Source organism: Myotis yumanensis, unplaced genomic scaffold (genome assembly GCF_028538775.1).
Source record: "Myotis yumanensis isolate MYYU_CA2020_CCGP unplaced genomic scaffold, mMyoYum1.0.hap1 SCAF_22, whole genome shotgun sequence".
NCBI classification, from domain to species: Eukaryota; Metazoa; Chordata; class Mammalia; order Chiroptera; family Vespertilionidae; genus Myotis; species Myotis yumanensis.
Window position 1 is genome coordinate 11682124 of NW_027223773.1, and position 1153433 is coordinate 12835556.

General features: G+C 44.9%; 5 protein-coding genes, 1 long non-coding RNA gene and 1 pseudogene across 37 annotated transcripts; 3 read left to right on the forward strand and 4 right to left on the reverse strand.

The window, feature by feature from the left end:
• Window positions 1–2856: 2856 nt before the first annotated feature.
• On the reverse strand, window positions 2857–174438 carry PLD5 (phospholipase D family member 5). 4 transcript variants are annotated; one of them, XM_070401088.1, is made up of 10 exons: window positions 174160–174438; window positions 105931–106067; window positions 66717–66885; window positions 62073–62184; window positions 43513–43640; window positions 19575–19772; window positions 17186–17322; window positions 16333–16501; window positions 12484–12598; window positions 2857–4690 (listed from the first exon to the last, which is right to left on the reverse strand). In XM_070401088.1, exons 1-10 carry the CDS (start codon window positions 174346–174348, stop codon window positions 4434–4436), a joined length of 1611 nt encoding a protein of 536 aa, XP_070257189.1. In that variant the 5' UTR covers window positions 174349–174438; the 3' UTR covers window positions 2857–4433. The 4 variants fall into 4 exon arrangements, with proteins under 4 accessions (XP_070257189.1, XP_070257190.1, XP_070257191.1 ...); XM_070401089.1 differs by lacking the exon at window positions 174160–174438 and adding an exon at window positions 130315–130463; XM_070401090.1 differs by lacking the exon at window positions 174160–174438 and having other exon boundaries at window positions 105924–106010.
• On the reverse strand, window positions 28287–29460 carry LOC138999058 (proteasome subunit alpha type-1 pseudogene; annotated as a pseudogene).
• Window positions 174439–419990: 245552 nt separating the features above from the next.
• On the reverse strand, window positions 419991–519492 carry CEP170 (centrosomal protein 170). 13 transcript variants are annotated; one of them, XM_070401441.1, is made up of 20 exons: window positions 519251–519486; window positions 497388–497533; window positions 493022–493111; window positions 485619–485700; window positions 479953–480008; window positions 479702–479864; window positions 478085–478219; window positions 468663–469139; window positions 463993–464156; window positions 463513–463806; window positions 452230–452379; window positions 450500–450626; window positions 446063–447892; window positions 437962–438088; window positions 432509–432686; window positions 430367–430537; window positions 427276–427364; window positions 425325–425418; window positions 423847–423898; window positions 419991–422292 (listed from the first exon to the last, which is right to left on the reverse strand). In XM_070401441.1, exons 2-20 carry the CDS (start codon window positions 497490–497492, stop codon window positions 422003–422005), a joined length of 4674 nt encoding a protein of 1557 aa, XP_070257542.1. In that variant the 5' UTR covers window positions 497493–497533; window positions 519251–519486; the 3' UTR covers window positions 419991–422002. The 13 variants fall into 13 exon arrangements, with proteins under 13 accessions (XP_070257542.1, XP_070257539.1, XP_070257541.1 ...); XM_070401438.1 differs by having other exon boundaries at window positions 437962–438196; XM_070401440.1 differs by having other exon boundaries at window positions 432590–432686; window positions 437962–438196; window positions 519251–519485.
• Window positions 519493–520142: 650 nt separating this feature from the next.
• SDCCAG8 (SHH signaling and ciliogenesis regulator SDCCAG8) lies at window positions 520143–726116 on the forward strand. Of its 5 annotated transcripts, none has more exons than XM_070401360.1 (18): window positions 520143–520396; window positions 535761–535898; window positions 536580–536665; window positions 537967–538080; window positions 545653–545778; window positions 550873–551010; window positions 554693–554757; window positions 557784–557972; window positions 563784–563922; window positions 576218–576370; window positions 582582–582716; window positions 585568–585684; window positions 614599–614741; window positions 645416–645543; window positions 647635–647743; window positions 658186–658317; window positions 710019–710145; window positions 725817–726116. In XM_070401360.1, the coding sequence occupies exons 1-18, from the start codon at window positions 520330–520332 to the stop codon at window positions 725844–725846; spliced, it is 2136 nt and encodes a 711-aa protein (XP_070257461.1). In that variant the 5' UTR covers window positions 520143–520329; the 3' UTR covers window positions 725847–726116. The 5 variants fall into 5 exon arrangements, with proteins under 5 accessions (XP_070257461.1, XP_070257462.1, XP_070257463.1 ...); XM_070401361.1 differs by lacking the exon at window positions 725817–726116 and adding an exon at window positions 715475–716430; XM_070401362.1 differs by lacking the exons at window positions 710019–710145; window positions 725817–726116 and adding an exon at window positions 690230–690300.
• Window positions 711281–939546, reverse strand: AKT3 (AKT serine/threonine kinase 3). Of its 8 annotated transcripts, none has more exons than XR_011469357.1 (16): window positions 939367–939543; window positions 937304–937396; window positions 926444–926597; window positions 814736–814861; window positions 798791–798902; window positions 792355–792502; window positions 788685–788816; window positions 783961–784026; window positions 782481–782549; window positions 763889–764011; window positions 755321–755449; window positions 745437–745651; window positions 741675–741762; window positions 738097–738199; window positions 730050–730987; window positions 711806–711822 (listed from the first exon to the last, which is right to left on the reverse strand). XR_011469357.1 is itself a non-coding variant. In XM_070401367.1 (15 exons), the coding sequence occupies exons 3-15, from the start codon at window positions 926487–926489 to the stop codon at window positions 711743–711745; spliced, it is 1437 nt and encodes a 478-aa protein (XP_070257468.1). In that variant the 5' UTR covers window positions 926490–926597; window positions 937304–937396; window positions 939367–939545; the 3' UTR covers window positions 711281–711742. The 8 variants fall into 8 exon arrangements, 5 of the variants coding, with proteins under 5 accessions (XP_070257468.1, XP_070257470.1, XP_070257466.1 ...); XR_011469355.1 differs by lacking the exon at window positions 711806–711822 and having other exon boundaries at window positions 727604–730279; window positions 730523–730987; XR_011469356.1 differs by lacking the exon at window positions 711806–711822 and adding an exon at window positions 727604–729783.
• Window positions 939547–940673: 1127 nt separating this feature from the next.
• On the forward strand, window positions 940674–941370 carry LOC138999275 (uncharacterized). Its single transcript, XR_011469358.1, has 3 exons — window positions 940674–940837; window positions 940954–941040; window positions 941144–941370. It is a non-coding gene; the product is annotated as an uncharacterized lncRNA (long non-coding RNA).
• A 166151-nt stretch (window positions 941371–1107521) lies between these two features.
• On the forward strand, window positions 1107522–1116159 carry ZBTB18 (zinc finger and BTB domain containing 18). 6 transcript variants are annotated; one of them, XM_070401072.1, is made up of 3 exons: window positions 1108964–1110145; window positions 1112495–1113182; window positions 1113295–1113384. In XM_070401072.1, the coding sequence occupies exons 1-3, from the start codon at window positions 1109917–1109919 to the stop codon at window positions 1113302–1113304; spliced, it is 927 nt and encodes a 308-aa protein (XP_070257173.1). In that variant the 5' UTR covers window positions 1108964–1109916; the 3' UTR covers window positions 1113305–1113384. The 6 variants fall into 6 exon arrangements, with proteins under 6 accessions (XP_070257170.1, XP_070257173.1, XP_070257168.1 ...); XM_070401069.1 differs by lacking the exon at window positions 1108964–1110145 and adding an exon at window positions 1107522–1107622 and having other exon boundaries at window positions 1112495–1116159; XM_070401067.1 differs by having other exon boundaries at window positions 1112495–1116159.
• The last annotated feature ends 37274 nt before the right edge of the window (window positions 1116160–1153433 follow it).

A 1153433-nucleotide genomic window follows, 5' to 3' on the forward strand; every position in this document is an offset into this window, starting at 1 on the left:
GAGTCGAACCCGGGACCCTTCAGTTGCAGGCCGATGCTCTATCCACTGAGCCAAACTGGCCAGGGCCTGCTTTGACTTTTTAAAGACACTAGTTTTCATTCCATGTCCCATGAGACTTCGGAAGCCCCTGAAACATCTTTCTAGAACAGTGATGGCAAACCTTTTGAGCTCGGCGTGCCAGCATTTTGAAAAACCCTAACTTAACTCTGGTGCTGTGTCACATACAGAAATTTTTTGATATTTGCAACCATAGTAAAACAAAGACTTATATTTTCGATATTTATTTTATATATTTAAATGCCATTTAACAAAGAAAAATCAACCAAAAAAATGAGTTCGCGTGTCACCTCTGACATGCGTGTCATAGGGTCGCCATCGCTGCTCTAGAAGGTCCTTTCAAAATGGGGGACATTTTCAGTGTGCCTCGCTTCTATCATTTTTAGGTGCTCAACATGCGCTGTTTTCAGAGCCTGGATACCATCCAGAATGTTCCATGTCCTCTCCAGTGGTGTGACAAGCGGTGATGTGATTATTTGATATGCGAGTGGCCTGTGGCAGTGCAGTGGGGACCAACCAACAGGACGGGGATCTGAATGTGTAGCAATGACTGGATTTGGGGGTGACCCGACTGTCTGGCTTGGAAGGAGAGCAGGCTGCATGAAATCTACTGACATTCACAGGCAGGTTTTCATCTGAAGGTCCATTAGTAGATCCTCAGTGAGCAGAAGCGTTCTCAGGCAGGGAGTCACTGTTTCCAATCCACGCTCGAGGATAAATAAGGCACTAGGTTAACGGAGGTGGCACAGAAATCTAAAATATGCTCTCAGATTGTGTTTGCTTTCCTTCCCCCACCCCCTGGTCACTAGTTCCTGGGATGTTTGTGGGGGAAATGAAAGTTGGTAGTCTATTAAGTACAGATACAGTCTGAATGAGAGGAAGCCCTAGCCAGTTTGGTTCATTGGAGAGAGCATCAGCCTGTGGACTGAAAGGTCCCAGGTTCGATTCGGGTCAAGGGTAGGTGCCTGGGTTGTGGGCTCGATCCCCAGTAGGGGGTGTGCAGGAGGCAGCTGATCAATGGTTCTCTCTCACCATTGATGTTTCTATCTCTCTCTCCCTCTCCCTTCCTCTCAGAAATCAATAAAAATTTTAAAAAAGTAAATAAATGAGGAAGACCACGTCTCGAGGGGTAGACAAAGCGTCTAAATGAAAAAGAAAGTTCTGTAGAATCAACTGTCCTTTTAGGGACACTGCACAGGCGCTGTTTTCCTGGCTGCCACAGGCCAGCGTGGCCTCCTGGAGTCAGTGGCCTGGTCGCTGCTGCCTGGACCACCTTGAATGGGAGTCGGGGGGGCTGCTGGGCCAAGGAGGGCTCTGATACTGCTGGTGTGTGGCAGAAAATCCCGAGGCACCGTTCCTGGGGCTCCCTTTCTGTTGGGGCTCAGAGGGAAATGGCAATGATGGTCAATTCATAAAGGACATAATTCTCTTCTTCTATCCTATGCAAAGATAGTGACAGTCCGGCTGGTGTGGCTCAGTGGTTGAACATTGACCTATGGACCGGGAGGTCACGGTTCGATTCCTGGTCAGGGCACATGTGTGGGTTGTGGGCCCAGTACAAGGCGAGCAGGAGGTAGCCGATCAATGATTCTCTCTCTTCATTGATGTTTCTATCTCTCTCACCCTCTCCCTTCCTCTCTGAAATCAATAAAAATATATTTAAAACAAAACAAAAAACCAAAGATAGTGACAGCGAAGGGGGCCCCTTACCTCAAGCCGATGCTTGTCCCATGGCTGTGACAGATACTCAAGAGACAACTTGAGAATTAATAAGGACGCAGCCATCTCTCCTCCCTTCCTATGTACTTTTCATAATCAGCCCCGGGGGCTTGCTCTGTCCGGGATGGAGTGTGGTATGTTTATCTCCATGCCTCCTCTTTGTTCCCTTTCTTAAAAACAAACAAACAAACAAAAAAACCCCATCACCAAAACCACCTCTACTTTACTGGGTCAAACAAGGGTTGGTATTGGTAAATGTGTAGAGTCTTATGGGCTGGTCATTTTTGATGAAGAATTTCAGTAAGAATACCTCAGTTATTCATAAAAACACGCTACCCTTCAAAAAAAATACAGCTCTCACCCTAGCTGGTTTGGCTCAGTGGATAGAGCATTGGCCTGCGGACTGAAGGGTCCCGGGTTCGATTAGGTCAAGGGTGCATGCCCGGGTTGCGGGCTCAATACCCAGTAGGAGGTGTACCCAAGGCAGCTGATCAATGATTCTCTCTCATCATTGGTGTTTCTATCTCTTCCTCTCCTTGCCTCTCTGATATCAATAAAGATATATTAAAAAAAAAAATACGGCTCTTTCCACTATCTGTTAAATATCCAGTAAAGCGGTATTTGGAAACAACAAGAAAAGAAGTTATCTAATGCTAGATGCCCAACAATAGCCATTCTACACACAGTAAACCCAATGGATAAGATTTGTGGGTTTCCCCATCACTCTACGGTACATTAGAAATAAATCTCTAGAAATAGAAAAAAGTAACTAAGATGGCATTCCTTTGCTCTGAAAACACATGTCCCTGCCGGTCCTAACGGACAATCCTTCGCACAATGTCAGGTATTATGTTGATGTTACTGATGCCAAAGTGACCCAAAGTGACGCTGACCGTCCCCATGTCCGGCAGGGATTCCGCATGGCCGTGTCCCTCCCCACTTGCAACCGGAAGCTGTGAGTTGGGTTTCTTTTTCAGACTCTATGGGAGAACCTGGCATGGATTCTCTGAGGATCCCACAAAGATGATTTCAAGAAACAGATTCTACATCGTAATGCTTAGCATTTATATAGGTTCTTTTGATTCCAAAACAAGTTATAAATATTTCCTACCGTAACAACATCTTCGCGAGGTAGGTGAGTAGTTACTGTCCCTACATGACCAACAGAAACCCGAGGCCAACGAGAGAGCCAGGAGCCACAGTAAGACTGGGTGTCCCGAGGCCGCCTGCTCTGGGTGGTGGGGAGGCCAGGCCTCTCTCGAGTATAGCAACAGTCTCTGTTAATATAGGGTTATGCATCGGATAGATAGAAAACAACACACAATGACAGTATAGAACAATAATCCAATATTCTTGTTTCTTAGTAAAATATGTTAAGCACAGTATTTAAATTGCATTTCTCTGAAAAGCATTTGGTATAGTAAATAGCAGAAGGTATATTAAACAGCAGAAGGTGTATTAAATAGCAGAAGGTATATTAAATAGCTCTATAAACGTTTGCTGGCATACTCTTAACAGCATAACGATTCTAAAGAAATTCAAATCCACTGGCCCACAGAGATCGTTCCTTTCTAATACCATAGAGTAAACAAAAATGTGAAAAATGACTTCAGTCTCTGTAATACAGACTTAATCGTTTGCTGGCTATTAGCAGGGGGCTACATAATTTTTCCGAACTTGAGAGAAAGGATACAGATTCCTGGCTATGGTTTTAAAATATCAACTTGCTAGAGAAAAATGCAGTTGAAAGGTGGAAATTAAAGATTGCTATTTCTGCCCAGCTGGCGTGGCTCAGTGGTTGAGCGTCGACCTAGGAACCAGGAGGTCACGGTTCGATTCCCAGTCAGGGCACATGCCCGGGTTGCGGGCTCCATCCCCAGTGCGGGGCGTGCAAGAGGCAGCCGACCGTTGATGTTTCTCTCTCTCCCTCTCCCTTCCTCTCTGAAATCAATAAAAATATATTTGAAAAAATAATTGCTATGTCCATTTTGTATCCATTCTGAGGAATTCATACACTTTCAGAACATATCCTACTTGGAACTAGTGTTGAGGTAAGTATAGCCACACTAGAGCATGAGAACATTTTATGAGAAGAGAAAAGGACACAAAAGGAAATCTATGGTATTAGAAGAAAATAAACACGGAGGCAAGAAAAGTATTTTCCAAGAGTTACTGGAGGATGGCAGGGGGAGTTCACGCCTAGATGGCTGGACAGGTCTTGGAGACAGTTGACAAGGATGAAGACTTGGCTTGACCTCTTGTCCAAGGTCAAACCCTCCCTCTCCTCTAAGCCAGTGGTTGCAGAATAGCAAAGAGCCTGCCTCATGCGAAGCTTCCTAAGCACTGACCACGTGGGCCAGCAGAAATGTTCTAAAACTAGAAAGGAGGAGGCGTCAAAGGCTTCAAATTGGTATGCAAACGTGAAAACGAACTCCCAAGCCGGAATGACATTCTCCGTCAGAAGTGACAAGTACAAAAGTCTTAAAGGGAGTATACAAGCCCCTAAGGTGTGGTTAGATAGGGCATGGCATTCAAAGGTTATTTTTTAATAAGTGTGCTTTTCCCCTAAAAAAAGACATATCAAATGGTTCTTCTCTCCTCCCATCCTTTAGATAGAAATATGAAACACAAGTGGTCCGTCGGCGTGTTCGTTCATGCTATACGCTCGCGGGGTCCTTCCCACACGTGTCGTACGTGGCAGTTTTGTGGGAGGGAGGGCTGAGATCGGACGGGCTGGAGCAGTTCCGCTGTTTGGTTGGCTGTAAGCTCCTGGCGTAGGGTGAGTACCAGTCCCTCTCAAACACATCTTTCAGCTGCTTAATGATGCTTGTGTTATTCCTCGCGTCCGCTTGGTTGATGACGAGGCCCGTGCCCGCATTCTGGGTGAAGTCGTTCCCTACCCAGTCAAAGTTTCCTGCAAACGAACAAAGTAAAGAAATGGTGAAGATCCATTGGGGGATGTTCCCCATACAGTGCAATGCACAGCAGAGTCCATTCAACATATAATGGCCCGCACTGGTTTGGCTCAGTGGATAGAGCATCGGCCTGGGGAACTGAAGGGTCCCGGGTTCGATTCTGGTCAAGGGCACATGCCCGGGGTGCGGGCTCCATCCCCAGTAGGGAGCGTGCAGGAGGCAGCCGATCAATGATTCTCTCTCATCATTGATGTTTCCATCTCTCTCTCCCCTCTCCCTTCCTCTATGAAATCAATAATATATATATATATATACATATATATGTGTGTGTGTGTGTATATATATATATATATATATATATATATATATTTAAAATATATGTAATGAAATAAATACCCGGGGATGGCGACAGGGTGACTAAATTGTGTCGACAGCTCCAAGAAAAACAATTCCAAGAAGGCTTACATATGGCAGATTAATATTCGAGTGCGATTTTCGCGTCTTCTTCAGCTGTGCTCAGCTTGAAACTCACAACAAGGGATCTGCTGCTCTTTTTTGTAAATGTTATTTCTTATTGACATTCACAAGACACACTAAACACGGCAACATTTCAAATGTGCAGGAATCCGCTTAAAAACCCTGCGAACAGTTACCACCTCCTCAGAGCGACGACGTCTAATCCGCACGGACAGACGAGGGATGCTGAATATAATGCTCTGCAGCTTCACATCCAAGGAAAAGCTGAGGCTAGAGGAGGAGGGCCAGTTCCTGTCCGAAGAGGCAACACACTCCTCTCTTGGGCTCGACTCATTCCCCCGTTTCCGGTTCCGGCTCTCAGCCCAGAAATGGGGCAGCTGCTGGACAGCGGGCTCCACTATGAGTGCGTGGTTGGCAAGTGTATTCGCTTGCGAAGGCAGCTGTAATGAAGCACCGCAGGCTGGTGGCCTAAACAACAGAACTGTATTGTCTCACAGTCTGGAGGCCCAAAGTCCAAAGTCAAGGTGTGGGCCGGGCTGGTTCCCTCCGAGGGCTGTGCGGGAAACTCAGGCCAGGCCTCTCGGCTGGGCTTGTGGATGCTGCCTCTTCACATGGTCTTCCCCCTGCGCACGCCTGTGCCCACATGTCCCCCTTTTTCATTTTTATTTATTTTTAAAAAAATATATTTTATTGATTTTTTACAGAGAAGAAAGGAGAGGGATAGAGAGTTAGAAACATCGATGAGAGAGATCGATCAGCTGCCTCCTGGACGGCCCCACTGGGGATGTGCCCGCAACCAGGGTACATGCCCTTGACCGGAATCGAATCCGGGACCCTTGAGTCCGCAGGCTGATGCTCTATCCACTGAGCCAAACCGGTTCGGTGTTATTTTTATTTTTTAAATATATTTTTATTGATTTCAGAGAGGAAGGGAGAGAGAGATAGAAACATCAATAATGAGAAGCATGGATCGGTTGCCTCCTGCATGCCCCCCTACTGAGAATGGAGCCTGCAACCTGGGCACGTGCCCTTGACTGGAATCGAACCCGGGACCCTTCAGTCCGCAGGCCGATGCTCTATCCACTGAGCCAAATCAGCTACGGCCAAATGTCCCCTTTTATAAGGACACCAGTCAACTGGGATTAGGGTCCCCCCTTTCCCTCCCCAATGATCTTGTAACTTGATTACCTCTGTCTACTAGACTCTATCTGCAAATAAGGTCATGTTCTGAGGTACTGGGGTTAGGACTCAATCTATGAATGTTGGGAGGACACGATTCAGCCCATAACAGACGGTAAGGCTGGGATGGGTCCCATTATGGGCTAATCACATCTAAGTCACTCACATGTGGTCAACCTTTTATTTATTTAATTGATGTCAGAGAGAGGAAGGGAGAGGGAGGGACAGAAACATCAGTGATGAGAGAGAATCATTGTTCGGCTGCCTCCTGCACGCCCCACACTAGGGATTGAGCCCCCAACCCAGGCATGTGCCCTGACTGGGAATTGAACCTCGGTGTCCTGGTTCATGGGTTGATGTTCAACCACTGAGCCAGGCCTGCTGGGTGATCCTAATCATATTTTTGTCCCCATCCCTTAGGGGTGTGGTTCAAAGCCAGGTCTGACTCCATGGCCCACATTTAACTTCCATTCCACGTCACCTCTGATCCTAAAGGCGTGCCTTGTGCTAACTATGCATGGCACCCTGGACTTCAATGTCAGCCCCCAGGGTTGGCCCATCAGGGCACACCCTGGGATCTCTGCTCCAATCACCTGTGTAGACCACACCCTCTTAAGGAAACACACATAGAAATGTGCTTTGGCCCTAGCTGGTTTGGCTCAGTGGATAGAGCATTGGTCTGCGAACTGAAGGGTCCTGGGTTAAATTCCGGTCAAAGGCACATGCCCGGGTTGTGGGCTCAATCTCCAGTAGGGGGCGTGCAGGAGGCAGCAATTCTCTCTCATCATTGATGTTTCTATCTCTCTCTCCCTCTCCCTTCCTCTCTGAAATCAATGAAAAATATATTTTTAAAAAAATTAAAAAAAAGAAATGTGCTTAGGGGTAGCACAGGGCAGGGAAAAAATGAGGGGCTGGAAGGGATGAGATTTTCAAGCCTTCTTCTGTGAAATTCAGCCTTTTCCTTCAATACAATAGAATCTCTATTGATTCCCAGAAGCTTTAATGAGTTCTTCTCAGGAATATAGCTGTAGGCTATTCTCACAGGCCCAAGCAGGCATCCCTATCCTAGTGTGACCACGGGTTTCTTCTCATCCTAATGGCTTGGCTGAACTTCACAATCGTAAGCTTCAGTCTTTCTCTCAGTTGGGATGGTTTCACCCAGCTCGTTAGAGACAACCAATCAGCTTCCAGATGCAGGTGTAGGCCCCAGAGGCCAGAACTGTGGTGCCAGCCTCAGGATCACCATGGTGATGGCGCAAACAATCTCACTGGGAAGGTGTATGGGCCTCGTGAGCCTTTCCTGTGTCTTCAATCACCCGCCACCCCTGGCCAGTCCTCTCATCATCCAAACCATCCTCCAGACGAGTTTGCCAAGCTTGACTCTGGAGACTTAACAATTAGAGAGATGATACTGTTTGGAGATTCTTCTGTAAGTCTTGTGAAAATTAATAGGGCTGTAATTCTGTGCAGGGTCTAGTGTGGATTTTTCTTAATTCAGAATTCTCAGTGGGTGTCTGGGTGATGATTTAAGAGCTTTCCAGAACATGCTGATACTTATTTAAATTATCAATGAATTTTCCTCTTGAAGCCCTTTAAATATTTTTGCACTAGAATTATGCTTTGCTCTAGGGAATTAATGTCTTGCTAAAATGCTATGGGTAAAATAAACTCAATTAAAAATGCATTACAATAACAGAGCCCAGAAATAGACCCACACACATATAGTCAACTGATCAAAGGAGCAAAGACAATACAATGGAGCAAAGATGGTCTTTTCAACAAATGGTGCTGGGACAACAGGGCAGGTAGATGCAAAAATGAAACTAGCCCAGCCAGCGTGGCTCAGTGGTTGAGCATTGACCCATCAACCGAGAGGTCATAGGTTTGATTCCCGGTCAGGGCACATGCCCCGGTTGTGGGCTCAATCCCCACTGGGGGGCGTGTAGGAGGCAGCTGATCGATGTCTCTCTGTCATCGATGTTCTCTCTCTATCCCTCTCCCTTCTTCTCTCTCTCAAAAACCAATAAAAAATATTAAAAAAAAGAATCTAGACACAGACCTTACACCCTTCACAAAAATTAACTCAAAGTGGATCATCGATCAAAATGTAAAATGCAAAACTCTAAGACTCCTAGGAGAAAAATTTAGATGACTTGGGGCTGGGTGAAGATTTTAGATACAACATTAAAGGCGCGATCCATGAAAGAAATAATAGATGAACTGAACTTAATTAAAATTAATGAACTGGCTCTGTGCAAGACACCGTCAAGAAGAGAAAATGATAAGCCACACGTTGGAAGTAAATACCTGCAAATAATACACGTCTGAGAACGGATCGTTGTCCAAAATGACAAGTAACTCTTCAAACGGAACAATAAGAAAATGAAAAACCCAGTGAAACAATGGGCCAAAGACCTTAACAGACACCTCACCCAAGAAGATAAACAGATGTCAAACAAGTCTATGAAGACATGCTCCACATCACACGTCACCAGGGAAATGTAAATTAAAACAACGAGATGACATGACACACCTCTTAGAAGGGCCAAAACCCAGACACTGACACCACCAAACGCAGGAGAGGTTGTGGAGCAACAGAAATTCTCATTCATTGCTCCTGGGAAGGCAAAACGGTGCAGCCACTTTGGAAGACGGCCTGGGAGTGTCTTGACAAAGCTAAACACACTCTTATACCGTATGATTCAGCAATCATGCTCCTTGGTATGAAACCTGCACATGGGTGTTTATAGCAGGTTAGTCATCATTCAGCACTAAGAAGAAATGAGCTCTCAAGCCATTAAACAATGTGAAGGCAACTTAAGTCCACATTACTGAGCGAAAGCAGCCAATCTGAAAATATCGTATAGTTGATTACGACTATATGATATTTTGGAAAAGACAAAACTATGGAGATGCTAAAAATATCTGTGGTTGCCAGGAGTTGCGGGGGGTTGGGGGGGAGAGGGAGGGATGAATAGGTGGAGTAGAGAGAATTGTTAGTGAAAATACTCTTTGTGATACTATAATGATGGATGATATCATATACATCACATAATGATGTCATTATACATTTGTCCAAACCCACAGGATGTACTAAACCGACAGTGAACCCTAATGTCATCTATGGGCTTTGGGTGATTATGATGTCAATGTTGGTTTATCAACGGTAACACATGCACCACTCTCTTGGGGGATGCTGGCGGAGGCTGTGTGTGTGGGGACAGCGGGTATATAGGGAGTCTCTGTGCTTTATGCTCAGTTGTGTTGGAAATAACACTTCTCTGGCCTTAACCGGTTTGGCTCAGTGGATAGAGCGTCGGCCTGCAGACTGAAGGGTCCCTGGTTCGGTTCTGGTCAAGGGCATGTACCTTGGTTGCGGGCACATCCCCAGTAGGGAGTGTGCAGGAGGCAGCTGATCAATGTTTCTCTCTCATCGATGTTTCTAACTCTCTATCCTTCTCTCTTCCTCTCTGTAAAAAATCAATAACATATATTAAAAAAAACACTTATCTGAAAAAAAAGTCTATTTTAAAATATGCATTATGAGGGAAGAAGGGAGACAGCCAGGAGTGACTGTTTACTAAGGGCCTACACAGATAAGAGCCTTCCATCTATTACCTCATTACTCCTCATTCCACCACCACAGGGCAGGAGGGGATGCAGTTATCTCATTTTACAAATGAGGAAGCAACAAAGAGATGACACCTGGCTTCCCATCCTGTTTCGACGGGGGTCAGTGTTTAAATTCAAAACTGGTTTGTCTGACTCCAAAACACTTATTTGACTCATTAAAAGAACACTTGGGTAGAGGCACGCAACACCTTACTTTTAGGAAATCCTGTAGGTAGAAGGTCCAGATTTGAGTCCCGAAATCCCACGGTGCCTGAACCTGGCCCGTCCCCGTGTTTCCCAATACGTGAGCCAAACGTTCTCATTTTCGATGAATCGATTTTGAGTTTGTTTTCGTTAGTTGCTTAAAAAGAAGATTTGCCCACCGGTGTGGCTCAGTGGTTGAGCGTTGACCAATGAACCAGGTCAACAGTTTGATTCCCGGTCAGGGCACCTGCCCAGGTTGTGCGCTTGATCCTCAGTAGGGGGCGTGCAAGAGGCAGCCAATCAATGATTCTCTCATCCTTGATGTTTCTATCTCTCTCCCTTTCCCTTCCTCTCTTTCTGAAGTCAATAAAAATATATTAAAAAAAGAAAAAAAGAAGCAGATTTCATTCTATTTTCTGTAAGTTGATGAATATGAGAAAATCCAAATGACTGCATCTTGGGACACTGAGATGAAATAATATCATATTCGAACCCAAGTGATATACATTTAAATAAATTCCAATGCTCTGTTCTAATGTGACTCAGCTAGTCAAAGTGGAAAACAGCAGAACAGCTTCCCACTGAGCCAGGAGGCAGTCGCTGTCCAGTGGCTGATGACCGTGTCTTCTTTTTATTTATTTATTTTTAAAAAAATTGTATTGATTTTTTACAGAGAGAAAGGGAGAGGGATAGAGAGTTGGAAACATCGATCAGCTGCCTCCTGCATACCCCCTACTGGGGATGTGCCCGCAACCAAGGTACATGCCCTTGACTGGAATCGAACCTGGGACCCTTCAGTCTGCAGGCCGACGCTCCATCCACTGAGCCAAACCTGTTATGGTTATTTTATTTTATTTTTTTAAATATATTTTATTGATTTTTTACAGAGAGGAAGGGAGAGAGATAGAGAGTTAGAAACATCAATCAGCTGCCTCCTGCACATCTCCCACTGGGGATGTGCCCGCAACGCAGGTACATGCCCTTGACCGAAATTGAACCTGGGACCCCTCAGTCCGCAGGCCGACGCTCCATCCACTGAGCCAAACCGGTTTCGGCTGTTAGGGTTATTTTTAATCTTTTTATAATTCCATAACACATCATCTGTACATTGTACTGTGTGTTCACCACCCCAATTCAAGTCTCCCTCCATCACCATTTATTCCCCCTTTACCCTCTTCTACCTCCCCTATCCCTCTGGTAATCACCATGTTGTTGTCTGTGTGTATGTTTTGTGTGTGTGTGTGTGTGTGTGTGTTTCAGTGTCTTCCATCCCCAGCTCCTTTCCCCTGACATCACATGTTTAAGTTGTTTCACATCTTATGGCCCAGGTCTCCTCATTTCTATAAAAACCGCCCTTGCTCTTGGCCACGTGGCTGAGAGAATAAAATAAGAGCAAGCACTTTACAAAGGGAGAAGGGCGTATTTTTTTTTCTCACTCACTGAATCTGGAAAACAAACAGTTTCCGAATTGCTTCACTCTATCCATGTGCCTTTCCTCTCTGCTTTAACACCTGCACAGCGTAAAAACCACCACATCCGCACAACGTAACGACCGTGCTGCTGTTCCGAGATGTGTGGACGCTGTTCCCCTTCTGCCGGTGATGGCTCCAGCGGAACGGGTTGCCCTGGCCGGATACACATTGGTGGAAAAGTAGAACAGACTTGATCCGCTAGTGAGTAATTCCACCAGGACGTGGGGGTGCTGCATCTGGAACTCCACGGCCTTAATTAACAGAGCTAACAAGACTCGGGATGATCCACGGGCCAGATGATTTGTATATCGTCTCCCATTTACCCTTCATCCAATGCAGGAGAAGCTCTTGTTGGGCCCATTTTACAGATGAGAAAACCGAGAGCTTAAATACATTGTCTAAGGTTAGACGCTTTAACGACGCCAGGGGTGGGATTACTGCCCCGGCGGGGTGCGGGCACTGAACTCCCACGATGCCTGTCTCCGTCACTCACGACAGGCTGGCTGCGGTCCTGTGTGTAGGGAAGGGGCATGGTGCCAGGACTCACCTGTGACGAGCCAGTCACCACCTCAGCTATAAAATGAGGCAAAGGGACCAAAGAACTCCTGCAAATCATTTACGGATAGAAAACATCTCATAGGGTCTCTTAGCAGGCGAGTCAGCCATAGAGATGCGAGGCTGGTGAGCTTTTTACCCTCATTGTTCTGTTTCCTGACCTTCAGCCTCCCCGACCCCCACCGCCTGCCCCCCAGGCTCTGCTTCTTCGCCCGCCGTGGGGGTAGAGCACAGCTGGGCCACCACTGGTCCTAGGCTCCCCGAGAAGCCTCGCACGCAGGCCGGGCACCTACCGATGTAAGCTGCTCCGTCCGTCACCATGTACTTGTTGCGGTTTAATTTAGGAAAGGTGAGATTCATTTCCTCTTTGGTTGCACAGGCATTCTCTCTTTCCAGGTCAAAAAACTTCTGTAAGACACAGATGGATAAATGAATAGAGCAGGTGAACAGAGAACACTTTTTTTTTAAAAAAAATATATTTTATTGATTTTTTACAGAGAGGAAGGGAGAGAGATAGAGAGCTAGAAACATCGATGAGAGAGAAACATCGATCAGCTGCCTCCTGCACATCTCCTACTGGGGATGTGCCCGCAACCCAGGTACATGCCCTTGACCGGAATCGAACCTCGGACCCTTGAGTCCGCAGGCCGACGCTCTATCCACTGAGCCAAACTGGTTTCGGCCAGAGAACACTTTTGTTCTTTTAAAAAAAAATCTATTTTTATTGATTTCAGCGAGGAAGGGGAGAGGGAGAGAGAGAGAAACATCAATGATGAGAGAGAATCATGGGTTGGCTGCCTCCTGCACGCCCCCTACTGGGGATTGAGGCCACAACCCGGGCACGCGCCTTTGACCGGAATCGAACCCAGGACCCTTCAGTCCGAAGGCTGGTATTCTGTCCACTGAGTCAAACTGGCTAGGGCAGTGGTCAGCAAACTGCGGCTCGCGAGCCACATGCGGCTCTTTGGCCCCTTGAGTGTGGCTCTTCCACAAAATACCACATGTGGGTGCGCACGTACAGTGCGATTGAAACTTCATGGCCCATGTGCAGAAGTTGGTATTTTGTGGAAGAGCCACACTCAAGGGGCCGTAGAGCCGCATGTGGCTCTCGAGCTGCAGTTTGCAGACCACTTGGCTAGGGCAACATGTTTGGTCTCAGTCAAGAGTACATAAGGCCGAAACCGGTTTGGCTCAGTGGATGGAGCGTCGGCCTGCAGACTGAAGGGTCCCGGGTTCGATTCCGGTCAGGGGCATGTACCTTGGTTGCGGGCACATCCCCAGTGGGAGATGTGCAGGAGGCAGCTGGTCGATGTTTCTCTCTCATCGATGTTTCTGACTCTCTATCTCTCTCTCCCTTCCTCTCTGTAAAAAATCAATAAAATATATTAAAAAAAAAGAGTACATAAGGGTTTATGATTCCAATATCAACAATAGACCTTACATTGAGTTATTAAAAGCACAGTCTTTTTTTAAAAAAATATATTTTATTGATTTTTCACAAAGAGGAAGGGAGAGAGATAGAGTTAGAAACATCGATGAGAGAGAAACATCGATCAGCTGCCTCCTGCACATCCCCCACCGGGGATGTGCCCGCAACCCAGGCACATGCCCTTGACCTGAATTGAACCTGGGACCTCTCAGTCCGCAGGCTGACGCTCTATCCACTGAGCCAAACCGGTTTCGGCAAAAGCACAGTCTTAAAAAAAAAAAAAAATAAAAGCACAGTCTTGTCACCTCCTATAGATGAAGCTATTTTTGTTCTCAAATAGGCAGCGAGAGAGAAAATTAGCAGGCTCAACTGCAATGAACACTTTTAAGCTACGGAATGAACACAAAGGTCTTTCTTTCAATAGCGTGAGGGCCAGAAGGTGGCTGAGTTCTCACTGTCTGACTCTGCAGGGGGCACTGGCAGTTGAAGTCGGCCCCGGGGTGCTTCTGTCAAAGACACTCACTGAGCCCAGGAACTCAGTGAATATTCTTCCAGGCTGCATACATCAGTGGGCCCAGGGCCACGACTAGCTGACCAAACTGGGGCTTTGCAAAGGTCAAAAGAGATTTCTGCCGAAGGAACCAATGCTTTGCATGTACAAGCCTCTGTCTAAGGCTCTTTTAATAGGCAAATAAGTGAAAAAAAAAACCACAACTTCAAGTCAGAAATCCTGAATTTCAGTGATGGGACCCTCAAAACCGCCTTCCAGCTCACCAGGTGCCGGGGCAGGGGAGGCTCTGACAGCAGGAGGCGGTGGGCTTGTGCCTCAGGGATCTCTTGACACTGTAAGTGCTTGGATGAGGCTTAAACTGTGACTGTTGCCCGGCTGGTGTGGCTCAGTGGTTGCGCGTCGACCTATGAACCAGGAGGTCACAGTTTGATTCCCGGTCAGGGCACATGCCTGGAGTTGGGGGCTCAATCCCAGTAGGGGGCGAGCAGGAGGCAGCCGATCAATGAGTCTCTCTCATTGATGTTTCTATTTCTCTAAAATCAATAAAAACGTATTAAAAAACAAACAAACCACACCAAACCACCTTGGGCCCCTGATTTGAAGGAGCAGGAGTACCAGGACTTCACACCAGCTGCCCAGCACGATGTCCAATTGTCTCCGACCAGTGACCGCTGTGGGTCTCCCCACCTTCCCTTTCAGAGTGGGAGTTCTTTTTTTTATTTTTTAAAATATATATTCGTTGATTTTTTACAGAGAGCAAGGGAGAGGGAAAGAGAGTTAGAAACATCGATGAGAGAGAAAGATCCATCAGCTGCCTCCTGCACTCCCCCTACTGGAGATGTGCCCGCAACCAAGGTACATGCCCTTGACCAGAATCGAACCTGGGACCCTTCAGTCCGCAGCCGACGCTCTATCCACTGAGCCAAACCGGTCAGGGCGAGTGGGAATTCTTATTGTCCTTGTCCTGTGAGAAGGGGTAACGTTAACCTGGGTGTGGGTTTTGGAGAAGTTGCTGTTGCTTTTTTAAAGTATATATATATATATTTTTTAAAAATATATTTTATTGATTTTTTTACAGAGAGGAAGGGAGAGAGATAGAGAGTTAGAAACATCAATCAGCTGCCTCCTGGACGGCCCCCCTGGGGATGTGCTCGCAACCCAGGTACATGCCCTTGACCAGAATCGAACCTGGGACCCTTGAGTCCGCAGGCCGATGCTCCATCCACTGAGCCAAACCGGTTTCGGCTTAAAGTATATTTTTATTGATTTCAGAGAGGAAGGGAGAGGGAGAGAAAGAGAGAAACATCAATGATGAGAGAGAATCATTCATTGATCGGCTGCCTCCTGCAGGCCCCCTATTGGGGATGGAGCCTGCAATACAGGCATGTGCCCTTGACTGGAATCGAACCTGGAGCCCTTCAGTCCGCAGGCCGACGCTCTATCCACTGAGCCAAACCGGCTAGGGCTGCTGTAGTTTTTAGTTTCTCTGTCACTGAGCGATGAGGCTGGCTGTTGAGAAGGGCACATCCCTGGGAGGCCTAAACTGGGAGCTGTGCAGGGACTGAGGGACTGAGGGGCTCTATGTCGGAAGAGAGGAAAAGAGGTAATGGGTGTCCCGGGTTTCAGACTGTGATGATTCACAACCCTGTTCCTTCGTCTCCTTGGCGACACAGCTGCCTCCCTGACCACACACACAGGCCACCTTGCGCTCAGGTGTGGCTGGGTGAGTGGTCTCTGGGCAGCAGAATGAAGTCTAAAGGCACTTTCACCTCCTAATCCACAAATGCCTCCCATGTAGTCCTCCAATCTCTCTCTCCTTGTGTTTTCTGTCTTTTTAAATGTATTTTTATTGATTTCAGAGAGGAAGGGAGAGGGAGAGAGAGAGAGAGAAATACCAATGATGAGAGAGAATCCTTGCTCGGCTGCCTCCTCCATGCCCCCGATTGGGATGGAGCCCGCAACCCGGGCATGTGCCCTGACCGGGAATGGAACCATGACCTCCTGGTTCATAGGTCGATGCTCAACCACTGAGCCACACCGGTGGGGCCCTCCCCTACCTTTTAAAGTGTTTTTCTCTCTCGAGGATTGGTATTCCTGTTCTTACTGGGAGTTTGTGGGACTGTGTGTGCTTACAGCTCTCACAGATGGATATGCAAAGGGAAGAAACTTTTTCTTTAAGAGCGAAGTCAACAGAATACTTACAACTTTCAAGCTGCAGTTGGCTATTTCAGTGCAGATAGCTTTAAGAGACGAAATGAAGTTAAACGTCAGGGGATCCGTTTCCTTCCAGAAGCTGATCAGGAGTCGAACTTTAACGCTTCGCAAAACTAACGCTTCTCTTATTTTCCCGTCCAAGTCTGGCCAGTACGTCCTGTGGAAATGATATCGATGTGGATGAAAATCAAGGAAGCAAGTTAGTTTTGGGAAATAGATTTACTAGGCTTCCGAGAACACGGATGTTAATGCGACCATTACTTTGTTTTGTGATATATGTGTGACTCTGTAGGATGCGTTGAAAAAAAAAATGCAAGCCTTCTGGGTAAGGACCCCGAGAGAGGATGCTTTATGGAGACCTGCCCCTGCCTACAACCAGGTCTCCCAGCACCAGGCCTCAGGCTATGAGGGCAGAGGGCATGGACCCCCGGACACCCCACCCCATGCCACCCTCACTGCACCTCCAACTCTACCTATGCTCCAAGAGTCAACTTCTTTTTTTATTTTTAATATATTTCTATTGATTTCAGAGAAGAAGGGAGAGGGAGAGAGAGAAATATCAATGATGAGGGAGAATCATTGTTTGGCTGCCTCCTGCACGCCTCCTACTAGGGATCCAGCCTGTAACCCAGGAATGTGCCCCAGACCAGGAATCGAACCGTGACAAGACCTTTTGGTTCACAGGTCGAAGATCAACCACTGAGCCCAGCGGATCTGAATGATGAGTGACCTAACATGACGTGAGAGCATCCCAGTGTGCAGGCCGGCTTCCCCAGTGGTCCCCAGCTCGGTGCCTGGTCCCGGAGACCAGGTTCTCAGTCAAGGTCATGCACTCACTGACCTTTTGGTGCTTGTGCTGGAGATGGGCAGGTAGTCCATGACGGCGATGTACACGTACTGCTTGGCGTCGTCTATCACGCTGTAGATGGCGTCGATGTCAAAGCTTCTGTTTTTAGGGCAAAAGAGTTTGGGGGAATTCTGTGAAGACACAAAAATCAAACTTTTAGAGCATTAAGTTTTTTTTAAAAAAGATATTTTTATTGATTTCAGAGAGGAAGGGAAAGGGAGACGACAGAAACATCGATGATGAGAGAGAATCATTGATTGGCTACCTCCTGCACGCCCCCTACTGGGGATCAAACCCACAATCCAGGAATGTGCCCTCGGCTGGAATCGAACCTGGGACCCTTCAGTCTGCAGGCTGATGTTGCGTCCACTGAGCCAAACCAGCTAGGGCTAGAGCATCAACTTTTGTCAACTGGGGATTTATCTTTTTTTTTGCAAACCTACTTTCCAGTTCTTTAGGGGATAAGACAAATACATTTTCCATCCTATCAAAGTTGAGCCCTGTAGACATCCAAGTGTGGTGGGATTGGTCTCAAGTCTGTCCTTTAAGTCTGTTTTGGGAGGGAACTTAAAAATATATGTATTTTTATTGATTTCAGAGAGGAAGGGAGTGGGAGAAAAAGAAAATCATTGACTGTCTGTTTCCTGCACATCCCACACTGGGGATCGAGCCCATAACCCAGGCATGTGCCCTGACCGGGAATCTAACCGTGACCTCCTAGTTCATAGGTTGGTGCTCAACCACTGAGCCACACTGGCCGGGCTGGGAGGGAATTCTTGCTTTCAATACACATGAATGCTCCAGCTCTAAACTTATGTGACCCTGGTGTACCTCCCTGTCACACAGAGCTGTTCAATTCCTCAGGCTTTGCCATGTAACACCACATACCGATAACAAGCAATTTATCCCAGAAGCCATTTCATCTGAATGGTGACATGGCTATAGACACGTTTAAGACCCTCTAAAAAGCTCGGTTTCCCCCTCTAATCGTTCATCAATCAGGAAGAGGAGTACTGGTTGTTGAGAAAGGGTCATCAATAATTCTAGTGGAGACAGAGAGAGAGTTGTTAAGATGCCCAAGTTCATCAGGAGAGACAGGGGGAAAAAAGATATTCTAAGAGACTCAAGCAAAATGAGAGAGAGGCAAGTTATACTAGAGGTATTTTTCTCTCGTTGTTCAAAGTGGTTTCCATCTTAAAAGTGTATGGTGTTTTGCCCTGGCCAGGTGGCTTGGCGGTTTGGAGCGTCATTCTATACACTAAAAGGCCGCAGGTTCGATTCCTGGTCAGGGCACACACCCAGGTTGTGGGTTCAATCCTAAGTTGGGACAATATATGGTAGGCAACCAATCGATGTTTCCTCTCTCTTTTTCTCTAAAATAATCAATTAAAAACATTCTCTCTCTCTCTCCCCCCCTCCCTACTTCTCTCTCTCAAATCAACAAAAATGTATTTTTTTAAAAAAACAGGCTTCCTAGCTGATTCCTAAGTACTTTAGAGTTTGAGGACAGGCTGAAGGCCCAGATACTTACATTGCCTGTCACCAGTAACACTGTGGGGACAGTGGGATGGCGAGGGGTGGGGGGGGGGGGGTGGCAGGGGAGTTGGGTGAAGGTGTGTGGGGTGGTGGCCTTGCCCTCCAGCCTCGATTAAGTACAACAGCTTTGCGTTTGTCTGTTTCACACACTGGGGCTTTCTGAGATTTGTTTCATCAGAGGGTTCTATTGCTACAAGCAAGTCTGAACATCACTGATGCAAGGCATCAAAGACAGGGTCTGGTATAGAAGACCTGGGTGCTGGTGGCTCTCCTGGCACTTGTGTTACAGCAGATAAGCTTCAATATCCTCATTTCTTAAAAATATATTTTTATTGATTTCAGAGAGGAAGGGAGAGGGAGAGAGAGATAGAAACATCAATGATGAGAGAGAGAGAATCATTGGTCGGCTGCCTCCTGCACGCCCCCTACTGGATCGAGGCCGCAAACTGGGCTTGGGCCCTGACCGGGAATCAAACCCTGACCTTCTGGTTCATAGGTCGATGTTCAACCACTGAGCCACACTGGCTGGGCCGACATAACCTTATTTGTAACACAGTCACAATCCTAGGTCTACCTTAAGGGACGATTCACTGTAAGGGTTTAATCAGATAACACAACGTATCTGGAATGAGGAATGATTATTAACATTTATCCTTGTCATCCTCATTAGGGACAGCATATGACAGAGTATAAGAGTGGGCAGATTTGAACTCTTCAAGGACTGGAATGGAAACCGATTTGTCGAATTCATTGCTGCCCAACACAAGGCCACCCTCGAACATCCCAACTTAACAAAGGGCCAGGAGGGGCAGGGACGCGTGACGAGGAGACAGACCCAACAACTCACCGACACAAAGGCTTGAGATTTGGTTTCGTTCAACTGAAGCTGCAATTTCTTTTCATTGTCATAGACTCCATAGAGCCTCTTGGACCAGGTCTGGGGCACTCTGCTCTTGAATTTTAATGAACTATATAAAGCGAAGATCCTTTGCAAATCCAGGACCAGGCAGCTGCAGTTGTAGAAGATGACACCGAGTTCTTTCATCTGAGAAAAAAAAAAAGAAGCATCAAGGCCATGTGCGTCTGACAGTGTTCGTTTCAGAGAAAAAACAATGCACCAGAATGAAGCAGTGAGATTTTCTTCTTGCACTTTTATACGGGAGTCTGTAGATATAGGCACGGTGGTCTATGGAAATGAAGTGTCATAAACACACTTAAAACTTAAGGAGGACTTTAGATTCCTTTTGCATTTGGGCTCTTACAGACAATTTTCCCACACTCACTACGCTTTTCACGTGGTCTCCTCAGACTTGTTCCCTTTACACTAATTTTTGGTATGAATCCTGAAATTACACAGCAATATAAAGGTTGACTTTTAAAAAAACTATATATTTTTAGCTGAAACCGGTTTGGCTCAGTGGATAGAGCGTCGGCCTGCGGACTGAAACGTCCCAGGTTCAATTCCGGTCAAGGGCATGTACCTGGGTTGCGGGCACATCCCCAGTGGGAGATGTGCTGGAGGCAGCTGATCGATGTTTCTAACTCTCTATCTCTCTCCCTTCCTCTCTGTAAAAAATCAATAAAATATATTTTAAAAAAACCTATATATTTTTATTGATTTCAGAGAGGAAGGGAGAGGGAGGAAGAGATAGAAACTTCAATGATGAGAGAGAATCATTGATTGGCTGCCTCCTGCACGCCCCTTATTGGGGATGGAGCCCACAACCCGGGCATGTGCCCTTGACCGGGAATCAAACTGTGACCTCCTGGTTCATGGGATGATGTTCAACCACTGAGCCATGCCGGCTGGGCGGTTATGGCAGCTTCCTATGAACTTCTGCTGAAGTCTCAAATCTGGACACGCAGAGCCTTCATGACAAGCGTCCACGTGAAGGGAGGCCCCGTGGAAAGAACAATGACCTTCCCGGGACCTCCTCGCCATTGCTCAGCCTTCGGAACGCAGCGTCCAGGCCTTCGAGGCCAGTGGCCCCTACCAGGTCTCCCACCGGGAAGCCCACTTAGGAGTAAAAAATGGAGGCACCTGGCCATTGGAATTCCAGGAGATTTATCACTTCCAATGCTTTTTTACAAATTTGATGTTTAAAATACCAACTAGGTGCCATCTTTGAGGATTATAGGGCCTCTGAGTAGTTTCTCTCAACCTGAGAATGACTGAGGCCCCCCGTATCTAATTATTCGTATTTGGTTCCGGCTGGTGTTGACTGAAGATGGAGAAAAAGAAGCTGGTTTTTTTTTTTGGCAGGTTTTTCAGCCAGAGGAAAAGAATTTAGGGCAGGCGTGTGAACAAGTTTTCTTAAAACGCTGATAGTGGGAAAAATAACATGGATTTGGGGATTCTGAAGGGTTTCCATGTCTAGACTTTCAAAGGAACAAAAAGCTACATTGATTGGCTGATAGATTAGCCAAGTCACTCTTCAATGTTTGTTTTTTTTTAAATTGATTTTTAGAGCGAGAGGAAGGGAGAGGGAGAGATAGAAACATCAATGAGAGAGAAATATCGAAACATCAATTGGCCGCCTCCTGACCGGGAATTGAACCAGTGGCCTCTTGGTCCATGGATCAAGTCTCAACCATTGAGCCACATCGGCTGGACATGCCAAATCACTCTTACAGTGACCAGCCCTTCCCCCGGTGTGTCACACGCCAGCCACACGCCAGCCACACGCCAGCCACACACCAGCCACATGCCCACTTAGAATCCTGATGGACTGCCCTGACTTCAATCGCACAGTTGAGAGTTGATTGACTGGTCCAACTGTTTGAATAAAATAATCTTGAAAAAGCTGGGAATTTACCAGCCAATGATTCTTTGGTAGAGAATTATTCTTAGGAAAATACTGATTGTCTTTTTGACAAAATGGGTGTAGTGCTAGCGATCGGCCCATGGAACTGACTGAGGCTTAGGTCTTCAAACTCCTGGAGCATCCTGCCAAGAAGCTGTTCTAGGGGTAATGACTTTAGCCCGCCTGGCGTGGCTCAGTGGTTGGGCGTTGACCTATGAGCCAGGAGGTCATGGTTTGATTCCCAGTCAGGGCAACATGCCCGGGTTGTGGGCTGGATCCCCAGTGTGGGGCATGCAGGAGGCAGCTGATCAATGACTCTCTCCCATCATTGATGTTTCTATCTCTCCCTCTCCCTTCCTCTCGGAAATAAACACACACACACACACACACACACACACACACACACACACACAACACACACACACCACACACACACATTAAAAGGGTAATGACTTTATTTAAAACTCAAGTTATATCAATGGTTCCACTCTGTCTGTCCCTTGCCCTTGGACATGATGGGAGACACAGTCGAGGAGATTCCGTCATCCCCCTGCGTAGGGACAAAGAACCACAGCAGCGGCTCTAATTCGTTGTATCTGTAGCACTTACTGTGCACCAGGTACTGTTCTAAATGCTCTACAACCTGCATCCATTTAAACCTCCCAATGACCCATTTCACAGGGAAGGACACTGAGGTACAGAGAGAGATCAAGGGGCTTGCCCAAATGCACAGCCAGAGAGCAGGGAAGCTGGGATTACGACACAGACCAGTTTAATATTTCAATTCCAGGAAGAATTATTCACAACGTGGAGTACCCATAAGCCACAGCGCCCCGTGAGCGAGAGCCAAGTCCTGCTGTGTGTCCTTTCTCTGCCTCCCTGGAATTTCTATTTATATTAGTGGCCTGGGTTTCCAACCACAACGATAGCGGAGGCATCAGCAGCGTTCTCTCAATAAGTGATGAATACCAATTAGCCCAATCACAGCTCAATTGATCATTTACAAATGTTCGGTTTGCTGTTTCCAGGATTTTATAAAAATGTGAACAAGCGTGTCTTTAATGTTCTTGACGGAGACAAAAGAACCTGCAACTGTGAGCAACTAAACGTGCATCCAGCTAGTCGCTGATTTATATTCCGAGTTGCTGCAGGGAATTTAATCACTAGGAGCTCTAATGTGATTTCGTTTCTGCCCTCAAGGTGAGACTTCTGTTCCTGGGAATAGAAGTAAAGAATTGAGTCTCGGCGGCTCAAAGGCTGCCCACAGCTCAGAAAGGTCCTCCTTGGCCCTGCCCTCCCACAGTGGGGAGTCCAGACCCGGTAGCTTCTTGATGTCTGAGTTCCTTTGGGAAGGATGCTGGGCAGAGGGAAAGTGACTAATTGAAGAGAGAGGAGAATGTGAGGACCCTGGAGAACGGCTAGTTCAGCCTCATTTCCAAAGGAAGGAAACAGAGGACCCCAAGGGGGAAGTGACGGGCCAGGTCACAGAATAAGGCCCTTGATTTCGGGGCCTGGTCTGTTCGCCCAATCCAGCGGAGCCTTACTGATGAGATGAATCCACCCAGGGATTCATCTGTAGGATGGATGAGGGGTGTTGTTTTTCTCCTTCCTTCACGTGCCACTTAACGGCGGGGACATGTTCTGAGAAATGTTTTGTGAGGCGGTTTTGTTTAGCGAACATCATAGAATGCGTAGCCTAGGAGGTCCAGCCTACAGCACACCTAGGCTGTAGGTACAGCCTATTGCTCCGGCTACAAGCCTGCACAGCATGTGACTGTACAGAACAGCATGAGACTAAACCATGTGTTTGCAGCGATGCCCGTGTAAATGAGCCTAACATGCTGCCAGTCATACAAAAGTATAGCACACACAGCTATGTGCGGTACTTAATACCTGGTAACAATAATGAAGGACTGTTTCTAGCTTATGTATTTACTATATTAGACTTTTTTAAATCATTATTTTAGAGTATGGTCTTTCTACTTATAGAAAAAGGTTTGCTCTAAAGCAGCAGCCTCATACATCTTGTTTACCACATCTCTCTTTTAAAAAAAATTTAAAAATTGATTTCAGAGAGGAAGGGAGAGGGAGAGAGAGAAACATCAATGATGAGAGAGAATCATGGATTAGCTGCCTCCTGCACACCCCACACTGGGGATCGAGCCTGCAACCCAGGCATGTGCCCTGACTGGGAATCAAACCGTGACCTCCTGGTTCATACGTCAACGTTCAACCACTGAGCCATGCCGGCCGGGCTACCACATCTCTCGATCGCAGCATTTAGACATACTCTATTGACAGCTTATAAAAGTGTATGTACTGATAGACGATGATTGGTGGGAACAGGAAAAGGGAAATAGTTTTAAAGTAGTTAGATTTGGGGTGTACTTTTCTCTTTTGCACTTTCCTATGTTGTATAATGAACGTAATTTTGAGGGGAAGAGTCATTGCGCATATTTAAGATGCCCTTCTTTGATTTTTTAAATTGAGTTTAGACAGAGAGGAAGGGAGAGGCATTGAGAGATAGAAACACTGATGAGAGAGAAACATTGATCGGCTGCCTCCTCCACGCCCCACACTGGGGATCCGGCCTCCAACCCTGGCATGTGGCCTGACCGGGAATCGAACTGGTGACCTCTTGGTTCGTGGGTTGACACTCAACCACTGAGCCACACTGGCTGGGCAAGATTTCTTACGGTTGATACAGAGGTCTTGAGGTGGCTGGTGAAATGACAGGGTGACGAGTCCTGCAGAGAGTTTACACACACACACACCGGAGCAGTGGTTCTTAGAAAGAGCCCACCTTTGTTATCCCTCCCTCCTTTCCTTCCTCTTTGCTCATTGCCGTGGCTATGGTCTCTCCTAGAAGTAATCTACACCGAGAGAGACGGTATTGTGACCTTCTAGCAAGGGCTAGGGGAATATACGTGGAGGCCTTGATGGTTACTCAGTCGAGGTGAAGAACACGGAGGTACAAACACGGAGAGAGTCAGAGCGGCCACATGAGGGGGGTGGAGAGATTCCTATTTGGGTTCCTGCCCTGAATCCTGGCAAACTGACCACCTCAGCTCAGCACACACAGCTGCTCAATCCTGACATGAACACTGGCAGCTGTGGCTCTGCAGAACCGCAGGGCCCTTGATCTCCTCACCGCTGAAAAGGGAGGTACATGTATTTTCCTTGGGGAAGAATGCTATATATATGAAAGCCTAAGTGACCGACCAAGCGACCATCTGACCGGCCAGTAGCTATGATGCGCACTGACCACCAGGGGGCAGACGCTCAACAAGGAAGCTGCTGAGCTGCCATGACTTCACAGCTGCAGTTCTCGGGTGATGCACCCAGAACCAGAGAGGAAGGAGCCTGATTCCGGGGTTCGTCACCTGAGAACTGCCATCTCGCAATCTGGGGCCTCTCGGGGGATGTCGGAGAGCTGGTTTCTGAAATCAACAAATTAAAACAACAGGCTGAGGGACCCAACTGGTGCACGAATCTGTGCACCGGGCCTCTAGTCTTTTATAATACCAGAGTAATATAAACATGTCACTGATGAAAATAAATTTCAGATTTTTAGATATTGGCTTAATGGATATTTTTTGCTGAAACTATAGTCTGTTAACTATCAACATACCACAGATGATGGGAAAGATGCACCCAGAAGGGAGATGACAGACATAATTGGCCAAAATAGTCTTGGGCCTTTCTTTTATTTTCCCTTCAACATTTTCTTATGCTTTTCTTTCCCTCTGAGATAAATTTACATGGAATGCACTGCTTAGTGCACATTCACCAGCTCAACAGATGCACAGACCTTTATATTCCAAACCCCATCAATATGGAAAATGCCATGGGCTGAATGTTTGTGTTTTCCCAAAATTCCTATTTTGAAGCCTAATTCCCAATGTGATAGTATTTGGAGGTGGGGCAGGTGCTCTGACTGGCAATTGAACTGTGACCTTCTGGTTCATAGGTCAGTGCTTAACCACTGAGCCACATCTTGAAATAGGTGTTAGCAGCCTGCAACTTGATGAAACAGGTGAGTCGAGGACAAATGTACCCTGGAGCTCTCCTTGGTGCTGACCAATGCTTGGAACCAGCTTTCCAAGTTGAAGTCTATCCAACTTCTAGAATCACTATCCAATCCAGCCGTGGGCAAACTACGGCCCTCCGGCCTGCTTGAAATGAATAAAACTAAAAAAAAAAAAAAAAGACCGTACCCTTTTATGTAATGATGTTTACTTTGAATTTATATTAGTTCACACAAACACTCCATCCATGCTTTTGTTCAGGCCCTCCGGTCCAGTTTAAGAACCCATTGTGGCCCTCGAGTCAAAAAGTTTGCCCACCCCTGATCCAATCTCTATGTACTGAAATGCTATTGTGATTGCCCACACCATAAACCCGACATATATATTCATTATAAACCCCAGCTGCTCTCCCTTTGTGCAAAAGTTACCGGTGCCCTCGCCTAGCCCGCGTGCCAACTTCCAATGCCGGGCTCAGCTCAGAGAGAACCCATTCATCACAACTCCGCAGGTCCTGATGCAATGCGATCCGGTATCTTAGTTGAAAATAAACACTCCTCTTGCTGTTTCTCTTAGCGATGAGGATCATCACTCTGTCCTGGAGAAAAATGGACCTAGGACAATGGGAATTCTTCTTCATGAACCCATTTTGAGACCATCTTTTTCTTCCTAGATACTGACCTAGATAACGCGGAATTGCCCAGGCTGTTTACAAGTATAGGTTTTTCAGCAAGACAAGATGTCATTGCAATGATTCTCTCTGCTTATTGAGCAGGATGTTCATAATATGCTGCAAGCTTTGAATGCATTACCACTCAGGTCACAATGTAATCTCCGCAGAATTACAAGCTGTTGCCATGTTGCAGAATGTGTGTTATTATAAAATGAAACAAAAATGACAGTTGACTTTAGAAAATAAGTACTAAAACTGACCTTATTCAGAAGTCACCGATCTTACTGTATGTTATAAACTATAGCATGTTTGGCTTTATTATAATTTAAGTTTTTTAATTAAAATATCATTCCTTATTAAATATTTTAAAATATGGCCTTGCTGGCATGGCTCAGCGGTTGAGCACTGACCTGTGAACCAGGAGATCATGGTTCGATTCCTGGTCAAACCACATGCCTGGGTTGTGGGCTCGATCCCCAGTGTGGGGTCTGCAGGAGGCAGCTGATCAATGAGTCTCTCTCATCATTGATATTTCTATCTCTCTCTCCCTCTCCCTTCCTCTATGAAATAAAAACATATTTTTAAATAAATATTTTAAAATATGTTTTTATTGATTTTTTTGGAGACAGAGGAAGGGAGATGGAGAGATGGAAACACCAATAACAGAGAAATATCACCGATCTGCTGCCTATTGCACACCCCCTACTGGGGATCCAGCCTGCAACTCAGGCATATGCCCTGACTGAGAATTGAACCCGTGACCCTATGGTTTATGGGTTGATGCTCAACCACTGAGCCACACCGGCCTGGCCTTATTAAGTATTTCTGTTTTTTTTTTCTTCATTTTTTAAAATTAAATCTTTATTGTTCAGATTTTTACATTTGTTCCTCTTTTTTCCCCCCATAACTCCCCTCCTTCCAGCTCCCACCCCACCCTCCGCCCTCACTCCCCACCATGTTCATCCATAGGTGCACGATTTTTGTCCAGTCTCTTCCCGCATCTCCCACACTCCTTTTCCCCCCAAGAATAGTCAGTCCATTCCCTTTCTATGTCCCTGATTCTATTATAATCACCAGTTCATTCTGTACATCAGGTTATTTATTCACTTGATTCTTAGATTCATTTGTTGATAGATGCATATTTGTTGTTCATAGTTTGTATCTTTACCTTTTTCTTCTTCTTCCTCTTCTTAAAGGATACCTTTCAGCATTTAGTCTAATACTGGTTTGGTGGTGATGAACTCCTTTAGCTTTTCCTTATCTGTGAAGCTCTTTATCTGACCTTCAATTCTGAATGATAGCTTTGCTGGATAAAGTAATCTTGGTTGTAGGTTCTTGCTATTCATCACTTTGAATATTTCTTGCCACTCCCTTCTGGCCTGCAAAGTTTCTGTTGAGAAATCAGCTGACAGTCATATGGGTATTCCCTTGTAGGTAACTGACTTTCTTTCTCTTGCTGCTTTTAAGATTCTCTCTTTGTCTTTTGCTCTTGGCATTTTAATTATGATGTGTCTTGGTGTAGTCCTCTTTGGATTCCTTTTGTTTGGGGTTCTCTGCGCTTCCTGGACCTGTAAGTCTATTTCTTTCACCAGGTGGGGGAAGTTTTCTGTCATTATTTCTTCAAATAGGTTTTCAATGTCTTGCTCTCTCTCATCTTCTGGTACCCCTATAATTCTGATGTTGGTACATTTGAAGCTGTCCCAGAGGCTCCTTACACTATCATCGTATTTTTGGGTTCTTTTTTCATTTTGCTTTTCCGGTTGGGTGTTTCTCGCTTCTTCGAATTTCAAATCTTTGACTTGATTCTTGCGCTCCTCTGGTTTGCTGTTGGGAGTCTGTATAATATTCTTTATTTCAGTCAGTGTATGCTTACTTTCTAGATGGTCCTTTATCACACCATCGAGGGTCTCATTAGATTTCCTGTACATCTCATCAAGTTTATCGACAGACTCTAGAAGCCTCTTGAGAGACCTCAAAAGTGTGGTTCTGAACTCAATATCCTCCCTTGATAGTTTTGTCCTGTTTCTTTGTCTCCGCATTTTTTACGCTTTCTTGGTACACCCCCTAGTGGTCTTTTTTTTTTTTTTTTAACAGCCGATGAAACAATTTTATTTCACAGTTGTATTTAAAACCAGAAAGACAATGAGTTCTTCATATAAAAACATTAGTAAAGGCAACTGTACTTTCTAGAAAATGATTATATAGACCCTCTCCAAAAAAAAAAAAAATGCATCCCATTATATGGTTTCAGTGAAGCTGCTTGCAATTTGAAACCTCACATCTGGACTGATTCCTAAAACATACCATTTGGTTCAAAGTATAGAATATTGTCATTAGTACATGTTTCTGCATTCTTACGCATTTGCTAATACACATATGGACTGGGGGATTATCACTTAATGCTCCATTGGTTCATCAGCCTTTTCTGCAGGTTCATCAGCAGGTTGAGCAGGCTGTGCCTTTCTCTGTGGCCTTTCTTCAAGGCCTTCCAGGAATGGAGACACATCATCATCATCATAAATCGTAAACTCCAAGTCTTTACCAACAATTCCAATGGAAACATTCTTTGTAGTTAGATCTTGTTCTGCAGGAAGTGTCTCTCTTAAAGCACGCAGACCATGCTTAACCAGTTCATTCAAATTGCACTCCATAAACTCAGACATATGTCTCTCCAAGTAAGTACGAGCTGATTGAGAACGGGCTCCAATGGACATAGCTCTGCAGTCAAAATAGTTAGCTGACGGACAGGTTTGGAAAATATGAGGGCCCATATCATCATAACCAGCAATAAGCAGTCCAACACCATATGGTCTTCGGCCATATCTTTGTGTTGGTATCTGGGTCTTGCTTCCAATTAGAGATACGAGACGAGACACAGGAAGAGGTCTGTCAAATACAAATCTGGAATCCAAACACTCCTGGCGCATAAAATTACATAGCAGTCTAGCATCAGCAGTAAGTCCCGCAATTGAAATACCAATATGGTTGTCGACATGGAGAATTTTTTTCTGATGAGCTGCAAGCTCTGACTGTGCTCTCTTCAATGCAACCAGTACTGCATGGGTTTTTGATTTCAGACCAACTGTGGCTGAACCTTGTTTGACAGCTTCCATGGCATATTCAATTTGATGAATCCTGCCCTGAGGGCTCCAAACAGTGACATCATTGTCATACTGGTTGTGAAACATGGTTCCGACGCGGCCCTGGCTGGCGGCTCCTCCTGCAAAGCTGCAGATCCCTAGTGGTCTTTATGCACAGTCTTGTTGTAGTTAAGCCTTGATTGTTATAGTTAATACTAGAGGGATTTGACCTCCAGGCCGACTGGCTGTGATAATCAGCTGTGTTTGCAGTGGAAGAACTTGCGTCCTCTAGGGAGGTGCTAATCTAGCCTTTGCCTGAGGCTATCCGGCAAATGCCTCTGTGCAGGGCTTGGGCGGGGCGGGTCCCACAGGATCAACAGGGCGGAGGAGGGAGCAGTTATGGCTGCTCTCAGTCCGTCCCCAGGGGCTCTGCCTCTCTGTCCCAGCAACAGCTGTAAACCTCGGAGGGACCGTAGCCAGACAGTCCTGCTTCTCCCGTTTGAGTCTGGGTCCCTAGAGACTCACCTGGATCTGGAGCTCTGAGTCTGAGGCTCCCTCCGGATTGAAACAGACAACCATGCCCTCAGCCACCAGCCCCTTAGTATTTTACTTCAGCACTGTGCCTCCTCTGATTCTCGGTTCCTCCTAGTTGTAGAACTTCCATTCAGCCAGCCTTCCTGTGGTTCTGGATGATGTCTGTTCCGTCTTTTAGTTGTATTTTTGAAGTGGTTGTTCGAGGCAGCAAACTCCAGCGTTAACCTATGCCGCCATCTTGGTTTTTCCTTATTAAGTATTTCTAATGCCATCAAATAAATATCTAGACTAGTTGGACTAGCGGAACTTTAAGGCAGAGTTTCCCAAACTTTCTCAGAACACAGGACCCTTAATATCTCAATTGTTATTGCACAGAACTCCTAGGCCAAAAGAAACACCCAAGGGTCTGATTTATTAAATAGTTAGATCCAAATGACTTCATTTTCATTGATGAACTAACAACTTAGTTGTTTTAAAAAACTGTACCCATAAATTTTAAAAATTATTTTTTCACTCCCAAATAACAATTATTATTATTATTATTATTTATAAATATATTTTTATTGATTTCAGAGAGGAAGGGAGAGGGGGAGAGAGAGATAGAAACAACAATGATGAGAATCATTGGTTGGCTGCCTCCTACACGCCCTCTATTGGGGATGGAGCCTGCAACCTGGGCATGTGCCCTGACCAGGAATGGAACTGTGACCTCCTGGTTCATAGGTTGAGGCTCAACCACTGAGCCATGCCTGCTGGGCCACAATATTATTAATGGGATGTGTGCATCTGTTTCGCACAACTCAAAACTTGGACTAACACTGGGCACTGCCTTACTTCCTGTTCCACAAAGACTTCTGCTCAGCACTTGCTTTTCATCAGAGCAACCACCAAAAACCTAGCTTCACAAACAACGTGGAAAGGACGAACCGCTTTAGAGAGTAACTTTTGCCGTGACCAGACCAATAGATTTTCTGTATTTTCCTTGAAAACCTAAATACAGGGTGCCTCAGTGAAGGGTTTGGGAAACGCAGCTCTAAGTTATCTTCTGACTCTGAGAAGTTACTAGTATAATCCAAGAGATTTTAAAACTTAAAGTTTCAAACTGCTTACTCTCCGCTGTTGGGACTCAACTCCCATTGCACTGTCAAAACAAAAGCAAGAATGTCAGAAAAAAGTGAGGCTGGGCACAAAAGGCCAGACAGCATTTACATTTGTGAACAAAAGAGGGGCTCTGTGGCAAATCTGACAAGCTCAGGGGGCCCCCTGACAGGTCTGACAAGTTCAGTGACCGAAAGAAACCTCACAGGATGATCTGATTATAAATTCCTAACCAGTCAGGTCATGGTGGCTAGTCATGCCCCAGCCCTATAACTGTCTTGGCAAAATGTTAATTTTGGCCTTAAGGAGCCCTGTCCACCCTAGCTGGTTTGGCTCAATGGATAGAGCGTCAGTCAGCCTGCAGACTCAAGGGTCCTGGGTTCAATTCCGGTCCAGGGCACAAGGCCAGATTGTGGGTCTGATCCCCAGTAGGGGGCATGCAGGAGGCAGATGATCAATGATTCTCTCTCATCATTAATGTTTCTCTCTCTCTCCCTTCTTCTCTGAAATCAATAAAAATATATTTTAAAAAAAGAGAGAGTCCTGTTCATTGTTCTTGTGCATCTATGTTAACATGCCCTTGAAATATCAGACTAATCCTCTTTTCCAGACCCTTTGGAGGCGTAAATGCCCCCCACCCCCCAAAGGGAGCACATGATCTTGTTGCCTGGATACCGTCCCTATTTATTGTAAATATGAGATGTAAAAGAAGTATGCGTCTCTCCATTTTACTGTTTATCCAATCACTGGCATTGGTCTGCCTTGCGTTCTCCAGCTTCTTTAATCCATCACCAATGGATTTCATGTAATCTTCCTTACATGCCCTACTTTGATTCCAAATGCACGAAAAGCGCTGCCAAACTACCATTTTCTCAGTTCCGTGAGGTCATGCTTTTGGGCAGGTCTTCAGTTTGACTCCCATAAATTCTAATAAACTCTTTTATAATTAAAAAATTTTTTTTTTAATTTTAGAAAGGAAGGAAGAGAAAGAGAGAGATGGAAACATCAATGATGAGAATCATGGATCAGCTGCCTCCTGCACACCCCGTACTGGGGACCGAGCCTGCAACCCGGGCATGTGCCTAACTGTGAACCGAAAGGTGACCTCCTGGTTCATAGGTCGGCATTCAACCACTGAGCCATACCAGCTGGGCTATACATTAAAAAAAAAAAAAGATTTGGATGCTCTTACATGAACAAGTACTTTGCTATTTTTCATATGGGATAGCAGAAATAAATTCCTTTTTAAAAAAATATATTTGTATTGATTTCAGAGAGGAAGGGAGAAGGAGAGAGATAGAAACATCAATGATGAGAGAGAATCATCGATTGGCTGCCTCCTGCATGCCCCCTAAAGGGGATTGAGCCCGCAACACAGGTATGTGCCCTTGACCAGAATCGAACCCGGGACCCTTCAGTTCACAGGCTGATGCTCTATCCACTGAGCCAAACTGGCCAGGGCAGGAATGGATTCTTGGGATGAAAGGAAATCATCAACAGATACGATTCAAAAGTTAAAGCCTAGAATGGGCGCAAGAACTTCCTTATCAAGTCCTAGGGCTCCCACTCCTGATTCCTACTTTTCTTCTCTCACCTGCAGCAGGCTTCTTAAGCAAAGGCGTTTAACTGACTTACCGGGGACCACACTGTAGGAAACAATGGTAATTTACCGAGACAGCTGGCTGCCTTCGTTGATCTTATTTGGAATCCATTCATCACAGTGTGTTCCTGAAATGAATGAACTGGCCCCATCCCATCAGAGCAGCCAAGCCCCACACAGTCATCATGAAGAATAAGGTAAGGCTTCGTTTGCCAAATGCAATGGACCTACCGCAGGCTACGAGACGTCCAAAAAATAAAGAGTGAAAGGGAGAAGGAGGCAGGGTCAAAGCAAGGATCAGTGCATCAGCTGGGAATCTCCTAAAACTGGATAATTAGCTGCATGTATTATTTAGGAGAATTCTAAACTTGATAAAACAAATGGACTCCCTTGGGTTCTCATCATTTCAGTGTCTGTCGGAGTAGGCGGGCAGAAGGATACTTGCAGCTCTTTTTGATGGCCATAAACAAGAGTCTGCTTTATCTTCTCTCTATATAAAAGCCTAATATGCAAAGTGTCCCCTCGGGAGTTCGACCGACCGGGAGTTCTATCACTCACTATGACGTGCACTGACCACCAGGGGGCAGCACGAAATGAAGGAAGGCCCCAGCCAGCAGTTGGCAGCTGGGGAAGGGACGCCCTGACTGGCAGCTGCTAGGGACCCTACGCTTGCATGAATTTCATGCACTGGGCCTCTAGTTTTCAGATAAGACAGAACAATGATAAGGCAGCTCCACAGGCTGGCCTGGGGCAAAGAGATGTTATGGAAGAAAACTGCTTATTATCAGAGACTCATTTTCAGGGGCCCCGTAAGGGTCTCTTAACTCCTCTAATTAGAACTTGAGTGGGTCTCTCTTATTTTCTAATAGAAGCCACCCTGGTTATATCAGTGAAATAGAATGAGAAGAAAAAGGCTCTCTGCTTTTCACTTTTTAGAAGGATGGCATTTTAAATTTAACTTGAGATTCTTTTACTCTTGCTTCTCAATGACGCTGCGGAGCCAGCATCTGTCGGCACCACTCAGAGTGATCCCTCCTAACCAGGCGCCTGGTGACAGTCCCACTGCGTTAGCCACATCGGAAGGAGAGTGTGGAGGAAAGAGAAATATGATCGGTTTCTTGTCAGTTACCCTGTAACGGATACCCTACACTATTTTTTAATAAAATATGAATTCGATTGTAATATCCCAGGTGATTAGATGTTATAGACTATGTGCTGGTCTATTTCGTGTAAGGAACTAAAAACACATAAGGTATGGTCACTGTCCTTCATAAGGGAAAGCTGAGAAATGAAAAACTCACCAGCAGCTAAAGCAGAAGGCAAAATACAGGCAACACGAGAAAGACAGGATGTTTTATGAATTTTCAGAAGGAGAAAGAGAGAGAATTAGTTATGGAGAAGCTACTTAGTCCTTTCCCTATTTTCTCATTGAATGTCATGCAACCTTAGCAAAACCGCCATAAAGTAGCGAAATCACCACTTTACAGATCAGGAAACTGAGGCTTTCAAAGGTTACACAGGTTAGTCATGGGCACGGAGGCAATCTGGACTCATCCTTTATCAACTCGAAGACCCATCCTCTTTCCACATCTTTTTTAAAAAAAATATATTTTATTGATTTTTCACAGAGAGGAAGGGAGAGGGATAGAGAGTTAGAAACATCGATGAGAGAGAAACATCGATCAGCTGCCTCCTGCACACCTCCTACTGGAGATGTGCCCGAAACCAAGGTACATGCCCTTGGCCGGAATCGAACCTGGGACCTTTCAGTCCGCAGGCCGACGCTCTATCCACTGAGCCAAACCGGTTAGGGCTCCACATCTTTCTTGAGGGAAAAACAAACATACGCGTAAGCACATCATCCCCTTATTATAATGGAGGTTTAAAAGGTGACATTTGTGATGAAGTATTAGGGTCAGGTGGTTTCTTATCAGAAATATTAAATCTTGCCCGGCTGGTGTGGCTCAGTGGTTGAGCGTCGACCTATGAACCTGCAGGTCACGGTTTGATTCCCGGTCGGTCAGGGCACACGTCCAGGCTGTGGGCTCGATCCCCAGGAGGGGGGTGTGCAGGAGGCAGCCGACCAATGATTCTCTCTCATCACTGATGTTTCTACTTCTCCTTCTTCCTTCCTCTCTGAAATCAATAAAAACATATTCTAAAAAATTTTTGAAACTTCACTAATATCCAAGTTACACATATATTACTCTAGTCCAGTGGTTGGCAAACTGTGGCTCGCGAGCCACATGGGGCTCTTTGGCCCCTTGAGTGTGGCTCTTCCACAAAATACCATGTGAGGGCGCGGATGTACAGTGCGAAGTTGACTTAAAACTTTAAGTAAAGTTTATTAAGTTAATTTTAGGGAACGTTGTGGAGTGAAAGAAGATGTAGTGTCAAGGATTGAGAAAGGCAAGTTGAGATGGTTTGGACATATAGAGAGGATGAACAAAAGGAGATAGACGAAACAAGTATACAGGACGAGTGTGGATGGGAGAGTTGGAAGGGGCTGACCTCAGCGAACGTACCTCAATCAGATTGAGGATGTTTTTAGCAAAGGCCAACTTAGGAGTATCCTAATGAAGTTCATAACAATGTACCTACCTATATAGTTAATAAAAAATTTGGCTCTCAAAAGAAATTTCAATCGTTGTACTGTTGCTTTTGGCTCTGTTGACTAATGAGTTTGCCGACCACTGCTCTATCCACTGAGCCAAACCAGCTGGGGCTGGCTTATTTTAATGTTGCTTTATCCTTAAGCAAAATTTCTCCCACAGCCCTCTGAGAATGCAACTCATGTCCACCACTCGTAGAACATCCAGCCGTGTGGGCAATCAGGAACAAAAGAGTGTTTTTAGGCAGTTCTTAAAGTTCAGATACGGCACAGTCAACTTCAGCTAAAACAACCTAGAAGCAGTTGGCAGCATGTGGGTGGGGGTTAAGAAGGCCACGTTACAAAGGTACCAGGCAATGGAGCTAATTTTCTTCACAGCTGCTGTGGGAGCTGAACTTCAGAAAAGGTTTTGATAAATATGACAGCTACATTTTGGTGACTTCAACAATAAAGGGCGGAAGTGACAGCTAATTATAATGGATGCTGGAGCTGTAACACTTGAAGTAGGAAGAATGATTTATGGGCGCATTCTCGCCAGTCATTGCATCAAGTCAATACATTCCAATTTTTCCCAATTAAAATGTGAAAGGCGCGAAGTGAGAAAAATGGGGCAGTAAAATTCACCTACACGAATCTCTTTAAATACAGTCGTTAAGATAAATGCATTTCTGAGGTCTAAGCCCTCAAAGAAATCCAGTGAAACATTTAAAATAAACGTTTGTTGAAGGAAATGAAATCTGTATGTATATATTTAATGAGCTTTGCCCATACAGTTTTACCTCAATATTAAAAATGAAACAAGCCCTAGCTGGCTTGGCTCAGTGGAGAGAGCATGGGCCTGTGGACTGAAGGGTCCCAGGTTCGATTCCGGTCAAGGGCACATGCCCGGGTTGCGGGCTCAATCCCCAGTAGGGGGCGAGCAGGAGGCAGTTGATCAGTGATTCTCTCTCATTATTGATGTTTCTATCTCTCGCTCCCTCTCCCTTCCTCTCTGAAATCAATAAAAATATATTAAGAAATAAAAATAAAACAAAACAGCCCAGCCGGTATGGTTCCATGGTTTAGCATCAACCTATGCACCAGGAGGTCAAGGTTTGATTCCCGGTCAGGGCACATGCCCAGGTTTTGGGCTCGATCCCCAGTAGGGGGCGAACAGGAGGCAGCTGATCAATGATTCTCTCTCATTACTGATGTTTCCCTCTCCTTTCCTCTTGGAAATCAATAGAAATATATTTAAAAAAAGAAAGACAAGAAGAGGGAATCAAAGACTCCTCAAAGTCTTAGCGCCGTTTCTGATGGCTGATGTGCAGCTATGACTTCAACTCCTAGGAAGGCTTGAAAGGAATCCAGGCTTGTCTGGGGAGTGCCACTCACCTTAACATCCCACACGACGGTTATGGACAGAAACAGCAGCTGTGATGACATCAGCAGCTTTAGGGCCAACCAAGGACCCTTACTACTCAGGTGCTCAAGCTCTTAAAGCATCAGCAGCAGCCAATCTCTGCTCCACCTGCCCCCGGACACCAGCACTGCCCCTTCCTAGACAGTCCTCATGTCTGCTGACAGCACGGTCGTTCTCCCCGTGGGCCCAGCCCCAGATGCTGTGAATAATGTCCACTGCTTCCCCTGAGCATGTCTCACGGTCCACCAGTCACCGGGAGGCAGCTTCGCCATGTTTCTCCTGTTTCATTTCCTTCCAGTTTTTAAAAAATATATATTTTTATTGATTTCAGAGAGAGGAAGGGAGAGGAAGAAGGAAATAGAAACCTCAATGATGAGAGAGAATCATTGATCGGCTGCCTCCTGCACGGCCCCCACTGGGGGTTGAGCCCACAACCCGGGGGCATGTGCCCTTGACTGGAATCAAACCCGGGACCCTTCAGTCTGCAGGCTGACACTCTATCCACTGAGCCACACCGGCTAGGGCTATAATTTTCTCAACATACCCTCTTAAATGGACGACTAGTCTGGTGTGGAAGGTTCAATAGGTTCACTGATCGCAAGAATCTGACAATTCTAGAATGAGGGAGATTTTTAAATAATAATATTTTTTAAATGATTGAACACACAGGAATATGCCATTTAAACTCCGTTAATGTGTATTTTAATCTTAGTCCAGTTTTAGTTGAAAAGACTTAAACGATCAATAGCAAAACAGGCCAGCTCTTGGGTTGCACCAACTCCAGCTCAGTAGGAGGAGTTACTTCCGGTGACTGCCTGCAGCGCTGGGCTGGTGGTGGGACCACGCAGCCACCTGGGATGGGCTACAGTGGCTGAGCCACCTGCCCAGACCTTCTCCTGCAGCCTGGGCAGGGAGAGAATGGCTGGGAATCTAGAATCACTGAAGCTTTTCATCTCGGAACTGGTATTTCAGTGGGAGAGCGATGGTCACTATCTGAGGAAAGGACTCCGTACACCTTAAGATTGAACAAACCGGGTTTAATTTAAATATGTTTCCTCACTGCCCTGGATTGTTTGGCTCAGTGGATGGAGCGTCGGTCGGAGGACTGAAGGGTCCTGGGTTCGATTTTGGTCAAGGGCACGTACCTTGGTTGCAGGCTTGATCCCTGGTTGGGGCGTGTGCGGAAGGCAACCAATCGATGTGTCTCTCACACATTGATGTTTCTCTCTCTCTGTCTCTCCCCCTCCCTTCCACTTTCTCTAAAAGTCAATGGAAAATTATCCTCTGGTGAGGATTAGCAAAATAACTAACTAACTAACTAACTAACTAGTTATGTTTCCTCTGTCAGATTCCTTAGAGCTCTTCACATGCTATGGAGCTTTGTGACTCTAAGAGGGCTGAATATCCAACATTCTTCAAACCTGGTGGGCCATGAGTTACTTTTCATGGTTAATTTCCTGGATCACACATTCCTTAAAGCCTACCTATCTCCAGAAATGGTGGTCTCAGCCCACCCTCCCCTCTCATGGATGAGAACACTGAGGCACAGGCTTGGGGGGTTGGGCTGGGGAGATGCTAGGTCACTGACACATGGCCCCTCACACCTTCATGTCCAGTGTCAGGACTCGCAGGCGAATGGTCTTTCCACCACAATGTGCCATCTTAAGAAAAATATGTGATTCTGAAGCTGGTACCTGAAGGGCCTTGTCTCCTTAGCAACAGAACAACTGCACAGCTGGCAAGCCAGTGCTTGTGGGTTAAAGATCATCAACAGACAGTCACTGCATGTTTACAGTAGTCAGAGAACTGTGCCAATCATGGCAGCGAGTTTGGGGAAAAAAATGACATAAACCCACAAAATGTTTAAAATCCAGTTTGAAAAGCAATGCATTTAAGCACTCGTTAAAGTAGATATAAGCCCGGCTGGCGTGGCTCAGCGGCTGAGCATTGACCTATGAACCAGGAGGTCACGCTTCGATTCCCCGTTGGGGCACATGCCTGGGTTGCGGGCTTGATCCCCATAGGGCACTGATCGGCAAACCTCGGCTTGCGAGCCACATGCGGCTCTCTGGCCCCTTGAGTGTGGCTCTTCCACAAAATACGACGTGAGGGCGCGCATGCACAGTGCGAAGTTGACTTAAAACTTCAAAGTTTATTAAGTTAATTTTAGGGAACGCTGTGGAGTGAAAGAAGACGTAGTGTCGAGGATTGAGAAAGGCATGTTGAGATGGTTTGGACAGATAGAGAGGATGAAGGAAAGGAGATAGACGAAACAAGTGTACAAGATGAGTGTGGATGGGAGAGCTGGAAGGGGTCGACCTCAGCGAACATACCTCAATCAGACTGAGGACGTTTTTAGCAAAGGCCAGCTTAGGAGTACCCTAATGAAGTTCATAAAAATGTACCTACCTATATAGTTTAAGTTTAAAAAATTTGGCTCTCAAAAGAAATTTCAATCGTTGTACTGTTGATATTTGGCTCTGTTGACTAATGAGTTTGCCGGCCACTGCCCTAGGGGGCGTGCAGGAGGCAGCTGATCAATGATACTCATCATGGATGTTTCTAACTCTCTCCCACTCCCTTCCTCTCTGAAATCAATAAAAATATATTTAAAAAAACTATAAAAGTAACTCTTTCTTAATACATGATTTTCACGTTTTCTTTCTCAGAGTCTCCTATTTGAGAACCACGCCTCCAGAGCCTTGTGGTGTGAGGACTGCGGTGCCCTTTCCTTTCTATCTCACGTACTAGCTACTCTTCCATTTGCTTTGTTGGTGCCGTATTGTGGTGGTGTTGTTTCCTCCACGGTGTCATTAGGGGCTCCTGAGAGTCCCCAACCCTGACCCCCATGTGGAAAAGCCGGTGGTGGTTCTTTTTCTCCCACAAGGCTCCCATGGCCGTGGATTCCAGGGGTCACGCTGAACACCTGGAGGACAGGAATGCAGAAGCACAAACATATTGACTTCCTAGTCTTGGGAATTCAACCCAGAGGTTGATTGAGATCAAGAACTTGCCCTGACCGGTTTGGCTCAGTGGATAGAGCGTCGGCCTGCGGACTGAAGGGTCCCAGGTTCGATTCCGGTCAAGGGGATGTACCTTGGTTGCGGGCACATCCCCAGTAGGGGGTGTGCAGGAGGCAGCTGATCGATGTTTCTCTCTCCTCGATGTTTCTAACTCTCTATCCCTCTCCCTTCCTCTCTGTAAAAAAATCAATAAAATATTAAAAAAATTTTTTTTTTAAAAAAAGAACTCAAGTATTGAGCAAAGGTGTCATTCTATGGCTATGATGTCACAATGGGTTTGGAATCAGGAAGATGTGAATGAGTGAAGGTTTTTTTTGTTTTAAACAAATAATGTTAGATTTTCTCTTCTTTTCTTAAATGAATCTTTATTGTTGAAAGTATTACAGATTAGCATTAGCTTTTCTTAAAGAAATGTGAGAAAGAAAACCTAACAGCTTAGTATCACAGCAAGCACCATCATGACAGAAAAATGATTTTTCATAAATGATTTACTTTTAAAAATTATTAGCAGGGAAGTAAGAGGGAGGGGTTTGGAGCTAGATCGCCTGAGTATGCATTCTAGCTTTGACATTTCCGGGAAGGTGACCTTGGGTATTTATGTCTCAGCTCCTGCCTTTGTGAAATAAAGAGATGATGGTATTTACAAGAACGGGTTATTGTAAATATTAAATGATTTCATACTCCTTAATTGCTTAGAAGAATGCCTACTATAGAGAAATCCCTCCATATACTGAAGATGGTATTTTTATTAGTTTTATTATTTCTCCATAGATCAAAGGCAATAATCTTTTTTCACTAGAAAACTTCACAAAATATCAGGCTGCTGATGTAGGTTGAGTTTGACACTTGGGAAATGTATCCTAATGCTTCATGTCATTGTTAGCTTCACACACAACTCTGCTCTGATTAAATTCTGTTCCAATGCAGGGATCCTGATGAGAGTGCTTTATGTCGCACCGAGGCAGAGAGAGAAAAACCCCACAGAGTCAGGCGCAGCCGAAAGGGGAACTAATTCAAGATGAATGATTAAGTGCAAGAACATTGTCCCAAATATGAAGAGCTATAGGGAAGGGGCGGACCAGGTAGGAGACAGCGTTTGTGCATAAGCCTGGAGAGGAGGAGGAGAAGGGGTGGGTGTTGAAGGAAGAGGAGTCACCAGTAGGTAAGCAGTTGACATACAGAGGCAGGGCAGCTAATGGGATGTGAAATGTTCATGCAGAAGAGTTTTTTCTTTTTTATTTATTTATTTATTTATTTTATTTTTTTCTTTCTTTTTTTTCCCCGCCCCAGAAGAGTTTTATCTTACTTTATTTTTGTTAATCTTCACTTGAGGACATTTTTCCCATTGATTTTTTTAGAGAGAGTGGAAGGGAGAGGGAGAGACAGAGAGAGAGAGAGAGAGAGAGAGAGAGAGCGAGAGCGAAACATTGATGTGAGAGACACATCTAGATTGGTTGTCTCCCGCATGCGCCTGTCTGGGATTGAGCCTGCAACCGAGGTATGTACCCTTGACCAGAATCGAACCCGCAACCCTTCAGTCTGCAGGCCATCGCTCTATCCACTGAGCAAACTGGCCAGGGCCAGAAGAGTTTTAAATCCTTCTCCTTCCCCAGCTATGTCTCCTCTCCACCCCCATCAAAGAATAGAGTCTCTTCCAGCAGAAAAATAGGAAAGATTGTTACGAGAATAGAGACGAGATTTCTTTTAGTTTTTGAGTTTGGTTTAGCAGCAGAAAGATGAGAACATGGCAACTTTGGGCTGGTTCATACCTGAGTCCCAAATTGCCAGGAATAAAATGAAAGACGTAGATCTGCCAACTAACCCATCACTCTAAAGATTCTAAGATCCAGCCCGGCCGGTGTGACTCAGTGGTTGAGCGTTGACCTATGAACCAGGAGGTCAAGGTTGGATTCAGATTGTGGGCTCAATCCCCAGGAGGGGGCGTGCAGGAGGCAGCCGATCCATGATTCTCCCTCATCATTGATGTTTCTATCTCTTCTCCCTCTTCCTTCCTCTCTGAAATCAATAAAGATATATTTTAAAGATTTAAGGACTCGCCGAAACCGGTTTGGCTCAGTGGATAGAGCATCGGCCTGCGGACTGAGGGGTCCCGGGTTCGATTCCGGTCAAGGGCATGTACCTGAGTTGCGGGCACATCCCCAGTAGGAGATGTGCAGGAGGCGGCTGATCGATGTTTCTCTCTCATCGATGTTTCTAACTCTCTATCTCTCTCCCTTCCTCTCTGTAAAAAATCAATAAAAATATATTTAAAAAAAAAAAAAAGATTTAAGGACTATCTCTAGGTTCCAGTCAAGATGGTGGAGCAGGTCAGCGCTGTGCTGGCCTCCTCCCATGACCACATCGAAAACACAACTGAATTAATTATAGACCCAACCACCCAGAGAACCATCTGAAGACTAGCCGAGCAAATAGTTCATTTTACTATTTTACAGGCGAGGAGAGCAACAATAGAATCTATTCTAGCTTTTATCTTCCAATACCGTCTTCATTGGGAAGATGGAAATAACATCCACCCTTAGGCTGTTATGACAAATGAAGAAGTATATCTAACGCTATGAACACAGTGTCTAGCACATAAATAGTAGTGATTTGGGGGGAAAAAGATGCAAAAATTTCTTCCACTCGCCTCTTCCCAATTCCCCCCCACCCCCAAGTGAAGTTTACCCTGCTATTAAATTTACAACCAACAGAGGGATGCAGATTTCTGTAGGACGTCCCATATTGGCCCCAAATCACCGGCAGCTTAAAGATTTCTCACCAACGCAGATATTTTATTCAAGCCTACGGCCCTTGTCCAATCTACCCAAGGTTGCCTCCGCCTTACTATTACAGAGCTGAGCTAAAATGTAGTACGTGTGGGCCCTGTGCCCGGGTGATGGGCAAGTCTTCCTGTGCACCAATGATCCAGCACTTCCTGCCACCGGTTGACCAATGGGAAGAAGGTGACGTAATCCACTATGGGTCACGTGGACACAAATAAATACATGAAAAGTACAAGACTGTTCAAGTGTACTTTCAAAATTCAAATTTGAAATTGATTATTTATAGAGAGAAAGATGACATCTTCATCTTAAGACTTACTAAAAGAATAACACAAATTCCTATTCTAAAACATACTATGTTACACAATGTGCATGTTTTCCTCTATCTCGTAGATTATGTAATCGGATCCTGGAGATTTAGGTTTAGGTAAAAGGAATCCCACCCTGGCCTGCTCCAAAGAATCTAATGCAGGGGTCCTCAAACTACGGCCCGCGGGCCACATGCAAATACAAATATTGTATTTGTTCCCGTTTTGGTTTTTTACTTCAAAATAAGATATGTGCAGTGTGCATAGGAATTTGTTCATAGTTTTTTTTTAAACTATAGTTTAAAACTATAGACCCTCCAACGGTCTGAGGGACAGTGAACTGGACCCCTGTTTAAAAAGTTTGAGGACCCCTGATCTAATGCATCTGAGTTACAAAAGCCTAAAGCAGTTTTTTTTTTTTTTTTAAAAATGATTCTAACACGAAAAGGCCTAGCATTCCACATTAACTAAAGGTGACCCTCATCAAACAGTACAGTTAAAATTAACAATGAGCCCGGCTGGTGTGGCTCAGTGGTTGAGCACCGACCTATGGACCAGGAGGTCACAGATTTGATTCCCGGTCAGGGCACATGCCTGGGTTGCGGGCTCCATCCCCAGTAGGAGGTGTGTAGGAGGCAGCCGATCAATGATTCTCATCATTTCTCTCTCTCTCTCTCCCTCTCCACTCCTTTCTGAAATCAATACAAATATATTTTTAAAAATAATAATGAATGCTGTAGGTTGATTTCCCTCAACCACAGCAGAGGTGACAGTGTGCTTTAGGGACGGGCAGTTTTGATGCTGAGAAAACTCTGAGTGCGTGCATGCGCAGCGGGAGGGTTACCTGTCCCAGAGAACGCCAGTCCAGGCTAGCACTGCCGATGTAGACGTGCTGCTTGTCCACGATCCAGAAGGAGGACTGCAGCCGGCCCTTGTTGTAGGCGGACATGTTCATGTAGGTCACCTCGGCGCCTAGGAGTTCAAGGAGATGCCGTCAGCCTCCGTGTCCAGGCCCTGAACGAGCAACCAGTCAGCCACCGCCCCAATCCTCGTGGTGTGCATGGACCCCAATTCAGGGAGAGAGGATCATCCATCAGCTGCCTCCTGCACGCCCCATCCTGGGGATCGAACCTGCAACCCAGGCATGTGCCCTGACCGGGAATCCAACCAGTGACCTCCTGGTTTATAGGTCGATGCTCAACCACTGAGCCACGCCAGCCGAGCTAAATTACTTGTTATTTAAGCTGGTTTTGGAGGGCATTCTGTGTCTTTACTGTTATTCTTGAGGTATTAATCAGATAATTTTGTACTTTATTTTATGCACACATAATTCTAGAAGACCCACAACACTTATATATACAAAATATCCTCCCAAAAATGTGTACACACCATATATATATGTATATGTATATACACACACACACACATATATATATATATATACACACACATATACACACACACACATATATATATATATTTATTTATTTCAGAGAGGAAGAGAGAGGGCAAAATAGAAACATCAATAATGAGAATCACTGATCAGCTGCCTCCTGCATGCCCCCTACTGGGGATGGAGCCCACAACCCGGGCACGTGACTGGACTGGGAATCAAACCCTGACCTCCTGGTTCATAGTTTGATGCTCAACCACGGAGCCACACAGCTGTTAAATGAAAATGAAGTGTGTTGTAACAAACACTGCCTTTATAATTACTCAAATGTGTGTATATATTTTTGGGGACACCCTGTATATATTTAATATTTGACTAAAAATATTCAGCTCTAGCCTGAAAACCCATGCCATTTTTAGCAAGTTGCACAAATTGCACAATGAAATGTTCCAAATTTTGAAGATTTAAAATAAGCATCCTGTCAAAATACTCATCATAATGACACAAGAGGAAGTACGCTAGTACCTTGCAGTTAAAAGTAAAAAAAGAATAAAGTTCCACATTCTCTGTGGATTATCATCATGAAAATCAAACAAATCCCACCTGCAATTTTATTTCCAGAAAGCCACCTGTTGAGAGCATATTATCATCAGCTTTAATAAATTTTATGACCGAACATTTATAGATTCAAGAAGGTATATGTAAACTACAATTAGGAAGCACCATATACGTATAGACACCTGTGAACCTTCCATCCTTCTAAAAACTAGAACATTAACCATTCTTTTTTTTTTTTTTTTTTTTAAATCCTCACCCGAGGATATTTTTCCCATTGATTCCTGGAGAGAGTGGAAGGGAGGGGGAGGGGAAAAGAGAGAGAGAAAGAGAGAGAGAGAGAAACAATGACATGAGAGAGACATATTGATTGGCTGCCTCCTACACTCACCCTAACTGGGGCAGGGAACCTGCAACCAAGGTACAAGCCCTTGATCGGGAATTGAACCGGTAAACACTGGTCCGCAGGCTGGCGCTCTAACCACTGAACAACCCGGCCAGGGCTTAACAATCTATTAAAGCAGTGCTTCCCAATCAGTGGCAATTTTGTCCCCTTGTCCCCGGGGGACATGAGTTCTATCTGGAGACATTTCTGTTCATCACAACTGGGGAGAGGAGCGCTATTAGCATCAGGTGGGTAGAGTTCAAGGGTGCTGCTAACACACAGAGCAGTCCCCACAGCAAAGACTGAGCCTGCCCGCATGCTGACAGTCCCACGAGTCTGAAATCCTGCATTGAAGCTGTTGTGAATTGATGCTCGATCCCGTGCCCTACCACGCTCCTCTGATGCAGCCACAATCCTGAACTCGGTGTTGGCCATTGTCTTGTTCTTATTTTTTATCATTTAAAAAATATTTTTATTGATTTCAGAGAGAAAGGGAGAGGGAGAAAAAGAGAGAAACATCGACGATGAGAGAGAATCATTGATCCACTGCCTCCTGCACGCCCCACACTGGGGATGGAGCCCGCAACCCGGGCATGTGCCTTGACTAGGAATTGAACCATGACCTCCTGGTTCATAGGTCGATGCTCAACCACTGAGCCACGCTGGCCAGGCTTGTTTTTAAATATTTTATCACATGTGCATGTACCCCTAAGAGTATCATAAAAAAGAGCTTATTGTCAGCTTTGGTGTGTCTAACAGGGAAATGCATCAGCATCAATAATTATAGATTTCTGCAAAGGCGCTCAGATCTTTCCTGAAAGCAGTTTGCGATAGGAAATCTTCTCATCAATCCGGGGCTTCTCCTGAATGTGTTAGCTGTGTGAGCAACGCAAAGGTCAAGCCAGCTCATTCTGGGAGCTTTCCTAAGACCAGCACAGTTTAGTCAAGTTAATTAGCAACGTTTTTGGAATCCACTGGCTTGGAGGCGAAAGGAAACAGCAAAGGGTAAAAAATCACTTGTCATGACCGCATGGCTCTGCGTTCACGGGTTCAGAAAGGTTTTGAGATCGTCAATGACAGGCTCCCTGCTATTTGTATAGCATTTTCCTCGTGATTGCAAAGACTGACAAAGGTTACAGAGAACCCGCCCATTCTTTGGCGTCTACCCGCCAGGATCCTAGAGACTGCTAACCGGGCGCCAGGGATGGAGTCGTGCGGAAGGGAATGACTGGCTGGCACGCCCAGCTAGAAAGTAAGCTGAGACTCGAGGTTCCTACTTTAGCTTCGAGGCTGTCTCTCCCTCCTGCCCAGAACCGCACAACAATCTGACCTATTCTGACACTGGAGAGGCGTTGCTCTCACAAACGAATCTCTCAGGAAGGGCTCCTGATGAAGTCCCTATTAAAAACTCTCCCCCATCAAAAGCTAAAGGAATACAAGGAGCCTGGCTGGCATGGCTCGGGTTGAGCGTCCACCTATGAACCAGGAGGTCACGGTTCGACTCCCGGTCAGGGCCCATGCCCGGGTTGTGGGCTTGATCCCCAGTGTAGGGCGCGCGGGAGGCAGCCGATCAATGATTCTCTCTCATCATGGATGTTTCTATCTCTCTCTCCCTCTCCCTTCCTCTCTGAAATCAATAAAAATATATTTAAAAAAAAGAATGCAAGGAAATGAAATGAAATAAAGAAATGGGGAAAAAATACCAGACACAAAAAAACACGGGGGAAATCTTTGAGGGGCTGGTTTTTATTAGTTTAATTCCAGCAAGTAGCACGGTGCCACGTATGTTTTAGTGGTTCATACACTGAGTGAATGAAAATAACTGAGTGAATGAAGAGTGAATGTGTTTGCAAGCACCTTCACTTACCCCCTCTGTCTGCCTTTCCTTTTCTGAATAACTGGCCACAGGAAATCTGTGGAATTTCCAGGGCAAATTCTGAGCAAATGTATTCGATCCGGAAGGACCCAGCCACAGGCAGGAAGGAAGCTAGAGGGAAAATACCTTTTATATGTGGGAGATATGGTCACGGGAATTGAAACTATGGCTCCCTTCCAAACAAAAGTCAACACAAAGGAACAAGCAGGCAGTTTGACAGGACTTTCTAATGCCACTTGAACAAAATGCCCAACACTGCAGATGCTTTGAGAGCCAAACGTTTCAACATTTATTCTCCCTCTTGGAGAAAAAAAGTCACAAAGCTGTTATCCATTCCAAATTCGATAGTCATCCGAGAAATCTCAAGTCATCCGAGAAATCAGAGTTTTTCTCTTTAATGTTCTTTGCAGCCAATCAGGTCTTCAAGGACAGGGCTGCCCTAATTCCCCTAAGTTCCCGTGAGTTCACCTCCCTAGGCATGTCAGCATCTGAGCTGATTTCTATTCTATTTTTTAAAAATACATGTTTCTTGATTTCAAGAGGAAGGGAGAGGGAGAGAGAGAGAAACATCCATGATGAGGGAGGATCATTGACCGGCTGCCTCCGGCACGCCCCCTACTGGGAATCGAGCAATTCTTCCTGGTCCCCATCTTTTTTTCTTTAAGTATATTTTTATTGATTTCAGAGAGGAAGGGAGAAGGATAGAGAGATAGAAACACCAATGACGAGCCCGAAATCCGGGCATGTGTCCTGACCGGGAATGGAACGGTGACCTCCTGGTTCATAGGTCAACACTCAACCACTGAGCCACACATTGGTTTCTATTTTACATCAAAGTCAGGACCTGGTAAAACGGGTAAAAACATTTTCTGCCCTTGGCAGGGGCAGGAAGGCTTCACAGGCAGGTTATCAATTTGTTGCCTCATTTTCACAGTTACACTTTCATAGCAGAGGGGCTGGGCGACAGGGCAGGAGGCAGGGGCTCGCCTCCTGTTCCCAGCTGCTGCATGGGAGCGAGGACAGGCGCTCAGCCCCAGCCACACGCCTATAACACACCATCCCTCCCGGCCTGGCTGCCCTGCCTGGCCTGGGGGTAACTTTTCCACGGTGCCCTCTCTTCATGGAAGCGCCCCGGAATTCCTGCCTATGCCAGAGCCCTCCTGCAGAATCTATTAAGACAAAACTTTTATTTCTAATGATCAGAATGATCAGAGGCAGCTGATCCATTCTTTGAAGATTTCCCCCTTGCGTATGTGGCCGGGGAAATGTGTTCTATCACGTATGACTACTCTGGTTATCATGAGAATTCTTACATAAGGTCGAATACAAAGCGTGTACAAGAACCTCAATCTCACAGCAGGCCACTGAAGTTGCCCGATTCTCTTTTTAGAGTCTCCAGAAGTTACAAGGTCTTCGAAAACCTCTGGAGTTCTAGTCAATCCCCAAACCTAAAAATGAAGGACCACTAGCAAAATACCGGAATACGATTTTCTTTTTTAAAATTTCCTTTTCTTATACCAGTTGTCATTTCCAACTGACAAATGGTCTTTTTCAATCTAATTACAGAGACGCTCACAGGTAACTTCCTGGACTTGGCGGCATGGTTATTTAAAACTCAAGAAAAAGGTGCCTGGGAAACATCAAAAGAATTAATCAACGTTTTACAGCCATGAATGAAGGCAGCTATTATTAATTTCCAAGGCTATTATAGGAACAAATGAACAGGTTTTCAGGTGAGAACTGCAACATAAAGGTTGTACACATCCTCCATGTTCACTGCATTCATTCCAAAACTGTTGCTGGTATATTATTCACCCACTAGAGGCCTGGTGCACGAAATTCGTGCAGGGTAGGGTCCCTAGGTTGGATCTCGCCGCCTCCTCCTTCCTTCGCTCCCTCAGTGCCCTGCCTCAGCCGCTGGTTGCCTGTCATGTTCCGTGCCACCCCCTGGTGGTCAGCGCATGTCACAGCAAGCGATTGAACTCTTGCTCTCCCAGGTGAACTTCCGAGTGGACAATTTGCATATTAGCCTTTAATATATATAGATATTTTCATGTCCGTGTAACATACTTAATGGGTAGAGAATGTGGTGCCTGCCCCTGCCTGTGACATTTCTGTTCCTTTCTTTTTATTAAATATATTTTTATTAATTTCAGAGAGGAGGGGAGAGGGAGAAAGAGATAGAAACATCCATGATGAGGGAGAATAATTGATTGGCTGCCTCCTGCACACCCCACACTGGGGATTGAGCCCACAACCCAGACATGTGCCCTGATCGGGAATCGAACCGTGACCTCCTGGTTTGTAGGTTGAAGGTCAACCACTGGGCCACACTGGCTGGGCAATGACATTCCTGTTTCTCACCACTGGGCACCAACCCTACCATCTCCTCCTCCCCCCACATCTAATCTGTGCAGGGGCTCTGCTTCGACCTATAAATACCACACAGCTGTTTTTTATACCATTTCCCCCTGATATTCACAAAACGATGCCAGTGGTCTGTGAGTCTATACAGTTCATTCTTTCCTCACAGGGATTCTGTGACCTTGTTTCTGCCATCTATGATTATTCTAATAACACAGTCATTCATCAAGAGCAGCCTATGTGCCAACACCAAAGCTAATGGCTTTGCATATAGAATCCTGTAATTCCTACAACCATTCCACGAAAACACTCCATTTCCCATTACTTCCCATATCTGTTTATTGGGTAATTTTCAAGGCATTTGTCTATTTCACCCAAGTTTTCACACTTATTGGTACACGGTTGTTTGTAACAGCCTCTTAGGATCTCTTTAATGTCTCGAATATCTGCATGATGATCTTTTTAAATGCCTGATATTGCTCGGTATTGTCTCCTCCTTGACCACGTTCCTCCATAATTTATGAAATTTTCAATTTTTGGCAAAAATCAACTTTTGGCTTTTTTGAATTTCTCTCTGATGACTTTGTTTTTCATTTCATTTTATTTTTTTTCTCATATGCTTGATATTTTGTCCTTTTTACTTTCTTGGGGTTAAATTTTTCTTTCCTTTTAACACACCATGAAAAACTCCATTCATAGTCATATGGTGTGAAAATTGCAAGAAAAACTTCAAATTAGTTTACATTTATTTGTTTATTTTAAAGATTTTTAAAAATGGAATTTTAGAGGGATAGGGAGGGAGAGGGAGAGAGAGAACACTGATGTGAGAGGGGGTGAAACACTGACTGGCTGCCTCCTGCACAGACCCTACTGGGGATCGAGCCTGCAATCGGGGCCATGACAGCTTTTGTCTTTTGGTAGGAGAATTCAGACAATTTACATTTAATGTAACTACTATTATGTTTGGATGTCAAACATCACCTTGAAATTAGTTTTCACTTTGTCCAACCTGCTCTTTTAGTGACTATAATAAACTGTTTCCTGGATATACTAGAGATCACCTTAAATTGTTATTTTTGCAACATCCTGGGCAATGTAAAGTCCCTACACATTTTAACTCCACTGTCTCCCTTCCACTTTTTGTGATGTTTTATCTACATGTACTTTAATTCCCAGAAGACATTATTGCTGTTGTTTTGTACTTGCCCACATATTTCTCCTTCCTAATAGTTTTCATTCCTCGTTTTTTTACTTTGCTTACATCTAGAATAATTTCTTTCTGACTAAAAAATTTACCTTACTTTTTAAAATGAGCCTTCAGCCTTGGCTCAGTGGATAGAACGTCAGCCTGCGGACTGAAGGGTCCCAGGTTCGAATCCAGTCAAGAGCATGTACCTTGGTTGTGGGAACATGCCTAGTAGGGGGTGTGCAGGAGGTAGCTGATCGATGTTTCTCTCTCATTGATGTTTCTAACTGTCTATCCCTCTCCCTTCCTCTCTGTAAAAAATCAATAAAATATATTTAAAACAAACAAACAAAAAAACTGCCTGATCTTTTAAAAATAAAATAAAATGAGCCTTCTGTAAAAATAAATTCTTTCAATTTCTGATTGTATAAAAATATCTCTATTTTGTCTTCATTTCTGAAGGCCATGATTGCTGGGTATAGAATTGTAGGTTAGCAATTATTTTCTTTCAGCACTCTACAGATGTCACTACATTGTTTTCTGGCTTCCATAAATTCTGTCGAAAAGATACTTATCAGCCCTAGCTGGTTTGGTTCGGTGGATAGAGCGTCTGCCTGCTGACTGAAAGGTCCCGGGTTTGATTCCGGTCAAGGGCACGTACCGAGGTTTCAGGCTTCGGGCCAGGCCCTGGTCAGGGGTCTGCAGGAGGCAACCAATCGATGTGTCTCTCTCACATTGGTGTTTCTCTCTGTATCTCCTTCTCCTTCCTACTCTCTCTAGAATCCATGGAAAAAATATCCTTGGGTGAGGATTAAAAAAAGAAAGAAAAGATACTTACCAGTTTCATTATTTTTCATTTGGCTGTCATATGCCCGTTTTCTTTCAATGCTTTAAAAAGTTTTCCTATTTTTGGTTCCCATCAGTTTTTCTATAATATGGCTAGGTATGTTTTTCCTTGTATTTATCTTTCTTGGTGTCTGTAAATACTTTGATATCTTTTGTTAGTTTTAAAAGTTATGAACAGTATCTCTTCAAATATTGCTGCATGCTATTCTCTCTTTCCTGGAGTCCCTGATTGCCAACTATACTTGTGTAGATTCCTAAACCATGTTCCAAGTTCCTTTTGCTCTTTTCTGTGTCTTTCATCTTTTTCTCTCTGTGATATACTTCTATGGATATGTTCTACTCACTAACAATTCACGAATCCTCTCTTCTGTTGTGTCTAATCTGCAATAAACCTTACTATGGAATTTTAAGCTTTTGTATTTCTCAGTTCTGGGTTTTCCAGTTGCTTTAAAAAAAAACCCAAAAACAACACTCTAGTTCTCTGGTGAAATTCTCTACCCAGTTCTCTCTTTCCCAAAATACACTAATTACAGTGATGTCAAAGTCCCTTTCCAATTTCTGGGTCTCTGTAGATCTGTTTCTGTTGTCTCCTCTTTGCTCATGGCTCTCAGTTATTCGTTGCTATGCCTTGGGATGCCTGTAATTTCCGATAGACTTTGTATTAAAAAATTCCAATTTTTGCCTCCTCAGTCCAGTACTACTCAAGAGGTTCAGGCTTCTGCTTTCTGTTTGACCTCTAGTCCCTGGCATGTTACTGACAAATCCCTCAAAAGAAAAGCTGGCAGTGAGTACAGGGCTCATCCTAATGAGTTTTCTTCTCTCAGGTCTAGGCTCCACTAGGACCTGATGCCTTAATTGCTCTTGATCCATTCGAATAGCTTTCTTTTGTGCGACTGTATTCTCTCTGCAGGAGGATTAGTCTGAAACAAGCTATTCCATCAAAGTCCTTCTCAGGAAGCTAAGGCCATTAATTCATCTGCTATCCCCTTACTGGGAGGCTGTTTTATCTCTTACACTTCCAGGACCTCAGGGCTAGAAAGTAAAGTAAGTGCTCTCTTTAATCTCTTTTGTCACTTCCAGACGATGCCTCCTTCATTTTTTCAAAATCCCAGGCTGCATTAAAATTCATGTCATCTGGCTGTGTTCCCCATGACCACGGCTTGCGGCTCCCCTTTCTCAGCTTTCCGGTTCTCTATCATTCATTAAAGACTTTAGTTAATTGCTTTCTCTCTTTCCCTCACCACTGCCAACCACGTATTATTGTCACTGATACAAACAATGTGGATAACTCAACACTCTAGCCCAGCTGTGGGCAAACTACGGCCCGCAGGCCGGATCCGGCCCCGTTTGAAATGAATAAAACTAAAAAAAAAAAAAAAGACCGTACCCTTTTATGTAATGACGTTTACTTTGAATTTATATTAGTTCACACAAACACTCCATCCATGCTTTTGTTCCGGCCCTCCGGTCCAGTTTAAGAACCCACTGTGGCCCTCGAGTCAAAAAGTTTGCCCACCCCTGTTCTAGCCCCTTAGCGACCTTGGTGTCTTTATCCATTTCTCCTTAGTAACCCATTCCCATAGTATCCTAGACTTAGCTATTGCCAGTAAACGCACATTTAAAATGATGATGTTAAGGCTCACCATTTCTGACCTCTGCCTTCTCTCCTTCCAGCTCACATGCATTAGAGTCCCACTTTGACATCATTGAAATGACCAAACCACTGACCTTACCACTTCTTCAATGTCCATCACGAAACTTCCCTCTTTATCAAGTTTATACTTCGTGGTCAGCTCTCTGTAACTTTTTCCTAGGGAAATCTTAAACTCCGATGAATTCTATCTTTTTCCTTCCCTATACTTTCACCAGAACAGCCAAAGGTTGCTAGAGAAAATCTCACAATCACAGTGATCCATTTCAATTTAAAATGATCATCACAATCAATACTATGATACAATCCTTTTAGTTTCCAAACTAAGTTTGATTTCTACTTCCACTATAGCTACTTCTCCAAATGCTTTGTTTCTCTTCATAGAAAAATTTATCGAATTCTTCACCTAGCCACTCATTTTTCACTCCCTATCAACCTGGCTGTCGATACCCTTGTTAAATTAATCAATGAACACTTATGCTGCCAAATCTAATGGCTCCTTCTCTACTCCTTTTAAAAAATATATTTTTATTGATTTCAGAGAGGAAGGGAGAGGGACAGAGATAGAAATATCAATGATGAGAGAGAATCATTGACTAGCTGCGTCCTGTACGCCCCTTACTGGGAATCGAGCCTGCAACCCGGGCATGTGCCCTGACCAGAAATCAAATCGTGACCTCCTGGTTCATAGGGCGATGCTCAACCACTGAGCCACACTGGCCGGGCTCCTCCTCTACCTTTAGCTAACTCCATTTCTTAGCAAAGAAAACATTTCTCTCCTTTCTCCTACCTCACTGTCCCTCCTCTCAGTTTCTCTTGTCAATTTCTCTATTTCTACAAAGTCTCTAAATCAGCGGTTCTCAATCTGTGGGTCGCGACCCCTTTGGGGGTCGAACGACCCTTTCACAGAGGTCGCCTAAGACCATCGGAAAACACATATATAATTACATATTGTTTTTGTGATTCATCACTATGCTTTAATTATGCTCAATTTGTAACAATGAAAATACATCCTGCATATCAGATATTTACATTATGATGCATAACAGTAGCAACATTACAGTGATGAAGTAGCAACGAAAATAATGTTATGATTGGGGGTCCCCACAACATGAGGGACTGTATTAAAGGGTCGCGGCATTAGGAAGGTTGAAAACCACTGCTCTAAATGTTAGAAAGCCTTTGGATTTGGTCCTGGGCCCCATTCTATATCTATACTCACTCCTGTGAGAATCCTGTTCAGCTCTGTGGCTAGAAATGCTATCTCCATACTGATGATTCCCCAAATCACATCTGTAGGCTTGGCCCTTCTTTGAGCTTTAGACTCAGGGGAGAGGTCAGACCTGAATTAATCTCTCTACTTGCATCTTTAAGAAGCACAAAACAGAATTCACTTTGCTCAAAATAGAGCTCTTTATTTTCCCCAAATGCCAAGCCCATTCATCCTATTACCTTTCTGTCTCAGTAAATGACAGCACCTTCCAATCAGCTGCTCAGACTTAAACCCTGGGGGTAATTTTGACTTCTTTTTCTTAACCCCATCCACACAGCCGATACATTATCAATGTCTGCCAGTTCTATTTCTAAAACGCATTTTATTTGTGGTGGGTTTTTTTTTTAAATCCTTGCCTGAGGATATTTTCCCACTGATTTCAGAGAGAGTGGAAGAGAGAGGGAAAGACAGAGAAACATTGATGTGCGAGAAACACATTAATTGAGCCCTAATCAGTTTGGCTCAGTGGATAGAGCGTCGGCCTGCAGACTGAAGGGTCCCAGATTCGATTCTGGTTGGGGGCATGTGCCTTGGTTGCAGGCACATCCCCAGTAGGGGGTATGCAGGAGGCAGCTGATCAATGTTTCTCTCTCATCGATGTTTCTGGCTCTCTCCCCCTCTCCCTTCCTCTCTGTAAAAAATCAATAAAATATATTTTTAAAAAACCCCACAAAACCCCCCACATCAACTGGTTGCCTCCTGCATGTGCCCTGACCAGGCCCCGGCTGGGGAGGAGCCTGCAACCGAGGTATGTGCCCTTGACCGGAATTAAACCCAGGAGCCGGCGGTCCACAGGCCGATGCTCTCTATCCACTGAGCCAAACCAGCAAGGGCTAAAATATATTTTAAATGTTTATTTTTTTCTACCTTAACATCTCTTGCCTGGTGGGTAATTCAACAGCCCACTACCTGGTTTCCCTGCCTCAATTCCCCTCCAATCCATTTCCCACACAACAACCAAACAGATACAGTGGGGTCTTGACTTATGAGTTTAATAGTTCCGAGACTGACCTCGTTAAGGAGCTGTTTAACTCAAATTACTCTATCAACTCAATGCAAAAAATCGGCCGAGAGAGAGAGAGAGAGAGAGAGAGAGAGAGAGAGAGAGAGAGAGAGTCAGCTGGTATCTCAAAAGACTCGTTAGTCGGGACACTCGTAAGTCAAGGCCCCACTGTATTTTAAAAATCCAAATGAGATCAAGTTATTTCCATCAGTGCCTCATCAACGGTAAGAACACAATAAATATTTGTTAAAAGAAAGAATGAATGAATAGATGGATGAGTGAGGAAGCAACTGGCTCAAGGTTCAGAGCTAGAATTGAAAGCCGAGTCTCTTATTTCATCACAAAATACATCTTTACACAGGACCCAGGGGTGGTGTCAGCCCTTACTCTTCAGTACGTGTGGCTGAGAACAAACAACCACGCTCTGAGACAGATTTCAAAACAGATCTTACTAAATAGCTACATTTTATGCACTGTGGCACCACAATCAAATTCCTTACAATTTTCTCCATTTAATTTTTTTGTTTCATTTAATTTAGAAGGCAATGGAGCTACGCTGAGGGGGATGGATGTTTTTGCAATTTTCTAAGTCCTCTGCGAAATGTGTAATTTACAGAGATCCAATAATATTGATCAAAATCGTAGGCACGGGGCATTCTGCCAGGAATTAGCACAGCAGACGTCTTTCATTACCCACTAACCACGGGACCTTCGGCACATGATTTCATCTGTCTGTGTCTCAGTTAATCTGGAAAATGGAAAGAATAACACCATCTACCGCTCAGGGATGCCTGGAGGTTTAAAGAGAATGCAGATCAAGTGCATAGAACAATACCTGATGACTAGTTACAACTATTATGAACTGCAATTGCCTTGCAAATGCCCCTAAAATAGCGTTATTTTTTTGTGTGGCGAATGTTTTGATAAAGAGACTTTTAGTAAATCCTACATTATCCCTCATCTGTAGGTTTCCTGGCAAGTTGACAGTTGAATATATATATCCTACCCGTGGGGTTACAGGCAGGTTTTTATTACTGGAGCATCTGTGCCTCACCCCTCTCTCTCTTCAGCCTCTAAAAAATGTTCACCTTGCAAGGAATCAACATCCATGTAATAAAGAAATGGCTCTCAGGCAATTTTATCTCAGTCACTACACAGACCCCCCAAACAGTAAGAATGAGGAAGGGAGGTGTGTGAGGCTGCCAAGCAGACAGCTTGCTGAGCCGCATGGTGGGTTGGCACGCACTGAACCATATGCCGGCGCCTGCTGGGACTTTCGCGGCTGCACAGACGGGGCTGGAGCCAGGAGTGGGCTCGGGCGGGGAAAGGGAGTTTAAGGGGAGTCTGTGACCACTCTGGTCCCAGCAAAAGGGACCTGGAGTGGGGACACCTTCCTTCAGGCATCTAGAAAGGAATGGCATCCATCAGTGTCTCCTAACGTGGCAATGAGATGAGGTGGCTCTTCGTTGCAGCCATGGGGACCAAGGGGACACGCTGGGAAGAGCTTCGAGCTAAGCCAGAGGGCAAAGACATGCATTCCTGCAGGCAGAGAAGCTTCTATCACAGGGTCTACGCTGGGTTTAGGAAAGCCCGAATCCAGTCCCGTTGGGAAATTCAAGGCAGTATCTATTGAGCACTGGCAGTTCTACTGGCAGGGGATTCAATTCAATTCAACCAACCAAGTGACATCCAGGTCAGGGTGCGGTGGAAGGGATGGTCCAGGGCTGCCTATCACTACTTGAGCCAATTCGGCAGAGACAGGGTTGAAACCTATATGAGCATTTACTTCAATCCTGCCGGCAGCATGTGAGAGCAGCAGGTCACCCACAAACATCTGCTTTACCCCCCACCATAAGCCAGCTGCCTATATTGGGGAGAAAGGCAAAGATTACGTGGGAAAGTAGGAATTACAGGCATGGGTCAGTAGGTAAGGTGGGCGCCTCTGGGACTAGACCAGTGATGGCGAACCTATGACACGCGTGTCACAGGTGATACACGAACTCATTTTTTTGGTTGATTTTTCTTTGTTAAATGGCATTTAAATATATAAAAGAAATATCAAAAATATAAATCTTTGTTTTACTATGGTTGCAAATATCAAAAAATTTCTATATGTGACACGGCACCAGAGTTAAGTTAGGGTTTTTCAAAATGCTGACACGCCGAGCTCAAAAGGCTCGCCATCACTGGACTAGACCGTTCTGACCAGACAGCTGGAACCCTTTCCATGATGATAGGCAGTTCTCGGGACAGGAGGAAGGACTGCATTCAGATGTTGGCTCCCATGTCCCAGGGCATACCACTCCCAGCCAGGTTATAATGTGCTTTCTCTATCAGAACAGAACCATCACAGTGAACAGAGCATGACTAATATTTCTTTCTAGAGGCCCGGTGCATGGAATTCGTGCACTTGGGGGGGGGGGGGAGCCCTCAGTCCGGCCTGCGCCCTCTTGCAGTCCGGGAGCCCTCGGGGGATGTCCGACTGCCTAGAGGCAGGAGAGGCTCTAGCCACCACCACTGGGCTTGCCAGCTGTGAGCCCGGCTTCTGGCTGAGCAACGCCCGCCCGCGCCCCCCCCCCCCCCCCCCCCCGTGGGAGTGCACTGACCACCAGGGGGCAGCTCCTGCATTGAACATCACGAGGAGAGCCCTTCACTGGGACAACAGAAGACCTTATGGAATACGCAGGTTTCTTAACAACGGCAACCTCTCACATGGTGGGATGAAAGCCAGAAGAAGACAGAGTTTCCTCTGGGGAAATTACTAAACATACTTGATCGTGTGACCTTCAATGAACACAGAAAACCACACCTACGTGTATGTACAGCTTGACTTTGGAATCGTTATAAGCCGGTAAAACCTAAGTAAAGAGGCCTCAACACGCACAAAAAAATCTCAAATTTCGTTACGCTTATTTGGAGCAAGCAGTTCCACAGTCACCTTGCCAAATGTCTAAGTTGGGGATGGGGGCAGCTTGTATTCATTTTCAAATTTACACCTGCCCCCCAATTCTCAGATGGAGGAACACATGTTCCTTTTAGGGTCTGGTTTAGAATCAGCCTCCCTCAGAGTGGTATTCAGAATGGCTGGGCTTAATTTAATTGAGCTTTATCAGAGTTCAGGGTTTCTAGGTTGAATTTTCTCATCTATGGCTGAATTTTAAAGCAACGCTCATTTCCATATGCCCTTGGCCCTGAAGCACCGAGTTCCCGTTGTCACATCTCTGACACGGACGCGTCGTCTGATGGCTGCACACAGGTGGCAGCGTCACAGGTGTCACTTGGTGGTCTGCGTGGTGACGCTGTTATGACAGGTCTCCTGCCGTCTCTCAACACTCAGTCAACAAATCACGTAGGCCCCTCTGAGGAAGGAGCAGGAGGCTCGCTTCCCGTTGGAATCTTTCGGGATTTTCTGGGAAGTTCCAAAAACAAGCAGAATGGAGAAAGACAATAGGAGAGACTCTGTTTCTTAAAGTCACAGGGCACCATCACAGGCGGAAAACACGGGCATCGATGATTCAGACACAAAAAGGGAGTCAGAAAAACTGGGCTCGATGCAGAAGTTTTAAGAATTCCTTGGTCAGCCTGGCCAGGGTGGCTCAGTGGTTGAGCATCGACCTATGAACCGGGAGGCCACGGTTAAATTCCCGGTCAGGACACATGCCCGGATTGTGGGGCTTCATCTCCAGTGTGGGGCGTGCAGGAGGCAGCCGATCAATGATTCTCTCTCATCAGCTGTTAAAGTGTGTATACATTTTTTGGGGACACCCTGTATATAGCAGTGTATACACACATATCTAATCTAATAAAAGAGAAACATGGTAATTAGTGTACGACCGCTACCCTTTTCATTGGCTAATCAGGGCGATATGCAAATTAACTGCCAACTAAGATGGCGGTTAATTTGCATAGGTAGGCACAATGCAGGGAGGCGAAAGGGAAAGCAGGAAGAAGCCCCCTGCCACTGACAGTGATCGGAAACCCAGGGGGGAGCTAAGAGCCGGGGGGCAGGGCAAAGGCGGCCCCCAGGGCCATGATCGGAGAATCGGGCGCCTTTGCCGCCCTGGCCAGTGATAGCGGGAAGCAGGGGTGGAGCCAGCGATGGGAGCTGGGCACGGGCGAAGCTGGCAGTCCCGGGAGCTAGGGGTCCCTTGCCTGGGCCTAAAGCGGAGCCTGCGATCGCGGGGCCGCTGCAGCTGCGGGTCCCCGCCGCTGCCCAGGCTGGAGGCCTCGGCCAGCCTCACACAGGGCCCTGCCAAGGGTGTCTCTATGCCACACCCCATGCTTTGCTCTGCTTCTCCAGCAGGGTGGCCAAGGCCACAGGAGTCCTGAACCTTCCCCTCCTGGGACCTTCCAGATCTCTGCTTCTTCTGTGGGATGGGACCAAAGCCCTTTGGTTTAGTACATGTAGGCTAGGCTCTCTCCAAAGAGCTTAAAGCAAACAAGGAAACCAAGAGATATTCAGTGTCCAGCCCTAAGATGTCTTAGCCTGAGTTTTGGCTTCCACAGACCTATCCCTCTCCACCCACCTCTCAAGAGGTTAGAGCACCAAAGGTGAAGAGAGTAAGGAAGACATGAGGACCCCAAGCCTGGGCCCTGGTGATGATGGGAAAGCTGAGACACAACCACCTTAGACACCTGCCCTCAGCTCCATGGAGATATTCACAAGGAAGATTTCTACTAGCCTCTAACCTTCCAACAAGAGGATCAAGGCTGGGCTGAGGGACACCCTCCTCCCATGCACGAATTTCGTGCACCGGGCCACTAGTATCTTAATAAAAGCCAGATAGGTCTGTGATCAGTACCTAGGATATAGCTCTGAGAAATTAAGGTCCTGTTTACTGCTCCACCTTTATAAAGGAAAATCATTTGTTTTCTTATTTTTAGAAGAACACCTATTGTACAGCAAGAGAGCCTAAGGTGTAGTAATATATACATAAGCTGAAATCCAAACACTGCTTTTTTTTGTGTGTGAGAAGCAATGACTGAATGAAGTTTTAATTCATAGTTCACAACAGAAACGTAAACCGTGCCTTTGCCATAAATCCATTAAGAGCTATTTCCTATCTAGAGCAGCCATATACTCAGCAGCACTGAAGAAAGGTTGTTACGTGCTCTAGTATTCCCCGGTTTTTATATTTTATTTTTTAAAATATATTTTTATTGATTTCAGAGAGGAATGGAGAGGGAGAGAGAGATAGAAACATCAATGATGAGAGAGAATCAGTGGTCGGCTGCCTCCTGCACACCCCCTACTGGGGATGGAGCCTATAACCCGGGCATGTGTCCTGACCGGGAATTGAACCATGACCTCCTGGTTCATAGGTCAATGCTCAACCACTGACCCACACTGGCTGGGCATATTCCCTAGTTTTAACTTTGGTTGAGTTGACAAGATTGAGGATGAGCTTTGGCAAATAGCAAATTTGCAGGTGTACAGTTAAGCAACTCTTCTGCTCCTCGCTCTCTTCCTAACTCATCTGCATTCTATCCTTCACGATGAATGAAACCCAAAGGACATGCAAAAAAGCTCCAGGAGAAAACTTATCTGCAGATGCAGGTATCCAGAGTGAGCCAAAGGGAATCCATTTTCAGCAACGTGTCAGATAACAGAGTTTCCACAGTGGGAGCCAATTTCATGTTTCTTAAACAGGAAAAGTAATAACGCATTTCTGATCTATGTGGATTGTATCTGTCAATCCAGTGAAGTAGGTGTTTTCTACTTTTCCAAAGATATTATCAGAGTGAAGCTTTTTAGGCCCAACCATATCTCATCATTTTTCTTTATTTTCCAATGTATAGAAAAATAGTATGCATGGTGATAAGTGCCTATAACAATATAAATATAATATTAATAATGTATAGTATAATATGTAGGGAAGATGACAAGCAAAATGCTCAGCATGTCTAAACAGCACCAAGATGAGCTGTGAGGCCAGGCCAGCATGGCTCAGTGGTTGAGCGTCGACCTATGAACATGGAGGTCATGGTTCAATTCCTGATCAGGGCACATGCCTGGGTTGGGGGCTCGATCCCCAGTGTGGGGCGTGCAGGAGGCAGCTAATCAATGATTCTCTCTCATCATTAATGTTTCTGTCTCTCTCTCCCTTTCCCATTCTCTCTGAAATCAATAAAAATGTATTTTAAAAAAGGTTCATTATAAAAATAAAAATGAAACTGTGAATCAGGCCCTAGCCGGTTTTTCTCAATGGTTAGAGTGCCGGCCCACAGACTGAAGGGTTGTGGGTTCGATTCCGGTCAAGGGCACGTACCTGGGTTGCAGGCTCCATCCCCTGCCCTGTGGTCAGGGTGCATATGAGAGGCAACTAATCCATGTGTCTCTTTCACATCGATGTTTCTCTCGCTCTCTGTCTCTCCCCCTTCCTTCCACTTTCTAAAAATCAATGGGAAAAAAAAATCGAGTACGGATTAACAACAATAAAAAGTTGTGAATCAGGAAGTTTTCCAGATTCAAACCTCTGATTACACCCTTTTAAATTCTGAGAAGCAGGAGGACAACTGTCATTTGTGGAGCAAGAGAGAAACAGAATTCCAGTGTCTGTTCTGATCAGAGTGGCTCTTTTTTTCTAATCACATCATGAAGTGATCAGAGAGGGAACGATTCTTCTTTCTAGTTAACTATCACTAAATGGCCACTAGATTATTTTGCATAAACTAATATGCAGCAACACTATTAAAAGTCCCAGCAGTACTGAGTAATTAGTTCTGGCTGTATTCAGACCATTTTTCAAAGGAGAAATAAGAAGTCCACTAAGTGAAATGTATTAATTATAAAGAAATTACATAGTAAGTGAGAATAAAGGTATTGTAACAGAACACCTGGAGGTAGAGTAGCGTATCAACCTTGGCCTTACCCTTTAATTTCAAGGCTTCTAATACCTTTGAATCAGCCGTCACATCGCTCACTAGCTTGATTTCGATATTTTGCGAAGTCAGCTGGAGCAGCTTTTCAAAAAGACGTTGACCCTGGGAAAAATAATCAGAAAGAAAGTCAGGAAACCCAAATAGATGCTACTTTAATTAGGCATAAATAACGTACTCAAAAAATTAAAACGATTCATTCAAATTTTGAAAGAAAAGCACTTCAGCAGTTGGTATTCTTGAAAATTCTACCAGAGGAGAACTGGTATATGTAGAGCAGTAACAGGAACACAGATTACAGTCTTTTTATTTTTTATTTTTTGAGTACTGTATTGTGCAATCCAACAATTACCACAATAAATAATTTCAATGCTACAGTGCAAATTTACCCTTGTTTTACCTTTTTTTAAAAAAAATCTTCATCCGAGGATATTTGATTTTTTGAGAGAATGGAAGAGAGAGGGAAAGATAGAAATATCGATGGGCAAGAAACACATCGAGTGGCTGCCTCCTGCCTGAGCCTGCAACCAAGGTATGTGCCCTTGACTGGAATTGAACCCGGGACCTTTCAGTCTGCAGGCCGATGCTCTATCCACTGAGCCAAACGGGCCAGGGCTGGCCTTGTTTTACTTTTGATGAGCTCTGACGTTATCGACACACGAACAGGCAGCAGAGAATATTAAACAGTTGTGTTTGGGTCCACAGAGACCTGGATTCCAGCTGGTTTTCCAATTTACACACTGTCTTTGTAATCTCACTGAGCTCGTTTCTTTCCTCAGTAAAATGTGGATATTCATATTTACTTTAAAAAGGCTCTGGTGAGAATTAAAGGAGTCAGTGGTAGGTAAGCACCTTTAAGTGTTAACTCCGATGGGGGGAGTCAGGCAGGGCTGCTCCGCAGGGATCTGCCTGAATTCCCCATCTTGTTTAAAGTGTGTTCTATTGACTTCAATCGATGCTCTGCCTCGCAATCTGTAATTATTGACACAGCCTAAGAATAACGGAAATAAAAGCAAAGTAAAACCAGATTTTTAAAGGACAGTTTCACAAGCATGTACATGTGATAGTAGGTTTTCGTCTCAGGAAGAATCTGGGCCCATAGTCCGTACCTGATCTCAGGTGAGGGGGCTACAACATCATCCTGTTTATTTTCTCTTGTGTGTTTTTAGGGATTCCCTCTCCTGATCATAAAAGGGAACTGGTTTTCTTTGATTGATTTTTTCCCCTCACTATTTTTGTTATTCGGCCACAAACTCAAATGCTGTCAGGGGCCGGACAGGCAAGAAGGCTTTGGTCTTACTGGCCTCCAAGTGGCAAAGTCATATCTTACTTCAATAAGAATGGGCTGTTGATAGTGATTATATAGAAAGGACTTGGAGACTGAGAAGAGGGAATGGAGGTTTGTGGAGGAAGAGAGGTGATTTCTGTAATCTATCTTAGAAAAGAGAGAAGGCCAGGATGGAACCCCTAAAGCTTTGGAGCGCGCAGGAAAACATAAGGGGGATAGAGGTTTAGGGTGATGGGTAAATCGCAGAGATAGGACATGTGACTGACAGGTGCACTGGAAGAGAAAAAGAGGCAAAAAGAAAAAGTTTACAAATAACAGAAGAAGAGTGGTTCAACCTGAGGAAAGACCTCCATGTTGAAAAAATAATCCAAGATGGAGGCTCACGGGATGTGGAAAGACACACCTAAGCATATTCTCTAAAACGACTCCACAGCAACGAGAAAAAGGAATTCCGACAAACTTCTGGCCGAAAACAAAACACTTACCTACCAAGGAAACTGGATCAGCGTGGCACGGAGCCAACCAGCTGTGACACTAAGTTAATTCAGATTACGGGAGAAGAAGACTGAAGCCCAGGCAAGGATTTCGCTTACGGGGGTGAATGAAAGAAATATATGCAGTTATTTATAGATTTAGAGACTATTTACCCACATAACCCCTAGGAGGGATACATTCAAGGATGGACTCTAATCAAACGCTAAGTAACACCAATCACCATCAAGGAGGATGAAGGGGAGAAGATACAGTGACGGAGCAATACGCTGTGGAGTTGTGTTTGATGCACCTGCTAAATAAAGATTCTGAAAACAGAAGAGATACATTACAGGGGAAGATCTACTACATAAAATGTCAAACTATGAAAACATTTTTTGTTGATGGTCAGATGGATAATTTTGTTTCTCTTCCATTTCTCTGTAGTTTCCAAACTTTCTATAGAAAGAAGCTAATACTGGGATAATGAGAGAAAAAAATCCAACCTATTCTTTTTGTTTGTTAATCCCCACCCAAGAATATTTTTCCAATGATTTTTAGAGAGAGTGGAAGGAAGGGGGAGAGATAGAGAGAGAGAAACATCGCTGTGAAATGGACACGTGGATTGGCTGCCTCCAGGGCCAGGGAGCGAGCCTGCAACTTAGGTACATGCCCTTGACCGGAATCGAACCCCGGACCCTTCAGTCCACAGGCCGACGCTCTATCCACTGAGCCAAACCGGCTAGGGCTAAATCTATTCTTTTTAAAAAGAAAGTTTCAAAATCATAAATAGACCTTAGGGAAATGGCAAATGCAGAGATGAAGATCCAGAGGGAAACCAATCAAGCAGATAGTAAACAACTTCAAACAAAACTCATTATTTAATCCAAATAACTGGGAAGACGCTCTGGCTTCATGATTTATTCATGTCCATGTGATTGGATTTAAAAAAAATTTTAAAGAGGTTAAACTCCTGCTAATCATAGTGCTTATGAGTTTAGAGAAGAATGTTGATTTCCCTTGGAAATATACTGGGAAGCGAGCAAGAGCATAATTAGGATTGCTCAACAGATGGGGAGATGGATGCCTGGAGCCACAGCAGCAACGGAGCCAGAAAGAACAGCACTGAGGGAGGACAGGAGTTCACAGGAGCGGAGAGCTCAGTGGAGAGGCCAAGCCAGAGGCCCCGCCCCCCCGCGGTGTTCCCACCAATCGCTTTCTGTGCTTCCCACTACACTGTGCAGAAAGGGGCGGGGACCATGCTTACTCCGTGTTGTATCCCCAGCAATAGCTCAGCACCTTCATAAATATTTGTTCAATAATGGCGCATTCAAAAGGATGTCGCAACCAGGTTTCAAACAGGAGAATGCTAATTGATAAGCATTTGCTGAGTGTTGAATTTGGGGAGAGATGCTTTTTTTTAACTTAATTTATTTTTTTAAATTTATTTTTATTGATTTCAGAGAGGAAAGGAGAGGGAGAGAGAGAAACATCAATGATGAGAGAGAATCATTGATTGGCTGCCTCCTGCACACCCCCTACTGGGGATCGAGCCCACCACCTGGGAATGTGCCCTTGACTGGAATCGGGACCCTTCAGTCCGCAGGCCCACGCTCTATCCACTGAGCCAAACCGGCTGGGGCTAAATATGCTATTTTGAAAGAAGGGACACTCTTTCCATTTAGGTTATGCATTTTTCACGCTGACACTGCACCAGTTTGCCTGAAATAATATTTATCCTGGAGATGAGAAGGCTGAAGAAGGGAAATGTTTCAAATCCGCAAGCAACCCCTCCTCTTCCTGGCCACGTGCCAGGATAAAGTTGCAAGAATTAATAGGACGCCGGCCCCAGTGTCCAGACATATGTGTAATATTCAAAGTCAAGTCGCCGGCCTTTCACATCATCACCCAGACGACCGGAGGAAAACATGGGATTAAGTGGAAACAGGCAAAATCAGGTTGACCAACTGGATGGGGGAGGGGACCAACCTGGCCCTCGTCTTGAAATCTATAAAAATCAAACGACGTTTGTTAGACTGGAGTGGTTTAAGGCAGTGATTCTCAATCCTGCCTGCCCAACGGATCCCCCAAGTCCTTTTTAAAAAGTATCAACGCTTGAATCCTTCTAATTAGGTAAAATTTAAATCAAATAGGCTTTCAGCCAGTACCTTCTTATTTATTTATAAAAACATTTTTTTTATTGAGTTCAGAGAGGAAGGGAGAGGGAGAGAGAGAGATAGAGACATCCATGATGAGACAGACTCATTGATGGGCCGCCTCTTGCACGCCCCCTACTGGGGATCAAGCCCACAACCTGGGCATGTGCCCTTGACAGGAATCCAACCTGGGACCCCTAAGTCCGCAGGCCGATGCTCTATCCACTGAGCCAAACCAGCGAGGGCAGTACCTTCTTTTTTTTAGAAATGGTAAACTCGGTGCCTGAAGAGAACTATTTTAAAAAGTTGGCCCTGGGTCCTGGGGACAAATTATGACACCAATTAACCAACCAAACGCCCCGGCAAGCGGTTACAGAATTAGAACCGTAAGCACGCATGTTGTGCCAAGATGAATTCCGGGGCGTGCCGGCCACAGGCACCATGATGCCGACGGTGCCCCTGAAGTTGCCCAATACAAGTCCGTATAGAGAGCCTCTGGTATGCAAACACGAAACCTGATTTTGCCCTTGAGAGCCAGGCGTCCTAGCAGGAGCTGAGCAACATGTGATGAGCAACAGCACACACACACAAATGCAGAGATGTCCATGGACTACGGGGGACAGGAGACTAAAAACATGAGCTCGCACGTGAGAAGCGGAGGCCGGAGTACTAAGGCGTGTCGAGTGCGCCCCAGTAAAACCATCGCCCGCGGATGCGCTTACCTGACACGCCGATGGGTGACTGTGGTTGAGATCCCAGTGGGAAGACACGATGTCCACCGACTTCTGGGCCATGGTGAGTAGGTTCATCCAGCCTTGGTAGAGAGACAGGTGAAAGGGTGCGTTTTCCGAATAGTTCAGGCCCGCAGGGATGTTTTCCACCAGGGCGACTCTTAGGAAAGATTTTGAAAAACAAACAAACAAGACTCAGTCAAATTGGAAGCCACGGATCTTCATACACACACTCGGAGACATCTGAAAAATACTCTTTTTTAAAAAAATATTTATTTATTTATTTATTTATTTATTTATATATTTTATTGATATTTTTTACAGAGAGGAAGGGAGAGGGATAGAGAGTCAGAAACATCGACGAGAGAGAAACATCGATCAGCTGCCTCCTGCACACGCCCCCTACTGGGGATGTGCCCGCAACCGAGGTACATGCCCTTGACCGGAATCGAACCCGGGACCCTTTAGTCCGCAGGCCGATGCTCTATCCACTGAGCCAAACCGGTTAGGGCTGAAAAATACTCTTTACTCTTCCTGGATGTACATGTTTCTCATAATTTACAGTTTTCATCAAAGAGGTCTTGGCATTTCCCCTCCGTTAATCTAGAGTTTAGGCTCTGCTTTTTCTCAGTTAGTAATCGTGTTTCATAAAATCATGGTATATGTCCCTCATGTCCAGTTTCAAACGAGCCTTGAAAAAAAAATCAGAGCTTTCTGCTCCAGCATCTTCCCCTGATAATATATTTCATTTTAAAAATATGTTTGTAGCCCCAGCCGGTTTGGCTCAGTTACTAAGAGTGTCATCCTGTGGGCCAAAGGGTCCTGGGTTTGATTTGGTCATCAGATCTTGTTATTTCATGAGTTATTGATGAACTAGAGGCCCGGTGGATGAAATTTGTGCATGGGGTGGGGTTCTTCAGCCCGGCGTGCACCCTCTCGCAATCCGGGACCCCTTGGGGGATGTCTGACTGCCGGTTTAGGCCTGATCCCATAGGAATCCCTGCGGGATTGGGCCTAAAGTGGCAGTCGGACATCCCTCTCGCAATTCGGGACCGCTGGCTCCTAACTGCTCACCTGCCTGCCTGATCGCCCCTAACCGCTCACCTGCCTGCCTGATTGCCCCTAACTGCCTCTGCCTCACCCCTCCACCGCGGCTTTGTCCGGAATGACGTCTGGAAGGTCATTCAGCTGTCTGGTCTAATTAGCATATTATGCTTTTATTATTACAGATATGCCACAATTCTGTTTCTTTGAGATATTTTTTTTTTAATATATTTTATTGATTTTTCACAGAGAGGAAGGGAGAGAGATAGAGAGTCAGAAACATCGATGAGAAAGAAACATCGATCAGCTGCCTCCTGCACATCGCCTACTGGGGATGTGCCCGCAACCCAGGTACATGCCCTTGACCGGAATCGAACCTGGGACCTTTCAGTCCGCAGGCCGACGCTCTATCCGCTGAGCCAAACCAGTCTCGGCTTCTTTGAGATATTTTATAACTTTATTTCTACATGATTGGTTTCCTTTGCAATTCTATGTATTTTAACTAAAAGACCATTCTCCAAGGAAGGGGGCCACAGGGTTCCTCAGACTGACAAAGAGGTCTCCGGCACAGAAAGGGTTACGTGCTCATACGATGGATAAAGCATCATCTGTTCCTTTTTCTTTCTGTTTCACACACATTCTTATAACAAATTTCCCCCTTTTGAAGCCTTAGAAGTGGATAAGATCCGCAAGAGAGATTTCTCAAGAGAAGAGAATCGGGTCAAAGCCAAGTTCGGGAAGCATCTAATCCCTTCTGGTTGGTAGAGAAAGTGGGGCAGGCGAAGGACACAGAAGTACTGGGAAGGCCGGCAGAGGAGGGAAAAGCAATTCCTGGGAGCCAACCAAGACCACGTTTATTATTATTATTTGATTTTTACTAAGGAACCGCATCAACGATGCATTTGTACTAGAAGTAAAAATAGAGGAGCTGCTCTGGGGGGCACGCTTGGGTTTGGGTAATGAATGTCCAGAACAAAGGCCCTGCCCACCTCCTCCCAAATGACCAGGAAAGCTGGACCGTCCCTGCAGCAACTCGGCGTCTGCTTCCTATGTCCCCGTAGAACAAGCTTCTAGAAATCAGCGTAGAAATAACTGGGCTTGTTTCTGTGACCTATCATTTCATTTCCTCTAACAACCAACAGCCCGCTTCTCTCCAGGGGCAGATGTAATGAGCATCCAGGCAGGACTCATTTCCACGGGACAGCAGCCCTCGCTCCGTGCTTGCTTCTCAACGAGAGGAGTGAACAGACCTCATTAACATCCACCTTTGGCCAAGTCCCAGGGATGCCAGCAGGCCGGCTCTGAGAGAACTGTGCCCAAAGGCGGTGGCACTATTTCTGATGTCTCGTAACAAGAGGGAAAGGCTGAATGTACAGACACAAGACAGCAAAAATCGTTTCATGGCCCTGGCTGGTTTGGCTCAGTGGATAGAGCGTCGGCCTGCGGACTGAGGGGCCCCAGGTTTGATTCCGGTCAAGGGCACCTGCCAAGGGTTGCGGGCTCGATCCCTAGTAGGGGGCGTGCAGGAGGTAGCCGATCCATGATTCTCTCTCATCATTGATGTTTCTATCTCTCTGTCCCTCTCCCTTCTTCTCTGAAATCAATAAAAAAATAATAATATATATTAAAAAAAAATCTTTTCATGCTTCTTTTCATGGTACTCTGAGATAAATGACAAATGGTTTGAACGGTGAGTCCAGGGAGCTGAGGTGGAATACATATAAGAAAAAGCGTTTGATATTGTTAGATTTTAAAATAGAATTCTGGCTGTTTTCGTTAATTATATGTATTTGTTCTCCAAAATTAATGGGATCATCAAAATTTCTCTTTCAATTCAGGAACAATATTTCACCTTCTATTTTTTAATATATATTTTTATTGATTTCAGAGAGGAAGGGAAAGGGAGCGAGAGATAGAAACATCAGTGATGAGAGAGAATCATTGATGGGCTGCCTCCTGCACATCCCATACTGGGGATCAAACCCACAACCTGGGCATGTGCCCTGACCAGGAGTTGGACCATGACCTCCTGGTACATAGGTCGATATTCAACCACTGAGCAATGCCGGCCGGTCAATACTTCACCTTTTATTTATTTATTTTTTAAAAAATATATTTTATTGATTTTTTACAGATAGGAAGGGAGAGAGATAGAGAGTTAGAAACATCAATGAGAGAGAAACATCGATCAGCCACCTCCTGCACATCTCCTACTGGGGATGTGCCCGCAACCCAGGTACATGCCCTTGACCGGAATCGAACCTGGGACCTTTCAGTCCGCAGGCCAATGCTCTATCCACTGAGCCAAACCGGTTTTGGCAATACTTCACCTTTTAAAAGAAATACCTGTAGTTCCCCTCGAATAAGCTACTAAAAAGTGCAGTCCCAACATTTGCTAGCTTTAAACGTGCATGCGTGTGTGTGTGTGTGTTAAACATAAAGAATCTCTATCAAGTATTATACTTTCGCACTTGACTTGTTAAAGAGCAGAGAGAAATGTTAAAGAGCAGAGGATTTGCAATAAGGCAGGCGAAACCCAGCTCTGCCAGTTATTAGCTGTGAAACCTTGGACACAGGATTAACTTATTAAAATCTCTTTCCACTTCTGAGAGTGAAATAGTTACTACAAAGATTAGAAGAAATAATCTATGCAAAGTTCTTTGCTCTGTGCCTGCTTCCTAGTAAGCGCTAAAGACAATTTTAAGCAGTAACTTACAGCCTAAAAGCTTACAATTAAAATGCCTGCAAGTTCTCAAACTGATATAGCACAGTCACTACAAAGGATCTACATACTTTCTCTCATCGCTGTGCAAGGGGTCGGTTATTGGACCTGCTGACCTACACAGGCTGCTTGGCGGTCAATTCATTGACTTTCATTCCTGAGGTCTTGGCTGACGGCATTAATCAATGAGCTGAGCAGGAGGCCTTAGTTCATCAATACAATTAGACTTGCACTCGGAGCAGAAGGATGCACCTCGGTGGGCCAGCTGGCTGTGATCACACCCCAGGATTGACAAGGAAGAAGGCTGACCTTCCCCAAGAGATACTGGGGTTTCTGACGTGAAGTAGAAGATGACCCACTGCCCAGGTGGCAGGTTCGCCGGTCACATGAGGAATCAGAGGGCCTGGGGGACCCGAGAGCCGAGACCCTCTGGTCCCCCAAAGCCGAGCCCGAAGCTGAGACAAGGATGTGAGACATTCATTCGGGAGGGTTCCCAGGAAGCAGGAAGGAGGGAGCAGGGTCAGTGAAAGGGGAAGGCCCATAAGAAAACCCCAATGATGCCCTAACCGGTTTGGCTCAGTGGATAGAGCGTCGGCCTGTGGACTGAAGGGTCCCAGGTTCGATTCCGGCCAAGGGCATGTACCTTGGTTTCGGGGCACATCCCCAGTGGGAGGTGTGCAGGAGGCGGCTGATTGATGTTTCTCTCTCATTGATGTTTCTGGCTCTCTCTCCCTCTCCCTTCCTCTCTGTAAAAAATCAATAAAATATATTAAAAAAAAAAAAAAAAAGAAAACCCGAATGAGCAGGTCAGAGCCACGGGCAGCTGAGCTGTGTCACGGGGCCCTCGGAGGAACTGTGTTGAACCCTCCTGGGAACTCTCATCCCACTGGAGTTGAGAGCTGCCCGGGGAGTGACTGATACCCCGGACTGATGGGCTGTCCAGTGAAGGCCAAGCCAGCTCCCAGGCACCAGACAAAGCTCTTCTGGTGGGGTTGTGGGCTCGATCCCCGGTGGGGGGCATGTAGGTGGGAGCCTATCAATGATTCTCCTTCACCATTGATGTTTCTCTCTCTCCTTCTCCCTTCCTCTCTGAAATCTATCTATCTATCTATCTATCTATCTATCTATCTATCTATCTATCTATCTATGAATGACTAGGGTCTACATGAAGATGATGGTGGCTTCAACTTGGGGGTGAGCCCTGGAGATGGAGAAGAGTGGAGAGACACAGACAGTGACCCTCCCTCACAGAGCTCACATGTTAGTGGGAAAGGCAGGCAATGAACACTAGACATCTGAAGGTAAAGCAGACAGGATATGGGTGCTATGAGGAAATTCTGCCCCATTCTTTTTTTCTTTAATACATTTTTATTGATTTCAGAGAAGAAGGAAGAGGGAGAGATAGATAGAAACATCAATGATGAGAGGGAATCATTGAGTGGCTGCCTCCTGCACGCCCCACACTGGGGATCGAGCCCACAACCTGGGCATGTGCCCTTGACTGGAATTGAACCCGGGACCCTTCAGTCCCCAGGCTGATGCTCTATCTACTGAGCCAAACCGGCCAGGGCTTCTGCCCCATTCCTGATGTCACTTCCAGGTTCAAGGGTGCTCTGTGGTGTGACACAACTTTGCCTTTCTCTAGACCAGCGGTTCTCAACCTGTGGGTCATGACCCCTTTGGCGGTCGAACGACCCTTTCACAGAGGTCGCCTAAGACCATCCTGCATATCAGATATTTACATGACGATTCGTAACAGTAGCAACATTACAGTGATGAAGTAGCAATGAAAATAATTTTACGGTTGGGTCACAACATGAGGAACTGTATTTAAAGGGCCAGAAGGTTGAGAACCACTGCTCTAGACCTTTCCACGCCCTGCTCAAGAAGGGGCGGGCGGTGAATGACCCCACTGGGAGATCGAGATACACATTCAGCTTCTTCCTCGTATCTTCCTCGTGGGAAAGCTATCCCACTCCAGCCCCCACGAGCTGTGCCTGGACAAGCACCTTTATGGCCAAGCTGACCCTTGTCCAAGGCTGACTGTGGCTGGGTGCTAAGCCTGGCTGAGCCTCCACCTGCTGCTCCTGGTCAGAACTGTCAACTTGCTCAGGAAGAAGGATGCTCGTTACTGAGCCCCCTCCGGGAGCCCAACATGGACATGAGCTGGAATTCCAATGCTGTGGGGAAGCACGGGACTTGGTTGGAAGGTCTGTAAGGAGGCTTCTCCGACAGGTCGGGGGCCTCTTGGGGGACCCTGCTGAAGGTGGCAGCCTCTGCCTTGACTTTTCCAAACAAGTCCGAGCTCCCGGGTGTTTTACTGGAATCTCTATGTTTAGTCTTCAAACCCGACCTTGTAGAAGCATGCGCTTTCTCAAGGATGCTTACCCTGCTGATTCTATCTAGAGGTTAATTTTGGTTCAAACTATCCTATATAATAAAAGGCCAGGGACCATACGTAAGTGTAACAACCAGAACGACTGCTCGACCAGCCACCATGAGGTGCACTGACCAACTCTTGGTCCCTCCACACCAGGCCTGTGATTGGCGGCTTGCAGCAGCGGGAGGAGTGGCTCCCGGGGGGGGGGGGGGTGGGGGGGGGGAGGCGCGACAAGCGGTGGCAAGCGGTGGTGAGCGGCAGTGAGCTACACACAGATGATTTCGTGCGCTGGGCCTCTAGTTGTTACAATAAAAGCCCAAGGAGGCAAGCATTCAGGGCTGTTTGCTCCTATAGCAAGCAGTCCCTTAGCATCTCTTTCACAGAAACGGGTGTCAAGAGTCATCATTCACCCGTTGCTCAGGGTCTGCTGGTCAGTCCCGGCATAATGTAGTAAGTTCTCCTGGACATTGTGATGGAATGAGGAACCATAGGTCAGAATCTAGAATGAACAACTGCAATGGACAGAACAGGTTGCGGAAATGATCATGAGGAAGGCGCTGTTGCTAGTCAATGCTTAAAAATTCCAATCCTGTTCCTGACTGGACAGAAAAATTACGGCTAGTATGACAAGTATGTGTGTCCCCCCACACTTTCATGCCCAACACAGGCCTGATAATCAATGGTGACATTCCTTCCTGAGGTTGGCCTGGGCTTTAAAACCCGTCTCAGGCTAGTGCTCCAGGCAGCTAACAGCCAGGGTTGCAGACAGGATGTAACTGAAGTTACAATTTTGAGACAAATCAGAAAATGAAGCTAATTATAATTTTCTGGTTAACCCAACCTTGCCCAGAAAATCACTTTTATTTCGAACTTTGTTGAAAATATTTCTAACAGAGACAAATACTCTCTTCTAAAATTGAAACAAACTGAGTGAATTTACTTTTATTCATTTCAAATTTTGCCTTAACACCTCCGAATACTACTTGTAGAAGACACAGGAGGTTGGCCCAACTCGGTAGAGTTCAGGATTTATCGCTGAATTTGTTGTAAAATAAGTTCTTGACGCAAACACTGTTTGGATTCAAGTTGTCTCTTTCATTGAAAGCATAGTAGAGTTTTTAGCAATTGAAGACTCAGCATCAATTATTTCTAGTACCTGTTTCCAAAGTAAGGACCAAGACTCAGATAGGAGAGCCACTCAAGACCTTAATACGAGATCTTACCTAGTAACTACATAGCAGCTAAGCTTTGCTCATCATTTCTCCGGGCTAGGGTTAAATCTTGTTCCGTGAAACAGAAACTACATGCATTTCCTCCTTTCCTTCTTCCTCTATCTTGAATCTCAGCAATTCTCAGACTCTGGGGCCACATTCACTAATCTCATTATTTGACGAATTCTTTTTTGCTCACCATGAGCTATGTCACATTGACGTGCACCCCATGGATACCAGCTACAGGACAAGCTGCCTGCTGGCCACTGAAGAGGCCAACAGCTTGTTTGGGGTCAATTCTCTATGCCTCAATGAGACCCCTCCAAGCCTTGAAAGACAGCGCACAGGGGGAAGGACTCCTCAGAGAACACGGGAGCTGCTTCTTCTCTTTTTAAAATATATTTTTCTTGATTTCAGAGCAGAAGGGAGAGGGAGAGAGAGATAGAAACATCAATGATGAGAATCACTGATTGGCTTCCTCCTGCAGGCCCCACACTGGGGACTGAGCCGTGACCTCCTGGTTCATAGGTTGACGCTCAACCACTGAGCCACGCCGGCCGGGCTGTGCATCACAGTCTTAAATCAAGGTCTCTACAGGGGGCCAGTGGGCTGCAGAGTGTAGCCGCTCAGCCCGGGGGGACAATTTTGGCTGCGATATTTCAAGTCCACCAAGGGCAGTTGGCATCATCTGGTAGAACATGCGCCATTTCCAGAGATTTAAAATAGTTTTCTAAATGTGTCTTTTCACAGTCTGAATATGCTTTCAGCTTCTTCTGAGTTGAGATGCTAAAAGGGTGGGACCATTTTTAGTCACTTTTGCGGGGAGAGGGTCGCAGGGGGACAAGAGTCACCGCAGGAGACCGATTAGAAGACCACAGCAATAATCTAGGGCCTGGTGGAAAGATGGTGGTGACTTAAATGTATTCTTCTATTTAAAAAAAAAAAATATATATGTATTTATTGATATCAGAGAGAAAGGGAGAGAGATAGAAACACCAATGATGGGAGAGAATCATCGATCGGCTGCCTCCTGCACGCCCCACACTGGGGATAGAGCCTACAACCCGGGCATGTGCCCTGACTGGAATCGAACCGTGACCTCCTGGTTCATAGGTCGATGCTCAACCACTGAGCCACTCTGGCTGGGCCATTCATCTATTTTTTAAGACTCAAGGAAACTTCTTCATATTTTTGAAAAGTATTACATGTCTAGTACTAGCCAAGCAGTATGATGATCCCCAGTGTAAAAGGAAGACTCTGCCCCGACTCCTGGTCACTCTGTCTTCCAGCGTCTGGCCCCAGGGGCAACTACTGTCATCAGATGCATCACAACTAAGACCGTTCCTGCACACACGTTCACTAACTTACCTGCTTTCTATGTTGGATACTTTCAAGCATGCGGGATGATTTATTCAGGCATGCATTTCCTCCATCGACTCATCTGGAGGAAGTCAGGACCTCCGGAAAGGTCTAGTTCAAGACCAGAAACAGAGGCTGCCCACAGGCTACTTCCATTTCTCTATCAGGTCATCCAAACTCCCGAGCTGGCCCGTCCCATGTGGCTCAGTGGTTGAGCGTCAACCTATGAACCAGGAGGTCATGGTTGGATTCCCGGTCAGGGCACATGCCCAGTTTGCGGGCTCGATCCCCGGTGTGGGGCGTGCAGGAGTCAGCCGATCAATGATTCTCTCTCATCATTGATGTTTCAATCTCTCTCTAGCTCTCCCTTCCTGTCTGAAATCAATAAATATATATATATTAGCCGAAACCGGTTTGGCTCAGTGGGTAGAGCGTCAGCCTGCGGACTGAAAGGTCCCAGGTTCGATTCCGGTCAAGGGCATGTACCTGGATTGCAGGCACATCCCCAGTGGGAGATGTGCAGGAGGCAGCTGATCGATGTTTCTCTCCCATCGATGTTTCTAACTATCTATCTCTCTCCCTTCCTCTCTGTAAAAAATCAATAAAATATATTAAAAATATATATATATATATTAACAAAATTTTCAAAAACTTTCCCCAAACCAATAAACTCACCCACCATGCAACAAGCAGAAAAGCCCAATCGTACACCAAGGGAAATATAAGTTTGTTAAAACACACACCTATTTATGCATACAAATTTTTTTTTAAAGATACAAACTAAAAACAGGAAGTTCATGTAAAGCTGAACCCATCCCATAAAACCCTTTACACGACACCCACACACCCACTCCCCGGTCAGGAAATGCGTTTCCCATTAACTTTTCAGAGAGAAATCACATTCAGCTTCTCAGAGGAGGAATCGAGGGGTTGAGATGTGCTTCTGGGCTAAGCTGCCATTTGCTCTTTTCTCGTTATTAGTTTGGAGGGCGAAGTTTCGGTCAATGGCTAATTCATTCCTGGCGAGGGATTTAAAATGTCACTGAAAGGGAAACTGCAGGTGCTAGCGGTGCATGTGGTCTGAGCACAGAATATTAAGCCAAATCCTCCCATGCTTTAACTACTTAGCATCTGCAGCTGCATCAACTTCTGGATTGTCTAACTTAGCGGTTCTCAACCTGTGGGTCGCGACCCCTGGGGGGGGGGGGGTTGAACGACCCTTTCACAGGGGTTGCCTAAGACCATCGGAAAACAGGTATATAATTACATATTGTTTTTGTGATTAGTCACTATGCTTTAATTATGTTCAATTAGTAACAATGAAATTGGGGGTCACCACAACATGAGGAACTGTATTAAAGGGTCGAGGCACCAGGAAGGTTGAGAACCACTGGTCTAACTGATCACTGTCAAAAGAACACTACCGCTCAACTTAGAAAAATGCACGTTAATACCCACATATCCATCGTGAAATAATAGGACAGTACAGCGTGGCTCAGTGGTTGAGCATTGACCTATGAACCAGGAGGTCGCAGTTCGATTCCCAGTCAGGGCACATGCCAGGGTTGCGGGCTGGATCCCCAGTGTGGGGTGTGTAGGAGGCAGCCGGACCACGATTCTCTCTCATCATTGATGTTTCTCTCTCTCTCTCCCTCTCCCTTCCTCTCTGAAGTCAATAAAAATATATTGGGGAAATAAATAGGACACTACATATTGCTTTCCCACCCGATTCCTGACACAGGGCTCTGAAACCCTTGTAATCACCTGGGTGATAGGGGTGTTTTTGTTCTAATGAGGTGGCTGAGTGGGCTCCCGGATGGCTCCTGCGTGGGGCTGGTCACGGGAAAGACCAAGTCATGGGTACAAGCTTGGGATGTTCAGCCCTGACCCCCCACTGCCTTGAGCGGGAAGAAGAGCTAGCAGTGGAGTTAATGGTCAATCGTGTCTATGTGAGGAAAGGTGCATAAAAATCCCAACAGTATGGGGTTCACAGAGCTTCCAGGTGTGTAAACCCAGCCATACACCCGGAGTGTGACCCGCCCCGACTCCACAGGGACTAACGGCATTCAGGACCCTCTCAGGCCCTATGGATCTTCTCATCTGGCTGCTCCTGTATCCTTTCCACGTCCTTGATAAACTGGCAAACATCCGTGTTTCCTGCATTCTGTGACCTGCTCCACCGAGTAAATGAATCCAAGAGGGAGGAGGTCATGGGAACGTCCAGTTTGCAGTCAAACAGGACAGAAGTCGTGGGTAACCGGGGGACTTCTTACTTGGGATTGGCTCTGGAGTGGGGGCAGTGTCATGGGACTGAGGTTAAGGAACCTGTGGGATCTGAAGTTATCTTATATAGACAGTATCAAATTGAGCTAAATTACAGAACAACCAACCTGTTGGTGGTGCACAGAATTGCTTGCTGTGGGAAAAACCTCACACATTTGGTGACCGAAAGACTTTTCTTCTTCTTCTTCATCTTTTTCTGATGATGGTGATGATGAGAGCTGCCACTTACTACGTATGCCCATGTGCCAAGTACTCTGCAGGCATCATATTACCTTGTGACACATTTTTAAGATGAAGACAGTCAGGTTTGGGGGATGTAAGAGGCCCCAAGTCACAAGCTGGTAATAGAATCAGCTTTCAAACCTTGTCCTGTCTGGCACCAAGATCTGCCCTGTTCCACGCGTTCCCCATGAAGCCTGTCCTGTGTGTACACAGGACTGTGCAAGGAGACCAGTGGAAAAGCCAGCCTGCTGCTGACCGGGAAAGGACACCAGTGAATAGAACACCAACAAACTTCAGTGGGCGGGCCTCCTCCTTTGTTCTTTTGCTGTATAATAAAACATTTACTACTTCCACCCATAACTGTCTATAATCCACATTGATGGATTTTTAAAAAATATTTTTATTGATTTTAGACAGAGAAACATCAATGATAAGAGAATAATCATCATCTGTTGGTGGCCTCCTGCATGCCCCCTACCCAGGGATTGTGCCCGCAACCCAGGCATGTGCCCTGACCAGGAATCGAACCCGTGACCTCTTGGTTCATGGGTCGATGCTGAACCACGGAGCCACACTGGCCGGGCCATTGATGGACTTTTAATCCTGAAAGGACCACATTAATTAGCCAAATCTAGCTTCTATTTTCTCCAGCAGCTGCTATCCATCCTTTCAAAGAGTGTTTACTGCTCTGAGGGGTATAATTTCTCGCCTTGAACTCTTGATGGATTTCAATATATTGTAAAATTTATGAACTCTATTATAAAGTATAATAGTTATTAGGTATCATAGACACAAGAAAAATGAACATTAAAGTGTTCTATGAAGTTTCTTATAAATATGTAAATATTTTAAATAATGAGCGATAAACCTTTCCTTCATATTCACATTATAATTAACTTTTTAATTTAAGTAGCATCCCAGAAGCTATAAATTTAGGCTCCTGATTCACTTCCAAATCACCTTCTAAATTATATTTGCTCTCATTACCACCCGTCTATGAAAAACTTCAATCTTGCAATACTCTAATCTCGGAAGTTTAAAAATTCATAAGATAAAATTAGAATCTGTGTAGGAGACATGAGGCTTTAGTAAAAGAGATGCTGAACTAGGTCATCGGAACTTGCTTCTAGGCCAAAGTCTGTCTCCTTTTCAAGTTATTTCTTTGAAAACAACTTCACCTATGAAACCGTGAGGTCCCTACCAGAGTTACGATTCTAAATTGTGGATGTCGAAACTCAGAAAACTATTTAAACTCGTTAAAAAAATTACAAGTTGTACATATGCGTGTGTATAAACAGCATTTTATATAATATCAGAAATAAGTTGGCCTGGGCTGGGTAGCGCAGTTGGTTAGAGGATCGTCTCCATACGCCAAGGTTGCAGGTTTGATCCCAAGTCAGGTCACATACAGGAAACAACCAATGAATGTATAAATAGGCGGAACAACAAATCTCTCTCTCAAATCAATCAATAAAAATTTAAAAAATATTAAAAAAAGAAATAATTTGCTGATACAATGACACTATAGTTACATGTGAACAATGTGCTCTCAGTTTACATGGCAAAACGGTTTTAAAAAACACACAAATAATCATTAAGTTCAAAACATCTTAATGTTTTGAAACTATGGCTACTGGGAAGTTCTAATGCAATTCATTATTTTTAAGTATCTAAAATCTTTCACCACACTCCTCCATCTTGATCCCATAGGGCAGGGGTGGGGGACCTTTTTTTCTGCCCAGGGCCATTTGGATATTTATAACATCACTAGAGGCCTGGTGCACGAAATTCGTGCATGGGAGGGGGGCATCCCCTCAGCCTGGACTGCACCCTCTCGCAATCCGGGACCCCTGGGGGATGTCCAACTGCTGGTTTAGATAGGCCCGATCCCACAGGGATCCCTGCAGGATTGGGCCTAAACTGGCAGTTGGACATCCCTCTCACAATCCAGGACCGCTGGCTCCTAACCGCTGGCCTGCCTGCCTGCCTGATCGGCCCTAACCATCCCTGCCTGCCTGATCGCCCCTAACCACTCTGCCTGCTTGCCTGATCGCCCCTAACCATCCCTGCCCGCCTGATCGCCCCTAACCGCTACTGCCTTGACCCCCACTGCCACAGCTTCGTCCAGAAGGACATCTGGAATGATGTCAGGAAAGTTGTTTGGCTGTCCGGTCTAATTAGCATATTATGCTTTTACTATTATAGATTCACGGGCCATACAAAATTATCCACTTAAAAATTAGCCTGCTCTATTTGGTCAAACATTTAATTAACTCACCCCTAATGCCTTGGCAGGGCCGGACCAAATGATTGCACGGGCCTTATATGGCCCGGCCCAACGCCTGATGTTCCCCACTCCTGTCATAGGGAAACAGAAATAGCCTAATCACTCAGTTTGGAAAAATAAAAGAGCGTTTCTCTTCCTTTCTTGTTTAACCACTCTCAAACTTGGACATGCCATGAACCCTCTTCTGCATTTTATTATTTTTGGATTTGAGGGGGAGGGAAGGTGAGAGGGAGTGGGGGGAGGAGAAGATGGAAGGAAAGGGTATAAAATTATAACCTAAGGCAAAAATAGAAAAGGAGAAAAAACTTACAGGCAGTTAAGGGAACACTGGTATTCTCATGAAGGGGAAGATGGCATTTAGCAATGGAAACCTGAACTGAAAGGATACACCCAAAAAGTATGCCCTAGCCAGTTTGGCTCAGTGGATACAGCGCTGGCTGGTGGACTGAAGGTTCTTGGGCTCGATTCCAGTCAAGGGCTCGATCCCTGGCCCTGGTCAGGGCACCTGTAGGAGGCAACCAATCGATGTGCCTCTCTTACATCGATGTTTCTCTCTCCATTCCACTCTCTCTAAAAAAATATGCTTGGGTGAGGATTAATAAAAGAAGGAAGGAGGGAGGACACAGGAGGGAGGAAGAGGAGGAGAAGGAGGGAGAGGAGGAGGAGGAGGAAGAAGTCTACAAAGAACATGTAGACTGTCTTTCTATAATTCAAACTGTAGTACAGGAAATACTTCCCCCCCTGCTTTTATTCCCTCCAGGAGTCTCTAATTGGAATTCAACCAGTCCTTTCTGATCAAGTTTAAGGGTGGAAATTTCCAAGGCTCTGATTATTGTTCAACATGGATACTTTGAGCAAGGTCCTATCTGAGTAGAATACAGAATTTACTGAATTTCACTTTTTATTCTTATAGAGTACAGAAGAATATGTTACCTGGAGAAGGTCACGGAGAACACAGGTACATGGTAAAAGGCAAGTACCATGTAAAATTTGAAGCCAGGTAATAGTACACTCAATGGTTCTCTTAGCGTCCACACTTAAATGCCAAAGCTCACTTGGTTCTAGAATCAATTGTTTTCTGCAAAAAGTCACCTCAGTAGGAACTCCAAACCATTCTGGGTAGCCAGGACATGTCGGCAACACCGATTATAACAACATATTATCAAGTCTTAAGAGATTCCAGTGCAGGAAGAGCTAGCTTCGTCTCGTGTTCCCTAAACACATGCTGTGAGCAGTCAGTACATAACTTTGGCACCTGCCTCCCTCTCTTTCTCCTACAAGGATGGACACGCATATGGGACTCCTGTCTCCTGGATATCTTCCCAGGGAGGCCAATGAGAATCTATCACTCCTCTTCCCGCAAAAATGAATAGAATCAAATCCTCCTGAACTCAGTGGGTAGTAACAGTGCCTTTAAAAAGACGGTCATGCCTATTCCTCAGCCTCCCCTAGAACAAACATTAAGGATTGGTCTCTAGGGGAGCGACGTTTCCTTATTTCAATTCCTGTGGATAAATGTGGCCAGAGCTCTTAGCCCCTGTGCACCAAGACAAGGAGAGGGAGGTGAATAGCATTCTAGTGAAGCTTCGTCTGCAACTGAAATACCAGGATCAAGAAAATACAGTGGGGCCTTGACTTACGAGTGTCCTGACTAACGAGATACCAGCCGTCTCTCGGCCGATTTTTTTGCTTTGAGTTGCGAGCTAAAATTCGGGTTACGAGCCAGCTTCAGATACCCCACTGCTAGTTGGTGCAGCGAACGTCACAGTGAACGCCACAACATCAGCCCAGCATCACGTGTCTCACTCGTTCACTTTTTGATTTGACATACGAGTAATTTGAGTTACGAACTCCGCCACGGAACGAATTAAACTCGTAAGTCAAGGCCCCACTGTACCGTAAGTGTGTGCTCCAGGTGTAGGCTGCACTATGACTGGTGATGGGAGAGAGTGTGGGATTTGCTACTTCAACCCTTAGTTCAATAGGAAGAAACTAAGAGAGAGAGAGATCTCGTTGCTTTTCAAGGTCGCAGGGCCATCCAGTGACCAAGCTGGGCCTGGTTTCAGAGCAGGCTTCCAGAATGCTGTCCAGTGCTCCTTACTCACCAAACTGATCCCTGATCTTTTTTTAGAATATATATATTTTTATTGATTTCAGAGAGGAAAGGAGGGAGGGGGGAGAGAGATAGAAACATCAATGATGAGAGAGAATCATTGATTGGCTGCCTCCTGTACACCCCCTATTGGGGATGGAGCCCGCAACCTGGGCATGTGCCCTTGACTGGAATCGAACCCGGGACCCTTCAGTTCACAGGCCAACACTCTATCCACTGAGCCAAACCGGCCAGGGCGAAATGATAAAGTTCTACTGAACATTGAGACTCAGGCCCTCAACTCCAGCTGCACTGACAATTTATTCCTGCATCATGTAACTTTTTGACTCTCCATGCTGACTGCATGTTGGAGGATTCTGGCATAAAGAGTAGGCTTAAGAATCAGAGGGGCAAGCTTTAAGATTCCACTTACGCTGGAAAAATTACTTAGACAAGTGAGCATCAGTCCTTTACGTAAACAGAAATTCAACACATGCCCAATAGGGTTGAAGGGAGAAGGACAACCAATGGCTATGAGCTGGGGTTTTTAAGCTTGAGTTTTGGGCTTAAACTCCTGTCTCAGTCCCTTTCCATCCGGGTTATCTTGGTAAATCATTTAACTCCTCTGTGCCTATTTCCTTGTGTGTAAAAAGGGGAAAGAGTCAGTTTTCATACTACTGTTGTAAGAAGTCAATGACATAATGGATATAAAGTGCTCAGTAGAAGTACCAGTTATCATTATTTCAACATTCAATGATTTACTGTATTTTAAGAATTTAGTATTAAAATCAGTGCCTATTTGGAGGGCAGCAAATTCCAAAGCTGCCATTTTGTTTTCAATATAGTTTATAACAGAGACGCTCAACAGCTGAGTGGCTGCCTCGAGAACCAGAATGTTCTATCCCTGGACATGACCAGACATTCCTGGCTTTCCATCAAGACTGGGGATAAGGTCTCCTGTACTGGGAAGACCTTGGATGACATGACTTTTTAGCTTCTTCTCAAATTTAGCATTTTTCATTTTATGACATATTATATCTCTGCTTAGAATGCTACTATTATTAACATTTAGGTAACATACAGACATCATTTTTATAAAGAACCTGTAATTGGGAAACGTTCAAGAATATGTCCAATCTTTCCCACCAGAAAAATGTAAGTCCATCTACTTCTCTTATTGTAGCAATCATAAAGAGAACCTCAACTGAAGCCAGCGATCTCATCTCAGAATGAACTCTCAATTTTCTTTTAAAACTTGTATGTCTTGTTCATTTGTCAATCTCATGAAACAGGAGCCACGTCCTTTGTCAGTTCTGCTTCTGGTGATATTACGAACTAGGTCAGAGGTAGTTAAATTAAAAAAAAAAAAAAAGGGTCCATCGCTAAGAATCTCATTTCAAAAAATAACTTGGCCATGCTCCCTGTTCAAAATAAACTCCTTTCTCTATTCTGGGGCAATCCTGAGATGTTTCTGAGAAAAGTGCCATTATGAATGCTAGCCAAAGAAATTCACCACAGAGAGGAATGAGGGACAAGAGTCTGACCATGCGCTATGATGCCACCCCTTATGATGGAGGGCCGACGGCCAATCACTTTCCTCTCGTGTCTCAATGCCTCTGAATAAGGATCGTTAGTGGGGATGAGTCCTGGGTACCTGGTCAAGAAAATATTAAAAAGCTTGCTTCTGCCTGGCCAGCGTGGCTCAGTGGTTGAGCGTTGACCTATGAACCAGGAGGTCACGGTTCGATTCCCGGTCAGGGCACATGCCCTGATTTTGGGCTCATCCCCTGTGGGGTGTGCAGGAGGCATCTGATCAATGATTCTCTCTCATCATTGATGTTTCTCTCTCACTCTCCCTCTCCCTTCCTCTCTGAAATCAATAAAAACATGTATATAAAAAAAAGCTTGCTTCTACTGGTGCTTTTTTGTTTTTTTTGTTAATCCTCACCCGAGGATATTTTTCCATTGATTTTTAGAGAGAGTGGAAGAGAGAGGGAAAGACAGAGAGAAACATCAAAGTGAGAGAAACACATTGATTAGTTGCCTTCTGCACGAGCCCTGACCAGGGCTCTGTCCAGGGAGGAGCCTGCAACCCAGGTATGTGCCCTTGACCGGAATCGAACCCGGGACCCTTTGCTCCGCAGGCCGACGCTCTATCCACTGAGCCAAACCGGCTAGAGCTCTACTGGTGCTTTTTATCTTCAGCTTGAAAGAGAGAGGCTCTGGAACGGGTTGTCAGAAACTTCTCGAAAAGTGACTTGCCCACGAAGGAAAACAACAAAGGGACTATAATGGTGACATTAAGTAGGACGGAAGGATGTGTCCTGGGCCATAAAAGAAGATGTGAGGAGAGAAAGGGTGGCGACCAGACACACTGGGCTTCCACACACTCCTTTCCCCAGAGCAAGCGAGGTCCAGGGAGGCGGTCCCCAGGGAACGTGGTCCTTGATGTGGGACCTGGAGGACATGGGCTCCCTTGGAGCAGAAGCAGTTCGCTTTGTTCAGACTCCTCTGCGGTCACACCTGCCAAGCGCTGCCCACGGGCGCTGCCAGGACTGGACACTCTGGGGCCGGGTCCCACAGGCGTGTGCTGAGGGGCAGACGAAAGGGAGCTCCCAGCCAGGGGGCCCTTATGCTTCATTGGCGAGTTGTCTTTTGTCGTTTTACTTTCCCTGGAACGACTTTTGTGCATTGGGACTGGAGGATGCCTGGCAGAGGGGAGTGGGAAGTGGTAAAGAAAAAGGAGCTTATTGTTTTGTTTTTTAAAATATATTTGTATTGATTTCAGAGAGGGAGAGAGAGATAGAAACATCCACTATGAGAGAGAATCATTGATTGGCTGCTTCCTGCACGCCCCCTACTAGGGATGGAGCCTGCAACCCGGGCATGTGCCCTTGACCGGAATTGAACCCGGGACCCTTCAGTCTGCAGGCTGACACTCTAACCCACTGAGCCAAACAAGCTAGAGCTAATTTTTTTTTAAATGCGTCAACTGGGGGTTCACGTTGAGCAGCACAACAAGAAGCAAAGCTCTCATGTCTAACTTGTGAGCAATTTTCCGAGCACATTTAAAATATATACACATACCTAGGCCTGTCGATGAAAACGGAAGCATTGTGGCTAATCGATGTGAAGGGAGTGCTGAGGCAGCTGGCCCCAGGGGGTGGAAACTTCAGGAATGAAGGTGCTGACAAGCACATTCCACTTCCAGAAACCCTTCATACTAACGTCTGAATAGTCAACGTCCAATCTGAGCATCTGACAAGGATGCTGTAGACAGACCAGAGCTTGGTCATGACTGGCTGTGGCTCTGAACCTTTAGTCTGTGAACCAGCCCTAAATGAGGCTGGGATGGGAAGAACGAGAAGAACCCTCTAGATTACAGCGGTTCTCAACCTGTGGGTCGCGACCCCTTTGGGGGTCGAACGGCCCTTTCACAGGGGTCGCCTTAGACCAGGGGTGGGCAAACTTTTTGACTCGAGGGCCACAATGGGTTCTTAAACTGGACCGGAGGGCCGGAACAAAAGCATGGATGGAGTGTTTGTGTGAACTAATATAAATTCAAAGTAAACATCATTACATAAAAGGGTATGGTCTTTTTTTTTTTTTTTTTAGTTTTATTCATTTCAAACAGGCCAGATCGGGCCCGTGGGCCGTAGTTTGCTCACGGCTGCCTTAGACCATCGGAAAACACATATATAATTACATATTGTTTTTGTGATTAATCACTATGCTTTCATTATGTTCAATTTGTAACAATGAAAATACATCCTGCATATCAGATATTTACATGATGATTCATAACAGTAGCAAAATTACAGTGATGAAGCAGCAATGAAAATAATTTTATGGTTGGGGGTCACCACAACATGAGGAGCTGTATTAAAGGGTCGTGGCATTAGGAAGGTTGAGAACCACTGCCTAGAATCTAAGTTCCACCAGGTCAGCAATCAATCTCAATCTCTCTCTCTCAACACCCCTTTCCCAATGAACAATGCCTACCTATGCTTGACATTTAGTAGGTACTCAATAAATACTTGCTGAATAAATACATATTATTGCCATTATTTTTTTAATCCTCACCAGAGGATATGTTTATTGATTTGAGAGAGAGAGGAAGGGAAAGAGAGAGGGAAGGGAGGTAGGGAGAGAGGGAGAGAGCCACCAGACCAGGGTACCATTATTATTTTGATTAACAAAATCTCTTATTATTCTGAATAACAGAAAGCTAAAAAGAAATGCTTTATTCTTTAATTAAAAAAAGATAAGAAAAGAACCCTGGTTGGCTGTTGATGACATTAGTATTATCACAAAACTACGGGGGTTCTTTACTTCTTGAAATACAAATGCAAAGACCACATACGTGGTTTGCAAAGCTGAGGCTGGTCGATTTATGTCCTCAGCTATCTTCATCGCTGTCCCTTTAGTTTAGTGTTCCTTTGTAGTTTAGTTTTCTGTTACTCCTCACCTGAGGCTATTTTACCATTAATTTTTAGAGAGAGTGGAAGGGAGGGGAGGGAGAGAGAGAGAGAGAGAGAGAGAGAGAGAGAGAGAGAGAGAACATCAATGTGAGAGAGACACATTGATCGGTTGCCTCCTGCACCAGGGCTGGGGATCGAGCCTGCCACCGAGGCCTGAGGTACGTGCCCTTGACTGGAATCGAACCCAGGACCCTTCAGTCCACAGGCCGACGCTACCCACTGAGCCAAACTGGTTAGGGCTCTTGTAGTTTTAAAGGTGGCACCTGACAGCCAGTTTGCTCTATTTATCCATCGGAAGCTGACAGCCCACGGCCGACGGCAGGTCTTAACACAGAAACCCATGCCCGCACTTGCCACACAAGGGCCGGAGGGCACCCCATGGAGTTCTCGCGCCTTCCTGGTCCTCACCCAGAATGGTCTCGGCCAGGAAGGGCACTCAGATTGCTCCAGCGCCTTTGCTGCCGGGACCTGCAGCCCTCCCCCAATTCCTGGGGTGTGGGTGCTGCTGGGCCTCTCAGGATCCTGCACTCGAGCCTGTCAACTCTAAAACCCTGACTCAACGGGAAAGCGCATTAAGCCGGCGTTTTTGCTCGCAGTGGAACAGTGGGGAAAGCCATTTACATTTTTACGAGGTTTCCACTCTCCCGGCGCTTCTATATTTCAACAGGCTCCGCACACGGGGTCGGGCTCCCCAGCAGGTCAGAAGCGGATTATGGCGGCGAGGGGGAAGCAGGAGAGAGCCCCAGAGGACGCGAAATCAAGAAGCAAAGCTGACAGACGCAGGGTGTGCCCGGCCGAGACTGCGAAACCATTATGTTTCCAACAAAGAGAGGAAGTACAGCCCCGCAGAGTCGGGTCCTGGCACTTCAGCGTTAAAATCGTTATCTCCACCAGAGGCCCGAGGTGGAGAATAAAATGTGACAGAGACAGAAAGGAACATGATCCATTTCAGTCTCCCCTTCCCTCCCCCCTCTCAACAAAGCGATCCACCGAGGATGCATTTGCAGAGGGAGCCTCGCCAAGACCATTAGGCAAATGAGAGCCAAGGTTCGGGATAAATGCAAATAATGCGGGGTCAGGTGAGTAAAAAGCAAGATGCTCGCATTACAAGGATCAAAGGCATTTCCATTAAAAAACTAATTTGCATGCGAAGCCAAAGTGACTCAAATTACTCTTTGCTAAAAACAAAGAAAGTGAATTTGTGGCGTACATACTTAGTGGCGATGAAACATGTATAGAGCATAACGCTAGAAAACGACATACAGGTCTAGGAAGTCCTCCTAAATCCTCCTGAAACAAGAAAACAGCCCGGCCGGCGTGGCTCAGTGGTTGAGCATCGACCAATGAACCAGGAGGTCACAGTTTGATTCCTGGTCAGGGCACATGCCATGTTTGCAGGCTCATCCCCAATGGGGGGCGTGCAGGAGACAGCTGATCGATAGTTCTCTCTCATCATTAATGTTTCTGTCTCTCCCTCTCCCTCTCCCTCTCCCTTCCTCTCTGAAATCAATACAAATAGCTGGGAAGCAGGGATCCAAGTCATGGCCTGTGGGTGGACTCCATACAGTCTGCGTGGAATTTAAGAAATAATAATACACTTGAATCCTTTCCTGTTGACAAGCACAGACTGGGTTCTCCACAGAGCCCCACCCTTGCTGCAGCTTGCACATGTCTTGCACTGAACCCAAGGGAGTAACCAGAGTTACAGGGACCAACTGGCAGAATTCACACACACACCCCTACCCTTTGGGGAGCTGCACCCCTGACCTGCCAATCCTGCAGCTCTCAGAACCTTCTGGGAACTCTTGGAATTACCTCGAGAGGCAAATATAAGCCAGAGATCTTATTATGTTACAGTCACATCGTATTTCTGATCAGAAATCAAATTACTCATATTGTTTACGACCTGTTTTTTTTTTTTTTTTAAATGTATGTTTTATTGATTTCAGAGAGGAAGGGATAGGGAGAGAGAAACATCAATGATGAGAGAGAATCATTGATTGGCTGCCTCCTCCACACCTCCTACTGGGGATGGAGCCCACAAACCCGGCATGTGCCCTTGACCAGAATCGAACCTGGGGTCCTTCAGTCCACAGGCTGACGCTCTATCCACTGAGCCAAACTGGCGAGGGCCATGACCTGGTTTTTCAAGTGTTTGCAGGAAAGGACTTCTACTGGTTTCGGAAAGACAAAACTATCTGCTAAGTACTTGCAAACTGAAGACAGGAGTGTGGTAGCTCAAAATTGTTCCTCCCTGGGTGGAAAGATGGGGGTGATGCTGGAATCCTAGGGTGAGGACCGGATCCCACTTGGTTTGTGTGAGAATAATGTCTCTCGGCCTAATCAAACTGTGAAAAGATGTTTATTTACGGTTCTTGATGTACACTGATGTTAGACTAATGTTGATCCTTCCTATCCCTTCTCTGGCTTGAAAAGACAAAACGAAAAAAGTACAGCCCATCCTCTGCTTGAAATTAAAAAAAAAATGGCATTTACTTATATTCTCTTTTGGTTGTTAGATATCTCTTTCCATCGTTTATACAAGTTTAAAAAAATTGACTGCACATAGCTCATTTGGTTTATATGTGTATGGATGTTTACTGATTTCAGAGAGGAAGGGAGAGAGAGAGAATCATCGATCAGCTGCCTCTTGCATGCCCTGCACTGGGGATCGAGCCCACAACCCAGGCATGTGCCCTGACTGGGAATCAAACTGTGACCTCCTGGTTCATGGGTTGATGCTCAACCACTGAGTCAAACCGGCAGGCTAGCTCCTCTGATTTAGAAATGCTTTTGTGTGAGTATATCAAACAATCTTTGACAATGAGTTACACTTCCTCAGTGTCTACTGTTTTAAACTTGAAACACAGTGAGCTGTAATTCCCCGTATTAGCACTTGAACAGCAATGTTCTAACGACCTCTCAGTATTTGTTAATAGTCTTAAATGGAGTTAACAGAATCATAAAACAAGACAAGGCATCTCAAATATGCTGACTCCCCGAAAGTGTTCCTCCGATGTGCACATTTCAAATTTAATAGGAGGCAAAGGATCATCCGTCTGAAAAAATCCGAGGTAATGAGTTCTAGCAGCAGTATAATTGGTATAAGCCGGTACACAGAGATCAGCATATTTGGGATTCTAACTTTTCCAATGTGAGTTCTTTTCTCCCAAAATGTCCATACTCCAGACAAGCGTGCTTTCCCTCACATTAAAAGCTTGATCAAGGACTAAAGATTTAACTGGGTAGTTGGTCATTAATAACTAACTAAACAAGAAACCATTAGGAGTGGGTGGTGTTTTTTGTGTTTTTTTTTTGTAGTAAAAGCCATCATTTTGAGCCCTACCCAGTTTGGCTCAGTGCCGTGGTCGGCAAACTGCGGCTCGCGAGCCACATGCGGCTCTTCGGCCCCTGGAGTGTGGCTCTTCCTAAGCCTTAGGAGTACCCTAATTAAGTTCATAACAATGTACCTACCTATATAGTTTAAGTTTAAAAAATTTGGCTCTCAAAAGAAATTTCAATCGTCGTCCTGTTGATGTTTGGCTCTGTTGACTAATGAGTTTGCCGACCACTGGCTCAGTGGATAGAGTGTCATTCAGCCTGCAGACTGAAGGGTCTCCAGATAGATTCCAGTCAATGGCACATGCCCGGGTTGTGGGCTTGATCCCCAGTCAGGGGCAAGCAGGAGGCAGCCAATCAGGGATCATCTGGGGAGTCTCTTGAAGCCTTTACACCCCATGCCAGGATCTTGGGGAGCAGAGTTTGAATAACTCCTCTAGGTGATTCCAATGTGCCTGCAAGCACGTTCGATACTTGACATGTTATCTCAATTCATCTGTATCACACCAGCACGAGGTGGGTACTTTCAAATCATTTATAGAAGGAAATTACTTAGCGTCAGCCTCGGAGATGCTAAGGAATTAGGCTAAAACGAGAGCCAATAAAGGACTGAGCTGAGACTCGAGGTTTATCTGACTCCAAAATCTGTGCTGGTCTGCGTCCCAGCCCCTGACTTTCCATCCCCTTACCCAGGGGTTCCCACACTGTAAGCTGATAAGTTGTAAGGATTTTAAAACGCAGGTTTCAATGCCGAACCCACAGAAATTCTGATTCTACAGGATTAGACGCAAGACCAGGCGTGGGCACTTTAACAAGTACCCAGGGATTCCAGAGTCGGCGTCTTCATCGGACAGATTAACATTCTCCCCTGGAATGCAAATAGGATCATGTCCATTTTCCTGCCGACCCAAGTTTCTTTCCCAGCAAAGTCCAAATTCCTAAGCACGGTGCACGTGACCCCCCACGTGGAGGTCATGGTCTTCTCTGCCTCGCCCCCCAGCTCTGCCTCGCCTGCCTTCCTCACCCCGGTCACAAGGAACCGCATGCTTGCTCTTCAGGGACAAAGCTGAGCCTTTTTAAATGTTTATTCTTAAATATATCAAATGCATTTTTATTGATTTCAGAGAGGAAGGGAGAGGGAGAGAGAGATAGAAACATCAATGATGAGAGAGAATCATGGATCAGCTGCCTCCTGCACGCCCCACACTGGGGATGGAGCCTGCAACCCGGGCATGTTCCCTGTCCAGGAATCGAACCGTGACCCCCTGGTTCATAGGTCGATGCTCAACCCCTGAGCCACGCCGGCCGGGAGAAGCCTTGCATTTCTTCATTCCCTCCACCATCCGCACTTGGGCACTGATACACACCAGCCACCGTGTGAATATTCCTGAGCCAGAATCACCACCCAACTGGCTTACAGTCTAGCAGAGCAGACAGAAAAGAGCGCAGCGACAGTGGGTGCCTCAAAGGCCTGCCTCACCAGCCCACCCCCCTGGGCACTCCCTGACACCGGGGGCCTAAGCGTGGGATGGAAGTTTGGCGATCACGTGTACAGAGGACAAATGCCACTGCTCCCTTCTCCCCCAAATTTGTAATAAGTTCAATCACAAAAAAAAAAAAATATCAGAGCACACGCCTGAGAAGTCTCATCTTAACTCACCTGCCATAAAACTGCCCCCCTCTCCCCCCAAATCTGCCCTTTGCAGGGGGTCTTTTCATAACCTGTGACTCCCAAGAGAGAATAAAATTTGAGACCGCTAAGACCATAAGCATTTATGCCTACGCCTGAACATGGACACAGCAGACAGGCAGCCACACAGCCACTTGTAACGTCACACTCGCAGGCTGAACTGATTCACACATAAATCGAGATGGCGTCGATTCTTAGAACTGCCCCTCGACGGAACTCGCACAAATTCTCTCTCTTGAACCAAGACCAAACTCAATACGCATCCGCCTAAGAATATTTAGAGACATACATGACATCTGGTGCTAAGCTTTCGGACTTTCAGAAAGTCCCTCTCTTACCTGTGGCTCCTAACCTTCTATTTTTTTTTTTTAAATATATTTTATTGATTTTTTACAGAGAGGAAGGGAGAGAGATAGAGAGTTAGAAACATCGATGAGAGAGAAACACCGATCAGCTGCCTCCTGCACACTCCCCACTGGGGATGTGCCCGCAACCCAGGTACATGCCCCTGACCGGAATCGAACCCGGGACCCCTCAGTCCGCAGGCCGACGCTCTATCCACTGAGCCAAACCGGTTTCGGCGTAACCTTCTATTTTTAAAAAAATAATAATACAAAAGGAAAGACAACCAAATCCACAAAAGCTTTTGCATAAAGGAGCTCAGCTCAACATTATGGACCGAGTTAAGCTTACAAGTGTTTAGAACAATTTTGTAAAACTAGTCTCTTTGTGGAGATTGGTTAAATTCCTGGAAAAACGAACACTCGGTGTTCACAGCAGATAACGCGTCCTCATTTATTCACTTTTTTTGTTAATCCTCCCCTGAGGATATTTTCCCCTTGATTTTCAGAGAGAGTGGAAGGAAGGGGGAGAGACACAGAGAGAGAAACATCGATGTGAGAGAGGCACATCGCTTGGTTGCCTCCTGTATGTGCCCCAACCGGGGCTGGGAACTGAGCCTGCAACCGAGGTACATGCCTTTGACCAGAATCGAATCCGGGACCCGTCAGTCCACGGGCTGACGCTCTATCCACTGAGCCACACCTGCTAGGGCCATACGAGTTCTAGCGCCCAGAGCGGTGAGGTCAAAGGACCCAGGGACCAGAGCAGAACTCCCACAGGAGGGTGGCGGCCTCAGGTGACACCTGAGGGATGAGGGATGAGGGGAAGCTGCGCCCAGGGAAGGAAGCGCTGGGTAGCAAAGCGCCAAGGCCGACCACACCGAGACCTGGGGACTAGGGTCTCCCCGGGGGGGGGGAAGGGGACAGGAATGGACCGGGGTCTGGTTAAGAGTTTGAGTTGGGGAATCCAGAGAGAAGCCGGAGCTGGGGAGGGGACACAGTGTCATATGAGCCAAGTCTGTGAGGGGCGGCCGGGATTCAGGATGCTCGTCTTCCCGCCGCTCATGACGGGGCACAAGACAGCCTACGGTCATCCATCTCCATGGACCATTCCCAGCCCATGCCACCGGGATGCACCGACAGCTGAAACCCAGCGATGGGAGAGGCTCGTGGTGTCGGATGAAACAGGGCGATGTACGGAGGCAGAGACGGATGGCGATACAGCTGAGCCCGGAGGACACTGCGACGCGGGCTCACCCGCTCCATGGAGGGGCGCGGGGGTGGACGGTGTGTGGATGTCATGCACTGCTCCCCGCCCTGCAATGGCCTCCCCTCAAGCAGCCCTGACTTGGCCTGAGAGCCAAGAATTCTAAGAAAAAGGTCGGCGACACCTGGATTGGAACCTAGCTTGACCCCTTAATAGGTGTGTATGTTATTTAATAATTCTGAATCTAGGCCTGGCTGGCGTGGCTCCGTGGTCAAGCACTGATTGACCTATGAACTGGGAGGTCACGGTTCAATTCCCGGTCAGGGCACATGCCTGGGTTACGGGTTCAATCCCCACTGTGGGGCATGCAGGAGGTAGCCGATCAATGATGCTCTCTCATCAATGATGTTTCTCTCTATCACCGTCCCTTCCTCTCTGAAATACATAAAAATATATTAAAAAAATAATTTTGAATCTATCATTTCCTCTGAAAAATAAAAATAATATCTGCTTTATTGTATCTAGTGACCAAAATAAACTGATGAACAAAATAGGAACAGAGGCACGGATACAGGCACAGACTGACAGCTGTCGGGGAAAGGAGGGGGAGGTTGACTAGGGATTAGGTGAAGGGATTAGCCAAAGAATACATACACATAACCCATGGACACAGACAGCAGTGTGCTGATGGCCAGAGGGAAGTATGTGTGTGTGTGTGTGTGGGGGGGGGCGACGCTTGGGAGGAAACGGGGGACATCTCTAATAGCGTCAACAATAAAAAATAAATTAAAAAAATAAAACTGAAAAAATAAATTAAAAAAAGAATCAGTGAGATAACATTAAGTACCTCATATGGTAGCTGGCACATTGCAGGTATATGAAAAGTGACAGACGTAATAATAAAACGAAATAATGGATAAACATGGTCATTTGTGATGGGTCACAGCCAACCCCCTCCTGGAAGTCTGGTTTCAAGTCCCTTAACTAATCAGACCTGGATGCCAGGATAATGCGATCATCAAATGAAAATAGAATAGCTGGCCGACGCTCCCCTCGGCTCTTAGTAAATGGCATCACAGAGACAAGAAAGCATCCGCCTCAGAGCTGGGGAAGCACAGAGCCCAGCCTGCAGTATTTCCAGGAGCGCGCTCAGAACGAAGTACTTCATTTACAACACGGGGCAAGCCCGGCTCCTCCCATGCACTGGTTGTCACCGTTACTGATGCCAAGAGATTATAGTGGGAGTTCCCCTTATAGATGCACAGATAATCCATGTTCCATGCTCCATAAAAGCAAAACACAGTAATAATTAGCCGTGAAGAGCTCCTACAATGATTATTTCTAATTCAATGGAAAAGAGAGGCTCAAAAACCTCATGATACCTCTCTGATAACACAGACTGGCCCTGTGGGATGTCACTGACTGTGTTGCTGTTATGATGATTATTGTATTGCTCGAAGATATTTATGGTGCTTGATTGGTCCTCTATCAAGCCACGCTCTTCCTAACCATGTCCATAGAAAGGACATGAACAGGCAAGTCACAGATGGAAAAGTAGACATAGTTCATAAACACGGGGGAAGAGTTTCAACCTTACTCATAATTGAAAAAACAAACAACCAAACAATAAAACACCACTTTTTTCACCATCAGATTGGCAAAGATTAAGGATTTGACAATATACTACAATGTTGGCAAGAGTGGAGAAAACAAGTAATCTTACATCTTTAAAAATAATTTTTTTTTATTGATTTCAGAGAGGAAGGGGGATAGAGAGATAGAAACGTCAATGATGAGAGAGAATCATTGATTGGCTGCCTCCTGCATGTCCCACACGAGGGATCGAGCCCACAACCCGGGCATGTGCCCTGACTGGGAATCAAACCATGACCTGCTGGTTCATAGGTCAACACTCAACTACTAATCCTTGCCAGCCGGGCCACCTAAGCTTTCTTTTTTTAAAAAAAATATTTTTATTGAATTCAGAGAGGAATGAAGAAGGAGGGAGGGAGGGAGGGAGGGAGGGAGGGAGGGAGAGAGAGAGAGGGAGAGAGAGAGAGAGAGAGAGAGAGAGAGAGAGAGAGAGAGAGAGAGAGAAACATCCATGATGAGAGAGAATCATAGATCAGCTGCCTCCTGCAAGTTCCCCACTGGGAATCGAGCCCATAACCCAGGCATGTGCCCTTGATCGGAGTCGAACCTGAGACCTTTCAGTTCCCAGGCTGACACTCTATCCCAGAGGTGGGCAAAATTTTTGACTCGAGGGCCACAATGGGTTCTTAAACTGGACCGGAGGGCCGGAACAAAAGCATGGATGGAGTGTTTGTGTGAACTAATATAAATTCAAAGTAAACATCATTACATAAAAGGGTACGGTCTTTTTTTTTTTTTTTTTTTTGGTTTTATTCATTTCAAACGGGCCGGATTCGGCCCGCGGGCCGTAGTTTGCCCACGGCTGCTCTATCCACTGAGCCAAACCGGCCAGGGCTAGGCTTTCTTTTTCCTCTTCACTCCCTGGGTCAAATCCCGCTTGCCTCAGGCTAAAGGGCAGCTCTCGGTCACTATGGGAGGTCCTTCAGGCCATGGCGGCTGAAACAGGCCCTCAGGAGAAAGGCCAGCTGTGCTATCTGCCCTCAGCGCTCTCTGTGATCATCAGAATGGCTGTGCCCATACGGGTTCTGTGAACTCTTTGAAAAATATACACCACACTCCAATAAAATTTTTTTTGAGAACAAACCTGGCAACAGGAAATGTCAACATCATTAATCATATACTTTTCATCAAAATTAATAGTTTGAGATAATTAGCTTCTGCTGCTTCCTCAAGTGGTAATTATGGACCATTAGGAAGTGTCATGATTGCTCACACTTCCCCCTTTTGAACATTAAACGCTAAAGATAAAAGATGGTCTTTAAAAGAATCTTTGAGCCCTAGCCGGTTTGGCTCAGTGGATAGAGCGTCGGCCTGCGGACTAAAGGGTCCTGGGTTCGATTCCAGTCAAGAGCACATGCCCAGATTGCAGGCTTGATCCCCAGTAGGGGGTGTGCAGGAGGCAGCCGATCAATGATTCTTTCTCATCATTGATGTTTCTATTTCTCCCCCTTCCTCTCTGAAATCAATTAAAAAATATATTAAGAAAAATAATAATCTTTGAGATTTTAGCTATGGGAATAGAAACAATACTTTCAGGGTACTAATCTAATCAAATATCTCGTAATTCAGGAAATTTGAATTTTACTTGACTCAATGGTGAAATACGTTCAGACGTGTGCTTTCATATGAGAATACAGTTCGGAAGAATATACATATCTGAATCTAAATGTTTGAGGATTTCTCTTTTCCTTCATTTAAAATTAAGCTTTTATCTTCCATTCCCCATTATTATGAAAAGTTACTCATGCAATGTTAGAAAAAAAATCATGTTAGTTATACTGTTTCATTTTAGCAATTCTTCAGCAGCTTTCTTTTTCTAACTAATTTCCATAGGATAGTCTGTAAATAAATAATCTATTAACTCCAGTCTCCCCTCTCATAATCCTGTTATTTCCCAAAAGTGCATTCCCCCATGGAGGGGTAATACATTGATCTGGATAACATATAGTATCTCAATGAACAGTACTATTCCTGTATTAGATACTTGTTTTTACATGGAAATTATTGCCCATTAAAAAAGAGTAGCTGGCCTGACTGGTGTGGCTCAGTGGCTGAGCATCGACCCATGAACCAAGAGGTCACTGGTTCGATTCCCGGTCAGGGCACATGCACGGGTTGTAGGCACGACTTTCCTGTTGTAACTAAAAAGTTCTTTATAGGGATATATCTTGAGATTATGCAAATATCCTGCTCTTCAGTACACTTTCACCTGCCTGTTTTATTTATTTTTATTTTTTTCATTAATTTTGGAGAGGAAGGAAAAGGGAGAGAAAGAGAGAGAGAGAGAAACATCAATGATGAGAGAGAATCTTTGATCGGCTGCCTCCTGCAAGCCCCCTACTGGGGCTCGAGCCTGCAACCCGGGCATGTGCCCTGACCAGGAATCGAACCGTGACCTCCTGGTTCATAGCTCGATGCTCAACCACTGAGCCACACCAGCTGGGCCCAACAGTAAAGACATCTCTGGGTTTGTCAATCTAACGCATGGTAGATCAAAGTTAATGTGGATAAAGGGAAAATCCCGTAGTTTAAGAAAAGGATGAAAAGTGGATTTTAAGCTCGTCTTTATTTTGGAGCAAAGTGAGATGGAACTTAGAAGGGGCTGCCAACCCCGGCTGTGAACTTCTGTCCCTTAATTAGAGGAACAATAGCCGGGTGACTCGATCCTCGATCACATCACAGATGCTCCTGGATGAAGGGCACTTGCAGAAACATACTCTGTCCTCACAGAACCCTTTCATGGTCTTCATTGGGCGGATGAGAAAAAATGTGGCCCCGTAAAATCAAGAAACTTGCCCAAGATCTTGCATCTCCCAATGGCCCAGCCAGATCCAAACCCAGGTAACTCGGTCCTGCAGTCCATGTCCTTAGTCTCTAACATGAAAGGAAGGCAGGGGGAGTAGGAGGGGAAATGTGGTTCAATCACACAAGGAATGAGACGAGCCTTTCCTCCGTGTCACTGTACCCGTCCCCCATCCCCCTGAGGGACCATCTAATGACACCCTTGGAACTTGGGTGTCGAATTCTCCACAAAAGGAACCAGAGAGTAGATAACATCACGGGGCCAGAACAGCTTGTTGTTGCCAGAAAGCCAGGCTGCTCTCAGATATGTGGACTAGTGCCCAAAAGTCCAAGACAGCTCGCTCTAGCCAAGTAATAACAATACGGGCATTAAAAGAAAAAAATCCCCACAATGATTAAAACCTACTGCAGCCAGCTGAGTCTGTTAAGATAGCTGTAAGGCCATGACACTAAATGAGAAAGCACAAAATACAAGGAGGTGGCTGTCAGTGCATAAAGAGGTCCCTCAATGCTGTCTTCTATACATGGTATCTACTGAAGAAGCAAATTCTGCATGTCCTACTATATTAGAGCTGCAACTAGGTCATTAATATAGATACGTCTACAGACATAGTTTATTATTTTGAGTAAGAAAATAATGGATCAGAGGAAGAGATTCAGAACACAAAATATGTAAAATACATAAAATAGAGAAATCAGCTTTTTCATAGAGAAATTAAGGAATTTAGCAAGTATATGTAAAAAGTGGGTGTGTGTGATGTTTGTTATACTCTCTGTGGCCAAGCCCTGGTGCTCCAGGACACCCCTTATTGGAGAACCACTGTGATAGCTTATACATAGGAGACCCAGCCTAAAATATTGTACAGACCCAAGCCCATTCATTTTAGGATGAAAGAAGATTCCTGGGTTCAGGAATCGTGGATTTCACATATGCACACAGAGTTGGTCCATCCCCTTCCGGCTTCAGACCAAGTGGGCTTCACTTAACATGGAGCTGCAGGTGTGTGGGCAAGAGTGAGCGGAACTAAGCCAGTAACCCCCTGGGCGTGGGGGCTGATTGAGGAGGACAAGGGGCGAACGTGAGGAGGGCCAGGAGCAGGGCCTTCCATAATTATGATCACCGAGGGTAACATTAGTCTACTGTTGTTACCTGCACAGAATAGGTAACAAGCATCCAGCAATATGATTAAAAGACAATGATAACCCACCAAAATTTTATGTTTACTCAGCTTGTCTAGTGAGAATTGGCAGAAATGAACTGCCATGCTGTTATGGGAATTGGGCCTGGGGTGGAGGAGGAGCAGGGTGAGAGCAGTTCTGTGTGGATTTTTCAGGAAGGTGTGGTCAAGAAAAGCCCTCTTCTAGTAGATGTCTAGTAGTGCCGCCAAGGAGTGGGCGAGTAATAATCCAACAAAAGTGATGTGGACAGGTGAGACAGGTGTAGGTGCAAAATACAAAAACGATGCCCCTCCCCCCCGTCCCCATGAAAGGCTGGGTGTTCTGCTGTGAGCAGGTGTTCTGTACCTGGGCAGCACCTGGAGGTAAGTTCCAGTGTTTCTCCGGGTCCCTGGAGATGTAATGTGTAGGAAACCTCACAGTACACAGTCATCTTTTGCAAAAATGGTATAAAATTATAATCAGGGGCACTAGTAAATCATAAAATAGCCAAGCCATGGCACGTATGCAATCTAAACTGGCAGAATAAGCCATTCATTTTATATATATTGATTTCAGAGATGAAGGGAGAAGGAGAAAGAGAGAGAGAGAGAGAGAGAGAGAGAGAGAGAAACATCAATGATGAGAGAGAATCATTGATCGGCTGCCTCCTGCACGCCCCACACTTGGGATCGAGCCTGCAACCCGGGCCTGTGCCCTGACTGGGAATTGAACTGGTGCCCTCTTGATTCATGGGTCGATGCCCAACCACTGAGCAACGCCGGCCGGGCAGAATAAGCCATTCTTTACTACAGTGATTCTCTGGAGCCCACCAAGATGTACTTTGCTAGCAGAAACTAGAAAATTTGCCTCCTCGGGTAGTCAAGTGACATGGAGGCTTACATTTATAGGGACTGAATCAGCAATTAAAAACGCCCTGGGAAATGAGGGAAGTACACAGAAAAGCAGCCCGAAGAAGCAAAGAAGTGGGTCAGAGTCATGTACTGAGGTCAGAGGACCTCGTTTCTGAGCCTAACAACTGAGGTTCGTTAAAGGCACTTTGGAGGATAAGTGTAGAGCAGTTTTTATGTTACAGATTCATGTGGAAGTTATGATCGCCGAGGGTAACATTAGTCTACTGTTAGTTCAGTATTATAGCAGCAAAGTAATAAAAGGGGGAAAAGAAAGAAAATAAGTCCGACAGAAAAATTATAAATAGGGTTTTTTTAAAACAGGGAAATCCATTTTTTATTTTTATTTTAAAAATATATTTTATTTATTTATTTTTTAAGAGAGAAGAAGGGACAGGGAGAGAGAGATAGAAACTTCAATGATGAGAGAGAAATACCATCCATCCGCTGCCTCCTGCACGCCCCCCACTGGGGATCGAGCCCACAACCCGGGCATGTGCCCTGATCGGGGATTGAACCAGTGGCCTCTTGGTTCTTGGCTTGAAGCTCAACCACTGAACTATACCAGCCGGGCAGGAGATAGTGTTTTAGAAAGACATAAAAGTTGGGGAACGACGGAGTTGACGATGTGACTTGCAGTAGTAGAGATAAGATGAATTAAATAACATATTTAGGAGGGCGAGCCCGGGATGAGAAGCTCTTGGGGAGAGGCTGTCAGAACACAGAGAAGCCGCTGGCAGAGTTGATATTCTTTCAGCTCCCAGGAGTGGGAAGAGCTGCAAACCCAGAGGGAGTTTAATTGTAGCTTCACAGTAATAAGATCTCAGCAGGCGGGCGGCACTCGCTATGATAAGGACACCTTAAGGGGAAACGCAGGAACAGAAAGCCAGGAGGCCAAGGAAAGGGTAATTGGAAGCTGAGCAGCACGTGCTCACTGGCGCCACCTTGAGGTGGGGTCTGGGAAGTCAGTGCCAGGAAAGAAGTGAGGTGATGGGTGGCATTCTGCACAGAGGGCTGTTGGGACTGGCACGCTGGGCAGAACACCTTCAGGTGGGCACTTCCCCTTCCGGTCTACCTCAGTGCCCACGTACTCACTGGGGTGCACCCCAAAATGGTCTCCCCTCCTTTCCCGGAGGCATCCCTGCCAAAAGGAACCTCGGACTGAAGAACAGAGAAACCCACTCCCCTCTGTTGAGGGATTGGAGCCATGACCAGGCTGCCCCGAGGACAAGGATGCGTGGAGCCAGGAGTCAGGCTGTTTGTGAACTGGCAGCTGAAGCAAAAGCTCCAGGGAGGCAAGCCACTGAGGGAGGACTGAGGAGGCTGCCGGAAGGAGCAACTGGATAACAAGAAAACGAAAACATTGCACATTAACACAGAAGGGGCTGGGGTCCAGGAGGATGTTCCAGAAACTGGGAGACTGCAGATGCCGATGGACCAGACCATCTATAATCATAAAAGCGCAACATGCTAATTAGACCAGGCAGCCGAACGACCTTTCGGACGTCCTTCCGGATGACCTTCTAGATCAGTGGTTCTCAACCTTCCTAATGCTGCGACCCTTTAATACAGTTCCTCACGTTGTGGTGACCCCCAATGTCATTGTTACAAATTGAACATAATGAAAGCATAGTGATTAATCACAAAAACAATATGTAATTATATATGTGTTTTCTGATGGTCTTAGGCGACCCCTGTGAAAGGGTTGTTAGACCTCCAAAGGGGTCGCGACCCACAGGTTGAGAACTGCTGTTCTAGATGAAGCCGGGGCTGTGAGGGTCGAGCCCCTTGCATGAATTCCATGTGTCGGGCCTCTAGTGCAGTGATGGCGAACCTATGACACGCGTGTCAGAGGTGACAAGCGAACTCATTTTTTGGGTTGATTTTTTTTTTTGTTAAATGGCATTTAAATATATAAAATAAATATCAAAAATAGAAGTCTTTGTTTTACTGTGGTTGCAAATATCAAAAAATTTCTATATGTGACACGGCACCAGAGTTAAGTTAGGGTTTTCAAAATGCTGACACGCCGAGCTCAAAAGGTTCGCCATCACTGCTCTAGTGTATATAAAAGAGGACTCTGACCATGAAATATAGCCACTTGCCCAGGGAGCCAACCTCTGACCTAGAACAACCAGCCAGGAGAGCCAGCCTGCTCTGAGTCAGGCTGCTTTCCCGAGTCATCATCTCGAGGGCTGAGCCGTGACTTCTAGAACCCAATGGCCATGGCTTGCTTAGCACGTGCCAGCTTCCCTAATCTCTGTCCCCACTTCCCACCTGGGACCCACCGGAGTCAAACAGGCACTCCCAGCCCGTCACCCAGGATGCCGCGCTGCTAGTGGGCAGGTCACCAGCTTCCTCACGCCAACAGCCTCCAGTCAGGGCGCCTCAACCTTCCCCCTTTGCTACTATAAAGGTTTCCCCCTCCTCCGCCTGCCTTTGAGATGTTGCCAGACGCAGGGGACGGTGGCTGACCGCCCTGTGATACAAGCTCGGAATAAATAGCCCGTTCTCATGTGCTTGGTCCTTGTTTACCTCCCCCAACTAAAATCAGGAGGAAGTTGATTCAGGAGAAGCGAGGACGTGGGAGGAAGAGAAAGTCAGCTGTGAAGGGAGGAGGAGGATTTTGACTCTGAAAGGAACAGGAGAGGGTTAATATTTACATATTGCTTGGTAGGCCTTTCTTTTTTATTTTATTGATTTAGAGAGGGAAGGAGAGGGAGAGAGAGAAATATCAATGATGAGAGAGGATCATTGATTGGCTGCCTCCTGCACGCCCCCTACTGGGGATCGAGCCCGCAACCCGGGCATGTGCCCTTGACTGGAATCAAACCCGGGACCCTTCAGTCCGCCGGCTGACGCTCTATCCACTGAGTCAAACCAGCGAGGGCGGTAGGCGTTTCTCGATGCTTTGTTACAGGTTTCTACAACTTACTATGGCCTCATAGAACCTGGTGAGATAGATTTTTTTTAATCTACCATTTTTAAGGGGTATGAAACTAAACTAGTCTTCATAACCCTGCAGGGGCAGAGCGGAGTCCAAGGCCAGGTTTGCTCTTTTTGTGATGTCAGCTCCTCTCTCCCCCTGCCCAACCCCCCGCCGAGTCTGCTCTGACATCCCACGGTGGGTCTGACCACAGAGTTTGGCCATGATGGTCTCACTAACTATTGTACCTCCTCGTGCAGGGCTTTGGTGCTCCACAAGTAGGAGACGAATGAAATAACGACATTACTGTCTCGCCCACGTTTACAGATTGGTAAGCGGCAGCAGGTGGATGTGAATCCAGACCTTTCTGATGTCGAAGTCCATGGTCATTCCCTGCATGGGGCTGACTTAGAGGAGTTGCTGGCAGGTGCAAAGGTGACACAGATATTAAACGCACTGACCTGAGGTGGTTACAACCAGAAAGGCTAGGGGGTTGGGAAGTACATGTTAGTTACTAAGGACAGTGGCAAGAGATGCAACTGAGGGTTGGGAGGTCTGTTAGCCAGGCACCAAAGAAGGTGGAGAGTCCCGGAAGTGAGAACATGATGTTTTCTTTCTTTTTAAAATATACGTATATTTTAATTGATTTCAGAGAGGAAGGTAGAGGGAGAGATAGAAACATCAATGATGAGACAGAATCATGGGTCGGCTGCCTCCTGCACACCCTATACCAGGGGTGGGCAAACTTTTTGACTCGAGGGCCACAATGGGTTCTTAAACTGGACCGGAGGGCCGGAACAAAAGCATGGATGGAGTGTTTGTGTGAACTAATATAAATTCAAAGTAAACATCATTACATAAAAGGGTACGGTCTTTTTTTTTTTTTTTAGTTTTATTCATTTCAAACAGGCCGGATCGGGCCCGCGGGCCGTAGTTTGCCCACGGCTGCCCTATACTGTGGACCAAGCCCACAACCCGGGCATGTGCCCTGACTGGGAATGGAACCGTGACCTCCTGGTTCCTAGGTTGACGCTCAACCACTGAGCCACGCTGGCCAGGGAAAACATGATGTTGACTACAATGATAAGGAGGGAGTGGACGATGCAAGAAAATCCCATCAGGTTCACATGAGGATGACTGAGAGAAGACGGTGGAACAATGGACTGTCCCACTGGCGACTGGGACCCCAGTGGGGTACCAGGACCCACAGTTGCCCAACAAGCAGAATGTCCCGGGACAAGGACAGACACACACGAAGTGCCTATGGTGAGGCCGAGAATGTAGGACACAAATGGGACACAGGGGAAGAGGCTGTAGAAGACAGGAAGACCTGGAGGGGCTGCAGTTCTAGAAAAGACCACGCGTAGAGGGATGGCGCCTAGTAGCCAGGTGGTGACTCCACTACCCAAGGGAAAGGAACCAGGAGGATGGCTGGTCATTGAAGAGTATGTTCTGGAAGGAGGCGGGGGGCGGGGGGGGGGGGGGGGGTGGCGCTGAGTGGAGTCATCCGTTGAGTTACTGACTCAGAAGGAAGAAGTAACCAGACCCAGGTGCCAGGTGCACGAGTTCAAAGTAAAAATTAGATTCACTGATCGCTTCCCCCAACGTGTACGGGACGTAATTGTAAGGCCCCCTCTTTCCTATAGCTGGCAATGTGTGCTAAAAGGTACTGGGTGTTCTGTCTTGAGACAGTTATTATAGTTTGGCCTTTATAAAGATTCAAAGTACCCAGCGGTCTTTTTGTTCTTTTCCTTCTAAGTATATTTTTATTGATTTCAGAGAGGAAGGGAGGGGCAGAGAGCGAGCTAGAAACACCAACGATGAGAGAGAATCATAGATCGGCTGCCTCCTGCACGCCCCCTACTGGGGACCGAGCCCGCAAACCGGGGCATGTGCCCTTGTCTGGAATTGAGCCTGGGACCCTGCAGTCCACAGGCTGACGCTCTAGCCACTGAGCCAAACGGGCTCGGGCACCAGCAGTAGTCACTGCAGGGTGAGGTGAGAGAGAGGGCAGAGCCATTCCCCTGTATGAGTCACTGGCCCCTTGTCCACATTATGCTGGGATCTTTCAGGGAGAAGCGAATGACCAACGCTATTGTTCTATTGCTTTTGTGATCCCAATACAATTCTTCTCCCAAATCCAGTCTGGGAAGTAAATATACCGAGGGACACCTTCTGAACATGAAGGAATAAATCTGTAACGTGTACGGATTTCTCTCCTGCATCCTTTGTTCTCCATATAATACAGTTGCCTGGTAACTAGACTCTCATATATCCTGAGCTGCCAAGAAAACAAACTCCAGTGGCCTTTTCCAGACATTTTTTCTGTGTGCCAGACGTCCGACCCCAGAAAAGTCAGGATAAAAACTCACATGCACGTTACCGGGTGGTTGATTTTAAGCCAGAAAGGAGAGGCACTTAGACCGACGCTTCCCCCGGGGGAAAATTGTCATTAAAATTCATTATAAGCGCTAATTCATAGTAACTTGTCATTTTGTGGTTGACCTCAGTTTTTTAAAAGTATATATTTTTATTGATTTCAGAGAGGAAGGGAAAGGGAGAGATAGAAACATCCATGATGAGAGAGAATCATGGATCGGCTGCCTCCTGCACGCCCCCTACTGGGGATCGAGCCCACAACCCGGGCATGTGCCCTGTCCGGGAATCGAACCATGACCTCCTGGTTCATAGGCTGATGCTCAACCACTGAGTTTCACCGGCCGGGCATGAAGATGATGGTGTTTTTTAACTTCCATTTGATGGAACAATTAGCACACTGTCCCCGTCCATTTGGGGGTCCTCTTTTTTGGCCGTCACAGAACAGACGGAAACCTCACAAGCGGAGGCCTTGATGCAGAAATGCGGACTGGTGCAGACTGTCATTCTGTCCCCCACCCCCCTGTACAGGACCTGCCCAAACTGTAAAGTGAATGAAATCACGACTCATTTTTCTCTCCTTGTCGAAATACGAGTCTCGGTTGGACCCAGAGGCGAGTGAACTCAGGCGACCACGTGCGGCCGTGACATCTCTCCACTGTCCAGGGCCCCCCGGCTCTCTCGCCCGCCCCCTAAGAGAGAAGTTTTGTCTGTTACCTCTTACCGACATTTATTTTGGCAGTTTTTTTCCGAGAGCCCGTCCTCGTCCTCTCCCATGATGTCCACGGCCGAGAAGATCAAGGCGACCAGGATGGCGAAGCAGCAGACCAGGGCGAAGATGACGATGCACTTCTGCTGGGACTGCGGAGAAGAGGAGGGAGAGGAGAGTGAGGACGCTGCCGCTCCCAGGGCGCAGGACCGGGCAGCTGCTCGGATGCCAGGAGAACCCTCTGGGAAACAGTGACTTCCCTCACGGCCGGAGAATGACCTTCCTGCTCATTCCTCAACACAGGCTTCAAACACCCACACCGTATGCGCGAGCCTCTTAAATAATTCACCCGCTGCATCAACCCTTCCGAAACAGTTTGCTTTTCTTCTTTCTCATCAAAAGCAGCTAAGCCCTGGCTGGTGTGGCTCAGCTGGTTGGGCATCGTCCGGGGCACCGAAAGATGGCTGGTGCGATTTCTGGTCTACCAGGGATGTGCAGGAGGCAGCCCATCCACTCTCACATTGATGGTTCTCTCTCTCTCTCTCTCCCTCTCCATTCCTCTCTCTCAAAAAATCAATTTAAAAATCCCCCCCCCCTCCAAAAAAGTTATTTATTGTTAATCCTCATCCAAGGATATTTTCCTATTGATTTTTAGAGAGAGTGGAAGGAAGGGGGAGGGACACAGAGAGAGAAACATCGATGTCACAGTGATTGGTTGCCTCCCGCCCGTGCCCCAACCAGGGCTGGGGATTGAGCCGGCAACTGAGTTCCGTGCCCTTGATCAGAATCGAACCCAGACCTTTCAGTCTGTGGGCCGATGCTCTACCCACTGAGCCAAACCAGCTAGGGCTAAAAAAATCTTTTTATTTTTTATCCTCACCCGGGGATATTTTCCCATTGATTTTTAGAGAGACTGGAAGAGAGAGGGAAAGACAGAGAGAAACATCAATGTGACAGAAACATATTGATTGGCTGCCTCCTGCACGAGCCCCAACCAGGGTCCAGGCCTGGGAGGAGCCTGCAACCGAGGCACGTGCCCTTGACCAGAATCAAACCCGGACCCTTCAGTCCACAGCCGACACTGTATCTACTGAGCCAAACCAGCTAGAGCTAAGAAATCTGTTTTTAAAAAAACAGACAAGAAAAGTTCACTGCAAGATCCATGATCGCAAATTGAAAATGAGACACAGAGGGGCTCCCTACTATTTTCTGGCCCCTGCAATGACCACTACCTCCCAGACTCTGTTATCAACCTCCTTCCCCACAGACTCGGGGGAAGGCCATCACCAGCCGTGTGCACGCACAGCCACTCCCACACACACCGCTCTGTGGGGCCGAGTGGGGTGAAGCGCACAGCACCGCCCTGAGCCCCAGAGCAGCCCTTTGCACAGGGTGACCGTGTCCGGCTGGAGGCGGGCTGAGCTGGGTCAGGCTGTTCATAAATCTCCCTCTGGCTTAGCCGTTAACAGCAAGGGCTCTTCAGGCCTCCCTCCCTGGCATCTGTACCACCCCCTCCAGAGCAAAAAGAACCCCTCCACACACTCCTAGGCCACAAAATAAGTGACTAGGGCAGGGGTCCTCAAACTACGGCCCGCGGGCCACATGCAAATACAAATATTGTATTTGTTCCCGTTTTGTGTTTTTACTTCAAAATAAGATATGTGCAGTGTGCATAGGAATTTGTTCAGAGTTTTTTTTTAAACTATAGTCCGGCCCTCCAACGGTCTGAGGGACAGTGAACTGGCCCCGTTTAAAAAGTTTGAGGACCCCTGGACTAGGGAGTGATGGAATCAGGAAGAGAAAAGGAGTAAGCGTCGCTAACCTAAACATAAAAGGTGACACGGAGAGGCAACACGTATTGATTAGAGATTGCAGTGTGGCTCAGTGGTTGAGCGTCGACCTAGGACCCAGGAGGTCCCGGTTCGATTCCTGGTCAGGGTGCATGCCCGGGCTGCGGGCTCAATCCTTTCTAGGCATCAAGTACAATTCTACGACACTCCAGCTGGATGTTGCCATGTGTGTTTGCCACCCAAAGGCAACTCTTCCGTCACCATAAACAGTATTTGATTCCCTTTACCCTGTACTCTCCCTGCCTCCTGTCCCTCTGGTAACCACCGTACTTTGTCTGCGTCTGTTGAGTTTTGTTTGCCTTGTTTGTTCATTTGTTGTTTCCAGTTTTTTCTTTTAGTGGAGAATACTATTTAGAAACCAAGACCTAAGTGCTAAGCATGTCTGTTGTTACTGGGGTATTGCCTCTCCCAGACCCTCCCAGTGCACAACGCTAGGAAATTCATTCTCATTCATTCTCTCTCTCTTTCTCCTGTTTATTTTGACATCTGTCTCTATATATTAAAAACCTGAGTTCAGCCCTAACTCAAACTGGTTTGACTCAGTGGATAGAACGTCGGCCTGCGGACTGAAGGGTCCCAGGTTCGATTCTGGTCAAGGGCATGTACCTTGGTTGCGGGCACATTCCCAGTAGGGGGTGTGCAGGAGGCAGCTGATCAATGTTTCTCTCTCATTAATGTTTCTAACTCTCTACCCCTCTCCCTTCCTCTCTGTATAAAATCAATAAAATATATATAAAAAATAATAAAATAGCCAACAAGTACAAATGATTATTAATAATAATAATAAAATTAAATAAAAACCTGAGTTCACTCCAACACTTCAAATTTCAATCCACATCCCAGATTCATTCTCACCTCTCCTTTTTTTTTTCTTCTTTTGTTTAAAATCCTCACCAAGGATAATTTTCCATTGATTTTTTTGGAGAGAGAGAGTGGAAGGGAGGGGGAGAGGCAGAGAGAGAAAAACATGAGTGTGAGAGCGACACATCGACTGGCTGCCTCCCACACCGGACACTCACATCAGCTGGGGAAGAGCTCCTATGTTTGTAGCAAAGGATTCACAGGTAAAACCATTTCACTTAGGTCTGAAGTGATAATGTTCCAGGCAGAGCTAGCTCCTTCAGAGGAGTGTTTTTGTGTGCTGTTGTTGTTTTAATTTTCGAGAGGGAGGGGCAGGGAGGGAAAGAGAAACACAGATCTGTTGTTCCAGTTATTTATACCCTCATTGGTTGATTCTTTTTAAAAAAAGTATATTTTATTGATTTTTTCCTGAGAGGAAGGGAGAGAGATAGAGAGTTAGAAGCATTGATGAGAGAGAAACATCCATCAGCTGCCTCCTGCACACCCCCCACTGGGGATGTGCCTGCAACCAAGGTACATGCCCTTGACCGGAATGGAACCTGGGACCCTTCAGGCCGCAGGCCGACGCTCTATCCACTGAGCCAAACCGGTTAGGGCTCATTGGTTGATTCTTGTTCGTGCTCTTCTAGGGTCCAGACCCCCAACCTCGCCTATCAGGAGGACACTGACCGACTCCCAGAGAAGTTTTGATTTGCAGTGGAAACCGGTGTGAGCTGCCTACCAGTCTGGGGTCTAGCATTTTCCTTCCTCTCACACAGAGCAGCTGCTGAAGACTGCTCAGCCATTGTCCCTGGCCCCATCTTTTTATTTTTAATATATTTTTATAGATTTCAGAGAGGAATAGAGAGAGAATGAGAATCACTAATGAGACCCAATAATCAATAATGAGAATCACTGATTGGCTGCCTCCTGCACACCCCCTACTCAGGATCAAGCCCAAGACCCAAGCATGTGCCCTGACTGGGAATCGAATTCTGACCTCCTGGTTCATAGGTCGAAGCTCAATCACTGAGCCACGCCGGCTGGGCAAGACTTTTGTACATTTAAGAAGTTCTCTATGTCCCAATCTTTGATGTCAGAACTCTTCCCGCCCTCCCCCTTTCCTTGTTTTTCATTTACTTCTACCTCCATCTTTTCCTTTTTGGGGGATTCTGCTCTGACCAAGTTTTATTTGTTTATGCATTTCTTTCTCTCTTAGTTTTCTGTTTAGTTCTCGCTTTCCTCTACTGCCGCAAAAGCTCCCGCCTCTGCTTTTGTTTCATTTTATCTTTAAATGGAAACGGTCTGTGTCAATATTCATAAACACAAAATCTGCTAACTACTTTCCTCTTAGCTCTAGCATTTTGGGCATCATGAGGGCAAAATCTTGCCAAGACTAGAAAATCCAATATTACTTGTTTCATCATTTCTTATGGCTCAGTAGTGTCCCATTGCATATTTGTGCCACACCCTTTATGTAATCATCTGCCACGGACACGAAGGCTGTTTCCAAGTCTTGGTTATTGGGAATATGCTTTGATTTGAAGAGGAGACTCCCTCCAGAAGTGGGTAAAGGTGACATCTACATGTTGTCTGCTATGTATTTTCTTTTTTAAAAAAATATATTTTTATTGGCTTCAGAGAGGAAGGGAGAGAGAGAGAGAGAGAGGTAGAAACATCAATGATGAGAGAGAATCATTGATTGGCTGCCTCCCGCACGCCCCCCAGTGGGGATGGGGCCTGCAACCCCGGCATGTGCCCTTGACTGGAATCAAACCCGGGACCCTTCAGTCCGCAGGCCGATGCTCTATCCACTGAGCCAGACCAGCGAGGGCTGCAGAGTATTTGCAAATGGGTTCAGTGAAACTAATGTGCCAGCCCTGGAGGAGACGGTGACACCAATTCCTCACTCTAAAATTCCACACCCCCAATGAAGCACTTGCCTGATTTTCAGAGAGGACAGCAATATTAACAGTAGATATGGCAAACCTTAACGATTATGGAATTTAGGTGGTGAATGTTAATTTACTATTTTTGAAAATTGTCATTTTTTTTAATTTAAAATTTTTATTTCAATTACAGTTGACATTCAATATTGTTTTGTACTAGTTTCAGGTGTACAGTATAGTGGTTAGACATTTACATAATTTATGAAGTGATCCCTCCACAAGTCTAGTACCCACCTGGCTCCATACATAGTTATTACCATTATTGACTACAGTCCCTATGCCAGTGATGGCGAACCTTTTGAGCTCGGCGTGTCAGCATTTTGAAAAACCCTAACTTAACTCTGGTGCCGTGTCACATATAGAAATTTTTTGATATTTGCAACCGTAGTAAAACAAAGACTTATATTTTTGATGTTTGTTTTATATATTTAAATGCCATTTAACCAAGAAAAATCAACCAAAAAAATCAGTTCGCGTGTCACCTCTGACACGCGTGTCATAGGTTCGCCATCACTGCCCTATGCTGTACTTTAGCATCCCTGTGACTCTTTTATAACTCTCAATTTGTACTTCTTAATCCCATGCATTTAATAAAATCACAGTCTTTTTCACCCAGTTCCTCAACCCCCATTCCATCTAGCAACCAGCAGGTTTATTCTCAGTGTCTCTGATCTGTTTCTCTTCTTTGTTTTATAGATTTCTACCTAGAAGTGAAACCATATGGTATGTGTCTTCCTCTGTCCTGGCTTATTTCACTTAGCACAATACCCTCTCAGTCCATCCACATCGTTGCAAATGGTAAGGCTATTCTTTTTTATGGCCGGGTAATATTCCCTTGTATATAAAAGATCAAAGACCTAATTAAATAGAGATGCCCACATTTGTGGACAGAAGGACATGCATTTAATAAAATCACAGTCATGTTGCACATGAGCTGAAAGCAGAGTAGATTCAACACTGTCCTGCTAATAGTCACATCGAAGGTGTAATCATGGCAGGGGGTGACTGAGACGGGGTAGAGGGATGATGATTAAAAGCCATGGAGAAGACGGGGTGCTGGGTGAGTCCTCAAGTCGATGTTGGACGGTAAAGAATATGAACCTGGAACGAGGGGAAAGTGACCAATGGCAGGCCACTTTTCCATCGGCAGTAGTAACCAGTGTCCTAGCCGTGTAAGTAAATAAATACCTTTTAAAATGTGGAAATGTGATTATTCCCCGATTTTAAATTCTCGACCCCTGGCACGCACATCACATTGGGGTTAATTTTCTAATTAATCAAAAGAGCATTTGCATTTTAATGTGCATCTTATAATTGCTGACACTCTCAACCGGTTTTAACGATCTACGCCAACAGTTTTCATAAACCCGGTCATCCGTACCATGTCTGCTACCCTGTTTAGATGTTATTTATGATATTACCGTGGTAACATGCGCCATCTACAACAATGTCAACGACAATCCCCAAACAGTGCTGAGTGTCTCACTGCGCTAGGATTTAAAATTCCCTCAAGCACTCTTAGAGGGACAAATACCCAGTTTAAGATTTTCTGAGCGGTACCCAAGCAGCAGACTGAAATAGATATGGCACTCGGACTTTTTATGCTCTTCCCTTTGATAATATAAAATGATATAAGACTCAAGTTCATCTGCCTTGAAGGGTAGACATCCATTCCGCTCTCTCTACAGCGGTCCGTCGTGTTTCCTGGGAGATCAAGGTAAACAGTGGCCCCGAAGCTACATCAGCATCCCCTTCAGAGCTCCGTGGATTTATGGGAGCCCAACGACCCTGGATGTCGGCTACCCTTCTGTTTTATGAGCTCAGAGAGATACAATCTCATCTACAGCACAAGCCTGGCGTCCTGCAGAAGGCTCCTCAATGCTGCTCTATACCATCGCTAGAGTGTTTAAAAGCCTGATGTGGTTTCCTAGGAATAATAGTACAAATTATTAAAGTTCCCGCTTAGAGTAACTAACTGGCCAGGTAAGGATAGACCCTGGCCAACTGGAAAAAGGAAACAACAACAAAACCTTCCAGTGCTGGTACTTAAGTTGGAGTTAGGCAGAGAGAAACAAGGACAGATATCCTAAACACTGTTTCTTTCCTTATTCTCTGCTTCAACTTAAAAAAAAATATTTTTATTGATTTGAGAGAGGAAGGGGGGGGGGAGAGAGAGAGAGAGAGAGAGAGAGAGAGAGAGAGAGAAACATCAATGATGAGAGAGAATCATTGATCGGCTGCCTCCTGCATGCCCCACAGTGGGGATCGAGCCCGCAACCCCTTGTGCCCTTGACCGGGAATGGAACCGTGACCTCCTCGTTCATAGGTTGATACTCAACCACTGAGCCACACTGGCTGGCTGCTTGAGCTTTTTAATATTCACTCTCTTCTTAAGTTTAATCTTTATATCCCTTTCTCTCTGTTGGCATATAAAGAACCTACTTCACAAACATTTCCATGAGCAAAATCCTGCAAAGCATCTACTCTTTGATGCCAAGGTCAAATGCCCTTGGTGCAATTGTTAATTCCAATGACTGAAACGTTGGAAATGACAGAGATGATGTGTTTCTGCTTCCGCGTTGGTGCTGTCGCCGTGAAAGGCAAAGGTTTAGCATTTCAACCTGCAGTCTGCCGCCTGTCGTCCTCCATCAGACCCGCTCAGGTTATTCCTGACAGCCCGCGGGAAGATCATGTCCTTCTTAACAACAAAGGATCTCACCTCCTCACGTAAAAGACCCAGGGAAGTGGCAGGGAAGTGCGGCAGTACCTAGAGCCATGAGCAAAGGATTAGGCCAAGTTTGGCTCTAACCGGTTTGGCTCAGTGGATAGAGCGTCGGCCTAGGGACTGAAGGGTCCCAGGTTCGATTCCGGTCAAGGGCATGTACCTGGGTTGCGGGCACATCCCCAGTAGTGGGTGTGCAGGAGGCAGCTGATCGATGTTTCTCTCTCATCGATGTTTCTAACTCTCTATCCCTCTCTGTAAAAAAATCAATAAAAATATATTTTTTTAAAAAATGGCTCTGGCTGAGCCCCCTCACTCGTAGGGATCAACTGAGGGAGCTATAGATGAGGCATGAGCACTAAGCAACAGGTGGAGTGGCAGCCTACGGTTCCTCCCAGGATTCCATTTCTAGCCATTTCCTTCCCCACAAAGCTGAACCTTCCCCAATAATTAACTCCCAAGCTGGAGAACAAGACTGTGCATGATTCCCATCTGCATTCCTCACACGCTTAGTGCTGTGCTCTGCACACAGTAGGGGCTCAATACATGTTTGTGAATTGACTGAGAAAAGCTACTAGAAGTGTCACTATTCTGAAGGTTGTCTCAGCATGAGTAGCGAGAATGTAGGTGAAAAGAAAGAACTAAATTGCACATGTCCAACGTAAACACGGTCAAATCCAATTTGTGTTTGAAAGAGATGTTGGCACTCACATCTCACATGGCTTGGGAATGCTTCCAAATGAAATGCACTCTGGTCAAAAACACAGGACACACTTAAGAAAATGCTGGATATGTAACATTAACTCAGCCTATTCATTCTTCCCTAGAAGAAAAAGCCATATTACTAGGGAATAAAGCCATATTCTGTCTCAAAAACATCTACTCTAATAAAAGAGAAAGATGCAAATTGACTGTACCTTCATAACGCCCACCAGCCAATCAGGAGTGAGTATGCAAATAAACCCAACAAAGATGGCAGGTTAATTTGCGTACGCAGGCGCCGAGCAGCTGGGGGCGGGTGGGACACTTGCATCGTTGGCAACGATGCAGGCATTCCGCACCACCCCAGCCGCTCCAGGCCTCTGGACAGCATGGGAAGGCAGAAAGGCAGCTCTGGGCCAGAGGGAAGGCGGTGCCAGCAGTCAGGGGAAGGAAGGCCCATTCTTGCATGAATCTTCGTGCATCGGGCCTCTAGTGTATGAATAATCATAAAACAGAAAAAATTCTTCTTAGTTAATTTAAACTCTTATCTCTGGGCCTGGGGGGGGGGGGGGAGGGGAGAATGGGGTTGTTGAGCAATGGAGGCTAAAATGAAAAAAAAAATTAGTTGATGATCATGGCTTGTCCAATATAACTAAATGTCCAATATTGAGGCTTAATGAAGGACAAAATGAAGAACCTCATGGTACTTGAAAGCAAGCTTGTTTAAAGACCTCAGTTGTAGGAAGAGTAAACATGTAGTTCCTAATCTTTGGGACCCTACAATTGAGGTAAGAGTAAAGAGTAAAAATCAGTTTTAACTACATTTATCAAACACCTACTGTATACCAAGTCTACTTGTATCTGCAATGAAGACAGGGGTGTGTATATTTTTTTGAATTAGTGTTTTCAGTTTTTTTCAGATATATTCCCAGAAGTGGAAGTGCTGGGTCATCAGGCAGTTCCGTTTTTAATTTTTTTTAAAAATATATTTTATTGATTTCTCACAGAGAAGAAGGGAGAGAGATAGCCAGAAACATCAACGAGAGAGAAACATTGATCAGCTGCCTCCTGCACGCCCCCCACTGGGGATGTGCCCGCAACCAAGGTACATGCCCTTGACCGGAATCGAACCCGGGACCCCTGAGTCCGCAGGCAGACGCTCTATCCACTGAGCCGGTTCTGGCCATTTTTAATTTTTTGAGGACCCTCCATACTGTTTCTCCATACTGGCTGTGCCAATCTGCACTCCTCCCAACAGTGCACAAGGACTCCCTTTTCTCTGCATCCTCACCGACACTTGTTTGTTGATTTATTGAAAAAGGTGAGCCTGGCCGGCGTGGCTCAGTGATTTGAGCATCAACCTATGAACCAGGAGGTCACGGTTCAATTCCTGGTCAGGGCATGTGCCCAGGTTTCAGGCTCAATCCCCTGTGTGGGGTGTGCAGGAGGCAGCCAATCAATGATTCTCTCTCATCATTGATGTTTCTATCTCTCTCTCCCCCTCCCTTCCTCTCTGAAATCAATAAAAATACATTTAAAAAGAAAAAGGTGAGGGGATTGAGAAGTACGGATGGGCAGTTACAAGACAGTCTCAGGCAGGTAAAGTACAGACAGGAAATATAGTCAATAATATTGTAATAACCATGTACGGGGCCAGGTGGGTACTGGGAATATCGGAGGGAACATTTTGTAAAGTACATGACTGTCGAAGCACTAAGCTGTACACTGGACACAAAATTAATACAAAATAATACTGAATGCTAACTGGAACTGAAAAACATAAAAATTAAAAGAAATATTTTAAAAGGGGGAAGGAGGGGGGCATATTTGTTTTCCACACAGAATATTCTCCGACACAGGCTTCAGCCTGTCACAGCTCTGTTTTTCTGTAACGTTTACAGCCCTCCCTGCCGTCAACGTTGCCAAGAAAGTGAATGAGGGATTTCAAGTCCATTCATGCTGGGAGAACGGTATGGAACACATTTCAGGAGCAAGGTTAGTCAGAGACGTTTGCGACAGGGTAACTGTAGGATCTGATTTACATAAACTTGAGAATGAGAGGAACACATAGAATTATTCATGGTTTCACAGTGCCCATCACTAGACAGAACAATACACATCAGACTTTTCTGTTTTGCAAAAATCTTCACCATGTTGACCTTCCCTGCCTTAATCAAAAATTTTACAAAGAGCTGTTTTTATTTTTTATTTTAAAAAAATCTTTATTGTTGCCCTAACCGGTTTGGCTCAGTGGATAGAGCATTGGCCTGCGGACTCAAGAGTCCCAGGTTCGATTCCGGTCAAGGGCATGTACCTTGGTTGCGGACATAACCCCAGTAGGGAGTGTGCAGGAGGCAGCTGATCGATGTTTCTCTCTCATCGATGTTTCTAACTCTCTATCCCTCTCCCTTCCTCTCTGTAAAAAAACCAATAAAATATATTTAAAAAAATCTTTATTGTTGAGAGTATTACATATGTCCCCTATTTTCCCCCATTGACCCCTTCTAGTCCCGCCCCCCGCCCAAGGCTTTCACCACCTTATTGTCTGTGTCCATGGGTTATGCATATATGCATACAAGTTCACAAAGAGCTGTTTTAAAAAATGTAAGATGTCTTGTAAAAAGACGGAAAAATAAAGAGTAATAAGGAAAATGATTATAGATGTTGAGGTAGCTCTATGTATATAACAAAAAAGAAAGTAATTTAAAATATGAATAGACAAAGTATAAGGTCCCCTAATTTATAGAACACCAATTTATGGGAAGCGTTACAGTATTAATTCATTATTTAACTGGCTAGAGAGAAAGAAACAATTTGATTGGTACTATTCTACACAGTATGGATTTATTCTACTAAAGCTATATTTCTACTTATTATGCCCACCATGAGGAAAATTTCCCCATGGACCAGTATATTTTATTCTTTAACATCCAAGCTCATTTTTTCCTTTCTAATATTTGAACATGTACAAGAGCCAGTTTCCCTCAAAAGTGACAAATAGCACTGCATATGGTAATCAGTGAGTATGGGAAGGCTGGCAACTGTGGGGGCGAATGTAATTCCCGACGTACCAAGTAATAACATTATATGATGCCTAGCAGGTGGAGGCAGAGTCCTTAAAGATCCATAAACCATGGCAGGCGTCGCAAGCCAATGACGACAGCTGTAAATTACTCAGTGAGGGTACCACCTACAGCCGAGACCAGTAAAGGCTCCGTGCTTCCACCATTTCTTTTTCTAAAAAAAGATTTTTACTGATTTCAGAGAGGAAAAGAGAGGGAGAGAGAGACAGAAACATCAATGACGAGATAGAACCACTGATCGGCTGCCTCCTGTATGTCCCCTACTAGGGATCGAACCTGCAACCCAGGCATGTTTCCTGACCGGTAATCCAACGGGGGACCTTTCGGTTCATGGGTCGATGCTCAACGACTGAGTCATGCTGGCCAGGCTCTTTGCCCCCATTTAAAGGAGTAAATCTGATTAATAGACATTACTTGATGTCCTTTTTAAAAATATATATATTTTATTGATTTTTTACAGAGCGGAAGGGAGAGGGATAGAGAGTTAGAAACATCGATGAGAGAGAAACATCGATCAGCTGCCTCCTGCACACTCCCTACTGGGGATGTGCCTGCAACCAAGGCACATGCCCCCGATCGGAATCGAACCCGGGACCCTTCAGTCCGCAGGCCGACGCTCTATCCACTGAGCCAAACCGGTTAGGGCTATGTTCTTGGTAGTTTTTCTTCTCTTGTCAAAACAGAAAAAAAATCTAAGCCGTAAAGATGGGGGACCAGGGAGGAAAGTCCCTGTAACCAGAATAAAACCGCTGAATCCCTCTTTGTTCTAGAGCAGCGGTTCTCAACCTGTGGTTGCGACCCCTTTGGGGGCCGAACAGCCCTTTCACAGGGGCGCCTAAGACCATCGGAAAACACATATATAATCACATGTTGTTTTTGTGATTCATCACTATGCTTTCATTATGTTCAATTTGTAACAATGAAAATACATCCTGCATATCAGATATTTACATGACGATTCATAACAGAAGCAACATTACAGTGATGAAGTAGCAACGGAAATAATGTTATGGTTGGGGGTCCCCACAACACGAGGAACCGTATTAAAGGGGCGCGGCATGAGGAAGGTTGAGAACCACTGTTCTGGAGAATGAACTTCTCTAGAGCTGAAATGGTGGATGTTCTGTCCTAGAAATTTGCAGAAACTTCCAAATACCTTTCTTCTGATTGTCCCCATTGAAGCAGACACTGAATCCTCACAGCCTTGAGGAAGAGGAGGGGCCACAAAAATGTAGCCCAAGAAACACCTAGTTCAGTCGGACACAGCGAGCACTGAAGAATAAATGCTATCTGGTGGGTTATACAAACAAAAGCTGAAATCACTCCCGATTTCGCCATCACCTGTCTTGGCCGAGACTCCGATTGCAGTCTCACATCCTGCTCCAGGAGGACCCAGCTAACCTCTGGCTAGAAAAATAGCTCCCCCGACTCTCCCAATGTTTATCGTAAGACAAACGTTATTTTAGTAGGTACAGTCACAAGTGAGCCATGGTTAGAAAAGGGGGTGAGCGTGTCCGCCCTATTTCCAAACTCCTTTAAACGGCTGATCTGATCAAGCAAGTCTCCTATCTGTGCAAAACGTCACCTTATCTTTGTCCAGGTGGCGTGGCTCAGTGAACACTGACCCCTGAACCAAGAGGTCACCTGTTCGATTCCTGGTCAGGGCACAGGCCCAGGTTGTGGGCTCCATCCCTAGTAGGGCGTGCAGGAGGCAGTCAATTGGTGTTTCTATCTCTCTATCCCTCTCCCTTCCTCTCTCTCTCTAAAAATCAATAAAAACATTTTTTTTTTAAAAAGTCACATTATCTTTAAAATTCGGAAGCATAATACATGGGCTCATTTATTCAGCTCTTCAACTGCAGGTTATCTGTTCATTAAATGCCACACTGAACCTAAGCCGTTGCCCCCATCACCCAAGCCCTCTAACTTCTGTTTTCCCAGTGCTTTATGATCTCAAATTGTCATTGTACACCAGGGTGAAATATTGTGGAATGAACTTTCAGTTGTGCAAACATTTAATTGTACTTATTTGATTTTTTAAAATATGTTTTTACTGATTTCAGAGAGAGGGAGGAAGAGAGAGAGAGAGAGAGAGAGAGAAAGAGAGAGAGAGATGATGAGAGAGAATCATTGATCAGCTGCCTCCTGCACGCCCCCTACTGGCGATCAAGTCTGCAACCCAGGCATGTGCCCTGACCAGGAATCGAACCATGACCTCCTGGTTCCAAGGACAATGCTCAATCGCTGAGCCACACTGGCTGGGCACCACTGCACTCATTTTAAGTGTATAATTTAAAAATATATATTTTATTGATTTTTCATAGAGAGGGAGAGAGATAGAGTTAGAAACATCGATGAGAGAGGAACATCGATCAGCTGCCTCCTGCACACCTCCTACTGGGGATGGGCCCACAACCAAGGTACATGCCCTTGGCCGGAATCGAACCTGGGACCTTTCAGTCCCCAGGCCGACGCTCTATCCACTGAGCCAAACCGGTTTGGCTTAAGTGTATAATTTTAGAAGCAGCAGTGGAGGGAAGGCTCAGAGGGGAAGAAGCCATGATAATAAACGTGTACGTGGGTAAAACAGGAGGAGAGATGTTGGGAGTGTGACAAAGAAATAGCCAAACTGTCCACGGCGTTGGGGGTCAGCAGTCACCCCCTCTGTGATGGAAAGCGAGGCATCCAGGCCAAGGTTCTCGCCAAATGTCTCGGGCGCAGGCAGCCACCGTCCTCTGTGATGGACGTGGTCCCGCCGACCAGATGACATTTCACGGTGCCTTCACCCCTTGGCCTCAAGCCAGGGCTCTGTGAACAACAAGTGACAGCCCAAAGGTGAACGGCCACGAGAAAGTCATCCGCTGAGAAATAAGATGTCACGAATGATATGCGGGCGAAAAGGGAAACTTGATCTTGAAAAGGTTCAAATAACCCTCAAAGCCAAATCGAATTTCCTTGGAAGCCGGTCCAACGTTCACATCTGCCGAACGCAGCTTAATAACTCCGGTTTGGCAGATGTTTGCCTTTAATGCAGGAGCGAGAACGCACGCTTTCTGGAAATACTTTAACCCACGGAAAAGCACACCAGCAGTCGAAGTTTAACTGCGGGTTGTGGAAACAAGAATGGAAATATTCTTCCAACATTTACCAACGTGGCAGCAGATGTCAGGAACATCTCGGGAAAACTGTATAAAATATTTTTGTTCTTCTTTTTTAAATGTATGTTTTATTGATTTTTTACAGAGAGGAAGGGAGAGGGATAGAGAGTTAGAAACATTGATGAGAAACATCGACCAGCTGCCTCCTACACATCTCCTACTCGGGATGTGCCCGCAACCAAGGTACATGCCCCTGACAGGAATCGAACCTGGGACCTTTCAGTCCGCAGGCCGACTCTCCATCCACTGAGCCAAACCGGTTAGGGCCACTTTTACTTCTTGTCATGAGTACCTTCCCAATGGCATCTAAATCATTGTGTTTTGTTTTGTTTTTTAATATTCAGGATCAATCAAGCTGCTGCATCTATAAATCACCATGAGGATTTGTTCCTAAAGTAAAATTTACTTCCTAATAATTCTGGAGGCTACAAGTCCAATATCAAAGTGCTGGCAAATTTGATTCCCAGTGAGGGCTCTCTTCCTGGCTTGCAGACGGCTGCCTTCTTGCTGTGTCCTCCCATGGCTGAGATTGAGAAACGGTTCTATTTCTTTTTCTTCTTGATTGGCTGCCTCCTGCAAGCCAATGCTGGTGATTGAGCCTGCAACCCAGGCATATGCCCTGACCGGGAATCGAACCTCGACCTCCTGGTTAATAGGTCGATGCTCAACCACTGAGCCACGCCAGCTGGGCTCTGCTTCTTCTTATAGGGGCACTACACCCATCCTGGGAGCCCACCCTCATGACTTCATCTAAACCTAATGACCTCCAAAAGGTCCCAGCTCCCAATACCATCGTATTGGGGATTAGGATTTCAATATATGAATGTAGGGGAGACAAGAACGTTCAGTCCATAACACCCCAAAAATGACCACGAATCATCATGTGATGAACCGCCACTTGGTTCCTGTCCTGGTGGCTGGCTGGGTTCTCACTGCAGACTTTCTGTCTTTTGCTACAATGGGGTCCCTGTGCTAAACTACCCCAGACCAAAGCGTGGTGGTGGTGGGCACATGTGTGACTGTCCCGTTTGAGTTTGGAGCTGGGTCCCCTTCACTGAGCCCTAGTCAGTTGTTGGTTCTAGATCAGCGGTTCTCAACCTGTGGGTCACGACCCCTTTGGCGGTTGAACCGCCCTTTCACAGGGGTCGCTTAAGACCATCGGAAAACACATATATAATTACATATTGTTTTTGTAATTGATCACTAGGCTTTAATTATGTTCAATTTGTAACAATGAAAATACATCCCGCATATCAGATATTTACATGACGATTCATAACAGTAGCAAAATGACAGTGATGAAGTAGCAACGAAAATAATTTTATGGTTGGGGGTCACCACCACATGAGGAACTGTATTAAAGGGTCGCGGCATCAGGAAGGTTGAGAACCACTGTTGTAGATGAACTCTCAAAATGGCAACCCGCCCCCTTGCTTGCCCTTCTGCAGCTCCAGAGCCGCCTCTGAGGCTGGGCCTCTGTGCTCGCTGCTCATCAGCTGGGCTGTCTCAAGAGGCAGGTCGTGTACTTGGACCCACCCGCACGCTGACCTCGAGCTCACACCCACGCCCTGAAGAAGGCTACCTGTTCCCAAAGACAGGAAGTTTTGGCCGAAAAGTTGCTCCACAAAATGAGCTGGGGTCATCCCCCAGATGAATGCAAAGCGAGTTCTTCCCACTCTGAAGAACACGCCTGTGTGTGAAAGGGTTGTGTGCCCCTCTTATAAAGACAGGGCCACAACGGCAGCTGCCAATGTAGGGGACTCCTCGTGAAGTCTGAGGGGCCATGTGGTAATACGGGCGGGGCCTCGCCCCCATCTGCGTGGCCGGTGCCCCTGCTCAGTGCCCAATGGCACAGGCTATGTCTTTAGAAATCTGTCGTCCACGCTGAAGCTTAAGACCACGGACCATCTCTGAGAGCTTTATCAACAAGACACGCGGGTTTCAGTACAACCACAGAGGAGCAAATGGTCTCTGTTTCCAGGGTGACCCCAGGCAAAGGCCCCTGGTATGAAGCCCAGCGGGCTGCTGAGAGTGGCGCCCCCTGGAGGACCACAGCAGAGGGGCCAGGGCTGACAAAGGCCACGCTCCTGGGCATTTGCGTCCATTCTTCCCAATGAGATCAGCGGTACAGAAAACCCAAATGGCAATCCCCTGGACCGTGGTCGGCAAACTGCGGCTCTCGAGCCACATGCGGCTCTTTGGCCCCTTCAGTGTGGCTCTTCCTAAGCCTTAGGAGGACCCTAATTAAGTTCATAACAGTGTACCTACCTATATAGTTTAAGTTTAAAAAATTTGGCTCTCAAAAGAAATTTCAATCGTTGTACTGTTGATATTTGGCTCTGTGGACTAATGAGTTTGCCGACCACTGGCCTAGGAGGAAAGCCATGGTTTTTTTTTTAAAAAAGCCCAAGAGACCAAAGGCAGACTTTTAACAAGAAAGTGTGGCCACTGAAAACGAGACTGAGATACAAGCTTGGAATGTTTCGCATTAAAAACTAATCCCTCGCTAAATGGTGCCAACTTGACATTGTGCCTGTCTCAGCCCCATGTCAGTGTTTCTGTGGCAGATGGCAAGAAGCAAAATGATCCAAAAATGTCAATTCTTTTTTCTTACAATAAACGGAAGCTATCAAAGCTCACAAAAGAAACCGAGAGCCCATATTCCTTAGGAATCCAGCAGTACTTTCAATTTCTAATTCTTGCCCCCAATACCGAGGGTTTTAAAGTAACATGGTCTCTTTAACTTTTTCAGTTGGTTTTTGGGGGAGAACAAGATGTTATGGGCACCCTTGCGAGTTCTCTTTCTCTGAAGCAACCACTCTTACCAGGCTATGGTGTGCCCCAGAATTCATATTTAATCCAGAATAGAGATGTATTCATGTTTGTGTTGTCCCCTTTTTACGCAAATAGAGCAACATAAACCCATTATTCTGCACCTTAGATTTTCTAATTAATATACTGAGGATACTGGTCTATATTTATAGTTTCACGTATTCATGCAACAAACATGTATTGAACACCGTCTATTTGCAAGGCCCCAATCCTGATGTTACCATGTTGCAAGGAAGGCTAAGACGAGAACAAAGGAATTACCTCTCTCCACTCCAACTTCCCACTTCACAAGGTTTAATTCAAACCAAAAAAAAACCAATCATACGATCTGCCAACTTTATTTAAGTCCTTTGGATAAGTCAATTATATTTTCCCTTTGATCTTTAAAGGCATCAAAAGGTACAAGATCCAGCCCAGCCACTGTGGCTCAGTGGTTGAGTGTTGACCTATGAACCAGGAGTTCACGGTTCCATTTCTGGTCAGGGCACATGCCCGGATCATGGGCTCGATCCCCAGTGGGGGACGTGCAGGAGGCAGCCGACTGATGATTCTCTCTCATCATGGCTGTTTCTATCAATGGTTCATGGGTCGAAGCTCAACTACTGAGCCAGGCCGGCCGGGCTACACAAAGATGTATTGATGTAACTTTACATCAATGGGATTTTTTGCTTCTTTTTAGAAACACAAATGAAGGAGGGTATATAAAGCTTAAAAATAAGTATGTTCTACCCTAATCGGTTTTGCTCAGTGGATAGAGCGTCGGCCTGCAGACTCAAGGGTCCCAGGTTCGATTCCGGTCAAGGGCATGTATCTTGGTTTCGGGCACACCCCCAGTAGGGAGTGTGCAGGAGGCAGCTGATCAATGTTTCTAACTCTCTATCCCTCTCATTTCCTCTCTGTAAAAAAATCAATAAAATATATTTTTAATAAAGTATGTTCTATTCTTTGAGCTGGGTGTTAATTACAAGACTGTACATTGTGCAGAAATGTGAGCTGCACATTTATGATTTATGCACTTTTTCAGTTTGCATGTTATATTTGAATAAAAATATTATACTGAAAACCCCTTGATTTAAGTAAACCAGTACCTCAAGCAAATGAAGAAGAGGGTCAGGGAGAGGAAGCATATATAATCCAAGAGTCAATTATATCCATTTTGATGTAGTCTTTAATTTTAGCTATCTTAAAAAATTTATCCATTATTTGCTAATGCACTTTCACACAAACTTAATAGGCAATTCTAAGTCCTAGACAAGGTAAATGGTATTTTTTTCTTCAATTTAATTAAACATAAATAATAAACACAGTTTTGTAAAGGATCTCTATGCTAAGTGAACACAAACTGGGGAAGCCTTAGGTATATTAAAGTATAGCCTGCTGTTGCTATGACAACACACCCACACTGATGAGCCACGCATCCTATGAGCTAATTAATCAGCCATAGTGTTCATAAGAAACATTACGCTACGAGAAATAAGCCAGTCAGAGAGAGACAAACATCACATGATCTCATTTACATGTGGAATCTAATGGACAAAATAAAATGACCAAGAAAATAGGTCCAGAGACATGAATGAATGGAACAGACTGACAGATCTCAGAGGGGGAAGGGGATAGGAGGATGGGAAGAGATCAACTAAAGAAGGTATATGCATAGCCCATGGACACAGACAATAGGGTGGTGAAGGCCTGGGGTGGGGCAGGGCTGGGTGGAGGGGGAGACGGGGGACATCTGTAATACTAACAAAAAATAAATTTAAAAAATAAACGTTAAAATCAGATAGAGCATAACAGCTAGTGTAAAAGTGAGATTTATTAAGCACACACAGGTGTACTTTTCCCCCTTTCTATCAGAGTTTTTATCCGTCCCCTAAAACACTTCTATACTATATTTTAAGTTCACTATTGAAACTAAAATAAACACAGTAATTAAACAAATGAGGACATTAATCCAAGAACTTTTGTAACAAAGGCTATAAATCCACAGCAAACTTCCAACTCCAAACACCAAATTTCCCCAAATAGATAGAGCTGCGCTTCTAGGGTGGCGTCACAAGGGAGGCTGACTCAAGGTGATACATCTGGGGGAGTCTGAACCCTTCCTAGAGCCAAAAGCAGATGCCCACAGCCAAGTCCTTAGAGGCCAACGACCTCTGGGCACATGATCCACACAATGGGTTGCTAAATGCAAAGAGTAAGACGAGAAGAGATGACAGAGAGAGGCAAACACTAATGGGTACCTGGGAATGCCAATGAATATGGAGAGTCGAAGCAAGAACAGGAAGGGGAGGGGAGAGTGAACTTGATCTATTATAAGCTCAACTGGAGGGACCTCCGGAGGAGTCTGATGTTATACCATGTCCATGTTCACGGGGTACGGGGGGGGGGGGGGGGGGAGTGTACTTAAAGTTGCAGTAAAGGTCAACAACCTGAGCTGTATCATTTCTCCTGCAATCCTCTGAGCATCTCCCAGAGATTCCATCCATCTTGAACCTAGTTCATTCCCAGGTCACCCAGCTAATTAGTTTCTTTTAGTTCATTCCCAGGTCTTCCATCTGTCACATTGATTTTACAATCAACCTTATGCTTCGTCGACAACGACGTCAATGGCTGCCTTTTATCCATCATCCCTACATGCTAGGTCTGGGTCTTCTCACCCAATGCGACCTGTCCAGCATCCATCAGGAGTCATCGGTACCCAGGAGGCCGACTAATGGGATGGAAATTTGAACCGAGTTCATATTTGCTTAGTTTTGCACTTCCTTGAGCCCATGCAGTATGATTCCTTCACCGGAGACCACAGAAAAATGAACGAGAGAGGCTATTCATCTGTATGATATTGCTGCTATGAGCAATTTATAATTTATAATTTTTAATGCCCTTACACCATCTTCAAGGAGAAACTCTAAGACACCAATACATTCAACCCCCTAAAATTGTTACCATACGATCCCCTTTTTGTTTGTTTGTTTGTTTTTTTAATGTATTTTTATTATTGATTTTTTTTTTACAGAGAGAAAGGGACAGGGATAGAGAGTTAGAAACATTGATGAGAGAGAAACATCGATCCGCTGCCTCCTGCACACTCCCTACTGGGTATGTGCCCGCAACCTAGGTACATGCCCTTGACAGGAATCGAACCCGGGATCCTTGGGTCCGAAGGCCGACGCTCTATCCACTGAGCCAAACCGGTAAGGGCACGATCCCCTTTCTTGACAATTAGTATTTCACCCATCCTAATGAATATAATCACTCACCCTTTATTCTATGTGCTGCGTTCCAAAAGTCACCTCCCTAACGTAACAAGAGACACTTTGACTGCTCTCATCACGTGGGAAATCCCAAGGGTCTTAGGAGCTCTGTGCCAGAAACAGGACCAAGACCAATATATATGTCATGTCATAAATCACAGCATCACACTGAGCAAATGCCAGGGCACCAATGCAGGTGACATCAAGAAGGAAGAACACACCTGACTTAGGAGCAGACTGGATATGAGGAGGGAAGAGACACATCCAAGACTGGAAGTTGTAGAGGCTGCGACACGGGAGGTTTGGCCTGGCTTCCCTTCACTGTACAGTGGGGCCTTGACTTACGAGTTTGATTCGTTCCGTGACGGAGCTCGTAACTCCAATTACTCGTATGTCAAATCATAAAGTGAATGAGTGAGACATGTGATGCTGGGCTGATGTTGTGGCGTTCACTGTGACGTTCGCTTCGCCAACTAGTGGTGGGGTATCTGAAGCTGGCTCGTAACCCGAATTTTAGCTCGCAACTCAAAGCAAAAAATCGGCCGAGAGACGGCTCCTATCTCGAAAAACTCGCTAGTCGGGACACTCGTAAGTCAAGGCCCCACTGTATCTTTGAAGGCTATGTGGTGAGGCAGTTTAAGAAGCCAGGGCCCCACCCTGGCACTCTCTCTCTTACCAGCTGTGTGTCCTTAGGAAAGTACTTAACATTTCTGTGCCTTGCCTCAGTACAATCAGGATGATCATTATAACAACAATAACAGCAGCAGCAACAACAACAACAACAACATCATCTGCCTACAAGGAAGCATGAAGATTACGAAAGTGATTAAAACATAGCACTGATGTCCTACATATTTACAAAATATTATTGGAAAACATCGAGACATTTTCTTGGCTTTGGAATAATTTGAAGCTGTTAGTAGCCATGCAGTGTGGGTTTCCTTATTTGCAATGCTTTTACCTTTGTAGTTTAAAAAATAAAAAATAAAGCCACCCTAGGCCAGAGCCCACGCCACGCTGGCCATCTGGTATACCACCCAGCGGGCCCCACCCTGCTGACTCTCACGAGGTCCAGGGGTTGAGCGCCTTTGCTCTGGGAAGGTAACTGACTGCATTTGTGTGATGAGAAACAGATCAGGTTCCTTCGCGTCGTTGTGGGGGGGCCTTAGAGCAAGTCGAACCCGTAGATGCACTCCCCTTGCAGTCAAAGGCTGGTTTGCCAGCGCCCTGCTTTCCGGACCGGGTTCCGGCTCAAAGGGAAGATACACACAGTTCCCTTTGCAAAAGCCAGCTGGGTAGGGCGTCTTCCCTGCCCAAGTGTTATCATCCTAGTGTCTGCGTTTGGGAAGAGCTGGTGCAGACCAAAGCTTTGGTTTTGATGTACAATTGGGTAACGTCTTCTCTAAACGGTCATGGGTCAAGAGAGCCAGAGGATGGCCTGGAAGCAGGCAGCTTGCAGTCACATTCCCCCCCCCCTCCCCCACCCCTTTTTGGTCACCCTCTCGGTCCCCACGGTCCCTCTCCTGGACTCAGAAGGAAGCTGGCTCCTTTGAAAATCTAAACACGTTCATAGCAGGCCGTGCTATTGTGTCTATGTGCCCCAGCCCCCGACCACCTCCTGGTATTTCTCCCTGACCGCTGTGCAAGGCTGTCTGTCACTAGGCCCTAGCTGGTGTGGCTCAGTGGACAGAGCGCCGGCCTGTGGACTGAAGGGTCCCAGGTTCGATTCCAGTCAAGGGCACATGCCCAGGTTGTGGGCTCTAAACCCAGTGGGGGGTGTGAAGGAGGCAGCCGATCAATGATTCTCCCTCATCATTGATGTTTCTATCTCTCTCTCCCTCTCCCTTCCTCTCTGAAATCAATAAAAAAATATATTTTTAAAAAAGAGCCCTAACTGGTTTGGCTCAGTGGATAGAGCGTCAGCCTGCGGACTCAAGGGTCCCAGGTTTGATTCCGGTCAAGGGCATGTACCTTGGTTGTGGGCACATCCCCAGTAGGGAGTGTGCAGGAGGCAGCTGATTGATGTTTCTCTCTCATCGATGTTTCTAACTATCCCCCTCCCTTCCTCTATGTAAAAAATCAGTAAAATATATAAAATAAAATAAAAAGAAAAGAAAGAAAAAAGACTGCCACTGGCCTTAAGCTCGTGCCCACGCTGAAAGTGCGCTGGCAGGGGCTCTCTGGGCATTTCAGCCCCGTGCTTTCTAATCCTTAAAGGAATGTTCTCGGGCTACGGAGGGGAAGAAAAGAATGATTATGCCTTCCCAGCACGAAGGAGCCCCGTGAACCCTCAGGCTGGGGAGGTGATTCACCCCCCCCCCACCCCCCCCCCCCCCCCCCCCGCCCCGGTCCTGCTGGTTCAGGAGAAATAAGTGCCTTTAATTTGACTTCTCCACAGGCCAGAGGCACGTCTACAACAGAGGAGATGCCAAAACAGTAGCAGAGCTCAGTGAGGGGGGGGGGGAGCCTGTCCCTCATCTTTGCAGCTTCTTTCCCGGGGTCTCCCAGCCGCTGACGGGTGCCCCGGTGGGCGAGGAGGTCAGGAACTGAGCCGAGATGCTCTCGTCCACCTAGCCCCCCGTGGCCCTTCTCCGCGTGGCTGAGCAGGCCGACCCACTTCTATAAATGCCCACACTCCCCTCATCAGCGCTCTCCATTCATCGGGATTATAAACGGAACAATCGTTTCCCACACATCAGCTGTGCCGTCAAGCACGTGTCTATCAGGCGCACTGGCTACACAGCAATGGCTTCTATTTTCTCCTAAATGTTACGCAATGTTATTACCTTCATCCTTGACTCCTTAAAGAAATCATCCAGTGGCTTCACTTGTTAGAAGGGGTCTTCCTCCTCCCGCCCCTCCCCGTGGCACAGGTGATGGAGAAAAGTCACACGGAGCCGAGACCGGGAACTGAGCACACGGTCATGTCCACGGCCAATCCTAACGCCCCCTCCAAGGACCTCATGTGTCCACAAGGCGCACCTGCCCCAGCCATGTTTGCTCTGCACAGGGAATCGACAAACTTCCCCCCAACAAAGTCACACAATGTGGGCTCTTGTCACTTCTGCCTGCAAATGACAGGCTTTTAAAAATATATTCGCTGAGTGGCCAGATTATTATGATCACCCACCCAATCAGTACAATGAAGTGAATGAGTTATGCAAATAAATATAATAAAACCTTGAGAGTATTTGCTTAGGAAGTTTTCAATATTCAGTATTTTTGGAAGTGTCAATGAAGTACTGATGGGGTGGACATAATAATCTGGCCACGCAGGGTATATTTCTATTGATTTCAGAGAGGAAGGGAGAGGGAGAGAGAGATAGAAACATCCATGATGAGAGAGAATCATGGACCGGCTGCCTCCTATTCACCCCACACTGGGAATCGAGCCCCCAACCCGGGCATGGGCCCTGACCGGGAATCAAACCGGGACCTCCTGGTTCATAGGTCGACGCTCGACCACTGAGCCACGCCGGCCGGGCATGATGACAGTTTTAAAAGGAAAAAAATAAATGCATCACTTAGACGTTGGCTCTGGTAACATTTAACCTGCAAATGCCTCCAACCAGCGGTGGAGTCTGCAGACGGTGACAATTCACTCGTCAAAACAGAAAGCTGCCCCGGTTTGGAGACACATGAAAACATCAAGAAGGCAGGCAGCAACTGCCCCAAAGTCTCCCGGAAACCACAACCGCGCTCAGAGGAGCGGGTGCCCTTCGCAGCCGGCTCGACTGAGGTCACCGTGAGACTATCCTCCCGGGGAGAACCCGGCCGACACCCCTCCTCAGTGACAAGGCAGCATCACCCCAGACACGAAAGGAGTCATTTTTCCCAAACCAGCGGCTGTCTCTTCAAGTTGGTGGCGAGGCTGCCCCTGCCCTTCCCCTGAGAAGCTGACCGTGGCCCCGGAGCACAGGTGGCTGTCCTTTCACGCTCCCACCCGCCTGCAGGGCGTCCTCAGGCAGCAGCGTGGGTCTGCGGGAAACCAGAGGAAACCAGAGGTTCTTACCATGGTGCTGGGACCTGCCCTCCCCGAGGAGCCCGGCGGCCCGGGGCTGCGGCTGGCGTGCTGCTCCCCGCGCCACTGTTGCCTTTGGCGGCAGAAGGTTCCATGTGGTGCGAGCGCCTCGCCGCTGGTGGTATTTCAGTCCCTGCCCGGCTGGCTGGCCTGGATGCTCTGGAAATCAGCCAAGCCGAGCACGGAGCCTGCAGCCGGCAGCTTCAGAGTCTGAAGTCGGAACGTGCTGGGGGGAAGGTGGGCCCGGCGGTAGGCGTGTTCAGCAAACACCAGGGGCTGCTGCAGTCAGTGGCTTTTCTCTGCAACCATTTAGGCTTTGCTGCTGGTGGAATGAATGCAATGCTGGCCAGGGCTCCAGCGGACCCGGGGATGCAGGCGCCCAGCCCACTTCCACTCCTCCAACGGACCCGGACTTGGCTGCGGTTCTAATCAGGGAAGAGCATTCTTTCCAGAAGGATTGGAAGGAAGGGGGCAAAGCTGTGGGGCCTCCAGGTGCCAGCGGATCCAGGGTTGGTGGGAGTCCACAGAGGGCTCCCGGGAACAAGCATCGGACCCCTCTTTGACCTTACCCATGGGGTGTCAGCCCCCGACATGTGGGAAGAGTTCTCTGCTGGTGCAAGGAGCCCACGGAGCACACGCAGCCTTATCTTCCAGAACAAAGTTCTCCAAGGGCAGCGAAGACTCTTTAAATCCAGCTGGGTTATACTAAACTATGAATTAAACCTCACGAAGCTAACGCACTCTTTGCTCCTTCTATGCTTTGTCAACATTTTATTGGTTAAAAATTTTCTCTCGGTCGGACTGGTGTGACTCAGTGGTTGAGTGTCGACCTATGAACCAGGAGGTCAGGGTGCGATTCCCGGTCAGGGCATATGCCCAGGTTGTGGGCTCGATCTCCAGTAGGGGGCGTGCAGGAGGCAGCCGATCCATGATTCTCTCTCATCACAGATGTTTCATATTCCCTCTCTCTTCCTCTCTGAAATCAATAAAAATATATTCTTTACAAAAATAGGAATCCATTGCATTTATCAGGCCTGATGGCATCAAGAAGTAGCTGTGTATCAATCGAGTCCAAGAAAATGAGTTACTTTTCTTTCCCGTAGGCAACGGTCTTTCACAGCAGAAAAGCAGGTGTGGCAGGCAGACCAGGTGCCCAGGTGAGGCGACAGAGCCCACGTCTGTGGCCAAGAGGCAGCTCGGTGCTCGCACACAGTAGGTGCTAGACGTGTACTGAAGCCATACCAACCTTCAAGGGCTGCTGGGAACTCCGGCATGCCAGCTGCTTGCCCTCAAGCCGGGAGGAGCCAGCGCTGCCTAATTTGGGGTCTCGGCTCATGACCCCATCCATCCCTCTGTCCTTTCGCTAGGACACCGGGCCACACTGCTTCCACTGTCCCTTACACCAATTCCTTGTACTCACACGGAATGAGCTGGGGACACCCATGGTGGTGGGGCCAGTAAGAGAGCCTCCCCCGCTTTCCACTAGCCTTGTTCTTTGTAGGCAATGGACACCCCTTGGCATCAATGAGGCATCTCCCTTTCCTTCCACTTGCTCTTCAAGGTCCAATGCCCTATGTCCATCAGGAAGACGCCCCCGATGGCTACAACCCATAGCAATTCTCTGCTCCTAGACTGGCACCCAACCCTTTCACATTCACTCATTTCCTGTCTCCTGGCAGTCTTTGGATGCCATTGTTTTTACTTTCTTTGTTACTTTTAGGCAGGGGTCCTCAAACTACAGCCCGCGGGTCACATGCAAATACAAACATTGTATTTGTTCCCGTTTTGTTTTTTTACTTCAAAATAAGATATGTGCAGTGTGCATTGGAATTTGTTCATAGTTTTTTTTTAAAACTATAGTCCGGCCCTCCAACGGTCTGAGGGACAGTGAACTGGCATCCCTGTTTAAAAAGTTTGAGGACCCCTGCTTTTAGGTATGTCTTACCATCCAGCCAAATGGTAAACATGTTATGCCTGTATAAAATTCACAAATGGCCCTGGCTGGTTTGGTTCAGTGGATAGAGTGTCGGCCTGAGGATTGAAGGTCCCGGGTTTGATTCCAATCAAGGGCACGTGCCCAGATTGTAGGTTTGGTCCCCCGTAGGGGACGTGCAGAAGGCAGCCAATCCATGATTCATCACTGATGTTTCTATTTCTCTCCCTCTTCTTTCCTTTCTGAAATCAATAAAAAAAATATATTTAAAAAAACGTGTACAAATAGCACCAACTCTGTTTAGTATTTTCTTATAGAACAAATCCACTTTATCTTTTTAAAAAATCTTTATCGCACCTTTAAAAGATATTAAAACACACCTGAGAAGGCCAGCAAGACACCATCACTTCCCTCCAAAGAGTGTTCATTATTAGTCTACTTAGTATTTCATTTTTTTCTTTCTATTGCATTTGTTGCGGTCACATGGGTTAATAAAATTTTACAGGTTTCAGGTCTACAATTCTATAACGCATCACTTGTATATTGTATTGGGTGTTCAACACCCAAAGTCAAGCCTCCTTCCATCACCATTTATCCCTCTGTATCCTCTTCTGTCTACTCCCACCCCCCCTCCCTCTGGTAGGTAATCACCATACTACTGTCTGTGTCTATGAGTTTTGAGGTTTGGTTGTTTTTGCTCAATCTCTTCACCTTTTTTTTTCACTCTACTCAGTATCTTCCTGTTGGTCCTGCCTGAATAAAAAGCTTATTTCACATTCCAAAAAGGGTAGCCAATTGAAACGGGAAGCTCCCTGTGGCCACTGATACATCCAGCTCCTGCTACCACAACCCCCGGCTTCCCTGTGGGGAAGAGTCCAGAGCAAGCATGTCAAACTCGCGGCCCGCGGGCCCCATGCCTCGTTTATTTGGCCCGTGTTAGCCTTTGAGTTTGACACGCTCGGTCCAGAGGAAATGAGGATTACCAGACTCTTCTATCCCACAGAGCAGAACGACACCCACCACCCCCTCAGGAGAACAGAGGGCTGTGCTGGGCCTGTGTACCTTCCCCTGATCGCCCACCTCCAGTGCCAACCCCAAAACCCACCTTCCCGGGTTGCCCGGGTGTTTGCTCTGTATTGGATGGGGTTGGCCTCACTCGTCCACCCCCCGCCTGCCCCACAGTTGTAGCCACTTCAGTGACGGGACTCAGAGAGCTCCGCATGGGCCAGTGGTTACTGAACCCCTTAGAAATAATCGCCCAGGCAAGACGGTGCTTTCAAATTTAATCTCCATCCAACCCACCCCGTCTAAGAATCACGGAGCATGTAGCGCGGCCTTTCCATTTCTAATAATCCTTCAAAAGGCTCTGTTTCCGCGGACTGAAATTGACGTTGGCACAGGAGAAATCAGGTCAAGGCCCCGAGCAAAAGAAACCGCCGCTTCCGAAAGCCACCCCAAGATCGCCAAATATTTCCATTACGGAAACAGGTCCCCGGGGGGAAAACACATTTCAGCAGTAAAAACATTTTCAGGAACTCCCACGTCTGTCTTATGTGTGAGATACGAAAGCATGCAGGATGGTTTCTAACCGTGAAGAGTGGAGGCAGGGAGGAAAAAAATTCAGGAGGCAGCAGTAAAATGGGGGTGCCCTCGGGGAGGGGAGCGGCTCATCTCAGGGTCCCGACAGGCTTGCAGAAGGCATGCCGCCTGCCCCGAGGGCCGTGCTGAGCTATAGGAACAGCTGACCAGCCGCCCCGAATCTCTGCAGCCCGTCTCAGTTCATCCTTTCCAGTTCTGGGCTGGACCAACTATTTCTTCTCAACCGTCAGGGACCATGTTCCTGCTCTACCTTTTCACCACAAGAGGGCGCTGCAGCACAGTCAGGGTGGAGCTCTCCAGCCTTCAGCGTGATAACAGACTTCCCGGACCAGTTAGGATGCTGGGGGAAATGAATGTGATCCGTCCATTGTTCAAAATAAGTTTCCAGCCCGGCCAGTGTGGCTCAGTGGTTGAGCATCAACCTATGAACCAGGAGGTCACGGGTCGATTCCTGGGCAGGGCACATGCCCAGGTTGCGGGCCCCATCCCCAGTGTGGGGTGTGCAGGAGGCAGCCCATCAATGATTCTCTCTCATCGTTGATATTTCTCTCTCTCTCCCTCTCCCTTCCTCTCTGAAATCAATAAAAACATATATTTTTTAAAAAGTGTGTGTCAGCTTGATTTACAAGCTCCATGTAGTTAGATGAATAAAGTTTTGCCCTGGCCCCCGCCAATGAGGGGGTGGGTTTGCTCCCTTCTCTCCTTATTCCACTTTGAGAATCAAAGGTGTATCTTGGTTTGGTACAATTTAGTAGCTCTTGGTTGGGTTTCCATGGAGACGAGAACTGTGCAGAGACCAGGAGGTAAGACGTTGCAGCCACCTGGCCACATGTGGCTATTTAAAGTTTAATGAAATTTTACTGTTTTGTAAAAAATATATTTTTATTATTCATTTGAGAGAGGGAGGGAGGGAGGGAGGGTGAGAGAGAGAGAGAGAGAGAGAAGCATCAATGATGAGAGAGAATCATTGATCAGCTGCCTCCTGCACGCCCCACACTGGGGATGGAGTCCGCAACCTGGGCATGTGCCCCGAACGGGAATTGAACCGTGACATCCTGGTTCGTAGGTCAACGCTTAACCAATGAACCACACGGGCCGGGCACATTGCGTTTTTAAAAAAGCTGTTTCCACACAAAACAATACTGTAAGTAGTACATTCTATTACCTATTATATTATCTAAAATATAACATACTTATTATCTCATCTACATAATACCTATTACATGACCTGTATCTATCATATTTCTTTTCTTTTAGAAAGGGAGACGAGGGGAGAGATAGAAATATCAATGATGAGAATCATTAATCAACTGCCTCCTGCACGCCCCCTACTGGGGATGGAGCCTACAACCCAGGCATGTGCCCCTGACCAGGAATCAAACCATGACCTCCTGGTTCATAGGTCCACATTCAACCACTGAACCACACAGGCCGGGCCGAGCACATATTATTATTATACTATCTATTCCTCAACCTTCCCTCACCTCCTTGCCCCAAGGGAAACTTGGCCTTGTCCTGGAGCCACTGCTCTCCCTGCAGCCCCTCAGGGAAGCTGTTGTTCCTCCTTCATCCTTGTCCCCTGGGGTGGTGGATGACCTCCCAGCTCCCCACTGCCACTGAGATCATGCACTCTCCCTCCTTCTCCCCAGAGAGTCCCCAGCTTTGAATCTCATGCCATTAGACTAGCCCAGTGGTTGGCAAACTCATTAGTCAACAGAGCCAACTATCAACAGGACAACGATTGAAATTTCTTTTGAGAGCCAAATTTTTTAAACTTAAACTATATAGGTAGGTACATTGTTATTAACTTAATTAGGGTGCTCCTAAGGCTCAGGAAGAGCCACACTCCAGGGGCCAAAGAGCCACATGTGGTTCGAGAGCCGCAGTTTGCCGACCACTAGACCGCCCAATACTGAGTGTCCTAAGTATCACCACTGTCTACCGGTCCCAGCTCGGTTCTCACTGTGACAGAACATGGGGCCTCTTTCATCGTTTGAAAGCTGCTGTACCAGGTCTGTGACTTAAGGGTTCCTACTTCAGTCCGGAGCCGGGAAGACAGCTCCTCCCCCACACTCTCCTACCATCCCCCCTTCTAGGTGATATCCCGATATCGCAGCATCCCACAACTCTCAGACAAAATGTAAACGTCTCTATTTCGGAAAATTCCTTTTCAAACGTTTCGCAGCACAACCAAAGGCTGCGCTGCCAAGAGTTATAAAATTAGAGAGGAAACGAAAATCTGTTATTTTCACAATAAGGTCTTTTCATTTAGCCAAAGCATTTCGAGTTCCAAAACAACTCACATCCGCACATGGTTGAGTTTTCACAGTGACTTGCTGACTTTTGGCATTTGTCACGAGCGCTCACTTAACAAAATATTTAACACTGTAATTTTTAAGCGATGCCTGAATTCCAACTGGTATTTATAATATTATAATTAGATCACTATCCAATAAACAGACAAGCATACGTAGTATGCTCATAGTATGCTGACCAGACAGGTATGCTATTCTGATTTTTTTCATTGTAAAAGTGATATGAGCTTGAAGTAAAATTCAAGCACTTTATTTATTTAAATATATTTTTATTGATTTCAGAAAGGGAGTGGCAGAGAGAGAGAGAAACATCAATGATGAGAGAGAATCACTGATTGGCTGCCTCCTGCACGCCCCCTACTGGGGATCAAGCCCACAACCCGGGCATGTGCCCCAACCAGGAATTGAACTGTGACCTCCTGGTTCATAGGTCGACACTAACTACTGAGCCACAAAGGCTAGGCAAAATTCAAGCACTTTAGAGGCATACAAAATAATATATCCTTCCTTTATTTCTGCCCCATTCTTTGTCCTATTCCTCAAATTACTTAAATTACTGTTAATAGCTTTGCGCATATATTTGCAGATTTTAAAAATATAGTTAAAAAAAAAAGAAATACAAGCGAGCCCAGCCAGTGTTGCTCAGTGGCTGAGTGTCGACCTATGAACCAGGAGGTCATGGTTCGATTCCCAGTCAGAGCATATGCCTGGGTTAGGGGCTCAATCGCCAATGGGGGGCATGCAGGAGGCAGCCGATCAATGATTCTCTCCCATCAATGATGTTTCTATCTCTCTCCCTCTCCCTTCCTCTCTGAAATCAGTAAAAATATATTAAAAATAAAATACAATAAAAATATGGTTTTATTTTTTACTTTACCAAATGGGATTTTACCATAGACAATGTTCTGAAACATTCTTCCATTCATGAAACATCTGTTGGAATATTCCAGGCCAGAATAGTCCTTCTCTCTAGTAACTGAATAGTATTTTCTCAAAAGAAAAATAACAATCTATAATAATAAAAGCATAATATGCTAATTAGACCGGACGTCCTTCCGGACGAAGCTGGGGCTGCGAGGGAAGCCCGGGTCCCGGGTGCCAGCAGCCGGGGGAAGGAAGGCCTACTCCTGCACAAATTTCGTGCATCAGGCCTCTAGTAACAATAACAACAACAGAAAACCCTTCTCTAATGCTCACTACGTATCAGACTCTGGTTGACCTCAACCGCTAATGACAACCCTGGGAGTTAGGTGCTGTCTCTCATCGCCTTACACACGACGAAGCTGAGTCACAGCAGGACCAATAACTCACTGAAGGTCACAGAGGGACTGAGCGGTGGCGCTATGGCTTACACTCAGACAATCTGGTCCCAAAGTCCATGGTCTTCACCACCATGCTAACTGGTGACGCTGCAAACTGCTTCCCAGTCTCCACGGAAGTGGGCATCTCCATTGTTCCCTATTTCAAACAAGGCCATAGTGAACACCCTCAACATATGCATCAATCGTTCTTGGGGATTCATTTCTAGAAGGAAGATTGCTTGGACAGGCATTTACAATTTGGGAAGGTCTAACCGACCTCTGGAAAAGCTTTCCCTGCTGCCATTTCCCCCAAACAAAGCTGTTTCCTTGCACCTCCCTGACCCTGGATCGTTTTTCTTGTGCAATAAGCCAGGAAACACACAACGGAATCCTGGTCTTGCTTTGACCCCCAGGCCCCTGACCACCAGTGAGTCGGAGCAGCGTCTCAGCATGCATTGCCCATATGTATCTATGGGTCTTCGAATTTAGGCTTCTCATACCTTGGCCCCTTATTCTCCTGAGTTGTCCTTTCCTGTGGGTTAGTAGAAGCTCTTGACCCTGCAGGGCACAGGCACTTGCCCTGGGGATCCCCGATGGCTCGGAGCAGCTGCTACACACGGGCTCCCGGGTAAGGTCCAGAGGCAAAGGGCTGAGAACAGAACGCATGCAACACAGCCGCCTCCTCCCAAGCAAACTCGCCAGCATAGCAGAGAGATAACGAAGCTTACCTGTGGTTAGAGCTCCCGACCTGCCCAAGTGCAATCATCTTCCTTTGCGGTAAGTGTAGTACTGATCCCAGGTGAGGTGTTAGGAAAAGCAAACATGATGGTTTCCAAGACCCCCCAGGAGGGGCCAGAGGATGGGACGGGCCTGGGTTTGAATTGGGGAGCCTTCACTTAATTAGCTGGGGGTGCCTTTGGGCAAATCGGTTAATGTCATCCAGTGCCCAAGTGTCCATGGAACAAGAACCAGAAAATTCACCAGGCAGAGTTATAAGAATGAAGGGCAAGATCTGTAAGTCTTCATTACAGAATCTGGCCACACAATAGGTAGCCAATTATTAATACTGAATGATCATACTGATTATTATTACGGTTGATAATACAGTTGACTCTTGAACATTGGTTTAAACTGCACAGGTCCAATTATATTTGGACATTGTTCCATAAGTATACAGTAAGCCCTCCGGATCCCTGGGTTTTGCATCTATGGATTCAACCGTGATATAAATCGATGGGTAGGAATCTGCAAATGCATGAGCCCAATTGTATGCACTGTTCCATCCATATTTTAAATATATATCTATACTGATTTCAGAGAGGAAGGTGGGGGTTGGGGAAGAGAGAGAGAAACGTCAATGATAGAGAATCATTGATTAGCTGCCTCCTGCACACCCCTCACTGGGGATTGAGCCTGCAACCTAGGCATGTGCCCTGACCGGGAATCAAACCATGACCTCCTAGTTCATGGGTAGATGCTCAACCACTGAGCCATGCTGGCCAAGTTCCACACCATATCCTCTATAATAAAAGGGTAATATGCAAATTGACCTAACGGCAGAATGGCCAGAACGACCGCTCAACCAGTCACTATAAGGCGCACTGACCACCTCTTGGTCCCTTTCCCCGGCCAGCAGGCTCCGATTGCCTGACGGCGAATGGGGAACCAGGGGTGGGTGGCAGTGGGTGGTGGAGATGGCTGCAGGGAGCCTGGGAAGATGGCCCTGATCGCAGGCCAGGCCTAGGGACCATACCCACGCATGAATTTCGTGCGCCAGGCCTCTAGTTGTATAATATGGACTGGAGTGTCTGCAGATCTCGGTGTCCACGGGGTCTTGGAGCCAATCCCCTGAGGATGGGAAGGTTACTGTAGTTAAGTTTTGGGGGAGTCAAAAGTTATATACGGATTTTCAACTGCCCATGGGTTGGCACCCCAACCCTTGCATTGTACTAGGGTCAATTGTACTAATATCTTTGATGGTGACTGAGGAGAAACCAATGTTCTGATTTGCCAAATGTAATTGACATGACTGGCTTGGCCAGTTTAGCTATGGATAAAACTCGGTGATGAACTTTTACTTTCCTAATTGAAGCTTACCCCTAGCTCCATGTACCCTACGAGAAGGAAGTCCGTCTCCCGGTCTGCCCTTCTCTTCTCTTTCCTTGTCCAGGAATCCCAGCTGAGCTCAGAGACCAAGCCTGCTGGCTCTGGTGGTACAGGCTGGCGTCAGACTCGGGCATTCCCCTCTGAGGTTAGCGGGCTCCTTGGCCACCACTCTTTGTCCAAGACAATGTGTTGAGGCCTCTGGCACGGACAGGAGGGCAGATCCCCTTCCAAGCCACAGTGGTTCTCAGGGCAGCGTGGGTGTTTATGCACCTGCCACCTGTTAACTAAACTCACTCCAGGGCTCCCTGGTGAGCTGGCTGGGGCTCTCAATGTTTCTTCTCCTTAGACTCACCCAGAGGCCCTTTCCACAGACAGCTGGCCTCCTCCAGGGGGCTCCTGCCACCTCACCCCCCCAGGAGCAATTACCTCCATCACTTCCCGTCCCCCACTCTCCCCTGAAGTCCCACCACCTCTGGCCCAGCCCGTGTCCTTTGTCTAATGCAGAATGCAAGACATTATTTCAGTAGAAATAACGCTGGTCATTCTCTAGGGTCCCTCTTACCCTTTTCACGTGACAAAGAGACTTTCCTCAGACACAGGCGGCGCCTGGGGGTTTGACCCCATCAGAGCAGCAGGAAGAGGAGGAGGTGAAGGCCCACACCTGTGCTTGACCTTGGGGCTCAGGGAGTTCATTCCTGAACAAAGGATATTAGCATATCCCCCGCCTGCTGGCACTGCCCGGGTCAGTCATTCTTCTCCAGCTAATGCCATAAATGCTACCCACACACACAGTAAACAAAGGCGCTGGCGGGGCTTCTGCAACAGAGTTTTATGAGCTGTGACTGTGTTGGTGGCAGCATTAATTAGGAGGGAAAATGTGTTCCTTTGTGAACTTCGAAGCCAATCAAGTTGGTTTCATAATGGGCTTAGAGAAAAACCAAGATTATCATTTTTCTTCATGTTCCTACCCTGAGCCACCCCAGTCTGCGCCCGTCCTTGAAAGCAATTTGCTCTAATTAAGTCATTGAAGTGGTGGGAACTTGTTGAAGTCATTTACTGAATGGCTTTCACAGATCATGTTTTTGAAATGAAAGGGCTCTGCAAGGCCAGCCCATGGGGTTGCAGTAACCCACAAGGCTGTGTCTATCTTCCTGGGTGCTGCAGAAATGTCTACGTCCATGGAACCTAGACATCTGGTTCAAAGTCAAGATGGGCTGACAGAGCGGGGAGTGGCCCTGTGGGTTTGGAGATGGGTGCTAGGGCTAGCCTGTCCTGTCCAGCTTGGGGACAGATGCTGGACAAGGTCTGGGTACAGTTGCCTTGTGATCCCCAGGCCACTGGAGCTAGGATGAAGCACTGCTTTCTTTTTCCTTTTTCTTTTTTTCAAAATATATTTTTATTGATTTCAGAGAGGAAGGGAGAGGGAGAGAGAGATAGAAACATCAATGATGACAGAGAACCACTGATTGGCCGCCTCCTGCACTCCCCATACTGGGGATCGAGCCCGCAACCCAGGCATGTGCCCTGACCGGGAATGGAACCGTGACCTCCTGGTTCATAGGTTGTGTGGACGAAAGGGGCCACATGCTGACCTGAGAAGCTCAGGGGAGGCCTGCATGGCGGTCTTGCAAACTCAGAGACCTAAAGTAACCAGAAAGGATGGCCTGAAATTAAATTTTAACTAAAAGCAGTTATGATGGGTAGTTACATCCTAGGCCGGTATCTTCACTGACAAGGTCAACCTTCACCTTAACTGAGCCTATCTGTCTTTTTGCAACTAATAATAACATACCCTTGAAATGTCTGGGTAACTTGTAACTTCTCTTTTTCTGGAGCCCCTGGGGCACAACCAAATGTGCTGGGAGCCAGGACAGACACCACAAATTCCTTCATTATCATGTTAATTGATCCTGCACCCACCTAAGTATGTGTATATTTTACTTTTTATCCAATCCCAGGGGTTTCCCTGCTTTGCCTTCTCCTGCCTCTCTAGTCTATCACCCATGGATTTCATGTAACCCACCTCCGTCCCTTTGCTTTGATTGCAATGTATAAATACAGATGTAACCGGCCATTCTCCGGAGCATTATCTCAGTTTGTTGAGGTTCTGCTTTGTGGCAATTGTAGACAGTTTGGCTCAAATAAACTCATGAAAATTCTTTACAGGTTTGAATGGTTTTTTACGTTAACAGTCGACGCTCGACCACTGAGCCACACCGGGTGGGGTGGGGGGAGGGGGTTTGATAAGGAAAAGAGAGACCTGGGAGATTGAGGGCTGTCTCCAAGCATCTGAGAGGCTGGTAGATAGAAAAAGATCCCAGTCATTTTCCCCTAGGATTGCACTGTATTTCAGCTCAGAATAAGGAAAGACTAATCTCAGGGTTCATTAACTTTAAGGATTCTTTCTAGTCCTGATATCCATAAGCATTAAAAAAGGCATTCCTCTTGCCTGGCTGGTGTGGCTCAGTGGTTGAGTGTTGACCTATGAACCAGGAGGTCACAGTTCAATTCCTGTTCAGGGCACATGCCTGGGTTGTGGGCTTGATCCCAGTAGGGGGTGTGCAGGAGGCAGCTGATCTATTATTCTCTCTCACCACTGATATTCCTATCCCTCTCTCCTTCTCCCTTCCTCTCTGAAATCAACAAAAACATATTTTAAAAAAAGACATTCCTCTTAGAAGGATGTCTAATTACAGACAGGACTAAGATTTGCCTTTTAGGAACTCAAAGCACCTCCATAAAGGGCTGGTCTTTTATGTGCTACTTTGTCTAAAACAGCCGTGGGCAAACTACGGTCCGTTTGAAACGAATAAAACTAAAAAAAAAAAAAAAAAAAGACCGTACCCTTTTATTTAATGATGTTTACTCTGAATTTATATTAGTTCACGCAAACACTCCATCCATGCTTTTGTTCCGGCCCTCCGGTCCAGTTTAAGAACCCATTGTGGCCCTCGAGTCAAAAAGTTTGCCCACCCCTGGTCTAAAACATCATAGTATGACAGCGATCAAGGTGAGCCCCTAACTCAGCAGTTCTCAACCTGTGGGTCACGACCCCTTTGGGGGTTGAACGACCCTTTCACAGGGGTTGCCTAAGACCATCAGAAAACACATCTATAATTACATATTGTTTCTGTGATGAATCATTATGCTTTAATTATGTTTAATTTATAACAATGAAATTGGGGGTCACCACAACATGAGGAACTGTATTAAAGGGTCGAGGCATTAGGAAGGTGGAGAACCACTGCCCTAACTGGAATTCAGATACCTTCTGCCCCACCTCCCGGTCTCTGCCCATCTACTTCCTCCTCCTCCATTGACTGCACCGTAGGTGGAAGGCCTTCCTGAGGAAAGGACCCAAACCTGCCCCCTATTGGGTGTGCACACGTACAGGTGAGGTGTATGGGGGACCAGCCAGATAAGACACCCCCTGAGGAGGGGGTGAGGAAGACATAGTCAGGGCCAAAGAGAGAGGGGAGTGCTGGTCCTGTACACCAGTGTGGCTGTTGGCTGAAGTGTCCCAATGCCGTGCTCCACGCCGACCACGAGGAGAGCAGAACACGCGTCCATCAGTAAAGCTCCCCTCCCACGCTCTGCACGACTTCAGCCCTGACGACCTGGTCCTGGACCACTCAGAAAGAAGGAGTCCAGTAGAGGAAAGAGGTCATGCATCAGCACCCCCCTGGGGACTGGGCTGCACCCCCAGTCGAGCAGAGGAGTGGAATGGCATCTGGGGAGGACCAGGAGCAGCTGAGAGGTGAGGCCTGGCATTGGGGGACAGATCAAGAAGCGGGGTGCCAGGGACGGTGCAGGTGAGCACAGTGAGGACGCAGCATTGGCTGGTGGACGAGAGGATGGCAAGTGGCAGGGTGAGCCAATGCCCAAGGTCATCAGGCGCAGGACAAGCAAAGAAGGCGCAGGTGGAATGTTAGGAATAGCCTGCAGAAGCCATGGCGGGTGTGGCTCAGTGGACAGAGCACCAGCCTGCATACCGAAGGGTCGCAGGTTTGATTCCTGGTCAAAAGCTGGGACTTGGGTTGCAGGTTCAATCCTTGGGTGGGAGGCAAGCAATCAAGGTGCCTCTCTCACATTGATGTTTCTCTCTGTCTCCCCCTCCCTTCCTTCCATTCTCTCTAAAAATAATGGGAAAAATATCCTCCGGTGAGGATTAACAACAACAAGAATAGCCTGGAGCAAAGAGACAGCAACATGATGTCAACCTTGGAAGCTTCCAGAAGAACACAGGAGCTGCATGGAGGGCGCGGTTCTACTGAAAGATACGGGGACGTTAACACGCGCCGAGTTCCCTGTGTCACCTGAGTGGACAGCGCAGAGCTCCGGATGCGGAGTTACAATGTAAAGGGGTCCTCGCTGGTGTCCACGGCTGGGAGGGCTGGGAACACTGGCGGTGCAAACGCCCTCCATTAAGAATACGTTCCTTACAGCGCATTTCAGAGCAGCCCTTGTAAAGCAACCCTGTAGAAAGCCATTAACCCGAGCCCACGGCCAAGTGGAACATGACAGGCTAGGGAGTCGGGAGAGACTCAAGGGCAGCCAGGGCACTGCAGCTCATCACACTGAGGGGCTCCCACCCTAAATCAGGTTCCCAGGGGACAACATTGTCTTACAAAGGCCTTTATTTGATTTATTTTTAGATTTTTTTTTTATTGTTTTCAGAGAGGAAGGGAGAGTAAGAGGGAGATGGAAACATCAATGATGGGAGAGCATCACTGACAAGCTGCCTCCTGCACGCCCCCTACTGGGGACGGAGCCTGCAACCCGGGCATGTGCCCTGACTGGGAATCGAACCGTGACCTCCTGGTTCATAGGTCGACGCTCAACCACTGAGCCACACCGGCCGGGCTTGAAAAGGCCTTTAGAGGCTCACAGTGCCGGCTGTTACTTGGAGAAGAATAAGCCGTGTAGGGAGCCCAGGAATCCAGAGGAGCTCTGGAGGGCTGACTCGGTCCAGAGACTCAGCGCAAGCGGAGGAAAGGGACAGGAACAGGGGACAGGGGACTGAGACCCTGTCTTCTTTCTGTCAGCAGCTCGCTGAGCGCCTGACTTCCCACCTCTCTGCACCCGTGTCTTCATCTCTAACTCACTGACTCCCAGTATGTGACGATCACCTGAGAGAGCAGGTGTTTCTTGAAAAGGTCCAAGCCCACAGAAACAAAGGTGTTATCTATCAAGTCTGATGACCTCTCAGGGAGTAGCAGGTCCCACGTGTCCACGGGAAATGGACTGTTTCCAGTCCACGGATGCTAGGCACGGGGGTGATAGAAAAATTGTAATCCTCTGTAATCCCCTAGCAGAGATGTTCATGAAAAAAAATTACAGTACAATGATAGAATCACTGCATCAGAAACAGGTATAATGCATCAGAAGTACAAACAGATGAGCTTGGCTGGCGTGGCTCAGTGGTTGAGCATCGATCTATGAACCAGAAGGTTACAGTTCGATCCCCGGTCAGGGCACATGCCCGGGTTGTGAGCTCGATCCCCAGTGTGGGGCGTGCAGGAGGCAGCCCATCAATGATTCCCTCTCATCATTGATGTTTCTAACTCTTTCTCCCTCTCCCTTCCTCTCTGATATCAATGAAAGTATATTTTAAAAAAGGAAATACAAACAGATGACATAAAAAGACTTGCTATAGCAATATTTAAACCAATGTAAACAACTTAACAGTCCAAGAATAAAGGGCTACTTGAATAAATTATAGAACATTCATATGATAAAAACTAAACAGCTACCAAATGGAAGTTTTTATGAAGAAATTTTAATGATATAAAGATATGCTAATTAAAACAGGGTGTGTGGAAAAAGATAAAGTCTGCTCAAGTAGAACTCATAAAACTCCCTCTTCTGACTCTGATGAATTACTGTACCAGGCTAGCCTTGCATTGTTAATGGTTAGGAAACTGAACAAAATATATAAAAACATTTTCAGACACAGGACTACAGACAGCGCAGGAAATGAGGCAAGAAATGCAATAAGCCCAGTATAAAAAATGAATTATATTTTTACAAGCAATTGACAAATGTATTTTTATGCACAAATGACAACAAACATTGTTCTATATTATGTCCATAGAACAGTGTAAAATTGACAACTGCAAATAAAAATACAACTCACAGGACCACTGAAACATGCATGATTTAGGGTAAACCTAACAAGCTGTGCACTAAATATGTATCTTGATTGAAGCCTTGGTTACAACAGGGTATACATTTATCAAAATACGTCCATCTGGCCAGGCCAGTGTGGTTCAGTGGTTGAGTGTCAACCTACGAACCAGGAGGTCACAGTTCCATTCCCGGTCAGGGCACAAGCCCGGGTTGCAGGCTTGATCCCCAGGAAGGGAGCGTGCAGGAGGCAGCTGGTCAATGATTCTCATTATTTTTTTAAAAAAAATTTTGTTTTATTGTTTAAAGTGTTACAAAGAGTATTACATATGTCTCCTTTTTATTTTCCCTTGACCTTCCCCCGGCCTCTCCTACCCCCCAGTGTCTTGTGTCCATTGGTTATGCTTATATGCATGCACACAAGTCCTTTGGTTGATCTCTTACCGCCCTCCCCCCGCCCCCCCCGCACCCCGCCAACCCTCCCCAGGCTTCCCCCTGTAGTTTGACAGTCTGTTCGAGGCTGCTCTGCCTCTGTATCTATTTTTTTTATCATCAGTTTATAATGGTCTTTATTATCCATAAATGAGTGAGATCATGTGGTATTTTTTCCTTCATTGACTGGCTTATTTCACTTAGCATAATGCTCTCCAGTTCCATCCATGCTGTTGCAAATGGTAAGAATTCCTTCTTTTTTTACAGCAGCATAGTATTCCATTGTGTAGATGTATCACAGTTTTCTAATCCATTCTGATTCTCATTTTTTTTAATATATATTTTTATTGATTTCAGAGAGGAAGGGAGAGATACAATGAGAGACAACCACTGATTGGCTGCCTCCTCCACGCCCCCTACCCAGGCATGTGCCCTTGACTGGAATCGAACCTGGGACCCTTCAGTCCCCAGGCTGACGCTCTATCCACTGAGCCAAACCAGCTAGGGCTGATTCTCATTATTGATGTTTCTATCTCTCTCTCCCTCCCCCTCCCCCTCTCTGAAATCAATATACATGAAAACAAAAATAAAATAAAAACACACGTCCACCGTGCACTACAGCTTAACTTCTGCAGAAGTGCATGAGAATTCCCAGAAGGCACTGGGAATGTGCAGGCAGGAGCCTCCTCAAGACTAAATACTGAAGTGGTCACTTAGAAGATGAAGCTTCTTTGTCCCCAGATTCTTGGCTGAAACACAGAGGAAGGTGCCACTCAAGCCCGGCATTTCGGGGCATCAGTAACGGAGGGACCTTGATTCCAGAGGACCCCCTGGGATGGCTGAGCTCACCCCTGCAAGCCCCTTCTGCAGCTTCCTCTGCCCATGGCAACTGTGAGGTCAGTGAGCTCTGAGGCTGCCACTGACCGACCAATCACAATAACCCTTAGCGAGGAGCGTGGCTCCCGAGACAGTCTCAGGTCAGGCCTGGGTCTCACTGGTGTTTCCACACCATCTGTTTTCCAGAAGTTGACCTCTGCCCTCAAGGCTTGTATGTATTCAGTTATAATAAACCCAGAAAGTCAAAACCAGCAAGTTGTTCCGTGGCTTGTAGGGATCATTGCTTTGCTAAAATAAACCAAATACCTTTTTTTTTTTTTTTTGGCTGGTATTGCAATGGTCCATATACACATACATTTTCTTTCCATCTCCCCTTGAAACATAAAATCTCAAAACGATAACTTGAATATAGGATTTCCAATCTTTGACCCTCTTCCGTCTTGCACAGTTAATACTTTTCCTTAATAACATACGTTTTCTTTCCTTTCATAGTGGAGGTTCCTCATTGGCTGGATCAAACAGCTCTTTGTGGTGTTAACGTTACTTCTAACCCATCCAATACTAGGACTACCTGTCAGTAACCCTTTGCCTAGAACCCACATCTACTCTAGAGAACGTTTCCACGGCTCACCTCCTCTTTAATCTTGAGGAAGTCAATAACCTCAAAAACTTACCCACCAAACTAATGCTAGTTAGTCCCCATACAAACAGGGCTCCTCAAACTGTCATGTGCTCTTGGGTCACCCTGTGGTCCTGATAACTGACTCAGTAACTAGGAAGGAAAGCACCTTAGCTTCCAGGGCTCCAGAGATGCCACACTGCTACCCGTGGACCCACTGTGAGCAGCAAGGCTCACCAACAGCTCCTGGTGCTCGAAGGCTTGGGTCTTCCCTCCCATATCTACCCTTGGGGCACGGTGGCCTCTTCCTTCCAGAAATATTTGATTCCCTTGACCTTGACTAAGAGATTCCTCCGGCTAAACTGATCTAAATCATATTCCTAATTCTCACTAGTAGTCTCGCATGATTAATACTTCTTAGCATCTTCCTTATCCTTCAGAGTCTTCCACTTTCACATTCTTAGGTTAGTATGCTTACACACAGCACCTTCTATTTCTGAATGAGACCTTCCAAGTCCACACCCATTCATCTTTCTAGGGCTTTTTAAAATTTTAAATTTTTCCTCTCTGAGTTATTAATCATGATTCTAGATGAGAAAATTCAATTAACGTCCTCTCTTCCATATTATTTGTAGATAGACAGAGATACGTAGGTATATATATATATATACACACACACACACATGTTAATCTGCTTAAGAAAAATAAAACTCTAAAGATCATCAGACTTTGAGCAGGCAAACACATGGGATATAGTTTAGCTCCACGGGGCTCAAAACCCAATGGAATGAAACAGCAGCAAAATAAAAAAGTAGTCATCATGTGTTCTATCTAAATATTTCAGACACTTAATCCATCCCGTGAATTGAGCTCTGTGCCACAAGGACATTTTCTGAGAGCCCATTGCTTTATTTTGCCCTCAGCTTCCTTTGCCGGTTTTCTGCTGCCTCCCTCCTTCCCCTGAGCCTGCGGGGTTTTGTACGGCTCACTCTGCGGTACCCTGTGTTCTATTTCAGAGACTGACTGCGGGCCATCCTTTGGTGATCCACGGCCTCCCTCGACGTTATCAGACTTAGTGTCTGTGAAACTGTTGGAATAAACTTCCATATGCACGCTGAACACCTGGGCTTGCTCAGACCTTCCCTTTCCTTCCATTCATGTGGCTCGGAAACTCCCAACATGTTATGAACACTGCAGCTCAAGAGCTCACCTTATCATAGGCTGGAAATGCACAACTCATCTCGTTGCTAGTCACTCTCATTTTTATCTGTGCAAGCAACATACCAAGCTCTACATGTCTATTTAGTTCTTATTAGTTCACTAGAGGCCCGGTGCACACATTCGTGCACAGGTGGGGTCTGGCCGGCCCGCCCCAATCGGGCTGGCTGGGGGGAGGGGCTGAGGGTGGTTCGATGGCTGGCCCCGCCCCCGATCTGGGTGGGGAGGGCCAATCAGGGGTGGGGCCGGCCAGGAGGAGGGGGTGCGAGCAGTTGGCCAGCTGGCCCCGCCCCCTGGTCAAACTCCTGGTTGAACTCCCGGTGGAGGGGACAATTTGCATATTAGCCTTTTATTATATAGAGCAGTCCACTAGTTTTCAATATATCCAATAGTTTTTAATGAGGAGGTCTACTGTCAAGGTGTATAGCTGAGAATTCCATGAATACCCCCACTCCCCTCTGATGCTCTGGCTCTCCGACCCAGCCACCAATGTGACACACGGTATAGTAATAGCATGCGCAGTATGGCTCTAGTGGTACATGGTACAGTATCCCATCTGTCTGATGAGACTGCAAAACAACCTGCATGTCTACTGTGTGTCTTACGCAGTTTGGGCTGCTTTATCAGAACACCACAGATTGGGTCATCTCTCTCATGGTTCCCTTTATAAGGGCACTAATTCTGCTCATGGGGGCCCCACCTTCAGGACCTAATCATCCTTAAAGGCCCCATCTCCCAACACCATCACACAGGGGGTTAGGATTTCAACATATGAATTCTGGGAAGGACACAAACATTCAGTCCACAACACTATGTTTTAAATATATGACAAAAGGAAATAATAAGAAACAAACCTGATTTACACACACACACACACACACACACACACACACACACCACACCACACAAATTCATAATTCAAGCTCACTAGAAAAAGAAGTTAGAAATAATTCTTACTGGTTTAGAATACTTCATTATTATCTTTAGGATAAAAAAAAAGTCAGCAATTTTCCTAAACGTTATTCAGAATGTCTTGCTTGGTCAATGACCATGACTGTCATATACATCACAACCCACCCTCTTCTTGAAAGTAGAGAAAAGAGCAACCTGTGGCCTTGACTAGAAAGGAGTTGGGAAACCCCATGGAGATGAAGGGGTTGGTGCCACCCTCTTCCTGAAGTTCAGATCCAGTGTCCCAAGTGCAGAGGACATACTGCACACCCTAGCTCGGTGCAGCATAATATACAAGAGCCAGAATGGAAGGGGGAGACAAGTGGGCATAGGGTTATACTCTGGGCAGGGTCTGTTCTAAGGGTCAAGGGGACATGTCCAGGTGGTGGGCTGCAGACTCTTCCTCCTCAGCCCTTCCTGATGGCAGGGGGCAGGCTGTCACCTCCTGGACCTATATTGCTAAGGTTTTTATTATATTTATTTATTTTTAATATATTTTTATTGCTTTCAGAGAGAAAGGGAGAGGGAGAGAGAGAGACAAACATCAGTGGCGAGAGAGAGTCATCCATCAGCTGCCTCCTGCACGCCCCACACTGGGGATCGAGCCCACAACCCAGCATGTGCCCTGACCGGGAATCGAACCGTGACCTCCTGGTTCATGGGTCGACCCTCAACCACTGAGCCACACTGCCAGGCATGCTGAGCATTGTAAACACTATTCCCCTTGGCTTCCTTCTCAGCACTCCTGACCGCAAAAGTCTTTGTTATAGGCCAGCTCTGCCCAAAGGGACTTAAGCAACGAGTTATTCAACTCACAATGTGGTCCTCATAGTGAGCCCGGGGATCCCAGACATCCCTTTATCTCTCATCCTAGCTTATAATTAGATCTGTCCAGGCATCGGGACACCTCCTACTTTTCTCTCTCTAAATTTTTAAAAAATATACTTTTATTGATTTCACAGAGGAAAGGAGAGGAAAGAGAGAGAAACATCAATGATGAGAGAGAATCACGGATCAGCTGCCTCCTGCACGCCCCACACTGGGGATCGAGCCCACAACCTGGGCATGTGCTCTGACTGGGAATCAAACCGTCACCTCCTGGTTCATAGGTTGATGCTCAACCACTGAGCCACACCGGCCGGGCCACAGCCACCTTCTGCTTTCAGGTCACAGGCTTCAGCAGAGGGTCCACCGGGGTCTGTGGACAGGGCCCCCCACCCCTTGGGCATCCCCTCTCCATGCCCCGCATCTGCCCCAATCACTGGCACCACCCAACCCCCAGTGCACGCCGACCACACGTCACATGTCACACATCTCTGCCCCGGGGCTTACATAACAGAATCGCCGGGACTCAGAGCCACCGCCACCCCAGCCAATGTTTACTTTATGTTTCAAAATGACCATAAGCCGTCCCAAACGCATTCCTGGCTCTCTCATCCGTGGAATCTCAATAACTGAGAGAACATCGCCCCATCACCACCAATTACCTCTTTACGGGCTCTTATGTAATCATCTCGGTGTGCCTCACAGTCTCCTCCTCTCGTTGCAAACCTTCCTTTGATCAGACTGTTTAAAAAATCAGCTAACGCTCCCATCAATTGACTTAATTGGGTTGCCATTATGGGTAAATAAATACAAATGGCCCTTCTTCGCCTTCCTTGTTAGTATCCCTTCAATCTTTTCTCTTTCCGCCTGTTACCTCCTCCTGAGCTGTGTTCCGAGTCACATCTTTGTCAGGTTGAGAGCGAGACGGTCCGGGGGCCGGCTTTCCTGGGTTGCCCGTGAACCCTCTTGTCCTCTGTCAGCTTTCTCCCCCTTAATCATGTCATGCGGTTGGTCAACTAGTGACCCCTTGGGAGTGGGAGCTGGCATTGTCACCTAAGTGGCCACATTCCCAAGAGAAGGTAAAAAAAAATAGTGTCATTATTCCAGCCTATTTATGAAACATGAATGCTCAGAGACCAGGTCCCTGGACCAAGTCAAGCAGTTCTGCCCCAACTGGAACCCAGACTTAGTGAAAATGTACAGGACCTGGATTTTGTCTCTAACCTCTAGAGGCGGGCATGGGACCTCTTTCTTCACTTTCTTTTTTAAATATATTTTTTATTGATTTCAGAGAGGAAGGGAGAGGTAGAGAGAGGTGGAAACATCAATGATGAGAGGGAATCATTGATCGGCTGCCTCCTGCACACCCCCCACTGGGGACTGAGCCTGCAACCCGGGCATGTGCCCTGACCAGGAATTGAACCGTGACCTCCTGGTTCATAGGTCAATGCTCAACCACTGAGCCACACAGGCGGAGGGAGGGGCTTGGCTGTACTAACACCACCTCCTCCTGCAGGAGGCCCACTGATTCTTTTTCCAGGCCCAGAAAAAGACACGTTTTGGAAGAGCTGGATTCCAACCAGTTCGCAGATGAAAAAGGCAGTGAAGCTGTATGAGCGCTAAGCAACATCCCAGGCAGAAGCACGGCAAAGCCACAGCATCCCTCTAAAACGAGAAGGAAAACAGCTTCACTATTACTGAGGTGCCGTTTCTAGTTTACAGACATATTATGGCTGGATGAATAAGGGAGTGAAGAAGAAGAAATGGGGGAGAAATGAGGATGTTAACAAGCAGAGAGAGGCCCAGGAGGTAGGATGTGATGAGCTAGGTTTTCAATCCTAACAATCACTAGTTTAAAATCAAATACGACCTCATCTGGGGTTAAGACTTGTGACATAAAGAACACTGATTTAAATCAATGAAATTTTGATTATTCAAGTGGTAGAAACTACCAAAGTACCACATGTGTCATTGACAATCAGGCCCCTGTGGTAACTTCCTATCTATATATATAAAAGCCAAGCAACTGGAACGACTAGAACGACCGGTCGCTTGACACGCACTGTGGCCGGCCAACAGGCCCGATCCCATCTGTGCACAAATTCGTGCACTGGGCCTCTAGTGTTGTTATAAACTGCAGATGAAATGTTAACAGGACGTCCTAACCCTCCGCATGTTGTCTTCTTTTACGTTTAATTTGTATCATCTTACTCCTCCCATTCATCCTGGCACCATATTGGCATAATGTAAATTAAAGAAGAAATTACTACCCGTGCTTACATCCAAATGTCCCATTTTGTGTTTGCAATTATCCTTGCAGGAAGAGAAGTTATTTCTTTAATGTCCTGATGTGCAGTCGGGGACACTTCTCAGACCACAATAATATCTCAGAACACTGGGCTACATTCCAAGTAGAAAATTTTGCAGCGGCCAAAAAATAAAAAAAAATCAGGGAACTAAAATAACCTTAATTCTCCTTTAAATGCATGAAGAAGATAAAGCCAGAAAAAAAAAAAAAATTCTCCCTGGCTTGAATTTTGCTCTCCTGAGATGGAAGGCAGCTTGGAAGAAAATAATACTCCATACAATTACTCTTGAAAGAGTCAGTTCAACTTCAATAGGCACAGACTGACACCTCTTTCAATAACTTTTTAAAATGGTTTTTTTTTTTTTTTTTGCTATTTAATGTCATATAGGACAAGGAGGTAATAGCTTCTACTTCAGCCTTATCAAACATCACTTGATTATGTTCCTACTGGCAGTTTTTGGTTTTTTTTTAAAGAAGCATTTCTGGATATATTCACTTTCTTTTACTTCATCAGACTTTAAGCAATTGTTCCTATAAAAGGACTAAGCAACATGGCAGTTTAAAAATCACCAACGTTATCATTTGCAATTGTGTGTTTTTTTTTTTAAATTTTGGTCCCCATACGCACAACATACATGTCAAAATAATTTATAAAAGTTGTGTTTTTAGGAATACCTAAATCACAGAATGCTAGAATACATCCCTTAAAAGATTATAGCATAGATTTCTAAGTATCCTCCAATATCTGCTCACTCAGAGAGCCCCTAAATGTCACATGGTCACATGGCTGCCCAGAACAAGGATTCAGTGTCAGCCTCCCTTGCAGCTAGATGTAGCCTGCGACTAAGTTTTAGACAAGGAGATGGGTCCCAATGTGATGGTTCCACTTCTGAGTTATTCTCTTAAAGGGGTGGGAGATGACCCTTCTACCCCCACCATCCTGAGGCTCAGAGAATGGGTGTGAGGGTGGATGCTCCCCCTGGGGCTCTGACAAGGAGGGCCATGCAGGAGGGAAGTCGGAGCAGAAAGCTGGGAGCGGGCTGGGTCCTGGGAGGCGGTGCAGCCTCACACAAGCCCACGAACTGCTTATGTTTGGACTCTCATGTAAGAGAAAAATAAAGTTCTATCTTTCTAATCACCATTATAGGACATCTGCTACATGCAGCCAAAACTATATCTAATGCCCGACGATGTCACAGATGAGGAGACTGAGCTGGGACTAAAAACCCAGCTCCACCAACTTCACATGGTCCAGGGTTCTTTCAATTCCACTAGACATCCTTACCAGTTCCATGTTTTCAAAACAACTATTAATAATACATTAACATTTCCTGAAGTCCCACTTGGACTGCATTCTTTGTGTGCTTGCTATTTTTTGCTAACAAAAGAGGACATGACCTGTCAGATGCAAAGCACCTACCTAAAAAGATCTCTCCCTTCCTCTAAATTTTCTTTATTGAAGCAATAAAATGGAGACCCACCTGGGTCTGAATAGCAGTTCTCCACAAACTGGGCGTTTAACCGCTCTAAGCCTCGGTATCCCAGTTATGGAAAAAGAGCTCCATTCAGCCCTCATACCATTGCTGCAGAAGTTAATTAGAATAACATATCGAAAGTACCTAGCATTGTACCTGGCCCGTTCAAAGTGCTCAATGTTTTTGTTTATGCTTTTATGTACTTACTAGAGGCCCGGTGCATGAATTCGTGCACCAGTGGGATCCCTCAGCCTGGCCTGAAGGATAGGGCCGAAACCAGCTCTCCGACATCTCCCAAGAGGTCCCAGATTGTGAGAGGGCACAGACCAGGCCGAGGGACCCCACCGGTGCACGAATGGGGCCGGGGAGGGACGAGGGAGGTTGATCAGCCGGGGAGGGAGCGTGGGAGGGTTCCAGGGCATGTCTGGCCCATCTCGTTCAGTCCCAATCGACGGGACCCCAGCAGCAAGCTAACCTACCGGTCGGAGCATCTTCCCCCTGGCTGTCAATGCACGTCATAGCGGCTGATCGAACGGTCGACTGTATGTCCCCTGGTGGTCAGTGCACATCATAGCAAGCGGTTGAGCAGCCTTAGCATATCGTTAGCATATTACGCTTTGATTGAATGGCTGACCAGCCGACCGGACACTTAGCATATTAGGCTTTTATTATATAGGATTCACTCATTCAAGATGTATTTATAAATAATAAAAAACCATGTGCCACACACCATGCCAGATACAAGACAGAAAAATAATTCAAATGGGATGCCTGCCCTCGGGATGCTTTCTTGGTGGATGGCAAAGGACAGGAACAGGGACGGAGGGAAGCAAGTTGGAAATAACAGGCTTTTAGGTTTCTCTTAATTTCTTTCTATGGCGCAATGCATGCTGATTGCAGAGCTTTTAGAAGCAACAGATAAACACAATTAGAGAATGAGAATTATTCGCAATCCCACTCCTCAGAAATAAGCACTGTTAATATTTTGGAGGCTATCCTAACTTTCATTCTATCTAGACCAGTGGTTCTCAACCTTGGCTGCACATTAGAATCACCTGGAAATCTTTTTAAAATCCTGATTTCTGGGCCTCATCCTCCGGAAATTCTGTTTCTTTGTTACTAATGTTGTGGCCTCACCCCATAACAAAGAAACAGAATTTCCGGAGGATGAGGCCCAGAAATCAGGATTTTAAAAAAGATTTCCAGGTGATTCTAATGTGCAGCCAAGGTTGAGAACCACTGATCTAGGTGGTATATAATCCTCTTATTTTTTATAATGTCTCAGTATTATTATTGTTATTAATGACAGAGGAAGTATAACTTTTTTTTTCCTTGTTAATCCTCACCCAAGGATATTTTTCCATTGATTTTTAGAGAAAGTGGAAAGAAGGGGGAGAGACAGGGAGAGAGAGAAACAGTGACGTGAGAGAGACACATCGATTGGTTGCCTCCCGCATGCACCCTGACCAGGGCCAGGGATTGAGCCTGCAACTAAGGTATGTGTCCTTGACCAGAATCAAACTCATGACTCTTCAGTCCATGGGCCAATGCGATGCTCTATCCACTGAGCCAAACAGGGCGATAATCCTCTATTATAAACATACAGGTTATAACAGCTTTTTATCTTCTTTTCTCATGTGAAATTAATGAAGAAAACTGTATGGCATTATCATCTCAATTGCTATATGGAATTCCCTTGCCTGATGTACCAGAATTCATTTAGTAGTCTCTATTTTGAGATAGGTAAGGGTTGTTTTTTAACAGCTGAATTGAGGAATTATTGAATGTGCACAATCTGATGAGTGTGGACACATGCAAACACGTGTGAACCATCACTACGATCAAGGTCATACCCACATCCAATCCCTCCCCAGGTTTCCTTGGGCCCCTCGGCTTTTGCTTTTTCTAGTAAAATGCACACTTGCTTAGAAGGCTTTTCCTGATGCTTCTAACGAAAACAGCTCCCACTCCCCACAACTGTTCCCTGCTTTATTTTTTCTTCCTTGCACTTATAATTTTAGAAGTATTATATCGGGCGTTCCCCCCAAAACGTATACACACACTTTGAATAATGATCAGGGCGGTGTTTATTAAAACACATTTCATTTTCGAAATTGCGCTACCAGCTGTTAAAGTGTGTATACATTTTGGGGGTACCCTGTACATGTGGATGGGTTTAAAACCTACACCCCGCCCCCGCCCCCTCCTGCCCAGCCAGCATCGACACCCAGCACAACCGACTTTGTGGTCTTCCTTGGAGTAGCTCCAAGGCCAAGAACCCGGCCTGGCACGGAGCGGATGTCTGTGCGGTTGTGATCTGCAATCAAGAATAGATACACGTTGGTCTTCATCCAGGGGCCTGGCACAGAACTCCTAAAACCCTTGGAATTTGCTAGGATGAGATCAAGAGAGATGTCTTTTGTTATGTTAAGGAGGCGGCCTTTGGAAACCACTTCAGGGTGGGGGCTGGTGGGAGGGGGGCCCACCCAAGTGATTAGAGGGCGGGAATGTTTGGTCCCTCCAACACCTCCACCCTAACTCTGGGGAGGGGAGGGGCCTGGAGGTTGGATCAACCACCCATGTCCAGCGACTTAATCTCTCGAGCCTATTAGTAAAGGAAGCTCCATAAAAACCACAGAACACCCACAGGCGGGAGAGCTTCTGCGCTGGGCAACATGGACGTGTGGGGAGTGGGACGCCTGGAGAAGACGGGAGGCCCACGCCCTTCCCACACGGCCTGGGCTTCCAGATCCTTCATCACTAACCAGTGAGCTAGTAAGTGACGTGTCTCTCTGAGTTCTGTGAACTGCTCCGGCAAGTTCACTGACCTCAAGGAGGGTGGGAACCTGGGATTCACAGCCCGTCCATCAGCACAGAGGTAACCTGGACTTTCAGTTGGCATCGGAAGTGGAAGCCAGTCTTGTGGAACTGAGCCCTTATCCTGTGGGATCTGACACTGTCTACCTGGAGACAGTGTCAGAATTGCGCTGAACTGTGGAATACCAGCTCTTGTCAAAGCACAGCTTGTTGTGCAGAAAGAACCCGCATGACGGCCCAGCCAGTGTGGCTCAGTGGTTGAGCATCGACCTATGAACCAGGAGGTCACGGTTCGATTCCCGCTCAGGGCACATGCCCGGGTTGCGGGCTTGATCCCCAGTAGGGGGTGTGCAGGAGGCAGACGAACTATGATTCTCTCTCGCCACTGATGTTTCTATCTCTCTCCTCCTCTCTGAAATCAATAAAAATATATTTTAAAAAAAAGAAAAAGGCAGAACCCACACAATGGAACTAGTCTCAGAATCGTAATGTCAATAACTACTTTTTGATTAAATAAAGGAAAGAATGAATGTTGTGAGGAATATCCTTGAAGAAAAATTGATGCATATACGTCAATCTCTTTAAAATAAATTTATGAAAGAAAACAATTCGGGGTGAAAGGGTATTAGCAGCGTTAACTCTTCTGATGTATGTTGTCAAATGATTAGAGAAAAGGGTTTTTACAATTTACTTCCACCCAAAGAGTTAAAAGTTTTGATTTGCATCTCTTTGTTAGTGAAATGAGCCATATTCTTGCATTTATTGCCCATTAATATCTCCGAGGAGATAATTAAGGGAACATTTTGACACATATGGTTCTTTTCTCAACCATAATACGCTATAAGTAGATTCCATGGGGAAAAAATTAGTACAAAGGATAATAAATGTAACAAAGGACTTAAATGAGTAAACTGGGTATTATATGAAGAATTTGGAAGCAAAATCTAATAATAAAGAGTTATGCTAGCCCTGGCTGGTTTGGCTCAGTGGATAGAGCTTCAGCCTGCAGACTGGAGGGTCCCAGGTTCGATTCCAGTCAGGGGCACATGCTGGGTTTGCGGGCTCGCGCCCTAGTGGGGGGTGTGCAGGAGGCAGCCGGTTAATGATTCTCTCTCATCACTGATGTTTCTATCTCTACATCCCTCTCCCTTCTTCTCTGAAATAAATAACAATATTTAAAAAAGAGTTATGCTAATAATGTACCTGAGCCTTCACCTATCTTTATAGTTATATTTACAGTGGGACCTTGACTTACGAGTGTCTCGACTAACGAGTTTTTCGAGATACGAGCCGTCTCTCGGCCGATTTTTTGCTTTGAGTTGCGAGCTAAAATTCGGGTTACGAGCCAGCTTCAGATACCCCACCGCTAGTTGGCGCAGCGAATGTCACAGTGAACGCCACAACATCAGCCCAGCATCACGTGTCTCACTTGTTCACTTTTTGATTTGACATACGAGTAATCTGAGCTCCGTCACGGAACGAACTAAACTCGTAAGTCAAGGCCCCACTGTATCTATATATCTATATCTAACTCTGTATCTATATCTGTATCAATATATCTATATCTTTAGCCTTTTCTACCACGTTTTCCTTCAAAGATTTTCACCTCTTCTTACTTTATACTGTGGTTTGTTTGCTTGCTTATTTGGCCTAGTATAGCGCATCTTAATTGGCAGTAAGATGCACTCCGTAAGGGATGAGCTGTTACTTTGTTTTTAGGGAATGTTCCAGTATCCATCTATAGCCATGAAACAAACCGCCCCTAAACTCAGTCGCATTAAGCAACACCATTTTATTGTACGCAGGGCCTCTGTGGGTCAGGAATGCGGGCAGGACACAGCAAGGATGGCTTATGACCATGCTGTGAGCTGCTGCATGACCTACCCCTTCTAACTGTTCATGTGAGATAATAAATGCCCTTAGGATCTGAGACATTCTGACTTGGGCATTCTCTTACTTAAGGCTGAACCTATCATAAGTGGGCTAAATAAGCATGAGAGTTTTCTAGTTTTCTGTTTTATTTCTTTATTTTCAATATTTTTATTTATTTTTAGAGAGAGAAAGGAAGGGCGAAGTGGGGGAGAGAGAGAGAAAGAAACATCAATGATGAGAGAGAATCACTGATCAGCTGCCTTCTGCACGCCCCACACTGGGGATAAACCCGCAACCCAGGCATGTGCCCCGACCACTGAACCATACCAGCTGGGCTCAAAATGTATTGTTTTAATCACTTTAGCCCTACAGTGCTCTCAAAAGCAGCTGCTTTGTCTTCAGTTGATTTGTTTCAGGAGCTTATATTGGGGGGAAATGGACAAATATGGGTGCCCGCTAGTGTCCTTCAAGAGCCCGTGAAACTCCCAACACGCAGGAGGGACAACCTCTTGAACCCTGCAATCCACAGGCCCGCTTGGGACTCGTCATTTCAGAAGAGAGCAAGAAGGCTCTTCAGTTCATTTCCATACGAGACACTAAGCCCCAGGGCAGTCTCCAAGGCGGGTCCTTTTCGAGTTACTGCCTCCATTTATGGAAGCACTTCTTACGCTACAACATCTAAAAATAAATGCTAAACTCTCCCCAAAACAAGCTTATAGCTTAAGCTCCCTTTTTAGCATATATGTTTACTGATCTCCACTTTAGAAATTTATATCTCTAAAAAAACAACAACAACCAAAAAAAACCCAACTTGAATACTTGGGGGAAAGCTGTTTTCCCCTTAAGTGAAAAGTAATGTTCCTTATGTTTTAATTTTTCCACATAGACTTTTTTAAAAACCAGTTTCCCTAACGATTCTGAATTTTTAAACTTGTCTTACAAATCACAACTCTGCTGAAATGCAGAGTAATATATAGGATTTGAAATTTGGCAAACTGACATTCATTATCAAATTAAGCTGATATTTTAGTGTGTCGGTATTTCTTATTCTGTTCTAGGGAGGACGGAACGATGGGGAAACGGGTTTGTGGGTAACAAGATTTCATTGGGTACCCGGAGGAGCTTTCTCAATAGAGATGTATTTCTAAGGGAAGCTGTGAAGGGCACATCTGGTTGACATGTTTGTGATCTTACTGTTTCCCACAGACACCATGGCAAGATATAGGGGTATCATCTTGGATCCTATGGTTTCATATCATGGGCCAGAGAAAGGGAGACCATCTGAGCTGTGAGTGACAAATGGCATCATCCGACCTGGAGATGAAAGACAAGGGGACGGCCATTCCCTTCCAGTTTGCAGCTCAAGCACTCCCACAGCCACACACCCACCAGCCTGCGGAGGAATCACGGCCTTTCTCACCCTCCAGCCCAGCGCATCTCAACAGAATGAGCGTATGATAAAAGCCCTGCTCCAGCAAACACCAGTGTAGGAGTGGAAAACGAAAGAGGCTTTAACCAAAAAGAACAATAAGTGGAGAAACCAGGATGGAGCACTTGCTTTTGCTTAGGAACTCATGAAAACTGCTGTTACCGTTCTTCTGAAAAAAGAAGGAAGTTCTGGCCCAGCCCTATGAACCAGGAGATCACGGTTCGATTCCTGGTCAGGGCACATGCCTGGGTTCCAGGTTTGATCCCCGATGTGGGGCATGCAGGAGGCAGCCAATCAATGATTCTCTCTCATCATTGATGTTTCTCTCTCTCTCTCTCTCTCTCTCGTCTTCTCTGAAGTCAATAAAAATATATTAAGAACAAGAGAGTCAAGTTCTGGTGGGCAGCAGCAGAAAGTGGTACCCTTGGCAAGGGCCCCATTTCCCACACATAACTGCCTACCTCGGGAGTTCATTGCCTCTCCCCTGACAATTAAGCTACTGAGAAGAGCGATCTTTAGCAAAGCTAACATCTAGACATTCTCTTGATGCCTGATCACTACACATCTTAAAACGCAAAATGAAGTTTCTAATCAGAAACCCAGACATCCCCATTGGCAAGTTGTCCATCTAGCGCTGTGCTTTTAAGAAGTACATCCAGCCCTTCTGGCATTTAAACACAGGAAAGACATAAAAGACTAAACTCAAGTGACTATGCCTCCACCCCCAGTAGTTCCGCGGGATCCGTAAGCCTTTCTGCCTGTCCCTCTCCTTCACACTCATATTCTCCCCACCTACCAACTCTCTTTCCTTGATCTCAATACCAGTTCTGTGACCGTTACTCTAAACCAGTGACGGCGAACCTATGACACGCGTGTGAGAGGTGACACGCGAACTCATTTTTTTGGTTGATTTTTCTTTGTTAAATGGCATTTAAATATATAAAATAAATATCAAAAATATAAATCTTTGCTTTACTATGGTTGCAAATATCAAAAAATTTCTATATGTGACACGGCACCAGAGTTAAGGTAGGGTTTTTCAAAATGCTGACACGCCGAGCTCAAAAGGTTCGCCATCACTGCTCTAAACGCAACATAAAACTAAGTGATGTATTCACACAGAAAAAAGTTCTCCTAATAAAGTAAGGAAGCCGAAACCGGTTTGGCTCAGTGGATAGAGCGTCGGCCTTTGGACTGGAAGGTCCCAGGTTCGATTCCGGTCAAGGGCATGTACCTGGGTTGCGGGCACATCCCCAGTAGGAGATGTGCAGGAGGCGGCTGATGGATGTTTCTCTCTCATTGATGTTTCTGACTCTCTATCTCTCTCCCTTCCTCTCTGTAAAAAATCAATAAAATATATTTTAAAAAAAAAATAAATAAAGTAAGGAAGGCAACTCTATGCAAGTCACAAGAGCAAGGGCCTGCCTTTTGAATGCCTCCTGTGTGTTGCTCATGGTTGATCATCACTCCTGTGTAAGTTCTGCCTCCCTAACCACATAGTCATTCATTCATTCATTCATTCATTCACTCACTCATTCACTCATTCGTCCACTCTTTCCAAGTCAATCTATATCGGATGTCTACCAGGCACCGTGCATTAAGGGTGCATTGTTATGAATAAGACAGCATTGTTGCCCTCAAACTTTCCACTGAAGATAAAAGAGAAACAATTAGGCAACTAAAAAGACAGTGCATTAAGGGCTATAACAGATGCCTGGCCGTGACATCATGGGCCCACACAGGAGCGGCACCTAACCAGGTTTAGGCTTAAAGGTGAAAACATTTGAGTTCTGAAGGACTAGATCAGTGGTTCTCAACCTTCTGGCCCTTTAAATACAGTTCCTCATGTTGTGACCCAACCATAAAATTATTTTCGTTGCTACTTCATCGCTGTAATGTTGCTACTGTTATGAATTGTAATGTAAATATCTGATATGCAGGATGGTCTTAGGCGACCCCTGTGAAAGGGTCGTTCGACCGCCAAAGGGGTCGCGACCCACAGGTTGAGAACTGCTGGACTAGATCATGAGCAACTGAGGTCAAAGGTCCAATCATATACATTGGAATCTTCCCGAGCCTGAAGCTCAGTGCCCTGCGGGGAGCAGGAATTGGAATGTCGTTAATTAACGTCATAATAACAGTGGTATTATGGATCAACCCAGTAGCAATGGCTCAGGTCCAAGACACAAAGATAAACAGGGCAGAATTCCAACTCCCAAGGCGTGTTTGCCATTTTCCCTGTTCATCCTTGTCTCCGTCACGCCAATTACAATTTCTGGGACATCCCTGGCAGGCGGTGAATGTTTGCTAATGGATCAGCTTTCTGGACTCCCCACAGCCAACAAAGCATCAAGTCCCATGAACTCTTATTTCACAGTATTTCTTGCATCTGTCCCTCCTCAACGTTTCTTCTTCCGCCACACGTTTTTGTGTGTGATTTCCCATCTCTACCACTAAAAGGAACGGGACACGGGTCCCCCCAGTTCCAGCTCTCACTCCCAGACACCACAGGCCACCAGCACCGAAGCCTGAGCTTGCTAACTGAAGTGCCTGTGGAAATATCTCCCCTTATGCTTAGAGAGTAAAGCCCACCATCTCCAGCTCGCCATTCAATTCCTCAAACCCTCCAAGGTCTTGCCCTCATCTACCATTGTGTTCGCACACCCAGCATTCCCTTAAACAAACCCCATCTTCCAGCCACACTTGCTGCTCACTGGTCTTCCAAACACGCTTTTGCTGCTCAGATCCCACTCGAAACCCTTGGTTCAGGGCCAGGCCTCAACCCAGCAGCTCTTCTTGTTGGCCTAGGGCAGTGGTTGAAAAACTGCGGCTCTCGAGCCACATGCAGCTCTTTGGCCCCTTGAGTGTGGCTCTTCCTAAGCCTTAGGAGCACCCTAATTAAGTTAATAACAATGTACCTACCTATATCGTTTAAGTGTAAAAAATTTGGCTCTCAAAAGAAATTTCAATCGTTGTACTGTTGATATTTGGCTCTGTTGACTAATGAGTTTGCCGACCACTGGCCTAGGGGGAAGCCTTCTTTAACCACCTTCTCCGGACAGGAGTGATGTAAGGTTTCTCAACCTCAGGAGTTACAATTCACTAAAGAACTGCTCCAGAAGGGAGCTCAATAAGGATTTATTAAAGAATGAGCAGTCCAGGAGAAAAGACAAACACACCGTCAGAACACAGCGTAATACGTGCATGAGGGAGGACATGGAAGGCTGCTGAAAGCAGATGGTAGGAATGAGAAGGGTCCAGGAAGCCATTCTCAGGGAGGTGACAAGGTAAGAATCACCCACATGAAGACAATGACAGAAGGCATCAGGGCCCAAGGACTAGGGGCTGGAGAGAGTAGGATAGAAGCAGAGAGTCTGAGGAATGTAGCCAGATATAAGCAGTAAGCAAGGGAAGGGCACTATATACATTTGACTTTTTTGGTAAACCATCATGGAGATATGAGAGACATAAAGTGTGCAAATCTTCAGTGTACAGCTTGATAAACATGACTTCGGAACCACCTCCTAAAAAAGGAGACAGAACACTATTGCTCCCCCAAAGCTTCCCCAGTGCCCATTTAACCCTCAGAGGTAACCATTAATTCTGATTTCTATATCCATAATCTAGCTTTGCTTGTTTTTTCACATAAACAGAATCCTGTAGTCTATATGTCTTGATTTCACTCATTGTAAAGTCTGAGTCATCTACATGAATGCATATACATATAGATATGTATACATATAATTAAACTTTTTTCACTTTTTAAAGTATTATATGAATAATTAGAATTCATTATCCATTCAACTATATTGGATATTAGATATTAGAAAATGAGACAGTCAACTATACTGGATATTAAGGATACATCTGATTGGGAACTACTAAAATAAAGCTTCAATAAACATTCAGGTTCATGTCTTTGGTGCACATAAATACACATTTTTTAAAATAAATGCATACTTGAAATTGCTGAGTCATAAGGTATATATGTGTTTAAATTACTAGTTATTGCTAAATTTTTTTAAGTGGCTCTATGAATTATACATCCTACCAAAACTTACGAAAGCTAGAGATGTTCCTCATTCTCATCAAAACTTATTACTGTCAACCATTTTAATTTCAGCCATTTTGGTGACTGTATAATGCTGTATGATTTTGTTTTAACTGTTTAGTTTCTTGTTGACTGATGACATCAGGCACTTTTTCTTGTTTGAATGTCTTGCTCACTTTTCTGCGGGGTTGTCTACATTCTTATTATTGATTTGTAGGTGCTGTTTATATATTCTGGCTGAAACCCTCTGCCAGAGTGTGTGTTGGAAATATATCTATCCTGCTGCTTTGTGACATGCCTTTTCATTCTCTTAATGGCATAGACCAAATTACTTAATTTTAATGTAGCTCAGTTTGGGATTATTAAAACTCCTTAAGAATTTTTTCTAGTCCAAGTTGATGAAGGTTTTTTATTATATTACGAGAGGCCCAGTGCACGACTTCGTGCACCAGTGAGGTCCCTCAACCTGGCCTGCGGGATCAGGCCAAAACCAGCTCTTCAACATCCCCTGAGGGGTCCCGTGTTGCGAGAGGGCACAGGCCAGGCCGAGGGACCCCCATCGGTGCACAATCGATTGGGGCTGGGGAGGGACGCAGGAGGTTGGCCAGCCAGGGAGGGACAGAGGGAGGGCTCCAGGGCGTGTCTGGCCCGTCTTGCTGTTCCAATCTGCTGGACCCCAGCAGTAAGCTAACCTACTGGTCAGAGCGTCTGCCCCCTGGTGGTCAGTGCACGTCATAGCGAGCAGTTGAGTGGCCTTAGCATATCATAAGCATATTACTCTCTTTGATTGGTTGACCAGATGACCAGATGACAGGACACTTAGCATATTAGGCTTTTATTATATAGGATTTTCTAGAAGCCTCATTGTTTTGCTTTCTTAGTTCTACAACTCATATCTACCTGACTTTTGTGTGTGGTATAAAAGAGAAATCAAGATCCATTTTTTAAAATAGCTAGATAACGGACTCAATACCATTTATTTTATTTTATTTTTATTTATTTTTATTTTTTAAATATATTTTATTGATTTTTTACAGAGAGGAAGGGAGAGAGATAGAGAGTCAGAAACATCGATGGGAGAGAAACATCAACCAGCTGCCTCCTGCACATCTCCCACGGGGGATGTGCCTGCAACCCAGGTACATGCCCTTGACCGGAATCGAACCCGGGACCTTTCAGTCCGCAGGCCGACGCTCTATCCACTGAGCCAAACCGGTTTTGGCTCAATACCATTTTTTAAAAGACCATCTCTTTCCCCCTGCACTTCTGTGCCTGCCACCTTTGTCATCGAGTACCTGTCAATAACAAATATACACAAGTCTGTTTCTGTACTCTCTGTTCGGTCAGCTGATCTTGTCACGTATCCTTGCACCAAACCACACTGCTCTAATTAACCTAGCTTTTTAGTAAGTTTTGTTATCTGGAAGCAATCATCTAACTTTGTTCTTCTTCATCAAGATGGTTCTATCTATTCTTGGCCCTTTGCATTTCCATATGAATTTTAGAATCATTGTTCAACACACGCAGACTTTTGGGGATTTTCAATGAAATAGTATTTATAGATCAATCTGGGAGAGAATTCAAGAGGCCTTGTCAATCTCGTTACATATTTGATACTTTTATGCTAGACTTATTCCTAAGTATTTGATATTTTCATGATAATCTAAATGTTAATGGTTTTCAGTTTTACTTTGGAATTTTTTCCCCCTAATTTAATTTTGTAGATTGACCTTGCATCTGGTGGCTGTGATAAATCCAGAGACATTATTAATTCATTAACTATATCTGTAGTTTACTCTGGATTTTCAAGTGTACATGATTATGTCTTCTGCTAATAATGACAATTTTATTCCTTTTAATTCTTATTTTTATTTTTTATTTCTATTTCTTGCCTTATTGCATTGGTTATGACCTCTGGCACAATGCTAAACAGAAGTAATGATAGTGGACATCTCCGTCCCATATTTCACCATTAACTGTGATTCTTTTTTAAAAAATCCTTTATCAGGTAAATGAAGTTTCTTTTTATTTTCAGTTCATCGAGAACTGTATCATGCAGAGGTTTAGAATTTCAGCAAATGCTTTTACTTCACCTATTGAGATCATCATATGGGTTTACTTTCATTCTGCTAATGTGATAAATTACATGAATTGATTTCCAAATGTTATACCAACTTCACATTATTGGAATAAATTCAACTTTGTTACCATTCTCCATGACAGGATGCATTCCTTATTTTTTTTTTAGCTGCATATTATTCTTGTCTAAACAAGGCCTTTGAGGGCAGGATTTTGTACTATTTTGCACTTTTCTGTACGATGCATAACACCGTAATTGTATTATAACTGCATTCATAAAACTGAAACATCTTGAGGGAGGGACCCTGCTCTAGTCTTTGGATGTTCCCTGCCCTTTGGAACACAGTATGCGCCATGTAAATGCTGCTGAATGAAGTACTCATACTCTCTGAACAAAGTGCCTTCCACATAAAAGATTCTCTCAATAAATGTCTACTGAGAATGAGTTTGCCAGTTAGTGCTTTTTTTTTTCATTTCAATGAGGCCCATCTTCTCAACTTAACGCCTCACATTATCACTGAATCAGACCTAAGAAACTTATTGGCAGGAACACCATAATGCCTCCATTCCAAGAACAGTATGTTCACGTGGCTTGCTGTCTGCTTTAGAGAATAAAGAGCCATGTGGACCACCCACTGGCCGTGACAGCCAGTCCCACGACACCTGGTCAGGTGGCTCAACCTCACGTGTGAGATTTTTCCCATGTGCATGAGTCTCCTAAGCCCTGCGTAAGGGCTTGATGTGTGAGCTTAGAAATTGGGTTCATTTTTCTCTATTTCTGAAAAAATAGAAATGTTCTCTTTTTTTTGGTAAAAAGGTCTGTGTCTAACAACCACAATCTGGCTTTTCAACTGCTCTCAACATCTAGGTTGTCCTCCAAACGCACACAGCACAACTGGTGTAGGCGTGGCTCATAGGCAATTCGGAAGCTGTAAGTGTCCCCAACACACACACTTGGAGCCAAGTTTCTGAGCTGATAGCTTGCCTATCTGTCCACCCAGCAGCCAATTCAGTATGAAAATGTATTGCAGCCACTTCCTTGTCCCAGAAGTTCAAAAGATTCATCGTTTTTCTTGATCTTTAGAGCTACAATAGAAGAACTGAAAACAGTTACGTAGGTTTAAACCTGAGATGGACACAGAAGTCTGTAAAGGGAAGTGACACCTTTTTAGAGAAACTAGCCAGAAGTTGGTACGAAGCTATTATATAGAGGACGGAGGAAAAAAAAGAATCTTAAATACAATAGCCTTGAGCTTCTCCAGTTAAACATACTATGATGATATTACAGACTGATGATGATGTTAAAATAAGCCAATAAGCCACACCCAGCAGAGTTCAAAGAAGTCAATGGTTCTTCAAAACCAACGGAAATGTCGGCCCACAGTGCGAGAAGCCCATTAGTGGAACAAGTATGCTACCGACAGTGGTGACAAGCGCGATTATGGCCACAACACTGAGCTCCATTAGAACACACTCAAGAGACATCTAAGGCTTCCTTCCTTGACCGATGAGCTAGAGAGCCAGAGAGTCCTGCCTCGGCCTCGGCTCTGTCTGTCCTGTTTCTCTAAGTCAGTGGTTCTCAACCTTCCTAATGCCGCGACCCTTTAATACAGTTCCTCATGTTGTGGTGACCCCCAATTTCATTGTTACAAATTGAACATAATGAAAGCATAGTGATTCATCACAAAAACAATATGCAATTATATAGGTGTTTTCCGATGGTCTTAGGCGACCCCTGTGAAAGGGTCGTTCGACCCCCCAAAGGGGTCGCGACCCACAGGTTGAGAACCGCTACTCTAAGATCTCACGGCAAACAATCCTGATAAATGTTTATGTTCCTAAATGTTTGCCGGACTAAAATGATCCAGTCTGCCCGGCCAGTGCGGCTCAGCGGTTGAGCATCAACCTATGAACCAGGAGGTCACAGTTCGATTCCCGGTGAGGGCACATGCCCGGGTTGTGGGCTCAATCCCCAGTGTGGGGCGTGCAGGAGGCAGCCGATCCATGATTCCCTCTCATCACTGATGTTTCTCTCTCACCTTCTCCCTTCCTCTCTGAAATCAATAAAAATATATTTAAAAAATAAAATAAAATAAAATGATCCAGTCTGGCCAATATACATACACATGGAAAAGGATCTTTTCTGCTTGTCTGCTTGTTTGATAGGTTTTTAACGGAACATTTTAAAGACTCATTCCCTTAGACTGAACTTCGTCTTTCGGTCCTTGACTGATCGGAGCTGTGGGGTACCATACTGTGCTCTGTGGGACATAAATAGCATTACATAATAATAGCCTAGACCACGGTGACCAAGTGTGCCCCTATCCATTTATTTTTTGCTCATGGCGTGAATAATTTATTCCGGGAGGCAAGTGTGTACTTGGCATTTATTTACTATTCACTGGCAACATACCCTCTATCAAAGCAGGTGCAAATTCACAGGTAGAGGTGATTTCTTGTTGTTGTTGTTACAGAGAGGCACTTACTAAACCAAGCAAGATATAGAGCTCCATACAAGTGTGAACAGTTAGGATGCTAGCCTCTTCTCTTTACATGTTCTCTCTTCTGCTTTCTCTTTTCATTTTAAATAGGCTTTCTGAGTCACTGTGCAGATAAAGAAAACATCACCAGGCTTCATTCAACCAGCACAGAGCTCGAAAGGAAAGCAGGGGTTGGGGGCCGGGCAAGGAGCTGGGCTCTGCTAGCACAGCCGGCAGAGAGAGTGAGAAGGAGAGTCAGCTACGGGCTGGCCAGGCAGGGAGCAAGCGCGCCACTGGCCCAGGAAAGAGTCAGGACCCCAGGAGGAGGCCAGGCCAGGAGGAGGCCAACAGCTGGCTTTGCTGGCTAGAGAACCCACACGCTGTGTCCACAACCAAAATGCAGACAGGCTGCTCTCAAACTTGGACAGTGGGAGCCCCTGGGGTGGAGGGTGAGGGCTCACCCGGCCCGCCAGGCCACACCTGAGAAGAAATCACGCCTATAGGTACCGTGCGGGGAGATGTCACACGGGCCACGCACCGTGCTACATGCTGGACGAGTGTTGGTGTCCTACTGAGCTAGTCATGGATGTTCTTTCTCTTTCTTCTGTTTTTTTTTTTTAATATATATATTTTTGTTGATTTCAGAGAGGAAAGGAGAGGGAGAGAGAGATAAGAAACATCAATGATGAGAGAGAATCATTGATCCGCTGCCTGCAGGCCCCCTACTGGGGATCGAGCCCGTAACCCAGGCATGTGCCCTTGACCGGAATCGAACCTAGGACCCTTCAGTTCGCAGGCCGATGCTCTATCCATTGAGCCAAACCAGCTAGAGCTTTCTTCTGGATCTTGGCTGAATCTGCCTTCCTCGCCCTCTTGGTAGCAGCCTTGACCATGAAACTTTCTCTGGCCAATAAAAAGAAGTCAAAGGATGTATCACTTCTGGGTGGACTCAGTGGGAGGCAGTGCATGACTCACCGGCCTCCCTTTAACTACCTTGACAACCATGAAAACAACGATCCGGATGGCACTTCCTTCAGCCCAGACAACTGAAAGGAGGAAAAGACCTTGTTGCTATAGACTGGATGTTTGTGTTTCCCCCAAATTCAGATGTTTCTATCTCTCAAAATTCAGATGTTGAATCCTGAAGCCCCGTGTGCTGGCACGAGGGGGTGGGGCCTTTGGGAGGGGATTAGGTCATGAAGCTGGCGCCCTCAGGATTAGGATTAGTGCCCTTCTAGAACAGTCTCCAGAGAGCTCCCCCGCCCCTCCCACCACGTGAGGGCTCAACGGAAAGAGGGCTGCTTAGGAACCAGAAAGCAAGTCTGCCCGCACCTCGATCTTGAACTTCTCAGCCTCCAGAACTGTGACAGATAAATGCTCGTTGTGTCCAAGCCAGCCATGGTACCGTTACAGCGGCCCACATGAGCGAAGACACATGTCAACCTGCCAGAGAGAAGCATGCACCTCTGAGGTGTGGAGCCCCCGATACCAGGGACTGTGTGTCATGCAGCACAGACATGGGCTGTCTCCTTGAATCCTCCCGGCAAACCTGCGACTCAGCCTCCTGGGGACTGAGTCCTGTGCCTGAGGTCAGAGTTAATGAGCGATGGAGTCAGAGCCTAAACCCAGCTGTGGGTTTCAGAGCCTCTACCCAGAGTCCACTCTTCTCCACAGTTTGGCAAAAGCAAACGGAATAAGCAGGAGGGGAAATTCGGCATCCCCACCTCCGTAAACCCATCAGGGAACTTCTACCCACACACAACGGACACGAAACCAGGCGACCAAGCAGAGTAGCCTCTCCCACTTTGTAAAAAAACACCAAACAAGTTCACACAGGCCAGCTGCCACCAAAGGACGCCAGTCTAATGTTACTCTTCCCTGTGGGTGGTCCAACCACAGGGCAATGGTGAGTCCCGAAGGCACCAGCTCCAGGGAGGGCTGATGGAGTAGGGGAGGGCTGGGGGGGGGGGGGGTGGTGAAGAACTGTCCACCTGCTCCTCTTGCTTTGCTAGATCATATATTTCACCTTGACATTATACCTAACGTACACATAGATCCTACAGACAACAGACGCCCATTGGGTCCCAAACCTAACCCTTCTGATGCCATGAGCCTTATGATACAGAAATGGAAGCGAAATAATAGAAGGACCAAGAGCGCTCGCTGTCTGTAGCTAATGAGATAACAAACATTCTATGAGTGCCCAGCAATTTCACTTGTCCCTGAAATTTCCAAGTGGAGTTCAAGGTCCAGAATCCATGGTAGAAACACACCTTCCCTGTCGCTTCTAATCATGACTCAAGGATGGAAGAATTCCCTCACATGCGTTTATTTAATGGGCGTTCATCCTGTTAAGTGTCTAGCAACCAATGAATGACAGGAATCAGATTTCCAGGTGGGTTGAAAGCATTCCGATCCTGCACCGATTCATGTCACTTGTCTTTTGTCCTGTAGCCTTTAAACTAGAAAAGGAGAAAGAAACCACTTATTCTCATTTTCAGCGAAGTGGGTGGGAATTATTCTTTAGCTGTCACCTGACGTGCTATTGACTTTCACACTAAGCAATGCCTCCGAAGTCTGGACAGAGCCCACACCCAGCCACCTTTCATTGCAGGGAATTCCTTTAGGGCAAGGACGGAATGCGTGTGTCAACGGAAGCCATAATTTATTTATACCCTTACTACCAGACTCACTCTTAAAACCGCAGCAAAATCACAGTAGGTTGCTTTTATATAAATGATCTCCATTATGGTTATTCATCATAAAAATCACAGTCATGCAGTTGATTAGACAGACCAAAGGGTGTTCTGTTTTTTTTAAAACTACCTTTGAACTTCACATGACGCATTCATCCTACTCTCCGTAACACCCAAATCCGAAGGTGCCGCGTGTGTTCAGAACGTTGTCTATCATACAGTCAACACTACATTTCCATGTTTTGTGTGGCCATAATATACCAGGTAGCATTTGTTATGGGTTTTCAAATCTCCAAGATCTAACTAACTTGAAACATCATAATGTACACACCGCTGATATATATTCTAAATAGCCAGGAACTGAAGTCAGATACCTTTACATTTTTATGCTATTTTTTCATAGCACTTTCATACATGTTATTTCCTTTAAAAAGTTTGTGGATGTTTCAAAGGAGCAAAAGAATATCGTAAAAAACTTCCTTTGATGCAAAAGCCCCTTCCTAATTGAAAGCAAGTATAGAGAAAAACAGAAGATGTTTCACGAAATGTATGTGAGAAGGCAAACAAAACTGCTGTTCATTTAAATAACAAATGAGGCTATTGATTTTTTTTTTTAAATGAATGCAATGCACCTGAGTGAAGAAAGCATAGATCCTTGCATGCTTCCAACAACCACTTCTCCTCCCTTCGGTCTCTCACTCTCAGGAGGGGCTGAGCATCGTCTACTTGTCCAGAAAGGTGACCACTCTGCCAGGCCCACCTGGGATGACTTCATCTTTTCACCGAAACCCTGAGTGGGAGAAACCACTGAAACATATCGCATGCGGCGTCTGTGACTCAAGGAGGCATACTCACAGGAGATTGCGCTATTGATTTTCAGTAGGAGAAGAAAGGAAATAGATCGGCCGAAAGCACGCGCTGCAAATGAACACACATTCCGAGTGCAAGTGAAACGAAGATGCATCACCATCCTCAGGCTCCACCGTTCTCCCGGGTCCTCACACCAGATAACATCAAGTTGATGCCCAATGACATGAAGATGCCATCCGCTCCCCTTTAAACTAATAACGTCAGCGGTTCCCTATGCTGATTCCGGAGCTCTCATTTCTAAGTGGACACGGTTGCCTCTCAAACCACTTGCCATCCTGGAAACCTCCTTCAATTACTTCCCCTGCCTGAAGGATGAGACATGCTTTTGGGGTTAAGGAAATGGTTCTCTACACCCGAGGCAGAAACCGGTCCCCGACTTAGAGCTTTCAATTTGAGCTTTCAGAGACTTAATCAAACCCTTGGAGAAAAAGCAGAGACCCTCCTATAAGAGAAACATCCCTTTGCAGGCTCCCTCCTGGGAAGCCTGCTGTCCCCAAGGAGGAACACCTGGGGGCAGGCAGGGGAGGGGAGGCACACACTCAGGTTGGTGCTGGTAGATGTGTGAGCCCCAGAAGTCCTACCTTTCTAACATAACTGGTGGGGTGACCCAAATACAGGGAACCTCCACATTCCATGAACAGACTCAACTAGATTAGGCATCTCTGCGGGAAGAAACAGCCACTGTGCTGCACTCTGGCGATAACTGTTTCATTTTAACATTTGCTTTAAGGAGCTGCCGATGGGGTAGATTGGAAACTGTGGATCCAGGAAACGCCTCTTAGAGGGACTTTTTCCTTCCAGAAGGAAGGGTCTTCGGGGCTCAGCCCAGAGCTCAGGACGCTTGGCGGGGAGCCCGCACTCGGGGAGGGGAGGGGGGGGGGCGTGTGTGGAGGTCCCTGCTCGCCAGCTCCCTCCCTCCAGGGGGGCGCGTTCCTTCTTCCTTTCTCCTGGCCACGCGCACATCTCTCCAGATTGGGCTCAGGTGGAGCGAGCTCGCCCGCGGTTCACCCAGGGGCCACTCCGCAGACCCCGCCCGGGCGCGGGCCCAGGGCGAGTGGCCAGCGGCGACAACTTCCCAGATTCTTTGAGTCACTTTGCGGGCGCAGTTAGGAGTCCCCCAAACCCGCAACACGCCCCTCTAGAGCCACCGCCGCGCAACGCTGGGCTCCTCGGACCACGCTGGTGGCGGCGCCTTCACTTCTATTCCCCCCCGCGCCCCGAGGCCCGGCGCCAAGGAGCCCCACGGCGCGGACGCCCGCGGGGGACGGAGGTGCGCGGGGCCAGGCGGTCCCTGGAGAGGGGGCTCCCCTGCCCTCCCCACAGCCCGGTCCCCACGGCCAGAAAGTGCAGGCGGGGAAGCCCGGGTTGCAAGGGGGGCGCGGACGCCCTGCCTCCGTGCGCGCTGGGGCCGGGCCGCCCTGGGGTGGGTGGATGGGTGGGTGCCCGCCCCCGGGTGGGTGCGCGCGCGGGGAGCCGGGGGGAGCGGGGGCGCCTTACGTGCTCCAGCTTGTCCTTCCTGCGGAGCCAGACGCTGGCGCTGTAGTCCGGCTGCTTGACGCTGCTGTAGAAGTTCGCGCCCACCCGGGCCAGGCTGGGCGAGGGCTCCTTGGGGCGGCTCTTGAGCCGCAGCTGCTCGAAGCCCTCGTGGGGGGAGGCCGCGAGCCACTCGTGCTGCCGGATCTCCATCCTGACATGACCAGCGGCGGGCGGCGCGCGGGGGCTCGGGAGGGTCGGGGAGCCGGGCGCCAAGGACGAGCGTGCGGGGCGGGAGCGCGGGGGGCGCACGCCGGGCGGGAGGGGCGGCGCCCGAGGAGAGGCGGGAGGGGGCGGGCGAGGTCGGGGAGGGAGAGGGGAGGAGGGGGGAGGGGCGGGGGCCAGAGGGAGTCGGGGAGGGAGGGGCGCCTGCTCCCCGAAGGCAGAAGCGCGGGCGGGTGAGAGCGGAGCGGCCGCGCTGTCCCCGGCCGCCGCGGACCCGGGCGTGCGCTCCGCGCGCCGGCTGCTGGCGGCGGCGCCGGGGACCCGGGCCGGACGGGGCGGGAGCTCGGGAGGCGGCGGGGCGGTGGGAGGGGCCGCCGAGCCAGCCCAGCCCGCAGGTTGGCGCAGAGAGGAGCCGCCGCCGCCCCTCCCGCCGCGCCCGGGCCGGGCGGCTCAGGCTGCGGGCTCGCGGGTCCACCCGCCGCCCCTCTCCCTCCCGCATGTCCACTGGGAGGCGCCCCGCCCCGGGGAGCGGGCGCGGGCCACGCGCTCCCCCCCGCCTGCGCGGGGCTGGATCCGGAGACCAGGGGGCCACCTCCGCCCTTCCCCCACTCCCAGCCCGCAGCGCCCCGCACCCCGCACCCCGCCCGCTTTATTCGGAAAGTTCAATAACTTCCCACCTCCGAGCCCTTAGGGCACGGGGTGCCTAGCAACCCCCCGAGAACGGCCACCGGGATGCGCGTCTGGAGCCCCGCACGCTACTTCCCCGCAGGACCTGGCAGTGCAGGGCCGGGCTCCGGGCCGGCGGAACCTCGCCACCTGCGCTCACACTGAACAAAGCGCCCCGCGGCGGCCCACCCACCACCCACCCGGGGCGGCGACACCCGGGCGCCCCCAGCAAGTGGCTCTGGCTCCTTTGCTCAGAGCCCCCAGGGCCAGCCCTTGCCCCTGCCCAGGCCCAGCCTTCAGCAGCCAGGCGGGATGGCTTTAGGAAGGAGGTGTCCGGCCCCGGCTGGAGTGGCTCAGTGGGTTGAGCCTCACCTGTGCACCCAAGCGTTGCAGGTTTGATTCCTGCTCAGGGGCACATGCCTGGGTTGTGGGTTCGATCCCCTGCAGCGCCTAGGAATCTCTCCCCTACCCCCCATGTCCTCAGGTGAGGATTATAAAGAGAAAGAAGGTGACATGTTAATAATTAATCTTAAGGTGTTTTTTTTTTTTTAATCTTTTACTATCTTTGGAGTCAGCATCTCAAAACATTTGGGGGGTTTACCTAACGCCTGTATAACAGCTCGTGGTAAGGGTTCCTCAGGTGCATTGAAAATCGTGGGGAGTGCACGGAAGCCAGAGAAATATTCTGGAGATTTGAAAGAGAGTCAGCCAGGGGGGACACTCATCTCTCCCTGCGGCCCCGGGCCTGCGCAGAAGTGTTCCTCAGCCCTGTCCCAGTTGCATGCTGGTTTCAAAGAAGAAACTCCAGGAAGGAATCTGAAGTTTTGTGAGGGCAAGAATTGTGTCTCAGGCCTTTTTAGAGTATCCGTAGTAGAAGATGCTATTGTAATAATTGTAGTTGAAATGAAATCCTCTGAGTAGTCCATTTGGGGATGAAGCAACTAAATACAAATAACACATAATTTGGAGTTATTCTAGGTTGGTTTTCTGAGGAGCTGAATGCTGGTGGGGAATCTCTTGAGTTTCACAGTTATTCTGCATATAAAGGTTATTAACCCCATTTTCCAGGTGAGGAAACTGAGGCTCAAGCAGAAATTACACTCCAAAGCCAGGATTTGAACCAGGATTAAAATACTGTGAACACTTGCCGAGGCCAGTTTGGCTCAGTGGATAGAGCATCGGCCTGCGGACTGAAAGGTCCCAGGTTGATTCCGGTCAAGGGCATGTACCTGGGTTGTGGGTTGCGGGCACATCCCCAGTAGGAGATGTGCAGGAGGCAGCTGATCGATGTTTCTCTCTCGTCGATGTTTCTAACTCTCTCTCTCCCTTCCTCTCTGTAAAAAATCAATAAAATATATTTAAAAAAAAAAAGACTGTGAACACTATACATTCCATTGTCATGTCTCCTATTTCTTTGCTATTACAATTTAGCTTTCATGGACTTTGTTTTTTTATTTTTATTTGTAAAATGTTTTTATTGAGTTTAGAGAAAGAGAGGGAGAGAAACATCGATGAGAGAGAAACAGGGATCAGCTGCCTCCTGAGTGGCCCCCACTGGGGATGGAGCCCATGACCCAGGCATGGGCCTCACCGGGAATGGAACCGCTCACCTTTTCTGGTGCCGGAGACTTTGCTCAATCAACTGAGCTGCACCGGTCAGGGCAGATTTTGCTCTTTAAAAGTGTAAACACACAATATAAATGACTACAATTGCACATTTCTGTTACTAGTATAATGCTGGTTTAGAAAGCCTGACTGCCTTTCTGAAAAGGATACTGCTGAATTTTGCTTTGTAAGATTATACTGTAGGTCATGCGATAGATTCAAAGCTTGACAAGTGACAGCTATCCGATTCAGAGCAATAACGAAGTGTCCCACTGTAGGAGAATTTGAACAGATGGTGTCTGTATCAAGTCAGATTTTCATGTTGAACATATTTTTTTTTTAAACTATGCCTTTTGAGGGAAATCACTCTAGTAATTGCTACCATCTCCATTAAAAAATATTTTTATTGATTTCAGAAAGGGAGAGAGAGAGATACAAACACCAATGATGAGAGAGAATCATTGACCGGCTGCCTCCTGCACACCCCACACTGGGGATTGAGCCCACAAACTGGGCATGTGCCCTGACCAGGATTTGAACCGTGACCTCCTGGTTCATAGGTCAGTGCTCAACCACTGAGGCACGCTGGTCGGGCTATCTCTAGTTTTTGAAAAAAGGAAACTGAAGCTCATGAAGGTTAAATGACCTGCTCAGAGCCCCGTATCTAATCATTACAGAATCTGGCGGACAAGCTACGTTCACTGTTTCTAAATAAATAATTTTTTTACCACATCAGGTAAAAAAAAAATCACACATGAATACTTCTTACTACTTATATGCTTTATTTTCATGTGTATTTTTACTGAACATAACCGTTTTTTTTTGTTTTTTAAATTAAAGGTTTATTACTGCCCTAGCTGGTTTGGCTCAGTGGGATAGAGCATCGGCCTGCGGACTGAAGGATCCAGGTTCTATTCCAGTCAAGGGCACATGCCTGGGTTGCAGGCTCAATCCCAGTAGGGAGTGTGCAGGAGGCAGCGGATCAATGATTCTCTCTCATCATTGACGTTTCTCTCTCTCTCCCTCTCCCTTCCTCTCTGAAATCAATTTAAAAAATATATTAAAGGTTTGTTACTGATGAAGAAAACATTTCAACTATGAGACCTTCCTTGTTAGTCTGCATTACGACCTCCTTAATCACCCTCACCCTGTGCAAGATCCCATGAAAACACTGACACCAGAAGTCATTTTTTGTTGTTGTCAAGAAGTGAGTCTGGCAGCTTTAGACAGCATTACTTTCTTTTCAAGACTGTTTTTTTTTTTTTTTAGAGCAGTTTCAGGTTCACAGCAAAATTCAGGGGAAAGAACAGAGACTTCTTTTTAGCTCTGCATAATGTCCTGTCTGGATGTACCACTTATTTATTCATTCACTTACTGAAGGGCCATCTCGGTTGCTTCCAAGTTTGGGTAATGATAAATAAAGATGCTATAAACACACGTGGGTTTTTATGTGGACATAAGCTTCCAGCTCCTTTGGGAAAATAACAAGCATTGGTTTTTTTTTTTATTTTAAATATATTTTTGTTGATTTCAGAGAAGAAGGGAGAGGGAGAGAGAGATAGGAACATCAATGATCAAAGAGAATCACTGATTGGCTGCCTCCTGCATGCCCCCTACTGGGAATTGAGCCTGCAACCCAGGCATGTGCCCTGACCTGGAATCGAACAGTGACCTCCTGATTCACAGGTCAATGCTCAACCATTGAGCCACACGGGCCAGGGGGCTATTTTAAAAAATTATGAGGTTATTTCTGGAGAATATTTGAATAAAATAATACCATTAGAACAAAACTAAAGTAGTCCTAGATTGAACAAGTTTCCCGGAAGCATTAATATAGTACATTAATCTCTGAGAAGGGTCTTTTAGTCTACATATAGATTTTCTTTAGCCATGTGGCTATTATTGATTAGCTATAAAATGACAATGTGGATTTTTAACTGTTATGCTAAATTATTAACAGAGTGGATTTATATACGAACTTATTTTAGACCAACGACTCATGTTTTGAGTGCGCACTGTGCTCTGTTTTCTGTGCTGGTCCATTATCAAAGGCATTATTATGTCATTTGCTTCTCATCCAACCCCTGCCAAGTCCACATAACCACCGCCCTGTGACAGATGAGGAAACAAAGACCTAGGAAGACACTCGACACAGAGACAACATTATGGCTGCAGCTCAGGGTGGCTCCACTCTCAATGCACAGCCCACCTGGCCTTGCATGTCTGCTGAGCGGAGAGCCCCACAGAGACCTGGAGAGAAGCAGCAGAGTAGTGGGGGAAAGTCTACTAGCCCCCAGTAGGAGGCCCAGCAGAGTGAGTTTATACAGTTCCACGGAGGCTCCCAATTGGTCCATGCAAGGAACCAAATCGGATGGCACTGGGAACTTTCTGAGCGTTAGAAACCTTGCTTCTAGCGCCAGCTCAGTTGATAACCAACCAACAGTGGGGACTTACGCTGCTTTGCCTAATTCAATCTGTCCAGTAGCTATGGTTTAATCACAAAGTTGAGCACGAGACAGATCCATCATATCAACACATCTATTGGCTGGGTCACAAAAAATTAGCCAATGTCTATACTGGGGGAGGGGGCGGGGAGAGGATAGTTGAAATGATTAACTGGATATTTAGTACAACTAAAAGCTCCCAGTGGGAAAAGAATCTGAATTATTTTAACTCCTAGTGTGGATGGATGAAGTCAACCAGACAATTGCTCAAATTGTCACTTTATTTGGCCTTCATGCCCAAAGGCTTTGAACTGCGAATTCTTCAAAATCACCCTGAGAGTCTAAATTCCACTATAATTACCTGTGACCATCTTTTATGAATCGATCGTGGTATCCAGTGTAAAGTATGTCCAACTCAACAGCAAAAAAAGGAAATAGCTGATGATATTGATAATTCTCACTCATCCCTAGATTCTTAAAACTGAAATCTAACATGAAGACGGGTGATGTGAGAATGAGGTGTATTTGCTGTGTTTGGGTCCCCATGAAGAATGGACGTTGCTAGTATGGTTTCTTATATTTTCATTAACACCGTGGCAGTGGTTATGGGTTTCCTTTACTTTTTTGTTTTTTTTAGAAACCCATTGCTGTTATTGGGGTCAACCAAATGGAATTAGTAAATATCATAAAACTATTTGGACACCTCTGACACCCCCCATTTGTTCACTTGAGCTCAAGAGGAATTTAATTTACTGACTCTGTAGATTTTCAGTATTCCTGACAATTAGAGTACATTTTGTCTGCTGTAAATCACTTAAACAAATACAGGCTTATGTGCGCCATCTCAATGCTTGTCTGATTCACTGTTGATTGCTTCTGTTCACTACACAATATCTTTTTGAAGGTAGGATATTCAGCTCCCCACAATGAAATTCAAAAATCTCAGAGCTAAAACAACAACAACAACAACAAAATCTCAGAGCTGATTTTTATCCTCAGCTGCTGGAGCCTCCATTGGTCTTAGGTTTTCTCAGCCAACAATATACTTCTCACTCCCTATTATGTGGCTCTAGTTCTTTACCCTGGTCTTAATTCTTAACGAGGCTATTTTTCGGGTTGTTGTTTTTTCTAATGGCTTTGTTAAATGTAGACAGAGTATAAATAATAGATGAAGAATTCGTTAATCCGTTCATCTGTCACGAACCAAGACTGCCTGTCAACATGTCAACCTGACGGATTGGTTTCAAGTTACAAAAACTATTCAACTGATAAACAAGAGCAGACAGGGCACATTCAGTACTGTCCATTTCCTCCTTGTACCATTTCTATTCTAACTAGGCTCAGCCACTCCTATGCTTTCTGAAAGCATTCATTTCAGCAATGGACATGTGCTCAGCCATGGAGACACAAGATAAATAAAACCCAACAAGATTAAAAATTATGTAAGCCCGATCTGGTTGGAGAAGCACACAGAGGAATGTTGTAACAGAACACACCAGGGGTGCTGAGGAAGCGAGTCAGGGTGGAGACTGAGACGGGGGAGACATGTCCAGAAAATACCAGCGTGGGGACAAGATTCTGAAAAGAAAATGTAGGGCCCTCCATTTTGGCTCAGTGGATAGAGTGTCAGCCTGCAGCCTGAAGGGTTCTGGGTTCGATTCCAGTCAAGGCCAAGTCCAGCAGGTCATAATAAATGTGAGAAGTTCATCAGAAGGCTGACGGACACCTTCAGCAGGGCTGAAGATCTGCATATAGTTACCTGCTGCCAAACAGCTGAGGGCATATCCCCTAACCCTGTGGTCGGCAAACCGAGGCTCGCGAGCCACATGCGGCTCTTTGGCTTCTTGAGTGTGGCTCTTCCACAAAAATACCATGTGCGGGCACGCACGTACAGTGTGATTGAAACTTCATGGCCCATGGGCAGAAGTCAGTATTTTGTGGAAGAGCCGGTATTTTGTGGAAGAGCCACACTCAAGGGGCTAAAGAGCCGCGTGTGGCTCGTGAGCTGCGGTTTGCCGAGCCGCAGTTTGCCAACCACTGCCCTAACCTGATCATCTTTTCCTGTTTGCCAAGCCTTACCTTTGATATGTATATCTGCTTTGCTAAAAGGTAAAATTCTATATAATAAAAGTTTATATGCAAATCGACTGAACGGCAGAAAGACTGGTGGAATGACTGGTCACTATGACACGCACTGACCACCAGGGGGCAGATGCTCAATGCAGGAGTTGCCCCCAGCCCACAGGCGCCAGGCCAGCCAATGCAAGTGCCAATGGGCCACCCCGCCCCTGCAATCATCCCACCAGTTGCCCCACAGAGGGAGGGCAGTGGCAGTGGGCAGCGGGGCCAGCGAGCGGGCAGCGCCAGGCCGGCTAAGGTGGGTGCCAGTCAAGGGCACATGCCTGGGTTGCAGGCTTGATCCCCAGTGGGGCCATGCAGGAGGCAGCCAACCAATGACTCTTTCTCATCATTGATGTTTCTATCTCTCTCTCCCTCTCCTTTCCTCTCTGAAATCAGTAATATATATGTATATATATATGTATATATATATATATATATAGATAGATAGATAGATATATAGATATAGATAGATATAGATATTAAAAAAAAGAAAAGAAAAAGCCAGTAGACTGTAGACAAGAAGCTGGTTCTTAGAGTTGTTTAACAGAATTAAACAGAAAACAAAATGGCCTATTTTAGAAGAGAGATACTGGTTTATTTGATGCAGCTAAGATAAAGGGTGTCCCAAAATTCACGCAAGAAGTAATTTTGATATAAAACACAGGTTTATAATTGAAAATTGTAAATGTTTTATTGATACACAAAGTATACAGTATAGGGTTATGTATGGAATAGCACATCGGGTAAATGGCCTCCATGGCTTTGCTGGCACATACGCAAAGCCATGGTCTTCATTGGTCTTCATTGTCCCTGCTCCTGGGCCATAATTGGTACTTGGTAATGCTTATCAAATTGAAGGGATTGAAATCAAAGGGCAACAGATATTAGAATCTGATTCAATAAATCAAGTAAAATTAGGTTTTATTTTTGTTGTTGTTGTTAATGCTCACCCAAAATTCAAATATTGCGTGAATTTTGGGACACCCTTTATTACTGTGATAGGCTGCATGTCAAGGCATCTTCTAAATCTGCTGCTCGCCTGGGTTATAAATTGGTGGGATTCCCAGCTTCACAATGATAATGTGCACTCTGCAGGCTTCAGTCTCTTCATTAGGAATGGACACTCGAGGAATATGTTATATTTAACATCAGAGTAACAGGTGCATGCAATTTCCTCCCTTTCAATCCTATTAGCAAATCGCCCACTTACTTATTTTCCTACTACAGATCTATAAACTAGATTTCTAATATAATAAACCATCAGTGTACTTGGATTATTCCAAGTGATTGTGTGAGTTGAATTTTTTAAAAATATCCTTTTATTGGTTTCAGAGAGAAAGGGAGAGGGAGAGAGAAACATCAATGATGAGAGAGAATCACTGATACGCTGCCTCCTGCACGCCCCCTACTGGGGATGGAGCCTGCAACCCACGTATGTGCCCTGATTGGGAATCGAACTGTGACCTCCTGGTTCATAGGTCGACGTTCAACCAGAGCCACGCTGGCCGGGCTGAGTAGAATTTTATGGACAGAAAAAATAAATTATCGTAAGTTAATTAAAATCTATGGCTACCTCTGGGTATGTACACTTCCTAAAGTCGCAGCCACTGTGAGGGAAAGGCAACCCACACCTCTGGGTTCTCCCTGCCTCCACTTAGAAATCACAGTGTTCACCTGTGTGAAATGATGGATGGGGAGGCTCCAAGTTCCCGCAGAGAAACCATAGTAACCAGAGGGAGGAGAACCAAGGAGTCCCTCAGTGTGCAGGGGAGACAAGAGGACACAGGCCTCCAGGCCAGGGTCTCAGACGGGAAGGGAGGAGAAGATAGGAAACAGGTTCACAAAAAGCAGGAATCAGCCGCTAGGCAGGAACCCGCCTAGAAAACGCAGGCGAAAAACTGGTGTGGTAGGTCTAGTACCGTGGTCGGCAAACCGCGGCTCTCGAGCCACATGCGGCTCTTTGGCCCCTTGAGTGCGGCTCTTCTACAAAATACCACGTGTGGGCGCGCACGTACAGTGCGATTGAAACTTCGTGGCCCATGCGCAGAAGTCGGTTTTAGGAAAGGAGATAGACGAAACAAGTATACAAGGCGAGTGTGGATGGGAGAGTTGGAAGGGGTTGACCTCAGGAAATGTACCTCAATCAGATTGAGGACGTTTTTAGCAAAGGCCAGTTTAGGAGTACCCTAATTAAGTTCATAACAATGTACCTACCTATATAGTTTAAGTTTAAAAAATTTGGCTCTCAAAAGAAATGTCAATCGTTGTACTGCTGATATTTGGCTCTGTTGACTAATGAGTTTGCCGACCACTGGTCTAGTAAATTGCATGTAATTGTCACGAATTGTTTCAGCAGAAGATATGATTGCAACCAGCCAGTTGAAATGGCAAAGAATCATTGCTTCCATTTACAGTCTTATTATAGGGGAGATAAATTGGTATGTGATTTATAGAAACTCTGCTTAGGATTCACCCTGTCACTCTCCCAGTCAATTCATTTTGTTCATTAGATTCTACAAATGAGTGAGATCATGCGATATCTGTCTTTCTCGGATTGGCTTATTCACTCAGCATGATATTCTCCAGGTCCATCCACGCTGTCCCAAATCTCCTGCAGTTCTTAAGCTGGTGAGTGGTCCTCAGGCTCACGGCTTGTAGCATCTCTCTCAGCATCCTTCATTCTGATTCCCTCAGGTCCACCCGTTCTCTGGTTCACTTCACCTTGCAAGTGGCCTTCTGGGGTAGAGCTTTCAAAGACGATCCATGATGGAAACTGTCCCCTCTAGTCATGAGGTCAGACAACCTGCCCCTGAACTCCAAGTGTGCAGATCTTTTCTGTGTAGCCTTGCTTTGTGTTAAGAGGAAGACATGAACTTTCTCTCTAGATTTTCCCAGGAAGGAGTTGGGTACTAAGTTTAGGCTCCCCCCCACCCCGAAACTCCAGGGGTCACCCCTCAAGTTCCCAAACTGGTTCTCTAGAAGACCCTTCACTTGGCTAGAGGTGACCAGAGAAAATGTCCCTCCCCTGGTAACGCCTCACCACTAGCCTCTTTACCTGCCAATGAACGTTCTTTCTTTTCTGGTCTAGCTCAGAAGTAGATGATGGGTTCATCGGGAAGAATTATTTTTTACGTGGGCTTCTGCAAGGTTGATCTAGCACCTCAGGAGTACTTGGCGTCTATGGCAAGATTCCCAAGCAATGTCTTTGCTGACATTCTGGGACACTGAGTCAGCCTTCGGCATGCAGTCTTCTTAGACTTCACTTCTTCTCTGCCCACATTGGCCTGAAAACCCTCTTTGGTTCTCATGCAAGGAGGGGTATCTATAGGTTCCCATTGGAAGGAGGGAAGACAAGCATACAAGGTGAGCAGGTAGGAAAAATGTATCAACAGGCAGATTTCCTCCCCAGTGCTATTCATGCAAAGCCTGATGTTCTATGTGCCATGACCGTCGGGATCTTGCGGAAATAGTGACTGATAAGGCATGACCCCAATGCTCCAAGCTGAGCGTACTCCATCTGCACCATGTCATCACTTATTTGATGTCTAATGGACCCCAGCTGTCAAAGACTGTCTCAAATTGCTTGTTTGCTTAAAGGATGGGTCTGACAGAAGTTCCTGCAAGGCATCACACTTCAGCCACTACTGGCCTGGAGTATTGGGCTTGGGAATTAATCCCCATCTAATCTTTATTTTATGTATCTTATATGGCTTCGCATTTTTATGACCCATCACTCAATCCAAAAAAAAAAAAAAAAAAGGAATCAGTGTCTATTTCGCTAACAAACTATGTTCGGATGTTCTGAGAATGATATTTTCAGCTTAATACTGTGAGGATCTTGGACTTTGTGTGGTATAAGTATGTGGGCTACCCTGTAAGTACAGCTCCATTTTCCTCCATTCTCCCCTTTGGGAGGAACCTGGTTGCGTTCTCATTTTTCACTTGAATCCACTAAGGCAGTGGTCGGCAAACTCATTAGTCAACAGAGCCAAATATCAACAGTACAACGATTGACATTTCTTTTGAGAGCCAAATTTTTTAAACTTAAACTATATAGGTAGGTACATTGTTATTAACTTAATTAGGGTACTCCTAAGCTGGCCTTTGCTAAAAACGTCCTCAGTCTGATTGAGGTATGTTCACTGAGGTCGACCCCTTCCAATCCTCCCATCCACACTCGTCTCGTACACTTGTTTCGTCTACCTCCTTTCGTTCATCCTCTCCATATGTCCAAACCATCTCAACATACCTTTCTCAATCCTCGACACTACATCTTCTTTCACTCCACAATGTTCCCTAAAATTAACTTAATAAACTTTCCTTAAAGTTTTAAGTCAACTTCGCATTGTACGTGTGCACCCGCACGTAGTATTTTGTGGAAGAGCCACACTCAAGGGGTCAAAGAGCCGCATGTGGCTCACGAGCCGCGGTTTGCTGCCCACTGCACTAAGGAATGCTTGCCTTTTCTAGCCAGGAATTGCTGGATCCTAGAAAGCTTGCGGGAAGCTATGGGAGAGGGCACAGCCCTACAAGCATCCCCTATGGTGGAGCAGAGACAGAAAGCCCAACCATTCTGCGATAAGACCATCAGGGCTAGTACAGGAAGGGAACCACACAATCCATATGCTAAATACTTCTACCTTTCTATAACAACATTCTCTTTTATATCAAAAAATATTTTCATTGATCTCAGAGAGGGAAAGGGAGAGAGGGAGAAACATCAATAATGAGAGAAATCATGGATTGATTGCCTCCTGCACGCCCTCTATTGGGGATTGAGCCCACAACCTGGACATGTGCCCTGACCAGGAATCGAACCATGACCTTCTGGTTCACAGGTCGATGCTCAACCACTGAGCCACACCAGCCGGGCTATAATACCATCCTTTTTATTTTTACTCACACTGTGAAGACAATGCCTGAGCAATCTCCCTGACCAAAGATATTTATGGTTTCTTTTCACCCGATGGCTTGCCCCAACCATCTGGGCCATGCCTTCACGTACACATTTTGAGAGCGCTTCAGATCTGTACTCTCCCCGGCTGTGACAACCAATTTTCACAAGGTTACACAGTCCGTACAAGGGCAGTATAAGCAACACCATAACCTTGTTCAGATACATAAATCTTAAAATATGCCAACGGGAGTGTCCATCCGCTCACTGGTAGGGGTGAAAATGGTTTTAATCCCAAGGACCTGTTACTATTACCAAGGGGTACCTATGTTTTTTTATAATCGCCATTCAGTTCCAATAATCCCTCTGGGGCTTAGCAGAGACTCAGTGCAATTCTCACTTTGAATCACTGTGTTAGGAACACCTAAGGCATTGTCCCCAGTCTTCTGGCTTAAGCAGGTAGAAAGTCAAGGGGAATATTGGGCAATATCTTCTGTATATTAGAAAAGTCCTTAGTGAAGTACACACATATGGTATTATAATCATTAGAAATAGTATGGATAATAAATGCCATGCATTGGAATAGTGCTTTGGATTTTAAAATGGCTTTTACATGTCAGTTCACAATGCATAACTGGGCAGCTTCATAAGATAATAATCCTATATAATAAAGAGCTAATATGCAAATGGTCATCACACCCTCACGCCCACATGCTCTCGCGGCCTCGCACCCTCACACTGGAACTGCTCAGACACTCAACACTGGGGAGAGAGGAATGGGGACCAGCCAGGCACAAATGAGCTGGGGAGAGAGGAATGGGGACCACCCAGGCACATATGAGCTCATGAGAGAGGAATGGGGACCAGCCAGGCTGCAGCCTGGGAGAGGGACAAGCTGCCCATTCTGTGGTCCCGGGCACCTGCAGCTGTGGCCTGGGTGAAGCCAGCCCCGGTCCTGGGTGCCTGGGGTCAGCCAGAGGGAGGGAAGCCTGGGTCCCGGGTGCCTGTGACTGGCCAGAGGAGGGAATCCTGGGTCCTGGGTGCGGGGCAAGGCAAAGGCAGTTAGGGACAATCAGGAAGGCCGAGGTGGTTAGGGGTGATCAGGCAGGCAGGCAGAGGGGTCAGGGGTGATCAGGCAGGCAGGCAGGCAGGCAGGCAGGCAAGCAGGCGAGCAGTTAGGAGCCAGCAGTCCTGGATTGCGAGAGGCAGTTGGACATCCCCTGAGGGGTCCCAGATTAGAGAGGCTGCAGGCCTGGCTGAGGGACCACCTCTCTCCCCCATGCATGAATTTCATGCACCGGGCCTCTAGTAAATGAATAATTGGGCAGAATATGTAGGGGCAACTAGCTCCACCGGCTGCCACTGGACAAAATGTCTGATTGCCACTGATCCCATCCAACCGAGAGCCCCAAAGAATCCCAGTTGTGAACTGAGCAGGGGAAACCCAGTCTCTCCCTTTGTGACTTTTCTCTGATTCATCAGCCGGAAGTACTCACTCTCCTCAGCAGAGCTCCCTTTTGTTACATCAGCCTTGGTGCAAATGCATAGGTATTTTATCCATCTATTTATCTCCTTGGCCAGCAGGAAATGGCAAATGGCAAAGTAAGGGGAAGAATGGGCAACCAACCCAGGCTAACCTATGGGTCGGGTCAAGAGACAATGAAGTGGTTTGCACTTGCAAAATACCCTTAGTTCTCAAGAAATAAACCTGAAGAGCAATCAATGATGGTCACAAGTATTGACCACATTCAAGCAATAATCACCCTCTGAGAGTCACAGGAAAGCAATCCCATCTTCTCCCCAATCCTCTTGCCAAAGGAAGTAGCAGAAATCTCTGTGTGATACCCAAGTGGTCGATTCCAGCTGATAAAGCTGGGAACTTTATCACTCAAGTATTCATTTATTTAGGAAGTCATTAAAAATATATGTATTTTATTGATTTCAGAGAGGAAGGGAGAGGGAGAGAGAGATAGAAACATCAACGATGAGAATCATTGATCGGCTGCCTCCTGCATGTCCCCTTCTGGGGATCAAGCCCGCACCCCAAGCATACGCCCTGACGTGGAATAGAACCGTGACCTCCTGGTTCACAGGTTGATGCTCAACCCCTGAGCCACACTGGCCGGGCTAGGAAGTCATTTTTATTGAGTAACTAGCTACTCTGTGCACAAACCCAAGGATCTCATGGTGCTTTAAGAGAGAGGAAAGCATTCCCAAAGAAAGTTTGGGAATGCTTTCCCTTGCCTCTATTTATTTCAATGATCCACTTCCAATTATGTTTCTTGAAAGTATGAATGAACTGTCCAAGAGGAGAAAAAACTGTGAACATTGCCTTCTGTGTTCTCTGAAGGGAAGGCTTTCTATTGTTCCCACGGGGGCCCCAGAATGATCTAAGTCGAGAAAGTGCCCAATAACTGGTAGCCAGAGTGGCCATTCTCTTTCTCTGCTTATGGCAGCGGCACGGGGCGGTGCAGGATTATGCATTTTCCTGCCTCAACATGTGATTAGGAACCAGGGGACGTAACGACACTACTGCCTGCCAAAGACATCGAGAACTTCACAAAGTGCTGGCGCTGCTCCACTGTCCTGACACCTCATTGATCTCAGGGGGCGGGGCGCAGGGGGCAGAGGGTAGGCGCTCCCAGAGCTGAGAGAGGAGAATGGCTCATCCTGAGAGCTACTGTGCCCAAACAGAGAGGGAAGGGAGGCTCGCGGCTGGTGGGATTGGGGGACGGTGTGACACTTCTGTTCTAATCGTTGCAGAAATCATGACTCAAAGGGAAGGCAAGTTACTGTTGTAGATCCTGTTCCCTAGAGAAGGTACACCCTGCAGGAGGTAGGTGAGGGGTAGGGGTGGCAGGGTGGGGCTAAGGGGTGAGAAGAGAACACAGAATTTCATGACTGACATCGCATGATGTTTCACATTATGTTATGGTGACCAAAGGGAGTGATATATTCCTGTTTCTACTTCCTGGAAAGTATTCAGGGGATTAGGATGGCTGCCTAAGGCGGAGGGGGGTGTGGGGGGGGGGGGGGGGAGAAAAGAAAGCAGCAAAGACTGCATGCCTGGTACAAGCATATCACTTGAAAGATACTGTCTTTGCTTTCTGACCTCCCTCCTTCCCTCTCTCTCTCTCCCTGTCTTCTTTCCTCCATCCCTTCCCTCTTCCTCCTCCTCCCCCATGCCTCCCTTGTCCTTTTTTCTTTTTCTGTATTATTAGAACGTATCTAAGAATCTGTGGATTTTAAACCTTAAGACTTTCATTGTCTTCTTCAAGTCCTTAAGCTTGGAACACAGAATAATTTCAAGATCTTCATCCCCTCCATTTAGAAGCCATTTCTTTTTATTTGCCTCTGCCTGTCCTCTCACTTGTCTTTGCAGACCTTCTGGCGTAGCAATCTGCACTCCATGGACAGTTTAGCCAGAGAAGGGGGTGGGGGTGGTGGTGAAATTTTTGTAAGAGACTCAACAAGAATCCTCTGGCAGAAAATTTTTCAAAAGGGATTCCCTGGGAGATTATGTTCCTTTCTTCCCCGAGTTCCCCTGGGGACCCAAATGACACCTAGGAAATCAGCATCATTTACCAGAAGAAGCTACACGGAGCATTTAAAGTTATGACTTTCCAGGAAAGCACAGAGCAACGTGTGAATACGGGCAGCGTGAAGCCAGCTTTAAGCGGCAGTGTTACTGTATACTTGGACAGGAAATGTGCATCAGAAATCCAATACTCACTGTGATGATATCACGGTAAGTAACTCATTTATCTTAGTTTGAAGGTAATAGCTTGCCAAGCCGGGGCTCAATCAGGAGGAACATTAGAGTTCTCGCTGTAGGACTACGTTTTCCGGTAGAATCTCATTCCCTTAGATTGGTATGTAGGCAGCATGGGGCTGGAGCCGCCATGTACAGGCTAGCGGGGGCCGGTGTGTGCGTCTCTTCCCCAATCCGTGTTCAGTGACTTCAGGTTGCTCACTTGAAATCGGCCATGGTGGGAGTATTTACACCAGGGAAATTGGCAAACGCTACAAATCAGCACCTTACCCCCCAGTCCCAACAGCTGGTGGTTAAACATCCACCAGACACCAGAGAAGGAAGAAGAGATAACCATGGCCCATGTTTCTACTTCATTACAATATTAGTTCATGATTTGCATAGATGTTGCTGACACCAGCATGTCGTCTATTTGTTCCTGATGAAAATGACCAAGAGAACAGCACTCTGGGATATGATCTTGTTGGTTAGGATAGTGAGTAGCTATAGCATTGATCCTGTCTGTCCCTTCACAGGAGAATCAGTAAAAGGGGAGGAGATGTAACAGATGCAACCAGTGTCGCCTTTGGCCCCGAGGGCTGGTGTGAGGGACACAACTGGGGTTCCTATACCTGTGCACACAGGAAACCTTTTCTGAGTCCCCACGTCACTCCAGTGCCCATTTACCTCCATACAATTTACATCTTGGTTTTATTTTATTTTATTATTTATATATATATTTTTTCTATTGATTTCAGAGACGAAGGGAGAGGGACAGAGAGACAGAAACATCAATGATGAGAGAGAATCATTGATCGGCTGCCTCCTCCACACCCTTTACCGGGGATTGAGCCTGCAACCCAGGACCCTTCAGTCCACAGGCTGACACTCTATTCCCTGAGCCAAACCAGATAGGGCACATCTTGGATTTCATTGCTCCCATTTTTTTTTTTTTTTGAAATAAACTCAGAGGCTCATAGACACCACCTCTATCCCGTTAGCCTACAACACATCAACAGGCTGCAGCAATGCCCCCGGACTCCAATCTTCCAGCTTTCTTACATGAAAATGTGAAGGCATCCTATATAATACAAGGGTAATATGCAAATTGACCAAACGGCAGAATGACTGGTTGCTATGATGTGTACTGACCACCAGGGGGCAGAAGCTCAATGCAGGAGTTGTCCCCTGGTGGTCAGTGAGCTCCCACAGGGGGAGCGCCACTCAACCACAAGCCGGGCTCACAGCTGGTGAGTGCAGCGGTGGTGACAGGAGCCTCTCCTGCCTAAGCCATCAGTCAGACATCCCCCTAGGGCTCCTGGACTGCTAAAGGGCGCAGGCCGGACTGAAGAAACCCCCCCTCAGTGCACGAATGTTGTGCACTGGGCCTCTAATTTAGAAATAATAGACAAAAGACCAGAATCTTGGGATGGAATGGCCAAAACAGATCAAGCAGAATCATCAGTGCTCTAAAAATCATTTGTAAAAATAAAACAAAAGAAATATAATTGTATTTGGCTTCCAAGAGTTAAACAAAAGAGATAGAAACATCAACGATGAGAGAGAATCATTGATCAGCTGCCTTCTACACGCCCCCTACTGGGGATAGAGCCTACAACCCGGGCATATGCCCTTGGCCGGAATCGAATTTGGGACCCTTCAGTCTGCAGGCGGATGCTCTATCCACTGAGCAAAACCGGCCAGAGCAAAACAAATTGCCTTTAGAGGGGGAATCTAAGAAGGTTGAGGGCTGGTGATGGTGTGGAGGCCACAGGGGGACCCGCGGTGGAGCCTTATCTGACCAAGAGGCAGTTACAGTGAAGGAAAGTCTGGCGTCGCGGGTTCGTTTTGTCGGAAGCTCAGTGAGCGGCCCTTCCTCCTGTAAATCCTGCTGGAGAGGAGCACAGGCGAGTGTCTGCACAGACGGCTCCCAAGGCGCCAGGCACAGCCGCCGTTAGTCACTGGAGTGGGAATTTGGGGACTTGTTTTATGTGCAGGAACAAAAGGCTTTCTTTTTTCCAATTTTGCAAAGCTGAGCCTTGAAATTCAAGGACAGGGAAATGGCTCCTAGCTCCCCCCCTTTATATAAAACCTGCTTCTCTCCCTTTTGTTTTTGCATTTGTCTCCTCTTGTATGATACTTGGCAGGTAACATCCTGTGTGTCATGTGTGTGAGGGCAGGGGGCTGTGTCACATTTATTTAATGGCCCCAGTATCACTAGCATAGGATCCTGTGGGTGCTCATAAACAGAACTAATTTAATCTTAGTTTTACCTTTTTGGGGAGATCTTTATCCACCTGTTATTAACTCAATAAATGTATTAAGCACATGGTGAGGTCTTTATATGCATTGAATTCAATAAAAATTTTCTGCTATGGGTCCTCTGTTTGGGAATTTTTAGTTTTCAAAAGAGAGTTTTTATACATTATTTAGTTTATTATATCCATTGTATGTTATATAACTACTAGAGGCCTGGTGCATGAATTCATGCACATTGAAAGGAAATTAATTAGAAGAAATATTTTAGAGGCCGTGGAGGGACCGCAGGAGGTTGGCTCCAGGGTGTGTCCAGCCCTTCTCACCCAGTTCCTATTGGCCAGACCCCACCAGCAAGCTAACCTACGTGTCTGAGTGTCTGCCCCCTGGTGGTCAGTGCCCATCATAGCAACTAGTCAAGCGGTCGACTGAACCGTCGACCAAATGGTCAGACACTTAGCATGTTAGGCTTTTATATATATAGATCCTAAACTCCCAGCACTCCTCTTGGCATATAGCTGATTCTCAACAAATGCTCATCTCTCTTTCCATTCCCCGAATGGACTCAGATTATTTAGTTGAGTGTGTTCTGTGATCTCAGCGGTTCTCTGGGCCACCTTAGCTGCGTGTGTCCACAGGCGGGCTGGGAAGAGGACAGTGTACACACATGCACCCTGCCCTCCACCACCACCTCCACCTCGGCTTGCTCACAGCTACGCGCAGCTCCAGCGGAGGGAGGCCGTGTGGGGTGAAGCTTGCCTCATTGGCTCTAGGGTCCAATGATCCTGTTTACATCCTGATTTTGTCACTACTTTGCTTTACTTTCCCATGTTATTTACCCCTTTCAGCCTCAGTTTTCTCATCTGTAAGATGAGGATAACTCAAGAGGGTTGGCTGCAAGCAGGGTTAAAAGACATGACAGAGGTGAAGACCTCGCACTTCGTTACCAATGGTAACGGTTTTTGGCATTATTGTTAGACGTTTCCCTGTGTAGCCAGCTCACAGAGGGTCCATTTCCCTGTCCCCTCACCTTGGTGCTCCAGAGAGGACGGGATGAGCGGGGCCACGGGGTTGGCAATCCAGGAGAAAACCTAGCCATTCAAAATCTGAATCAAAATCTTGTTCCCGTTCCTATTCTGTGCCCCCTGCCTGGGTCCCTGGGGCCCTTCTCCCTTAGAATTTACTTCCTTCTCTGTCCTCTGACCGAGTCCCCTCCCCACGACCCTCCATACACACAACCTCAGGCTGCCCATCAGTTCTGCTCCATCCTAGGGGGTTAAAAATACCTCTGCCATCTTTCCATTAAAAATGTGTCTTCTCTCCAGATGTGTATCTCCCACCCCTCAGCTAAGGACCTAAGTCTCCTGGGGGTGGTGGTGGTGGGATGGGTGGTTGGGGAGTCTGGAGGGGTAGGAAGCAAGTCCCACTTCACATGAACATTAATGGGTGATCAGTGAGCAGAAGGCACAGGAAGACAGTCTTCAGAAATGTCTACATTCAAAGATGGATTTTTGGGGGGGCGGGGAGGGGGACAGTAAATCCCCAACACTGAACACATTCAAACTGAGAGACCAATGTTATCGGATTTAAATGCTGGGAGGAGGCCCTAGACGGGTTGGCTCAGTGGATAGAGCACTGGCCTGAGGACTGAAGGGTCCCGGGTTTGATTCTGATCAAGGGCACATACTTCGGTTGTAGGCTTGATCCGATCCCTGGCCCTGGTCGGGGCTCATGTGGGAGGCAACCAATCGAAGTCTCTCGCATCGATATTTCACTCTGTCTGTCTCTCCCCCTCCCTTCCATTCTCTCTAAAAATAAATGGAAAAATATTCTTGGGTGAGGATCAATACCACCACCACCAACAACAAAATGCTGGGAAGAGGACCGATGAGATGCCCGAACCCAAGATACCACGATTCTATAAAACTTCCATGTTATTTTGACATTATGATCATTATGTAACTATGCAGAAACTTCATTTCTTTGACATCGCCTTTCTCCTTTCTTTCTGTTAGCTTCACACTGGCCTCATCCGGCACCACCGCCTTTACCCTTGCATGACAACCTCTTAATCATTGAACCCTCAGGACAATGAGGTTCTGAGCATCAAATAATCTTAGGAACAAAGCCTCCTGTCCACTGACCTCGGAGACAGAGATTCAGTCAAACTAGAGACAACATCTAGGCCTCCATAGTGTTTCAGCTTCAGACTCAGAAAAGCCAAAGGATGCCATCAACCCTGCCTTTGTGAAGCCAGACAGAGGGACTCTGTGGCTGACAACAGGACCAGATTCAACGAACAGCTACTACCTACCCTAGTGCCAACCAACCAATCAACAGAGACCAAGACCCTAACTTCCCTTAGTCCCCTGTATGACCCAACCCCTAGAAACCATCAAGGAGCCAGGTGTTAGAACACTAGTTCACCTGTGCCTCTGGGTTTAGCACCATTTCCTTAAATAAACCTTTACTTTCTCTGCTGCAAACTCCATGTTGTATCTTTTGGGCTTTGATGCTCACGGACAAACGAACCCCTTTCGTTCAGAAACAATGATAATATTTTAAAATTAAAAAGTTTCAGACAGAAGTGGGACAGACTGTCACACACACACACACACACACACACACACACACACACTCTTCATCCACATTTGCAACTCCTTGGTACATCCAATGAGGGTGCAATGGAAAAAACTCCAGTGAAATCAAGACCTTCCAATTTTCAAAGAGAGCACTCCAGAACAATCAGGGCAGATTCGCAGCAGATTAACTGCAGTTCTCATTTAGTTAATACTTTTTTCTTACGCAAAAAGCAGTCCAGCCACTTTCTTTGGAAACTGAGTGGGGACATCTATATATATAAAAGCCTAATATGCAAAGTGTCCCCTGGGGCCTTCGTCGGACCAGGAGTTTGATCACTTGCTATGACGTGCACTGACCACCAAGGGTGGCATGAAACAAAGGAAGGCCCTGGCCAGCAGCCGGCAGCTGTGAGGGACCCTACCTGTGCACGAATTTTGTGCACTGAGCCTCTGGTTTGTTAATAAAAATTCATGCCCGGCCGAGTGGTTGAGCATTGACCTATGATCCAGGAGGTCACAGTTCAATTCTGGGTCAGGGCACAGGCCCGGTTTGTAGGCTCGATCCCCACTAGGGGGCATGTAGGAGGCAGCCAATGGATGATTCTCATCATTAATGTTTTTATCTCTCCCTCTCCTTTCCATTCTCTGAAATCAATAAAATATATATGTATGTGTATATATCTATCTATATGTCTATATCTATATCTATATCTATATCTATATCTATATCTTTATATCTATCTATATCTATCTATCTATCTATCTATCTATCTATATATATATATTCCACTTTGCATGTTCCTTTTGTGTAAGTCCATTGCTGTAGGCCAGCTTGATTTGAATGGCAGGATCTGTCCAAGTTGTGAATGTATTCAATAAATTGGAACACTTACCTGGGAGAAAAGGGAAATCCCAGTGTTGAGTGCATATTTGAATCAGGCTGGTCTCCTGGGAATAGCCTAGATGCTTTATTATTAGGTCTTCAATTTAAAACCCATCTTTCGTTTGACACTTGAATCTTTATTCTTAGGGCTTCTTAGGTTTTCTACAATTTTCAGCAGAAAATGATTCAGCAAGATTCACTGCATACTTGCTAGGTACAAGGCACTATGGTAGGCCTTGGGGGAAAGAGAAACATCAGAAATAGAAAGCTGAATAAGACCTGGTACCTGTCTAAAGAAATTTAAAATCTACTGGGAGAGGAAGTAATGGCTAATACTGTCGGTTAGATTATTGAGTTCTTTTATTGGCTTAACATACTTTAACCAAGAGGTATAAAGAAAAGACTTGCAGAAAAAATTTCTTAAGGAAGGAGGCTGGGCAGAATAACATCAAAATGCTAATGGTCATTGTGTTATGGCACTGAAATTCAGTCACTCATTGTTATTTTGCTAGTTCTACATTTATTCAATATGATTATAAATCTTTATAATGTCCAAAAACATAAATTTTAACTTTCTTCTAGAGTATGTTCTTTCTCCTTAAAAAAACATAACTATGGTGTCTTTAATATAAGAACTTTCTTTGCGGGACAAGGGAATATAAAGTTGAAATCAATATCATAATGAATAGAATTTATCTAATTTATGGCCTGTCTATGGTTCTGTAGCTATATACATACATGTCTGCATACCTAAATGGTTTCATACAGATGCATATAAAACACCTATATTTATTTCACACACATATGTGTATTCACATACACACATATGCACATAACATATTCATTGCCAACTCTAGAATGTTCTTGAACTAATGAGGGCTGTTTTGGTTTCTGTTCCTTGGCTCTTGCATTATTCTAATGATTGGAAAGACCGAATCTCACCTTTTACTTTTATTAACACTGGTATCTGTGGTGGAGAGTAAAGAACACTGACTGGTTGGTCAGCCTTAGCTCTGGGTTCAAATCCTGACTGTACCACTCAGTACTTTCCCCTCTCTGTGTGGGGATGCACGTTTCTCAGCCTCCCGCCTGAATATTCTTTGGAGGAATGGAGAAGTCGGCCAGGTCCTTGTTGATACCAGTAAAGGCCACCAGAGTCGCCTGTGTTAGGGATAGGAGGACAAAATTGAGAAGCAGCACTTTGACCTCTGTTGACCTTGGAGGAAGTCTTTGGGAATCTAGCCAACCCCTTCTCTGAGCCTGTTGTAGGTGAAGATTCTGAGACACACATACTCCAACTCCAAACACGGTGCTGGCTCAGCAGCTTCTGACCCTCCACTACCCATCAACTTGCTCCACCTACTTTTTAAAAAATGTATCTTTATTGATTTCAGAGGAAGGGAGAGGGAGAGAGAGATAGAAACATCAATGATGAGATAGAATCATTGATCAGCTGCCTCTTGCATACCCCCTACTGGGGATCGAGCCTGCAACCCAGGCATGTGCCCTTGACTGGAATCGAACCGGGGACCCTTCAGTCCGCAGGCCGATGCTCTATCCACTGAGCAAAACCAGCAAGGGCGCTCCCCCTACTTTATAAAGGGTGTTTCCCTGGTACAGTTACAACAAAAACTGGGTGGAGACAAATACTAGCTACTACAAAATAGCTATTTGTCTAAGGTCTATCATGGGCAAAGGAAGTCCTTACCTCCATCATGTTATTTAATGCCCATGAGACTCCTCCCAATTGGCTACTATTTTCTTTATTTTGCAGATGTGGCGATGCAGTTCAGAGAACCCAGTGACCAGCTCAAGGTGGGCTAGGTAATTGATGCAGGCACATCAGTCTGACATGTGCTGCCTTCCAGAAGGACCAAGGGCAGAGCGGCGCCACGGCTAAAAAATGATGCAAGAACCAGCTGGTTTTAGGGCTCAAGGAGGACTCAGCAGTAGTTTGATCGGATTTTCCCTTTGCCAGAGACCTTTACTTCAAGGTGAGGAGATAAATTTTCTCCTGTAGCAGCTCTGAACAGAGGGAGGGAGGCAGAGAGGAAGGAGGTGCCCTTCAGCTGTTGAATACACATTTTTGCTTTAAGTCCATTTTTTTTTGTTTTAGTTTTGTTGTTGTTGTTTTTTAAAGAGAAGGAGGAAGGAGAGAGAGAGAAACATCGATGTGTGGGAGACATATCAATTGGTTGCCTCCAGTACACACCCCAACTGGGGATCAAACCCGCAACCTAGGTATGTGCCTAGACCTGGAATCGAACCCATGACCTTCTGGTGCACGGGATGATGCTCCAACCAATGGAGCCACAGAGGCCAGGGCTTCATGAAGTTCACTTTGAGAGCCAGCCTCAACTATATACCTAAACTGTTTTCTGCTCCCAATCCAATCCTTTACTCCACCCTGGTTCTTCTCTCCCACGTGCACGAGAACCTACTGAGACCAAGGTTGTTGTGAAGGGCAAAATACAACATTCACTGATAATAAAATGACTCTGAACATTTAAAAGAGCAGAGGAGGGCACAGGAGAATGAAAATTGAGGAATTTTTTAAAAAGAGTTTAGTGCCTCTGGTCCTGTGCCTGACATGGGTCTATGAAGTACTGGGTCTGGTCAGTTACCCTCCCTCAGTGGTAAGGGGGCTACTACAAGCCCAGAGGCCAAGACTGTATGAAGGGGAAAGTCAGTGGGGAGCCACAGGGACTCACGCTGAAGGCGGCCCCACCCGCACGCTAAGGCAGTCAGTGGATGCGGGTGGGTGGCGGCTGCACCTCCAGACACTGATCATCATGAGATGATGGGCTTGCTTCTGTGCCTCATCCCTTTGGTACTCGTTCCATGAGCAGTGGCTCCACCAAAGGGCAGGGGTCGCCAACTCCAGGTGAGTGCATTACCGCTGAAGTCCCATTGTCCTGGGCTCAGGGTCCCTCTTCCCGCTAATCGAGTCATGGGAGCGCTTCAGCTGACTCGGGCCTGCAGGGAATGGAGTTTCTGGAACGGGCTGCACCGCAGCTCTAAGGGACGGAGCATGGCAACCACATCCCGGCGCCGTAAAAATGACAGACTGCCGACTTCCATGCAGCATCTCTCAGTCTCTTTCCGTTAAAATGAGTCGGCTGGCCTATGAATGGAAATGGCCAAGGAGCTGACATTTTTTTCTTTGCTTATCTTCCCACCCCTTCTTGGGTCTATTGGTGGAAATAATGAGAGAAGCCAGGTCCTGAATGTCACGGTGAAGAATCTGCAGCCTTATCTGGCGTTCCCATGAGGCCCTTCACCCCACCGTGGAAAGGAGCCCAGGCCTCATTATCTACCACCAGGGGACGTCAATAAACCTCTCATTTCCCTTCTTGTCAATTTCATATCGGTATATATATGTAAGTTTCACATGGAACGGGGGAGTTAATAGTCAAAAAACATAATTTATAAAGGTAATCACTGTGCACAAGATGGTAAAACATGAAGCGCTGAAGTTTAATTCTTAGCAAAAGAACCAAATCTATTCTGTGACTCAAAATGCTATATTCGGGCTATAATTCTTTTTTAACCCACAACTATGTCATATATAGAGAGGATGCAATAACATGTATACGTGTATGTGAAGAATAAGAAATAAAAACCTTTATATCCACTATTCACGTGACCAAACAGAACACTGCCACCTGGATTCCCCAACCAGGCTGCACCCCAAGACACTGATACTGATTCTGCGATCGCCATACCTCTGCTTTCCTCTACATTTTATCGTCTATGTACCTTTAAATAAGGGTTTAGTTTTACTGATTTGTGCACTTGCTTCTTCCTTCATTGTCATGTGTGTGAGACGCCCATGCTCACTTGTCATTTCCACTCCGTATAATAATATTCCCGTGTACGGGTCTACCACAGTGTCTACTCTCTCCTCTGTGTGAGACACTGGCTCCTCTCCCATTGGTTCTGCATCATCTGGTGAGTAGAAACAAGGAAAGATAAACTGGAAATAGTGAAATCAGTTTCCCACGGAGGGTGGGGGGGTCGGGAGTGGGTTCCAGCAGAAGAAAGATTTTTATTGGAACACCTTTTCAAACACCTCTTTTGCCTTGGAACCATGTTAATATGCTGCATAGTTAAGAAATAAAAATAATTCTACAAGAAACAAAAATAATTTTTAAAGACACTAACATTTTTTATCAACAGAAAGAACCGAACCTATCAATTTTTAAAATATATTTTTTATTGATTTCAGAGAAGAATGGAGAGGGAGAGAGAGATAGAAACATCCATGATGAGAGAGACTCAATGATCGGCTGCCTCCTGCACACCCCAAACTAGGAATTGAGCCTGCAACCCGGGCATGTGCCCTGACCAGGAATTGAACTGTAACCTCCTGATTCATAGGTCGATGCTCAACCACTGAGCCAGGCTGGCCAGGCCTATCAATTTTTAATACTGAAAACTACTAATGCAAATACCCTTTAAAGCAGTATTTTGTACATATAGAGGCCCAGCAAGCATGAAATCGTGCGCGAACAGCTTGCTTCTGCTTGCCTCAGCTGGCTGCCCCGCCCATCGCTGCTCATAGCTTGTGAGCGAGTAGCTGGCGCCATGCCCTGCCCGCCACGGGAGCTGCTGCTCATCATTTGGTCGGCGTCACAACCACAGGCCTTTATGATATAGATGATTATTGATCTGTGTCCAAATTTACTTCATGATCCACACCATATATATATACTAGAGGCCTGGTGCATGAAATTCGTTCACTGGGGGATGGTGGTCCCTTAGCCCAGCCTGGCCCCCTCACAGTCTGGGAGCCCTCAGGGGATGTCCTACTGATGGCTTAGGCCGCGGAGGCTTGGAGAAGGCACCGTGTGTGTGTGTGTGTGTGTGTGTGTGTGTGTGTGTGTGTCTCCACTGGGGGCCTGCCCCCAGCTGCGCCATGGAGGCTTGGAGCAGGCACCCCAAGTGTGTGTGTGTCCACTGGGGGCCTACCCCCAGCCGCGTCGGAGGCTCGGAGAAGGCGCTCCTCTGTGTTGTTCTCTCAGGCTCAGGGCCGTGCCCGGCCCCTCCTCCTGAGCTAGTCGTGACCGTTACAGAGTCCTGACCTCATTTGCATATCATATATATATATATATATAGAGAGAGAGAGAGAGAGAGAGAGAGACTCTAGCTTTAACTCTGAAGGAGAGAAGAAATCACTGGCGAGTTCTCAGCAGAGCAGTCAGATGGTCTGCCCGAGGGAGTGGTAACCTCACAGCTGTGTGGGTCTTAGAGCGGAGGCACTGGGTAGGGTCTAGCGCAGGCATCCAGGGGAGGGAGGGTCCTGGCTGGAGCCAAGGCGGACCCCGTGAAGTGGCTGTTTGAACTCTGGGTGTAACTTGGAGGTAGACAAACAAGATTTGCTGGTGGGTTGTATGTAAGTTATTCCACAAAGAGACGTGTCAAAATGAATTCAAGGATTTGACCTGAGCAACTGAAAGAACAAAGTGGCCATTTACTTTTTGGAGAAGAATAAGAAAAAGCACATTTTTGGGGGGGGGGGGGGAACTAGTAGGAGTTTAATTTTGAATATGCAGTTCGATGTGTATGATATGTTAGAATGTCCTATCAAGTGGATGGTTGGATATAGGCATCTGGAGTTTAGTAACGAGTCTGTGGGCTAAACAGAAATCAGGAGCCAGCAACAGAAAGCTGCCATTCAAACCCAGGGGAGTGGAGGAGGTCCCCAAGGGACCCTCTGGAGTTTAGGTCCCTGCTACCTAACTCATAGCCTTGCCAATGACCTCACATCAGTCATGACTGCTGGTCTGTGTCCACATTTACTTTATGATCCACGCAATACCTCAGTGGGCACCATCATTTGTAGTTACATTTGTCAAATTGTATATCTCAACACCCATCTAAAAAATATTTGTTGTCTTTTGCTTAGAAATACCAGGCAACCGTGAATGAATCATTTCCCTCAGACCTTAGAAAATGTGAGTGGGAGAGGCAGGGCAGTATGAAAAAGAGAGAGGATGGCCGGGCCCGAGTGGCTCAGTGGTTGAGCATCGACCTAAGAACCAGGGAGTCACAGTTCAATTCCTAGTCAGGGCACATGCCCGGGTTGTGGGCTCCATCCCCAGTAGGGGGCGTGCAGGAGGCAGCCGATCCGTGATTCTCTCTTATCTTTGATGTTTCTCTCTTTCTCTCCTTCTCCCTTCCTCTCTGAAATCAATAAAAATATATTTAAAAAAAACAATAAAAAATAAAAATCTATCAATTACTATATAAGATTCCCCATAAGGTAATATATATGTTCCAAGACCCCCAGTTGATGCCTGAGACTGCAGATAGTATGAACCCTATGTATGCTATGTTTCTCCCTATAGATACACACACCAATGATAAAGGGTAATTGCTAAATTAGGCACAATAAGAGAGTACCACTGATGACTAATAATGAAATGGAACAATGATAACAATATGCTGTAATAAAAGTGATGGTCGCTCTCTCTTTTGCTATAGATCTTACTGTACTGTTCTCACCCCTCTTCTCCTCCTTGTGTGACGTGAGATGACCCAGAGCCTACGTGAGGAGGTGAAGTGAGGCGGATGCATGGGACAAAGGGATGATTCACGTCCCGGGCGGGACAGCGCGGGACTGTAGGAGATTGCATCACACTCCTCGGGATAGTGTGCAACTTAAACACTTAGGAATTCCCTACTTCCGGAACTTTCCATTGAATATTTTTGGTCTGCAGTTGACCCCGGGTAACTGAAATCACAGAAAGGGGAGCTGCAGATAAAGGGGCGGAACTACTGTACAGAGTGTAGCAATGGGTCATGGAGAATCAGTCTGACCTAAAGCCACCTGTTCCCAATGAAAATGGAAGTCTAAAAAGTTCAGACTGGCCCTAGCTGGCTTGGCTCAGTGGATAGCGTATCAGCCTGCAGACTGAAGGGTCCCAGGTTCGATTCCGGCCAAGGGCACATGCCTGGGTTGAGGCTCGATCCCCAGTAGGGGGTGAGCAGGAGGCAGCCGATCAGTGATTCTCTCTCATCATTGAGGTTTCTGTCTCTCTCTCTCCTTCTCTCTTCCTCCCTGAAATCAATAAAGAAATATATTTTAAAAAATAAAATAAAAAGTTTAGACTGTATTTAGGACCAAGGGCTCACACACAGTATAAATGTAGCGTTTAGTAAACTAGAGAATCTATAGTGGAGGGTGGGACAGGGACATGCCCCTTGAAATAATTAATTTGACCGCACCGTGGTTCTAATCAGAGGAGAGTCTATCCATAGACTTTACAATGATGAGCAATTTATCAAGAATTAAAGTTCGCCACTTAGAATGATTGATTGGGGACAGGCTTAGAGGAAGAAATACTTGCTCAGTTTCTTGACTTCATCAGCGCTTCTAATCAAAGGCCCAGAGGGTGGGCATGTCACCAGGACGCGGCAATAATGAGGTCTCAGTTCAGAGTATGTGACCTTGATCTCTACATCTAATAAAAATGTACACCTCTCTTTTTAAATATATATTGTTCTTGATTTCAGAGAGGGAGGGAGAGGAGGAAAGAGAGAGAAACATCAATGATGAGAGAGAATCATTGATCGGCTGCCTCCTGCACGCCTACTTGGGATGGAGCCCACAACCCGGGCATGTGCCCTGAGCGGGAAGTGAATCATGACCTCCTGGTTCATGGGTCGAGGCTCAACCACTGAGCCACGCTGGCAGGGCGATGCACCTCTCTTGGTATCACACGGAATCTGGGTTTTCAGGACCTTGCTTACCAGCTAAGCACATCTCCTCCTCTACCAACACTACGGGGTTTGAGAGCCTAACTCTGATTTCCCTCTGAGGAGCGATAACATTTGTGAATAGGAAGGTGTGAGGAAATGAACGTCTCCGGGCACAGATATGTGTGGAGTTTTCCCGAGATTTATGGCTCTCGCAACTTCCTGCTCTACCCAAGGATCACTTGTATATAAATCTGGTGAAGAAATTTCCATCTTTGTTGACAAATACACCCCTGGAGGAATGGCCCCCGGGAAAGCAATATTCTACACCCTGTGACTCTGGTGGTGCCCATCAATCCTGATGCCAGGACTGGCACCTGGGACTCCAGAAATAATTAATTCCACCACGAGAGTACATCGAATAAATAAGGGCTAAAATTAATCAAAATGTGACCAGGGTTTCAATCAGGCAGCTCAGGGCTTGACAAGAAGAATGTAAATGTTACCGCAAGTCACATCCAACCCGTCAGCGAATGGAATCCGAGTGCAGAGAAACTGGCCCGCGCCAATGACAGGAAACCTCGGTGGGCCCCTGAGGTGGACGATGCCCTCAATTGGCCAGTCTTCTCTCACCTCTGCCAAGGTCTCTCAGTGAGAAAAAACTCAAATCTTTAAATGCGTGGCTACTTTTTTAATTCTTAAAAAAATATAATGGTGCCCAGCTGGTGTGGCTCAGTGGTTGAGGGTCAACTGTGAACCAAGAGGTCATGGTTTGATTCCCGGTCAGGGCACATCCTGGGTTGCGGGCTTGATTCCCAGTGTGGGGCGTGCAGGAGGCAGCCAATGATGATTCTCTCTCATCATTGATGTTTCTCTCTCTCTCTTCCTCTCCCTTCTTCTCTGAAATCAATAAAAATATATATATTTAAAAATATCTCTATCTCTCTATCTTTATCTCTATATCTATCTCTATCTCTATTTAATGTTATAATCCTTCAAGCTTAGCTTTAGAGGGATTTATCTTTGGGTTCCCAGCCAAACACACTGAGCAATGGTGGCCATCATAGGATGTACAGAGTATTCATTTGGAGAGCAGGATGCACGGTGTCTCAATCACCCGTACACACAGGAGGCGCTTGATGCACGGTTGTGAAATAAACGAACGGGTTCAAGGACTCCATAAATCACAAGAAGCTCCTCAAGCATGGACCATTCTGTCAGGGTCTGTAGATAAGCTATCACCTCATTAGTATAACACACCACTCAAGGAAGTGAAAAATATGAAGCTTGAGAATTCAAGCTCCTGGTTAAAACAAGGGTAACAGAGCTGCAAACCCAGGTGCACAGACGCACCCGAGACTTAAGGACTGGACGGCATCGATGCTCAACACGAGATGGTTTTGCTACTTGTTTCCGATCCATCCTCCTGTATGGAGTGCAGCCAGAAGAAAGCACTTCACAGACCTCCCATGAACAAGCTGCACTTGGACATCACCGGGAAGCCATGCCCCCCGCCAGCTGTGCCCAGTCAATGCCCAGATACCTCCGGAACCTGAACTCAGAGGAAGAAACCAATTGACCAAAGAGAAGGGACTCCTCAGATGGCGGACTTGGGCTTGACTGCTTCCCGGAGATGCTGCTGACCCTTCCTAAGAAAGCAGACTGACCGTCTAGGGCAAGCATGTCAAACTCGTGGCCCGCAGGCCCCATGCCTTGTTATTTGGCCCACGTTAGCCTTTGAGTTTGACATGCTTGGTCTCGGGCACTTCTCCCTGCTTGTCTCCCTCTCTCCTTCCCTTGGCATCAGACTGACCATTCTCCAGTTTCTCTGACTCCTTTATATTTTTCCTCCCACAGGCGTTTCCCCTAATAACATCCCTAAACATTTAGCCCCGCCTTGGCATCTGGGCTAACACAGCGAGATAAAGGGAAGGCCTTTAAAAAATATATTTCTATTAATTTCAGAAGGAAGGGAGAGGGAGAGAGAGACAGAAACATCCATGATGAGAGAGAATTATTAATCAGCTGCCTCCTGCACGCTTCTATTGGAGATCAAGCCTGCAACCCAGGCATGTGCCCTGACCAGGAATCGAACTGTGACCTCCTGGTTCATAGGTTGACGCTCAACCACTGAGCTATACTGGCTGGGCAAAGGAAGAGTTTTTTTTTTTTTTTTTTTAATATATTTTATTGATTTTTTACAGAGAGGAAGGGAGAGGGATAGAGAGGTAGAAACATCGATGAGAGAAACATCGATCAGCTGCCTCCTGCACATCCCCCACTGGGGATGTGCCCGCAACTCAGGCACATGCCCTTGACCGGAATCGAACCTGGGACCCTTCAGTCTGCAGGCCGACACTCCATCCACTGAGCCAAACCGGTTTTGGCAAGGGAAGAGTTTTTTAGGTAGTACAGCAAGCATAGCATATTAGCTTTTTCTGTGACCCCAGTGAAATTAAGATACCCAGGTACCCAGCCTTCCACACTTCCTGCCAGCCCTATAAAGAGGTAGCTGCTCTGGAATAAAGAAAGCTCTACTGCTTTTAGGTAAACACAGTAACAATATAGTAATGGACACATAATTACATGCATAATATCCTATATAATAAAAGGCTAATATGCAAATTGACCAAATGGTAGAACGACCGGTGGCTATGACGTGCACTGACCACCAGGGGGCAGACGCTCAACACAGGAGCTTCCCCCTGGTGGTGAGTGCGCTCCCACAGGGGGAGCGCCTTTCAGCCAGAAGCTGGGCACATGGCTGGTAAGCGCAGGGATGGTGGCAGGAGCCTCTCTTGCCTCTGTAGCAGCGCGAAGGACCCCTTGGGGGATGTCCAACTGCTGGCTTAGGCCCCATGGGGAGTGGGCCTAATCCGGCAGTCAGACATCCCCCTCAGGGTCCCGGACTGCGAGAGGGACCACAGGCCAGGCTGAGGGACTCCCCTTCCCCCGTTCCCCAGTGCACGAATGTCATGCACTGGGCCTTTAGTACATACATAAAGCACAAATTAATTAAATTTACTTAACGTATAAAACCTGAACACTAAAGCAAAAGGAAACACATTTTACATTTTTAAAGGTGCTAGAGTTAACATTCATTGCACTCTCTGTCACTGTGTTAAGTCATTGAAATACTTGAAATTATCTTGCTTCGTTCTCCCACCCCCTCCGACGTACTATTATCATCGCGTCAAGTTCAGAGACGATGCAACTGAAACACAGACAGGCTCAGGGACGTGCCAGGGTCACACACAGCCTGTCATCTTGGATTCCACAGTTCTGGCCCCAGAAGCTGCACTCTGAGCTGCTTTGCTCTCTGCTCTATTATCTGCATCAAGCCTGGTCAATACCTAGCTGAGTAACCCTCCAACCCCCAACCTTGGATTGCCCATCCAATGCCAATTTCCTGACTGTTCTGGCCACGTGGGGCTTAGGTTCTACCGCTCATGACTTACTTCACTGGGGAAATCTGAAAGAACAAATTCCAGGGGAATTCTGCTTCCAAAGGGTGTCCCAAAATTCACACAAGATTTGAATTTTGCGTGAGCATTAACAACAACTACAACAAAAAAATAAAAGCCTAATTTTACTTGGTTTATTGAATCAGATTCTAATATCTGTTGCCCTTTGATTTCAATCCCTTCAATTTGATAAGCATTACCAAGTACCAATGATGGCCCAGGAGCAGGGACAATGAAGACCAATGAAGACCACGGTTTTGCGTATGTGCCAGCAAAGCCGTGAAGGCCATTTACCCGATGTGCTATTCCTTACATAACCCTATACTATATACTTTATGAATCAATAAAACATTTACAATTTTCAATTATAAACCTGTGTTTTCTATCAAAATTACTTGTTGCGTGAGTTTTGGGACACCCTATAGGAATGCAGCCCATTCTGAGGCAGAACCCATCACCCAAGAACAGCTGGGTGTGCATGTGTGTTTGGGTGTAGGGGACTTTGAAATCCATTGCTGGGCTTACAGAATGTGAGGAAACACTCCAAGTGCTCCCTCCCAAGTAAAAACAAATCAAAGAAGGGTAGAGTGGACCTTCATTTTAAACCTGAATGATTTTGCAATCAATTCCTCAAAAAAAGGTGGTGGTGGGGGAATTAGAGATGCTTATGTCTGGAGGAGAAGCATCCAGCAAAAGAAATTGCCAGTACAGAGGCCCTGGTTGGGAGTGGGTGCGAGGGCGGGCACCCCTTTGCCTGGCCACACTCCATGCTCAACATAGCAGCCAAAGAGATCCTGTTAAACTGTAAGCCAGATCACCTCTCCCCTCTGTTCAAAACGTTCCCCTAGCCCGGGCCGGCGTGGCTAAGTGGTTGAGCATCAACCTACGAACTAGGAAGTCACAGTTCGATTCCCGGCCAGGGCACATGCCCGGGTTGCTGGCTCGATCCCCAGTGTGGGGCATGGGGGAGGTGGCCAATCAATGATTCTCTCTCATCATTGATGTTTCTCTCTCTCTCTCTCTCCCTTCCTCTCTGAAATCAAGAAAAATATATTTTAAAAAACAACAAAGAACTTTTATTGTGCATCTCATCCACAATAAAATCTGAAGTTTTTCTATGGCCAACAAGACCCGACATTATCTAGCTCCAGGCCAGGGCCTCTCCATCTCCCCCTCCCGCTGTCACTGGCTGCAGCTGCCCGGGGCAGTGTGCTCTCCTGTCCCCTGATGCTGTGGATCCCAAGGGCACTGCAGCGAGGCTGCTTGCTGACTGCCGTCCTTTCAAGGGCTTCTCTCCTGCTGAGGGTGCTCCTGGCCCACGCCCACGGCTGCCGGCTGCCTGATGGGCCAGGCTGAATGAACCAAACTCAAACCAAGAGCCTCTATTTTTACAATCCATCTTCTCGCTCTGAGAGTTCTCTCGGCGAATTCCCATAAATCCCATTTCATTGGGCTGAAAGATTTCTTTTAATTACAAAAATATAAATTATTAAGTATTTTTGAGAAATCAGTCTGTGTCTTTCTCTCATACTTACTTTCGAAAGCCTCAGGGTGCCATCATATTGACTAATAGAGGTGATTAGAAGAGAAATGAAGAAGGGAAATATAGTCTTCTCCATTTACCCACATGTTTATGCGTTCCAGAACTCTTTATTCCTTCCAAAAGATGTGTTTCTATTTGGTGCCATGTCTGTTCAGCCTGAGAAACTTCAGCATTTCTTTCATTTTAAGTGGTTTCATTTCGCCTGCATTTTGTTTTCAAATGAACAGACTTGAATTTGTAGAGTAGTTTTAGGTTTACAAAAGATTTGAACAGAAGTACTGGGCTTTCTCATAATCCCCCTCCTTCCTCACCTCTGTCTGCCCTGTTATTACATCTTACATGAGTTCAATATAGTTGTTGTTGATGAGCCAATATTGGTCCAGTATTATCAACTCGAGCCCACCGCTTACACCACTGTTTACTCTTTGTGTTGGACATTCTATAGGCTTTGACAAATGTCTAATGGCACGTGTCCAGCATTATAGAATCACACAGCATCGTTTCCCGGCCCTAAACACCCTCTGTGCCACCTGTTCATCCTTCTCTTCATCCCCCTGCTTCCCCGGAAACCACTGATATTTTTAGTCTCTATAGTTTTGCTTTTTAAAGAATGTCATGTAGTTGGAATCATGTAGGGTGATGGTTAATCATATAGGGTGATGGTTGATGTGTCAACTAGACTGGGCCACAGGGTGCCCAGATATTTGGTTAAACATTAATCTGGATGGGTCTGTTATTCTTGGAGCCTGGCTGGTGTGGCTCAGTGGTTGAGTGTCAACCCATGAACCAGGAGGTCACCGGTTTAATTCTAGATCAAGGTTGTGGGCTACACCCTCAGGTTGTGGGCTCCATCCTCGGTAGGGGGCATGCAGGAGGCAGTCGATCGATGTTTCTCTTTCTCATTGATGTTTCTATCTCTCCATCCTTCTACCTTCCTCTTGCTCTAAAAATCAATAAAAACATATTTTAAAAAATTTAAAGAAAGAAACAGCCTTGGAGAGCCTACTATGTACACGCTCTGTGCTCTATTTCTCTCTCCTGAGTCCTGCCCACGGGGTACAGGAAGGAGGAGAAAAAGTAGACCCTAATGGACTCTCCATGTCTAAGGAAGTTCTGAGGAGAACACAAGACACAGGACCCTGTTTCTCCCTGACTAGGAGGTTTCGGAGTAACTCCTACCTGCATGGCTTCGTGGGCTCAGGGGAACCATTTTTCTCTAAGTCGATGGGTGGGTGAATCACTTTATTCTCAGCTGTTGGGAATTCAAGAAACAAATTTCTTCCAGGGAAATTTCCAGTGCACTGGTGGTGGTGGTGGTAGTGTGTGTCCTATTTACTTCTGTAGCTAATCTCTCTCATCCTTGACAATAAGTATGAATGAAAATGTGTCAATATTCCCTGTTTGTTTAACCCAACTTGCCTTTGATGCCAGGAGTTTCCCGGAAGTTAATCCATAGCATGAGCCTTTGGACCCCTCGGGCGCATATCACTATTCAACTTCTAAGGATGAAAGAGTGTGCTTGGCCATAGAAGGGTGTGTTTCCATAGACTCTCCATTCCTAAGGAAAATCTTGGGGAAATGTGTGTCTGTACATGTTGCTTTCACATTAGATCGTGCACCCTTAGGCTGGCCCCACACAGTATTTCCTGAGCAACAACAGATGCGAGAACAATAGGCTTCATTTTGGTGGCGGCAACGATGAAAAGTGTGCACACTGGTTTATTCCAGTGAAGTTTAGCAAATGAATATGTGGGCTCCCATTTGTCCTATTCATGACTCGGTGCAGAAAAGAGAAGTCACTCGGAGTAGAAAGAGATTATCCATAGGGAAGTTGGCCCTAACAATGAATTCTTGAAAGGAGTTGGTTCCACTGGGCCTTCAGAACATTCTAGAACAATTCATGACTGTCCCACGGGAGGGAATGCCATCTCGGAGGACGTCCCTGGAGCTGGGCTGGCAGTAAGCAGCTGCCGCTGCCTCAGCTGCTCCTCACCAACTGGGCAGATGGAGGTGGACACTCAACTCTAATCCAGGGGTCAAGGGCAGATCCTGGAACTGTGGCTGCCTCCACAACTCCTTTTAAAATTACATATATATATATATTGATTTCGGAGAGGAAGGGAGAGGGAAAGAGAGAGAAAGAAACATCAATGATGAGAGAGAATCACTGATGTGCTGTCTCCTGCACACCCTCCACTGGGGATGGAGCCTGCAACCTGGGCATGTGCCCTGACCGGGAATTGAACCAGTGACCTCCTGGTTCATAGGTTGATGCCCAACCACTGAGCCACACCAGCCAGGCTGCCTCCACAACTGCTTGACACCCAGGGGTGTGCAGGCTGGGAGCCGCTGCAGGGAAACCTCCCACTTCCCTGATGTTACATAATAGCAGGAAGGGCCAGTAATCATGAAGGACGGCCCCCTCCAGTTCTGCACATCTCAAGGGTGCATGTAATTGAGAGCCCGATTTACAAGCAGAATCCTAGCTGCAAGGGAGTCTGAAAAGTGTAGTGTTTAGCTGTCCGGTTTCTTGAACTAGTCCGGGTGTGGCATGGAAGTAGAGTGAGTGCATTCGGAGTCTTCTGCAAACCGTTTACCCAGCGGGTGGGTCATAGCTACTTCCTTCCCCCATCGCGCTGTGCACATATTCCCGGTACAGCATTGCATTCTGATGTGCTTGTTTATGTAGGTCTGTTCAGGATTATCTGTATATTCCTTGAAAAAGTTGCTTAAATCTCTAGTACCTGGCACAAAGCAGAGACCGAAGAAATGTTTGTTAGATGAATGGATGAGTAATCAAATTCTCTTCTTGGCTAGCCTTTGGTTCACAGGCAAGGGCTATGTTTTATTCACTTTGGTTTAACTAGCCCCCAGCACTGGGCCAGGTCCACACTTGAGAAGAAAGAAAAGTGCCGTAAATTATATAAAATGTACGCTCTATTATTTTCCTATCCAACTGGAATACCGTTTTAACTCCCTTATACCAAGATTGCCATTTCTTTGAACAGATTCCACTTTGAAATCATCTTTTATTCTGCCAGCGCCACTTGCTCATTTTCAATCAGTGATTATTCTATTCCTAGCAGGTTTCAAAGAGCTTTTCATGTATTATGTATCCTCATCCTGGGAGGTAGGGACTGTTATTGACCACAACCTCTCAAATGCCATGATCTGAACACTAAATATTCAGTTTAATGAAAAACAAACACCTGGGTACCGCCCCCGCCCCCCCCCCCCCAAGGTCAAGACACGGACCACTGTCTGCTCCACAGAAGCACACCCTCTCTCCACCACTGCCTATCCGAAATAACAACCCCTTTCCCCTTCTTTTTTAAAAAAAAATCATTTTTATTGATTTCAGAGAGGAAGGGAGAGGGAGATGAGAGAGAATCATTGATCGGCTGCCTCCTGCATGCCCCCTACTGGGGATCGAGCCCACAACCTGGGCATGTGCCTTGACCGGGAATCGAACCATCATGCATGGGGCAACGCTCAACCAACTGAGCCACCACTGGCCTGGCCTGAGTGATTACTTTTGATCAACAGAAGTATTGTCTTTTAAATGTATTCAATTAATTTTTTCCATTATGCTTAGTAATTTTTCTTTTGCTTAAAAAGTATCTCCTTATCCTGAGATTTTAAAGGTTTTACCTAATAGTATTCTCCAAAAATTTTTTGCTTCTTACACCTGGGTCTGGGATTGATTTTTGGAGTGAAGTAGAGTTCTCTATGACTGTGATTATTCTAGCACATTTATTAAAAGAGGACCCTTCTCTCTAGCTCCTCTGCCATGCCTCATTTGTCATAAATCATGTTAATATAAGAGTGACTCTGTATTTGAGTCTTCTTTTCCATTATTTTGTCTATTCCTACAACGATAATAGATTGGCCTACTTTTTAATGAATACTGCTATCATGTGGAACAATTGCTTTCCTATTATTATTCTTCAATTGTGTTTTGGCTTATTCTTGGTTGTGTATTTTATTATATGCTTTCAGATTAGCTGATCAAGGCATGCAAAGAAACTTGAGATATTAGCTGGATTAGACTGAATTTACACATCAATTTGTGGAGAGTTAACATCTTTAAAACACTGAGTTTTCAATCCAGGAAGGTGGTATATCTCTTGATTTATTCAGATCATTTAAAAATTTCTTAAGAATCTATACAGTTTTCTACATAGAAATTTGTCCAGCTTTTGTGAAGTTTATCTTGCTACATGGTATTTTGGATGTTACTGAAAATGGTATTTTTAAAAATTTAAATTTTGTGTCTGTTGATGGTACTGATAATTGGATTTTTGGTTACATAGGGTCTGGGCAGGTTGGCTTTCCACCTGTCCCTCCCTGTGCAGTCTTGGGGGCAACACTACCTCCTCCTGGCCACACGTGGGGCAAGACACACAAAGTATAGCCAACCAGGGCAGCTCACCTGAGCTTCTGTGTCCAGAACCTGCATTGATGAGATAACTATATAGTTCTCTTTTAGTCTGTAAATACGTAGAATTACATTGATTATTTTACTAATGTCAAAAAAAGTATTCATTGGTGGGATAAATACAACTTGCTCATGATTTATCCTGTTTTTTGGTGTTATTTTTTTAATCTTCACCCTAGGATATTTTTTCCATTGATTTTAGAGAGAGTGGAAGGGGGGGAGGGGAGAAGGGAGGGGGAGAAAAGAGAGAGAGAGAGAGAGAGAGAGAGAGAGGGAGAGAGAGGCATTGATTGGTTGCCTCCAGCACCAGGGATCGAGCCTGCAACCCAGGTACGTGCCCTTGACCAGGAATCAAACCCGAGACCCCTCAGTTCATGGGCCAACACCAGCCAGGGTTGATTTATCCTTCTTATGTGTTACTTCTTATATATTACTAAATTCTGTTTGCTGTTTTCCCCATTTCATTCATGAAGAAAATTTTGCTGAACATTCTCTGTTATTCTGATAATGTTCCTGTAGGATTTTAGAATCAAGGTGATGCTGGCTTCAAAATACAAGTTTGGAGAGGTCCCTTTTGAAATCTCCTGGGTGAGTGTGTGCATTGTTGGCGTTATTTGAAATCTGACCTGACTAAACCAGCTCACCCAAGTCCAACTTACTAGTCACTCTGCTAACTTCCTTAATAATACATAGCGAACTTGGTAATTATTATTATCATTATTTGTTAATCTTCACCAGAGGATTTTTTTTCCCCATTGATTTTTAGAGAGAGTAGAAGGGAGGGGGAGACACACAGAGAGAGAAACATCGATGTGAGAGAGACACATCCATTGGCTGCCTCCTGCTCATGCCCTGACCGGGCCGGATTGAGCCTGCAAATGAGGTATGTGCCTTTGGTCGGAATTGAACCCATAACCCTTCACTGTGTGGGCTGACACTTTAACCACTAAATCAAACTGGCTGGGGCAAAATTGGTAGTTAATTGATTATTATTTTTTCTTATGTATTACCCTTCACCTACTATGGGACTGTACACTTTGAGAACTGGCCTGTTTCTCCAGGAGCAAGCATAAAGCTGTACACAAAGTACTTATTCAGTAAACATAGATTTAATGAGTGGAGCTTATATTGAGCACTGGGAATATATTGGAAAAAAATCATTGTTTTTGTCATCATGGCAGTAGTATTAGTAGTAGCCCTTTGGCCGTTAACAATAATGACACGGCAGTGAAAAGCAGGCATCCTGAGTTTGAATACGACTTTGCCAGTGTCTGATGACCTATTCAGTGGTTGGCAAACTGCGGCTCGCGAGCCACATGCGGCTCTTTGGCCCCTTCAGTGTGGCTCTTTCACAAAATACCAACTTCTGTGCACGGGCCACGAAGTTTCAATTGCACTGTATGTGCGCCTGCACGTGGTATTTTGTGGAAGAGCCACACTCAAGGGACCAAAGAGCCGCATGTGGCTCGAGAGCCGCAGTTTGCTGAACACGGACCTATGTGATCTTGGCTAAGTTAACTAATTTTTCTGTGCCTCAGTTTTCTCATATTTAGAAGAGTGATAATCAAGCCTTTGTCCCTATCTAAAGCCTGTGGCCAGATATGTTTTATAATTCAGAATTCCTTCTGTGTTAGGAAAGTAATGTGGTACAGATACCATGTGCTATACAATCCTGAGGGGCGGCATGGGGATTAGGAGTCCACAGAGAAACATATAAAGATTAACTGTAAGTGGGATAATTAGAATATAAACGGACTGTGTCAGTTCAGATCACGTTTCACTATGCAAACTTGAAAAACTTGGCTTTCGGAGCAGATCAACGGGACCCCAAATGCATGTAGACCCAGAGAAGTTCAGAACTGGGAAGAATCCTAAGGTTTTTTTTTTTTTTACTAATGGTCTTCTTCTTTTTTTTTTTTTTTTTTACTAATGGTGTTTTTTGTTTTTTTTTTACAACTTCTCCAATTTTAATGATTAGAATAACTAAGATGCAGAGATATTAGACAACCTTCCTAAGATTACATAGCTAGTTTCTCATCGTGCTGGAGACTTGTTATACCACAATATGAAAAATGCAAGCTGATGTTATTTCAGACTTGAAAGGTAGAACTAAATGATCTTTCTTGGGATTCCTTTCAATCTTGAAATTGTTCAACGTGGCCTGACTTTCTCATGATCAATGAATTATTTTTCTGATTGCCCAAAGGTATGAGTTTCTTAGAAAATGGTGATCATAAGGAGAAAAATGCATCAAGGTGCTTATAAGACAGTGAAGAAAACATACACAAAAAAAGATGATAGTGAGCTACTAAAAAGGCTAGAGTTGGTAAATCAAGGTATCTATAAAATTCTATGGATAACTACCCCCTTTTCAAAAAGGGGACTTTCAGTTTTATTATTCCTTATTTTATATAACAAATCATATTCTGAAAAATGTATATAATTGACTGACATACGCTCTAGCTATTGGGAATCAAGTTATCGTTAGTAGAAGCATATCAATGCTAGAGCACATTCATTCGATGGAAACATTAAATCGCCTATAGGACATTTAGAGCATGTTTTTGTAAAGAGAGAAGTAGATCTCAATTTACGTAGACAGTTTCAGAACCCTCCATTCTACAGGGAAAGATTTTAAAGTTAAACCTGAAATCAGATTTAATGGCATGAACACGGGGTTGTAACTTCTTAATTAGTCGTGGCCAACATAGGATGATTAAAACACAATGCTGTGTACACTGCAGACATGTGTTTCTTTTAGATCCCTTTGAGGGCCCAGCCGGTGTGGTTCAGTGGTTGAGCATCGACCTATGAACCAGGAGGTCACGGTTTGATTCCCGGTCAGGGCACATGTCCAGGTTGCAGGTTTGATCTCCAGTAGGGGGCGTGCAGGAGGCAGCCGATCAATGATTCTCTCTCATCATTGATGTTTTTATCTCTTTCTCCCTCTCCCTCTCTGAAATAGTATATATATATATATATATATATATATATATATATATATGTACTGAGTGGCCAGATTATTATGACCACCCCATCAGTACTTCGTTGGACCACCTTTTGCCTTCAATACTGCAGCTATTCTTCTTGGCATTGACTCCACAAGATGTTGAAAGGTGATTCGAGGAATCTGACACCATGCCTACTGTCCAGTTCTGTGAGATTTGATGGTTGTGGAACCAGCTGACTGATGGCCCTTTTAACTTCGTCCCACAAATGCTCAATTGGATTGAGATCTGGTGAGTGTGGGGGCCACCTAAGCAAGGTAAAGTCTCCCTCATGTTCTTGAAAGCACTTCTGCACAATACGAGCACCGTGGCATGGCACGTTGTCTTGTTGGAAGAAGCCACCTCCACTGGGACACGCCATCAACATGATAGGATGAACTTGATCAGCAACGATACTTAGGTATGTTGTGCTATTCAGACGTTTATAATGATCTGGCCCTCTAGCAATTTCAGTGCAAAATTATAGCTAATTTGCCTACAGACGTCAGGTGGTCATAATAATCTGGCCACTCAGTGTGTGTGTGTGTATGTATATATACACACAGTGGGGCCTTGACTTACGAGTGTCCAGACTAACGAGTTTTTCGAGATATGAGCCGTCTCTTGGCCGATTTTTTGCTTTGAGTTGCGAGCTAAAATTCGGGTTACGAGCCAGCTTTAGATACCCCACCGCTAGTTGGCGCAGCGAACGTCACAGTGAACGCCACAACATCAGCCCAGCATCACGTGTCTCACTCGTTCACTTTTGATTTGACACATGAGTAATTTGAGTTACGAGCTCCGTCATGGAACGAATTAAACTCGTCAGTCAAGGCCCCACTGTATATATATATATATATATATATATATATATATATATATATATATAATTTTTTTTAGATCCCTTGGAGACAGGAATTCTCTGAAGGCAGGTGCCACAGAGCGATGGGGGGTGTCAGCACCAGCTAATTCACAGGAAGAGGGGAAACCCAGTTCCAGAATGACATTGCAATAAAAACAGAAAAGGTGGTCTGAAGTCTGTTCTGTCTGGAATTAATGCAGCTACTAGCTTTCTTCTTCTTTTTTTATTCGTGATAAAGAAGAGTACTGCCCAAGGGCTACGGGGAGGGAGGAATGGGGAGATGTTGGTCAAGGGGCACAAAGTTTCAGTTATGCAGGACTAATACGTTCTGGAGGTCTAATGTACAGCACTGTGAATGTTGTCAACAATACAGTCATTATAGACTTGAAATTTGCTAAGAGGGTAGACCTTAGTTGTTCTTACCCCAAAAATAATAACTGTGAGGCGATGGATATGTTAATTAGCTTGGTTGTGGTGATTATTTCACCATGTATATGTATATCAAAACATCAAATCATATACCTTAAAAAGCACCTTTTGCCTGGCCAGCATGGCTCAGTGGTTGAGCATCGACTTATGAACCAGGAGGCCATGGTTCTATTCCCAGGTTGGGGCACATGCCCAGTTGGGGGGCTTGGTCTCCAGAGTGGGGTGTCCAGGAGGCAGCTGATCAATGATTCTCTCTCATCATTGATGTTTCTTATCTCTCTCTCGCTCTCCTTCCTCTCTGAAATCAATAAAAGTATACTTTTTTTTTTTTTTTAAAAAATCACCTTTTAAGATATTGATTAAAAATAAAGATCATTTTGCAATATATAAATATATAAAATACAAAAATAGATGCAATTCTTTCTTATAGTTACATCCTTTCCCCCCACACAAAATAATCCACAAGACTTGCTAAAGGCCTCTGGGCATGGCTAATACATATATTTGAATTCACACAAGGCTAGTTCCTTGGAACAGAAAACATTACATTTTTTCTAAGTGCAACTGAAGACATATTTTCAGTCTCCCCAATGAGCTATAAGACCACGAAACTGTAAGAGAAAAAGGGTTTTATAATGTACATGCAATTTGGCTCAGGTTGTGATAAAATCTACATCTAATCCCTTTCTTTTCTTGACATATTCTATTTTATTCCACAAAAATAAAAATAAAAACACACACTGGAGGCTACCATCATCTAGGTTTTGGTGTATCTTCCTGATTTTTCTATGTATATATTTGTGATGTAAAATAACAAACACATATTATACTAAAAAAGATTTTGTTTTGAGGCTTCTTTTTCTTCCAGAACCATAATGTGAGCACTTTCAGATCACTCAGTATGTTTATGCATAATTTAATAGCTGAAAAAATAATAACAATGTGATTTATAGAACCAGCCATATTTTTATTAAATTTAACCTTCCTAATAACTACAAGTTGCTATTATCCTAATTTTATATCCGAAGAACTCAAAATTTAGCTTAAGTAATATATGCAAGGACCCATATCTAGAGAGGGAGAGAAACAGAATATAAATCTGCAAGAGTTTATGCCCTGAATTATGTCACTCAGCATTTCCTTTGTGTACACCATGCACAATATATCTAACTCTCCCCTATTGGTGCTCTCAATTGTTTCTTTTCTTTCCTCTTTCCCTCCCTTCCTTCTTCTCTCCCTCCCTCCCTCCCTTCCCCCTCCCTGCCTCTTTCTCTCTTTCCCCTTCCTACCATCCTCCTTTCCTACTATAAGCAACTCGTTGATGAGCATCTGTGTAACAAAATCTTGTCACATGACCTTGAAGATCAAACAGCTGGGAGTGACCACTGCTTGCTCAAGTGGCCATGATTGGTGGTCCTCTAAATTCTGACCCTTTGCTATCCAACAGGTTCATGTGACAAGTTCTGGCCAATGGACTATGAGTAGACACGATCTGTGTCACTTTGTGGACAAAGCACAGAAGCCTGGCCGAGTTCGCGATGAACTCTTCCACCTGGTGAAGGTTGAGTGTTGAGATGGTGGCCGTACAAAGCTTGCAGCCCCCAACAGCCTGGGTTCCCGAGTTGGCCCCTGGGTCACTACACAGCTCAGCATGCCCACCTCTTACTAATCTGGTTTGAAACTGAAGCTTGGACAACAAAAGAAAAACATCTTGATGTTAAGTCACTGAGCTATTGCGTTTAATGTTTAAACACATACTAGCTTTATTTATGGGAATTGGGCAACATCTAGCAAAAATTTACTCTTCAACTCAGCAATCCCATTTCTAGGAATCCTTCCCAGTCACACTGGCAAAAAGAAAAAGAAAAAGACAGGAAAGAAATTAATGTACGCACCAGGCTATTAATGGCAGAGGAAATGACTTCTCAATATTTTTGAGCAAACACATGAGGAATAGTACCTTCTCTTTCACATCTGCTTTTTAGGGATTTCGCTGTCCTCTACCTCAAAAATGAAAATGATATCTATGGACTTTGGAGTTACAGCTTTGTGACATGCGTCTTTATTTGCTTGTCTTTTTGCTCATTCATATGCATGCATCTTCCTAATTCTGAGTGTGTGTGTGGGGAGGTGGGGTGGGGTGGGGGTCAAAGCAGTTTCCTGTGTCCACACATTGGTGCTCGGATGACATCAAGGCTAGAGGCATCGGGAGGAAATGGTACCCCGAGTTTTCTGTGCTGGAGGAAGTCTTTATCACTAGGAACCAGGAGTGCCTGATGCTTTGAAGATAGAAGGTGTCAGAGGAGCATTTGCCCAAAGTTCTTTTATGTGAATTCTCAGCTGCTTGCGAAGGCAGCTGTTTGAGGCAAGTTCAAATGCTGAAGAGGTTGTGGAGGACGGTGGGTCTTGGTTGTTAACTCAAGGTAAGAGCCTTTTAATTTTTATATGCACAGCGTTCAGTGCCATACATTCCTCCGGGGATTTAGCCTCATTTGCATGTGAGACAGTGTCATTTTGCAAGATAGCTTTCGTCTCTCCCTTGGGGTAAATATTCAGATTTCTCGCGAACCTTGAAACATAAAGTGCTTTTCATATTTTTCTCTCAAGGTCTCACTAAATGGCGCTTCCGAGCAAATGGGAACCGTCATGACAGCCCCTCCGAACACTCGCGTGTGACTGTGAGCATCTGCCAGGAACCGCTGCTTCCAGGAGCCATCCCCACATCAGCGCCCACGCCTCGGCCTTGGGCCACGTGCAGAAGGCGACCTGGGACGGAAGGGAGAAAGGGAAACCGCGCCGGTGTGATGAGAGTGCCTAATGTACCGAGAGCAGCCGATGCCGCAGAAGCAGCCCCGACAAATGGAAACATTATTCTGCGGAACACAGTGACGAGGGGCAGTGCGAGGCGGGATCTCGGCCATACGCCGTCGGCGGCTGGGGTGTGACCACAAATGCTCAATGAGCCCACGCGCTGAGCCCGGCCATGCCCGCTGCTCCGAGTCCCAGGGTACCATTTCCTCCCGAGGCCTCTGGCCTTGATGTCATCCAAGCATCAATGTATGGACACAGGAAACTGCTTTGACACCTCTCCCCCACCCCACCTCAGAATCAGGAAGATGCCTGCATATGAATGAGCAAAAAGACAAGCAAATAAGCACATATGTCACAAGACTATAACTCCAAAGTCCATAGATATCATTTCTGAAGGAGAGAACAGCGAGATCCCTAAAAAGCAGATGTGAAAGAGAAGGTACTGTTGCTCGTGTGTGTTTTCTCAAAAATACTGAGAAGTCATTCCCTTTGTTCATCTTTTCCTGGGTAAAGCTGGTCACTGAACTGGTATCTGCAGGGCCATCACAATGTAAAGCATAAACAGTAGGGTTGCTATCTACATTTTATAGAAATTGATTTCAAATTACATATATAAATTGATTTCAGAGAGGAAGGAAGAGGGAGAGAGAGATAGAAGAGGGAGATGAGAGAGAATCATGGATCAGCTGCCTCCTGCACGCCCCACACTGGGGATCAAGCCTGCAACCCAGGCATGTGCCCTGACTGGAAATCGAACCGTGACCTCCTGGTTCATAGGTCGTCGCTAACCACTGAGCACAGCGGTTCTCAACCTTCTGGCCCTTTAAATACAGTTCCTCATGCTGTGACCCAACCATAAAATTATTTTCGTTGCTACTTCATAACTGTAATGTTGCTACTGTTATGAATCGTCATGTACATATCTGATATGCAGGATGGTCTTAGGCGACCCCTGTGAAAGGGTTGTTTGACCGCCAAAGGGGTTGCGACCCACAGGTTGAGAATCGCTGACTTAACAACACATAGGTCATCGCTAATCATTTAGCAACACTGGCCGGGCACTATCCACATTTGTAATCAATGTGCCCTGCACTGTCCACAGTGGTGTAGGAATGGGGATGACCGAGGAGGGAACCGGCCCATCAGGAAATGTCTGCAGAGAGCGAGGCAAGAGATTCCTACAGAGAAGCTGGGCCTATGGGAGAGACTTGGGTTAGTTACACACCGGCCAGTCATGCTTTTTCTCGTGGGGATGGGCAGGTGCTGGAGAAGCTGTGTCCCGTCCCTTGCTATGCTTATGGCCAATGTAATCATTTGCCTACAGAGAAAGAAGCCACCGGGCTAGCACTGGTTGACCCGTGCAGGGTCCTGGGCCCTTCTCAGGTTCAAGCCCAGCAAATGGACTTGTCATCTACGCTGGTGAGGAAATGGAAGGAGTTGGTAATGTGTGCCAGCTTTGAACTTGGAGAGGGGGTCATCCCAAAGGAATAGGATTAAAGAGTAGGGGAGGGGGATGGAGATTGAACTGGAGGTACCTCAGTGAGCTCCTTAGGATTGAAAACTACACCTACTGGGTGATTGTTGAGCATAGAGAAGCAATCCTTTCCCAAAAGAAGAAAGTCGGAGAAAGGAAGGAAACAGCGAGGGGGAGAGGTTATCGGTGGGGGTGGGTTTGTGGGAGCAAAATGGGCTGGAGTTGGCCTGGCCGGTGTGCTCAGTGGTTGAGCGTCAATCTATGAACCAGGAGGTCATGGTTCGATTCCTGGTCAGGGCACATGCCTGGGTTGCGGGTTCGATCCTCAGCGTGGAGCGTGCAGGAGGCAGCTGATCAATGATGATCTCTCATTGCTGGCCTCTCTCTCTCTCTCTCTCTCTCCTCCTTCGTCTCTGATATCCATAAAAATATATATTTTTTGAAAAAGGGCTGGAGTTGGAGGCTGTAGAGCTTCACGGTCAGAGGATAGGTTTTGGAGACAGACAACTGGGAGTCCGATCTGCTAATGCTCACCAAGTCTCAGTTTCCTCATTGGTCAAATGGATAATGATCACAGCTACTCCACAGAGTTTGGAGAAAGAAATTGAGACAACATGTGAATAAACATAGAACAGTGTCTGGACTACAGGAAGCCCTCAATGAATAGTAGCTGTTTATTTACTAGAACATAAAAAATAGAAATAAAACAGCAACTAATGGTATGAGAATATAGAGGAGAGGTCAAGTGTGAAAGGAAGAATTCTGGATGAGGGCAAATCCATGGTCAAAGACATAGCAATGCATGAATGGACTCTGGAAGGGGCCAAGGAACTTTCATGTGCACATTCTCTAGTTCTTCAAGCATGTGCATCGTCAAAACCCTTGAAAACATTCTCTCTTCTATTAAAGAGAGAAGTATCTGTCCATGCCCTTTCTATATGCTGGCATCCAACCAAGTAGAGACTAAGTTTTCAGCAGAGTGACTCCTAGGAAGAGGAAGAGGAGTACTGGGATAGATATATTTTGACAATATTCCCAGGAAAATCTTCCTTCATGCCCATGGGTGGACCCCTGGGCCCTATTCTGTCCTTGATTTTGCCTTAGAATCAGGTCCTTCCCTGACACAACACCACCCACTCATGCTCTGGAACGTGCCTCCAACGCTTACGCACAGATGACGTCCCTTTTTTGGTCTATGCGGGCTACTCTGATTCATGGAAATTTGGCGTTTACTGTCACCCACTGGAAGAAAACATTGGAGCTGACGTGAAAAGAAACGGGTTTGAATGCTGGATCTGCAGTTTGTGAGCTTTATGACCTAAACTCTCATTTCCCCACTCTAATATGGGCTTAATTCACAGAGTCGTGACAGTAAAATTGGTGTACACGAAAGCTCTCTCTACATTACGAAATAGCACGCAAGTGCCTGGTGGCATTATTAAAATTTTTAACTTTAATAGGTTAATTCTTTCTTAATCACTCCCCAGGCACTTGTTACCCCATTAGCTACTGAAGAAATAGCAGCATGTAGCAGTCAAGTGCAGTCCAAATTCAGATTCAATAGCTACTCAGGGGAAGCAATTTGCCACCTCAAAATATGCATTTTGGGAAAAATTATACTTCCTCCTCCTAGTTGGCTCACTAAAATTGTAGGAGAGGAAAATAATTGTCTTTCTACCCTTCTAAGTTTTTCTGGCTGGCCAAATAGTCAAAGTCACATAAGATATATTAATAGAAGGAAACCAAATTTAATTACATGTATTCATATGGGGGGTTCCCTAAGAATATGAGAGCTTAGGAGGCTTTGGGCAGTTGAGGGTTACATGCCATTCTGGAGTAAGGAGAGGGAGGCAGGGGTTTGGGATTTTGAAGGGAAAGTAGGCAATTCATAGGTAGAGGAGAAAGAGCACACATCCTATATAAGAAAAGCCTAATATGCTAAGTGTCCGGTCGTCCGTTCAACCAATCAAAGCATAATATGCTAATGATATGCTAAGGCTGCTCAACTTCTCGCTATGATGTGCACTGGCCACCAGTGGGCAGACAGTAGACCGGTTGACCAGTCGCTATGACATGCACTGGCCACCAGTGGGCAGACAGTTGACCGGCCGACCAGTCACTATAATGTGCACTGACCACCGGGGGGCAGAGGGGCTGACTGGTAGGTTAGCTTGCTGCTGGGGTCCAGTTGATCAGGACTGAGCAAGACCGGCCAGACATGCCCTGGAGCCCTCCTGCAGCCCCTCCCTGGCTGGCCAACCTTCCGCATCCCTCCCTGGCCCCAATCGTGCACTGGTGGGGTCCCTTAGCCTGTCCTGTGCCCTCTCGGAATCTGGGACCCCTCAGGGGATGTCGGAGATCCAGTTTTGGCCTGATCCTGCAGGCCAGGCTAAGGGACCCCATTATCATTAGCATATTAGCACCACGCTCTAACCAACTGAGCTAACCGGCCGACTATCATTAGCATATTAACGCTTTGATTGGTTGAACGGATGACCGGACACTTAGCATATTAGGCTTTTATTATATAGGATGTGTGCTCTTTCTCACCTACCTATGGTGCATGAATTCATGCACTGGGCCTCTAGTATACTAAATAAACTCTCACTGGGCCACCCAGAAACAATGGGACACAGAGCAGAGTCTATCACACAGACTCTGCCGGGATCCTCCCTGCCTGCCACACTTAGATCCTATTATGCCAAGAGGATAGCTCCCTTCCTTTAAGCAAGTTTGTCTATCAGATTCCCTTTCAGGTAGAGGGGGAGACTGAAAGGTTCTTTCTGAGCCTTTCGTTTCTTAAAAAATAACCAGCTTGAAACCATCTATACCCGCAAAAAGCATATTTTGGGGTAGCAAACTCTGCCTCCCCTCACTACTAATTTCCAAGCTTATGAAACCATCTTGCATTCTTCCAGAGGAGCAAGACTCGGTATGTCTTAGATTATGAACACAACACTTTTCTCCCAACACACACACATACGTTTACCCAACAAATTTGTTAGATTACTAGTCAAATAAAGCCCATTTATTCAATAACTACAGGTTGAAATTTAAACATAAGGGAACAGAGAAATATCAGTACAACAAGGTCTGATTTTTTTTTCCTCACCAACAACCAATTCTCTAATTCTTTGACACCAACAAACAAATGTGATTCTGATACTTTTGACCTAAAGCTGGTGTCCAATCCCACCAGTGAAAGGGCTCCAGTCCCACAGGACTGCCCCTACATCAGAGACTCCCACAGATTAGCTCCAGAAAGGAGGAGGGATGGAGAAAGGAGAAGGCACATTGTAGATAGAGGACAGAAGAGCTGCTTGGGGAACCCAGGACAGAACCCAAAGTTTGATGTAACATCAGAAAGAGGATGCTTTAGGTCCTAAACCTGTGGTTCTCAACCTGTGGGTCGCGACCCCTTTGGGGGTCGAACGACCCTTTCACAGGGGTCACCTAAGACCATCGGAAAACACATATATAATTACATATTGGTTTTGTGATTAATCACTATGCTTTCATTATGTTCAATTTGTAACAATGAAAATACATCCTGCATATCAGATATTTACATTATGATTCATAACAGTAGCAAAATTACAGTTATGAAGTAGCAACGAAAATAATTTTATGGTTGGGGGTCCCCACCACATGAGGAACTGTATTAAAGGATCGCGGCATTAGGAAGGTTGAGAACCACTGCTTTATGAGGTCAGTAGCCAACTACTTTGGGTATATCACCATTAAAGTGTTACTTTTTGGAAGAGGCCCTTGACTCTACCTGTTGCTTGTGAGAGTAGAATTCTTGTGATAGCCCAAGGAAAAGTATTTTCTGAGACTCGCACAGGAGAACGAGTGGTTTTTATTTCTGTGGAATTCCATCCCTGCCTGTGGAATTTCATCCAACCTGGAGACTGGTTTCCAAGGTCCCATTCCCCCTCGTCCTCCACGGAAGAAGTCCTGTTTGGCCTGTAGCAGGGCTAAAATCAGAGCCAGTGTCCAGAGCTTCCGTTCCATGTTGGAACCATCCCATCCAGCATCAGGCTAGCGTAGTTTGTGTTTCCCGCTGCAGTTCATCAGCGCATTGATTTGGGGAGGGGGGTTCCACCTGATCGTAGGCTTTAGAAATGAAAGCAAGGGAGCAGGAGTGAGAGAGCCTGACAAGAGCCCAGAGCCAAGAGCTCGTAGAGATAGAACTCCTTTAATTAGGGAATTATGCATTCACAAATGTTGGCTCACTTGCTGTGGCCACGCCCATCTGCCCAATGATCTCTGTTCCCAGGTTTGACTGACAGACAAGTACCTTCCCGATGCCACCCACGTCACTGGGCGTGTGTCTGTCTCCCCTTTGTTGGACCCATTCCCTCAAGGATCTGTAGGGAATGGGCCGGTGGTTCCCCGGGGTGCGTGAAATTGCAGCTTCCTGGTGAAGTGCCCAATGACATGCCTATAATGTCTGGCCTTTCCTTTGCTCCTTTTCTAATATTAACAATTAGCTAATTACTATGGCACCAAAAGGAATTCAAATACTTTCAATTATTTCTTCTAGTGTTTGCTTGCTGGCCTCCTTGGCTTCTATTTTGTAAATCTTTTCTTTTGATCATAGCTTTTGCTCACTCATAATTTAAATTTTAATGGTCTAGACTGTGTCTTATTATCTCTCCTGGTTTTGTTATTCCACGGCACACAGTTAATTCTCTTGATATTTCCTCAAATAAAATTTCCAAAAGCAAGTATTTAATTGGTCCAACTCTTCTTTCTTAGGCATGTTTCTTTTTACTAATACACCTTAACTCAGACGCTGCTCACGATCCCATGAGCCACAGCTGATAAGGACATCGCTATAAAAGGTATATAAATTAGCTGTTTAAGACTAATTCATCTAGAGCAGTGGTTCTCAACCTTCCTAATGCCGCGACCCTTTAATACAGTTCCTCATGTTGTGGTGACCCCCAACCATAAAATTATTTTTGTTGCTACTTCATAACTGTAATTTTGCTACTGTTATGAATCGTAATGTGAATATCTGATATGCAGGATATATTTTCATTGTTACAAATTGAACATAATGAAAGCATAGTGATCAATCACAAAAACAATATGTAATTATATACGTGTTTTCCGATGGTCTTAGGCGACCCCTGTGAAAGGGTCGTTCGACCCCCAAAGGGGTCGCGACCCACAGGTTGGCGACCCACAGGTTGAGAACCGCTGATCTAGAGGGACCATGAAAGGAACCACTTCCCTTAGCCAAACAGGAACCATGATTGGCGAGTTTATTTAAGTATCTTGCTAGGGAACTTGCATATATTAGCTCACTTAATCTTCCAAACAAACATATGGAGTAGATATTACTATCCCCACTTGGTAGAAAAAGAAATTTAGGCTTAACAAGATTAAGCCCCAAATCATGCAGCAGAAAATGTTCTCCAATAGATATGATTATGCTTGAAATGTCCCCAAAGCCCACAGTTTAAGAGCACAAGTTTTTTTTTTGAGGGTAAAGATCTGGATCCTCTAATGGAGCAGAAATGAGGTGCTTCTGTGAATTTGAGAGCTCGTGAAGAGTACATCAATAACAAGAGTTACATTGCTAAGTGTTTTCTAGGTACCAGGTACCGCTCTGAGTGTTTTAAATGGATCATCTCCTTGATGCCTCATAATCACACTATGAAATAGGCGTGATTATCATCCTCATTTCATAGATGGAGACTGGTATACAAAAGGGGCCAGGGGTTCAGACAGAGAGAGCGGCTATTGTTAATGGCAGACCTGTCACTCAAATCCAGGTTGATTAAGTTTATTTATTTTATTATTTTTAAAAATATATTTTATTGATTTTTTTATAGAGAGGAAGGGAGAGGGATAGAGAGTTAGAAACATTGATCAGCTGCCTCCTACACACCTCCTACTTGGGATGTGCCCGCAACCAAGGTACATGCCCTTGACTGGAATTGAACCTGGGACCTTTCAGTCTGCAGGCCGACGCTCTATCCACTGAGCCAAACCGCTTAGGGCGTGGTTGATTAAATTTAAACCCTATATTCTTACTAGAGGCCATGGTGACAGAGAAGGAACTCTCAAAGTCTGCCCCCTTTTCCACTGTGGACAGGAGAGTGGTAACATTTTTTGATAGAAGGAGGGCAATGTGGATTACGCATTAAAGATAACTTTACGGTTATAAGAACTGGGCTAAACAGAATTAGCCAAGAAGTTTAAAAATCACTTTTCCATAGATATATTTCCTTCCACCTATTTTTCTCCCTATATCCAAAGCCCTCCCCCACCAAAGGGAAGCTAATTATTTTTTATTTGTATTTATTTATTTTTTAAAAAATATATTTCTTTATTGATTTCAGAGAGAGGAAGGAAGAGGGAGAGAGACATAGAAACATCAATGATAAGAGAAAATCATTGATTGGCTGCCTTCTGCACGCCCCCTACTGGGGATTGAGCCCACAACCTGGGCATGTGCCCTTGGCCGGAATCGAACCTGGGACCCTTCCGTTCGCAGGTCGGCGCTCTATCCACTGAGCCAAACCGGCTAGGGCCTAATTATTTTTCAAAAGGTTTTAATATAGTATGTGGATGAAGAGGGGCCACATACTAAACCTGGCAAGCGTAGGGGAGTCCTGCATGGCGACCTAACAAACAGAGACCCGAAATAACCACAAGGGATGGTCTGAAACTAAAATTTTTTAACTAAACACAACTAAAAGCAGTTTACGGGGGTAGCCATGTCTAGGCTAGGATCTTCACTGACAATGGTCAATCTTCACCTAATCTGCTGTCTTTCTGCATCGAGGATAACACACCGGATAAACATGCCTTTGCAAAAACAAATTTCTTTTTTTTGGACCCCTCAAAGCACAGGCACTGTGCTAGAGTAGAGACTACAAATCCCCTCATCATCATAGTTATCATGTTCCTTGTTGCCTGTTAACTTTCCTGTACCCCCCTGTGTAAAAGAAGCATGTGTCTATCATTTCACTTTTCATCTAATCCTAGAGGTTCCCCCATTTTGCCTTCTCCCACCTCCCTCATCTGTCACCAATGGTTGTCATGTAACCCACTTACCTCTTCTCTTTTGATTGTAATGTCTAAAGCAGGGTGCAGAACTGCCATTTTCTGGGGAATTTTCTCAATCCTTTGAGATGTTGCTTCCTGGAAATGTCAGTTTGGCTCAAATAAACTCATAAGAATTCTCTACCGGTCTGATCGTTTCTTACGTTGACGGTACTTTCATGTATCTCAGAGATGCTTCTGAGATGATAAGAGATTCTGCTGTCCAGAGAGCACAGTGAGCAGGAACCAGGAAGGATGCTGGCTCCTGAGGGCAGAACCCATGTAAAACTTGGGTGGAGAGGGACTCCCTCGCCTCCCTACCCACCATATTCCCTATGGTGGGGCACACTCCCTCCGTGTCATCTAATAAAAAAATGACAGCCAGTCAATTCAGTCTTGAGCGATCAATAACAGGGCGCTTGGCAACAACTAAGTATGAAAAGACAAAGACAAATGACCAGAGATTTGGAGAAGAGATTTCATCCCAGAAAATCCAGCAGATGATGGGGAAAGCCATCCTGTCCCAGGAGGGGAAAGGGGGAGGCTTTGCTGAATAAACCTCTGCTCTAGCCCCTGTGGGGAAGCACGGGACTTGGTTGGAAAGTCTCTAAGGAGGATTCTCCAAAAGGTCCGAAGGCAACAGCCCCTCCCTTGACTTTTCCAAAGAAGTCTGAGCCCCCGGGTGTTTTACTAGAATCTTTATGTTTAGACTTCAAAATGTCCTTGTTTTAAAGACACTACAGCTACATGTGTTTTCTCAAGGATGTGTACCCTGCTGATAGTATCTAGGGGTTAATTTTCGTTCAAGCTGTTGCTACAATAAAAGCCTAAGGAGGCAGGCGAACAGGGCTACCTGGTTCCTTTAGCCAGGCAGTCCCTTAGCCTCTCTTTCACAGAAATGTGTGTCAGAATAATCCATTCATCTGTCGCTCAGGGTCTGCTGGTCAATCCTGGCAGGCCCCCAGTACTTTGCCTCTAACGGAGCTTTTGTTACCTAGCGCATCTCTGTCACCCTCACCAGATTGTGAGCTACTTAAGGCCAGTGTGCACATGCCTAGGACAGATATTCAATAAATATTTTCTGAATAGAGGTTTTAGAGTTGTCCTTTGATATACAGGTGGCAAACCAAGACACAGAGAATAGCCTGATCCACGGCTACTCAAAGAGTCAATGAAACTACTCACAATCCAGTATCTCTCACTTCCCAGCTCTGGGGGCCTTTATTTCCCTCCCCAAGGAGCTGAGCTCCAAGCCATCAGCATTTGCTGGGCTCTTGCTTGGTGGCCCCTCCCTCCTGACCTCCTCCCTCTCCAGTGACAGCAAATTACGAGCACTGGGGGAACAATTCTCCAGGGTTTCTTTCTCCACATCACACACTGTAGTCAGGAGGACATCTGGTGGTGGGGAGGGAATGACTTCTGCCTTTGACACTTTGTTCTGTGTTTTTCATAGATCTGAATATGATCTGGGGCAGGAGGGGACAAGGAATGAAGCAGAGCCACCTTCTGCTCCCATTTTTATTGCTGATTTTAACCTGCTTAAGTCTCACTTCATCTCCTACTTCTTCCCCCAACTCCTTTCACTGTCTCTCCTCTAAAATGTAATGAGGCAGGGTCAAGGAGAAGGTGTCATGGGGGGTCAATCTTGGGTCAAGGAGAAGGTGTTATGGGTGGGGTCAACCTTGGGGTCAAGAAGAAGGTGTTATGGGCGGGGTCAACCCTGGGGTCAAGAAGAAGGTGTCATGGGTGGGGTCAACCTTGGGGTCAAGGAGAAGGTGTCATGGGTGGGGTTACCTTTGGGTCAAGGAGAAGGTGTCATGGGTGGGGTCAACCTTGGGGTCAAGGAGAAGGTGTCATGGGTGGGGTTACCTTTGGGTCAAGGGGAAGGTGTCATGGGTGGGGTCAACCTTGGGGTCAAGGGGAAGGTGTCATGGGTGGGGTCAACCTTGGCAGCATTTAGAGGGTGCTATGTCTCTAGCACAAATAATACTGGGTGAATTTATTGAGTCTAATACTCTTATTTTACAGTGACATTGCTGAAGCTCAGGCAGTTCAAATGTCCTTGCCATGGTCATTCCGATGCAGAGAAGGAGGTGGGGCCATGGTCTTCTATCCTCAGTTCACTCCCTTACTGCTTTGACACATTTGTGGAGGAAAATAAAATGAGCAGTAAACACATTCATTTTGTCGCATCTCAAGGTCCACCACAGAGCTTCAGATGAATGGAAGTCAGTAATACTTCACGTGTGTAAAGACGGCATCTGCACTTCTAGCAAAGACCGAGGTTGATTTGTCTCTGCATATCTGTATTTTATGTCTCAGCACCTCACAGAGTAGCACACAGGAGGATTCCTTGTCCTGCACGCTAAGAACTGTTCGAGCTTTCGCACACAAAGTTAATTGGTCAGTGTTTTGTTCCAGAGCTTTCACAGTATGACTGTTCCCACTTCACAGCTTTGCTGCCTGGGGTTCAATAATAACAATCACAAGCGCTCCCCATGACGTCGCTGACTTATCTGCACGTTCCCAAAGCTGTTCTCAGAGAAAGGATCTTAGTTATTATACAGCCAAGAAATGGGCAGCTGAGCCTTTAAACCAAATCTCAAGCCATGAATGGTGTCATTGAGTGTCACTGAAAGAGGCTAATTATTAGACACAGGGGATGAATACAGCTTTAGGACATTGTGTTAGCTTTGATGTAGTCCATAGGCATTTTATTCACAGGTGCTCAGGCTACCTAGCTGTAGCAGACAGAATAGAAAAGGTATTTTCACTTCCAAACCTGGAAGTGAAAATATATTTTTCAGGATTTGAGATTGAGAAAAAAATATTTTCAGGATTTTAGATTGAGAAAAACGTAACCAGAAATTAACTGTTAAGTGGAGGGCTAAGTTATGCTTTTATGTGGTGACTCTGCCACCCAGGATTCCCCTCTGGCTTTGCACACACAGATTTGTATTAGATAGAGACCTCGTGATGGGCAGAAGGAAGGGGACCATAGCTGCCACCCCCATGGCCTACTACTTTGTGACTTGGCCCAGGTCCTGCTGCAAAGCACAGCTCCAGGTTTTCTAGCTAATAGAAAGCATTTTTCCTGCCCCTCTTCTACTTGCTGCAAAATGAACACAGAACAAGCCAACGCACATTCTTACAAGCCCTTGGTGGCTCAGGTTAAAATCCCAAGCCTAGCTGGTGTGGCTCAGTCGACCTATGAACCAGGAGGTCACAGTTCGACTTCTGGTCAGGGCACATGCCTGGGTTGCAGGCTTGATCCCCAGTAGGGGGTGTGCAGGAGGCAGCTGATCAATGATTCTCACTCATCATTGATGTTTCTGTCTATTGCACCTTCTCCCTTCCTCTCTGAAAGCAATAAAAAAACATATTTCTAAAAATTCCAAGAACTCTTCTAATATTACTTCACAAGCAGAGAGATAGCGCTCCCCACGATCTATGCAAACCTGAGAGCCATTGCTTTAATCCGGCCAGCTCCAGAGTAAATCGGCGCATCCATCACCGGGGCACTAAAGACTCAAGTGGGTCCTTTTTCAGGTTGTGAGTGGGAGCGAGTGTGTGTGTGTGTGTGTGTGTGTGTGTGTGTGTCTCTGTGTGTGGCAGTGTTTGTTTTGTTTCCAAGGTCTACATCCCAGGCAGCTCTAACAAACAGCCCATCTAATGAACAGAGCTGGGCTGGTTCCAGCCAGATCAATACTGCACGCAGCTCTCAGTCCGCGCTTCCTGATGTTTGCTTTTAAGCAATGCGGTGGGGCAGCTGCTGTGTTTGCAGGCAGCACTGGCTCTGGGAAAAACTGTGAAGCCGGCTAAATGCTTCTGGAAAATTCCTTCGGAGGCCCTGCGCTTCCCATCGCGGGCCCCGGATCCCACTACCTTCTGTGCTGCTGCCGCCATAATTGCAGAGCCTTGTGGGGCTTTCCTCACTTAACATTATTACCAAGGGCCCCAGAGAGAGTCGGCATTTCCTGCCCTGCCCCAGCCTCACCTTCCCCTAAGGACCCAGGCATCACAGGCTAATCAATTTGGTCAAGCAGATAGAACAGACGTATTAAAGGCTGGGAGTGACTTATAATTCACCCTCTTGTGTAACTCGTGCATTTCACAGAATGCTTGCTGCTTTGAGAAGTGAGACAAGTGAGCTACCAAAACGTGATTCTGGACATGGAAGAGTGAATTGTCCTCAGGGAGACCTAACCTTTGTCACCTCAGACCAGGTGGGTGTCCTCACACCAGCCAGGTGACAGGCGTCCTGGAGGAGGTCAGCACCTTAGCTTGACCCCAAGGCTACAGAGCACAGTCTTACACTAAGCTGGCTTTCGGACAGATGGCCATTATTCCTCACAAGAGGGAGGAATGGTAGTCCTGGCCGGGTGGCTCAACTGGTTGGAGCATCAACCCATACACTGAAAGGCTGTGGGTTCAATTTCCGGTCAGGGCACATACCTAGGTTGTAGGTTCGATATGTGATCAGAGTGCATATGGGAGGCAACTGATCAATGTTTCTCTCTCTCTCTCTCTCTCTCTCTCTCTCTCTCTCTCCCTCTCTATCTAAAAATCAATAAGAAAAAGAGAGAGGAATGAGAGAGGCGGACGAAGAGGCACAAATCCCTCCCCATTGAGAGAACATGGACTTTCAGCTCCACCTCCGCTGTACACAGTCAGAGGCGTCATCTTCATATGTGAACACGTCTCTTCGCCAGATGTTTGTAGGAAGTAAAGGGAAAGTGGTAAACATGCCAAACGTGAGTTCTGGGAAATAGGTCAAAATAGGCCATGCTGAACACCAGAGCATCCCTGTGCCTGAGGCTGCTCTTGCTGCTCAGGGAGGGGGTCCCCCAGGGCAGGCCTCCCAGCCCAGGCCGTCTCCAGGGCCCTGGGAAAGGATCAGAGAGCTCCTTTTGGAGGAAAAAGATCTCCATTGTGGAGAAAATGAAGAGGCACAGAACTAACATGTAAAAGAAGAGAATGAAGAAGTACCATTCTTCCCACAAATCTAGTTCAAGCCGCTTAGTGAAAATGCTCCTGGGAATGTCAAAATATTTATACTTTCGAGTTCCTTTCACTTGTCAGAAAAACTCGTGCAAGTTTCAGATGTTCTATCTCAGTCATTGATAAATGACTCTAACGTGACAGAGAGGTAGGCCCGCCCACAGGAATATCCTGCAGCCTTAGAGATGAGGACACAGGAACATTAATCAATCCAGGCCTCACACGTCTGAGGCGACTGTGCAGAGGACGGCTGGCTTATCACGAGGACCAGAGGCGGGAGGTTGACCAGAAGTACGAAGAAGGCAGTTGTCCCTTTTGAGGAGCCAGAATCCTGGGGGGAGGAATGGACATAAACAAAGGGTTCTAACGCAAGGTGGTGAGTGTCCTGATCAGGGAGGAATGTGAATGGGAGGATGGGAGACACAGGGAGTCTGGAGGAAAATGACCTGGTAGCTTCAGTGGGCAGCAAGGCTTGCCGTGCCATCTCTGGAGAAGCATTACATAACGGCCTTCGGTCACTGAACGGCCTTCTGTTCAATTTGAACTTTATTTAGAACATCGAGAGGGGAGCTGATGCAAATTGGCAAGACCTGCCTGCTAGTCACTTAGCCGGGGAAGAGTTAAATAATCTCATTCATTTTATTAGTCATTACACCCCTTCTATTTTTTGTACGGGAATAGAAATGGATAGAACGACTTTCCTTGCTCAGAAAGGTTTTTCACTGAATTTAGAGGAATTTTGTTGTCTCCCTTGTCAGGATTAGTGATTTCAAATGGGTAGCTGGGGTATCATGCTTTTCTTTAAAGTCTGACACCCACGTAGCAGAGAACATCAGATCTAGTGGGTAGAAGTTACAAGAAACAGCAGATGTTTGTCCCGATGTAAGAAAGAAATTTCCATAGGCTCTGTTCTCCACCAAGGAATGGACGACCCCTCCAGGGAGTGAGTATTCCTTTACTATTCATGTCCCGGCACGTGAAAGAAAGCTTTCATGTACCGGGTGCCTGTGACCTTTACCTCTTGGAGTTGGAGCCCAGCACCCCAAGGTCCCCCAGGGAGTCTGGCCTTGGCTCCAGGACCACGGCCTGGGATCCGGATGCCTGAGGGGGCAGGAACCCTTAGGCCTTTCCAAGGACTGCTTGAGCTGCTGTTTGCAGAGCTGTGGGCAGGTCGGCTGGCTGGCTAAGATCTTACTTTATCACAGTGTTTAAAAGTTTCTGGGTCTCTTCTGGCTCTCAGTTCAGAGATGCTACTGCTTTATTGCACATCATCACTCTTTTATCTCCATCCCCATTTCTTTTCTTTCTTTTTTAAAATATATTTTTATTGATTTCAGAGAGGAAGGGAGAGGGAGAGCAAGAGAGAGAAACATTAATGATGAGAGAGAAAGAATCATGGATCCCATACGGGGGATCGAGCCCACAACTCGGGCATGAACTGACTGGGAATTGAACTGTGACCTCTTGGGTCACAGGTCCATGCTCAACTACTGAGCCACACTCAGCTGGGCCATCTGTCATTCTTAAATACATGTTTGATTCCTCCCTTAGAACTAAACAAGAGACATCCAATTGCATTATGTCTTCACAATCAAGGATTTGCTGTCTTCTACTTGCAATAGATTAGAATGCAATAAGTTTATATTTGTGTATCGTACTGCATAATTAAAATTAAACTTTTTTTTTCATCCTAGCTGGTTTTGCTCAGTGGATAAAGTGTCGGCCTGCAGACCAAAGGGTCCCAGGTTTGATTCCAGGCAAGGGCACATGCCCAGGTTGTGGGCTCAATCCCCAGTAGGGGGTGTACAGGAGGCAGCAGATCAATGATTCTCTCTCATCATTGATATTTCTCTCTCTCTCTCTCTCTCTCTCCCTCTCCCTTCTTCTCTGAAATCAATAAAAAATATTTAAAAAATGAAATAATAAATAAAATTAAACCCATTTTTTAGAAATTACATTAGAAAGACCAGGAGTAGGAGGTTTGGGGAGAGGTGAGTCAAGCAACGCCATGAGCAGGAAAGGTAATGAGTAGTTTCTGATTTGTAAGCCCGAAGGCACACGCAGGTTTACGATCCTGTGGTCGAATGATGAAAAATGCAGGTGAAATGCAGAAGACCTTGAACTGAGCATGGATAGTCAAGGAAGTGAAGCTCCCCCTATCACTCCACCAGCACAAACCATGGGCTACAAAGCTGCACTGGGGATGGGAGTGGGGAGGGTGGGGTGGTGGCTGTTGCTTCCGGGAGTTTCCAACCACAGTCCCTCTGTGTTGTCCTGACATTTAATGCCATTGAAACAGCCAGAAACAACTGCATGAAAGAGACGTGTGTGTGTGTGTGTGTGTGTGTGTGTGTGTGTGTAGGGGTGGGAGAATACACATTCTAAATAAACCATATAAATAATGTCCATAATAGAATGTGAGCTTAAAGAATCAGTGATGAAAAGTGGAGAAAATGTATGGATTCACCACCAGTCCAGTGGATTCAGAATTTAAGTCACTTATACCATGGTAAAGGTTAGCATTATTTTATTAATGTGACATTTATATTGCATTGCATATTTTAAAAGTTCATGGCTATCATCACTGTGCGTCTATGGTCCTTTGTAGGATCTTAGAAAATGAGGCAGCGTTTCCCCTGGGAGCCCACCGAGGGGGCCCACAGAGGCCGGCTCGCCCCGCTGGAGGCAGGAAGTGCCGAGCGTTAACAGCCATGGGCATGGGCACATCTGGAGACCTTCAGAAACACCCGCTGCGTTCCCTACACTGCGAGAGTGAGGCAGAGATCTGGCTGTCTCTGATGTGGACTGAGAAAAAGCAATACCTCAATGAAACGATTTAAAATATTTCCTACTGATTCTGAAATAGAGCGGAGGTCGTTTTCATTAGGCTTAGCTAAGGCAAGGGCTAAAAAGACTTAATAGTTTTCAACTGCCCAGTCTACTGACAGTGAATGGGGCTAAGACACATCCCATTTTCCACTGAGAAAAGCCATAGATGCAGGCAAAGGTGGAGTTACTGTTCTAGAGTTACTGTTCTAAGGCATTTAAAGATGAAGCCATACTGTGGCGAACGAGGACCCTGGAGGTGGCCTGATTCGCTTTTCCAGAATGATCCCGTAACACTAAGAACACCATGTGTTCCTTCTGCTCTTCTTCCACCCTCCATGCATCCTTCTCAGAGCCTTCTTCCCCAGACTCATGCTTTTATCTGCTTCCATCTCTAAATCCGGTCAGCCCCACATCATGCCTGGTACCCAAGATGTCGTGGGGTGAGGCAGGAATGTTATACATTCAATACATGTTAATTATTATAGTTATTTTTACCCTCGCTTCTCAGCTGAAAATTTATTCACTTCTGCCCTCCAGGATCATAAAGCTGCTGTCCGAGGTCCTATTCTCCCAGAATTCCCTAGAGCTCTTTATTCAATTACTTAGGCCAATAAAATATGCTACGGTGGCCCTAGCCGGTTTGGCTCGATGGATAGGGCGTCGGCCTGCAGACTGAAGAGTCCCAGGTTCAATTCCGGTCAAGGGCACATGCCTGGGTTGTGGGCTTGATCCCCAGTGGTGGGTGTGCAGGAGGCAGGCAATCAATGATTCTCTCTCATCATTGATGTTTCTCTCTCTCTCTCCCTCTCCCTTCTCTCTAAAGTCAATAAAAATATATTTAAAAAATGTGCTATGGTGGTATAACATAGCTGCTTAATATGTTGTGCCCCAAATAAGTTTTCATTTTTACAGGAGTCTTTGACATCTGAATGTCTAAAGTGTGGTTTGGTGCCCCCTCCAATTACACCACGTGCCATTGACTCAGAAAGATTCACTGTTTTTGATGCCTCCCCAAGAAAGACTCCTCTTGGCCCTGAGTTTCTCCCCTCTTCCTGTACAGACTGTTAGGTTTGATCAAACAATTGAATCAACACCCCTCCCCTGGGAACTGACCGTCAGACCACTTCTCAAAGAACATTCCCTTTCGCTTAGACCACATTCCACTAGCTAAGACCACATTCCACTTGCAAAGACCATTATCTCTCCCTGAGGGACCTTCCCAGGAATTGGACCTGCACAGAGACTTCTCTGCCCAGAAAAAGCCCACCTAGAGTCCTTTAAAAACCTCTGGCTCCCCATCTTTGGGTGCTGGCGCCATTTGGGGGCTCAGCTCCTCTGGTCTCCAGATGACCTAAGAAATGTATAATCCCTCACCACTTTGGCCTCGTGTGTTCCTCCTTCAGCAACCCTAACACAGACCACATCATATGTATCATCGGATTAGAATCTGGGGTTTCTCATTGCCATTTCTGGTACAGATCCTTCCAGGCATTTTAAGGTCTCATTATAACAGGTGCAACCAACAGCATGAAGCAAACACACCCTTGACTTGGATTCTGCTTGTTTAAGCTAAATTGCAATGTCATTTTAACAGACTGGACTGTAAGTAGTTGAAGTTCTGGTGCCAAGAATCAATTATTTGCAGCGAGCAAAACCCGGACGATTTTATGCAGAATGAGTCATGCGAGGAGATTTTACATTTTTTGGGCAAACTGGCTCAGCTAAGATGTAATATTGTTGCTTCATCAGAAATGAAGCAGCCAATATAGGGGGCTGTTTTTAGGGATCAAAGGGGGTACAAATCAAATATTTATGTGGAATCCCCCAAATTTCACCATGAAGTGGGGATTCCATGCGCTTCTCTGATTTGGGATTAAGTTATTATTTTTCTACAAACACTTATTTTTTACTTGCCACTCTATTTTCTTTATAGTTTTTCTAATATGTCATCACTTCTTCTGGTGTGGTGATCAATATTGTCTGAGACTAAAGAAGGAAAATTATAGTCCCAAACACTAGGTATTTCTTCTCAGTTCATGACTCCACCCGCTCAATAAGTTGGGAGACTTCCTTGTCCTTCGTTTTAATTAATTTTCTAGATTTACATACCCCAAAATCCATACAACGTGACTTTTAAGCTTATTAAGTCATAAATTATTTTAGAAAAAGATGCAAACTATGACCTACTTCCTAGGAAATTCTCTCACATGACATTCTACAAATCTGCACATTCGCACACAACTTTACATAGACTCTGAGGAGTTTCTCCACTCTCTACGAAGCTCAGCTAGACTTTATAGGTACCCGACTCTGATCCAGAAACTTTGCCACAAATCTTCTCTGAGATCCTAGGGACTGTTGGGTTTTTGGTTTCAGGACCTAGAATAGTGATGTGACAGGTTTCGAATAAATACATATTTATCTGAGACATGTATATATATATATATATATATATATATATATATATATATTTTTTTTTGTATTTCAAATGCTTATTTTTTTATTTTTTTATTTTTTATTTTTTATTTTTCGCTTAAAGTATTACAAAGGGTATTACATAAGTGTCCTTTTTTCCCCCCCGCCCTCGACAAACCCCTACCCTCCCTTACCCCCCAGTGTCTTATGTCCATTAGTTAGAGACATGTATATATATTTTTTCAAATATATTTTTTTATTGATTTCAGAGAGGAAGGGAGAGAGATAGAAACATCAATGATGAGAGAGAATCATTGACCGCCTGCCTCTTGCATGCCCCACTCTGGGGATGGAGCCTGCAACCCAGGCATGTGCCCTGACCTGGAATGGAACTGTGACTTCCTGGTTCATAGGTTGACACTCAACCACTGAGCTATGCCAGCTGGGCAGTTTGGGGCTATTGAACTCAACACTGGGGAAAAAAGCACCTTCCTTTTTCATTTCTTTTTAAGCTCACTTGGTGGAAAGTTAGACAAACTAACAGACTTTTGCTAGGGTCGCCGAAGGAGGAATGTACGTGGCTGAAAGGGGTAAAGAATTATAAATTTACTAGAGGCCCGGTGCACGACATTCATGCACGGGGCGGGGGAGGGGGGGTCCATGAGCCCGGCCTGTGCCCTCTCGCAGATTGAGACCCCTCGGGGGATATCTGCCTGCCAGCTTAGGCCTGCTGCTCCTTAGTGCTGCCTCAGAGGCAGGAGAGGCTCCCACCACCGTAGCTGCGCTCACCAGCTGTGAGCCTGGCTTTTGGCTGAGCAGCGCTCCCCATGTGGGAGCTCACTGACCACCAGGACAGTTGTGAGGGTGACTGAGACACACTGCCCACCTGAGAAGGTGGCCCCCAAAGTTGCCTGAAGAAAACCTAGAAAGAGAAGCAGACACCTAATCATCTCCAATTATCTACAGCTCTCATCTGGCCCCATGGAGCTAGTCCTTTGATGCTGTTGTTAATGTTTAATGACTTGAGATTTCCTTAAGTGGCCCTGGCTCAGGGATGTACATGGGACTGATTTTTTCATGACCATGGCTTGCTGTGGAAGACAGATGCCAGATCCAGCCTGTGTTCTGATGTTGGGCTGACCTGCGTTCAAGTTCCATCCTGCTGTTTGCAAGCTACGTGACTTAGGGCACATTACTTAACACCTGAGCCTTAATTTCTCATCTGCAAAATTGCACTCCTTACTCAAGATAATGAAAATAAATAAGCTGGGCACAATGGCTGGCACCTATGGCGTCCAGTGACAGGCATTCCTGTGGGAGGACTTGAATCTTTTGGCCAAATTATAGATGAGATCTGTGGATGGATGGACCTAGGTTCTTAAAATCCTTGAACTTAGAAACCAGAAATCCTGCCAATCCTTCTATGCCCAAGGACATGCCATTTGTACCCAAGGAACTCAAACGTAGTGCCACCTAAGCCATTTTCACACCTGAAAAAAATAGATGATGGGACAGAGAAAAATTCTTCATTATAGGGCAGTACAATCTTTATTACATGGTGATTTTCCACTTGAGGAGCTTACGATGGAGCTCCCAGGGCTTACCCCTCACTGTCTTGGTGGAAGGGGGGGTGGGGGGGTTAAGTATCCAGTGAATTGAACCCAAAGGAATGATTAATCTCATGGCCAATTAACATCTCCTGAGCACCCCACGGTTTGATTTACATATGAAAAGTGAACTGGGATCATCATTAAGGTAACTTTAATCACAGAACTTCTTTAGCTCAATTAAGACAGCGTTTTTGTACCTGTGATTAATCGTGAAAGAAAATGAGAGCAATCTTCACACGCCTCCCCTAATTTAATCAGTTTCTTCAAAATACTATTTTAGTTGCTTTGAAAATCCTGGCTTGATGGTGAAAGGGCATTAGAGGTTCAGTGATGAATGTTTAGATCGTTGTTTATATTGTTACACACGCGTACGCACACACACACACACACACACGTGCTGTTCATGATCAGAAAGAACAATTAACACACTTACAATTCAAGGTCCTGTTTATACATGTGATATCGAGGCAAATCATTTTGTCCGTTTTCACTAAAAGTAAATGATACTGTCTTTGGACTTTTCCCAATCGTGCTTTTATAGTTAAACCCCAATATTAAGTAATACTTAGAGCAGTGGTTCTCAACCTTGGCTGCACATGAGAATCACCTGGGAATCTTTTTAAAATCCTGATTTCTGGGCCTCACTGTTTCTTTGTTACTAATTTGTGGCCCCACTCCATAATAAAGAAACGGAATTTCCGGAGGATGAGGCCCAGAAATCAGGATTTTAAAAAGATTCCCCGGTGATTCTAATGTGCAGCCAAGGTTGAGAACCACTGACTCAGAGAAACACTTGAGTAACAGTAATTGAGGCAACAGGTATGCTTGCCTTCTAGGAGAAAATTCGGTCAAGCTGGTAGAAATACCTTCCTTCATTTTGTGAGGATTAAGACAAGTTAAAAATAAGGAAATGGACATCCCGCCTGTTACTCGTAGAGCATTTATCTTAGAAAGTGTGTCCTGGTAAGTATTTTTATCTTCTCTTTGAAATGTATATAAATCCTTTTGAAGACCAGATAAGCCTTTTGTCAGCTCTCAGACCCCCAAATGCCTTTCTCAGGAGGCTGGGAGCCATCATTTCAGGATGTAAACAGCAGAGGAGCCAGTTTCAGGGAGTGGAAATGAGAAGTTCGCTTTCTCCTCTGCATTCTAGTAAAGCCAGTGAGATGACACAGATGGCCAGCCAACTACCAGGTCAAGTTAGGACGGACTGTGTGGGACAAATGGTGTGGTCAAGTCCTCACACTTGAGGACTAGATATTATTTTTTGAAAACATGTATGTGCCTGGTTGGTATGGCTCAGTGATTGAGCGTTGACCTATAGACCAGGAGGTCATGGTTCAATTCCTGGTCAGGGCACATGCCCGGGTTGCGGGCTCGAGCCCCAGTATAGGGTGTGCAGGAGGCAGCTGGTCCATGATTCTCTCTCATCATTGGTGTTTCTCTCTGTCTCTCTCCCTTCCTCTCTGAAATCAATAAAAATATATTTTGAAAAATAAGAAAACCACGTATGTAACGGGCTGTGTCTGCTTGGCTGTATGACAGGGTGAGATTGCGTTCTACCTTTGGGGACAGTGGACCTCGCAGTGGACTGCCTGTGATGAGCATCAAGTGCGAGCAGGACTGTTGCTGTTCGAACAGAGCATCTCAGTGCGGCGTTAGGTCCTCTGAAACCCGCTCCCTTTGTCATAACAATAATTTTGGAGGGGACGCTGCTCCAACAGGGTTACTCCTGCACGCAGACCAGGGGCAGAGGTCCCTGCAAACCCGAGGTGCACCTGGAGCCTGAGAGCAAAATAACCCCTCAGGTTTGGAGGCTATTTGTTACCACAGCACAAAGCCAGTTATCCTAACTGATACCGCGAGAACCCGCCATTCCAGCACATGGTGGTGGGTCTGGAAATAACATCCCGGCAGGTGTACAGGCCAATAAACACAGGCTCTGTCCTGTCTCTATTATCTTCAGAGCCATGAATTCACATAAACGGGAAAAAAAACACACCCTGGGGTTTTCTATCTCCAGTTTCCAACCTAGAATTTCAACGTCACTCAGGGTGTCTCCTGAGTTTGGTCTGTCATTGTTTTCAAACAAAATAAACACCGCAGGTGGTTTGGGGAGCTAATGAATCTTGGCCAGATTCCTGTAACGTCTTGAACTTGAATTACATTCCCGTTATTTAATGGCGTTTTGCAGGGCGGATTTGAGCCTGAGTGTCATCTAATGCATTACCAAGTCAGACTATGTTTGCACCAAAATGCTTAACTTGGTGAGTAACTGAGAAATATTCATTGAGAGCAGCGCTTCAAAATTTCACAAGAAAACACTTCTTTTTCATACTTTTCCATTTCTTTGCCTACGAAGTCAAACACACAGTCTGGAATTCCAGTTCTGGAAGTTTCATTTCACTTCATAAATTTGTGTTTGCAAGGGCAGAACACAAGAAACAGCCTTATTTTCCCTTGCTTTCCATGCATACAAAATTTGGATAAAATGTACTCTTGTGTAATAGGGCTACGCACTCCATAAAGCCCATTATCCATAGGATAGATAATTTAGGAAATGTATTACCCTGTTGCATTTAAATGTGATTTTTCTGTAAATGAAAACTTTCTTTTAAATGTTTAATAAAGTCCTACCTTGTTTGGCTCAGTGGATTGAGCATCAGCCTGCGGACCAAAGGGTCTCAGGGTTCGATTTTGGTCAAGGGCACATGCTCAGGTTGCGGGCTCAATCCCCAGTGGGGGGCGTGTGGGAGGCAGCCGGTCAATGAGTCTCTCTCATCATTGATGTTTCTATCTCTCTCTCCGTCTCCTTTCCTCTCTGAAATCAATAAAAAATATATTTAAATAAATAAATGTTTAATAAAATCATTACTTAGACCTAATTAGAAATATTTAATAAAACAATCCATACCAAAATGTAAAGACAAAACAGTTAATATAAGTAGACAATAAGTAACTGTTTAATGTATATATACTAGAGGCCCGTTGCACAAAGAGATTTGTGCAATAGGCCTTCCCTTCCCTTGGCTGCTGGCCCCAGTTTTCCTCTGGCACCTGGGACCCAGGCCTTCACTCTGGCTGGGCTCCGGCCAGAGCCCCTGCCCCCAGCCATCAGGCTTCGCTGCTCCGCTGATCCTGGGGCCGTGAGGCCTTGCTGCTCGGTGGCTTCGGTACATTTGGCTTCGCTCCACCACTTGGAGCCTATGTATGCAAATTAACCACCATCTTTTGTTGGTGGTTAATTTGCATATCACCCTGATTAGCCAATGGGAAGCGTAGCAAAGGTACAGTCAATTATCCTTTTGTCTTTTATTAGATAGGATATATATATATTTTTTTTTTTTTCCTGAACATGAGGATCTTACCATCCCTAATTCTCTATCTTAAAAGTAGAACATTTGTTAAACTTGTCCATAGCTCATGCTTTTCTGTGTCCTTGTGGGCAGTATTTTGTAACATGTCCTCTCTTTATAGAAGATGTACCTGCTGACCACCCTCTGATTCCAAGAAAATGTTGCTTTTAAAGCACATTGAACCATTACTTTGGATCATCTTTGACTACCCTGGATAGTCCTGTTCTTCTAGAAAGAGCAAGGATAACTTCCTTCAGGGTGATGCTCCTGATGTTTCTGGATCTCAAGCCAACTTGGATCCTGCTGGTTGGAGTCAGGGGGTCACCCCCACAGCCCTGGTTCCCCAGATAGGGGCTCAGAGGGCCCCTCGTTGGAACAGGCAGCACTCTAAGTCCCAGATGGATGTCAGATTGAGTTCCATACCCTGTGTGGCCAAGGAGGGCACGGGGTTTCCCACTGTCATTGCTTTCTGCAGAGGGGCTCAGAGCCTCTTGAAGGTGTGATAGCCAAGCTAAGTTTCAGCCCTGGTATTCCATCTCTAGCCTCTTTCTAAGCCACATAAGTAACATTGACCTTTGGTTGTAAATGACCAAGCTTCTTTTACCAAGTTGGACACAGAGGTACACATTAGAAAAAAGTTGTATGTGGGGTGGAGAAAGGTGGGGGCTCTCTTAACAGGGTGGGTAGGTGGTCCATTGATTGGTAGCTTATATGCCGCAAAGCTTTCTTGGGGTCCAATCTGCTGGTCTGGGGGGATGGCCAAACTGGTTTAGAGCTCTTTCTAGTAGGAACCCCACCAGCCAAAGGTCATTAGTAGAAGGTCTGCTTCAGGTCATTGAAAGACAAAGATTGTATGACCCTAAATGTCCAGAAGTTTGGAACATGCTGCGCTTGAGCCACACGGGTGAAAGGACTCAGGTATATATATCTACCTGTCAATCACTGAATTCCCTTTCAGAAATCTCCCAGGCACTAGCAGGTTTAAGCATTTTCTGCAAAAGGGGGTATGGAAAATAAAGGAATGAGTCTGCTCCCCAGAACAGTCTGTGGCTACATTTTCCAATCACTGACTTCCCTGACAGCTTTTAAATTGCTTCAGGTTCTCCGCTTCCATGTATTCCTAGCTGATAGATGTTTACTGATTAAGTAGTATTGCCTATAATTCATCTTAAATGTCCCAAAGCTAAACGAAAAACAGATTCTGGAGCTTCCCATCACCGAGTCAGCAATGTGGACAAGTCATTAAACAACCTGAGCTTTAGTATTCTCACCTGTAAAATGGAGGTACCAGGGCTGTTGGTTCAGTGTCATTCAATAACCCTATCAAATACCCTTCAACAGCACATAACAATATCTTAGCAAGAATGTAGAAAATAGTTCCTTTGCAGAACAGAAAGTAATTTTAGCCAGGCCAGTGTGGCTCAGTGGTTGAGTGTCAACCCATGAACCAGGAGGTCAGGGCACATGCCCGGGTTTTGGGCTTGATCCCCAGTAGGGGGCAGGCAGGAGGCAGCTAATCAATGATTCTCTCTCACCATTGATGTTTCTATTTCTCTCTCACTCTCCCTCCCTCTCTCTGAAATCAACCAAAACATATTTTTTTTAAAAAAGTAATTTTATAAAGATATTATAGGCACAAGTTAGCCAAATTTTTTGACCTGCCAGAAATTAGCACATGAGTCATTTATGTATTTACTAGCAAATATTAAACGAGTGTCCACCTTGTATCAGACCATGTGTTAGATCAGTGATAGCGAACCTATGAAGGAGCTTACATGCAGTGATGGCGAACCTATGACACGCGTGTCAGAGGTGACACGCGAACTAATTTTTTGGTTGATTTTTCTTTGTTAAGTGGCATTTAAATATATAAAATAAATATCAAAAATATAAGTCTTTGTTTTACTATGGTTGCAAATATCAAAAAATTTCTATATGTGACACGGCACCAGAGTTAAGTTAGGGTTTTTCAAAATGCTGACATGCCGAGCTCAAAAGGTTCGCCATCACTGTGCTAGATGAATATGGAGACAAGTTGTACAAGGCAAGTTTGCTCTCATAAAAGAAAAGGATTTTTAAAATGCACAAAACAAGGTAATCAAAGGTTCTGTGTGAGAATCCTTTCAATTCAGAAAGTTGGGAACAGATAGAATACCGAGGCCAGAACACTAAGCTATCCAAGTTTATCCCAAATACAGACATGATGGATCACTTCTTCTTAAACCTACAGTGTGGCTGGGTAACAGCGTCACAGCTGCTGTGCCTAATTGCATTTCAAAATCCAACACCTGAGGCCACATTAAAATTATCCTTCCCCAAGTTACTGCAGGGAATATGAACTTTGGTAGATAATGTACAATATAAATTTTTCAATCACTTCATCCACAGGGAAGATTCAGTTTACAGCAAATGAAGTAATCTTATTTAAAATGATATGTGAGTGGGTTGCGGAATCATTCCCCGTCTAAAGAAACATACTTTTGCTTTGTGAGCTGTCCTAGAAAGAAAGCTTGAGTATTTGATTTTGGGAAGAATCACACTAAATAAATATCCCATCCAAATGGAAATTGATGTTGTCTTAAAAATTAAGCCTCAGTAAGTGATTTCAGTTTCAAATAAGCTCAGTCTGTGGTACACACACACACACACACACACAAATACAAGTGGCCCATGTGCAGTAAGATGTTGATTCATGTCTGAGTTGTGTCCATGAATGGTGTCCAGACACATTTAATGATCTGCGAGGCAGCCAGCCAGAGTTATTTTGCACTAAAAAACTTTTAAGAGTCCTTAAAAAAAATCCTCAAGAGCCTGGCTGGTGTGGCTCAGTGGTTGTGTGTCGACCTATGAACCAGGAGGTCACGGTTCAATTCCCAGTCAGGGCACATGCCTGGGTTGTGGTCTTGAGTGCAGGAGGCAGCCAGTCAATGATTCTCTCTCATCACTGATGTTTCTACCTCTCTCACCCTCTCCCTTCCACTCTAAAATCATTAAATATCTATAATTATAAAAGTATAATATGCTAATTAGACCAGATGTCCTTCCAGGTGACCTTCTGGACGAAGCAGGGGCTGCAAAGGAAGCCCAGGTCCCAGGTGCCAGAGGGAAGCCAGTGCCGGCAGCCAGGGAAAGGAAGGCCTACTCTTGCACGAATTTTGTGCATCGGGCCTCTAGTACTATATAATAAAGAGCTAATATGCTAATTAGGCCGAACAGCAGAACAACCGTCCGGAAGACCTTCCAGAGGAAGCCAGGTCTGTGAGGGCTAGCCAAGGCAGCCAGGGCTGTGGGGCTGAGCCCCTTGCATGAATTTTGTGCATTAGGCCTCTAGTCTTTATATTTATTTATTTATTTATTTATTTACTTATTTAAGGAAGAGTAGTACTATTGTAGCTGCACCATGTGCCAGCTCTATTCTAGTACATTCTATGTATTCGCTCACGAGAACTCCTCTAGGTGGGTACCATCACAATCCCACTTACTGATAGGAAGCTGAGTTTCAGAAAGATTAAGTAAGTTTCATGAAATCACACAGCTAATAAGGATTGGGACCAAGATCTAACTATCTGACTCCCCATTTCTTTCCCAATGTCCCCTTTCCAGGCACAGCTAGCGCCTGGGTGGTATATGCTATCATAGCATTTGTTATCCACCTCTGACAATTCTTTTTTTAATTAATATATTTTATTGATTTTTTACAGAGAGGAAGGGAGAGGGATAGAGAGTCAGAAACATGGATGAGAGAAAAACATCGATCAGCCGCCTCTTGCACACCCCTTCCTGGGGATGTGCCCTCAACCAAGGTACATGCCCTTGACCAGAATCGAACCCGCGACCCTTCAGTCCGTAGGCCGACGCTCTATCCACTGAGCCAAACTGGCCAGGGCTACAATTCTTTTCTTGAGGACATTCATCCCAAAGGATACACGGTGGTGGCCAAAAACCCATGGATCACATAGACTACCTTCCTTCAGTGTCAGTTTTACTTGAAGATTTGGGAAACTTAAAAAAAAAATCTTAAATATTTTTGATGCACCTGAACTCAAATACATATGAGCAGAATTCCACATTTTCCTCAAAGGTGTATACCTATTTACTTTTGTGTGAAGGTGGGTGCAGGAGACTGAAAAGATGACTATAAACTCTATCCACATCCTTGCATGTGACCTTATTCCTCTTCCCATGAAGAGGTAGCATCTTCTCCCATCCCTTGAGTCTGGGAGGATCCTAATATTTGGAGAATGTGATGCTGATAAGGTTTTTAAAAGTACTCTGCACTGGGCTTGCTGCTCTTAGAACGCCACTACCCTGTGAAGAGGCCAGGGCTAGCCTGGTGGAGAATGACAGGCCATGGAAGCATGTGAAGAACTGAGGCACCCCAACTGTCAGTCAACCAACCCCACCCCAAAATCTGTCCGCTCACTAGGACACATGAGTGGGCCCCAGAAGAGATCAGACTCATCCACATAAAAATTGTCCCACTGGGCCCAACCCCAAATTGCCGGTCCCCAGAACTGCGAGCTGTATCCATGATCATGGTTTTAAACTTCTACATTTGAGAGTGATCTGTCACACTGGGAAAATTAACTGATACAGTGAGTAAAAGAGGGAGGGGGAAAGCCCAAGAAGTAAGCCATTCTTTTTTTTTAAAAAACATATTTTAAATTTATTTTTATTGATTTCAGAGAGGAAGGGAGAGGGAGAGAGAGATAGAAACATCAATGATGACAGAGAATCATTGATTGGTTACCCACCTGCACATCCCCTAATGGGGATCGAGCCCACAACCCAGGCATGTACCCTTGGCCGGAATTGAACTTGGGACCTTTCAGTCCGCAGGCCAATGCTCTATCCACAGAGCCAAACCAGCCAGGGCTAAGCCATTCTTATTGGTTAGAAATGAGTAGAAATTCCAGTGTAATTGCTTGCCCCACCTGTGCTCCACATTCTCAAACATCCTGAGTAACTGTTACATGAAACCATCGCTTTTGTGGAAAATTTAAAGATAATCTTGAGAATGTTAGTAATGAAAATGAAGCAAGTCTTAACCAGGAACAACAATAAAACACAATGGAACAAGCACATCTGAAATTATTTGAGACTTTCTTTGAAGTCAGTTTCAGACACACTTTACAGAACAAGTATAGTTGACCCTTGAACGACGTGGGTTTGAACTGCACGGGTCCACTTATACGCGGATTGTTTCCAATAGATACTGTAAATGTATTTCCTCTTCCTGTGATTGTCTTAATATCATTTTTTTCTCTAGCTTACTTTATTGTAAGAGTACACTATCCTATATAATAAAAGGGTAATATGCTAAGTGTCCAACTGATCAGTCAACCTTTTGGTCAACCGCTCGATTAGTTGCTATGATGCTCACTGACCACCACGGGGCAGACACTTGGACCGATAGGTTAGCTTGTTGCTGGGTTCTGGCTGATTGGGACTGGGTGAGAGGGCCAGACATGCCCTGGAGCCCCCCTGCAGTCCCTCCCTGGCCAGCCAGCCCCCATTGGTGAGATGGCCTGATTGGCCCCCATCGCCAGTCAGGCAGTGGGGCCCCACCCGTGCACAAATTCATGCACTGGGCCTCTAGTGTAAACATATAACACACAAAATATGTGTTACTCAACTGCTTACATTACCAAGTAAGGCTTTTGGTCAACAGTATGAGTAGTTAAGTTTTTGGGGAGTTAAGCTTTTGGGGAGTCAAAAGTTATAGATGGATTTTTGACTGGGGGGGGTCAGAGGGTGGGGAGCGAGGTCAGTGCCTCTAACTCCTTTGGGTCAATTGAAATGAAAAAAAAAAAAAGGAACAGAATGGTGAAATAGCAACTTAAGCTATTTCAGATTCAAAAAAAGTCGTAATAATGTGTGAAAGATACTCGTGTACATTCACATGACCTATTTTGTTGTAATCCACAGACATATACAAATAGTTGGCTGGGAAGCAAGGTTAGTCGGTTGTTTATATTACATTTGGATGAGCCCAAGGAAGCAATGAGCTGCCTCCCTTATTGATTTCTTCATTCTCTATGTTCCTAAAGAAGTTTATAAAGTGATTGTGTATGTTCAATGAGGCAATCAAAATGATGCATTTTGTAAAGAAAAAATGTGCACTAAATCATCATCTTGTAGACATGCTGAAATACAGTGGGAAGTGGCTTGCAGCCTGGCCCGGCAGTACAGCGGCGACGTCTTAAATTAGGCAGCGGACGCTGTGTGTCCCGGGGACAGGCAGTGAAGGGACGCATTGTCTGCAGGGATTGAGAAACAACTGCAAAGCCTGTAAAAGCAGGTCCGCTCTCGATTAGGACCACATGTTCTAGCAACAGAGGCTAATTGCAGTGGTAAGGTACATATTCCTCCCACAGGTGCAGACAGCTCCCTGTGCACCCTCTCTGCGCCCACCTCTGCGCGGTGCACACTGTTATATGCATGAGTGTCGCCTGAGCTGCAAGGAGGTGCCAGCAGTCTGTGCCCTGCAGCCTGCATTGCTTTGCTTCCCCAGGAGAAAAAACCATAACAAAGAGGGGAAATCTGAATAAGGCGAATGAGTTCATTGTTAGTCATGAGAATAGAGGATATATCACAAAGGTAGAATGCTCTTAAAAATCCTGAGAGAAGTTGCCATTAATAGACATATGTTGGCCCTGGCTGATTTGGTTCAGCGGATAGAGCGTCGGCCTGCAGATTGAAGGGTCCCGGGTTCGATTCTGGCCAAGGACACATGCTAGGGTTGCAGGCTCCATCCCCAGTGGGAGGCGTGCAGGAGACAGCCGATCAATGTTTGTCTCTCATCATTGATGTTTCTATTTCTCTCTCCTCCCTTCTTTTCTGAAAGCAATAAAAATATATTGGAAAAAAAATAGACATATCTTGGTGGGCCTAGATTTTCAAATTTTTTGAAATGAAGACAGAGCAAAAGGATTTCCTTATCCGACATCAGCCCCTCTCAATTTAGTCCTATTTTCTGATAATAATAATTTCAGTGTAACAATATTTTTGTTCATGAGCCCAAAAGATAAATAACATTGTTGATGATGGCAAGTTATTTAAAGCACATAGAAAACTTTAAATTAAAAATATAAAATAGGCCACAAAATTCCCATGAATTTTAAAGATAAAATGTGAGATAGCAAATAATTGTTTACGGAGGCGCATTGTAAGCGATACGTCCATCCTTTCCTTGTCTGTAGTTCAAGAAGATTTTGATGAGAAATCTGAGGCTGCATGTTTTTCAGCATCAAATTCCCTGTTGTCTTATAATTATTCATGAGTATGTCCCTCTTGTATGAATTCCTTCAAGGACATGGGCCCAATTGCTTGTCTTTGCATCGTCAGCACCTAGCACACAGCCTGATAGATGTCTGCTCCCCTCCAGCCCTTATAAGGGCTTTCGTCCTGACCCCAATCCCTGCTCAACAGCATCAAAGTCAGCCAGCTAGTGTGGCTCAGTGGTTGAGTGTTGACCTATGGACTAGGAGGCTACGTGTTTGATTCCGGGTTGGGGCACATACCTGGGTTGTGGGCGCAATCCCAGTGTGGGGCGTGCAGGAGGTGGCCAATCGATGATTCTCTCTCATCATTGATGTTTCTCTCTCTCTCTCTATCTCTCTCTGTTTTCCTCTCTGAAATCAATAAAAATACATTTTTTAAAAAGATCATCATAGTCGTGTTTGGTAACACATGACTCTGGTTCCTGCTTTAGTGCCCCCTATATATTTATTGCATGCCCATATTTCAGATCTACATTGCCTATATATACAAATATACACACATAACCCTATACACACCCTCTGACAGACACATATAAAATGTATCAAAGAATAAAAATTTTATCAGCCCTAAGCCCTTGGCACAGCTTTTGTATTTTCTTTTTGCAGTTCTTTTGTGATAGATAATTCTTGATTTCCTGGAAAGGAATTGTATGATCAGGTTATTAGATTTCAGGAGGCATTGTCTGAATTGACACTCCACACACGCTCCATGTCCTTTATAGCATTGTTGCCTGGGAGGCTGGTGCTGGGAAGGTGGAACTACAGTTCCCAGGACCCCTTGGGGCGAGGGTGCAGGATGAGACAAGGTCTGCTCACCTGCTGTGTGAGAGCATGTGGAGGCAAACACAGCATGTGGACATCAGGGCAACTGGCCTGGGTCGTGCTGGAGAAAGCCGCCATGGCAGGAACTGCTTCTCCTTTCGGGGGCACAAGCAGAGCAGCTCCAGGGGCTGAGCGTTGTTCTTGGAAGCTCAGCTGACACCCTGCTCCCCAAGGCCTTTCAATGACTCTAAACCATTAAGGCTGCACAGCCCTCCTCTCTGGTCAGACCAGCTAGAGCGGACTTTGTTCTCTGCAGTTGAACGACGAACACAACAGTAAAACTGTGTTCGGTGTGTGTGTGTGTGTGTGTGTGTGTGTGTGTTGAGATGAACTCTGCTGTAAAGTCAAATTTATGAAACTCTAATTGTAATAAGCCAGCAACGTATCTGGCAATCAGGCCTCAAACAACGTCTTCCCGAAAGCGGCTTAGCAGGAAGATAAATGTTCAAAGCCCGCGAGCCCGTGCAGTGACAGTCTAATTTCGCTTGCTCTTCGCTACAGTCTATTAGCTAAAAGCGCATGTTTTCCACGTTCGTTTTTCATTCACGTCAAAAACCTGGTTTCATTTGGGTCATCGGCTCCAAGCAAATGAGAAGAGAATGCAGCTGCTTAAGGAGAGCAGACTCACAGCAAGATGTGTTATCTAACTTTCCGGCAGGGAAGAGTGAGCCCGGAAATGAAGAGAAAAATAGAAAAACAAAGAAAGCTTAGTGGTCCGGCCAACGGGAACTCTGATCCGAAGCAGCCTCAAGGGCATCTCCAGCTTCTAACACAGCAACTACTGACCGCACAGAATGATGACACAAATCAAGGGGAAAGTGTTAATTTGTGTTGCCTTTTCTCTCTTTGCTAACAGTGAAGTCTGATGTCTATCACCTTGTGGTCTATCTTCTCAAGAAACTAGCTTTTGCCCCCCAAGTTCAGGTCAAGGCCACTAAGAGGGACCCAGAGAGAGTGTCCTTTGTGAGGGAGCCTCGCCTGCCTTATCCACAGCTGCTGAGCCCATGCACACAAAGGCGGTGGGGCAGTTGGGGGCGGGGGGAGTTGTCATAGAAACTTCCGTGAGGCCACTGAGCTCTTGGGCAGGGTGACTAGACCACTTTGGTTTTACATTTTACCTGCCACCGTGGCCTCTCCGTTGGGGGCACTGGCATAATGCAGCACAAGAAATACAAGAAAAGGAGCAACATGAACAATTTGAAAAACTCAAGAAAGAGAGACTGGGTATTAAGCCCATTTTATTTATGACTAGATGCCTGGTGCACGAAATTCATGCATGGGGGAGGGGGTGAGTCCCTCAGCCCGGCCTGCACCCTCTAGCAATCCGGGACCTCTTGGGGGATGTCTGACTGCCAGTTTAGGCCTGATCCCAGCCTAAACCGGCAGTCAGACATCCCTCTCGAAATCCGGGATCACTGGCTCCTAACCGCTCGCCTACCTGCCTGATTGCTCTTACCTGCTCACCTGCCTGCCTGCCTGATCAACCCCTAACCACCTGCCTGCCTGCCTGATCTCCCCTAACCACTCTGCTTGCCTGCCTGATTGCTCCTAACTGCCTTTGCCTGCCTGATCTCCCCTAACCACCTGCCTGCCTGCCTTCCCCTAACCACTCTGCCTGCCTGCCTGATCGCCCCTAACCCCTCTGCCTGCCTTCCTGATTGCCCCAACTGCCTCTGCCTTGGCCCCCGCCACCGTGGCTTTGTCAGGAAGGTCATTTGGCTGTCTGGTCTAATTAGCATATTATGCTTTCATTATTATAGATAATTGTCAGAGGCAGGATTTACATTCTTTTTAAAAATATACTTTTTATTGATTTCAGAGAGGAAGGGAGAGGGAGAGAGAGATGGAAACATCAACAATGAGAGAGAATCATTGATCGGCTGTCTCCTGCACGTCCCTAGGAATCGAACCTTGACCTCCTGGTGCATAGGTTGATACTCACCACTGAGCTACACTGGCCGGCCGGGCCAGGATTTAAATTCTAATCTTCTGACATCTGGTGAAGCACTCTTTTCTCTACACTTCCACCCAAACTAAGCATATCTAATACCCAAACCTTTCTTCTGAGTTGCCTGGAAGCACAGATTTACCTTGAATGGAACGCAAATGGCTCTGGAGTTCATGTCCGAGACGCAGACATATTCAAGGTGCAAAAGATAGTAGAATCAGAAGACTGAAGAACCCTCACCCTCACCTCACTGGCATTAGTATGTCTTAACACCAACTCAGTACACACCTTCCAAGCTGTCAACCCTCACGCTCTGAGACTCCAGAGGCGATGGGGTCAGAGAGGGAAAGGTCTTAGGTGCTCTCATCACATGGCGAGTGTAGGCTTGGTGTGCAAGTCGAAGACTTATCCCTGAGCCTGCGCACAGCCTCATCCCTCTGCCCCACCAGTCCCTCCTCCAATTGCCTCATTTCGCCCAGCATCAGCTCACAGGTCACATTTTTGGGGAAACCTTTTTGTAGACCCAGCTTGGATTAAAGCCCCTTCCTCTGAACTTGAATGGCCCCTTTGCTTCCCCCATCATAGCACTGGTCACCTCTTCCGTAACTGTACTACCTCTGTTCTCACCACGGCACTGGAAGTTTCCTACCTGGAGTGGAGCAATGCCAGTGTCCTCGTGGAGGGAATGATTGGACCCATGAATTGGAATTGCCAGTGGGGTTAAGCCTCTGACTTCTGTGGTAGCCAAAGTATTTCAATCTTTTCAAAGCAAATCTATAGCCCTGGCTCTTTTGGCTCAGTGGATAGAGCATCAGCCTGCGGACTGAAGGGTCCCAGGTTCAATTCTGGTCAAGGGCACATGCCTGGGTTGCGGGCTTGATCCCCAGTAGGGGGCATGCAGGAGGCAACCAATCACTGATTCTCTCTCATCATTGATGTTTCTATCTCTCTCTCCCTCTCCCTTCCTCTCTGAAATCAATAAAAATATGTATTTTAAAAAAAGCAAATCTAGGATGCTCTCCGAGCCCAGTATGAGGAGGAGGCAATTACGTGAGTGAAAGCTTATTCAGGAGTTAACAGCTGCGGGCCCAGTTATTCAGTTTGGACTCTCGAGGCTCAGTGGAACCCCTAAAATAACCTCTAGCTCTTCTTCCAAGTCTGAGGCAAGCAGAATGTTTTCCCTGGAGTTACAGGAAGCCAAGTCCTCTTTTTGTCCTTCCTCAGGTCCCAGCAGGTCAGACCTTGGTAGGCCCACGCCAACAGCTGCTAAGCTCCTCACCTCAGCGTCTGCAGAGAGGCCCACGCATTTGGAGCATGAAACAGGGCTGATTCAGGTGCTGGGCTTGGTTCTTTAGAACCGGCCATCTGGATATTGTCCACCTCGGAGGAAAACGCCGAGCTCAGGAGGTTGGCAGGAGGGAGGCGACTCCAGGTGCACGACTGAGCATCATCAAGTCGGTACTTGATCCTCATTTCACTACAGCGTCAGTGGTCCACACGACCAGAAACCATCCACCTGCCGCACATGCCTGAGCTGGGCAGAGACTGCCATTGTTTGGCATCGATCTCCAAGGGGCCACGTAAAAGCTGATAAGGTCCTGGGTAGTAGTCCAAGCTCAAGGTCAAGGTCAGAGAATTCAAAGCAGGCGCCATAGTACTCGTCTCTCCACTACACCCACCGAATGCCACAGGTCTCCTCTCCTCTCCTCTCTGGTGGAAAGTCCTCTTTGCTGTGTTTACTTAAAGGTAAATGAATAGCCCGGCTGGTATAGCTCAGTGGTTGCGTTTTGACCTATGAACCAGAAAGTCATGGTTCGATTCCAGGTCAGGGCATATGCCCGGGCTGCAGGATCGATCCCCGGTGTGGGGCGTGAAGGAGGCAGCCAATCAATGATATTCTCTCTCTCTCTCTCTCTCTCTCTCTCCCTTCCTATCTGGAATCAATAAAAATATATTTAAAAAATAAAATGAAATAAATGAATAAAACAGACTTGAGCACAAAGGGTAAGCACCAAACAAGAGCCGTAGAAGGAAGGCATTACTGAATGAATGGAAATTTTAAAACAGGACAGATTCCTTTACCTCAAGCCACGCACGCAGGGAATTATTTACATTTTGTCTTAAATCAATGCATTAATAAATGAGCTTTCACTTTGCAAAAGAAAAGTGTTTGCTTCTTCTGACCCTAATTGCCAAGATTTGTTGGCTTGCATACAACAACTGGATCTTGCCTCAACTGACCTTGTTTCAGACTTTAAATGGTTGGCTGCTGAGTAGGATGCAATCTTAATAGCAGCTCCACCTGACTTGTATGATACCTTGGTTTCTCAGGTTTTGCTGAATATTATCTTTCCTACACCCCTTTTTTTTATATATTTTAATAATTTTTATTTCTTAAAGTATTACAAAGAGTATTACATATGTCTCCTTTTTTCCCACCCTTGACATTCCCCCGGCCCCTACCCCCCGCGCCCCCCGCCCCATGTCTTGTGTCCATTGGTTAATCTTATATGCATGCATATAAGTCCTTCAGTTGGTCTCTTAATCCCCCCCCTCAACCCTCCCCAGGCTTCCCACTGTAGTTTAACATTCTGTTCAATGTTGCTCTGCTTCTGTATCTACCCCTGTTCATCAGTCCATACTGGTCCCCTTTATTTGTCCCAACCTCACTGGAGTAGTCTCAACCTCACCAGGGCCGTCTGAGCCTCACCAGGGCCGTTTCAACCTCACCGGGGCCGTCCCTACCTCATGGGGGCCGTTTCAACCTCACCGGGGTCGTCCCTACCACACCGGGGCCGTTTCGACCTGACCAGGGTCGTCCCTACCTCACGGGGGCCGTTTCAACCTCACCGGGGTCGTCCCTACATCACGGGGGCCGTTTCAACCTGACTGGGGTTGTCCCTACCACACCGGGGCCGTTTCGACCTGACCAGGGTCGTCCCTACCTCACGGGGGCTGTTTCAACCTCACCGGGGTCGTCCCTACCACACCGGGGCCAATTCAACCTGACCGGGGTTGTCCCTACCACACCGGGGCCGTTTCGACCTGACCGGGTCGTCCCTACCTCACGGGGGCCGTTTCAACCTCACCGGGGTCGTCCCTACCTCACGGGGGCCGTTTCAACCTGACTGGGGTTGTCCCTACCACACCGGGGCCGTTTCGACCTGACCAGGGTCGTCCCTACCTCACGGGGGCCGTTTCAACCTCACCGGGGTCGTCCCTACCTCACAGGGGCTGTTTCAACCTCACCGGGGTTGTCCCTACCACACCGGGGCCGATTCAACCTGACCGGGGTTGTCCCTACCACACCGGGGCCGTTTCGACCTGACCAGGGTCGTCCCTACCTCACGGGGGCTGTTTCAACCTCACCGGGGTCGTCCCTACCACACCGGGGCCGTTTCGACCTGACCGGGGTCGTCCCTACCTCACGGGGGCCGTTTCAACCTGACCGGGGTCGTCCCTACCACACCGGGGCCGTTTCAACCTGACCGGGGTTGTCCCTACCACACTGGGGCTGTTTCAACCTGACCGGGGTTGTCCCTACCACACCGGGGCCGTTTCGACCTGACTGGGGTCGTCCCTACCTCACGGGGGCCGTTTCAACCTCCCCGGGGTTGTCCCTACCACACCGGGGCCGTTTCGACCTGACCGGGGTCGTCCCTACCACACCGGGGCCGTTTCAACCTCACCGGGGCCATCCCGACCTCACCGGGGCCATCCCAGCCTTACCAGGGAAACAGGAAGTTTGGCCCTCTGTCCCCTGCCGGCGGCTCGCCACCAGACACAATCTCCAGGCGTTCCTGGTGGTTGAACATCCAGCACTCCTGCCCTCCACCAAGTGCACAGACTGCCTGTCTGCTGTCCCCCAGCGCCCCACAAGAGACTGGGACCAGTGGGCATGTTTGTGCGCTTGCTGGTACAGCAGTTCCACAGTGCCGGCCCAGTCAGGCCCAGCCCTGGCCGGCCCCGGACCCGAGTCTGCCCCCCGATTGCGTCCCTCCCAGATGCAAGGAGCTGAAATCTGCAGCCTGCTGGGATGGGCTCTGTACTTGGTGCCTCTGAACATCCTACTCAGTCTCAATGCGCTTCTTTCTATGCGAGGAGTTGAAATCTGCAGTTTGTTGGGTTGGGCTCTGTACTTGGTGTCACATCCTACTCAGTCTCAATGTTCTTTCTCTCCTTCCAGTTGTAGAGCTTCCACTGGGCCAACTTTCCCATGGTTCTGTATGATAGGTGTTTGTCTGATATTTGGTAGTTTCGATGTTGTTGTGTGAGGTAGCACGCACAGGTCTCTTCCTTATGCCGCCATCCTGGTTCTCCTGGGTCTGCTTCTTGAGTGTGTCTCCCATGGCTGCGAGCAGTTGAAGTCTGCAATTTGTTGGGATAGGCTGCAAAAGCGCAGGTGGGTCTTTTTGTGCACCTGGCACAGCTTGGATGGGGATGTAAATTGATTAGGGATGAGTCTCAGGGAGTCGCCATGGCAGAGCAAATAGCACTGGCTGAGTCTCCGCGGCCCCTTGAATCTCTGCCAGGGCTTTGTGTCCCCCAGTGCCGGCGAGCAGCTGTGCAACAGAGTCTCCCTCGCTTTCTGATGGCTGCAAGGCCATGCTGCCTCTCCCCGTAGGGTCTGGTGCCTCATTTCCTACACCCCTTTAAAGCCAGGAGATAATTATAGACAAAGCTGTAGAGAAGTTAAGTTCAGGGGACTACCGGGCATCCCAGTCTGGAATAAGGCCAGGAACTAGACACAGCTCCTCTCCTCCTCCTGACCCTTGCCTTCCATGGTGTCCACTAGATTGGTGGTTCACAAAGTGGGAGCTGATTTTATTGTATGTTTTTTAAAAAAATAGATTTTCATTGATTTCAGAGAGGAAGGGAAAGGGAGAAAAAGACACATCCATGATGAGAGAGAATCATAGATTGGCTGCCTCCTGCACACACTGGGGATCAATCGAGCCCACAACCTGGGCACATGCCCTGACTGGGAATCGAACTGTGACCCCCTGGTTCATAAGGTTGATGCTCAACCACTGAGCCACACTGGCCCGACATGGGAGTTTAATTTAGTTCATCCCCAAACTCTCCCCATTCTCGGCTCATTCTGGGACCCTCGCTGTGACTCAGGAACACAAACGGGACATATTCAGGCCTTCATCTTCGCATCCCCCCCTCCTCTAGCTGCTAAAATACTAGCCAGAATGTGCTCATGAATGGTTTCCCATAATCACGTTACTATATTAAGCTTGGCCAATAGGAAGGGAGAAGGAAAAAGCATGCTAATTAATATACTCTGTCCTATAGCCCTGACAACTCATTGTCTGGGATGCTGCCCTCATTTGTTTATTATGTGATTCATTTCCTCAAAGAGGTAAGAGTTCGCCTCCATGCGAGGGGCAGGGTCCAGTCTACATCTTCCATATCACCGCCCTGCCGCCTCCCTGCTCCCACATCCCCGGCTCCAACTCAGGGCCGTGTACAACATGCCTCGCATTCAAAACCACGTCCCTGGCCAACTTCCCGTTCCCACCTCCCGCTGCTGAGCCAGGCGCGCATCTGGTGTGTACGCGGGACCCGCAGAGGCATCCTGCCTCTCCCATAGCCTCCAGGCGGCGGTTAAGTCGCTGGGACTGTTATTTATTAACAGGCATCATCATCATCATTTATTTTGAGATGCCTTTTCTCTCCACTCAGTAATATGGAGAGGCAGAAAGAATGCAGGGTAATTACGCCGTATTTAGAGCCTTTTTCTATGCCATCAGATTGGTTTTTTCCAGGAGCAATACAATGACCGAGTGGGGATAATGGAGCACACGGGTGGTGAGATGAATAAAGTCCTCTGTTGGGCAAAAGCTGCCACTGGAACAACACACACGCAGGAGAAGGGTGTGGATGGGGCGGCCTGGCAAACGCCTGCAGGAAAGCTCAAGGGTCTGTGCTGTCCCTGTGGGTGACACACAACCAGCGACATGAGAAGAGCTCAGAGTTAAAGGTAACACTCCCAAGAGATGACAGACAGGCACGGCCCAGGGCAGAGGTTCGGGGTTGACTTTTAGCCCAGTCTCCACCCTAAACGGAGCCTCTCCATGTCTTGCCTAATCATGACAGTAACACAGGTGATTGTATGTAGTAAGCACATGTGATTCTATGAAACCATTAGTGAGCCCTTTATCAAAATCCCACCGCTCATCCTTGGAGGCCCAGCAGCGACTCTCAATTCCTTTCACGAAGCTTCTCAGAGCAGCCAGTCTTCAGCATCATCACCTCCATCTGAACTCTTTCTGGCGTTCTTTTTTTTTTTTTTAAATATATTTTTATTGACCTCAGAGAGGAAGGGAGAGGGAGAGAGATAGAAACACCAATGATGAGAGAGAATCATTGATCAGTCACCCCCTGCACGCCTCCTACTGGGGATTGCCCCGACTGAAAATTGAACCGTGACCTCCTGGTTCATAGGTCGATGCTCAACCACTGAATCACACCCGGCCGAACCGGGTATCTGTCATTTTTAAATACACGTCTGATTCCTCTCTCCTTGTTATGTGTTCTTGATACCTGTGTGTGTATATATGGATATGCACACACACACACACACACACACACACGTACATATTTTTATTCCCTCATTTATTTTATCCACAAATATTTCTTGAATATCTACCACATGCAATGCTAAAGACAAAATAGAAAACAAGAATCAATATTTGGCCTCAATAGGAGAGTCAGAAAAGAAGACATATGCTTTTAATACAGTTTGATAAAGGGTCTGAGGAGATAAAGACAAAATTCTGTGGGGAAACACCAGTTTCCATAAGGATCTAGTGTAAAAAAAAAATCAGAAACTGTTTCCTGGGAAGGGTGAGATTTGTGCTGACAGGTGCATTATCCAGAGGAGGGGGATTTCTTCACACTGACCTGATAGATGACCTTGATCCACTGGGGGCTCTCACCGCTGAGGAACAAGCATCCTTTTTATGTTCATCTATTCCCTTCCTGAGCCCAAAAACTTCTATATAAATGATAGATTACTAGTGCTTCTAGGAAACCCTAGTTTACTAGCACATTAAATTCTCCACCGTCAGTTTGGGACATTAAATAGTTTAGCCATAAAACGATCTTCGTGCGCACTCAGCACGTTTTTAAATTACACGTTTTTGCTTTTGTCCATGTTTATCAAGATGAAAGCCCTGGTTTTACCGCCACTTATTTGCTCCCTATGGTTTTAAAATAAAGATTCCGGAACATAAAAAGTGAAGCCCAATCAATAGGCTCTTGGATTCTGTCCAAAAACAAACAAACAAAAAACTTTTGCCCTAACCGGTTTGGCTCAGTGGATAGAGCGTCGGCCTGCGGACTGAAGGGTCCCAGGTTCGATTCCGGTCAAGGGCATGTACCTTGGTTGTGGGCACATCCCCAGTAGGGAGTGTGCAGGAGGCAGCTGATCGATGTTTCTCTCTCATCAATGTTTCTAACTCTCTATCCCTCTCCCTTCCTCTCTGTAAAAATCAATAAAATATTAAAAATTATTTTTTAAAAAAGCTTTCAACAACAACTTGTACTCTAGAAGCTCACCGTGCAAGGACAGGTGATCACCAGAGTCTTTAGACTTCGTTTCCAGATTCATCAGTTTCAGATTGAACCCCTACCTAGAATCTCTCCTACTTCCTGCTGATCTTCTCAACACAACTTGAAGTAGTTGACGAAAACCTAAGTCTGCATTTCTTTACTTCCTATTTATTCTTCAGCTCCTTCCAGTCTGGTTTCTGATGCCACCATTCAACTAAAATTGTGCTTTGGGAAGTGCCCAGTGAGTCTGATGTTGCCAAATCCAGCGGACACCTGTCTTTCCTTGTCTACCTACCCCTTTCGGTAGTATTTTATACAGCTGAACATTTATGTCTTCTTGGGAATCTGTCCTCTTGCCTTTGAGTCAACACACTGTCTTCAATCTCTTCCTACAGTTCTGGCTGATCATTGTCAGTCTTCTCTGCTGACTCCATCTCCTCTGACTTCTATGTCCTCCAAATGCTGGATTCCCTCATAGCTCAATCCTGGATCCTCTTGGCTACCTATACCCACTGTTTAGACTTCATGCTTTAACAACCACCTATGATGATTATTCCAAAATTGAAGTCTTGTCTCTAATTTCTCTCTAAAGCCCCAGGTTAATCTATATATATAAAAGGCTAAACTATTGGCCGGCTGACTGGCTGACCGGCCGGTAGATATAATGTGCACTGACCACCAGGGGGCAGATGCTCAATGCAGGAGCTGCCAAGCGACAGCAACTTTGCAGAGTGCCCTCTCCCACTCCGGGATCCCTCAGGGGATGTCAGACTGCTGGTTTCGGCCCAATCCCCGCAGGCCAGGCCAAGGGACCCCACCTGCTGGAGGGACCCCACTTAATCTGCAGATGCCCTTCGAGCCCTGGCGCTGCCCCAGGTGCCGCTGATTGGGGAGAGACTGCGGGAGGTTGGCTCCAGGGCGTGTCCAGCCCGTCTCACCTAGTCCTGCCCCACTGGCCACCTTCTAATTAATTTCCTTTCAATGTGCACAAATCCATGCACCAGGGTATATATGTATATATGTATATATGTATAGATATATTATTGATTTCAGAGAGGAATGAAGTGGGAGAGAGCAATAGAAACATCAATGATGAGAGAGATTTTGTACACTTAGACGTGGAAAGATAGTTTCAATGTCTTCTTTTTTTTCAATAAAGTAGGAAGCAAAATCATTAATAGGGAGTTGAGGCAAGAGTGAGGGAGGTTTGAGGAAAGATATATGTAATGAAAAAGTCATCTCAGAAAATGAGGAGACAGATTAATGAGGGAAACCATGATTGCCGTGCAATGCTGCTCGGTGGCTGAAGTTTGTGGCCAGAAACTTCAGGTGAAGTCGGTCTGCACGGTGACGTGACTGCCTTGAGCAGCAAGCACTCAGTCTTCCAGTTACAGGTACAGGAAAGAGGAAAGTTCTGAGAACAAATAGGTGCTTCCCCAGGCAAGAGTAATAACACTGACGGATGATGGAATGCAAGTGGAGTAAAAGAGGAAAGTAAATAAAAAGGTGAATGCACAGGTCAAGAAACAGAGAAGTGACTGGTGGAGTGAGCTCATCGGAAAACACATATAATTACATGTTGTTTCTGTGATGAATCACTAGGCTTTCGTTATGTTCAATTTGTAACAATGAAAATACATCCTGTATATCAGATATTTACATGACGATTCATAACAGTAGCAAAATGACAGTGATGAAGTAGCCACGAAAATAATTTTATGGTTGGGGGTCCCCACAACATGAAGAACTGTATTAAAGGGTCGAGGCATTAGGAAGGTTGAGAACCGCTGCCTTAGCCCAATCCAAACACAACCCCAGGTCTTCTTCCGGAAATAAGAATGTCTAGCAGCTTAACTTTCCACTGGCCTCTTAATTATACTTTGCCAAAGCAATGATTTATAAATAACAAGTCTTTTTCTTACTGCTAAAATATTGTGGAAAATCTGGAAAATATTGAAAAGCATGTATAATGTCATTACTTAGAATCAATCACCAGGGTGTTTCTTTCATAGGCGTATAAATCCCAATTTTATATTAAACATATATAGGGTATCGCTCCCAAAATGTATACTGACTCTGAATAATTGTAAAGTCAGTGTTCATTAAAATACATTTCATTTTTAAAATTGAGAAATCAGCTGTTAGGGTGTGTTTACATTTTGGGGGGACACCCTGTATGTATCGTGTCTATATTATTTTTTAAAAATAATTTAAAAAAACAAAATTGTGACTACCTTTTTAAATATACTTTTTAAAATTTAATACTATACTGGGAGCACATTCCTATTTGAGGAAATATTATTTTAAAACGTGGATTTTTAGTAATTTCTTTTTTGTTGTCTGTTTTTAATCCTCACCTAAGAATATTTTTCCATTGATTTTTAGAGAGAGTGGAAGGGAGAGAGAGAGACAGAGAAACACTGATGTGAGAGAGATACAATAGATTGGTTGCCTTTTGCACACACCCTGACCAGATCTAGGGATTGAGCCCGCAACCGAGATACATGCCCTTGATTGGAATTGAACCTGGGACCCTTCAGTCCTCAGGCCAACACTCTGTCTACTGAGCCAAACTGGCTACGGCTTAGGAATTTCTTGTAATGAAGAAGGATATATCAAATCAACCTTCTGCCGAATGCAATTATAAAAGCTGGATACAATATCAGAAATACATCTACAAATATAATATATGAAGATACTGGAGAGCAACCAAGACTGTCAGGCCTAGGGGCCAGTCTCCCAGAGAGAAAGGATATGCATTGTTGCAGTACCGGTACTCCCCTGTAGTTCCCTTTGAGGCGTTTGTCTATTTGTAAGAACTTCTGGGTGCACAGGCCAAACAGAAAGCCAAGAGGCAAAAAATCACTCTGCTCCCAAACTTCAAGAGTCAAGAAAAAAAGAGAGAGAGAAAGCAATATTGCAGAGAAGTGAGTCAATGCTTTGTGCTACTTTCCCCCTCAAAGCATATGAGACTTTTAATTTTTAAAAAAAATACATTTTATTGATTTTTTACAGAGAGGAAGGGAGAGGGATAAAGAGTTAGAAACATCGATGAGAGAGAACCACCGATCAGCTGCCTCCTGCACACTCCCCACTGGGGATGTGCCCGCAACCAAGGCGCATGCCCTTGAGCGGAATCGAACCCGGGACCCTTGAGTCTGCAGGCCGACGCTCTATCCACTGAGCCAAACCAGTTAGGGTGAATTTTTAATTTTTGAAATTGATTTTAGAGAGAGGAAGAGAGAGAAGGAAACACTGATGTGAGAGAAACACTCAACTATCGCCTCCTGTATAAACCCCGACCAGGTATTGAACCCACAACCTCAGTATGTGCCCTGATCCGGAATCAAACCCACCACCTTCATGCACAGGATGATGCTCCAACCAACTGAGCCACACCAACCAGGGCCCTATGACATTTCTTTTTTTAATTTTTATTGATTTCAGAGAAGAAGGGAGAGGGAGAGAGAGATAGAAACATCAATGATGAGAGAGAATCATGGATCGGCTGCCTTCCTGCATGTCCCGCACTGGGGATTGAGCCCTCAACCCAGGCATGTGCCCTTGACCGGAATCAAACCTGGGACCTTCAGTCCGCAGGCCGACGCTCTATCCGCTGAGCCAAACCAGCTGGGGCCCTATGACATTTTTCTTAAGTTGTGAGGAGTGAGATGCCAAAAAGCCATTCAAGAAGTGGCTTAATAACAACGGGAAGGACTGAGTGCTAGAACAGTAAAAGCTAGAGTTCGGAGGCCCCTGAGGAGGAGGAGTCCCAGTAGACAACGTAGAACAGGGGTCCTCAAACTTTTTAAACAGGGGGCCAGTTCACTGTCCCTCAGACCGTTGGAGGGCCGGACGATAGTTTAAAAAAACACTATGAACAAATTCCTATGCACACTGCACATATCTTATTTTGAAGTAAAAAAACAAAATGGGAACAAATACAATATTTGTATTTGCATGTGGCCCGTGGGCCGTAGTTTGAGGACCCCTGACGTAGACCTTCAGCTGAGACGCAGGAACAGCTACATCTTAGGAAGAAAGCCGCCAGTAAAAGACCAATCATCACAGAGATTATGAGCCAATCTTACCATCCAGATGTCTGATGACATCCAGGTAATCTGGCCTTCCTCCAACCGCCTTCCAGAAGAAAATCAAACTTATCTCAAGAAGAAAGTAGGGGCGATCTGTCTACTTGTTCACACACAATATGACATCATTTAAGAATTACCGTACATATCACAAGATCGGACCAAATAAATTAAAACTATGGGAAAAACACAAGGCGTTATCACACAGGCTTTGAGCTAATGTTGATCCATGTGCTCAGCAAACTAGATGACAAGATATGGAGCTTCAGAAGATAATTAGAAACTAAAGAAAAGAATTAAGTGGAAATTCTGTAATAGCAACACATAACAATTGAAATCAAGAACATAATAAATACTGGGGATCAAGCATGCAACCCAGGCTTGTGCCCTGACAGAGAATCGAACCTGACCTTCTGGTTCAAGGTCGATGCTCAACCACTGGGCCACACCAGCCAGGCTTTGACTATTTGCTAAGGATACAGGCCTGGAAGTAGAAGTGCTGAGTCAGAGAATATAAACATTTTACAAACACTGGATGCATATAGCCAAATTGCCCTCTGGAAAGATCATCTCACGATTAAAATATTGAAGGTCAATCTTATCAAGACAGATTTAAATGTCCACAGCCCTTATTCTGCCTGACCTTTACAATATTCGACACTGTCAACCACTCCTTCTCTCGTATAATCTATTTTGCTTTGGTTTCTGGAGACCTCTCAGCCACGCCCACTCCTCTCCTTCTCTTCCTGGTGCTCAATTTTGCACGTGCCCCGAGGTTCAGGGACTGGCTTTTTCCCCATCTCCTCTCCTTTAGAGAAATTGTCTCTTGAGTTTTTTTTTTTTTTTTTTCTCTCTTGAGTTTTTACGTTCCCCTCCATGTCTACCATTTCCTAGTCTCTTCTTTGTTCCAACCTTTTATCTTGTTCTGCATTTCCAGCTGCTAAGCATTGTCTGTTTTCATGTCCTACCACTATCTCCAATGTAACTAAGTAGCGTGAGCCATGGTTAATGAGCTGATGAATATTCCAGAAGGCAGAAAGAATAAATGATCAGATTCTGGAGCTCAAAGACCTCGGAATTGTAGGACAAGCTCTCTGGAGAACATTCCCTCCAGCTCCTAACTCATCTCTCTGTTTCCCTTTCCTCCCTCTCTTCTCTGTCTCTTCTTTCCTCACCCCATCATCAGTCTTTCCTTTTTGCTCCATTTTGTCTTCTCTCCATGCTAAACTATGCAAAATGTCTGGATTCTGTCCATTTAATTTACTTGAAAATATCTTTACTGTTGAAAGTGTGACAGATGTCCTTTTCCTCCCATTGAGCCCTTCCAGCCCCCACACACCCTCCCCAGCCCCAGGCCTTCACCTCACTGTGTCTGTGCCCATGGGTTAGAGGACACTGTTAACTCAAATGCCAGGAACCCCTCTGATGACCACTTTCTAGAGCAGCGGCTCTCAACCTGTGGGTCGAGACCCCTTTGGTGGTCGAACAACCCTTTCACAGGGGTCGCCTAAGACCATCCTGCATATCAGATATTTACATGACGATTCATCACAGTAGCAACATGACAGTGATGAAGTAGCAATGAAAATAATTTTATGGTTGGGTCACAGCATGAGGAACTGTATTTAAAGGGCCAGAAGGTTGAGAACCATTGTTCTAGAGGAAAGGAGAGAAGACATCACTCAAAACCAGAACGTTCTTCATGATGCCTCTGTCCTCAGCCCTTCCCCCTCTATAATCTCCTTTGATCGTCAAATTAGGAATTAATAAAGTCAGTAGTCCATGGGACATTTGGGGCATGGACAGGGCCATTCGAATAGAGGCCTGGCTATGTGACCGACCTCAGAGTAAGGGGTGGAGTGTAGGTCATGGGTTGGAATACTTTGAAGCTGACAGACATGCAACACAGTATTCCATATATGACCTCTATTTCAGTCCTCATCACCTTCACCCTTAAATCCTATGGGGGAAGGAAGGAAGGAAGGAAGGAGGGAAGGAGGGAAGGAAGGAGAGAAGGAAAGAAGGAAGGAAGGGAGGGAGGGAGGGAGGGAGGGAGGGAGGGAGGGAGGGAGGGAGGAAGGAAGGAAGGAAGGGTGGAAGGAAGAAGGAAGGAAGGAAGGAAGGAAGGAAGGAAGGAAGGGAGGAAGGAAGGAAGGGAAGGAGGGAGGGAGGGAGGGAGGGAGTTAGGGAGGGAGGGAGGGAGGGAGGGAGGGAGGGAGGGAGAAGCATGCCCCAATTCCTTCTTGTTTATGAACTGCATGAATTAAAGCGCATACTGGAAAGTGACTGGCTGATATCATGCTTTTTTTGTACATCAGCCAGGGCCACCCGATTTACTATGGATGCACTGACCACTGTGGGTTCCTGTCTTATGCACACCCGGCTGGCACAGGTGACAGGCTGGGTGGGCCTGTTGCTTAGGGGCCCACAGATTCTTCCTGACACCCTCGATCTCCTCTGTCTGTTTTGTTTTGTACTAAAGATGACAGATCATCAGTATCCTTTGCCTACATTCTCCACTGGGTAGTAGAACGCTCGCCTTGATGCATTCACACCTGTCCCCCTATCGTGCAGAATTCGGTCTTTGCTCTTTAACACCCACACTCAGGGAGGAGCAAGCTGTGTACCTGGCTGAGAAACCAGAGAGGTAAGGATTGTGGGTCTTAACGAGGTCGAAGGAGAGGGTGTCAGCGCATCTGCGTCCGTGGAGAACGGAATCTGTGCCTCTCGGGCCAGCATCTGACATTTGCAAACTGATCACTGGTTCTTCAGGGCCTGGATCAGCCACCATTCTCTGTGAAGCCCTTTATGATCTGCAAGAAACACGCTCATTCTTTCATTTCCTGGAATATACTTTTGAATCCCAGTGAAACACAGGCCCAGATTGTATGACGGCCTGGGCATCAGCTGGCTCCCAAGCCACAGAGAACACAGTAAGCTCGTCGGCATAAACCCAGGAGGGGTTTTTTTTGTTTCCTTTAAAATGTATTTTTATTGATTTCAGAGAGGAAGGGAGAGGGGGAGAGAGATAGAAACATCAATGATGAGAGAGAATCATGGATCAGCTGCTTCCTGCATGCTCCCTACTGGGGATCGAGCCCACAACCCAGTAGGGAATCGAGCCCACAACCCAGGCATGTGCTCTTGACCAGAATCAAACCTGGGACCCTTCAGTCTGCAGGCCGATGCTTTATCCACTGAGCCAAACCAGCTACGGCTAAAATCAGGCGTTTTTTGGAGACTTGTTCAGAGAGGACTAGCTAACTGCAGATGACAGCTCTGCTATTGAACTAACAGCATCATATTATTGGTTTGCATTTCTGTCTTTGCTACTGTACGGGTGAGACCCCTGTACGCAGGGGCCTGGCCTCCATCCCACTTGCACCTGGTCTGAGCAGCGGAACAGAGCAGACACGGAATGTTTGCTAAACGAACACATGCAGGCGGCAAACGACATTTGCTTCAGTAGAAACACTCGTCCATGATGACACGCGTCAAGCTCATTATTGTCACTTTCCCCACAGAGAACACGAAATCACGATCATTAGCTCTTCACAGATGTCACAACACCCTTTCCAATCAGGGCTCCTTCTACCCCACACAGAGAGCTCACAGCACTGCACAAAGGCGCTGCTCAGAGCTGTCACTGTTCCCCCCCCCCCCGCCCCCCCAAGCTCCCTGGGAAATCTATGTGATTGGCAAGCTGTTCGCACCGGGACACCCTCAAGAATGTCATCCCAGGAGGAAGGGAAGGACTAGTTATTAAATCTAGGTTACTTTTTAAAAAATAATATACTTTTATTGATTTCAGAGAAGAAGGTGGAGGGAGAGAGAGATAGGAACATCAATGATGAGAGAGAATCATTAATTGGCTGTCTCCTGCACGACCCGACTGGGGACCAAGCCCACAACCCGGGTATGTGCTCTGACCGGGAATTGAACCATGACCTCCTGGTTCACAGGTCGACAGTCAACCACTGAGCAACACCTGCCAGGATAGATTACATTTTCTTAACCGACTCGCAGACCGAAGCTCTGGCGTTAGCGGGAACTTTCTCTGAAATGTAAGAACAGACCAAAGCAAGCTGAAAGCAAAGGCCTGGCTGCCCCCCTGGGCCTGGTGTTGAACCGCAGCCCAGCCGCTCAGATGGCCGGGGCCGCGCGTACTTCTGCTATTGATCAAAAAACCTTCTGGTGGGAAAGGCAGAGGGAGACGGGGCTGGAATGTTTAAGCAGAATGCTCCTGCGCGCGCTCTTTCATAATCAAAGGCTGTAATTGCTTTTCTCCGCGGCCCCTCCTCCTGCAGGGAAGCCTCTTTCTGGGCTGCTTGTTAAGTGTCTCGCTGAAGGCTCAGCTTCTGGATTCAAGGGGAAGCTACGAGGAAGTGAGCAGGGATAGTTAATACCATGGACGAGGAGGGCATGAACCTGAGCATCAGGCAGGGAGAGCGCCTCAGGAGGCCGGGACCCTCACCCAGGGGGACAGCAGTGGGACCAACTCTGCACCTTGCACCCAACAGACATGACAGGAAGCTCTTCAGTCCTGAGCAGGCCGCACTTTTCTTGAAGCAAAAACAGAGCCTAACAGGGGGATGAGGGAGCAGTTAAAAATGTGAGAGGGGCTCAGCCGGCGTGGCTCCGTGGCTGAGTGTCCACCTATGAACCAGGAAGTCCCGGTTCGATTCCCGGTCAGGGCACATGCCCAGGTTGCAGGCTCGATCCCCAGTGTGGGACGTGCAGGAGGCAGTCGATTGATGATTCTCTCTCATCTTGGATGTTTCTATCTCTCTCTCCCTCTCCCTTCCTCTCTGAAATCAATAAAAAAATATTTTTTAAAAATGTGAGAGGGAAAAGGATATCAGGACACAGGAAGGGTCTCTGTAACATTAAAGTTGGTGAGGCCACACCATCCCTTCATGTTTACACTAGAGGCCCAGTGCACAAAATTCGTGCATGGGTAGGGCCCCTAGCGGCTGCAGGCTGCCGGTCGGGCCTGTCTTCCCTGGCTGCCAGCTGCAGGCTGCCGGCCAGCTGGCTGGCTGGCCAGGGCCTTCCTTCATTCCCCACCACCCCCTGGTGGTCAGCACACGTCATAGTGAATGACTGAATTCCCAGTCGGTCAAACTCCCAAGGGGACACTTTGCATATTAGGCTTTTATATATATAGATTATTCATTTGTGCCCACGCACTCCCACCTCACCCCCACCAATGTCCACCCTGCTCTCAGGATAGTTTCTAGTCACTTCCTCTCAGCAAATTTAAACCAAAGCCTTTCCTCTCCAGGGACCAGTTGCATTGGGAACCCCCAATCTAATTATGAATCATGACTCTTTCTCTTTACAGGGATTTAACGTGTCGGGGAGAACATGAGGGAGCTACCCAAGGTGCCTGCCACCTTCCCCTGGCCAGAGGGTAATGGCCCCACCCACCCTGACTCTGTATAGACTGTCCTCAGAGGACCACACCATCCCTTCTCGTGTCTATCCTGATAGGCCCTTCGGGAAAGCTCTCACTGAACTTCATGAAACCACCTTCTCAAAGATTCCCACCATTTAAAACAATACAAAATCAAATACTCTTTGAATTATCTGAGAACATTTAGACTATGAGATATTCATCAGACTCCATATAAACAACATTTTACTCACTGACTATTAAGAGTTTACTGAGAATATTAACTATAAGCCAGGTACTGGGCTAAGGGCTAAAAGAAGTTTAATATGAATACATTATTGTTTTATATGGTTCACTCTTGAACTGTTACATAGCTTTCTTTTGGCGGGGGGGCGGGGGTGCTTTCTTCTTTTTTCTACTTTTTTTTTTTTGTTAATCCTAACCTGAGGATATTTTTCCATTGATTTTTATGGAGAGAGGAAGAGAGAGGGAAAGACAGAGAGAAACATCAATGTGAGAGAAACACATCGATTGGTTGCCTCCGGCACAAGCCCTGACCAGGACCTGGGCCAGGGAGGAGCCTGCAACCAAGGTACGCATACCCTTTACTGGAATCAAACCCTGGACCCTTCAGTCCGCAGGCTGATGCTCTATCCACTGAGCCAAACCAGCTAGAGCAGTGGTTCTCAACCTTCCTAATGCCATGACCCTTTAATACAGTTCCTCATGTTGTGGTGACCCCCGACCATAAAATTATTTTCGTTGCTACTTCATAACTGTAATGTTGCTACTGTTATGAATCGTCATGTAAATATCTGATATGCAGGATGTATTTAGGCGACCCCTAGGGGTCGTGACCCACAAGTTGAGAACCACTGAGCTAGAGCTGTGGCTTTCTTTCTTTCTTTCTTTCTTTCTTTTTTTTAAAGATTTTTATTGATTTCAGAGAGAGAGGGAGGGAAAGATGGAAACATCAATGATGAGAGAATCATTGATCGGCTGCCTCCTACACACACCCTACCGGGGATTGAGCCCGAAATTTGGGCATGTGCCCTGCCTGGGAATCGAACCGGCGACCTCCTGGTTCGATTTTGTTCAGTCTTTGTTCAAATGCTAACTGATTAAAACACTCTTTCCCGAGAGCCCCGGGTAATAGTAGTCATGCCGCACCCCAGCCCTCCACCCTACCTTATTTTTCACTATCCGACACATCATGTAAGTATTTCTTGGTTTGCTTCTCTCTCTCTCCTCTCACCAGAGAGCAGGGAATTGACGTCTGTTTTATTCACACAGTGCCCGACACCTATCAAGCCCTCGATAAATAACCAAACAGAGGAGCTGCCCACGAGTGAAGAAATGCAGCTCCCGCTCTGTTGGAAAACAGCTCTGGGTTCTGCTGACACAGGTCAGAGTTAATGCTGCGCCCTTTCCCATTTGCATTCCACAAGGACTTTCAGGAGAAAGTGCTCATTTGCATTTCACAGGGATTCTCAGGAGGCTGTGTTCCAGGCCAAGGACTGTCCCCTGGTAGAGGTGCGGCATCTGCATCGCTGGAGCCCACACTTGGAAGCCCGTGCTCAGCCACCCAGGAATGACCCTCCGGTCACTGTGCACGCAGCTCCCTGTGCAGAGCCCGGCACATGCCAGCTAAGCTGTCAGCAGGTGCTCCCTGAAGCGGACGGCGCGAGAGGCTGTTGGCCCACACGGAAGGCCTGCTCCGTGTGCGATCCAATCTCACCTTCACGTGGCCGCCTCATTGACTGCTGTTCCCCCTTCTGCTTACGAACTGCAACCTCACAGCACACAGTCAGGCCTTGCTTCTCTCTTCGCTGGTGACCTTGGGATCTGTGACTGCTGTTTGGCTACATGTGACTTGCAGACAATGTAAGGTGGTCGCTCAAAGAACCCAGATGTTCTTTTTTTAAAAAAAATATTTTTTATTATTATTTTAAAAATCTATTTTTATGGATTTAAGAGAGGAAGGGCCAGGGAGAGAGAGAAACATCAATGATAAGAGGGAATCATTGATCGGCTGCCTCCTGCACGCCCCACACTGGGGGTCGAGCCTGCATCCCGGGCATTGAACCAGAAATCGAACTGTGACCTCCTGGTTCATAGGTCGACGCTCAACCCCTGGGGCCATATCAGCTGGGTGAACCCAAGCTTTAAAGAGCAAATAATTGCCCAAGGTCACGGGTATGTGTAAGAAGTTTGAGCTCCGACTACAGGTTTTGCATCAGGCTTCCCTAGTAAGCCATTTCCCCAAGCGCGAGAGAAGGCAGTTGTGCAACACAAGGATTCGGCTTTTAATCAGCACTAAATGGATCAGCTCCGGCCTGCATGTTAACACAACAGCTGCCAGGTGACCTGCAGGGACAGGACGCAGCGAAGTGCAGCTAAACAGCAAGGAAACCCTTCCCCATCCAGACCAGCAGTGCAAACGAGCACACTGAGTGACTGCCCCGCCAAGTGCAATCCTCACACACACAGACACACACACACACACACACACACACACACAGTGACTGTACCACCATCTGCAATACACACACACACACACACACACACACAGTGACTGTACCACCAACTGCAATCCACACACACACAGTGAGTGCCACTGCCAAGTGCAATACACACACATACACACACACACAGTGAGTGCCCCACCACGTGCAATACACACACACACACACACAGTGACTGCCTCGCCAAGTGCAATACACACACACACACACACACACACACAGTGAGTGCCCCGCCACGTGCAATGCACACATCGAAGCTTCTGCGAACCCCCGCACACGTGCCCACGAACACTTTCCCATCTGTGGTAAAGCATCTCTCTCTGGACAAAGAAGCCAACACAGGCCTCCATTCGAAAGGCGCCTCACGTCATATTGATGCTTCCTCACCACTGCCCGTGAGTCTCCTCTGCTGCACGGCTTGTTTTCAAGATCTCGTTCACTTCGCCACTTACCCCATTTAATCCATAATTTATTACCTTCTGATTTAACAGTGCATTTCTTTATTCTATCCGAGGCTGATCCCCCTCCCCCTAAGCTTAGCTAAAATATCACAGTTCTCACCTGAGCTCTGTTGTTTTAAATGTTTAACGCCCTCCAACAGCTCTATTATCTTCTCATTCTATTGTCCTTCCGAGCAGTAATCATGATCTAACAGGCTAGGTCTTACCTATTGTATTTACTGTCCCCATCACACCCACCCACTCCACCAACTACACTGTGGGCTCCACCAGGGCTGGGTTCTGCTTGCTTTGTTATGTGGAGCGTGGCTCACCCAGAGACTCTGCTCCACACACCTTTGCCGAATGAGTAAATGGGTGAGGAACGGATAAGAATGTTGGCTTCAGAGTCAGCCTATCTAGGGATAAACCTGTGGAAGAGGTTTAGCTTTTCAAGCCTGTTTCCTCTTCTGCAGAGTGGCAAGGAAAAGAATACTAATACTGCAACTAATAACAATGATAAATCCCATGTGTTATGAATAGTGAATGAATGATACACGTCGAACGTTAGCAACGCTCTCTCTAGGGCAGTGATGGCGAACCTACGACACGCGTGTCAGAGGTGACACGCAAACTCATTTTTTTGGTTGATTTTTCTTTGTTAAATGGCATTTAAATATATAAAATAAATATCAAAAATATAAATCTTTGTTTTACTATGGCTGCAAATATCAAAAAATTTCTATATGTGACACGGCACCAGTGTTAAGTTAGGGTTTTTCAAAATGCTGACACGCCAAGCTCAAAAGGTTCGCCATCACTGTTTTAGGGGATCCCCTTGGCATAGGGGTGGATGCTATTGATTGCTCCTGTGACCCAGGCCATATCTAGTAGGATTTAGGGCTCTCTTCCCTTCCCCAGCAATTGTACAGATGAAATCAGGTTATTGTAAGGCCCTTGTCACTCAGTGCGTTGAGCATAGACCTATGAACCAGGAGGTCACAGTTCAATTCCCGGTCAGGGCACATGCCTGGGTTGTGGGCTTGATCCCCAGTGGGGGGCCTGCAGGAGGCAGCCGATCCATGATTCGCTCTCATCACTGAAGTTTCTATCACTCTCTTAGTCTCCCTTCCTCTCTGAAATCAAGAAAAATATATTTAAAATACACACGTGACCACAATGAGCACATAATTCTGCCACACACTGAAAATTTTAAAAAGAGACTGTGCACATGAAAGGCTTCTTACTGTTCGTTTCAGTCTTTGGTAACCTGCCCACGTGAATGGAGATGAAGGCCATTCTTACATTGGTGACCCTGTCGTGGAGCAGAGAGGGGGTGATACTCATATAGAGCTGGGTTCAAGTCCAAGGCTGTCTATTTCCCACCTGGAGGCCTGGGGGCAAAACAAATTCTAGAGAAAGGTGGGGTGGTGTAAAAGTAACTTACGGGCAAATTTCTAGGAAAGGAGGTATGCCCATAAAGTAAGCAATAGAGCTTGTTTTCCCATATAGACAAAAATTTACCTATTCCTCATTAGCATCTTCAATGAACAATCAGTCTATTCTGCATGAAGCCAATCAGAGAAAGATTAAGTATCACATGATCTCACTCATATGTGGAATCTAATGAACAAAATAAACTGACAAACAAAATAGACCCAGAGACATAGAAGCATGAAACAGACTTTTGAACCTCAGAGGGAAGGCATGAGATGAAATTGTTTTGTTTCCGGGAAAACCTTGGTCTCTCGGTGACAGAGTCTGGACTGGGTTTTTTTTTGTTCATTCAAAGGGGAAGAAACTGCTGCAGAAATGCAATGGGAAGTGGGCTTTGCCTCTATAGGGCATTGCATACATAACCCATGGACACAGACAATAGGGTGGTGAGGGCCTGGGGTGGGGTGCGGGGCGGGCTAGAAGAGGTCAATGGGGGAAATAAAGGGGACATATGTAATACTTTCAACAATAAAGATTTTTTTAAAAAGTGACAGAAAAGTGTTCATAATACACCAGGAGCAGTGTTGCTTTAAGCAATAAAGTGGCAAGTCCCTGCTCTCTCTCTTTCCTCCCACATGGCTATTATTTACATACTAGAGGCCTGGTGCATGAATTCATGCACCAGTGGGGTCCCTCAGCCCGGCCTGCACCCTCTCCAATCCAGGACCCCTCAGGGGATGTCTGACTGCCTGCTGGCTCCTAACTGCTCACCTGCCTGCCTGCCTGCCTGATCGCCCCTAACTGCCCCCACCTCTGCCTGCCTGATCACCCCTAACTACCTCTGCCTGCCTGCCTGATACCCCTAACCACCCCTGCCGGCCTGATTGCCCCCTAACTGCCCCCCCTTGCCAGCCTGATCGCCCCCCAACTAGCTCCCCCCACCCCCCGTCGGCCTGATCACCCCTAACCACCTCTGCCTAGGCCCCTGCCACCATGGCTTTGACTGGAAGGATGTCCGGAAGATGTCCAGAAGATGTCTGGTCTAATTAGCATATTACCCTTTTATTAGTATAGATAGGAGATTCCTCCCTTTGCCAATAGCACAGCTTTATTCCAGAGTCATGCAGTTCTTAATTAGAAGCATCCAATATGTTGTGTCAGTTGCAAAAGAATAAAAACTTTACAACTTTAATGTTTGTAACTGCAGTGCTCATCTGCATACGCAATAGAACCTCCTCAGAGTCTTTCACTTAAGTCATGAGATGAAATTGTTAGGTTTCCGGGCCAACCTTGGTCTCCCAGTGACAGAGCCCGGACTGGGCTCTTTGTTCATCCAAAGGAGAAGGAACTGCTGCAGAAATGCAACAGCAAGTGGGCTTTGCCGCTACAGGGCATTGCATGCGCACAGAGCCACCGGCAGGCATAACTCCCTTTCTCCCAGAAACCGGTTCTCAGGGCCACCTAACAAGGTTACGTCAATGGCATGCGGGTGGCCCTGGCTGCTGCAGGGACCTCTGCAAACAGGAGAAGCCACTGCTGCCAGCCTTAATGACAGCACAGGCTTGCTCGCTGCGGCCTTTAAAACGAAAAAATAAAATGAAACTTCTGGTTTTAAAGGGCAAGACTGAGGAGAACAAACATCTTGGTTTTTTCCAATGCGCATTTAAAGGGACAGTTACCACAGTCCCTATTATCACGGCGGATTTGCGTCGCACTGTGCTTAATTTTCGAGCTCGTTATAAGCTCCTTGCTCTGCTCAGATGCTTCCATTTAATGTGCAGGCTTTCCTCTCCGAAGGATTTAGAGTTTTCTGTCATTTCCGAGACGCGAATGGGATTTTTGTTCTCTCCCTTTGCAGCTACTGTTGGAAGTGAATAAATAAAACCAGGGCACTACTTATCTTCTGGGTGGAGAGCGGGGAGGCCAAAGGACACGGTGCCCGAGGCTCGAGCCTGTGCCTGGAAACGGCCGGAGATGAGCGAGGGAGCCAGAGGGTCCCTCTATCCCTCCTTGTCCCCATCCCAGAACTAACTGCAGCGAGGCTTTCATCCACATTTTCCGGAGACTTCTACCATCCAGACTTCCTTTCAGTACAGAGGATGAGACCAATGCCCAGCCGGTGTGGCTCAGTGGTTGGGCATCAACTTATGAACCAGAATGTCAGGGTTCGATTCCCAGTCAGGGCACATGCCCGGGTTGTGGGCTCAATCCCCAGTGTGGGGCGTCCAGGAGGTGGCTGATCAGTGATTCTCTCTCATCATTGATGTTTCTATCTCTTTATCCCTCTCCCTTCCTCTCTGAAATCAATAAAAATAGATTAAAAAACACATACACACACAAATTAAACCAACAAAAGCAAAAGCCTTTAACTGCTTCTAAGTAGTTTTTTTTGGAAGTTCTGAGCTCACTGTTGATGGCTGCAGGAAAGTAGAGTCAGTACTTCCTACTCATCATAATCTCTGGCAGCCTGGCTTGCTGTTGAAGGAGGACTCTCCTAACACAACCCTACTGTGCCCATCTACGATCTACAGAGACAGGGATCCGAAGCAACTTCCAGCTCACCGTGGCCGAGGCCTCCACCGACTCCCCATAACTGAAATCCCCGCGGAAGGAAGAGAACCAATGGCACCAGTGGTAACAGGCCAGACTTTCTTTCTTTTAAAAAAAATATTTTTATTGATTTCAGAGAGGAAGGGAGAAGGAGAGAGAGAGAGAAACATCAATGATGAGAGAGAATCATTGATTGGCTGCCTCCTGCACGCCCCCTACTGGGGATCGAGCCCCCAACCCGGGCATGTGCCACGATACCGTAGCAAACAGATATTATCTCTGGGCATATCAGAGAAGAAAAGGGTGTGTATTTGCTATAACGTCAAGGTGACACATTAAAAATGTATTCTATTATTGTTTGACATACCCCTAGAAAAGCTTTGCATGGTAGGTTGACTAGAACTCTGCATCCCTTCCTAAATCCATCCCTTCCTGTGCTTTTGCAGTTCCTCCCATTAGAGGTAGAACATATCTCTCTGCCCCTGGGATTGGGGTTGGTTCACATGTCTGCTCCAGCTGCGGGATATGATGTGAGATACGTGCAGGATGAGGCTCATCCCTTTTTACTCTGTCATCACCATGAGAAGAACATGCCTTAGGGGCTCATCAACTTGTTCCAGAAAAATGAAATACCTGGACCAGATCTAAATTGAACCCATGGCCTAGAGTCAAACCCTGCTGAGATCTTACAAGTTCACGCACATATTTATGAGCTAGAAATACAGATATTTTGTTGTATTTTGGGGGCGATTTGTTATGCAGCATCACTGTGGCAAAACGGACTGATACAATCTACAGCATCATTTCCAGGGCATCTATCAAGGCTGCCAGTTCCTTTGTTATACAATAGCATGTATAACACAGATTTTTCTGTTTAGATAAGAAATTTTTGAGCAGAAAGTTTAGGTTAGGGGTGATGAATTATCAGGTTTTCCCAGGATTCCCAGAGAAGCCACCTACAAAAGGAAAGCTATCACCTAGCCTGCTAATAAGATTATCACGAATCTGTTCTTTTCAATTAAAAAAAAATTTCAAAGATGGGAATGAGGACTAACCACTGTGACAAATTTTGAAACAGAACATCTGTGCAGGCAAGTCAGTCATTGGAGTAAACACTGAGCTGAGCAGAAGCTGGCGACTGGTATTCCCTTTTCAATGCATTTCACATTCAGGATGTATGTTTCACTAAACTCAGCATTTGCAGGAGCAATCCAGCGTGTAGCACATGGGAAAGGGAGAGGGTGATTTCTCACTTCAGTCGGAGGCGTTCTCCAGAGATGCCGCCAAACCTCCTCCCTCCGGCTCCATCCTTGAAAAATATGTCAAAACTCCACTTGAATTGCTAGGCAGGGTGCCTCCTACAACAACACGTTTCACTGTGATAAAGCCCAATATTTGTACTAATATTTCTAAACACGGCTGGAGGGATTGCAGCGCTTCAGAAACCACGCTGTACTGTGCACTGTGCAATGGGCCTGCGTTTGTAAGCAACAGGTACCCTTCCATGGGGCGCATCCAGTCCAATTAAGCAGGAAGGCCGTGTGGCTCCAGAACCACAGCATGGTTTTCAGGGGTTAGTGCCCGGGAGCTTGACATCTTGCTTAACTCTGATCACACTCAGCCTCAGCTACAGTGTCAGGTGAGGGATGGTGAGTTATTGAATTGGAATTGTGTTTCTATCAACAAGATTATTTTCGGCCGAGGGGGAAGGACCTTATGGATAGGCCTGATGTCAGTTTAGACTACAATGCTTTAGTCCACATCACAGGTTTCACTGTCAGAATTCATCACTTTCTCATTCCGTTTCATAATCTGTGCGTGGGGCTTAACGTAAAAAAGAACATATCCAACTGTCGTTAGGGAAAATGACTTTCTTCAAAGCTCACTGGTTAATAAGAAGGATGCTGTGGTACTGAATCTGTCGAACTTGGAAAATTGGGCTGCATTCAAGAGTGACAATAAACTGAAATAAAATAAACAGCAACGGAGAGACCCATGGGAATATAACAAAAGGTCTCATATTCATGTCAGCAGTGTCCAGGAAGAGAGAAGAATGGGGACAGGACCGAAAAAGTATTCAAAGAAATACTGACTGTATACTTCCTAATAGCAAAAATAAACCAACAAGCAAATACATAGACCCATCAAAGTCCAACCAAGGTATTTTGTAGTTATAGCAAGACTATCCCAAGTTCATATGGAAAGGTAAGGGAGTTACGGTAGCTAAAATAATTTTGAAAAAGAAGTGGGAAGAAGCAAGTTTCTAATTTCAAGAACTGTTACACAGCTACATTCATAAGACTGTGGCGTTTGCAGAGGGACAGACACGTGTCCATGAAACTGAATACAGAGCCCAGAAATAAAGCCTTTCAATGGAAGGAAAGACATTCTTTTCAACAAATAGTGCTGGAGCAATTGGCTATCCATCAGAAAAAAAAGAAGCCCGGCTGGTGTGGCTCAGTGATTGATCATCAACCTATGAACCATGAGGTCACGGTTTGATTCCCAGTCAGGGCACATGCCCAGGTTGTGGGCTCGATCCCCAGTAGGGAGCATGCAGGAGGCAACTGATCAATGATTCTCTCTCATCATTGGGGTTTCTATCTCTCTCCCCCTCTCCCTTCCTCTCTGAAATCAATAAAAATATATTTTTAAAAAAGAAAACATTTACCTAAACCTCAAAATTAATACAAAAGGAACTCAAAATGGACCATGAACCTAAATGTAAAAAGATGAAACTTTTAGAAAGAATCATGAGACGTTTTCAAGATCCAGGGCGAGGCACAGAGTTCTTAGCCCTCGCACCAGAAACATGATCCGTAAGAGGAAAGGTTAATAAACTGGACTTTGTTAGAACTGTATTTGTGCAAAGCTTTCGTTCTGCAGAGAATCCTGTTAAAATGATAAAAAGGCATCTACAGACCAGGAGAAAATATTTCCAAACCACAAATCTGACAAATGACTAAGATCTAGAATACATAAAGAACTCTCAAAACAACACTAAAAACAGAAACTAATTAGGAAATGGGCAAAACGCACAAACAGACATACCAGTGAAGAGGATATATAAATGGCACACAATCCCATAAAAAGATACTTTACATTAGTCATCGTTAGCGTAATGCAAATGAAAACCACACAGAAATATGGCTACACACCTATCACAGTGACTAGAACAAACAACAGTGACAACATGAAATTCGGTCAAGGATATGGAGAAACTGCATCATTCATTCACTGCCCAGGAGAATGCAAAATATTACAGCCACTATGGCAAACTTTGAGCAGCTTTTCAAAAACTTAATATGCAACTACCATCCCACCCAGCAATGTACCCCGGAGTATTTATCCCAGAGATATGAAAAGTTGTGTTCCCACGAGATCCAGTACACAGATGTTGATCGCAGCTTTATTTATAATAATAATAAAAGACTGAAAACAACACAGATATCTCTCAATGGGTCAATGGGTAAATGAACTGTGTGATACACCCATACTGTGGAGGGTTACTCAGAAAGAAAAAGGAAAAAACTGTTGAAGTATGCAACAACTTGGATGAGTCTCCAGGGAACTGAGTAAAAAAATAAATCCAATTTCAGTGCTAGCTGGTTTGGCTGAGTGGATAGAGAGTCGGCCTGTGGACTGAAGGGTTCCAGGTTCGATTCTGGTCAAGGGCACATGCCTGGGTTGCAGGCTCGATCCCCAATAGGGGGCGTGCAGGAGGCAGCCGATCAATGATTCTCTCATCATTGATGTTTCTATCTCTCTCTCTCCCTCTCCCTTCCTCTCTGAAATCAATAAAAACATCTTTAAAAAAATCCAGTTTCAAAAGGTTACCTACTATGGTTTAATATGAATAACACTCTTGAAATGACAAAATCATAAAAATGGAGAACAGATTCCTGAGAGCCAGAGGCTCAGGCTGGGGGAGGGTGTAGGAAGAAGAGAGTGTGGCTATCAGAAGGTAACACAAGGAATCCCTGTGGTGATGGGAATGTTCTGCATTTTACTGTATTGATGTCAACATCTTGGCTGTAATATTTACTTGCGTTTTGCAAAATGTTACTCTTGAGGAAAACCGGATAAAGAGCATATGAGGTCTCTCGGTGTTTTTGATAACTACATGTGAATTTACAATGATCTCAAAACGAAAGGTTTCATTTTTAAAAAAGAGGGCACGTTTCAACTATTCCAATAGGCCAACTCATTCCGTTAGGCCAATTTAATTTTGATATCAAAATTGGACAGGGACAGCCTGAAACAGAGAACCACTGGCACATTGAACCCACGACTACACATTAACAAACTAGATCCAGTCGTGTATAAAGGAGACATGACCTTCTGAATAAACTGGGTTTATCTTATCTGGTATGTTCACACAATAAATATTGTATCATAGTGAAAATGAACAGTAGCTACCTACAACACATTGGAAGGGTCTTAGTAAAATGAATGAAAGAGCAAGTCCCCGGAAGACTATCCTATATAATAAAAGCCTAGGTGGAGTGACACCCTCGCGTGATGTCATCAGAAGATGGCCGCCACAAGATAGCCGGCAGGGGAGGGCAGTTGAGGGCAAACAGACCAGCAGGGGAGGGCAATTGGGGGCAATCAAGCCAGCAGGGGAGCGGTTAGGGAGCGGTCAGGCTGGCAGGCAGAAGCAGTTAGGGGCTATCAGGCAGGCAGGTAGGCGAGTGGTTAGGAGCCAGCAGTTCCAGATTGTGAGAGGGATGTCCGACTGCCTATGGGATCGGGCCTAAACCGGCAGTTGGACATCCCTCAAGGGGTCCCAGATTGGAGAGGGTGCAGGCAGGGCTGAGGTATACCCCCATCCTGTGCACAAATTTCATGCACCAGGCCTCTAGTCTATATATATATAAAAGCCTAAGCCACCGGCCAACTGACTGATAGCTATGACATGCACTGACCACCAAGGGTCAGACGCTCAATGCAGGAGCTGCTGAGCAACAGCAACTTTATAGAGTCCCCTCTCACACTCTGGAACCCCTTGGGGGATGTTGGGCTGCCAGTTTTGGCCCGATCCCCACTGGGCAGCCCAGGGGACCCCACTGATGCACAAATCCGTGCACCGGGCCTCTAGTATTTAACATAAAAACCTTTCATCATTGTTACAATCCATGGAAACCAACAATGTATTTCATACAGGCATATTTGTGTATTTTTAACCAGGGAATGAATCAATAATGACAAAATTCAAGATGTTGATGAGGAGGTGGGGCAACGGGACTGAGGAAAGCTCATTGGTAGAAGCAGGGCATGATTAGTGTTCTAGTTCTCAGATTGGGCGGTGAGTTTACAGGAGTTCAGCGTATTATTAAAATACATTTTTAATAAGTAATAAAAGTGAGTTATGGGTAAATTACAGATGAGAGTAGGACATGAAACAGGCCGATGATTCACCAATACTGCACTCCCGAGGTCCATGTAGGAAAAACCAATTCTGAAGAACACGTTCCCTTGGCTAAGCCAGTGTTCTAAGTCTGTGCAGAACAGCCAGCTTTCAGAAATCATTTCTGGTTTTCTGACAAATTTATTCTTTAAAGATGAGACTTTTAAGCAATTGTTTTTCATTTTTTAAAATTTATCTTTATTGTTGAAAGTATTACCGATGTCCCCTTTGTTTTTTGTTTGTTTCCCCATTGGCCCCCTCCTCCCCACACCTGCCCCTGCCAAGAACAATTGTGTGGGGTTTTTTTTTGTTTTCTTTCTGTGTTTTTTAAATCCTTACCCAAGGATATTTTTTCCATTGATTTTTAGAGAGAGTGGAAGAGAGAGAGAAAGACAAACTTCGATGTGAGAGAAACACATCAATTGGTTGCCTCCTGTGTGCGCCCTGACCAGGGCCTGGGCCGGGGAGGAGCCTGCAACCAAGGTATGTGCCCTTGACCGTAATCAAACCTGGGACCCTTAATCCGCAGGCCCACGTGCTAGGCACTGAGCCAAACCATCTAGGGCAGCGGTTCTCAACCTGTGGGTCGAGACCCCTTTGGGGGTCGAACGACCCTTTCACAGGGGCCACCTAAGACCATCGGAAAACACATATATAATTACATATTGTTTTTGTGATTAATCATTATGCTTTAATTATGTTCAATTTGTAACAATGAAATTAGGGGTCACCACAACATGAGGAACTGTATTAAAGGGTCGAGGCATTAGGAAGGTTGAGAACCATTGATCTAGGGCAAGAGCAATTGGTTTTTGGAAGAGTCTCACCTTTATGTCCCCCAGTGAACAAACTGAGAAAATGGCACACTTTCTGAGCCGAGGGGTCTTGGTAAACGACCCGGTGGCTGTTGGTCTTCTCCTGGGTGTACTACCCACTTCGGGGTGAAGTGGTCCTCTTTCCGGTTTAGCTCTCTCTGTGCACGGGGCCCTGCATTTTGTGTAATTGGTGCAGTGCTTGCTAAATACCTCGTGAATCTTGCTGAGACTGTCTTCCCCAGTTATTCTGCCAAAAGTCCTTTCTAAGTTAACATCCCCACAGGCAACATCATTATAAATGTGCTAACCTCGAGACCAATAACACAAGCGTATTATTCATGCCCACGCCTGCAGCCATCTGTAATGGCAGGGACCGGGTCAACCCCAGTCTCTCAGCCAGCTGTTTAAATATGTTGAGCACATTAAAATGTACCGTATAGTCATGTCTCTTAATAGTGCCTCCTTTAAGCTTGGCCGTCATTTTAGACCCAAAACAGATTCCAGGTTTCATCCAAGGGTCTCCTATTAGGTGAGTGGAATCGAGAGAGAAATTCTGCACTGACTTTATTAGAGGCTTCAAAACACTCTTTTGTGTTTTTAAGGTTATTTATTTATTTATTTATTTTTAGAGAGAGAGAAGAAGGGACAGGAAGTGAGAGAGAAAGAAAAACATTGATGTGAGAATAAAACACTGATCAGTTGCCTCCTGCACACAACCCCCCCAGCAAACTCCCTGACCAGGAATTGAACCTGCAACCTTTTGGTGCATGGAATGAAGACCAACCCACTGAGCAACACCGTCAAGGGCAAAACACTCTTTAAAAATTCTTTATTGTTTAAAGTATTACATATGTCTCCTTTTTCCCCCATTGACCTCTCCCCAGACACTCCCCCCAGCAGTGCCCTCACCCCACTTCTGTCTGTGTCCATGGGATATGCTTATATCCATGCATACAAGTCCTTTGGTTGATCTCTTACCCTCCCCCGCCTCCCCTGCCTTCCCTCTGAGGTTTGACAGTCTGTTCGATGCTTCACTGTCTCTGGATCTGTTTTTGTTCATCAGTTTATGTTGTTCATTATAGTCCACAAATGAGTGAGATCATGTGATATTTATCTTTCTCCAACAAGGGCAAAACATTTCTTAAAAATTGTTTACATGATGGTATTTCTCAGTGTATGATCTAATCAAGATTTGCCTTTTTCAGTTACAGGTATCTTATTCTAAATTATTGTTACTGATTTTGAAATGACGTGTTTCATGATGTCAGTGCAACAGGTTTTTTTCATGGCTCGGTATTGTTTGCATCCCCATAACAATTAAAAACTTTTGGCTCAACTGCTACCATGACAGTTGATTGTCCAGGACGGGTAGAGGGGTGCTCCCACCTGCGCTCAGGTGAGCTGTGGGGAGGGGCGCTCCACAGGTGATGTCTGACTCAGTGTGATCAGGAACCTTCCCTTTGGGCTCAAGCTGAGGCTTCTCATTTCTTGCTTTTAGCTATAATTTTATGTCCTCATCTTAAAATAACATTCTGAAAGTGGTTTCTCTTTTACAAGATAAATACTGACACTAATTTATGAAAAAATAAAATCTGGCTAAAAAATGATATTGGCAAAATCAGTGAATAGAAAGTAGATTGGAGTACGGTGGCAAGCTTATCAAGAAATGGTTTATTGTAATCAAGGCAAGAGAGTTAGACTGATTTATGATAGCTAATGGCCTTTTGGTCTAATTAGATGCTTTATAAAAAAAAATCACTTGTTTGTAGTGAAAAGTACATTAAGACAAGCAAAGCCCAAACACTACCTTGCCAGCCAGGCTGAGTATCTCTGGGAATGTGATATGGAAATACACCACAGCCTGCAGCAGCCAACATAATTGCCCCCAGAGCGCGTTTGCTACCAGTAGGACTAAGAGAATTGAATTTCCCAAGAATTCCAAACAACCAAATGTTTCGCTCCCTTCCTCCCCATAAACTGTCCAGCATATACAAAACACTGTAATGTCCTAAGAACTCGAGTCACCATTTCCCCAAGTTTTCAGGTAAAAGTAATTCTCTAGGACCACACACCACGTCCATCTTGCCGGTTTTCGCTTCCCTTGAACTGAGCCAGTGTGGGATATGCCAGATTCAACAACAAGCCTCAGAGAACTGCACATTCTTCCTAAAAAGCACCCGGAAAACATGAGTAACATAGAATTTCCCCCCAAAATATATATTTTACAAGCTCTGCAAAGTCTAAAGTGTAGATCTTAAGGCAAGCATACCTCACTTTCCAGCATATATGTTATTCTGGTAAATTTTACATTTAATGTGGATAAATCATATTTCAAATGTAATAAAGAGGTCACTCTTTTAAGACAATGAAGTCCTTTGGCAATTAAGCCAATCACAGCACACTCTCACTGTATTAGTTATCTACTGCCGTGTAACAGTATAGCCATAAACCTGGCAGCTAAAACAATGCAACTTATTGTCTCACAGTGTTGGGGGTCAGGGGTCTAGGCACAGCTCAGCCGGACTCGCTCCTGCTGCAGAGTCCTGCAGGGCTTCACCAAGGTGTCACCCATTCCCGATCTCATCAGAGACAGGGACGTGGTCAGGTCATGTAGCGTGTCCCCTTCAAATAACATAACTGAGATTTAACTCCTGCTCCTCCTCAGTGAACGGCTCTTCCTGCATCTTTCCCATCACAGTTAACGGCAGGCAACTCGGTTCCTCCAATGACTCAGACCAAAATGTTTCAGTCATCCGTGTCTGCTCCCTTCCTCTTGGACCCTCATCCAATCTGTCAGCCACTCTGATGACTCCGCCTTCAAAAGGACCCGGCATCCAAGCACTTGCCACCACCTCCCCTGCCAGCAGCCCGATCCAAGCCACCAGCACCTCTCAGGGGGATAATTGCAACAATCTTCTCATTCATCTCACAAAATCTGACCTTGCCCCTCTCCGCCTAGTCTTCTTTTTTTAAACAAATATATTTTTTATTGATTTCAGAGAGGAAGGAAGAGGGAGAAAGAGATAGAGACATCAATGATGAGAGAGAATCATTGATCAGCTGCCTCCTGCATGCCCCCTAGTTGGGATCAAGTCCACAACCTGGGTATGTGCCCTGACCAGCAATCAAACCGTGAGCTCCTGGTTCATAGGTCAATGTTCAACCACTGAGCCACGCCGGCCTGGCCTTTCCGCCTACTCTTAAATAGAGACCCCACAGTGACCTTGTTAAAACAACTCACCTGAAGAGTCCATTAAAAATATAAATTCTTGAACCAAACCTTAGAGAATCTGATTCTGTAGATCTGGAATGTGACCGGATAATCTATAGTTTTCATAAGTGACCAAGGTGATACAATCTGTCTAAAGAAAGACACTGGGGAACCATTGGCAGGAAATAAATGTGAGAGTGTCCATGAAAGGACATGATCACTCCTAGGCGGTGACAAAAGCATTCCAAGAAGAGGGGGCTGGAGGACATTGTCCTACCTGTTGACAGCTCACTTATTCCACGGCAAATGTTAGTTGGCCAACTTCTCTGGAAATAAGACCTTTTGTTATTGGAACACAAAAATTTCTTCAGGACTGAGAGAAAAAAAAAATCAGAACAATACCTAGAAAGGCTAAGGAATTTGACTCTCTAAATAACGTATACATTTTTTTGGTGTGTCTCTCTATTACCTAATCCCTCTAGAATTTTATGCACCCATTCATAATAACCTGAAGTAGTCAATATTATTTCTGCAGGGTTCCTGCATTCCCATCTTTCCATCTCATCAAATTTCCTGTAGATGAGAAAATATGAAGCCATTCCCCCAGATACCCAGATGGAGAAGGCGAAAACCACCAGGAAAAGCATTTAAAGGACACTGAGCAGGAGCCAGGATGTCTCAGGTAACCGCTGGCACGTGGTCCAGCCTGAGTTCTGTTGACAATCAAAGACAAACGCTTTCTTTTCTTTTCTTTTTTATTGATTTCAAAGAGGAAGGGAGAGGGGGAGAGAGAAACATCAATGATGAGAATCACTGATCGGCTGCCTCCTGCACGCCCCCTACTGGGGATCGTGTCCACAACTGGGCATGTACCCTGACCAGGAATCAAACCATGACCTCCTGGTTCACAGGTCAATACTCAATCTCAGAGCCACACTGGCCAGGTTGCTTTCTTTTCTATGAAGCAATGTTCCCATCTGTACTCAGATGTGATGAAACCTTGACCAGGCCTTCTGCCTCTTCTGCACTATGCCGGGCTTCCTGTTGGTGGTGAACACCTCAGAGAAAACAAAAGACAGGCAGCTTTTCACTCTCTGCTCCTGCTGAAGCTGGGAAATACTTTTTCTGCCTCTAAGCAGACACTGAAGAGGAATGGCCAGGTTTATCAGAAGGGCCAGGGCAACTGGAGGAAACTGTTCAGTGCTGAGTTCCGACTTAATGGTGTCTGAAAGAGGAAGGCGGCATGCCAGCGGGGTTTAAAGAAATAAACAGGTTTTGTCACTGCAGGAACGGAATGCATTAACCCCGGAGTCATAACATTGGCTCCCTCAGGCTATTATGAACAAGTGTACAAAATTCTAGAGGGATTAGTATTATGAGAGACACACTCACAAATGAATAAGTCACTTAGAGAAGGTCTATTTCCAACTTTTTTATAACTTTTTTAAAATATATTTTATTGATTTTTTACAGAGAGGAAGGGAGAGAGATAGAGAGTTAGAAACATCAATGAGAGAGAAACATCGATCAGCTGCCTCCTGCACACCCCCTACTGGGGATGTGCCCGCAACCAAGGTACATGCCCTTGACTGGAATCAAACTTGGGACCCTTGAGTCCGCAGGCTGGTGCTCTATCCACTGAGCCAAACTGGTCAGGGTATAACTGAAAATTTTATAATAAATTTTCAAGTGACACTAGGGACAGGTTACCACAAGGAAGGTGGGAGAGTGAGCGGAAGAAATGTTTTTGGAGCTCAAGCCAACTGTCGCTAATTTTAGAGCTTTGGTCAAACTATCTAACCACTGGCTGCCTCCATTTCTTCATCTAAAGAAGGTTGATAGGAAGAGTACTTAGTTTATAGGATTGTTTTAAGAATAAAATGACCAGAAAAAAGCACACAAAAAAAGTGTAGACAAATTGTTTATGTCAGACTTAATTTTATGATGTTTATTATTTTTGTCCGACTTTAAGAAAAATGACTTTCTGAGCTGGAAGACAGCAGGCCCGAGATGAAAGGGTAAATACCACACAGTATAGAAAAGAAAAAAAAGATTTTTTTAAAGATGAAATTAGAGCCCTAACCGGTTTGGCTCAGTGGATAGAGCGTCGGCCTGCGGACTGAAAGGTCCCGGGTTTGATTCCGGTCAAGGGCATGTACCTTGGTTGTGGGTACATCCCCCGTAGGGAGTGTGCAGGAGGCAGCTGATCGATGTTTCTCTCTCATCGATGTTTCTAACTCTCTATCTCTCTCCCTTCCTCTCTGTAAAAAATCAATCAAATATATTTTTTAAAAAAGATGAAATCTGGACAAAATATACTCCAGTCTTTTTGGTCCAGCAAATGTCCTCATCATTAATGACACATATTCCAATGGCTTAGAGTTCCCACAAAACAAGTGCCCATCTTGCCGTCAATTCCATTCAGCAAGCATTTTCCTGCTCTGTCTAAGCTATTATGTCAACAATTATAGGGAACACCACAATAAAGGAGGGAGATGTGGACAGAAATAAAACAATGCCCAAAACACAGTGGTCAAGAGCGTATAAAGTGGGTTGTAGGTCAGAGCGAAATTGGACAACCTTTCTAAGTCTCCATTTTCTCATCTACAAAAATGGAGATAATGATCGTAATTATCGCCATGTAATTGCTGCCATGATTAAGTGAGGTGGCGAATATAATGCATTTGGCACAGTGGTGGTTATTAGTGTTCATAATGATAAATGCACGTTCCCAGCCCACAGTTAGGGCGAGGGTAACTGAGGACTGATCATCAAGAGAAACCAGCACACAGACAGCTATGACAGTAATGCATTCAGCAAGCATCACGCATGGTGCCAGCAGCTGATGATATGATGGTAAATAAACCAACTCCTGAGACAGCTTAGTCCAGTGGAGAGGACAAATGAATAGGCCCCAGTGGTCGGCAAACTGTGGCTCGCGAGCCACAGGCGTCTCTTTGGCCCCTTGAGTGTGGCTCTTCCTAAGCCTTAGGAGTACCCTAATTAAGTTAATAACAATGTACCTACCTATATAGTTTAAGTTTAAAAAATTTGGCTCTCAAAAAAATTTCAATCGTTGTACTGTTGATATTTGGCTCTGTTGACTAATGAGTTTGCCGACCACTGGAATAGGGCAACGTGGTAAGATGGGGGCTGACATGGGGGGGGGGGGAATAGGAGGAGCCCCTAACCAGATATCAGGTAAATCTAAATAAGGATCAAATTAAAGCCGGAAAGCAGGAGAAAGAGAAATCACCCTCTGGGGTCTGAAAGACTCAAATTAAAGCTTTACAACAAGGAAAGAAAAAGCTTTGGTGTAACAACCAGAAATGAATGGACATTCAACAATAATTTCTAATGGAACATTTTAATACATTGGCCATAGAATGATACTATCTGTCAATAAGGGGTATCTATTTCCAACCAAGAGATAATATCACAGTTAGCAATACAAAATGAAGGGAATTACGCATTCAAATAAGAAAGCAAGCAAAGATGCCCGTGACCATCTTGCTGTAGAAGTTCTCTACAAAGGCACAGGCATGAAACAGAAAAGAGAACATGGTAAATTGTTACATGCAGAGAAGATTTTTTAAAAAAAATCTGGAAACCCAGAAGTAGTCCTGAAAAATGACCCAATTTGATGAGGTCAGCAAAGTGGCTGGATTGCCTGCCAGCCGGCCCACAGAAACCCACTTCCGCAGAGTCCACGATGAGATGACCAGTTCACATTCAGGCCTTTCTCCTTGCATCTCAGGAACCCTCCCCCTCCCTCCCTTCCCACTGATGTGTCAGCTCCTACTTCTTTTTAAAAAAAATATATTTTATTGATTTTTTAGAGAGGAAGGGAGAGGAATAGAGAGTTAGAAACATCGATGAGAGAGAAACATCGATCAGCTGCCTCCTGCACACCCCCCACTGGGGATGTGCCTGCAACCAAGGTACATGCCCTTGACCGGAATCGAACCTGGGACCCTTGAGTCCGCAGGCTGATGATCTATCCACTGAGCCCAACAGGTTAGGGCAGCTCCTACTTTGAAAGCACAGAGGCAACCACACCAGAGCAGCCTCATCTTCTCAACAAACCCAGAAACGCGCCTTGTCTGCAGCTGCGCACTCTGTCTTTGCTCCAGTCCCAGGAAGCAGACGTCCTGCCCATCCAGGCCAACGCCCCCGCCTGCTCTGGGCACACACACTTCGCATTGGCCCCAGGGCTGTGCTCTTACAAACCTCCCTCGCTCTCCTGCCACCATCGGTGTCTTCGTGTCCACTGAACTGTGCCCACGAGCATGGGAGCGGGCCTTCACAGCACCCACCTTTAAAGAAAAAGCCCTCTGTGGGCCCATGTCCCCCTCTAGCTGCCACTCCATTCCCTGCCCTCTCTCAGAAGACCCCTTGAAATTGTTTACTACACACGAATTCCGCGCTTTCCATTCCGTCTTAAACACACTCAAAGTTTCGGGTTCGAACTTCCACAGTCCCCATTTGGTCCCAGCCCTGCCCTGACCAAAACCACGTTTCTCAAAGTCACCCAGGAGCTCCATGCGAACCAAGGCCACGGTCAGTCCGGTCTCTGCGGTCATCCCGGTCCCGCTCTCCTCAGCATTAGACCAGGCTGCCATCCCTTCTCCTTCTCACTGAACACTGCCTTCTCCAACCTCCTGACTCCCCCTCTCCCTGCTTTCTCCCCACCTCCCCGTCTCCTTTCCTGGGATTCCCTTCCCGACTTCTCTATCCAGGTTCCCTCTGGGGGTGACGCATCTGGGCTCAGGGTTTTAAAACCCATCGATGTGGTATTGAGTCCAGAAAGAACCAGAACCAGCGTGTGGCAAGGGAGGCACTTGCCTCAGGCTTATTAAAATAGAAGGCATATCAAAAGACTCAACAATGAAGATAAATAATATTTCAAAGGCAATAGTTGTTGAACAACATCAATGCCCCCCAAAGGCATAATGAACCAAATCTGAATATGTTCAAGAAAGACAGGTCAGTGTTATTGACTTTTCCTTTTGCCTCAATATTTCAGCACAGCGTGGCACTGTGCCCCGACCTCCCCTCTGAGCTACAGAATTGGGTCTCCAACTGTCTGGGTCTGTTTGCGCTGCTATAACAAATACCGCGGACTGGGTAGTTTATAAACAATAGACATTTATTTCTCCCAGGGCTGGCGGCTGGGAAGTCCAAGATCAAGGTGCTAACCTGGACCCTCTCCCTGGTCCCGGACTGCTGTCTTTTCTCTGAGTCCTCGAGGTGGGAGGGGCGAGGGAGCTCTCTGGAGCCTGTCTTTTTTTTTTTTTTAAATTAAATCTTTATTGTTCAGATTATTACATTTGTTCCTCTTTTTTCCCCCCATAACTCCCCTCCTTCCAGCTCCCACCCCACCCTCCACCCTCACTCCCCACCCACTGTGTTCATCCATAGGTGCATGATTTTTGTCCAGTCACTTCCCGCATCTCCCACACCCCTTTTTCCCCCAAGAATAGTCAGTCTATTCCCTTTCTATGTCCCTGATTCTATTATAATCACCAGTTCATTCTGTACATCAGGTTATTTATTCACTTGATTCTTAGATTCATTTGTTGATAGATGCATGTTTGTTGTTCATAATTTGTATCTTTACCTTTTTCTTCTTCTTCCTCTTCTTAAAGGATACCTTTCAGCATTTCATATAATACTGGTTTGGCGGTGATGAACTCCTTTAGCTTTTCCTTATCTGTGAAGCTCTTTATCTGACCTTCAATTCTGAATGATAGCTTTGCTGGATAAAGTAATCTTGGTTGTAGGTTCTTGGTATTCAGCACTTTGAATATTTCTTGCCATTCCCTTCTGGCCTGCAAAGTTTCTGTTGAGAAATCAGCTGACAGTCGTATGGGTATTCCCTTGTAGGTAATTAAGCCTCTTTCTCTTGCTGCTTTTAAGATTTTCTCTTTGTCTTTTGCTCTTGGCATTTTAATGATGATGTGTCTTGGTGTGGTCCTCTTTGGATTCCTTTTGTTTGGGGTTCTCTGCGCTTCTTGGACCTGTAAGTCCATTTCTTTCACCAGGTGGGGGAAGTTTTCTGCCATTATTTCTTGAAATAGGTTTTCAATATCTTGCTGTCTCTCATCTTCTGGCACTCCAATGACTCTGATATTAGACCGCTTAAAGCTGTCCCAGAGGCTCCTTACACTATCTTCACACTTTCGGATTCTTTTTTCATTTTGCTTTTCCAATTGGGTGTTTTTTGTTGAATCTTTGGTTTGATTATTGTACTCCTCTGGTCTGCTATTGGGTATAATATTCTTTATTTCAGTCTGTGTATGCTTACTTTCTAATTTCTTTATCGTAGCATCGAGGGTCTCATTAGTTTTCGTGAGGCTCTGCACAAATTTATGGCAAGCCCTCAAAATTGCGATTCTTAGCTCCATATCCTCCATTTCTGTCATGTTTCTTTGTCTCCGCATCTTTTATGCTTTCTTGGTGCACCCCCTTGTGGTCTCTGTGCGCAGTCTTGTTCTAGCCAAGCCTTAATTGTTGTAGTTAACACTAGAGGGATTTGACCCCCAGGCCGGCTGGCTATAGGAATCAGCTATATGGAAAACGTCTGCCTTCTGGGGAGGCGCTAATCCAGCCTTTGCCTGAGGCGATCGGCAAATGGCTGTGCGCAGGCTTTGGGCGGGGCGGGATCAACAGGGCGGGCGGAGGGAGCAGTTATGGCCACGCTCAGTCCCGTTCCCAGAGGCTCTGCTTCTCAGAACCCCGGCAGCCGCTGCAAACCTTGGAGAGAAAGTTGCCCTCAGGTTCCAACTGATGCCGGATAATCCCGCTTCTCCCGTTTGAGTCTGGGTCCCTAGAGACTCGCCCAGATCTGGAGCCCAGAGTCTGAGACTCACTCCCGGCAGAAAACAACAACCACGCCCTCAGCCACCAGCCCGCTTTGCGCGCGCACCTCGGTACCTTTGTATTTTCCACACTGCGCCGCCTCTGAGCCTCGATTTGCTGTTCTCTTTCCTTCTAGTTGTAGAGTCTCTCTTCAGCCAGCCTTCCTGTGGTTCTGGGTGATGTCCGTTCAGTCTTTTAGTTGTATTTTTGAAATGGTTGTTTGCGGCAGCGGTCTCCGGTGTTTACCTACGCCGCCATCTTGGTCTCGCTCCTCTGGAGCCTGTCTTATAAGGGCACCAATCCCATTTGCGAGGGCCCCATCCTCATCACTTAGGCACCTCTCAAAGGCCCCACCCTTAATGCCATCATCTTTGGGGGTTAGGGTCCCAATATATGAATTTGAGCGGGGGACACAAACTTTCAGGCCCCAGCACCACATGTCCACTGGATATCTTTGCTTGAATATTTAATGGCATCTCAAAAATGTCAAAGGCAGCGGCCACCACACACACACCTTCCCTATCCCACTCCCCCAGCACACACACAGCATCTAGTCTTCCGGCCTTCGCTATCTCAGAGAAGGGCACCCTCATTCACACTCAGGCAACAAACTGAAACTGGAATCCACCTCGATTCCACGTTCCCCTCCCACCCCACATCGATCCACCAGCAAGCGCTGTCAGCACCAATTTCAACATTTATCTTGAATCGGCTTCTCACGTCTCCATTACTGTCAATTCAATCCGAGCCACCACCGTCGCTCTCCGAGGTCTGTGATAACATCTCCACCGCCTTCCTGCTCCACTGTTAACCCTCTCACACCGGAGCAGGAATGGTGGGCGTCCGGGGTCACTCCCCTGCATTAAACACAAAGGGCTCCCACTGCCATCAGAAGCTAACCCCACACCCTGGTCTCACCTTCCTCCTCCCTCCCTGGTTCACCAGGGTTCAGCAATCTAATCTTTCTTCTGAGCACAGGAAAGAGCAGCGAGCAGCTTGCTGCCTCATCGTAATTCTTCTACTGGAATGTTTGTCCTCACACGTCCCCACTGCTTACCCTCCCACTCCCCGCCCCCCCTCATTCATCGAGATCCCAGCTCTTGCTGCCTCATCACATTTGCACTTGCTAATACTTCTACCTGGACTATTTGTCCCCACCTCCCAGATCCCTGCTGAAGTGTCATTTCCTAGGACAGGCTTCCGTTCATCTTTCTTTTGAAAATACAGCTCCCGCCCTGGCTGGTGTGGCTCAGTTGGTTGAGCACTGTCCCGTGCACCAGAAGGTCGCGGTTCGAATCCCGGTCAGGGCACATGCCTGTGTTGTGGGCTTGATCCCCAGTAAGGGGCGTGCAGGAGGCAGCCAATGAACATGTCTCTCTCACATCGATGTTACTCTCCCTCCCCCTCTCTTTCCCTCTCTCTCTAAAATCAATAAAAACATTTTAAAGAAATAAATAAAACAGCTGCTGCTTTTCTCCCCACCTCTTTATTCTCTCATTCCCTTTCATAGCATTACCACTACCTGACATATTATACATTTACTCGCACTTTTGATTCTCTGAGGGTAGACGCATTGCTATGTTCATTGTCGCAGCTCCAGGGGCTGCCACAAACACGAATACCAAAATGGGTTAAAAATGTGATATTTATTAAAGCTTTGTAATAATACAAAATTAGAAACAACTTAAAAGTTTGGTTAAATATCAGGCGTTGCCTAAATGGGATAAATGTTCAAAAATATAAATTAGTATATATAACTATACATTACCGAAGTATTTTAAAAGTTTTAAACTAGGTTAAAATTCAGTGTCAACTATGACTAACTCTGAATAAAGAGATTAAGATCATAATTTTCTCTTCTTTCCATTTTCATGTATTTTTCATTTTTCTTTATTATATTTAGGTTTTCTTAAGTAAATATCATTTTACGTCTTTAGAACAGAAAAATGTTTCTGTTAGAAAAACTTTGAAATTATAATCACTTATGGATAACTGAGTAGAACAGGCTAGGAAATATTATTTCTATAATTTTTAATAAAATATTTACATAATTTATTTATTAAAAATAAATCTATAATTCATAGTCACTCATGACATGTGTTTTTAATCAAAACAGGAGAATAGATTTTGAGACACGTCATCAAAACAGCAGTACAAGCCCTGGCCAGATGGCTCAGTTTGTTGGAGCATCATCCCTACATCAAAAGATTGTGGCCCCAAACCCTGATCAGGGCACGTATGGGAGGCAACTGATTGATATTGCTCTCTCTCACATCAATGTTTCTCTCTCTCTCTCTCTCAAAAGTCAATAAATATATCCTCAGGTGAGCATTACAAAAAAAAAGAAGACAGTTCAATCTTTGCGCAATGCTATCATTTTCCCCATTCTGTGTGAGAAAAAAAAATTGCTTTTTAATTATCTACCCATTTAAAATATACCGAATTTAGCATGGGCTTAATTTTTAATATTTTAATCTGTGTATTTCCTGAGGAGAAAGTAACTAAACTTTACTTCAAATTTCCCATCCATACTAAACTGGAATTGCATACTAGTAATTATCATAATTTTATTACTTAGCTGAAAAAATAGGCCATAACCCACGCGATCTGACAGCCAGCAAGACCTGAAGGAACGCATGGGGTGACCGATACAGGGAGCGGGGGGGGGGGGTGGGGCCTGGCAGCGACTGGAGGGCACGATGGGTGGAGTCCACGGGAAGAAAGAGTAAATGATTCATTTGCCCAGTGAATGTTTGTCCTCACGTATTAATTGGTTCTGTATATACATAAGCCCATCCAACCCTGGAAACGTTTATTATGCAGAAAAAGATATCTGTCCAAATGCAGCAGAATGGGGCATGTATCCTTCATCTTGCAAGATTGATTGTGGATATTGTTCTTTATTTTATTTTTTATTGTTAGATGAAAATATTTTTAAATATTTTTTATTGTCTAAAGTTTTACATTTGTCTTCTTTTTCCCCAATTGACACCCCCTCTCCCCAGCCATTCCCACCCCAGGCACACCCCCACCGCCTCAGTGCCTTGTGTCCATTGGATATGCTAATAGGCATGCATGCATACAAGTCCTTTGGTTGTTCTCTAACCCCGCCCTCCCCCACTACCATTTGTCTCTGGATCTATTCCTGTTCATCAAATTATGTTGATCATTACAGCATGGATGGAACTGGAGAGCATTATGCTAAGCAACATAAGCCAGTCGGAGAAAGATAAATATCACACCATCTCACTCATCTGTGGGATATAATGATCAAAACAATATTTTTAAGTTAAACTTACTGGGGTGACCATGTTGAAATGGGGGCAGACGTGGGAGCTTTAAGATGATGCTTTTCACATCTTTAAATGAGAGAACTGTTCTATAGGGCATCTTCCTCGGAAATGAAACAATTTCGTACGCGCAAGTCGTCAGGTGCAAATACCTGGAGCTCAGCCTCCTGCTTCCTCACACCCTTCAAGTCAGATAGAAAACTGCCTTTTACACGGGGTGTGCTCTGTCCGTGTCTTGTCACTCCGCTAGAAGCCTGCCGTTGTAAAGGCTGTCCCCTGAGGGGTAAGACTCTCCCCGCATTTGTCTGTATCAGGCAATTTCCTAGTCCAGTGATGGCGAACCTTTTGAGCTCGGCGTGTCAGCATTTTGAAAAACCCTAACTTAACTCTGGTGCCGTGTCACATATAGAAATTTGTTGATCTTTGCAACCACAGTAAAACAAAGACATATTTTTGATATTTATTTTATATATTTAAATGCCATTTAACAAAGAAAAATCAGCCAGAAAAATGAGTTCGCCTGTCACCTCTGACACGCGTGTCATAGGTTCGCCATCACTGTCCTAGTCCTTGCATTTAATTCACACAAATGCAACATAAGATGGGGGTTATCCCATTGGCCATCATGGGGGGTTGGTTCTTGCTCTTGAGTAACAGATGATCAAAGAGGTGGCGTTCATTATTTGAGGCCACGTCACCACTAAATTGACAGATTTCAGACCACAGATTTCTGGCTCCAAACCCCACACCTTTGTTTTGTTTTGTTCTGTTTTCCCCCCTTAAAGGTTTGCCTCGCCCTGACCGGTTTGGCTCGGTGGATGGAGTGCCGGCCTGCGGACTGAAGGGTCCCAGGTTCGATTCCGGTCAAGGGCATGTACCTTGGTTGCGGGCACATCCCCAGTAGGGAGTGTGCAGGAGGCAGCTGATTGATGTTTCTCTCTCATCTATGTTTCTAAGTCTCTATCCCTCTCCCTTCCTCTCTGCAAAAAATGAATAAAATATATTTTTTAAAAAAACCTGAGGCTCAGAGGTTATGATTCACCCCAGTGACTACCCTTAATTCATGAGCTGCTAACAACAACAACATCTTATTCTGTGATTCATCTTGATATTGTATAATTGAAGAACTAAATTATAAAGAAAGTCATGACAGCAGACCCAGTGTTTAAAAAGTTGGAGAAACGGATAAGAGAGAAGAATAAAATCAGTTTAAAATCCAGACTATAGGCAAGTCGCAGCAAGAGATAAACTATAGATCAGTGTCATGTCCCTAATTCTGCAGCTGTTCCTAAGGCTGCAATTGGCTTGATGATTTGCTTTCTCTGTCCCCTAATCTAAGTTCCCATAGCCTCAGCCAGCTCCCAAAAAGGTCAGGTGTCTAGACTTGGTGGGGAGACCCAACACTTCATTCCCAGAATGGCAATACTCCTGTCTGCGTGTTGCTGTTAACTTCCATGAACTTTTCCTCTAGACGCGGCAACAGTGAGAACTTCCCCAAAGGATGCCCCTTCTCCTTGCTGCCACAGCGCAGGGACAAACACCTGTGCACAGCGACCTCTCTGTTCATAGTCGCGGTGTGGCATGAGGAGCCCTAAATGAACAGGGAGCAGCGTTCCGCATGGAACTTACGGAATATTTGTGACAACCCATAGCGAGAGCGTTTATCCCTTAGAAACGAATATCCAAGTGGCAGAGGAAAAGAACGTTTTTCCAAACCAGTATGAGGTGCTTCTACAATTTATTTTGACTTTTTGGCCGGGGGACTTTTGCGTTCTGACTCCGAGAGAAATCAGACAATACATGGGCCACTGAGACTGAGCACCCTGCAACCAAGAGAATATTTCCACACCTTTGAAAGGGCCTCTTGGCCAGGGTTCACGGGGATCTCAGTAAGTCTCCCCGTGTGCAGGAAGGCTGGGTGCGCACAGGGAGCAGGTACAGGGTCAGATTCGTCAAACCCGTGCATCCGCTCAGTGCATCACGTATTTCTCTGTCAAGTTCTTTTGTGGCTTTGGGGATTTATGAGTTCTGCTTGGGGCATAGAGAACTGGAAAGACTGTCGCTCTGGTCCCTATTCTAAGTTCCTCTACTTGGCAGAGAGAGAGAGCCAACACTTGATTTTCTTGTTTATGTCAAGAAGGAAGGGTTTAGGTACACGCATGGGAAAACAGGAGAAATGAGCGATGCAGAACGTTTCTGCCTTCCCTTTAAACTCAGATCTTTAGAATCCAGCCTTCTTCTTAGAACAAATAACGCCTTTATTCCTAACATCTGTGAGTTTTCACTTGTAAGGTCTCATCTGTGGAAACCTTTTTTCCAATTTCACCTAACTCGCAATCCTCTGAGATAAAATATATTCATCTCAGCCTCCCTTGCATTGAAGTGAGGTCATTTCTTTAAATTCTGATCATGAGATGTAAGTATAAATCATGCGCTTGTGGTCTAGGAAGGCTTCTTAAAGAGACTGACTTACCTAGGAAGAATACTCTTCTGTCACAAGATGCAGGCATGATGGCCGGTGCTCCAGCAGCCGTTTTGAACAATGAGGTGACCTAGAGGTTAGAAATGATGTGCTTAGAACAGTGGTTCTCAACCTTCCTAATACCGCGACCCTTTAATACAGTTCCTCATGTTGTGGTGACCCCAATTTCATTGTTACAAATTGAATATAATTAAAGCATAGTGATTAGTCCCAAAAACAATATGTAATTATATGTGTTTCCCGATGGTCTTAGGCGACCTCTGTGAAAGGATCGTTCGACCCCCAAAGGGGTCGCGACCCACAGGTTGAGAACCGCTGGCTTAGAATGATAACACAGCACTATTGGTAACTGGTGCCTAGTCATCCCTGACTGTGGAACCACCATACCAAACTGAACGAGCTCCATCAGGGTTTACTAGGTGAGAGAGAAATATACTTCTAACTCACTTAAGCTTCTGCTATTGTCTTTTTATGCAGCCAAATACAATCTTAATTGATGTGATCATTTACAAAGCTATGGGGGAAAGTGCTGGTTGAGCTCATGGTTATTGTTTGACCCTCCCACTGAGAACCTGAGGAAATGGATGCTTACAAGAGAATATAATTGACAAAGTTGTAAGATATCTAAGGTATACTTTGTGATGATTTGATATACATATAACATTGTAAAACGATTTCTAACCCTAACCTCTCCCAGTCTTGACTGAGTGGTCCCATGTAGGGGATGAACCTTAGCCACAAGATGGTCCACGCTCATGGTTGACTCCTAACCTTTGTGATTGTCTAAGACAGTGGTTGGCAAACTGCGGCTCGAGAGCCACATGCGGCTCTTTGGCCCCTTGAGTGTGGCTCTTTCACAAAATACTGACGGCTCTTTGGCCCCTTGAGTGTGGCTCTTTCACAAAATACTGACGGCTCTTTGGCCCCTTGAGTGTGGCTCTTTCACAAAATACTGACGGCTCTTTGGCCCCTTGAGTGTGGCTCTTCCACAAAATACCGACTTTTGCGCATGGGCCACGAAGTTTCCATCGCACTGTACGTGTGCGCCCGCACGTGGTATTTTGTGGAACAGCCACACTCAATGGGCCAAAGAGCCACATGTGGCTCGCGGGCCGCAGTTTGCCGACCACGGGTCTAAGAGACCTTATTTGTTTTTAGTGGCTCCCAGTAGCTGAGGGCATGACCAGACGGTCAGTGGGCCCAAGGGGAGAATCACAGTCAGCGCCCAGATGCAGGAGGACTGGGAGCTGGATACCTGGGCACCTGGGAGAATAATGGGCCCCCCCCCCAGCTCCCCAGGGAGAAGCTGGGAGAGGGACATGTCTGCCTGTTCCCTCTGATCTAGACTTGGGTGTACAGCCATGGGGGAGGGTGCTCCTGGGCCTGCTAAGGACTGATTCTTTGAGTGCTCAAGTCCTGTGGGACTCATGAATGCCAGCCCCCTTTGCTCCCAGAGCCCGGCCATCCGGGGCCCCCCCCTTGGGTGGTCACTGCAAAAGCTGAGGTGGCAGATGTGCATGCTGGCTCCCTTCCCGGGAGATCCTGCCAATTAGCAGTGCGGGAGAGGAAAAGGCTGAGGTGGCACCTGCTGGCTTCCTCCGGCTCAGGGGAGGCTCACATAGTCCCTAGGCAGGAGGTCATTAGAAGCCTGACTTAGGCAGCAGCATTAAAGTAGGCAAATAGACAACTTTTTTTAAAAAGAAAGCCTGGGAGATTGGCTCCCCCCCACTCCGTCCCCCCCCCCCCTTCCTCTATGCTGAGTGCTGGGGCATAGCAAAGGGGAGTTCTCACAAGCCAGTTAAGAACTGTTTCTTTGTTTGCTAGAGTTTTATGGATCTTGTGGATTCAAGCCCAACTGGCTTTCAGAGCTAAGTGTCTTGGGGGCTCATCCCTCACAAGGAAGTCTTAAAAGTTGGGGTAGTCATGTGGTCCTAACCCGTTGCTCCTCAGGAAGAAGCTGGGAGCAGAACTTCCCTCTCGACTGCTGGCACTCCGCCCAGGAGAGTTCATGGAGAGTGTGTGCCCAATCCCGCCATCGTGGACTGGAACCATGAGGTAGATGCGTGTTAAATCAATACCTTGAGATGTTTGAATTGCAAATATTTCATTCTGTCAGTATCACTAAGTCCGTGTGAAGTAGGCTATTTTAGAGCTCATTAGAGTAAGACTTATGAGATAATTTGGGGTCACATTTGTCTGTTTCAAGCTTTTAATCAGCCGCATTTTTGGAAAAGAGTCTTAGCAGAATAGTAAGAGAGAGACTTTGAAGTAGTTTCTTCATTTGCAAAAGTTACAAATATAGAATTTTACAGCATGACACTTCCTTAGAAGTCACATAGCCCATCTTCAGTTTACAGCCAACAAAACTTGGGAAGAATTGTTGTAAAGAACTTTCTACTACTTTCTCCCTGTTTTTCTTTGCCCTCCTCCCAACGTGTAAATACACATAGGAGGAAAAGCTGCCAATTTAACTGATCAAATATCCAATATTGATGTGACCCTTCACTATAGTGTCATGGGTCATTGCTGGCCACTGTGAACTCTGACCCCCAGGGGCCGATCAGACAGAAGAGGTCAGAGAGAAGAGGCTAGCTCTCCTGTCTCTTCTTTAAACTTCTTTTTGCAATGAGATTTGTGTTTATGAACTGCTCTTACCCAAAGGGTAGAGTGGCCTGCATGCATGCCTGACCTCTGGCTGTGTAACAGCTTCCTGTATCTGGGAACCTGAAGGTAGCAAAATCCGAGTTTCCATTCAGGTTTAGGGCAAGGTAGGTGGTCCCCACTTACGCCACAGCTTAAACTTCATCTTCTAACCAGCTTTCACCAGTCCGCACCAGAAGTACTGGGTGCTGGCTTACCATCTTGATTCTTACTTGGCTGTTGTTAATTAAGTTAGCTCTTAAGGCCAGGGGGTTATAGCTCTGGTGGATTCCATGGGGCAGGGAGAGGGGGAGAGAGTAACAATTACTAGCTGGCCAAGGTTTGGGCCTTTCATCTCTAATGTCAATATCATGAAGTATTTTTAATACTTTAGCATTCCCCGCCCCCCCCCCATTATGGCCAATATATATGACTGCATGATATTTGATCATTCGAATGATCAGTCTACACCGATATTGATCGAAACAAAATCCTATTTTTAAACATTGCGCATTTCTTCTCCCTTACTCTGAGCACCCCTTTCATCAGTAATGCAGAGGCGAATAAGAAAATGTAGGCAGGCCAAGACCGGTTTGGCTCAGTGGATAGAGCGTCGGCCTGCGGACTGAAAGGTCCCAGGTTCGATTCCGGTCAAGGGCATGTACCTGGGTTGCGGGCATATCCCCAGTAGGAGATGTGCAGGAGGCAGCTGATCGATGTTTCTCTCTCATCGATGTTTCTAACTCACTATCTCTCACCCTTCCTCTCTGTAAAAAATCAATAAAATATATTAAAAAAAAAAAAAAAAAAGAAAATGTAGGCAGACTCCCTGACTCCCTTCAATATTCAGCTCTTTTCTTCCTCACCTCATACTTCTCTCCCATTAACATTTCTTCATTCTTTGTTCTCCCCTGCATGTGCTCTTGACCTTCCACAGCTGAAGTCCTCTGGGTTCATCACATTGCCGGACCTTGATAGACACTCATGAACCAACTCCTCAGCGTCCCCACCCCACCATCTCCTGGTCTCTTCTTTGAACCAAACACCCACACCCTGACTCCCATGTTCCCACACCTCATCACAATGACCCAGAATACAATTAAGCGGTTACAGGGTGAACGGGGATCAGATGATCATCCACCCCCCCGACCCCGCCCAATTCTCCTTCCCCCTGCAGGAGGTAATTCCTAAATCATCTGCATCAGGGAGCAGCAAATGTTTATGTACAAAGAACCGGACGGCAAATATTTCAAACTTCGTATGCTGTCCAGTAACGGTCTCAACTCATAAACTCGGGTATTTTAGCAAAAAAGTAGCCACAGACAATATGTAAATTATTGAACATGGCTATGTTCTAATAAAACTATGTTTATGGACACTGAAATTTATGTTTTATATAATTTATAGCGTCAAAAACATTCTTCTTCTTCTGTTTGGGTTTCTTTTAAATTTAAAACCATTAAAATAAAATAAACACACATTTTTTTCTTTTTATTTATTTATTTATTTATTTGCCTTGAATACTATATATAAACAGGGATGTATTTGGCCTGTGGGCTATAATTTCCCAACCCCTGGTGAACGTGATATCCTTTGGTAGTCTCTTTGAATATATTTTTCCTTTTTATTTATAAAACAAGTTTTTAGAAAGTCGCCCATATTATTGCTACCTTCTTATTCATATTATATTATCAAGTGATGCAAAAGCCTCATAAGCCAACTTAAATCAGTTCTGGAACAAAAGGGAATAGAAATAAAATAATACAAATAGATTTCTTTTGTGAAGGAGTTACTAAATTTAGTTTTGTGCACAAATATTTGTTTTGGGGATTTTCATCAACAGAACTGAGGCACGCGTAGGTCACAGCACAGCTCTGGCTTGCTCCCTACTTGATGCTAATCCACGTGGTATCCCTTTAGTTTCCCTTTAAAATGCTATTTGGCTTTGACATGTCAAAATCTTTATGGGCTTCAATATATATCTCCCTCCCCACCTTTTCCCCAATAATAAAAAAATACTAAAGCAATGCTCAGAGCTCCTTGGAGAAATGCCTTGTGAAAGCAGATTATATGGTGGACCATTGGCATTCATCAGGAATACTTCCCAAGGCCTTCAAATATCCTAAATACATAAATGCCACTAGAGCACACATTTTCCCATCAAATATAATAACAAATAGCTAAAAAAATAAGTGATTCCTTTCAATCCTTTATAAGTAATAAATATAGGACCAAAGTAATTTATAAGACCATTTGCCCCTTTTCTGAGAGTTACTGTAAATATAAAGAGGAGAAAAGAAATCAAAAGTAAATGCTGACTTTCTAGAAAGTTCCACGTACTAGCTAAGTGGCTCAATTCTACAGAGCAGCCTCGCAGAAAACATGACTCAAGGTAAGGCCCTAACAAAATTATGTTTAGCTCATTTCATGAACCTTTAAGGATCATGGTGAAATTGCTAACGCTACATCTACAAATGCTAAGGTTCTGTTTACTGGAGTAGCCAGAAAAGAAGCAATGCCTGTAATTGATTAAGTTATAGATGGCAGATGCGATGCCAGATCAATATGAAGAAGTGATCACAAGAACCACTCAAAGATGGATGGGTTACCTAGGGAGGTGAGCTCCTTCCCAAGGCCCTGAGCACTTGATGGAAGGACAAAGGGAGGAGCCAGGAGCCAGAGGGGTTGGGTTAGACCAAGAGCTTCTCAAATGTTCTGAGGACGACAAAATTCCTTCACATAAAACCTTCTCCCTGAAATCCGATGGTTTATAAAGGAACATACTAGCTGGCCTATAAGGACCCTTCAACTCTAAGATTTTATGAGTGGTGTTATTTTACTACAAATAAGGATGGTGACAAAAGAATTCATCTAATCCTAAGGAGGCCTGAGATCTCCTAATTTTCCCACTAATTTTCCGACCTTGATGGAGGTATATAAGTATTAAGAATGGTCAGAGAGCTCTCGCTGGTTTGGCTCAGTGGATAAAACGTCGGTCTGTGGACTGAAAGGTCCCAGGTTCGATTCCAGTCAAGCATGTACCTTGGCTGTGGGCACATCCCCAGTAGAAGGTGTGCAGGAGGCAGGGAAGAGTTAATGTCACAGCTCAAGTCTAAGGCTGCAGAACTTCCTCTTCTTCATGGGACCCCAAGGTTTTTCCTGACTGATGTATCTCTCTCATTGATGTTTCTAACTCTCTATCCCTCTCTCTTCCTCTCTGTAAAAAATCAATAAAATATATTTTTAAAAAAAAGAATGGTCAGAGAATGGCTGGTCTTTGGCAAAACTGTAAGCAAAGTCTGGTGAAGCTCAGAAGTCAGCTCCTGGGGGTATTGTCTTTTGTATCTAAAAAAAACGTAACTTAAGGCCAGCATCTTTTACAATATCTATAAGATTTGGTGATGGTATAAGATCCCATGGGAGATGATGCTCCCATATACCACAGAGAATCATGGAGAAGAGTGAACAGACCAAGGCATCCTCCTCTGGGTTAGGGTTTAGTGTATTTTTGGTTAAATGTAGAACAGTTTTATCATATTGGGAGGAAGTATTGCCTCCTTATTGTCTTTGTTTAAGGATGAAGCATGGTTTAAGGCACTAACGTATTGGGTACCAACTTGACAAAGGGTAGACCTGTGATGATTAATTTTATGTTTTAACTTGGCCAGGCCATAGTACAAAAATGAAAGATATAGGTATTAACCAAACACCAGTTTAGATGTTTCTGTGAATGTCTTTTTAGAAGAGATGAACATTTAAATCGGTGGACTTTGAGTATAGCAGATTATTCTTCATTATGTGGGTAAATCTCATTCAACCAATTAAAAGTCGTAAGAGAAGCCCGGCTGGTGTGCTCAGTGGTTGAGCATCGACCTATGACCCAGGAGGTCATGGTTCTATTCCTGGTCAGTGCACATGCCCAGGTTGCAGCCTCAATCCCCAGTGCGGGGTGTGCAGGGGTCAGTCAATCAATGATTCTCTCTCAGCACTGATGTTTCTATCTCTCCTACTCCTGTCCTCTCTGAAACCAATAAAAATGTTTAAAATAAAAGCCTCAAGAGAAAAACCCTGGGGTCCCCTGAAGAAGAGGAAGTTCTGCAGCCTTAGACTTGAGCTGTGACATCAACTCTTCCCTGGGTCTCCAGCCAACTGGCCTGCCCTGCAGATTTCAGATATTCAGCCCCACCATCATGTGAGCCAATTCCTTAAAATAAATCTGCATGTGTGCACATCGTGCTGGTTCTGTTTCTCTTGAAAACGCCGGCCAACAAGCCACCTTCCCAGCTCTCTCTAAATGCCTCGTCTCAGCCTCATGGTATGCCTCCTGCAGATAGTTTTTCCTCTATAGCACATTGGCATCCCAGACACCACCATGGGCTACCACCCCAGTCACTCCATGGCCCCAACTGCCATCAACTCAAATCCATGCACATGTGTGTGCATGTGTGTGTGTGTGTGTGAGTGTGTGTGGTATTCTTTTCAGAAGACTTTCATTAATGGGCTGGGGTAGGGGTGAGCATAATGACACAGTCCAGCAAAACAAACAATAAATAACAAATGACAAAAGAACTTACTATTCAATGTGTATTTTCTTTAAAGTCACAATCATAACTGGGAGATTTATGTTCTGGTTGCCTCTGCCTGTGTTATTTGGCTACTCTTTTACATCTTAATACATTTTATTTTATTTTTAATTTTTTAAAAAAATATACATTTTATTGATTTTTCACAGAGAGGAAGGGAGAGGGATAGAGAGTTAGAGACATCGATGAGAGAGAAACCATCAATCAGCTGCCTCCCACACAACCCCTACCGGGGATGTGCCCGCAACCAAGGTACATGCCCTTGACCGGAATGGAACCTGGGACCCCTCAGTCCGCAGGCCGACGCTCTATCCACTGAGCCAAACCGGCCAGGGCTTAATACATTTTAAAACGTAGGAACACACTGGCTAGATCCTGTGACTGCTGTGCTATGATACTAAAATTTAATAACAGAAAAGCGTAGGGGGAGGGGGGGAGGGGAGTTATCCACTTGGAAATTTTAATAAATAGTAAATAAGAAATAAAAGGGCGAATTGTGGACTATTTAGAAAATCCCCTCAAACACAGCCAAACTGGTATTCATAGGAATATTTATGACCATAAATAATTTTTTTAGGAAATGTATAAAAATAAATTGGCATTCAACTCGAGAAACTAGAAAGTAGCTCTGGACCGGTGGCTCAGTTGGTTGGAACATCATCCCATCCACCAAAAGGTAGCGGGGTTAGATTCCCAGTCAGGGCAAATATCTAGGTTGTGGGTTCGATCCCTGGTCAGGGTGCATACAGGAGGCAACCAATAGATGTTTCTCACATCAATGTTTCCCTCTCTCTCCTCCTTTCTCTAAAAACAAACAAACAAACAAACATCTCCTCAGGTGAGGATTAAAAAGAATCGAGAAAGTAAACAACAAAATAACCTTATAAGAAAGAAGGAGAGGATCAGTGAAGCTAATGGAAGAGATAAATGGACTCATTTAATTAAAAAACACATGATAAAAGCAAAAGCAGTTTCTTTAAAATATCCTATAAATAAGATGCTTAGGACAGATCTGTTTAAGAAGAAAGAGAAAACACAAACAAGCAGGATTAAGAATGGGGAATACGCCTGAAATACAAATATAATGAATTTTTTTAAAGCACGGTAAAAAAAAATTAGATACAGATTTATAACAATATATTTGACAATCTGCATGAAATGAACAATTTTCTATAAATGTATAATTAGCCAAAACTTACTCAAGAGGCAAGAAAATATAAAAATACCACTATTCATAGAATAAATTATTATAAATTAGCCATTGACAATGATATACCAGACCTAGGCAGGGTCTATCCATCAATCTAGGGGGAAAATTACTCTATTAATTAAGGTACAAAAGGTTCCCAAAATGGATAGAAAACTTCAAACAGCACACACACACACAAACGAATTCAACCTCAAAGATGCAAACATATGTGCACAATATAAATACAACAATTATTTTAAAAATTGGCGATCGGACCCTGCATGTTTGTTTGATGGTAGCTAGAGACGTTCCTGCCTGACACACTTCTTTCTCACCACCAACCAGGAACGGTCTTTGATAACACTGCCATTTTCTTTAGGGATGTATTCTTCTCTCATCCCAAGAGTCCGCACTGCTCCTGCTCAGCAGTGGAGTGGGGCCGAAGCCAGACCAATCAGATTCTCTCTGCCTGAAGTCTGGCTCTTGACAAAAGTCGTAAGGCAGCAAAGGCCGTCAGAGAGAAGGTGCTGGGCTAGACAAATGGCCATGTGATCCTGCTGCTCCGCTCCTCAGAGCAGCCCAGATCCCTGCCCCTCATGAGCGTTCATCATCCTGCTCTTACTTTGCTCCTAAAAACACCCTCAGTATTTTTCCAATGCACTCCTCTCAAGATGGCCCATCATGACTCTTTTTCATTGTTTGCCAACGCAGACAATCAACTAGAAAATTGGAATATTTAGAAAAACAGCTTACTTACTGGATAGGTGAAAAGTAAAGAAATTATGAGATAGCAATAGAAGTCAAAATTACTAAGATACAATGCTTATTGCTCGTTAAAAAAGAAAATTCTTGTCTAGCCGGTATCCAGGAGGTCATAGTTCAATTCCAAGTCAGGGCACATGCCAAGGCTTCTGGCTCAATCACCAACAGGGGCGTGTAGGAGGCAGCTGATCAATGATTCTCTCTCATCTCCCTCTCCCTTTCCCTCTCTGAAATCAATTTTTAAAAAATTTTTAAAAATGAGAAAGAAAATTCTTAGTAAGCTAGAAACAGAAAGATTTCTCTCAAGTATATCTGCCAGAAATCACCATCATCTGATGATGAAACATTAAAGTAACTTACAGAAAGTCAAGTGAAGGTAAGGCTTCTATTAATTTATTATTTAATATTGGCCTAGGGGCCTTGGCTAGTGCACTAAGAAAAATAAAGACAAAATTATTTGTAAATATTATAACCAGAGGAATGTTTTGAAAATCATTTATTGCATGATCTTTACCCTATTAGATGGGGACAGGTAGGGACAGGGATCATAATTTAATCTTACGAAAAAAAAGCATACAGCATACAATCAGAAATCAGAAGACTCCTGGAAGAAAACGTAAGTGGTAATCTCATTGATATCAGCCTTGGCAATGATATTTTTTAATTTATCTTTATTGTTGAAAGTATTACGGATGTCCCCTTGGCAATGACTTTTTTTTATCTGACTCCAAAAGCAAGGGCAACAAAAGCAAAAATAAACAAGTGGGACTGCATCAAACTAAAAAGCTTCTGCACAGGAAAGAAAATCACCAACAAAATGAAGAGGCAACCTACAAAATGGGAGAATATATTCCTAAGTCATAAATTGATAAGCGTTTAATATCCAAAATATATAAATAACTCATACAACTCTATTGCAAAAAAATACAATCTAATTTAAAAATGGTCAAAGCATCAGACTAGATATTTTTTAAAAGAAGACACACAGATGGCCAACGGGCACATGAAGTGATGCTCAACATCCCTAATGACCAGGGAAATGTCCATTAAAACCACACGGAGACATCCCCTCACATCCATTAGAATGGCTCCTATAAAAAAAAGACAAGAAATAGCAAGTATTGGCAAGGATGTGGAGAAAAGGGAACCTTCGTGGACTGTTGGTAGAATTATAAAAGCAGCCATTATGAAAAACGGTATGGAGGTTCCTCAAAAAAATTAAAAATAGAAGTACCATATGATCCTGCAATTCCCCTTCTGAGAACTCATTCAAAAAAACAAATACATTAATTTGAAAAGATATCTGTACCTGAAAAAATACTGCAGCATTGTTTACAATAGCCTTTAAGATATGGAAACAACCTAAGTGTTCATCAACACATGAATGGATAAAGAAGGTGTGTGTGTGTGTGTGTGTGTGTGTGTGTGTGTGTGTGTGTTTGGGGGAGGAAAGACAACATGACTTCTATGATCACAAAGCCATGAGCAAAACAGATAAACAAAACAGCAGTGAAGAGTACATTTCAAAGCAATCTTTTCTTTTTCTGGGTTGGGAGAGAAAAGGGGTTCAAGAGGGAAAAGTAGGCAACTATTGTCCCCTCTGATAAAGGAAAGGAAGAGATATGTAAGCTAAATGAGGCTAAAACTGAGGGCAGACGGGCGCTCTCATCTCCTGTTCCCATTTGAACTCTTGAGGAATCGATGTCATGAGTTGTCCTCATATCAGGATGGGATTCAAACTCATGGAAGAAAATCGAAGACACATGCAGAGTGAGACACTGGCATTTAGCTTTCACAGGCCACCACCCGTCCCCACCCAGCAGGACACAAGGTTGAGACCCTGAGGGCCTGTGACCTTCCAGCCAGGGGTCAGGCAGAGCATGAGGCAGAGACTCCAGGGTGTGACCAGCAAGAACGAAGGGAAGTACATACATATTAATAGGATGGGGGCCCAGAGATAGGGGCCTGGGCGGGATGAGTAGTAACCACTGTGCCTGGAACATGAAAAAGTAAAACAGAATAAGCTGCAAGTTCACCAGCCACAGGTTACAGGCTAGAGCCCAGCAAGACAGACAAGATGTCACCAGAGATGACAGATTAAGGATATCGCACACATCTGAACCATCAACACAAAGACAGGCTGTTCTCTCATCTACCCAGACCCCAACCTGGGGAGAAAGTAGGGAAAGGGGCAGATCGCCGAAGGACTGTGCTGTTAGTTAGTTAGTTAGTTTTTCCTGGAGAGGCTGAGAATACTCTAAAGAAACTACTTAAATTACTAGATTGGACCAAATAAGACTGATCATTTCATTAAATGTTTTTGCTGTTAACAAACAAGTAGGAAAACCAGGTCAACTATGGGTAAAATTTAAAAATTACCTTTTCTTTTAAATGTAAGCTGCTGACTGATATAAATTTTATAACTCTATACCAGTCCACCAAGAAACTGGAAAATTATTAAAACAAAGATGAGAGTCAAGTAAGGTTGCCAGATATAAGATCTACATATAAAATTCAAGTTTTACTATATACTAATAATGACCATATATAAATGTAATTTTTTAAAGTCTCATTCATAACACAACAAAAACTCTCCTTATGAGATGAGCCACATTAATATAAAGAACACTATTAAATTTTACTTGTAAGCCTGAAAGAAATCCTAAATAAATGAAGAAACGGAGTGTTGCTCTTGAATGAGAAGACTCAATTTTTAATGTCAAACAAATTTCCATAGGGATTTTTAAAAACAATATTTTTTATTGAGTTCAGAGAAGAAGGGAGAGGGAGAGAGGGATGGAAACATCAACGATGAGAGAGAAATGTTGATCAGCTGCTTCCTGCACGACCCCTATTGGAAATCAAGCCTTCCACCTGGGTATGTGCCCTTACTGGGAATCGAACTGGAGACTTCTGGAACATGGGTTGGTGCTCAACCACCGAGCAACACAGGCCAGGCGGGATTTTTGTTGTTGAAACTACCACCACCTAGGTTGCTGGGCTAAGAATTCAATATAATCACCTAAGTTTAGTGCTCAGTGAGATCTCTGGCAACTAACACATCCCATATAATAAAAGCCTAATATGCAAATTGTCCCCTCGACCATGAGTTTGCCTGGGAGTTCTACCAGGAGTTCGACCAAGGGGAGGAGCCGGCGGCGGTGGACATGACAGGCAGCTGGGAGAAGGGAGGCCCCCCCAGCTGGCAGCCGCTAGGGACCCCACCCATGCACAAATTTCATGCACTGGGACTCTAGTACTAAATAAAAAGAGATAGCAGTTATAATAGTACTATTATTGTTATTCTCATCGCTACTACTATTATTTGGTCAATATTGTTACAATCTTGCAATAGAGAAGGACTTCCTAAGAAGGAGGCCAAAAGTAGAACCCATAAAAAACAAGATTTTGCCAAAACCGGTTTGGCTGAGTGGATAGAGCGTCGGCCTGCGGACTGAAAGGTCCCGGGTTCGATTCCGGTCAAGGGCGTGTACCTGGGTTGTGGGCACAACCCCAGTGGGAGATGTGCAGGAGGCAGCTGATCGATGTTTCTCTCTCATCGATGTTTCTAACTCTCTATCTCTCTCCCTTCCTCTCTGTAAAAAATCAATAAAATATATTTTTTTAAAAAAAACAAGATTTGTAGGTTTAATTTAAAAATATTAAGATTTTTACACAGCAGAGAGCACCTTACCCAAGACTAACACTCAAACAGAAAAATATCTGTAACATATGCAAAACATAAAGGTCACTATTTTTAATATACATGTATATTTTAAGTCTTACAAATCAATAGAATAGAAAAGAATTTAATGAAGAAAAATGGGCAAAGGATGTAAAGTGAAATTCACAATAGAACAATGGAAAAGCCCCCTCAAATATAATGAAAATTGTTTGGCATCATTAGGACTCAAAATATACCTGAAAATGATGACTTTTTCATGCCAATTTTATAGGATTTTACAAATTTGATAATAATTCTAAAAAATTAGCAAGACATTTCCCATAGTGAATTGTGAAGCTGAAAGAAAATTTGCTGAACTGTAAATGCTATTTTAATTTTTTAAAGTTAAACATTCCAAAGAAAAGACCAGACTACCTATGACCTTGTTAAAAATACTTAGAAATTGTCCTAATAAAGAGGTGATCTTAGAAGACGTAGATTAATAATACAGAAAAGTATCATAGGTGTAGCTGGTATTCATTATTCATGCTTGGTGAATATTTCAATAGCATCTCTGAATACTGGGAGAGAAAAATGGGAGAGGGTGTTCAAGTAGCGCTGCTTAGGGAAGGAAATTTCAGTGCTCTTTACCAATCGAATTCATTTTCCAAATCCAACCCACATTTTGGGTGCTCACACATGGACCGCCATGGCTAGTAAATGGTTCCATGAAAAAGAAGCCAGCCTGGCCGGCGTGGCTCAGTGTTTGATCTTCAACCTAAGAACCCGGAGGTCACGGTTCGATTCCTGGTCAGGGCACATGCCTGAGTTGCGGGTTCGATCCCCAGTGGGGGAAGTTCAGGAGGCAGCCGATCAACGATTCTCTCTCATCATTGATGTTTCTCTCTCTCTCACCCTCTCCCTTCCTCTCAGAAATCAATAACAATATTTTTAAAAAAGAAAAAGAAGCCGAGGACTCAGATTCCTTGCCTTGCTTTTAAATCACAGGAGTGAGAGGGAGCCTCAGACTTCAGCACCTAGGACAGTGGTTGGCAAACTGCGGCTCAGCTAACCACGGCTCGCGAGCCACATGCGGCTCTTTGGCCGCTTGAGTGTGGCTCTTCCACAAAATACCGACTTGTGCGCATGGGCCACGAAGTTTCAATCGCGCTGTACGTGCACGCCCGCACGTGGCATTTTGTGGAAGAGCCACATTGAAGGGGCCAAAGAGCCGCATGTGGCTCGCGAGCCGTGGTTTGCCGACCATGGGCCTAGGAGACCACCCAGGATGCACGGCCAAAGGCCTAACCAGGTGGACAATGCATATTCCCATAGCGCATCCCCCCTGGCGTGAGTCCTTAGAATTCAGGAATTTGATGACACCAATCCTCAGCGCAGCCTAACATGTCTAGGAGTCCCACAGGCAATTCCTCTGGGATGTGAAACAGAAGTTCGGCTCCAGGCATTTCTGTTTTGCCCAGCCCTCGGCCATGGGATTTAGCCAAGTCACGTTGGCGGCCACGACAGTGTGTCACTGGGGATGCAGGACCGCAGCGAGAGCTCATTTCCAAACACATCAGAGGGAAAGTGCTATTCGCGGCCCAACTGCCCGCAGATGAGGGGCGCTCGAGATTTTAATAGGACGGGAAGCGAAGCCTGCCACACGCAATTTATCCCTGTCAATTGTCTTCGCCGCTTTTCCCCGCAATTGAGAGAAATGTTATCTGCTTCTTTAAAAATACTCCCACCGGAGCTCCATGAAAAACACATAGGCCACCGTGGCAGAAAATCCATTTCATCCCCAGGTTATGAGAGGATGCCTGTATCCTTACTCTCACTGCTACTGCTTTTCAAGACACACATAAAACTTATATGCAAAAACATATGCAGAAAATTGGCAAATATGGTAAAACATGTTTTCTTGTTCTGAATTGGCCTGCTATGGAAGGACTTTGGCATTGATACTTTGAGATAATTTTTTTGTAGGTATCTTTTTATTGATTTCAGAGATGAAGGGAGAGGGGAGAGAGAGATAGAAACATCAAGGATGAGAGAGAATCATTGATCGGTGCCTCCTGCATGCCCCGCACTGGGGATCGAGCCCAAAACCCAGTCATGTACCCTGACCAGGAATGGAACCGTGACCTTCTGGTTCATAGGTCGACGCTCAACCACTGAACTACGCCGGCTGGGAGAGTTTGCTTATTTAAAAAAAATAATAATAATTCAAAAGCAAAAAGCAAAAGAATCTGAGGACTTTGCAATGCAGAGCCACCACAGCTGCACCCCGTCACTGCCAGGCTCGCCCTGGACTGAATTATCAGGTTCTGCACAGCAGGACTGGTGGCAACCAGTAGGTTTGGATTTTGCTCAGTTAGCTTTCCACCTGCCTGGGAAAATCCACCTCCATGTGCATTTCTTTTATTATACTTTTCCCTACCCGTGGTCGGCAAACTGCGGCTCGTGAGCCACATGCGGCTCTTTGGTCCCTTGAATGTGGCTCTTCCTAAGCCTTAGGAGCACCCTAATTAAGTTAATAACAATGTACCTACCTATATAGTTTAAGTATAAAAAATTTGGCTCTCAAAAAAAATTTCAATCGTTGTCTGTTGATATTTGGCTCTGTTGACCAATGAGTTTGCCGACCACTGGCCTAGACTACTGTTTCCTGTGTGTGCCTAGCCACGTACCTGCTTTATAACAAGAAGAGCCAAATTCCTTCTCTTGGGCTATAATTTATGGGCTGCAACCAGCAAGTGGATACTGAACCTTTGGGGTGATGATTTGGTTTGTGAACAGTGGTGCTGAGAATAAGAAAGGAAAGCGATGCGGGGAAAACACACAAACCTTGCACTGCCTAAGCCAGGCTGACCCGGAGGTTTCCATTGAGGACCCCTGGCCGGAGACACCATGGGCGTCAGCAGCCAAAAATGCCAAATGTTACAAGGAAACAACTTGACCACTGAGAGCCGCTCACATCCCCCTGGTGGGCCCCCCTCAGGCTATTTCAGCAACCCTACCCTCTCAGGATTAGCAGACTTTAAATATATTTTTATTGATTTCAGAGAGGAAGGGAGAGATAGAAACATCAATGATCAGAGAGAATCATTGATTGGCTACCTCCTGAAGACCCCACCCCCACCCCCACCATGGGGATGGAGCCCGCAAACCCAGGCATGTGCCCTAACCGGGAATCGAACCAGGACCTCCTGGTTCATAAGTCAATGCTCAACCACTGAGCCACACCAGCCGGGCAGAACAGCACACTTTAAATGCAAGGACTGTTGCCTTTTGAAGAGTTAAAAAGAGAAAATGGAAGATATATTACACCAAAATGGCACCCTGAGATACAGGCAGAGAAATATGCAGGAACCCTGACTCACAGGGGGGAGGTCAGGGAAACCCCTTGGGGACCTGTGCCCAGACTCTTGTCCTCGGTGAAGACTTCTAGTTACTCCTCAGATTGCTACAAGCCCCAGATGACACTGTCACAGGCCCATAAAAAATGAGGGAGATGGGAATCTGTAATGTGCTTTTCAAAGAGCTAAGCATTTCAATTTAAAGGAATGTCTTTATTCTAAATTGTGTTGTCTTTCAGTTAAAAGATGTTCTGTCTATTACGAAATGATGGCAACAACAATGAGAACGTTTGTCCTCTGTTGTTTTGTGTGGCAAATAAAATAAGATGTTGAGCAGACCTGTCAGTGAAAGCCACAATAATTCTAGGTAATGCACTGCCCCAAAGCTCAGCAGCATATAAAAGTAAGCATTGCCCTAGCCCGTTTGGCTCAGTGGATAGAGCATCGGCCTGGGGACCAAAGGGTCCCGGGTTCGATTCCGGTCAAGGACACGTACCTCGGTTGCAGGCTCCTCCCTGGCCCAGGCCCTGGTCAGGGCACATGAGGAGGCAACCAATCGATGTGGTTCTCTCACATTGATGTTTCTCTCTGTCTTTCCCTCTCTCTTCCATTCTCTCTAAAAGATCAATAGGAAAATATTCTTGGGTGAGGAGTAACAGAAAAAACAACAAAACAACAACAACAAAGTAAGCACTTATTCTCGGTTGCTCGTGCAAAGATTAGCTGGGGCCAATGTGCCTCTCAGTCTCCTGAGGCCACTGGGTAATCAAGGCCATGTTCCCCCATGACCATGGCAGAGCAACGAGAGAACAAACCCAAACACTGTTTTGGCCAAAGCAAATCAAATGGTTGAGCCCAGACTAAGGGTGGACAAGCTCCACCCTCCATGGGGGCCACAGTTGTGAAAGAACCATGATGCCCAGGAGGGAAAAATGTGACCAGTAGTTCAGTCTGCCACTGGGTGACAATTATACTAGCCCCCATTTTTCCTGATAGTTGCTGACCTGAGAAAGATGCAAAAAAAAAAAAAAAAAAAAAATCTGGCCTAACCGGTTTGGCTCAGGGGATAGAGCGTCGGCCTGCAGACTGAAAGGTCCCAGGTTCGATTCCGGTCAAGGGCATGTACCTTTAGTTGCGGACACATCCCCAGTAGGGGGCGTGCAGGGGGCAGCTGATCGATGTTTCTAACTCTCTATCCCTCTCTCTTCCTCTTTGTAAAAAATCAATAAAATATATTTTTAAAAAACAAAAAACTTGGACCAGAAAAAATTCCTAACGTAACAAACAATAGCTTAGAAAATGCAAAGGTTAGAGGCAGGTCATTCGAACTTATTGGCACAGGACGATGGGTCATCATGAGGCTACGATGTTCTGTGCATGTATCTCTCGTTTTGTGAAATATGAGACTAATCAGGGGCAATTGACAAAGACCAAACTGCCCGGGTCCCACTTCAAAGGCACCTTTGATAGGGCGTTTAGGAATTCTGTTTTGTTTTGACCACTGGAAAGAAATGTGCTCATCAGAATTCTGCGTGGGATCCCAAGTAACTGATTCATTCGCCTTGCCCAGCTCTCCCCAGCACATGCGGTGGGTCCCATTTCCGTCCTGCACTTGCTATATGAGTTCATTATTAATTCATCTCTCAGGCCATCCCCTCATGACAGATTACAATCTTCCCAGTCTGTTCAGGTGCAGCTTTACCAATGAGATCCTAGTGCCTTTTAAACTGTTTTTATTCTTTAATAAAAAAAAAATATCCTGGAAAGCCATCGCCATGGCCTGGAGTCGGAAAGTTTAATAAACGTTGAAAACAGTTACAGCACTTTGAAAATTCTCTGCTCACATACACTACGTTCCTAGCAAAGCCAGGGATCTGGATTCAGCTAGATAACTGGGCCTGCGCCCTGGTCCAGGCCTGTCTCTGACTTGTCAGTGATGGCGGGGATGTCGTTTCATGTCTTTGTCCGTCTCGTTCTGCATTTACAACCTGGAGGTTGGGTGGGACTTAAACATGTGTTCGGATGTGTTTCCATTTAGAAGACAAATGATACCAACCCGAGAATCATCTCATAGTCCACGGCAGGATGTAGAGCAGGGGTGGGGAACGTCCGGCCCCAGGGCCAATATAAGGCCCATGAAATCATTTGGTCTGGCCCTGCCAAGGCATTAGGGGTGAGTTAATTAAATGTTTGGCCAAATATAGCAGGCTAATTTTTAAAAAATATTTTTTTATTGATTTCATAGAAAGGAGAGAGAGAGAGAGAGAGAGAGAGAGAGAGAGAGAGAAACATCAATGATGAGAGAGAATCATGGATCAGCTGCCTCCTGCACGCCCCTCACTGGGGACTGAGCCCACAACCCAGGCATGTGCCCCGACTGGGAATCTAACTATGGCCTCCTGGTTCACAGGTCAATGCTCAACCACTGAGCCATGCTGGTGGGACTAGCAGGTTGATTTTTAGATTAATAATGTATAACACTTTACAGCATGAATGGTATTATAAATATCCCAATGGCCCTGGGCAGGGAAAAGGTTCCCCACCCCTGATGTAGAGCCTTAGGACAGTCAGGAGGGGCAGCTTCCTCCCAGCAGGGACCCAAACATCAGCGTCTCCTTCTCAGAAGGAAGCACTGAGCACACAGCGCCGGTGTCCCTGCCGGGATGCTGGCCGCAATCACACGCAGATGACAAAGGCCGTTTGTTCCTAACCAGCTGCGCTGGCCCGCGTGCTGTTGGAGAGCCCTACCAAGCGGTGTGTGCCCGTGGCCTCCGGGCACAGCTGGGCACCCTGATTTCTCAACTGTAGGGCATCCAGGGGCTGTTGTTTAGAAAGAAACCCCTGAACATTCCCTTGCGACTCCCACTATCTCCCCAGTCTTGCAATGTTATCCGTCTAGGTCAGCGGTTCTCAACCTGTGGGTCGCGACCCCTTTGAGGGTCGAATGACCCTTTCACAGGAGTCGCCTAAGACCATCGGAAAACACATATTTGTAATTACAAATAAATATTTCACAATATATAATTACATATTGTTTTTGTGATTAATCACTATGCTTTAATTATGTTTAATTTGTAACAATGAAAATACAGCCTGCATATCAGATATTTACATTAAGATTCATAACAGTAGCAAAATGACAGTGATGAAGTAGCAACGAAAATAATTTTATGGTTGGGGGTCCCCACAACATGAGGAACTGTATTAAAGGGTCGCGGCATCGGGAAGGTTGAAAACCACTGGTCTAGATGCTCAGACAAAATTATTTTAGTCATTTGTGGCTCCTCTCTTTCTCTTGCAATACACATCCAATCTACCAGTAAATCCTGTTGGTTCCACCTTCAAAATACACTCAGAGTCCACCCACCTCTTATCTCTACTCCTTTCCTCCAGGCTCAAGCCACCGTCATCTCTCATCTCCATGATTGAAAGATCCACACCCGGGTTCCCTTGCCTCTGTCCTTGACCCACCTCCACCCACAGTTTATTCCCAGCATCGCAACCAGGGCGATCATTTGAAAATCCACATCAGATCCCATTACTTGTCATCTTAACACACGGCAGTGGCTTCTATCTCAGGCCGAAGAAGCATCTACAGGGCACTTCTTGCTCTGTTCAGCCCCCAACGCACACTCAGAGTTGCAGGATTTCTCTCCTCGTCCCCCTGGTCCACTCCCCTCCAACCATCTGCTGTCAGGGACAAGCCAGAAGTCTCCTGTCCCAAGACCTCTGCCCATGCTATCTATTCTTTACCCGGGGGCTCTTTTCCTTAATATTCACTCTTCCAGGAGGCTGGCTGTCCATCACCTCCTTCACCTTTAATTGTCCCCTTATGGGTGAAACCTTCCTCAGCACTACTTATTTGTGTGTTTGTTTTACTTAATTATTTTTTATAATTCTTTATTGTTGAAAATACTACATATGTCTCCTTCCCTCCCCCAATGAACCCCTCCAGCCCACCCCTAACTCCCACTCCAGGAGCTCCCCGCCCCATTATCTGTGTCCATGGGCCATGCATATATCTCAGCATTCTGGCCCGGCCATGGCTCAGTGGTTGAGCGTCAACCTATGAACCGGGAGGTCCCGGCACATGCCCAGATTGCAGGCTCGATCCCCAGTGGGGAGTGTGCAGGAGGCAGCAGATCCATGATTCTTTCATCATTATGTTTCTATCTCTCTCCCACTTCCTTCCTCTCTGAAATCAATACAAATATGTTTAAGAAAATAAAATAAAACAGCATTCCGCCGCCATCAGCACACCTCATTCCCCTTTCCTGTTTTATTTTTCTCTGTAACACGATCACATTCTGACATGCTATTCTTTTCCTTGTTTGTTAACTGTTTAGCTTCCTTCACCGGGAGGCAAGTCCCTTGCAGGCAAGAGCTCTGGTCTGTAGTGTTCCCTGCTCTATCCCCAGCAATGCCCAGAACATACTACGTCTCAATACATATTGATTGAATGAATGGGTGGATGAATAAGTGAATGAATGAACATCAATAACTCTTCACTTCCCTCACGTTTACCAGCTACCAATATACCATTGCTAACTCCAAACACCACTGCCTTTTACTTCCCCTAACCCCGTGGTCGGCAAACTGCGGCCCCTTGAGTGTGGCTCTTCCACAAAATACCACGTGCGGGCGCGCACATGCAGTGCGATTGAAACTTCGTGGCCACACTCAAGGGGCCAAAGAGCCGCATGTGGCTCGCGAGCCGCAGTTTGCCGACCACTGCCCTAACCGAACTCAGGGCAAATCAATGTGGTGCTAGCACCTGGCCCAGGGATTTAGAAATGATAATTACAGGTTCTCTTTCGACCTCCTCTTAAAGTCTCAGGAGATGTTTCCCATAGTCTATGCCTCTCTTTCCTTGAGCATCTCTACAGCCTGTGTCACAGCCCAGGAACCTGGAAAATGAAGCCATTGCCTATTTGTCTTCCATTTCCCACATAAGCCCATTGTCGATTTTAAGGATATTAAAGCCTAAAGGCCTTTAAGTGAAATATCCAGTTTTTCAATTTTAAGAGCCTGTGTGGCCTATTTGGGTTTATGTGACATTTAGAAAAATAAACGGCAAAAAAAACCCAAAATAAAACAAAACAAAAACCCACACACAATTCTTCCTCTTTTGTGGAAAAGCTTAAATCGGAAAAACCTAAATTTCATGAAGTTAACAAAATCAGTCACCTCCTACATAAATGGATTTATTATTCAAGATGCTAGTGAGCACATTTTCTGATTCAATATCCTTGGAACAAAATATTTGAAATGTGGGATGAAATATTTCCAAGCTGCTTCACCGAAGTCAGGCAGACCATCTGCACATGAGCATGAAATATTCATCCGAGGTTGGCAGGCATGGGGGAAGTGGCTGCATTGTTTATTGCTAATAATTCTCACTTAATGTGTGCTCTGTGACCGTTTTCTGTATCTATTCTGGAACTCCCTCAGATCCTGGAGGCTACATCCAAAGATCTTGTGAACTCTCCACTACAAGAAACTAGAACCTTCCAGAAGTGCTCTTAACGGTTAAGAAGATATGAGTGACCAAACAGCCTCAACATCAGTTGGTTTCATTATACAGTTTGCTTGATACTGTTGTAATTAGCTAGTCTATATACATAAAAGGCTAAGATGCAAAGTGTCCCCTCGGGAGTTCAACCGGGAGAATGAGAGTTCAATAGCTTGCTATGACATGTGCCGACCACCAGGGGGCGGCGCAGAACATGGCGGGTGACCAGCAGCAGCGGGGCTTCTGAGGGAGCGAGGGAAGGAGGAGGCAGGGAGGCAGGGAGGCGGGAAGGCGGGGAACCTGCTCAGCCCTGATCGCTGGCCAGGCCTAGGGACCCTACCCGTGCATGAATTTTGTGCACCGGGCCTCTAGTTATTAACCCTTTCTGGTCCAATGTTATTTTTGGAATTCAAACAGTCTGGTCCAAATTAATTGACGGGATTGAATGTTGAACTTTTTAATGTTCTTATTGCTCGACATTGGACCTGCTCCTAGCGCCTGGTCTGTCGAGTCAGCCTCGAGGTTGGACCGAAAAGGGTTAATAATAGGAAAGGAGCAAAGGGGGAGGCCAGACATGATAGGCATGTCATTGGGCAGCTTCACCAGGAAGCTGCAACTTCACTCCCCCCAGGGAACCACTGGACCATTCCCTGCAGGTCACTGGGGGAAGAGGTCCAACAAGAAGAGACAGATGCATGGGCAGTGAAGTTGGGGTGATTAGGGAAGGTGCCTGCCTGTCAATCTAGCCTGGAGAACCATGGATTGGCCAGTGGGGGCAGGGCCACGGCAAGCCCTTGAAAATCGGGGGATTCATAATCCCCAGACGAAGGAACTCACTCTCTTGACTCTCGGCTCTTGGGTTCCTTTGGTTTTGCTCCTGCTTCCTTGCATTTGCTCACGTTCCCCCCATAGCCAGGTGGCCCTGCAGACCCCACATACAATGGACTGATGAACTGCATTGGGGAACACAAACTAAGCCAGCCTGGTGCTGGAATGGATGATGCTCTGACACAGGATGAAAACTCTGGACAACAGCATTCATCTGAGCCCCATGGAAGTCTTAGCTACGCTTCTTCCATGGCAGGATGGAAGGAAATGGGACCTTGGAGATGCAGGAGTGTAATTCCACAGAAATAACGCTTTCTACAATATCTCGTCCTCCCACGTGAGTCTCATAAATATCCTTTTCTCAGGGTGTCGCAAAAGCCCACTCCCACCAGCAACCGGGTTGGGGGGAGGAGAGGGGCGGGCGGGATGAGGGGCTCTCCCCGCTGATGACATGCTCAGGAGTTGAAGTTCACCCTTTCTATAACCCTGGAGCTTTAAACACATACAGCAAGCCCGAAAAGTTGTTTTCAATTTTTAATTATCCTGCTCAATTCAATTTTCCTGACTTATCTCCGAGTTCCTCCCAGCTGCTCCCTCTGAGTCTGTTTAGGATGCGTGGTTTGGTCAAGGTCAATTTCCAAAGGGGAGTCTTCTGCCTCCCTGTTTTCCTCATAACATTTTCTTCCCTTTTTTTTCTGTTAATCCTCAACCGAAGGATATTTTTCTATTGATTTTTTAGAGAGAGTGGAAGAGATAGGGAAAGACAGAGAGAAACATCGATGTGAGAGAAACATACAAATTTGTTGTCTCCTGCACGTGTCCAGACCAGGGCCCGGGCCAGGGAGGAGCCTGCAACCACAGTATGTGTCCTTGACTGGAATCGAACCTGGGACCCTTCGGTCCACAGGCCAACGCTCTATCCACTGAGCCAAACCGGCCAGGGCAGCCTCCTAACATTTTTAATAAGTGTTGAGCCCTCAGGATCTTAAAGGCAACACAAGATATATTTTTCCAAGTTGACTGGAGAGAAAAACATCAGGGGGTCCATGTTGCCCCGGTTTTAGGCCTGAGGACGATGAGTGGGGGATACAAGCTTGGAATCACAGAATCTTCAAGCTGGAAGCAACTTTACGTTTCCCAGTTAACCCTGTCCCTTCATGAAGAAAGCCAGGAGAGGACATGGTTATCCTAGTGCCCAATGGCCAGTTCGTCCCAGCCCTGGAACTGGAACTGAGACCCGGACTCCAGCCCTGGTTTCTAGCAGCATCTCATTACGCTGTACTCTGCATACTTTACCTACGGCTTCCACATCCCAATTCTATAATACAGTCAGAATTAATCAATATGTTGCATAAAGATATGAAAATGTCTAGTAACAACAGCGAAGAAAAGCCAGGGAATAAAATTCAGCTAAGTGCCCACTTCTGGCCGGTGTGGCGTATAATGTGATGGGAGAAGGCCCACAGGGCCCTAGGGTAGAATAATTCATCTCCTGGCGTGGTTGCAGGAAACATGCTGTTTATTTATTATTGGTTTTTGAGCTCTACACGCCCATTTTTCTGTACTCTCTTTAGAGTCTATATTTCACAATGGTTTAAAAAACTTTGGGTAAAAATTAAATCTTGGGCAGGGGTAATGTGCCAAGGACTGCGCTAGACAAGAAAAACATGGTAGCAAATAGCTGTGGCCCCTGACTTCCACAGTAGAGGGGATGATTTAGTCCTCTGATTCTGGGATCACCAACTCCAATGCCTACAGTGTAATGCAGATGGCCTGGGTCAGGGAGCTGGAGGACAAGGTGAGGCCGCAGAGGGAGTAATTCATCTGGCATTGCGTAAGGGAGCTGCCATTACTCATCTCCACCAAGTTGATTCTATGCTAGACATCCGTGTTTCCATACCTCTAATTTTTCAAAGGAAGCCCAAGATTTATATTTTAAAAGAATATATCTATTCTTGCCCTAGCCAGTTTGGCTCAGTGGATAGAGCATCAGCCTGAGGATCAAAGGGTCCTGGGTTCCATTCTGGTCAAGGGCACGTATCTTGGTAGCAGGATCCTCCCGGGCCTGGACCCTGGTCAGGGCTCGTGCAGGAGGCAACCAATCAGTGTGTTTCTCTCACATCGATGTTTCTCTCTGTCTTTCCCTCTCTCTTCCACTCTCCCTAAAACTCAATGGAAAAACATCCTCGGGTGAAGATTAACAAAACAACAGCAACAACAAAAAATCTCTATTCTTAAATAATAGCAGCCTGTTTATTTATTTTTTTAAAATATATTTTATTGATTTTTTACAGAGAGGAAGGGAGATAGATAGAGAGTTAGAAACATCGATGAGAGAGAAACATCGATCAGCTGCCTCCTGCACATCTCCTACCGGGGATGTGCCCGCAACCCAGGTACATGCCCTTGACCGGAATCGAACCTGGGACCTTTCAGTCCGCAGGCCGACGCTCTATCCACTGAGCCAAACCGGTTTCGGCAATAGCAGGCTGTTTCAAGTTTATTAACAATAATGTACAACTCAACAGAATGAATTTTACAGGCAGCTAGGCCTTATAGGCCAGGAATTTGCAACCTTAGCTCTACTTGGTTTTGGGGTCTTTCACCAGACAACTTGACATGTCTTCCTGTCTTCAATTTAAATGACCTCGCGAGTTAAAATCCCTGGACTCTGGGCCACTAGGCAGCTTCAGAAGCAACAGGTTTATGCTGCTACCTCTTCCTCATCACACACACACACACACACACAGTCCTTCCCTTGTTGACAAGGTCCTACATGATCTAGCCATTGCGCTGGCCTTGACTCTGACCTTTTCCCTATTCATACTTTGCCTTGTAGCCAAAGAAACGATGGCACTTCCTGGCTCACAGCTTTGCATGAAGCAATGTTCTGCCTGCAAGACTTTCACTCTCTTGAGCCTCATTAATTCCTACTCATCACTCAGGCCTCAGTTCAAATGTCCACTCATTAGGAAAGCTTTGCCCAGCTCCCAGCAATCTCAGCCACACAGCAGGGAGTCTCGGTCAGAGGGCACTAGGAGCTTGGTGCTCCGTCTTATCAACAGCCAGCAGATGCTGGGTGAGGTTCTGTCGGGTAGGAAAACAGGCCGGCTCTAAGTAGCTGAAAATCTGGCTCATCTGGGCTATTTTTAAAACAATTGGTTGATCAAAACTTTGAGTTTGGCACCAGTGAGCTTCTGAGTTAATGGGTTTCTGCTTGCAGAGAACAAATGAACAACATAGGGGCCAATTCACGGAAGCATCCGTGGCTCCTTTATGTAACTAGGCAGGGGCAGCCACTCCCTGATGGGCCTCTTCATGCTTGCTGTGGCTAAAGGGATTAAACATATTTCTATGTAAACGGTACACAGAGAGTCCAGATTCCTGACGGCCTCTCTAGTGAGTCACTCACCCGGTGACCACCAAAGGCAGGCAAGTAGATAAGGTCACAGAAAGACCTGAGACTCCAAAGCCAACGGCTGTTCGGCCAAGGAGAGCACTCCACAAAACAGTTTCATCTCATCTAGTCCAAACCCTTCATTTTACAGCTCGTTTCAGACAGATGACCGGAGGAGAGGCTACCAAAAGCAGAAAGTGCTTCCAGACCGTTGTTGCAAGTAGACCGTGGAGGAAACATCTACTCTTTTTAGATCTTTAAAATGAAGCAGGCTAGAAGAATTCTAGTCCTAATTCTAGAGAGAAAAAGCAAAGAAAATCATAAACACAGAGCTTAAAAACTAAAACTAACCTGAGCAGTTGAGTATTCTGAGTTATAAGGAAAATAATTTAGATGGATAGGATAGATAGATAGATAGTAGATAGATAGATAGATAGGATGGATAGATAGCATAGATAGATAGATAGAAAGAAAGGATGGATAGATAGCATGGATTGATGGATGGATAGATAGATAGATAGATAGATAGATAGATAGATAGATAGATAGATAGATAGATAGATAGACAGCATAGATAGGTAGATAGATAGACAGACAGACAGACATAGACATTCACACATTCCAAGTGCTTTTTTCCTTCTGCATTAGTCCAATTTTGTTGTTTACGTACTATCTTAGCTCAAACTGCTAGAACATAACACCATCAACTGAGTGGCTTAAACACGGAAATGGGTTTTTCACAATTCTGGGGGCTGGGCAGTGCAAGATCAGGGTGCCAGCATGGTTGGGGTCTGCTGATCGTTGATGACCATCTGCTCGCTATGTCCTTTTACAAGGAGATGAGCACCATCTCATCATGGGATGGGACCTCACCCTCAGGACCTAGTTACCTCCCAGAGGCCCCACCACCAAACACCATCACAATAAGGACTGGAGCTTCAGTATATGAGTTTTGGGGGAACAGAAGCGTTCAGTCCATAGCACTTACCCACTACGTAAGCCCAAACACTGCACCTGTTGGAATCCCCACAAGAACAACATGGAATCACCAGGAAGCCAGGACCAGACTTTAGGGCCTGAGGAACAGCGAATGCCCACAGTTTGAAATGTTCTTGCCAGAGGTGGCCATCGATCCTGCATTGATGATCTCTGATATTTCCTGAAGCAGCGATTCCCAGAGGTCCTGTGTCCCAGGGTCATGCAGGGAGCTCATTAGACATGCCGTTCCCAAGGCTCGTGACCCTGACACAGAGGGTTTGAGAATCCTACCTTGAGAAACACTATCCTAACGCATAACTCAGGCAACCCTGCCCTTGGCCGTCATGTAATCAAACTCAGGGGCCCGTGCTGGTCATCTCTAAAGGAAGAGCCAATAGAAGGTGAAACCAAGGTGGACCACAAAGCGAAGTCCACTCTGAGAGGAAAATGTAGCACCGAACCCAAAAGCTATAAGGCAGTGGGTACAAGAGCCTGATGTGTTACTCTGTGTCACCAGAGTGCTGCGCTCAACTCAGTGGCAACCTGTGTTGCTGTGGAATTCTTACAAATCATGCTGTTCTAGAAGAGTCTAAAATCTCTCTTCCACGATGAAATAATAATGATGAGAAGGGGTATTCTACTTCTTACCTTATAAACTTTCCTTTCAAATTCTTTATGACGAAGAGAGAGAAATAAAACAGGAAAAGAGAAAGCCAGCCTGACTGGTGTGGTTCAGCAGCTGAGCGTTGATCCAGGAACCAAGAGATCACCAGTTCGATTCCCAGTCAGGACACATGCCTGGGTTGCAGGCTCCATCCCCAATAGGGGGCCTGCAGGAGGCAGCTGATCAATGATTCTCTGTCATCATTGATGTCTCTATCTCTTTCTCTCCCTCTCCTTTCCTCTCTGAAATCAATAAAAATATATTTTAAAAAAAGGTAAGTCAAAGACCAGGCCGCCCTTTGCCCATTTATCCTACCTATTACATAAGTATTGATTGTTTCCTATCCTATTATACTCTCTGTGAGGTGATATAGAATAAGATCATTTTAATGGCAATGATAATAAGGAGAATGCATTATTAATTGCCAAATGATGTTTCTCTTATCCATCAAACTGAGTCCCGTAGCCATTCATTTCCTACAGACATCTATACACAAACTGAGGAGGAAGGGGCTTTTTCTGCAGGCGAGGTGTGGCTCAATTCATGACAATATTTGTGAACTCTTCTTGTTTTCTTCTCCCCTGAGCCAGGTGTTCAGGCTCCTGTCCTCAAGAAGCCGAAGCCTTCATTTAAAGCTATAAGTCTGGCATTCCTCTCCCTCATTACAAACATTGAGGATATCCAAGCCTTAAAAAATGGTAATACCGCCAGCTGGTGTGGCTCAGTGGTTGAGCACCGACCTATGAACCAGGAGGTCATGGTTCAATTCCAGGTCAGGGCGCGTGCCCGTGTTGTGGGCTCAATCCCCAGTGTGGGGCGTGCAGGAGGCAGCCCACCAATGACTCTCTCTCATCATTGATGTTTCTATCTCTCCCTTCCTCTCTGAAATCAATTTTTTAAAAATGGTAATACCAAATGCTTGCTTTCTTGCCTAATTTATTACAACTTTTCTTTGGAACTAGGAGAATAAATTTAAACAGTGGTGGGACATAAGAGACACTAAGCAGATATTTTTAAATGCGCTAAGGAACACTTCAGGTACAGGGGAAACAGGCCTGTGCTTAGACTTGGTGCCCAGATCACAAAAGGAAAAATACCAATCAAATGGTTCTGTAATCATCTAATGTTGGTTTGTGTTTCACTACAATTTGCCCCCCACATCTCTTTTCTAAGGGGCAATTCACGAAATCGTGTGATATTAATTAGGCACAAGAGGTAGCCCAGAGAGCGCATTTCCATTTCCTCATGATCTCTGGTGGGCAGTCCGTCATCAATCCCGACATAGCGTTAGCTTCATCCTTTTAGCAAATCAGTCCTGGCTGAGAGCTGATAATTGGTTAAACGCGATGTCCTCTGACGTGGGAGTGATGAGAAAATAATGGGTCTCTTCTTTTGGCAGAAGAATAATTAGCAATGAGGGGTTGCCCAAGTTCAATGATTTAATGATTTGCCAACACAAGGAGTGACACCGGAAGTACAGAGAGCCTTGTTCAGGATTGATCTGGATCAAAGTGAAGCAGCAAACCCAAACAAAAGACACCCATTAGCTGCCTCCTCCTCCCTTTAGTCCAATATCCTGAGGGCACTTATGAATTGGAGAAGAAACACTGACCTACTTGAGAGAGAGCCATGAAACCTTTCTTTTGTTTGAAGAGCGCGGTCTTTAGGCAACTTCGCAGGACTCAGTAAGAGAGACTGAACATCTCACAGGTCGCGAATCCCCCAAACATTATGTCAATAAAGTCCACCCTGTAAATACCGGAGCAAGAGGCATACTGACTAATCTGGAAGAGTTGGAAATTTTTACATGGGTATTCATGGGTAAAGAAGCTGATTTCCCTCTCTATTTTCTCAGTTAAGAGTATTCCCAGAGAAACCTGGCCACACTGATATACCAAGATTACTCCCAGTGTTTAGCCACGGATCAGCTTTAAGTTATTAGAACCAGTCGTAGCATTTGGTTTGATGTTGCTTAAGCAAGGGCTGCTGTGGTGAATTCTTTTACATTTGTAATAGGAAAAAATTGGAGATCAAATATATGACTATCAATCTATAATAATAAAAGCGTAATGTGCTAATTAGACCGGATGAAGCCGGGGCTGCGAGGGCCTCTTGCAAGAATGTCATGCCTCGGGCCTCTAGTAAAAGAATAAAGTTATGGCATAGACATATTATAAAATACTCTAATTTGTTAAAAATAAACTAGATCCACATGTATCAACATGAATTAATATCTGAAACAGAATATTTGGTAAAGAAATAAAACTGCAGAATGTCATATATATATATATATATATATATATATACATATATATATAATTGTTAAAAATAGTAATATATATTGTATTTATGTATATATGTGTGTGTGTTTGTGTATAGTAAAATTTTAAAATACATGGACTGAACAAACACTAAATTTATAATTCTGTCTAACTCTGGGGAGGGTGGAAAAGACATGGAATTGGGAATGGAAATCCAAGAAGGTTTGAAACAAACGTTATTACTTGTGTGTTTCTGCATAGTGCACTAGTTTTTAAAATAAAATAATCATTCTACTTCTCTTGAACAAAAGCGCAAGCAATAATCTAAAGAAAACTGTTCTAAAACCACAGCTTGTTCTGCTTGTATTATAAATGAAACACTGGGATGAAATTTGTGCCATTGACCTAAACCCACAGATGAAGGCAGTTCCAAGTAGCAAGATAACCTCCTTCTCCTACCACTGGATTCTAGCTCAGTCACATCCTGTCATTTTCCTCCGCTTCAGTGATTTCCAGTTCAATAGAGATAAACAGTTTTTGCTGAAAGTTTCCCTGACAGATTTTCTCTAAGAAAAGATAAAAGTTGTTAGAAAAAAAGTATAAGGGATTTAAATAAGCCCCTCTTCTTTCTTGAAATTTTTGAGAAAATTAGAATATAGCATAGACTAACATGTAAGCTATAAGGAATCTATATATATAAAAGCCTAAGTGACGGTCAACCGAACTGAATGATCAGTCGACCGGTTGCTTTGACGCACACTGACCACCAGGGGACAGATGCTCAACACACAGGATCGGGCTCCCTCCTGTCTGGATTGGGCCTGTGGGAATCAGGCTGAAACTGGCTATCCGACATCTCCTGAGGGGTCCAGGATTGCAAGAGGGTGCAGGCCAGGCCGAGGGACCCCACTGATGCACGAATCCGTGCACCGGGCCTCTAGTAATACATAAAAATTCCATATACACTTTTACCAGTCTCCCCCAATGGTCAAATTTTGCAAATCGAAAGTGTAACATCACATCTACAATACTGACATTGATACAATCCACTGTCTCATTCAGATTTCCCCAGTTTTACGTGTGTGTGTGTGTGTGTGTGTGTGTGTGTAGAAGTTAGTAGCCACCTTTTTCACACATGTAGATTCATGTGTCTACTACCATAATGAAGATACTGAGCAGGTCCAACACCACAAGGATCCCTGGGTTGACCTTTTATAACCAAATTCAACTTCTAACTCCCCTGCCATGCCTGACCACTGGGAACTACTAATTTGTTCTCCATTTCTAAAGGTTTGTTGTTGTTTGTTTTTAATCCTCACCCAAGGATATGTTTTTATTGATTTGAGAGAGAGAGAGGAAGAAGGGAGAGAGTGAGAGCGAGAAACATCGATGTGAGAGAAACATCAATGGGTTGCCTCCTGTATGCAACCTGGCCAGGGATCCAACCCACAACTTTTTGTTGTACAGGACAACGTCCCAACCAACTGAGCCACCGGCCAGAGTTCCATTTCTAAAGCTTTGTCATTTCTAAAATGTTTCATACATGGAATCATATTCTATGTAACCCTTGTAGATTAGCTTTTTTCCACTCAGTATAACTCTCTCCAGATGCATCAAGTTGTTGGTGTGTGTTGACAGTGTATTCCTTTATATTGCTGAGTTTTACTGCTCAGTTATTCCATGGATGTTCATAGGTTGTTTAACCATTTTCCTCACTGAAGGACCACTGGGCTGCTTCCAGTTGTTGGTTGTTATGAATAAAGCTGCTATGAGCACTTGTGTGAAGGTTTCTGCATGAACAGAAACGTTGACGTCTCTGGGATGAACTCCCAAATATACATACAATTGCTGGGTCACATGACAATCGCATCTTTCGTTACGTCAGAAGCTGCCAAACCGTTTGCCGGAGTGTTGGTACCACCCTGCATTCCCACCTGCAAGGGAAGAGTTCGTTTCTCTGCATCCTTGCCTGGTTCCGCGCTGTCACTCTTCTTATGTTAGCAGTTCTGACAGGGGTAGCGAAGCCCAACTCACTGTGGTTTTAATTCGCATTTCCATGACGACTAAAAAGGTTGAAATTCTTTGCTGGTGCTAGTTTCCATCCAGATATTGTCTTTGATGAGTTGTTGATTTATACTTGTTGCCCATTTTCTAAATGAATTGCTTGTTTTTTTTTTAATGTTGGATTTTGACAGATTTTATATATTCTGGATACTAGACCGTTGATGAATGTATGCTTTGCAAATACTTTCTCTTAGTCTGTAGCCTGTCTTTCCATCGCCTTCACACGGGCGTTCACAGATAACAAGTTTTCAGATTGAATAAGGCCCAATTTGTCTGTCTTTCCTTTTAAGGATCCTGCTTTTGGTGTCAAGCCTAAGGAATCTGCCTAGCTCCAGATCCTAAAGATTTTCTCTTATTTTTTTTTTTTTTCTGATTTAACAGTATCTGTGAGTTGCATCTACTTCAAACTCCACTGCATTTCCTACAGGAAGATCCTGGCAATGGTTGCTTTTTAAAAAAATATTTTTTTTTTTATTGATTTCAGAGAGGAAGGGAAAGGGAGAGAAGGAAACATCCATGAGAGAGATTTCATTTACAGCTTCCTCCTGCACACTCCCTCCTGGGGACTGAGCCCTCAATCTGGGCATGTACCCTGACCGGGAATGGAACCATGACCTCTTGGTTCATAGGTTCGGTGCTCAACCCCTGAGCCACACTAGCTGGGCGGCAATGGTGCTTTCACAGTGAGGACCCTCAGAATGCAAGACCAGCCACGGAGCTACCTACCGTGGGAGGCACGCATTGCCCTTTGCCATGTGAGTGAGTGGCCTGCTGAGAGACTGTGGGACAAGAATGAGCCGCTTGGGAGAGATGGCATTGTCAGCGTCTATTATTCCTGCAGAAAAGCCGCCGAAGCCCAAGTGCTTAGGTTTTTCAGAAATCTTTTAAAGGAGAAGCGAATAGAATAATGCTTAAGGACGTAAATTTGAAATAGAAAAGACCTGGGTTTGAAATCCTTTCTCTACCTCTTATGATTTCCTGAAATTTACCATTGTTAATTGAGTGCTTCCTGGGGGCCAGCTACTAGCCAAAATGCTTCACGTTCGCTTATTAAATCCTTACAACAAACCATGAGGGCGAGACTGGGACACAGATGATGAAGCTAATTGCTCAGGGTTACACACAGAGCAAGTGGAGAGCAGGGATTTAAATGTGGGCAGTTCAATCCAGAACAAGCACCTAACCACCATTTTTTTAATATATATTTTTATTGCTTTCAGAGAGGAAGGAAGAGGGAGAGGGAGAGGGAGAAGGAGAGAGAGAGAGAGAGAGAGAGAGAGAGAGAGAGAGATCAATGATGAGAGAGTATCATTGATCGGCTGCCTCCTGCACACCTCCTACTGAGGATGGAACCCACAACCCAGGCATGTGCCCTTGACCGGAATCGAACCTGGGACCCTTTAGTCTGCAGGCCAACGCTCTATCCACTGAGCCAAACCGGCTAGGGCTGTTGTTGTTTGTTATAAATCCTCACCCAAGGATATGTTTTTTGGGGGCCAGGCTACCCTTGAGACCAGGGAAGTCACACGTACCCTACCTCACACAGCTCTATTGAACAGAAATGAAATGATGTCTGGAAAACTCTTAGCACCGTGCCTAGAAGAGAGGAAGTCCTGTAGCTATACTTCATTTTATTACTATTTCTTTCTTTAAAGGGGCAGTCATTATTCAGAAGGGAAAGGCAATCCAAGTGATGCAAAACAAGGTCAAATCCGGCTCTCTCCCCCACGGCTGGTAAGGACCGGTGTGCTTGGTAGCTCACACTTCAACTGCCCAAGGTTTCAGATTTATAGACGCTCATGTTCCCGTCCCAAGAGCACCTTGTTTTATCCATCAAAACCCGGTGGCAGATTAACAGCGTGTGAATGACCTATCACAGACGGAAGCGGAGCTCTGAACTAGATGCAACCGCAGGGGATAGATTGCTAAATTGTGGAAAACAGCCCAGCGGCCTTATGTGCTACTCGGTGCAGAACTTGTGGGGAAGACTTCTCATTGCTGGCTCACCCCTCCTCTTGTCTTTGAGGCAGAATTCCCTGCCCATTGCACTGGGGCGCCCATCTGCATTCCTGTATCTTTCGCAGGGCAGCACATTCAAGCAGAAATTTCAGCTCCAGCAACGATTTTACATCTTTCCTTCCGACTTCTAAAGTGCTTTCGATATATTTCCCCATGTACGAGCAGGTCGGCGCTAACCGTGCCTCACCATGAGAGCCACATGTTTTGTTTAATTAATTTTTACTCAATTTCTGGTTACCTTTCCAAGTGGTAGTGAGAATTAGGATTCATTCAATTCAACTCAAGCGGTAATGAAGTCTGCTACAGCCCTGGCCAGTGTGGCTCAGTTGGATGAGCGTCCTCCATGAACCAAATGTTGCTGGTCCAGTTCTTGGTCGGAGCACATGCCCAGGTTGTGGGCTTTTCTCTCTCTTTCTCTCCCTTCCTCTCTCACATTTTTTTTTTGGTTAATCCTCATCTGAGTGTATTTTTCCATCGATTTTTAGAGAGAGTGAAAGGGAGGGGGGGAGAGACAGAGAGAAACATCGATGTGAGAGAGACACATCGATTGGTTGTCTCTTGCACGTGCCCCGAACAGAGCTGGGGATGGAGCCTGCAACCCAGGTACGCATGCCCTTGACTGGAATCGAACCCAGGACCCTCCAGTTTGTGTGCCAACACTCTATCCACCAGGTAGGGCCCTTCCTCTCTCTAAGGATCGATGAAAAAATATTTTTTAAAAAGTCCACTACAGCCCTGGCTGGTTTGGCTCAAGGGATGGAGCGTCAGCCTGCAGACTGAAGGATCCCAGGTTCGATTCCAGTCAGGGGCACATGCCCCGGGTTGTAGGCTCACTCCCCGGTGGGGGGCATGCGGGAGGCAGCCAATCAATGATTCTCTCTCATCATTGATGTTTCTATCTCTCTCTCCCTCTCCCGTCCTCTCTGAAATCAATTAAAAATCAATTAAAAATTTTTTTAAAAAGTCTACTACATACCAGCCACATGCTAATATTCCTTGGGCAGAAAAACAGGAAGACACAACAGCTCACCAGCACCCCCATTTCTGAACCATGAGGGGTTGGGAGCCCAACACAAGGGCCAGAGAAGGGCTGAGGTTGCCTGCGTTTGGGAAGGAGAAGAAGCTGAGGAAGAGACGTCCGCCAGTGGGTACTGACCTTGGTCAGGTGCTCTGGGATCTGACCCTGAAGGCTCCGTTTCCCCAGGTGAAGGAGGCAGCTCTGCACCTGAAAAGCCGGGAATCCGGGACTACATTTGCCCCCCGGGGAGACATCTGTAAACCTTGCCTGTGGTCACGTGCAGGAGTGAGCCTGACAGGCCCTGAGCCACTGTGAACCTATATTCATACGCTCATCTATGATGGTATATAGTCCATGAACTATGATTTTATTTTGTTTATTTTTTAAACTATTTTTTTATTTCAGAGAGGAAGGGAAAGGGAGGTAGAAACATCAATGATGGGAGAGAATCATTTGACTGGCTGCCTCCTGCACGCCCCCTACTGGGGATGGAGCCCGCAACCAGGGCATGTGCCCTTGACCAGAATCGAACCCGGGACCCTTCCATCCTCAGGCCGACTCTCTATCCATTGAGCCAAACCACCTGGGGCCAGGAACTGTGATTTTAGATGTTCAGTCTGAAGACAATCACTCAGGAAAGCCAGTCAGAAGGAAACAAGCAGAAAATCAGTGTTGAACTTGGCACCCATGAGCAGATGACCGTGGAACCCTGGGCGGGTGGAGATGGCGATGTCCAGCAAGGGGTTGGATATCTGCACCCAGAGGTCAGGAGCCAGTCTTGAGGAGAAGTACTGATACTGGACTCACCCTCTTGGTTGGAGACTCGGGCAAGGATAGGAAGAGAGCTCAGCTGGAACCCTTGAGACCACCCAACCCTCTTGGGGCAGGAGACGCAAGAGGAGCCCACGACAGGGAGTAGAAAGGAAGCAGCGATTTACACGTGGGAACACCGAGAGAGCCTTCCTTGTGAAAACCTGGTGGAGATTACGAAAAGCTCGGCTCAGATGTATACTACACCAAAAAATATTTCTGATGCACAGCTAAGCTTCTAACAAATTAAGGAAAAGCCAAATAAAAAAGTGAAGAAGATAAAAGGGGTGGGGGGGGCAAATGACAATGGGGAGAAATTTTGTTGATCTCAGGATATTTGGTTGATCTCAACCTGGATAGTCACTGCTCCATGGAGATGGAGTTGAAATGAAGACTCTTGCAGAAAAATATTTTATATTTTTTCCATGTGTTTGAAATTTTGCACACACACACACACACACACACACATACACAGAGAAAAGTGTTTTTTGAAAACCAAAAGTGAACCCTAATGTAAGTTGCGAACATTGATGTGTGGATGTTAAGTTTGTCAATTGTAATAAATGCATCCCTCTGGTGAGGAATTTTGATGATGGGGAAGGCAATGGGGGTAGGGTAAAGGGCAATTCTATTTTCTGTTCAATTTTTCTGTAAACCTAAAACTGCTCTAAAAGGTAAAGTCTGTTAAAGGAAAAGAAATGGGGTTCCTGGTTTCCTGGCAGAAGTAGATTCAAAATCTCTCTGGAGGACAATCCAGGCAGCACAGAATTCCTACAATCACCTCCTCACATAATCACATAATTACAGATACAAAGAAACAAGCCTGCCTGAGAATTAACAGCCATAACAGCCAGTGGAATTAGAGCTTCAGAACTTTAAAAAAAATCTACTTACTATAGAATAGGAAATAAGTTTATATTATTAAAAATGGGAAATGAAACCATAAGTATGAATTTTGCTTTTTAAGGAAAAATACATATATTTTTAAAAAGAAATGACTGAAACTTCAGATATAAAAACTGGGCAAGAAAAAAACCAACCCTCAATGACTTAAAAAGCAGGTTTGGCACAGCCAAAGAGATAATTTTTCTATCTCCAGAAAGATCTGTAGAAATTATCCAGGAAATAGCACAGGAAAACAAAGATATACACTGAGGGCCAGATTATTATGACCAGCCAGATGATTATGACCACCCCATCAGTACTTCATTGACACTTCCAAAAATACTGAATATTGAAAACTTCCTAAGCAAATACTCTCAAGGTTTTATTATTTTTAATTATTTGCATAACTAATTCACTTCATTGTACTGATGGGGTGGTCATAATCATCTGGCCACTCAGTGTATAAAACATGGAAAGGGACAACAATAACAGCTCTTAGATGCTGCAGAAGGGAGCAGATCTGAGTACAACCGATTTGAAAAGCAATTTGGCAAAACCTAGTAAAACCACCCAAACTTTTCCTCTTAAAATATGCCTGTCGGTGCAGGGGTGCATGACTCAGATCTTGCTCCTTGGGGCTCAGGCACTAACTTCCTCTCAGGAAATTGCTCTGACTAAACAGTGGTTCTCAACCTTCCTAATGCCGCGACCCTTTAATACAGTTCCTCATGTTGTGGTGCCCCCAATTTCATTGTTACGAACTGAACATAATTAAAGCATAGTGATTAATCACAAAAACAATATGTAATTATATATGTGTTTTCCGATGGTCTTAGGTGACCCCTGTGAAAGGGTCGTTCGGCCCCAAAGGGGTCGCGACCCACAGGTTGAGAACCTCTGGGCTAAGGGGAGCTGCCTCCTTAGAGAATAAATAGATCACCTCCAGGGGGCAGTCTCCATCCGAGGCGGGTATGGATGCCAGGCCCCTTGGCCCCTGGTTAGGGACAATGTGAAGGACCATATCAGCTGCAGGCAGAGCTGAGGCTTTTGTAATTACATCTCAGTTTAATTTTTCTCTCTACCCAACCTTGTTTCATTCAATTCCTTACAGTTGTTTTTCCAAAGAGAACTGCCCAGTAGCATCCTGTGTATGCGAACTTCAGAATCCTCTCCCTTAAAGAAGAAAATGTTGCCCTCGCTGGTTTGGCTCAGTGGATAGAGCGTTGGCCTGCAGACCAAAGGGTCCCGGGTTTGATTCCGGTCAAGGGCACATACCTTGGTTGCAGGCTCCTCCCCAGCCTGGGCCCTACTTAGGCGTATGCAGGAGGCAACCAATCGATGTGAGAGAAACAGGTGGATGTTTCTCTCTGTCTCTCCCTCTCTCTTCCATTCTCTCTAAAAATCAATGGAAAAATATCCTCGGGTGAGGATTATAAAAAGAAGAAGAAGAAGAGAATGTTGCTTTTATAAGAAAAAGAACCCTAAGTTTGACTTTGAACATGGTAAATCTGAGACACCTATTACACGTCCCAGGAGATGTGTCTAAAACGTGGTTGAATATATGAGTCTGGAGTTCGGGGAGAAGTCTGGGCTAGAGACATAAATTGAGGCTTACTCGGTATTAATCAGGAGCAGAGATGACAACTGGTTGAATTGGTCTTCGGGACTGGGAGTTGGGCCAAGGCCGGCGGAAGCTCACAGGGGCGAGGGAGTGGTTGGCCTGATCAGCCAGTGGATGTGAGGAAAAGTGAAGATTTACAAGTGTTTACTGACTGAGAAAACGAGGCATTGAGGAATTGAAATTTGGATGAGGTTGAAGAGCAGATAGGAAGGGAAGGGGAGTGGGGAGAAATGGAAATGTGAGAGCGTGTCATGGTAAATGCGATAGTGCAGACTGGATTTTCAGGGATAGAAAAGTCCCGTGCGACGATGGACCATGGACATCCTCGGGTGGCCTAGTGTGGATTCAAGGTGAAGGATAATGACGCTGAAGAGGTAAAATATCTATTGTTTGGTTCCCACACCCACAGGCACTTGGGCAATGGCAGGACCAGAAGGATGGAGTTGTTGCCAGGGAAGACAGTAGTCAAACAGGGACCGGGAACTTTTCATACACACATGGAGGGGGCTTATTCAGAGGAGAGTGAGACAGTAATCAAGATGATGCCTGGGGTGCCCTGGGGTACAACAGCCAGCAGCACCTGGAGCAGCATTCCCTTCAACGCACTTCTTTAGTCTTACATTTACGGGAGGAGGGGGGGGGGGAGAGGAGGGAAAGAAAGAAATGGGACTCTCTCCAGAAGAAAAATGTTTTTAATCTTGGATGATATCTATAATCTATAATAATAAAAGGGTAATATGCTAATTAGACCGAACATCTTCCGGACGTCATTCTGGACATCCCAAACACTCGCCATCTTCCTAAAATGCATTCCAAGTATCTGAAGAGCATTCCCAAGATGAGGGTTTCAGCCTCTTTGTGCCGGTGGGCTGCCTCTACACAGAGAAGCTGAGAGAGGCTGGCTCAGCTCGTGTGCCAATGCCTTGACCCAGATCCTTGGAAAACAACCCAATGGAGCTCCAGACTTTGTCTAGAGAAGACTGTCCTGTCGCCAATAAACTCCAACCCTTCAAAACACCCAGGCAGCTCATTCTCTAAGGTTCCCGACCACTCCTGCTTTCTGGGTGTAGGTATGACTCACATACCTGCCACTGAGAAAGGTATGAGATGGGTAGAGATGGATATAGATGGGGATATAGGTTCATTTTTTGATATAGATACGTAGGCCCAGAAAAAGAAGAGAAGCAATAGAGAGCACGGGATTGATCACTGGGTGATCACCGGGCCATCTCTGGATGTAGTGATCCATTTGGGTTTTCTACCTCTTGCTTTGCCAGCTTTGACATACGTTCAGTAAGTACTTTTACAATTAACGATTGTAACCTGCTTTCTCTTTTCCTTACCTTCCTGAACAATCCAGCCCTCAAGCTGTGCGTAAAGGCAGAGCATGATGGTCTGGTAGGGGAGGGATGGGCCGCGGTGCCTCCATGGGGGGCATCAAAGCCCACGTAGGGTGAGGAGGCATCGTAGAGGAAGGGTGCTCAGTGTGGGGTGCAGAAGCCCAAGCAAGGGGAAGAGCTGCCCATGAGGTGGGCTGGGGTGATGTGAGGAGTCAGAGTCTCATGTGGGCGGGGGGGGGGGGGGGGGGGGCGCCTCCTTTTCAAAAGAGAGCCTAGTAATGGGAGTCAGAGCCCAAGCGGGTGAGGGAGGGGTCCAACCCAAGGGGCCAGGAAACCAGGCAGGGTTAGGAGGGCATCCTCACACGGGGGCAGCCAGGGGGGAGTGTTGGAGTCCAGGGCGTACGAGTAGGACACTCATGCCTGGGTATTAAAGACCTGGGTCAGTGTGTTAAAGACCAAAGAGGCCAGGAGAGCATCCATGTGGGAGGGAGGGTGGGGGCAGGAGCTGGCAACATGGACTCGGGTGTCCTAAACCAACTGGGGTGAGGAGGGCTCAAAGTAAGCAGGTCTATTTGCCTCTAAACATCATATGATGTCTTTTAAAAATTATTTTTGTAATTGATTTCAGAGAGAGGAAGGGAGAGGGAGAAAGAGATAGAAACATCGATGAGATAGGCTGCCTCCTCCTGGGGATCGAGCCTGCTACCTGGGCATGTGCCCTGACCGGGAATCTAACCTCCTGATACATGGAACTACGCTCAACCAACTTATCCCCCTTCTCTCCCCCCACCCCCCACTGGGTATGATGTCTTGATAATGCTAACATCTCAGCATCCAGAGTGCAGCTCCCAAAAACAAAAGGAAGTAGATCCAGTGGTTCTCAACCTTCTGGCCCTTTAAATACAGTTCCTCATGTTGTGACCCAACCATAAAATTATTTTCGTTGCTACTTCCTAACTGTAATGTTGTTACTGTGATGAACCGTCATGTAAATATCTGATATGCAGGATGGTCTTAGGCGACCCCTGTGAAAGGGTCGTTCGACCGCCAAAGGGGTCGGGCCCCACAGGTTGAGAACCGCTGATAGACCAATGTCAACATGACACGGATGCCGTTGGAGAGAAGAAAATCGGTGTCATACAACTGCTTTCAAGTTGTTTGAGAAAAATCTGTTACTTTCACCCGGTTTCGTCGGTCACAGCCTCTCCTCCTCTCCGGGGTCTGAGGCCGGCCCGCAGCGGTGTCTGTGCGCCCAGCGAGGCTGCGAGCCCCGTGGTGTTGCTCTTGGCATTCACACTTGGGCAGCAGGCAGCACGAAGGCGATTTTGATGGCTGATTCGCCCCACAGGAGCCAAGCCTTGGCACATGATAAAACGTCAGCGAACTCAAGACAAGCAGGCTGTCCCACCAGGATTCTCCTGCCACAGCAGATACCAACAACTGGGCAAACACGCGTTCCCACCAGGAACCAATGCCTCCGAATCTTTTTAAAAATATATATATTTTATTGATTTTTTTTACAGAGAGGAAGGGAGAGGGATAGAGTTAGAAACATCGATGAGAGAGAAACATCGATCAGCTGCCTCCTGCACACCCCCTCCTGGGGATGTGCCCCCAACCGAGGTACATGCCCTTGACCGGAATCGAACCTGGGACCCTTCAGTCTGCAGGCCGACGCTCTATCTACTGAGCCAAACCGGTTAGGGCTCTCCGAATCTTTTTCAACACAGGACTCTAATTTTCCATGACCAGGCAATAGAAGTTGGAACAAAAGATGAAATGTGTTTGCCAACCTGGATATAAAAATAATGGAAGTTCTTGCTTCACAGGAATGAGGTCTTATCTTTAGGAGGAGAAAGTGCAGGCGGTTTTATCTCCATCTTACAGGTGAAGTCTCATTGCTCAAAGGGGTAAGTCACATGCTCCGGGTCCCCGGTGCTGGGGTGGAGCCGGCAGCTGTCTGGCTTGGAAGCCTGGGTCCTTACCCTTAAATGCAAGTGCCCCTCCACCTCATGCAAAATGCAGTGAAGGGGCGCTAGCCGGTTTGGCTCCGTGGATGGAGCTTTGGCCTTCGGACCAAAGGGTCCCAGGTTCTATTCCGGTCAAGGGCACATGCCTGGGTTGCGGGCTCGATCCCCAGTAGGGGTCATGCAGGAGGCAGTCGATCAATGATTCTCTCTCATCATTGATGTTTCTCTCTTTCTCTCTCTCCCCTCCCTTCCTCTCTGAAATCAATACAAATATATCATAAAAAATGCAGCGAAGGGATTTCTGTTGCTTTAAGCCACATAATCTGTAGTAATTTGTTATAGCAGCCACCGGAAATTAACAGAGAAAGTAAGAAATAAAACTGCTTTTACTTGCAAATGACGTTATTTTATATGCAAAAATTCAAAAGAATCTACAGAAAATCTCTATGATTAATAAGCAAACTTAGCAGGGTTGCTGGATGCAAAAGTTAATATATAGACATCATTTGGGTTTTCATGCATTTTATACTAGTAAAAAGGTATTAAAAATTGTATTTTAAGAGAATACTGTTTTAGCCGTAGCCGGTTTGGCTCAGTAGACAGAGCGTCAGCCTGCGGACTGAAAGGTCCCAGGTTCGATTCCGGTCAAGGGCATGTACCTTGGTTGCGGGCACATCCCCAGTTGGGGGTGTGCAGGAGGCAGCTAATTGATGTTTCTCTCTCATTGATGTTTCTAACCCTCTATCCCTCTCCCTTCCTCTCTGTAAAAAATCAATAAAATATGTTTTAAAAAAACAATACTGTGTTTTTTTCAGGTGTCTAACTCCTCTTTTTTAAAATTTATCTTTATTGTTGAAAGTATTACAGATTTTCCCATCTTTTCCCCATTGACCCCCTCCACCTCCACATCTGCACCCCCTCAGGCCATCACCACACTACTGTCTGTGTTCATGGGTTATGCATATATGCTTATTCTTTGGCTAACCTCTTCCTGCCCCCCTCTCCTCTTCCCCCTGAGATTCATCAATCTGTTCCAGCATAAAAAATATCAAAGTACTAGCTCAGCCAGAGTGGCTCAGCTGGTGGACCATCCTCCCGTGAACTGAAAGGGCACCAGTTTCATTCTTGGTCAGGGCACACGCCTGGATTGCAGCTCGATCTCCAGTAGAGGGCGTGCAGGAGGCAGCCCATGGATGTTTCTCTCCCATTGATGTTTCTATTTCTCTCTCTCCCCCTTCTTCTCTAAAATCAATAAAAACATTTTTTAAATGTCAAAGTTCTAGAAATAAATCTAACAAAATATGTGCCACACCTCTACATTGAAAACTAAAATGTATGGTTAAGAGAAATTAAAGAAAATCTGGTTATATATATCATGTTTGAAATCTGAAGGATCATATTTTTAAGATATGATCTCCCCCAATTTGATCTAAAGAGTTAATGAAGTCCTGACCAAACTTCCAACAGTTTTACTTTTTATGAAAAGTGACAAGCTGGTTATAAGATTCACACAGAAATGCAAAGAAACCAGAATAGCTAAGACACTATAGAAAAGGAAGACTGAAGTTGGAAGATTTAATTAATTTTTTTAAAGATATATTTTTATTGACTTCAGAGAGGAAGGGAGAGGGAGAGAGAGAGAGAGAAACATCAATGATGAGAGAGAATCATTGATTCGTTGCCTCCTGCACGCCCCAAACTGGGGATCGAGCTCACAACCCAGGCATGTGCCCTGACCAGGAGTAGAACCATGACTTCCTGGTTCATAGGTCAACGATCAACCACTGAGCCAGTCTGGCAGGGCTGAAGTTGGAAGATTTAAATTGCCACACTTCAAGACTTACTAGAAGGCTATTGTAAGTAAAGCAATATAATATTGGATTAAGATATAAAAATAGAAAATAGAACAGAATAAGAAAGGTCAGAAATACATCCATACTCATGAGGTCATTTGATTTACAACAAAGGCACAACTTCAATTTAGTGAGCAAGGATATTTAAAAAAATAAAATCAGGATGAATCATAGACTTAAATGTGAAAGCTAAGTAAATAAAATTTCTAGAAGAAAATATAGAAGAATATTTTCATGACTTTGAGGGTAAGCAAAGATGTCTTAACACCCCCCAAAATACTAACTATCAAAGAAAATTTTTGATATATTAAACTTCAATAAGGTAAAATATAATTACATATTAATGACATCATTAAGAAAGTAAATAAGCAAGCCACTGGCTGAGAAATGTGTGTGTGTGTGCATGCATGTGTGTGTGCACATGTGTGTGTAAATGAGGGGAAATATATAGTTATATCTTCATTTTATCTCATATTATCTATACCCTTATATATAATCTCATATTATTTATATATATGTATACACACACACACACACACACACACACACAGGAACTTGTATTCAAAACTCCTGCGATTTAATAAAAAAAGACAGCCCAAGTTTTAAAAATAATCTAAAGACTTAGGCACTTCACAAAAGAGGATAGCCCAATATCAAGTAGGTATATAAAAAGTTACTCAGAATCCATCCTGATTGGGAAGATATAAATCAAAACCACAATGATATACTACTGCCTCCCCCATCAGGATGGCTAAAATGACAAAGACAGAAAATATCCAATTTGGGCAAAACATTAAACAATGGGCACGTTCTTAAAGATGGCTGTTATTAAGGGGAATTAGTTCAGCCCCTTGGAAAAATGAGAATTATTTTTGCATCATCTACCAAAGCTAACCGCATGCCTCAGCAGTTGCATTACTAGATGTATACAATGTTCATGAAAGCTTCATTTATAAGAGCAAATTAGCTGGAACAACCCAAGTGTCCATCAATGGGAGAAGAGATCAATGGGATACTTCAAAATTGTCCTGAATTGAACAGAAAGACCAGGTATGTATGTAACCAGACAATCAATGGGTCCATGCTGCCTGTCACTACTTGATCCAATGAAGCAGAGACAGACTTGAATCAGATATGAGCGCTTATTGCAATCCTGCTGGCAAGATGGGAGAGCAGCAGGTCATCCACAAAAAAATCTGCTCTGCACCCCACCATACGCCCGCTGCCTGTATTGGGTAGAAGGACAAAGATTTCGTGGGAAAGTAGCCAAAGGCTATGTCAAATGGGCAGTTGACAGAGACGCAAAAGAGCTGGGGATCTTCAAAGGGCTGGTGATTCTATTTCTGCAACAAAGTTGTTCATCTCTCCACGATAATAGGCAGCTCCCAATGAGGACAATGGGCTCAATTTCCAGGTGAGCTGCCAGGTCCCATAGGCAACTCCCAGCCAGGTTAGAATATGCCTTCTTTAATCAGAACAAAGCAATCACAGTTAACAGATCATGATGACTATTTCTTACTAGAGGCCCAGTGCATGAAATTCATGCACTCGGGGGGATCCCTCAGCCTGGCCTGTGCCCTCTTGCAGCCCAGAAGCCCTCGGGGGATGTCCGACCAACAGCTTAGGCAGTCGGACATCCTTAGCGCTGCCGCGGAGGCGGGAGAAGCTCCTGCCACTGCTGCTGCATTCGCGCTGCGGTCACCAGCTGTGGGCCCAGCTTCTGGCCGAGCGGCACTCCCCCTGTGGGAGCACACTGACCACCAGGGGGCAGCTCCTGTGTTAAGCGTCTGCCCTCTGGTGGTCAGTATGTGTCATAGTGACCAGTCATTCTGCCATTCGGTCGATTTGCATATTAGCCTTTTATTATATAGGATAATTCTAGCTGGTTCCCCAACATTCTATTTCTGCTCCGATCACGTATACTCCAACACCCACCAGCCACTGGAGTGGGACCATGGCGGGCGGCTCTCTTCAGCCGAGGACAATTCCTGAGAGAGACTTAGCTGGGAGCTGTCAGCTGCCAAATATCCCGTCACCTGGGAAAACAGCTCCTGGGCAGAGGGCCACAGCTTCCACATTTCCCTACCAGGTCAGAGTTGATGTCAGCGCGGTCCTCTGACTCCAAGATATTCCCAGAAATCCCTGGCCATCTGTGAAGTTGTTCACAGTTATAGAGCAAAAAAAGCTACAAAATAAATGTACTGCATATATATTTTACATTAGAAATATAAAAACGAATTAGTCCTTTAACAAAAATCTTTTGTCGTTTTAATGCTGATTATATTCTTAAATGACCTGTCCATGCTAAAAGAGCTGATAAATCAACATATCTTGATTAATATTCCACATTCTGTCATCATCGTGGCTAATGTGTTTATGCATCACTGGCGTGTGATGTTTTGTTGTTTAACTTACATTATTTCTCATTATTCTTTTTGGATGCATTACATTCCCAAACTGACAAAATGGGATTACTGGCTCAGAAAACGATGCATTGATGCATAAAAGTGGTGATGAAAATAGAAACTGAATACAACAACTCAGGATAACACAATGGACAGGAACAGGGCTAAGAATTCCAGTGCATTGAGACAAAAGAGGATTTTGCAGCAACTGATAGGGAAACGCGTGAGCAGAAAGTTTAATGCTGGATGCACAGAGAATACTTGCTTCTTGTGTGTTGTCTGTTTCGAATCTCTGTCAAATGCTGGGAGAAAGCCACTGAAGAGTTTTTCATCATTTGCAAAGACAATGCTCTAACTTGTAAGATAATTAAGCTGCCCTAAACCAACTGCAAAATGATGCTTTTAGTACAAAACTAATGAGTGTAGTCACTAAACGTAAAGAACTAAAACAACAAAGTCATCATTCAAAGTTGCATATCTTGTAGCAAAAAATGAGGCAGGCTACGAGATTGCCAAAAGTCTTCAAAAACAGAAGGAAGGTTTACGACATGGTGCTCAAAGAGAATGCAGACTGTGCCGTTGGCCCAAATCCTTTCTGAAATGAAACTTGAAGCAAAGTCATGGCCTTCCGTGTGGAGGAATGATCGCTATCCTACGCATATGCGAGAAAACAGCTGGATTAGTGGATGATACCCCTCATGTAACAGCGTGAGTCAGCACTTGGCAAACGTATAGTGCATAGAAGAGGGAGAGTCTTATCTGTTTAGTCCTGGAAGTAATGTCATTACAAAGAGCAATAATTATTTATTGGCCTCATTTTTAGATGGGAAAAATGTGTGCTGGGATCTTCCTCATGAGTAACCAGCTTCCTGGACAGAAGTTGTCTCTAAACCCCAGTCTGTCTACTGTTTTTATTATTAACAGACAACCATCGGTGGTCAATACTGCGCCTCTTGTCATTGAGTCGGTGTTGAAGAAAATAGAAAAAGCCAATCGAATGGTTGTTTGTCCTTAGCGTACATCTTTAAAATGCTGGGCAAAGAAAAGGGCAGTAAGGATAAGACCTTGCTAACTGCTAAGGAAAAAAAAAAAAAGCGAGTTTCTGGAATGAAGGAAGAGATAAGACATTTCTTTAGGATGTGGGAATTGTAGTAAAGACCATTTCTGTGACCTCAGGTGGCTTAACTGAAGAGATTAACTCAGAAATGTAGGCAGGGCCATAAATAACCTGCACATATCACATTGGGACTCAAGCTTTGTGGTTTTCATCAGGATTTATAAGTCCAATTAATGAATTCAATGTCTCAATTGCTAAGAAATCAATTCTGGCTCAATAGTTCACATTTTCTTTTACTTATTGGAAAAAGAAATTAATCATGGGCTGTGATAAAAGGTAAAAACCACATTAAAATATTTGAACAGAGTATTTTTTTTTTTTTAATTTCCAGAATAGCACGCAACCAGTGAGTTCACTAGCAATCCATTCTCCGCTACTTCCCGAATTATACTTTTGAATCTCCCACTGTTTCACTGCGAGTAGATCTCAGCACTGACAGAGCCACCAAAGACTTCCAGCCATGCTGGATGACTGCAATTGTGAATTCAGCATTTCTAATTTGATAGAAACCAACGCTAAGTAAAGTTGACATGACATCTAATTTGTCTCCCAAGTCATCTGCCCTCAAGTTCAGTAGAGTTACATGGTGTAAGTTGAAAACATCATCATCCCATCCCATGATGGGGAATGCATTTGCTATTATTTTAAAATATAATCATTTACATATATTTCAAATTTGTGATGAATCTTTACAAAAATTCATTTACCTAAAATTGGTGGTCTGTGTTCGCGCTAAATGGGTTTGCGGACGCCATATCCTTGAGAGCCACTATTCGAGGTGATTCTCAAATTATGACACAAAGGCAGCTGTCTGCAAAAAGGCCACGCTGGCCAAGAATAAAAGCCAAAACAACAAGCTCCTGCCCTCCAATGTGAGTTCAGCTCTGTAAAGCCCCAAGGATAGTGCGTGACACACAGTAGGTGCTAAAAAAAAATCTGTGTCTGCCACCTCCTCTCATCCCTGGCCCCAACTATTTAGTTCATTTCATCATAGGTACCAGCAAGAGAGAGAACATTCTACTCCTTTTTCTAAGGAGAGCCTTTGGATGGAGCCAGAAGTACATGGATCCATAAAAGGCAGGAAACACATCACCTCAACAAGGAGATCAGAGACTCTGTCGTGGATGAAATACCCAAGTTTCATTTCCTTCCTGGGCATAGGGGAGCCTACGCTTCCGGCCCCAGTGAGGTGAGACAGAGCTGGCAGCGAGACTGAGTGCATTGTTGTGTATCAGAGTCCTGCCTGCATCAGCCACACACATGGGTGCATGCAGAGTTGCTAGTCTCTTTTGAGTTTTTTGTTGTTTGCTCTTCTCGTGGTTATAAAGCAGATCATTTGTTGAGGTTTCAATGCATCCAATCAGAATGGGTCCCTGAGTCATTACAAATAAGAAATGACCATTTGCTCTGTTATGAACTGGAGTTTAGAGTTCATTTTGTTACTATACCATTACACACCCGCCTGTCATTATTGAGGGAGAAGACTTATAAGCACACCACTAGCCCCCCCAAAACTACTCTCTCATATAACGGGTATTTTGCTACCATAGCCAGCCCTTCCTAAAGGTCTCGCACACTCTCTACCCCTTCACGTGGGTTAAGTCTCATCTTTCAACCATCGCTTCCTAGAGCAGTGGTTCTCAACCTTCCTAAGGCCACGGCCCTTTAATATAGTTCCTCATGTTGTGGGGACCCCCAACCATAAAATTATTTTCGTTGCTACTTCATAACTGTCATTTTGCTACTGTTATGAATCGTCATGTAAATACCTGATATGCAGGATGTATTTTCATTGTTACAAATTGAACATAATGAAAGCATAGTGATTAATCACAAAAACAATAGGTAATTATATTTGTGTTTTCCGATGGTCTTAGGTGACCCCTGTGAAAGGGTCATTCGACCCCCAAAGGGGTCGAGACCCACAGGTTGAGAACCGCTGTCCTAGAGGAACACTTCCCTGACCAGATCAGCTCCTCCAATATCAGTTTTCATAACACAGGCACTTCTTTGCAGCATGTATCACGGTTGTAATTTTACCTTCATTTAAAAAGTATATAATCTCTTTGATTAATACTTTCCTCCCCCACGCTCCCCTTGCAGGCTAAACCCTGCGAGAGCAAGACCTACGTCTTTCTGTTGTTGTTCACTTCAGTCCCTGACAGTGGAGAAGCTCAATAAATACGTGTTGACTAAATCAATAGAAGCAATTGGAGCAATTTAAGGGGAGTTGGGGTCTGGAGGCGGGTAGAATGCAGTCGGATTTATTTAGTCAACAATGGGCTGGACAGCTTGGCTAGGAGTAGAAGGGATGAAGGGAGACCAGTTAGGATGTGACTGCGTTCCTACAGGGAGAGATTATGACAGCTTCTTTGGGGGAGAATGGCAACAGTTAGGAGAAGAGTATAGATCTGATAGGCATTTAGGAACGAAAAATGACAGTACTGGGTGACGGCTTGGCTAAGGCAGAGTTAGAGACAGGGAGATATCAAGGCTGATTGCTAGTACTCGGAGCTAGTTGATGTGTGAGGTGTCAGCCTTTAGGACAGAAAATCTTGGAAGAAGTCCAATGTGGAGATGTTTGGTTTTTTTTGGGGGGGGGGGAGTTGGCAGGGGGAGAGGACCTAGAGGAGGCTGCTAGGGTTTGTTTGTGAACTTACTGGAGTATTTGAGAGTCAGGTGTAATATTTTGTAAGCAATAGTTTTTCAAGGCCAGCATAATTGGACTACAGATTCTTTGTGATATAACTACCTATTATTTGTAAACTTCTTATGACTTGCAAAACTTCCAAGAGTCTTGGAAAATAATGCAAAGAAGCCTCCAGCTCAGGGTGCCAGCGTTTACTGCTTTAACTACTTTTGCATAGAAATTGGAAATTAGCAACATATTAATGTTCCACCGACTTATCTGAACCGCTCGTTTTCAAGGACAGTGTCCCCAACTCATGCTCCAATTTAACACCAGGAATAATTGACAAGAAGTTTCTGATCTTCCTATGCCCTTGATGTTTGGAAAGGAATCATCATGATGATAATAATAGTATCCACTTCTGAAAAAATGAGCTAAGATGGCTTTGCGACCCAACTCGTGTTTGTTTTTCTGAGAAGCTTTGAAAGTGTCTCTCCTGACTTTCTCGTTGGCTCTTTCAGCTCTGCCTTTTAGAAACCAACACCCCTGGTGGATGATGTTTTGTTGGTACAATTCTATAACGCATTTAAAATGTTTAATATTAAAGTAGAGTTGGCACACAATAGTATAGTATAGTGGTCAGCAAACCACGGCTCGTGAGCCACATGCAGCTCTTTGGCCCCTTGAGTGTGGCTCTTCCACAAAATACCACACGCAGGTGCGCACGTACTTGAAGTAAAGTTTATTAAGTTAATTTTAGGGGACGTTGTGGAGTGAAAGAAGATGTAGTGTCGAGGATTGAGAAAGGTATGTGGAGACGGTTTGGACACATAGAGAGAATGAACGAAAGGAGATAGACGAAACAAGTGTACAAGACGAGTGTGGATGGGAGAGTTGGAAGGGGTCGACCTCAGCGAACCTACCTCCATCAGATTGAGGATGTTTTTAGCAAAGGCCAGCTTAGGAGTGCCCTAATTAAGTTAATAACAATGTACCTACCTCTATAGTTTAAGTTTAAAAAATTTGGCTCTCAAAAGAAATTTCAGTCGTTGTACTGTTGATATTTGGCTCTGCTGACTAATGAGTTTGCTGACCACTGGTATAGTAGTTTCACATTGTATTAGATTCGACATTTTTATACCTCACCAGATGATCACCATCCTAAGTCTAGTAATCATCTCTCATCCTTCCAAATTATTACAGTATCGTTGGCTATATTCCCCGTGCTGTAAACTCCATCTCCATGGCCTACTTACTTTATTTATTTATTTTTGAAAAATATATTTTTATTGATTTCAGAGAGGAAGGGAGAGGGAGAAAGAGATGGAAACATCAATGATGAGAGAGAATCATGGATTGGCTGCCTCCTGCATGACCCACACTGGGGATAGAGTTTGTATGTGCCCTAACCAGGAATCGAACCATGACCTCCAGGTTCATAGGTCGATGCTCAACCACTGAGCCACACCGGCCGGGTGGCCTACTTACTTTGTAACTGGAAGTTTGTATTCGAATTAACAAACTGGATCTTCTAAAACTGTATGCCCCATCTAACCATGTGTCCTTTCTACACAAAATAGGGAGAGAAGAGAGGCTACAAATGAAAAGGCCTGATGGTGACCTGAAACACCGATTCCTCTCCATGGATGAGAGTTGTACCACTATTATGATTGCTCCTGCTCTTCGGCACTTGGAAGAGAACATTTTAATAGCCTTCTTCATGCTGGCTAAGTTTTCTTCCTTAATCCAGGTGGCCTAACTGCATACTGAAAGTGTTTATTTTTATCCTGGCATGGTGCAAAAGAATCTCATGATTTTTCCCTTATAGTTTAAACAAGATACTAGAAGGAAATGGCTGGTTTCTGCTCGAATGTGTGCGTGGAGAGCTGTCAATCAAAATGGCACTTCAGATGCTGACTACAGTAAGGATGGCATGTCAGCAACACTGCCCGTGAGCTGTCTGGTCAATAATCCACCATTCAGAGCTGCAAACCACCGGTGTGCAGGGGCTGGTGGGGGGACCCAGCCTCGCCTGCCCCTCCAGGCTGGTGGCCCTTTGCTGTCAGACATCTAAGGAGCAGGAAATGACTCTGCAGACTCGGTACCTATTCAAAGAGCTGGGATTAAAGACCAGCCTTGAGCCGGTCTTCTATGAATCTATATGAGAAAAGCCCTTTCTAAGCCTCAGCATGGAGAATCATAGGCAGAGCAGATGCCTGGGAACCAAGCAATTATCATGAAATTGATCTTTTGTCGCCCTTTTTGATATCGGTAAGAACAGTGGGAGATTAAAGAAAAAATGTATCCAGGCAACCGGGGCTTTTGAGCACAGGGCGACCTGTATACTTTCTACATATTCTGCTGATTTCCCAGCTCAGCGTTTTTCTAAGAGGGGAAAGATCCCAAGTACCATAGTCCTATGCTCAAAAGGAAGTAGGTTCTTCAACTCGATGTTCAAGTTTAATAACAGACTTTAAAGATTCCATATATTTCGTAAAATAGCTAATGCTTAACTTCGTTGAAATGAAAGAAAACCCAAAGCTCAAGTTTTGTTAGTATTCAATGAAAATCTTCAAAAGAAAAATGATGTTGACTCGAGGGCTTCTGATAATGCAGCAATGAGGCCGTCATGGCTTTTTCCCACCCGGGTTAGGGGAGAAGGTGGGAGAGTTGTTCTCAAAGTCCATCCTGTGTGCCAACCTCAGCATCAGCCTGGGAGGGAAACCTGGCCCCATCTGCAAGCTATGGGGCTTCCTACACGTTAAAGCAGGAGTCCTCAAACTTTTTAAACAGGGGGCCAGTTCACTGTCCCTCAGACCGTTGGAGGGCCGGACTATAGTTTAAAAAAAAACTATGAACAAATTCCTATGCACACTGCACATATCTTACTTTGAAGTAAAAAAAACAAAATGGGAATAAATACAATATTTGTATTTGCATGTGGCCCGCGGGCCGTAGTTTGAGAACCCCTGTGTTAAAGCATAAAACTATGCTATCTACCCAGGCCCAACACAGCAATTAATTCAGACAAGACACTGAAAATAAAAGTCAAGTCCAGCTGGCGTGACTCCGTGGTTGAGCATCGACCTATGAACCAGGAGGTCATGGTTCGATTGGATTCCCGGTCAGGGCACATGGCCGGGTTGTGGACTCAGTCCCCATTGTGGGATGTGTAGGAGGCAGCCAATCAATGATTCTCTCTCATCATTGATGTTTCTACCTCCCTCTCCCTCTCCTTTCCTCTCAGAAATCAATAAGAATATATTTAAAAAGAAAAAAAAGACAAGTCAAGTGGGTTGTTTCATTCCTTGCAGACAAAATAATGAACTCTCTGAACTTTCTCGATTAGCTGGTGGCAGACACCGTGTCCCCTGCTTGGATCCTCAGTAGGTTTTCTGATGATCATGTTACTGAGTGTACCTTCTTTATCCCAGTTGGAACCCTCTCCAGGGATAAAGACTTGTGTGACATTCAGCTTCTGACAGTTTTCCGAATTCAGGACACAACAGGTCCTGCTGTGAGTCCCACTGTGCATTCTAATGGCCCCTTCCGTGTATGTACATCTCTCTTCTACTAACATTTTAACTAATCCAGGTGCTGAGAGTAATTTGGCTAATTTGATGTCCTGATTAATTCTGGATCAAACAGAATTCCTTTATTTCAAAATGTGTTATTTAAAGAAAACATTCCTAAACTGTGTTAGTTCACATTCTTGCTTAAATATTAAGACTTGCAGCCCTGGCCAGTGTTTCTCAATGGCTAGAGCATTGGCCCTTGAACTGAAGGGTGGTGGGTTCCATTCTTGTCAAGGGTACATACCTGGGTTGCAAGTTCCCCACCCCGATCGGCGCTCATGGGGGTGAAGCATCCATCTTATATAAAAACTGCTGTTTGAAATTTTAACCCTGCTATTGTGGCTCCTGTAAATGCTTGCTGGCTTAAATAATAAGGAAAATAAGACAACTCCCATTCCAGAGAAACCATAAACCTTCCCCAGATGAAGTTACCAGTGCTGCGCCAGGCCAGGCCTTTGGTTGAGATCTCAAAGCCCCAGCACATAGGGGCTCTTTAAGAACTTGCAAAGGGGACCGGAACACCCCATATTTGGGAGACAAAGAAGGTAAAAAGATATAAATAGGGAAACTTTCTCCATGTTGGGGCCCAGAATTTGAAATACAGTTTTCCTCTCGGCCTGCGCATAATAATAATAATAGTAAAGTGTAACTCCATTTCTCTAAGCATTGCTTGGTTCTTCTCTGGTCTTCTGTAACAGGGGAGGCAACCAATTGATGTGGCTCTCTCACATCAATGATTCTTTCTCTCCTCTTTCCCCCTCTCCTTCCCTCCCACTCTCTCTAAAGTCAATGGAAAAATATCCTCCAGTGAGGATTAACCAAAAAAAAAAAAATTATTAAGACTTATGAAATCTCTGCGATGAAAATAATGATTTGATTTTATTTTGTACCTGGAAAGAGAAAGTTCCAATTCAGGCCTCAGCAGGGTAATTCCTTTTCTCAAGTCCTATTTTTTAGTAGGGGAGCTGTCCAGTGCTGAGATTTTGGAAGTTTTCACCCAAGACTTTATATTTTAATTCTATCTCCCCACCTCCACCCCCATTCCAGCATTACACACCAGCCACCTTTTTGTTCCTGTCTCTTATGAATCTATTTATACAATGACCTGCCTGAAATAATGTCTATAAATAAAAATCAAATCAGACCTTTGAATTGTTGGTTTTTTTTTGCCTCTATATCCTGTCCATAAACCCAGGCTTAGATTTGTCAGACCATGTGTGACTGAGAGAGTGGAGTTTACTGAAGTTCATGGGAGAAAGACAGTTCTAACTATATTAAGCGAAGAATAAATACCTGGAGGGGACATTTAGTCTAGAAGGCGGGAGAATTCATTTCTTGTCCCAGCAACGTATTAGATCTGGGATTCGGGAGAAGTTATTGAACCTTGATATCCCAGTCTCCTGACTTATAAAAAGAAAGGGGTTCATGATTATCTCTATGATTGTGTGAGTGTTGCTCTACCCTTTGACAAGCCCCTGAAATTCTTCAGCAGCATTCAGTCAAATGGGAAAGTATTGATTCCTGATTAAGACAAATTTTCCAGGAATGATTTCAATCTTTTTAAACCAGCATTTTATCTGACACAGACAACACATTATGATTTTTATGCCTCTTTTATAGTCTTACATCAACCAGTGGCACCTGGCCAACTAACCGTTAGGGAGCAATTTCACAAATGTTAGTGAGAGATGTAATTTTTCTATAAAATAAAAGTTGGATTAGTTCATCCTTCATGTACAAAACATCCTATAAATTTGAAAAGGAGAATAATTGCATTTCAAAGGAGCCTCTTTGGCATATTCCACTCAGTGCTGAGCTAACAATCTAAAATCTTTTGTACTCCTGTCTGGCGTCAGAATTTGGAAAACTCCACAGACAAATGGAAGCGCCATCTTTAAGCTAATGACAATCAAAGGTCACAGAAATGATTCTGTAGCAAAGTTATAAAATTATCATTTTTTTTCAGTCCAACCCAAAAGTTTAGAAAAATCATAAATCAGAAGAAAATAGCATTATAATGCACTTGGTGACTTTAATTTATATCCAGCTTTATTCTTTAGAATACTACACACCCTCTCTTTTTGTTTTGCGATTTCCTTAGTATATTTTTTAATGGAGATGCTCAAGTCTCCTTTTTCCATTAATACATATTTCATTATGTAGATATCTTTCTTCACCCTCCACATGATCTTTTATAGAAAAGTAGGTCACAGAAAACTGTTAACGTCAAGCCATACAAGAGCTATTAAATCACCTTCCTTATGAAGTAAGGCCTTGGCAATACCAGGAAGCAATTTCAGGTGGCCTACACCAGCGTTTCTAGCACACTTTCCTATGGAAATGTCTTTGTTAGAAGAAAATGGGTAATTTTAAATATTGCACTTGTCTTCAGTGACTTAAAAATCTCGAATTTTAGGCTCAGAAAGTTAAACAGGAACAAAGCTTCATTATATGACACATTAGCTGATTAATGATTTTGCAAACTACTCTTTAAAAACTCTTAGACAAGAGCCATGTGAGGAAACATAGTGAATACTGAGCTTGGAGCCAGAAAATCCAAGCTTGAGACCTGATTGGCTGGTGCCAAGCTATGGTCAGTCACACACTCTTTACTGGCTGCATTTTTCTCTCTGCAAAAATGTGGATTTATCTGGAAGATCCTCTAGGTCCCATGTGATTCTATGGCCTTTCTACAATTCTCACAGTTCATGCAGTTTACACACATGTATTGAATTCTGAGCATGTGCCAGGCCCTGGCCAGGGACGGGAGAAATAACAGATGACTAGGCAGAGCCCTGACCATTCAAGAGCCCAGTGGGCTAGACCAGTGGTCGGCAAACTCATTCGTCAACAGAGCCAAATATCAACAGCACAACGATTGAAATTTCTTTTGAGAGCCAAATTTTTTAAACTTAAACTATATAGGTAGGTACATTGTTATGAACTTAATTAGGGTGCTCCTAAGGCTTAGGAAGAGCCACACTCAAGGGGCCAAAGAGCCGCATGTGGCTCGCGAGCCGCAGTTTGCCGGCCACGGGGCCGCTAGACCAACAGGGACACTCTGAGGTGTGGCTGCACCTGCCCAATATCAGTCATCCCACCTTCTTGCTACACAGACATGCACCTCCACACACACACACACACACACACACACACACACGTGTACCTGGTCACCCAAGCAGTCTCCCCACCACAGAGATAGCAATTAACCCAACTCGGGGCATCAACATGCGCTATAGGCTAATTTACACAGCTCACATAGATCTTTATAAATGGCTAAATTCTTCAGCATAAACTGGTTGTTAGAGCCTGGCTGGCGTGGCTCAGTGGTTGAGCATAGAGCTATGAACCAGGAGGTCATGGTTTGATTCCAGGTCAGGGCACATGCCTGGGTTGTGGGCTCGATCCCCAGTGTGGGGTGTGTAGGAGGCAGCCGATCAATGATTCTCTCTCATCATTGATGTTCTAGCTCTCTCTCCCTTTCCTTTCCTCTCTGAAATCAATAAAAATATATTTTAAAAAGTAAATAATAAATGATAAGAAAATAAAGAAATATGAATGGGAAACTGAAACTCCTCCATCGTGACTACAGAAAAGCAAGTCACTTTAAAATTACAGCCAGCTGTATGTTAAAAAGGAAAGACAAAGACACGGTGACCAACTCGGGAAGAATGTCTCCATCTTGCACTAAAATAGTCCCTCCATTAGTTTCTTTTACCCCCTCCTCACGCTCTGCTCATTAATTGCTCATATTGTCTGAAAATCAACTACCAGCTATTTATTGCTTTGGTTTAAAGTATCAGTCCCTGTTAAAAGGTAAATCTTCATGGTATAGATTATATGCTATGTCTTTTTCGATCATTAACTGCTCGGTGTGGTGGGAATGAACTTAGCTCTTTCTATTAAGGGCAACTGACATAGCCCAAACCCCTCTGGTATGGGGGGCTGTGGGGGCTGACCTTAGCAGAGGTTCTGGGAGGGGGCTGGGCTCAGGACTGGGCTAGGCTGAGGGCTGTGGAGATGGTGGTCAAGAGAGACCACAGATGATACCTAGGGGCAACGTCACAGCTGAGACTCAAGGACGCGGCCCACATGAGACACCAGCCCAGAAGGCCCGGGCAGGCAGGGAGACAAACCTGGGGGTTACAAGTAGGGCCCGTAATAAGAAACCCTAATACAGAGTAAGCAGGTTCCAAGTGAAGGTTGAGCGTGGCATTCCAGGAGCTTCCTACGACACTGGAATATAAAGTCGCAGGAAAGTTTTGTAGAAATCTATGAAAAGGGTCACATGCAGAAAGAAATGGGGCACGGGATAAATAAATAAAAATCGGGGAAGGGAGGAGACACTGGCCCCAAATTGATGAGGATGTCCTGAAGATGCGCTAGAAAACATCTTCATGAGAGGAAGAGGAGGAGGAGGAGGAGGAGGAGGAGGAGGAGGAGAGGAAGAAAGAAGAAGGAAGAGGAGGAGGAGGAAGAGAAGAAGGAGGAAGACGAGGGGGGGAAGGAGGAGGAGGAGGGGAAGAAGGAGGAGAAGGAGGAGGAGGAGAAGAAGAAGGAGAAAAAGGAGGAGGAGGAGGAGAAGAAGGAGGAGAAGAAAGGAAGAAATATATCATCAACATCTGGCTTTAGCCATCCATGGGTTTAGTGCCAACATCATCTCACCTCCCTCTGAGAGGTGCCAGGAGCTCCCGTCACCTCCATCCCCTGTGCTCTCCTTTCTCACCGATGCTAGAGCTCCCCGTTCCACACGGGTCCCGGGTCCCGGAGGAAACAGTCAGGATGGGACACGGAGTTCAGAGATGAACAGAGCAACTGAATTCCTAATACGGTGTTTTCTTTCCACTAGTTTACCCCCTACCATCTGAGAAGTAACTTGAGTCCAAACCTCCCCAGGGCTGGACCCTGCCTTTGTTCTTCTAGGTCCTGCCTCCTTAAAGGCTGTCACCACACTCATCAGACATGGTCCCTGGTGCTGCCTTGTCTGCCTTCCCCTCTAGAAAAACATCCCATCAGGGCAGGGAGCTTTCTGTCTGACCTCGTGAGTCCCCTTCTGCCTGTTCAAGTCTGGGGCATGCTCAGTCCTGGTTACGTGTTTGTGGAAGAAATGAATGAAAGGATCCATTCATCACCTCGAGCTCTTTTCACAGATCAACCACCGCGATTTGAAAATACACCTTTTTTTTTTTCATCTACAATAAATAACCACCAAACCTCTCCAAACGCTGGCCTTGTCCTGAAGCTGCTGTGTCTACATCAGACTCCAGTCCCAGGCCAAGGCATTGGCTGAACAAAAGGTCTTGGTTAAAAAATCACAGATCCAGGCCCAAGGCCTTTCCGTGTGAAGCAGAGGATTTCTTTGTCAGAGGAAAATTCCTTCTCCCCGCCTCTCGCAAGCACACGGCTTCCAGAAGCCCTCTCTGCTCACACCCCTTTCCATCTGAGGATGCAGCTTTGTGAAGGCAGGAAAGATAAGGAAACAGAGGTCTGAAAAGATTACGAGAAAGCAGCCTGGCCTTGGATTTTAACGCTCAGATAGAAACAGACCCTTCAGCTTAAACTCCGCTTGGAAATGTGGGCTCATTAATGCTCCTTAAAGCGAAAGGGACCCCAAAGGACTGACTGCGACACAGGGCTGGCAGAAGCCAGTTACAGAGAAAATGCAGACGCTTGGCTTTCTCTAAAGCAGCGGTTCTCAACCTGTGGGTCGCGACCCCTTTGGCGGTCGAACGACCCTTTCACAGGGGTCGCCTAAGACCATCCTGCATATCAGATATTTACATGACGATTCATAACAGTAGCAATATTACAGTTATGAAGTAGCAACGAACATAATTTTATGGTTGGGTTACCACATGAGGAACTGTACTTAAAGGGCCAGAAGGTTGAGAACCGCTGCTCTAAAGGCTGTCCCCCAGGGACAGACACGGCCATTTTCTAGTGTAACTTAGGATTCCGATGAGAATGTTTTTCCATTGCTTTGCAGTTTGGCGGCGCAGAGTGTTACGTTCCTGGCCCTCCTGGAAAGCTCACTGTTGAGAATCACGGCATCTCCAGCACCTGCCGACACTGAGTGCCCCACTAATTGCCATGGTTCCCCCTCTTTCTTTCGCAGGCCCCCTGACATTCACCACACAGGAGAGAGCAGCAGAGCGAAGAACACAGCCCTCATTCTGCAGAGGCCGAGCAGCTTCGGGGAGCTGGAACCAGAACCCCCAAGGCTGCAGTTCGGCGCTCGCCCAGGGGGTGCCCAGACACTGCAGATAGAGCAACGCCATCGGCTATCTAAGCAACAGAGATGCCCCTGAAGCTGCCGTTCTCCCCAACAGGACCTATTTCGGAGGCTGAAGCCCCGCTCTGTGGGCTTTGAGATGGCAGCCCTAGCAAACGAATAACACCCGCCAACCCTCCACTTGTAAATTTCCCCTGGAGGCTGCGTCCAAACGCCATCCTAGAGCAGTGGTCGGCAAACTCATTAGTCAACGGAGCCAAATGTCAACAGTACAATGATTGAAATTTCTTTTGAGAGTCAAATTTTTTAAACTTAAACTATACAGGTAGGTACATTGTTATGAACTTAATTAGGGTACTCCTAAGCTGGCCTTTGCTAAAAACGTCCTCAATCTGATTGAGGTACGTTCGCTGAGGTCGACCCCTTCCAACTCTCCCATCCACACTCGTCTTGTATACTTGCTTCGTCTATCTATCTCCTTTCTGCGCATGGGCCACGAAGTTTCAGTCATACTGTATGTGCGCACCCGCAAGTGGTATTTTGTGGAAGAGCCACACTCAAGGGGCCAAAGAGCCGCATGTGGCTCGCGAGCCGAGGTTTGCCCACCACTGTCCTAGAGAATTTGGGGAAGGATGGAATGACCTTTGGCTCTGACATTGGACTTTGGGTCTGACATTGATGGGTATCAGTGTTCCTCCCGGGTCTCCTTGGGTCCCCTTTCCTGCCTCTGGGGACCCCTCTCCCCACTCCACTGCGACAATGTGCTTCTGTTTTGGACAGATCATGCCCTCAGGAGTCTTTGGGGGAACTGCCTCCAGACTGCTGGAGTTGCCACGTGCGGGGAACTGGGAATTTCCTCTCCCAGCCCCTCACCTGGTCATTTACAAGACGGTCACTTAGGATTCAGGTGACCTCCATGACCACGGGACAGAACGGGGAGACGCTGGGTCGGAGGCTCCGGTCCCACACAAAGGAACAACCCGTCCCGATGGCCCCTTACACTGGTTATCTACCCAGGTAGGGTAACAGTCCAGGGAAGGGAAATACAAGTGATCGTTTTCTTTGAAAATTATGTACCTAAAAAAGAGAATCTCTCACCAGAGAAAATGTATATATCAATACAACTCTGATTTCCACCAGAGGGACAATGAGCCCAAAGTATCCACTTTTCAGAGAGGTAGCTGGCAAAGACCTTGAGTGAGTTTGGAGGACACACAGACAGATCCTTTGCTCAACTGATTTTAAAAACAGGGGAGCCCAGTCAGCATGGCTCAGTGTCAACCTATTAACCAGGAGGTCACGGTTTGATTCCCAGTCAGGGCACATGCCCGGGTTGCGGGCTCGGTCCCCAGTGTGAGGTGAGCAGGAGGCAGCCAATCCATGATTCTCTCTCATCATTGATGTTTCTCTCTCTCTCAGAAATCAATAAAACTATATTTTTTAAAAAGAGGGGAGACATGGGTACCCCTTTATGTCAGGTGGACATCGAGTCCCTCTCCGTCCCAGAGGCAGCTGGCAAAGGCCGTGCTTTGAAACTGCTCCTTGCACCAAAGGCCTGGGTGCTATCTGAGAATGCTGGTCGCGTTCTCTGGAAGGTCTACCAGTTATCCTCAATTTGTCCATTTCTCTTTCATCAAAGCCCTTTTACTTTCCTTATCTCCAAAATAAACCATGATGGCCACTTTCTATTTTGGAGGTAGAGCAGGGCTTATCTCTGTTTATTTACAGATTTATATGCCGTGTACTCCCAGCAGGACCCGAGGCCACTCACAGCTCTGACACGTGGCACAGAAGGCACAACGGGACATTTAAGCAGAGAGCAGAAACAGCCCACAGGAAGGGAAAGAGAAGTGTCGGTGCCGGTAGGTGCCACAGCTGAACAAACGTCGGGAAATTATTACTGATCTAAGTTTTCCAGCTACTGAAGGCAAAAGAGGAGCATGTTGTGGCTGCCTGGCTTTGGTTTCATAACATTGTACAGCTTGTAAATTTCTCTTTCGAAACGCAGTTATTCTTGAAACAACAGAGCTCCCTCTGGAAACAAAGTGACCTGGATACTGAGGGTCCAAGTCTCAGAATCGTCTCTGCAGTGCCAGCTAAGGGGGTGGGGGGACAGTGGCTGGACGACGGACGGCCACTTGCAAATCTCATTTCAAACAACTGCCAACACTAATGCAAACAGCATGGGAGAGCAGCCCCCATTCACGGGCACCTGTTACGAACCAGACCCCGTGCATGAGTTATTTCACCCCCACGCCCCATGGGGTTGAGTATCCTCATTGTCTTCATGCTACACTGAGGACAGGGAGGTGTACAAAGTGGAAATGACTTGTTCAGGGTCATGCAGCTAACACAGGTAGAGCTGGGACACTGTGCCTCTTGCTATTTTGTAGCACTATCCTATATAATAAAAGCCTAATATGCAAATTGACTGAACGACCGGTCACTATGATGCTCACTGATCACCTGGGGATAGACGCTCAACACAGGGGCTACCCCTGGTGGTCAGTGTGCTCCCACAGGAGGAGTGCGGCTCAGCCAGAAGTGGGGCTCACTGCTCCTTAGAGCTGTGGTGGTGGTGGGAGCCTCTCCTGCCTTCACTGCAGGCGGGCAGTAAGGAGCGAGGGGTCCCGGACTGCGAGAGGGTGCAGGCCGGGCTGAGGGACTCCCCCCCCCACCCAACACACACACACACACACACACACACACACACACTGCACAAAATTTCATGTACCGGGCCTCTAGTATGAGATAATTAAAACAGCTCCAAAGCCAAAAATCAATGAGCAAATGCATGTCTCCGTCAGACATAACTTCACAGTGTTTTGTATTTGCTTACTAATTAATGAGTGGAGAACTAGTTTGGCGTTATCGTTTTCATTATCAGTTAATTATTCTTCAGACTTCCATGTTTCCGAATGGCCCTGAATCTTTTCTTATTATCGTTATTCAATTAGAAACTATGCCCCAGTTTCTATCCTCCAATAAATGCTGGAGAGATGTCTGTCGAGTGAGTGTGTGTATGTGGAAGAGAATGATAAGACAGCCTCTTATCCTAAAAATACATTGAAGCAGGAAAAATAGGCTGCACAGTAATTTTTTTTTCCCAAAGAAGCTCAAAATGGCACCTCAGCTCATTAACTCTAGATACATCCCTGTGAAAACGGCTACCAAGGACCTTTCCTATGTCTGAGAAGGGGAGGGAAGAAAGCAGAGACAAAAGAGAACTCAAAACTTCAGGGAGAGCAGCCAAGCGCCCGCCTGTGAAGGATCTAAAATCAGATCTTAATTTAAAGTCATATTCAGGACGATTTCTCTTTTGGGGGAAGGAACACGGAAAAAGTATTTTAGAGAACTTGTTTTTAATCTAGAAAGGAGAATTTGGAGGTGCACGGGTATTCATATATTGTTATTCCTACTTTCCTGTATTTTTTCTTACTTTTTAATACAAAAAAACCCCCCACCATTTTCAAGAAATCTGAAAAGAAAAAAAAAAATGTACTTTTCTACACAAAGATATCTCTTCTTCCTAAAAGGAAAATATTATTTTCAGAATCCATTTATAAAAATAACCATCCTAGCTTTTATTCCTCTACTACTTTTCTAAATTTGAAAACAAACATGAAAAAAGAATATCCCCTAAAACAGAGCAATAAACGTTAAGAAAACCCTGACCTGATACTCCTGTTCTTTAAGCAGTTCTTTCTTAATAGGAATAACAAGTGGCCCTAACTGGTTTGGCTCAGTGGATAGAGCGTCGGCCTGTGGACTGGGGGGTCCCAGGTTCGATTCCGGTCAAGGACATGTACCTTGGTTGCGGGCACATCCCAGTGGGAGGTGTGCAGGAGGCGGCTGATCGATGTTTCTCGTCGATGTTTCTGACTCTCTGTCTCTCTCCCTTCCTCTCTGTAAAAAATCAATAAAATATATATTTTTTAAAAAGAATAACAAGTGATTGACAGCAAAGCAGTGTGAATGTAGTACATTCGGGCAGTATGTTAACTCCCGTCGGCCACAAAGTGGCTTCTATTGAACCTGCAGCTCTATCGTGTATTAGTGGTGAGTCTTGGGCAAGTCATTTAATGTTTCAGTGCCTTGCTTTTCTTATCTGCATCAGGAAGAGTTTCCCAGAGTTTTCTTAGAACTAAATGAGATGCTTTACCTATTATATACATGGAAAAAGGTAATGTAGCCAAAAGGCAGGTCTGACTGCCGGCCACAACAAAAGCCAAACTCATGTGACAGGTGCTGGTGCAAAAGGAAAGAGGTTTATTCAGGTGCCCTAACCTGGGAGAATGGTGGACTCCTGTCTCAAAGACCATCTCCCCTTCCTGCTCAAGCCTGCAGTTCTTATAGGGATAGGGAGAGAGGGTTGTTGTTTTTTCTATCCAATTAGCTTACTAGATTTGACCTGCTCAGGCCCTATCCTTTCATTCATCTTTCTAGCCTTTGGCAGGCCCAGTGTAAGAATCTCCCCTTGGGCCATCTTGGCCAATGGGGGATACTTTCCAGTGCTCCTGACTGTCTACTATATCAGAGGGCCTGCCAACAAGAAATCTGGAGATGATGTAGCCCTCAGCCTGCCTCCCAGTGATGGACACAGAGGCCACATATCTAGGGGAGCCAAATCCATTGGGCATGTCCAGGCCCTCTGCATAGCCCCAGTGTGGCCTGACCCTCTGAAGTGCCCGGCCAGGCCCACATTCACCCTGTTGCCTGCTGCCCGTCTCTGACTGAATGGTAACAGTAACAGCAATCAGTAAACCCTCCTAGGCACCCAGTCCTTTACAAATAACTGGCTTAACAAGGATGCTGTGTCCATCTGGGAAAGCTGGGATCCTCAGGTCATTTTCAGTGAGGCACACTTAGCCCTTCTATGAAAATAAGCCAGGATGGGTTTATTCTCATAGTTCTAATGACCAGTCTCATCTTCTGTTAAAAAAAAAAATTTGAAGATCTAACTGACTTAATTAAACGATTCATCAATCGAACAGTATCCCACTAGCTCTAGAAGGGTGCTTCTGAAGAGTGGTACCTATGCCGCGCCAGCATGGCCAAAGGTGAACCTGAGGAGGGGCGGTGAAGGATTGAAGAAAAGACCGACAAGAGAATACAGCTGGGGCTCGGTGGATCTCCCGTGCCTGGATGAGGACACAAAAGACCCAGCCTGCAGGCCGATGCTTTATTTTATAGTCTGATTAAAACAAGGGTAGATGAACACGTATGCAAATGTTCTTGTTTTGGCAACACTTGCTGCACCTCCCACAGCCCATTAGGTACTTAGGAAGGAATTAGGGAGGGCTACAAGGTCAGGCTTCATTATGCTAGGAGAGCTCTGCCCTCCAGGCTGGGACTTGTTGGTGGCCCGGCCACAGGTCAGCCCAAGGCTTGACCCTAGAGCCGCTCCCTACAGGTACCAAATGGAAGGTACTTATAGGCACAAACTGGGCAGGATAAGAAGGTTATGAGCAAAAGAAAAGGAAGGGTTGCTTCAGTACAGCACATCTTGTGGGGGCAGGATATGACAAGAGTCAAGAAAGCTAATCAGGAAATTTCAGATCGATGGAAAGTCACATTGCCGGGACAGGTTGAATACAACAATTAAGTTCTGTTTGCTATCATGGTGGCAAACGACTCCCAGATTGGGCCCGTTATTCCTTTTATTTCTAAGCAGGTCACAACCGGGTGTCTCCTCCTCAAGGGTGGCATTGGGAGAAGCAAGCACACACCATGAGCTGACTCGTAATAAGCCTCTAATTTGCTTGGCTCCGGGCCTGTTTATTTCCCTGACCTGACGGTGCCCAAAACAGCTCTAATGAGGCTTCCAGGCAACTCCAGACCCCTGAGTTATTGCAGGTTAAAAAATTGGTATGTAAGGAGGGGCAAGCTGGATCAGGGCCTGGGGGGCTGGGGGGAAGATGGGGTACCAAGAGAGAATGAAAAGGACAAGAGAACCATCTACCAGTGTGATTACAAGGCTCCTTCCCCAGGGTTCAACTCAATACAGAGTGAGTCTCCCCTTCTGATGGCATTTGTCATCTCCTGCAGGAGCAGGTTTGCCATGAGCAGAATTAGAGAGAGAGAGAGAGAGAGAGAGAGAGAGAGCGCCTCAATGTCCAAAGGGAAGGTAGAAAGAGAAATGTATGGCTGAAAGGCTCAGAAATACTCCTGGAGGAAAGCATAATAGCTCTGTTAATGCTGCCTCGGTTAAGAATGGCCGGTACCTTCCTCCATGGACAGGAGAAAGGCAATGCCACCTAAAGTGCGTGGCTCTGGTCGCCCCTCACGGCCCAGCAAGCTGAGCACATGGCTGAAACGGGCAGCCAAGTCCTTGTCCAATATGACCCCAATCCTATCACTGCAGCTTTATCCCACTCGAGGGCCTCTTCCCACGTCTAGATCAGATGCCACCATTATTTACCTCTAAGACCTTCTGTCACAGAGATTATACAATCCCTTGTTTTAAAAAGGTGAAGGGATTCAGCAAAAACAAAACAAAACAAAACAAACCCTCATAGCCCTAGCCAGCTTGGCTCAGTGGATAAAGCGTCAGCCTGCAGACTGAAGGGTCCCAGGTTCAATTCGGGCCAAGGGCACATGCCTGGGTTTTGGGCTCGATCCCCAGTGGGGGGCAAGCAGGAGGCAGCCGATCAATGATTCTCTTTCATTATTAATGTTTCTATCTCTCTCTCCTTCTCCCTTTCTCTCTGAAATCAATAAAGAAATATATATATATATATATAAAACAAAACCCTCATAGACACAGTAAAAATTGAGAGCTGAAACCCTTACACACAAAAACTCTTGAAGGTCCACAATTAGTTTTTAAAGGGATTCTGAGATCCAAACTATTGAGAACCACTTCTCTAGCCCTAAATATCCAGCAACTCCAAAATTTTCTACTGAGGTTGGGTACCCCCCGCAGCCAGGCAGCCCTTTTTAACAAGATATCATATCATTCTGACTTCTTGCATGATCACACCCAGCCCCATAGTAACACTTTGCCTCAACCAATCGGTAATGCAGGTCACACATGCCATTTCTTCTCAGCAGCCACAGAGAAGCCAGCCTGGCTCTGGTCCCGCCCCTCTATACTTCTCAGTGTGAGTCGGACACAAGGTCACTCGCCCTCACACCGCTCAGGACGTATCTCAAGCTCAGAGCTTGAAGGAGAAAGCACAACCTCCACACTCCCGTGTGGGTGCGGGGCAGGGACTGAGTCCACCAGCGCTCTCCGAAACTGTCCTCCCTCTCCCCAGCAATTCTCAGCTCCTTCATACCCACAAGGTGGTGAGCAGCAGGGAGGGGTTTGAGAATACTGTAAATTCTCAACCCTAAATTCTCCCCCTTCTGAACCCCTATGATATGTTGCTTATATTCCTCTCGTGGTTTTTTAAAAATATTTTATTGTTTTTTTACAGAGAGGAAGGGAGAGAGATAGAGAGTTAGAAACATCGATGAGAGAGAAACATCCATCAGCTGCCTCCTGCACATCTCCTACTGGGGATGTGCCCGCAATCAAAGTACATGCCCTTGACCGGAACTGAACCTGAGACCTTTCAGTCCGCAGGCCGACGCTCTATCCACTGAGCCAAACCGGTTCCGGCTCCTCTCGTGGTTTTGAGGTCTGATCTGCTTCTAGTTGTTCATGGTCCTGAACAAACCCTGACTAACCAGAATGAAAGCTGCTGGAGAGTGTGGTTTATTCATCTCTTAACCCACAGCTCTGAAAAGAGCTTTGTGTTGTAACTCATTTTATATTTCTAATTCGTCTTTGTTATTTTTTTGTATTTGCTTTTGTTTCTATCATTTTATGTTTTCTTGGATTTTTTTCTCTTGCTATTTTGAAAGGTCTATAGTCTATGTTGGGTTCTACCTGGGATTAGCTTTATAACTAAGTTATACATCTTCAGCTACATTACTGAGTGCCTCAACTTCTGACACAATAAAAGCAAGGAATGATTAACATATATCCAGGAGAGTAATTGCCTTGTGTGGGGGGGGCGGGGGGCGGGGGGGGGATTGGTAGGCTGTAGGATGGGATTAGGCTAGAACATATAGGTAGATGCTAATTATGGTAATTTGCTCAAGATCCTAAATTGGATGGTGGGCTCCAAGCAATCACTGTGCTATAATGTGTTGTAGTTTATACACTATTATTTATATTGTCATGTGTACATACAATGTTATTTAAAATCCAAAAGTCTAGTTACCAAAAAACTTCCTAATTGTTGGCTTTCTCCACTCCCTTCCCTGTTTTTCTGCCTACCAGCACCCCTGCCCAATCTCAGCATACTACGTTTTACTATTATCTCCTTGACTTCTTATCCTGTCTGTTTTGGGTAAATTACTATGTAGCAGTTAGTGAAAAAATACCAAAAAAAGAAAAAAAATGGCATGCACGCCACCAAAAAATACTTACAAATCATGTAAACGAATAGTGTTGTGGGGTTATGTATGACAATATTTTCCGTGGAATTGTTGTTTGCTACCTCATCATGTGAATTAAAATCTCAAAAAGAAACAATAAATGTAGCAGTATAACCTCCTTACATATACAGCAATAAAAATATACTACTACTGGAGGGCCAGAGCACAAAATTCGTGTATGGGTGGGTCCTTAGCAGCTGCCGGCTACTGGCCGGGGTGCCTCCCTTCCCCTTCCCCCCCTCACCTGCCACCTCCCGGTGGAGGGGACAATTTGCATATTAGGCTTTTATTATATAGGATTTTGTACACTGGTTTAATCAGAAGAGTTTTAAATTTTCAGAATAGGAAACAGTCTCTTTAGATGAATGGCTTTAGCAGATTATAAAGGCTAAAACTGTTGGCAAATTTGCAGCTAAAAAAGTAACTTGATGCTAATTTGCTATTTAAACATGCATCAGATAAGTGAGAGAAAGGCAGGCCTGTCAAAACAGGCAACACACAGGAATACAGAACACCTCAGAGCCGGAGAATTAAAATGTTCCTCCATCTCCTTCCTCACAGAACAAAAGGGGGTGGCGCCCACAACCCAGGCATGTGCCCTGACTGGGAATGGAACCTCAACCTCCTGGTTCATAGGTCGATGCTCAACCACCGATGAGCAGAAACTGCATTTTTTTTTTCAAATTAGCTCACGGTTTACCAATCAACTTCAAATTAGCTTAAGAGTGTTTTTGCCAGGAGTGGATCTAACTCCAGCCTAAAGGAAACCCTGGCATTTTAGTTAGCCTGTCCTGGGTAAACGTGGAGGCTCCCACAGGACTCAGAGACAGGAAAGCAGTCCTGGACCCCAGGGTTCCAGGTTGCAGCCGGAGCTGAAGGTGCGCTTTGCAAATCAAACCTCCATCCGCAACGGCAAATGTCACAGAGAGCTGGGGACCTGGGGGACAGCCGAGTGCACGTGGCGGCTGACATTATCTTTCCCAGAACCCCTTCTCCAAATACCAGTGGCGCCCGGGGGGCCGCCGAAATCACTGAAAATGCGCCTCAGAGGAAAAGCTTTTGTTGTGTTTGTCGATGTGGTCAATGCAAGACACGCAACACGCTTCGTTCTGTCTTCACCCTCCTGGGGACTCAGGGTCACATTCCTTTTCCTTGGGAACAGCTGGGCTCCCGAGGGGGCGGCATGGAGCAGGACCTGGGACCTCGCCCGGCTCTCCTTCTCCTCTCCCTCCCTCCCAAAGGGCAGCGGCATGTCAAAGCCCTGACGTTTCTCCTGCGGCTTCTGACTCGGCACCTTTCGTTGAATGTCTTAGTCACGGAAACGCTGCCTCGGTTTGGTTCTGACACCCGTCACCCTCTGCGCCCCCCTGGCCCCAGCTCGGTCTGTTCTGCAGAGTGTCCCTCCGAGCTCTGCACCAGGAACCCTGTGCTTTGGCAGCATTTACCGAGCACCGGCTAGGCCCCAGGCACTATGACGGGCACACACAGGGGAGGGGAAGGTGTATGATGTACAAAAAAAATAAATGACCTCAGCACGGAGCAGACAATGAGATGAGGATTGAAGCAAGTGCCTTAAGAAGCAAGCAGAGACCACTTTATGGGAAAACACAAAGGTCCAAGTAGGAAGCTATGGGGTTTTGGGGTTTTATATATATATAAATATATATATATTTTTTTATTGATTTCAGAGAAGAAGGGAAAGAGAGAGAGAGAAACACCAATGGTGAGAGAGAATCACCGATCGGCTGCCTCCTGCACGCCCCACACTGGGGATCAAGCCTGCAACCCGGGGATGTGCCCTGACTGGGAATCGAACCATGACCTCCTGGTTCCTAGGTCTTTGCTCAACCTCTGAGCCACGTTGGCCGGGCAGCAGCTATGTTTTAGAATGGGAAGAACTTGGAGAAATAGATTACTCGTGGATGACTTCCAAGAAGAGGTAACTGTATGTACTTAAAAGCAGAGAAATGAGGATGTTCAGGAGACGGCTGGGAAAGAACGCGTAGCCCCGCTTACTAGTAGCCACGGCCTAGGGAGCTCGCTGAGGAAAAGGTGAGGAGGGTGGAGCATCCACCTTGCAGTGGCCTACAGTTTGCTACATCTTCCACGAAATTAATTCATTAGGCAGCTGGTCCCATGGACAGTTGGAGCCACTTTTCTGGAGTCTAACCCTGACATCCTCTCCAAAGAAGCGACAACTGTGACGATGACTGGTCAGCTCGCAGGGCCCTACACAACTCTCCCGTGGACTTGGCCTCTTGGATTTAGCTCTGTTTTCCCTGGCCTTTCTCCAGCTCTGGGGGAGGGGGGGGGTAGCCAGACCCCTTTGCAGGAGGTAATGCAGAGGGCAGGGGGCTGTACCCCAACCTGATTATTTTATCAACTGCCACCGCTGCCCAAATCGAATGACAGCCCAGGCACAACGGAGAGCGATGGTGCAAGCTGAGCAGTGGAAACACGCGACAGACACGGGAACGGGATGTTGTGCAATGAGGTCGCGGACCGTGTGCTTGAAGAACCACGGGTCCTGCCCCGACAGTAATGGGGGAAATGCATGCTGCTTTAGGGCTGCATTTGGTTATGGGAGCTGGGAAGGTGATAGAAAAGTGCAAAATGAGAAAAGTGCCTGCTTAAGAAACAACAGGAACCAAGAGAGTGATGTAACATGAAATATGCAAATGGGCCCCAAATCCACAAGCATTTAATTGAGGGGAGAGTATGGTCTGTGTTTACGATCCTATGGCAATAAAAGAATGGAATGTTTTACATCAAACAACACGTCTCTAGAGAAATTACTTCTCTGGAAAGACATTACAGAAACCGGCCAGACTCCATCCACGTATTCATCTACTGGGTATTTGTAAGGTATTAATAAGAGTGTAACTTATTTATTTTCTCTAGAGAAAGATAGGAGGCACGCTGACAGGTTTTTAAAAAATGCTTTCCCACAATGAGAATGGTGGTGACGCATTTGCTTATTCATTCCACGGGATTTATAAAACCTACATTTTGTTGGGAATTAAAAACATAAAACTACCAAAAAACTGGCCCTTCCCTACTGCATAGTGGGGAAAACACATAAACAAAAGATTGTGCCATCAGAGTGCCAAGCAGTGTCATAAAAGCATGTACAAAGAGGCCCAGCCGGCGTGGCTCAGTGGTTGAGTGTCGACCTATGAACCAGGAGGTCACAGTTCGATTCCTGGCCACCAGGATTGCAGGCTTGATCCCCACTGCGGGGCGTGCAGGAGGCAGCCGATCCATGATTCTTTCTCATCACTGATGTTTCTATCTCTCTGTCTCTCTCTCCCTTCCTCTCTGAAATCAACAAAAATATATATTTTCAAAAGCATATTTGGAACAACATAGTATGAAGCAAATCCTAACAAGAGGCATTGAACTAATTCGTGGCAGTGAGGACAGAGAGAAAGGGACGCATTCAAGAAATATGGTGGTGAGCCCTAGCCGGTTTGGCTCAGTGGATAGAGTGTTGGCCTGCAGACTGAAGAGTTTCAGGTTCGATTCCGGTCAAGGGCACACGGCCAGGTTGCAGGCCCGATCCCCCATAGGGGGTGTGTAGGAGGCAGCCGATCAATGGTTCTCTCTCATCATTGATGTTTCTATCTCTCTCCCCCTCTCCCTTCCTCTCTGAAATCAATAAAATTTATATATATGAAATATGGAGGTGAGGAGTCTCGAGGACTTGGTTTGAATATGGAGAGGAGAGGAAAGGGTTTGGGGATCAGGAAAACAGTTGGTGGTGGTGGGACTCATCTCCTACAAGAGATTCTCAAGGACATCATCGGTGGATTTGTCCCGGAAGTCTCTCAGTGGGGATGGAATATTTAAAGGGCTGAAAGAAGAAAACTGTCAACCAAGAACTCTGTCACCCGGAAGCCACTATGCTCTAATGGTAACAGACCAGAGGTAACGCTCTCTGGACAGCAAGCCGGACACAAAGAACGGACGGAGAGTGAATGTATAAATATAAGATTCCCCTGACCTAGTTCCAACAAGCCATCTATTAGTCATCTCAATAGAAAACTCATTAAAGTTTCCTTCCCCCACAGACCTCTCTGTCTCCTTCCTTCTGCCTGGCCTGCTGTGTTACTCCAAGTCCCTGCTGACTCATATGCTCAGGCTTGGCTCTGTGGTGAAACCCACATCACACCAAATAACGCTCAGTCACTCCTCTGCCACCTCTTCCTAATTACACACGTATCTCCTCTCCATAGAAGCGCACCGAGCGGCTTGTTTCTCTGCCCGTCAAGTAGGCAGCACAGGTGAGTCTGTGGGCTGGGTGCCTGCAGGTGCCTGGAGAAGCAGCACGGTGCATTGTCTGGAGGAGTGGAAGGATGGGGTGTTCTGTTCCATTTTGCTCAGTCATGTTACAGCTTACGCTGTGGGCACAGAGCAGAGCTCATCTGAAGCCCCCCTGATGCCCCCCTTCATTCCCTCTCTCTCCACCGGAGAGGGAGATGGGGGTAAGAGGAGAATGAGATCCGGGTATGAATCCCAGGGCAGGGGTTCTGCAGTTCAAAAACTCAGGATGCCCAGCTGGCGTGGCTCAGTGGTTGAAGGTCGACCTATGAACCGGGAGGTGACAGTGCGATTCCCGGTCAGGGCACATGCCCGGGTTGCAGGCTCGATCCCCAGTAGGGGCTTGAAGTTGGCAGCTGATCAATGATTCTCTCTCATCAATGATGTTTCTATCTCTCTCTCTCCTACTCCCTACCTCTCTGAAATCAATACAATTCATTAAAAACAAACTGAGGATGAGTGATTTTGAAGGCCCTCCATTCCTGCTTAGCTGTCATTCTTGAAAATTAGAGGCCAAGCTGAATGAATTCAAGAGGACGGGCTCATGGAGGATTTTTAGTGGCCTCCCTCGTGTTCTGTGGGGAGACCTACCTGCGAAGTTCCCAGCCACAGCCAGACGAGGAAATAAAAGTCCCCAGAGCTAGCTCCCATGGCCACGCAGACGCCTCACTCTGTCGCCTCAGGACATAGAAGACGCCCCCTTCCCTGGTCACAGAAGATGCCTCAGAAGCTCAAGGTGGGAGGGATGATGGAATTCACTACCTTCTCCCTATGGTAAGCTCCTTGTTGGAGAGAGCTCGGTCTTCCCAGTTTGGCTCAGACCAAACTGTAAACAAACCCTTCAAGAGTGTCTGCTTTCAGTTCTGGGAAAACTGAGAACGACAACCAATAGGAAGCCCGGAGACAGAGAAGCTCAATTTTATGTGTCTGAAGAGAAACCTCAAGTTCACACTCACAACATTGGAAGGCAATGGATTGGTTCTGGTCTCCTCTTAATTTTTTATTTTTTATTTTTTTTTGAGAGAGAGAGACATCAATGTGAGAGAGACACATCGACTGGTTACCTCCTACAATCACCCTGCCCAGGGCCAGGGATCCAGCTTACAACCTAGGTATGTGCCTTTGACCGGAATCGAACCCAGGATCCTTCAGTCTGTGGGCCGATGCTCTATCCACTGAGCCGAACCTGCTAGGGCTGGTTTTCTCTGATCTTGTTCCCTGGACTGAAAGAGGGAAAAGAAGCGGTAACTGTGCTGGGAGCACAGACTATGGCACCTTGGGGCTGGCAGGAGCCATAGCAGGCTGCATCTATTCACGTATTTCAGTAAAAAGAAGGAGATTCCTTCCTAGAGAGGGAGCCAGGGGAAAGGTGTTCTACTCTTCCTTTTACTACGTTCTCAGTTTCCATGGAGACCAAGGTAAAGCTGCTACACAGATTCTTCTTGTACAAGCCAGAGTGACGTCATTATGCCTAGGGAGGGACTCCCGCCTCTGCCCGCGACTGCCTTTTCATTCCACTGTGTGGGAAGCTCGCCATTCAGACCCCTGAAGTGGGAGTTGGGTTGGGGCCAGCTGTGTAATTTGCAGGATCCCATGCAACATAAAAACGCAGGCTCCTTGTTCGAGAAGCAAGAGGGAAGCGGGAAAGATGCTAAACCAGAAAGCTCTATCCTTCCTCCCACAGTCTCGCTCAACTTGTCACGGTGCAAGTTACTGCTGCTCTAAGGAAGGCCAAATTAAAGTTGTAAATGAATAGGGTGAATAGGACGGTTCACCTTTAGAACGCCCGTTTGAAATGCAACCATCAGAGCCTTTCCCTAATGCAGAGAGATGGAGAGGATGCCGTTCCTACTGCGTAGCTCATCGCATCGCGCGTGTGTTTTGTCCACCAGAACACAACTGACTCAGCGCCGATTCATCTGTGCGCATTCTACCCACACACCCTCCCATCAGCATCCTGGTGAGGAAGAAGGCGCTGCCCTATCTTTGCCTTTCCTCCCAGGTCACCATGTTCGGTGTAAGAAAGGGTGTGACAGGGTTCCTTTCTCATAGGGGTTTCTTAGACGCCATTGCTTCTACTTTGAAAGTAACTATGGTTGCCATGGCCAGCATGGCTTTAGGATCTCCGTGCTCCTGTCAATTCAGCCATGACCTTCGCACTTACCTTGTCCTCCATGCGAGCTTCTGGCGTTAGCAGCCTCAGAGCCTGGAAGCTGTTACCGTCCATCGCAGCAACACCCCAGCGAAGATTCTCCCAGGTTCACCTGCTCCGCAGTCCAATTGCTCGATGTCTCTCCCGCTCCCTTTGATCTGCAGTGTTGGCAAAAGCGGCTCCGTCTTAAACGGATGAGTCAGTCTCAAAAAAGTCAGTGAAGCGGGTTGCCTGGGTCCCTTGTCCAAAGATCAAGGCTGAGGACTGAAGGTTTCGCTTTGAAGGCAGCTGTCGAGCCCACACGAAGACTCCGCTTACGATGGTTTGTCACGCGTGTCCCTTCTCAGCAGGTAGTGCCGCCAGAACCAGGAACCTGTTTGCAAGAAATCAATGTTGGAAAATGACAAGAACAGTGACAGAGCAGAAAGCACTGTGCCAGGGGAACCCCATGCACAGCCCCTGATGAGAGAGACACACGTGAAACTTGATCAATGCCTTAAACAGGACCTGTGGCCACCGGCTTCCCTGATGAGAATTCTTTCTGAAGTCCTGTGGCGGGAATCGCTGTGAGGATGCTTCTTACCAATTCGGCACCAGAGCTCATGTGTGTTCCTTAAATGAAAAGTACCTCTGCTGCCTGCCCATGTTGTTATATGAATTAGGGAAGGAGTGGGTCATATACAAATTCCTTATGCATTTTGTAGATGGCAAAAACACAATCCCCCAGCTAAACTTTTCTGTGTTTTTTACAAATATATATTTTACTGATTTTAGAGAGGATGGGAGAAGGAGAGAGAGAGAGAAACATCAATGATGAGAGAGAAGCATGGATTGGCTGCCTCCTGCACACCCCACACTGGGGATCGAGCCGGCAACCCAGGCTTGTGCCCTGACTGAGAATCAACCGGGACCTCCTGGTTCATAGGTCAGCGCTCAACCACTGAGCCATGCCAGCTGGGCTCTGTATGCATTTTGATGGTAGAACTCTCATAGTGGATAGAAGGTGGGAAATTCATCCATGAAACCCTATATATGTTATTATTAGCAAAGCTTTAACTTTTACACAGGATAACTGCTTCTGCACTTCTGCGCTGTTTCTTCAAGAAGAAAAAAAAAATCACTACTTAGCAGTCAAAGTTATAGTCATAACTTCGCTCACTCGTGCCATAAGGTTTGACCTTCATTCATTTATCTACTGGCTTAGAGCTGAAATTTATGGGAAGCAGAAACTCGCAATAAAAAGGGAAGTTATTTTTATAGCTTGATTTTCCCCATATTCCCCAAAGAACGAAAGTTATTACCTCAGTAAATCTCTGCAGCTTGGTTTTAGTATTAAATATTAAATAAATATTGTGAATTTACCAAACTGACTTGGCAGAACCTTCCACAGCCTCATCCTTCGCTTTTATTCAAATCTGCTGATCTTGCTATAAATTTCTCCTTTTGGAAATAACGCTGCATAACTACATTTACTCTATTTCTGCTCCTGTAGTAGCAGCTTAAATCCTTGACATAATTACGGTTTAACGTACCCTGTCAACAGCTGTTGGACTATTTCACTTGCACGATGCTTGAATTTCATCCCAAATCCTCACCAGTGTCCTATCCCTGCTGTTGTCTGGGCATTAAAGAGGCTCATTCTTTTATCAGATAAATATTGAGGACCTACTACGTGGCAGTGAGTGCTATTTAGGCATTTCAGGATCACAAAGATGAACAGAACAGATGAAAGGCTGTTCCATTCTAGTAGAGGGAGGTGAAATAAGTCAACCAATGTGTTAACTTCAGATAGTCAGATGCTTGAAAAAAAATGATACAGGCTGATCCCAGCAGCGATTCCCCGGTGCGTTCACGTCATGTGCACAAAACCTGATGGCGTCTGCAGGGCACTGGCGTGCAGGCACCGGGCTGTGCGTAGTGAAGGCAACCGGCTCTGGACTCGGGCTATGCCAGGCCTCCTTAGGGTTGGACACCCATGTCACCCGTTAGCAACACACCCATGTACAAGGCGCACTGGCTGGGAAGCTCTGCTACAGTGAGTGACTAAGGTGGGGGGTGGGGGGGTCTCTGTTATAAAGGATCATCAAGGAAGGCCTTTTGAGGAGGTGACATCTGAGCAAAGACCTAAATGATGGGGAGGAGCTGTCCCATGTGGGCCTGGGGAGGAGCATCCCAGGCAAAGGCCCTGAGGCAGGGAAGCCACTGGCCCACCCACTTGGGGAAGGAAGGCCAATGAGCTGGAGGCTGGTGAGCAAGCGGGGCTCACCCCGGGGCCTGCAAGCCACTGCGAGGTGTTGAGATGGGTCAGGTCAGCAGGAGAGGGACTTGATCTGACTCACATTTTTCACAGGCCACTCCTGCCGCTGTGCGGAGACTACGTCTGCAGAAGCACAAGAATGGAAACTGGAGACCAACCGGTGAAAAAGAGCACTCCAGTCAGATGATGTGGTTTTTAATCCTGTCTCCTCCTCAAAACTCATCCAATCCCTGGACAGTGTGCTCAGTGGTTAGAGCACTGAAGGGTGGCGAGTTCGATTCCCAGTCGAGGGCACGTACCTGGGTTGCAGGTTCGATCCCCGCCAACAGGGGTGTATGTGGGAGGCAACCAATTGATGTGTCTCTCTCACACTGATGTTTCTCTCCCTCTCTTCTCTCTTCTCCTCCCCACTCCCTTCCACTCTCTCTAAAAATCAATGGGAAAAATCGCAGGTGAGGATTAACAAACAAACAACAAAAACTCATCCAAGTTGCTTAACTACTAGGTGTATACTCTAGAATCTATACAATGGGGATATCGACAATTAACATATATCTGTAAGAGGCACTGTTAGCGTCCATGACGTCTGATACTTGAGGGGACTTTGAAAAACACAGCATTTTCCATGTCTGGGAATGAAACTCCGCATCTCCCATCTCCCTAAGCTCTCTAAACACCACATCTAACACTGTACCCATATATGTCCCTCTGGCCCCTTACCCATTCATTCTTTTGGAGTTGCCATAATAGAACCACAGTTCATGGTACAAAGTATTGTGCTGGAAATACATAATCATGAAACGCAGTCCCAATGTGCATCGCTTGAAATACATGTCCCTACCAGGAAAGTTAGCGGGCAGCCAAGGTTGAGAACCACTGCTCTAAGTCCTTCCATGTTTTTTTGGATATGTCTCCTTGGGCAAGGACAATAAAAGCAAAAAATAAACAAATGGGACCCTGTCAATTAAAAAATTTCCTGCACTACGAAGAAAATTGTCAACAAAATGAAAAGGCAACCAACTGAATAGAAGAAGAGATATGCAAATCACATATCCTATACGTGGTTAATATCTAAAATATTTAAGGAACTCATACTGCGTGACATTTTAAAAAATCCAATTAAAAATATGGGCATAGGCCCTGAATATACATTTCTCCAAAGAGGATGGTACAGATGGCCAACAGACATGAAAAGATGCTCAACATCATTCTTCAACAGGGAAATGCAAATCAAAACCACAATGAGATACCAGCTCACACCTGCCAGAACGGCTTTCATCAATAAATCAACAAATAACAAATGCTGACAAGGAAGTGGAGAAAAGGGAAGCCTTGTACACCGATGATGGGATTTTAAATTGGTGCAATCACTATGGAAAACAGCATGGGAATTCCTCAAAAAATTATAAATAGAGCTGCCATATGACTCCACAATACCACTTCTGGATATTTATCCAAAGAAAACAAAACCACTAATTCAAAAAGATATATGCACCCCTATGTTCATTGCAGCATTATTTGCAATAACCAAGATAGGGAATCAACCTAGTTGTCCATCAATGGATAAATGAATAAAGGGGATGGTTAGAGTGTCTGCCCAGAAACCAAAGGATCAAGGGCAGGTGTCTGGGTCGCAGGTTCGATCCCTGTCACCGGTCGGGGTGTGTGCAGGTGGCAACCAATCCTTGGGTGAGAATTAACAACAAAAAAAGAATATTCATTCGCAAAAGTAGGAATTTAAAAAGAATCCATGAGCATCCAGAACTTGCAGAATTTTCTATGCAGCCTCCTGACATACGTTCAGTATTATACCATCAGCCGGAACAAGCTAGATTTGTCATTAAAAGAAAGGTTTACACTGAGATCATGATTTTCCTAACAAGAAGGCCCACCATTCGTACGAGCTCCAAAGCCAACACAACTTCTACCTCTTGAACATTTTTCATTTTAAGAAACAAAATAGTTTCATTAGAAATAGAAAGCATACAGGAGATCATTATATGGCTTTTTTTAAAAAAAAAGAGTCCAGAGTCCAGATAAATGCCTAAAAGCCTTTCTATCCTCTCTTGCACGGCCAATGTTGGCGACAAGGTTGGTTTTAAGCTGGATTCACGGTGTTTAACCTTGACTGTCTGGTTTGGGTTTGCATAACATTAAGTTCTGGCTACCGTACGCTCTGTCCAAAAATCTAAAAACCTATTATTACTTGGCTTAATGGACTGTGCAACCTAATTTAAAAAAGGGAAAGTGAACTTCAGGTTTCCTCTCTTCAGTTGACTGTGAAGTTGGTCTTAGGATATTGCTGTCTCCTTGCTATGATTTATCACTCATGGTTTCTTCCATAAAGAAGAAGGAACTACCGCATCACCGTGTTTGGTCACACCTGCCCAGGGGGGGCGCAAGGGGGTGGGGGAGAGGACACAGTAGACTGTAGATGGAGAGGTCATGAGCTTCAAGGGCATAGAGATTCACATTTTCATCGAAGTTCCACACCTCACTCATGACTCAGTGTGACCTTGAGCATGTAACCTGGCATATCTGACGTTTAGCTGCCTCATCTGTGAAATGGGGATAGGGACTGCAGTGGACAGCTCCTGCCTTCTCTGCGAACAAAGGGATGTGGGTCCCCATGGACCATATCTGTTCCAAGTAACCTTCCCGCCTCTGCCACAACCGACTCAGCCCAGAGTGACTTCTGGCAACGCAGTTCCATTGCCTGCAAACAGATGTTTACACAGAGACACAGAAACCTGGAATTCCTGGTGCTAATAATAATAATAATAATCACAGATAGGGTTTACTATGTGCCACTGTTCTAAGCTCTCTCTAGATATCGTTTACACCTGAAGAACCAATCTATGTGTATCATCACCTTCACTTAACAGATGAGGAAACTGAGACCCGTATGGGGAGAAGATGCACAAAGTCTTGTGTCTCAGAACCCTGTAGCCATCCCAACTCTAACCTTTTCTTTTCTCTTTTAAAAAAATATATTTTAATTGATTCAGAGAGGAAGGGAGAGGGAGAGAGCGATAGAAACATCAGGGATGAGAATCACTGATCGGCTGCCTCCTGCACACCCCCTACTGGGGATCGAGCCCGCAACCCGGGCCTGTGCCCTTGGCTGGAATCGAACCCGGGACCCTTCAGTCCACAGGTGTACGCTCTATCCACTGAGCCAAACCGGCTAGGGCCCGACTCTACCCTTCTCCAAGTTTCTGTGGTCCAACAGTTTGGATTCCATGGGGGACTTCAATAGTCCTTGAAAAAATTCCTCTTTTTTAAATTCAGTTGGCCAGAGTTGGGTTGTTTGCAAATGTAAGAGATTGTCTGCAAACAAACAAACAAACAAAAAATCTTAATGGAGGCAGTATTTACCACCAGGATTGCTAGAAAGAGCTTAAGCAAAGCAGCTGACACAGGGCCTAGCAAGTTACAGGAGAGATTCTGAAGGGTTTCCTCACTGAAGCATCGCAACCATCCAAGGTCCTCTAATCCCAGGATGTAGCTGCAATACTACCATCTCTAATGGTTACTGAAAGGTTGCTCTGTGCCTGGCTCTGTGCTAGGGGCTTGGCTTCCCTTATTTTCATTTGAGTTTGGGGACTTGCCTCCGAGACAAGGCCTTGCATGGTCTCTATTTTACTTGTGGAAGAATGCAATCTGGGTCCCTTTCCCCTTCCCCCTCCCGCCCCTCCCTTACCCCTGAGTGGGAGGAAGTTTGACTTAGTGTAAACAGCAGATTCTGTGCACGTCCCTGTCTCTGAGGATCTGACCAACATCAGCAACAGAAAAGGTGGCTTTTCTTGCAGGTGCTACAAGGTACAGGATGTGAAAGCCCCACGGCCACCCGAGCTAGAAACACTGACGTATCTGAAGCCAGAACACGGGCCATGGAGACGGGAGGCACCGCCAGAGGGCACTGGGCACTGCAATGAGCAGAGTGGGCCCAGGAGAAGAGACCAGAGGGGCCCGGGAGAGAAGGCCAGGAATACTCGCCCAGAGAACTAATGGGAGAGAGGCCATCATCGGACCCTGGGGTACCCACTACCGTCAGAGCCAGGATGGTTTCCTAGCTGGTCACACAGAGCAAGACCCATGAGACCCTGGACAGCACTAAGGGTTTCCATGGAAATGAGATCACGTCTGCTGAGGCAGGTTAAGTCATTTGCTCGAAATCACAGAGATAGGGTGGAAGAGACGTAAGTGGAACCCGGGTGTCTGATCCTTTTCTGTTGTTGTAGTTAACCCTCACTAGAGGATATTTTCCCATTGATTTTTAGAGAGTTGAAGGTGGGGGGGGGGGGGGGCGGGGGAGGACAGAGAAAGAGAAACATCAGTGTGGGAGAGACACATCGATTGCATGTGCACCAACCAGGGCACAAGCAATCTGAGTGCGTGCCCTTGCCTGGAATTGAACCCAGGACCCTTCAGTCCTCGGACTGATGCTCTGTCCACTGAGCCAAACCAGCTAGAGCCCAGATGTCTGATTCTTAACACACTACTCCATACAGAGCTTCGGTTGTGTAGAACTATAAAACCTATATATCCTATATAATAACACCCTAATATGCAAATCAACCAAATGGCGGAACAATGATGTGCACTGACCACTAGGGGGCAGATGCTCAACACAGGAGCCTCTCCCACCTCTGAGGCAGCGCTCTGGTGGGGAGCGGGCCTAAGCTGGCAGGCGGACATCCCCCAGGGGTCCTGCACTACAAGAGGGTGCAGGCCGGGTTGAGGGACTACCCCCCCCCCGCCCCCGTTGCACAAACGTCGTGCACCAGGCCTCTAGTAGAACTATAAAACCCTACTGCTCCAGGTTTTACACCCTAGGGCTCTTCTTGGATTGTTTTTGCTCACATTCATCCCCCCAAACCCTCTTCCAAACCTGGCCCAGCCTTCAAGGCCATGTGCATGGTCTTGGAGGCATCAGCCTTCAAAGCCAGGCTCACAAGCCACCTCTTTCCATGCTAAGCCTTCTGCAGCCCCGCCCTGCCCCCAGCCTCAGCAACCCCTCTCTCTTCCTGACCCCCACCCTCACCCCCGCAGAGCACTTTCCCTGTCTAACCACACAAAATGGGTTCTGCTTGGCATGAGAGCTGAGAAGGTATGTCCAGTCTCCTCTAATTGAGATCCTCAAGGGCCAGAGGTATTTTATATGTCACCTGCTTTCCCTACCTCAACACACACACACACACACACACACACAGTACCACCAAGACACAGCCTTGCAGTTAACACTCAATAAATATTTATTGTGCCCTGGCTGGTTTGGCTCAGTGGATACAGCATCGGCCTGGGGACTGAAGGGTCCCAGGTTTGATCCCGGTCAAGGGCATGTACCTTGGTTGCAGGCACATCCCCAGTGGGGGGTGTGCAGGAGGCAGCTGACCGATGCTTCTCTCTCATTGATGTTTCTAACTCTCTATCCCTCTCCCTTCCTCTCTGTAAAAATTCAATAAAATATATTTTAAAAAAGAAAGAAAAGGTAACAGATATTTAAATATCATTTGTGGGGTGTAATGCACAGTGTGGTGACTACAGGTAATAATACCATAGTATCTACTGCTCACCACACACACACACGCACACACACACACACACACACTACCTAGGAAGGTGCTGAATGCATTAATTAACTTGCTGTGGTAACCATTTCACAATGTACAGGTAAATCACATCATCATGTTGCACACTTGAGCTATATACAATTATTATGTGTCAATTATACGTGCATAAAGCAGAAGAGAAAAAAATATGCATTGAATGTCGACCTTTGGTCCAGGCGGACATTCAGGGGGTTCAAAGGGCCGCACCACAGGCTCCGAGAAAATGCCATGAGCCTCCGCAGCCTCCCTCTGCCCCGGGCCAGCAGGAAGCTCTGCGTTAGTTTCTGGAAGCTGCTTCCAAAGCCAGGGAGATGGCATCTGACCAATAAGCCATCACTGGTTCTCCAGACGTCAATGTGCTGCCTAATTTAAATGCACACAAAAGCAATCGAAGGAAGACAGGACCCGCGCTCCCCTGGCGGAATCGATCGAATTTACCACATTTACTCGGATAAGTGACAATTTGGTTCAGGAAACGCTTTCCCATCCTCGCTGCCTCCCAGCTCCTGGTGGGCAGCGGAGTCCAGCGCCCCCTGGCGGCCTCCATCCAGTGGTGCCCCTGGCGGCTGCAGGACGTCACCGAGGCTCCTCAATCTGCCCCACTGTGAGCATGGCCTGGGGGCAACCTATCTAGTTTGGAAGGTAAATCATCTTCCAGCCCTGGCTGGTTCGTCTCAGTGGATAGAGCAGCGGTTCTCAACCTGTGGGTCACGACCGCTTTGGTTGAGACCATCGGAAGACACATATTGAATATATAATTACATATTGTTTTTGTGATTAATCACGATGCTTTCATTATGTTCAATTTGTACCAATGAAAATACATCCTGCATATCAGATATTTACATGATGAATCATAACAGTAGCAAAACTACAGTTATGAAGTAGCAACGAAAATAATTTTATGGTTGGGGGTCACCACCACGTGAGGAACTGTATTAAAGGGCCGCGGCATCGGGAAGGTTGAGAACCACTGGGACAGAGCGTTGGCCTGTGGACCAAAGGGTCAGGGGTTCGATTCCCCTCAAGGGCACGTACCTGGGTTGCAGGCTCCTCCCCAGCCCGGGGCCCTGGCTGAGGCCTGTGCAGGAGGCAACCCATCAATGTGCTTCTCTTGCATCAATGTTTCTCTCTCTCCCACTCTCCCTTGGTGAGGCCGAGGATTAAAAATAAAAGTAAAAACTCCCCAAAGGAGGAAGCGTTATGAGTAAAGACCACGTCATAACCACTTAACTCCAACAGCCACAGGCATGTCCCTGGGCTGCGAGCATGTGCCTCTGAGACCCCCCCTGCCCGAAGCCAGTCTCCCGAAGCCGGACCGAAACCAGCCTCAGTTGGCACCTTAAAACACTTGGGTTGCGGGTGAATTTCCCGCCAAAATATAAGATGGCGCGTTAAAATGCCTATATCTTTTGAAGTATGGGTTCGATTGAAATGAAATATTTGGTAATACGCAGTTACAATCGGCCCGAGTTTACACGTTTCCCGCACTCCACCGCAAATCTATATGAACCGAGTTTAAGACGGCTCCCGCGGAGTACCCGCAATTCACGCGAGCCGACTTAACTCGTTTCCCGCAACCCAAGTGTTAAGCCGTGCGGCTGTTACCCTCATGCACCCTGGGTGGGGTCACCCCGACATTGCAAACCAGGCAGGGGAGGGAAGACGGGTGTGGCCTTTGCCCTGGAGGTCAAGGCCGGGCTGTACAAGGTCACTGTCCCTGAGGTCAGGGCAGGTCCCCAGTCCGCCCTTCTGCTCCCACAGACTGAACAGGAAATACCTGCTGCCCCGGGTCCCCCCGGAGCCTCGGGAGACACCTGTGGGCTCCGAGCTCTGGGGATGATGGCAGCACCCGCTCCTCTCGGACCTGCTTTACGACTTGCCGGGGAAGTTTACGACAGATTCAACTTTCACGTCCTTTTCGGCGCTTGGAGGCCGCCGCCCTCTGCCACGCACGTGGGGAACCTGTTTTCTACCAAGGGCCATGTGGGTATTGATCACACATCATTCTTGGGCCATACAGAATTATCAACTTACAAATTAGCCTATAAGGCCCTGGCTGGCTTGGCTCAGTGGATAGAGCGTCAGCCTGTGGACTGAAGGGTCCCGGGTTCGATTCCGTGCAGGAGCACATGCCTGGGTTGTGGGCTCCATCCCCAGTGTGGGGCATGCAGGAGGCAGCCGATCAATGATTCTCTCATTATTGATGTTTCTTTCTCTCGCTCCTTCTCCCTTCCTCTCTGAAATCAATAAAGAAATATATTTTTAAAAATTAGCCTGTTAGATGTGCTCAAGCATTTGGTTAGCTCACCCTTGGCAGGGCCAAACCAAATGGTTTCGAGGGCCTTATATATGGCCCGCGGGCCAGACGTTCCCCGCCTCTATGCCAAAGCCTGCTTGCAGTTGAACCGGTTTTCTCTCCTGGCTCCTCTGAGCTTTATCAGATAAAATCACCCCAAAGCTCAGAACTGGACCTCCATTTCCTTGAAAGAGTATTTTGCATAGCCCATTCTTGGCATCCCCCAGAAAACCACCCCCAACCCCCAATCTGGGATTAGCTGTTTGCGATGGTTCTGAGCAATCACTCTAAAATGCCAATGTATCTTTATCACGTGTGAACCTTGTGTCTAGTCCTCTGCTAAGGACAAAGCAAGTATGGCGGAGAGTTCAAGTCAGCCAGGAGCACGCGCCAAGCTGCAGGCTCCAGGGGCTGCAGAATTCGGAGGAGAAAGGGAAATAAATGAGGTTGAGGAGTCCGGGACACAGGGATGGGAGACTGGGCTGGAGCTGGAGCTGGCCAGGTGGGTACAGCTATATCGGGGGAACATTTTGTAAAGTTTGTGCTTTTCTAACCACTAAGCTATACACCTGAAAGTAAGCTGTAATTGAAAAGTTAAAATAAGCCCTGACTGGTTTGGCTCAGTGGACAGAGCGTCAGCCTGCGGACTGAAGGGTCCCAGCTCTGATTCTGGTCAAGGGCATGTACCTGGCTTGTGGGCACATCCCCAGTAGGAGGTTTGCAGGACGCAGCTGACCGATGTTTCTCTCTCATCGATGATTCTAACTCTCTATCCCTCTCCCTTCCTCTCTGTAAAAAATCAATAAAATACTTTTTTAAAGAAAAATTAAAATAAAAAAGATTGGCTAGTCTGTAGATCAGCAGAACAGCGTGAGGGAGGAGCATTCAAGGAGTGGGGGACACATGAAGATGGGCACGGGCCCGGCGAGTACACGAAGCTGTGAGAACCGCACAGTGGCAGCCGAAAGAGAATGTTACCCCAGCACAGGGAACAAAGTTGGGAAAAGGAGCGAGATTGTGGAGGGTCTTGAAAGGTTCTTGAAAGTGGTTCGAAGCGGATGTTTAGACTCTTCAAAGATTTCTTACCTCTCTGCCCAAGTAGACTAGCTATTTTTCACATTTTTAAATATATGTCTCTTTTTTTTTTTTAATATATTTTATTGATTTTTTACAGAGAGGAAAAGAGAGGGATAGAGAGTTAGAAACATCGATGAGAGAGAAACATCGATCAGCTGCCTCCTGCACATCTCCTACTGGGGATGTGCCCGCAACCCAGGTACATGCCCTTGACCGGAATCGAACCTGGGACCCTTGAGTCCGCAGGCCGACGCTCTATCCACTGAGCCAAACCGGTTTCGGCAAATATATGTCTTACTTAAGTGCCAGATGCCTAACTAAAGCTTTACCCAACATTTATTAAATGTGGGTTGTGCCACGTGCCCCGCCTGGGGCTGGAAGTTCTCATATGTATAGAGGAGCTAGTACCACTGGGTAAACACCGCGTTGTTTCTCTGCGGTAGAATTATGGGTGGCTTTCATTTTATTTGTAATTTTCTATTTTTCCACTGATTGTGTTTGCCACACATTTGGAAGGCCTCCAATTGTTTCCTTATTTCTTCCCGTCGTCCTTCTACCCTCAACACACAAACGAATCCAAGGGACAATGCTCACCTTGGCAACGTCAGATGCTGCGTGAAGGTTGCAATGCACTTCCTGGTTACGGTGTTGCTCCTGTCCCGCTAAGTAGAGTGAATTCGTGTGCAAGCCTCTCCCTGATAATCCTGGTTGGGAGCACACTTTGTTTAGTTGCCCGAAGTAAAAAGTGTTTTTCTTAGTTTAGAAGTTTAAAAAGTTTCTCCTCTTAGGATCTTCACATTTTATAAAGAAATGGCCAGCCCTAACCTGTTCGCCTCAGTGGACAGAGCCTCGGCCTGCGGAATGAAGAGTCCCGGGTTCAATTCCGGTCAAGGGCATGTACCTCGGTTGTGGGCACATCCCCAGTGGGGGGTGTGCAGGAGGCAGCTGATCGATGTTTCTAACTCTCTATCCCTCTCCCTTCCTCTCTATAAAAAATCAATAAAATGTGCCAGAGCCGGTTTGGCTCAGTGGATAGAGCATCGGCCTGCGGAATGAAGGGTCCCGGGTTCAATTACGGTCAAGGGCATGTGCCTGGGTTGCGGGCACATCCTCAGTGGGAGATGTGCAGGAGGCGGCTGATCGATGTTTCTCTCTCATTGATGTTTCTAACTCTCTAGCTCTCTCCCTTCCTGTCTGTAAAAAATCAATAAAATATATTTTTTAAAAAATCAATAAAATGTATTTAAGAAAAAAGAAATATAAAAAAAAGAAGAAAAAAAGAAATGGCTGATAACCATTCCAAACAATGCCCTATTTTCCCAGCCACTTACTGCCTACCTATGGCATCTACTGCTTCAGACCGTAAGCCTCAATGCCATTCATTTATTAGAGGCATATCCAATCAAGCTCCGGATCCATGGGAACGTTAAAAAAGCACAATTTGGGACATCTGTCAGCCCTTCCCTTGGGCTTGGCGTTTACGAACATGTAGAATCTGATCTGATCTGGCTCAGGCGGCTGAGTTTCAAACAATGACTGAGCATGCCATCCGGTCTCAGTTGTGGATTCTGTCTCTAAGGACAGTCTCCCTGGACTGCAGATAAGGCTTTGCCTTCTATTTTGACAGGAAGACAAGATCACTAGACTGGAACCTACGAGTGATGGCGTAGACTTCCTGCTCAGAGTCATCTTCCATGGCGAGCACTTCCTAAAGCCAGCCAAGGCCACGGCCAAGGTGTGTTTTGACTTACAACTAGAAGAAACCCTAGATGGTTTGGCTCAGTGGATAGAGCATTGGCCTGCAGGCTGATGAGTCCCAGGTTTGATTCTGGTCAAGGGCACATACCCGGGTTGTGGGCTCCATCCCCAGGAGGGGGCGTGCAGGAGGCAGCCGATCAATGATTCTCTCGTCACTGATGTTTCTATCTCTCTCTCCCTCTCCCTTCCTCTTTGAAATCTATCTATCTATATAAAAACCTAAGCAACCATTACAACTGGTCAACCGGTCGCTATGATGATGCACTGACCACCAGGGGGCAGATGCTCAACATAGGAGCTTCCCCTTGGTGGTCAGTGTGCTCCACAGCCAACCTCCTGCAGCCGACCAACCTCCCGTGGTTCCTCCCGCCGGCCGGCCCTGATCGGTCCCTATCGGCCCTAATCACAGGCCAGGCCAAGAGACCCTACCCATGCACAAATTCATGCACCAGGCATCTAGTAAAAATATACTTAAAAACAAACAACCAAAAAACAACAAAGACTAGAAGACCTCTGGGGTGGGAGACTTGCCCTGGGAGAAGCCAGCCAGGCAGGGGACACACGGTGGCCCACACCCGGCTGGGAAGTCAGACTTCTTCGTTTTGTTTCATGATCCGCACACATCAAGCATAGAAGTCATAGAATGCTTTTAAATAAACAATTCTGGCACCCAGCCAGTGTGGCTCGGTGGTTGAGCATCGACCTATGAACCAGGAGGTCATGGTTCGATTCCCGGTCAGGGCACATGCCCGGGTTGAGGGCTGGATCCCCCGTGGGAGGCATGCAGGAGGAAGCCCATCAATGATTCTCTCTCATCACTAATGTTTCTATCTCTCTCTCCCTCTCCCTTCCTCTCTGAAATCAAGAAAAATATCTTAAAATAAAAAAAACAACTCTGGCAATTGTTTCAAATCCTACTCCCCACAACATGTCACCTGAGTGTGGCTAAGTGAGGTTGGCTATTTCTTACTTTTCCTCTCCCTTAACCTTTATTCCCTGGTGCTAGCAAGTTCACAAATAGCCCAAAGGTGGCTGGGAGACGAGAACAGAGGAAGAAAGAGTTCCAGTGAGAATAGCTGGATCCTTGCCCCTCAAAAAAGTCCATCTCTCAAGGAGTGTAAATACCAATGATTTTAGAGTCATTAACCGCCTGCCCCTTACCTGGCAGCTTCCCTCAGAGAATGCAACTGACATTTCAGACTGTCATACCCAGAGGATGGCCACAGGGTGCCTCTTGCTGTCCTTTCCCAGAGAAAGCTACCAAGATGGAGAGATTTAACTACAAGAGAGAGATGGCAGATCAGAAAATCGTCGGCAATCAAGTGACCCTTCTAAAGCCAGCCTAGGCTGTCCCGCTGTGGATTTTGACTTGGACCACAATGTTCTTTGCCAGAAGCCAATTCCAGCATGTCATAATTGCAAGAGTTTCATCAAAAGGTTGATGGAGCCCTGACCGGTTTGGCTCAGTGGATAGAGCGTCGGCCTGGGGACTGAAGGGTCCCAGGTTCGATTCAGGTCAAGGGCATGTACCTTGGTTGTGGGCACATTCCCAGTAGGGGGTGTGCAGGAGGCAGCTGATGGATGTTTCTCTCTCAATGATGTTTCTAACTCTCTGCCCCTCTCCCTTCCTTTCTGTAAAATATCAATAACTCTATTTAAAAAAAAAAAAAAAAGGTTGATGGAACTTGAGGACTCAACAAGGGCTGAGTCACATATGTTGTCACCTGTTGGGAATGGCTGATGGCATTTCCCCAAACCTGAAAAGGGATGATGGCTTGCAGCCAGACAGCTCAGAGCATCTTAATCTACATGTTATTGCCTCCTACTGGCCAAACACCTGAACAGCCGTAGGCTAATTCCCCCATTCTGATAATGCCTCTGTATATTAAACCCTGACCCTTTGAAGTGTATATCTCCACCTCGCCTCAGGACAATTTGTGTTAATAAAATGCATGGGGTCCTGAGATGAGGAGATCTTAGTTCCTTTTAGCTAAGCTCCTCTGACCCCCAAATGCCTTTCAAAATAATATTTCGTCTCTGGACTCTTGATTAAGTTACACACAGCCCCTTCTCCAGATTTCCTGAACCCTTCTTAATGCCGGAACAAGAACCCCTGCAGTTCTTACCCATGTAAAAGGAGAATAACCAGGGGATGATGGAGAGCCATCTGCCTCCGCCGTTCATGTGAAATTAGAGCAGCAGACTCCAGCTCCGGTCCAGAGCCGCCCACGATGCCTGGAACTCCCGGAAGGAGTTCATTTGTAAAGAAAGTTGGACTTACCTCGGCCAAGAGGTGAAGGAGAGTTCTTTTTGCAGGATTTCTCATTTAAAAACTGATTTGGTGCTTGGTACACAGAGGACAAGCACTCAATAAATGCTATTGACTGGCCAGTGACTTGAACGCCTGTCTGAATGCTCCCGAAATTAATGATTTCTTAACCCCTTTATTCTGTCTTCAGACTGGCATTGGGAACATCATCCTCAGAGCCTCTGTTTGAAAGAATAGGGTCGTTAGGGATTCTTTTAGATCCTTAAGAAGCCTGATAATTTTGTTGACCTCAAAGGCTTGGGATCAGTCCATCTAAAATGACTAATGTGAATGGAGGAGTCATGCCATTTAAGATTGAAAATAATTCTTCAGCCCGGCCGGTGTGACTCAGTGGTTGAGTGTCAATCTATGAACCATGAGGTCACAGTTTGATTCCTGGTCAGGGCACATGCCTGGGTATGGGGTTGATCCTTAGTGTGGGATGTGCAGGAGGCACCAATCAATGATTCTTTCTCATCATTGATGTTTCTATCTCTCTCTCCTTCTCTCTTCCTCTCTTAAATAAATAAAAGTATATTTTAGGACCAAAAAAAAAAAGAAAACAGTTCTTCAAATTGGGTTAACAGTCACTGAGTACACAGAGAAATAAACCCCCTCCCCCTACTTCCAGCGGGTGTTCTAGATGCCCTGGTAAGTAGAAGATTCCAGAAAGTAGAAAGTGAGGCCTCCTTTCTCTTCCCACAAGTCTTAACCTGTCCCTTCTAATTTTTATTTTATTTTATTTTTTCAAATTCATTTTTTCCCTTTATTGATTAAGATATTACAAATGTGTCCTTATCCTCCCCATGGTCCCCCATCCTCTCACTCATGCCCTCACCCCTGGTGTCTGTACCCATTGCTTATGCTCCTATGCATGCATACAAGTCCTTTGGTTGATGTCCCTTCTAATTTTTAAATGCGCTGGGCAATGTGATTAGAAAAATAACATTACGGCCTCTTCCTCCCTTTTGTCTGTTCGTGTGAATTCTGTCCTTGCAACCCCGCTGGCACAAAAACGAGGAAATGAAGGAGAGAGGGGATTAAAAGGCATCAGAATGGACCGGATTGATTTACACTGGGAATAAGAGAGAATTCTTGGCCAATGAGGATAGACTACACACAGAGGATGAGACAGGAAGGAAAAAACAAGCGCCAACAGGGCAGGAATGGGAAGAGGGATTTGGGGAGGGATGGGGAAGGAGTTGGGATAAGGGAGGGGAGAGTTATTAGGGTACTTGTCACGTTCAAAAGTTATTGAGAAAGAGAGGTAACGGGAGAGAAATGTTAATGAGCTTGTTCTGTATTAGGGATGAGTTGGGGAGTTATTCATAATATCGAAATTGCTTTTCAAACGTTGTTGTTGGGCGCCCGTTTGATGTTCCTGTGAGTACCACACTGACCTCAGCAGGGGCCACCCGGAGCTCGGCGCCATGTGAATTAATGAGACTGTCACAGTTTTACCCAAGGCTAGGCTACCAGTGGAAAGGGTGTTTTCATTTATTTTTTGTGTTTTATTCTATCGTACATGTAATTGCTTTCATTTCACTTTATCTTCAGACTGTTCATTGAAAAGATCTAAGAATAGGATTAATATTTATAGATTGATCTCCTGCAAAGCTACTGAACTTTATGAGTTTTTTAGTGGATTCCTGAGAATTTTCTATAGACAAGATCAGGCGGTCTGTGAATAGAGATTTCCTTCTTCCTTCCTACTCCGGTTATGCATCTCTTCATGGACCCCACACACACATGTGGACCACGTACTATGTATCTGGGGCTGGGCCAACTGATTCTGAAGAGAAGAGGAGATTCGGTTCTGAAAGAGTCCAGGCTTAGTGAGGAACCCCCAGTCCAGGGGTGTGTAGAACAGAGTACTTGCTCCCAGATGCAAGTCCTCAAGCCACCAGAGGATCCAGAAAAGACCACATGATGGCCTGAAGTCAGGAGATGCATTGAAAGCTCCAGTTCAACGTAGCCAACGTAAGGATATACCCAGGAACATCTCCAGGAAGTACCTCCATGCCCTGGAATTCCATAACAATCTGAATAAGTATCTATGAGCACCTCTATGTGCTGGGCAGGGTGCTTAGTGGCTGAGTGGAATACAACGTTGAATGAGACACAATCTCTTTCCTTCGAATGGACTAAATGTAATTCAGTAATGCAAGTAAGAAAGCAACTCTGTCAAAAGTGATGAATTTCTTTTAGAAAAAAGCCAAAAAAAAAAAGAAAAAAAACCTATAAATCAAAGCAGTTACTGTTACAGAACACACTAAACCCCAAGCAAGGAACAATTTACTGATTAAGATGTTCTATAAAGACTCCAAGTCTCTGGCATTTTCCAAACCAAGTGTCAAATTACTCCCTTGATTGATTTCTTTTTTTAACCAACAGCATGAATAGAGAGAGAGCTTCCTGAGATACCTTAAAGCGGAAAATAATGCCGTGCGAACCCCCTTCTAGGCCAACATAGAGACTTCACAGGGGTTGTTTTCGTTGGACTTGGGCCATGTGTCCTGTCACTTGCCGTGAGCCCACCCTCTGGCGATAGCATGGCAGGGCTGAGGGCTTGGAGAGAGAGGGACCCCAGTGGAGGGATGAGGCCCATTGTCAGGGACTGTCTGCTGGGCGCACAGGGTGCTTCAGCCCTGGACCCTGCCCCTAGGTAGGAGCTTGCAGTCTAGGATGAGGGTGAAGATAGAGCCTTGAATACTATTTCAGGTAGAAAGTGAAGCCCTGACTAAGTTCTGCTGGGGCAGGGAACTGGCAAAGATGTAAGGTGTGGCCAAAACCAAGAGACTGATTTTCATGTCGTTGTGTGTTCTTATGAGTCAAGAGTTCCGTCTCACATGTGAGAAGGTTACACACACACACACACACACACACACACATACTAGGACATATAAGATTAGTTGCATATATATATACAGTATATATATATATATATACACACTGAGTGGCCAGATTATTATGACCGGCCAGATTACTATGACCACCCCATCAGTACTTCATTGACACTTCCAAAAATACTGAATATTGAAAACTTCCTAAGCAAATACTCTCAAGGTTTTTATTATTCTTATTATTATTTGCATAACTAATTCACTTCATTGTACTGATGGGGTGGCCATAATAATCTGGCCGGTCATATAATCTGGCCACTCTTAGTTGTTTTTTTTTTAATTGATTTTAGAGAGGAAGGGAGAGGGAGGGAGAGGCAGAAACAACAACGATGAGAGAGAATCATGGATCAGCTGCCTCCTGCACGCCCCCTTCCCCGCCCCCCCGCACCAGGGACCGAGCCCACAACCCGGCTATGTGCCCTGAACTAGAATCGAACCGTGACTTCCTGGTTCATAGGTCAATGCTCAACCACTGAGCCACACCAGCTGGGCAATATACCAATTCTTGGGGTTATTGGAAGGATTGCCCTTCTGAGCTCAAGCCAGGCACAAGCTTGGCCAGAGAGGGCCTCAGAAAGGACAACTGGACCAGCAAACGCATCCCGTAAAGAAAAATAGGTGGCATTAGAGGAATTTGTCAAACGGGAAACATTTTATGATGCTAGTGGCAGTGTCAAATTCTTAAGCCCTGGCCACTCACCACCAGCCCCTTGACGAACCCCGCACACCCGCCCCGCCAAGCCACACTGGCCTTCTTCTGGTTCCGGGGTGTGCACTGTTCCTACTTGATATTTGCTCTCTGCTTACTCCACTGAGCTCTGGCAATAGGCACATCACACATAAACCCCTCTGAAGTCCTGCTTCCTCTCTGCAGACCCCAACTCTCAGCAGTGAATTCTACGAGTAAAGAACTGTCACCTGGCCGGTGTGGCTCATTGGTAGAGCGTCGCCCATGAACCAAGAAGTCCCTGGTTCAATTCCCAGTCAGGGCACATGCCCGGGTTGCAGGCTCGATCGCCAGTAGGGGGTGTGCAGGAGGCAGCCCATAGCTGCTTCTCTTTCATTGATGTTTCCATATCTCTATCCTTCTCCCTTCCTCTCTAAAAGTTCTATAAAAACATATTTTTTTAAAAAAAAGAATAAAGAACTGTCCTCTTAAGATAGGAAATGCATTAATAACAAGTGCAGAGCACAGTTAACAGTTAAATTTATTTATTTTTGATCTAGGCGTTCCTTTCATTATCAGAGTTGGAGCTCAGGAGAATGAGGTCAAATAGGTATAGAGAATACCTGTGCTGAGATTATATAATACTAGAGGCCTGGTGCATGAATTCGTGCATGGGTGGGGTCTGGCTGGCCTGCCCGATGGGGGCTGATTGGGTCCAGGCCGGTGAAGGGAGGGGATGTGGGTGGTTGGCTGGCTGCCCCGCCCCTGATTGGAGTGGGGCGGGGCAATCTGGGGTGAGGCCAGCCAGGGGGGAGGGGCGGTGGGCAGTTGGGGGGTCCGGTTGGGGCCCCTGATTGGGCTGGTTGGCCACCGTAGTGCGTGTTATAATGACCAGTCATTCTGACGTTCCGGTCGCTTGGCTTTTTATATATATAGATACTAATAAGGTGATAAAACAGCGTGATAAACTTCCTGGCATTTAATATTCAGAAGGACAACGAGCAGTCTCAAGGATTGCACAGCTTAGAGCGTTACTTTGGAGACAATGAGCACATCTGTGGACTTGGCACCCTCTGCATTTCATTCTGACAGGATGGTTTGCTTATAAACTGGAAAAGGGGACTGTTTGTGCCAGCTGAGGTGTAAAACTGGGAGAACAAATCTACTCCTATTTGCCTTTCTGAGTCCAATGGGAGCTTTCAGTAGAGCAGCAGACTTCTTCTGGGAGGTTTTGTTTTGTGTTTGTCTTTGTTTTCATCACAAAGAAGAGAGACAAGGGGGAAGGGAAGGAAAGCAGACACCACAAGACCCTCAGGGCCTCTTTGTCTTCATTTTTATGCAACTGAGCACTTCTGGGTTTGGGCTTTACTAGGAAATGTGTCCAACAGCCTGGCCGTTAACCAGAAGGCCTAGCCTGAATGATTGAAAACCTGACTCCTATGTCTTAAAGGTAACTTTCTAAGAAATCTCGGTAAGGTCTTCCATTCTCACGGTGATTGACCGTGGTGGGTGGGCTGTCTCGCTTTCTCCCTCTCATTTCTCAGCCACAGTCAGAGGAATGGCGCTCAGTGATGCTAAAGGGGAGCCCTACAGGGACCTCCACTCTGGCTTAGGATTTAAAAGGTGACAAGAGCCCGGCCAGCGTGGCTCAGTGGTTGAGCGTCGACCTATGAACCAGGAGGTCATGGTTTGATTGCTGGTCAAGACACTAGCTGGGGTAGCAGGCTCGGTCCCCAGTGAATAGCGTGCAGGAGGCAGCCCATCAATGATTCTCTCTGATCATTGATGTTTCTCTCTCTCTCCCTCTCCTTTCCTCTCTGAAATCAATAGAAATATATATTTTTAAAAAGTGACAACAGCATGTCATCCCCACCCCCACAACCACAACAAGCCACAGAGCCCACGAAAGAAGAACATTTTCAGCCTCACAGAGAGCAGAGGTTGTAAAGTCACCTAATGCATTGAAATCGCACGGCTTCAAGGGGACAGGACGTACAACCATTCCACGCTGGCTGACAGGCCAGAGCAGAGTCACTGACAAAAGACAGGAGAAGAGAAGAGAACCCCACAGGTGTAGTTAACATTTCAGAACTTCCCATCGAGCTAAAGCACTTTTCAAAACATCTGGTAGTCATTTGACAAGTCTCATTGATAAGAATAGAAGCGAGTGTTCCGCATGCTGGGCGCCTCTCACGTTTTGAATCGCCCACTGCAGTAGGTAAAACGGTGCCACCGATAAAGAAATCAGAGCTCAGCCACGTGGAAGCATTTTCTCAATGGAATCCCCGCGGGCTGGTCTACAAAGCCCTCAGCCTCGGATGAGGCCCCTCTTTTCTTGCTGCTTATGATCAGAATGAAAATCTGAATCCCTGAAGCAGATTTGCTTTGAAGTCCTAAGAAATTACTGTGACAATCCCAGGAGAATGAAAAAAGCATGACTTTTTTTTTCTTTGTTAATCCTCACCCGAGTATATATTTTTTCCATTGACTCTTAGAGAGAGTAGATAAGAGGGAAGGATGGGAGTGAAACAGGAATTTTTAGGGGTGAAAAAGACAGGTTTAGGAAATTTTAGACATTAAGGGGACCGTAGAGGAAGCACAGGGCTGCAGAGCAGCAGGAGGTATATTTCCATAGAATGGGGAGCTGAAAAGCTGCAACAGGTGTATTTCCATAGAATGAGGGAGCTGGGAACAGCAGAAGGTCTATGTTTACAAAATAAAGGGAAGGAAGCCCCTCATTCTGAGGGAGAAGAAGGAAGCCCAAAGGGAATAGGGAAACAATAAGGAGGAAGGGGAGGGAACCTCACACTTCCCCTGTGAGGTTCCACCTTTGAGCTCAGGAGTTACTATAGTAACCAGTCCAAGGGAATCGTGGCCAATCAGAGGGGATATCAAGGCACAAACATCTGCAGCCTTTATAAACCATAGGGAAAAGGAACTCAATGGGACTCTTTCTCCCTCCCCAGGTGGGAGTCTGTGCAGTGAAATTCTTTCCCCCTCCCCCACGTGGGAATATGTACTTGTTCTTCAATAAATTTCCACCTTTGCTATACCATCTCCCATCCGTGGACCCATTCTTCGACTCTGACTCTGACGGACAAAGAATCCAGGGAACCATCCTGCCCAGGGGAACACTGCGTGTTCCAGCCCAAAAATCAAGGAGGAGGAGGAGGAGGAGAAGGAGGAGGAAGGGGAGGGGGAGGGGCGGGGAAGGGGGAGGAGGAGGAGGAGGGAGAAACATCAATTGGTTGCCTCCCCACTGCCCCAACCTGGGCCCGAGATCAAACCTGCCACCCAAGTACATGCCCTTGACTTGGAAACAAACCCGTGACTCTTAGGTGCATGGGCCGACTCCCTAACCATTAAGCCACATGGGCCACTAAAACATGACTTTCTAAACATATGTATGCTTTCACTGTCTACAATCATCTGACCTGATTATTTGAATTTGCGAGGGAATTGTGCAGGAAATTAAAGACACGTGAACACTAAGGTCCTCAGAAGGAGCATTCAGATGCCTACGCTCCGCTGCGTAATCACTTTGCCTTCGTTCCCTGTGGTGAGATGCTTCTGCAATTACTATGAAAGTTAGTATTAGAGTTTGTCGTATTCAAAATGTAAATATTCACCCCACACTTGACTCTTTCAGAAATGTTACAAACATTGAGAACAAGAATAAGCTTTATTGTCAATGGTATTTAATATACCAGTGATAAAGTATTAATATTTAGAAACTCACCTAATTTCTGGTTCAATAAACTAGATCAGGATGTTATTGCTTAAACAGGTGGTGGTAAAGACTTCAAAAAGAGAAAACAGCCTGGCCAGTGTGGTTCCGTGGTTGAGCGTCGACCTATGGACCAGAAGTCATAGTTCGATTCCTGGTCAGGGCACATGCCCAGGTTGCGGGCTTGATCTCCAGTGTGGGGTGTGCAGGAGGCAGCCAATCCATGATTCTCTCTCATCACTGATGCTTCTCTCTCTCCCTCTCCCTCTCTGAAATCAATAAAAATATATTTTTTTAAAATGAGACACAGAGAGGACTTTGAACAAATGGGCCTTGCGAGGTCCCTCCCTATCCCTCACACCTACTTCATATTAAACTATCGTTCTCTGTGATGATAGCTCCGTTTCTGGGTCCTCTATCTGAATTCTTTTAGGCAGTTGGGGGGAAGGTCAAATGTTCTTCTCGAGTCTTTGTTTCTTGAAAAGAACCAACTTAAAACAATCAGTATCTTTAAAAAGGCATCTTTGGGGATGGCAAACCTCTGGTCCTCCTCATGAAGAAGATATTGTTATTCTTTTTAAAAAAATATGTTTTATTGTTTTAGAGAGAGGGGGAGGGAGAGGGATAGAGAGAAAGAAACATCAATAAGAGAGAAACAGTATCGATCGGCTGCCTCCTGCACGCCCCACACTGGGGATGGAGCCAGGAACCCAGGCGTGTGCCCGGACCAGGAATCGAACTGATGGCCTCTTGGTTCCCGGGTCGACGCTCAACTGCTGAGCTACACAGGCTGGGCATTGTTGTTATCCTAAGGTTACAGGTGAAGAAACAGAACACAGAACTTGCGTGGCCTGTCCTTTAGGGATCTCACAGGGAGAGAGAGGTCATCTGTAGATGCAAACCCAAGTGTCCCACTCTGAGCCCTGTCTTCACTGAGCCTCGGGGCCGGAGATCTGGTTGGGGCACTTGCAGAAGGCAACCACTCAATGTATTTCTCTCACATCAGTGTTTCTCTCTGTTTCTCCCTCTCTCTTCCACTCTCTCTAAAAACCAGTGGAAAAATATCCTCGGGTGAGGATTAACAAAAAAGTAAAATAATCTATAAATATAAAAGCCTAAGCAACCGAACGACCGAATAACTGAATGACCAGTCAACCGGTCGCTATGACGAACACTGACCACCAGGGGACAGATGCTCAACACACAGGATCAGGCTCCCTCCTATCTGGATCGGGTCTGCAGGGATCAGGCCGAAACCAACTATCTTATATCCCCTAGGGGGTCCCGGATTTCGAGAAGGTGCAGGCCAGGCTGAGGTACCCCATTGGTGCCCAAATCTGTGCACCAGGCTTCTAGTAAAAAATAAAAAGCTTAAACACTTTGATGTTGATTCGCGAAGCCACGTATTCCAAGCTGCTCCCCTCTGGATCATGTTGAGATAAACCTCGAATACTAAGTCATTTCATTTATAAACATTTCAGCCTGTGATAAGAAACCAAGGGAAAAAACACAGACCTGGATCTCACTGTTACACTTAAAAAATGAATAACAGCTCGTCAGTATCATCAAACGCTCCACCAGTATTCAAATTTCTCTGCTTGTCTCCTACATGTCGCTATAGTTTGAATACTATGTTCTTTTTGATAGTAACTATAGGTCACCATTGACCAAAATGTCTTCCCTGAGATATCAAATGATGTTACGCAATTTTTAAAAAACCTGTTGTGGGCCAATATATGAGCAGACACCGAGTTAAACGAAGTTACACATATTTCTTTCCTGTAGGACTTCCCTAAGCCCCCAATATGTTAATGAGCTCTATGGCCCTTTGAAAGAGCCCTAGGGGGTTGGGGGGCGCTTCACCAAGTCTTCTGCAACATGGCTCTCTTTCTCCGGGACCCACGTGAGGGAATACTTCCCCGGGCAAGTCCCTTCATTCTTGCATCCTTTCTTTCCTGGCATAACATGTAATGGGGTTGGTTTTGTTCTCCTGGAAGTTTTCACGAGGATCATGTGGTTCCCACAGAGCCTGAATCCTGTTACTAACTGCATTTCAGAACTATGGTTAGTGATACAGGTGACGTGTGGGCAGCAAAGTGGTCACCAGGTACAGGGTGTGAGCACATGGCCAGCCTCGGTGCAGAACGCTTAAGCCAGGCCCGTCCTGGGAGCTGGGAGCCTGAGGGCAGACTCTCTGAGAAAACAAAGCCGTCCTCTCTCAGGGAAACAGCCCGTTCCCTGGTGGCAACGCTTTCCAAAATCCAATACAACCCCGCGTGTGACAGAGGAGGTTTTCCTTCTTACGGCAAGCAGCTCAAGATAAGCCATCGGAGAAATACAGATTCCGTTTCAAAAGGAAGGCGTATCCAGGACATTCTGTTCGCTGACAGGAACATCTGAAATCGGTGTCTCCGAGAGATCTGAGACATGCCAGCTTCGGGTGAGGAATGGCCCAGCAGGCTGATCGGGTCCCGGCGCTGACTGTTCTGTTTCTCCCGAGGGCGTGTGGTTTCCAGCCCGCACCCAGAATTCTAACGCCAGGACGGCAGGGAGAAGAACCCGCCCCCCCCTCCTTGAGCCTGGAAATGGAGAAAGCTGCATTGCAAGACCATCCCTTCCCATCTCCTGGCCATGGGGGTCAGCGAGAGAATGAATGGAAGGCTGATAGTCATGTCACATTCGGGTTACATTTAGTTGGCCCAGATGACCCAGATGTGTTTTTTTTTGTTAAAAAAATTTTATATATATGTATACACACACACACACACACACACACACACACACATATTATTTCAGAGAACAAAGGTGAGGGAGATGGAGAGATAGAAACATCAATGATGAGAGAGAATCATTGATCAGCTGCCTCCTGCATGCCCCTTACTGGGGACCAAGCCCATAACAGGCGCACGTGCCCTTGACCAGAGTTGAACCTGGGACCCTTCAGTCCGCAGGCCGATGCTCTATCCACTGAGGCAAACCAGGCTATGGCGACCCTGGCGTTTTAGTAAAATCCTCAGCTGGTCTCGGAAATGCCCCCTGCGTAATGGAACGGCGCCCAGCTACCAAGAACCTTCCCCCAAAGCTCTTCCTCTCAGAACAACAGGAGTCAGCGCCCGAGGGGCTGTTTTGTTTCAGGGTTTGGCGCAGCTGGCTTGCTTCAGCTTGGGCAGAACGGCCGTCAACATGAGGGATGCTCATTGGGAGGCTGCCTGGTTTCCGTTTCCTTTTGCATTAACTGCTCTGGAAGCTGAGCCAGAAAAGTTTGTTTCTGCTGGCAGGCCTGGGGAACAGGGCCGCAATCACTACCCACTCCTTTTCCAAGCGAGGGCTATGGAGAGTGAGGGATGTCAGAGACACTGACAGTGTTGGAACTGCTAGTCCGTGGGAGAGAGTCTGTATTGCCGCCTGGTTAATGACTAGATATCTACATTGAGGCCTTGTTGCCAGAAACCTTCAAGGTGTGAGGCACTGGGCTTGGTACTGGGGCCAGAGTGGTACAACACTTTAGGGCAGTGATGGCAAACCTTTTGAGCTCGGCATGTCAGCATTTTGAAAAACCCTAACTTAACTCTGGTGACGTGTCACATATAGAAATTTGTTGATCTTTGCAACCATAGTAAAACAAAGACTTATATTTTTGATATTTCTTTTATATATTTAAATGCCATTTAACAAAGAAAAATCAACCAAAAAAATGAGTTCGTGTGTCCCCTCTGACACGCGTGTCATAGGTTCGCCATCACTGCTTTAGGGTATGCAGGCTAATTGAGGAGACAAAGGTAAGATGACATTTCGTGGCGCTTGCGATCTCTGTTTCAACTCTTCTTTTAAAAAATTCTTTTATTGATTTTAGAGAGGAAGGGAGAGGGAAAGAGGTAGAAACGTCAGTGATGAGAGAGAATCATCAATTAGTTGCCTCGCTCACACTCTACACTGGGGATCGAGCCCATAACCCAGGCATATGCTTCGATCAGGAATCAAACCGTAACCTCCTGGTTCATAGGTTGATGCTCAACCACTGAACCACACCAGCTGGGCTCCTTTTCAACTCTTTATTATGAGAAACGGCAACAGTCACAAAAGTGAAGAAATAATACATTCTGAGCACTCATGTATTCATCACTTCTACTTAAAAATTGACATTTGCCAATATTTGCCTATCACTGTGTGTGAGAGATTGTTGAACAACGTGAAAGTAAGTTGCAAATATCAGGACACTCAAAGCCCCTAAATAATTCAACCACATCTCATCTCTTAGAAGCAAGAACATTCCCGTCCAATTTAATCACAATATAAATATCACATCCAAGAAATTTTGTAATATTTTCCCAACACCATCTAAAATCCAGTGTGTATTCAAATTTCCCAACTTGTCCCCAAAATGTCTTTTAGACTATTTTGTTTTGTTCTAACCGGGGTCCAATTAAGGTTTACACCAGTTGTTACTTTTTCATCTACTGCCCACTGCTTTTTTTCTTAGGACCTTGGCTCCCAACTCTTCAAGGAGATCAGGCTTGTTACAGATGCCCCAGTTGATTGCTTCCTCATGGTGCCCATTAACTTTCATTCTCTGTCAATGTTTCTTGTAAACTTTAAGTTAGGCCGACAGGTTTGATGAAGCATGTTTGACAAGAAAACTTCACATTTTCATCCCTTGCTGGTGGGAATGTAAGATGGTACAGCCATTTTGGAAAAAAGGCTGGAAGTTCCTAAAAATATTACACATATTAAGAACAAGGCAAGGCTATCTTCTCTCACCACTCCTTTTCAACATCATACTGGAAGTCCTAGCCAGTGCAATGAGACAAGAAAAGGAAATAAAAAAGTATACAGATTGGACAGGATGAAATAAAACTGTCTTTATTCACAGATGACATGACCATCTATGTAGGAAATCCAAAAGAAATAACAAAACAACTCCTGCTATTAATTAGCAATTATAGCAAGGTTGCAGGATACACAATTAATATACAAAAGTTTATTGCTTTTCCATAGACCAACAATAAACAAGTGGAATTTCATATTAAAAACAATACTGCTAACATCGGTAGTACCCTCCAAGATGAAAGACTTAGGTATAAATCTAACAAAATACATACTAGTATATGCTCTATGTGAGGAAATCTATAAAACTCTGACAAATGAAATTAAAAAACTAAATAGATAGAGCGATAGTTATGATCATGGACAGGAAGATTTGATATGACAAGATGTCAGTTCTCCCTGACTTGATCTGTACATTAAATGCAATCACAATTAAAATCTCAGCTAGTTGTTTTGTGGATATCAACGAACTAATCCTAAAGTTTATATGGCGAGACAAGGGACTCAGAATAGCCAACACAATATTGAAAGAGAAAAACAAATTTGGAGAACTGATACTACTCAACTTCCAGACTTACTATAAAACAACAATAACTGACGCGGTGTTGTGTTGGTGAAAGACTCAAGAAATAGATCAATGGAACAGAATAGAGATATCAGAAACAGACCGTACACAAATGTAGTTAACTGATCTTGAACAAAGAGCAAAGGCAACACAATAGAACCAAGATAGTCTTTTCTACAAATGGTGCTGGAACAGCTGGACATCCGCATGCAAAAATAATAAAAACAAAAATTCTAGACACAGACCTTACACCCTTCACAAAGACTAACTCAAATGGGTTATAGAACTACATGCAAAGAATGGATTTACTTCTCAGGAAATTAATAATTATGTTGGTAATCACTGTGATGATTTGAATGGCAGCATCAGGAGAAATTTGAAGTCACTTGAAGTACAGAGTGATTTCCCAGAGTTGAAATGAAGCTCTCTTTATTTGCTTTTGTTAATTAAAAAATTAGAGTTAATGATACTCAAACTCTACAGTTAAAATGGCATGGCTATATACTGGCTTAATGAAGTCCCTTATGAAATCAACTCTAAAATGTTAACCCCGGAAAATCATGAAATGCAATCTTCCTCATTCTTTTATGAGCTTAACAGATAATTTTTAAGATCAGTGTTTATGTTCCATACTACAGGTTGTGTGATAACCTTTGGACAAAAGAAATAAAATTCTGGCTTTCTGACTTATATGTATACTAGTACTTCCTTTAACCAGAAAGAAGATGTTCTTTATTTAAAATTGACCATTGTTGGAAGTTTACCTCTGACCTCTTTAAATGTCACTGCATGAAACTGCCCAGCAGAATCCTCCATCTAAATGCCCCCTCCTCAAACATTTAAGACACTAACTCACTGTCTTTTCCTTTCCTTACAAGTGTAATCTCCCCTGCTTCCCGGATTCTCCATCTCTATGGCTGACACTCTTCTCCCAGGTTCCTCAGTCAATCAAGTCCCACCAGTTTTGCCTTTTTAACCTCTCTCAAATCTTTGACTCCATTTTTTCCTATGACCCCTGCCCCCGTCCATCAACAAGGTGTCAAGTTATCAAATTTATACTGAGATTTCTGCAGGGACATGGCTGAAATGTTAGCATTGCCATGCTTGCACATTCTTCCCTGCAGATGGAATTATACAGAATGCTGAATTATAATTAGAATAATGTTTATTGAGCAAGGAGCCACAATGAGGGGAGTAAGCTGGATAACATTTTAGAAACATGCTTCAACCAAAACAGTCTCCCTCGCAATAGGGGTAATTGTGTCCAATGGGATAGAAAGATTGAACTCTGGGAACGACCTCTCTACTCTGGACAGTTTCTGGACTTGCACAGTCCATTAGCCTTCTATTCAGTCTTATCCAAGACCAGAAATCAACCATTTTAAGATGACTCTCCATATCTCTTCTTTATCTTTTATTTCAACTTTTTCCACTTAAAAAAAATTTTTTATGGTCACTATTAGAGATGTCCCCTATTTCTCCCCCTTTGCCCACCTCCACCCATGCCCCCTGTCCCCTGACCTTCACCACTCTCTTGTCTGTGTCCATGGGCGATGCATATATGCTCTTTGGCTAATCTCTTCACCTTCTTTCATCTAGTCCCCACCTCACCCACCCCCACACACCCCTCCCCTCTGACATCTGTCAGTCTATTCCATGTATCCATGCCTCTGGTTCTATTTTGTGCACCAGTTTATTCTGTTCATTAGATTCCACATATAAGTGAGATCATACGGCATTTGCCTTTTTCTGACTGACTTCTTTCGCTTAGCATAATAATCTTGAGGTCCATCATGCTGTCACCCAGGGTAAGAGTTCCTTTTTTTTTATAGCTGCATAGTAATCCACTGTGTAAATGTACCACAGCGTTTTTGTTTGTTTGTTTGTTTTTTTGTTTGTTTTTAATCTGTCTCTTCTTTAACTTCCTGATTTACAACTTTCAAGATACCCAAGTAGGGTGACCAAAATGGTTCCTGGAGAGAGCTGTCCGTGGTCCTGAACACTGTTGGCAACTCTGTGATCCTCCTGACAACCACATTTTTCTCTGGAATTTTCAGTGTGTGCTGTTAACCCCTGGCCATGTCATATTCAAGGGGAAGATAAAAGTAGTTTATAAAGGTAAAATACTAGTGTTATGCACAGAAACTATATGCATGATTTTTTTATATGAAAATTTAATGAAGTGCCCAGCCAGTGGGGCTCAGTGATTGAGTGTCAACCTATGAACCAGGAGGTCACAGTTTAATTCCAAGTCAGGGCGCATGCCTGGGTTGTGGGCTTGATCCCTAAGGTGAGTTGTGCAGGAGGCAGCTGATCGATGATTCTCTCTGATTATTGATGTTTCTATCTCTCTCCCTCTCCCTTCCTCTCTGAAATCAATAAGAAATACTGTATTTTTAAAAAATGTCATGAAGATAAAACTTCAGGAAATGCAGATATAGAAAAAAATGATGTTGAGACTTTTTAGTCTCATGTTAAAGAATTCAACAAAGAAAATAAGGAAAGGCCCTGATACACATACATTAAATTATATAGCAAAGCTTATAACTAGAAAACAAACTGCGTTTTTATATGTTTACGATATATTACTCACACCAATTTTTTCAGTTATTATGCTTATAGATGAAGAAATGGAAGCTCTTGGTTAGTAATTTAAACCTAATTCTATCTCCTCCAAAGTCAAATTTTCGTCACGATGCTATACTGCCTCTCCATGAAAAGAGACAGAGATCACAGATAAATGAAATTTATACCCAGTAGCAAATTGTTGCGGAAAAACCAAAACAAAACAAGGCTCAGGTTATTGATAAAAATCAAGACCCAAATTATCTTAATCTGGAATGACTGACTGGCAACAACATAAAGAAAACTCCCTGAGGGCATAGTTCAAAGTGCTCCCTTTGGGAGTTAAATAAAATAGTTTTACACTTACAGAATCAGACCTGTTCTGCTCCTGCTCACTTGAAAAGTGTCTCATCATTTTGGCTTTGTATGCTTCTTATGTCAGTCTGTGTCCCAGCAGGAAATAGTGGCATGGTCAGAACTGAACCAGGAAGAGTTTAATAAAGGACTGTTTATGGGGTTAAGGCAACTAACTAATAATGGTGACTCACCCCGGGACTGGCCCCGTAGCTTCCCACCATAGTCATGGGTAGAAGAATACAGCCGTTATTCTTGTTAAAAATGGTTTAAAAGGATCCTTTTGCTCTTATCCTCAAAACTCCTGCTTGGGTCTCCCATTGGCCAAACCCAACCAGGAGCTAGAGAGCAGGGCAACCCGAGAGGTATATTCAGTAGAGGCCAGCCTCCTACGGATTCTTTCAGGGAGGACAAAGTCAAGAATATATCCGGTGGGGAACAGACAGGGAATAGCCAGCAAATTCCCTCTCATCCAACAGGGTGATTCAGATGCAAAACATACACACCAATCAGGTCTGTTCATGTAGATTCGAGGTCTTGATCATCAGAGAGCTCCGTCCTGTTGTCCTCTACACAGACCAGAACAAACAGGGTGGAAATCATGCCAAATCTGAATGACTCACAGGGAAGGCGACTTCCACAAGCGGTGCACGCCAAGAAATCCAGCTGGTGTGTCAACCTTTACAGAAACTATACTGTTTACTCTTGGGTTGAAGAGACTCGGGAAAGACAAGTATGAAGGCTCATGCAAAAGTAGACTACAGTGGGGCCTTGACTTACGAGTTTAATTCGTTCCGTGATGGAGCTCGTAACTCAAATTACTCGTATGTCAAATCAATTTTCACCATTACAATGAATTACATGCTGTGCTGATGTGGCGTTCACTGTGACGTTCGCTGCGCCAACTAGCGGTGGGGTATCTGAAGCTGGCTCGTAACCCGAATTTTAGCTGGCAACTCAAAGCAAAAAATCGGCCGAGAGGCGGCTCGTATCTCGAAAAACTCGTTAGTCGGGACACTCGTAAGTCAAGGCCCTACTGTAATTTGTGATGGTCCAGAAAGCAGACTTTAGACACATGCAAGAGAGTTATTGGGAAGCAGAACCTAGCTTAACTACATAAGCAATAGATTCCTAGTCTCAGAAGGATCCAGCAGTGACATGGATTGCAATTGGAAGAGTAGTTCTTCATGAAATCCAATCATAGGCTAGGCTGCCACCTGCTGCCATAGAAGGGACGCCTGAACTTGGTGGGACCTGCTAGTATTAAAGAAAAAATGACTGTCCTTCACACTAAGGACCTTGTAGACAAGACCCAAGAGTCTGAATTTGTCCAGATGTCCTCTCTGCTCCCAACACATAGGCACGAAACTAGCAATCCCTCCATCAACAATATTGGAGATTTTTCACTTCTCAGAGTTCAATGGATGGTGACCGGACATCCTGAAGCTCAGCATGCTTCTAAATCCTCTCAAAACAACAAATATTCATCAAGACAGAGCAGTTCCACCCTTAACTCAGGCCTCACCTCCTACCTCCTTCCTTGGCCATGACTAGACAGAACAGCTGTTCCCAACAGACAGAAGAAAGGCCTGTTGAAAGTATGGTGCTTCCAGATAGAGGAGCCACTGCCTGATTCTAGAAGGTCTTCAAGAAAAAAAATGCTGTGATGGTAACATAGATAACTGTTCATAACCTATTCCATGAAAAAGGTTGTCAAACAGTATCCATATCGATAAATATATCTATTTATCTATTTCTGTATATCTATCTATATTGTGTATGCAGATATAAACTCTAAATACTTACGTAGATATAGCTATATACATTCTAAATATATATCCAAAGAAATAATAGTTACCTCACCCTGGCTGTTTTGGCTCAGTGGATAGAGCGTCAGCCTGCAGACTGAGGGGTCCCGGGTTCGATTCGGGTCAAGGGCATATACCTTGGTTGTGGACACATCCCCAGTGGGAGATGTGCAGGAGGCAGCTGATCGATGTTTCTCTCTCATCGATGTTTCTGGCTCTCTATCCCTCTCATTTCCTCTCTGTAAAAAATCAATAAAATATATATTTAAAAAAAAGAATAATTACCTCTAATTAGTGGAATCAGAATTGCCTTCTGTTTTCTTCCTGTTGCTTACTCTATGTTCTATAACAAACATGCATTTTTAACAAGGAAAGTATCTTTTTTTTTCTCTTGTGCTTTTAAATTTCCTTTAAGAGAGAGGAGGACTGTCTGTCTGTGCAGCGTTTTAGAAACCTTGGCTACTGTGGGAGGTTGACATGTCCCTATTTTTTCAGAGTTTGGATTCTGACCTAGAGGGGACATAAAAATCTGCCCGGAACCCCGGCTTGGTGTGCTGTCTTCTTGCTAAAGTGTTTTCATGGATCATGAACCACAGAAGTGACTTCAGCGATTCAGAGCTTGCAAAACAGAAGGCACAAATGATCCACGACAGGTAAGTGATGGAGAGCAAAGGGAAGGCAGGGAACGTGGGGCCTTCGGAAACACATGATTAATTACCTTTTGAAATCCAGCTGCACTCTGCTCTGCTCCCCAAACTCCCTTATGTAATTACTAGAGGCCCAGTGCACAGATTCGTGCACCGGTGGGGTCCCTTGGCCTGGTCTGCGGAGATCGGGCTGAAATCGGCTCTCTGACATCCCCTGAGGGGTCCTGGATTGCGAGAGGGCAGTTCTCGGGTGACGCACCCCAGAATTGGGCTCCCTCCTCTCTGGTTCCAGGTGCGTCACCTGAGAACTGCAGCTGCCAAGTTACCGCAGCTCAGCAGCTCCTGCATTGAGCGTCTGCCCCCTGGTGGTCAGTGCGTGTCATAGCTACCGGTCTGACGGTTGAACCATCAGACGGTTGCTTAGACTTTTACATATATATAGATGACTTAAAATGGCTTGTTTTATAAAACCCAAAGGCCCTGCAGTGATGTGCCAAGGGCAGGGTGAAGGGAATGGCCAGCCCCCACAGGGTAAGCAAGGAGGCCTTGTCTGTAGAGAATTCAAACACAATAATAAAACCAAGTGAAAGTGTGTTTGCCTTTAAAATCGCTGTGTTAGCCATGCCACTTCACCCTTGGTACTTTGCTGAGGGCTTCATAAACCCCAGGGGGGCGGGGGGGGGGACAGAATCCTCTGATGGAACAGGGGACTATCTTCCCTGACCTTGAAGAAAATAATCTTTCATGCCCTGTGGTGCACACCTCCTTTTCCTTTTCCTTTCCCTCTCTTTCTACTCATTCCTCTTCTCTTTCCTTTTGTTTCATTCTGTTTGGAGGGTGTGGGAGGAACATGTATTCCTTTAAGTCAGGGGTGGGGAATATCTGGCCCCTGGGCCATATAAGGCCTGAGAAGTCATTTGGTCTGGCCCTGCCAAGGCTTTGGGGGTGAGTTCATTACATGTTTGACCAAACAGAGCAGGCTGATTATTAAGTTGAGAATTCTGTATGACCCTTGAATAATGTTAGAAACATCCAAATGGGCCTTTGCAGGAAAAAAGGTTCCCCACCCCTGCTTAAGTAGAAGTGGTGTCAGTGGGCCACCCGTATCTCCAACCCCCCACAAGGGACAGATTGCAAGACTGGAAGGTGTCTGTGTATTTGCTACTGTCATTAGACCAGCAATCCATCTTAAGTGGATTGTAGGGTCATAATGCTGCTTCTCCCTTTAGTGGCAACATCTACCCCCCAAAGTTCCTCAGTGCTCTGAAGAGCTAATTATTTGTTCTTCTTTTATTCACCCCTACATTTATTTTTGTTAACTATATATATTTTTAAAATATATTTTATTGACTTTTTTACATAGAGGAAGGGAGAGGGATAGAGAGTTAGAAACATCGATGAGAGAGAAACATGGATCAGCTGCCTCCTGCACACCTCCTAATGGGGATGTGCCCACAACCAAGGTACATGCCCTTGACCGGAATCGAACCTGGGACCCTTCAGTCCACGGGCCGACGCTCTATCCCCTGAGCCAAACCAGTTAGGGCTGTTAAATATCTTTTAAAATTGGTTTCAGCCGAAGCTGGTTTGGCTCAGGGGATGGAGCGTCGGCCTGCGGACTGAAGGGTCCCGGGTTCGATTCTGGTCAAGGGCATGTACCTGGGTTGCAGGCACATCCCCAGTGGGAGATGTGCAGGAGGCAGCTGATCCATGTTTCTCTCTCATCGATGTTTCTAACTCTCTATCTCTCTACCTTCCTCTCTGTAAAAAAATCAATAAAATATATTTTAAAATAATTGGTTTCAGAGAGGAAAGAAGAGGAAGAGATAGAAACATCAATGATGAGAGAGAATGGTCAATTGTCTGCCTCCTGCATGCCCCCTACTGGGGATCAGCTCAAACCCAGGCATGTGCCCTGACCGGGAATCGAACTGTGACCTCCTGGTTCATAGATCGACGCTCAACCACTGAGCCACGCTGGCCAGGGCTATTCACTCCTACCTTTATATACAACTTCTCTGCAAATGTTAGGGTTTGATCATTCAAGGACAACACTGTTTAGAAAATTGTATTTCTTACATGCTGTGTGTTATTTTGCAGGTGTCTAATGATAATGATTTGTATGCCATTGTATTGTTAAAATTACCCCCTTGCTATTGGATGCGGAGCACTGTTTCTGTTGTATCTCTAATTGTAGAAGGTTACTATGCCTACAGATTGCACAGGGACTGAAATACCTTCAAAGATGTGTGCTCTTTGTTTCCATTCATAGGATATTTTTAGTTTTGGAAATCTTTTCAGGTGAGGTTGAATCCCTGGTACTGATGAAACGCCCAAAAGAGCAATTCTATTATTATAATCCTATTATTCTAGTTCAACTGGATTTATCTCATTTTCACCACAATGAAATTGAAACAGAATAGAATATTTTCTTATTTTTTTTAGACTTGAATCAACTCCAGGATCCCAGCATTACACAAGTAGCAGTGGGAAAGACCAAGGCATTGAAAATGCTAGACCGTGAGCTCCAGTTTAACGGGATTTTAACTCTTTTTTTGTTTGTTTTTAATCCTCACATGAGGATATTTTTCTGTTGCTTTTCTGAGAGAGGATGGAAGGGAAGGAGCCGGGGAGAGAGGTACCTTTGACAGGAAATCGAACCTCAGACCTCTTGGTGTGTGGGCTGATGCTCTAACCACTGAACACACCAGCCAGGGCCTGATTTTAACTCATTTTAAAAGTGATCTTTCATAGCATTTTTTCTTCCAGTATTCCTGATCAAGAGCTAGACTCTGTAGATAATAATAGTTAGTCTAGCAACCATTTCCCAAGAGGCTTCTCACCTCTGTATACTGGGATGAAGCTCAGACTTAATTCTCAGTGTCCTGCTTATCAACCTACTGAATCCACCAATGGACTGAGACGTGCCTATCCTATCAGAACTACACAATTTGCATACATTTGCATTGTCATTTGCACACAATAGGCCTAACTGGGGACTTCTGCTATAAACAGTGGTCTCCCTTTTACCTCCAAGGAACACAGTGTAAGTTGCTACCCGAGTCTGTGTCTCCTGGCTGCAGCTCCTTTTGCTCAAATAAGTGCTTTTAATTCTTTGTGAGAGTCTAAAATTAACTGCGGTTTACAGGGCTTACAGGTGCAAATACGACACCCCCATCCCTTCGTGTGCCTGTGAGGGTACCCAGCGGTGAGGATTTGGTCTCCGGTTTTGTATATTTATTCTTTGCTTATGGCACCTTCAGAGGCCCATGGGGAACTTTTCCAAACAACTAATTGAGCAATTACGTTAAACCCAGCAACTAAAACTCCCTTAAAAGAAAACTCCTGAGGTCTTCTCTCTAGGAAGGAATTGTGCTGAGACTTCACAAAGCTTTTATGAAGATTAAGAAATTGAGTTTTCACCCCATCGGCATGGCTCAGCTGTTGAGCATCAACCTATGAACCAGGAGGTCACGGTTCCATTCCCCATCAGGGCACATGCCCGGGTTGTGGACTCAATCCCCAGTGGGGGCGTGCAGGAGGCAGCCGATCAATGATTCTCTCTCATCGTGGATGTTTCTATCTCTCTCTCCCTCTCCCTTCCTCTCTGAAATCAATAAGAATATATTTTTAAAAAGTTTTCAAAGGTGTTTGAGGAGTCTGGCTAATAGTGTCAACATCGCATGCTTGGGAAATTTATAAAGATTTGCATTAATGAGGTGTTTACTTTGGACCTAACAGAACAAGCTAACGCAGCCCCTTCCCCTAATATAGCTCCCAGCACGTGACTGTTGAACACTGACATGTAACCAGTGTGGCTGAGGACTTGAATATTAAATTGTCTTTCCTTTTAATTAATTTAAATAGCCACATGTGGCTCGTAGATACTTACAACACCGAGCAGCATTAGAATCATGACAAAACAGGAACACATAATATTAAAGGACGGTCCTAATGATAATAACACTCATAATGGCACTGATTATCATTATAAATGGCACTTATTCTTATGATAAGCATTTTAACGTCTACATCAGAGCGTCCTAAACTCATTTCACAAGTAACACTCTCCCTTCGGGAAATACTGCATTTAATAAAGTGTCTAACCGAAATTAAACAGGACTCATCAGATTCTTTACTGTGCATACGCATTGCGCATGCGCAGGAATGGGACATGGTAGCAGGCTTCTGAAGGTTCCCCCCAAGGTTGCTTAGCCCAGAACTCCTTGGCCCTTTTAACACCCGAAACTCGCGTTTGGGAAATTTCCTGAGATGCAGTTTGGGCGAAAGGGACACGAGGAGATTTAGACCGTGAGCTTGCACAGCACTGCTTTTCCTCCTTTTATTTTTATGGTTGACACGATTACGGATGTCCCCACCCCTCCTGGGCCCATTGCCTTCCAGTCCTCGCCCCCCTCCCCTCCTGCTTTTGAATTGAGCCTACGTGGGGGCTCAGCATTAGGACCTGAGTGGATACACTTTCTCTCTCGTTGTGCTCCTCATTCCTGTCCCTCAACCGCCTCACCTACATTCTGTGATGAGCAACACTAAGGAAGTTTCCATGTCAGAGCCTAAAGCAGTTGCTTTTTTTTTTTTAAACCAGAATACGATTATATTTAATACACAAGTTTGATACAACCAAAAAATAGAACACCAGAGTGAAATAGTAACAAAAAACATGATATTTCATTTGCAATGCATGAGGCATGGTTAACATCTTTAGTCATAAACAAGCTCTTAAAAACCAGTAACAGAGATACCATCATGCAAGGAAACTGGAAAGAAAACATTTAAAAAGCAGAGGAGCATGCTTTACACATAATTTCATATAGAAAACGGTACAATCGCTCTATAAAATGGATGAAAACAGTCCCGAATTACTATAAATGCTTTAGATATATGCATTTACATTGACTTGTGAGGACGCCTAGTAAAATTAGAAATAAAAACAAACTTCAAATTGGGGGCTCTGGGCGTGAAAGGCCTACATCATTCTTGGTTTGTCATGGAGTATTGCATTTTGTTTTGGTTGTGAAAGTATTATGAAGTCATGACTTACCCATGTATGTAATTATGCTCTACAACATGAAGAAGACTACACCAAGGCACATCATAATCAACTTGCTTTCAACCAGGCCTGGCTGGTGTGGCTCAGTGGTAGGGCACTGACCTATGAACCTACCTATCAAATCACTGTTCGATTCCCGGTCAGGACATATGCCTGGGCTGTGGGCTCAACCCCCAGTGTGGGTCGTGCAGGAGGCAGCCGATCCATGATTCTCTCTCATCATGGATGTTTCTCTCTCTCTCCCTCTCACCCTTTCTCTCTGAAATCAATAAATACATATATTTAAAACATTGCTTTAAACCAGTTTTCAAGGGAAAAAATCTTAAAAGCAGCCTGAGAACCAGGAAGTGGGAGATCTGGCCCAAACCAGCAAGCCTTCAGCATGACTCCACCTTCCACGGCCCCTCCCTCATCCAGGTCCTGTTACACTGGAGAATGAGGGACCCCCCCGCCCCCCCACCCTCTTACTACTTACCTCCACCTGCGGTGGTTTGGCTGGGAGGCAGCTGCCCGCAGCCACTGCGCCAGTCCAGGTAAATCAGAGAAGCAGGACCACTGGGGGACTTTATAGGAGATGTGCACTCACCGGGCAGGCAGCCGGGAAGGGAAGGGGGATGGAAAGTGGGGGTGGAGGAGTGTGGGGGGGGAAGCAAGAACCAGGTGAAACCCACAGACATGAACTTGAGCCCAGAAGAAATGGATGGGAGTCTTGCTGGTTCTTGCTGCATCTGCCCTTGACGGTATAGATGCCCCCCAGAAGCCAGGACCCTTCGTCCCGGAGCCAGACAGGCACCCAGGGGTGGGAGGCCCTGAGGGAGGACCCAGGAGCGGGTGCAGCAGCTGCAGGCCCTGCACCTGCTAACGAGGTGAGCAGGGGGGAGGAGTGGCGGGTGTGTGAGCTACCGGTGTCTGCCCCTTCACTTACTCTCCCCAAGTGTGCTGTAAGAATCTTTCTAGTGGTCTAGCCTGGCCAGAAACCAATAGCAACGAGATTTCCACACCATGCAGTTCAGCCTAATCGACACAGGAAAAACCACCACAGCAAGGAAAATAGCATTTGTGGGTAGCAGAAGATTTCACTCACCCAGGCTCCTTCTGGTCTCCGTCAGCATTGATCATCAAAAACGTGTGTGCGGGTGGGCGACGTCAGCTCAGTGGATTGAGCTGTAATCACCTTTCTCCGTGTTTACGAATCCTGCCAGAACGCAGCGATGGATTCACCAGGTGCAAGCGGCTCAAGATGCCTTTTTAAAAAATGTGTTTTTATTGATTTTTAGAGAGAAGAAGGGAGAAGAATAGATAGCAACATCCATGAGAGAGAAACATCATTGATCGCCTGCCTCCTGCACGCCCCACACTGAGGATCGAACCCACAACCCAATCATGTGCCCTGACCGGGAATCGAACCAGCGACCTCCTGGTTCGTAGGTTGATGCTCAACCACTGAGCCACACAGGCCGGGCTCAAGATGCACTTTGATAGAGAGGCCACACATTGGATCAAGGATTTACAAGAACACAAACCCACTAAATAACTCCAAAGAAAGATCCCCTCGCTAGAGAACTCCCCCCTCCCCCAACCCCCAAGGCTGCAGGGAAGGCTTGAGGACATCTGCTCTCAGAAAGGGAGATACTGGCAAACTGCAGGGGAGCCAGCACGGAATTAGGTAGTTAATGAACCTGGGTCCTGGCTGCCTCCAAAAGCTGATTTTCTAAGCGTGGGCCCCGAGGTTCGTTTAGCCCAGTGGTTCTCAACCTTCCTGATGCCGCGACCCTTTAATACAGTTCCTCATGTTGTGGTGACCCCTAATTTCATTGTTACAAATTGATCATAATTAAAGCATAGTGATTAATCACAAAAACAATATGTAATTATATATATGTTTTCCAATGGTCTTAGGCGACCCCTGTGAAAGGGTCGTTCGACCCCCAAAGGGGTCGTGACCCACAGGTTGAGAACCGCTGGTTTAGTCTGAAGCAGGAAAGAACTCAAGGGGCCACAGAATGCGGGGTAACAGTGTCTTCCCTGGGCGTGGCCATTCCTCCTCGAGGGGGTGAGGGAAAGATCTGGAAGCAGCGTCGCTGGGACGTCAGGGTGCTGCCAGCTGTGAGAGGGGCAGCCGCTCTCCCTAGACAGAGAGGCAAGGGGGCCGCCCTGGGAGAGGCAAATGCAAAGAGCTGCAGGGAAAAGAGCCCGGGGGGTCCTTGGGGGTCGGAGGGGAGGAAGTGGGGCCTGGTAACGCACCACCGGATGCAAACAGGCTCCCAGCGGGAGCAGCGGGGGCTCACCTTCAGTCTGAGACTTCTGGGAACCAAAGGAAACACACACGCACGCACGCGCACGCACACACGTACACACAACTCATGCACACGTACGCACGTGCACGCGCACCCACATAACACCCCCACACATGCACTCACGCACACGTGCACGCACACGCACACACGCGCGCACGCGCGCATGTGCACGCGCACCCACATAACACCCCACACACGCACTCACGCACACGTGCATGCACACAAGCATTCACACATACACATGCACATGCACCCACTCATGCACACGCACGCACACAGCACCCCCCACACGCACAGGTGCACGCACACAGGCACTCACACATACACACGCGCACGCACACGCTTATGCACACGCACAAGCACTCATGCACTCAGACATACGCACTCGCACACGTATGCATCATTCCCCCCCCCCCCGCCCACCCCCCACGCCGGGGTCCTTCTTGCGCCACCAACACTCAGGGCGGCCCTCCGAGCTCTGGTTATTGGGCCTAGAGCCGGAGGAAGGTTGGAGCCCCGACCGTCTACACCCTTTGCTGTCCTGGGACTGGTCTGAACTCTCCCGGCTCCAAGGCCCCTGCGGAGGAGGCTGGGCCCTGGGTGCTACCCACACAGAACACAGAACCGAACCCCTTTCCAGAAATGACCGTCACAGGACGAAGCAGAGCTGAGCCGCTTGGAGTGATGGATGCTCAGCCCGGAACCGAGCGGCTGGCTCTTCCAGGATCCATCAATAACCCCAGCTCCGAGTCACAGCCGGCGCTGCCGTCCGGACCCTGGTGCCCACGGCTGATGGGGAACCGCCGGCTGATGGAATTCCGCCTCTCCCGGCCCATTGGATAGGAATTGCCAGCATCCAGCCAAGAAACAAGGACGGGAACACATAGAGGAGATCCGAGTCCGGTCTGCTTGTGTACGAGCTGCCCTTGGACACAGGACAGGACTTTGTTTTACGTTTTTTTGTGTGTTTTTTTAAGTGGAATTCTTTACGTCGGGGCCCTTCTTCCCTGGGATTCAGCCTTGTCGATGCTGCTTCCTATTCATTATTAAACTCTATGTGATTTGGGGACACCTGAAAGGAGACCATGGCGTAGCATCTTTTACCCAATAAACACATGGCCGAGGAGTCACACGTAAATTCAGTTTTGGTAGATCAGATGGCCGATCTAATTCCATCAGGAATGCCGCCCTTTAGGGGAATCTGATGGGAACTTCTTTTGTGAAACCAAAAATCCTCTTAAAATATATAAATGGTATTTATTTTTTATTTTAACTTTTGGTAAATACAAATTTCATAGAAATGCACAGAACACTTTTCTGGACCTCTCGGCACACATTACTTTCTTTTTTTTTTTTAAATCCTCACCCAAGGATATTTTTCCATTGCTTTTTAGAGAGATTGAAAGGGAGAGGGAAAGACAGAAACATCAATGTGATGCGAGAGAAACACACCGATTGCCTCCTTCATGAGCCTCGACCAGGGGAGGACCCTGCAACAGAGGTTGTGCCCTTGACTGGAATCAAACCTGGGACCCTTCGGTCCGCAGTCCGAGGATCTATCCACTGAGCCAAACCGGCCAGGGCGAGACACATGTTTCTTTCTATTTGCTCTAGCACTCGGCTGTATCTTTATTCTACCCTGGCTAGTCTAGTCACTGATCTCATCACGGGCCTTCTTGAGATCTAAATCCTATCAGCACCTGTCTCACACCTGAGCAATACAGGCACTTGTATTTGTTGAATGAATGAGTGCCTGGAGGGTTCAACTCACATTGTTTAGTGTAGCAGTCGGCACACATATGCCTCTCCTTGCTACCAAGAGATGACGACAGAAAACATGAATCAACCTTTATTGTTATTACTATTATTGGTTTTTAGAGTAAGAGAAAGTGAGAGAGGGAGAGAGAGAAATTGATGTGAGAACAAAACATCAATTGTCCGCCTCCCAACTGGGGACTGAGCCTGCAAATAAAAATAAATAAATAAATAAATAAACAAACAAACACACAGTGCTCATGATGATAGAAGTTCAATAATCAGAAATAACAATGATCTTAATAATGATAATGATTTTTTAAAAAAAAAATTTTTTTTATTTCAGAGAGGGAGAGAGAGAGAGATAAATATCAATGATGAGAGAATCATTGATCGGCTGCCTCCTGCACGACCCCTACTGGGGATCCAGCCTGCAACCTGGGCATGTGCCCCCAACTGGAATCGAACCCGGACCCTTCAGTCCTCAGGCCGATGCTCTATCCACTGAGCAAGACCAGCTAGGGCGATAATAATGGTTTTGTACATAGATGCCCAATTCTCCTACCGTCCAGCTTCCAGAACAAGGGTAAGGCATCTCATCGGCATTTGCCCGGAGGGTGGGTGACTGTAGCCCTGGTGTGGTTTGGAGCAGTGGAAGACACTGTGAGACCGACAGGCTTGCAAGTGAGAAATTGCCTTCTCTCACAAAACCATCAGGACTTGGCCATCCATGAGTTACCTGGATTCTTCTTTGAAGCTATTAAACAGGTTACCTCCATCTATATATCCTCCTGGCAAAATGAGGCCCTTCCATTTCCTGTTGAAGCATAAAATAATTCCACCAGTTATTCTGTTTGAAATAACTCAAGCCTCCAGAATTTCCCTGCCTCCTGGTAACCTGGTCGGTGAGCTTATCACGTGGGTTCCCTGCACTTGGGAGAGGCACTTTGGGACGTGTTCTTCCCCGTCTCCCCAAGAGGCGCACGCACGCTCAGCAGACAGACGTTTCTAGGGGTAGATCAGCTCTTCCTAAGACAGACTTATTACAGAATAGAGGCCCAGTGCACAAATTTGTGCACGGATCGGGGACAATCGGGCTGGATGGCCGGGGGGAGGGGACGCGGGAGATTGGCCAGCTCTGTTCCCGGTCGAGGGGACAATTTGCATATTAGCATTTTATTATATAGTATTCTTCATTATAGGATCTTGAAGCCTAGGAGCATAAAAGGATTTTCAGATATTTTGCTCTTTCTCCAAATCCAATGAGGGTGAATCTTGGCTACTTAGAGAATCCGAAGTTGAACATTAAGATAAGCAATGCAGCTGAAGCAACATATTGCCTAGAAGCCCAGTGTCTTTATTATCTTTATATCGTACCACGTGAAGGAGGAAAATGCTTTCTTCGAGAAGGAAATGACCCCCATGGCCTGTAATGAATGGCACCGTCTCCACACACATCGCAGCGGCGTGCTCCTGAGGGAGGCTGGGATGGATTGACTGCTTTCTCGGAAAACCGGGCATGACCTGCTTTATATAACACTGTTTCAATTCCGCTGCGTAGAAGAAAAGAGTCATTTCCAATGTGAAATGACAGCGGCCCCTGATGTGCAGTTTCCTCCTTGAGTGACACGGACTTGTCCAGTATCCTCCTTTGTGATTGAAAAAGAGCAGCTAAATTGCTTTGATTTTTCACAACCCAGATCATCACCGTTGTTGCACTGAGTATGTGCACGGGACAAAATCCGTGTCCTGCTGGCATTCCCTCGGTCCACCTCTCAGTCTAACCATGGCTACAGCCACCAGCTTTGAGAAGAGGTAACCTGGCAACACCTCCTGTGGGAGGCAGCATCTCCCTCGATGTTTGATAACAGAATGACACACCTGCAGGAACCAGCCCAGCACTCACACTAGCATCACCTGGATGTGTAGGAGCGTTAATGCCACGGGGGCAGACCTGGACCAATGGGAGGTGAGAGCTGGAGAGTAAGTGCTCCTCCCTACCTCCCTCCAGTGCTCAGTCTACCAGCTCATTGGGTGGCTCTGGTGGGATTAAGCGCCCCCCGCCCCCCCATGGCCTATAAGGGGGATGACCTGAGAAGGCATCAGTACTAACTTTTCCTTCTTCCCTATTTTCCTCTCCCCAAACCCCTCACACTTCTCTTCTAGGAACATTTCTTATAATTAGAAAATTCTGGAAGACAGTTACGGCAACAATCGAGGCAAATATGTTAAGTAGCTTGTGATGGATTATCGAGAGAGACTTGGAGAAGTCCTCTAGTCCACTCCTTATAGCAGAGCTCAGTCATTGACCAAAGAGCCATTAAAAACTAAGAAACAAAAACAAACTCTTTGAAAGATGGAATTCTAAAATCTTCTTTAGTAATTCCATTAGATATTCAGATCTCCATTACATATACATTTTATTGAATAAGAGGCAGGAGACACAGGGGCCTGGATTTGGATGGAAGCCCTAGTGTCTGTAATTGCATGAGCTTAATGGATTTTGCTCTTTTCAGTAATGCTAGTTCGGTTTCAGAGAAGTTCGTGCCAATTTAGTTCTTACATTTTTATCTGCTTTGAGTGTATATGACAAGTAGATGGGATGAAGTATTCTCCTTGTTAGACATGCCATAAATTCATTATCAACTTTAATTTTTTAACTGACATTCTTTAAGCAAAAATAAAATTTTAAAAGGGAATGAAATATATCCTAAAACATTTTTGTAACTTGAAACAATTCAGGCAGTTCTTGGTAAAAACAAAAAAAAAAATAAAAAGAAAAAATCCTCTCTTCTCTCTCTGATTATTTTTAAGATTTTCTCTTTGACTTTGATGTTCTAAAGAGCAGAAATACAGCTCAGAGACCAGCTAGTCAGATCCTTCGCTCCATTTTACACATGATGAACCTGAGCAGCTGGAGTTGAAATCACTTCCCCGAAGCAAAAAGTGAAGTTTAGTTGCAGATTTCTAACTCTGCTCAGTGGCTTTCTATTGTGATTACATGTGACTCAGGCCACTGGCCAGTTGCCCACAGTGGCAGGCACGATGGACACAGCCATGGGACCGTCGCTGAAAAAACCGCATGAAAAACAAAGCTGTCAGAGATTCCCAGCCAAATGGTGGCAGCCCGAGGTGTGGTCCAGGAGGATTTGCTTAGAAATGTCCAAGAAAATAAGGCAGCCCAGCCGGTGTGGCTCAGTGGTTGAGCATTGACCTATGAACCAGGAGGTCACGGTTCGATTCCCAGTCAGGGCACATGTCTGGGTTGCGGGCTCGATCCAGTAGGGTCGTGCAGGAGGCAGACAATCAGTGATTCTCATCATTGATGTTTCTATCTCTCGCTCTCATCTGCCTTCCTTTCTGAAACCAATGAAAATATATTAAAAACAAACAAACAAAAAAAGAATATAAGGCAGCCTTCAGCTCCTCTTACCTGTGCTGCTCTTACAGGTCAATTAGAGTGGAAGCATTTGGGAAACGGTGTATAAATGGTTATCTGGCAAAGTGATCAAGTATTAGCCATCCAGATGATCTAAGAAATATACAACCGTCGTATAAAGTTCCAGAAACACTTTATTTAAAAATGGAGTTGTAAATGCATTAACAAAATAACATAAGTAATAAATGTAACAAAAATAAATAAGGAGAATAATGTATTCATAAAAAATAAAAATAACATAGTAAAAGGCCAAATGTTTATATTTAAACAAAACTGTGTAAACACTTAAACAATAATGTAAGTAGACAGATGCCGATATTTTCCTAAACAACTCCTTATCTGCTACTTCCAAGTGGATGGAATCGGTACCCAAACAATTGAAAAAAGAGGGAACAATGGTGATTATGGTTGAATTTTTCTTCAAATGGACTGACCCTGTTTTAATGTTTCATTTATTCCTTCAAAGCACTTGTATCTTTCCAATCATGTTCTTTAAAACCTTTTTTCAGTTTCCTTTATTAGCATGGGTAACTTCGCTTCATTAGGAGAACAGTTCATTTACCGTTTTAAGAAAAATTAAAGAAAAATATGAGATCCATTACACCGCAGATCTTTTTTGTACATCTCTACAAAAAAAAAAAAAAAATTTTCTTTTGCGTCTTTATTAAGTAGCCCAATGGTACAGGATTTTGTCAAATCCTGTAAACTTCTGAAGTGTACACAGTTTGTTTCTTAAAACAAATGTAGCACGGGATTATTGCTGAAATATTAAAGACCATTTCATACATTTGCAAAGGTTGCACTTTAATCTTTATAGACTGGTGGGGTCAAGGGGAAACTCCAAGTCTGCTAATAATACATGAATTAGATTCACCCAAATTATAGTGTTCTGGAAACATGAAGATAATTGCTTTCTTTTTCAACTTACCCAAACGTGACCTTACTGGAAAGAGAAAGGAAGAAGTTAATAGGAGATATTTTTCACAGGCTTCCTGGTTAGTAACACAGGCCCACGCCTTTGTCATGTCGCCTTGCAGGGTCCTTATAAATGAGTAAGACAGATGCACGGGGTTCACTATGGGGTCCTACAGGGAATCACACAAGCAATTCATTGCTTGGGGGTGAAACTATCAACTAATCTCATGGCTACTGGTTCTCCGGGTCTCCTAATGAAGAAAATTTTCACTGCATGATCGTTGTAAGGGGATTTTTTTTCCAACTGTCACATATAAACTTGGTAACACCGGACCAATATACATGTTCTTAGTTTTAAAAATATACTCCACCTAAACTATCTGTCTAGTTTAATCTTTCTAATTATCATTTGCCTTAAAATGAGAGACAAACTCTTACTTCCATTAAAAAAAAACAAAGAATATTGAAAAAAGTGCCAAATTCATCTCTTTGCAAGTGGAGTAAAATGCTGTGGGTTAGAACAAATACAGTCTCATCAGTCTCCTATGTACAAAAGGCGGTTAGAACTGACTGATATATAGATATGTCCACCTACCACTCCCAGCGAATCTTAGTGCAAACATAATAGTTCATCTCTGTAAGCCCCAAGGCAATTTATGTCGCTACGGAGTTACATAAATCACATACATGTTGGAAAATTTCAGAACACAAGAACGACTTGTGAAAGGTCAGTTGGACTGTGGACAGTTAGATGTCACTGTATCCAATGGTCATGAGTGCTAATATAAATCCTGTTATTAAGAAGCAAATATAAGTGTGTAACAAATCTGTACAGATGGAGAGAAAGTCCATTTTGGGGAGCAGCTTGGCACAGAGGACACGGGGGTCACAGCGTGGCTTAAAAAAAACAACTAACTAACAACAAAGATCTGTGAAGGGAGAGGATGCAATGATATAGTTCAGTTCGAAAATCATGAAACCACGAAAGGTGACATGGCCACGGTGTGCTTTTCCTACACGTGCACCGAGTGGCTCCCCGGGGGGTTTGAAAGGACGGATATGGTGCCACATTATAGGAGGAAATAAATAAATAAAATTAAAAAGCCAGAGATAGCCAGATTGTACTTGACCAAGCTGTCTTGTTTTGTGCAAGTCAACGCTATGCTGCTTCCAATGTTCCTAGTCTTTCCCCAGGTGCCTGCTTCCCAGAGAGTCACTCCGGCACCGGCACCTCCTCCTCTTCCCCGTCGGGGTTGAACCTGTTGAAGTGTATGCTGAAGTCAGCTTCTGACTCCGTGTTCTCAAACTCAGCTGAACTTGAGATGGCGGCAGGATGAAGAACCCTCGCGTCGGCCGGGCAAAGGGACGGGGTCTGCCCCGGGCTGCTGTGGTTGTTGACGGGGCTGGACTTCTGTTTGGGGGGAGACGGCAAGAGGGCATTGGGAAAGCCCATGTTGTTCAGAGCCTCCAGGGTTCCATCCGGGTCAATCATAGCATTGATCGCTGCAGGGAAAAAGGAATAGGGGAACAGACAACTGTCGATGCAGTACAGTTCAGATGTGAGCATTGCTTATGACTAGGATAATGTTTTGACTATTGATGACTTTATTTGATGCTTAATTTTGGCGACTCCTTTCTATACTGTTTTGAAAACCCCACTCTTCATCATTCTGGGCCTGATCTAGACGATCCAGGCCTGACCGCTTTCCTGGCGCCTGGAGAAGCTCACTTATGGGCATTTCAGAGCCTGATGGAAGATGGGGATTTGGACATGTGGAATTCAGAAGAGATCTTCTTAAAATTTGCTTTCATTATTTTAAGAGCATAAGTGAAAATATTGGTTATAATTTTAATGAACACTCCTAGCCGTATTAATCACTCAAGTAACTGGGGATCAGTTGCTACTGTTGGAGTTTGGGGAAACTGACATACATGAGGCACTCTGATGCTCCCATAGCATGTTGTCATCCTGCTGGTGAGAGTGCCAGGACATCAGCCATGCGCAAATGTGGATGTGTCACAGAGCCATCAGGATCCCCTCGTTGCCTAGATACTAACATCTCTTAGCAGCCCCAGCAGGCCAAACAGATCTTGCACCTCCATAGGAGGGCCAGTTAAAACCAGTTTTCAATCCAAAAGATCTTTGAGTGGATGAGGAAAAATCGTAGTCAGTGATTTTCAACTTGGCACTGGATACAGTAGAGTTGGGAGAAGGAAGTGCCATAGACTTAAGAATCACTTAAGAGACCCTTGCCAAAGTACACCCCCATTCTACCAGCGAACACTCATGACGTGAGCAACCACTTTTACTCATGGGGGGGATGTCCACACCCTCAGGTGTGTTGAGGCAAAATAAAGTGTAAGAATCACTTAGGTAGGACTAACATATCATGTCTATGATACTTCAAGCAATAAGAATTGAGTAGAATCAGCAGTTCACTCGGAAATCGGCCTGTTGTACCCTTGGGACTTCTGGGTCAAGACCTACGCAGGCATTAATGCATGATTAAGATCTGACACACACCAATGCACGTCCCTGTCAGAGTTCTCAAGGCAAACTGAGCCTCTCTGCTCTCTCTCTTCCGGCCCCTGTGGCCAACACGATGCATCCATTTCTTGTTGCTCATCACACAATTATCATTTGTGTTACTAGTTCATTTGGGTTATACCACAAATACAACTTAAGAATTGTCAAACCAAATAAATAACTCTGTTAATAAGCATTTTAAGCTGCATATACATATTTTAATATATTATTTGATATATTTTCACATATTAGTATTATATATAATAGGTAATAGATAAAATATTGTAACCTCATTTATAACATTTAGCAATATGCTCAAGATTTAACTTCATGTCTTTTTAATGATTTATAATGAGCTTTGAACTTTCTTTTTATAAGTAATTTGGATTATGTTCAAATCTATATTTTTATCCATGTCATTACATTTACTCAAATAATGTTCTAATAATAAGAATATTCTAAGAAATACCACTTAACATGCACTGTCTTAAACTGTTAGCTCTTTCTACTTCATTCAGTAGTAAATTTACCTTGAAGCTGTTTTTCAACTCTTTTCAGCTCCTGTAAGATGGAAGAAATCTCCTGTAGGAAAAAAAAAAACCAACAAAAAATGACCTTACTTTATGGAAAACATTTTTATTTGATAGGCCATTTCTCTCAGACTCATCTTATTTGGAATACTTAACCTTATCCGCATGCACTACATTTGTAGCAACATGATATAAAATAAGTAGGCTATCCAGTAAACACGATTCACACTTTAAAATCTTTAAATTAATTTTAAAATAAAATTACTTCTTTCAATGAAATGATAGAAAATGAGAAGTTCAAAATTAAGAAAATATTTTGAAGAATTGGTATTGATCAGCCTCGCACACCTTTAGGAAAGAGCGTAAGGATTTGATTTTCTTGGAAAAATGTCTAAGCTTCCAACCTCAGTGTTAGGATGACTCGCTGATCGAGAAAAATCTATACAAATTCTTGAGGAGGAGATAAGCAATTTTTAAAATTTTTTAATTTTTCTTTATTGATTAAGGTATTACATGTGTCCTTATCCTCTCCATCCCCCCCCCCCCACTCCCGTTCATGCCCTCACCCCCCTATTGTCTGTGTCCATTGGTTAGGCCTATATGCTTGCATATAAGTCCTTTGGTTGATCTCTCCCTCTTACCCCACCCTCCTCTATCTTCCCTCTGAGGTTTGAGCATCTGATCACTGCTTCTCTGTCTCTGGATCTGTTTTTGTTCATCAGTTTATGTTGTTCATTATATTCCACAAATGAGTGAGAGCATGTGATATTTATCTTTCTCTGACTGGCTTATTTCATTTAGCATAATGCTCTCCAGTTCCATCCATGCTGTTGCAAATGGTAAGAATTCCTTCTTTTTTACAGCAGCGTAGTATTTCATTGTGTAGATGTACCACAGTTTTCTAATCCACTCATCTGCTGATGGGCACTTAGGCTGATTCCAAATCTTAGCTATGGTAAATTGTGCTGCTATGAACATAGGGGTGCATATATCCTTTATGATTGGTGTTTCTAGTTTCTTGGGATATATTCCTACAAGTGGGATCACTGGGTCAAATGGGAGTTCCTTTTTCAGTTTTTTTCCTCAAAAAACTGAAAATGGAGATAAGCAATTTATTAAGCAAATGGAAGTGAGCCATGTCAACTTATTTCCAAAACTGCCTTCTTATGACATATGATTATTACATGAACACGAACGCATAACAGTAAGAAACACACAAGCTCCTCCTCCACACCCTCTATCCTTGTTCATCTGCCCCATGTTAGCCTTGAGTTTGACATACTTGCTCTACAACTTCAAAGTAATCAACATCTTAAACTCCTGTGGGAGTTGGTTTAAGGCATAAAATTTCTAAAACATGTGCATTTACATCTTCCTTTAAAAATGTATATTAACAAACAGCTCAAAAATAAGCATATCATTCCCCTAAAATAAAACGCTGCTATTAACATGTTTTAATAGTTCAGAAAAGTTAGTACCATGCTTGAGGTTTTCACAATGGGAACTTCACTTTCAGCTCTTAGCTTGCTTTCTATTTCATCCCAATTCCGATCTTTATCTTTAAATAATATTCTATAAATAAAAAAAACAGAAGCATTTTAATTTTCATATTTAGAAGCCTATCATATTTTAACAATAATACAAAAACAAAATCTTTTTTCAAGCCTTCACAAGGATAAAGAACTGCCTAAATATTACATAACTGTGAATTAAATCCTAAGCCAATATTGTTAATGAACTCATTTATGTGAGAGATCTGTATTAAGAAAGTAACTGAGTGGTTCTGAATATACACATAAACTCTTGTATTTACCTCACTCTTTATTGAAAACCAAATATAAAACAAATGTAGATGACATAACACCCCAAATTGTATCTGATATTTGTAATTAACCATCAGTTATAATGAAAACACAACTTTGTTCAGATAGAACGTACGTGGTATAAGCATAAGATGAAATTAAGATAAAAATAAGTTGAAGTAGGTATGAATAATTGTGTCTCTTAAGACCTCTTTCTATAGGAAAAGGAATCCTATTGATTGAGTAAAGCATGAACATTATTTTAAAGACTAAAAATTGAAGTGCTTCCTGTGTTTTTCTTTACAAATCTTCCTTTTGATAACACAATCGCCAATAAAGATAATTATTTTTAGAAACTAAACTCAAATATGTTAATTTATAAAGTACCACAACATTTTGATTTGCCACTCAGATGTGGAATGGTATCCTTTTCCCCCCAGGACTTTGGATCTGAGACATGATTCAGCAGGTTTGGAGAGATGCAATTACTAGGCATCCTCCTGGTTCTTTGTAAATTTCTTCACTGAGCCTGGAAATCTAATTTAACTGCTTTATATAAGCATCCACACTGTACAAGTAAGTAAATTACTTATTTGTATTTCTTAAAGATCAATAGCGAGGTTCAACTTATTTGAAAACAAGAAATTCATCAATATCAAATCTACATTTACACATAACCATGATTCAAAAGGCAATAATGGTTCTAGAATCTGATACAGGAACATTCTGATCGACTGCTGAATTTTCTAAACCCCCAAAATAAACCTCCTTGCCAGACATCTAAGAGCTGTTATCCTAATGACCAGGCTATTATTGCACAGATAAATGGTGCTGTGCATTGTAAAAGAGTCTTAACAGCGTTAGGACCGGTGGGAAGGAAGAAAACAAGGACTATTTCATGGACCAACTTGGAACTATAATGGACTTGTATTATATAGGAAGTCTGCTTAGCCCCTTAGTGCTGGAAATTCAGTGAATTTTGCCAGTACCTAAAGGCTTTTTACATACATTTTCTGAGTCTTTTAAAAGTACACATACCCTTTACTGATGAGGAAGATAAAACTAGAGGAAAGTTTGAGGTCTTATAATAGAAGTCTCAAAAGTCTATTACTTTAAAACACCATTATAATGTGGAAAATTGCTTCTGGTAACTAATAAGATTAAACCGAGTGGGTATAACTATTTGCTTTTAATGATAAGGGACATTTATTTCTTTTTTTGTCCCCCTCACACTGCCCATCTCGCTCGCGGCTATTACTTCTATCTAAAAAGCAAGGGACATGGGGGAGGCAGAGGAAGAGTCATTGCCACTGGCTTCACCAGTTCCTAGGAGCGGTGCTAGCAGACTTGAAAAATGTGAAGCAGGCCGGCCAGCATGGCTCAGTGGTTGAGCATCGACCTATGAACCAGGTCACGGTTCAATTCCCAGTCAGGGCACATGCCCGGGTTGCAGGCTCGACCTCCTGTAGGGGGTGTGCAGGAGGCAGCTGATCCATGATTTTCTTTCATTACTGATGTTTCTCTCTCTCCCTCTTCCTCAATGAAATCATTAAAAATATGTTTTTAAAAACCGTGGAACAGGCAACTGTTACTAACAAAAGCAGGAGGTAAAGCCACACCGCAGTACCTGATCTTCCCGGCTGTTTTGTCTATGGACTGTCGGATCTTCCTGGAGAACTGGAAGACGGACGAGAGCAGCAAGTTATCTCCCATGACCTGAGCAGTCAGAGAGAACGCAGACGTTAGCACATCCCCGCGGCCCTGACTCCGCAGCAAGCACGCTGTCCCAGCTCCCTGTGTTCAGGGCATTTAGTATGCATGCCAATTATAATCAAAGACCAAGGAAGATGTAATTAGCGTAATGCATAACCACATCGAGGGAGAAATATTCGCAAAGGAGTTCCTTTTTATTCACTGACTTGTAAAGTTGCCCTATTGTTTTTGGTCATATCCCTTTATCCCACCATCCATTACTAGCATGATCCTGTCTCTCACGCCTCCAATGAAATGACCATAAAAGAGAAAGCATCAAGAATTGAGAATTCTAAATTTACTAGCTCTTCTTTCATCAGATCATATGAATATAGAGATGACGAAGATTGTAATTCCTGCTCTCCAGGGCAGAGTCTAGTGGGACAGACACATTTTTAAAATTTGCTCAAAATGTAAGTTTTTATAATGGGGGTTGGTACCTCCCCAGTTGAAATTCATGGGCAAAACCAGAGGTCAGGCCCACTTGGCATGGCTCAGTGGTAGAGCATTGACTTATAAACCAGGAGGTCATGGTTTGATTCCCGGTCAGGACACATGCCCGAGTTGTGGGCTCGATCCCCAGTGTGAGGCCTGCAGGAGGCAGCCGATCAATGAATCTCATCATTCATGTTTCTCTCTCTCTCTCCCTCTCCCTTCCTCTCTGAAATCAATAAAAGTATATTAAAGAAACAAAACAAAACAAAAAAAACAGAGGTCAACAAACTTCTGCAAAGGGTCAGGGAGTGAAGATTGGGGCAAGGCTCTCTGTCACTTCTGAGCTCTCGCTGCAGCGTGAACGCAGCTGTAGATACTACACAGGCCCGTGGGCGTGGCTGCGCAGGAATAACACTTGCCAGCAACAGGCGACAGAGGCACAGCTAGCAGAATGCTAGGAGGACTACACTGGGGGCTCAGTGGTGGGTTCCGAAACCAGTTCCTTGACCTGAGAACTGCACCTGGACTCTAAGAAAACCCAGAAAGTAATAAACATATGGCTTTGGATGTTAAGAAGCTTTAGAGATCTATATACAGTAATATATAGGGAATACAGCTGACTATTCTACAAGAATGTAAGTAAGTGCTAAAACTAAATGTTGCGATTCCGTGCTGTAGGAATTCTAAGAAGGATTTCTGTGAATAAGGCATCAGGAAAAGTAGATCCGGAGAATGACAAGGACTTGAATTTAGGGGGATAAAGGGTTAATTAGAATATGAAAAGCAACAGTGGGCAATGAAAGGCTACAGAGCACAGTGGCATTTTGTGAGCCTTGAGGAATCCAATCCAAAGAGTGGAAGACACATTCATTAGGGATGAAGTGAGAAAGGGCTGGGTAGTCTAAGGAAACATTAAAACAGAAAAGGATATCTCTTTTTTCTACCCCATAAAGTGCAGCTCATTGTCACAGTATATTGAAGATTTTCTGATATTAAGCTGGAGATAACTATCAACCTAGATGCTTCCATTCTCTTTAAAAATATAACTTCTTTCACACAGTTTAATTACATTTAGACGAACTTATCTTCCTGGACCTCAGGCAGAATGACTGTAGATAAGATCAGAGAACAGGTCCTTTTCCTGAACCAAGAACAATAAATAACTATGAGGCCAGGCCAGGACCACCTAGCATCCTGCAACCGTGCCTAAGGAGCCGGCCACATGCTTTTCTACCAGAGGGAGATTTAAAAAATATATTTTTAAATTGATTTCAGAGAAGAAGGGAGAGGGAGAGAGAGAGACATCAATGATAAGAGAATCATGGATAGGCTGCCTCCCGCACGCCCCACACTGGGGATCGAGCCCACAACCTGGCTATGTGCCCTGACCTGGAATCAAACTGTGACCTCCTGGTTCACAGGTCAATGTTTAACCACTGAGCCACACCAGCCGGGCCATAAGAGGTAGCTTTTCGCTATTCCGTGCTATTGCAAACATACATATTCACATATACTAACTTTTAGCTCCTATTCCTTAAATCCAGGGATCCAGAGATGCCAGCCTAAGATCAAACCCTTCTTGTCAACGGCCTCTTTCTGTATCAGTGATGGCAAACCTTCTGAGCTCGGCGTGTCAGCATTTTGAAAAACCCTAACTTAACTCTGGTGCCGTGTCACATATAGACATTTTTTGATATTTGCAACCATAGTAAAACAAAGACTTATATTTTTGATATTTATTTTATATATTTAAATGCCATTTAACAAAGAAAAATCAACCAAAAAAAATGAGTTCGCGTGTCACCTCTGACACGCGTGTCATAGGTTCGCCATCACTGGTCTATATTCTCCTTCTACCCACCCCCTAGCTGGGAGCTGGACCACCCTGCGTATCACCCTGAGTTAGCTCTTGGGTGTTTTCCCTTCACTGAAATACTGTTCATGTTTTGTTTTGTTTTGAAATAGATTTTTCTATTGGATTGTCTTGTCTTTTTAACTGATTGGTAAGATTCTTCATATATTATAGATACTAATCCTTTGCCGGTTGCCTGTTTAATATACTCAAGTTTATCAATGTTTTAAAGTCAAAACTTTTTGTGTCTTTTAAAAAATCATTCCCTACTGCAATGTTGAAAGATGTTTAATATATTTTTACTAAAAGCTTTACTTTCACCCTGTAAAACTTAACTCATTTGGAGTTATTTGTGTATGAGGTGATGTCAAGATGGAATTTCATTCTACCCCTAAAGACAAGCATTTTTGCCTGGCTGGGGTGGCTCAGTGGTCACAGTTCGATTCCCAGTCAGGGCACATGCCCATTTGCAGGCTTGATCCTCAGTGGGAGGCGTGCAGGAGGCAGCTGATCAGTGATTCTCTCTCATCATTGATGTCTCTATCTCTCCCTCTCTAAAATCAATAAAAGTATGTTTAAAAAGACAAGCACTTTTCCCAGCCTAGTTATTGAACAGTTCCTCCTCTCCCACAGACGGACATCCCTCTCTGCCGCTAGTTGACGCCGATGGTTTACGTACCTCATCTCTGCTCCAGGTCCTCCGCCTCGTGATTGTTAAGTGATCAGGAGGCTCTGGCGGTTGAGGCCTTGAATCGTTAGCCCGACAGTTGTTCCCTTCCGGTGTTTTAGAATTAACCAATGGCGGGATCTTTCGGAAGTTGAGGCTTTCATCAAAAACTCGATCAACCAACTAATAAAACAAGAGCAAACCCTTATGAGAATAATTTGTAAAAGCACAGATATTGGCATTATCATTTTTTATGATTAGACAGAAGTTACTTCATTCTCAGGTAGTAAGAGAAGCATGATATCTTCAATAAACCAATTACTCTTTCTTTTCATAAGCACGCCAAAGGTGTCTTTTATAAAATAGATGTTCATCTACATAGATTCTATTTTCAAAATCCAAAATACAGAGCTATTATCAATTTGATTCTTCCATGGACAAGATTTCCCCCAAATGGAAAACGGATGGTAAATTGGAAAAGCTGAGCCATGTAGATGGACAAGGAGCTCATATTACTCACATTGCCTTACCAGCGTAAAATAATGGTTCTGTTTCTTTTAGTTTCCTATCTTGGTTTTTTTCTTTTTTTTCTCCCCAAATCCAGGTGCTAAATTTCTTCATAGATACATAAATTGCAAATTCCAATTAAATTTACAAAAGGAAAAAATTTTAAATCTACAAAATAAGTATTTTGGTCTTAACCAAAGAAATTTTTAACAATGCGACAGAAATTACGTATTCGAACAAAAAGGATATACTGCCACCTACAGTTCAAACTACACACGTATAATACAAAGTAAGTCAGGTTTACTGAAGAAGGAATATATTCTAGTACAATATTCAGAAATAAAAAAGAAAAATGAAAGTCTATTCAGTGAAATGTATAAATAATTTTACTGGGTCTGAGTGAATCATCATGTTAGATAAAATTTAGTTAGACAGCTGAGAAAATATTATCTTTATCATTTTAAATGTACCGAAAAAATTGTGTATGTCTTGCCACCAAGAAGATTCTGTTTTTCACCAAAAAAGGATAATTTTATATACATATACAGTTGATCAACATGGTAACAAAACTACACAGACTGATGAAGCACCATTTACCAAATTAGGCAACACATAAAGGGAAAAAAACACCAAAAAGTGACCATTAAAAAGTTAGACTATAAAAGGAATGTGACAAGAAGCAACCAAAGACAGTATTATTAGCATCGATAACCAGAATTAAACTTCTCAAAAAGGGTAGCCATTTTTGGTTAATATTGGGAACACTATTTTATAAATTAAGGATGTGGAATCATCAATATTGGAGGCTGGCAAATGTTTTTCTGTGAAGGACCAGAGAATAAATATTTTAGTTGGAGGCCACCCAGTCTCCGTCCGACTACTGGATTCTGATATCGTTAAACAATGAGTGTGGCTTTGTCCTAATAAAACTTTAATCATTCTTTCAAGTGCCAGTCTTTTGTTTGTGTTTCTGCACCAAATCAAGAGAGCCAACATGACCAGAGTACCATCAATTTTACATTGTGTTAATGGTACCTTCTGGAGCAATGTTAAGTAAATGCTGCCCCCTAGAGGTGGAGAGCAGGAAGGACAATAGCCTGTTAATTTACATTCCACAGAGTTTAGGAGAAAGTTTCAAGAATGAAAATGTATATATGTATGTGTGTGTGTGTATGAACATATATATGTATACACATACATATACACACATGTAAATTTTCAAAGGATCTTGTGTATATATGTTTGTGAGTAGAAGTGAAACTAGAATTTTTCTTTCCTTGCCATTAGAGCCATCTCCTAATTAATTAGCTAGGAAAATACCTTTTTAATTGAAGTATTTTCATAGCCAAATTTTACAGAAACTTTATCAAATTCTGGCTTGCTTTTCACATACCATTTATATTCGTATTTTAAGTGAAACTGTGCACCAATAATTAGCAAAGTACTTATTGTAAATAATATCACAACTTCATGTCAATATTAGTAGGAGACAAGGGTTAGTCTTTCCGAGTGTTGTTACAAACACATAACAGCAATCTGTTAGAGCAAAGATGGAAAATGCAGAGCTTCGTGCAGACAGGGAGGGCGGACGTAAGTAAAATAAACCGCAAAAAGCTAAAAGCAAAAGAAATAAAGAAAAGAAAGAACCTTATGCATTTCTCCATGAGGCTCCCCTACCTCTTCTCTAGTGTCTATGGCAGAGCCAGGGGTGGTGGCGGCAGTGCTTACTGTGGTACTAGGGGCAGTGCCCGAGGACGTCACCGAGTCGATCTCGCCGGCGACGTCGTTGATTTCCCGAGCAATGAGAGCAAGGTCTTGGCTGATCCTGGAATAATTTAAAAGAGAAGTTTAATCGCTTTTCAGTAACAGCTCTAGAAACATCATTTATGATGGAACCAGTTATGTAAGTTGTACATCTAAACATGTGTACCCCAAACTCAAGGTTCTCTGGAAGTGTTAACTATTTTGATGTTTGGAATCTTAAACTTTAATTTTTAAAAAATGAATATTTAAGCCCTGGCCAGTGTGGCTCAGTGGTTGAGCATCGACCTATGAACCAGGAGATCACAGATGGATTCCCGGTCAGGGCACGTGCCTGGGTTGTGGGCTCGATCCCCAGTGTGGGGCGTGCAGGAGGCAGCTGATCCATGATTCTCTCTCATCGTTGATGTTCCTATCTCTCTTTCCAGCTCCCTTCCTCTCTGAAATCAATAAAAATATATTTAAAAAATAAATATTAAAAGAATTAAAGGAATAAAACTAAATTCCATATAATCTTAAGTTGTTATTTTGAAAAATATACATTAAACACCCTGAAGTAGTGATATGTTTTTTAAAACACACTTGGATGAGAAAAAGCATTACAACTTTATTTTCACTAACTTCTCACAGAAGCTTAGCATTTTTAGTTATAAATACAAGCAGCAAACAGCAGTAGTATTAGCAATACTGGTGATTTCTGACACCAACAGAAATCACATTATAGTTGCTACAGGTAACTCAAAACATTCAGTCATCACTACTTCAAAGTTACTGCAGTCATTAAACTCACAGCAATGATGTTCACTTCGGTATTTTAACAAAGAACCATATGTTACTACTAGAGGCCCGGTGCACGAATTTGTGCACTGGTGGGGAACCTCAGCCTGGCCTGCACCTTCTTGCAATCCGGGGCCCCTTGTATGTTACTATGCCGTTTCAGTGGTATTTTGATAACTACACAGTATTTCAATATAATTGCGTTTCTCTGCAATTCCATGTTTATGATTTAGAAAGACTGTCCTGAGAAGAGCTCCGTAGCTTCTGCAGATGGCCAAAGGGGTCCATGGTACAAGAAGAACTGCAGGGAGCACTTTACGCTCCTGTGTACATCACTTCATAGTACACACATGTCATCCGAGGGCCACAACGTTCTTGTGAGGTAGGTCTTATCTAACTGATTATGGATAAGGACACATTCTGAGAGAAGCTGAGTGGCTCACTCATGACCACACAGCACAAAGGCAGCTATGGCAGGACCACACCTCAGGTCCTCTGATGATCACTGATAACAGTTATTTAGTTCTTTATGAACATGAGCTCATTTCTGTAAAGAACTAAGTAACTGTTACCAGTGCTCAACCACTGAGCCATGCCAGGCAGGCTACTGCTATGTTTTTAAGAGGGAGAAACTCACAAAATCTACCACTGATACTAATGTTTTCCTCCAAGAGATTTCAGTTCAATGAAACTTCAAAGTTTCCAACTTCAAACATCGGCTGCACATGAACTCAATTTTGGCTGCTCCCTCAGGAAAGGTTTTGAAAAGACAGAACATTCTAAAAGTACATGTTTAAGCTCCCTGCGACTTTAAAATCCAAAGGACAATGTAGCCTTTGTTTTTAGCTTATGCAAAAATGTTACCTTGAAAGACTTACAAGGAATGGAGTATTTGCATAAAATTTTAACTATAAATTTAAAAAGAGAAGCTAGGTTGAGGCTTATGGCCCAACAGAAGCAATCTGTGGTCAATTCCTATTTTATCTACCAGAGTGAATATTTCCTGGTCCCTCATTATGTGCGCCACACTGTGCGTGGCCCTAAGAGCTATAGTGGTGAAGAAGTGGTTAGGGTCCCCCTAATAAGTTTAGAATAATGTAATGAAATAAAATATGATATTAAAATATATAATAATCACAACCATTATATTATAATATAACTAGAGGCTCAGTGCATGAAATTCGTGCACTGGGGGGCGGGGGGAGGTGTGTCCCTCAGCCTGGCCTGTGCCCTCTTGCAGTCCAGGAACCCTTGGGGGATGTCTGACTGATGGCTTAGGCCCGCTCCCCATGGGCCTAAGCTGGCAGTCGGACATTCTTAGCATTGCCGCAGAGGCAGGAGAGGCTACCGCCACCACCACTGCGCTCTTCAGCCGTGAGCCCAGCTTCTGGCTGAGCGGTGCTCCCCTGTGGGAGCACACTGACCACCAGGGGAAAGCTCCTGCATTGAGTGTCTGCTCCTTAGTGGTCAGTGCGCATCATAGCGACCGGTCGTTCCACTGTTCGATTGATTTGCATATTAGCCTTTTATTATACAGGATGACCATCATTTCAAAGCTTTATATTCATCAACTCATTTAATTCTCACAACCACCTGTAAAAGAAGTATTATCATCTTGTTTTACAGATGAGGAAAATGAGCCTTAGGCAAAGTTATGTGACCAGTTTTGGGTTAAGGTCACAAATAGTAAGTGGTCTAACTAGATCTTTTTATGTCATGCTACATCTGACATTACCATTCCACATATAATTTTAAAAAACTTGTTAAATATTGATGTAATTCTTTTGAGAAAAGGTTTAAAGTGTTCCCCAGATGATTTATTCAGTTCCTGCAATTTCCTGAAATAAAAGAACAAGGACAAGAAACAGGATAACCAGGCTTAATGAGATAAAAAATAATCATACAAAAATCAATTTGTTTTTAAGGTTTTTTAAGCAGACATTTGTACAATGAAATTTCTGACATTTGTAGAAAGCAGTATGAATTAATTAGAAACAACACAGACCACAGCAATGTCAACATGTTATGCATGTCGTACTAAAATGAACAACTTAATGAATATACAATAAGCACCAAACAAGCCCTCTTTTAATTTGCAAGTATGCTGTGTATATGTCAGCTCTTTCTTTGCATGGCAATTCCTATCTTAAAGTTGACTTAATAATACAGATCATTAAATTTAAATCCACACTGCTTAAAAATCTCAACATCTACTAATAACAGTATTAGTAAAAGGCAAATTATAAAAAAACATGAATATCTTCAAGTAGAAATAACAAATTTATAATGCAATATAGGTTATGAATCTATGCATATGGTTGTTAAATCTAAACTTACAAATTATGTGATGCTTCTAGATTATGCTAATAGAACATTTTACACCTCTTGTATCTGCTTTTTTTCTAAATCCAATCTTATAATGCCTGCTCTTTTAAAAATTAGTATATTTTTATTGATTTCAGAGAGGAAGGGAGAGGGAGAAAGAGATAGAAACATCAATGATAAGAGAGAATCATCGATCGTCTGCCTCCTGCACACCCCTTACTGGAGATCGAGCCCAAAACCCCGGGCATGTGCCCTGAACGCATGGAACCATGACCTCCTGGCTCGTAGGTTGATGCTCAACCACAGAGCCACGCCGGCTGGGCCACCTTCACTCTTATACTTGAGCAAAACTTCATACTTTTTCAACCTCTCACATCACTCTGCCTTCTATGAGTTGCACACACCTTTGCTTCCTTCCTTTAACTGTGAACTCTCTGAGGACATCCACGTCTCAGTCACCTTCACAGCCCACTCAGCTAAGCACTGCTTCACTCACAGGAGCTGGTGAAGATTTCTTTGTTGAGTGGATGGGGGCTGTGTGTAGGTACAGGCATACCTCGCTTAACTGTGCTTTGATTGACAAAGTGTCCTATAGGAACACTGAACATCAACATTAACTTTCTACTTTCTTTCCTTCCCTTCTTTCTATCCTTCCTCCTCCCCTTTTTAATTCCTTAAAACAAACAAACAATCAAATAAACAAACAAAATACCTTCTCTAGCTCTAAGAAATATGGTAGAAAAATATACTTTGAAAAGCTAAAATTTCAAAGGCACATTTTATTAGTATAGTGCTACTGACCAACTCCAGGGAAAAGGCATAAGATCATTGAGGGTTACATGGCCTGGCCTGGAGTCCTGCTCTCGATAATAACACACACGGACAGTAGTAATAAAATGCACATTATAACGCAGTGGAACCAAGTGAAACTTCACACACAGTTCCCATCCCCTTTCCCTCTGCGTTCTTTTTGTTTGGGGGCAAGGGTGTGGGTTTGGCCAAGAAGGCGTTTAGTGGTTCTAGTTTGGGGCGGAGAGCTTGAGAAGGGAGGCTCCCGAGAGGACGCAGACATGCACTCTGGTACCTCAGGCAGCACTTGGACTCGTGGGTGGGACATCTCCACCGGAAGGGACAAATGATGAGACAAGAGCAAGGCCTGCTGCTGCCAGCTGTGGCACAGACTCCCTCACTACAGGAATTCTGTGGGCCTGTAAGAATCCATGCCTTCCTCTAACTAGAACGGGCTTACCACGCTTCAATCGTTATTCTCATGACAACGCTACTTATATGGTAACATAAAAATGTTTCAGCCGCACAATGGGATTAAGAGCATGTTCTCTAGGAATTAAAAGCAATTACAATAATTAAAAACAAAAAACTCTAAACATCACATTAAGATAATAAGCAGAAAAAACACAATTTGCAGAAGTTAATAGAGGGAAGAAACAAAAGATAAAGACCATAGTGTTATACGTTTATTTTTTTTAAAGCGCCTATGGACTAATATGTAATTCTTTAATAATGTTGCCAAGTGTAAAACTTGATAATTTTTGCATGGATATGATGAAAGCATTTAGATAACATATGGTATCCAGCAATAAAATTCCCCTGATATCTTAAGAACTTTAAAAGTTATCTTTTAATCACTATAGCATCTGTTTGATTATAGCCTCTCTCAATGTTCAACCACAAGTTATCAATTAAAAATCACATCTGAATTTTACTTATTATGTAACCTAACGGTTACAACAAATTTATTTAACAGAAAATAAACATATTTTGATTTAATTAAAGGGCTGGACTATACTTAATTAACGCATAAATGTGATACAATGTACCTACTCTAATTCTTCACAGAGAACATTAACCACATACCTCTAACAAGTACATTATTACCTCTTAAAAGAAAAATAATAAAAAATTTAGCTGTACAATTCTTCTAATTATGTAGAGCTGATACTACCTCTCAAAAATTATATTGACTCATCAGCACCTCTATTATAAATAAAAAGTAATCAAAAGATATTCATTCCACAATATGCTAGTAACACTGGCATTGAAAATACGAAAGGAAAAAAAAATGTAGAGTAATACTTCCAACAAAGCCAAGTTCACAGTTACCTGTGGATCTCACCTCTTGGGCTGTTAGTACAGATCAAGTGGAAGCTGAACTTGGTTACCAAGGTTAAATGCTGGCACCCAATGTCCACCCTGAAAGAGAACCCACAGGCACCAACCTGGCGATCTCCTCTCGGTGAGCAGTCCAGTCTCGGATGTAGTCTTCCTGCTCTTTGATCCGGTGCTTGAACGAAGAACTCGTAGGCATGGCGGACCCCGAGCTCTGCAATCGTGTGGTTTTCAGGGCTGGAGAAGTACGTAGACGGGTATGTTTAGGGGAGTTACGGTTTGATCCAAATTCATCTTCTGAGGTGGAAGCATAATCAGTGGGAAAGCGCCTCCATCTTGAATTTACTAAATTAGTTTAATTATTAAAAAAAGAATTATTATGTCATCTCTTAAAGGAGATCAAGTAAAAATCACGATTTCAAAAACACTACGAGAGCACACACATCATGATTTTCAATAACTGACATACACATACCTCACAAAAAACCATAAGTCTACTACTCCTTCAAGATAAAACATTACAGTTTGGTAAATTAAAAACAATGAACAATTAAAAATAACCGAAAGACTGTATTTTCCATAATATGGTGAATAAACATTCAGATGAAAAAGTCACTGATGGTAAACAACTAAGCAAGCTCTATTCATACATGTGTAACATAGGTAGTTTTTAATATTTCTCATTCGAGTGAAGATATGGGTTTTTAAAAAATGACAGCAACAATAACAACAGAAATAAATTTAGGGAAAAGATTTCTTCATGCCACATGGACTTTCAACATGGAGATGACAGAAACCCTCTTTTCCCAACATACAAACATGCATAATTCCTGCGTGGAAATTATGTCTTTATGGCAGAAAAAAAACATTACCTCTGTCACTCAACATCCTGTTACGCTATGATTGGAAAAAATCTGTTTACATGTAAAAACACGACAAAGCATCTTTAGTACAATGCCACTGCTTTGACACGGAGAGCAGCTGGTGAAATAGACAATGGCATAGAAGCTATGAGGAACAAAACTGCAGGCTACTCTCACAACCATTGACATTTAGCACAGGAGATCACATTGAAAAACCGGTAGACAAATCAATGCAGACACTTCACCACCAAGACTGTTACAAGAATCCAACATAATTTGTGAAGCATAAATAGAGGTTAAAAAACAGAGAGATGCCTGGCCAGCGTGGCTCAGTGGTTGAGCATCAACCTATGAACCGGGAGGTCACGGTTCGATTCCCGGTCAGGGCACATGCCTGGGTTGCGGGCTCTGTCCCTCCCTCTCCCTCTCCCTTCCTCTTTAAAATTAATACAATACACTCCATGAGGGCCTGTGTAATCCATCAGTGAATAGCAGGGTGTCTAATTACCAATGTTTCATATGTTTGAATAAATAAATTAATTCCTGGATATGACCATCTGCTTTTTTCGAATTAGGAAAAACCTAATAAAAAGCATGAGATGGTTTTTTGGGTTAAAAATAACAAAACCTTAGCCCCTCTATAAGTTCCAACTGCTAAAAATATTAGTAACATCTCTCTCTCTCTCTCTCTCTCTCTCTCTCTCTCTTTAAAAACAGAATCTGTCCCGGCTGGTATGGCTCAATGATTGAGTGTCAACCTATGAACCAGGAGGCCACAGTTATCGATTCCAGGTCAGGGCACATGCCCGGGTTGCGGGCTTAATCCCCAGTAGGTGGCGTGCAGGGGGCAGCTGAACAGTGATTCTCTCTCATCACTGATGTCTCTATCTCTCTCTTCTTCTCTGAAATCAATAAAAAACAAATAAAACACAACAAAAAAGCAGAAACTGACCCTGGGCTGTGTAGGTTGGTGAAGTCTAGAATTCCTTCATCTTATTCCTCTCAAATTTATATCTTTCCTGCCTTTTCCTCCCCATCTACATTTTTGCATGGGGCCCTGTAGGCTGAGTTGGCGTGGAGATAAACTGGGTATCTGAGCCGGCTCTCAGATAAAAGAGAGACATCTGCAATCAGGAATATGCCATAAATCAGGGACTACCCATTTGTCCTGACTGACATCCTATGTGAAGTTCCTGGAGCTCAGAACTAGAGTCATGGGTGTAAGAGAACGAAAATACGCAGAAACTTCATGGCTGTCTACAGAAGTGCATGCAAACCCACATGCAGAACTCTGGGAAATTAATTAGTGTTTTGAAGGGTGGATTAAATATAATTTCTGATTTTAACATCATAACTTATCATTAACATAAATAATACTTTTATTATGGTGGAAATTTACTCATTTTGGGACATTTGAAAACTCCCTAATGGAACTGACCCTGAGAACTAAAAACAATTTTTGGAAAACTTTAGGAACAAGAGCAAAGAGGTTATAGGAAAAAATTAGAAATACAGAAAACCAATTAAAACATGGCTAAAAATATCAGTAATATGGCAAAACAAATTCATACTTTTCATTGAAGGCATTTCATTCAATGCTAAATGTTTATTTTGGTACCTTAGCATATTGTTTATAAAAGGAAATTGTTAAATAAGGAAAAGATCATTTGTTAGATTAAACTTCCTGATTTGGAAACTATGGTAACCATACCCATTATTGAAAGTTGTTTGGAGAGAGCAATGCCAACAACAAAGACTTTGTTTTCATAAACTGCAGGAGATATGAAACCACAAGCAGGTATGATGGGACCAAGGTGGGCAATTTAGAAAGAATGGCCACAATAGCTGATATGGTTCATGAGTGGCAGAGTGCAGAAAAGCAGAATGAGAAACGGAGACCACGTGCTACTAATGTGTATTACATACCATGTGACAGTATATAAGCAGAGCCACACTAGAATGAACTTTTAATAATCTGAGTCTCAAGATCAGAAAAATGTGGAGAAATTTTGGAGAAAAAAAAATAAACACTTCATTTTCATAAGAAATTCATAAACTTTCCACATATTTTTTTTAGGTCTCTTTAAGAAGCCAGTAAAATGGTGATAGCTTCTAATAACATCTTTAAAAGGAAAAACAACCAAAAGAATAAAACATACTGTAAAAACAGGAAGGTAGCATATCTAGGTTTGTTCTAAAACTGAGGGTAAAATGAAAGAGAAAGTAAGTAGGGTATAACAGAGAAATGAAAATGATTGCTCTTCCAATACTTAAGGGTTAGTTTTCCAGTGGAAAACACGCCATACACAGTGCACTAGGCAGCAAAGCTCAGGTACCTCTGGACCCCTCAGCTTGTCTAGTAACAGCACAGACTGAAGTTAAAACAGAGCGAAACGATTACTGGGGAGAAGGGGCTGGGAAAGGGACTTTAATACCAGGACCTTTGACCTGCTATTTCTAAAGAACTTCTTTTAATACCTTTTGCCTTGCTTCCTAATGATAGCAGCTATACATTTACCTGAAGAAAATCTCTATAATCTGCTAGTTCTCGCAAAAGAAACTTGAAGTTAGTGTTTTTAACTTTCCCCATTGCCTACTTATTTCACAGAATCGTAGAATAGAATGGCCTTACGTTAGATAGCCTAAAATAGAGAAGAGACGACCCAGAGAGGCCCTGCCTTGTTTAACGCAAAGCCCAGTCTACTGACTCCGAGTTCAAAACTCATCCCTTACTATTCTGATTGTGTGACAAGTAAATGTTAGAAAATCTCTATTTTAAAAAATATTTCTAGTTAGATTAATTTTTTTTTAAAAAGGCACCCTCAATTTCTCATAGAACAATAGACTTTTAGATTTCTACCTGTGTTGAAGAAAAATGTTACTTCAGCCTCTTGAATTTTATTCTGCTTAGGTAAAATCATTTATAGAATTAAGTTTAATTTGATATCATTAGGCTTATTTGATATCTTGGCATTACTAAGGCATTTCAGATAAATCATTTGATGGAAAGTATGTATGGAGGTATTGGAAAGGCCAATCTCTGAGAGGTTTCTTGGTTGGTGTTGAATAGCACATATAATAAAATGAGAGAAAGTTCTAAGATGGGCTTAATTAGTTCCATAGCTAACCTGAAAATTACCTCAGCTACATTAATTATAAGCTTATTTTTAGTTATACAATTATGCAATACTCCCTTCTTGTGGAAGTAATAAACTACAGTCACTATAAAAACATACCATGATCTAGAAAATTAAAAAATGGAAAAATTATTAGGCTCATTTATGTACGAATGGTCTGATTTCTTTTACTGTTACCAAAACGTTGTTGCCTTTTAAATACATCCACATTTATAGATGTAACAAAAGCATTTCAGACAAGCACCACATCTTCATGCTTCATATAATAATACTTTTGTGGGAAATTAAACCACAAACATGTTTCATATGTGCTTTTACGAGCATGTAGCAATAAGATCATGAGGAAAAGATCCCTGACAAATGGCTTAAGCCATGAATACCCAACATTTAATCCCCCCATCTATAAATTTTGACTAGAATAAAAAAGGGAAAGCAGTCTAAAAAAATTCTAAGGATATTAACGTGTTGTTTTTATTTTTTAGAATGTGTACTGAACACATAATGAAAATCAACTGCTTTATTTTGATAATTCAGGGTACTTAGTTTAAAACATATTTTTAATATAGATCTGGACATTTCTATATAATGATATTAAAGGTTAACTGAAGGAATATTTTTGAGAAAAAACTAGTTAAACTAGTTAAATATTACATCAGAATTAAAGAAGTATTAAAAAACCTTCACTCATAATTTTGCTAAATAAGAGATTTTCATTCTTCTGTTTTTATCATATATATTTCTTTGAAAACCTTTTTTAGGCATAGCCTAAAATATGAAATATGAATTATTACAGGATTATTTTTACATATGCCAATTTGGGCTCTATCATAGGCTCTAGGATCAGATAGTTCAAAGATTTTTAAAGTTTATAGTATGCATAGCAACACTAATCACATATTCCTTTAAATCATATTTCAGAAGCTAAGAATTTTATTTTCTTTTTCCACCAAAGATATTATGACTATCTTAGGTACAAATATCATAATATCAAAGACAATTCAATTAGCAACATTATAAAAGTCTGTCTGTCTGTTTTTTAACTACCCACCCCATGTAGCTACTTTAATATTGTACCACTGACTGACATATTCTGGCCACTGTCTTTCTAGATAAAATATAAATGTGTATCTTGGGAGAATCTAGATATACAATCCCAGGTGCTGACGGGGAATGTGGCATCAGGAGGAACATGAACTTGGTAAAAGGTCAGAATGACAATGACCTTCATGTTGTGTACTGGCCTCGTATGTGCCCCTGACAATAATGCAGTGGAGTCCAGCCCTGGATTCTCATCCTGCCTCTTCATAGCTATGTGACCAGAGCAAGTGATTTCATCTCTTGCCTTAGCTACCTGAACAGAATAACTCTGCCAGCTGTTACACCGCATGATTTTAATTATTTAACACACTGCTCTTAAGTATGAAGGCCAAGATCTCATACCTCAATGTGCCCTAGAGAATGTCAGTGAACAACTTAGGTACTTTATGGACACAGAAAACGGCATGTTTGTCAAGCTCTGTGTTCAAAGAAGCCGGAACAAAACTCATCCTTAAAGACGTGAGGATAATGTGACATCTTACAGCTGCCTCTTAGACTTGCTGACGTCATCACGTTTGGTTTGCATCTCAGATAAGCCCTTAAGTCAGACACTGAGGAGCAGCCCCAGATCCTTGTGTGTTAAGAGCTACAATGAGGGTTGCGGGCACATCCCCAGTGGGGGATGTGCAGGAGGCAGCTGATCGATGTTTCTCTCTCATCGATGTTTCTAGCTCTCTATCTCTCTCCCTTCCTCTCTGTAAAGAATCAATAAAATATATTTAAAAAAAAAAAAAAAAAAAAAGATTAACCAATGGACACAAGACACGGGGCGGGGGGGGGGGGGGGGGGTGGGGGGTAGGGGCCGGGGGAATGTCAAGGGGGGGAAAAAGGAGACATATGTAATACTCTTTGTAATACTTTAAGAAATAAAAATTATAAAAAAAAAAAAAAAGAGCTACAATGAGGACAGAGGGGGAGGTGTCCCATGCAACTGGGTAACACACAGCCCATGCTACCACCTATGTCAGGACAGGGGGGTACCGAAACGCTTTGTGAACTTAGAGATGAAGTGACAAAACAAGCAACATATCAGAGGACACCTCACAGAATGGGCACAAAGCAAATGTGAGTTGAAGAGGTAGAGCCATAAGGAACAACAGTATAACACTGAGTAAACATAAACCAAGAGATGGTAGTAGTTACTTTAAAATGCTTGGTAATCAGTGGATAGAGCGTCGGCCTGCGGGCTGAAAGGTCCCAGGTTCGATTCCGGTCAAGGGCATGTACCTTGGTTGCAGGCACATCCCCAGGAGGGGGTGTACAGGAGGCAGCTGATCGATGTTTCTCTCTCATCCCTGTGTCCAACTCTCTATCCTACTTCCTTCCTCTCTGTAAAAAATCAATAAAATATATTTAAAATAAAAAAATACTTGGTAATCAGCCTGGCTGGTGTAGCTCAGTGGATTGAGTGTCAACCTATGCACCAGGAGATCACCAATTTGATTCCCAGTCAGGACACAGCCCATGTTGTGGGCTTGATCCCCAGTAGGGGGCATGCAGGAGGCAGCTGATGGATGTTCCTCTCACATCGATGTTTCTCTCTCCCTCTCCCTTTCTCTCTAAAATCAATAAAAACATTAAAAAATACTTGGCAATCAATCTATGAACCACGAACTAAAACTTGAAGGGCAGAAACAAGAGGATGGGGAAATGGGGAAAATGCTTGTATTCTTTGTGGAACCATGAGTATATGCTACCTTCAGCCTACACTCATTCCTACCACAGGTAGGACCACCATCACCACACCCCCTGACCAGGACAGAGATGGAAAGGTGAATAGAGTGTAGGAAGCAGCAGTGAAGAGAGAGGAGGAGGTCTTGCAGGCTCTACTGTGCAGATGTAAAAACAAAAAGACTGCCTACCGACTTTCCTATCACTCTAACCCAGGACTTAGCGCTGAGATATTTGCTGTCTGAGGCTAAAGAACCTTCAAGTTTTTAACAGCTGGCTCCCCCCAACCCCCAGGCAGGCCTTTTCAGCCACACCCACATCTGAGGCTGATTATGAAGTAATAAGACCATGTCTACAGGGCACCCAAATATCTGTGTCAGTGCCAAAGGGGTCGCGAGTTTTTCCATGGGCTTCAGCTCTCAATGTGAAGTACAGAAACAGACAAACGTGCCAGAAGCAGTTAAAATCTGGTGGGGAATATGTAGTTTTTGTAAAGATTATGTTAATGACAGCTGGTTTTGTGGTTAAATTTGATAGTGCTTTGTGAGATGATGCTCAGAAGCCGTTATATTTCTACAGCCCACTCTGACCCACGAGCTTAGGGGCTTCTTAACGAATCCATCTTCTTCCACTGAAATAAATCAAGGGTTAGTTTCACCTGCCCGACCATCAACAGCTCAACCTTTTAAAAGTATAAGTAAGGCATATGACATTTCAAAATAAATAGGGGGAAAAAAGGGCAAAATATTGATGATTTCATTCAGCTCTGAAAGGAGTAAGAAAATGCAGAGTGCTTTTCTTCAGGTTCATAAGGGCTTTGAATTAGGTGAGGATACTAGAAAGTTAAACACATGCTTTTAGGAACAAAGTGCTAATTCCTATGATCTAAACCAGATAATCATTTCTATCTAATTTTGACAGACAAATCCAGATATCTCACCAACTAGACCAGCGGTTCTCAACCTGTGGGTCGCGACTCCTTTGGAGGTTGAACGACCCTTTCACAGGGGTCGCCTAAGACCACCGGAAAACACATATATAATTACATATTGTTTTTGTGATTAATCACTATGCTTTAATTATGTTCAATTTGTAACAATGAAATTGGAGGTCACCACAACATGAGGAACTGTATTAAAGGGTCGCAGCATTAGGAAGGTTGAGAACCACTGAACTAGACAATTAAATCTCCAAGATCATTTCAGTATTTGTCTAATTTTGAAATCTCTATTTTACTCCAGGATATTGATTGGAAGTGTATGTGACTTCTGAATTTTCTACTTACTAAGCTAAAATAATTTTTATAGGAAAAAACTCTCTCTAGAGTAACCTTTCTGTTGAATATTGGGGAAACAACACTGGAGATTTAATTTTTTAAAACAGGAGTCCCAGAACACAAAATAAATAATGCTAATATTATAACATATCTGGATCCAATTTACCTGAAGGTGAGCCATGAGTTGAGGTCATACTTTTGACCTTGGAATCTGAGAGCCTCGAGATGCTGTTGGCTCGAATTCTCGGAGAAAATTTATCCGACGGTACTAGTCTGGCTCCACTTCGAATGATGGCTTCTGCGGTCCTTGAAGAGGCACTACCCCTGGAGATGGTCGCCTCCGAGTCGCTGCGAGCGGACAGTGAGCCGAGCCTCGTTCTCCGAGGCTGAGCCAACAAATCAATCCTCGAGATGTTCCGCCTTCCCGTGGGGGGTTTGGATGTTGAACTTGTTGTGGACACTTCAGAAGCAACAGAGGCTTTGTCAGCATCGGCAAGTTCACTGTCTGAAGCTTCCCCAAGTCGTGCTCGGCGCAAGAGGGAAGTCCTGGTGGGCCGCGGCCTGGGGAGGGTGGTGGACTTACTGGCCGAGCCGGGGGCCACTGGGGATGTCTTGGACTTGGTCCCCTTGCTTCCCTCCAGCTTGGAATGTGCGTGCTCATCAGTTGAGGTAAGTGGAGTCCTCCCGTGGGGTTTACAAGAGTAAGTTTCCTGATCAGATGACAGAATGTCAGAGATGGCAGAATGAGGTACGCTGGAGGTCTGGTCATCGTCTGTCAAGTCTACCGAAGGCTGTCTCATGCGCCCACTGGACTGGACGAATTTCCGCCCATCTGCTCTCAACCCGACATCCGTGGAGCGACTTTTTGTTTTCTTCTCCACCTTCTCCCTAGCACCACAAGAGGACTTGGCAACATCCTTGGACGGAGACCCCGAGGAACACCTGTCTTTGTAGAGGCTGGTGAAACTCTTTCGCTTTTGGGTTGACTTCCTCTCCGTCTCTCCAGTGACCAGGCTGATGGTGCTGGCTGTGTCCACATCCGATTCTGGGGAGATCGAGTTGTCTCTATTATAACTGGGGGTCTCTGGGCCTTCATCAGTTTTATTATCTTCTCGCAGTTTCGCTTCTAGAAAAGCCATGACTGCTTCTGTGTCTTTCAGAATGAGGGTGGTGTCCAGACTGGAGTCGGCGTCCATGGAGTCACTCCTGTCGCGTAGCCTACTGGCGGATGCCAACGCTAAGGAAGGGGGTGTCGCTGACGTCTGCTTGTTGATGTGGGGGATCAGTTCGATGGGGACGTTCGGGCTGGGCTTCTCGATGGTGAAGCTTCCTTGTCGCACTAAGGGCTTGGAGGAGTCCTTCTTGTCCCCTCCCTTGGGAGGGTGGCCTTTCAGAAGCTCATCGGCTTTTCTGCGCTTGCCCTCACTTGGCATCGCCCTCTCTCCTTTGCTTGCACAATGTCCTGGGATTTTTTCATGAGGCTGTGACTCCTGTCTAAGGGATTCCTCCCTACTTCTCTCTACCGGACCCGACGCATTTTTGGAAGATAATTTAGTAGGTGCCCACTGTGCCTGTTCCGTTGGCTCCGGGTGTTGAATTTTGGCTAATGTTTGCTTAACCAAAGAAGCTTCCTTGTCAGCTTCATGTCTCTCCTTCCCAGGAGAGGAGAGGCCCAAGTGCAGGAGGGCTTTGTGATCTCCCCCTGTTCTCAGGGTCTCCCCATTGACCGCCCTGCTCACCTTGCCCAGGGCTCGGTCGGCATCTTGCCTGTCTTTCTGGTATACCTGCGTCGGGGCCTCTTTCTCCTGAAGCTCCGTGTCCTGCTTCTCCCCGATCTCCGACCTCGGCGTCAGGGCCTTGGCTCGGGAGCTCTCAAGAGCCTTTTCCTCGTTGGGTAGCTGGGGCAGGGTCCGCCGCCTCCTCTCTCCATGACCAGCCAGGGAGGCTGCGGAGCCGCTGCTTCTCACGGAAATGCCAGACTCGCTGAAATCTGCATCTGCAAAGAAGAACCACAAGGCAGAAATCAGGGCCAAAAGTGAAAATACAAAAAACACCATATTACACTGGGGTTTGAAGTGTAAGTGAAGCAAAGCCTTAAGTATAAAATAAAACCTTGACTAAATAAGCCAGCATTGTGACAGAGTAGTTTAAAAGGCAAGTACAGTGCCAAGTGCACAAACAGGCAGATGACTGACCAGGGAGGCAGGAAAGTAAACTGTATGATATGAAAATGAGGGTCGTCTGATCTGAAATGTAGATCTGCTGCCTCCTTGTCTTTTAATGTGTTTTACGGAAGCTCACCATGGTCACTCTTGCGTTTGTGACTTATCCCATCCTCTAAGTTCTGCTCAAGATAACAGACTAACTAGGAGATTACAGAATTGCACAAAGAATGCCTAGTAAACCTGTTGACTTGCTATACTTTCAATGACATGGTAAAGAAGAATATACCTAATTTTTAATAAGCGTTTTATCTACCTGAGAGAATAAATTGGATTTCCAAAGTAAAACAGAAAACTCGGACTTTAACAAGTTTTTCTAAAAATAAAATTCAAAGCTGATTAGAAGAATTTTTTCAATTATAAGTATGAAAAAAGCTGATAGGATTGGTCATAATTTTACAAATGCAGGGATTTTAAATTATGGTTGTCTGGTATATTAAGGCCTCATAGAGAAATACATGATCACTTTATCTTTTTCAAATAATCAGAAGCCAGCGAGAAAATACATATATTCATGTTTTCATGTAAGAGAACTTGAAAATACGGGGGATTTTCCTGAATAAATGGAATGTGTTTCGAAATGAGGGACATATCTTTCAGAGAAATATAAATTAACACACAGAGCATCCTAATCTTTGAAGATAAGTGGGGGAAAATATGCTAGATATAGCTTTTATAGGTCTTTTGTTCCCCATTACAATTTTAAAAGTTTAGCATTTAAATTTCATAGCAATACAATGATTTTGATGCAAGAAAATATTAAACTTACTGATTTAACTTTGAGTAATTAATCATAAATTATTTTATATCTTATCTCCTTGCTACTTGAAGTATCTAAAATATAACAGCTATTTTATCTTTTTGTATATTTCTAGCATTTCTCACACTGGACAAATATTTAAAAGAACACTTTATATTTAAAAGGATTCATCAGCTCATCTAAATAAATTCATTTACAATAGGAAAGAGATAATGAAGGTCTACTACTTCTTTTTGTTGTTGTTAATCTTCACCCGAGGATATTTTTCTATTGATTTTCAGAGAGAGTGGATGGAAGTGGGAGGGAGAGAGAGAGAGAGAGAGAGAGAGAGAGAGAGAGAAACACTGATGTGAGAGAGACACATCGATTGGTTGCCTACCCCACACACCTTGACCAGGGCGAGGGATCAAAACTGTAACCGAGGTACATGCCCTTGACCGGAATGGAACCTGGGACCCTTCTATCCACTGAGCCCAACTGGCCAGGGCAGTCTACTATTTTTCTTTTTTTTTTTTAAATATATATTTTATTGATTTTTTACAGAGAGGAAGGGAGAGGGACAGAGAGCTAGAAACATCAATGAGAGAGAAACATCAACCAGCTGCCTTCTGCACACCCCCCACTGGGGATGTGCCCGCAACCAAGGTACATGCCCTTGATCAGAATCGAACCTGGGACCCTACAGTCCGCAGGCTGATGCTCTACCCACTGGGCCAAACCAGTCAGGGCAGTCTACTATTTCTTATAACAAGGGTAGAATGTTATTTCCCATAGTTAATACTTAATAATTTTATAGTGGATTCTTTCTGTAAATGTACCTAGCTCCTCCATCTGGTCTCTGTTTCCCAATCACAGACTAGTTTCTGTGAACCAACCTGTAAATTATTCTGTCTTTCCAAACGCTTTGGCCATACTAATAACCACTACAATTCCTGACTGGTAAAGGCTACAGCTTTCCTAGTACACGGTCGTGTATCTTGTTCAAAGAATTGCTGACTAATGTTTACAAAATTCCTAAACCAGATTGTGGGGGTGCCACAAGCCAGAGACAAAATAAACGTCTATTTCCATTTCTAAGGATAACAAAGAATACAGATAAAAAATACAACCACATGCAAATTCTCCTTGAGGGTTTTTTAATAAGAATGTAATGAACTGAATCTAATAATACCATTAGAGGCATATAATTTTGTGTGTGTTTTTTTTAAAACCTATATTTCAGTTTGCAGAAATATAATTAAAAGGTAATAAAAATCACATTACATAGATTTGCAAAAGATGCAGTTAGTAGATTAAGTAAAATCTTTTTTATTGATGTATGGCAGAAAGTAGCACTTAAATATTTGTTGTATGGGATGACTTGGAATTGTGTTGGTCTTTTAAAATTTTCATATACATTACATACACTTGTGTATTTATGTGCTTCATCTACAAATTATCTCTAGCACCAGTGTGAATTAATTTTAATGATTTCCACGTTAGTGAAATTAAAATGATATATGGAGCATAAGCATGAATATATGTGGATATGCTTATCTGGGTTTAATTTACTGCTCACTATATAGATGTAGCTTGTTTTTAAGACTGATGTGTTATTCACACAGACACACACAGAAAATACCATTCTCTAAAGGAACAGGGACAGACAACTCCACGGTCCTTTCTTCTGGGTCATGCCTCGTGTGGTTGGCAGCCAGACTGGCCCACTGTGAAACCCAGCGCTTGCTTCCAGATGCAGCTGTGCTTTCCTAAGGAAGAAAACAAGGAAACATGATAATGCAGTCTGTTCAAATCTGCTTCTCATGGCAGAGAATTCCAGTTAGTCACATTAACCTGTCACACAAAGCAATACTTAAACCTCAGATTCCTATATTATCATTGATTAAATTTCCTCATCCTATATAATAAAAGGCTAATATGCGAATCACCCAAACGGCAGAACGACTGGTCGCTATGATGCACACTGACCACCAGGGGGTAGACTCTCAACACAAGCAATTACTATGCTGGGTGCTTTATACACCTTATTAAACTCCTGGCAAACAGATTTATTAAAAACTAGTAGCTCTGCACACGAATCCATGCGCCAGTAGCTCGCCAGTAGCTCACTGTTGCCCTCCAATAGCTCTCCGCCTGCTGCCCCCCCCCTCCTGTAGCTCCCTCCGCCCCGCACCCCCCTATAGCTTGTTGCCCTGCCCCCTTCTGTAGCTCTCTGCTGCCTGATTATAGCTGCTGTCCCACCCTCCTGCTGATACCTGATCCGGTCGTTACGCAGTCAGTCGTTACGTTTCACGGCGTAACGACCATTTGCATATTACATCTTTATAATATAGGATACCATTTGTAGAGATGAGAAAACTGAAGAAAGAGAGGGGAAGTGACCAAGTCAGAAGTGACACTTCTGGGATTTGAACTCGGGTCTTTCTGGCCCTGCCGTACCATGCTGACTCTATAACCACCTTCACTAAGCCATCCTTGACCAGTTTCACTCTTCTCTAATGACACTGCCTGAGGTCACAAGTTGCATCTATCAGGCACGCCCTCGCATAGGTTTCCATTCTGAATCATGACCTCCTAGAAAGTATGAGCCGTGTATATTGTTTGTTTTCTCTAATAATGCCAATTAGAGCAGCGAGCGTACAGCTCATTCACTGCTTACTGAAAGCTAACATTTTCCCTCACTGATAACAGAATATTAATTTGAAAGAACACAGTACCAAGAACAGAAACAGAATTACTGCATGATGGCCTTGGGCTTTTGTTAGAAACAAATACCTTGGGAGGATTTCATTTTTAGGAGTATTGTACAAGGGGACATATATATAACTTAATATCATTAAAAATGATGAGGCCCGGCCAGCATGGCTCAGTGGTTGAGCATTGACCTATGAACCAGGAGGTCACAGTTCGATTCCCGGTCAGGGCATCGATGCCTAGTGTGGGGCGTGCAGGAGGCAGCCGATCAATGATTCTCTCTCATCATTGATGTTTCTCTCTCTCTCCCTCTCTCTCTTCCTCTCTGAAATCACTAAGATTTTATTTAAAAATTATTTTAAGCCGAAACCGGTGTGGCTCAGTGGATAGAGCGTCGGCCTGTGGACTGAGGGGTCCCGGGTTCAATTCCGGTCAAGGGCATGTACCTGGGTTGCGGGCACGTCCCCAGTGGGGGATGTGCAGGAGGCGGCTGATCGATGTTTCTCTCTCATCGATGTTTCTGACTCTCTGTCTCTCTCCCTTCCTCTCTGTAAAAAATCAATAAAATATATTTTTAAAAAATAAATAAATAAAAATTATTTTAAAATGACGGGAATTCACATGCATGTAAGAAGTGAAGCCGAGGGCAGACGGTACCTCCGCGTTGTGAAAGCCAGGCGTGCCCAGAGGTTTCCTCTCCTCCATCATCACTGCGGCCGAACCGAGAGCCCAGTCTTTTATCAGGTCTTTCTGCTTCTCATTGATAACAGGCCTATTATAATCCTGACTGTCATCCACTCCAAACACCTGGGGGAGAAGATCATGTGATAAATGAGAAGTCAGGTTAATATGTGAATGCTATCAGTAACTTCAGGGGCAAATAAAGATATTCTAAATTAATTGCAATCACGAGAGCAAACTTGTTTAATGACAAGGTCATATCCATGTGGAGAGAAAGCTGGGCAGTCAACAGGGCAGTGGCAGCTCAGGTTAATGTAAGTGTCCTTTCTGAATGTTTAGCAAATGTACTGTTTGCAACTAAGAAATATTCAGGGTGTTAAATGTCATTTGGTAATAGATGTCAAGAACACTGTAATCATGCAGAGTTAAAAAACATACCACTTCTTCTTGTTTCAGTTTGTGTCTTTGTTCTCTTATTGTTGAGAAACATGTTGGGAAACTATAAATGCATGATGGATTTTATGTGTTCCTTCCTCACAAATGTTTAACATTTACATACATGAATTAAATGTATGCATATAACTAAGTTCCCAAATAACAGACTTGATTGTATGGTCTTTGTATAGGATATAGCATGATTCTCAAACTATATGCACCTAAAAATCACTCACAGGCCTTTACTTGAAATGCAGATTTCTGGGTCTATCACACAGATGAGCAGATTTTGAATAAGCAGACTGTCTCTGGTGGACACTTGAAATATTCTAAATACAGAGACCAACAATCACGTGCTTTTAAGGGCAGGACCTGAGTCTTACTCATTTCCTGGCTCATAATAGGCCCCCATTTTGCCAAAGAAGCTGAAGAAATGTTAACTACAGAAACTCGAACATTCCATAGTCTCTACTGTGTTCTCAATGTTTATTATTTACAGAACTCAGTCGTGGCCCTGATTATACAATCAGGAAAAATATCCTGTGTGTGAATTAACACTTTGTAGAAAGGAGCTTCAGAACATAACCAAGGAGACTTCATTCTATTTTAAAAGGGAAAAAAACCTTTGTTTAAGGTAATTTCTAGAAAACTGTGTAATGATCGTACAAAACATCTATCTGATAAGTTCTGAAGTTCACATTTACTAAAGCAGATGTCAGATTTTCAAAATGACTAAAACTTGGGAATTTTACCACTAGATGGCCTCATTACCTAGTATTTAGTTCAAATATAACTAGTTTCAAGAATTATGATTAATAGCCTCTTGAACCGCTCAGTATTCAAATTATTTTTGCTTTAAGAGCAGTTGGTAACTTGGGTTGTTGAACACACAACACAACATACAGATGATGCATTATAGCAGTGGTTCTCAACCTTCTGGCCCTTTAAATACAGTTCCTCATGTTGTGACCCAACCATAAAATTATTTTCGTTGCTACTTCATAACTGTAATGTTGCTACTGTTATGAATCGTCATGTAAATATCTGATATGCAGGATGGTCTTAGGCGACCCCTGTGAAAGGGTCGTTCGACCGCCAAAGGGGTCGCGACCCACAGGTTGAGAACCACTGCATTATAAGCTTAACCTGAAACCTATATGTTATTAACCATCAATCATCCCAATACATTCAATAAAATACAAAAAGAACAAATTGTATATTATCACATTCAGATCAAATAGGAACTTTACTAACACATGGAGGCACATACACAGAAGGGACAAACCTGCTTCATTTCGCTAAACACTGGAATTAGTTTAACAACAAGAAGCAGGAAATACTAAAGATATTTTTCTATGTGCTCTGCCTCTGACCCCACTTGAACAGAAGGCAAATCAGAGCTCCTCCAGTTATTTGGGTTGTCTTAAAATTTAAACATTTTCTAACTCAAGTCCCTCAACTCCCAATTTACTGGTTTATCTCCTTATTTTTATCATTACAACTAGAAAAAAAAAAGCCAACTCAAGTTGGAAAGTGGAAGATAAAAATAGCCACGTGTGATGATGACCTGCATGTTGGGTTACAAGTTACCTCGATTTTCTGATTTGCTGATTTTAATGCTAATCATACTCAAGATGGGTTTCCAAACCTTGTCTCAAACATCTAAGCACCAGCAGTTTCTAATAAAATATAATCAATCTCTCCAAATCACTTCTGACACTATTTTGAAATGATAATGGAAGACAAAGACATAAACACATAGGAATGCTTTTAGGAAGGGAGCTGAGTTGTATAGTATAAAGGGTACTCAGATGTCGTTCTATGGATTCCCTTTAACGCACTGGAGATGCTGTACATATATCTGTCAGAGAAGTAACTTTTATTTATTTTCCAGACAAGTGATGAGCCTGAAGGACCACTGCCTGGGGAAAGCAGCCTTCGAAGCACATCCCCATATTTTTGCTAGTGCTTTGAGAAATTAATGGGAGCAATGCCGAGCCAGCTGGAAATTTTTGTCCCCATTTTTGTGTGTAGGTAGAGAAACATCCATTTGTGACAACTTGCATGAGAAAGCAAAGAAGACCTCAAAAGCTAACTGTCTTCATACTTTAAGGGTATTACACTTCTAACTGCATTTTAAAAATTCAGAATTCAGTGGAATAAATGGTTCTGAATGCTTAACAGAGAATTTGTATGACCTATTTGTAATCAACTTTTAAGTTGAAAATTCAGACAAAATTGTTAGAAAAAAACGAGCTCAGAATGGAGGCAGGAGAGCTGTTTTGTAATTCATCATGGTAACAAGTGCTCATAGCAGAATGCTACTCACAATAGTCAAAAGGCAGAAACAACCCAAATCTCCATCAACAAATGAGTAAATAAATGCACACAGTGATACATTATTTAGTCACCAAAAGGAATGAAGAGCTGACACGTGCTACGTCATGGATGAACCTTGAACACCTGATGCTGAGTGGAAGTAGCCAGTCACAAAAGGCCCCATATTGCACGATTCTATTTCTATGTAATGTCCAGAATAAGCCAATCCTTAGCCCAGAAAGTAGACTAGGAGCTGTCAGGGGGCAGAGTGAAGGAGGGTCAGGAAGTGATTGCCTAATGGGAGTGAGATTTATGCTGGGGGCGATTACAATGCCCTGAAATTAGACACTGCTGAGGATTGCACAACCTTGTGAATGTACTAAAAGCCACTGAAATGTACACTCAAGTGGCTAAAATGGTGAATGCTATGTGAATTTCCCCCCAATTTTTTAAAAAAGGCACCATCTGGCTTTATTCTTCCTTTTACTTCTATTGAATAAAACCATGTTCTCCAAACGTGTGTCCTCTCCCTGAATCCATCCCGTGTCTTTGATTCTTCCCACTCCCGGGGAGTTATAGCCACAATCTCTTCCTTTCCCATAGGCGCTCAGCATTCTTTTTCTATTAGACCCTTCTTTCATATCTTCAAATGATGCTCACTCTGATGTTCCTATAGTTAACATGTCCAAATTCCCTCCTTTTCATGGCTCATTTCCTGGTCACACATTCCTTCCTTTCATCCTTAAAATCTGGCTGCTCCTTTACCACCCTCTTCTTGCCAAGATCCTTATGTGCGAAGTCATTAGTGAGGAGCTGCTAGAAACTCAAACGCATCTCTAGTCTCCTACTAATCAAGGCACTTCCCCTGAAACTTGCACAGTTCTTCTGACACAACCTACACTCTTTTGTACCTTTCATACTATTAGAAGCTAAGCGTACACAGGCTTTAAGCCATACATTTCAACAAGTTACTTTAGGATCAAGATAGAACCTAGTTTCATAATACAGGTTAGTCTGTTCGTGGAGGCCTGGTGAGACTGGATCCATCTACAAGTTCATCAAAATAAATTAGCTAAGATAAAGCTAACCACATACATATATTGATAAAAACGAAAAAGCGTATCAAATTTTTCTTCTCATTCATATTGAGTGTGGTAAAAAAAAGATACTGAGTGTCTACTACATGGCAGGCACTGTTCTAGGTACAAGAAATACAGAAGTGACCAAGACAAATAAGATCTTTCTAGAAAGGACAGACAGAAAATAAACCAGCTAGTGATGAGTTCCATAACGAAAATAACACCTGGGGATCTGATGGGGATGCGCAAGGTGAATACGGGTGAGAGAGCGCCTCTGAAGCAGCGGGGCGTGCGGAACACAGGGAAGAGGGGCCCAGACGGGGCACAGTCCCTGACAAGCTCCCAGCCAGGAAACTAGCAGATTTCACACAGGAACAGGGACAAGGGAGTGGGGCAAACCTATTAAACCTTAAGCTTCTGACTGAGAAAGGTGCGGTCCCCTGGTGGGGCTTTGGGAGGTAACAGGGCAGAAAAGGGTTCCCACACTTAATAAGAAGGACTTGGGGTGCCACGTAGGCGAGGGGAGCGCCAGTCAGAGTGACCAAAAGTAAATTCTCCCGATAAAAAAATGTTTTATATATTTTTTTATTGATTTCAGAGAGGCAGGGAGAAGGAGAGAGGGATAGAAACATCCATGATGAGAGAGGACCATTGATCCGCTGCCTCCTGCACGCTCCACACTGGGGATCAAGCCCCAAACCTGGGCATGTACCTTTGACCGGGAATCGAACTGTGATCTCCAGGTTCATAGGTCAATGCTCAACCACTGAGCCACACCGGCTGGGCGCCCCAATAAAAATATTTGAAAAATCACTTAGTGAATAGGGCCAAGGAAAAAGATCAGTATAAAAGAAAGAAAAATCGAGCTGCCAGAATTTAGCTTTTCAGAAGCACTGTTTGCTCTGGCCCATTAACTCAGACTGTTTCTGGAGTGAAAGGAAGTAGGAAAAATATGAAGTTCAACTTGAAAAGCGGCCTGTTTCCAAGGTCCTCTCTCACTGTCCCAGGCTCTAGCCTGACCTCCTGCCCCGTCAGCCCGCACACATTTCATCACATCTCATTTTGTCTGAATGGATCTGGAGGGCGCTGCTTCCCGCTGGGTTCTGGCTGCCACTGCCCACCTAGTTGCCTGTCATCCGCGGTTCCCTGGCTCCGGCTCGGATCCGGCCTAACATCTGCTGTAAACTTCAGGGCTTGGAGCATCTGCATCCCACACCACTCCTACCTGGCCCCGGGCCCCAGTACTGACTGCCCTTGGGCTGCCTGACTCGCTGCTGTCAACGTGCCTTTATCCTGTGTCTCTGGTCTAGTTAGTCCTCCTGGTACTGGATTCTCTCCTCTCTACCAGCTGCTGCCTCCAGAACCAGCACCGAGCGACAAGGCCCCGCGAGGGGAGGGAATGCACTCTTCAGAGGCCTTGTGGGAAAGGCTGCTGGCATGATGGACAGGAGTCAGATCTCAGCACAGGAAAGTGTCTGGAAGAACTGCTTTATGGTATGAAACGTATGGAAAACAGAAATACTCCCCCCTGCAAATGACAGAGCCTGAGGCCCTCTACAATGACCATATTTTTCCTTGTTTATTTAATATTTAGCTTTCTGTGCTCACTCTAAGTTTTTCTCATTTGGCGTGGAAGGCTAGGAAGTAGCTCTGACCACATTCTCCCAGCAGCGTCTGTCTTGACGGAGGAGTGGAGAGGGAAAAGGAATAGGTACTACTGATGCTATGCCGGGTTCTCTAGCTGTAACAGGGAGGGGGAAGGAGGGGAGGAGCTGGGGAGACCACTACTACTGGGGACGATAATTACCTTTAATCCAGCAGTCAACAGCACTTGCTTTAGCGCATCTCCGTGTAAGCTTAGATGTAAAACTCAAGAGATCTTTATAGAGAATAGGCATTTGTGTTAATACTATAAGAGGAAGAATTTGGGGACAGTGCATAAAATAAGATTACCTACTGATAAACACACAGCACAAAAATATCCACCAAATGCTGTAACCCTGGGGTTGGGGAAGAGCTCTCACTACCATTTAACTACAACCAGCACAGAAAAACACAGATCTGACATTTCAGCTTGGTCCTCTCTTTTTTAAAATATATTTTTATTGACTTCAGAGAGGAAGGAAGAGGGAGAGAGAGATAGAAACATCAATGAAGAAAGAGAAGCATTGATCCACTGCCTCCTGCATGCCCCACACTGGGGATTGAGCCTGCAACCCAGGCATGTGCCCTGACCGGGAATCAAACTGTGACCTCCTGGTTCATAGGTCGATGCTCAACCACTGAGCCACGCCGGCCAGGCTTGGTCATCTCTTTAAAGAGATCCTTTTTAAAACTGTAGGCAACTTCTTCCAAGTGAAGATACTAATACAGGTTCTTCTTTACACCCAGGAATACAATGCATTATGGGAAAACTGAAAAGGCCTTCAGTGCTTATCATACCTAACTCTGGTGTACTATGTGACACTGCTGCTCACTCACTTTTTTAAAAATTCTGTTTCTGGTCCCAAGACCATATTTCTTTTATTCTTCTGTTTGATCTTTTTCAGGCTCCTTTGTTCACACATATTCCTTTGACCAGTGTTGGTGTTGCCAAGAACTTCATACTCTCTCTCCTCACGTTGTACATTCTTTCTAGGTGAACGCATCTATTATATTGCATTCAGCTACTCTCTAGTAATTCCCAAATCGGTATTTCAGCCCAGACCTCTTACCTAAGACCGAGACATTTATATTCAACTGAATGTTGGCCATGTCAGCAGCTTTTTAATTGCTTCTCTGCTTCGGGCCTTTCCAATTTTTAATCCATTCTTCACCTCTGAGGTGATTAGATCACTGCCCTACTGAGACGTTTTCAATGCCTCCCCACTGCCTTCAGCATAAAAATCTGGAGTCCTCGCTGTAATATACAAGAGCCGTCAAAGTCTAGTCCAAGTTCATCTCTCTAAAGGGAACACGGTCCTCTGAACACGTCTCCCAGCCTCTGTGCTTCTGGACACGTCTCCCAGCCTCTGTGCTTCTGGACACGTCTCCACATATGGAAACCTACTCAAACATGTGTGCGATGGGATTAATTCCACCTGTTTCAACATGAGCTCAGCTGGCATTTCAATTCAAGTTGTACTGAGAGCGTATAAAATGCCAGGCACCGGCAGTCACGGAGTTGATAATCGTGTGTGTGTTGGGGGGGGCGGGGGCGACGGGGGAAGCATGGGGTTTGGTTGGAATGTCTGTAAGGAGGATTCTCTAAAAGGTCGGGGGCTTCTGAGGGGACTTGCTGAAGGCGGCAGCCACTAGCTTGACTTTTCCAAACAAATCCGGTTCCCTGGAGTGTTTTGCTAGAATCTCTGTTTAGTCTTTAAAGAACTGACCTTGTAGAAGCATACAGTTTCTCAAGGATGCTTGCCCTGCTGATTGTACCTACAGGTTAATTTTAGTTCAAACTGTCAGGACAATAAAAGCCAAAGGAGGCAGGCGAACAGGGCGACTTGGTGGTGATAGCCAAGTAGTGCCTTAGCCTCTCTTTCACAGGAACGTGTGTCAGAGTCATCATTCATCCGTTGTTCAGGGTCTGCCGGTCAGCCCTGGCGCGCACGTGCGCATGCGTGTGTGTGTGTGTGATGAGGGAGTGAGAAAGTGAATAAACAGGAAGTTATCAAAGGCATGTTTAACCTGAGAGTCCCTGTTGGGAGCCATTGGTACCCTTCCTCCAACAGATTATGTCCCTCAAAGCAGTCATCAGACTATCTTTATTCCTGTTTTTACTTGTGTAGTTCCATCCCTCTACATACAATTTTTTAGAAAACTGAACATCTTTCCTAACACAAAGGCTGGCACACAGTGGTGTTGAATAAAGATGGCTAACTAAAGCAGCCCTCAGACACGGAGAGAAAAAGGAAGGAGACGACAAAGAAGCCTTCATGACCAAACAAATTCAGATGGACAGAGCCCATGCCCCACGTCCACCCCGTAGATCCCACTTCAAAGGGAGAAAGAAATTGGACGGCAGAGCTTCTCCAGCATTTGACACGATGCCTCTAGTTACACCTCCCGGAGTTCGTGTGCCCTGATTCTGGCTCTTGTTGGTTTCTGTTTGCTCCACACCCACCAGTTACTTCTTCTTCGTCAGACACTTGATTCCCACATCCCTGCTTTTGTTGCCAGAGCCTGACTAGTTGGCCTGGATTTGCCTCTGGCTGTAACCAGGGCTCCTAGCATCTCAGCTTTTTCTCTGGTCCCCACGAGCTAGTGCAGTGGCTCTTCTTCATCCCCACCGTTACCATCTTAGCTGTTTTCTGCTTCAACCAAAGTAAGAATGACTGTGAATTACCTACTCAGACACATAGTGCCATGACTCCCTTAAATGAATCCTGCTTTTAAATCTTGCTTTTCTTACCCTAGCCAGTTTGGCTCAGTGGATAGAGCGTTGGCCTGCAGATTGAAGGGTTCCAGGTTCGATTCCGGTTAAAGGCATGTATCTTGGTTGTAGGCTTCTCCCCAGCTGGGGCCTTGGCTAGGGCCCATGCAGGGGGGCAACCAATCGACGTGTTTCTCTCACATCAATGTTACTCTCTGTCTTTCCCTATCTCTTCCACTCTCTCTAAAAATCAATGGAAAAATATCCTCAGGTGAGAATTAAAAAATAAATTAAAAAAATAAAATCTTGTTTTTCTGTATCCATAGTGTGGCCATATAATTTGTCACTGAAACTAAGGCTTGCCCTGGCTGGTGTGGCTCAGTTGGTTGGGCATCCTCCCCTGCACCAAAAGGTCGCTGGTTCGATTCCTGGAGGTCAGGGAATATGCCCAGGTTGCTGGTTTGATCCCCAGTAGGAGGTGTGCAGGAGGCCGCCAATGGATAGTTCTTTCTCACATTGATGTTTCTCTCTCTCTTCATTCCCCTCTCTCTAAAATCAATAAAAACATATTTAAACACACACACACACACACACACACACACACACCCTGAGCCTCTTTATAGAAGGAAAAAAGAGATGCTTTTGATCATTGCAGACAGCAGGTGGACACCAAGTTAGGCGGGCCCCCTCCATCCAGTTTCCTAAAGGGTCCAGCTGCTACAAGGACTTCTTTCTTGTTTCTCTGCTCCTCTGGCCAGGCCGCTCCCTTGCCCTGAAAGTTCCACTTGGGCTTCAGATGAGCCCTTTCAATGCTGGGAGAACTTTCCAGGCTTCATCAGTGCCTTGTGGAAAGACTCATATATGGAAAGTTCTAGTAAGGGTAATAACATCGCTAACATTTATGGACCTCGTATTATAAGAGAGGCATTGTGATAAGCATTGTATATCATTTTATTGAATTCTTTTTAGTCCTTTTATTTTAGAGCAAAGACAAATAGGCTTATACTCAAGGGCATATACTTGTATCTGTACAGTGTAGATTTCATCCCAGACCTATCTGCCTGCAAATGTAGACCTATCTGCTTGCAAAATTCATGTTCTTAAATACCGTAATATAATCCTTCACTGAAGTATCTTCTAATAGAGAAAATGCTAATCATTATAAATAAAAGACCCATAAACCAAAGGCATAAAATTGATAATAATCTGAATTTTAAAACTTCTTACCATACTCTTTTTTCAAAACTGATTCTTTTATTTTCTACTAGAGGCCTGATGCACGAAATTTGTGCAAGGGCATTGGCCGGGGTCCCAGCCGCCGCCACAGCAGCACGGGCCTCTGCCACCTCTGCCTCAGCCCCCGCCCACTGCAGCTTTGTCTGGAAGGAAGGACATCCGGTCTAATTAGCATATTGTGCTTTTATTATTATAGATTAGACAGTATTTTAAATAGCAATGTACTTGTCCTCATAGAGGGAAATTATGAACTTTAATAGGAAAAAATGTCATTATCAATTCCCAATGATAAAAATAATCCCAAATCCCCAAGAGTCATTTTCTATGCTCACACTTCATCCTGAGGCTTCTTTTAATCTAATCATAAAACTTGCTCATCTGGTTTTTAGTTGCCACACCTCCATTATCAACAACTACCTAACAGAGCTCACATCACATCCATCTCCTGGACTGATGGGTCTCCACCGCAACAGTAAAAGACAAGGAGCATGTGTTCCTTAGTAACTGCATGCTTAGAAATTACATACCTGCTCGAGTGTAACTAGAGAATCCACTCCAACATGGAAATAAAAACTGTGATATTAAAAGTAAATGTAAGTGGCCTGGCCGGCGTGGCTCAGTGATTGAATGTCTACCTATGACCCAGGAGGTCATGTTTGATTCCCAGTCGGGGCTCATGTGTGGGTTGCAGGCTCGATCCCCAGCGTGGGGCATGCAGGAGGCAACCAATCAATGCTTCTCTCTCATTATGGATATTTCTATCTCTCTCTCCCTCTGCCTTCTCTCTGAAATCAATAAAAATATATTTTAAAAAAATAATAAAAGTAAACATAAATGCTCAGGATCTCCCTGGATCCCAAAGGGTTATCTTGTCTACCCTGAAGGACCACTCTGTAAACTCATCATTTAAACTAGTGCATCTCATGTTAACGAGCATACAAACCCCCTGGAGATCTTGCTCTCAAAGCAGATCCGGGTCAGTGGATGCAGGATGGGCCCAAGAAGCCGTCTTTCTAACAAGCTTTCAAGCAATGCTAATGCAGTTCACACGCTGAGTAACAGGAACTTAACATGAGATGAAGCATTGGCCCAACTTAGGTTACTATCTTCCAGGGAGTAAAATAAACAGCTCATTATAAAGTCAACTTTCCATCACCAAGAGCAAAATTGAGGAAAACTACTTTTTAAGCCATACACCAATCACTGGACACATTAACCAATAACATGAAAACAAATCTGAAATGTAAATATTCAGCATGGCTGGCCATTCCCTCGCTCAGCTCCAAGTACCACAAACAAACGGATTTTGTTTTCACACTTTTTTTCTATCACCGAAGATAGAAATAAAAAGACATTAAGAAAATAAGAAAAAGAACAAAATTGATTAAAACATCTATTTTCATCTCCTTCCAACACGAAGTAGTAGGCAGGAAACCTGTGATTAACTATTATCAGCTAACATTTATGTTTATATCAACAGAGTCATAGCGATCTGGTTTTTTTATAGTGTTTTTTCTTTTAGTTTTTAAATGTATGCAAAATGAGAATGGCCAAAGTATACTATATAAAAACCCTATCTTAAATGTAAAAACTATAATAGGTCCTGACAGTTTAAATGTACAAGGACTTTACCTATGAAACTCAGGCAAATTCAGAACATCAGCAGAATAAGATCAGAAAGCATTTGGTCTTAATGCTAGTCTTACAGTTTCCCTAACAAATCCTAGGGTCCCAATACCACGGCCTGTATGAGACCGTCTCATGCTGATCTGCAGTAATTTCCGCCAAATCCACCCCCCAAAACTAGCATCGTCCCACGTGTCAGTTATTTACCTTGTCAATCATTTTTCTTGCTTCCACTTCCTCACTGTTGGGATTCTCTAACTCAATGGTATAAGTACCCTTGTCACTTTGGTCATCATCATTATCCTTTTCAGAGGTAGCAGAGGGAGCTTGGTTTTTTAACATTTTATCCATCTCCTGGCTCGGTCTGTGCCCAAGACTCCCTGAACTTCTTAACAAGGCAGCTGGTAGGAAGGGGACTGGCACGGCGGGCTCCTCTGATTTCTGCTTTAACAATTTCCCATGTGGAACACCATGCCCCCCTCTGCGGTGCGCAGAGCTAGTCTGTAAAGACAAAGAAACCACTTTGGCATCTGCTGCTGGAGATGGGGGTTTTGCAAGTTTTGCGAGTGGCGCGGAATGAGTCGTGTCCTCACATAAGACTCCCGCACTCTGAGTGAGAGAACAAGACCTTCTCTTGCTGGGACTGTCTCCATCAGAGAATGCAATCATACAGGCGGTGGGACTTACGACTGCCGGGTCCTGGTGCTTGTCCGCGGCCAGGGCCTTCTGCAGCTTCTTCTGTTCCGAGTGGTGGCGCCTTAGGTGCTCCTCCAGCGTGGCCCGTTTGCTACAGCGCCTGTGCGCCCCAGCGTTTTCGGAATCGCTCTGGGTACCATCGTCGTGTTTATTTCCTGGACACAAAAGAGAAACGGCATCATAGAGAAGGACAAAGTCCCCGGGGAAAGTAAGACGCATGCACAAAGGTGCCATTTGTTTTGCCCCCTTGGCCATTCAATCCGAAGTCATATGTTCTTTCCAGTAACAGGCTCTGCAAACTTCCCTCAACTGCAGAGCTGCCATTCGAATGTCGCCAACCCACAATGAGGCCCTGTATAAACGACTGAACAGGACTGTCTTTCTTTCTGGAAATTTTAACTTTAGGATGATGCATCAACGCATCAACAGATAAGCAATGTGACAGCATCCACGATAATTTGTATTTATAACATTAATAAACATGAATCCTACCTTCAAACCTTATACTTTATTTAAGCAATCAAAAATGCGTTTCTAGAATTAGTGAGGAAGAGGCAGGAAAAGGGTGATTCTACTGAAATGCTTTATCCTTACACAGGAAAAGAGAATACACATGCCATAAAAAATGAGATGAATCTTAACTTTCTATGATATATACCACATCCCTAAGTATAGCGTCTTTATAGTTTCCACCAATGACTGTACGATTATTTACAAACATCTTTTTAGCTACAAGAATTTTTGAAAATCTGCATTTTGAGCTCTAAACTCTGGTAGCTTCCGAATTAAATAAAGCATGCTGAAGGCCCATCTATAAAATCCTATATAAATCTAACACCTACTGGGCAAATGGCATGGTGCTAAATATAACCATATAAAAAAGTTAAGTTAGAATATATTGGAATTTTGAAATATCAAAATGTAAAACTATGACAATTACTTGACTTTTCACTGATTTGAATTCTCATTACCTAAATAAGAATATTACAACAGTCAAATAAGTATTATATATATGGCATAAAATTATTAGAAAGTCAAGAGTTATTCTATGCATGTTCAAGATCGACTCATAAATGAGGGCTTTTAGAAGCTATAAATGAATCTATCAACCAGGTGTGTTCCAAAGTTTCCAGGACTAAATCTGATTTTTAAATTGTCCTGGGCCCCAAATGTAATCGGAATACTTGCTGAATAACATGGCATCAAAGAAAATGATGAGCAGAACTGAGACTTGGAGGCTGGGAGGGACAACACACATATGTCCCGGGAAAAAGTTGTTTCATGTTCATGGGCTGGTTCTAATAAATTAGAAGCTACCGTGTTAATGATTTAACACAAGAGGACCAGCTGTAAAAATGTGTGCATAAACGCAGCGAGAAGACTCAGGAGGGTGAAGAAACTGGAAAGGGAAGCCCAGGGAGTTAGCAAGACCAAAAAGAGGGGTTTGGGGAGCTCTCCCAGCGCAGGGATGGTGAGTATTATAAACAACAAATCGGAAACTTTCTTTCAACTAGTAACTATTCAAAATGCAATCTGAAAAGAAAACACACACTTGTTTAATTAATAGACTCCCCGCCTCAGGTAATTAAGCTACAAATTCAGGATAGCAGATGGAATTAAAAAAAAAAAATCCCACCAGTTCAAATACAAAGCTCATTAAAAACAGGACCTTTTTCAGCCTATCTCACTGTTGCAGTGGGATATATGGAAAGAAATCCAGTTTGTAAGAGCTGGCTGTTACTAACTGCCAATATTTCTTGCATAATAAATGCAAAAGACCCGAATCACACACGCACAACACGAAAACAGCACCTTAACAGAATTTAGTTCTTGTACCACCATATAAAATTTGGCACGTAAGTGGTGTCAGGCCCTCTCAGTATCTTCTCTTTAAGTTATAGCTTAAAATTTTTCTTTTTCTTTTTTTAAATATGTTTTTATTGATTTTAGAGAGCAAGGAAGGTAAAGGGATAGGGAGAGAGAGAGAAACATGGATGTGAGAGGAACATTGACTGCCGGTCTCCTGCATGCCCCCCACTAGGGATAAAGGCCGAAACTTGACCGGGAATTGAACCGATGGCCTCGGGGCTCATGGGTCTACACTCCACCACCGAGCCACACTGGCAGGGCAAACATGTCTATTTGAATGTAAACGTCAGCCATTTTCTTTTCTGGAAAATTCATTATTTCTCTTCTATTTCTCAGTGTCACACAAGGTGAACATGTGACCAGAACTGCGATCTCTGTTTTCACTCAACAAAAGAACCACTAGGGAACCCTCCTCCCCTAGGTTTCTTCCTGCCTGTCTTGCCTGTCGCTGACTGTGCCTGAATAAGCGGACTGTCCCTTTAAGCATTGGGGGCAGGCTAGCTGGACCACGCCAGCAGCTGTGGCCGAGAGGAGCAGCTCTCCTAAAGGGTGAAGTGTATGGGCTTTGTGAACATTCTTTGCTTCACTGTCCCAAAGCGCGTGCACTTTACTCTTGCAGGAGCAAAGTTGTTGTGTTTTTTGGTTTTGTTTTGCCTACTTTCAAGTTTCTGACTCATCTAAACAGTTGCTGAAAGTTTAGTGAATATAAAATTAATACTATTTGCTGTCATTACATTTATGTGGTTAGAGTCTAGGTATACACTTTCGATAGCCTAAAATGTGGAAAACCTTTATCTAACAACTAGAGGCCCGATGCACGAAATTCGTGCAAGGGGCTTGGCCCTCGCAGCTGCAGTGGCTTGCCTCAGCCCTTGTAGCCCCGGCTTCATCCGGAAGGTGGTCCGGAAGGTTGTTTGGCTGTCTGGTCTAATTAGGATATTATGCTTTTATTATTATAGATGGCAGTTCTGGCTTTGGGGAAAATCAAATGTCATTTGTAAGAATATCTGGAATAATAAAACGGGTCTATCTTGAACCAAACTGAGTTATAGTCAGAGAGATTTTTTAGATGGCTTGTAGAATGGTATGAAGGCATATCCAATAGAAGGTTTCCAAGCAATGGCAATATACTAAAGTATGTGTCTACCCAAAAATCAATTTCGAGGGGTGGTAGTATTGATTGTATAATTTCTGGTAAGGTTTTCAAATATGTAATCATTAATGCATGGATATAGTGTGACTGTGGGCATTAATGCCTCTGTTTGGAATTAGGCTTGCTCAAGAGCAGAGAATGTCTTAAAATGATGGCTTAAAATAACAGCAAATACAGAAAATAGTGATAATGACTAAAAAGCAGTTATAATAGGGTATTTTTAAAAAATGGTAGTTTTTAAAAGGATCTTTTAGCTCACTTTTTATCTATTTATTAAGAGTGGCTTTAAAAAGACAATGTTACTTCTAAATTTTCAAGGTTTATGCTACCTTTTATATTATACAAGGATATTAATATTATTTATCCAATTCATAAAAATGGTCGGTTTACAAATCGATAACTTTAATTTGTAAGCTTGAGCTATACATTCATATAGATCTCTACTGCGCATTTAATATTACACAGTAGAAGTGAAGGATAACAATCTCAAGTCAGGTAATTGCATATGATTGTAATTAAATACAGCAACAGGCCCAACAAAGATTTAGGTAACCTCCCCATCTCACTACCTTGAAATACCTTAGAAGCAAATCAGAAATAGGTACTTCATCACTTGCCCAGATTCCCAGGGCATAAAGTACGAGTTAAGCCACAGTCAGTCTTGTCATTGATTGTCAGGTCATTCACTGTTTACTCTAATTACTGAATATCTATCAGGTACTCAAGTCTCAGGTGAAGTGTTAGGAATACCAGGTAAGTAATAGTCTCTGACCTCAACAAGCATTTTTTTAAAGCTCATTATCTCCTTGTTCAGTTATAGAATGGCCAGATTAACATGCAATCATTTCCCTCATAGATAGCTTGTTAAATAAAATATAGAGTAACACAAAACTGTATTTGGCAATTCTAAAGTAAATTTAATTAGCAAAAACAATGGAAAAATTCGTTAAAAACTTCTATGTGTAGGTGTAAAGATCTTGCAATTTTTGGCCAAGAATTATACTAGTAAAGCATATATAAAAACTAGCTCATGAATAAATAATTCAATTGTCATTTTCATAAAAGTCTGACTATTGAAAAAATGTAATTAAGTCGATTTCCAGTAAGTTATCTCTAAACCAAAATTTTTTGTTTCATGAGTAACTACTGAGAACAGTTTGAAACCCTCTATCATCAATATGACTTTATTACCAAGGTAGAACTTTTGACCGTTTATCAAATGGCTTAACATTTCTTTCAAAATTTAGATATTGCCATTTTACTGGAAGGATCCCAATAGAGAAGAATATTATTGAACATATCTTTTCCTTAAGTCAAGAGAATGATGAGAATTGTCTTCTAAGGAATTCCCCTGCTGAACTGACTAAATTTTTAATTCCATAAGAAAAAAGAGACATACTTAACGGCATAAATCAAATTTACAAAACCAATCTGGTTTTGGCAAGAACACGAAGGCAGACTATTTGGAATGAGTTGGCCATGGGCAGTATGGCTTGCTTTTGAGCTTTAAAATCACATATAAAGCTCGGAGGGAGCAGTTTTCTACCGCATTATTCATCTAATAGCAGTTGGGGAACTGTGAAGATGGAATTCTCTTTATCGTAATATAGGAAGTTCTGAAACGATCAATTCACTTTACCTTTCAACCTTTTCAAGTAAACGGGCACATCACTCTTAATACTTTTGGAATCGTCTTCGGTTCTCTCCCAGACCATCTGAGGAGGGTTGTTCTGAGCTAGCCAGTCGGCGACTTTGTTTTCTGGGGCCATCATTCCAGTCTGGATCCCCGGCAGGTCTTGAGTTCCCAAAGACGACTTCCTGGACTTGTGGCGCTGCTCAGAAGTAAATTTTGTCACATGGTCTCTAATCGTTACCTTCCCTGGGGCACTGTCATCAAATTCAATGGTAAAGGAGGCATGCCCTGCACCTGTGGTATGGGAGCTCGGTGTGTCTTTTGTTGGGATTTCATGGATAGTGCTTTCTGTGATTTGTGACGGCTGCTGGAACTCTTTTGTAGGGATTTCAAAATAACTCGGTTCCCTACATAAAGGAAAAAGTACTTCTTCATTTGCAGCTGCAGACTGTTCCTCCACTTGCTTGGCATCTAAGCTGCACCCTAATGAGAAAAATAAGAGAAAATTCAAAATATTGGGAGCTTCTAGCATTTGAAGGAGTCAAGAGCACCACAAGTCAGATCACAGTCTGGATGAAAACCAGGGCAAATGTCACAGAGAAGAAATCATTTTGGCTGTAAACATGGTATTCAGGTACCAACAGGAGATGCAAGGTGAGTAGCAGCCATGGCAAAGGATAGCAAAGCAGCTAAGAGATGGACCTTGAATGGCCAGGGCCATGTTCTAGAAATCATCGAGGTGCTAAAGAATTGAAATCAAATGGAGATGGAGATTCATGTTCAATGTATATATTATATATCTCGAGTGACAGAAAAAAAGATGAATTTCCTTATCAAGTAAGGAGAATGCAATATCTGAAATATCTTGAACACAAGTAGAGCTCCTAGAACAGGTGCTCAAGTGAGGAAATGCACATGAAGTCAGTATGTAAGCGATGCTCTACAAGCAATGACCCCACTTACCATTCTTCCCATCACATTCACAATCATTACTAAGAGAACGACCAAAGTAATAAAAAAAAAAAAGTGTGATCCTGGCAAGAAGATACATTTTATAAAGAATAAAAGAATATTAAAGACAAAGCATGTGGTTTGTCTGCAGCATTGCCATTCAAGCAGCAGGGTGAAAAAATAAGATAAAAGTAGAAATTTAGTTGCCAGCCATCCATTGCAGAAGAAAATTAATGTACATTTCTATACAGCAGAATATGCACAAGTGTCAAAAATCCTTGGAGAAAGGCCGAATTACAAAATCAGATCAACAACAAGAGCTGGCAGAAGAAGCCAACAGCACTGGAACGCTACCCTTCGTCAATTGCCCAGAAGCGAATATAAAGGCATAAAAATAAAAATAAACACATTTATACATAAAGCATGTAAAAGCATAGAAGTGAAAATGACAATTGAAATGTTTTAAGTATGTGTTATCAGAAGTGCAGATGCAATACATATATATGTACATTTTTTAAAGAATAAACTGCCCTGTTTTTCAGGAAGCAACTGACCATGGCTATTTATCAAGATGGTAAAGAGTGAGTTCAAATGAAAAATATTTCCCTAAAGCTCAGACAGCATTCTTATTGAAAATAAAATGGGAGAAACCATTTGCAGATCATCTATTAGGAGGAAAGGCCGTGCAGGGAGACAAAGTTGTTTTCAATCATTTTCTAATTAAGTGAAGTAGTTAGTCTTTTGAAACATCTTTTGGAATATTATATCTTGATGGGATTCTTCAGGTGCTGTAATTGACTTCTTGGCATATTCTGAATATGAAGCCATCATAACACTGTTTGCTTTTAGGGAACAGAAGATTGGGACAGCAACATTTCTGTAACCGAAAGTAGGGGGTAGTGTATAGAAGACATCAAGCTAATTAAAAAAAAAGCAAAAAACCCCCCCAAAAATCTATGCAGAAGATAAACAATATCCAACCAAAACAATCTCAATGTAAAAATGATCCTTTTCAAAGTCTACTTAGTTTTTTCACCACTGAAAATGAAAAAAAATTATATCAAGAACAACTTTACGTTATCAAAGCAAATATTTTACATGCTCTTTGAAAGGTTATATAAGACTTAATAATTTAAAGTCACATTTAAAATTTTTCTTTATTAAAAGTTAATTTATCTTTTTCTTAATAATAAAATGTTCACTTGAATTTGAATATTTACTCTGAAGGCCTATCACTTGAAATTCCTGTGACAGTATAATGCATTAACCATTTGACATATATTAATAAACTCATTAATAAATGTTATTTTTGATTTTTTTCATACATTGATTCATTTATTATGTACAATGTACTATACTTGATCAATTCCATATAGTACAACTGGTTTATAAACCATGCTACCAACAGAGATACCAAATCATTCCTTCATTCCTTTATTCTGCTTTGCTCATCCTTCAAATAACAGTAACACTAGGGACAAAGGGTGGTAGTTTTCTATAAAATGATGTGGCTGAATTACAATGTAAAAACCACAAAGAGCTGATCCAGGGATATATGGTTTACATCCACTTGCCACTCAGCACTCAAAAGAAATACTTTCCTCCCTTGGGAATGAAAAGTTCCCTGTTACTACTAACATACTTTCAACATATGTTCACATTATAACAGCAGAGACCAACAAGTGCACATCACTGCTTTTAAGCTTATTGTTCCCTTAGCCCTACTACAAAATCGCCTTTACTCCAAGGACTAGGAACCTGAGGCTGGTACAAGTTAACATCGACTCTACCCAGCAATCAGTTGTCTAACACCATCGAGTAGCACTTTAGAGTAGGGAAGGCAGCATGTTAAGATCCGATGGTTATAATCAGGCGGCCTGGTTTAGTAAAGAGCAGGGATGAGACTTCAAATCAGATTAAATCCTGTCTCTATCAGCCTTTAGTTCTCATTTTCCTCCCCTAAAATGAGGAAATAGTAATATCTATCCATCAGGCTGCTATGAACATTTAGTGAGATACTATTGGGTGAGATCTTCTAAGTTACTCAGAACAAAACTTGGCATAGGTGGGCACACAAATAAACGTTTCTCTCTTGTCCTGCCCCAAATCTCCAACATGGTTAAGAATGAGGAAAACAACCAACTAAAACCAAAAATCTAACTCTGAGAAACCCAAGACAGACATGAGGCCTCTTCTCTCATATCTGCGACCTTCACTAACAAGGAAGTCCCTCTTGAGAGCTAGTGAGGCTTAACCTTACCAGACCGCTGTACCGATTTTTAGGTAATTTCCACACAAAGGTGGAATATTGGCGCTAGATGAAAGGTAGATGAAAGGTAGACCTATTTTCTACAATGTCTCCAAGTTCCATCTTATTCTAAACACTTGTTTGCTTGTAACTAACATTTTTCTGTATCATGTTGGTTTTTTCTCTTTAATTCTCAGGAGCCCAGGTAGAGGGGACAGTTAGGTTCAGGGCCTCAGGTCTGGTAGACTTAAGGTCAGACGGATAACTGAGAAGTAAGAGTCGAGTTGTAGAGAGAAGACTAAAACAATCAAGGGGAGGCATGGCTCAGAGACACACAAGCCCAAACCATTCCGTGTACAAGACGTACACACACCTCTTCCAAGTCTCCCAGGGACATCGCTGTAATGCATCACAGTTCCCTGTTCTTTGCTCAATATTCATCACTTAATATTCATGATGATTCCGAGTCATAAAGCAAACATTTTAATTACATTCCGCCTCCTCTGCTTGGAAAGGCAGCGATAGGGGTAATTCATTTAAAATAGAAATACAGGAAATCATTCAACTTTGTAAAAAAATTGTCAGTTGTAAAAGTTCAGTCATCTGGAAAATTCATTATGGGGAAGAATTCCTTTCTCAGAAGATAAGAAAAACAGATCAAGTGTGGGCTCCCTATATTGGGGAAGTGTAGGCCTACTAGGAAAATTAGGGCTTTTCCAAAGTAAAACAGAGGTATAAGCAACTTTCCTCTCTTAGGAAACTGACAGAACATACTCTAGAATTGTGAATTTAACATCCATTTTTCTTCCAAATCTATTTTGTTTACACTAAAATACACCAAATAACATACTAAATATACTAATATTTTATTTATACTGATACTGTTGTTAATCTCAATTCTAGATATTTAAACATTTTTAATAACTATGTTAGAATTAATTCTGTTTACCTAAATCAGGGCAATTGGTGATAATATCCTTAACTTCCTTAAAATATTTTATGACTGAGTGACCTTCCAGGGAATCCTGTAATATACAGAATCCAGAAAAAAGGAGTTCCCTTTATTCTTCTGTACTAAATTAAATAAAATATTACACTAACTCAAGATGACACAGACTGTAATGTGAAGGCTCCTTCTGCTAGTATATTCAAGTACTTGGTATAACAAAGACTGGTAAACCACTTTTGCTTAAAAGGAGTCACAACCTGCAAGTTTTTAAATTTTGTTAGATGAGATTAAAAATCAATATGAAAGAGACAAAAATCTACTCCTCACAGTTGGGCACACCTTCTCGAAATGTATGCAATGCTTAAAGGCCTTTCATTGTAACCTAAAGAAATGTGTAAACCAAGTGAGCAGGTAGAAGAGCATACCTAGCCCTGGCCGGTGTGGCTCAGTTGGTTGAGCACAGTCCCATGCACTGCAAGGACCCAGGTTCAATTCCCAGTCAGGGCACATGCCCAGGTTTGGGGCTCGATCCCCAGTAGGGGGTGTGCTAGAGGCAGTGGAATGATGTTTCTCTCTCTGTCTCCCTGTCTCTCTAAAATCCAGAGAAGAGCATACCTGTAGCTAATGTGAGGACTGATTTTTCTCTAATAGGACTCAAAATACTCACATGATTTCAGGAGAACTTGTTTGCTCTGATGTACAGATTTGCTTCTAGGGTGTTTAGGCTACTTGGTAAGTCTGTAGAGATTCTGGAAACATGGGGACCCTTAAAGGGGAACATCAAAAATAACCAGGTAGTCCTGGCTGGTTTGGCTCAGTGGATAGAGCATTGGCTTGCAGACTTAAGGGTCCTGGGTTCAATTCCAGTCAAGGGCACATTCCTGGGTTGTGGGCTTGATCCCTAGTAGGGGGTGTGCAGGAGGCAGCTGATCCATGATTCTCTCTCATCACTGATGTTGCTATCTCTCTCTCTCTCTCCCTTCCAGGAGTCGAGCTGCCTGGGTTAAAATCCCAACTAAACTATTTACTAGCTGGGTGACCTTGGGAAGGAAATTCCTCTCTGAAATCAATAAAAATATGTTAAAAAATAATCAGGTAGTAGACAGATACTCTCTTCTCCTTTCTGGAATGTTCACCTGTCATGACTAAGTACTCAGATTTTACTTCTAAAATTTGGTAATCAAGAAGCAAATGTCTTTTTGTTTTACCAAAATAGTATGCTTAGAGAAGAAATAATTAAACTAATAAGCATTTGTGTTTCACGATTTGAAAGATTTTTTGTAACAGAAACAACTTAATTTCAAAATGATAGCATGAAATAACATTTAATATATGTTTTCAAATTGATTCTACAATCTATGCTGGCATCATAAATTATTTCAGGTCAGTAAATACTTTGTTTTCCTCATCCTACATTTAAAAAGGCTGTAAATGATAAATCTGAAACAATATCTTTATACGAATATAAGAAAACAAGTGAGCCTGGCCGGCATGGCTCAGTGGTTGAGCATCAGCCTATGAACCAGGAGGTCAGGGTCCGATTCCTGGTCAAGGGCACGTGCCCGAGTTGGGGGCTCAATCCCCAGTGTGGGGTGTTCAGGGGACAGCTGATCAATGATTCTCTCTCTTCATTGATGTTTCTCTCTCTCTCCCTTCCTCTCTAAAATCAATAAAAATATATTTTAAAAAAAGAAAGCAAGTGAGACTCTCATGAGGCTCTTAATCAGCTGGATCTGACAGCGTGCTTTAAGCTATTTATCACAAGATGTAAATCACTTAATTCCTTCTTCCTCAAAAAGAATCCCAAGATTACGAGACAGCTTTTGTCATCGGGCAGAGATGACACTCTGATAAGAGGTCACACAAGCTGATAATCAGTTAAGAATTTGCAATTTATTTTATTATGTTGAGGTATGAGGGATCCATTTTCATGCCAATTTATTTTTGTAATGTTTTTCCAAATCTTTGTCCTCTATGAAGTGTATCTTTTTGGAGTGTGTGTATGTGTAATGGCTGCTGAAATGTTGACTGCTTATGGTTAAAAGGTGGACTTGGGCCCTAGCTGGTTTGGCTCAGCGGATAGAACGTCGGCCTGGGGACTGAAGGGTCCCAGTTGGATTTCGGTCGGGGCACATGCAGGCTCAATCCCCAGTAGGGGGCGTGCAGGAGGCAGCCGATCAATGATTCTCTCTCATCATTGATGTTTCTATCTCTCTCTCCCTCTCCCTTCCTCTCTGAAATCAATAAAAATATATTTAAAAAAAAGAAAAAATATCCTCTGGTGAGGATTAACAAACAAACAAATAAAATAAACCTTAAAAAAAAAAAAAGGTGTACTTCGGAGTCGAGCTGCCTGGGTTAAAATCCTCACTAAACTATTTGCTAGCTGGGTGCTTGGAAAGTAAATTCACATCGCTGCCCCTCAATTTCCTGATCTATAAAATGGGGAAAATTACAGTAACAATCTTCAGGTATCGCTGAGGATTAAATGATAAACATATGCAGGGTACTAACAAGAGTGTCTGGCTAAGTAAGAATCACTGAAGCCTTAGCTATTATTTATAAATCATGATTCTGTCTCCAGGACAGAAATTACACATACACTTCACTGTATTCTACAAGTTATAGATTTCAGTTTCTACGTCATTTTGTGTGAGGGGGGGAGGAAGAGATTTTGAATGGCAAGATAAAATCACCCTCACAATTATTTTCCGAATTTGGCAATAGTTACAATCTGCTGTGTTTTCTTTTAAATTAACCTCCATAATCAGTACGTTTTCCCCTCTTCTCTCTACGAGGTGGCTCTGGTGCACCGTGGTAATACGTGATCCTTGAAATAAGGAACTTGAGTTAAGATGAGAAGGCATACACACAAAACACTGAATGAAACAGTGTTATATATCAGCAATACATATATACGGATACACTTAAAATACTTTATCACCTGATGTATGTGTGTATATATCTGTGGGGATAAAGCAGGCAGGAATTATAGTATAATTTATGTGGGAAGCCATTGGTAGACAGTGTAAAAACTGTGGGACATAAGGCTCTTAAGGAAAGTGGGACATAATTAGAACTTGGACATAAATCTATTTGGCAGGCAAAAGACAGCCACTTTAGGTGTTGGTTTTTTTTTAATGAAAATAAAGAACTGAGATTTTTTATGCAAAATGAACTGCAGGAGGGTTGAAGCTGGAAGTAGCAAGTTCAATTTATGACTTAGTGAGAAAAAAAAAGGCAACAGTGAGAAGGGAAGATATGAAGATTTCAAATGAAGCAGACATTCTTGACCGCCTTCCAATATCCATTTCCTGTACCTCCTCCTCAAAGAACTCCAACATTGCCGGGTATCTCCTCTTTCCTGACACAGCTCATGTGCCTTCGAGCAAAACTAACCCCACACAGCTTCAGGGTGAGCAAGATGGCTGAAGGATAGCCTCCTAGCCCTTGCCAAAGGTTGGTTCAGAAACAAGGGGGTGACCTACTCGTGAACCTGTCAGAGGCCGATGAGATGAGAGATATGCTGAAAATTTTGAGAAGAAATCCTCTTGCAACTGTCGGGGTCCTCTGGAAGCAATCTTTGCTACTTCCTGCTGGTTGTGATCCGATAGCACACACCCCGGATTGCTGCTGGAAGGCAGCCTACGTGGGCGAGAGGAACTGCCCAGTATGCAGCCACTGTGGGTAGGAGGGCTGAGAAATGGACAGAAACCATCCTGAGGATGACGCTGTTGAGATGCTGCACTAACCAATCCGGAAGAGACTCAGTTACTTTTAAAAAATATATATTGTTATTGATCCCAGAGAGGAAGCGAGAGGGAGAGAGAGATGGAAACATCAATGATGAGAGAGAATCATTGATCAGCTGCCTCCTGCACATCCCACACTGGTTATTGAGCTTGCAACCGGGGCATGTGCCCTGACCAGGAATTGAACCATCACCTCCTGATTCATAGGTTGACACTCAACCACTAAGCCACGCCAGCTGGGTGAGACTCAGTTGTTTAAGCCATGAAATATCTTTCCTGTTTAGTCTCAGGAAGCATGTCTGTTACTTGCATGTGAGACTCTGCTCAACAACACACCGAGTCTCTGAGCTTGGGCATGAAGAAACCTGTGTTGGTCTCAGAGGCCAGGAAGCTGTGAGGCGAACTGATTTGCAAAGTTGCTAACTTCAATTGGGGGTAAAATCAAATCAAGTTGATAAAGGCAGCTTTCGGAGACACGTGTCCTGGAAAAATCAGAGCGTATTTAAAGAACCAGTGTTCTTATTCTCCAGCTACACAAAAATGTCCTATTTCTCTTGCAGAACTGGGGTCAGAGGTAGAAAACTGACAAGTGCTCTGATGGTATCTTCCCTTGACTCAGAGCTGGTTCCCGTACCACTCCTGGTGCCCGCATTGAATTCCTGCAGGCCTGGATCCTTATCTGTGTTACCACTGACTCCAGGACATAGGTGATGGACAACTCACACCACTGTTTCCTGAAAGTCTTGATTTTCCGGCTTATGGACACTTACTTCATTACTACATCCCTCCAGCAACGGGAAGAATATATTTCCTGACTACTAACCTGGGAATTTGACCCACAACTATATCTTCATTCTGGCTGCTGAGCTAAGCTAATCTTGTTGCTACCATATCCCAACAAACTGGATAAAGTGAGGCTTGAAAGGTTATAATTTCATGTCATATTTCTGACCATCAGAGAAATTGCTCATTTAAAAATCTATATATATATACAAAAGGCTAATATGCAAAGTGTCCCCTCGGGAGTTCAACCGAGAGACCGGGAGCTCGATCGCTCACTATGACATGCACTGACAACCAGGGGGCGGTGTGGAATGAAGGAAGGCCCCGGCTGACAGCTGGATCGGCCCTGATCGCCGGCCAGGCCTAGGGATCTTGTGCACAAATTTCGTGCACCGGGCTTCTAGCATGATTATATGCTCATGAACCTAATGAAAACACACCAAATTAGTTGTATTTTAAAACAGTTAAACTGTCCAACTACATTATTAATGTCTTCCCAAGTTTTAACAATCTCATAAAAAAAACTGCAAAAATATTTTTAAATGATTTACAAAGATAATGGAATTAATAACTTATGTGAGAATAATTCAGAATGAATTAAAATTACAATGTGAAAGTCATTAAAACATTCATCACCTTTTTTAAAAAAAATCAAATTAAAGAGTAGTAGATATCTCTTTTTAGGGTAGACAGGTTTGTTACTGATAATAATATCCCCAAATCTCATAATCTGAAGTTTTGTTACCTGAGGTTCCAGTTTCATGATTTTTTTCTTCTGGTTTGCCATTTGACTTGAAAGCTCTTTTTTCATCCACCTCATCATCTCCCCACCATGAAGGCTGCCCGTATAATGGAGTACCACGGGGCATGGCAGAAGTATCTGGAAAGAGGTAGGAAAATCTGTCTAAAGCATATGAAACAGAAAAAATGCTTTGCAGAGATCAGAACTGCCTGGTTGATTTGTGAAATGAAAAACAACGTATAGTCTAGGTGTCTGAAAAGTACTGAAGTTAAAGAACAACTCAGTATTTGTGTGGGACCTTAGTCCATGTCAGACATGACCAAAGAAATTGTATTTTGCACTCACTAGTATCTGAGTACTGCAAACTGCTAAGCCCAATAACTTTCTACTCAACCACAATCAGTTATTTGGTCAACAGAAATGACTCCTTAAGTCTACATATAAAAGATTAAAGTCAATTTTGGTATGAGTGACTATTTAAATTTTTTTTAAAGCCATAGGGCATTGCATATTAACTAAATTTAAACTTGCTGTTAATAGGACAGATTTACAGTTGAACAAATTTGGTGATGCCTCTCAATTTAAAAAATTGTGTTTGTATGACTGGGATTATTTATCTAAAGCATTGTTTACAGTTTCTGGAACATGATAAATATGATAATTGTGATTATGCAGCATCAGTGGGTATTTCCTATGAATTCACTTCAGTTATTATAATTCAGAAGAAAAAGCAAACACATGTGAATTAATAAAAATACTGTACGCTGAATTACATTTAATTCCCTTACATATTTAAACATGAAACACACCTACATACAACTGCCATAGAATGTGGTTTATAATGCTTTGCAGCGAAAGCACTGCCTGCATTAAAGTCCACTGTGAAACTCTTATTATTATTATTACTAGAGGCCCAGTGCATGGATTTGTGCATTGGTGGGGTCCCTTGGCCTAACCTGCGGGGATTGGGTTGAAACTGGCTCTCTGACATCCCCTAAGGCAGGGGTTCTCAACCTGTGGGTCTCGACCTCTTTGGGGGTCAAACAACCCTTTCACAGGGGTCGCCTAAGACCATCCTGCATATCAGATATTTACATTACGATTCATGACAGTAGCAACATTACAGTTATGAAGTAGCAACGAAAATAATTTTATGGTTGGGTCACACATGAGGAACTGTATTTAAAGGGCCAGAAGGTTGAGAACCACTGCCCGAAGGGGTCCTGGAATGTGAGAGGGCACAGGCCAGGCCAAGGGACCCCACCGGTGCACAATCAGGGCCGGGGAGAGACTGCGGGAGGGCTCCAGGGAGTGTCCGGCCCATCTGGCCCAGTCAGTGTGCGTTATAGCGACTGGTTGATGGGTCGGAGGTACAATTAGCATGTTAGCCTTTTATATATATACCAGAGGTCTGGTGCACAGAATTTGTGCACGGCTGAGGGGACTGGGCACCACCATCTTTGTGACAGAGTGATGGCTAATTTGCATATTACCCTTTTATTAGATAGGATATATAGAGAGAGATTGTTATTACTACCTGGACATGGACAAGATTTTGAGAACAAAGCCTGCCACTTCGCAATTAAGTATCAAACGGTGTTTTCAGCGAGGGGAGCATACCCAGGGTCTTCTCTTCGGCCTTTAGGGCCTCGGTGGCTTTGTGCTGAGCTTCTGGTGGAGGATCTGCCACCTTCGAATCCACGCTTTTGGCACAAGCAGATTTGGATGATTCTGGTTCTGAAGATTTTTGGGACAATTGGAGCTGAATGGTAAACTTCTCGTGCTAGAAAACATTGCAGTGAAACATCCATGAGTGAAACCAAACCTAGTAAACAGTAGGTTTACTAAAGAAATAAGGAAAAGCTTTTTACCTTTAGAGCTTCTTCAGGGACCCTCATCTCTCCTCGTACTACAGTGAAAAGATTTGTATGTGAACAGGGCTAAGGAAGAATACAACTTTGAAACTGTCCTATTTGAAACAGGGAATTCTAGCAAAATTAGTGTATCCCCCTAAGACTTAAATGTTAAACTATATTCACAGATATAAAATTTTTCAATTTTAAATACCGAAGAAAATCTTGATATCTAGCAAGTAATTCCACACTTCCGCAATAATGGCCTCCAAGCAATAACTGGGTAATGAATCTGAGCACAAAGGACATTTTCAGTTCTAACAATGGCGCTGAAAAGAAGAAAGAGCACCTGGATCAAATCATATTGACAGCTAATCACAAACATGTAAAAGGAAGTAACTCATCAGTGATTACCCCGAGTAAATCCTGAAGGAATTCGATGAGTCAGACTCTCAGCACCGATAAAAATACAGTTCATTTGAGAATGTAAAACAAGTGCTATAATTAGGGTCCTTACAGCAACCACAGCCATCTCTGAGCCCCACGAATTGCCATAGGGTCAGGTTACATGATTCTATACAGATCAGAACCAAGTGCTGCATGTAATGAATGCTTTCATTATTATGGCCCAAAGAACAATGCCTCTGTATATTAAAAAGAGCTCCCACCACACAGTGGAGGTCACATTTCCCACCATTACTTAATCCTGTAATGAAAGGACTTTTATACCATGTGCAATACCAATTCACAGCACCCATGACTTCAAGGGTAGAAAGCTATAATCACCATGACTACTTGGGGGAAAATAAAGGCTTCCCATGCATTAGGAGCAGTACACTTGTAAGGGTATTTAACCTATATTTCTACTCATTCAAATAATAAAAACTCAGAATGTTTTTAGAGTTGTAAAGAGCTTTGGGGATCTACTCTTCATTTCCATTACCCGGCTTCCTATTCCATAGTGAAGGAACTTGAGATTGGAGGGGCAGACCCCAACGACAATACTCACTTGATCCCAGGCTGGGGCTTCCCTCTCACTTTACACTGCTCCCTGTAGCTGTGAAATATTAAGATTTTCCCTTTTTTGTTATGAACACATGCTGGTACATATTTGCTGGTATAGATGCAAGTGTGTATTTCATAACTAAGTACATTTAATGAAAAATAAAAGTCAAGTAGTTTTGCTTTACTCCCAAGAAACTCAGTAACAGCTGGAGAAGATTCAGAGCATTCTTACATTTACAATGGAAAACAGAGCATCTTTTACAAGTTGAAAGCTACTTCTATTTTTTATTTTTATTGATTTTAGAGAGAGAAAAAGGGAGAGGGAGAGGGAAACATTGATGGGAGGGTGAAACATCGACTGGTTGCCTCCTGTACCTACCCCAACTGGGGATTGAACCCACAACCTGGGTATGTGCCCTGACAGGGAATTGAACAGGCAACCCTGCAGTGCACCTGATGACGCTCAACCAACTGAGCCACACAGGCCAGGGTCATGTCTATTTTTCCAATGGGAAACACCAATGATTTTAGCCAGCTGTGATGGTTTTCTGGTGCTTCCAGGTAGCTCCTTTTTGAAGGCTATTCCCTGAGGCTAGCCTGGAGCATCCCTTTAGACTGAGACTCTTTCTAAGATCAGGGAAAACTTGACAGGTCTTGGACTTCACCTACCAGAAAGATTTCTGCGTGTTGGCCTACCAAAGAACTCAGGAATCCTCTTGTTTAGTTCACGAGTTTCCTGAGGACTCTGGTATGACTATGAGATTCTGAGGCTGCCCTCGCCCCAGATTTTATCTCCAAAGCTACCATCTTTCTTGTGGTAGAGACCTAAGTGACTGTTCTTGCTACTTAAGAAAAATGACAAACTAAGGTACAATTACTTATGATGTCAGTAAGTTACAAAATAAACAATAGCGTATAGAGTCATATATCAATTATATCTCAATTTGTAAAAATAAACTTACAAAAATTTTAATTCTTGTTTCTTAAAAATCCTAATATTGATAGGTTAATTCCCCATTTCCTTACATATGATTGTAATTTTAATCATTCCTATGTTCAATTTATTCAGGAAATGTTTATCTAAAAGTGGCACCATGGCAACTCATCTACATCTACTAGTAATGTGACCTCTGACACCATCCTTTAACTTAATGATAATTAAGACCAGAATGAGAGCAAAATTTTCAATCGTTTCAGTTGCTCCTAGGGGCCTGGACTTAAAACACCAGGCGCAGAAATCATTGTGAGCACATCTTTCAAAAAGTATTTTAAAAATTAAGTCAGTAAGTTGTTTCACTGGGGAAATACCAATCACAGAAGAAATGGGGGAAGTTTTAAAAAATTTCCCAAATATTACATAATGAGACTTTGTTACTTGAGACATTTCCAGTGTTTCAGAAAGTGTTGCATTCGCAAACAACTGAGATGGGTATTAATATTCTCTTAAAAACTGTGCTATAGCTGTAACCGGTTTGGCTCAGTGGATAGAGCGTCGGCCTGCGGACTGAGGGGTCCCAGGTTCGATTCCGGTCAGGGGCATGTGCCTGGGTTGCAGGCACGTCCCCAGTAGGGGATGTGCAGGAGGCAGCTGATCGATGTTTCTCTCTCATCGATGTTTCTAGCTCTCTATCCCTCTCCCTTCCTCTCTGTAAAAAATCAATAAAATATATAAAAAAAACCAAAAAAAACTGTGCTATAGCCGTAACCGGTTTGGCTCAGTGGATAGGGCGTCGGCCTGTGGACTGAAAGGTCCCAGATTCGATTCCGGTCAAGGGCATGTACCTTGGTTGCGGGCACATCCCTAGTAGGGTGTGTGCAGGAGGCAGCTGATCGATGTTTCTTTCTCATCGATATTTCTGACTCTCTATCCCTCTCCCTTCCTCTCTGTAAAAATTCAATAAAATATATTTAAAAACAAAACAAAACAAAAAACCAAAAAAAACCTGTGCTATCTTACTAAAACATGTCACTCGCATGGTGTTGAAGACACTAATAAATGAGAATGTTTGAATACAGTAATTTTAAACAATGAAAGAATGGGAATAAAGTACTTTTTTTCTAAATTTATATATTTTTATGATTTAAAAATACATACATAAGGTTATTCTTAAAAATTCTCCTTAAAGTTAGCCAAAAACTTTTTCTTTCAAATCTTCTCATTGGGAAAATTCCCTATTTGATATCTGATCATGAAATATACAATTATGCTACATTAGGGTCCACAGTATACTAAGATCCTAAGAGATACCCACGGGATATTAGTTATGGCAGCCTGGCCAGTGTTGCTCAGTGGTTAAGCATCAATCCACAAACCAAGAGGTCACTAGTTCATTCCTGGTCAGGGCACATGTCTGGGTTTCGGGCTTGATCCCAGTAGGGGGAACGTGCAGGAAGCAACCAATCAATGTTTCTATCTCTCTATCCTTTGCCTTTCTCTCTCTCTAAAAACCACTAAAAACATATTTAAAAAATAAACAAACAGAAAAACAAATTTTTAAAAGTTATGTCAGAAAACCATTCAAGGGAAAAATTTTAATCTATTAATTTTGTCTATATCTTTGGAAAAATATGCATTTTACCTTAGCAGATGAATACCTTGTTCAACTTGCAGAAGACCCTGCTCTATAGGAACAGTGTTTAAACAACCGATTTTAACTTTTCTTCTATTCTTCTAGGCTTCATTCTTTTATCAAATAGCTTATATGAATTTCTTAAATTTAGTTCTTTTGAGCTTTGAAAATACCCTTGATTTTTAAAATTTGAAAAGTGGCCCCAGCTGGTTTGGCTCAGTGGATAGAGCAACAGTCTGCAGACTGAAGGGTCCCGCGTTCAATTCTAGTCAAGAGCACATGCCCGCGTTGCGGGCTTGATCCCCAGCGGGGTTGCGGGCAAGAGGCAGCTGATCAATGACTCTTTCTCATCATTGATATTTCTCTCTCTCTCTCTCTCTCTCTCCCTCTCTGAAATCAATAAAGAACATATATATTTTAAAAAGTTAAAATAAATTAAAATTTGAAGTGTGTTCTTGTTTTTTTTATTGATATTAACCACATTAATCAGGAAAAATCTTCACATCTCTGAAAAAAGAGTGAATTTTTAATTACGTTTATCCCCTCTAGATTATTTTAGCAGTCACCATCTAGACTGCCAAGCAAACTGCTCCAAGTGTAGACAAGTCATGGTCACCACCCATATTTTCTATTTTCTCATGTTTTGAAATAGGTGGTGCCAAATGGTTCAGGAGGTACTTAAATACAATGTCCACTTGCATTTATTTTTTGATGAAACTTATTACGCTGGTGGAAAATGACCCATGAATAAAGGTTTTAATGCCAATTCTTAATCATTTTATGGGATACATATTTTCAAAAGGATTTAAAATATACAACTCAAAAGTGTTAATGTTGAATGGTTTCACTTTTCACATATTCCTTAGGCTCTACAAGTATAAAGGTTATGTGATGTGCTACAAAACTAGTTTTTCATCAAGTTTAAGTTAAATATAAAATAATAATTAGTTATGCTCTAAGAATGATTTTAAAGTATTAGTGCATTTACTTTATCTAAGTATCAATTCTACTTATCTGGGACTACATTTTCTCTGCTAGTGATAAAAATCCATCCAAGTAGCTAATATGTTGAATATATTCCTCAGTATCAAATTCCAGGTAAAGGAAGTAACTGAAAAAAATCAACACTCAAGAATAATATTCAGCACAATGTGGAATATCAGTAAGTCCTTTTTACAAAGCTTTGAATAGACGGACATGTTTTTCTTCTTCTTCAACCAATCATATCCTTTTTCTTTACTGGTGATTCTTTGCCCTAGCGTTGGCAGTAGGAGAGTCATGTCCCTGTTCAGTTCTTAGAATCCTATTTTTAAACAAAAGATTTTAAAATACACACTAAGTGGCCCAGCCAGTGTGGCTCAGTGGATGAGTGTCAACCTATGAACCAGGAGGTCCCGGTTCAATTCCGGTTAGGGCACATGCCCAGGTTACGGGCTCGATCCCCAGGAGGGGGCGTGCAGGAGGCAGCTGATCAATGATTCTCTGTCATCATTGATGTTTCTATCTCTCTCTCTTCCTTTTCTCTCTTAAGTCAATACAAATATTTAAAAAATAAAAAATAAAGAAGTAAAATAAAATACACATTAAGTGCAAAATGTACTTAATCAGGGAGAGTGGGTCTTAGAAGGCACAGTATATTAAGAATTCTGAATTAACTAGGCAAAGAGATGAAATAAATAAAATGCAGTAAAAGTAGGAATGGAAGGCAAGGCAGGGTTAAATTTGTACATTCCTCCCGGAGGCTGATCTGTGCCATTATCATCCAACAACAAAAAAAAAGGTCTCCGGGCTGGGCTAATATTAAACATCCCCTTGTCCTCTCCCCAGTTACATTCTTTGATATCCAAACTACATATGTAATAGCACTGCAGGGAGACCAACGTTAAAAATAGAGGGGTCCATCAAATTTTCCAGAATTATTTTTAGGAGCAGGCATAGCAACAAAATATATATACATATATATTATTTTTAAACATGTATTTCAGTATGGGAAGGCACAAAGACTTCTAGCATGCCTGTACTGAGAATTTTTATGTCTCAAGAAATGTTAATGTACACCAGAGTAGAGATTTTGAATGAATTTAATAAATGCACAAAATCAGATAAGGATATCATATCCAAATCTCAGCTTATCTTCAAGTTTCAAGGTGATATAAGTCTGTTCTGGAATCCTTACATCATTCACAAAAGTCTACAAGGAAAAAAACAAGATGTTAGGATACATATTGAAGCATTAATTACTACACTTCAGAAAAGCAAATACTCAAAACTCATACATAACATATGGTGGCTAATACAGTGTGTGTATCATAAAATGTGTCCTGCATCTCATACGCTGGTAAAATATTGCATACTAAGCCCTTTATCTCATGACTAGTAACACAGAGAGAAGCAGGTCACAGCCTATGCCCACCAGGCTGCTAAGACAAATCTAACACCTAAAACAGCCAAGAAAAGCGCCTAACCTGAAGCCGATAAGTTATAAAGGGTCCTGAACTCTCCACGTCATCAGAATGTACTGGACTCGGTTAGTTTTTTTTTGACAATTCTAATTATTTCCAAGGATTGCTATTTCATTACTTTTATTCTTAGACTTTTTTGAAAACACAAGAAGAAAATTTACTTTTTAAGAAAACGAAATAAAACTCATTCTGTTTTATAGTTGCGATGAGTCCTTTGGACCCTTTTGTGAATCAAATATACACATGAGATCTTAGTGATATATTTTTCCTGTATCATAAAACATTCTACTATTTTACTAGCCTGTAATTATTTCTCCGTTATGCATCAATTTTTCTAACTATGCAGAAAAGGACCAAAACAAGAAAATAGAATAATGGAATTACCTAACATAAACACTATCCAACAGAAATAGATTTTAAGCCACAGATGTACTGTTAAATTTTCTAGTAGGCACATTAATGAGGTAAAAAGAAAGAAGTAAAATTAACTTTAATAAATACTTTTTTCTGTTCTTTTAAAAAATTTATCTTTATTGTTGAAAGTATTACAGATGTCCCCCCTTTTTTCCCATTGATCCCTTCCACCCCACACCCACTCCTCCCAGGCCTTTTAATTTGATCCATATGTCCAAAATAGTACCATTTCAACAAGTAATGAATATAAAAATTCATAAGATATTTTACATTCTTGTTTGTGTACTTCAGACTATTCACATTTTAAGTTCTCCACAGCCACATATGGCGAGTGGCGTGGTAGTGAAAGGGGTGGCAGGATGATGCAATCATGAAATAAGTCATGATTTATTGCACCAACCCTCTGTTTTCTTACTGAGTTGCTCAAAATATTGCAACATTTTTCAAAAGAAATATAAAAGACATCTGGACAGTATCTTTGTCCTTTTTTTTTGTTTTGTTTAGTTATCAACTGAGAATTCAGAATTTTTCATTTAATGTCCATAAAGGAGAAAGCAGGAAACTATTTCACAATTATAAGACAAATTCAAAGAGAGAGACAGCAGTACTTTAGACTATAACAACGATAAAACTGATAATAATGTAAGCAAACTATCAGACCACGAGTCTTCAGATGAAGACAATCCCAGGTGAATTTTCTCTAACGTAAAACTCTCTCTCACACAAGAAGAGACAAGACTGTTTCAAGGACAAAAAATATATAGAGTATTTTTCATCCAGTTAGCCATTCAATAAGAATCATGTAATATTTTTCAACAAAAACCTAACCTAAACTATTACATATTTTTAAGAAAGTTTTTGACTGGATTCACTCCTTTTCTGAAGCTTTTGTTCCAAAGCTTATTTGATTTATTTTTAAGTGGATAAATACTCAAGGAAGGTCTCTATATAAAGGTTATATCACAAGATTCAAGGAGAAGAAAAAAAATCCAGTCAAAATACATGTTGCAATCTTTCCTTACCCTTTGCCACAGAATGGAGGGACCTGGAGAGCATTATGCTAAGCGAAACAAGCCAGTCAGAGAAAGGTAAGTATCACATGATCTCACTCATATGTGGAATCTAATAAACAAGATAAACTAATGAATAAGATAGATTTAGAGACATAGAAGCATGGAACGGACTGATGAATCTCAGAGGGAAGGCAGGGGTGGGGAGAGAAAAATCTGGGAACTTACTGCATATATGCATAGCCCATGGACACAGACAATAGGGTGGTGAAGGCCGGGGAGGGGCAGGTGTGGGGTGCAGGGAGTCAATGGGGAAAAAAAAGGGACACCTGTAATACTTTCAAAAATAAAGACAAATTAAAAAAAAAAGAAGTTGCGCTCTTTATTTCAAACACTGATAATTTGGAGGAAGTGAAATTCTGCTACAACTTGAGAGCACTTCTAAGTGTGGTTGGTTTATGAGTAATCCTAAATCGTATGCTCCCAACATGCTTCACAGAAAGAAAATTAATACAAAGAAAAATCAAAGGCATCAGGCATTTAACACTCTAATTTCAGGTTCATTCCCAAAATGAATATTTTAGAGTGTTTTAAAACTTTTATCTTGAATATTCTATATATAAGTCAAAATATTCTATATATAACTGCAAAACAAAAAAGCTGAGAAAAATGATAGGAAAAGAGAAGAATAAAAGAAAAGGTTAATTCACGGGTGTGTAGTAAACAGGAGATAAACAATCAGGGGCACTGTGTAAGTGGAATGCTACAGTTTTAGGCCAATTTTATTTTTAAAATGTCTAAACCTAAAACACCATATTTACTCAAAATGCCTAAGATGACCTATAAGATCCGTTTTTTAAAATATTTTTTTGATTTCAGAGAGGAAGGGAGAGGAAGAGAAAAACAGAAACATCAATGATGACAGAGAATCATTGATCAGCTGCCTCCTGCATGCCCCACACTGGGGACAGAGCCCACAACTAGGGCACATGACCTGACCGGGAACTGAACTGTGACCTTCTGGTTCACAGGTTGACATGCAACCACTGAGCCACGCCGACCGGGCTATAAGATCCATTGTAAAGCTTAAGAGTGCTCAACTCTCTTAGATATTAAGTATCTGTTATGTGTTTAACACATGGACTGGGTCCTTTCAGAGATCAACAAACTTAACTGTATCAGGCTGGCATTTATGACAGAAATATTCCCTACGGTCTAAAGATGCTTAGGACATATGAGCCAGACACAAAATTCCAGCTTACAAAACGAAGTGGAAACGCCTGGGGGGAAGTAGTCTCCTGAAGATCTAAAACTGTAAGAGGAGGAGAGACAATTTCAAAGAGCAACACATCAAAAAATCATTTCATTAAAGCAATGCTAAAGCATGTTCACCAATAAGCCTGGAGGAAAAGAGGCTTTGTTAGGCGCCATTTGATCAGACCTCTACCTGTAGGCAGGACAGAGGAGGACAATGAGGCACAGAGAGTGAGGCAACATGGAGAGCTCCGAGTTCAGAATGGGGGGCTGTGGACTTCAAATTTAGGTCTGAACTACAATCTCAGGTACTCTCCACATCAAGGAAGCTGGGCGCCCAAGCCAGGCCAGCTCCCAAACTCCCCATGCAAACCACAAATACCTATTTAATCTTCATGCAACTAAATTACATAATTGAGAGTATAAAATCTTATAGCCATCATGTATTATATATATTTTAAATTTTAAAAATGTCTTACACTCAACCACTGAGCCACACTGGCTGGGCTTAGGGTAAAATTAAAGAGAGAAGAAGTGAAAGTGGTCACAGGTAGAGTGATTTAAAGCTTGAGTTTAGTTGGTAAATGCTTTTAAAAAAATACAACAGTGTATTTTAGAAAAGTATGTGGACTACAGGGTGCTTAATTTGTTTTGATTGTTTTTCTTACCATAACAACAACTAACACTTATGAATGCCGACTATTAAAAGTGGTTAAAATGATTAACTTATTTAGCGCTTCACAACAATCTGAGAACACTGCTAGTTTACTATTTCTATTTTAAAAAGTTGAGGAACAGAAGACTTAAGTAACCTGTCTAAGGTTACATCACTTGTATGGGTTCGAGTGGGGCTCATAACCACTACATGTATCCCCTTACTTCTGAAATGACGACTTTTAACCTAATGCTCACATTTCTAGAATTGTATGAATATTAAGAGTAAGTAGGCTGGAATACGTAGTCACAAACCCAAACAGGCAGTCAAAATAAGGAGAGAAAAAAACAACCCTCATGAAAGACCAAGAGAATTCTCCAGAAGAAGAGATAAATGAAATGTAGATAAGAAATTTATCTGAAACAGAGTTCAGAGTAATGATGGCAAAGATGCTGAACAGCATGAGAAAAGATAGAGTAACTATGAAAAAAGAGCAGTTGGAAATAAAAAATGACAGAGCACTACTAATAAAGAACTCATTGGAAGGAATACACAGCAGATTAGGAGAAGCCGAGGATCAGATAAGTGAACTAGAAGACAGGGTAGAAAAAAATCACTCAATCAGAGAACCAAAATAAAAAAGCTATAAAAAAGAAAGAGTAAGTAGGCTGAACAACAGTCTACACATTCTCTTATGAATAAAATGGGTGACAGTTGGCAGTTCACAGACTTGGGCTACCGAAGGCAGTTCTGGCGTATTTCCTAGCTGTCACTAGGGTGACAGTACCTTTATTATTCGTGGGATGCTTTGAGTTCTGTAACAGGCACACGCCCACATACAGTGCCACATTTAATCCTTTCAATACTAAAGAGAGGGAATGAATCCCTGTTTCACTGGTTTAAAACTGGAGCAAGATAACTAAATTTTGCATTGAGTCTTCAAATTCATAAATGTTGACTCATTCCATTTCCATACAACTTTGGGAACTAATATGAATAGATATGAGGAAACTGAAGTTCAGACAGATTAAGTGGTTTGTCCCAGGTTAGATCACTGGTAAATTACAGACTGAGATTTAAACCCAGGTCCTGATTTCAAGTTCAACATGCAGACACTGCTCTCTGTGAGTTATTGTATTTCATAAAATTTTTCACTGTAATCAAATAAGAAAGATCAGCCTACATAAACTTAGAAGTTAATATTTCACCTGATTTTATAATCAACAGCAAATAATTTTTATATTTGGTCATAGTCTCATCAATTTCACTTCGATGTAATTCACACTTATTAATTTCCTAGATAATAATGTAATGACACCTTAGAACAGCACTGTGGTCAATATGAAACTTTCTAGACTTATACACAGAATGTGACATTATAAAAATATTCTACATACAGAACTAAATTCAAGTCTTAAAGTCCTTCATATAGAAAATTAACTCAATTCCATTAAAACAAGACTTAGTGGGTTCATGCACCGTGCAGAGCCCTGAGCTGGGCTCTGTGGAATATTTATAAAAGCAAAGGACACACGAATGTTCAGGAGCTCAGAGTGCAGCACAGCGAGAGTGCAACAGCAGACTGAACATGAGGTGCAGAATCCAGCACCCCAAAGAGAGATACAAACCAAGGTTTACAGGTGCAGAGAAGGAAGACAGGAATGGAATTCTGCAGCCAGGAGCTGGAAATCAGAACAGCTTGCTTCCTGATATGCCTCATGTTAAAACAGCTTCTCCCTGGTCGGCGTATCTCTTTCTACTTCAATCCATTCAACATGTTAACATCAGCCAGTTAATATTCCTAAATACCTTGTGTCTTTGCTTCCTTCATGAAAAAGTGGAATTTGGGGTTTGCTTTTTTTAAAAAAAAACACATATTTTTTAATTGATTTCAGAGAGGAAGGGAAAGGGAGAGAGAGATAGAAACATCAATGATGAGAGAGAATTATTGATGAGCTACCTCCTGCATGCACCCTACTGGGGATCGAGCCCACAACTGGGGCATATGCCCTGATGGGGAAATCGAACTGTAACTGCTCAACCACTGAGCCATGCTGGCCAGAATGAGGTTTACTTTTAAAAACAAGTACAAATTTTATAAACGACAAAGCAGATGGGAGAAGTACTAGGCTGAAGAAACTCTAACAAATTATTTGGGTAGTAGGAGCTGCTGTTTGGAGGTATGGCAAGGGAAAGTGTGATGGAGCCTGACTTTGGAAATGTGGGCGATGCCAAATATGAGATTATTTCAGTTCAAACCTGAAGAATGTACACTTGGTCCTATGTGCCACAAGAAACAAAAAAAGGCTTGAGTAAAACCAACAGGAAGACACGCTGACAAAAAAATTATCTCAGCCCTAGCTGGTTTGGTTCAGTGGATACAGCATCGGCCTGCGGAGTGCAGGTCCTGGGGTCGATTCCGGTCAAGGGCACATGCCCGGGTTGCAGGCCCGATCCCCAATAGGGGGCGTGCAGGAGCAGTTGATCAATGATTCTCTCTCTCATCATTGACGTTTCTATCTCTCTCTCCCCTCTTCCTTCATCTCTGAAATCAATAAAAATATACTTACAAAAAAATTATCTCAAAGAATAAACACCAAAGTCCTTCCATAGCAGGCCAATTCAGAACAAGAAAACATGTTTTACCATATTTGCCAATTTTCTGCATATGTTTTTGCATATAAGTTTTATGAATGTTTTGAAAAGCAGTAGCAGTTAGAAGCAGTTGGGATACATTTACTTTCTGTTGCATTCATTTTAAGATATTCAATAGCACAGATATGAAGAATATTATATTTCCTTATGTTAGCAGAGCCCATAAGAAAATGGAGAAAAAAGCAGGATAAACTATTCAATACTTCAGCTTTTTCTTATTCTGTGGCTGTTTCTATTCTGCCAATGTAAAAAGATCAAATGAAGATTTAGGGGAAAAAATCACTGCAGTAACACAAAATATCTTCAAAGTAGAAATCAAAGCCCCAATGAACACTGGTGTTCAGATCATATTCGTTCAGGTAAACGGATATGTTTCATTTCTCTCTGCTCTGGTATAGAAGGTCCTAAGTTTACCACCATCTAGCGCCAAACCACATTTCCACCTTTCTTTTCTAAAGTTAACCCATAATTCTCTGTCTCCCAAGAATGCTTTTCTGCATTCTTACTGGCATGGCTTTCGATTGGTTTCCCACAAATAAATTCAAGCCATTCAGTGAGGTCAAGCTTTCATCTCATCTCTCCAAAGATTTTCTTTAAAATGACAGATAATAACCAACAACTTTCTGAATCCTTGTGTTTACTGCTTTTAGACATTCTCTTAGGAAACAGGCTAGTTTTATATTCTATTGTATGGTCCCCAAATGCTTAGTAAGCATTTAAAAGTAAAATGTACCCAGCCAGTATGGCTCAGTGGTTGAGCTTTGACCTATGAACCAGGAGGTCACAGTTCGAATCTAGGTCAGGGCACATGCCTGGGTTGTGGGCTCACTTCCCAGTAGAGGGCTTGCAGGAGGCAACTGATTGACGATTCTCTCTCAGTATTGATGTTTCTATCTCTCCCTCTCTGAAATCAATAAACATACATTAAAAAAAATAAAAATAAAAGTAAAATGCAAACTATAGGAAATACCATACAATACAAATAGGAAATGGAATCTGATTTATCTTCTTACCACCTTAAACTGATAATCAAATAAGACCAAAAATAAACTCGTCACTTACCCCATTTAGGCTGCCCAGGTCTTTGACCAGATGTTCATCGGCGGAGGCATCATAATTGATGACAGCGTGCTGCTTGTCCACACTACGAGACTGAAGGTATGGTTCAAAGTTAATAAATATAAGAAAATACCAGAATAAACAACAAACTACGATTTTTTTTAGTAGATACTCTATATTAATAGATTAGTAAAAATAGGGAAATATCATAGCAAACGTGGATTAAGTGATATTTTATTGTGTCACTATAAAATGCAAACTTGGCAGCACTCCCCGAAGAGGAAAGCAGCCGTAATTTTAAGACATTCTTTTCTACCAAATTCACACATTCTACTTTTGACAGAATTTAAGTCAGCTGACTTTCTTGAATGTATGATTTTTTTTATAATTTAAAATTATAATATGGAAATCATGTGAATTATAGTTTTATGTTTTGCGTATATTGTAAAAATAAACTACCCTTTTAATACTGAAAACGACATCATAAATTGTATAAGGAGTCCAAAGATTTAGAGAAAAGGGACACAATGCGGCATGTTCCTGAATAAAATTATCCTAACTTCAAACATGGATTCTAAACCTGGAATTCATAAATGACCTCTGAAAGGAGAAAGTCACAGAAAAGAATTCAAATGACAAACTGATTTTTAAAAATCGTCTTTAAGTCTCTTTAAAGTTCTTCCCTCCCCCTCCAGAGCTGTTTGCAGATGGAAACACCTGAAAAATAAACTATAAGCCTGTGGAAACTTTTACTGAAAGGAAACAAATACCATACACTCACTGAAAGAAATGGTCTGAGAACCACTAAATCGGAACTCAATAACCATTTATCGCAGGGTTACTAAGTGAACCTTGATATACTAGAAGCAAAAGAAGTATCCAAAATGGGGAGGAGAGGTCACTTCCGTGTCTCTAGTCCAATGTATAAGAGAGCTTGGAAGTCACTGCACCCATCCTCATAAGAAAAAAGCTGACCAAACTGAAAATCAAAATCTCATCTTATTTTCATCAGAGAATTGAGGTCATAAGACCAACTGCCAACCTAACACAGGCAAATACAAAGAGTCGCAGGCCACTGGAAGCAGAACCCATTACTCCAGGCAGCAAATAGTAGAAAAGCTGAAGGTAACATGACTAATTGCTGCAGACTTGAGTGCGACATAGAGATGAAAACACCTGGGGGCACAGCCTGGAGGGGACATTACTTTTTCACTAGTTTTACCTCCAACAATGATCTCATGGTGAAGATAGAAGAACCTACGCCTGCTCGAGGAGGGGTGAGGGGAAAAATAACGAGGTAGAAATACATCCAGAGTATTCTGTTCTTACCAATGACATGCCCTCAAGGAAAACTACTTTATCAGACCTTAACCAACTTGGGTTTCAGCAGACTCTAACAGACATAGGGGGATGGAAATACCCACTCCTTCACAGGTGGGGGGTACCTATGAATGTCACAGCCCCACTAAAAGACTGAGAACTAAAAGTCATAGAATTTTATAGAATGCTTTCCCTTCCACCTAACCTCACCATCACATCAACAGGAATTTATATATATACGCATAAAAGTCTAATATGCTAAGTGTCCGACCTATCGGCTGACCATTTGGTTGACCGCTAGACCAGTTGCTATGACGTGCACTGACCACCAGGGGGCAGATGCTCCGACCGGTAGGTTAGCTTGCTGCTGGGGTCTGGCCCATCAGGACTGAGCGAGATGGGCCAGGCACATCCTGGAGCCCTCCCAGGGTCCCTCCCCGACCGGCCAGCCCCCATCGGCCCCAATTGAGACTGGGCGAGACAGCCCCGATCGGCCTGGATCACCGGCCAAGCCGAGGGACCCCCCCCCCCCCCCCCACCTGTGCATGAATTGGTGCACAAGGCCACTAGTATATACACAATAAGGGATTACAAATGGGAAAACAAACACACACCCAGACTATTGAAGGAGTCCCTAGGGAAATGCAAAAGACAACAGGGGAGAGAAAAACAAGAGCACTTAGAGGAAATGTTAACCTTTGACATTTTTAGTTAAAGCAAACAAACAGAACTTAACTCCAGCTACATATGGGGAACAGGCCAGCATCTAATAAAATAATTATACAGATGTAAACCCTAGTTGAAATGATCCTTTCCAAATAAATATTACTAAAATTAAAAGCTTTTCCCCAATTACCTTACATTCCACACTAAGAAAGTTCTGGCCCTTCCTTCTAGAATACAATACCTGTATATTCAAGAAACTGACACTAAGAAGAAACTGTATGTGACCTAACACAATCTTCCAACAATACCTAAACATTCATCATACCTACGCTCTTGTTCTTCTCACAAGTTTTAAAGCTTGTTTTCTAGTATTATTGAAATCTTGGTTTCTCTAGGACAAACTGCAAATATCAGAATTAAGAGTAACTTTATAAAAAGTAGTATCACTGCTACTTCTCTACAGCTTACCTGGAAAACCATCTATTATGGCAAATTACAGCTATAACCACTGCATTTAAGCTAAAAATCATTCAAACTTCATGCTGTGCTTTAATTTGTTGCTCTATTTAAGTCAATTAAGTGCTAAATTCAGTTATTAGGGTGATAAGAAACAAATGTAGTACCACTAGGAAAATAATTTCTCCTTATTGTGGATTTATCAAGTTGAATTAGTCTAAGGATAAAAAACTCTATATGTTGTGAGGCAAGTGAGATTTCAAATACATGCAGGCTCTCAAAAAATATTGAATAGATCATCATAAATAATCTCTCTGTGAGAAAATAAAGAGAGCAAAAGTCCTTAGAACAGTGTGGACGGGGATCCATATTGGTCTCCTTGGACTCTCAGCTTCCATTTGCAACCTTCTTATTTCCATGTTACAAAAAGAGAGACTGACCCTGGCAGCTCCTAACTAGCTATTCCCACATTTTTTGGGATGACACATGGAGAGCAACTCTTCCACTCGCAGATGAATAAGTTTCCCTGATCTGAACCTATCCAATGGGCCTATTTATATATATAAAAGCCTAAGCGACCGAACAACCGAACGACCGGTCACTATGGTGGGCAATGACCACCAGGGGGCAGACACTCAAAGCAGGAGCTGCCCCCTGATGGTCAGTGCACTTCCATAGCCAACCTCCCCCCCACCCCGATCAGCCCCGATTGCTGGCCAGGCCAAGGGATCCCACCTGTGCACAAATTCACGCACTGGGCCTCTAGTATCCAAATAGAATCATTACTGCCTGTTTCTCGTTGCCCTACTCACCACTCCCTCTCACTGAGGAGCCCAGAAAATCTCTGTACTGTTCTATTTCTCTCAATGAATTTGTTTGATTAAGATGTCATTGTATATGCAACTTACTCATCTATTCATAAAGCTATACAGTGGCTTTACTTTTTTGTCTCAAGACTATAAAATACATCCTTTAAAGTAAAAATGTAATGAGCATATGCCAATTGGATTCTTCTCGGGATAATTCAGTGTTGCTCAGTCTCAGCACTATTGTTATTTGAGGCTAGATGGTTCTCTGTTGTGTGTATGTGGTGGTGGTGGAAGGAAGTGCGCTGGACAGTGTAGAAAGTTTAGCAGCACCCTTGGGTGCTTGGTCACTACTTCTTAGATGTCAGTAGCAACAACCTCCCACTGCCCACCATTTGTAACAATCAAAATGTCTCCAGAGATATTGCAAATGGCTTTGGGAAGGCAGGATCCCCCACGTGAGAACCAACGGGCTAATAACATTTCTAATCTAAGTTCTTATTTACATTTTTTAAACAAATAGGGGGAGGAAGGAGACAAGGAAATAAACTTTATTCTAGATTGCCAGGACCTATTATAATAACAAATTCTCAAAATCTAAAGATCTACTTTTCTGCTAATCACATCACTCAAAAATATCTTACAAGTATCTTTTTAAAAAATAACTCCTTTAAACCAAATTCAGTAAATACCAAAATGCTCAATTATGCTCAAAGTACTGGAAGGCATCGTAACAAACATCTCCAAAAGCAGCATGAAATGAATGTCAGCATCACTGAACTGTCCATGATGAAAATTCAGTTTTACTTCATGCTACATAATTTTATGAATTATTTACCAGTCTTATTTTTAAATTGCTTAATGTGAATCTTCTTACTTAAGAATAAACTTCTCTACTCTTGAGTCTCATTTTTCAAAATATAATCTCCAAGACTTAGAACTTTTTTTTTTACATGATTCAAGGAGAAAATTAATTAATCACTTAAACTGATAGCTAGAGCTACAAGAGGGAGAGCCAGAAAGTTCAAATTTATATAGTGGTGTTCCCCAAAGGAGTAGAAAAATATTTCATAGCAATTCCAGGTTTTGAGCAGACACACATGGAAGGCTGATTCCATTACCTGCAACATGAGCTCACAGTCTTCTCTCCCAACAAAAATCATTTCCCGTGGCAGCCTGTGGCGAGTGCCTCCACTGCTCACCAAAAACCAGGATGTTAAGCTCATTTTCTGCTTAGCTTCGAAGTCGTTGGCAAAGCTACATCATCCTGCAGAGAGAGTCAGAAAAACACACATTCAGATATTTTTAGCTTTAGCATCCAATCACCAAACCCTGTAAGTAGGACTAAGAATAGAACTGCATTAAACATTTACCCCTGACTAAACACAGTCCACAGGTCCCGGGAAACAACGTATTTACCAAGTTCTCATTAGTCAAGTAAGTCCAGAAACTCCACTAAGAGTTCAATTAAAAAAGAAGACATTAGGTAATTAAGTATGCAGTCAACTTAATAAACTTTTTTCACTTTCCTGAAGGGCTTTGAGCATCACTTATAAAGGTGTATAATCTTCAAGATAATGGTCACCTTAGTGTTATATTAACCTCAGTCAACACTAGCAATATTGCACAAGTAAATGTCTAACTTATAGATGATTTGAGACAGACATTATAAATTCAAATAAATATATTTTATATCTGATTAAGAACTGACAAGGGAAACCAAAGAAATTGCTTATTTTCTACCAAGTGTAGATTGCTGAATGAATTTTCAAAGACATCAATTTCAATTTCTCTGGCCTTACATATAGTTTACTTTTTTTATACATTTGTCTAAAGCAGTGATGGCGAACCTTTTGAGCTCAGCGTGTCAGCATTTTGAAAAACCCTAACTTAACTCTGGTGCCGTGTCACATATAAAATTTTTTTGATATTTGCAACCATAGTAAAACAAAGACTTACATTTTTGATATTTATTTTATATATTGAAATGCCATTTAACAAAGAAAAATCAACCAAAAAAATGAGTTCGCGTGTCACCTCTGACATAGGTTCGCCATCACGGTCTAAAGCAACAATTCTTTTTTAAAAAAATATATTTTATTGATTTTTTTACAGAGAGGAAGGGAGAGGGATAGAGAGTTAGAAACATCGATGACAGAGAAACATCAATCAGCTGCCCCCTGCACACCCCTTCCTGGGAATGTGCCCGCAACCAAGGTACATGCCCTTGACTGGAATCGAACCTGGGACCTTTCAGTCCGCAGGTCGATGCTCTATCCACTGAGCCAAACCAGTCAGGGCAAAAGCAACAATTCTTAAACCTTTTGTTCTTGGGACTCTTTTGCACTTCCAAACAAAGGACCCCCAAAAGAATTTTGTTTATATGGATTTTATATGTTTACCATACTAGAAATGAAAACTGAGAAACTGGTTATTCATCAATTTGTTTAAAATAATCAATTTCATGTAAGTAACATTTTAATAAAAATTATTCTTTTTCAAAAAAATAATTAGTAAGAAAAGTAGGACTATTTTTTAAAAATATGTTTTTATTGATTTCAGAGAGGAAGGGAGAGGGAGAGAGAGAAACACCAATGATGAGAGAGAATCATGGATCAGCTGCCTCTGCATGCCCCCTACTGGGGATCGAACCGTGACCTCCTGGTTCATAGGTTGATGCTCAACCACTGAACCACGGGCTATTTTACATTTTAAAAAATCTCTATAATGTCTGACTTACTAGTAGATTTTCATATTTGCTCAGCATTCAATCTATCATATACTGTTTAACTTGAAATACCTGCCTTCATTCTGTTGGGAAAGGAAAGTTTATTTTATTTATTTTTTAAAATATGTTTGTATTGACGTTAGAGAGAGAGGAAGGGCGCAGAGAGACATTAATGATGGAGAAACATGGATTGGCTGTCTCCTGCACACCCCCTACTGGGGATTAAGCCCGCAACCCAGGCATGTGCCCTGACCAGAATCAAACCGGTGACCTCTTGGGTGACCTCTGGAGCCACAAAGGCCAGGGCAGAGAATTAAATAGTCTTTTCAAATAACTGTAGATAGTTTTCTTTGATGCTACATCAAAACTTCACAAGTCGTAGTTTCATGAAAGTTATTTATAATATGGAATATGAAACTTTACATAATCTATGTGTATAAAAGCCCCTAAATGACCATTCGATTGTTTGCTATGATGCGCACTGAACGCCAGGGGGCAGACGCTGAATGCAGGAGCTGCCCCCTCGTAGTCAGTGTGTTCCCACTGTGGGAGCGCTGCTCAGCTGACGGAGGGGAGCTAGATACAGGGCTCACAGCTGGCTGCTGCAGCCCGGAGACAGCAGCAGAGCAGCAGCAAGCCTACCCAGTGGCAGCAGCAACAGGCGCAGTGGGGCTGGGATGAGCAGGAGAGGCAGGCGGTGTTGGACTGCCGGTTTGGGCATGATCCCCGCAGGCCACGCTGAGGAACCACACTGGTGCATGAATCTGTGCACTGAGCCTCTAGTATGTTATATGAAAATCCATCTTCTACCCTAAAGGGATTTTTTTTTTTAATATCATGCATTGGTCACTTGGAAAATATTGGTTCCCTGAGTTCACAGATCTTCCAAATATTGGCACAACATATAATTTAAAAACATCACACATCCATACATTTCATTGTTAATCTCATTAGAAATGTTTTTTTAAGTACAGCAGGTCCTGGAATAGCATCCTTTATTTGTTATAAATGTTGATGAGATGCCATAAAAACTTACTTAATTTCTGCTTGCATCAATTAGCCTATGGTAATATTGGCTTTGTTAGATACTGCTTTGCTTTACATCACAAAACTGATCTATCTGCTACATTAAATTAGGACTTATTGTTAAGCTCATGGTAGCAAGATCGAGTTTTCTGAAATTCTTATTTATTTATTTTTAAGTATCTTTATTGTATTTCAGAGAGGAAGGGAGAGGGAAAGATAGATAGAAACATCAATGATGAGAGAGAATCATTAATTGGCTGCCTCCTGCACTTCCCCCAATAGGGATCAAGCCCACAACCCAGGCATGTGCCCCTGACCAGACTCGAACCTGGGACCCCTCAGTCCGCAGGCTGATGCTCTATCCACTGAACAAAACCAGCCATGGCTCTTATTTTTTTTCTTGAAAGCTCAAATTTTATTGGCCAAAAAAATTCTATCAATTCTTTTTTTTTTGAAGTGAGATGCTTACTTCAAATATAGGAACTGCCAACTTACTTGGTTCCACTTAAGATTTTTCAACTTTGTGCTTTAAGATGGTACAAAAGCAGTACACATTCAGTAGAAATAGTACTTAACATTTTTAATTTTGAACTTTTCCTGGGCTAGTGACATGCAGTTCGATAGTCTCTTGTGAGGCTGGGCAGCAGCAGCCAGCCTCAGCTCCCAGCCAGTGATGAAAAGGATAAACAACGGGTACTCTACAGTGTACTATGTTGACAGCGGTTTTTGGATACTATGTTTTGTGTTTTTACATCCCATCATGTCTATAAAACATGTCTTCTGCTTCTGATGACAAAAAAGGAGGAAGGCACTTACTCTTGAGATGAGACTCAAGGTAACTGTCCAACTGTAAGATAAAATAAATGTTCTGAGCACGTTTATGGCAGGGTAGGCTAAACTATGATGCTGGGAAGGTTGGGTGTATTAAATGCATTTTCAACTTACTATAGTTTCAATTTACAAAGAATTTATCAGGATGTAACTCCATCTTAAGTTGAATCGCATCTGTACTCAAGTGTACAAATCATAGTTTGTCTGTCAATCAGTGTTTCAAGTAAAAATAGTGTTCTATGAAAAGTGGCTAGTTCAGCTCGCAACTCAAATAATGACACAAATGCTTTTCCTTGAGAGCACCATGGTCTTTGATACACAGTCTAAGTGCTTTATATGTGCCTTCACTTAGTCCTACAGTATATGAAAAAGATGTGAGTCAAAGGTCAAGATTAAATAAAATTAAGCATTTTAACCACTTCATCAAGGACATTCTCAAGTGAAACCGGCTTCTTTTCTTAACTTGGAGGACATGGCAGTGAAGAATACAATCAGTATCAGTACAGTTTGGTCCTAATGTCATGATCTATTCTAAGGAGCCAGCAACTTTACACACCACTGCATTTTGTATTATCAGTTCAAATGTCACTACAATAAGAAGGGAAAATAATGTTTTGATATTATTACAAAAATAGTTTTAACTTCATTCATAACCTTTAAATGGTTTCAGGGACTCCCAGAAGCCTATGGGACTGAGCTTTGCGAACTACTGTCCTAGAGCAGTGGTCGGCAAACTGCGGCTCGCGAGCCACATGCGGCTCTTTGGCCCCTTGAGTGTGGCGCTTCCACAAAATACCACGTGCGGGCGCGCACGTACAGTGCGATTGAAACTTCGTGGCCCATGCGCAGAAGTTGGTATTTTGTGTTAGAGCCACACTCAAGGGGCCAAAGAGCCGCATGTGGCTCGCGAACCGCAGTTTGCCGACCACTGTCCTAGAGGCTATGGCTATGTCATTAAGAACATAAACCTTGGAGTCAGGCAGATGGCAGGTAAGAGTCCGACTCCTGCCTCTTCCACCTTTTATTCTGCATGACGTTGGCAAGTTCCATAGCCCACGTCCCTTAGTATTCTCTCCTCTAAAATGAGAATAATGATAGTATCTACTCAATAGTTTTTTCTTATGAAATAAAAAAATATTGCTTGTAAGTATTTTTCCATAAATTAGTACATTCCATTACAATTTAATTAGAAGCAAACTATACTACAATGAAATGAGATCTTCTGCAATAAGAAATATATCTATACATTAAAGCAAAATCCTATAAAATGTAGAATTTTGTGTTAAGGCAAAAATCCTATGTATTATAAAAATATCTACACATTCATGAAACAATGAATTTCAACAAAACAGGCAATTATTTTCTATAAGGCTAATAACACTCCTATCCCCTTTTAGCTTATGTAACTGATAGGGTCAATTTATGTGGATTCTTAAATCTTTCACTTAAATACCTAACTCCTCAGCACAGATGTTCTTAGTCTTCCATCTGTCTACTTTCTGTCAAACTGGCTTTTAGGATTTCATATGTACTTCCTGGCCAAGCAACAGAGAATCAAAAATATTTACCCAAGAAAAAAACCTCCAATCTAAATATAGTATATAATTTGCATACTGTGTTTTCGAGGCAGAACAATTTTAATACATGACACTAATAAGTAGGTCAATAGCTTTATAATTATTTAAGACAACTGAAAAACACACACACACATAAAGTAAGATGTGTTAAAAGGAAATCAAATTAGCCTAAATAAACTAAAACACCCAAGTCAAACATGGGAAACAGGAACAGTTACTTAACATTTTTGAAATCACAAAGTAATACATAAGCATTTTCTTATGCTATAAGAAAAACATTAAGTATTTAGACAATATCAAGTACAGTTATATAATACACAAGTATGTAATATATAACTCCAATATAAACACACTAGAGGCCCAGTGCATGAAATTCGTGCACAGGTAGAGTCCCTAGGCCTGGCCAGTGATCAGGGCTGATCAGGTTCCCCACCTCCCTGCCTGCTTCTTCCCTTGCTCCCTAGCGACCCACCACCGCTGCTGGTTGCCTGCCATGTTCTGCACAGCCGCCCGGTGGTCAGTGCACATCATAGTGAACGATCAACCTCCCGGTTTCCCAGTCGAACTCCCAAAAGGACACTTTGCATAGTAGCCTTTTATATATATAGATAATAATATAAAAAAATTATGGCTCTTGATAAATTTTTAATTTCAATGAGGCTTAAAAGGTAATTAAAAATACATTATTTTCTGAAAAACAAAAATACACAAAATCCTCAAGGTGAGGGGTATTTTTATTTATTTATTGGGACAATGATCTTGAGTCCTTTTATATCTTATCTGTAGCGGGAGAGAGTGAGATATAACATAAAGCTACTTTCTCTCAGTTCTTATATGGAACTCTCCCCATCAGAGATGGGGTCTAAGTTCCCATTCCATAACCCTGACTCATGACTTGTTTGGGCCAATGGGATGATGTCCATAGATGTAATGAAAGCAGAGGCTCTATTGTGCTTGGGCCATTGGGTTTGCCCTCTTGCACCTATGTGGTCATCAAAAAAAGGATGTGCCCTGATTCCAAGTGGGTGAATGAGAGTAAGTGGAAAAGATAGGGACCCAAGATACAACCTGAAGCCAGGCCCTCAGTATATCATCCAGCCCCTACTAAGTCCAGGCACTCTGAGCATTTAGGGTTCACAAAACAAGCAAACAAGACAACCTGCCACCAGGAACTCAGTCCTAAGGCATGCTGGCCAACAGATGTCATGAGAGGGATTAGCCGAAGGTGATACTAGAACAAACAGGAAGCCGCTGTCCCAGACTGGGATAGGAATGCTGGTGGTGGTATAACTCCCAGTGCAGATCTGAAATACACAGACATTTCTTCAGCCCTGTATCCTCAGAGCCCACTCCAATGTTCACCTAGTGACCGAAAACCTATTTTTCATGAATGAATGAGTAGCCCTGGAGCTGCTACAAATCTCCTGGAGGTGAAGATCATCTTGAAATCTCCAGGGAGAAGAGGCTAAAAATTAGTCATTGAAACTTTGATCCAATCAGATCTAGACATCAGATCCCAGCTACTGGCCCCGCCTCATTCTGTGGTCTCTTTTTTCCTCTTTATCTCTTTGTCATAGGCAGCTCTCTGACAAAAGCTTAAAGCTCTGACATCTGGAGGTCACATGGAGGTCAACACTGAACCAGCTTCGAAGTCCCAGGTCTATGATCCTACTAGCTATAATTATCTTTAAAGGGGACTGTTCTGATAGATCAGAGCTCATTTCTTGATCTATGAACTAAACATTTAATATTTAAGCTTTAAATTAAAAAACAAAACACTATGCAGCTATTCGGCAGAGCACACAGCTTCACTGTACTCCTAAGTTTCAACATTATATAGACTTTACAGCTTTTGTTTACTTGTATTTTAAAAAGTTGCCTCCAATCACTTATAATTCAAATTGAGGACTGAGAGCAAGAAGAGTCTGAATGATCTTAATTACTACTGAGAGCTGTTGAGATAGGCAACGAAAGTGCACTTGACATATAATGACATTCCTACAGAACTATGGAATAAACATCACATAACCCAGGGCAAGGACTGTTTACTCAGAGGGTTAGGTTTTGGGGGGGCGGGGGGGACACCAACTATTACATAAATGACCTTCATTGTATGCAATTACTTGAGCTGAGCCACATGTTAAGGGTAGTCTATCCTTATGCTTCTGGCAATTAACTGGCTGACTCACCGCCAGATGGCTTTACAGGAGTGAACCTCTCTTACCCCCAACTTTGCAGAGAAGAAATAACTGACTTCACATTAAGACTATCAATCTGCACAGCTGAAAATGCTTTCCTCTAACCTGTGCAATTCTCACTTTCAAAAGTATTATCTATTTATGCATCCACGTGCCAATTCTTCTAGTACCAGGAGGTATGAATGTGTGCCAACGATCTCCATGGGCTTGGCCCAGTGCCTAGCTAGCTCGATATTTCCTGAATGAATAAGTAGTAGGAGAAAGAAGATGTGATTTTCCTAACAAAATAAGTGAAAACTCAAAACAAGGGGAAAAAAGGAACAAAGTTCACCTCCTGAAATTGTCACCTGAACCAGCAGTAAAGCTTATAAATGAAAATGAACTAAGCTACTGCATCAAATGACATATTGGCTTTTGTAACTTCTATCATGTCTTTTCAAAACAATTTTTAAATTAAGATTTTTTTAGCTCCACCAGAGTGGTACAGTGGTGGGCAATCACCTATGAACCAGAAGCTCACGGTTCGATTCCGGTCAGGGCACATGCCCGGGATGCGGGCTCGGTCCCCAGTGTGGGGTGTGCAGGAGGCAGCCGATCAATGATTCTCTCTCATTACTGATGTTTCTCTCTCTCCCTCCCTTCCTCTCTGAAATCAATAAAAAAAAATATTTTAAAAAAGTATTGACTTTTTTAGAGTAGCTTAAGGTTCATAGCAAAATTGAGGGGGAAGGTACAGAGATTTCCCCAAACCCTCAGCCCCCACACATGCATAGTCTCCCCCATTATCAGCACCCCCATCGGTGATACATTTTTCACAATGGTTGAACCTACACTGACACGTCATTATCATTCAACGTCCACAATTTACATTATGGTTCACTCTTGCTGCTGTACATTCTATGGGTTTGGACAAATGTATAATGGCATGTATCCACCATTATGGTATCGTAGAGTATTTTCAATGCCCTAAAAACCCTCTGTGTTCCTCCTAGTCACCCTTCCCCCACCAACTTCTGATCTTTTATGGTCTCCATAGTTTTGCCTTTTCCTGAATGTCATAGAATTGGAATCATATAGTACGTAGCCTTTTCAGATTGGCTTCTTCACTTGGTAATATGCATTTAAGGTTTCTACAAGTCTTTTCATGGCTTGATAGCTCCTTTCTTTATAGCATTCAATAATATTCTATTGTCTGGAGGTACCCCAGTTTATGTATCTGGTTCACCTGCTGAAAGACATCTTTGATTGCTTCCAAGTTTTGGCAATTATGAATAAAGCTGCTATAAATACCATGTCTTTTTATCCCTCATACAAAGTACCCAAGAGATATATGAATAAATTTTAAACAAATGTATAAATTCAGGATTTATATTTAACACTTTCCCCTACTAAATCCTTAACAGAAAATATCCTCAACACTAAAGCCTCCCCCTTTCATTCCCACATATTTCTGAAATGAATCAATGATTAGGGTTGCATTTCAGCTAAGGACTCAAGATCAAATAAGGTACAGCTAGGATTGATCATAAGTTATAAAAACAATAGCCATAGTTTTAAATAACCTTTTAATTTATAATAGGTAGCATTTACTATGTGCCAGATAATGTTCTAGTAACTTCACACACACACACACACATGCATGCGCATAACTTTTTAACCAGAAAAATTACATAAGTTCTAGAAAATGGACATAACAGATCAATTGCAGAAGAGAGTCTATTATAGAGTACTATAAAAAAATTAATCATTTTATCTTCATTCACAAGTATTTAAGTACTCAGCACTTAAATACAGGGAGAAAGTGATGTTCAAGACAGAAAAAGTCCCTCACCTCATAGAATCAATAATAGGCAGAAGCTAAGTAAATAAATAAAACAATTCTAGTGACAATGGGAAGAGAGGATCATGAGAAACAGAGACCAGCATGAGGTAACAGGCGCAGGGTGGCTGGGTGGTCCAGGGAAGCATCGCTGAGAAAGTGACATACATGTAGACACACTGACAAAGATAGCTCTGCTGTGTAATTAACGTGACCTGGGACAGATAGTGAAATAGACTCTTGGGGGAAAAAATATTTCTTTGAAATACCCACCCCACTAGAAACTGTACAACGAATCCAAAGAAATAAATCCACAGCTGTGCTATTTTTGGATACCTACCAAGATACTTGTTCTATGCTCGTGTGAACAACCGTGGTGCTGGGAAAATTTTTGCTTCCATAGACTCATGATTATTTTGGAATGAGTGCTACACATTTTGCTTTTATCATCTTCCACATATAAATATATGTATGTATTTAATTTAAAAAACAGTCAAAGCAAAGACATATTGAGAAAAAAGGTAATTTACAAGATTTGCCTGAAGTAATATTTGACTAATTTTTTTTTTTTATTGCTTAAAGTATTACAAAGGGAATTACATATGTGTCCTTCCCCCCCCCCCCCCCCGCCCCTGACAATACTCTGGCCTCCCTTACCCCCCAGTGTCTTATGTCCATTGGTTATGCTTATATGCATGCATACAAGTCCTTCGGTTGATCTCTTACCCCCTCCCTCCTGCCCCCCAACCCTCCCCGGCCTTCCCGCTGCAGTTTGACAATCTGTTTGAGGCAGCTCTGCCTCTGTATCTATTGACTAAATTTTTTAAATAAATAAGTGCAGATGGCATGACAAATATCAATAGTCATATAGTCTATATCTGAGTTTGTTAAGTATTTTCAAGAAGATTTGATGGGAAAAGTCAGTGAGTTACTAAAAGATGACTTCTTCAAAAAATCATTTTATAAAGTGCTTAAAAAATGCATGAGAAAACCAGTTACACTTTCCCATAAATTATCTAGACAGTAAAAGTTCTTGCCAACTTTTTTCTCTGCCAATTTCTGAAATATGTACAGGCTGACTGGCTCTCTTTTGTAGAACTGTACAACTGGGTTAAAAATTCATTTTGTCGCTTGACATCTGCAAGTCGATTAAGACTTTGATTCAAACATTTATCAAGTACTTCCTTTGTGCCAGTAACTCTGTGAGGTGCTTACACTTCATTCCTTCGTTTTCCTCCTGCCAGCATGGGAGAAACATTTTTCCCATGAAGTTAAATGACTACCCAAGGTCACAAATCTAGCAGTAACCAACAGCAGCCATCTGGACTCACACCTGGGCTTTCAGATACCAAGTTCTAGGCTTTTCCACAACCACTGTCCCCTTTGCATTTTTTCAAGTATACTTTCAAATGAAGCTAGTGATCCCAATTCTTACAGATTTAGATTTGGCTAAAGAATTTGAAAATTGCCCAGCAGGCCTGGCTCAGTGGTTGAGTGTCAACCTAAAATCCAGGAGGTCATGGTTCAGTTCCAATCAGGGCATATGCCCGGGTTGTGGGCTCAATTCCCAGTGTGGGGCGTGTAGGAGGCAGCCTATCGATGATTCTCATCATTGATGTTTCTATCTCTCTCTCCCTCTCCCTTCCTCTCTCTGAAATCAATGAAAACATATTTTTAAAAAAGAATTCGAAAATGACTAAAAAGCAATACATTTTTATCTAATAACACTATCTTTCTGAGCAACAAACACTGACAGTTCATGGACAACTCAGTCCATTTTCAATCTACCTCGTACTCTCCTGCTTGGCCACCAGCAGGCTTGAACATTCTCCCCCTGAGGAGTCACGGACAAGTAAGACTCGATCAGTGTATCAGAGACCAAAAATCAGTTGCCCCAACTAGAGGGATGAGGCAAATTTATGAACGGGGGTACTGCGTGGATCAGAAACCTTGAATCTGAAAGAACTGTCAACGCTCTAGGCTCACTGAACAACTATGCATCCAACAAACCTTTCAGGTCAGAGGTCACCAAGAGCAGACAGAGGTGCACAAAACAGTCTCAACCAAGTGCCAACAGAATGTACAGAAAGGACGGACAGAGGGAGGAAAGCAGTGGAGTGAAGGGTCTGTAAGACCCCGAAAACCAGCATTCACCTTTCTTACTTCTCTTGGCTCTATTATTTGGGTGGGATGAATTTCAGGCCTATCACTGTCTAATGTGTCCTTTAAAAGTTGTTTCTGCTCATCGTCACCACCTCTCTCCCTTACTCACTACACACTAACTGTTTGGGCGGTTGGCATAAGTCATTTCAGCCACAGTATCAGCACAACACATGAAACTGGAATCAAAATCAACGTGCAGAGTAACTCACAAGCCTCAGAGTATGCTCTAAGCAAGGACAGATTTTGTAACTACACCAGAAATGCACCTGTTTGCTGCCTAATAATACGTTGTTAATTATTAGCCTAAATTGTGAGCAATAAAACTAGGATGACAGAGGTTTCATATTTACACAGTCTAATAAATAAGCCACTGGCCACATATAAACTACTGAGCATTTGAAATGTGGCAAAGGCATCTTAGGAGACTTTTTATTTCAATTAATTTAAATTTAAATATTCATCTATTTAATAGGGGCTACTCTAGCTAGCTCAGCTTTACAAACAAGATTAACATTAAGGATGGCGTTATTTAAATACCTCATACATATAGAATATAAATACATACACACATGCAAATAGGCTAATACACACCAAAAATGTGTTGAAAATAATTTGACCTGATCAAAGAGTGTAAAGAGCTTTATATGTTCATTTATAAAGGTATATAGCATCATACAAACTAGTAAGTTATATAAGCAATCAAGGCCATCTTTTGGCCGCAATTATTCAATAATCACTTCAACTGTTACTATATCTTAAGTCTATTCTGTCATATATTATTCATGAGACTATTGATGTTGAGAGTGATTAGTCCCATCATTACCAGAATTCCATGAGGTCTGCAACTGTTTGCCGGAAATATGTTGTAGTGGGAATATTTCTGGAAAGGCAATTCTTTCAAAAGGGAATCTCTGGGTCTAACAACAGAACAATTCCCTATTGACATTATTTCATTTGGGGAAGAGCTTTTGCAAGTTTGAGGATAAAAAAAGTCGCTAAAATAGCCCTAGCTGGTTTGGTTCAGTGAATAGAGCATCAGCCTGTGGACTGAAGGGTCCCGGGTTCGATTCAGGTCAAGGGCACGTACCCAGGTTACAGAATAGATCACCGGCCCTGGTTGGGGGGTGTGTGTGGAAGGCAACCAATTGATGTTTCTCTCTCACATGGATGTTTCTCTCTCTGTTTCTCCTCCCTCCCTTCTACTCTCTCTAGGAATCAATGGAAAAAATATCCTGGGGTGAGGATTAACAACAAGAACAAAACGAGCAGCTAAAAGAGATTATTGGTCTTTTAAGATAATGCTCCGAGCCCAAATGAAGAGGATATGATAAAAAGGTTCACCTTCCAAAGACCTTTCAGTGCTGTCTCTCTCTGCTCTGTCCAGCCTCTCCTTCCTTTTTTAGTCCATCTCTACACACCACACACATCCTCCAACTCCTTTGACTCTCTCTTAGTTTCTTTGTGACACAATGGGCCATAAAGAGAAAACTAAATAATATTTTAAACATTCACATGCACAATATTATTTTAAAAATTGGGGAGTAACCTCAGAAATGATATTGTTTACTAGTATGCCTTTTATTTTTACAAATGAACAACATGAGACACTGAGATTAAAGATTTGTTCAATATCAGCTCGGCCTGTGTGGCTCCGTGGTTGAGCACCGACCTATGAACCAGGAGGTCATTCAGGGCACATGCCCAGGTTGTGGGCTTGGTCCCCAGTAGGGGACATGCAAGAGGCAGCCAATCCATGATTCTCTCTCATCATTGATGTTCCTATCTCTCTCTCCCTCTCTGAAATCAATAAAAATATGTTTTAAGAAAGATGTGTTCAATATCATATAGCGAGGAAGTAACAGCCAAAACTACGAAGTTCTGCTCCTTGTGCAAAAGCACCCCTTGATTTACATCATGTTGACAAAGGATCTGCGTCTGCATGTGTTTATCCGAAGGTCGGGGACCAGCCTCAAAGTCATCTGTGACAGACAATGACTACACCATCTGGTTTTTCTGCAGCAGGTTTGTGATGACAGTGTTTATTAAATAAAATGATACATGTGTTTTATAAAACAGATGTAAGTGTATGCAGCGATTGTGTCAAAAAAATTAATGTGGTTCCTGCCTTCCTGTGACCCATCTTCCCCATGTAGTTTGCAACTCTTCATTGAGAATGGTTTCCTCTGGCTCTATTAAACAGATAAAGCCATGTCACACTACTAAAGACCAATCCATGGTAATAAGAAAAATACATTTTATATTACAAAAAGTCCTATTAATATGTTTATTGTTAAATGTTTTAATTGAACTAGTTTACTGCTTCCATTAGATGTTTGAGAATTCTTTCAATAGAGATAATAATCTAACGTTTCTTATCTATTCATTAATCTATATTCATGTCCTAGGGGGAATTAGATCAGACACTTTTATATGATTAAATAAACATACTCAAAATATGAAAAGAAGTACATAATTTTTGTTCCCAGAATTGCCTATGAACTGATTCATAAATATCTTAATTATTCACCCCTGCTCTGGACATGAGCCCTTATTTTACCCCTATTTTTTAAAAGATATATTATATATATATTATTGATTTCAGAGAGGAAGGGAGAAGGAGAGAGAGATAGAAGCATCAATGATGAAAGAGAATCATTGATTGGCTGTCCCCTACACACCCCTATTAAGGATCCAGCCTGCAACCCAGGCATGTGCCCTTGACTGGAAGCGAACCTGGGACCATTCAGTCTGCAGGCCAACCCTCTATCCACTGAGCCAAACAGCTAGAGCTCTACCCCTATTTTTGATACTAATGTGCTTGATAAACATTTACTTTTGCTTTCTTTATTTATGTCGGATCCAGCATAGACGGTGAACCAAATTTTTATACATTTTTAAGAAGTGATATTTGATATTATATTTGAATTTTGTCATATAGTAAACTTTTTAGGGTTTATAGTATATATCTATATCTATATCTCAATGAAAAACTCAAATAATCTAATGAGAAAGTAATTCTATAACAGAGTTCAAACAAAATTTCTAAATTTTACTTTACGTACCCTTCATTAATTGTTCCCACCTCTCCAACTTACAAATTTTGCATTCCTGATTTTGTACAATGGCTCTTTACCATTCTGGAATTTGTTTAGGGTCAAAATGTACTTTCTCACCTCAAGAAATGGCTCTTTAAAAAATAATATATGTATATTTATTGATTTCGAAAAGGAAAGGAGAGGTAAGGGATAATAGAAACATCAATGATGAAAAAGAACCGTTGATTGGTTACCTCCTGCACGCCCCCTACTGGGGATCGAGCCCACAACCTGAGCATGTGCCCTGAGGGGAATGGAACCCTAACCTCCTGGTTCATAGGTCAATGCTAAACCACTGGGCCCCACCAGCCAGGCAAAAAGGCCCTTAATTTTATTGAACAGCTCAGCACAGAATGCCAACATAGGTGAAGGGCAGAGTATAGTAGAATTGGAAGTTAGTGAATAAAACTGACAACAAATATTTTACTCCTGGATTTCCTACAAAAGGAAATCGCAGAATTAGTAGATTAGAGAAACAGTTTATGTTTCACTCAATAGCTCTTCAGCTTAAATAAAAACCCAAAGAAAATTTTATTCCCTTACATCATTAACTATGCTCATTTCCCCTATCTGCTTCCTCAAATCAGTTTCCAGCTGGATGTCTGGAGGCCAAGATCCCTAACCTCACCCTGAGCTTAGAATCTGTACTTTTTCTATTCCATGTAGCACGGCACGTGACAAACCCTTATCTAGTAAAACACCTTAAAAAAAAAACCACAAAAAAACCACCCAAAACAAAAAACAATAGTTATAAAAGGGAAATTCTCCATGCCGGCCTTGGAAAAAGTAAGCTAGCCTGACTTGGTTCTCATTATTTAGACATTCTGCCTAGAATTAAAGGATGAGTATGGATCGAGCAAGTTATTATCTCAAAGCCTCCCTCCAAGATCATGTCCTTTTCTCCACCCCAAGAATGTTATGAGATGACTAGAGGCCTGGTGCACGAAATTCATGCGGGGGGAGTCCCTTAGCCCGGCAGTCAGATATCCCTCTCGCAATCCGGGACCACTGGCTCCTAACCGCTTGCCTGCCTGCCTGCCTGCCTGATTGCCCCTAACTGCCTCTGCTTGCCGGCCTGATTGCCTCCTAACTGCCCTCCCCTGCCAGCCTGATCCCCCCTAACTGCCCTCCTCCACCATCGCCTCCTAACCGCCTCTGCCCTCGCCACCATGGCTTTGTCCGGAAGGACATCCGGAAGATGTCCGGTCTAATTAGCATATTACCCTTTTATTAGTATTGATGTGCAAAAACTGCCTATGGTGATGGGATGCAGAAACAAGAAACTATTGTACAGACTCAGAATGAAAAAATACTTCATCACCAGACCAGCACATTCCCTCCAATCTAACACTCTCAAGTGGTACCACACTTGGGGCAAAGGGGGAAGGAGATCCCACCCGGAATTATACCTTTCATTTGTCTTTTACATCTAACTCACTTCTTTATTCAAAACAAGTTGGACTACCATGAGCTTTATTTTATAGATGAAGACACTGAGGTTCTGAAATTAAAGCGACATGTTCAAGGTCACACAACTGGGGATTCTCAGGCAATTCTGATAGCAGATCTCCTGGAACAGCTCGGCCTTTCCTGCTTTCTCTGTAGCGGCAGCAGCCAACTCCCCACACTGAACAAGCAGCAGAGGCCGATTCCTGATGAAAACTTTGTTCAGAGCTTGAGATGTAGTAGCTTCTGGAGAGGATATTGTGAATATCCCCACTGATAAAATAATAAATTACTTCCTCAGAGACAGTTGAGAAGGAAAGAGGATACTGCCTGCTTCCGTAAGAAGTACTGAGGTGACTAAAGGTGTTACAGGTGACTGATCATTCCTTACAAGTAAAAACACCTTTCTTTACTTGGCTTTTGGGACACCACACTCATTACCTCATTGGCCACTTCTTTTTTTTTTTTAAAAAAAGTATTTTTATTGATTTCAGAGAGGAAGGAGGAGGGAGAGAGAGATAGAAACATCAATGATGAGAGAGAATCATTGATTGGCTGCCTCCTGCACGCCTCCCACTGGGGATCAAGCCCGCAACCCGGGCATGTGCCCTTGATTGGAATCAAACCCGGGACCTTTCAGGCCACTGGCCGATGCTCTATCCACTGAACCAAACCAGCCAGGGCCAAGGGTATTTTTCCATTGACTTTTAGAGAGAGTGGAAGGGAGGGAGGGGAGGAGGGAAAGAGGAAAAAGAGAGAGAGAGAGAGGGAGAGAGAGAGAGAGAGAGAGAGAAACATCAATGTGAGAGAGACCCTATTTAAAGATGCAGGACTGTATGGCCCTCTGGCCCAGTCCCGATCAGCCAGACCCCAGCAGCAAGCAAAGAGCATCTGCCCCCTGGTGGTCAGTGAGCATCATAGTGACTGGTCATGCGGTGGACCCAATGGTTGATCAATCGGTTGGACACTTAGCATATTACACTTTTATTATATAGAATATGTCTCTGCTAAATGTCTCCTTCTCAGAGTGAGATGTCCCCTGACCACTCTCTAAAGTATACGTGTCCAGGCGCAGAATACTGTATAAAGAGGCTATCATTTATGTAAAAGAGGGGGGGGTGAATTAAGATTAAATTGATAAAATTGAATTGAAGAAAAATTTACTTAAAGGATAACTACATGAAGAAGATAGCATGATTTCCTCCTTAATTAAAAACAAATAAAAACATCTCAATGGTTTGTGGTATCTTGTGTCAGCGCTTACCTCCAGCATATTTCATTTATGCAACACTTACTCTATTTATAAATCTGCAGGCTGTCCTTGGCTATATCCAGTACACGGCCAGGATAAAGACATAAGAGGGCTGGCTTGTTAATTCTGTAAATGTCAAAAAGCCAGGAAGGGAAGCTAATCCCTTGGATGACAGAATCATGATTCAAGAAGATCTCAACAAGTTTTGATGCTGACTACATTCAAAGAGATGATTTTAAAACAGTTAAAGGTAAATAGCACTGCTTCCAAAACACTGTGTACGTGTATATACAGACTGGGAGAAATCTTAACATAAAAAAGATGCTGGTTTATGTTGACATCAGTGGTTTCCAGACCAATTTTTCAAAAAAAAAACCAAAGAGAAACAATATCAAGCTGCCAGCTTTTTATTGTTTATTTAAGAACACTAAGACCAAACCAAGGAATCCAAGACAAATGTCCAAAGAAACTTACCACCCAAGACTATCATTTCATAAAGAAGGGTCATTTTCATATCAGAAAAGAGGAAATCAGAATTCCCCCCCCCCCCAAAAAAAAAATATATATACTCCTTGACTCGCACAACTATGACTTGAAAAGCCACGTAACATTTTTTCTCTCACTTTCCTGTTATTCAAGAGTTAACACAATTGGAGACCGCAAACACAAGTGCACTGCTTAAATTAAGGAAAGACATAATTTCACTGCACTATATTCAGACCATAACTGCAGAATTAAATAGGGAACCAGATCAGAGAAAGAATAGCACTGACAAAACTGACTGTAGTTGACAGATGAGAACGGTAAAGGAAACCATATCACATGAAGTTGTAGGGGTTGTAATATTTAACTTAGAAAAGAGGAGACCTAGCAAGGGCCCAGTATAGTGAGGAAAAGCTTACTGCATCTCACTCATGAAGACAGAACTGCAACCAGTGGGAAGACGTTACAGAACGTAGACAGAGCAGATACTAACTCAAGTAAGATCTTACCATACTTTGCAAAAGCGAAGTGAGCCATCCTATGCCCACTTTCTCATGGAAGTGTTGTTTGTGGAGAAGCCGGATTCAATAACATCTCAGGGATAATAGTAATAGGCTTGGCATTACTTCTAAAATTTCCTCTAAGTCTAAAAGTTTATGAATCAGAAAGGAAGCAACGCTGCCTTTTGAACCTACTAAAAAAGACATACATTCAGTTATGGGTTGAACCACTCGGTCAGAATTTTGGCTTTAGTCAAAAAGACATAGGTTCAGTTATGGGTTGTGCTACTTAGTAATGTGTGACACAAAACAAAATTATTCACTAACTCTGGTTCTCAAATAGTCTCAACTGGAAAATGATACCTTATTTATAGAACTGTTGCATGAATTACACACACACACACACACACACACACACACTCACACTCTGCCTGGCACTTAGTAGGTGCTTAATACATAATAGATTATTCATTTATGTAATAAATATCGTGTTCCAAAGAGAAATATTTTCTTACTTATTAATGATTGTTATGCTTAAATGACTTTTCTGCTATGTCTCATTTTTCAAACCTAATGCATGCCTGGGATTCTTTTCCACTTATATATTTGTACAATCCCTACTAGTACTTGCATGTTAGTACTTTTTGTAAGGCTTCCTTTAATCTTACTTTGGTAGTTTCCTTTCTATTTTTGTTTGACATAAAGGTGAGCTTTACCTTCAGTATATATTGGCTGTATCAGTTCATTTTGGCCAAAAAATTTTTACAATATGCTGTTGGACAATCATTTCAACTAATTGGACTATATGTCCAGTTTTATTAACCTTAACCCCAGACAGATGTTTTCTTATTCTCTTGTATTGCTCACATTGGCCAACTCATTGCTTTGCCCTTCCCTCAAGAATATATGAGTTAGTAAATTAAAACCCATTCCACCAAGTGTAGTTGATTATTAGAAATCTTGGTCATTAACAAAAGGTTATGAAATAAAGATGGTCTCAGATTTCTCCCCATAAGAGGAAACCCATTTCTTACTGAAGCACATCAACATGGAATGATCAGTCAACATTATTTCTCCAGGGAGGGCTTTCAGATGGTATGCAATTACTCTTTTGTTACACTTACAGTATAATTTGAACTGAACGGGGTATTTTAGTTGACAATTTAGTATCATGCTGTGTGTAAGGTATTCATTAGGATAGTTTAACACCTCTAGTGTTTGCTATAGAGAAGACAAAAACATTACTCATTAACTGAAAGAGCAAAAATTATTTCTCAGGAATAGATTTTGTTGAACAAAAACCATGTTGACAACTTTAAACATATACAGCATTCAGGACTAGATGAGTCATATCTGATTACTATCAGATGCAACAATAAAACAAGTTGTTGTTTTTCAGTGTCAAGAGGAAAGAAGAAACTGATACTTGGAACAAATAAACCAAATCACTAAGCACAGAATTTTTAAGGCACCCTGATATTTGCATGAATAGGCATAATGTACACTCATTTTCACTATTCTAATGCTCAGATAAACATGCAGATGGTTACTTATTTCCATACAGGGTAATTTTAGAATACCATGAAATTTACCAGTGAAATACATTTCAAGTGCGATTTAATATAATTCCACACACCTACTTTAGTTAGTTTATTTTTAAGTTGAAATGTAAGAGAAAGACCGAATTACTTTTAAAAGTCTATTAAGTGCAAAGTAGAATTTAAGGGATAAAAATGAAAAGGACAACAAAAAAGCACCTGATCCTAAAACCAACCCAATAGAAAGCATACATATAATTTTGGTAAAAAGTTCAACACAGATTTTTCTCTCAAAGGTAAATATTTGCTTAAAATAATATAACTCATCGATGGATGAAAAATGAACTTCACAGGTCCTTGTTATGTGGCCATTTTATTTTTAACCGAGTTTACAGAGCTGATCGTACTACAAAATACTACTGAATATCAGGAAATATTAAAATGTGGCTACTTAGTAACTAGCAGGGGAAAAAAATCTCCAAGGTTCTGTTTTTATGAAAAACCCATGTTATGGTATCTTTCCCTACCTCAGTAAGTTAATTTCTAAAACCAAAGTTCTGTTTCAGTAGAAGCGTTTTCACATTACAAGGGATCAGATGAGCACAACTGGGGTGACCATGAACTTGACAGGCACAGACCACTCCCGGGCTGGCGAGCCGCTCTCCTTACCCATCCATCCGCAGGGGCTGCCACTCGCCTCTGCCTTTCCCTGGAAGTTTGCGTTTCACAGACAAGTCCGTCAACTTTTCAAATGTTAGCGTCTCCCTCTGTCAGTCAAGTGCACCGAGATGCTTCGGTTTAAAAACAGCAACATGACGCAACAGCTACCAAGCCAGGGAGCCCTCAAAAAGCGGCCCTTAGGGTCAACTTAGAAACACCACCCAGAGGGGCGGGGAAAAAAAATGCAAGATGGTTTGTAACTTGCAACGTCCTATTTCCTGAGCTGAATTCCTCAATCCTGGAAGCAGTCCCAGGAAGGATTTCATCAGCGACGATCTAGATACTGTACCCATAACACAACCCCTCTCACATCACTCCCCGCCCCACCTGCTCCTCCGCATCCTCCTTCCTTCCCCTGGGCTTGTTTTAACCCCAGCAGCACACGGTCCGAGCAAGGAAGCATCGCAAGCTTGCAAGGATCAAGTCATTTGAAAAAGAGAGACCCTTGCAATCTGCGGCACCACCTTTCGCTCAGAGGGGAGTGACTTTCCATCAAGAGAATAAAAATAGGAATAAGCAAACTCAGACATCGACATGAACCAGGTCTATTTTTTTTTTTTTTTTTGGTTTGCTTTGATTGCTTTAAAAAAAGAAAAAAAAAAACAGGCAAGATGTTCATCTATTCGCTTAGGAACGTAGCATGCGTTACCCAACCCACTGGAAAAAAAAACACACACAAAAAAACAATTCTGCAGCTGCATTCATTCCCCAGCTACACAATAGGTCGCCGCCGGCCCTTCCTACGGCGCGTCGTCCCCGTTAAACAGTCATTTTGGATCGATCGCCTCGGCAGTGTTCGCCCGGGCGCTGGCGCCCCGTCTTCCAGGACCTCGCATTCTCCGATTTATTTAAGAAAACCCGGCTGCCCGCCAAGGAGCTTCGAGGACTCCGGGCACAAACCCCACATCTTCCCGCCCGGGGCGGGGTCCGCCGCCGGGACCGGGCTCCCCTCGGGCAATAACGCGAGGAAACCATCCCGGACCCCACATCCGAGTCGCAGGACAATGAGGCCGCCGGAAGGCCGCCGGGTCCTCCCCCGGCTTCTCCACGGAGGCCGAGCCCGCGCGGGGCGCCGTCGCCAGGCGCGGAGTGCGTGACACCCCGACTTCCACGCCCTCCCGCCGCGTCCGAAAGGCTCCCCGCGCCGAGCACCCCACAGCCCGGAGCCGACCACAAAGAGGGGTCGGCGCTGCGGACGGCTCCGATCCGGGGGAACCCCTGGCAGCGGCCGCGCGGCCGGCCCTTCCCTCCCGGCGCCGCCCGCGCCCCCCGCTCGGCCCCGGCGGAGGGGAGGATGCACAAAGCCCAGCCGAGGGCGCTGACAGGATTCCGTACGGCGGCGGCGGTGGGCCCGGGGCGCCGGGGGGCAGGTTTGGGGCGGGGGGGCTGGGATGCAGGGGCGCCCGGCCAACCCCCGATCGGGTGCGTGGGGGGTGGCGGCGCCGCGCGGAGCATCCGGGAAGCAGTCCCTGGTCTCCCGCCCCGCATCCCCCGCCCCGCTGCGGGCCGAGGCCGCGGCCCGGGCTGCAAACCCCGGGAGGAGGATGTGGAAAGCGGCGGCGGAGGCATCGGCAGCGCCCAAGCCCGGCGATGGCGCGCATCACTCACCCCTCACCGCGGAGAGAGGCGCCGGTCGGGGAAGGCGGGGCGCGGCGCGTCCCGGGAGTCTCCGCACGCCGTCCTCCCCGCACCCTGTTGTCGTCGTCGCTGTGGCTGCGATGGAGGTCCCGGCCTCTCGGCTCCGCTGGGCGATAACGTTATTCCACACACGCCCCACACATAGCGGTAACGGCAGGAGCGGCGGCCAGTGCGCAGGCGCTTGGGGAAGGGCGAGGAGCCCGGCCCTATCCCCGCTCCGGCTCCGACCCGGCGGCCTCTCACTGCGCAGGCGCCAAGAGCAGACAATGAAAGGGGTTGTGCAGAGGGTCTCCCGCAGGCTTTCCCAGGTCCTACCGCGCACGCGTGCCTCCAAGACCCGCTGGAACAATGAAGAAGGACCCCAGCATTAGCGGGCGCCGCAACTCACAGGGACTACAGTTCCCAGCGGGCAGTGCGCCAACTCCGAGGGGAGGTCGGGTTGCTGGGCATGCTTGGATTTGTAGTGTGAGCCGCCTTTCACAATCTAGGCTCTTTGGGGGATGTTTAGAGCTGCTTTCTCTTGAGAATGTATTTGGCCGTTTTTGACAAACGTCATGAAGAGTGCAGAGCTTGTTATTTGCGTCTTTCAGAAGCTTCAAGGCTCGAATGCTTACATGCACATGTCGAAGGGTCCAGGCCTTGCTGTCAGTAGGGTGAGGTCCAACAGCAGGATGGGATGAAGGCAGGACTAAGCCAGGAAAAGGGCGGAGCCTCCTAACAGTCCCTTGGCAACCGGATCCGGCCAGCGAACCGTTGCAGCGTGTGTGCTCGGGGCGCGGTGCCCTCTGGGAATTGTAGTGTCCTTGGACGGGCTCCCGGGAAAGTAGAGGCTGCAAGCCCGCAGTCTGTGAACCACAAGTCCCGTCATCCTCCAGGAGGGCCAGTGGGTGGGAAGGTTGAGACCCTCTGAGTGGGGTTCCAGGCTCCCCTTTGACAGCCGCGGCAGGAAGCAGGCAGGTCCTGCCGGGGCGCCAAGGCCTCCTGTCCTCGGAGGGGGATCCCTGGACACTGTCCCACCTCACTCCCCTCGCTGGACCCCAAGTCTGCGCATGGAGAAGTCCCTGGAGAACTCTACCCTGGAGGAGTCTCTGGGGCAATACCTGCTGAGTCTCCAGGGTGAGTTGCCCCGAACCCTGCGCCTTACCCCCAGCGGACCAGGGCCTGGTGGGCGGGAGCTGGCCAGGTGCCTGACCTAACACCCCAACGGGCCCCACCCCAGCCAGGACGCGGAGGAAGAAGATGGGTGTTGCTGTGATTTTTGAGGGAGGGAGAAAGTTTGCTTTTACTATTAACCAGTGGCGTTTCCCTTGATTCCCTGGGTCACCTGTCCAACTCCCTGATGTTGATTTAAGCACCTTTGTTGTCCAGCGCCAGCAGAAACTCTTGCACGGCTCTGCTCTAGGCCACTTTTGCCCAGTTCCCACACTTGGCTCTTTAATAAGTTCCTAATTCATACTTTGTACACATTCAAATTACGGAGTAGGGGATTGAATGGGATTTATTGGACCAGGGACAACACACACCACCAATAATTATTTTCATCACAGCAGCTTTATTTAGTGGTCTAGGGCCTAGCCAGGGGTGGGCAAACTTTTTGACTCGAGGGCCACAATGGGTTCTTAAACTGGACCGGAGGGCCGGAACAAAAGCATGGATGGAGTGTTTGTGTGAACTAATATAAATTCAAAGTAAACATCATTACATAAAAGGGTACGGTCTTTTTTTTTTTTTTTAGTTTTATTCATTTCCAACGGGCCGGATCCAGCCCTCGGGCCATAGTTTGCCCACGGCTGGCCTAGACTCTAGGCTATTTACATATATTAAATCATTTAAAACGTCAAACAAACTTATGAATATTCCTACTTTACACATGGGGAAATGGAGCTGTAAAGACATGAAGTTAGGGCAAAGCCCACACAGAGACAGAGTCAGGTGTTAGATTCAGCCAGGCTCGTTTGAAAAGCCTGTTTTCCTTTATTAATGGTGTCATAATTACTACGACTGAAACCTTGTTTAGTTCACTGAGATTTTCTTAGTGTAGTACTAATGAATGAGTATCTATAGAAGTACATACTTGTAGATAGTCTTTCATCTTGGACATCATAATATAATAACATCTAGAAACGTTGGTTCTGTTATTTTACAGTTATGGTGTTTACAGGGTTATTGTGAGGAGCAAATGAAATAATCTGTGTAAAGCAGGGGTCCTCAAACTTTTTAAACAGGGGGCCAGTTCACTGTCCCTCAGACCGTTGGAGGGCTGGACTATAGTTTTAAAAAAAACTGTGAACAAATTCCTATGCACACTGCACATAGCTTATTTTGAAGTAAAAAAACAAAACGGGAACAAATACAATATTTGTATTTGCATGTGGCCCGCGGGCCGTAGCTTGAGGACCCTTGGTGTAAAGCAATCATTTTCAGACTTTTCTTACTGTTTCTCATCAGTAAAAAAATAAATTTTATATGGGATTATACACTATATATGTGTGTATATATACATAGATATATGTACTAGAGGCCCTGTGCATGAAAATTCGTGCACGGGGGCGGGGGGGTGGGGTGTCCCTCAGCCCAGCCTGTACCCTCTCACAGTCGGGAGCCCTCCAGGGATGTTCGACTGATGGCTTAGGCGGGGAGTGGGCCTAAACCGTCAGTTGGACATCCTTAGTGCTGCCGCAGAGGCGGGAGAGGTTCCTGTGTGTTGTGAAACTGGCTTCTGGCTGAGCAGCGTTCCCCCTTGTGGGAGCACACTGACCACCAGGGGGCAGCTCCTGTGTTGAGCGTCTGCCCCCTGGTTGTCAGTGCATGTCATAGCGACTGGTCGTTCTGCCGTTCGGTCAATTTGCATATTAGCCTTTTATTATATAGGATATGTATATATACTAAATGAAAAGTTTCATTAAAGAATATTCTACTAGAGTAAACCATTCTATTTTTATTGTGTTTTTGTGTTGCGTTTTCTTAACCCTCATGACCAATAGTTTAAAAAATTATTTAATGCATATAGAACGCTGACTCATTTATTTATTTTATTTTGTTAATCTTCACCTGAGGATATTTTTCCACTGATTTTTAGAGATCGTGGTGCAAGGGAAGGGGAGAGATGGAGAGAGGAACATCGATGTGAGAAAGACACATCAGTTGTTGCCTCCCGCACCCAGCCCGCAGGGCTGCGGATTGAACCTGCCACTGAGGTACGTGCACATGCCCGGAATCGGACCTGGGGCCCATCAGTCCGCGGGATGACGCTCTATCCACTGAGCCAAACCGGCCAGGGCCTTCTATTAATTGAGTGCCTACTATGTGTTGGGCATACGAGGTGCTGGGGATACAATAAGTAACTAGACAAAATTCCTGTCCGATTGGAGCCCCTGGATTAGTGAGGAGAAAGACAACAAAGAAATAAAATAATTACAGATCACTCTGGTAGAAAATGAGGATAAAGATCAGTGCTTGGCACCTAAGAAGCACTCATTAAATGTTAGCTGCTCTTTATGCTGGGTACTTGCAGCAAAGGGAGGATTTTTCAAGGAGATTAGAAAGTTTATTTTCAAGTGACTCTAAACTTTGTAAGAGTTATTCATTGTTGTTCCCATCGTCAGCAGTGTTAGAAACTGTCAACATTCTCAGTATCCACACTGCAAGAGTAAAAGGATTGGTCTTAATGAAGGTATTCACCCTATTTATGTTTCAAGAAAGGTTAGATACAGAAATAATCACTTCTAACTTTTTAAACAAATTAATTTCAGACAGTAAGGGAGAGGGAGAGGGAGATAGAAACACCAGTGATGAAAACCATGGATTGGCTGCCTCCTGTTCGCCCCCCACTAGGGTCCAAGCCCTCAACCCGGGCCCGGGTACTTGCCCCGCCAGGAATCAACTGTGACGTCCCAGTTCATAGGTCGATGCTCAACCATTGAGTTATGCCAGCCAGGCTAAATTTTTATTTGAAAGCAAGAAAAATGCAGTGCACAATGATAATATGAGTGATTTTGTTTAATTTTTGAGGTTGGCAAAAATTTTTTGTTTTGCATTATAAATGACTCCTAATGTTTGTCCTTTGATCTTATTTTGAATTTTTATGTAAGCATCAGAGGCCATTTAATATTAAGCATTTTAATGCAGTGGTTAATTTCAAACTAATGTTATAGTACTATGTTTAATACCCATGAAGAGTTTTTATTCAAAGCTAATACATTTTAAAACACATTTGAAATTTAGTCTGCTAACAGTATAAAATAGAACATTGGTAATCAAGAACAGACATAAAGCAAAGAAAAAAGTTAACTTAAAAAAAAAAACACACAAAAAAACTTTAGCCCTGCTGGCTTGGCTCAGTGCTTGAGCTTTCACCTATGAACCAGGAGTCATGGTTCGATTCCTGGTCAGGGCAATGCGTGGGTTGCGGGCTCGATCCCCAGTGTGGGGTGTGCAGATGGCAGCCCATCAGTGATTCTCTCTCATCACTGATGTTTCTACCTCTCTCTCCTTCTCCCTTCCTCTCTGAAATCAATAAAAGTATTTAAAATAAAACAAAACAAAATCCCCCCCAAAACAAAATCTTTAGTGGTAGTTTTAACAATGAGTCAAGAAGTGGCACCTGATTTTTCATGGGTTTTTAGGACTTTGTTACTTATTTAGTAGCATTTTTATGCTTATGTAGCTTATATAACAACTCATGGAAAGAAACAAAAAAGCTAATTTTGACACAAAGCATAGTTAGAAGTTCTTCACTTCATACCTATAAATAAGGGGTCCTCAAACTTTTTAAACGGGGCCAGTTCATTGTCCCTCAGACCATTGGAGGGCCGGACTATAGTTTAAAAAAAAAACTATGAACAAATTCCTATGCACACTGCACATATCTTATTTTGAAGTAAAAAGACAAAACAGGAACAAATACAATATTTGTATTTGCATGTGGCCCGCGGGCCGTAGTTTGAGGACCCCTGCTATAAATTATCTCTTTAAAATAGGATCTTCCTTCAAGTCAAAATGTGTGTTTCTGAAGAGGGTATGGTGGCATTATTTTATATGGGGAACTTCGTGATTTTGAATGTCGGTGCCTAATAACTTGAGAATTATGTTGTTATTATGCAATCAGATAAAATGCAAGTTCAAGTTCTTTTGTATTGTTTTGGGTTGGTTTTGTTGGCTTGGTTTTGTCTATCTGCTATCACTTCCCCAAAATGTCTTGCCTGGTTCATGAGCAGAGAAAAAGCTAATCAGCATTCTTGGTCTTTCCTCACAAGTTATTGCTCTGGCTTCTAAATAACTGTACATGCAATCATTGCTAACAGCCCTTCATTTACTGTGTATTCAGCCAGGAAATAGCCACATACAAATGCAAAATGTTTCCACAATTTTCCATGCTAGTCCCTCATTTTTTTTCCTCGTTCATTTGCTTTAAATATAATTTGGGGCCCGGCCAGTGTTGCTCAGTGGTTGCTCATTGACCTAATCATTTTATATGCTGACTTCCCCTATTTCAACATTTTGGTGTTTCAGGCTCTAGATTGAATTTGTGGAAGAGTGTGATGTAGTCAGAGGAAGAGAATGTGGAACTAGGAGCCAGGTCACTGACTCTTACTGTTGCTTGGCTGACAAACATCTGTTACCTTAGGCAAGTTATTAACTGTTCCTGGATTCTTGGTCTTTATCTACAAAATGAAGTTGGGCCTATTTGGGAATTACGGCCTTTAGGAGTCATACACATGACAATGTGTGGAGCTGTCCTAACTGGTTTGGCTCAGTGGATAGAGCGTCGGCCTGTGGACTGAAGGGTCCCAGGTTCGATTCCGGTCAAGGGCATGCACCTTGGTTGTGGGCACATTCCCAGTAGGGAGTGTGCAGGAGGCAGCTGATTGATGTTTCTCTCTCATCAATGTTTCTAACTCTCTGTCCCTCTCCCTTCCTCTCTGTAAAAAATCAATAAAGTATTTTTTTTTTAAAAAAAAGAATGTGTGGAGCTGCCAGTGGAAGACGTGAGGGAATGGTGAGGCTCGTGGCAGAACTGGGCAGTTTATACTTGTTCTAAAACAATCCATTTCTCTCTTGCTTCCTCCTCTTTCCTTCCTTTTTCTTCTCCCTTCCTCCCACACTGTTCCTTCCAATCAAAACACATATGAGAGCCCAGCTGGCGTGACTCAATGGTTGAGCATCGACTTATGAACCAGGAGGTCACGGTTCGATTCCGGTCAGGGCACTGCAGGAAATTGCAGAGGTTTAATGACATTCCTTGAGGCTTGATCCCCAGTGGGGGACGTGCAGGAGGCAGCCAGTCCGTGATTCTGTCTCATCATTGATTTTTCCCTCTCTCTCTTCCTCTCCCTTCTTCTCTGGAATTGATAAAAGTAACTGAAAGAAAGAAAGAAAGAAAGAAAGAAAGAAAGAAAGAAAGAAAGGAAGGAAGGAAGGAAGGAAGGAAGGAAGGAAGGAAGAAAAAAAAACACACGTGAGAGCTGGTTCTTGCTCCGGGCATCACTCTCGGACCCCTGGATCTCTAATGTTCCTTCCATCATCACTAGATTGGAGCGTCTGAATGATAATGGTTATGTTTCTCTCTAGTTAAAATAACAGAATAACAGTGAGGAGTGGAACTAGTTCATAGAAAGTGAAAGGTTGAAAATGGAAATAAAATGTATAATTTGGGGGTGATTTTTTTTTTGTAAATTGATCTGATTTGAGAAAACGGAAGATAATGTCAGTGTCCTGTGTTTTGCTTGCAAACGATTAACACATCTCTCCAGAGTCCACAAAGTGTGTTTTCCCTCCCAGGGAGGACTCACATCTGCAGGACGCCTGTGTGAACCTTGCTGGCCAATAATTTGGTCACTGGATTAGTCAACAGTGATATCATCTGGACCTTTGGCAAACTTACAAAAAATATGTGTGTAACTTGGGCAGAAGTTCTTCTTTTTCTCAGTTTTACTCCTCAAACTTGTATTTCTTCTTTTACTTCTTCTTTCCCCCTCCTTCCCCTCCTCCTCCGCTTCCTCCTCCTTCAACCTCTCTTCTTTTTCTTCTTTTTTGCTCTTCTTGAATGTTTTCTGAATATTTTTATATTCTGCGTGTGCACGCGTGCGTGCACACACACACACACACACACACACACACATTCTCCACAGCTAATGTTTGCTTATTTTGTTTGTCTTACTGTCAGCCTTATTGAGACCAAGACAGGCAGCAATATAATAAAGACTCTGAAGCATTCATTATGAAATGACAAAATTATGTTGGTAATTCAGCGCAGACTGAAACATCTCTGTTTTCTAAAAATTAAAAACACGGAATGGTTTGGCTGTTAACTAAGGATTGGTAATGCAAATAAAACTTGTAAGCATCTGAGTTCCTTTTTTGCTGATGAAATTTAAATTACATATATTCATTTTTTGCTTTATATACTCACATGACTTTTCTTAGTAATTTTAACTTTTGTGGCCATTTCTTTTACCAGAATAAGAAAAAGGCAGTAAAATTCCAGTTTTCTTTCCCTCCTACTGAGGGAGGTGAGGTAGGCAAAAGACAGGACTTAGCGTGCAAAAAAGTAATTAGGAATTTCTAGAATCATCTAGAATCAAACATGGCTCAGCGTTACGAAGTTGTAAGGACATTTGTACATGTTCTTGGACAGGAAGAAGGGATTGAGTCGTTTTCAAGCTATTGAGATACTGAGAATAATTATATATCATCTTGGGATGTTTACAAGACACGCTCTCAGCACTTTGCTAAGGTTTTTAGCCTTTCCACTTAGTGATACTCCTTTCAGGATCAAAAGGTGGAGAAAGAAGCCCTAGCCTGTTTAGCTCAGTGGACAGAGAATTGGCCTGTGGGCTGAAGGTTCCCTGGTTCGATTCCCGGTCAAGAGCACGTACTTGGGCACCTGTGGGAGGCAACCAATTGATGTGTCTCTCTCACATTGATGTTTCTCTGTCTCTCTCTCTCTCTCTCTGTCTCTCCCCCTCTCTTCCACTCTCTCCAAAAATCAATGGAAAAATATCCTCAGGTGAGGAATAACAACAACAAAACAAACAAACAGAAAGGTAGAGAAAGTAGCTTGAAATGCACTTGTGCACATACCCACGCAACCTTTATGACTGATTATGACTGCGCTTCATCTCAGCCCACGGGAATGTTTAAAGGAATGACCACCCAAGTTAGCTCTGAAAAATGGCCTTGGAGTAGAACAAGTGTTTCACGTGTGAGGCCTTGGAATGACATGAAGCGGAATCTGAATTCCACGTTCTCAACGACAGCGGGTAGAGATATGACGCCTGCCTGGACATCTGGACCAGAAGGGCCCCCACACCACTGCTGTGCCCGGGGAGCTCGTGTCCTGCCCGCTCTCCACCAAGAGGGGCTGCCGTTACAGGACAGTAATGCGGTGGGTATGATGGACGTCTCTCCTCAAGACTGAACACGAGCTGTCTTATTCGATTGATCTGAACCAATAGATCTCGTCCTAGCCGGTGTGGCTCAGTGGATAGAGCATCGACTTGTGGACCAAAGGGTTTGATTCCAGTCAAGGGCTCCTCCCCAGTCCAGGCCCTGGTTGGGGCACGTGCAGGAGGCAGCCAATCTATGTGTTCCTCTCACATCGATATTTCTCTCCGACTTCCCCTCTCTCTCCCACTCTCTCTAAAAATCAATGGGAAAATATCCTCGGGTGAGGATTGAAAAAAATAAAAAAATAAACCAGTAGATCTCAACTGGGGCAATGTTTTGTCTCAAGACATTTCTGTTTGTCCAACCTGGGAGGGGGATGCCCCCGGCATCTAGGGGGGAAGGGCCAAGAATGCTGCTAAACATGTACCACGCAGCCCCTGACACAAGCATCGTCCGGTCCGCTGTCAGTAGCACTGAGGCTGAGAAACCACGGTCCTGAAGGGAAGCCTTTGCTCACAGCCCTTGCTCCGCCCGAGTCATACTTGAGAGTCATTACCATTAAGGACACAGATTGTACTGGCTGGTGGTTGTGCCCGTGTTCTGCCAGTCTGGCTAGGATTACTTCTTCATCAATGGAAAGTGACAGGTGCATAAGTCCTCCCAGCCGGTGCCAGAAGAATGCCAGGTGTAGCCCTCAGACTGCATCGAGCCAATCTCCTTGATTTGCCAACATCCATGCATCATTCATGAGCGCCCAGACACTGCTTCCTTAAGATGTTTGCATTCTTGCTCGGATTATCTTTCACTCCCGGCGCCAACCACTTGAGCACATTTGTCGGCTATTAAGAGTCTTATGGTAGTATTTTCTTTGGGATTTTTTTTTTTCACTTTCTATATACTGCTTTTGATGTCTCTTACTATGGTCATGGCCATTTACAGAGCTGGCTTTGTCTGATTTTTGGATGAGGCTGTTGTATCTTGGTTGTAGTACCTGTCAGTCCCTGAGTGAGCAGTGACAGCAATCTCCTGAACCAGGCTGAGGCCCAGGCAGGGTGGACAAACACATGTATCTCTTATCTCGCCGTGGTCTCAGTTTCCTGCTTGCCTGCCTGAGTCCGAGCTGGTTCTGAGAACCCTGATGCGTCTCTTGTCTCACCCGGGGCGGTCGGGTTGATGGCCTGTTTTCTCAGGGACAGCTGGGCGCTTCACAGGGTGTGGCTCCCTGTCCCCTGTCACCAGGCTAATCCCCCTGCACATCCCCCGGTACAGATGGACAATGTAGAGATTAATAATTCACAGTATGTGGATAAGGGTGATCCTCGCTAGACTGGGACATACTTGCCTTTTGTTCCAAAACATCTTGATGATGAGACACCCAATGGTGAGCCAGGAGTTAGAAGTAGAGAAACTGGATTAAAAAAAAAAAAATGAACAAGACAGACTTCAGTTGTCAGCAATCAGCAGCTGTCTAACCTGTTTGGGGCTTATCGCACTGCCTGATGTTTGGATAGTGGACAAGCAGTAATATTATTTACTGATACCTGTGTTCATATGATTTTTGTAGCACCCAGAGGTCCTATTGGTGTTTGTAGTCATAACCGAGTTGACATTCAGCCCGGGTTTGGTCCCGGGGAGGAGAAATCAGGATGCTCCGTGAAATACCCTTTCTGTCCTCGCAGGAGAGAAGCGGAAATGAGTGTCCTTTTTTGCTCTCTGGGTTAGAGGCAGATGACGCCGTGCCCATTAGCAGTGGGATAGCGGATAGCTGGCAGGTCCTGTGTAATCTGGTTCCATTGCGTGTGCGCAGCAGGTACCTGGGGGGCAGTGTCCCCGAGTAGGATTTATGGGGCAATGGCTCCAGTTGAAGAGCAATGGGATTTCCTCTGTCTAGACCAGTGGTTCTCAACCTGTGGGTCGCGACCCCTTTGGGGGCGGAATGGCCCTTTCACAGGGGTTGCCTAAGACCATCGGAAAACATATATATAATTACATATTGTTTTTGTGATTAATCACTATGCTTTCATTATGTGCAATTTTTAACAATGAAAACACATCCTGCATATCAGATATTTACATGACGATTCATAACAGTAGCAACATTACCGTGATGAAGTAGCAACGAAAATAATTTTATGGTTGGGGGTCCCCACAACACGAGGAACTGTATTAAAGGGTCGCGGCATTAGGAAGGTTGAGAACCACTGGTCTAGAATCATTGGAGCATTGTTATTCCTCAGGGTTCTCTGTTCGTCCAAGTGTATAGCACATGTTTTGAAATAGAGTATTGAAATAACGTAAGAATATCACGTGCCCTTAGCAATATCTCAGTACTTCACATAATACTGTTTTCATGGTGCAATTTGACACGTCGTCTTTGAAGGTTAGAAATTCTAAAAGATTAAACAAGACATTGCAGACGTTAGAGAGGGGATCAGTGGGTTTATCAAACTCTGTCATCATCGTAATCTGATGAAAGAACTCTGCCTCTAGGGACTTTCAACTATGCAATTTTTTTTTCAGATTTCCTTTATTTTTCCTAATTTAGCGCATTAGCTTTTAGTCAGATTAGGTATAAATAAGTAATTACCCTTTGTCTTGGAGGTGAAGCCATTCGATACCTCCCGGAGCACACTTTGAATGTTAGTCAGACCCTCTGTTTCCTTTCTAATGGAGGCAGCGGAGATAAGTGCTTCATTCATGGATCGAAGTGCATAAATCTGAAGCTCTGTGCACTAAGTTGCTTATCATGTGACACTTTGATTTCCCTTTTCCATTAACAAGTGTCTTTAGGGCATGTGCAGTTATTGGAAAACCATTGCTGCTTCTCATTTTGCTCAAGTCAGGAAGGCATCCCCTCCGGACGTCTCTTAAACTCCCGGTGAGTAACCGGAGGCCAGGCTGGCTGAGTCATCAGCACCGAATTCCCGTTAGACCAGTGGTTCTCAACCTTGGCTGCACATTAGAATCACCTGGGAATCTTTCTAAAATCCTGATTTCTGGGCCTCATCCTCCAGAAATTCTGTTCCTTTGTTATGGGGTGGGGCCACAACATGAGTAACAAAGAAACAGCATTTCCAGAAGATGAGGCCCAGAAATCAGGATTTTAAAAAGATTCCCAGGTGATTCTAACATGCAGCCAAGGTTGAGAACCACTGCTTACACCAGGGGTGGGCAAACTTTTTGACTCGAGGGCCACAGTGGGTTCTTAAACTGGACCGGAGGGCCGGAACAAAAGCATGGATGGAGTGTTTGTGTGAACTAATATAAATTCAAAGTAAACATCTTTACATAAAAGGGTACGGATTTTTGTAGCACCCAGAGGTCCTATTGGTGTTTGGAGTCATAACCGAGTTGACATTCAGCCCGGGTTTGGTCCCCAGGAGGAGAAATCAGGATGCTCCATGAAATACCCTTTCTGTCCTCGCAGGAGAGAAGCGGAAATGAGTGTCCTTTCTACTCTCTGGGTTAGAGGCAGATGACGCCGTGCCCATTAGCAGTGGGAGAGGGAGTAGCTGGCAGGTCCTGTGTAATCTGGTTCCCTTGTGTGTGCCCAGCAGGTACCGAATCTGGGGGGCAGTGTTCCGAGTAGGATTTATGGGGCCTTCAAGTGCAATGGCTCCAGTGGAAGAGCAATGGGGTTTCCTCTGTCTAGACCAGTGGTTCTCTACCTTCCTAATGCCGTGACCCTTTAATACAGTTCCTCATGTTGTGGTGACTCCCAACCATAAAATTATTTTCGTTGCTACTTCATCACTGTAATGTTGCTACTGTTATGAATCGTCATGTAAATATCTGATATGCAGATATTTTTTAGTTTTATTCATTTCAAACGGGCCAGATCTGGCCCACGGGCCGTAGTTTGCCCACGGCTGCTCTAAGCCTTAGAGAAAGGTCTGTGTGGCAACAGGGTTGGTGTGGAGAGAAATGTAGTGATAGATTCACCAGGTCTATTGTATCGATGAGTAATAGCATTTCATCAGATTAGTGTTGAACCTTGACCTAAAGACCTGTCCTCTTTAGTTTAATCCAGGTAGAAAATGAGTTTCTGTAAGGGAAGAATCTTTATTAGATATTTTGTAATATAGGGTGTATTTTATTTTATTTTATTTTTTTTTTTTTTAAATTAAATCTTTATTGTTCAGATTATTACATTTGTTCCTCTTTTTTCCCCCCATAACTCCCCTCCTTCCAGCTCCCACCCCACCCTCCACCCTCACTCCCCACCCACTGTGTTCATCCATAGGTGCATGATTTTTGTCCAGTCACTTCCCGCATCTCCCACACCCCTTTTTCCCCCAAGAATAGTCAGTCTATTCCCTTTCTATGTCCCTGATTCTATTATAATCACCAGTTCATTCTGTACATCAGGTTATTTATTCACTTGATTCTTAGATTCATTTGTTGATAGATGCATGTTTGTTGTTCATAATTTGTATCTTTACCTTTTTCTTCTTCTTCCTCTTCTTAAAGGATACCTTTCAGCATTTCATATAATACTGGTTTGGCGGTGATGAACTCCTTTAGCTTTTCCTTATCTGTGAAGCTCTTTATCTGACCTTCAATTCTGAATGATAGCTTTGCTGGATAAAGTAATCTTGGTTGTAGGTTCTTGGTATTCAGCACTTTGAATATTTCTTGCCATTCCCTTCTGGCCTGCAAAGTTTCTGTTGAGAAATCAGCTGACAGTCGTATGGGTATTCCCTTGTAGGTAATTGAGCCTCTTTCTCTTGCTGCTTTTAAGATTTTCTCTTTGTCTTTTGCTCTTGGCATTTTAATGATGATGTGTCTTGGTGTGGTCCTCTTTGGATTCCTTTTGTTTGGGGTTCTCTGCGCTTCTTGGACCTGTAAGTCCATTTCTTTCACCAGGTGGGGGAAGTTTTCTGCCATTATTTCTTGAAATAGGTTTTCAATATCTTGCTGTCTCTCATCTTCTGGCACTCCAATGACTCTGATATTAGACCGCTTAAAGCTGTCCCAGAGGCTCCTTACACTATCTTCACACTTTCGGATTCTTTTTTCATTTTGCTTTTCCAATTGGGTGTTTTTTGTCGAATCTTTTGTTTGATTATTGTACTCCTCTGGTCTGCTATTGGGTATAATATTCTTTATTTCAGTCTGTGTATGCTTACTTTCTAATTTCTTTATCGTAGCATCGAGGGTCTCATTAGTTTTCGTGAGGCTCTGCACAAATTTATGGCAAGCCCTCAAAATTGCGATTCTTAGCTCCATATCCTCCATTTCTGTCATGTTTTTTTGTCTCCGCATCTTTTATGCTTTCTTGGTGCACCCCCTTGTGGTCTCTGTGCGCAGTCTTGTTCTAGCCAAGCCTTAATTGTTGTAGTTAACACTAGAGGGATTTGACCCCCAGGCCGACTGGCTATTGGAATCAGCTGTAAGGAAAACGTCTGCCTTCTGGGGAGGCGCTAATCCAGCCTTTGCCTGAGGCGATCGGCAAATGGCTGTGCGCAGGCTTTGGGCGGGGCAGGATCAACAGGGCGGGCGGAGGGAGCAGTTATGGCCACGCTCAGTCCCGTTCCCAGAGGCTCTGCTTCTCAGAACCCCGGCAGCCGCTGCAAACCTCGGAGAGAAAGCTGCCCTCAGGTTCCAACTGATGCCGGATAATCCCGCTTCTCCCGTTTGAGTCTGGGTCCCTAGAGACTCGCCCGGATCTGGAGCCCAGAGTCTGAGACTCACTCCCGACAGAAAACGACAACCGCGCCCTCAGCCACCAGCCCGCTTTGCGCGCGCACCTCGGTACCTTTGTATTTTCCACACTGCGCTGCCTCTGAGCCTCGATTTGCTGTTCTCTTTCCTTCTAGTTGTAGAGTCTCTCTTCAGCCAGCCTTCCTGTGGTTCTGGGTGATGTCCGTTCAGTCTTTTAGTTGTATTTTTGAAATGGTTGTTTGCGGCAGCGGTCTCCGGTGTTTACCTACGCCGCCATCTTGGTCTCTCCTATAGTGTGTATTTTAGGGTGTATTTTCTTCTAGTAAGTTATGGTTATATTTTCTTTTCTATAATTTGAAATGAATGAGCTTGGAGAAAAAGGAATCTGTTTCCCAAGGTCCTGGAGGATATATGTTTATAAATATTTTTCCAGCAATAATTGGTAATGAAAACGTAGGTGTTTTGTGGCTTTCTTAGCATTACCATATAGGAAGCAAGGAAGAGGAGCTTTTTCTCATGAGGACACAAGAAGGGACTGGATAAAAAGAGAGTAAGAACCTCATTGCCATCATTGTTGTGAGTTGTTCTTACTTAGGGAAAGTACTGCCTCCTCTGAAGAACTTAAGAATTGTTTAAATGGAATCCATTTGAAACAGATAATAGGTGTGCATGAACCTGAGTGGGAATTCATCTTTTTCTAACATAATTGTATACTAATATATATATACTAGAGGCCCAGTGCATGAAGATGCATGCAAGAATGGGCTTTCCTTCCCCTGGCTGCCGGTACCACCTTCGTTCTGGCCCGGAGCTGCCTTGCTGCCTCTCTGCCTTCCCACACTGCCCAGAGGCCCAGAGTGGCTGGGGCATGAGGAACGCCTGCATATGCAAATTAACCCACCATCTTTGTTGGGTTAATTGGCATACTCACTCCTGATTGACTGGTGGGCGTCACAAAGGTACGGTCAATTTGCGTCTTTCTCTTTTATTAGTGTATATACATACATATATGTGTATATATATATATATTAAATTAATTAATGAGTTAAAAAATAATTTTCAAATACAGATGTCAAAATTTGAAAATGGTGACTGAAATCTCTAATGTACGAAGAACATTTTTTGTTATATTTACAGTTTTCTGGGTTGAAACCAGCGAATTTAATCATGAGATTAGAAGAAATTTAAACCTGAAATCAATGAAATTACCAATTGGTTGCTTGGTGCTCCAGTTGATATTCATGTAAAAATACCCACTGAAGTAGAATAGAACTGTTAGTCATATATCCCTGCTGTCATTAGCACAGTTCTGCTACGAATGTAAGACTTGGATCCTTTGCTGAAAGTGTTTTGGGGCTAGTGTTTCCCTGATAATTATTCCGGTTATGTATTGCTATATAACAAACCACCCCAAACCTCGGCGGCTGAAAGCAACAACCTTGGAGGGTCCACGGGGCTGTTGGCAGGGCTGGGCTCCTCTCTTTCTCATGTGGTCTCGGGGCCTCTCCTTCCCACGAGGCCTCTTCACAGTGTCACCAGCGGGTAGCCAGACTTCCTACTTGTGGCTCAGAGCTCACAAAGCAACCATCCAACAGGGAGGAAGCAGAACCTACCAGCACTTTAAAGCCCAGGCCTGCTCTGGCCGGGGGGTAGCTTGCTCCGCATCATGTTGGTTAATGCCTTACAGACCTGCTCAGTTTCAACAACGTGGGAGAGAAGGGTGTGAGGCTGGGGCCTGGGGATCATTTTTAGAGATGAACTACGATAGTCATATGCCTCAAAATACTTTGTTTTAAACTGTATGTGAAGTATGTGCTGGTGAGTGTAAGCTTCAGTTCTAGTGTTGGTCAGCTGCACTAACCAGGAATTGCTACACGAGATGTCCCCAGCCAGCAGTACATGCGAAGGGCTGGTCTACAGAGGCTTCCACTAAAAGCATCTAGTTATTCAAATCCTGATTGAAAACTCGGCCAGGCAGTTGGCCGTCTCTTGCCGGGGGAGGGACGTCGGGCCCACAGGGACAAGGAGGCTTCCCTGGGCAGGTGCTGGGTGTGGTGGAGTCCCTCTTGTGGGTCTGCCACCCAGCCCAGTGTCCCCAGGAGGATTAGGGAGTCTTTGGCTCTTTGTCTCCTTGGTTAGTGGGTTAGAGAGGAGCTCTCCCATTCAGTCCTCCCGCTGGTAGTACTCTATGGAGTGAGTATCAACCACTGAGGTGTCCGTGACCTTAGAGATCAAGTCTAATCTTCAACCCTGAACTTAACCTTCCCTCGCTTCCTCCAGCACATTCCTCAGCAAGCCAGAAACAGAACTGGGCCTTTTCCCGTAAAGTTTCAGAAGGATTGCTTCTCCCTTAGAAACTGCCCTGTGGAGTGTGGGTGCATGTGTCCGCCCAGACTTCTGCAGCCTCACTCTCGCCTTGTTATTGCAGAACGTATGAGAAGCTTTCACCAGCTGAGAGAATACGGTGCCGCTCTTAGAGGCGGTGCACCGGAGCCTCCTGGGAGCGCTGAAGGAGGCAGCGAGGCCACCGGGACTCCCTGGCACGAGCTCCAGCACAGCCATGCCGGTGAGTTGGGTGACCCACAGGGAATTCTTTAAACTCCGTATGGTAACAACTCCCGCCCCTCTCCACCCCACTGCTAGGATTTTATCCCCGGAACACAAATCAGCTAATGCAATTCCTTGCTTAATTTTTTTCCCTTTGACTTCCCAATGCCTATATAGGCCAGAGTCCAAAATTCTTAGTGTATCATAGCAACGTTTCCGTAGATGGCTCCAAGCGACCTTCCAGCCTCGTTTTTCTAGCCTCCTTCTAACATCCATCTTGCAAGGCATGCTCTAGTCAGACCAACCTACTGGCCATGCTCCTATGCTTTTGATGTGCATGCCTTCTACTGGAATTTGCCTCCCCCTTTGCTGCTTAGTGATCTCCTGTTCGTCCTGTGCAGTGTTATCTTCTCTGTGAAAACAGGTACAATTAGGTGCTTCCTCTTTTTGTAACACTATCTATGACTCTAGCTCTACATACAAACTTATATTGTTTTATATCTATTTGTGTATCACTCTTGCCCAGTGGAGTCTTAGCTCCTAAGTGGGCGAGATTTCCTCACCTTTGCTTTGCATCCCCTGTTCTTGATGCATAATGTGTGTTTAAACAATATTTGTTAGATGGATGGGAGAATGGCTGGGTGACGATAGACCATGGGTCGCCAATAAGGTTAATAAACACATTGCTTCTGCCTTGTAGTTATGCGACTCAAAGCCTTGTTGAACCAACAAGCAACTAAGGAAAATGAGGTGTCTCCATCAAGAAGAAGAAAAATGTCCCCTTTGGTAAGTGTCAACATTTGCAACCCCACGAAAGCATTGTTTTTCTAACTGTGTTTTAACTGTGCAGTGTCATTTTAGTAGGAAATGTGGCAGGTCACTTCTGAGCAGGGCGTTCTGATAGTGTAAATACAGCATAAGAAGGAACTATTTTTCCCCTGATGATTTTAGCTGCAGAAGAGAGACTTCTCTGGCAGAGGGAATCCTGGTTTTTTATTTTATTCCTCACTTGAGAAACACGAGTGAGGAAATAGTTTAGAGAATTTACTTTGCAACTATTAGCAAATATAAAAAAGGGACAATATGTGGAAAAGATTAGCCATTTCTTTTTTAGAGGGCTATATTTGTGTTTGATCGTTTTTAGAATTTACTTAATTATAATTCCAGCTGTCCTTTGTAAGACGCTTTTATTGTGAATGTCAAAACTGAAGTTTGTAATCTTATTCTACATTTAAAAACACATGGTTATAAAATTGTGTGATACTACAAGTTAGACCCTATATCTTCTGAAGTTGGATTTTATTGCCATTGCTTTGACAGAGTGTATTACTCCTGATTGAAGCAGTGTGATAGGCTAAAGGCTAAGATAGGTGTGAAGGGAGGTGTGAGGGAAGGATTTGCCAGGTTTAAATGGCCGAAATAGTAGTAAAGACAGAATTTTACTCATGACACACACTTGGCATCAGACACCTGTCTAAAGAGTCCCTCCTTCAGGGAGTGGTCCTGCAGCCTTAGCTGCCACTGCTATTCAATGGAGGTTTCTTGAAGGGACTTTCCCTTTCTTTCAAAACTAGAGGCCCGGTGCATGAAATTCATGCGCGGGTAGGGTCTCTAGGCCTGGCTGGCGATCAGGGCCTTCCTTCCCCAGCTGCCAGCTGTTGGCCTGGACCTTCCTTCATTCCGCACTGCCCCCTGGTGATCAGTGCACGTCTTAGTGAGCGATTGAACTCCAGGTCTCCTGGTCCAATTCCTGAGGGATAATTTGCATATTAGGCTTTTAGATAGATAGATAGATAGATAGATAGATGGCTCAAACAGACAGTCCATCCCAGGCTAACTATACTGCTTGGCATTTTTCCGCTTGCCATGTGCTTTTTATAACCACTGTCACTTTCCATCTTTAAAAAATGTTCATATCCCTGAATCTTACCTATTTGTGGAATTTGTAGGATAGAGAAATAAATACTTAGTAGCTGCATGTGATTCAGTCTGTGTTTATATGACGTCAGTGCTAAATTGATATGGAGATGCTATTCATTGACTCTTTGATAAACCCAAACATGCTTAATTTGTTGTTTTTTCTTTAGAGGTCATCAGAATATGAGGAAACCAATATGCCTACTGCTCATAATCTTGTCCCTATCATCTATGATCAGTCCCAATACATTCATCATTTAGAGGCAGAAGTCAAGTTCTGCAAGGTAAGTTTCTCATTAAAAAACGTAAACCTCGCCCTGGCCGGTTTGGCTCAGTGGATGGAGCGTCGGCGTGCGGGCTGAGGGGTCCTGGGTTCGATTCTGGCCAGGGGCACATGCCTGGGTTGCGGGCTCGATCCCCAGTGGGGGGCGTGCGGGAGGCAGCCAATCAATGATTCTCTCTCATCATTGGTGTTTCTGTCTCTCTATCCCTCTCCCTTCCTCTCTAAAAATCAATAGAATATATTTTAAATTTATAAAAAACAAAACAACAACAACAACAAAACGTATCTACCTAAATTAAAGTTCATATTAATAATTCCTTGTGCAAAAATTAACTATTATTAGTCTTCATGTTGATAGCAATTATATTGACAATCGCCATGCTTATGATCGGAAAGACTAATATGTATTAGGCTTGGGAATGATACCCTTGACCATGCCATTTCTTTTTTTTAAAAATATTTTTATTGATTTTTTGAGAGAGAGGAAGGAATAAGGAAAGAGAGAGAGACATCAGTGTGAAGAGTAAAACATAATTGGCTGCTTCCTCCACTTCCCCAACTCCAGATCTTGTCCTGATTGGGAATCAAACCAGCAACCAACTGAGCCACACTGGCCAGGGCAACCATTTCTGATTGCTTAATTTTTCAGTAGTTCATAACTCAACTATGTCTAACATTTTGATAATATGATCTCATGTCTCAGAATTTTTCTATCCACTCCAATTACTTTAGCCCAGCTGATTGAAGAGGCTTCAGAATAGTAATCCCAATCATCCACCTACATTTGTCAACCTATTGAAGCTGGGGTGCAGCAGGCAGGGACTTACGCCACTAGACTAAACCTGCTCCATTGTCAGTATAAAGGTTCTTACCTTGGCTTTGAATGATGGGAATGGCTCATGGGGATACTAGTAAACAATGATCAAGAAACCAAATGTGTCACCTATGGCTTGAAATAATAGACAGTTATATATTGCTTGACTCTGTGGAGTTTCATAATACCATTAATGCCATTGGAGCATTTCTGACTTCCCAAAGTATGTTAAGGTTTTAGCTTTTCGTTCTTTCATTTTTCAATATCAATGCTTCAGGTCATGTGATATTTTTATAGTAGTTACTGATAACTTTTTTAATTACATCTTGACCCATTTAGTGTTGTCGTTTTTTTGGATTTTAGAGTATTAGAGGTGTATATTGATATCTCATTGTTTTAATTTCATTTATCCTCTGATGACATGTAATATTGAACTTTTTTCATATGCTTATTTTCCATTTATATATCTTCTTTGATGAGGTATCTGTAGAAGTGTTTTGCTTATTTTTTCATAGAGTTGTTCATTTTCTTATTGTTGAATGTTAAGAGTTCCTTTTTATTTGGGATACCCGTCATTTATCAGACATGTCTTTTGCAATTCTTTTCTCCTAGTGTGTGGCTTGTCTTTTGATTCTCTTAGCAAGGGCCTTCCACCGAGCAGAAGTTTTTAATTTTAACGAAGTCCAGCTTATCAATTTTCTCCTTTCGTGGATTACGCTTTTGATATTATCTCTAAAAATCATTGCCAAACCCAAGGTCACCAATATTTTCTCTATTCTTCTTCTCAGCGTTTTCTAATTTTGTGTTTTACATTCAGACCGATGCTCCCTTTTAAGTTAGTTTTTGTGTAAGATTCATTGTTTTGTTTTGTTTTGTTTGTTTGTTTTTTTGCATGTGGATATCTAGTTGTTCCAGAAACATTTGTTCAAAGACCATCTCCATTGAATTGCCTTTGCTCCTTTGTCGTAGATCAGTTGACTATATTGTGAGTCTATTTTGGAGATCACTATTCTGTTATACTGATTTATTTCTTTATTCTTTTGCAAGTACTATGCTGTTTTGATTTTTGTAGCTTTATAGACAGTCTTGAAGTCAGGTAGTGTTAGTCCTCCGACTTCATTCTTCTCCGTCAGTATTGTGTTGGCTATTCTGGGTTGTTGGTTTTTTGTGTGTGTGTGTGTTTTCCTCTCTATATAAACTTTAAAACCAGTGTGCCAATATCAACAAAATGACATGCTGGGATTTTGATTGGGATTATTATCTAGAGATAAAGTTGGGAAGAAGTTTCTGAAGAACTTCTTTTAGTATTTCTTGTAAGGCAGGTCAACTGCAATATTTCTCAATTTTTATTTGTCTCTGATTTTCTACAGTTTGATATGCTATGGCTGGGTGTAGACTTCTTGGTGTTTTCCTGCTTGGTGTTCTCTGAGTTTCCTGGATCTGTGATTTGGGGCCTATTATTTATTTTGGAAAATTCTTGATCATTGTTGCTTCAAATATTTCTTCTCCTTGGTCTCTTCTCTTTCTGTAATTCCCATTACATATATGTTACACCTTTTGTAATTGTCCCACAATTCTTGGATAATCTGGTCTTTTTCATTCTTTGTTTCTCTTTGCATTTCATTTTGAGAAGTTTCTATTGACAGTTCTTCAAGCTCATTAATTCTTTCCTTGGATGTGTCCTGTCTATTAATGAGCCCATCAAGGCACTCTTCATTTCTGTTGTCATGCTTTTTATTTCTAGCATTTCCTTTTGATTCTGTCTTACATATTTAATTTCTCTGCTTGCATTACCCTTACGTTCTTATATGTAGTCCACTTTTTCCACTAGACTCTTTAGCATATTAATGCTAATTATTTGGAGCTAATTAATCTGATAATTCCAACACCTCAGCCATATCCAAATTTGGTTCTGCACTGGCTTAGTCTCTTTAAACTGTTTTAAGTCTTTTAGTGCATCTTGTAATTTTTCGTTGAATGTTAAACATGATATACTGGGTCAAAGTTATAGATGTTTACTTTGAATTTATATATATCTTACCTTAGTTTTCAGCACTAGAGGCCCAGTGCATGAATTCGTACACTCACCAGCACATACTTCACATACAGTTTAAAACAAACTATTTTAAGGCATATTACTATCGTAGTTCATCTCTAAAAATGGTCCCCAGGCCCCAGCCTCACACCCTTCTCTCCCACGTTGTTGAAACTGAGCAGGTCTGTAAGGCATTAACCAACACGATGCGGAGCAAGCTACCCCCCGGCCAGAGCAGGCCTGGGCTTTAAAGTGCTGGTAGGTTCTGCTTCCTCCCTGTTGGATGGTTGCTTTGTGAGCTCTGAGCCACAAGCAGGAAGTCTGGCTACCCGCTGGTGACACTGTGAAGAGGCCTCGTGGGAAGGAGAGGCCCCGAGACCACATGAGAACGTGGTCTAGTGAGATATATTATTACTCACTAGAGGCCCAGTGAGTAATATATCTTACCTTAGTTTTCAGCAGTCTACCTCATTCTTAATAACCCCCTATAACCCCAGCAAGATGTTATAGTTAACATAAAAAGCATTCAGACCTGTAAAGAATTTTGTGACATTTTGCCTGGAGAAACCAAGATGGCAGCATAGGTAAACACCGGAAATTGCTGCCTCCCACAACAAATTCAAAAATACAACTAAAAGACAAAACGGACATCATCCAGAACCACAGGAAGGCTGGCTGAGTGGAAATTCTACAACTAGAAGGAAAGAGAAAAGCGCACTGAGACTCAGAGGAGGTGAGGTACGGAGGCGCATGCGGCAAGGGCTGGCAACTAAGGACGCGGCTGTCTTTTTGAATCGGGAGGGAGTCACAAGCCCCCGACTGCTCTGAACTCCAGTTCCGGGAAGTCTCTGGGAACCCAGACTCATACAGGGAGAAACTGGACTGTCTGGCAGCGGGCAGAACTTGGAACTCGAGGGCAGCTTTCTCTAAAAGGTGCTTGCAGCGATTACCAGGACACTGAGACGCAGGGCCCCTTAGGGCTGGGCTGAGGATCAGCCATAGCTGCTTGCTCTGCCCTGTTGATTCCCTGAGAGCCCGCCCCACCCAAACTGTGGCAAGAGAAAGAGACTCAATTACCTACAAGGGAATACCCATACGACTGTCAGCTGATTTCTCAACAGAAACTTTGCAGGCCAGAAGGGAATGGCAAGAAATATTCAAAGTGCTGAATACCAAGAACCTACAACCAAGATTACTTTATCCAGCAAAGCTATCATTCAGAATTGAAGGTCAGATAAAGAGCTTCACAGATAAGGAAAAGCTAAAGGAGTTCATCACCGCCAAACCAGTATTAGATGAAATGCTGAAAGGTATCCTTTAAGAAGAGGAGAAAGAAGAAAAAGGTAAAGATACAAACTATGAACAACAAATATACATCTATCAACAAGTGAATCTAAAAATCAAGTGAATAAATAATCTGAACAGAATAAACTGGTGATTATAATAGAATCAGGGGCATAGAAAGGGAGTGGACTGACTATTCTTGGGGGGGAAATGGGTGTGGGGGATGCGGGAAGAGATTGGACAAAAATCGTGCACCTATGGATGAGGACAGTGGGGGGGGTGAGGGCGGCGAGTGGGGTGGGAACCGGGTGGAGGGGAGCTATGGGGGGAAAAAAGAGGAACAACTGTAATAATATGAACAATAAAGATTTAATTAAAAAAAAAAGAATTTTGTGAGTTTATTTGAGCCAAACTGTCGATATATGCCGGGAAGCAGAACCTCAACGAATTGAGATAATGCTCCGGAGAATGAGGAGTTTATACCTTGTTTTTATGAATTTAAAAGGAAAATACTTAAGTGGGTTACATGAAATTCATTGGTGATAGATTCAGGAGGTGGGAGAAAATAAAAGGGGTGGCGAAACCCCTGGGATAGGATAAAAAGTGAAATGATGGACATATGCTTCTTTTACACAGATGGGTACAGGATAGTTTTACATAATTAACAGTTGACAATTAACTTGATAACAATAACAACGAGGGAATGTCCTGCTGCCATTTGCTGTGCCTTGAGGGGTCGAAAAAAAAAAAAAAGGAAGTTACAAGTTACCCAGACGTCTCCCAGATATATTATCTTAGAGGCAAAAAGACAGTCGGGCTCAGTAAAGATCTAAGTTGATCTTTGTCAGGGAAAATACTGGCATAGGACATGACTAAGCACCATAACCTGTTTGTAGTTGAGTATTTAATTTTCAGACCACCTTTTGTGGTTATTTTAGATCTTTGAGTTGGCACGCCCGCCATGCAGGCCTTCCCTGAACTAGTCAGGTTAGCATATGGCCCCTTTCGTCCACAAAAGGAACTGAAGGAAGTGGACATTTTAGTGTGAGATTTCATGTTTGTTTGGCTGGGAGTTAGGCTGTGTGTGCTGTCTGCTGTTGCTGTAGGTGGCAGAGGCCAATATTGCCTCTAGTCTCTTGGCTTTTGTCTCTTTGGTGCCGTAGGGCTTCCCTTGGGGATTCTTCTAGAATGTGGTGTAAGATGCACTGTTATTTAGTGCATTCCCCTGCCATTACATAGGAGGCCCTTTGATGTGGTGGTGGCCCTGGGAGCCTGGGAAGCAGCGTCGGTCCTGTGATTAGGGCTCAGGTTTTTAGTCAGCCTTGCCCCTGGCCATGACTTTCTCAAGTGTCCATCTTCCCTCCCTGCAGTGAGACAGGAAGGCTGGAGGGAGCCGGAGATGGGTATCTCCCTCCCCAGGCCGGTTAGGACCGGAGAAAACCAGTTAGTTAGACTCTGATAAAATAGTTCCTCCTCCGGCAGGCGGTTAGGGAGAACAGAGGCTCTGGGCATATTTCAGAATGGCTGCGTCCCCTCTCCTCCACAGGGGCTTGTTCTCTGGTCTTCGCTGTAAGAACCTGGTGTCCTAGAGATAAAATTCACAGAGGTGTAGGATTCCCCCCAACACTGGGTCCCTCCGGAGTTTTAACGCACAGCCTTGTCTACACTGAGCATTTCATCAATGACACATTACGTTTCCCAGCTCAGTGTTACCTGGGGTTCAGGGCAAGCAGTCTCTTCTTGTGGCGTCTTGTCCTACGAAGTTTGAAGAATAAAATTGGTGGACTAAAAGATTTTAAATAAAGATGTGGAAGATTTTTGGAAGCATATATAAACTCTCCCCAAGGGAGGGGTCCTTAAAGGGGATCCCCTTGGAGGGGCACCTAATGGGGAAAACCTCTCTCTCTCTCTCTCTCTCTCTCTCTCTCGTTCAGTTTCTCTGAGTCTCTTAGTCTCCGGGTTTATAAATGCTGGGAGCTCTTTGTCTCTTCAGGACCCTTTCCAATTGGATCCTTCCTTATGTCCCCCGTGCTCTCCTAATTGGTCCCTCTCCTGCAGGATATCCCTTTCAAAGCCCACCTGGTGCCCCCCTTCCTGCTCCCCTTCTCTTGAACATTCCTCTATCCTCTGTGCATGTCCATCTCCTCCCCCATGGGCCCCTTCTCTGATACTGCCTGTCCTGTCTCTAAAATTCTCTTCACCCACACTCATTCCCTGGTGTCTGCTCAGAGGCTTCAGCTCTGGTGGGTTGTGGTTTCAGGAACACCTGTCTGTCTCCAACATGGCGGGGAAAAAAGTTTTCCCTGTGATTTCAGTTCTGATGATTCTAAGAAGAGGGGTTGATTTTTCAGCTTGTTTAGCTCCTGTTGCGAAGGTGGGAATGATATCTTCTAAGCTTATTAAACGTCAGACCAAAAATTGGAAGTCTGCAATGTTTTTTAAATTACAGCTTTCAATTACACTTTTGGTTTTCTTTTCTGAATAGAATAATTGAATGGAATTTGCATATGTCACAGAATAGTTTTTGGTACGCTAGTAATGAAGATTAAGAATTGTACCATCAATGTATTGATAATTTTTGGCATTTTTCAGAAAATGAGATGCCATTCAAGAGCTATTCTAATTGTTATTTATATGTCATTCCCCATATTATACCCTTCAAGACTAATAAAAAACTCTTTCAGAATTTTCCACCAAAGTATTTCACTCATAATTTCCCTCCATCTGCCTACCAGTTCACAGATAATCATTGTAACTTTCCAGGCCTTTTAATCTCAGAGCCCTTTGTTGACTATTTAGTCCTATGACAGTTTTCAACAAGTTATTGGTATTCAAGCATCTATATATATTAAAACCTAAGCGACCTTTACAACGGGTCCACCAAACGACTGGTTGACTGGTCGCTATGATGCGCACTGACCACCCAGGGGCAAACGCTCAACATAGGAGCTGCCCCCGGGTGGTCAGTGTGCTCCCACAGCCAACCTCCCCCGGCTGGCCAACTTCCCACAGTCCCTCCCCCCAGCCGGCCCCAATCAGCCCAGATTGCCGGCCAGATCAAGGGACCCTGCCCGTGCACGAATTCATGCACTGAGCCTCTAGTGAGTAATAATATATCTTACCTTAGTTTTCAGCAGTCTACCTCATTCTTGAAAGTCTTTTAGATAACCCCTTTAATTAAAGCCTTTCTCTAAGCCTTAATCCCTTGGAGAAAAAAATTGTCAGAGACCACACACTTCTATGAAAAGGCCATTAGCAGGCCCTCTACTACCAACCTTATCTTTGTTAATTAACATTTGTTTGTATAAATATAATTATAGTACTTCAGAAAATGGAGAGAGCATAAGTCTTCCATGCTTTATTATACCATGTTGGATTGTCTCGTAATCAACAAATAAAAACGCTTCATGTGTTTGATGTCTGTTTCTGCTTTTCCACAGGAGGAACTCTCTGGAATGAAAAATAGGATACAGGTCGTTGTGCTTGACAATGAACGGCTCCAACAAGAGCTGAAAGCTCGAAGGCCAGAGGAAGCAATGAGGGAGCAAACTCTTCTGGATGCATCTGTGAGCATTTTTAAAAACCACAATTGTATTTTAGTTTGAGTGTTCCCTCCCATCTCCTTCCCGGCCTTCAGAACTGGTTCAATTTTCTCCTTGAAGTTTGGCAAAAGGACTCTGCCTACACTCGCTTGGGGCCTCAAACATTAAAAGTCCCTGGTGTGGGATGAATGCGCAAATGAAATGATGTAGCGATGCCTACACTCCACTCCGGTTTCCTCTCTGAGCATTCATTCCATTCATGTTTTTTCCGTGTGGAAAGAGCAGGGCTGGAAGCAGGAAGTGTGTCATAGGGGAAGGTCCCTGTTAAGTCCAGAAATTGTTCAGGACTGTCACTTTGATCTCTGTTATATTTCTCTAAGTTTTCCTTGAGCTCTGAATTCCCATTGAGTTTAGTTAGCAGCCCGGTGAGGCAGAAAGAACACTGGCCTCAAGGTCCAAGAATCAAACTGGTCATCTTCCCCTCGTCTCCAGTAAACTAGGTGCTTAGCAAATGCTGTAATTTAAAAAAATATATATTTTTATTGATTTCAGAGAGGAAGGGAGATGGGGAGAGAGATAGAAACATCAATGATGAGAGCGAGTCATACCATGATTGGCTGCTGCCTGCACGACCCCTACTGGGGATCGAGGCTGCAACCCAGGCATGTGCCCTGACTAAGAATTGAACCTTGACCTCCTGGTTTACAGATCGGCACTCAACCACTGAGCCATGCCCACCGGGCGGCAAATGCTGTAATTTTAAAGAGCTTTCAAATACGGCTTTAACCTCATGGGCCCTCTTATTTATTGGCAATTTGAGAAGAATCACCTATATTAGCAGTTCTTGGTCGTTACTGTGAAAAACAATCACTTTGCTTGTTTTTGGATGGTGTAGACCAGTGGTTGGCAAACTGCAGCTCGAGAGCAACATGCGGCTCTTTGGCCCCTTGAGTGTGGCTCTTCCACAAAATACCACGTGCAGGCGCGCACATACAGTGCGATTGAGACTTTGTGGCCCATGCGCAGAAGTCGGTATTTTGTGGAAGAGCCACACTCAAGGGGCCAAAGAGCCGCATGTGGCTCTCGAGCCGCAGTTTGCCGACCACTGGTGTAGTCCATCCCCTGAGTTCTATCCCCTGAGAGTCTGATTCGTTTGGTCTGGGTTGAGTCTCTAAGTTAAAAATGTGGAATTTTGACAGGTTGAGTCTTTGAGTTAAAGATAGGAAATTCTAACAAGTTGCCTAAGGGCTTCTAATTTCAGAGGACCACATTTTGAACAACAGAGGAGTAAATGATCTCTGTAATTCTTAGGATGATATTTAAATAGTGTTTAAACTTAGAATCTCCTTATGACTTGTCACAGAGATACTTGCGCCTTGAAAATGTTCCCCAGTCTTGCGCTGGGATGCAGTTCATCAGAGCTTGTTCTGCTTTTTGTGACAAATTCAGCTTTCCATGGGGAAGTTTTGACATTTGTCTGTTGAGCTTTACTTTGCAAGGGCTTTTGGTGGTTTTGATATAATTGTCTTTAGTAAATTCATTCTGTGAAGAAAACACATGTCTTAGTGTTTTACCTCAGTGCCCTCTGGCTCTTGTTGGTGAAGTGCTGGGTTTTTTTATAATTGTATTTCCCGGGTCTGAGGTTTCGTTTATAATCCTTGACTTCTGTTTGTTAGAATTTGCTATTTAGAAGTAGCTGATTGTGTTGACTTTGAATAATGAAGTGAGCTGATTTTTCTGCAATTGCATTTCAGCTTATGCTCAGCAATTTTCTCTCCATTGTATCATTGTACTGTTAATATAAGTAGTTAAAATTCCATCTTAGTTGCTTATTATTTTAGTTTTTTAAATATATTTTTATTGATCTCAGAGCGGAAGGGAGAGGGAGAGAGAAAGATAGAAACATCAGTGATGAGAGAGAATCACTGATGGGCTGCCTCCTGCAAGCCCCACACTGGGGATGGAGCCTGCAAACCCAGGCAGGTGCCGTGACCAGGAATCAAACCCCGACCTCCAGGTTCACAGGTTGAGGCTCAACCACTGAGCCACACTGGCCAGGCAGTTGCTTATTATTTTAATATCAATTTGAAGATGACAGCGATACAAAAAGTACTTAGAAGTAGCTCATTGAAATATGTGTATATTTAACAGGTATCTATATATTATTTTGCTTTTCTTCCAAATGTGTAGACCATTGGCAAACAGTGACTCCTTTATTCATCGTTTTCAGTATTTATACAGTGGCCAAGAAGTGGGAGAAGGGGAAGTGAAGGGAGAAAGGAACTTAGGCAGACAAGTGAATCAGAGGGCAAGAGAAGTGAGTAACGCAGAAGGGGAAGGAAATGATGGAAAAGCACATGTGCTTGGCCGTATGAGCAAAGGAGACTTGCTGAAGAAAACTCCAGCCACAGTGAGAGAGAGAACAAACTCCTGGAGAGGGTTTGTTTTTTCTGCACATTCCATGAGCTAAAATGTAATACAGATGTTGCAGCCATAGTTGCAGATGTGCCAGGTGACCTGGAGATCTATTTAATGTTAGTCATCTGTGTCATTTTGTTGTTCCAGTATTGTCACCCCCACTTTTTACTTGTGTAGGTGAATTGAGGCATTTCAGCAACCTATGCATGCTGCTGTATTAAGAAGCATATGTCACCCAGCCAGGGTGGCTCAGTGGTTGAGCATCAACCTAGGAACCAGGAGATCAGGGTTCGATTCCTGGTCAGGGCACATGACCGGGTTGCGGGCTCGATCCCCAGTAGGGGGGCTACAGGAGGCAGCCGATCAATAATTCTCTCTTATCGTAACTGTTTCTATCTCTTACTCCTTCTCCCTTCCTCTCTGAAGCAATAAAAATATATTTAAAAGAAGAAAAGAGAAAGAAAAATATGTTGTAATATAAAGGAAGCTTTTTAGAGTATCAAATATAAACAGATCAAAAGATAGTATCTTCCTTTTTTCCTCTGAGCTCTTTTTAATGAGTCTGTTGCTATGTAGATGGTAGATCTTGCCAAAGTCCTTGTTGTGGTTTTGAATAGAGATTTTTCAGTGCTTCTTAAGGCCTTCTTTTGAAGAATAATTTAAATAGTTATGTAGCAATAATTAATATTTATTGATGACTGCATGGTTCTGATGGTCCAGGTACTATACCAAGCACTTTATTTACGATATATATATATATATATATATTATTTATTTATTTACGTTATATTATTTCAGCTTTACATTAGCCAGCCAGGCACTGTTATTATGTCTATTTTCAGATGAGTCAACTAAGGTGCACAGTGGTTAAGTAACAAAGTAACTTGTCTAATGTCACAAAGCTAGAAAACAGCAAAGCTAGGACTCAAACATGAGCCCAAATCCGTCCGCCTGGCCTGGAAGTATTCCGTCTGTCTGCAGAAAGTAGGAATAGCTTTTCAATATCGACCAAACCATCTGAGCTCTTAGCAGAGTGTCTGGACATAGTAGGTGTTCACGGAAATGTCTGCATTAATCTGCCCTTCCAGGAGAATATGGAACACAATCTCAGAATTCTACTTTGTGGGAATGCCATTCACCACATTCTAGCCCGATCTGACACTGCAGCATAGTTCTGTGGGGGACCTCTCCTATCTTGTGGGCACTACCGTATTCTCTGGCACTAGCAGGATGTCAGTTTTTATCTGTTGAGTTAATACTGTGAGTATTTCAGTCCTGGTTGCACACATTAAATTACGCAGATCTGGGGGCTGCTGATGTCACTGAATGAGAGTGGGGCCTGGAGGTGGAGATTGACAAGTGGACCTGTTTTGTGTCTTTGATTAACCTTGAGCCAATATTTAACAGTGTTTCAAATGAAAAGCCAGGTATCTGGCTTATTTTTTAAAATATATTTTTATTGATTTCAGAGAGAAAGAGAGAGGGATGGAAATATCAATGATGAGAGAGAACACCATGGGTCGGTTGCCTCCTGCAGGCCCCACACTGGGGATCGAGCCCGCAACCCGGGCATGTGCCCTGACCAGGAATGGAACTGTGACCTCCTGGTTCACAGGTTGACATTCAACCACTGAGCAATACCGGCCGGGCTGGCTTGTTTTTTTAAATGATCAGGTTTTCTTTTTGAAATATGAGTTTGCATTCACACATGGTATCAATGGGCTGGAACTGGTGGTGGCTGCTTCATTTGGAGGGTTTGTCGTGGTCCTTACCACTCCTTTGTATGCCAGCCATGCAGGCTATGTCGGTTCTGTTTGTCACCATGCATGTTTTACTTACTGAAGGTAAATATTTGTGTTTTTCTGCATAGTGGTTTAGGGCATGGATCTGGAGCCAGATGGCCAGGGTTCGGATCCTAGCTATGCCACACATTAGCTAACTTCCTGCCTCTGAAAGTCTTAGAAAGGTACTCTCCGTGACTCAGTTTCCCCATCTGGAAGATGGAAATAATAATGAAACTTGTAGGATTGTTGTAATGATGAAATGAGTTACAATATGTGAAGCTCATGAACATTGTCAGGCACCTAGTAAACACCATATGATCTAACAATTATTAGTCACGCCTTTGTGTAATGTGGAAAGTGAAAGGCAAAGTAAGCTAGGGCTGTGTGTTTTAAGAGCAAATTAATTTGTTGTCTGTGACACCCAGCCCTCTCTGCTCATATACATGACTGCCTGTACCTGGAGGAACTTGATTTTGGAGTGCTTGTGGAATAGAACCCTGAAGATGTAACATGATTATTGATTTGTAGTTGAGAAGCATCTGCTTTTTAAATTCTTCCATCACAGATAAGAATCAGTATTCTGCCCTAGCTGGTTTGGCTCAGCGGATAGAGCGACGGCCTGCAGACCAAAGGGTCCCGGGTTCAATTCTGGTCAAGGGCATGTACCTTGGTTGCAGGCTCCTCCCCGGCCAGGGCCCTGAACAGGGCTCATGCAGGAGGCAACCAATCAATGTGTTTCTCTCACATCCATGTTTCTCTCTGCCTTTCCTTCTCTCTATCTCTCTCCCTAAAAATCAGTGGGAAAAATCCTCAAGTGAGGATTAATAAAAAAAAAGAATTAGTATTCCATTTGTAAAGCATGCATGTTGATGTAAAGGGCAATGTTGATTGCAATTCCTGGCACATTTTATTTTAGGGAAACACGCAGAATTCTTGGATTACAAGAGGTGAAGATTCTGGGGTTCAGGAAGCTGTCAAGAAATTTTCCCACGGTGATGAAAACATTATGAAGACCTCATCTGCTGGTGAGGCTGAGAAGTGGAAGCTAGAACTGGTGAGTATTTGAGTGTTTTTCTGTTGATGCATCTACTTTTTTTGTAGCTTTTTATTAGGGTAAATATACAAAACAGAAAATTTAGCATTTTAATACTTTTAAAATTTACCATTTTAACTGTGCAACTCATTTGCATGAAGTACATTCACAGTGTTGTGCAACCATTGACACTATTTTTAGAACTTTTTCATCATCTCTCACTCCCCTAAAGCTAAGCAGTATCTTGATTTTAATGAGAATTGCCTAAGCACAATCCTTAACCTTTCCAGTTGATTTTTGCCTATCTTTTCAAACATTATGTAAATGGGGTCAAACAGTATATAATTTTTTGTGTCTGGCTTATTTTATTCAACATTATGTTTGTGAGGTTCATGCAAGTTGAATGTGTGGAAGTTTGTTCATTTGCATTGGGGGGGGGTCTACTGTATGAATATACTACAGTGCATTCATCCATTGAACTATTGATGGATATTTGTATTGTTTCCAGTTTGGGGCTATTGTGAAAATTGCTGCTGTGAATATATGTCTATGGTATGCACTGCACGCATTTATGTTGGGAATGTACCTTGAAGTGGAACTGTTGGTCTTAGGGTGTATATGTATGTATGTATGTATGTATGTATGTGTATGTATATATATGTTCAAGTTGAGATTAGGGCAAACTTTTCCAAGCGGTTTTTATCAGGTTAGACTTCTACCAGCAGCCTATGAGTGATACCGCTGCTCAGATTCGTGCCAACACATTATATTGTCTGTTTTTCAGTGGGCTTGTAGTGCTATCCTATTGTTATTTTATTTGCATTTCTCTCATTACTCACATGATTGAATATCTTTGATATGTTTATTAGTCATTTGACCACCTCTTTTGTGAGGTGCCTGTTCAAATATTCTGCTCCTTATTTTGAGTCACCTGACATTGTGTTTTGAACTTCTTTATATATTCTGGATACAAGCCCTTCGTTGGTTATATCTGTTATATTTTCCCATTCTGTGGCTTGCCTTCTACCTCTTGATAGTTTTCTTCCTTTTTCCCTCCCTCCCCTTTCCCTCCCCTCCCTACCCTTCCTCTCCCCTTCCTACCCTTCCCCTTCCCTCCCTCCCCTTCCCCCCTCCCCTTTCCCTCCCCTCCCTACCCTTCCCCTCCCCTCCCTACCCTTCCCCCCCTTCCCTTTCCCTCCCTCCCCTCCCTCCCTTCCCTCTCCCCTCCCTACCCTTCCTCTCCCCTCCCTACCCTACCCCCCTCCCTTCCCTTTCCCTCCCTTCCCTCCCTCCCTTCCCCCTCCCCTCCCTCCCCTCCCCCTCCCCTCCCTCCCCTTCCACCCCTCCCTTCCCTTTCCCTCCCCATCCCTCCCCACTGTTTTGCTTCCCTCATTTCCTAGGTTCTCATTGCTGGTATAAAGCACACACTTTTATTTTTGTATTTTGACTAACCCCACCTTCTTTTGATTGGTGGTAGCATAGTGTATTTTTGTTGTCCTTTCACTTTTAACATATTTGTGTCTTTATATTTAATATTTCTTGTGGCAAACCTAGAGCAGAATTTTGCTTTTTTATACAATCTAACTATATTTGCCTTTTAAATGTGATTATTTACACACCCGGGTTTAAATTCACTATCTTGCTATTTGGCTTCTTTTACATATTTTTTAAGTCTTTATTGTTGAGAGTATTACAGATGTCCCCCGCTTTTTTCCCTTGCCCCCACCACCCAGTTCCTATCCTGCTCTAGTCCTTCACTGCCCTATTGTCTGTGTTCATGGCCAATGCATATGTACATGTAAGATCTTTGGTTGATCTCTTCCTCCCCCCCTCCCCCCTTCCCTCTGAGATTCATCAGTCTGTTCAATGTTTCCATGCCTCTGGTTCTATTTTATTCAACAGCCTAAACCCAGGATTATTGTTTTAAACATATTTTTATTGATTTTTTTTTGAGAGAGAGAGGAAGGGAGAGGAAGAGAGAGAGAGAAACATTGATGAGAGAACATTGATTGGCTGCTTCCTGCATGCCCCCTATGAGGGATGGGGCCCAACAGCCTGGGCATGTGCCCTGACTGGGAATCGAACCAGCCACCTCTTGGTGTATGGGACAGTACTCAACCACTAAGCCACACCGGCTGGGCTAAACCCAGGATTATATTTAATGACTTTTTCTCCCCATATCTATTCAATGTTAAAATTCTGTCAATTTTTCTTTTATATAGCTCTATACTAAATTCTTTCTTTTTGTTTTTTGGGTTTTTTTTTTGTTGTTGTTAATCCTCAACCGAGGATATTTTTTCAGTGATTTTTAGGGAGAGTGGAAGAGAGAGGGAAAGACAGAGAGAAACCATTGATGTGAGAAAAACACATGGTTACCTCCTGCACGAGCCCTGACCAGGGCCCGGGCTAGAGAGGAGCCTGCAACCGAGTACGTACCCTTGACCAGAATTGAACCCGGGACCCTTTGGTCCGCAGGCCGAGGCTCTATCTACTGAGCCACACGGCTAAGGCACATTCTTTCTTTTTTATCTTTACTGCTTGATTACGCTTGTTCACATGTGTATCTCTTACCTATGTATTTGCCATGACTTCTTTATTGGTCTCCCTTTTTCCACACTTGAGTGATTTAAGATTCAAATCTGATCAGGAGTTTTCAGTGTCCGTCCAATGCCTCTACTATGTGGAGACTGCGTGAGCTGTTTAGATAAAGGTCTTACTGTTTTTATATTTTCCGTGGCCTAACCTCCCTCTTTAGCCATCTCTACCCACTCTCCCACCCAGTGTTTTACATCTCCAGCCCCTGTGCCTTCTGCTTTATAGGAAATGAGGCTTCTATGTCATGAAGTTTCCTCTGCTTCTCTTTGGTTCAATTACAAATTCCTGTAATTTTACCTTCTGTATGCCTTGCTAGCATAAATTATATATAATTGAATGTTCCGCTGTCTTTCTGTTCCTTCCTAGACTCTAAGTTAGTTCCCTGAAGTTAGAGGGGTCTTCATCTTAGATACCCAAAATGTGTTTGTTGAATGAAAGAATAATAAACTGGGGCTTGTAGAGTTTGATTGATCATCATGTGATCCACAACTTCCCTTCATCATTCATCCAGTTGTATGTCATGCACACATGCCTAGTCTGTGCATATTTATTGTATGTGAAATACATAGCAATCCCATAGGGGGTTCCTCATTGACCTTGTTGATTATAATTGGTTTTTCCCAGCATCACACTTTAAAAAAAGATATATATTTTTATTGATTTCAGAGAGAGAGGGAGAGGGAGAGTGAGACAGAAACAATGATGAGAGAGAGTCATTGATTGGCTGTCTCCTGCATGCCCCACAGTGGGGAGCAAGCCCACAACCTGGGCATGTGCCCTAACCGGGACTCGAACAGTGACCTCCTGGTTCATAGGCCAATGCTTAACCGGGCCCAGAGTCACACTTTTTAAAGAAAGACCTGATTTATGCAACATTGAAAAAAAAAACTTTTTTGTCAGTAATTACCATTTTATGACTCAGTAGTTCTGTGCAGGTGTCCATCCAATAAATACAGGAATTTTTGGTGGGATGGGGAAAGTGTTTCCAGAGAGAGCACATTATTTTTCCTCCTGCGGAAAAATATTGAGCTTAATATTAATAATTAGAATTTGCTTACAAAACACAGGATACAGAAGAAATGTACTTTTTTTTTTTTCTTTTCTAAAGGAGAGGCTGAAACTTACTTATGAGCAAAAGTGTGAAATCCTGGAATCTCAATTGAGGGTTTTGAGGTAAAGTATCATCATCCATAGAAAGACATAGCAAAAGCATAATGAGCTTGAGATATATTGGAGTGTTTGCTGAAATCCCAGTTTAGTCACTATTAGAAGTGCTTGGCGCCATTTTGCTTGTGATACAAGGCATTTTCTCACATTGTTAAAGGGTAACAGGGAATTAAATGGTGAAGTCCTTTTTCAAATGTTATTTCAAATCACTGGGAACTAAATTATAAGTTTTGTTCTTTCATCAGTTGTAAGATATTTGTGTTTTCTGCTGGAAATAAGAATCACTAGCTGCTCTTACAGAAATTAAGCTTTCAAAATAGTAAAAATAAAGCACTAAAGTTTTCAAATTACATGTAAGAGATTTTTCCGTTATCTACTTTTCTTCATTTAATGTTAAAATTGCAACAATAATATAATAGTTTGAGTATTTTTGTATACATGGTGAATTTGTGTATACATAATGAATTTTCATGTACTAGTACTTTTTGATATGTTTTCAAAAATCCAAATAAAGCCTATATATTATAGACTAATCATTATTGATTGTTAGATATTCATTATCCAAGAATTTGAGTGCATCATTCTCTGTTTTGAGCTAGAAAGTTGTTTCTTATACAAAAAGATACCAAGAATTCTTTTTTGTGTGTTAAATATTATTTTAAACAATAGTAATGAGATATTTTCAAATCAAACGAACTTTAAAATACTTTAATAATTTTATTTTATTTATTGAAATACTGTTAATGATGAACTTATTTTAATAGTCCAATTTGAAATAAAATTTAAAATCTCCAGTCCACCTATTGTCTAGATACATAACTAGAGTTATACTAAGAACTAGAACACACAGCTTTCCCTGCACTGTTATTGTTCAGTTATCTTTTAAAAAAAATTATTGATTTCAGAAAGGAAGGGAGAGGGAGGGACAGATAGAAACATCAATGATGAGAATCATTAATCGGCCGCTTCCTGCACGCCCCACACTGGAGATAGAGCCTGCAACCCGGGCATGTGACCCGACTGGGAATCAAACTATGATCTCCTGGTTCCTGGGTCGACGCTCAACCACTGAGCCACATCGGCTGGACTTGTTCACTTATGGTAACATGCTCCTATGCTTGCAATTCCTTATCCTTATTCATTATTTCTGCAGAGATTTTTACTTTTTCATGAAGAAATTTAATGTTTAAGAAATGGTCATATTTTTGTTTTCTTGCTTTTTATCTTTGGATATATATTGTGTTTTGATTCTTTAGTTTTTAAAGTTTCATTTCTAACTCATTATATTTATGGTAACGTGATTTATTTGGTCTCATCCAGAATTCAAATATGGCATCTTTAATTACATTAAAACACCACCTTACACTGAACTAGACTTGGCTCCCTGAATCCTTCTGTGTTCCTTTTTAAATTTATTTTCTTTGAATAATATTTAAGATCTTAATAGAGGCATTTTCTTAAAGAAAGAAAGAAAATCGCTACTCTCAGAAACTCTGGCTTTATGGGAACTGTTTATTTTTACATTTATTCCTTGCCATTCTGCGTAACCAGACCACTTGAGTTTTTGAACTTGCACCTGTCACAGACAGTCAGGGAGGCCCTTGTACTTCCAGATGTGCTTCCAAAGACCCTTTCATAAAGCCTCGGAAAGTCAGGCTTTCCTTCATAACAGGGAGCTTATGTCGGAGATATTATCTTGGGATTGGGCAAGACCAGTGCCATTTATTTTTTATTTCAGACGTCATGAGATTAGCTTTTCCAATCTCAGATTGCCTGTGGCTCCTCCCCTTTCTTCCACTCCCCCTGCCCCCCCACCAGGCTGCCCCAAAGCCCCAGGTCCTGAGAGGTGAGGCAGCGTGCCATGGCCAGGTGTCTTAATTATCAGCTTCTCCTCTGTGACAGTGAGCAAGTTGGGACAGCTATAGATCCCTGAATATAATACAGACTGGCAACAGAAAGTAGACTAAGCCAGCCCAGCCTGTGTGGCTCAGTGGTTGAGCGTTGACTTATGAACCAGGAGGTCATGGTTCAATTCCCAGATCAAGGCACATGCCCAGGTTGTGGGCTCTATCCCCAGTGTGGGGCGTGCAGGAGGCAGCCAATCAATGATTCTCTCTCATCATTGATATTTCTATCTTTCTCTCTCTCTCTTCTCTGAAATCAATAAAAATACATTTAAAAAAAAAATAAAGTAGACAAAGCCAGAGATAAAGTGCCTGTGTTTAGCCCCCTAAGAACTTAAGGGCAACTTTCTCCTTCTTGAGCTAGGAAGTTTTTTTTACACAATAGGGAAGAGAAGTTTATGCCAGGAAGCTCAGTTTCCCAAGGTGACTTTGCAAAACTAGGAGAAAAACATCATCCAAGGATAATCCCATCAGGTCAAAACAAACAGCCCCCAATTTCTCAGCCCCTCCCCTTATTTAGCAAGCTGCCTATTTCCAGCTAATGCCTGCTACTTATGAAGTCTTAAGCCTGCCAGGTTCCACATAACTTCCTCCCATAGCCCACTGTCTCTCACAACTGCTCTTTGTAGAACTTTGTGGTTAGAAAACTTTTCAATGTGCAGAAACATGGGCAGTGATAGGACCCATGTCCTTTATGTGATCCTGTAAGGAACTCTCCATCAAGTTTAAGAGGTTAACACTTGAAATGGGGCATTTCCCTCAGTTCAAGGATGTTGTGTTGTCACCCACCCCTCTATGAGATGACACTAGGTAGAATTTGCGTTTGTAGCTTACGTTTGTTCTGTGGGTCATATAATATAATAGAGTGGGATCCTGGGAAAGGAGGGTCAATATCACCCGCAGACTAATTTTACAAGAACTTGGGCTAATTATTTAATATATTCAAGTCTCCTTTTATTCAGAGTACCAATTAGGATAATCACACCTCGAATCCAGGGTTGGGGTTAGAATTCATATGCAAAGCACCTCAAAGGTTCACACCCATAAATAACAGTAATAGTTATGACTCTGCTGGTGCGTTGGCAAGTACTGTAGCCATTTACTGAATTTTCCTCCCCTTCTTTTTAGGAAAGACTTAGCCGAATGTCAGAAAAACTGTGAAGATCTTAAAGGGCGACTAAAGCACAAAGAGTCTGTTCTTGCTGCCCAGGCTTCTAGCCGCGTCGGTGGGCTTTGTGTGAAGTGCGCTCAGCATGAAGCTGTTCTTTCTCAGACGCATAGTCATGTCCACATGCAGACCATCGAGCGGCTGACCAAGTAAGTGTGCCTCCCCCTGTGGAGTCTTCGGTAACACGGAGCGTTGTCTTTCCAGGGGCATCGATTCTTCTATCCCGTGCTAAATCCCTAACCTGAGGTTCATGGGAAGCTTCAGGTCAACTGGGTTTTAAAAGGGTCCTTCAGCCCTGGCTGGTGTGGCTCAGTTGGTTGGTTGTCCCAGGCACTGAGAGGTCTCTGGTTCGATTCCCGGTCAGGGCACATGCCTGGGTTGAGGGCTCAAACTCCAGCAGGAAGGGTGTGTGTGTGTGTGTGTGTGTATGTGTGTGTGTGTGTGTGTGTATGCGCGTGTGCACACAAGAGGCAGCTGATGGATGTTGATGTTTCTCTCTTGTTGATGTTTCTCTCTTCCTCTTCCTCTCCCTTCCTAGCTCTCTCAAAAATCAATAAAAACATATTTAAAATAAAAAATAAGAAGAAAAGATTCCTTCATGGAGCTTTCTTGAAAACAGAATAAACGAGTTCTGCCAACTGTGGGTAACATGGACAAGTCATTTTCGCTCTCTTGGTTTCAGTCTCATTTTGAAGTGAGAAAATTGAAGTAGATGGTTTTACAATTCTGTTCATGTCTGTGGCTCTGTAATTGCAAATCCAGCACTACTCTGGACAAAGCTGAGTTTGAGAGGAATTCTTCATTGCCACCTACATTGGATTTGCCTGCTGTAGCTTAGGTGGAGTGAGTTATTATCCTGCCTTCATCACGTGCCCGTTGTGAAAAGTGTCCTGAGTGCATTGGAAGAAGGTCCCACTATTAATTAATATTCCAGGACGGACTAAGGGCAAGTTGCAGTGAGCTTTTGTGTAATCACATTTCTAACTGGGCTGACACCCTGCAGCTCTCTGCCTGCATCTACTTTTGTTCTGTTGTCACTACTTTTCCTGTGAACATTTTATTCCTGGGAAGTTGAGCGTTATTATCTATAATAACAAAAGCATAATATGCTAATTATACCGGACGTCCTTCCAGATATAATTCTGACCATGGAAGTATTAGAAGAAAATTTAGAAAGTATCTTTATAGCCTTGGGCAACTTGAAGTTCTCAGTATGACATGAAGAGTGTAAGTTGTGAAGGGAAAAAAGGGTACATTTGTCTTCATTCAAAAAAACTTTCTTATGATACAATATTACAAATTAAGTGAAAAGACTTGGAAAGAATATTTTCATCTAATATAACAAAAAATTGGTATGATATATAAATAATTTCCTTTGAAACTAACAAAAAGGACAAATTGCCCAGTTGCAAAGTAAATAAAGAATAGCAATTGCTGCCCTAGCTGGCTTGGCTCAGTGGATAGAGCATCGGCCTGCAGACTGAAGGGTTCCAGGTTTGATTCCGGTCAAGGGTACATGCCCGGGTTGTAGGCTCGATCCCCAGTGTGGGGTGTGCAGGAGGCAGCCGATTAAAGTGGCTCTCTCACATCGATGTTTCTCTCTTTGTGTCTCTCCCCTTCCCTTTAGATTTTTACTCTTTAAAAATCAATGGAAAAAATATCCTCAGGTGAGGATTAACACAAAAAAATTAAAAAGAGGCAGAACCCACTAAATAGCAAAACCCACCAACCAACAACAACAACAACAAAACCCCATGGCTTTTTTTCTCTATTATATTGCCTTTTACATTGTCCTTGAAGATCATGAGAAAACTATTTTAAAAGGAAGGAACAATGTTTACATTGATCCCAAGCCTGGCAGTCACTTAGGAATTCGATTCTCGCTCCGTCATATAGTCCCTTGTCTCTGTTCTTACATTTCAGCGCTTCGCCTCCTAGAATAAATGTCAACCTTCTCAGTTCAGTTTTCTGCTTTGTCAGCATGTCGTGGCTCATGTTCTACTTTAATAACAGGACACAGTGAAGGCCTCTGCTTGTGCTGTCAATGGAAATCTTTGTCTATCTGATCTCCTGGCCTCAGCTGGTGTTCAGCTTCTTTCACTTCTTCTTGAGAATTTTGAGTTTATTCTGACTTTGAAGAGTTGCCAGCTCTTCGTGGGGTGGAGTTCTGTCTTTATGCAGAACGAGAAGCATGACCGCTCCAGGAGCTGTATTTCCTGCATGACTTTAACATGACATTTGCAAAACCATATCCCACCGAGGACAGATCAGGAGTCTCCTGGCCGCTGTCTGGGGACAGCAGCTCTAAGCTCCTTGGTTGATCTTTTAAGCACGTAGTGAAGTGAGTGCATGACACAGGAATGAGGAGGGTGCTTGAAAAGGAGACCAGACCACCCATGTGTTGGTGGTGTTTTGAGGGCGTTAGGGACTTTCTGGAGAGTCTACTTAGCTGCTGATAACACTGGACTGATTTGAAACGTTGACTTGAAGTCCTGGTGTCCCTGAGCTGCTGCCTTTCATTATGCCACAAGATAGGTCAGAGCGACAATAATCTCTTTTTCTTGCTCTACCATCAAAATACCTCTTCCATCAAGATGGAGCTGCTGGTATTAAATTTCTTTCTGCTGCTCCTGCGCCTTGGAGAAGTGTCACTGCTCAGAGAGGAGAAGTGATTACTGTTGTACATCCGGGACTCTTGTCCAGCTCGTGATTGGGGGCGGGTCGTCGGCAGTGCTCCGTAAACTTGGCTTTGAAAGACCATGGCAGGGGCTTCCCAGAAATGAGGAACAAGGAAATGTTGAAGTCAGCCTTCCCGACTTGCTTTCTAAAAGCAGCGATAATACTTGTTAATGATGCTTTCTAATGCTCCAAACTGGCAATAACTGTGGGCTAACTTGGCTGGGCCTTAACGGCATTTCCTAGGCACTCCGTCGTTCAGGGTGAAGCTCATATATATCTATACGTATATATCAGACCAAGTCTCTCTTCTCCTTATTTCAAACATTTGGCCCAGGTGATTCATGGGCTTGCTCAGTCCTGTTTGCTGAGCCCCTAAAATACCATATACTCATTAATCGGGCCCAGAACTGACCCCCATGCTCCTTCCCGCATCCTTTTTTTTTTTTTAAAAAATTGATTCCAGAGAGGAAGGGAGAGAAAGAGAGAGATAGAAACATCCATGATGAGAATCATTGATCAGCTGCCTCCTGCACACCCCACACTGGGGATCAGGCCCTCAACCCAGGCATGTGCCCTGACTGGGAATTGAACCCTGACCTCCTGGGTCATAGGTCGACGCTCAACCACTGAGCCATGCTGGCCGGACTGAAAATTCTTTGAACCAGAGCAACTCAATCATTTATCTTCCAGTTCTAAATAGTCTGGTGACTTTTTAAATTTGGGTCATAAAATAGGAGAACTGGGAGGGAGTTTTATGTCACCTCTTACGATGCCCTCCTGTGGCCAGATCATGAGTCATTCATTTGTTCTTTATTTTTTAAATATATTTTATTGATTTTTTTATAGAGAGGAAGGGAGAGGGATAGAGAGTTAGCAACATCGATGAGAGAGAAACATCGATCAGCTGCCTCCTGCACACCCCCCACTGGAGATGTGCCCGCAACCAAGGTACATGCCCTTGACCGGACTCGAACCTGGGACCCTTGAGTCCGCAGGCTGACGCTCTATCCACTGAGCCAAACCGGTCAGGGCCATTTGTTCTTTTGTTGTTGATTTCCTTGAGCATCTAGTGTGTCAAACCACTCAGCAGAGGATATACTGAAGAGAGGTTCATTGTATTAAGCACAAGACGCTAATCTGTTAGGTTTTGATCCCGTTGTGATACATACAAACACTGTGCTTCTCGTTAATTCTTTCTGTTTGGAACCTTGGCCTTGATGCTGCCATGGTGCCAGGAACAGGTCAGGTTTCAGGCGAGTCGTCACTGGACTGTCAGTGGGTGTGAGACGTGCTGGCCTGAAGAGCGGCCTTTTTCTTCTTCTAGAAGGATAGGCTCTCCTTGGATTGCATATTCTCAGTGCAGCCAGTCCCCGTGTGTGTTAGCGCTCTTTTAAAAGTGAAAATAGCCCAAGACGGTTTGGCTCAGTGGATTGAGCATTGGCCTGTGGACTGAAGGGTCACAGGTTTGATTCCAGTCAAGGGCACATGCCTGGGTTGCAGGCTTGATCCCCAGTAGCGGGTGTGCAGGAAGCAGCCGATCAATGAGTCCCTCTCATCATTAATGTTTCTGTCTGTCTCTCACTCTCTGAAATCAATAAAAAATATATACATTTTAAAGTGTAAATTAATATACATTCAGTTTTGCTTGCATTTAATTTAGTTATCACATCACTAGAATAATTTGCTTTGACTCCCACTTTTTCACATGATCATCGTGTTTTATTATATTTTCTAAAAAGATGTTACTTTTTTCATTTTCTTTAGAATAAAAACATTACAGTAAATTTTATTTCTCAACTTAAGCACATTAGGAAATTTAAAATAAGGTTACCATGCTCTCATGAATTTTATGGTATTTGCATCAATCTATTCTTTTTTTAAACAAAAAGAGCTTTTATGAAACTTAATAATTGTAACTTTGTTCAGTATTACATATTTCTTAAAATATGGCTGTTTTCCAAATACCACAAATAGTTTAAATCATTTTATCTGTTAGAGATCTTTTTAAATGGAGTCACTGGTTCATTCTGAAAGCAGCTCAAACTCAGAGTTTATAATCTTTGAAATCATGACTCAAAGTTTGCTAAATTAAAAAGAAAATCACAGTTGGCTGTTTTCTGATCGTTTAGAACTTGGCAATGAAGAGGAAATTGCAAGCAATGACTCCAGCTGAACTTGAAACCACAGTTTAAAACTTGAGCTCTTTAGCAAGACACACAACACTCCAACTTACAGTTTTTTAACTCTGTGTATATAGAAAGTTTCCCACCTCACTTTCTCTTTGGTCTGCTGGTCATTTTAATCCAGTGGACAGATTCCAAATGTCCTGGATCCTTTTATGTGGGTTTATTTAACCCATAAGAATGGATCCACGCTGTTTCTCATGCCAGGGCACTTGGCATTCCCTTCACTTCTCTCCCGGAGAAAGAGCTTGGCTAAGGGCACTTCTGAGAACTGCCCAGATGGGGGAGGGGAGGGGCGAGGCAATGAGGAAACCCAGTGGGATGAGATTGTGTGACCTCGTGAGTATTATATGGGCGACCAGGGCATTGAGGGGTTCAACAGTACTTACCCATTGAAAGAAGAAAGGTGTTCATAAGGAGGTGAAAGAATTTAATTGGAAGAGGAGAGTGAAAAGGAGGCCTGGGAGGCAGATGAAAAGGAAAAGACATTGCCCGGCCGGTGTGGCTCAGTGGTTGAGCGTCTGCCTATGACCTGGGAGGTCACGGTTCGATTCCCGGTCAGGGCACATGCCCGGGTGTGGGGCCTGCAGGAGGCAGCCGATCAATGATTCTCTCTCATCACTGATGGATGTTTCTATCTCTCTCCCCCTCTCCCTTCCTCTCTGAAATCAATACAAATATATTTTAAGAGAAGGGAAAGGACATATATTTGTTCAAGTAGATGAGAGAACTGGCGGTGTAAGCTACCTTAGTTGTCCCTTCTTCATATGTTTGCCTCTGCTTTGGGGCACAGTCCCCAGCTTCTCTACTCTGTTGCTTTTTTTCCTTTTCAAACTAATTTCCCCTTTTCTGGGCCTTCATCTGCATCCCTCAGGGCCCTTGTCCAGCAGATGCCGTCCAGCCCGATGTTCCCGCCTCCCCGCTGCCCTGCCAGCCCCGCGAGCGAGGACAGAGGACCCTTCTCTGCCTGCGCTGTGTGCTGGGCCACCTGCCCACTGGCTCCTCTTCTGATGCGTCTTCAGACTTGTTTCTTCCTGACCTAGGAATGCACGAGCGTTCGGTCCTTTCTTGCTTTGAATGTCCTTTTTGTGCCGACAGGGAGAGAGATGACTTCATGTCCGCGCTGGTTTCCGTGAGGAGCAGCTTGGCGGACGTGCAGCAGAGGGAGGCGGGCGCCTACGAGCAGGTGAAGCGTGCCGTGCAGATGACGGAGGAGGCCAACCTTGAGAAAACGAAGGCAAGTCTAGCAGGGTCAGAGCCAGGCAGGCCATCGTGGCCCCTTTCCCCGCTGAGTATGTCTTACCTTATTCTCCCACAGCTAAACTCTTCTTTCTAAACACGCAACGTGAATGCCCATCTGTTAATGTTGACTTTGCTAAATTAAACCAATTTCCACTTGGAGAGTTCTTATTCCTCTGCAGATACTCTTCTGTTGCTGTTCAGAGAACATGGTACATTGCGGTCAAGGACTTTGAGAGGCTCATGTGCTCAATCTCTTTATTTGATGACTAGAGGCCCAGTGCATGGATTTGTGCACTGGTGGGGTCCCTTGGCCTGGCCTGCGCCCTCTTGCAATCTGGGACCCCTCAGGGGATGTTAGAGGCCCAGTGCATGGATTCGGCACAATCCCTGCAAGCTGGGCTAAAAGACTCCACCAGTGCACGAATTCATGCACCAGGCCTCTAGTATGCATATAAGATCTTTGGTCAATCTCTTCCCACCCTCCCCCCTCTCCCCTTCCCCTTTCCCTCTGAGATTCATCAGTCTGTTCCATGTTTCCATGTCTGTGTGTTGAGCATCTGCCTCCTGGTGGTCAGTGTGCATCATAGCTACCGGTTAAATGGTCGAACGGTCACTTAGGCTTTTATATATATAGATCATTTTTAATGGTGTGAAAATCTTGACACCCATAAGTACATGTTCATGTATAACTAAATACAGATGTGTTTTTTTCTATACACAGTGAATTTCTTATATATATACTAGGAGCCCAACGCACGATTCGAAATCACTCCACCCACCCTTAAGTCATCAGTCCAGCCCTGCCTTGCTCTCTGGCCCTTGAAGCAGCCACAACTGCTGCCGATCAGGCCCTCCCCCAGTGCAGGCGCGCGGAGGCCCCTGCCACCCTGTCCTGGACGCTGCGCACACAACCTCCTCCTCTGCGGTCGACCCGTTACAGCCTTCTGGTTAATTAGCATATTTCTCTATTATATATATATTTTATTGATTTCAGAGAGGAAGGGAGAGGGAGAGATAGAAACATCAATGATGAGAGAGAATCATTGATTGGCTGCCTCCTGCACGCCCCCTACTGAGGATCAAGCCTGCAATCCAGGCATGTGCCCTTGACCAGAATCAAACCCAGGACCCTTCAGTCTGTAGGCTGAGGCTCTATCCACTTAGGCAAACCGGCTAGGGCTGTCCACCGGGCATTTTGAGAACATCCAAATATGTCACAGAGAATAACATATGTGTATATAATAGCATCTTAGCTATGAGACTGGATCCACGGTACATACTAAATCAGGCATGTTCAAAGATAATGATGACGACAGGAAGAGCTCTCACTTGGTGACGGGCAGTGCTGTCGGAGCTTTGAATCATAGGAGTTACTGCTGGGTCATTGCTATGTTTGGGGCCACACCTCAGTCCATTAAAGCCGCTCTGTATTTCCCTACACACAGTGGCCACACGTAGGTGCGGTGACTGAATCAGACAGCGCAGATACAGACAGAGCATTTCCATCACCACGGAGAGGTCCGGGGTAGCATTGGTCCAAGCCTATGGCAGCATCGGTGTTTTGCTCAGAGACTGGGCTGCTCTACAGTCACCACCGTATCCACTCGTCTCCCTATCAAGTTCATCCCACCTCTTCCCAGACCACTGGCCCATCACTCTTTTCATTACGAGCCCCTGTGCCTTCCGGAACGTATGCTCAGTTCTGACCAAACTCTCAAACATACTTTACTGTTTCCTCCAATGCTACACTCCTGTTTCTTCATTTGTACTGATGTCTAGTTGTCCCTCCCTCAGAGCCTCCAGCAAAGGCCCTTTGCCTCTCATTCATCTCATCCGGGGACGATGGGGGTCAGCGTTCACCTCAGTCCTGACTCCTGCCCCCAGGCCTTCCCCTGGCCCCTGCTTTCAGCTCCCATTCCTCATAGAAATCATTGCTGTCTCCTCGCCCTAATTTTAATCGAAGTCAATTCTCACTCTAGTGGATGCTATTTGACACTTCTTTTTTTAAAGAAATGCACCCATTTTATTACCTGGGCTGTTAATAGTTGTGGTACCTTTGACACTTTTTAAGAGTTTTAGCCTCTGACCCTTTCCCCGTCTTTGTCCAGCCGGGCAGCTAAAGCATAAATACTGCAGACTGGTGCTTACACAACAAATGTTATTTCTCGCACCTGTGGAGGCTGAGAAGCCCATAGCAAGGCACGGCAGGTTCAGTGTCTGCTGAGAACCACTTCCTGCTTATAGACAGACATCTGCTCCCTGCATCCTCGCGTGGTGGGAGGGGTGAGGGTGTTCTCTCTGGTCCCTTTTATTTTATTATTATTTTTTAAAATATATTTTTATTGATTTCAGAGAGGAAGGGAGAAGGAGAGAGAGATAGAAACATCAATGATGAGAGTGAATCATTGATCGGCTGCCTCCTGCACGCCCCCTGCTGGGGATCGAGCCTGCAACCCAGGCATGTGCCCCTGACCAGAATCGAATCTGGGACCCTTCAGTCCCTAGGTCGATGCTCTATCCACTGTGCCAAACCGGCTAGGGCTCTCTGGTCCCTTTTAAAAATAGATATTTTTATTGACTTCAGAGAGGAAGGGAGAGGGAGAGAGAGAGACAGAAACATCAATGATGAGAGAGAACCATCCATTGGATCGGCTGCCTCCTGCACTCCCCCAATGGGGACTGAGCCAGCAACCGGGGCATGTGCTGACCAGGAATCAAACCGTGACCTCCTAGTTCATAGGTCAGTGCTCAACCACTGAGCCACACCGGCCAGGCTGGAGTCCTTCTATAATCCATTCACGAGGGCTCCACCCTCATGATCTGATCACCCCCAATGGTCCCACCTCCTAACACCATCACATTGGAGGGGAGGGGTGAACGTATGGACTTTGGAAGGGCAGGGCTATTCATTTTGCAGCATCTCCACCTTCTCCTCCCATCACTTAAAGGTTTCAGTATCCATGTTGTAACGTATGTACACCTGGTCCCTTCATGGGCCCCCACACTTTGGCCTCCTGGCCCCCGTTCCCCCTGTTCTACTGTCACTCCCACGTGAACCGAAGCGTCCATGAGAACCCCGATACTGAACCTGCTCTCTCTGGCCCTTCTCCTGCTCCCCATCCGTTAAACCTACTCAGTGTCCTCACTGCTGCCTTTAGCTGTTCAGCCTCTTCTCACATCGCATTTTATCTGCTGCCCCAGGACCGCTTCTTCCCTTTCCATTTCAGTGTGAATTTCCAATCCCCGACTGAGCTCATGTTCACTGCCCCCAACGCTGTGTTCTGGCCCCTGAATGGCAGCTTTGTCCGGGACATGCCCTGCGGGAGGCCTGGATGGCAGCCCCCGGACTCCCGCCAGTCGCGACACCCCGATCTTCGTGTCTGAGGCTCTTGGGCTTCCCTCCTCGCTGCCCTTTCTTGTGATCTCTGGAGTGATGAGTTATGAACGCCTGTCCCCCTCTTCACCCCGTTCCACTGCAGCCAGACGCGGTCTTTCTTAGCAGATGTGATCATGTGACTGCCCTCCAGGGATTCCCACACCCTCTCTGTGCTTGAGGTCTGTCATACGTGCTTCCCTTCACCCTCCAGCGCCGCTTCCTGTGACTCCCCTCTCACACCCCGTCCTCCCACAGGCTCAGGCGGGAGGGTCTGGTGCCGGGGATGGTCACCTGAGTTACCAGACCTCGCTCAGCTTCCAGCCCAGCTGTTGGCCAGCCGCGGGCCTTAGGGCAGGTTATTTCATTCTCTGTGCCTCCGTGTTTCCTCATCTGTAAATGGAAATGCTATCTGACTCGTCGGATTGTTAATGGAACTGTATTTGAGAATGTGTGTGTAGGTTATTTTTTAATCTTCACCCGAGGATATTTTTCCATTCATTTTTAGGGAGAGTGGGAGAGAGAGGGAAAGACAGAGAGAAACATCGATGTGAGAGGAACACATCGATTGGTTGCCTCCTGCACGCCCCCTGACTAGGCCCGGGCCGGGGAGGAGCCTGCCACTGAGGTACGTGCCCTTGACCGGAATCAAACCCAGGGCCCTTTGGTCCTCAGGCCGACGCTCTATCCACTGAGCCAAACTGGCCAGGGCTATGTAGGTTGTTTTGTAGAAACTCTGGAACAAACCATTTTCTCAGTAGATGATGGTGATGGTTGTTAATTCCCCAATGCTGATGCCGTGTCCTGGCCAGTTGGGGTCTTCGCACCTGCCACGCAAATTGTCCTTCCCTCCCCTGGACATCATCTCCATTTTTCAGATCTTAGCTTGCGTGCCACTCTCCCCAGAAAACCTCTGTTCCCATGTCCAGATGTGATGTAACTCTTATGTACCTTTATTGCAGGTTCCTCTGCCTGGCGCCGGTGACATTTGGGGCTACATAATTCTTTGTTTTGGAGGGTGTCTACACATTGTAAGACTTTTTAAAAATACTATTTTATTGATTTTAGAGAGGAAGGGAGAGGAAAAAGAGATAGAAACATCAACGATGAGAGAGAATCATGGATCAGCTGCCTCCTGCACGCCCCCCACTGGGGATGGAGCCCGCAACCCGGGCTTGTGCCCTGACTGGGAATCGAATTGTGACCTCCTGGTTCATAGGTTAATGTTCAACCACTGAGCCAAGCCGGCCGGGCAATTTTAAGATACTGAGCTGCATCTCTGCCCCTGCCCACTAGATGCCAGGACCACACCCTCTTCCCCAAGTTCTGACAACCAGAACTGTCTCTAAACATTGCAGATGTCCCCCGGGGGCGGGAAAGGGGGCAGAATTCTCAGTTGGGAGCCACTCATTACATCATTCATCCAAATGAATCACGATTGCCTGTTGGCCTGTGTGCTTCATTAAGCTTCACAATCTCTGGAAGGAGTAGGAATGTATCTATCTGTGCTCTTTTAAATCCCTAGCATCTTGCAAGGTGCTTAGCCCTTAATAGGTGCTCATTAAATGTCCCCTGACTAAGGGGATTGCAGCCAGTTTTCACTAACGCTCTGGAATTCCTTTATTCTCATCTGCCCAGTTTACCCACTCTCCCAGCACCGGGAAAGCAAAGGCCAATCAACCTGTTGGTAGCATCTCTTTCAGCCCATCAGGCGTTGCTGAAGAAAGCCAAGTCCACAGGAGAGTAACCCCGGTCTCCCTCGGTGTCACACCTCCCTTTAACAATCCTCACATCCTTGAGCCAGAATGTCCCTTCCTTCCTTTCCCAGCTCTGCTCCCAGCCCCCCCGTTCTCAGTCCACAACTCACTTTACTGAGCGCACAACCATTGACAAGCCTCCTCAGCACCTTCTCACTCCTCATGTGTCTGCTCCCCCTTTTCCTTGCTCATCCGGCTTCTTATTTCCCAAGGCGAACCTCCTCCCTCAGTTCTTGATAGCGCCTGCGGGTAGGATTTCAGGGACCCTGGGCTACCTGTCGTCACTTCTTTACCTTTCGTCCTTCCTGCATCACTGTGTCCCTCCTCATCCATCTACATCCGTTGTTCCTGTTTAAACAGCAGGAAGCAGCCTTTTCTTGATCAGCTTCCCCTTCACGGATTACCTGCTCCCGTCATGCAGGGCAGACCTGTGGGTGGCGTGAGTGGCAGGGGACACCCCTCAGCCGGGCTTCCAGCACCTGTAATCCATCCCTGCAGCTGCCCTGCCCGCTCAGGGGTCCCCCCACTTCCGGGTCCCCAGACCCGTGACCCCATCTCAGTTCTCATCCGATGCAACCCTGCGGTTTGGAAGCCGTTTGCTGTCCTGTCCTAACACCATTTCTTTCCTTGATGGACCTGATAGTTTACTCTTGTGGGGCCTCTTTCTGTTGCTCTCGTCTCCTCCTCTGAGTCTCTTTTACGTTGGTTTGCACAAGCCTTCTGTGCAGACCTTCTCAGGGCCTTTGCCGTGTTCCTGAATGTCCCGGCCTGTGTATCTTCTCTCGTGGCCAAACCATGGCCTGCGTGGGAACAGCCCACGTGGTGCCTTCAGCTCTAACCGGCCTCTGGAGCTCGGGCCTCCACGTCCCCGGTGACTGACCCTCTTTCCAGGAATTACACTCCACAGCAGCTGACACACCATAAACCAGAGGATTAGTTCCCTCCGCCTTCCTTCCCACCCCTCCTCTCCCTTCCCTTTTTGTGTGATTTTTATGCAAAAGGCCAATGAGAGACGCCACAGACCTGACTTTTAAGGTACCGTTTCCTGTATTAGCATTTTCAGATAATGGCATCACTCTCTAGATACCAACAGTCCTTTCAAGTATCTTGTCTTTCCCTGCCCCTCACTCTTGACCTGTTATCATAACCGAGCTCACCCTCTCTCTTCAGAGCCCCTTACTCTGAGCTATGCCCGCCCTCTCCCCGGCCACCTGCCCTGGTTCCTGCCCTGGTCTTCCCATGCTCTAGGCAGTGAATGCAGGTGATTGCAGTAGCCTCTTAAATGGGTCTCCCCTGGGCCTCCTCATTCCTGTGGTTCCTCACGGGATGCCAGAGTCTCTTATGATCCCCTGTTCAGGGGCCTCCCCTTTGCAGGGGAACACAGGGCGGCCTCCTCAGGGCGACCGTCCAGATCTGCCACCACACGGCCCCACACCGACTGTTCTGTCCTCACCTTTCACTGCACTTTCATGGGACCCACCGACGGCCATTCCCACGAGCCTGTTCATGCTCGACTGTCTGCACCGGATCCATCTGAGATTCCTAGTCAAACCTGTGAGGTGCGACTGCAGTGGTTGTCTTCCCCGAGGCTTTCATTAGTCTCGTCCTCCTCTCTTCCCATTGATCCGTGTGTCACTTTGGGGTCTGTTTGCATAGCTCTCTCCACCAGAAGACCTGAAAAGTCAGTCTGTGAGTGGCGTCTACCATTGTATTCCTCACTCGGCCATTTATGTAGAAATTGCACAATATATGTGTGTGGAGTTGAATGAAAGTCAATAATTCACTTTGAATATGAACATGAAATTTTAGTTAGTGGTTTTAAAAATGTAACAGTTAAGAACTAGAGAGCTTATTGCATTTTAAAAAATATTTTCTAAATTGATTTCAGAGAGGAAGGGAGAGGGAGAAAGATAGAGAAACATCATTGATCCGCTGCCTCCTGCACGCCCCACACTGGGGATGGAGCCTGCAACCCAGGCATGTGAACTGACCGGGAATTGAACTTGGGACCCTTTAGTCCGCAGGCTGTTGCTCTATCCGCTGAGACAAACTGGCTAGGGCTCTATAGCATATTTTACTGAATTATTAATAATGCAAGGTTTGATTTCTAAGCAGTTTACAAAATGCAGTGCAAGTCTACTGGTTTTTCTCTAAGATATGTTAAAACACATTAGTAGTTTTGCTTTCTGAGAATAAAAACTGAGACAACATACATATTTTAATTTTGAAACCAACTACTTTGTTAGTGAGCTATGAAATGGTACTTTGTTCTGGTCGTTCCTTGATATTTGGTGCCACCTAGTGTTCGACTTTGCATAATGCATGCAAGTAAGTAAAAAAGTAATCTTATGTTATATACAGTATATACATTTAGTGGCAGTGAAAACACCTGAGAAATTTATAAAACAACAGATTTATAAAAGAGAAAATCATAATTTTGTACCTTTAGATTCCATTGTAGAACTACTTTGGGTCAGATTTCACCTGCCACTCTCTAGGTTTTTGATCTTGAACAAGTTACTTAATGGCTCCAAGCCTCAGTTTCTTCAACTGAATGATAAGAACCACTTAACGTTTAGTGAGGGCGTTAAAGAAATTAGCCCACAGAAGCCATTTAGCAAAGTGCCTGGTTCATAGTAAGTGCTCAGTAAATGTTTTTGTTTTTCTTTGAAAATTGCAAATCATTATAGTGGAGATAATCTTAAAAGAGGCAAAAAAATTAACCTAGGACTGAAGGAGGGTGAAAAAGCAGAGGCTTTTCAGTGCTGCCTCAGGAGAGCTACTGGTGGGAAGGTGATCAACCTGCCGCAACCGGCCTGCCTCTTTCCGAAGGGAGGCGGTAGGCTTCGGCATGACGTAACCCCAAGCCTATATAAATGACATGGCCTTGCCAAGAAAGATTGTTTTTTTCAAAAATACCAACACAGTAGGTTGAATAAATACCCCCAAACCTTTTTATTTTTCCTCCTTTTCAAGGATCCAAATTATTTTTTTTTTCCTGGACTAAGGCAGAACCAGAAAGGCAAGAATGAGAAACCTGAATTTAAAAAAAACAATCACAAAAGCGTTGAATATTTGATTGCAGTCACAGGCATCGAAAATAATTCTTCTGGATACTTACATTATCTTCCACAAAACAAAAACAAGTGATAAGTAGCTTGAACATGGGAGGTAAGGATAAGGCTGGTTGATTGGTTTCTGGTAAGCGAGAGTTTATAAATGAAATATCAGTATTGATGCCATTCATACGTTAAGTGCTTAAAACACGCTGGTAACCATTTTTATTTTGTGGGCTTTATTTCATAAAAAATAAAAGCATCTTCATATGTTTTAAAGTTTACATTCATATGTGTGACCAATGTATCTTTCATTAGATCTTTAATTCTGTAATGATGAATCCTATCACAGGGTTTCTAGGAGCCTGACCCTGGCAGTTGGGAAGGACTTTTTTATATTAATAGGTTTCCTATTTTAAAAATGGAGTCAACTGCCCAGGCAGTGTGGCTCAGTGGTTGAGCATCGACCTGTGAACCAGGAGGTCCTGGTTCGATTCCTGGTCAGGGCACATGCCCGGGTTGTGGGCTCGATCCCCAGTGTGGGGTGTGCAGGAGGCAGCCGATCCAATGATTCTCTCTCATCATTGAGGTTTCTATCTCTCTCCCTCTCCCTTCCTCTCTGAACTCAATAAAAATATATTTAAAAATAAATAAATAAAAATGGAGTGAACTAGATAAGACATTTCTTTTAGAAAATGTGGTTTAATAGACCAGGACTGGGAACATCAAGAATGACCACAGATAAAGGAATTTCCCAGGAGAGAAGGTCCCTGAGGACTGAGGGTACTGGGTGGGGAAGCACAATGTCCCAGCTCCTCAGACCTGCGGCCATTTCCACCATTTCCAGGGGTTGCTCGGGGGGAGGGGGGAGGCACCCCTTGGCCGCTGCTGGAGAAATGGGGCCTGCAGGCCCGACATTAACGCAGTCCCCTCTGATGACCTATCAGTTCATCGTGATTGACTGTTCACTGGCCTGGCCTTTGAGAATTCGGTTATGCCTTCACCGAATGGTTAGATAAGTATAATCAGGGCGTTCCGAAGCAGCTGGGATTCCGAAAACTAGGAGCTGGAACCCTAGGTTTAAAAGAAAAAGCTTTAATGGAAATGCTGTATACGTAATTATTTTTAAATTAATTTTAAATGGTTTTTTTAAAAATGATTTTTAGAGAGAGGAGATGGGGTCAGGAGAGAGAGAGAAACATTCATCAGCTGCCTCCTGCATACCCCTACCAGGGATGGTGCCTGCAACCCGGGCATGTGCCGTGACAGGGAATCTAACCAGCAACCTTTCTGTGCACAGGGCAATGCCCAACCAACTGAGCCACACTGGCCAGGGCTGTAAAGATTTACTTAGTAGAACCAAATCTTTCTCGAAGGTGATGTCCATTGTAAGAGAAAGAGTAAACCTATTTCTTAATTCCAATAGTTATTAAGCCTTAATATTTTTTTTTCACTTTGACCTGGCATATATATTAATATTAAAACAAAGGAAAGTCAGTGCTATGTTGCAATATGGAATCATTGGTCACACACCAAGAGCCATCGATAACCAGTGTTTAATCAGTATTTTGGTTTGGTGTCTCATCACAAGTGGCCAGTCCTAGAACAGAGGGCCAACCTCACGCGAAGGCTCCCGTGGTTTTGTTTGGGTGGCTCACAGCTTCTTGCTTGTCCTCTTGCTTTATATTATCCTCTCTTGGCATCAGGCCGCTCACTGTCAGCATCCTTCCCTACTCCTGTTCCTCAGCTGATTGGCTCCCCTGAATGGATCTTTCGCTCCTCGTGTCGGCCTGATCTTTGGATCGTCCGCACCCCCTTCCACTGTTTCTGCATTTAAAAATGGTGACACCCGGCCCAGCTGGGTGTGGCTCAGCGGTTGAGTGTCAACCCCAGAACCGAAAGGTCACTGGTTTGATTCCTGGTCAGGGCACAGGCCCAGGTTGTGGACTTGAACCCCAGTAAGGGGCGGGCAGGAGGCAGCAGATCAATAATTCTCATCATTGATGTTTCTCTCTCTTTTCCTCTCCAAAATCAATAAAAATATATTTTTAAAAAACATTGACACCTCAGTTTTTGTTCAATAGTACTTTTATTCTTTCATTATATTAGCAGAAGTTATGAACATTTGTATTAGGTTCATAGAAAATATCTTTCACAAGAGAAATTGTAAGCCTAAAGCACAAAAGTCTCTAATTCATAATATTTCAAGTTCCAGGGACTTAAATTTTAGAAAAATGTGCTTTTTAAAATTTCTCTTAAAATCTAATTTAAAATTTTTTTAAAAAACATTCTCAACTCAAATTGGACTTGGGACTAGTTCCCTGGGAAGAGTCATTTTTTAGTAACTGTGGTTACTTACCAGCTAATATATGACAATTTAATTTTAACCTCCTACTTCATCTGGGCATACAGAACTTTCCAGAAGAGTCGGGAAGAAATTGTAGTTTAATACTTCCCAGCTGGGGACTGAAAGCTCACATGTCCTAGATATTTATCACCTGTATTTATTGTAGTGCTCACCAGAGGGAAGCAGAGCTATGCGTAACTTACAGTTGGTGCTCACCGAGACCACTCATCTCCATTCACAGCAAATGTGACCGTGAGATTTATGACCACGCAGTATGTGAGTCACATGACACATGGGTCTCTATCTTCAGGGGAAATAGAGGATGGACTAGGTGATATTGTAAGCAAGAGCCACTGGAATAAAACTAAGACACCTTAGGATGACTCTGATTTTCTATGTGAAGCAACCGAATTTTATTGGAATTTTTAAGTCATCATTTATTATTGAGTATTATATATACACATAAGATGAATATAACCAAGAGGAAGTTATAGAATTTCTACTTCTGGAATTGCAGAATGGGAAATTTAAACTAATGGACAGTTATGGATTTTTAAATAACTAGAAATGGAAGATAGCAATTCTTATTTTATAAAACAAATACGATGTTTTGGTCTTTCCTTATCTTCACTTTTGATTACTATCTAATTTTTACTGTAGTTATGGGTGTAAGGGGAGTGAACTAAATCTGACCTTAGTTATATTTAAAGAAGTTTGGTTATTATATATATATATATATATATATATATATATATATAAGCCTAATATGCAAATTTCCCTGTGGGAGTTCGACCGGAAGACCAATTGCTCACTATGACGTGCACTGACCACCAGGGGGCGGCGAGGAACGAAGGAAGGCCGCAGCCAGCAGCCGAAAGGCGCCGATTGGCCCTGATGGCCGGCCAGGCCTAGGGACCCTACCCATGCACGAATTTCATGCACCAGGCTTCTAGTATAATGATAAAAAAAAAAAAAAAAAAGCCAGATGCTTGTATGTAATGATAAACTCAACATCTTTTTTAAAAATTTTCATGTTTAACATTTAAAATATTCAAATAACTTTAACCATGAGCAAATGAAAAGTCAGTTAAATTGGATACTTGCATATTTCTTGTAGTATAAACATGATATATAATCAAAAGTACTAGAGCTCTTCATTTTTCTGATCCCCCTTTCTTCAGGATTCTCACTCATCAGCGGCCTTCATCAAGGCCTGTTTCCTGAATTTTGTTAGTTGATAAAAGTTAATGTAGCCTTAATTATGCGAATCGAAATAAATGTAACACTCGAATACTGTTATATTAGTAAGTGTACAAATTGTCTAATTGACTTTACAGTGTGTCTTTTTTTTAAATATATTTTTTTATTGATTTAAGAGAGGAAGGGAGAGAAGGAGAGAGAGAGAGAAACATCAATGATGAGAGAGAATCATTGATCAGTTGCCTCTTGCACACCCTCTACTGGGGATCGAGCCCGAAACCTGGGCATGTGCCCTTGACCAGAATCGAACCTGAAACCATTCAGTCCACAGGCCGACGCTCTATCCACTGAGCCAGACCGACGAGGGCTATGGTGTGTTTTAAGTATTTTAACATGATAAGCGCCCCGCCTGTTTTGTCTTCCGGATGGAAAGTATAGTATCAGTCACCTGTGACTGACTGGGCGCTTAATGTGTTAAATAAAAATAAAGCTTAACTGTCTCATTTCCCCCTTATTTTTCTAAATTCCCAGCTCCCATGTACTGTCTTATTCCGCAGGCTCTAATCCAGTGTGAGCAGCTGAGGAGTGAGCTGGAGAGGCAGGCGGAGCGACTAGGGAAGGAACTGGCCGCTCAGCAGGAGAAGAGGACCGCCGACAAAGAGCTGATGAAGAGCGAGCTGACAAAGGAGCGCGAGGACATGGGATCCAAGGTACTCCAGCATCGGCTCCTTGTCCACATGGCAGGAGTGTGTGCGGCGGAGTCACCGATGGCTTGTAGGCTGCAACTCTTTTCTTTTTTAATACATTTTTATTGATTTCAGAGAGGAGGGGAGAGGGAGAGGGAGAGAAACATCAATGATGAGAGAGGATCATCGATCGGCTGCCTCCTGCACACCCCACAGTGGGGATCGAGCCCACAACCCGGGCATGTGCCCTGACTGGGAATCGAACCGTGACCTCCTGCTTCATAGGTTGACGCTCAACCACCGAAGCCATGTCCGCCCAGCTGTGGGCTGCAACTCTTGAATGAACTTTAAATTTTAAAATCTTTTAGAGTCAAATTTCTTGTAACTCAGAGTTCGTAAACATTTTCTATTTTCCCTGTGTTTCTCAATGTTATGTTCTCTGACTTTTGCAAATAGAATAATCCATCTGATTCCAATCATCAGTTTGAAGACCCGGGTGACTGGAGCATAGGAAGTGAGGGGCAGAGTGTGGGGGTTGAGTTGAGAGAAGTGTGGAGGGGCCAAATCATGAAGGCCCTTAACATCCACATGGAGGACTTTAAATTTCACCCAAAAAGTGATGGGAGGCCATTGAGTGGCTTTCGGTGAGGCAGTGTCATGAACTCTGAAATTACGTTGCTATGCACCCTGCACGCCTTCTTGTGCAATTGTTCGTGAATAGTTTTTAGATCTTATTCCCCTTAAAAGGCTTTCTCTCTTTCTCTGCTTTCTCTAAGTCAATATTTCTGATTTGAGAGAAGGATGAGGTGTGTCTTTCAGTCACTCTGAGTTTAAAGCACTTTTGAGGTAAAGAGGGTGACACATTCAGAAAGAAGCTGGAGGCAGGGTCTAGAGCTCAGCAGAGAGCTGCAGATCCAGGTGGCTTTAGCTCTAGTGGCTTCATCCCAGGCAGATGGTGTTGAGTTCTAGATCTTCCGCTCTCCACGGAGCTCCCAAACCAGCCTCCTCCCCATCTCTTCTCGCCGAGCGGAGCCACCATTCATCCAGTCGCCAGCTCAGAAATCATCCGTCTCCTCTCTCTCCCCGACCCTCCATGTCATCATGTCACCGGGTTCTAGAGATTTGGGCGCCAAGAAATTTTATTACTAGAGGCCTGTGCACAAATTTGTGCACAGGTAGGGTCTGGCTGGCCTTCCCCGATAGGAAGGGCCGTGGGCAGTTGGCGGCCCAGCCCCCTGGTGGAACTCCCGGTTGAGGGGACAATTTGCATATTGGCCTTTTATTATGTAGGATTATTTTAAAAATATATTTTTATTGATTTCAGAGAGGAAGGGAGAGGGAGAGAGAGATAGAAACATCAATGATCGATCAGCTGCCTCCTGCACATTTCCTGGGGATCGAGCCCGCAACCTGGGCATGTGCCCTGACCTGGAATTGAACCGTGACCTCCTGGTTCATAGGTCAACACTCAACCCCTGAGCCATGCCGGTCAGGCCCCTAGGAATTTTAGATTGTCTATCTCTCCAACCCACTAGGATCCATCGCTCACCCTCTGGTGATTCCTACAGCCCGAGTGCTCCCCTTGCTTCCAGTCTCACCTCTTCCCGGCTGCTCTCCACACCACAGCCAGGACAGTTTTTCCAAAATAAACATCTCAGTATGGCAGTCTCTTGCCTCTTGCTTTACCATTCTTTATGTCTCCCTGCAAGCCCTTGGCTAAAATTCAGGATCCTCAAGCGCAGCATAAAGTTCTCCATTTTCCTTCCCCTCCTTGGCTCTTCAGTCTCATCTCCCTTGGCCTTTCTTTCTTGCATTGCATGCTCCTTTAAAAAATATATATATTTTGTATTGATTTCAGAGAGGAAGGGAGAGGGAGAAAGAGATGGAAACATCAGTGATGAAAGAGAATCATTGATTGGCTTTCTTCTGCACACCCCACACTAGGGATGGAGCCCACAACCCGGGCATGTGCACTTGACCGAATTGAACCCGGGACCCGTTAGCCCGCAGGCCGACGCTCTATCCACTGAGCCAAACAGGCTAGGGCCACACTATCTTTTTATTTCAGGATCTTGCTTGTGCTTTGCCCCCTGCCTGGAGGAGTCTTCCTCTGCCCACTCCAATGAATCCTTCAAAGTCCTTCTTGGTGCCACCACCTCTCACAGCCTCCTGAGGATGAATTAGGAGCCTCTCCCAGAGGCTCCCAAACTCCACTTAATGCAAATTCCTGTTGAATTGTTTGTCTCCCCTGACTTACTATGAGTCCCCTGATGGTATGGCCTCTTAACACCCTCATAGCGTGGACATTTCTCTCACATAAAACGCACTCCATATATTTTTGTTGAATGAACGAATATATACAAGAGGCAGCAAAAAGGCTCCGTACCATGGGAAAGGTATGAATAAAATGCTGAGAATTCAGAGCATCAGAATCCCTGTCTACAAGAAATCATGGATGGCTTCTCGGAGAAGGTGGCATCTCAGCTGAGCTTCAGAGAATAGGGGGGATTTAGAAATGCAGAGGATGGGGAGGAATTCTGGGCATACCAACATGACCAAGGCCTGGAGGGAGGTAAAACCGTGAGCTGAGAGAAAATGGTATCGATTGCAAAGACCGGCAACTGTTCACACGTAGGAGATTTTTGTTTTCTGGTTGTTGAGTGGAAACTTTTGCCTCGCTGAGTAGTTCACTGTGTAAAGATATCTTGATGAGAGTCCCTGCTAAGAAAGGACAAGGGAGGGCTGAAATGCACCAGGCGCTATTCCAGGTGCTTCCACAGGTAACAGAGCCTCTTTCTCATGCTGACAATTCTTTCATGAATAACGGTGACAACAGAGACGCAATGTATTTCTGAGGCTGAGTCATGTGTCTTGCCCTCAGTGAGTCTTGGTTGGCATTTGATCTGTAGGCCCTGCCCTAAGTACAGGTGCAGGAGTAAAGGCTGCAAGTGGTCCCAGTGCTGGGTGGGTGCTGTCACCAGCAAATGGCAAAAAGTGACGTTGGAGTAAAAGTCAGGGTTGAATCTAAATTGACCTGACTGTGACCGTGAAGAATTGGACCCCTCTAAATTTCAAGGGTAAATAATGGAGCTGATCTACTCAATGAATTGCTTGGATTCGGTAAGATAATGTTTTGAGAGAACCTAATACAATACCTGACTTCGAGTCGACATTTCATACATTTTAGCTTGTGGCCTATTAGATAGATTTCCTGGGTTTTCATGTGAGTAAAATCACAGCTTTGAATAGAAAGCCTAGCTCTACATTTCAGTTATTAGCTTGAGTGGACTTGGGCAAATTACTTAATTTACTGAAGCTCACTTTTTCAGTTGAAAATTAATCCAATATAATTCTTTCTCCTGGGGATTAAGAGGGACTGTATATTGTACTGTCTCACACAGGCAGTTCATGGGAGAGGGAGATGGACCGTTAATCACGATGTTGTAAATGTCCTGTAGTTACTGCTGGACCTGGCTTCCCCGCCTTCCAGCAGCAAGGCATGCTTGCTTGCACTTTAAGATTTCCTTCCTTCCTTTCTTTCTATTATTTGTCTTCTCTCTCCTTTATTTTAATTTAACAATTTCATGTGCGCAGATGCCTTCTGCCCTGACAGGTTTTGAATCCTTCCCCTGCGCAAGGTCCGTGCTGTGTGTGTTTGTTGTCCCAAGTGATGGTCTTTGGTTGCACCGAGCCCCTCGGGCTTGTGCGTCCAATCGCTCATTCGTCACCTGTGTACTGAGCTCCCACTGTTCGTGCGTTTCCTTACCTGGTTCCCTGGATGGTAACCCTTTGCTAGAATCCTTCATTCCTGTGCCTCTTGTGTAGGGAGCACTGCTTTGTCCCGTGCTCGCACACCAGGGGCTGAGTCAGTGTAGATTTTTCTGGGCTCTCGCAACCTGGGTGTCCTTGTCTCTGGCTCGCCCCTGTCAAAGTTGAAAGGACTTACCTGATCCGCCGCCCTGGGCACCGGCAGTGTCGCAGCTGTCCCTGTTCCTGCTGGCGCCGCAACAGATGTGGATGGAGAAGCTCCCGCAGAGCCATGCTGGCTTCCAGATGGTGGGCGTGGGGAGAAGAAGGTGTGACTCAGAGGGGAGGCTTGGGGGTGGGTGACAGGAGGGAGCAGACAGGTAACGGGCAGAGGAGAGAAGTGGGGGCGGCAGAGGGAGGGGTCAGATGGAGGGAGTGTGATATGCCACACGCCTTGTCATGCAAACAGACTCAGTATTACAACGAGCGCTTCTCCTAACATGTCTAACAGTTACTTCAGAAACCACACAGTGATCATATGTTCACCGTACATATCTCCACAGAAGTCACATGTGATTTTTAGTAGCTGGTCATTAAAGTTTGGTGTATGGTTGCCGTATGGTTCCAGAGAAGCTATCATGACACACTGAGAATATGGATATTCATGAACTTGAATTTTTATATTAAGGAACTTAAATTAGTATTTTTGATTTGTTGCGTTGAGCTTCTTCTGACCTTTAGGTTTGAATTGGAATGTGCGTAAGGATGGTTTGTAGCTTGGCGTTAGTAAAGATAATTTTATGTACAAATCAGATCTGTAGCCAATCTTTTGATGATAAGGACATATAAACAGCCGTAAGTCAAATAGACGACTGTCCACAATCCCCGGGAAAGTTAATGCAACTACTGTCTCGATTAGAAAATAGCCACCGGACTCATTATTTTCATATGTGGCAACTGGAGTTACATATTTCAAGGCAACCTTGATTTTATCACACAATGTTAGTTACTGACTCTAATTGTAAAACTGAATTTACATCCACATCAGTGCGCAATGGTAGAATTCAAATGCTATTATTTCAAATTTGCTCTCAGTCCGTGTTTTAACGGTTTAGAAACTGATGGATGGCCCTCCATGTTTTGCTCTGAGGTGAGGCCGCATTGCTTCTTCATGTTAAAACTGCTGGTCTGGCTGGTGCTGCTCAGTTGGTTACACATCGGCCCAGGCATTGAAAGGTCGCTGGTTCAATTCCTGGTCAGAGCACAAAACTGGGGTGTCGGGTTTGATCCCCAGTTGGGCACATATGGAAGGCAACCAATTGATATTTCTTTCTCTCTCTCTCTCTCTCTCTTTCTCTCTCTCTTGCCTCCCTCTCTCCCTTCCTCTCTCTAAAAATAAAAATAAAGCAATAAAATAAAACTGCTAATACAAATAAGAAATTAAGAGCCTAGAAAATGTTACTTACTGGGGAAGAGTGAAATGTAATTGCAAATAATAAAACTAGGAAGGTTAAATCTAAGATCCGGAAAGCTGTTCTAACACCGAGAAGGGAAACCAAGAACCTGGTACCCATGGAGCCCCTCAGAAAAGCCATTATTCTAATTATTTGTGATTTAGCAAACATTTGGTGCCTCTCGAGGAGCGTGCCCTTGAGGCTCCTAGAAGTTCTGTGAGGAAACAGACACTGAAAACAGCGTGAGAAGTGCTGCGCAGGGGACGCAGAGGCTGGGTGCCACAGAGGTGGACAGAGGTGGTTGTAGGTGCCTGAGTGACAGTGGAAATACTCCAGCACCAGGACCGCATGGACTGCAGCCAATGACAATGGGTGGCGGCTGCAAACAGCAGGCAGGGCCACCCAGTTCAAGTTCGCTTAAGAGCCACCCTGAGTATATGAAGACGCTTCTGTTTGAGCTGGGAGCTGGGGGCCAGAGGAGCCTCCTGGAGGAGAGGAGATGTGGCTGAGGGGACTCCCACGGGAGGGATGGGCCAGGAGGTCATGGGAAGGCTGGAAACCTCGGAGAGCATCCTCTCCGGTGGCGTTAGGGGAGGGACTGCATTTCATAGGCCACCAGGAGCTCTCTCTGAAGTGCCTGCCCCTCCAGCTCCCCCAGTCACCAGTCCTCTCTGCCCTGTGTGTGGGAGAAGGGTTCGAGAGCTCTCTGATTCCCTGGCACCTCCTCTGAAATGCAGTCATGTCCATCCCTCCCATAGCTTAGGTGTCTGCTGTCAGTCATCACAGAGTTTCAACCAACACTTTGATTTGATCATCGTGTTACATGTTTTCCAAAATGATGATAGAGACCAGGGAGGTACATACTTAAGTCATGGGGGATAGATGAGTTGAAGAGGCAAAGAAATGGACATACCCAATCCACAGAGAAAGGACTTTGAGAGAGCTCAGTGGCTGAGACTCTATGAACTCAATGTATTTTTAATATTTAGTTGTCAAATGACATTATCACTTAGGACTTGGACTTCCTCTTTCAGATGTTGGCTCTGTCTCAGAACATTGCCCACCTGGAGGCCCAGGTGGAAAAGGCTACAAGGGAGAAGGTTTCAGCTGTGAACCAACTAGAAGAAACTCAAAACCAGCTTGCTTCCCGGGAAATGGAAGCCACAAAGGTACAAAGACACATTTTAGCTGAATAATTATTAAATATTTTCCTTGAAACTTTTTGTCCTAATGTACAAAGCTCAGAAAGAAGTTTGGAGCAGAAAAGTTTTTTTTATTTCAATATAATAAAAGTCCACTTAATTGTCACTCAGCAAACATGTACAGTACTTCCTATTGGCTGGTTGCTGCAAACACTGTACAAAGATGCATTAGACACATATAATATTCTCAAAGAGCTTAAGAGGTCAGTGGCTAGACAGACTTGTAAATAAGCAAGCTTTATTTAATATGGAATATTTGATAAAACTTGTTTTTTTTAATTTGCTAATTAGGAGTCATTTTTGCCAGAGATAGCATAGGTTTGATCATCTGATCTTCATAATAACACCAAAAGACATATATTTACAACATGAGGCATGTGCTTAACATGAAATTTGCAGACTTGGTCTCTTTTTCAGACTTGGTCTCTAAAATCAAGGTTCTACTACTACAGCTAATTATTTTATTGGTCTTTAAATTTATACTTTAAAAGTCATATTTTTTGCTGTATGGGTATCACAAACTTGTGAACCTAGAACTAAAGTGTTTAATAGTCCTAACTGGCTAATGTAAGGCATGTATTTAAGAAACACTAGAAGTCCATGTAGATTTCAGTAATCAATTGCTTTAACACTAAGAAACTAAACAATGGCATGCATGATGTAATAAGTTAAATGAATTCTTTTTGAGCATGACACTCACAAATTATTTTAAAATGCATACCCTTTTGATACTGAATTTTATTTCTCAACATATTTTCCTAAATTTTGACCTATTGTATCCCATTGTTGCTTTATAATTTCGTAATTAAAATGAACTTTCAAGTGAACTTTGCATTAGGAAAGGGAGCCTAATTTTTCTTTTTCTTCCTTGACTTTAATCAAGCTAGCAAATGTAGATGTTTAAAAATATCATATTTACCCACATAATAGATGTGTTTGTGTGAAGAGAGGGGTGGAAGTAGGAGAACTGATGCAGAGGCATAGAAATGGTTAACCCAGATTTGCAAATGAAAGCTATGGCAGGAGTTTTCAGTTCATCGTAGGCAAAGAACTTTCTGTTGAAATATGTACAGTCAAGAATGAGCATAATCTGTCCTTAGAATTGTCCAAAGGGACTCAGGCATCGGAGGAGTGCCTTAAGATTGCTTCCAACCTCAAGATAACATAATTCTGGTCCAATTTAGTTTGTCGATTTATTTTAGATAGAATTTAAATGTTATGGATAAACTTAGCAAATGCTAAACTGAAAGCAGTAAGGCAAGGGAACTTTAAAAAGAAAACGAAGGGATGAAATAATTTTCAATAAGACCCAACGCTTAGACATTTGTTACATATAATAATTTTGTGTTGGTGTTGGGTTTTAAACACCGTGATTGTATAATTGTTGTATAATTATTATTTTCTGGTATTATCAAGTTGGATATTTTCATTTCATTCGTGTATGTAAATCAAATTGATTGAAACAGTGAAGAACTAAGAAAGAAAGTAAATTAGGGACCCTCTATTTTTTTCTGTTACTCTTGATTTTTAAACGTTAGTTAGCTTTAAAAGTAATGCCTTTATGGAAATTACTAATTTTTTGAAATGGGAAAGATCAACTCACACATTGAAAGCATTTGAATTTCAAATAGAATCTTTAGTAATTTTATTCTTTTTCTAGCTTATGAGGGCCATTGAGGGAAAGCTTATTGGCTTTTTTCTTGTCTTGTCACTACAACTTTGGAACAAGATTAGTTTATTTTTTAAAATATGTTTTATTTGAACATAGGAAATGCATACAGGTTTTCTAAGATTCTAGTACCTCAATATGTATGGTACTAATTTCCAAAATTCTAATCATCATTTTTGGAGAAATACCAAATTTGAAAAGGTTTCAGACAAGTATAACCATTGCAGGACACATGATTTTTAAAACTCGTCTTTGTCCATTAGGGGCTGACTGAGCAGAATCGTGTATTCATCCATCTCTCTACAGGTTTTCAGTTCTCCCAGAGGCTTATCATTTCTTTACATAGATTTATCTGCTAATTGAATTTTCCAAATATAGTCATGTCTGTAGAGATGACAGATTGAAAACAAAACTGTAGGAAAGACACTTTTAAGATACTATGTGTGTTCATTATTTAATGATACATTAGAATTATTTCCCTTAAATGTACACTTTCCTTTTATGCTAAATCTACAGTTACAAATGCAGAATGTGCGTAGTTCCAGCCCATGACCTTTACCAGGCAATCTTTCTTAATTTAAATACTGTGTTGTGCATGATAAGATTGGCATTGTCTAAAAAGCTTACAGTTAATACGGGCTACTACACCTAACTATCAATAATATAGTCTAATAGCAGAGACAAAAATTTCTTTATAAGTTTTCTAAGATAAAAGCCTACCTCTAAAGTCTTTAAGGGAAGGTTTTATAATACAGTGTCCATTTAATCATAACAATTTAAATGAATAATATCATAGCTTAATATTTTCATTAATAATTTTACCTACTTAAAATTGAGATGACTGCATTTTGGATGGTAATATGCAATTGAAACTATGATTTTACATAAGAAATCACGGACACATTACTTAAATTCCTTAGTGTGCATTTCTTAATCTATAGTTTGAAATTGTTATATTCAGCAATACCTGCTGTTGCCGCCACATCTTAACAGAATATTATATTGAATATTCTAATAGGAAAAGTGCCATTCTTAGAAAAGTTGTGGTGTTTTTTATTTACTGCCCTCTAGGGGGCACCAAAAGATCTAATTGCAGGCATTGGCTGGTAGATTCCAGCAGCTATTGATCTAGTTTTTATAATCAAACAGGTGTGTGGGGAAATGCGCTATCAATTGAATAAAATCAAAATGGAAAAGGATGAGGCCGAAAAGGAGCACAGAGAGTACAGAGCCAAAGCTAAAAGGGACCTTGACATGAAAGACCAGGTAAGCGATGGCACAAGTGAGCAGCAATGAGGACATTCATGCTCTATCTCAGCGGTTCTCAACCTGTGGGTCGCGGCCCTTTGGGGGTCGAACGACCCTTTCACAGGGGTCGCCTAAGACCGTCGGAAAACACATATATAATTACATATTGTTTTTGTGATTGATCACTATGCTTTAATTATGTTCAATTTGTAACAATGAAATTGGGGGTCACCACAACATGAGGAACTGTGTTAAAGGGTCACGGCATTAGGAAGGTTGAGAACCACTGCTCTATCTGAAGCTGATGTGGTTTTATTCCTGAGTCATTCATTTCTATTATATTGTTTCTAATAGAACGATTTAGTTCATTAAAAGAATTTCAGTTTTAGTTGCCTAAAATTATCACCTTTCACACGAAGTAGTGAGGATACAACTGCCTGCATATAAATTTCCATTCTGACAGGTCATAAATATACATTTGGATATGTGGATCTATTACTTACAAAAGTTAAGAAAAATGTTCTAATGCGCAGTTTGAACCTAAAATATACGAACATAAAGTTCTCGAAAGATGCCAACTTGAATCCAATTTTAAGTGAAAAAGTTTAAAATTTGTAAGATGAGATGAGTTGATATGTAAATATGTCAATCAAATTGATTGTTGGCAGAGTAAACCCAGTTTTTACTAAGATAACCATGAATACGTTTGCTCAGGATGCCTAAAAAAAACGAAATTAGAAATGTTCAAAGAATTCTGCTTATTCAATTTCAGTTTGCGCAGATGTTTTTTATGTTATATTTTGTTGAGATCATATAGATACCCCAATTTTAATTGACAAAGTGGACAAAAAGTGGAGGGAGGCCATTCTAATAGGCTGACTTGGGTTTTCTGTTTTTATGTTACAATACAGAACACTGAAGGCTTTAATTCTTTTCATTCAAAGAAAGCAGGATGACAAATCCATTCAATTAAAATAAGACTGAGGTCTTAGTATCAATATTTTAAAGACATTGCTGCAATGGAAAAGTAGGTAGCCCTAAGTGAATGAAAAACAAACAAACATGTTCCCAGTTCAGAGCTTTTTGTCATATTCACCAACATATTTTCCCTTTCAACCCGATCGAGTCTCTAGGACACAAACACAATTAGGCAACATATTGAAAATGAAAGTAATAATGACACTTAGGATAAAAAGTTTGTCAAGTCAAAATGGCAATCCCTGGCACTAAACAAAAATCTAAACAAGTAAAAGCAAATTCTGCTTTGGTCGCACTGTAGCCAAAGCGTTACAGAGCTCTCAGGATTAACATGTACAAAGAACGGGGCTGTTTGATTCCACCCAGTTGGGGGCGTGCCTGGTAACGGAATTGACAGTCCTTTTTATCAGGGACCGAAGGTTAGAACTTCCAGACCTGACAGGGAGCTTCCCTTCGCTGATGTATTAGGGCTTTTTAAAAAGTATCCTGTTTGCATACTCACTGGCACTATTCTATACCTTTTGTGTTATTCTATAGCATCTGCCAGCACAACATGTTGGGCTAAGTGGAAAAATCTAGCAAAGAAGAGTTTCTGAGTTATTTAGAATTACATTATAATCTTCTGGAGAGAAAAAACACTGTAGGAACAATAACATTATGATATCACTTGTAAATGAAAAGCATGTAAATGAGTCTTTGCCTTATTAGTCTTTTGGTGTTATTTCTCACGCAATGAACCGGCGATGGTGCGGAGGCTAAAGGTGCAGGATTTTAAAGGGAGCAGTTTTCATTTGTAAACAGCTCCCGGTAGATATGAAACCCTAACAGTTTTACAATGATTTTTAGTGTTGTTTTATTATTATTTTTTAAATATATTTCTTTATTGATTTCAGAGAGGAAGGGAGAAGGAGAGAGAGATAGAAACATCAATGGTGAGAGAGAATCACCAATCGGCTGCCTCCTGCATGCCCCCCACTGGGGACGGAGCCTGCAACCCAGGCATGTGCCCTTGGCCAGAATCGAACCCGGGACCCTTCAGTCCGCAGGCTGACGCTCTATCCACTGAGCCAAGCCGGCCAGGGCTGTTGTTTTATTTTTTCATGTTTAATTCTTTATTGTTTAAAGTATTGCCTACAGTATTACCTATGTCTCCTTTCCCCCCACTGACTTCTCCCCGCCACCCCCACCCCTCCTTGATTTTGAGTGTTTTAGATAGAGACGTGCATTTTTAGGAGATCAGAGAGCTGGGAATGAAACCTCCGGACTGTCACGTGGTGTGTGTGATGGCCCTGTGACCGCTGCTCCTTGGACAGAGTGTGAGGACATCTTACAGGCAGTCCTTGTCCCTGTTCTGTGTGAACAGACAGTTTCGGAGAAGCGAGCGGCGGTGTCTCGTTCCAGGCTGACCTGGGGCAGCCGAGCGGCCATTGTTCTTCGGTCTTTCAGCCATGACCTGACCTTCTGTCTGTGAGGCCCAAGTGCTCCTCGGCTTGGCCACCATCTGCCCTCGGGAGAGAAATTTACATTTAACTTTCAGCAGCTGGGCCTGCGGAGCGTCGATCTGAAATACCTCGAATGATAGGAAGTGTGTTTAACTTTGTAGGTGTTACACGTTGTGCCGTTCAGAGTAACACGATGGCTCTCTCAGTGCACAGACAGGCTGTTCCTGGCAGTGGAGTCATCGTATTCACGTCTCATAACACAGATTTGTGTTAATCTGACCACTTGGTGCATTTCTCCAGGAGGTGGGAAACTGAGATGGAATGTGGTGAGAACAAGGGCTTTTTGATGTACACAAACCAGGGCCAAGGGTCAGCCACCAAGTCATTCTCCCCGTGACCCAAGCCCTGGCGGCGGCATAATCAGGGAGAAAGGTTAGGAAGGTAACAATGGCCGTGTCTTCCTCACACTCGCTCCTTTGTAAAATGGATATTGTGTCCGGAATCCATGGTGGATTCTCCTTTCCATCAACTCCTTTGTACTCCTCCGCTCAGAGAGCTCCTGTCAGCCTCACAGGATGCTGCTTGCACATAAAAAAATTAGGAAAAAAAGAAGACATTTGGTAAGGAAGACAATGCAAAATCTGCATCTTTATTTTTATTAGAAACTTTTTGTAGGCTATAAGCGTGCACACACACACACAGACACACACATACACCCTTAGGGGAATTTAAAAACACATATGGGGATGAAGAGAATATTATAATGAATTCCCTCATTTTCGCAGCATCGTCGTTTTGCCAGTCCTTTTCCTCTATCTCCCATCTTCTCTCCTTCCTCTGTCTTCATTCTCACTAGCCTTGTCTTCCTGTCTTCTCTTCTCTGTCTTCCTCTTTCTCTTGTTGTCCTCTTCCTCCAGTTCTTCTTTTGGTGAAGTATTTAAGACAGATCTCCGTCCTATTCACCCATCAGCACTTCTGTGTACATCCAAGAAATACTCGTTTTAATAATCACTAGGTCATTTTCACACCTAAGAATATTAACAGTAATTCTGTAATATTATCTAATGCCCAACCCATATTCAACTGTCTTTCACCAACTCAACAATATTGGTTTTACAGTTGGTTTATCCAAATCAGGGCAGTAGGGATGTTAGAATATTATAGTATTACCTTCTTTAATAGGAAAGAAAAGGAAATATTACAAATATTCAACTTTCTTTGTCTATTGTTTCATTAAATGTCATGCACAATAATTCGATTGTGCTCTCTATTCATAAGGCGACATCATTTGAAAGAAATATGAATCAGGTCGGTGGGAAACTATTTTAGGGGACTGGCTGCCGTGCAATAGCCCCTTCCCGTGTCCTGACGGGGATTTCGGAGCCTTACACTTGAGATCAAGGCAGCCTCAGTAAGCCCCCTACTCCCCGGCGTGGCAAGGTCGCTGACTCTGAACTGAGTGGAATTTTCTTAGAATCTCAGAAGATGATTCTTTATAGCTCCTAAGCTTTGATCCAGGAGAAGAGTGAGGTTCCAGGTGCAAAAAGATCCAACCTTTTCTTTCTTCTGCGGTCTCCCTCTCACCTGACCTGCCATGGTGTTTTCTGTTTGCTCTTCAAGTTCATGGTCCCTCCCGCCCAGGGATGCTCGTGGGGGCGGGGGGGGGGGGGTGGTGCAGGCCACACACACTTCCCGTGACTGGGCCTGCACATGCGCCATGGCCTCTGGGTGTTCCCCGCCAGCAGCCGAGGACCTGCGTAAGCTCCCTGTGGGGGCAGCGGGAGTCCTCCTTCCATCCCCAGGGGGTCAGACGCACGACCCCTAGCGATTGCAACCTCCAATGAGGACACACTTGGTACCTGGATCTCAGGGACCAGGCGCTCCACCCACTGAGTCCTCGAGTGCCCTGTGGTGCAGCCACCGCAGGCAGGATGGTCACCTCCATGTCCTGCCCTGAGATGCCAGGCATGTACACACTCAACCCAACCTTCCCGCCTCACCTCCAGGCTCCTGCCAGGGGAAGGGACAGGGACAGCAGCAGAGCACACGCCCCTGGGGGAGGACAGCAGGTCACAGGGCGGGGCCCAGAGAGGAAGCTGAGGGCACAGGATCTGAGAACTGCCCCGGGCTGGGGAGAGATGGTGAAGGAACCAGAGCGCACAGAACCGGGTACATTGTTCATGAGATTCTCCTAGAAACCCAATTCCATCGAAAGGGCTAAGACTCTCAGGACTTCGACCACAGAGCATTGAACTGCAAGCCCTGCTCTCACGCCCCAGAAGCCACCGTGGCCGTGGGCGGGCAGGCAGATTGGGTGCCTGATGCACATGTATGTACCCACTGCACATGCAGACACGGGTGGCCACCTGTAGCCCACGGGCCCTGCTGCCTGTTTGCGCAGGTCCAGTTGTACGAGAGCCCAGCCCCACCCACGTGTCAGCCTCCTGCCTACGGCAGAGTGGAGGGGTCGCGACAGAGACCACATCACCCACAAAGATGAGAACAGTTACTGTCTGACCCTTCACAGGAAGCTTGTCAGCCCTGCCTGGAGGATGGAGCTACAGCTGTGAGAGCTCCCCGGGCCCTGTGAGAGCGTGGAGCTCAGTGAAATGTTCAGGTCATATAGCATAGAAACGTGCACTGGGAGCCTGTCTGACCCTGTTAACCAGCGTCACCCCAGAAAATTTAATTGTTTTTAAAAAAGTGGAGCTTTGAGTTGGAAGACTCAGTGATCTGAAATGAGAACTTGATGGCTTGTCAGTGTTTGCAGCACGGCATCTATGCCACCTGCCTGGGTCTTAACCCTCCGATGGCATCGCCACATACGGGCGAAGGCTGGCTATAGTGCCCTTACCTGAGGAGTGGTGTAACAGTGGCTTCCCTGGGAGTATAAATATACAAAGTTCACATTTACAATTTTGCTTTTAGGTGGGGAAAACAAAATTCTAGAGGTAAGACGTTCTTACCAGTATTGTGTAAGCTATAATTTGGGAGTTGTGGCCACTATTGAGTAGGAAGCATTGAAGTTCAAATTTACCCAAGTGGCATAATGAAAGCAGATATTTAAGGGTAGAATGCCTATACAAAAGAAATCCATTGGTAAATTCTGGCTAGAAAAATTAGGGCAAGAAAGGCTTTGAGGTTTGAATATGACTCAGCACTTTCATACCGACTTTGAACATGGACTCTGTCAACACAGGGGTAATTCCCTGAGCTCCACTGAGTTAATAAGATGGGGAAGAAGTGCGTCTATATTGTTTGGTGTTGAGTAAAGATGAGAGGAAGCCCGGAAAGTCCTGTTTAAAGCCAGAGAAATAAAAGCCATCAAGCAAAGTCGACGAACTACCTTTTTACTGAGAGAAGACTGGACTATCGTACACTGTCCTCAAGGACTTGACCAATTCTTTCCGGGAGAAAGCGACACGCCTGATCTTGACCTTCAATATGGACAGGATAAGAACAAAGTGATTTAATCACAGAACTGGCAACACAATAGCCGGAAATAGGAAGGTTCTGACCGTAGGAGGATCGGAAAAGGTAGTTGCAGCAGGAACCGAGCTTTCTGAAGACCCGCTGATGCACCTCTGAGGCCCACCATCTTCTGTTGGGTTCTGCAAACATCCTAGAAAAGGCCCATTGTATCTGTGACAGGGGCTGGCGGTGATCGGTCTTTCTCTACTCCTAACGTGGCACCGACGTAAAGAGACCTGCCCTCAGCTCCACTCCCTGCCTGTGTCTGCTTCTGCACCCTCTCCGCCAGGCTTGGGGGAACAGGCGGAGGTAGCGGATGGCTTTCTGAGAGCTAGGCTCCTGGGGCTGCAGCTGCCACCTGCTGTCACACTTCTGTGTCTCAGAAATGGCTGGGAGAGGGGCCACTTGGGCCTGTCGCTCGCACATGCAATCACTCGGCCCTGGCGATGACAGGGGCGGCTCTCACACTCCACGCTCTCTCCTTGCTGGAGGCTTAGCACATTCCTTTCCCTGCTCCTCACCAGGCACCCACCCTTCCCCAGGCCTGGCCTGGCCTGGACCCCGGCGGGGGGGGGGGGGCGGGGGGGTGATCACCGGGAGACCCAGGCCCTGCCCTTAGTGAGTTTATATTCTAGGCGACGAGACGGGCACACATGTGAACATGCCTTAAAAATACTTGCCAAGCAGCGGATCGACAAGTGCAAATTAATGGAGTGTGAACTTCATGCTGGCTCCCGCCCATGAGCAGGGGAATCTGGTTCCGCGTGTGATGCAATCAGGCTTCTTTTTTGCAGCCTCGTCCCTAAGTGGGCCCCGAAGCATTGTTCAGCGCTCAGAGCCCCGAGAGATGTGTGTTCCTCCCGCAGCCCAGCCAGGGATCGGAGAAAGTGCCGCGGCCGGGCGGCTCTCTGATCACCAGGCCCCCTTTGTTCTCACCCCGTGTGAGGCATGAATGGGCCAAACAGGATTATGGGAAGAATTCAAAACAGCGCCATTTACTCAAAGGCAATTGAACTTATTATTTTTCTAAAATGCCATGTGAAGTTCATTTCCTCATTTTACATCATAATTTTGTTGGGACGGGCACACCATTAGCAGTAAGAAAGTGAGTTTGATTGTGTGTGTGTGTGTGTGTGTGTGTGTGTGTGTGTCCAAAGGCGCAGGCAGTTGGACCACATCCACCCAGTGCATCACACCGAGTGGGAGTCGTTGGGGCATTTGGCGCTTAGTCACTGTGTTCATGGTCAGAGCAGTGACTTCAGGTGGCAAACTGTGTGGGCCTGGCTCATAGAAGCACTTCACGTGCTCCTCAGAGAAGCACTTGTGTCCAGGCAGGGATGATAATGCCGCTCACCATAGTAACGTAGTCGTAAAAGTTAAATGGATAAGCCGAACCTTTATCTGAAGATCGCAGTTTAAGGCTGTCCAGGAGACAAGGGCACAGATAGGAAACAAAACACGCCCGGATGGGCTAAACATTTAGATACAGATGTTTGCCTCGGGTAGGAAGGTAAAACTGGAAGCTGAACTCAAGGAATATACTGTATATACATTTTAAATTGATTCGAGAGAAAGGAAGGGAGAGGGAGAGAGAAATGGAAACATCAGTGATGAGAGAGAACCATTGATCGGCTGCATCCTGCACAACCCCCACTGGGGATGGAGCCCACAACCCGGGCATGTGCCCTGACCAGGAATCGAACCCGAGACCTCCTGGTTCATAGGTCCATGCTCAACCACTGAGCCACGCTGGCCAGGTCTTAAGGAATATTTCTAAGGAAGACATAAGATTTGTCAACAGCTGGCCCTAAAATATACTTTTTTCTATATTTTCAATTTCATTGGATGATACATATTTCGGTCCTTTAAAAAAGGTGCTTATTTTGACTTAAAAAGTTGGACTTACAAGGCCAACATGCCCACCTGGCAGACCGTCCTCTCAGGTACCACGTTTGCGTTTCCTTGAGTGAGTATCTGTGCGGCCAGCAAGCCAAGAGGCGTTACCCATAGGACAGTATATATGCCTTTTTCTACAGCCCAGAAATATTAGTACCAATAGCCAGTGAACATATTACTAATTACCGCATATGTACATACTTAAAACAATATTTATTGTATGAACATAAGTACATTCACAGAAGCCAATAATTTGCATCCCCCAGTAGAGCAAATTGTTTTCCTTTTTCTGTTTTACCTTCCACTTTGGGTCCATATGCATAGATGATATTTGCAAGCAGTAAACATAGCCTAGATATCATTTTGGTCTTTCCTTTTTTTTCACTTAGCAATTTCTTGAGTGTCCCTATGTGGCACTGCCTATTCCTCGTAGTGATCGCTTTAAGATGACCATTTACATGTACTTTAAAAGTGAGACAGCCACATTTTGAGAACAGACACTGTTACAAATTTAGAATCCAAATTTAGAATCCTTTTGCCCTAAACTTGACTTGTTGCTTTAATTCAACAACCAGATACTGCAGACACTATGCTGGCCTAGAATGAATTGCTGTTCTTAAAGAAGGGACTCTATAACACAGATATGCAAATAATTATGTCAAAGAGAACATGGTAACTTTCATCAGCAAACTACAAAAGGGTGTGGGAGCCTGGCTGGCGTGGCTCAGTGGTTGAGCGTCAACCCATGAACCAGGAGGTCACGGTTCGATTCCCAGCTAGGGCACATGCCCGGGTTGCGGGCTCGATCCCCAGTCGGGGGCCTGCAGGAGGCAGCTGATCAGTGATTCTCTCTCATCATTGATGTTTCTATTTCTCCCTCTCTGAAATCAATAAAAACATATTAAAAATGATTTTTTTAGAAAAGGGTGTGGTGATTTAGAAGAGGGAGAGGTGACATCCTTGAAGGATGTTCAGGTGTTGCCCAGCGTAGGTGGTGGAGGAAGGCATTTCGGTTGCAAGGCCCAACGTGCAGCTTGAGCAGAGGTTTGGGGACTGGAAGGAGGAGAGGCTATGGTGAGGCGGGGGAAGGAAGATGCATTTAAGGGACATGTGTGTCTTTTGACTCCATAGCAGACTTGTATAAATAACCTCAGGATCTCAAGTGCCACGTCTATTATAAAAGATTCCCCTAGAGCAGTGGTCGGCGAACTGCGGCTCGCGAGCCACATGCGGCTCTTTGGCCCCTTGAGTGTGGCCAGGGTTTCAATCGCACTGTACGTGCGCGCCCGCACGTGGTATTCTGTGGAAGAGCCACACTCAAGGGGCCGCAGTTTGCCGACCACTGCCCTAGAACATGGGCTTCTGTGAGCTCCAGAATCCCATGTAATTGCCTATTTTTAACATGTTGCACACCCTGCAGTCAGGCACAGAGTCATATTTTGGGGACATTTGCACAGTTTTTATTTCCTTTGTAGTGTTCTCTATGTAGTGGAACAATTTTAGGATTTTCAAATTTCGGATAACCTTCTCTAAAATGTCATTATGAGTGTTAGGATCGAGTGGGATTCGGTCACTAGGAATGAAGAATTGACGGTTGCTTTAGTGATTTATAGAAGATTCCACATTGCCGTGATGGGCAGGCAGACACGGATACACAGGGTAGGACTTGAACTGAGGACGCTGAGTCCGAAGACCTGGCGCCTCGATTTGGCTTGTCAGCCGACTTCCTGAGCCAACCCCTGAGAGAGCCACCTCTCTCCCCGTGCAGTGTTCCTCCTCGCTTCATGGGTATTACTACCATCATTAAAATTACACCAGTCAGTGTCATCCCGGGTAGACACCTGCTTTTATAAAAACGACACTTCTGTGAGGCTGATAAGATTGTAACTTGACTGTCAGCAATTTTCAATCATATTCTTTACCTTATCGTTAATAATAGATATTAATGCTATGCCTAGCCTTTTAAGCAGGTGAATTGAATGACCAGACTGACATCGTTTTATCTGTGGGAGGGATCACAGTGCTCCTCCGAAGGAACCATGAAGTTCTGTGGGGAGGATTTGATCGGAGGCAACAGCACACTGTCCGAGGCGGTGTTTGGAGGAGCGAGCAGCTCTCAGGAAACCTGTGGAGTGAAATACCCTCAGCCCGAGTTTCTGATCCGTGTGAGTGTGTGGTGCATGGAGTACATGTGTGTGAGTGCATGTGCATGGAGTACATGTGTGTGAGTGCATGGTGCATGGATACATCCATGTGAGTGCCTGGTGCGTGGAATATATGTGTGAGTGCGTGGATACATCCATGTGAGTGCCTAGTGCGTGGAATATATGTGTGTGAGTGCATGGTGTGTGGAATATATGTGTGAGTGCGTGGATACATCCATGTGAGTGCCTAGTGCATGGAGTACATGTTTGTGAGTGCCTGGTGTGTGAATATATCCGTGCGAGTGCCTAGTGCATGGAGTACATGTGTGTGAGTGCCTGGTGTGTGGAATATATGTGTGTGAGTGCGTGGTGTGTGGAATATATGTGTGAGTGTGTGGATACATCCATGTGAGTGCCTAGTGCATGGAGTACATGTTAGTGAGTGCCTGGTGTGTGGATATATCCGTGTGAGTGCCTAGTGCATGGAGTACATATGTGTGAGTGCCTGGTGCGTTGAATATATGTGTGTGAGTGCGTGGATACATCCGTGTGAGTGCCTAGTGCATGGAGTACATGTATGTGAATGCATGGTGCGTGGATACATCCGTGTGAGTGCCTGCTGCATGGATATATCCGTGTGAGTGCCTGGTGCATGGAGTACATGCGTGTGAGTGCATGGTGTGTGGATATATCTATGTGAGTGCCTGGTGCGTGGATACATCCGTGTGAGTGCCTGGTGCATGGATACATCTGTGTGAGTGCCTGGTGCGTGGAGTACATGTGTGTGAGTGCCTGGTGCGTGGAGTATGTGTGAGTGCATGGTGTGTGGATATAACTATGTGAGTGCCTGGTGCGTGGAGTATGTGTGAGTGCATGGTGTGTGGATATATCTATGTGAGTGCCTGGTGCGTGGATACATCCGTGTGAGTGCCTGGTGCGTCAACCTTCACCTTTGGTTCCACCTGTTGCTCTCGTCCACGCAGCCACGGGATACCCAGCTGACCCAGAACATGGTTATACTAAAGTTTGGCTTTTAATTTTTTTTTTAATCCTCACCCGAGTATATTTTCCCATTGATTTTAGAGAGAGTGGAAGAGAGAGGGAAAGATGGAGAGAAATACAGATGTGAGAGAAACACATCGACTGGTTGCCTCTGCATGTGTCCTGGCCAGGGAGGAGCCTGCAACCAAGGTACGTGCCCTTGACCGGAATCGAACCCTGGGCCCTTCAGTCCCCAGGCCAACGCTCTATCCCCTGAGCCAAACTGGCCAGGGCTTACATTGTTTAAATAATCAGAATGAAAACAAAAAATTTAAATTCTCATAGATTTCACATATTCCTGACCTGCGTTGGAGTCCAGAGTGAGAGACTGCCTGAGGCAGAGATTCCAGATATAACTGCAGGCTGTCGGGACTGCTAATGAATTGCAAGGTGTTTAGATTTTCCACATTACTCTTTAAAATTTTATTTTCCAGTTGCAGTTTCCATTCTTCCTGATTTTGTATTGGTTTCAGGTGCACAGCGTGGTGGTTAGATAGACATATACTTTCCAAAGGGCTCCCCCCCCCGCATTGTGAAGTTGTTGACATAGTCCCTGTGCTACACTTTACCAGGTAATTTAACCCTTTCCTTTCGGGTATTAACGGCTGCACTTAAGCGGATCAGCTGCAGTGACACTCAGTGTTTAAGAAACAGGCACGAAGGCAGCAGCGCCCCTATTCCTGGCCTGCCTCGCCCTCCTGAGAATTTGCAGTTCTCCAGGGGGCATGGAGAATCCTTCTTTTTTTTTTTTTTAAATATATTTTATTGATTTTCCACAGAGAGGAAGGGAGAGAGACAGAGAGTCAGAAACATCGATGAGAGAGAAACATCGATCAGCTGCCTCCTGCACATCACCCACTGGGGATGTGCCCGCAACCCAGGTACATGCCCCCGACCGGAATCGAACCTGGGACCTTTCAGTCCGCAGGCCGACGCTCTATCCACTGAGCCAAACCGGTTGCGGCACGGAGAATCCTTCTTTAGACACAATCTCTCCCTCCAACTGAACTCCTAATATTCTCGCTCGCTCTCTCCTAATAAATCAAGTGGTCGCCTTGGCCTGGCTTCACAAACCTTGAGTCAGGCTGTGGTGGAAGATTCCCACTGAAGTCCAAGGGAGTCCCTGGGCCTTCTCAGAGAGCAGGGCAGGGGAAGGGGAGGTAAGACATGTAGGGGATCTTAAGCAGAAGGAGGAAAAAGAATTGTTCCGCTTGAAGGATTGCCCCATCATTGCAAGTATTAACTTTTCCTTTGGACCCTCTAACACTTGCTCAGGGTGTTCTGCCTAGAAATCTTGAATGCACGCATACTGAGAGGCAACTGGCAAACCGTAATTTGAATTAATAGCTTTAGGGTGTCATTTTCAACTTGTCTCTACACTTAAGTTTGCCATAGAATAAGGGAGCTGGGTTAGTGTTTCTTCCCTAATTTACTGAAGGTCCACTGTGTGAACAGTGAGTGAAGCCACATACATAAGTTTATGTCACAAGAACAAGATAACTTTTAATCTAAAGGGAGAGTTAAGACATTGGGTGGATCAAATATTTATTTATATCTATATTTTAAAATCTTTATGTGGCTATATCTTTTAAAAATATATCTTTATTGATTTCAGAGAGGAAGGGAGAGGGAGAGAGAGCTAGAAACATCAATGAAGAGAGAGCATCGTTGATCAGCTGTCTCCTGCACGCCCCCTACTGGGGATGTGCCCTTGACCAGAATCGAACCCGAGACCCTTCAGTCCGTAGTCTGATGCTCTATCCACTGAGACAAACCAGCTAGGCCTGGATATATATCTTTTTATAGATGTCTTATTGGTATGTATCTGAGAAGTGTGACTTACTAATGATTTCCCTTGAAGGGGGCTGGAAGTTGGAGGTCTCTAAGTGCTGGATTTAGGGTACCTTAGACTTACCTCCTCAGCCAGGAGAGGAAGAAGGGCCTCAGTGTTGTTCCAGCTGCACAAACAAGAAGAGCAGAGGAAAAAGGGGTGGGGGGTACGAGGGAAAAATGAGAAAAGACATTTACCCTAAGAACAATTGGGCGTTTGCCTCTGCTTACTCTGCCTCCCATTAAAGCATAAGTCAGAAGAGGCAACGTGACCACAGGCCCATCGTATTTTCAGGAGGATCCACACTAATGGATTTTTAAAGCTATAATTGCTATGACAACCTCCTACAGCCCCCACCCCTGCCCCCAACTGCTGCTGGTTTTTGAGAGTAATTTCACTTGTCATTTTTTTGGAAGATGCTTTTTAACCCCATAGAAATAAAATTCATGAAGGTAATTTTTATCTGTAGTCTCTCTTGTTTCAGTGGCCACATAGGAAGGACCTCAGGCAGCAAAGAGCAATGGCTTGGTGGGGACTGAGAGCCACAAAGGCCTTAATGACTCCACCCGTCCCCTTGGTTTTGTAGATGATTTGACAGCGAATGAGCTGAGTGTTACCTCATTGTTATGCATGGATTTATTTATTAACTAGAGGCCCAGTGCACAAAATTTGTGCACTCAGCGGAGGGGGGGATGTCCCTCAGTCCGGCCTGCACCATCTTGCAGTCCAGGAGCCCTTGAGGGTGTCTGACTGATGGCTTAAGCCTGCTCCCCAGAAGGAGTGGGCCTAAGCTGGCAGTTGGACATCCTTAGCGCAGCCATGGAGGCAGGAGAGGCTCCTGCCACTGCCTCTGCGCTCGCCAGCTGTGAGCCCAGCTTCTAGCGCACTGACCACCAGGGGGCAGCTCCTGCGTCGAGTGTATGCCCCCTGGTGGTCATTGCGCATCATAGCAACTGGTCGTTTCTCTGGTCAATTTGCTTATTAGCCTTTTATTATATAGGATACTTACTGATAACCTTTTATGTGTCACTCACAAATAGGCACAGGGATTGCAATGAGAAATAAAACATATTTATTGCCCAAACAACTAGTCAGATAATGAAGTGAAATGTGATAAGATGAGGGTGCAGTAGAAGGGGTGACTCACCGTGGTGGGACAGGAATCACAAGGACTCTACTCAACAGTCAGCCAGTTTTCCACAAGGATAACAAGGAGTTTTTGATATGACCTGACCAGCATAAGTGGGGCTATCATCTAGGCGTATGTTAATCTAACTTCAGATCCAGTTGCCACTTGGGTTACATGGTTACCGAACGTCCCAAGGTGAACTCTTATTGAGCCTTACGTTCAATGAAGACCTCTAATGGCACCCTGTCTGTCGCCCTACAATTGGGCAGTAAATACATATTTTCATTTCTCTCTGAAACGTGATCGTTTGAGTTTGGACCTATCATTGCCTAAACTCTTTTGGATTTTGTCTTTTACGTCTTACTGTAATAAATGATTCCTCTCAGGTTTATGTCAAGCAAATTTGATCAGCACATCATTAACGTCCTCATTAAAATCAGTGGCTTAAAGAGTACAGCCCCACCTGCTGTAGCTGAAGACCTCCCGTAGCTTGATATTTTCTATCTTCCACGTGTTTTTCTTTTAAACTGATGAGTTTATTTTCCTGTGTAAGAACCAGACCATTTACCTTCTTCAAAATATGATTCCAGTCAAATCAAACGACATTTACTTTTGTACCTACTATGTGCAAGTAGTGTGCTTAGGTAGCACTGAGCCACATGCCAGAAGATTACATGGATGGCAGGTAGTGAGGAAATTAGGCATGAGTAGCTAAGAAATCAGATGCTTTTGTCAAGATGGAGCAGTTCCGTACTTGGCAGGATTGAAACCTGTGTTGGGAAACTCCCAATGGAAGGGGAATGGGCCTGCCTGAAATTTCAGGTTGATTCTTTTTTCATCTAAACCTGGATAAATGGACTAAATTGGGAATTTGAGGAATTAGAATCTGTAAAATTATTTTTTGAGATTTCTTTGGTTCGTTCTATTGCATGAATCCTTTTAAAACCGTTCTGTCCATACATTGCTGTTAAATAATTATCTTGTACCAATATTATAGGTCAGTTATATCTCAAAAAATGTGTTCTATCCCAGTCATTACCCTGTATTTATCTGTTCTACACCTATTTTATTTTTCTTTATGAAAATGAGTGAAAACAAAAATGATCTTAGTTTTCTAATTGTCACAGCATATAAATTCAGTAATGCCCATGACAGTGTTTGCTAAACTATGAAAAGCTGTTTACATACCTAGAACTGTTATGATTGAATAGGTGCTCAATAAATTAAGTAGATGTATTTACTTCTTTGTATGTGGATGCTGTTAATTTAAAAGCATTATACTCAAAATATTTATTAACTGAAGCATCTACTTTACTTTGGATGCTTCTTTCCACAATTAGCTAGGTTATTTTTGAGTTAAAGCAAAGTTTGATGAATTTCTAAGTTCCACAAATAGAACTTTACAGAAATATTTATATAACCCACAGCTAAAGTGAATTTTCTAAAAACTCCCCATAAGGTGAGATCACGTACGCCATGTCTCAGTACAGACGGATTTTTTCCCCAATTGGTTATGTCTCTAAAAATAAACCTAGTTTTGTTGTTAAAATTTGCTGTTTCCTCTCCACATAAGAACATCTCATTAATTTTGGTGCAAACCTTCCAACAAGATAAGGTTCAATTGTCCAGTTTTCCCATGGGAGAGGATCCATTGTGTCTCCTACAAGCAGGGTGGCGGCTAAGAGGTGAGTTGAACACAGACAAGCTGTTTCGATGGTCAGAATGCTTTGAATGGAAGCCTTCCACACCCTGTAGGTTTGAATGTTCGAGCTGTGTGTTCAGGAATACCCTGCTTCGCCTACTGTCTTTACTAGATTAAAGGGAGAGCAATGATGTTGATGTTCTCTGTAATCAGAGGCACCAGGGAGGGACAGACACTGGGTAGGTGGGAAGAGCAGGGACCCCACCAGGTCCCGTGTCTTTGGGAAGAACCGTATTCCACTGTCTGCACTGCTAAGAGGTCAAGACTAGGTAGATAGGGGTCTCCTTTTCCCAGTCATTTGAAGCCGATTTAGAGAAAAATGAAAATACTGCTTCTTATAAAATAAAGCCATTCAGTTTGAAGTGAAAGGCTGGGATCTTGAATTGGGTCTAAATGTTTGAGCTGTTTTGGTCTGAGAGAAAAGAAATAGTTTATTTGCCCCCACATCTGTACCAACCAGACGTATTGGTCAAAGTAAAAGTAAAATCGAATAAAATTATTTTCCCCTCTAAATTAAGAAATGACGTGTATATTCTTATGAAGCCAGTTCTTCAGAAGGGGGGGCCTGAGCCTTACATGTGTTCGGATTGTCAAAGATTGACAGGATTTAATGAGAGAAGACGCAGAGCAGGGAGCAAAACTTATTGTTGAGTAACAGTTGTCAGAGGAGAAACAGATGATGTGTTTTCTTGATTGCATTTAAAAAATTAATTGTTGCCAATAGAAGCTTGTGTGTGCTCGTAACTGAGTTAGCGCTGTGGTTTGGCATTTATCCACATGTGAAGGGAGACAGGATGCGCGGAGAATCTGAAACCTGGGTTCCAGTCCGGTCATTGCGTTTCAGGGGGTCGTTTAACCTCTGGACCCGTGTTCGCTTCTGCAGAGGGAGGTGGTAGATGAAGATGCTGACTGAGGGGTCTTCTGTCTCTAACTGTATCTTTTTTTTTAAGGCCTGTGTTTTTATTAAACAAAATCTTGATGTAAACAGGGGGGTTCACTCCCAAATGTTTTGGTAGGAGCGCATTCTAGAAGAAATAGCACAGTGTTTATGGGAGAGGAATTAAATTTGATAAATTAAAAAGGGACATTGAAGTCTTGAAAGTTAGATGCAAAATATCCCCCAAACTTCCTTGTATTTTCCCTTTTAGGAAACATAATATTTAACTGATATATTTCTGCTAACTCCTAAAAAAGTAGCATTGAGTATAAGAGTTTTAATTGCTCTGGTTGAAACTTAAGAAAAATGTTTGTGTTATCTAAGAGACGAATTTGCTTTGCTGGAATTGTCAGTTTTCTGGTTCAGAATAAATAGGCCAATTTATTTTACACAGTTTTTAATAGTTGATACAACAACTGAAAAACATGTTTATTATTGGAATATTACCAGATTTATTTTTTAGTTTTCTTAAGAAGTTATGTTCTTGCAGTTGTCAGTACTTTTATACCTACTATAATTTTTTTTATTTTTTAAAAAGCATACTTAAATATTATATAGGTATTTATGTAATTATAGTATCTGAAAAAGTATGACATTTGAAACATAAATGGGAAATATAGGAAATTGTTGAAATCCACATTGCAATGACCTTTATGCTGCAAGTCCTTAAAGGTAAAATAGTGTCAATTTTGAAAAAAAACTTTCAAAAATAGCTATAGTTTAGGATTATAAATGACATTCTTGATGTATTTTAAGTACTTTTAGTCTCACGATGAGAACCTGAAGGCATTGTAGATACATTTAATAATAAAAAGGTCTTTTCTAAACCATAAATAGGTAATGAACTTCACATATTTAAATTTACTGAGGTTTTCCTGTGATATAATCAGATGTCACTTTAGAAATAGCAATACTTCAGTTCATTGACACTTACCTTTATAGGTATTGAAAGCGTCCTTATCTTTCATTCTCTTGTTTATTGAAATTGTTTTAGGGTGGTTTTCTATTTAGTCTTATTTTTTATTCCTGTTTAGTCATAATTCTACATATAGGGAATACCACAATAGCAACAACACATAAATAGCCGTGGGTAATATGACCAAAGTTATTTTAATTGTATATTTCAATGTATTTTTAATTGAATTATTCTGTTGAAAAATATTAATAGCTTTAATATACAGAGATAAAAGGAACAAAATTATCCCAAAATATGGTAATATAATATGAAAATTATGGTTAGAGTTCATTTAACATGAACCCTGAAGCCTTACTATTACTGCTTAGAAGACATTTAATGCTATAAATTTTTATAACTAAAGAAGTGTACTGTAGTAATTTGTTACTTATTGTAGTCCAGATGACTGTATATTTGAGGAGGAAATGATACGAGAAATTAGATGTATCATTGGATTTGCTTTTTTAGCAAAATGGTAGTGAATTAATGTATATTTTAATAGTTGTGAAGGACAATAAAGACAGAGTGAGGTGAAGAGTGGACAGACTGGAGATATATGTGTAATTGACCATCTGGATTATATATATAACATACCATACAGGCTGTACAGTGTGAGGCACAAGTAGGCACATAGCCGGTACTCAACAATACTTACTGTATTGTATGGAGGGCTTGGGAAGGAATTGTTTACGGGAATAAGTTAGCAATTTATTTTCCTAAATGGAAATTATTTCATATTATTTTATTTTCGCTTTGGGTGATTTTCTCAATGGGTAATTAAATAATTTTCACACAGTGATAAACGTCAACAGTTATAATGAACACTTGCGTTTGGAGTAACTGCTTATAGATTTTCTTCTGCGTTAATTCTTTTATCTCCCAGCTTTTGTACTTGTTTTCACAAGAGAGGAAACCCCATGAGGCATTTGAAAAGGCCAGTCTTTTTGTATGAGGATGTCCCCTCAGAAAAGAAATCTTCCTGTTTTTCTTTTTAATTTAAAAAAATATATATTTTATTGATTTTTTACAGAGAGGAAGGGAGAGGGATAGAGAATTAGAAACATCGATGAGAGAGAAACATCGATCAGCTGCCTCCTGTATACCTCCCACTGGGGATGTGCCCGCAACCAAGGTACATGCCCTTGACTAGAATCGAACCTGGGACCCTTCAGTCCGCAGGCCGACGCTCTATCCACTGAACCAAACCGGTTAGGGCAATCTTCCTGTTTTTATGGCAGTTCATTTTGAGAGAAACAACTCCAGATTCATTTTACTTAAAAAAAAAAAAAAATGTATTGGTTGATTTTAGAGGGAAAGAGAGGAAGGGAGGGGGGTAAGAAGGAGAGAGAGAAACATTGATGTGTTGTTCCACTCATGTGTGCATTCATTGGTTGATTCCTGCCTGTGCCCTGACCGGGGGTCGAACCTTGGTGCATGGGTATGCTGCTCCAAACAATTGAGATACCTGGCCAGAGCCGGTTTATTTTGCTGCTGAATGTACTTACTGTAGCAAGCAAAATACTTTAAAGTACCTGCAAAAGGGTTGGGTTAGAATTAGGCCTAACTTTTTTTTTTTTAACATGAATTAAATTGGAGTTACTATGAAAAAGTATTGTGTTAATTTGTTAGGAAATAATATGTAATATGTACATTTAAAAATGTATTTATATATTTAAATAATGTAAATATGTAAGTTTCATTTTATTTATTTTTTAGCTTTTTGAGATATAATTGACATATGCCATGTTAGTTTTAGGTTTGCAACCTGGTGATATATTGTGAAATAATCACCACAATAAGTTTAGTTGACATTCATCACCTCACATAGTTACAGTTTTATTCTTGTGATAATAACTCTTTCCTTCTACTTTCTTAGCAACTTTCCAACATGTGGTATAGTGTTAACTTTAGTCATCCCACTGAGCATGACCTCCCGGAACTGTCTGCTAACTGGCAGTTTGTACCTTTGACCCCCTTTACCCATTTCACCACCACCCCTCCCCTGCCTCTGGCCACCACCAATCTGTTTTCTGTGTTTACGAGTTTGATATTTTCTTTAGATTCTACATATAAGCGAGATCATATGGTATTTGTCTTTCTCTGTCTGACTTACTTCACTTAGCACAATACCTTCTAGGTCCATCCTTGCTGCCACAAATGGCAGGCTATCCCTCCTTGTTATGGCTGAATAATATTAATTGTACAGATAGATACAGACAGATATAGATATAGATATAGATATAGATTAGATACCGCACTTTCTTCATTCATCTATTAATGGACATAGAGATTACTGTAAATAATGCTGCAGTGAACTTGAAGGTACAGATATATTTTCAAAATAGTGATTTCAGTTCCTCCAGATAAATACCCAGACGTTAAATTGGTGGATAATATGGTAGCTCTGTTTTTAATTTTCGAGGACCCTCCATACTGCTGTCCATAGGGTTGCACCAATTTACATTCCCATAAAGTTAAATTTATACGTTAACATTTTGAGTGTAAAATGGTTTTTCTTTTTATTAAATTGGCATGTTAAGTATATTGCTGGCATATATTTTCTTCTAGAACATAAAAAGCCAAACTGTTTCCTTTGAGTCTTTTTTTTGGGGGGGGAGGGTCTTAAAGTTCTAACATGGGGTGATGACAGCATATCAGCATATTGAAGGATTTCCTTTATATGCACACAGGGATATAGACCTGCAGTGGTCTTTTTAGTTATATTGTCCCCACAAACAACATCACAAAACTGCTGTATGTTAATATCCCAGGAGTACTTTATGGTATGTACAGTAGAGGATGCCGTAGGGTTTCCAACTCTGTACAACTACTAACTGTTATAGAGTCAAAGTGTTTTGATTTTATTAACTCCATTAACATAGCCCTCATGAAATACTAGTAGCTGTGAACAAAACACAGAAATGTTCTCTTGGATGATAACTCAGTTAGGTGGGTTTGTAAGTGAGCAAGCAGCCATGCCTGGGAAGTTGTACCTGTCGATACAGTACACTCGGTATTTCTCCTGTAGTCAGGTATCACTTATTCAGTCAGCCCACAGCTGGGGTGCATGTGGTGTGTGGGGAAGCTGTTTTCTAATCTTTAACGTTACAGCAGATCCTGCTATTGTAGGGACAAACCTCGAGGCCTTCACCAACGGTAGCAAAAGCAACTAATTCTTCCCATTAAACACAGCAAAGTAAAACTGACCCCTGCAACCTCTAGAACAGGGGTGGGCAAACTTTTTGACTTGAGGGCCACAATGGGTTCTTAAACTGGACCGGAGGGCCGGAACAAAAGCATGGATGGAGTGTTTGTGTGAACTAATATAAATTCCAAGTAAACATCATTACATAAAAGGGTACGGTCTTTTTTTTTTTTTAGTTTTATTCATTTCAAATGGGCCGGATCTGGCCCTCGGGCCGTAGTTTGCCCACGGCTGCTCTAGAATGTTTATAAATATAAAACCGAAATTGTTTGTGAAGCTAGTGAAGTAAATTCTACTAAAATAAACTCGCTTTATTTCATTACAGTGGAGGGACTTTGCAGGAGGAGAGTATGTTCTAATATCAGTTTGAAGGGTAAATATTCTGTGTGGTTGAAATTAATTTTGAAATTCTCATAAATCGCTCATAATTTACATAGTCTGCGCAGATGTGTATGTGCTTATATGTGTTTAGAGCCATGTATCCCTACCACAATGGAAACATTCATGTCCTTTCTCTAAAATTTTAATTCATATGATCTTACTTCCATTGTTGGAACAGATGGTAAGCACTCAAAAGCGATAGCTGATATCAGTGTTACCATTAGGCCTGCGCTGGAAACAGATTAAATCTCTGCCGTGCGCCCGCAGTAACGATAACCACGAGCAGAACTTCTAGAATGGCCTCAGCCACCGTCCCCATCTACCACGGCAAAGAGGACAGCGCCTTCTGTTCATCTCGACAGTGACCTTTAACTGCCTATAATGTCCTTTCATTCACACAGGCTGGGTTTCCAGGAGTCTAGTTTGGAGAGTGAGTCTGAGAAATGAATTTCGCTGTATCCTAGACCAGTGCTATCCAATAGAATTTTCTGTGAGGATAAAAATATGTTATATCCGCACTGTACGACCTGGCAGCCACTATCCATATGGGGCTGTTGAGCACTTACCATGTGATTATTACAACTAAGGAGCTCGATTTTTTATTATAATTAACTTAAATTTAAATAGCCACAGGTAGCTAGTGTAGCTCCAGACAAATTCTTATTAATGATTTGTTAAAACATTAACATCTAGGAGTTAATGAAAGTGTCAGCTGCCTGGCCATGGGTTTGCGAGTGATGAATTCACATAGTCAAGGTTATCAGCGCCCAAGCCACAAGTTCCTTCTTTTCTCTGTGCAAGGACTGCGTGTTCCAGTCTTCTTACTCGTCTGTATTGTTTTATTTTCTCCCGCTCTCATGTTCACATACACAAATAAGTTACTGTATGCTAAAGATCATGAAGAGATTATTAAAAGATTTTTTAAGCAACAGAATATCTAGTGGCAGGGATAAATCACTACCATTGGGTTACATTAGTTCCCTTTTGCTACTTTGTCTTTCCAGATAAAGTTATCTTTTAGGATTAAGATGATAAATAATTTTCAATGGGTTTTACATGCATTTCTTCAGATAGCTTTTCTTAGGAAAGCAGGAGAAATGTATAATAGGAAATTCTTTTAGTGAAACTATTATTTGGTTTTACTAAATTTATGTAAAAATTGATTTTTAAATTATCAAATGCTTACAGTGCTTTTTAAATTGCAAGCTCATGAAATCAGTTTTATAAGATGAAATCAGAAGATTTTTTAAAGAAGTAGAATAGAATAAGAAGGAATAGGATATATCTGAGTATTTCACACACAGTAAAGGTGGTTTTATGAAATGCTAGTTACATTTATACATGTGTGAGAGGGTTGTATATTTCTGAATTGTGATGTAAAATGGCTTTCTTACTATGAATCTTGGTCAAAAAGAAAAGAAAAAAGATTGAAAGCCATTGTCTAATTCATGGCTGGTGTGGAGACAGTGATGTCGGATCTGGTTCAAGGCCTAGATTTACTTCTTTGGACCATCATTCAATGTCTTTGACCCTCAATTATATTTTTGGATAGAAAATAACTACCTTTTGCGCTTCATGCAGTTGTTTCAAAGATCAAATAAAAGTTTAAGGTCATATGCAGTTGTAGTGCTCCTTATTCCTTGGAAGCGTTTTGTCAATTATTTTATATTGAAAAAACTCATGGCTCACAATAGCCATCATTTATGCTCATGTTTATGCTTCTGGTCAGCTGAGATTTGGCTGCTCTCGGCTGCATTTGACTGTTGGCTCTGCGTCCGGTTGTGGGTTGTAGGTTGTCTGGGCTGTGGTTTAGGCTTTGTTTTGCTCCACATGCGTTTAGTCTGTGATCCAGGCAAAAGGGGCACCAGCTATCAAGGGCATGCTTCTCTCATGGAGATTCACCAGAACACAAAAGCAGGGCCAAGCCACACAAACCTGTTTACGACCTCTGCTTCCACCATGGCCATGAACATGTCACTGGCCAAGGGATAAAGTGGCCAAGCCCAGAGTCACTGCAGGGAGAGTGTGTATTCTACCCCCAGTGGAAGGAAGAGAGAGTGAATATGTGCTGACCAGTAATCTAAATTATCATCTTACCCAAGAACCATTGTAGCCAAACATTTGTTAACGACGTTATCTAAAATATGATGAAGTACCACTATGTATTTGAAGAAAGCCTCTAACATTATGGCGTGTCGAAAACAGACACACAGAAAAAGGGAAACTGGGACAATTATAATGAGCAGAGAAGAACGTTTGAAATACTGTAATATTCTAATAGATAAGAGATTATATCAATAACATAGAAATAGCATGTATGTAAAGCAATGAAAGCAAGAAATAGCTCATGGAAATGAGAAGTCTGGTAGAAATCTTTTCTTAAATTTAGTAGAAGTTTTGGGAGATGAGGTCAAGGGAATCTTCCAAGATGAAGAGATAGAAAATACAAGAAAATGAGATGATCAACCCAACAGAGCCAAAAACCAATGGCCAGGAGTTCCAAGAAGAGGAAATATTGAAATGTAGGGCATCAAAATATTTTAACATAATAATACAAGAAAACTTCCCTAAACTAAAGAAAATAAACCTCCAGATTTAAAAGAGTCCACACAGCACAAAACATGAAGAAAGGCCTGTTCTACTTCCCAACATTGTAAAGCTTCAAAGTGCCAGGGGGAAAATGATTATGAAAGCATTCAGAAACAAAAAAGCAAATTATAGACCAAGTATTAGGAATCAGAATGGCATAGGGCTTTTCAGTTGTGATATCAGAATCTTGAAGACAATGGAGTAGCCCCTTAAAAAATCCTGAATGAAATTTAATTTCAACATAGACTTTGATACCCAGCCAAACTAACAAGTGCATGCATATAATAACAGCATTTTCAGGTACTTTAAAAATGTATTATTCATATATCCTTTCTTATGAAAGTTACCTGGAGAATAAACTTCTGCCCAAAGCAGGATGACTTACAACCAGAAAACAGGGAACTCTAATAGGAGCATGGGTAAGGATTGGCCCAATAAAGTGACCAACCAGGCCAGGCATAAGAAACCAAAAAGGATATATCAAGGAAAAAATTTAAGAGGAACTGATCATTTATCTGATGTGTTCCATTATTTGGAAAACTATTATTGACGGGTACTTGACAGATCTGTTTGATCATTTGTCGGCAGGGGTGGGGAGGGGGATGTCAATTACCTAGAAAAATAAACTATTAATAACTTGGCAATTAATTTCAGAAATAATAGAATATTGTACAAGAAAATTAATTTGAGCAAAATAATTCTTGTCTCCATAGTGAAATTTATTTCTGTAGTCATTATAATGTAAATGGACTACTGATTAATGATTTAACCAAAATTGTTACATGAGAGGGTGAGGAGGGGATATTGGGTGGGTGGTATACGAGATGTAAATCATGACCTATTTTATCACAGAGAGTCAATAGAAAATGTCTAATAGTTCAAAAATCAAGAAATAGCATTACAAGTATGTCGTTGAAAAATATGAAAATACCAGAAGAGTGGATAGTGTGTGCCTTTGAAAATTAGGCTTGGAGATGGGTAAGGGGTAGCATGGGTACTACCCTTCTTTGTTTCGAGCAATTGAGTGGTTTTTGACACAAATTAGTCATATGATTTTGATCAGAAAATTTAATTATAAAAATAAAGGTTATATGCCCCTGATTAAGAAAAACACTTCCTATGGTATTCAGTGATGGCGAACCTATGACATGCGTGTCAGAGGTGGCACACGAACTCATTTTTTTGGTTGATTTTTTTGTTGTTAAATGGCATTTAAATATATAAAATAAATATCAAAAATATAAGTCTTTGTTTTACTATGGTTGCAAATATCAAAAAATTTCTATATGTGACACGGCACCAGAGTTAAGTTAGGGTTTTTCAAAATGCTGACACGCTGAGCTCAAAACGTTCGCCATCACTGATCTATACCATAGGGAGTGGTCTATATGATCTATACTATAGATCATACATGAACAGTGACAAGTCCTCCCTGCTCCATCTCCTGTCCTTGGGTCTCTCCCCCGTGGTTCTGGTGGCTGCATTCATGGCTTGAAGTGTGCTGTACTTTTGGTAAAGTGTAAAGCAATCTGGACTTGTCTTTGCCCAGTTGGGCAAGGACGGCCATGTCACGCGGCATTGTAGACACTGCGGGTGAGTGGTGCACTTTAAGAGTAACGTGCAATTGGCCTATGACTGTTCTGGGCCTTTCGTCCCTGAGCCGCTGCTTACAGCCAAGGCAGCAGCCCTGACCTAGTTGGGTGAGGCGGAGGGTTACCCTGCCAGTGGGCGCATGGCGTCTCTGGCAGGAGACTCCTAACTGTTGGAGTTGGTGCCATGGCAGATTTTCCCAAGTCAGGGCGTAGGTGCTGAGCCCTGGTCCAGCTGGTGGGATTACTTGTTGGTTTTGCTGATCTGCACCAATAAGCTCTTTTTCTGGCACAGATCACCAGGAGCAGGCAGTGGCTTTCCATCTTCCTCACAGAAATGCTTTTTGCAGTTGGAAATGATAATAAAGTTTTATTCAGATTTCATCGAAACAGTGCTTTATGGGGGAAACGTTATTGAATGAAAGCAAGAACTTGTTAGTCCTCAGTGATAACCATATATCCTTAGGCAGGTCATTTTTTTCTGCTTCTCTCATACTGCATTCCTGTTTAAACCATTCACATCTCCTCATTATAGATAAGAAAAATGCAATTTTATTCATCTAGAATTCAAGACCTTTCATAATGTGGTTTGATCTAGCATTCCTTGAGTTTATGGGCCCTTACCTGCTTTCCCACTTTCTTGCCCATGCTAATATATTTCTAATTGTCCTTTTAAAACACAGATTTCTCTAATACTCATTTGTTGTTGTGTTTTATATGCTTTGTATTTAATTGTCTGTGTGTGTGTGTGTGTGTGTGTGTGTGTGTGTGTGTGTCTGCTGCTCTTGAAAGATGGAGGAGAAATCAGAAATGATAATGATGCCTGCCATCTTTAATTCAGCTCTTACTTCGTGCCAGACACTTGCTAAAGACTCAGCATCTAATTTGATCTTTGCAGTAGTTTTAGGAACACGCTGCAGTTTTCACTCCCATTTCAGGCTGAGGAAACTGAGCCATGTGTCCAAGGTCACCGAGCTGGAAGGAGCCAGAGCTGTGTCTGCAACCCTGATGTGCATTGACTCTTGGGTCTGCCGTCTTGATGCCGATGTTTGCATGGCTCCCAGGGCAGCCTCTGAGTTCTTATTGCATAAGATTAAGAAGCATGCCGAAACCGGTTTGGCTCAGTGGATAGAGCGTCGGCCTGCGGACTGAGGGGTCCCGGGTTCGATTCCGGTCAAGGGCATGTACCTGGGTTGCGGGCACATCCCCAGTGAGAGATGTGCAGGAGGCAGCTGATCGATGTTTCTCTCTCATCGATGTTTCTAACTCTCTATCTATCTCCCTTCCTCTCTGTAAAGAATCAATAAAATATATTTAAAAAAAAAAAGAAGCAGATGATATATCCTGAATACCTCATGATCAGCATGAGGTTTCCTATGTTGTTGTTGTATATTGCTTATAAAAATCATTGCATCTTTTCTTTCTAAGAGAGTTTGGAATTTTACACATTTTCGGTCCTGTCATTCTTTTTTGGATCCTCTCAGTTCAAAATTCTGGAGTCATCTGTGATGTCTCCTGATATCTCTCCTTTAATTTCCATAAACTCCCATGTTCTCTTTATATTTCTGTTTTTTAATGTATATTTTAATATGTCTCTACTCCTCCTGCCTGGAATATTGCAACTGTGTGTGATCTCCCCACTGGTGGTCTCTGCCATCTTACATTGATCAGACACATTGATCCAGTTTATTTTTTAAGCTCGGTTTCTCTCATATTGCATACTTGTTTAAACCACTAACATCTCTTGAATTCTACCAGTAAATTAATAAAATTGTATTTTTCTTATCTATGATGAGGAGATGTGAATGGTTTAAACAGGAATGCAATATGAGAGAAGCAGAAAAAAATACGGTTTTATTAATCTAGAATTCAAGGCCTTTCATAATGTGGTCTAATCTATCATTCCACAGGTTCATGTGCCCTGACCTGCATTCCCACTTTCTTGCCCATCCTAATATTTTCCTAATCTGGCCTTTTAAAACACAGATTTTCTCTAATACCCTTTTGTTTTTATTTGTTATATGCTTTGTATTTTATGTGTGTGTGTGTGTGTGTGTGTGTGTGTGTGTGTCTCATTTTTACCCAACTGAATAGTTAAATTCTGGGTGTAGAAGAGATGGGAACTGAGTTCAACATAGTACAGTGTCTTGTGTGTAGCACTGTGTAAAAAAAATGAACAAATGGATTTTAAAGTTTTAAAGTCAATATATAATTTAAATTTCGTATTTCTATGATTTTGTTTATTTCACAATGTTAGACAAAACTAAATAGATTTTCTGTTATGTTTTTTCATCTATTTTTTTAATTATGAGATGAAATATATTGGTATAACTTTAACAGTTTAAATATTTTCAAAAGAAACAAATAGGTTTTATTAGTATTCTAATCTGAAAGATATAGAAAATATACTCCAAATGAAAATGGTATACTCATTATTACATAGCTTTTTAAAGTTAAAACAATATTTGAGTACTTGTAAGAAGCTGTTTTATTATATTGTTAGTAATATGTGGTTTTGATGGGGGTAAACTGAATACTTATAGTGAAATAAATGTTACAGAAAAAGCTATTTAGTTTTTCTTGCCTGATGTATTAAATATAGTTGGAAATTGTTCTGAATACTAAGTAACGATGTGAGGAAATTGGAAATGTACTTAAATATGAAGTTTAAAACTATCTGCTTGGGCAGGGTTTGTTTTTTAAAAGGGGGTTGCATTTTTAAAAATTGTTTCTTCCTTTCTGTTGAATTTGAAAATGTTTCTCCCTTTTTTTCTTCTTGTTTTAATAGCATGAATATTTATAGCTAAAAATTTTTTATAGGTGTTCTATAATAAATAAATATTTCTACTGTAATGTATAAATTATTTAAAACTATGTTCTATGTAAGCATTTTTGCTTTGAAATATTTGCATTTTAGCAAGATAAAGATAATTTCACCCTAAGACTAAGAAATTAGCCAACATAAATGTTCACATATTTTAGATGTTCATATTTATGAACTGAGAGTACTTTTGTTGTTGCTTTTTTATAATGCAATTTCAATGTAATATTATTTTAGCTCAGAAATCTCATACACTCTAAATGCTTAAAGGTTTTTTTTTCCTAAATCATTTTTTTCCTAAATAATATTTATCATCGTCATGATACCTCCTTTTACACCTTACATTTTTCTAAAAGATATCTTAAATTATATTACCCATTAATCTGGTTTTCAAAATATCCAAATAAAAACCATAAATGTATCTTTCAGGAGGGAGCCACATGTTTGATGGTAATCCTGGCATGTACTCTCACAAACAGAAATGTTACGTTGTAAAAGCAGTGACAGTTTAAATTCAGATTATTTTTAAAGGGACTGAGCCTTTGAATGAAAGTACAGATTACCCATCTTGACTACTCTCATTTCATCATTTCATCTTTAAAATCAGACTTCATCTTATGATCCCAAAAAACACACAACAACCCCTCACTAATGTGCATTTTTGGCTTTGCTAGTTCCCTTTGTCATCAAATGGACGCTAGCCTACATTTCCTAATAATTTCTTATCACATTGAAATTCATGGCAAAACCCAAAACGAGGCAGTTTTGCCTCCCAGCGCCTGTGTCTGACCGGATGCTTTCTCCCTGCCTGTCTACCTAAGGAAATAGAGAGACTGACGCTGGAGCTGAGGGAGAGCAGGCAGCACGTGGAGCGGGAGCAGCAGAAGGCGGCGGGGGCCGGCGAGGAGCTCCTGACATTGACAGAGCGGCTGGGCGAGGCCGAGCGCCAGCTGCACCTCACCAGGTACCCCTGACCCCGTCCCACACCCCCTGGCCCCCCTCCCCACCGTGGCCCCATTTCCGCCCACCGGCGGTTGCCACAGGCTTCCAAACAGTTGTTGGAGTTAGTCTCAGGCATCCCGTTCACACACAGCTCTCAGGCATAGAAGCAAAACACGCCGACATGTGAGTGATGAGTGTGGCAGGGAGTTACCGATCTGTCCCAAAAGATGCTCAAATATTTAGGCGATTCTCCATCAATACAAGCAACATGACATATTTCTCCTACCACCACCTCGCGTGTTAATCCTGTGTCTAATACAAATGCCGCACTGAAGGATCCCAGGAATATATGCAGGGAAGTGATCAGACACTGACATGGTTCAAGAGGCAAAATGAAAGGCATCCTGAGATGCAAATGGAGATGGAACTGCTACTAACAAGGACCCTGGGTCCTAAGGAGGTGTAAGAGTTTGACATGAAATTGATTGCACTGTTCACATTTAAGGCATTATTATAACCAGGCTCGCACCATCCTGGTCTCCCTGCCTACTGTTTCTGTCAGGGGGTATTGTGATATGAGTATCATTGTCATAAAACTTCAGTAAACACGTAACTCAGCCCCAAATTACAACAAGGTATTTTTGGTAGCAAACATTGTGTGATTTGCTATGTTGAAAACACACACGCAGACACAGAAATACAGCAGAGAAAAATTCGCACTGTGACCGGAGATATTTCTCATTACCCTGTAAGTGGTTTCTTCTCACTTTCAGTTTTAGTATAATTTTCAATTTTCAGGTCAAGCCTTTGGGTTTATTCAGTTTGGGGAGTTTTTCGGCTTTTAGGGAGAACTTTGTCTAAATACACATGTCGATTTAGAATCGTTGGTTTGGTTCACCGTTTAGAAAAACACTGGTCTTCTAATCATAGTAAAATGTTGAATTTAAATTATGAAAGGGGACTGATCCCTTTTCCATTAAATATGAGCATGTAATTCCGAGCACGGTATGATAACAGATGGAGAAAAACACCACTTGAACAGCCTGCTTTTGGGGAAAAAAAAATTCTGGAGGTTGGTGAACCTCCCAAAGTTTTAGGCTAGTGTCAAGATGCCTCAAGTTCTGTTAAAATCTAACTTTGTTAAAAAAAACATTTTGTTATGATAATATTCCAAATGGAATATTGCCAGCTTCCCCTTTAAACAATGAAAGAAATGGAGAAGGGAGAAGGAGAGAGAGAAGGAAAGAAAGAAAGTACATCATTTCTAACATGTGTGATATCTGGGAAAAAAAATCCCAATAGATAAAGCACTTTTATGACAAAAAATTGCTTAATACTGCAGAATAATAACTGTTCTTTGAATGCCCATTAAAGCGTTGTTCTTTAGAGCTGAGAATGTAACGTTAACAGAGTTTCTATGGTTATTTAAGCATGGCTGTTTCGGAATTCAGTTCCATCATGATAGTGAACAGTTCTTCTTGTCAGACTTCTATTGAGAAGCAACCATTTGTGTGCTGAGCCCCGCCAAACCGCAGAACTAGGACGGCTTTAGTGTCTCCCTGTGGCTGAGCGTCAGTAAATAAATATTAATACCGGCTTTGCCCCCTTTGCCTTTCTGTCTTATTCTGAGAGTTCATTTCTGAAGTCGTAGCTCGTGGAGAGTTTTCCTGTGAGATGTCCATTTGTACCGTCTGACAAGATCCATTTCTTGCCAGAAAAGCATGTCTTTAAGATACAGCACCTCTGCAAGTGACTAGTGGTAACGAATTCTTTTGTTCTTAAGGAGAACGGTTTTGCTGGCTTCCCTACAAAGCTTTTCCTACTGAGCTTTATTCACACCAAGTTACAAAAATTTAACCCACTTTTACAGGAAATAAAGGGTGATTCCCTGTTTTCTGGGTGTGGTGCTGTTTTGTAAGCATTTTACACTTCCCTATTTTACAAAACCTAGGAATGTGAAGGTGGAATAAAAGTGTAAGGGGCTGCATATCTCTCTTCGCACTGAAAAGGTGACTTGGTTGTGGGGTTAAATATTTCTGATACACTTTTTGAGATTTTTTTAGAGTTTTCTTCCCCTCATGATTCTTTGTTGATTCAGTATTCTCAAGTGTGTGTCTGGGGAACATGGGTCTCCCCCCCCCCCCCCCCCGCCCCCATATATTCCAGCTGAAATAAATAAATCCCATACAGGTAGCTCTTCAGTTATTCTTTTTTTAAAAAAATATATATTTTATTGATTTTTTTACAGAGAGAAAGGGAGAGGGATAGAGAGCTAGAAACATCAATGAGAGAGAAACATCCATCAGCTGCCTCCTGCACGCCCCCCAGTGGGGATGTGCCTGCAACCAAGGCACATGCCCTTGACCGGAATCGAACCCGGGATCCTTCAGTCCGCAGGCCGACATTCTATCCACTGAGCCAAACTGTTCGGCTCTTCAGTTATTCTTAACATAAACATTTTGAATGTCATAGTCTAAACAAAGTTTAAAATTGAATATGAAAACCATGCTATAAAGCAGCGGTTCTCAACCTGTGGGTTGCGACCCCTTTGGCGGTCGAACGACCCTTTCACAGGAGTTGCCTAAGACCATCCTGCATATCAGATATTTACACTATGATTCATAACAGTAGCAACATTACAGTTATGAAGTAGCAACAAAAATAATTTTATGGTTGGGTCACAACATGAGGAACTGTATTTAAAGGGCCAGCAGGTTGAGAACCACTGCATAAGTAAGAATGAAATAAGAATCCAAATCTTCCAGGCAAAGAAAATGTAAAAACTGGAGTATAAATTTGTAGATCAATCTGAAAGGAAAGTAATCTATCACTTTTTTGGTATTTCCCTTTATTGTTAACTTGACATAAAAAATAGAAATTCAATATTTATTGAAAGATCCAACTGGTGAGTATGACGTTCACTTATTCAACAAATAATTAATTGAGCACCTACTGTCTTTTACCACATTGTTTGGCCCTTGGCATAGAGGAAAAAGATTCGGGTCCCACCTTAGGTTGCTCACACTCTCCCACTCTCTTAAAGAGTGAGATATACACAGTTATAGTGGAGTGTGGTAACGGTGCAATGACAGGAATGAAGGCGGTCACGGGAGCACACAGAAGGAGAACTGGCTCCTTCGGCACTGGAAGTGAAGGTGACAGTCGGGAAGCCCCCCTGGAGGAGGAGACGTCTGGCAGTTATCGTGTTACTAGTTCGGGAGGAGGAGTTCTCAGAGTGGGAGAAGGTGGGGGAGTATCCCAGCTGCAGGGAGCAATGTATGCGAAGGCAAAGATGGGAGAGCACATAATATACTCTAACACCAGGTCAGGTGTTTGGCAAGAGAAAGGCCTGGGGAACGGGGTCGGGGACCAGGGGGAAGGCTTTGTGGGCCGCGTTCTGGAGTTTGGTCTATTCTGAGTGTAATGGGCTACTCTTGTATCGTAAGCAGGGCTTCCAACATGATCAGCTTTTGGGTGGGATGCTGACCCAGTCAGCAGTGTGGAGAGTGAACTTGGAGAGTTACTGTGGGAACAGGAAGACCAGTTAGGACAGAGTCAGCAACCACAGCCCAAATCTGACCCGTCCTGTTTTTGTATGAGCCCTGAGCTAAGAATGGCTTTCTGCTTTTAAATGGTTGTGGGGAGAAGGAAAAATAATAATTTGTGACACATAAAAGTTACGCACCCATAATAAGTTTTACAGGGCACAGCCTCCATTATGTTGTTATATATGGCTGTGCCAGGGCAGAATTGAGTATGTCCCCAAAGCCTAAAATATTTACAAACGCTCAGGAGGCTGTTTAACTCAAGAAGTCAAGAGAGCTTGAGCTATGATGGGTTCAAATGTGTACTTGGAAGGGCAATTAAAAGACACTTTGAACTCAGCCAGCATGGCTCAGTGTTTGAGCGTCGACCTATGAACCAGGGGGTCACGGTTTGATTCCTGGTCGGGGCACATGCCCGGGTTGCGGGCTCAGTCCCCAGTGGGGCATGCGAGAAGCAGCCGATCAATGATTCTCCCTCATCATTGATGTTTCTCTCTCTCTTTCCCTCTCCCTTCCTCTCTGAATCAATAGAAAATATATTGTTAAAAAAAAGGCAACGTGAAAACAGTTGGTTAAGGAAGAGATGATTGGCAGGGACCCATTTAGAATATAAGCACATCACAGTCCTGGGCAGTGTTGGTGTCAGTCAGATGGAAAGGAAATGGCCTCTCAGGAAGCACTTGGGGTAGCAAATGAGAGAGGCTGCGATTACAGGTGCCTCCCTGTGTTAACTGGGTGGTCCATTAGCAGCTAGGGCAGCGGTTCTCAACCTGTGGGTCGCGACCCCTTTGGCGGTCGAACAACCCTTTCACAGGGGTCGCCTAAGACCATCCTGCATATCAGATATTTACACTACGATTCATCACAGTAGCAACATTACAGTGATGAAGTAGCAATGAAAATAATTTTATGGTTGGGTCACCACATGAGGAACTGTATTTAAAGGGCCAGAAGGTTGAGAACCGCTGCTCTAGGGAGTCGCGGGGAAAATAACGGGCTGTGTTCTGGAACTCGGGTGGCCATGTCCAGTGTAGGCGCAGTGTGAAGGAAAGGTGACGCCAGCAGGCTCAGCGCTGGATGCTTTTACAGGAAGTGGCAGCTCAGCCGGCGGATGGTGCAAGCAGCCAGAGAGGACCATGATTGAAAGGGGCCGTGGAGGAGAGCCTCAGAGACGGACGGCCTCCAGTGTGTAAGCAAAGACTACGGAATGCATCAGGGCTGCCTTAGCAAAACAGTTAAAACCAAACACCATTCGTAGGGGAGGCCCCCGGGCACCCTGGGATGGAATACACTGAGTTTTAGTATCTCCCCCCACCCCCTCCCCGGGAACTCAGTATCTTTGCACCTTCTGACAAATCACTTCATTCTTTGAACCTGCTTGCTCCCCTATAAAATGAGTTAGATTACATGATTTCTAAGTTTCCTTTGGCTCCGATAGTCCATGATTCCAACAATGACTTAACACAGTGTATCACGCAGTTCCTCTTTCCAGGTGTTAGGCATTTAAATTGCGTGGAGCACCCTTTGTCTAAGATATTTCCTGAGGTTGAAGGACATAGACATGTCCTTCATACCCACCGTTTGCATTCCTCATGACTCAGGCTGCCCTCCATGAGGGGTATGAAAACAGTCTCTCACATCCTTCCAATCTGCTCTGCCAACCACTGCCAAGTGCGTGTTCCTTGATCTTGTCACCTGCTCTCAGAGCCTCCCATGGTGCCTTGCAGACTGTTCCGGATGTCCAGGCCACTCAGCATTGCAGGCTCCCGAGGGCTCTCAACCTTCTCACACGCTGACTTCCAGCCAGACTTAAGCAGATGCAGCCCCTGGAACTTTTGGACTTTTCTCCCCTTTTACTGCTCTGCACCTAAAAGACCCCTTGACCTTCTCTAGCCCTATCGTAACCTTACCTCTTTTTCCAGGTCTCCCTGACATCCTGGTCTTTCCACTGTAGCCCTCCCTGTGACCCCTGCCTGAGGCAAGCAGCCATGTCACCCTGAGTTCTCCTGCCCAGTTACAGCGGGAGGCCCTTAGTGCATACTGAATGCGGATGGATGGATGGATGGATGGATAGATGGATGCTCTGAAGTTCTTTATGTGGTACCCTCCTGGAATGTCTCATTCTTCAAGGTGGGGGACAGGTCCTTTAATATTCCATTTCTCAGAGCACCTCCTCAGTCCTTTGGGAAGAGTTAGAGCTCAGTAAGTCATTGTTATGGGAATGGTTAATATATTGTGATTTTATGACTATTCATTCAAAGCCTAGGAAGATATCCTATATAATAAAAAGCTAATATGCAAATCTACCAAAGGGTGGAACGACCTGTCACTATGATGCACACTGACCACCAGGGAGCAGAGGCTCAATGCAGGAGCTGCCCCCTGGTGGTCAGTGCACTCCCACAGGGGGAGCACCGCTCAGCCAGAAGCCCTGAGCTGGGCTCATGGCTGGTGAGTGCAGTGGTGGTGGCAGGAGCCTCTCCTGCTTCCACAGCAGTGCTAAGGATGTCTGACTGCCAGCTTAGGCCACTCAGGCCTAAGCCATCAGTCAGATATCCCCCTAGGGCTCCTGAACTGCGAGAGGGCGCAGGCCGGGCTGAGGGATTCCCCCCCTCCCCCCCAGTGCATGAATTTTGTGCACTGGGCCTCTAGTAGTAAGATAAATGATCAGATCCAGAAGGGAGATTCCAGGTAAGGTGTTATAGGGACAGAGGGACGGATAACTACTTACCGACCTTGGTAGCATTGGGATACAGGAAAATGAGAATGAAGGGCATTCCATGGGAAATTCCAGAGGGCAAATGGCATTTGGGAGGTGCATATGTATATACGAGAGTAAGTTCAGTGCAACCTATCATTTAAATATCTAAATGCATCTGTGTCTGAGGTTAAGAATATACGCATCTTAGGGCCGGCCTGGTGCCTGGGACGTGTAGTAGCTCTTTAAAGAACAATAATAGACTATCTTTTCCCTGTTTTACAGTGAGTGCATCTGAGCCCCAGAGAACTAAAATGGTTCATCTAAGGTCACACAGCAATTTGCGTGCAAAGCCCATGCTGTCACCCATCAGGCTGTGATTCAGGGCGGGTTAGTAGGGAAGGGGCTCATGCAACTGGTCCCGACACACAACTGAGAGCATCAGTCACATAAATTTACCGTAGAAATAGCGTTGGCTGCTCCCAGGCTCTGGTATAAATAGGCCAGCGAGGCTCAGTCTTGGCTTGGGCTTTTCCTAAGAAGCTGTCCTTTGGCTCATCACTTGCCTTAGTCACTTCACATATTATAACGCAACTGTCATTCTCCTCCACTTCTTCACTTCATTTCCATAAAAAAAGTGGAACTTCCTTCCTATTTGTTTTTGACATGTTCTAAGAGCTTTGAAGCGCCCCAGGATTTAAATTCCTCTCCCAAGACTGCCATTTGCATCCGTGTGGGCCGATTACTTACAGGATGCCTTTTACCACCAGCAGTTTCGGATGTCTGCGGTTGTTACTAACTGCTTGCTGAGGCCGACACTCTGCTCCATACCTACATGCATGGACACACACTCCTTCAAGTCTGCGCCTTTTTCCCAGCCCTGCTCTGGAGGGGAATCGGTTCCTTTGATAACTAGACCATGTGAAATCCAGGGGCAGCCGGCCTGGGGGTTTTCTGGGCCAGGGGCTCGAGGCGACGCCAGTTTGCTGTCACTTTCTAACTGTCACTTGCAGGGCTTAACTTCTGACGGAATGTTGGTTCATTCTGTCAGGTCCTCCCACACCATGGAGTAGCGTGAACGAAAGACAAAGGAGACGCCCTTTATATATTAGTATCTGTGTGTGTGTGTGTGTGTGTGTGTGTGTGTGTGTGTTATATAATTTTATTGATTTTAGAGAGGAAGGGAGAGGGAGAGAGAGATAGAACATCAATAAGAGAGAATCATTGATTGGATGCCCCCTGCATGCCCTCTACTGAGGGTCGAGCCCGGAACCCAGGCACATGCCCTTGAATGGAACCCGGGGCCCTTCAGTCTGCAGGCCGGTGCTCTGTCCACTGAGCCAAACTTCTAGGGCAAGGAAATGCCCTTGATCTCAGACTGTAAGGAAGTGACTTCACTTCCAGTTTCAAAACCTGCAGTTCAGATTTCAAAACGGAGTCACGTGCGCACACCCCCTTTCGGGTGCTGTGGCTGGCAGCCTCCCAGAACCCCAGGAGTAAGGGGCAGGCTTCAGGGGTCCTGGGGAAATAAAACAGCAGGTGTCCCCTTTGCTGCCTCTGTGTTCTGTTAACGAAGTCTCCGATTTTCCCTTGAGGAATGGCTTGAAGAGGAAGGAGGGGGAAGATTAATTCTGCTCCGTCGGTTTGAGAGAGGTGGTCTCCATTGTCGGCATGTTGTCAGTCCCAGGGGGCATGGTCAGCTCTTTGTGGTTTTATTCAGCGCATCCTCAGAATATAGAGAAGAGAGGGGAAAGGGTGCGTACATGAACGTCTAGCGTGAGCCAAGCCCTGGGCTGGATGTCGCCTTGTCTGCCACAAGATGCATACAAAAATTGAGAGTTTGGAAACCTGTATACCACTTTTAAACTGCAACAATATCCGAGTGCTATATTGGCTATCTTAAAATTTTTCTAGTAATTCATTTTTTAAAAATTTATTTTCTGATTCCAGCTGAAATATAATGCAATGTTACATTAGTTTACACAAATATTCAAATATTATATTAGTGTACAACTTAGAAATTAGATACTCATACGACTTATGAAGTGGTCACCTCAATAAGTATAGTGCCCATCTGACACCATACTGAGTTATGACAATGTTATTGACTTTTTATTTCAGTTTGCAAAGCTAATGCTTTGCCTAGGACCAGAAATGTTTTTTACAAAGATATTTTACACAAGAAGTTTCAGACACCCTGTCTTCTCAACCCCCACAGCAAGTCCAAGGACATGGAGTCCTAGGGGGGCGAGGCGTGACGTCACTCGGCCCAGAAGGAGGGGAATAGAGGAGGCGGGTCAAACTGGGTCCCTCGGACTCCAGATCCCATGCTCACAACCCCTATTCAGAAATAAGCACAAAACAGATTTCAAAGCTAAACAAATGCTTTCATGGCTCAGGAATCTCAGTTCATGGGCCTCTTTTATCTCCCTGTCTCCTTCCCCACGTTGGCAGCAGGCGAAGTCTAGCAGGTTCTCTGTAGACGATGAATAAATTTCCCTCTCCTCTTTATTGTAGGGAAAATTAAGGAAGAAATGTACTCGTCTTCAGGTGACAGCTAGCGTGAGCCAAGGGGGCCGGGAGGGGATCTATAAAACTGTCAACAGTAAAAATAAATTTTAAAAGTAAAATAAAGACCAGCCCGGCCGGCGCGACTCAGTGGTTGAGCTTTGACCTATGAACCAGGAGGTCACATTCGATTCCCAGTCAGGGCACATGCCTGGGTGGTGGGCTCCATCCCCGGGGGGGGCGGGGGGGGGCGGTGCAGGAGGCAGCCGATCCATGATTCTCTCTCATCATTGATGTTTCTATCTCTCCCTCTCACTTCCTCTCTGAAATCAATAAAAATATATTAAAAAAATAAAATTAAACAAAGACCAAACTTTCAATCCATCTTCACCTGTACGGCATAGTATAACAGGGAACTTGATCTTTTTTTTTTCCCCTTCTGCATTTATTGAAGAATTTTTAGTCTGAAGCTCCCTTTAAAAGTTAAACTCGCGTTTTTTCCTCTTCTCCTCGCATGAATAAATTAAGCAGAGAACATGTCAAAAATAATCTTAAGTGGATATATGTGCAACCAACATCCTCGGGTCTCAAAATAGATGGCCTGGGTCCTGTTTTAAGTTGCGTCCTCTTTTCCTCGCCTTCCCCCGTTCCAGAGTGGCAGCCAGGGAAGAAAAGAGACTTTGTTTTGTCTGATGGGCACCCCGTGGCCTGTGCCCGCTCTCCTCTGCCTGTTTGAGGGCTGAGGACCCCGGTTCCCGCGAGGCCCGGGGCGGGAGGCCAGATCTCAGGCTGCCAGGATGCGTCTCCGCGGGCTCTGCCTAATGCTCCCTGGCTCCCTCCTCTCAGGCCCGGAGCCCAAATGTGTGTGCAGTAAAGTCCTCCTCCTGCCGCCCAGGCCCACAGCCTGGCGCGTGGTGGTGGCCGCAGCCAATTCGTTTTCTGAAGGAGCCCAGAGGCAATGGGGAAGGCGCTGCCCACACCCCGTGCCTGACTCAACAGTGAGCGCCAAGTTCAGGGAAAACAGAACATGAGATTGTGATCCCAGTAGCACGAATAGGAATGTTTTCCTAAAGGAAAGCTCTGATCTGCAACATGAACTTAGGGTGAAGGAAGCATGGAAACATCATCCATGTAACGATGTTCAATTCCTTCTCCAGCACCCCTTGCTAACTGGATGTGTCCGTGAGACCAGTTACTAGGCGTTGTTCCCTTGTTACTGTTTCCCTGAGGCCGGCAGGTGGATGAGACAGCGGCTCATGGGCCGGTAGATCCTGGGATCAGAGCTGATTTGAAGGAATCCTAGAAAGCAGAGGCCTGGAGACTCCCCAGGATCAGGGCCCGTCGTGGACAACGTCCCTGGGGGCCCGGCCCCATCCCGGCGAACACACTGTTACGAAGCTACTGCTCTGTGGGCCTGGCCGAGCAGAGAGTGCGGCTCCCGGAGTACAGTCCCCAGGGACTCGGCGTGGGCACCGAGTGGCTCAGAACATTCGGGAGCCGCTGCAAAGCCAGTGTCCGGCCGAGGAAAGGCTGCCCCACCTCCACTCGAGTGGCCTCTCCCAGCCGTATAGGTCACCCGTGGAGGGCTGAGCACCCCTGACTGGTGATGGGGAAGGTGGGGCTGGGGTGAGGAGAAACAGGCTACCAAAGAGATGCCTTCCCCGAGGGCCCCAGCATCCCTCAGACCCTGCCTGTGTCTCCTCCGAGGACCTGCTTCTGATCAGGGGGTTTAGCAAAAGAAATAAATACACCGAGTGGCCAGATGATGATGACCACTCCATCAGTACAATGAAGTGAATTAGTTATGCAAATAATAATAATAATAATAAAACCTTGAGAGTATTTGCTTAGGAAGTTTTCAATATTCAGTATTTTTGGAAGTGTCAATGAAGTACTGATGGGGTGGTCATAGTAATCTGGCCACTCAGTGTATAACTATACCAGCAAAAGGAATGAGTCAAGTAACAAGTCACGACTGAGATGTCTACAAAGCTGGGGGTCGGGGTGCTCAGGAGGAGGATTACGAGTGGGTGGGCAGTACCGAGGGCTACTGGTCTCCCGGACGCTCGTCTGAAGCGTGGCCCCCCGGCCAGGCGTCGCTGGATCTGACACTGGTCCTGGTTGTCTCTGACTCTCCTCTGTCACCGTGGGGACGGTCTCCCCCTGCACTCCATTCCCTTCGAATTGTGATTCCATGAGGACACATAGGAGAATGAAAGGCACTGACCCTCGTCAGGTTTCTGTAGACGAGGTGTCGCTCCTTTACTGGGGGACTCCTGTGCTGTTATCACATTATTATACAGATTCATATAAAGTCAACTAACAGCAGTCCCAGGGCAGTGCTCCATCCAGGAAACTCCAGGGCCATGGGGGCGCGATCAGATCACTCGAGTCCTTGTTGGCCAGGTGGGGTGTGGGCCAGGGAGGACACAGAGTCTGTCTTTAATACAGGACTTCCAGTTCTCTGACTCTGTCTTCCGAGGAAAACCACCTGCCACTCCTGATAGTCACTGTTTGTCCAACAAGATCCGCTGGAAGCAGCTCTGCTCTGCTGCTCGAGTGGCAGTTCCCTCTCTCAACCTGCTTCTGGAACAAGGCATTGACTCAGAGTCACTCGCTGGTGACTTAGGCCACGGGGGCTGGGTTGAGGAAAGACGACAATTGTACTAAGAAACAATAAGAGTCAGGGGCAGTGGAAATAGACCCGCTGTCCGCAGAGGAGCCCCGCTCCCGCACTCACACCGATTTGCACAAAGAAATTAATGATCTGTGAAAAGCGGGAGAAAGAATGACAGCACGAGGCAACTTGGGCAACTAATAAACTTTTTAGATGCTGTTTCCTCTGTTTGCTTTTCATTAAACTCAGGGCCGGTTGCGGCTCTGTTGTTGTCATTCCGTCAACATTCATTCCTGTCTCTGACTCGTCGACAAAGGCCCAGGGATGCCAGCAAATAAACTGTTAACGGAGAATTAACTTCTCTGGCAGGCGCTCACCCTTATCTTCCAAATTAAAGAAAATGAAATGGGCAGAAACAGAGTGTAGATTACCTCCTTTTTGTCAAAAATGGTGGGAATTTGAAAATTAATAATAAAAAAGGGAACAGATGCAGGCACATGCCAGAGGGAGATTAATGTGGAGAGGAAAATCTGTGAGCAACAAAACTGGAGCAAACGGAATCAGTGGGAGGTGGTTGTACAATCAAAATCAGGATAAAAGAGAAATTACAAGCAACCCTGCTCTTGTCAACGTAGTCGTAATGAAAGGCTGCCGCTGCCAGCAGCGCGAACCTGTGTTAGCACTTTGGGGTAAGGATGGTAGCCGGGTGCCAGGTAGGAGGGCAGTGCTGGGTTGCTGGGCAGCAGCCATCATGTACGGAACAGATGGCACGGAAAGCTGGCAGGGGAGGGGTTCCTTAGCAGAACTAATCAGACAGTAACAGATAGGGCAGCTGGGAGGACTGACCGCCGAGCGCGCGCCTGCGGGTAGCCGAGTGCCATGATGTTGGCAGTGGTGTGCCCATTGGTCTGAGAGAAGACCTTGCAACGTCTTTCCCGTCTTGGGAAGGACGGAAACTTTTGTTCCGAAAGAAACACGGAGCTGCGATGTATGGCCGGGGCGGGCCCCAGGGTGGAGACGGAGGAAGGAAGAGCTGTCTGTCCATCGGGGATGTGGGTGCGGGTTTCAGTCCGGCTCCCACGGAACTTGGACTTCTGCTGTTGGCCAGGCTCTGCCCTCCTGCCGGCGCGTGGAATGGTCACTTTCTGTGTTTTATGCATCAGAGAGTTTGCAGGATCAGGGCGACGGTGGCCACTCGAAAGGGCTTTCGGGTCCGCTTTCCACCACACATGTCTTTCGCAAGCGAAAACCGAAAAACAACCCGGAGACGCGTGCGTTTATGCTCCACGGTTTCCCATCACCTGTTTATTTTTTATTTTATTTTATTTTTTTTTTATTGCTTAAAGTATTACAAAGCCCATAACCTGTTTAAACCGTGTTTGATCCTTAGCCACTTGCCCTGCTTCTTCTCCCTGCGTCACTGTGGCCTGAACGGCATAGTGTTAAGCATAATGCAGAGTCCCAAACCGTAAAACAAAAACCAAGTCATTCTGAGTAAATGAAAGAAAAAAAAAAAGACAACAAAAACCTGACCCGTTCAATTTAGTAACTGAGTAGGGAGACGTGTTTTTTAAATACAGAATTGGGACATTCGTGCTTACACTAGTACTTGAACAAAGAAATCCAGATCTCCTACATCTGCTTTTGAACTGGTATATTCTTTCTTTCTTTCTTTTTCTTTTTTTGCAGGAGGTTTGTAGCTTGGCTCAATTTATTCATTTTGGAGGGGCGGGGGGACATTCCCAGGATTTGAAATAGGTGGTATAACACAGCCATATGCTATTTATGCAGCAGTTTCTGCAATAAATCTAATTTGGTGCTGTCAAAAAAATTAGACTTATTTGATGTAGCAGCACATTAGTAAATGATTGTGGCAGATTTAAACTTGTCACTTCGCCTCTTCCTACTCTTAGCAGCCTCTCGCAAACCCGTTTCCCCCTCGATCGGTTCTTTGTCCTGCAGCCCTGCAAACATTTTCGTGTCCCAGAGCAGGTCTGGCCTCCAGGTAATTGAGGAAGGGGGTGGAAGGATGGATACCCTCTCACGTTCAAAGGCTCCATGAAGAGACAGGCAGAACAAGAAACCAGAGAAAACGAACTGTGTTCCCATCATGTGCCATTCTTCGAAAAGTGGAACTAACCGTTAGTCAGAATGCAGAGAGATGAAGGTCCGATCTCTATGAAGGAGTTTAAATGTTGTACTAAAACACCCATGTGCTGTTTTAGAGAAGCTGATATTAAAGAACGCGAGGGACGTCAGCTCTTGCCTCCCAGGGCCCTTACGACGGCTTTTCTGTTCTCTGCAACCTGGCAACGCGGCTTCAATGCTGTGGTTTTCCTGTAAAATGTGTGTTTCAGGTGTTGCTATCAAACTGCCGAACATTTTCCCCTAGTTTTTCTATTGAACAGATGATATAAGCATGTTACACATGAGGCAGATGAATAGAAACAGTATTCTCTGAATTCCTGAAATGATCCATTTGTAAAAGTAATCATGCTATTACTTCCCCTTTCTTTCTCTTTCGTATTTATGGAGGGGAAAGTGTGTGTGTGTGTGTGCGTGTGTGTGTGTGTGTGTGTGTGTGTGTGCGTGTGCGCACTCCCGCATCTGTGCGTGACTCTTCGTGATGTTAAACGGAGTGGTTTTCATTTGTTTATGTTCTTACCATAAAATTCTCCATCACAAGCCTACTCGTTTGTTTTTGAAATGCAATTTGCTACGTTCGAAGAGTTGCTTCACGGTGCTTTCAGCAGCCTCTGTTAAACCAGCAATTTGCTAATAGCTCTTTCCTTTCTATAGCAAATCAGACCATGCAAGTGATCAAATTACCCGTCCCCTTCCCATGCTATTCAGAAGCAGGGCTGGGGCCAGGTAACCGAGCTGCCCTCAAGCACAGCCAGCACGAAAGGGGAAAATATCCAGGAAAGAAGTAACCAACTTACTGGGCAAATTAGACAGGATTTCTGAAATCTCCACAGAAAGAGAAATTATTTAGAAATTATGTTTCAGGAAGATGAAAGAGAAAGCACCTCTTAGGAAACATATTTTGGTTTCAAAATTCGTATATTAAATTCTGTTTATACATATTACTTAAGAATGATTTATAGGCTACAGGGGATTTTGGAGATGAGCAGTAAAATTGAAATAAGCTGAAAAAGAATGTCCCTTTACTTGGATTTTAAGCTTTCCTTCCTGTTCTTTTGTTTTCGCTTTTATATTTAGCATCACAATAATTTTCTTTAACACATCAGGAAAAATGCTCTGGTAAAATATTTTTAAATAAATTATAAATATTTAATTTGTCAAAAACTTAAATTTCAAGTTTTAAATTACATGTAATTTAGACTGCTTTTATTAATAAAATCTGCTTTTAATTTTATGTCCATGCAAGAAGCTTAAATTTTTATCTTTTCCAAAAAATTTCAAAAATTTTACAGACTTGATTAATTTTACTTAATAAAAACAAATGCAATCAGATTAGATCTTGAGATAATTCTTCATAATCTAACAGCAGCGTTATGAATGAAGTACCATAAAATGTTTGCCATATATTTTCTCCTACAAAGTGGTCTCCCTTTTTCTTATTAAGGCATTTGAATCAAATGATTTTTTTTTCATAAAGAATCTGATTGTCTAAAATACTGATAAATAATTCTACATAAAGTGATTTTATGTCTGATTTATGAAGAAGGGTGAATACTCGATAGCTGTAGATAACAGAATAAATTCAATTGGGAGTATAATTTTCACCTAATTTCTAGGAGTCTTTTTTTCTTCTCAGGATGGCCATTTGATATGACTTATATTTCTTGAGATAGATTATGTGTTTGGTAGCATATATTTGATTATTACTTAAGCAGAACTGTTTACTTTTAAAATGATGAAATTTAAAATGTACATAAATTGGTTTGTATAGTATGGGTTAAGTTTTTCAAAGCAGTGATGGAGCTGTGTGTCAATACAGAGCTCATAATTGAAATGGTACACATTTGTGCATTTTGAGCATTTCAGTGGAAAATTTCTTAACTGGAATACTCTTTCCCTTGGCTAGTTCATTAGTGAAAATATTTATTCCTCAAGTTAATGCTATAGAGTATGAAGCAATTTTTACATAGTGTAAGCTTGTTTGTGGTATTTTGATTTCACTTTAAAACTTTTATTTTGCTTCTTATGCACATAGTTCCTAGCTCGATATAATAAGAAGTGCGGAGACACATGAAGGAAATGTACATATCAGCTGTCTGGTTCGACAAATGATCATTAAGACACCCCCTCTCACTGCCTTGACTCCAAATTTATTGTCTCCCCGAACCCCAAAGTCAATTTCTCAAGCACATTACACAACAACCTCGTCTGCTGCTGATGAGCGAGAGAGGACGGGAATCCAGGCCGACAGTTCATTTGACAATGACCTTGAGGGGCTCTGCTTCTTGAAGAAGAAAGCAGAAGCTCGCGGTAAACAAAGTTCACTTCTGACAGATGGATTGAATGACAGAAAGGTTGCGGGTGCCAGAATAGCCCTGGCAGAGGAGGGAATGTTCAGTGGAATCCAACAGGAGAGGAGGTGTGAACAGGTGCAGGGCTGCTGACGGAAGGGGAACCAGATGGAAGGAGCCAGAGCCAGTTTATTTAAAGGAAAAGGCAGAAAACATTGCAAGGCTGTGCGATCAGCGGCTAAAAGTGTTCGTAGGGGAAGGTAAAAATTCACAAAGCAAAGCTGCACAGTGGGGTAGCTCACACTTAGCATAATGGTAGTAATTTGTGACTTTCGTTTGGAAGTTGCGATTGAAATACATTTATCTTGGCTCTTGACACCATGAAGGAGAGAGATTTGAAAGTTGTTTATTTTTTTTTAAGTTTCTAAGCTTTTTTTTTTTTTTTTTAAATCCACCCATTAATTTAATTCTTTTCCAGCCAGAAGCTCCGTTGTGATAATACTAAAATTGTGTCGTCAGCGGGGAAAAGAAAAAAAAAAATTAAGTGAAGGTTAACATTCCATTCAAATGTATCTTGTGATGCCTCGGTTCTGTTCACATATGGGAAGCCAACTCGTGCCTTGCCGGGCGGCATCTGTAACAGCGAAGAAATATGCCATGTTAGACTAGATGTTGTTGCTTGCTTTTGTTGTTCGGAGTCTCTGTTCATTTTGCAAAGTCCGGTTTGTTTGTTTGTTTTGGTTGGGATGATGCTCTCCGAAATACCCATTTCCTATCGCGATCCGTAGGTTACTTTCTGTGGCTGAGGTTGCCGTCACTTCCACCGACCTCAGTGACCTGCCTTCGAGCAGACACCTGCACACTCAATAGCATTGACAACGGGAACAGTGGACAGTGGGGCAGGGAGGAGGACTTCCTTACTGTCCAAGACCAATTAAAATTAAACTTCCTCCCTGCTAACCCAGGACATCCCTGCTAATACCTGCCTGGTCACGTGCTCGCCTTTTGCGTGGGCCCTGTCTGCCACTGCTGTCCCAGGACACCCCTCTGCCTTACGTTACGTCGCACATAAGGAGAAGCCAGTAGGGGCGGGCTGCTAGGAAGCAATCACCAGGAAAGACGACGAAAATGCAGTTATGTTGAGATTTTAATAGTCGAGAAATTCATCCACAAGAATTTCTGCACACTTTTCACAAAGATTGAGTATTCAGAACGAATTCAAGTGAGCACTCTACTCACATTCCCCATCGCAGAGCAGCCTGGGTCAGGGTTACCTGTGACTAGGGTGGGGTGGTCCGGGGACATTTTGATTTCAGAGACGATGGCTATGATTCATGACGTGTCTTTGTCAATGAAAAGAAAGAACTGAAATTTGATTAGCAATTATAGATGTTTACGTCTACGTGGTTTGTGGAGATCAACAATTTTGTTCTTTTTTTTTTTTTCAAGACTGTCTGAGGCTATATACAACTATCAATTTGGAAGAAAAATGGTGATTTTTTTCTAAAAAAAGAAATTGATAACCTGTATTCTAAAATCAGCTTCAAAATGTGCCTCTTTCCCCCCATTTGTTTAGAAGGTATCATCAAATAGATATTCTTATTAATTTAAAATTTTGCATACAGTTTATTGGACATACTTGCTTCCTTTTTACTGATGTTGCCATCTCTTTCATCATAGTTACTGAATGCCTTTATTGAATAACTAGAGGCCCAGTGCATGAAATTCGTGCACTCGGGGGGCAGGGGAGACCCCTCAGCCCCGCCTGCGCCCTCTCACAGTCCAAGGGCCCTCTGGGGATGTCCAACTGCCGTGGAGCCTCAACCGCCACCACCACTGCACTCGCCAGCCGTGAGCTCTGTTCCTGGCCGAGTGGTGCTCCCCCTGTGGGAGCCCACTGACCACTAGAAGCAGCTCCTGCATTGAGCATCTGCCCCCTGGTGGTCAGTGCGCATCATAGCAACCGGTTGATTTGCCTATTAACCTTTTATTATATAGGATGCTACTAGCATGGTGCTGCTGTGTAAAATAATACCATAAACCTCATGTGAATTATGGATTCAAATCAAAAGGTAGTAAAAAGAAAAGGCAACAATTAGTGTCATCACTTGGTATTCATACCACAAATTCAATTGCAAGCTCTCCATGGGTAGAGCTAAGAGCTTTCCAAAAACACAAACACTTAGTTGGACCCTGCACAGTGTCTTACATCACAGAGGTCTTGAATTTTTTTTAATGAGAGATAACCGGTGGATTGCTGTTAAACAGGCATTCATTCAGCATTTATTGAGTGTATGTTCGATTCCAGCTACTCTAGGCACTGCGAATTTTTAAGTGAATAGGACATGATTCTTCCGTTTAGGTATCCCACACATGAGTGGACACAAGGTTAATTCAACTACAGTGTGTGTGTATGTGTGTGTGTGTGTGTGTGTGTGAAGACTAAAAAACAGTACTTAGATTTATAAACTTTTCTTAATTCAAGATGATCATTAATAGATGATTTAATGAAACTACCCACCTTGTCCAACAGTCATTACAGTAAATGAGAACTGAGATGCAGAGAAGCTAAGCAACTTGCCCAAAGTCAACAGTTATTTTAGTAGAAGCTACAAGTGGATTCCCCATCTTCTTGTTTTTAGTCGTGTTCTTCCCTTGTCTTCCACATTCAGCTCCTTTGCCTTTGTTGATAATATGACTTACCTGAATAAACCCATTAAAACATTTCTTTAGAAGTCTTGCACAACCTGCTGCTGAAGGGAAAATTATTTTCTTTTTGGACTTTGGCGCATAGTAACTAGTTCTTGAAACAAAAAAAAAGCCAAGAGCATTAGCTCACAAAACAGCAATTACAACTCCTTGGGAAACTCCCCTGAGGTTGGTGGTAAAGATGGTTCCCTGGACACACTGCTTACGCGATGAGCAAGTACACGGCTCACATTCACTCAATCTCCAAATGACCTTTTCAGATAGATTCTGCCACAAGCTCCATGTTACTGATAAGAAAGCAGGTGTATGGAGGTTAATATCTTGACCAAGTTTATAGCGCTGCCCAGTGGTGGATTTGGGATCCAGACCTAGGGCAGTCAGGTTCCAGAATAGAGTTTTATTCATCATATATATAGGGTGGGTGTTGTGAAAAAATAGATTCTGTGATCAATTCCTTTTGGAAAGTTTAATTACATAGGGTTCTTGACAGTAGGGCTGCTCGAAGCCTTTAATATGCTAATAATGCATGTGGTGACTCCCTTTGAAAGGGGGTTGGTTTTCAGTGTTTTCCAAAGTTACATGATTTATGGAACCTTTTCTGTTAAATTCCCACATCTCTCTCAGGAATTGGGTTTTGGGGAATATACTTCAGGAAAAACTAATCTAAGATATTTTGCGGTAGGACGACTGAAAGTTATCGTGTGGGAATTTTTGTTCTCTTACCTCATCCCTGCCACCGCCCGACCTCACTTTCACTCGTGAACACAGTAGGTAGGTTGGTAACTTTTCATTGAGATTCAGTCAGGCCTCAAAAAGGGAGGTGGGGGTCAGGGAGCATGTTTGACCACTATTTAAACCAGCGATTTTCAACCTTTTTCATCTCATGGCATATATAAACTAATTCCTAAAATTCTGTGGCACACCTAAAAACAATTTTTTTGCCCATCAGACAAAAAAAAGGCATAATTTTTGTTTGTTAATCCTCACCTGAGTGTGTTTTCTCCACTGATTTTATGAAAGAATGGAAAAGAGGATGAGAGGGAGGGAGGGAGAGAGAGAAACATGGATGTGAGAGAGACACATCTACTGGCTCCTTGGATTATATTTCTAACAGCAAATAAACCCCAGCAATTTTTGTAGAGTTTTGAAACCATACATCTGCTTATTTGTATTCCACAAAATGCAGATAACATTTTGCAAAAAGTGAAAACTACAGCCCTGACCGGTGTGACTCAGTGGATAGAGTGTCGGCCTGTGGACTCAAGGGTCCCGGGTTCGATTCCGGTCAAGGGCATGTACCTTGGTTGCGGGCACATGCCCAGTAGGGGGCGTGCAGGAGGCAGCTGATCGATGTTTCTCTCTCATCGATGTTTCTAACTCTCTATCCCTCTCCCTTCCTCTCTGTAAAAAATCAATAAAATATATTTTTTTTAAAAAAAGTGAAAACTACAAAGGCAACAGATGAACTCACCAGGCAGTGGGATAATTATTAAACTGGCTGACTGTTGACTAACTAATATGACAACATGGTCCTCTTGTCAACTTTGAAAGTATTCATTTCTTACGAGCAACAAGTAATTAGTTAAAGATGTGAGGATGATTAGTGGAGATTCGGGGAAGAAATCTGTGGGGGGAAATCTCTTAGAGAATCTGCTCTTTCCCATTTAACAATTATGGGAAAGACTATTGAATGATAAAGATTTTCCAATTGTATGCACATTTAATTACTAGGCGTCTGTAATCCATGTACATAATGACATTTTTCTATAATTTGCCATCTTGGCTGTATTGAATAGTTTTTAATATGCTTTATAATTTAATTTTAAAAATGAATATGTATTTTGGGAGATGCTTCAAACCAGATCTGATTTACAATTTTAAAAAGTTGTGTTGCTCCTTCAGCTCTAGCTCATCTTAGTTTTCTATCAGAATTCTCCTGTTTCTCTATTATTCCTTAAATAATGGCGACTGGCAACTAAAATGAGAAATGTATCCAGGTGTTAAAAAATCTCTTATTTTAATGATTTTTGCTTTGTATAAAAAATATGAGATTTTTTTCTATCTTGATGAGGCATTTAAAGTTAGCAGTTTGAGGCAACATGGTTATTTTGATTCCTGGAACATCAGAGTTAAAGATGATACTTTGCTGCCCTGCACTCAGTTGATTGAGTGTCCTCCCATGAACCTAAGGGTTGCCAGTTCGATTCCCGGTCAGGGCACATACCTGGGTTGCAGGTTTGATCCCTGGTCGGTGAGCATATGGAAGGCAACTGGTTGATGTTGCTCTCTCACATCGATGTTTCTCTCTCTCTCCCTCTCTCAAAGCATGTCCTTGAGTGAAGATTTTTTTTAAAAGATGCTTTGCTATATGGAAGTAGTCAAAGAAATGATGCTCAGACCAGCACCGTCCAATAGAAATATCATGGGAGCCACAAAATGCAAACCACATCTGGAATGTAAATTTTCTAATAGCCATACTTTAAAAAGAAACAAGCAAAGTTCATTTAAATAACACAGCTTCTTTAACCCACTATATAGAAAATAGTGTCACTCAACTAGTAATCAGTATACATTGGATGTCTTTACTCTTTATTTTTCTAATTCTTCACAATGCAATGTGTATGATTTACACCGGCAGCTCACCTCAAGCTGATGCTCAGTAGCCACATGTGGCCCGTGGTGGCCCTATGAGCCATTGAATTCCTGGCCCTGGTGTTCCCTCGTTTTCCCATGGGGCCATTGGTTCCTCATGATGAGTGTCAACCCTGACTTCTGTTTCTGCAGCAATAGAGTCATTCTAGAACAAGACAGTCGTGGCAGCGTTGTCTTTAATTTTGGAGCCTATGGGCGAGTCCTTTTCCAAAGAACTGTTGGAGGAGGAGAAGGAGGAGGAGGGGGAGGAGGAGGAGGGGGAGGAGGAGGGGGAGGAGGAGGGGGAGGAGGGGGAGGAGGAGGAGGAGGGGGAGGAGGTTGTTACTTGAAGAGCAGCTGAACAACGAGCTGTACCATCAGCAAATGAGCTGTGAGCTCTTCCATCTCTTACTGGCCCATCTTCGCCTTCACCTGTTAAGAGTTGTTGAAAACCAATTGCACAATGAATTACCCAGGTGCCAGTCCATCCGTTGAATTTAGACACCTTTCTGATGTTGATCTGGGCTGGACATGGCTGCCCCCCTGGTGTAGGGTATCTCACGCACCCTGATGATAGCACTTTATTCAATGAGAAGATGAGCCTTCGATTGAGGTTCCTCGCTAACGTCCCCCAGCCGGTGCCCGGGGCGCCAGGGCTCCAATGCAGGTCTGTGTGTGCCACGCCCACGCTCACATCCACTGCGTAGCGCCACCTCCTCCCGGTGGCTTTCCTCAGTAAACTGAGGACATTGTTTATTCTCTCCTGTATGATAGCAGGAATTTAGCCCATTTCAGTATTTACCATACTATTGTTGTTGTTGTTTTAGTTTTTTAAAAAATATATTTTTACTGATTTCAGAGAGGAAGGGAGTGCGAAATAGAGAAACATCAGTGATGAGAGAGAATCATTGATTGGTTGCCTCCTGCACATCCCACACTGGGGATCAAACCTTGACCTCCTGGTTCACAGGTCAACCACTGAGCCACGCCAGCAGGGCTACCATACCATTAAAAAATAAATAAATAAATAAATATATATATATTTATTTCAGGGAGGAAGGGAGATTGTTGACTCCTGCACAACCCTCAGTGGGGATCGGGCCCACAACCCGGGCATGTGCCCTGACCAGGAATCGAACCGGGACCTCCTGGTTCATAGGGTTGACGCTCAACCACTGAGCCACACTGGCTGGGCACCACACCGTTTTACTTGTTTGTTCTTGTCTGTTTTCCTCACCAGACTATGAACTCTTTGAAGACGTGGTCATGGCCCGTGCCTTGTGTGCTGATGCATCCCCACACTTTCGTGCTCGGCACACGGTGGTGGTTAAGCACTTGTTGAAAGATGACAACAGAGTCTTGTGGGGAAGCACGGGACTTGGTTGGAAGGTCTGAAAGGGGATTCCCCGGAAGGTCAGAGGCCTCTGCGGCACCTTGCCGAAGGCGGCAGCCCCTGCCTTGACTTTTCCAAACAAGCCCGAGCCCCTGGGTATTTTACTAGAATCTTTATGTTTAGACTTCAGAACGTTCTTGTTTGAAAGACACTGCAGATGCAGGTGCTTTCTCAAGGATGCTTGCCCTGCTGATTGTGCCTAGTAGTTAATTTTAGTTCAAGCTGTTGTGACAATAAAAGCCCAAGGAGGCAGGCGAACAGGGCTGCTGGCTCCTAAAGCAACCAGTCCCTTAGCCTCTCTTTCTCAAAAATGTGTCAGAGTAACCCTTCATCCGTCACTCAGGGCCTGCCGGTCAGTCCCGGCGGAGTCTGACGAAAGCCCTCCTGTGAGGCCACGGCATGGGAAGGACAGTGACCTTGGAATGACAAGATGGTTCTGGTTCTAGCTGTGCCCCTTACCCCTCACTGTGTGGCCTCAGCAAACCCCTTAGACCACTCAGCTGGGGGTGCCTCGTCTGTCACAGTGGTATCTGCTCCGTCTCCCTGCCCTGCACACTCGTTGTGGAGAACAGAGGCCAGTGCATTTGTAGGATGGGAAGCACAGACCAGTAGAGGGGAGACGGCCAGACCCGGGTTGTGTTTTAAGTAAATGTGAGTCGTGCAGAAGGTGTACCGGAAGCCGGGACTGTCCAGCCCAGCACATCCAAGAGTTTTCACATGATTTCAGAGCTACCGTAAGAGAACGTTATTTGAGGGGAAATTATTTCAGGGATGTTTCTGTTACCTCCTTTGTCTTGTGCTTATTCCTTTGAAAGAAGTTGACCGCCTTTCTGTTTCTGCTCCTTTTCCTAGAAGAGAGTCATGCTCTCATCTGATAAGTCATCTCTCACCGTTGTGCTTAAAATTCTGACATGCTTCTCAATGAAGCAGATAGAAACAGTTTACTCTTGGAAATGTGTGTGGTGCCGTTCAGTGTCTTGCATACCTGAGGAAGGTGGGGTTTCTGAATCCTAGTTCTCTAGTATTTTTCTCTCCCTGTTTGTTCCATCCTGTCATTTCTACATTTGCCCCAACGTGAGAACATAACCACGTGGTTTGTATCTCAGACATGGAAGACATCATGCTTTCTACTAATTTGATTATTTTATTATCATCAACAATAATGAAACTAAATTAAATTATTGGCTGACATAGTGATTATCTTATCCCATTCTCCTCTTTTTAAAAATAATATATTTTTATTGATTTCAGCGAGGAAGGGAGAGGGAGAGAGAGTTGGAAACATCAATGATGAGAAAGAATCATTGTTCGGCTGCCTCTTGCATGCCCCCCACTGGGGATTGAGCCCACAATCAGGGCATGTGCCCTTGACCAGAATCGAACCCTGGACCCTTCAGTCGGCAGACCGATGCTCTATCCACTGAGCCAAACCTGCTAGGGCCCATTTTCTTCTTTGAATCAGTAGACAGGAGGATCCTTATGCCTGTGTGGATACTTAGTACTTTCTCCTAACTGTTCATTTGCTCATTCATTCATTCATTCATTCATCAAATACTTGTTTTTATCACACAGTTGTGTGCCAGGCACCATTCCAGTCTCTTGAGATAAATCAGTGATCAAACAAAGGGCTCTATTCTTCTGGCACCTACATTCCAGGTGAGATGTACATCCTTATCTTCCCTGGGAGTCTGTGACTTACTTGAAGCAGATGTTTTTGTGAGCCTTTCAGTGCTTTTGCAAAGGTAAATATATTTATCAAAGGAAAATACTACTAACTGATGATATCATTGTAGAAGGAAGTGACCCAATAACATATAAGAAAAATGGGAAGGAGGAGAACTAACTTGGGATTTGGCTGTTAGGATAGATAATGTAGGTATTGAAGGACGAACACACACACACACACACACACACACGGATCATTGAAATTAGATTCTTGTTACCTTTCAACCTCTGTTATTTCTCTGCCTCCCTGATCAAGTAAGAGATGAAAGCATAGAAATTCAAACTGTGGACTTCTGTTAGAGTCAGGTAGAGTCCTGGCTACGCCCCTTGATAACTGGGGGACTTGGGACACATTATATAACCTCTCCAGGCCTCAGTTTCCTCATTTATAAAGTAAGGCTTATAAGACAGTTGTGTGAGGGTTAAAGAAAAGAGCACATGTAATGAGTTTAGCTTATGGTAAACATTAATAAATAATAGGTCGCTACAACTATTAGTCCTTTGAGGTAGGGTTTTTTCTGTCCTATTTGAGTGAAGAACCCCAAGGTTAAAAGCATTAAGTTACGTGTCCGAGGTCACATAGGTAATAAGGAGAGCGATGCCATCCTCTGGCCCCTACCTCTGTGAGTGTTGGGCCTCTCAAGATGTAATTTTCCCAGAACACAAGGAGAACCAACTGCAAGTGGTGTTTGCAATTATTAAAAAAAAAATCACAAAAACCCACAAAACTTTGGGTAGATATTTAATGCCACTTATGAGTAGATTTGCTTTCCATAGTAGGTGAGCAATTTTGAAAGTACTTTCTGAGTATTCTAAGTCTGAATAAATAAGTAAATATGTTGAAGATGATGGGAGCCAAGTTTCTCACTTTCTGCTGTTTTTTTTTTTTTTTTTTTTTTTTTAATTCTCACCTGAGGATATTTTTCCATTGATTTTAGGGAGAGTGGGAGAGGGAAAGACACACAGAAACATTGATGTGAGAGAAACATCAATTGGTTGCCTCCTGCATGAGCCCCAACCAGGGGTTGGGACGGGAGGAGCCTGCAACCAAAGTACGTGCCCTTGACCAGAATCGAACCTGGGACCCTCTGGTCCGCAGGCCAGCGCTCCATCCACTGAGCCAAACTGTCCAGGGCAAGTTTCTCACTTTTGAGGAAGGAAGTTAGTTATGGAAAGAGGGGAGAATAGGTTCCACAATGTTGTTGGATTGGATTGGAAACAGTATAAATGTATATATATATATATATATATATATATATATATATATAAAATCACATAAACACATAGTAAAGATATTCATATTTATCTATGTGTGTGTGTATGTTCATATCCGGGCTGTGTCTACTAAGATGACCTAGAAGCAGCCTTCTCAGTAGCAGTGAGCACCACCTAGTGACAGATCTTGGTTTCTAAAGACCATTCTCCACTAGAAGGCACAAGAGCTCCTTGGACAAGTACTGAGTCCAAGACTGGCACAACGACATATAAGACGAGATTGTCTAACCACTATCCCGTACACCTGAACCCAATACAAAGTAATGTTGGATGTAAACTATAACAGAAAATAAAAAATAAACAATAAAATACATAAATAAGATGAGCCTGGAGCATCTTGTGGGGGTAGGAAGCCTAGAAGGACACGAGAATAATAGAGAGATATCAGGCAGGAACCAGCTGAAAGTGGTTCCCACGGGCCAAATCTGGGGTGAGATGAACATAAAAATAAATAATGATCCTCATGGATTATCCATGACTCCATGCTGATATCAGTGGGTTAATACAGGGCGGAGGGAAAACTCTTCCTTATAGCACAATATTAACTAATGAACAAGAAGAACATTAGAGTAGAAAAGTCGCCATTGGCTGTGACACTAGTAGGTGAGAGTTTGATGTGGAATAGGTTGCTTACATGGTCTTATTGGGAAAAGGAGCGACTGAACCCTTGTGTTTCCTTAGTCCATGTGTGAGGCCTCTCCAGGCCCTGATGACACCTTTTCATGCTTAATTGTCAACAAGAAAACACGGAGGTGGCCCGCACATGCACATGTGATCACAGGCAACATTGGTAACTTGGAGGAAAGGGATGTTCCTATTCTTTTTTAGTGTATTTGCTCCTTTAAAAAATCAGCTCTATGGAGATCAATGTAGATATCACAAAAATCCATGATTTTAAGTGTGCAATTAAATGTATTTTGACAGATTGCACATTTTTAACCATTATAATCACGATACTGAACATTTCTATCAGCACATTTCTATCTGGTGCCCGTCCCCTATCTTGGGTCCTGGCAATGCGATCTGTCACTCCAGGTGGAATTTTCTAGAATGTCAATAGGTGAAACCCTACAAGATGTCTTTGGTGCCCGGGTTCTTTAAGGATATGCTTTTGAGGTTCATCCATGTGCCGTCGGTTCTCATAGCTTGTCCCTCTGTGTTGCTGCTCTGGCGAGTGTTCAGTTGTGAGTCTCTACCACACTTTGTTTATCCATTTAGCACTTAGTGGATATTTAGGTTGTTTCCAGTTCTCAGCGATTATGAATAAAGCTTTCAGTCTCATTTTAACAACAACAAAGAAATTCTTTGCCCCTCCCCCTGCTTTCATTCTGATTGGTAAAATAGGGGCAACCACCAGTCTGGTTAAATGAGATCATCCGTGTCTGAGGACTGAATGAAAACCAGTCAGGAGGACTGACAACTCTTTTTCATGAGCCGCTCAAACCGCAGCTGGAAATAACCTTCCATTTCTCTGTGTTTTGGTGGTTTTTCCCCTTCTGCCTCTACTGTAGTGTATTTCTCTCCTACCTTCTCTCCCTAGTCCTTTTAGGATAAGGACTACGCCATGTTTACCTTTATTTGACCCAGTGCCTAGTAGAGTATCTTTCACATAAATATTAAATGAATTCCTTTACATTTTCTCTAATTTCTTCCTTGGATGCCTAACTTATTTGTTTTTTATTAATTCTTTCAATCGATTAATGCATTACTCCTAGAGTGTTATAAAATGGTTTCCTGCCCAGCCAGCATGGTTCAATGGTTGAGCATTGACCTATGAACCTGGAGGTTGACCTATGAACCTGGAAGTCATGGTCCGATTCCTGGTCAGGGCACAGGCCGGTTGTGGGCTCCATCCCCAGTATGGGGCGTGTGGGAGGCAGCCAACCAATGATTCTCTGTCATCATTGATGTTTCTCTCTCTCCATCTCCCTTCCTGTCTGACATCAATAAAAATATATTTTTAAAAATAGGTTTCCCTAAATCAAAATATTTCAATCTCACCTCTGCCTTTACATCACTTACCACATGACCTTTGAGCAGATTTCGAATTATTTAGGACCCTCTTTTATTTTCAACTATAACGTGACAGGATTTGATTAAACAGATTTGAGATTCCCTTTCATTTCTCGCATTTTAAGGTTTTATAAAAAATCTGCTCAGTCGGAACAAACCTGCAAGGGGAGAAGGCAACATGGGAGGAAGGGAAGAGAAGGAGGTTGGAAAGCAGAAATGTGCCAAGTTTTCTGCCCTGAAAAATAAAAGGTGTGGTTTTTCAAATAGAGTGAACGTTGGACAAGGATTTAAGAAACAAAAGTTGATGTGAACTCAGCATTTGTGGGTGGAGTGTTCCTTTAGGTTGTTTTATCGGGAGACCCACGGTAATCGTGGTTCCTTTTCTGCATTGGATTTCGGGTTTCAGTACTTAGGCACCGTCTCATTCCAGACATTGGTGGGAGACTGGCAACCCCTTTGTGAAGGGAAACAGAGCCCCAGTTTGCAAAGGGGAGTCCCGATCTGACTGTTGTCTCTGTGTAATGATCAATCCTGCCCTTCTCCGCTCCAGTGGGTATTGGTTTTAACAACGCATCTTATGGTCACCCAGTTATTAGAGATCTCAGAGCCCAGGTCTCCCTGCCTGTACCCCCAGCTCTAAGGCGGGTCTGACGTGGGGATGTGACTCAGTGAGCGCCCACAATGCCCTCAGCAGCGTCAGCCCCAGCTGCCATGAGAGCCGCCTCTTCCAGCCACTGTCTAACGGGGTGTTTGCCTCCGCATCTAAGACTCGAGCAGGTCCCCCGGCTTCCCTTCAAGACTGCAGCTGCCTCCCCCTGTGCTCAGGACAGAAGGACATTCGTTCATGGAACACTCGCTGCCCATTTCCTAGGTGCCATGTGCCAAGGACTGAGCTGGGCTCGGACAGAGAGACAAAGATGACAAAGAAGGCAGATGTGTAGAGCAGTAATGGAAGTGCGATAAAGGCTGCCTTAGGAGGCTGTCTGCACGCACAACATATATGAGGACACTGAAGACAGGGTATAGTTCACTAGATAAAAATGGAAGGAGAGGGGAGGATTCTGAGCAGGCTTGAAGGAGTGATGTACACTGAGCGGGGGGCCAGGGGCTGGGATGGGGGGTGAGAAAGGGCTGGGGGGAGAGAGCCCAGGAAAACAGAGAGAGACACGTGCAATGATCCATGGCCGGAAAGCCCATGGTGTGACTGAGGAGGAAAGCATGGCCTCATCTGTCCATTTGTTAAATATAGGAGTTTGGAACTGAGCGCGAGGCAAGGCCTTGGAGCAAACCCAAGGGGGTGTTGTCACTTGAAACACCGGAAGGGACCCTCCTCACGTTAGGGAGGACCCCTGGTGATTCTGCTTGAGTGAGGTGTGGGTGTATTTTCCTTCTGGAATTTTCCACCACAACATTGCCACCCGCGTTGACCGGCCTTGATGCAGGCTTTCCTTATGTTGCTCTATAATTAGAAGCCAGTGAACGGAGGTCCCACAGCGGTACATACGCCAGTAGAGATGCAATTGTTTATTTTCAGTTTGGCAAAGGCAAGGCCGTCAGTATCTCAGTTAGTAAACTGAAGCAGCATGGAGGAGAAGTGCCCGCAAGGGGATCGGCGTTAGCAAGAGCTAAGTTGGTTAATTGAAGGAAACCCTCATCTCACTCACCCAGATTTAGAGTATGAAGAACCAACCTAATGTGTGTGTGTGCATGTGAGCATGTGAGTGTGTATGTGAGCATGTGTGTGAGCTTGTGTGAGCATGTGTGTGTGTGTGTGTGAGTGTATGTGAGTGTGTGTGTGTGAGCATTGTGTGTGTGCATGTGAGCATGTGAGTGTGTATGTGAGCATGTGAGTGTGTATGTGAGCATGTGTGTGAGCTTGTGTGAGCATGTATGTGTGTGTGAGTGTATGTGAGTGTGTGTGTGTGAGCATTGTGTGTGTATGTAAGCATGTGTGAGTATGTGTATGTGAGCTTGGGTGTGTATGTGTATGTGACCGTGTGTGTGAGCGTGTGTATACGGAGCACACGTGTGTGTGAGCGTGTGTATACGGAGCACACGTGTGTGTGTGTGTGTGTGTGTGTGTATGTGCACAGCGTCAGCATCCACAGTGCCTCCTGCCATGAGGTCCTTTGCATCCTCAGGTTCTAGCTCAGGAAGTTTCTCTCTTTAGGAGCCACTGTGATTGGAGAGTGACCATTGGCCCAATGGAAGGGTCTCCATCCAATCACAGTGGATGGGCGATTGTCTTTATAGCATAGAAAGCGTCTTACCCTGCAGTTTCTCTCCGTGTGACCCACAGGGGCTTCTATTATGAAGTGCCGGGCAAGTGATTCATTTCATACATGTTCACATGACGTGGCTGATAGGTGAAAATATTCCACAAAACATGCACATCCTTTACTTGCCTCCAGATAGAAGCTCCGCTGTTATATTTGTGATTCCATTTTCCTCTGGGAGGGAAGTGGAAGTGGCCTGCAAAGCTTCGTTTCCAGAATTCCAGTCTGGGCGTATTGAGCCCTGCTGTTCCTTTAGCTCCAGGACCTTTGGGAAATAGTAACCAGTCATCAGATAAAAGACTCTCCAGGGCCACAACACATGAAGAATGTTACAGCAGCCCTGGCCAGTGTGGCTCAGTGGATAGAGCGTCGGCCTACGGACCGAAGGGTCCTAGGTTTGATTCCCGTCAAGGGCACGTACCTCGGTGGCAGGCTTCTCCCCGGCCTGGGCTCTGGTCGGGGCTCGTGCAGGAGGCAACCAGTTGATGTGTTTCTCTCACATCGATATTTCTCTCTGCCTTTCCCCCTCGTCCACTCTCTTTAAAAATCAATGGGAAAATATCTTCGGGTGAGGATTCAAGGAAAAGTTACAAGGTGTTTGCGTTTCAAGGTTACCAACTACCATCCCTCAGTTGTCACGATTTTTTGATGTGGAAAGTTGAGTCCTGAGTCCACTTGGATGGACGGGCTGGACTTCACATTGTATGAAAGGTCCTTTGGATTTCCCCCTAATTGCGGGGGGAGGGAGTGGAAAGACTGTTGTTTCTTATGCTGAACAATTTACTGCGTCTCAGCTCCCTGTGGCCCGTGGGGAAGGCATGGGGGTGCGTGCATCTGTGGATTAACTTCTGTCTCCTCCCTGCCTCGCAGACTGGAAAAAGAGACCATTCAGCAGAGCTTCAGCAGCGAGGCAAAGGCCCAAGCCCTTCAGGCCCAGCAAAGGGAGCAGGAGCTGACACAGAAGATGCAGCAAATGGAGGCCCAGCATGACAGGACCGGTAGGTGGGGGGCGGGGGGGCCAGAGCGGGGGCCCGCGCCCGCCAGCCGGGCCCACGCCTCACTGTGAAATGACATCAGGAACACCTGTAACCTTTGGCTGGCCGAAGGGAGCAGATGCTAACTACACCGGAGATTCCGAATTACATATTAGTTAGCGTTTAAAAGGGAGAGCGGGAAGCAGTGCCCACTGTCTGTTGATTTCGGAGTGCTGCTCTCACATCTGCTGCACCATCTGGATTATGAGTTTATTTACCTGTGTGCAAGGAACGGAGAGCTGAGAGGGACCACAACAAAGTAGAAAAACAAAGGGCTTGTTTTTGGCTGGGTTCGCGAGCACACATGTTACAGAAAGAAAATAGCATCCGAAGCTCTGCGGGAAGCGCTCCGAGCTCCCCGTTAAAGTCTCCTGAATAGCACGGAACGGCTCCCACAGAACACGCATTAGAGCGCCTCTCAGAGCCTAATGAGTCTGCTTCCGCATCCAAACTGGAGAAAAGCTTTCGCCATTAATCGGTTCTTAATTCACTGTCGCAGCTGGATGTCATTCAGCGGCTCCAAATGGATACGTTCCTTTATTTAATCTTTGCAGCTTCGAACATTTTTAGCATTTAAACGCCGCCCCCGCCTGCCCCCCAGCCCAGTTGCGGGTGATGTGTAATCCGTGGCATTCTTCAAGTTCTCCCAACTGCTGTGGAAATTCACTAATACAAGGCATTGACCACAGCTGGCAGCTTGGCTAAAAATTGCCATCTTTCATCGCGTTGGCGCTGTTCTGCAGGCCGAGCTGGCCAGCAGCTCCTTACCTTTCATTCGAAAGGAAAATGCCCTTTGAAACAGGCAGTCGGGTTTGTGCAGTCGGGGCGGGATGCGGGTCTTTGCACTTCTGAGCGGTGAGTTCGCAGACAGTGTTAGTCACAACAGGGCTGTGGCAACTCATTACGATTCCACGCCACATCCTCCAGGCTGATCGTCCCGGTAAAACAAAAGTTTCATTGATCTGCCTCTTGCAGAAAAAATGTGGCTTACTTTCCAGTGCTTTGATTTATTGTGCTTTGAGTGCTTTCTGCTACAAGGGAAAAGAAATAAAGGGCCTTCGGAAGCCTCACACTTAAGGGTGATTTTCACCTGATTTAATGCCCACGGGATTTGATGGCGTGGTCAAAATTTACCGCACATTCTCTAAGCTGAAACATAGCTAACGTGCCATTCATTAAATAATCTCTTTACTTATGAAGAGGCAAATGTTGTATTGAGTCACGTAATTTCCTCCAGCAACTTTATTAGAGACGTTCTCCTACTAGAATTTGTCACGAAAAAAAAAAAAGAAAATTCGCCAGACTTATTAGATGTTTTCCATGAAAAGAAAAGAGGAGGAAATTAGAGGCTAAATTATTGTTTGCCTCCACTGCTAGCAGGATCCTCGTGATCATGGAGTTGGGCCAATCCCCGAGCAAGATAAGATTATGGAACTGTAGAACCATCTTAACAACACTTCCTCTTACGTTGCACAAAAATACCACACTCTCTTCAATCTCTTTGACCAGATCTTCATTGAGGCTCATACTGTTGACAGTGAAATGAGATGACATAGTTGACCTTCATAATGAGCAAGGGGTATGCAAGGTTGGCAGGGTGGGTAATGAAATATGCGAGCAGACACGAAACATCAAGCATGAATGACAGCATAGAAGAGAGTTCCTCAATACCTCAGCTTTGAGTTATCTGATTGTAATAATTGTTGACACTTTATAGTAAAATTGTCCAAATAAAAATATCATATCTGGCATATTACAAGATATAAGCATATATGACTCCACTGGGGTATTGGGTAATCTAGTGACTGTTGAAACATGACACCACGCTGGTGTGATCAGAAATGTTTCTGGTGAGTAAGTCTTCGAAAAATAAATGTCTCGCAAGATTCAGAGTCTCACCAGGTGAGCAGCCCTTTGACTGAGGACATTGAACGTGACCTCGTAGCATATGGGACGTGGGTAGCGTCTTAGCGTGTTTACACTCTACATATGGAAGCACTGCAGAGCTCCAGCCATAAACATCTTATGTTGGTGGGGGGTTATTGTTATTTCTAGAAAGTGAACAGTATTCATTGCTGACCTCCCAGAATGCATTTTTGACAAAGTTAAAGGAAGAGTGCTGTACGTTAGCCAAGAAACTGGAACAAATCTCTCAAAAGAGCAGGTAGGTGATATTATGTAATACTTTCAGAGCACTGTTTGTTTAAATTCTGTAATTTTTCTTTACAGCACAGCATTTCCACTATTTTACAGTCGAATGTCAAAATTAGGTACAGTAGTCCCCCCTTGTTCATAGTTTTACTCTTTTTTTTACATATATATTTTTATTGATTTCAGTGAGGAAGGAAGAAGGAAAGAGAGAGAGAGAGACATCAATGATGAAAGAGAATCATTGATCGGCTGCCTCCTGCACGCCCCACACTGGGGACCAAACCCATAACCTGGGCTTGTGCCCTGACCGGGAATCAAACCTTGACCTCCTCGATCCTAGGTCGATGCTCAACCACTGAGCCACGACGGCTGGACAGTCACCTTTATTTTACTTAATGATGGCCCCAAAGCACCAAACTAGAGCTGCTGGCAATTCGGACACGCCACAGGGAAGTCCTAAGTGCTTCCTTTAAGAGAAAGTGGAAGCACGGGATAATAAGGTATTTTGAGAGGTTGGAAGAGAGAGAGACCACAGTCATGTGGTTTTTATTGTAGTATATCGTTATAGTTACTCTATTTTATTATTAGTTCCTGTTCATCTCTTACTGTGCCCCGTTTATAAATTAAATTTTATCAAACGTCTGAATGTACACGAAGAAACAGATTTTTCAAGCATCCACTGAGGTCCTGGAACATATCCTCATGGATAAGGGGGGACTCCTATGTGTGGTGATATATTTCCTGAGAAAATATTTTCTCTGAATGAACATCTTCTTAGTCGTCCTTACAGACACCTGGGTGTTCTTTTCGTAATTATGAGTCTGTGCTGTTATTTGACTTTTTTAATGGTTAGGATTGAAAACTAGGAAATTTCACACACAAAGGTCAAGATGGCATGGCAACCCTTGTAACAAAGGATGCAGATGAGTCAAGCAGTTTCCAAGTCTTATGTTGTTACGTGTAACATTTCCATCCATTATCACAGTTCTCTTTAGCTATACACACACAAAAGCCATCTTTAGGTCAAATAATAATAGTTGGAATGTGTATCTATAGAATGGAAGGTGATACTTTGAAATAAATAGACTAAAGCCATTCTTTCCTTCCCTTTCTAGAAGTATTTTATTTTAATGAGCTAGCCACCATGCATTTTATATGTACACTACTCTTTTAGAAGCCCACTGATTGGGATCTTATTGAATTTTTTTTGCACACTTTCTAATCAGATTATCTCAATGAATGAATGATTTTATATTCCACATGGTAAAAAGCCTGAGTTCCCATCTCAGCTCTGACAAGAACTGTAATCTCAGAGAAGTTTATTTGACCTGTTTGAGCCGTGGGTCCCTCTGGTAAATGAGCACTATTGGACAGCATCCTTTGAATTGAACTCTCAAAGGCAACATTCATGTAATTAGCTAGATATCAAATGTCACATTACCCTATAACCTAAGGAGAAAGTTACCTGCGTAGCTTCCCTTCTGTGTTTTTCTGAAACTCACTTAGATCTGCACAGAGCAAGCAATATGGCATCTACTGACTTAGGCATCTCATTCAGAAAGGATTTCTTAGTGGATCAGAGCATGTGATCGCTCTGAGCCCTACCTGGGGTTCCTCCATCAGTGAGCTGGCTTAGCGATAGAATCCCCATCCCTGCGTCTTTGGGGGCAATCGGAGGCTTATGACTCCACTTCTCTCTGCCCACAGGCAGGCAGGGGCTCCGATAGCCACTGAGAACTGCTCTGACGTGTTCCTTCTTAGCAAATACTAATTATTGATCTTAGAGAGGAAGGGAGGGGGAGAGAGAAACATCAGTGGTGAGAGAGAATCGTTGATCGGCTGCCTCCTGCATGCTCCTACACTGGGGATGGAGCCCGCAACCCGGGCATGTGCCCTGACCCGGAATTGAACCTTGACCTCCTGGTTCATAGGTGGGCGCTCAACCACTGCGCCACACCGGCCAGGCTGCAAATACTAATTAAATACCTTGTTTGGGGAGAGGAAGGCTCAGGACCCACAATGCCAGCTATTTTCAGGAAGTCTGACAAGGAAACCCACGTGATTTTGTCATGAAAGAGATTTATAAAATATCAACAGGAGCTGTTCCTAACGAGAAATGTTTGATTTGCCTCACATCGATCCAAGCATAGGTAATTGTTAGGAACAAACCAGCTGAATTATATAATTTAAGAAAAGTTATATTGATCTGGGGTTTACAATACCATATTTTAAGATTGCTTTGTGAGTGATTATTGATTAATTACCTTGCTTTCTGAGGAATAACTCAGGAAATTGAAGTGGATAAAAGGGAAAGGGGTGCTGTATGCTCAGTAAATATGATTTCATTCTCACAACAGCTGGAGACAGGAATTACAGATGAGGAAACCAGTCCACAGAGTGTTTAAATGGCTGGGGAGTGGGAGAGCTAGGGTTCCACCTTAGGTATTTCTGGTTCCAAAACCGAAGGTCTTTCTTACAAGTGCAGTATTTTACATCTACTGCTAAAAAAATCCAGGACAAGTAGTTATGATGGGAACGTTTGGGGGAAAAGTTAATCTTTAAATCCCCAAGGAGAAGTGGGCGTACTGGGCAGGTGAGTGGGTTTACCTGTGCCCTGCTCCCCCGGGGCCCCTTCATCCTGCTGCCGGTCTGTCAGCTTACCCTGTGCTGGTCTAGCGAACTTGAACCTCAACCCCACCCCAGCTCCTCATGCTCTGATTCCTGTAGCTCTTAACCACTGCTTTATCCATTGAATGTGTTTCTTTCATCTGACACACAGAGGCACTCAATATGTATTTGTTGAATGAGTGAATGAATGAATGAATGAATGAAACAAGTGTGGTGCTCTCCCCACCCCCAATCCTGATTGACTCTGGTTCCAGCCTGTCCCTTTGTTAATGACCCAGGGAATGTGCAGTAAAAAGCCCTTGGGAATTCAGAGAGAAGCAGGTTTGAATCCCACTCTGCCATGTAGCTTCGTAACCGTGGGCACAAACCCCAGCTTCTCCCTGTGTAAGGACATGTCTAACACCGTGTTCGGGATGGCTGTGGGAACTGGGAATTTACAGAGAGAGAGTCACAGGTACACATCCAGACATAAAGCACCAAGCGCAGCGCTGGGCCAGGGGCGCACGTGGCTGCTGTGTCACCGCTGGCGTGGTGCTGAGGGTGGGCACTTTGACCTCACTTCACCTGGCTGCTATTGGTTTTGCTGGGGTCTGAGGGCTATTTCCTGAGGGACATAGTCATTATTACAAGGAAAACCTTTGTAGTAAAGGCAAAGGAAAATCAGATGTGGGTCTGGTAGTGATTTGGGTCTTGCCCTGGCCAATGCCTTGTTTTGTAAATCTGAGGAATTAAAACAGCACCGCCTGTAACTTCGAAAGTTGATCCCAAGCTAAGTCCTGCAAACAGCAAACACTCGATAAATTGTTCCTTATTATTATTATTATTATTATTTTTTAAATATATTTCTATTGATTTCAGAGAGGAAAGGAGAGAGAGATAGAAATACCAATGATGAGAGAGAATCATGGATCGGCTGCCTCCTGCACGCCCCCAACTGGGGATCGAGCCCACAACCTGGGCATGTGCCCTTGACTGGAATCGAACCTGGGACCCTCCAGTCCACAGGCCGACGCTGTATCCACTGAGCCAAACTGGCCAGGGCTTGTTGCTTACTAGTGTTAAAACTTTAAACAGCTTCTCAACTTTATAAAATAAGTATCTTATGTGTCTCACAAGAATATAATCCACAGGGTAAATTGTGATTTTAGAGTTTTTTGTTTGTTTACCCTTAAACTTTTCAATTCAGCCTCATTCCCCCTGACTTTATGTAAAGACTATGAGATTTTCAAAATGTAACATTCCGTTTTGGTATTGCTTTCTGCTTTGAAACCACCTATAACGCTTGAAGAGCTCAGAGTGTTTCTTTTTGAATAAAAATTATAAACTTATTAAACCGTCAGGAAGCCCTCCCATACCGTGAACTTCGGGGATTAGTCATTCCCCCTGAACTCTGAGGAGATTTTGGAGTGCTGTCATCCCGGAACTCAGGCTCCAAAATGACTATTTCAACCACGTGGTACGTTTAATCCAAGTTTGCTTCTGATTTCTACAGTAAAAGTTTTCCTGAAAGTAGGTGTATCTTATTTTGTATCTGTCAACAATTGAAAGCACATTTTTACTGCTCCTCCTTGTCTTAGTGGCATTTCTCTAAGAGTTTCACATTATCCAAAATCCCACACTAAACCCATGGGTTCGTTCCATTTAAAATAAGCTTTCTCTTTACTCACAGATCTCGTCATTTGACTGGGGCCCGTGCGGAATGACTGGGAAAGTGGCAGCTGGGGCTAGCCATGCCTGCGCACCCCACCTCTCCACCCCAGCCTCCCGGGGAGGTGTTCAGAAGCGGTTCCCACGTGCATGCGTGCGTGTGTGCATGTGTGTGTGTCCGGTGTGTGTGTTTCTCCCCCATAGCAGTGCCTATTGCTTCTGTCCTCTGAAGCCCTGTGATTAGCCTTATGCGCATTCCACGCTGCAGTTGCGGTGCCCCCAGCCCAGGGCCTGTGACTGGCACGTCCCCTTTAAAAACTAAAAATGAGGGGACCCTCCGGTGCGTTTTGTCTCGCTTGTGTTTGCCCGCCAGACCAGTGAGTTCACCCGTTTCCTTCCCGTGGACGCCAGGCAGACATTCTGGCCGATGCTCCCTGAAGCTCACATGCACTCAGCTCCCCTCCCCCCTCATTCCCCAGTCGCTGACAGCTCCCTGCAGTTGCAGGGTAGTTCTTGAACTTGGGAAGTGGAGCTATTTAAATACCTTCGTGCTGCTGCGATTTTTCTTTGTTAAAGTGTAAGAAGGGTTCCCTCTTTCCTGGCACGTGGATGAATGAATGAATCGGCCGTGAAATGTTTGCGGTGCAGTGTGGCCTAACGGGCCGGGGACACCCCGAGAGGCTGGGCCGGTCCTGAGCACGTGCTGGGGTTCAGCCTCTCAACACTCCCACGTTGGAAAGAACAGGACGTGGAGCGCAGAACCGGGCGACATGGTTTTGCTTCTGTTCTTTCTTTTCCATCCTTGTCGCTCTCGGGTTGCTCGGCTGGTGGATTGATGGCTAACCCTGCCCATTGTGGATTTGTGATCTGCGTTTTGTAATTAAGAGGAACAATGGGAGTCCATTGGGCCTCGTTATATATAATGGTTGGTTTAATTTGTTTCACTTCTATCTTGTTAATTGTAAATTGATCATTAAAATTTGAATTCTAATCTGTCACCAGGGTTGTGGGTATTGAGGCTAGAGCAATGAGCCCGGTTTTAATCACTGATGATGAGAAACAAATTTTATAATTTTGGTACATATTGCAGTTCATATATTTTAACACTGTACTTTATGGTGTTATAAATATTGTTAAATGACTTTTAGTGTAGTTTTACTGTGTGGACTATAATGTATAAATTATATTACTGTTTTGGCAACAGTAGGTATCCAACTGTGTGAGTTTAATTGAAGTAAAGAACACACACCCGGCTGAACTAGTTTTTTTCTGCATGTTTAGATGCTACAAAAATTTTATTCTGTAAGAGGAGACTGGTGTCAGACTCTGCTAATCGTTACCAAAAGTCAAATGAGAATCTAGAAGAATAAAAAATTAGGGGTCATGTTTTCTCTTAAAAAGCAATTATCGCTGTAATCCTAATGATAGTAAAATATTATATTTCATGCCAGTGCAATTACACACTATTGCTGGTATATAAAAACGCAGGGGAAAGTTCATGCTTCTGTAAAGCCAGAATTTACCTACGTTTTCTGTGAAAATGGGTTTAAGTCAATTATCCTTTTGTATGACACTAGAATCGTCTTGCCACAGATGTAATCTCAGACTAACCCAGAAACTTGTAAGTTTACTCTTTCAACTTTACAAACTATTCATTCATTCAATATACCACTGGCTCAAGGCAGATAAAAAAGATCGTGTCCATGTACATTTATCAAATTCTTTTTGAACATTGGAAGTTGGTAGGCAAATTATCATTATAAATAAAAAAAGCCCCAAAAATATGCAAAGCAGAAAAAAATATTGTAGCAATAAAATACCTGATAGTCATATGTACATTACTACTGACATTTATATTTTTGTGACTCTAGGAGTAAGGCATTCTCAATATAGGGCATTTAGATACAGATACAAAGATGAATTAAAGAAAACATTTTCTGGGACAATACCATCCAGCTAACGATTGTTAATTTTCTATGTGCATGTAAATGTGTATGTAGTCTACATTTATATTGTGAATGAGCTTATACTATAAATATAGTTTTGTATTCTGCCTTTTCACTTAATATTGCCTCATGATCATTTTTCTAGATCACTAAATGCTTTGGAAATATAATTTTAATTGAATCATTTGTATGCACAAGACATTTAAGATGTTTCCAGTTTTTAACTGTTGTGAATAATAGAATGATAATTTTGTACATAAATCTGAATTTTTGATGATTCTGTTAGTGGAGATGTCTAAATGGGGATTATTTTGGTCCAAAGACTATGAACCCTGTAAGACTATTAATGTGTGTTACTGTGTTCAAGTACTAAATAAATTCTGCTCATGGTATAGATGCACACATATCAGTGGGAGAAGTGAGAGACTAAATTAAAAAAGTGAGAGGCAATTTGCACAGTGGGTAGAACAACCCCTGTAGAGAGACCTGTGTTTGTGCCTGAGCCTGGCTAATCGCCATCGGAGTGACTTTAGGCAAATCATTAAGCTCATGTTTACTCTCCAAGAAAAGGAAATAAACACTTACATTGTAGGATTAATCGAGACCATTAATATAAAGGATGGATTTCCCTATTTGGCATAGAGTAGGCATGCAATCAATATTTGACTATAATCTGGTTTTATTATGAATTTCTCTGAATAATAGCAAAATTGAATGCTTTATAAATGTCTATTGGCCATTTGTTTCTTCTTCTGTGACTATTTTTCAAGTCACTTGTATTTTTTATTAAATTGGGATATGATGGAGAGTAGGGATAGCACTTTATTAAATAACATCTCTAATCTTCCTTTGTTTCATTTTGTGCGTTTCCAGTTCCTTTTTAAAATTATCAAAAACTTGTTCTTGGTTCTTTTTGCTCTTATGAATTTTTTAAAAAAACCAAAGTGACTTTATTTTTTTTGTTTTAAATACATGTCCATTGTAAAAATTCAAAAAATCTGGGGAAAGAAACAAAATGTAATTCCCAATCCTGACACAAAGAGTTAGAGATAATCCATATTCATATGTGGTACACATGTCAAAGTATTTCTTAATTATAAGTGGAATTCCTGTCTTATCAGCATCATATTTTTAATATGGTTTTATTGATTTTTGAGAGACATAGAAGGGAGAGGAAGAGAGAGAGAGAAACATTGATCGGCTGCCTCCTATCCACCCAGCACTGGAGATCAAGCCTGCAACCCTGGGCATGTGCCCTGACTGGGAGGCAACCCGGCGACCTCTCAGTGCATGGGAGGACGCTCAACTGAGTCCCACCAGCCAGGGCTCAACGTCATATTTTCAGGTCAATAAATAACACCAGTAGATAGCCACATTATCAGAATAGCATCTTGATATTCCTTCGTGTAAGTTATGTAATCAGTCTTCTGTTGACAAATTTCTGGGTTCAGTTTCCAGATGTTGCATTGCAGAGCAAGGTTGCTCCATGAAGCAATGCTACCATGAACATTATGATTTCTTGTGAAAAAGTTTTATATTTCTATATTATAAAATCTATGTTTCCATTGTGATTTTTTTAAAATATATTTTATTGATTTTTTTACAGAGAGGAAGGTAGAGAGATAGAGAGTTAGAAACATCGATGAGAGAGAAACATCGATCAGCTGCCTCCTGCACATCTCCCACTGGGGATGTGCCCGCAACCCAGGTACATGCCCTTGACCGGAATCGAACCTGGGACCTTTCAGTCCGCAGGCTGAGGCTCTATCCACTGAGCCAAACCGGTTTCGGCCATTGTGATTATTTTAAAAAGGTGACTTTTTTTCTGGAAAAGTACATAAAATTAGATAATTATTCTTCTGCTTTTTTTCCTAATTTGGTTTATAGATTTTTTTTTTTTTGTCCTTTCAGAATTTTATGTTAGTGCATAGTGCATATTGTGATAGGAGGTACTAGTCTTGGAAGAAAACAAAATTAACCATTTCTTAGAAAACTGCCCCTAATTCTTATACTGTATGTGATTTTGAAAGGAGAAATGTAAGTCATTAACTCATTTGGGCTATTTCAAATATCGGTAAATTCTTATTAAGAGAAGCAAATGGAGGTTGAGTATTTGATCTGAGCCTGAAAATGAGGCAATCCATGCCCTCATGTATAATCTAGTAAGGAAGATGAGGCCTAGAGCACAGCCTTGAGGAATAAATTATAGGCTAATGCATGCATGAAGGCGAGAGGTAGCTTCGGAAAACGTGCTGACATATTGAGAACCGCTAGGTAGTCATCAGGGCAAGTTCCCTTCGACGTGACAGGTGAACCAAGATGAAAACAAATTGAGGTCGGAGGTGAACGAAAGGTGAGAGATGGCTTCGCCCCTGGGAAGCAGCCGGGTCCTCGGGATGAATTCCTTTAGCAACGTTAAAGCTTTTCTTCACCAGAAAGAGCAGGCTTTCTCCCTAACGGAGGAATCCTTTCTTTGGAGGGAAATAATTTTACATCAAGTCTAACTTAAACTTCAAGAAAGAAGCCAGTCGTTAACTCATAATTTAATATGCAAGAGTTTTAAACTCTCTGTTCTAACCAGCAAGAGATGGTGGTCGTGGGAGCCATGTTAAATTAAAAGGAGGACAAGGATACGATTTTTCTTGGACAGACATCTTTCTGATCTTCGAATTTTGAGATTTGAGCTAGTCATCGAAGACACTGAATAGGGGATATATTTCCTGAGAGACATCAGCCATCACCGGAGTAGATATCCACAGTCCCAAATGAAATGCGTGAAGACAGAAAGGGGGTTGGGGGAGTGGTTCCTGATGTAGCAAAGTAGAGAAAGGTGTTCTTAAGTGTCTCCTGAAGCAAGCTGCCTGCTCTCAGGATTCCAGACAACCTTGGAAGGCAGGCGTGGTACAAGGACTGAAACCAAAATGGACAGTTTCACCCCTGCCATGAAGCCAGGTGACTGTCCCTCTTCCCCCCGGAAAACTAGAGGCATCATCCCTGAAGAGAGTCAACCAGCAGGCTCTGGGTAAAATAGGGGCGCTGACGTTAGAATGGAGGGACTAGGAGAAAGCCTGCATTCAGAAAGGTGAGATCCCCGCCCTCTATTTCCGCCCAGCTCCTCGGCCACTGACAGTCGGGTTGTACATAGGAGGCAGGAAACTGGAGGCAACTTCTCTTGAGAAACAGAAAGGCCACAGCGGGAAGGAGTACAGATACTGCTATTGGGAATCTCCCACAGGAAGAGATAGCTTGCCGCTCAGTTGCTCTTACACTGAAGCCCACGCGTTTGGGCAAAATAAATGTACACAAATGCAAATCTTATATATAAAAGGCCAGTGGCCGTAACGCAGGAACGACCAAACGACCTGTCACCAGGAGGTGCATTGATGGGTCCCACGGTGGCGGCAGGAGGGACTCTGGGTCTCCCACGATTTCGTGCGCTGGGCCTCTAGTGTAATCATAATATACCACTTAGCAAGGATCAATACGTAGGTAGTCTTTATAACATAAATACTGATAACGATTTAGCCACAAGTTAAAATGCTAATAATGACATTGACAAGGTGGAGATGGGAGTAGAGGGCATATAAAAAGAGTTTGATCTTCCTCTACCATAATGGATCAGTATAAAATTTTAATTAATGAAATATGAGGTATTGATGTAAGCAAATTAAGAAATATAAAGATAAATACCAGAAGAAATAGCTTTAAAATTTTTGAAAGTATTTGTCACTGCTCAGCTGGGTAGGGGATCCAGGGGCAGAGGACTGCCAGTTGTCAATATTATGCCTTTTGAAACTATATGATTTAATCGTGTGCCATTAAATGAGCGGTGGTACTTAAAAGAAACTACTCTCTATTATAGAAATTATATGTGGGGTTGCTCCATTAACAGCCTGCTGCTGGCCTAAAATAGACAACTCAGTAACTATTCGATAAATGAATGATGGCCTTTTTAAAAAGGGATTTGATCATTGTCATTGTTGTCTGGTTGGAGAAGCCATCTCTGTTAGAGTAAGTTGTTACTCCTTTATCTGTCTGCCGCTCGAGTCTCTGCCATATAGACCCCTCTTCCAGACAGTTTACAATTTCTGATATGTTACTTTACATAACTTTTTTATTTTCACTGATATGTTTAAATATGGAGTTTCAGACAATATGAAGGTTATGCAATCAAAACAAGCTCTAGCAGTAAGAACCTCCAACAGTTCTTATTTTTGTGCTCTCACTTCTCTAGATCTGCAACAGCTCAGCTCAGTCAGGAGAAGAAGTACGCATACGGCAAACTGAAAAAGTTACAGGAAAGAAACGATGAGTTGGAGGAGCAGTGCGTCCAACACGGGAGACTCCATGAGATCATGAAGCAAAGGTAAGAAAGCTTTAACAGTCACCTGACCTGCCACATAAACCTGTTTGGTTCATAAACAGACTAGGAATTGCTGTGCAATAAATAGAGTCCATGATTACTCGGCTACTTAAGGGACGTGCTCCAAACCCCCTACTTTTATGTATTTATGCTTTCTCCGCTTAGGCTATTCTTATAATACACAGAGAACAGTTAAGACGAGAGCACACCTCCTCTTAACTGTTCTCTAAATACATAGGAGTAGATGTAATGCAGAACACTGTAGGAAAACCGTCACCTTTAAAATGTATTTTGGTAATGTGATATGGAGGAATTTCAAAAGTTCTCCTCCAGAAATTAGGTTCTGTAGGCTTTTTGTAAGATGAATCATGTAGCAGGCCTAAGAAGGTCCAATATCTAAGCAGAGGTGGTACTGAGAGTGTTGCTAGAGGCAGGACTGGACTCCAGACCCTCTGGTTCTCCTCAGTGGTGTTACTGTGAGCAGGTTGCTTACCCTCTCTGAGCATCGGTTTCTTCATCTGTATTGGGGCTAATAAAACCCACTTTGCAGTTGAACATAAAGATCAAAAGTAACATAGAAAGCACGTGGCTCATACTAGCCATCTACTCGACAGCATCACGACATTGACTCTTTTCCAGATGAAGAAGCGCAAGCTCAGAGAGACTGATGAATTTGCTCAAGGCGGCTGATTAAGTGTAGAGTTTAAACTTGATCTTCATCTTTTGACTCCAAACTCCTTTCCTTTTCTGTGCAGTATTTTCGTAACAAACACAGCCCCTTACTTCCTGTAGATGTATCATCTATAATTTCTGTGTAAGGATGAATTCCAGTGTTTTGCACCACACAGTGAACAGGCCTCCATGGGTGCTGGCGTCCACACTGCACACGTGACAACAGCAGTCAGCCTTCCGGGGGGCGGGGGTGGGGGAGTGTTTCTGCCAGGACCAGAGAGTAAAATATTTTGGGCCTTGGGAGTCACACGTGGTCTCTGTCCACACAGTTGTCTTCGTTTTGATTTTGACTTGGTTTTTACAACCTTTATATCAACAAAACCCATTCCCAGCAAGAGGGCCAGCCATTACATTTGTATTTTGCTTTCAAGTCCCCAAATGTCTTACCTTGAAGCAAAGCTGGAAGGTAGCTGTTGGTATCACTGCCGTTTGCAGATGGAGAAGGCAGGCTCAGGAAGATCAGGTTGCCAGCTGAGGGCCAGGTAGCAAATTCATCAGTCATTCACTCTGACAAATATTTATTGATTGCTGTTATGTGTCATGTTCTGCACCACCTGCTGGGAACATAACAGCAAAGTAAATACCGTTCCCAGTCTAATTGGGAAACTGGAAGAGCTTCCAGCCTTGCGGGGCAGATGAATGTTGATGAATAATTTTATAAATATCTAATCAATTGCAGTAAGGCTCAGTTCTATGAAAGAGAAATGTACTTTGTGGTGCAAGCACATTTTATGAGAAGATTTGTCTTGACCAGGAAAAGTTTCCATGAGAAAATAACAGCTGAAATGAATCTGTCCGCAACAGGGTAGGGATCACTAGCCTTTGGTAGCGGGATCGGCAAACTGTGCCCCCGCCGCAGCCTCCGTGTGTGGCTCAGGAACCTGCACGTGCTCGTCCACACGACAGTGTCAGGGTGGAGCAGCTGAGGCAGAGACCATGACCTTTTGGCCCACAGTCTAAAATATTGACTATCGTTGGGCTTAATGAATGGGCATCACTGGTTACATTTACAAAAATATTTTTAGTAGAAGATTCAGTGCAGAAACCATATCAGAGTGGACAGAAAAGTGAGTGTGAGTAGAAAAACTGACATAGCAGATTTCAACCTCTATTTTACGAGATGTGAAAGGGAGAGTGGAAAAAGCAAGGCAGACAGACCAGCCACGCGGTGGCGGGAATGTGCACTGGGAGGGGCATTTGGGAGCAGAGAATTTTTGTGTTAAGCCAGAGTGGATGTGAATGTAGTAAATTCTGGTTGCCGAGGTCATTAAAGTTGTAAAGTCAGGAAAATGACATTTTTCAACAACTGGTTTGGAGCTCCTGGTGTCTACAGAGGCCATCCAGAAAATTTGTGTTAAGGATAGCAGTGGCATTATTTTCTATTTATGTTTTATTTTTATTTTTTAAACATATTTTTATTGTTGATAGTATTACAGATATCTTCCATTTCCCCCCTTAATCCCCTCCTCCTAGGCCCTATCACGCCCCCAGGTCTTCACCACCATATTGCCCGTGTCCATGGGCTATGCATACAAGTATACAAGAGGCCCGGTGCATGAAATTCGTGCACGGGTAGGGTCCCTAGGCCTGGCTGGCGATCAGGGCTGATCTGTGGGGTGACCGGTGGGGCGATAGGGGGGCCCCCACTGCACCTACCTTGGCTGGCTTGGCCCTGCAGGCTGGGGCGGCTCCTGCATTGAGCGTCTGCCCCTTAGTGGTCAGTGCACGTCATAGCGACTGGTTGTTCCACCAGCTGTTCAGTCAATTTGCATATTAGGCTTTTATATATATAGATAAGTTCTTTGGTTTATCTCTTCTCATCCCCCCAACCCCACATCAAGGTATGTCAGTCTGTTCCACGCCTCCATGCTTCTGGTCTTATTTTGTTGGTTAATTCATTTTGCTTATTAGATTCTACAAATAAGTGAGATCATGTGATATTTGTCTTTCTCAGATTGGCTTATTTCACTTAGCATGATAGTCTCCAGGTTCATCCATGCTGTCCCAAAGGGAAAGAGGTCCCTCTTTTTTACAGCTGCATAGTACTCCATTGTGTAAATGTCCTACTAGTTATATTGTAGAGTGAGCATCGGTTCGTATATTTCCCCATAGAATATAGATCCGTGTGAGCCCCACAGTGTATGCAGAGGTAACGAGCCCTCGAGCCGGTGAAGACTGCTGAGCGGGCTCACATGGACTCATGTGGTCAAGTTCTCTGTCACAACCCCCAGCTGTCTGGCTGTTCTGTCACTTACACAGCGTCACATGTGTTTTTTTCTTATATTAATTATTATCTAAATTGTTTGCATAAAAACTATTGACTGAAGACATGGAGCTGTTGATTGAAAGGTAACTAGTAATGAGTTTAAAATTGGTCTTCTATAAACTAACCTCAGAATGATCTTTAATAAATTGGTAGTATTTTTCTAATAGGAATTTTATTCCCCAGAAACAAATGTTAAAATAGGAAATAGATGATTGATTTTTATCTCATTTGATATTTCAGATTGGGGAGAATTAAGACTGTTCACTATTTTCAGAAAGTACAGTGGGGCCTTGACTTACGAGTGTCCCGACTAACGAGTTTTTTGAGATACCAGCTGTCTCTTGGCAGATTTTTTGCATTGAGTTGACAGAGTAATTTGAGTTAACGAGCTCCTTAACGAGCTTGGTCTCGGAAGAAGGAATTAAACTCGTAAGTCAAGGCCCCACTTGTACTTGAAAAGAGCAGCCTGTGCTGAAAGCCTCTTCCTCTGTTTGGGACAAGAGCATATTATGGAGGAAAAGCAATTTCATGAGTTGTTTTCAGCAGGGATAGCATGCAGACTGTTGGCGATGGGAACTTAACAGATTAAAGGGAATGTTTGGTTTTGGGATAATATCTTTATGATATAGAGTGATATTTTCTGAGTGTTTTTTTCTAGAAATTAATTCATTTTGCAAATGGCTGTGACCCATGTAGTGTGTGTGTGTGTGTGTGTGTGTGTGTGTGTGTGTGTGTGTACAGGGGCAGAACCACTTACCATTTTGCGGAAATATAGAAAAGCAGCACTAAAGTGGCTTTTGAGCCACTCTTTTCCACGATATGCCAAGTTTTGTTGTTGTTAATCCTCACCTGAGGATATTCTTTCCATTGATTTTTAGAGAGAGAGGAAGGAAGGTGTAGAGCAGTGGTTCTCAACCTTGGCTGCACATTAGAATCACCTGGGAATCTTTTTAAAATCCTGATGTCTGGGCCTCATCCTCCGGAAATTCTGTTTCTTTGTTACTAATGTTGTGGCCCCACCCCATAACAAAGAAACAGAATTTCCGGAGGATGAGGCCCAGAAATCAGGATTTTAAAAACAATCCCAGGTGATTCTAATGTGCAGCCAAGGTTGAGAACCACTGGTTTAGAGGCAGAGAGAAACATCGATGTGAGAGAGACATATCGATTGGTTGATTGGTTGCCTCCCCCATGTGCCCCGACCAGGCCTGGGGATCAAGCCTGCAACCAAAGTACGTGCCCTTGACTGGAATCGAACCCAAGACCCTTTAGTCAGGGGGGTGACACTCTAACCACTGAGCCAAACCGGCCAGGGCTGTATGCAAATTTGAATGTTTATATGCTGGGCAACTGTGTCTTTAGGAGAAAGTAGACACCCATCTAGCTGAGGCATTGCTGACCGGCTGCAAATGTGGGGGCTGGGGCAGGCGTCTGGGGTGGGTGGGTATTAAGATGCCAAATATGCTGTTACGCTCAATTGTTTTCTAACCACCAGCGCTACTTCTCTGCTACTTCCTCACCTTCTCCTTCTTGGTTGGGTGCCCCCCTCACTTTCACATACTTTCCCTTTGTCTTTTCATGGTTCTCTTGCTTTGCATTGGTTCTTTATCTCTAAGTGCACACTTGTGGCCCGATTTTATACTCTCACGCAGTAAAATGGTGTGCCTTCCAGTGGTATTGTATCAGACTCACACTGTGAGGCTGTGTTATCTAAAACCTGAGCCTTCCAAGTTACACAACATGGATTTTAAGCAGCCGTCTAGTGCCAGGGAACTGTTCTTTAAACAGCTGAAGGACATGGAGACAATGAGCTACCCTAACATCGAGGGGTTTTGCACAACTCAGATCAGCATTCAGGAAGGAATCAATCAAGACTGTGGCTGGTCATCATTTCTCGCCCTTTCTGAACTGGGTTGTTAAAAAGAATGCCATGTCATCAGCTTGATTCTTTAGCATCATAGAACTTCATTCAGAAAAGCTGGAGGAATTAAAGAATTTTTCTTCACAGCCCCAAATCTTAATGTATAGGCTGCATATAACATCTGTAGTTATGTCTAGATAATACTGCCAGTTTCCATGGTGAAAGAAAAGAGGGTCTGTCAGGATTGAAGTGAATAAAACCTTCTATTTTCCATTCCTAAAGTATCTCAAGTAGAGAGCAGTTACAATAAATGCCGGATGGTTTTGGCTGATGCCTATTTGTGGCCGAGTAGTGATAGGTGGTCATGTTATACCAGAGGCGGTTTTATACCGGCACCCAGAGTGTGTCTCGGGCCGAGGGTTTGAGAATCAGATCTGGGGAGGCTGGCGGCGTCGGGCAGATGTGCGACCGTCCCTCCAGTGCCAATGGCTGTAATTTAACTATGAAAAGGTTGCAGCCATCTGGAGAGCAGAGCAGCTGAGGTTTGCGCTGGCTGCACTGGGAAGTACGGAGACCAGCTTGACTTCATAGACCCTGTGCTTTTATAAAGGAGAGCGGTCAGGTCTGGCCGGCATGGCTCAGTGGTTGAGTGTCGACCTATGAACCAGGAGGTCACAGTTCAATTCCCGGTCAGGCCCCTTCCCCGGGTTGCGGGCTCGATCCCCAGAGTGGGGTGTGCAGGAGGCAGCCCATCCATGATTCTCTCTCATCACTGATGTTTCTGTCTCTCTCTCCTTCTCCCTTCCTCTCTGAAATCAATAAAAATATATTTTTTTAAAAATAAAATAAAATAAAGGAGGTGGGCCAGGCAGTAAGGGCGTGGCGTGCTGCTGGGTGTGTCTGCAGCCCGTTCCCGGGGGGCCATCCCTCAGTGTCGCTCAGTGTGACCTCGTGCTCGTGACCCACTGGCTTTTATGTCTGTCCCTCCTTCGGGGGCAATCCCTGATTTTCACAGTAGCCTCATCTGCAGAAAGAACATTTCATAAAAAGCCACAAAGTCCTTGCTGCTGGCATGTGGATCTTACCCTTTTTTTTAGAGAGAGAAAAACCAAATTACAGCCTCACCATCACAGAATCGTCCAATATAGAAAGTTAACGGCTGATTTCTTCTGCACGAAGAAAAGCTTGCTAACCGCCTGGACCACGTTAGGGCCAATTGTGAGCCACACGGCCTCCCTGGTTCATAGAGATGGCGGCTGAGCGCCTCCAGCAGTTAGAGCCGTTAGAGTCTGTGCTGATTTAGTTGGCGCATCTCCAGCAACAGAGTCCATTAAAATTCAAATCCATTTCCTAATAATGGAGACAATCAATTTACATTAAACAAGGCCTCATTACAATTTCATGTACAATTTAAATTCTATAGGAATAATCAGTGAGCAATGAGGAGGGACCCTCGTTCTGAGGCAGAGGGATGTTTTCATAGGCTGCACAAACAGATCTTTCATATTTCCAAAATAGTTCCCGCAGTCCCTGTGGTGTAGGGGACTCTCTTGTGTTTTATTCTGATGCGGGGACACGTGTGTGTCTGTGGCTGCGTGTGGCTGCGTGTAACAAGGCAAGTGACTTTTTCTCAGTGACACTGACATGGCAAGGGTTGCGGTGGAATAAGGTAGATACTAGCTTGCTGTTGGACATGGACTGACTCTTATGAAAAGAACAACGAGGAAGCAGGTTGGCTGAGTTAGTGAAGTGGGGATTAGGCCGGCCTTTAACTTGTGAATTAGACCAGGGGCTAATTCATTCAAAGGGGTTTGGGGCCGGGCCAGCGTGGCTCAGTGGTTGAGCTTGGGCCTAGGAACCAGGAGGTCAGGGTTTGATTCCTGGTCAGGGCACATGCCTGGATTGTGGGCTCGATCCCCAGTGTGGGGCCTGCAGGAGGCAGCTAATCAATAATTCTCTCTCATCATTGATATTTCTCTCTCTCCCTCTCCCTTTCTCTCTGAAATCAATAAAAATATATTTTTTAATAAGGGGGTGGGGTTGGGGAAGGATGCGTGGGGGGATGAGGTTGCCATGGTTGCGTGCCTCTGTGCCCTGGGAAGGTTTCCCACCCCCAGTCAGTGGGCCCCCAAGGCAGGCCGACTCCAGGAATGCCCCCCAGGACCCACAGCTCTCCCGTGGAAGCTCTGGTGAGGCTGGCATTGTCCGTCAGGAAATATCACTAGGGAGAATATAGTCAGAGTAATGCCAGGATAGCAAACGAATCCTGTCGGAGCCCGAGAATATATTTGGCTTCCGCTTGCTGGGTCAGCTGCTGTACACGGTCCGGAATAGAAAGCGGGTGTTTCAATCTCTCTCCCTCTCAAGTCGCGCCTCCCCCTCCTGTCTTCCTTCCGCTCCCGTGTTAGTGCACTTACTATTTTTATTATTTTTTATTTATATTCTAATTTTTCAATATTTGCCATTTGTGTGGCTAACACATGAATTTTTAATGAAATATTTTCAGACTCTTGGAATAGCTGAATCAGAGAAGAAAACGAAGTTGATACCTACTCCAAGGCAGCATGTAAACTGAATCTTACGCTGCTAACTTTTCCCACTTACAAGTGGCAAATGGTTGTTTTAAAAGGTGATATGTACTTAGACCTAAATCTCTTATCTTTGTGTAATTTCTGTGGCACAAAGAGTAATTCAGGCATCATTCTCATAATTAAAATGAAAGAAATATCAAAACAGCATGTTAGGCAGTGCCCTTCAGTAATTTTCTTTTTATCTAGAGACACGTATTTTTGTTAAGCCTTGTTGCTGTTAAAAAAAAAATGCAGTTGTGACTGAAGTTGAGTCTGGAGCTTAATTTTTCGTTTCAGCTCTGTAGCAGAACAAGGTTTTAAGGAAGGTAGCACCTGTGACTTTGAATAGTTCTTCTCCAGTCAGTAATTGTTTGTAGGTTTGCATTTGCAAAATGAATACTGCAAAGTATTCAAACAGTTTCATATTGCTTACTATTCCCAGAACTACAGCTTTGTAATCTACTTTGGAATTGTAAAATAATAAAAATAGTTTTTTATTCAAGAAAGTATAAGCAGTTGAGCTCTAACATCTTGGAGACTTCTCATTCTGAAATTACAAAAATATCAATTTTATGTTGGTAATTCAAATCTTATTTGAATAATTATATATATACATATATATATATATTCTCTTCTTTGTGCTTAAAATTTCTAAATAACTTTACTTTTCTCAAGAAAAGTTACTTATTCTTAACAATGAATTTATATTTTTCCAAATATTTATGATTTGTATTCCAAATAATAATTAATAATTATTTTATGGAACCCTGTCCATCTTATATGAGCTGAATTGCCTAGGGTGGTATTTTAAAGAATCAGAAGAGGCCTGGAAGATTATATAGTCCGACTCCTCCTTAGCATCTACCGCGCACCCTCTGTTCTCACCCCAATTATAAAATTCCTTTATAATTGAGAAAACTGAGGCCCAAAGAGACACGTGACTTCAAGACCGCACACAGTTCAGGCAGCGGCCAGAATCCGTTTCCTGACTTGTGGTCTGGTGTTTCCTACGCACCTCCTCTATCATGGAGATGTTCCTGGAACAGGGAGGCAGCCCGGGACTACTGATCAGGAGGAAACTGTTCAGTGCAGACACATAATTAGGTGTTCAGTGGAAACTGTCTTACCCCATAAGCTTGAGACCAGAAGTTGGACGGTTAATGGGAAGGTGGGGAAACCCTACCAAGGCCTGTCTGATGTATGTGTTGGGCCAAGACATTTCCTTTGTGTACACATCCCCTGGTTTGGGGTGCACTTCGTTTTCCCCAGAAAACCCCACCAGAATCGCCTCTGTTGATGCCCCCACCTCTGGTTTCTCTGGACCAGCCGAGGACAGCGCCTGGCTGGGCAGCCTCCATGAGAAGTCACATTCCCCTGACCCGTTCCCCGAGCCCCCGCAGGCCTTGCCTGCACACCTCATTGGGCAGCCCTTTAAAACACTCGGCTTCGTTGACTCTTTCTAAACGATTCTCCTCTTTTCATAGATTCAGCAAACTCTTTTTTTAACAGCCATATCTCTGAGTTCACTAAAAATTAATGATGCTGATGTAAGCAGCGAAAACAGGTTTGGGAAGAAACACAAGCGACCTTGGGAAGCGGAAGGGGTGGGAGCAGCTGGGCCCAGTCAGCGTGGAGAGTGGCTGCCAGTGGCCATTGTACCGAGTGTGCCCTGGGCGTCATTCATCCACGTAGCAGAAAAGGAGGCGTTGGCTCATGCGGAGACCAGGGCAAGTGCTGTCCATCAGAGAGCTTCTGCTGGGCCTTGCAAGGAAGTACTAGGGTCAGACAGATGGAGATGGACAGTATCCTAACTAGTTTTATAAGAAGAATCTGCATTGCATTTTCTAAAAATATATATGTGTATATTCTTATATCAGAGAGGAAGAGAGAGAGAGAAACATCAATGATGAGAGAGAACCATTGATCAGCTGCCTCCTGCACACCCCCCATTGGGGATCGAGCCTGCAACCCGGGCATGTGCCCTGACCGGGAATCAAACCGTGACCTCCTGGTTCATAGACTGACGCTCAACCGCTGAGCCACGCCGGCCGGCTCAGCATTGCATTCTCCATGCACAATTTTTCTTTCGTACCAGAGACAGATCTGGAGGCAGAAGGGAAGGTCTTTGTTCCTTGTTGCTTTCTCTTCCCCTGGGGAGGAAGGCCAGCCTCCCGCCTCCGAGCTGGGCCTGTGGAGCATTCTTATGCCAAGCAGAAGCAGTGGCTGCTGCTCAGCCTAGCAGGTCGCCCTTCATGGTCAGGTTTCCGGGTGACCTGCTCTGCATTCAGGGATGTTCAGGGCTTCCGCCTGCTTTCTTTAGGGAGTTGATCTGCTCCTTGCTTAAAGTCCTAGAAGGATTGCTTTCTTAGGAAAAATACTGATGAAAAATGCAATGGTTTCAAAATGGGTTTAGGTGAACTCTTGGATTAAAAACCCATTCCTTGCCTGGCTGGCATGGCTTGGTGATTGAGCATCCACCTATGAACAAGGAGGTCATAGTTCTATTCCTGAGTTTGGGGCTCAATCCCCAGTAGGGGGCGTGCAGGAGGCAGCCAAGCAACGATTTTCTCTCATCATTGATGTTTCTCTCTCCCTCCTACCCTCTCTCCCTCTCCGAAATCAATAAAAAAATATTTTTTAAAAACCCATCCCTTGCTCTTAAAGGGTACATGGATGCATGAAGTCTCCTTCCTAAGCAAGGAATGAACAAATCAATAAGTAATGAACAACCATCCTCTCCCTAAATTGGGAGAATGGAGCCCTTCCACTCTTCCTGTTATTTATTTTATGTTTTGGTCTAGGCATCCATTCCACTTTCCTTAAGTGGGTCATAGTGTTTATCAAGATGACGATTATAGCACACAGCTGCTTCACCCGCACCACGTGCCGCCTTACTGCCTCTTCCCTCCTTGGCCGCATTCGCTCTGGCCCAGAGGGGGGCAGCAGTTCCCCATACACGTTACGTGGGCAATCAGCCCTACAAATGGCCTCTGAGAAGAGGATGTCTTAGTCTGAGGACAGATTGTGTGAACTGTCTACTCTTTGGAGAGTCAGAATGCTCATCTGTATAGTAAAAGCCTTGAGAAGTTTTAGGAATTATTCATCAGTTGTAATGTTTCCGTTGCCTTTCATGAAAATATGAATAAAAGAAAAAATATGTGTAAATGTTTAAAACTTTACAGACAAGGGAATGAGGATGTGGCTTGAAGGCTACAAGCGGTGGGCAGGGTGTCTCTGGAGATACCACCGCACTCGGTGTGGACGTGACCCGTGGCACTTCCTGGGACCCGAATGGCTCTCCCTCGCTCCGTCTTCATCTTTGCTCCCCTCAGCCCTGGGTGTATCTCGCATCATTTCCTTTCTGTTGTAGTGTGCGGCGTGATTCCAAGTCCCTGCTTTCTAACTCCTAGGCAGGAAGGGCTGCCCGTGGCTGTCGCTGCTGCATACACCCGCACGCCAACACTGCGAGCCTGTTACCCACGGGTGGTCCAGGCCACTGAGGCTGTGCCGAGGAATGGCTGACAGAGGAATAGATCCTGGACGAGGCTGCCACTTTTACCACCTTGCTGGCTATTTTCCTCGGTTCATGGGCTCGCCAAGAGGATTTTTTAATAGATTTTTTAAAAAAAATATGTTTTTATTGATTTTAGAGAGAGAAGAGGGGAGAGGGATAGAGAGATGGAAACATGGATGAGACACACCAATCGGCTGCCTCCTGCACATCCCCCACTGGGGATCAAACCCACAACCCGGGCATGTGCCCTGACCGGGCATCGAACCACGGACCTCTTGGTTCATGGGTCAGCGCTCAACCACTGAGCCACACCGGCTGGGGTCCAAAGGGATTTTTTGTTGTCATTACGGTCTTCCTTTTTCTGAGATCTAGAATCATTTCTGAATATATAGAGAAAGAAGACTGGCGTTCATCAATTTATTGATTGGTTCAGTCATTGTTTATACATATGCTATTCAGATGTCTACTGCGTGCCAGCTGTGGTAGGACCTGTCCTGGGCTCAGGGATTGAAAAGATGCGCAGGACTCGCCTTGGAGAATTCAGGCCAGACGCTCTTGCTGTGCTTCCGGCAGCCCGGATGCCTGTCCCTTCTCTGTCCGGAGCCCTCACATCTCAGCACCAGGTCAGCTCTCACATCGTCAGCAAAGCCTTTCTTAACTCTGCTCTCTGCAGAACGCTTTGTTCAAACACCTCTGATCAAGCGCAGCGTCATCATCCCTGGCAAGTCTGACTCCTTCGACCATGAACTCCTTAAGCCCAGGAAACACACTGTGCTCATCTCTGTCTCTCCAGTTCGTAACAGTGGGCCAGGCACTTAGTTAATGAACATGCAACCTTTTTTTTTTTTTTTAAATCTCCTAGCTCATCTTGTCCAGTCTCTGAAAACTGTAGAAGGGAAAAAATAATGAGACCAAAACAGGTTGATATGTGTATTAAACTTTAAAAAATATTTTACAGCCCTAGCTGGTGTGGCTCAGTGGCTAGAGCGTCGGCCTGCAGACTGAATGATCCTGGGTTCGATTCTAGACAAGGGCACATGTCCAGGTTGCAGGCTCAATCCCCAGTGGGAGGCCTGCAGGAGGCAGCCGGTCAAAGATTCTCTCTCATCATTGATGTTTCGATCTCTATCTTCCTCTTCTTTTCTCTCTGAAATCAATAAAAAATACATTAAAAAATATTTTCAACCTCTCATCTATATCTTCACATTGGAAAAAACCCCACTCAATACTTGTGTGTCTAATTACTGTCATTAAATAATATAAATCTGAAGCTTTATTGTATGATGATTTACATCCAGCGAGCACTCAATAAATACTCCTCACAACTGTAAAATACTAGAGGCCCAATGCATGAAATTCGTGCAAGATTAGGCCTTCCTTCTCCCGGCTGCCGGCACCGGCTTCCCTCTGGCCCCCAGGATCCGGGCTTTCTTAGCAGCCCCAGCTTCATCCGGAAGGTTGTCCAAAGGATGTCGGAAGGACATCCGGTCTAATTAGCATATTACGCTTTTATTATAGATGCTTTGATCTCATTAAAACTAGAATGGCTGCTCCCTGTGTTTAGGCCACTGAACGACTCATTGTGTTATTAGTTGGTCCTTATTTTGCAAGATCTGTGGGTCATGTTTAGTGGCTCTGCTTGTTAAGGTTGTTAGCAGTTACATAAATGACTTTGTACGAATTTTAGGGTAGTCATTTGGGATGAGTTATGGATTGGGAATGAGTTCTATAGTTTCCAAGCTTTTGGTTTCCCCAGTGGGCTGATATATGAAAGAAAAATAGTTAAGTTGCAAATTTTCTAAGAGCTACATTTGACATTTTCCAGAATGCTAATGACTTGGTATCACAGATAAAGGAGATAACATGAAACTGAGGCAGTGAACACTTCTCTTCCTTTATGTGGTCGGGCAGGACAGCCCTTGGGAGAGATGCTCAGTTCTTGTTCAAAGTGTGATTCCCCCACTTTACAGGCATCATTTCTGAGCCCCTGTCCGGAGGTGCTCCAGCTTGGCCACATGGAAACACCATGTTAGAGTTACGTTTCCTGTTTCTCCTTTTGGATTACGCCTCTGTTCACCGGCAGGGTTATCAGGCTGCACCGAGGACCCTGGCCTGTTTTGGCCTTTCTCCCCAGAGCAGGGAGGCCTGAGGGACTGCAGATGGGCAAGACCCAGGAGACCCCTGGCCCTTTTCCCTTCAGCTCACACTCCTGTCTTGGGTTCTAAATCTCCCACTTCCAATGTGTCTGGATCTGACCTCCAGGGAGGTCACATGAGAACCAGTTCCAGGGTAGGAGGTGGGGGTTGCGTGGGGGGAGGGGAGGAACATGGGCATGCTCTCTAGAGCCTGGTTAGCTCCTCCCTCTGTTTCTAGGTTGCTATTTCGTAGCACTTAGCGCACTATACCCACGGCATTAGGTGTCCTTCTCTCTCGTTAGTCTGTGAAGTCTTCAACGTGAGCCATGTGTTCTCATTTCTGAAGTCCCTGACCTATAAAACTGTTAATGAATCATTCTCTAGGAAATGAAACTGTTGTAATTTAAAAGCTGTGAGCTAATAGGACTAATACTAGTATATGCTGATTCCATATGTGTGCTCCGTGCTCTCTACCAAATCATTGGGATTTGGATGACCTGACTTTATGAAGCTACTTTCCAACCTTTTTAAGTTACAGTATAGTTTGGTCCATTCAAAACAAAAAGCAAACAGGCAAAAGTGACTGAATCCCTATTCCATGATTGGACCTGCGGGCCACGGAGCTAGAAAAAAATAGACGGTCACTGATCTTCACGGGTTCTTTCTTGTTTATGGAGAGAGGGGTGCAGAGCCCTCACGCCAGCCCCCCAGGCCCACGTGGTAAAGACTTTGTGGCGCACATGTGGCCATACAGCATCCCTGAGGAGCGGCACAAGTGCATCCTGGGAGACGCCCGGGAACGTCCAGGATAAAGGATGCCAGAACTTGACTTTCGAGGCTGTGCCAGGCTGGGTGCTGGGAAGAGAGACTGGAGAAAGCTCTGGGGAGAGGAGTGAACTTAGGTGGTGCAGGCACTACGAGCAGGTCGGTGTTGGTGGAGTGGAGAGGGGAGCAGGGATGCAGTGGAGAGGGGAGCAGGGATGCAGTGGAGATGCTCGCGCTGTGGGACAGGGAGCCAATAAAGGACTTTAAACAGGGCATCAGAGCAGATTTGCATGTCAAATAGCTTGCTCTCGTGGCAGCATGCAGGATGAATTTTAAAGGAGCCAGACAGGGAAACTAGATCAGAAATGATGAGCACTTGAAGTAGAGATGAAGAGGAGGGGGTGGATTGGAGAACTGTTTAGGACAGTGGTTCTCAACCTGTGGATTGCGACCCCTTTGGGTCGCCTAAGACCATCGGAAAACACAAATATAATTACATATTGTTTTTGTGATTAATCACTATGCTTTAATTATGTTCAATTTGTAACAATGAAATTGGGGGTCACCACAACATGAGGAACTGTATTAAAGGGTCGCGGCATTAGGAAGGTTGAGAACCACTGGTTTAGGAGGTCAAATTGGCTAGTGATGGCTGCAACAGGAGAAGTAACGAAACGAAAAGGGAACATCAAGTCATGTTTTCCCTCTTACTGTTTGTGCCTGTTTCTTTGACCTAAATCCCAGCGGCACTTTTTGATTTCTCTGAGAATGAACCTGCATGATGCCTTAAAAGCCGATGATGTTAAAATGACACATGCCAGTCATTGCTTCATTCTGGTTAATTTTTCCCTAAAGTAAGACCACATTTTTTTTCAAATTTATATATTGTTTATTTATATGACCTTCTACATGAGATGAATCGTTTTTACTCTAAGTATTTTAAATCCCAAGAAATAATGTCAAGAATTGCATCAGAAGAGAAATTGAATCTGACTCACCAACGCCTAAACTTTGCCAATGAATAGCCCCCCTCACCTCCCAGCTCACCCCCCTCCCTGCAGGACACTCACATACCCCCAGCGCTGCCCTTGGTGCTAGGTGAAGAGTTCTCCCTTACAGCACAGACACCTAAATAGATAATTCAATAGATTGTACTAAGTGTAATGATACTCCACTTGGCCAGTCCTATTGACTATGACTTCCAGCAGGATTATTTCTAAGAATATTGAAAATAAATCAAAATATTATATGGTCAAAATGTCTAACACCAGGAGAGTCATTACATAAACAGACTAATTACATTCCCTACAATAGAATTCTAAAATCCCATACAATAGAATTCTATAATTCCAATAAAATTACTTGTAAGAAAAGTGTTTATTAACATGACAAATGTTTAAAATATATCTCCAAGGAGAAATAGGGTAAAAGTAGTATATATTACATGATTCCATGTTTTTTGGGGGGGAAAAATAAGCATAGAGAAGATAGATATAGATACAGATATGGATACAGATAAAGGTATGTATCTCAAATATCATACCTTCTTCACACTCTAACTTTGTATCCACACATGTGGACTCAGGTTGTCCCCGAAGCCAACCTGTCCTTGAGCTCTTTGAAAGATGTCATAAACGCCCTCACCGGTTTGGCTCAGTGGATAGGGCGTCGGCCTGCGGACTAAAGGGTCCCAGATTCGATTCCGGTCAAGGGCATGTACCTTGGTTGCGGGCACATCCCCAGTTGGGGGTGTGCAGGAGGCAGCTGATCGATGTTTCTCTCTCATCGATGTTTCTAACTCTCTATCCCTCTCCCTTTCTCTCTGTAAAAAATCAATAAAATATATATATATTTATAAAGTAATTCGACATTGCAGCCTTGTACACACACACACACACACACACACACACACAGAGTTTAATAAAACAGGACTTTACTATGGACTGTACCGTCCGTATCTTCTATTTTATGGCCCGTTAGTGATTCACGACCCAGAGTTTGAGAAACCGCCATGGAGGTCCATCTAAGGACCACAGGATTTCAGCATGCCCCTCTGGAATCACACTTCTCAAATTAGCAAATGATTTCTTTCAACCACAGAGTGAATAATTTTTCCCCGTCTTGTTACACACTCACGTGTGCATGCACACACACGCGCACACGCACCAGGGCACGCACAGGCATGCAGTACGCCAGCTGTCTCCAGGCAGTGAGGATATCGATGTGTTCTCTCCCTTCACATTTTCTAACAATTCCTAAGTTTTCTGCACCAGGCAGGTGTCCTGTGATCCTTTTGTTAAAGGAAATGCAAACAGGAAAGTTAAAAAAGGAAAAGTACAGGCTCGGCTCAGGTTCTGCCTCATGTCTTGTGGGACCTTCCCTGCTGAGCCCTTCCGAGCAGGTGAGATCCCTCCCTCTGCTTTTCCATTTGGCCCTTCTTTGTTTTTTAAATATATATATTTTTTTATTTCAGAGAGGAAGGGAGAGGGAGAGAGAGAGATAGAAACATCAATAATGAGAGGGAATCATGGATCGGCTGCCTCCTGCACGCCTCACATTGAGGATCGAGCCCACAACCCGGGCCTGTGCCCTGACTGGGAATCGAACCGTGACCTCCTGGTTCATAGGTTGAAGCTCAATCACTGAGCCACGCCGGCCGGGCCCATTGGGCCCTTTTGATTTCTCTTGCCCAGCACGTATGCCATTGCCTTATGATGATCCATTGTTAGCACGCGTCCCTCCTCCTCTCAGACCCTTCTTCTTCTGATCGGTTCATCCGAGTCAGAAACCACTTCTCTCTTTTCTCTGCGACAAGACTCTTAAACCGAAATCCACAGACGGGCTGTGGAGCTCCAGGAAACGCATACAAAACTTCATCGTTGCTGAGTGCCTCCCTTCTGCCGGGCAAGGTGCTAGGTCTGCTCTGTACCGGACTCTCAAAACATGGAGGAATCCCTGGCCCACACTTCTCTGTACTTGCCCTGTGTGTTTGTGTTCCTTGTCTGTCTTGCGCATCACCAATCTCCCACTGCCCAGAACAGTGCCTGGAACAGTGTCCCTCCAAAAGAGGGACATTTTGAATGGTCAGGTGTTAGGAAGTGGACAAGACATTTATTTTATTACTAGAGGCCGATGCACGAAATTCATGCAAGGGGCTCAGCCCTCGCGGCCCTGGCTTCGTCCGGTCTGGAATGTCGTCCGGACGGTCGTTCGGCTGTTTGGTCTAATTAGCATATTAGCTCTTTATTATATAGGATTCCCGTTTTTCATAGTAGATTACATAGCATGGTGTTGCTTGAAGAAGCAGGAAGTGCTCAAAAGCATTCTAAGACTAGGTTTATACTCAGTCTTGTGAAAAAACTAGACTTGAGGCAGAGTTCAGTTTGGTGCCAGAGTGCACATCTGTCTCCTTTCCTCTCGGGCTGGGCTCTGTGGCCACCTGGGCCATCTCGGACTCTGAAGGACACTCCCCTCAGCTGGCGAGGCCCCAGACCGGGTCAGCAGGCTCAGCGCCATCTAAAAGGCCAGGTCTCCCGTCTCTTGGGTTAGAGACTGTGCGATGCTCTTGAATTCGACTTTCCCTTTGGCTTCATTTAATGGGGTTCATTTTATTTCCAAAGGTAGTTTGTCCCGTGGAAACCACACAGGGTGTTGTTCAAATAGCAGGCCGATGTCTCAGTGTAACATTGGCCCAGGGAGAACTCGAGAGAGTGAATCACAAACCCTCCTCTGTGCCTGTTTAGGGGAGAGCAAATGTGCTGATGGAAGAGAGCGCTGTTGAGGATGATCAGGTATCTCATTTGCCATCAATCGGATTTTCAAATGTTAAGTTACTGCTGATCCTGGCTAAGTCGATTCTCTCCACTGCAGCGAAATATATATATATATTTTAAATCAGATAATTCAGTCTCTAATCCAAATTGTATTTGTTTTCTTTCCTTCAGACTCTGTCTGTGACTGGGACTATGTGTTTAAAGTTCAGCTTTGTGTGTGGTATTCCTGTGATGATTTCAGCCCATAAAATCAGATGTTTATAAAAGCCAGCCCGAGACCGATCCTGCACAGCAGTTTAGCAGCAAATTTCTGCTCTGGGTATTTAACGATAATTGGGAGCTTTCTATTGGCTTTGCAGAAACTCAGATCACTAGTAAAATGTAAGTACAGCCCATTTGGCAAATTCTTACACTTCAAGTCACAAATTTGCCTCTTGGTTGTGCTTTTCTTCGCACCTAGCTGAGAATCTTGCCTGGTGCTTTTTTAAATCCCCTCATTTACATACTGGGGTAAATTTAAAATGAGAACAGATGAAGGCTGCTAAACTTCTCTATTTCACTGATGAATATGGTATTTTGCTTCAACTATCTAGCTGTTCTATATGCAGTGACCTTTAAAACATGCACTAGATACTTCTTCCCATGCATGCTGTGCGAGGCGGGCTGTTGGTATTGTCTTCCCTTGGCGACCGGGAGGCCATGCGGAACCCCTGGGAGCTGCCTGCAGTGGAGCTAGAAGTCAGCGTCCCCTTCCCAGACTCCCACCTGCTCATCGGGCGGAGGGGCCTCCTGCACCTGTGGCTTCCTTGGCGCTGGGAGGTGATGCATCCACCCACAAGGCATTGCACCTTGTCCTGCAGCCCAGCGGATGTCATTGACCTGTAGAGTGGGTGTTAGAAGGTACATTTTAAGTCTGAGTAAGAAAAGAGGTGGCGTGTTTTGAGTGGCTAATATGGTTTTGACTCTCGCAGAGTGTAATAGATCTCATTTGCTATCGGTGCTAATAGGAATCTTGTTCTTCAAAGGAGCAAATATTTTCTCTGATGCCTCTCCAAGGTATCAGAGAGAAACCCGAGCTCTAGCCGGTGTGGCTCAGTGGATAGAGCGTCGGCCTGCAGACTGAAGGGTCCCGGGTTCGATTACGGTCAAGGGCACCTCCCTGGGCTGCGGGCTTGATCCCCAGTAGGGGGCGTGCAGGAAGCAGCCAATCAATGATTCCATCTCATCATTGATGTTTCTATCTCTCCCTTCTTCTCTGAAATCAATAAAAAGTACATTTGAGAGAAAGAGAGAGAGAGAGAGAGAGACCCGGGCCTGACAGGCGTTAAAACGGTAAAAACAGATTTTATTCAGGAGCTATTGCAACAAGGGGAAGCACACCTCAGTAGAGAACAGGATTCTTTCCAAATGCAGCGCGGAAAAGGGGGTTTAGAGCCAAGGAGCAGGATGGAGGAGAACAGTAGATAGAAAATTACCAAGAAGGAGCATCAGGCCAAAGTGATTGTGTGCCCCCCGGGATGGGGAAGGCAAAGGGGTCTGACCAGGTGTCCAGGTTGATCAGACACCTGAGGTAGCGGATTCTCTCAGAACTCTGCAGCTTCTTGCTAAAACTGGGCAACGAGGCCTGACGAGGGCGGACATTGAAGGCCACGGTCAAAGCCTAGTTGGCAAGCAGGCTTAGAGGTGAAACTATTAAATAACTGAGCTTCCTTGCCCAGCCAGTGTTGCCCAATGGTTGAGCATCAACCTGTGAACCTAGAGGTCACAGTTAGATTCCCGGTCAGGGCACACGCCCGGGTTGCGGGCTCCATCCCCAGTGTGGGGTGTGCAGGAGGCAGCACACCCATGATTCTCTCTCCTCATTGATGTTTCTCTCTCTCTCTCCTCTCCCTTCCTCTCTGAAGTCAACAAAAATGTATTTTAAAAACAGCACCTGCACTCCCTGAAACACACGCTCTTCCTGTAACCGCACTGCCTCCTGGTTGCATAGACCTGTCTGAGCAGCTGAGGGAGAGGCTCTGTGTCTGTCCCTGCATTTTGCATAGCGAGCAGCACCGCACGCGGACCTCTGTCGCTCAGGATTTAATAAACACGACAAACGCCGTGTGCCAGGCGGTGGCTGGCCGGTCGGAGAAAGCTTCCAGACGACAGGAATAGAAGCCCCCATCGCATAGCCATGTGACAGTGTTCATCTCAGTCTCAATATTCAAATCCAATATTAGTTTAAAGTGATGCGCACCATTTGTGATAAAAATGCCCAAATTCCTCAGGCAAGAAATAGCCAGGGCACCGTTTTAAGGAAACATGCGATTTTAAAAGAAGGGAGGGAACCTTTCCATGTCAGAATGAAGGGATGAAAAGTTCTTAAATCGATAGCAGACACATCCCAGGGAATTTTGAGCTTTTCTTTTTCCCCAACATGAGGGAGTGGGCCGACTGCTGACCAGTTCATTCTTCTCTGCTGCCTCCCCTGCTCACACTCAGTTGTGCTGAGACTGGGGGCTCTGAACTTGAACAATTCAGGACATCTCCCTCCACATGCCGCTCGATTGAAAGCCACGCCCTCTGGGTATATTTCACTGTAGGCAAAGCCAATCTGTTAAATCCAGATTTAAAAAATGGATTCGTCCAGTGGCCATTCTTCACTTAGCAGCATCATTCATCGTAGTACAGCGGTTCTCAACCTGTGGGTCGCGACCCTTTGGGGGTCCAACGACCCTTTCACAGGGGTCACCTAAGACCATCGGAAAACACATATATAATTACATATTGCATTTGTGATTAATCATGTTCAATTTGTAACAATGAAAATACATCCTGCATATCAGATGTTTACATGACGATTCATAACAGTAGCAAAATTACAGTTATGACGTAGCAATGGAAATAATGTTATGGTTGGGGGTCCCCACAACATGAGGAACTGTATTAAAGGGTCGCGGCATTAGGAAGGTTGAGAACCACTGTCGTAGTAAGTTGCCCTTGTGATGCTCAGAAATGGGATTCGTTTATCAGGACCCTGTGTCTGGGTCACGTTCAAGGGCAGAGTCCGTCTGATTGTGTGACCAACAAACCGGCAGCTGGTGTCACCGGGTTGGACACGGTCCTGGGCCCCAACGAAACCAAAAAACAGAGCAGAACGGTCTCTGCACTCGGGCATGTGTGTCAGGCTCAGGGACCTGTGGCACCGCGTGGTCCCCGTGCCGGGGCTGGGGCTGAGCGCCGGCTTCCTGCTCTGGCCTTCGTCCTCCTGGTTTGCTGTTCCTCCAACTGCTTGTCCATCGGATGGACCAGAAGCCCCCAGTGGATCGGGATGGGATGGGAGGCCGCTCCTCAGCTTTCTCTCCGGGTTGTGCTCTGGAAAGGACACCTGGCAAATTAGCTCTGAGAAAGGTGCTCAGGTTTCCTGTCATCCTGGCCCTGGCCCTGGCCGGCGGGGAAGTCCCCTTATTAGCTCTGTGGCCCACCTGGGTCATGCAGGGGACTCAAGGTCACTGCCGTTCAGGTCATTCAAATCTAAAAGCTGTGGGGGCCTTTCAGAAGATTAGTGTAAGGGACCTGCAGAAATATAATCTGGTGACAAATGTGGGGATATAATTACGACGTAAATAGTATTTTTATTTTTATTTTAAAAATGTATGTCTCCAATTGTATTGAAACCAGTGTGGGAGAATCTGCTTAGAGAAAACGATAAAAAGAAATTCATGCAAATACAATATATAAAGAAAACCAATCTTTCAGCTTTTATTTTTACACCCACATGCCAAGGTCAAAGGGAGTCATTCCCGGCATTTTTTAAAAAGGCAGGGAAGTGACTTTTCGTTCTGATCTGATTTAACTTTTTATTGTAGAGCTAGAGGCCCGGTGCACGAAATTCATGCAGGGTAAGGCCTGGCCTCCCTGTCTCCTCCTTCCCTCGCTCCCTTAGTGCCCCGCTGCCACTGCTGGTCACCCACCATGTTCTGCGCCGCCCCCTGGTGGTCAGCACACGTCATAGCGAATGATCGAACTCCCGCTCTCCTGGTCCATCTCCGAGTGGACAATTTGCATATTAACCTTTTATATATGTAGATGGGACTGGAAGAGTCAGAGTTCAAGTAGAAAATCTTTTTCTACTTGATACTGTATATTTAATCAATATTAAATACACTCACCATGCTGTCTTTTAAAGAACATTTGTTTTTAAGGGTTTGTGCATTCATCTGGGTTGGGGGTGGGGAGGAGAAAAAACCAAATCTGCTTTATTCTGATTCTAGGGGAGCAGGTCATCACAGCACATGTAGTGATGAACTCCCAAAAAGGAGAATGGGTGGTGGAGCCATAGGTGTTTATCACACATGCTGGAAGCTTTAATGCTCTGTTTTAAATGGACGCTTTATTCTTTACCATCAGTTGCATACTGCTTTGTAACAGTTTACTGATGATCAGAATTTTTCTTTATGGAAAGGGTCTTACAAATATTCAAATTCAGTGTGTGTCTATTCTGTTGACTCTGAAGACACGAAATAAAATTTATTCTGAGCGTTCCATCACCAGTGAAAATAATCACAAAACCAAAAATAATTCATCGAAGTGTCCGCCTTGTCCATTAGTTGGTTTGAGGTCCAAAACAGTTCTTTCCTTTTAAATTGATAATTTTTTAAAATATATTTATTATTGATTTCAGAGAGGAAGGGTGAGGGAGAGAGATAGAAACATCAATGATGAGAGAGAATCATTGATCGGCTGGCTGCCTCCTGCTCACCCCACATTGGGGTTCAAGCCCACCAGCCGGGCATGTGCCCTGACCGGGAATCAAACCGTGACCTCCTAGTTCATAGACTGAGCCATGCCGGCCAGGCTGAACGGATCATTTACAGCTGATAATGTTAAATGTGGTGCAGAAGCCCTGCAGAAAATACAGGGAGAGACGCCCCCCCCCCCCCCCCCCCGCCCCCCGACAGGCTTTGCGTGGCCTGTCAGAGTCCATGCTGGTCCCCGCCTTTGTTGACTGGCATTAGGCACCAGGAAACAGCTTTTTCAAATGCAGTGTGTTTACTTCGGAGCTTTCTGCTGGTAGCCTTCCTGGTACACACGTGGCATTTATAATGCCGACGGCTGATGGCAAAGTACAGTATCGACGTCCAGCTTTTTCTTAGTTTCAAAAACCTTTATCTTTAACACAACAATTTAAGGCGCTCAGAATTGATTCTTTAAAGAGAGATCACTTCTGTGTTTGCATCACTGCACCCTCACGTGTGCTTTGTGAATTTCAGTTGGTGCTTTCTCACCCCTCGTTATGTGGTTATCCAGGGTGGCTATTATCACTGATTAATATGAGGACACCAAGAGACAGGGTTTTTTCAAAAATATATTTTTATTGATTTCAGAGAGAAAGGGAGAGAGAGAAAAATCAATGATGAGAGAGAATCATTGATTGGCTGCCTCCCGCACACCCCCCTCCCACCTCACCCCCCACTGAGGACCCAGGCATGTGCCCTTGACCGGGATCAAACTCAGGACCCTTCGGTCCACAGGCCGACACTCTATCCACTGAGTCAAGCCAGCTAGGGCGAGACAGGAATTTCTGACTTACACTGTGAGACAGCATTGCTGCTAGACTGTTGTTACGTGTTTTCTTCTTTTTGGCTGCAATATCCAAGACATCTCTCTCTGTCAGAAATATAACCATCAAGCCTAGCCGGTTTGGCTCAGTGGATAGAGCATCAGCCTGCGGACCAAAGGTTCCCAGGTTCGATTCCAGCCAAGGGCACATGCCCTGGTTGCTGGCTTGATCCCCCCAGTAAGGGGCGTGCAGGAGGCAACCAGTCAATGATTCTCTCTCATCATGGATGTTTCTATCTCTCTATCTCTCTCCCTTCCTCTCTGAAATCAATAATATATATTTAAAAGGAAATATAACCATCAGGTCTCCTGGTGTGGCTAGATCTCCCTGTAGGCCTCAGGACCCATCTCAAAAGGAGCCTCAGGAGGCACAAGGCAGGGTTCTGTTTGACCTTGACTTCTGTGCGGGCCTGAGCAGGTCATGACCCTCAGCAGCTTGGTTCTTAGGAAGAAGGCTGACTCGTCAACAAAGACAACCTTAAGGTCTTCGCTGTAAGAAAGATGCATCCACACTTTTGCTCCCCGGCCAGGACCCTGCCTTTCTCATTTTGTACTGGAATCTTCCTCACCTCCTCCTCATCCCACAGTCTCCACAGTTTGATGGCTTTGAATAATGTATGAAACCTCTTGCCACCATGTAAATTTCCCAGCACTCCTTACAATAACAGTACTTAGTATTTAAATATATAACATAATGTATAATAATATTTAGCATCATATCATTATTATAGCAGTAATTTTAGATAGTACCTACTCTGCACTAGAACTTAGAGCATTGTTCTGTTTTGTTTTGTTTTTTTTAAATATATTTTATTGATTTTTTTTACAGAGAGGAAGGGAGAGAGATAGAGAGTTAGAAACATCGATGAGAGAGAAACATCGATCAGCTGCCTCCTGCACATCTCCTACCAGGGATGTGCCCGCAACCCAGGTACATGCCCCTGACCGGAATCGAACCTGGGACCTTTCAGTCCACAGGCCGACGCTCTATCCACTGAGCCAAACCAGTTTCAGCTAGAGCATTGTTCTTGTTCTAAGCACTTACCTTTATTAACATGTTTAATTCTTATAACACCCCTATGGGGCAGGAGCCAGCCTTGTCCCTGTTTTACCACTGAGGCACAGAGAGGTTAAGGAACTGGCCCAAAGTCACCCAGCTCCCCACTGACAGAGGCAGAACCTGGCCCAGGCAGTGTTGCTCCATAGTGCTGCTATGAAGAGGGGATGCTGATATGAAGAATCTTAGAAGCATTTCAGCTCCCATAAAAGTGGGGGGTAAAAAGCATCCTGTCAGTTCCAGTGAGACATGGCATTAGCTCATGGTCCCGTTATCTGTGCTTTGAGCTGTTTTCCTGCCATTAAACTGCCACTATGTCCCACAAGGAGCATCTGATCCATTTCTGAATCCAGTCCTAATGTCTATACATTACATCTCTGTGCCTTACACACCTGTGTCTCACATCTCATGCCTTACACACCTGTGCCTTACACACCTGTCTCACATCTCATGCCTTACACACCTGTACCTTACACACCTGTCTCACATCTCATGCCTTACACACCTATGCCTTACACACCTGTCTTACACACCTGTGTCTCACATCTCATGCCTTACATACCTGTGCCTTACACACCTGTGTCTCACATCTCATGCCTTACACACTTGTACCTTACATACCTGTGTCTCACATCTCATGCCTGACACCTGTGCCTTACACACTTGTGTCTCACATCTCATACCTTACACACTTGTGCCTTACACACCTGTGTCTCTCACATCTCATGCCTTACACACTTGTGCCTTATACACCTGTCTCTCTCACATCTCATGCCTTACACACTTGTGCCTTACACACCTGTGTCTCACATCTCAAGCCCTACACACGTGTGCCTTACATCACTGTGCCTTACACACCTGTGTCTTACACACCTGTGCCTGACATCTCTATGCCTTACACACCTGTGCCTTACACACCTGTGCTTTACACACCTGTGCCTTATACACTTGTGTCTCACATATTATGCCTTACACACCTGTGGCTTACATCTCATGCCTTACACACCTATGCTTTACACCTCTAAGCCTTACATCTCTATGCCTGGCATACATACCTTAGCATTAGTATCCTCTATATGTGAAAACCTTATCATCTTATCGATGGAATAAAATGTGGTAGAGAGAGTGAAATATTGACAGTTTCCAGTATGTTTATGTTCCCTGAAATCTCAGCCACACTGATGACTGCTGAGAAGAAACAGAAGAGCCGCAATAATTTAAAAGAAGAGACTGGCAGAAAGGCATTTCAGTAAAATCTTTCTTTTCGATGATAAAACGTGCCTCCTATTATTGACAGTTTACTCGGACGTCACACCAGGTGCTCCCCCTCAGCCCTCCAGGGTTTACCCCCAGTTACAGACAGGGAAACTGAGGCTCCGGGACAGGAGGTGTGAGCGCAGCTCGCAGTCCCTATGCGCGAAGCTGGAACGTAACAGGCTTGCCTGGCCCCAGAGCCTGCGCTTCGCTGCAATACCTCACTGTCTCTCTGCCCCTAAAGAGAAGACGGACCTGCCCAGGCCAGTGTGGCTCGGTTGGTTGGGTGCCATCCCATGCACCGAAAGGTTGCCGGTTCGATTCCCGGTCAGGGCACATGCCCGGGTTGCAGGCTCGATCCCTGGTGTGGGCCATGCAGGAGGCAGTTGATTGATGTCTTGCTGTCACATTGATGTTTCTCTCTCTTTTCCTCTCCCTTCCTCTCTCTCTAAAAATCAATTTAAAAATCTTAAAAAAAAAGAAGATGATTCAATTGGACTCAGTATGGGAGCTTGTCAAGATAGAGTCAGATGGAGGCGTTTGGGGAACAAAAGTCACAGAAAAATTAGAGGGGAGTTGTTGAAAGGCTGCAGGGGAGGAAATAATTGTTCATCAAAGGAAAGAAAATGTACAACCTTTGGAAGGAGTGGGAATAGTAATGGGAAAATGCTTAGGAAGTAAGTTTCTCATCAGAAACATGCTTTTGAGTATGTTCATGCTGTCCCTGTCTTACCCCTCAGTGGTGATGTGGTAATTCCGAACGTTTTAGGAGAATCGTGTGCCAGCGAATGTCACTGTCACACCATGGTTTACTGCAGACATGTCAGACTTTGTTTCTCTTACAGCCTTTCTCTGCATGCTTTTTCCTGTTAGCGTCGCAGTATCAATATCACTGATCTGGGTGGACATGTTATTCACTCTGTGGCATAAGTCAGATTTATAAAATCTATTTCAGCCCGCCCTGCGTGGCTCTGGTAGAGCATCAGCCTATGAACCAGGACGTTACGGTTCGATTCCCAGTCAGGGCACATGCCCGGGTTGCAGGCTCCATCCCTAGTAGGGGCCGTGCAGGAGGCAGCCGATCAATGATTCTCTCTCATCACTGTTGTTTCTATCTCTCTTTCCCTCTCCCTTCCTCTCTGACATCAACAAAAATATTTTTAAATCTATTTAATAGAGCAATGTATCAGATGTTAATAATGTGCAATATATAGAGCAGTGATGGAGAACCTTTTGAGCTCAGCGTGTCAGCATTTTGAAAAACCCTAACTTAACTCTGGTGCCGTGTCACATATAGAAACTTTTTGATCTTTGCAACCATAGTAAAACAAAGACTTATATTTTTGATATTTATTTTATATATTTAAATGCCATTTAACAAAGAAAAATCAACCAAAAAAATGAGTTCGCGTGTCACCTCTGACACGCGTGTCATAGGTTCGCCATCACTGATATAGAGAGACCTCTACTTAAGGTAATATATAAAGAGACACTAGTTTTTCACAGGATGTGTGGTTTCTTATTTTAAACACAAGTCTGTGCAGTGAACGCCACTTTGTGTGGGAGGATCTGCAGGATCTGCGGTAGCACATCTGCTAGTTTCCCCGAGCCGGAGTCGGTGCCAGCCAGGAGCCGTCACCTGAGCCAGCCCCACGTGCAGAGTCACCGATGACCACCTCGGCAGTGTCAACACCGCAGGTGTGTGTCCGCAGAAAGCTGAAGCAGGTCCGTCTTGAAGAACATCCCATTGGACATGTTAACATAGACAAAGATGAATCACAGGATAAATAGCCCAACTGTGCGTTCCCACGAGCGGGAACTAGTACAGGCCCCGTCGATTGGGGCCATGGATGAGCGATGCTCGCTCATTGGCGAGAAATGGGTGGGAAGTTGGAGGGGGAGCTGCTGAACTTCCTTTCAGTGACGTCCTGGTCCCACAGATAAGCTCCAGCTTCCAGTCTCCCGGGATAATGTTTTCTCCTGTTTCCTGTTCCTGTGAACTCCCCCCAGCGGATTCCTGGGCTTGGGGTCTCTCAGGTGGTTGGAGTCCGTGGTCCATGAGCCCCTGCCCCCGCGCACCTGAGGGGAACACAGTTCCCAGCAACGCACTGCCTGTTGCCTCTCGTTGCCTAATTATTACACTTCCTTAGAGCATCGTCAGCTGTTGAGGAAAGGTAATTATCACCAGTCAAGTGAAAAACACTTTTTTGGCTGCCTTACGGATGCAGATTTGACTGATACCTTGATCCATAATGAAGCCTGATAGCAAAACTTTTGCTTGTCTCTTCTTCAAGCCACAGCTGTTTCCCTGCTAAATTCATCCCATCTGTCTCCCCTTCCGTAAAGCTGTAGGCAGTATAGCATAAGTACAGAAGCAGTTCAGTGCTATTTTGGATAAACATAGCTGAAATTTGAATCTTTGCCATTTGCGATGCACACATTTTGTTTTACTGCTGTAAAGAGAGCTGTCAAAATACAACTACATGGATAATTTACTAAAATACAGTCAGATAGAAGGCTGATCAAAGTCCGACTGTTCCAGGCTGAGCCCTGGAAGGAGACCCTGCCCTCGTGGCCCCAGGAACGGGGGTGCGGGTGGGGGAGGCGGGGGGAACAGGCCCCAGAAGTCTTTGTTGTGGTCCGCAGCAGGGTTGTCAGGAATGACCAGATCCTGGTAACTGTCTGAGCATGACTGGTCGTCTTTGAGAGCTTTTAGAAGTCCACCCTCTTAAGTCTCCAAGAAAATGTGCACTAATGGGAACCATTTTCACTTTCTTGGCACATCAGTCAGGTTGGCGCTACAGTACCTTTCCTCTGGGTTTTGAACTGCATTGCACTGAAATCTTTGTTATCAGAGAGACAGTCTGCTTCACTTCCACCCCCTCCTTACTTCTGGGCGAGCAGTGCACATAGATTTACCATTGTGCATTGTAAGAATCCACAATGCACCGTGCTTTAGGGGCAATGGAGTTTTCTTGAATGAATTCCTCTTCTGAATTCTAAGGACCTCCTCCCCCGCCTCCCCACACACTTCACACCTGGATCATTCCCCTCATACGCATTGACTGCTTTCTTTTTCTTTTTAAAATATGTTTTTATTGATTTCAGAGAGGAAGAGAGGGAGAAAAAGATAGGAACATCAGTGATGAGGGAGAATCATCGATGGGCTGCCTCTTGCACGACCCCTACTGGGGATCAAGCCTGAAACCCAAGCATGTGCCCTGACCGGGAATGGAACCATGAACTTCTGGTTCATAGGTTGATGCTCAACCACTGAGCCATGCTGGCTGGGTTTGACTGCTTTTTTTTCCCATGTGCAAAGGTCTTTTCTGGGCCCAAGTGGGTTGGGACCTCTTTGAGGGAAGGGGCCCATATCTAATATATTTTGGTGGCCACTGTGGCTAGAGCTGAGAAATGTGTATGGACTTCTGTTTAAACAAAGGAACTAAAACACAACATCTTTGGGATGAGACCAGTGAGGATTCTCTCCTAAAATTTTCCTAGAAGCATATTTGCAAAATTCCCACAAATGTGGGTCTTGTTCACAACCACACCCCCTCCTTGGGGTGAAATCTTGTCTGTCTTGCTCTCCACTATTTCCCAATACCCACCGGAAGTAATCTACTAGCTTGTTTGGTAAATGTTTGTTGAACAGATGAATGAGCGAACGACAGCACAAATGAATATTGGGGTATTTTCTTCACATTGCCTTAAAATCCCTGCCTCTTGGTTGGCTCTACAACCCTAGCATCTATAGCAGAATCATGGAGCTGCTGCCAAGGAATTGTTTTCCTAGAAAGTCCCAAGGTCTTCCGTGCACAAGGCATTGCCCTCTTTCATCTAGTTTTCTTTTAGCAAACAAACGACAACAACAACAGAAAACGCCAAACAACAACAACAACAAAAAGCCCGGGATCTTTGGACAGTGAAAGCAACACGCCTGCTCCAAAGGCAACCAAGTCTCTACTTCATCCGCAAGCGGAAATGGCAGCTTTGGCCAGTGGTTCTTTGAAAGCCACCTTCATCAAAAGGATAAACGAATCTCGACATTTACACTGTGGCGTCACCTGATCCCAGGCCAATAGGTCCTTTAGAAGCACAGTCAAGTCCACTGTGACGCTGTCCTTATAATCCGTTCTTTCATCGAACACCCATGTGTCAGGCAGGCCCTGTGCCGGACGCTGTGGGAACCGGTCAGATTCAGCCGCTGCTCAGAAGGAGCCAGCATTTCAGCGCAGGAGATAGATCGTCAGGATGCACTGTGATAAGAGCCAGGGCGTGGAACACGGAAGAGGGAACAGGGACAAGGAGACCAGAGAAGAGGAGCGATACTGGACTTCTCAGGAGATGCGGGCGTGTGTCGAGAATCCTGTGGATTCCATATTTTGAAAGACCATTTTAGACTTGAGGCCCAAGAGGAGAAGCAGCACATGACTTCTGGTCGACCATCCTGACATTCCCAAGATCATGGCCTGGTTCTGTGCCTTATTGGACCTCCCGATGGCCCAGCCAGCTGCCCTGAAGTGTCACTGGCTGCCCAGCCCCATGACAATCCCAAATCAAGCCACTTCTAGCGTGGCTTAGGGGTTGAGCGCCGACCTATAAACCAGGAGGTCGCGGTTCAATTCCCAGTCAAGGCACAAGCCCGCCCGTGTTGTTGGCTCGATCCCCAGTGGTGGGCGTGCAGGAGGTAGCCGATCAATGATTCTTTCTCATCATTGATGTTTGTATCTCTCTCTCCCTCTCCCTTCCTCTCTGAAAGCAATAAAAATATCTTTAAAAATAACATTACTCATTAAACTCGCCATTTGATGGATTTTGTGCATTTTTCAGTCATTCATTGACACCTCCTCCCAATCCTCATAATAATTCTAGAGCTTATGCTTTTGACTCCATTTGCACAGGACGTGCCCTCTGCCACTTGTGATGGAGAGCATAACAGACCCTTCTGCCACATGGGCACATGCCCATACAGGCTATTTAAAGGAATAAATGATGTAAACTTTCATGCTCCTATGGGAGCCAGCACATGGAGGGGCTGTTGCCTACAGAGAAGGTTGAAACTAACTCATTCAGAACCTTGTGAAGAAAGCTGAGTTGCCAATGGTTGAGTCCTCTTGACCCGAGATCACCAACACGGTTGGACAAAATGATGTTCATAGGGGAACAGAAGTGTCTGTCAAGAGCTTCCATGACCCTGATTGACAGTCTGTCCTCAGAGTAATATTTATTTTTGGAGAGTCCGATTGAAAACATGTGTTGGTATATGGTGGCACTTTAAATGTGTTTTCTGAATGGTATACACTTGGGCTTTTTAGTTATGCTAATTGTTTATAGGGAGCTCACATACTTGTTCCCATCCTTGGGCTAGTTGCCATGCTATGAACTTTACCCTTTGCATATCCCTCTGTTTACTTTCATGGGAGGTCACACCTTAGTGAGTCTGTGTTTGCTAGTGTTCAAGCAAATGGCTATGAGTGCTTAGTGCAGCCGTGGGCAAACTACGGCCTGAGGGCTGGATCCGGCCCGTTTGAAATGAATAAAACTAAAAAAAAAAGACCGTACCCTTTTATGTAATGATGTTTACTTTGAATTTATATTTAGTTCACACAAACACTCCATCCATGCTTTTGTTCCGGCCCTCCGGTCCAGTTTAAGAACCCATTGTGGCCCTCGAGTCAAAAAGTTTGCCCACCCCTGGCTTAGTGGTTTCATCCAGCTAGAACTTGATTTGAAAGGGACAAAGACCAATGGATAGTTGAGACCATGCCGAATGTTTCAATGTGCAAGTAAGCCCGCTACCACTTTGTTAACTGGGATGCCAGGGAATGACTAAAAAAAAAAATCCAATTAATACACGTTATTAAGCATATTTACACACACTGAACTATTTCAAACCAGTAATGCTGGAATAAAGACAAACTAATACTGTGTATTTACATAACACCATAACACCTTTCGTTAGGAAAATCGCAAGCCTTCGCTAACTTCCTAAACTGCACAACACCCGGTGAGGTGTGTGGGAAGGAAGGTAGAACAATAAACAAGAAGTGGATGAAGGAGAGAGCAAGCGCTCTCGCACGGGGTGGCGAAGACTCCCGCGGCACAGCCCCTTGGCACACTTCGTCAGGAACACGGACAGACAGTACCTATAAATATCACAGCAAATGCGTTTCTTTGTGCTGCTGTTCGGTTGCCTTCCAACCTGGACTGAAGTCTGTAGTTCCCTTGAACTGGATTGGCTGGAGGGATGAACCGAAAAGATTCCGAGTGAAATCTACATTGGATGTGAATGACAGTGACTCCCAGTCTGGTCACTCGATTCATTGTTTAACTTTCCCCAGGCCCAACTAAATACGATTTCCTTTCTTTTTCCTTCGCCAGAATCTGTTTATGACAGTCTGACCGTCCATTCTCCGGCAGCCAGACCCGGGCTCATCAATCGGAAGGCGCTGGTGAGCCAGGCCTCCTCTGGGAGGGTCAGGGTCGATGGGAACAAATTGGAGCCCAGGCCTGCCTCAGTGGCTGCCGTGCCCAGCACCTCCCATGGCAGCCTTGCCCAGCACAGTGAGCCCGGAGCACTGCCTGGGAGCACGTGGGGCGGGCCCGGAGCTTGGTGCAGTGCAATACCGAGAACCAACACGAACACAGGAATATAAACAGGCCTGCCCGGCCGGTGTGGCTCACTGGTTGAGCATCGTCCTATGAACCAGGAGGTCAGCGTTCGATTCCTGGTCAGGGCACAAGCCCGGGTTGTGGGCTTGATCCCCGGTGTGCGGCGTGCAGGAGGCAGCTGCTACATGATTCTCATCGTTGATGTTTCTCTCTCTTTTCCTCTCCCTTCCTCTCTGAAATCAATAAAAACGTATATATATTTAAAAATAATATCAGTAGGCCAACAAGAATAGTGAATTTTGCACTGAGATTTTAAAATACTATACATGAACATCTGTGAATGAATTTTGAATGGAATATTCTATTGGGTTTCCGTATTTAGTGTGGGAATTTTGTACTAATTCACTACACAGTGGATTCATCCACCTGATCCTGTGAGGAAAAGGAGGGACTTGCTCTCTGTAAGTCTTTCTCACAGTCATGTCTTTCTTTGGGCTTCACCTTTCAGATTTGGGGGTAATTGGGGTGTCCGGCTCCCCGTGATCGGACGGCTCTCAGACGCTGCCATTGGCGTGTCTCTGAAATGTAATAAATAGAGCTTTGTCTGGGCCTGAAAAAGCCTGTTTCCTTCCCAGACAGCTGTTCATTTGTATTAACAACTGCTCTGTCTTGGAAAGGCAGCAGTTCTGTTTTCTGTATAATCTCGTCACCCTTTCCATCCCGCACGCTGTGCAGCCGGTCGCTGGGGCGATGGTGGCACTGTCCCTGGGCACCACGGGCAGATGAGCCTGCCCTCGGGGCTCCCAGAGGAGAAGCGCTCACTCTGCCCGTCCCAGGTCAGACCATCACCTGGGGTCTGAGTGCGGCTGGCTCTTCCCACCACCTGTTCCACTCGTCCATCAGTCCGTCCGTCCATCCGTCCGTCCGTCTGAGGCGGTTTGGAAAAGGCATTTGAGCACTGAGTGTGGGCTGAGCGAGTCTTTGCCCGGGTCTCTTAGAGGCAAAGCAAAGGACCGTTGGTGTTTCATTCCGGGGCCCCAATTAGCACCCAGAGTGGCAATTTTTTTGCGGCTCTGATGGGGTTGGTAATAGTTCTGAGCCCTGGGTATGTGGCCACCACAATATGTTAGATACTGGCCCCGCCCTCAAAGAGGTCCCGGCCCATCTGGGCCTAGAAAAGACCTCAGAAAGCAGTAACAATGTGAGTGAGGGTGTGCGTGTGTGTGTGTGTGTGTGTGTGCATGTGTGTGTTGTATTTATATGTCCTGTCTCATTGTGAGATATGTAGGTAGGACAGGTATTGTTAAAATTATACTTGCCTGGCTGGTTTGGCTCAGTGGATAGAGTGACGGCCTGCGGACTGAAGGGTCCTCAGTTTGATTCCAGTCAAGGCCACATGCGCAGGTTTCGGGCTCGATCCCCAGTGTGGGGCGTGCAGGAGGCAGCCAATCGATGTGTTTTTCTCACATCGACGTTTCTCCCTGTCTTTCAATGGAAAAATATCCTCAGGTGAGGATTTAAAACAAGCAAACAGCCCAGCCAGCGTGGCTTAGTGGTTGAGTGTCGACCTATGAACCTGGAGGTCACGGTTTAATTTCCGGTCGGGGCACATGCCTGGGTTGTGGGCTCGATCCCCCCAGTGTGGGACGTGCAGGAGGCAGCTGATCAATGATTCTCTCTCATCATTGATGTTTCTCTCTCTCTCTCTCTCTCTCTCTCTCTCTCTCCCTCCCTCTCTCTCCCTTCCTCTCTGAAATCAATAAATATATTTAAAACAAAGAAAGAAAAAACATTATATCCTTTAGCTCTGAAGTGAGGGGGGGGGCACCTTATACTCGTACGGCACTAAGTTCCAAGTGAGTCCGCTCCATTCACAATCTATTGAGCTCAGAGCCCCCTGGAAACTGCTATTGACCATTGACTGAAAATACGGTCAAAGATTTACGAATTGGAAGCATTGCAGTGACAGCAAAGGCTCTCATCTGTCTGTTTGAAATCTGTTCCGCTTTGAACAGGGTTGAAGTCAGCAATGCACGGAGGAGGCTGGGAGCTGGGAGAGGGAGGAGAGAACCCGTGGGGGACTTGACCCTGAGACCAGCCCAGGTCCAATCAGATGAAGGAGATGCAGGGAGAGCGAGAGCAGGGGACCGAGAAACCCCAGCTGAGATGGCAGCCCCTTGCCCCTGCATCAGAGAGTTCACCACGCAGCTCAGGCTGGGTCTGGGCGAGTTGTCTGGATCCGCACATGTGCGCACCCTCGATCCGGATGTCAGCTCAGCCGCTCCCACTTCCTCGTGTCCGCATCTGATCAGCCACCTCCACGTGTTCCAGCTTCCCTAGCACATAATTTTGATTTAGAAGCCTTCGACTGGCAGTTAATTCTTATTGAGAAACTATTCTCTTGATAAGAAATTCCTGACAGTTTCGGTGGAGTTGAATTTGATTCCATGTACATAATGGCAGCTCTGTGGGGGGTGTGTATGTGTGCGATGCACTGGAGGCATCTGCCTGTCCTGCCGCCTCTTAGAGACGCTGCTTTAACTTCTCACGATGCTGTGGGAGTCAGGCTCTTCCTGCATGTGCGCAAACACGCCCGGTGCGTGAACCGCGGGCCCTGAGACTGGGTCACTTACAGGGACACTAGATGAGGACAAGGATTGTCTCTGCTTGGAAACATCCTTGTCAAATACCCATAGTTTTAGATCCATCCACCCAAGGACATTGTGGTGTACACAGAAGGAAACAGGTTTTCAGTAGAGAAATCTGGCTCTTGGTCCTGTCTTCACTGCTTTACAGCGGTTCTCAGGATCATGGGTTTAGCAGACAGACCCGGGGCCGTGTTCTAGCTCAGCCACTTGCTAACTGTGTGAATTTAGGCAACACATGGGTAGCCTCTCTTAGTCTCAGTTTGTTGTCTGTAGAGTAAGGACCAATCATGGCAATGGTACCTCTTCAAAGGGTTGCTGTTACGATTAAAAATGGCTGGAAAAGTGCCTAGTGTAGTAACTGCATGTAGAAAGAGCTCAATAAGTAATAATAATCTACACTAATAAAAGAGAAAGATGCAAATTGACTGTACCTTTGTGACGTCCACCAGCCAGTCAGGAGTGAGTATGGAAATTAACCCAACAAAGAAGGCGGGTTAATTTGCATACACAGGCGCTGACCGCCCCAGCCACTTCGGGCCTCTGGGCAGTGTGTGTAGGAGGAAAGGCGCCTCCAGGCCAGAACAAACACAGAAAGGCAGCTCCGGGCTGGAGCAAAGGTGGTGCCGGCACCCAGGGGAAAGAAGGCCCATTCTTGCATGAATCTTCATGCATCGGACCTCTAGTCCTATATAATAAAAGCCTAATATGCTAAGTGTTCGACCGATTGTTCAACTGTTCGACCAGTCGCTATGATGTGCACTGACCATCAGGGGGCAGATGCTCCAACTGGTAGGTTAGCTTGCTGCTGGGGTCTGGCCAATCGGGACTGGGCAAGATGGGCCAGACACACCCTAGAGCCCTCCTGCAGTCCCTCCTGGACCCTGATCATGCACCGGTGGGGTCCCTCAGCCTGGCCTGTGCCCTTTCGCAATCTGGGACCCCTCGGGGGATGTTGGAGAGCCAGTTTTGGCCCGATCCCCATGCACTGGGCCCATGCACCGGGCCTCTAGTAATAATAATAATGGCTCAGATTGCTGATTGCTTTAGTTATTTTTTAAATATTTTTTATTGATTTCAGAGAGGAATGGAGAGGGAGTGAGAGAGAGAAACATCAATGATGAGAGAGAATTATTGATCAGCTGCCTCCTGCTTGCCCCCCACTGGGGATCCAGGCTGCAACCTGCTTTAGTTATCTTATTATTGAATCTCAATTGCATCATTGATTGGCTAGAAGAAATGCTTCCCATATTCCTGGGATGTTGTCAGCATTGAATAAGTGAATGTGTATGAAAGCACTTTGTAAATGCTCTGAAGCACTCTATTAAAAATAATAACAATAATAATTGTATTTTAATTTTTGAGAATCTACTAGTGCCAGGCCCTCTACAAACTATCTCTGATTCTCACAACAATCCTATGAAGTGGGTAGGATCATTTTATATTGGAAATGAAACAGGCTTAAAGAATTTGCCTGGACTCATGCTTGGATTTCAACCTAGATTTATTTTAAATTTAAACTTACTATTCTACATAGCCACAGCTCAATGACAATAATAGAATCTATATATATATAAAAGCCTAAGTGACTGTTATGACCAAATGACCAGAACGACCAGAATGACTGACCAACCAGCCGGTAGCTATGACGCGCACTGACCCAGACCTTGCTGCTGGGGCCCTGACAGCCCCCAATCTGGTTCACCCACACCCCGGACCCAGACAGGAGGGAGGAGGGAGCCCGATTCCTTACAAAATCAGCCATTGGTTAGCTTGCTGCTGGGGCCAACCTCCTACGGTCCCTCCTCCCGTCAGGCTGCCCCTCCCCACCCCCCTGATCAACCCTGATTGCCAGCCAGGCCGAGGGACCACACCCATGCATGAATTTATGCACCAGGCCTCTAGTTGTTAATAATAGTTAGTTGTTCCTGCTGATAATAGAATCGAGCTCTTATCATCTAGTCTGGGCTGTTGTGTCATCATTGAGTGGCATAGCATATAGCACATGTATTTTTTATTAAAACCTACCATTTTTGTAAAATGCACTTAATACTCATTCACAAACTCACATATGTATCCACCCACTGAGCCCTGGACAATGAAGATGTTCCAGAAAGAAGGACCATATCGGCCAGTCTCAGGCAATGGCAGTGACGGGGATATATGTCCCCAAGGAGGACAGTGTGAAGGGCATACTTTCGAATGGATGCATTCTGATATTTTCATTATAGTGTTCCATGCTTTTTGTCATCACTCCTTGTGCTTTTGTATTTCAGCTACATGAATTTTCACTCATATTGTAGATTACAAGTAAACGGAATTTACAGTCGGAGGCCCCTGCCTGCATACAAATTATAACTAGGCTATTGCTCACGAGCTAACAGGGATCTGCTCAGGATGGCATCCAGGGCCCCGGGCACACCCCTACGGCAATGCGTCTGCATCACGTGGAGTCAGGGACCAGTGAGCGAGGCATGGCTTTGACCGTGGCACCTCCCAGCTGCATCGCTGTGTCAAAGTTTTGTGGGTTTTTTTCTGTTGTTCTTCGTTTCTTTTTCTTTCTTCCTTTTGTCCTTTGTAAGCCTCAGTCTTCTCATCTGTTAAATTGGAATAATAATACCTCTTAGAGTTTCAGGGCAGGTAAAGGGATATTTTATTTAACATGTTCAACACTCAAAAGACGCGGCTTCCCTTTTCATTCTTGTCTTTAAAAAAAAAGGTCTGCTCCTGCCACGGGATATTTGCTTTGCTCTTTTGCTGTCTCCTGTCTCCACAGCATTGAGAAACCATGTATGTCAACCCACACATGGTTCAGAGAAATGCACAAGAAGATCAGAAACGTAGCTTTTCACCTGCCCCATCTGCAGCAAATGCCCCTCACCCTGGCCTTTCAGGTTTGGCCCCTGAAGCCTGCATCCTTGCCTTGATCGCTCACATGTGTCTACCAGGTTTCACTTTTAAGTCTGGAAGAAACCCATAATTTTCACCTGTGTCTTTTTCGATTCCTGGCCTGATAGACTATTTTTTTCTGATCCTCCCCCAGCCCCAACTGCTCTGAGTTGCAAACGGCCAGATTTCAGTCATCAGGAGGGCAGAATGTATTATTTTTTTTGCAGCCTGTCTTACTGGGGGCTAGATTCCAAGGAGGCAGCCCATGTGCTCAACAGGCCAGGAGAGCCAGGATTTCAACAGTGTCAACAATCTTTGCTCATCACACCAAAAAAGCAGAGTCTTGCTGGCTCATTAGCATACAGCCGCCTGGGCTCCCTAACAAAGCAGGCTCCCATATCGGCTGGTTTCTCGGCTTGTCTGGCTTCCTTAGACCAAAAAGAAGAGGAAAACTAGCTCAGCCAAGGGTGCTGCCCCTCTGGGTGCCCAGGGGGAGAGCTCTGAAGTAATACCCTTCGGAGAAAGGAGACTTTCCACCCTTTGTGTCTCTCATCTCGTTTCAAATCACTGACAAGCAAATACGGGCCGCCACGTTGTCTCGTTAACAATGATCGCGCCCCAATCATTCCGATCACCCCCTCATGGTTTTGTGTGGCTGGAGCGCTGGAAAAAACCTCCCTGCCCGGGCGGAGGTCCACGCGGGCGCCCTCCCCGCGGTCTGCTCAGCCCCCTTCGGTTGGGGGATGGAGGGGAGGAGAAACGCGCAAGCAGATGTGCTGCTAGATCTACAGGCTTCTGCCAACCATATGGCGTCTTAAAGAAAGATGGTCGAGCGTCTGGATTAGCAAAGAGCCGGGATGGGAGCCATGTGTCGTGGTGGTGAGGCAGTTGTTGGAGCTCGCGCTGCGTGGCTGCAGGAGGCCGTGCGAGGGGACGCGTGGTCCTGCTGGCCCAGAGGCCGCTGGAGAGGCCACTGGCCCTCGGGCGGGCGGACCTGCTTCTCTCTTTCTCCCCCGATATCTCTTCGAATGTTCTCCGAACTCTGAAACCTGACTCTGAAATTGTCTACTTATAATGACACTGCTGGGTCTGCCTGGGCTCCCCCCGACCCCCCTTCTCTGATCTGGTAATTAACAACGCTCTCTCTCTCTAGTCTGGTAATTAACAACGCCCTCTCCGCCAGGGGTCCAGCTCTGCACACCAGCCTACAGGGAGCCTGCCCAGCTACCGGTGTGTGTGTGTGTGTGTGTGTGTGTGTGCGCGCGCGCGCCCTCCCGCTAGAATTTTCAGAAACGCCGGGGGATGGAAAATCTTTTCTTTCTCTGTGAGTCCACTACGAGTTGATGTGGTCCCAGGTGTCCAGCATGTGAGAGACACAGCCCTTTGCTGTCTGGGCCTCGGGTGTGGCCTTAAACTGAAGTTCACGAAGCCCACAGCAGGGGGCTCTGGACGGTGAGGTCCCCAGTGCGATTCGCTCAGTGACTTCCCGATACAACTGTCAGCGTAAGAATCGAGGCGTGTACTGGCAGCTCACGGTCAGTGGGACCTCCCAGCAAGAGCGGAGCTTTCCAGGTTGTTCTCTGTGCCAAGTTCTTTGGACATTTCAGCTCCATTTGGGGGCAGACAGGCCTTATTTTGCTGTCATTTCAGGGCGATCGCACGCACAATGGGGGATCTTCAGCTGCTAGAAAAGTGAGGTCAGCCTCCTCCGCGGGACAGAGCTAACTCTGAGGCTCCACGTGTCGGAGAACCGGTCCATTTCTCCGACCAAATTGCACAACCCGTGTGAGCGCCGGGGCCGCTGGAGTCGCTGGTCAGTGCAGGCTGAGCTGCACACCCAGGCGGGGCACGGGGCACGGGGGACGGCCACACCCCTGAGGGGTTTCCCTCGCCACCTCCTTCCCACCGGCAGTGAGCCCCCTGCACAGGCCCCGGGAAACGGGGTCCCCGAGAAAGCAGCGTCCAGGTGACAAGGATTAGGTGTGGTCCCCTATAGTGTCCACTGCAGCCTCCGTCCAGGGCACCCGGAGCAAGGAAAATACCTCCTCGTGCATTTTGCTCGGTAACAAGGCTGCCCCCCAAAGAGAAATAAGTGAAACTAGAGCAGGTGTGACCAGGTGGGTAAGAGGGCACAGCTTCTAGAAACCGGGCCGGCTCGCAGCTGGCGGCATGTTTGTGAACCGATGGCTGAGGCAGACACTGTCCCCGTCTTCAACAAGGTCCCCTGAGAACCACTTGGCGACTGTTTCCAACTTGCTTCTCATAGAACTGTTTTCTGCCAGGGTGGCGATGTCACCCAGTCATTTCAAATAAACGGCTGTTTCAATTACTCCTGTCTCATATGCGCAGGTTAGAGATATATTCCCCTTTCCTTTCCTTTCCTCTTTTCTTTTCTTCTTTTTCTTTCCTTTTCTTTTCTTTTCCTTTTTTTTGTTCCAGAGCTGGTTTCATTGCGAGCACATTGTTAGGCTGTTCTTCCTTTGTCTTCTGAATTCAGGCCGAGGGGGCGTCAGGGGGAAGCACAGTATTGGTTGTTGTCTCTCGGTTGGAAGACATTCCCACTGTCGTCCCCTTTACCTCCCAAGTGCACACCGTCCCCAAGTTGTCAGCATTAGAATTTCTTCAAACAATGCAATTAAACTGCAACAGATTTCCTAACATTCTTAATTAGGACAGTAACTGAAAAATGTAGATGAACAGAAGTTACTGTTTTCGTCAACATATTTCCTCCTCCTTTCCCGCCACCATCACCTCCCCCTGCCCCCGCCCGTTTCTCTCTAAATGTCTGATGTCAGTTTCATCCACATGTACATTATGCACATGGCACCGGGGGAACAAAGTAAAAAGTCTCTTTTAATTCCGAGCGGCGAGCCCAGCGCCACATGCACTGTCTGTTACATGTCGCTCCCCACGAGTTCACGCTGGGAGTTGCTTTTTAAAGGCAGAGCGTTTCTGGAGGACAGAGTTCAGGTTGGGCAGATTGCGTTGGAGAACTCTCAGGCTCCGAGAGGAATTAATACACTGATTATTCCGTGCGGCTCAGGTTGGCAGCGAAAGTTCACGGGCGCCTGGGAACGGAAATGTGGGGGAGAACTGGGGAGAGGGAGCAGGGACAAAGAATTGGAAGAGGCTTCAGAAGGGAAAGTGGTGATTGTGACGAGGGAGAGGGGCCTGGCGTGCGGACAGCTGTGTCACAGGCTGTGCTCGCTTAAACTCTCTCAAGGACCAGGAAGTCGTGTTTTCCAGGGCACATTCTAGGATTGATCAGAAGAATCAGTTTAGTTATTGGACGAGGATGAGAGACAATAGAAAGAAAGGCCATCCCAGCACCATGTAATCTTCCTTTCTCTGAGTTCTTCAGCTCTTTGCCAGTTTCGATTAAGTCACCGGAGCTTAATGGCTCACATAGAAATGAAGACGGTGGTAATATTTCTCCATTAGCCAAGATCTTCCCTGTTTAATTAAAATTGGAGTCCTCCGTGATCATCAACAAACAATGATTCATATTTTGTTGTTTTACAAATAAGAAATGAAAAGGTAAGAAAAGCAAATACAACCACGCGGCCCCTTTCTCGTCACGAGGAAACCTAACTTTTTCTCTCCCTGCTTCTCAGGGGGAAAGAAATTGGGGCGTGAGCTCGGGGTTAATGAAGCTTCCACAGTCTCCTGCCCTCAGCTGCCACCGCCTTAATCCTCTCCTTCTGCCCAAGTCCAGAGGCACTGGGAGCCCCGAGGGCCCCCCAGCCCCCCCCCCCCCCGTGGAGCCCCAGCCAGATGCTCCACAACCGGCACCCGCCCCGCCAGTGCCAGCCCCTCCGGTGTGGGCCGCCCCCCTCCCCTGCATGAGCCCTCCCAGGGCCTCCCTCCCCCCGACCCCCAGGGGTTAGGACCCACAGGGACCGAAGCAGGTGCAGGGCGGGCCTCTGGGAGCTCAATGCAGGCCAGGAGCGCCTGTTCCCCGCGGGGCCAGGAGCAGGGGCCAGGCATGGGGCCGGGAGCTCAGCGACCCCACCTGCAGGGGGTGGAAGTCCCAGGAGGTGTTTGCTTTGCTGGGTGGGCTCTTTGGACAAGCTGAACGGGCACAACAGCTCCCAACTCAGGGAAGTTCACCAAACTCCAAGACAAAGCCTTTAATGGGCAGCATCCAGGATGGGGGCGGGGGAGGGGGGGCACAGCTACTGGCTGGTTGGCAGTGATTCTCTTCTGGAGCTGCAGGTTTTTTTTTCCGGGATGAGACAGTAAGGGGTCGTTCTTTCCCTGCCTGCGGGTCAGGGGCTGGGAGAGGTCAGAGTCCTGCCCCATAGGCGTGTCCTGAGGGGCTGTGAGCAGGCGCAGCCCCCAGCACACACCCCAGCGCCTCTGGTCCCGCAGCCCCGAGCCAACTGCCAGGGCACTGGTTCCTACTGCACAGCGTAGCCTCTGCCATGAGCCACCCACCCAGGGGCGGTGTAGCGTGTCCAGGGCATTTCTTCTCATCTGGGTGGCGGGGGGGGGCGGGGGGTCCTAGTCTACCCGGCAGGTGGGGGGCCATCCCTGGGAATGCGGCCTGTGCTGTGAGGGCCCCCACAAGGCTGAGCCCACTGCCAGCCCCACCCCCACAGCGCGGCCGCTGCCCTGGAAGGCCTCCCCCACGGAAATCTTCATGTAGAAAGGGTGGCATTTTGCTCTTTGGGGAGCACGGACCCCTCTTGCCTGTCCAGATAGAGAGCCTCAGAGGCCCCCATGACAGTGCCCGCCTGGGCTGGACCCTGGGCCCAGCCTCCTCAAGGCTGCATGCCCCCTGCAGACACATGGCTGGATGGGTTCTGCTGGGAGCACCTACGAGTTGATTGACGACAGAGATGGGGCTGGGCTTGCTCATTCCAAAGCAGTCTTCCTGTTTGTTCTCTCTGTCACCTTCCTCCAGGACACGGGTTCCCTGGGCCACAGGGGCACTGCTTGCTTGTGCTGCTTTTACAGAAGAGAGGAGGGGGGTCTGGGAGCCTAGACAGGCTCTCCTGCCACCTCTTCCACTTCACAGTGTTGCTGCCCAAACAGTAAACACCTGACTGAGCTGGTTCCTTCTCCCCCACGATGGCCCGTAACCCGCAGGACTGGACGGCCCACTCGGTCTGCACGGACCTTCTCGCTGGAAGGGATGCCGTCACGTTACCCCCCACCGTCGCCGCGGAGGACCCCCTTTTACCCAATGATTTATGACTCTTAGCAGAATTCCTTTGGCCGCGGATTTTATTTCTGAGTCACTCTGTTCAGCTCCATTGGTCGCCTTCAGTTACCGTGGCAACCAGCAGATGGGGTTCTTCGACAAGGGTCAGTGGGGAGGCTGCCTGGGTAGAGAGGGAAGAGGAGCTAAATAAAAAGCTGGCGGTGCCGCCGTGGACGGCCAGGGGCAGCTATCAAATGACTCGCATTAAAACCTAATGAAGATGGTGCCAGGAAGTGCGCAGTCGTGATGGAATCTGCGCTGGGCTCACTCTTCCTCGACGACACCCCTGTGGCCCTCCGGCCCCCTCAAGATGGTCAAGCATGAAGGGGAGCCCCACTGCGGTGTGGGACCTGGTGACCTCCAGGGCCGCGCCCCCGGGTTCTAGACCCTGAGCGCAGCCGGAGGCCCCCAGAGGGACAGACGGGGCCTGCACACGCCTCGCCCCGCATACTGTGCGGCCCCCCGGGTCCCAGCCTTCTCTGAGGACTGTGGTGCTCTCACTGCAAATAGCACTCGTCAAAATAAAATGATCATTTCGGGGGACTCAATAGAGGTGACAGCTCAGTGCAGAGGAGCTTTTCTGGAGGGAAGATAAGGGACAGTGTTGGGTCAGCGGGCCAAGCTGGAATTCAGTCGGTTAGATGCAGGTGTTCTATCCATGTCAGTCACTGAAGTGGGTCATAGACTTGGTTACGTGGCAGTGTCTTAATCATTAGGAAGTCACACAAGTATCTAGGAGGAAAGACAATGGTGTATGCAACTTACTGTCAGAAAAGAAACATGTAGACATGCACATGTAAGCACATAAATGGAGAGAGAGTAGAGAGATAGAGAGATAGAATGAATGATAAATCTGTGAGGGTCGCTGAAGGAGGAACGCACGAGGCCAAAATGGGTAAAGAATCATAAATTTATTGTTAACATCTGCGAGCAGAAAGGCTGAGGCCAAAATGGCATCTGGGGGGGCGGGTAGGGGGAGCGGGATAGGGATGTCCCTGTAAAGGGCAGAGTAACCGTCGGACAGGTGCAGGTGGGGCCAGGTGTAGGCGGTTCCCTGGGAGCTGAAGGCTGTGGGTCATGAGACCGCTAATCAGAATCACAAGGAAATCGCGGGAGGGGTGGGGCTGTGCTCGCCAAGACTCTGCTTTTGCTTTAAAACAGCTGGTTCACGGTCACTGCGGCCCCAGGCCATTGGGCTCCTCGGTTCTTCAGAGTCTGCGATTCTCAGCATGTCCCCTCCGAGCTGTCCCTGCTGCTTCCTGTGCCAGGCTCCTTCACCCGTGCCCTGCCCTCCCGGGTATCAGGGGCTCAGCCTGGGCCAGGCCGCACTTGCCCTTTAAGATACCCAGGTAGCCACGCAGCACAATTCCCACGTGCGCGAGGGTGGAGCTCTGGCTCATTTCCGGTTCCCCCTGACGCTCTGTGTTAAGCGGTTGGTCTGTGGCAGAGCCTGTGGACACCGCCAGAGGCTTCAGGCCCTGCTTCGTGCCCTGGTGCTGGCCCCGAGGGCACTGTGGCCTGGGGAGCCGTCAGCCCTGGTCCCCCCACCCTGGTCCTGGAGCTCCCTGACCCCGTGTCTGCGTCCCCCCGTGTCTGCGTCCCGGCACCCGCCAGCCTGGAGACCAGGTCAGTATGGTTTCCACCCCCGGGAGTCCTCACGCTGGTCAGTACCAGCATGAGAACCGAAAGTGAGACTGTTTAGAAACTTTCGTAGCAATTGGTGCAGATAGCATTTTTATTGGCCTTCACAGAACTCAGGCAGCGTGGAGTGGAAGTTAAAAAACAACCCAGACGGGTTCCCTCCCCTGAGTGTGGTGCAAAGGCCCTGGCTGGGCACTTCCTCCTTCCCACACCCCCAGGCCTCAGAAAATGGTTCTGTGTCCGCGCTTCCCGGGAAGTTGGCCAGTGTGTGGCCGTCAAGGGCCTTGCCTGAAACCCTTGTGTTTTGGGATGGGATAGGAGTCATGTCTTCTTTAAAAAGGATCTTGAAATGCTGCCAACAGCACTGGCTTTGGAGTCAAGAGGCGTGAGTTCTAGTCCTGCGTTTTCTGCAAAAGGCTGTGTGACTTTGGGCCAGTCCCTAGCGCTCTCTGGGCTCCAGGTTCCCCATAACTGACTGGGCGGAATGACCTCCGAGGGGCCTCTCGGCTCTAACATGACTTGATCCTTTGAAGGGAAGAGCAGGGGTCTCGCCCCAGTCCTGCCCCTACTAGGCCCCTCTGCTCTTCCACAGGCAGCCATGGCTGATTGGACATTTGAGAATGAAAAATTAAAGGGGCAGCACAGGAACGCCGGTTCTCTTCGTTGGAGATGTAAATCCCCGCCCAGCCCGAATAGCTCAGGTGGTTGAGCGTTGTCCCATGCACCCAGAGGTCGCTGGTTCGATTCCAGGTCAGGGCACACACCTGGGTTTGGTCCCCAGTCTGGGAGCATTAGAAAGGCAACCAGTTGATTGATGTTCTCTCTCTCCCTCTCTCTCCCTCTACCTCCCTCTCTCTCCCCATGCCCTCGGGTGAGGAGAAAAAGCAACTGGGAGACCCAAACAGATCATTAGCCAAAGAAATAAATCTTAAAAAGAAAAAAATGTTAATTCTCCCCTGAATTGCATGATCCTTAGAGTGAAGGACTCTACTAATAGGGTGGATGTGGGCAAAGGAAATTTAACCGGCCGACCAGCCACCGAAACCGCCTAATCCTCTGAGCGAGGCTGACTGGCTGGAATGTGTGCCGGGTTCCGAGGCACACGCCTTCTTCATGCTGGTTCTGTGTGGCCGTGAGTGAGGTGGAGTTCTGTAAAACGCAGCAGCCACTCTGGGTACTGGGACAAAGTATACAACTTGGAATGAATATGGCTTGTTCGCCAAAATTAATTACCGAGAGCAGTAATTAGAGTAATTGGGTTTTCGAACGTCAGCTGGGACGACCGAGGTGCGTTGTGATGGCGAGATAGCTGTCGGCGCTTGAAGGCAGGGACAGTGGCCATTTCTGTAAAGTCACGGGATTGAAGTTTGCAGCTGACAGAGAACTCAGTCATCTCCCAGCCCGGAGCCTGGCAAGTGTGTTCTCTAAAGGGTCGAGTAACAAATATGTTCGCCTCTGTGGCCAGATGGTCCCTGTCGCAGCCGCTCGGCTCCGCTGCAAAGTGCAGAAGCCGTCACAGATGACACGGAGCGAGCGAGCAGAGCTGTGTCTCCGTGGAAGTTTCTAGAGGGGCACTGGATATTGAATTTCATAGACCATTCACGTCGCAAAGTATCTTTCATTTTCTTCAACCAGTGAAAACATGTAGAAACTGTTCTTTTGGGTTTTTTTGTTTGTTTGTTTTTGTAATTTATTTTGTTTGATCCTCACCCGAGAATATTTTTCTATTGATTTTTTTTAGAAAGAGTGGAAGAGAGAGAGACAGAGAAACATCGATGTGAGAGAAACACATCGATCAGTTGCTTCCTTCATGAGCTCCAACCAGGGCCTGGGCTGAGGGGCGGAGCTGGGGGTGGGGAGCCTGCAACTGAGCTACGTGCCCTTGACTGGAATAGAACCCGGGACCCTTCGGTCTGCAGGCCGATGCTCTACCCACTGAGCCAAACCAGCCAGGATGTAAAAACCATTCTTAACTCGCAGATGGAACAAAAGCAGGCAGTGGGCCAGGCTGGGTCTGGCCTGGGGTGTGAAGTGTGCAGACCCCAGCTCCAGCGTATCCTCTCATTGCATGCGGGAGGAAATGGAGATTCGAGCTGATCACCTGATTCGCTGGCGTTCTCATGACTGATACCAGGACTCATGACTGACAGAGTCCACCAGGAGTGTCCTCATTGAGGCACAGGGCTATTTGGATGATCACAATTGGAGCCACATAAAACAGTTCTCCGGAAGACCTCATGATGTGTGTGTGTGTGTGTGTGTGTGTGGTTAGTATTGTGAGTTAGAGAGTCCCAGTGGCTCATGAACTTGAGAGTTCATCAGAATCACCCAGAGGGCTCACTAAGAGTCCACCCCAGAGTTTCAGCTGCAGGATCTGGAGGTCTTCTTGTCTCGGTTTAGAAATGGGGAACCCTAGGTTGCGCGAGATCAAGCGTCTCACCCAAGGACAATGGGTAGCTTGTGGTGGGCTGGTGAGCTAGTCTCCTGTTGCCAAGTCCAGGCTCATGGATCTGGTCTAGGAGTCGTTTATTTAAGAGTCAGATGTCAGTAGCATACCTAAAGGTAATGTATATCTTCTGTTCTTTCGGGAACAAAGTATGTATTACACATCAAAGCATACTTGTCCTATAGATGAAATTACAGGTCTCATATCAGTATAATATGTCCATAGTGGTTTGCTCATTCTGACACGTTTATCTGGCCTGGTCTAAGGGCCAGACACCTTGCTAGGTGCTGGGGATGGAGGACTCGTCTTTAAGAAATCCCTAGTTCCGTGGGAGGGGCAGACAGGAAGTGTGGGCGGGAGCGAGGGTGAGTGGGGGGAAAGAATGGCCATGGAGAGGCTCAGAAGGTGTAGTGCAGTGGTTGGCAAACTGCGGCTCAGCAAACCGCGGTTCGTGAGCCACATGCGGCTCTTTGGCCCCTTCAGTGTGGCTCTTCCACAAAATACCGTCTTCTGCACATGGGCCACGAAGTTTCAATCGCACTGTACGTGCGCGCCTGCACGTGGTATTTTGTGGAAGAGCCACACTCAAGGGGCCAAAGAGCCACATGTGGCTTGTAAGCCGAGGTTTGCCGACCACGGGTCTAGGGGACTGATCTCCTGAACCAGAAGCTGAGTGGAGTGGATGGAAAGGGAGGTGTCACCTGGAAAACAGATGACTAGGGTGGTCCCAGCCGTGTGAGCGGGGCCCAGAGGGAGGGGTGCGCCATGGTGGCTTGGTGATCTCTCCCCTTCCCGGTGCCTGCGCTCGGGAAAATGACTCACTTCCCTGGGCCTTGCTTTTCTCCTGCAAGAAATGATGCGGATGATAGTGATGCAGATAATACCTGCTGTTCAGTGTTGTTGGGAGGATTAAATCAGTTCATGAATGTAAAATGCTTAGATGCCCCCTGCCCCGGGCAAGTGCTCAGTAAATGCTAGAGCGTGCTCCCAGGAATAGCGGGCTGAGGGCATGTTTTACTGTCAAAGTATCTGCACCTCTTAAATCCATATGTTGTTGGAAAAAATGGTCTTCCCTTCCATAGGAGGCCTCCTCAGCCAGGGAACCTGTGGCCTGAGCACTTTGAGAACATGGCTAAGAAAGGGAAGAGAAAGCCTTTATTGTGGCCACAGTGACCAAAGGGAGGGGCTCCGGTCTGAATCCATCTCAGGACAAAAGACACTTTATACAACAGCAAACATGTGTACATACCAACAGTAGACTGTAGGAAGCGCCCTGGTGAAACTGCTGGGTGAAAATAGAACTCTAATCAAAAACATGTGTGAGGGCCCTGGCTGGGTAGCTCAGCGGGTTGGGGTGTCATCCTGAACCCCAAGGTGGCGAGTTCACCCCAGCCGGGTGTGCAGTGGTTAGAGTGCTAGCCCCTTGGACTGAAGGGTCACAGGTTCGATTCCAGTCAAGGGAAGGTACCTGGGCTGCAGGTTCAATGCCCAGCGCCAGGCGGGGAGCCTGTGGGAGGCAGCCAATCCACATGTCTCTCTCTCATCGATGTTTCTCTCTGTAACCACCCCTCCCTTCCACTCCCTAAGGGTCAATGGAAAAATATCCTCCGGTGAGGATTAACAACAGAAACATATCCTTGGGTGAGGATATGTGTGTGTGTGTGTGTGTGTGTATACATATTGAGGACACTGGCCACCTCTGGGGCTCTGGGGGTCCAAGTGTCTGGCCTGGAGACAGATCTAGAGGGAGGGCCCCGCGGTACTGGGACCAGGCTCACAGTGTTCATTTGGTGATTACACCTCATCACTTATGGATACACTGCATATATTTTGTATGTATCACATACAACATAAAAAAATTTGAATATATGTATTCACTTGCTTTCACAGTATTCATAGCAAATGAGTGTCTGCAGCACAGGACCGGAGCTGGCTACGTGCACTGCTTCTGTTTTGCATGAGCTACTTCCCCCAGCCCGCTCGGCTCTGCAAAGTTGTCTAGTGCGTCGCCACTCGCTCCCTCTCCTCCCGGAGTCTTGCGTATTTTAAAAACATGCTGGTTCTGATCGCACCTGCCTGCGGGGTGTGCGGGGCGATCGCTGTTGGACCAGCAGAGAGGTGCTGGCCCTGCACACACACCAGTGCCTTTCCCTGCATCTGCATCCCGGGCTTGAGAAACGCAGCTGGTTCCCATGGAAACCGCTGCCCCTGCAGGCCCGGGACTCCTGGGCAGCTCTGCCCCAGAAGGGACGCAGCTGCTCTTCTCCCCCAGTTCTGCCCAGGGGTGCCCGCAGGTCCTCGGGAAAGGGCCCTGTGGTCAGGACGGTGCCCCCAGCCTGGGGTGCAGAGGGGTCTAGACGTGTCCTGCCCCGGGGACTGGCCGACAGGCACAGGTGCTTCATGGGTAGGGATGGGCCCTCGGGGTGTCTGGGAAAGGGGAATACCTGCTGGTTGCGGAGGTGACAGGCGGGTCTTAGGAAAGAAGGGCCATGGGGATTGTGCTGGGAAACCCGATGATTCCGTCTCTTTCCTGCTGTGCGGACGGAGCCTGCGCCGGGTCTGCAGGCCGTGGGCTTCTGTCTGGTCTGATGCGAGCTGCGTGGCTTTGAGACCGTGCTCCCAGGACAAGTTGTCCCCACCTGACTGTGTGGTGGGGGCGGGCAGGGGGCAGAGTGGACTTCCCAAAGCCACATGCCGGGCTTCCCCAGGGGAAACGTTGTGTCTCCCAGAGCAGAGGAGGGGTGACAGAGAAGAGGGGGACTGTGTTCTCTACAGTGCTGTGGGGCGGAGCACTGGAAGGAGCGGCCGGTCTGACTGCAGCCCCTGCTGGGGTGAGGAGCACCGAGCCGGCCCTGCACAGCAGCCGCAGACACAGGAAGGAGGGACTGAGCCGGCCCGTGGTCCTTTTTAAAAATATCTTTATTGTTGAAAGTATTACCTATGTCCCCCTCCGTCCCCCATTGACCTCTACCGGCCCCCCCCCTCCACCCTCCTGCCTGTGTCCCTGGGTCATGCACAGATGCACACAGTTCTCTGGTCATCTCTTCCCACCCCCTCCCCTCCCCCTCCCTCTGAGGTTCAGTCTGCTCCATGCCTCTGTGCCTCTGGATCTATTTTGCTCATCAGTTTATTTTGTTCATTAGATTCCACACATGAGTGAGAGCATGTCTTTCTCTGACTGGCTCCTGTCCCTGGTCCTCACTCTCCTCCAGAGCCAGGGGAGAGGAGACCGGTGGGCGGGGCCAGCCCAGGCCTGGACCCTGGTCCTGGAGCTATGGGAGCATGGCTGTGCTGACTGGCCCCCCTCCGGGGCTCTCTTCCTCAGGAGAGTGCGGGGAGGAGGCCTGAGGAAGGGCTGGCCTGTTGCTAGGTTCCCAGGAAGCCTGTCCGCAGCGGCTGCGTGTTCCTTAGTGAAGGCGCCTGCCCACCCTGAGGCCCAGCTCTCCGTCCTGGTGTCCGATGGACCAGGGTCTCAAGGTCTGGGCCATGCTGACTCCGTGCTGCGCCCGCTTCATGTTGAAAGGGGGCGCGGTGCTGGGCAGCGGGCTGTGAGCAGGGTGAGCCCTGAACCCAGCCCTGTACGTGTAGCCAGTGAAGCCGATGTGCAGTTAACCCGCAGGCGTTAGAAGCCACGGAGCCTCCTTCTCGGGAGACAGCGCTCGGGTGGGAAGCCCGTCTCCTTTACTCGCTGCAAGTGCAGTGCCAACCAGGCGTGGGTGTCAGTGAGCACCCCAGGTGGGCACCCCTCAGTTCCCGAACTCCAGGGGGCGCTGAATTCTGCTCAGGCCCCCAGACAGGCCGGTGTCTGCAGAACAGGCTTTGGGTCTTTGCCTCAGTGTTGGACACGGAGCCTGGAGCTTGAAATGCGCCCTGAGCTTTCAAAGCCCTTTGTGTGTGTGTGTGTGTGAGAGAGAGAAAATACAAGCTAATGTCACTGTGGGTGCTTCTGGCCGGTGTGGACTGTCGGGAAGGCGTGGACAGCCATGTCTTCAGAGCAGGGCGTGCTGGCTCCGTTCCACCTGAACCCCACCCGCAGCCTCCGGCCCGGGCTGCGCTGTGGCTGCACAGTGTGAGTGAATGAGCCTGGAGAGGGAGCCCGTCCGCAGGACAGATTTCGGGTCTTTAGAGACACCTGGTCAGCGATGCACCGTGTGACCGACTGGGTGATTCGTAACGGAAAGCCCTTAGCCCCGTGCGTCCGCCCTCCTCGCCGCTGCCCCGGCCGGGCTGGTGTCTGCCCGGGGGTCCCGGCTGCCGGGGGAGGATGCAGGCCCTGGCCTTTGCCCTCTGAGGGTAGTGTGTCCGCTTTCTGCTCATCCGCCTCACTGTGTGCTTCCCAGTCCTGAGGGCTGCTGATGTCCTTTCACACTTGGGACCGGTCCCCTCGACTGACCTAATGCCCCCCCAGGGCCCCTCCGGCTGAGGCCTCACCCCTCAGGGTCCCTGCTAGGCCAGTGGTTGTCAACCTTCTGGCCCTTTAAATACAGTTCCTCATGTTGTGACTCAACCATAAAATGATTTTCGTTGCTACTTCATCACTGTATGTTGCTACTGTTATGAATCGTAATGTAAATATCTGCTATGCAGGGTGGTCTTAGGCGACCCCTGTGAAAGGGTCGTTTGACTGCCAAAGGGGTCGCGACCCACAGGTTGAGAACCGCTGCTGCTAGACTGTCCCTGGATACTCAGGCCTGGCCGGCTGACCCACCTGGTTTCCCTCCATCTCTCCAGGCTGCAGCAGCTGGACCAGCACAGCCAGGCCACCGCCCAGCAACTGGTGCAGCTGCTCAGCAAGCAGAACGAGCTCCTGCAAGAGCGGCAGAGCCTGTCAGAGGAGGTGGAGCGGCTGAGAGCCCAGGTATGCACACCCCACGCTGGGGGGCTCCTGGGGGGGGCTGAGAGCCCAGGTAATGCACACCCCGCGCTGGGGGGCTCCTGGGGGGGCTGAGAGCCCAGGTATGCACACCCCACGCTGGGGGGCCCCTGGGGGGGCTGAGAGCCCAGGTGTGCACACCCCACGCTGGGGGGCCCCTGGGGGGGCTGAGAGCCCAGGTAATGCACACCCCACACTGGGGGCGTCCTTGGGGAGGGGGGGCCGAGAGCCCAGGTAACGCACACCCCGCGCTGGGGGCGTCCTTGGGGCCCTGAGACCCCTGGTACCCCGCACACTCCTCGCTGTGTGTGTGTGTGTGTGTGTGGGGGGTGGGGGGTTGTCTTCAGGATGGATCCAACCACGTGCTGAGGTCTGCACGTGGCTCTTTGTCTTGTTCCTGATTCACAGCTTCATTTTATCAGTGATCACATTGCTCAGCTAATAAGCCAGGAGGGAGATCCTGAAGGCTGTGCTGGCATAGTGGGGGGCACAGTGGGGAGCACAGTGGGGAGAACAGAGACATGGGGGGCACAGGCCCGGCCTCTTTAGGGAGCTGAAGCTGTGCAGGAGCCTAGGCCCAGAATGCAGGAGCCACACCATGTGCTGAGCAGATCCAGGCAGGCACCTCTGCCAGGGCTGCGGGAGGCAGGGCCAGGCTGGGGGAAGTGGGGTGTCAGCTGTGAGGGGCCCCTGGAGGATGTGTGTGCACAGCCTGGATTGGTTGAGGAAATGGGGGTGCTCCCAGTTAGGGGAGTCATTGTGAGTGGAATGCACAAATCTTGTCCTAAATTACCTGACTGATCATCGAGCTAAGATTTTAGCGGATGGATGGGTTATAAAAGCCCTTCTATAAAGCCTTTTTAAAAATCCTTACGCAAGGATATTTTTCCCATTGATCTCTAGAGAGAGTAGAAGGGAGGGAGGGAGAGAGAAACATCGACACGAGAGACACATCGATTGGTTGCCTCCTGCACGGCCCTGACCAGGGCCGGGGAACCTGCAATGGAGGTAGGTGCCCTTGACCGGGAATCGAACCCACGACCCCTCGGTCCACAGACCGCTGCTCCAACCCTGGAGCCAAAACAGCCAGGCAAAGCCATTTTAAACACAAAATTTACTAAAGACTCAAAGATGCCGAAAAAGAATTACTTGCTTCCTGTGTCCCCAAAAGAGAAAAATGGAGACAGTGGCACCATGCCCACCAACAAAGGGAGTGAGATGTGGATGCCAGCAGAGGCCGGGCACTGGGACAGGTGTGGCAGCCAGTCACTCCCTGTGCCCTGCAGCACGGAGTATCGGCTCCATTTTACAGATGGGGAGACTGAGGCTCGCACAAGCACAGCCAGCAAGTAGGGACACTGACGTGGAGCTATGTCTGAGTCCACAGCCCAGGTCTCCCTGTTCGGGTTGGACCTGGGGCCCCGCAGGGAGGAGGAGGAGGAGAGTGAGTGCAGGTGAGCTGGGAGCACAGCATGAAACCCTTCTGTCTCAGTCGCTGCTCTCCTGTCTGAGGCTGAGCTCTCTGCCCCGCCAGCGGTTCGTTAGGATCCTGAGTGTCCACGGCCGGCCGTGGCCTCAGCCTTCAGTCAGGATTGACCCAGGTGCCGTGATCCCTGGGGGACATCACACGCCCACGCTTGGAGTGACTCATGGGAAATGCATCTGGAAAGAGAAAGGATGAGAAATGGTCTCTCATTGTCCTTTCAAAATGACCATGTGCCACACGGGTGTCTGGGAGCCACTATCCTCTGATTTTCCCGCTCAGCCCGCCAGATCCCTCTGCAGAGTACTCATTTGTTCCACACACAGTAAGTGAACACCCCCCGCCCCCCAGCACCCATGTCAGTCCCTGACCTGAGGCCTGGGGACCAGGACACACCTGCCCCCCCTCCCCCCGCACCTCTGAGGCTGCCCACAGGGCAAGGGCGAGGACGCTGCTCCAAACCCAAGCCACGCCACACTCCACGGTCAGCTGAGATGCTGGTAAAGAAACACGCACCGTCCTGGCAGGTGGCTCAGTGGTTGGGGCGTCCCAAACATCAGAGGGCTGTGGGTTCCAGTCCTGGTCAGGGCACACACCTAGGTTTCAGGTTCCATCCCCAGTTGGGGCACGTATGGGATACAACTGAACGATGTTTCTCTCTCTCTCCCTTCCTCTCTCTCTCAAATCAATAAAGATATTCCGGCTGGCGTGGCTCAGTGGTTGAGCATCAACCTATGAACCAGGAGGTCACAGTTTGATTCCGGTCAGGGCACATGCCCGGGTTGCAGGCTCAGTCCCCAGTGTGGGGTGTGCAGGAGGCAGTTGATCAATGATTCTCTCTCTTCATTGATGTTTCTCTCTCTCTCCCCCTCTTTCCCTTCCTCTCTGAAGTCAATAAGAATATATTTAAAAAATAAACCCTAGGATGAGGACAAAAAAAAAAAAAAAGGACACAAGGGACATAGAATCCAGGGCATCCCCTCCGGCCCAGGGCCCAGGAACCTGCATTTTCACACGCGGTTTGGGTCACTGCGGAGGACACAGGTCTAGGAGCCTCTGAAGTGTTTACAGGCACAGAGAACAGAATGATGCCAGACTGTGTCCTGGTGGTGAGGCCTGAGCAAGTCTCTGATGTCTCTTGTAGCCTCAGTGTCCCCATCTGCACAGTGGGTGTCAGACCAGCCCAGCTCAGAGGGGTTCTGGAATTGTCCACAGCAGGCGAGAGAAATGCCAGCTTTTCCCTCTCTCCTCCCCAAACGTGAGAGGCCCCAGAGAAGCCCGGGAGGTGCAGGCCTGTGGAACCAGCAGCGAGGCGACATCCTCACCGCTCCACCCTGGGCACGCAGACAGGCTCGGCCCCTCTTCCTGCCGGAACCAGGCTGGCTGAGCCCTGGCTGGCGGTGGCCAAAGGTCAGGGTACCGGGTCTGCAGGCAGGAGACCAGCCAGCCTCCTGTCTGGTCACCACGGGGTCCGGGCTGCCTGTCACTACCGGAGCCGATTCAGCAGAGACAGGGTTGAGTCCTATCTGGGCGTTGATCTAATAACGCTGGCAGCGTGGGAGAGCGCAGCTCACCCACAGAGACAGGCTGCTTACAAGGGGTCGGACAGAGATTCTGTGGGCAAGTAGGCAAGAGGAATAAGAATGGGTACGCAAAGTGGGCAGTTCACAGGTAAGCGCTGGAGGTGTGCAAGGCCCGGGGTAGGCAAAGGGCTGGGGCTCTGGTTGGCCATCTTCCATGATGAAAGCAGCTCCCTGTTATGGGGAGGATGGGCCGCATTTCCAGGTGAGCTCCCAGGTCCCACGTGCAGCTCCCAGCCCGGCTAGGGTGTGCCTTCTGCAATCAGAACACAGCAGCCGCGGTGAGCAGAGCCTGGTTAGTATTTCCTATAAGTATGGCTGCCCCCAGTAGTCTACCTCTGCCCCTAACAGACGGGCCGGGACTCGGGGCATGAGCGAGTCTCCCGGCCTCTCAAGCTGCCCAAGAAGGGGCCGTGGGCCTCCTCTCTCCGTTCTGGGCCCATCATGGGGTTTGCCCTCCAACTCCCCCTCTGCCTGCCCGCAGCACTCAGATCTCACCCTGCACCACTGGCGCCTGGAAACCTCTTCCAGGTCTTTACAAACCTGATCGCTGCCAAATGAAAAACTTAAAGAAAAAAACTCAAACCTTAAAAAAATCCTCAGAAAAACGCTGTCTTTCTTCCAAAGCCGGAGCACACGAGGGACTGAACATCCTGGGCTCTGCTCCTGCCCAGCTGGCTGCCCCCAATGGGCCTTTTATTTTTATTTATTTATTATTTTTTTAAAATATATTTTTATTGATTTTTACAGAGAGGAAGGGAGAGGGATAGAGAGTTAGAAACATCGATGAGAGAGAAACATCAATCAGCTGCCTCCTGCACACCCCCTACTGGGGATGTGCCCGCAACCAAGGTACATGCCCTTGACCGGAATCGAACCTGGGCCCCTTCAGTCCGCAGGCTGACGTTCTATCCACTGAGCCAAACCGCTCAGGGCCCAAAGGGCCTTTCAGATGCACATGTTACCTGGGGGGCTCCTCAGATGGGAGCACGGCCAAAGGTGTTTGTGGGGCAGCTACTGGCGTTCCCCACCAGGCATGGGGTGCAGAGGAGGCCGGGACCCGGTTCTGCACGCGCTCTGCTGAGGAGCCCAAGGCCTGCTCGGTCCTTCGGCCGCGCAGTGAACTTGAACTGTGAGTCCAGCATCCAGTGAGCCCTTGGCCGCTCGGACCAGACTGGCTCACCCCCCACAGCCGCGTTTAAGGGCCGTGGGAATCCTCACGGCCAAAAGGTGCCACTGAGGCACCGTCACTTACAGGGGCCGAGCATGTCTGCGTGGCCCAGGGCGGAGCCGTGCGGATGTCACCTCCTGCTGGAGCCACAGGGCCTTGCCTTCCGGCCTCTCTGGGGGCCTCACAAGCTTGGGGAGGAGAGAGAAGGAGACCTGCGTGTCTCTTGCTTGCTGTGGACAGTTCCTTCATTCTGTCCACCTCGCACTCGGCAGAGACTGGGTTTTCCTGGCCGGGGCAGCTGCTCTGAGCGGAGTCACATCCTGACTTGTCCCCTGTCCCCAGCCCTGGGCCCTGAAGCGGGTGACAGAGCTCGGGGCTGGCCTGTGGCCTCGGACAGGAGACAACCAGTCTGTTGACAAGGCTTCCTTCTTCTCCATCGTTTCTGCTGAGTTCTGGCATGTGCATACCACCAGTCTGGCAGCGGGAGCCGGGCAGAGGCCTCGCCGTGCCTCAGTGGCGCTTTTTGGCCGTGCGGGTTCCCATGGCCCTTCAACACGGCTGCCCCGGGGCTGGCCCCGCCATGGCCCAGGCACAGCCCATGGAGTCCAGGCGCGCTGTGGACTTGCTCCTGGGGTGGTGCTGACGGAAGACACTGGCCTGATTGCTCGCCTGCCCCTCTCGGGGCGGGAGGGACGTCTGGGAAAGGGCTGTGAAAATGCCATGAGATGCTCTACTGGTCCTGGAGGAGAAACGGGGCCGCAGCACTCACCCAGCCTGGCTCCTACCCCCTCCGCCTCGTGTCTGGGGAAGGGGGGCTGGTGTCCGGGGGTCGGGGGGAAGCTGGGCCCCCGGGAGCTTCGGCAGCGAGGCCTGACAGCTGGGAGCCGGGTCAGGGGTCTGTGACCAGCGCCCGGGGCTCTAACATCTGTCCAAGGCGGGTGCCAGCTGGCAAGGAAATGAGACTCTGGTGGGGAGAGGGACATCTGAGAGCAGGGAAGAGCAAAGCTGCCCTCCACCCAGAGGCCGCCTTACAGCTCACGGTTATGTTATTTCTATTTTCTACGTTTTCATTGATTTCAGAGAGAAAGGGAGAGATAGAAACATCACTGAAAAGAGAGAGCCATCCATCGGCTGCGTCCAGCACACTCCACACTAGGGATTGAGCCTGACACGGGGCCTGTGCCTTGACTGGGAATCAAGCCGTGACCTCCTGGTTCATAGGTAGTTGTCCAACCACTGAGCCACCCCGGCCGGCAGGTCAAGACCAGTTTCTTTGTCACGCATTTACCTGGGGGTGGACGTGGCTCTGGCTGACCTGCCGTCCCGACAGGCGGTGTGGGCCCCTCCCGATGACTTCCAGTTTCAGGAACTGACGTGCCCGCGATTAATCAACTGGCCCCACGACTCTCAGGCATTCTTGGCAGCGGATTTCAGTTCTAATTTGATTTGAACTTGTGCGCGGATCCAACAGCCATATGTGATTATATTCAAAATCATGGACATGATCTCCTTACACCAAAGGACTGAAAAGGGCTGAGAAGCCAGCCGGAAGCAGCGACCCCGAAGACGGGGAGGGAGGCAGGCTGGTGTGTGACCTGAAGCGAAGGGAGGGGCAGCTTCAAGCTCAAGCGGGGGCCTGGGAGGGCACCGCTCGCTGGGACCCGCAGGTGTCCTGTCTGCAGGGTCCTGGCCTGGGCCCCGGGGACTCCCAGCAGCGGATGGAGGCGCTTCCGCGAGGTTAGCTACCTGCGAGGCAGATGGCGCTCAGATCCAACGGCAAATACAGCGAATAAAAGCAATTAACGCGCCGCCTCCTGAACCAGGAGTTTCTGGAAAGAGTTCCCGATAGATGAAAACAAACAATTTGATTTCAACCAAATTGCCGTTTCTTTGTTTTCACCCGGATTTTCACCCGAATTGTCAGCCTCAAAAATAAACACTGATACATTCCCAGAAAATATTTTTCAAATAAAAACTGACTCTGTTAAAGTTTGCCCTGATTCTTTCAAAACTGTGTACGAGACACTGTCAACCGAAGTGACTTCCATGTTTTTTTAAAAACACACGCGAACATATGCAGCTCAAATGTCACCAGCTCCCGCCGCCTGCGTGTTTGCAAAGATGACACGAGGCCCTCGCACCAGGCCCGGGACCCACAGAGACTCCCCGGCGACTCGCAGAGCCCGGTGCACTTCTCGTTGTTGAGTTGGAACCGAAGGCCCCGCGTGTCATTGTTCTGGGAGAGCACGTAGGCTCCCTCCGCGCTAGCCTTGCTCCGCTGTCAGCATCCACTCTGCCCAGAGGGAGCAGCCTCCGGATGAGGCTGGTGGGAGGAATAAAGTGAATCCTGTATCGCTTCGGGTGCGTTTGCTCCGCTACCGCTTCCCGAGCGAGACATTGCATTTCGCCACATAAATTCACAATCGAGATCCTAAAGGGAGCTAAATGTTTTAATCCAATTAGACAAGTGAACAAAACACTGAATATTGCATGCAGTGCAGCTAGATCAGTGGTTCCCGCCTTTAAAAGACGGCGGCTCCGTCACATTACAGACCCAAATGTCAGTGTTGTCTCCCTCCATCGCCTTCCCGCTCAGGCAGCCAGAGGCGCCCGCTGGGGGGGGGGGGGGGGGGGGGCGGGGGGGGGGCGGGGGGGGGGCGGGGGGCACTGTCTACCCTTCGGGGATTCTCAGCCTGTTTACCATGGAAACGGCTTCTGTAAACAGACACCTGCCCGGTGCAGAGGGCGCCTCGGACTCCTGGGACCCGCAAAGCTGGAGACTGCACCCCTGACCCTGAGCCGCAGAGGGAGCCCCGGGGTTAGTGAGCTCTGGGGGGAGGAGGGGGGGGGCAAGCAGATGCCGGGCCCTGGGGCTGCGCGGCCTCTGACCCCTCCCTTCTGGGTGTGGGTCCCCTGCCTCCCCCATGTCCAGTCCCACATCTGCCCCAAGATGCTGCTTCCCAGAAGCCGAGGAGTCAGCCCCCCGCCTTCCCTGCCCCACAGGCCCCTGCTCTCCAGAGCCGGCTCCTGGCTCCCCAGTCCTTCCCCTCTGCAGCCCAGCTGGCCCTTCATTGTCCCAGCCCCAGGGCAGCGACCAGGAGAAGGGGGAGCGGGGCCTGGTGACCTTGCCCTGAACTCCTGCCCCTGCAGCTGCAACAGCCAATTCCAGGAAAGGCTATACCCTGCCCAGGGGTGAGGGGCCCAGCCTGAGGGGTGAGGGGCCCGGCCTGAGGGGTGAGGGACCCGGCCTGAGGGGTGAGGGGCCCGCCTGAGGGGTGAGGGGCCCAGCCTGAGGGGTGAGGGGCCCAGCCTGAGGGGTGAGGGACCCGGCCTGAGGGGTGAGGGGCCCGGCCTGAGGGGTGAGGGGCCCGGCCCAGGGGTGAGGGGCCCAGCTCAGGGGTGAGGGGCCCGGCCCAGGGGTGAGGGGCCCGGCCCAGGGGTGAGGGACAGCCCAGGGGTGAGGGGCCCAGCCTGAGGGGTGAGGGGCCCGGCCCAGGGGTGAGGGGCCCAGCCTGAGGGGTGAGGGGCCCGGCCCAGGGGTGAGGGGCCCGGCCCAGGGGTGAGGGGCCCGGCCCAGGGGTGAGGGACAGCCCAGGGGTGAGGGGCCCAGCCTGAGGGGTGAGGGGCCCAGCCTGAGGGGTGAGGGGCCCAGCCTGAGGGGTGAGGGACCCGCCTGAGGGGTGAGGGGCCCGGCCCAGGGGTGAGGGGCCCAGCCTGAGGGGTGAGGGGCCCAGCCTGAGGGGTGAGGGACCCGCCTGAGGGGTGAGGGGCCCGGCCCAGGGGTGAGGGGCCCAGCCTGAGGGGTGAGGGGCCCAGCCTGAGGGGTGAGGGGCCCGGCCCAGGGGTGAGGCCCAGCCAGAGTTTGGGTCACCTGCCTGTACGGGGAGGAGGGAGGCAGGACTGCACTGACCCGGAGGCGGGCCCTGTGCCCGGTGGGGAGCACTGGGGTCAGAGGTCAGGCTCACACAGGAAGCCGCCTTTGCACAAAGTGTGTGGAGGGCTGGGCAGACCAGTGCCGCCCCCGTCCCCGTTCCCTGTTCGGTCTGTGACCGAATCTCACAGATGCAGACCTGGTTGCTCAAGGCTTCCCTCCGCTGCTCAGAGCAGCATCAAAGAGCCCAACTCCGAGGTCGGGGTCCAGCACATGCACACACATGCGCGCACGCACACACACACACTCATACAGTCACACACACCTCACACACACAGTCACACACACACACACTCATACAGTCACACACACACACTCACACACACACACACTCATACAGTCACACACACACACACACACACTCACACACAGTCACACACACACCACAAACACACACACTCACACACACACTCATACACTCACACACACACACCTCACACAGTCACACACACACACACTCACACGCAGTCACACACCTCTCACACACACACACACACACACACTCAGTCACACACACACACACTCACACGCAGTCACACACCTCTCACACACACACACACACACACACTCAGTCACACACACACACACTCACACGCAGTCACACACCTCTCACACACACACACACACACACTCAGTCACACACACACTCCTCACACACACACACACACTCACACACATACACATACACTCACATACACACACTCACACACACACACACTCACACACACACACACTCACACACACACTCACACACACACACACACACACATACACAGACACTCACATACACACACACACTCACACACACACACACCACCCCTCTTCAGGTCAACCTTTCAGCTTCCATTTCACTCAGTTTCTGGTTTAAAACAAAGACCAGAACAGCCTCCCTTTACAAGGGAGCCCCCACTCCCCAGAGCCCGGCAGACACCACGAAGCCCGCAGCCTTGCACCGAGGTCACACGGGCGTGAAAGGGCCGCGTGGATGAATCGTTTAACATCTTTTTGTACAAACAGAAAAGTACGGCCCAGAGAGGCAGAGTGAACCGAGCTGAGAAGCCGGTGGGTGGGAAACACATTTCCAGAGAGACTGGCACCACGCCCTGGCCCAGCAGGAAGGGTGGGAGGGGGGGGTGGCCATCCCCAGGGCCCAGCAGGGAGGGTGGGAGGGGCCAGTGGGGGGCCATCCCCAGGGCCCAGCAGGAAGGGTGGGAGGGGCCGGTGGGGGGCCATCCCCAGGGCCCAGCAGGAAGGGTGGGAGGGGGGTGGCCATCCCCAGGGCCCAGCAGGAAGGGTGGGAGGGGCCGGTGGGGGGCCATCCCCAGGGGAAGGAGGCTTCCCTGTCCTGTGCCCCGGGCAGTGTGGGGGGCCGGGCCTGCTGGGCCAGGGAGGGTGGGGTGAGCCTGACGGCTGGGCAGGAGCTTCCCCAGCTCTGTGGACCCCTGGACACCTCCAGTGGCCCCAGAGGGAGTGGGGGAAGGGCCTGCCCTGCAGTTAAAAATAGAGGCTTTCTCGCCTGAAGCCCAGGGCAGACCCTGTGACCAGTGGGGACGGCGCAGGAGCAGGAAGCGGGTTCCACCTGCAGGGCAGCTGGGGGGCTGGGGGCCCATCAGGCTGGGGCCTGGCACCTCGTGTGCGAAGGCCCAGAGGGCGCCCCCGCCCGGGTGTGGGGACAAAGCGGCAGAAGAGGCTCGCGGGGCCCACAGCGTGGTCACCGGAACCGCTGTCACCCGGGGACTCTCGACTTAGATTTAAGGTCAAACCTCAGAAATGCCTGAGACCAAAGGCCGGGCCTGTGGAGAGAGGCTCTGTTAGGGTTTGAAGGAGAACAAAGGGAACGGTGGCCACAGTGGCTCCCCACGGAGCGGGATGACAGCCTTGGGCAGTGCTTCCCGAGGGCCCCGGCCGGGTGCCCTGGGCCCCCCAGATCCCTCTGGCCTGCAGCGCAGCCCTAATGGCTGCAGCCGTGGCCACACCACCCGGGAGGCCGCAGCACCCCAAGGCCACAGCACCTGGGAGGCCACAGCACCCCGAGACCACAGTACCCCGAGGCCACAGCACCCCGAGGCCACAGCACCCCGAGGCCACAGCACCCGGGAGGTCACAGAACCCTGAGGCCACACCACCCCGAGGCCACAGCACCCCGAGGCCACAGCACCCGGGAGGCCACAGCACCCGGGAGGCCACAGCACCCCGAGGCCACAGCACCTGGGAGGCCACAGCACCCCGAGGCCACAGCACCCGGGAGGCCACACCACCGCGAGGCCACAGCACCCGAGAGGCCACAGCACCCGGGAGGCCACACCACCGCGAGGCCACACCACCCCGAGGCCACACCACCCCGAGGTCACAGCACCTGAGAGGCCACAGCACCGCGAGGCCACACCACCGCGAGGCCACAGCACCTGAGAGGCCACAGCACCTGAGAGGCCACAGCACCCCGAGGCCACAGCACCCCGAGGCCACACCACCGCGAGGCCACACCACCGCGAGGCCACAGCACCCCGAGGCCACAGCACCCCAAGGCCACACCACCCCGAGGCCACACCACCCCGAGGCCACAGCACCCCGAGGCCACAGCACCCCGAGGCCACACCACCGCGAGGCCACAGCACCCCGAGGCCACAGCACCCCGAGGCCACACCACCCGGGAGGCCACAGCACCCCGAGGCCACAGCACCCCGAGGCCACAGCACCCCGAGGCCACACCACTGCGAGGCCACACCACTGCGAGGCCACAGCACCCCGAGGCCACAGCACCCCGAGGCCACAGCACCCTGAGGCCACAGCACCCCGAGGCCACACCACCCCGAGGCCACACCACCCCGAGGCCACACCACCCCGAGGTCACACCACCCCAAGGCCACAGCACCTGGGAGGCCACAGCACCCCAAGGCCCAGCACCCCGAGACCACACCACCCCGAGGCCACAGCACCCCGAGGCCACAGCACCCCGAGGCCACAGCACCCTGAGGCCACACCACCCCAAGGCCCAGCACCCCAAAGCCCAGCACCCCGAGGCCACACCACCCCGAGGTCACAGCTGTGGCCTCACTGACAGGCAGGAAGGCAGGAGGAGGGGAGATGGCGGCCGGAGCTGAGGCCACAGGTGAGATGGCCGAGTCCCTTTGGCGCTGCAACCTGGTCCCCGCACTGCCAGCCCCTCACTGTGGCCCGGGCCAAGGAAGCCGCTTTCTGGAAATAAGGTGCCTCCCGTCCCCGAGGGGCGGCCAGGAAGCTGGAGTTTGGAAGTAACTGGCGCTTCTCTCTCTGGCCGGGGCACAGAGGGGTGGTGGGGGTGAGAGGAGTGGAGGGGGAAGCACTGAGAAATGTTCTGAAGGTTCAGCCACCGAGGCGACACCGTGCGGGGCAGCCAGTGACGTACCAGGCCATTCACTCCCTTGTGTCGACTGAGCTCACCACACACCGGGCACGTGCAGGTGCTGGGAGCGAGCACTGGACAGAGGGGAGCACAGGGCTTCCCACCCAAACCACAGAAACACGGCCCTGGCCCGGCCGGCGTGGCTCAGTGGTTGAGCATCGACCTACGAACCAGGAGGTCAGGGCCCGATTCCCAGTCAGGGCACATGCCCGGGTTGTGGGCTCGATCCCCAGTAGGGGGCGTGCAATTGGCAGCAGATCAATGATTCTCTCTCATCATTGATGTTTCCATCTCTCTCTCCCTCTCCCTTCCTCTCTGAAATCAATAAAAACATTTAAAAAACAAAAAAGAAAACAAAGCCCTTGAGAAGCGGTAGCTGGGGCGGGGGCGGGGGCGGGAGGGGGGGGACTCCTGCTCGTCCACACTGAGGACCGCACGTCTGTCCCCCCCCCTGAGGGGGGCCCAGGAGCCAGGGGCCCCGGGATCAGGGGAGCCGACTCCAGGCCGGCAGGGATCGGATCGGGGCAGCTGAGGATGAATTACCGGATGGCCCCAGCCCAGAACCAGGACTCTGAGAGAAACGTGTTTCCTGGAGCTCGGTTTAAGAAAAGCCTGCCGTCCGGTCCCCTTGCCTTCCTGTCCTGACCTGTCCTCACTGTGCCTGTCCCGGGTGCGGTCCATTTTCCATCGGAAACGCCTGCTGCGGTTTGCGCTCTTCCTTTCAGAGACACCCTCGACCTTTGACTCGAGAAAGGACCACGTCTCTGACCCCCAGGTCAGCGGGCAGCCGCCCCCAGGAGTGTGAGGGGGCGTCGTTCATTCATTCATTCATTCATTCATTCATTCCCGGACGCCCCAGGCCAGGCGAATCAAGGCCGAAGGCAAAGCAGCTGCCGATGCTGGAGATGGAGACCCGTTAGAGCAGCGGTTCTCAACCTGTGGGTCGAGACCCCTTTGGGGGTCGAACGACCCTTTCACAGGGGTCGCCTAAGACCATCGGAAAACACACCTATAATTACATATTGTTTTTGTGATTCATCACTATGCTTTACTTATGTTCAATTTGTAACAATGAAAACACATCCTGCATATCAGGTATTTACATGACGGCTCATAACAGTAGCAACATTACAGTGATGAAGTGGCAACGAAAATAATGTTATGGTTGGGGGTCCCCACAACATGAGGAGCTGTATTAAAGGGTCGCGGCATCAGGAAGGTTGAGAACCGCTGCGTTAGAGGGTCCAATGGAGCTGCTGGCAGTCGGGCTGAGCATGGCACCCACCGAGGACAGAGGGGGCCCCTCTGCCCCCAGGGCCTGGGCACCCCCCGCGGCCGAATCAGGAGGGGCCGGAGACAGAAGCCCCAGGCGGGCGGGCTCCCAGGAGGAGAGTCCCGGGTCTGGGCCCACCCCTGCCTCACAGGCTGACGCACATTTGATAATTGCCCGGCGTTGAAGCCCTTCCACTCAGCCTGGACATCTCCGTGAAATGCAAACGTCACCTTTTCTCTTTTTGAAAAAAGTCAGCAGCGCAGTGCGCCGGGCAGTCCGGCTCTGTCTCCCGCTTCTAGGGTTTCAGGGAACAGACCCAGGGACCCCCTTCCCCAGCCCCGACCCCCCTCCGCGTCCCATCCAGTCCCCACCTTCACAACCGCCTCCCAGACCAGCCAACACCCCGCTTTCTTTCCACCCTAACCCCTTCCTGCAGAACCCCCACATTCACCCCAATTATTCCTCCCGGTGGAGGCCCCGCACCCGCCTGGCCACCGGCCCCTGCGGGCCCCACACCCACCTCTCCGGGCGTCTGTTGGCACCGCACGGGGCTTCTCTCTAGGGCAGGGCCGCCTCCTCCTGAGCTGGTGGAGAAGCCGAGGGCGCTGAGCGTCTTAGAGCCGAGAACCCAGCGCAGGAGCCGCATCCCCTCCAGGACGGGAGCCTCCCCAGCAGGAGGGCAACGCCCCAGCCGCCATGGGAGCCCGAGGTCGTGGAGGGGGGCCGACCCAGGCCCTTTGGAGCCGCAGCCAGGGCTCTGCCCGCAGACGCTCTCCTCCCCGTGACTTCCCGCGGAACCACCTCCGGGAGGAGGGGCAACTCATCAGGAAGATGGGCCACAGATGCCTCACCCGCAGGTGGCCCCGGGCTGGGCTGGGCGAGTGCTCCCGCCTGGCTCAACCTCCAGCACCACTAGGAGCCTGTGGGGCCCAGAGGCCTTTGAGGGCCCTCACATCCTGTCTTTGGCTTTTGCCTAAGCCTCCCCCCCGAAACTACAGCCATCCTTAACCCACCTGAAGCCTCTCCCACACATTGGACCAAATGGGAACAAGAAAAACAAGGAAAAGAACAAGAAAACCGTCAGCGGACAGGTTTCCATAGATTTCTCCTGCAGGAATTCTGATCTCACCTGTAGGCACAGCGCTGGCTGGGAAAGCCCCAACAAGCAATCAGCCAGCGGTTCCCGGCGCCTCCCCTCTGCCGGCTCAGGCCCAGGACACCTGCAGGGAAGGGCAGGGGCCACGCGTCTCTGGATGATTCCCCGTGAAACAGACCAGGCCGGCCCAGGCCCCACATCCACTTCCTGATTCATCTGCAGGAGTGAAAGCTGGGATGGAGAGGTGTCTTCTGAGCTCCCCATCCAGTGCCCTCATCCCAGGGGACCGCAGGCGTGTTGTGTGGACTGTGGCCGTGGCTGTTTGCTTCCCCGCGTGGTTTGCACTGACGTGAGGCGGGCAGCAGGATTCAGCCTCTAACCCAGGGGTGAGCAAACTTTTTGACTCGAGGGCCACAATGGGTTCTTAAACTGGACCGGAGGGCCGGAACAAAAGCATGGATGGAGTGTTTGTGTGAACTAATATAAATTCAAAGTAAACATCATTACATAAAAGGGTACGGTCTTTTTTTTGTTTGTTTGTTTTATCCATTTCAAATGGGCCGGATCTGGCCCGCGGGCTGTAGTGTGACTCCACAACCCGACCTCCCTGAGCCAGGTTAAGCTTTGACACCTGCTTACAACTGAGAGCCCCCTGGCACCAGGTTCCGTCTTCCACACGCGGGAGGTGGTTCCAGGGGGAAGGCCGTTCTATAGGTTACCGTAAGGCAGTGGCTCTCAACCTTGGCTGCACATTAGAATCACCTGGGAATCTTTTTAAAATCCTGACTTCTGGGCCCCATCCTCCGGAAATTCTGTTTCTTTGTTACTAATGCTGTGGCTCCACCCCATCACAAAGAAACAGAATTTCCGGAGGATGAGGCCCAGAAATCAGGATTTTAAAAAGATTCCCAGGTGATTCTAATGTGCAGCCAAGGTTGAGAACCACTGCCATAAGGTGTCTGCAGCTGAAAACCTGGAGGTTTCCCCAGAAGTTCCTTAGGGACACTTGGCCTGTAGTCTTCAGGGGCCAGATCCTGGCAGGAATCAGCTTCTCTTCCGTCTGGCCACTGCAGCATCAGACAGCTCTTCTCTGTGATGCAGATGTCTGTGCTACGGATTTAAAGCAGTAAAAAATGGGACCTGCCCGGCCAGGTTGAGCACCGGTGTTGAGCACTGACCATGGACCAGGAGGTCACGGTTCGATTCCTGGTCGGGGCACATGTCCAGGTTGCGGGCTCGACCCCCAGGGTGGGGCGTGCAGGAGGCAGCCAACCAATGATTCTCTCATTATTGATGTTTCCATCTCTCTCTCCTTCTCCCTTCCTCTCTGAAGTCAATAAAAATAAATTAAAAAGAAAGAAAGAAATGGGCACTTGCCAGGTAGCTTAGTTGGTTAGAGCGTCGTCCCCACACACCGAGGTTGAGGTTCGATCCCCGGTCAGGGCACATACAAGATCAACCAGTGATGCTCAAACAAGTGGAGCAACACATCGATGTTTCTCTCTCTCAAATCAATAAATAAACATTTAAAAAAAGAGTTCGCCTGATATTCTTACTTGACAAGGGCTCTGACCTTGCAAACTCTTCATCCAGTTGGCTATATTAGTACACTTTCTACATCGTTAGCAAAGAAATCATTTTCTCCAAATTCTCAGGACAGTCAACCAGTGACAAGACAAATCACATTAAAGAACAGGATCTATTTAAACTTACTCTTTATTTTCATTTTTTTTTCCCCAGTTACCCAGCATGCCACAATCCGATTGCTGACCTGGATGAAACAGTGAAATAAATGATTTACAAAGAATATTTACATTCATCTGTTTTGCACGTAACGTGCCACAACGCACTGTGGCCTCCGGGCGGCCCCGCTCCGTCTCCAGGCGGCCCGGCTGATGGACGGGCCAGAGCTGCCACTGCCGGACGCGCCCTCCTGGTGTGGGTTTTGGGAAATGGCTTCGAGTTACTGTACTTTGAAATCTGCTCATTTGTCTGCTATGTATGTTACACACATGGATTTCAATAAACGGACTTCGGAGAGACGTGGGTTGTGATGCTGACTTCCTACCGTGGAGTGATGAACAAGACACACCAAAAAAGGCACATATTTAACCAGGCCAGAGGGTGCCGAGGGCCACACGCTCTCCCTGCCACCCATGCTGCCCTCCCTCTTCGCGATGCACAGAGCACCCTTCGCTCTGCCTCCCGCCTACATCCATGGGGCCCCGCTGACCTCATCCTGCTAACCTGGGCCCCGCCAGGAAGCCCTCAGCATCCTCCTCTCCACGCCGTTAGCAACAAACCAGACAGACAGGCCTCTCGGGCTGGGTGGGCTCAGGTCTTCTCCCAGATGCACCGTTTGTGAGGAGCCTGGGAACACCCAAGCTTCCTCAGCGTCCTCGTCAGTCTCTGTACACAGATCATCAATAGGTTTAGTCTCCACTAGCATCTCAGCTGCACACAGCTAAGCCCCCGGTGCTTTATGGTCAAGCGGGCACTGCATGCTGTGTTGTTCTGGAGGACGGCAAGGGGACCCGACAGGCAGCTGCCGCCTGGGCAAGTCCCCGACCTCGGGCTGACCTCCGGGCCAGCGGCCTGCCCCCATCGTCGCCGACCTGGCCTCTCTGAGGTGGTGGTGGGCCGCCCACGAGAAGACCCCGGAGCCTCTCCGGCAGGAAAGGGTTCAAGCCCGAAAGAGCGGAGCTTCTGCTCAGCGTCAGAAGGTCGCCGGTGTCACCCAAGACGCTCCAGATCAAGGCCGGTGCGTGCGATAGGCTCATTGTCCCTAGTTCTGGTTTAGGACACGGTAAGTAAGTTACACAATAGTCTGAAAATAGCACCTTAAGGAATCACAGAGGTCACTTTATCCCCGCCTCCTGGACCGTCAGCCCCGTGGTGTGGGGAGAGGGGCATCCATGCGGATGCCCTGGATTGGGCGTGTGGCGGCCACGTCCGTGCTTGCCTAACCTTGTTCCCAAAGCCATTCCTCTATCTGGCCGAGTCACGGGAGAGCGCCGGGCCCTCCAAGAGGAGGGTTATGAGGTAAAGTCAGAAAAAGGCCCCATGGAGCACGACTCCAGCTCAACCAGACCGCGGTCCGGCCGCCGGCCCCTCGGTCCCCACATCCACGTTTCATGCGCCCTCGGTTCTAAAAACAGGTTCTCGGGAAGGAGGGAAGCAGAGCCACACGTGGCCAGGAAGACATCACTGAGGAGCTACACGCCTTAGCATCTGGGTCCAAACCACCTGCTGGGAAGACGGGGGGCCCGGACCCCGTGCTGGGAGCTCGCCTCCCCTGGGGACACAGCCCTCGTCCACATCAGCCCAGCTGCTTCCTGCCATTTTATTAGAAGGAAACCCACGTGTGTTTGGAGCTACAAGAAATGTACCTATTTTCCTGCCGCACTTTACACCAGGTAGCTTAAGATCAGGTGGAGCTTTTAAAAACCTTTTTTTCCCCCCAGAAAAGGCCAGTCTTTAGTTTTCTGAGATCACAGAACCACATCCAACAACAATAAACGGAGAAGTAGCAGTTGACACAGTGCTTTATTTCAGCTGTCTGTACGGAGGGAGAGACGGGCACCCCTAGCCGATACGTGTAAAAATACTAAGGATGTACAGTGTACAAAAACAGTTCCTCGTCGTCAGTTCACATCCGTGTGGGCCATGGACGGGAGGGGAGAAACAGTTTGGGGGCGACCGACAGTCTTAGTGACAACAGTTCCTGCTGAACACCCGTACCCGGGTGCCTAGATCTCGCGCCGATCTAATGAGAGGACTAGCAAGGTCGAGACATGTCACAAACTCTACAGCTACAGGGAGGTAATCCAATGACCAATTGAGAGGTTTTCTTTTTATTTAAATAAATACTTTACATGTCATGCTCGCCTGTAATGCACTCCCAGGAGCAAGATGAGGAGGTTCTACCGGAGACGGTACAAACAGTAGCAGCAAAGTGTGGAGACCCTGCAGTTAGGAAGGGGGGACCCCTGCTCCGTCCCCCGGAGAAGCAGGTGGCCCCCGAGAGAACAGTCAGCTTGAAGAAGCCAGAAACCGGGGATGGGAGGTGGGAAATAATACTGAACGGTGCGTGTGGTCGTGTAGAAAGCAAAGCGGTGAGCTACCCTGCCCGCCCCCACGGCCGAGGTCCTCCGAGAGGGCAGAGGTCACGAGCGTCAGTTCAAGGTGGAGCCCGCACCGTCCCACCTGCGCCGAGAACGACTCCAGGGCTCAGGCCTGGCCGCCGGCCCGAATCCGAACCACAGCCCCGGGCGGACCCGGGCAGCCTGGGGACCCCTCTGCGCTCTACCGCCTTCCCGCTCTGCCTCCGGGCCGGCTGACCGGCATCTGGGAGCCCGAGGAGGGATGATTCTCGAGATCGAGGCCAAGGAAACACCCAGCAGGACCCGAGGGGAGTCCTGGGGGGTCAGTGACGGGCCGAGCACCGGCGGGACGGGGCCGGCGGTGAGGAGTGGCCGGCCTGGGCACTGTCCGCGCTGCCGTGCGTCTCTAGGGCGCGTCCTTGGCCAAGGTCATGGGAATCACCTTCACGTTTGGAGAAAAAAACAACAACAAAAAGGAAGCTACCAATGTGCTTAGTGTATGGAGTCCTACCTCCCACTAAGGGAGCCCAGGCCGTGAGCAGCCAGTCCCAGCTCCTCCCCTTCCTCTCACCTGTTGGTTGGTTGGGTTTTTTGATCAAATGAATGCAAGACAACTTACAAGACATACCTTCTAGTCTACTTTCTGGTCAATGTGAAACATTCAACATAATTCCAAGTGGGAAAAAAAAAAAAGTGGAGCGATATGTGTAAGGAAGAGTGAACTGCCAATGACTGCAACCTCCTACTCAATACTAAGGATGAACCTCGCTCGGGTAGGAATATGAAAAATCAGGATAAAATCGATGTGAAATATGTCTTAGCTGCCTTAGGAAAATGCCCTTTAACCCCCGGCAGTCCCAGCGGCCCACCCTCGCCAGCAGTGGTTTCCTGTCCGCGAGTCCGCTCTCCGGGCGTCGCGGCTAAGACAGCTGCGTGTGAGTATGAGGCATCCTGCTCCCGAGTCGCCTGCCCTCCCCCCAGGGCGGTCACGAGCCTACGTCACGCTGTGGTCTTCCCCGTGGGAGCGATCAGGGAGTGGAACTGAAAGACATCTCCGGGATCCCCCCGGGGGGCCCCCGCCCCTGGGTCTCATCGGCTGCTTTGGAAAATGTCAGCTCCTAGCACCAAAGGGTTGAATCTGAAGATCGTCGTCAATGGAGGAGGAAGATGAGGTTTGCATACGCGTCCCCTGTCCGTGGGAGCCGTGGAGCGCGGGGACGGGAGTATGTACAGAAGAAGGAAGGTTGGAGGTGTTCCTTTGTGTTTTGTGGTGTTCCCTGATGGCTTAATTCAGTGATCAATGTACCATCATCAGAGCAAACACACTAGGCTCTCATCTCTACCTGCCTCCTCCGCCAGTTCTTGAGATGTGTTCATTCGGCCGAGTAGGTTCGTTGATCGCCACTCAGGTCTCCATGTGGGCCGTTTCCTTGGTGGCCTGGCCGTCCCAACACCTCCCTTCTCAGAGGAGCAAACATCGCCCCTTGGCGAGGGTGAGCTGGGGATGTTCTCATTCTTAGCACCAAGGGGTTGGAGGCCAGCATCTCTTCTCCCAGCGCCAAATTCCAACCACCAAGTCCCATCTCGGAGCCTCGTCAAAACCGCTTCACAAAGGAGAAAAAGTGCATGAATCCTGTCGGCGGGGACGTTCCTTGCACACGGGCCAAAAGAAACTGCAGTACGTCTACTCTGTGTTCAGTTGGAGCTGCATTTGCTACCACGACATACAATTCTCGTCACTAAAAAATAAATACTACTGCAATATCAACAAAATCACAACAGGACATTCAAAGTTCTAACGTCCGAGGAAAAGCTAATTCACGCAGAACTGAAATGGAAAACGAAAACACACGCGGCAAACGCCGTTTACCTGGGTGCACACATTTTGGTGAAAAGCAGGGTCGTGACACCTGTCTACATTCTTCAGCCATCAGCGGCGAGAAGTATTACCATGGACAACGGTTTCCAAGCACAAGGGAAGCAATGCTCTCGGGGTGCCGATCCTAGCGGCGACCTTGGGATGACCTTGACTCGGCTGTGCATCTGCTTCCTTCCTTCCGTGTTCGTTTGCCGGCTTCCTCTACGGGATCCAACAGGAATCTAGATGCATGTACCGAGAGAGGCCACACCTCACCTGGCGTGCGGTCCTTGCAAATGCTTCCTAACTGATCTGAGCGGCCGGCGGCTACGTTAGGCTCTGCTCTGAAACCAGGCTTTCCTGAAAGCGGCACATGCGCACCGCCACCCTTCCGCAATCGCTCGTTCTGAATTATACACTAAATCTTCTTAGGCTAATTAGTTTCTGCTTTAGCTTCTAGAGAGTTAAAAAAAATAAAAATGTACCTAGCATCGGTGTATCTCATTGACCCTCCGCTGTCAGGGGAGAACCACAACTGAAAGACAAGAAGATGACGACTGGTGGGCGGATGGATGGCGGCGGCCTCATGGCTTCCCGGGGTGGTAAGGTGACCTCTGAAAGTTGCTCTAAGAGTAAGACAGCAGCAGCAACAGCATGAGACCTTAGACTGAGATACAATTTCATGCAGAAAACAAAAGGTCGAGTGTATTTGCGTATATGTGTGTTCTCAGGAGGGCGGAGGTGGCGAGGGTGAGGCCTGGGCCGGTCGGGGTGTCTGGAGGCGCCTGCTGTGAGGAGGAGCCGGGACCGTCCCACGTCCAGCAGCCGTTCTCAGTGTGAGTCTCAGGCGACAGCGAGGCAGCAGCACGGGGCCTACTCGCGGCCGCTCGCCGAGTAGGAGAACTGAGGGAAGTGCGGCCGGCTCTCGTTGTCCATGCCGTCCTCGTCGTCTGCGGGCAGAAACACCATTTCAATCTCACGCTTGTCTTTTGTGTTTTTTTTTAAAAAATATATATTTTTACTGATTTCAGAGAGGAAGGGAGAGGGAGAAACATCAATGATGAGAGAGAATCATTGATCAGCTGCCCACAACCGGGCATGTGCCCTGACCGGGAAGCGAACCGTGACCTCCTGGTTCATAGGTTGACGCCCCACCACTGAGCCACACTGGCCGGGCGACGCCTGCTTTTGGCAACACTCTCTCTGGTCTGTACTGTCCTAACTTCTTTTTTTAAATATACTTTATTGATTTTTTACAGAGAGGAAGGGAGAGGGATAGTTAGAAACATCGATGGGAGAGAAACATCGATCAGCTGCCTCTTGCATACCTCCTATTGGGGATGTGCCCGCAACCAAGGTATATGCATTGACCAGAATCGAACCTGGGACCTTCCAGTCTGCAGGCCGACGCTCTATCCACTGAGCCAAACCGGTCAGGGCCAGTCCTAACTTCTAAGATAATGAAGATGAACAAAGGCAACATCTTCTAGACACTTGGGTTTGTCCATCACACACACAGCAGCTAAACTTATTTCGATCGCCTCTCCTTTTCACACAGGTGACCTATGAGGAAATAATACTAGCAAATCATCACCGTCAGGACACACACATTTTGAGACTCAATAAACCGAGAGGCCAGCGAAGAGACGGGAGTTTTACATTAATTAGCAGGGCCTCCCAGGCACCTCGCGGGCTCCCGACAATCCTGACCCGCGTGCTCCTCCCTCCGGAGCTTTAGCTGTGATTGTGAAACACAGCGTCAGGATTCCACTTCATCGGAGTCCGTGGTAGGTGCTTAAGAGTGTGTTTATTTGACATCTGCTCCTGCCCTAGCTCGCCAGGCCCAGTTTTCCTAGGACCGAATGGGAAACTAGAATGAAGAGAAAAAGGCCGAGGGAAAGAGGTCGCATCCGGGACAGTGCACGGGGGACAGACGGAAGGCACCAGGCCAGGCGGCTGCTGGCTGTGGGCCACGCCTCCCTCGCGTCTCTCCATTCCTGTGTGTGAAGGACGGTCATGATCTCAAACCATCACCAGCCCTCCCATCACAGTCCTGAGGGGGGACACCCCACTGTCGGGACGCGCGCCCTCACCCACAGCTCTGGGCAGGGCCCTGCCGGCCCCACCCGGCTCCCTGCCTGAGGGGGGCCCCCAGTGAGTCTCCCCCATTGGATCGCTCGCTGCCCTGCAGTGAAGTGAGGAATCCCTCCAATACCCAACCTGCTTTTCTTCAGGCAAAACCACTCCGCTGCCTCCAATGCCCAGAAGCACGTGAACAGCCCCCCCCACCCCCCCACGCCCGCGCGGGACGGGAGAGAGGACGTGGGCCAGACTCCACGGCGGGCGCAGTGGGCACTGGTGCCCCACCTTCCTCTGAAGATGACGCTTTCTGCTCCTTTTCCCTGCTCTTCTTTTCTGCCTTCTACTCTTTACTTTTTTTAAAAAATCCTCATCCGAGGATATTTTCCCACTGATTTTTAGAGAGAGGGGGAGGGAGAGGGGAAGACAGAGAGAAACACCGATGTGAGGAGGCACATCCATTGGGTGCCTCCGGCATGCCCCAGACCAGGGCCTGGAGCCTGCAGCCGAGGCATGTGCCCTTGACCGGAATCGAACCCGGGACCCTTCAGTCCGCAGGCCGGTGCGCTATCCACTGAGCCAAACCAGCTAGAGCCCTTCTTCTCTTAACACAGAACATCTAGAAACGGGATCCAGGCGCTGACCCACATGTGTGGCCTCGACCGCTCTAGAGACCAGCACCGCCCTGGGTGGGACCCAGGCCGCCAGGCAGCGTCCCTGGTCCTGCTCCCTGCGAGCGGCCGACTCCGGGCCTCTCCCTTTAGCCACGCGTTTCCGGGTGACCCTGTGCTTGAAGGACCTCTCTGCCTTCTGCTTCCAAACACCGGCCAGGCACCCAGCAAACGCGGCATCTTCACATGCACTGCCGGCCAGGGCGCTTTCGGCTCCACCGGACGCAGGAGCTGCGGACGGCTTCTCTGACGTCGAGCCACAACGCCCAGAACTCTCCAGAGAAGAGGCAGCGGAAACCTAACGGTCCGGTTCTGACAGGTGCCAATCACACGTCAGAGAATCCGTTTTCCCATGAACAGCTCTGTGTTGCTGGGCGTGTCTCTGCCCAACAAACGAATTAAACACATTTCTGACCGTAAAGAAACCTAAACCGTGGGGGTGACCACGGGAGGGCCCCTCGCCTCCATCTTCCTGAAAGCCGGTGTCGTCCCTCTGAGCTTACAGGCCCGGGGGAGCGAGGGCCGTGGGCCGGGAGGTCAGGGGTCCCCGGGCCCCGTGCTGCACAGGCAGTTGGGGTGGGGGTGGAGGGGACCAGAAGCAAGTGACAGAGACGCGGCGGCGACCTGCCGGCCACACACCTGACGCCCGGTCAGCAGCTAGCAATTCGCTCCCGCTCTGCACGGAGGCTCACGGGGAGCCATGGTGAGAATGAACGGGGAGGAGCCAAAAAGACCCCAAGCCACACACCCTGGACGAAGAGCCAGAGGCTCAGTCCCCACCCGCCGGCACCCCTGCCTCCCTCAGCACCGTGGCCCCTCTCAGCACCTTTCACAGATGCCGTTACAGGCAGTGAGCTCCTGGGTGTCACCGAAACCCCCTCCCAACGAGGGGCAGAGACCAGGAGAGCGTGGATCGACACCCTCCAATCTGCTCCTTAATGAACACCAGGCTGTGTGCAGAAAAGGAACATGTCGCCTTTCTAACTGCTGATTTGTTCTCAAAAACACCTCCCTCCTGTTTATAAAGGCAAGGTGGCGAGGGGGGAGACCCGGCCCAGCTAGCGCACGTGGGCGTCCGTGGACAGACGGCACTAGCGGCGGGAGGGCTTGGTGCTCCTCCTGGGCCCTGTGCTCCCAGGGGAGGGAGGAGGACTGGGTCCAATGTGGTCGCAGCCCAGGGTTTCAGACTCTCTCTCTCCTCTGATCTGTCTGCAGAGGAAACTAGGAAACATACCTGGGGCCATCAACCACGGGCACTGCCCGCCTTGGAGGAACCCAGGGGTGCAGCTCGCCACCACTGAGGCCAGTCCCCGCGGAAGGGGTGCAGTCCTGTGACCTCCTGCGGGGGGAGGGGGGTGGCGGGCTGAGCGGAGCCATGCAGGACGGCTGCTGGAGCCCGCTGGCCTCAGCCCACTCCCCACCTGGGTCGGAAATACGACAGCGAGTTCGGGATGCCCCTCGAGTGCTGAGCCTTAGGTGAGTCCAGAGGACGCCGCTGGCCTCCTGTGTTTGGGCGAGGCCACACCCACCTCGGATGCCCATGGACCCAGCCTGGCCAGGCCTACAGCTCGAGGTGGATCGATACCCGCCTTGGAAGGGACTACAATGCACGGGCGTGCGATCCGTCCCTGCCTCAATCCGATCACCCCGAAAGGCACCGAGTCACGGCTTAGTCAGCACAGCCCACGTCTACAACGACGGTCCTTCAGGAACAGAGTTGCGTGAGTGATAGAAGTGACAGCCAGAGCGCAGCTCTCTCCTAGCTACCGATCCAGGGAGCTGTTCCCGAAACTGCGGGCGGCCCAGAGCCCCGTCTTACGTTTCAGACGTTCTGCAAAGGGAGCGATAAGGTGTCGATGAACGACACTCGCCCTGAGGCCCAGCACGGAGGCTGTGGGTCAGGGACAAGGCGGGGAGCGGCCTCTGGGGGGTGGGGCTGTGCCCTTCGAGTCAATCCTGAAACAGGACCGATGGCTAAGGAGGCACCGGTCACCAAGCTTTTAATCTAACTTCTTCGTAACCAAACAGGTCTGCTGCGGCCTTTTTATCTTTTTCTTTAGAGAGAGAGGAAGGGAGGAGGAGGAGGAGGAAGAAGAGGAGAAGGAAGAGGAGGAGGAAGAGGAGGGGGAGGAGGAGGAGGAAGAGAGGAAGAGAGAGAGAGAGAGAGACATTCATCCATGCCCTCACTGGTGGTTCTGACAGGTGCCTTGACCGGGATCAAGCCCGAAGCCTGGGCATGGTGGGACGCGCTCTAACCACTGAGCTCCCGGCCAGGGCTGGGTGGTGTTTCGGTCCCACAATCCCTCGCACTGAATCCGGTCAGTCCCTCCCCCGGGCCCCTCAGCTCCGGCCCCTTTGTCCTGGTGTTTGTTGTGTTGGGCCTGTCAGCACCCTCCGTGGAGCGGGTGGCAGACGGGCCCACCTGGTGCCTGAGAACAATCACAATCGGGTTATTCAAGCGCGTGGCACTCCAGGGTCTTTCCTAAGCGACGGGTCCTATGCCGCCTCCCAGACCCCGGGAGTGGCCGGGCCAAGACCCGAGCAGGGTCTGAGCCAGCCTTCCCCCCGCCCCCACGGGGCTGGCTTCCACCTGGAACTTTGCGAAGGGAAAGCTGTACTCCTGGCTTTGCATCTGCAGGGCCCCCTATGTCCACGCCTTCCAGCATAACGTGTAGTTAGTTCCCGGAAGAGTCCCAATGCCAAGAGCTCGTTCGACAAAGGAACCCGTCTCGCTGAGGTGGAGACGAGCCGCTCTGGGACCTCACTCCCAATGCCACTGTGGTGCCACCTGGGAGGCAAACCCAGAGTCTGGGCACCGATGGGCATGCGTGGCACCCTCTGTGAGGACCTGGGCCTGCTCTGCCCTGACACCAAGCCCTCCCCCCCCCACCCCCGCACTTTGTTATTCACTCACTTAGTAGCCACTGAATGCTGTGCCGGCAGCACCTCGCTAAGGGCGGGCAGCTGTGCATACCACACCCTCCCCCTGAGGCCACTGCTTCCAGCTGGAGACACATCAGCGCCCAGAGAGGACTCCCCAGTGGACACTGTCACGGGGGAAGGTGTCGAAGGAGAGGTATTGGGGGAGGGGGGAAGGGGAGGGGCTGCACATCGCCCTCCTCCCTGAGGAAGTGGCAGCCAGGCTGCGTGCAAACAAGCAGAAGCAGCTCCTGCAAATGTCCAGGCGAGAGTACCTCAGGCGGAGAGCATCCCGGGCAGAGAGCATCCCGGGCAGGGAGCACCCCGGGCAGAGAGCACCCCGGGCAGAGAGCACCCCGGGCAGAGAGCACCCCAGGCAGGGAGCACCCCAGGCAGGGAGCACCCCAGGAGAGCAGCCCATCCCGGCGTGGGCAGGCGTGGCTTGCTCAAGGTGTGGGGGACCCAGGGCCGGGGGAGAGGGGACAGGATGAGGTGGAAGAGGTGGTGCACGTTTGAGACTGGGCTGTGTGGTAGCGAGAGCAGTTGGAGTGGGAGTGGCCGGAGCCATGGAGGGTGTGTGGTCTGATGAGGGCTGGATCCAAAGGCGAGGCCTCGCACACGCTGGAGGAGCGGACTCTGGGGCCGACCCCGCACCTCGCTGGTGCTGCCAGCATTCAGCCCATTCATGCCGGGATGGTACACGACGCCAAGGCTGTGCCCACGGCCTCCACGCACAGTCCTCAGCTGCTGGCCCACAACTCCTTGGGCCTCCTAACGCTGCCTTCACCAGGGAGAGGGTCTAGGGTGCTGGCGACGGCATGCAAGACAGAGCGAGCCACTGCCAACCACGGTGAGACCACAAGCGGCACATCAGCGGAGGCGAGGCCACAGCTTCAACCGGGCGGCGGCCACGCTGCTGGGCTCCATCAACTGGGGGCTTCTGGGGAGCTCAGTTTTCCTCTGGGTTCAATTTCTTCCCTTTTACAATAGAAAAGGGTCTTCGCTTCCTGCAAGTCTAAAGAGAGAGAGCACACGAGCACGCAGAACCGCACGGCTCATTTCGGCGTGTGCACCGCTCCTGCTGTTGGCCCCGGGCGCAGAGCTCCGGCCTAATGACTCTGCCCTCAACGCTCTCGTCTATAGTCCGCGCCCACCGCTGGCCCAGCCCTTGGCATTGACCTTCCCTCCCGTGGCCACAGGACCTTCGCACTGTCAACTGCTCTGCCTTTCCCAGAGGAAAGCGAGGAAACGAGACACACAAAGGATGCACAGACAAGGAAAGGAGAGAACACTGACGATGTTGCTGTGTGAGCCACAGCGGTGGGACTTAGAAACCTCACCCGGCCCTGTCCCCGAGGCTCAGCTAATAGGACAGACACAGACCGTGGTCAGCGCGTGAGCGTGCTCGTCGGTTCCGTGTGATCACCTCTGCTTTCATGGGAGCCACTGACGTGAGGCACTTACCAAAGTGTGGGTCACGCTCACGGACCCGGGATGGCTCCAAGGGGGGGCACGGACCCACAGTTTTAACTTCTAGGCACCAAAGATCGCGAGCAAACTAAATTATGTCTTCACAGACATTCTCGCTTAAGACAAAGCAAAGTCAAGACAGAACAATTCAACGGAAAGTGAAGTTTGAAACTAGTCCGTGGGAGAGCAGAATCGGGACAATTCTGCAGGAAGTCCGCAGGTGGGGGCCTGGGAAGTCTCTACGTCAGATTCCTTTTAGTTGATATCAGAAGAAGCTACTGGAAAACAGCAAGGAGGGCTAACTGGTCTGTAATTTAGCTTCTGATTCTCAGTTACATTTTCCCTGTGTGGTCTTTCCTATAGGAAAACATTTTTCCCTCAGCTACCTGACTTTATTTTTTCACACTCGGAACAAACTCCATTCTTAAATGGAATGTCACTGGAATTAAGTCGTGAAAATCCTATATAATAAAAGGCTAATATGCAAATCGACCGAACGGCGGAACGACCGGTCACTATAACACGCAGTGACCACCAGGGGGCAGACGCTCAATGCAGGAGCTGCCCCGTGATGGTCAGTACACTCCCACAGGGGGAGCGCTGCTCAGCCAGAAGCTGGGCTCACAGGTGGCGAGCACAGCGGCGGTGGTGGGAATCTCTCCCGCCTCTGCAGCAGCACTAAGGACCCCTCAGGGGATGTTTGCGTGCCGGCTTACATCCATGTGGGGAGTGGGCCTAAGCCAGCAGGTGGACATCCCTCGAAGGGTCCTGGACCGTGAGAGGGCGCAGGCCAGACTGAGAGACCGCCCCCACCCAGTGCACGAATATCGTGCACCGGGCCTCTAGTATCTAATAAAAAACATCTTTTTTTTTCTTCCGTTATATCAGAGTGTTATGAATCGCCTTTAAGATTTACTTACATTTTTCAGGTGGTGTTATTGTAATAGTCTGAGCTGTAAATTCTTCATCAAAATATCTGGTATCTGTCTCAGATGTTACTTGAGGCTTAAAAGGAGGTACAAGCTGTACAAAGAAAGAAAAAGTACCGGTGAACAGATTTCAATGTAGGGAAATTAATTTCAGGATACAACTGAAGAACAGGTAACTAATTGGGGAGTGCAAGGGACTCGATGCTGAGCCACCAGAGGCGGCGTCCAGCCAACAGTCTAAACTCAGACCGCAGGGAGCTGGTTGTTCTGGGGACCATTTGAGGGATTATGTGAAACTGGACACGTGAGAAACCAAGAATAGGGGGAGAAGAGGCTGCTGAAAAGTGTGGCCTGAAGAGTACTGTGCTGAGTGAAATAAGCCAAAGAAACACAAATTCCATACGGTTTCCCTTATCTGTGGAATCTAATGAACAAAATAAACTAACAAACAAAATAGGAACAGATTCAGACAGAACAGACTGACAGCTGTCAGAGGGGAAGGGAATTTCTTCTAGAAGTCTTCCTGTTTAAGACTATGATCACTTTTGAGTTAACTGTGTACATGCTGCAAATTGCCTTTAAAAGATATGGACGTCCAGTTGTTTTAGCACCGTTTGTGTAACTGAACTATCTCTGCGCCTTTATTCAAAGTCCATCAGCCACATACGAGTGGGTCTGCTTCCAGACATTCTCTTGTGTTGCGCTGTCCTCTTCACCCATCCTCACGGGCAATAAAGATGCCACGTGTGCTTAACAAACTGTCTTAATTACTTTGACTTAATAGTAAGTCTTGAAGTTGGGTAGTGTCGGTCCCCCAACTTGGTTTTTCATCAAAGTCTAGGTCCTTTACGTTCCATATGAATTTTTGAGTCAAACTAACAATTTCTGGAGAATTGCCTGGTAGAATCTTCATGAGAACTGTGAATTTATAGACCAATTTTGAGAGAACAAACATCTTAAAAATACCGCATCCTCTAAATCATGAGCACAGCATATCTATTCCTCGCTCTGTGTTGCCTTCACTTTTCTCAACACTATATTTTAGCTTTTAGGCTAAAGGTCTCTCATACCTTTTGTCAAAAGTATCCCTAAGTACCTCATATATCTGTTGCTATTTTAACCAGCACTGTTATTAATTTCCATTTTAGATTGTCTTTATAAAATTATTGTTGTTTCTGTACATTTACCTTGTATCAAGCAACCCATGGGTTGAACTTTAGTAGCTGTTTTGTAGATTCCATCTGATTTTCTACATAGATAATCATGTTGTCCATGAGTAAAGACAGATTTACTTCCTCCTTCTCTTATCTGTATGCATTTTATTTCTTTTTCTCGCCTTACCACACTGGCCATTGGATTTAATGTTTTCTTCTTTTTCTAGTTTCTTAAGATGAAAGATGTGGTCATTTATCTTAGATCTTTCCTCTTTTTGAATATGATAATTTGGAACTATAAATTTCCCTTTAAGTACTGCAATAGCTGTATCCTGGAGCTGTATGTGTTTTATTTACCTTTTCAGTCAGTTCAAAATACTTGGATTTCCTTTTTGGTTTCTTCTGTGACCCATGAATTATTTAAACTTGTAATAAGTTTCCAAATACTTGGGGATTTTCCATATATCTTTCTGTTTTGATTTGTAAATCAATTCCCTTTCATCCAAAGAGCACATGACTTAAATTATTTGAATCTTTTAAAACTTACAGGGTTGCCTAGCCTGCATGGCTCAGTGGTTGAGCATCGACCTATGAACCGGAAGGTCATGGTTCGATTCCCAGTCAGGGCACATGCCTGGTTTGTGGGCTCAATCCCCAGGGAGGAGCCTGCAGGAGACAGTCGATCAGTGATCCTCTCATCACTGATGTTTCCATCTCTCTCCCTCTCCCTTCCTCTCTGAAATCAATAAAAATATATGATTTTTAAAAGTTTGGGTTGTTTTGCTCAAAATATGGTATCTCATGCTAGGTGTTCTGCATAACTTTGAAAAGAATAAGCATATTTCTGTTGTTGAGTAGTGTTCTATAAATGTCAATTAGATTAAGTTGGTAGATAGTATTGCTGAAGTCTTCTATAAACTAGTGGTTTCCTCTCTACTTCTATCAATTATTTGGAGATAGGTATTGAAATGTCCAACTCTAAGTTGTCTATTTTTCCTTGTAGTTTTATTAGTTTCTGCTTTATGTGTTTTAACTTTTGTTAGTAGGTAGGAAGCAGTACTGTGTGCGTGTGTGTGTGTGTGTGTGTACTCGTCAGTGTGAATGGATTCTGGGGATCTGAATTTACTCGACTGCAGCAGCTGTTCACACACTCGCTGTAAGGCTGCCGTCTTCATGTTTAATGCCAGAGCCTGGCTCCCACGGGACAGGACGGGGGGAAGAGAAGATGTTTGTAAAGCAGGAGAAGAACAAAGTGGAACCTGAAAGGGCAAGGGTTGGCGTCCACGAGGACAGACTAACACCCATGCCGTTTCTTATCATCTCTGACTCGAACAGCGTGGATATCCACTGGAATGAGGGCCTTGGTCATGGAGCTGATCTCACACCCTGACCCAGGAGGGGGCAAAACTAAGAGAGGATCCGGGGGAGACGGAGCCCCGAGGCCTGACCTCCTCTCAGGCCAACGAGGTGAGCTGACAGACAAGCAACAGCATGAGGAGCTACAAAAGGGCTGTGGCTTCACTTCTGTTTTGGAATCTCCCACAAGAATCTCATTAGCTAAAGGGAATTCTGGGAAATGTAGTTCACACTAGTCAAAGTGGCATATTCTAAGGCCCTTACACAAACAAAAATATCTTGAAGCAGCAGTGAAATATAACACATAATATACAAGGGAACAAATAATTGAGTATGCATTCACTAAACTATCAACTCACAATCTTGTACTAGGTGATAATATCCTTGAAGAATGAAGCCAAAATAAAGACATCATTATATAAAAGAAAACAAGTTCCTCTCCAACCGGCTGGACTATAAAAAATGACCATGGGCATTCTTTAGGCAAAAGGGGAATAATATCAGAAAGAACCCTGAATCTCCACGGAAGGAAGAGATCGAAGTGTTCTAGAATTTGACACTGGTGGTGGCTGCACAACTCTGTGAATATACTAAGAACTGCTGAAGAAAAATCAACTCTTTCGCCCTAACCGGTTTGGCTCAGTTGATAGAGAGACGGCCTATGGACTGAAGGGTCCTGGGTTCGATTCCAGTCAAGGGCATGTACCTCGGTTGCGGGCACATCCCCAGTAGGGGCTGTGCAGGAGGCAGCTGATCGATGTTTCTCTCTCATCGATGTTTCTAACTCCCTATCCCTCTCCCTTCCTCTCTGTAAAAAATCAATAAAATATATTTTTTAAAAAATCAACTGTTTCATGATACTGAGTAGAATTTCAAGATGTGTTTTGGGCGTCAAAATTATCAATAAAACTGTGTGCTAAGAAGTTCAATATTCAATTAAATGATAGGGTAAAATGAAAAATACCATGTTATTATTACATTTTATTCACTTACATTTTTTTTGGATGCCAATTCATTTTAGCCAAAATAGATAAACACCGCGGCACGAAGATAACCTACCTTTTTATCATATACATCTTGCCAGTTTACTCCAGAGAAGAAACTGTGTCTCATAATTTCTTTTGAATCATCTGGTCCTCCGCCAAGGCTGTGCGGACAGGAATAAAATTAAATGAGCATGAAACATTTACATAAGCCAACGCATAGCACAAGTTTTTGTGAAATGTAATTTTCTGTGTGGTAAGTGGTTCTTGTGATGAATAGCCATAAAAATAAAAATCTTCCGGCGTAAGATCTAATTTCCCTGATATGCTATTAACAGGAACTCACCTCAGGACCGGATGGTATCTGAAAAGAGCATGGGCTTTGGTGATACACCTGAACCAGGCAACCAGCTCGGGACTTATGGGATGTGTGACAATGAAACCCTGGCTTAATCTCAGTTTACTCATCTGTAGAATGGGGGTAATAATCCCCGCCTGGTGGGTTATTACAAGGACTCGAAATAAGTAAGTAACTAGCGTAGCAAGTGGTAGCTATTATCATTGTCAATTCTATAAGCCAAAACATTTTAGAAAGCCTCAAGTCTCAGTAATCAACAAAACAATCAATCAAGCCCTGACTTAGAGTGCTTGCCAGTTCCGGTGGTGTAAATACTCCCACCAGGACCAACAGTAAAAAGTAACAAAATTATTACGGAGAGATGAGTTTTGAGTATATATTACCTTTGATATTAATATTAATTTAACTTATAAATTTATATAACTTAGTTTTTAATATTTTTTTATTGATTTCAGAGAGGAAGGGAGAGATTGAGATAGAAATATCAATGATGAGAAAGAATCATCTATCGGCTGCCTCCTGCACGCCCCACACTAGCGATCAAGTCTACAACCTGGGCACGTGACCTCCTGGTTTATAAGTCGACACTCAAACCACTGAGCCACGCTGGCTGGGCTATATAACTTAGCTTTTAATAATGACTATACTGAACAACCAGCTCACACAATTCTTGAAATTTAACAACTCGCTCTTATGAGCTGGCACATGCCAACTCCCACTCACCACTGGGTCGGAAGAAAACAAATCGGTTGAGGAAACAGACAATTGTGCCATCCTAGTGAATCCTGGTTGTTATCAGCTATAAGGAATACGGGACTGGGGAGAATCCATTTTCTCTCTGCCTGTACGTCATCTCTAACACTAGTCTGTTCTCCACACCAGCGGCCCAGGCTGGAGAGCAGAGGGCCCCTGACTTCTCCCACGTCCTCGAGTTTCTCTGTCATCATTGCGGAGTTCTGCTTATCGCCCCGTTCCCACTGCTTCAGGAAGGACCCCCCTTTACTGGACCCTCCATACACTCTCACCCGCTCTGCCTCCCTGCCCCCGGCCCTTCACTGTTCTCATCCACAGCTGCCCGAGTCGCCTTCTCATAACACAAATCTGGTTATTGCCCTTTAATAATTCAGTGGCATCTCATCCTCTTCTGAATAAAGATGTAATATTTTCTAAGAAACATAACATATCCGCACATTCCATATGTTAGATATGGTATTCCTTGCTTATATTTCCAGTCTAACATGTCAGCTTCATCGCCCAATGTCACCCATCGCATTCCACACTGCGATGTGCCATGGTCACTGGCAATTCCAGCTGTTCTCTCCATGTGCACTGCTCGGCAGGAACCCCAGTGCAACCCCAGCTCCTTCTGAGCCAGCGCTAGGCTTCCAACCCCCCAGACAGGGCTAATCACTTCAAAAGCTACTTGTACGGAGTGTGACCTGAGCACCTGTGAATGTATGTTTTGTGCCCCAATTATTGTGTGAACACCCAGAGCGGAGGTTACTCCGTTCATCCTTGCATTCCCAATATTTTAATGCAGCGTGGAGGGCTTGATACATCTACTGTAAAAGGAAATAGCAGATAACCCAAAACACCTTCTCTTTAGGCAACACCAACCTCTGGGGGCACAAACCTTTAAGAGTTGTCCTACTTACCGGGCCACTATCATTCTACATTTACCTCATAGTCATTGAACAATTATGAAGTACCTACTATGTGCTATCCATTGGGTGGGGTAAGGGGAAGGATGACATTAAAAAGGAGTGAGACATAGACATGAAAGCAAAGCACAATTCTGTTCTACCAGCCATGGATAGAGGGGGCCAGAGTCCCCTGGAGGAGCTGGAAAGGATGGGGTACAAACTCACTGCCCTTGACCCTAACCAAATGTTAGGTCCCAAATCAAGTAGAAAAAAACGAAAATCCTAACTCTTTTTAGTGATTACTTTGCATCAAGTGCCCCCTGTTACATTGTGAAATTTTCACATTAAATGGAATATATTTCAAAACCGGAACCAAATTGATGTATGGTAAATAAGATACACCAAGTGGGGAAAAGTAGGCTTACAGTTCTGAGTACGCGAAACAAGAGTTACTCCTTGGGTATTGTTAATTATTGTATTATTTTTCATACCAACACTGTGAACCTAGTTTTGCCCACCCTGTAGAAGAAACATCCAGGAGGCACCAAGATGCGTGGCTTCTCCTCTTCCGGAGCATCCATGCGACCTGGGTACGTCACTGCAGCCTCTCTGGGCCTCTGCCTTCTCCTCGGCCAATGGGAAATGAGAATGACACCCACCCGCCCTGCTCTGCAAGGTACTGAGACAGCGGGGGTACAACAGACACAAGTGCCCTGAAAAAATCCCTCTGCAAATGTGAGGTGTGGTCTCAGTCACCAGGGTGAGGAAACGCAGGTTTGATGGGCTCATCACAAAGCAAGAAGATGGCACCTCTTTTATTATATTTGCTTTTTTTTTCTTCTGAAGGTAAAATCATGTTCCTCATCAATTTAACAGCTAAAAGCATCTAATGGAAACCATCTCTAAGGGGGACAGAGCTCGCATTTTAGGATTCATTATTCCTTCATTCCTTAATTCAGTCTACCAACAAATACATATCGAGCAGCAACCATAAACAGAACATTGTAAAAATACATTATGTGAGGTGTTATAATAGAATCAACAGTGTATGGAATAGGCTCACCTCAGGATGCTGAAGATCTAAGAGATTTTCAGAAAAATACTGATATGCATATATATATATATATATACACACACACATATATATATATTAGATGAAAGAATGGATATATACACAGATATACACAAACACACATCTTAAGGGACATTAAAAAGTAACAGTCATTTCATATATGACCTATAAAATGCATGTCTAAATGAATATATAAATATGAGCAAGGAATACCATAGCCCCTTAAGGGCGGTAGGATTCTTCAGGTCCCGGCTAAAGCTACAAAAACAGACATACAGAGTGTATAAAGATATTCTGTTGTTGCTATCGATCCTTCTGGCCCTGCACGGAAAAGAGTATCTTCAAATGACAAGCAAGACGTAGTTAGGTGTGTTTGGCTGAGAGAAGAGTTCAGAGACAGTTCTATGCTTTTGACAAGGTGAATCAGAAGAAATATACAGTCCCAGAGACTAAAAGGAAGAGATGCTCTGATTGTCACAACAGCCAGCACCAGGGCCATTAAGAACATTCGCTCATAATGTGGCCAATAAAACTCCCCAAATCCCCACTTGGTAAGCTCTGCATGGAAGTTCCAAGTTAGAAGTTGCGGGAACGTTTTTAAACGTTCTCTATCCTGCAGTTAAAAATAAGCCCGCGGCGTCTCCGTTGGAAGACGTCTAACCCGAAGACACCGCTTCCTGGAGCGAGTCCTATCTGCATTAATTTCCATATCACGATCGCTAACCACACTCATCGGCGCCTCGCTGGGTGTGGCTGGTGGCCTACCGTTTATTTGGATCCTTTATCAAGAGCCCGGAAAGCAGTGATTTTGCATCGGAAGAGAGTGTGCGAGGGAATTTGATGTCTTCCATCAGGATCAGTTCAAACAGCTTCTCGTGGTCCTGGTTGTAGAAAGGCAGCCGGCCGCACATCATCTCATATGTGACGACCCCCAGGCCCCACCAGTCCACGGCCCGGCCGTAGTCGTTGTCCTCTAACACCTGAGAGCGAGACCAGCGGGAAGATCGGTTACCACACCCTCACTTCTAAGGCATCACTTATACAACGTGAGATTTTCCCGTGAACATGAATCCCAACTTTCACAGCCTAGGTCGGCAATTTGTTAGAGCTTGACGTTTGAACGTGAAGCATCCTACAAAGACAGCAATCGCACCAGGGATTTGAAAGGTTCAGTGTATACCCGGGGATGGTCAGTGTAGACAGAAAAGGCATGTCACACAGCCAATGCCAAGTGAAGGAGCCTGCGAGCGGGCTGAGGATCAGGTAAACCGTCAGCAGGTTTGCATATGGTCTCTTAGGCCTACTTAACTGTTCAGTCTGGTTCACGAATGGGCCCTGTAAGTAGCAGCTTAGAGCTGAGCCACGCTGATTAGGGGGCACGTGACGTGCCTGGCACATTCCTGCTTGAGAAGAACTAGGGGACACGGATCAAACATGGAGAGAACAGGCAACGTCATGGAGAAGCGCGCAGGACAGGGCCACCAGGGAAATGTCTGACAGCTTTGGAGGCCCCTCACATGTGTCAACTCGGGAAATAGGTGGCCGCCAACGAGAATCGGAAGATTTGTCGTTTGGGCTAAAAAACTTTATTGTCCAAAGCTTACGTTCCCATGGCAATTTCTGTTAAACACAAACAAAATCAGGGACTCGATACCTGTGTAATATATCCCTTAACGTGTGTGTTTTGTTGTTGTTTATCCTCACATGAGGGTATTTTTTTCACTGCTTTTCAGAGAGAGTGGGAGGGAGGGAAGGAGGGGAAGAGAGAGAGAGAGAGAGACAGAGACGGAAACATCGATGTGAGAGAGACACATCGACTGGTTGCCTCCTGCACACGCCCCGACTAGGGGCAGGAAGAGAACCCGAAACCCACGTACATGCCCTTGACCTGGAATTGAACCTGAGATCCTTGGGTGTGCCAGCGGATGCTCTAACCACTGAACCATATCTGCCAGGGCATGTGCCTTAAATTTGTTTTGCAAAATACATTACACGCAAAATTAATTTAGTAAGAAATGATATGAAAGCATCAGGCTGTGTTAGAGCAACCTGTTCACATCGGAACATGATAATGTGTCATTTGTCCCAGTAAACCTCTTTAAAAAAATATTTTTTTATTGATTTCAGAGAGGAAGGGAGAGGTAGAGATAGAAACATCAATGAAGAGAGAGAATCATTGATCAGCTGCCTCCTGCACGCTCCCTACGGGGGATTGAGCCCACAACTTGGGCACGTGCCCTCGACCAGAATCGAACCAGGGACCCTCAGTCTGCAGGCGGATGCTCTATCCACTGAGCCAAACCAGCTAGGGCCTATCCCAGGAAAATTTTGATCATGTCTTTTTATTGGATTTGTTCCTTATTCAATGGAATTTTCTCCATTTACTTGCAACTTTCAGTATTTTATTTTAAATTATTATATTTGAACAATCTTAAAGCTTACTTGTTGTGATCCTCTTAGCTTTGGGATAAACAGATCAAGAAGACCATACCTATGAAATGTATCAATTAAAAAAATCTTATAACTGATTACATAAGAGCATTCGATACAAAACAAAGTAGTGCTCACGTTCTAAACTTTCTCAGTTTGAAGCAAGTAAGTACACTGTTGAAGATGACTCCTATGTGACTTTTATTTAAAATTCACCAATAATTTCATGGAATCCCACGTGACATGTTGACAGGTAAGGCCCTTTGGCTCACTGGGTATTTAACGATGGAGCATATAATTCAAAGGAAAAAAAAAACTATGTTACTTAAAGATATATTAGTAGTGTTTTCAAGGGCTATGAAAAGATTTTTAATTTGACTGTATCACTGTTCTGTGGCTAAAGTAGCCTAGGACCACACTGGCAAAGAGAGAACTCAAGTCCAGCTCCGACATTTTCCAAAAGTCTTCTGGAAATCACAGCTAAGCAAAAATTTTCAGGAAAAAACAAATTCTCACTTTTACTTTAGCCCCAAATATTTCAAATATCTACTTGCTTGAGATGAGTAATGTGAGAACATAAGAAAACACGAGAAAATCTAAAAGAAGCGAGAAACTCTACTTGTGAACTTAGAGGAAATGCTGTAATAGCTCATTTTTCAATACCAGTGACTTTTAATTATTCAAGAATCTATCTCACGCCCGATTAGTAGAATGTATTGTATTGTTTGTGGGCCTTTTGCAAATAGATTCGGGATTTTACCTAAGAACAAAAATTTTTTTAAATCTCTGCCTTCCTGTACCACCAGCGAAACAGTGGCACACGCAAGAGAGAGCCAAATGCGGTTTTTAACCTCTTTTTTCATAAAACCATAAAAAGCATAAAAGCTGGATTAACTGCCTCCCAAACCCACGTTTCACCAGCCGGGTTCTCATCCCCAGCTGGCAAAACTGGCAATCCTTTATTTTTGTTTAAATACCTGGTTTGCTGCCAGAAGGGAAAGTGAGTACATTATAAAAAAAAAAAGAAAAAAAGGGGAGGGGATATTTTTTGAAGAGAAATAAGCATCTGAAAAAATAAAACTGCATTGCACAAAAATCTGTCTGATAAAATAAAATGTATTTTATTTAGGTTTGTAAAATGAACACGGATTCTCCAACTAAGTGGTTTGCTTTTGAACGTAATGTGCTCTAATGGATAAGAGATGTGATGCTACAAGTGCGGTATCACTTTGTAATGAACAAATCTGATGTGACGTATTACCTTTCTGACACATAAGCGTAAGCAATGCTAAGGAGAAACCACCCTAACAACTCAGCCAGCCTTCTTGCTCTAAGAGTCTTTGCTGTCAATTACAAAGAAAGATTTCTGTTCAACTCCTACCTCCAACCAGCTGAAAGATGACAAGAGACGAGAAATGAAAGTGACTCCAATATTCTACCCGTGGATATATAATATAAAACATGCTATTAGTATTCACATACTCTCCTTTCACACTCCTTAAATATAAATTATTTCAAAACACAATACTTGGAAATACTCTAGAAATTGTACAGTGAACTTAAAATCCACAGCCCCTTTTATGTTAGTTTTAGAAGATTAATTTTCTCCCTTACTCAGAGCACTTCTTTTTCCAAAATTACAGAAACATAAAATTTATATTCATTAACCTAAGACTTGCCATTCCTTCTGGCGACCTCTGATGATTTCCCTCCCCCCCCCCCCCCCCCAGGAAAAAGGCTAATTCACTTCCGGGTCATCGTGAAGGGCCAAGGGCGTGCTGGGTGCTCACAGAGGAGCAATGGTACTGTGCACCTCGGCTCTGTACAATGCACATTATCACATCATAAGCAGAAATGCAGGTCAGAACCTGCTCCCAGGGAAATAACCCGCTAAAAGGCTTATCTTAAAGCACTGATCTAAAGAGAGTATCTCTTTGCCATAAAGTCAGTGTTGCTGACATGGAGCTACACGCCAGCCGTAAGCATGGCCCAGACACCGGGTATTGCCTTCGGTCCCTGTCGCTCTCTGTGACGTAGATGGACCTTTACGTTGTAACTGCGTTGAACACAAATGCCCAGGCAGACGCCAAGGACAAGAGGGTCAGGGACACACAGAAATGTGAATGCTAACAAACGATGGAGGCCCTCGCCGGTTTGGCTCAGTGGATAGAGCATCGGCCTGCAGTCTGAAGGCTCCCGGGTTCGATTCCAGTCAAGGGCACATGCCAGGGTTGTGGGCTGATCCCCAGTAGGGGGCGTGCAGGAGGCAGCTGATCAATGGTTCTCTCTCATTATTGATGTTTCTCTTTCTCTCCTCTCCCTTCCTCTCTGAAATCAATAAAAATATATTTAAAAACAACAGCAAACAAACAAACAAAAAGTGATGGGAGGTCCCATGGGAGCCCCGCGCAAACCCGGGACACGGCACCCTTTGTCCCCCAGGACCAGAGCCGCGTCACTTTCTGATAAAATAAAGCCTGAGGCTCAAGGTGGTGACAGCGGGTGCCCAGGGCTGTGAAATAATCTGGTAACGTTTGATTAGCCTTAGGCAACATCAGAGGTAGGCACTTCCATTTCTGGAACAACCAGGTGAATAGAAAAACTCAGCATCAATAGCTCTTGAATGGCTACTGATTTAAACAAATTAAATAAGACACCGTGTCTTTTAAAATGATACCATCAATGGAAATTCCCAGTGTAAATATTGATTTGGCTAATGGACACTTTGAAAACACACACATTCATTCCAACATCCTTTTACCAATTAGGGTTTACTGGGAGGTTGAAGGGATACCTCTTTGAGGGTGTTCGCCCAGGCCCCACAACGCAGCCGAGGCAGGCAACTATAAGGGGGCGACGTGTGCCCCCGAGTGGCTCACTGCTCAACAATACTCCAGACAGAACAGATGGGGGATTAAACGTCTAAACACGCTGTCTGCACACCTATGCTGTGAAAGTAAACTGTGAACTTGGATGAACCAATTTACCGCTAATTCAAAAATTTTTTTCTGGTACCCTTAGATTTCAGGTAGCTGATAGGTGTGTGTTTTATATATACGCACGCTGACATACTTTCTCTTTTATGGGAATCCTTCCCATCACAGGGATTTGCTTAAAAAAAGACCTGTAAATATACTAATTCAGATTCTAAAACGCACTGCAGCTTTGGGGGAAGTCTATATTTCATAAGAATTAAGGATTCCATTTTTCCTGGTATTGACTTCATAAATACATATTGTCAACTGCTCTAATAATTCCTAAGGGATTGTAACCGCCCCCTGCTGGGACACAGAGTGCAGCCGCTTCCCGGCTACCTTCTCGCATGCACACACTCCCTGCATGCAGCTAGCATGGGCTGCAAAAGCAATCTGTGGCCAGAACAGGCAACATCCTTGACGGATGCAATGCTGGTGACTAAATCATGCTTACACACACCTTCCCAGAGATTTCTATGCTTTCTTTTCATCCGGAAGCATCAGACATCATGGGATTCCAAGAAACTGGGTCTTTGCGACCCAAGAAAAAACAGCCATTGTCAAATACTACAGGTTACCAGCTAGCGTTAGTTTTCTACACGTTCTTATGCTTCAGAGCATTTAAAATTAAACTTTATGCTAACCCGGAACCCTTCCAAAGTACTAAATGCAAATTAAATCCACAAGACCACACAACATTGAAAAAAGTAGCTCCTATGGAACTTTCAGATCACTGCTTCTAAACACTAACAGACATCAACATTGAACTAAAAAGTATCATTTAGGTTCATATTTTAAAAGTGTCCAATGGGGGCCCAGCCAGCATGGCTCAGTGGTTGAGCATCGACCTATGAACCAGGAGGTCATGGTTCGATTCCCGGTCAGGGCACATGCCCGGGTTGCTGGATCGATCCCCAGTATGGGGTGTGCAGGAGGCAGCCGATCAATGATTCTCTCTCATCATTGTTATTTCCATCTCTTCCTTCTTTTCTGAAATCAATTAAAAATATATATACTTATTTTATTTTACATATATTTATTTTTTTAAATAAATATATTTATTTTATATATATTTAAATACATAAAAAATAAACATATTTTTTAAGTGTCCAATTTGGGGACAAATGGGATGGTTTTGAATATGATCCAGAAACAGTATAAACAGTGAGCCGGACTTCTGACACAAGTGCTTACATATGAACTCTGATTACAAAACAAACACCTTCCACTTGAACTAACCACCATGAACCTCGACTCCATCTGCCCCTGAACACTGGTGATGAGCCCTTTACAGAACCATCCGGAAGGCGAAGGCGTTCCGACATCCCGTAAGAGGACAGGTGTTTCATGAATTTTTCATAGTGAAATAAAGTATTAGGGAGGCAACACAGTTTCAGAAAGGCTACCAGCACCACTTCTCATTTTCACAAAAATCTTAGAAGTGTTAAGACTTAGTTTCACAATCTGGTAGCAATAGTAGGATTGTGTCCAGGGGCTAAGCAAAATGTATGTCTGTGAGCTACTGTGTTTCCCTACAGATGAAACGTGCAAACGTTAAATAACTTGGGCCGCATTTATTCCTCTTAAGATCTAACGATAGTCTTGAAAGAGCCCATGAAATGGCACCTTTTACATTTATTCTTGTTGTATTTAAAGTAAGTAAATAAAATTCCATTCAATACATTTAAATCTAGTTAGGTTCTAACTACTCCCCCTGCCTGCACCCCTCCATGCTACCAACAATCTTTGCTGTAATTTACATGTTTCTCCCAACTCATTCTGAAGTAATTATGTTGATCTCTGGTTTTAGACACCCCCCCCTATAGAATTTAATTTCCATTGGTACTATTATCTATACATCATCACAATGGCTTTGAGAGAATCTTTGTATCAAAATATTCTGGTCTATTTCAGATATTTTCAAAATCTGGATTATATAGAATGTATTAAAGCTAGTAGGTTTCAAAAGAAAAATGAATACAATGACGGTACATGGATGTTTTCTAAAAATGAGGTTCTAAAATCTAAGAAGGCATCAAAAATACATTTCATCCACTGGAAAAAAATGTTTCCCGTTATGTAAAACAAAATTATAAACACGTTTTCTCTGAACAGCAACCGCAACTACAGGCTATGCATTTCCCAACAATTCAATCATTTTTTTTTGTTGCCATCTTTTTGTTAGTTCTAACTTGATTATCAAATAATTTTTATTTTTACACTATTACAGAAGTGCATTTCTCTGGGTTTCCAAAACCACCTTATTCAACCTCCCCCATCTGTCACCATCTGCTTCCTTTTAGCGTGTACTTTTTGTGTGATCGCATCAACACGTGAAAAATAACTACCGTGCAGATGACTATGTGCCGGTACATTTGAGGACTGGGCATAATAAAAGTGAACTGCCAAAACGCACTTAACACTTTTAATTTTGTTGGGTCTTGCATGTGAGCCGCATTTGATTTTCAGACTGTTTTGCAGTTGGAGAGTTGAGCAGGTACTGCTAACTCAAGAGCAAAGCTGAGACTAAATAATTAGCGCTGCATAAAATGGCCTGGGTTCGGCGAGCCAACTCGGATAATAAACCTTACCGGGAAGGTTGGATGCGTGATTTCTAGTTTTTTTCTTTTAATCGTTTCGAGGAGTGAAAAGAAGAGTAGAGTTTGCAAAAACAAATTCCCCGCAAAATATATTATTGTCCATAATGCATGGCAGATCAAGTTTATTTCCTTCCAGTGGCAGTAGGAGCGAAAACACATTCATTTGTAACTGTGTGCAAGTGCATTTTTTGAGCTGTAACTCACCAAATGCATAGTTTGTTTTACTACTAAGAGTGCACTTCTGCAATCTCTTGAAAAATACATTATTCCCAGCCTCCCCCGCCCCGTAACATTAAAGATCTATAATTCTTCATCAAAAGGCCCGAGAACAAATATTTTGAAAAGATTCCTTTTCCAACAAATGGCATTTTTACACGATAACGCGTATCTTTTCTGGCGGTCTTTGCCACAGAAGAAACTTAAGTTCATTTAAAACTTAAGTTTACTTAAAAATCAGCGATGAATCTGCTACGTAACCCAATTAATCGGTTTGAGCTGACTTTGCACAGTCTTTTTGAAGCATCTTTTAAATGCCTTTCACCTGTCTTTACACAGCAGAGCATTTCCGGCAAATAAGACAATGGAGAAGGTACAGAAAGGGGAACAAGTCTACAGCAAGAGGAGGGGAAATGCTGACGGGGAGCCGGTCCCCAGAGCCAACTCTGTGTTCAGGTCTGAGACACAACTCCGACTTCTATCTCCTCACGAGGAGCCTGGCGCCCGGCCCGTGTGGCTCAGTGGTTGGGCATTAGCCCATGCACCAGGAGGGGACCAGTTCCATTCGCGGTCAAGGCACAGGCCTGGGTTGCAGGCTCGATCCCCAGTAGGGGGCGTGGGCGTGCAAGGAAGCCGATCGATGTTTCTCTCTCATTGATGTTTCTATCTCTCCCTCTCTCTGAAATCAATAAAAAAAAAAATTTTTTTAAAGAAAAGACTGGCACTAACCAAGGGAAGTACTAGAAATTTCCGGGTTCAAAAAGGTGACAAGACACCATGTCAAGTAAGGCGAGAGCCAGCTCTTGCCAATCCCCCACTAACTGACCATCTGATCAGTGTTGCCTTGCTCTCAACTGCAAAGTGGTTTTCCCTTCTTCACGAGACCCAACCTAACTCTGCATTCCCACCCGATCCACGTGTCCTGCCTCCTCTCTTCCTGCTCCCTGCGCGGGTTGACACGTCTCTCCTTTAATCCTGCCACACCCTACTAACTCCAGTGCAGCAATTACGGTTTGCACAGTAATCATTACTCTCCACAGCTTATCACCTTAGTAAGCACTAAGATACTTGAGGACAAAAACCACTTCTTACCATCTTTGTATTCCCAGTACCTAACATAATGCATGACACCTAATGAATATTCAATGAGTATTTCCTTAGTGAATGAATGAGTGTCCTTAGTGAAACGGTTCACATCCAAGACCGGAGGAACTTAGATGCTTGCTTTTAAAAGAATGAACACATTCAAAATTATCCTGGTGTAACAAACATGTGTTTGACAAAAAAACTTAAATATAAGAATTAAAGTTGCATGAGAAGTTGGTGGCTTCAAGATCTGTCATTCTCAGACAGTAACTACAATGATCATTCTCCCCAGTAAAAATGAGGGGTGAGATTTTAATTATGAATCAGTTTGTCACAGCCATGGATATATAAACTGCTTTTAAAGACCAGACTTCTGCAATATTAAAATTTATATATATATTTGTCTTTTTCTTACTTGTCTTTAAGAAGAAATTGATAATTTCTTAGAAATTATAAACTTTCTATTTAGAAACAATTAGGCTCTTCTCACATTACGTTCTTGGTTTTGTTCTCCAGTTGACGACATTTTCATATAGAACAATATCTTTGTTTCTTTGATCCTCTGCTTTTAAAATGAGATGTATTTATCTCCTTCAGAACTAATTTTCCCTAATTGTGACACAACTAAATCTGTTATTCCAAAAATGGGATAACATCATCCAAGGCAAATGGACAGCAGGGAAACTGAACTCCAGAGAAACAAAAAGTGTGTTTTGCATGAGCATTCACAATCCTATTCCAGAGCGAGTTCTCTGTCCTTTGTGTCTTGTTCCTGTAGCCACATCACTCAGGAAAACACCCCCTTCACACCAGACGCACAATCTATGCCCGTAGATAAACAAAGAAAGCCAGTCTCCCGGGCCCTCTGCGTGGGGTCATCAGTGGGAGCTGCTGTCATTTCATGAACTCTCCCAGTGAAATACTTCCTAATAATTACGAAAACCCACAGCACCTGAAATCCAAATGATCAGTGTCTTTGTTTCCAAGGAAAATCCAAATGGTTTATAGAACTGTAAACATTTTCCGAAGTCATTCAATTATTCTGTTTTAATAAATGAATCAAAAAAGACTTAACCAAAAAAATTAAACAGATATGGCCAACTAAATATGGACTTACTCTACTATAGTTCCTACCTTTATGTTCATCAAGTTTATAACATTTAATTTAAATATATACCCTTGCCCTATAATATCATGTTAAACAGTGGAAGAAAAATAGATTGGATTCATGTTGAAATTCAGGTAAAAATAGTAGGAACTGCATGTTTTGTTCATGCTGAAATGTCTCCTGTGCGAGCATTATGTCAATGTTCCCTTTTTGTCTGAACGGAGCCCCGCCCACCTCTGGCGCCAGGTACTCCGGGGTCCCACAGAAGGTCTTCATGGTGGCCGTGTCTGTGATCCCCTCTTTGCAAAGTCCGAAATCTGTGATTTTTATGTGGCCATCTTTATCCAGCATCAAATTCTCCAACTGCATAGGAAGAAAAATGACATGATTATTCTACAGCCCTCAAATCTAGGAAAATACTGTTTGGAAACAATAATGAATGCTGAACAAGAGATTTTGGAAAGAGGACATAGTTGTTAATAGAACTTTCAGGACTCACAAACCCTGTAGCTTTGTAATTTCTATATAAAAAGAAACATGTTTTATCAAATATTTTGATGATGAAATTATTGATTTTTTTTATTCCAATGGGAGTCAGAGCCATTATTGTGTAAGTTCTGAGAACTAAAGCTCACCTAATTTTTCAAAGCAAAAACCAGTCCTCTTTTTATGTAAATAAATTGTGACCTAAATAATCCCAAAGAGATGAGAATCTTTTTCTGGATACACACAGATGGTTTTCAACACTTTCTCTTGGGAATCTATTGCCATTATAAAATAGTCACTTACAGAAATGCTTTTTGGTGGTGGTTGCAAATCAAACCTAAATCCTTTTTTGAAAGGTAAGGTGGTATCCTCTCTTGTAGTTCTTTGTGATAAAGAAATACCAACCCTTTCAAACATAAAAAGGTCAAGAATGTCAAAGTCAGTCAACAGTTAATGAAAATATGTAGCACAAATATTATATAATTGGAATCTCTTTGAAGCCATTAATGAAAACACACCAAGAGAATCTCAAAGATTTAACTAAATGTAAGTAGCAAGATCATCTGTCTCAAGTGAAAATTATGGCATGCCGGCGTAGGAGTTTGTGCAAAGCCAATATCATTAAAAATAACATCAATAACGGATCATTTTTCTCTCCTATTTTGAACCCAAAGTTATGATTGTCATCACACATAGATACGTATAGTTCTGAGCTGTGATCATATAGCCTCACAGACATGGGGCCTAGCCTCACCCACTCATGTAGATACAAACACACGTGAGAAATTATTAACAGAATGAATGAAAATTAACTGATTAAACAAGTAGGCAATTTATTCTACTCCTTAGTGTGATGATCTATGCACATGCTTACCTGAACTCTGAAATCAATATCCAATTCAAAACAGAACCCCCTATCAGTGGTTCTCAACCTTCTGGCCCTTTAAATACAGTTCCTCATGCTGTGACCCCCAACCATAAAATTATTTTCGTTGCTACTTCATCACTGTCATGTTGCTACTGTTATGAATCGTCATGTAAATATCTGATATGCAGGATGGTCTTAGGTGACCCCTGTGAAAGGGTCGTTCGACCCCCAAAGGGGTCGCGACCCACAGGTTGAGAACCGCTGCTATATATGAACAGAAATGACTGCATATAAAATGGGATGACATCATACTGTTATACCATCCAATGTCTTATAAACCAGACGCTCAATACAGTAAAGCAAGCTGAGTTCACTCAGGGGAAGACCAGACAGACATGTGTCCTCAGGTGTGGGTCTCACTGTGCCCCTGGCTGATCTACACGCTTCATACACGCTTCCTTTATGGCATAGAGTTCACAGAAGTGACGCTGCTGAGCTTTTCACAAAATAAAAGTTCTTGTATTTTATCTAAATTCAGAAATATTGCACCTTCATATGCTTCTCTACGAGCTGGAACCTAAAAGTAAAGCCTAATTTGCATAAATGACAACGAGTCCATCTCTTCTTCCTGCTTCCAGTCTTCTCCCTTTTCCCTTTTCCTTGCTCCCTTCTGCGAGCTTGCTGTAATGAGAGAGGGAAGTATATACTGGAGGGTCTGTTGTTTTGTTGAATAAAAACATACATGTCCTGCTGCTAATTTTTAGGAAGATGCTGATGGTTTAAATGTAGGAATGTATTATAGTATATACAAATAAAACCCACTTAAGTTCTTCAAATGCTGCATGATCTTTTAAAAATATTTAATAAATCTGTTTTTACCAATACATAAAAAATTCTTATAAAATCTCCAAATGGTACTACTGCATAAAATGTGAATGTACTATCTACTCCGTTCCTTCCCGCTCCCAGCCTGGTTTGGCGGGGCCCCCCGCCCTCTCTGTGCCTCATGTGCATGGGGAAGCAAGCGTGGAAGCATGGCAGCATGCACTATTCCTCCACATTCTGACCAGGCTACTTTGTCATATAGTTTAAATCCTGGCTCATAAGTAATTCTCCACCCTCAGATCTCATCTCGGAGCCTCACACCAAGGCCTGAGGGAGGAGGAATGAGTGAGGTGTAGGGACAGGGCTGGGGACGGAACAGACTGAAGGTGGCTGAGAGTTCCAGTCTGCCCAGAACATAAGGGGTTTCCTGGGCAAACCAGGCCATCCTCCTTGTCTTATCAATCAGCCTGAAAACATCACAATGGTTCAGGAAGCAGTAAGGTCAGCCTTAGGGGTGACTGAGAGGTGGGGTGAGAGGTGTGATGGCGGGGTGACAGCACACTGCGTGGAGGCAGTAAGAGCACAATGAATAAGAGTGTGGGGTCGCCCTGGCTGGTTTAGCTCAGTGGATAGCGCGTCGGCCTGCGGACTGCAGGGTCCCAGGTGCGATTCCGGTCAAGGGCATGTACCTTGGTTGCGGGCACATCCCCAGTAGGGGGTGTGCAGGAGGCAGCTGATCGATGCTTCTCTCTCATTGATGTTTCTAACTCTCTATCCCTCTCCCTTCCTCTCTGTAAAAAATCATTAAAATATATTAAAAAAAAAAAAAAAGAGTGTGGGGTCAAGTTAGAGAACTCACACGTAAATTCAAGCTATACCCCTTCTCGCTGTGTGACCTTGGGCTATTGACTTCTATGTGCCCCAACTTCATCTATAAACCAGAGGCAAGTAACAGTAGCAACAGAATGTGATTGTTTTGAGAATTAAATGAGATACTGACTCCAGAACTTAACACACTGGAAGCAACCAATGAATGTATTGATCATGATTAAACACTAGAGGCAGGCCACTGTGGGCGCACAGCCCATCCCGACCAGCCACTGTGGGAGCACACTGACCACCAGGGGGAAGCTCCTGCATTGAGTGCCTGCCCCCTGGTGGTCAGTGTGCATCATAGCGACTGGTCGACAGGTCATTCTGGTTGTTCTGCCGTTCGGGCTTTTATTAGGATAGCATTTAATGGTCAATGTGTAAATTATTAGAATGGTGTGTGCTTGTCTAGATAACACTTTTTTTTAAAGGAAAGAAGAAAGTTCAAGAACAAAACCCTATGAAACATTTTTGTCAGCTCAGTGACTTAGGCAAAAACATGTCTCAATATGCAATAATTTCTTCTGCATAAACAAACAAAACAAATATTTCATAACTTTAAAGCCAGTTATTGTACAATAGTGTCCACCTTTTCCCATCAACTATTTTTCTACTCTCACCGTCCTGAAATACCACTTTGCTGAGCAGGGATGACAAAAACAACTCGTCCCCCAACAGTATGAACGACAGTCAGACATGCATCACCTTAAAAAAACCACCCTGGATCCAGTGTATAGGATAAGCCAGGGTAATTCAATATCCAGTCTTGTTAAAATAGGTGTTTTACACAGATGCATAACAACTCTCTGGAACATATTAGAACCATTCGTGAGCCTGGCTGGCGTGGCTCAGTGGTTGAATGTGGACCTATTGAACCAGGAAGTCATGACTCCTTTCCCAGTCAGGGCACAAGCCCAGGGGTTGCAGGCTCGAGCCCCAGTGTGTGGCGTACAGGAGGCAGCTGATCAATGATTCTCTCTGATCATTGATGTTTCTATCTCTCTCTCCGTCTCTGAAACCAATCAATCAATCAATCAATCAATCAATAGAATCATCAGTGTTGTGGAGAATGCATGGAATCAATCACCTGGAAGTCCTTTCCAAGCAGATCACAGACCTGGACAGAGCGGAACACCGGGCGTCACTTCCTAACGCACCTAACACTGACGTACACAGGACTCCCAGCCCTCGGAGCGCTGCCACTATGTAAAAAAGGGGTGCACGCATCTACCAACGATCTCCCCTTGGTTCTCTCTCCTCAACATCCTGGCTTTCCTCTTCCTTCTGTTAGCCACAAACTGCAACATGCACACTGTCGCTGACCGGCCAGGTTCTCTCCCCGGATGAACGTCAGCGCATCTGTTTTATCGCCACAGTCAGTCCTGGTTTACACGGCATTATGCTCACGCTTAACGGGCGCACCCACTGGCAAAAGCAATGATGGAGACAAACGGGGGGCTGGAGAGAGAACGTTATGTCTTAGAAATCTGGTTATGCCGACCACTCACATCACAGGGTTGTCATCTAACCGTTCAGGGCAGCGCGCACTTCGAGGAGAGAGAAAACATTAGGCAATGAACCTCATGGAGTCCCCATAACAAGGCGACATTTCTACCCAGTTGGAGGGGACAGGCAGATGTGACGGAGGGTCTTGGTTCAGGGTCTGAATGAGAACATGTGAGCGCTGGCAATCTTTGCCCTCTGCGCTCTGTGCACAGGAACCTGTAGCAAGAAAGCACTACGGCCCTTCTGCTCTTGCTGGGAAGGACCCCGAAGAAAATGAGACTCTGAAAACCCGAAGCTGTGTTTTCTGCGGGGCTTCTCAAACCTGCACCGCTCTTCCTGGTACAACAGGAGATGGAATCTGTGGGGAGGACCAGGGTCAGTGCACAGGCTGCTGGAGGCCGGGAGTGACCGGCTGGAGGCTCCTCTAACCACCTGTGGGCTGAGGGCGGCCACTGTGGCATGCAGCCTGGCAAGCTCTGCTCTCAGACATGCCAAGGTAGCTATTGGAAGGTTTAAATGCTTTTAAACTTTTAAATAGAGTATCCGAATATATGTGACTATATCTTTTAGGTATCATTGTATTTAAATGGCGGACAGTGAGACTAAACAAAGGGATGGAAACAGCAGCTCCTCAGGGCTCTGATGACTGTCAAACAATACAAGCAAACAGCTCCTTCACTCACTCTTACACCCACTTCAGCACAATGGCACCAAACTCAGGGCTGCACCGAGACCGCGCAGGCCCAAGGCCGCCGTGAGCACACGCCCTCTGCACTCTGCAGATCAGGCTCATGGGTATCAGGTGCCAAACGGCGCCCACGCTGACCTGCAGGAACCTAATGGCCCTGGAATTAGAGGGCGGACACCCTGGGTGGGAAACACTTCTTCGCTCCGCCTTCCCAGGCTACGAAGGCTTCAGCGAAGGCCCCACCTGGGCTGCTAAGCTATTGAAGAATTTGCTACAAACTAGGAACACAGCCCAACAGGACAATTTAATTTTTGAGATGGGAGAGGTTCCTAGTAGCCCTGGCGTAAATTTTCTATAAAAGAGGGATCCGGAGGGGCTGTCTGGGTAGCAGTGGAGTTGGGTGCTGTGTCTGGGGGCTCAGTGTGTGAAGCCAGCGGGCTGTTTTTGCTTGAACTGGGAGTTTATTTGGGGTGAATGTCGGGAAACTGATGGGGACTGGGAGGTGGTGGTAAGAGATTCTCTGAAACCACCCTCTGTGCCATCTCTGAGTCCTAGAAATCATCTAAATGTATTTGAATGAACACAAGGGCATTAGAAAGATGATGACAGAGGCAACTCTGAGACGGATCCAAGTGGATTCCTAAACCAGTTTTTGGTGATGCTGTTTTTTAAATACATCTGGTATAAATTTATTTAAAACATTTATTCTCTTATCTTTGGCAACTGTGTTTGAATTTTAGGTTTACAAAGATCTCCTTGAGTTCTCAGTGCATCCCCCCATCTAGATCTCATCTCAGCTCTAGAATGATGGAATGAAAAGAACATTAGACCGGAGAGAGGATTCATGGGCTCCAATAATCTTGACAATGTCACCAACTTACCCATGACTGTGAGTCACTTACGAGGCTTCTAGGGACTTAACCATGGGTCAGCTCTCAACCTCTATGATACCAACTCAAGGGCCTCCCTTTAATCTGCGCAACCCCGTGCCCTACGGATCCAGGTAACATTGCATGAACTTCTCATGTTTCGCTGTCTGCACTGCACGTATTCTCCTTGGGGTACATTTATATGGTCTCTGCCCCATTTGGTACAGTTACTTAGACTTTTAAGTGAGGTAAGGTTTTATTTTTAAAAATGAACTTAACAGAGATCACGTAATTGTCTAGTAAAGTGAGTGGTCTAGGTATATGGTAAGTGCATGACTCATAGTCATACATAAATAGGCTCTTTATGTTGCAATTTAACATAATGGATGTTTAACATAATCTAACATAATAAATTCAGTCTTTCCATCATCAGAAAGGATGGAGCAATGAATATGTTAATGAATGTCAATACACCGCTATACTCACGGTAACAGGGTTAATGGGTAGTAACATAGTTAATGACAAATACTGACCAAGACCATCTCAATGATGCCATGCTTCAATCAATGCTGGCATTCTTTTCTTTGTTTCTTTAGGCTAAGAATTCTACCTTCCAGCTTTAAATGCTTTGGGTATGTTACCAACTACTTCAAAATTATTATTTCCTTAAATCTAGGAAGTCCTCGCCTTCTTCCTACAAACAGAATTCATAAAATACAAAGTGGGAGTGGGGGGAGGTGACTCAGGCAGAAAAGAGCTAACTATTTCTAAGTAAATTTGGAAATGCCATCTAACATACATTGCAAGTTTTGTTATGCCATATAACCCATTTCTTTTTTAAAAAAAATCCCAGACACTTAAACATGACAGTATTAGTTGGCCATGGAGACATCAGATCCAGGGATGCTGAATTCTGTCACATTCCTGGTCATAAGAAGCTTCAGGACATAGTTACGCCGTTGATCTGTGTTCATCTCTGGTCACTGTGGCATGTAGTCCATCATCCCTGACCTGGGTGTTTCATCATCCCACAGTTCATCTCTCCTAAATACAGTACCTCATCGCTTCTTTATACTTCGATAAATTATAATATGCAAACACACATACTATAGTTCACTAACATCACGTAAAATAAGTCTTTATGAGGTGGTTACTCCTTAGGGTGGTTACTCATAACATAAAGGCACATGACAGGAACACTTTGAAGTCACCCAGACAACTGCTTAACTAATTAGATTCTTCAGGATCATGGGTATTTAACGAAGGGAGGGATGGGAGTGAGGCGGGTAATTGTGGTTTCTTCCTGATGTCGCAATATGGAGATACAAACAGTTTCATCGAAGATGCCTATAACCCCTATTCCTACAGACCAAATTACATTTTAAATAAACTAGTGCTTAATAAATAAAGCAATTCTATATCAGATTTCCATGGGTCAGGATTACTACATATGACTTAGTTACTGAGAAAGTAAGATTGTCACATTTAGAATCTGTACAAAATATGTCACGGGACAACCTTCCTTGACACGGCCCCTGTGATCCCAAACGGTGTCACCAGAATCACTGGCGCCCTCGGGGAGCCACTCCAGGGCTCAGGGCACCGGCCCGTGGGTGACATCAGCCTCCTGCCTGTTTGGGTGGGCGGTTTTACAGGAACCCGGGCAGGCTCACTCATTCCTGTGCTGTCTGGCTGCCCTCAGCGATGGCGGAGCTGAGGAGCCGCAAAGGGACTGCATGGGACGCAAAGCCTAACATCTTTCCTGTCCGATCCGCGTGGCTCAGTGGCTGAGCGTCAACCTATGCACCAGGAGGTCCTGGGTTAATCCTGGAGCTCCTCCGAAGGTCTCATCAGGGAGGAACTTGGAGAAGTAAAGTCACTCTTATCAAGAAAACAATGACAGCCCCTTTTAAAATGCAAAGTAAACCAATGCCACGCTATATTAAAAGCTCCAGGTGTTTAATCCACCAAAAAAGTGAATACCAAAATCAAACCACATATTCTCCTCCAATAAAGTCTTATTTATTGTAAAATTTCTTCATAATACATCATCGGATGTTAGACTATCATAATGAAACTTATTTTCAAATGTCACTTGCAAAGATACTTGACTTTTAATCAGATGTTTAACATTATCTAGCACATTTACAGAAAACTGAAACTGTTATGAAACTGTTATTGGTAGATCATACTTAATCAGGGCAGTCAAGCAGAAATTCTTATACATCAAAATCTTGAACATAGTCAGGACGGTGTGGCTCAGTGGTTGAGTGTCAACCTATGAACCAGGAGGTCACGGTTCGATTCCCGGTCAGGGCACATGCCTGGGTTGCGGGCTCGATCCCCCATGTGAGGCGTGCAGGAGGCAGCCGATCCATGATTCTCTCTCATCATTGATGTTTCTCTCTCTCCCTTCCTCCCTCCCTCCCTCTCCCTCTCTTTCTCTCTCTCCCTCTCTCCCTCTCTGAAAGCAATAAAAACATATTTAAAAAAAATCTTGGACATAACGGAACGACACACATAGCAGTGAATGCAATTCCTCTCAGGTGCAGGAACTCCATCCTTACATAGAATGCTTTTCTGCCCGACCAAATCTGCTCTTCTCCGCGCTGTGTAACTCTGTAATTACTTTGTCTGTCCCCGCAGCCCCTACAAAAACAAACGTGGATTGCTGCTGTGCGTTCCCTTACCTTCAGGTCCCGGTACACGATCTTCCCCGAGTGCAGGTAGTCCAGGGCCGAGACGATCTCCGCGCCGTAGAAGCGCGTGCGGTCCTCGGAGAACACCCGCTCTCTCGACAAATGGAAAAACAGCTGCGGGGTAAACAGCAGGGACGGGATTGTAATAATTACTGATTTAGTGGGGAAATTAACACAAACATAAAACACCTCTCCTCGCCATATTGTGATGATAGAGGGTGTACTCTCCGCGGACACGCAGCCTCCTCGACAGCAGCTGGCTTCTCTCGCCCAGGCTTCCAGGGGGAGTCTGCGCTCTGCGAAAGCAGCGTTTTAATCAATACCCCCATCTTGCCGCAGGCATTCTGCTTGCTCCCCATTTAACCTTCCGTTACCCGAGGAAGGGGGATGCGCCACTGACTGCGTGCCCCCCTCGCTCTGCGGCTGCCTCACTCTTCCCTGGATTAGGCGTTGAGCATTATTAAAATCAATGCACACGAGTGGGGATGTAGTCGCTTTATTTAATGATCCGATTTATAACTGATTTCACAGGAAGGGCTGCTGACTTGCTGAAGCTGATGTGTGTGGACCTGCTCTGTTCTACGACTGCTGACCCGTCACGCTGCCTCTAGAAATGTCCCCACAGTTTGCATCTGTGTTTTCTATGGTGAGGAACAGTAAGGCATGTGTTTTTACTGTAGTGATGTCCACAGATGTCTGAGAAGCTCCCATTGTCCCCCCTGTAATCCTCAAGGCCTATTCTTTCTATTTTCAAAATGAGCCACAGCACCCATCTTTTCTCATACAAACACATACACGGTGAGGCCAGCCACTCCTCAGCTAGTCACCACTCAGCAGCCGACAAGTATGTAGTGGGTGCCCTCGGCGGCCCAGCACCCAGCCCCCATGCAGTCAGCTCTCTGTAAGGCTGCCGCCTCCATCTCCCAGTGGGACCAGGTAGAGAAGGAGCAGGCGTCAGGCACACGGGCCCCTGCTGGACTATCTCACTGGACCAAGAAAACCCAAGAGCAGGAGAGCTAGTTGACGGCGCTGAGTACACAGCCAGGTGTCATGGCAGATGCTCCGCACACGTCTGTGATGATACCAGTGAGCCTTGACTGCAAGATCAGAAATCAGTACCTTCCCACGGATGAGGGACTCCCAGCACTTCTACAAATTCCTAACAGGTCTAGTCAACGACATTTGTGCCTCACGCATCAAACCATAACTCAGGTGACACACACGAGGTGCCCTAAGATTCCGTCCTCCCTCTCCCACCTCCACCTCCACTGAGGAGTCTGTCATTGTATTGGCATAAACTTTGTGCCGAGCCCACTGTCACAATAAAGAGAGACAGGTAATACCATGTACCTACTAGTATCACCAAAAGCGACTAGCTCAACCCTAGTTAAAGCAAAGCTAAACTAGTAGGCCGATAGTCTCGAAGCTTTAACTCTCTATCACACTGCCCTATTTTTATCAACTCCAAGATGCTACTGACTGGGACTCCATCATTATTTTATGTTTACTCCAAGTAAGAAAAAAAAAAGCCAATAAAAAGTCAAATAAAATCTATGACACTCCATCAAATATAAAAGGCATTCTCAATGCAGAGATGTTAACTGTGTCAGACCAGGAATCCGACATACTATGCCAAAAATCAAACTAATGTATACAATTCCTCAGGGGTGTTTTTAAAAATCCATTTACTTTATATAAGCATATATATATATATATATATATATATATATGATATTATGTATTATAATATATAATGCATATAAACAGGCATCTATACACAATGCATTACCATTCAAACAAGAACAGGGAGTAGAAAGAAGCATGGATCATCAGTAAAACCATTCTGAACAATTTCTGGGTCAAAATAATTTCTGCCATGCTTTATTCAAAATATCACTAACTGATGAAGGAACCTGTGCCCTCTACGTAGATTTGTAGATTTATGGCAGTGTTCTAATGGAATGAAAATAGTGGTTAAATTTATAAATTTTCTTAAAATAACATCAAACCTACTACCCACTCATCTACGGGACAAAACTTATGGATGCTCCTACATCAGCATAATGCATGCGGATTCTAGATCTTTATTTAGACCACACATATCTTCGATTTGTCTCCCAGCCAATTTCCATAAAAATAGATGCTAAAATTTTTACTTAAGGAGAATTCTATTTATTTCTCAATCTGCTGTCCTCTGAGTCTGCCCTTGCTACTCTATGGAACTTATTCTTGTTAAGATAACCAAGCACCTCTTAATTGCCAAATCTGATTACTTACATCTGGACCCCTCCTTCCTGTTCTGGAGCTTACACACCACCCATCGTCCTCTCCTGAAGCATGTTCTTGGCTTTGGTAACACAACTCTTCCCTGACTTTCTACATTTCTTGGCTTTGAGCCAAGTTTCCAATCAATTATTTTAAAGTCCCTGTGTTGGCACAGGGAAGAGAAGAGAGAACGTACTTGATAGAGACAATCCCTGACCTCAAGACATTCAACTCAAAGGAGACACATGCAGAGATAAAATCCAAGAGAGCTGCGATACGTTGTCTACTTATGATTACTAAAAATTATTTGGAGGCAAAGAATGATTCATCTTCATTGAGATGATCCGAGGGACTTCACAAATAAGGATGGAACTTTTCGCAAATGGAGAATAAGGGAAGCCTTTCAAAGACTGCTATTCAAGGTGTATCCATCTTAGTATTTCGAACACAGCCTAGTACAGTACCTGCACATAGTAGTTAACTAATCAATGTTTGATAAAGAATTAATTCTAAAAAGAAAAATAAAACAATGGCCAGAAAACACATGCAGGGAACACACCCAGCTGAAGAATAACCCACATTCCAGGCAATGACAGGATTTAGGTAAAAAAAAGATGAGACCACATCTTTTAGGACCTCGAGTGCCAAGATATGGGGGTCGAGATTTATTCTGAGATAAGAAGTGTCAAAGAATTTTGGGTTAAAACAATTAGTATAATTAAACGACAACAACTCTGGCAGCCATTGGAGCATCAATTAGCCAGATCTGAGACTACAGTCAGGTAAACACTGTAACAAAAACATCACCGAGCACCTGTTAGTGCAATTGCTGTGAAAAGCTGACACCATGAGAGGACGTGGTAGCAATCCGCAAGGACACTGTGATTTGGTTAGGACAGCCAGCGATATGAGCAATTCCGCTAACAGTCTGCTAGTTATAAAACAATGCATTGAAATCAGTGAATGAGCATGTCGGACAGTATCTGACAATATCAGAAGTTACACACGAGCTGAACGACAGCTGAGGGACCTCAACTACAGCAGCTCAAGAGTCAAAATTCCAGAGGGAACTTGCCTGCACCATTGGGGTCAAGGGAGAGAGTGACAATGTTGGGGTTTCCGTGGATGACTGAGTGGATGCTACAGCCAGCCGTGTTGAGGAAGAAAATGGGGACAGAGGAGCAATGGATTTTGTTTGACCTGTTAACATATAAATACGCATTTGATACCACAGCTTTGAAAGTGGGCCGCGAGGGTATAGAGGTAGACATGAGAGTCATTTATATAAAGACTAGAGGCCCGATGCATGAAAATTCGTGCAAGAGTAGGCCTTCCTTCCCCTGGCTGCTGGCACCGGCTTCCCTCTGGCACCCGGGACCCGGGCTGCTTCCCTCCTCTGGCCTCCTGCAGGCACCCAGGACCCGGGACGTCTGGAATGATGTCCGGTCTAATTAGCATATTACCCATTTATTAGTATAGATATTGTTACAACCAAGGCAGCACGAGATAGCCCAGGAATTCAGTAGGAAATGAAAATAGAATAAGCTCAGAATCTTAGGAACCACTACACATAAGGGCAGGAGAAGGGAGCATGACGCCGAGGCGGAGTCCTTCTAGTGTAAGAGGAAAGAAGAATGCACCTGAAGAAGGAAGGAAAAGCAAGTTTCCAGAAGGAATCAGCGTTTACCAGGCACAGGAACGAGGTCATGGGTTACCTTCCAGGGAAGAGATGTCATACATACATGAGCTCAAAAGAGAATGTAAAGGCAGAAATGGTACGCGACACCTTCAGAAAAAAATGAATGAGATGAGCCAACGTATTACTGAAAGGGAAGATTTCTGTTACAACATATTAAGTAATGCTTTCAGGGAAACTTTTGCCTAAGGAAATGGAGAGATACTATACCGTAAAGCTACAATTCATATGGAAGAGGCACATCAACGAAAAGATCAATAAAATCAGACAGCCAGAATCTGGTTATTTTATAGAAATTTAGTATCTGACAACATTGATGATGACAATGTGTGCCAAAGTATATGAGAAAAAAATGACTAACAAATGGTGATACAATAGTTGGTCAACTTTGGAGAAAAGTAAAATTGACTTTTCATCTCACACCATAACAACATACATCTCAGATAGTTAAATATAAAATATGACGCTTTTTTAAAAACGTTGAAAATATGAATCAATAGTTATCAGATCTCAGAATGAAAGATTTTCCAAGCAGAAAAGAAGTGAGACAAAACATAAAAGGAAACGCTGGTAGAATTAACTCCATGGAATAGCAGCAATATAAATGACATTGAATATTTATAGGAAATATGACAGCCCAAATGTCCACCACCAGTGGACAGATGAGCAAACGTTGGTGGAGCCAAGCCATGCATATGGATGGTGACTCAGCAATAAAGGAAAACTACTGAGAAATGCAACAAAATGCATAAGCTCCAAACATAAGGCCGGGGAAAGGAGCAGACACAACAGAGTGTGTGTGCTGTCTGACTCCGTCTCTGAGAAATGTTAGAAACGGTGAATCAAGTCTTCAGTGTCAGAGAGCGGATCATTGGCTGCCTCGGGCCTCCTGAGGATACGGGGGGTGGGGGGGTTGGGGGGGGAAATGGGGCAGGAAGGCTGATGGCAGAGGCGCGACAGAACTGTCTGAGGCAACAAGAATATTCTATGTCTTTATTGTAACGAGGACTCCATGTACAGATATTTGTCAGAAGTCACATAAAGTGAGTCCATTCTACTGTAAGTCGATTATACATACCTACGTAATGGGAACAATCTAAATGCTCAAAAATTTGGTAGGGATTTAATAAATTATAGTATGTCTACATAATTAATGAGTAGACGATGCATATGTATTTTATGATATTAAATAAAACGAAAATACATATACAGTATAAAAACAGGAAAATGTATTAACGTGGTAATAGCAGTTATTGCTAGATGGTGAGATTTAGAGTAGTTTTTATCTCGTTTTATAACTTGAAAATTACTTGTATTTGTTTAATAGCTGCTCCCCAGCACACTATGTTTTCCTTTTACGTGGAGCCCATCCGTCTTGTTCACATCATAGAGTAAGTACTGAGCACACGGCACAGTAACTGGCTATAGCAAGCAACCAATAAATATTTTTTAATTGAACTGAAATAACTATTTGGTTTTTGATGTTCTCTGCAATGAATAGGCATTGTTATTACTTTTACAATAAAAATTACACAACGGTTTCTAATAAATGCATTGTGTATCCTAGTACTCATTTATGCTCATGACAAATTTAATATTCTATTTTTTTAAATCTTTTTTTTTTGGTCTGGCAGAGGCACAGGGAAGAGCAAAAGCTAGGCAAGTACTCCGTAGCTTTGCTTCCTCAGCACCATGCCCCAGAGGCGGCACATATTACGTGTTTAATAAATATGTATTGCAAGGAGAAAAATTAAATCCAAGCTACTTTCCAAAGAATTATTTATAAGGTTTTGAAGGCTCAGTATTTTTATTAGAAACTTCAAGAAACCATATACAATAACTGAATAATCTTGCTCTTATTTAAAAATAATAAGCTACTTGCTGCTCAAGCAAGGAGCATATCTTTAGAAATTTAAGTTCCTTTAAGCAAGGACTACATTTTTTTATGTTGAGCTTAGCCATGCTGTAGAAGTTCAGTAATGTAAATAGATCATTTTAACCCATTAATATACAAGTCTATATTTCATCACAAACCCAAGAATGCTTATTTTGACAATAAGTTGCTATATTTTGAAAAAAAAAATAGTTGTTTTCTTAATGCAACAAATTTCCCTCAAAAGAAAGATCTGGACTTTAAAAATGTCCTGAGAATGGTCACTGCAGTCTTAGATTTTAAACTCAATTATCTTATTTTTCTTGCCAATACTGCCTACACAGTTATTCCTTTGGAAAAGATTGGGAGCTAGAGAATAGCAAAATAAGCTCAATACAAGTCTCACTAATTTCAATTATTATATTCATGATCATAACATAAACTGAAATGGGAACCCAAGTATCCTAAAGACAACTAATTAATTAAGCAATGAGACATGGCAGTCTGTGAAATAAAGCTGCTTAACACATCCCTTGGGTTTACAAAAAGACCCAAGATGAAAATGGTTCTAGCTCATTCACAGGGAAGCTAATCAGCATACTGTCTTCCTCTGCTCTGACTGCAATAACAGACCACACACTGAGGGGCTTATAAACAAAAGAAAAGTATTTCTCACAGTTCTGGAGGCTGGGAAGTCCAAGATCAAGGCACCAGCAGATTCAGATTCACTGTCAGGTGAGAACCTGCTTCTGGGTTCATGGCTGGCTGTCTTTGCAGAGTCCTCAGGTGACGGACGGATGGGAGAGTGAACTGAGTTCTCTTTGATAAGGGCACTAATCCCATTCATGAGGGCCCCACCCTCCTGACCTAATCACTTCCCAAAGGCCCACTTCCAAGTGGGGATTAGGTTTTAACAGGAGTTTTGGGGGAGAAACAAATATTCAGTCTCTAGCAAATATTATTGGTCTACACAATCGGAATATTATTAGGTACAGTATAAAATAAACATTTAAATAATTACTGTTGTAAGTCCAAACAAACATATTCTTACATTTAGCAGGTAATTCATATTACTCATCTTCCTGATAATGTCTATTCTTTTCGCAAGCTGAGCTCAGTTGCCATGCATTTCACACAGAAAAATTAATGCAAAGTAATGTAAATTTACACTTAGAAGTTTCAGAAAGAATAGTGATATAGACATAAGATATAAATGCCATATTTTAATGACAGTTTAATATAAAATTTCTTAAAATACAATTTAAATGCTACAGGGCAACTGAACCCTAAAATACTTGTTCAGTAGTAACTGTGTTAGCTATAAATTACCAGCTAAATACCTTTTCCTCTGCTTCTTGCCTTCTTCCTCTATGTCTGAAAATGTACAAGCAATTCTAGATCACCAACGAGATACCTGATATCTGAAAAAGTAGCTGTGAGGTGGCAATTATTAAAGAGAAAAGTTAAGAAAAGTTTCTGGGATTAAAAGTCACCAAATGAAAATATTTAATAACGTGATACATATAAAAAATAGTTCTTATTTTAAAAATAATTTTAATTCCAAATCTACTTCTATAATTAAAATAATTTCTATTTTAAGTCTCAATTCCACCATTCATGTTAATATTAAAATTATATCAACAAGATTAAAGTAGAGATTGCTCAGTTCTACCACTTTAAATATTAATAGATTCTTTATTTATAGAATAAAATATACTTTTAAAAGAACAAAAATTATCAAGGCAGTTTAAAATATTTAAATCTATTAGCATATGTATGAAATACCTGGGATATTTGTGAAACATTTAATATCAATACAATAAAAATAATAAACATTACTTTTTAAAAATATATATATTTTTTTATTGATTTCAGAGAGGAAGGGAGAAGGATAGAAAGATAGAAACATCAATGATGAGAGAGAATCATCGATCAGCTGCCTCCTGCATGCCCCCCACTGGGGATCGAGCCCACAACCCAGGCATGTGCCCTTGGCCGGAATCGAATCTAGGACCCTTCAGTCCGCAGGCCGACGCTCTATCCACTGAGCCAAACCAGTTAGGGCAACATTACTTTTTGAACATTAAGAGCATAACATTCTAACAACAATCATAAAAGCTATATAATGCTATCTCCATATTACAGGTGATATGTAAATATGTTATTACTATTACAATAGGCAATATTTTTGAGAGCTGCTACTTAACTGACACTGTGCTAAGTCACATGCATTATATCATTTAATCCTTAAAACAACCTTATAAAATAAGCACAATTATTATGTCCATCTACAGATGAAAAACTAAGGCTTAGAGACGTTATGAAACTTGTCTAGCATCACATAACTATTAAATGGTAGAGTTGAGATTCAAACTTAGGTCATCTGTCTCTAAAGCATATCACCTATTATTCCACGTACAGTTTCTATTAATTTGAGACAACAAATGTGTAAATTATTCCACTGACAAGAAATTTCACTTATAAGCCTTCTTTATAATTGCATAGAATGAACCACATAAGAGAAAGACTGTTGTATACGTCCAGCTGCCTTCTCAGGGTCTAGAACTGGACAGAAACTCAACAAATCGTTGTTAAATACCACCATTATCAAAACAAGACAAAGCATCAGAGCTAACCCAAAAGTGATCTAAAGTGAAAAACGGAAAGAACAGTCAATACAGGAGAAGGCAGAAAGAGATTTCCCAAAAAAGGAACAAAGAACAGATGGGAGAAACAAAAGAATAGCAACATGTATGCCAAACGATTTCTAGGGCCACACTGAATACTCCAAATTTAAAAGGTAGAAATTATAAGATTGGATTTAAGTATGAGTCAGAAGTATGAACTAACTATAGGCACCATATAAGAAAATGAAAGGAAAATAGATAAATCCACAATTTGGGATGGGGATTTCAACAGCACTCTCTCAATATTTTATTTTTTTTTAAATGTAGACATAAAATTAGTAAGGGAATGGAACAATTGAGCAACATTTTATTATCAAACGTCTTGACCACCATTCATCAATCACCCCACCCAACACACCAGAATACATGTGCTTTCTAACCACACACAGCACATGCTCCAGACAGAACACATGCTGGACCAGAAACCACACCCCCATAAATTTAAAAGGATAGCAACTATACAATATATTCTCTGACACAATTAAACTACAAGTTAAACAGATGCATGGAAACCCTCAAGTATTTGGAAATGAAACAATACACCTTTAAATAGTCCATTAGTCGAAAACATGAAAAGAGAAATTAGTGAATTTGGGAAAAGAATGACAGATAAAACATATAAATTAACATGTAAACATATAACATTAAAAAATATGCTATAAATATTTACATATATATAAATATAACATAAAAATTGGTGCCTACAGGGATGCATATAACATTAAATACTTAAAAAAAAATAACAGGTTTAAATAAATGCTTTAAGTTTCCACATGAAGAAAGAGAAAAAGCAGGAGGGGAATCGAAGATGGCGGCATAGGTAAACACCGGAGACTGCCGCCGTGGACAACCACTTCAAAAATACAACTAAAAGTCGGAGCGGACATCAACCAGAACCACGGGAAGGCTGGCTGAGGAGAGACTCTTCAACTAGAAGCAAAAACAACAGCATTCCGACGCTCAGCGGAGGCGCAGTGTGGAAAATTTAAAGGTACGGCTGTGCGGTGGTGAGGGTGCGCGCGCAAAGCGGGCTGGCGGCTGAGGGCGCGATTGTCGTTTTCAATCAGGAGCGAGTCTCAGACTCTGGGCTACAGATCCGGGCGAGTCTCTAGGGACCCAGACTCAAACGGGAGAAGCGGGACTGTCTGGCTACGGCCCCTCCGAGGTTTGCAGCGATTGCTGGGACAGAGAGGCAGAGCCCCTGGGGACGGACTGAGAGCGGCCATAGCTGCTCCCTCCCCCCGCCCTGTTGAGCCCGCCCCGCCCAAACCCTGCGCACAGCCATTTGCTGATCGCCTCAGGCAAGGGCTGGACTAGCGCCTCCCCTGAGGACTGAAGTTTTCCCACAGCTGATTTCCACAGCCAGTCGGCCTGGTGGTCAAATCCCTCTAGTGTTAACTACAACAATTAAGGCTTGGCTAGAACAAGACTGCGCACAGAGACCACAAGGGGGTGCACCAAGAAAGCATAAAAGATGCAGAGACAAAAAAACATGACAGAAATGGAGGATATGGAGCTAAGAATCGCAATTTTGAGGGCTTGCCATAAATTTGTGCAGAGCCTCACGAAAACTAATGAGACCCTCGATGCTACGATAAAGAAATTAGAAAGTAAGCATACACGGACTGAAATAAAGAATATTATACCCAATAGCAGACCAGAGGAGCACAAGAATCAAACCAAAGATTCGACAAAAAACACCCAATTGGAAAAGCAAAATGAAAAAAGAATCCGAAAGTGTGAAGATAGTGTAAGGAGCCTCTGGGACAGCTTTAAGCGGACTAATATCAGAGTCATTGGAGTGCCAGAAGATGAGAGACAGCAAGATATTGAAAACCTATTTCAAGAAATAATGGCAGAAAACTTCCCCCACCTGGAGAAAGAAATGGACTTACAGGTCCAAGAAGCGCAGAGAACCCCAAACAAAAGGAATCCAAAGAGGACCACACCAAGACACATCATCATTAAAATGCCAAGAGCAAAAGACAAAGAGAAAATCTTAAAAGCAGCAAGAGAAAGAGACTCAATTACCTACAAGGGAATACCCATACGACTGTCAGCTGATTTCTCAACAGAAACTTTGCAGGCCAGAAGGGAATGGCAAGAAATATTCAAAGTGCTGAATACCAAGAACCTACAACCAAGATTACTTTATCCAGCAAAGCTATCATTCAGAATTGAAGGTCAGATAAAGAGCTTCACAGATAAGGAAAAACTAAAGGAGTTCATCACCGCCAAACCAGTATTATATGAAATGCTGAAAGGTATCCTTTAAGAAGAGGAAGAAGAAGAAAAAGGTAAAGATACAAATTATGAACAACAAATATGCATCTATCAACAAATGAATCTAAGAATCAAGTGAATAAATAACCTGATGTACAGAATGAACTGGTGACTATAATGAATCAGGGACATAGAAAGGGAATGGACTGACTATTCTTGGGGGAAAAGGGGTGTGGGAGATGCGGGAAGTGACTGGACAAAAATCATGCACCTATGGATGAACTCAGTGGGTGGGGAGTGAGGGTGGAGGGTGGGGTGGGAGCTGGAAGGAGGGGAGTTATGGGGGGAAAAAAGAGGAACAAATGTAATAATCTGAACAATAAAGATTTATAAAAAAAAAAAAAATACAAAAAAAAAAAGAAAGAGAAAAAGAAGGCAAAACAAATCAAAGCCAAAGTAACCAGAAAAAAGGAAATAATAAAGAGCAAGAAAGTCAATGAAATTGAGAACCCAAAATTGACAGAAGAAAAATAAATGAAATCTAAAGCTAAAAATATCAATAAAAATTACTAACTTTTAGGAAGACTTATTGGAAATAAAAAAAGAGAAGACACAAAATACAAAGTTAGGAATAAACAACAGAAGTCAGGTACTGATCCTACACTAATGCAACAATAAGTGATTATTAATGATACTAGGCAATAAATTTTAAAATTCTGATGAAATCGGCAAGTTCCTGGAAACACATAAACCACTAAAGCATCAGACCTAAATGTAAGTGATAAAACTATTAACACTTTTGGAAGAAAACAGAATATGTTAACCAATTTGGGTTAGCTAAAGATGTTTTAAATCAAACCCAAAATTCATAAACCACAAAGGGAAAATACTGATAGACTGTATTTCACCTAATTTATAAGTTGTGTCCTTCAAAAGACACTTGTGAGAAAACCTATTGGTGGTTTCCAAGGCAGAGGTAAGGGTGGGATTGACGTCAAAGGGGCGTGAAAGATGAGTTAGGGTGATACAAACGTTCTGTATTATTATTGTGATAATGGTAAATTACACATCTGTCAAAACTCACTAAATGGCAGACTTAAAAGTGATGAAGTTTACTGAATGTAAATTATGTATTCTGGTGTGTTGCAATATATATATATCTATATATACCTATCTCACAGGACTTGTATGCATGCATATAAGCAAAACCAATGGACAGACACCAGGGGGGTGAGGGCATGAGCAAGGGGGGTGGGGGGCAAGGGAAGGATAAGGACACAGATGTAATATCTTCATCAATAAAGAAAATTTAAAAAATGTATATTTCAATAAAAATATTTATTTTTTAATTTAGCTAAAAATATATACTGGAAAAAAAGTTCCCCATTAAAACATGAAAAGGCAAACCACAGATTGGGAGAAAATGTTTGTAAGACATATACTAGTATATAATAAAGCACGTGTGTCTAGAATATATAAATAGGTCTGACTACTCAATATTAAAAAGACAAACAGCCCAATTAAAAAATGGACAAAAGATTTTAACAGATACTTCAATAAAGAAGATATGCAAATGGAAATCAGCACAAAAAATGATGTTAGTATCATTAGTTGTTCAGGAAATTCAAAGTGAAACTATAATATACCCCTGCACACCCACTAGAATGGGTAAACTTTAAAAAAGTAACCACTCCGAAGGTGACAATGAAGTAAGGTAACACTCTGGATATGCAAAGTGGGACAGACAAGTTGACCATTTCTTCTGAAGTTGAACAGACCAAGTGACACAGAAACTGCATTCCTAGGTGTTTATCTAACATAACTGAGACTATATGTTCACACAAAGATTTATACTGCGATATTCACAGGTGCTTTTTTAATAATAACCCCCAATTTCAAAGAACCCAACAGTCTATCTCCTAGTGATTGTATACCCACATTAACATATATCCACTTAATGCTGTGAAGCCACAGAAAGAAACTACTGATACATACAATATTGATTAGTTTAAAAAGTATTATGCCAGGTGAAAGATGAAGAACACAAATGACTACAAACTGTTTGGGGATTATACTTTCTAGTATTTAAATATGTTATGCTCCATTGTCCTGCCTTTTCTCTTTGTGGTCCCCAATTATACTCCACTAGAGGCCCAGTGCATGAAAATTCGTGCACTCGGGGGGGGGGGGGGGTTCCCTCAGCCCAGCCTGCGCCTTCTTGCAGTCCGGGACCCCTCAGTGGATGTCCACTTGCAAGCTTAGGCCCGCTCCCCGGGGGATCAGGCCTAAGCTGGCAGTCAGACATCCTTAGTGCTGCTGCGGAGGCGGGAGAGGCTCCCACCACCACCACTGCACTGGCCAGCCATGAGCCGGCTTCTGGCTGAGCAGCACTCCCCCTGTGGAAGCACACTGACCACCAGGGGGCAGCTCCTCCATTGAGCGTCTGCCCCTGGTGGTCAGTGCGCGTCATAGCGACCGGTCATTCGTGGTGGTTCCGCTGTTAGGGTCAATTTGCATATCGCCCTTTTATTATATAGGATTGAACCTTCTGTGAAACACTCACTCTGGGGTAATCGGCCTTGGTGCAAGAAGTCTGACTTCCCTGAGATTTCCCTGCTGAGCCATAACCACATGGAGAGGAATAACGGAAATCGACAAACACCTACTGAGTTTATGCAGTTCTGTTCACCTTATCTGATATTCTAGATATAAAAATCAGTATCTTAAATAGTAAGGCTGGTTACGTCTTTGCATTATTAATTTACATGCATCGATATATTGGTTTAATGATTTGGTTTAGGCAAATAGCTTTGAAATATTATAAAAGTATACACTAATATATTCCCAACTTTATTTTGCCTTAAACTTTATATGATAATGTCAATATTATAATGCAACCTTGACTTGGGAATTTTTGAAAAAGCTTTGGAAAAAAGCAACAGAATTCTGATATAGCCTACAGAGTGTAATAACTAAAATAGTTAGCAAAGAAATTAGCCTGTCAGACTCCTGACAATAAAGTTATTTATATATCTATAAATTTAGTAAAATATAAAAAAAATCATCACTATGAATATGAAATGATACTTTTAATTCAAAAACCACCCAAATCACACCTCCATAAATTAGTAACTAGAACTAGAATGCCGACTGCCAGCACTTCTGCCTTCTGCACATTTAAAATGAGAGGATTCTGGTTCACGGCAGACAGAATGCCAGCCCAATAATGAGGATCCGAAATAAGTAGGAGAGGAGCTCAAGACTGGCATGAAAGTCACAGGCACAAAATAAAACGAATTTCTATCAAATAAATTAATACATAGTGTCAATGAACAAAATAATGGACAAGAATAGTAAATGAGCGACAGTGTAAGGTCATTTGTATCCACATCAAGAATATAGACAGAATGCGAAGAACTTATCAGATGAATGACATTTCTACATAATGATTTTCCTTTATCTCCTAAGAGCCTCTTAACTTCCCAGAGATCTCAGCTTGAGAGAGAACCACAGAGGCCCGACTTGCAGGCCTATGAGCAATGCAGACATGAGCAAGGTGCTGGGGCAGAGTCCTAAGTGGAGACGCTCTAAACCAGCGATGGTGAACCTTTTGAGCTTGGCGTGTCAGCATTTTGAAAAACCCTCACTTAACTCTGGTGCCGTGTCACATATAGAAATTTTTTGATATTTGCAACCATAGTAAAACAGAGACTTATATTTTTGATATGTATGTTATATATTTAAATGCCATTTAACAAAGAAAAATCAACCAAAAAAATGAGTTCGAGTGTCACCTCTGACACGCATGTCATAGGTTCGCCATCACTGCTCTAAACCCAACTAAACAATTGACCACACCTTAGTCGGCTTTCAGTTTACACCTCCCCCTCCCCCCACCCAGATTATTTTTCTGCTCATGTGAATTTGGTAATATATAAGCTACAAAAAGAGCATGGACTGGCCATGCCAGCAGCAATGTGAATATTAGAGTGCTTTTACAAGTTTTCTACGAATGCTGACTTACTGCCCACCTAAGGGCTGCACTGAACTCACTTTCATAACCTTGATCTGCTGAGTTCCAAGCTACCCTGTACATGCTGTCCTTCAGCCCAAGTGCACCCCTGGTATCAGCCCAGGAAGACGGAAGAGCTTAGGAGCGAGTAGATGTGAAGTCCAATGAAGACTTTCGGTTGTTACCCCACAGGATATACTACACCAAGCATGTCAAACTCAAAGGCTAACATGGACCAAATAAATGAGGCATGCGGCCCGCGGGCTGCGAGTTTGACATGCTTGTACTACACTCTTATACGTAACATACTCTCCCTAATCGCTAAGGCTTCTCTCATCTGGCTCCTTCTGCCCAGGATCTGCCTCAGGCTTCTCCAGCTCTTGCTGAGCCTATTTCTCTGAATTCATATAAGGTAAATTCAATTATGATGGGACTCCATTATACTGACAGGCCTACAAGTCCCCACTGTTGATTTTTTGCAACCAGTATTTATTCAGAATCCACTTACATATAAGGTTATTTATGCCCTGCTAGTGTGGCTCAGTGGTTGAGCGTCAACCTATGAACCAGGAGGTCATGGTTCATTCCAGGTCAGGGCACATGTCCGGGTTGCAGGCTCGATCCCCAATAGGGGGCGTGCAGGAGGCAGCCAATCAATGATTCTTTCTCATCATCGATGTTTCCATCTCTTTCTCCTCCCTTCCTCTCTGAAATCAATAAAAATATATCTAAAAAAAGTGTGTTTAGTGCTTTAATCAATACTGGCAAACGTAGTGATAATACCAAGCATGGCCAAAAGTGTGCTAAACTCCTGTGCAGAATATTAGGCTGAAAGAAGTCCACATATTCCTAACATGTGGAGAAAGTATAAGAAATGTCTCAACTGTTGCATTTATATTTCAAGATAAATTCAGAACACAGACTGAAAGGATGCTATTGCTAATTAAAAGTCAACAGACCATAAGTATGAGTTGAGTGAAAACTCCTTCCCCGGGCCCACGAAAGAAGGCCATCTCAGGGAGAACGTTGGCTGTGAAGAGGCCTGGGATGCTGCTGTTGGGGGAAGTACCATAAATTTACCTGAGCTCGCTCTCCGCCAGGACAGTATTCTCCCGCTCAGACCGCTAGGTCTCACACACATGTTCCCCTCTGCGTGCATCTATGGGTGCTGCTGTGGATTGTATGTGTGAGTTCATAGCTCCCCTCACTTTACTTCTATTTCAGTCTTATTTCAAACACCTAAGTACTATGGTTAGTATTTTTCTACAGCAATTGAGTTTTCTGCATTTTCAGGAAGCATCCCTGGGCAGAATAAATGACAAGGTGAACCTAAAGCAAAACCAAAAGTAAATCAATCGCCCTGGACTTCCTAGCAGCTTCCCTTCCCAGAAGCGATGCGTTTAGGAACTGAAATAATCCCATTAAGTTCCACCAATTAAATAACTGTCTGTATTTATGAAGTACACTTAAAATATATGAGTACTTTTGATAACCTGAGAGAATAAATTGGGAGATTACATACGCAAAACTTCCATTTTTACTAAAATTGTACAAAAATAAGTAATTAAATTTTCATTATATATATATATATATGTGGCAATGCTATACTATCCATGTACTTTAAAATAAAATATCACATACAGATCAGCTCACCTGCTTTAATACATTAAATAATTTAGTCTTTTATAATATACTAGAGGGCCGATGCACAAAAATTTGTGCAAGAGTAGGCCTTCCTTCCCCTGGCTGCTGGCACCAGCTTCCCTCTGGGTCCGGCTTCGTCTGGAAGGACGTCCAGAATGATGCCCAGAAGGACATCTGGTCTAATTAGCATATTACCCTTTTATCATTATAGATTCCCAAAACAGAAATTCTGCAAAAAGAGAAGAAATGCCAAACAATAGAAATACTATAGGAGTGTCAATGCTAAAGAAAACCATTCCGCTAGTCTGAAAATACGCTTTTGTGTGTAAAGTTTTTTCAATAACCTTTAATTAATCAATCTCAGAAGTACTCCAGGTGTATAATAAAAGTACAAGTGCCAGCTAGCTAGCTCCCTCTAAGACAGTGGTTCTCAACCTGTGGGTCGCAACCTCTTGGTGGTTGAACAACCCTTTCACCGGGGTCACCTAAGACCACTGGAAAACACATATATAATTACATATTGTTTTTGTGATTAATCACTATGCTTCAATTATGTTCAATTTGTACCAATGAAATCGGGGGTCACCACAACATGAGGAACTGTATTAAAGGGTCACAGCATTAGGAAGGTTGAGAACCACTGCTCTAGGAAAAGATATTCAATGTGATCATTATTATAACAGATGCAAACACATGAAACTGTGTAAGGAAATTTCTCTAATTCAAGAGTGTTTCTCTGAGATTTAGCTGCAGTTTATAGATTTCCCTGTATTATTCTCCCCCCTGGTCATCTACTCATCCATCCATCCATCCATCCATCCATCCATCCATCCATCCATCCAACCTTTTCAAAACGAAGTTTATAATATTACCCTCAATACATTCTTGGTAAGTTCACTCTATTAATTAATTCTCCCTGATTGCAACCAAAAACCAGTGTTGATGTTTGTCTTTCTATCCACGCTCAGTTAATTGGCTGTTAAGACATATCAATCCCATACAATTCCGAGACACCCATCTTCTGTGTATGTTCTCAGACAGCATCTGACTGCAAGGGCCCCGTTCTGAAAGCTGGGCTCTGATGATCTCACTGCTCAAGTTCTCGCCCTGCGCTCACCAACCAGAGACGCTGCTAGATCATCCCCTGGGCCTGGAATAGCTTCTTCAATGAGCTCCCCCGCTGAGACCTCACTCAAGGCCTCCCCTAAACCCTAGGTCACCCATAAAGCAATCTCTCTTATGGATTTATTTGCACTGAGGCCTTTCACTCTATCTTCTAATTTGTAACACACTTATAAGATAAATGATGAACTCCTTCGTAGAAAGGACGGTGTCTTAAAACGTTATGATAAACTCACACTTGCCCAGGCACCGCAAATGTGCTCACCAAATGGAGAAGCGAATTTTTGCCATGAGCTCATTCCTACAATGACTTACAGGAGAAAATATTCTACACAGGATATTTAATTTATTTTGGAAAATGAGACTTTTAAGGTCGGTGAGATATAAGCCCCTACTTATTAAGTTTAAATTTACTTCAGAAAGCCCACAATGTAAAAGATTTGCCATGAACTATTTCAATAAATTATATTTTGCCCTCACATTGATTTAGATCAAAATAGGGAGGAGACAGGATGAGGACTAAAGCAATAGGTGAAATTTACTACTAATTGGATTCCTCTTTAAAACTGCGAGACCCCTTAAAATCTCTCTTAAATACAGTCACGGTTACTCTGACTACTATGCAGAAAAAGGGAAAACTTAGTCACAATGAGTCCTATAGTCTATTGTTCCACTGTGTTTACAACGAGTAAAAGAGTGTGTTGCAATTTTCACAGACTTAAGAACTTCGTAAAGCATCATAAATCCTACATTTCTAATTTTCACAATTAAATGATTTCATGATTTTACTTTTGATACATTTTTTTACACTTGAAAAATACAGGAAAAAGTAGAATATGATTACATTTGCCAATATATGAAAGAAGTTATTTAAAAATAAACAATCATTACATTTCATTAGGAATTACTCTGCTCCCATCTGCTGAATAGTAGAAAGAGCTACCCAAAGCCCTCCCGCGAAGCAGAGAACGGTGATATTACAACTTATATTTTAATAACTTTGTAAAACGGCTGGCAGAATTACCATGCAAATGCAGGTGCTGGGTTTAGCGGTCACTCACCTCGCCCCCATTGACATATTCCATCACAAAACACAAACGGTCTTTTGTCTGGAAGGAATATTTCAAGGACTTGAAATGAAAAAAGAAAAAATGTTATATTATAATCCTACATTGTTATAATGGCACCAAAACAGAACACTCAGAAACAGTAAGCAGTATGATGAAATGAACTGTTAGCATTCCTCACCAGTCTATTTCCCCTCGAGAGTGCTTAAGGTAGAGTTTATGGGAAACGTAAGACAATTGACGTTGAGCTCAGCAGTGGGTATTGCTAGGGGAAAATTAACACTTTAAGTAAAGATTAACTTAGAAATTGTGAGGCGCACCTCTCAACCGAGTGTGCCATCCATTCCACACTGTGTGGGTTCCCAAAGCTCTTATCCATAGATCGCAGAGCGAGGCCGACAAATTACTCTAGTGGAGGGCTAAGACAGTTATAGTCGTTATATTTGGGGATCTAATCATTACAACGTAACTTTTTGCACATAGGGTACATAACATGTAATTTTATAGGTTATAAAGACTGCAGAACTATCTTCATATACTAGACAAAAAACACACAACAATGTAACATTAAGTCTAGATATCTGATGATACCTGTGAAAATTCCTACATCAGGAAATCCTACATCTTTAAAAGACCCTTTAAAATCTCTTAAATACAGTCAAGGTTACGCTGAAGGGAAAACTCGGCCACAATGTGTACCCCTATGGTCTATTGTTCCACTGAGTTTACAATGAATAAAATCATTCCTCCTTTTGAAAGTCTAGCTGTTACTTTTAATCTTAATGTACTTCACTGAAATCAGAACTATATAGAAACTTTGCAAATTACGCCTCAATTACAATCAGTCAAGGAACAGGACTAAAAAAAAAATCGGTTTGCTTCGTAACTAAGTCACAGTTTATACTTTGTCTGGTGAAGAAATATCATGACTGATCCTGCCTTTCATGTCATGTGTTCAGCATTTAGTGAAAGCACTCTATCACTAACAAGAAGTCTCAATTTCTACAAAAAAGGCAGCAAAGATTTCTTCCTTTCACATGTGCAGACAACGTTGCCTGATCATGTATATATTTATATACAAACCAAAGAAGCATAAAACCCTTACGTTTACTGCTAATCTTTTCAGCTGGCCCCTTTTTAAGTCCACCATGTTCTCAGGGGTCTATTTCAAATGGCAGCGTTGATGTACTGCTGTATGAGTTATTTGTATTCAAGGTAGTGAAATTCATGGGAGGAAAAAAGAAATCTCCCAGAAGTCGTAGCTGCATAATGGGAGGGATTACAGATGCATGCATGTTGCAAATTCAGTCCTTACATTCCGATAATTTCCAAGAAATCTGACTTACAGCTTTCCACACAGAAAGGGCGCACCTGAATGAAGGGTATTGAAAATGTTCCTTTTCTTAGCTTAGTTCTGTCAAAGCCCCTCTCGTCTGAATTGTTGTGATGACACATGTGTCCGCTAGTCACTTACTGTCAAGAAGGGATGCCTCGTGTTCTTCAATACCCGGCTCTCGGTGAGGGTGTGAGCCACTTCATCCTGCAAGAGAAACAGGTAAGCCTTTCAGGATGTTCTGAGCACCGACAGAAAAACGTCACCATTTTTCTGAGCCCAGGAGAGGTAAAACCTAGAGACGGAAAAAAATTTATTAATTTATTATTATTATTTTAATCCTCACCCAAGGATATTTTTCCATTGATTTTTAGAGAGAGTGGAAAAGAGAGAAAGAGAGAAATAGTGATGTGAATTGGTTGTCTCCAGCATGAGCCCCGACCAGGGCCTGGGATGGGGAGGAGCCTGCAACAGAGGTGCATGCCCTTGACCGGAATCGAACCTGGGACCCTTCGGTCTGCAGGCCGACACTCTACCCACTGAGCCGAAGTGTCTAGGGCTGGAAAAAGATTTTGTTTTAAACCTTCCCCAGGCCGGGTACACGCCTTGCACAGGCGCTGAGATGCACCAACAGCCCTGTGAGGGCCCCTAGTCAGTGCCGCCCAGGGGCTGGAGCCCAGGTTGTCTGATCTCAAGTCGTCTCCCTCCATCTCAACCTCACTCCCTCACTCTTTCAAAAGGCCAGCTTGCTTCCTACTCAGAACGGGAGTCATTCATAATACGTGGCACACTGGATCACTCTCTTCCCTGGAAACCTGGTGTCCAGGGCGTCATAATCTCTTAATTCTCCTCCTTTGCGAGGTCACCTTTTCTGTCTTTTTGCTGGTTCCTCACCTCTGAACCCTCATCCTCTGGGTGCCCCCAGGACTCTGGGTGCCCTCAGCCAGACTAAGGCTCAGTGTACAGCAAGCATGTCAAACTCGCAGCCCATGGGCCGCATGCCTCGTTTATTTGGCCCGTGTTAGCCTTTGAGTTTGACATGCTTGGTGTACAGGGTACATGGCAATCAATGGTCTTCCAAAGCTGACTTCTCACCCCCAGGCTGCTTCCCTCAATCCCGGGGTGGATATTTGATAGACTTAAACTGGAGTGTCTAACAAAAATATCAAATCAATTATGTCCAAATCCTAATTTCTAATCCGCCATCCAAAAGCTTGTTTCTCCCCCACGAAAACATCACCCGCGTCACTGTGAATATCCTTCCCATTGCTCGGCCAAGAAATCGGGCAACGACCCTCAACTCCTCCTTTCTCTCCTCCCCTACGTTCAATCTGTCAGGCCATCCTGTTGGCTCTTTGGCCAGAGATGAAGGGCTGCACACCGAATACCGCAAGGCTTTGAAGGAACAAATATATTGAAGGTGAAAGGATGCAAACGATAAACAGAACAGAGCAGGGGCAGGGGTAGCCTGCGCGTTATCAGAACAACAAAAAGGTCCTAAGAGACACAGAAAGTGACATTATGTGTGTATTAATAAGAGGTTCAAAATAATAAGAATTATAATTATAAACATTTATGGGCTTAATAACAGACCATCAAAATACATAAAACAAAAATGGACAGAACTGAAGAGAAAATATTTAGTCCCACAACAATAGCTGGAGACTTCAATGCGCTTGGCCAGCCAGACAGGAAATTGTAAGGAAATAGAAGACTGAACACAGTAACCACCCAGGTCTATGGACACCCACGGAACACTCTACCCTGCACAGAGCGAGCCGTCCTCTCCAGGGCACGTGGGACAGATCCCAAAGATGCACCATATGCTATGCCACAAATTACGTCTCAATTGATTGAACAGGTAGACATCAGACCAAGTACCTTCGCCAACCACGCTGGGATACAGTTAGAAGTAAAAAACTGCAGGAAAACTGAGAAAGTTATTAATTACAACTAATGGTTGAAAGAAGAAATCATGAAGGAAATTAACGTAGAAAATACTGAATAATGAGTGAAAAGAAAAAAAACATACAAAATTGATGAGACTCAGGAAAAGCAATGTTAAGGGGGAAATCATAGCCTTAAACACTTACATTTTTTTTTTTTTTTAAAAGATCCCTGGCAGGTGTAGCTCAGTTGGTTGGAGCATCACCCTATACACTGAAAGGGTGCAGGTTTGATTCCCAGTCAGGACACATACTTAGGTTGTGGGTTTAATCCTCAGTCGGGTTGTGTCTGAGAGGCAACTCATCGATGTTTCTCTTTCTCTCCCCCTCCCTCTCCCCCTCTCTCTAAAATCAATTATAAAAAGTAAAAAAGACAAATCCTCCCGTGAGGGTTAAAAAAAAAAAAAAAAAGAAACAGAAAAAGACCTCAAATCCACAACTAACTAACTGCACAACTTAAGGAACTAGGAAGGGAACAAATTAAACCTAACGCGAGCAGAAGGAAGAAAATAATAAAGATTTAAGCACAGATAAATAAAATAGAGAACAGGGAAAATCAATGAAAACAAAGAGTTGGTTCTTTGAAAAGATTAACAAAATTGGCAAACCTTTAGTTAGTGTAAGAATGAATGTATGAAGAATGGGGGAAATAGAAAACCATCAATACTAGACCATGGCAATACTTGTAGTAGACAAGATCCACTGACAGATGTTAATAGTGGGCAACATTTTAAGAAGAAAAAAGGCTATTCCTCTAAGACATTTGTTAATTAAAAAGGGAACCATCAGAACGTTACCATGGCTAACCCTGGCAGACACCAGTTTACCAGATGATCAAGGTAATGTCCACAGTAATAAGGCAGATGGACTTCATTCACTGCTGAGACGAGGCCGAGACCGGCACCTCAGGATTCAAACCCCAGGCCTTGTCAGACTCGAAAATGTCATATTGTTAATCACTTCGCTATGAATGAGCCTATTTCCCTTCAAGAAACTGATAAATGAACTTGTTGGGGAAAGCAGCGAGGACCTACAGCAAACAGGATAGTCTATCATTTGTGAAATATACCCGGCTTTGTACAGCTACTCAGAAAAGTATAATTAATTAGTGAGATAAGACAGAATCCAAGAGAGGCTTATGTAAGAAAGGAAAAACGGAATGGAGATGACATTTACTCAGGCATGGTACACAGCAGGCGGTAATCATCATCATCAGAGCAAATACGTAACAATAATATATTTATTTTCATTTAATGCAATGTTAATTTTATTCAAACTATAAGTAAATGTATTCAATAATGATGGCAGGTGCTATTCCATTTCTTTATTCATTCCTTGGATCTTGACAACAGCCCTATGAGAGGGACACGATCAGGACCCTCACTTTCCAGGTGAGAAAACCAAGGCAACAAAACGTTGAATAATGTGTTTGGGATCGTTTAGTTAGTAAGTAGCAGAGCCTACAGAAAACACCAGTTTAATTACCATACATGTCAGGTGTTATGCTGAATCCTTTACATATTCTATTCGAAATCAGATTCTTTTTTAAAAATATATATTTTTATTGATTTTAGAGAGAGGAAGAAAGAGGGAGAGAGAGATAGAAACATCCATGATGACAGAGAATCATGGATTGGCTGCCTCCCGCACGCCCCATGCTGGGGATCGAGCCCACATCCCGGGCGTGTGCCCTGACCGGGAATCGAACCGCGACCTCCTGGTTCATAGGTTGACGCTCAACCACTGAGCCACACCAGCCGGGCCAACATCAGATTCTTGTCAGGGAACACTGCTTCCCACAAATAAAATGTTTACAAATGAAAAAACTGCGATTCTCCTGGGCTGCTCCGCTCGCTGCGAGCTGTTAGCATGCTTGGCCTCTACCTGACCACAGTCAGTCTTTTCCTTCCGAGTCATCTTGATAAGCGTATATGTCCCCCTCCCACCCCCCCCCCCCCACCCCCAAATATGGTCAAATGTCCTCGAGGGAGTGGTACTCCCCCCAAAACTGCTTGGGAAAGGTCATTAGGTGGTCATTTGCAAAGCGGGGATACAATCCTAGGCCCGTCTGCGTCCAGGTCAACATTCCTTCCCACACCAGCACTGACTACTAAGAAGCTGAGGTTGAAAGAAATGTCCAAGACACAGGAGCGTAACCTCACCAAGTGGGAGGAGCAATTCACCCCAGACAGGAAATACTGTAAGTCATCGAAAGCTGAAGTCGTCTACAGCGGGTAACAGTAATACTATATGTCACTGTCGAATTCAGCAAGACAAAGCTTGGACCAACTTACAAAGTAGATCAAATTTGCCTCTGGAGGGAACTGGGATTTAATTTAGAACCCTGAGAACTGGCATCATTAACGCGTTCATTATTTGCAGAGGTGAACGAAGCTATGAGAAGGTGTTAGGCCTCCTGAAAAAAATTTCAAAAACTATTGCTTTTAGTTTCATTATTCTCGTATTTTCAAATTTATTAAGGCTGTTTTTCCATTCAACAAATATAAGCTGTATAATTTATGAGTACAAATCATCTGTTATTCTAATCCCTCTTATTCAATAAGAAATTCAGAATGTTGGGGGGAAATAAAAAGCAACATTAGTGCAATTAGTGATCGAGTTCACAAATATATAGTAAAAACATTCTCCCAAACACACATAGAATAAATATTTCTATCTCCTCAAGGTAATAAAATAACTTCAGTATATAATACTTAGATAATACTTAGATATACTATATAATACTTAGATAATACTATACATGTTTGAAAGTTTTCATACTACAAATATTAAGATAATAGATGTTGTTAACAATAGCCTACAACCAACGTTTTGGTTACTGAATGGAATTTCGACACTAACCATGCGTACGTGTGAGGACACACATGTGTGTACAGTGTAAACAAAACTTACAGTTACCTTTGCAATAATAACTTCTTTCTTCAGAATCTTCATAGCATAATACTTCCCACTTGCCTTCTCTCGAACCAAAATAACTTTCCCAAAAGTGCCTTTACCTAGTAGTTTCAAATAGTCAAAATCATTCATTGTCTGAAAAATACAAATTAAAAAATATATGAAATATTTCATGCAATTTATTTGTAAATATTCCACTCATCTGCAATATCCACTCAGAAGCAAATTTCACCAAGCGCTCTCTGTAATGAGTAAGAATCAGATGGCACTGGCTGCCCCATCGGCAGTCATAGATGCTGGAAACCACTGAAGCGATCCTCAGATACTGGAGACAATAATTTTGAACCTCAAATTCCTCAGCTACTCAAATTATTAGTCAAAGAAAACTCCTAGAACAGATGGCTGTGCTGGTGAATTGTATAAACATTTAAGGAAGAAATAACAGCAATGGTGTACAAAAATGGAAAAGGAGAAAACATTTCCCCGATTCATTTTATGAGGTAACCATTACCCTGACACCAAAACCAGACAGAAACATTATCAGAAAACTACAAGCCAATCAATATCTTTTATGCAAATACATGTAAGAATTCTAAAAATGTTACAAATGAATGCCTATGTTTATTTCCAACATTGTATACTACCCACAGTTTTCCCGAATGTCAAGTTATGGCGTGTTAAGCATTCAATGGTATCTCTAGTTCAAAAGAAAAGCAGCAAGAGGCATTGGGAAATAATAAAGTGCATTTATTAATTCAACTAACAATCAAACAAACGGGACTAAATATACAGAATGTTTACTGCCCCTCCTCCCTGATGCACCTGTCACTCTTCCCCTTAGGAGGCGGGGTCGACCTTCCCTCTCCCTGGGCTGGTGCTGGTCCAGCGGTGAACACAGCAGAGCCCCACACTGCCAGGTCCACACCCAGCCTTCACCCTGTCCGCTCGGGCTGTGGGAAGCCTGGGCTTTTGCTGGAAGGAAGGGAGGTCCCGTGAGGGGGACCCAGAACCCAGACACGTGAGAAAGGCGTTCTGGCACTTTCCAGCCCAGCCCACTGCCAGGTGAAGGCAGCTGCCTGGGAGATAGGTTGGCGGCCAGCAGAATTGCCCAAGCAAACGGGGAAAGCGTGAGAAATAACACCCAGGGATTGTTTGAAGACGTTAAACTTGGGTAGTTGGTTCTATGCAATAAAGAAAAACATTGTTCTCATGAATAGGATAAAGCTTGATTTGAGTAGGACCCTCCTTGTGGTTCTTGTTTTGTTTTCCCAACATGTTAGTATTTTTATTTATTTCAGAGAGAAGGGAGAGAGAGAGAGAGAGAAACATCAACCATGAGAGAGAATCATTGACTGGCTCTTGCACTCCCCACACTGGGAACCGAACCCACAACCCAGGTTTGTGCCCCAACTGGGAATCGAACCGTGAGCTCCTGGTTCATAAGTCAAAGCTCAACCACTGAGCGACACCGGCTGGGCCCTCCTTGCTTTTTTCTTTTTTATCTAAAATCACCGGAAAATAATACTTGCTGTATCCTATTACTTAATGTCATATCAGCTGAAACTGAATCCGTAGGGGTAAAACCAAAGAAGAATTTTTAAACCGCTTTATGACATTCTCAGATGAAAAGTAATATGTAATTATAAAGTATTACTATAGTCCTCGAGGATGCGATTCTCAGGAACAAGGAGAGTTTTCAAAAGTATGACAGTCTTAACTCTCAATTTCACAGCTTCTGCCAGTTATTCTGTCAATCTTTAAAAAAAGGAATTTGCATGGAAATTGATATTAGTAAAAAAAATTCTATGTGATAAAATCAGAAGCAGATTTCATATCTATTTTGACAAACTTTCAGAACATTTGAAAGTATCTTTGATACCAAATGCTCATGTTCAGCGTGGTAGACACAGTAATTATCTAGTCTTTACAAATGAAATGTAACCTATTACACAATGTTTTCCTCTTTTGGACGGTGTTAAAGTTACAATAAGATTTCATTCAATAATGAGAGCATGGTTACTCCCCAGAAAAATTAATTACCCAAAACCCAATTCTAAGATTTGTTAGGTAAACATTTTATATAGAAATACTCTTTCCTTTACATAATCTCCAACATATCAGTGTGGCTGCTTTAGGCTAAGACATACATGTGCACACATCACAAGTGCTTAATAAATGTATTCAAATCACATTATAGATTCTAGAACAGGGGGGGGGGCAAACTTTTTGACTCGAGGGCCACAATGGGTTCCTAAACTGGACCGGAGGGCCGGAACAGAAGCAGGGATGGAGTGTTTGTGTGAACTAATATAAATTCAAAGTAAACATCATTACATAAAAGGGTACGGTCTTTTTTTTTTTTTAGTTTTATTCATTTCAAACGGGCCGGATTCGGCCCGCGGGCCGTAGTTTGCCCACGGCTGTTCTAGAATATAAGAAAAAGACTGCCTAGTCCAAAAATTTGGTTAAAATATGAATATGTAATTGAAGAGGAATACAAGGAATCACTCAGAAAAGGACACAGAAGTTCACCCCTCCACCGCCTGCCTCTGGTTCTCTCTCTCAGGAAAGGGAAAGCTCTACTCTGATCAATTTCTACAACGACTGGGCCAGGCAGTGATAGATCACATGACCTCAGAGGTCCCACCATCTCTTCTCTCTCTCTCCAAACGCTAACCATAGCTTTGAGTTACTGTAGCCAGGCATCTATATATATAAAAAGCCAGTGACCAGAACACTGGTCGCTATGATGCCCACTGTGGCCAGCGAACCAGCCCAATTGGGGGGCGGGGCACCTTCCCCCAGTCAGCCCCACCCCTGATCAGCCTCTCTCACCCTGATCGAGGGCAAGGCGGCCGGCCAACCCCGCTGCCACCATTCCCCACCAGCAAGCCCCACCCCTGATCGACCCACCCTTTGATCTGCAGCCTCTCCCCCAGGCCGGCCCTGCCCCTGATCACCCCCCCAACCCCAATAGGAGACAGGGCCAACCAGCCAACCTCCTGCAGCCTCTCCCCTCAGGAGCCCTACCCCCAATGGGCCCCCACCATCCTGACCGACCTGCGGCCCCTACCCCTGGCCAGCCCTCCCCTGATTGTCCCCCCACTCCAATAGGGGGTGGGCCTGGTCGGCCAACCTCCTACAACCCCTCCCCCCAGCCAGTCCTGCCCCCAATGGGCCCGCACCACCCCTATCCTGGCTGGTCCGGCCCCAGAATGACCCCCTGCCCCAATAGGGGGCAGGGCCAGCGGCCAACCTCCTGCAGCTCCTCCCCCAGGCGGGCCTCACCCCAGATAGGCCCCCACCACTCCATCAGGGGCAGGGCTGCCAACCAACTGCCTGCAGACCCTCCCCCTGGCCGGCCCCGCCCCCACTGGGCCCCCACCACCCTGATCGGCCCTCGGCCCCTCCCCTCAGCTGGTCCGGCCCTGATAAGGCCCCAATCAGGGTGGGCCAGCCAGCCAACCCCCCACCATCTCCTCCTCCTGACAGGCCAGGCCCTGATCTGCCCCAATTGGGGCTGGGCCATCCGGACCCCACCCATGCACGAATTTGTGCACTGGGCCTCTAGTATAAGATAATAGGCTGCCATTTTTTGCAAATTGCCATTTTTAGCACATTTCTTCCATACTCATACGTGCGCCAAATAGAGGAGCAAGTCATTACTTCCTACCTTTCTTTTATGATGGGTTGCAGAAGCATCCATCTCCTCCTCCCCTATATTATCAATTTGTGAGGTTGGACTGCAACAACTCATCCTCTCTTCCTCTTGCCTCTGGAGTCTGTCTGCTACGGCCTGAATAGCTTCCGTCCATTCTTCCCTATAGATCAAGTGCAAATTCTCATTAACAGAGGATGGTAACCAATTCGAATATTTCCTTTTTATATGAAATATATACAAATAAAGTCTCCATGATAACACACACTCACACACACACACACACACACATGCATGCAAGCACACACATGCGCACACACACACAGGCTCATGAACACATTCTCCCACGCTTACTTCAGTGTGGAATTAATCCCAAGAAATTAATTACAGCATAATGTTTGTTGTAGCATTTATTTGGAGGTATGTTAAGAAAAAGAAGTAAAGGATTATAAGAAAATTCAGTTAAAAGTACTTTAAAAGTACAGTTACATTTTAATTGTCCGTACTCATCTTACTTACAAAGTAAAATTGACCCCCAAAAGTTTTTTGCACTTATTTGTTGCACTTACCGTAGTCATCATTGACATACTCAAGATCTTCACTGTAGTCCAACAAAAGTTCTAAGAAAAGGTTTTCAAAGCCAAAACCTTTCACTGTTCCCAGATCATAGGCAAATTTCTTTTTTTTTTTTAAATGGCAGGCATAAATTGTAGCTTAATTAATAAGTCTCTTGAGCACTAATATAAAGCTTTTACTTTTTGACAGTTGTCTCATCAGATCAAGGATCATTTATTTCCATATAAGTTTCAAAATCAACTTATAGATTTCTTAAAGTCCATTAGAATTTTCAATGGAATTGCATTAAATCTATAGATCAGTTTGGAAGGAATTGGCATTTTAATAAATTAAGCCTTCCAATCCATGAATATGGTATAGCTCCGCATTTATGTAGGTCTTTAACGTCCCAGAGCAATGTTTTGGAATTTTTCTGTGAAAAGTTCTTGCACATCTTCAATTGACTTTATATCTAAGTATTCTTTATTGTCCAGGGTTTTGTAAATTTAATGTTTTGCTAGTATTTAGAAATACAGTTGTTTATTGTACATTGACTTTTAACCTCCAGACTTACTAAATTCATTTCTTAGTTCTAGTAGCTCTTATTTTTCTGGATTTTGTAAACATGCAACCATGTTGTCTACATGTACGGGCAGTTTTACATGTGTTTGCCTTTTTCCTAATGCGTTTGCCTTTTTTTTTCTTTTTCTTGCCTTATAATACAGAAGACCAGACCATCAATACAATGTAAAATAAAAGTGGTGCGAGCAGGCATTTACTTTGTTCCAGGTGTTAAAGAGAAAGCATTGAGCCTTAACCTTTGAGTATTGCATAAGCTGTAGGATATTTTTTTGGTAAATACCCTTAAGTTGAATAAGTTCCCTTCTCTTTCTATTCAATAGGGTTTTTGTTACAAAGGGATGTTGAATTTTGTGAAATATTTTTTCTGTTGAGATAATCATGTAGTTTTTCTCCTTTATCCATTAACACAGTAAGTTTAGTTGGGTTATTTTCAGACTAGAGGCCCGGTGCACAAAATTCATGCATGGGTAGGGTCCCTAGGCCTGGCTGGTGATCAGAGCCGATCGGGGACTTCCGGCTGCTGGCCGGGGCCTGCTCCTCGGCAGCTGGCTGCCAGCCAGCACCTTCCTTCATCCTAAGCCACTCCCTGGTGGTCAGCACACGTCATAGTGAGTGATAGAACTCCTGGTCTCCCGGTCAAACTCCCGTTGGGGACACTTCGCATATTAGCCTTTTATATGTATAGATGCTAATGCAACTGAATTCTTGGGATAAACTCCATTTGGTCATGGTGTATTATCCTTTATATATATATATTTTGTAATTCTATTTGTCAAAATTTTGTTAATAAATTTGGCACCAGCCCTAGTTGGTTTGGCTCAGTGGACAGAGCCTGTGGACTGAAGGGTTCTGGGTTCAATTCAGGTTGCAGGCTCGACCCTTGGTCGTGGGTGTGCAGAAGGCGGCCGATCAATGATTCTCTCTCATCATTGATGTTCCTATTGCTCTTTCCCCTCTCCCTTCCTTTCTGAAATCAATAAAAATATATTTTAAAAAAAGAAATTTGGCACCTATATTTACAAGTATATTGGACGTATAGGTCTCTCTTCTTATGATAGTTTCGTCTGTTTTTTTTTTTAAATGAGGGTGACCATTGCCTTATAAAATGAGTTAGGAAGTGTTCTCTTCTCTATTATTTTCTGTAATAGATTTTGTAGGATTGGTAATATCTCTTTAAATGTTTAACCAATGAAGCCACCTGGACTTAGAGTTTTCTTTGAAAAAAAATGTTTTGCTTACTAATTCAACTTTGTTCATTAATACTGGATTGTTCAAGTTTTCTAGGGTTAGTATTGGTAACTTCTGCCTTCTTTTTTTAAATTTTCCTTAAAAACCTTTCAAGACATTTCCATTGTATTAATTTTGTTTCAAAGAACTAGCTTTGTTTAATTGATTATTCTCTACAATTTTTCTGTTTTCAAGCCCCCTGATTTCTCTATTGTTTCCTTCTTTCTGTTAGTCTTGGGTTTAATTTACTCTATTTTTCTAGTTTCTCAAGATGGAAGCATAGATTACTGACTTGAGAACTTCCTTCTTTCCAAATATGGGAATTTATAAACTCCCTCTAAGCACTCATTTCACCACATACCACAAGTTTTAACATGCTTTATTTTCACTATCATTTTTTTAAAACTATTTTCTAATGGCTCTTGTGAATTTTGTGTTTTGACCCAATGATTATTAAGAGGTGTTTTATTTGATTTCCAAATACTGGGGTTTTCTTATTATCTTGTTGATTTCTAATCAATTCTACTGAGGGCAGAGACCATATTTTGTATAATTTCAATATTTCTAAATATATTAAGAATTGTTTTATGATCCAGAATATGATCTTCTGGTGAATGTATTAAGTACATTTGAAAACAATATGTATTCTGCCACTTCTGGGTATAGATATCAATTATATCAAGTTGATTGATAGTGCTATTCTATTTCTATGTCTTTGTTGATTTTTTTTTGTCTAGCTTCTCTATCAACTGCTGAAAAAGAATTTTAAAGTCTCAAAATATGGTCCTGGGACTGTCTATTCTCTTTTAATTCTGTTACTGCATGCATATATATTCATAATTGTTATACCATAGAGTTCAACTGACCCTTTTAACATTCTAAAGTGTCCTGGTACTCTCAGGTGATCCATCTTATTTTGTAATCTCATATAATATAGCAAATCTCTTTCTTATATTTACTGTTTGCAGATCTTTTTCAATCAATTTCTTTTCAATCTACCTGTGTCTTGAAGTTCATCTCTTAAAGACAACACATAAGTGGGCCTTGTATTTTCATCAATTCTGAAACTCTCTGCCTCTTACTTGCAATGTTTAATCCATTAATATTTAATGCAATTATTTATAGGGTTGCACCTGAGTCTACCATTTGTAGAAAATACCAAGTGTCAGCAAGAATGTGGAAAAACTGCAACTCCTATGCACTGCTGTGAGAATGTCAAATGGTGCAGCCACTATGGAAAACTCTGTGGAGGTTCCTCAAAGAAATAAAAGTAGAACTACCTTAAGATCCAGCAATCCCACTTCTGGGCATTTGGCAAAAATAAAATGAAATCAGCATCTTGAAGAGATATTTGTACTCCTGTGCTCACTGTAGCATTATTAAAAATAGCCAAAACATGGAACAACCCTACATGTCCATTGAAAGATGAATGGATAAAGGAAATATGGGATAAACATAGGATGGGACATTATTATGTGCTACAACATGAATGAACCATGAAGGCATTATTTCAAGTGAAATAAGCCAGTCACAGAAGGACAAATATTGTATGTTTTCACTTATATGAGACATCTAAGGTAGTCAAATTCATAGAGGCAGAAAGAACAATGAAGTTTGATATGAGCCAGGAGAGGGGGAAATGGGAAATTGCCATTCAATGGGCATAGAGTTTTGGTCATGCAAGATGAGAAATTCTAGAGATCTACTACAAAGTATTGTCCGTAGAGTTAACAATACTGTACACTTAAAATTTGGTAAATTTCATGCCATGTGTTTTTAATCACAATTTTTAAAATGTACTAGAAAAGCTAAGAACATTTTGAAAAAAAATAGCAATAATAAAAGGCTTGCTTTATTGAAAGCTAAAAGTTTGATAAGGCTTCTCTAATTAAAACCATGTGATCCTAGTGCTAGAATAATAGAAATATCAAAAGGGGGGGAGAAAAATACTAAAAATACAAGTATTCAAGCATAATTAGTTAGAAGAGAATGGATTATTCAATAAATGGAGGTAAGACAAGAAGCTCTTCTTTTGGAAAAATAAATTCCAAACTTCTATGATTAATGAAATAAATATAAGATTTTAAAAGATAGAGTAGAGATATTTGCAACAGGTAAGTATTTTAGACTGGAAGACAGAGTAGAAAAGATACAGAGTTTTTCTAGATCTTAATACATCTAAGTCTCCATTAATATTAAAGCAATATAAAATATCCAAACACCAGATTCTAGGTAAATTCAGGAAACAAACTCTAACGCAAATACAAATATGCTGGTTTTCATAAAACTGCTTTCTTCTAGTCATAAATGCAAATGAAAACTGATTATCCAGAAGAGTAGTATGATAATATTGCAGGAACAGCAAACTAGTTTAGTCTTAAGATATGACTTAAGTCCAGCTTTGCGAACACAAAGGCAAAATGAATCAAGTTAGATGGGATGTTATAAATCCATGAAGACCAATATTTTCAAAGAATATATCTTGCCATGGGAAAAATCCCATTCATTCAACAAGTCAATAAACACTATATCGGCCCCTGGACTGTCCGCTAAAAATAAAATGATGATCAAGGAAGACATCATCCTTGCCAATCAAGAATCTTATAGTCTGCTGAACAAGGCAGGCAAAGATTATAGTAGTAGTATACCAGATGCAAAAGGTCCAAGGAGATAAGGAAGTATATAGCAGCGGGACCTACCTAGTCTACCAGTGTCAGAGGCTTTGTAGGAAATGCAACATTTTAAGCTCAGATCTGATTTCATAGGAATTACATAGGAATGAGCTCAACCATAGTTATGGGCTAGCAGTGGTCGGCAAACTCATTAGTCAACAGAGCCAAATATCAACAGTACGATTGAAATTTCTTTTGAGAGCCAAATTTTTTAAACTTAAACTATATAGGTAGGTACATTGTTATTAACTTAATTAGGGTACTCCTAAGGCTTAGGAAGAGCCACACTCAAGGGGCCAAAGAGCCGCATGTGGCTCGCGAGCCGCAGTTTGCCGACTATGGGGCTAAGGTATAAGCAAACAGAAGACTCAGCATAGATAAATGCCCAGGGCAGATGGGGGTGGCTTTGGAGGGAGGACACACAAAATTGTATGTGCACTGAAGACCTAAATACATCTCACAGAATAAGACTGGAAGTGTATAAAAAAAACCATCAGTCCTTAACTCTGGTTATAGAATCAGATTATGAGTAATTTCTAGATCTTTCCCATTTTTCTTTCTTGTCTATGTTTTCTGCAGCAACATACATTACCATTTTTGTTTATTGATCAAAAAAGTATTATTAAAATAGTACTTCACTATTTACTAGATTTTAGGGGGAGGTTCTGAGGTTTTTTTTTTAATCACACAAGTTTCTTAAGAACTGATTTATTCATTTGGAAAATAGGCTAAAAAGATTCAACTTCACAGAGTTGCTGATTTGAGTCAAGTATGGTAACATATGCGCAGGAAAATGAATTTGTGCTGGTGGTTGTTGGACCTAAGACAGTATCAGAGCCCCCAGATGAAAGGGTATTGGACAGAACTGGGAAAGGGAGGGGACTCCAGGAAATAGCGGATCAGGAGGATGAAAATGGGGCCCTGAGGATGCTGGGAGCTGGTTGGAAATGTGTTGCACTCCCCACTTCAGCAACGATGACGGCCAATGCCAGTCAGTCCTGGTCCTTTCTTCCTCACTGAGCTGAGACCCCATCTCAGCATCCTCCTCCCGATACTCCAGGCGGCCACCTGACTGATGGCATGCGACCTGACACCTTGGCCATCTCTGGCCTCAGAAGTCTAAACACAAACACAATCCTACAATTATTTTAAAAGATGTAGCTTGGTTATTAAAAAATGTCTTCATTTAATGTTGTTTTCTCTTAAGAAGTATATCTACCAGAACTTCCAGATATTTTGATTTACAATTTTATAAGTTACTCATCTCTTATATCAGAATAATAATAATACTTAAGGGACTACAGCATTTTACAAAGGTATTTACATATATTTACAGATGGTGAGGTCAGACACACAGGTTTTTAGATTGACCGTTGCTTTTTCAGAAAATGGGAGAAAAAAAATGACTCTCTTACCTTTCCTCTGGAGTATCTACATGAAATGTTCTCTCTATAACAGTGGTCCACTGGAGACATCTGATAATAAATGTGTTTGGCTTTGGTCGTTCTGTTTTCATTAACTGGCATTCTAGTGATAAAATAAAATGTCTCTTTGAATATACTTACATTTAAACCAAGAAACAAGCAGTTGCAAACTATAGAGTTCTATTCTACACAAAGCCACTGAGCTCTCTCAGCATTCCAGGGACTACACAGCTTTCCCCCGATACATCCTGCTGCTCTTCCCTGTATTGATACCTTTGCTGTCCATTCATTTGACCCCGATCCATACGTGACCACCAACTGTCAAAAAGACACCTGTTCTCTAAGGTGAAGTTCAAAGCCAACTTCTTCCATGAGGCCTTCTATGGAAGAATGACCATTCCTGAATCCCCCCCATATTCTCAGAACTTACTATTGTCTGCCTCATTCTCCACTCAGCTTAGACTACCTTATACTATTATTGTTTTAAGGCATCCTTATCTCTCTACCTAGATTATAAGCCTTTTGATAGTACATCCCACCTGTAACTTTTTAAAAATATGTTTTTATTGATTTCAGAGAAAAAGGGAGAGGGAGAGAAAGAGATAGAAACATCAATGATGAGAGAGAATCATCAATCAGCTGCCTCCTGCATGTCACCGAGTGGGGACCGAGCCTGCAACCCAGTCATGTGCCCTGATGGGGAATCAAAACCATGATCTCCTGGTAGATGGGTTGATGCTCAACCACTGAGTGACACCGGCCAAGACACCTATAGTTCTTATTAATCACAGCCCGTAGAGCCAGTCAGTCACCAAGCGATCGATTCTGTCAAGGAATATCTAGGAAGACTTCAAAGAAAAGGACAATAGTGCAGTGGCTAAAATATGGGTTCTAACCCCAGTGTGTATGGATTCAGTTTTTTCCCTATCATGAACAATGAACCTTGCAAGTGAATTAAGGCCTTTGCTCTTCCAACATTAAATGAGAAACAATAAGAGTACCTGTAACATACAACTAGTGTGTGGAGAAATAAGAAATCGATGTAATCCTCAGCGTTGTGTGTGACACCATGAGGTTTCAATCAGGCTAGCTGTTAGCTTTAAGGACTGGATACGCGGTAGCAGACAACCAGAGGAAGTACAGCTGGCTTGTGTACCGATACTGCTCTTTTGAAAGAAAGTAATTAACCCCTGGTTGAAAAGTTCAACAGTGTCTTGTTCATGCTTATCCTTTTGGTCCATTATTTTGGTCCATTATCTCCATTATTAGCAACTATCAACTGCCATTCCTACGTCTTTATGGGACCAAGTCATCAATCATATTGAACCATTCATTTTATATAACGAAAAAAAATCACATTCTAAATCAATACGTTAAAATACAAAAATGACACTAAAATTGAACAGGAAAAGTGGTCTCGGGTTGGGATTTTTGGAACTATCTGTGCCTTTCTCTCCGGAAGTGTCTGGCTTTGTTCAGATCTGAGAGCATCGTCTCCGCCCGGAGAATGGTCTCGGGGAGCCTCCCTCATCTGGTAGCGAGTCAGCACCGAGAGAAGAAAATAATTTCCCACCACATCCAGGGCTCTCTGCCCTTCGTGCACAGCGGTAACTACAGAGCTGGATCTGAAGCCACAAAAACTAAAACTTCAAAAAACCATGTTAAAACAAGTGAGCCAGCCAACAGGAAAAGTTCTGGGTTCTTCCGTGTTAGCTACAATATGGGCTCAGGAACACACCCCACAGCTCTCTGTAAAGTGAAGGCAAACCTGCCATGGCTCATGTCTAAAAACCTTTATTCTTAAAGGGGACTCCTGTTCTTAAAGGGAATTCTTAAAGGGGATGGTGGTGAATAAACAGTCAATACTTCTTCAGAAGAATATTTTCCATTTAGTCATGTAAAGATTTCCAATTCAAACTCGGCCGATTTAAAAACAAAAGTAGAAACTTCGGCTAGAGATTCTGAAAAGCTATTAATCAAATGATCATCCGTGATATCTCAAACCATGTAATACACACGAATGAAGCAAGTGCCTTACATGAAATGCCAGGGAGCTAACTTTTATTGTATCATAATCTGTGAATACTCTTCAGTAAAGTTTTTGTCACACCGGAATTTAAATTAGCTATACTAGTTAAAAATCACCCGAACAAATGAAACTACAAACTAACTTCCAACATCCTGCTGACTTCACACCATTCTGAACCATGGACCACCAGCTTTATTCAAAGCTGTGATCTGTCTGTAAACCTGAGAGCCGACGGAAGAAATGGCAACGTGCCAGGTCAAAAGCCATCTACCAAAAAGAGCTGTTCGGGATACGTGTCAGAATTTTATTGAAAAAAATTAAATTTTATTTCAACATTAGTTCTATTCTTTTAAAGTAAATTCTGCTAACAGTGAATGTGAAAAACAAAGGGATGATAACCGGTTCCATTATAATTACATCACAGACTGTACTGCCAGGTGTGAGTTATAGCAGAGGGAGTTTAGTTTGAAGCCCTCACTTATAAAATCTCCCTCCTGTCAGAGTCTGGGGCGCGGCGTGGGACCCAGAGTCAAGTCCCCGCCCACCCGCGCGTGCATCAAAATTGCACCAGACTGAGCCCCGGCCAGCCCCACCCTCGTCAAGCCCCGCCGAGGGGGGGACGCAGCCTCAGGTCCCCCAGCCCTGGTGCCGGACAGGGGGCGTGGCCTCAGGTCCCCCCCCATCAATCCCCGCAGGGGCGGGGGGGCATGGCCTCAGGTCCCCCCATCAATCCCCACAGGGGCGGGGGTGTGGCCTCAGGTCCCCCCCCATCAATGCCCACAGGGGCGGGGGTGTGGCCTCAGGTCCCCCATCAATCCCCACAGGGGCGGGGGCGTGGCCTCAGGTCCCACATCAAGCTCTACTGGGGAAGGGGGCGTGGCCTCGGGTCCCCCCATCAATCCCCACTGGGGAAGGGGGCATGGCCTCGGGTCCCCCCATCAATCCCTGCTGGGGCGGGGGGCGTGTTCTCAGGTCCCCTGTCAAGCCCTGCTGGGGTGGGGGTGTGGCCTCAGGTCCCCCAGCCCGGCCCAGCGCCACTGCTGATGGGTCGTTATGGCATCACGGTGTGATGACCATTTGCATATTAGCCTGTTATTATTATGATTATGATGATTGCGGCTATTCTTATAAAAGGGGCAAAACACATTTTTTTCCTTTTGCTGAAAAGTTTTTACTGTCCAGGGGGCAAAAAAGAAGGGTGGCCAAGGAAGCCCCAGCACACCAACCTTCCAGAGACTCATTCCACGGCTGTCAGGAAGGGGCCGTCGCTGTGCCAGCTGATCTGGTGATGAGCCCATGGGGGCATCTGCCTGTCACATTCGCCGGCAGCAAAAGCTTCCTGTCCTTTGTTGCATAGAGCAACTCTATGTTGCTCTTTTCATCTGCGGGACACATCTAAGAGGTGTTCTATTATTATCTTCCAGTTCATAAAGGAGCTAATAGAGACTGAAACTGGTTAAATAACTTGCCCCCAAACCTACACCTTGCAAGTCACTGTACGAACATTTACCCCCAGGTCTACGTGAGTTCAAATGCCCTGCTCTTTCGGAGAGAACACGCTGCTCATAAAAATGCCTTTAAACCATCAGGCATCGTCTGTCCATGTTGCCTCCCACTTGGAAAGGTGTTTCCACTCTCCCTCTTCCGCACCTGCCCTTCCCTGGGCCCTGCCCTCCTCCCTCTGTGACCCCTTTTCTCCTACAAAGAAGTCGGGGTACTTGTCACCTGATAACATATTTGAGGAGGGAGAGGCCCCCCCCCCCCCATGTGTTTGCTCCTGGCTCTGAACACAGCGGAGGGATGGCTAGGGAAGAGGGGGATCCCCCGTAGGAGCCCGAGGTGGCATTTTATTTGTGGACGCAGGATGCAGTGGGAGTGGTTTAGAGAGAAAGACAGTAGGAAGGGGCAGCGGGGACCTGCGTCCTCTCGCGGCTGGTCTCACGCCCTGGAACGCCGACCAAGCCAATGGGAACACACATGTTCAATCACGAACGATGGAAGAGTGGTTCCCAAACTCGCACTGGTCCAGCTCCAGGTTTCTATTCTCTCGGGTAACAGACAAAGGACAGGATGCTTTTGCTGCCGGCCAATGTGACAAGTAGCCCAGTGGTCTGAACCAGAGTACAAATATCCTTTTCCATAAAAGGAAATGGGGGGGAGGCGTAAGTTATTACTGTTTATTTCATAAGAAAGAACTTTCTGTAAGTGAAGGAGTAAGAGGGGTTACTAACGCTATGTTCCACTCTAAAAGACGTTTTCACTTTAAGGTACACGTTTCAAATTCTGGCTTTTTAATGATCATAAACTTCACCATGTTGGTTTTAACAGGGGAGACTATTTGTGGATTTAAATTGAGTTTGAAATCACGACATGTTAATGTGAACTTCTCCTGATACATTTTTCTTTAGCGAATAGGTCACCATCATTTAGCAAAAGTACATCTCAGAGCCAACACCCTTCCCGTCAGCATTTCTCCATCTCGTCCGTCCTCAAAATCCTACCTCTAAATAAACCAACATCTCAAAAGTCTTCTAGAACAACTACTCTCTGCATTCTTCCAATTTTAATTAAAAATAAACCGTGGTCCCCCTGGGACATAGTGAACATACAAAATGAATGAGGCCTCACTAACAGAGAGTCCCGAGTCAGGCAAACATCAAAACGCATCATGAGGCGAGCTGTTCTGTGGTCTTGTTTTTTTGCAGTCTAATAGCCATGAACTATTTTTTGTGGTTAAAAAAAACAACCCATGTAACATAAAATGTACCATTTTAACCATTTTAAAGTGCACAGTTCTATGGCATTAATAAGTACATTCACATTGTTGTGAGGCAAGTTGGCTTTTAAACATATCTCTTCCTTTTTTCTCATTATACAAATTCATATTCAAATCATCTATGCTTCCTGTAGAAAAATTCATAAATAGGTACATGGTTAATGTTTTCATGTATATTTCTTTTGTAAGCATGTTTTAAAATGAGACTACAGCATATGGAACATCTATATATATAAAAGCCTAAGCAACTGTTCCACCAGTAGCTATGATGTGCACTGACCACTAGGGGGCAGATGCTCAATGCATAGGCATGGAAACATAGAACAGACTGATAAATCTCAGAGGGAAGGAGGGAGGGGGAAGAGGGGGAGGGTGGGAAGGATTAACCTAAGATTTTATATGCACACTAGAGGCCGGTGCACGGATTCATGCACCAGTGGAGTCCCTCAGCCTGGCCTGCACCCTCTCACAATCCAGGTCCCATTGGGGGATGTTGGACTGCCAGTTTCAGACAATCCCTGTAGGGCAGTGGTTCTCAACCTTCTGGCCCTTTAAATACAGTTCCTCACGTTGTGACCCAACCATGACATTATTTTCGTTGCTACTTCATCACTGTAATGTTGCTACTGTGGTGAATCGTAATGTAAATATCTGATATGCAGGATGGTCTTAGGCGACCCCTGTGAAAGGGTCGTTCGACCGCCAAAGGGGTCGCGACCCACAGGTTGAGAACCGCTGCTGTAGGGGCCGGCCTGTCTTGCCCAGTACTGATTGCCTGGGAGGGACCACAGGAGGGCTCCAGGGCATGTCCAGCCCATCTTGATTCATGCACCAGGCCGGTTTTGGCCCGATCCCTGCAGGCCAGGCCTCGGAACCCTAGTATTACTAAGTGCTTTGCTCATTTACTATGTTGTGATATTTTTCATTTCATTAAATAATGATCTACATCATCATATTTCATAGTGGCTCAGACGCCTCTGTCCTCACACAGCCAAGTAAACAGCTTATTAGTGATCACAACCCATGAAACAAACAGAAGTGAATTACCCGGATGCAGAAAGGATGAGTTCTACCCATTTTAGCACAGCTTAGCAAAACACTGTGTGGAAATCTAAAAAATAATCATGAACACCATTCTGTTTTAATTAAGAAAAACTAATTTATATTTCAAATATGCTGAAACTGGAATTCATAACAACATTTTTAAACAATCCAACAAGAACGTAAATTAAACTGCAAATTCCCTGAGGGCAAGGGTCGTAGTATTTGATTACCTCGTCCTGTGCCTACACAGAGCAGGTCTCAATCGAATAAACACAATGAACTAATACATGATTAACATTAGCCAAATGCAGTAAGGAGTTTGTGGTGCCTAACTAACACCACATTTTCAAAAACAGCTGAAAGATACCCTACACCTAATAAAATGATTGATTCCGGCCAGGATCACCAATGGATGCTAAAGTCGTTAGGGAAGTGAGTGAAGGACTGAACACTGCCAGTGCCAAGGTGTGGACCCAGAGCACGTGCCCACCACCAAGGGGAGCATAACTTCATGAGGGAGCTTTCACACCTGAACCCAGTGAACAATGACCAAGTATCAGTGCCTCCCAAAACCTGAAATACTTATTTCTTCAAAATCTAAAGTGCCCTGCCCCGGCTGGCGTGGCTCAGTGGTTGAACACCGAAATCACGGTTCGATTCCCGGTCCGGGTTGCGGGCATGATCCCCAGTGTGGGGTGTGCAGGAGGCAGCCGATCAATGGTTCTCCCTCATCGTTGATGTTTCTATCTCTCTCTCCCTCTCCCTTCCTTTCTGAAATCAATAAAAAGATATTTTCCAAAAAAAAAACACCTACATTGTCCAGTGACACCACCTCTGAGAATATTAGTAATAAATCCTGCTCTAAGCATATACAGATATAGATGTTTATGTATAAATAAATCTCAATAACATCAATGTGAAAAATTAAGAGCCTCGTCAAATTCGTGATTACATAGCTACAGCTCTGACTGAAGAGCAAGCTTTCTTTCCCTTGGGAAAGTGGTAGAATTAGATTTACAGAATAGTTATACAATTTGTTTCCCTTGGAGAACAATGAAAAGGCCTATTTATTCAGAGCAAAGTACTCAACTTCCAAAAAAAGAAACAAACAAAAGAAAAAAACAGTGAATTTTGGAGGATTATAAACAAATAAGCCTAATAATTTCATTAAAAACATTTATAAAGAAAACCAAATTACTATTAAGAATCGGACTTGTCCAACCTGGCCAGGGTGGCTCAGTGGTTGAGCATCGACCTATGGACCAGGAGGTCACTGTTCGATTCCTGGTTGGTGCACAAACCCAGGTTTCAGGCTCGATCCCCAGTGGGGGGGCGTGCAGGACTCAGCCGATCAGTGATTCTCTCTCATCATTGATGTTTCTCTCTCTCTCTCTCCCTTCCTCTCTGAAATCAATAAAAATAAAAAATAAAATTTTTTTTAAAGAATCTGACCTGTCTGGAAAACACTCTCTCACCTCTAGAAACTTCAAGATGAGACATAAATGTCTCTCTTTCCACTCAGGAGTTCTGACTCCAGATGAACTTTCCTAATTTACAGGGTTTCACCCACAGCCACAGAGAAGTCTCTGGGTCTTTAGGACAAATTGCTTCACTTTGAAGTCTGGTTTGGCTGCTGCATTGCAAGTAAGCAAAGAGATACTTTGGAATAACCAGTTCATTCATTGTTAGAACAGAAAAAAAATCATCTTAAGTATTTTGCCAATTTAGGTCACTAGGGAAACTTTCCTTTCTATTATATTCCCCCCCAAATTGATTCTTCTTAAATAATGACAACTTAGTCATTCTTTGCAAGCACCTTCTCAGTTGCTCCACCGGAACATGAAGGTTTCATGAGCGTTAACTCTCACTAACCCTCCCAACAAAGTCCTCAGGTGTTGTCGTCATTTCTGTCTCACAAATAAGGAAACAGGAGCTGATGTAGGTCCCTTGTTCAAAATCATCACGTCCGTGAGGTTATAAAACTGAATCTCGGGTCCAGGTTTTGCGGCTCTAAGTTCTAGGCGCGTTCTAGCATGTCATGTGCTGTTTTTGGGGTGTTAGCAGCGTTCAAGAGAGGAAATACAGGTTCATCCTATATGATAAAAGCCTAATATGCTACGTGTCTGGTCATCTGGTCAACCAAAGTATAACATGCTAATGATATGCTAAGGCTGCTCAACAGCTCGCTATGACATGCACTGACCACCAGAGGCAGACTCTTCGATTGGTAGGTTAGCTTGCTGCTGGGGTCTGGCCAATCGGGACTGAGCGAGACAGGCCGGACACACCCTGGAGCCCTCACGTGGTCCCTCCCCAGCTGGCCAACCTCCCGCGTCCCTCCCATGCCCCGATCGTGCACCCGTGGGGTCCCTCAGCCTGGCCTGTGCCCTCTCACAATCCAGGACCTCTCGGGGGGTGTCAAAGAGCCAGTTTCGGCCCCATCCCGCAGGCCAGGCCGAGGGACCCCACTGGTGCACGAATTCGTGCACTGGGCCTCTAGTTTCTTTATAACAAGCTCTGCATCTTCACTTTCTAGCTTTTCACAATCAAACTAACAGAAACAGGTGACTAGATATAGAATATGGAAAGAGTCTTCCCCAAAGAAAACTGACCAAACTTCTTGTTGGGTATCCATACACCAAAAATAACTACCATCCAGTGTGAGAATATTCCATGTAAAAACAACCACCCACTGTGATCATATGCTTATAAGATAGGCGAGTTCTGGGTGACAGGTGAGCTGGTCAGGAATAAAACAGTTTCAGGATTTACTTATAGGGAAATAATTGGGGGAAAAATACCTTCCTGTCAACATTAGATCACTGGTACAAGGTTCAAAGCACGTGAAATATTTACTGGCCAAAATGTTGAAAACCTAACGTGAATTAACATGAGACGCCAGTTGCCTGGAGGCCGAAATGAGAACGTATTGGGGTTTGTGAATCTAAGCGAGCATGCTGACTCCCTCGTCATAATAAAACGATCTCCAAGAACAGCCAAATGTAACTTCCCAAAGGCACAGATTTTCCAAAGAACTGACCAGGTAAACTGTCTGTCTGTAAATAATACAGGCCAACGAAACGATTTTCACCAAACGTGCTACTTCCAGGGCCCGCCTGGGAGGCGCTCGAAGGAGACGATGCCTGTGACATGATGCTATAAAGAGAGCACCATGCGTTTATTTTTAATTCCTTTCTCAGAGTATCCTACAGAGAGAGAGCAGCCTTATCAGTGTCCTTTTGGAAGCAAACGCTGTTGCTGGTTGGCTGGTCCAATTATCATGAACTGTTCTGGCGTGTTTCAAAAGCACTGCCATTTTCAAACAGAGAAAATGTCTAAAAATGCCAGCGTGGTAATGGGTTCTGAGCGCAGGGGTGGGGGTGAGGGAGAAAGACAATGACAAGCTGGTGCAGAAGGACACTCGGGCTGCCCCGTTGCAGGACTATTGTGCCGACAATTAGCAACAGGAAGCAGCGCACAACACACATGAATGGGAGCTGTGGTCGCGGTGAAAGACCGCATTGTCGTGCCGAGGCATTACTGCAATCTGGGGCAATGTACTCTCCTCCACTCAACTTTCCGGCGGGCACCCCGCTCTCTTCTCTGGTCCCCTGCGCTGCGTGTCTCCATCAGCATCTGCTCCAGGATGTATTCTTTCCAACCCAAAGGAATGCCTCTGCGTCTTTCCTCAATTCCAAGGCTGAGCGGGCCTTCCCCCAACTGTGGCCTTGGGCCGCATTGAACTTGACTCGAAATACCACAAATGCTTTTAACTTGGAGGTATAGCTGGGGATGGGCAAGTCACTGGATGTTAGAAGAAAGAACTGGAGAGATGCCACAGGCTGACTCCCTCTCGCCACGAGGGACAAAACTCTGAGTCCCAGGCTGGTTAAGGGACTGACTCATTATCACATAAAACATTTCTATCAAATGATCGGTCACCTGGCTAGTGCCTCCATGCCTTCCCGTCTGCTGTGGCCCAGTGAGCATGACTGTTACATGAACACATCCCCTCTACCGCCACCTATCCCCCGCCCCGAGAAGAGCGGAGTCTGCTATTGACTGTAAGACTTGGCTGACCCGGAGATGGCTGTGGGTGCTGACTCAGCATTATTTGAAGAGAGCTGTCACTCTGACCCCTTTACAGGACTGATCACACTCAAGCCAGGGGTTAGAGCAGAATCCAAATCATAGCTCTGCCAGCTACTTGACTGGAGACCCTGGAGAAGTTTCTCTGGTTTTTAGTTTCATTGTCCAGTTTGTTTACGGTAACATTTATTTCGTGTTGTACTTGGCATGAAAAAAACGTGCTCATATAAATGAAGCACCTCGCACCAAGTGGGCTCTTAGAAACGTCAATTCTCTTTCCCTCCTTAAGTCCCCCTTAATGTCTTCTGTATTAATTATAAGTAAGGTGGGATTAAATAGGATAAGATGTAATCATTTTTAGTTTACAATTTTAAAAATTACACCAGCCCTGACTGTTTTGGCTCAGTGGATAGAGCGTCGGCCTGCGGACTCAAGGGTCCCAGGTTCGATTCCGGTCAAGGGCATGTACCTTGGTTGCTGGCACATCCCCAGTAGGGGGTGTGCAGGAGGCGGCTGATTGATGTTTCTCTCTCATTGATGTTTCTAACTCTCTATCCTTCTCCCTTCCTCTCTGTAAAAAAAATCAATAAAATATATTTTAAAAAAATAAAAATTACACCAACTTCTCTCTGGAAAATAAAAACGAAAGCTAAAAAAGTAATATTATACAAAAGCAAATCAGTTCTGTATCTACATTTAACTTAATAAAAAGTAAAGTGTCCATCAATGAGGATAGGCATTTCACATTTAAAATTGGCCTAAAAAAGGCAGACCAACTTATTTTTTCAAAAAGGGATTGGAGAAACATTTCAGGGAAGAAGGAGATATTGCCAGAGTGAGCCAATATTTGCAACACAGGATAAAGTAGAATTCTAGGCGGTCTTTCTGTGGACATAGCCAGGCACCTCCTCAACAGCAAGAAGGTTGATCCCCAAGACATATGAACAAATGTTCCAGTTCTCCGCTGAGGAACTGTTACTACTTTTGAGTTGGACGGATAACTGTCAAAATGTTAAAGACCATGACCATTGGGTAGACAAACTTTTGTGCTCAAAGTACTTGTGAACACAGCTTTGCAATAATGCTTGTCTAAATCCTGTATTATCGTTCAGTCTAAATGTAGTATTTCCTGTGCAAAGATAATCTCAATCTATAATTAGCAATTTACCAAACCACAATTCTCATTAGAAATGTACCCTGCTTTTAAAAAAAAAAGTTTACTTATATTTCTACAGCACTAAATGTAGAAGGCACCTTTGTATATAGTTCACATTTGACCCATCTGAAGGATGGAGGTCAAATGTCATTATCCACATTGTGTAGGGCTCGAAGAATTCTGCATGACAAAGAATATCTAGCAATGTAAGTGTTGGAATGCCCACCCAAAATCAAATCTCAAGGCTTTTACTCTAGGTAGAATACCACAGAATGTGGTGGAGAGGGGGAATATCTTATTTATTTATTTACTTACTTATTTTTTATTGATTTCAGAGAGGAAGGGAGAGGTAGAGATAGAAACATCAATGAGAGAGAACCATTGGTTGGCTGCCTCCTGCACGCCCCTACTGGGGATCAAGCCCACAACCCGGGCATGTGCCCTTGACCTGAATCGGACCTGGGACCTTTCAGTCTGTAGGCTGACACTCTATCAACTGAGCCAAACCAGCCAGGGCGGGAATAACACTTTTAAACAACAATAGAGAGATACTTAACTAGTACTATCTAGTAAAACAACCTTAAAATGATCACTGAATTTCTAAAGGCTTCATTTTTCTTACCAAGAAGTGAGAAAAAAATATGGACTAGATTATTTCAGATATTCCCTTGAAAGCAGTTACTGAAAACCCAACATGAGGGTCCTAGGAGCTATCAGACAAATGACACTGGGCTCTTTCCCCTCAAATATCTCAGATTAGCAGATGAGACACACACACGAACAAAATGATCGAGAAATACCGGTGATGACCACCAACGGTAACAGCTTCATGAAGGGCAGAGAGGAGCCATTCAGCAAGGAAGTAGGCTGGGGATGTAAATCTGAATTAAGTCTTAAAGAATAATAATAATAATAATAAAATGATCCAGGCAAATAGAGAACAGAAGGAGATTCCAATCAGAGGGTGGAACAGCATAGACAAAGGCTCAGAGTAGAGAACAGCAGCATAGTTTGCGGTGCAGGGAATAATGAACAGCTCAGAACTGCCCAGTGGACCTACACAGAAGAGAGACAAAGCAAGAGTTGAAAGCAGAGGATGGGAGCGGGCTGGAATTGGTTCATGTAATACTTTCTACAATGAAGATTAAAAAATATAAAAGTGGAGAGCAGAGGCCAGACAGGCGATCGCGTATGTAAATGAAGGAAGCTGGACCCGACTCACCAGCAATGAAGACCCCGGGCTGGGCTTTCCCAGGGAACAGCATACTCAGGCTTTGATTTTAGAAAGATCCCTTTGACGGCCAGGTGAAGGAAGTGTTACAAGTGGCAGAGCCTCGAGGTCAGAATCTGTAGCAGAGATGACGAGGGCTTGTTTTCGGGTGATTACAGGGGAGGACAGAAGTTGAAGAAATAAGAAGCAAAAGCAGCAGGACTAGACACAAGTTGGAAGTGGGTGAAGATGTGAAGCGGGGAGAGGCATGCCATGGATCCAGGATTCTGCTCAAGAGAGAAATGAGATACTGAACATTGGGGGGATGGGGGAAGGAGAGGGATTGACAAAATTATCTTGAGTTCAGCTTGGGACATGTGGAGTCCAAAACATATCTAGGTAGAGAGGCCCAGGGGTCAGGTGAACACGGTAACCTACCACTCAGGAGAAAGGCCTTGTGGGAGCAAGTTGCATACAGGGACCTTAAAGAGAATGTGGCCACCAAGGGGAGGGGACCAAGTGAGAAGAGTCCTTGGCCAGATTCCGGTTAGACATCGAAACGCATGCAGCAGGCAAAGGAAGAAAGCCCGGAGGAAGACGCATTCCAGAAGGAGAGGATGAGAGGGGTCCTCCCAGGAAGGAGGTGGTGGTCGATAGTATTAAACGCAGCCCAGATGTACATCCGGGAAACGAAGAACCGAAAAATGTTTACGGTGGGGCCTTGACTTACGAGTGTCCCGACTAACGAGTTTTTTGAGATACCAGCTGTCTCTCGGCCGGTTTTTTGCATTGAGTTGAGAGAGTAATTTGAGTTAATGAGCTCCTTAAAGAGCTCAATCTCGGAATGAATTAAACTCGTAAGTCAAGGCCCCACTGTACTAGTTTTAGAAATTAAGTGATCGCTGGGGAACTTAATGAAATAAAAGTGGGCTCAATCAAGTAAGCAAGAGGGAAAGCTAGACTGCAGTGGGTTGAGAAGTAGAAACAATGAGTATGTTCTGTTTGGAAATTTTAGATCCAAAAGAAAGGAATGAATCTGAAATTTCATGAAGGCGGTAAAGGTCAATTCTAAGTCCCTTCCAGGCCTCACTTTATTTTTTTATATATGGATAAAAAGCCTATTTTCATAGAATTCTATTAAAACCCACATACATTAAATTTAAGGCACATTTTTAATTATCAGGAAAAACAGGAGACTCACACCGAAGCTATCAATGGGATATATGTATAGACAATATTTCCCAATATACCTTAGAAATACCTTTAAACTAGTCTCTTTTTCATATACTAGCAGGGCCTGGGATGTAGGGAAACTATTGATGAAGTAACCCTCTCATATTCCAACTGTTCTTTCTTTTAATGTCTCATAAAAATATTTTGTCACCCTCCGCCTGGAATAGTCGTCTCTATTTTAATTTAACTCCTATTCACTCTTCAAGGGCCTGCTCAATGTCCCCCTCACAGAATCCCAGAATGTTAGAGACAAAAAAAGGCCTTAGGGATTCATTGAACCCAAGGGTTCCCGCTCTTCTGATGAAGGAACTAAAGACCAGAGTTTCAGAGAATGAATGCCCAAGGTCATGCTCATGAATTATGGGAAATCTGAAATCTGAACTTCAACCAGCGCCCATTTCACTACACAATTTCCTCGGGTAATTATTATTTTTTTTACAAAATTTAAAATTGCAATAAATCAAGCTTTAAGAGTAATCCATTTAAGAGAGTGTATCTAGTGTAAGAGCCAAGATAATACACTTCGGAAAACAAAGAGCTGGTGTACAACGCGTTAGTTTGAGTCAACTACCTACAAGTAAAGAGTACAGATGCCGACTAATATTTATTTCGGGGATGAGCTGTCAGTCACCAGACAGGACCCCCCCCCCCCCCCCCCCCCCCCGCCCCGAAGTGCAGCCTGTATTTCAGCCGCTGCCGGTGGAAGTGCGGGAGCAGATGTGGGCAGATTGTGACATACAGTATGTCTTTAAAACTTGTGGGGGTGTGAAATTTCATAAGGTCAAAAAATGCTGCATTTTTGATCAGCAGATACAGGAGTTCTAAGCTTCTATAAATTATTTCTGACAAACCAATAGCATTCGCTAGTCAAACAGAGACACTGAGGAACTGTACTGGCTGTGGGTAGCACATGACAATCTATGCTGCTAATGTTTTCAAAGCCAATTCCTGTCATTTCAAAGCAAATGCTTGCCCAGAAGATCTTCAGAGTGAAAATGTGTTAAATCAATACAAAATACAGGAAAGTATTTCAATTTACAATAGGATTTTAAAAATAATTTTCTACTGAAAGAAGGATCTACATAGCTAATGAGCATGTGGGTGGGAAAATAATTTCCTTAACTAATCCATACATGTACGTGTCCTCACTTTTTTAAATGGAAAACCCAAGAATCCACTTATATAGAGAGGTTGTTTATTTTCTTTATTTTATAAGTTAGTATCTTTACCACTCAAATGATTTCACAAATCCTTTGGTTTATTATTTAATCTTATTCTTAAAAAAAATAAAAGATGTAGCCATAGAAAAGACCAGGGCTCTATATAATGGTAAAATGACTTTCATAAAATGGAAGGACTTTTGTTCACTTGGATTTTTCTGTTGTTGCTATTTTACTATATTTTTTAATTATTATTTTTCAGCTTCAATCTTCCCTCATATCTTTTCCAAATGGAGATAACAGATAACAACATACAACCAAAATTAAGAATGGTGTTCAGTTAAAGATTTTATCTCAATGGCACTGACTTTAGCTATTAGGCAGGTTTATTTGAATTCAACACAACTTTAAAACACTTTACTTTGGAATTAATACAAAAAAAACCCTTTCATTGATAATCAGTAAATTGAACAGTTTCAAGTGTCTGGTCATAACATTGCAATAATAACTCAGGTCATTATCATAACTTACCACTGTATTCCAGTTCACTCTGTGCTATGTTCAAGCAAACACATAATTTCAAAATAAGTTTACATCACAAATACTTTACTAGATGTCTATAAGGAAGAAATGTTTAACTACAAATATAAAGTCTCCCGTGAAAAATAATTTCTGATGGAAATCACTTATTTCTCATCATGCGACCACTCAGAGGCTCTACGGTCATGACAGGAAACTGACTGGAAATGCACTAGGAGCTGCTGCAACTTCTTCCAACCGTGTCCACCCCCAACCGTGTCCACCCCCAATCATGTCCACCCAGCAACCATGTCCACCCCCAACGAGGTCCACCCAGCAATCAGGTCCGAAGGGCTTTGTTTGCATTTTGTAAAGGAAACCCTGCAGCACATATTCAGGGAACTATAATGATCACATTCAAGTGCTCACTATTAAAAATATTAAAGAATTCATTACCGAAGACCACATATCATTGATCATCCCTACTGGGCTCGATCCCCAGTGTGGGGCATGCAGGAGGCAGCCAATCAATGGTTCTCTCTCATCATTGATGTTTCTCTCTCTCCTTCCCTCTTTGAAATTCTATCAAAGCTGAAATTCTCTCTGCTGTTCACTACAAACCTCAACTTTCTCATCAGCGTCTCATACAGAAGATACCTGACACATGAGGCCACACGAATAAATAAATACCAAGTGAGTCAACAGTTATAATGAACTTACTTGCCACTGAGAAGTTGTTGAGGGGGTAAGGCAGGTCCACGTCTTGAGGTTTCTCTTTATATCCGATGAATGAGCCATCTGTCTTCAAAATGAAATATCGTGGCCTCCAGTTTTTTATATATTCTCCTACATGAGGAAAACATGCATGTTAATGCCACGGGGGGTGGGGGGGGGGAGATGAACATCAGCTTTTATGTGAAAAATAAATCGTGGTACAATATATGTCCTACAACACTGGCCTCCAGAATTTTAGGCCATTTCCTTCTAACTTCGCTTACAAAAGAAAATACATAAGCCTGCAGTTAAGTTTCAATAAAAACCCAAACATGTTTCGTTTTTAATGATTTCACACTTTGACGATTCGTTTGCACCATCATTTCTTCAGAGACTCGTTCACCTGCGTTCGCATTTTGTTCAGTTTTTCATTTTATCAGATGGTTGCTAAGAGCACGTCTTCAGCCCTTTTAAAAAGCCGTGGTCACTCATCCACACGGCTCGCGCTGAGGAATTCCTATGAAACACACTTATCCTAAGACGGATATGAATCAAAAGTTTCTCTTCCATGTACCATTGACTAATTGTGCCATTAAAAAAAAAAAAAAGGAACAGAGTCTAGTTTCATTGTTAAATCTTGATCATAACTTCTTTAAACATTGTATTGCTCTACATAGGAAAATAACTTTCTGTGAAATGCTGTAAATAAGTCTTGGAAATTAAAGAACCTGGGTTAATAGAGCTTAAAAGTCATAGACATGGCCACACACACACACACACACACACACACACAAATATAGTAACTATAAGAGCCCATGGTACAGTGCCAAGCACATGATAGTTAATACATTTATCAGATTTTGATATAAAACCTAGCTACCAAAATAGAGAAGTTTAGCAACCAGATCACCATTGTCTTACCTCATCAAGAACTCTTCATCATTTGAAGCAAGAGAGGTGCCCTAAGATACCACAAGAGAGGGGAAGCCACCTGGTCTGAGGTGTCAATTCTTCACCGGCTATCTCTACCTGGCGACTCAATCTCCAATGCCTGATCGCAGTGCTACAAAAATGTGGAAGTAGTTCAACTTTCCTGACCAATCAGCTTCTCCCGACCCCGGTTATCTTAGCTCAAACCTAAGGCCTGACTGCTCCCTTATTTTATCCCATCAGTAGCGAGGTCAACACTGCTCAGCCTAAACCAAACCCAACACCTTATGGTGGCCCTTCTGCTCATGCGCTCCACCTGCTCTCCATTCTACTCACTCCCCCACTCCTACCCCGATGCATCTGTCACCTCCAGATTACTCTCATATCACTTTTCTGCTCAAAAATTTTGACTTCTCAGCCAGCTGGCATGGCTCAGTGGTTGAGTGTCGACCTATGAACCAGGAGGTCACAGTTTGATTCCTGCTTAGGGCACATGCCTGGGTTTTGGGCTCGATCCCTAGTGTGGGACATGCAGAAGGCAGCCAATCAATGATTCTCTCTCATCATTGATGTTTCTATCTCTCTCTCTCTCCTCTCCCTTCCTTTCTGAAATTAATAAAAATATATTTTAACCATTTTCTGACTCCTTCCTCTTTACTGTAAAGTGCAAGTCTCTTAGCATAAAATGCCAGCTCCTCCATCCCTTCCCCCTAACATATATTTCAGATATGGAATCACTGCTCTGAATCAGCAATTCTCAAACTTCTTACCTTACACCTCTTTACACTCATAAATATTACTGAGGACCCCCCCAAAATATTCATTTATATGAAAATGATTATATCTATAATGTTTACTGTATTAGAAATTGGAAAAAGTATATATTTTATTGCTACTTTTAAAAATAACAAACACATTACATGTAATAAATATTTTGAGGAAGAAAATCATATTTTCTAAAACAAAACAATGAGTGAGAAGAGGTGAACTGCTCTCCACTTTTGCCAATCTCTTAAGTGTTTGGCTGAATAGATGGCCAGAGTTTCCTATGTGGCCACACTCAACCTGGGGCAGCGTGTTATTTTCATTGAAATATGGGGCAAAGCCGCTCAGACAGACATGGAGCTGGAAAAGGGAAGAGCATTCACCTAGTTAGAGGTCTCTTTCTTTGCTATTACACCAGTATTTGATGAGTGGTAGTTTTCTAAAAGATCACCTGTGATGTGGAATGAGAAACCATATCCAGGAACTTTCTACACTGTTCTGTGAAAATCCACGGGTCTAGACACTGAAGGAATCTTTTACACGATGCGCCATTTTGTAACATTACCCACCGGTCTTTTCAAAAACACTGGTCCATTGATCTTCCAAATATCAGCACATTTCACTATATAATCACATTCGCTATCACTGCAAATCTCATCAGAAAAGCAAGCACTGGGAGCTGGTAGGCTCACGCTAGCAGATATGTTCTCCAAAATTCAAATTTTTGCTTGAAAACTCGATTTTCACCCTTGGCAGTAAAGACTGTCATTCTTTTTTTGCCGCAGTGTGTTCCAAGTGCCCGTTGTCTGAGTAGCTAGTCAGGTATAGAAAACTTGAATCCCATCTAAAGAAAGGAAAAGGCTACCCAATGTCAAAGCACACTACTGACTTATTACTTTCACTTTCAATCCTTTTTAAGATAGAGGTCCGGTACCAGAGGAGGAACTCGTCTTCCAAAGAATAGAGCAAAAGCCTTAGGTCTCTCTGAATAGCTTTGAATAAATAACATACACTGGATAGAGCACTGTGAAAATTCAAATATTTTAAGAATTTCCAAAGAAGAGCTTTTAACCCCAAATTGACAGCTTTCAGTAAAAATTAATTTATATGATTTTCAGAAACCATTGGTCTTAGGTAAATGTCTTCATGGCTCAATAGTTACTTAAGACAAATAAAGGTTTAATGTTAATTTCAGTATGGAATCTATTCAATTTCATGGTTCACAATATTGTAAATATTGAGTTGCTTGTTGACAGATACCAACTAAAATTTACACAGAACTGCTTAAAAAATATAAATATATTTTTTAAGCAGAGTATGGCCCTAACTCGTTTGGCTCGGTGGATAGAGCGTCGGCCTGCGGACTCAAGGGTCCCAGGTTCGATTCCAGTCAAGGGCATGTACCTTGGTTGCGGGCACATCCCCAGTAGGAGGTGTGTAGGAGGCAGCTGATTGATGTTTCTCTCTCATCAATGTTTCTTACTCTCTATCCCTCTCCCTTCCTCTCTGTAAAAAAAATCAATAAAATACATTTAAAAAAATTAAAATATATCAGAGTACGTATCCACTGGTGGATTTTCATAAATAAGTATTGGCCCCATAAACAAATACTGAATATATAGTTCATAATAGCGTGCTACATGTTAAATATTAAAGCCAAATATAGTTCCTAAAGAAATACACAATGAATGTAATAAAACATTTGCGATCTCTGAAATTGCCTATTGCTTTTTATATAGCAGATCACAATACCATCTTCCAATTAGTTCTAAGTGAAAGCCGTATTAATGCCTCAGGGAGGAGGAGGAATGTGTTTCTCGCTGAAATTATCATCCTCTTTTACGTATGTCTTGAAAATAATACTAATGAATTTTTTCATATTATCCACATTGCAATGTGGCAGCATAATAAGTTTTTAATTACACAGGAATAATCTGAAATGTAACTTTAAAAAAAAAAAGGAAGATGCTTTTGCATATTGTTGGCGTTCAGCAAATCTATGTTGATTAGGTTTTCCAGCTCCTGAAAACCTAAATTTTCAGGTTATCATTCTTCTTTTAAGTCCTTTCACGTGCATCCTTTCTGTCCAGCCAGTGTTGCTCAGTGGTTGAGCGTCAACCTATGAGCCAGGAGGTCACAGTTTGATTCCCAGTCGGGGCACCTGCCCAGGTTGTGGGCTCGATCCCCAGCGTGGGGCATGCAGGAAGCAGCGATCAATGATTCTCTCTCATCACTGATGTTTCTCTCTCTCTCTCTCCCTTCCTCCCTGAAGTCAATTTAAGAAAAGCATGTCCTTTCCTTGCCCTTGGGACCAACTACTCAATCTCTTGGGCAACTGTCACCAACCGGCGTTGGAGGTGTGCTGACGGAAAAACGCGTGATGGCTACAAAGCATGCCCAAAGCCTTCAGACTCCTGCCAGCTCCCTCATTGTAAGGTGCTGCTCGATGGAGATCACAGATCAAAAAATAAGGTTCTGTAAACATTTGTATGTTAGAATTGGCAAAATAATCTTCTAATAGATCCATCCATTCAAAAATAGTGTCAAAATATGCCCACGCACCCAGGCTGCAGCAATGAATGAGACCGGCCCGGGCCTGCCCGCACGGAGGGAGCTTCAAGTTCGCCGGCAGCTAAGGACAGACAACTGGAGAAAAGGGGATGATGTGAGCAATTCACATGCAAAATGACAACGTCCCCCACGTTGTCGGTCATTCTTAGTGGCCCAGGAGGCCGTGCTGGGCCGTGGCATTTCCAAACGGCACCTTCTGGGCCCGGAGGGCAGGGGGAGCGGTGGTGTCTGTGGCCTGGTGTGTGCTGTGGGCGCTGTGGGCAAAGGGACTGGCAGGATCGGCAACGATCCTCCGATATTTCATGGGAGAACTGGTGGCTGCTGCGTGGATGCCAAGACCAGGCATGGCACGCACTCCTCTTTGAAGCCTCGTCGTGACAATACAGGCGGGAGCTGGTGACCGTTTACAAAGTGCATCACCTGGCGTAACACGGGGCACACCCCTGCCTTTCAAGGTGCAAGATGCTGCCCATGCTGGTCCCTTCTCTCATGGCTCCTGCAGGGCTGGTTAAAGCGGCGCCCTGCCAAGTACTCGCCTCTGCCATGATCTCTTGCCCAGGGCGTCGGGCTAGTGCGGGGGGAGGGGGGGGAGCAGAGGGACCTGTCTGCTGGGCGCTGGTCAGCGTCACCACTGCCGCCGGCCTGCCATTTCGGCAATTTTGGGCCGCGCCTCCCAGATGCCGGAAAAGCTTTCCAGATGTGCCGCATTCCTGTGCGTTATCGCATGTGCTCCTTCGAGATTCTTTTGAAAAGTGTATTACAGTCAAGAAATTTGGCTTCCACTGCAGAACGCATGGACTTGTCACTCTTAGGTTAAGAATAGTTTGCAGCCCTGGCCAGTGTGGCTCAGTGGGTAGAGAGAGTGCCGGCCTGTGGACTGAAGGTTCCCGGGTTCCATTCCGGTCAAGGGCACGTACGTGGTTGCAGGTTCCTCGGCCCTGGTCGGGGTACATGCAGGAGGCAACCGATTGGTGTGTCTCTCTCACATCGATGTTTCTCTCTGTCTCTCCCTCTCCCTTCCACTCTCTATAAATCAATGGAAAATATACAAAATATCCTCCAGTGAGGATTAACAAAACAAAACAAAAGAACAGTTTTCATATCTACTTCCCAGGCCAGGCCAGGCCCATGTTTTGCACTGAAGCTGAAGACCTGCGCACTGAACGCTAGTGCCAGCTGCCGGCTTCCCTGGGCCTCTGAGCGGCCGCTGGCAGGACCCGATCTGCTGGACCATTTCTGTTGGGACCCAGAACACTCCCAGCCCCTTCTATCTTGAAGCATTCTGGGAATTGTTTCACGGTATTCAGTAAATTAGTCAATCACATCTCCGTTCCCTTTGCTTTCAGGAAACACTGCACTTTAAACCAAAAATATGATACTTTTTATTTTTTAAACGTAGAGCATCTTGATGGAGTTGTAGTATTAAGTTTTACTGTGAGAGAAAAGCAATGGGGTGGGGGAGACGGAGGGAGGGGGAAAAGGAGGAAGAGGAAGAGGAGGAGGAGGAAGAGGAGGAGGAGGAGAAGAAGGAGGAGGAGGAGGAGAAGGAGGAGGAGGAGGAGGAGGAGGAGGAGGAGGAGGAGGAGGGAGCACATTGTATCCACACAAACCAGCCAACAGAAGAACTGCATCTTGGCGATGTAATGAAGCATAAACCGTGAGCTGGGTTTACACAGCGGTGGTATGTGGTGGAGAATTCCTCGGTCCGTGCCCGGCCTCCCGCTGGGTTCAGTGTGAGCTCAATTACTGTTTTGCTTACATGTTCGCCCTTGTAGGTCGGGAAAGCAGGGCTTACTTTCTCATCTGCTTCCCGCGCCACCGCAAAGTCCCACCTCCACACCCTGCACGGGGCACACGGCCGCCCCTGCACACATGTCACCGCGGAGTTTCAGACCATTTCAAAGCACGGATCCCGTTTAAAAAGACCGCTTCCCTGGGAACGGAACCGCTTCCTTACTGTAAATACTTTCCATGGCACCACCCGTATCCTCTAACCACACCAATCCACGTACTTAGGCTCCTGTAGGGAACACACTGCCGGGAACAGGCCTTATGAACATCCGATAGGGAAGCAGCGAGTCTTTAAGGCAAACCTCGCCATGGACCTCAGCGCCTGGGGCAGGTGTCACCCACGCCCTGCGGGACGTAGCAGCAGCGCCTCCCATGGCAGGGACGGGATCTGCAGGGAGCAGGAGGGCTGGCCCCTCAGGAGTCCTGTGTCATCTGGAAGGACCCTCAGGAGATTCAGTGCCCACCCCCCCATATTAAAATCACCGCCTTAGAGAATGACACTCCCCAGACAGAAGCGGGTTTGCTCTTAGACTCTCGCCAACGCGTGTCTCCTGGATCACTTTTCAGGAGCGGGGACCCGAGAGTGACCCTGCATCGAAGCACAAATGCTCTAGTTCTGAAGGCGGGCCCACAGCCTCTCCTCTGCTCTTCCTGGGCAGTGTGCGCACTGGGACAGCACAGGGCACCAGTGGAGGAAAGAAGTGGTAAGTGCGAGCCGGTGTGGCTCAGTGGTTGAGAGTCGACCTATGAGACAGGAGGTCACGGTTCGATTCCAATTCAGGACACACGCCTAGGTTGTGGGCTCCAGCCCCAGTGTGGGGAGTGCAGGAGGCAGCCGATCCATGATTCTCTCACATCACTGATGTTTCTCTCTCTCTCTCCTTCTCCCTTCCGCTCTAAAATTAAAAAATATTGGTACATATATTTTTTAAAGTGGCAGGCATAAGCAAAGGACATCGGAAGGTACTGAACCCACAGTGCTGGGCTGCCCCCCCCTACCCCCGCCCCAGAGCTCTCACAGCACACGCAGAGACTGGTGGTGGAGTGCCCTTACCCTGCACACACAGCCACGCCGAGGTGCTGGGCATGGTACCAAATCAAGCACAAAGTTGAGATCTGGAAAGAGAGCTACTGAAATCAACCAAGTCCCGCTCTGACATACGGCCCAGCTTTCACAGGGGAGCAATGAGTGTGTTACGTGGTCGGGACACAGCCCTGAGGTCCAGAGTTCCCACGCCAACCCTCCCCATCACTTGAGCTCTCTGTGCCTCAGCTTCCTCATCTGGAAAATGGGCCAGCAACAGTAAAGAAGAAATCAATTAGTGTTTACACTGCCATTTGTTAAATGAATGAACATCTTAAGATATGGCTAAACAAAAAAGATTTAGTGAGTGCCTAATACATACAACAGACTAAACTACACAAAAGCAAATCGAGTATATGAAATAAAGTGCAATTTATTAATTTCATTGGTCCACACAATCACAGTTCCACATGAGTGGAGCAAAGCAGATGCTGTGTTTTTGTGGGGATAAAATTCCAAGTTTTGTTACTCACTCTTCTAGGGCCCTAGATTTTCATCCCCCCATTATTACTGATAATGGATCACATATCACTTAGGTGCAACCAACTGAAAGCTTTTGTTAAAAACTGATAATGCTGTCACAGACATCAACAGTCTTTCTTAATTCAGTAGCACGTCAATCCCGGGTGACATAGCCAGCCACTGCGTTTGATGAGTCAGTATCTCCATGTTCCTTTCAAATGATCTCATAAGAAAGTCACTACATACAAAAAACAAAAGCTCAAGTGTGCCACTCAGTCCTCCGACATCAGGCCTTTCCATTCTCCAGTCCTTACTGCACAAGTTAATTATCATTTAATTTCAAATACTCTGAATTCAGAGATGTTAAATGACACATAAATGTTAGACTTTTATTAATGCTTAGGGATAATCGTGCATTTCAACTTCTGGCATATTTCTTTTTAGGAATTACATATCCAGTGAAGTAAGTTATTCTTGGTTTAGATTGTGTTTTAACATGTGATTGTGTTTAAGCTTATAAAACTGAAGGGACTATAATGCTTCCATTTCACTGAATGCTGCTATGTATTCAAAAGAACGGTTCAAATAATTCTGAACGGCAGAATATCTGTTATCAAAGGGATAAAAAGTAAGACACACCCAAGTAAAGTCCTAACGATCCTATGTCATTTTCTTATCCTTTCTGTAAACTGATCTAATTGGGCTGTTTGTGGCCAGTCATCTGTTACAGTTTTCTTAGAAAGCGAACTAAATGTGCTTCAATGCTGCTCGCAAACTGGAGTGTACGGCTATATCTGACAGTCTAAGAGAACAAAGAAGCAGAACCACGAACGCAACCCTGGTCAAGTACTTCAGGAAGTCCGCGTCTCCCTCCCCAGACAGGCGCGCGGGCCAGATCAACAGCAGCAGAGCTGCTGAGCTGTCAGGAATGAACTTCTTGCCGTGGCCCTCTGAGGGCAGTATTCCCTCACACATGGAGAGAAACCCCGAACACAATCTCTACCTACCATTCTAATAAGAAGACATGTTTTTAAAAACCTGAAGGGGGTATATGTGTACGCTATACGTGAGTTTCTCTTCCCTCGTCATAATCCATACCTCTGCAAAATCGTAATGCTTGTTTTCAACCGTTTCCTGTGAGTTGGAAAAGAAAGCATGCCTTAAAACCAAGGCATCGGGAAGGAAAATGACTTGCCAGGTGGATATCATACAAGGCATTCAAATCACAATGAAATTTTAAAAAATCATATTGGTGAGTCTGCACCCACTGCGTAAATACCCTATTAAGTTCCTATTAACGTGACCTCTGCAGATTGATTTGTTTAAAAATCTCGGGGCATCAGAACGTACAAATCTTTCCGTGAAAACTAAGTAACTCCAAGACATCAACATTCAGCCCAAATTCTAGGTGATTGGGTTTCTTCTTCACCCAACCACAGCCAGGAGGCTCATTCCTGCCAAAGCGCTCGCTTATCAATAAAATATAAAACAAGTGGCAACTTGGTGATGCAGGGCCAGAGCGCCACTTCTCCTTCATGCAGATGTGGCAGCTGTAAAGTCTTTACACAGCACAGAGGTGACCGATTTACTTCCTGGGACCCAAAACGGAGCGTTCCCTCCCTTCTCCCCAGAAAGCACCGATTTCACCAAAGCAGGAGAGAAGTTTCCTGGCACTCATTCGCTGGTCAAGGATTTTTTTCCTTATGTACAAAACACTGAATAAGTAACCCTGTATAATCCGGAGCGTGACAGACATTTTAAGAATAGAGCAAGGGCTAATCTCATGTCAGAGTCTCCCAAGTTAATTAGTGACTCGAGGGGGCTACACGACACCCCCCCACCCCCCTCCACCCAAACAAGGCCCGGCTGGGAAACAGAACAGAGACCAACATTATTCCCAGCAGGTGAACAGCAAGGCTGACTTCCACACAATTGCAATCTACCAACAAGTGGTATTCATTCAGCAGGAATAGGATTGTCTTTAGAGCAGCGGTTCTCAATCTGTGGGTCGCGACCCCTTTGGCGGTCGAACGACCCTTTCACAGGAGTCGCCTAAGACCATCCTGCATATCAGATATTTACATTCCAATTCATAACAGTAGCCAACATTACGGTTAGGAAGTAGCAACGAAAATAATTTTATGGTTGGGGGTCACCACATGAGGAACTGTATTTAAAGGGCCAGAAGGTTGAGAACCACTGCTTCAGAATCTGCATTCACTTTTAAGAAAAGTCCTCGCGTCTAAGAATTCAGGTGTAAACTCTCCACACAGGCATAAGTGTGAGTAAATTAGTTTTTTAAACTATGTAGCACGGGCATTAAAGCAGTTTTATTCTTTTTAATAATAAAGACATATTTAATAATAACATATATCGTGGAGAATTCTGAGGTCAAAGAAAACAATTTTCATTATATTCTAACTCCTGTTTATTACTTAAACAAAATGTACAAAGAGCGATCTTAGCGTCAGTGAACAGGATGCAGATGCCTGGGAGGAAAGCAGGTCATTTCATACAATCCCTGCCTGGAACAAATATATAAACTTCAGTCTAAACATCGCCGCGGAGAGATGCCAGGCAGCGACAGCTGCTGCGCGCTGTGCTTTCGCGTCAACGTAGGAAACGATGAACTTTGATGCCGCGTCGCCGCCTCAAACAAATAAGTGGCTTGCCTCGCCAAGAAAATACTCGAACTTCGCGGTTTCTGCCTCTCTTTGCCTTTGTATCTTAATCATCTTCTGTTCTAGAAAGTGCTACCAAGTTTACCAACATCTTTAATCAGATTGCCTCGAAACCACAACACATTAAAAATTTTAAGCCAAAACATTTAGCAAGATGCCTTAAAGAATATGTCAGACAGGGAAATACTCTTCTGTTTCCCACTCACTGGCCAATATTTTTAAAAATTACTATTCATGCAGGATTTTTCCGAGGCACAATTCAAATACGTCTATATCCCATCAGAGCCAGGAGTTCCCGAAGGCCTTTTTAGTAAGTGCCTTGTCCACATGTGCTAATGCCCGCAATGTTAAGTGGTTTCATCCTAACCTGTGATACAACTTTTCAGAGGCTCTGGGATATTTCCATTTCTTTGGTAAGATGAGGGTTTTTTTTTTTGGTAAACATACCATTATTTTTTTTAAAAAAATAACTAGACAATAAGACTTAACGTCTGTCTATGAATACTGGCATTCATTGTCCTGTGCTATTAAACATTAAAATATCCTTATATAAAGCTGGCATTGTATTTTATAGCATTCAAATGGAGGCTTATTTTTTTACTATAACCAATTCTTCAAAACCAAAACAGAAGTCCTCAGGCACCATATCCAGTCCTATAGCCACTCTTAGAAACTGGGGCAGGCACCCGGCCCAGGTGCCACACCCTCTCCCCCCGCCCGCCCCACTCATCATCCGAAATTATTAACATTTGGGAGAAAGAGAACATGCGGGACAGAAACAATTTTAAAGAAAAATCTTAAAGAACCACCTACATCCGTGTGGGAATTAGCCTCCCTGTCCTGAGGTTATGGATTCCCCCAGGTCATTTAAAGCCATTTCCCCTTTAAGAAAACATCTGCTTACGCCAGCACTCTCATCCCGACATGAGCGTGATCAGTTTCTTCGTCTGTAAAATAAAGAGTTCTGACAATCAAACAATGCTTTCACAGCCCACCAGGAGGTGAAACGCGATCTTTAGTATATTGTCTGTTCACGAGAACCGTTGTCTATGAACTGTAATGTGTTTCAAAGTCTCACTCTCAAAACAACTACAGTCCAAACACAGCTTAAGTATCGGCCGAAACAGAAAACTGTCACTCTGAAATAATGAGGTTAATACTGAATTAAAGGAATGAGGACAACTTTGTGCAATCTCATACTGGGTGGGGAGGTTTTAAGTAGAAAGGGGATTTTATAGGATACAATATAAAGTCATCATTACAGAATAACACACATACCATATCCCCCAAATAGTCTATTCAGCCGTTCATATTCTCCTTAAACAATTGATTTCCTGTCATATTTATGAAACAATCATAAGTCACTAAATAAACATCAGGCTTTAAAAAAAAAAACAACCAACCTATATCTCCTAGATGGCCTCTAGAACGGTAGATGCTCACTTTTCAGTGGTCAGAGCATTACCCAACCCTCCACTCAGACTTCACACGTTACAGAAATAAGGGATGACAGCAGCCACCACTGCACCCGCTCCAGACATTCTGAACACCCCATCTCATTCTCTCCTCGGGAGATGCTTGGTAACAGTCACTGTTCCCTTCTTTCAACAGATAAAGAAACTGACACTTAAACAGGTGAAGGGCCTTTCACACACTCGCTCCTCTAAGGTAAGTGATATTATACCTGGTCTGGCGGACTTCGAAGACACTCTGTAATATTCCTATCACCTTCGTATGCACACATGCCGGTACCACTAAGATTTCGCAAGCAGCGCTGAAGAACTGAGAAGGGCTACGATCTGATGAGCAAAGCACAGCGATACCCGCCTTCACCCCAGCTTGGCTCAGGGTGCTCAGCCACTCGCCGACGCCCCGCCCACCAGCGAGCGCCCTCTGGCCCGATGGGACCTCCACCTGGAGAATGGCACGGGGCCTGCTCCCAAACGAGGCCACTCTAGCAGGACTGACTTGAAACTATGGATGTTTGTGCGTAATCCCACCCACCAGAGTAGGAACGTCTCAGTGGCCTTACAAATAAAAGGGGAGACTCAATACGTGAGACAAAGGGGAGGGTCAGTGTAGCTGGCTGATGACTCGCTAGTCTACACCCTCTTAGCCGATACAGATTGGAGGCACTTGAGGAACAACTGACAGTGAGATAAAGAGTTGCTCTAGAATTTTGATCTAGAGCAGTGATGGCAAACCTATGACACGCGAACTCATTTTTTTGGTTGATTTTTCTTTGTTAAATGGCATTTAAATATATAACATAAATATCAAAAATATAAGTCTTTGTTTTACTACGGTTGCAAATATCAAAAAATTTCTATATGTGACACGGCACCAGAGTTAAGTTAGGGTTTTTCAAAATGCTGACACGCCGAGCTCAAAGGGTTCGCCATCACTGCTCTAGAGTCTAGATCAGGGGTGGGCAAACTTTTTGACTCGAGGGCCACAATGGGTTCTTAAACTGGACCGGAGGCCGGAACAAAAGCATGGATGGAGTGTTTGTGTGAACTAATATAAATTCAAAGTAAACATCATTACATAAGAGGGTAGGGTCTTTTTTTTTTTTTTTTTTTAGTTTTATTCATTTCAAACGGGCTGGATCCGGCCCTCGGGCCGTAGTTTGCCCACGGCTGCTCTAGATCAAGCATGTCAAACTCAAAGGCTAACACGGGCAAATACTACCAAATGAGGCACGTGGCCCGAGGGCCCCGAGTTTGACATGCTGGCTCTAACTGGGCCTGACCTCCATGTCTCGTGGAGAAAACCACTGCTAACCTCCCGCGGCCCCTCCAGAAAGACACCACTGCGGTCACGTCGCTGTCAGCATGCCGCCTGTGAGCCACACGTCCGACATTTCTGCTTAGTCATCACGCAACGAAACCCCAAATGTTTTAGGGAAACGTGAATTTACCAAAAGTCAAAAGAAAGCCTCGTTACTGCCCCACCAGTATTTTTTTAAATATAAAATCCAATCGTACGAGAAAAGGAAAACAATCATAAGTCACTAAATAAACATCAGGCTTTAAAAAAAAAACAACCTATATCTCCTATATCACAGCTTTCCCCTTCTCGTCTCCCAGTACTTTACTTCTACTGTGATGGTTTGGAAATGTACAACAGTTTTAGTGGTTCTAGAATATAAGTTCCCTTGAGAGGTTTTATTCAACACCCCTGCTTCTTCTCGATGACTTAAGGTCAAAGTAAGAAAACGAATACTTAAATACGCATATTCACTCCGCCCTAAATAGGTGTTGCCAGGCCATTTAAACCATGACAGCTCTATTACATCTCTGACACCTCACAGCAAGGATGGCTCAGAAGGAAATACACAACCAAGTCATAACTCCACGATGAAAACGCACGCCCGTCGTTTGCAGAACCAACCACAACCAAGAGAAAGAGTAGGGACCAAGAAGGCTGGTTCCCACTTAACTCCGTTTCACCGCTAGTGACACCCAAGTTCAAGTGAAGCTGGAATTACTTGGTAAAAGGCACGTGGTACGCTCCATCTCACCCCTAGCGGTAGGCCATAAAACAATTCCCTTGTAAAGGATGGCTTACATACTGACCAGTGAGTGTTAGATGGTAGTGTACCCACCTCAATTCCTGGTCAAAATCTCCCGCTACCAGTTAGCAGTCCACCCCTCAGCGTAACCACACGGGCGAGCTGTAGCCCACGTGGAGAAATAGCAAAGTCTGTGTTGTCTTTTAAAGAAGCCACTTTCTAAAACTAGACGGGAGGAAGGGGAGGAAGAGGAAGTATTAAGCCCCTAAACTAATTAACGAGCTAAGGGGAGCTGGTGGGGGAGGGCGGGGGGCAGGCAGGCAGGCAAACAATGATAATTAGGATGGACCCTCAGTTAACCAGACCCGCACATACACTCGCTCCGTCGATGCGCACACATCAGCGCATCCCAAACCGTCTCGAGCTCCGGCCATTATCCGGCCCGACATCTGCACATGTTTATGCGTCTCTCCAAACAACCTCGCGCGCGCCCTGCTGGAGCTGTCATCCCTCCTTCTCCCGATCTGGCAGATGGCAAGTCAACAATCGGCATCAACAGCAGCCGAGCACCACCCCCCCTCCGCCCGGCCCCCCCCTCCGCAGACACAATAATAACTTCTTTGTGCTTCCCTACAATGCAGCTGCTTAAACCATTTCGCTACAAGGCTGCTCTGCCTTAATAAAAAAAAAAAAAAAAAAAAAAATCCCTTCTGTCAAGTCTAAAAAGCAGCATAATGTTAAGCAAGCTGAAGCCACAGCACAGCTGCACGCGGGCAGCCGCACTGACAGCTCCTCCCTTCACAAAGCCCGTGAATGGAGGGGGTTCATCTGAGGCTCACACAGTAATTAGTATAAAACAGTCCGACAGCCTCTATTATGCGACGGGAGAAAAAAAGCTGGACAGAGCTGGGCTGCTGTTTTGCGTCAAGAGTTCTGCCGCGCAGCAGATAAATCATGTGGGGTTTTCTCCTCTCGCTGTAAAGACAGTAATAAGGAGGATGAGAGAAGCTAATTTGAAAACTTGGACACAGTCATTGTACCATATGGCGAGCCTTTATCCTCGCCGAAACGCGCGCTAACAGTCACTTACGTGCGCCCCGCGTTGTTTTGCAGTTGTTGTTCTCCCCGCAAACTGGGTTTGAATATCTGATACTCGAGAGAAGTTGTGTGTAATTAGCAGCAGAGCGGCCTGGGTTTCATTCCGGGGCCCTGCACTGCCATCTAGTAAATGCAAAACAAGATGAAACATCGTGTCCACCTTGGAAAATGATTCTTCTTTAACTCAATAAAAAAAAAAAAGGAATAGGTCCAGGTTCGCTGGACTCTTGCTAAGTTAAGGTGCGGAGGTTTTTCGAAAGGATATAAGCTATGGCTGTTGGAAAGCTTTCTACTGACCCATTTCAAAGGCACCAAATCACCGAGAGAATGACCTTTCGTTAAGACCATCTGGTTCAATTCGATATTTCACTGAAGCAGATGTGAGTCATCTCCATAAATATCAGTAAGACTAGACCTAACAGAAGAATTTCCTCGTAGGTATCCTAAAATGTTTTTTTTTTTTCAAGAAAATCTGTCAGTTATTAAATAGTTATTAAGTACCATATGCCAACCACCAGGCCAGGCACAGGGAAGATGACATAATGTCAAAAAGTTTTCACTTCTAAAATAAAATCTGAACATGCCCTGACTTGGCATTTTTGTCTGTCCACTTAAAAACTGCATAAAAGTTTGCCTCTTGTTTGAAAAGAAGTTTTCAATAATATTATGGCATTGCTTATCAAAGTCCAATATATATCAAAGGAACATTTTTTTTTCCCTGACAAAAATGTGTAGAAAAGAATTGCAATATTGGTTTTTTCTCTAATAAGCAAATTCATTTTAATTCCAGCTGTGTGCCCCTTTAGATAAAACTATACAGTTTTATGAACTACATTTTAAACACTCCAAAACACTTGACTGGAATTCATATGAGTCATTAACATTTCAAGTGGAGTGGAATCATAGGTTGGGATTTCTACAATGTACATGGACCCACGAGTCCTGTTCTGATCAATATATTTGGAACATGAGAAGTCAAATATTTTAAGGAACTATTAGCTCGATATAGAACTCAAGAGTCCCTACTAAAGCTGGAGCTAATCTGTGTCTTTAAAAACATATAGATGACCAGGAAAGTAACATCCCAATACTACTCTAAAAGACTGTAGTCCACCACGGATGGTAGGCAGGCATAAGACATTCAGAAGAAACAGTCCCACCCAACAACTTCACTGAGCATTTTCTATGATAAATCTAGCTCAGAAGGTCAACTCTGTCACCCCCTACTGGCATAGTGCTTCCCTTTATACGACTAGTCCTGGGCCATAGGACCACATCATTTTAAGGTGAAATTATTTAATCTTTGCATTTTGCTTTACAATTTACCAAAAATTTAGATCTTAAAATGGGTCCTTAGGCCTCATTATGCTCAATCAGAATCTCTGACATACACAGATGTCTTGTTTCGGGACGACCTGACCAGCAATACATGTCTGAGTCTGTACGTCTCCTTCCAAACCAGGTGAACCTATTCTATTAACAAGGTCACGGCGCTGGTGTTTAGAAAGGCCTCAATCTACAAAAAAGGGGAAAACTCAACCTTCTTCTAAAACTGTGCAGAATTATATAGTAACTATCCTGGTGCATGAAATGAGCAAGAGCAATAGGTGAGCAAAAAGTAGGTCTATAGTTGTTCGTATGGAAAATACTAACATAATGAAAAAATAACCCAAGAATAAATGGTGTTTCCCGTACTTGCAACTGTAAACCTATTTTTGCCCACTCCTGTATTGTTTGGGAAACAGGTTCAAAGATGTGACCACCACATTACGGGTCTCTTCACCACTTACTCCAGTGGTTCTCAACCTCGGCTGCACATTAGAATCACCTGGGAATCTTCTTAAAATCCTGATTTCTGGGCCTCATCCTCCGGAAATTCTGTTTCTTTGTGACTAATGTTGTAGCCCCACACCATAACAAAGAAACAGAATTTCCGGAGGATGAGGCCCAGAAATCAGGATTTTAAGAAGATTCCCAGGTGATTCTAATGTGCAGCCGAGGTTGAGAACCACTGACTTAACCAATACAGAGCCCTTCTTTGGGTAAATATGAACTTGTTGGGGAAAGCAAGGTTAGGGCATGTCTGCAAGCTGAGGCAGCTATAATACTCAGGATGCAGGATGTCAGCGTAAACTCCGGGAACGGTGGAACAGTGATGGGCGTGACCTCAGAAGACGTGTGGCAGCAGCATTTGATCGTCAGCCTTTCTCCCCTGACGCCACCCACCATCTCTTAGCTATCTGAAACCACGTTGCAGCCCGTCAACGGTACCAACTCAGAAATGCAACTGTCCTTGCGGGTAAGTCAGGATGATCCTAAGAGCCTCTCTAACAAGAAGCATTTGGCAAGAGCGCGAATGGTAGAACCCTCCCTCTCTGCAGTCACAATGCTGAAGACCAGCCTTTACCTCCAGGCACTGCGATGGACACCGCACCCCGACAGAACCATGCTGCAAAGGAAATGATCATGAGTTAAAACAAGGATGTCAAACTCAAAGGCTAACACGGGCCAAATAAACGAGGCCTGCAGCCCGCGGGCTGCGAATGTGACGTGCTTGAATTAGAACTTCAGACGCAGAGGATGCTAGTACGTCTGGCAAGCATTCTCATTTCGATCTGCCTACAATATGTCTTTTAAGAAGAGTTCATTCGTATATGCCACGAGAGTGAAAAGTGAATGTTGTCTTGTTGAATGTGAATAAGTGGAGTCTTCATCAGAGGCTTAACAGATCCCAAGTACAATGTAAAGGGTGTCCCAAAATTCACGCAAGATTTGAATTTTGCATGAGCATTAACAACAACAACAAAAATAAATAAAAGCCTAATTTTATTTGGTTTATTGAATCAGATTCTAATAACTGTTGCCCTTTGATTTCAATCCCTTCAATTTGATAAGCATTACCAAGTACCAATGATGGCCCAGGAGCAGGGACAGTGAAGACCAATGAAGACCACGGCTTTGCGTATGTGCCAGCAAAGCCGTGGAGGCCATTTACCCGATGTGCTATTCCATACATAACCCTATACTATATACTTTATGAATCAATAAAAAATTTACAATTTTTAATTATAAACCTGTGTTTTCTATCAAAATTACTTCTTGCGTGAATTTTGGGACACCTTTTATCTGGTCCAAGTCTGTCACTACTGAGAAAACCATGCGGAGGTCTGCTGATACCCCAACCAGACGGCAACCTGACCCCACGCAGGACCTGGTGCTGTTCTGAGGCTCTGTCAGTTGCAAGAGACAAAATCCACTGAGGCGGACGCAAGAGAAGGATCACTCACTGTAAGAATACAAGCACTCATCAAGGAAGAGAGCTGTCTATGTGGAACTCAAGCAAATTAAATTTGGAGAATGACATCACTTCCCTCAGTCCTGTTCAGGGTGCGTGGTCTGGGCTCAGCCTCTGGCCTCTCATCTCTCTCTTCTCTCTCCCACTCCCCTCCACCCTCTCTGCATCTTGTAGATGTCGGCTGTATTTTCCACATCCGCTCTACCCACCAGCTCCCGGACTTGCTCATTAGTTTTGTTCCTTCATACGTTCAGCTTGCAGGCAGCCCTAAATGGCAGGTCCAACCCTGACACAATGGTATGGCTTCACCTCTCCAGTTCCTTGAAGGAACTCATGATCACATGTCCACAGATCACCTTGACTGGGGCAGGGTGTCTGCCCAAATCAACAGGAGATGAGGGTAGAGTCGCTTCCCTTAGGCAGGGCTACCAGCAGAGCAATAAACCATTGGCATCTCTAGTACACTTAGCCATGCCGGCTCTGTGTACGTGTGCGCGCACGTGTGTGTGTGCGTGTGTGCGTGTGTGTCTGTGTATATGTGTCTCAGGAAACAGATTTCTGGTTACTGGATTCGTGTCAGCAACTGGAAAAATTACTAATTTTAAGGGCTTTGTGGACTAAGTCACTGAATATACCGAATATGTTAAAAACACACAAAAATTTACTCCCAGACTCCTCTGTTTTGTATGACTACTAGTCAGAATTATTGAGACAACTATTAAGGCATCCAGGCGAAAGTCACTTGAGTCTGTCATTCACTATTAGTATATAAAACGGTCATGTTTTTATACTAGTGAACAGTTTGTACTTAATATATTAAAAAGAATGCATCTTGCCCTAGCCGGTTTGGCTCAGTGGATAGAGCGTCGGCCTATGGACTGAAGGGTCCCAGGTTCGATTCCGGTCAAGGGCATGTACCTTGGTTGCGGGCATATCCCCAGTGGGGGTTGTGCAGGAGGCAGCTGATCGATGCTTCTCTCTCATCAATGTTTCTAACTCTCTATCCCTCTCCTTCCTCTCTGTAAAAAATCAGTAAAATATTTTTTTTTAAAAGAATGCATCTTGGGGAAGTGTCCCCGTGATTTCTGTGTGACTACAACACAAGTCCGATTCGCACCAGTCGTTTTGTTCCTGCTACTGTGCACTGTTCCAGTTGCAACATCCCTGCTTAGTCAGTTCCTCAGAATCACCCCGTTTGCCATCTCAACCACAACGCTGTTGATTTCTGCAACCTCCTCGTCCTTAACAAATCCTTCAAAGTCCTGAACAAACCGCTGGAGTGTTTTCTACCGGGTGCCATTCATACACTCCTGGTTTCATCACCCCAAGCCCAAGGCGGTCCCTGACACAGCTGTGATCCTTCTAGAATTGCATCAGCATCTTCCCCAGTGCAGCACGGCCAGGACAGAGGTCTTCCTCGGGTGTCAGCCTTCAGACCCGCTGTAACTCCTTGATACCTGGTTGGATCAAAGAGGTGGTATTCGGGAAGAGAAGCACCACTTTGATATTGGGATGAAGATCGCCAATAAAAGGAGGATGCCTGGGAGCATTATCAACAATAAGCAATTTCCTGAAAGGCATCTTATTCTCCAAACGGTACTTCTCCTAGGCTTAGCAACCCAGGAGGACAGCCTGGAAGAGGAGTTGGGCCGTCACGGCCTCCTGCTCCTGAGTTCACTGGAAGCCTGTGCTTGCTGATAAGCTTGAAGGCCCTGGCCTTCTCCCTGGGCCAGACCACCAACGGTTTCCTTGTAGCCTGCAACACGGCCCCAAGCCAGACTGTCATTTGTCCTTAAGCCTCGAAACCTGGCATTGACTTGGCCTCCTCATTACGTAAGAGTCCTTTCCGGCGTCCATTTTCAGAACACAGTTTTGTCCATATGGAATATTTGTCCTGGAAAGTAATTTTCCTCCTCAACCAGCTCATGTAGAGTTTCCAAAATCCTTCAGCTGTTTTCACACCAGCCCTCGCAGACTCGCCGCTCACTCGCACATCATGGGAGGAGCGATGATTCCTGAGCTGTTGAAACCACCCAGAGGTGGCAGCAAAATCAACATTACAGTCGGGTCTAGAATTTTCTTTCAACATCGCCAACCAACGTTATGCTTTGGCCGTGATCGCCATGGTGTTGAGGGGCTTAGGTCTGCATCTGGTCCTCAGTCCAGGGCCTTAGAAGTTTCTCCGTGTCTGAGATAGGCCCTTCCCAAGTTTTCGTTAGTCTCGTTGCTTCCATGGAGAAGATCCTTTAATAGCTTTCATCACTTTGCTCTTGTTCTCCCGGGAGGAGCTGTGGTGGAACGGGACATGCCTGACTGGTGAGCAGTAACCATCACCGATCTCTCACCTTCATGGTCCTTAGTCACCTTTCATTTCACTTCCAGGTCAGTCACTCGAAGTGGCCTCATACTGGCAACATGAGCCATGGGTTTTGTGTGTTTAAGGGGTCATGACAAACAAAAAGCATTAGATTAAACCAGCACAAGAGAAAATGATGCAATCAAGAGATGTAAGCAAGAGATGTATGAGGCTGCTGCCCGTGTAACACAACCTACAGTTTACAGGAAACTGTTTTTTTAAGAAGCAGAAAGAGTACACTCTAAAATCATGATAAAAGTATTGTATAGCCCTGGCCAGAGTGCTCAGTGGTTAGAGCATCGGCCCACCCATTGAAGGGTCACAGGTTCGATTCCCGGTCAAGGGTATGTACCTGGGCCGCAGGTTCCATCCCTGGCCTTGTCGGAGCACGTGTGGGAGGCAACCAATTGATGTGTGTCTCTCACATCGAAGTTTCTCTCTCTCCCTCTTCTCTCCCCCCCTTCCTCCTCCCTTCCATCTCCTCTGAAAATCAATAGGGAAAAAAATCCTCGGGTGAGGATTAACAAAACAAAAAAGTATAGTAAATACATAAGCCAGTCACATAGTTACGACCATTATGTACTGGACATAACTGCATGTGCCACACCTCTAGAGGGCAGCCAGCACGGTGTTTACATCAGCGTCCACCCGGACACGTGAGGAAGGTGTTGTGCTGGGATGTCACGAGGCGATGGGAATTTTCAGCTCCCTTGTAATCTTTCAACACCACCATTTGTATACGTGGTCCTTCCTGACCAACATCAATACGTGTGTGGCAATGACTATTGGTCAAAAAACTAAAACTTACTTTACCACAGGGAAGAACTTCCTAATATAAATGGTAGTTACTCTCTACATAAGACATTATTTGAAAAAGTACTGCCATGGAGTCATTCTAAAACTTGCTGTTTTTACAATGCATCCCTTTTTTTGCTCCCAGTCCTTCACGCGATCCTTCCCTCCACTGGTGAGGTGGGTAGGGCAGGTATGACTGTCCCATCGCATTCTCTGCTCCTGTGGGTGCCACACAAAGGATGAAGGGGAGAGGTGTCGTTCAAGGGTCCCAAACCGGAAGTACCGGAGAAGAGAACAGGACACACTGAGCTTCTCACCACTGGGTGACTGACATCGAAGATTATAAAAGACATTTGAATGGAAGGTTGTGGCAAATGGCTCCTTAGTTCACTTTCAACAGTAAAATTCTAGGATGTTATGATTTCCCAGATTTGGAAACCAAGCTGTAGAGTTGTTAAGAGAGATGCCTGTGGACCAGTTCTTTGGACTTCAATCCCAGTGCAGTTCAAGCTAACCTGGAGACCGAGCATGTCAAACTCAACTAACACGGGCCAAATAAATAAGGTTTAAGTGTCTGTGGGCCACAAAAAAACACCAAAAGCTTCCATTTTCATAGAAATGTAGGTTTATTTCGATAAGTATTGTATTAAAAAAAGCACAGGGGCAATGATAAAATTCATGTTTTCTTCCTGACACTTGGCATCTCTTCTCTGCTACTATCTTTCCTACTTAAGGGGAACTCTTGTTCACAGCGATCAATTTCAAAACTGACCCAAGGTGCATGCCAGTAATTCTGGATCTGACAGGAGACTTCTTCCCTTTCGTAATTGTAAATAACTGCTCACACCGTTGTCCTGGCTGGGCCGCAAAAATATTCATTGTGGGCCGCGAGTTTGACATGCTTGCTGACCATCAAGCAAACATTCTACACTGTACTTGTAAGAAATCCAGCAACTCAAGTCACCTGTAATGGCACTTCTACTTTAAAATGCATTTTAAAATGCATTAGAATGAATCCAGGACACTGAGTCCAGTACATTATGTAACGCACCGATGATCTTCTACATGCATGGGAGTAATGTAGGGTAAAAGAAGAGAGCAATATATATATATATATATTGACTGCCTCCTGCACACCCCCTACTGGGGATCAGACCCACAACCTGGGCATGTGCCCTTGACCGGAATCGAACCTGGAACCCTTCAGTCCCCAGGCCAACGCTCTAACCACTGAGCCAAACTGGAGCGATATTCTTTGTGTGCTGAATCTAACAGACAGGGAGAAAGAGGACCTATCCCTTCCATTAGAAGCAGCCAATGTGTCCACAAGAATAACGCCTAAGGTGCGGGTCACATGGTCTTTCTGACCAGTTAGTTATTTAAAAGGTAATTTCATCTGCCCGGCTAGCGTGACTCAGCAGTTGGGTGTCGACCTGTGAACCAGGAGGTCAAGGTTTGATTCCTGGTCAGGGCACATGCCCAGGTTGTGGGCTCAATCCCCATTAGGGGGGTGCAGGAGGCAGCCAATCAATGATTCTCTCTCATCATTGATGTTTCTCTCTCTCTCCCCCTCTCCTTTCCTCTCTGAAATCAGTAAAAATATCTATTTTTAAAAAGATAAAAGAAGCCTAGGCATTATGATGCACTTCAGTTTTTAAACCAGAATGAATCTCTGCATACTGCACAATATAAAATCTCTAAAAGAGCCAAGCATAAAACATTCCCCATAATTTCACAACCCACTTCGGAAATGAAGACATTTACATTTTCCGTCACTAAAATATACATCGCTTAAAAGGTCACAGCAGGTGTACTTTATTCTCATGAACAAAATGTTTAAAATGAAGAACAATTCGTACATTTTGACACATCTGCGAAGTTCATGTTGCAAGCACTAGTCTGCTGGCTTCAGTTTTTATTATATTATGCTTCCACTCAAACTTGTTACCATAAAAGAGTAGCTCCCTATATCACAAAACTGGAGAGAAATAGATGCATAAGTTGAACTAGCAACAAACCTAAATTTACTCTGATATAAAGTCATAATTCCATCAAAGCAGTTTCATCTAATTGTTTGCATTTCTAAAACAGATCCTATTTATGCTTTTGAGTCCAGGCATATCCTATATAATAAAAGCCTAATATGCAAATTGACCAAACAGCGGAATGACTGGTTGCTATGACGTGCATTGACCACCAGGGGGCGGATGCTCAATGCAGGAGCTGCCCCCAGCCCGCAGGCCCCAGGCCCCAGGCCAGCCAAGGCGGGTGCCAGAGGGGGCCCCCCTAATTGCCCCGCCAGTCACCCCACAGATTGTCCCTGATCGCTGGCTAGACCTAGGGACCTTACCTGTGCACGAATTTTGTGCACTGGGCCTCTAGTATATATATCAAGTGCTAAGGAGAAAAAAGGGTCACTACTGGAAAAGTCACCTTTTCCAGAGACCTGATACAATCAAACCTCACTTCTCACACATCTCCCATCTCGAACAGTTCGGTTCTCCACCAAGTTGTTCACAGGAAAATTGTCTCAGTTGTTGAACCAAACTTCGGTTTTTGAAGTGACAACCCCTTCAAGCTGATACCTCAGCATGACACAAAGCCTCTCTCAGACAACAAAGGAGGGAATGCTTCTGTTGCTTGTGAAATCAACAAACAGCATGATTTTAAAACAAAAGGAGGCCATCAAGAGTGTGAATGTGCTAAGGGTGTGAAAGAAACGATGGTCACAGACAACTGAAGAGGTGGAAAAGGTTGCCGATTTGGATGAAGGAAGAGCAGTGAGCCAGGGACAGCATTTGGGGGGCTCACATTTCTTACAAGTACAGTGATGAGTGAACAAGCAAAGATGCTACATGCTGACCTGAAGGACACCCTGGGCCAAATGCTTGTAAAAGGGATTCCCATTAAGGCTAGCAGGGGTGGTTTGATAATTTTAAGAAAAGAAGTGTTTGTTTATAGATTAAACAGTACATTAGACAAGTACTATACAGAAGAAAGATTAAAACAGGGAGTCATTTGGGGGTCTGGAACAGATTCATTCAATTTACATTATTTCTAAGGGGGAAAATGATTCGGCTTTCGAACAGATCGCTTCTCGAGCAGCCTTCCGGAACGAATAAAGTTCGAGCACTGAGGTTCCACTGTAACATACTCCCAGGCCCAGGCCTCGAACTAAAGTCAGAGGCCCCTGTGTTACACACGGAGAGTCAACAAATTCTATTAAACCCACAAGAACCAATCCCAGACCGGAGGGTCTGGGTGAGAATGCCCTACCCAACCCCAGGGCAAAAATGAATGGAAGATTCCCGTCTTCAATAAAACATCAACCAACTCAGACAAACCAAACCTCAGATCTTCCATTAGACACGAGTAATGTAAAAACGTATCACTTGCCCTAACCGGTTTGGCTCAGTGGATAGAGCGTGGGCTCACGGACTGGAGGGTCCCGGGTTCGATTCCTGTCAAGGGCATGTACCTTGGTTGTGGGCTCAATCCCCAATAGGGGGTGCACAGGAGGCAGCTGATCGATGTTTCTCATCGCTATTCCTAACTATCCCTCTCCCTTCCTCTCTGTAAAATCAATAAAAAAATATTTTTTTTTAAAAGCACTCATATCACTTATCTAGGAAATAACCTTTCTCAAGAAATGGATAAAACAGATGTGAACACTCTTTTTCAAAATGATCACTTCTTCGTCAATGTTTAAATGTCCCAAGTGGACCTGTGGATATGTACATGTTGTGTGCTTTTCACAGACACCAGTTAACAGGTCACAGGAAAGTCTGAGAGGCGATGGGGGGTGACGAGATGCCGTTATACACGAAACAAACCGTAACTGTCTGAGCCCGCTCTTCCCGCTCTTACCGGCGCCTTTATCAAGGAGCATTGTTACCGAGCAGCTCCGAATCCCATCTCCATGAGAGGGAGACGGAGTGGGCTGGCACGGGAGCGCTGGATGTGCCTTCTGAATACCTCCGTCTCACACTCAAATCAGGAGCATCTGCCCACCAACTGTCAAGATCCCACCCAGCCTCGGAGCAGTCCTGCACTCAGCACTATTTCTGGATGCCTGTCCCCATTCGGAAGAAAGGAAGGAAGGAAGGGAGGGAGGGAGGGAGGGAAGGAGGGAGGGAGGGAGGAAGGAAAGGAAGGGAAGGGAAGGCAAGGAAGGGAAGGAAGGGAAGGAAGGAAGGAAGGAAGGAAGGAAGGAAGGAAGGGAGGAAGGAAGGAGAGGAAGGAAGGGAAGGAAGGGAAGGAAGGGAAGGAAGGGAAGGGAGGAAGGGAGGAAGGGAGGAAGGGAGGAAGGGAGGAAGGGAGGAAGGGAGGAAGGGGAGGGAGGAAGGGGAGGGAGGGAGGAAGGAAGGAAGGAAGGAAGGAAGGAAGGAAGGAAGGGAGGGAGGGAGGGAGGGAGGGAGGAAGGGGAGGGAGGGGAGGGAGGAAGGGAGGAAGGGAGGAAGGGAGGAAGGGAGGAAGGGAGGAAGGGAGGAAGGAAGGAAGGAAGGAAGGAAGGAAGGAAGGAAGGAAGGAAAGAAAAGCAACAACATGAAGAAAATACAAAAAAAAAGACGCATACTTCAGAGCGATGTGCTTTTCTATATGTCAGAGAAAAGGTAAGTACAGAATGGGTCGCTTTGAACCCAGTCAACTCTGGCTCATCTGCTCCTCCATCTCCAGATCTGAGGACACAGGAAATGTGCTCTAGAATTTTCCATCTAGATAACCCACCAGGTGGCCTTAGTACTTCTCGATGTTGTGACTGATTCGGGGACCTGAGCCCGATAGGCAAAGCCTCGGCCTACCTGGCCATCACTTTCACAGCCAGACGTGAGATAAAAGCTCAGTCCAGCCACCGACCCCTAAGGACAACGCACAGCAAAGGACAGTGCGTTTCCACTGGCTTCTTTGTAGATGACACCACAAAACTCAAGTTCAATAAAGTGGCCTCTGCCGTGAAACTTCATTTCAAATAGATTCTTAGGAAATGTACAGCCTTTATTCCAGGTCACATTTGGCAAATCCCATCTTATAAGAAACATACAAAAAGCCCTCAAGTCACTCAGAAAGGCTTTTCTGAGCCCGGAACCCGTGCCCTGTGAGACGGGAACGGGGCGGGGGAGGCAGGGCCCTTGTCCTTGAGGCCCTTGGGAGGGAAAGTCTGTGCCCAGAAACAAGAGATGACATGAGACAGGACAAAGCCAAGAAACATTAAGGGGGGGGGGGGGGGGGGCAGTGGAAATTGAGAGAACAGTAGACTGCTCCTTACTGTGACGTACACTACTTTCTCCTTTACAGAGTGGCAAAATCAGTTGGTTATCTCTCTCTTTTCACTGGTCTAAACCTCTGTGCATTAGAGAACTATTATGTGAGCAAATCAGTGATCAAAACAAAGAACTGAGACTCAATAAAGCAGCTCAAAGACATCCTGTTTTCAAATACAAATATGAGGAACTTTTTATATATGATAAAATGCACTACACCTTAAAGTTAATTAATTATATTTTTGACAAAATTGTCCATTAAACATCTCTAAGCTGAAAAACAGTTTCTTCTTGATTTCCAACAAAATGTAGGGAGTCCTAAATTTGAGCAGAAATATGAATTGCCAGGGTGCTTAATGCAAATGTACCCATCTTGCAGGATCCCAAACCTAGAAAATGATTCCAGTTTCTAGAAAACTGCATTTTTAAATATATGTTTTATTGATATTTTAGAGAGAGAGAGGAAGGCCGAAGGAGGAAGAGAGGGAAGGAGGGAGGGAAGGAGGGAGGGGGAGAGGGAGAGGGAGAAGGAGAGGGAGAGAAACATTGATCGGCTTACTGGGGATCAAGCCCACAACCTGGGCATCGAACCTGGGCAACCAGCGACCTCTCAGTGCATGGGATGCCCAACCCACTGAGCCACACAGGCTAGGTCTATAAAACTGCATTTTTCACAAGCATCCCAAGTAAGGATTCAGGTGGGGTGAAGCCCACCCTTTAAGAAATAATAAGCACACACTTCTACAGGGAGAACATATTTGAATCCCTGGATGAAGAATCAATTCTTTTTAACTATCAAAAAAAAAAAAAAAAAAAAAAGTAGGGTGAATATCATTTGACCTACCTACTAGATTTAAAAATATTTTATACATTAAAGTGAACTCAACGAATGCAGAAAACAACCTAAAAATACAGCAAATGTTTAATATGGCCTGTTGGTAATATCTGAATTCAGTTTCTATGATAAACTTACAACAGTCATTTCTCAAAATAACAGATCATTTTCCTGAAAAACTTCATTGTTGCTCAACCTGTTAACCAATATTCTCTTTCTCAACCCAAGAGAAAGTTCTTTATTTATGAGTAAGAACTCAGGCCCGCAGCCATAAGCAAGTTGTCAAAAAAAAAAAAAAAAAAATTAGGAAGACAATGGACCAAGGGTATAAGGTTCAAAATGCATCAGAATGCTCAAATCCGGAGTCAGGTTTGTCTTCTACATGGTTCTCACAACCCTGAAAAGCCAAAACATCTTCATGGAAAAGCTGCAATTCAGCAGAGACAGGGATGCACAGCGAAGGGGAACTCATTTGACCCAAACGCCTGCCTTCCTTCGACAAGTCAGAGCCAGGCAGGTAGGGGCGGGCCAGTCCCACGCCATGAGCAGGTGCGCTGGTGGCCTCGCCGGGGATCCTGCGCAGCCGAGGAGAGAGGCAGTCAGCCTGCAGTCAAACCCGCCTCCGGTCGCCCCCACTCAGTTTCCAACAGATCCCTCCCACAGCCCCTGGTTCTGACAGAAAGTGAGCAATTCACACAAGCGTCAATGCTTCCCGTTAACGTGAGCACATTAACATTTAAAAGGAGCCCAACCTACGTAACATACTAACTGGCCCAAATGAGAGCAAGGCAGCTCATGCGGACATGTGTTGAGGGAGGAAAAGAAGGGGAGACAGTGGGCCACGCTTAGTCCTGGGGTCGGTTCTCCTCAATCGACCCGCGGCACCAAGAGGTGTGCAAGGAGGTTGAAACATGCAAAAGTGGAAAACCCTATTCTTTAAACAACACCTGAGGGGCACAGAGAACCCATGAAGCCAAGTTTCATGTCATCTCATTTACAGAAAAAGAACTACTACCCTCATATGTCAAAGAACTCCTAGTAAAGAAAAAAAAGGAGAACCAGGAAAATGAAGCACCATAAATATTTCATAAACATCAATTCAAAAATTTGATAGATCTGACCCTGACCTGAGTTAAAAAAAAAAAAAAAAAAAAAAAAAGTAAGAGACTTATAATACTAACTTGATAGCTACCCATAGGGCAGTGGTTCTCAACCTGTGGGTCGCGACCCCTTTGGCGGTCGAACGACCCTTTCACAGGGGTCGCCTAAGACCATCCTGCATAGCAGATATTTACATTATGATTCATAACAGTAGCAAAATTACAGTTATGAAGTAGCAACGAAAATAATTTTATGGTTGGGTCACAACATGAGGAACTGTTTTAAAGGGCCAGAAGGTTGAGAACCACTGCCATAGGGGACTGTTGACATTTTATAATTAATGTAACTGTATGGCATTCAGCTACGTCCCTCTAATGTAAGTCACAAATTGCCATTCCAACAGCTTAAAATAAAACGACATCCATAGCTTAACAGCAACCACTCCAACTTGGATACTAAAGACGGGAACTATCACTTGCCTAAACCACTTAGTATTGTCTACATCAAGCATGTCAAACTCGCGGCACGCGGGCCACATGCCTCGTGTATCTGGCCTGTGTTAGCCTTTGAGCTTGGTCTACAGTAACAGGACTTGACTATTCCTGGAGACCCTGGCCCAGGCGAATGGTCTGGTGGTTCAGTACAGCCACTGCCTGACACACCCACCACCCATTCACTGGAAGGTATCAACAGACAATTTGCTCTGTAAGATTTTCTGAGTCCCTTACTGTTGTATCCTGATCCTTCTACAATCCTCACCACACACACACACACACACACACACACACACACACACACGCCCTGTACTGACCCACCTTACACCAAACTTTGGTCCTTGGTACATACCAACCTCGCCTTCTTCCCCCAGACACTGCCAGAGGACAGCCCCGGCTCTGCCCAGGTGGAGGTCTCCCTCACGGCAGCAGGTAATAAACCAGCTTTGTCCTGTACGCACCGGGAGGGAAGGACTTGGGAAGCCAGCATGTGACACTGTGCCAATTATAATAATATTTGTAATTCAAGCAAAACGCTGAAAGATCATTCTCAGATAGCCACGTATCTGGGCGCAAGGAATGATCCATTGTAAACTAAGAGCCCATGCCTCTTTTTAGAGTGGCTTTCAAGGCAGAAAGCTCAGGGTTCGAATTCCAGCCCCTCTGTTTACTGGCCGTGCAACCTGGGACCACTGACTTCACTAACCCTCAGCATCTTCATGGTTAATGTCAGGGTTTTAAAATTCTACCTGTAGAGCTCTTACCAGGATGAAATGAAATAAAAGAGGAAAAAAAACACTTAGTGAAAACCTGATGAACATTTTTTCGTTTCCTTCCCTCGTTTCATTCATTTGCCACCTTCACAATTTTTGTCATCTCCCCTTCTATCTGTGTTATCTTTCCAGCATTTTCCTTTACATAGGCTTACATATTTGTTTCCTAAGTAGATTCGGTCTTATCATCAAACACTATCTACTGAAGGGCCGGCTCTGAAAACAGACAGTGGCCAGACTATAGACAACCGAACTCTGCCCTTGGCAACCAGCCCGGGCTGCCACAATCACAGCATCTGCAGCCAAGTGTCCGGAACAGGCAGGACTTGGTCCGTGACCACCACTTCCCAATGTCTGGCCCTGCTTCCCACTTGGACCAGCCAGAGACAGCGGACTGTAACCCCAAACAAGCACTAAGATGCCCGCCTCCAGCGTCCCAGGCCCACCTGCGATCAGGGCACACCTGAAGCCCCGCCCCCCCTTTTTACCATCAAGCATTGCCACTCCTCTGCCTGCCTTGATGGCCAAGCGCACGTTCAGGTGGCCGACTTGTGCTGCGAAGGCTCTGAACAAGTGGTCTTTGTTGATGTCCACACCATGAAGAACAGCAATGATTGGCCAGTTATATTCTTCTCATATAAAAAAATATATACTTAAGTAATAAAACTGAAAATGCTCCCCCTTAGACCACCTAAAATAAGCTCAAATGTCGCACATTAGGGAATGCGGGCCTGTGTGGGACTCTCAGTCAGACAGGCCAAAGCTATGACCTCCTAGGGCAGTGATGGCGAACCTATGACACGCGTGTCAGAGGTGACACCGGAACTCATTTTTTTGGTTGATTTTTCTTTGTTAAATGGCATTTAATATATAAAATATCAAAAATATAAGTCTTTGTTTTACTATAGTTGCAAATATCAAAAAATTTCTATATGTGACACAGCACCAGAGTTAAGATAGGGTTTTTCAAAATGCTGACACGCCAAGCTCAAAAGGTTCGCCATCACTGTCCTAGGGAGATGAAGTTAACACGCTTCCTTTCTGATCTATGTAAGAAGTGTCTTCTTTATTAACATTTCTGAGGTCCGCTGGTGCTGTCGGAGTATTTGACGGAGGGAGGAAAACCACATTAGAGCTCTAGAATGCTAGGTTTGTGCATGCTATCTGTCCTCAACTTTCCTGGGCTCAGGCCTGAGTGGGGCTGCGTCGGGTGGGAGTGGGAAGGGGAACAATGACGCAGTCCAACAGCTTTCACGGAAGGCTACTTCTCCATGCCTGCGACCCTCATCCGCACCCATCCTTCAAGATGCAACGTCTGAGTATAAAGATTCCTATGCAGCAAGGTGATGCAAGGAGAGAACATTAGGAAATGCGAGAATGTGTTTGTTTTTGCTTAAGGGAAAGATCTATTCATCTTCAACTTAACATTTTTGAATTGCCCTCAAAACCCTCCGGTGGGGACTGAGTTTAGTTTTCCAAGAAGCTTGAATGCTCCTTAATCTCTGGAATTATTTAACTGTGTCAAAGGTGTTTTTGAATAATAACCTCAGGTGACACAGAAATCTGCAACACTACTTAGTGGCAACTCCAGAATGTTCTCTAACTGACCTGGGTTCCCTAAAGAGACAACAAAAGAGCTTGTGCACTGATAATAAAAACGTAAAAGTCCAGAAAAATAAAGAATAAATACCGACGGACAAACAAGTACCCGCGTATCTCTATGGTCACACCGCCATTGTTATGTGCTTTGCCCATCAGTATTGTAATGGTTCTAGGGTGCCCAGGCTGCGGCTAATTATGTATATTCAAGTGATTAGCAAGCACTTGCTGCCTCTTTCACACCACCTTCCCCACAGCAGCCTTTGAGGGGAGAATAGACTGCAAATGTATTGAGAGAACACTGTTAATCCTTGGGGGAGAATGCAAATGTAAACAGGACTCCTCTACATCAAGGTGCTGTGACAACAACAATCATCTGTATAAACACATGCTCAACAACGAGCAGGTGTTCTATTTCACAACTCGAGCCCATTTGATGCTTGCAAGTGAGCACTCCCGCAAACTGTTACAAGTACTTCGAAACCAGCTGCGAGGACTATAATTAGCCGCTTCCCTACACTTTGTTTACTTCTACCTGTTCGGCGCTGTGCGGTGCCAACTGGTACACTCGCGGTAAAATGACCATTTCGGGGCTTTCCCTGTTCAGGTAGAGAAAGAGGACCGACTAGAGTCCATTTCAACTCATTTAACCGGAACCTTCTGCAAGCAGCCCAAGAAAAAACACTCAGGGCAAAACTCAAAACTTTCTTTTTAAAATCTATATTCACTAGAGGCCTGGTGCATGAGACATTCGTGCACTAGGGAGGGGATGGGAGGGTCCCTCAGGCGGGTCTGCACCCTCTTGCAGTCCGGGACCCCTAAGGGGATGTCTGCCTGCCATCTTAGGCCCCGTCCCTGAGGGGTCCTTAGCGTTGCCACAGAGGCAGGAGAGGCTCCCGCCACTGCTGCTGCGCTTGCCAGCCATGAGCCTGGCTTCTGGCTGAGCGCACTGACCACCAGGGGGCAGTTCCTGCATTGAGCGTCTGGCCCCTGGTGGTCAGTGTGCATTATAGCAACCGTCATTCCACCGTTCGGTCTATTTGCATGTTAGGGTTTTATTATATAGGATGAGACCAAAAAAAATATAGTTTTTGCTCAAAACCTGCTTAAGGTTTTGACTCAAAAGAGACTCAAATTATTGTTGATTAAGAATAGAAAGGGGAGGGGAAATATTATAAAAGCCCATCCATTGAAGAATAAGTGAAATATAGGGCTATTTGCTCAAACGGAATACTCTACAGCAGTTAACAGGCAGGAGCTACCAGTAGCTATAGCTATAACTACACAGCATGAATAGAGCTCACAAAAATAATACTGAATGGGAAAAAAATGAAATTTCAGAATGTTAAGAACTAAAAGACTAGCCATCAGCAAAAGTACACAGTAACCAAATCAATTCTATAAACTACAAACATAATTCTAAAGTCAGGATTTTCTAATGTCCTAATACAAAGCCCGAAATACACAAACGTCAAATATGGCGGGGCCTCTCCATATGAAAAATCTGGCTGGGTTGGTGCTCCTAAAACCCAAAACAGACTCACTGTCAAGCTGATGTGGGTGGAGGCTGTGTCAGCCCGTGTATCAGGGTATCTCCTGCAGGCACTCTGAGTCAACAGTGTTTGACCAATAAAGAATTCATGAATGAATGAATGAACGTATGAGTGAGTGAAGGAGTACATAAATGAAGTTCACAAATAAACTGAAATGCCAGAATATTGTTTTTTGAAATGTGAGCTACAAAAAGGAAAAGTAAGTCACAGTATTACATTATTTTTAAATGCTTGTTAAAATATCATTTTAGTGAGATATTTGAAACTTTAACAAGCTACTCATACTAGAAATAATGGTACTATTATTTTACAGCTGGGAAAAAATATTGTCCTATTTCCCCTCTAATTTTTCACATTTTTCTTCATTATTAGAGACTTCCGGTACCATACCCAGCAACAAACTTCAGCATCTGAGTGGCTAAGTATTCTTACCATCATCATTGTCGCTGTCACTGTTGTCATCATCGTTGTCATTATTACTAGGCTTTCCAGCTATTTCTATCCTTTTTAAAGATGGAACTGCAGAAGGAGCTCATACCTGTGCATGTTTTTCACAATCATATGTGGAAAACAAAACCTAAATCCACTAAAAGGCTCCCATTTTAGAAGTACCTGGGGAAAAGGTGGAAAATGACAGGTATGAAAAATGGTGCCCTCGGAAAATGAGTAGAAGGGCAGAATAAGTTTTAGGTTGAAAATGAGTCATTCAATTATCATGAAAAAGTGAAATCACTTCTTTTCGCGAGTGATAAACACACAGTATGTCCTAAGTAAATACTAAGTACAGCGGTAGGTAATTGGGGGTGGGGTACATTTAGCTTTGCTTTTATTAGGCTAAACATCTGCTACTTATTTATTTTAAAACAATACAAATCTGTATACATTAAAAAAAAATGCAAGTACCAGACAGAAGGCTTGAGATCAAAGTACATGCTGAGTAGTCAGATACCCGGTTCAAATCCCAGCACTGTAAGTTACTCTCAGTGTAACGGAGATAAAGTTAATCCCCCTGCAGTCCCATTGCTTCCACTATACAATCAGACAATAATGTAATAATACCACCACATAAAGCCGTTGTAAGGATTACCTTATATAATATGTATAAAGCAATCAGCACAGTGCCTGGCATATACCGTAGACACCATCAATATATTTTAGAAATTACAACCACTGACCATTATCAGCTGTAATAATCGACGTTCAGATTCCCAAAAACTGAGCTTTAAGGAAAAAACAACAGGCCTCAAATGGCTGCCCTTGATGCCCCGTGTTAATGAAATTTACTAAAAATGAAAGGGACTAACGGAGGCCGGAAGAAACTTACTCCTGGGAGAAATACTAGTAGCAGGAACAGGAGGGAAAGAGTTCTATAAAGAGTCAGGAAAACACCAGCCGTAGAGCAGTTGTGTCCTCAGAGATATTTCACAGACAAAACAAAACAAGAATGGAGACCACAGTAACAGGTCCTCTCAGAGCCACTGGGAGCCTTGGACAGTGCCAAGTGCTCAGATCTGAGAACATGGAAGCCTAACTATGAACTGAGGAAGCCAAGGCACAGGCCAGGTTAGAACACAGTACAAAACCGAGAGAGAGGACGGAGACTTCGCTCAAGGCTCCTCCATGTAGAAAACCTCCAAGTCCAGCAGGTTCCCTGGGGTGGGATGCTACCCAACTTGGCATTTTCTTTCCACCTTCCTGATGGATAGGACCCATGGAACTGGTTCTGTGTGGACCCTTACAAATGTCTGCCGAGTAAATGAACTACGGCACACCTATATCCTATATAATAAAGAGCTAATATGCTGATGGTCATCACGCCATCACACTGTAATGACCGATCAGCAGGAGGCTGTGTGCGCAGCAGGCACGCATGGGTGGGTGGGGCAGATGGGCAGGGACTTGACACTGCATCCTTCCGGACAAAGCCACAGCGGCTGCCTGGGGTTCAGGCAAGCTGTGGATGGCGGCTGCCACTGCCTAGGGATGGCCCAAGGCTCAGGAAAGCCACAGATAGCAGCTGCCACTGCCCGGGGCCAAAGGCTCAGGCAAACCGCATGGCTGGCAGTGGCAGCCACAGTGGCATGATGGGGACGTCGCCTTACCCTGATCGCCAGGCTGCCTCCCACAGAGGAAGGCCAGAGGGAGCAGCAGCAGCAAGGGGGTGATGGGGGCGGTGACTTCCTCTGATTGGCCGTGGGGAGTGGGCCTAAGCCAATCGGGACTGAGTGAGATGGGCCAGACACACCCTGGAGCCCTCCTGTGGCCCCTCTCCCCAGCCGGCCCCAACCCCGATGGGCCCCCATCGGGGTGGGCTGGCCGGACCCCACCCGTGCACGAATTCGTGCACCGGGCCTCTAGTAGTCTATATAAAATGCTACCTGAGTACACACTAGTTCTCTTCCCCAGCATCATTTCTCACCAGGTCCTGCCTCACACACCACCTCCAGCCCCAGCTATCTACCTTCATGGCCAGGAAGGCCCCAGGGTCCACTCTATCACCTTTTGTTGGTCTTCTCATCATTGACACCCAGGAACCTGCTTCCCTTCCCCCTATAACAGGAGGCTCTTACCCTTCCTGTAGGCCCCAGTTTTACGTTCACAACCTCTAGAAAGCCTTTCTTGACTCTCCTGCATTCAAGATGCATGTGCATGGAGAAATCACGATTTCTCAGTGCCTCAGTATACGCACCTGCAAACCGGGATAATAACAGGCTTACCTCGAAGACTGCGGGGAGATTAAGTGAGGTGATTCATGGGAAGCCCCCAAAATAGTGCTTGGCAAGTAGTCCCTGCTTAGCAAGCAGAGCTATCTTTGTTATTTCTGACCACTAATTTAGGCTAAGAGCCCCCTTTCCATTTCATTATTATTATATCTCCTTTCCTGCCACAGCACTGACCAGCGTGTGGGTTCCGCTATATTTGCTAAGGAAGATGAAAAGCAGAAAGAGAGGAATAAAAGTGAAGAAAGTAGAAGGCAATAGAAAGTGGGCACTTGAGACAGGAATGAACCGAGTGAAAGAGACAAGGGAAAGGGCAGATTCCTTAATAAGACAGTCAAATAAAACTGGACCCGTTTCAAGGATATTGATACTTTCCTCTTTTTAAAAAATATATTTTTGCTAGAGGCCCAGTGCACAAATTCGTGCACGGGTGGGGCCCAGTCAGGGCCGGGCCGGCTGGGGGGAGGGGCCTCTGGCGATTGCCTGGTGGGCCCCACCCCTGATTAGGGGGGGGGGGGGGCTGATTGGGAGCTGGGCCAACTGTGGGGAGGGGCTATGGGAGGTGGGCCGGCCAGCCCCAACCCCGAATGGGATGGCGGGGGCCGATTGGGGGCCAGTGGCCTCGGGGAGAAGCCATGGGTGGTTGGCCGGCCGGCCCTGGCCCTGATATGAGTGGGGGAGCTGATCGGGGGTAGAGCTGGTTGGGTGGAGGGGCTGCAGGTGGTTGGCTGGCTGTCCCAGCCCCCTATTGGGGTGGGTGGGCAATCAGGGGCGGGGCCAGTCAGGGGGAAGGGTCGTGGGAGGTTGGCCAGCTGGCCCCACCCCCTGATCGGGCTGGTTCACTGGCTGCAGTGGGCATCATAGCAACCGGTCTTTCTGGTCATTATGGTGTTACGGTCACTGGCTTTTTATATATATAGATTGTTATCAGAGAAGAAGGGAGAGAGAGATAGAAACATCAATGACAAGAGATAATCATTGATCGGCTGCCTCCTATACACCCCACACTGGGTATGGAGTCCACAACCTGGACATGTGCCCTGACCGGGAATTGAACCGTGACCACCCGGTTCATAGGTCAATGCTCAACCACTGAGCCACGCCGGCCAGGCCTGACACTTTCCTCTTGATTCTACGCTAAATCAGACAGCAATGAGCGTCCAGTGGGGGAAGTAACTGGGTGTCAATGATGAGAACGATACTTTGGCAGAAATCAGGTGAAATGAAATCAAGGGCCAAAAGGCTTCCTTGTCCTAATCGGGGACTAAAAATCACACCTCGAACCTGATCTGGGCTAAAGCAGGCCACACCTGCCAATCATGAAACGATTCCAAAACACTGAGGTACTTTGGTCTCTTCATACAAATTATCTGTTCATTTTGAAATAACATAGAGCAGCACTACGGCCAGAGAGTAAGATAAACTAATGTACTCCAATTGCACCAACTCCCTCTTTCGCCGGAGAAGTTAAACACAAGAAAGCACAATGAATAGACTCTTCACCAAAAAAGAAATGTTTGTTTTTGCAGGTTAGCTCCACCATTTTCTTCACATTTGCATCCTAATAGCTCTACTTGGTCTCCCCATTATGCAACAGTTCTTTACAATGCAGCCAGCTACCCTGACAACTGGGCTCCTTTGCCAGAGTGGCTTTGTCTAAATCCTAAAGCTGTGCTGGGCTCTGCCCTGCGCCCAGTGGCCGCCTGTGATCTGAATGCCAATGAAGAGCACAGCCCCTGTTGTCTAACAAGCCAGCGACTAAAAGGTCGCTCTGGGGTCAACGAACTGTCTCGCCTACTTTCACGCACTTAAGAGACTGGAAAATGAAGCCGGAGACGCATCCTATTTCTTAGGAAAAGGCATTAACCGTTTAACATTCATCAGACACTTCAGGGCTTGGAAGTAGCCGGGGCCTAGTAAACCTTCACATGTAAATAAAGTGCTTATTCTTTTAAATAAGAGTAAGCATAATCTTAAGGAAAAAGTGTAAATAAGTTTCAGTCATCCTATCAAATTTGAGGATATTTAGAGAATTTATATATGACAACCCTGTATCCTACTGACCACTTGGTAACTGATTTAAAGGGTTAAATGACAAGGCTATAAAGACGGTACACCATTCACTGTAAAGTTTGGTGTTTGGATGCAATCTAAGAAATGCAAAATTAGTAACTCTGAGGAACCAACTCCTAGGTAGGACCTACTAAATAGCAAACATTAAACATGCTAACAGAAGCAGAAAAATACTGTTTTAACTACATAGTTCCATTCCGATTGTCAATAAAAAATAACGTATTTTTGTTTGTGTCATTTCAACAAGTAATCAATAAAAAAGTTATTGATACAGTTTATTCTTTTTTCTCCCAAAGCAGCATGAATTCAAAATCCAGTATGGGTTTTAGACCTACAGCACATCTCAATTTAGGCTTAAAGTTTCCAACAGCTTAAGTGTTAAAATAATCCTAGCAACAACAACAAAAAGTAAGTTAAAGGAAAAATATATTGCTTCGATTTTCAAAATAAAATTTAAAATCCAGTTCCTCAGCCACATGTGAAACCCTCCACAGCCACCCGTGGCTCATGGCTACTGTGTACCCAGCACAGCAGCAGGGCGTCAACCTCTGCCTCTTCTAATGCAGACACCACAGATTCAAGAATGCAAACTGGCCCACTGGCAGGGCTCAGTGGCTGAGCATTGACCTATGAACCAGGAGGTCAGGGTTTGATTCCTGATCAGGGCACATGCCTGGGTTGTGGGCTCCATCCCCAGTAGGGGGCGTGCAGGAGGCAGCTGATCTATGATTCTCATCACATCACCAATGCTTTCTCTCTCCCTCCCCCTTCCTCTCTGAAATCAATAAAAATATATTTTTTAAAAGAAGGCAGGCTGTTCATACCCTCCACTGGCTCGAGTCCTTTGACTACTTCTAGGAGGCCTTCTGACAAAGCCCAGCTCTTACACAGGTCCTGCAACATGCGCTCCTCTTCCGTCCCCGGACCACCTCCCTCCACTGTCCCTGACACTCACTCCAGTCAAACTAGGCTTCTCTCCCAGGAGCACGCTGAGCTCTGTCCCTCTCACCAGCGCTGTTCACTGTACTGGACACTCGTCTCTTCCCCGTCCCTGTCACCTGGACACCTCCTGCTCCTCCTCCGGGTTTCAGCTCAGAGACCACTCCTCTTCCCTGCCGAATCCCTGGCACTTTGAAGGCACTAGATACAGAGGAACCAATCAGCAGAGTAAGCTACGCTGTCAAAGTGGGCTGAGGACATGCCCTCGTGTCCACGTGTGTGGTAGGAAGGGAAGAGTCGTCCTGTGAGCTCATAAATGGTTTCACTAGCACCAGCCAAAAGCGGACGGGCCGTGGGAAACTGCCAAAATCAACACTAAAACATTGACTCGCAAAGCTGGACTATTCGTGCAGGGTGACACTTTGTGCCTGATTCTCGTGTGTCCACTGGAAAGAAGTAATCCTGAAGACCAGAGACCTGAGCCCCCATCCTATATAATAAAAGCCTAATATGCAAATCGACTGAGCAGCGGAATGACCGGTGGAACAACTGGTTGGTATGATGCACACTGACCACCAGGGGGCAGACGCTCAATGCAGGAGCTGCCCTCAGCCTGCAGGCCCCAGGTCAAGCCAAGGTGGGTGCCAGCAGGGCCCCCCCCTCATCACCCTGCCGGTCACCCCACAGATCGGCCCTGATTGCCAGCCAGGCCTAGGGACCCTACCCGTGCACGAATTTCATGCACCGGGCCTCTAGTTTCTTATAAGGGGAGCTCATTAGCATAATTTCTGGTTTCTTCCTCTCCCTTTACTCTATCTAATTCTGGTGAGTCAGAACAATTTATTTTGTGGATAAATTTGGGAGGGAAAATCTTGATACGCAGAATGAAGCTCACCCCGTTTTCTAACTTTTGAAGCCATTCTGCTGCAGAAAATGCAAATGTGCCTTTGCTCCTACTTGCCGGAGATCAGCAAACCAACTACACAAGGCCTGCAGCCTGTTTTTTTAAAAGTAAGTTTGATTGGCACGCAGCCATGCCCACTGCTTCTCTGTGGTGCTTTCCTGCACCACACGGGGGAGTCGAGTAGGTGGAGCTGTGGCAGAAGCTGCAGGGTCTACCGAGGTATTTACTCTCTGGCCCTTCACAGAGCAAGGCCCCTGCTTGATGGCACTGACACACCTGCTCTGCCTGGGACACTCCGGGGAAAGTCGGCCTAATTCTGCAATGCAGCCAGCAATGAGTGTGGCTCTCACAAAAGACCTCTCCCAGTTCATCTTCAGCAGGGTGTACTCTGGCCGCCATCTTACTCTTCACTGTGTATCTAATACCGTATAGAATGCCAGGTGAGGACGAGCAATGATTTATACTGTGCCCTCTAGAAACCCTAACTCTTCATCTAGGTACATTTTCTTCTTTTTGCCCCCAAAGCATGAATTCAAAACCCAGTGTAGGTTTTATACCTATACCTCGGCGGCATAAAGTTCTAGGATATGAAATGTAAGGGGAGGGGTCTTAGTCGAGCACTAGTGCCAGCTGCAAAGTACTTAAGAATCTGTGTTTTGAAGGGAATATTGGCCCAAACTCTGGGAAATTTATATTATTAATGGGTTAACTTCATCACGCACATAGTTGTATATTCTTTATCTTATCAATAAAAGATATTGGCAGCCTAACCTCTAGCCTAGTAATTCAAAGACTTACACTGTTAAGTTTTCATGTTAGACCCTTTATAAAAACATATACCAGCCCAGCAGGGGTGACTCAGTGGTTGAACATCGACCTAGGAACCAGGAGGTCAAGTTTTGATTCCTGGTCAAGGCACATGCCTGGGTTGCAGGCTTGAGCCCCCGTGTGGGGCGTGCAGGAGACAGCCAATCAATGATTCCCTCTCTGAAATCAATAAAAACATATATATTTTTAAGAACATATACCTATCTGTATTTTCTGCAAAAAGTTTGTTATTCTTTGGACATCAATGATTTTTTGTTTCCCTGAATGTTTCTCTCTAAACCAATCAAGCCCTAGCTGGTTTGGCTCAGTGGATAGAGCGTTGGCCTGCAGACTGAAGGGTCCCGGGTTTGATTCTGGTCAAGGACACATGCCTGGGTTGCAGGCTTGATCCCCAGTAGGGGGCGTGCAGGAGGCAGCCAATCAATGATTCTCTCTCATCATTGATGTTTCTATCTCTCTCCCTTCCTCTCTGAAATCAATAAAAATATATTAAAAAATCAATCAATCAATCAATCAATATTACACAAAAAGGGCACTAGACACCTACTTCCAGTAACACTAGTAAAAAACTATTCCAATCATTTATTAAGGAGCAGTTATCTTTTTTTCTCATGGTGATGTCGTTCAAACTAAACCCTTTCAGCCAATGGCAATTCCATCATACATACTTGTGAAATTTCACATGCAACAATATTAATCCTTGACAATAACCATAGAGAAGTTCAACAGAGGGAATGAAGATTTTCCTTTTATAAGTTTATAGCATAATAATCTTACATAAGATATTTAAATAAGTCAATGGGAACACTGGATATTTTTATCACATGCTTTTCATTCATTTTAACCTCTTAACCAATGTTGTTTGAGATCACTTCCCTGATGCCACACATCTCGCGTTTCCAAAGTTTCCTACTGAAGTTGCTTCAGTAACCTAACCCGAGATTAGCACCACACTGTGGTGCACAGAATACTTCCTACCTCAGTGCTAACTCAGGTTTATTTTTGGTTGCCAGGAATTCTTTCTAGAACAAAACCAAGAATAAGAATAAACCCATTAGAGCTTTTCGGAGAACCCACATTTGTGCAAAATATTTTAAATGATAAATGAAAAAGACCTTAATTTTCTAAATAAAAGTATTTTTCATCTCAATTAGGCCATAAGTTCTTTGTAATCGCAATATTCAACAAAGACTTATAGACTATCATACTTTTTTCATAAGCCTTCAATGCATTCTGTGACATGTGCCTCCTGTGAGAGTTGTCACCTTCCCAAGTTGAAAATTAAAAAAAAAAAAAAAAAAAAGCAAACCAGTTAAAATCATATAAAAACATGGGATTCCATGTAAATGATAAATATGATTCTCTGGTAACCAGACACCTTAAACACTTATTTTTATGTTTTTTTCTCATTGGGTAGAACAGTAAAGCAAACTTTGTGGTCTTTTGTATTTTCCTAACAGAAACCTATTTGTGCACATAAACATATTCTCTGAACTCTAGTATTTAAGAAAGACAGCACTCTTCTCGCAAAAATCGTGAACACAAAGTATTTCAGGGACTGCCGTAATAAAGAGGGAATATGCTAATTGACCCTCACACTGTCGCAAAAGATGGTGGTGCCCACAGCCAGAAAGGAGGGAATATGCTAATTGCTGCCCCGCCCTCAAAGATGGCAGCACCCACAACCAATAAGGAGGGTATATTCTAATTGACTGCCCTGCCCTCAAAGATGACAGTGCCCACAGCCAATAAGGAGGGAATATGCTAATTGACTGTCCTTCCCTCAAAAGATGGCGGTGCCCACAGCCAATAAGGAGGAATATGCTAATTGACTGCCCTGCCCTCAAAGATGGCGGTGCCCACAGCCAGTAAGGAGAGAATATGCTAATTGACTGCCACGCCTTCATAGATGGCAGCGCCCACAGCCACAAGAAGGTGGTGTTTAGTCCCCTCAGCCCCCGAGCCGTCCAGGGCTGTCCGGGGCTCAGGTAACCAGGGCCGCCCGAGGCTTGCGCTGCAGCAGTGGCAGCAGCAGAGGTGTGATGGGGCATCGCCTTCCCCTGATATGCGGACTCCGGACTGTGAGGGGGGGCAGGCCGGGCTGAGGGACCCCCCTCCAGGGCATGAATTTCCGTGCACCGGGCCTCTAGTCTTTTAATAAAAACCAATGGGTGCACCATTCACTAACATGAGGTGGATTAGCTTCTGCATCACTGACGGCCACAGCAGACGCTGTTGGCCGGCTTCGTGCCTCCGCGGTGGAGCGCATGGCCTCCGGGGTCCGCACGTCACAGAGCAGATCAAGGGAGGAGGTGCAGGGCCTCGGGGCTGACAACATTCTCACTCACAGTCTACTGGCCAGAACCCAGTCCTCGGACCCACCAGAACCGCAGGATCCATGGTGGGATGGGATCGCAGGAGCCATGGAGAGGGGCCTCCACTGGGAAGCACAGCTCTAAGGATGCGCAGGGCCCCCCGCTCCCTGCTAGCAGGTGCCTGAGCTGGTTACACAGATCAGCCTTAGATCGTCCTCAACAATGTCTAGTACTATTTTCCTAGAGGAAAAAATTACTCTAATTAAACTACTTCATTTTCATAGTTTCCCCCCATAATAGCATCAATAACAAGCCTTAAGAACAGAAAAAATAAGCATTTGAAATTAATTTGATGGTCTGAAATACAGAGTCGTTTCATTAAGCTAGAAAAGGTTTTCAAAGAATTTCACAATTTATCAAATGTGGAGCTAGGGCAAGTGGTTATGCCAAATGTTTTCTGTAACATCTAATTTACAATGTCCCTTCTTAACGTAAGGAAGTTTCACTTATTTTATTTATTTATTTTTATTGATTTCAGAGAGGAAGGAAGAGGGAGGGAGAAGGAGAAACATTAATGATGAGAGAGGATCACTGATCGGCTGCCTCCTGCACACGCTCCACCGGAGATGGAGCCTGCAACCCGGGCCCGTGCCTTGACTGGAATTGAACCTGGGACCCTTCAGTCCTCAGGCCGACGCTGAATCTACTGAGCCAAACCAGCCAGGGCAGAAGTTTCTTTTAAATGCAGTGTCATAAAACTATTTTCGTACTCCAGATAAACAGCAAATATATGAAAAAGTGCTCAACTTCAGTAGTCCTCAGGAAAATGCTAATTAACACCTCAATGCCACATCGCTCCACACCCAGCAGAATGGCTAAAATTAAAGACAGGCAACCTCAAATGTTGGTGGAAAACAAATAGGACGCTCACAATCTGCCAAGAGGAATGTAAAGAACCAACACGTCAGAGAGTCCCAGCCGTATCTGCAAAAGCTGAACATACACACACCCTATGATCAGCAGTCCCAATTCCACATATGACCCAACAGAAATCTGCATATAGCACAAGAAAGGACATTTAGCCAAAAAGTATAAACACCCTAGACATCGGACAGGACAGCAGATAAATTGTGGTGTAGTCAGACAGTGAAAACATTATCTAACACTGGGCATGAGGAAACTACTGTTACACGCAACAACATGGATGAGTGTCACAGAAATAATGTGGAAAGAAAGAAGCCATGTGATTGCAAATTCTAAAGCAGGAACACTCCACCGTGGTGCAGAGCCATCCCACGGCCTGGTGGGCAGTGACTCCCGGCAGGAGGCGAAGGCTTCGAAGGCAGCGGTCATGTTCTGTTTTGTGGTTTTAGTTACACCGTGTGCTCACTTTGTGAAAATTCCCAGGGGTATTCTTATGATTCTTTTACTTTTCTGTATGTATCTTATCTTGAAGAAAAAGCTTACTTTCAAATATTATTACTGGTGCCTGGCTGGTGTGGCTCAGTGGTTGAGTGTGGACCTATGAAGCAGGAGGTCACGGTTCCGTTCCTGGTTTGGGCACATGCAGGGGTTGCAGGTTCGGTCCCCAGTAGGGGGTGCGTAGGAGGCAGCCAATAAATGATTCTCTCTCATCATCGATGTTTGTGTCTCTTTCTCTCTCTCCCTTCCTCTCTCTAAAATCTAATAGAAACATATTTTAAAAAGTTATTACTCATAACAGAATTACACCTCTTGACTTATTATATTTTGCACCATCACCTATTGGTTCCAACAGTCCTTACTGTGTTCATGGTAATCCCTGAAATGGCTATCCTTGTTATGACGTGGGAATTTTATTTGTGATAACTACACTTATTAGTCCTTGGTCATGAAATATGCATTTTTTCAGTAATTTCTCAAAAAGGTATTTCTTTTGCGAGTAATAAGAGAGGTTTTGAAACCTGTTGTTACAATCTCATTCAAGATCGCAGTCCTAAAATAGAAGTATGGGGTGTATCTATATAAGAAAATGAAATATGACACCAAAACCAGTAAGTTTAACACAGCACACTGTGCCAAAACACGTATGGATTTTAGAGATGAATGAAGTCAATTTCTCTTATTTTAACAAAATACAGGTGATTTGCCCAGAGTCACAAAAATGGGTGGTAGTAGGTACTAGTGTTCAGTTCTACAGAATGAGAGGTTAGTACTCTTATGCTAAGCTATTCTTCTGCCATTTAACCACTGGTACGAGGAAAGAATTCCAGGCAAAGGGGATTCTTTTGGGATTCCTCCGGGGTTTGATTTAGTGAATTTAAGAAATATAATAACTATATAAAGTGTCTCAGCACATATTCATTTTGAAAACAGCTTTCAAAAAATACATTGGACTTATTGTGATGATCACTTTGCATTATATACAAATATTGAATCATTATGTTGTTTACCTGAAATTAATACAATGCTACCTGTCCATTATATCTCAATTTTAAAAAGCATTTAGGTAGACCTTCAAAAGAATTAATTTAACAAAATCTACATTGACTCTAAAACATAACTTTAATACAAGTATCAGCAAACTACAAGAACGCAATTCCCAATGCAAAACCCAAATGAAAAGAACTTTCAAGGTCACTGAACAATTTTCCACTTGCCCTGTTTCTATTTCCAATTAGCCCTAGTTCAATACTTATTTTATTAAATGCAAATATAAGTAGTACTTTATATTCAAACATGTTTTTCTCCCTGTTTTTTTCAGCAGCTTAACATCCATCTCTAACTTGGCCTTTTAGTCATTTGTCTTTTTAGAGCCTCTCAATTATGGCTATCACATAGTTTCATAATATCTAAATCACATCCTACTGAATTATTCAATTAAAATGTAATCCAATGTTGCATTTCAATGAACTAAACATGATTTATCTTGAGCAATATTTTTCCTGTAAATAATACCAATAACAAGCCTGTATCTGATAAAGCTAGTGTAAGTTAAAACAAACAAACAAGCCCTAACTGGTTTGGCTCAGTGGATAGAGCGTCGGTCTGCGGACTCAAGGGTCCCAGGTTCGATTCCCGTCAAGGGCATGTACCTTGGTTGCGGGCACATCCCCAGTAGGGAGTGTGCAGGAGGCAGCTGATCGATGTTTCTCTCTCATCGATGTTTCTAACTCTCTATCCCTCTCCCTTCCTCTCTGTAAAAAATCAATAAAATATATTTAAAAAAAATAAAACAAAACAGACAAACAAAAAGCAATAGAGACAATGCCTTGTCAATCCGTGTGTCACTGCGTTAACTGGTCATTAACTGCCACTTGCTTGGGTTACTTGTACCCCCATGTTCTCAACAGCAACACAGTGAGATGAAGATACTTTCCCAGTCTGGTCACTAGGCCCCAGTCAGAGCTGCATGGTGGACCCTGATTCCTGGTCTGTCTCAAACTCACACTCTACAGAGAGGAGGAGTCCCATCACGTCTGGGTATTTACTGCTGCTGCTATTTTTCTTAATTTTAAGAAAGGAGTTTATATGAAAGCTGGGGGTGAGAAGGGGAGGGGAGGGAAGGGGGGGGAGAAGAAAGGAGAGGAGAGTCCCTTAAAAATCTCCAGTAAACTCAATGAATAAGCTTAGAATGAAAAGAATTAGGAAGAGGAGAGCATGAGGGAGGCGGCGGACGTACCCAGGCCTGCGCGCTACCTCTGGAGAACTCATTGTCTTGAGTGGCATGAACACGGGGTGGGTGGGGGGACCCGGGCAGGAAAGAGAAACAACTGCAAGCTGCCACGCTGGGCTGGAAAACAATCATCAAAAGGGGCTTGGGAGCTGACCAGCTGCAAAGGTTTTGTGTGGGGCTGTGGTTCCGCGGGGAGGATGGGCGCCCCTAAATAACGATGTCAAAGAAGTTTTACACGCCCAGGAAGCCATTGGGAGCAAACAAAACTCTACATGTGCTCCTAATGGAGGCGAAGGCCTCTGGGGATTAGACAGGGAGCGGGAGGGCCATTATCTAAATAAACTGATTGTTCCCAGCACAACAAAGGAGTGGATTCCTAACAGGGAAGATGCACTGTTTTCACTGTAGAGCTCCAGACAAAGAGATGCAATGGACACTCTTTGAACGCGCCAACAGAAATGTCAGGAAAGTCTCATCTGGAAAATTACATGGCGAAGTGGACTCAAGAGTAAAAAAGGAATTAAAATTTCCAGAGAATTTTATTAACAGGGAATTTTTTGCATCCGATTTTAAAGTTATTTTTGTTGTTGTTTTTTTAAATCAAAGAGCTATACTCCATAGTGAATGGTTCAACATAACCTTAATAAGGCAGAGTTATGATGCCGCTGCTGGAAACTTTGCTGACCTCCTCTCTTGCCTAGCGCCTACCCAGCATGCCTCAGTAAATGCAGCATGCTCACTTCACTTGTCCAAAAAGCAAAATATTTTTTCGAAGAGGCATGAAGAGAGGAAAGACATCTTCAATTAATAGACCAAAATATTATTTAACACCATGTAGTCTTAAGAGCCAATGAAAAGCAAGCTTTTCCCCAGCGAAGGGGAAGTCTTCTGTAGAATTCTCACAGCAAGCTGCCGTGGCATCTTCTGCCTGTTTCCAGTTAGGCCAAATAACGCATTTTTCCTTCTTTGTAGTTGACGAAGTTTGTGTCACCGGCTCTGTTCCTGGCCACTTGATGCCAAGGGCTGTCCTGATTCAAACTGGCTTTTATATAAATGGGAATAATGTCAGTAAACAGGCACCTTTGCCAATGAAAGGGTTGCTATCAGATGGGGAAATATTACAGAAACTGCCTTAAAATATAAACTGACTTTGTCCATAAACACAATAGAATTGCAAAGGGATGATCTGAAGACAGTCTATTTAAGATATAGCGTAGGCTTTTGTAAACATGGCGAAATGATTGAAGATTGTGATGGTTCGCAGCAGTGGAACGAGGTGCGAGAGCAGAGACACGTGGTTAGGCGGATCCCCTGCAGCCATGTGCTCCCCTGCGCTCTCTACTATAACCATCTCCAAGTTGTTTTATATTGAGGCCCAGCGGTTCTAGCAATCTCTCCGCAGTCAAATAAATAAAAATCAACGCAAGTGAAACATTAAAACGTAAGCCAATCCTATAAAATGCATAGCGTGCCTGGGTGCTGTTTATATATGTTACAGAGGACGTCGACATGGTTTGTCGGCCTGCCTTACTTGCGTGTTTTTTTAATAATTATAATCCATCGCTGCTCAGAACTGTTGAGAGGTTTGGAAAGAACCAAGTTGGAAAGGCCTGTGGATAGGCGAGGTGTCTGGCAAGCTTTGTAAACGTGACTCCTTCATTTGAACATAAAGCTAAAGAAGCAAAACTCTGCTTGGTGATCCTATCTGGTGGAAACAGAAAACAAGAATGGGGTAAAAAAAGAGCTGGCGAGACACTGTGTTCTTCCTCCCCACTGAAGAGAGAAGGTCACTGACGGCCATGGTGTAGACACGCGGGATCCTGACCACTTAGAACTGAGCACCTCCATTAATGCTTAGAAATATTCATCAATCCCTCTAGAGCCAGAACCAATCTAGCAGACAAATAACTATCACAATGTTAAGGGGGAAAAACTCACTTCGGAAACCTTGATGTCGAATTTTAAAAATGTTAAAGTTCCCTGGAGGCATACTACTATTTAGAATGATTAACAGTAAAAATAAACCAACTGCACCAAGCTCTATTAATCACATGAACTCTCCAGGGTTCGCTTTTGTTCTAAAGGAAGCATTCTCGCAAGATGTAGGTGTACAAATAAGATACTTGTGTAACCGATAACAACTCTGCATAAACTCTTAAAGACTGTCTGCTTACATACATATCTGACTTTCAAAACCCTGTATCTTGAAATAGGTGTCAAGGCCAGCCTGGCCATGGGAGTCAGAGTGACACCTAGTGGCAACTCTGTTGAACAGTACATATTTGGCCCCACGTCTCTTAGAACTACAAATGAGCAGTACTGAGCGCGTGGTAGGTGCTCAATACTACTGCACAAATAAACCGCCTTGAGTATCTGAAGCCAATATCCCAGTTTCCCTCCTCCCATCGAACTCCCTCCTTCCTTCTCCTTACCATTTCCATTCCTTCATTCTCTCTCTAGTCTGCAAGTGCCCTCCTACTCTTACTGGTCTCATTCTCCATGGAATCCTTGGTCAGTCTACATTTTTCCATCTACTTTTCCTTTCATGGTACCCATTTTATCAATCCCCACCCTATGTATGTTATGTAACCAATTTTCTGTGTGATTTTTCTGATTATTGTGACATTAAATCATAAAACTTAAGCCTAAAAGGACCCACCATAATCCGTGCAACCTTGAGGAATTATTTAACTCATCTCTAGTTGACGTGATCATCTGCCAAGTCAAACTGATAGATGCTTACTTACCAAAAGCAACCATACCCCATTTCTTTACCTTATTCAAACCCATCCCCTAACCCAGGGGTGGGCAAACTTTTTGACTCGAGGGCCACAATGGGTTCGTAAACTGGACCGGAGGGCCGGAACAAAAGCATGGATGGAGTGTTTGTGTGAACTAAGATAAATTCAAAGTAAACATCATTACATAAAAGGGTACGGTCTTTTTTTTTATTTCAATATAGAACAGCCGAACGGGCCAGATCCGGCCCGCGGGCCGTAGTTTGCCCACGGCTGCCCTAACCCCATCTCTCTGATTCCATAATAACCTCACCTCCAAGCAAACATGGCAACGACTGAGTGTAAATCACCTCAACTTCCCAACACTCCATTGGAAGAAGCGCATTTGGAAAACCCTCCCCTATTTCAGGGGAGGCCATACACATACCTTCTCCTTTCTGAGGGCAAGCGCTAGCCCCTCTTCTTGTCCCATGTTTACTGTTATCTGTCTCTAAGATTTGGTTATGACTCTTCAGAATTCCCCTCTGCATTCTGACCACACACACACACACACACACACACACACACACACACTCACACACTGTATTTTACAAGGGCAGCACGCTCAAAGCCCTTGTCCCAAACCTGTGGGCATTTCTTTAAAATGTTATGAATCTAAACATATCACTTAAAACACTAGGATCTTAGTAAACTTTTGTTCATTGAGGCTGTCTAATACTTGAATAATTAGTCCATTCACTAAAAAGAAATAATAAAATGGTATTTTTTTAAAAGAAAGAAAACTGACATCCGTTTGCTTCCATTGCTCATACTTGTACTATGAGGTTGTAAACATGGAGAGGAAGTGAGATAATGCTTTAGAAAAAAAGATTACTATTCTGAGCTTTGTAACCCAATTTTACTTGGGAAAATTGTTCTATAATATGTCACAACTCTAATTTACATCAAACCAGATACACGTTTTAAATGTTTCCTTAAAAACAAAAAAGACTCTAAAGGGAAGAAGAGAACATCCAGAATGTTATTAGGACAGAATCAAAGAACAACACACTTTAGGCCTCTATCCAACCGCTGATATGAAGACGTTTGCCACAGTAAGTTTTAATGTGTTCGAACACCCATGCGTAGACCAACTGTGATGGGCTGTTTAGAGTATATCCAAGGTAACGAGAAATAAAGAGGACATTCTTGCCAAATGCTTACATTTGGATTTAAGGATCAAGAAAGCTTAAATGTGTAATACTCTAAGAAATGCAATTGTAGCCAAAACCGGTTTGGCTCAGTGGATAGAGCGTCGGCCTGTGGACTGAGGGGTCCCGGGTTCGATTCCGGTCAAGGGCATGTACCTTGGTTGCAGGCACGTCCCCAGTAGGGGATGTGCAGGAGGCAGCTGATCGATGTTTCTCTTTCATCGATGTTTCTAACTCTCTATCTCTCTCCCTTCCTCTCTGTGGAAAATCAATAAAATATATTTAAAAAAAAAAAAAAAGAAATGCAATTGTATCTAAATTTTAGGTATATAATACTGTATTCTTTTCCTTCCGTGTTTGAGGGGGGAGGAGCGCTATGTTCATCTTTTTTTGATGATAAATTGCTTTTGCCTGTTGTTTTCTAATGAAGAAAAAGCAGAGTGTTCTGCTGGGCGGCCCTGTTCTGAAGTCTCAGCAAATGTAGTCCACGGATGAAGGGAGAGGGGTGCTTCGAGCTGGGGCGCACGGGGACTCCGGTGGAGAAGAGAGGAACGTGACTCCAAGTGGACTTTCGCCTGCAGGTACAGGCCTGAGATCCGCATGGAAGAACAACCGAAACAGAGCCAGTCACAGGGGAGCGGGAGGAGGGCACAGATCAGCACAATCCAGATGAGCATTCAAGGCTGAGTTGCCAGGTATGGAGGAGGGGTCAGGAGGTGGGCTGGCCCCCAGGAATGTCAGCGGCCTCACGTGCCAGAGGCTCCTGTGACTAGCCAATCGGCCATCCCCAGCGCTATTCCTCTGAATCACAGCTCCCCGGACTACAGGGAGAGAGAGAACCACCTACAGAGAAGTCTCATTGGCTCAGCTCAGGGGGCTGCTGAGCCAGGCCCAGTACAGGGTCAGAACCAGTGCTTGCTGGGAGGCCTCTGCTCTATGATTTCACAGAATTGGAAGTTTTTCTCCTTCTGGTACAAACCCAAAAATCGCTGGATGACAGAACATGTTCAGCTGAGAAGAAAAATCTACTCCACACTGTAAAGTACAAAAAATCATGAAACTTCTCCAAAATCCAGCAGATGAGCCCCTGAGAGGTACACGCAGGAAGACAGGTGAGGCGTGAGGCGGCATTTGGCCCCGATCTGTGGAGCCCACTGCAGTGACGGCGAGCAGCGCTTTCCAAGCAGCTTTGGTTCTGAAATGAACATCCTTTGTATCTGATGATACTAATTCCGTCTTTTTTGTGGTCGATGCTATAAATGTCACGGAAATTATGTACTGCCCATGTTCATTACCTAAATTTCACATAATAATAGGTCTGTTAAATTAATTTTTCCCTAAAATAGATAAAACAATTATTCCTTATTAAGGATTAACCACTTGCCAAAATGTAATTTTCTAAAACAACCTCATTTCAACTACGCACACGTCTTAGATTCGGTGTTTTTTTTAACAGTTGAGTCACATTAGAGAGAGCCTCAAATAAACTTGATTTTTTTAAATAAATAAGCATGATTTAGTAATGAATAAATGTTTAAATGACAGAAACACTTGCAGGTAGTCCCGGGGTTGATAAATAGCTTATCCTCTCTAAGTTCACTGATAGCTTTTAGGTACTTTGAATGCTGTGTTCTGGAGAATAATACCAGAGTTGTTAGATTTGAGGATGTCAGCACAAGGGTCTATTTTACTCAGTTAAACAGTACGAGTCGGTACCAGCTAAACTAGCCTTAAATCTAGGTCACTGGAATGGAAGGGTGGGGAAAGTGAAATTGAAGTTGTTGTTGTTGTTTTAAATATATTTTCATTTATTTCAGAGAGGAAGAGAGAAATAGAAACATCAATGATGAGGGAGAATCACTGATCGGCTGCCTCCTGCACGCCCCACACTGGGGATGGAGCCTGCAACCGGGGCCTGCGCCTTTACAGGGAATTGAGCTTCAATCTCCTAGTCCAGTGATGGCGAACCTTTTGAGCTCCGCGTGTCAGCATTTTGAAAAACCCTAACTTAACTCTGGTGCCGTGTCACATACAGAAATTTTTTGATATTTGCAACCATAGTAAAACAGAGACTTATATTTTTGATATTTATTTTATATATTTAAATGCCATTTAACAAAGAAAAACCAACCAAAAAAATGAGTTCGCGTGTCACCTCTGACACGCGTGTCATAGGTTCGCCATCACTGTCCTAGTTCATAGGTCGACACTCAAACACCGAGCCACGCTGGCTGGGAGGAAATTAAAGTTTTTAACCTTCACCCCAGACACAGAATTGACTAAAAGCAAATATTTGAAGCAGGCAAGCGTCCCTTTGGCATAGTTCCTACGTCCCTTCCCAATATATACTTTCCTCCCACATCCTGCTGTTATTTCTACCAGTTTCAAGGTCTCCATGCCTCTACCACCCCGTCATACCATCTTGATCTACCTTCCACTCCCCAAATGCCCATATTTCAAACTCACAATCTTCCCTCCACCAACATCTGACCTCAGCAGGCAACAGAAGGTGGCAAACTGACTCAACGGAGTAAGTGAAAAGACATACCTAAGCCTTTAGAAAGGTAATTCAGATTTTCAAATAGCCTGACTACTAACTTACACGTATAATTATGGTGTTGTAAGTCGTGGAAGGATTTATAGAAGCACCGTGTAAGATGAGAATCAGGAAATATAAAGTTGTTGGTATAAAAATGATCCTAGAAAATCAGTTTTTTATTGGAGACGTATAGATGTTTGGTTTAAGAAACACCTTTTCCTTCAGTATATACACTTGATGGTTGCACGTTATTGCTCTTCTGTGAGGCAAGGCTGCTACCATCCTGGCTGGTGGGGAAAGGGATGTTTCCTTCCAGGAGCTATAACCACCGCATTACGTTACATTCCCCATCAAGACTCGGAGGCTCTCTGCTGTCTGCTCTCTCACGTTCACACTCTTCCACAGGTGAGGAGGGCAAGTAGCAGGAGGTGAGGACCAAACAGGAGCAGCTGAGTCACACAGAGACCCTCCAAGACTAAGCTATAGAACCAGAATCCAATCTTTCTCCGGGAAACCTTCGTCAAGACGCAGAAATCACAAGGAGCCACCCGCCTCTTGTGCTGCTACTAATCTGAATGGGGGCTGACGAGTAGATGGCAGTGATTGATGTATCGATGTTAATGACATGACATAGCTTAGCACTTAATTGATACGTTGCCTTGAATCAGTCTCTGTGCTTCATCTGTGGGTCTTTTTCCCTGAGTAGGAGCTTGGAAGTAGGTTATGGGAGTCTGGAGGCAGCGTTTGCCTCATTGCGGCCTGTGGTGCCGACTTAGTAATCGTAGGCTCTTCCTCTCTTAAAGGGTCTTAGCTTGGGTGACGCACACCAGTATGCAACTATCAAGTACATACGCTGAAAGAAACTCTTAAGGCCGTGTCTTAAGTTTCTTTTCTTTTCTCACATCAAGTCTGAAATATATACTCAATAAAAACGTTTATCTGTTTAAACTCCCAATTCAAAATGGAGTTACTCATTTCTCCATTATAGCCTCATGGCTCTCCATACTTTTCTTAATTAGCACTTACCACAGTTGATTGTTGTCTATACCATTGTGTGTGTGTGTGTGTGTGTGTGTGTTCATATTTATAGCATATTTTGGAATAACTGGCTGTTTAGTACCTGGATCTTCACTTATTTTAAGCTCTCTGAGTGGTGGCACTCAACTAGGACGCTGATTTTGCTCCCTGCCCACCCCCTGTGGACATTTGACAATATCTGGAATGGAAGGGAGGTTGCTGTTGTCTAGTGCAGTGGTCACCAACAGGTGGTCCGCAGACCACTGGTGGTCCGTGAGGTCCGAAAGGTTGGTGACCGCTGGTTTAGGGAGTAGGAACCAGAAATGCTGCTAAACATCCCATAATGCACAAGACGGCCTTCTATAGCAAAGAGGAAATACCTGGTCCACAGTGCTCGGGCTGAGAAAGCCTATTCGACGAGGGCGAGAACTCTGTCTATTTTGACTCACCATCTTCCCAGCAGAACAGAACGGATGTGTATGAGACAGTCAATAAATAGTTACCAAGTTAATGAATAAATGCATCACTCAAGATCCTTTACTAACTCTTCTACTACTGCTCCTTCCTGCCTTTGGTCACATTTGTAAACCCATGTGAAAGACTGGAAATTAAGGGTTAAAGTGTAAGTAAACCTTTGAAATGCTCCAATTGATGATATATTGATAGATTAGCTGGTAAAAGAGCAAAACTATTAGCTCAATGAGCTTCATGTTAATGTTCTCCATATTACCAGAATCTAAATTAAATTATAAAGAAAACTCTCAGGATTCTCCAATTTTCTTATAAAGTATGATCCTATCCAATAATAGACAAACATGGTAACTGACTGTACCTTCGCTATGCCCCCCATAGGCTAATCAGCAAGATATGAAAATTAACTGCCAACAAAGATGGCAGTTAATTTGCATACGTAGGCATGAAGCGGAGCAGTGAAGGCCTGAAGGCAGCTCCGGCTGAAGCGAAGGCCTGGGTCCCTGGTGCCGGAGGAAAACCGGTGCCGGCAGCCAGGGGAAGGGAAGGCCTATTGCACGAATCTTTTCATGCAACAGGCCTCTAGTTTTATTATAACAAGCTTTGTTTCAAGTTAGCCATTAGATGCGTTCAGATCATAGCAAGCAATGTTCATGAAGACCAGATGAAGAGTCTACGATTTATCCACACCCTGCACCTAGCAAAGATGTGTAGTTACTCAAACGCTAAAGGAATCCCTTCTTATGTGGCAATTTCTCCTAAAAGCTTATAGTTCACGGCTAAAGAATTCCAAAGAGAGCATTCACATGTGAAGGCGAGTCTCTTCCTGGCCATGGGTTAGGAATCTGCGGCACTGCAGTGGGGAAGCTGAGTAAGGGGATTGAGCCTGAAAAGTGGCCACAAGGATTCAGGAAAAATTGGTTCCATGCAAGAGACTGATCAATAAGTAGTAACATTGAAGATAGTTGTGCCCAAATTACTCACTGAAAGTGATAAATATAGAAAGGGCGAAGCTAGAATGAACTCTGTAGTGTTCAACAGGAATCAGAGATTGATATAAACTCAGTTCTCAATACACAGATGAAGAAGTTAATCCTATATAATAAAAGGCTAACATGCAGCCCTTGCTGGTTTGGCTCAGTAGATAGAGCGTCAGCCTGAGGACTGAGGGTCCCGGGTTCGATTCCTGTCAAGGACACATGCCTGGGTTGCAGGCTTGATGGCCAGTAGAGGGCATGCAGGAGGCAGCCGATCAGTGATTCTCTCTCATCATTGATGTTTCTCTCATTCCCTCACCCTTCCTCTCTGAAATCAATAAAAATATTTTTTTAAAAAGCTAACATGCAAATGGACCAAACGGCGGAACAACCGGTTGCTATTACACACATTGACCACCAGGGGACAGATGCTCAACGCAGGAGCTGCCCCCTGGTGGTCAGTGCACTCCCACAGAGGGAGCACCGCTCAGCCAGAAGCTGGGCTCACTGCTAGCAAGCACAGAGGCAGTGGCAGGAGAGCACTAAGGACTCCTCAGGGGATTTCCGCCTGCTGGCAATCAAACATCCCGAGGGGTCCCAGACTGCAAGAGGGCACAGGCTGGGCTGAGGGACCCTCCCAGTGCACGAATGTCATGCACTGGGCCTCCAGTATAAATATCAATGTATATGTACACATATACATATATACGATTTCCTAGCTGTTTACAGAAAAGGCCTGAGAACAGTGATACCCAGTATGACGAACACAACTAGTGCCCAGATTTCGGCTCTAAACTATATTCCCTATATCAAAAAGAACCGGCTTCCTTGGAACACAGCTGATTCCAGGGCTGGGGCAGGGATTCTACAAGGTGAGTCTGGAACACCTTACAAGTGGAGCTCAAAGAATGTGGGGACATGCTCGAGCCCACAGAGGTTTGAGGGGCTCTCGGCCAACTCTGAATCCACGTGAGCATCAAAATACACAATAACAATAGAGAATTATTATAACTCGTTGAGTGAAACAAGAATCTGTGAACCCATCTGACATAAATGAATTCCTATAGCAGCACCACAAAGAATACATTTAGGAAAAATAACAGAATTAGAAAGTCATCATTTGATACCATCTTAGTCACAATTAAATCAGGCAAGAAACATCGATAAACACTAACGCCAACTGGTGCCCACTGACGGGAACCTGACATTTACATAATCTCGAATGATCTCCCTACGGAATGATGCTGACGAGAGGGAAAGGGTGCCTCACAGTGCAGGGAACTGGCAGGCACTGATCGAGTGACCCAGGTACCATCGCTTAGGAAGGGGATGAATTAAAATTGAACACTACCCTCTGGGGACACAAGAACACAGCGTCGCTTCTGTGATGCTGCTGCCTCAGCGTACACCCTGACCCCCACAGTGAAGCATCCAACGACCCCGGTTTAGGCTGTTCTGCACAATCAGTGGCAAGTCATGGTCAAAGGCATCGAGGTCAGAAAAGTAAACATGGGAGCTAAGCCAGAGTAACGGAGGCTCGAGACCGACAACCACACACAATGCAAGCTCTTGGGGGAGAATTTCTCAATGAAAGGCATTATTGGGAGACCTTGCAAAATAGGAATGGCACCTGACAATCAGATGGCAGTGACTGATGTGTCAATATTAATGTCTTGACTTAATAGTTATACTCTTCTCAGGCAGAAGAATGGCCTTGTTTTACAATAAAAATCCACCAGAGTGCTCAGGGGTAATGGAGCATCTTACACTAAAATGAATCCAGAAAAATACCCTTCTGAGTTATTCGTATAACTTCTCTGAGAGTCTGAAATTATTTCAGAACATAAATAAATTGTGGAGGTTCTTACGCTTCCATTCCCTATTGGAATTTTGATATAGGCTTATCTAACAATTAAATCTCTTAATTAAACAGGTTCCAACAATACATTTCATTCATCTGTTGTTCATTCAACTCATATTGAGTGCTCTGCTCTGTGACAGGCCTGAGAACAGTGAAACCCAATATGACGAACACAACTCCTGCCCAGATTTGGGCTCTAAACATCACTCGCTTCCTCAATACGAACCGGCTTCCCTGGGACACACTCATTCCAGAGCTGGGGCAGGGATTCTATGAGGCCAACTCGGAGCCTCTTAGAAGCGGAGCTCACAGCTACCTGGATAATGAGAAGCAGCAGGGTTTAGAGCCAAGGAACACGGCAGGGGAAGGGAAGAAAACCCACTCTCTCCGGGGTTCCCACGTTGGTGGGGGAGCAGTAAGCAGTGGGAGGACGTCAGACAGGGACTGGAGGGAGGGAGAGCAGCGTTGGGGGGGACGCGGTTTCGGATAAAGTACCCAAGGACCGCATCAGCGAGAGGGGCTCCTGGCTTGCTCCCCTGAGCACTGGGCAGACACAGGTAAAACCGCTTTGGGAAGATAACATCACTTAAGGCTTCAGATTCCTACAAATAATCTTCAAGCACCATGTCTAGCACACAGAGTCATTTCCCATTGCCCCTGGGTTCTGACTGGCAGGTCTGCCTCCTCCCTGCAATTTATGTCTAATCCAAAAATCAGTGCACAGGAAGCTCCTGCAGCCACTGCAGACATGCGCAGAGCTGCTAAGAAGGTGCATCGCCCGCCGCCCGCGGCCCCAGGTGAAACGCAGGAAGACAGGCTGCCCTCCTGTTTCAGCTTCCCTTTCCACAGGACTCTCAGTGCCCGTCGTTCACACTTTTGTGTTTTTTGTTAGTGACTTTGCTGTTTAAAACGGCCCAAGGGTAGTGAAGTCCTGTGTAGTGCACTCAGGCATGAGCTACAGTGTGGTTGGCTGTGAGTTGGATGTTAATAAGTCAATAATACATATTTAATAAAGTATCTTTAAGCAGAAACACACACAGAAAAGGCCATGTATCAATCAGGCGGTGAAAATGTTGAAGACCTCAGGAACCTAATCCTGTATTTTCCATAGAAGCAGTGATTCAGGATTTGTAGCCACTTTCTATAAACTAGCTACTATGAACGATGAGAAACAGCAGTGTTTATTTACTTATTTTTTAATCTTCACCTGAGAATATTTTTTCCAATGATATTTTTATTTTAGAGAGAGAATGGAAGGGAGAGGGAGAGACAGAGAGAAACGTCGATGTGAGAGAGACACATTGATTGGTTGCCTCCTGCATGAGCCCCGACCAGGGCCCGGGCCAGGGAGGAGCCTGCAACCAAGGTATGTGCCCTTAACCAGAATCAAACCCGGGACACTTCAGTCCGCAGGCCGACATTCTCTCTACTGAGCCAAACCGGTTAGGGCCAGTGCTTATAACAGGCACATGATGAGCCAAGACCCCAGAAGCAAAAACCTACAGAAACAACAAATGACAAAAAGAGACCTACAGGGATTTCAGATACTGAAAGGAGCAGACAGTGAGAATGAAACAACTAGGCTTGCCATGTCCAAGGATATGATGAAACTTGAAATTTTCAGCAGTGAAATATAAAACTCAATGAGTGACAGGGTGGATTTGAAAGACACAAACATGAATTCTAGAATTGAAAACTACAATGATCAAAAATGAGAACTCAATGGGCACATTTAACACAGAAGTATTTTATTGTCGAAGCCCAAATGCACAGAATTTTGGTTCCTTTATCCTAGAATCCTTCTTCTTGGCTGAACTATTTTATTATTTTTTCCTTCTTTATTGATTAAGGTATTACATATGTGTCCTTATACCCCCATTGTCGACTCCCCCACTCATGCCCTCACCTCCCTGGTGACTGTGTTGGCTGAACTATTGATATCAATTCAAATCAAATCAGTATCTCATAAGAAATTATGATGCTAGGACAGTTTCTAAAAGTCAAAATAACAGATTTTTGTCAGTATACCTGGTAATTTTAAACGAATAAAGCCTCTACAGTTTCCCCCAAATTTCCAAAGAGTAAGTTTAATATCCTCATAGTGATTCTGAGTTTCTGAGAAGCTCTGGCATGTATTTAGGGACTAAATTATGTAAAATGGATAGACTTAAAATGTGCTTATTAAAATTGTTCTCTCATTCTTAGAGGCAAAACATAATCGTTTCTTCTCAGGCTAGGAGGCTGCTCATCTGTTCTTGAAACTGTCCTTGTCAAAAGAAAATGCTAAAATAACATCATAAACAATGAATATACTGTATATTTTTTAATTGCCAACTTTGAGACTCCCTTGCAATGACTTGATCCAGCTAACATGCCATTTGACGGGAGCAGGGCACTCAGGGAGAAAAGGTGATGTCAGACTTCTCTCTTTTATCCGACTTACGCATCATCAGTGATCCACTCTCCTCAGATGGTTATGACGTATCCACAAAAGTGCTTCCACGTGACAGAGCCCATCGCGCTCCATGAAACGGACTGCTTTCCACACTGTTAACAAGACTCTGGACGCCCTTTCTCTCAGACCCTTCTTTCCAATCAGAGCCCCTTCGAGACTTTACTGAGCAGTTACAGGAAACAAATAAGACCTGTGAATGGTTGTCACACTGCCCTCGGGGCGCCTGGCGATGAAGATGATGCATGGCAAGGTAAAGCCTGCTGACACTGTATTTAAACGTGAATCTTGTAATCTTCCCCAATCATTGGCTCACTGTTCCAGAAACATCTCTAGGATGAACCAAGCATTCGGGATTGGAGCCAACTATTTCTAGTGAATCTTACTGTTGACTTATGGATCTGATATCTACATTTACTAAGATTTATCCAAATAGAAAATATTTTAACAACTTATAGAAGCAAAAAATATGCTATTTCTAAGTGTAATTCCTCAACTATAAAATCAAATCAAATATCAAATTTCCCTACTGAATAAAACTTACCATCTTTCCAATCTTCATTAAATATTGCCCAGTAGCTACACAGAACTGCATGGAGTTATTACTTTAATAAAGAAAATTGATATGATTTAAAGTTTATTTTATTCTTGTTGATAATGAATAAAACGAACCAGTTCATTTCTAAATCATCATTTCACTCCACTGAAACAGCCATATGTTTTAAAAAATGAATAGCCTATCCGCCAGGATTTTGTTTCTGGAAATTCTAATCACTATTAACAATCTAACCAATTAAATTATTTAAAGTTGATAGCCCCAGAACAAACCCCTAAAGCCATCTTTCAAACTGGTAAGCTACATTTCAGGGAACCCTGCTATCCTTACAACAGAGTGTGTTCACAAATAATTAGGTATTAATCCAAGTTTTACAAATTTGATTAAATGAATGAGTAGTGTTTTACTGTGAATCACTTGAAATTCACCTGTTTCACTTATAGCTTGAGTTCAAAGCCCACGTGAACAAAATACTCCAGCAGCCCCCTCATGGATATCTGCATTTGTCGTCACTGGCTAAAAGCATGTCAACTGACAAGGAAAATTTCACAACAGCTTTAGATGAGGAAGAATTCATAGAACAGGTGTCATACCAAAATTCTTCGGAGGATACTCAAACTTAATTGAAAACAATTATGGTAATATCAAAAAAGTTTAGTAAATCAATTTGGGAGATTTCTAGACATGTTAGAGCCTCTAACTAGTGTAAGCAAAATTTTAAAGTAAGTATATTAAAAAATACAGTAATATTCGGAACAGCGTCCAGAGTAGAAACCAAAGAAATGTTATAGTTATCTCCTTAATAATTCTACAATTTATACATCAACTTTCCTTTGAGGTCTAAAACTATATTCCCTTTCAGCATATTTCATTTTATTTTTTCTTAATATTTTTTTTATTGATTTCAGAGAGGAAGGGAAGGGGGAGAGAGAAACATCAATGATGAGAGAGAATCACTGATCAGCTGCCTCCTGCAGGCCCCCTACTGGGGCTTGAGCCCTCCACCCTGGCATGTGCCTGGACTATGAATCCAACTGTGACTTCCTGGTTCAGAGGTCGAACCTCAACCCCTGAGCCATGCCTGCTGGGCTCAGTTGATTTCATTTTAAACATGAATACTGTTGCTTTAATACCAGGAGACCTGCAAAGCAGAGCTTCACTGCCTTTCCCACTCATCAGTCTACTGGGCAGGATGCTGAGACCGAGAGCAGGTCACGTGACCCCTCCAGTGCTGCCTCTGGAGCAAGCACCTCAGGTTCCATCCGGAACTCTCACTTCATGTGCGTATTTTTGAACGACAGTTAGGAAATGTCAGACTTATACGCCAGATTATAATCATAGGAATTGCGTTAAAATTCAACTTCAAAAAAATGAAAACTGTAATTCACTACTTAATTGCTTCTATTTGCAAAATCCTTAACTCAAAGTTTCCTCTAGGAAGGTGTTAGATACTATTTTAATAACAATAGCTAATTCTCTTTTTAATCTGTTGTCATAATCAAGCAATATTCAGAAAGCAAGAATGGAAGGAAGGAAATTAGGCAAAATGCAAAGAGTGAATCTTTATAAGGGGAAAATACAGCTAAATTTTTAAAATATGCACCTATCTGTGCTGTAAAACAAAGATGGCCATCTAACATTTTTTGGTCCTCAGTCTAGGATAATCTGAGCTGAACAACGTGTAGAGAGGGTCTACTTCCATAATTGGATTTACTTAGTCATATAAGCATAATATGTGCATATGCTAAGGGGAAATTGGCTATAGTTTTTTTAGTTTTTTTAATTGATTTCAGAGAGGAAGGGAGAGGGAGAGGGAGAGAGAGAGAAACATCAATGATGAGAATCATTGATCGGCTGCCTCCTGCACGCCCCACACTGGGTATCTAGCCTGCAACCCGGGCATGTGCCCTGAGTGGGGATTGAACCGTGACCTCCTGCTTCATTGGTCAACATCCAACCACTGAGCCACACCAGCTGGGCATTGGCTATAGTTTTAAGAAAACTTTTTATTAAAATGTGTGCCACTTAGACTAGAATTACAAATTCATGGTAATGTTTTAAATATAAGTCATTAAATCCTGACTACTCACCTCTAGAAAACAAAATTAGTTTTAAAAAATTCAGTAAGAAGGGAAATGAAAGAAAAATACCAAAAAAGTCTATATTTAAATGGCTGCTCAGTCATTAGAAAGGTACCCCATAAGTACCATATGTTACTCAAATATGTTATCACACCTACAATTTCATCATATGTCTCCCAAGAAATTAATTAGCTCTAACTTTTTCAACTTTGACAAAAATGTCTACATCAGTCAGATTACTTGCTGTTGCAAACATTTCAAAATTCAAAGCTTTCTTCAGCTTATATTTAACCTTTTAATTACTCTTAATCATTTAGCAACATTTAGAACAGCATCCATTAGACAGATGTCTAATTCTAGAATTTTGAATAATGTAAAGTCATTTACACATATATTTACTTTGGTGCACATTTGCTCAGTCATTTCAAAAAACAAAATTGATCTAAGGTCTAAAACCATTTATTAATATCATTTCACAGCTGCATTTAGGTGGAAGAAGGGAATTCCTAAAATTTTCATTTTCTCTAAAAATTGAAAGAGCCATAAGAAGTTGCGATTATATGACTTGCAGTAATAAATTATAAAACTTATATAAATTACACAAAAAGAAACCTAAAGACATGTGAATTTTAAAAGGATTTTACAAGCTACCAGTAGGTAAAAAGAAACAAAAGTGACTAAGAAGAAAATTTTCGTAAATATTCTCTTTACCAAACTTTTTCAAATGGGGAAAAGTCATTTGTTTTCAAATGGGGAAAAACCTGCTTGATTTTGAGTTACCAGCCAAGGCTGTCCTCAACCAGGTAAACCAGCCTCTATCCTCACTATTTTACTTAAACTACGTGGGTAAGACCACCAAAGACATCCTAAGTATTCATTCAACAAACATTTACAGAACAAACCTGAAAAATTCCAGTTCTCATGGAGCTTAACATTCAAATGGGAACGAAGGAGAAAATAAACAGAAAAAATACATAAATTATATACTATTTTAGTCCTAAGTGCTCATGCCACCTGATTCCACCGTCAACCCAACCAAAATCAAACCACAGACAGCAGAAACTGGCACGGGCTTCAGTAAAGATGTAGGATGCTGCTGACTTCTCCTTCCAGTCATCTCGGCCGATGGGTAATCTAAAAATACTCTTTCTCTAGTAGAGAATTAGATTCAAATCCCAAAGTTACCCCTTCGGTCGCAGTAAATGTTCGAGTTACTCGGAGTGAGGGCGGCCACAGGACAGCCAAGGGCACCCTCTGGGAGCTCCCGACTTCCTGGCCGCAGCCCGGGGTTTTGCCAGCTGATAAGGACAAAGGCAGCTGTGAGTGATACAGTTTTTGAGAATCCCCTCGGAGATATCGGATGTCCTCAGGGAAGCTTTCCTTGACCTTCTCAAGGAGACTGACGCTCCTCATCCTCTTTACTTCTAAATTCCATAAAAAGCAGGAGGGATGTTCTCCTTCACCTGTGTAGCCCCAGAGCCTATCTTAGATCTGGCCCAGGAGTCTGACTGACCCTTTCATTAATAAAAGTCCCATTTTAGAAAGATGAGTCTGATGACAGTAGATCAGAGATCCAAAGTCTAAGGTTTGTAACGACTGTGAAATTATCTGTATTTTGTATAAATGCATTGCTCTCAACTGGGGAGGAGGTAGGGTACCCATTCATATGCAATAAGTATTTATGAAGGTCCTACCATGTGTAAGGTTATATTAACGTACACAAAAATGTACGAGACTGACAGGGTCCCTACGACCACAGAGGATACATTCTAGGGAAAGAAACCATAAAGTGATATAATAATTTTAGGTTGCATTAGTTCTATGATGGAAATTCAGGGTACACTTGCTTTCATTAGCTTCTCAAAGGGTTCTGTTACTTTACATAAGATGTATTGCCAGGGAGAGACAAAACCTTACGTAGAAATTGCAGGAACGCAGGTGAAGAGATTAGGAGTTCAACTCAATTAACATTTCATGAGTATTATCACCATGTCTCATATATGATGCTGCAACCAAGAATAAAATCCAATCTTAGCTCCTAAAGAGCTTGATTTGTAAGGAGGGAGAGACGTGTAAACAGATCGTCGTGGCTGTGGAGAACACTTGGGGTTTATGGAGTCACAGAAGAGAACTTAGCTGACCTAAGAGTAGTCAGGAAGTTTCTACTCTAAAAGGAAAAAAATGCCCAGAAGAGGCAATAATCATAAAAATGCAAGAATGGCATGTACCTCGGAGACTGGAGGAAGAATAGGAATATTCTAGCCTGGTGATCTGTTAGCAGAGGAAGCTGAACAGGAGTCGGCTTCTGGGTCAGATGCTAACTCGATATTGAAGTGTTTCAGGAACTGACTCTTTTCCAAGGCAGCGTGCACTGTGCAGTCCCAACAGCATGTATGAGGGTCCCAAACTCTTCCTAGCCTCACCAACACTTTTTTTTTAAATATGCTTTTGGGGGGGAACGGCCGGGGAGAGGTCAATGTGGGGGGAGACATATGTAATACTGTAATACTTTAAACAATAAAGAATTTGAATTTATATATATATGCATTTATTGATTTGAGAGAGAAAGGAAGGGAGAGGAAGAGAGAGAGAAACATCAATGGGATGCCTCATGCACGCCTCCATCTCGAAATCCTGGACGCCTCGGAGGATGTCAGAGAGCTGGTTTCAGTCTGATCCCCGCAGGCCAGGCCGAGGGACCCCACTGGTGCACGAATCTGTGCACCAGGCCTCTAGTATGCATGTAAGATCTTTGGTTCATCTCTTCCCGCCCTCCCCCCTTCCCTCTGAGATTATTCATCGGCCAGCCGGTCACTTAGGCTTCTATATATAGAGATATATGGTTCGCAAATATTTTCTTCCATTCTGTGGATCATCTTTTCACCTTCTCAATAGTGTGCTTTGACACATCAAAGTTTTTTTTTAAATTCTAATAAAGCCCAATTTATCAATTTTTCATTGGTTGCCTTTGCCGTTGATGTCAAAGCTAAAACACCATTACCCAGTCCAAGGTCACAAAGAATTACCCACTTTCTTTACGAGTTTTATACTTTTAGCTCTTATAGTTACATCTCTGACTCACTTTATGTAGTGTGAGGTAGGGGTCCAATTTAATTATTTTGCATACAGGACCCCAGTTGCCCCAGCATCACTCGCTGAAGACTATTCTCCATTAAACAGTCTTTCCATCCTTATTGAAAATCAATTGACTGGAGATGTACAGGCTTGTTTCTGGATTTATTTCTCTTCCATTGATCTAGATGCCCATCGTCCAAAGCCTCTTTTTGCCTGCATGTGGCATAGGGTCTGAAATGTGGGAAGGATCCAACAAAGATGTGGTAGCTGAATAAATGCCCCGTTAGTATGAAAGTGATGAGGTTTTTGAGCTGAGCAACACCTTGGAGAGCATTATCCTATCCCATCATTTAAAACACACGAAATGGAGGCCTAACAGAGAGTTAGTGATGAGGCCGAATGCATGGAACACATTACTTAGAGGTCGAGGGGAACCAGGATTCAGCTCCCCTCACTTCTGACCCAGGGCTGCCTCCGTAATACCACCCCCCTTGTCGAGGGGACGGAATTGCTTTCACATCTGTCAACGCGCCTGTGCAGACTGGCGTGCACATGGGAAACAGAGAGAAGCAAGCATGTGAACACTTCATCAGAGGGGAACCCAAAGCCTCACCACCCAAAGGGGCCAGAACACCATACACCACCCAACACAGTTTCCCTCCAGACACCTGTCCCGAGCTTCCTCTCCAGCTCAAGAACACAGCCAGTCACACTCTCAGTCCTTAGGTGATTCTCAACAGGAGAAGACCATTCGTGTGACAGTGAAAGTGATAAAGCATTCAGGTGCCTAGCTCCATTACGCTCCTCTCTTCATCATTCCCACCACCGCTGTGATCCCTCCCTCACCACTACATGTTGCAAAGAATTCAAAAATAGAGCCATCAACGCTAATTTCACTTTCCAGAACCACCCAGGAATGAGTCTGCTGCTTCCAAAACACAGAGAAATTTAAGAGCTGAAGAACAGAAAAATACAGGGAAATAAACGAGCAGCTACAAGAGACACCTTCTGTAAGATATATGTGGAGGGGGGTGAGGAGGAGAGCATACATGATTATATGTGGTTGAGGGGAAATGGAGAGCTTTATACTGCATTTGCGTGTGCATGTGAGGGAAACACTGTCTGCGCATACACTGTGTGTGGACAAGCAGACCATGGAGTTTCTCACAAATATATTCAAGCTTTCCCAGCCGGCGTGGCTCAGTGGTTGAGTCGACCTATGAACCAGGAGGTCACGGTTCGATTCCCGGTCAGGGCACATGCCCGGGCTGCAGGCTCAATCCCCAGTAGGGGGCGTGCAGGAGGCAGCTGATCAGTGATTCCCTCTCATCACTGATGTTTCTATCTCTCTCTCCCTCTCCCTTAGGCTGTAAAATATATATATACACACACACATATATATTCAAGCTTCAGTTTAAACTCCAACTTCTCCTCTGCACCGTTCCCAGAGTACCCCAAGCAGTTAACTATTCCCCCATTCTTCCTCCTACACCCGCCATTCTGCAGGTCCTGCAGTGCATTTAGTAGCTACCTGACACGCTTGTGTTCCTTCTAAACTACCACCCCACGGAGGGCAGACACCCTGCTTTCAGGTTGTGCTCAGTACAGAATCCAGCACAGCCCTGGCACGCGGGCAGCCCTTACAACTCCTTGTTGGATGAACATTGTCAACCTGTGCATCACGCTGAACACACCTCTTCAATAGTGTCATCAACAAGAAACCTCATTCTTGCAGTGACGATTCCCAGACATTCCAGCTCACGCAGAACACCGCTGCCACCTTCCTCTAAGTACAAACTTCAAAGTTGGGCAATCTGCTCGAAAGCAAACAGACAAACCTAACACATATGTTTAGAAATGGATGCTGTAACTGTTGGCCATCCCTCTAATAAGGCATTTCGACGCTCCCAGCCAAAACCACAGAAAAGGTTCAAGTGTGACGAAGCAGCCACAAGCAGCAAAGCCCAGGGTGATTCGCAAGGGAGGCGAGGAACCACCTTAGAGCGTTACGGAATGGCAAGACCCGGGACACTCACCAAAGTGAAGCAGGGGTAAAACAGAGAATGAACAGGCCGGGGCATGACAGTGGTGGAGGTAAAAGCTTTGGAGTTTGAAAGTCCTGATTTCCAGATGTGCCTCCACCGTGACCTCTCTTAGGAAGGTCGCCTCACCTCCCGGTGCCTCTTTCAATTCCTCTTTTGTAAAATGTGAGTAAGAATGCTGAGCTCAGAAGCTCACTGTGGGATCAAATGATACTGCATAGATCAAGGGCCGCACACAAACCCAGACACTGGCCTGTAACAGGACAACAACCGTGTTTATTCCCTTCCTACCTGGCAACTGGTTGTGATTTAAGAAGTAAAAAAACAACAGTAACAACAACAACAACAACAACAAAACCTCAACAATAATCCTATATAATAAAAGGCTAATATGCAAATTGTCCCCTCGACAGGGAGTTCGACAGGGAATTTGACCAGGGGGCGGGGCCAGCCGGCCAACCACCCGCGTCCCCTCCCCGAGGCCGGCCGGCCCAATTGGCCCCAATTGGGGTGGGCCAGCTGGACCCCACCCGTGCACGAATTCGTGCACCGGGCCTCTAGTATAAATATATTCTCTAAACATATTCCCTCAGTAGACATCAGTGTTTGAAGTTTTACCCTACCGTTATATTTTTCAAAGGCTCCAATTAAATGCAATCTACTCTACTCTTAGTGTGTCTCTTGTAACCTGCCCAGGCCCAAAAGTACTGGGATCTCGCTTGATAGCGCTAAGCCAGGGCAGGGCCTGTGAAGGCAGCTGCTAGGTGAGAGGCTGAAGGGATAAGGAACAAGCAGAGAAAGGATCCTGGAGACAGACCTTCTACTTCATAACGTCACTTAGGTTAGTCTCAGTGAACACAGTCCACAACACGGATCCACGGGAAACTGATCAATTCACAGTGAGCCAGTACCCCAGTTCAAGGTCATTTCTATACTAGAGGCCCAGTGCACAAATTTCATGCACAGGCAGGGTCCCTAAGCCTGGCTGGTGATCAGGGCTGATCGGGGCCTTCTGGCTGCCGACCGGGGCCTTTCTTCGTTCTGCACTGCTCTCTAGTGGTCAGCGCACATCATAGCGAGCGATCGAACTCCCGGTCTCCCAATTGAAATCCTGAGGGGACACTTTGCATATTGGCCTTTTATATATATAGATGAGAAATAGAAACACCTGCCATAGACATGGACCCAGAGCCTTTCTCGCTTCTCTAGGTTCCACTCTTCCAGGCACCCTTCCTGCCGTGACTTTCCTTCGTTTGCATCATCGCTGCAATACTGACTTGGGTGGACAGAATCGCAGCTCTCAGTTTCTCTAACATGAATTTTAATAAAACTGATCTTGCGCACACAGCGTTTTTCTCTGGGATGGAAATGTTGCTCACTTGATGGTTATTTTACGTTAATATTAGAGGCGATCTCTCTGTAAGTTTCCTTATTTTCTTTCTCTCGTTTGATTCCAGGGCAAATTTGTCTGCATGTGACAAGTAAAACAGCACTTATTAAATTTTTGTTATTAAAACAAAAATAAAAGGCCCAGACCCAATGTAACGACGCATCTCTGACCACTGTCACCGAAGAAGAGATGAACTTGGGGAAAACCAGCTGCTTCATTCTCCCCAAACTCTAAGCTGCCAACCGTGTGCCGAGTCACGGTGGGAATTTTTGCAAAACCACAGAACAGATGGTATGATAGCTGCGCCATGTAAGTTAACACAGTTTACCTACAGAAAGACCGCAACCCCATGTCATTGTCTTTGCAGACCTCGCCAAGGCAAGACAATGTCCAGATTCAGGTTTCACATTTTCTACCTACTATTCACTACCACCTCTCTCCCCAAGTTCTGGCCCCAATTCTCAGTAACTCACCCGCCCGCCACCCTATGAATCCTGCGCTTCCTCTCGCCCTTTGGGCTCCACCGAAGAGGACTCTATAATGTAAATGTGGAGACAGTTACTGCCCAAAGTCAAAGAATTAGAGATTCTTAATCGTCCTAGGAAGGCTAATAAAATAAGTCCTCGATTGACTAACTTACAGAGAGAAAGCCTCCAGCTAAGAGCTAGAGGGTAGGAATAGATTATATTCCAATTTTAAAGTATCAAACCATGTCTGTGATTCAAATGTTTGAGACAGAACTTTCCAAAATCCAGCAAAATAACTTCAGTATTTTGTACCTAAAGATCTAAGTTGTACTTCTGCTTTCTTGGCTCAGAAAAAGAAACTCAACCTATTCAATGGAATCAGAGGAAACAAAATAAAGATTTGAATACAAACAAATTAAGAACTGCATTCTAGGGTCACGCACACAGAAAGAATATTCAAGGTTCTCTTCTACCCTTAGCATCGATATTAAATCTACAAACCTTGTCCTTCTCTCCTAAGAGCGAAGGGCCTCTCACTAGCACGCCTGCTACCCTGCCCTGCTTTGACGTGTCCCGTCTTCATTCACCACACACTCTCCATCAATGAAGGGCAAAACCACTAAGGCTTTCTCAAGTTCCTCCATCACCCCGTATGCAAAATGCACATGCCAACTCAAAGGGAGGAGGATGACGACAGGTTACAGGGACACAGGACTTCTTATGTTAGAGGCACGGTGTTCAGTCCTTTCCACACATGATTTAATCCTCATGACCATGTAGGATAATGCTGGCGACTGAATGTTTGTGTCCCCCCCCCAAATTCACGTGTGAATCCCTAACTCACCTGTCCCGCTCCGTCTTCTGTTAGTTACACTTCTGCATGTCTGTCTCCATTAAAGCCTATAAAACAGGGGTCCTCAAACTTTTTAAGCAGGGGGTCAGTTCACTGTCCCTCAGACCGTTCGTTGGAGGGCCGGACTATAGTTTTAAAAAAAAGCTATGAACAAATTCCTATGCACACTGCACATATCTTATTTTGAAGTAAAAAAACAAACGGGAACAAATACAATATTTGTATTTGCATGTGGCCCGCGGGCCGTAGTTTGAGGACCCCTGCTATAAAAGCTATTTGAGGGATGACCCCTACTCTACAGGCAAAGACGGTAAAGGGAAAAAGGAAAAAAGAGCAAACCTAACGCTGGTCTGTGTTTCTGAGCAGGAGCTGACCAACACGACACGAGAGGAGGGACGGCAGACACACACGGATATTCTGGGAGGGTCGCCCACTGGGCCCGCAGAGCTGCAGGGTCGCTTCTGGATAAGACGGAACCCTGGTTCCTAAATGATGACTATGGAGAAGACACAGGTGCCCTGACCGGTGTTGCTCAGTGGACAGAGCATCGGCCCGCAGACTGCAGGGTCCTGGGTTCGATTCCGGTCAAGGGCACGTACCTCGGTTGCAGGCTTGATCCCCGGCCCTGGTCAGGGTGCATGTGCGAGGCAACCAATCCATGTGTCTCTCTCACGTCGATGTTTCTCTCTGTCTCTCCCCCTCCTTTCCACTCTCTCTAAAAATCAATGGACAAATATCCTCGGGTGAGGATTAACAAAAAGTTAAAATTTAAAAACAAAACCCACCGCTCCAGTGAGAAACATACACAGACACAACACATTCAGTGTTGCTGGGATGCCAAGTATGGGGCTGGATGGCAACGTGTCAGCCTACAGCGACCATAGGCTGTCTGAGGGGCGTTAAGGCGCAGCACGCGGGAGGCCAGGGGGTGAGCACTACACAGAGACGCCTGCGCTGTGTCCAAACCAGGCTTCTGTTACAGTGGGAGACATTTTCAAAACTGAAGGAAGCTGGTAGCATTGCACATCCAACAGGTGAAATCAACCCATGGAAAAGGTATACAGGTCTCCTCACACCCACGTCCGTCACCTGTGCAGGTGGCACCTTCTCCCCGGGGTGAATGTTGGTTTCCTGCTTTTCCTTCCGGAGTTCCTTTATGCCAATCCATGCAAATACAACGACATACACCTCGGTTCATCTCCTGCACACAAAGTCGTGTGTATAGTCTGCACCTTGCTCTTCTCTGTAACTGACTGACGTGTCTGCATTGTCCATATAAATACTCTTCTTCCTACTCTTTTCAACTGCATAGTATTCCATTGTGCTGCTCTGTCATATTTCACTCGACCAGCCCACCGTCTGCTAATGAAAACTTGGGCTTTTCCCATTCTACTGCAGTATGTTCTTTTGGAAGGCGGGCGGTAGGGGTGAGGGGGCAGAGACAGGGATGTGGGTTCCATGGCAGGGAGAGGCGGGCTGCAGCCCTCACATGACAGCCTGGAGCATCAGGGGGACAGAAGCAGGGAGAGGCGGGCTGCAGCCCTCACATGACAGCCTGGAGCATCAGAGGGACAGAAGCAGTTTCCCCCCCAGAAAAGGCATCTCCCTGACCTCCCACCCCATCGTGACAGCGCCGGTCACGGGCAGCTAGGAGGCCGTAAGCAACACAGTGGTGCCAACCGCCATTACTGGAAGGAGGAGGAGCTAGGAGGTCACAGACTTGCCCCCTGCCCTCCACGCTCACCCTGGCAGAGCCCCGGGAAAGCTAAAATACAGCTGAAAAAAGGGAAGCTCTGGGATCTCACTAAACCAGTTCCCCACCACCCACCTCATCCCCCCACCACAGTGGGCTGCCCTGTGGCCAGGGCCAGCTGGTCACAGAGGGGACACCCACCGCTCCAGTGAGAACTTGGCATTTTCCTTAACTGAAGCAACACTCTTCCACCAGGATCCCAGAGGCACAAAGAGTGCAGGTAAGAGAAAACCAACACTTGCACTGTAGCACCATTTACTGGAAAACAAAAGACACCAACCTGCTGAATCACTGAGAGCAAAACAGTTACACAAAGAACAGAGAACACTACCCCAGATGCCTAGACAGAGAAACAATCCATCAAATATCATGAGCAACCACGGGAACAGCACAGAAAGCAAATGAAAAGTCTACCGAAGCCAACTCAAAGTCATGGAAGACTGAGCTACAGGACAGAGAATTCAAGACTGCAGTTATGAAGAAACTCAAGGAAATACAAGAATACTCAGAAAGGCAATACAATGAGCTCAGGAATGACATTAATAAGCAAAAACAGTCCTTTACACCAAAGAGACTGAAACTCTAAAAAGGGAAAAAAGGAATTCTGGAGACAAATGACTCAATAAATGAGCTGAGGGATGCATTAGAGACCAAGAAAAATAGAGCCGTCCAGATGGGAGAGAGAATTAGCTAACTCGAAGATGGATACCTACTAATGATTCAGGAGGAAGGAGAGAGCTATGAGTTTTTTATCAAAATAAAAGAACTATCTGACTACATGAGAAAGAGCACCTAAGGAGAGTTGAAAGCAGGAAGGGAACAGAAAGCCTACTCAAAGAATGAACTGATGAGGACATCCCCAGAACTGAGCCTTAGACTAGAGGAAGCTAGACTCACTAAGGGGAAAAAGAGAAAGTACTCAAATAAAGTCAGAAATGAAAGAGGAGTTACGATGGACACCACAAGAATACAAAGGGTATACAGGAACACTGTAAGGGCCATATGCCACCAAATTCAATAACCTAGAAGAGATTATAAAATGCTTATAAATATATCACCTTCCTAGACTTGAACCATGAAGAATTGGGAAACCCAAATAGCCTAATCACTAGAAAGGGAATTGAAACAGTAATCAACCCAACCACTCCACCTGTCACCCCCCCCCCCGCCCCCCAAAAAAAACCTGTACAGAACCAGATGGCTGCACTGAGGAATTCTGCCAAGCATTCAAAGATTTCATACCAATCCTCAAAAAAAAAAAATTGAGGAGAAGGCACGACTTCCCAACTCATTTTACAAGGCCAACATTACCCTGATACCAAATCCAGGCATGTACAACACATAAAAAAGAAAAGTATGCCAGTTTCTCTAATAAATATAGATGCAAAAATCCTAAACAAAATACTAGCAAATTGAATACAACAATACATTAAAAGGATCAGACATCACAATGAAGTGGGGATTCATTCCAGGGATGCAAGGATAGTTCAACATCCACAAATAAATCCATGTGATACACATTAACAAAATAAAAGATAAAAATCATATATCAACAGATGCAGGAAAAGCATTTGACAAGATACAACATCCATTTGTGATAAAAAGGAAACAACGAATAAAATGGGTACAGAAGGAAAGGAACTCAACATAACCAAGGACATGTATACCAAACCCTCTACTCATATCATACTCAATAGAAAACTGAAAGCTTTTCCTCTAAGAACTTTCCTGCCACCTTTATTCAATATCCGTGCACGGGGGGGCGGGGGGATGGTCCCTCAGCCTGGCCTGCACCCTCTTGCAGTCCCAGAGCCCTTGGGGGATGTCCAACTGCCACAGAGGGGGAAGAGGCTCCTGCCACCGCTGTGCTTGCCAGCCATGAGCCCAGCTCAGGGCTTCTGGCTGAGCAGAGCTCTCCCTGTGGAAGTGCATTGACCACAAGGGGGCAGCTCCTGCATTGAGCGCCTGCCCCCTAGTGGTCAGTGCACATCATTGCGACCGGCCATTCTGCCATTCTGTCGATTTGCATATTAGCCTTTTATTAGATAGGACTAGAGGCCCAGTGCATGAATTCGCACACAGGTGCGGTCCCTCGGAGTGGCCTGCGGGGATCAGGCTGAAACCTGCAGTCCAATGCCGCCCGCAGCTCCTACCTGCGGCTCCTGCTCATCACGGCCCCACTGCGCCTGCCTCGCGCCCAATCAGTCCCAATCCAGAGAGGCTCGTGCTGCCGCTGCAGTGCTTGTCAGCCATAAGCCCTGCATCAGGTGCCCTCCCAAGGGGAGTGGCCTGCGGGATCAGGCTGAAACTGGCTCTTCAACATCCCTCGAGGGGTCCCAGATTGTGAGAGGGCGCAGGCCAGGCTGAGGGACCCCCACCAGTGCACAATCGGGGCCAGGAAGGGACTGCGGTAGGGCTCCAGGGTGTGTCCGGCCCCATCTCGCCCAGTCCCAATTGGGGCCGATCGGGGCCGGCCGGCAGGTGAGGGACGCAGGAGGTTGGCCAGTCAGGGAGGGACTGCGGGAGGGCTCCAAGGCGTGTCCAGCCCATCTCGCTCAGTCCCAATCAGCCAGACCCAGCAGCAAACTAACCTACTGCTTGGAGCGTCTACCCCTGATGGTTAGTGCATGTCAGCGACTGGTCGATCCGTCAACTGTCTGCCCCGTGGTGGTCAGTGCACATCACAGCAAGCAGTTGAATGGCCTTAGCATATCATTAGCATACTACGCTTTGATTGGTTGAACAGTTGACCAGTCACCGGATGACCAGACACTTAGCATATTAGGCTTTTATTATATAGGATAGTACCAGAAGTCCTGGCCAGGGGAATCTGGCAAGAAAAAAAGAAATAAAATGGATCCAAACTGGGAATGAAGAAGTAAAACTGTCACTACATGAGACGAGAACCCAGTGGAGGGTTTTAATCAAGGGATCGGAATTACGTTTCAACCAGAACACCCCGAGAAATGCACTGACCTCTGGCTACCCTCCAGCTCTGCTCAGAAAGGGGTATTCAAGCACAAAGTAGACTGAAACTGTGCTTCCACCTCCTGAAAATGAGTTTCCTCTCTCCCCCCAGCTCTGGATGTAAAATCTGGGGCTGTACAAATCCAGTCATCCCAGCATTTCCCCCCACATTGACCCCCTACTTGAAAAGAAAAGTAATAATTTCTTAACTTGCAAGTTTATCATTAAAGAGTAAAATAGCGACATTAATGTCATAAAGAATGACAAGCTTCCAAAGCAGGATTCTCGGTTACTGAGTGTTCTTCTGCAGCTATTTCCGGAATGGCGGCACCGTGCCCAGCTGTATAGCCCGAGCCCCATCGCCTGGCCTTCCCATCACTCCGGAGACCGCCGACATCCTTAATAGTTCCCTCTTGTGCTGAGATAAGCAAAACTTAACTAGTAACTTAATTGTTACATCCAATTAAGGGCTCTGCATCTCACAGAAGTCAATCAGTCGATCATGAACCCTGGAGTTATTAAAAGCGCTGGCAGCGGAGATGACAGGAGTGATTAGAAGCTGTGGAACCAGAAATGCTGGAGGGTGACAGCATTCCTCAGCCCTGCCGCCACCCACAGACCTGCTCAGCCCTCGGGTCTACGCTCTGGGGAGAGATGCATGAAAGGCACACGGCAGCTTCTCACCACACGAGCATCCCTGCTACCGAAATGCTCACAGAAGCTGCAATGAAGAAGAACATAAGGAAGGCCAGGGGGTAGGGGGTGTCCATATAAGAACTGACTTGAGAACACAGTATAATGCAACAAGCGTCACACAGATGACGCGAAGACACTGAGACGTGAGGGGCACAGAATAAAAGCATTGTAGGATTGGGGGGGGGGGGGGCTGGAAATGGTTGGTCCTGGAGTGGCTGATGTGGAAGGCCTGCCAGCCACCCCCTCACCCCTACGTCAGGCCTTTGAAGCTAAAAAGTGAAGGGAATGACAAGGTGATTTCCCCGTTTCAAACCCAACTCTACCCCCACAGAAACGGTGAGCTGCCTAACACAACATTTAACCGGGACATTAAAACGACTGGAAAAATGAAGATCTAGAAAATAATCTGAAGTGAATGGAGTCTCCAAAGTCTGGAGTTTCAGAAATAAATACTGCTCACCCATAGGGTTGTTTGTTTTTTTTAAATCAACTACATCTACAAGGTCTGTTAAGGAAAACCAGTCCCCAGCCCCCTCTCTCCAACATGTCCTTTCCCAAAAACTCCCTTCAATTAGTCATTCTGGAATTCATCTTCATATCTCTAAGTGATGTAATATGTATTATTGCTTCTTAAAGGGTCAGCTGATGGTTTATCTAGTTGTTGTCAGGTGATGGAGTTTAAAATTGAGCTGTTTCCTAGTTCTTCCACCCTCCACACTTTCCACTCCCATTGTCTAAATACTTTCGCTAGCTCAATATTTAAGCTTAAATCCTCATGACTACATAGGACATTCAGAGCTGAGTCAAATAGTAACCAACAATCACCTTTTTTTCCTGCATAACATTTTCTCTTCCTTAGAATAATTGTCTAATTTCTCATTTACTTAGTATTTTTTAAATGTTTTTATTGATTTTTTAGAGAGAGAGGGAGAGGGAGAAAGAGAAACATTGATGAGAGAGAGAGAATCATTGATCGGCTGCCTCCTAAATGCCCCCTACTGGGGATCGAGCCTGCCACCCGGGCATGTGCCCTGACCGGGAATCGAATCAGCGACCTCTTGGTTCATAAGTCGACACTCAGCCACTGAGCCACACCAGACGGGCTACTTAGTTTTTTATGCAGTTATTCGTATATACTCATCTACCATATATTTATCCCTAATTAACCCCGGCCTCTCCAACCTGACAAGTCTCTTTGAATGTATTCATTCACGTCAGATTTTGAGCAGTTTTATCTTCCTGAAGAGGTCTCCCTGTCTTCTGGCTCCAGTCTGGACGGGGAACCCTGGGCCAGCTGGACAGCGGCCATCTGGGCGTTCCTCTCACCCTCTCCTGCAGCCGGACCCCTCTTGCTTCTCTCCTAGGTCTTCCCCTTTCCTGATATACTCCCTTGTTTTGGTGGAGTTCCTTTCTTAGCTTCCTGAGGGTTTGTGGGAAATAAATTTTTTAGACGTTGTCTCTCTGAAAATATCTTAAATTTACCCTCAAATTTGAGTCATAGTTTAGACAGCATCTTTCTTGAGTTTTAAAGGCACGGCTGCTCCGCTGTCTTCCTGCTTCTCGTACTGTTGAGCATTCTAAAGGCACTGATTCCTGTATAGGTGGGTCTAGTTTTTAAATTGCACAATATGAGCCTTATTATGGGTCAGTCATCAATACTGCACAGAGCATGTGATGGGCCCTTTCAATATAAAAAAAACCCCAATCATGTCCTTCAGGTCTGTGTTTCTTGATTTATTTCATTAATGACTTTTATCTCCTCTGTTTCTTCCAATTTCTTTCTAAAAATCTAGAATTCTGATGTTGGAAACTTCTGGGTCAGTCTTCTAATTTTCCTAGTTTTTTTCTCTCCTATTTTCTAACTCTTCTACTGTACCTCCTGGGAGATGTTCCTACTTTGTCTTCTAACCTCTCCAAAAATATTGTTCGGTCTTCTTTTCAAAGTATGTTTATGATATACTCAATTTGGTAAAATAAATATATATATGTATGTATATATATATATATATATATATACATATATATATAGTTTAGCATAGTATAATTTACAAGTTCTGGAATAGATCGATCCTTTGAAAGTTCTCTCCCTAATACTATTCACTAAAGAAAAGAAGTTATGGCAAGAAATTTCGTAAACTAGCCACATTTAAACGCACTGAACTTTTCTTTCACAAGCACCTACAACAAAGGCCCTATAAGGTATGTCAGCAAGGGTGATCCTGACAGCTAACACTGAGTCATTACTACATGCCAAGTACTTTACCTGCCTTATTAGTTAAATCTCACACGAACACCAGCAACTTGCCCAAAATCATATCGCCGGGAAGAGATAGAGCCAGAATTAAAATCCAGGTTTGCGGGACGTCAGCGCCCAAGCTCTTGAGCACGCTGACAACCTGCCTGTGTTCACAAAGCCCTCTCCTCCTGGGCACATGCTTCTGTCTCCCCTGCACTTCCACTGGCCATGTGACTGAGGTCCAGCTGATGAAATCTGACAGAGGAGGAGCCATGCTTGGGCCTGGGCCACTAAAAACCTCCGCCAGCTGCTCTCGGTGTTCAAGCCTCCGTGCCTAGAAAGGGGCAAAACAGAATCAAACAGAAGAGCTGCGAGCAGAATTGCTTTGGAAGACCTGGTTGGTCTGCCTTGAGACAGGCCGAATTTGAGAAAACAGGTACCATTTTTCCTATTAATTAGTAATCTCCATTTCCAATGTACTAATTCAAGTGGAAGTTCTAGGCCCTTCACCCAACCCTAGGAAGGATGACGAAGCATGAACAGATTCTGCAGCAAATGCTAAACTTTTGAGACAGCATTCAGAGGTATGGGTTACATAAACATATCACATTAGTCCAATGTTTCCCAAAGAGTGTTCCGTGGCACATTTCTCATCCTCTTCCAGCACACGCCAACGCCCCCATCTCCCACCTGCCCCTCCCCTCAGAGCCCACTCCATGTCCAAGGAATTCTGGACAATCTTACAAAGCGTAATTGCTTCTGAAAATTTCACAACGTACACTTTTGAGAATCCTATACCAAAGAAACCTTCTATTTTGTTTAGTCCAATTATTTCCAAAGCTTATACAATGACCAAAGTCTATTTTGGGGAACACCTATTTATGGGGTACGCTTTGGGAAATGGTACACAAATGGTAAGGGGAGAGCATGTTTCTTATTAATCTTTGCATAGTCACACCTCCCATGGTATAAGACACACAGGAAACAATGTATGCTGAACACACAATTACTTTGGGGTTTACGTATTAGTAAAAGCCCCATATTTTGGTCAATTCCTAAAAACTATTCCAAAATCCCAACCATCATCCTTGGTTTCTTAAAAAATTTCTTTAGCCCGGCTGGTGTGGCTCCGTTGTTGAGCACGGACCCATGAACCAAGAGGCCATGGTTCCATTCCCGGTCAGAATACATGCCCAGGTTGCAGGCTCGATCCCCGGTGTGGGGTGTGCAGGAGGCAGCCAGTCAATGATTCTCTCTCATCATGGATGCTTCTATCTCTCTCTCCCCCTCTCCCTTCCTCTCTCTGAAATCAATAAAAAGATGTTTACATTTTTCCTTTATATACTTCATAAAATCTCTATCATAATTCATTGTATGTGAGTATACTTATTACCCCAACACCACTGCGTATAGACACAAAATCAAGTCCCCGCTCTAAAGGAAACATACCTGAAGACACCTCTGACGCATAATAATAGTCATGACTCAAAACAGAGCAGGAAGTCAAAGGGCTTGTAAACACTGACAGTGAAGTTACGTGACAGCTACTCTCACTGTCCAGTCGAGAAGCATAGCTTATCATTAAGATAAGAATTAAAATTAGAAAAAGGAAAGGGAATCGTGACATCTCTTCCCGTCTTTCCTAAGCAATGCAGGTGAACCTACGGAAGGGGAGTCACTCATTCCAGCCCCTCCTGGGGCAGGGAGGAAGAGGAGGAAGAAAAACAGGCTGCCTCCGGTGGGAAGAAGAACCACCTGTGCCCCTCAGGCACCTCATTCAGTAGCTTTGGGCCAAATGAATCAACATGTTTATCTGTTAATGCAGCTGAGCTCATGCTAAAGTGTAAGGCACTTGAAAGGAAATTAACTTTTGTAAAAAATGGAACCAGTAAAAATTAGAAAGTTGGGGGGGGGGGGCGTGTTTTAGCAAATCAGTTAAGCTCTTTGTTTCTTTGTTGATGGAGACCCAAAATCACAGCATCAATCTTTCATGGTGTCAAAATGTTTATTCCAACCTGAGGGAGATTTAAGGAAACTCGAGCGCTGAAGCATTTGATCTGAGGGTCAAGGACAGTCTGACTTCTTAGTTCTGCCAGCAGTTTTTAAAAGTTGCTTCCTGTACTCGGGAATGTTCACTGTTCTTGCACAAACAATAATAAAAGTCATTTATACAACCACCTTGGTTATTCTTTCCTTGTGAATTCACTGTTTGGTAACAGCGAAGGCTATCGTAAGTATTTTTTGCTTTCATTTAACATTATATTTCGACTTTTTAAATATTTGTTGGGAAACAATTTATTTATTAATTCACAATATATGTCCTAAATGTCAACTATGAGCCAGACAGCATAGGTGAAAGTCAGCAAAAGATGTGGCCGCTGCCCTCCAAGAGGGTTCAGTCTGGCTGGGAAGACATGAAACCAGACACACGTGGTTTCCAGGAAAGCTACCTATAAACAAAGAACTGGATCGAGCCTGGGGCAGAGCGGGAATCCTCTGGTAGTGACAACTGAGCTGAGATTAGCATAACAAACATCAACCATGATTGAAAACCCGCATGCCCCAGATCATCCCGGAATAAGAATGCCCACAGCTATTGGAAGGAAGAAGTAAGGACATTTGTAAACTCCATATGACTTTGAAAATAAAGGTTATCTCTTTAGGAAGAAAAGCAATGGCCACACCTGGTATATTTTCCATTCAAAAACAGGCTTCATAGCTAGCACTGTTCTCCAAGGAAAGGGCCAGCTACTAGTATGGCAACACGGTGAACTGAGTTTATAATCATAAATGTATCCCAAGCCTCAACACTCCCTAAAACCCAGGTCCAAAAAGGTATCTTCAGCCTCACAGATCACAGGATCATACAATGTTAGTGCAGAAACACACTATCGCCTTGCAATAAAACACTTTTGCTTTGCAAATCAGGAATGAGACCCAAAGTGGGGAAGTGACATAAACTACACCATTCATCTGGTCGAAGCTACTGGACCCCAATTTCCTGAGTCCCATTCCGATGCTCTTTCTGCAGCATTACAATAGCAAGTGCAGCAAGTGCCAAAGGAGGGCATGGACTGCCAATCAATAAGGCAAAACTTAAAGACACAGGTATTCCATTTCAAAAATGCTACGTATCTTCAGTAGGCCTGCACTTCTCTTAAGTCCTAGAAAAAAATAGCGTTCCCTCTTAACACATTCAGTAAGGTGAAAGTGAAGGGAACTAACACTGATTGATCCCACAGGGTCCAAGGAGCAAGGCTGAGTGCTTTATCTATTATAATTTCATGTCATCAAACTACCCTCTGAGTTAGATATCATTAATCTCATTTTACTGAGACTCAGAAATACTAAATATTTTATCTAAGATTACACAGCAGAAAGATGGCAGGCATGATTGGAATTCAAGTCTGTCTGACTCTAATCCACATAGCCATCTCATCACAAAGAACGTATTTTTCTCGCAGGAAAATATTACACAAAGCAGTTAAACGTACAGAGAACTCATCAATGCCTATTTCTTTTTTTTTTTTTAACATATTTTATTGATTTTTCACAGAGAGGAAGGGAGAGAGATAGATAGTCAGAAACATCGATGGGAGAGAAACATGGATCAGCTGCCTCCTGCACATCTCCCACTGGGGATGTGCCCGCAACCCAGGCACACGCCCCCGACCGGAATCGAACCTGGGACCTTTTAGTCCGTAGGCCGACGCTCATCAATGCCTATTTCATTGCTGATGGAAAGTCTTTTAAAGTTAGGCTAGGAATCTAATAAGTATTTAGTACATTACTTCAAAAGGAAGTAACAAGTTTTTTTTACACTGAAGATGCTATAAATTTTATTTATTTTAACTACATTTATTGGGGTGACATTGGTTAATAAGATCACACAGGTTCCATGTGTGATCAGTGTACTGCATTTTGTACCCACAATCCAAAGTCAAATCACCTCCCATCACCATGTACTTGGCCCCAGGTTTTAAACTACTTTACAAACAAAACTTAGAGCACACTTTTAGGTTGGATAGTATTATTTTCTTTTCAGCATCCCTTCCAACGCCCCTGTCGCTGCCACCCAGAAAAACATTAGCTATTCACTAGGAAATGCTGGCTTGCAAACAATAAAGTGGACATAAAGCATGACCACTGGAAAGAGCGCTAAGACAAGAAACTACATTTTAATAAATCTGACTTGTCCACTGGTGGACAACCCATTAATCGCTTCGACTGGGAGAGAGTATACTGCTGACAAAACTACAACTACTGGTCCAAATAAAGCAAAGAGCACCGTAATTAAAGACCAATGTTGACTGCACAGCCACCCACAGCATGGGACTAAGTGTCTTGCTTTCTCAGCTCTGCTCACCCAGCGACCGCTCGTGCAGACAGGCTCTCAGCTCCCATTTTAGTTGAAATCTTCTGTCTGTTGTCATCTCTCATCCAGTTCTCTTCCCCGCATGGATTTATGCCAGTGGTTCCCCACCTTTCTGTTGGCCACGCCCCACGTAATCACCTCTAAAATCCTGATGCCCCCCCTGTGACATATTATTCTTATTATTCAAAAAGTGAACTCCTATTCACGTGGAGGAAGCCTAAAAGGCCATTCACTTGGTCTAAACCAGCTTCCATAGAACATGGCATCCATGAAAGAGAAAAATACAAGAACGAAAGGACAGTTAAGGGCTGAGGAAGAAATCACTAAGAAATTGTTAAAAAAAATAATAATAATACTATGAAGTGATATGAAAAAATAGCAAATAAAGTTTCAAAACATAGAGAACTGAAATGCATAAATATGTCACAATATATATTTATATACTGTATATGAGGCCCCTAGAACCGAAGAAATGCCAAAAATTAGCTGTTAATAACTCCTTCTCGAATTGCCCCCCTTAAACATCAAATTGCCCCCGTGTGGGGTGTGTGCCCCAGGTTGGGAACCACTGACGTATGCTTTTATTTTCTCTTTCATTTTAGTGACTTCTCTGATATTATTATTAGAGAGTTGGGCTTTTTTTGTTTGTTTTCTTTTCTTTTGATCCCCATGGTGTCTGCTTTCTCCCAATACTCAGTGCCATTTCCTCCTCCACCTCTTCATTTCTGTTTGCTTATCTTTTACGGAGGCTTCCCCCCGAACGTCCAGTGGTCTTGGATTGTCAGTTCATATTTAAGAGCGGGGCTCTGAAAAGAAGCGCCTGAAAGAGGTGGGTGGGGAACAGGGCTCACTAACCGGCGGAGCTCACCAAGGTGCCCTGGAGCTGAGCCATCAGGACCTGGGTGCGTGGGGATCTGCAGGGGAGCAGGGCACGCCTGCCCGTGGGGTTCTGGGAGGAGAGCAGAGGAAACAAGCCAAGAGCTCCGCAGGCCAGATGTAGGTTTCCTTCATCTTCGTGGTTCAGGTCAACCAGCCACCCGCGGCCGCTGGTTTCAGGGTGCTGGCGCCTCCTTAGTTTTATGAGGAATGAACCGTGGTCTCCTGAGACCGCAGGCTGGCGGTGCAGGGTGCCGCCTATCTACAGGGGTGAGTAGGGCAAGAAGCCAAGGCCTCCACCTGGAGCCTGCAGATGTCCCAGCCACTCCCCTTTCAGCTCCACTTCTGGCCCTTCCATTCCTGAGAGCCTCTTGGGAGCTTTAGGACACAGTATTACCTCCCTCCAGGTCCTGTGACTTCACTCTCTAAACCGGCTACCACCTCTCCATTTTTGTTTTCCTTTATTGGTTTTTAGAGAGAGGAAGGGAGAGGGCTAGAGAGAGACAAACATGGATGAGAGTGAAACATCACCAATCGGCTGCCTCCTGCACGCCCCCTACTGGGGATTGAGCCCACAACCCAGGCGTGTGCCCTGACCGGGAATCGAACCAGTGACCTCTTGGTTCCTGGATCGAGATTCAACCGCTGAGATACACTGGCCGGGGCCACGTGCTTTCTTATTTCAAAAAAGTATAGCCCTTTCTGTCTCCTGCTGTGATCTCATTCAGAAGGGGATGGGGAATGATTGCTTAGTGGGCTCAGAGCTTTAGCTCTGCAAGATGAAAAAGTTCTGAGGATGGATGGCGGTGATGGCTGCACAACGAAAATGTATTTACTTAATGCTCCCAACCTGTGCTCTTAAAATGGTTAAAATGGTAAAGTATCTGTAAGGCATATTTTACCATAATTTTTTAAAATAAAATTTAGAGTTAAGATTTAAAACATAAGTCACTTCTTCAAAGGCTTCTTTCTTCCAAGATGACCCCATGCAGAGCTATCCTTCTCCTGGTCAGGGCAGCTCTCTAGTACATCCGACGGTTTACCGCCTCTGCAGCACTTAGTATATGAAATTATCCTGTTTATTTCATTACTTGCTTGTTATCTCTGTCCTCCAATTAGAGAAAAAAATCAAAATCGCCAAATTCTACTTTATACAACTTAAAGTTCAGTTCTTTTAGCTCCTGCTCTCTGCCTTGTTTCCCAGTTTCTATCCCTTTACTTGCTTTACAGGTCCGCATTCTCTGAGTTCTAACCTCGCCCTTCTCCCTTTAGGCATGTTCACTGAGCAATCACTGCACCAAAACTGCATCATGGGTAGGAGCGAGCCCTTAGGACTTGGGTTTGAATCCTGACCCCATTACTTGCTGGGTGTGCAAACTTCATACTTAACCTCTCTGTGCTCAGCTGACCCATTTGTAAAATAAAACGGTAACACAGTCCCAGCCTTTCAGGATGGCTGTGAGGACTGAGTGAGAATGCTGCCTGGAGCACAGTAAGTGATCCAAAAATGTCAGCTATAGGGGGCCCGTATAATTTATCATCCAAACCAGGGCACCTCTGAGACTTAAAAAAGGAGACTATTAATAACCACACTGAAACAACAGGCATAAACCAGAACTGTCCTAGGCAAACCAGGACAGTTACCCAATTGGTGTAGGGAAAGCCATAAAGTATTGTTGATATGATACCATTTCTGTCCTATAAATATATAGTTAACACTAGAGGCCCAGTGCACGAATTCATGCATGGGTGGGGTCCCTCGAGCCTGGCCTGCGATCGGGACAGATTAGGGTCGTGGGAGGTTGGCTGGCCAGGGGAAGGGGCCATGGGAGGTTGGCTGTGGGAGTGCACTGACCACCAGGGGGCAGCTCCTCATTGAGTGTCTGCCCCCTGGTGGTCAGTGCGTGTCATAGTGACTGGTCGTTCGGTCGCTCTGTCGCTTAGGCTTTTATATATACAGATTGTTCATTTCCAGTCAAAGAAACCTATTAATATACTAGTATTTCTGAAAGTAGGTTCAGTGGAGAAAAGAAAGAGTTATATAGGTCAAAAAAGATTCAGAAACACCAAATTAAACAAAGTCAGACAATTGAGGGTAGGGTACCATCTACCCTACCCAAAAGTCAGTGGTATACCAATATGTTCTCATTAACTTCATAAGTTCAAATACTATTTGCTACTACAAAGTTGTTATGAAAGAAAATTAAATGAGTCACTGGCTTATTTTTTAATAGGGAGTATTTTGCCTACTATGTTCACGGCTCTTTTTTCTCAGTACCTAGCCCATAATGAGTACTAAGTAAGTGTGTGTTGAATGAAGGCATACTAAAACACATTCGCATGGAAAATGGTTTCAGGAACTAAATCAAGAGCAGAGAAAAAATATTCTCGTTTGGGAATGTGAGCTTTTTCAGGTTTTTTTTGAGTTTTTTGTTGTTGTTTGGGGATTATTTTGACATAAGGTTCCAATAGAATCCTTGGATAAAAACTGTACTGCATTTTCCATCGGATGTGCTCTTGACTAAGTGTGGCTTGGTGATCATGAGGAAAAAAAAATACTCCTAGAAGATAAATAGTGTATGTATGTGTGTGTGTGTGTGTATGTATGTATATGTGTATATGTGTGTGTGTGTGTGTGTGTGTGTGTGTATATATGGAAAATACTATGCTAAAAGGCTTATGTACTTTTCTTCACAGTAATCTTCAGTGAGATCTGGCTGACTGCAGGAATCTTGGTAGATCCAAGTCCATAGTTCATTTCCAAATGGGTGGTGAGGATTTTCTGTTTTGTAAGTTTGTATACCTCTTTTTTGCTGGCATAATTTACCTTTTACCAAGTACATCCCAACTTAATACACTAAGCTAACTACCGGCAAGGTAGCTAACCACTAAGGGCTCAGATCCTGTTATGAAAAGGCCCTCGCGACTCTCTGTGCCACATGGTCTCAAGGGAGGCATGTCAGAGGCATAATGCAGAATTGTGGTAAGTCACATTTATAACTATACACTAGTAACTTATAGTAATCTTCCTAGCTAGAATTTGTCAGAAAAGAAATAATGGAAGAAATAAATTGTCATGTAGCAAAAATAACTGCAAATATCAAATTTTGGATCTGGAAGGGACTTGATGAATATTGATTGAAGTAAAATTGTATGAGCATAAATCCTTAAACTTTACTGCAGGTATAATATTATTATTGCCACTTTTTACATGAAGAGATAAGGTTTATATAAAAATCTTAGAAGAAGCTACAGGCAGCTAAATGGCAGACATTTGTCGTAGCAATATCTTTACTGATACAGCTCCCAGGGCAATGGAAACTAAAGAGAAAATAAACAAATGGGACTACATCAAAATAAAAAGCTTCTGCACAGCAAAAGAAACCATCAACAAAACAACAAGAAAGCCCACTGCATAGGAGAACATATTTGCCAATGTTATCTCCGATAAGGGTTTAATCTCCAAAATTTATAGGGAACTCATACAACTTAACAAAAGGAAGATAAACAATCCAATCAAAAAATGGGCAAAGGACCTAAAGAGACACTTTTCAAAAGAAGACATGCAGAAAGCCAAGAGACATATGAAAACATGCTCAAAGTCACTAATCATCCGAGAGATGCAAATCAAAACAACAATGAGGTACCATCTCACACCTGTCAGAATGGCTATCATCAACAAATCCACAAACAACAAGTGCTGGAGAGGATGCGACGAAAAAGGAACCCTCCTGCACTGATTGTGGGAATGCAGACTGGTGCAGCATACTGTGGAAAACAGCATGGACTTTCCAAGAAAAACTAAAAATGGAACTCCCATTTGACCCAGTGATCCCACTTCTAGGAATACATCCCAAGAAACCAGAAACAGCAATCAGAAAGGACATATGCACCCATATGTTCATAGCAGCACAATTCACCATAGCTAAGATTTGGAAACAGCCTAAGCGCCCATTGGCAGATGAGTGGATTAGAAAATTGTGGTACATCTACACAATGGAATACTACGCTGCTGTAAAAAGGAAGGAACACTTACCATTTGCATCAGCATGGATGGACCTGGAGAGCACTATGCTAAGCGAAATAAGCCAGTCACAGAAAGATAAATTATCACATGATCTCACTCATTTGTGGAATATAATGAAAAACACAAACTGATGAACAAAAATAGAACCAGAGTCATAGAAGCATCAAACAGACTATCCACCTATGAGGGAAGGCAGGGGGTGAGGGGTAAGAGATCCACCAAAGGACTCGTATGCATGCACATGAGCATAACCAATGGACACAGACAGTAGGGGGGAGAGGGCATGTTCTGGGGGGTGGGGCGGCCAGGGAGAGGTCAATGGGGGGAAAAGGAGACATATGTAATACTTCAAACAATAAAGAATTTTTAAAAAGAGAGAGAGAGAGACAAGGTTTACCAATTTGTCCAAGTTCACACTGCTGTTGAGTAGAGGAGGTGGAATTAAAACCCAAATCTAACTCCAAAACTAAGATCATTGATTTTCTTGACAGTATACCAAGATTCCCTTTTTAAAATATTTTTCTGTAACCCAAATCACACTATTAAAATAGTAGAAATTCGGAGCTAGACAAGATCTCTAGGCCACCTCCCTATGTTACAGGCCTGGTGATGTCAAACAGCTTTAGGTCTTGGCTACGCACAGCTGGTTACTCAGAGTTAAAGTTAAAACCCAGGAGTCCTGCTAGATTCATAGCTGCTGGGGTCCAACCCCAGCGGGTCCAGGGGTCCCCAAAGGTGTGGACGGAGTCGGCGAAGAAGGAATGACACGAAGACAGCCTTCAGTTGATCAGCAGCCTAGTCAGGACCTCTAGCCAGGAACTCTAGCCAAGTTTCTGGTCGGAGTTCTGGTTAGGAACTGATGAGGATCTGATGTTTATTGTCTTGTTACATCCATATTTATACCAGCCGATTTTAATCCTGTCAATTTCTATTACAAAGGTTAGGGCGTTTCTTATCTCCATTCCAGGGAGTAAAGATTATGTAGCTTAACTACCCGCCTGGCACTTAATTAAGGGGTTGTATCCCCTCCCTAACCTCAGGGAAAGATCCCCACCTGGGGAAACAACCTTTCTCAGAGAGGTGACCTTGGTTAAAACACATGGCACTAAAGAGAGCAAACATATTAAGAACAATATGCTATATATGCCAGGTCCCTTGAAACATATGCTGTGCAGATGTTTCTTTCCTGCAGAGACTGTGTCAAGCAGCAAGGATGGACCGGCTCCCGGCACACAGCCAGTTCTCTTCGCCATCACAAAGTATCAGTGCTTAGCAAGTGGAATTCTAACAGCCATCACTTCTCAAGCACCTCATAGGAGCCTAGACTATATCAAGAACTCTAGATAATTATCTTAAATCTTCCCAACAATCTTAAAAGTTCAGATCTGTTTCACTCCGATGCCAGCTACACTTTCTCTTCCATCATGTTATTTTCATAATCCTAACTAGGTACCCAGGGTGTGTGTGTGTGTGGGAGAGAGAGAAAGAGAGAGAGAAGTGATGGTGGTTTTGTTTCTGCTACTACTGAAAATGACGCAGCTCCATCTTTGTGAAGGCCAAATCCATTGTGGTATGCAGCACGGTAAACACTTTTACTAATAGAAAAGAAAAGGCTTTTACAATATCTTTATGAACTCATAAAATAAAAAAGCTGTTAATACTCATACCTAAGTCATCAAAGGCTGATTCTTCCCAAGACTTCTTGGTTTGGTAGAGAACAAATACATACTCACATACCCTAACCGGTTTGGCTCAGTGGTTAGAGCGTCAGCCTGCGGACTCAAGGGTCCCAGGTTCGACTCTGGTCAAGGGCATGTACCTTGGTTGTGGGCACATCCCCAGTAGGGAGTGTGCAGGAGGCAGCTGATCGATGTTTCTAACTGTCTATCCCTCTCCCTTCCTCTCTGTAAAAAACAAAACAAAACAAAACAAATATATACTCACATGTACACATACACACATACATGAGACTGAAAGGAAACGGGCCACAAATTTACAGCCAAACCCTCCCACTCACCACCACGGTGACCTCCTAGAAGAAATGACCATAGAACCCGGCCCTAGACTGGCTGAGTACGCAGTACCCCTGGCCGCAGGGGTCAGTAGGGCCGGGAACATGATACAGACGGAACCTACTCTGGTGTTTACTACAAGGCTGGTGGGAAAGAGACCATCGTCCTCTGGGACTCTGAGTCATGACATCACGGGGCTGCAGGACCCACACGCCGGCCTCAGAGCAGAGGCCGCGGGAAAACGCAGGCATCGCCCAGAAACAGAGCAGAATGGCCAGGAGGGAACGCCTGACACGAGTCCCTCTTGGATTCTTCACTTAGATCATGTAATAAACCCACCCCCTACTCCGATTCTCACTTTTCCTTCACTGCTTCAGCTTGTGGCGGGTTCTTGTGGCTTCAAATTTCAAGAGTCCTGACTAATTACCCTCATGGAGAAAAAGCCCTCAGTAAAAAATAAAACAAATAAAAATTTAAAAATATATATTTACATATATATATAGAGTGCTTCAAATTTTTTAAATTTAAAAATTAGATCCATAATTTTATCTAAATAAAATGCATCTTAAATTTATATACTCACTAAACTTCTAAAATTTATATACTCACTAAACTTCTAAAATTAAGCCCAGTCATACATTTAGAACTCCTAAATGAGGTGATTATAAATCTTTATGTATTAACAACTGCATTTTAAAATATTAGAGTATTTGGTGGTCAATATTTTTTTTAATTTTTTTATTGATTAAGGTATTACAAATGTGTCTTCATCCCCCACTGTCCCCTCATCCCCCCAGCCCTGCCCTCACCCTCACCCCCTGTTGTCTGTGTCTATTGCTTATGCTTATATGCATGCATACAAGTCCTTTGGTTGATCTCTCCCCCTAAATATTTTCTTTATATTACAATTTTTCTGATGGTGGAAAAACTGTCATGTAAAGAAAAGAGCACGACGGAAGAGAAAGTGGAGTGACACAGAGCTGGACTCTGAAGACTGTTGGGCCTAAGATTTAAGATAATGTGTCCACTCCCTTACCCTTTAGCCTTCTGCCCCGCCCCCTCCGAGGACAGATCACGCTAGGTGGGTGGGGACTTCCTCCATTCATGCTCCTCAGATACATAAATAGAAGAGGAAGTCTCAAACCAAGCTGATCTGGCTTTCTCCAAATTCCCAGGGCAGAATGGCCCTCATCTGGTCCCTCCTTCCCTCTTCTCCTCCTCACTAATCCTTCCTTCTCTCTGCCCATCTCTCACACTCAGTTCCTTCCCTCTGGAATAACTGAAAGTCTGCCTCTCCCCCTTTCCCAGGCGAACCCTTCTCCTGGGTCCTCATCTCCTCCCAACCGTGTTCCATCTATTCTTTTTCGGCCGCCTGTAGAGTCCCCTGTCCCACAAGCAGGCTCCCCTGCCATCTCACACTGTACAGACCAGCTTTTCCCTAAAGAAAAACTCCCCACTGACCAGGCTGCCCTCGTTCTATTCTTGCCCTGCTTTTCACCACCAAATTCTTCAAGCACATGGTTTTACATACGACACTTCATCCTCTCCTTCTTCCCCAGAAATACGCTTCCACCGCCCCCCACCCCCAAATCACTGAAGCTGAATTCACGACATTCTTCTATTGTCAGATCCGATGGCCTTTTTTTAGTTTTCATTTCCTTTGTACAGGCGGTTGGATGACATGAACCCTCCTCTTGTAAAACCTCTTGTCCACTGGTCCTAATGACATTACTATTTTAGCTCTTTTCCTTCCGAATAAATGATCCTGTTGTGTTTCCCTGAAGGTCCTTTTCCTCTCCTTCCCCAATTGTTAGTAGAGTGGGCGTTTCTCAGGTTCATGCTTCAGTGCACTGCTCGTCTTTCCACATATTTTTTCTGAAAAATTGTATCTCACATTAAAATTTCAACAGTGTTATTCTCCTATTAAAAATTTTTTTAAACACACACACACACACACACACACACACACACACGAGGGTGAGTAACCATTTCTATGATCGGCCCCCAAATCAGGGCCACTCCTAAATTTCCTGAAAATGCATCACCAGGCTCTCCAAAACCATGGCACACACCATCGCACATCTGGACACGTTGGCCCATCTTCTACTGGCTAGAGTACTCTTCCCTTCTCGATCTAAAATCTTCCCAGCAGACTCACATGCCACTTCCCTCTGTGCATTTCCTGCCCCACGCCCATCTGCCCAGCAACACGAACTCCCCGTTCTCTCTTCTATACAGCCAGGGCACCGAGTACGTAGCTTTATTACAGCATGTGCGTGACTTCGTGTCATACACAATCCTGTGTTTTCCATCTCACTCCATAAGCATGTTTCAAGGGCAAAAAGTATGTTTCGTTCTTTTTGTTGCCTCGGTTGCTATGATGTGGTAGACACTGGATATTTATTGGAACGTATGCCTGACTCAAGGTCAGAATGTTAGTGGTATCTTAAGACCCTTTACTATATACCTACACTGCTGGGCCCATGGTCAAATCCAACGTGGTAGCTTCCTGAACACTGAAAGCGTTACTGACCAATCAGTCACTGGGCGCTTAGAGTTTCCGGCTATACATGTTCTCTTATTTGTCATGCGTGTCTTATCGTCTCCACTAGCTCAGCACTGGAGGGCTACAACTGGTAATGTCAAGTACATCATGCCATCCAGGGCAATTCCTTGTGTGTGAGCAGGTGTCCAATAAACACTGCAGGACTTCAGTGAGCCTCACTTGTAGGAATTCTAAAAATTATCTCATAGGTCTGCTATTAACTCTGCTTTTAATTTTTTTTAACTTTTGTTTAAAATTAAATCAAAAAATTTTCAAAATGATTCACTAAGGAAAATAAACATACATGGAACGCAGACAATAAATACCTTCAAATCTACAGTTCAGAGCAATGGTGGCTTCTTTGGCGGTGGTAGGACATCTTTCCTTGCAAATGTGAATCTATTACATGTAGCCATTAAAAAGCAACTTCCCTAAAATTCATAAGGTAAACACTGATTCGGGCAAGAATCATCAATGAGTTTAAGACCAAAGTGAAAGGCTGCTGGAACTATGACCCCACAGACTTATAAGTGGGACAATTACATCTTTATGGTGAAGAGATCCAAAAATCACCTTCTTGATCAAGTACACTTCATCTCTGCAGTATTCTCGCCAAAAAAGGGTTCAACGTGAATCTAATAACGAAGGAAAATTAAGCAGATGTGGGACATTCCATAAGGCCAAAACCTTGATGCATAAAATCCAAAAATTTTTGAATCAGTATTTTGAAAAGCAATAAAATGTCAGATTTTTATTATTTCAGAATAAAATGGGCTAGAGATGTAAGAAATATACTGTATGTATCCTTGGTTTTTAAAAAGTTATTAAAAAAATTTTTTGGACTACCATATTAGATGTGATTATTGAATGTAGTCATTTAGTTATGTTAATGGTACTATAGTTATGAATACCTTATCTTGGAAATTCAGGCTAAAGGAACTTAGAGGTAGAGTAATATCTGCAACTTCCTTTCAAATGGTTCAACCAAAAATACATCAATAAAAGTAAAATTGTAACTGTGAGTGGATGGATATGTTAATTAGCTTGACTGTGGTAATCACTTCACAATGTATACGTATATCAAAACATGCTGTACACCCCAAACCTGCACAATTTTTATCTGTCGGGTGTACCTGAATAAAGTAGGGGGAAGAAGTATATATAAAGCAAATGTGACAAAACACTGTAAGGATGTTTATGTGCTCGGTAACCATATTTATGTTTCATTTTTCTGCTTATGTAACATTTTCAAAATAAAAAGAAGCAAAAGCAATTTCCTCTTCTTTCCATTCAGTTTTAAGGTAAATTAACTGATATGAGCCGAGTACAGACAGAGCCCTACAGTATGTGACATTTACTTACTTTAAACATTTTTAGACAATAAATAAGTTAACCTCTCAGAGTATGTACGATGTAAACATAACTTCATTTACTAAGAAACAAGTCTAAGTATTAAGTTAAAAAGTAGAAAAAGTCCTTCCCCATTTTACACATAAAACAGTTCTTTTTTTTTAGAGAGAGAGTGGAAGAGAAAAAAAAAAGATGGAGAGAAACATGGATGTGAGAGAAATACATCAATTGGTTGCCTCCTGCATGTGCCCTGACCAGGTCTCCGGCAGGAACCTCCAACACATGGCCTTGACGGGAATCGAACCCGGGACCCTTTGGTCCGCAGGCCAACGCTCTATCCACTGAGCCAAACCGGCTAGGCCATAAAACAGTAGTTCTTAGCAGTAATTACTGGTCAGACAACAACTTCCTCCAGGGTTTAATTGCATATGCACTAATGAATATTCTTGAGTTTACATCTTTTTCCAATGACATACAGTCATCCCACGAGTCTAACAGTTCAAGACCTTTGAAACCAGGGGTCTCATTTTTCCTCTTTGTGAATGTTCTCCCCCAACCCCACTGCCTGTCGTCTTGGCAGTTTTCTTTTCAGCCTTCCAATTTAAACTGAATTGCTACTGCGTTAGTTACCTTTCACTGCATAACAGATTGCCATAGAGCTCGGTGCTGTCGAGTAACAATAAACCTTTATCATCTCACCGTTCCTGTGGGTCAGGAACTCAAGACCAACATGCGAAAGGCCTGGGGTAGCGATTCCAGCGCTGCTGCTCAGGGAGGTGGGTGGAAGTCACTGGCTCATAGCAATTCTGAAATCCCGTGCAACACAGGCAACTCCTAGGGAGAATTCAAGGCCTGGCGCTGCCCTCTTGGCTCTAGGTTCTGTTTTCTGAGTCATGAAGGTAGCTCACGTTTGAAGCTACAGAGTATTCCCAGCATCTTTCCTGCCTGGAGAGGTCCATAGATGCAGAGAGCACTTTTCACTGTACTGTCTCTGTCCCTTTCAGTCCAATTCAATCCTCTTTAAAAAAGAGAGAGAGAGAGAGAGAGAGAGAGAGAGAGAGAGAGAGAGAGAGAGAGAACGTTGTAGGTCTCCTGTGAATCTTAGGGTTCACTCCATAATAAAGGCCACACCCCAAAATCTCTCCAAGACAAGTCCCCTCTGCTCCGGGAAGCTCTGCTGAGACTGCGGAGGGACAACTCTCTAATGCTCCTAGGACCCATGTGGTTTGACTAAGGGGTTCATGGAGGGGAGCTTGCCCACGTCCTCGAGGATTTTAAAGCTTCATCTGTAGACCGTGTTTTCCTGAGCACGTCCTGGATTTTATCTTTCCCGGAATCTATTTCTTCATTTTAGCAACACGGGTCACATGAAGAGACTAGGACTGTCAGACTCCACAGTCCTTGCTCCTTTTGGTTTACCAGCACTTCCTTTAGCTGGTCTCTCTCCTGCTGCATCTCATATATAAGCAGCAAGAAGGAACCAGGAGTACCTTCAACATTCTGCTGAGAAATCTCCTTGTCAGATCACCTAGTTCACGGTGCACATTTTCATGCTTCCCATGTTATTATTGCAGATGACAGAGACGCTAAACTTTCTGCCACTACAGATCAAAGATTCCTTCCCCAATTTTCCAGTGACATTCTTCTCACTTTTCTTTAAGCTCTCACCCACAGCCTTCTCAAAGGCCGTGAAACTTCTACTAACAGACTACTTAAGGCTCTTCGGGCTTTCGATGATGCCTCAAAATCTTCCAGCTTGAAGTCTGAAGTATAAAACACTGGCATCCCAGCTCCTTGATAGAAATATTAACTGTTTGAAAGCCCAGTTTGTTTCAAAAGCCTGGTTGAAAGTAATACCTTTTCAATTTCCTAAATTTCCTTCTACTATTCACTTACTTGAAAAAATATTCTAAATGTTATGCTAGGAATAAGTCAGGCATGGAAGACTGGACAAGGAGTATTATGATCTTCCCATTTTACTGGCATCTACTTTGAGATGTTTTAAGAATATTCCAGCAGTATACGTATATCTCATTCGTGTTTCAACAGGCGTTAGGGACTTACTATGCGTCGGGCATTAGAGTGGCAAAGATGAACAAGAAAATTATGATGTAGAATTGAGGGCAGGTGAAAATTCCATCACTCCCCTACCTTTTCCAGGATGTCAACCCTGCCTAGTCTGTACAGTGGGGCCTTGACTTACGAGTTTAATTCGTTCCGTGACGGAGCTCGTAACTCAAATTACTCGTATGTCAAATCATAAAGTGAATGAGTGAGACACATGATGCTGGGCTGATGTGGTGGTGTTCACCGTGACATTCGCTGCGCCAACTAGCAGTGGGGTATCTGAAGCTGGCTCGTAACCCGAATTTTAGCTCGCAACTCAAAGCAAAAAATCGGCCGAGAGACGGCTCGTATCTTGAAAAACTCGTTAGTCGGGACACTCGTAAATCAAGGCCCCACTGTACTCCCAAAACACTCTATCCTATCTAATAAAAGGGTAATATGCAAATTAATCATCACTCTGTCACAAAGATGGCAGCGCCCATAGCCACAAGATGGCGGTCAGCTCCGCCAGAGTCCCCCTGTCCTGGGGGGACGGCCTCTGAGAGCGGGCAGAGTGAGCGGCCTGGCAGAATGCTTGCTTCATCGCCGTAGCCATGAGGCAAGTGTCCAGCCCTGGTCGTGGAGGGGCTCTGGGTCGCAGAGAGCCTCTGGGCAGCAGGCATGGAGCAGCCAGGCCCCGCAGAGAGCGGAGAACCACGGGGAGTGGGCCTAAGCCGCCAGGGCTCCCGGATTGGAGAGGGCTCCCCTGAGGGCTCCCAGACTGGAGAAGGTGCAGGTCGGGCTGAGGGACCCACCCCCACCCCCCCCCCCCCCCGTGCACGAATTTCGTGCACTGGCCCTCTAGTTTTTTAATAACAACAGCAATGGCAGCTAATATTTATGAAGCGCTTACCATGTGCCTGGTCTAATGCTAAGCCTTTCACATACTTTAACTCAGTCTTTACAATCATCCTCAGGAGGTAAGTAAAACTATCATTATCTCCACTTTACAGACGAGGAAATGGACGTCTTAAATAGTGTTTACCCGCCACTCGGCTGTGGATTCCATGACAACAGGTGACTGTTTCTTCATCCTCACGTCCTCCCCAGTCTACGGCGCATATTTTTCTATAATTAAAGAAACTAGTTTATCCAAGTACTCAGAAATGAGCATGGACAATGTCTCTCTCCTCAAAAGCACAAGGTGATAGGTAACACGTCCCTGGACCTAGGAAAGATGGCAGGGGCCAAGTGAATATCCCTGTAAAAATCTACATCAAAGTTTATCAATTCATTGATAAACACAACTATGAAGACCTAAACTCTTATCAGCAAGTCTAATTTGATAGTAATGTATTCCAGCAGGCATGTGCAGAAAACAATTGCAGTCAATGAAAAACTATGCCTCCTCCTTAGGTTACCCTTGTTAATTGTTATATTCTAGCTCTATTCATTGTCTTTGAGCTACTCTGCAACTCTTTGGAAGTTGTAGGTAACTGACTGATTTCTAGATTCTTCTCTGTCCAGTAGTGATTTTAATAAACTTTCTCCTGTGCAAAAACCAGTTTGGTCCTCATTTGCAATTCATCTCAACATTCTTTTACTGTATTTGATTTTTTTTGCTCTTTTGACTTTTCCTTTGAATCCCTAGAACATCTGTCCGGTTCACTCATACCATGCGAGTAAAATAAAAATGTTAACAAGTGTTCATTTAAAAAAAAAAAAAAAAGTCAGTGACAGAGAAGTAAGAGATTACAGGGTAATACCCATTAAACTACGTGGAGGAAAAACCAAATAAATGTAAGACCTAGTACTTTGGATGATATAATTTGGCTATTTTTAACTGACCCAGTATTATTTGGATCGCTATATTGGATTCATCACTAGAAAACCTGTGACGGCCAATTTCATTGCATACTGATTTAAAAACAAACGTGAAAACCTTTCCCTAATTGATACCCTACGAACGCATCGTCCTCAGGTCACGGGCTAGAAACTGAAATTTGGATTCTGCAGAGAGATTCGAGTTAAATTGGGGATCACTGTACAAACATACCTCCTAATTCACTCTCTCTTCAGAATAGCAAACTATCTTTCTTTCTTTTTTTTTTTTAAAGAAGGAGTACAAGCTTAGAACTCCTGGGACCAGGCACATCGGCTGCCTTTTAGAACAACCTCCGCGGGGCTAACTCTTAGAGAAAGCCTGCGCGCCGGGTTTCCAAGCTGCCCTCCAGCCAGGCTGTGTCTCCTGGAAATCTGACTGGAAGCTGGAGCACAGACATCAGAACTACAGCTATCAAAGCTGTTTGTGGCAGACGCTGCCGGCTGACTAAGACCATGTTAGTTCCCAGTTCCCTTTCCCATTGCACCTCCCTCTACAAAGACTGAAGGCCAGATCCTGGCCTCCTCGCTAAGGGGACATAACCCAGTTCCACAGGACAGGGCACAAAAGGAGCTCTGAGCGCGCGCTGCTGAGAAAGCGGGTGCTGTCCCAGGAAAGGGGACCCTGCGGCTGACACCGGCCACCTCCCATTGGCTGGCCTTGAACGGCAATGTAATGCTCGTTGGTCTGGCCACTGAGGAAGCTCCAAGCAGCAAGTGTAAGCACGCAAAAGGCCAACAAGGTGAAGGCAAGAGGCAGAGTGAGAGGGCTGGCATCTTGGATGCCTTTACCCTTATCTCCCGAACGACCAGCAACTGTCCACCTTTCCCCGCCTGAAGGGGAAAAAAAATAAAGCTGTTTTTGTTTGTTGCTGTTGGCTGGGTTTTCTGTTATTTTTAGTAGAATGCCTGCCTTACTAATACATTTACAAACTTGTAGGGAATATGGTGTACATTTCCTCTAATTAAAAAAAAAAAGTTATAGTACTTGTATAAATAAGAAAAGTCATACTGATGCCAAATAAGTGACAAATTATATCCAGGAGGTCCCAAGGGTTTTCCCTTAATAATATTTTTTCTGGTTATCAAAGTAACATACTCACTTTATAACAAAATATGGAAAAATATGTACTGAAGAAAAAAACTCATTCCCCAGAGTTAATCACTTTTAATATTTTGGGTATATATAAAACTATGCTTTTTTATTTTTATAGATTGGAATTGTGGAGGATATACTTTATTAAGTAATATGTGCACCAAGTAATAATTCAGTAACATATGAAAGGATGTAAGACTTAAAGTACCTCTTCCACCATACACACACACACACACACACACACTCCATTCCAATTCTCAAAAATAACTATTTTTAAAGCTTTTAGCATGAGGGCTCTGTTTCTTAATATATCATCTGACTTCTCACTCTGAAGGTGAGAAATTGAGTTCCCCTTTATCCTTCTTCCCAATTTTTATTACTTTTATTTTCACTTTCAGTTCTTCTAGTGGTTGATATTATAATGTTAGAAAAATACACTTAAGCCTCTAATTCTTGACCCAGGAATTCTAGATAGAATGCCTTAGCTTTCAACTTTGCAAGATAAGGAAATTAGTGTTCTCTGTTGGTGTTTTGTTTTGTTTTTTTTTTCATTTTCTTTTTTGAAAGGAAATTAGTGTTATAGCAAACAATTTTTAGTCATAAAGTTCAACCACAGGATTAAAATGTGACTGTCATTTGGCATCATCCATTCCTGAGTGAGAAAGAAAAAAATGTGTGTACTTGTTGCTTTAACACTAATTCATTTAATTTAAGAAAAAGTGTGGAAGATGGAAGAAGTATCATAACAAAGAACAAATACAGAGAACAGCTAATGAGCTTGCAAATCCTATGAGAAACTGAAATAAATTGTTGCAAACACCAATTTTTAAGTTATAAAAGATGAAGACCTGCATTCAGGCCAGACAATGGGGCGGGAAAGGAACACTGATTATTACACGGTCTTCTCAAAAGAGAAGCATCCCCGTGCAAACACGGAGGCCAAAGGCACTGGAAGAGGTTACTGACCACGGAGCCCCAGTGAGCACCAATAAGCTCTGAGAAATGGAAAGCATCAGAAGGGCAGGAAGAAAAAGCAACTGAAAAGAGCAAGCATCCTTATCCTCTGTAATAAAGAGCTAATATGCAAATGGTCATCACGCCCTCACACCCTCATGCCAGGGCTGGGGGACCTGAGGCCGCGCCCCCTGCCTGGCGGGGCTTGACGGGCGTGGGGCCGGCCGGGTCTGGGTCTCGCGATTTTGAGGCGCACGTGGGTGGGCAGGGACTTGACTCTGGGTCCCGCAGCGTACCCCAGACTCTAACAGGAGGGAGATTTTTATATATATTTTACTAATTTTCTTTCATCTCTGACACTTCTATTATAGAGAAAGGGCAAATAACAATATTAAAATATTTACTCTAATTAATTCCCTTTTTTTCCTAATATATTTTATTGATTTTTTACAGAGAGGAAGGTAGAGGAATAGAGAGTTAGAAACATCGATGAGAGAGAAACATTGATCAGCTGCTTCCTGCACACCCCCCACTGGGGATGTGCCCGCAACCAAGGTACATGCCCTTGACTGGAATCGAACCTGGGACCTTTCAGTCCGCAGGCCGACGCTCTATCCACTGAGCCAAACCGGTTAGGGCTAATTAATTCCCTTTTAACGTGCACTAATTTCATGCACTGGGCCACTAGTTGTTTTTATAGACAGAAACCATGGATGAGCCTAAATATTAAATATTAGTAAACTTGATGTCAAATTTAGCAATATTCTCTAAGAATCTTGAATAATAGCAGCTATTGTTTAACTATCAAGCATGTCCCATGCACTGTGATAAGAGCTAATCAAACATTCTGATGGTTGAGTCTTACACCCATATAAAATAGACATTGTCATCTCCATTACGCAGATGAGAAATTGAAGGCCTATTAAGATTCAGTATTTTGCCCACAGTCACTAATAAATGGCAACGCGCCGAAGCCGGTTTGGCTCAGTGGATAGAGCGTCGGCCTGCGGACTGAAGGGTCCCAGGTTCGATTCCGGTCAAGGGCATGTACCTGGGTTGCGGGCACATCCCCAGTGGGGGGTGTGCAGGAGGCAGCTGATCGATGTTTCTCTCTCATCAATGTTTCTAGACAGAAACCATGGATGATGTCATTGCTGTTTTCTTTCACATATCAGCAATAACTCTCTCTCTCTCTTCCCTTCCTCTCTGTAAAAAATCAATAAAATATATTTTAAAAAATAAAAAATAAAAAATAAATAAATGGCAACGCTAAGACTTGAAGTTGAGGCCCATCCTCTTAACCTCTGGACAAAACTGATGGTCTCTGAGTACTTAAGTACAAGAAAAGTAGATGAATGGGAAGACCAGATTTACTAAAAGCAAGTTACAAAAACTAGTCATTGCAACAGCACACCACGCACGTCTCTAATACACGTTGCAACGTGTTTATGATGCCATTTATGTAAAGTGAGACAAAGCAAAACTATCCAAGTGTTTACCCAGAGCAAAGTATAAAAGGATCATTCCTTTAATGACCCCTCCTCCTGTATCCTGCCCGATTGATTTCTTGAATCCCAATCCCTTGACAAGAGGCAAATACTACTTCTGGTTTGGCAAGTATCTTTCTGGTTGTGAAATATTTAAGGGAAATTTGGGTTTTGTTTGGCACGTCGCACGTAACAGAGAAGGAGAGTGGGAGTGAAGGAAGCATGTCAGACTCTATGTGCTGCTTGAACCTTTCACAAAAGGCATTTTATAGATAACGAAATTGTAGATTTTGTAGATAACTTAGATAATACAGATGTTTTGAATCCTGATGATGCTCAAAGAAAACAGGGCAAGCGTTTCTAAGGATGACCCCAATGGCCCCTTAAAAGGGAAAAGTTTGACGGATTAGGCTGCATAGCAACTTAAAGCTTTTTAAAAAATATTTGTATTGATTTCAGAGAGGAAGGGAGAGATGGAAACATCAATGACCACAGAGAATCACTGATCAGCTGCCTCCTGCACGCCGCCCCACACTGGGGATCGAGCCTGCATCCCAGGCATGTGCCCAGAATCGAACCCAGGACCCTTCAGTCCGCAGGCCGACACTCTATCCACTGAGCCCAACCAGCTAGGGTACAACTTAAAGCTTTTACCTGACAAAACATACATACCATAAATCTCAAAGGTATATTCAAGCCAGGACAAATACGTGCACCAACAACAAAAAATTAATAAAACAATGGTACTGGAAATACACACAAAGCTCTTACAGATAAATAAGAACATATAAAATTTATAAACCTGACAAAAGACATAAGCCTCCCATATAAAAACTGAGTAAGGAAAAAAGCAAGCAATTCATTTGATTTTAAAAAATGACTTAAAAGCATGAATACAAAGTTAAGCCTCAGTAACAAAGATATGTGAAAGAAAACAGCAAAGTAATGGCCTACAGTAACAAGAATAACACCCAGTGATGGCTGTGGTGTGACAGAGCAGAAACTAGCTACAAAGGCGTTTAAGAACGTCAACTGGCAGCACTGGGACCACAAACTGGAACCTGCAAGTGACCCATTGGGTGAACCTGGAGGAGGGACCGCCCCTTATTCGGCAGGGACCCGTGGGAGCTGACAGCTACACTCTTCTTGCAGCGCTGTGCTCACTGCGGGCATCACATTCTGAGAAAAATGTCGACCAACTGAGATGTTTACACCATAGAGCACCGAGATTATGTGTGAGAAGGCTGGACACCATGTCAGACAATAAAAAAATTAAGAAAAGAGAATATTTTGCTTAAAAGAAGGATTTTAGGGAAGACATCAGAGCAATCATGTTTTTATTATTATTAAAATAGCTGTTCTTTCTTTTTCTTTAAATATACTTTTATTGATTTCAGAGAGGAAGGGAGAGGGAGTGATAGAAATATCAATAATGAAAGAGGATCACTGATTGACTGCTTCCAACATGCCCCCGACTGGGGATCGAGCCCATAACCCAGGCATGTGCCCTTGACCGGAATCGAAGCCGGGACCCTACAGTTCGAAGGCGGATGCTCTATCCACTGAGCCAAACTGGCTAGGGCACAGCAATCTTGAAATACCTGAAAACCTATATGACATGGAAAACTATTGGTTTATATCGCGCCGCACTGCCCTTACCAAAACCCTGTCCTAGATGTCGGCCACTTCCGGAACTGTGTTCCAGGCCTCGCCTCTGCTGCCCCAATTCTAGTTCCTTGCCGTGAAATCTGTGATACAGTGCTGTTTGAACTTCTAGAACTTTCTTCCTCCCCCTCATTCATTCACTGAAGACTGATTAAGAGCATACTACATTCAAGGTACTGGTAGACCCCATGGCGGAAAGGAATGCAGTTGTAGTAGACACAGTTCCTGCCCTTGGGGAGTTTATAAGGGAGAAGCAGAAAAAATGGATCTATTTAACAACCAGTCAATCTGAAGCCACAGGAAGCAAAGGCACGGAAGTGAGGTCATATTCTAGGCAAGAGAAATCATTCTAACTTTGAGACTATGATTAAAAAAAAAAAATGTTGAGAGGACATTGGAACCTGGCCTTGAAGGACATACAAGATTTTCATTGACAAAGGCAAAGAAAAAAATATATGCCAAGCCATAAAACTGGCGTAAGCAAAAGCATACATAGAAGAAGATACAGTGGTAGGTGCATGATAATCACATGCGCACGAAACAAATTCACAATCATAGTTGGAGAATTTACCCCTCTCAGTAACTGATAGAACTAAAAGCAAAAACAGTAAAGATATGGAAGAGATGATGCGTTATCAACCATCTTAACCAGTTAACTGCCACGATATTTTGAATTTAATTAAAAAAGGTCTGCCACTTGTGTCTATAGACGCTTATAGCGTACAAATGGTTAACCACACATTTATAAAACTACACCCACAACAACTTAAAATCAAGGTGATCAAATGGTGGACCATTAAAAAATATCACAAAAAATTTCAGAGTATCTTCTGTAATTATAATCTAATGTAATATAGAAATCAGTAACACTAAGATATCTAAAAATCCTTATATATTTTGAAATTAAACAATACTTTTCTAAATAACTCAAGATTCAAAGGAATCACAAGGCAAGTTAGGAAACATTTACACTAAATGACTATGAAAATACAATATTATCAAAACTTGTGAGACACAGGTAAGCAGTGAAGTAAGATAAATCCACAGCTTTAAATTCTTATACTTATTTAAAAGAAAAAAGTAATATTTTATCTTAAGAAGCCAGAAAAGGACAAGCTAATTAAAAAATTAAGAGCACATGCAGCAAAATAGAAAACAAAGGACAAAGAAAAAAAACAAAGCAAAAATGTGGTTCTTTGAAAGAATAAAAGGTATAAACTTCTAGCAAGATGGATCAAAGAAAAAGAGAGAACACAGTTTACCAATATGAGAATTTAATATGGGGATTATCATTATAGATCCTGCAGATATTAAGAACAACTTTATGTCTAACAAATCAAAAACTGGAATGAAACGGACAAATTCCTTAAAAAACACAACTTAGCCAAACCAACCCAAGATGAAACAGAAAATCTGAATAGCTCTGTATCTATTAAAGAAATTGAATTACTCATCAAAATTCTCCAACCCCACTGGCTTCACTGATGCATTTTATCAAACATGTAAGGAGGAAATAAAACCCACCTATGCAAATTCCTTCAAAAAGTGAGGAGGAGGGAATACTTCCTATTACCATCTATTTTATGAGTCTAGCATAACCCTTATACCAAAACCTGAAATGAAAATTATAGATCAATATTCTGGTAAATGCAAAAAAGAAAAAAAAAGGATCCTTCACAAAATATTAGTAAATCAAAACTGGTAATATATAAATCCCATCGTGACCAAATGGGATTTATTCCAGCAATGAAAGTAAGACACTACATTAACAGAATGAAAAAACGGAAGTCAAATGGTCATGTCAACAGATATGGAAAATCTTCTGAAAAAATTGAACACTCATTCATTAAAAAAAAAAAAAAACTCTCAGCAAACTAGGACAGGAAAGGAACTTTCTCGACCCGATAAAGGGCAGCCATGGAAAACCTACAGCTAATACGACACTTAGTGTAAACGCTTTCCCAATAAGATGAGAAATAAGGCCAAAATGTTGACTCGCATAATTTTATTCAACATTGTACTCAAGGTGCTAACCAGGCAGTAAACCAGACAAATTAATTAAAAGCCCAAGGACTGGAGAGGAAGGAGTGGAACTGAGGCTCTTTGCAGATGACTTGGCCATCTGCATAGAAAAGCTTAAAAGTAACTTTAATAAGAATTGGGCAAACCCTAACCAGTTTGGCTCAGTGGGTAGAGCATCGGCATGCGGACTCAAGGGTCCCAGGTTCGATTCCGGTCAAGGGCATGTACCTTGGTTGCGGGCACATCCCCAGGAGGGGGTGTGCAGGAGGCAGCTGATCGATGTTTCTCTCTCATCTATGTTTCTAACTCTCTATCCCTCTCCCTTCCTCTCTGTAAAAAATCAATAAAATATATTTTTTTAAAAAAAAGAATTGGGCAAGGTTGCAGGATACAGTCAAAACACAAAACTCAACTGCTGATTGGGAAGGGTGTGTGGGTGGGTGTGTGGGTGTGTCTAGCAGCAACCGTGCAATTCTGTAACTCTGGAATGCAGTGAAAGCTATCATTTGATGGTTCTCTGCATTTGGCTTACTTCGTTAAAACAAATTAATTGAAAGTATAAGAAAAACAAATTTCACAATGTAAATACATCAAATCTCAGAGTTTTAAATGTCATTACCAACAAATTTAATTTTTCTACGTTTCTTCTCCACTTACAACATCAATAGCCAAAGGGAGCCCTAGCCGGTTTGGCTCAGTGGATAGAGCGTTGGCCTGTGGACTGAAGGGTCCCAGGTTCGATTCCGTCAAGGGCACCGTACCTCTATCCCTGGCCCTGGTCAGGGCACATGTGGGAGGCAACCGATCCATGTGTCTTTCTCACATTGCTGTTTCTCTCTGTCTTTCCCCCTCCCTGCCACTCTCCCTAAAAATCAATGGAAAAATATCCTCGGGTGAGGGTTAAAAAAAAAAAAAGCCAAAGTGAGCTTCTCTAATGTGTCACGTGGTTATACGGTCACTACCACAGCTCTATTCTCTATGGAAAACGCTTGCAGCTGAGTAGTAAACAGGAAATCATATGGTCATTTTCTTTTTCCTTAATCACTTCATAATTTGTTTCAAAAGTCACTTCGTGAAGAAGACAAGAACAAAAGGCACACAAGTACCTGCAAAGTGAAGGAGAAGGAAAGGCCCTTGGACACGGATGTCCCCCCAAAATTGTGCATTTTCTCTTCTGTAACAACTTATAATTGACTACATCACAACAATCACTCATTCAAACATAAACTCGGCTATTTATGTTACTAAAGTATGTTTTGCATAGTGGGATTGAGCTACTTTGTAAGACAACAGACTTACAAAGTTTGAGCCTGGAATGACCAAATACTAATATTCTAGTTCATCTAACAAAGCATTTCACAAAATATAAGACAAATATAATTCCAAGGACAATTTACAGATATTGGAAATCACAAGTACCAGGCGCACAAAGGGGAAAAGTTATTTGAAAGCACAAGCTGGTTATATGCACAGAATACAACACGAAAATTCAAGCTGTTAGATATCAATACAAGAAAAATGTAAGAAACTAACTTACACTTGCATGCACGCAGCATTTTCATCAATCAAAATGTTTCTAATGATAACACCACCTTTCCATTGGCACCAACTTCAAAACAGTACGATTATGAGTTGACTAGAAATACATAACTGATTTTAATTTGTTACCAAGGAGCTGGCTGACCACACTTATAAGAGATTACATACTTAGGATTTTAAGAAATAACACTACTAAGCAAACACAGTTTTGTAAATTACAATAAGCCCTCGATCAATATTACTGCGATCTACTTAATTCTGCAACTTAGACCTTTTAAGCTGGTTGAACTTTATTAATGCAGTGGGTTTCTTCACAGCAAATATTGCCACTGGCTCTAACGGAACAAAATAAGAAAGCAAATTTGACATCGAGGTTAGAGATATCAAGTCACCTGGAGTATACCTCCTGGGCTGGTCTCAGAAGGAGGTCATTTCGCACGTGCTCAATCTGTATACAGATGGCCTCTATGTGCAGCCAACTATGGGGGGCTCTGCCTGGACCCCCAGGAGAAAGCTGCAGGCAGCACCTGACTCCCTGTTTGCTACATTACATTAGTTTTACCATCATCGTTAGCATCAACAATACTATGTGAATGTGTTATCTCCATTAATGATACCGCTTTGCAACTGCTACAGGAAAGTACAGACAGAAAGATCTCCTTACTATATGCCACTCATAAAGTATTTGTGCTACACAACATCAATAATTATCCTTGTATTTTTTTTTCATTTTCCTGGAAGATATTTACTGAAGAACAACTTTAAAAAAAAAAAGTACAAATAAAATGAGATTATATCTGAATAAGAGCTAACAAGAACTGATTCAGCAATACTGGTTTGAGAAAAAGGACTGGCATTGAAAGTAACAGCTACATCATAACTTTTTTATATAAATACCCTTTATTAATAGTTTATGAGTTTAAAAAAAACACTCCCCTGCAAGCATGATCTCGTAATGTTTAAAACCACATGGTGAGGTAAGGAAGGCAGATATTATCATACTTATTCTTGAAAGAGAACACACCAAAGTTCAGGTGATAGCCATCTGCCCGGGGTGTTTACAATAATACTGCTCTTCTGGAAGAAATCCTCTGAACCAAAATACAGCCAAACACCAACAGACTATATAGTGAAATCTACACGAAATTATTATTAAAATTATATTGAGATTTCTAAAGGAATAAAGTAAGAATGGTGGAGGGAAAAAAAGGCCCAATTTGGTTTCCCCTAACATTTCAACTAATGCTTTCAGGAGCACAACGAAACACTACCATACAAAGCTTCTTTCAGGGAGTCTGACTTGTTGTAACTACAGGAGAAACACATAAATTGTAAAAATAGACAGAGGACGTTACCAGCAATCCCAGTCATTCACAAATATACCCAGATAAACAGGGGTCAGTAGATAACTAAAGAAAACTACCACTACTGAAAAAACACCCAATAACAAAATAAGCAAATTGAAGGAATTATTCAAAGAGGAGAATAAACTTCAAAATAAAATGTATTTAGTGTCCTAAGAATAGGACACTAATGTTAAGTAAAATAAAAGCAGATGGCCATAACCTATAAAGAAAGATGTCCTGGGAATATAAAGTAATAACTGAAATATAAAATTCAATGAAAGGCTAGAATAAAAGGTCAAGGAACAAAGAGAAAAAAACAGACACATGGCAAAATGAAAGAAAAAATTTAAAATAGTGCATTGCTAGAGAAGCTCTAAGAGAAAGTAAAAAACATAAAAGAATACAGAGAACACAGAAGGGAAAAAAATAATAAAAGAAATATACAAAGATTTCCCCAAACTGAAGAAAGACATGAAAGTCTGCATTTTCAAAGGGTCCACCGCTTGAATGAATTACAGAACCAGCAAACAAGAACTATAGCTCACCCTCCTTCAATTTCATAATCCCACGGGTACAGAGGCCCCAACACAAAAAGCTTCCAGAGAACAAAGCAGGTTACCTACAAAAAATTCTTCATGTTAGTGACAAGCCTCTTACCAGTAAACTGGTTACTGAAATGCAATGGAATTCAACCTTCAAAATTCTGAAGGAAAACTATTTGAAGCCTGAATTCTATACCCAGCCAAGGTATGTACCAGGTGTGAACGTGAAAAGGACATTCTCAAACACGGTGTGGACAAGCACACACACACACACACCCTTTCTGAGAAAATTACTTCAGGAAGTGCTCTAGAAAACTGCAAAATAAATCCGAGAGAGAGAGATCTAAGAGAGCACAGAACTTGTCCAAGAATGCAATTAAATAGCATGATATTAGCTGATCATACCCATATGAAAAGGCAATTCATATTAGAACTTCAACAAATAGTATGATTTCAAAACTGGAAAACCAAGTGATATTATAAAGGCAAATACAGTCTTCTACCAATAGGGGGGAAATGTGGCAATTAGAAAATCCAGAAAAAAAACAGTTCTACCCAAACTAGAAGCCAAACTAAAGTATGACATGAACTTGAGTAGCAACAGCGTGTAAGGAATTCATCTGCTCTCCCATCACATGCATCCTGCTACTTTGTTTACAGTTAATATTGTTTACATAGCATAATAGTGATTACTGCTTTTTGGAATCAGGTATAACTATTAAACCTTGATGATATAAAATAAATGTTACAGTTAACAAATTGGAGAAGAAATGTGAGGAATTCAAGGGGAAGACTGTAAGGGGTACTAACTTTTATTAACTCATGAAGTGGCAAGATTATGTCTAAATAAGTTATAGAATGATGCAAAAAGTTTAACTATAAAGGCCCCCAAAAAAGAAAAAAAAAATGAAGAGAATAAGTATTAAAAGTAAAACTGCTCATTTTTTCACAATGGGGATATACTAGATTACTTAAGATTCGTCAAAAATAAAGTTTAGCATATTATATATAAAATTGGGGTAATCAGCAGAATTAAAAAGAGAAAAGGTCTGCCCGGCCGGCATGGCTCAGTGGTTGAGCATCGACCTATGAACCAGGAGGTCACGGTTCGATTCCCAGACAGGACACATGCCCGGGTTGTGGGCTCGATCCCCAGTGTGGGGCGTGCAGGAGGCAGCCAATCAATGATTCTCTCTTATCACGGATGTTTCTATCTGTCTCTCCCTCTCCCTTCCTCTCTGAAATAAACAAAAATATATTTTTAAAAAACTAGAAAAGGTCTAAAATGGTTATCTCTGAGGACAGGAATTAGTTGGAAGAGGTAGAGGGTAGAAAGAGTTTTACTTTGCATTTTATACCTTTGTGTATTCTTCAGTCTTATAAGACTATTACTTCCCAAAATTAATGCACACACGCACACACACACGCGCAAACGCATGCACACGCGCGCGCGCGCGCACACAAGCACACACAAATCACTAGAATTCTCTTTCCCTAACCAATGCAGGAAAAACACTGAGAAATTCTATTTTATTTTTTTTCCTTTTTCTATATCCCATGTACTACATACCAACCTTCTATAATGGCATTTCAGAGGAGACACAATTAATTAAACAGACTCAACAAGCACTCTAAACCCTTGATAAAAGGTGGCGATAGCAACAGCTTACATTTATGTTAAAATGGCCAAAGCTCACTCACATCCATGATCTTATTTAAAAATACCTTCCTTCACACAGCAGAGAAATCTGAGAAAGCTTTCCAAATCTCTAAAATGAGAATAACATAAAAGGTATTAAACTGAACACAAACAGTCGGCCGCTTTGAAAACAGTTTGGCTGTTTTGATAAAGTTAAACATAAACTTACCATAGGACCCAGAAATCTCATTCCTAGGTTATAGCCCAAGAAAAACACATCACACAAACACACGCACACACATGTTCACAGCAGCTTTATTCACAATAGCCCAAAACGAGGAGCAGCCCAAATGCTCATCGCCTGGCAAACACAAACTGTGGATGGAATACTACTCAACAGTGAAAAGGAACAGACTAATGAAAAACACTATATTAATGAATCCTACAAGCTCAGGCAGCACACTTCTCAAACCTGCTCTCACCCCACTATCCTCCCGCGTTTATATTTTCATTACTTTGCTCAAGGGCCAGAGACCTCAAGTTTTATCCTTGGGGGTCTCAGCCCCATCCCCTTTTTGCAGACCCACCACCATGGTCACCAGAGTAACCGCTTCATTGCCATGGTTACGTACTCATTGCATGGCTCCCTAGCTCAGGGTATGTGCCATCATCTCTGTAGCCCAGGCCCTCAGGGACCTCACACTGGGAAAAGGGTCCTAACACCTCCTCCCGGAGCCCGTCTCCAGGCCCTGATGCACAGCCTGCTGGCCCCTGCCAGCCCTCTCCCTACCACATGTGCCCTGCTTACAGCCAGAGGGGGTGAAGACAGGGCATCTAGGTCCGAGGAGGAGAAAGCCAGAAGGGCCTTCCTCGGGGTACGGGGAGCACAGAGAAGGGAGGGCCCTGAGGCCCAGCCTCCGAGGATGATGAACAGGGAGCAGAGGATGAGGCCTCCACAGCCTGGCCACAGTCTTTCTGCCTTAACCCTCAGCCTACCTCCCTGCCCCCTTGTGGCCCTGGGCTGTGGGTGCGGGGTCCAGGCTGGGTGACTTTCAGTATTTGTAAGCATCTCAGCAGAACAATAAAGCATTTGGAGTGTGGGGGAAAAAAAGTATTATGCAATGTGAAAGGTGAAAGTAGTCAGACTCAAAGGACTGCATGGCGTATGATTCTAATCATATGAAATTGCAAAATTATAGGCACAGCAGAGCAGTGGTTACCAAGGGAAGGCAGGAACTTTTCTGGGTGATAGAAATGTTCTATGTCATGATTATAGTGATTGTTACACCCCTTTAAAAGTTTAGCAAAATTCATGAAGGGCACACTTAAAATGGGTATATTTTACTGTATGTAAATAACTCAATAAAGCTGATTTTCAAAAGCTCAAAAACACATCATCACATTTAACTATACTATCAACATCTTTCAGCATAGGTATGAACCACAGACCCCAAAAGAATATGAAAATCACATCTTAAAAGGCAAGGTTTAACCAGAAAATGACACCAATAACCTAAAAGTCCTGAGAATGAAAGAGGCCTCATCCTACTCCATTTGGCCACGTGGATAAGCAGTGGTTGCCTAGCAACTAGCCCAAACTCTAGAATTCTAATAAACACATTGACCACATTAGCAGGTGACCTCATAGTGGATAAAATGTTTTACACTGAAGAGTGCTTCCTTTAATATTAAAAAGCATAACAGTGCATTTGAATTATTTATCTAAAGTGAGAGTAAACAAGAAATACTAAAAGATCATGAAAAACAAAACATAAAATTAAACATAAACACACACACACACTTTCCTCATGTGGTCTTTTAATCAGGACATTACTTACCTTCTCATGAGATTGTGAATCCAAGAGTTTGTGGGTGAACCCTCCCCCTTTACTACTTTAATCCCTTCCCCTACCACCACCCAAACTGGCTTAATATAACTGAATAATTTGACTTATGTTTACATGTCTTAAAATGCATACAAGTTAGATACTTTTTTGATATTGAATCATTCTAAAGATTTCTCTCTGTATTTATAGAGTCCAGCAGGCAACACAGAAAACACAACACCAATTTTCTGTAACATTCATGCACACAACATACCAGAAAGCCAAACTTGATTATAAATGATCAAAATCAAGAATTACAGTCCGGCTGGCATGGCTCAGTGGTTGAGCATCGATCTATGAACCCAGGAGGTCGAGGTTCGATTCCCAGGTTGCGGGCTGAATCCCCAGTGTGGGGCGTGCAAGAGGCAGCCGATCAATGATTCTCTCTCATCATTGATGTTTCTCTCTCTCTCTCTCTCTCTCTCTCTCTCTCTCCTCTCCCTCCCTCTCTGAAATCAATAAATATATATATATATTTTAAAAAGAATTACAAAGAACCCTTGAATAATAAGCAAATTCCTAACACATATGCTAAATATCATTTCTCTCTTACTGGACATAGTACATCACAGTTGACTTTAACAGCATCAGAAAAAAAAAATCAACTTCTAAGACACCACTAAGTGTCAGCACACTTACCAACCACATGGCTTTGGTTTTGTTCAACACTTACCCCTCTTCTGAACCCAACCTTCTTTCACGATGGTCACATCGCTCATGGTGGCTCCCCGCTAGCCCCCAACGTGGAGAAATGGGAGTGTGTGATATCAGCTTTGGGGTTTTTATCTGCTGCTGCTGCCCTTCCCACTCTCTAGTGATGACTCAGCCTGGAAGGAAGTATTGAAGAAAGAATGTCTTTTTTTTCCATTCTTGGAGATCACACAGCAATAACAAACAACTAATTCTTTGTCGATGTCTTCAATGGGCCTGACCTTACATAAAAGCCCAGCTCTTCAAACTGGGGGACTTATTTATTAAATGGTTGTATAATGAACACACTTCCCTGGTCTTGTGACAGATTTCAAATGATAATGAAACTTTTAACCTAAGAGGCTGCAATAGAAAAATGTCTTTAAGAAAACCAGTCACACCTACACAAAGGATACAGAAAATGTGTTTGGTGATGTGTGTTTGAGGCGACAGGAAAGAGAATGGAAGTTACGTGGACTAAAAGTACATCTTCCACCTATGTCTAATGTCAAAATCTCTGTAAACTTAAACGTAGTTATGGGAAAGCAATTGTGAATGTTTTTAGTTGCTGCATTTTATGTAAAATACCATGTGCTAAGAAACCAACACTTATGGATGCTCCGTCTGCTTGGTTCCAAGAAATATTTTAGGCTGATTGCAGTAAGTAGAATATTATAAATAATACAACATCAATTACTTTTAAAGTCGACAAAGTAAAACAGAGAACACGAAAATATAAAAAACTATGGGGTATTCAAGATGTGTCAGCAACTCGTATAGGCGCTTCAACCTATTAGTCATAGGTAATCTTCACAACCACCTTCGTAGGGTGCTATTAACTCCATTTCACAGATGGGGAAACTGAGGTTCATAGAGATTAAACAGCTCGCCCGATTTGAACACAAAAGGATGGAGCCAAGCTGCCTGACCCCGCAGCCTGCATTCTTAACTCCAAAACGGTGTTACCTTAAATCAGTGATTCTCAACTAGAATTTTTAAAACATGCAATAATACCAACACAATATACAGATGAAGAATTATAGAATTGTATGCCTGAAACCTATATAATTTTATTAACCAATGTTACCTCAATAAATTAAAACAAAACATGCAATACCTGACTATTTAGTCAAGGGCACTGATCTTTTTTCCCTTAGATTATCAAATAAAAAAAAATGACAGCATCCCTGGTCCGTTTGGCTCAGTGGATAGAGCGTTGGCCCCCTGAAGGGTCCCGGGTTTGATTCCGGTCAAGGGCAAGTACCTGGGTTGCAGGCTCAATCCCTGACCCTTGTTGGAGCACGTGTGAGAGGCAACCAATCAATGTCTCTCTCTCACATCAATGTTTCTCTCTGTCTCTCCTCCTCCCTTAAAACTAATAATAATTAATAATAATAATAATAATAATCGCCAGTACAATAGGTGTCCAGTGTGAAGGAAAATCATACTGCAGAATTTCAGTAATTAGTTTACAGGTGCCATGAAATGAAAAAGGTTGGAAATCGCTGCCTCCAATAAAGATAAAAGAAGCCGGAGTAAAAGGCTGTGCATCTGTGAAGATGGGCCATGCATTTAGCATGAGCTTTCAGGAAGCAATGCAAATAAGGAAACACTATAGGTTTCGATAGTTACAGCACCCACGAGTATTAAAAAAAAGTTGCTCACAAGGAATATAATTCTTCCTGCGACAAAAGTCTGAAATTTTTATCATGGGTCTTTACAAGACACCTCCTAGTGCAGCGGTTCTCAACCTGTGGGTCACGACCCCTCTGGGGGTCGAACGACCCTTTCACAGGGGTCGCCTAAGACCATCGGAAAACACATATATAATTACATATTGTTTTTGTGATTAATCACTATGCTTTATGTTCAATTTGCAACAATGAAAATACATCCTGCATATCAGGTATTTACATGACGATTCATAACAGTAGCAAAATTACAGTTATGAAGTAGCAACGAAAATAATGTTATGGTTGGGGATCACCACCACATGAGGAACTGTGTTAAAGGGTCGCGGCATCAGGAAGGTTGAGAACCACTGTTCTAGTGTAAAAAAACAAGGTCCTCAAAATATCCTCACACGTAAATAGCACTGGGCTTCACAGGGTGATTTCTTATTGTCCCTCTCAACCTAAAAAGGGAAATACCGAGATAAAATTGAGGGAAAGCATTTCCCAGAAAAGCACCAAAAACATGGCCCAGGGACACAAGCGTCCATTTCAGATAACCAGCAAATGGACGGACGGACTCCATCAGGTGCTGTTTTCTCAAACTGGGTTTAGGCCTAGGGGTAAGCAAAGGAGAGACGCCTAGGCTAGGACTAGACTGAATTACAGTTCTTCTTCCGATGCAAATGAAGGGCACAGCCTCATCATGGCGCGGTCAGGAATCCAGACTAAAGATCCCACGAAGTCTGTAGCTGAAGGGAAGACCATGGCCATCATGGCCATCGTGTGCCCTGGGGCTGCGACCGGACCCCCAGGCAGGGCCAAGCCTGTCCCCAAAATCGTCAGGCTCTCCTACTGAAGAGGGTCCAAAGGGATATTAAAATCTGGGGGTACTTCCCCAAAATATGTTAGACAGAATATTAAAAAGAAATTCTGGAAAATTTTTTTTTTTAAAAAAAGATGGAAAAAGAAAAATTCTTTGGTCCAGTAAGTTGGGAAACTTCTACAAACCACGTCTTTCTCTTGAAACGTGACGATAAACATATTAAGCATCTCAGCAAATCCTAAATGTATCTGCACACACAGGGCTTTTTTTTTTTTTGTTATTTTCTTTAGCAGCGTGTATTGATATCCAGAGGAGAGCACGTTGGGAAATGCCACAGGATGTGGCCACATAATTCAAGACAAGACTCATTTCACCATGAAAAGCAGGCAACAAACAAAGAAACCACAAAACCCTTCAGTCAAGAATCCAAAGATCATTTTTAAATTTCGCTTATGAAACTTCCTGAAGACCTCAGCATGGCCCACTGGCTACATGATACACCCAGAGCTAGATCATTAAAAGGGTTAACTCTTGACATAAATGATGAAAGGGAGTTAAGCACTGGGAACACCGGTACAAAATGATGTCTTTTCAGGGGCTGCCCTGTCGGCCTTCTCTTTGCTTCTACCGTAGCCAGGGGCCTCACACCCACTGCAGCGGTTCTCAACCTGTGGGTCGCGAACAATGAAAATACATCCTGAATATCAGATATTTACATGACGATTCCTAACAGCAGCAACATTACAGTGATGAAGTAGCAACGAAAATAATTTTATGGTTGGGGGATCACCACAACATGAGGAACTGTATGAAAGGGTCGCGGCATTAGGAAGGTTGAGAACCACTGCAGCAATTCTTCTGACTATAAAATTATCTAACAGGGGTAAAAGGAAACTCTACCTAGCTGAATATTCTTAGGATTAGAAATGGAACAGGTCAGGGATTAATGCTTAGTAATAACCAAAAGTAATACATATCCAATAAATGTATGTAAAGTGTGTACTTTCCTACTTAAATAATTACCAAACCTCTATTAAAAAAAAAACAAAAAACAACCACCTAGAAAAACAACAGTATTGTCAAAATTGATTTTATTTTTTTTAAGTGGACATTTCGTTATAAGGATCTTAAAGCTGGAAGCGACCTTCGGTTTACAGTAGAGGGAAGGGTCGAGCCAGATGAAGAGACTGGGCCAGGGTCAGGGGGCTCCTCTATGGGGACCCCACACAGAGAACCAGGCCCATGCTCCTGCCACCAGCGCTGCCTCTTCAGTATAAAACAAGAGGCAGTATGCATGCATATAAGCATAACCAATGGACATAAGACACTGGGGGGTAGGGGAGGCCGGGGGAGTGTCAAGCACGGGGAAAAAAGGAGACATATGTAATACTCTTTGTAACACTTTAAGCAATAAAACAATTTTAAAAAATAAAATAAATAAAACAAGAGGCAGAAATATCCACATCAACCCAAAGTCAATGAATTTTATTTCATAAAGGAACAGTTTCAAAAACTAGTGTTTTAGATAAAAACTGTTCACTGGCGCTTATCTATTTAAACTGTTAAAATGTATGTTAAATCAATCGGATAGAAGTTATCATCTTGGTGAGGGGCAGTGGCCCCACACATTATAGAGATGGCTTTATGCAGTGGCTCTGTAAAATGTGAACAGATTCTACCCCTCATCGTAATTTTCAGCTTTAAAAATTGCTCCTGAGTCTCTACTGACTGAAATGACACATTCTCCGAACATAAGTGCTCGTTTGTATATAAAAACAAATTCTATTAACTCATAAGCAGCAAACTATGCTCGTTAATTTCCCTGCAATGACAACATTCCTGTACCTCGTCACCTACACTCTCCCCCTCAGTCTATTAAAAATACTAACCTGCAGCTCTAGCTGGGTTGGCTCAGTGGATAGAGCGTCGGCCCTCGGACTGAAGGGTCCCGGGTTCGATTCTGGTCAAGGGCTTGTACCTCAGGTGCGGACTCGATTCCCAGCCTGGGGCCGCATGCGGGAGGCAACCAATCGACGTGCTTCTCTCACATCAATGTTTCTCTCTCTCTCCCCCTCCCCTTCTCCCTCCCTCTCTCTCTCCTTCCCTTCCGCTTTCTCAGAAAAGCAATGGAAAAATATCCTTGGATGAGGATTAACAACAACAAAAAAAACACAACAAAAAAAAAACAAAGAAAACCCACTAATCTGAAAAATGATGAGCTGGACTTGAAGCATGTAATCTGTTCCCGAAAGTAGAGTGAACTTCACCTCGTCCTAACTTCCCTAGAAATCTCTTCTATCTAATGACCTATAACAGACAAAATTTGGTTTATTTTCCTTTTAAGCCTACTCATTAAACATGTCATCACTGGGTAACCTAATTTTTCCCATTCTTATAAAAAAAATTGCACACGAAATTCTTGGCAGATTCAATTTAGAATTTCCACAAAGTGGTTATAATAAGGGTACTTTTGTTCAGACTATTTGAGAATTTGATAATAACTGCACCTGAATGTCATTTTACAATTGGAAAAAAAAAACACATTTTCACATCTTTTACCTCATTCGGTAGCATTTTTATTTGTAAAACAAGTTGACAGTGCCTGACACATAATAGATGCTCAACAAATATGGAATAAACCAGTGGATAAAACAAGGCATGAAGATGCAGCCTTAATAAAAAACCGACTAAACAAGCTAATATTCAAAGTCAACAGAAAGCCATCTTAAAACCAAACCTGAACTTGAACATTATGGAAGCACCCACATATAAATAATTAGAATTATAATAAATATTCGTCCCTATCCATTGAAGTACGTTTCCTATAGACCTCCATTAATTATAAGGACTACCACACATTAAAATTATCCTTTTTTTCTCAACATTTTTGACAATTTTTGGTTGAGATGCTCAAGTTTCAATTCCCAAGCAAATCAAGCATCAACACTACCCAAAATTATCCATGATGGGAGGAAAAAGAGAAAAAAGAATGGCATATTTTCTTAATAGTATGTGTAAGAATATTTTAAAGATATCTCTTTACTTATGACAACCAACCATTTAATTTGAAGCAAAAATTAAACTTCTTCGAACATCCTGTAAAAGTATCAATCATTCAATAAAACATATAATATACATATATGCAGTTAATAAATATGCATTGATTGTCTACTCTGTGACAGGGACCACATTAAGTATACAGGGAGACAAGCAAAACCAAGTATTTAAAATCTGTTTCCAAACCTTTAATAACCTGCTATTAATGTGCTCTCTAGAAAAACGGTGACCAACCAATAATGACATGATTTCCCCACAGTTCCCAGAACGAGTTAGTGACAGGAAACAAAAGCACCTACGTGCAATTCAAGTCTCCAATCAGGTCGGTGTGCTTTCTACCAAACATTATCTGAACTCTCAAAAAGATGTGTAACATTTGAGAATAGCTCTGAACATGTTTTTGATCAAATTATTCTTCAGAAGTCCAGTAAAGCACAATGCGCTCAAATAAATTAGAAATTAATACATATCCCTGTGGCATCACAAATGAAATTATGACAGAAGAGGAGAAGCAGGGTGACAAAGTTAAAAGGGCACCTCAGCAAATCTCTTTTTTTTTTTTTACAATAAAGGTTGTAATTAACATAGGTTGACAATTTCCGGTGTTAATTTCCAAGTTCAAGGCCACAATACAATTCTGTAATACAACTTTCTCTAAACAATAAACTGGGCTGTAATTAATATTATGTAGCATAGACTCGCTCTGCGCCACAATTTTCCACGTACTTTACATATGCTAGTCAAAATGCATTAATGAAGATAACATGTTCAAATACATGAGAACGCTGCTACACTGAAATACCAACGCTTGAGAAGGGTTAACCATAATGTAATTTTATGGTAGTCACCTATGCATAAGAAATAGATGAAACTAATATATGCCATCAGTGCAAAAAGCTCTACAAAGCTTTTGAAAGGATTTGAGGGAAAAGAAAAAAACTGAAGTGGGAGCGAAATTCAAGGCAACCTGCTCTCACTTCAAGGAACTCTAAAAGCCAGTCCGTGGATAATTTTGGGTAGTGTTGATGCTTGATTTGTTTGGGAATTGAAACTTGAGCATCTCAACAAAAATTTGTCAAAAAACTTTCAAGAGTTATAATCCTGTGAAAACACACAACACATAGGGAAGCGGGCCACACAAATAATACATTTTGAATACCTCTCCTCTCTTCTGGGTGGATTTTCTTAAAAGTCTTTCTGTAAATATCTTCGCTGAGCTTTACATTATGGGGGAAGTACCTGCAAAAACACAGGCAAGTTTCTGACTTTCCCCACAAAAGAGCCCTTCTTCAAAACTGCCCATTCTTAAAAATCAGCTTTGCAAACTTTGAAATATACATACAAACACATAAAGCATTTCCTCCCTCTTCCCCACGCCTATTTAGGGTATTTAAATGCCATTTCAACCAACACAGCCGTTATTCATCAAAAAAGCATCCCGTGCCCTGACTGGTTTGGCTCAGTGGATAGAGCGTCCGCCTGTGGACTGAAGGGTCCCAGGTTCGATTCTGGTCAAGGGCATGTACCTTGGTTGCGGGCACGTCCCCAGTGGCGAGTGTGCAGGAGGCAGCTGATTGATGTTTCTCTCTCATCGATGTTTCTAATTCTCTATCCCTCTCCCTTCCTCTCTGTAAAAAATCAATAAAATTTTTTTTTTTTTAAAGCATCCTGTGCCCCAGCCAGGTGGCTCAGTTGGTTGGAGCATTGTTCCTTACACCAAAAAGGCTGCAGGTTCGAGTCCTGGTCAGGGCACATACCTAGATTGGGGGCTCCAACCCGTCGGGGCACATGCAGGAGACAATGGATAGATGCTTCTCTCTCCTCTCAAATCAATAAACATATCATCAGATGAGGATAAAAAAGAACACCACTTGTGCTGGGTGATATATTTAATATTCTAATATGAAACAACTAGGAAAACGCTTATTGGATCCTTACGAGTCCTAAAACACTGGGCAAGCTATGGATGAATTATCCCCCTCCACGTCTCTTGTAGACTGTGGCTTGTCTCCGTGTGCAGGTACCTATGCTAACAGGGGCAGGTGGAGGGTTGCTGCTAAAAGAATTTTGGTTGCACCGTTGGCCATATTTCCCCAATACACATGTAAGATCCTTCCAAACTCTGTCCTGGGACCTCTCTGGTTATAAAATGGAAAAAGAGTTCACATACACACAGAACACAGCTGGTACATGGTCCACTACATGCCAAGAATCAGCTTGACCTTTCACCACCGATTAAAGCGAGAGCTAGCGTGCAGGTACGGCATGTTACGAAGAGCAATGGACAAGCCAAAACATTTGGGTCTCTTTTTCCAACCTGCCCCACCAGCGTGATGATGCTGGTCCCTGAACTCTCCATGCCTGTATTTCCTTTGCCATAAAAACAAAGATACAAATAGCCCTACAGAGCTAACACGTATGACTCTTCAAGTTTAAATCTGCTCTCTACTTCACTTATAACTGACATCTTAGTTAACAATATTGTGATCATACAGTTCCTGTCCACAAAAGTCCAATACAGTTGGGAAGATACAACATTCAAACACCAACTGCACACGGACAAAACCTGAACTAAACTCCAATCCTAACAAAAGACCATCTTCCTCCCTCTCCCATCCTCAGCCCCACAAACACAGGATTTCTTTTTTTTTTTTTTAACATATATATATATTATTGATTTTTTACAGAGAGGAAGGGAGAGGGATAGGGAGTTAGAAACATCGATGAGAGAGAAACATCGATCAGCTGCCTCCTGCACACTCCCCACTGGGGATATGCCCGCAACCAAGGTACATGCCCTTGACTGGAATTGAACCCGGAACCCTTGAGTCCGCAGGCCGACGCTCTATCCACTGAGCCAAACCGGTCAGGGCACACACAGGATTTCTTAACAGAGGGGAGAGAAATCCTCACTTGGCAGTCTTCTAGTGATCTGGTCTAGTAATTTTTTTTTTTTTTTACCTTTCCCTTTGAATACTAGGAAAATATACCTATTTGGATGCATAAAATATGTGCAGTTGGCATTAAATAAATAGAGTATTGAAAAGAAAAGGAACTAAAAAAGCAAACCCACGGTTCAAGAAGCAGATGTCAATCTCTCTATCAACTACTATTTGAAGGTTACCCGCACAGGAAGTATATTAACATCTAATCCACTGGTGCTACAATAAAATACGTAAACATTGGAGGCAGTTAATTCAGCATCTGAAATAACTAAAATGAAAAAGGATGTTGTTATGGGTCAATCTACATGAACTTGATTTCTGGGTAAACGGTTATACTACATTATGGAAAGTTAGCATTGTCACTGTGAACTCTAACAGGTAGTTAGTAAAAACACTAAAAGAAAATGTTTCAGAATGAGGGAAGTTAAAATGAAATGGATTTTTATAAGCCAGAGTAAGTGTTTTCTCATGTTAAAATCACTTTCAAAAATGTAGCAGGGGAGCCCTAGCTGGTTTGGCTCAATGGATAGAGCGTCAGCCTGTGGACTGAAGGGTCCCGGGTTCGATTCCGGCCAAGGGCACATGCCTGGGTTGCAAGCTGGATCCCCGGTGGGGGGGTGTGCAGGAGGCAGCCAATCAATGATTCTCTCTCATCATTGATGTTTCTATCTCTCTCTCCCTCTCCCTTCCTTTCTAAAAAAAAAAAAATGTAACAGGGGCGGTCCTGAAGATTAAATGCATATATACATACATGTTGGCCACATGTAATAGTGCCTGGCACATGGCAAGGGCTCACCAGGCATTGCATGCATGAACGCTGCACTGAATCTAGCTCGTGAAAGACCATGATAAAATAATTAAGTTAACATCTGATGATTCAGGGCTATCTTTGCAGGAGACTACAGAACAGTGCATGCACCCTAGCCAGTTTAGCTCAGTGGATAGAACAACGACCTGCAGACTGAAGGGTCCCGGGTTCGATTCCAATCAAGGGCACATGCCCGGGTTGCAGGCTTGATCCCCAGTAGGGAGCATGCAAGAGGCAACCAATCAATGAGTCTCTCTCATCACTGATGTTTCTATCGCTCTCTCCCTCTCCCTTCCTCTGTAAAATCAATAAAAATATATTAAAAAAACAAAATAACAGAACAATGCATGCTGTAGGAAACCAGGATTTGGAATACTGATGTGAACTCTGAAACCTAAAGTTAAAAACGGAACAATTTTAAATGATCTACGTATTCTAACGAATCTATAAAAATTAATTATGTGCATTTCTTAAATTAATTTAAGAAAAATGCAAGTCAAATTACAAGACTGATTTAGTCAAAACAAAATTAAATGGCTGCTAACAGAAAAACACACCTGAAACCTGTATGTTCATGTTGACACCAATCAATTTAATAAAAAAAAATGTTTTAACATTTTAAAAATGGAATGGCTTTTCTGTCTTGCATGTTCTTATTCAATTCTGAATGGTTTCAAATGAAATATTTTTTAATGTTGAAACTTAATCACACTCTAAAAACAAGATCCTATCAAATCATGCTAAAATGCAATTAACACCTAGTTAAACAAGGATTGCCTTAGCTTCCCAAGGGTGAACTCTTGACCTTCAAAGGTAAAATAACAACAACAAAAAGTGTAGCTATCCTTTCACAAAGATATGCAAAGTTTAAGTAAACTCTAAACTTCCACAAAGTCAATTTGTAAAACGGGTTCCTCTTTTTAAAGAAACCCAAATAGTTGTAAATTTCCATTGACTCTCTATAAGAAAGAAAACCTCTCACATTTAAATCAAAAGCTAGAGTTTAAAAAACCTTAAATCCTTACTTTGCACAAGACGCTATGCTAACAAGCACATTTGTCCCAGTACATGTTTGAGCAAAACATGTTTAGGTTCGCCGTGATCTGAAAACAAATTTTCTTTCTAATGGATGTGAACGTCTGAATAAAAAGTAAAAAAAAGTTCTCAATCAACCAGCCCCTATCATACAGTTCACATTCTAATATTTGTTGAATGAATGAAATCTTATTTAAAATACTTTACAGCCATAAACTTACATAAACAACAAAACGTCCAAAGAAGAACCCTTAAGTACTCTGACAAACACAACTTAAACTAAGTCAATAAGAAATTAAAAATGAATTTTTAAGTTGGAAAATAATTCACTAAATCACAGAAAGGCTACGTGTATGGGACAAAATGAATAGAAATAATAGTTTCACAAATTATTTTGCAGAGTTACTTTAGTTTTGTTTTTTTTTTACACTGGAAGTAAACACGCTACTGCAAATACACAGGAGAAATATACGTATAGCTGAACCAAAAAAAAAAAATCTACCTTCATCTAATTCCAGTTTCATCTCATTCATGTGATATATGCTCTCCTCTCTTTAATAAGAAGCTCAAGCCAATTAAGGATAGTGGGGCCAACCTGGTGAGAAAAGCAAAAAAGCAGATCTTCAGTACCATCTCCTTGGAAAACTTTCAAAGTCAAGATTGCATATTTGTCAAAAGAAAATTGCGGGGCAAAGGTAGGTGTACAGCTGTGAATACATGAAAGTTTGTTATTGTATTAGGGTTTATTCATCATTGTGTTATTTTCCACATGAACTACTGCATAGATGCAAATAAGTGTGCATTCAATCGGATACCTCAGGAAACCAGTAATTTATTAATAAGTATTTTAATAAATATGTTCATGTTTTAGACAACCACGTCATGAATATATATATATGTATGTGTGTGTATGTGTACTAGACAACCACCTCTTGGAATATTCATGTTCCTTTATACATATTTTGCAATGACACTCAAGTTTTGAAGACAAAGTTTCCTAAACCATCTTTATTGGACTCTCCACGTGTGTGTGTGTGTGTGTGTTCCAGTGATTTCCCAACAACGTACAATCTACTTTAAGGAGCTACAACCAAAAATGAAACCCAGTGGCTGTCTAATGACTTGCAGTGAACTGAAGAGCTGCATGACCACGCTTTCCCAAATAAGGGACACACACATACCTCGATGGATGGTTTGGGGCAGCTGGCAATGTACTAACTGCAAAAAAAGCCATTCTTTCGTACCCTTTAGCTTCGGGATGAGCGGAGGAAGCGTGACCATTTTATTAACGCCAGCAACTAGCCAGCAGACCCAGCAGGTCCACCGCGGACTCTCTACCTTGGAGGAACCTTAGGAGCTTACAAACTACTGGGCTCTGGACCAATCGGCGCCCGGGTGGCAGGCGTCGGGGTGCTCTTCCTAACACGATGCTGATGGAAGACCGGGGCGCATCCTCCCCTTGACCTGCAGGCAGGCACCGCCTCTGCGTGCAGAAGAGACACGCTCCCGATCGCCATTGGAAACCCGACGCCCGAGCGATGCAATCTGGCCTCCCCGCAGATTCCCGGGAAATCCCAAACACGGGGTGACCCCGCCAAGGAGCCGGGGCGCACCCCGCCGCCGGCCAGGTTTCCACTCGGGGCTCCCAAGGGCCCCGCCGGCATCATGGCTGATGCAGACCGATGCGCAGAAGGCGATGCACGAGAGGGAGGCCGGTTTGTTTACTTGCAGCCCAGCCGCCGCCGCCGCCGCCAGCAGCAGCGACAGCATCACTGGATCCGCCAAACCCAGCATCTTCCGCACATTTCTATTCTTAGCACACAACTCCCCAGCGGACCGAACCCCGCTACTATGGAAAACACGGGCGGGCACGCCACCCACCTCCCCCCGCACCCCACCCACCCACCCCACCCCGCCCGCCCGCCCGCGCCGTCTTCCCCGCGCGCCGCCGGCCGGGTGGGTGGAGGAGGAAGGAGACCCCGGGGACGCCGATGCATCCTCGGCGGCACCCACCCCACCCCACCCCACCCCACCCCACCCCACGCGCACGGCGGCCCGGGCGGGGCGCACGCAGACAGCCCCCTCCCCCCAACCCAAACACGCCGCCACGGGCTCCACGCGCGTTACATAACCTCGCCGCCGCCCCCGGCCCAGCGGGCGCCCCCTCCCCACGCCGCGCGTCCGGCGGGGAGGCCGGGGGGTGGGGGGTGCGGGGAGGGGGGGGCGCGCGCGGAGTTGCGCAGAGACGGGAGGCGCCAGGGCCGGGGCAGCCCAGACGCGGCCGGGACCGCTAGGCCGGGGAACCCTGCCCCGGCCCCCCGCGCGCCGCCGCCCCCCGGCTCCCCCCGGGAAGGGAGGGGGCGCCCGTGTCCCCGCGCCGGGCATCCCCGGCCTTTCCCACCCACACCCGCACCCCAGCCTCCCGACCCAGCCCCCGCCCCCGGCGCAGGGACCACCCAGGCGCCCCCGCCACCACCCCCAGCCCCCCGCCCGAGGGGGCCGGGCCGGGGTCCGAGGAAGGGGACCCGGGGGGAGGGGGCGCGGGCGGGGGGCGGTGGCTGTTACCTGCAAAGGCGGTGGCGGCGGCGGCCCCGCAGCTGCTCGGGCGGCGGCGGAGGATGGAGCCGGGGGGGGGGCGGGGGGAGGAGAGGGGGCGACTCGGGGGTCCCCCCTCCCTCCTCCTCCCCTCCTGTCCTCCCCCCACCCCGCAGAGCTCGGGCCCCCTGGAGCCCGGTGCGGCGGGAGGGCAGGCGCGGGGCTGCGGGAGGGGAGGGAGCCGCCGGGCCGCGGCGCTGGCGCGGGAGGCGGCGGGCGGGGGAGGAGGAGGCGGGGACTCGCTGGGAATCGGATGTCGGCGGCCCCGTCCGTCCAGCCGGCGGCCCGCTGGGCGGGGGCCGGGCGCGGCGGGCGGCGGGCGGCTCGGGCCCCGGGCGCGCGGCGGGGCGGGGGCTCCGGCCTCCTCTCCGGGCGCGCCCCGCCGGGGTCCCCGCCGCCTCCCGCGCCCCCCGCCCTCCCTCCCGGGGCCGGTTGTTGACTTGGAGGAAAACTCCTGACGTCAGGGCTGCCTCGCGGCGGCGGGAGCGGCTTCCCCGCGCCCCCGGCCTGCCCGCCGCCCGCGCGCCCGCCCGCCCCGCCGGCCTCGCCTCGGGCTTCCCCGCGCCCCCGACCCGCGGCGCCCCGCGCCCGCTCCTCTCGCGAGAACATCCCCGGGCCGCCCGGGCCGAGACGCCGCCGGAGCGGGGCCCGGAGCGGGGCCGGCGGGAAGAGCCGGGGTTCCCCGCGCCCTCGTGGCCGTGGCGGCGTCTCCCGGAGAGGACCCCCCCCCCCCCCGCGCGGCTCGGGGAGGTCGGGCGGGGGCGCACCTGGCAGTGCGGTTCCCTGGGCGGGGTGTCCCCGGGACCCCGGGGGGGGACCCCACCCTCTGCACCTCGGGGGTCGGCCCGGAGCCTGGAACCGTTGCGCCCTGGCCCCCGGGGACCCCACTGCCCAGCCCAGGAACCGCCCCGGGCCCCCGCCGCGCTGCCCGCCCGGGGCAGCCCGCACTAGGGACACGGGTTGCGGGGGGGGGGGGGGGGGGGGCCGGTTGGGGGGCGATCGCGACTCGCTTTGAAAATCACCCCTTGTTCAGGGCTTTTCGTTGGCACTGACTCGGGGGAAGCCGCGGTGGGCTGCGCGCCCTGCGGAGAGGATGCCATTGCTTCCCGGTGAAGTTCATGGCTCCTGGGAATGTTTGCAATGGAGACCCTGTTTTTTGCAGGTTGGCCATGTTTTACCATCCATCACACTCCCGAGAGTTACAAGAGAAGTTGTTGTTTTTTGGTTTTGCTTTTTCTGACATGTTTTGTCAATGCCGGAGCTCTTTGGGGGGAAAAAGAAAATGTTATTCCTCCACAGGACTCCTGCCTGTGGATGCACACGTGTTCGGTCTCCCAGTCAAGATTCTTGTTCATGCTGTTGGCTTCTTGCTGTAGAAGAGTTTGTCCGCTTGACTTGCACTTCCTTCTCTGCGTTTCCCGGTCCTGACAGCATTGTGAAGGTTCCCATTGTTTTATACTATGTCCCTTGAATTTATATAGTGAGTATATGTGTGTGTGTGTGTGTATATATATATATATATATATATATATATATATATATATATTTATATTTCAGAGAGGAAGGGAGAGATAGAAACATCAGTGAGGAGAGGGAATCATTGATTGGCTGCCTCCTGCACGTTGGACCGAGCCTGCAACCCAGGCATGTGCCCTTGACCAGAATCGAACCTGGGACACTTTTTATGCTATGTCCCTAGTAGTTAAACGGTAAGTTGTATGTATACATCGATGTCCATATCTCTTAGGACATGCACATCTGTTGGGATGGTGGACAGGAGTATGAAACCTAATAAAGAAACGGTGTAGCCCTGGCCGGTTTGGCCCAGTGGATAGAGTGTCGGCCTGCGGACTCAAGGGTCCTAGGTTTGATTCCAGTCAAGGGCATGTACCTTGGTCGCGGGCACATCCCCAGTGGGGAGTGTGCAGGAGGCAGCTGATCGATGTTTCTCTCTCATCGATGTTTCTGACTCTCTATCCCTCTCCCTTCCTCTCTGTAAAAAAAAAATCAATAAAATATCTTAAAAAATAAATAAATAAACGGTGTGGTGTGTTTTTTTTTAAAGTCAATGTTCTCCACTTGTAAGGGTAACACTTCCCTGACCATTCTAGAAAAGATTTTGTCATTTTAAGATACACAATTTGCCCAAGAGAAAAGTCCTCAATTGCTGCTTTTTTCCTTTTCCCGGATTTCCCAGCACATCGTGGACTGATAAGTAAACCGAAAAGTAAAAGACCGTATCCTAATTCATTCAGTGTGCCTGTGTGGAAAATACACATAATTTATTCCCAGAATTATCAGAGCTCAGACAGTCCCTATTGGCAAAATAATTCGGTTACAGATTTCTTGCTGTAAAAGACAAAAATGGGTCAGATTTTTATTCCACAGTAACCCAACCCACTTTTTATTTTTAAAGAAAATAGTTCCTTATGACACCAGCACTAAAAAGGGGGGCAGTGCTCTGGAAAGCTTTTGAATATTTGACTCTGAGAGTTGTGCGACTCGGAGTTACTAGAGCTATCTTATCGATTGCAATTTTCATTTGTTTCCAATGTTAACCAATATATTTGTTAAAGCCAAATTTGTCTGCTGAGCCATACTGCCTCAAAGTACCTTGCATAGGCCCATCAGATTGTATTAAATCTCAGCTGGATTAAACCCTAAAATTAAGTATTGTATAAACTACAATGGTGTATATACTCTAGACTTCATGTAGAGTATTTGAAAAATGATAAACTTTTATTTCTGCTCTACTTTGCTCTTATACTGTAGTAATGTCATCAACTTCTATAATAAAGGCATGTTAGTCTTTATTACAGAAATATTATTTATTATAGAACTGCTTTATTTTTTTTTTTATTGATCTTAGAGGAAGGGAAGGAGAGAGAGAAACATCAATGTGAGAGAAGAACATCGATTGGTTGCCTCCTACAGGCGCCCCAACCAGGGATGGAACCCACCAGTAGGCATGTGCCCTGACCGGGAATCGAACCTGAGACCCCTTGATATGGGACGATGCTCCAACCAACTGAGGCACACGGAACAGGGCAGAGCTATGATTTATTTAAACAACATCATCCTTTCTCTTAGACTGTGCCATCGTGAATTGGCAGAATCTGCCATTTGTGGCGTGATGGTACCTCCTACGGAATGTATGCTGGCTTTCTCCTCTTCGTTGTCATCACACCCTAATAATATGGGGAAGAGCAGCATGTCCATCCATGTGACTGTCCCTCCTAAATTTTAGAGAAAACACCCTCATTCTTTTTTTCCTTTTAATCCTCATCTGAGGATATTTTTCCATTGATTTGTAAAGAAAGTGGAAGAGAGAGGGAAAGACAGAGAGAAATATCGATGTGAGAGAAACACATCAATTGGTTGCTCCTGCACACGCCCCGACCAGGGCCCCGGCTGGGATGGAGCCTGCAACTGAGGTACATGCCCTTGACTGGAATCGAACCTGGGACCCTTCAGTCCGAGGGACGATGCTCTATCCACTGAGCCACACTGGCTAGGGCTCATTCTTTATTAAGCCAGATCTTCTTAAGACTAACATCTTTCAGTAGTAGAAATGTATGCCTCGTAAGAAAAGTCTTCCCTCTTCTTGGCTAGAAATGAGTAAATGAGATAGTGAGAGCTTATTTCTGTTCCACCATTTGTTGGGGGGTCACTAAAACTAGAAGGAACATTTAGAATTTCAGGACATCAGGTCACAAATTAAGCTACTGCTCCTGTCATATTAAAAAGGACATGTTGTGTCCAGTGTCTAGGACCTGGCACATAGCACACATAAGATACATATTTGTTGAATAAATGAATGAACAAATGGACAGACACATCTACCTCTGCTCTCTGAGCAGTTTACACAGTTCTTTCCTCTTGGATGTCTTATTGGGAAGGTAATGAACACACTTTGGAGACTTGCAGACCTGAGTTCAAATCCCACCTCAACAGAATTTATGTCTCAGGCAAGTTGCTTAACTTTTCTAAACCTTAATTTCCTCCTCATGTGTGAAATGACAGTTACAACCACTTCAACCGCTTATTAAGAGAATTAAATGTGATGAAATACTAGTAATCAGTAGTATCTAAAACATAGCGAGTGGTCAGCCAGCTAAAATTCCTCTACCATAATGTGACTGTATACCCGTTACCACAGCACTAGCTGCTACAACAAATAAGTACAGACCTGTCCTGGCGCATAACTATAGAAGTGTATTTCTCGCCCTGGCCAGTTTGGCTCAGTGGATAGAGCGTCGGCCTGTGGACTGAAGGGTCCTGGGTTCAATTCCGGTCAAGGGCATGTACCTTGGTGGCGGGCACATCCCCGGTGGGAGGCGTGCAGGAGGCAGCTGATCGATGTTTCTCTCTCATCGATGTTTCTAACTCTCTATCCCTCTCCTTCCTCTCTGTAAAAAAATTAATAAAATATATTTTTTAAAAATAAAAAGTGTATTTCTCATCCATGGAAATCTCTGAATGGCACACAAGTCTCTCCCGGGAGCATTTATCCGCATGGGGCCCAAGTTCCTGCCCCAACAAGGCTCTCACATATTTAACACAAAATCACATCCAGCTGGCAGAGGGGGCAGAGCATGGAGAATTACGCCCGGAAGGTTCTGTGACATGACTTCCATTGACCTTCCACTGGCTCCAACCCTCCCAGGTCACCTGACTACAAGGCAGGCCCGGGAAGTGGAGCTTCACCCAGGAAGGAAAAGGAATCGGTTTGATGTCTAGCCAGCCAGTCTCTGGCACAGCTGATTTCTGAAATAACCGTGTTAAGCCTCCAGCTGTAATTAGCGAATATCCTCCATGATTAATAGAGCAATTTCCAAGAGAGCGGAGTTTAAATCCAGATAGAAGTAGCGGGAGAGTCCGTTGCCATGGCCATCGGTACTAATCGTCTTTTTCTCTTTTTCACAGTTGTCTTTCTCGAGGTTCAGGTCAGATGTCTGTGTTAGTAACACACGAGACAGCCCCGGGAACTGGCTTGCACGAATCTAAACTGGGTACCTAAAGCCCCCTGAGAACTCCCCTCTTATTTCATTGTCACATCCCCCCCTTACGTCTAGAATATGAATGAAGATGTTTCATTCATATTCTCTCTCTGTCTCTCTCTGTCTCTCTCAGCTCAGTCTGTTAGCAATGACGCAATCTCTGGGCATGATACTGAGTATTTCAGAGCCTCTTGGGTCACAGCAAGTTACTGACCACAATAACTGCTTGTGGGGCATCGAGCTAAAACTCATGTCCTAACCCCAAAGCAACAGCCCACGGCCACTGATGGCCAACCTTTTGAGCTCGGCGTGTCAGCGTTTTGAAAAACCCTAACTTCACTCTGGTGCCGTGTCACATATAGAAATTTTTTGTTATCTGCAACCAAAGATTTATATTTTTGATATTTATTTTATATATTTAAATGCCATTTAACAAAGAAAAATCAACCACAAAAATGAGTTCCCGTGTCACCTCTGACACGCGTGTCGTAGGTTCGCCATCACTGGGCCCTACACAGTCCTTATTCCCGGCCGTGCGGAGGAATCCAGGTATGGGAAGCACTGCAGACCCCTGGTGGAAATTAATCAACAGAAACCTCATTTAATCCCCAAGCCTGGCGTTAGGCCGTAATCTAAACTTCCCGAGCTGGGGGCATTTCTGGCTGCTTCGGAATCTGCTCTCTGGGCCTGAGCTTTTCCCAACAGCTCGCAGTGACATCATCCCAGTAAACTGCCAACCCCCATCCAGGTCATCACCGCACCTTTCTCTCAGTGACCTCGCGTCAGATGCAGTTGTGTTCCAGAAACTGGCCTCCTCCACTTGGAAACACAGTTTTTCCTGCTAATGAAGATACTTGCAGGATCAACTGGGAAGTTTCCTATCTACACCCGACTTTAAAAAAACACACCCTACTATGAAGTCCTCTGCTGGTTGAGTTTGTAATATTTCCCTAAATAATACTGGTTTGCGGGAGAAATATCTGGCTATTCATTCAAGGACAACACCCGAGGACACAGGTGGTGCACCTGGTCCTTAGCCGGCTGCTCCTGCTCACCCCTCGGCATCTGCTCCCTGGGCCCTAATGGAGTCCTGTCCCCCTCCCCTGCAGGACTCAAGCTGGCTCCAGGCCAGCTCTCTCTCCCATGGGACTCTATCCGGGCCAGGGTCAACACTCACCCATTCTTTGCCCTCCAAGCCATTTTCTCCCTCTTGGTTCTGCTACAGAAGCCATCGCAAAGCCTGTTCCCAGTTTCCACCGAATCTCCTCATTGTAGGGAACACATCCCGAGCTCCCACATGAGCCCCCGGGAGCCCCTAGAAGCCCCCTGGCGTGAGCTGGAGACATGACTGGCTGGACATCAAACCGATTCCTTGTCCATCCTGGGCGAAGCTCCACTTCCCGGGCTTGCCTTGTAGTCAGGTGACCTGGGAGGGAGGGTTGGAGCCAGTGGAAGGTCAACGGAAGTCATGTCACAGAACCTTCCGGCGTGATTCTCCATGCTCTGCCCCCTCTGCCAGCTGGATGTGATTTTGTGTTAAATATGTGAGAGCCTTGATGGGGAAGGAACTTGGGCCCCATGCGGATAAATGCTCCTGAGAGAGACTTGTGTGCCATTCAGAGTTTTCCATATCCTCTCCCCTCTCCCCACAGGACAGGGTGAGCTCGACTTCCCTCAGGGTCACCCCTCCACAAATCTCCTCTATCTCGAATTTTCCCCACTGTTTTACATGCTTAAAGTGAACGAGAGCGTTGGAATCACAGAGTAATGGGCTTTGAACTATTTCTTTCATCAGACCTTCAAAGAACCCAACTTGAACTCTCAGACTTTTTGTATTTGGGGATCTCAGTTGGAACTTCAGCTTTAAATTCCTACTAAGAAGCATGGTCTCTCTGTAGTATATGTACTTTTTTATTGTTTAAAGTATTACAAATTGTAGTACATATGTCTCTTTTTTCCCCATTGTCCTCCCCCACTCCTGCCTCTCCTACTCCCCCTCCTCCCCCCTGAAAATGTCCTCACCCCCCACCAGTGTCTGTGTCCATTGGTTCTGCTTATATGCATGCATACCAGTCCCTCTGTTGATCTCTGATGTGTGCTCATGTATATAAAAAATTATCAGCTATTATTGAAAAAAAATATATTAAAGTGAACAGGTATTCAAGGCACAAACTTAATTAAAATAGTATCTTCTCTGAACTTGTTTGCATTTCTGCTTGACAAATAGGTGACAAATTGCCTTTTTCATACATTGTCACCTACGTGAATGATATTAAATGTTTAGACTCTTGCCCTTGGTTCATTTTTCAATTTTTTTTCTTAAGAAATCTAAAATCAAACACTATGCAATTTTATCTCCAAGGAGCATATGATATGTAAATGTGCCACAAACAAAAAATTAAAAATATGGAAGTACAATCTGGACAAAGCTGGTCACTTGGACAAAGGTTACAATGAACCATGAAAACCCCTGCGTGCAAGGCTGACTCTCAAATCAGGTGGGATTTTGTTTGTTTGAAAAGCTAATAGATGTCTCCATGCAAATATCTGACAAAACCCTCCGGTTACATGACGCCTAGAAATCTTACTCTGAGCAAAAGCTTCTCTGGGCGGTTCATAAGGGACGACTTCTAAAGAGTGAAGGACAAGGCAACACCCCCGACTTTTGACTCTTCATGCACTTTCTCCTCAATGAGGGGCGATCACCACCTCTTCTTCTTCAATCTCTAGTCCTGGTTTCGTAAAACCACGCGCATATCTGCCTCGTGCTGTTGTCAGCTCTGACCGAATGTTTTACACCTCAGACCACGCAGTTCACATTGTAACAGTCACTTCACCTTCATTCCAGAAACACGTGCTGACTCTCTATAGAGAGAGTCTAGAGACAGATCCAACTACAGCCCATCTTGCCTACTTTCAAGATGTTCTACCTGTTGGAAGACCAACCTGTACTACACGTTGCATCAGTAGAAATATGTGTAAAGGGGCAAGAGAACACACCCTGGGAACAGTTCGCAGTGGGATGGAAAGGAATGTCAGGTCAACCTAAAGAGAAGTTAATGACACGCTAGTTGAGCTTCTCATTGAGGTCAGAAGTTGAGCAGGAGACACACCAGGAAGTGAAAGGAACACAAAGTAAATCAAGCGAGAGTAACAATGGGGACTCCAGGAAGAGAAAGTGGGTGCAGGGAAGGTTTCTGTGACCCACAGGCATTTGAGCTGGGCTTGAAGAATAATTATGAGAAGGAAGAGTTTACAATTATGCAAGAGCAGTGGAGAGAGAGAAGAAGGAAGAAGTTCCAGAGTAACTTAGGATGTAGAATCATCAGAACTGAGTCATCCAGCGGTGGGCAGAGGGGTGGTGACAAGAATCATGAGAAAGTCTAATGCTTGAGGGCAGAAGAAAAAATAGCCAGATGAGTAAGAAGAGAAACAAGAAGTTATACAACCAAGATGGGAGAGAATTTTGGGAAAGGGGGATATATTCCCCAGTGGAAATGAGACAAATTAGACAATGTAAATGGAAAAAGGAAAGAGAGCCAGTCAAAGGGAAGAGATTGAAAATGAAGAAAAAGGGGGATTATTTATGGAGGGATAACTCTAAAGGCCATGGAAGGAGAAGAAAGCTAAAGGGAAAGACCTTGAATGGAAGGTAGGTTCTTCTACAAGGGAGCCCGGCCGGTGTGGCTCAGTGGTTGAGCATCAACGTATGAACCAGGAGTCACGGTTCAATTCCCAGTCAGGGCACATGCCAGGGTTGCAGGCTTGATCCCCAGTGTGGGGCGTGCAGGAAGCAGCTGATCAATGATTTTTCTCTCGTCATTGATGTTTCTATCTCTCTCTCCCTCTCCCTTCCTCTCTGAAATCAATAATAATCATAAAAAAGTGAACAGGGAACGGATTGGCATAGGTGGAAAGGGTTTTGTAGACAGATGGGAGAGATGTGAGTGTTGGCGGCATGAGGAGGATGGACCACGTGACAATGCAGGTAGGATGCAGGTGGGATGGAGGTTGAATCATAACGCCTTGCATCTCAGTGCCTTGAGCATAAGCTGGTACATGTCATGCGTTTGCTTGAGTTCTTTCAACACCGTTATGCCCGGATTTGCAACCTCTCCTTTCAGGACTGAAACAGACATTTCTGCAGCTGCTAGGAATGTCGGTCACTGACACGGCTTCATGAAGTCTCCTTTCCAGGAAGTGCCCCCTACTAAGAGACCCACTGTACCCCAGATCACACCCCTTTCCAATGAGCTTTCAGTCCCGGGAGGTAAGTTCTGGACAAGTCTTCAGGATCATCCATACCTCACACTCCCCCACGGGTCTCCCAGAGCCCCCCATCCACACACACACACACACACACACACACACACACACACTTCTCCCTCTCTGCCCAATCCTGGTCCTTCACTACCCCCGCCCCCCCCGCACCTGTCCCCTGCACACACAGGCATTTACCCTGAGAGCACTCCCCCAATCCTGCAAGCCACAATCCCTCTCAGAGTCAGTCTCACTGGGAATCCAACCTGAGAAGAAAACCCTGCCAGCAGGCCGTGGGAAAATCAGGATTTCATGAATGAACAGCTCTGTGGTGGGCAAAACCTCCTTTTTTCCCACCTTCTTGTCTCCATGTGGATTAAAATGACTCTCCTGAGGTTCCCATGCCTTACTCCCTCCTCCCCGGGGATGCATCTGACTGGGGCTTTGGGGAGAAGTAACCTGGCCCTTAGCCCATTCTGAGGTTCCTCCGTTTGGGGGTCAGGTCTGCTCCCCGCATGCCAAAAGAGGCCTGCTCTGCAGTCGGGCCCTGTGATTTTCTGGGTCTGGGGTGGAGCTTTAGCAATCTCTCTTGTCTGCCGGCCCAAACGCACACTCTCCAACCCAACTTGCACTAACAGAAAGCTGCTGGCTTTCTTTCCAACACCTGCCTTGTGGAATGCGTTTCTCTCTCTTTTTTAAAAAATACACTTTTTATTTTATTTCATTGATTTCAGAGAGGAAGGGAGAGGGAGAGAGAGATAGAAACATCACTGATGAGAGAGAATCATTGATTGGCTGCCTCCTGCACACCCTCTAACTAGGGATCAAGCCCACAACCTGGGCATGTGCCCTTGACAAGAATTGAACCCCCCTTCAGTGCACAGGCCAACACTCTATCCACTGAGCCAAACCGGTTAGGGAAGTGGTCGGCAAACTCATTAGTCAACAGAGCCAAATATCAACAGTACAACGATTGAAATTTCTTTTGAGAGCCAAATTTTTTAAACTTAAACTATATAGGTAGGTACACTGTTATGAACTTAATTAGGGTACTCCTAAGGCTTAGGAAGAGCCACACTCAAGGGGCCAAAGAGCCGCATTTGGCTCGCGAGCCGCAGTTTGCTGACCACGGGTAGGGCATGTATCGTGTTTCTCAATTGAGATCCATGTTCACAAGGAGGAGAGAGGAGCTATTTTGCTCTGGGAAACCTTTACTGCTACATCACTTTTGAAAGGGAAAGAAACTAGTATTTGGGAGACTTGGGAGTGGGGAGGGGGTGGTGGTGGTAAGAAACCAGCAGAACTCAGAAGGAGTGTGAAAAATAAACACAATGGGGAATAAAGATAAAGAAAACTATAATGGTGTCAACATTCAGCAAATGTTCATGAACTCGAGTCATATATGCAAAGTTCCTGCCCCAGAGAGGGAGTGAGTCATGAAGGGAATTTACCCAAGTTCCCAGTCATTAGATTTAAATCATTGTTCTTTATTCTCCAAATTGTTGTCTTAATTCAAAAGATTTATAAAGAACCAAGAGTGTTGGCTCTGTGACAAAGAACTGCATCAGCCTTTTGCTAAAATCAGTTTTACCATTAACTTAATTACATTTTATTACCAACAGATACGTATGCTAAATGGATCCATGTATTAAAACATCTATTATAGGTTTCCAGAAGTGATGGTAAGGATGGCACTGTTTTTATTAATGCTTATTTTTAAATTACTTGAATTTGACTTCATTTTACCCCAAATTACCCTTCAAGATCATTTTTCGGGCTTAGTCCCAAATCAAGGACGCCTCTGAGACTTTTTCCATAGCAAGAAATTAGGTGAGATTATTTTTGTTTTCAGAATAAACAGGGTTAAGAAAAGTTTATGTTAGAGCCATTGAATGTTTGAGGTGTCATATTGTGCAGATTTCACATTAAATATAATTCTATTTCTCCTTTTCATTTCTGTTACTTCCCAAACCAACCAGATGTAATAAGGTTTCAAGAGCTAGAAAACATGTCTTTGGTTTTTTTTTCTCATCTGTTCGGGTTCCTAAGGCACTGTGAAGTATTGATGAAATAACTCCATAACTCGTTTGTTGCTTGCCAGTCATTTTGCTTATCAATAATGCTTTTTATCAGTTTCCTCTAAAGCAGCGGTTCTCAACCTGTGGTTGAGACCCCTTTGGCGGTGGAATGACCCTTTCACAGGGGTCGTCTAAGATCATCCTGCATATCAGATATTTACATTACGATTCATAACAGTAGCAACATGACAGTGATGAAGTAGCAACGAAAATAATTTTATGGTTGGGTCACCACATGAGGAACTGTATTTAAAGGGCCAGAAGGTTGAGAACCGCTGCTCTAAAGCATCCAGATTTCTTGAAAAAAGTAGAAGCTATGCAATATAATTTTTCGTTGTGTTTTCTTTTTCTTTCCTTTTGTAATCCTCACCCAAAGACATGCTTAGAGAGAGGAAGGTGGAGGGAGAGAGAGAGAAAGGAAGAAAGAGAGAGAGAGAGAATTGATCAGCTGGCTGGACCAGGGATCAAACCCACTACTGGGTATGTGCCCTGACCAAAATCAAACCTTTTGATGCACAGGACGATGTTCAACCACCTGAGCCATTCGGGCTGGGCAATTTTTCACCCTTTATAATGTGACTACAGGGGGCAGGAAGTGGGGGAACACAAGGCCTTCAAGTGCTCCAGCCCGCTGTGATACCCCTGTCATCTGTGCAATGATGAATGCATGAGATGGCAACATGGCACTGCTCTCAGAGGTGATGATGGGTTTGCTCTGAGCAATCAACGCTCATACCTGGGCCTCTTGTGATCAATGACACACAATTTGGAGACGGCTGACTGGGGTTAATGGTGCAAGCTGTGGCTTTGGAACAGAACTCTTCTCTCTGTGAGACTAATTGGCCCATATGGGGATTAAACTGGTAACCGTGTCCTTATTTGTCAACCCATCTATTCAGTGGTTGAAACTGGTTGCATCCGAGTCATGCCCCCAATTCAGCCAAGGTATTTTCAAATCCTAATATCACAACTTTAGAAAGAGGAAGAGGCCATTTTTTAAAAAACTATACAAGCTATTTATCAACCCAAATCACGGCAAGAAAATCATTAAAAATTAAATAACAATTATCCTGTTGCTAATCGTGCTTAAATGAATACCCCCAGGTGTGGGAAACAGAACAGGAGACGAGTTGACTTCCCATCAAGTACCTTAGTCTATGGCAAATTCCAGAATTACTTTCAAAATTGTCAAGACGTGCCTTCAGAGACCCCCTCCTGGCCACCCAACGACTGCAGAGGGTTAACAACCACCTCAACTCTCCCCCAAAGGGTCAGGTTTCAAATGGAGACCTGACCTTCTTTCCTCACTGGATTTTTCTTTGTTTCTACGCTCACCAGAAGGCTTTTTAAAATCCAGACCCCAGAGAATTTTTAAAAATCTGTTTACCAATTACATGATTAATGTCCTGACTTTGACAAAGAAAGAAAAAACAAACACTTTGGCCACAAAATAGAGGCCCATCCTTCAATATAGACTTTAGTTCAGACTTTAATTCGGTGGAGTACAGATCTCAACAAAACAGCATATTTAAATTCAAAACTTCTTTTCAGATCTACTTAGATTTTTTTACTCTCAGTTTCCTGATGACTAATGCGATTCTCTTCTCCAATTCAAATAATGCTTAATATCCGACTAATACACAAAAAAACAAGCCCCAGTGTTGTCAGTGGGCAATGGTAGAGCCTACAAGCATAGCGGACATGAACAAGTCAAACATAAAAAACAGAGTGAAATTGGGCTAGTTAACTTAAGAATGGAAATGTTGTTCAACTTTGTTGTCAAAGTGTTTACTCATGCAAATCCACCTTTCCCAGAAACTGGCACTTCTGCTATTACATTTATATTTTGAAGCAGGAGAATCTTTCTCTCTTTCTAGGTTGATTCATAATTCTTACTTAGAAATTGATTCAAAACATCAGTGTAAACTTTATTAAGTTCCAATTTCCTTTTGAGTACAGTCACTCTACAGCACATATGTGCATGCATATTCATAAGCATAACAATTTACAGATAAATTGTTATATTTGTCTTATTAAGGAATATTATTTTGCATTATTTTTTCTTTGATAAGTAGTTCCTTTTCCAGTGACTCACCTTCATTGGTATAGTGTGAAGAAGCAGTATTTTTTTTTCCTGGGGATAAAATATTAATTAATTGTGTGACATTTTATGCCTCTTTAGGTCATGAGGATTAGAACTTTGACTGCCATGTTATACTTGTTAACAGTATGTGATATAAAAGGGTAAAAGACTGTAATTCTGTGGGTATGAAATGAGGGAAATCACTAAGAAACTCCTAAGAACAGAGCTTTGGATGAGAGAGAAATTTGATGCAGGAAACCATTACATATTTGGTAGCTATAAGAACTCAAGGGAAATGAGATATCACCAAGTACGATTTTAAGATTGTTCCTGTTGAACAAAAGAAGAATGTAGCTTGAGGTCCCTCGTGCATTAATTTCTTTAGAGCAATAAGAAACGAGAGGTTTAGGGGTATTAATATGTTTTCTAGAAAAGCCTGCAAAAGAAAACTTATATCACAGAGTGGAACTAATAAGGGATTGAAGACTAAGGATTTGGGTTTGATTCCCAGCTTTGGAATGTGAAATTGGGCAGAATATGTCAAAGACTTCAGTTCTGCCCATTTTTTTAAAGTTAGAATGTTTGTTTTCTTGTTTATTAATAAAGCTGTAAGGCTCTTTATATATTCTGGATACAAATCCTTTGTTAGATTTATGAATTGCAAATATTTTCTCCCAATTGGTGGCATTTTATTTCTTTGTTTTGCTTTATGACCCTGGTTAGGACTTCCAATATAACACAGAATAGGAGTGGTGAAAGGAGGTGGAGTGAGGGGAAATATTCAGTATTTTATCATTAAGTAAAATGTTAGGTATAGATTTTTAATTGCTGACCTTTATAAGGTTGATAAAATTCTTTTTTTTTTCTTAGTTTGCTAAGAATTTTTTATCATAAATTTATGTTGAATTTTGTTAAAAGCCTTTTCTGGATCTATTGGGGGTACTTATTTGGTTTTTCTTTGTTTTAATATGGTGAATTACATTAGTTAATTTCTGAATGTTAAACCAACCTTGCATTCCTTGGGTAAATCCCAGTTGGTCATGACTTATTATTTTACATATTGCTGAATTAGATTTGCTAATTTTTAAAGAAGATTTTGTATCTCTGTTCATAAAGGATATTGTTGAGTGACCGTGGGAGTTCTGGCTCTCAGCTAAGCCTTTCAGATACACCAGGTCTAGGTGGGTCAGGGCTGTCTCATTATTGCTCCTACACTGACATTGAGTTGGTGGGATTGGGCCTTGTTACTGATGTGTCTTCGTCAGGTTGGGCTGCCATCATAAAATACCATAGATTGGGTGGCTGAAACAATAGAAATTAATTAGCTCACTGTTCTGGAGGCTAGAAGTCCAAGTTCAAGATTTGCCGAGATGTGGTTCCTGATGAGAGCTCTCTTCCTGTTTTACAGGTGGCCACCTTCTTGCTATGTCCTCACATGGTGGAGGGGAGAGGGGCTAGAAAGAGACAGAAACAGAGATACAGATACAGATAGAGACAGAGTCAGAGGCAGATGTAGAGATAGAGAGCCCTCTCTGGGTCCCTTGTTATAAGGACACTAATTATATCATGTCAAGGCCCCACCCTTATGACCTCACTTAATTTTAATTACTTCCTTTTAGGCCCTACCTCCAAATACAGTCACATTTGGGGAGAAGGGTATTAGAGCTCAACATGAGAGTTTGGGGGGGACACAATCCAGTCCACAGTATGATGATGGTCATGGAACTCCTGCATCTCTTATAGGCCCCCTCTGACACTACCCTAGAGGGGAGAGGGAGGAGCAGCTCACGCCTGCTGAGGTGGGTGGCCTCCATTGACACAGCAGGACCACAAGGTCATGGGGAGAGTCATTCCTGTGATTCCCTCAGGTGCTGTAAGTCAGATTGTCCTGCTCCATTGTCATGTGAGAGGACCTGTGAGGGGTCACAAGACAATGAAACGCACGTGGCCTCTAGGCACTGAGAGCAGCTCTGCTGACAGCCAGCAAGAGAATGGGGACCTGGGTCCTGTCACTGCAGGGGATGGAATTCTGCCAACAACCATGTGAGCCTGGAGGTGCACCCTGAGTTCCAGGAAAGAAACAGCCTGGCCAACCCCTCGAGTGCAGCCTGAGAGAGCACAGGAGGCCCAGCAAAGCTGCACCCAGACTCCTTACCTGTAGAGACTGAGATAATGGATGGATGTGCCTTTAAACTGCTAAATTTGAGGTCATTTGTTACCCAGTGCAATAGATAACTAGTATGTCACGATGGTTTGTTTTTTTAATATATTTTTTATTGATTTCAGAGAGGAAGGGAGAAGGAGAGGGAGATAAAAACATCAATGATGAGAGAGAATCATTGATCAGCTGCCTCCTGCAACACCCCCTATTGGGAAATCGAGCCCACATGTGCCCTTGACCAGAATCAAACCTGGGACCCTTGAGTCCGCAAGCTGATGACACTCTATCCACGGAGCCAAACCGGCTAGGGCTGTCACTCTGATTTCTAAGTCTTTATACTTGTGATGATCTCCTCTCCCCCACCCTGTGCATTACCGCAGATCCTGTGAAATTTCTGATTAGAACGGAGTGAGGTTCGCCTGCTCCCTGGAACGCATCTGTGACATAAATAAGCAGCAAGTGTAGACATTTGGGGCTATGCTTAATGATGGATCTGCAGCACAAGCTGATAAAAAGGCAAGGCATTTCTTGTCATATGAAGTATGTGGGCTTACTGGAGAAGAGGCCTTCTGCCAAAAGTTGGAAGAAATGACAAAGGGTAATAAAATGTAATATCGGAGGAGATGGCGACAGATGGACTGTAGGCTTTTAAAAATGTGTTGGAATCTTTAAGGTGAGTGAATCCTTTCTGACCAAAAATGGAAGAAAGGGTTTACATGTGTACAAGCAGAAAGAATAAGCAAGCAATGCTGAACTCTCATGAAAAAGATGGAAAATAAAAGTTAAGATGAACACATCTATGATTAGCATCAACAGAAATGCATCTGTGCCAAGAAGTTAAAGAATAAAACAAAACAATTTTAATACGCAAGATAGGAGTTACAAAATGTCTCATGTCAAGAAACGTGAAAGGCGAGGCAAGATCCCTACGGAGCAAGCGATGGCCATGTTGGCATGGGTGCCCAAATCCCACGGAAGAAGCAAGTTTCCCGTCCAGAAACGCACACATGTCAGTCATCCCTTGCCCGTTTCAAAATTCCAAAAGAAGTTCGGTCCAAGATGCAGCATGAGCCTCGCCCTGTTTTCTCCTCAAGAAAATCTCCGTGAGCTGCAAATGTTGCCTTTGTCGCTCACCACTCCAGGTGGGCCTTGTTAGCTCGCGGTTTACTGCCAGATTGTTAAACCCACTGCTCGGAGGCCTGTCATGCCTTCCCAGTCCCACATCCGCTACCTCCACTCTCTCCCATCACACTGCTCACCACGCCCGCCTTCCCCTTCTAGTTCCACCTCCGTATGTCCTTCCACATGGCCCTACGTGGTGGGAACAGAATTCTCTTCCCCATCTGACATCATCTCGCTCCTACAGACGCCTCCAGCAGAGCGAACCTCTTCTGGGAAGGCAATTGTGCAACTATTTTGCTGACACATTTCAGTGGTACAGCATCTCCTAATCAGAAGCATCTATAACAGCGGTTCTCAACCTGTGGGTCGCAACCCCTTTGGGGTTCGAATGACCCTTTCACAGGGGTCTCCTAAGACCATCGGAAAACACATGTATTATTACATATTGTTTTTATGATTAATCACTATGCTTTCATTATGTTCAATTTGTAACAATGAAAATACATCCCGCATATCAGATATTTACATGATGAGTCATAACAGTAGCAAAATTACAGTGATGAAGTAGCAACGAAAATAATTTTATGGTTGGGGGTCACCACAACATGAGGAACTGTATTAAAGGGTCGCGGCATTAGGAAGGTTGACAACCACTGATCTATAATCTCCAGGAGGTCTAACCTTAAACATGACCCCACTGGAAAGCCAACATGAATTTCCATCTCAAGAGGCAGAGACCCAGCCCCTGAGTGTATGTCCGGGGTAGTTTCTCTCCTGCCCTGAGAGGTTAGCAGACATCACACTGAGCTGACTGGTTAAAACCATGTTCCTGGGAACATAGCCTCCGGTTCTGAAAATTACATCGCTTAACTGATCGATTTGATTGTTAATCCAATAAACGCTCCTTGTTTGCTGAGGACGTGCCGGGCAGCACTCGGTGCTATCTGTACATTGAGGCCAAACAGACTTTCTGGTGTGAGAGATGATTGAGATGGAAAATAAAGGAAAACTACAAATCCTGGTGAGGGTCTGGAAGGAAATGCAGAGAGTGTGGTGACAGGAACTAAGGTGAGAAGGGACTGAGGTGGTCGGGGATCCTCACTAATAGTATTTTCAGCCCAGCTGGCGTGGCTCAATTGGTTGAGCATCCATCTATGAACCAGGAGGTCACAGTTTGATTCCCGGTCAGGGCACATGCCTTGGTGATTTCTTTTCTTTTTTGTAAATTTAAAGGACATTCATCATTGACCCCAAAGCATCTCTTAATCTTAACTCTTTGCTTTTAACTCTGAGCCAGGAGGTCAGTGGCTCAATCCCCAGTGGGGGCATGCAGATGCAGCCGATCAATGATTCTCTCTCATCATTGATATTTCTATCTCTCTCTCTCCCTCTCCCTTCCTCTCTGAAATCAATAACAATATTTCTAAAAAGTATTTTCAGTGACCAGATTTCTTCATGTCCTTCTTTTTACCTCTCCTCGCTTAGTCTCTCTATTCTTCACAGCTTTCTCTTCTTTTTTAAAAAAAAATATGTATTTTATTGATTTTTTACAGAGAGGAAGGGAGAGGGACAGAGAGCTGGAAACATCAATGAGAGAGAAACATCGATCAGCTGCCCCCTGCATGACCCCCACTGGGGATGTGCCCGCAACCAAGGCACATGCCCTTGACTGGAATCGAACCCGGGACCCTTGAGTCCGCAGGCCGACGCTCTATACACTGAGCCAAACTGGTTCTGGCAGCTTTCACTTCTATTCCACTTTCACGCTCCTACCTGGTACCAGTTTTCTGTCTTTTTATTCAGAAGCCAGTATCCACCTGCTCCTTATACCTCAAAATAGCAAACGAGTTTGCACTGTGTGGGTTCTGGAGCTGGGTCTCCTCTGGCCTGAAATTCTGGCTTCTCCATTTGTCAACTGTGTGCAAATCTCCTCTCAGTTTCCTCGTATATAGAGGGTGATACTCATGGTTCCTAGCTTCGAAGGTAGCTGGCAGAATTAATTAAAATACAACAGGCAAAATAATTAATGCAGTACCTGGTTCATAGCAAAACCCAGCAGCTATTAGCTGTCCCTTTTCTTTCAAATATCTTGCCTGCATTTAAGATAAGTTGCCTTTCTAAACAGGAGTGCGAAGGGGGTGCTGGTCTATGGTACTATGGCCCCCAAAGATCCAAGCATCCCACAGGCATCATTCACTGAGTTGAATATATTATCAGTTTCAATCACATATAGTTTTATACAAATATATTTCTTTATTGTATTGGCTTTGTACACATTAAAGAACAGCACAGCCCTAGCTAGTTGGGCTCTGTGGGTAGAGCTTTGGCCCTCAGACTGAAGGGTCCCGGGTTCAATTCCGGTCAAGGGCATGTGCCTAGGTTGCAGTCTGGACCCCCAGCCCTGGTTGGGGGTGCATGTGGGAGGCAAGTAATCGATGTGTCTTTCTCATATTGATGTTTCTCTCTCTGTCCTTCCCTCTCCCTTCCTCTCTCCCTAAAAAGCAATGGCAAAATACCCTCAGGTGAGGATTTAAAAAAAAAAAATGAACAGGACAGTCAGCTGGAGTACCCTAGAGTGAAATGGAAAGAAATAGAAATACCTAGGCAGATGTAGCACCTTTATAATTAAGCTATTTGCAATCACTAATGGTCCCAGCCCCATTTTCAACAATAACCACTAGAAGAAAGAACTCAAACCAAACCTGAGTCTGTTTTGTAGTGAGATCACTTCTCCGAGGTTCTGTGACTTTAAGTTGGGTTGGCATTCAAAGGTTTCTGGGCTCCGGTCCCCAGCGGCCCTAATTAAGAGGTGACTTTGTTATTCTCTCTGACCCACTGTGCTCATCTACTGGGGTTTGTGTCCACTCTGCCTGGGCTTCTGCACAGCTCGGAACTGTGTGCCCCAGCCCTGGGGGCTCCTTCCCAGCACTGGCTCTCTGTGCGCAGTTTCCACTCCCTTTGCTACTAGAGTGAGTCCCTGAGGCTGTTTAACATCTTTCCCTTTGCATCTCAACTTTCCTCCTTAAAAAAAGATTTTTTAAAAATATATTTTTATGATTTCAGAGAGGAAGGGAGAGAGAGAGAGATAGAAACATCAATGATGAGAGAGAATCGTTGATCGGCTGCCTCCTGCATGCCCCTTACTGGGGATCAAGCCCGCAACCCTGACTGGAATCAAACCCGGGACCCTTGAGTCCGCAGGCTGACGCTCTATCCACTGAGCCAAACCAGCCAGGGCCTTAAAAAAAGATTTTTAAAACTTTTTTTATTGCTCGGCTGGTGTGGCCCAGTGGTTGAGCGTTGACCTATGAACGGAGAGGTCATGGTTCAGTTTCTAGTTAAGGCACATGCCCTGTTTGTGGGCTTGATGCCAAGTGTGGGGCGTGCAGGAGGCAGCGGATCAGTGATTCTGTCTCATCATTGATGTTTCTGGGTAAATTAGAATACACTGAACTATTGGTATATCTGTGGTGTCTGTCAATATCCATTTCTTGTCTGACTCTATATTCAACTCTGCATGTATAAACACTATAACGTACTGAAGAGGTGCAGCACACGTGGGGGAAAACAATGAACAAAATTTAGGCACAAAATTAATAAACCTTAGTAAGTATTTTAAGAATAAAATACAGTCCATCTGGGATAGACACACATCTTGTTTTCATTCAGTGGGGCGCTCCACTCACTGGCTCACAGTTCTAACTTCCTTTACTAATTTGAAAAATTAGTCACTCTCTATGGTGGTGTGACCAGTGCAAGGAAAGGTCTATTGTATTTTTGATTCGCATAATTCGTGAATATTGTCTATAAATGCTAGTATTTTTTTTCTTCTCTTTTTTTTTATATTTGTATTGATTTCAGAGAGGAAGCGAGAGGGAGAGAGAAACATCAGTGATAGGATAGAATCATTGATCGGCTGCCTCCTGCACACTCCCCACTGGGGATTGAGCCCGCAACCCGGGCATGTGCCCTGACCGGGAATTGAACTGTGAGCTCCTGGTTCATAGGTCGATGCTCAACCATTGAACAACACCGACTGGGCACTATTTTCCTTAAAGTTGGAAGTTATATAAAGACCCAAGAAAACTCAAACAAACCATGAGTGTGATGTGTGTAAATTTACTTTCACAGAACTTAAACAGGGAGCTTAATCTGAAATGCGTTCCAGAAGCAGCAACTTTGGACTAAGCGATGTCTTCCTTAACAACACTGTGTAGAAATAGCCACTCTTTTAGCAAAATGTTGACTTTTCCTCACCTCTTCCTCGCCCTCCCCAAAATACCCTTAATAAGGCAAAGGGTTTTCTAGGAAACCCTGCCCTTTCTCAGTCCCCGGGGCTATCTTCCTCTGTCAGCTCTAATCTCACTCAAACAGCCCGTGGCTATTCTAAAACAGAAGCAGTTGTTTCTCATACACGCATTTACTTTTTTCCTGAACAGAGATATTCCTCTTTAACTAGCCTTACTTGGAGTGTGTAAGGGTGGGGTCTAGTTAAGCTCTTCATATAAGAAATTTTAATGGTTGAAATAGTTTTTCTAAATGCTCTTTTTTTTTAAAATACTCCCTTACTTATTTTGATTTTTTAAATATTTCATTGATTTCAGAGAGGAAGGGAAAGGGAAAGAGAGATAGAAACATCAACGATGAGAGAGAACCATGGGTCGGGTGCCTCTGGCACGCCCCCTACTGGGGATGGAGCCTGCAACCCCGGCACGGGCCCTGACCAGGAATGGAATCCTGACCTCCTGGTTCATAGGTTGATGCTCAACCACTGAGCCAAGCTGGCCGGGCAGGTTTTCTAAACTTCCTATCACCAGTGTACGAATACTCTTCTGGAAAAATTCACTAGTTATCCAATGCCCTTGCTTCTCAGAAGCACGTACTGCCCAGAACACGTGTCTCTATGGGAGGGAATCATGGGCAAAAGGATATAGAGGAGCAAGTTTCACGGAGCAACTAGGGACCAGGAGGTTGAGTTTCCTGCAGAAACAGGAGTGGATGGAAATCAGAGGCTCATGGTTGCCTTGTATCTGGGGATTTGGTTCAACATAGAAGAGACTAATGCAGGCAGGCTCATTTCTCTCCCTCGGGCCTCACAGAATAATACCTTTCTGACTCTTAGCATGGGAAAGGTGGTAGGATTTGGGGAATCTGCAGCACAGAACTTGTTTGCAAATCTTTGGACGATGCTGTGAATTTGCAGTGAGCTGCATTGTCACGCTCCTCTGAGTGACTTTGAACGGACGCCCTGAGCCAGCTCCTGCTCACGTAGAGAGAAAACGCATGGACTGCAGAGCCATGGTGTCAGTTACAGGAGCTAGACAGTCCTTACCAAAAGCAACCTGCTCCAGATCCCCCGGCCCCAGGTCTTAGGACACAGAGGAATGCGGGAGAAGGTGTGAGTCATGATGTCTCTGGGTAATGGTGCTGGCACATCAGGGACCAGGCGCTGGGTGTTGCATGCTGCTCGCATCTGGGAGGAGTGAGAGCCTCAGCGTTTCCTCCACGAGCTTATTAATAGCAGAGGAATAAAGCCAGACGTGTGTGGCACGGATAGCCTTTGAGGAAATGAGCGCTGTCCGCGCAGGCTCCTTCCCACGGGCTGTTCGGTCTCTCCCTGCCCTGGGGAAACAGATGTATTGATCAGATTTTCCGAGAGGAACAGCCGCAGTGGGTTTACTGCCCTGGGAGGTGATAGGCCAGGAGTGTGTTGTGTGGGGGCCCAGGAAGTCTGCCGCCAGAGGACTCCGAGGCGGCTAACCTGAGTGGCTGGAACGCGTGGGGAATGTGAACTGTGTCAGGGCTGATCTCTGGTTTAAACTCTCCTCTCCTCCAAAGGACTCGTATGCATGCATATGAACATAGCCAATGGACACAGACAGTAGCGGGGTGAGGGCATGTGCTGGGGGTGGGAGTGGCCGGGGAGAGGTCAATGGGGGGAAAAGGAGACATATGTAATACTTCAAACAAAGAATTTAAAATAAAATTATATATATATTCTCCTAGCCCAGTGATAGTGAACCTTTTGAGCTCGGCGTGTCAGCATCTTGAAAAACCCTAACTTAACTCTGGTGCCCTGTAACATATAGAAATTTTTTTATATTTGCAACCATAGTAAAACAGAGACTTATATTTTTGATATTTATTTTATATATTTAAATGCCATTTAACAAAGAAAAATCAACCAAAAAAATGAGTTCGCGTGTCACCTCTGACACGCATGTCATAGGTTCGCCATCACTGTCCTAGCCTATTAGGTAACATTGCTGACTTCGGACAGATCTTATTCAAAACCATTCTATTCCAGACTTAAGGAGTCCCCGATGAAAATAGTCTTAAAGAGTAACCACTCCTACCCTTAAACCTCCAACACTGTAAAATAGACCAGAAATTAAAAACACTCTGTGTAGCTATGAAATTGAAAAACAAAATATACACGATTTGAGATGTCAACTTAATGGAGAGAGACCATAAGCTGCATTATATTTATAAGTGTGTTAATGCAAAATTTCCTGTATTTTATTCCCTGACTGAACCCACCCTCTAGGGCAGCGGTTCTCAACCTGTGGGTCGAGACCCCTTCGGTGGTCGAACGACCCTTTCACAGGGGTCGCCTAAGACCATCCTGCATATCAGATATTTACATGACGATTCATAACAGTAGCAACATTACAGTGATGAAGTAGCAACGAAAATAATTTTATGGTTGGGTCACAACATCAGGAACTGTATTTAAAGGGCCAGGAGGTTGAGAACCACTGCTCTAGGGAAACATGAGTAGTGGGTGTGAACATACAAAATGAATTTACTGACTCATACAGTAACTGAGAAGTTCGGGGACCTGGCTTCAGGTGGCAGCTGGATCTAGCACCTCAAATGATGGCGTGAGGACCCCCTTTCTCCATCTTTCAGAGCCAGCTGCTCTGCCTTGGCCTCCTCAACAGGAGGGTCTCTCCGTGTGATGGTTCCCAGCAGTTACAGATTCCTATTTTTCCCTTGGTAACCCCAGAAGAAAGCAAGTTTCTCTTTCCCAATAGGTTCAGTCCAAGTCCTAGAATCGAATGTCAGGGTTGGGTCCCAGACTGAATCACCTGACTCAGTTACGGTAGCCATGGTGATGGAATGCACCTGATAGGTCTGGCTGAGTTGCCCACCCTCCCCAGGAGCTAAATGGGCTGAAAGTCGATGAGGAAATCAGTATAAAAAAGGATAGATAGGTGCTGAGCAGACAAAGCAACAGGTCTAAACTTGAATGGGTAAATATGTTGGGTTTATTTAAGGACATGAGACTCTTTTTTTAAAAGCAAGGCCTTTACACTCAAATAGGGGTAACCCCCTTAGGAAGCTATATGCTTATTCAACTCATGCTGCCTTTTACTCAACATGTGGCTTTTTATGTTATTGTTTTTTTTAAATGTATTTTTAAAATTGATTTTAGAGCAGAAGGGAGAGGGAGAGAGAGAGAGAAACATCAATGATGAGAGAGAATCATCGATCGGCTGCCTCCTGCACGCCCCACACTGGAGATGGAGCCCGCAACCTGGGCATGTGCCCTGAACGGGAATTGAACCATGACCTCCTGGTTCATAGGTCAATGCTCAGCCACTAAGCCACTCCACTAGGCTCAACATGTGTGTGTGTGTTTTTTAATTGAATTGAGTTAGTTTACAAACTATAAATAAAATTTGTCTCATTGCTTTATAATTACACTAGAGGCCTGGTGCACAAAATTTGTGCACAGAGGGGGGGGGGGGCGGCCCTCAGCGCAGCTTGCATCCTCTCCAATCCAGGACCCCTCAGGGGATGTCTCACTGCTGGTTTAGGATCGGGCCTAACCCAGCAGTTGGACATCCCTCTCACAATCCTGGACCACTGGCTCCTAATCACTCACCTGCCTGCCTGCCTGGTTGCCCCTAACTGCCCCCCTGCCAACCTGGTTGCCCCTAACTGCCATCCAGGTCACACCCAACTGCCTCCTCCCTGCTGGCCTGTTCGCCCCACATAGCCTGCTTGTTCAGTTGTTTGGTTATCCCTCACTAACCCCCCTGCCGGCCTGGTTGTAGGCAGCCATCTTGTGAGGGTGTGAGGGTTAATTTGCATATTACCTCTTTATTATATAGGATAACATCCTATATAATAAAAGCCCAGCGACCATAACAGCAGAACAACCAGAACGACTGCTCAACCAGTCACTATGAAGTGCACTGACCACCTCTTGGTCCCTCCCCCCGGCCAGCAGGCTATGATCTCCAGATGGCAAACTGGGAACCTGGGTGGGTGGTAGCGGGGGAGCGAGGCTGGCAGCCAGGAAAGATGGCCCTGATCACAGGATAGGCCTAGGGACTGTACCCGTGCATGAGTTCATGCGCTGGGCCTCTAGTCTTTACATAAAATAGATTAGAATTCTTTCCTACTACTTGAAAAAGAGTAGGCAAAACAATGCAAAACAAAATTCCAAAAATGGAATTTAAAAAATGATCTAAGGAGAATAATTATTGGATGAAGACTAACTCCTTAGGGACCTACTTTGACAGGGACAATACCCATTTGGGTAGGTCAGTCATTTTTCAGCAGATCCTTGCCTCTTTTTTTAAAAAATACATTTTTATTGATTTCAGTGAGAAAGGGAGAGGGAGAGATAGAAACATCAATGATGAGAGAGTATCATTGATTGGCTGCCTCCTGCACGCCCCCTACTGGGGATCCAGTCTGCAACCTGAGCATGTGCCCTTGACTGGAATCGAACCTGGGACCTTCCAGTCCGCCGTCCAATGCTCTAGCCACTGAGCCAAACCAGCCAGGGCACAATCCTTGCCTCTTAAAGGAAGCTTGACCTCCCTGTGGTTCTGCCTCTTAGTGCAAAAGGAGGAGGAACTTTTATGAGCTTATTCCTGAGATTTGGTATCTCCCTGAGCATTTGTAAGATGCTGGTTAAATACTGAGGAACAACGTGTCTACCAGCCTAAGCATGGGGAGGACTGGGCTCCCTACCTTCCTGGTGCCAAGATCCGAGAAGGGTGCTCCTGGGCAGATGGCTGGACAGACTAAAGCATTAGTTTGCTGAGCCTCTGAGCTCGCTAATTAATTCTTCCGTTTACCAGGATTTAAAATGATTGTTCAAAAACAAGACATCCTTTAAAATAAATGCGAGGTGAACGTCTCAACACGATATTGATTAAGACGGTTATTTCCAACAGCCGAATGTTGTCATTCACTCACAGAATTGCCTCGCGCGCCCTGTTGGCTTAATGAAGCTGTTTGAGGTTTTGTAAGAAGATTAGCTGCCGTTTTTAATATTCGTGTTCTCCTTGAATTGCGTTTTCCAGCGTTCCAGTTAAAACGGTAAATGGGATTTTATAGCGGATGTCATCTCGCAAGGCAGATACATAACATCATTGACATTCATTGCTGAGAAAGTGAAATGTGTAGGACTGTGGCTTGGATGCCTTGGGTACTGAGAATTAAAAACTGTAAATTCTAGTTTCGACATCGCTGCTTACTATGGTACCACATATCACCTCTCTCCTGGATATTTCTTCCTCCCTGGAAAATAGGAGACCTGAAGACCGACCTTTCTCATGCAGAGCCGTGAGAATGAACTAAGTGTCTGTTAAAAAGGCGACTGAGATCATGTCGTATTTTTATTCTACACAAGATTATAAAAAATAAAACAAAGGCTTCTGGTTTTTAAGGTATAGAATCCTTTGAATTTATTAGAGGAGTTTTGGGGCGGCCTCTTTTTATATCGGAATTCTGGTATTGAAAGTGGGTATGTGTAAATGCAATGCATGCAACTCTTGGTGTAGGTCTATAAAAAAAAATCTCAAGAGCATTTTTATAATAAGACAGGCTCTCTGAGTGTGTACGATTCCCTTAGAATAACAAGCACATTTTGAAGGATGCAATAAATTGGACAGGTTGCTATTTGAAAAAGGAGCACTATAATCCAAAGACCCGAGATCTAAAATAATTCAGGACGCAAGCATTTTTTTAACATATAGCCTCAGGTGCACATGATAAAAACAGGTTAGTGAGTGTAAATGAAATCAAGACACATCCTCTCTTCTTATTCTCCACCCCCCTTTTTATTTTTTATCATTATGAGCATCTCTCTTTGGGTGGGAACACTAGAGAACATTTAGAAAAGCAGGTTCTTGTGTTCTTTTAATCTGGTGATGTGGGAGGGGGAATTCGATGAGACTATCAAAGGTCTAATGGAGACTAGAGAGGAGGCTATTATCTTTATTAAATACGCAAGTGGATGTAATTTTTGTAGGCTCAATAAAACTTATATGTTCTCGTAAGTTATGAACATTATTAGAAAGTTGGATTATCCATCAGCAACTGGCAAACTAGGTGCCATTATTGTGATCTGAGACACTAAATTAGCTTCTGAATTATTTAACATTTTAAAATGATAACTATAGACTATGTAAAAGGAAAAAATGCTTAAGATTTTTTCTGTATAGAATTCTTAAATTTTATTAAAGAGGTTTTGGGTGGGCTCTTTTATTTTTAAACTAAAGGCCTGGTGCACGAAATTTGTGCACTCCGTGGGGGTGGGGGGTCTCTCAGCCCAGCCTGCACCCTCTTGCAATCTGGGAGCCCTCAGGCGATGTCCAACTGACAGCTTAGGCCTGCTCCCCACGGCTCAGGGCTTCTGGCTGAGTGGCACTCCCCCTGCGGGAGGGCACTGATCACCAGGGGGCAGCTCCTGCGTTGAGAGTCTGTCCCCTGGTGGTCAGTGCACGTCATAGCGACCAGTCGTTCTGCTGTTTGGTCGATTTGCATATTAGCCTTTTATTATATAGGATTCTATTATTGCAACTGGGTTTGTGATGCTGAGTGAGTCTCAAGCTGGGACCTTCCCTGTTTGGTTGCCTGTTGGACTGAATGTCTTGCACGTACTGCAAATTCATTGTGTCCAAAATGGGATTCTTCATCTTCCCCTCAAACCTGCTCTTCGCTCAGGGGTCCTATTTCTATAGATATCATCACCATTCATCCAGTTGCCCAAGCCTGAATCCAAGAAATTATTCTTGATTCCCATCTCTCCCTGAACACCTACTGTATCCATCAGAGTTCACTCAGAAAAAGCCACCTGGAGATATTTGTACATTACACATGTATTTATCTATAGATGGACATGCATGGACGTATGGACAGGCACAGGTTAAGAGATTTGTTACAGGGGTCTGAGCTCACACAATGTGGGCACTGGTTATGCATCTCTGAAAGGCTCTACTCTTTGCATATGATGTCGGGGCTTTGAGTGCACAGCCTGGGCAGTCAGGAAGGAAAGATGAGTATGAAGAGGAGGAAGATCAGAACAACCTGGAACTCATATGCCTGAGGTGGAGCCCCTTGGGACAAACTGAAACTCTGTCAGGTCTCTGACCTGAGGTAGTGGGAATCCTGCCCAGGCCTGAATACCCACAGCTGGACCAGGAGTGAGAGGGGCTGAAGGGGGATCCAGGCAGGATTGGGCCTCACGCATCCAGGTGTGAGAGCCTGCCTGTGCTATGCAATGGCTGTTGTTTCACCTTGTTAAAATAGCGACACTTACTAAAAATCTTAAGGGTTCCCCCAGCCCAGTGGTCGGCAAACTGCGGCTCGTGAGCCACATGCGGCTCTTTGGCCCCTTGAACGTGGCTCTTCCACAAAATACCGACTTCTGCGTAGGGGCCACGAAGTTTCAATCGCACTGTATGTGCGCGCCCGCACGTGGTATTTTGTGGAAGAGCCACACTCAAGGGGCCAAAGAGCCACATGTGGCTTGCGAGCCGCAGTTTGCCCACCACTGCCCTAGCCAGTTTGGCTCAGTGGATAGAGCATCAGCCTCCAGCCTGAAGGGTCCCAGGTTCAATTCTGGCCAAGGACATGTACCTTGGTTGTGGGCACATCCCCAGTAGGGTGTGTGCAGGAGGCAGCTGGTCGATGTTTCTCTCTCATTGATGTTTCTAACTCTCTATCCCTCTCCCTTCCTCTTTGTAAAAAAAAAAATCAATTAAATATGTATATATAATGTTAAGGGTTTATTTGAGCATTTATCAATTCCAATCAGGCAGTGCCAAACCATAAGTGATCAGGAGCCTGGGACATTATAGAGAAAGTACGGAAGCAAAGAAAGGGAAGTATTTGGTTGGCTACAGCTGAAAGCCTAGTTGGCTGTTTGTGATTGGCTGTCCTTATGTTGTAATGTACCCCACGAATCACAGAAGGACACCTCAAGAAGTCAAATTAAAGAGTCACATTTATTGCAATCCGGGACTATGAGGGGCCATTCCCCAAATCTCATAGCAACAAGATGGTCGCAGCTCCAGGGTTATATAGGCAAAAAATCACAAAGGTATTGATTACATCCCAGGGTTTGGAATGAGGAACCTGGTTCGCAAAAAAACAGTTTACAGAAGCAGAAACAGCATGTTATCTAAATTAACCTGGGTTAAACTTAGGCATGTTATCTAAATTACAGTTTTGGCTCTAAAGCCCTTGGGTGACCTGGGTTAAACTTAGGCATGTTATCTAAATTACAGTTTTGGGTCTCTGGAACACTGAGTCAACAGGGATACATTAACCGGAGCCCTCTGACCTTGGGATAACTGTGCTGTCCTTCCCAGGTAAAGGAAAATGTGCTTTCTAAGACCAGTATGACCACTACAAATGGTATTTCACATTACAATCAATAATTGAATGGGATGATTTATATAATTCAGAAAATCAAAATAACCTGTCCATTGTTAAACAAAGCAAATAGGTACCATACTTCACTTAGAGCTGTGATTTTGTAGCCTTGAGGCTTTCACAAGATTAGGTTTTAGTTTGCTTATATAGGCCTCCTGGAAGTTAAAGCCACCTAGCCTAGGGCCTCCTTGATTAATTAATTCAACAACTTTCATCTTCTGAATCATTCACAAGGATCTCTCTTGTGGTTCATCTTAATGGGGAATATACAGGAAAGGGATCTTGGTAGTTCAGCCCAGCCAAGGTGACACATTACAAAGCCACCACCTACATCCAACCAGTCACCAAGTTCTGGTCATTCAGGCTCTTCATCTCCCAAATGCATTCACTTCTCTCACCTCCACTGCCACCAGAGCTATTCCAAATGCCATCTAACTCACCTTCTTGCCTCTCCCCCCAAATTGATACTCAAGTTGATCATTTAAAATAAAATCTGCTTAACAATTTTCAATAGCTAAGATCTGGAAACAGCCCAAGTTCCCATCAGTAGATGAGTGGATAAAAAAGCTGTGGTACATTTACACTATGGAGTACTATGCAGCAGTAAAAAAAAAAGAAGGATCTCTTGCCCTTTGAGACAGCATGGAGGGACCTGGAGAATATCATGCTAAGTGAAATAAGCCAGTCAGAGAAAGACAAGTATCACATGATCTCACTCATATGTGGAATCTAAGTAACAAAATAAACTGATGAGTGGAGTGGATCAGAGACATGGAAGCATGGAACAGAGTGTGAAATCTCAGAGAGAAGGCAGGGGAGGGGAGATGAGAAGGGGGGTAATCAACCAAAGACCTGTATGCAGATACGCATAACCCATGGACAGACAATAGGGTGGTGAAGGCCTGGAAAGGGGGAGGGGTGAAGAGGACATATGTTAATACTTTCAACAAAAAATAATTATTAATAAATAAATAAAATCTGCTTTAAAGCCATCACTGCCCTTAGGAGAAAATGCTGCACCAACAGCACCACTGCCCGCATCTCCCCTCATCGACTGCACTTGTCCTTGGGCCACTCCAACCTCCAAGGAACTTGCTCTTTCTACCAACTTCCAAGCTTTCTCTTACCTTCAAGATTTAGACGTGCCGCTTCCCTTTCTGCTAACATTTCCTCTCCTTTTCTCCTTCCCTCCAAAGTTTTCCCTACTGAGCTCGCCTCTTATTGGGTCAGGGAAGATCTTCCCCAGAGAAAGGGAAGTGTTTGGTTGGCTACAGCGCAGAGCCCAGTTGGCTGTTGGTGATTGGCTGTCCTTAGAGCTGTGGTTTTTATCACCTGAGGCGTTTCCACGATTAGGTTTGGCTGTGCTGTTGGCTCCCATGGTGCCCTGCTCTGTCCTTGCAGAAGCACCCATCCCATTGTGTTATTTATTGATTGATTTTTAAATGTTTTTAAAAAAATATATTTTATTGATTTTTTTACAGAGAGGAAGGGAGAGAGATAGAGTTAGAAACATCGATCAGCTGCCTCCTGCACACCTCCCACTGGGGATGTGCCCGCAACCAAGGTACATGCCCTTGACCAGAATTGAACCTGGGATCTTTCAGTCCGCAGGCTGACGCTCTATCCACTGAGCCAAACAGGTTACGGCCTAAATATGTTTTTATTGACTTCAGAGAGGAAGGGAGAGGGAGAGAGAAATAGAAACATCAGTGATGAGAGAGAATCACTGATCGGCTGCCTCCTGCACACCCCCAGAGTGGGGATTGAGCCCGTGCAACCTGGGCATGTGCCCTGACCATCGGCACTCCTGGTTCATAGGCCGACACCCAACCATTGAACCCAGCTGGCCGGGCGCATTGTGTTATTTGATGCTGATCTTTCCCCCTGAGCTCTTGGAAGGCAGGGGCTATCTCAGTTCTTGTATTTTCAGAGGCTGGTGCAGGTAAATGTTCAGTAAGTAATTGCTTATTAAGGCTTCTCAGAGAGGAGAGTGGAGCGGAAGGGGGCCAGCCGCTGGGCCTGGGTGTCAAAGGGGGTAGGGGGTTAGCTGAAAGGCTTGTGCACCAGTCAGAGGGGGGAGGGGACCCACTGCTAGGAATTACAGAGCAAACCCTGCCTCCATCCTTGCCGGAGACACACTAGACAGATTTGTGGGTGTGATGCTTGCTTTCATGGAATTTCATAGCATCTGGCACTGTCTGGGAGACAGGAAAGGTACCCCTGGCGGAAACGTGTATAAGATGAGGCTTGATTGCCCTGGCCGGTTTGGCTCAGTGGATAGAGCATCGGCCTGCGGACTGAAGGGTCCCGGGTTCGATTCCGGTCAAGGGCATGTACCTCGGTTGCGGGCACATCCCCAGTGGGAGGTGTGCAGGAGGCAGCTGATCGATGTTTCTCTCTCATCGATGTTTCTAACTCTCTATCCCTCTCCCTTCCTCTCTGTAAAAAATCAATAAAATATATTAAAAAAAAAAAAGATGAGGCTTGACGAATGAGGAAGTCTATCAGGGAGACAAGAGGGTAGAACTCGCCCTAAGCGGTTTGGCTCAGTGGATAGAGCGTTAGCTTGTGGACTCCAGGGTCCCAGGTTTGACTCCGGTCAAGGGCATGAACCCCGGTTGTTGGCACATCCCCAGTAGGGAGTGTGCAGGGGGCAGCTGATCGATGTTTCTAACTCTCTATCCCTCTCCCTTCTTCTCTGTAAAAAATCAATAAAATATATATTTAAAATAATAAAAAATGGTTTAAAAAAAAAAAAGAGGGTGGAACTGGGGCTGAGGGGGAGTCGTAGAATCGGGCATGTGAGAGGTCTCAGCATAGAGTTCACCGGGACCGGTGGGCAGAAGCCGGGGCCCAGGGAGGAAAGGCAGGACCGGACGTCATGACCTGCTCGGGACGTGAGCTCCTCTCCCGTGGGGAAGGGGAGCCTCAAGAGGACCGGGAGGCAGGAATGCACCTGCAGTTTGGATGTTGCAGAGTCATCTGCCACCACGGAGGACATGGATTAGAAAAGATGAGTGGGTCAGGCTCTTTCAAGTTTGAAGGGATAGAGACTTGCTTACTTGGTGGGGGACTGTGGAAGGGCTTCCTGGGGGAAGTGGGGAAGTCATGGAACCATGTCAACCGCTGCACAGCCAGATCTCATGAAAATCAGAACAACGTCGCTCCTGGTCTGCCCAGCCCCTGTGCGGTCTTGTTGACCATGTGGCTGTAGGCCCCCTGGAGCCTCCCTGCACAGAGACACAGCTGCTCTCTGAGCTTCTCTGTGTGTCTCAGCTACCCAATGGGGAGGGTTTGATTGACAGCCAGTTTGAGTCCAGTGTGAAACCGCCCACCCTTACCCCACTGGGGCAGGTCTCTGATGCTGGGCCTCCTCCTAGGCCTGTGATTGGCTGCCTTGGGTCAGATTCTTTCATCAGTGGTGGCCATTGTGGGACTTGTGGGTAAAGCCATAAACTATGTGGCTTAAAGCCATAAAGTAGGCAAAACTCCAGTGAGATATCACCCTGCACCTGCTAGAGTGGCCATTATCAACAAGACAAGCAACAACAAGTGTTGGAGAGGTTGGGGGTGGGGGGAAGGAGCCCTCATTCACTGCTGGTGGGAATGCAGATGGTACAACCACTATGGAAAGCAGTCTGGCGATTCCTCAAAAAATTAAGAATAGAGCTACCCTACAACCCCATAATCCCTTTCCTGGGTACATACCCGAAAAACTCGAAATCATGTATTTGCAAAGATACATGCACCCCTATGTTCATTGCAGAATTATTTATGGTTTCCAATACAGGGAAACAACCAAAGTGTCCTACAATAGAGGACTGGATAAAGAAGATGTGGTATATGTACACAATGGAATACTGCTCAGCCATAAGAAAGGATGAAATAGCACCATTTGCAACAACATGAATGGACCTTGAGAACATTACTCTAAGTGAAATAAGTCAGTCAGAAAAAGCTAAGAACTATATGATTTCACTCATATGTGGGATATAAAACTTAAACTTATGAACACAAACAGCAGTGTGGTGGTTGCCAGAGAGAAGGGGGTGGGGGGAGAAGGGGGTCCCCATTATGGTGACAGGAGATCTGACTTTGGGTGGTGGGCACATGGTGCAATATACAGATGTGTAACACAGAAACCCACACATGAAACCTATACGTTCATGTTGACCAATGTCACCCGAATAAAGTTAATTAAAATATAAATAATAATAAATAAATGTAATAACGACCCCCTAAGAAGGGGGGTGTCGGTGTGGCAGGCACTGTCAGGCTTCTCAGAGAGGAGAGAGGAGCTGAAGAGCCCATCCCTGGGCCTGTGCACCCAAGGCGGTAGGGGACCAGCTGAAAGGCTTTTGCACCAGTCAGAGGGGGTGAGGGCAACGGAGGCAGAGACCATGTGTATACAGAAGGGGTGAATTCGAACGTATATTGAGGAGGCAAAATTGGTAGAACTTGGGGGCATGAGAAAGCATGACCCCTAGGCAGAAACAGGCTGGTTCTATGTAGTAACATTCAGTGTATCAAGAAGCATAGGAACAGAAGTTGATGTATTGTGTGTGTGTGTGGAGGCGGAGGAGGTGGGGAGTGGCAAGGGAGGCACTTTGGATATGTTTGCTTTGCAGGCATCTCTAAGACCCCGAGATTGACTGGCCCAAAGGCAGCTGCTGGACGGGTCTGGAGGAGATCAGGGTTGGCTATAACATCAGTGCATTCAGGAGACAGTTCAAAGCAAGAGAATGGACGGATCGGCTAAGGAGAATGTGCACTGTCAAAGAGAAGCCACCTGGGAGCAGCCCAGGTGGACAATTCAATGGAGATTGAGATGAAGCACCAGGCAGTTACACCCCTGAGAAAATCATGATGCAATCAACACATGAATGTGTTGGACACTGATGAGGTAATGTACCAACTAGTCCAGTGATGGCGAACCTTTTGAGCTCGGCGTGTCAGCATTTTGAAAAACCCTCACTTAACTCTGGTGCCGTGTCACATATAGAAATTTTTTGATATTTGCAACCATAGTAAAACAGAGACTTATATTTTTGGTATTTATTTTATATATTTAAATGCCATTTAACAAAGAAAAAACAACCTAAAAAATGAGTTCGCGTGTCACCTCTGACACGCGTGTCATAGGTTCGCCATCACTGAACTAGTCTTTGAGTGTATTTAGTAATAATTATGTTGCTGTCTCAGATTTCTCTCTGATGCTTCTTGCAAGATTTGGATGATGTCTGAAAATGAATTATATCAGGTATTCACATCACTCCATCTTCTCTTTAGACTGTACAAGACTTGGTGTGCAAGTGCATTGAATGAATGGAGAATTAAATTTGGGTAATTTTTAGCTATTCATTTCCCCCCCATATTTACCACCACACTGTGAACTCTTTTCATCTTTGTAATCCCAGAGCGCAGCACATGTGCCTTACATGGAGTAGACAATAAGCAAAAACGTGTAGAGTTGCCCGGCTGGCGTGGCTCAGTTGGTTGAGCATCATCCCATGAACCAAAAGATCACCAGTTTGATTCCCGGTCAGGGCACGTGCCTGGGTTGCAGGAGGCAGCCAATTGATGTTTCTCTCTCACACTGATGTTTCTCTCTCTCTCTTCCCCTCTTCCTCCCTCTGTAAGTCAATTAAAAACATATTTTAAAAAAGAAAATAGTTAAAATATATACTTGTAGAGTAAATGAACAAGTGAATGAATGCATGGGCATTGGTGTCACATGACTACTTTCCCCTGAACCCATTATCCTCCATTTGCTGAGGTTCAGGATAGGCTCTGATACAGGGAGGAAACAAGGACCAGAAATCCACTCAGTCCCTCCAGGAGCTTTAAAAAAGGAAACCTGACTTTGACAGAAAGTTATGATTATGCATTGCAGCCACTCCACTGGGCAGAGAATGCCTGAAATGCTCAATGGAAGTGCTAGGTCTAACACATTTATATAAAATTTTGAAATGTTATTGCATAGCCACAATCTTGTTCATTCCATTTACAGGAAGTACATCACTTGTTATAAATAAAAAAGAAATTCTTTTTCCTGTTAAGAAACAATTCATCCTGATTCTTGAACTTCCAAATTAAACGGTCCAGCCTCGCCCTGGCCGGGTAGCTCAGTTGGTTGGAGCATCGTCCCGATATGCCAAGGTTGTGAGTTCTATTCCCAGTCAGGGCACATACAGGAATCAACCAACGAATGCACAAATAAGTGGAGCAATTAATTGATGTCCCTTTCTCCCTCTTTCTCTCAAATCAATCGATAAAATGGTCCAGCCTAGTGAATATCTGATTATGGCTAGGAAAAAACAAAAACATATTTTCATAATATTTGCTTTCAGGCTGAACAGAACAGCGGAGATTTGCAATTCGTAGGAACCTCAGTCATGAGACTTTTATCCAGTGACACCTTCCCAGCGGGAGCAGATCTCTCTGGAATGAGCTAAGCTTAGTCAGGTTCTCAGATGGAGCTGGGATGCAGAGAAACTCACAGCTAATAGAAATAGAAGCGAGCAGACGAATCCCACACTCCTGGCAAAGAGCAGCATTGAAATCACGGGTGCGGCCTCCTGAGAAACGAAACCTCGCCCCTCCCTCCACCTGTGGGAAATGTCAAATGTCCCCCGTGATGATATCCGAACAGCCTGTGCGATTATAACAAGAGAGGAAATCAGCAAGAGTCTCTAGTTTACTCTTCTCTCCCTATTTTTTTCTGTTTGCTCTGTAAGTGAATTCATTGTAAGATGATGAGTGAACAGAACTCAAGTACCAAACCATTTTTCATCAAAACCCTGAGTGATCCCAGAGGCTGTGGGCATTGGAGAGTATCTTCAGCCTTACGAATAGCTGCTCACACGCTCCAACCAAAAAGTATGATTCTGTGCTTCGAAGACTAGAAATAATTTTGTCGGAATACATCTTTGTGACCATAGTTACTCAAGGTGGAAAGGACTGAACTATTACTAAATAGTGGCCCAATGACCGGGGTCAGTTTAGAGGAAGTTCCCTATTTTGCAATAAAAAGAAATCTAAGGGCAGTGGGATGATTTTTTTAATAAACTAAATGACTATACTTGCAGACTGTTGTTTATGCTGTGATTATTAAAAATATATATTTTATTGATTTTTTTACAGAGAGGAAGGGAGAGGGATAGAGAATTAGAAACATTGATGAGAGAGAAACATCGATCAGCTGCCTCCTGCACACCCCCTACTGGGGATGTGCCCGCAACCAAGTTACTAGTACATGCCCTTGACCGGAATCGAACCTGGGACCCTTCAGTCCGCAGGCCGACACTCGATCCACTGAACCAAACCGGTCAGGGCTATGCTGGGATTTTTATAGTTATCCCACTTTTTTTTTTCATGGGAAGATAACCCTTTTGTAAAAAAAAATAAAATTTTTGTGCCCAGCTGGTGTGGCTCAGTGGTTGAGCATCAACCTATGAACCAGGAAGTCATGGTTCAAATCCTGGTCAGAGCACATGCCTAGGTTGTGGGCTTGAATGCAAGAGGCAGCCAATCAATGATTCTTGCTCATCATTGATGTTTCTATTTCTCTCTCCCTCTTTCTTCCTCTTTGAAATCAATAAAATTATTTTTAAAATAAATAAATAAAAATTTTTGTGATAGTTGATTTTTTTTTTTTATTTTGAAGGGAAATTGATGCCCTAAACTGGGAACTACTGTCCTAGCCCAAACCTCTGTCTAGCATTTGAATCCCCTCCTCAATTCTTCAGTGGCAATTTCACCTAGCCTTCGCCCAATCGCTGTCAGAAACAGAATATGGCCTTTCCCGGAGAACAGGCATCAGGAGAGAATGTTCTGAGAACGCTCCCGAAGTCTCTAGAACTCTCATCATTGAAGTCGTATCACTCTAGAAACCCCGCCCATGGCCCTGCTCCACATGAGGTGCCTGGGAGGAGGTAACTAATCAGAAATGTGTAAAGTTGCTTCATTTCCGGTATGATGCTTTCAGATATGTTTTAGATTATTCAAATGATTCTCTTTATGTACTTGCATTATAAAAAACTAGAGGCCCGGTGCACAGAATTTGTGCACGGGTAGGGTCCCTAGGCCTGGCGGGTGATCAGGGTTGATCGGGGCCTCTCTTCCCTGGCTGCTGGCTGCTGGCTGGGGCCTTCCTTTGTTCCGCACCGCCCCCTGATGGTCAGCACACATCATAGCGAGCGATCGAACTCCCAGTCTCTGGGTCAAACTCCTGAGGGGACACTTTGCATATTAGCCTTTTATACATATACTAGAGGCCCTGTGCATGAAAGTTCGTGCACTCAAGAGGGCTCCTCAACCCAGCCTGCGTCCTCTCACAGTCCAGGACCCCTCGGGGGATGTCCACCTGCCGGCTTAGGCCCACTCCCCGGGGGAACAGGCCTAAGCTGGCAGTCAGACATCCCTCTGGCTGCCCAGGAGCCCTTGGGGGATGTCCAACTGATGGCTTAGGGAGTGGGCCTAAGCTGTCAGTCAGACATCCTTAGCATTGCCATGGAGGCCGGAGAGGCTCCCGCTACCACTGTTGCGCTGGCCAGCCGTGAGCCGGCTTCTGGCTGAGTGGTGCTCCCCTTGTGGAAGTGCACTGACCACCAGGGGGCAGCTCCTGCATTGAGCGTCTGCCCCCTGGTGGTCAGTGCGTGTCATAGCAACTGGTCGTTCTGCTGTTCAGTTGATTTGCATATTACTCTTTTATTATATAGGATAGATATTGTTTATATGAAAAGAGTTTTGTTGGAGTGAGTTACTTTCAGCCTCTACTAATGATTTTTTCAGTTTAAATTCATCAATGAAATGAAAGGCCAGAAGGAAAACATTGAAGCACATTGTGAATATATTATAACAGTGTGAACTGGTACTCGGGGGAAATAGGTGACAATGTAAAGTGGCCATCTTCTGAACTGTGATCCTTAATCCTGACAGCTGGTACATTTTATAGTCTTTGTATTAAATTACCATCATAGTTTCCAATCCCTTACATTGTAGGGTATTTTTCCATGTACAAAGCTGGTTCCCATCATGGCATCACATAATCCTATGATAATCTTGTGATATAGTTAGGGCGGGGTTTTTCCCTTTACTTTAGAGATGGAAAACTAGAGCTCAAAAATATTAAGTCACTTGCTTAAGGTCCAGCAACTGGTAAGTAACGGGGCCAGGGTTTAATCCTAGGTCCCCTGACTCTATGTCCATAACCTTCCCACCAGACCAGGAAAATCCTTGCATCTGGGTACAAGGATTAATCCTTTCCTCTTATCTTCAAGTTTGCTAACGCCTCATGTTAAATCCACCAAAGAGAAGGTACATCAAAGACATGATCTGTGGTGAATCTCTGGTAAACAGACTTTGAGATCCATGTGTTCTATCTAAATAGAGTCAAACAAACAAGCTCAGCCTTCTACTGTTGTGTGTACAAGTGAGCCCTCGGTAAATATTGTTGACAGGCTTCTGTGACAAAGTTAGCACACAGAACTTAAAATGACAGCTAAGAAGTCATGATACTTCTCACTTGGTACAAATCCAAAGGCACTTCAGTAAAAACTCTAGAGATATTTGCATCTATCTCTATATATCTATATCTATATCTATATCTATACCTATATCTGTCTATATCTGTCTATATCTATATCTATATCTATACCTATATCTATATCTATATCTATATCTATATCTATATCTATACCTATCTATATCTATATCTATACCTATATCTATATCTATATCTGTTTCTATATCTATATATCTCTATCTCTATATCTATATACCTATATCTATATCTATCTATATCTATGCAAAAGTAGGTTTACAGTGTATTCTTGTATTATTCAGTAATTATTGTATTATTTATTTATAATATTTGCCTTTTTCCATACAAACAACTATAACCCTACTTTTGCCAACCCCTATTTGGCATATAGAATTTCCCCCAACTCAGCTTATGATTTTGAGCTTTCCTTCTATATTTTTCTTTCACAAGACGGATCAGTTCAGAACAGTCACAGCAATTAGTATTCTGTGGGCAGAAACCCGTCTTTCGCTGCGAAGGCAGAGTCCAAACTGCCTAAGTCAGAATCCGTACGACAGGAGCTCAGTTCTGTGTATTTATTTATTCTAAGCGCATGTGGCCTCTGTAACTCCTGGCTTGGGATTGCGATTCTAAGGGCAGGATGACCATTTCTGCAATGGAACATGGCTATTTGCTTGTCTAACATTTAAAGCTGCTGAACAGACTAGGATTAGATGAGAGTTTCACCTGCTGGTTCTAACAAGTCAGCTACGTTCAACAGTTTCTCAAGGACAAGCGAGGGTGCAAGCTGGCTTTCTCTCAAGAAGCGAATGCCAAATAGACAAGAGAAACAAAAGCAAGAGCTGGACTCATAGATGAAAGAGCCCTTGTTAGTGGACTGAAGCCGTTGCTACAAATAGGACAGCGGAAGGAGCGCTGGGAGGGGGGAGAGCGAGGCAAGGTCAACGAAGGATGATATCAATAGAACATCTCCAAATAGCACAGAATGCAGCAAGAAGGAGCAGCAGATGTCAGCCCAGCCCAATGTCAACCCCTGTGGAGCTGTGTAGAAAGACTTGGAAGGAAACAGCATCTCTGCAGTTGGTATTAGGAGTGAAGAGAGAGCAGATGATACCTGCCTCCCCAGGAAACGAAAGCCATGACTTGCCACTGGCCACAGCCTCCTCCCCCTTCCGACGGGCCCCCTTCAAGCTTTTCGTTTTTATTCTTCTCTCTGTTTCATCGCTCGACTCCCCTCCTGTCCTTCTGATTTCCTTTCTTCCTCCAGACTCCCTTGCTGCCAATTCTCACTCTGCTCCTCACCCCACTGGCTGTGTCTTGCCTGTGCCACCAGGTACCCCTGGTTCCAGATGCTTACCCTGGCCTCAGCCACGTTCCCGGGCTGATGATGCATGGCCAGGCGGGCATGTCGACTGCAGCACTCAGAAAGTTCCCATCATGATCTCACACGGTACTGGCAGGGGCCGCCTTCCCTCCCGGTGGAGGGAGGCCAACGCTGTAGCAAAGAAGTCTGTTTTCAGAGTTCATCTCCCTTAATTTTAGTGAATGGATGTGGGTGGCGGAAAACTTCGTTTCTTAAGAACTGCCTAGATTTCGTAATTATTTCATTTTTCATCTGCTCACAGATGGCTTTGCCCTGAGTGTAAAAATCGAAGAGCCAATATCACATGACGCTACCTTTGCTCTGGCAGTTCTGTTTACCATTTCAAACGTCGTTTTTTTCAGAACCTTGGAGAGCATCTTGCTCAGCCCTCCATTCCCCCTCGCCGGAGCCAGTTCAAGAGGCGGCTGATTTCTCCTGTAAAAATATGAAATGAGAAATAACGGGATACGTTGGGAGTGAAACTACCGAATGTTGCAACAGAAGTGCCTCGTGCAATAACCTACTTTTACAGTTTAACTTTCTGTTGTGTAGCGATGCCTAGTTCTAAAGAGGGGGGATTTGGAGTCACTCGATGAGGGTTCAAAGCCAGGTTCTGCCGATTCCTAGTTATGTATGTAACCTTAGGCCAGTGCTCGGCAAGCTCATTAGTCAACAGAGCCAAACATCAACAGTACAAGGATTGAAATTTCTTTTGAGAGCCAAATTTTTTAAACTTAAACTATATAGGTAGGCACATTGTTATTAACTTAAGCTGGCCTTTGCTAAAAACGTCCTCAATCTGATGGAGGTACGTTCGCTGAGGTCGACCCCTTCCAACTTTCCCATCCACACTCGTCTTGTATACTTGTTTCAGATAGACGAGTGTGGATGGGAGAGTTGGAAGGGGTCAACCTCAGCGAACGTACCTCAAAACAATGTACCTCCCCCGCACTGCGTATCCCACGGTCGGACCCACCGACACCCCCCACTTCTTCTAATGCCACTTCTTCAAAATAGACTCGCCCAGGCCGAAAACCGACTTCTGCGCATGGGCCACAAAGTTGCAATCGCACTGTACGTGCGCGCCCGCACGCGGTATTTTGTGGAAGAGCCACACTCAAGGGGCCAAAGAGCCGCATGTGGCTTGCGAGCCACGGTTTGCCGACCATTGCCTTAGACGATCTCCCTAAGCCTTGCTCTTCTCATCTGTAAAATGGACCTATAATAGTAGCTGCTTCGAATGTCTGTTCTGATGATTACACGGGATAATGCGCACACAACCTTGAGCACATAGTAGGCACTTGCTGCTTCCTCCGTCCTTTCGAACGAGTTGGTTCTGACCTGGTGGACAACAGCTGTGGTGACCAGCGTGGGCTCTCAGGGGCATTCTCTTCCGGGGCAATGACATCCTCGGGAAGTCAGGAAGCAGCCCAGCCCCAACCTTGTCCGTTTCAGCTGCATGTTCTGGAGTAGGCGCTCCAGCTTAATTCATCTATCACCCAGAACCTTCTATTCCGTCTGGTTCACCTGTTTGCCCACAGTGACATCAGCTATTGGTAGGGTTTTCTGGCTTTTCCTTGTGCCCATTCCAGAGATGGCTGGGCCATACATTCATTGGTTCCTCACATATATATTTATTGAACATCTACTTAGTATCAGCATAGTGCTGGAGATATGGTCGTTTCTGTAGACCTTCTGGAAATTCTATACACTGTCTATTATCTTTTTAATATATTTTGTTCTTGCTAAAACCAGGTAGTCAGTTTCAGTTTTTGCTGCTAAGAATTTTGACCTCCTCACCAGAGAGTCAAATCCCAGATCCATATTTGAAATCTGGGTTATTATAGGCAAGTGATGTATCGTATTCCCTATAAACCTCAAGCTTCTTATCTACAAATTGGCAATTACAGCAGGTAAAAGGATATGCATAAAGTGCTTTCTATATCATGCCTAAACCATAGATGCACAATACATGTTAGCTCCTACTAACATTTGAAAAGTGTAATAGAACCTAATAAAGATGGCAAAACTGACGAGTGAAGCTCTTGACTGTAACACAGGCTACTCGAGCATGAAAGAAAATAACCACATTTATTTTAAATAGTTTCAGGGACTGAGAATATGACTGAATTATAAGGAGGCATGCAAGCTTTGGGCCAGAAAACTGTAATTTCTTTCTGTGTTCCAATGAGGCTTTCAAATACCAATGGTTTAAAAAAAAAAAACCTCAGGTAAAGAATATATCAGAATGATTGAATTTTTAAATTTCAACTTGATATTTTAGCAACACATATACACTGATATAGAATCCTTAGGTATAAGAGCCCTCAAAAATCATTACAAGTTATGGCTAGCTGGTATGGTCCCACACATTCAAAATTCATATTCGCCTCTCCTGCTTGCAAATGCCTTCATTTATAATTCTCACAACATTCCCCCAAAGAATTCAGTGCCCAACTTTGCATCCTAACTATCTTTTACTTATGCCTTTGTTATCAAGAATGTGTGTCATGTCCAATAGCTAACAAAACCAATGGGTTTTGTATTGTTTATGTCTGAAATCAGATTGGACCAACAATAAGAATAAATAAATAAAAGAAAATCAGATGGGACCAAATGTTAGTCTTTTGAAGTATTTCTTCATGAGCATCATAAAGACACAGAGATAGAACTAATAATGACAATCTTTCGCTTGAAATCAACATCATTCAATACTCTTTTTAAAAAATTCCAAATTTCCGTGCAAATGACTGCTTTACAGTTTTATGTGGCTGTTGGTTTTTCCCTATTATTTTATGCTACGTGCCATAAATTGTGCTTAATTATTCATTATCTAAATAATTCTGCTAAAGCATTTTGGAAATTCTACAAATGCCTTGACTTTAGGCAAAGTACCTGACGTGTTAATTACCTTGGAAGCACTCATGGAGCCAGCATTCTCACTGGGCACCCACTAGTCTTCACCAAATCAACCTCCTTCCCATAACTAGTCACCACACCAAAAGAGCTTGATTAGTAAAAGCGCTAAGATATATAAACAAAACTCAGAGCATGGAGATTTAAACAGGTGCGAGAGTGGGTTGTTTGGAATGAAAGTCTTAGCCTACTACCCATGCAGAGATATTTCTAACAGAAAAGACAATTTATTTTTTAGGATAGGGAGATGGAGCAGTAGCAACAAACCAACATTGAGAAGTGAAATGGCAAGTGGTTAAAAAAAGAACCTTGAGGATAGACTCACAAAAACTCTGAAATAAATTCCCAGGGAAAAGGGTTTCCATTTCATTAAGGAACTTGTCTGGAGGGTTTTGTCAATAAGAAACGCCTTCTAAGGTCAACATTTGTTTTGCATTCTTTTTAAAAACCTATTATCATGGAAGAGACCAAGATGGCGGCATAGGTAAACACCTGAGATTGCTGCCACAAACAACCACTTCAAAAATACAACTAAAAGACGGAACGGATATCACCCAGAACCACAGGAAGGCTGGCCGAGGACAGACTCTTCAACTAGAAGGAAAGACAACAGCATACCGAGGCTCAGAAGAGGCGCAGTGTGGAAAATTTAAAGGTGCGGAGGTGCGCGCGAAAAGCGGGCTGGTGGCTGAGGGCGTGGTTGCCGTTTTCAATCAGGAGGGAGTCTCAGACTCTGAGCTCCAGATCCGGGCGAGTCTCTAGGGACTCAGACTCAAACGGGAGAAGCGGGATTGTCTGGCATCAGTTGAAACGTGAGGGCAGCCTTCTCTCCGAGATTTGCAGCCATGGCTGGGGTTCTGAGAAGCAGAGCCTCTGGGAACGGGACTGAGAGCAGCCATAACTGCTCCCTCCGCCCGCCCTGTTGAGCCCGCCCCGCCCAAGCCCTGCACAGAGCCATTTGCCAGATAGCCTCAGGCAAAGGCTAGATTAGCACCTCCCCAGAGGACAGAAGTTTTCCACACAGCTGATTCTCACAGCCAGTCGGCCTGGTGGTCAAATCCCTCTAGTATTAACTACAACAATCAAGGCTTAACTAGAACAAGACTGCGCACAAAGACCACAAGGGGGTGCACCAAGAAAGCATAAAAGATGCGGAGACAAAAAAACATGACAGAAATGGAGGATATGGAGCTAAAAAATGCAATTTTGAGGGCTTGCAATAATGTGCTAGAAGCAGCCAATAAACTTGATGAGAGACTCATGAAAACTAATGAGACCCTCGATGCTATGATAAAGAACCAACTAGAAATTAAGCATACACGGACTGAAATAAAGAATATTATACAGACACCCAATAGCAGACCAGAGGAGCGCAAGAATCAAGTCAAAGATTTGAAATGCGAAGAAGCAAAAAACACCCAACCGGAAAAGCAAAAGGAAAAAAGAATCCAAAACTATGAAGATAGTGTAAGGGGCCTCTGGGACAGCTTCAAGCGTACAAACATCAGAATAATAGGGGTGCCAGAAGATGAGAGACAGCAAGATATTGAAAACCTATTTGAAGAAATAATGGCAGAAAACTTCCCCCACCTGGTGAAAGAAATGGACTTACAGGTCCAAGAAGCGCAGAGAACCCCAAACAAAAGGAATCCAAAGAGGACCACACCAAGACACATCATCATTAAAATGCCAAGAGCGAAAGACAAAGAGAGAATCTTAAAAGCAGCAAGAGAAAGAGGCTCAATTACCTACAAGGGAATACCCATACGACTGTCAGCTGATTTCTCAACAGAAACTTTGCAGGCCAGAAGGGAATGGCAAGAAATATTCAAAGTGCTGAATACCAAGAACCTACAACCAAGATTACTTTATCCAGCAAAGCTATCATTCAGAATTGAAGGTCAGATAAAGAGCTTCACAGATAAGGAAAAGCTAAAGGAGTTCATCACCACTAAACCAGTATTATATGAAATGGTGAACGGTATCCTTTAAGAGGAAGAAGAAAATGGTAAAGATACAAATTATGAACAACAAACATGCATCTATCAACAAGTGAATCTAAGAATCAAGTGAATAAATAATCTGATGTACAGAATGAACTGGTGATTATAATGAATCAGGGACATAGAAAGGGAATGGACTGACTATTCTTGGGGGGGAAAGGGGAATGGGAGATGCGGGAAGAGACTGGACAAAAATCGTGCACCTATGGATGAGGACAGTGGGTGGGGAGTGAGGACGGAGGGTGGGGCGGGAACTGGGAGGAGGGGAGTTATGGGGGGGGAAAAGAGGAACAAATGTAATCTGAACAATAAAGATTTAATAAAAAAATAAATAAATAAATAAAAATAAAAACCTATTATCATGAAAACAAACAAACAAAACACAGGCTGCAGGTCAACACTGTGTAGGAATCATTGCAATGGGGCTTACAGGTTTTACCTTTGAGCATCAACAAACTACTTGGTTATTTCAGTGAATAGAACGTGTTTGTGAGTCACTTTGGTATAGTCAGGGGTTAGACTATCAATTTTTTTCTTTTTTAAAAAATATGTTTTTATTTTTATTGATTTTTAGAGAGGGAGGAAAAGGGATAGAGAGGTGGAAACATCCATCAGCTGCCTCCTGCACGCCCCCACCTGGGGATCGGGCCCACAACCCAGCTTGCGCCCTGACTGGGAATTGAACCAGTGAACTCTTGGTTCATGGGTAGATGCTCAACCACTGAGCCACATCGGCTGGACTATCACTTCATTTCTTAGCTTTATTTGAAATCATCATTTTTATTAAAATTGCTAATGGAAGATCACCTAAATGTAGGAACTGTGTCTGTGTATTAACTCTACCAATTGGTTCTCATTATCCTGAAATTCTTGGAAAAAGAGACAATTTTTCAAAGAGTGAAGCCACTGGTTTGAAATATCACGTTTCCTATTTCATTAGCATGGTCATGTCTTTTAAAACTCTCATCACCGGGTAAGAAGGCAGTTACACTTTCATTTTCTGCTTCTAAGAAAAGTTTAGATTCCCACTTTCTTTTCTGTGTTCTCTCTTGATCTTTTCTATTCCTTTTATTTTGAAATTTCTTTTATTCAGGTGCTATGTCTTTTACTCCAATGCTCATATTTTTTCCCCTTTATTCCTGTTATTTGACATATTTTAGAAGTGTGGTTTGAAAATACCCTCTCTCTTTAGACAAATTACTTTCTTTAAACACGAGAAACTTCTTCAGGGTGGTGATCTGTCAAAACAGTACGCAGGAGGTAAAAGCAGCGCCGCTGTTATTTATCAATGAGAACGGTGTGTCGACTTGTGTAGAAAGATTTGAAAATTACCCCTAAGGAACAGTGGGAGTCTACACTGAATACAGATATGAATCCATATCAGCATGATTACTGGGGAGAGGATTCATTCAAATGCAATGCTGGCAAGACAGAAAGGGAAAAAAAAAATGGCATAAAGAAATACTTGGTGAATTCTCCTTGTTTGTAACAGCCTATTCTGTGAAGTGTGTAGATTTTAAAAAGGAAGACTTCATTATGCATGACATTAAGTATCAAAAATGAGACAAAATGGGAGTTCTGTCAGGTTCTGTGCAACCCTCAGGTGCTTGCTTTTTTATTTTATTTTTTTGTTCATCCTCACCTGAGGATATTTTCTCATTGATCTTTAGAGAGTAGAAGGGAGGGGGGAGAGACAGAGAGAGAGAGACACACATCTATTGGTTACCTCCCTCAGGAGCCCGTATCAGGGCCCTACCAAAGCCGGCGATCGATCGAGCCTGCAACCAAGAATCGGGCCCTTGACTGGACTCAAACCGGGGACCCTTCAGTCCACAGGCTGATGCTCTATCCACTGAGCCACTCTGGCTGGGCGAGTGTTTGCTGTTTTTAAAGGGGACTTGCTATCGTAGCAAATGAAGTGACACTGTAAAGAGAGTCTGTTGTGTGTTGAATCCCCTTCGCCCGTTCTAGCCCTTGGCTCTCACCATCTGTAATGTAGATACTGTTATCCTCCTATATCAGTGGTCCGCAAACTGCGGCTCTTTGGCCCCTTGAGTGTGGCTCTTCCTAAGCCTTAGGAGTACCCTAATTAAGTTAATAACAATGAACCTACCTATATAGTTTAAGTTTAAAAAATTTGACTCTCAAAAGAAATTTCAATCGTTGTACTGTTGATATTTGGCTCTGTTGACTTATGAATTTGCCGACCACTGTCCTATACAGCCGAGGACTCTGAGGCTCAGACGCCTTGAAGAAATTGCCAACATGCAAACCTGGGAAGGAGAGGAACGGGGACTTGAACACAGGACCACCTCCCTCCAATGTTCATCCTCTTTCTGGCCGGCATTTCTATGTCCTCTTGCCCACAGGCGTTTTCTAATCTGTGCAGGCAGTGTCCTCTTCTGAGACTTCAATTACATTCCAGCTGTATGTTTGTGTCATCAGGAGAAAGCACTGTTAGACCCACCTTATTCACCTCCACGCTGGTGCTACTGTGAGAAGGTGAAAACTCAGTGGGGAAAAGCCATTGAGGGCTCCCCAGGTGGCGGGACCACGCCGAGGGGTGAACTTCAACTATTTTCATGAATCTTCAAAGTAGCCATGGACTCATTAGTTGACTAAGCAAGTGTTCATTCAACACATATGTATTGGTGTATGATGGAGTCCATGTGCAGGCTCTGGGGATACGGAGGTCCCCAGGACAAGATCCTTGCCCTCACCGAGCTCATGTTCTAGAGGGGAAACAGACAAGAAGCAAACAAGACACATGGGAGCAGGAGTTACTGTCATGACATTCCAGCTGAGGCTGGAGGGAAAGGAAGTAAAAGCAGGTGGAGGTTGGAGATGCAGACAGAGGTCTTGTGAGGGCTAGACCTGAGAAGAGAGCAACGTCAGGAAGAGGTCTGTGAGGCTGAGTGACGGGGAGAGCAGCATGCCAGGGGGGGACCTAAGGGCGGAACCTGGCCCTGACCCATTTGGCTCAGTGGATAGAGCGTCAGCCTGCGGACTGAAGGGTCCCAGGTTCGATTCCAGTCAAGGGCACGTACCTTGGTTGCAGGCACATCCCCAGTAGGGAGTGTGCAGGAGGCAGCTGATCGATGTTTCTCTCTCATCGATGTCCCCTCTTCCTTCCTCTCTGTAAAAAAAGTAATAATATATATATATATTTTAAAAGGAGGGAAACCTGGTGATGGGGGTTGAGAGGAAGGGAGGAATGGAGGGCTCCTTGGTTTTGGTGTAAGCAACTGAGTGGATGGATGGGAGAGCCATCTACTGAGATGTGGGTGACTAAGGGGAGCAACAGGTTTGGGGAGAAAAATTAACAGCTGTGTTTGGATGTATGAGCTTTGAGATACTTATTAGACCCTCAATTAGAGATGATGGGGCATTTGGCTCTATAAACCTGGAGCTTGAAGGAGGGGGTTGATATTACATAGAGTTTAAAAAAAGACAAGTTCTTAGCCTGGCCGGTGTGCTCAGTGGTTGAGCATCGATCTATGAACCAGGAGGTCACAGGTTGATTCTTGGCCAGGGCACATGCATGGGTTGCAGGCTCAATCTCTAGTAGGGAACATGCAGGAGGCAGTCAATCAATGATTCCCTCTCATCATTGATGTTTCTCTCTCTCCCTCTCCCTTCCTCTCTGAAATAAAAAAGATATATATTAAAAAATAAAAAAGACAAGTTCTTATATAGTCATAAGTGTGTTTCTATATTAACATATTACATTACAAGATCTTGCAGTGGGTCTAATAAGTACAGTGGGGCCTTGACTTAGGAGTGTCCCAACTAATGAGTTTTTCGAGATATGAGCTGTCTTTCGCTCGATTTTTTGCTTTGAGTTGCAAGCTAAAATTCGCGTTACGAGCCAGCTTCAGATACCCCACCGCTAGTTGGCGCAGCGAACGTCACAGTGAACGCCACAACATCAGCCCGGCATTTCAATTCATTGTAATGGTGAAAATTGATTTGACATACGATTAATTTAAGTTACGAGCTCGGTCACGGAACAAATTAAACTCGTAAGTCAAGGCCCCACTGTACTGTAATTTTGAAGTTGTGATGAAGCATAAATGCTATTTGGAGATATCTGCAAGACTAGTGTAATATCAAACATGTGTGATTTCTACTGCTGCTAAAGATCCTAAAAGTCTTGCTAATACTGGTGTGGCTTGTTCAATTAATGAAAATACAGATGCAATATTTTCCCAATTAACTTCAGAAAACTCCTGAATTTCCTCCACGGACACCTCTTCCAGTATAACCAGGGACTTAGCAAAGATGGGGACTGGTGGGGGCTGGTTTGTGGAGTTGGTGGCTTCTATTTCTCTCAAGGAAGGCGAGGTCATCCGCTGAGAGTAGGAAGAGAGGAAAGGAGTAAGAAGGTGGGAGGAACATAAGGACTGTGAGCAATGCAATGCCAGTTCCCATATGGGGAGCACATGTTTAGGAAAGAGCAGTAGGCTCCCTGAGCTATACAGAGCTGTCATTAAGCACATGGAGAGAGAGAGAGAGAGAGAGAGAGAGAGAGAAGGAGAGGGACATGGTCTCAGAAGGCAGTCTTCTGTGGTTTGAATTCAGGCTCAGTCACTTTACTATATGATCTTGAGAACTTTACTTAATGTCTATTAGCCTCATTTCCTTATCTCTAACATCAGGATAATAATTGTACCTACCATTGCCCTAGCTGGTTTGGCTCAGTGGATAGAGCGTCTGCCTGTGGACTAAAGGTTCCAGGTTCGATTCCAGCCAAGGACACATGCCTGGGTTGCGGGCTTAATCCCCCCGAGTAGGGGGCAGGCAGGAGGCAGCCAATTAATGATTCTCTCTCATCATTGATGTTTCTATCTCTCTATCCCTCTCCCTTCCTCTCTGAAATCAATAAAAATATTAAAAAAAATAATTGTACCTACCAGATAGAATTGTAGTCAGAATTAAAAGTTAATACAAATAAAATGTTTAAATTTTGCCCAGCTGGCCTGGCTCAGTGGTTGAGCATTGAACCAGGAGGTCACAGGTTCGATTCCTGGTCAGGGCACATGCCCAGGTTGCTGGCTCGATCCCCAGTATGGGGTGTGCAGGAGGCTGCTGATCTCTCTCATCATTGATGTTTCTACCTCTCTCTTCCTCTCTGAAATCAATAAAAAAAAATTTTTAAAAAGAGGCATCAGCCTTCATAAAAAAGAGTTTAAATTATGCCTGAGATCAAGTAAGAGCTCACTAAGCACTAATCTCTTTTTAACACCAGGGTTGTAGCAGTGGTTATGGGAATAAGTGAATGGTTTCAGAAGATACTGGCTCGGTAGCATTGCCCAGTCCTGGAGGTGAATTTGATAGGCGTGATGGAGAGGGAGGACTCCAGGCTGATTGGTCCGTTTGTGTAACCTAGGAGACCGTGGTGCCATTTTCCATTAAGGAGAATAGTGGAAGGACAGATCTGTGGTAGTGGATGGGGAAAAAAATTGTCAGTAGGACAGACCAGGGACTCTGTGACCCAGAAGGATGAGGCCGAGAAACCTGGGTTAGCTCACTCTGTGCTCATAGTCACGGCTCAAGAGTTCGTTTTAATGATTGGTTGGAAGCACATTCTTTTTTTCTTTTCTATTCTAGTCCATCTTTGTTCGGGTTAGATATGAGGAAACTGGCCACTGATGTCTAGAAATTAGTAGTTTGCAGTATGCCAAGTATTGCTCACCAGTACTCCCTCCCTGAATTGCCCCTTCTTTTCATCATCTCTTATTATTTCTTTCTTATTACCCCTTATGTGTTCATTTCAGCACCTTTAAACAGATATAAGGCAATTTTCAATATAATTAGGGGACTCCATAGGAGCAAGACACATGTCTGCTTTATTCACTTCTGTTTTCTCTATGTCCAGCAAGTATTTTCACATAAGTAGTCACCCATCGATAGGGATCCTTAAAAAAAAATTAAAAAGTAAAAGTCATGTAGAATGGGGAGAAACTATATGCTAAGCTACCAAGCCAAGAATCCAGGGTTATTTTCACACTTTAAAAACAGGGATCCTTGCTGGAGCTGGTTTGATTCAGTGGATAGAGTGTCGGCCTGCAGACTGAAGGGTCCCAGGTTTGATTCCAGTCAAGGACACATGCCCGGGTTGTGGGCTTAATTCCCCGAGTAGGGGGCAGGCAGGAGCCAGCCAATCAATGATTCTCTCTCATCATTGATGTTTCTATTTCTCTCCCCTTCTCCCTCTCCCTCCCTTCCTCTCTGAAATCAATAAAAAATAAATAAAAACAGGGGTCCTTTTTTAAGTGAAACACCAACTAGAAATTCAATGTGTATATTAAGGGATCCTGAATATGTAAACTAGAATATTAATTTAGAATATGTGCTTTTTCATCTCTTACATATTAAGAAATAATTTAATTCAAACTCTTCACATGAATTAAGATCAGTCAGAATTGTCCAGGAAATGGAATCGATAGGATCTTTAGAGGTGTTTATATATCTAAATTTTATATGTTTATACAAAAAGAGCTTCATTGGGAGGAATTGGCTTGTGGTTATGGAGGCTGAGGAGCCCCACAGTCTGCTGTCTGCAAGCTAGGGCCTCAGGAAAGCCCTTCTTCCCACTGGTGTAAAACTTAATTGGTGGTATAATTACGTCAATAAAAATGACATTGGGATCATGTAAATCACTCACACTGGTGGTGTCATTCGTCCAAGGCTGGAGGCTGGGAAGTTGGGGGAGCCAACGGAAGAAGTCCCCGTCAGAAGGCAGGAGGAAGTGACTACTCCAGCCCCACTGTGAGGCTCAGAACAGGGCTGGCTTCCTCCTTCTTCCTGTTCTGTTTCGGTCCTCAGTGGATTGGATGATGACCACTCACACTGGGGAGGGCGGACTACTTTATTGGGTCCACCAATTCAAATGCGAATCTCGCCCTAGCCTGTGTGGCTCAGTGGATAGAGCGTTGGCCTGTGAACTGAAGGGTCCTGGGTTTGATTCTGGTCAAGGGCACAGGCCCAGGTTGCGGGCTCCATCCCCAGGTGGCGGGTGGGTGCAGGAGGCAGCCGATTAATCATTCTCTCTCACCATTGATGTTTCTATTTCTCCCTCTCTGAAATCAATAAAAATATATTTTAAAATAAATAATAAAATAAATAAATAAATAAATAAAACAATTCAAATGTTAATCTCACCCAGAAACTCCTCAAAGACACACCCAGAAATAATATTTAATCTGCCCCCCACCATGGCCAGTCCTGTTAACACATAAAATTAACAAGCCCCCCGTGTCCCCCTCAAACAGAGCTGCTCTTGGGGTCAGTCACAGAGTTTATTTAGAGAAATTATCTCTTCCTCTCATCTACTTGGGATATAGCAGTTTTCGAATCTTTGTATGATGCAGTCATTGGAATTTTATCTCAAGACACAAATATCATTTACACAAGACCAGACTGTTGGTTTTTTTAAAAAAAAAAACAACACACGCATTCTGTAGAGATATGTTATGAGTTGAACTGTGTCCTCCAAAAAGATAGGTTCAAGTCCCAGCCCCCGTGCCTCAGAATGTGACCTTATTTGGAAATAGTGTCCTCGTATGTAGTACTTGTTCATTCTCACAGTGTAGATTTGGTTAAGATGAGGTCACACTGGAATAGGGTGAACCCTAAAGCCAATAACCAGCAAGAAGAGCCAAGAGCCCAGCTGGCGTGGCTCAGTGGTTGAGCTTTGACCTATGAACCAGGAGATATCAAGTTCGATTCCCGGTCAGGGCACATGCCTGGGTTGCAGGTTCGATCCCCAGTGTGGGGTGTATTGGAGGCAGCTGATCAGTGATTCTCTCTCATCATTGATGTTTCTCTCTCTCTCCCCCCCCTCTTTCTTTCTCTTCCTCCCTCTCTGAAATCAATAAAAAATATATATATTTAAAAAAAAGAAGAGCCAAGAGACACCCAGGAAAAAGACAGCCCTGTGGTGACTGAGGCAGAGACGGGATAATGCATCTACAAGCCAAGGAACACCATGGATGGATTGCCAAGAGCAGCAGAAGCTAAAGGGGCAAGGAAGGATTCGCCCCTGCGGGTTTCAGGGGATCGTGGTCCCTGCCAATCTTAATTTCTGGTTTCCAGCCTCCAGAATCATGGAGACACTAAATTCCTATTGTGCTGAGTCATCCAACTGTGGGACTCTGTGATGACAGTCCTGGGAAACAAATACAGTATATGTTTGGGACCTTCACAACACAGTCACTCACTTCATTGCTTTTAAAACATGGTCCTCCAAAGGCATCCAGAAACGTTCCATTGTTAGGGCCTGTCTCCAGAGATAGCGCCTTCAGTCTGTGCTCAATGTCTTAGCCTTATTTTAAAGCATTCAAGACGAGCTTTGGCTGGGATGGTATCAGACTATGGCCTTCCAAAACGATGTTTTGTACTAAAAAATAAATATGAGACATGTTAGAGGAGTTCCTCTTTTTGGAGGGTTAATTTTGGAGGGGGGGGGGCTGCCCGATATTTGGCATCTGTGCAGAACAAGTAGGAGAGTCCTAGAGTGGGAGAAGGCTTGTTCCCTCACCAGGCAGCGTCTGGGAGCCCAGTTTAAAAGCACTCTAAAGCAGCGGTTCTCAACCTGAGGGTTGCGACCCCTTTGGAGGTCGAACGACCCTTTCACAGGGGTCGCCTAAGACCATCGGAAAACACATATATAATTACATACTGTTGTTGTGATGAATCACTATGCTTCAATGATGTTCAATTTGTAACAATGAAATTGGGGGTCACCACAACATGAGGAACTGTATTAAAGGGTTGCGGCATTAGGAAGGTTGAGAACCACTGCTCTCAAGGGATTTTATCTGGCGAGGCCGTACAGGGAGCTGTCACATGACCTACAAAACACCCTGCGGCCAGGGATTTCTAGAAAAGGGATTCCTCAAATGGCCCTTCCATTGTCAACCCAGAAGGCAAAGGGGATAAGGAAAACTTGGCCGGGCAGAGGTGCTTCTGTGGAGACTGATGTACGAGGCCTGTGTGCAGAGCTAGGGCCCTGATTGGTGTGGAGCAGGGAGCTGAGCTGCCTCCAGGATCCACGGCCGGTCAGCCCCTCATGTTTCTTCTTAGAAATCGCACACCTCTTGGATGGACATTTGCCGAGCTGGGTAACAACACTTTCCAGTGAAATTCCTTCGAGCTTACGGCCTGAGTAACACTGTGTGCTGTTAACTGAGGGACATTCTTATGCTTGGGCACCAGACACCCACGTGGCAAGATTCTCTCATTCCATGATGAGAGCCCGAAAGCTGAGGACTACGCTCACCCAGCTGGCGGACTGCGACCCGCGTGGACTCAAAGGCCGCTCTCATTTTACCATCGAGGGGGAAACAGAGAAATTGCTTTTCCCTTATGAATCAATGTTTTGCTTTCCTTTTTTCTTTTTTTTTAAATATATTTTATTGATTTTTTTACAGAGAGGAAGGGAGAGGGATAGAGAGTTAGAAACATCGATCAGCTGCCTCCTGCACACTCCCTACTGGGTATGTGCCCGCAACCCAGGTACATGCCCTTGACCGGAATTGAACCTGGGACCCTTCAGTCCGCAGGCTGACACTCTATCTATCCACTGAGCCAAACCGGTTAGGGCTCCTTTTTTCTTTTAAAAAAAATATTTATGAAGTTGATTGGGATGGCGTTGGTCAACATGAACATATAGGTTTCAGGTGTGGGTTTCTGTGATACCAGATCTGTATTTTGCACCATATGCCCACCACCCAACGTCAGACCTTCTCCTGTCACTTCATATCAGGACCCCCTTCTCCCCCACCCCCTTCTTACTTTTCTTTGTACTTCATATAATACCTATTAGTTGAAGATAAATAAACAATACAAACAAAATAGAATTCACAAGCATTGGACATTAACATTTTGTATGCTCTTCAAGACATTTTTACAGACTTTTTTAAAAGGCATACCCTTTTAGAATGTGCCTCTTTTTCTGTTATCAATCTATTGTAGATGGTTTTCTTTCATATAGATTATTATGACTTAGTTAAGCAATCTTTTATTGATCTGCTTCTGTTCTTTTAGTGTAATGACTCTTTTAGTGTTGTACTGACTCTTCAAATTATTTGACGTATTTTAACTTATCACCATAGGCTAAAACTCCATAAGTAGAACCGCTGGGTCAAAAATATATACATTTTAAGGCTTTTCTTAAACATTTCCAAGTAATCTAAGTTTTCCCTTGCACTCCTACCAGTAGTATATGACATAGAACACTCATTAGCTATTATTATTATTAATAGTATTATTGTTATTATTTCCATTATTATTGGCCAGGTCAAAATTCAGTATCTCTTTGCTGTTTAATTTCATTTCTTTAATCACTAATAAAGATGACCCCTCCCCCCCAATTCCACAAACACCCCTATTTAGCACGGTTTTCTGATGTGTCTCCAAACCTTTAATAACCTGCCTGGACTTTCTGGATTCTGTTCACTGCCTGACGGTTTTCTAAATTATCAATTATTCCCAGGGACCTAGCATACTATTTTGGGCATTTTTCAGGATACCAAAGAAATCACTTATAACTAATTTTACCAATTAAGGAGCCCCTGTCCACCATCCATCTATCTATCAGTGGTCGGCAAACTCATTAGTCAACAGAGCCAAATATCAACAGTACAACGATTGAAATTTCTTTTGAGAGCCAAATTTTTTAAACTTAAACTATATAGGTAGGTACATTGTTATGAACTTAATTAGGGTGCTCCTAAGGCTTAGGAAGAGCCACACTCAAGGGGCCAAAGAGCCGCATGTGGCTCGAGAGCAGCAGTTTGCCGACCACTGATCTAACTGAACGTGGCTGGGCCAGACAGGTCACGATTTTTACAGCCTGGTTTTTAAGCCCCATCCTCAGAGATAGAGGCATTTGTCCAACCCCTTTATGTATTTATTTATCTTTTGTTCAATCCCTTTAAAAGGAAAACTGGAGCTGGTGGAGGTAGGGCTGTCCTTGAACCTGGCCTTACACCACAAGGGACCGGCCATCGGCCTGCCTGGGCTGCTGGGGACGCCTTGATAAAGTGTGAATGGCCTCTCCTGCTTTTCCATCCTTCCTGAGCATTTAACTGGCGTGTGAGCCCCTAGCTCTCTCCCAATGCGACCGTGGGGGTGGAAACAGACCACAGGTGTGCTTCTAGCAGGACAACTTCTGGAGGCCTTACAGGAAAGCTCGATGCTCATGACAGTCCGCAGCAACCGGTGGGTGGCTTAGCGTCCAAGACCCCGAGTTCTGGAAGCCTGGTGCCATGTCCAGAGTCCCAGAGCCAGGTTGCGCCTCAGTTTCCCCATTTGTAAAATCTGCCTGCATCACCCGGTTGCCATGAAGATTAAATCAGGCATCAGGCCAGAACCTGACATGCAAAGTGCGAAATGAACCAAGAGAACGGGAAAGGACTGGGGAGCAGAAGGCGGAGGGTTTAAAAAGTGGGGGGCATCCAGGTGGAACAAACAGAACAAGAAAGGTTTGAGGCAAAAGACCACTCTGATCAGTCTTGTTTTTCTCTTTTCTCCAAAACCAGCCCAGCCGGCGTGGCTCAGTGGTTGCGCCTCCACCTATGAACTAGAAGGTCATGGTTCATCCCCTGTCAGGGCACATGCCCGGGTTGTGGGCTCGATCCCCAGTAGGAGGCAGCCAATCTAGGATTCTCTCTCATCATTGGTGTTTCTCTTTCTCCCTCTGAAATCAATAAAAATCTATTAAAAAAAACCCAAAAAACAAAAACACCCTCACCCCTGAAGAAGTGGAAATGCCTTTATTTCTGACACACACACCCCCACCCCAGTCCCCTTCTGCACGCAGCAGGCGGGCGGCGCGCTCACATGGAGGCGAAGCCCATGGAGCCGGGTCCCCCCAGGTTCCGTGGGGGCCCCCAGTCTGGGAGCGCAGCCCGCTTTGTGCGCGCAGCTGAATGGAGCGCAGTGAGTGCGCTGGGGGTTGCAGGATTAGCCGGGCTTTCCCAGGGACCACAAAAGCGCTCCTGAATCGGGGACATTTGTCACCAAGGGGCAGGCTGCTGGGGATGCGAGGCAACCGGAGCTGCTCCCGACGGCTCCAGGCTTCGGGGACCGGGGGTCCCTCTAATCCTTCCTGTTCATAGTGTGGCCGCGTAGGCAGCGGGGCTTGGGCTCCGGGTGGTAAACAGGATGGCCGTGCGGGCATTCCTCAGCAGCTTTCCGCACATTTTTTTTTCTTTTTTTTTGGACGGGGCACTGTTCCCACTGTTCCCTCCCATGTATTCAGCCCCACGCTGAAGGCGGCCTTTGGGGCACCCCCCACCCCCCCACACCGGCCTGAGCGCTTGCACAGGAGAATGCCCTTGTGTGCACATGGATTTCTGTTCTGCTTTCTCTTTTCTCCCCACACCCACTTTGCCGTCCATTCGCCCTCGGATTTCAAAAGACTGTTCCTGGGAAATTGCCCCCACAACTCTCATTGAACAGCTAACTCGCAGGAAGGGAGGCTGTACTGGGCCCTTTGGGGAAGCCAGGAGACACATGTATTGGTCCAACCCTCTCAAAGCGTCCTCAGATTTCTTCCCCGGAATTGCAGGCCTGTCTCTCTCACTCCAGTGTGATATGTTTCAGTGACTGGAATCCCACGGCTGCAGTTTTACACGATTAGACGTGCGCCCTTGAAGTTTAGTGTTGCAACCTCACTCCTGGTGGAAGGGAGCTGAGCCTGAGTCGGGGCTCCTGGGAGAAGGGGCACCCACCACTGGGGGGCTTCAGGGAGGGACCTGGCGCTGAAGGTGGGAGCCCACCTGGGAGGGGGAGCCCACCTGAGCACCAAGGACCGGATCCCACCTTCATCTTTCCTCTTCAAAGGCTTGTGGTTGAGCCTTGTGACCTATGAGCCAGGAGGTCACCTGCGGGCTCCATCCCCAGTGGGGGAGGGGGGGTGCACAAGGCAGCCAATCAATGATTCTCTGTCATCACTGATGTTTCTTTCTCTCTCCCCCTCTCCCTTCCTCTCTGAAATCAATGAAAATATATATATTTTTAAAAGTAGTGGGCTTGCACAGGAGAATGCCCTTCTGTGCACATGGATTTCTGTTCTGTTTCCTCTTTTCTCCCTGCACTCACTTTGCCATTCATTGTCGTTTATTTATTGATCCATCCCATAAGCATGTGCAAGGGCTGACAATATTCTGAGCCTTGTGCCAGGAACAAGAAGAGCCACATGATGGAGATCCCAGTCTGAGGGGAGCAGAGGGGCGAAGCGGGTGCTAAGGTACAGGGTGCAAGAAATGTGTGTGTGGGATGCTGGGGAGAAGGTGGGAGAAGCTGAGACGATGAGGCGGAGCCTCTGAGAGAGAGTGGCATTGGGGAAGGTGTTAGTGACGGTCCCTCAATTTTTTTTGAAGTGACTCAGGGAGATGGCAAACATTCATATTCCCCAGCTTCCTCCCCCACCTTCTGAGTTAGAATTTCTGAGGGTGGGGCAGGAACCTGACTGAAAAGGTGGTGGCTGAGCTGATTCTGTGGCTGTCAGCTGACACCTGGTCCCATTTGGAGCAGTGACAGTGGTGGTGGGAGGGAGGCGGTTAGGGCTAAGGAAGCAGCCTGGGCAGGCAGGACAGAAGTGAGAAAGACCGGATTTGGTCAATGGTGAGCGGCTAAACCATTTGTTCCAAAAGCATATAGTGGGGCCCAGCTGGTGGGCTCAGTGGTTGAGCACCGACCAATGAACCAGGAGGTCACGGTTCGATTCCTGGTGAGGGCACAGGCCCTAGGTGGTTTGGCTCCGTGGATAGAGTGTTAGCCTGCGGACTGAAGGGTCCTGGATTCGACTCCAGTCAAGGGCACATGCCCGGTTGCAGCCTTGATCCCCAGTAGGGGGTATGCAGGAGGCAGCTGAATTATTATTAAAAAAACAACAAAACAAAACAAACTAGTCTAGTATGTGAATGTCTGTCTATCTATCTATATATCTATATATCTATAGATATCTAGATATTATAGATATATATATGTAAAGAAGTAATATGCAAATCAGGTTGGGACTCCATAAGGGTCACAACCAGCTCAGGAGGAGAGGCCGAGCGCAGCCCGGAGCCTGAGAGATCAACACAGAGGGGCGCCTGCTCCAAGCCTCTGAGGCGCAGCTGGGGGCAGGCCCCCAGCGGACATACACACACACACACACACACACACACACAGCGCCTGCTCCGAGCCTCTGCGGCCAGACAATAGCTTAGGCCATCCCCTGAGGACTCCGGGACTATGAGAGGGGGCAGGCTGGGCTGAGGGATCCACCACCCCCCAGTGCACGAATTTCATGCACTGGGCCTCTAGTTTATTTTATAAGTAAATATAATTATTTTGCAGATACATTATTAAAATATGTAGCCACAAAGGCCTGTCATAGAACCCTGGCTGGTGCAGCTCAGTTGGTTGGAATGCTGTCCCATGCACCATAAGTCTCAGATTCCCTTCCCAGTCAGGGCACATGCCTAGGTTGCAGTTCGATCTCCAGCTGAGGCAACCTATTAATGTATCACTCTCACATTGATGTTTCTCTCTCTCTCCCTTCCTCCTCTCTAAAAACTACCACAAAGTCTTGTCATGAAAAAGCTTTCAGGCCGAACCGGTTTGGCTCAGTGGATAGAGCGTCAGCCTGCGGACTGAAGGGTCCCAGGTTCGATTCCGGTCAAGGGCATGTACCTTGGTTGCGGGCACATCCCCAGTGGGGGACGTGCAGGAGGCAGCTGATCGATCTCTCTCATCGATGTTTCTAACTCTCTATCCCTCTCCCTTCTTCTCTGTAAAAAATCAATAAAATATATTTTTAAAAAAAGCTTTCAGGATGCCTATTGGGGAAAGTAGTTGTATAGAGCTGAATTGTAGGCAACTGACCCTTTCTATTGTAAGCCTTGTAACTAGCCGTTGATATTGTGTGTTGAAATGCAAGAAGGAAAAGATTCATTAATTTTCTCAACTAAGGAGATATCCAGCTTTTTCTGTTGCCTAATTAAAGTTGCCGACAAACACTAACACAGCACGTGCCAGCTCTGGTTACTTCCTCTTCCCAATCCTTAATTCTTTCCTGAACAGCCTCAAGACCCATTCCTCCTGTCGGTGTGAACACTTAATGCCAGGCCTCCAGGCAAAGATTTCCTGAAGTCTAGCCTTAGAGTGGAACTTTTCTAATTAAATTAAGGAGATTTGTATTCCCTCTTCAGTTCTTAGGTTATGTGGCCCTTCCTGAGGATTTTCATGTTATCCCCTGCCTTGGGGATAAATTCCTGGTGCTCTCACAATGCCTTAGCCTAGAGATAGTTTGAGTGGCTGAAGCAACCGCAATTAATGTGTCTACTGATCTTCCATTGTCCTTGTACTCAGGGAATAGGCCCCACCCACCTCCTTTCTGGGGTGAATCTTGATTGGTCCACGCCATTTCTGGTGGTCTCCTTTTCCATGGCCACTGATTGGTTAGGTATGAGCATGTGATGAAATTCTGGCCAATTCCAATTAGATGTGAAAGGAAGATTGCTGAGTAGTGATCTTCTGTGAAGAGGTTTTTGTTTTGTTTTTAATATATTTTATTGATTTTTTACAGAGAGGAAGGGAGAGGGATAGAGAGTTAGAAACATCGATGAGAGAGAAACATCGATCAGCTGCCTCCTGCACACCCCCTACTGGGGATGTGCCTGCAACCAAGGTACATGCCCTTGACCGGAATCGAACCTGGGATCCCTTCAGTCTGCAGGCAGATGCTCTATCCACTGAGCCAAACCGGTTAGGGCTGTGAAGAGGTTTTTTGCTTTTCAAAAGAAAACATTAGAGCCGGGCCGGTGTGGCTCAGTGGTTGAAAGTCAACCTATGAACCAAGAGGTCATCGGTTTGATTCCCAGTCAGGGCACATGCCCGGATTGCGGGCTCGATCCCCAGTGGGGGGTGTGCAGGAGGCAGCCGGTCAATGATTCTCTCTCCTCATTGATGTTTCTATCTCTCTCTCCCTCTCCTTTCCTCTCTGAAATCAACAAAAGAAATATATATTTTAAAGAACACATTAGAGAAAGTCCTCATTTTCCGACCTCAGTGGTATTGTACAGTGATAAAATGCTTGGAGCTACTGCAGCCATCTTGAGGTCCTGAGGCAATAGCCTGAGGTCAAAGGCACAGCCCTGGGAATGGGAGGTGGAAAGAAAGATTCCTTACTGCAAAGACCTGGTTGCAGATTAACCTAGAAAAGTGATGGTGAACCTATGACACGCATGTCAGAGGTGACATGCGAACTCATATTTTTGGTGATTTTTCTTTGTTAAATGGCATTTAAATATATAAAATAAATATCAAAAATATAAGTCTTTGTTTTACTATGGTTGCAAATATCAAAAAATTTCTATATGTGACACGGCACCAGAGTTAAGTTAGGGTTTTTCAAAATGCTGACACGCCGAGCTCAAAAGGTTCGCCATCACTGCCCTAGAATGTCCCACCTGGAGTCTTGCTACGTGAGATAAATGCTCTGTGCTTTAAGGTACATTCAGCTTGGTTTTCTGTTCCTGCGACTGAAAGCATCCTAGCAGATAATTCTACATCCTCCTACTGGGGATGTAGCCCTGGGAAGCCCTGTGACATGTACATCAGTTTGGCAATAGGAGCAGCAAGATTCATCTTTTTTCCTGCAGGTAGAGCCCAGGCACAATTCAAGAAAAGTTCCATGGGTTGCAATTCCATGGGTGCCAGTTTTGGCCACATCCACCTGCACAGAAGGCTAGGATTTATGGAAACTTAGCACCTACTATGTGCCAAGTGCTTTATCTTATTAATCTGCCTAACAACCGTGGACCTGCTTTACAGATAAAACATCTGAGGCACAAAGATTTCAAGGGCAAGCCCTGCTGTGAAGGGGCAGAGGCAGGACTTGAATCCAGGGCAAAACTCTTTCTCTGCAGCTGGCTTCCGTTCTCAATTGTTGGCGGGTGACTATTGGTAGGGAGGCTTATTCATAAGTAATTTTTGACTATAACCAAGCACTGACATTAATAAGAAATGCATGAGGGCAGATTCCAGACTAACCCTCCATCAAGCGCTCTCCTGAGGCTGCCTGTCCCCTCCATGCCCGAACCCAGCCACCCATGCCCCGTGCCCGGGAGCTGTTCCCCCATAGAGTCCCTGCAGGGAGGGTTTGTGGCTGTTGTTTGGGTTACGAGGATATTTTTCCATTGATTTTTACAGAGTGGAAGGGAGGGGGAGTGACACAGAGAGAGACATCGGTGTGAAAGAGACACATGGATCGGTTGCCTCCTGCACATGCCCCAACCAGGGCCGGGGATGGTGCCTGCAACCGAGGTACATGCCCTTCACCAGAATGGAACCCGGGACCCTTCGTTCTGCAGGCCGATGCTCTATCCATTGAGCCAAACCAGCCAGGGCTATTTTGGTTTTATTTTAAGATGCCCAGTCCAGCTCTCTCTGCTGATGGTAGACATGTAGCTTGCTCTCAATACACCTTTTTTTTAAAACATCTGAGGCACAAAGATTTTTAAAACATCTGTAGCACAAAGCTACAAGGGCAACCAAGGTACATGCCCTTGACTGGAAATGAACCTGGGACCGCTTAGTCCATAGGCTGACGCTCTATCCACTGAGCCAAACCGGTTAGGGCTCAATACAACTTTTCTTCCCTTTGTCCCATCAGCTCTGGTCAGCCTATTATAAGTTGACCCCAAAGAAGCCAAGTGCCAGGCCCTTTCCCCTAAATTCCAGAGAACCCGTATCTAGCTGGTGGGTGTGTTTCTTGAAGTCTTGCTTCCTCAGGCTTCAAGTGACAGGGAAGTAGATTCTGCCCCCCTCAACCCCCAACCCCAGGAACCACAGGGATCCCCAGTGTCTTTCTCACACACAGTCCTTTTTCCGCCCTTCACTGCCTTTATAGGCCTCCAGGTAGGTGACAGGCTACTGGTGGAACCTGGGCCACAGCCTCCCTATTATTCCTGCAAAGGTGGGCTGGTGACTCTAGGGTAGGTTTTCTCAACCACAGCACTATTGATGTTTGGGGTCAGATAATTCTTTGCTGTGAGGCCTGCCCTGTTGTGGACAAAAAAGGGGGGGCATTTTATATGGAAAGTAACCTCTCAGTGAGGCTGACCATCAGAGAGGATCCACAGAGAATGATGACACTCTGGACTCCAGGATCGGCTACTCTTCCTCCAGGGAGAATCCCCTTCCTGTCAAGCCACCCAGCCAGCGGGATTTTCTGATAATCCTATATAATAAAAGCCTAATATGATCAGTGCCCAAGCGTTCATTTGACCATTCGACAGATGCTATGACATTCATTGACCACTAGGGGGCACACGCTCTGATCAGTAGGTTAGCTTGCTGCTGGGGTCCCTCGGATCGGGACTGGACGAGATGGGCTGGACACGCCCTGGAGCCCTCCTGCGGTCCCTCCCCGGCCCTGATTGTGCACCGGTGGTGTCCCTCAGCCTGGCCTGCCCCCTCTCACATTCTGGGACCCCTCAGGGATGTCGGAGAGCTGGTTTCAGTCTGATCCCCAGGCCAGGCCGAGGGACCCACCATGCACCGGGCCTCTAGTTTTCTATTAAGATTGGATGTGCTCATAGAGCCACAGAGTGTGCGAGAGGGGCTGACTGAGTGTGTCCTGCCTGCATCAGGCTTGTCCCTTGTCCTAGAGACGTGGGCCTGCCATGGGGGGAGAGGCAGAAAGAGCTTTAGTGACTGGGCAGTGACAGGAACCCTTTCTTTCTATCTTTTTAAAAAATATATATGTTTTTGATTTCAGAGAGGAAGGGAGAGGGGGGAGAGATAGAATCATCAATGATGAGAGAGAATCACTGATTAGCTGCCTCCTGCACGCCCCCTACTAGGGATTGAGCCCACAACCCCGGGCATGTGCCCTGACTGGGAATCGAACCGTGACCACCTGGTTCATAGGTTGACGCTCAACCACTGAGCCACGCCAGCCAGGGCAGGAGTCCCTCTTTCAAATAAGGTTTTGTGTTGTGTGTTTTTTTCCTATTCAATGCATCCAATAACTGCTCGTAGAAGATAACTGAGGAAGGCATATTCGTGGCCGCGTGGATTACGGGGTGCAGCCCAATACCAAGAGCCCCCAGTGAGTCCCCATCTCTGTCCGTCCCTTTGCCATTGAGGGAACTTGCTGTGCTGTTTTCAGCTCTGATCCCACAGGCCGAAGTCACAGCTTCAACAATATAATCCTGGATGTGGAACGACAAGCAGACTCACCTGAGTGTTTTATTTTTAGTAAAATAGAAGTGGATCGGTGGATGGACAAGGTTACTCAAACTTGGGAGGCAAGAGGAAACAAGGCTGAGAGACAAGCCTAAGAGTCACAGACAGAAGCTTCCAGAAGAAAAATCACATAGCGAATGCAATAGACAAATGAAAAAAAGTAAGGTAATGCCTGGAGAAACAGAAAGGAAACAGAGTTTGAATAGAATATCCTATCTGTTATATAACTATTTCACATGGGCCATTCTGTTGTTGTTATTGTTGTTGCTTTAAGGATTTTATTGTTAATTTTTAATCCTTGCCCAAGGATATGTTTTCATAGATTCTAGAGAGAGGAATGGAGAGGGAGGAAGGGAGGGGGGAAGAAAGAGGGGAGGGAATCGGTTGCCTTCTGTATGCGTGAAACTGCAACTTGGGTATGTGCCCTGACTGGGAATCAAACCCAAGACCCTTTGGTACCCTGGGCGATGATCTAACCAACTGAGCCACACCCGTCAGCCACAGGGGCCATTCTTAAAAAAAAAAAGATACACTGTGTGTGTGTGTGTGTGTGTGTATGTGTGTGTGTGTATTGATTTCAGAGAGGAAGGGAGAGAAGAAGAGAGATAGGAGCATAAATGACGAGAGTCATTGATTGGCTGCCTCCTGCACAACCCCTACTGGGGATTGAGTATGAAACCCGGGCATGTGCCCTGACTGGGAATCAAACTGTGATCTCCTTGTTCATAGGTCGACACTCAACCACTGAGCCATGTCAGCTGGGCATACACATGGGCCATTCTTGATAAGGTCCAAGGAAAGTCCACATGACGGTAGAGATTTTGGAAAATGGGGAGGAGCCTGGGACCTGGCCCCTTTGGGATGGACTGTGTTCCTTGCCTTCCCAATAGCCATTTGCCCGTGTCTCCTGCCCTGGCAGGTAATGGGCAAAGCTTTCCTTCAGAAACTGAAACATGATTGGTCTAAACCTGTTTTCATTTCCACTTGTGATTGGTCTACAGATAGATAAGAGGCCCGCTCTACCAATAAGATTCGAGGGGAGGTCTACGGAGGGCTCCCCTTCGGAATAAAGAGGGAGCCTTCCCAGGACAAGCGTGGGCCTCTGCCCTCCCTTCCCTGCTCTGGGACCCAGTGAGAACATGATGCCACCTGGGCTTTGCCAGCCAACCTCACTCTGCTGCCAAAGATTAGACTGAAAAGTCAATACACAGGGGGCGAGGGAACAGAAGAATAGAGAGAGTTTGGGCCTTCGAGAATCAACTTTGCACTGAAGTACCTGAAGCCACCATCCCTCCAGGCTGTTGTGGGGCCAACAACAACCAATCCTATGGCTTCACTCATGGCGAATTGGTTTTTCCTCACGCTCTAACTCTTGCTAAGGAATACACATCAGCAACTCTTATGTGTTTACTATTTCTTTTTCTTTCTTTTTTAAAAAAAATCTCCTAAGGATATTTTTCCATTGATTTTTAGGGAGAGTGGATGGGCGGGAGAGAGACAGAGAGAGAGAGAGAAACATTGATGTGAGAGAGAGATATCAATTGATTGCCTCTCCCACGTGTCTGGACCAAGGCTGGGGATCAAGCCTGCAACTGAGGTACATGCCCTTAACCAGAATGGAACCAGGGACCCTTCAGTCCATGGGCCGATACTCTATCCCAGGGGTCCTCAAACTTTTTAAACTGGGGGCCAGTTCACTGTCCCTTGGACCGTTGAAGGGCCGGACTATAGTTTAAAAAAAACTATGAACAAATTCCTATGCACACTGCACATATCTTATTTTGAAGTAAAAAAACAAAACGGGAACAAATACAATATTTGTATTTGCATGTGGCCTGCGGGCTGTAGTTTGAGGACCCCTGCTCCATCCACTGAGCCAAACCGGCTAGGGCAGTTTAGTATTTCTTTAAATGATCTATTAAACCAAATTCTTCGGGAATGACTTACATTAAAAAAAACAACAACACAAAAAACACAACTCTTTTTTTAAATCCTGAGAGCTATGTAAAAGGTTATGGAAAAATGGAGTGCTTTACAAAAATAACACACGGCATACATATTTGCTTGATATTGTGAGAACCGCTCGGGCTTAAAGAAACATTTTATAACCTCTGGTTCTGTTGATCTTGGATGCAATCACCTTACTCTCTTTCAAATGATGGGATCCCACTGGGAAGCAGTGGCCTCCCTTTTTTCTCCCCTTTTTGTTCTGAGGATGCTAAGGATCCCTAGGATGACAGTTACAGAAAAGAATGCAGGAGACAAATGGGGAATGCACTCAATTCACATGAGGGCTTAATGAGTCCATCTAGATTACAGACCCCTCACTGGCAAGGTTCTATCTTTTGTAGGGACATGTTCTCACCTACCTCTGTTATTGTTTACTGTCTCCATGCCAACAGCAGTCGTCATGGAGTTTAGAGTGACTCTCTGTTTGTCAACAGAGCTTCAGTGGCCGGAGGTTCTGATGAGTGGATTTGTTCCAGCTTGATATTTTCATGTCGTTTGGTTGGATAAAACTTGAAGGAATTTCTGGTATAAAGTCCATGCTCTGCTTTGCTCTTCGATTGCGCCTCAATTATACGCATACATCTTCCTTCTAAGAAAATAGAATCCGACACCACCGAGCTTTAACTTGCTGTCCAGGTTCCTACCAATTCTTTGTCTATTTATTTTTAGGAGAAAATATGTAATAAAAGTAGAGACAAGCACTTTGGTTTTTGTTGTTGCTAAGAACAGAACATTATTAGAACAGCTCTCTCATCCTTCATCCTGGGAACAGTGGTGCTAGCAACACCTGGGGTGGAAGGTCACGCTGCCTCGCTTGGTGGGGACAGATGGTCCTTGCTCGTCAGGTTAGCAAGAGGCTTGGTGCCGACTTCTGGACATCAGCTGCTCACTGTGGATACCGAGTGATACTGCAGCTTCAGGTGGAAAATATCTGGACCAAAGCTCTTTTATAAAAATATATTTTTATTGACTTCAGAAAGGAATGGAGAGATAGAAACATCAATGATGAGAGAGAACCATGGATCAGTTGCCTCCTGCACGCTCCACAAAGGGGATTGAGCCTGCAACCTGTGCTCCACAGTGGGGATCGAGCCTGCAACCTGGGCATGTGCCCTTGACCGGAATCGAACCGAGGACCCTCCAGTCCGCAGGCCAACGCTCTGTTCACTGAGCTAAACCAGCTAGGTGCCCAAAGCTGACTCTTGAACACACCTAATCATGAACACAGTACACAACGTTACCTCTGATCATTTGGATTTTGCTTTGCCAACTAGGTATTCTGAAATTAGTTGTCAATGGGGGTGGGGGACTCCCCCAAAATCTTGAGAAAATAAAGCAACAGGAACCCTGGAGCCAAGCTGAGGAAGGAGCAGAGCAGGGTAGGATAGTGGGGAGGCATCAAGAGCTGGACTGTGATTGGTTTCAGAAGGAAGTGAACTTCCTCGGTTGTGAGGCCTTATTGATGAATTCTCTGCATCTGCAGCAGCTGGAAGTCCCCAGGAGCCGTCCTAGCATTGATTCTCATCGAATTCCTGTAAGTCAGTGTCTTCGGAGGTAAATAGAAGAGCCGGTGCATAGCACAGGCAACTCAGCTCTTCCTGAGGTGACAGCTTACTGTTGGTCCCAGTTAGAGGGCTGTAGACACTTTATTCATTTATACTCCTTACATGTTGCACAATGAGTTGGGCGCAGTATTGAGAATATGTATTTTATAACAATAGAAAATTGCATGACTATAGAATCAGGGCTAGAGAAAATATGGGTAGGGCTGGAAGACCACAATCTGAGGTCGTGTGGCGACACCCAGGTCATAAAATCTTCCACTGCTAGCAAGACCAACAAATATGGATCTAAGTTGCCTGGTTACCAGAGCCAGAAGGGAAATCATGGTAAACTGCCAAATATTCTCAACTTCAGAATTCCCACTTTCACAGGGGAAGAAAGCATGCCACTTTTCAGAACGATGCAATGTCCCCTGACTCTCAGGTCTTACTAAGACCTCTGCCATGCACCTGCACCGGCCACAGATACTTGCAACAGGCAACAGGCAACAACCCTAACTAATAATAAGTACAATAGAGGCTTCCTACCTGCATCAGTAATACCCACAGGTAGCCCGGCCGACTTGGCTCAGTGGTGGAGCATTGACCTATGAACCAGGAGGTCATGGTTCGATTCCCAGTCAGGGCACATGCCCGGGTTGTGGGCTCAATCCCCAGTGTGGGGCGTGTAGGAGGCAGCTGATCAATGATTCTCTCTCATCAGTGATGTTCATTCTTTCTCTCTCTCCCTCTCTGAAATAAAAAAAAATATATTAAAACAATTAATACCCACAGGTGACGGAAGTGTAACCCTTGCCTGTGCCCAGCCCACCTCGCTGACATCCCTTCCAGAAGGATCCTGCTGTAGAGGGTGGAGGGGAAGCGCCTGCAGAGCACAGAGCCCTCCCCTGGCCAGCTGGGATGCCCTGAAACGTGTCCCCCACACGCATGAGGTGAAGTCCTCTGTGACTCTAATTGGAGACAGAGCCCTTAGAGAGGCCAGGAAGTGAAAAAGAGGTCACGAGCGCGGGCCCTGATCCAACACCACCCGTGTCCTTACAAGAGGAGATGAGGACATGGACATGCCCAGAGGGAAGACACAGGGAGAAGATGACCATCTACCGGCCAAGGGGAGAGGCCTGGGGCAGGCCCTTCGCTCGTGGCCTCAGAAGGAACCCAACCTGCGGACACCTTGCTCCCAGGCTTCCGGCCTCCGGGACTACCGGAAAAGAAATGCCTGCTGGTGAAGCCACATTGTTAGAGGAGCCCTAGGAACTAGTACACCCGCCATGTGCCCCGTGTGTGTGTGTGTGTGTGTGTGTGTGTGTGTGTGTGTTGATTTTTAGAGAGGAAGGGAGAGGGAGAGAGAGATAGAAACATTGATGAGAGAGAAACATCATCAATGGGCTGCCTCCCGCATGCCCCCCACTGGGGATGGAGCCCACAACCCGGGTGTGTGCCCGGACCAGGAATCAAACTGGTGAACTCTAGGGCTCATGGGTCGACTCTCAACCAGTGAGCCATACTAGCCAGGCGTGTGCCAAACCTTGCACCTCCCTTGACCTTTCCTGAAGGATCTCTGCTGAGCTGCCCTGACTGATTTCCTCCGACACACCTTCCTTTAGAACACAGGGGCAGGCCTGGGAAGCCCCGTGTGTGACCCAGGCTGTGGGCAAAGAGGCAAGTGGTGGTGGTCTAAGCTCAACCCCTGTGCTGCCTAAAAACAAAAACACACAGAAAACGGGGCCTTTCCCCACCCTGGACCTGGATATTAACCTCAGAACTGACATGATGGCTAGTAATTTGTTCCTAAGATACGAGGAAATGCCTGTGGGAAGCAGCCTACATTCAGGAGTATATTCAAGACACCGAACAAGCATTTCTGTTAAAGGGGAAGGAGGCCTGCTTGGGAACGGGGCGTTTTCAATGTCTGGAGGACAAACGGTGGAAGTTCTCTGGGGGCTGGTGAGTGTCTACGGTGTCCTGCTCAGGAGGCTATTTTTTAAATATGTTTTTAATTTCAGAGAGGAAGGGAGAGGGAGAGAAACACCAATGATGAGATAATCATTGATCGGCTGCCTCCTGCATGTCCCCCTCTGGGGATCGAGCCCACAACCCCGAGCATGTGCCCTCACCGGGAATTGAACCGTGACCTCCTGGTTCATGGGTCGACACTCAGCCACTGAGTCACACGGCCGGGCTCAGAGGCGTGTTTAAGGCCTCCCTGCAGAGATGCTCCAGGACACTGGGATATTATCGTACAGCTGGCGAGTGCCTTCTCCTGTGCAAACTAAATGCAGATACATGATCTCATCCGATCTCCGCCACATTCCTGAAAAGCCAACAATCCCCGGCCTCATTCCCGACAAAGAAACTGGGACTCCGAGATGAAGGGACTTGTCAGAGCACAGCTAGAATTCACCTAAAACCAGGTAAATTCCCCAGGGCCTGCCGGCTAGCCTGGTTTCACAAAGTGGAAAAGGAGAGGACTGCCGGAGGGGGGGGCGAGGTGGCCGGGGTGGGGTAGGGGGGGGCTCACAGCTCTGGGGCTAGATGTCTAGCTCAAATCTCCACTCCATCACAAGTTTGTGTGGTACCTCTGTGCTTTGGCAGCCTCATCTGCATAATGGGCATAACACGATCTACCCCAGACTCACGGAATCACGGAGAGATTAAATGATAGATTGTGTGTGAGTGGCCTACAACAGTGATGGCGAACCTTTTGAGCTCGGCGTGTCAGCATTTTGAAAAACCCTAACCTAACTCTGATGCCGTGTCACATATAGAGATTTTTTGATATTTGCAACCATAGTAAAACAAAGACATATTTTTGATATTTATTGTATATATTTAAATGCCATTTAACAAAGAAAAATCAGCCAAAAAAATGAGTTCGCGTGTCACCTCTGACACGCGTGTCATAGGTTCACCATCACTGACCTAGAACCTTACTTGGGCCCAAGGTAGTATTCAGTGACTGTTTACTGATTGATTGATTATTGACTGCTCTTAAATGAGAGAGAAACATTGATGTGCTGTCCCACTTATTCATGCATTCACTGGTGCTTCTTGCATGTGCCCTGACCAGGGATTGAACCTACAATCTTGGTGTACTGGGATGATGCTCTAACCCAGGGGTCCTCAAACTACGGCCCGCGGGCCACATGCAAATACAGATATTGTATTTGTTCCCGTTTTGTTTTTTTACTTCAAAATAAGATATGCGCAGTGTGCATAGGAATTTGCTCATAGTTTTTTTTTTAAACTATAGTCCGGCCCTCCAACGGTCTGAGGGACAGTGAACTGGCCCCCTGTTTAAAAAGTTTGAGGCCCCCTGCTAACCCACTGAGCTACCTGGCCAGGCTTGTTTATCCCTTTTCCTGTCTGCTTTCCTCCACCCTCCTCTGAATCACTTTCTTTTCCCCTTCTCTTCTGCAGGCCTTTTTTATTCTAAATTTTAGCTGGCGGTACCCTATGGAACATTACAGACCAATAGTCATCTCTGGGTAGATGGTCCAACCTAGTCCTGCTCTGCTTCTGTCCCGGGAATTTTGGACCAATTCTTGGCATCCTGAGCAATAGATGCATAAATCGGAAGGAGCTCATTCTAATCCTCTCCCCGGGGGCCTCTAGCATGGATTCAGGTTTACCTCATTTTTATTTTAAAAAGCAGAGACACAGTCACTTTCAAGGGCCCCACAAGTGCTTCCGTTTCAGGGTTCCGATGCCAGCCGTCAGCGCCCCCCCTCGAAGGCCCGGGACCTGGCTGGGCCACTCCTCCTGTTCTCATCAGAATGCAGGGCCACCCAGGGCTGGAGTGGGGGGCGGGCTGCAGGCTCGGTGGCCTGGGAACTCACTGACGCTCTGCTGGGCTCCCTGGGGGCACTTCATAGAAGGCCTGAAGGAGCCAGCAAGCTAGTGAGGCTTTGAACTTGGAAGAGGGGGAGGGATCAGCAACGCCTCTGTGCACAAAAGCGGTGAAAGGGGGCCAGACGCTAACAAAGTGCTGCTGTCACCTCGGCTCATTCCTGCCATTCCTCCCAAGATCCCCGTGGTGCGCGCGCAGGAAAACAGTCCCTATCTGTCTGGGTCTAGACCGGCAAGGAGCAGCCCCGCAGGCCCCCTCTGCGAAACCCACAGGAGCTGAGCCGCAGGGCACCGACTCCAGGCTGGCCTCCAGGGTTGCCCTCCCCATTGCAGCCTCCTCCGGGGCCCTCCCTGGGATTGCACGTGGAGGGAAGCACTGGGCCCATTTCTTGTTTTCTTTCTGAACCTTCACTACATGGGCCGGCTCCACAGCATCTGGGTGCAACTGCTGTATGTTTAAAGAGAGAACATAATCCAAAAAAGACGGATGAAAACGTGACCAAGAGAAAACTCCGCGCATATGTTTGAATTTTCTGGAAATACAGGTTTCAATCTGATGGGAACCTTTCCAGGACTCATCCTTGCAGGGGAACATTTGCTGCGAGGCACTGTCTGTACCTTATCTTCTACAGATAAGAGGGCCTGGGGTGAGAAAATAGTGACAAGCGGGATTAGAAGGGGTCTCAGGCTTTCTACTCTATGACACTATCTAAGCACTGAGCTAGGATGTTGGTTCCTGGGAGCCAGGGGATGGTAGGAAGAAAGGTAAGTTGGTAGCTTCCCAACCATGGCTGCATCACATGGGTCCTCTGACTTTCAAATTCCCTTTAGTGAGAGAGAGAGAGAGAGAGACAGAGACAGAGACAGGAGGCTGGGCTGTGGGCAGTAGGAGGTGGCTGGGAGGGACTGAGATTCTGAACAACCCCTCTCACCTGGCCCACCTCACCCAAACATCTCTGTTCTATTTATTACCTATGAACTTTGACTTCTAGCAAAATCTAGATGCTTTATTATTATTTACTGTGGTCACACATATCAAGTGTATTCTTAATAAACTAGAGGCCTGGTGCACAAAATTCGTACACTCAGTGGGGAGGGGTGTCCCTCAGCCCGGCCTGCACCCTTTTACAGTCTGGGAGCCCTGGGGGGATGTCCAACTGACAGCTTAGGCCCAGCGGGGAGCAGGCCTAAGCCATCAGTCGGACATCCTTAGAGCTGAAGAGGTGGGAGAGGCTCCCGCCACCGCCACTGTGCTGGCCAGCCGTGAGCCCGACTTCTGGATGAGTGGCACTCCCCTGGTGGTCAGTGCACGTCATAGCGACTGGTCGTTCAGCTGTTCGGATGACCTGCATATTAACCTCTTATTATGTAGGATTGTTGCAGCAGAAACATAAATCAGCTAAGTTGGTTGTTTCTATTTAATTCTTTTACTTAGTTTTTTTAATGTGTGAGTTGCCTACAGTGTGCCAGGCAACTCCTCCTTTCATCTCTTTATGGAAAGCAGTTTGGAGAAGCTGAACTTTGCACTGTGCTTTGAGATTAGGGAGGGCAAAATGGCAAGATACTGGTCATTTTCAAAATGATCACCCCTTGCTTTATTTTTGAATGTCTTTTTAGGGTTATTTCTACGGACTGCCATGCTTAGGAATGATTTGAGGACATCTCAGTCTTTGCTGCTGCCGGGAGAAAGAGGCATGTTGCTACGAACTAAGATTAGTATGTAAAAAACATCCAGTCCACTGGTCAGAGTGTGCGAATAAACAAGCAATCTTTTCTGTCAAAGAAGGGAGTTTAGGCAACCACCATCTTGAAATGGCAAAGGTCAACCCCTCCCTTTTTCCTTTAGATTACCCAATTTGCTGCAACAATCCTATATAATAAGAGGCTAATATACAAGTCAACTGAACACCTGAACGGCCAGTCGCTATGACATGCACTGACCACCAGGGGAGTGCCACTCAGCCAGAAGTTGGGCTCATGGCTGGTGAGCACAGCGGCGGTGGCGGGAGCCTCTCCCACCTCTTCAGCTCTAAGGATGTCCGACTGATGGCTTAGGCCTGCTCCCCGCTGGGCCTAAGCTGTCAGTTGGACATACCCCCAGGGCTCCCAGACTGTGAAAGGGTGCAGGCCGGGCTGAGGGACACCCCTCCCTGCTGAGTGTACGAATTTTGTGCACCGGGCCTCTAGTTTATTAAGAATACACTTGATACACGTGACCACAGTAAATAATAATAAAGCATCTAGATTTTGGTGAGCCTAAGCTCTGACCAATCGAGAGTGAGGGACAGATGATGTGTGTCAGGCTTAAAACCCCGAGCGGGCCGCCCGCTCAGTGTGCGGGCTGCCAGAGCCTGTGCGTGCGCACCCTCCTGCAGGAGTAAAGATAGTGCCTTGCTGCCTGGCTCCCGAGTATCCTTTGTGTTCTGCCAGGACCCCTGGTTTTGGGGCTGGCCTTATTTCTAACAAGGAGACTCATGGACTACCGACCTATATGCTCCCTGGAGCCATACTGCAAAACAACAGAGAAGGAATGGATGTCACAGAAGAGCTTGGAGAGAATAGCGCTGCTTTTTCTCCACATGCTTCTACTTTTAGAAGAAGCCTTGGTTCGCACTTATTTTGCAATATTCAACAACAGTAGCATCGCCTGTTTAACTGAAATTTATGTAATTACCTACCATAATCCTTAGACCAGTGATGGCGAACCTATGACACACATGTCAGAGGTGACACGCGAACTCATTTTTTTGGTTGATTTTTCTTTGTTAAATGGCATTTAAATATATAAAATAAATATCAAAAATATAAGTCTCTGTTTTACTGTGGTTGCAAATATCAAAAAATTTCTATATGTGACACGGCACCAGAGTGAAGTTAGGGTTTTTCAAAATGCTGACACGCCAAGCTCAAAAGGTTCGCCATCACTGCCTTAGACAGTGTGCTTCCCTCTTCCTAGAAATTTTTGTGGCAATTTCAGTTTTGTTTTGCTAGAGCACTTCCTTGAGTGTGTTTTTCAGAAAGAGTAAAATGGGGTACATTTAGAATCCTCCTACAATCAAAGTATGCCTAGTTTGCCCTTCCATAGGAATCACTTATTGTCAGCTATAAAAATCTTGGACCACACCAGTTTTTTGTTTTTTTTTTTTCTGGGAAGTCTGAAAACATTGTCTTTTTCTAGAAAGTCTGTTCCTTGTCTTCGGTTTTAGGGTTGAGTCTGAAATGGTACTAGAATTATTTTCTTTCCTGTAAAAGAGATTAAAGCAAAGAGAGTTGCTTTAGTTTCTTGGGGAGTTGAAAGATATTCACTGGAAAGGAAAAATTGCCACAAACCTGATCTGGATAGAACATTTTGCATGATGGATTTCTCAACTTCCTCCTGGGAAGAAATTAATATTCCTGATAAAATGCTTAAGTAATTTTTAAATAAACTTTAATGAGCTTAAAGAGAGCCTGCCTCTGGGAGATTAGCTTCCCACCCACTCAGTGGACTGTCAGTCAAGACTCTAATGATCATTAACCAATTTCTTTTCTAGCGCCTCCTTTTCTTCTACAAATGTGTCCCCCAAGAGACAAATGTTCAGACTGGTTTCTTTCTGGATTCTTCCTTGGAAGCAACTGCTCAGACCTCAATTTTCTGAAAAGTTGTTTTTTTCTTTTAAATCTTTATTTTCAGAATTCAGAAATCACCCTGGGACACATCGAAGTGTAAAGAATGAGAGTGCTGTTGATGAATCACAAGAATGAAAGGCATAAGAAAGCCATTCATTTACTCCAGAATCTATATATATAAAAGCCTAAGTGACTAGAACAACTGGTCCCTATGATGCACACTGACCACCAGGGGGCAGATGCTCAATGTAGGAGCTGCCCCCTGGTGGTCAGTATGCTCCCACAGCCAAACTCCTGTGGTCCCTACCCTAGTCCAGCAGGCCCCAGCTGGCAGCCGGAAGGCCTCGATTGGCCCTGATAGCCGGCCAGGCCTAAGGACCTGACCCATGCACGAATTTTGTGCACCAGGCCTCTAGTTTTTAATAACCTGCAAATAGCAGGGAGCCCTTGAGGTCCTCAAGGAAGGGGCTTTAGGAAGACAGTTCTGGCGGTGATGTGCAGAGACAAAAAGCACAGGCACACTCAGGCTGTAAAAAACACAGAACCAATTGCTTGTTAAATCCTTGTGAACTAGAAGAGCCAGCAGTAGAAGCTGATTTGAATCTTGCTTTCACTCCCCCGATCCTTTCCTCCCCAGTGATTCCAAGCTTTAAGCTAGATCCACATCAGCCGAATCAAAATTGCTTGGGGTGTGGTTCAAGCATCACGACTGTTGTTTTTTAACCCCTCCGTTGATTCTCGGTGCAACCAGGGTTGAGAACCACGAGTATAAACCTTTTCCTGCTACCCTGACCCCCTATCCATTATTTTTTCCAGGCACAAGCCCCAACGACTACCTCATTCAACTTCCCCTAAACCTTGCTGCCGTAAAGTATCTTCATTGCCCTCCATGTATGTTTACCCCCTCCAGTCATCAAGGCAACAGCTGTTTGTAGCACCTCTGGGTATGCCAGGCCCATGCTAACTGAGCATCCCGCTGTCGGGAACCCCGGCAGTGTAAACAAACATCCCCTTCCCTTCCTGACTTGGGTCCCAGGGGCCCCTCTCCTGAGCTCTCAGCGTGATACTTGGGACGTGGACTGCCTCGCTTGTCCCTGGATTCTTAAGCACAGGACTTCCTGCTCTCACCCCCAAAGTGTCCACCCCGCAGTCTCTTGTGCCCATGATTCCTTAATGCATCCTGCCTTGTTGGAGGCAGTAGTGAGCCTCTCCAACTCGCCCTTTCCCGGGGCTAACTACTCGCAGCTGATGCCGTCTCAGGCCCCTGCTATATATATAAAAGCCTATATATAAGTTCACGGGAAACTCCACGTCAACAAAATGCCCCCATCAATGAAAAAGGTGACCAAGTACCACTGAGATGGACCCGCAGAGCCTCTTGGCCCATAGAACCTTCCCTCTTCCTCCAATCACCCCAGTGCTCTCTGCTGTCCTTGTCTCATGGATGAGGCATCGGGTCCCTTCCTCCTTATCCTCGCTGGAGAGTCAGGGCCACGAAGCATGAGGCAGTGGCTGGGACTACAGTGTCTATGTGGCCGAGTCTGAAAGGGAGCTGACGATTGTGTGGTCAATTTGTTTTCACCTCATTCATGCGCAGGGGTGTGTGGTGTTTGCCCCATGGGTTTTCTGTGCTCATGGACTTGAAGCCTCATGTCTGGGAGGTTGCTGCACGTCTTCTCAAGCCTGCCTTCTTTATTGCAATGAAGATACTCCACCTTAAGCTTGAGCTAGCGTGGACTAATCTCCGTGGTTACCTACTTTACACGACACTTGTCTTTTCAGTGGAAGCATTACACTATTTCGTTTTTGCTCATTCATGCTGGAATCTAAAGGGATCTCGCCCATCATCTTATTCCAGATCCTCATGAAATACAAGGACACTGAGGACCAGGGAGGTTGAGGGGTTTGCTTGAGGTCACACAGCTAGGAAAACAGCAGGGCTCGAATTCCTCCTTAGAAAGGAAGGAAGGAAGGAAAGCCCTAGCTGGTGTGGCTCAGTGGATAGAGGTTGGCCTGTGGACTGAAGGGTCCCGGGTTCAATTCCAATTAAAGGCACATACCTTGGTTGCAGGCTCCTCCTCGGCCTGAGCCCTGGTCGGGGTGCGTGCAGGAGGCAACCAAATGGTGTGTTTCTCTCACATCGACGTTTCTCTCCATCTTTTCCTCTCTCTTCTACTCTCCCTCTAAAAATCAATTGGAAAAATATCCTCAGGTGAGGTTTAACCAAAAAAAATAAAAATAAATAGAAAGGAAGGAAGGAAAGAATGAATGGAGAGAAGGAGGGAGGGAGGGGAGAGAGAAGGGGTATGGGAGGTAAAGAATTTTACTCCAGATACATCAGTTAAGATGCTTTTGCACGTAACACAGACCGTTCGACTCCAACTGGCTACACAACAAGGGCCTTTGTTCCCTCTCGTGACAAGAAGCCCTGCGGTGGGCAGGCTCCAGGTGGAGTGGGATTAGGGCTCGGCCTCCACTTCCAGGTGAGTCCTTACCTGACCAGCCTCCACGTGTTGTTCTCAGAATGGCTTCCCTCAAGGTCCTAAGTCAACCAGCAGCAGCAACTGGGGCAGGAGGAAGAGAGAGAGAGAGACTGAGAGATGTGTGTGTGTGAGAGAGAGAGCGAGAGAGACGAGGGATCGTCCTTCCCTTCAGCTGATTGGGCCAGCTTAGGTCACATGCCCACCCCGAAATGAGCAACAGCTGCTAGAGCAGTGGTTCTCAACCTTGGCTGCACATGAGAATCACCTGGGAATCTTTTTAAAATCCTGATTTCTGGGCCTCATCCTCCGGAAATTCTATTTCTTTGTTATGGGGTGAGGCCACAACATTAGTAACAAAGAAACAGAATTTCCGGAGGACGAGGCCCAGAAATCAGGATTTTAAAAAGATTCCCAGCCAAGGTTGAGAACCACTGTGCTAGAGGAAGGCCCCTGAGTAGCCTGCGTTCCTGAGCCGGCCTCTGGCTGGGAGAAGGGCTCACCATGATTCACACAGAGCCCTCAGCACCTCGCTCTGAAGATGGGACGGGATCAATTTTTTTTTTTAATGATATATTTTTTGTATTGATTTCAGAGAGGAAGGGAGAGGGGGAGAGAGATAGAAACATCAATGATGGCAGAGAGTCATTGATTGGCTGCCTCCTGCTCGCCCCACACTGGGGATCAAGCCCACAATCTGGGCATGTGCCCTTGACAGGAATCGAACCCAGGACCCTTCAGTCCACAGGCCTACGCTCTACTCACTGAGCAAAACCCAGGATTGATTCCTTTTGTGCACTTGCCCTTCACTGAGGAGAGTCACAGGATTTCAAGGTTTCCCTAGCACAGTGCTTCGCAGCCTTGGCTGCACATGAGAATCACCTGGGAATCTTTTTAAAATCCTGATTTCTGGGCCTCACCCTCCAGAAATTCTGTTTCTTTGTTAGGGGGTGGAGCCACAACATTAGTAACAAACAAAGAATTTCCGGAGGATGAGGCCCAGAAATCAGGATTTTAAAAAGATTCCCAGGTGATTCTCATGTGCAGCCAAGGTTGAGAACCACTGCATTAGGCCATCACCTGCGTGTGGAGAGCGCACGGCATCGGGCCCACATTCTGTAAACAGCAAATGACCGGTGCTTGGTGCTGTTCTTGTTACTATTTATTGAAAACTGCTGACTTGCCCGGCCGGCGTGGCTCAGTGGTTGGGCGTCGGCCTATGAACCAGAAGGTCACGGTTCAATTCCAAGTCAGGGCAGTTGTCCGGATTGCAGGCTCAATCCCCAGTGGGGGACGTGCAGGAGGCAGCCGATCAGTGATTCTCTCTCATCATTGATGTTTCTCTCTCTCCCTCCCCCTTCCTCTGAAATGTACATAAAATCCCTTTCAGTGCGGTTGGCAGTGTGTGTCACCTATCGGAGTCCCAACAAGGCTCCAAGCAGCCATGCGTTGCCCTGTGCCTGGCTTGGGCTGTCTCCTTCCTTCTGAAGGTTTTATGATTATTTCCCGTCATGAATGCTGGCCTCGGGCAGCATTCCCTCCCACCACCACACAGTGTTGACTTGAGGCGGATCCCAGAACTTGGACTATAGTGGGGCCTTGACTTACGAGTGTCCCGACTAACGAGTTTTTTGAGATACCAGCTGTCTCTCAGCCGATTTTTTGCATTGAGTTGACAGAGTAATTTGAGTTAACGAGCTCCTTAACGAGCTTGGTCTCGGAACGAATTAAACTCGTAAGTCAAGGCCCCACTGTATTCGGAGCCCTGCACTTGTGTCCTGTCGGGCCTCCAAGCCTGCGCCTGGGCGTGTGTGAGGGATGGGGCTTTGAGGTTTGTGCACAGCGTCTCTGAGCCGCTCGCAGTTAGATGACATCCCTGGGTCTCAGGGACCCTTTTGCCAGCGTCACCACCATCAACATTAATCATCCTGTTTCTGATGCGGAGACAAAGGCTGCGGCGGCTCTGGGGGCTGGCGAGGGGGGTGAGGGGCCCAGGAGGGGGTCAGGGAGGGGCTGGATCCAGGAGCCGGCTGCCTTCTGGAGAGGCAGCTTGGTCTGAGTGTGGGGGCGGCATGGAGAGCTGTTGGCTCCTGAATTACAACAAGGATTTGAATCAAGGGAGCCCGCAAAGACTCTGCCCCTAAAGCTGTTTCGCTCTCCTGTTCTTTTTTTGGAAATGAGACCCAAGTTTTCAGGTTTTCCCCAGTGAATGCCACTATACTCATAGCATGAAAAAAAGGGGGGGAGACTTAGAAATGTCTCTCTCTCTCTCTCTCTCTCTCTCTCTCTAACTTGAGTTCCCAGCACTGTAGCGAGCGTCTACCGATGAGTCTGGGTGATACTGTTGTTTTTTAGTGTTTTTTTTTTATAACATGACCTTTATTGTTCTCAACATGCATATTTCAAATTATTCAGAAATAAAACTGAAAAGAAATGCGACTTGTATAACGGCAAATAGCATTACTGTAACATGATTAAATATTGTTTCATAATTACTACAAGATTTAAACTTTATGTATGTATCATAATAAAGCATGCCTCATCCATATTTTCTTCCAGAAATGCTATTAGGTTCACTGACTATGCAATATGGGAGCACAGTGGGAACCTGGTTAAAAAGTTCGTGGCTAAAGCTGAATTAATCCCTATTTACCTACGTTCTCTCTCTTTTTAAAAAAATATATTTTATTGATTTTTTTACAGAGAGGAAGGGAGAGGGATAGAGAGTTAGAAACATCGATAAGAGAGAACCATCGATCAGCTGCCTCCTGCACACTCCCCACTGGGGATGTGCCCACAACCAAGGTACATGCCCTTGACCGGAATCGAACCTGGGACCCTTCAGTCTCCAGGACGACGCTCTATCCACTGAGTCAAACCAGCTAGGGCACCTACATTCTCTTAATACGTATAACAGCATCGTTCCTGGACTCACAGATTTGTATTTGTGTATATATATATCTTTTTCGTAAGTGGGTGATACTGTTTTTATGAGGCCGGGATGTTCTGTGATTCTCTAAGGCCTGTCAGCCTGCGGCCCCTGCGGCCGGATGTCCTGCGCCCCCGCTGGCTGGCTCCGTCTGGCCCCAGGTCCCGCATCCATCCTGGCGACAGAATGATGTCTGCACTCTCAGCCTCATCCATGGGCACTGACTCTGGGAACGAAGTCAGATGCCCTGCGGACTCAGGATGCCACAGCTGTGCCCCAGCTGCTAACTTTCCCTGCCTGCCAATGTCCTCTGCTCCCAACCAACCCCAAGGAGAAGCCCCGGTCTCTTGGATGCCCCTGGAATGTTGCATCCCGCCATGCACGGCGATGCGCCATCCGTCAGTGGCCCTGCCTGTGCCAGCCCTTCTCCCTCTGGTAGCCCCTCCTGAGCGGGTCTTGCCCTGGGCCTGGCCTGCTGGACAGGTTCTTTCCAGACAACGTGGCTCTCGCTCGCCTTCCTCCCCTGAACTGATCCACATCTCTGCCTCCCCCTGCTTGGTCAGCAGTCCCAGCATCCACCTGGTTTCTGGTTCCCGAGGGCATGGCTACCTCATGAATGTGTCACCCATTGCGCACACCCTATTGATGCCTATCTGTTGTGCCTGAAGGACGAGGCCCTTGGACATCACATCTTAGACTGATGGTTGGAATCTGAGGGCCGGGGTGCCTGGACAGTGCTGAGGTGTCGCAAGGGGTCCAGGTGTCCGTCTGTCCATAGCGGTTGCCTGCTGACTGAACGGGGAATGTTGACTGAACGGGGAATGCTGAACACGTGTGCAGTTGCTTCTGTAGCGAATTTAGCTCGTTATAAAGCCATTTAAAGGCACCCCTGAATTCCTTGCCTCTTTCTGTCATCATGCATCTTCTCTATGGACACCCCAAATACGAGTAGTCCACAATGCAATGTTAAAGCCCCAAAAAGGCCTGTTGTACAGTCACTCTCCGCTAACTCCCTGGGGTTGCAATAGCCTGCATTGCAGAACTCCTAGGAAACAGTGTTCTGCATCGGATGTGACTCTTGCTGGCGGCTTCCCTCCGACCTGCTGTTGGTAGGGAGGGGCACCAGGGTTGCCACCTTCTGACCCCTCTCCACGGCCGCCTCAGGCGCCCTGGCCACAGAGCTGTGCTGCCTCAGAACTGTGCCAGGTCCCAGCTGCCCGGGCGAGAACGCTTCGGGGAGAACAATCCTTGTTTCTGAGTCCCATCCTGCCTCCGGGTTTCTACGGATGTCACATCCTTAAAGGCTAGCGGAGCGCTTGGGTCCTAGCAATTCCCAAGACATCTGAGGACCCTACTTTGCTCCCATTCATCTTAGAGGCAAGGCCCCGATTCTATATTCTGAGCCAGCATCCATATGAATGCCCCACTCTGTAGAAATGAACAGCAGGAAAAGGCAGCCGGAACAAATGACTTCCCAGTTAATGTGTTGGGAAGACTAACCTGGATTTGACCAGACCAGTGGTCGGCAAACTGCGGCTCCTTGAGTGTGGCTCTTCCACAAAATACCACAGTGTGATTGAAACTTTGTGGCCACACTCAAGGGGCCAAAGAGCCGCATGTGGCTCGAGAGCTGCAGTTTGCTGACCACTGGACCAGACTATAGATTCCTGATGGAAGACGCTGGGATTCTGAGCTTGCCCCACCTCCCCACCACCCCCTCACACACACACACACACACACACACACACACCGGCATACCGCATGCCAGGGTACCCAGGTACCCCTTCCAAGAAAAAGTCCCTGAGCTCTGGGGCTGGGTGAAGCCTGGCCTTGAACCCAGAATAACTTTCTAATGGCTCCTGGACCTTTGAGGTTGCTACAGAAGAAGAGTGGTTCAAAGCTATAATAAGAGAGGAAGGGAAGGGGAATGTGTCCCAGAAATGTTGGCCCCAGGGCCCAAGAAGTCCCTCTGCCTCCCTCAGACCTGGGAGCTGTCCCTGGTGTTGAAGCAGAGCAGGGCCCCCCTCTGCTTGAGTTGTGTCAACTACTCAAGTGGAGGGAAGTCCTAGCTGGAACTTGGTAAAACTAGCCAGCGTGTCAGTGTGCATTGCCCTTGGCCTGCCCTTTCTGAGTCAGCAACTGAGCCCAGGAGAGCTGGCCTGTTGGGGGAGCCACGGAAGGAGAGAAAATAGAGTTCCTGCCCATTGAGGGAACGCTCTCCCAGGAGCCTGGGACCACATTCCCCGCCTCTGTCGCTGGACCGTGAGAAAAGCCAGGACAAGCAAGGTCATCTGGCCCGTTGTCATGGCAATGGCAATCTTTCTCAGGGGATGCTTTGTGTTTCAAATACAGAGGAGGGAAAGATGGGCACGGTCCTTACCTTCATGGAGCTTATGGTTTGAAGGAAGGCACAGAAGGAAAAAGAAGCAAGCAAACAAATAACATGGAATTGCATGTTCTGATCAGGAAACAAAAGGTGCAAAGAGAATGGGAAGATCTCTTTGGAGAGGTGATATTTATCACGGGGTCATGAAGGATGAGGGGGCATCAGCTGAGGGGAAGGTGGGTTCAAATGTCCTGGGGCAGCGAAGAGCTTGCTCTTTGGATGAATTGAAAGAAGGCTTCTCTGAGATGAGGGCATAAGAGCTGCTTCCCTAACACCGTCCAAGGACTGGGAGAAAGGCCCAGGTGAAGAGGAGCTCACTGAATAACCGAGGTTAATTCAGAACTTAATTTATCATTTCATAGGGAGGCGAAAATTCTCAGAAATCTGCCTTCGTCTGACCTTGAATTCTGCTGCTTAGTTTTACATGAAGACTTTCAGGAGTACTGTGATTTTTTTTTTTTTTTACTATCAAATTGAATTCTATTTTGCACCATGACATGCTCCTTTAAAAGCATGAGAGGACTGTATTCTCCGTAGGGGGTGGGGGGTGACCAGAAAGATGAAGTCTTAGAAAAAACAAAGAAGCAAGCCAAGGCAGAGACAAAGCTCTTATCTGCACAACCCCAGACTCTGGTCAAGAAAAGCTCAGCGAGATCAGAGACAAGTCGTAATCTGCGATAAACAGATGGGGAGACGAGAGGGCTGTTGTCAGCGGAGGGGCCTGGAAGGAGCCTCAGGGATTGGATTTGGGGAATGAAATTTTCTAGGCCAGGTCAGGCTGTCTGACAGCGCGGTGAGCCTGAGAAGGGCTGTGATTATGTGGGGCTGTTATGCAAGGCCGGGGACGGATCCTGGCGCGGGGGCCAACGTTGATAGTCTACGCAGGCACGTGTGTGCATTCACACTTGTCAGGAACATTTCACAAGGACAAATGCAAAATTGCTAAGGACCCTCCCAGGGCCTCAGAAGAATGAATGCTGGGCAAGCGAAGGGCCTTGAATCTTAAACGTTATTCACCTTTTAGCACCTCTGCCTGTACGCAGGGCCCTCATACAGGGCTCCTCGTACAAGTCATGACCTAACGTGACTCAACGTAGGAAAAAGGCACCCAACCTGGACCACACACCGAGGGAGAGTGGGCGAAAGAACCGGACAGGTTGAAGTTCATTTCCAGAGAGGCCACCAGGTGCAGGGAAAGGATGAAGAGAGAGAACCAAGCCTCGTGAGTCAGGGGTCTTCTGTCCCCTCTTTTTGATGGCATCAAGGATGTTTCTTTTTTTGAAATATATATTTTTATTGATTTTGAGAGAGAGAGGAAAGGAAAGGGAGAGAGAGACAGAAACATCAATGAGAGAGAAACATCATTGATCAGCTGCCTCCTGCACGCCCCCTACTGGGGATCAAGCCCAAAACCTGGACATGTGCCCTAACCAGAAATTGAGCCGAGGACCTCTTGGTTCATGGGTCAGCGCTCAACCACTGAGCCACACAGGCCAGGCAAAAGAAGAAGACCTTGTGATGGCAGAGACAGAGAGCGGCAGGATGAGGCCACAAGCCAAGGGATGCCAGGGATTGCTGGCCACCATCAGAAGCTGGAAAGGCAAGAGAGGATGGTCCCCTACAGCAGTGGTTCTCAACCTTGGCTGCACATTAGAATCACCTGGGAATCTTTTTAAAATCCTGATTTCTGGGCCTCATCCTCCGGAAATTCTGTTTCTTTGTTATGGGGTGGGGCCACAACATTAGTAACAAAGAAACAGAATTTCCAGAGGATGAGGCCCAGAAATCAGGATTTTAAAAAGATTCCCAGGTGATTCTAATGTGCAGCCAAGGTTGAGAACCACTGCCCTAGAGCCGTGGTCGGCAAACTGCAGCTCGCAAGCCACATGCGGCTCTTTGGCCCCTTGAGTGTGGCTCTTCCTAAGCCTTAGGAGTACCCTAATTAAGTTAATAACAATGTACCTACCTATATAGTTTAAGTTTAAAAAATTTGGCTCTCAAAAGAAATTTCAATCGTTGTACTGATGATATTTAGCTCTGTTGACTAATGAGTTTGCCGACCTCTGCCCTAGAGTCTCCTGTGGCTCCAAACACCTTGAATTGGGACTTCAAGCGGCCAGAACCATTAGAAAATGAATTTCTGCTGCGTTAAGCCACACAATTTGAGGACACGAACACACCTTCCTTCTCCTACATGTGTGTGTCAGATGTTGGGTCCCTGATACAGCGCTTGTTTTTTGAAGGGTTTATGAACACCCATGATTATGTCTGAGACAGGCAACCTGGCCCCATACCTATTTATCTCAATATCATTGACGATCGTCCCTGTGCTATAATTTACATTTCTGTGGCTATTCTGCAACTACCAATGTGTACCTTTTTCACCCAGTCCCCTAATCCTCCCCCCCCCCCCTCGCCCGCCCCTGACAACAGTCAGTCTGTTCTCTGTATCCATGAGTCTATTTCCATTTTGTTTGTTTATTCTAGTCTCCTTTCGGTAACTGCTTGGGAGACCGTGGGCCCAGCACATTTTACTCTGACCACAGACAGTATCCAGGGTAAGGTCATGGCAGCCCAGCCTAACACACTTATTGGCAGGGGTGACTGCCTTGGTGCCTGTAAGCCTTGGGAAGAGCTTGCATCTTGGTTCAGGGATGCCATCTGTAGGTAGAGGGTCTGCGATGGAATCATTTTTGTTCTACAGGATGGTGATTACCGAATGTTGGCCCATGGACGGTGCCATTCTGCAGGTTGACACTCCACAGGGAGTAAAATAGAGACTGTTGGAGGGGTTTCCCCCAGCACATCCAATGCAGTCACATCATCCAGATTACTTTCCCCTTCTATTCAGGAGTCTGCAAATGCCCTTCCTCCCTGGACCCAAGCATGACTCAGCAGATGTCTCCAGAATGTGGGATGTGCTAGGAGACAGCTCGCCTGGGCTCTTCCCAAGAGCCAGCATCACTTTAAAGACAACTGGGGACCGTTCTAGAGAGAAGATACTGAAGAGATGTCACAACCAGAACCAACGTATGAACAGGTTGGGTTTTGGATGGAAAAAAAATATCTGTGAAGGAGGTTTTTGAAACGACTGAAGGAAATCTGAGTATAAGCTGTTCATCAGGTGAATTGAACGCATGCTAATTTTCTTAGGCGGGACAACGGTATTAGTGGTTTGGGGGAATGTTTTGTTTTTCCTTCAGGGGAGCATGGCCAAGTATTTAGGGGTGAAGTGGCATGATGTCTGGAACTTTCACATGGTTCCGCAGAAAGGAAAGTTAGACAGAGAGAAAGCAAATGCGGCCAGCTGGGGTGGCTCAGTGGTTGAGCTTCGACCTATGAACCAGGAGGTCACGGTTTGATTCCCAGTCAGGGCACATGCCCTGGTTGCAGGCTCAATTCCCAGTAGGGGGTGTGCAGGAGGCAGCCGATCAATGATTCTCTCTCATCATTGATGTTTCTAGCTCTCCCTCTCCCTTTCTCTCTGAAATCAAGAAAAATATATATATATTTTTAAAGTTTTTGAAAAAATAAATAAAGCAAATGTGAAGCTAGGTAAAGGGAATATGGATATTTATTGCGATGCCATTTCAATTGTTCAGTAGGGTTGAGAAATTTCAAAATAAAAATCAGGAGGAGAAGATTTGATCTTCTTAATAAAATATTTTATTGGGATTGTATGTTTGGACTGTACTCTTGCGTAACGTAAAGTATTTTAAAATAAAAGCATTTTAGCAACAAACAGCTCAATAATCCCCTTTCTTTTATGAAATGATAGTCACCAGGGGTGGGCTGGCCGGGGTCAATAGGGAAGAAGGGGGACATATGTAATACTTTTAACAATAAAAGAATTATTTTAAAAAAGAGAGAAAGAAATGACAGTCACAGGTGATAGTTGCTTTGTAACATCCCAAATGAGAACTTGGGCTCTACACGAAATAAAAACTCATCTAGGGAGCTCTGCCCACGCTTGGCTTGTGCTGTTCCGTGTTCTCCAACATTCTCCGTGTCGTGGCACATACAGAAAATGCTAATATCCGCCTGGCCAGTGGGGCGAGGCTGCTAACGTCTCAGAGCGACTAGCCCGGGAGTTCTGGCTGCCCCAAGCTGAGGGGTCACCGTCTTGGCACACCCACCAGCCATCTGGGCCACACGAGCGTGCCATTGTCACAGGCTGGGACTCTGCCCCCATGCACGGAAGGGTTGTGAACTGTTATCAATATGATCTGCTTGGAAAAAGCTATCTCACATGCGCCCAGCACTGTGGATTCGGATTTAAGCTGCTATGAACGAGGCTTGGGTGTATCCCTCACCGTGCGTTTGCAGGAGCAGTGAATACCAGCGCGGTGACCTCTCTCCCCAGCACGTGTCCGTCTGTATCATCGCTCATCACAACACTTGTTATGATGGATCTTGAGTCGTAACCAGGTTAACAACGAGGCAAACTCCTCCGGGAGCATATGGAGCAAATTCAGGAGCTCATGTTCTCTTCTGGCTTCTGTGACTCAGTCCCACGGTATCGAGAGGAGGCAAGAAATGAAGATGAAAACAGAACCCTCGAGAGGGAAAGTTAACCCGGCTTCACCGGGGCCTTCCTCAGGAAGTAACACTTCATGTTTAAAGCTCAAAATGCTGAAGTTCTACATAGCTAATGTAAATGTATTTAAATTTCTCTGTTAGGAGGCTGCTTTCTGTTTTTATTATTTATTTATGTATGTATGTATTTATGTATTTATTTATTTATTTATTTATTTAATTAAGGCCTGGTGCACAAAATTCATGCATGGGGCCCTAGGGGTGGGGAAGGGGAGGTCCCTCATCCTGGCCTGCACTCTCTTGCAATCCAGGACCCCTCGGGGGATGTCCAACTGCCAGTTTAGGCCCAATCCTGCTGCAGGATTGGGCCTAAACTGGCAGTTGGACATCCCTCTCTCAATCTGGGACTGCTGGCTCCTAACCACTTGCCTGCCTGCCTGTCTGATTGCCCCTAACCGCTCTGCCTGATTGCCTCATCACCCCTAACCACTCACCTGCCTGCCTGGTCACACCTAACCACTCACCTGCCTGCCTGCCTGATCGCCCCTAACTGCCTCTGCCTTGGCCCCCAGCACCGCGGCTTCATCGGGAAAGACGTCCGGAATGATGTCTGGAAGGTCGTTTGTCTGGTCTAATTAGCATATTATGCTTTTATTATTTAGATTGTTATCCCTCATCTGAGGATTTTTTTTTCCTGTTGATTTTTAGAGAGAGTGGAAGAGAAAGAGGGAGGGAGAGAGAGAGAAAAATCAATGTGAGCGAGACACATCAATTGGTTGCCTCCCGCACATGCCCCCACTGGGGCTGGGGATTGAACCTGCAACCCAGGTATGTGCCCTTGACTATACCCTTGACCAGGAATCAAACCTGGGACTCTTTGGTGCACAGGCTGATGCTCGCTCTAACCACCTAGCTACACTGGCCAGGGCAGGAGGCTGCTTTAATGAAGAGGAAAAAGGACCGACTGGGCTTACAGAAGTGTTTCTGAGTCCGCTGCTACATCTAAATAGCCTGGGGAGCCTCTTAAAGATACGGAAGCCGGGTCTTCATTCTCGAGAGATTCTGATTCAATCAGTCTGGGCCCTATCCCCCCACCTCTCCACCCCCCGCCCAGGGAATTCTAATATGCTACCAAGTACTGAAGCCTAGAATCAGAAGATGATAGCAAAACACTGAGAAGTGTGAAGTGCTTTCCAAATACGAGACATTTGCTTTATTATGTGGCCGCTATCATTTCCTTTCTCCTCCTAATTTCCCAGCATGCTGAGCTCAGTGCATTTGGAGTGGAGTGTTTTCCTCTTGAGTCCCCGAGGCCTTACCCTTTCCATTGCCCGGCAAAGGCCCTACCTACCCGCTATTGGCACAAAGAGCTAACTGGAAAGTATCTGCATGAGTCCTTGGGAGCGTGCTCCCGAGCGAGGGATGCTTGCCTTCTGGAGCCAAGACGGCTGGGCTTGCGTCCTTTCTTAGTCCAGATTCATTATGCCTTTGCTTCCTTCCACGAACGTGGGCACCTCGGAGTTCTTGGCATGGACTGAATGTCTGCTTCGTGTGCCAGGCAGGACACAGAGCATCAAGGGGTTGGGCTGTCGCTTAGTTTCAGGCTCATATTCCAAGTTCTTTGTCGGAGGACACATTTGCTGGTCAAAAAACAAGCGTGGAAATAAGATGACGGATAGCCCAGGATAAAAGCGTGACTTAACATTGATGCTGAGATTTGCAAGACGCAGCTAGTATAATTCCAGAGAAGTAAAAAGCCACACAGGTCCAAGTACCATGATGATGATGATGATGATGATGATGATGATGATGAGAGCTGACACATATTGTCTACTATCTGTTAGATCTTGTTCTAAATGTTTTACACCCATGAAGTCATTGAATCTTCACAACTCTATTGGTTAGATACTAGTTATCACCCTCATTTTACAGATGAGGAACCTGAGGATGGGTGACATCTAGACTTGTTGTCACCATTAATTAGTTGTCACTCAACTGCTCAAGGCCTGTTTTCTGATTGGATCAGTGAGTCTCCAAAGCTTCTTTCTACTTGGTGATGCAGTAACTTTGTGAGTTATGAATTCTAAATGATCTCTAGTCTCCTTGTTTCATTTAATCAAGACAACCCACTCCTGCCCATTTATCTTATGGATTTGATCAGTGATTTACTCTTTTCTATTCTTGCCCTACTTTGTTTCCTGTGAACCTTTTCCAGATTTTGACAGACTTCCTTCATTCACTTCTAGATGTGAATTGTTTCTGTACATATGTCAACACTGGAGTTTGGGGACCACCATTTAGGAGCAGAATCCGACAGCTTGGACTATTAGGGAGTCAAGCAATATCATTTACCTGAAAATACCATAGTGTAGATATGAGTGAGAAAATGACAGCAATAGAAATAGTTGAGTCATGGGATCTTGGCATAAATTATTGTTAACTTTTCTAATATTTTCATAAATGTTGATCAGAAAACTAATAATAATTTTTGATTTAAAGAATGATACTCATAGTATACTAATATATATATGTGACCGAATGACCAATCCACGGGTTGCTATGATGTGCACTGACCACCAGGGGACAGACTCTCAACACACAGGATCGGGCTCCCTCCTGTCTGGATTGGGCCTGCGGGGATCAGGCTAAAACCGACTATCCAACATCCCCAGAGGGGTCCTGGATTGCGAGAGGGCACAGGCCAGGCCGAGGGACCCCACTGGTGCACGAATCTGTGCACTGGGCCTCTAGTGTATTTAATAATGATGCAACCACAATGTTAAAATTTTCCATTCTCCTTCCAAATTTGAAAGTGTGGACAGTGATACTGAGAAAGAAAAATATTCAAGCAACTTAAGGGGACTGAGTACTGCTTACTCCAAATGGCTAGAGAATCAATGGATGGCATTCTTCTTCATGGTGACTTATTCATTCCAGTGAGACTCTCTAAAGGAAGCTAAGTGTATTGACAGCAAATTTCAAAATCATTCGGGTCCTTTTCTCTACTCTGCCACTGGGAGCTTGAAATGTGTAGTTTTCGATTCTTTACCTGCCAGACTGAGTGTTCTCGATCCTCACCATACTAAGAACTGATGTAGAGGAGGCCAGTGAGTGTCTGTCGGGCACTTGTAACACTCAATTCTCTCTTCTACATAAAACCATGAAGTTTCTGGATTCCTCCAACTACTCACATGACTCACATCGATGAAGGCGGCAAATATGTTGGGCCAAAGCACCATCGAAAACATTTTTGTCAGCAGGGAGCAGAAGTTATATTAATTAAAATGTTCTCAGGCGGTCCAGGGTGCCCTCACAACGAGTCATAAAATTATTTTCATCCCAATTAAGGATGTTCCCTCCTGGCACCTGGCAACACAGGGAATTGGAATGAAAAACTCCATGGCATTTCTAGAAGAAAGATCACCAGAGTCAGACTGGATCACTCAGGCTAAGAAGTGGAGATAGTTTGATAGAAAGGCATCATTTTAGTTAATTATTTATTAAATATCCTATTCCATGTCCAGAGAAGATTAGGGAAAAGTACAGAGGGAAGAAGGTCATAAAAAGATAAAACTTGCCAGAACCGGTTTGGCTCAGTGGATAGAGCGTCGGCCTGCGGACTCAAGGGTCCCGGGTTCGATTCCGGTCAAGGGCATGTACCTTGGTTGCGGGCACATCCCCAGTGGGAGGTGTGCAGGAGGCAGCTGATTGATGTTTCTCTCTCATCGATGTTTCTGGCTCTCTATCCCTCTCCCTTCCTCTCTGTAAAATATCAATAAAATATATATTTTTTTTAAAAAGATAAAACTTGCCCTGACCGGTTTGGCTCAGTGGATAGAGCGACGGCCTGAGGACTGAAAGGTCCCAGGTTCGACTCTGGTCAAGGGCCCGTACCTTGGTTGCAGGCACATCCCCAGTGGGAGGTGTGCAGGAGGCAGCTGATCGATGTTTCTCTCTCATCCATGTTTCTAACTCTCTATCCCTCCCCCTTCCTCTCTGTAAAAAAATAAATAAAATATATTTTTTTAAAAAAGATAAAACTTGGGGAGAAGAAGGAAGGACTTTATGAGGGTTTATGATTGAATGTTCTACCCACCCAGGAATGCTGGCCCAGGGACTGAGGCCATCGACCTTGTGGTGAGCCTCAGCATACAGACCCTTGTCTGGGAAGAAATGATGTCACCCGGATTTTTAGCCTAAGACTTAAAGTAATCCATTTTAAGGGTAATTTAGTGATTCACTGTGGAAGCTTGGGGTTTTCTGCATGGATTTTGAAAACCTAATTAAATTGTTGAGACATTTCCTTACTAAACCTTGTCACATGTATAGCCAGTACACATCTTGGGACGGAATTGTGAGCTAACATTCTATCCGTTGTCATTAACACGTGCAAGCATTAGTGAGTAGCTGCGACTTTCATCATTGGCGAGCAAGTTGAATCATCCAGGCTCAGTAAACAGGAGGCAGCCTTGTGTCCTCTGAAATGACCTCACATTCCCGGTGAAACATCAGTTTCCAAGTGACAAACTCTAGGCACGTCCACCACACCAGGAAATGATTTGAGAGAAAAGAATTTGGGTTAAAATTCAGAGATTAACTATCAGTGTTCCTTTAAAAAGACTTTTCTGAATGAGGAAAGAAAACAGAAAAACACTACTTGTTGGGTTGTGATGATGTAGAATATTGAGGTTGAGACTATGAGAATATATTTTTTTCAACTTAAAAAAAATTTTTTTTCAAGTTTACTCATAGGCTGGTTTCTTTCTTTTTTAAAAAAATATATTTTTATTGATTTCAGAGAGGAAGGGAGAGGGAGAGAGATAGAAACATCAATGATGAGAGAGAATCATGGATCAGCTGCCTCATGCACGCCCCACACTGGAGACCAAACCCACAACCCGGGCATGTGTCCTGACTGGGAATCGAACTGTGACCTCTTGGGCCTTAGGTCAATGCTTAACCATGAGCCACACCAGCTGGGCCATAGGCTGGTTTCTGATGGTACTGGTAGGATTGACATTTGAGGGAAGAGAGAGAAGCAAGCCTGTGGCTGGAGGACCAGCTTCCCAACTTGCTTAGTGGCCGGTGCGGTGGGTCTGGCCCGACCACCCATGGGCACCCTTGGTTAATACTCTGCAGAGCAGAACCCAGGAAATGGAGTGTGTGACACACACATTCATCCGCTCTGTCAATTAAAAGACCAATAAACAGGCAGCTTAATAGAACATTATGCTATACATTCATCTGCTCAATATGTCGATTTTTGAGCATTCTCAATTTGTTTATCAGAACAAAGTTTATTCTCTTTTAATTACTTTGCCAACTTATTATTGTGTTCCATGGCTTTTTCAAGAGTTTTTGTGATATAGTTTTCCATGGTGGGGCATGCCCTACCACAATGAATGTTGAACTGGTTTTCATGACCAAGGGGGCATCGACCTACTTTATGTCGTTAGATAAAGTTGACGGGGGTGATAAAGATGGGTAGATAGATATAAAATCGTTGTAAGGGGGATTTTTTTTTTTTGCCTGGATTCAATCTAAATACATCTCAAAAAATTGTAAAATAGAATCTACCAGCTAAAACTAATGAGCACAAAACTGCCTTGATTTGGCCCAGGGTGGACAAATAGAACATCTGGCATATTTGGCACCAACGACACAGCTGGCATTGCTGGAAACATTTCTGCAGAAGGTGCAGATGCAGAAATGGGAGAATTGGTACAAACAGTGCAGATGGAGCAGTTGGAACAGATGACAGTGGGCAGAGCTGGCGAGGCTGGCACAGGTGTCATAACCGCAACAGCTGGCACAAGTTGTGACAATCCTGGGATTTCTTAGTACAAGGCACATGTTCGTTTTGGCTTTGGCTGCCGGGAGATAAGAGCATTTTATAATTAGTAAATGTGCCATTTAAAAAAGAACTTTCTCCCCTCCATCCGTAAGGACATCCACCTCCAACTGTCAGAGCTTGGAAGAGGGAGCATTTTTTTGCAAATTAGAATTTCCCCGAGAAAAGCCATCATTGATAAATACCGATTTCATAGGAGAGGCAATCAGATATTTTTTGTTCTGATATAGATAAAATTCATGAATGACATTTCTTCAGAGGAGTTTTGTGGGAAATAAAGGCCAGATTTCTGGAAAGAAAAGTATATTTTGCATTGATCCCAAAATTCGTTCTCAAATTAGAAAGCTATTTGTTTGCTAAATATAGTGAATATTTCCCAATTCTATGAAATTTCCTGTGGAATCGCACTTGAAGACATGGTACAGAATTTGAAACATGTCTACAGAGCAGGTTGGGAAACGAGAAAAAAGATGCTGGAATACATAATACGGGGAAATCATGATATTGCCACTTTCCAATACCAATGGGACTTGGTTCTAATTTCATTGAAAATGCTATGATTTGGAGATTTGAATGAAAGTACAATATAGAATAATCTTTTGGGCAACGATATTTAATACCAGATGAAAAGTTGAGAGAACAAAGCAACTTGTTTGTTCACGGATAGAAATCACTGTTTTCTTCTAATGTTTTTATTGTAACAAAAGTCTGTTCATATTATGGGAAAGCCAAAAACTATTACCTAATTATGAAATAATTTCTAGAAGCCAAATAATGATTTTAAATCTATACATACATTCTCTTGAACACACAGTCGTAGGTGCTCCATACATTCTATTGGAATAAATGAACCTATGATCAAAATTCAGAATAAAAAATGTCAATAATCATCTTCCATATTCATGTTCTATTAGAAAGAAACAAAGGGAATTAGTTCTTTAAAGCCTTAAACTTGACAATATATTTTAGCCAATTTCCTTCCCCCGGGGGAAATCATAGATGACAAAGATTAGTTGGCTGTCATCTATTCTATATCCCCAAGTAAACCCCAAATTCTTTAGGTTTTCTAGTTTATCTTGAACTAAAACCAGCATAATAAATCAGCTTCTATTCATAATCAATCCAACACAGTGGAACGGTGTATTACTGTGTTCCAAGACTTTGAACAATAAAGGTTAATTACTTCTCCCTGGATGTCAATTTCTTGACCATCAAAACCATGCTCTCTTTGTCCCCAGATGACCCTGCGTGTTGTTACCTATATTTAATCTTTTAAAAAACCGTCGAAAGTCATCGAAACATATTTGATTTCGATGTCTCCATTATTTAGACTGTGTTCTAACCTCACGGCGAACCCAACTTGACTATTCTTATTATTCAGAACTTTAATTCTATCACGTAACTTTAGTTCATTTCTTGACTTGAGATGACAAAAATGTTTGTGCTCAGAACAGATGAAATACCTTCATTTGTTAACTGTACTTCTGTGACATAGGGCAACTGAGGGGGCGGGGCTTCCTGCTCTCTCCTGCACGGAGAGGATGCCACATGAAAGATTTATTTATTTACTTTAAATATATATATATATATTTTTTAAATATATTTTATTGATTTTTTACAGAGAGGAAGGGAGAGAGATAGAGAGTTAGAAACATCGATGAGAGAGAAACATCGACCAGCTGCCTCCTGCACATCTCCCACTGGGGATGTGCCCGCAACCCAGGTACATGCCCTTGACCGGAATCGAACCTGGAACCCTTGAGTCCACAGGCCGATGCTCTATCCACTGAGTCAAACCGGGTTAGGGTGACACATGAAGGGTTTAGAGTGATGGCGAACCTTTTGAGCTCGGCGTGTCAGCATTCTGAAAAACCCTAACTTAACTCTGGTGCCGTGTCACATATAGGAATTTTTTGATATTTGCAACCATAGTAAAACAAAGACTTATATTTTTGATATTTATTTTATATATTTAAATGCCATTTAACAAAGAAAAATCAACCAAAAAAATGAGTTCGCGTGTCACCTCTGACCCGCGTGTCATAGGTTTGCCATCACTGGTTTAGATGAACAGACTGGAAATGCCCACCTTGGACCTCGTCACCTGGTCTGAGACACCGCTTTGTGGCTGAAACCCAGCTGAACATTGCCTCCGAACAATAAAAGACGTCAGAAAAACGATCCATTCTGGGGAGTAACAAACAGGGGTGTTTCCAGGCTTTGGCATTTGAGGAGTCAAGCGAAGTTTTTCTGAAGGATGAGTCATTTCTCTGAGCCTCTGCCTTCCCCGGGCATGAAATGAAAATGAGACATGAAAGATGCAATCTGCTCCGGCAACGTGACTCCTCCATCATTGTCCCAGCCACTCTGTTTCTCAGCACAGGGAAGGCCCAGGGTACTGGCATCTCATCACATGGAAATGCCCTTTTCCTTCTCGCGGCTCTGAGACACGGGATGCTTTCATCTACGCTCCAAACAGTGGCTGCGCCTTGTGCCTCTGCACCGTCCCCAGGGCGGCTTTTTGTCTCTGCAGCCTGGGGTACGTTTTTCCCAGGCTTAAAAAGATAGAGCAACTGAGTGTGTGTGTGTGTGGCCGGGAGGGGGCGGGGGGGGGGGGGGGGGTAAGGGGGCGGGACTTACCTCCGTTGGAGAGGGGCGGGGGGGACAAAAATGAAGCCCAGCCATTTATCATAAAACCATTTACAACTCCAAGGGAAATTCATTTTTTCTAATTAATTTTTAAGAGTATGTTTATTTTTTAATATATTTTTATTGATTTCAGAGAGGAAGGGAGAGGGAGAGAGAGATAGAAACATCAATGATGAGAGAATATCATTGATTGGCTGCCTCCAGCACATCCCACACTGGGGATCGAACTGTGACCTCCTAGACCAGTGATGGCGAACCTTTTGAGCTCAGCATGTCAGCATTTTGAAAAACCCTAACTTAACTCTGGTGCCGTGTCACATATAGAAATTTTTTGATATTTGCCACCATAGCAAAACAAAGATTTATATTTTTGATATTTATTTCATATATTTAAATGCCATTTAACAAAGAAAAATCAACCAAAAAATGAGTTCGCGTGTCACCTCTGACACGTGTGTCCTAGGTTCACCATCACTGTCCTAGATAGTGGTCCACAAACTCATTAGTCAACAGAGCCCAATATCAACAGTACAACGATTGAAATTTCTTTTGAGAGCCAAATTTTTTAAACTTAAACTATATAGGTAGGTACATTGTTATGAACTTAATTAGGGTGCTCCTAAGGCTTAGGAAGAGCCACACTCAAGGGGCCAAAGAGCCGCATGTGGCTCGAGAGCCGCAGTTTGCCGACCACGGTCCTAGTTCATAGGTCAACGCTCAACCACTGAGCCATGCTGGCCAGACCACAGGAAATTTATATGTTGGTTTCAAGAATTGAGGACATTTAATACCCAGACATCCTCCCTTCCACCTCCCCTTCATTCTCCCTGCGCATCAGCTCCAGGCCCTGGACTAGGCCTCAGTCCCAGTGCTTCTTTGCGGTCCTGAGCGTCGACTCACCCATTGGCTACAGCACCAAGGCTGTTTGTGTTTCCTGCCGTGGACCCACCCCAGAGGCTGTGTGATGATCATCAGCGCAATGACACAACCACACCACCCACTCCTGGAGTCTGTTGGAAGTGGGGCAGGAGATACAGGTAAGAATTAGGTGGGATTTTTTTGTTTGTTTTTTTGTTTTGTTTTAGAAATGTAAACCAGAGTAGTCTTACATGGAGATTATTGAGTTCTTGTTTCATTGAAGCTTAGAATTAAGCTTATTATTAGTGATTTGTGGTTTAGGACTTGCAAGCTAATCATTTAAGCTACAATCCAGTCTCCCAAATCGTGACTCTGACATCTATCAACGGGTTATGTGAATACACAATTCATTGAAGTATAGATGCATTTACTCCTTTAGACATGTTTTAATATGAAAAAAATTAAACTTACAAAATGAGTAGATAGATGTAAGATTATTAACGTTTTGCCAATTTTTTTTTTTTTCATCTTTCCCCATCGTCCACTCACAGACTCTCGCCCTCCCTTTCCTGCACCATGGTAAAGCAAATTCCAATTGTCACTTCACTCTGAGGTGCCTCAGTATTCATTCCTAATGGACAAGGGCAATTTTTAAAAACGCAATGACCAAAACTAACAATCCTTTTCCAGTCCCACCTACTTCCTAGTCCATCTTCAGAGTCCCCTGCTCATCTCCCAGGGGTGTTTATACAGTTCCTTTATCCTGAAGCCGAATGTCCCAGACATTACGTCTCGTAAGTTTATTTTATTCTCTCTTCTTCATTCCATTGATCAGTTGGATAAACCAGGTCTTTTGTCTTTAGAATGTTCTACATCCTGAGTTTGATCAATTGCTTCCCTGTAGAGACATTTAACCTCCCCCTCTGTCACTGCATTTCCTGTACACTAGTATGTATGTATGTATGTATGTATGTATGTATTTACTAGAGGCCCAATGCACGAAATTCATGCAAGAGTAGGCCTTCCTTCCCCCGGCTGCCGGTACCAGCTTCCCTCCGTACCCAGGACCCAGGCTTCCCTTGCAGCCCCAGCTTCATCCGGAAGGTCGTCTGGAAGGATGTCCAGAAGGACGTCTGGTCTAATTAGCATATTATGCTTTTATTATTATAGATTTATTTACTTAAATATATTTTTATTGATTTCAGAGAGAGGGGAAGAGAGAGATAGAAACATCAATGATGAGAGAGAATCATTAATCAGCTGCCTCCTGCATGCCTCACACTGGGGATTGAGCCCACAACCCCAGCATGCCCCTAATCGGGAATTGAACTGTGACCTTCTGGTTCATAGGTAGACGCTCAAACCCTGAGCCATGCCAGCGGGGCTGTACACTGGTATTTAGAGCTCTAGGCTTGATTAGATTCAGGTTCACATCTTATGCGGGAGCATTGCGTGGTCAGTGCTGTGTCATTACTTCCTATCGCATCATGTGTTGGAACACACACTATCCCGTTGTTCCGTGTTTAGTGATGCTGAGACTGACAGGTGAGTTCAGGTGTATACAGACTTGATCCTTAGACTATATTCACTAATTCTCAAACTTCGTTTCACATATGGATAGCACAATATCTTCGTATAATCACCAGGAGTCCTTTCATTGTTAACAAAAATTCTTTGACATTCGTTTTTATCAGAGAACTACCAATGGGCAGTTTTCAAGTTCACAAACACACGTGCACCTGGAATTTTTCCATAGTAGACTACATGTGTGCTTCTTCCTATGCATTGTTGGAGGTCAATCTAAATTACAACACGCTTTGTGGGTCCAAACGCACAGGCCATCTGTGTGGGAAGCCACCTATTGTCTTCACTAGCAGAGAGGTGTGGACAAGGAACCCGGCAGGCTGGTGACCCTTGAAGCCCTGGCAAAGGTCAGAGCTATGCACCCACGGTTTAGTTGAGACAATGGTAGCTGAAGCAACTTCCCCACCTATAGTCATGTAAATCCTTACTGATAAGATAGTCTGCCTGTTACTGGAACTTGACTGCCTAAGGGCTATGGGTGTATCCCAAACCGAATGAAAAGATGGCAAGGCCTGAGCACAAGGGAAGTCCTTCCCCTTGAGTTGGACTTGCCCGCCTGGCCCCCCAATTTCCAAATAATTACTTGTCTCGTCTCTTTCATTTGTGTGCGGCACCTCTTCCAGATCCTGAACCCTGAACCATGCCGGACGTGGGGGGAATATACAAATGTACACATCTGTAGGTTGGTAAATGAATAATAGATTAGATCACTGATCAGTTAGCAACTGCAGTGATCAGAGTAAATATTTGTAGTCTGCTTAATGTCCGCCATATTTGCCACCAAAGTGGCTCACTCGTTCATTAATATGGAACCGGCCTACAGTGACAGGCCCAGTTGGTCCAGGAATGCTAATGGCTAAAGTGATTTAAGTATCCGACTATGTTACTTATTGCTTGGAAATTCATCATTGTGATTGTCAGATATCTGATCATTTCAATATGGTAGATATTACATGGCTTGCTTTTCACTTCACATCACTGACAAAGAAGTAGAATGAATGGAAAGGCAGCAAAATATTTAGAAGTACTGACATGATTGATTCATTCCAAAATCTAAACATTCAGCTTGGAAACCTGTGAAAAGCTGCCTACAAAATTTGATTGTTTTGAATAGATTATTACAGGATAAATACAATTAGAAGTATGTGCCATAGCATATCTAATAGACATTTCAAATGCCTTAAGATGTTTACTGCTTCTCTGTTTCCTGATTCTGCTTAAAAGGGAAAGTGTTGCTCTCACTGGTCTAGGATTAATGAGTATAAAATTGAATGCTTTTCTGGTGGTGATTAATGGTGACTATAACAAGAAAACATTGCAAATTGTTGTGGAAACTTAATTATGAGAAATGTCTGATTTCTGGATGAAGTTTGAGGTTTCACTTCCTTTGATGGTGACTACAGTCCTGTGGGAGCGGGTACTGGAGCAGAGGAGAGAGATGGGAGAGGGAGAGAGCAAAGGTCTAGGCAAGGCCAAAGGCAGGCATCAGGATCGCTGCTAAAGCCACTCTGTTCCGGAGAGAAAGTATTGAACTGGCTTTGTCCTCAGCAGCTTCAGTTATCCGGAAGCCCAGGCCTGTCCAAAGTGTTGTGGAAGCTTCTAGTTTGACGCCACCTGCTTCAGGCTTCCGGGAGCTTGCCACAGTCTGTGTTCTGTTAACCCAACAGAGGACACTGGATTGCCTTTATACTGCTCATCTCTCTCCGGCACCTCCCACCTAAAAACACGTTCTTCTTTTAATGCTCACCAGAGAGCTGGATTTTTAAAATATATATATTTGTATTGATTTCAGAGAGGAAGGGAGAAGGAGAGAGAGAAACATCAATGAGGAGAGAGAATCATGCATGGGCTGCCTCCTGCATGCTTCCTATTGGGGGTCAAGCCTGGAACCCGGGCATGTGCCCTGACCTGGAATCCAACCTGGTTCATAGGTCGATGCTCAACCACTGAGCCATACCAGCCGGGCTCAAGTGAAATATATTTAAATGTTAACAAGAAAAATCAGAAAGACGTAAGGAAATATCTTGAGACTGTTTCAGTATCAGAGCATCATTTTAAGAAATGCTTGGAATCTGGAAGAACAAAAAGCAATCAGTCTTGGATTACTGGGAGGTGGGGGAGGATCTGGGGGCTTGCTGGAACACCAGGCCTGCAGGATCCCCGCCCCCCTGAAACCTTGGAATCCTGCACTTTTCAGAGCCCGCCCCCCATCCCTGCTCAGGCCCACGCCCCCATAGGCCTGCGATCTTTTTCATCATCTGACTCTGAACTTGGGCTGTGTCTTTTCCCTCTTCCTCCTCTCTGCCTCCATTTTCACAACGACAGACTGCAATGTAGTAATTGCTGTCTTTTGTAATTGTTGTATCTCCAAAGCTGTCCATCAAAATAGCGTGAAGTGGCCGAAGCAGCCGTCCCCTGAGCTGGGGGAAGTTAATTGCACGTTCCCAGGCGGGTCCCAGGTGGAGGGGTGCTGAGGGCCCCCCCGGAATCCCCGTTAGTGCTGTCTTTTCCTGAGCATGTCCATTTGTAACCTGGAAAAAAAAAAATGTCGTCCACAGCCTGTTCATTAGATTTCCAGATGAGATTAAATCAAGAAGCATTGGCAACACACCAGTGAATAAAGAGAAATGCTACCCAGGGCCTCTGAGGTTAAAAAGATGGGAAGGCAAGGCTCCCACAAAACGAGAAGGAAGGCAGACAGGTGTAACCCTAATGCGTCGGAGGGAAAATACACGCCCTAGAAGTGAGCAACAAGAGGGGAAATCCAGGAGACAGTAATCCCAGAGAGCGCAGGGGAGCATGGACAGCACATTAGACGTGTTTGCAATATGCCGCGGAAGCTAATGTGAGCTGGGCTGTCTGAGCCCAGACGGCCCGTCACAAGGGGCAGGGGAGTAATTTAGTGCAGTTGAAATATTGTGCGCGGGCCTGTGTGTCTCGGGAGCAGACAGATACAGAGGGAAATCATCATAAAGCAACAACAGTGATGAACAAGCGATGGGCTGATGTACGAGAAAAATAGACCAGGCGACTTGGCTTAAGAAGTGACCAGAATAGCCCTAACCGGTTTGGCTCAGTGGATAGAGCGTCAGCCTGTGGATTCAAGGGTCCCAGGTTCGATTCCAGTCAAGGGCATGTACCTTGGTTGCGGGCACATCCCCAGTAGGGGGTGTGCAGGAGGCAGCTGATGGATGTGTCTCTCTCATCGATGTTTCTAACTCTCTATCTCTCTCCCTTCCTCTCTGTAAAAAATCAATAAAATATATTTTAACAACAAAAAAAAAGAAGTGACCAGAATGGAGTATTGAAATGTAAGGATGTTTTCCCATCTACTACCTGTGAGTCAAGAATGATTAAACTGGAGTTAGCGTAAAAGGATGTGCTGTAGTCTGAAAGGGAGGACTGACAGTTACAAGCAGGAAAACTTCCAGGGAATACAAGCTCTGAGATGATTAAAGTATCTTTTAGGGGAGTCAAGGGAGGCCATGGGTGAGAAATAGAAGTTTACATTGTTATCATACTTCTCATTCCACAGCCATTAGATTTACCCTGGCCATGACCTTCCACAATGAAGAGCTATGTCAGAACCTCAGGCATCGCCCGGATGCTCATTGCCCTCAGAAGGGCCGTTTTTAAGTTTAGTCTTAGTATCCCCCACCCCCACCCCCAATATCAGTGCAGATGGCTTACCTGGTCCATCCGTCTGGGTGCTCCTTGATATCTGCAAAGGCAGTGGCCCAAAGCAACAATTGCTCTGCCATATCATTTCTCCGTGTGACTGGAGACTGTCATGTGATCTGGGGGTTGGCTTCTGATAGCCAAGGAAAGATGAATCTAATTTTTTAAAATATATTTTTATTGATTTCAGAGAGGAAGGGGGAGAGAGAGAGAGAGAGAGAAACACCAATGATGAAAGAATCACTGATCGGCTGCCTCCTGCACGCCCCCTACTGGGGATGGAGCCCACACCCCTGGCATGTGCCCTGACCGGGAATTGAACCTTGAACTCCTGGTTCATAAGTCAACGCTCAACCACGGTCAACCACGGTGTGAGCCACACCGGCCAGGCAAGGTGAATCTAATCTGTTTAAAGCTCAGAACCGTAGCCGGAGGAGCAGCATTTTGTACTAGCTAATGAGGCTCATTGGTTCTTAAGATACAAGTTGCCGTGTTTCCTAAATTCAAGTTCACTTCTGGTGTAACTACAGACGCTATAAATACGGAGAGGAGATGGGTGCTGTGTTTTTTATTTTGCAATTTGGAGGCAATTCTAAAAGGAACTGTTAGGAAAGTGATTTTATTCCCTAAACTCGGGGAGATCTTCACTTCCTGGCTTCAAATACACAAGGAAGGGCGGTGGTTGGCTTTCGTTTAACAAGGAACAGAAGCAGGCGAAGAAGATTTCTCAGCGGCCACAGATGATAAAGTGCGTTGTCCCAGAGGTTATTTCTCAGGCTGTTGTGATTCCCATCGCTCTCATCTGGTGGGTGTACTGCTTTCAAAGCAATTAAACAGTCCGCTGACAAAGCTTTAGCCGCGTTTAGACATTTAATTAAATCGGCGTGAGAGAAAGTTATTCTTAAATCAAGGGGCTTCTCCTATTCATTGTGGTGGAGAAAGTGATCGATTCTCTGTCTTGTTGCTATTAAGGGTTTTCTTATCCGTTTTTTCTTTAAAAATATGTTTTATTGATTTCAGAGAAGAAGAGAGAGGAGAGAGAGATAGACATATCAATGATGAGAAAGAATCATTGACTGGCTGCCTCCTGCACACCCCCTACTGGGGGTGGGGCCTGCAACCAGGCATGTGCCCAGACCAGGAATCGAACTGTGACCTCTTGGTTCATAGGTTGACACTCAACCACTGAGCCACGCCTTATTCTTTTAAGTTTGAATGTTACAAACAGCAGAGCCTTTAGATAAATTAAAGCAAACAATAAAATGAAAGACTTTTAAAATCAATGGCATTAATTTCCTAAATACAATTTAAAAGAACAGTTTGGATCACATTCTAGAAGAAATAGATTCCTCTTAATGGGGCAGTAAGTTTTAATGTGTAAACTAACAAGTTACACAGAAAAATTATCCAAAACATCATTTAATATCTAGTTTGTCTAAGGGACGTCTACTACTTTTTTTAAGTCTAGGTTTTGCTTCTGAACACTGGGCTCCAAATTTTGGGGCATATAACAGAGAAATTAGTTGGAAACGTTATGTTACTTACATGAATTCATTGATGAATTATGCCTGGGATTTTGAATGCGTGTGTAACCGATAAACTTTGCCCTTTCTGACACCAATGATTCACTTTAAAACATTGAAAATGGTTTCTCAAAGGAACTGAAATTGCAGGTCACAGGCCGGTCTTTGTAACAGACCAGAGGAGAGCTGCTGCAGCTTTAAAAAAATATGAACATTCAACTAAAAAGATTCATTTTCTCCCCTTTCCATCCGAATTTGGTAACGTTTCTCTAAAACTCGTTTCCTTCCTCGGCATTCTCTTCTCCCCTTCAGCACGGCTGGAAAATGTGGCTGCTAAAGTCGGAGCAGATCCGCCAGATCAAAGGCAGGCAAGCCCTTTGCGTGGAGTGGCATGTGGTACAAATTGCTAACATGCTAGACATGTTTCCACCACCGCACACTCCTTACCATGTGCCCAACCACCCTCTAGCCTCAGCCTCACTGGAATGCTCTCTCTGGTGTCAACGGTGCGCTCCTTTCTGCCTCTGAGACTTCGCACTTGCTGTTCCTTCTGCCCAGAATGCTTTTCCCTTCACATAAACAAATTGAAAGAAAAAAACCACATGGTCATATCAATTGATGCAGAAAAAGCATTCGACAAAATCCAACACCCATTTCTGATAAAAACTCTCAGCAAGGTGGGAATAGAAGGATCATACCTCAACATAATAAAAGCCATATATGACAAACCCACAGCCAACATCATACTCAATGGACATAAACTAACACCATTTCCCCTAAGAACAGGAACAAGACAGGGATGCCCACTCTCACCACTCCTGTTTGACATAGTACTGGAAGTATTAGCCATTGCAATTAGAGAAGAAGAAGAAATAAAAGGTATCCAAATTGGAAAAGAGGAAGTAAAACTGTCCTTATTTGCAGATGACATATTATACTTAAAAAACCCTAAAGACTCCATCAAAAAACTATTAGACTTAATAAAAGAATTCGGCAATGTAGCAGGATACAGAATTAACGCCAAGAAATCTATGGCATTTCTATACACCAATAGTGAACTTGCAGAAAGAGAGACTAAAAAAGCAATCCCATTTACCATCGCACCAAAAAAGTTAAGCTACCTAGGAATAAACTTAACTAAAGAGGTAAAAGACCTCTACTCAGAAAACTACAAAACGTTGAAAAAGGAGACAGAGGAAGACATAAAGAGATGGAAGAACATACCATGTTCTTGGATTGGTAGAATCAACATCATTAAAATGTCCATACTGCCCAAAGCAATCTATAAATTCAACGCACTTCCCATTAAAATACCAACGGCATACTTCACAGATCTAGAACGAACTCTCCAAAAATTCATCTGGAATAAAAAACGACCCCGAATAGCTGCAGCGATCCTGAGAAAGAACAAAGTAGATGGGATCTCAATACCAGATATCAAGCTGTATTACAAAGCTACTGTTCTCAAAACTGCCTGGTACTGGCACAAGAACAGACATATAGATCAATGGAATAGAATAGAGAGCCCAGAAATCAGCCCCAACCAATACGCTCAATTAATATTTGACAAAGGAAGCAAGAACATACAATGGAGTCAAGACAGTCTCTTCAATAAATGGTGTTGGGAAAATTGGACAGATGCATGCAAGAAAATGAAACTAGACCACCAACTTACACCATACACAAAAATAAACTCAAAATGGATAAAGGACTTAAATATACGACTGGAAACCATAAAAATTCTAGAAGAATACAAAGGCAACAAAATCTCAGACTTATGCCAAAACAATTTCTTCACTGACAGATATATGCAAGAAAATGAAACTAGACCACCAACTTACACCATACACAAGAATAAACTCAAAATGGATAAAGGACTTAAATGTACGACAGGAAACCATAAAAATACTAGAAGAATCCAAAGGCAACAAATCTCAGACATATGCTGAAGCAATTTCTTCACTGATACAGCTCCTAGGGCATTGGAAACTAAAGAGAAAATAAACAAGTGGGACTACATCAAAATAAAAAGCTTCTGCACAGCAAAGGAAACCATCAACAAAACAACAAGAAAGCCCACTGCATAGGAGAACATATTTGCCAATGTTATCTCCGATAAGGGTTTAATCTCCAACATTTATAGGGAACTCATACAACTTAACAAAAGGAAGATAAACAACCCAATCAAAAAATGGGCAAAGGACCTAAATAGACACCTTTTAAAAGAGGACATTCAGAAAGCCAAGAGACATATGAAAACATGCTCAAAGTCGCTAATCATCCGAGAGATGCAAATCAAAACAACAATGAGGTACCATCTCACACCTGTCAGAATGGCTATCATCAACAAATCAACAAACGACAAGTGCTGGAGAGGATGTGGAGAAAAAGGAACACTTGTGCACTGCTGGTGGGAATGCCAACTGGTGCAGCCACTATGGAAGACAGTATGGAGTTTCCTCAAAAAGCTGGAAATGGAACTCCCATTTGACCCTGTGATCCCACTTCTAGGAATATATCCCAAGAAACCAAAAACACCAATCAGAAAGGATATATGCACCCCTATGTTCATAGCAGCACAATTCACCATAGCTAAGATTTGGAAACAGCCTAAGTGCCCATCAGTAGATGAATGGATTAGAAAACTGTGGTACATCAACACGATGGAATACTATGCTGCTGTAAAAAAGAAGGAACTCTTACCATTTGCAACGGCATGGATGGAACTGGAGAGCATTATGCTAAGTGAAATAAGCCAGTCAATGAAGGAAAAATACCACATGATCTCACTCATTTATGGATAATATAGACCATTATAAACTTTTGAACAATAATAGATACAGAGGCAGAGGTGTCAAACTACAGCAGGAAGGCCGGGGAGGTGGGGGGGCGGGGCAGGGGGGGTGGTAAGAGATCAACCAAAGGACTTGTATGCATGCATATAAGCATAACCAATGGACATACGACACTGGGGGGTAGGGGAGGCCAGGGGATTGTCAAGGGCGAAGGAAAAAAAGGAGATATATGTAATACTCTTTGTAATAATTTAAGCAATAAAAAAATATATTAAAAAAAATAAATAAAGTAATTGTCTTGGAAGACACTCAGGCATGTGTCTTAACCTCAGCTATCTCCAGCTACCAGGACAGACTCAAAGCTGCCCCTTCAGCAAACTCGTCGGCAGTGTACAGAATGCCAGTACCACCACCAGAAAGGCAACACACCAACAGCCCGGCTATGTTAATGCCGGTGCAGGTGGGTCAATAGGCAGATGCAGAGGCGATTGGGGGATGGATAAAAGGATACAGGCTGGCAGGTCCTTGAGGTCAAGAGCCTTTATTTCAATAATTGCTTTGGATTCACTGCCGAAGGACATAGAACACACCCGGAGCCTCCAGATGGGCTGAAGTAGAGCGGAATGTCGCCATGATGGATGCCGGGGAAGGGCCGGTGGGAAGGATGTAAAGCAGGTTCCGTTCTCAATCGAAGACCATCCCCAGCACGAGGCATCTGGTATCTATCACCCCTAGATTTTCCAAAGAACAGAAGCCCACAATGAGGACTAAATCCATGGATACAAAGGAGAGAAGCCAGGCCTGCCTCCAGGGCATGTCACACAGGAAACAAAGCCTGCATTTCCCCAGCCCTTAGGGGTCAGAGTTCTCATTAGGGCTCGGGTCAGCCACGCCCTGGACCTAGGGGAAGCCAGGAGATCTCCCCCAGGTCACTCTGCCCACAGGGAAGCTACAGCTAAAAGCCCCCCCTTGCCCCCCCTTTATTGATGAAGATATTACAAATGTGTCCTTATCCCCCCAATGTCCCCTCATCCCCCCAATCCTGCCCTCACCCTCACCCCCTGTTGTCCACATCCACCGCTTATGCTTATATGCATGCATACAAGTCCTTTGGGCCAGGTGTCAGTAAGTGCTGTGTGTACATGAACTCACTAAGTCTCATTCCCGTGTTCACAGATGAGGAGACGAAGGCTGGGAAAAGGGAAGCTGTTTGCCCAGGGCCATGGGCTGGGAAGGGGCAGCGTCACACTTGAACCTGGACAGGCTGGCCCCGGAGCTGGCGGAGACCGAATCTCACACCACTTATGCTGAGCCCTTGGTGGTGAGAAGGGCCGTTTCTGCAGCCCCCTCGGGGGTGTGGTCTCATCTCTGGAAGCAGGGAAACCAGTCAGATCTGAGGGAGTGATTTAAGGCCAACGGAGCCTTCCGGTGCCTGAGACGAAGGAGAGAAAGAAAGTCTCAGCCGCCTCCCAAGGGGTTTGATGGGGGGTGAGGGTGGGGGAGGGGGGCCTGGGCTTTCCGCGAGCACTGTGGCATGGTGCAGCCGGTAGAACCGAAGTGCTGGATCTGCTTGGCTCTCTCTTTTATTTTTTTATCCTCACCCAAGGATATTTTTCCATTGATTTTTAGAGAGAGTGGAAGAGAGAGGAAAAGACAGAGAGAGAGAACATTGATCTGAGAGAAACACATTGATTGGTTGCCTCCTGCACGAACCCTGACCAAGGCTGGGGCCGGGAAGGAGCCTGCCACCGAGGTATGTTCCCTTGACCGGAATCGAACTCGGGACCCTTTGGTCTGCAGGCTGACACCCTATCCACTGAGCCACACCAGCCAGAGCTGCTTGGCTCTCTCTTGCTGTGCTCCTGATGGCAGCTCGGGTCCCACAGGTCCTGCGCTCCCTGGAGGAGGCAGCACAGCAGAGCAGAGAGGACGTGGGCCATGGGAAGAGGCATCCCTGGATCCAAATGCGATTTACTTGACCTAAACTTCTCTGTGCTGAGGGCCCACGAGTTGAGGTGAGTAATACTCACCTTGCAATGAGTGTAATTAATAAAATGAGACCTGCCCTGGCTGGTTTGGCTCAGTGGATAGAGCATCAGACTGCGGACGGACGGGTCCCGGGTTCAATTCCAGTCAAGGGCACAGGCCCAGGTCTCAGGCTCCATCCCCAGTAGGGGGTGTGCAGGAGGCAGCCAATCAATGATTCTCTTTCATCATTGATGTTTCTCTCTCTCTCCCTCTCCCTTCCTCTCTGAAATCAATAAAAATATATTTTTAAAACATAAAAAAAATAAAATAAGACCTGAGAAAATGCCTCTCACTTGGAAGGCACTCAATAAGGCTTAGCGTTGTCTCCTGAGACCAGACCCAATCCCTCCCCGTAGACCAGTGGTTCTCAACCTTGGCTGCACATTAGAATCACCTGGGAATCTTTTTAAAATCCTGATTTCTGGGCCTCATCCTCCGGAAATTCTGTTTCTTTGTGACTCATGTTGTGGCCCCACCCCATCACAAAGAAACAGAATTTCCTGAGGATGAGGCCCAGAAATCAGGATTTTAAAAAAAGATTCCCAAGGTTGAGAACCACTGCCATAGATGGTTGAAATCATGGTGAGGATCTTGCCTGGAGGCAGAGTAACCGTCTCCGCAGGGGGTCTGGGCCACACCAGATTAGCTTACCAACTTGCTCTCGTGGGATAGAAATAGAGGGGCACTTAGCACAGTTCAAAACATCAGTCCCTGGGTCCACACCAGTCTTACTAGGGAGAGTAGAGTCCAGGCTGGGGGCTGTGCGCCCTTGGTGGGAGATGATGGAGAACAATTTCACTCTGGGGGCCACAGGAGAGCTAAGGCAATTCGACTGGGTTTTACCCTCCAGAGTCCACCGCTTGCGTCTCAAGTGCAGTGAGTTAGAGAGACGGCACATGGTGTGCCGGCAACGAAAATAACTCTGTGAACAGCACGGGAGGACTTGGGGCCGCTCCCGCCCACGCAGAGAGGAATGCTATGTGCGGGAGCCCAGCAGAATATAAATGAGGCGTTGCATCGGAGAAAGAAGAGCTGAAAGGCCGAGGCTCAAGGCTATCTCTCCAGAAGTCACCTGCGTAGTGTTCCCTCTGTCCCCAAATCACGGACACAAGATTTCCTTCTTGCAGGGATATAGCCAGTCATGCACAGCGAAAGGCCTGGAGCCACTGGTTCTTGTCCCCAACATTCTAGATCAGTGGTTCTCAACCTTCCTCGTGCCGCGACCCTTTAATGCAGTTCCTCATGTTGTGGTGACCCCCAATTTCATTGTGACAAATTGAACATAATTAAAGCATAGTGATGAATCACAAAAACAATATGTAATTATATATGTGTTTTCCGATGGTCTTAGGCGACCCCTGTGAAAGGGTCGTTCGACCCCCAAAGGGGTCTCGACCCACAGGTTGAGAACCGCTGTATGCTCTTCAGTCACGTTGTCGGCAGCAGGTGTTTGCTCATTGTGATTCGTGTCGGCTTCTTAACACTCACCTTGGAGAGGGAAGGGTGGCAGCCACGCTCCTGCCCTCGCTGAGCTGATGGCCCTCCTACATTGATCGCTGGAGGGCAGCGTGCACGCCTTGGAGCCACGTGGCTGGAGCCGGCCTGGCCTCCTCTCCCCTCGTCCCTGCAGGTGACTCAGCAGACGTGCTCCCGATGTCCTGCCATCTTCTGGCTGATGGAGACTCTGGGGGCCCCAGGCTGCCATGGTCACACGGAGACAGGGAAGCCAGGGCTTCCACACGGTGCCGCAGGGGCTCCTGGAAGGCAGCGGGCACGAATGGAGCATCCCTGTCCTGCTACCTGTCGTGCTGCTCCCATCCAGGCCCATTTCTCTCTCCTGAATTGTTGGCTTTCTGAAGGCTTACTCCATCCATCATCCCACCCAGTTCAGGGAATGCGGGTCCAATCCCAGGACACGCCGAGGCGCTGTCCAAGGTACCACACCCTACAGTTGGTTGTGGGAAATCGATGTTTACTACCAGAGGGTAGTTTAAACTTCTGCTTCTGTGAAATCTCCTCCTGAAAATGTAAAGTGTAGCCCTAGCCGGTTTGGCTCAGTGGATAGAGTGTCAGCCTATGGAATGGAGGGTCCCGGGTTCAATCCCTGGCCCGGTCGGGGCAGGAGAGGGAGGCATTTTGCAGTGAATTGATGTGTCTCTCTCACATTGATGTTTCTCTCTGTCTCTCCCCTTCCCTTTCACTCTCTGTCTAAAAAAAAAAAAAAAAAAAAAAAAAAATCAGTGGAAAAATATCCTCAGGTGAGGATTAACAAAAAATGAAAAACTAAAGTGTAATTATGGGTAAAGAATAAAGTGGTTAAATAATGTTAATTGATAATTTTGAGATAAAATGCAATAAGATGAGATGTATAACTTCCTATGTGACAGTCTTTTCAATACTTATTTAACATTTTAAGGGAAGCATCAAATTGAGGTGGGTCCAACTAAATCCTTCTTAAACAATCAATAATTATTGATCTATTATCTGCTGTGTCACAGCACTATTTAAATCTTGAGAGGGACTTGGGAAGGTTTAAACTTGTTTCAACCTTCCAGGAAGTTTAACAATCAATCTAGTTAGGGAGATATAACCAATAATGAAACAGTCCCAACAATATACAATTAAGTGGCATTTTGTAAGTGAACAATTACATAAATGCTTTCTTTTTTTAGCTCTTTAGATTTAAACATGCCCTTGGTTAAAATAAACTCATATTTTTTTCCCTAATTTTTGTTGTTGTGGCAAATAGACATACAATTTACCATAAAAAGTTAGCATTTTTAAGGATGCAGTCTGTGGCATCATGGTGAATGTTGTAGGATGGACTAGAATGGATTGAGGAAATGGGAAAGGTGGAAGATCAGAGAAGTCAGACACTTTCAAAGGAGGTGTGACTTGAGCTCTTGTTCAGAGAAGATGGCTTAGGCCTCGGGTAGAGAGCGGGGGAGTTGAGGCTGTGTCTGTGGTCCACCTACAAGGCTTACCCCATATCCACATCCAGGTTGGAACTTATGCAAAGTATTTACTCTTCTCTTTTGTGGCTGCTTGAAATAATAAATTATAAAACAATGATTCTTATAAGTTTGGAATTTTACAATAAAAAATCTTATTTAGACTGGCCAGTGTGGCTCAGTAGTTGAGTGTCAATCTATGAACCAGAAGGTCACAGTTCTATTCCTGGTCAGGACACATGCCCAGGTTGTGGGCTCGATCCCCAATAAGGGGCATGCGAGAGGCAGCCAATCAATGATTCTCATCATTGATGTTTCTGTCTCTCTCTCTCCCTCTCCCTTCCTCTCTGAAGCCAATAAAAACATATATTTTTTAAAAATCTTATTTTAAACAAATTAAGAGCTTGAGGGTCATTTTGCAGTCTGGTTAAATCTTTTGTTGAAATACAGTCAGTTAAAAGCAATTTCCTACAGGCTAGATCTCAAAGAACCACACATTAAATATTTCTATTAATCAAAAATTGTTTAAATCTTTCTATTTTTCTAGGTAATAAATCATCCTCTTCTATAAAGGGGACAGTTGCTATGTCATCTGTTTGTAATTGACATGACTATTGGAATCTGCTGATTGTTTTCAAAACTAAAATTTTCTCTAGGGGCTGTTTTTCTAACAGCAGAGATGACCTGCTGAAGCATATGCCGTGACACGCCAAAGGATGCAAGAGCTATCATCATACTGAGGAAAACGCAAAGCAAAACAAAATCGAACAGAAATAAAAACAAATTCCATGACCACAGTGGGAACTTCGGATTAGAGTTCATTATAAAGAGCGCCAGGGTAGCCCTGGCTGGTGCATAGAGTGTTGGCCTGTAGACCAAAGGGTCCCAGGTTCAATTCTGGTCAAGGGCATGTACTTTGGTTGCAGGCTCTTCCCTGGCCTGGGCCCTGGTCAGAGCTTGTGCAGGAGGCAACCAATTGATGTGTTTCTCTCACATCAATGTTTTTCTCTGTCCCCCTCTCTCTTCCACTCTCCCTAAAAATCAATGGAAAAATATCCTCTGGTGAGGATTTAAAAAAAAAAAAAGAGTGCCAGGGTAAAGCACTAGGAAGGAATCAGAACATCTGGGTTGTAGTCCAAGTTCGGGCACTAAGTCACTTTGGCAAAGAAACGCTAGTGACTGTCAGTGTTCTTGTCTAGGCCAGCTGTCGGGAAACTCACCTTCCTCTCCATTGAATGCTGGTGGAGGAAGCTACATAACATGGAGATGATGCCTGTCTTCCTAATTTTCGCAATTTTGTTAGATATCAAAATGGATCATGGTATAATAATAAGATGTAAGATGTTATTAATACAGGAACCATCCAGAATAAATGGCGCAGATGACTGCGACAAGCAGTGTTTTCAGAATTATTCTCTTTTTATTGTTGTTAATCCTTGCCTGAGGATATTTTTCCATTGATTTTTAGAGAGAGTGGAAGAGAGAGGGAAAGACAGAGAGAAACATTGATGTGAGAGAAACACATCGATTGGTTGCCTCCTGCACATGCCCCAGCCAGGGGCTGGGCAGGGGAGGAGCCTGCAACCAGGTACATGCCCTTGAACGGAATCAAATCAAATCCTGGACCCTTTGGTCTGCAGGCCAACACTCTATCCACTGATCTGAACTGGCTAGGGCTGTTCTCTCTCTCTCTTTTTTTTTTTTAATATATTTTTATTTATTTCAGAGAGGAAGGAAGAGGGCAAAAGAGATAGATGATGAGAGAGAATCATTGGTTGGCTGCCTCCTGCACGCCCCACACTGGGGATCGATCCCGGAAACCCGGGCATGTGTCCTGACCGGGAATCAAACCATCAAACCGTGACCTCCTGGTTCAACCACGGAGCCACGCCAGTCGGGCAAGAATTATTCTTGAGGAACATTTGATGACAAAAGTGAAGACTAGACTCTTTGTGTTCATTCTGGGCACAATTTAACAATTTCCACCCATAAGACTTGGGATTTATTTTTGCATCTACTACAAAGGTTGTTTCTGGGTATGCTCTAACCAGGCCTCGCCCATTATCTTTCTCTATGCAAGGCCCCTTAGGTGGCATTTGCATTGAGTGGTGTGATTTTTGTTTTCAAAGAGGGAAATTTTACAAATTGTGCCTCACTTTGATTTCAGCTTGAGCTGCTTCCTCCTGGGAAAACAGCTTTTTGCTTGGCAAAAATGGATGTGAAGCATTGGCGACAACGAAAGGCCGTTTTTATTGCAAAGAAAACTGCCTTTTGCTTTTGCCAAAAGAAGCAAAACATATGAGACAAAACCACAAATATTTCCCTGTTTGCAAACCCTGCGAAAACGTGATTTTTCACCAGTGGTGAGAATATTTTCCCACACTCCTCTTCCCATTTCTAAAAATTATGGCTTCAATGGCAAAAGTCACAATTTACACCTACAAAACCTCATTGCGGCAATCAAATAGCGTGAATATTGGTATTAAACATGTTGGATATATTTTCTGGGACCATCAACACTGAGAAGAAAGAGCGAAAGGAAAGGCAGTTGAAGTTTAATTTGGATTCTACATGGACCAGGCCGTAGCTGGATGAATGAGGACTTAGGATGACTTGGGACTTCTCTTTGCATAAAAGAGAAAAAAGGGTGGCGATAATACAATATGCTGGAGAGAACATGGAAACGGTGTTTGAGAGAACTGGTCCCAGTCCTGAGACCATGGTTAGCAGGCTGTGTAGCAGCGGTTCTCAACCTGTGGGTCGCGACCCCTGAAAAATACATCCTGCATATCAGATATTTACATGACGATTCATAACAGTAGCAACATTACAGTTAGGAAGTAGCAACGAGAATAATTTTATGGTTGGGGGTCACCACAACATGAGGAACTGTATTAAAGGGTCTCGGCATTAGGAAGGTTGAGAACCACTGAACGTTTGGCCAATCAGCTCAACCTCCGGGCATCTCAGATTCCACTTGTGAAAATGTTAGGGTTCAATTGAATGACCCTTCAGATTCCTTTCCGATTTAAAAATGTGCAAAATCCGTTTGTAAAATATAGAAATTGTGAATATCAAGCATCTCCGCTAATTGACTCTCTTGATTCTACTAACGTCAGAAGGCTACTTGGTGTGTTTAATGATTTGTGTGAAGGTATTCACATAACACAATTAATTGGGAATTGCTTTGTGTCCATAGTTGCCCTGAATACCGATGTGTGTTTTCCTCCGCCTACGCTAAGCCCTTCCTGCTGTAATTAAGCTAATTTCTTTCCATTCTCCCCAGTGAAGTAGTAAGCATTCATTCACTGTTTTTAAAATTATTCAAATATTCATAAAATAGGTGACTTCATCAAAGCGATATATTTGTTCAGGAAAGTGGGGTGTGAATGCATTTGTGCTACGTGGAATGCTATTTTGAGCAAGATTTTGTTTTGAAAGCAAATCTATGGCCAATGTTTTGTCAAGCAAGGGACCACATTATCAAATGCAGACATTTCTCCAAATGAATTTATTTTATACAAAGCCATTTTCAAAGATATTATAGAGAACCCTCAGAAAGTCCTTGCTGTTCTTGACCCTTCTTCAAACCTGGGTCTCTGTTTCTCTCTTCCCCCAAGAGCTGCCTTTAACTGAATGACAGCCTGTGAGTGAGTGTGAGTGAGGTACTGGACTAGGCCCATCCATTCACTGGGCACATTCATTCTTCATCTCAGTATCAATGAGCTACTGATTGCCCCCAGGGCACCACACACTCTTGGGCACTTGAAATGTGTTTTCTCATTCATCCTTACAGCACACTAGGCAGAAGCTCTCTCGTATAACCAGGGCGGCCTTGTCTACGGCTTGAGTTGCTGATAACATGCCAGAGGGCAGGCTTTATCTGAGTCCCTCCCCTCCTGACCTATTTGTCCCCAAGGCTCTGACACTCTCAGTAAGTTTTCTTTTTTTTTAAAATATATTTTTTTGTTTTTTTACAGAGAGGAAGGGAGAGAGATAGAGAGTTAGAAACATCAATGAGAGGGAAACATCGATCAGCTGCTTCCTGCACATCTCCCACTGGGGATGTGCCCGCAACCAAGGTACATGCCCTTTGACTGGAACCGAACCTGGGACCTTTCAGTCCGCAGGCCGACGCTCTATCCACTGAGCCAAACCGGCTTCGGCTCTTTTCTTTTTTTAAAATATATTTTTATTGATTTAAGAGAGGAAGGAAGAGGGAGAGAGATAGAAACATCCATGGTGACAGAAAATCATGGATTGGCTGCCTCCTGCAAGTCCCCCACTGGGGATTGAGCCCACAACCCGGGCATGTGCCCTTGACCGGAATCGAACCTGGGACCTTTCAGTTTGCAGGCCAATGCTCTATCCACTGAGCCAAACCGGCCAGGGCCCACTCAGTAAGGTTTCCATGGAACTTCTGTGGCTGAGGTGGGGGTTGGGGATTCCGATGCCCTTCTCTGCAGCGGGGCACTGCTTACTGGGAAGAGGCTGCTCTGGGAACCGCATCCCAAGTGCAGAGCTGGAGATTCCACAGCCCCTGCAGCACGGCTGGGTCCTACGGGCATTCCTCTCCATCAGTGGTTCTCAACCTTCTGGCCCTTTAAATACAGTTCCTCATGTTGTGACCCAACCATAACATTATTTTCGTTGCTACTTCCTAACTGTCATGTTGCTACTGTTATGAATCGTCATGTAAATATCTGATATGCAGGATGGTCTTAGGCGACCCCTATGAAAGGGTTGTTCGACCGCCAAAGGGGTCGCGGCCCACAGGTTGAGAACCGCTGCTCTACATGGTCAGTGTTTAGGGGTGCACAGCCCCTCTTTGTTAGAGGGGGTGGAAGGACCCTAGCCATTGTGCCAGGGATCTTTGAATAAAAGCACCTTCAATCCCCTCCTCGTTATTTTGTGGGGCTCAGAGCTCAGTGGCCTGGCTCCTTAGGTGAAGCCGTTTCAGACTCTGCTCCCCAAAAGTGAGCAGTGTGAAGGGACAGACGTGATCGAGTGACTCCCACGTGCCTGGCCCTTCTGGGCATTTAGGACCGAGTGGATTACAGACGGGCAGGACCTCACTCCCTGGAGCCTGCATTCCAGGGCTAGGGAACAAGCAAAAAACAATAATAATAAATGGAGAAATAAATAAGAAAAATATCAGTTACTGAGATGATACCACAGGATGGTTTAGAACAGCCCAAACCTATGAAACGCAAAGCTCTTTATAAAAAGTTCGTGCTGGCCAGCTGGTGTGGCTCAGGGGTTGAGCGTTGACCTAGGAACCAGGAGGTCACGGTTAGATTCCCAGTCAGGGCACAGGACCAGGTTGCAGGCCCCATTCTCAATCAATGATTCTCTCTCATTATTGATGTCTCCATCTCTCTCTCCCTCTCCCTTCCTCTCTGAAATCAATAAAAATATATTTAAAAACAAAACGAAACGGACTTTTCTAATGTATTTTCTGAGTTTATTTAAATTTTATTTTTTAAAGTGTACAATTTAGTCGTTTTTAGCATATTCACAACGTCGTGCAACCGTCACCACGGTGTAATTCCAGAATATTTTCATCAGCCCCCAAATAGACCTCACATCCCTTCGTAGTCACTCCCCACGTCCCCCGCACAGCTCCTGCCATCGCTAATCTACTAGTACTGTCTGACTCTGGACTTCCCTAGTCTGGATGTTTTATATAAATGGGATCGTACGACATTTGGCTTTTTAGACTAGCTCCTTTCACTTAGCGTAATGTTTTCAAGGTTTATCCTTGATATGTAATATATTAGTCGTTTGTTTCTTTTTATTTCCTAATACCTTGTGGTTTCTTTCTGGATTAATTTCCCTTCTTAAAGTGTATCTCCCAAGAAGTCCTGCAAAGAGTCATATCTCTGTGCATACGTTTTTCCCTTAGACCTACTACACTTCATAAATATCTTCATTTTGTCCTCATATTTATTTTTTTAAATATGTTTGTATTGATTTCAGAGGGGAAGAGAAAGGAAGAGAGAGATAGAAACATCAACGATGATGGAGAATCATTGATCGGCTGCCTCCTGCATGCCCCACATTGGGGAATCAAGCCCACAATCTGGGCATGTGCCCTGTGACCTGCATGTTCATAGGTTGATGCTCAATCATTGAGCCCCACTGGCCGGGCTGTCCTCACATTTAAATAAAATATTGGCTAAATGGCAATGTTTAGATCCAAAGTTCCTTATCTTCAATGCTTCGAAGCTATTTCTTCACTTCTATCAAGCTTCCTGGCATCGGTCTGGCGCTCGCTCCCTTGAAGGTGACCTGTTTGTTCCCTGTGCAGGCACGTAGAATGCTCTCCTCAGCTCTGATGTTCCTACATTTTGCTCTGATATCTCCAATTATGCTTTCTGGTCTCATTTAGCACTGGACGAGACCTCTCGAGCTAAACATTCTATCTTTTTCTAATTATGAAAATTAGTCCTTCAAATGTTTTCCTCATTTGTGGCTGCTCTGGAGACCCCCTATTCTGCAGATAGTAATAGTTTTGTTTGTTTTGAATGCCTCCTCACTTTTCTTTCCGTCTTTCCTTTCCTGATGCCTCCTTTGAGAGTACCTTAGCTTGATCTTCCAGCTCACTCAGTCTTTATTCTGCTGTATCCATTATGGTGTGTAATCTACCCATGGACTCCTTTACTTGGAGCATTACATTTTTATGTACAAAATGTTTCCAATAGCTTTATCTTTATTGTCACTGCTCCTCTGTGTTGGGGCTATTCACGATGCTCATGTAACATTATTGTTCTGTCTTTCCCATCCCCTCTGCTTCCTCTGCAGCAGCGGTTTTGTCATTTTTCTCGATGAGTTCATCTTTTCTTCTGTTGGGACTCTCACCTGCACTGACTACCAAGGGTGCCCTGGGGAGGGGGAGGACTTGTGTGTGCTCTCCAGGCTAGTTTAGGTTTGGAGGGTGGGGCTGCTCTTCAAGGTGCACGGACCCTTTGTGTCTGCACTCGTGCTCAACCACTCCCAGTTTCCTCTACTTTCGAATCATCTGTGCCCCAGGGAATCTTCCAGTACTTCTGTCCCAGGAAAGGTGGCGACAGGGAGAAGAGGCCCCTGCCAGCCTGCCTGCCCCTGTGCCATGTTTCCTGGTGGGCACTGATTTTCCCTTATGTTCCCTTTCCATCTCCACCTTTCCTGGGTGCTGGGATAATGTAGCTGCACAAAATCATCACGCCAAGCAAATACAAGGGACGGGAAGGGAAGAGTGATAAGAAAGGAACCCAGTGGCTCTGGCCCCTACCAACCACATTCTTCCCGTGGTAGTTGTTGAGCTCAGTCCTGTCTCCTCCAGCCTCGGACTCGCCATCTCTTCTGTGGTATCTCAATCTAAGACTGGATTTGGGCAGGGAGTCAGCACCCAAGGCTGCTTCGCTATTTTTCAATCTTAGCGTATTATCGCTTGTCTTTCCAGATCTGAGAGAAACATTAATTTGATCTCAACCAAGGCTTTTCCAGTGTGATTGGTAGGACATTCAGAGTGGAATGTGGCAGCCGTTGGATTTTACGCGTGCTTTCTTGGCTTTTATATACCAAAAGAGACCATTTCAAAACTCAATCCATGGTGTGGTAATAGCTCATCTCAGGAGAAGCCCAGGAACTGAGCTCAACCAGATAATCTGCTTTCAGACAGATAGGATTCGGTTCATTGGTGTTTGGCCCTCACTTTCCAAATATGGGAAATGGGAACACGCGGGTGAGCACATTGGTCTGTACATTTGCCATTTCTGATTTCAAAGGCAATCCATTAACGCAACTACCGAAGACGGTGGTTTTTGGTGTAAGAGAGCACATTTGAAGAATTTCCTCATTCAAAAAGTATTTATTTAGTATCTATACTGTGCTAGACTCTATGCTAAGATCTCCATAAAACATTCTTTTATGGGAGTGATAACCAGAGTTTTCAAGTATAATCTAATCATGTATTTTATGACAACGAACATATAGCCTAAAGAAAGAGTCCTATTATCTTCTTGTTCTATTAACATTCTGGTTGTTCTGAAATTTGAACTATGTTATTCACAAAACTTCGTTCAATAAGACTTTGATGGTTCAAATAGTACTGTATCAGAGAGATGGCTATTTCCTTAGGCTATCCCTTTAGACCAAGCATGTCAAACTCTCGACCCCTAGGCCGCATGCAGCCCATAACAAATATTTTTGTGGCCCAGCCAATATAAACAGTATGTAAGAAATGTTTTAATAAAAATATTATAACTTAATTTTTACAATATCCTGTTATACATAATTATTATTAATGAACTACAATGTTCGCTAATGACTGATTACTATAATCATGTTGTATTCATTTCCATTATGCACCTTACACATAGGTATACTATTTCTCTCCACTAATACTAGCAGCGAATATTTTAGCAGCCGATTGCCATATTATTAGTCTTGGACTGACTTGTTTGGTGTGCACAACAGGAAATATTTCACTTTTGGAGAACAAGAAAAATAGGTTTATTTGTGTTATGCTTATTAATTTGTGCAGTTATTCAGTGTCTGGTAAGTTAATGTTCAAAAAATATTAACTCTTATTAAAATGTTCTATTATTTTATGTTAACAATGATTTATTTCAGCCCTTTGTATTCAGCATGTCTCTATCGAAATAAACCTACATTTCTATGAAAATGGAAGCTTTTGGGTATTTTGTGGCCCCAAGACACTTACACCTTATTTATTTGGCCCGTGTTAGCCTTTGAGTTTGACATGCTTGCTTTAGACCAGCCGTAGGCAAACTACAGCCCGCGGGCCAGATCCGGCCCGTTTGAAATGAATAAAACTAAAAAAAAAAGACCGTACCCTTTTTTGTAATGATGCTTACTTTGAATTTATATTAGTTCACACAAACACTACATCCATGCTTTTGTTCCGGCCTCCGGTGCAGTTTAAGAACCCACTGTGGCCCTCCAGTCAAAAAGTTTGCCCACCCCTGCTTTAGACTCTAGGATAGAAAAAGCTGACCTCTTGGCAGACACAGAGCTGAGAGCAGAGAATCAGAGGAGAGATCCGAGGCAAACCCTGGGGTAGGTGCTGTGACCCAGACAGAGTACAATACATGATCTGAAGAGCTAGTTAAAGCACAGGTTCTGTGATCCTCCCAAGAGATTCTCAACTACTGTCTCTGGAGTTGGTGGCCTTGACATCTGAAAGATTCGGGGCCTTGGCTATGTATGGGGCCCTCCTGTAATCATAGGAAAGACCAGATAGGAGCCACCCCTGGGGGAAGAAGGAAAGGGGGGCCCCGAGCCACAGTCAACACTGGGTGGGAACAGGAGCTGAGTTACTAAGTCCTGAGAAATAAGATTATGCATCCAGGTAAGTGCAGCAGATAATTGAACAGTTGCCAGGATGGGTCGTGAAAAGGAAGCCATAAGCTAGGTATGGGATGAGTGAAGCGAATTGAGATCCAGAATGCCAAACCACAGTAGAACTAAACTTTTATTTTATTGTTTTTTAAAATATATTTTTGTTGATTTCAGAGAGGAAAGGAGAGGGGAGAGAGAGAGAGAGAGAAACATCCATGATGAGAGAGAATCATTGATCAACTGCCTCCTGCACGCCCCCCACTGGGGTTCGAACCCACAACCTGGGCAAGTACCCTTGACCAGAATCAAACCTGGGACCCTTCAGTCTACAGGCCGATGCTCTATCCACTGAGCCAAACCGGCTCGGGCATAATCTTGGAAATTCTTCAATGCGGCTACTAAGCCACTAGCATCACGTTCCCGCCTGTGTGAGCCCTTCCCCCACACACTTACCAGAGTTGGCTAATAGCACTGCTTCCTCTGAGTGTCCTCCAGAGCTCATGAACAGAAAAATGTAGACAATGCGGGCAAAAGCCACTCACTATTCGGCCAGACAACACTATTTATTGAGCCCACTTGTACAAAACACTCTACATGGTTTTTGCAGAGATAAAAAGGAAATGGCTCCTGAGAAAAGATAGAGGAGAAGCAAAGCATCTAAGTAGTTCATAAACCGCATAGTCAGCTCTTAAACAATGAAGGGGTGTGTGTGTGGGGGGGGGGGGCGGGTGGTTAGGATGGCTGTTTTGGAAGGAGGTGCTCCCAGCGGCGTGGGGCTATGGGGGCCCATCAAGGCTGATGTTGCTTGGGCTTCAGCCACCTTTTCACCGGGAAGGACTGAAACTCCCATCCAGCTAGCGAGCGGCTCCTGTAAGTCAACAGTTATAAGCACCTCTTCCCCGGACAACATGCCTTTTGTATGAAATTTTAGAGAAAATGAAATTAATTCCCTCCGTCCGGTGGATGGGATGGTCACATAACACTATTAAAGTGGAAAATAATGTTTCAAGAACATTACAGTGTAGCCCGGCCAGTGTAGCTCAGTGGTTGAGTGTAGACCTATGAACCAGAAGGCGATGGTTCGATTTCCGGTCAGGACACATGCCTGGATTGCAGGCTTGATCCCAGTAAGGGGGAGAAGGGGTTGCAGGAGGCAGCCAATCAATGATTCTCTCTCATCATTGATGTTTCTATCCCTCTCCCCCTTCCTCTCTCTGAAATCAATATATATATTGATAATATATATATATATATATATATATATATATATATATATTTTTTTTAAATTACAGTGAAATTAAGGAGCTAAGTGCTTTCCCTCACTTTGAGACTCAGAAGTATGGGGTGAAGTGCTGCAGGATTTTCTGAATAATGTCATAAAACTGTACGGGGAACATTGTGGGAAACTGAGGCAGGGGCTTGCACTCTCATTCCCTGGCTTCCTACTGTTCACCTGGGTCCGGACCGCAGGAGCTTCCTTGACATTTCAGAAAAGGATGAGGCCTCAGGCCATTGGTCACACAGCCAGGGTAGGACAGAGCCAGACCCCAAAGGGTTCTGTTGGATTCCGTAGTCTGTGACATAGCGTTGTCTATTCTTCTCAGTCCCCTTCCCACTCCTTTGCTATTTTTTAAAATATATTTTTATTGATTTCAGAGAGGGAGGGAAAGAGAAATATCAGTGATGAGAGAGAGAATCATGGATTGGCTGCATCCCACAAGCCCCACACTGGGGATCGAGCCAGCAACCTGGGCATGTGCCCTGACCGCGACCTCCTGGTTCATAGGTCGATGCTCAACCATTGAGACATGCTGGCCGGGCATGTTATTATTATTATTTTTTTTTAAAAAAACTTGTGCAGATGTACCCAGCCTAACTCCAGGAGCTGCCCAGGGAAGCTCCCCCAGCGACCACCTCCCGCAGGCACCTGCCACTCAGAGCTGTGGTTCCGAGTGCGGCCCCTGGACCTTCAGCCTCTTATCACCTGGTACTAGTTAGACATTAACATTTTCAGGCTCCACCCAGAACCATGGCGTATGAAACCAGCCATCCATGCTGTCAAGAGCCTTCCAGAAGATTCTGAGGAAACCAGTGACTTCAAGGGACTCCCCGGGTATCTTCCTAGGGCATCTCCAAGAAGTACTCCTGCCCTAGCTGGTTTGGCTCAGTGGATAGAGTGTCAGCCTGCAGACTGAGGGGTTCTGGGTTCGATTCCAGTCAAGGGCACATGCCTGGGTTGTGGCCTCAACCCCCAGTGTGGGGCCTGCAGGAGGCAGCCGATCAATGATTCTCTCTCATCATTGATGTCTCTCTCTCTCTCTCTCCCTTCATCTCTGAAATCAATTTAAAAATATATATTTTTAAAAAGTACTCCAGCCCCAGCTGGTTTGGCTAGGTGGATAGAGCATCGGCCTGTGGACTGAAGGGTCCCAGGTTCGATTCCGGTCAAGGACACGTACCTGGTTTGCGGGCTCGATCCCCAGTAGGGGACATGCAGGAGGCAGCTGATCAACGATTCTCTCTCATCATTGATGTTTCTATCTCTCTCTCTCCCTCTCCCTTCCTCTCTGAAATCAATAAAAATATATTTTAAAAAAAAGTACTCCAGAGTAATTCAAGAACATGACCAAGAACTCTACTGGCTCCTGGCTGGGCATCTCAGCTGCCTGCCGCCCTCCGGGCTCCAGACCTTCGGTGTCATGATGCCCTTCCATCCCCCCCACCCCCCCCTGCTGGGGGCTCTCAAGAGCCCTCTTGCCCTTTTTATCCAACTCTGGATCAAGAAGCCCCCTCCACTCCCTCAACATCCCTTCAGTCTCTCCTATATTGTCCCCAACACATGTGCCTACAGTTCCAAACGTGGCCACCCCACACTCACGCTGACCGCATAGAATGTCTGAAATCTGGACGGGACTCTGATGGTCGCCAAATGCCATTCACTAAAGGCCGTCACACATCTTCACAGAGAGCAAACAAGAGCGAGGCAGAAACCTGGAGATCTGAGCCCCACCCGCCCCCGCTCTCCGGGTTCCGTGTGGGCACCTCCCGCCTCTGGGGCCCATAATGGGAAGCGTGTCTCGGTGGCCATGACCTTCCATTATTTTTAAGTGGCTGCAGCCCAAACAAAAGACAAATGCAAACTTTCTCCGCTTGACATTGAAAAAATTACTGGCATGTCATATGGTAATTCATTAGAGAATTCTCATTCATCAAAACAATTCATTTTTTGTTTGAAGAGGCTGAATAAGCAGTTTCTTGCTGATTTCACTGTCAGCCTCTCTGGCCACATGTGGCTCCATTTCTTTTGCAGTAATTTTATTCCTAAGTATTAATAGCATTTGAGGGGCATAGCTGGAATATTTTAAGTCAAATTGGGCTATTTTACGAGATACCTTCAGATAAACTCATTTCTCTCTTTTGCATTCTTTCTTTTACAATTCTAATACCCAGGACTCGAATTTAATCATGTTTTTTTTTAATGGACGGAAACACAGCAAGTGGATTCTTTTTTCAGAAACTGAAATGTCCCTGGTTGATATGAATCCACTGCTGAACTGAGCATAGAAACCTATTTGCTAATAATAATATCCCAAACTAAGGGGAACTGTTGTTTCCGAGTTTCTCAGAATCTTGAGCCTTAATTAGGCTTTGTAAATGTGTGCTTTACAAAATCCTTCATTATAAATCGTGTTCGTCCATCTTCTCTGTTAGTGATGTTTAAGCACCACAAAAAAAGTAACTATTGGATTTCCCCCGAATTTTTTCTCAAAAGTCTTTAGTCAGGACTATTTCCGAATGTCTAATGGAGGTTATTCCTCTGAAAATGTTTTTCTTTTTAAGGCCCCCACATCCTTCCTTTATCCTTTCAGTTCATTTTCCCGTAAGCCTAGTTCCCGCAGTCACCTCGTTCTCTTACTTCTCATCATCGTTTCTTTCCCCCTCCTCCACAGAACAGGGTTTGTAAGCTCAAAATGAGGAGCTTTTCAGCCTCCACCACTGTGTAAACAAATTTCCATAATAAGTGTCCTCCTGGATAGATCTATACTAGTGGCCTGGTGCACCGATTCGTGCACATTGAAAGGGAAATAATTAGAAGAAATATTTTAATATTGCTATTTGCCCTTTCTCCCTCAACGCCTGGGAAATGGGTGACAGCCCTGCCCCCCCCCCCACCCAGTCCACCCCCCCACCTCCCTCTCCTCCTGTCGCTGCTGTTGGTCACAGTCTGAGGAGCGATTGGCCCGTTTGCAGGGCAATCAGGTCCCCGCTTGTACCCACCTTGGCCTGGCACCGCCCACTCACCTTTTCCACCATCTCGCCGAGGTTCCACTCTTGTTGGGGCACATTGGGGCCGACAGCACCTACACTGCTGCCTGCTGCCAGCGCCACTTTGCCGATGCCCACCATGTTCTGTGCTGCCTCCTGGTGGTCAGCTCACGTCATAGCGAGTGGTCGAACTCCCAGTCGAACACCACCTGAGAGGACAATTTGCATATTAGGCTTTTATTATATAGGATCCTGTTTCTCTGGAGAACCCTGCCTAATAGATTTTGATACCAAGAGTGGTCCTAAAGCAGCGGTTCTCAACCTGTGGGTCGCGACCCCTTTGGGGGTCGAACAACCCTTTCACAGGAGTCGCCTAAGACCATCGGAAAACACATATATAATTACATATTGTTTTTGTGATTAATCACTATGCTTTAATTATGTTCAATTTATAACAATGAAAATACATCCTGCATATCAGATATTTACATGACGATTCATAACAGTAGCAAAATTACAGTTATGAAGTAGCAACGAGAATAATTTTATGGTTGGGGGTCACCACAACATAAGGAACTATATTAAAGGGTTGCGGCATCAGGAAGGTTGAGAACCACTGTCCTAAAGGAACAGAATTTTAAGGATGAATTTTCTGAATTTGTTTTGTTATTTCTAGAACTGACTCTCTAATCTGATTAGATTTAAATGTGCCAATGTTTCTATTTCTCTATCCCTCTCCCTTCCTCTCGGAAATTACTCAAAATATATTTTTTAAAAAAGCACAAAGTAGACCCAAGTGTGTAAGGACTGGACTAGAGTGTCTTTGGTGATTCACCACCTAGACCCCCTTGGGACCCAGGCCCTCATCTCACCAGCCTTTGGTCAGCTCTTGGGGTCCCCCACCCAAAAGGAGGTATGCCCCACCCAGGGACAGCTCACCCCCATGCCTGCTTGATGTGGGGTGAAGATGCCCAGCACCCTCACCTCAATCCTTTCCAACGCACAAGGCTCCCCCCAGCTTCAGCGCACCCCGTGTGGTTGGCTGAGGTCTCTGTTGTCATTGCACCAAAAGTCGACCTCTTCTGCCAGGCCTCTTCCTCCCTCACCCCCTCACAGGTGTGGGTCCCGGGCACTCCCCCAAACTTCCTGCAGGCATCGCTGGGCCTCCTCCGAGTCAGCTTCCCCGCGGACCTTCACCCAGGCAGGTGGAGCTCGGACCTATCACAGAAACCAGCAGACACAGAACAAACACTCGGGTTTCATCAGAACATCAACGGGAAGGTTTTAGGCGGCTGTTTCAGCGTAAATTGGAACATTTGGTGGATGACGAAGAATGATAGCTTCTGTTTATCACTTGACAAAATTCTTCTAACTCAGACCCAGGCATCACACCGCACACCACTCCCATGTGGACAGAATCATTCAGAGCAAACAGCTTTGGTTCGGCAGCTCATTTGTGCCATCAGAAAAGCAGAAGCAAAACAGGGGGGTGGGGGGGGGGGGGGGACAAGTGTTACCTTCCCAGCCAATCATGCAAACATCTGCGACTAACTTGTCCCTTTTTGTAGAAGTTACAGATTTTTAAAAATATATATTTTATTGATTTTTTTACAGAGAAGAAGGGAGAGGGATAGAGAGTTAAAAACATTGATGAGAGAGAAACATCGATCAGCTGCCTCCTGCACACTCCTCACTAGGGATGTGCCCACAACCAAGGTACATGCCCTTGACCGGAATCGAACCCAGGACCCTTCAGTCTGCAGGCCGACACTCTATCCACTGAGCCAAACCAGTTAGGGCAGAAGTTACAGAGTTTTGCATTTAAACACCGATCGAAAACTGAAATTCTATATCCATTGAACAACAACTTCCTTTTCCCTAAAGAGGACATTCTAGAGATCGGCTGCACAGCAATATGAATATAGCCAACACTGCTGAACTATATGCACTTAAATGTGGTTAAGGTGGTAAAGTTTGTGTTATGTGCTTTTTATCACAATAAAAAAGAAAAAAAAAACATTAAAAAAAGTGCTGATCACGCCTGGCCGGCATGGCTCAGTGGTTGAATGTCGACCTATGAACCAGGAGGTCATGGTTCGATTCCCGGTCAGGGCACATGCTTGGGTTGCAGGCTTGATCCCCAGTGTGGAGCGTGCAGAGGGCAGCTGATCAATGATTCTCTCTTATCATTGGTATTTTCTCTCTTTCTCTCTCCCTTCATCACTGAAATACATATATATATATAACTGATCACATAAAATGACTAGTAAAATCCCTGAAAAGTTCAAGGAATGACTCATTCCATTTTCATCACACTTGCGTCCAATTCCATCTCCCGTGATTCTAATAGAACTTAAATGTTGGGGAGAAGAGAGAAAAGGGGTACCCTTTGGCTTCCATGGTAGGCTCAATGCGAACAGGTGTTTGAAATTCGCTGCTCGGTCAACTAGACTCAGATCTGAGCCTTGCCTTTTGTCAGGCGATGCATATTTCAAACTTTCACTTTTTTTTGCTGACAGAACCTTGTTTTTTTCACCCTCTTTTTTTTTTTTTCCAGCAGGAAGGCACAATCATTGGACAATACTGCCAAATATAACAAACATCTACAGATGGGCTGCTCTGCAGCTGGAGGCTGTAACTTGTAGCATTTATTTGAAATCTCCAAGCCAGCAGAGCAGGGCTGGGCGCAGTGGGCACAATTCACAATGTTTTGGCTCTGAAGCAAATAGCAGTTGAACTTGGTTTTCCCAGCTAAAATGGAATTGATGCCGATGTGCTCTGCACTAAATTCATTAAACAATTACATCCTGGTGCAGTTTTCACATTTTTGTAAAGGAGCTGCATAAGCACTAATTAGATCTCACACAATGTTACTGGGCAAATTACAGTGCGGATTGTCTGCCTCGCCTTGCGCTCCGCATCTGCCTCGCCATGAGGAGGATCGTTTCGGTGCCAGCCAGGCAACCGCCGGGCTTTGTGACGTTGAATAGAAATATTTATCTAAAACGTGCGATAGAGGGATTGATCATGCAACCGGCGTTCAAGGGCCCCCGGATGCTTCCTCACGGCCGTTGGCAGGTAAAATGGAACATGTGAAAATACAGTAGCTGGATCTTCTCATGACCGTTCGCTGGCACTTCCTCCGTGAGGTTTTGCTATTGAAAAGGCAACGTGGCATTTCATTTGGCTTCAAGTGCACGCTGGGCTGGGGGATCAGAGTGCCTTGCGGAGGGCGGCCTTTGATGCAAAGGCATAGCAGCTCCCCGTCCTGGCTACCCACGCGGTCTCTGGTCACCGGTTTACTGGAAAAGGATTCCGTTCTTATTTCACACATGGGGGTAAGGTTTCTTTCTTCCATAGTCACCTGTTTTCTATTTCCTACCTCACTCAATGTAGGAAGCCATATTCGCTTTTTTGTTTGTTGGTTCATCCCCACCCAAATATATTTTTCCATTATTTTGGAGAGAGTGGAAGGGATGGAGAGAGACAGAGAGAGAGAAACATTGTTGTGAGAGAGACCCAGCGATTGGTTGCCTCCCACATGTGCCCCGACCGAGGCCAGGGATCGAGCCTGCAACCCAGGCACATGCCCTTGACCGGAATCGAAGCCACGACCCTTCAGTCCGTGGGCGGAAGCTCTATCCACTGAGCCAAACCAGTGAGGGCCACATTAGCATTTCAATGTCAAAATCAATTCTGCAAAAGGGAGGCCATTCAGACAGGGTTTCTATGGCAACTTTGAATGTAGCAACTTCAGGGCCTGCTCTAGCCCCGTCACCTTCATTGTTGTTCTTCACCTGGACAGGCCTCAGCTCGCCTGGCCAGCCGTGCTGTGGGTGGGCACCCTGAGGGTGACCATCCTGCTCGCACCCAGGACAGCCGCCGCGAGGACCCCTAGCCTGATCTTCACCCCTGGGCAGGAAGCCACTGTGGCGAATGTTTGCCTGCTGGTTTCCTAAAAGCCACTCCTGTTGTTGGACTTTGCAAAGGGTGACTTTTACTGTGCGAGGGAGCCAGCCATCCAAGAGCAAGCTCGGTGCCAGCGCCAACCAAGATTGAGAAGCAAAACTGAACTCCAGCCCTAACCGGTTTGGCTCAGTGGATAGAGCGTCGGCCGCAGACTGAAGGGTCCCAGGTTCGATTCCGGTCAAGGGCATGTACCTTGGTTGCAGGCACATCCCCAGTGGGGGATGTGCAGGAGGCAGCTGATCTATGTTTCTCTCTCATCGATGTTTCTAACTCTCTAGCCCTCTCCCTTCCTCTCTGTAAAAAGTCAATAAAATATATTTTAAAACACACACACACACACACACACAAACTGAGCTCCAAAGGAAATCCATGCAGAAGCGCAAGTTGGGAAATGTCTGCTCTCCAGGCAGGAACGCTTGTGATGAATGCAAAGCTTGGCCAGCGGAAATGGTGCTCCCCGAATGTAGCATCCAGGTTCCTCTGACTGCATTGCTTTCCTAACCTTTAAGTGGGCCTTCCCCCTTCTCTCCACAATGTCTGCTCGATAACAAGGACCATAACTAGAAGGGTGACCATTCCTCCCACGGACCTAACTGGTTCGCCCGGAAATGCTGTGCTGGGTGAATATGAAATTGTATCCTCCTTGAAGGAAAACATAACTGAGCACTGGGCCTTTGGGTTGTTTAAAGGTAAAATGGGCCCGGCCAGCATTGCTCAGTGGTTAGCATTGACCTATGAACCAGGAGGTCATAGTTCCATTCCCAGTCAGGGCACATGCCTGGGTTGCAGGCTATATCCCCAGTGTGGGGCATGCAGGAGGCAGACAATCAATGATTCTCTCTCATCATTGATCTCTCTCCCTTCCTCTCTGAAATCAATAAAAAAATATTTTAAAAAATAAAATAAAGGTAAAATGGCAGTAAGGCGGCAAAGTAAAATTTGGAACAAAAATGTTTTTTTTTTGAAGACTCAGAAAGAGTAATTAGCATTTTCTAACTTGAACCCCCAATTTTTATTCATTCACCCTGGGGAGATATTCCGCTCTGTACTTTGTTTCTATTTTGTGTTTTATTGTAAAGGAGGAAATTACGAGGGTTTAATTTTTACCAAATTCAAAATGTGAGAGTTCTTTCTCAAACTTTCCAAAGTTGCCTTTGGACTGATAGCAAAAGGAGAAAACTAGCCAAGACTTTGAAACTTTAGAAAGTTAGGAGCACTTGGAAAGGGCGATTTCTAGAGAGATAACCAAAGGAAAGGCAGGGGTCTTGGTAAAACTGACTTAATTCAACTGTTGTACCTTTTGGCCAAAGGGAATTCCATTTGGAGTTGGTTGGCTGGGGCAATAGCACTCACTGCTCCTACCTTTCTCTTTATGCCCCTGCTACTCGCCATCTGTGGCCCCGTGGGGCCTGAGATAACTCTTGGTTCCATTTTATTTCTCTCCTTCTTTCCTGACCTTCGTCCTTCTCCCTTCAGCAAGATGTCCCAAGTCTTTCTCTGGGCCAAGCACTGCATTAGACATTACGGATTCAGAGATGGATGGGCCCAAGGCTCTGTCTTCCTGAAATTCCCAATGTAGTGGGGAGCAGCTATGCATCTTTATCCAACATGGTACACATGTGTTGTTCCTGATTATCCTGGGCTGTATCTTGGAAAAACCCAGAGGTTGGGTGTCATATGGTTATCATCATTATGGCTAAGTCATTACCTTAACTATCGGTGGGACTGAGCTCCTGAATTATATTAGTCAGAATTTATTACCCAATATAATATTAAGTAATAATACACAGATAAACTGACCTCTTAATGCCCACCCAGGAATAATGCAAAGTAGCTATGATTGAGGATGCTGGGAAGTTCCACTGGCTCCCGGAATCTCTCTCCATGCAGGTTTATCTTTCCACGTGGCCGGCAATTTCTATCACCAGCAGTGAACTTGCCTCTGAAATGCATTGTCTTTAAGGAGCTTGTATCTTGAATCAGTTTCTCTTTATACCAGCCATATTAATTTGAAATCAGCAAGACTTTCAAGTACTTCCCATAGAAAATGGCTATAGTCTCTCTAGATATTGCTTCTGCACCAGGCAAAGGGCTAATTCTCTGCTTGTAATGGTGTCAGCTGAGTATCCGACAGCAATAGCTCTTTGCTCTGTAAGTGAGAGGAGAATTTCACATGCGGCCTCCTGTGTCAGAAAGGCTGACACTGTGGAAAAGAAGCGTGGGCCCAGCTGCTGTGGCTCAGTGGTTGAGCGTTGACCTATGAACCAGGAGGTCACGGTTCAATTCCCAGTCAGGGCACATGCCCGGATTGCAGGTTCAATCCCCAGTAGGGGGCATGCAGGAGGCAGCCGACCAATCCTTCTCTCTCATCATTGATGTTCCCATCTCTCTCTCCCTCTCCTTTCCTCTCTGAAATTAATAAAAAAAAAAAAATAGGAACATGGGCTAAATTAATTTTAGGCTTTAAAGTGTTAAATACATTTTTGTTTAATTTGAAATTAATGAATGAATTTAATTAAACCACTTCTATCCATTGCTTTGCAACAGAAGGGAGGAAATATTGTGATGGAGAGGGAGCCAGAATCCCATGGGTAGCGAAGGCAATGCCAGGTATCTGAGGAGTGGCACCCTCACCAAGTACTAGACTAGACTCTAGTAACTAGAGGAAGCTTAAGAGATGGGAGTGAGCCTAGGAGACACCATGTAATTTTACCTGGAATCTACTCTGCTCAGTAATTCCATTTCCTCCCTTAAAACACACGTCAAGAGGAAGTTCAGAACTGGGTTGGGCTTTCCTTTCTCTACATGTCAGTTTCGGTCTGGTTGGACATTTTTAAGCACCTACTATATGCTCAGCATGTGCTATGATTTGAGTATAAAAAGGGGCACCAGAGATATGGTCCCTCCCTGCCTCCAAATCTACAGAGTGGGGCCCTAGCTGCTTTGGCTCAGCGGGTAGAATGTCAGCCTGCAGACTGAAGGGTCCCCATCCCTCGGTTGCAGGCTCGATCCCTGGCCCTGGTTGGGGCACGTGCGGGAGGCGACCAATAGATGCGTGTCTCTTGCGTTGATGTTTCTCTCTGTCTCTTCCCCTCCCTTCCACTTTCTGTAAAAACCAATGGGAAAATATCCTCAGGTGAGAATTAACAAATGAATGAATGAATGAATGAATGAATCTGCTTAGTGGGGGCAGGGGCCATATTTTCATTCCTCCTTAAACTCTCAAGGCTCAGCAAAGGACCCAGCACACATCAAGTGTTTTCTACTTATTGCGGGAGACAGACACATAAACAGATCATTTCAATATTAAACAGTAGGTAAGGAGGCCACAGGAGAAGCTCCTAACCCAACCTCTTGAGTCCTAAGAGATTGGTGCATATTAACTGGGACAAGAGAACTGAAGAGGCCCCTCCTTCTTCCCCCCGACCCCCCCGATGGAGGGAATGGCATGAGCCAGTTGTGGAAATGACATGGTGTTTGGAAAAAACGATAGATAAGCTGGTTGGTGTTAATAAAAGCTGGGAACTCAAGGGATCCGGAGAGAGAAAACTTGAGCAGTGGCCACACTTGAGGGCCTTGGGTTTCATTCTGGGGGTGATGAGGAGTCATCTGAAGGGTTTTAAGCGCAAATCACTCTTATGTAGACCATCTCACCCTCTTGTAATAATACTAATAGCTAACAAGGGCTGAGTGCTCACTATTTGCTAGATACATGTCTAAGGGCTTTACACGATTTTTCTCATTTTACTGAAGAAGGAGTCTCAACAAGAGAGATTAGGTAACTTGCCCACGGTCACCCTTGTAAGTGGAGAGCTTGGGCTTGAACCCAGGTCTTAGCCACAACAGCAAGAGGCAGGAAGATTTCACAGAGGACTATTATGAAAGTGTTTGGGCTTTTCTTTTTTCTTAAAGCTAAGACTAGATTTTCAAAATGATGGTACTCTAGAATGTACTTCCTTTTATTTTCTTGATCACATGTCTACCTTTCTGAACAGTACAAGGAGACCTTTAATTGTGAATTCCTCTCTCTTCTAACATCTCTGTCATAGTTGTAGATACGGGCGTTAATTAAATGCCAAGGGTTGGGGGAGGGAGTAATGGGGAGTTGTCTAATCTACTGAGTTTTGTCTTTTTACCAAACCATTTTAAACGGGAATACCATCTTTCCTTCTCTTATCTCCCTCCAGCCCACAGCTGCAGTTACCAGCGGTGGTTTTACCAGAGACTCTATTTTTTAAAAATCATTTTTTACTTTAATACATTTTTATTGATTTCAGAGAGGAAGGGAGAGGGGGGAGAGAGATAGAAACATCAATAATGAGAGAGAATCATTGATCAGCTGCCTCCAGCATTCTCCCCACTGGGGATCGAGCCCACAGCCAGGGCATGTGCCCTGACTAGGAATTGAACCGTGACCTCCTGGTTCATAGGTCAATGCTCTGAGCCATGCCAGCCGGGCTTACCAGAGACTCTAGACCACCACTGTCTAGAAGAATTTTCCGTGATGATGGAGATGTTCTAAATCTGTGCTGTCCAACACTGGATATATACTGACCACCTGAAATATGGAACTGACTTAAGGAACTGAAATTTCAACTCTTTTACATTTAAATTTCATTTAATTTTAATTATTTTAAATTAAATATCCATCCAGTGTTTTGGACAATACAGATATCAACATTGTCGTGGCAGTTCCCCCAAGTAATTAGAGATAGTTATTCAAATGGGTCAAGTTGATTCAAAGGGTGTTTTCTTATCAACATCCCCAAAAATATAGGGTCAAAGATAGGAGTCAAGTTACTTGGATTTAAATCCCAGCTTTACAAGCCTTGTTGCATTGGACAAGATGTTTAACCTCTCTCTGGGCATCCTTCTTCTCACCTGTCACCTGGGGACAGTCATCGTAGGTGTCTGCTTCGTAGGGTAGATGTGAGGACTGAATAAGAGAGCAGCTGCATAGCACTCGGCCCGATGCCTGACCTCTAGGAGGTACCCAGTGCATATAGGTCATTACTGTTATTAATAATAACTGATGCGCTCTAGCCGGTTTGGCTCAGTGGATAGAGCTTCGGGCTGTAGACTGAAGGTGCCCGGGTTCGCTTCCTATCAAGGGCACGTACCTCAGTCGGGTTGCAGGCTCCTCCCCGGCCCGGGCCCTGGTCAGGGTGCGTGCACAAGGCAACCAATCGATGTGTTTATCTCACATCAATATTTCTCTCTCTCTCTCTCTCTCTCTCTCTCTCTCTCTCTCTCTCTCCCTCCCTGCCACGCTCTCTAAAAATCCATGGAAAAATACCCTCAGGTGAGAATTAAAAATAAATAAATAATAACTGATGCTAGTATTACTTATGGTGGCAAATAGAATCACTTCATAAAATAGTCTCTGCAGATTCCAACAAATCAAATAATTTAATCATTTAAAAAATCAAAATATAGTCATTATTTTATTTTACTTTATTTTATTGTTTAAGGTATTACAAATAGTATTACATATGTCTCCTCCCCCCCAACCCCACACACACCATTGACTTTCTCCCGGCCTCCCCTACCCCTGGCACTTGCCCTCACCCCACCCCACCCCACCCCCAGTTTTATCATGGAGACAGAAAGCAATGGTTCCTCACATCCAGCATGATGGATAATATATAGCAAAACAAAACAAAACAAAGCAAAACAGGAATAACAAGTGCTGATGAGGATGTGGAGAAATTGGAGCTCTCGTGCCCCGCTGGTGGGAGTGTCGAGTGCTACCGCTGCTGTGGAAAACACGATGGCCACTTCTCAGAGAACGAAAATAGAACCACCAGGTGATTCAGCAGTTTCACTTCTGTGTACAGACCGGTCTGTGTCCACCCAAGTTCGTAGCAGTATTAGTCACAAGAGCCAGAAAGTGGAAGCGATCCAAGCGTCCATGGACTGATGAATAGATAAACAACATGTTATGTATACATACGATGGGATATTACCCCGCCTTAAAAAAGAAGGAAATTCTGACACAGGCTGTGTGAAATAAACCAATAATAAAAAGTCAAATACTGCATGATTTCATTTATATGAGGGACCTAGAGTAGTAAAATTCATAGAGACAGACGGTGGAATGGTGGTTGCCAAGGGTTGGGGGAGCGAGTGACGGGGAGTTGTCTAATGCGTACAGAGTTTTAGTTTTGCAAGATAAAAGAATCCTAAAGATGGGGTGATCCACAATGTGAATGTACTCAACACTGCTGAACTGCACACTTCACAGTAGTTAAGATGGTAAAGTTTGTGTTACCGGAATTTTATTGTATCAGAATGTTTTTAAAGCAGTGGCTGCATGTGTGATTGACTGGACGTCTCAGAGGGGATGCGAGGTCATGGTGGAAAGCAGCCTTTGCACCCTGCAGACCTGGGTCTGGATCCCAGCTCCACTGCTTTTTCACGGAGTGACCCTGGGCAGGTGCCTCCACTCCCCAGTGTGGGGTGGAAACTTTATACGTTAGGAAAAGCCTCTTAATCCAACTGTGATGTTCTGGCTAAAGAAGACTGTGTCTGTGTTACATGTTTGTTATTCTTTTCTTTTTCTTTTTGGTTAATCCTCAGGATGTTTTTCCATTGATTTTTAGAGAGAGTGGCAGAGAGAGGGAAAGACAGAGAGAACCGCTGATATGAGAGAAATCCATCGATTGGTGGCCTCCTGCATGAGCCCTGACCAAGGCCTGGGCCAGGAAGGAGCCTGCAACCGAGGTACATGCCCTTGACAAGAATCAAAAGTGTGACCCTTTGGTCTGTAGGCCAGCTTTCTATCTGCTAAGCTAAACCAGCTAGGGGTGTTATTATTTTCTTTTAATGCTAATTCAAAAAGTATATATTAGGCATTCACGCACAATGACCTACAACTAAGATTGCCAGGTGAAAGACACAAAGCACACCCAGTTAAAATTTGAATTTGATATAAAAAATAAAATATTTGCGAATAATAATTTTTAGTAGAACTATATCCTAAACACTGCATTATGTCCCATGCAATACTTGGTATATGCTTTTACTAAAAAGTTATTTCTCATTTTAATCTGGAATGTAAATTTAACGGAGTGTCCTGAATTTTATTTGCTAAAATGTGCTAAATCCAACAACCCTACAAATAACGTAATTGTTTTTATCGCTCAGATAAGTGACAAAGTTGGCTCTGTGGGGGAGAAAGCTGTTTTCCCGGCTCCATGACAATTCTTCATCCTTGTCCCGATTCTTGCGCTCAGCTGTTATCAATGAAGCACAATGGGCATATGGCTTGATGACTAAAATGACAACTGATAATGGGTCTGGTTTATTAATCTTCTGTTTTGTCTCCTAATTACAATTGGTTTGAAACAAACATACATGTGAATGGGTTAACTGCCTCTCTGATTTCTTTCCTTTTCTGCTTCTTATTTCAGTAAGCGTCTGTGAAATATCCTTCACGACGCTGCGCCCCACGTTCCTCAAAAGCAGGGTTTTATCTGCAAAGGTGGTGGCCCCGCATCTCCATGAAGAGGCCCTGCTTTGATGGAGATTAGTGATGGTGAAGACAGTCATCGGACACACTTCAATTAGTGTCTTCTTCCATCTCGAGTGTCTCTGATGTCTGATGTGATGGAAACTCTGTTGGTCCTCCTCACACTCATTAGAGTCTCCTGCTAGGATAGCGCTGTGTCATTAAAATGAAATCCACGGAGAGAAACAATGGTCATATTCACGGAATCCAAGCACTGAAGTCATGTCAAGTATTTTGCAGTATCTCAGGATACCCACTAATATATGCTTATGGGTTTGTTCAATGCGCCAGATAGGACCCCACTGCTCTCCAAATAAAGTTAGTGTTTGAGCCTGGCTAGCATGGCTCAGTGGTTGAGCATCAACCTAGGAACCAGGAGGTCATGGTTTGATTCCCGGTCAGGGCACATGCCCAGGTTGTGGGCTCGCTCCCCTGTGTGGGGTGTGCAGGAGGCAGCTGATCAATGATTTTTCTCTCATCACTGATGTTTCTATCTCTCTCTCCTTCTCCGTTCCTCTCTGAAATCAATAAAAATATATTTTTAAAAAAGAAAAAAGAAGGGCAGAGGCAGCACCTGGGGAGGAGGTCATTGTGGGAAAAACAGGCCTTCTCCACTAGGGTCTATAGATGAGTCAGGAGGGTTTTGACTTCTCCAGGGTGTGGATCTGGGCTCTGAGTCTTAATCATCTTGGTTTCAAGAGGTGGCAGTGGCCCTGGGTTACACTGCTTTTAGGGGCTGTGGGTTTATCGGTGAGAAACCCAGAGGCCACCTGGTCCAACCCTAACACTGATGAGCAACCACAGAATTCAGCCGTGCTTGACGAGCGGGAGCATTTGGCTGCCCATCACTTTAACAACTTGGCTGCCTTCTAGGTTCCAAGGTGGGTGAGACTGGAGGAGAACTGTCATCAGACTCAGACACAGACCTGGGTTAGGTGGCAGCTCAGCCCTTTGTTGGACGTCTGAGTGGTCGTGTCCAGCCGATGTCCTCACACTCATCCCTGGAACAGCCTCTGACTCCTTAGGGCTCACTCACAGGCCCCCGCTTACTGAGGACGGAATGTGTCGCTGCTGAGCCTCTGGGGTTCATCATCCATGCCTCTGTGTCCTGGTCCCCAACCCCTTCCAGCTACCCCTTTATAGCAGGCTTCCCAGCAACAGTTTCCAGGGAGAAAAGGCTTCCCAGGAGAAGTCTAATATTTTGTCAAAGCCTCTCTCTCTCTCTCTCTCTCTCTCTCTCTCTTTCAGAGGTTACATTCTTTTTCTTTCTGGTCTTGAGGCGAGAGAAGTGTTTCCATGGAACTCACATCTCAAGCCTGGAGACAGCATAGCATGGTCAGCAGCCTCCCCATTTCCAAACATTCCCAACAGGAAGCATCACATGGAAGAAAGTCTGGGTCCTTAATCTCTGATCTGAAATTCTTAGGCCAGTTGGGGTTGGGAATTCGGGATTTTTCAGATTTTAGGACGGAACCATGGTGCATACGTCACATAACTTCCCAGCGAGGTCGGGGAAGCGCCCATAACAAGTGTATTATTGTTTCTGTAGGGAGACACATGGAGATTCACACTGGGAGGGAGAAACAAAGACTCCAAATGGGCTCATCTCTGTTTCAGGTGAGTTTTGATACCGAATGAGCTTGCTCTTCACTTACTAAAAGCAAACACCCAATGCTCGTTGCCAGAACTTTCTGGGTTCTGTAGCTGCCCATGTGTGAGTGTGGACCTGCACACCCAAGGCCAGGTCTCTCCGGCACCTGGGTTGGGCTCCCTGGGCCCACTTCCACCAGCTGAGTCCCGTGGACCTACAGTAGCCCGAGAAAATCTTCAGTCCATCTTCACACAATTACCCAAAGTCTGCTTCCTCTCAATTTGAGTTCCCCAAACAGCCAGCTCCGATACCCATTAGTTTTTTGTGGATGTCATGGGGATTGGTATGAGAAATTCTTCTACATTCCACTTTGGAATATCATGGAGGATCAAGAATTTTTCACCATTTTCCTATTTCACAGCTAGTTTATGAATTCACTTTTATCCAATAAGCACTTGATTGCATGTACTGTGTTGGGTACTGCTTTAAGGTAGAGCCCATCATAATCTTCATTTTACAGGTAAGATTAGGCCCAGGAGGGTTAAAGACCTTGGTCAAGGTCATGCAACTAGTGAAGTGGCAGAGGAGGAATTAAAATCCATAAACCTAACTTCAGAGTCTGTGCTCTTCACCACTGTACTCTGCCCCCATTAAATATTGTGTTTATAGTAGATTAAAACAATACCCACAATGGCCCTGGCTGGGTGGCTAAGTTGGTTGAAGTGTCATCTTGTACACCAAAAGGTTTCAGGTTCAATTCCCCGTCGGGGCACATACCCAGGTTGCAGGTTCCATCCTGGTCAGAGCAAGTAAGGGAGACAACCAATTGATGTTTCTCTTTCTCTCTCTCCCTCTCTCTCTCTCTCTCTCTCTCTCTCTCTCTCTCTTTCTCTCTTTCTCAAATCAATAAAAACATATCCTTGGGTGAGGATTAAAAACAAACTAACATAGTAAGCACAAGAAGAAAGATGCTTAATTTTTTAAACTGGAAATACATGTGATTTGCTTCTCCCAGGGAGTTAAACCACCCCCCACAAATGTTAACTCTCCATCTCTGGTCACTTTCCTCGCACCCAAACTAAGTTTCAACATCGTTCTCTTTTGAAAGAACTGGCAAATAAGTAGGGAGTTTGTTGCCCCAACAATTATATATTTTAATAGAAGAATTTGAAATTAAGTAATGTTTATAAGGATAAACTGAATTTCCCAGAGCTTAGGAGTAATTTACATTATAAAGAACTTCCTTACTCTCTTCTGGGCATGAATAGGCTTAAAATATGATGATGACTATTATTGTTCACAATACTCTAGTTATTACTTTGAATATACAAAGTGCTCTAAGATCCCAAATTAATTATCAATGAGACTATTGCTCTTAAAGAGTTATATTGTTCACAAGCAAGATGATTGCTCCACAGAAAGGAGTATTTTTCATATGTTGCCATAATTTGGGGGGAATAAACAAAGCCGGCATCTGGCCAAGCCATGAGGTGTCTCAGATCTCTCTGCCCTATTTCCGGTAGGCATTCACTGATGTTTGCAGGACACAAGGGTCACCAAACACCCTGCAGATGCTTTGGAAGAGGGGGATCAAATACACCTTGATGAGAAGAAATCTACACTCGGCAAACCCATCTGTTTCTATACATTTGTACTTACTTTGCTTCAGCTTCATTCCTTGGTACTAAGGCGTTGCTAGGCAAATCCCAGTATTGCCTCCACTAAACGCAGAAGAGAGAGACAGGGAGTCACTGAGGCCAAAAGACCTGGAGGCATCCGTGCACCCCGAGCCAGGCCTGAGGGAGGCAGCAGTTGCCAAGGTCTGGCATCCAGGAAGGAGTTGATGGTGGGGTTGCTTGAGAGGAAGAGACACGGGGAGTTCATCTTTTCCATGGGCAGCTACACCTACCCTGGGTGAGTGCTATTAACCTGTAAAGCTCCTCCATTTCTACAGAGCTCCTGATTTTCTGTCTCCTCTGAAATCCTAAGTAGCCCGGCCAGCGTCAGCCTATGAACCAGGAGGTCACAGTTCGATTCCTGGTCAAGGCATATGCCTGGGTAGCGGGCTCGATCCCCAGTGTGGGGCGTGCAGGAGGCAGCCGATCCATGATTCTCTCTCATCGTTGATGTTTCTCTCTCTCTCCCTCTCCTTTCCTCTCTGAAATCAATAAAAATAAATAAATAAATAAATAAACAAACAAATAAACAAATAAATAAATAAAGTCCTAAGCAAAACAAACATTTATTAATAGTATTAGTCAGGATAAGTTATGTTACACTGCAGTAAAAAAACAGCCCCCAAGGATCAATGATGTAATGCCAGGAAGGTCTTTCTCACCCAGGAAGTTCATTAGGGGCCAGGCGGCCCTCCCAGGTGCCTGTCCATCATGCTGTATGGAATGTGACAACCAAGGTGATCCTGCAGCCCTGCCACTTCATCCCAAGGCGTCCTCCACTGCCCTGGCAGGAGAAGAGACAGCTGAAGGGTTGAGCATTACCTCTGTTTTGAGTGTTTGACCTGTAAGAGTCAAACAGGCTCACAACCCAAGGGACAGAATTAGTCTCATGGCTCCACCTAGGGAGAGTGTGACCAGCAATCCTGTTTCTGCTACAATCATTGAAATAAGAATCATTGTCCAAAACTGAATAGCAGTGACAAGTATAGATAGATGTTTCAGCCCTTTCTCACAGGAGAAACACAGGAACTGTATGTGTCGTGTGGAGTATTTGTATAGATGTTGAAGAAGAAGGAAGAAGAAGAAGAAGAAGAAGAAGAAGAAGAAGAAGAAGAAGAAGAAGAAGAAGGAGGAGGAGGAGGAGGAGGAGGAGGAGGAGGAGGAGGAGGAGGAGGAGGAGGAGGAGGAGAAGGAGAAGGAGAAGGAGAAGGAGAAGGAGAAGGAGAAGGAGAAGGAGAAGGAGAAGGAGAAGAAGAAGAAGAAGAAGAAGAAGAAGAAGAAGAAGAAGAAGAAGAAGAAGAAGAAATGACAGTATGAAGGCAAGAGCACTGTTGTGTGTACCTTGGTATCCCTCATACTTTGTGGAAAGAGTTCAGTGAAGCCTCCTTAAATGAATAAATGAACGCATGAGGCATCTGTATCCTTAAGGTCAGGAGGCGTCTCTCATTGCTACTCCCTCCCACCAGACCCCATTTCTACCCCATCACAGAGGCATCCCATGAGCCTGGAACAGCTTCTGACTCGCGGTAACTCCTGGTGAGAACTGGAAGCTATGGTCTTGCTGTGCTGGTAGCAGTTAGGAAGCAATAGGAACCAAATAAATTGCACTTCGGTTTTAATGTGATTGCTGCTCATGTGTGCCCCTTACCTAGGTCCTCTTCCAAAGAAGCAAATTAGCCTTTAGATGAATTGTGCCTGGTAGGCCCCTTGGTCAAGTCTGCAGCCAAACCAATTCACAAGCCATTCTCTGAACATAAAATGCACTGCCCACCGTCAGCTCTATGCTCGTGGTTGTTTTTCTCATAAGAGTAATGGGCCTGTATTAACCACACGCCGTCTCTCATCTACTTTCCTGGGCAGCCAATGGTACTCCTCGGTGGGGCGGTTTGGCCCTCCAGCCACTGCCCAGATCATGGCCTGTCTTGATGTGTTGCCTTCAGCCTTCTTTGAACCCACTCACAAAGGACCACATGGCCCTTGGCTAGACTCCTACAAACAACCTGTTTTGCCTGCTGCCTCCAAGTCTGACGGCCAAGTTGGCGAAATGGGTTACTAAGTAAAGGTGAATTTAACAAAAATGCGCTGTGGTTTACTCCTTGTTCATCTCGGGCTGTGGTCTGAGACAACGGCAGGATTTTGACTTCGGGGAGCTCATGCATGAGCTTGGATACACCTGAGCACAGGGCTCTTTGACTTCTCTGAGTGCAATCTTTGATGCAAGCGTTGGCTTTCTCCTCCGGGCCTGGTGTCAGGCAGCAAACTCTGTGTTCCTGCATGCTCATATTCTCATCTGTGAGCAGGCTGCCCCCTTGGGGTTTGAGCATTAGTATTTGCTGATTTTTCTTGCCATAAACTTCTGAGTTCAAAGAGTTTCATTTCGATGCTGAAAGGCCTGGAGGTTTGAGGGGGTGTAATTTTTTATTAACGAGCTTAGTATGTCGTAGAAAAAGGCAATGGGCAGTTTTATATGGACTATTTATAAACTATTGAAGGAGGGGGAAAGCACACTCCATTCCTGTTCTTTGGATAAGGCAAACTAAATGAGAAGACTCTGTTCATTCAAGTTTAACTGATCTATATCAGAAGACTTGGAATAGATGGATATCCGTATTTCAACAAGACAGCAGGCTAAATAAAAAGTACCATACAATATTAATCCCCAGTAAATCCTTTTTTTCTTTCTCTCTGCAATTTATTAAAGCAATGGTAAGAAAAGCAACCTGAAAAATGATCATGGGAATGATCCCATTTTTTGGGTATTTGATAGTTTCTTAACTGCAATCCAATATTTTGACTTTGGCCTCTTGTTTGATAGTGTCCTGGCTGGATATAATTTACTTTCTCGGTTTTCTAAATTAAAAGAAAATTAATCGCATTTCATCGAACTCTACCTCTTAAGAAACACACTAATTCTTGGGATGGTATTAAATGAGTATCCATTCTGTTAAATTATAGTTTATAATCATTAATGGCCTACCTGCACTTATTCAACCTTTCTTTTTGCTAGTGCTCCTAGGTTCACAAAAACTCAGTCCAAATGGTTAGGTGTTAGATAAGTTGTGTTTCATATAATTGCTCATTATAAAGATGCTCAGCTCTAGTTGGTCTGGCTCAGTGGATAGAGTGTCAGCCTGCGGACTGAAGGGTCCCAGGTTTGATTCCGGTCAAGGGCACATGCCCAGGCTGTGGGCTTCATCCCCGGGCGTGTGCAGGAGGCAGCCAATCAATGACTCTCTCTCATCATTGATGTTTCTGTCTCTCTCTCTCTCTCCCTTCCTCTCTGAAATCAATTAAAAAAAAAAATTAAAGATGCCCAGACTATACCCTGCCTCTTAGAGGCGGGGACAGAGACTGCAGTGAGGTTAACCTTTCACTCACGACCACTCAGTTACTAACCAGTGGCCAAAAGCTGTCACATTCGCATTCAAAGCCCCGGTTAACCCTGAGTTTCCTTCCTCTGCAGGGCGAGGCGGGCCAGGGTTCCTCCATCTTTGACAAGTAGCAGAGTCAGCAGGCAGGTGTCTCAGGCACACATCCCGGGACCCCTGTCCAGACCCTCCCCTTGGAGACTTGGATTCCGTAAGCCTTGAGGGGGAGGGGCCCTGGGGAAAGCCTGCAAGTGATTCCAATGAGCATTCAAGATGGTGAATTAGTGACCTCAGCGCATGCCCAGCCCCCTGAGCCTGAAGACATGGAGAAAGACTTGAGGGAACGGAGCATTGGCCCAGTTCTGGCTCCACACCAAAAAGCACTGGGGAGGCTGAAGAATTCCTGATGGTTTCCTAACCCTCAGAGCCAAGTAATCTCTCCTTTCCTCAGCCACAAAGCTCTGGCAGGTGCTTGGTGATTTCCTCACGGCAGATAAGAGGGGAGTAACCACTTCATCAGATGAGGAACCTGCATCTCTAGAGATGAGGGTACAGTCCCACTGTCCAGGGATTGCAGGACCAACACCCTGGAGAGTCCTCTCATTTCTCACTGAAGTTAAAGACCACTCCAGCTCTCCTCCCGTCCTCTGGGCTCCTCGACATTCACATCCATTCATTCAAAACTACTTAAGTGCCTACTATGTGCTAGACTTGCCAGGCATGTAACAAATAATCCGAACGTGTGGCCCCAATAACTGCAAATCCAATAATCCTAAGTGGGGGCTCCCTTGAAACATACTGAAATCAATTGAAAATCTTTTCCTTTTTAACGTAAAATTCTTCCTGGTTTTACAAAAGCACGTTTATACACTTTCTTCTTTTATTCTGCATAGACATCACTACTTCAGATTCTTCCACGAATATAAAACAATGTTAATTTCATTCATAATGCCAGTGAACAATCTGAAACATTAAAACTTGCTTTATAGTTCACGTGGGAATTAGACAAATACTCGAAGAGTTGCCTCCTGCCAATTATATGCCTCAGACCTCTGGAAAAGAGAGGAAATTAAAATCAAACCATGGAAAGAAGAGGTAGTTAGCAGTAACAGCGCTTTCTGCACAGGTCTGAAAATGGAGGCTGTAAACTTTTCATAAAAAGGAAGGGATGATTATCAAGATAAAATGCGATGGATAACAATTACTGATCCTATGATAACAGGCAACAAACTAGTAATTCAGTTAAAATGGAATCTTGGACTTCATTCCTCTTGAATGTCTTATTCTTTATCCCAGCCATGTTTCATCAAATGGGTTGTCTTTAACAATTGCCCAGAATTTAAGGGAAATGTTAATTCAATAAAGCCATCTTGATTGATTTGGGGAGAAAATAGAGTGTTATCTATTTACCCACCCATCTATCTATATTTATCCCCACACCTCTCTCTCTCTCTCTCTCTCTCTCTCTCTCTTTCTTTCTCTCTCTCTCTCTCCCCCTCATTCTCTCTCTCTCCCTCCCTCTCTTTCTCTGTTTTTTGAAAGATCTAAACCTATTAAAAATACCTAAATGATCTTATTTTGCACAAATATCAGGTAGCATATAATCACAAAGCACATAAAACATACAACAGCAATTCAAGAGGAAATGGAAAAGCTCTATCTGCCTCAATGATCCATTGTTATCTCCAGCAGAACATTCCCAGACCAACACTTAAGCACATTTTTAAAAAATCAGTTTGCAGGTGTGTTTGTTAAAATTATTATCATTATTATCATTATTTTATTGATTTCAGAGAGGAAGGGAGAGGGAGAGAGAGAAACATCAATGATGAGAGAGAATCATTGATCAGCTGCCTCTTGCATGCCCCCTACTGGGGATTGAACCCACAATCCTGACATGTGCCCTTGACCAGAATCAAACCTGGAACCGCAGGTCGATGCTCTATCCACTGAGCCAAACGGTCTCAGGCCACTTAAGCATATTTTTAACTGTTTTGCTTAGCAATATAAAGCCTTATGGCAACTTTTAAAATGTCCTCCATAGCTGTTAAAGAATTACCCCTCATCATGGGAAAAGAGTGTGAATAAGAAGAAAGAACGATACAGTAGTAGGAATGAAAAGAACACTGGTTGGCTAAAGAATGAAATCTTGCCATTTCGACAACATGAATGGACCTTGAAGGTATTATGCTAAGTGAAACAGGCCAGGCAAAAAAAAAAAAAAAAAGGCAAATATTTTTTGTTGTCTCTTATATGTGGGATCTAAAAACAAGCAGACACCCCCAAATAAACAACACACAAACAACAAGAAAATAAATAAGACGCTCACAGATACAAAGAAAGTGGTGGCTGCTAGAGGTGGGGCTGGGGGTTGGTGGGAGAAATGGGTGAAGAAGGTCAAGAGGTAAAGAGAAAAACAAGCCTGGCTGGTGTGGCTCAGTGGTTGAGCCTCGACCTGTGGACTGGAGGTCACAGTTGGATTCCCAGTCAGGGGCATGCAAGAGGCAGCCAATCAATGATTCTCTGTCATCATTGATATTTCTATCTCTCTCTCCCTTTCCCTTCCTCTCTGAAATCAATAAAAATGTATTTTCTAAAAAAAGAAAAACAAAAATATCAAAGTGTATACCTTAAATATATACAATTTTTTTATTTATCTAGTGCACCTCAATAAAGGTGGATACAAACTTGTTTTTAAAAGGGTCTCCATATTTGAAAAATATTCTGCTTTACCTATAAAATAACCTAGCTATAAAATTACTTTGGAGTTTCATTAAAAAGCATTGACAAAAATATAAAGCATATTGAACTAATACATTAGAAGGAAAATTTTCACATAGTGCTATTTTTCAATTTTCAATAGCAGTTGACTTCCAATATTAGTTCCAGGAGTACAGCAATAGTGACTAGACATGTATATAACTTATGAAGTGAAATAAAATGAAAGAATTGGATTTGATTCCTTTCTGTACATAACCAATCTACAACCCTACATAGAATAATGTAAAGGTATTTAGTATCTCGGCATATATATACACAATACACATTTTATTTTTTAAATATATTTTTATTGATTTCAGAGAGGAAGAGAGAGGGAAAGAGAGATATAGAAACATCAATGATGAAAGAGAATCATTGATTGGCTGCCCCCTACACGCCCCCAACTGTGAATTGAGCCCACAACCAGGGCATGTGCCCTGACTGGGAATCGAACCGTGGCCTTCTGGTTGATAGGTCAATGCTCAACCACTGAGCCACACTGACCGGGTCACAAGACATTTTTTAAAAAGAAAAACACAGTAGTCGGCCAGGGCTTGTGACCGAAGCCACACTGTTCAGAGAGTTCATCTTCCAAGATTAGAAATGTTTGAGTCTTAGATGTTTCAATATCAAAATGACCTAAGAACACTATTTTGCCACTCAATGATTTGTATCTTTTTGAGTATGTAGTCCTTGTTTAATTTGGCCTTTAGAAAAGAAGTTAGAAAAGGGATATCAAAGCTATATTTTCTGTGTTTTATTAGGTAAGCGAGCTAGTGCTGATAGGCAGAAGTGTCATATGCCATTCTAGGCCTGGACCATTAAAAACATCCCACGTGTGCCCAGCCAGTGTGGCTCAGTGGTTGAGCATCATTCCTGTGAACCGGGAGGTCATGGTTCAATTCCCAGTCAGGGCACATGCCCGGGTTGCAGGCTCGATCCCCAGTAGGGGGCGTGCAGGAGGCGGCCGATCCATGATTCTCTCTCATCATTGATATTTCTGTCTCTCTCTCTCACTCTCCCTTCCTCTCTGAAATCAATAAAAGTATATTTTAAAAAATATTCCTCGTGTGACTCTATACTCTCTATCTGTTCTATTGAGACGTGGGAGGCCATGTATGGAAAGTGACCCAAGTCTGATGGTTAAGACAGAAAAAGCCTTGATTTCTGAATAACTGCATGGAGCAGAGGCCCCCACATTCCTTCTTCACCCTGACCAGTCTGTGTTAGACTATTACATCAGAAACAAACCATTGTAAAGTAAGCCACTGAGGTTGAAGGAGTGGGTTGTCCAACTGCTACCATTATTTTCCCTAATATTTTTACATGTGATTTTGTAAGTAGTTAGAATCTACTATTTAAATACAGCCATGGTTACGTTGCTATATTTCCATGATATTATATTCTGGGTAAAGGTGCAAACCTTGGCGGCAATATACAGGCACGCCTTGTTTTATTGCACTTGGCTTTATGGCTATTGTGTTTTTTACAGATTAAAGGTATGTGGCAACCCTGCATCAAGCAAATCTGTTGGTGCCATTTTTTTTGTGTGTGTCTCTGTGTCACATGTTGGTTATTCTCACAATATTTCAAACTTTTTCATTATTATTATATTTACTAGAGGCCTGGTGCACGAAATTCGTGCACTGGGGAGGTGTCCCTCAGCCCGGCCTGCGCCCTCTGGGAGCCCTTGGGGGATGTCTGATATCCTTAGCGCTGCTGCTGCACTTGCCAGCCGTGAACCCAGCTTCTGGCTGAGTGGCGCTCCCCCGTGGGAGTGCACTGACCACCAGGGGAAAGCTTCTATGTTGAAGGTCTTCCCCCTGGTGGTCAGTGCACGTCATAGCGACCGGTCGTTCTGCCGTTCAGTCTATTTGCATATTAGCCTTTTATTATATAGGATTATGGTGATCTATGATGAGTCATCTTTGATGTTTCTGTTGTTATTGTTGTGGGGTGCCATGAAGACACCCATTGAAGACTGTGAACTGAACTGATAAATGTTGTGTGTGTTCTGACTGCTCAATTCACTGGTTGTTTCCCCATCTCTCTCTCCCTCTCCTTGGGCCTCCCTATTCCTGGAGACAAACAATATTGAAGTCAGAAGAATTGATAACCTTACAATGGACTTCAAGTGTTCAAGTGAAAATAAGAGTCACACATCTATCACGTTAAATCAAATGCTAGGAAAGACTAAACTTAGTGAGGAAGGCATATGTTGACAGCCGAAATAGGCCAGAAGCTAGGTCTCTCGTGTCAATCATCTAAGTTGTGAATGCAAAGGAAAAGTTCTGGCCCTAACCGGTTTGGCTCAGTGGATAGAGCGTCAGCCTGGGGACTGAAGGGTCTCGGTTCCATTCCGGTCAAGGGCATGTACCTTGGTTTCGGGCACATCCCCGGTGGGGTGTGTGCAGGAGGCAGCTGATCGATGTTTCTGACTCTGTTCCTCTCCCTTCCTCTCTGTAAAAAAATCAATAAAATATATTTAAAAAAAAAAAAAAAGTTCTGGAAGGAAATCAAAAGTTCTCCTCCAGTGAGCACACGGGTAATATGAATGCTGAAGAGCCTGATTGCTGATAGAGAGAGAGTTGCAGTGGTTTGGATAGAAGATCAAACCAGCCACAACATTCCCTTAAGGCAAAGCTAAGCCAAAGCAGACCCTGACTCCCTTCAATCTTGTGAAGTCTGAGAAAGGTGAGGTAGCTGCCAATGAAAAGTTTGAAGCTAGCAGAGGTTGATTCAGAGAGTTTAAGGAAAGTCATCCTGTAACATAAAAGTATGAGGGGAAACAGCAAGTGCTGACATCAAAGCTGCAGCAGATGTTCTAGAGCAGTGATGGCGAACCTTTTGAGCTCGGCATGTCAGCATTTTGAAAAACCCTAACTTAACTCTGGTGCCGTGTCACATAGAAATTTTTTGATATTTGCAACCATAGTAAAACAAAGACTTATATTTTTGATATTTATTTTATATATTTAAATGCCATTTAACAAAGAAAAATCAACCAAAACAATGAGTTCGTGTGTCACCTCTGACACTCGTGTCATTGGTTCACCATCACTGATCTAGAGCAAGTATGTCAAACTCTCGGCCTGCGGGCCACATACCTCGTTTATTTGGCCCATGTTAGTTAGCCTTCGAGTTTGACATACTTGATCTAGAAGATCTAACATTCAACAGATTTTGAATGTCTATGAAACAGCCTTTCCTTTGAAGAAGATGCCATCTTAGAGCAAAGTCAATGTTTGGCTTCAAAGGACAGGCTGACTCTCTTGTTAGAGGCTAATGCAGCTGGTGACTTTAAATTGAAGCTCATTTGCCATTCTTAAAATCTTAGGGCCCTCATGAATTATACCACATCTGCTCTGCCTGTGCCCTGTAAATGAAACAACACAGCCCAGATGACAGCACACCTGTTTACAATCCGATTTACTGAATATTTAAGCCCATGTTGAAACCTATTTCTCAGGAAAAAAAAAATCCTTACAAAATATTACTGCTCATTGACAATGCACCTGGACACCCAAGAGCTCTAATGAAGATGTTCAATGAGATTATGGTTTTCATTCTTGTTGGCACAATATATTCTGTAGCCCATGGGTCAAGGAGTAATTTGGACTTTCAAGGCATAATACTTAAGAAATATATTTTGTAAGGCTATAGCTGCCATCAATAGCAATTCCTCTGATGGATCTGGGTGAAGTAAATTGAAAACCTTCTGGAAAAAAATTCACCATTCCAGATGCCATTAAGAACATTTGTGATTTAGCCCAGCCAGCATGGCTCAGAGGTTGAGCGTCAGCCTATGAACCACAAGGTCACAGTTCTACTCCAGGTCACCTCACATGCCCGGATTGTGGGCTCAATCCCCAGCCGATCGATGATTCACTTTCATCATTGATGTCTCTATCTCTCTCTCTCCCTCTCCCTTCCTCACTGAAATCAATAAAAATATACTTTAAAAAAAGAACATTCGTGATATATAAGAAAAAGTCAAAATATCAACATTATAGTTTATTCTATTGAGTGGAGGGAGTGACTACAGATGTGGTGGAACTAGCAAGAAAAGTAGGATTAGCAGTGGGGCCTGAAGAGGTGATTGCATGGCTGTAATCTCATGATAAAACTTTCAAAGATATGGAGTTGCTCCTATGGATGAGCAAAGAAAGTAATGCATTGAGATAAACTCTACCCCTTGTGGAGATGCTGTGAAGAGTGTTGCAATGACAACAAAGGGTTTAGAATGTTACATAAACTTGGTTGATAAAGCAGTGGCAGGGTGTGAGAGGACTGGCTCCAATTTTGAAAGAAGTTCCCTGGGTAAAATGCTATCGAACAGCATTGCATGCTACAGAGAACCTGTCCGTGAAAGGGAAGAGTCCATCAAGGCAGCAAAATTCGTTGTTTTCTGATTGTAGGAAATTGCCATGGCCACCCCTACCTTCAGCACTCACCAACCACCCTGCTCAGTCAGCAACCATGAACACGGAGGCAAGACCCTCCAGCAGCACAAAGATGACACCTTGCTAAAGCTGTGATGATAGTTAGCATTAAGTTTAGCAGTACAGTGGGGCCTTGACTTACGAGTTTAATTCGTTCCGGAACCGAGCTCGTTAACTCAAATTACTCTCTCAACTCAATGCAAAAAATCGGCGGAGAGACAGCTGGTATCTCAAAAAACTCGTTAGTCGGGCCTCTTGTAAGTCAAGGCCCCACTGCAGTGTGTTCTAATTAAGGCCCCACTGTGGTTTTAGACATCACGCCATTTCACACTTAATAGACTGACTTAATAGTGTAAACATAACTTTTATATGCACTGGGAAACCAAAAATTCATGTGACTCACTTTGCTTCGATATTCATTTCATTGTGGTGTTCTGGACTGAGTCCTCAGTATCTCTAATGTGTGGCTATATCGCTATTGCATTGTGCTTTAGGGAAAAGGCATATGTAAAGCATCCGTTAGAATGTGATTCAGCTGTATTGAAGAGACTCTAACCAGGCCTTAAACAAGACAGATAGGACTGCTCTCTTACAGAAACCAAGCTGAGAAATCGGCAGTGTGGTGGCTGGTGTGGTGACTTCAGGAAGTCCTTAAACACAGAAGCTTCTTCCGGGTCACCCCTCAGACCTCCCTCTAGTGTAGCTGTCATTCTCATGGCCCATGATGACAGCCCAAGCTCCGGCCGTCACATCCATATTTCAGATAGTAGAAAGGGACAAAGAAGAAAGGGGTCAAAAAGCAAATTAGCTATTTTTAAGGGGACTTTCTAGAAACCATCACCAAACATTTTATTTATATTCCATTGTCCATCGCTTATCATATGAATATACCCAGATGCAAAGGAAGATGTAGTTTTATTTTTGGAAGCCATGTACTGAGTAAAAATGGAGAGTTTTATTACTAAAGAAGAAAGGGAGAACAGCTCTAAGGGTAGAGTTTCAGAAGTGTTTACTGCATTTAATAAGTGCAAACTTGCCCTAACCGGTTTGGCTCAGTGGGTAGAGCATTGGCCTGCAAACTGAAAGGTCCCAGGTTCGATTCAGGTCAAGGGCATGTACCTTGTTTGCGGGCACATCCCCAGTAGGAGATGTGCAGGAGGCAGCTGATGGATGTTCCTTTCTCATTGATGTTTCTAACTCTCTATCCCTCTCTCTTCCGCTCTGTGAAAAACCAATAAAATATATTTAAAAAAAAATAAGTGCAAACTTCTTTTTTAAATATACTTTTATTGATTTCAGAGAGGAAGGGAGAGGGAGAGAGAGAGTTAGAAACATCAATGATGAGAGAGAATCATTGATTGGCTGCCTTCTGCACGCCTACTGGGGATCAAGCCTGCAACCTGGGCATGTGCCCTTGACTGGAATCAAACCTGGGACCCTTCAGTCTGCAGGCTGCTCTATCCACTGAGCCAAACCAGCTAGGGCATAAATGCAAACGTCTTACTGTGAAGGGGAAATTGATTTATACAGAATGCAACCTTAGACACCTCTGTGTGCATATACCAGGGGTGGAGAACATCTGGCCCGTGAGCCGTGTAAGGACCGTGAATCATTTGGTTTGGCCCTGCCAAGGCATTAGGAATGAGTTAATTAAATGTTTGAACAAATATAGCAGGCTAATTTTTAAGCTGATAATTTTGTATGGCCTGGAAATCCTATATAATAAAAGCCTAATTTGCTAAGTGTCTGGTCATCAGGTCATCCATCCAACCAATCAAATTGTAATATGCTAATGATATGCTAAGGCCACTCAATCGCTTGCTGTGACATGCAATGACCACCAGGGGGCAGACAGTCGACCAATTGGCCAGTCACTATGACGGGCACTGACCACCAGGGGGCAGACGCTCTGACTGGTAGCTTAGATTGTTTCTGGGGTCCAGCCAATCGGGACTGAGCGACAGGGCCGGACATGCCCTGGAGCCCTACCGTGGTCCCTCCCCAGCTGGCCAACCTCCCACATCCCTCCCCGGCCCAATTATGCACCGGTGGGGTTCCTCAATCTGGCTGGCACCCTATCACAATCTAGCACAGTTTTGGGGGATGTCAGAGAGCCAGTTTTGGCCCATCCTGCAGGACAGGCCAAGGGACCCCACTGGTGCACGAATTCGTGCACCAGGCCTCTAGTAAGGTTATAAATAGCCAAGTGGCCCTTGGCAGAGAAAAGGTTCCCCACCCCTAATTTACACAAATGTTTGTGTATATTTAAAAATATGCAATACATACAGCTTATTCTTTCTACCCTTGTCTCAGCCTATCAGAATTCCCCTGGAATCAGTGAGTTAACTATTTTCCAGTGTTTGGGGCATAAACAGAACTGCATCAGACAACAAAGGAAGAACAGGGAGACTACATTTTGTGCAGCAGGATGCGTGGAAACAAGGCATTACATCCACATAGGAGCATAAATAACAGACGCTGCCATTGTTTCTGTTTACGCGGGGCTGGTGTTGTGGTCGTGGTATTGATTTATGGAGAGATTTTCTCCATTCTGAGTGTTTATGTCTGTGCATGTGTTCGAGTAAATGTCAAGAACTTGCTGTGCTCCATTTCATAATGCCTACTATTATATTGAATCATGGGGAAATTCTGGTACCACAAATAAACAGAAAATAGAGAACTCTCTCTAAATTAGATATGTGGCCCACGCCTTTCTTTTCTTTAATATATTTTAATTGATTTCAGAGAGGAAAAGAGAGAGAGAGAGGGAGAGAGAGAGAGAGAGAGAGAGAGAGAGAAACATCAATGATGAGAGACAATCATGGATCGGCTGCCTCCTGCACACCCCACAGTGGGGATCAGAATCGCAACCCGGGCATGTGCCCTGACCAGAAATCGAACCGTGACCTCCTGGTTCATAAGTCAGTGCTCAACCACTGAGCCACACCAGCCTGGCCACACCTTTATTTGTCATGTTTACTTTCTGTGTACTCTATTTGATAATCATATAACACATTCACCAGATTTCCTCTTACTCCCTATGACATCAGTAACACCAGCCTACCAGGTAATATTGAATATCTGATTTTTTTAAATGTAGCTGTCTTCTTCATTCTCCATCCACCCATACCCATACCCGCACTGTATTTGCCCACACTAACCCTAAAGAAACGGAAAAGTAATGTTTCATATTAAAGACGGGTTTTTTGTTGTTTTGTTGTTGTTGTTGTGTTGTTAATCCTCACCCAAGGATATTTTTTCCATTGATTTTTAGAGAGCGTGGAAGGGGAGAGGAGAAACAGAAAGAGAAAAACAATAATGTGAGAGAGAGACATTGACTGGTTGTCTCTCGCCCTGACCGGGGCCAGGGATTAAACCTGCAACGGAGGAATGGTACCCGGGACCCTTCAGTCCATGGGCTGACACTCTATCCACTGAGCCAAACTGCCTGGGGCCAGAGATGAGGGGTTCGGAGTGCTCTTTGGCATCAGTTGTTGGGTATAGGAAACTAGGGCTCATGAACTACCTGCCTGTTACAGGCTAAATCAGGGGTGGGCAACCCCTGGCACGCGTGCCAAACATGGCACGCCAGTAACTTTTGCTGGCACGCGAAACCCTCTCTTATAATCTTCCATTTACAATTTTTTTCTTAATATCGACTTTTTTATTTTTCAGATAAATTCAGTGTAGGTGCATCTTAGATAAGTAAATAATTTTACATAACAAGTTATCTTAAAGACCATAGACGTGGATGGACGAGAGAGGGGAGGAGCAATTTCTATGCCTCTGCCTTAACTCTCCCTGCCTTCCTAGATCCGACCAGTGTTTTGCTTTCATCCACATACGCTTGTGAATCTTTGTTCTCAGTGATGAATTTTGTTAAGTCTCGTAATAGGAGTAGCCTGACGGATGAAAGTAGTAGCTCCTGCATATCTCTGAAGGTCACAAAATATAAACCTGATGTAAAATCTCTGTCATCAGTGATGCAGCAGCAAAAGTCCCCCTGATAATATCAAACGGAGTCATAAAGTTTTCTGTCGGACTATCAGTGTACATGTATACATTAAAAAGCAAATGTATTTTTCATCATCATATACTGTGTTTTTGTTGCTTGAATGAATTTTATTATTTCTTCAAGGTTCTTCACATATGTACACCTTGAGAGATATCAAGTAGCCGTAACACGTTCTCAAAAAATTAGGGTTGGCACGCAGAAGAATTTTGAGTCAGAGATTTTGCTGGTTTTGGCACGCACTCACAAAAAGGTTGCCCACCCGTGGTCTAAATGCTTTACGAAGGACAATCTCCCTCACTCCCCTGTCCTGAGGGTACAGGCTACTACTGTCATCCTGTGTTTACAGAAGTGGAAACTGAGGCCCCCCATGTATTAAGGGGGCTTAGTTACAGTTACACAGGGGCAGCCTCACGTCCAATGCAAAGGGTCAGCCTCCTACGCCCTTGTGTGTACTCACTCGCCATGCTTCACACGTGGCCCCTCTCTGCATCCATGACCTCATAGTGCTGGTCTGTCAATGAAACACATTGCCCAGCACTGCGTAGGAGGCTCGAGCCCTCGTGGGAAAAGCCTACCATCTAATTAGGAAAATAATATAATAACCTGAAAGGACTTGGAACACCAAGTACCCCATCCATCAGAACACAGTGATGTCAGGTCTGTGGCCTTGGGACTGTGGATTCTGCGGCCCCCAACATCCGTTTGTGGCCCACATGAGTTTGAGGCCAAGGTTTCGTGGAGATTTTTCTTCGGGCAAATCTTGTCTTGCCATGAATGAACCCCCAACCGTTTTGATAGGCACTCATTTACTCCCCCCCCTCCCCTCGTCCCCCACCCTCCAAATCATTTCTTTGCAATCACGGTCACATACCCTGGGCACTGCAAGTTGACCGAGTTAACAAGGAAGAAGGGCGCCGATAAGATATTGTTAATGGATGTCTTTGTGCATAAAAAGAACTCGCATCTCCCCTCCCACGTGCTGTCCTGAATTCCCCTTTCCCTCCTTCTCAAACTTCTACTTTGCCTCCGAATGTCTGTGTGCGCCATATGACAGCGATTTTCCGTGGTAATTGCTTTCTGCTTCGCTAAGAACCTTTACAATAGTGAACTCCCACAATACTTGTGTGTGAATCAGGGCCGTTCCAGGCAAAAGTCAAACCTGGACAGATCCCAACCTGCACTGCTTCTCTCGCCTCTTGCATGCGAGGTGAATTTCTGACTGGTGCAAAATAAAACCCCAAAAAAACAAAAGAAACAAAACCGACCCAAAATAACCACCTTAAAAGTGATTCTTTTTTTGCGTCTATAGTTTCATGCCTTTGGATCTCAGGGAGGAAAAACCATTAATTCATTTCAAAAACAGCCAGCTTCCCCCAAAAGAGTAGGTTTCATTCCTTTGTACACAAGAGTCAGGTGCAATTTAAAAGTTCTGCTGCTCCCAGGCTCACAGGAGTCATGAGCAGGCTGGTTACAGGACACATGGAGGGTGGCTCTGTCCCCACCCAGCAGGGCCAGCAGGGCGGAGAAGTGACACACCCCATCTCTCGGGCCCCGAAGAAATGCTCATGGTAGCAGGAGCTCTTTATTTTGCTCACTTGCAACAGCAACAACAAAATGATGCCACAGACGAAAACTGTCATGTCCCACCCATGCCATCTGTCCTGCGCTGTGCACCCCTCACTCTACAAATTAATCTTTCACACATTTTTTAACAAAAAAAGTGTTAATGTTATAAAAGAAAAAAAAAACCCTAGGAAAACAGAAAGGGCTGTGTAGAAAATAAATTAAATTTAAATTTGATGGCAGTTATGACTCTTTTTATTGACTATACGAGCAAACAGTCACATCAGATTGGTGCCACTGGCATATCATTAAAGCTACAGGGCACTCTTAATGATCTCTGACAATGATCGCGCGTGTGTTTTTTTAAATATAGCACGCACATTTTGTCCAATTTGCGCTCTTTTTCCTGTTGCTTTTGTCCTCTCTCCGAGTGGGTATTATTCATGAACTGAGTCTTTATTATCTATTTGACCATCTGCATCGCGTTGGCCATAGTCCCCTGTATTGTAATTTTGAGTGAAAATAAGGACTGTTGGAGACTGTGACACTAAAAATAATAATAATAACATGCTTTTAAAATGCCAAAGGAAGAAAAAAATTAAAGAAAAATATTTGTGATGGAGGTGAGGTTGAGAGGCATATAGCATGAAGGTGGGGGGGGGGGGACCATAAGTCATTCTATTCACTCATTTAGAACAGGAATATTCACTCTGACCAAATATCTTTTTGCCTTGGTAACAGGCAGTTCAAAGAGTGATGCTTCTTCGTGCTAGGATGTTTTTGAAAGAGAGAAAGAAAGAAAGAAAGAAAGATTCTTATTTATTTATTTCTCTCTTGTTTCAGAAGTCCACATGTCTCTTAGTGGCTGGCAGGCCAAATAGTAGCATAGCCCCTTTAGCTATCAAGATTTTAGAACCTAAATATTCATGTTTACAAGGCATTGGTGCCTCATTTTTTAGCTTAGCGAAGGGAGATTTTCTTTTAAATTAAAATATTATGGCATATGATTTCCAATTAAAAATTGTAGATTGGGGAAAATGAATGAACTAAAAACTTGTATCATTGTTTTATTCCTAAAATTTTGCCCAGTTTTATCTGGCTCCCTTCATTCTTCCCTCTTCTTTTTTTCCCACCTTTTGATCCTCTCTTTTTCAGATTCGCTTCATCAGTGTTAACTTACTCTTTTTTTTTCTTTTTACTTGTCAGATTTTGCCTGCAGCCACTGGAAAGCTATGAAAATCAGCTGATTGACAGTTGAATATGGATTAGCACTGAAACATCTTCATGACAAGAGTAAATACACAAGGTTATGATACATTTATGTCAATCACATTTTTGTTTCAAATGCAAATGGATAATATCCTATTTGGAGGGGTGTTCACTGATGTATTCTTGCTTGTTGATTCCTATTAAACTTGAGGAATATGCCATCAAATCTATGCCTTCACACACACACACACACACACACACACACACACACACTGCTTGGGCTTACTACCAAAGCAAGATGAAAGCTGTCTATTATCCCATTACTTAAGAAATGTATTCTTTACCTGCAGTTAGAAGTAGTTTAAAATAACGTATTTTTTTTTGTATTTTCCCCTCTAAATTGGTTTTTTTGTGTGTGTAACAATCTAAATGGTATAAAAAATGTCAAATCAGGAAATTAGAGCTAGTCACCTTAATATCTATACTGATTTATCTAAAAACAATAAAGAATTTCTAAAATCAAGAGGGATAACCCAGTTTAAAAAAACAGCAATTTGCTTATAGTAGGCAAAATTTAGACCATATGTTTTTTGGTGGTTTTTTTTTACCTGTGTAACTTGTAAAAAGAGGGTATGTTGGTCATTTAAAAAATGATTGAGATAATTTATTCTTTTCAAGGCTAATTTAATTACAAATATTATAATATTAAACATTTCTATCTGGTTGAATGGCATACAATTTAATTAACATGATAAAACTTATGTTTACATATTGATATTATATGTTTCCTCCAAATAAAAATATAATGTTACTTTATACACCTTTTTTAAGCCATCTAGTTCCATTTTCACTAAGTTGGTGTGATAATCCCTAATATTTTTAAAACTTATCCAGATGTACATTTTATAATATGCTACAGATTTCTCTTTAACAAACTATTTTCATGTCTGGTTATTAATATATATATATTTTTTTTTCCCAAACCAGCAAAATCCACAGTCTTGATCAGTCACAACTGACAGCCAGTTTTCTCTCTTGCAACATAACAAGTTGCAAGAATAAAGCGATTGCAAATCATGAATTTTAAAATCTTCTTTTGGAAATATGATCTCATAGAAATACTTGTAATAATATTGGAAGACACTATACTTGTGTGAATGGTTTGGGCCAATGTCACATGCCTCAACCCTTCTTTTGTGTTGCCCTCTCCCGACCCCCACTAAAGTATTATCTTGTACCAAACATCCTCTGAATGCTAAACATGATCTCCCAACCAGGGCTTACAATTGCTGAGTCTTCCCTGAGCCTAACTAGGAACTCTGAGTCAGAATAATGAACAGGGCCTCCCTCTCCGCTCACTCCCTTTCTGTGGGAGTTTCAGAGTTGCTTAGCGGAGGATCAGAAAGATGGAGCCCTCGTGGACTTAGGTAAGCCAGGACATCTCTGCAGCTGTGTTTAAGTGTCGTGGATTGAGAACCTCCGTGGCTTTGTAAGAAGAAAAGATCTCAATCAAATTCCTGACCAGATTCCTCCTTATGGCTGTGCGAGTTTGATTTTCATTTAAACAACAATAAATATAGGCAGAAGGGTTTGAGATGAATTATGTAAGCCCTTTAGCCATAACCACTACATTCTGCCACCAAATGAGCTGCTGTTCTCACTTTGTTTTATGAGCTCTGCATAGCCTGTGTTATTGTATCTGCCAAATAAAACCCAGCAAACCATGCAAATGAAAATATCATCTTTTATCTCTCATCGTCACCGGATGCACCCATATATATAGTTTTATAAATTCCTCTCCACCAGATTAACTGCCACTGGGACCCTGTCTTAACAGATCCCTGGAAGGAACGAACATCTCTTTCGAGGAGGCACCTTGATTTATGTCCACCAATGGCATCTATCTTTAGTTGAAGCTACACTTGAAATGTCAGAAATAATTTCTTTCATTATATTTCTTAGCTTGTCTATGTGGTTCAATTAAATCAGGGGCTTTCCCCCTGAAAGAAAAAGGCCTGATAGAGTGTTTTGTGTGTGTTTTTTTCCCCAAAACACAGCGAATTGATTTGTTTAAAAACAGTGGATGTTTTTCTTTTAGTTTCAGGGTGTTCTAAATATCTGAGGAACAACAACAATGAACTGATGACCAACTAACTAGTCCTTGAATTCACCAGTCTCAAATCCGGGGCCTCGGATAAGCCACTTAACCATCCCATATCAACATACGTTTCCAAGTAATGAAACTAACAATACCTTGTATGCCTAGAAGAGATGTTTTGAGGAATAACCCATTTCTAAAGACCTTCAAAGATTAAATGCTCTTTACAAATGTAGAGAACGGCTATGAATTTACCAGACGGAAGCCTCTACTGCAGTGGTTCTCAACCTTCTGGCCCTTTAAATACAGTTCCTCATGTTGTGACCCAACCATAAAATTATTTTCGTTGCTACTTCATCACTGTCATGTTGCTACTGTTATGAATCGTCATGTAAATATCTGATATGCAGGATGGTCTTAGGTGACCCCTGTGAAAGGGTCGTTTTAACACCAAAGGGGTCGCGACCCACAGGTTGAGAACCTCTGGCTCTACTGCGTCCATCTGATGATTTCTATGGTGGGTTAGAGGACTCCCGAGAAAGCACCGAAGCACCGTTCTGGAAGTCTATAGAATAAGCTGTACTTCTTTCTCACTTTTCCTGAGTTTAAAGGGAGCAGTTGAGCATGGGAAGCACTGCTATTCCCTCCAGCCTCTGGAAAAATGCAAATATAGGAGTTCTTTCTTGCCATCCCTTCCTTTCTTCTTCCCTCCCTCCCTGCCTATGAATCTTTCTCAAGTGCTTATTATGTGCCAAATACCAGTATATGGTACAAGTGCTAACATCATCGAAAAAGTCCCCCTCCTGAGAGAGCTTATATTCTATCAACGAAAATAGGAAACAAAATAATAGAGTCAGGCTCTAACCGGGTTGGCTCAGTGGCTAGAGCGTTGGCCTGCGGACTGAAAGGTCTCAGGTTCGATTCTGGTCAAGGGCATGTACCTTGGTTGTGGGCACATCCCCAGTAAGGGGTGTGCAGGAGGCAGCTGATTGATGTTTCTCTCTCATCTATGTTTCTAACTCTCTATCCCTCTCCCTTCCTCTCTTAAAAAATCAATAAAATATTTTTTTTTAAAAAATAGAGTCAGTATCTTGGATTTTAAGAGTTTTCCGGGTTCACTTTGCTGAAGTAGTTCAACCCCCTTTCTCTCCGATGCTAATTCATGCAGCTGGTTAAGATGCAGGCCAGATGTTTTGCGTGGAGGCCGAGGTGCCCAGAAATGGGCTCTGTGCCTGTTAGATGCTTAGTGACTGTTGCATGAATTTTTGAAATGTGGTTAGCTAGGTTAATAAAGAGTTCATGCCGAAACCGGTTTGGCTCAGTGGATAGAGCGTCGGCCTGCGGACTGAAAGGTCCCAGGTTCGATTCCGGTCAAGGGCATGTACCTGGGTTGCGGGCACATCCCCAGTAGGAGATGTGCAGGAGGCAGCTGGTCGATGTTTCTCTCTCATCGATGTTTCTAACTCTCTATCTCTCTCCCTTCCTCTCTGTAAAAAATCAATAAAATATATTTAAAAAAAAAAAAAGAGTTCATATTCCTCAATGGACTGTCAATGCATACCCACCATTTGGCTATAAGGTCAGCTTGAAACTGTATCATGAGTGTGCTCTGAAGCTCTGACTTTATATTAAGAAAACCTAGTTTACATCAAGCCCATCTTATCAGGAAAATCAGCCAAACTAATGGCCTAGGGTGTGTGCACACCTGTGCCCTATTGCGGCAACGTAGTGTGTGGGAAGAGTTAAATACCAAGTGATCCTAATCCTCGTTCCTTTGGGGCTGGCTGTTTCATAAAGCATTATTTAAGGACAATAAACAAGACATGGTTTGGCCAAAGAAAAAAAAGGAGCGGGGTGGGGGGGGGGAGAGGGAGTTGGGGAGGGTGGCATAGAATCAGCAGAGCCTGGGAAGGCATGTTGACATCTCTGTTTTATTTCCCTTCTGCTGCCACCACTGCCACCAGCTCCATCTCCATCACCAAGGTCCCTACCACAGACCACTTCCCTCTCCCCACCTCTCCCATCATTCTTCTGCCTCCTCACCAGCTCCTCACTGTTCTTTAGCTGTTCTTTAGAGCCCTACCTCCTCCCTGTAAAGCCATTGTCCCTTATGCTGCTCTTCTCTGTCCATCATTTGTCTCCGTCAAAAACTCTCCATTGTGCGTGTGTCTCTGTTATGCAGACTCTTGTTGCTATTCTGTCTCGGCGAGCCTGTGTTCCTGCATCTGTCCCATCTTCCAAGCGCTAAGGCATGGCTTGGCATGGTAGACCAGTTGTCAGTTATGTGTTTTGATTCAACATTTTTTTTTTAAATTTTTATTTTGCTCCCTGAACAGCCTCAGTTTTGTCAAACAACGTCACAGCAATGGGTTCTCGGTTAAACCTGTGCCAGTACTTGGAGGGACAAAGCCAGGCTTGGGGCACCTAGAAGGAATTGGAAATCTGTTCCGGGTTCACATTCAAGAACCACTCTTCCTATTATCTCCCCTAAAGTCATTACTGCAGCTTCGGTTCAAAATGCTTATTTTTACTGCGTTTAATTTAGATGCGCATTTGCATTGTAAAACGGGTACTTTAAAAATAATCATTTTAGTCTTAAGCATAAATGCTGGTTCTTTGTAAGGGAAGTAACTCCCTGAGTTGCCTGTTATCACTCGGAGTGAAGTAAATTTCTGGAGTGAGATTTAACCTTCTGTCTGCTCTTACTACCAAGAATAATTTGAATCTGGTATGTATCAAGACTTTTGCATTAAATTTATAGAATTTCTTTGTAAGACGAGATTTTCATGAAGACAATTTTATGTTATTTCAATAATTAGGGTTGGTATGCTTTATTGGCCACTGAAAGAAAAATGAAATGCGATCTTTGCCCAGTGGGCTCACAATGCCATTCATATATAGTGAAGTCCTCACTATAAGGGGAATGATATTATTGGTGTCTCATTGGCACCTAGCACACGGTGGAAATTTAATAGCAAGGACTGTGAGAATGCATTCCTTATTTCTCTAAAGTTCTCAGTGAATAATGTTTGGATTATTTTCCTTCCTGTTGGTTTGAAGTCCAAAAAGGTGCTGAATCCAAGGGTGGACCAAGCAGAAAAGGAAGGAAAAACTGCTCCCTGTAGGGGAACACAGATAGATATTTCGTTTGGTCAGAGGCACAGCATGTGATACACAGTAGGTGCACAGCTTCTATACCTACTGTAATCTCTCTTGTTCTCTTCACCTTTTCTAAGTTTATTTGCACCTGAATTTAAACAAATGACTATAACTAAGAACAGTAGCTTTTAAATACTTAGAAGTTTTATTCTTTCATGCTCAACAAATCAATCTGTTTACTATATCTTTACAGAACTTTATAAAAAAAAAGCACAGAGATTTATGTAATTTTAAAACTGAGGTATTAATAACAGGTTTCACATTAAATCTTTCTTTAATAGAATCCATTCACCTGGAAAAGTCATGTTTTATCAGATTATGTGAAAGAATGAAATCTAAAAATCCCAAAGATGAAATCAATGCATCTTTTCATTATCCAAATTCATGCAACCTCCAGAACAACAGAGTAATTGCCCCATCCGAATTTCGGAGGCACAGTGTGGTTTTTAAGGGTGGTAGACTCGTCTATACAAATGTATTTTGTTTAGGATAGTATTAGAGTAATTTTTAACTGATTGAACTCACACAAATGTTTGGCAGGAAGGCATTCTGCGTGGCAAGAAAGACAGCCAACCTAGGGCTTGGAAGTTGCCTGGGATCATGCACGAATAAAGAATGAATGAATTACAGCGCAAAGTTAACTGTAAAAAGCATCATTGTCGTTTTTTTCTTCCATGTGCCATAAGGCACAACGCATTTTATGGGTGTGGGGGGGGGGGGGGGCGCGAAGAACAGACCAGAGAGATTGAGAAAGAGGAAAAAGGTGGGGTTGGATGGCTCTTTGCTTTCTTTCTAAATTAATTCTCCAAAGTGGCCAGTCTTGTTGTCAACCAAGCCTTGAACCACCAGCCTCATCCAGCCATTATGCTCTGGATTTATGATGGTCACATAAAAGCACTGATTTACAGTAAGCAACTGAAAACTGGCTACACAGGAAAAGCAGTTCTGGGAAGACTGTCTTCTGTTTCTCTCCGCCCTTAACCCTCAAACAGGTTTGGATGCTGGTGTAGGCTCAGTCTGCGTTCAGTGTAGAGGGTAAAACCCCAGTGCCCGGGGTCCATCTGCTAAGGACCTTCCCTCAAAGTTTGTGACAACATTATTTCTGTCTTACCGGCTGAGGATCAGAATAAATTATCTCCAACTTATGGCTTATCATAGTTCAGGAATGTAATAAGATTCAAGCATTACAGAATGTATCATCCAGGGAGGGATTCGGGTTATCAAATGCTTTGTGGAATTTACATATAAATATATATATTTAAAAGGCATATGCTCTCTGTTCGTTTCATTATTGTGGTGTTTTCCAGTTTGTCCATTTACTTTTTTTTACTATTGTCTCAGCTGTATTTTGGTGTTCTTCCTCCCTTTAGGCCATTTCAACCTGTTCATTTCTAAAAACCCCAAGAGAATGAGAGAGAGAGAAGAGGGAGAAAGAGTAAGTAAGTGAATGGAGTTTCTGTGTGCTATCACACTAAAAATGTTAGTGTTTTTTCTCTTTAGGTTCAAACTAGGCTCACCTCTACTCACTTTATCACATTTTATAATTATTATCTACAAAATATTACACTTTGGAATATCTGATTTTTGATTATTAACACTTGCCTCCCTAATTTTTAAAGAAAAATTCCAATTATACATGAAGTTTACATAAAGTCAATATTCAACAAGTAATTCCATAGATAATTTTTCAACATAACCAAGTGTAATAAAAAAACACTGAATTATTTCAGAGATTTGACCTGTGGTTCATGTTAATTTTATGGAGTTGCTCATCAAATTAAATTTTATTTGGACCATCAACATTTTATAGTGTTAAATTGTTGCTGGTCGAATGTATATGTTATCAAGACATAAAATTGTTCTCCGACAAGAAACCTAACCATGTTTGAATGACTTGTATCATTTATAATATCAGGACTCCCAGAAAAGTGTGGACTAATTGCAACTATACAGGACTAGGATTCCAGAGGGAAGCAATGGTGTATTTTTCAGATAGTTTTGAGACTGTACTTCTGGTGCTTTCTTTACCTTTCACTGTGGGAGAGAAAAAGAAAGATGATTATTGGCTCTCCAACTCTGTCAAGGAGCTTTGGACCTTGGTAATTTGCTTACCCCGTTGTGCAGAAGTAAAAAGACCCTGCTTTGCGGCACTTCCTTGATGGGGGTACTTAGAGTCTGACTTAATACTTCCCTGGCTCCAATGGGTGCCCCCCAAGCTAATATCATTCTGTATGATGACACCTCTGCTATCGGTCTTCATTCACTTACAATGTGCAGGCTGATGACTTTCCAAAGATGATCTAAAGCATCATTTTTAAAATAAAGTCAGAGAGTTAAAAAATAGTTCTTAAATGAAAAAAGAGGGGGGGGCAGAGAAAATACAACTGCCCCTGGGGTGGGGACCAGGGTATAGATGGTTGTAGCAAATAAACAGTAAATTTACCTCCGACATTCATCATGATATTGTTATTTAGGCCATTTCAACCTGTTCATTTCTAACAGCCCAGAGAGAATGAGAGAGCGAGAAGAGGGAGAGAGAGAGAGAGAGAGCGAGCAAGAAGAGGGAGAGAGAATATTGTTTCATATTTTTATATATTCGTACCAGTTTTTTCCCAACGAAACCTGGACCTCAGGAAGGAGAGAACCTACCTCCCACTTTTTTTGCTTCCTTCCGTATCCCACCAGAGTACCTCCTTGAACACAACAAGTACTCCAGAAACGTTTTTATGGATTCTGACCATGTACGAATATTCCATGCATTTCATAAATTTATAAAATCTTTTACCTAATGGAAGGATGGCCCACCGGCTTTTTTAAATACCCACTTAATCTATATTTCCTGGCTCCCCTACTCAGCTCTCAAAATAGATTCTCGTAGTGACTATTAGACCTTAAAAAAACAACACTCAGAACTCTGGATGTATCCGTGTCTCCCATCAGACCTTGGGGCTGGTACTCCACTGGTAGGATTGCTCCGTAAAACCTTTGGCTAGGGCTGTGATTTTGCAGTAGACGCCCCAGCGCTGAGTTTCTAAGCTTTCTGAGGACAAGCTAACTGTCCTGTCCTCATGATTTCATTACCCTGACACTACCAGGCCACTCTCGTCATCCAGAGATCTGTTACTTTGAACTTCTAGTAGGTGAGAAACAGCTTCTAGAATGCACTCCCTCTCGTCTCCCCCCAAACTTCTTAGTAAAACATCTACTCATTTTCACATTGTTTTTTACCGAGTATTTCACCCATCAAGAACATGTCCCCGTTTCCCTAACTTGAAACCGGTCAGACTGAAATTGGGCCTCCTACCAACAGACTGAAAAGGCCCTAGAATTCGCCAGAAGCACAGAAACAACACTCTACAGGGTGGGGCCAAAGTAGGTTTAGGGTTGTCCGTATGGATGGAAAACGAGACGATCATTAATAAGACAAGAATAAACTCTTCTTATTCACCACTGTAAGCCTACTTTTGCCCGCCCTGTGTCTCAGGGAATAACAGCCTCTCTCTCCCTCTAGGGACGAGTTTGACCTCAGGGCTCCATCAGGAGGGCGCATGGGAAGGGAGAGGTGAGGGTAGAGAAGATTCCCTCCTGCTCCTAACAGGACATCCCCGCACTCTTTCGGGCCTGGGACGTCCTGTGCTCCCGGTGAGACCTCAGCAGTCATCCCACACGTCTGCGTTGCACACGCACTACTTTGCACCCGGAGCTCACGCCTCAGGCCTGGAGCAAAGCGAAAGCGCATTTCTGCCCAGTGGGAAGGTCCCCTGGCCAGTTGGTTAGCAACAGGCTGGCCCGGGGCCGGCTCGGGCAGCACAGAGCAAACACATTGCCTTTGACCATGACTCGTCTACCCGCTTTCTTCCCTCTGCAGTTTGCAATTTTCTCGCAATCCTCGAACCACTGCTTTCCCGGGTGAACTCGACTTTTCACTTTGCAATCTGTGCCTCCCTCGCAAGGTTTCCAACGTCTTGAGGGTCTACGTGTCGAGCCTCCTTCGTGGCCACCATGAACACGAAGTTGCATGGCAAAGAACAGAAACGGAGTAAAAGTTTATGGAAGGAAGGGAGGGAGGAGAAGCCGGGCAGCCGTCGTCTTACACCCCCCTTCCCTCCGCAGTTCAGAGTTGTGGCTTGATACGTACCAATTAAGGAATCAGGCTAGGGCTTCTGCAAGCATCAATTTGACTGTAATTCCCTAACATTTGGTCACTTGGGAATGTCTTTCCTTGTAACCGTGCAAGTGCACGCATGTGGCGCGAGGGCTCCCGGGGAAACACGGGCGCTCGGCTCCGCCGCAGCGAGACCACGTTCAGGGGAACGCCGGCCCGAAACGGCCACCCCGAGCCGCTCGCCCCGCAGCGCCCCACGTGCACCGGGAAGCGGGGCGCCGCAGGGTCGGGCAAGAACGTCCCTGAGCCCTGCTCCCCGCTCCGGCAGCCGAGGACCCGCGACCCGGGCGGCGTCACCCCCAGCAGGGAGCCACCTAATGCCGGACTCGAGTCCGCGGTGCCCCCGAGCGGCCGGCCGCCCGGGCGGGGATACCTGCACGACTCGCAGCGGCCAAGCGCCACCACGTTTCAAAGTGTATTTATGGTTGTCACGGTGCCCACCGGGCGCGCTGGCTCCGCAACCCCGGCGCGCGCGAGGCCGCGGAGCCTGGAAACAGGCCCCTCCCCGCGCAGCTGTCGCCGCCGCCCGCGGGCTCCTTTCACTTTCTCACGGCCAAGTCACCCAGAGGGGCGCCGCTGCCACCGCCGCCGCTGCGCCCGCCCGCGCGGGGACTCCGCCCCGCGCCGCGCCGCGCCCGGCCCCGCCCCGCCCGCGCGGACCCCGCCCACCCCGACACCTTCGGCCTGTGATTGGGGGCGCGCGAGCGGCAGCTCAAGCCCGCTCCTCCCATTGGCCGAGCCCTCCTGCCAGTCCGGCGATTGCCCGCCACTGCCTCCGCCCTCCTGAAAAGACGCCCTCCTATTGGAGGAGACGGCGGCCGGGGGGCGGGCGGACGGCGCCGGGCCGGGCGCTTTCGGTCAATCGCAGGAGCCCAGCGCCGTAGGGGGTGGGGGGTCGGAGGCGTGGGGCGGAGGGGGCGGGCCGAGGGGGGGCAACATCTGGCCGGCGCCGCCGCGTGCGTGCGTGGTGCGTCCTCCCGCCCCCTCCCCGCGGCCCCCCCGCCCCGCCCCCCCGGCCCGGCGGCTCCGCTCGCTCCTCGCTCGCTCCCTCGCGGTGTCTGGCAGGCTGCGGCCGCCGCTGGGCTGCTGCCATGGGGAGCCGTTGAGAGTGGGGCCTCTTCGCTCCGCCGCGCTCCTCCGGCTGCCAGCGGGGGCGGGCGGGCGGGGGCAGGGGGAGCGGGCGACGGAGCCGGGCTTGGGGGGTGGGGGGGGCCGGGAGGGAGGGGGCGCGAGGAGGAGGAAGCCCACCAAGTCCGGCGGCGGCGACGGCCGGGAGGCGGAGGCGGAGGAGGCGGAGGACGCGGCGGCGGCGGCGGCGGCGGGGGACGCGGTGACTTGGGGCCGCTCCGTGTGAGTCCCGCGCCGGTCCCGGCCTCTGACCCGGCGCCCCTCTGCGCCCCGACCCCCGGCGGGCGGGGGCGCCAGCTGTGCGGCCGGCCCGGCGGGGCGGTGTGGGCGGAGGGCGGGCGGGCCGGCCGGCCGGGGGCGCCCCCCGCGAGTGGAGTTAGTTTGTGCGGTCGGAGCGGTTGGGCGGCGGGGGGCGGCGCAGCTGCGGGAGGCCCGGGCGCGGGGCCGGGGCTGCAGCTGCGGGGTCGGGCGGGGTGCGGGCTGGCCGGCTCCGCGCCGCGCCCCCCCCCACCCCCACCCCCCCGGCCGGTGCAGCTGCGGCGCGGGGCGGGCTCCCGGCCGGTGCAGCTGCGGTGGCGCCTCCCGGGTGCGGAGGGCGGCGGGCGCGGGGGGGGAGGGGGCTCGGGAGCCGCCGCAGCTGCAGTGGCGCCCGGGACGGCCGCGCTCCGGGGACCGGTGCAGCTGCAGTGGCGCCCGGGGGAGGGGCTGCGGGGGAGCCCCCCCCCGCCCCCCCGGCGGGTGCAGTTGCCGGGAGGCCCGGGGCGGCGGGGAAGCGGTAGCCACCCCCCGCCTCCCCCACCCCCCCGCCCCGGCTGCTTCTTACGACTTTTCTTTTGTTGCTGCCGTGACCCGGGTCTGTTTTCGGGGCTGTTGTTGAAGGTGTTTTCCTGCTGCACCGGCTCTACGCCCTCCGCCTCCTTCCCTGTGGTCGAACCTTCCTCTTTCCCCGCGTGTTCGTCTGCACAGGCCCCCGCGGGGGGGATTTGCATGGCTCCCCGCTCCGTCCGTCCGTCCGTCCGTCCGCTCCCAGCCCCCGCCTCTTTGAAAAAACAAACCCCGAGCTCCCCGGCCGGCCCCCGGTAGCCCGGCGCGAGGGGTTGATTTGTGGGCTGGGAGCCGCCGCCGGCCCACGGCGGTGCTCGGGGCCCATTAAACTGTCAGCCGCCCCCACCCCGCCGGGTCCGCGGGCTGATGGATGTGGGAGACGGCGGGACGGGGCGCGGGGGGCGAGCGGGTCGTGCGGCCGGGGAGGAACTCAGCGGCGGGGAGGGCGTCCTGGAAGCGGCTTTGGTCGCTGTGTCATTCATCGCGAAGTTGGAGAAAGTTAGGCCGGGGGCCTGGGGACGGCGCGGCGGGCGGGGCGGGGCCGTGTCATCCGTGGGCTCCGCGGCGTGGTTTCCTCCCGTGGACGGAGGGTGAGCACCCCCCGGGGCCGCCGCGCCCCCCCCCCCCCCCCCCCGCCGGGGCCCAGCTGCTGGCCTCCCCGTCGCCCTCCCCCGGAGCCTGCGGGGATGGACTTGACATTCGCAGATGTCGCAGCACCTTGCGGGGCACCGGCCTGCCCGGCCCGGATTGCGTTCCGATTTCATCAGCCGTGCGGACAGGCCCACCAAGTGTGGCCCGCAAGTTCCCAAACTTCCTAGACCTGCCCCCCCAACCCCCCACGCTCTCTCCTTTGAAAGGTGTTCTTGTGATCACAAACATTTCAGAGTGACCCCCCCAAAAAAAGAAAGACAAAGGTTGTTATGGGACCCAGATTGAGGGGGAGGCGAAGTTCTGCTGTTTTGTGTCCCGGGGTCGGAGCCCATGCGCAGGTGCAGCGCTCATGTTAAGGGGCTGGAGCAGGTTGGCCGGCTTGACTGGTGTGTCTCACTGAACTGAAGCACTTTCCAGGATTTCAGAAAGGGCGCTTTCAGTTTGTTGATACTGAAAACTGAAATTTGCATTTAACTGACGAGTGTGAGAAATGTTCCTGAGAAGGTCACTGTAGCTCAGTAGCTAAATAAGTGAAATCTTACAGTGAACCGGGCTGGGGTCATGGCTGTGGATAGTCTCCCAGCATCCTGAGACGTGTGTCCCATTCTCTCAGCAGGAAAAAAAAAAAAAGAAAGAAAAAGGTGCCGTAGTAATAATGTTGAAATGGGGCTGGAGATGTGCACGGGGTTGGTTTAAAAATGTCCTTAAGCTGCCTTGGGAAGGAAAGGTTGGGGAGGGACAAATAAAAGTCCGGTTTCCTGCATAGCCCGGTGGCCTGAGGGTGCTGTCCGTCAGGGAGCCGTCCGCCAGCCCCAGACAGAAGTGTTGCTAGTCCATAAATACAGTAGAACTCCATATGCTGCGTTTTTCAATTTCTGCTGTTAGAAAGTTTGCGGGAGAAAAAGGGGAGACTTTGAAGTATTTTGTTTATACTAACAGAAGAGAAAAGTTCTCCTAAGAAAAAGCTGGTGGCAGGAGTGTAGAGGAGTAGCATATGGCATTAAAAGGAGCACAGCTGGAGGTAGCATTTCCATCTGAACATGATGTCAGAGCAGCTGACAGCCTGCCATCCCTCAGCCTTTTATTCTAACACACAGACAGGGAGCCAGTGTGTGCGGATCTGTGGTGGAGAAGGTATCTCATTCCTCTCTAACATCATCTCCACTTTGCATCTGTCTCTCTTAGTCTGCTTTTTTTCCACCGATGTAACAGACCTGGAGCCAGCAAGCCTCAGAGGAAAGGACTTAATCAGGTTTATGTGTCCTCAAGGTAGGAGTAGCAAGAGATTAGATGGAGCATATTTGTGTTTTGGTGTTTTGTTTATTTAATTTTAAAAAAATCACATTACTTTTCTAACCCAGTTTAGGAATAATGTATGAAATGGAGTATTAAATGAACATCTTATTGGAGTTGAAAGTCTTGGGGGCTTGGGTAGTTTTAATTTTTATCCCTTTTGCTGGAGAGCAAGTAAAGAACTTTAATACACAGAAATATTTCAAGTTTTGAAATGTTAAGAAAAGCTTTGACGTACTGCTTTTTGAGATCACTCTGGATTAAAATGCTTTATATTGTTGTTTTTCACTGCTGTTTAGATTCCTTTTGCTTTTGGGGTCGGGGAGAAATGGTAAACTCTCTGGAATCCACATTCAAACTTACATGAGAAGATTATTCTAGTTGAGAAGCTTGGTTGTTGTGTAATTAATTCCACTGTGAAACTTTATTCTTCAAAAACATTCGGCAGCACTGCTGAAACATACAGCTGTGTGGTGCTTTTGAAACCGAAGGTTTTTTAAAAAGGAAAAAAAAAAAAAAACAACACAAGAAAACTTTTGTCCTCAGGAGAACAGTTTGACTGGCTTCCTCATTTCTCTTTCCAATATATATTTAAGAGATCTTTTATTTCAGCATAACAATAATTATTTGCAGGAGTTTTTGTGTTAGCGACTAATTTAGAACTTGTAGGGTTGAGCTGCCTGAATTGGCCAGACAGCTGTAATCGCACTCCTCTGTTCTTAATCTCTTTATCTGGGCAGCAGCTGCCATATGGCCACCGTCAGCTGGATCAGATGTTTATAAGCTTCCTTCTTCGGCCCTCTCTGTCCTCTCAGCCTCCTAATTTGATCACGGCTACCTTGTGAGCTGCCCTCCAATCTTTATTTTTAGCCCTCTCAGGGATTAGGATTGATGTGCGCTGTGGGGCACTCGGACTGATTGTATTGTACATCTTGGTGTGTTCCGCGGTGGCATCTAGCAGACAGGTTTTGGGGTTAGGATGAAAGTTTCAGTCCACCTTGGGCAAAGTGTAGAAAAAGCAGGGAAGGAATTTCTAAATATGAAATGACTGTGTGCCCATTCTCCAAACGTGCTTTCTGGGGTGGGTGGTGGAACCCTGCTTCTGGCACAGGAAAGGGGAAGTGGGGTTTTCTTTGGTTTTAAGGAGTTGAATTTTGACCCATTGTACAGCTTCGCCTTGCCTCTCCCTCCCTTTCATCCCCCCTTCGCCAGAAAACCAGGGCAACAATGCGTATTTGAAAGAATAGAAGCTAGTGGGAAAGCAAAATATATCAAGTTATGTTGAAACAAAGTATTTTCTGTTGACAGAGGTAAGGCAGAGTCAGGGAAAAAAATAGTTTCTCTTTTTCTAGTTAGGCTTTTTTTTTATGTTGAACCTGTAAAGCTTTTGAATTTCATTTGAACATAATATTCCTTTATTTAAAAGTTTGAATTAATTTGAATATGGAACTCATCTTGCTTTTGCAAAGGATCAAAGTTTAGATAAGATTTTTTTCAGAGTTAAATAAAGCCCTGCTGGCTCCCAAGTCTCAAGAGGTACAGATTTTCCAAAGAAATAATAACCATTTTTCTCAATTCATTAAAAAAATATTTGGATGGGTTCGTAGTAAAGATGATCTTTCCCATCTGTTGGCGCAGCTCCTCCTGCCTCGTACGTGTGCGCTGTACCTGAAATCTTGGGCATTCACATCTGTTTTTACACGCAGGGCTTTTGTTGTTATAACACTCTGACTTTAAAAGAAAGTTGTTTGCTAATTCCTGGACTAATTATGCGATTTCATGATGGGTTTTTTTTTTTTAATTATTATTCAACCGAATGTGTATGTTTAAATTGTGCTTTGTAAGCACAATCAGGTATCAAAAGTAATAAAAAGGATGGTCAAACAAGTTTCCCGAATCTTCCAGAGTGTGCTGGGACTTCTCTTTGTTCATTATGAGTTGTTCCCTTTGAAATTCAAGCTATTTTGTAGGTTTTGTGGGACTTAATTTGGTGAGTAGCGTTCACTAAATGCTTCTGAGAGGGATCTCAGTCCTTCTTCTCAGTAAGAGACGGTCCTGAAACCAAAGCTTTGAAAACTTGACTGAAAGTTCAAGGAAGGTGGGGTGCATTGCAGACTGTGGGGCTGGGGTGCGGCCGTGTGGAAAGCGTGCCTTTTCTCCCCGCATTTGGGTGGCGTGCATGTGATTTGGTCGTGTTTGGGTCAGACGCCTGATTAAAATTCAGGGACATGTGCCCCGGCTGCCAAGCCGAAGGATGATTTTTTGTGTGGGGACTGGCGTGGCAAGTTGTGAAGTGGCTCTCACGAGAACTGTCTCTCTCCGCAGGTTATGAAGACAGCATGGAGTTCCCAGACCACAGCAGACATTTGCTGCAGTGTCTGAGCGAGCAGAGGCACCAGGGCTTCCTTTGTGACTGCACGGTGCTGGTGGGAGATGCCCAGTTCCGAGCGCACCGCGCCGTGCTGGCTTCGTGCAGCATGTACTTCCACCTCTTCTACAAGGACCAGCTGGACAAAAGGGACATTGTTCATCTGAACAGCGACATTGTTACCGCCCCAGCCTTCGCTCTCCTGCTTGAATTCATGTATGAAGGGAAACTCCAGTTCAAAGACTTGCCCATTGAAGACGTGCTCGCAGCTGCCAGCTATCTCCACATGTATGACATTGTCAAAGTCTGCAAGAAGAAGCTGAAAGAGAAAGCCACCACCGAGGCCGACAGCACCAAGAAGGAGGAAGACGCCTCGAGCTGCTCGGACAAAGTCGAGAGCCTCTCCGATGGCAGCAGCCACATGGCTGGCGACCTGCCCAGCGACGAAGAGGAGGGCGAAGAGGAGAAACTGAACATCCTGCCCAGCAAAAGGGACTTGGCCGGCGAGCCCGGGACCATGTGGATGCGCTTGCCCTCGGACTCAGCAGGCATCCCCCAGGCGGGCGGGGAGGCCGAGCCGCACGCCACAGCAGCTGGAAAAACAGTAGCCAGCCCCTGCAGCTCCACCGAGTCTTTGTCCCAGAGGTCTGTCACCTCCGTGAGGGATGCGGCAGATGTTGACTGCGTGCTGGACCTGTCTGTCAAGTCCAGCCTTTCGGGCGTTGAGAATCTGAACAGCTCTTATTTCTCTTCACAGGACGTGCTGAGAAGCAACCTGGTGCAGGTGAAGGTGGAGAAAGAGGCCTCCTGTGATGAGAGCGATGTTGGCACTAATGACTATGACATGGAGCATAGCGCGGGGAAAGAGAGTGTGGGCGCTCCTCCCAGGGTGCAGTACGAGCCGGCCCACCTGGCTCCGCTGAGGGAGGACTCGGTCCTGCGGGAGCTCGAGCGGGAGGACAAAGCCAGCGACGACGAGATGCTGACCCCGGAGAGCGAGCGCGGGCCGGTGGAGGGCGGCATGGAGAGCAGCCTGCTGCCCTACGTCTCCAACATCCTGAGCCCGGCCGGCCAGATCTTCATGTGCCCGCTGTGCAACAAGGTCTTCCCCAGCCCGCACATCCTGCAGATCCACCTGAGCACGCACTTCCGCGAGCAGGACGGCATCCGCAGCAAGCCGGCCGCCGACGTCAACGTGCCCACCTGCTCGCTGTGCGGCAAGACCTTCTCCTGCATGTACACGCTCAAGCGCCACGAGAGGACCCACTCGGGCGAGAAGCCCTACACCTGCACCCAGTGCGGCAAGAGCTTCCAGTACTCGCACAACCTGAGCCGCCACGCCGTGGTGCACACCCGCGAGAAGCCGCACGCGTGCAAGTGGTGCGAGCGCAGGTTCACGCAGTCGGGGGACCTGTACAGACACATCCGCAAGTTCCACTGTGAGTTGGTGAACTCCTTGTCTGTCAAAAGCGAAGCGCTGAGCTTGCCCACTGTCAGAGACTGGACCTTAGAAGATAGCTCGCAAGAACTCTGGAAATAATTTTACATATATATATATATATAAATTATATATATATATATACATATATATACATAGATCTCTATATATATAGTTGTGGTACGGTCTAAAAGCAGTCTTGTTTCCTGGAACTAAAAAGTTGGGATATTAACTTGTTTTTGCACTTTAGAATAGCATGAGAATCTCACTAACTTAGCATACTGATAAAAGAAACTTTAGGGGAAGTCAGAGAATAGCGAGGTGTTTTTCTCTGAGGGGCAGGGGAAGTAAGCCAATAAGAACCTTTGAAACAAATCGTCCTATCGCAGGAGGCGTGCATAGGGCTTCGTTTTGTCAACACTGCATTGTCTCGAGGTCCTTTCCCCCACACACACACTTTTTTTGTTTGGAAGTAGAAATTCCCTCCAGTTTTATTAGCCTCTTTCAGTGTCTCAAATTGCATGAATCTTTTCTGGCTGTTGGAAACGGGAATGCTTTTAGACCCAAATGGAAAATTTCTGAAATGCTGGATTATCTATTTTTAAACAAGCAGTTGACTTAAAACTTTCTGTGGCAACTTCTGGTTTTCTGACGGTTCCCAGTGAGAGCAATGATGAGCGTACACTGGGTCACTGGGACCCTGTCTTTGTGAAGGTTTGCTGGGGATGAAGAGGATAGTGCAGCTTCAGCAGTGTTGAACTGTGTTGAAAATGTGAATTACTGTCATTGTATACTGTAATTGATTACACGGGCTGGGGGGGGGGTGTCAAAGAACTTGACAGGTTGTGTTGATGCTCTTAGTTGAGTCTTGAAGAGTAAATATTAACGCTACAGAAATGCATGAGTTTCGATATATTTTTGTCTTTGTTTGCATTGTATAACTTTAACGAGTGAGTTTAAAATTATTTAATTTCCTTAGAAAAAAAAATAGCACCATTCGGAAAATAACCTGGTGTTATGAAGAACGTAAATGCACTGTTTTTATTTTTATTTTATATAATTTAAATCGACTTTCCCACTGTTTTTAAGTTGAAACTGTTAAGCTGAATAAAAACGTAAGCTGCAAATTGATAACTTCGCTACATAACAAGGAAAATATAAATGTTTACAAACGGCTTGAAGATTTGCATGTGCAGTGTGCATTTATAACAAACTTCTGATGGCACGGAACCCGTGCCAGCTCCAAGTTTAGGTGTACACATTTATACCCAGTTGAGCATCTTTAGAATAACTACTGCACAAATTGACAATAGGTCATTCTTTTTTTTTTTTTTGCTCCCCTTCTTCCTCACCCGCCCTCCCTATCCCACCTCCCACCCCCTCCCCCGACTCATGAAAAGATTCTATGGACTGAAAAAGCCCCAGGCTGAAAGGACTGGACTGCCTTGATTGACACGGGGAAGGGGGTTAGTAGACTATGGATCGCGGCAGAGGCTGCAGCCCAGCGTGCGCTGTGGTGACCACGCGGGGCAAGAGCATTTTGCACAGTGTTTGTTTTCCTGTCTTGCACTTACAAATAAGGTCTATGGGAGTAGCATGGAAAACGTTTGCTGTTTTTCCCTTTTTTTTTTTTTTTTAATTGCTTTTGTTTAAAATTTGATCGCCTTAACTACTGTAAACATAGCCTATTTTTGTGCTTAAGATACTGAATGGAAAACTCCATTGTGTGTTGCTGGACTGTTTTGGAAATATTTGGTCAAATGTGTGTTAATTTGGCTGTAATGGCATTTAAAGCAAACAAACAAACAAAAAAAAGCTGTGAAAATGGCCTTGGAGCATTATCTTTAGTTACTTGAAGAGTTTCTAGTTTTTTGTTGTTTTTTTTTAAATACAGTTTATGTTAAAGTAATTTTTATTAATTTAGAGAAGACAATCAATGTCTGTGAGAAAACGGACTTTCTTTTGAATTTTCTTTTTGTGGCCATTGTGAGTGATTACTTTTTCCTCTTAGTTTCACCTTCTTCCTTTGTTCTAAAACTTAGACTGACATCTAGCTTTGACAATCATAGTATGTTTTATTTTCCTGAGGGGGGAATAACTTATAATGCTGTTTAGTTTTGTACTGTTGGTGTGTTGGTGAATTTTTAAACTGTGTGCTAACTGCAATAAATTATATGAACTCAGTTTCTCGTGTGCTATTTTAATTGTGATTGTGTTCTACACGATCCTAAGTGTGTATCATACGTGGCATCTTTGTTTTTAACGTCAGCTCTGTTCAGAGCTTATGAAATTATTAGAATGCCTTACAGTCACTCAAATGGAAATGGGCAAACATTTTTGCTTCTAGTCATTTAAGACGATACTAAGTGCACACTTTAAAAGTGTGGCCCAGTTTCTACAACCTCGATCACAAATGTGAAGGTAATTCCCTAGAAGTGTGTGAATCCATGAAACCTCAAGTGGTCACATAAGGTTTTCCTTCAGACGCTGGCCAGCTACTAATCCCTGCGCATAAGTCATTTTCATGGGTAATTTTATCCTAAGTTGATTGGTCAGATCTATTCTTCTGTGTTCTGTTTTAAGTGGAAAATTGAAGGAGACCGGATGTCTTAATTTGGAAGACTGCTTGGCTAATGACTGGAATTCTAGGCAATTGAATTAGCAGGCATTTGATGGTCCAAGATTAGCTTATATACATCCTTTTTGTGGCTGGGTGAACTCGGAAGCCCCCAGGTTTTCATTCTTAAGTTTAAATTTTAAAATGTAATAAAGTACAGGGAACCATTCAAAGGACTCTGTTCCCTAATTTTTGTGATGGTCCCAACTTCCTGAGCGTGTCCCCGGGCATGTCGAGACAGAAGCATTGCCGGCTGACGGCGCATTCACACGCGCTGGGCGGTTCTGTACTAGGGGTTGTCCCATGTGGTCCTAAGTGGAGCCGGGCCAGCACGGACCTGAGAATCTGCAAATCCTGAAGTCCAATTGCCCCTAAGTTCCAGCCTTAAAGACACAGATGAAAATGTAGTTTCACATTCTAACTGTCCAAACTAAAATACCTATTGCGTGGCCTGCAGTAAGGTTAACATCCGTATATAGGAACAAAGTGGTATAAGAGGTCCGGAGCTGAATGTGTGAGCTCCCTGATGGCTCTGGGTCGAAATCCAAAGTCACTTTCATCATAAAGCACAATAATTTATAACTTAGAATTCCACTTTCCCCTTTTTTGTTGAGAGAGGGTTTCTATTACGTGAAACTCACACTTGGTTTTAACCAATTAAACATCATTGCACATGAAAGAGCTTCACAAAGTAATTTCTTGGGCAGTTACACGCTAATTCAGAAAGGACGTCGTAACGACACAGTGCCTCAAAGCTTCCTGAAGGTGTTGAAAGTCCTCATGCAGCATCTAATTTAAAATGAAGAGCATTATCTTAAACTTGACTGGCTGTACTTATAGAAGCAATATTTTGACACGTAATTTGGAAAAAAGAACTTCAAAAATTCTTTGCGAAACTAGGATATTTAATTACACAAATCACCACAGTTGGAAACCAAATTGATCCCTACCCCCCCACCCCCCGACCCCCGACATCTGGCTGATACCTAGTGTATTTTAAATAGGTAGTTTCATTTACTTTTAACATCTGTTTCTTTTAGATAATCAATTAGCCCCAGGTCGCTGTGGGCCCAGCATTGTGTGCGGGGCACACCCTCGGGAATACCCTAGAAGTATAAAATGTTAAAGATACTGGTTTTGAATTTCCTTTCTAGTCAATTATGCTCTCAGATTAATGGTGAATCAAGTAGACTTTTCCTTTAACAGCCTTGTCATGATTATCTGCCAACAGGTTATGGGAAGGTCTGAAAGAGGTGAACATTATATTAAATTATATAATAGCTCACATTTAAATGGCTGAAATGTTCATTTTCCAAGTAAGTCTTTTGAACTATCATCAAAGAAAATAGTTGTTTTTACCTAAGAAGTAACACTAAAAAACTTTTGATTTTCCCAAGTTTTATCAATAAAACACAAAGTATCTAAAACTAGACTTTATAAACCCCATTATATCAGGTAAGAATTTTTTTTTAAGTCTCAAAATTTTCTTCCTATAGAGATTAAAACATTTTTTTTATTTCTAATATAATGAGGGATACTTTTACATGCATCTGGTTAGGAAACTCAGATAATTTTAGAGTTAATCCATAGATTATTCATCTAAATTTTTGTTGTAATTATTGCAATGTTTGAAATTGCTGATGAGGAACAGGGAATCAAGTAAGTGAATTTTGAAATTCAGGACGAAGAGCTCAATTCTTTTCATTCAAGTCATTGGCCATTAAAATGCCAGAGATGATGCCATTTTAAAACATAAAGCAATAGATGTATTTCTTAAAAGCAAATGGCTTTTAGGAGTTTTCTTTTGGCTATTGTCCAAGTTTATTACACAAGTAGGATTTTTTTACTTTTGCCTTCAGAAACATGGCAAAATGTCTTTGCTCCAGATCCTGTGGTCAAAATGATGCGATCCTGTGGTGTAAGATGTAGAACACTTATCTTTTGACTAAATTCAAGTGAATTTAGTTACGTAACAAGGAACTGTATGGTTCTAACCCAGTGGTCGGCAAACTCATTAGTCAACAGAGCCAAATATCAACAGTACAACGATTGAAATTTCTTTTGAGAGCCAAATTTTTTAAACTTAAACTATATAGGTAGGTACATTGTTATGAACTTAATTAGGGTACTCCTAAGGCTTAGGAAGAGCCACACTCAAGGGGCCAAAGAGCCGCATGTGGCTCGCGAGCTACAGTTTGCCGACCACGGTTCTAACACAACCCTTCTTAGATTTTCTTAATATTATAAAAGGAATCAGAGCTTATTGATGTCACTGGAGGTTTTTAGACATATTAATTCATTTTCAGAGACATTTAAAAAATTAAACTGTTAGCACTTTTGCAAACTGACTCCCTAAAAATCTTGACTCATTGTTGTCATTTCTGGGGAAAGAAGCTGAACTCCTTAAATTGAAAACTTCGTAACAGGAAAGGGTGAGGTCTTAGAAATGGAACAGTAGCTTGAAAAGATTTTTTTTTTAAGCTCAAATACCTTATAAGCATCTGCTTACAAACTTCAAATTGTTGAATTAATTATCCAGTTAATTCAGGCCCAAAGATTTTTTTCCCCTAAAAATTTCAAATACTTGAAAGAAATCAGATGTTTTGAGAGGGATGGTTTCTCCAGTTAACGTTCCTGATGTAACTCTGACATGGACTGACATGCTTGCTGCTAATGGCCTCTGTGAGCGTGGTACTTTCCTCGCCTGAGACTAGTTCACAGGAAATTCAGAACTAATTTTTTTCTTGAATTTGCAGGTACCTCCCCACCTTTGCCAGCCTTTCCCAGGGCTGGGCTTGGGGCTGAGCTTGCGTTTTGCTATAGGCGGCATTCTCTCTAGCTCGTTTGGCAGGAGAAGAGTGAAAACGCAATTTGGCTTTAACATGTAGCACATTAGCCAGTAACAGTTTCAGTGAGGATATTAAGAGTGGCTCTGAGAGGCAGTGTGACACCCAGAGAGAGGCCATTCGTGGAAATGACTTATTTACAGTTGGTTATAATCTCTGTAGTTAATCATTAAATCAAGTTGGTTTTTTAAAAATGTCAATATACATGCTTAAAATGACTATCGAGGGGTTTTTAAAAGTCCTATTGGCCTAGATATTGAAGTTTGTAATAGGTGTACCATATATGGAGTTAATGTGAAGTGGTATATGGAAAAATGTATTTGAATATTGGCATCAGTTATAGGATCGATACAAGCCGTTGTTTCAATACAGAATGGGTATATAATGAACTTGAAAGAATATCATAACCTTATTTATGTGTGCTCTGCCAAGCCAGAGCTAACTTTTAATATATGATACAGCTTAACAGAATGCATCTTAACTGTGTAGGATTTAAACATGTATGTTACTGGCTCGGCCAGTGTGGCTCAGTGCTTGGGCATCAACCCATGAACCATGAAGTCCCCGTTTCAATTCCCGGTTGGGGGGTGTGCAGGAGACAGCTGATCGATGTCTCTCTCTCATTGATGTTTCTATCCCTCTCTCTCCCTTTCTCTCTATAAATCAATAAAAAACATATATATTATATACATATATATTATATATATATTCCTTAAAATTATAAGTAAGGACATACTCGCTGCATTAAAAATCATAATACAAGTGTGTGTTTCACCTTTGAGAGCCTTAGGAGAGAAATTTCTATAGGTCTCATGCCCTGAAATAATATTTGATCAAAGTCAGAGCATTTAGGCTTTTTGTGGGACCATCTCAAATATGCTTTTAAAAGCAGACTGAGAATAGACACATACGTTTTCAATGGACCATTTCTTTGGACCTGCACCATCTAAACGAGTTGTATGGTAATAGTGAAATGCCCATTGCGTGTATGCTAGTCAGACAATGCTTTCTAAGGATGTCTCCTTGGACAGTTTTAAGAAAAGCACGATTGTGCAATAGTAGATCAGTAAAACATTTAAGAAAAGTATTTCTTGTTCCACAGCCATAGACGTCAGTGCATCTATTTGGATTTAGTGTAAAAAAAAAAAAATCTATTTCTTCTCACTTATACTAGTAAGTTTCTCTGTGTCACTTAAAATCCTCAACGAATGGAAGAATTTTGAGCATAAACCCATATTCCAAGACAATCTAATTTATAAAGTTATTCCTATAAGTAACTGCCTTTGAGAAAAAGGGTCTCTTAAGGGTGTAACAGGAGGAAAAAGATGGTCCAGGCTTATATTCCAAGCATGGACATTAAACGCAAGCTCTTCGTGCAGAATTTGTTCCAGATCTCTTCAAAATCCCCGAGATTTTGCAACCGAACAAGCCGACAGGAACTGAAGGCTGGCAGATGGGAGAGCCCTTCAGGTTCTTATTTTTTTGTGGAGAATCAAACTAAAATTCCTGCTTGATAGCCTGCCCTTTGTTTTCCTCAACGTCCTTCTTTAATCACAGGAGGTTACAGCGCCGGCATCGAGCGATTTTGACACCGTCACACAACCAAATTTTCCAAATGTGTTGATGTTTGTGTCTGAGTTTCTACCATTTTGGAAAAAAAAAATCGAAACACACCGGAAAACGAAAACTACACATGCGATTGGCCCAGTTTAGCGGCCTGAGCCAGCAGGCTGCCTCTGGGCAGGGCGGGAGGCCCCACACGTGGACCAGGCGGCTGAGGTTTTCAAGGGCTCATTAGAATACACAACATAGAATAGGATGGAATCCTTAGGTTAAGAGAGAGAGAAAAAAAGAGAGAGGCTATGTCGGGGCACAATGGAGTTCTGTTTTTCAGCCCGAGTGTGAAGTCTAGAAGATGTGGTGATTTCTCACATTCTATTTATATGTGATTTCACTCGAGGGATGCCTCCGTGCAGTCCTAGAATCCTATGCGTACAGGGGGAGGGAGAGGGGAAGGGCTTGTCACCAGTTACTCAGTTTGCTTTGCAAAAGGTGCTTATCCTGCAGCAGAAATAATACTTCAGCCAAAACACAGGCTCTTCGGAGTCTTGACCAGCACGGGAGGGCTTTCAATGACTGTTGCACGGTGTTTCTGCTCCAAAGTCTGTTCGAAGAAGGAGGCCACCCAGCCTCGGACCGCTGTTCTCATTTAATCATCCATCTGTACTTCTTCCTCTCTCCTGAAAGCACGCAACTTTTCAGCATGATCCGCAAAAAACCATCCCGAGCCTGCATCTGTATGCTGGATTCTGCAATCTGCATGCCGGACGGGTGGCTTCGGAAAGAATGAATTAATTTTGTTATTCAGATCGCAAAAAAAAAAAAAAAAAAAAAATCCCAATGGCCAGAATTTGATAATAATCTAATGGCTCAATTATTCGCCATTATTGGAGGACCTGGGTGGTGTGTCTGATACTCTCCCCTCACAGATCGCCGAGTCACATGCCCCTCCACAGAGACGAAGCTCATAACACACAAGCGTGGAGCTGCAAGGGGCCAGGGCCTGGGCACTTCCAGGTCATTCATTCATCCTACACGGGGGCCCAGCAGGTGCGGGGCTGGGCAGGGGAAGAGGACCTTGCAAGCATCGCATACATTCCCCAAACCGTGGCCATCTATCATTTCAGACACGAGATCTGCCTCTCTTGAGTGGCACACGAAGGTGGAATTCCTCGCTCCGGGCGCAGCTTCGACCAAGTCTGAACCTGAAGTCAACATTCTGGTTATTACAGGTGATAGCATTTGCATTCTGCGTATTGACCATCATTGCACTCCACATGGCCCACAATATATATTTATATTTACCAATTGAACCCCAGAAGGTCGCAAGGATACTATTTCTCCTGCTGACTGGGATGCTAGCGTCCATATGAAAAGCATCACAGCGGGACACGCTCTCCTGGCATCCAGGGACAGGTTTTGGCCTCTCCGCCTCCTCTAGCTGCAGCCCTGGCAGGATGCTGCTGCCGGAGGCTCCCTCCCTCCCCGCGCCCAGCCGGGAAGGGTTGCTTGGGTTTCCAAAACATGTTATTTGTTCAGCCACAGCGAGGCACTGCTCCTCGCAGGCTCGGAGCTGCAGGCTGGCAGAGCCGGCGCCGGACTTGCGAGGGAGAGAGGAGAAACAGGAACCCGAGGAGGGTGGCAGCCAGAGAGAAACCTCTAGACGCGTGTGCTGCTGGGATGAGGGGATTGAATATTTTCCCACTTGCTCTGGTGTCTGGGGCTGGTTCTCACCTCCCTCTCTCTGTGTCGTGTGCTGGAAAGGAGACTCAACAGGAAGTTGGGGCCCTAGCTGGGTTGGCTCAGTGGATAGAGCAACGGCCTGCGGTCTGAAGGGTCCCAGGTTGCAGGCTCGATCCCCAGTGGAGGCAGCTGATGAATGATTCTCTCTCATCATTGATGTTTCTATCTCTCTCTCCCGCTCCCTTCCTCTCTGAAATATATATATATATATATATTTTTTTTTTAAATGAGGAAGTTGGGAGGGTCTCCCATTGTGCCATGGGGGGCCCCACCCTGATCCCAGCATTTCTCCCTTTGCAAGACCAGCATCGCCCTCTTCCTTAGAATCCCCGGAACACGAGCAGGCAGATGCATTAAGCTTGCAGGAGAGCTGCGTGTACGTTTGCGGTGACATCACTGTTATAATCATTGTTTGCTGCGCCAAGAGGAGGTTTCTCCTCCTCACGCAGGTGGATTTCTTTCCATGTGATTTTTGTGATTGAAATTCATGGAGCGCGAATAGGCTCCACTTTATTCCCGTGTTAAGTAGGCCCCGAGGAAAGCGAGCTCCACGTGCCGTGTGAACGTGAAAGCGCCACAGAAACGAGAAGGTCCCTCGCTCGCTCTCGGGTGGGTCTGGAGGCGTGTGCACGCATGTCCGTGTGCGGAGCGTCCATCACGGGCGTCACACGCTGGCTCCTGTGGACCAGGCTCTGATGACTCTCATTGCCAAACCCAAGTTGGACACAGATATGTTCTCTCTCTCTCTCTCTCTCTCTCTCTGTTAATCCTCACCCGAGGATATTTTTCCATTGATCTTTTAGAGAGTGGAAGAGAGAGGGAAAGACAGAGAGCAACATCGATGTGAGAGAAACACACTGATTGGTTGCCTCCTGCACGCGTCCCAACCAGGCCCCAGGCTGGGGAGGAGCCTGCAGTCAAGGTACATGTCCTTGACCGTAATCAAACCCGGGACCCTTCGGCCCGCAGGCCGACGCTCTATCCACTGAGCCGAACCGGCCAGGGCCAGATGTGTTTTCTCCAAAAGGCAGAAGACACCAAGACCCAGAGCTTCAATTTATGACTGTCACATCCTAATATAAAACCCAGTGTGATTAATATAGACAGCGGTTCTCAACCTTCCTGATGCCGCGACCCTTTAGTACAGTTCCTCATGTTGTGGTGACCCCCAACCATAACATTATTTTCGTTGCTACTTCATCACTGTAATGTTGCTACTGTAATGAATCGTCATGTAAATATCTGATAGGCAGGATGTATTTTCATTGTTACAAACTGAACATAATGAAAGCATAGTGATGAATCACAAAAAACAATATGTAATTATATATGTGTTTTCCGATGGTCTTAGGCGACCCCTGTGAAAGGGTCGTTCGACCCCCAAAGGGGTCGCGACCCACAGGTTGAGAACCGCTGCTATAGACAATGGTAACGAGCAGGCTCGCCTCCCCAGGATAAAATGATTTCCCCAGATATTTAAAAGGAGCTGCTCAGGTCTCCCCGGGAGAAGGTGGCATGTGCCAGATGAGAGCTCAGAGCACCCCAGTCTCAGACTCACACCCCGATGTGCTGGTTCACGTGACTTAGAGCCACCTGTGGTGCAAGGCGAGCCTGTGGTCACAGTGGATCACAGCGAATCCATCCACCTGGGGGGTGTGCACCTGGGCGAGTCCACACCGCTGAATGCGACGCTGCTGCCTTCCTGGGGGTTGGGGGGGGGGGGGGGGGGGGTACAGGATTTGGAGTAAATGTTGCCCGGATCCAACTTTTCCACGTCACAGGCCCCAGCATCGGGCCTCGGTCACCCACGTTCCCCCCAACCCTTCTTCTTTCTCCCCTGGATCGAAGGACACACATCTTCCTTTTTAGTTTATCATGTTCATAAGCTGTTTTTTTAAGGCAATGACTTGAACAATACATGTTTGGTGAAACAGTCCTCTGGGTTGATGTATTTAAGAGTTTGGTTTTTTAAAAAGTTAAAAAAACTACGACAAGAACCAAAAACAAACAAGTCTACACGCCCCCCCACCCCACCCCCGGCTCCCTCTGCTTGGTGCCATAGACAAGAGTCCAAAGGACATTAGCTGCTCCGTTGCACACATTGGAAGGGAGCGTTTTGCCGCGAGCTCAGCCCTCCTCGTAGACTGGCGGTGCTGGGAACGGTTTAGAGGATTTTGTTTAACCGTTTCTGCGTGTGTTTTTAACGAGCGGTTTACAAGAAAGGCCAGGTTGTGGGTTTCTCAGCATTTTCTGAGCCCATCTGAGCCTCCTGCTGACCGAGGGATGGGCACCTGTGCTCCCACCTATGGGAGCTGAGCTAGTGGGGCCGACGCCCGCGGTGGGGCCTTCTCCAGGCCTGTCCCGGTGCCAGGGATGAGTCATGCGGGAGTCAGAGCGGAAGGAGCCTTTTTGTTGACAGCCTTCCATCTGGACTTTGGATACGGGCTGGTGGTTCACGTAGAGCGTTGGTCGGTGAGCTGGAAGGCGCTATGAGGGTCAGCCCCCCCCCGTCGGGGATCAGGCGTGGGCAAAACATCAGCAAAAAAGAATCATAATAAATAAAAATCCCCGGATTTCCTTGGCGAGGCTCAAGGAAGCATCCCTCCTGAGGCCCGGGTCCCTGGGCTGGTGAATGTGCATGACTGCGGCTTTGACACGTCGGCCGTTAATAGTCAGTAGGATCATTTCTAGCCTCGTCCAGGTAATCCGACTGGAGTGCACCTGAATAAACACAGCCAGCGCGGGCGGCTGCCGGCTAACCCCGTCCGCGTTGAATAATGAAACCCCCGGAGCTGTCCGGATGGATTTCGGTTTGTCGTGTATAAATGCAAGAGGCTCCGTCAAGGAGGGTGCTCTGTGATTCCTATAGTAATACGATGGGCGGCCGGTGCGTGTTCCGCAGCTATTTACGAAGGAATGATTATCTTAGTCATGGGGTAAAGTTATGTGATACATTGCACCATCCAGGCTGCGTCTGGGCCAGTACAGATTTTTTTTTTTTTTTTTTTTTTTGTGAAAGATTACTTCTTGGCAAACGAGATATGCAAGCGCCAGAATACAGTAAAACCACATTTAATTGGACCTCCTTGCCAACTTCTTGAACACAGCTTGGATTATTGCACTGGAGGCTGCTTCTGTTAAAAGCTGGGGGAGGAGGAAGTGGCATATTGACAAGGCTTCACAGACTTTTTTTTTTTTTCACTCAAAGTACAATGATGCCCTGAGCCAAGTTTGGAAGTATTTTACTCTGTTTAATAATTATTATTAAAGATATTGTAAAACATATGCATTTGTGAAGGGGGATGTAATGGGAGTAAAATCATGTCATGAATTTTTACTTTGGATCGACGCGCCTATTTTGTTTTTTGACTTGACAGCCTTCCAAATTGATTCTTGCCCAAACCATGCACTCTAATACATATCATCCTTGATATTAAAGTGAGAAGACGAGTCATTTATAGAACCCGAGTGAGAACAGTTTTCTCCTCTCAGCCAGACTGTCTGGAGCTGCCACCTCTGTCCAGGTAGCAGCTGACACGCAAACCAGACAGAGAGTGAACTAAGAGAGATGGAGAAATCTCCACGCAGACAATCCTCTGCGTCCCGCTCCCAAACCCACGTGGCTCGGGCACCGCTATCGTCCCATAGGAGATCAGGGCCAAGGACCGGATACTTGTTTCTTTTTTAAAAAATATATATTTCTTATTGATTTCAGAGAGGAAGGGAGAGGGAGGGAGAGAGAGAAACATCAATGATGACAGAGAATCATTGATCAGCTGCCTCCTGCACGCCCCCTACTGGGGATCCAGCCTGCAACCCGGGCATGTGTCCTTGACCAGAATCGAACCTGGGACCCTTCAGTCCGCAGGCCGACGCTCTATCCTCTGAGCCAAACCAGCTGAGGCTAGACTTGTTTCTTTACATCCATGCGAGTCTAGAAGAAACAGACTCATCCCTGGCAGTGTCAGTGGGGATTCATGACAATCCTTCATTCCACTCAGATGAGCCTTCCATGCAGTGGTTCTCAACCTTCCTAATGCCTCGACCCTTTAATACAGTTCCTCACATGATGGTGACCCCCAACCATAAAATTATTTTCGTTGCTACTTCATCACTGTCATGTTGCTACTGTTATGAATCGTCATGTAAATATCTGATAGGCAGGATGTATTTTCAGGGGTCGTGACCCACAGGTTGAGAACTGCTGATAGGGATGCTGCCTCCCCCCCCCCCCTTCCCCCCTCCCCTCCCCCGCCCCCCGCATCCCTAACTCAGAACACCCAGAAGGCAGGGCCAGTGGATTCCACATCTTGAGCTCAAACACGTTTATATTGTCTCTCCAGGCTCCTCTTCCGGGGGGAGGGGGGGGGGGCGGGAATGCCCCTGAAACTGCACTTTGGGAAATGGAACGAAGGAGACACGCTGGTCACTGGGCTGGCACTGAGCTGCACCTGCTCTGGGAACCCGGGTGCCCGCAGCCCCACCCAGCTGCTCGGCAGTCGGGCCTCTCCCGGGAGCGAGTGTGCTTAGGCGTCAGCGTGATTGTGTTTGCCCTGCAGTTTCTCTGTGGCACCAAACGGCCAGAGGAGGAAGGCCAGGCGGCCGGGGGCGAGGGGACAGCCCTCTGCAGCCATCTCACACCCCTCCGTGGGCAGCCTTCCCAGCAGGCGCAGGAAGGCGGCCGGGCTCCTGGGTGTGTTTGGAACCGGTGCCCGGGCCCCGGGAGCCTGGCACAGCTGGGCTGCGGCGCGGGGCTGGACTGCGGCAGGGCCAGCTCTGTGTCTGCAGAGGGGACCTGAGGACATCTGGACCCGGTCCCTGTGAGCAGGGCTCCCGCTGCGGGCCTCTGGAGACCTCGCCGCACCGGTCCCCTGCGCCTTGGCCACGGACGGTCTCCCGGGAGAATTCAGAAGAGGCAGTGCCCTTGATTCCTGGGACATTTACAGCCGCCACCCGGGCAGGGCTGCCCAGCGTGGGGCGGGCCTGGAGGCCCCGGAGGCTGTCTGCACGGGGCTGGGCTCCGAGCCCAGAACTGGGAGTGGCTGGTGCACATTCTCCTCTCCATTCTCCTCTCCTGTCCTCTGCTCACTGCTGTGCCGTCTTGGACAAGTGACTTCACCTCTCTGATGACTCCATCTATATGATTTCAGAGAGGAAGAGAGGGGGGGAGCGAGATAGAAACATCAATGAGGAGAGAGAATCATGGATGGGCTGCCTCCTGCACACCCCGCACTGGGGATCAAGCCCACAACCCGGGCATGTGCCCCTGACCGGGAATCGAACCGTGACCTCCTAGTTCACAGGTTGATGCTCAGCCACTGAGCCAGGCCGGGCCGGGCTGATGACTCCTTTTTCTTCATCTTGCCAATAACCCCCTTGGTCCAAGCTCTCAATTCCTGGGGATTTCTGACCCGTTTAACCGAGATGCTTGGTTGAACGTGGGCTGATAACATGGAAATATTTTTCCAATTAGAGTAGAAATGGTGACTAATTCGCCGCTCCGGCTTCTGAGGCTGCTGGGATCAAAGGCGCGCTCACTCCGGGGAGGGCGGGCCCGGCTGAGGGGGGAGGGTCTCCAGCGGCCTCGGATTTTAATATCCAGCGATATTTACATGCGCACAGGCCAGGCATGTGGCAGACATATGCTTCCTTGTCTTTGGGTCAAGCCCTGGGAGTTTGGGGCTCGTTTCTATATTTTCAATCCGAGAGACCTGAGGGATGCTAGGTAGATCTATCAGGGCGAGAGCTTACCTAGTTCCTTGTGTATTTCACCCCGAGCGTCTATTTTTTGGAAAGTGGATGGGGACAGAATCACCTTTGCTGTCGTTCGCTGGTTTAACTGGCGTGAACACAGTGGCGAGAGCCTGGTGGGAGAGGCATCCCTGGGAGCAGAGGTTCTCAACCTGTGGGTCGCGACCCCTTTGGTGGTCGAACGACCCTTTCACAGGGGTCGCCTACGACCATTCTGCATATCAGATATTTACATGACGATTCATAATAGTAACAACATTACAGTTATGAAGTAGCAACGAAAATAATGTTATGGTTGGGTCACCACATGAGGAACTGTATTAAAGGGCCAGAAGGTTGACAACCACTGCCTGGGAGAACCGCAGCATGGCTTTCTGCTTTTCAGCTCCTCGACAGAGCCTGGGTTGGACAGCTCCCTGCTGCCTCGCTGGACCGGGCAGGACCTCGCCCGTGGAAAGGCTAATGCCGGGAGACAGGCTGCTTCCCTGGGAAGGGGCTCCCCGAAGGCCCTTGCTGTGGGCACGGTCTGTGGGTTTGGAGTGTCCACGGGGACTGGGGATAGGTCTACAGATTGGAGATCACTTGAGTTAGGCAGGTCATCAATCACACGCCAGCCCTAACCGGTCCAGCTCAGCGGATAGAGCATCGGCCTGCGGACTGAAGGGTCCCAGGTTCGATTCCGGTCCAGGGCATGCACCTGGGTTGTGGGCACATCCCCAGTAGGGGGCGTGCAGGAGGCAGCTGATCGATGTTTCTCTCTCATTGATGTTTCTCTCAACTCTCTATCCCTCTCCCTTCCTCTCTGTAAAATCAGCAAAATATATTTTAAATAAATAAAAAAGAGAAAACACCACATTCACAAATGAACTCGAACCTTAGGGAAGACCAAATGCTTAGGGACTGTCGTAAAAATCCCGTGCCCCACCATGGGCAACCAGTCCATTGACCTAGCCATTGTCTGTGTTTCTAGCATGGACTTAGTCCATCCCAGGACGGAGGAAAACTCCACCTGAATGGTAGGTATATGTGAATATTTCTCTCTTCTCCGCGTCCAGCATGGCTAGAGAGTGATCCGGTTCCCGAGCAGGGGCAGCTGGGGATTGAGAAAATGAAGGAAAGAGACAGACACAGCGATAAAAGGAAAAACCTGGGGCCGGGTGGGACCACTGTCCTCTGATGAAGAGACAGGGACAGGCACCTCAAGCCAATACTGGGTATTTAATTTACATAGCAAAAAACAGGAAGTTTTACTAAAAGTCAAGACAAAGGAGATTATGCGCATTCTTGGGTGGGCCTGAGTCGGATTCATTCCTGGTGCTTGGCTGGATTTAAATAACAAAACCCACCCCCTGGTACCTGGGCTGAAGGTCAAGCTGACAACACTCCTGCCTTTTTTGGCAAAGCATGTTTCCAGGATGTGGCTTTGCCAACGCCACTGGCTTCAGCTGACAATAATGAAAGAAATGCCCATGTGCCTTCCCAGGTGCTCTCTACAGGTATATGGGGGGGAGCGGGGGGGGGACAGATAAAAAGAAAAACAGAACAAGGGAATGATTGCGACTATTTTGTACTAGAGGCAACTCGAACAGTTTCACTTTGATGTTTTTCATTCCGAAGTCACAAAGTGGAAGGGTTGAGGAATTCGAGATAAGCATGGAAGCCAGCCTGAAACAGGACGACGTTCTTATATTCATTGAAGCTCTGTCGGGTGCAAGGAACAGAAATCCAACCGACGCTCATTTAAGCCAAAAAAGGATTTTACGTGAAGGCTACTTGGACTCCGCGGCGCCCAGAAGGGAGCCGTGGCTGGGCCGGGAGCCGCCGGGGAGGGCGCAGGGCTGTCGGGATTCGCTCTCCTCCCCTGGCCTCCGCTCCCCTGGCTGCTGATTGCCACTTTCTCTTCCTCGGTCCACATGGCGGAGCTGGGCTGCCAACTGCTGCTGCTTCCCGTGCCTTCATGTTCAGACACCCGGGACAGGCTGACTTCTTTTGTCAGTTGCACTTCCCAAATCCCGGGGGAGAGTTCTGATTGGCCTGTTTGGATCGGGCGCCCACTGCTGGGCCAATGGGCTGTGCCAAGGGCAGGCCCCTAGTGCCAACCTGCAGCCCAGCGGGGGCCATAGGGCACCGAGAGGGCAGGTGTGGGAGGTGCAGGGTGCGATCCCCAGCCACAGGTAATGGTTCCCTGAACTGAGGCTGAGGCTGAGATGACAGAGCAACAAGGGCCCGTTACATTTCTCCCCTGAAATTAATGAGAAACTGTGACAAGATATGATTTATCTGGAAGCGAGAATAATACGTTCTCCCCGGCGGCCTAACAGCAGTTACTCATTTCTAACCTGCAGCGCAATAGTTAAGGGAAATATTTATGTTTTTTAAAGTGCTGTAAAATATTAATCAATTCTCATTTAATTTAGTTCCTCTTTCCTCTTATTTGAGAGGGAGACTCTCACCTGCCCTCTCTTATTTGTGCCTCTGCAGGCACAGCCGGCCAAACATGTGGGTCTGCCTGGCCGGTGTGGCTCAGTGGTTTTGCATGGACCTGTGAACCAGGAGGTCACGGTTAGATTCCCCGTCAGGGCACATGCCCAGGTTGCAGGCTCCATCCCCAGTAGGGGGTGTGCAGGAGGCAGCCGATCCATGATTCTCTCTCATCATTGATGTTTCTATCTCTCTCTTCCGCTCCCTCCCTCTTTGAAATCAATCAATATATATATATATATATATATATATTTTTTTTTTTTTTAAAGAAAAATGTGTGGTCTGCCTGGGGTTGTGGGATCCACGAGCCCAGGAGTGGAGGGGCGGGGAGGGCAAATGCAGTTGGTGCCCTTGAAGCTCAGGGCCAGTGTGTGGGCTCCTTACCAAGCTGTTAACCCTCTCAGGGGCTCCCCATGTCACAGCCAGGAGGGCACCCGCCTCCCCAGGCCGAGGGAAGAGAAACCCCCAGACCGTTTGCTTTAAATGGCAGGCGCGTGGCTGGGTCACCACTCGTTAGGCACCCGCTGTCCCAAAGCTAACGATGCAAACGCATGCGTGTGAAGGAGGCTCCTGGCCAGGTGGGGCCTCAGGGCCCAGGGGGAGGGGCAGAAGCCTCAGGTGTCTCTGATGTGAGTGAGTGAGGCTCCGTGGATTTGCTGTGTTTGCTCAGTTGTGATCTGCATCGGGGGAACTTTGGGGACTGACAAAGCATGCTGACTCTTTTCTGGTTCTTGTTGAACCTTCCCTCGTCCTAACGGGAGAAGCCAGATGGGAGACGAGTCAGTGCCTTCCCCTAACCCAGTGGTTGGCAAACTCATTAGTCCGCAGAGCCAAATATCAACAGTACGACTGAAATTTCTTTTGAGAGCCAAATATTTTAAACTTAAACTATATAGGTAGGTACGTTGTTATGAAATTAATTAGGGTCCTCCTAAGGCTTAGGAAGAGCCACACTCAAGGGGCCAAAGAGCCGCACGTGGCTCGCGAGCCGCAGTTTGCCGACCACGGCCCTAACCCAATGGGGTTCCGATCCCGGCCTCGCCCCTTCATGACCGTGAGCGGGGGCAGGCATTTCCTCCCTGAATCAGATTCCGAAACGCCCCCTTCGAAGGGCAGGAGGACCGGCCAGAGGCTAGTGTTCAAGGGAGAGTTGCATCGCAGGTGAGGGAAAGTGCACTCGGAGTAGCCTGGAAAAGAAGGGGTTTGCTCACCCGTGCGTGGAGGAAGTCAGGGTGGCGTGGCCTCAGGGATGGCTGGGCACCGGGGCTCAGAGGATGACCTCAGGTTCCCTGGGCTTTCCTCACATGGAGGCGGAATTGGGCAGGAGGAGGGTGGTCCTGGTGGCCTGTCCCAGCCAGCGGCCGGGCAGCAGGAGGCTGGCACCGCCCAACGCCTATATTTAAACGCCCAGGGAGACTCTCGCCTGCCCTGAAGGTGTGCTTACCCACAAGCCAGTCGCTGTCGCTGTCGCCGTCACCTGGGAACTGGGGCACTATGTCCGGGCAAATGTGGGGCATGGAATGACTTCTTTTTAAAAAAAGAAAATTTCATTGATTTTTTTTTAAGAGAGAGAAGGCAGAGGGGGAGAAGGAGAGATAGAGAGAAACATCGGTCGGCTGCCTCCTGCACGCCCCTTACTGGGGATCGAGCCTGCAGCCCAGGCATGAGCCCTGACTGGGAATCGAACCGGCAACATTTCGGTGCATGCGACGATGCCCAGCCAACTGAGCCACGCCGGTCGGGGCTGTACTGATGTCTTTATAGCCACTGTCGTGTAAGCCTCGCTGCAAGCCTCCCAGAGGTGACAGCGGAATCGTAGGAAGTTGTGAGGAGCCCAACCACAGAGGATGATTTTACAAGGAGTCGAGGTGCAGGGTTTCTGTTCATGGGTTAGGGGAAGGCACATTTGAGCTGGTGGGGGTGGGGGTGGGGTAGGAGAAAGCTGGCATGGCAGAGGGCAAGTAGTTATTTAGGGACCCTGTACACTTGGCCCAGGGTTGCAGTCTTGCCTCTAGAACTAACTTATTGGTTAGTGAAGCAATTATACACAAAAATTAAAGTGTCATAAATGTCATGAAATAGAAGCTATGGAGCAAGTAGGGACGCCCAGGGAAGGGAGTCTAACCTGGCAGATGTGTCAGGGAGGACTTTTCAGCAGAAGTGACAGGGCAGCTGGAGTTGGTCGTACAAGAAGAGGGTGGAAGGGTGTTTGGGGCAGAGGGATCAGCATGTGCAAAGGCCCAGAGAGAAAACCAGGGGCCTGTGAGGAGCCGGTTGGTTCATTCCCTGGCCAGTCGGTGTGTGTGTGGAGCCCTGTGGGCCAAGCACGCTGCCTGTGTTGCCATTTAATTCTTCCATGAGTCCTATGAAGTGGGTTAGTGGTCGAGAGCTGCCATAACAGTGACCACAAACTTGGCAGCTGAAAACAACAGACATTTATTCTCTCACTAGAGGCCCAGTGCACGAAATTCATGCAAGAGTAGGCCTTCCTTCCCCCAGCTGCCGGTGCTGGCTTCCCTCTGGCACCTGGGACCTCATCCTGGAGCTGACAGTGAGACTGGGGTAGCAGGAGGTGGAGGCCTGTTGCTGTGGCTTAGGGGAGAGTGAGCAGGGCTGGGGTAAGGCAGAGGCTGAGCGAGGGATTGGAAGAACTAGATCAAAAGCTCCCTGGAAGCCCTACCCGGTGTGGCTCAGTGGATAGAGCATCGGCCTGCAGACTGAAGGATCCTGGGTTCGATTCCTGTCAAGGGCATGTATCTTGGTTGCAGGCTCCTGGCCCTGGTGGGGGCGCATGTGGGAGGCAACCAATCGATGTGTCTCTCCCACATTTATGTATCTCTCTCTCTCTCTCTCTCTCTCTCCTCTCTCCTCTCTTCCTCTCCCTCCACTCTCTGAAAATCAATGGAAAAATCCTTGGGTGAGGATTAAAAAAAATAAAATTTAAAAATTATTTAAATATAAAGGTCTCCCTGGAAAAGCAGGTTCACAGGGCGTGGGCTGAGGGCTGTGGGGCGGCAGGCGGCAGGAGGGGCCAGTGGGACCAGCGCGAATCACGTGTATCATCATGCCCGGTATCCTCCATGATGTATTGTTAATGTTTCCTAGGAGACGGTACCGGAAGAGGGAAGAAATGTGGCCTTTCAAATTGGCCAGACCCGGGTTCAAATCCCAGCGCTTCTGCTTCCCAGTTTCTTTTCTCCAAGCCTCAGTTTTCTCCTCAAGGAGATGGAAGTGACAATACTGACGTCACGGGGCTCATGGAAGCATGAAATGGCGACATAGGCAGGGTGCTTGGCCCAGGGCCCCGCCCCAGGTGGGCGCCCCAAATGTGCTAGTTCCCCCTCCTGCCCTGGCTTGACCAACCTCCTTTCCTACCGGGACTTCCCCCCACGGTTCAGCTGCGCCCACCTCCTACTTCTCTCCCATCCGTTTCCTGGGCAGCTGGCTCCCCCACCTGCAGCCCCTTCTCCTGGGACCTGCCCACAAACTACCCGCTGCCCTGGCCGGGCCTTCAGCAATATCCTCTCGCCTGTTACTCCTACGCTGAACGCAACCCACTGTGGGATGGGTATTAGCCCTTGAAGAGGAACCTGAGTTTTGTTTTTTTTGGTGTTTTTTTTTAAAATTTTTTGTTTACACATTTTATTTTTTTTAAATATATTTTATTGATTTTTTACAGAGAGGAAGGGAGAGGGATAGAAAGTTAGAAACATCGATGAGAGAGAAACATCAATCAGCTGCCTCCGATACACACCTCCCACTGGGGATGTGCCTGCAACCCAGGTACATGCCCCTGACCGGAATCGAACCTGGGACCCTTCAGTCTGCAGGCCAACGCTCTATCCACTGAGCCAAACCGGTTAGGGCTTATTTTATTTTTTAAAATAATTCTTCATTGTTGAAAGTATTACACATGTCCCCTTCCCCCCCCATTGACCCCTTCCAGCCCTCGCGTGCCCCCCCCCCCCCCATTGTCTGTGGTCGTGAGCCATGCATATATGCAAACAAGATCCTTGGTTGGTTACCTCCTCTGCCTCCCTCTGAGATGCCTCACTCTGTTCCCTGCTTCCATGTCTCTGGATCCATGCCGTTCATCAGCTTATTTTGTTACTTAGATTCCACCTATGAGTGCGATCATGTGATACTTGTCTTTGTCCGACTGGCTTATTTCACTTAGCATGATACCCTCCAGGGACCTGGGATCTTGTTCAATGTGGCCCCTGCTAGAATTCACTCATTCGCTCATTTCTTCCTGCATTTATGCATCCGCTCACTCACTCAACCGCCACTGAGCGTGGGCCAGGCTTCGTGCTAGGACTGGGGACACAATGCCAGCGCGAGGGCACTGTGGCTTCCTCCGCCTGAGTTTGCTCACTCCACCAGGCAACCCTCCTGCTCTCTGCTCGCGGATTTCCTTGATTGGCCGATTTCATGGCTCCACTCCCTGCCTTTGAAATCTGCTGGCAAGTGAGGAAGAGCATGAGTCAGTCTCCAGTCTAACCCGGGGCAAGAGGACACCAGGAAATGCTCGCTGATCCCAGGAGGGGACACAGCAGCCCTGTCCCCCTTAGCGAGCCTGGCCTCATGGCCTGCCCCTCAGGCATCTCTCCAATCCCACTTGCAGGATTCTCCTCCACCATCTCTCACCCCTCCTCCCTTCATACCCACTGCTCCTCCTATATAAGCTGAGCGGGCAGGACTCGAGTTGTATTTATTTACAACGACATGTTAGGAGCGTGAGGATAAAAGCTGGTGGTTTCCTGGGGCTGGGCTGTGCCCGGGCTAAAGGACCCACCACGCTCTGCCCCATTGTGGGGTCAGGCATGGCTTGTTCTGGCCCCCCCCCCATCAGGCCACCTGGAGCCTCGTGGTTCTCAGGGGACATTATGCAAATCCGTGTGTCCCGATGGAGACACCAGTGTCCGGACCACTCTCCATGAAGGGACAGTCCCTCGGACTCAGTGAACATGGTGAGAGACTGGTTTTACCTTTTTGTCTGTTTTCAATCCTCACTGGGGGATATTTTTTGCATTGATTCTTAGAGAGAAGGGGAGGGGGAGAGACACAGAGAGAGAAACATCAGGGTGAGAGAGACACATCGATTGGTTGCCTCCCACACATGCCCCCGTGGCTGGGGATCAATCCTCCACGGTGTGTGCCCTTGCCAGGAATCAAACCCAGGACCCTTCCGTCCAAGGGCCTGCGCTCTATCCACTGAGCCAAACGGGCTAGGGCTACGAGAGACTGGTTTTAGCTGCCAGCGAGAGTAGTTCTTGATTGTGAAGAAGGAAGAAAGGCAGGACTTAGGGAAGAACAAAGAGTCATTGCATTGATTGGTAAATTCAGTCATCCCACCCGGCGTTGTGCGGGTCACTGTGGGTTCACAAGAGGAAGCAATGGATCCGATCCTGGAGGACCTGGGAGGGACTGGGGAGGAAAAGGCAAGGCCGCGCCTTTAAGACTAGCACCCAAAAGCTGGCATTCAATGGCACCTCACGCTTAACGCACCCCGTGTCACCCGGGGAAATGCCGCTGATCTCTCCAGCGATGTTTCCGGAGGGCATAATACTCTTCCCACAGATGAGGAATCCGAGGCGCAGAGAGTAACTGCTCCGGAGCCAGGGTTTCAGCCCCGTTCTGCTGACTCCGATGGCCATTAAACTTGCGTTCGAAAATTCAAGTTAATAAACTAAACCAATGAAAGGAAATCTGGACCATGAAAAAAGTATTTTTCCCTTTTGAAAAAAAAAAATCCAGTTCTTTCATCCTTTGAGTTTTGGGTGATTCTAGAATTTTCATGGTACAGTTTTCACTCACCTGAGTTACCTCCACAATTTCAGGAACACCCCCCAATGGGCGGCAAGAGCATTTGCTGGCTGAGGGGTTTGTTGCTTAATCTAGAAGGGTACGTAGCCACAGCTTCCTGTGGCCTCGTTTGCTGATTCCAACATCAATGTGCGAAAACCTCAAAAAGGACTTTAGAGCCAGAAAGGTATTTAGATTCTCTCAGGCAAATCTCTCACTGTCAGGTATGGAAACTGAGACCCAGAGAGGTTAAGCTACTGGCCTGAGGTCGCACAGCAGGTTTGTGGTGGGGAGGTGAGACTTGATTTTGCCCAGCGCCTCTCATCAGTGCTACTCAGCATGGTAAAGAGATGGCTCGCCCTAGCTGGTTTGGCTCAGTGGATAGAGCATCAGCCTGTGTACTGAAGGGTCCCGGGTTCATGGGCACATGCCTGGATTGTGGGCTTGATCCCTAGTAGGGATGGGCAGGAGGCAGCCAATCAATGATTCGCTATCATCATTGATGTTTCTATCTCTCCCTCTCCCTTCCTCTCTGAAATCAATAAAATATATATCCTATATAATAAAAGCCTAACATGCAAATTTTCCCCTTGACTGGGAGTTTGACCAGGGGGCGGGGCCGGCAGCCAGCAGCTTCTAGGGACCCTACCCTTGCACAAATTTCGTGCACAGGGCCTCTAGTATATATATATATAAAAGAGAGAGATGACTCCACCCCCCGTCATCTGCACCCCATCAAAGTGCTAGGAATGATCGCAGAGCAGCCTCAGCTGGTCCCACTCCGCTGTGCATTAAGGGATCGGCTGGCATTTAACTGAAGTCTGGCGTGGTCTGAGCTGAGGTGGCCTTGCTGGGCTTTCTGGAAAAAAAGCACGCGGCTTTAGCGAGGAGTTGGAGTTTCATGTCGTAGGTTACCTTCTAGAGCAGCGGTTCTCAGCCTTGGCTGCACATTAGAATCACCTGGGAATCTTTTTAAAATCCTGATTTTTGGGCCTCATCCTCCGGAAATTCTGTTTCTTTGTTACTAATGTTGTGGCCCCACCCCATAACAAAGAAACAGAATTTCCGGAGGATGAGGCCCAGAAATCAGGATTTTAAAAAGATTCCCAGGTGATTCTAATGTGCAGCCAAGGTTGAGAACCACTGTTCTAGAGCCTTTCTGAATAGAACATAGAAGGGTATGCAAAAAGGTCTGTAGAACATAGAAGGGTTGCTGCTCCTTCCTCAGATTCCCAAGAGGTGCGGGTGGGAGAACTGAGGCCTGTGGAGAACTTGGTTCTGCCCAGTGCAAACCCATCCCGAACCTGCTGTGTGACCTTAGGCCAGTAGCTTAACCTCTCTGTTTCCATACCTGACAGTGAGAGATTTGCCTGAGAGAATCCAAATACCTCTCTGGCTCTGAAATCCCTTTTTAGGTCTTTAAAATATATATTATTGATTTCAAAGAGGAAGGGCGAGGGAGAGAGAGATAGAAACATCAATGATGAGAGAGAATCATGGATTGGCTGCCTCCTGCACATCCCCCACTGGGGATCGAGCCCACAACCTGGGCATGTGCCCCGACTGCAAATGGGACTATGATCTCCCGGTTCATAGGTCGACGCTCAACCACCGAGCCACACACTGGCCAGGCTGTCTTGTTCTCTTGAGTCCTCAAGGCCTACCTGTGTGTCTTGCATTTTGTGGGCCGTTGCTGCACTTACTGAATGAATGGACGGGTGGATGGATGGATGGCGGTGTATGAATCACGTCTTCGGGAAGGAAGTCCATCGTTAGGAGACCTGCGTAGGGCTCCACCCAGATGAGTTTTCCAGTCGAAGCTGTCAATGCCTGGTGATCAGTTAACAAAAGAGCAGGAAGGACGGCAGCTGTGTCACCGCCGATAACGCTCCTGCGGCTGAGGAAGCAGGACATGGGCAGGCAGAGCTGGAGACGTCAACCAGCTCACAGAGTTTTGTTGGCAGAATTGGGGACCTTTAAGACAAGACGGGGAGGGGAACTGCTCGGGCTAAACTTGAAAAATTCGAGTCCTCCTGAACTAGGCTAAAGCTGTCAGAGGCAATTCAGAAAGACGAGTCTGATGATTATGGAGGAGATGGGCAGATGTCGTGCTTCATTCATTTTGAATCTATTGCTACTTGGGAAGAGCTCATTCCCAGAGCTACCAGTGTGGGGAGAAAGTGACGTCCTGTTTACTTTCCAGGGGCTATTGAGAAGATTAAGTGGGAAAAAAAATTATATGAAAGTGTTTGGTTAACTGTAAATGCCACACAACTATATTTTATTGTTGCTACTATCCTTTCCTCTCTGGCTGATCTTCTCCCTCTCCTCTCTTCTCGCAGAATTTCCTGGAAGTACCATCATTCCCCAATGATGCGTTACTGGGGTTCATTGCTCCATATGTGTGTTACTGGGGTTCATTGCTCCGTATGGCCAGGCTAGCTTGCCCCCCACCAGGGGTCTGTCTGTTCCCCAGGTCCTGAAATCCTTGAGAACAGAGGTGATACCCAACCCATTTTTATCCCTCATCCCTAGAGTAACCCCTGGCACATAGTAGGGGCTTAGTAAATATTTGCTGGCTAGATAAAGCTGGAAGTAGTTCTTACATAGCAATTTTATCGGCATCATTTGATTCCGTGGCCTTCTTAAAGAAGGCAAATGTAGTTCCCAAAGACACCAACCTCATTCTTTATTTCTAGGAAAGCCAGGCCATAAATATTTATTGTTACTCTACAAAGCTTGAAAAAGTGACCCATTTCCTCCTGGAAATCATCCTATTCCCGCTCTGACGTAACTTCTAAATTACCCTGAATATCACAAGGAGGGAGGCAGCTTTTTGCAATGGAAAAAGCCCCAGCAAGATATTCGAGGAAGTGGTTTTAAATCCACATGATCTTGTCGGAAACATCTTCTTGGAGTCTCAGTTTCCTCTTCTGTAAAGTGACGCTAATAATCTTGTCCTGCCTTTCTGCGGGGGGTTGTTGTCAAGGTCAATGGGATAATGGATGCACCTACCAAAGCCCTCCTCCCTATGCCCCCTCCTCCCAGGTCTACCCTTTTAGACAGGACAGTGTAGACACAAAGACACTTGTTGATAAACATTGGCAAAGGGCACACATGGAAGGGAAATACTAGAAAAACGTGGAGCCACAGCTCTCGCTGGGGCAGATCAGTGGATTATTCTGAGACGGGCAAATATGACCATTTGGTGTGAAGAGTGAGGGCCTACACACAGAGCAGAAAATTCTGGAACTCCACTCCCCACACCCCCCAAACTCTTAGAACAGAAAAGGCTGCCCCCAGGAACCCGTTCTCTCCTGTCTGCTCGGGACCCTGCACCAGGCCGGCCCCCTTCCTATTAACATGTCCCTCAAAAGTGAGCCCTTCCCCTGATACGCTCGGTCTCCACCATCTTCAAAAATATCCTCCTTCTACCCCATAGATCCTCGCCTCTATCTGTGCCTTCCCTTCACTGCCCAGCATCTTGTTGGAGTTACTTACTCTCTCCATTTCTTCATCTCTTATCCACAGCTACTGTTTTCCCATTTCTCTACAGAATCAGCTTGTCCATGTTTCTCAGTCCCATGGATGCAAATATGACCTCCCTCCCCGCAAAAGATAACTTCAAGTCCCAATTCCCAGAATCTGGGAATACAGCCTTACATTTAGAAAAAATTTGTAGCCCTAGCCGGCTTGGCTCAGTGGATAGAGCATCAGCCTGTGGACTGAAGGGTCCCAGGTTCAATTCTGGCCAAGGACACATGTCTGGGTTGCAGACTCAATCCCCAGTTGGGGGGCTTGCAGGAGGCAGCTAATCAATGATTCTCTCTAATCATTGATGTTTCTATCGCTCTCTCCTTCTCCCTTCCTCTCTGAAATCAATAAAGATCTTTAAAAAAAAATTGTAGTCTCGCCTTTGTCTCTCTGTCTTGGTACTTGATCCAACTCTTACTATAGTGATCTCTGGCTTTTCCTTTTTTGACTAAATTTTATGTTCTCCCTTTGGATTATGTGATTTTGGGGGGGTCTCTCCAGGCAAATATATTAGCTCACCCAGCCGGAGCAAGAGCCTGATCTAAGCTTAGTCCTTAGAGGTTGACCAGATGGCAGACTGAAGGTAGCGCTTGGAAAGAGTCTGCCGGGAGGAATGTCATAGCTCTATGGAGAGCCCCCGGGGAGTCAGCCTGGCCTACACTCTTCACATCAGCCTGGTGGGCAGGAGCCACCCTATGATGGGCTCATCTGGGGCAACACAGAGCCCATCCTTACAGCCTTGTGTGTCTCGGTGCATAGAGACCGCTTGTTAACGTTCGCACAGAGCCTTTAGACATCGGACTATACCTTGACGTTTAAAAATCCATCCATTTTTCATTAGTTTTAGCAAACTGGTTTCAGCCCTAGGAAATTAAGTAGCTAATTTTCCAATAAGCCATGTCTCCGGAGATGGTACACAAAATCAAAGAGGACAATACCTGGTCCATCTAACTTGTTATCACAGTCAAATAATGTGGTTAAAAGCTTACTTGTGCGGTAAACTCAAATTAGGGGATTATACTAGCCGCTGTAATCACTGCTGGTTATTTAATTTTCAGCCACTTAAAAATTGTCGCCAGTTTTGAGATTTTTAGATCAGATTGAGATTTATCGCATCCTTCTTTCATTCACTCTACCCTGTAACCAGATGTGCTACAATATTGTTGAATGAGTGCTGGACGTCCCTGGATTCACGCCAGGGCTCCTCCATTTAATGGAAACCTGGGCGTTGAGGCCCTCATTCATGAATGAGGAAATGACAGGAGTTTTGCCCAACCAATACAAGGACAATAATCGCTAAGGGTTACTGAGTGCTTATTATGCGTTAGCAGCATGTATGAGCTTGTAGCACATAATGTGATAGACCAGAGGTTCTCAACCTGTGGGCTGCGACCCCTTTGGGGGTCGAACAACCCTTTCACAGGGGTCGCCTAAATACATCCTGCATATCAGATATTTACATTACGATTCATAACAGTAGCAACATTACAGTGATGAAGCAGCAACAAAAATAATTTTATGGTTGAGGGTCAGCACAACATGAGGAACCATATTGAAGTGTCGCGGCATTAGGAAGGTTGAGAACCACTGTGATAGACTGTATCTATTAACTTACTTAACTCATTATACAACGCTATGGAGTGATTATTATTACTCCCATTTCACAGGTAGAAAAACTGAGGCCCCTGTCCTTTAATAAATTCATTGACCCTCTTACAAGGAATAAGCATTAGAAAAAGACTGTGAATCCATCCAATCTGGCTCCAGGGCTTACCTATTAACCACTACAACCCATGCCTAACCACTGGGCAATTCTGCCCCTTAGTGCCTCCTCCATCTGTGTTCAGTGCATAGTTGGCGCTCAATAGCCATAAATGTAGCCACCATCGGAGTCCTCACCAGATTGTGAGCTCTTTGGAAAGCAGCACAGTGTCTTATTTACCTCTGTATCTGTCCTTCACAGTTAGAAACTCAATAGTGAGTGAGTGAGTGAGTGTGTGTGTGCGTGTGTAATTGGAAGAATGGGATTGGGGGACAGGGAGAGGGGTGAAAAGGGTAAGATAAAGATCTTACTAATTCCACACGTAACAATCTCCACCCCATCTTTTAAGGAAAACGCCGTCCCTAACACACCAGTCTATCAGAGCCTGGCTACACCCTGCCTAGATTACCCCAGCTCTGAGAAATCAAGTCTGGACAGACTCTCCTGGAGAAATATTGGTAGGTAACAAAGAAACGAAGCTGGAACAGTTGGTGCGTTAATATCTGAAATGTAATTCAGATGAAGTCATATCTCTATTCTGCCAATTTTCAATTGCTTCCAGCCTCTGAAGCGCCACATGCCAAAACCTTCTATCCACCTCACTCAGCAAACACCTCTGCTTCCCAGTCCCTGGGGCTCAAAATCCCTCTCGTTGAATCGCCCTTCCCTCTGTGCACCCCCTGCCCCGCTCCCACCTACCCGGTTACCGAGGCCCCAAACAGCCATTCCCACCGGAACCGCATTCCTCATTCCTCGCTGCTGTCTGTTCTCCTCAGAGCCTCCTCGCTGGCCTCCCGCCCTGTTCTTGTCTTTTCCAATCATCTGTGCGCCATGGATGCATTCGCTTTCTAATTGCAGTTCTAAGGACACTCGTCCCCCCCCCCCCCCCCCCCCGACACACACACACACACTGGGAGACACCTGGTGGGTCCCCATTGCCTGCGCGAGTGTGTTCTTGAGTTCATGGGCTTTTATCCTGAGACCCAGCTGAATGATTGAGGTTTTAGTCTCTCTTCCCCTCTCGCTTTCAGCACTCTAACCCAAGTCCCACACCTTCCTTCCAGGCCTTTCCTCAGCGGGGACCTCCTCTTTCTCACCTGCCTTTCAGGTCAAATGAACTGTTGTTGTCTCCTAGCCACACGCAGAGACAAAGGCATCGAGGGTGGGGAAAAAGCTTTTAATTTTTCTTCTCAAACGACACGTTGTCGGACCCCTGACACTCATCAGCTGTCAGGACGCATCAGTAGTTTCTTCAGGTCCTGCTATGCTTTCATGCCCATTTCATCAACGGCTCGTCCATTAAATCTGAGCGGCATCTTTCTTGGGACCAGGCCTGTCCACGAGAACTTGGTGACCTGTGCTGACTGCTTTTGAAGAAGGCCACTTTTAAAATATATACATTTTTTAATTGATTTCAGAGAGAAAGGGAAAGAGAGATAGAAACAACAATGATGAGAGAGAATCATGGATCGGCTGCCTCCTGCACCCCCCCCCCCCCCCACAATGGGGATCGAGCCCCCAACCCGGGCATGTGCCCTGACTGGGAATCGAACCGTGACCTCCTGGTTCATAGGTCGATGCTCAACCACTGAGTCACTCCAGCAGGGCAGCAAAGGCACTTCTGAAGCAGCCTCTCCAGCTATGAACATGCCTCCATAGAAGGAAGGAGGGAGTGAAGGGAGCGGTTAGAGCCTGCAGCCAGGGGCCAAGAGTCCAGAGCATGGAGGTGGGCAGTGGGAGGGGGAGTGGGAGGAGTAACTGTCTTGGAGCCAAATGCCCTCCTTTTGACCCCTTTAGATACCCGTTATTCCTCAAATGCCGTGAATAAAAATGATGAGGTCAAGTTCTTTTCCGTTCCAGGAAGGTCACGCTAGATCTCAGGAGAAGGTTTTGGACTCGGCCAACAGCAAATGCATGTGTTTTGTTTTGTTTTGCTTTGTTTTCAGATTTGGAGACAGACTCAACAATGATCCAATGGACATTTCCATCACCTTGCTGATCCCTGGGCAAGTTATTCCATCCATGTCTAGCCATCCTCTCTGCTTTGAACAGCTGAGAAGTAAATTCATTTTTCTAGAAGTCTGACTCCTGTCCCAAGTAGTGATGCCTTTTCTTACCAGACTCTATTCCAGCCAACCTCTTCTCCATGGTCCACTTGAGTGGGATTTAAAATAGAAATCTCTCCAGTATCCGAAAGTGGGTTTCTGAAAATACGAACCCCTCAGTTTGCTACGCATCCCTTTAGAACTCTATGACAACTGGAATTCTTCCAGCCAGGGCTGGGAGTCTGCAACCGAGGTACGTGTCCTTGACTGGAATCAAACCCAGGACCCTTCAATCTTAACAAATTTCAAGCCTAGGTCTTTGATACTTTGTCTGAGGATCATGAACAATCTAGGTGTATTAGTCCATGACCATTCGCTGCTGTGTTCTTTAACTTCATCTAAGAAATGATTGAGCGCATCCCACAACTTCAGCTCCACCAACCCCTCATGCAGTTGAAAACTTGCTTATAACTTTTGACTCCCCCAAACTTAACTACTAATAACCTACTGTTGACCCAAAGCCTTACCAATAACAGAGTCAATGAACACATATCTTGTATATTATTTGTATTATATGCTGTATTCTTACAATAGAGTAAATTAGAGAAAAGAAAATGTTATTTAAAAATCACAAGGAGCCTGGATAGTGTGGATCAATGGTTGACGTCAACCCATGAACCAGGAAGTCACGGTTTGATTCCTGGTCAGGGCATGTGCCTGGGTTACGGGCTCGATCCCCAGTAGGGGCTGATGTTGCTATCTCTCTTTCCCTCCTCCTTCCTCTCTCTGAAATCAATTTTTAAAAAAATCACATGGAAGAGAAAATGCATTTACCATATTTATTAAAAAATATGTGTATAAGTGGGCCCACACTGTTGAAACCTGTGTTGTTCACGGTCAACTGTATTTAAAAAGAGCAGTTGAGATGTGTGCTCTGGACTCCACGGACAAACAATTATTGGTTCTGACCATGCACAGGCACTGGAGTGAATGCCTACTACGCGTTCTCTCATCTAATCATCACCACAACCCTATCAAGGCCATTATCTCCCCCATTGCCCCGTGTCACACAGCAAGGGACAGTCTCTGATCCCAAGACATTTAATCTCAACCACACCATATGTCCTTATTTATTTATCTATTTATTCATTTAAATCCTCACCCGAGGATATTTTTCCCATTGATTTTTAGAGAGAATGGAAGGGAGAGGGAGAGACAGAGAGAAACACCAATCTGAGAGACATCGATTGGAGAGAGGCATCCATTGGTTGCCTTCCACGTGCCCCCAACCAGGGCTGGAAGTCTGCAACCAAGGTACGTGCCCTTGACTGGAATCGAACCCAGGACCTTTCAATCCGAAGGCCAATGCTCTATCCACTGAACCAAACCAGCTAGGGCCCATATTTCCCTATTTAATACAAAATACACATTGCCCTATCTGTTTGGATTTGACCTTGGCAGTCTCATGATCGATGGGCCGGGTAAGCAGACCCCGATCACAGAGGTACACTGAGGGGTACTCCTTCCCTAATCTGCTCCTCCATCTTGTGGGTTCACACCAAGGAGGCTCCACCATGCATTCCAGGCACAGACACGGACCTTAGGTTTGTACCTCCGCTTAGAGCTTACAAAGCACTTTCACTTCTGCTGTCTCGTGGGTTCTCACAACAGTCTCAGGAGTTTCTTACTCAATTTTATAGGTAGGGAGCCTGAGCAAGGATGAGGGATAGTCCAAGGGCACACAGGTAAGGAGTGGAGGCAGGAATGGGAACCCAGACCTTCGGACCAGCAGCTCAGCATTCTTCCGGCTCAGCCCCTCTGTCTTCACCCAGGACCACTAGGTGGCCAGTAGCTTAACACTCAACGACACAGGAGCGGTTGGCTCTGCATCTCACCCTGCCTGGAGCCTCTCACACACAGGGCTGGCGGGTTCAGGTTCGCTTAGCAAACGCATTCTCCATTTCATTGCGAGGCAGGAGCACAGTGCTCAGCAGCTTAATGCGTATTCTGAGCAGGATTCTTGCTGGCAGATCAGGCTCAATTTGTGGATACTCGGCCAGGGGGTTTCCTGGTCCTCAGAACAGGGTAATTAAACAGAGCTGTTGGAGGGGCTCCCGCTGGGGTGGGGGCGGGAGGCAGCACCGTGTGAGGACTCGGGCACCGGCTGACATCATTACCCAGCCCAGGGTGCTCCCTGGATCTGAAAGAGGAGCCGTGCTTCTGGCCGCCTTGGCTGCTGTCACTCCCTCTACTTCCCAGCTCGTGTCCCAGGCTCCTGGGCCCCCTGAGCCCCTGTCCTACAGCGCATGTGGGTGGACTCAGGGCTCTTTCTCCTTCCAGAAGCTGCAAGAGGAGCAGGACGCTGAGCTGGGCCTCATGGGGAGGGAGGGAAGAAGAGGAGATGCTGGCGCTGTTTTGCAGAATTAATGGCTAGCGTCTGCTGGGGCTATTCACACTGGAAATGAAACGTAACAACAAAAAGCAGGGATGCAACGAAACAACCCAAAGGGTCAAAAAACATTCTGGTGGTGAGCGTACAATTGGCTTGCTCCCTGCAGCAGAGGCCCGAGGGTGCGCACCCATGGAAAGGTGACCTGCGCAGGGAATGCCTGGACAGTCCCTTTCTCTCGGGGACACACACACACGCAGACATGTTGGCATGGTAAGCAGTGCACTGCACATGCCCATGAGAGGTCTGACTCTCAAACGCAAGTCCCTGGGGATTTGAGAAAATGATCAAAAGGGGTGGGTAGGAATCCAGCAAGTCTATTCTGTTCAGTAAGGAATAATGCTGCGGTCGCTCACCGCTCTTCCGTCTCAGCGAGGAATTTTGCGGTAGACTCCTTCTACGGAAAGTTTTCTCTCCAGTTTTCCATCTGTTGTGATCATCGTTGTTCATCAAGCTGCTGTCGCACCATCTTGGGCGGTGACTTTTGTCAACTGCTCATGGCTACGTGGGGTCGGTCCTGCGGAAGGAAGATGGCCCTGAAGGGCTCAGATGGAGCCTGGTCCCTGCCTCATGTGAGAAGTCTCTGGACTGTTCAAACTCATTTTCTAGAAGAAACATAAAATTTAGAATGCAAACATCTATCTTTTTTAAAAATTATTTTTATCGATTTCAGAGGGAAAGGGAGACAGGGAGAGATATAGAAACATCCATGATGAGAGAGAATCATGGATCGGCTGCCTCCTGCTCGCCCCCTACTGGGGACCAAGCCCGCAACTATGGCCTGTGCCCTGACCTGGAATCAAACCGTGACCTCCTGGTTCATAGGTCGATGTTCAACTGCCGAGCCACGCCGGCTGGCAAACATCTATCTTTTTAAGGCTCACCCAAATTTCCCCAAGATGCTGTTTTAGCTGGGAAGTCAGTTTCCTATCCCACGGGAGCTTACAGTAGTCTCTGATTCCATCAGAAAGCTTTCTATTTACTGTCTGCCCCCAACCCTGGGTTTCTCAAACCTTGTGGGGGAACCAAATGCTAGAATCCTTCCTCAGGGGGGCAGGTGGGAGTCCTGGGTCCTTGGGAAGCTGGCTGCTCTCGAGCTGCCCCCGAGTTTGTGGGCCACAAACATTAGGCTGTGTGTTTTAGTCATTTGTTTGTTTGTTGACTTGGTCTTGGCCTCCTTTTTAGAAAGTAATTTAGGCTAAACAATGTTTGAAAAATAATTTGAGGAAGTCACGCTCTGCTTGAGGTAATTGGCTACACGTGGAGTTGTTTTAAAAACGAAAACATTGGTACTGGGAGACGTAAGACAGGAAGTGGTAGTGCGTTTCCATTTTCTGATTAGGAAAATGGCAAATAGTTTCTAAACATGACTTTGTGCCTAAATGCAGGGTGGGGCAAAGTAGGTTTGCAGTTGTGAGATTGCAAAACACGAAGTTTATCCTTGTATTATTACCTATTAATTATTGCACTGTTTTCCATACAAACAACTGTAAGCCTACTTTGCTCCACTCTGTATACCAGCACTCTAAATCATTAGATTGGAAATATCAATGCAAATGAACTGTAAGCCTCAACTGATGAAATTCTCCCTCCCCTCCTGGCCTGTCTACCCCGACTCTCCATACATTCTATTTTTTTAAATATATTTTTATTGATTTCAGAGAGGAAGGGAGAGGGAGAGCGAGATAGAAACATCAATGATGAGAGAGAATCATTGATCAGTTGCCTCCTGTACACCCCCTAATGGGGATCGAGCCCACAACCCGGGCATGTGCCCTTGACTGGAATCGAGCCCGGGATCCTTCAGTCTGCAGGCCGACGCTCTATCCACTGAGCCACACCAGCTAGGGCCAATTGATTCTATTTTAAAGGCAGAGACAATTGAACCTTCCAAGAAAACAAGTCCATAAGAACAATCAATGATATGGCAAATATATTTGGACTAATGGATAGGCCTTTTATGTCTCTTCAGACAAAGTGGAAATTGTAATAATAATAAAACAACGATTAAGATGTATTGAGTGATTACTGTGTGCCAGACACTGCACTCGGTGCTTTACATCCGTATCTCATTTCACCCTCCTAACAATCCTAGCAATCAGTTCCTACTGTTATCCCCGTTATACGGGTGAGTTTTAAGCAACGTGCCTATAACTATAACTAGTTATATAACTAGTCCTACAACTAGCACGGAGCGGAGCTAGTATCTGAACTCAAGTCTGTGGGACTCCAGAGCCCATGCTCTTAAGCACTGCCCTCAACTAGAGAAAATGAGCTTCTAGCAAAAAATAAGACTGAACGTGTATGATGGCCTAGCTGACATTTTTATCTCGGTTCCATAGTCATTCTTTTTTCAAAAATATATATTTTTTTATTGATTTCAGAGAGGAAAGGAGAGGGAGAGAAAGAGAAACATCAATGATGAAAGAGAATCATGGATCGGCTGCCTCCTGCACGCCCCACACTGGGGATCGAGCCCACAACCCGGGCATGTGCCCTTGACTGGAATCAAACCCTGACCTCCTGGTTCATAGGTAGATGCTCAACCACTGAGCCATGCGGCCGGGCCCCCCTCCTTTCTACACTAAATGTTAAACCCAGCCCTGGGGGAAGCGGTCCTCCGAGGAAAGAGGAGGTTCGGCTTCCTTTCCAAGCTGCCGACTCAGGGGGCGGTGGAGGTGACAGAAAACGGCTGATGGGCATCGCAGAGGACAGGGTGGTCAGATGCTGTGGAATCTGTGCGTTTTCTGGGGCCACGTTCCTTCCTCGCGGAGCCCTGGCGGTGGCGGCCTGCCCCCCTCTCTGGAGGATGGGTGGGCGCCTGGCTATGGCATTCTCCTGCCCCCCCCCATGGCTCTGTGTTGCTATCTTCAGGCACCAAGTCAAGCAGCAGGTGCTGTGGGGGTGGCAGCTGCCCTGCTGCTCCTGTCCTGGCACCGCGATGACCCTTCTTCTTGTATCAGCATCAAGAGAATGCCGTCATCCCGCGGCGCCCAGCGAAGAGCTCTGCCCACCTCCCAGGCCAGGCGGCCTGCAGGTCCTTCCCTCCCGTTAGCCGTGAGGGCCCCACGCAGGGAGCCAAGGGGAAGAGACCCACAGACGAATGCCTGCCTGCGCCCTGAGGTTGGCGTTTCTGTTACTTGGGATGTCTCCTTTGCTGATGGTCGTTTCAGATTTGAATGTTATTGTACCTCATTTCTAGCAGGTGACGGATTTTTTTTTTTTTAAGCACAATTACTATTAAAGCAGACTTGGCTTTGGGTGAACTATTTTCAGTAAAATGGATAGGATTTAAAAAAGAAAACCCCAACACTAACCACATCATCAGTCTAGATGTGAAGATGTGAAAGCAGGTTGTTCACCACAAACCCTTCTACATATTTTATGGCCATTTAAGAAATGAGCTGGCTTATTAGTCTAATAGAATTTTAATCTTGTATAAATAAGCACGAATCCATGGCAAGGCATCTCAAAAATCTAATTTATACATACTCAAACGAAAGCTTTTAGACTTATTAAAAATGCTAATGTGCCTGTAGACAATACTAGTTAATTTGCATAAAATCCTATACAGGGAGTCACCACAGACAGAGGCCAGGACAGGGAATGGGGAACATCGAGGCTCAGAAAACATCTGAGGACTCAGAGCGAGCATCTCCAATTGCACAGCCAATTTTAAGTCCTGCTGACAACCGCATACCCATTATCTGCCGTATACCGTCTGGTTACGGATTCGAGTACCGAATTACATGCTTCGGCAAAGAGAAGACAGAAGGTCCTTCGTTAGAGGTTGGCTTTAAGACGGGCAGTTTCATTCGCTGTGACCACCCCCCCCCCCGCCCCCAATTTGGCTCATAATGTAAATGATCCTACGTGCCTCCCTCTTTTTTCCTCTTTTCCACCGAAGAGAATTATGAGTGAGAAAATGCAACCCACTGAGAAGCAAATCCTCGCTGTGAACCCAGCGGTTGGAAGTCCTGACTTGATTGATTGCCCGGATGTCCTGCCTGCTCCCTGGCAGGGCCATCCTCGCCCCTTCCCAGGACCCCAGGGCCACCTCCTCTGCGCCGCTCGCCAGCTCAGCCATCCATTATCCCTGCGCTCAACAGCTGTCTCCTGCTTACACTCCGTGCCACGTGAGGCGTTCTGAAATCTATCATCATCATCATCATCATCATCATTATTAAAGTCTGTTTAGCTTCCATGATTTTTTGAGGGGGTCCAACTAAGTGTTCTTCTTCCCTCCTCCGGAGTCACTGTATCTGACACCACAAAACCAAGAGGCTGGCCAACGGAGGCTTAGCCCCTCCATGACGTGGGCAGGTAGAGCCTGGCCCTGGCAGCCACAGTCCTGGCAGCTTTTGCCGTGATGCCAGCTCCATGGAGGACATGGTTGCTGGGAGCCCCATGCAGGGTGGGAGTCACAAAGCCACATGGTCCCTAGACTCCGGGTACCTAAGACCCCATCAGGCCCAAATGGGACTTCTTCTTCTTCTTCTTTTTCTTCTTCTTCTTCTTCTTCTTCTTCTTCTTCTTCTTCTTTTTCTTCTTCTTCTTCTTCTTCTTCTTCTTCTTCTTCTTCTTCTTCTATCCTCACCTGAGGATATTTTTCCATGATTTTTTAGAGAGAGTGGAAAAGAGAGGGAAAGACACCGAGAAATATCAATGTGAGAGAAACACATCGATGGGTTGCCTCCTGCACGTGCCCTGACCAGAATTGAACCTGGGACCCTTCAGTCTGCAGGCCAACACTCTATCCACCGAGCCAAACCGGCTAGAGCAGAGCTGATGGGTTCTGAAAAGGAAGATGAATACAGGAATGTTGGTGCCTTAGCTAATTCCAGCAGCCGGGACAGCCCACACAGTCGCCCGGATGGGCCAGGTTACTTGGCCAGGATGCAACGTTTTCCACACCAACAGCAAAGTGTCCCTTACAAATAAAAGCAATTCTCTTTTAATCAGAACTTTATATTTCATGAAGGTTTTTCAATTTAAAAATATATATGTTTTATTGATTTTTGGAGAGAGAGGAAGGGAGAGAGATAAGAAAAACATCTACTGGGGATCGAGCCCGCCACCCGGGCATTGCCATGACGGGGACTCAAACCAGCAACTTCTTGGTTCCTGGGTCAACACTCAACCCTCGGGCCACACCCAACCACTGAGCCACACGAGCCTGGCATGTTTTTCAATTTTTTAAATTATTATTTCCACAGTTTACCAAAGGGTGAACAGCGGACTGTTCTAGTTCCCATCTTATTTCTGGCAAAATTAGGAGACAGTGGAGTCAAATACCTTCTGTCAGAAACATAGCACGTCAGTGGTAAAATCTAAGTTAGGGCTCAATGTCTTTGTGAGAGCTTGACTTCCCTTTTGTCCATTGACCCTCACACACAAATAATATTCAATAGACTAGGAGCCAGGCACTCCCACACCACACATTCTACCATCTTATAACCTTTCAGGAAATCCTTGAAACATCCTAGACCAGCGGTTCTCAACCTGTGGGTCGTGACCCCTTTGGGGGTCGAACAACCCTTTCACAGGGGTCGCCTAAGACCATCGGGAAACACATATATAATTACATATTGTTTTTGTGATGAATCACTATGCTTTAATTATGTTCAATTTGTAACAATGAAAATACATCCCGCATATCAGATATTTACATGACAATTCATAACAGTAGCAAAATTACAGTGATGAAGTAGCAACGAAAATAATTTTATGGTTGGGGGTCACCACAACATGAGGAACTGTATTAAAGGGTCGCAGCATTAGGAAGGTTGAGAACCACTGTCCTAGACCATAAAGTCCTATTTTGAGTAGTTGGGCACCAGCTCTTCCAGGTGAGATGTTTTCTGCATCTTTAATGACCTGCTTGTCGTCTTTTATAACCCAAAGTTATTATTTTGGTACTTTGGGAAATAATTATTAATTTATATTTACAAAAAAAACAAAACAAACTCGAATTACAACCTCTGCGATACGCATGGCTTTGGGATTGCACACCTCGCGTCTTTGGACGGGAGCTGTCAAACATCAAATCCTCGCCCTGCCTCGTTGGCAAGCACACTTCCTCGCTGCCTAAAGGTTTAAAGCCACACAGATTGTCTGAGCCAGTAAGTTGATTTGGTGAGCGCGGGATGCTAATGAGCCTCTGATCCGTGCAGAGGCCACCGAGCCGCAGCCCGCACCCCTCACCCCGCCAGCTGTCTCGCAAATGCCTGCCATTGGCCACAGGGAGGACCGGCCGGCCGGGAGTGGGGATGGATCAGTGCAAATCCATCATCTCTCCAAGTGCATCGCTCAGGTGCTGGCCTTCCGCCTGACCGGCCAGCCGCACGTGCCAGTGGAGAAACGCTCTTTAACATCCGTGTTGTTTTTAGGGAAGATTTTTTTCGGGTTTTTTTTTCTTGTGCTGAAAAGAAACGTAGACTGGTGTCTCCTTTATGGCTCAGGCTTTTTAAAAGTGTTGTGTCCACATCCAGCCGGCGTGGCTCAGCGGCTGGGCATCAACATATGAACCAAGAGTTTATGGCTCGATTCCGGGTCAGGGCATGTGCCTGGGTTGCGGGCTCGATCCCCGCTGGGGGGAGTGCAGGAGGAAGCCGATCCATGATTCTCTCTCATCATTGATGTTTCCATCTCTCTCTCCCTCTCCCTTCCTCTCTGAAATCAATAAAAAATATAAAAGCAATAATACTAAAATAAAAGAAAGGGTTGTGTTCAGTGACGTGGGGGTGCAGGAGGAAGCTCCCAGGGCTGAGGGGAACTTGCAGTTGCAGACCCCTGGAGACTGCCCACCAGGGTGAGTGATGGTGGGCACGCGATGGCAGCGCCCAGCAGCTGGGCCCCGCGGGGA

What these genes read in the sequence shown, in the direction of transcription:
- PLD5 (XM_070401088.1), bottom strand. Translation starts at nt 174,348, where the DNA reads ATGGAGATCCGGCAGCACGAGTGGCTCGCGGCCTCCCCCCACGAGGGC. An exon ending in ACTGGCGTTCTCTGGGACAG is followed by an intron (nt 19,773 to 43,512) that starts GTAACCCTCCCG and finishes TTTTTTTCTCAG; the next exon opens with ATGAAAGAACTCGGTGTCAT. An exon ending in TCCAGCACAAGCACCAAAAG is followed by an intron (nt 16,502 to 17,185) that starts GTCAGTGAGTGC and finishes TCATTTCCACAG; the next exon opens with GACGTACTGGCCAGACTTGG.
- CEP170 (XM_070401436.1), bottom strand. Translation starts at nt 497,492, where the DNA reads ATGAGCTTAACATCCTGGTTTTTGGTGAGCAGTGGAGGCACTCGCCAC. An exon ending in AACTCATGGCTCACCTTCAG is followed by an intron (nt 438,197 to 446,062) that starts GTAAATTGGATC and finishes AAACTAATTTAG; the next exon opens with TAAATTCAAGATGGAGGCGC. An exon ending in AGTTGAAAAACAGCTTCAAG is followed by an intron (nt 422,293 to 423,846) that starts GTAAATTTACTA and finishes TTTTCCCTGCAG; the next exon opens with CGATCAATGCTATGATTGAC.
- SDCCAG8 (XM_070401360.1), top strand. Translation starts at nt 520,330, where the DNA reads ATGGAGAAGTCCCTGGAGAACTCTACCCTGGAGGAGTCTCTGGGGCAA. An exon ending in GAAGAAAAATGTCCCCTTTG is followed by an intron (nt 536,666 to 537,966) that starts GTAAGTGTCAAC and finishes TTTTTTCTTTAG; the next exon opens with AGGTCATCAGAATATGAGGA. An exon ending in ACCATCGAGCGGCTGACCAA is followed by an intron (nt 557,973 to 563,783) that starts GTAAGTGTGCCT and finishes TTGTGCCGACAG; the next exon opens with GGAGAGAGATGACTTCATGT.
- AKT3 (XM_070401366.1), bottom strand. Translation starts at nt 926,489, where the DNA reads ATGAGCGATGTGACCATCGTGAAAGAAGGTTGGGTTCAGAAGAGGG. An exon ending in AGGTTGGGTTCAGAAGAGGG is followed by an intron (nt 814,862 to 926,443) that starts GTAAGTGTTGAA and finishes TTCCTCATGTAG; the next exon opens with GAGAATATATAAAAAACTGG. An exon ending in AATATGTCAATGGGGGCGAG is followed by an intron (nt 764,012 to 782,480) that starts GTGAGTGACCGC and finishes TTTACCCCGCAG; the next exon opens with CTGTTTTTCCATTTGTCGAG.
- ZBTB18 (XM_070401067.1), top strand. Translation starts at nt 1,109,917, where the DNA reads ATGATGTCAGAGCAGCTGACAGCCTGCCATCCCTCAGCCTTTTATTCT. An exon ending in CAGGTTTATGTGTCCTCAAG is followed by an intron (nt 1,110,146 to 1,112,494) that starts GTAGGAGTAGCA and finishes CTCTCTCCGCAG; the next exon opens with GTTATGAAGACAGCATGGAG.